The sequence below is a fragment of the Eubalaena glacialis genome, chromosome 4 (genome assembly GCF_028564815.1).
Source record: "Eubalaena glacialis isolate mEubGla1 chromosome 4, mEubGla1.1.hap2.+ XY, whole genome shotgun sequence".
Lineage (NCBI taxonomy): Eukaryota > Metazoa > Chordata > Mammalia > Artiodactyla > Balaenidae > Eubalaena > Eubalaena glacialis.
In genome coordinates this window covers 79,071,091-80,224,523 of record NC_083719.1, presented here as the reverse complement: position 1 = coordinate 80,224,523, position 1,153,433 = coordinate 79,071,091, and the positions used below count along the sequence as shown (strand labels likewise).

The 1,153,433-nt window shown below is 36.3% G+C and overlaps 2 non-coding genes and 1 pseudogene across 2 annotated transcripts; 2 read left to right on the top strand and 1 right to left on the bottom strand.

Moving 5' to 3' along the window:
* Positions 1–263,650: 263,650 nt before the first annotated feature.
* Positions 263,651–263,757, bottom strand: LOC133091665 (U6 spliceosomal RNA). Its single transcript, XR_009700990.1, has one exon. It is a non-coding gene; the product is annotated as a U6 spliceosomal RNA (small nuclear RNA).
* Positions 263,758–794,592: 530,835 nt separating this feature from the next.
* Positions 794,593–794,696, top strand: LOC133091553 (U6 spliceosomal RNA). The gene has a single exon (XR_009700898.1). It is a non-coding gene; the product is annotated as a U6 spliceosomal RNA (small nuclear RNA).
* Positions 794,697–806,766: 12,070 nt separating this feature from the next.
* On the top strand, positions 806,767–807,119 carry LOC133089837 (small ribosomal subunit protein eS26-like; annotated as a pseudogene).
* The last annotated feature ends 346,314 nt before the right edge of the window (positions 807,120–1,153,433 follow it).

Here is a 1,153,433-nt window from a genome sequence, read left to right as displayed (position 1 = left end):
AGATATTATGTTTTTCAGTTCTAGAATTTCCATCTTTTAAATTTATTTACTGTGCTTAAATTTATTTATTGTGCACATATTTTCTTTTATGTACTTGAGCATAGTTATAATAGCTGCTTTGAAAACCTTGTCTGTAATTTCCAATTTATGATCATCAAGGATTGGTCTCTGTTTATTATACTTTTCTCTTGAAAATGGATATTTTCCTGGTTGAGTAATTTTGGATTTTATACTAGATATTGTGAAATGTTATGTTGTGCAAACTCTGTTATATTCCTCCAAAGAGTGTTGATTTTTGTATTTTAGCAGACATTAACTTGGTTGCACTCAAATTGCGAACTCTGACTTTTGGGAAATCTTAGACTGGGTTCTTTTATCTTTAGTGGAGTCTGTCCAATGCATGCATGTTTCAGGGATTAGCCAGAGATTTGTGCAGAGTCTAAACACAGAATTTGAAGCTTTCCTTCTCCGTTTTCTTTTTTTCTAGAATTCCCCTCCTTCCCACTTTCCAGTGTTTGTGGTTGCTCTGAACTCTGTCCTCTGATTCCTCAGGCAAGAAAGATTGTGGTTTTTCTACTGGAGTTTTAGCCACCTTGTTCATCAACTTATTTTTGCCCTCAGGCTAAAAGTTGTAAAAAATGGGAACCTCAACCCTTGCTTTGGTTCACTCTGCAGTGCCTTCAGGTTGTTGCTTTTGGTATTTTGTCGAGAGTTTACAGTTGTTATATGCAGGAGAGTCAGATGCGGTAAAAGCTTACACACCCATGTCATAAGGGGAACCGTGATCAGTTCCTCTTAATATGAACTTGATCTCATATCCTTTGTGCCTACTTTGGTGTCATGCTGTCTTGTTATTTCTGCATGGATGATGTACCCTTATTTCTCTTTGAAATCCTCCAAATATTATTTCAAACTCATTTTTATGTTTTATGAAATAAATTCCACTTCAAATATAATTTATTTTTCTCATTGCTTTTTTTCAGCTTCTCATTTTTAAAAAATTTGTTTTAGAATTTGCAGGCTTATTTTGAGTGCTTTTGTTTTCTCTATTCCCTGTATTATTGAGCTGTTTTATGTGTTTTGTTTGTTTGTTTGTTTTCTTTTTTTTTTTTTTTGGCCATGCTGCAAGGCTTGTGGGATCTTAATTCCCCAACCAGCGATTAAACCCAGGCCACGGTAGTGAAAGCTCTGAGTCCTAACCACTGGACTGCCAGGGAACTCCCTGTTTTATGGTTGACTCCACTTAGTTCTCTGGGCGCCCAGTTGAAAACTAGGATTTATAAACATACTTCAATAATATATGGGAGTATGGAAGACCTAGTAAGCAGTTTAGCTGAGCTTCTAGTAGCAAGATTGTACTTTTCCTTGGGCTCACAGCTACCAATAAGCTACAGCCCCCACCAGCAAGTCTGCCAAATTTTTTCTCCTCTTCCTTTCACATGTGAGAGAACTCACATCAGGCCCTGGTTTCAAGTAGCGACACTACTGTCCCCATCTTGCATGAAATACTTTTAGCTCCTCTTCTTCCACAGGAATCAAATTCCCGGTGGCTGTTGCTCTCTTTTGACCTGGATGGAAACCCCCATCTACTCTTTGGATAGCCTGGATGTTATCTTTTCTATAAATCTGAGTATGTCTTTTTGATCTCTCTTAGTATTTCACCGATTATTGCTATGTGTTTGGAGTAGATGGTGTTTATAAAGCATGACCTCATTGCAAAGTTTGACCCTGAAGTCAAGACAAGTCCTTCTGTCTTGTCTACTATATGCAGCAATGCTTCTATATATTCTTTGCTTCCCCATTTTGTGTTTGTCAGAAAATACATTTAGTTTCCTTTCCATGTTCTGCTTAAGCCAGTAGATGCAATCTTACTTGTGTGAAGCAGGCCTCCTGATTTTTAGAATTAAGGTCAGGAAGACGGAGTTAGTGAGTATTTATATGTGAGGTGAGATATCAAGGGGAGGAAGGGATGACATTTTTGAAAAGGAGACATTATAATTTGGGGGTTAAGATAACAGGATGTGGCCAAGATGGAGTAGGGAGACCCTGTGCTCACCTCTTTCCATGGGCATACCAAAATTATAATTATTTATAGAGTAACAATTGATGAGAATGACCTGAAGATGAGCAGAAAAGATTTTCTACAGCAAAAGGTATACAGAAGGAACCACAATGAGATGGGTAGGAGGGGCAGAGGCACAATACGGTCCAGGTAGGCAACCCACAAATAGGAGGTTGATCACAATTGCAGAGGTCCTCCCCAAGGAGTGAGGAGTCCAAGCCCCACATTGGGCTCCCCAGCGTGGCGGTTCTGCATCAGGAAGATGAGCCCCGAGAATGTCTGGTTTTCAGGGCCGGTGGGGCTTGCATACAGGAGAGCCAGTGGGCTATAGGAAACAGAGACTCTGGTCTTAAAGGGCACATGCAAAATCTCACACATTCCAAGACCCAGGGCAGAAGCAGTAATTTGAAAGGAGCTTGGATGAAACCCACCTGCTGATCTTGGGGAGCCTCCCAAAGAGGCAGGAGGCAACTGGGACTCCTCTGGGACATAGACACTGGTGGAAGTCACTTTGGGGAGCTCATTTTACTATGAGGACACTGGTGCTGGAAAGCACCATTTTGGAGTCCTCCCTCTAGCCCATTAGCACTGGGGGCTTACCTGCTTACCAGCCACTCAGCAGCAGTCCCGAGACCCCCTGCCCCTGCCCCCAGGCCCTGCAGCTAGTTGCCCCAGGACTTGGCCCCACCCACCAGCAAGGGGGCACTAGCCCTGGGATCCTCTGGGCCCCACTGCCAGCTGTGCCAGGACCTGGACCCACCCACCAGAGGGCTGGCAATCTCCACAGAATGCAGGGCTGGCTGCCAGCTGGCTGGGGCTAGAGCTGCATACCAGTGTGCCCACAGTAGTTGGCCCTGCCACAACAGAAGGGCAGGCACAGCTCTCATGGGGGCACCCCTAGAGCATATAGCTCTGGTGATCAGAGGGGAGCATGCTGCTGGGCCCCATAGGATGTCTCCTACCTAAGGTCACTTCTCCAAGAATCAATCTACCTAATACATAAAAATCAAAACAGAGAATTAAGCAAAATGAAGCAACAGAGAAATATGTTCCAAATAAAGGAAAAAGATAAAGCCCCAGAAGAAAGACTAAGTGAAGTAAAGATGAGCAATCTACCCAATGAAAACTTCAAGGTAATGCCCATAAAGCTCATAAAAAAAAAATGCTGAAAAACTTGGGAGAAGAATGAATGAGCACAGTGAGAAGTTTAACAAAGAGTTAGAAAATATAAAGAACCAAACAGAGCTAAAGAAAACACTAACTGAAATAAAGAATACACTAGAAGGTATCAACAATAGATTAGATAATACAGAGGAACAGATCAGGGAACCAGAAGACAGAGTTGTGGAAAGCTAAACCCAAGTAGTGGAAAGCTTTCCAAGTAGTGAACAGCTACCCAAGCTGAATAGAAAAAAAGAGACTTAAAAAAATGAGGAGAGTTTAAGAGACCTCTGAAACAACATCAAGCATACTAACATTTGCATTATATGGTATCCCGGAAGAAGAGAGAGAGAAAGGGGCAGAGTACTTATTTGAAGAGCTAACAGCTGAAAACTTCTCTCACTGGGGAAAGGAAACAGACATCCAGGTCCAGGAAGCACAGAGAGTACTAAACAAGATGAACTCAAAGATCATACTAAGACACATTGCAATTAAAATGGCAAAAATTTAAGATAAAGAGGGAATCTTAAACACAGCAAGGGAAAAGCAACTTCATGGGTAACCACAAACCAAAAATCTGTAATAGATACACACACACAAAAGAGAAAGGAATCCAAACATAACATTAAAGATAGTCATCAAATTACAAGGGAAGAGAGAAAAAGAAGGGAAAAAAAGAACCACAAAAACAATCAGAAAACAATCAGCAAAATGACAATAAGTAAATACCAATCAGTAATTACTTTAAATGTAAATGGACTAAATGCTCCAGTCAAAAGACATAGAGTGGTTGAATGGATAAAAAACAAAGCCCATCTATGTGCTGTATATGAGGCTCACTTCAGATCTGAAGACTTGCACAGACTGAAAGTGAGCGGATGGAAAAAATGCAAATAGAAACTAAAAGAAAGCTGGAATAGCAATACTTATATCAGATAAAATAGACTTTAAAACAAAGACTGCAACAAGAGACAGAGAAGGACATTATACAATGATAAAGGGATCACCAGAACAAGAAGATATAACAATTGTAAATATATGTGCACCCAACATAGGAGCACTTAAAAGCAAGTATTAACAAACATAAAGGGAGAAATTGACAGTAACACAATAATAGTAGGAGACTTACACCCTTTACATCAATGGACAGATCATCCAGAAAGAAAATCATTAAGGAAACCCTGGCTTTGAAACACATTAGACCATACGGATGTCTATATATTTATATGTCTAATGTCTATGTCTATATCTATATCTATAATGGATATTGCTATACATTCCAGCAAGTCCACATCTGGGTATTTTTCTGAAGAAAACACAAACACTAATTCCAAAAAAAATATGTACCCCTATGTTCATCACTGCATTATTTACAATAGCCAAGATATGGAAGCAACCTAAGTGTCCATCAACAGATGAATGGATAAAGAAGATGTGATATATATCTACAATGGACTATTACTCAACCATAAAAAAGAATGAAAATTTGCCATTTGCAACAACATGGATGGACCTAGAGGGTATTAAGCTAAGTGAAATAAGTCAGACAGAGAAAGACAAATACCATATAATTTCATTTATGTATGGAATCTAAAAAGCAAAAACAAAGAAACAAACATAACACAACAGAAGCATACTCATAGATGCAGAGAACTGATGGTTGCCAGAGGGGCGTGGGGTTGGGGGATGAATGAAATAGGTGAAGGAGATTAAGAGGTACAAACTTCCAGTTACAAAATAAATGCATCATGGGTATGAAATGTACAGCAGGAGGAATATCGTCAATAATATTGTAATAACTTTGTATAGTAACAGATGGTAACTAGACTTATCATGGAGATCATTTTGTAATGTACAGAAATGTCGAATCACTATGTTCTGCATCTGGAACTAACATAGTGTTGTAGGTCGATTATACTTCAATTAAAAAGAAAATAACAGACTGTGGAGTCCAAGAATGTGGGCTATAACCTGGCTCCACTGTGTACTAGCTCTGTGATGCTGAAAAGGTACTAAAGTTCAACTTTGGCAATAGAATTCCTATTAGGGAGAAAATTTTAATTTTGGTTCAGCAAAAGATCTTGATAGGCCACTTGGAGTAGATGATGAAACCCTTAATGTATGAGTAAACATATTGCTCCAGGGTTAAATAAAAGGATGGTAAATTTCTCTCTAGGAGAACATAAAATATATGTTTTTTGCTCTTGAAAGGGTATGGATATAGAACATGGTGGTGAGTCCAAGACATAGTGGAGGAGGACTGAGCACTGGAAGCTCTCCAGTGATGGCGTGGCTATAAGATATCTTAAGAACAAGAATGCATAATGTTCACTGTAAAGTTGCTTGTTTACCTGAACTATGATTTTGTCTTGTTTCCACAGCCCCCAAACTTCAGGTGATGACACTAAACTCATCCTTGGCTTATATGAAATTTTTGTGTATTTATAAGTTATAGTGAGGCAGTCCATAGACTGAATAACATCATCAGAACAAGTAGAATGAATCAGAGGTGAGCAGAAAGCATATAATCCTTGGGTATTTGTATCAATCCCAAAAGGGACTTCAGATTTCTATAGGGATTTGAGCCTATTATATTAACTAGGAGATCCCAAGTTAACACGTTGTTATAAAAATGAGGTAGGGGTGGAAGGTAAAGTGATCAAAGCCCTTGACTGAGTGGGAGATAGTAAAAGATCAACTTAAGGCAGCCATGGGATCACAGTGAAGTGCAACTTGAGAGTATCCCCAACGTCTGATTATCCGTAGACTAATTCTGACCACAAGTATTTCCAGAAGATTCTTGGTTTTTGCAGTAGTAGGGTTTTCTAAAGTTGCTACAAACACTGAATTAATATGAATATTGAATTAGGGGAAAACAGGGTTAGATTCCTGTGAGCCTCTGGTCACATTGACCTATGTTGTGATCGATTGATACATAACCTTCTTTTATGTGTATTGCTGTTTAAAGACACCTTATTTAACATATATTGTTGGTTCATTAACATTGAACTCATGGCCACCAGTACTATAACTTGGCCTGAAAAAAGCTTATCTAATATATGCATTTTCTCTTTAAGGCACATTAAGCCTTCCTGTGCTCAGCAACACTAGACAGAACTTTATTATTCTGCTTGGGGATATTTTAAATAGTGAAATGACCAAGAAAAAGCACAAAAATGTGAAAACTATGGCACTAAGTAGACCACAGAAAGGACACTTCTTTATTGTATGAGAGCTGAAACAAGAAGGCAGAGTGTCACCTTGTCCAACCTCAGCTGGGATGTGGCCATTGGATGACTCAAATATTTTGCTGCTCCGCGCGTGTCTGGGAACAACCTCAAGAGCTCAGCGGGTATTGATTTTGGGGTTACAAATAACTTTTAGCAAGTAGTGAATTCGCAGGCACAGAATCCATAAATAATGAGGATTGACTGAATATTCACTTTGATAGGTTTCAACACAAGCTTAGGACTTGGCAGCTACAAATAAAATCTTCAATTCTAATTTTAATATTCCAAGTGGAAAGAAAAACAATAGAACATGACCTTTAATTATATATTCCTATTTCTCTACATGGTCAGAGAAAATATGACTAGGTTATCAACTCTTGTAAAGGTTGTGCTTTTGTGCAAAATGTGCATTTACTCCAGAAAATTGATGGAATAAGTTCCTAAAATTTTAAAGCTCACAAGTTTATAGCCTTATGTGTTCTTTCTAACTGCATAAAAAACTGTAGAAAAATTTGCAGTAATTTGACACATTAAAATCAATTTTACTCTATATTCCCAAAAGTCCCAATTGCTTTTTAAGTTTGAGTACTTAAAACCACTTATGAAACTACAGTAATTACTAACAGAGTACATAAAAATTTGCAATTACTAAAGATTCCCTTTTCACCCTCAACTTCAAAGTCAGTTATCTAACTCAACAATTCAGACTATATTGATGGGATCAAAAATATAACATTCACATAAAAAAGCAATTTAAAGACATTAGTGATAAAAAAAATATAGTATTAGGTATCTTACTTCAGAGAAAGAATCATATTTTTAAAACTTTGGCAACCAGAATCTATCAACTGTTCTGGCATCTCTGTCTCTCCTTCCCTTTTATTATTCTTGGGCAGCCAAGTTTCCTCCAATATAAAAATTATTTACAGCAGTAGGGAACATTTTGATTTCTTAAAAAAATATTTGTAGGAGGTATTCATTAAGGTAAGCTGCAAGGAAGGATGTCATAAGGTCTCTGTTTAGAAGGTGTCAGCATAAGAATAAGTAAGACTGTTGAGCACAAGATAATTGAATAGTGACTGCCTTATAAGGGTTTGAAGTGAAACTCCTAAGTCCTGCGGACTGCTTTTGGAATGTGATAGTAAACTGAAGAAATTTTAATTTGATTAAAGCTTTAAAAAGCTCAGAATTATAGACACCTAATTTATGATAAGAATTTCTCTATCAGGTATGTGGTGGGAGAGAATTTGATGGAATGATAGTGGGTAGATGGCTTGTGTCTTTCCCGTAGAGGGCACTAGCTCACTCTGTAGGTTTTATGCCTTGATTCTTTTGTCTAATGGAACCATAATCCCTTGCTTAGTCTTCCTTTTCTCCAAGGAATGGATGTGTTTAATTTTGTAGTTCCAGGATTAAGAAAGCACCCTGTGACCAGATAACAGATCTGTATTAACTGGAATATTTGGGAGCTTGATTTTACAAATGTGGCCTCACTGGCACCATGCTTGACCTGAATAAACTAAACGTAGTACCTAATACTCTTGTCTGCACATGGTAAGAAATGTAAGCTGTAAATATTTGTTGATATTAATTTAATTGAAGTGGACACAATATATGGATTAAAAAAACATAACCTATTTGTGTTTTATTTATCTATTTACTACATTTTGGATTATTAGATACTAGACAGGATGACCAACGAAGGGCATTAGTTATATAAACAGGTTAGCTACTAATTGATTTAGGACTTTTGGCCTGCTGAGAGACAGGATCACATACTGTAGAATCTTTGGAGGTTCCTTTGAATAATATGACTGTATGATCCCATTTTATAGATGGAGATAGAAATATACATACAGAGAGACTATGTGACATTATGAGAAGTGAGCTTAATCAGAGATAGAAATTGATGTGAAATATACAAATTTTTAACTCCTTTACCTTATTATTTACCTAGCTCCTTTGTTTCTAGCCGAAGAAGGAGCTTTTTGAACATTTTTAAGGATTCTGGTTGGAGCCTGTTAAAACTAACTGGACCAAAAGCCCTAGGGGCTGTTAACAAATAGTAAAATATATGCTTTGACTTGTTTAGAAATTGCTGAGAACATTAATCATGCTCATCATTTGACTAAATTGTCTACCCCCCTGTTTTATTTCAATCTCCATTCAGTTGTCAATAAAGAGAAAGCATTTTGCAGTACAGTTTATTTTCTACTTGCCTGACTTCTCTTAATGCATTCTGCTTTGTCTTTGAAAGATAAGTACAGAAATGTACAATGATTTAAAGGAATAGAGAAACTTCCTGACCAGATTCTGTATTTCCCTATGTGACCTAGAAAGAGGGCAAACCCATTAATGCAGGATTTGATTTCCTAACAGAGCACCAGAGTTATCAAAGAAGTTGATATTGTAAGCAGTTCATTTACTCATAGAGTAGGCATCTCTCCTGCCTTAGGGCCCTCACACACACGGCAAGAATAGTTTAACTTCCTTACTTGTGATCAGATATGATCTACCTTTCCTGATCATGCTCAGCATTGACTCATAGTTTCAATTACCTACAGAGGGATGAAATGAAGATGAAGGAAAGGGAGGTACACAACATACTACATTACTGAGTACTTATGTGACAGATCATATATTAGAATATTTTATGTACATTACCATATTTGATCCTCCTAAAACCTATGGAAGTAAATGCTATTCACATTTTATGATGAAATGTTGAAACTCAAAAAATTTAAATTATTTGCCAAAAATTATATGGTTAATAAGTGGAGATGGTTGCTAAATCTGGGCTCAAAACAAAATGAAGCGTGGCGTAAAGAGGGCCTAGAAAAGAAGCAGAGGGTATAACACCTATAAGGAATCAGACCTACTTGGAGTCCTTTTAAAAAGTTCAGTCACTTCTTTTGCAGAATCAGATGTGTAGCACAGTTATCTATACCCTTGTTCTTTTTACTAAATTCATTCCCTTCTCACAACAGGGAAATTTTTTGTTCATTTAAAGGTCATGTTTTTAAAGCTATTGACCTAGAGTTGTCATCACTTTCTTCCTACTTCAAATCGTCTGAGTAGTAAGATAAATATATTCTTTATCATTTTATGGTTAACCAGATTGACTCTTCAAACAAAGGGAAAGAGCCAACTTATGAAAAATAATACATAATATGTCATGATATACTTGCCTCTATGATGGAAACTCTCTTCCTAAAATATACATGGATTGGAGTATCCTCACTCTGAAATAAAAGTAATCCATATGAGAAGGTGGGAGTCTAAAAACAGGAAAAAAAAGAGTAAAGAACGTTGAATACAATGGGTGAGTAAAAAAGGCATAAGGCAGTTGGGTTCAGGAGAGCGAAAGGGGAGAAGAGAAGTATTGTAGAAAATCCCCCTTTGGACATGCTAGAAGAAAAGAAGCCCAGCACAGAGAGGGATTCTTTAAATGTGGAGCTGTTTGTCCAGCCAAGGCTGGTCTTCCTATTTCATGTTTCTCATGGTCAAGTTTCATGCTATAGGGCTCACACTTCTAGGTTGTATGGTCAGCTGTGCAGTGACCACTCAGGGAACCAGCCACTGAAGATATAGTGTGGCATTTTATGCAAAAATGTAGAGGATCACAGAGCAGGATGGGGCATGAGTAGGCCATGAGGGCCATGCAGGAGGCATGGGGATTCACCTGGGGCTCCAGCCAGCTTGGAGAACTCATCAACAGTACCAGTAAAGGTAGTTGCAGAGTGGTCCAGGCAGTGATTGGTACCTTTGGAAAGAATGAGGCAGTGAAACATTCTGAGAAGCACATAGGCTCGTGTTCATTAAGCAGGGCTGTCAAAGTCTCCTTGAGGGTCATCTCCTTTCTAGCCAGCCAGGAGAAAAAAGAATACAGATGAGAGTATTTGGGAGGTTTTCATGAGATAGTCCTCCAAGGCACACATCACTTCTGCTCACATTCCACTGACTACAATTCATCCACATGGTCACATTTAATTGCAAGGGAGGCTGGGAAATGTAGTCTAGCTGTGTACCTAGAAAGAAGAGGAAAACTGGGTTATGAGGGGCACCTGGCATATCTGCTGTATAAATAAGAAAGTGAGGTCTAGAGAAATTGAATGTCCTGCTAAAAGTCACACAGCTGAGAGTCCAAATTCTCCCTATGAAGATGTACTTCTTACTTTTTGCCTTCAGGGCTATCTGCAAGTTTGTGGATATGAGCATCCATACCAGAATAAGGTATGGAATCCACCAGTTTCAGAATAAGGGCTGACCCTTTTGTTTGGTTTTGAAAGGAAAGCATGGCATTTAGAAGATACATTTAATAGACCTAACCATATCTTATATCTTTTGGCATTCTAAAATAACATATGTAATTCTGGGAGAAGATTTAATTTACATTATAATTGAAGTTAGTGAGAATTGGTTGTTTTAACTAATAAATGAAGAGAACTTCTTGACATTTCAGTGAACCATTAAACTAAAAAGCTCAAATCATGGTCCCTCTGTGAGAATAAATTATAGGTAGATGCTTTACTTTTCCCAACCTTTGAGGAAAAACAAGACATTCTAGTTTAGCGAATGCGGGTTAGACCAACCCAAACTGTGTAGCCACAAACAAATGATATAAGCAAAATATTTCAAATATTATATAAGATAAAGCAAATAGGACTGATCTTGATAGTTCAGAACATTGGCTAGGACTTCCCTGGTGGCGCAGTGGTTAAGAATCCGCTTGCCAATGCAGGTGACACGGGTTCGAGCCCTAGTCCGGGAAGATCCCACATGCCGCGGAGCAACTAAGCCCGTGCGCCACAACTACTGAGCCTGTGCTCTAGGGCCTGCGAGCCACAACGACTGAGCCCACGTTCCACAACTACTGAGGCCACGTGCCACAACTACTGAAGCCCTCATGCCTAGAGCTCGTGCTCCGCAACAAGAGAAGCCACCGTAATGAGAAGCCCGCGCGCCGCAACGAAGAGTATCCCCCGCTCGCTGCAACTAGAGAAAGCCTGCGCACAGCAACAAAGACCCAGTGCAGCCAAAAATAAATTAATTAAATAAATAAAAAATTTTTTAAAAAATAAAAAAAAGAACATTGGCTAAACCTCAAAGTTGAGGCCAATGGATAAAGAGTAGTTTATGATCTAAACAGATGTGATAGATACATCTTTGAAGCATGCACTTAATAGGTGACATATAGATCCGTGACCATCACACAACTCTAATCCATATAAGAGGAGGCTAGAGATTAATCAAGTAAGTTATTTGAAAAAACTTTTTAGGAGTAGAGAATACTTTGGCATATTTCTTTTCACTTATAAGAAAGAAGAGGGAGGGTAGGAGAGAGTAGTTCATTTCTTTTACCTTAAGTCAAGTGAGGGGGACTCAAAAAGAATTATCTAGAACATTAAACCTGTATGAAAAATGAGGAGACTTGTGCTTACGCTTATCTGGAAAACTCTGAAGGCAAGAACCAGGCTGGTAATGTTTCCTCTGCTAATGAGGCAAGGATTGAGGAGCCAGCAGTTGGTCAAATTGTACTCTGTAATTTTGTGGGAGTCAAACATTCAAGAATCTTCTGTGGGCCAAGTGAGCACATGAAAAAGATGGGTAGGCTTGAGTTTTCTCAGGACCCAGCCCAATAGGACTGAATGTGTGGCAAGAGAATCCCGGCAGAAGGTCCTAGATCAGGGGAGTGTACTAGGCCTTGGGATATATCTTAAGAACCTACCAATGTACCCCATGGAGATGGGTGGCATCAGATGACTATCCCCACTCCTTGGAGGATGTCCTTAGGTTCCGGATTCTGTTCTACCGAGCCTTCATTTCTGGCAACTCCCATGCACCTCTCTCTTTCCATCTGTCTCTCTGCCTTTCTTCCTTTGTCCGTGGGGGTAAAAGTAGAGGTCAAAATTTAGGAATTCTTCCAAGTGACTCTGGTGCTATTTAATTGCCACAAAACAGATAATCTTCACATAAGGCTTTCTAATTTGTTTTCATTAGGTTATTAAAATTTTAGTGTGTCTTTGTTTTTCCCCTTTTCTTATTCAACTTTGCTAAGTATTTGCAGTGGGATACAATTATTTTTGGGAAGTCACTACATGGGTCTCTCCTGCTTTTTTTTTAAGTGGGAGAAAAACAAATTGGTGATTTAGGGAGTTCTTTTTGGCTTCTGGTGTGTAATGATCTCTTTATTACCGGGAAGGGGTTTCAAGTCTAGAAATGCATTCTTCATCCTCTGCCTTGTCATGCTTTCCTCTTCACTAGAAGATATCCTTCAGATTGGGGGGTGTCAGTGAGATTTTTTAATATATTTGTGACTTCCTTCTTCTCAGTACTGCTTGAGGGAATAGGAAAAGGAGATGTATCATTCCCAGGGTCCTTTACTTTCTTAAATATAATATGGGATGATCATTAAGACAGACATTTTTAGATTTATAACAGCACCTATAAACAGTTGACCCACATAGAGTTTGATTGAAAACTAAATCCAATAAAAATCCAATCATTTTCTTGGCCTTTTAAGATTAGCAGATGTGAATAGAACCATTTAACTCTGAAATGATTTAACTTGAATTAAAATTGCCACTCTACATAATAACATGTGAAGACTACTCACAGAATTAAAATGTTCTTTTCAGAAAATGCAATTTGTACATTGCACATTAAAAATAAAGAAGATTCTTGTTGAGCTCTGGTGAATACACTAGCTGGAAAACAAAACAAACTAAACACCTTTTCTTCTTTTTGAAATGTTCTCCTTGGTAAGGAAAATTAGATACTTAAATTTTCTCCCTCTTTAGTTCTTTTAATAATATATCATGAAAGAATATGGAAATTGTATTCTCTGTACAACTTGAAAATAAAAGAGTGATTTATACACCTTGTTAGGAAGAATAGTAGGAAGATGTCTGAGAAGAGAGAATCAGTTTTATCAGATTTTTAAACTCTTTATAGTTCTATGGACATATTAAATGGAACTACCGCAGTTTACAGTTTCTGGAGGCACCAATCACATCACAGTCAGCGTGAATGTTGTTCCATGAAGTTGTATGGCATTGTGTGGTGTGCAGTCTAAGCCATGTGGCTGTGTGGAGGTCATGCCCTGGAGTCTCTTTTACATTACCTTAACAGTAATGATAATGATAAAAGGATAATTCTTCTCATGTCCAGTAAATTTTAGCTTATTCTCATTGAAGCATAAACAAGTTAGGTAGGAAATCTCTAAAAGACTGCACCTCAGAGACAGCAGGGAAAGCTGCTGGGAGCGCTGGTTGGCTTATAAAAATAACTGACGGAGGCAAAGGAGATGTGTGGGCCTGGCAGGAGAAGAAGAAATACTGCCTGTGCCAAAGCAATGACAGCTGGCATTCCATGGGCTTTTGCTATGGATGAGAGTACTCAAAATTGGGCTACTTCGATATTTTCAGTTATGGGTGGCAGCTTTAATGGTCAGCTGCTGGTCATTCTTGACCAGATCCTCAACAGATATACATTGTTCACTATTATTTTTAGATCTACTCTCTCCCCAACCCCTCTCCACAATTCTGACATTTCATATTGAAACGCGGACAAGAATAAATTAAGTTACCTATAGTTGGCTAGATTGGTTTTTCCTATTCAGCTTTCAGGCTGGTATGAGGATGAGGGAAGAAAAAACTTTAAACAGACTTGCTTTGATGTTTTTGAAATGACGGCAGTGTAAACTCAAAATGTAAAATATCAACCTTAAATAAACAACTTAAAATTTAATATAATATAGTGTTTTCCATTTGCAAAATGTCCAAGACAAGCGACCTTTGGTTTATGAAAATTTTGTTTGTCTTATTTTTCTTCTGTGGCTCAGACTAAGTCCCTGCTTTATGGTTTAGTTTTTAAGTCTTTGTTACTGGAATCTCTTCAGTAGTGTCAATTTTAATGGTTTCTCTTCCCCCATACAATGTTCCCTCTAAAGCTTCCTGAGGAAGACAAGTTCAGAATGCAGGTGTAGGCTCACCTTTCTTGTGTAGTGGGCTCATATATTATTGCCAGTCTTAGCTGTATTTCTTCATATGAAAGTTCTATTATACAAAACCCTATTTATTTTTCTTGATGATACACGCAAGATGAGCCTTTTGGTTACTGTAGATTTAAACAACACAACATATGTATTTCAGTTGCTTTCCCAGGGAAGATGATGCATTTTTATAGAACAGATCACATTTATTCTTTAGTTGTACTTCTCTGTTACCAGTATGATGTGTTTGTGAGATAGCTGGGTTCATGTGAGTCTAGAATTCCTGGCATTACTCTCAGTATCACTCCTTTTGACAGGTGACCTTAATTCCCTTTGGCTCTACTACTTTCAGAATTTTGGATATCATCTAACTGCCATTCTAGCTCAGTGGTTCCTTCACTTAGAACTTAAGAAGTCTGTAATACTTGTCTATTTGGATTCTTGGATGAACTATTCATCACTGTCTGTCTCATGGTTTTACATTGTTCTGTGTCATTTTTTTCTATTCCTAGTCCCAATCCTAGCCTGTGCCTAGATTTCTCTGTAAGAGTACAAGATTTCACATATTGAGAAATTTATCAGGATTTAATTTTAATGGCAGCCATGTAGCTTCCAGTTAGGATCAAGGAACTAGCCTAATTCTTTCCTGTCTAATCTATGTTCTTGAAAAGAGAAGTAACTGTGCCCTCCTTAACTGGAACTTCCTCACTGCTTGAGATAAATGTTGTAACAGTGCAGACTACCACCCCCCACACCTCCGGCAACACACATACACACACACACACCCCCAACTCCTTTCTGTTAGTTCTCTAGAGAAGGAATAATACAAAATATCCTATAAGAGATGACCAGAAAATCATTAGAAATGATCATTTAGAAAATAAATCAGGCAGGAACAGTGAGGCAACAGTGAGTCAGGAGCCAGGAAAAATGTAGGAGGAGGAACATATTTTGGCCCCAAAGAAAACAAAATAATGTCATTATAGGCAAACAGGAATATTTTTTCTTTGTTTGATGTTTTTCTAAGAGAAGTTCAAAATAACTTACAGACATACATTAATAATTAGTTCTCTGAACAACCCCATTTTTTGAACCCTTAAATTGAGGCAGATGGATAATGATTGACTTATTCAAAGCACTCAGCACGTCAGTGGTTGGATTTTGTTGAGATCCCTCATTCACCGTAGACCACACTGTTTCTAATGATCTATGTATAATTCATCTCAGCTTCATCCAAATTAGGAGCTGACATTTTTTGGTAACACAAATCATAGCTTCTTGTCAGTAAAAGAACCCCAGTGCAGGAAACTCAGACTGCTAGGAGGCTCAGTATGTTGCTAACTTTGTTGTTTTTGTATAGATTTTAGAGAATCTAATAGTTTGCCACCTTTATGTTGGCACATGGATACATACGTTTATTGATGAGGTTGATTTTTCTTCAACCCAGGTATTTTCTGGGCAGGCAGGAAAGATCATTCTGAGGATTTTCTCCTAGGTGGTTCAACATGAATTAACAATAAAATGCATTAAAAATGCTTTTGGTTCGTGGGACTTCCCTGGTGGCACAGCAGTTAAGAATCCACCTGCCAATGTAGGGGACATGGGTTTGAGCCCTAGTCCAGGAAGATCCCACATGCCGTGGAGCAACTAAGCCCGTGCGCCACAACTACTGAGACTGTGCTCTAGAGCCTGCGAGCCACAACTACTGAGCCCACGTGCCTAGGGCCCGTGTTCCGCAACAAAGAGAAGCCACCACAATGAGAAGCCCATGCACCACAAGGAAGAGTAGCCTCCACTCGCCACAACTAGAGAAAGCCCATGTGCAGCAATGAAGACCCAACGCAGCCAAAAAATAAATAAATAAACAAATAAATAAATAAATTTATTTTAAAAAAATTCTTTTGGTTCAATACTTTTCCAGTGATGATCTTAGAATGATAACTATGAGCCTAGAAAGCAGAATCAGGCTGTTTTATTTCAATTTTTTACACGTATTTTTGGAATTTTAAAAATCTTTTCCCTCTGAGAGTTGTGTGACCCCTCTTCTCTTTCAGTCTCTCCCTGTTTTGAGAGTGAATACCTATGATCAAAGGCTCAATTTTACTTCCTTAATATGCAGAAGTCATTGACTCCAACACAATTTGAGATCACGCTGAGATATGCACAGATGAAAGGAGGAGAGCAAGATCCAGAGAGGACCAAGTGATACTGGAAGGTGTATATGAACTTTGATTCCAAACATTAACCAAGGCTTTCCCTTTATCTTTATACAATATAAAAAACAAATTTATCAATTACATCTTGACATGGGTAGAAACTGGCAATGTCTTGAATACTGAAAATTCTAACTAGATATGGTCTAGATGCCACATAACTTTGCTGCATCGTATTTTCTATTAGATATACAGTTTTTCCCCATAGAACAGCTTTTTACTTTATAGACTGAGAAATATCTATGGTTAAATTTTATTTAAATTTAGGAGTCTTTATAGACCCTGCCTAATTAATTATACTTGTTTTAACTTATTACAAAATCATTTTAGTAAAATGGAATTAAAATAGTGTAGGTGTAATCATGTTTAGAGTTTTGTGTAATAAGACATAGACTTCACCTAGTCAGAATACTTAATGAATGGGAGTTTAAAAATGTCTTTCTGAGAAAGAATCAAATCAACAAAGCTGCTATTAGGAAGTTATATTTTAAAAATCAACTTACGATGTTTTTCTTGATCAGTACATGTCCAGTATTTGTCTTCCACATCTTTTATATCTGTCATTTTCTCTAAAATCATTGGTGTTGACAGAGATAACCCTGATGGTCTGGAACATACAAAGTCAAAAGAAAGATTAGATGATATTTACTTATACACTAGTGACTAAGGCAACATTAATATTAGTATAATTTTTAAAGACTTCAAATAAAAATGTTTGAAATGAAAAAAAAAAAAGGGAGCAGCTTAGGTTAAGACTAAGATAATTAGAGAATTCAAGCAGCTATCATCATCCATGACCTAAACAGTAGGAAACACTGGGGTTCAGTGTTTGCCAAAATTATTTTTTAACTCTCTAACTTAATATACATGTAGTTATGACAAATCAATAAAACAGGCTTGTCTATTTCTTGCAGTGTTATACAAGTGGTCCAAAATGGTCCCAGCCTACAGCAAGAAAAAAAAAATCAGTTCATTCAGGGTCATCTGTTACATTACTAAAAGAGTGAGAATTAACATTCAAAATCTATCTTCCTTGTTAGAACGTTTTCCAAGAGCCATTATGAATGCTCCCATTTTAACATCTAAATATATATTAAAGGTCATAAACCACTATTTAAGAGCCAAAATCAAAAGCTATACATTATTTATTATACTGGAATTTTACTATTGCTTGATTAAGAAGGCTGGAGCTTAAATATATTTGTTGGTGGTGCAGAAATTATTGTTGAGCTCATGTTATAATTATAATTACAGCATCTAATTACTCACAAATAAAGGTTAAATGGCTCATATCTTTTCAGTGATGGATGATAAACATAATCCACCTAATCATCCACCATTTCATCCATCTATCCAGTACCGAGAGTTTACTTTGTAGGTACTCTAATATTGATACAAATATTCTAATATCAAGAGGATTATGAATGCTATGATTAACATTAAATGTTCTTTTACCAATTCTATTTTATGCTTACTCTGTGCTAGGCACTGGACTTAGAATTAGGTGTGTAATAAGAAGCAAACAAAAGCAGACAATTAAAAGGCAAAAAACTTCAAATTCACTTTTGAGAATGTAGTAACAGGGCTCTGATGCAAGAGATTAGCTGCCGTGGTCCATGACACGAATAATTAATCCAAATATCTGTATGATTTTTTTCTATTAATTAGATAAAAGGATAAATTATCCTACTTTATGCAGTTGAAGAGAAGTCCTCAGAACAACCTCATGATTTAAGTATTGTGTTTTTGCGGCCTTAATTAAGCCACTTAATTCTGGTAGTTCAGAAGATACATAGGAAATTCTGCATAAATTGGCTGTTTCCATAATTTTATTAAACACTCCATGGGGAAAGAGATGAGGGTGTGTAGTCAGAGAGAACAGTATCAATTACACCTCAAAATGCCTAACAAAGCAGGATTTTAGCCAGATAATAGTTGATGACTCTCTTTTCCAAGATGTTTTACATTTCTGAAATATAACTTAGGTATTAACATTGATTTTAAATTACACAGGACAATATGATACATTAATATCAAAGGGAAAGTACAGGTAATTATTTTTGTAGGTCTTCCTTACACTCATAATTAAAGATTTATGAGTCATAATTAAAGTAAAATATAAAATTGTTTACTGGTAGGTCAAGTTGTCATTGCCTTTTGTATTTTACCACAAAAAGTATATTGATCATTTCATAAAATATTTAAAAGTTGAAAGCTTCAGATAATTTTTATTTGACAGCATGAACAAATATGATTATCAACCATGAAGATATAATGATAGTTTCAAATTAAACAGGCAAATCAAATTAATACATATGTGTTGAAGACCTTTTGTGTATAAAACAATCTGTATACTAGGCACAAGTCAGTCTTGATTTTTCACGTTGACAAAGGGTTTTCAAGTGGCCATGGATCTAAGATCAATAAATTTTTGTTTTGTTATGATGTTTTCTCTTTGCTATTAGTCTATGAGGTGTAGCTACCGTCAAAATGAGAAGATTCACATGTGAATCATATGAAAATAATACATACAAAACCAATATGAAACCATGTATATAATGTAGTGGAAAGAATAACGGATTCATTCACCCTTTGTACCAAATGATTTTTGTGATGGGAATTCTTGCCCTGTCTTAGTTTCTCCATTTGTAAAATAAGGAGTTTATAATATCCAATGTCTCTTTGATAAAAAATGTTATTTTGTAAATATGGCATAAAGCCAGAAATATAACTGTAAGATTATAAGGTCTACTTAAATTTCCTTTATTTGGTCTTAACCCATAAATGATGAATATTAAACTTTTGTTCAAAATTTTCTACATATACTTTTATAGCAATCTAAGCAACATAGATCATCTTATTGGACTTTACTTGGAAATACAAACATTTCTTGAAAGGACTGGATGTGCATATAGTAAATATTCTGTAAGTAAAAATTATACCCGACATTCCATAATTTTGTTTGAATGCTTGGTGGACACTGTATTCAATAAAATCATAACTAAGCAGTAGCAGCATGAAAGTAGAGGGGAGAATTTTGTCATTTATGATTAACCCTGGTGCTACTTGTCTCCACTGTTTTTTCATCCAAAGAATCATCCATGGGATGGGTGTATCTAAGATCTAAACTATCAGGAGTTCTCGAAGATTTTGAGAAGTGCTAATTTTTATTTCCATGAAGGTTTGAAATCTCTTGTCAGGGGAATAAGAAGGGAGGTACTGATAAGAAGGGAGCCAGGTGGGAAAGCAGGTAGTGAAATTCTTGAGTAGAATAGTGTTCAAGGTGCCCTTGTGGGTTATCTCTCTGTCTACTGGTAAATGACACCAAGAACGGCATCTGACTGGAGGTCAGCCAAGTAAGTCTTCAAGATCTATCAGCAGAGTCTGATTTAAAGAGATTTAATTCTTCCAACAAGAGTTTACTTGTTGATTACTCTTGTCCCATGCCATGGTTGTGTCATATTTTTGGCAATAATATTTTATTTCTAATGTGATATCCTATATATGAGAAGAACTTTGTTGAAAACATTTTGTTAAATACATATTAAAAAATACAAATCTGGAAAACTCACCTTCTTTCCTCCCTTTCTCCCTTCCTCCCTTTCTTCCTTCCTTCATTCCTGCTGTCTTGCCTTCCTTCCTTCTACTATCATTTATTGAGACCCTATCATGTCCAAGAAACACTGAGTTCTAAAGCATTCAGAAAGATCTAAAAGATCTAGCAGACACGGTTCATGTCTTGGAAGGGATATGGGTATGCAAATACTTGTAGCATAAAGCAGGACATTTATTTCCACTAAATTAGCATAAAGCACCATGAGAATTCAGAGGTTAGAGCGATCCTTTCTAGTTGTGAGGCAGGAGATAGATGGGTCCCCGGGGCAAATGGTTTGAGTTAATTCCTGTGGACCAATACTCCGAGACAAGAATAACAGGACAATTGAGAGAGGATGCTAGGCCCTGCCCAGAAAGAAGATAAGAGACCACATATTCCTCATTCTCAAAGTCAAGAGACCTCCCTGACTACTCATGAGCAGAAAGCTCCTTGGAGGTCAAAAGGGGAGTGATGCCAAGCGGCTAAATCTACCCATAGGCCTCTTCGGTAAAATCCATCTTGGCTAAGAGATGCACGTGAACACATGGGAAAATCCTGAGATATATCAAATATAGACTTTGAACCAGGCAAATCAAAACGATCAGCCAAAGGAAACCTGGAAGAAATGCCCCATATAAGTGATTCAAACTGCTGCAAGGGCGCGACTCTCTCCCTGAGTCCACCTGTGTGCCTATCCATGCGTATTTTTTCTCCTAATAAATACTTTACTTGTTTCACTACTTTCCGTCTTTGTGGGAATTCTTTTTCTGCAAAGCCGTAGGGCCAGGGCCTTGTCACTGACCACTGGTCTAGTGTCTAGGATTCGGTGCTCTCACCGCTGTGACCCGACCTCAATCACTGGCCGGGAACTGAAACCCTGCTTCAAGGCGCTGCAGGCCGAAGCCACCGGAAATGAGTTGTAGTGAGCAGGAATCAGTCAGTTCTCCAAGGAGTCCTTACTCCTTTTAATGGACTATGGTATTTAGAAAATAAGATCTGATATGGGATGCTGCGGCTTGTTCCTGGTAGCTTTCAGTGGACAGAGATAGGGAATATATGTATGAATATAAATATATATATATACTATATATACATATATATGCTCATTAACACAGTTTCATCTCTATTTTTAAATCTATGTGTGTGTGTATATATATATATTTAAGATCATAGGTCTGTACCAATACCTCCAATTCCAATTCAAACTGTAGGCTTCATTCTAGATTTCTCACTTTCTTATTTTAACTTCTTTCCCTAACACTGAGAAACCTGGCTCCCATTATCATTAATATTATTAGATCAGTTCCCCTGTATGTAACCAATCTCCCTTTGAGGCTCCTGGCCCCTCCCACATACAGAGGCTTTCTTCATTTCACCCACCCCCGACCAGCCACCATATCACACGATGCCCTACTCACCCTGGTCAGGTCACAATGCCCTATCCTACATCATCTAGTCAGCTGACATGTGGGTTGCTCAATAAATATCTGATTGACTACTGTATCTCAATAGCACAATGTTTGGGGTTTTCACAGAGGAGCATATTGTCGCAAGAACAATAACGCTAACAACTTTAGGCTTTATTTCTGTGTTAAAATTACATTGTGTTAGTGTCAAACTCAAGTTAAAATTACATTGTGTTAGTGTCAAACTCAAGTCCAGTTATTTCATTCCAGACAACAGAAATGAAGTATGCAAATATATTTTGGATGATGAGGTTTGAAAAGGCCCAGGATCAATGACGAGGAAGGAAATGGATTTTCTGCTGGCATTTTAAACTGACTCATTTAATAATTTAATTCTCCCTGGCTTGTAAAAGAAAAATAGATGAGATGTTTGCAGATACAGTGTAAAAGAATGCAAAGGAAACAGAGAGGAGAGTAAAGAGATTTTTAAAAATCCTTTGGTTAATTCATGGTATTTCCTAGCCATAACTTCATATATAAGTAGAAAGGGGAAATAAATGAGAAACATTTTCTCCTTAATGAATCTTGCAGAATTTAAATATGGGAAAAAATGCTCTGCTACAAAAAAAGTAGGAAATTAAGTTGTATGAAAAATCTTTATATCACATATATATTTAACTAAATTATGACTTGGAAGGTAAGGCCTAACATAGGTTGCAATCACATACTAGTAACAATTAATCAGCAACTGTAAACCAGAGCAAGATTGATTAGTGTATGTTATTAGTGAAATATCAATGACTTGGTAATGACCAATAGATTCATGCCAATTCATTGTGGGCAAGGGATTCTAGAATTGTAGATCTTTCATTGGTGTGTCCATTTTGCCTTGTTCCTTTCTCTGACAGACTCAGTTTACTTGGAGTATAATTATTAGTAAAATCCTTTTTAATTTTGGAAAGTGTTCCAGCTTGGATGATAAATTATATGGTCATCCTAACTTTAGATAGAATTTGGAGAGAGAAAGCGAGGAATCTCAGCTCCTCCTATTTGTCACTTTGACCTACAGGAAAGAAGGCAATTTTAAGTAAATTCAAAGCCACATAGGGCTAGTTCCTCTCTGGACTACATGTGAATACAAATTGGACCAATCAGCTATATTTTACACCAGCTGTAACTTCTGGGGGGTCTTCAAAGACAACCCCATTTAGAGTGTATTTCAGTGATGCAAGGGAGATTTCACAGACTGCTAAAATGAGGGTGGGAGGTCTGCATTTGAAAGAGGGGTTTCAATCACTATATTATGGACAGCAGGAGAAAAGCTTTTCTACAGCTGTCACCTGAAACTTCAGCCACTAGTTACTTCATAGCATTCTACTATTTCCCCCTAACATAGAGATAAATTCTGAACACCATGTTATTCAAGGTGGTGTCATGGATTAAAAATGTAATTTAGCACTCCTTGTCCACAGTGTTCAATGTTGACAAAATATGCTGTCAATGCTGCCTTTTGTGTAATGAAGGGAAAACAAGCTTTAATAGGATTTCATACTTCAGTTGCGTGATTCAATACTAATACAGTATGCTCAGGTGCAAAATTATTAGTAATATAATACTTTCACATTGAGTATTAAGATAGGAATGGGATTTCTGTCTGTCAAGATTAACTGAAAAGTTCAGGACTTGATTGTGAAATATAAAGTTTTAAAGACCACCTTGTCTGATCAAATCCACCAAGAGAAAATTCTATGTACATGAACAAGGAATATTTGATGCAACACACTTGATCATAAAGACACTGAGAAGTCTTTAATTCATCTTGGATGAAGTGATGAAAAACATACCATGAGGTGGTGTCAAGATATGTAGAATAAAAATGTTCAAAAGATGAGAGAACGAAAAATAAAGCCAGGAAGAAAGAAAATATAGGGGCTGAGAGTCTCCAAATATGAAATAAAAAAGAAGGAAACCAGCAAGAAATCTGAAGGCCACTCCTCCAATAAAATGGTAATATAATATTTACATTTTCTTGCTTACAAAGAAATGACTTTTCAAGAGATAGCCTTGGAAATAGGCTTTAGGCTTAACCCCCCCCCCCGCCGCCATTTCAATCATTCCTTTGGGGTATAGAAAAGCAGACGATGTCACCCAGGGTTACATGATACAAACTTTGCCTACTACCTAAAGCTTGTCAGTTCTTCAAGCAAGCTGGAATTTTGGAGACAAAGAGGATGGCTGGTTTGGGTGTCACTTGACTCTATTTCCTTGGCCCCCAAAAAAGTCATTTTCTAAATACTGAAAATAACTTAAAATGTGCACTCATTTACATCTTGGCACACCAAAAATAAGAGCTAGCAATACCCTCACTTAAATACATCATGTCTTTCTGTCTCATGGATTTGGGCTCTAGCAGTGAATTACTCTCAGAAATTGTACTGTAAGAGTGGGAGTGTCTTTGTTTACATCCCCTGTTCACGGAGTATAGAATCACAGGATTTTGGAGGAGAGGACTGCTAAGATACCCCTATGCCAGAAGGATTTGCCCATATAGTATTCATTCCACTACCTCATGAATTGACAATCTCCTAAGGTTTGAGAAAACATGGAAGCCCTATTAATTTAACTTGTGAGACTGAAGGGTATCAGAATATGCCAACCCCAAATCTGCCTCTTTGGCATATGGATTATTTTGAGCCACAGGCAGATGCACAATACAGTCTGAAAACACAAATTTCCCTTTTATAAAGGAAATTTCCATTTGTAAAGGTATCTTCCTCTCCTGTACCAGGAGGAGGACTCTTATCAACTCTTATCAATAAAGAAGGCACTAACTTAAATCTGTAAAATAAACCTTATTACTATTATTATTATTTTGGCTGCGGTGCATGGCATGTGGGATTTTAGTTCCCCGACCAGGGATCGAATCCATGCCCCTTGCATTGGAAGAGCGGAGTCTTAACCACTGGACTTCCAGGGAAGTCCCCAAACAAACCATATTAAACAATCCTTGCTACCATACTTTCGTTGGTCAGTCACCTTCCCTTAACTTGCCTTCCTTGTCCAGAAGCTCAAACCCTTTTTCCTTTGTTTAGTCTGAGATAGTATATAAGCTCAAGTTCTGACCAGCCCTTTGAGTTACTCATCACTGGGTGCTCCCATGTGTAATTTGTGCATCCAAGTATGGTGCACAAATCAATAAACTTGTTTGTTTTTCTCTATCTTTTGCCAGACTAATTTATAGGACCCCAACTGGAGAACCTTAGATGGGTAGAGGAAAAAGATATTTTTCCTTTCCTACAAGATTACTATTATTTACTTCTCCATACATAACAAAATATCGGCAAAAAGATTATGATTTTTTCTCACACAAAGAACAAGATATTTTGTTTGGCAGCAAAATCAAGCTCTTTGCTATACAGTTACTCTGCCAGCTCTGTGAAGATTATAGGATGTAGTACAGGTAAAAGGTGATGTATAGAAATGATCATATTATTATTTTTTATTAAAGTATAGTTGATTTACAATATTATGTAAATTTCAGGTATACAGCATAGTGGAAATGATATTATTAAATAATTCCATTTCCCCCCAAATACTGATATGCTTAAAAACACCTGTTTTGAATATTTAAAGTACATAATTATAAGCCAAAACTTGTATTTCAAAGAAAGGACAAAAAAACTAAACAATTTCAGCATATTTTTTCTTTGCATAAATCTACAAACCAAAGTAACTTAATATTCACATACAAATATATATTCTAAGTTTATTTACTCTCTTAATGCTTAATAATCAGTGGGGACTATCAAAGACCAAGAAGTGCATGCAGACAAAATAAAACAACAAATTTGAGCACTGATGGCTTCCTTCTTTTTCTCCTCATCCTTTAACCACTATTTCTTAAAATATTACCTGAGAACCCACCTTCATCTGAATTTGTAAAATTTAGAGTCTTGGCGCCCATTAGAACTATGCAATCTTAATGTCTAGGTTGTGGCCATTTATTTTCAAATCTTGCATACAATTCTTATGCCTTAATAATTGTTAATATCCCTTTCAGTATTCTCTTATTTTGCCTCCTTCTGGCAGCAAATCTACCTTAAGCTTGTTTTACTGCTTCCTTCCACCACTTCTTTCAGTTTTCTTTGTTTATTTGCTCACACTTAACACCACCTTTACATTTAAAAAAAAAAATTCTTAATGTGCTGGTATATGGTCACAGACTTCACTTATCACTTATCCCAGGAAGCCAACCTGCAAGTTTCTAATAAAAAGGGAATAAGCAATGGGATATAAAAGGTTCTGTATGGTCATTCCCTGCTTCCAAAAAATAATTCAAAGGAAATGTCCTGTCTTGGACCAGTGGTATTATCCTCACGGATAAAAGGACAACCCAGGGCTTCCCTGGTGGCGCAACGGTTGAGAATCTGCCTGCCAATGCAGGGGACACGGGTTCGAGCCCTGGTCTGGGAAGATCCCACATGCCGCGGAGCAACTAGGCCCGTGAGCCACAACTACTGAGCCTGCGCATCTGGAGCCTGTGCTCCGCAACAAGAGAGGCCGCGATAGTGAGAGGCCCGCGCACCGCGATGAAGAGTGGCCGCCGCTTGCCGCAACTAGAGAAAGCCCTCCCACAGAAACGAAGACCCAACACAGCCATAAATAAATAAGTAAATAAATAAATAAGCTCATTTGTATCATTAAAAAAAAAAAAAAAGAAAGGACAGCCCATTAATCATTAATTGTCATGCTGCTATTAACCGAGGAGTGTGGTTTCCAAAGAACACACTATTCTCCTTCCCTGATCCTTAGCCACATTATTCTTGCAGTACAAGTTGCTTAGGCCTTGTTTCTGGGCATCATTTAAGTAGTCAGAACAGGAAGGGTGGAGTGCAAGATAACAGATGTGGAGTTTTAAGCAACAGGACATAGTATTGTCTTTTCTGTTGAACCTTCTCTCAATAATACTAACTCTTCTGTAAAGAGGGAATTGTGAGGGGTAAAAAGTCTTGGCTGCAAGGTCTGTAGTTCTGAATTCTCCTATCCTGAGGAAAAATTTGACCATTCTTAATCAAGTTTAAAATGTTGACAGTGGAGATTGGAACAGAAGGTTCCAAGAGCAGGAAAAGGGCCCTGACATTTCTAAAAACTGTTGTGCGACGGAGTTGGACCAATGGTTATCGTGGGAGTTGGGGGAGAGCGAAAGATGAATAAGGAAAGGGTGTGAAGTAACAGAAGACAGGGGGAACGTTAATGATGGAATTCAGGAACTTTATGGTTAGAATGAAAGTAAAGATGGCCGTGTTCGTATCAGATATCACACAAACAGAATGAGAAGTTACTGAAGTAGTATTGAAATGCAGACATGATTATATGATTAAGATTGGATTATCATGATTCTCAGAGGAATTTCAAATACAACTAGACAAGACCTCTGTCTCCCCTTTCACAGAAAGATATGGTACATTTTTAAATTTCTTTGTTTCTCTCAGTTTGTTGGGATGTTGATTGATTCAATTTTTTTCCTGAACTTTAATTTATATTTTAAAAATGACAACAAAGATCATCTCTTATCTCATAAATGAGGAACAAAAATGCATAAAATTGGTTTTCACAAGAGTTTTTTAAACTTTGTAGTAGACCTCTCCTTCTAATTTATGTGCATTCAAATATGTCATGAGCCCATAATGTCCCCGAAACATAACTTATAATCACAGGCTCTTATCACATCTTTAGCCTATTCTAGGCACTTGGCATTTTAATTCTATTTACCACATACACTTTCAGCATTAATAAAATTATTAAACTTAATTAATTAGTTGCCCAGATTTGACCTCCCACCCTGCCCCTTTCCATGAGGTAAAGAGGGAGCTCAGACTCCTGGTGCCGCCTCCTGGACCCCTCTATCTATTTAATTTTAGAATAAAATATGAATCGTCAAATAAAATAGAAATTTGGTAATATACAGGCTAACGTATTGTTTGTAATATGTTATTAATAAATTAAATAAAAACTTAAAAGTTAGGTAAATAATAATACCCTTTAGGAAACAGTGCCAAATCTATTGATTTTACTCCATACATGACCTGAAAGGACTGTTCTCTTTGCCTCATTCAATTCATTCAGTTTTAACTGGGGTCTATATTGTGCAAGATACGTGCCAAGTGCTTTAAAAAAGTGCAAGGAGGAATTACAAATGTTTTGGTAAAGCCAATATTAAATCGTTCCCTGACACATAATAGATGGTCAAGAAATATTAGTTGAATGAATGACTGAATTTTCAAGATTTTCTCAATCCAAGCTTACTCTTAGAATTTGGTTTTACCCCCTTTCCCCACCTATTTGCCTTCCAAGATATCCAAGAAAGAACCAAATAGAAACAAAAAACAATGATTAGTCTGACATAATGAGTTATATTTTACCTGTATTGGTCTATGCACTGGAATAATCATAAAAGATACTGATTTTTTTCTAAATATAAAGGAATTTTGTATTCTTTCAAGATCAGTTTTGCTTTAAACTAAACAGACTTACCAACCAACAAAGCTAGACCTACATAAAACAAGTGGCCATGTTATTCAGCATTCTTTTATATTCCTGTCAAACTTGTCCATATTCTTTAAGTTTATGCAACAATGTTGACTCCTTGGAGAGTTCTCTGATCACCCCATCTATAAAAAGTCCCCTACCCTGCCTCCGCTGGTATCCTCCAGCACCTCACTGTAATTTAAGTTTCTTCATAAATATTTATAAAAAACTGACTTTACATGGATATTATAAATGTATTTGTTTGTTGTGCATAGTCTGCATATCTCAATAAAATATCAACTTCAAAAAGGCAAGGAGAGGGGGCACAGTTCTTGAGGTGCTAGCCTGCTGTGTTCCCCTCTTTGCCTGGCAAAGAATAAAGCCACCCTTTCATTCTCCTACAAAAAAAAAAAAAAAGGCAAGGAGACTTTGTCTTTCTCTGTCTCCAGTACCTAAAACAGCTGCTGTTGCATAGTAGGCGCTCAATAAATTGTTAATAGATGAATTTACATTATACAATTTAAAAAATGTTCTCCAAGAATATTATTAAATAGAAGCAGCTTTTTAAAAAAAACAAATTATTTGTTTATTTATTTTGGCTGTGCCTGGTCTTAGTTGTGGCATGTGGGATCTTTTAGTTGTGGCATGTTGACTCTTAGTTGCAGCTTGTATGTGGGATCTAGTTCCCCGACCAGGGATGGAACCCGGGCCCCCTGCATTGGGAGCGTGGAGTCTTACCCACTGGACCACCAGGGAAGTCCCAAAGCAACTTTCAAATACACATTAGGGGGCTTCCCTGGTGGCACAGTGGTGGAGAATCCGGCTGCCAATGCAGGGGACATGGGTTTGAGCCCTGGTCCAGGAAGATCCCACATGCCGCGGAGCAACTAAGCCCGTGCGCCACAACTACTGAGCCCATGTGCCACAATTACTGAGTTCACACGCCTAGAGCCCGTGCTCCGCAACAGGAGAAGCCACCGCAATGAGAGGCCCACGTACCGCAACAAAGAGTAGCCCCCGCTCACGGCAACTAGAGAAAGCCCACGCACAGCAAAGAAGACCCAACACAGCCAAAAATAAATAAATAAAATAAATAAATTTATTTAAAAAAAGAAAAGAATGAACTTGACATGAAATATCTTAGGCCTATGTAAGGAATCTACAAATCCTGATCTAGGGTCATAATCAAAGACCTAAATAAATGTTAAAAAAAAAAATACACATTAGGTTTAGAGATTTAATCAAACATGTATTATGTCCCACAGCAAGAGGTGGGAATTAACTGAGTAAAGTTTCTAGATGTGTTTAATAGACTTTTGTTTTATAAATTTCAATTAGGTATGCATATTAAACTGCTTCAACTCAAGGAGGTACAAACACAACACACTGTAATTTTTTTCCCCAATCATCTTCCATCATGCTCTGTTGAGTTTCTCTCTCATCTTGGGCAGATCTCATAGCTTTCTAGCAACTTTCAATAGTTAAGATGCCCCAGTCTAGTCAGTTTAAACCTATAATCCCCTCTTTTACCTTTCTTCCTACTCAAGTAGGACCCATCTTCCATGTTCCTGCAGGAGGGTTCACATTCTCTTCCCATTGCACACCTCAGAGTAGGGAAGTGAAACCATTTCTTTTACTTCCTCTCCCCTCTCTCTTCCAGTTCTTTTCTTTTCTGTGCTTGGATATGATGGAAGAGATGGCAGAGTTAGCTTATGTGCAAATGGACTTTCCTTCCTTGGTTGTTGCTACTCCTTGGGCTAACACTGATTGGCAATGAAAATGTTGGCTTTCTCTTGAAGTACATGTGTGAGTTCTTCAGGGAAGTCTGTGGTCTTGCTTTGTCTTCCCCTAATACTTGTTAAAGAGTTATTTAAAATCTTCAGTTGGGGCTTCCCTGGTGGCACAGTGGTTAAGAATCCACCTGCCAATGCAGGGGACACGGGTTCGAGCCCTGGTCCAGGAAGATCCCACATGCCGCGGAGCAACAAAGCCTGTGTGCCACAACTACTGAGCCTGTGCTCTAGAGCCTGCGAGTCACAACTACTGAGACCGAGTGCCACAACTACTGAAGCCCGTGCTCCTAAAGCCCTTGCTCTGCAACAAGAGAAGCCACGGCAATGAGAAGCCCACGCACCACAATGAAGAGTAGCCCCTGCTCGCCACAACTAGAGAACAGCCCACGTGCAGCAATAAAGACCCAACGCAGCTAAAAATTTAAAAAAAATAAATAAATATATTAAAAAAATTTTCAGCCACAGGAAAAATATTTGCAAAGTACATGACAAAAGGTTGGTTATCCTTATGTTTAAGCAATTCTTATCAATTAATTTTAAAAAAAGATATGTATCTAAATAAAAACTTTAAAAACAGGTAAAGAACTTGAACAGAAAATTCAAAAACAAGAAATACAAATAGCTTATAAATATTTGGAAACATTTAAACAGATAATAATGCTGAACCTTTTTTGTTAGGCGTATCAGATTGACAGAAGTTTAAAAAACTTGTATGTAAAATGTTTTTGAAATGAGTATTCTCACACTCTGCTTGATGGAGAAAAAATGGTTTGACATTTCTGAGGACAAACTGACAATCGTATTCAAAGGTCCTATCCTATGAATATATACAGCATTTGACTGAGAAATTCTACTCCTGTAAATTTATCCCCTTCTAAAATAGTCAGAAATACATGAAAAGGTTTATGTACATGGATATTAATTATGGTATTTTCAATTGCAAAAATTTGCAAATAACTAAACAGTAGAGGATTTGTCAAATAAATTGTAGAGCATCTATACAATGGGATATTATGAAACTTTAAAAATGATAATTGACGTTTACTGAACACTTGTTATTTGGCAGGCATTTTTTCTGATATATTTTTAATTTTAATTTTTTAAAGTATCTTTATTGGAGTATAATTGCTTTACAATGTTGTGTTAGCTTCTGCTGTATAACAAAGTGAATTAGCTATTCTTATACATATATCCCCATATACCCTCCCTCTTGCACCTCCTTCCCACCCTCCCTATCCCACCCCTCTAGGTGGTCACAAAGCACCGAGCTGATCTCCCTGTGCGATGCAGCTGCTTCCCACTAGCTATTTTACATTTGGTAGTGTATATATGTCAGTGCTACTCTCTCACTTCCTCCCAGCTTACCCTTCCCCCTCCCCATGTCCTCAAATCCATTTTCTACGTCTGCATCTTTATTCCTGTCCTGACCCTAGGTTCATCAGAACCTTTTTTTTTTTTTTTTAGATTCCTTATATATGTGTTAGCATACAGTTTTTGTTTTTCACTTTCTGACTTAATTCACTCTGTATGACAGACTCTAGGTCCATCCACCTCACTACAAATAACTCAGTTTCGATTCTTTTTATGGCTGAGTAATATTCCATTGTATATATGTGCCACATCTTCTTTATCCATTCATCTGTCGATGGACACTTATGTTGCTTCCATGTCCTGGCTATTGTAAATAGTGCTGCAATGAATATTGTGGTACATGTCTCTTTTTGAATTATGGTTTTCTCAGGGTATATGCCCAGTAGTGGGATTGCTGGGTCATATGGTAGTCCTATTTTTAGTTTTTTAAGGGACCTCCATACTGTTCTCCATAGTGGCTGTATCAATTTACATTCCCACCAACAGTGAAAGAGCGTTTCCTTTTCTCCACACCCTCTCCAGCATTTGTTGTTTGTAAATTTTTGATGATGGCCATTCTGACCGGTGTGAGGTGATACCTCATTGTAGTTTCAATTTGTCTTTCTATAATGATTAGTGATGTTGAGTATCCTTTCATGTGTTTGTTGGCAATCTATATATATTCTTTGGAGAAATGTCTACTTAGGTCTTCTGCCCATTTCTGGATTGGGTTGTTTGTTTTTTTGATATTGAGCTGCATGAGCTGCTTGTATATTTTGGAGATTAATCCTTTGTCAGTTGTTTCGTTTGCAAATATTTTCTCCCATTCTGAGGGTTGTCTTTTCATCTTGTTTATGATTTCCTTTGCTGTGCAAAAGCTTTTAAGTTTCATTAGGTCCCATTTCTTTATTTTTGTTTTTATTTCCCTTACTCTAGGAGGTGGGTCTAAAAGGATCTTGCTGTGATTTATGTCATGGAGTGTTCTGCGTATGTTTTCCTCTAAGAGTTTTACAGTGTCTGGCTTTACATTTAAGTCTTTAATCCATTTTGAGTTTATTTTTGTGTATGGTGTTAGGAAATGTTCTAATTTCATTCTTTTACATATAGCTGTCCAGTTTTCCTAGCACCACTTATTGAAGAGGCTGTCTTTTCTCCATTGTATATTCTTGCCTCCTATATCAAAGATAACATGACCATATGTGCGTGGGTTTATCTCTCGGCTTTCTATCATGTTCCATTGATCTATTTTTCTGTTTTAGTGCCAGTAGCATACTGTCTTGATTTCTGTAGCTTTGTAGTATAGTCTGAAGTCAGGGAGCCTAATTCCTCCAGCTCTGTTTTTCTTTCTCAAGATTGCCTTGGCTATTTGGGGTCTTTTGTGTTTCCATACAAATTGTGAAATTTTTTGTTCTAGTTCTGTGAAAAATGCCATTGGTAGTTTAATAGGAATTGCATTGAATCTGTAGATTGCTTTGGGTAGTATAGTCGTTTTCACAATATTGATTCTTCCAATCCGAGAACATGGTATATCTCTCCATCTGTTGGTATCATCTTTAATTTCTTTTATTAGTGTCTTATAGTTTTCTGCAGACAGGTCTTTTATCTCGTTAGGTATGTTTATTCCTAGGTATTTTATTCCTTTTGTTGCAATGGTAAATGGGAGTGTTTCCTTAATTTCTCTTTCAGATTTTTCGTTGTTAGTGTACAGGAATGCAAAAGATTTCTGTGCATAAATTTTGTAACCTGTTACTTTACCAAATTCATTGATTAGCTCTAATAGATTTCTGGTAACATCTTTAGGATTCTCTATGTATATTATCATGTCATCTGCAAGCGGTGACAGTTTTACTTCTTCTTTTCCGATTTGGATTCCTTTTATTTCTTTTTCCTCTCTGATTGCCGTGGCTAAAACTTCCAAAACTATGTTGAATAATAGTGGTGAGAGTGGGCAACCTTATCTTGTTCCTGATCTTAGAGGAAATGGTTTCAGTTTTTCAACATTGAGAACGATGTTGCCTGTGGGTTTGTCATATATGGCCTTTATTATGTTGAGGTAGGTTTCCTCTATGCCTACTTTCTGGAGAGTTTTTATCATAAATGGGTGTTGAATTTTGTCAAAAGATTTTTCTGCATCTATTGAGATTATCATATGGTTTTTCTCCTTCAATTTGTTAATATGGTGTATTACATTGATTGATTTTCATATATTGAAGAATCCTTGCATTCCTGGAATAAACCCCACTTGATCATGGTGTATGATCCTTTTAATGTGCTGTTGGATTCTGTTTGCTAGTATTTTGTTGAGGATTTTTGCATCTATGTTCATCAGTGATATTGGTCTGTAGTTTTCTTTTTTTGTGACATCGTCGTCTGGTTTTGGTATCAGGGTGATTGTGGCCTCGTAGAAAGAGTTTGGGAGTTTTCCTCCCTCTGCTATATTTCGGAAGAGGTTGAGAAGGATAGGTGTTAGCTCTTCTCTAAATGTTTGATAGAATTCTCCTGTGAAGCCATCTGGTCTTGGGCTTTTGTTTGTTGGAAGATTTTTAATCACAGTCTCAATTTCAGTGTTTGCAATTGGTCTGTTTATATTTTCTATTTCTTCCTGGTTCAGTCTTGGAAGGGTGTGCTTTTCTAATAATTTGTCCATTTCTTCCAGGTTGTCCATTTTATTGGCATATAGTTGCTTGTTGTAATCTCTCATGAACTTTGTATTTCTGCAGTGTCATTTGTTACTTCTCCTTTTTCATTTCTAATTCTGTTGATTTGAGTCTTCTCCCTTTTTTTCTTGATGAGTCTGCTAATGGTTTATCAATTTTGTTTATCTTCTCAAAGAACCAGCTTTTAGCTTTATTGGTTTTTGCTATTGTTTCCTTCATTTCTTTTTCATTTATTTCTGATCTGATCTTTATTATTGCTTCTTTCCTTCTGCTTTGGGTTTTTTTTTTGTTCTTCATTCTCTAATTGCTTTAGGTATAAGGTTAGGTTGTTTATTTGAGATTTTTCTTGTTTCTTGAGGTAGGATTGTATTGCTATAAACTTCTCTCTTAGAACTGCTTTTGCTGCATTCCATAGGTTTGGGTCGTTGTGTTTTCATTGTCATTTGTCTCTAGGTATTTTTTGATTTCCTCTTTGACTTCTTCAGCGATCTTTTGTTTATTTAGTAGCATATTGTTTAACTTCCATGCGTTTGTATTTTTTACAGATTTTTTCCTGTAATTGATATCTAGTCTCATAGCGTTGTGGTTGGAAAAGATACTTGATATGATTTCAATTTTCTTAAATTTACCAAGGCTTGATTTGTGACCCAAGATAGGATATATCCTGGAGAATGTTCCATGAGTGCTTGAGAAAAAAGTGTATTCTGTTGTTTTGGGATGGAATGTCTTATAAATATCAATTAAGTCCATCTTGTTTAATGTGTCATTTAAAGCTTCTGTTTCCTTATTTATATTCATTTTGAATGATCTGTCCATTGTGCAAGTGGGGTGTTAAAGTCCCCTGCTATTATTGTGTTACTGTTCATTTCCCCTTTTATGGCTGTTAGCATTTGCCTTATGTATTGAGGTGCTCCTATGTTGGGTGCATAAATATTTACAATTGTTATATCTTCTTCTTGGATTGATCCCTTGATAACTGTGTAGTGTCCTTCTTTGTCTCTTGTAATAGTCTTTATTTTAAAGTCTATTTTGTCTGATATGAGAATTGCTACTCCAGCTTTCTTTTGATTTCCATTTGCATGGAATATCTTTTTCCATCCCCTCACTTTCACTCTGTTGTGTCCCTAGGTCTTAGTGGGTCTCTTGTAGACAGCATATATACACGTCTTGTTTTTGTATCCATTCAGCCAGTCTATGTCTTTTGGTGGGAGCATTTAATCCATTTACGTTTAAGGTAATTATCGATATGTATGTTCCTTTTACCATTTTCTCAATTGTTTTCGGTTTGTTATTGAAGGTCTTTTCCTTCTCTTTTATTTCCTGACTAGAGAAGTTGCTTTAGCATTTGTTGTAATGGTGGTTTTGTGGTGCTGAATTCTCTTAACTTTTGCTTGTCGGTAAAGATTTTAATTTCTCCATTGAATCTGAATGAGATCCTTGCAGGGTAGAGTAATCTTGGTTGTAGGTTTTTCCCTTTCATCACTTTAAATATGTCCTGCCACTCCTTTCTGTCTTGCAGAGTTTCTGCTGAAAGATCAGCTGTTAACCTTATGGGCATTCCCTTGTATGTTATTTTTTGTTTTTCCCTTGCTGCTTTTAATATTTTTTCTTTGTATTTAATTTTTGATAGTTTGATTAATATGCGTCTTGGTGTGTTTCTCCTTGGATTTATCCTGTATGGTACTCTCTGTGCTTCCTGGAGTTGGTTGACTATTTCCTTTGCCATATTAGGGAAGTTTTCAACTATAATCTCTTCAAATATTTTCTCATACCCTTTCTTTTTCTCTTCTTCTTCTGGGATCCCTATAATTAGAATGTTGGTGTGTTTAATGTTGTCCCAGAGGTCTCTGAGACTGTCCCCAATTCTTTTCATTCTTTTTTCTTTATTCTATTCTGCAGTAGTTATTTCCACTATTTTGTCTTCCAGGTCACTTTTCTGTTCTTCTGCCTCAGTTATTCTGCTATTGATTCCTTCTAGAGAATTTTTTTTAAAACATCTTTATTGGAGTATAATTGCTTTACAATGGTGTGTTACTTTCTGCTTTATAACAAAGTGAATCAGCTATATATATACCTATATCCCCATATCTCCTCCCTCTTGCGTCTCCCTCCCACCCTCCCTATCCCACCCCTCTAGGTGGTCACAAAGCACCGAGCTGATCTCCCTGTGTTATGTGGCTGCTTCCCACTAGCTATCTATTTTACATTTGTTAGTGTATATATGTCCATGCCACTTAGAGAATTTTTAATTTCATTTATTGAAATTTTTAATTTCATTTGTTGTTCATCATTGTTTGTTTGCTCTTTAGTTTTTCTAGGTCCTTGTTAAATGTTTCTTGTATTTTCTCAATTCTATTTCCAAGATTTTGGATCATCTTTACTATCATTACTCTGAATTCTTTTTCAGGTAGACTGCCTATTTCCTCTTCATTTGTTTGGTCTGGTAGGTTTTTACCTTGCTCCTTCATCTGCTGCATATTTCTCTGTCTTCTCATTTTTTTTAACTTACTGTGTTTGGGGTCTCCTTTTCACAGGCTGCAGGTTCATAGTTCCCATTGTTTTTGGTGTCTACCTGCAGTTGGTGAGGTTGGTTCAGTGGCTTGTGTAGGCTTCCTGGTGGAGGAGACTGGTGCCTGTGTTCTGGTGGGTGGGGCTGGATCTTGTCATTCTGGTGGGCAGGGCCACATCTGGTGGTGTGTTTTGGGTTGTCTGTGAACTTAGTATGATTTTAGGCAGCCTCTCTGCTAATGGGTGGGGTTGTGTTCCTGTCTTGCTAGTTGTTTGGCATGGGGCGTCCAACACTGGAGCTTGCTGGCTGTTGGGTGGAGCTGGGTCTTAGCATTGAGATGGAGATCTCTGGGAGAGCTCTTGACGATTGATATTACATGGGGCTGGGAGGTCTCTGGTGGTCCAATATCCTGAACTTGGCTCTCCCACCTCAGAGACTCAGGCCTGACACCAAGCCTTAGCACCAAGACTCAGTCAGCCACACGGCTCAAAAGAAAAGGGAGAAAAAAAGAAAGAAAAATAAATAAATAAAAATAAAATTAAAAATTAAAAAATTAAAAATTAAAAAAAATAATAATAATAAAAAAGAAGAGAGCAACCAAACCAATAAAGAAATCCACCAGTGATTCCCAGCACTAAAAAGTAAACTAAGATAAACCTAAAAATCAGAATCAAATCAGTCGCAGACAGCAAAGCCCAAGTCTACAGTTGCTCCCAAAGTCTGCCACCTCAATTTTGGGATGATTCATTGTCTACTCAGGTATTCCACAGATGCAGGTACATCAAGTTGATTGTGGGGATTTAATCCACTGCTCCAGAGGCTGCTGGGAGAGATTTCCCTTTCTCTTCTTTGTTCCCACAGCTCCTGGGGTTCAGCTTTGGATTTGGCCCTGCCTCTGCATGTAGGTCACCCTCAGGCATCTGTTCCCCACCCAGACAGGAGGGGGTTAAAGCAGCGGTTGATTAGGGCACTCTTGCTCACTCAGGCTGGGTGGAGGGAGGGTACAGTAGTCATAATTGGAATGCGGGGCAAGACTGCAGTGGCAGAGGCCGTGACGTTGCAATAGCCTGAGGCGCGCTGTGTGTTCTCCTGGGGAAGTTGTCCTTGGATCACGGGACCCTGGCAGTGGTGGGCTGCACAGGCTCCCGGTGGGAGGTGTGTGTGTGTGTGGATAGTGACCTGTGCTTGCACACAGGCTTCTTGGTGGCTGCAGGAGCAGCATTAGCATTTCATGCCTGTCTCTGTGGTCGAGCTGATAGCTGCGGCTTGCACCCGTCTTTGGAGCTTGTTTAGGCAGTCCTCTGCCTTCTGGGGGCACAAAGGGAAGGAATCCCCTCTCCTCATGCACCTCAAAACAATGGTCTCTTGCCTCTTTGGCGGGACCAGGCTTTTTCCGGACTCCCTCCCGGCTAGCTGAGGCACACTAGCATCCCTCAGGCTGTGTTCACGCAGCCAACCCCAGTCCTCTCCCTAGGATCTGACCTCGGATGTCCGAGCCTCAGCTCCCAGCTCTCACCCACCCCGGTGGGTGAGCAGACAAACCTCTCAGGCTAGTGAGTGCTGGTCGGCACTGATCCTCTGTGCGGGAATCTCTCCGCTTTGCCCTCTGCACCCCTGTTGCTGCACTCTCCTCCGTGGCTCCGAAGCTTCCCCCCACTCACCCCCTGTCTCCGCCAGTGAAGGGGCTTTCTAGTGTGTGGAAACTTTTCCTCCTTCACAGCTCCCTCCCAGAGGTGCAGATCCTGTCCCTATTCTTTTGTCTCTGTTTTTTCTTTTTTCTTCTGCCCTACCCAGGTACGTTGGGATTTTCTTGCCTTTTGGAAGGTCTGAGGTCTTCTGCCAGCATTCAGTAGGTGTTCTATAGGAGTTGTTCCACATGTAGATGTATTTCTGATGTATTTGTGGGGAGGACGATGATCTCCACGTCTTACTCCTCTGCCATCTTGAGGGTCCCCCCCACCCCCATGATTGACTCTTTATTGTGAGAACTGTGATATCATAGACTGGTTGTCTCCTTTCTTCAAGAATTATTGTCAGCTCAGAAGTTTTTCCTCAAACACTAATATGTGGACTCAATGCATTTTCTGTGTATGCTCTTAAACAGGCTTTGTTAATGCAAGAAAATGGGATTTTATAGTTTAATTATTTCCTGCCCTTGTTTATGTAGGATACTCAAGGATATCTTAATTCAAATTCAAAATTCATAGCTTGAGCCCCCTATTTTTGCCTAGGATAGCAACTAGCAGTTCTGAATGTCTGTAAGAGCAATATCTTTTCACCTTTTCATAATGCAGAGCTACTGACACTGCTCATTATACAGTCTCTTCTTGGAGGGAGCAAATAATACATGTATCCTCCATGTTTATATTCAGGGCTACAACTTCAGATTTGTACTCTGGACATTAAATTTACACAGATGATTTCATGGATTTAGGCCATTTTACCATTTTGCTTATATTACAGCAACTAAGGTAGAAGTGTTTACATGTGTAATGTATATCAGAATTCCACACTGATAGCTGTATATGAAATTTAATATTCATTAAGAGATTTCACTGATGCCTTGAGCTGTATCTTCTCTGTGAATTTAGTCATATGCTACCATAGGCTCAAATGAGTAAATTAAACAAAGACAAAACTATTACCTGCCCATTTTGATACTAGCAATTACACATTGGGAGATTCACTATGGTACTGGTGAGCAAGTGTCACCCTGTAACCTACTAGCTGGAATATATACTGGGACGTGAGCTCTCCTTGATAATAGTGATAAAATATGATAGAATATTGAATTCCCTGTGGTACAGTGATGGACACAAAGATGTCCTACATTTAAGCATCCTTTGGATTAGTTTTAGGGTCAATGTGAGAGTTGTAAGAACAAAATACTGCACTACAAGAGAACCTCAGATGTGCTCCTGTATTCTCTGTGCAAACTCAAAAGTGCAAGGCATGTTACCAGATGATTTCCCAAGAGGATATGGTGTTGCTAAAAGAAGGATCTTTTTCCTATAAATTCAGATTGTGGAGGCCACTGGACTAGAGTGGGAATGAAAAGAGGAAGAAGGAAGGTATCTAACAGAGATGTATGGTCTTTCCAGAGGTCCTGGTCCTAAACATCTTCCCTTCTATAAAATCAGTACTTCCTCCCTTTTTCACTGGGCAAAAATTGGCTCTTATTATGCCTATTGGTAAGTAGTTTTAGGTGTAGAGATAAATGATGATAATAAATACACAGCAATCTGTAATATTAATTAAAAATTACAGATTTACCAATAATATATGCCATATAAACTGATTTAACTTAGACTTTCTTATACTTTTGAGACATTTTTTGGAGGAAAGAAAACATTGGGAAAACATAATCTTGTAACGTTTCAACTATTTGTTAAATAGATTTTAATACTAAGATGCAAAAGTCCAAGCTCAAGAGTTCTCTTGAGTATATAGCAATTTAAAAGTATCTATTGTCCCAAGTCATCTTACAAGGGGCAAACTTTCCATTAAGCATACTAAGAATCCTCTTAAAGATTACGGTGGTGACTAATTAATTTCCAAAATAATGACTAATTTAAGAATACACGGTAAAAGCCAGCATTGCTATCAGTAAATGATCTTAGTCAGTACTGTCTCATCACTAATGGCAGTCAGATTGGGCCATTACTCATGCTGGAGTTCTGACCTCCCTGCAGTTTTCAATTGCCCACTTCTCGTATAATCAAGAGGGATTACACAAATTTCTCTAACCAAAGCTGTGCTTGGAAGCAGTAAAGGCACCCTGATTTCTAGGTATGGACTCATTTATTTGAAGAAATTGCAGTTGTAAGTTATTTTGAATTTATTTGGCACTTTTGTAGGTCTTATTGCAGTTTACTGTTTTATTTTCCCTTTTCAAAATAATAGGAATGAAGACAATACAACTCAGGAGAGTTCAAGCCATGGAAGTAAAAGGAAAAATCTATTAAGTTTTGCAAAGACCTCTTGTTCAGGTAAGCAGGCAATCTTCTAGCCTGGGGCGCAAATAATTGATGCCCACAGGGGGCTATGAAACAAGAGAAGGGAAAGTGTATTCAATGAGAATGGACTCAGGGGTCTTGAATTTTCATTCACTGATGTGCGATCCACAGTTCTTTCCTTTAGGGGCTCCTTTGGCATGCTCTCAGAAAGTACTTTGAGACTCCTTTCAGGTGATCTTATAATATCCCCCCATTTCCATGCTGAGTTTACAGCATTCCCACTCAGAAACCTGAGTGAACAATTGCTCGGTTTTATCAGCCCTATGGGTCCCCAGGATGTGAGCAAACAACACTGAGGAAAGATGTTTCACACCTTCCAGTTCCTAAGTCTCTATTTTTACACAAAGCCAACATATTGTGTATACCTTAAGGTTTTTCATGAACAATGCAAGTACCTTGGCATCACCATATCAGAATTTTCCAAAATCCTCGTCTAGGGAAACAGTTATCCCTTATCACAGGAACAAGAGTAAATTTATTTTTGTTGCCGAAAAGAAAAAAAAAATCATTAAACTTAAAGGATTAACAGATATTAAAATAATATTTGTGTAAAGTTAAGCCCACAGACTGGCAAACAGTGAACTCTCTTGAACATTAATAATCTGGAGATAATACCTGTTATACTTCAAAGGATTTAAAGGGAGCCTCTCAGCATGCGAATTAACATGGATGATCAGGAATTCATCTTAGAGTCCCAATTTTTAGCTGAATAATCAGAGACCAATGTTCAGTCACTGTATGTTTTATAGCTATTTGAAAATCTATAATCCAAAAATATCCTTTAAAGGAAAACTTCTACTTAAATTGCTCAGCTTGAATGAGGAACACTTCATATTAAATTTCATAAAATTGGTCATCCAAAACAAAGAACTCTTTGTGTCACATTTGATGAATTACTGGAAGGCATGTGGGTAAAGTTCATCATATAACCATTACCAATCACACACTGCATTATGCTACATTTCAAAGTATCTGCCAAGCAATATTCCAGATAGCAACGCACAGAACTAGCAGAATTAACCTATAAGAAATGGGTAGGAGGAGAATTAGAAGAAAGGTAGGATCTTAGCTTGAGTCATTAGAAAGCAGAGCTAGAGACAAGGGTTTGTTTATTTGGGGAGGTGATCCAGGGAAATAAGAGGGTAGGACAGAGGAGGATGAAACAGGGAAAGAGAGAAAGCCAATTCAAAATGGTGTGTTCTTTAGTTGATAACTGCTGCTTGGCTTTTTCCTCTGGGGATCTTCCAAGGAGCTATATGGACTACATCACAGAATTTCCCCCTTGCTCCTCTGTGCCTCTCTCAGAATATAGCAGATATTATTGACAAGCAAGCTCTCTCCCCTCATCAGAAAAGAGTTATCCTATGGAGTGTTAATTCCTTTGTATACGCATATGATTGCCAGTGGTCCTATATCATAGGTTCTATATCATAGAGCTAGAGAAGATTCCACAAGGATCAGTAAGGCTTTCTGTAAGTCCTTACATGGTGGTTGTGTGGAGGCCCTGCACACAGGGAAGTTACACCCATACGTGGAGTAGATGAAATTTCTGTTAACGGTAAGTCTCTGTCTTCTCCAGGGTGGAAAGGTCCATGGTAATCCACCTGTCAATCAGTAGAGCCTACTGCAGTTTCTATTTATCATATCATCCTGTTTATTTTCTTCAAAACACTTTACGTTCTGAATTTATCTTATTTGTTTGTAAATCCCAATATAAATGCAAACTCCTTGAAGTTACAAATATTGTCTCTCTCATATTGTATTATATATTCAGGAGGTCTGGCATGTAGTAATGTGGACTGGATATATATTTCTCTTTGCATTCTGAACTGATACTTCGTCTTTGGTAATTTACTTCCTTTGGGCACCAGTCAGAAGGGAACTTGCATTTATTGAATTCTTTCCATGCAAGCAATTTATGTACATTATCTATGATGTAGGTGTTGCAATTCTTGTCATTCTATATTTGAGGAAGAGCTGACAGTAAGCTTGCTTAGAGTCACACAGCTGCTCAGGCCTCTGGGTCTAAATTCAGGGTTGTCTGGCTCTGAAATTACTGTAGCTCATGGGATGACTGTTTGGCACCAATTCCTTATTATCCCCTTTTGTGATGACGTGCCAGATTTCTAATAAATGATTCTGATATGGGCCAAAATGATTAGACCATCATTTCCAATAATCATTTATTCCCACTCAGGTAAATGGCACCACTCTCCACTCAGCAGGTCTAGTCAGGTAACAAGGGGTTATCTCTAACTTCTTCCTCTTTCTCACCTCCTCTCTAGTATTTCTTTCAGTGGTACATTTGTTTAAACAAAATGCCAGCTGCACCTACATTTTTGTGATGGATGCATCACATTTAGGTTTCTGTTATTTACACAATTTCTATTCCTGACAGAAAATTCAAATGCCATACCATCTATCTCAGAACTGGGTACCACAATTCTATTGGCCACTTGCCAAGTCCTGTCAGTTTTGCTCCCTAAGTATCTCCCAGTTCTGTTCTCTTCTTTAACCAACAATTCCACAAGTTAGTTTATGTTCTTGTCACTTTCCGCCTAGCTACTAAACCATAGAGGACATTTGCTGTTTCTGTCCATACAAAATCTCTTCCCACTTTCTGCTTATAGTATGCCCACCTTCCTTTCAGTAACAGAGCTTCACTCACTATTTTTCCAGGTGTTTTGGGCTTGCCTTTCACAGTCTTCAGCCCCATTGACCGTGGAGCTGAGCACCCAGGCTTGGTCAACTAGAGTTCTGTCTTCCTGGCTACAGTGTTTGGTGAAAGGAGTACATGATCCATCAGGCCATCAGACACTGCCTGTGGAGTTTTTCTTAATCTCTTTTCATTCATATTTTTCCAAGCTCAAAAGATATGATCCTGCGATTGTCAAGTTCCTCACCACACAGAGGAACCTAACAAGGTGAGCCTAACCCTCAGGTAGATGGCAGAGGAGATGGAGTGAGTCCTGATGACATGTTTTGAGGCTATTTATTCAATGAAGTGTAAATCCAGTTTCATCCATGTCCTTTCCAGTTACAACTATCAGTAAATTAGGTGCTTTTCATTTTTGTTTAACATGGGCTGATTTGAGTTTATTCAACTGCAATTTAAAGCGCCTAGTAATGAACTTATTTTCTTGCCCTACCCTTGGAATGCCCATATACCCTACCCTGGCATAACTTTCTTTATGGTTTTACCCATTAATTCATTCTCCATGTGAGCGTGCATGCATGCATGAGTACATATGTGCTGAGAGAGAGGGGATTTTTCTCTAAAGATGACATGTGTGCCCCAAATCTTCATGTTACATCCCTTTAAATGGACTGACTTCTTCTGGATGTATCTATTTTTTCTTAGATCTCTCTACTCTAGGTAGGTATGGAACTATTTTCTTTTAATTTCTTTATACCCTGCAATAGTAAGAATCTTTTTTGTTTATGCACAACATCCAGTTTTATTTGTAATTCCTTTTCTAAGTGTCATCTGAATCCTGACATGCCAAAGTTTCCAACAAGTGTTTTCTCACATTACGTCTTCTATATTTTGGGGATGCAGTAACTTACTCCAGTATCCTAGGTTGATTATTCTCTTACTTCCATTCATTTTCTATCATTCCAATAGCTCTAAAATTGGATTAAACTTTCTCTTGAAGCGCCAAGGTTTTTTTTTTTTTCTTTCTCCTGAACTTCATTCTTTAGTGCGTGTTGCTTTGCCATCATCTGAAAACATCTCTGCCAACTTCCCCTCCCCATATCTTGCCAATCTTTCCACCCGTAATACACTCTTTCCCTTATACCAGTACCAGTCCTTTACCATCCTTTAAGACAGTCATTTATAATTAACATCTATACAACTTATAGTTCAATTTCTCTGTTCCAATGCGGACTAGAGAAGGCTTTTGTATTTTTGGCTGTATTTATCTCACAAGAATAAAATCTACCAGCATTTTTTAACATTAGAAATATGGAGTAAATAACAGTTTTGTAAAAGAAAAGATGTTTTGAATTTATGTTTGTTTTACATTTAGAAAGACAGTAGTTCATTATCTTGCTCTACAAAAATACTCTGCGTCTTGTACACAGAGAGAAAAGGAGGAGAAATACTTTCTTTTATCTCTGTGAATGTGTTTCCAGTGCTTATAAAATGGCCTAGACTAACACGCAGAATGGAGCCTTTGCTCTATTTGAGGTTTTGTGGGTTCCAGAACTAGAGCTTCTTTATCCAGCAAACAGCATCTATATTTCATTACATGCAATCCTCTATTTAATTAGACAAGCTCTTTAAGCAAATTTCTTCCCAAATCGCATTCTCTCTTTGCATTTTCGCATCATAGATCAGAAAAATCATGTTCTTAGTTCTTCCTGCTGTTCAAAGGGGCGCTAGAAAGTTGTCCCTGGGGACTAGTTGGGATGGACGAAGCATCAACTCCCATCTATCAAAGCCCACACAAGATTCTAAAAATTGTCTTGCAAACTAACTTTTTCATTTGATAATAAAAATAAATTCAACAAACACAAATTGAAGTTATCAAATAATATTTAAATAATATTATATTTAAATAATATTTACTTAGAAGTTTTACATGATATTATTTCTTGGTGGGGCTTGCTATGAAAATGTAACATTCAAGGAGTTCTCCATGTTTGGGGAAGAAAGAATGGTTAGATTCAGGCCAAATCTAATCAGAAGAACTTTCATAAGGGCATTGTATTCCCCTGTTTTTATATTCTTCGAATAGGAAGGTAGCCACTTTCAATGTTATTGGAACATTGTCTCCAGTAATTAGTGTTTATTAAACACTCACTATATGAAGCCTATTTTCCTTCTTGTATTCAGTAGCAGATACTATCAAGAAAACTGCTGATTAAGACTATTGGATCTAAGGTACAGCTGTTGGCAGTGACGCACCAAAGGTTATCCTTATTATTTTAGCCAATAGGTAGTTTTTCTCTCTACAGTAATTTAGTTTCCAAATTTAAATGTCATATGACTAATGGAGGAAAGTAAATAATATTCTTTTTCAGTATAAGTTTTCTCTTTATAATTTCCAGTGCTCATTGGCATGTAGATGTAAAATGAATTTGCTCTGCCCAGATCTTCTTGGTAAATTTAGGCAACCAATCAAGATAATGCAGGCTTTGGCTCTGCTTATGACAGGAAATAGCTGGATCTTTTATCCGTCCATACTATTGGCATTTCATAGGTAATTTCCAACTTAAGTCTCTTTGGTTGCCTGGAGCCAGGTAAAGTATATTGGATAGCTGGAGCAAACATTTTGGCAATAAAGCTTACAATGCAAGGAAAATGAAGGGCCTAACTGGGCCCAAGTGTTCTGAGTTGATGAAACTCTGGTTTGGAGGTGATGAAGAGAGATGGGTTCACCTCAGCTTCATTCTGCCAAGCAAAACCAGGGACTATAGGCTACAACTGCTTAGGAAAGAATTTCTTTCATGGATTTCTACACTGAATTTATTTAGTTGGCTGGATCTTAATATTCAAGTGGGTTGCTTGAAGATGTTTACTTTATAATTGAAAAGAAAGCAATTTCATTTAGTGGATGGAAGAGACAGTTCTTTCTGGAGGCCACAGTTTGTTGGTGTCAGGATTTGAACCTTACAATCACTTCTCCACACAAGGGTGGACTCTAGCAAACACGTGGTTTGTCTTTCAAGACTGTGCTTTCTAGTTCCACTTCAAACATTACTCAGCCTTACCTTTACTGACCTTCTGCTGCCGCTGAATATCTGTCCCTCCACTAAAATGTTGTGGCGATTCGTACCTTTCTTGTGGAATAATCACTGCTGTGTACTTCTCTTATGCTCGCTATTTGACTATGACTATATGAGCATGTAAATGACCTTCAGATTTAAAGTGAAAGCTCATTATAAGTCATGACGTGTTATAGTATTAAAAGTGCTAATTTGGGCGGTGGGGGGGGGGTAATTAAACCTGCATGTACAGATGTAGATGTTTTTCCCTCCAGGACTTATTCCAGTATTAGTGCACTGCCTCCTCCTTGCCCACTTGTTCGAAGGCAGGTTCTTGGTTTCGTAGTTCTTCTGCGTAGCGCGATTTCTATATTCAGATACACAGGTTGTCCCCGCATTGCCTGTGTACCCACTCCTTCAGGTTTTACTCTACTTGGGTTCCTGTTTCTCCTCTGTATCTGAGATGTCTTCCCATTAACCAAGAGACATATATGCATATTAATCCTGCCCTTTGTTTTCTGAGTCTGGCAAAGTTTCTCTCCAACCAGTAATATATTCTTAACTAAATGTGACACTTGCATTCCTAACAAGTTCTCAGGTGATGATGCTGGTTCAGAAACACCCTTTGGGAATCACTGATCTAGAAAAACATTTGACTCTTTTTTTGTTGTTTTTATTTTAAAAACTTCTATTTCAAAAAAAGTGTTTATCTTTAAATAATTTCAAATTTGGTAAAAGTTGTAGTAAATACACAGAGTTCCAGTGTGCCTTTTACTCAGATTCCCAGTTGCTTACATTTCAAATGAACCATCTGAGAACAACTCTCCTGTATCTAACCAACTCCTAGTTGTACCTGCCTAATGCCAGAATCACTAAACTGTTACCAGCATGGCTATTAACCTCTCTGTTTGCTTTTCTTTTTTTAAAACTACTGTTTTTGTTTTCGTTTTAAAATTTGGGAAGTTATTAAAAAATTTTCAATTGCAAAATCTTAAAAACCTCCTTTTGAGGGAGAACTGTCCTACTTTCCCCCAGTGTTGAAGAAGAGGGTCAAAGGTAGAATCCCTGGAAACCAGAATTGGTGAGCTTGAAACCATTGGTAGAGTCACTCCTGCAATGTTAAGTGTGAATTTATATTAGCAAAGTGTGAATTTCTACTAGCAAACTGTTTTATCTTCAGTTTTCTTAACAATTTATTTCAACAACTACATGAAATATATAGGGAACTTGGATCTGTTAATGAAGGATGATATTGAATTTCCTTTACAGAAAATCTTTAGGAAAAATCTCTCCCATGTTGAGGTGGATTTGACTTTGCTATCTTGAATCCAAGAAGTATCTGTAAATATTGTTTAATAGACAGATTAAAAAAATTAGGTAAAAAGCTTTATTAAGCTACAAAATGGTCCACAGTCTTTCTCTCACTTGATAGTGTCAGGAGCTGATTCTAGTGAATATCACAGGCTTTAAGAAGTCCAGTACAGTTACCAGGGGCAATAGTTTTAATTTTTATGAAACAACTTATCTTCCTGGGGCATGATTTATTTTAGGCATGGCCTAATTTCTTTCAAGCCTTAGGCCCAAGTGTCTATGACAATTTGCAAAAGTTGGTGAGAAAACCTGGAATTTTTCACGTCAATGTAGTATTACTGCTTCTGATCTTGCTGACAGAAAAGCGAGAGACCTAATAAAATGAAAGATTGCACCACAAGTCGGCAGAATAGCTAAATTAGACCTCAATCTCTTAACTCACTATCAAGTTAGAAAATCTCTTCCTTGTTACCTTCTTTTTCAGTCTGACTTCCATCCCAAGACATGGGTCTCTTCATCTATCCCAAGCACAAAACTTCATTTACTTCAAAGGCCTTCCTACACAGAGGAAAAAGAACAAGATCCTGGCCTGATTGGTATTCTGCTTCCAGATTTGTAAGAATGTTTGTCGAAGATTGATACTGTGAGCTTGGTTAATGATGAAGAAAACTCAATCCTTGACTTACTATTTAAAATTATATAGCTACGTGATACAAACTTGATGGGTGAAACTACTAGCCATGAGGGTCTACCTAATGGCCTTTAAATTCAAAAAAATTTGCATGCTAATCTCCCCAATACTGACTTGAGACTCTATGATGTGGGATATCCTTCTGATTTAATAACTCCTCTTCTCCCCTAGTACTCTCCTAATCCACCTGAGATGCTGACCAATTTGTGAATATTGTGAGGTGAACACCAATTTTAATGTTGATCCCGGTAAGCTTTCACCCAAAAGATAAAACTTCCACTCCTCCCCACTGTCTCCTCAGGTTATTTCAAATATTTTAAAGTGAAGTAAAAATGACATCTATTTTTTTTTTTTAAGTATTTGTTTATTTATTTATTTATGGCTGTGTTGGGTCTTCGTTTCTGTGCGAGGGCTTTCTCTAGTTGTGGCAAGCGGGGGCCACTCTTCATCGCGGTGCGCGGCCTCTCTTGTTGCGGAGCACAGGCTCCAGACACGCAAGCTCAGTAGTTGTGGCTCACGGGCCCAGCTGCTCCGCGGCACGTGGGATCTTCCCAGACCAGGGCTCGAACCCGTGTCCCCTGCATTGGCAGGCAGATTCTCAACCACTGCGCCACCAGGGAAGCCCATGACATCTATTTTTACTTCCACAAACTTATTTCTATCCCTGCTGCTTTCTATCATTCACAACCGCCCCAAACTGGAGGTTAACTTTGGGTTTTCCTGTATTCACGCTGCTTTCCCCACAGTGTGCTCTAAGCGAACTGCAACAATTCAGCACTCCGTCTTCTTCCCCTCATTAGTGATTCATTTAATAAGTATGAACTGATAAAGAAATGGGCTGGTATACAATTTTGCACAGCTGTTTCTAAGAACAAAGATCAAAGATGCTGACTTGGAAACTGATAAAGAAAAAAAAAAAGGATAATATCCCTGTTCCCAGGACCTCACAGTGGCCACTGTCCTGATGGGTAAGAGGTAAGACACCACTTAAGAAATAGAGCTATAAGGCAAGAAAAATTCCCATTGAAAAGGGACACATTCAACTTCTGTACAGTGAGGAGATCTCTATTTGGAATTAACTGTCTGTTAGCCTCCCTTATTATCTCTTAACATTCCAAATAAATGTGAACCAGTAATAATGCTGTGGTCCATGGGACGACTCACAAAAGCATTGGGCGGTCAGGGCTTGCCCAATAAAACCCAACTTAGTGCTCAGTTGAAGGGAGACTTGTAGAGTAAAACTGGTGTTTTAGGGCTGCCATGCTAATTCTATCTGTTTTTGTACTGATTTGACTGCTGCTGGCCTGCTGTGTTTTTGCTCTAGGCTGTGCAAATAAAGACCTTTAAGAGAAAATCATAAATACTTGATTTAATTAAGACCATTACCAACACCACTTCTCGCCTCATTTCTCCAAGTGCCAAGGTATAGATTACATTTGAACAATGGTGATGCAATAAATGCATAAGGATAAAATGCAATTCCTCCTTTATGGCTTGTAAAAAATAGAGCAACACAACAAGATGCCCTGTAGCAACCACACATTTCCTAGTCAGCAGTTTTCTTTGGAATTGAGGTTTTCAGGGGTAGAGGATGGGGGTATATTCAAACCTTTTTGCTTCAGTCAAAAAAGAAGAGAAAAGAAAAAATATCTCAGCCATCTGATCCTATGCTGAGGTATCCAGTGCTATTATTTCAAAGCCACAAGCCACAGGAACTGTGCTATTTTCTGCACCAGCTGGACAGTTTTGACTCTTGTGCCAAGAAGAACAATGGTAATCCTGTTCATCCACTGACCCTTATATTTAGTTTGAAGAATTCATAATGTTTAGTCAGATGCTGTTTCTAATATTGGTAAACAGTGGATAGAGTGAGTTAATCTTAACCACTTCTAGATTATTTCTCAGGATTAAATATATTTCTTTTTTATGGGTAACTCATCTCAGTTTGCCTGGGGTTTTCCTAGTTTAAAAACTGAAATTTCTGTACACTGAGAACCTGTTCAGTCAAGGGCAAACCAGGTCGGTTGGTAACACTAGTTATGAACGATTTTCAAATTCTACTATTTGATTCTTCCCTTTGGGAGATTTCCTTCTGAGAAATAGTTTAAGTATAGCCAGCATTTATATGCCAAGTACTAAGTCCTTGAAATGAATTTGTTTTTTTAACACCCTCAGATGCCAGTGAAGAGAGTTAACTTACACAGTTGCACTGAATGTGTGCTGTACAACCCTGGGGAGCAACAATCACATAGATGAGGTGGCCCTACTGAAAAAGGTAGACATTATTATTATCCCCATTTTACAGATGAGGAAAAAGAAGCACAGAGAGATCAAATATCTTTCCTATGATCAAACAGCTAGGGAGTGGTAAATAGGGAGTTTACCCTAGAAGTCTTATTTGAGAGCTCCCTATGGGGCTAATATTGTTAATAACATTTGCAATAGTAATCCTTATTCACATTTGAAATGCGTATTTACATATCTGTTGCCTTTCTGTCTTTACTTACTTTACTTTTCAGCTGCCTGAAATTGTTGTACTTATGGTGACTAACCTAGTAAGTCTTCTCCAACTAAATTGCTTAACTATGTCTTTTGTCTTTTTATTTTTTTTCTATTTCTCCACAATGACTGTTGGACAGAGTGATACCCAAGGATATGCATATCCTCCCTGGTTCAGTATGAAAATGTAATAGTGTACAGAACAATACTGTCCAATAGAACTTTTTGTGATGATGGGAATGTCCTATGTCTGCAGAGTAGCCACTAACCCTGTCCAGTTATTGAATATTTGAAAAGTAGCTGGTGTGACTGAAGAACTGAATTTTAAATTTTATTTAATTTTAATTAATTTTACATTAAATTTAAATATTAGCATGTGGCTAGTGACTACCATATTGAACAGCACAAGTGTTAAACTCATTTGTCTATTAAAGACATCTTAATATTTATTACAAAAATTACACTAATTGCTTCATTAGTTAGAAGTATACCTTTCAGCTAGCTCCTGTGTGACTTGATATAAAGGAGAGATAGGAGAGAGACGGTATTGAGAGAGAAACTATAGCAGCGGAAAGATACTCCCACTCTCCTATGCTTCTTTAGTCTAATAATGTTTGTAAGGGTGCAAAGAGGATCACAAAGTAGATGACTTTGGGAATCATAAAACCTGTATTTAGGCATTTTCATGGGGACTGGACACAGTTGGGCTTAGGGTCATCAAGGTGAAGATAAACACAAGGATTGTGGTTTTTAAGAAATGTTACAAAAATTACCTCCAAAATATCAATTCTCCTTAGTTTTTGCCCATCTCCTTCCACCATCTCTGTACATTCATTCACAATTTTACATATTACATGTGTAATTAAATGTAATTTGTTTTTTACTATTTTAATACATTTTTGACAAAAGCTGTAACTGAGATTTGTGCTAAAAGACTCTTGGGAAATTGCTCCAAAACAGAATCTGCTTCATATAGTAAATGATTGTCCTTTGACCTTTGATTCTTTTGAATGATTGGGTAGAAAATAGATATCTAAAAGAGGGATGATTATGAAAACAAGGTAGATGGCTTGTTTCTCCATTTAAGGCCTTTTCCTGGCTTTGCTTGACTATTTTTGTAGCACATCATTAGTCTTGAAATGAACACTCACAGGGAAATCACCTTATGGTGACAACCCATTGGGAGCAGGTGCGTGTCCTTTATTGAGAGCCCATGAGTACTACTGAGGCCTTTGTTGTGGGCCACTGCTCTCCCCAGGGCTCAGGCTCTCTCCAGAGCCCAGCTTCATTTACCTTGCCAGCAAAATCTCTCTTTGCTGGCAGGATAAGTATTTTTAAAGGCCCCTGTTCTGGCTCCCACCTGACTGTCAGTTGGTACTTGAATCACCTGCAGCCATTGATCCTTTCTTCTCTAGTTTCACTTGTGCACTTAATAGTGATGTCATCAAGTAGGAATGCCAGCTAAAATGCAGGATGCCCAGTTAAATTTGAATTTCAGATCGACAATGAAGTTTTTTTTAGTGTAAGTGTGTCCCAAATTTTGCACGGGACATACTAATATATATACATTAGTATAAATATATATTTATATATATGAATATATATATTCATTGTTTATCTGAAATTCACATTTATCCTGTATTTTTATTTGCTAAATCTGGCAATCCTAAATCTGAGCATTATCTCCAAATCTTAACAGGGAAGAAAGAACTGATGCAACTGAAACTTTGTGGGAAGATATCACAAATCATTTGAACAGTGTGGTTCATCTTTCAGAAATACAAAATGTGCTTTTCCTGGAGTAACTAAAGCTTTGATAATAGGAATAATCACTGGATTTGGGTCTTAGCTTTAATCACCACAGAACAGCAATTTAAGCTGCAGAAGACTAATTCAGAGTCTGGAACTCTCTTTTTTTTTCCTCCTATGGAGGTGTGAAGAGCAGAACTAAAATAAAGTAGCTTCAGCTCTGGAAGTTGTTTGTGTTCAAGGATAAGGCATGCTACTGTTAATATTTCAGTAGATTTGTTTTTGCAGCTAGCTGAGGCTACAGAACTTGTGGCATAATACTTTAAAGTATAAAAAGAAGAACAGTCTGATAGTGTTTTACAGTGCACAGTGCAGAACTGAAAAAAGAGAAGAGAATGTGTCATAATTTAATTCTTATTAAATAGAGTCAGTGATATAGACATCAATGTCATTGTTCATTGCAAGACTAATGACACAGGGGACGTGATCAGGAAAGCAACATGACTTTGCAGCCTACCTAGAAAATTCTGATTCTATCAATTTTGCAGCCTACCTAGAAATTCTGACTCTATCAGAGGTAACCCTAAACTTGAGGCAAAGCCACAACACTCAGTCCCAAACATAGCTCTTTTATAGTTGTCTGAGTTTGTTTCTTCTCCCCTTTATTCTTGGATTAGTGGCTTTAAAATGGAAATGCTGGATTCATTTCAGTTATTAGGCTGAGGTAAGCATTGTAATTCTCTCTCTTGAATTCTTAAATGTGTTGATTGTACTCTGGGAATTTTATGGTTCTTTTTAAAATACCGAAAGTGCTTTGCTCCATTTTTCTGATGTAACTGCTTGTACTATTTAATTCCCAACTCTGTTATATTTGAACTTTTGTAGTGGAATCAAGAGACACGAAAGGCATTCTAAATAATAAATTTCCATTTCCTCTTTCAAAATACAAATAAAACTAGTTTGGAAGAAATAGGAGGTAAAGACATTTGCTTTAACGTGGAATTTATTCTGAGTCTGGAAGTCTTGGTTTTTTAAAAGAAATACTCTTGTGATCAAAACAAATGGTGGTGAGTTGGTGACACAATAATAATTGGCAGTCTCTGGCGTCCAAAGCCATTTGCTTGAATTATTTATGTCTCAAAACTGACAGGAATTTCATAAGAGCAAATAAGGCAAGTCCAGCGGGTGTCGTTTACATGAGGCAATCACACATCTGATTGACTGCAGGTCTCATCTGCCAGAGCTGATGCCTTAAAAACCCAGGGGAGGAGTTTATTTCAAGACAGTCCTACACCCATCAGGGTTTGATTAGTCCTCCACTAGCTTGATTCCATTCCTTGGCAAAAGCAGGTTGACAAAGAACAATTCACATAATGCCCTTTATGTGAATTTAAAATAACTCAGTAGAAGGTATTGCTACTGGATTGTCTCCTTAGACTTTGAAATGATCTTTTAGTCCCTTAAAAAATACTCTAAAATTATCGTGAACCCAGTGAATTGTGATTTATTGCTTTATAGTATCTGAGATGTGTCTATTTCATTTTGGCAACCTCCTAGGATGATTTGTCAGGCATGCCTCTGGGACTCAGCTGGTCCTTGATGTCTCCTCCCTCCCCTCATTAACTCAGATTTCTCCCTCTACAGTGCCCTTCTGGCAAGGCGGGTGGAGATGAGGACATGGCTGTATTTACTGGTCTTGGGAGTTGGAATAGTAAGTGAGCAAAATTAAACTGCCTCAAGACAATTTATAGAGTCCTCATTACATACAGATGAGTGGCTCTTCCTGCCCATATTCATATGGACTTTGGAGAAATGTTCATGGAGTTTACGATCCTTAAAATTTAAGTTTATTTTATAAATTTTAAGAAAAAGGTTTTTTTTTTTTATTAATTAATTTATTAATTTATTTATTTTTGGCTGTGTTGGGTCTTCATTTCTGTGGGAGGGCTTTCTCTAGTTGTGGCAAGTGGGGGGCCACTCTTCATCGCGGTGCGCGGGCCTCTCACTGTCGCGGCCTCTCTTGTTGCGGAGCACAGGCTCCAGACGCGCAGGCTCAGTAGTTGTAGCTCACGGGCCCAGTTGCTCCGTGGCATGTGGGATCTTCCCAGACCAGGGCTCGAACCCGTGTCCCCTGCATTGGCAGGCAGATTCTCAACCACTGCGCCACCAGGGAAGCCCAAGAAAAAGGTTTTTAATGCTTGAAGAGGGTAACATATTTATGAAATGTCCACTGGATTTTGTATTTACTTATTTTTGCCTTGGGCATGGTAACAAACTATGGGAATTAAGTGAATGACTTATAGTACTCTTCAAATTTTTAATATTTTATAGAACATTTTTCATATTCTTATGTACAGTTGGTCCTTCGTATCTGCGGGTATCCCATCCATGGATGTGGAGGGCAGTCTGTACTATGCCATTTTATATAAGGGACTTGAGCATCTGCAGATTTTGGTATCTGCAGGGGAGATCCTGAAGCCAATCCCCTGTGGATACTGAGAGATGACTGTACTTTAAATATTTTGTTCATCAAAACTCCACTAGAGTAAATTGCTCAGAGTATCATGGTCATTGTTTACAATTAAATTGCTAAAGATATATTGAAATATATCAATTTATAACATTTGTGACAACATGGATGAAACTTGAGGGCATTATGCCAAGGGAGATAAATAAGAGAGAGAAGGATAAATACTACTTGATACCACTTATATGTGGAGTCTGAAAAGCCAAACTTGGAAACATGAGTAGAGTGGTGGTTGCCAGGGGCTGGGGGTAGGGCAAATGGGAAGATCTTTGTCAAAGGGCATAAATTTTCAATTATAAGATGGATGCTTCTGAAGCTCTAATATATAGCATAGAGGCTATGGTTAATAACACTGTATTATATACTTGAAAGTTATTAAAAGAGTAGAACTTAAATGTTCTCACCACAAAAAAGAAATGGTAATTATGTGATGTGATGGAAATGTTAGCTAGCACTTTGGTCGTAATCGTTTTGCAATATATAAGTGTACCAAATCAGCATGTTATACCCCTTAAATTTATACAATGTTATATGTCAGTTATATCTCAATAAAGCTGGGGAAAGAAAGAAAAAAAGTCCTGGAGATGGATGGTAGTGTCGGTTGCAGAACAAAATGTAGGTACTTAATGCATTACAACTGCACACTTAAAATGGTTAAAATGGTAAATTTTATGTCATGCATATTTTACCACAATAAAAAAGATTATTTTAAAAAGTTATTTCTTTTGGACATCCAGTAGGTAAAATGAATTGATGTTCATCAGTGTAATTTATGATAAAAAGAGAATCTTACCCCCAAAAGTTCTTGAAAAACAAATACTGTCCTATTCACAAGTAAAAGTTATGAGGAAACTCACACAGATTTTACTCTTTGGGGGAGCTTGGGAGAGTGAACAATTGTTACAGATTAACAGCCGTGTTAGCTCATCTAAGGGCCAATCTTAAGAGGAAAGAATGGTCATATGGTTCCTAGAAGAGAAATCATTAGTTTCAAAAATATCCCACTAGAGACAAAAAAGTGCCACTTCTTATCCTAACATATTTCTCTATTCCTTCTAATTACCTTATCCCAAGTCTGTGTTATGTTATTTCTTCTCTCTTATGCTGAACACAATTATAAAATTTCTTATTGTTACAGACCCAAGTGTTAAGGACAATTGCATTAGCAGGAAAACAATTTTATTTTTCTTCCTAAAGGGGGCTTTTTAGCCTTTATTGAGTGGATTATCTTTTCAGTGGTACCTAGCTTTCCTAGATCGTCTAGGATGTCTTGCACTCATTTCTCTAGCTTGGTACAGGAAATTGCTCATCCCACTGCCTCAGACTGCATCCACCTTAAATGTTTGTGGTCTTGATGTCAGAAGGGAAGCCTCTCCAAAAATCATGTTGGTATTTGGTTAGACTTTTCTAAGCTCCTCTGGTCCAGGCACCTGTAAAAATGTTTAAGTCCTGCCAATATCATGAATAAATGAGTTGTATTCATCTCCAACTCCTGTGTTTATAAAGATGTCCTGGGCACCTGGAAAAGCAGTCAAACCTCACTCAACACTTGACATTAAGTTTAACCTCCTTCTAAGAAATAAGCTCTGAAAATCGGCTGAATCATCGATTCTCACACTGCTTTTCATGGGAACCATAGACTAGGAGGTTTCACTGGGTGTGCTTACAGTGAGAAAATATCTATTATTTTTTCACTGCTCAGCCTGAGCTTTTGGAACATAACTCCTTCTTGTAAACATATTAAGATACTTAAATTTTAAGACTTGCCTTCTCTTAGCCATTCTTACCTCCCAAGGTCATCTGAACAGCTCATTTCTCTTTCTTGTTCAGAGAACAGCAAGAGATGACACAGTGATCACATTCAGATCAGAGAAGGCAAGCAGATGACTATTCTAAAAACCTCAGGCAGGTAATTCTGCTCTTTAAAGCTGCAGGAAAGTTTACTCATTAGAATACTTATTAAGGAATACCTTTAATTGCATTGTGCTTAGTCAGTCAGTCAATGAGCATTGTCTCAGCATCCACAGATAACATATTAGCAAAGGAGGACCTGGGAAACTGGACATGGTTTTTGCCATAACAAACATGCAATGGGGGAATCATCATAATAAACACCCAACGGAAATATGTGCATGTGAAAAAAAATAGTTCCGAAGTAGGCTGAATGTTTACTGTTGAAACAGAGAGTTGATGTTAGTAAGGAAGAGCTTCCAAACAGCACTCTTTCTAGAGAGTGAATATTAATTCATTTAAATATGACAGGAAAGAGTTATATCAGAATTTATTCACCTCCGAACTACACCTAGCATGGCACTGACAACTGCACAACTGCTTCACATTTTGTGTATGTGCAGTACACTGGAGAAATTCATAGTTTTTACTATAGAGAAAATACTCATCTTGTCCTCCACAGGGGTTGTGGTATATCCTTCCTCAATTTGTCCTGTTTTCTTTGGCAGGCCTAATAGCATCTTTGCAGCATTTTGTGCAGGAGAGTTGGGGGAAAGGAGAAATACCCCCTCTTTTTTTCCTTTATTACCAGATCGTAGCTCATTCAGGAAATATGGAGAAGTGGTACAGCTGAATTGTGAACAGAGGTACTGCTATACAAATTTTAGCATAAATGTATGTTAACAGCAGAGAGTGAAGGAAGTTTGTTGAACTTTCTAAGTACCTTGTTAGAAGTTCTGTTAAATAAAGATTGTATTCAACTCCTAAACTCCTAAACTCTTTTTTTTTCTTTAGAGGATAAAGTGTAGTTCAATAAATATCACAAGTATATAATTGAAGATTACAGGGAAGAAAGAAATTCAGATGTCTTAAAGGGTAATACATTTCTTTAAGCTACTATGAATTTGTGAACTACAGAGTCACTGCTTTGTACTATATTTTATTGTGAAATGTTACAGAGGATATGACTGATTTAAACTTTAATTGTATATCATTTCAAGCTATTAGATTAAACCACAAGTAATAACAACAACTAGTACTACTACTACTACTACTACCAATTTTTTATTGAGCACTCTGCTAAATTCCTTAGATTTATTTTGGATCTTAAAAAATAGTTATTTCTAAAGTTATCTTCTATGAACAAGTGATGAAAAAAACTAAAAGATAGTGGTGAAAGAGACTGTTCACTTCAGTTGTTCAATAAGATGGTATATTTGGTTCCCAAGATTCAATGTAGTCCTACTTTGGGGTCTGCTGTAGATGGAATGCTGTGTTCCCCCCAAATTAATGTTGAAATCCTAACCCTCAGTGTGATGGTAATTGGAGGTGATTAGGTCATAAGGGCAGAGCCCTAAAAATAGGATCAGTACCCTTATACAAGAGACCCCAGAGAATTCCCTTATCTCTTTAGCTGTGTGAGGTTACAGTGAGAAGATGGCTATCTATGAACCAGGATGCAGGTTGTCACCACAGTGAATCTACCAGCACCTTGATTTTGGACTTGCCAGCATCTAGAAATTGTGAGAAATAAAATTCCATTGTATTATAAGCTACCCAGTCTATGGTATTTTGTTATAGGCACACAAACAGACTAAGGTAGGGTATATTTTTCTAGTTGGATTTCACATGGAGTAGCTATAAGACAAGTTGATATAAATGCTTTTGTATCAAGTAAGCATAAGGAATCTGAAGCTGAGACAAGCAAAAATATTTTTCTGAGTAGTACATTGTTAATTCAAGCAGAATTAGCTTTGTTCATGGAAGTTACATAAATAAAAACAGGTAATAACATTTTCTTAGGAATATAGAAACCCCCAAAATACCCTCTATCTAATTTTCACATAAATTATTTCATATTCTGCCTCAGAGCAACTAAGCCCGTGTGCCACAACTACTGAACCTGTGCTCTAGAGCCCACAAGCCACAACTACTGAGCCTGCATGTCACAACTACTGAAGCCCGTGAACCTAGAGCCCATGCTCCGCAACAAGAGAAGCCACTGCAATGAGAAGCCCAGGTACTGCAACAAAGAATAACCCTCGCTCACTGCAACTAGAGAAAGCCTGCACACAGCAACAAAGACCCAATGCAGCCAAAAATAAATAAATAAATAAATTTATTTAAAAAAATTATTTCATGTTCAATATTCTTAGGAAGAAAAAAATTATTGCCACTATTTATTAAATAGAAAAAATTATGAGGTCTAGATCAATACACTAATAAAACACTTATCCTAAAGCCAATGTACTGACAGCTAATATTTCCACAACAAATTCACTAAAAGGCCAATTCAGTGACAACTGATTTGAATCTAATAATAAGAATAATATGTTTTATTGATAATTACCTTAAATGTAAATGGATTAAATGCTCCCACCAAAAGACATAGACTGGATGAATGGATACAAAAACAAGACCTGTATATATGCTGTCTACAAGAGACCCACTTCAAATCTAGAGACACATAGAGACTGAAAGTGAGGGGATGGAAAAAGGTATTCCATGCAAATGGAAACCAAAAGAAAGTTGGAATAGCAATACTCATATCAGACAAAATAGACTTTAAAATAAAGACTGTTAAAAAGGCAAGGAAGGACAATACATAATGATCAAGGGATCAATCCAAGAAGAAGATATAACATTGTAAATATATATGCACCCAACATAGGAGCACCTCAATATATAAGGCAAATGCTAACAGCCATAAAAGGGGGAAATCGACAGTAACACAATAATAGTGGTGGACTTTAACACCCCACTTACACCAATGGACAGATCATCCAGACAGAAAATCAGTAAGGAAACACAAGTCTTAAATGACCCATTAGACCAGATAGACTTAATTGATATTTATAGGACATTCCATCCAAAACCAGCAGAATATATTTTCTTCTCAAGGGCAGACAGAACATTCTCCAGGATAGATCACATCTTGGGCCAAATATTAAGCCTTGGCAAATTTAAGAAAACTGAAATCATATCAAGCATCATTTCTGACCACAATGCTATCAGATTAGAAATCAATTCCAGGAAAAAAACTGTAAAAAACACAAAACACATGGAGGTTAAACAATATGTTACTAAACAACCAATGGATCACTGAAGAAACCAAAAACAACCAATGGATCACTGAAGAAACCAAAGAGGAAATCAAAAAATACCTAGAGGCAAATGACAATGAAAAAACGACGTTCCAAAACCTATGGGACACAGCAAAAGCAGTTCTAAGAAGGAAGCATACAGCAATATAATCTTACCTCAGGAAACAAGAAAAATCTCAAATAAACAACCTAACCTGACACCTAAAGCAAGTAGAGAAAAGAAGAACAAACAAAACCTAAAGTGAGTAGAAGGAAAGAAATCATAAAGATCAGAGCAGAAATAAATGAAATAGAGATGAAGAAAACAATAGCAAAGATCAATAACACTAAAAGCTGGTTCTTTGAGAAGATAAACAAAATGGATAAACCTTTAGCCAGACTCATCAAAAAAAAAGGAAGAGGACTCAAATCAATAAAATTAGAAATGAGAAAGGAGAAGTTACAACTGATAACAGAAATTCAAAGGATCATAAGAGACTACTACAAGCAACTATATGCCAATAAAGTGGACAACCTAGAAGAAATGGACAAATGTTTAGAAAGATACAACTTTCCAAGACTGAACGAGGAAGAAATAGAAAATATGAACAGACCAATCTCAAGTACTGAAATTGAAACTGTGATTAAAAAACTTCTAACAAACAAAAGTCCAGGACCAGATGGCTTCACAGGCAAATACTATCAAATATCTAGAGAAAAGTTAACACCTGTCCTTCTGAAACTCTTCCAAAAAATTGCGAGGAAGGAACATTCCCAAGCTCATTCTATGAGGCCACCATCACCCTGATACCAAAACTAGACAAAGATACCACAAAAAAAGAAAATTACAGGCCAATATCACTGATGAACATAGATGCAAAAGTCCTCAACAAATACTAGCAAACTGAATCCAACAACACATTAAAAGTATCATATACTGTGATCAAGTGGGATTTATCCTAGGAATGCAAGGATTCTTCAATATATGCAAATCGGGACTTCCCTGGTGGTGCAGTTGTTAAGAATCCGCCTGCCAATGCAGGGGACACGAGTTCGAGCCCTGTTCTGGGAAGATCTCACATGCCGCGGAGCAACTAAACCCGTGTGCCACAACTACTGAGCCTGTGCTCTAGAGCCCGCGAGCCACAACTACTGAAGCCCATGCACCTAGAGCCCGTGCTCCTGAACAAGAGAAGCCACTGCAATGAGAAGCCCGCATGCCGCAATGAAGAGTAGCCCCCACTCGCTGCAACTAGAGAAAGCCTGTGTGCAGCAACGAAGACCCAACACAGCCAAAAATAAATAAATAAATAAATAAATTTATAAAAGGTATATATATATACAAATCAATCGATGTGATAAACTACATTAACAAACTGAGGAATAAAAACCATATGATCATCTCAATAGATGCAGAAAAAGCTTTTGACAAAATTCAACACCCATTTATGATAAAAACTCTCCAGAAAGTGGGCACAGAGGAAACCTACTTCAACATAACAGGGGCCATATACAACAAACCCAGAGCAAACATCATTCTCAATGGTGAAAATCTGAAATCATTTCCTCTAAGATCAGGAACAAGACAAGGATGTCCACTCTCACCACTTTTATTCAACATAGTTTTGGAAGCCCTAGCCACAGCAATCAGAGAAGAAAAAAGAAATAAAAGGAATCCAAATTGGAAAAGAAGAAGTAAAACTGTCACTGTTTGCAGATGACATGATACTATACATAGAAACTTCTAAAGATGCTACCAGAAAACTAGCAGAGCTTATCAATGAATTTGGTAAAGTTGTGGGATACAAAATTAATACACAGAAATCTTTTGCATTCCCATACACTAAGAATAAAAGACCAGAAAGAGAAATTAAGGAAACAATCCCATTTACCATTACATCAAAAAGAATAAAATACCTAGGAATAAATCTACCTAAGGAGACAAAAGACCTGTACTCAGAAAACTACAAGATACTGATGAAAGAAATCATAGATGATACAAACAGATGGAGAGATATACCATGTTCTTGGATTGGGAGAATCAATATTATCAAAATGGCTGTTCTACCCAAAGCAATATACAGATTCATTGCAATACCTATCAAATTACCAATGGCATTTTTCACAGAGTTAGAACAAAAAATTTTTACAATATGTATGGAAACACAAAAGACCATGAATCACAATTTTGAGAAACAAAAATGGAGCTGGAGGAATCAGGCTCCCTGACTTCAGACTATACTACAAAGCTACAGTAATCAAGACAGTATGGTACTGGCACAAAAACAGAAATACAGATCAATGGAATAGGATAGAAAGCCCAGAGATAAACCCACACACCTATGGTCAACTAATCTATGACAAAGGAGGCAAGAAAATACAATGGAGAAAAGACAGTCTCTTCAATAAGTGGTGTTGGGAAAATTGGACAACTACACGTAAAGAATGAAATTAGAACACTCTCTAACACCATACAAAAAATAAACTCAAAGTGGATTAAAGACCTAAATGTAAGGCCGGACACTATAAAACTCTTAGAGGAAAACATAGGCAGAACATTCTGACATAAATCACAGCAAGATCTTTTTTGACCTACCTCCTAGAGTAATGGAAATAAAAACAAAAATTAAAAAATGGGACTTAATTAAACTCAAAAGCTTTTGCACAGCAAAGGAAACCATAAACAAAACAAAAAGACGACCCACAGAATGGGAGAAAATATTTGCAAATGAAGCGTCTAACAAGGGATTAATCTCCAAAATATACAAACAACTCATGCAGCTCAATATCATAAAAACAAACAACCCAATCAAAAAATGGGCAGAAGACCCAAATAGACATTTCTCCAAAGAAGACATACAGATGGCCACAAGCACATAAAAAATGCTCAACATCTTCAATTATTAGAGAAATGCAAATCAAAACTACAGTGAGGTATCACCTCACACCGGTCAGAATGGCCATCATCAAAAATCTACAAACAATAAATGCTAGAGAAGGTGTGGAGAAAAGGGAACCCTCCTACACTGTTAGTGGGAATATAAATTGGTACAGCCACTATGGAGAACAGTATGGAGGTTCTTTAAAAAACTAAAAATAGAACTACCATAGGACCCAGAAATCCCACTCCTGGGCATATACCCAGAGAAAACCATAATTCACAAAGATACATGCACCCGATGTTTACTGCACCACTATTTACAATAGCCTGGACATGGAAGCAACCTAAATGTCCATCAACAGAGGAATGGATAAAGAAGATGTGGTACATATATTCAATGGAATATTACTCAGCCATAAAAAAGAATGAAATAATGCCTTTTGCAGCAACATGAATGGACCTAGAGATTATCATACTGAGTGAAGTAAGTCAGACAGAGAAGGACAAATATTATATGATATCACTTATATGTGGAATCTAAAAAATTGGTACAAATGGACTTATTTACAAGACAGAAATAGAGTTACAGATGTAGAAAACAATCTTATGGTTACCGGAGGGAAGGGTGGGGAGGGATAATAGGAGATTGGGATCGAAATATACACACTACTATATATATTCAATAAAATAGATAACTAATAAGGACCTACTGTATAGCACAGGGAACTCTACGCAACACTCTGTAATGATCTATATGGGAAAAGAATCTAAAAAACAGTGGATATATGTATATGTATAACTGATTCACTTTTCTGTACAGCAGAAAGTAACACAACACTGTAAATCTACCATACTCCATTAAAAAAATATGTTTATATGCACTGAATACATTTTAAAAATGTTCTGTAAAATGTTTGGTAAATTAGTGAATTTGATGAATTTGTCATTTGGCAAAATGATTCTTTAGTAAATTGGCCTGCTTCCATTTCAAACTGACAGATTCATTCATTCAATACTAAAATAATATATTTAATGAACACATAATATGCCAGGGATTGGACATTTAATAGTGAATGAGGCAGTGTTAGACAAATTATACTTTAGTGGAAGAGAGAGTCAAGAACATTATCACAACAGAAAGTGCCACAGTAGTAATGTTACAAGAATACAGAAGAAGGTTACAGGGGAGAAAGAGATTGTTCCATCTGGCTATTGGTCACAGGAGACTTCTAAGAGGAGATGATGCTGTTGCTGAGATTTGGAGGCTGAAATTGATTCACCCAGGGGGGTGAGCAAGTGATCAGAACATAGGTTAAGGGATCAGAATGTGCTAAGGCAGTGAAATCAGTGATGGTTTGTGGTTCACAAAATAAATACCAAATAAAAACAAAGTCAGTACTGACATTTAAAAAGTAAAATAGAATGGAAAAGAAAATATGAGAAGGCACTGAATGTGGTAAGTATTGTGTTATAAAATTCTGTTATGTGTATGTTTATAGGTATACATATTAAGTTATCACATGTATTTCTTACTGTGCCTCATAGATAAGAGATAAGCCACAGAGGAAAGAGAAGATTTGTTCAGAAGAGGTACTCCATGTAGATTGTTAAGTGGGGAGGAAAAATTTGATGTGAGAGACTGCAGGGAGGGAAGCCTGGAGAAATAGAGGTCAGATCATGAAGGACCTAATACACATTCCAAGAAGTTTAAACTTTATCCTGAAGCTAAAAGGAGTCACTAAAAGGATTCATGGCTTAAATTAACCAATTTTCTTTTACTAAAGAAATAATATAGAAGCATAAATGTAAGAAGGAAAAGTTTCATTTCCTGTGCTACTGCTTACCCTTCAACCCAAGCTTCTATTCCTAGAGGCTACAGCTAATATCAGTTTCTGCTTTGGTTTCTTTTGGTAGCTACATGAAAAGGGTACCTGATATGCTCTATTTCTTGATTTTTAACTTTGGACAAGAAAATTTGATTTCTTGTTACAAAAGATAATGAATCTAACATAATTACACTGTTTAATACCTCCTCTTCCCTTCCGCTTCATGAATTGTGTTAGATGTTTTTCATTTTTTTGTAGTTGTATTTATGATTTTAAGTAGTATACTTAAATCTTGGTATTTCAGTTATATAGCATACCTACTGACTCTTTATTATGGAAATGGAAAAATTAATGTAGTAAATTTTTGATAGGCAATTATAGACTGAGCCATGTATTTGTTACCCTTAGAAAATTCCAATTTAAATGATAGAAAAAATATTTCTCTCTGAATCTCTCTCTCTCCCTCTCATATCTATCTACTGTGTACCTATTTATCTGTATATCTTTAAATAGCCTACAGTAGTAGCCTTAGAAATCGAGAAGTGCCATCATGGCGAGGTATTAGAAGACACTGTGGGAAGAGAGACAGCGGATGTCATCATATTGATAAAGCTATCAAAACAGAGAATAACTACTGGGTGTTCTATAAATTGTGACCTAATTCCTTGCTTCCATCTGAGCAGCTCAAAGCCTTCTTTAAATCTGTGACTTTATTATCCACATTCCGTATTGGTTTCCTTGGGATAAGAGATCTATATCTTTATTTTCCTTCTTTTCTTTACCTCTATTTTGAGTACTGAATGCTTTTTTTTTTTTTTAATTTATTTATTTATTTTTATTTTTTTGGCTGCGTTGGGTCTTCATTGCTGCGTGCGGGCTTTCCTTTCTCTAGTTGTGGTGAGTGGGGGCTACTCTTCATTGCAGTGCAAAGGCTTCTCATTGCGGTGGTTTCTCTTCTTACAGAGCACAGGCTCTAGGCGTGTGGGCTTCATGAGTTGTGGCACGCGGGCTCAGTAGTTGTGGCTCGCGGGCTCTAGAGCACAGGTTCGGTAGTTGTGGCGCATGGGCTTAGTTGCTCCACGGCATGTGGGATCTTCCCGGTCCAGGTCTCCGACCCGTGTCCCCTGCATTGGCGGGCGGGTTCTTAACCACTGCGCCATCAGGCAAGCCCTTGAGTACTGAAAGCTTTTGATCTGAAAACTTTAGTAACTGCTTCTAAAGCCATTAAAGAAAGTTGGCAACTACATGTTCTTTTTTTTTAATTTTAATTAATTAATTAATTAATTTATGGCTGTGTTGGGTCTTCATTTCTGTGTGAGGGCTTTCTCTAGTTGTGACAAGCAGGGGCCACTCTTCATCGCGGTGCGCGGGCCTCTCACTATCGCGGCCTCTCTTGTTGCGGAGCACAGGCTCCAGACGCGCAGGCTCAGTAATTGTGGCTCACGGGCCCAGTTGCTCCGTGGCATGTGGGATCTTCCCAGACCAGGGCTCGAACCCGTGTCCCCTGCATTGGCAGGCAGATTCTCAACCACTGCGCCACCAGGGAAGCCCAACTACATGTTCTTGAATTTACAAAGCACTTTCACACATGCTTCTAATTCAATCATGACAGTAAGCCTGAAAAATAGGCAGTCAGATATTTTTATTATTAAAATTTTATTGGTAAGGCCCAAAAATATTATGTTACTTGTCCAGAGAAACCTGGACAGTAATATGGTGACCCAATAATACTAATAATTCTTACTATATATAACTAATAATAACTAATATTATTTGGAAGCTTACTAAATTGCCAGGTACCATTCTATTATCAGAGCTTTTGCAATTGCTCTGTGTTTTGAGAAATTTAACCTCTCCAAGTTTTAAGTTCCTTACCTATACAATGGGGATAATACTACTGATCTATCTCACAGGTTATTCTGAAGGTTAAAGGATATAATGCAGGTAAAGTGCTTAGCACAGTGTTTGTAATATGGATAGCTCTCAATAAAAGTTAACAATTATTATTAGCCATGTTTCACTAGATCCACCACTTCCTATGTGAGCTTGAATATGTCACTAAACTTATGTGGTTTCAAAGCTTCCTTATTAAAAAAATGGAACAACCAAGGCTTGGGGAATTTAAGGATTTAACTATAAACCACACAGTTAAGCAATGATGTATTCAGGACTTGAACTCAGCTCCTAGTATATGGACTTAACTACTAGGTTAGAAGCCAGCTTATCTAAAGCCTTGTCCAGTGAAATTTGTGTTTAGGATTCCTGTGTGGCAGCTAATGACAGTTACTTCAAATGTTATTGGTACTGCTATTTACTAGACTTTATATTTAGCAATTTTGACAACTGTTATAAATCTATACATATCATGCAATTTAGAATGACTAATTTAAATGGAGATTAGAAGGTGAGTTCTATTACAGATACTTGACTTTTCCAATTAATTTGAGTGTTTTATTTAAATAATCAAGCCAGTGATTAACTATTAATTGCTCTCACTACGGGGCATCTTTGAGTTCAGAATTCTGTTTGAATTTTTGGGTAATGATTTTTGGGTAAGGTGATAGAAAAGTGGGAAGTGTTTTTAAACTTAGAAGACAAAATAACATAATCAAGAATAAAGTATATCGTATATATGGGTTCTACATGAGCCACCTCTTTTCTATGGTATCATTAGGAGATAATATCTACATATATGACTCTTTTTTTCAGATATGTCCACCTTATTCCTTTAAACAACACTAACAAAAATCTCTTAATTCAATTACTTTTTAAAAATGGATATGTCTTAAAAATGAGTTAGGAACCACATAACTTCACCAGTTTTTAATCTTTACCATGTTACTTTGCTTTCATAATTTGGACAAGATGCTAATTAAGGTATGAGCTTTGATTCCTTTAATGTGCAAAATGAGAGGGAAGGTGTGATAATGATGTCTGTCCTGCCTACCTCTCAGGGATCTTCTGAAGCACTCTGCAAAGTTATGGTATAATTATTATTATGATCCAGCCTCTTCTGTTTATATGTACATGCATAATTATCATAGCTAACCTTTACACAGTGCTTACAATACGCTAGGCATTGTTCTAAGCATGCTACATATAACTATCACAATAATCTTACAAGGTACATACTACTATTATCCCCCTTTTATAGTTTAGAACACTGAGACCTGGGGCACTGGTAGGTGCCAGGTAGCTGTGTGTCCAGAGCCTGTGCACCTAATCCTAATGTTATTCTGTATTCTAGGAGACTCTTCAAGATTCTTGTGTCCTGTAGATTTCTTTTTGCCCCTAACTATATTAGACATCATTTAATACAATGAGAAGACCACAAGTTTTTGGAGTTCTTGATATTTCTATTGATCTGTGATGGGCCACTTCTCTCTGTTGTACATGTGCCTGCCTCTGTGAATTTTCCTGCCCCTATTTTTGTTGCTTCTAATAATTACTGAGGGCCCTGAGGCTCAGCTAAATAGATGCTATGATCTGTTTCTTAAACACAAAACAGTTTTGACACAAAATGAGAGGGTTTCTTTTCTCACATTAACCAATTTTCCAACTCTTTAGACACCAACTAGATATCTTCAATTCAGCTCAACCTTGACACTAACTACCTGCAGTTAGCACAGACGCACAAGGGCTCAGTTCCAGTGTCCAAAGTAAGACTGCTCTTACTTTGGACACCAGTTGCAAGTCTGGGCCACCCCTACTTCTCACTGATGGGCTGTAAATCCGGGGTTCCCATGATGCCTTTCTCAGGTTCAACAATTTGCTTGAAGGGCTCACAGAACTAAGACAAACACCTTATCTACATTTGCCGGTTTATTATAAAGGATACCACCAAGAGCATCCAAAGGGAAGAGATGCATAGGCAAAGTACGGGGGAAGCTTTCGTGCCTACTCCAGGTATAACACCTTTCCAGCACCACAGTGTGTTTACCACCACAGAAGCTTTCAGAAACCCCATTGTTTAGCATTTTTATGGAGGTTCCATTATATAGGCATGATTGATTAAATCATTGGCTACCTGTGATTAACTCAATCTCTAGTCCCTCTCCCCCTCTGGAGGTTTGGAGGTGTGAGACTGAAAGTTCCAACTGTCTAATCAGATGGTTGGTTCCTCTGGCAACCAGCTTCCATGCTGAAGCTCTCTAGGGGCCCACCCAGAGTCACTTCATTAGCCTCAACTCGGTTATGATTTAAGGGGCTTATTATGAATAGCAAAGGATGCTCTTCTCACCCATCTCACTCAGGGAATTCCAAGGGTTTTAGCAGCTCTGTGTCAGGAACCAGGAACAAAGACCAAATATTATAACAAAAGATACTCCTATCACTACTATCACTCAGGAAATTACAAGGGATTTAGAACCTCTGTGCCAGGAATGGGGGATGAAGACCAAATATATATTTCTTATTATATCACAATATTACAGCAGACCATTAAAGTTAGGTCTAAAATGATTGAAATGATCACGGAAGGAGCCTGAGGAGTCTCCTATGAGTGAAGTACTGTAGTATTCTTATGTGGACTTTATGACATCCAGATCTGCTTTGCTGTTTGACTCTGTTCTGAGTAGCTAGAGTGAGCAGCTATCTATGGTGACCATATTGCCTGAAACAGTTGGTCCCATAGTTAGAAATAATTTCAGTCCATATGTTCCAATTTTGGTTAAAAGCTTTTGTTCCTATACAAATAAGGGACTTCCAGAGAAGAGAAGCTTTACTAAATTCTATTATATCAACATGAAAATCAAGCCACTGGATCACAACTCATAATAGGTTTTTCTGTAGTTACTTACAGTCTTCAGTTTACTAATAAGAAGAACAAATTTCCAAAAAGAATATAAGAATTAGAGAAGAAAAGTCTCATTTGGTTGCATTATCCCGCCTCTTTTCTGACTGTGCCCAGTGTCCCCCAGGGCCAGTTCTATTCTGGTTTTAAATGACTCAGTTGGCAAAGTTTCTTAGCCCCCGCCCCCTCCCCTTTCAGGAGAGTCCACAACCTAGTGACTATCACATCCAAGAATGCTTTCCTGACTTTCAGCACAGACATCACTCTGGAAGGCACTCATGGCTCTGGTAATGCTAACTCAGGACTGCAATATTTCTTTGTCTTCATGAGTCCTCATACATCAGGTTATGTGCTGGATAATTATGTAAAATACCTTGGATGGATCCCAGACTGAAAGTCTTCAAAAGACAAACAGATTAATCATACACTAAAAGAAGGCACAGGACCCACTTGTACTCTCACTAGATACACAAGACATCCCTGAGCAATAGCTTACTCTGAAAGAAATGCCTGAGCAAGAGAAAAACTAGTGAAAAAAATGGCAGGACAGTCCAAAAGTTTCTGTTTTCTCCAGATTCTAGATGGTCTTCCCTTCCCCTCTCCAATCTTCCTTCCCTCGTCTCAGTTAGCCACAGATATTCTTGTAATGAATGTTGACCTACACGCAAATAAACCTGAAGCATATGTTTACTCATGCACACTGTACTTTGGCACTCAGTTTTAAATGTTGTTCTCACAAGTTCTGTGTTCAAGACCTTTGTCTACATTTAAAGTATCTCTGATCCTATAGTTTATTTTTGATGCTTTGCAAACTAGGCTAGGAAAACTGTCCAGAAACTGTCTTAAGTACTCTTGTGGATTTTCATATCCATTAGGAAAGACACTGGCTATGGCTTCTTTTGGGTCTTTATTTAAGATTTTCTTTTTTCATGAACATTCAAGGAGCCATAACTCCTAGAGCCTGTAAAATTTGAATTAATTCAAGCACACAAGCAATGAACAGATTTAAAACCCACATAACACCAAAAAGAAGGAAAAAAACCCAATAAATAGCCCTTCCATCTTGAATAAATACGTTTACTATGTATTGTTCTTAATTATGTTAATTAACTAGCCCCTAACCTTTTTGATCTTTAACTTTTCAGGGCCTGGCTATAATGTTCAAGGGTTTTTAAATCCAGGTATGGTTGTATAGTTCTGGGGGACTCTGTATCATATCTCCTGATTACTTAAGCTTTGGAGTGGAAGGAGTGTATTGAGATCACTCTGATGTGCAGTATCTGTGTTCTTGGTCTATTAGTGGGTTATAAGAAGGCTTAGAGAGGATATAATGTAAATATGGAACACTTTTTACTTTTGTTCTTGATTAAGATCTGGTGGGAGAATCCCTGGCACTATTTTACCTTCTTTTTCAGCAAGCAACAAGAATCTAAAAACACCAGAAAAAGATGTACATGTATCCGTAATTTACCTGCTTGTGAAATGAAAAAAAAGAAGGTATGCAACAAAATGGAACTTTTATTCATTCACTTTTCTGCAACTGATCAGGCCAGGGGCTCTATGAAAGCAGCCTAAAACAGAAGAATCAACTGTCTGATGTCATGTTAGCTCAAGACCTCATTTTTGAAACTAAATAGATAATTGTAAGGAGGCTCAATTAATATGTGAATCAGCACCATCATCAAGGAGAGATGGAAACCTACTCAGCTTCTCATTACATACAAAAGACTTATTGATTAACCTTAGTCATATTAATAACTATTTAATATCAAACATTAAATATTTATTTTCTGTAAGTCACTGTAAGTGCATTCAGTGCATTATCTCATATATTACCTACAAAAATTCCATGAAGAAGGTACTAACTGTCCCAATTTTATTTTTATTTATCTTTAAAAATCAATTTTATTGAGGTATAATTTAAGTGCAATAAATTGCACATATTTGACTAGTTTTGAGAGATACATATTTTGTAAAGCCACAACAATAATCAAGATACAGAACAATTCCATCCCCTGTAAAAGTGCCCTGTGCCCCTTCGCAGTTTATTCTTCCCTCTGCCCCTGGCCCAAGGCAAAACCACTGCTATTTGCTGTCACTATAGATTGGTTTGCATTTACTAGAATTTTATATAAATTTTTGTAAAAATGGAATCATTCTGTATGAGTCTGACTTCTTTCACTCAACAAAATGATTTTGAGATTTATCCATACAGTTGCGTGTATCAGGAGTTAATTAATTCATTAGCTAACTTTTGATGAGTGTGGATATATCATATTTTGTTTATTCATTCACATGTTATGGTCTTTGTTTTTTTTTTTTCCAGTATTTGGCTTTTGTTCAGATTTTACTGGGCCATTTGTCTTTTACAGAGTTGTAAGAGTTCTTTATATGTTCTGGATACAAATCTTTTGTCATATAGATGTATTGCAAATATTTTCTTTCAGTCTCTGCCTTGAATTTTCATTCTTTTAACAGTAGTTTTCAAAGAGCAAAAATTCTTAATTTTGATAAAGTCCAATTTATCAACTTTTTCTTCTATCAATTGTTTTTGTGTCTTATTTAGATCTATTTTCCTACTTCAAGGTTACAAAGATTTTCCTGTATAGTTTTTTCTAGGAGTTTTATAGTTTTTGATTTGACATTTGTGTCTATCATTCATTTCTGGTTAATTTTTGGTATGGTGTGAATTAAGGATTAATGTTTATTTTTTCCCACATAGATGTCCTGTTGTTCCAGCACCATTTTGTTGAAAAGAATTTCCTTTGTTACTGAATTGCCCTGGCACTCTTGTAAAAAAATCAATTGACAGTATGAATCTACTTTTGAGCTCTATTCTGTTCCATTGATTTATGTGTTTATTCTTTTACCAGTATCACTTTTTCCTGATTATTGCAGTTTTATAGAAAGCTTTGAAATCAGGTAGAGTGAGTCCTCCAACTTTATTCTTTCTAAAAAATGACTTCGGCTATTTCAGGTCATTTGCATTATCATGTACATTTTAAAAACAACCTGATGATTTCTACAGAAAACCTGCTGGGATCTTTGATTGGAATGGCATGGAATTGATTGATTTAAGGGAGAATTGATATCTTAACAATATTGAGTCTCTCAATCCATGAATATAATTGTATATGTGTTTAGGTTTTAATTTCTCTTAAAAATGTTTTATAGTTTTCAGTGTAGAGTTATTTTGTGAAGTTTTTGTTGATTTCTTTTTACAATATTTTTGTAAAATTTGTTCCTAGTATTTTATGTTTTGATATTATTTGTAAATAGAAATATCTTTTAATCTTACATTCTAATTGTATGCCGATGATACATAAATTATTATTGATTTATATATATTTAACATCTTTATTGGAGTATAATTGCTTTACAATGGTGTGTTAGTTTCTGTTTTATAACAAAGGGAATCAGCTATACATACACATATATATCCCCATATCTCCTCCCTCTTGCGTCTCCCTCCCACCCTCCTTATCCCATTGACCTTATATCTTGTGACTTTGATAAATTTGCTTAGTAGTTCTAATAGTTGTTTCGTTGATTCCTTTGGATTTTCTAAATGTAAAGCAATAAAAATCAGGAACTTAGCATATGCTGGTCACCTATTTAAAATTTCAATTTTCCTCTGAAATCTCCAAAGCCTTTCAAATAGTTGTCTTTTGTATTTTTTCCAGGGTTTATAGTTATTATCTATACAGGTAGCTCCTAATTACTCTTCTTATTTTATAATGAGACTATGGGAAATTAATAAACTTGCCCAGTGTCACACAGTAGCAAATGGAAGCCATATTTTAATTCCAGGCCTGTCTTACTTTAGAGCTTTCACTGCATATGCATCTATGAAACTACCACAGTGCCAAATAAGTGCCCACTGAATATTAACTGATTACTATTCAAAATGTCTATTTTCTGTTTACTGTTGATTACTTGAATTCTGATATTTCAGTGAGAATGATAAAGTACTATCTGATTGAATGTCATTTGTTTTGGTTTTGTTTCATTTGTTTGTTTTTGTTCAGTTTGTCTTTCACCTGGTATGGACATGGTCAAGAGTTAGTAATTGTATATTTTCCCACTCTTAGACATTCAGTGGTATTTGCTGAAGTAGAGAAAAAACATCCCACTTCACTAAGGGAAAAGAGAAAAATAATTTATCACCTATACTTAAAACTTAAAAAGTGAATTTTTTTCAGGAAGCAATTTTCAAAGACATATTTAACATAAAGATGAAAGATATACTTCAAAAGACACACTTAGACATTTTTACCTTTTCCGGCTGAGGGTATGAAAAGGTATAAGTAACATGCATATTTTTCACTACTGGAATTCTTTTGAGTCTGGGTGGGTATTGGGAGCATGCATGCCTTTTCTTCTTTTTCTAGAAGAATGAATGTATTAAAAATTGTGGCAATCCACTTAGTTTTTAGCTTTAATGAGTTTGATAAGACTTAATTACACTTTTTAGAAGTTTATTTAGTTTATCAGTCTTTTCAAAAAGCTAGCTTTAGATTTTTGATTTTTGCTACTAATTTTGGGATTTTTTTTGTGTCGTGTCTACTTTTCTGTTTTCTTTTTTAATATTGGGTTGGCCAAAACGTTCGTTTGGTTATAAGTAAAAACAGAAGACACATTTTTCATTTTCACAAAGAATGTTATTCAACAACGTATTCACTAACCAAACGAACGTTTTGGCCAATCAATAATTTCTGATTTTATCTTTATTAATCTCTTTTTCTGTCACTTTCTTTGGGTTTGTTTGGTTGCTCCTTTTCTAGCTTTTTGAAATCAAAGCTTAGTTCATTTATTTTCATTCTTTCTTGTTAACTCACATATGTACTAAAGACTATAGATTTTCTTCTGAGTTTTTCTTTGGCCATATCCCACCACTTTTGATATGCAGAGTTCTTATTTATGTTTATTTCTAAATAGATGCTAATTGCCATTTTAATTTACATCTTAGTCTGGGTTTCCTTGAAAGCAGTTCCTGAGACAAAAGCCTGGGTGTGGGTAGTTTATTTGGGAATGTGACCTTAGGCATCAGGTGTGAGGAACAGTAGGAGCGGATAGGGAAGAAAAAATGCCAAGACCAGGATGCATTATCAAAATGGGCAAAGGTGATCAATCTCATGGGGACCTTTGAGGAACCTTTTAAATTATGTCTTAGAATTGTCCACCTGGAGGTAAAATGTGGATACACCATCTACCATCAGCTCCCAATCTTCAATAGCTCAAGAGTAGTCCTATGGGTCTTAAGTCCCTTGTACTTCAAGGTTGAACATACCTAAGTACAGAACAACCCATGCCACAGCATCAGAGAAGTCCCAGGGCAGGGAGAGAAGTGAATAAGATGTGACCCAAGGCCATGGTGCTCTCAGGTGCATATGCTTGAATATACCCAAAGCTTGTGTGGAACTGGTTACCAAAGGGTGGCTGCATTAAGAGGGTGCCCAGAGGATTTGAAAGTACACAAGGCCTCTGATACAATTTCCTTTTTAACTGAAGAGCTGTTTAGGGGTGTAGTTTTTTAATGTCCATAGAGTTATTTTTTGCTCTACTTTTCCTGTTAGTTTCACATTTTGCACATCAGTTTTTTTTAGGGTAGATTCCATACTTTCTGTGGATTGTATCTCTCCCAGAATTCTAACACTCAACATGGAAGAGATGCCCTTTCGAGGAGAAAGTCCTATTTACCAGAAGGACATATAGAAACAAAATTTATTTACCCTAAGGTCTAGTAACTGCTAATATCTAGACTATTTCTCAAAACCCTCCCAGTCTAATCTAATAAACCCATATTTACAGTGCATCATGACCAATACTACAGAGACGTGTACAAAGGGCAATGGGAGGAGAGGGGAATAAAAAATGAAACTAGACTGGGTAGTTCAGGAAGCAGTCAGAGACAATGTGACTTTTGAGTGGGGTCTTGATGGCTGAGTAAGATTTGTCAAGCATAAGGTACAGCATGAGCAAAGGCTCAGAGATGTGAATGAACTCTGCGTTTACAGAGAGTTGATATTGCCTACATCAGTAGGAAAGCAGCTTATCTGGTCTGTTCACTCTGGGCCCCAGAATTTTTACTATAATTTCCAGGTAGGGTCTACCTACCCTAATCATCTATCCAAAACAATAAGTAAAATGACTTTATTATATGTACTTTATAAACACAACAGGATTAATTAAAAATAATTGAAGACACTGTGGAATGAGAACTATATGCAGTTCATAAAATGGTCCAACTATATATAGTACATATATATACATGTGTAATACATATGAAGTTGATATTAACTTTTAGTTTTATTTTTACTAGAGAATTGGCAAAAACTTTGGTCAGGTATGATCAAGAAAATTTTTTTTTCTGCTCTAATTTTTATCCAGTTGATTTTAAACATTTTTTTTTTTTTTTTTTTTTTTGGTCTATTCTGAAGGTTCTAGGTTGGTGTGCTCTGAAATGGTGGTTTCTTTGAATTGGTATCTTTTATAGAAGTTCTAAAGCTTGAGGTTTCATAAATTTGACTCTGTTAAGAACAGTTTTTATCAACTGTATTTCCAGGGAAGTTTTGCAAGCCCCCAACATAATTTATAAAATGTCTGTCTCGGGTTACTTATTACCCAGAAAAAAACTTCCATATTTATTTTATATTTCTGTTGCTCTATATATCTGTCCATTCAATTAGAGTACTCTACTCTTTCTACTCTTACTGTATTGAGTCAGAGGAAAAGAGGCTTTTAACTCTTTCTGTTTTTTGGAAAGTGAGAAAACTTCCACACATAGGCCAAATTGAAAAAAACTACTTCAATTTGGAAACATGGACTTGGTGGTTCTCCCTATGTATCATAAGGACACATACCTTCTGACTGTAGCAGCCTGTGATTTAATTAATTAATTAATTAATTTTTTTTACCATTGTATATCCATAGACACATAGGTGACATCTTGTTATAGAGACACTGTGGTTTTTAGAGAATTGTCATAACTGGAACTGTGGTTTTAAAAGATTCTTCTGGGATGGAATGGAGAGAGTTAGTCAAGTGAGAGGTGATGAGGGCCCACACTAAGATACTCTAAGAGAGGATGGAACAGATTAAAGACATATTCAAAACACAGATTGGCCTGGACCTGGTGAACTGATTAGATTTGGAAAAAGTTAGTGAAAGAGGAAACATGGATGATTCTGGGGAAAATAACTCTGAGATTAACATCATGAAGTTATTTCCTATTATTTGAGAAAACTTAATTCACCTGCAAAGGTTATTTAATCATTCAAGTTAGAAAGTAAATTACTTCAGTTTCACACTTTAAAATGGGAGGAAAAAAATCTCAATGTCAGGTACAAGTTTCAGAAACATGATTCAGCAAATCAAAGGGCTCTGTATGAGCCTTACAGTATTTGTTTATTTTAGGTAGGTTGAAGGAGGCTTATCTAGGAAGAAATAGACTCAGTTAGCTTAAAGATAGAAAAAGTTACAAGGAGACTACATAACTGGCAGGTCAGTAGTACGTACTAAAAGGGAATATGCAGAACAATTGACTCTGCTTAGTGAAAAACAACAACAAAACAAACCAATTCTCCCTCACACTTTCATTTAAATATTTAAAAGTGATTGATGAAAGCTAGGTTCTCCAAAATCAGAAAAAAATTTCTACTTGTCAAAAAAAAAAAAAAGTTGTGAAAAGATCATTTGTTCTTTGGATCTTTCAGTGAATGACCACTGAGCTGTTTTGAATTAATGTATCTTTCACTATTATAGCACAATTTCACATATAGACAACACTAATGTACACTATTGTTTTAATCTCTTTTCCCTCTTTTTACTCTTTCCCTGTCCCCTTTTCTCTTGACAACCAAAGTCTATGGGGACAAATTGGACTAAGTGTATTAATAAATGCTTCATAGACTGAAAAAATGGGGTGAATTTTCCATGAAAGTTCTGCTCATCATCATGAAGATTCTCTTAGAAATTTAATTATTCTGATAGGGTGATAACATTTTCCTGGAAAAAAAAAACTTTATATAGTGTAAAATATTTGTGTGTATTCTTTTTTTTTTTTTTTAAGGGATGTATTTGTTCTGGCTGAACATCAGATGCTAATAGGTCATATTATAGCTAACCATGAGAACAACTCTACATGACTGGCCAACAAACTTCCATAATTCTTATACTTTTGATTCCCAGACAAAAGAAATCATCAAAATTACTTATGTTCTCAATCCTCGGAATTAAATCCATGGACTACCCTTAGAGGCAATACATCTACAGTATTACTTTCTCTTTCTCTAGCAACTGGTTTTTAGAGTTCTTAAGTGCCTATAATTTTGGATTGGCAGAAAATATTTGTACTACAAATTGTAAGAGCCTGTATTAAGGGATAATTGCTTTTAATAGAGAAGGGAAGACATTCAAGTGGTAAAAAACACTTTACACTGTGAGAATTAAAGCAATTATCTGGCTACTACAGGCAAGCTAATCCTTTCTTTTGTCAATATCTGGCTAATTTGAAATGTTTTTTGTCAAAAACCTCCAAATAATTTCTTTACTCTTCCAGTGCATTTTATGTGTGTGAATATGCTATCTTAATGATCCCAGTGTAAGTAGGTAAAAAGAGTCTTCCTTGCATATTAAATCTATCCTCTCAGGAAATACTCAATTTAACATGTAATTTGTTAAAAAATGAATTACCTCAAATAATATTGTGTTAGTCCTACATACAATTTTCTGAGTTAGGGTAAAAGAAATGTTTATTCTGTAAGTAGAACTTAGACTTTCTATCATCAAATCTGCCATCAATACTCTCATCAGACCATTGACCTCTATCCCCACAAGAGAAGCTGGAAAGTAATTTTTAAAAAGTAACAGTGGCTCTTCCTCTTTCTCTTTCCTTTTTCTGTTCTTTTTCTTCTTAAATAATTTGGTCTAAAAGTGCTTTAGGGGCAGAGCAAGGTAGGTGGGTGGTGGGAGGGGAGGAGAAAAGAGAGGGTTAGGTGGAGTGTCATGGTGGCTGGGAGCAAGGTGTGGGAGTCTGAGGAGGGTGAGAACATGTGCACAGTGTGAGGGTCAGAGCCAGAGCTTGTTGAGGAGAACATATATGCATGGTGTCAGGTTGGCACAGTGTTTGAGGCACCACAATAAGGAGGACATTCATACAAGGGGACAGCTCAGAGCAGGTGGCATAACCCAAAAGGGGTGAGGAGGGCTCCTATGTAAGGGAAGAGGAGGCATGGTGATGAGCAACTGGTTAACTACCGGGGATTGACCAAATAAGTATATTAAGGATCATATGAACCAAGTTTCTCACTGTCAGATGAGGGACTTACAAATTCAAAAAGAGAGAAAACTAGGATGAACCTTATGGTGTTAGATTGGAATTTGTGTAAAAAACCAGGTGTTGGTGTAAACACATGGTTTCCAGTATGTAGATAGAGAAATAAACATAAATGTAAATGAAGTACACACACTTGTATGTGTTCCCCAGCTTTGTCCACTAAGAGGGTTTGGGAGGAGCAACTCCCCAATGGACGGTGGCACATATAATGTCCAGGTCTTGATTTCTAAACACGATTTTCCACTGTAAGGAAGGAATGGCTGATTCCAGGGTTTGGATGAGGGGATTACAAGGTGATGCTGAAATATCCCATGCCATAAAGCAAGGAGGTGCTCAAGAATGGTAGGGACATAACAGAAGGATCCAGGATCCAGCTGAAAGGGGCTGCCACTAACTAAATTTGGGATAAACTGAACATCAATATAAATAATGATAGTAATGTGTTGTAAGCCATTGAAAAAAATGGAATGCACGAGTCTATTTTGATATAAAATGAATCCATTAAAAATATGATGAGAAATAGTTTAAAAGAAGCTTCTCATAAAATTAATCGCTAATTACAATGGGAAAAAAAGTTGCAACATCATTCTATGATATTCCTGCCAAAGATGCATAATCTGAATCTAATAGTAAGAACAAAATTTCAAAATAACCCAAGTGAAGGACCTTTTATAAAATAACTGGCCTGTAATCTTCAAAAATGTCAGCATCAGGAAAGCCAAAGTAAGACTGGGGAAATCCAGGGTGAAGGACATTAAAAAGACCCAATAAGTAAACGTCATGTGTAATTCTTCTAATATAAAAGACAATATTGAGACAATTGGCAAAACATGAATAGGGGACTTCCCTGGTGGTGCAGTGGTTAAGAATCCGCCTGCCAATGAAGGGGACACGGGTTCGAGGCCTGATCTGGGAAGATCCCACATGCTGTGGAGCAACTAAGCCCGTGAGCCACAACTACTGAGCCTGCGCTCTAGAGCCCACGAGCCACAACTACTGAGCCCATGAGCCACAACTACTGAAGCCCGCGCGCCTAGAGCCTGTGCTCCGCAACAAGGGAAGCCACCGCAATGAGAAGCCCACGCACCGCAAAGAAGAGTAGCTCCCGCTTGCTGCAACTACAGAAAGCCCGCGCACAGCAATGAAGACCCAAAGCAGCCAAAAATAAATAAATAAAAATAAATTAATTTTAAAAAATACCAAAAAAAAATGAATAGGATATATGAGCATGAGATGACAGTAATATGTCAGTGTTAATTTTCTGGGTTTGATGGTTGTATTGTGATTATCTAGTGGAGGAATGTCCTTGTTTGTAGGAACTACCCACTGAAGTATTTGAGGGTGAATGGGCATCAGATCAACAACTTATTCTTCAGTGGGTCGGGGAAAAAAGATTTTTTGTAATTATTTGCAAGTTTTCTGTAAGTTTGAGAGTATTTCAAGATAAATATCCTAAAACAAACAAAAAAAGTAACCCTAATCACAACATTGTTCAGGGTTCATTATTGGGTATGCCCAATTATTATAGGAGAAAAGACATCAACATTCTGAAGCCCATTTTCTTCTCTTTTCCCCTTGAGCTTTGATTCAGATTTTCAAATGTTATTTCATCATGTAAAACAACATCCTTAGGAGAGCCCCACCCCCCCGCCCTATACCTTACTAGCATTTAATGTTGTCCAAACCAAATTATTACCAACCAGCTAAAATACTTCAGAAAGGCTTGAGAAGTGCATGTGGACATTTTACTTTCAGGTTTTTGCCTATTAAATTACAAAGGAAAGCTTTCTCTCAGGCCCTGCACTTCATGTAATTTTAAGAACTCCTTCCATGACAAGTTGCAACTAATCCTTTAAGGCATTTTTTGTGTCTCAGAATTCTTAAACTGCAGCTAATTACTGCCAGTCATCTATTTGGTGTTAAACCTGAGCAAGAACTTGTTAATGTATATGTACCTTGACCTGTTTGTTTCTCCCTAATATTCTAATTCATAGCAGCGATGAATTTTGATATAAACATTATTGGAAAATCTTCCATGACTGAAAGTTTCAAGGAAGAACATCACAAGCTACAAAGACAAATGTTCTTAAATTAATTAAGTTCCCTAGAAAGATGTTAACTCGAAGTCATGTTGTTTAAGTTTTTCCTCATCATACCTTCAGAACAGATCTATCTAAACATGAAATGGTTCACCTTCTTTAGACAATACTATGGAAAATGCTGCTTCATTACATATAGATAAACTTAGTTTATTTGTATGTGTAAATCATTTTCATAATTTTGGTCAACATGGTATAGAACTGTTATTATGAAAATTAGTAAAAAAATTTCCAAAAATATTTGCAGGAATAAGCATACTTGTATGCTCTAATTTGTGATGATACGCATGTAGAATAAGTCCTTTTGACTTGCAGAATATATTAACAACATACATGTATAAAACATTCTGACTTATCTGAAAATATTTAGATTCTTAGTTTTATATTGTGAAATGTTAAACCACTTCTTATTTATTACATCATATTTGTTGAATACTGATTGTGTACAAGACAGTATATAGTCAGACTGTATGTATTTTTCATGCTTGTTGGGAATATTTTACCCAGTTTATATGCAAAAAATGCATGTACATTTACCTACTCCTGAAAAAACTAATTAAACTATAAATTAGTTCAAGGAAATAGCTAAATCTGTGAAATGTTCATTGTTCTCATAAGCAAAGATCAATGATAATGATTGATTGAAAATTGTACAGTGATTGTTGGGCTTTAACTGTGTCTGCTTTTCTTATTCTATCCTAAGAGCCTGATAAGTTAGGTGCTTTGGAGAGCAGGGTCCCCTTACTTATCCTTCTAAGTTATTTTAGCTCTGAGGAAGATGGGAAAATATTGATCTAGAAGAGGATGGTTGCTTTATTTGAATAAAACAGGAATTTAAATGTGTATTTATTATGTTGTATCTTCTTAACTATTTGTCTTCCATTTTTTGATAAGAAAATTTATGTTTCTTTTTTCTAATTCGTTTTCCACACTCCCATCCATCGTTGGTTTTGAAATAGCGACCATGGTTGCATTAGCACAGGATTCTTGGAGATTTTCATACTGTTGATTAGTAGAGTCTGTTTTACCCAGGGTTCAGAAACGTAGATCAGTGAAAGAAAGACGAGGCTACTGTTGAAGCTACAAGTACAGTTTCTGTGTCTCTGTAGGAGTTTGGTAGTACAAAGCAAATGAAAAATCTGTCCTAATATCAAGGCTGAGTAGTGACAGTTGCCAAAGTTTTCAATATAACCCAAATTGCTGTTAACAATAGCCAAAGGCAAGATCCATAAATTCTTTCATTTATTCAACACTGCCAGCCACTTTGCAGGGGAATGAGGTTATAATGGTGCCCAAATCAGATGTGATTCCTGTCCTTATGGGGCTTGTAGTCTGGTAGTGGAACAAAGAGTGAAATAAGCAAGCAGACGTTATACATTGTGGTAACAATATGAAAAATGACAGAAATAAAGAGGAAAGATAGAGGTGGCTATAACTTAGGAGAAATAATAAGCAGAGAGAAAAACTTTTCAAGAATGGGCTGTGAAGGAATGGTATTGAGTGTAGGGAGTGTTTCCTTGGGCAAATGGATATGTAGGAGCTCCGGACACGTAGGTAAGACCAGATTCACTGTAAGGGAACAGAGGTTACAAACAGAAGAAGGGATGCGTGGTAGTCAAGATAAGCTTTGTTCTCTTTGTATTTTGATGGAGGAGTACAAGAGCTTTGATGAAATGGTTTTTACTCTACCTGAACATCTAAAAATGTACAAATGACTTCTGCTACTTAAAACGCTCCTATAGCTCCCCATGCCACTAGAATATGCTCCAAGGTCCTTACCATGGCTTTCCAGGCTCTGAGTCAGGCCCCTGACTATTTCTTTAATCTCGTTTTGTGTCTCTGTCCTATTTGCTATGCTTTAGAAACATTAAGTACTGTACACTTTCCTATGAGGCCAAGCTTTTTCTTGCTGCAGGCTCTTTGCACTTGGTGAGTCTCCGGTCTGAAATCTCTTCCTCCCTTTCATCAAATGGCTGTCTTCTTATCATCCTTTAGGTTTCAGTTCAGTATCACTTACTCTGGGAGGCCTTTCCTAATCATGTTGTGAAAAGCAGGATCTCCTTTGCCCTTTGCAGCTTTATTTTCTTTCGTAGAGCCTTATTTATTTATTCTATAATATCTTTTATAACTTGTAATTATTTTCGTTATTGTTTCTGTTTAGTATTTGTTTTTGCTTATTAATCTACTCCAGTAGAACATAAGATTGTGAAGTCAGGCTCTTCCTTGTTCACCAGGCAGTGTCTGTCACATAGACTTACACTAATAGATAAGAGACAAATGAATAAAAGGAACCAAATGACTCTCAGGTTGAGGTTGCTGTTCCTGAAACTGAAGCTCTCCAGCACTATCATGGCAGTGAGTTTCTTAACACAAAGCAAATTTCATTTATATAAGGAACTTAGATTATCAAAGTCAAGAGCACCATATACTTTATAGTAGAAAGTATATTTTAAGTCACAGTTTGACAAGTTTCAGAGAGGTCACCAATATTTTCATGTGAGCCAGAGTTCATCTCTATGGCATGCTTGCTAGATTGTGGTTTTAAAAAACTTTCAAAGATCTGTTTATTCACCTGGGAGCTTTCTATTTAGTGGGAAGAAGTGAATTTGATAACATGAAAATACAGCAGCGATTATCAGTAAGCATAAGACTTAATCAGAGGGGCAAAAGTAAGCATGTTACATGCAGCAGCTACTTAGATATCCGAAATACACAGGATGGAAGGGTCATCACAGCCAAATCTCATTTATCCTCAAGATCTCAACATTTCTAAGATAAAATCTAATCAATACAGATTGTTTATGTCATGATAGCTTTTGCTTTTTTTGTGCAGTGCCATTGAAAATGTTTCAGGGTGCATTATTTTTCCTTACAAATACATGGCATCCTTTATTAGATTCTCTAAGGTTAGCTCCCATAAAGGATTCTGCTGTTAACTTTGCCCTCCCTTTGAACTGTATCTGAAATAAAGCTCTTTGAAATATGTTGATATTCCTGGCTGGTTGGATTCTGAAAGAAACATAGAAATGTCTGTATGTGGGAGGGAATGACTTTTTAAAATTTTATGGTCAGTATAAAGAAAGCCAGATATTCAAAAATTATATTTTTGCTTCCAGACTCATACTCTATAGCTCATTACTACAAATAATCATCATTATAATTTAGTCACTCTGTAGGAGAATTCTATTTCATTTTAATATAATCATCATTCCATCTTCTATGTTCTTCTATTCACAATTTTTTAAAGGCCATCCAATTCATGACCAATATAGTTAAATAAGATGTGGCTTTCTTAAAAAAACAATGCCAACATTATGTAAAGTTTGTTTATTTATGTTGATAGGAACTAAATGGTGAGAGATATATAGATGAGTGGGAAAAAAGCTATTGATACACTTAGGTAGCTTTTTAAAGATTAATTGTAATGATTTCTGCTTTAAGTTTTACCCAAATGGGAGCTGTGTCTGGCAGGGTTAAACATTTGTGTTACAGACTTCTTTGAACTCATGCCTTTAATATTTTCCTCAAACATTAAATTATTACACCAAACATGTAATTTTATGAATGAACATATATATATATATATATATATCTACATGGTGATTTTCAAAATTCAGTGGGGTGCAGGTAGTACTTTGTAAAACTGCAGATATCCAAGCCCAAACTCCAGAATCAAACTGAGTAGCTGGAGGGTCAGGCCTGTAAATATAATCACCCCAAGCGATTCTGAGGCCAGTGATTCATGGTCTGCTTTGAGAAATCCTGCTGTAGGTTATGTTTGGAAGCAAAGAAGGGGATCCCAAACCTTGTGATGATACAATAAGAGGTCCCTGGGAGCTGGACTCAGGAAGTGAGAAAAGCTGCTTTCAGAGAATTTTGTGGCCCCAATTGTGAATTTGTTACAGATACTCTCCCTCCCAGAAGTTGTCTCTAGGATAAAAGCAAGACTGAAGCTTCCTGTATACTGTCAAGGCAACAGATATCAATTGGCTTTGGGGAGCAAATTGAACAGCCTAGTTTAGAGGACTCTAAGCTCTAAGAAGATCGTGATATCCTCTCACATATAATATAAAAGAGTTCATTTTTACAAATGTCATAAAAAACCATATGCATGTTGAAATTAAAATAGCTTCTTAAAGATGTTCTGATTGCAAAAATTAGAACTGCCAGTAAATTCACCAAGGCAGAAATGTTTGCTTTCTCTGTCTCTGTCTCTCTCTCTCTGTCTGGTGCCCCAGTTTTGCTGGAGCCCTTAAAGCCTGATGACTCTGCCTACAAATTAATCTAGCCCTGGCCTGATTGGCCATTCATTTTTTCTGATGCTCTACTTATTCAATCAATAAGTATAAAAGTTGTGGTGTATGCATTATCGTCACAGAAGGCAACAGAGCAGGGGAAAGTTGAAGGGTATGCTCTAGGGAAATGGCGATCAACCCCACCGGGGTGAAGTTTGGGATGGGAGCTAGATGAAGCCAGTCTGGAGACTCAAGCTCCCTATTTACCACTTTTATCTGGGAGTAAAGCAATAAAAGTGATGCATAGGAGCCCATATTATCATTATTTTCTTTTTCTTTTCATTTGAGAAATCTTAGTTCAGTTTTTCAATATCAGAAAGCAATCAGGAAGTGAAGACTGAGAATAAAAGGCCCCCCAAAAGAAATGTTTTACAACATTGTTTCAATTGTATCTGACAGCCTCCTGGAAAAAAAAAGAAACTATAACTCAGTTTTCATTTTGCATCCAGTTCACCATTTGTTTTATGCTTAAATTTCAATAGGAACATTTTTTGTTCTTTAAGTACAGAGTTATATATTCTATATTCCTATAGGACTTTTGAGTCTAAGCAAAGTGTTAAACAAGGTGTTGAAACTATAAAAGAATACAGGCTTTTCAATTCTCATTTAAAGCCTACCTAATTGAAGTACAGACTCTTCTACATTCACTCCAACATAAAGGACAGAAATGAACTATTTAGTTTGTCTGGCAATATTGGCTAGGAAGTTAAAGTTTTAAAGAAAGGGAAGTAATAGACTTTTGGCTGAATTTTTACTACTAGGGGATGGTCCAAAAGAGTGTTTCCTCTTTCCTTTTAAGCACAAAGTGCTGGGATTTAATTGCATTATAAACCATTTCCTTAACATATCCATGAAATAACAAGCATCCATACACTTTGTTCTCTTTTTAATGTAACATGTCAAGGAGTCAGCTGAAATTAAACAGAAAAAAAGGTTTTGAGGTGAAGAGAGAACCAGCAAGTTAATATTCCCAGAGAAATAGAAAGAGACAATCATGAATAGGATCGGGGCTTTCTTTTTTTTGTCCCTTTCTCATTGGAACCTGTTACAAAAATGAGGTTGGTTCTTTTGTGGGATCTTAACCAGCTCTAAAAGGATAAATGGAGCAATGGGCACTAATGCCTCACTACCTCAATCTAAATCCAGTATATTAGGGGGAAAATGGAAGAAAATCTTCTAAATGGACAGGAATTTGGAATTGGACTCTGGTGTAAACACTTGGCTTAGAAGGGAGAAATTGAGGCTTGCGTCTCTTTCTCAGTCACCTCCAGAATGATCTAGGACAAATGTACAATGTCCATCTCCCTCCTTCCTGGACCCCAAAAGGAAGTCTCTTTGGAAGATTGTGTTTATTTCTGCTGTTATCGTGGCAGAAACGGGTCTCGTTTTTCCCATATGCCTTTTCCCCAGTCAAGGTGTTAGTAGTTTTGAATAGCAAACTCTTAAAGAATCATGAAGGATGATCCAAGAGCAGTGCCCTTCTCCTTTTAATGCACAAAGCCTCATCTCTGTTCTTTTTTTTTTTTTTTTTTTTTTTTTTTTTTTTGGCTGTGCTGGGTCTTCGTTTCTGTGTGAGGGCTTTCTCTAGTTGCGGCAAGCGGGGGGCCACTCTTCATCGCGGTGCGCGGGCCTCTCACTGTCGCGGCCTCTCTTGTTGCGGAGCACAGGCTCCAGACGCGCAGGCTCAGTAATTGTGGCTCACGGGCCTAGTTGCTCCGCGGCATGTGGGATCCTCCCAGACCAGGGCGCGAACCCCCGTCCCCTGCATTGGCAGGCAGATTCTTAACCACTGCGCCACCAGGGAAGCCCTCATCTCTGTTCTTTATAGATCTTCATTGTTTAGCTGGGGAAGTATAGTGGTAAAAACCTCAAGTTCTTCAGCAAGAAAGTTTAATTGTTAGACATATTTACTGATCATGCTCCCTAGTACGTATGCACCCTACTCCATTAATAGCATCCTGGATAACTGCATCCTGGTCTCTAGGTTTGGCCATTTAGTGCATAACATTGCTCAAACTGCAGTAGTTCCTTCAGGAACAGGCTTGTGACCCAATCACAATGAAAGGATGCAGTGAGGCTTTTCCTGGGACTGCTGGGCAAGAGACATTTGTGTTTTCCTGCTGGTGTTGGTTGAGCCCGGCTGTGAGGCTGGATCTACTGGAGACGTTCTGACATCACAATAGGAGAGGTTGTTTGAGAATGGAGCAAACACAGAGATATGTGGATAAGAATGAAGAGAGGGACACCATATACTGATCACATTGTGTGAGTTACTTGTTAGGTTCCTTGTGGAGTTAGCCTTAGTTCCGCTCCTGGACATTTTAGTTATGGGAACTCATAAACTCCCTTTGTCCTTAAACTAGTTTTGTCTGGAGTTTCTGTCATTTGCCAAAAAATGAAGCCTAACTGATACAGTTGAATTCTAATCTCAGCTCAGTCATTTTCTACTTGGTGAAAGTGGACAAGGAATTTATCTTCTCTCAATGTAGCTTTTATTACCTAAAAGAAAGCTATGCTAGGGACTTCCCTGGTGGTCCAGTGGCTAAGCCTCCGGGCTCCCAATGCAGGGGCCCCGAGTCTGATCCCTGGTCAGGGAACTAGGTCCCACATGCCGCAACAAAGAGTTCTCATGCTGCAACTAAAGATCCCGCACGCAGCTATGAAGATCCCACATGCCACAACTAAGACCTGGTGGAGCCAAATAAATAAATAAATAAAATTTTAAAAAGAAACCTATACTAAACTTATCTACCCGATAGAGTATTTGTGAAGATTAAGTGAGGTTGTACTTGTCAAATGCTTGACTGCAGTAAATGCTCAATAAATACTAGCTATTTTTACTATGCAAAAAAAAAAAAAAAAAAAAAAAAATTGTACCACAACCTCACTATCCAGGACAAAAAATATCTCCAAAAAACTTTAGAATCTGAGTGTTATTCTTTTGTCAAAGTTACACAATTTCTTGTAATACTGAAGTGTCATTCTAGTTCAAATTTCATTCTTTCTCTCTTCCTATATTTGATGAAAAGACTTTAATCCCTTAGGCTCAATAACTGCTATTTCATAACTTTTCAGCTCACCCCAATTTGATGTGATGCTGAACCTAACTGAAGTATGTGGTAATAGAGAAATGCACTAGTAGAGAGGATTTTGAGAAACTATGAGATTTTTCAAAATAATAGTATTAGAAGTTGACAGATAAGGAAATGATGACAATAAAAAGCAAAGTTCATTGATCAGGATACATCTAGGAAAGATAAATTTCAACCTTGGAGCCTCTCAATAGAGGAGCTAAACTAATGAAGGAGAATCAAGTGGTGGAGGTGCTCTCCACTCAGAGTTCTCTCTTCCACCCTCTCATCTTTGGCAATTCTCTCTCAGCTCTGACCTTCATCCAGATGACTCCCAGGTGTACCTCTTTAGGCTTTGCCAATTTCACACTCCAGATTTCCCCCACATCTCTGCCATTTTTTCTCTCTTTTTTTTTTTTTGGTACAGATAGCCCAGTGTCTCAGACTATAATCTTAGCTTGTACATTCACTCAACTACCGATCCTGTAGATTCTAATTCTTATATCCATTGATTTCTTTCAATTTCATCAATGTCCTGGTTAGGTCCTGATTGCTTCTTGCCATAGATTTCTTTTTTAATTAATTATTTTTGGCTGTGTCGGGTCTTCGTTGCTGGGCGTGGGCTTTCTTTAGTTGTGGCAAGAGGGGGCTACTCTTCGTTGTGGTGCACGGGCTTCTCATTGCGGTGGCTTCTCTTGTTGCGGAGCACGGGCTCTAGGTGCGCGGGCTTCAGTAGTTGTGGCTTGTGGGCTCTAGAGCGCAGGCTCAGCAGTTCTGGCGCACAGGCTTAATTGCTCCGCAGCATGTGGGATCTTCCCAGACCAGGGCTTGAACTCGGGTCCCCTGCATTGGTAGGCGGATTCTCAATCACTGAGCCATCAGGGAAGCCCCCATTGCCATAGATTTCTAACAACCTTCCTTATACACTGTCATTATCTGTCTCATTTATTGCCTTCCTTCCTACCTTTCCCCTCTTTTTTAAAAATGTTATTACTTCCAGAGTTATGTTACCTAAAGAACAATTTCCATCACGTTGTCCCCCTTCCGAGTCCACATTACCTTTGGAAGTGCCCCCCAAAGTTTGGATCTCATGGACCAGTGAAACAAAAATATATCAGGGAGCTCAAAACTGTGTTTTCAACTTTTATCTTGCCAAATAAGAATATTAGAGCCTCCTGCCAAACTGCCTTATCTATTCTTACCATCACTTCATAACAGCAATTGCATTTAGTTCCAAATATAAGTGGAAAGACAATCTCAGAATAAAGGAAAGACCTTTGAATTGAATGCATTTTGTTTCATTAAAAAAAAAAAAAAAACAAACCTTACAAATTGTCTTGATTTTTCTCATTTCTCCTCAGTCCAGTGAAAATTTAGACTTAAACCATCACTGGCCCATGAACAGCTTTTGGGAATCACTGATCTACAGAAAAAAGTGAAAGTTCTGAGCATAGCATGTGAGACCCAATCCAACTGGCCTAAAGGAAACTTTAGTTTGTGAGGCAAAATGTAATTATTTATTGTTTCACAAATGCATTTTGAAAATTCCCTCTTCCATGCCTTACCCATTCTCTTTTGTCTGAATTGTAAGCTTCTTGGTTATTCCCCATGCCATCCCCCTCAATTCTGAACCCTTACTGAGAACTAGCTCACCTGCTGTCTTTCTCCCCATTAACGGTAATTCTCCCATTCATAATTAATCTCCCCTTTTGTTCTGAGTTCCATTACAGCTGAACCTTTCATACATTTTATATTCTACTTGCCATGTGTTATAATGTTATTACTTATGCACAGTTTACTCTGTGGGCAGGGACTATTTCTTATATCCGTGAATATGCTACAAAGTAAATATCTGTGGAATTTGGGTAGAATTTAGTAACCTCAATTTTATGGGAAATGTAGTTTTTAGAAGATATAAAAATAATATCATTCATAGTGTTTCATTCAGTATCAATGGTTTAGTTACAGAAAGCATTCCTACGCCAACAGAACAAGATACTATAGGGCTGAAGAAGCCAGACCTCTGATCCCAAAGGGCTAACAGAAAGGAGCAGGAAGAGGGATAGTGATCCTCCCATAGGAAGGGCAAGCTTGGAATCCTGTGGTTATTTATGTCTGATGGTCACTGGATGATGCGAGCTGAGGTTACTGGAGAAGTCCTAACCAGGAGGCAGGTAGCCAGGTTTACCTTAACTGACTTGCAGGCTGACGTTCCTATGTAGTCTCGCTTGCTGATTAGGAGAAATGCCAAGGTAAGTGCAGAAGGTTGACAGGAAGATAAACAAAAGTCAGGCCACAAGGAATGGAATTAAAACAGAACAAAGCATAGAAACCTTTTCTGGCAATTCATTTGATTCCAACACATTTACTCCAAAAGGAAAAGTGCTTTGTCAGTTTAACTGGGAAAGGATTTGCAGGTTGGAGGTGTGTGAATGATATTCCTCCCCTAAACATGATATTCCTTGACTCTTTGCTCTGGTTCACAAACTACAGTGTAGTTAGATAAAGAAATAGGGAGAAAGAAAAAAAAAGTGTGAATCAATTTACCAAAAGGAAATAAATTCAGAGCTAAGACTATTTTGCCTCTGACACAAACAAGTGCTATTTTTTTTTTTCAAATGCCATTGAATCGGAAGTCTGGTAGACTAGTAGAGATGCCTATCTACCTATCTATCTATCTATCTATCAATCTATATCTCCATCTATCTCCATCTATCTGTTTAATGACTTGTACTTTCAGTCAACTTGCCATTCCTCACAGTGAGATTCTACAAGAGCAGGAAGCTGCTATGATATTCATCTGGGCAAAATGTTTCTCATTGTGCAATACTTGGTACCTGCTAATAGAGATTGTGGCTGCCTCTAAGGTCCTAAATTAGTTGTATAGATGCTTAGAGGTATCTCTGCCTGGCCAGCCTAATACTGTATATAGTGGAAAAAATAAATTTGAGAAAATTCATAACATTTATCTTGATTCACCATTGTGAGAGCAGAAGGCTGTGGAACAGTAATATTTATAGGCAATGGTTTCAAATACTGTGGTATGCTTCAATGTGCTGTTGAAAAATATTGACAGTGAACATCATAATGAGTTGAGTAGGATTTGAACCATGTCAGACAATTGAAATTCTAACAGAGGACATGTTTTTATGGAGGTCTAAGAGCTTGGTTTCTAGATATCTTCCTTTCTATTGATTGATTCAATAACTGTATATAATATACATGCTTGCTCCTACTCTGTTTTTCCATGTAAATCATTCAATGATTATGGCTTAAGTAAAAAAGAAATGTAAACTACATTTCTGGGAAATGCTACAACTGATTATTTCTTATCTCTGTTATTTGTAATTTGTGCGTTAATCTCTTCTTTAAGTGTATAAATATACGTGTTCCTAGATTATAACATGTGATTAGATTAATGGATTTCATAATAAGTGAAAGCAGAGCATACCCCTGTGATGGTATGGACTTAACACTACAGGCTGATGAATTTATCTGGAGTCTCGTCAGAGCTGACCTCCCAATGACTCAGATGTTTTCCTTGAATTTTTGCTTTAGTTCTCTGATACAGCTCCCTTCAAAGGTCAGCCATTGTTCATCTAATTAGCTAAACTGATATGAGCAATGAAGAGTATCACTTCTTTAATCTCTGTCCAGGAGGCCTGTAGTACATGTGATATTTCAAATTTTTGTTAAAGGGAAAATTTTGGAATTGAGAAGTACCTATTGGTTAACAACTCCATGAACTTGGAATAATTTTCTTTTGGAAATATACTAAGTTACATGTGGCTATGGACTGTTTGTGTCCGCCTCTCCCTACCGCCACCCAATTTATATGTTGAAACCCTAACTGTATTTGGAGATGAGACCTCCAAGGAAGTAATTAAGATTAACTGAGGTCATAAGGGTGGGGCCCTGAGCTGATAGGACAGGATTAAATAGCATCAGAGTCTTTATAAGAGACACCAGAGAGCTCTCTCTCCGTCTCTTTTTCTGCAGACTTACAAAGAGGTTTATGTGGGCCCACAGTGAGATGGCAGCGGCTTACAGACCAAGAAATAAGGCCTCAAATGAAACCTACCTTGCTGGAACTTTGATCTTGGACTTCCCAGCCTCCAGAATGGTGAGAAATAAATGTCTGTTGTTTAAGGCACTCAGTCTATGGTATTTTGTCATGGCACCCCAAGCAGACTAATACAACTGGAAACTTGTATGAACTGTGAGAAAATGTGAAATTTACTGACAAGAGTGGCTGTAGCACACAATCAGTGTGATAATTAAGATCCCAGGAACTACAGTTCCTCAGAACAACTTTCCTATTACCCTTGTTTTGTTCCCTCACCAGACTTCACTTTCTTCATTTGCAAAATTGGGATAGTAATAGATTCAACTTAATGAGGTTGATACAAAGATCAAGAGTCAACAGAGGCTTGGCAGACCTTAGGTGCTCAGGTAATATTAGCTATTATTATTAGTATCATGACCTCAAAATAGGCAAAACATGAGGTGTCAACTTCACGTAGTGAAAATGAGCAAATGCACTTACGATCTTCCGTAAGCTAAAACCGCAAATGCTGTACTCAAAAGATTTGTTATTCTGATTTAACAGTGCAAACAAAAACTAGTTTTTCCTCTTCTTTTGGAATTGTATTGGTGGTAGCAATATTTCATTTTTATGAAATTCTTTTTTTATAGTGTACTAAAATAATTTTTTAGCATAGGTCGTATAGTGTGTTAGATACTTAATAACATATTCTTTATTCTGAAGAATAATTACCTGTTCTGATAACAGGATATACGCAAACTCACTGAAAATAACTCCTCAAGACTGGAGGGGAAGTCACACAGCAAGTTTGTCAATGCTCAAGCATGTGGAGAAGGCCTCCTTTCCAATCAACGTGGTTGGGATGGTGATGTTACATTAAAGAGTAATGGGATTAGAACTAGGGAGGAAAGATTCCTCCAGTCAGGACAACAGTGTGTCAGCCCTACTGCAAAGATAAACCTGCAAAGCTTCAGAACGTAGTGCATAAAAGTCTGTGTAGTGACCAGTCTAAACTTTTGTTGGAATGGGTCTAACAAAATTTCTGAGGTTCTGTCTACCGGGAAATTCAATGTTTTATTTCACAACTTGGCAAAAATGAACTGGTAGTAGAATTAAAAAGTGCAAAAGCCAGGGGAAGAGAAAGAATAGAAAGCCCATCTTTTCCATTCTCCCAGTCACAAAATTTGTGGTTGATGGTTCATTGAACACTACAAAAAAACAGCTTTTGATATGGGTCAGTGGCAGGATTTGTGGTTTATGCCTGCCTTGGCCTTGTGGAAACGTTTCCACAAAATTTTATTTGAAAATGCCCTTCCTAAGAAACAAATTAACAAAGGAAGGATCAGACATGAGATTGGGAAGTACTGCAGGGAATGGCGTTCTTTAAGAGCAGTTCTGGGCACTGCCTGAAAACTAATGAATTACTTAGTCTCTTCCACTCTGAAGACATGTTCTTTGATTAGTGTCTGGGGCTGTTGTAAAGGGACTCAGTTTGTGGCTGCTTCTCTTTCTCTAAACTTTATAAGAGGCAAGAAACATTGGTCAGTATTCCTCACAAACTGAGTATATCTCCTCCAATTATCACAACTACAATTGACACCAAGCAATTTAGAGGAGAAACTAATTTAACCTTCAAGCATTTCAAGGTGCTTTTTAAACTACTTAATGTAGATCTAGATATCACAATGACTGACAAAGTATTATCAGCATCACCATAGGAACCAGAAGTGTTTTACATAGTCCTAAAAGGATTTAACACATTTTCAAAAGACAAGCCCCATTGATACCACCTGCTGTTAAGAGGTTTCAGTTCTTTGGTGTCTGTTATCTCTAGCAGTCTTTGATCTTCATATTTTAAGATTTGTTTCACTGGTGAGAGGAAGAAAGGTCCTCTTCTATTGTTCAGTAGTTCCACTGTTTATCTCAGCCTTACAAATGCCAGTTGAGGTGAATGCCTATTTCATTTGGTTTCTGGTATGGCTCCAGTTCTTGACCCTTTGAATACTAACAGGCCAGCTAAAACACTGCCTGTGAGCCAGGGACACTTAGACCTGGCACCACAGGGCAGGCTAGAATTGCAAGCCAGAGTCCTATTGTAAACATAAGTGCATTTATTGTAAACATAAATGCTGAATTCTGGGCAGTTGAGTCTTGTACAATATTTGAAATCTTTTCCTTCGACCTTGAGGGTAGAAAGCCAAGGGCCTATATTTCCTGCAGTCTGTGATTTAGGATTCTGAAATGTATATTTGTTTCACCCCTGTACTTTTCACAACCAAATTTGCAGGATCAGCTAAGCTCTCCTGTGAATTCAGAGAATCTTGCTACAAAAGGCAAATATTTTTCTTCGAGTGAGTAAATAAACATAACAAATCCGAGCAAATATCAGTTCATAATTCCTTTGGTGCTAAATTCCATGTGCTCTAAAACTCTTTCTTGTGTTTGGGTAGAGAGGTTAACATCTTTGTTTGGGCTTTTTTTTTTTTTTTAGTGAATTAAGGCAATAAAATTCACTCGACTGAGGTTTGATGAGGCTAACTAATTAGTCTACAGCCATTCCACGGTCTGATTTAGGCTTTCTTGACTCACTAATGCTACTCATCAGCCTCATTTGGTGAATCATGTGGGCAAACATCCCACTGATGTGAGAAGTCATTCTGAGGTCAGAATTATTCAGACTGTTTTGTTCAGTGACACCAGTCTCTCTCTTTTGTTTCCCCCAATCTTTTGTTTTGTTTTGAAAAATTCCAAGCCTGCGGAAATGTTGAAAAAATAGTGCAATGAACACCCATGTACGCTTCATCTAAATTCACAAATTGTTAATATTTTATAACATTGTGTGGTCTCTGTCGATCACCTATCTATGTAAGGATGAATATATATATGTGTTTATATAACACATACATGTACGCATATATGTGTGCATATACATATGTGTGGGTGTGCGTGTGTCTATATGTGTTTTTAATGAAAAATTCATTCTTCTATTTACAAGAGGGGATGAATAAATGAAGAGTTAAGAGGAGAGAATATATTCCCTTACCTGCTTGCTCTCATGATTTCTGCAGAATCACCTTCCATCCATTTCTTACTAGGCACCAACTCTGCAAAAATTACATAAATTCACCAGATAAAGAAGAAATTTTATTAATTTAAATTTATTTTATAATTTTAAATTTATAACATTTGCTTATTATTAATTCAATTTGTGAGATACATGAGCCTATTTTAATGAAGACAATATCTTAATATTGGGGCGTCTAGTTGGTATTTGCAGTCATGCCAGTCTCAACACCCAACTTATAGGTGAATTTTGTTTGACTGTTTCAGTAAGAAAAAAAAAATGCTGACTTAGATAAGTATTTGTGAAAGGTAGCACCTTATTGTGAAATCTCAAGATGCTTTTAATCAATTTCTCTGGAAGCTTTAAAGAGATATAAATGACATTGTTTATTTTGAGTTGCAATGGGATAATAATATTTCAAAAATAGTTTGCATTCCTTATTAATAAAGGTAAGTCAGGTTAGAAGTAATCTAACCTAAAAATGATGGTTAGAGCTAATTATAATATAGTGTTATCAGTATGTTATGGATTTACTTCTTGATGGAAAAGTGACATAAGCAGATATACCTAAGCCTTGTTTGGCATGTAATTTAACTTAGCCCACATTCGTTGTTATAAGAATGTAGTGTTTGCTTGAAGGAACAGGTGTAGGCCTGATTTTGAACAAGACAAGTAAATAAAATAAAATCTCGTTCGGTGTTAGTGCCATATTCAAATGTTTACGAAGAGAATACTGGAAAGTTCCACATAAAAGTACTGTATAAGCAGTACTGAAAGGCATTGTGTTAAAAGGTATGATGACTCACAGGCCTCTATTCCTTCTCTTGGCCCCCTCTTTCTCTGTCCCCTTTTTCCAGAGGTGCTGGTAGCCTGGCTGGTTCTCCCACTCTCCAGGCATGCTCCTGCCTCAGGACCTTCACTTCGGCTGTCCCTCTGGCTCCCTCCCCACTTCCTTCAAGTCTTTACTGAACTGCCACCTTCTCAGACAGATCTACTCAAACCTCTTGAGTCATTTTGCAGCCACTGCTTAATTTTCTTCCATTGCCCTTATAAAATTTTAATATGCTATATAATTTACTTATTTTGACTATTCTTTTTTGCTACCACTACTAGAATGTAAACTTAATGGAGGGCAAGGATTTTTGTCTGTTTCTGTTCATTCCTGAATCCTAAGACAAACTATTTTCAACATATAATATGCACTCCATGAATATTTGTTGAATAAGTAAACATAATATTTTTGAATAAATATATACATATTTTATATATAAAATTTACAATATACATTTTAAAAAGTGAAATTCAGATCAAATATTTGCAACCCCCCGAAGGGCTTTATAGAGCTCTAGGGTTTTACATGACCAGTTTGAAACCAGTTGCTAAAGACTTTGTTCTTCCTGTATTTCTGGCAGTTGAGGATTGTATAGGAAGTCCAGTAGTGAAGAGGAAAAAAATAAACTTTTGGCATTCTTTCAAACTGTTCCTTTGAACAAAAGATATCAGAAAATATACCACTGCCACATACCAATGTTCTCACATACTTGTTTTACTCAGTTCCAAATATAAAAAAAAATTTTTTAAACCACTTTTATATTTCCTTCCAATACAATTTAAAGCTCTATTATTATGAAATTAATAGAAGAGTTCCCTTTCTAAGCTTCATATAAATTAGAACATGAAAGGCCTTTAGTGGTCATCTAATACAAATGCCTCATTTCCAGGTGAAAAAACTGAAGCCTCAAGAAGTTGTATCAAGCCCTAAGTCATGTAGCTGTTTAGTAGAAACTAATCAGGATTGAAACTGGGTCTTCTGTAGCCCAGTTGAGTTCTCTTTTCAGTACATGCATGAAATGACATGCTCTATTTTTATAAAACGTGGAGTCATTTAAAAATAGAACAATAGCTCTCTAGCACAGGTAGGGATGGCTTAGAGATAGGATTTCACTAAAAGGACATGCTCAGGTGTCCTCCTGTGCTGGAAGGCCAGTCTTACATCCTGTTTGTCCAGATGAGAAGTCGCAGAATCAACTTAAACAGTTTTTATTACCACTGCATTTAGGTTCACATAAGAATTTTGAATTCCTTAAAAGAGAATTTTTGTCAAGGAAGAGAGAACACAAAACTTGTAACAAGAATTGAACTTAAAAAGGGAAATACCATGCAATTTTCTTTCTGTTATGCCAAAGAAGCAATGCTGATAAGACAGAATTAACAGCATGTCAGCAGATAAGCTCTTCAACATCCCCTGGTAAAATCTCTGTGCTGTGGAAGAGAGCTTCAAAGCAGGTGAAAATGTGGAGGAGACCTGAATATGATTTTGTTTAAGTATGGTTTTGAAGATTAAATACTTTTTGGTTTCCAGGTTCTCATTAGTTTCACTTTTCAAAATATGTAGGAAAAGAAACAAAAATATATATATTTTTTTTCAGTGGAAAATCACTAGTTGAGAAGAAAATAAAATTTTTAAAAACATTCAGATCCAGATAATTATTATTGTTACAAAACTCATTTTGGATATCCAAATATTTTGAAAAAAAGCTAAGGTAAAAACTTCAAATGAAGTATAAGTTTGTGAAGATCCAGTCCTCTTCATTTGTTATCCTGACACAAGCCTCCTTGGAGTGTGAACAAAAGCCTCAGACTATGAGGATGGTTGGAGGATGCAACTGTTCCCAGATTTGTGGAGTACATCCCTGCTCTCAGTTTTTCTTTCTGTGTCATTAACCAAGATCTTGTTAAACAAAATAAAAATGCATTTTTGCTCATGTACACTTAAGTAATTTTAATGTTTTCATGCTAGTTCATTTTAAATACTATTTTTATTTTATCTGTTTATCTCCCTCCCCCTCCCCCCCAATTTCTTTTCCTGGGAAACTAAAACAATATATGAATAATACACAAGAATATACTCATGATATGAAGAATGTAACAACACAGAGAAATATGGAGAAAACCAAATATTTCCTCCTGGATCATGCTTTCTGTCTAACACTACCCCCTTCTCAAATCTCTCTATACTCACTTTGTTCTCAGAAGCAAATCTCTGTACTAGTTTTTTCGTTTCTTCCAGTGGTTGAACTCTGAAATGGAAGTAAGAATGAAGAAAATATTAAAATAGACTATATTTTATATCCCTGATTTCAAACTACACTACAAACTACTGTAATCAATAAAGTATGGTACAAAAACTGACACATAGGTCAATGGAACAGAATAGAGAGCCCAGTAATGAACTCACACTTATATGAGCAATTACTCTATGACAAAGGAGGGAAGGATATACAATGGAGGAAAGACAGTCTCTTCAATAAATTGTGTTGGAATAACTGGACAGCTACATGCAAAAGAATCAAACTGGACTACTTTCTCACACCATATGCAAAAATAAATTCAGAATGGATTAAAGACTTAAATGTAAAACCTGAAACCATAAAACTTCTAGTAGAAAACATAGGCAGTATGCTGACACTCATCTTAGCAACATTTTTTTGGATATGTTTCCTCTAACAAGGAAAACAAAAACAAAAACAAACAAATGGGACTACCTCAAACTAAAAAGCTTTCGTACAGCAAAGGAAATTATCAACAAAATGAAAAGGCCACCTATCAAATGGGAGACGATATTTGCAAATGGTATATCCAGCAAGAGGTTAATATCCAAAATATACAAAGAACTCATACAACTCAATCTCAAATAAAATAAGCAACTTGATTAAAAAGTGGTCAGAGGACCTGAATAGACATTTTTCTAAAGAAGGCGTTTTTCCAACAGGCACAAGAAAATATGCTCAGCATTGCTAATTATCAGGGAAATGCAAATCAAAACCACAATGAGATATCACCTCACACCTGACAAAATGGCTATTACCAGGAAGACAGAAATAACAAGTGTTGGTGAGGATGTGGAGAAAAGGGAATCCTTGTGCCCTGTTGGTGGTAATGTAAATTTGTACAGTCACTATGGAAATCAGTATGGAGGTTACTCAAAGATTAAAAATAGAAATACCAGGCAATCCAGCAATTCCACTTCTACATATTTATTTGAAGAAAACAAAAGCACTAATCTGAAAAGATATAAGTACCCCAATGTTCACTGAAGCATTACTTACAATAGCCAAGATTTGGAGGCAACCTAAGTGCCCATGGACAGATGAGGGGATAAAGAAGATGTGATATACATATACATATACATGTACATGTACATACACATATATATAAAATGGAATATTACTCAGCTATAAAGAAGAATGAAATCTTGCCATTTGTGACAACATGGATGCACCTAGAGGGTATCATGCTAAGTGAAAGTGCTTTCAGGCAGAGAAAGACAAATACTATATGATTTCACTTATATGTCAAATCTAAAAAATAAGCAAATGAACAAATATAACAAAACAGAAACAGTCAGAGATACAGAGAACAAACAGCTGGTTGTCAGAGGGTAAGGGGGTGGGGGGGATGAGAGAAATAGGTGAGGGATATTAAGAGGTACAAACTTCCAGTTATAAAATAAATGAGTTAAGAGAATGATATGTGCAGTGTGGGGAATATAGTCAATAATAATGTAACATCTTCGTATGGTGACCAATGGTAACTAGACTCATTGTCCTCATTATTTTGAAATGTATAGAAGTATTGAATCACTATGTTGTGCACCAGGAGCTAACATAGTGTTGTAGGTCAATATACTTCAAAAACAGACAAGCAAACTCATGGAAAAGAGATCAGATTTTTGGTTACCAGATGTGGGGCTTGGGGGAAGGGGATTGGATGAAGATTACTAAAAGGTACAAACTACCAGTTATAAGATAAATAAGTACTAGGGATGTAGTGTCCAACATGATAAACATAATGAGCAGTGCTCTATGTTGTACATGAAAGTCGCCAAGAGAGTCAATTGTAAGAGTTCTCATCATGGAAAAAATTTCTTTTTCATTTCATTTCTTTTTAAGTTCTTCTATTTTGTAGCTATATGAGATGATTGATATTCACTAAACTTATTGTGGTAATTATTTCATGATGTATACAAGTCAAATCATTGTGCTGTGTACCTTCAACTTATATAGTGCTGTATGTCAATTTTATCACAATAAAACTGGAAGGAAAAAACCAGACTATTTAAAGCTGACTCTGAAGTGTTTGGGTTAGGAATGGACAAGAATTCTTGCACTCACCAACTTCTATTCAACATTGTACTGTAGTTCTAGTGATAGCAATAGGATAAAAAAGTATGGTTGCAAAATAATAAATAAAATTGTCATTATTAGCAGATGATATATTTCCGTATGTAGAAAATCCTGAGTCTACAGATGGGGTCAAAGTAAAAAAAAACTATTTTATTTCTATCAACGAGGACTATAAAATTTTTAAAATTTAGAAAATTTAAAATGACGTTTATAAATAGCATCGAAAAAGTATCAAATACTTAGGCAGATTCTCAAGAAAGAAAACTACAAAATGTTATTGAGATAATTATAAATGATTTAAATAAATGGAGGGATGTATATGTTCACTGATGGAGAGATTCAACATTTTAAGATGTCAACTTCCCCCAAATTAATCTATAGAAACAATGTATTTCCAATCAAAATCTCGGCATTTTTACTTTGTGGAAATTAAAAAGCTGATTTTAAAATTTATATGGAGATGCAGAGGGCCAAAAGAGCCAAGACAATCTTTAAGAAGAACAAAGTTGAGGGATATCCTCTAGTGAATATCAAGGCTTCATATGAAGATAGAACAATTAAGACACTGGTATTGTCCAAAGAATAAATGAAAAGCTCAATGGAAATAAATAGAAAACCCAGAAACAGACCCATATAAGGATGCTATGTGACATAGGTGGCACTGCAGAGCAGTAGGGAAAGAACAGTCCTTTTAATAAAGGGTGCTGGGTCAATTCAGTCAAGGGGGCTGGGGAGGTTGGGAGAGGACCTGACAATTCCACCTCCTCCTGACCCCTACTCAGCTCACAAAGTAATTCCCAGTGGACTGTGCTATAAATGTGAAAGGCAAAAAACAAGGCATCTGTAAGGTAACATATAGGAGTATCTTTATGAACTTAGGATAATCAAAGATTTCTTAAATTTGATACAAAAATCACTAGCCATAAAGAGAAAGATGGATAAAATACCTTAAGACTAGAAACAGCTATCAAAACATTCTCTTAATAGAGAAAAAGCAAGCCATTGCCTATTTTTAAAAACTCAAGATCTGTAGTGTTTTTTATTCCATAAACACCTATTTTGTTTATATTTTTAGATGAGATCCTCCCTTATGTTTATCTTCAAATGTTAATTATGCTAATTTAAAAAAAGAGCTCCGTTTTCTCTTGGATTTTTATTCTTCTGTTTGCATAGTATCTTCTTTTCACTGTGTTTGTTTTCTTCAAATGTTTGATTATTGCTTGTGAGTTCATTTTGCATTGGTATTTAAACTTCCCGTTTTCCCATTTGTGAATGAAGGTTCTGATTAGAGCAATTTTCCTCCAGTTATTGTGAAGAAAGTTTAGTTTGTGCCACTAGCATGGGGGTGCAAGTGCTGTATCTTTTCAGTTTGTGGGTTCCTCCTACTCTCGGTAAATACTACAAACCTGGAGAATTCCTCTGCCTCTGCAACCCCCTTTTCCAACATTCATTGCTTTAGTCCAGGACTAAATGCTACTTTGAACTCTCTGCTGTCATTCAGCATAAGCAGAAATGGAAGGAGGTGCTGACTTGCCGTGTTGCTACTTGTCTTCCCCAGTTCCCCTTGTGATCACTACCAAGCCCTACCCACTCTGGATCTATTTACTCATAGTTTGGAGCATCACTCAAACTTCATAGAATTCTCCTCCTTTCCATATTTCAGACTAAGGTTTCTCCTCCAGTCGTCATGGCTGGTTTCAGGGGCAGGTGACTCGTGGAGTCCCACAGGGCCCAGCACTCTGAAGGACCCTGCACTTGGCTTAATGTTCTCCTGCTGCCGTCTTGAAGTTCTTAATGTTTTTTGAACCAGGATGCTGGATTTTCATTTTGCACTGGGCCCTTCAAATCATGTTAGCTATGCCTGTGGGTCTGATACCTCTTCAATACAATCTTGATTCCTTAATAGCTTTCAGAATTTCTCAAACATTTTCTTCTGTTATAGTAATTCTTTCCTGTATCCAATACAATTACATTTTTTAGTTTGTAAGCTTTATTGAGGTATAAAATTTACTTGTTTTAAATGTATAGTTTGGTGATTTTTAGTAAGCTCACAAAGTTATGCAACCATCCTCACAATCGAGTTCTAGAACATTTCTGTCACTCCAAAAAGATTTCATGTGACCATTTGAAGTCACTCCCTGTTTCCATCACTAGCACCAGCACTTTTCATATTTTAAATGTACTTTTAAAAATATGATTCTTAGGTATGTTTGTGCATGGGGAGAAGATTCTAAATTCCTTTTAAAGGAAGTTGGAGAAGAAAAGCCTTAAAGAGAAAGACAGTCTTCATAAAAGTAGTGTGGGAAAGAATCTTTCTGAGCAGTCAGGGACCTTCCTCCTCCTTTCCTTCCTAGTAGGTCATTTGTGAGAAGCCATTTTTGTGTGAATTCAAGTCTGATGACAAGAGAATGAATAGGAACTGTTGAGAGTTTGGCACTTCTAATTAAACGAAATCTGTTTCTCTTTGTATTCTTTTAGATTTTCAACAACAAAAAATTACTTGAAAACAGTACAGCCATACTGCTTAAACTTATAAGCTGGTTCATTGCTAAACTCAATAAAACAATAATTAGAGCTATATTTTTCCAAGCAGACTTCTTATAATCATTCGGCTTTTGATTTTAATTTTTATAAAATAATCTTTTCTGATTATAAAACTCCTAAATGGTTATATTTATAGAATTGCACAATGTAGAATGATATATAGAGGAAAATAAAATCTCCAGTTATTCTAATACTGTATCACATTTCTTCCTAATATTTTCTTTTGCATATATGTGTGTATGTAGCAGGTTGTTTTTTTTTTTTTTTTGGTCCAATCCAACATGGGATCATAACTCATATACAATTTTCTGCTTGGTGTATCACATATATGTGATCATTTATACACATTCATAAATATTCTTCAAAAACACAATTTATTTGTGTGAGTAGCAGCTGATTTTGGACAAGGGAAGAGCCTCGGAGCAGGGTTCAAATACTAGACTAAATATGAGACTGATTAAAACCTATACATGACTCAGATCTTTCTAGATTACTCTGTAGCCAGAAGACTCAAGATGATAGAAATTCCCCTGTTGGCCACCTCATTACAGAACCCTAATAATGAAACAGGCTAGAGAAAGGAGAATATTCTTTTAAAGAATTTACTTAGGCAGATTAAAATAACACTAATTCCTTAAAGGTGATTATTTTCACATATTTCCTTTCTTTTTTTTTTTTAAATTGATGATTTTGTTTGTTTGAAATGTCCAGAATGGGCAACTCCACAGAGACAGAAAGTAGATTAGTGATTTTCAGGGGTCGGGGAAGCAGGGAATTGGCAATGACCGCTAATGGGTACAGGATTTCTTTTGGGGGGTGATGAAAATGTTCTAGAATAAAATGATTGCACATTGTGAATATACTGGGTTGGCCCAAAAGTTCATTTGGATCCCAACAAACTTTTGGGCCAACCCAATACTTAAAATTTGTCAAGTTGTATATCTTTAAAAGGTGAATCTTATGGTATGAAAATCATACATATTTGTTAATATATTTACACTACAGTATTTGTATGTTTCTGCTCCCAAGATCTATACCTAGTGCAACTCCTAGCACATAGTAGATGTTCAATAAAGTTAATTGGTGAGAGAATGAGGGACAAATGAGAACAAAGTATTCTATTTGTTCTTAATCACTATTTAGGCCACTGAGTAAACCCACTCATCTCCCCAAATGCAGAAAACACACAAATATCTAATTTATTAGATAAATCCTGTAAAGTCATATAAAATCACTTGGCAAGTTGCCTGGCACATAATAAGCATTCTATAAACACTAGCTATTATTATTAATAAAAATAATCTGCCTCCATAGAGTTGGAAGCCCGAGCACGCAGCTCCTGGCAGCCAGGAGCAAGTTGTAGTTGCAAATGGGTAGCAATGGTGGTGCCAACACCCAGGGATGGGGACGGGCCTCTCCAGTCTGGTTTGTCCAATTGGAAACTTTCTGGAAGTGCCCCTCAGGCCACCCTTCTTTTCATCTGCAGATATGTTATTGAAAATTGCAGCTCAGCCCTGTCAGTCTAAATTACATTAGGAGGATTAGGAGATGCTCTGAAAGGAGAAAACAGGATTTGGCAATTTGATTTCAGGAAAACTTGAAAGGTCAGAGATGGAAGGCCAAGGTGAAAAAAATAGAGCTTTGAGCTTCTGCAGTGAGAACCAACAATCAGAGAAAGAATGACAGTAATGAAAGATTAGGAGTAATGTCTTCAGTAACAATCATCAACCATGATAGAATTTTGTCTATTTGGGGAGGTGAGAGATGCAGTGAATTGTCTAAAAGGAATGCTGTTTGTTAATTTTGCTGTTCTCATATGATTTCTAGTTAAAATAGTATTTTTGGTTCATCAGAACTGTTTTGCTTATTTAGTAAAGCTAAAAAATTATGTTAATTGCCCCTTAACATTTCTCATTATTTTTGTCAAATTTTATACAAAACTGCTTTTAAAAACAGTGCTAAAACTTTCATGCTTTAATTTCTTTCTTGTAAGCAACTGGCAATTATCTAAGAAGTTAATGAAATAAAACACCTCTGTGAGATTTTCTAGAATAGGTTTTTCACACATAGTCAGTTGTTTGTTTCACCACTAGTTATCATGTCATGTTTTGTTGGTTGTTTGCAGATAAAAGTTCGGTTGTCTTTTCTTAAACCAAGTAGTATAGTTATATAAGTAGACATATGAGCCAGAAATATAACCATGTATTCTTGATCATTAAGTGGTTATTCCTAGGGGCTTGGTGTCTGAACCTGGATGAGTACTCAATATTTCTGAGCTGCAATTTCTTATAAAATCTATAAAATAAAAATAATGGTGAGATAGCCTCATCCACTAGAGGACAGACAGCAGAAGCAAGAAGAACTACAAGCCTGCAGCCTGTGGAACAAAAACCACATTCACAGAAAGATAGACAAGATGAAAAGGCAGAGGGCTATGTACCAGATGAAGGAACAAGATAAAACCCCAGAAAAACAACTAAATGAAGTGGAGATAGGCAACCTTCCAGAAAAAGAATTCAGAATAATGATAGTGAAGATGATCCAGGACCTCAGAAAAACAATGGAGGCAAAGATCGAGAAGATGCAAGAAATGTTTAACAAGGACCTAGAAGAATTAAAGAACAAACAAACAGAGATGAACAATACAATAACTGAAATGAAAAATACACTAGAAGGAATCAATAGCAGAATAACTGAGACAGAAGAACGGATAAGTGACCTGGAAGACAGAATGGTGGAATTCACTGCTGCAGAACAGAATAAAGAAAAAAGAATGAAAAGAAATGAAGACAGCCTAAGAGACCTCTGGGACAACATTAAACACAACAACATTCACGTTATAGCGGTCCCAGAAGGAGAAGAGAGAGAGAAAGGACCCGAGAAAATATTTGAAGAGATTATAGTCGAAAACTTCCCTAACATGGGAAAGGAAATAGCCACCCAAGTCCAGGAAGTGCAGTGAGTGCCATACGGGATAAACCCAAGGAGAAACACGCTGAGACACATAGTAATCAAATTGGCAAAAATTAAAGACAAAGAAAAATTATTGAAAGCAGCAAGGAAAAAACGACAAATGACATACAAGGGAACTCCCATAAGATTAACAGCTGATTTCTCAGCAGAAACTCTACAAGCCAGAAGGGAGTGGCATGATATACTTAAAGTGATGAAAGGGAAGAACCTACAACCAAGATTACTCTACCCAGCAAGGATCTCATTCAGATTCGATGGAGAAATCAAAAGCTTTACAGACAAGCAAAAGCTAAGAGAATTCAGCACCACAAAACCAGCTGTACAACAAATGCTAAAGGAACTTCTCTAAGTGGGAAACACAAGAGAAGAAAAGACCTACAAAAACAAACCCAAAACAATTAAGAAAGTGGTCATAGGAACATACATATCGATAATTACCTTAAACATGAATGGATTAAATGCTCCAACCAAAAGACACAGACTTGCCAAATGGATACAAAAACAAGACCCATGTATATGCTGTCTACAAGAGACCCACTTCAGACCTAGGGACACATACAGACTGAAAGTGAGGGGATGGAAAAAGATATTCCGTGCAAGTGGAAATCAAAAGAAAGCTGGAGTAGCAATACTCATATCAGATAAAATAGACTTTAAAATAAAGAATGTTACAAGAGACAAGGAAGGACACTACATAATGATCAAGGGGTCAATCCAAGAAGAAGATATAACAATTATAAATATATATGCACCCAACATAGGAGCACCTCAATACATAAGGCAACTGCTAACAGCTGTAAAAGAGGAAATCGACAGTAACACAATAATAGTGGGGGACTTTAACACATCACTTGCACCAATGGACAGATCATCCAAAATGAAAATAAATAAGGAAACAGAAGCTTTAAATAACACAATAGACCAGATAGATTTAATTGATATTTATAGGACATTCCACACAAAAACAGCAGATTACACTTTCTTCTCAAGTGTGCACGGAACATTCTACAGGATAGATCACATCCTGGGTCACAAATCAAGCCTCAGTAAATTTAAGAAAACTGAAATCATATCAAGCATCTTTTCTGACCGCAACACTATGAGATTAGAAATCAATTACAGGGAAAAATCGTAAAAAACACAAACACATGGAGGCTAAACACTATGTTACTAAATAACCAAGAGACCACTGAAGAAATCAAAGAGGAAATCAAAATATACCTAGAGACAAGTGACAATGAAAACACGACAATCCAAAACCTATGGGATGCAGCAAAAGCAGTCCTAGGAGGGAAGTTTATAGCTATACAAGCCTACATCAAGAAACAAGAAAAATCTCAAATAAATAATCTAACCTTACATCTAAAGGAACTAGAGAAAGAAGAACAAACAAAACCCAAAGTTAGCAGAAGGAAAGAAATCATAAAGATCAGAGCAGAAATAAATGAAATAGAAACAAAGAAAACAATAGCAAAGATCAATAAAACCGAAAGCTGGTTCTTTGAGAAGATAAACAAAATTGATAAACCATTAGCCAGACTCATCAAGAAAAAGAGGGAGAGGATCCAAATCAATAAAATTAGAAGTGAAAAAGGAGAAGTTACAACAGACACCACAGAAATACAAAGCATCCTAAGAGACTACTACAAGCAACTCTATGCCAATAAAATGGACAACCTGGAAGAAATGGACAAATTCTTAGAAAGGTATTCCAAGACTGAACCAGGAAGAAATAGAAAATATGAGCAGACCAATCACAAGTAATGAAATTGAAACTGTGATTAAAAAATCTTACAACAGGGACTTCCCTGGTGGCGCAGTGGTTGAGAATCCACCTGCCAATGCAGGGGACACGGGTTCAAGCCCTGGTCCGGGAAGATCCCACATGCTGCGGAGCAACAAAGCCCGTGCGCCACAACTACAGAGCCTGCGCTCTAGCGCCTGCAAGCCACAACTACTGAGCCTGTGTGCCACAGCTACCGAAGCCCACGTGCCTAGAGCCCGTACTCCGCAATAAGAGAAGCCACCGCAATGAGAAGCCCACGCACCACAACGAAGACCCCACACGGCCAAAAATAAACAAATAAATAAATTTATTAAAAAAAAAAAAAAAAATCTTCCAACAAACAAAAGTCCAGGACCAGATGGCTTCACAGGTGAATTCTATCAAACATTTAGAGAAGAGCTAACACTCATCCTTCTCAAACTCTTCCCAAAAATTGCGGAGGAAGGAACACTCCCGAACTCATTCTATGAGGCCACCATCACCCTGATACCAAAGTCAGACAAAGATACTACAAAAAAAAGAAAAGTACAGACCAATATCACTGATGAATATAGATGCAAAAATCCTCAACAAAATACTAGCAAACAGAATCCAACAACACATTAAAAGGATCATACACCATGATCAAGTGGGATTTATCCCAGGGATGCAAGGATTCTTCAATATATGCAAATCAATCAACGTGATATACCATATTAACAAATTGAAGAATAAAAACCATATGATCATCTCAATAGATGCAGAAGAAGCTTTTGACAAAATTCAGCACCCAAAAAAAAAAAAAAATGATATCCTGTTTATAAGGTTCTTGTGAGGATTAAATGGGAAAATAAGTGTTAAGCATAAGACTTGCTGCATAGTAAATGCTCAACAAATAGTTTTTAATAAAGCATTTTATTTAAGTGTGTGAATGAGAGAGATAGTCCAAAAGGCATTGTTTTCCTGACAGACTATGTTTATATGACTGTGCAGGAAGATTGTAAACATCTGTGCCTTGGTTACCACTTGCCTGATTTATTTAACCATGTGGATTTTGTCAACTATTTTCAACTAATCACGTACAGGTAGTACCATCTACACTGCACAGATGGTTTCTTCAACCCATCAGCAATGCCTGGGTGGGGCATCACCAGGGACCAGGCATGTTAAAAGTTAGAGGCAAGGAAATTTGGGTTTTTACATTTTGAGTCTCCTAGAGTGCTTACAAACTCCTATGTGCCTCAGCTCTGATTATGGAAAAGCTGATCTTTCTAAATACATATCGTTTTTAGAGATTTAGAACCATCAGTGACGCCTGATTCATCAGGAAGTGTTCTGAGTCTGTGACAGCAGCGAAGCAAGTAGGAATGGTAGAGGGAGTTAAAAAAACAATTTAATGCTTATTTCAATGTTCATTTTTATTACTAAAATATTAAATGAATGTAAACATAAGGGAGCAGAATTTTTCATCTTTCCCAATTTCCTCTTTCAATTATCCATTTTTGTAAAATGTCACGTGGGCTTGTCACTGGGAGACAAGGAGGCAACACAACTACATGCTTTGCAGTCTGTGTGTGAATTGAGTAACAATTGTGCAGTGACCAATCACTGACAGGCTTTACAAGAAGTGACATAGTTGGTCATTGATCAGGATACGTATCTGTTATCTATGTAGTGATTTGTGGACTGAAGAGCTAGCAGCGAAGTTTGTACTTCACACAGTTACTCACAGTTAATATACTGTGGTAATGGAAACGTGAACCTGGTTGCCTGGGACCAGTGTTTTTAATTAAACCATAATAACTGAAATGTGCATACTGGAACTGTGCAAAGTAAGGATTGCCTGTATATAGTTACATACAATGAATGAAGGGGATGACTTCCCAATTTGGTCTTGATAGGCTGTGAATGGCAGTACCTCTCCCTATCCCAACCCCCCTGGCGGGGGGCAATCTTGGTCTCATGGAATCTGAAGAATATGGTGCACTTAGTTCTCTGACTATGCCATCCCCCATGAAAGGGGAATCATGCTGGTCATGTGATTCACTGAAATGAGATAGAATCTAGAAACTGTATTTACTTCTGCTCCTCTTATTCTATAGTACAGCTGAGATCACTGAGGATTTCAGTCTAAATTGGGGATTTGATTGTTTCCTCCATTCTCCCCTCGGAACTTTCCCTCCTCCCCCCCGGCCCCACACATCTCATGCACAGTGACAAGAAGAGGCTCAAGTCCTGCAGGGTCAAGTCTCTGAGACAGTTCCAGAGGAATAAATATTTGTCAAGGTCAGATCAATGATATTAAACACAGAGGGGCAAAGAACCAAGAAAGGTGAGGAATTCTTAGCCCAGTCTGTAAATGAAGAGGATTGATGGTAGCAGGAGACAAAGAGAGGATTCACCGGAAAGAGGGTGATATGGTCTTAGGAAATAGGAGTTCGAGAGCTTGGGGAGATTCCTCACAGGGTTGTGATAAATGGTCTCATATTTGCAACACAGTGTCTGTCTGTCACATAATAAGACATTACAAATATTTGTTAAATGAAGCAAAAAGTATTGTTGGGATTCCACCACAAAGACAAGCATTTTTAAATTAAGTTTGGAGAAATAATATTTTATAAAACCTAGATTGAATATGAATATATAGAGCATGCAAATAAAATGGACCAAAGATGAAAGTTAAACCCAAGCATATTCAATGGGAAATTCATTTTTTTCTCTCTCTATTTGATAATTTGTGTTCCTTTCCAATGTCCCCGAGGGAGTCCATTTGCTCTTTTGGAAATGTAAATCATGACATGTAGTTTTTTGCTTAAAATTTTCCAGTGGCTGCCACTGCACCAAAAATAAAATCTGAAGTGCTTCCCATGGCTCACCAGCCCTATGTAATCTGATCCCTAACAAATTCTTTAATCCCATCTCTTATCCTCATCCCTATGCTCTCCCCTATGCTCCAATATTCTTTAGTTACATTGGCCTTTTTTTCTGTTTCACAAATATGGCAAACTCATTGTGGTCTTAGGATCTTTGTTTTTGCTGTGACCTCTGGCAAGCTCAACCTATAGATCTTCACATGGAAAACTCTTAGCACAGTGTCTAACATATGGAGTCGGTAAATATTATTTATGATATTGTTCTTTGGGATTTCTTCTGCCCTTAGAATGTCCAATTAATTCTGTATTTCCTCTTTAACTTTTGCCTGTTTTTGAGGTAAAGGATGCATAATAACAAACCTCTCTATTGGGAAAAAGATGAAAGGTGTGTCTGCCTCAGTCAGGAAAATCTGGTTATGCTGCAGTCACAAATAGTCCCCCAAATCTCAGTGGCTTAAAACAACAAAGGTGTATTTTTGCTTAAGCTACATATCCAGTGTGGATTGGCAAGAAGGTTCTACTAACTGCAGAGATGCTAACATTTTATGATACCACCAACTGAACAAGAAGTTTCAGGGTTTGCATGTCAGAAGAAGAGGAGGATGGAGAGTAGAGCACTGTCAATTAAATTATTTATCCTAGATATGACACAAATCATTGCTCAGATTTTATTGACAGTAAGTCAGGATCTGTTGTCTCCTATCTGCATTCCCATCTTTCTATTAGGCCTTGATGGCAGGGACTACATTTTTTAATTGGGGTTTCCAAAATAATTTGGGAGTACTTTTAACAGTTTAGATTCCTAGGTTCCACCCTCCAAAATTCTAATTTAGTTGGTCTGGGATGGGGAGTGGTCATCAATTTATCTGTAGTATTTCTAGTAACTCAGTTTCCTGTGATTTGGAGACCACACTTTGAGAAACACAACTCTAATGACTAGAACAATGGTTTATTGATTGTAAGTGCTGAATAAATATTTTTTGATTGACTGTACAATTAGGGTTCCCTTATGAATAAAGATTTAAATGACTAAGTCAGTAATCTAAATGAAGAGCATCTGTATATGCTAACCTGCATTAGGAGGAAGATAAAGGTCCTGAGTTTTTATCATTTACCCTAAAATAACTTCTAACTTTGGTGGGGAGGTGGTGCTGGGACTATCTTCCTTTCACTTCATTCAGGTCACTAGGTTGAGCCACACAGGATCCCAGCCATGTCATGTCCCTCATTCAGGAAGAAGGCCCAAATCAAAGGATATTAAAAAAAGAGCGGATGAACACTTTGATTCATTCCATTTGAAATGGACTATGTAGAAAGCAATATAATCTCTTGTAATTAAAAGTTACTTTGTGTGAATCAAGCCCACATTTCTTTGACCATGACAGATAATAGCCTTCTTTTTATGTTGTATTAAAAATCTAATGGCAAATAACTTTAAAACCCTACTAACTGGCAACTAAACTTTTTGTCACTTAGCAGTATTTTCACATTCTGATCACAGAATAACAACACTAGGAGTAAAGATCATAATGGTGTTATAAAGTAAGAACCATAAATGTATGCTTTTTAAGTGAAGTTAATGGTCCATTATGATAGATTACCCATCCCCTTGAAAAGCTCAACCATTTAAAAACCAGATCTACTACATTTTCAATTTTCAGGCTTTTCTCTGAAAGGCAGCTTCAGAGTGAAGTTCTCCATGGATATATATTCACAGCATTATGTTTTGGTTCATAAAATCTGAAGGCTTCTATAGTATTAAAATGTTCATGTAAAGCATGCTGAAAAAAAACACAGCAAAAACTAGTGCTTAAAATATCCATTAGTTGTTTCAAAAATTAATTTGTAGGAGATTCTATTTTCATAACTGCTGTGAGGTCTTTAATAGTATCACTGTTTCCTCCCCCTCTGGGCATGTCAGGCTACTCTTATAGGCTATGTATGAGTATGGGCACTCACACTGGAGTATGGGCTAAAGAGAAGATAACAAGAGAATATATGTTCGATTATTGTCTTGCTAGAAATATTTGTTGTTTCTTTAGTATCTGTATTCTGACCAGTGAATCTAAGTATCTTGGCTGGGAATTGAATAGGTAATTTTGCCTTTGCCTGAATGTGGATCAAGTTTAGCTGATACTTCTCTAATAGATAATGACAAACTAAAAGGGCTGAAAGAAATGCAATTAAATCACATATACTCAAAGACTTGTTTCCTTACTCTATGAACATTTGTGCTTTTCCTGGATCACATCTGAGAAGGCAATGTGCACAGTGGAGTCATGGTCTTTCCTGTAGATTGCTCTGTAATGTTCTTGTTAAAAAAAATGGCTTTACATACTTAGAATATACTGTGAACAATAATAGTCATAACAATAATACTCGTGACTATTATTGTTCATGGTTTATTCTACATACATAAAGATTCATTGTGATGTGCTTGTTGATAGGTCTCACAATATTATCATAAAGCACAGAGTGGGATTAATATTGAGAGTCAGGAGCTTTAAGCGTCTACGTTGCTTGGGACGTTTCGTGTGACACAATTTTTTTTTTTAATTCAGGTGCAGAATTGAGATAATCGTATCCCTCAGCTCACAGCTTATTATAATTATTGGTCCTGGGAAAGCCTCTCTCTTTATTTCTTTCTCCTATTTTATCTTTGTTTTCCATGCCTATTTCCTTATTTCCTCCAAAACTAATGTACTGTTTTTGTTATGTATCTTTGTATGTGTTCTTGTGAAATGTGTATTGTTGTTTTGTGCACTTGCATTTTTAATTTTCATAAATGGAGCTACGTAATAAATCTCAGTCAGTTTTACCTTGTTTCACTCAGTCTCTATGTTGCTGTGTATTTCTACTATTCGAGGCTGCTCGTTGCTGTATCATTTATTAAGCTCTGTGTAGTGTTCACACTCACTTTTTAAAAATACAATTTTGCTTGTCTTCTCTGACGCTCACGATTTATTAATTTGTTCACTTTCTATCTCCATCTTTCTAAAAATCAAATGTATTTTGAAAATGAAGGTCATTACATACCAGGATAAGGTCAAACAGCAGTGTTTAACAACATTTTCCAGTAAAGTTCCAAAATGGCACAGCAATATCACAGCTCTCCGACCAGGGAGAAGACTTCCCTTATTAGATGAAGACATCATATGCATGAAATATCCCATACTGCTCTTTCAGTCTCCCCCATACTTTAATTCTAAATATTAGCCTAACTGTAATTATGAAGCTACCCTTCAGAATGTTCATTTTCATTGAGACATAGAAGCTTCTTGTGCAGATGTGGGATCAGGGATGCTTGAACAAATATATATATTTAAAATAACATAAAGCCAGGGTGACCTGGAATCAGACCTGCTTGTGACTGGCTTTTGCTGTCACTGCACAGGTCATTAAATGACTCTACCTCTTTTCTCTTCGTAGATCTTGGACAATAACTCAGAGTATCTTGAGTTTCTTAAGGAAGAGTGATGATTATTATTAAGGAGAACCATCTCCTAGTCTCTTTTTTAAGACCTTTGGGACCTAATGAGGGATGTGAACCAAACTGATGAGGACCCGCCTGTGAGAGCAGCCAAGTCGCACCTCCATCCTCTGGCCTGTGCCAGGAGGTTGTGTGCCTAATCTGCTCAGAAATCATTCCTTTCTGTCTGTCACTGAAGCCTGAACACACTCCAGGAATTACGTACTAATTAATGTCAGCACATTACAGGTGGAGAAAGAAGGGAAATTGCTTGGACTTATTTCTGAGGAAACCTTCAGCAATTCTCTTTAGTTCCAGTTAATGTGTACCTCACGGCAGCAGTGAACCAAATCATAAAATGGGGCTCCTGTAGATGAGTGCCCTGGAGGTGACCCATGTGAGCCTCTTGACGAATATTTGTTTCCATATTGTGTCTATTTTGTTAGGATGCTGTTTACAACACAGGATGATCTATTTGGTGGCATCAGGTAGGCAAAGAATTTAAACTGTGGCTTTATTAGCAATAAGTTCTAGAGTGCATATGCAAAAATCTAGGAAATAACTTTCAAAATGGCACTTTCCTGATTTTAATTTGTTGCTGCATTACGGTCTTTGATAAATAGCTTTTCCAAGAGTGGAACACATAATAGATCATTGCATGGATCTTAGGAAGACTTCCTCTTTTAATAAAAAGCAGTTTCTAATATGTTTTTATGTCTATAAAATTAGGAACTGGATGCTAAAATCCAAATAATCACTTTGGATAATCATGATAATAGATGTGTACTAATATATCATGTTTGATCTAAAGTTTTGAGAGTAAATCCAATATATGAGGTACCAGTCAGGGGTGAGTCTGCAGTTAGGAATGGGAGAGCCATTCTGCAGAAAAAGCAGTTGGAGCTGCAGTAAACCAAAAAGGGGGGTTCAGTTTTATGTTTATTGTTCTTTAGCCTTTCTTATTATTTTTTCCCCATTAGGGATGCCATTGATGTGCACTTTAGACTTCACCTGAGTAAGAAAGTCTGGGCTTGGACAGTAAGGTCTGCTTTGCTCAGACCTTCAGCTCTTTAGAGAAGACTCTATGCCATCTAATCCCTCCGTCTCCAGCTCAGCACAGCACCTGGCACACAGGATGGGGCAAGATTATTTCATAAATGAGGACTACAGAGTCAGGTAGACATACCTACAAGGTCAGGCCAAGTTTTGAGCATATTAGCAAACTGTTGGAGAACCATTTTGGTGCATGGACTTTGGAGTTAGACAAATCTAGATTCCAGTCCTGACAACTATATCGCCATGAGTAAGTACTCCTTTTAGGTCTCTATTTCCTCATCTGTAAATTAGGGTTAATAATGGATTAGCAGAGAAGAAGGGAGAGGGGTGTAGTGAAGACCTATGTGACCACATCAACCCCAATGATTTTGCTAAAATTAAAAAAAAAAAAATTAAGTCCTAAGAAATTTGGCTCTTAATTAAATACTGCCTTGATTGTTCTCTAACAGATTTTTTCCTAAATCTTAATATGTTAACTAGAATGAAGGGATTCAAGAGCACGCACTTTTCTCTTTGTTTTCCCAAGCATCTAGTACAGATTACATGGAAGCCTTAGTCTGTGTGCTTTCTACAAACCACACTATGTAGGGGGTGGATATGGAAGAACATGCAAGTAAAAAAGTCATGACAAATATGGTTTATTAAGAAAAGTCTGTTTGAAGCTTCCTAGCTCTAACCATGCACTAGTATTCCTGCAAATAATCTGTGTAATTTTCATTATATTTTGGTAAAGTCCTGAAAGATGAGAGAGCTGGAAGGGAAATGAGAGCAAAAAACTTTGGTCCTCGTTCTGGGTGGGTAGCAGGTAGACTAGGACAGGCAGAGAAGTCACCCAGGGGGATTAATTTGTTCCTAACAGTGATAGTATTGGAGGAAGAGGCTTTTTTTTTATCAAGGTGGGAGCACAAGATGCACTTTGAAACATTTCAAAGCTGAAAGAAATAGATGTTTTAAAAATTTAATAGAATGATACCACAAACTTATCAAATGTCTTATATATCATCCTTATACATGAAAGATATGTATTAAACCCATTAGAATGGCTTCCTGTAATGGAGGAGAAAAAATGGGGCCAAAAGGGAATAAATACACAAATGCAAGGGACCTTGTTCAGATCACTGGTGATCAAGAGCTCTGAACTGAATATGATTAACTTGACTCTGCACCTGGAGGTCAAAAGAAACCAATCACCACCACCACCAAAACAATGAAACTAAAATACATGGTGTGAGTGTGCAGAGTTCCAATGTGAGCTCTTTCATTTCATACACTGGGGAATGATGCTTCGGGCTATGGAGTTCCTGGGATTCCCAGGTGCAGGAGTATGTGTGTGTTTGCTTTCCTGTGACTAAATTGTCAGGAAGAGAAATGGAGCCTGAGAAAACTGCTGGCTTTTGATTGATTTGGCTTTCTTGAGTTAGAATATTCACTGACCAATCATAGCTTTTCCTTTCAAATAGGAGCTCTTCTTAACTTTGCCATGTTTTTTCTTTGTGTGTGGTGTGTGTGTGTGTGTGTGGGCACGTGCATAGATCTTTGGAGTTCAAAAATAACAACAGCCACCAATTCAAGACCCACAGACTCTAAGGGTTAAAATGCTGCTCCTGCAAAAAAACAAAAACCAAAAAAAAAACCCACAAAAAAACCCCCAATAACATTATTTACTCTATTAAAATGTGGTTAGACAAACAGTTGTTACATACTTGAAAATCTGCCTTCTTTACCAGGTGAATTGGAATCTCTCCACATTTAATAAAAAGGGAAGAATGTGGGAACTTGGCTGAAATGTAAGACAAAGGGAAATAAAATACTATTTTTCAGAAAGAAATGTATAGGGATTTCTCAATACATTGAGAAAGTGATCAACCAGAAATATGGATCATTGGTTTAAAGATCAGAAGATTTAGGTTTTATAAACTACCTGTCTCAGTTATTCTGTTCCAAAGAGATAGAGCAAATGCTGTATGTGCCTCCAATAAGATAATGAGATTGTGGTCATAAAAATATCTCAAATATTGTACTATATTTTCTATGTTTTCTATACCTGGCCACTTAGCTATCATTTTACCTCATGTCTGATAGGTTTAAGGTGACTCCAAAAATATGCCTAGAGGCATGAATGTGCTGGTGAATGAATATACTCAGCCCCCCTGTACCCCTAAATGACCAAGTTTTTCTCCCTATCTGTTCACTTACCCAGAGATTCAAAAGTTAAAAAAAAGAAACATTATCCCAAATTTTATGCCCAAGGCTGTGATCCATCCTACTTCACGAGCAAAACAAGGCTGGGCCTGATCTGTGCATTTTTGGGCACCAGGCAGCAGCTGCTTGTCATCTACCGTCACTGGAGTGTTTTCTCATTGATTGCATTCCTTTTTTGACTCTTTCCTCATAAAAGAGACAGAGAGAAGGAGAATGGAAGTGAAGGAAGGAGGGTAGAAGGGAGGGGGAGAGAGAGAGAGAGAGAGAGAGAGAGAGAGAGAGAAAGGGGCCATCATTAAGACCACAGCCACCTCATAGCACTTACAGACTGACTGGTAGATATGCAGGGTGGAGAAGGCACACCCATGATCAAAGCTAAAACTCACCTGCCTGCTTCACTTCTGTGTGTGTACAACCACGTGCCAGCTGAGCATTAGACAGTTTTGCCAAATTACCTACTTTTGGCTCAATTCTACTGGCTTAGGTAGCTTGAAGAAGAAAGAGGTCTCCTTCATATGTTGCCCTCAGCGTAGAAAATGAGAAATGACACAGCAGCAATAAAACCTTTACAAATCCAAGGGATTTTTTTCCTGAGTGCATAGAAGTCAGGATATTAAGGCAGAGATTAAATCATATCAACATGGAGGAAGTAAGTACATTCTTAAACTGTAACTTCAACAGTTTGCTCTTATTCAGTGCAAGAATAAAAGGTTAAGTCTAGATGTTGTTTTCATCATTTTTGTTGTTTATATTTACAATATAGGACTAGACACAACTGTTCAATGTATTGAAAAAGTTTCTTAAGTAAAATATGAGCATGAAAGTTTCCATAAACAGTTCCACTTAAAGGAATATTGGGCTGGGAATATAAATTGGTACAGATTAGACTTTCTGAAAGACAACATGAAAATGGCTATCAAAAACCTTAAAAATGTGCTTGCGGGACTTCCCTGGTGGCGCAGTGGTTAGGAATCCGCCTGCCAATGTAGGGGACACGGGTTCGAGCCCTGGTCCGGGAAGATCCCAGATGCCGCGGAGCAACTAAGCCCGTGCGCCACAACTACTGAGCCCACACCTAGAGCCCATGCTCTGCAACAAGAGAAGCCACCAAAATGGGAAGCCCGCACACACAATGAAGAGTAGCCCCACTCGCTGCAACTAGAGAAAGCCTGCGTGCAGCAACGAAGACCCGATGCAGTCAAAAATAAAAATAAATAAATTTATAAAAATAAAAATGCTTGCCACACACGCAAAAGTCTATTTCTAAAAAAATTATTCTAAAAAAATTAAAGTTGGTACAAGGTAGCCTTATTTATAATAGTATATTTTTTGAAAGTCCAAAAATAGGAGAGTAGTTAAGCAGATGATTTTATATCCATACAATGGACTTTCTAGCCTTAAACAATCATGTTATTAAAAAATATTTATTGTGGTGAAAAAATGGTTAAAAATATGAACAACTGAAAGATGTGGCCTACAAACTGTTTGAATAGCATGCCTATTTTGTAAAATAAAAATGTAGAAGCATCTGTAAGTGTAGGAAGGACATTCAGCAAAATATAAAATGTTATTTTTCTTTTCATGCTTTTTTTGTATTTTCCAAATTTTTTCTTTGAGTACTTTCTTATGTGCTAGGATATAATCCCATAAATGCTACTAAAAATACTCATTAATGTTCAAAGGCCTTTCTGTTTCTGAGGCTAATAATTTGGTTAAACTCAGAGGTTGTGTTCCACGTGATATACTCTGGATACTGGGATAGATGCATTCAATGGAAAGACCCTCACAGCTGTCTCAAACTTACATTACTTGGAGGTTGTGAGTGTAACAAGATGAATTAGAATGTACTACAATCTTAAGGGAGAATGGTTCTCCCCAGGTTTACCATCTTGTACATCACCCATAACCAGATGTTCATACTATAACACAAACGGTAACAAACTATGAGCTTATAAAATGAAAGGCACTTTCATATATTGCTGATAATGAGGAGGGGGAGGTCTGACTTTAAATTGCTTTGGCAATCCTAACCCTGTATTTCCTGATTCTGATACAACTGAAACCTCGACTTTCTCATATTACAATGGTTTATATAGTATATTTAAAGATACCACAGAAGTAGATGATAAAGCAGTGTTTTATGGTTGGAGTAGGTAAGCAGCTGGATACCACTTTGTTTGACTTGTACAGAAGACTGGAAGTTCAAACATAAACTCAAATGATTACACCTTTGTTTAGCTATCGAAGACTGTTGCTTTATCACAGTCACGTGAAATCCATTGGAAAATGTAGGGGTAATAACAAACACAGTACCAAACTCCAATATAATAAGTACTGCTCCAGTGTATAATCTCTAGATTGGTATCTCTTTAGATTCTAGGTAAGGGGAATAGCTTCCTATAGTCCACTTTCTGTTTAATCACACAGTGATTGTTTAAGGCACATTCAAAATCAGTATTCAAGGAGCACTCATTCACAAAAGCTCATGTACTCCCATTCTGACTCTGAGGATGAATAATCTCTGCCAAATCCCTACCCAACCTCCCATCACTTTACCAGGCAGCCCTTACTTAAAACCAGAGTCAACAAATGTTGTACATCCTTTGCATGTTGCTTTATATTTGGAAAGAGTAAATAAATTAAATCAAAGAATTTAATGACAAAAGTCACTAAACAATTTTAATTTAAGAGTCTTGGGTTGGACCTCATATTTTCTTAAGTAAAATGAAGGGAAAACGTGTTTTTATAAAACAATTTCTACTCTGTTGGTATTTGAGAGGAATCCTGTCTGCTGCTGATAAAACCTTTTTTACCTTTGTGAACATGGCCAGTCATGACAGAATGCTCTCAATAAAGGGATTAAAAGACTCAAACAAGAACCCCAATGAAGCAGTGGAAAACATTAAGATTTCAGACTTTTTTCATCACATCTCTTATTTCACACAATAAAAAGCATGACTCTGTTCAAGTTAAATGTCCTAGCACTGATTGCTGGATATCAGAGAATGGCTGTTAATTTAAGGTGTTATCAGATTACCAAACACTTGCAATGTTTGCTTGATTGACAATTTTACATCTGGTGTACTGAAATATATTCTGCTTAGCAACTAATGTTAAGCATAAGAAAATGTTCTGACTATGGCATGCTTGTGAAAACAGGTGCAGGGTATCTGAAAAAAATTTTACTCTAAAAAGGAAGACAAAAGTGGTCTTCAAATGAACAACTTGAACCCAAAGTATGTTATTCCATCTAATAATAAAAGCAAGTGAAACTTTCTATTTCTAAAAGTCATGTGTATTCCAACAAAAATAAACTTAGTTTCAGCTACCAGGGCAAACTCAATCAACTAATTGAGTTATAATAATTTTTCTTCAAAGAGTGTTATTTAAGTCTAAGGACACTTTTATAATCATTACAGTAATCTATGTCATATTTTGATTCCTCTGTACTAGGGCCGGGTAAAATAGTTCCTACAGTCTTTTGAAATGTAGGAACTCAAACATAAACTGTAGGAGTTAAGAAAAATTGAAGGCATTTCTACCTTTTTCGATTGTTGCAGAAACTGTATTTTAGACTCTTTAATTTTAGGCTCTTTAATGAACAAAATGAATAATGGCCATATCTTTGAAGTAACTAGAACCAGGAGACTCTGGGGTTTTTCTTGATGATTTCTAAGATGTATTGGAAGCTTGAGTTAGGATAAGTTACAGTGTAATTCCCAGGCTTTAGATGGTACGAAACATGTCAGCAGTGGTTCCTGCAACTAAAAATTCAGTTTATTCTTTTATTTTTAACCCAAATGAAAATTCTGATACCTCACTTCACATCTATTCTTATGTTACTTCTGATTGATTCTCGCAGCAATGGACTTTAATAAAAAATAGGTTTTTTTAAATTAAAACTATTTAAATTAAACCACAATCTAGTGTAGAAATATAAATACCTATTTTTTGGTTGGTTTGAAAATACTGGAAAAATGCCTTTTCACCATTTAAACAGACTTGGAAGTCATCAAATGACCGTATTCCAAGTTAATCACAAGCAAATAAAAATGAACTGCTATTTTAATGTTTTTTCCCCTGGTGTCTTCTACCCAACATTTTTCAGATTCTTTTCTCCCTAAAGTTATTCAGTTTTGACTCAAATACAGTTATCAGCCTGGTACAGAAGCTCCCAAAGAATGATTCATTCATTTAATGGCCTCTGTCTTCTTTCCAGGCAAGGTAAGAGGAACAATTGTTTGGTCTCCTTTCTGTGCTATTCTTTTGCTCAGTGGGAACAAACTGGCCTCCATATCTCTCAGCCCAGCCTGCCTCTTTGCAGCCCTCCTAGTTTAGTGTGAGAGCACAAAGCAGAGTGATGAGCTTGGGGTACACCTTCTCCCACTCAGAGGTGCGCAGCTGGGAAGGAAGGCAGGAAAGTTGTGCCCATAGTCTGCACAAAGTACTCCGCAGCAGGCTGCAGCTGACAAGCCAGCAATTCTTCCTTCAACACCAGGTACATATTTCATAGAAATAAGTGCTAAGAATAGAAGTGATTACACTGATCAAGAGTGGGGAGGGGCATGCTGACAGAGTTACCCTCATATGGCTGGGGCTCAGATGCAGAAAGCTGTCAAGAGATCTGGTTTTAATTGAAATGCAAGCGTTTGCCATGTGGCATTCTACACATAGGGCCGTTTTGCCTTATATGGTCAGTAGCATATGTTGTGGCAAATTAAAACAAAACAAAACAAAATTAGCGAATATGAGTTGCAACAAGAACTTATCAGGAACCCTAGAAAAAAATTATATCCACTGAATGCTATGTAAAAACATGATATTACATGTTTGATTGTTGTACAGATTTAACATGACATTTAAAAAAGTATTCCACAATTCATTGCTGTTTTATTCACTTGTAGAGAAGTAATTCTCTTAGAGATAGGTTTTTCTTGTGATTGATATGTGAACAACTGGTAAAACACTTTGGTGTTTTTGATTACTTATTTGGCATTAGGATTACTTCTTTGAGAAAGTCTGAACAGTAAAACAAAACTGTTACAATATTTTTATTATCATGATACCACAAAGTAAACACTGAGAACTGACTCACCAACCAACTGATGTAGAAAGATCAAAGAAGACCCATATCATAATTTAACCTTAAGTGAAGGTTTGTGTGGAGATAACAATTTGGATATCAGGTCAATCCTAAGATATAACTTATTTAGTCTACTTCTCCCTTTCAAGTTTTAAAATATAAAGCCTTCATTGGCAAATTAGTCCAGATGTGGGTTTAGAATAAAAGCCAAGTTCCACTAGGAAATGGTACTTGTTTTTAATTTCTAAGAGGTCTGTACCTTCTTTTGACAAAACTTGAGGACTCCGCATTTGCAAACTCACTGCTGGCATATGGACTGGCCTGAAATCTGGCCGTTCTGTTTTTGTCTTTTTGTAGCCTCTTAGTAAAAGTGTTTTTAGGAAAGTATATTGCAAGATGAAATGTAAATACATTCTTTGTAGGGTGAAAAGCGCCTGGCTTTATTATTGGTAAAGGAATAGTTACACCCTTGGATATAGTGGATCATGTTTGTGTCCTGACAGTAGGTGGAATTTACAGTTGAAGCAGTGTCCTTTCTTGCCCTGTACTGCTTAAATCTCACCTGGCCTGTGGCCACCCACTTTGCCTAGACATAAAACAGACTACATAAAGAGAAGGTGATAGATATGCCACATAATTATCTTACCTATCTGCATATTGTTGACTAATTTGTTGATTAATTAAAAGCCATGTACAGTGATCATTGTGATCCAAGTCTGGATAAACCTGACATTCAGCTTCTGGGAGGTTGTGAGAACATAGTCTAGATTGTTGTCATACCAGATGTCAGGTGCTTTCCTGAGAGGCTTCATTGTTTGCCCAGGAGAATTCAGGGCACCTTCAGGAAACCCCATCTTACCTGGGCGACACTTATCAGACTGCCAACTGGGGGAGAGGGGGACCTATAGTTATTGCCACAAAGGAATCAATTATAACATCTTAGTGTTCCTTAAGTTTTGCCACTGTGTAACCCAGCTACAGTCACATTTGCTTCCTTTGTCCAAGGAAGAGGTGAAGACCCTAGGTGTCACGAGCTGCCACAGAAGATAGGGCAGAGGGTCACCTGGTTAAAAGGCCAGTAAAATCCAGCTACAACCAAACCGTCTTCCCTCATGGTTAGCATCGAACTGTGGGACAATGCCCTCGCGCCTATCATCCTCTGATACCAGAGAAACCTCAAAACCAGCCACTTCCTTTTGCCCACCTCACTGTTAGGTACCTGGACTTGGTTTCTGGAATCTGGAACTGTTCAATTACTGGACTCTTGTCTTTAAAATTCACTTTTGTTGTCATTGGTTTCCGGGCACCAACTCCCTTCTGACACTTGATCTTAGAATCCTGCCATTGGATCCTTTTCTGGCCACTTTCTCATGAAAGTTTTGTTTCCCACTGTCTGCCACTTAAACTAGCACTAGAAAAACCAGAGTCAGAGCCTCCCCAGGAAACTCCCATGCAGGCCAAGTCCTGGTCCAAACCCTTGGCTAGGTGTTGACCTCAGATTTCAAATCCTATATGGATCACTTTGATCCAGTAAAAGGAATCTGAGTAGGTGAGTTGGGCCTTCAGCAGCAGGCCACACTGGGGTGAGGGTGTGATGGTGTTCCTGAGAGTGTGTGAGTAATGAGTATGCGTATGTGAAAGTGTGCAAAGGCCCGTGTGAGTGTGTGTGCAAGTGGGAAATAGTACGACAGGAAAACCTTTGCTGGTAGCAAAGAAGTCTGAGAGAGAAGTGGTCCACCAGAGGATCTCCTGGCTGAAAGACAAGGGATCCAGGGTCTAGTTTTGCTTCTACTGCCATCTCTCTGGATGACCTAGAGTAAGCCACTTTCTGTCTCTTGGATCATAGTTTTTATACTCAAAAAATGGAAACTACTACAAATTCCCTGTCCTACAAAAAGTATGTACTACAAAATCACCATCATGATTATCTTCCGTCTGACTAACTGTATACTAGAAGCTCCACATAGAGCTGGAAACAGGAGGCTCTGGTTGGGAAACTCAACGGCAGGCTCAAGCCCCACTGTCACACACCTTTGGGGTTTTGTTAAAAATAGCACAGGAATAGAGACTGAAAGATTACTGGCCTCACCCGAGGTGAGAAGAGGACACCTACAGGAGTCATATCAAGAGGAATGTGAGCACCCCAATGCTCCTCTGCAGGTCCCGTGGCTGAGACATCCCTCTCCTAAATTCTTCTGAGACCTAGACATGGAAATAAACTCACCTCCCTCTCCTACTGATTTAAAAAAGGGCTTTGGCTCTTTAATACAAAGAATTGGGTGAGTAGGAGACATGGCATGCCATCTTAATTTGAGAGCAAATGAAACATGCCCCCAAGTGGCCTCCATCAATTACAACAAAGAAAACAAGCTTGACTCACCTCACTTCTCCCATTGACCATATTGACGGCTTTCCCAGACTTCCACGTAGAAGGCAGGCCCGAGAAGCAACAAACATTAGGTGATCCTCTCTTTTCTGGCTGCTAAAAATAAAATGCAGTTTAACAGCAGTGCTATTAAAGACACAAACCAAAACCAGAGACAAATGTAAACATCACCTCTTTGAATAAGAAATCATTAATAAGTTCACAGATCTCCGTTCTAACTCAGACTGGGCAATGGGATGATCAATTTATAAGCAACATAGATGAAAGAGAGAAGTAGATTTGTAAAGCAAATATGTTGGAAAGTCATAACCCACTACCCCTCTCAATTTAAACTTAGACCATTAAAACAAGAACGGGCTTTAGAGATGAACCAGAACAAACAAGATGAAGATCGAGGAGACTGAGGCTCGGAGAGGGAAAGTGACGGCCACAGGATCCAGCAGCTTAGGGCTGAGTGTCACTTCCTGCCTCTCAGATTGATGCCTTTGCCACTATTGTCTGCTGTTTGCTATATCATATTGTTTTAGGAAAGTCAAATATTTTCCCAGGGTTGAGATTTTAAGCAGAAATTACTGTGGTTCTTTCAATGTTCCTTTTTAAAGTTTTCTCCTTGGGTTTGGCCTCTATTTCCTAGCAGGATTTTCTACCTGCCCTCTCCTCCTGACCGCAGACTTGCAAGTTGGCACAAACCCCAAGTTGGCTTTCCTCTTCCCCAGGCTCCCTCTACCTGAACATTTTGCTTTGCTCTCTTAGTGTCCCATTGCCCCCCTTTTCTCTCTTCAGTCACACGGTAGCATCTCTAGTTCCTGAAATCTCCACCATATATATCTCAATTTTCCTGACGTCCAGAATCACTTACATCTGTGGTTCTAAAAGTGTGGGCCTCAGGCCAGCAGCATCACATTACCTGGGAAATTGTGAAAAATGCAAATTCTCAGGTCTCAGACTAGACTTACTCTCTCAGAAACTCCAATGGTGAGGCCCAGCAATCTGTGTTTTAATGAGCCCTCCTAGTAACGGCTGATCCTTGCCCAAGTCTGAGAACCACTAACCTACTGACCTACATTATCTTCTGGTAGCATGAATTTCAGGGAAGAGCTCTGCGTAGGACTGCTTGTATTAAGATCCTGCTTTCTGGCTGGTACTTTGGACAAATTAACATCTCTGTGTCTCACAGTCCTCATCTGTGAAACGGGGATAATAATAGAGTGCTTCAGAGATTTGTTGTGGGGATGAAATGATACAAGATATGTATGTAATGTACTTAGAACAGAGCAAAACCTAAGAAATGCTCAAAAATATTAGGACTTACTTTTTCATAAGATAGTTCTACTCATAACACATGAAATGTGAATCACTTTCCATATTGCACCCTTATGAAACTTGTAAACAAAAATTAATCAATGTGAAACCATGTTACTTAAGTGTGTAAATTATATTCCAAATCAGGTCTTGATATCAATATCTATGAAATTACTATGTTTGCATTTAAAATAGTTATGTGAATTTTTAATTTGTGTATTTCAACACTTAATAAAAATGATGGCATAATACAAACTCATAAGAATCAGTTTAGAGAAAGCTATTTTATTGCCACATAGGAGTAACCCCAGAAAACAGTTTGCAAGTTTGTTCTTGTAGCAGCTGATATCCTTAAAGGAACACACACATGTTTGTTGTTAATAATAAAGCACCCTGGTCTTTTTCAGTCTAGGACAACTGTAAACTTGCCTGTGTAGAATGTCCTTGAGGCATAAAGGCAAACTCATCAGAACAGGAACCCCCAAGCAACTCTTCAAATCTGAATCATGCATTTTTCTTGCGTGTAAATATAAGTTAATATTAATTGATACTACTGAACATGCATTCATAATTGCTGCTATGCTTGCAATATAAAGAAATGAGTTCATAGAATTTCACATCTAAAATGATTTCTATGTATATGTTTCTGAATATATAGTTAAAGTTGTGGGATCCCTTTATGTATAAGGTCTCCTTACTTAATGCTAAAGTGTAGTTTGTTTCTCTTCCATGCAGATTTCAAACGCTTTATAATATCATTTATTATACTTCTAATTAAAAAATCAAAATGCTAGATACATCATTGCTCTCACTCCAATGAGGAGTTCCATTGATTAGCAGAGAGCTTTATATGTGATACCCAAATTTTAAATTAGCTACTGTTTTCCAGCATGACCATTTAGTTGATGGCTATTGCAATTTTAAAACTCGTGTTACTTAGAACATATGTACAGCGTATCATCCTGGTTAAATGGCTCAGACCAATAATAAAAATAAAAAGCCCGCCCACAAGGGACCTTTTTTAAAGCAGGCCAAAAACTGTATGTGCATAGCATTTTTTGGCAAGTCAGTGGTAAAGTCCTCAGCTGTGAATATCTTGGACATAAGGTTATGCAATTGTGGTTAAGGAAATATGGTGGTTGTTAATTTAATTCCTAGCTGACCCAATTTCCATTCATATAAAATATGCTTTAGGGCAGTCATCAGGAGACCACTTTGACTCTGGTTTAAATGGAATTTCCTTGCCTTTTATGACATTTCAAATTTTCACTAAAAGATAGAAGAATTCTATAAAATAAATGGCTTAAACAGGTAAAAAATGTGTAGGTAAAGTTTTACAGTATATCAACAAAGATTTGTATGCAGTAGTTAAGTAAAAGGAATTCTAGGACAAAAAATTAAACATAATGGAATGGAAACCATAGAAAAACAAGTCTAAATATCAGACGTGAATGGGAGCTGCTCCATTTGGAGGACACAGTTCCAAGAGTTCTCTGAGCTCTTTCTCAGTCAGTTTTGGCCCTGAAACCACGCTGTTTAGTGCTAGGGAGGAGATCTGGAAATCAGAAATCCGCATTCTGGTCCCAAGACACTTACTAAGATGCCCGCAATTCTCTTTGGCCCAGCGTTCTTTTATGGGGTTAATTATTGTTAATTTTATTAATAATCACCTTGGAATAAGGAATCTGTACTCGAATTCCCATTGTGAAATCAATCCTTTTAAAAAATAACAGAACCACTGTTAAGACTGAAACACTGAGAGGATAATGGAATCAAAAGAGCTAAAAGAGCTCTGCTGTAAAAGAACAGATTTATAAAAACAAATAGGGCCAGACATCTTGATAGCGTTTTCAATAGAATTAAAAACTTAGTGAGCACAATGAATGTACCTTAACACACATATATTTTTGTAATGCATTTGATACAGTATCTCAATAAATCTTGTTTGCCAACCTAATTAGCATTGGCTTTGCAAAGTGCTCTGTCACATGGACTGAGAACTGGCTGGAGGACAAGTCCTAATGACTCAGGGCAATGTGTTGACTATAGGGTCAGTGTGAGGTCTGGTTTTGTTTAATGTCTTTATTAACGATCTGGAAGAAAGAGTAAATAATTCTTGAATGAAATGATATTTTAATGACAGGCACATGGGCTAACTAGAGAACACAAGAAGTAAGTACCAGTTCCAGGCTTGCTACTGATTTGAAGGAGGCCAGTCACTTGATCTTTCTGAGTATGTTTCCCCATGTGGAAAATGGAGATAATGGTGCTCTTGTGAGAAAGCAAAGATAAGATTTTATGATTTCAAATACAAAGTATGATAATACTCCCTCTGATAGTATTTGGTGCTTATCTACTGCTTACAATACTTGTTAGGAGTCACTTTAACATGGCAGAACACAGGGTAGGGCCAGTGTCAGAGAGGAACAGAGCAACATTGTAAAGGGACAACATGTTTGGAGGACAAATGGCTAAAACTCCCTGAAAAGGAGCTTTGTAAATAGGTGGAGGAAGCTTAGAAAGAATAGAAAGCTGAAGAACAGCAAAAGAATCTTTTGTGGGAATGTAGATGGGAGGGTGCAGAATGGTGCAGAAGAGGGTGAAGCTGTCTTGCTGAGTTTTGGGAAGTGACCTCAGGGAGACTTCCCACGCCATCCACCTTTTCATCCTTCTGGTCTAGGGAGACTGCACATGGAAAACGTGTTTACATTCAAGTACTCCTTAACTGCTGCTCAGTTTCTACATTAAAAAATTGAGCTATTTAAATGCAAAGGTAGAAGTCAGTAAACTATTTCAGATCAAACCCAAAAAGTGATTTTCTTGGTAGGGTCACTTCTCGTCTGACATGGTTGTAGCTTTAGGAACAGTTTTCTCGGTTTACACAGGGCACTTAGCTAGAGGGAGGTGAAATGGGTGGGTGGTGGTGCTCATTTACACTAATGAAGCTAAAAATGATTTACCAGGATTTTTTTTCCCACTGAAATATTATCAAACAGACCAGAATTCTTGTGACAGCTGAAAAGAATTTTTTTTTTTTTTTTAGTTACAAAGAATCTCAGGAACCAAATTAACATTGGAAGATCACTGGTTCTTGCACTGTAAAGCAGGTTTGCTCAAACCAGCCTGATCCTAAATATTTCCCAGGAGGGCCTCTTAAAAATATAGATCTCTGTGTCTCAGCCCAGATCCACCAAAGCAGAATCCCCAAAGAAGCTGAAGTAATTGTTATGATCAGGCAAGTGTGAGAAACTCCAAGGTTGTGTAAAGAGAACTGGATTGTTCTAAAGAGTTAGCTAATCAATCTACAATAGTCTGACATAATTCTATATACTAAAGCACACTTCCAAACTGACCCAGAATATTTATGTTAGGGCTTTTTTATTTTTAGTTTTTTTCCTGCATAGAATTAAAGATTACATACAAAATAGAATAGTCCATTGCTTTTTCAGTTTTCCTTACCAATCAGCAAAGTCTAAGTTATTGCTCTAGAATCCCCTTTTATAATTTTTTCTGAGTTCAGTTTATTTTTCATCAGTTATTTATTTTGAATTCATTTATAATTTATATCCTGCCTGTGTCCAAAGAACAGTTTGAGGATTATATCTCAAATTGTCTTTCATGTGAAGGTTGAGGAAAAAAAGTTTAGAGTCCCTGAGGTGACTGGAGGGGTCTCATCAGCAACATTCTTAAGGCACTGAGACTAAAATTCACGTCTCTCTCCCTTAAAACAGTATTCTTTATGCTAAGCCACACATTTTAATTTATTTGGGAGACAAAGCAATACAAAGGCACCAATGTGATGAAATATTTCTTGTGTGCTCTGATAGAATGGTAAAAATGGTAGAAAGTTAGAGGGAGACTCAACAGGCACTCCCAGCTATCACATTAGGATCCTGTTTACATGGGAATCTTTTTCTGGTGGTATCTGGGCTGGTGAAAGCCAGCCCCATCTGTGACAGTACTCTTGGGGCTCTATCCTCACCATTTCCAGAAATAAAATTTTCAGGATTAATTTGATGTTTAGAAAACATAAGACACAACCTAAATTAGCATATGTGGGAGGGTGGGTTCAGGAGAAGATCCCAGAAAAATATACAGGAAAAAACCCCCAACTCACTGAGGAAGAAAAAAAAAGTTATGCTATGGAATAACATGGAAAAGAACCAAGATTTTTAAGATCCTTAAGATTTTTATGATCCACTATTAAATAGGTTATAAAATGATAAAAATATTCTTTGCAAAAGTAAATCTACCATAAATGATAATTTGTGGCCATATTTTACTTTGACTCAATATTATCATGGTTGTTTTAAAAGATTTTTTGGTGTATTTTGTATCTGAGGGAAGTTTTGTCTATTTAATGTATTTTCTCCAAGGATATCTAACATTTTGCTCTCTTCCTTTCCTTATAGGCTGTGGCTTGTATATCTTGATTAATCTTTTTTTTTTTTTTTTAAATAGAAAAAAAATAAATCCCTCAAAGAGAATTCAGCTTGTGTTGTGTATTGGTACTGGGTCCCAATGACGTTGGCAGAAACATGGTATTGTGACTCAATTGGATTCAGGTTACACGTATTCGGGACCTTTAAGCCGATGTCTTTCGGTAGATTCCTCTCCACCTCCACTTTCCTCCATGAATAATCTCAATTCTGCACTCACACATCTTTATGTTTCAGGGGAGGCTCAGAGAAGAGAAAGAGTCTCTTTCTGACTAGGGCTCACCTCTTTGCCAGGGATGCTACCAGCTCAGCGCCGTCCTTCTGCGTGGAAGGCACTATGAGGGTGGAGTTTATTTTCTCATAAGTTTTTTTTCCCCACTTTTTAAAGAATCTAGCCACCCTTTAACAAAACATTTAAAATAGAAATCATACTGAATTTTCTCGCCTTTCAGTTTTAGCTCTTTTATCTACTAGCAGTGTGAATTGCTGGTAGCTTCTGAGTCCTAACTTCCTCATCTCTAAAATGAGGACATTACCCAGCATTTGCCATACAAGGAGGGGCTGATGATCTCAATACATCCAGGAGAGTGCCAGGCACATGGTCGGTGCTTGATAAATGGTAACTACTTTCATTATGATAGAAATATTCTATTTTTATTGGTTATGATGCTGGGGACATAAGCAGAACTTAGAAGCCAATATAAGGACTCTGGATGTGCCATGAAAAACTGTAGAAGAGTTTTGATCAGAAGTGTCATATAAACTGACTTCCTGCTGCTCTGTGGGGAATGGATGGTAGAGGAGAGAACACTCTTCCAACATCCTCCCTCCTTTGCATTCCTATACAACGTTATTAATACATCTCCTATTGCACTTTTCCTTTCTTACCTTGTTTTCCAATTATTCAATTCAAGTCTTAGTTCCACTATCTGGGAAAAACTCAGTCTCATTCATCTTTATCACTCCCATAGTCTCAGCACAGGGCCTTGAACATAATAAGCCCTCCATGAGTATTTATTAAATGAATGAATCATGGAATGGATAATTCAAACTCTGCTTGAATACTTTCAATGACAAAAAGGGCATAGCTTCATAAAACAACCCATTCTGTTGTTACAAGTTTCTTCTAAGATGTTTAAAAAATGTTTTTAAATGGATATGAAAGGGATGTTTCTTTAATTTTTACTTATTCAACTTTATTCTTTCATTTGCCTGTGGAAGAGCAGAGAAGAAATAAATTTTGTCTTCCAAAAGATGATCCTTTAACTTATTGCTGACAGCAACTGTTTTCACAAATATTTTTATCTTTGTCATTCCCAACTTTTTCAATATCTTTAGACACAATTTTTGGGTTCATTTGCTCTCCTCATCATATTTCTCAGTTTACACTTCAGTTTATCATAACCCCTTTAAAATAGGATGCCCAGAATTGAATACAGTATACCACATGGGGATTTCCCTGGTGGTGCAGTGGTTAAGAATCTGCCTGCCAATGCAGGGGACAATGGGTTCCATCCCTGGTCTGGAAAGATCCCACATGCTGTGGAGCAACTAAGCCCGTGTGCCACAGTTACTAAGCCTGCGCTCTCGAGCCCACGAGCCACAACTATGGAGCCCATGTGTCACAACCACTGAAACCCGCACACCTAGAGCCTGTGCTCTGCAACAAGAGAAGCCACCGCAGTGAGAAGCCTGCCCACCGCAACGAAGAATAGCCCCGCTCGCCACAACTAGAAAAAGCCCACGCACAGCAACAAAGACCCAACACAGCCAAAAATAAATAAATAAATAAATAAATAAATAAAATATATACCACATGGATCTGAAGAGTCAGGGTATACTGAAGCTATTACTAAGTTTGGTGGAGAGTCATACGTGAATGCATGCTAAACATTTTTAATAGCTTCATCAAAATATTGGTTCATATTAAAATGTTTAATCAGATTATTAAGATGACTCAACTGGTTGGAAGTGATGAGTGGGTACTTAAGACTCATTGCCCTGGGCTTGTTTGTGATTCATGGAAGCAATTGGAATTGGTAGGGTAGAGTCAGGAAACATCTCATAGAGCCTTCTGATGGTGTGAGTTGAGTTAAGATTAATCAATGAGTGCTAAATTGGTAATAAGCATTATCTTTCTAAATCACAGATATTCATTTAGCACAGATCTTAAATCTCTTAATCCCCTATTTCCCAATTTAGGCTTTGTGAACCACTAAATATTAGATGGTTTGCACATTTAATGTAGTCCATGTCTTGAGCAGGAAATTCTGGAGAATAAGAAAGCTATTTGGAACAGAAAGTCCTTCTTCATAGCACATCTCATAGGTAGGTGTTAATTACACTTGCCTTCAGAGTTGGTCTGCATTATAGAATCACAAAGTTGGAGGTAATCTTAAAGACCACCTCCCAATCTATTTAGAAATTTCTTTTTTCAAGCTGTAGGAAATGAACCATAAGCATTAGATCTACTTCCATTGATTGGTTCAACACTACCTTAAACGATGAAGAGAAAAGGATGAATAAAATCTGAGTGTTATTTGTCGGAATGAAGCATGATGATTAATAAACTGCATGGCTTCCTTGCTTTGACCCTTATAGCATGCATTACCTTTACCTAGCTTCATCTAACTGTCTTCTTTTTATTTTTTCTTTGACCTGATACCTTCTACTCTTTTAAAATGCACTTTTAGTTTCTATTTCTGTAAGTCATTTTGAATCTTTTTTGGAACAAGGTATGATATAATTCCACTGGTCATGAGCCTCAAAGGTAACAAGCTCTTACCCTTTCCAGGATAGAAAATAATGTTTGTAGCAGTGATCCATTAACCTAGAAATTTCTGGGTGGCCTAGAATCATTCTATTTCTTTTGCCTGTTCTAAGAGGAATAGCTCACACTGCTGATTCAGAAACAAGAATTACTAGAAGTTTGCTCATTTTGTCTCAATTCCATCTTGAGTGATAGTAAATCTGTCATTGTTTATGCTGAATTTTTTTTTTTTTTGATTGGTATGCTTTCATTATAAATTAGTTACATCTCATTATGGTCTCATTGACTAGATTCTTGAATATAATAGTCTCAAAAATGCATCTCCTAAGTCAATGTTTAGCCATATTAAACAAAAACAGGTTCCTGTGTAAAAACAAGTAAATTTTTGACAAAATTTACAAAGTCAAATTTAGCAAAGTCAAAATTCTCAGATATTTCTAATTCATTTGGTCTATTCACAATTAGAAATAGAATCTGTTATTGAGAAAATACATCAATGAAAAATAAAACTTTCTAAACAGAAACACGGTTTTGATCCCCTAGTGCTTAGAAATGAACTGAAGGTATACTTCTTTTTTTTTCAAGAATGTTGAACGAAAATTATTCTCTCAGTGAAAGTGGGGAACAAAAACTGTTGTTTAATAGCTAAACAAATAAAATTAAAAGCTTCTAGGTAGAATGAAGGGACTGTGGCCAACCAAGAATAGAATAAACAAATGAAAGGCAAAAATAATCTATTAAAGGCATCTGAGAACTGCTGAAACAACAATAAGATCTGGAAGAGTTAATAATCCAGAGAAGGGATATTCTGCAGCTGGGTACATGTGTTAATTCTTGGTGTAGGCAAGAAGATGAATACACTGGTTATGTACCAAACAGAAAATTGATGGCAGAAAAACCAGCAGAGCTTCTGGAAGACCTGAAAACAGTGTGATAAAATTGGAGATTAAAGGAGCTTCAAACACAGGGCTGCTTCACTCTCAAATTATTTACCAAATTTTGAAGCTAAATAGGGATAGAGTCTAAAAGCACAAGCCAAAAAATGCTAGAAAATAAAGCAGAATTTGTGTTAGTCTCTACTGCCAAGGAGACAATGATTAGAGTTTAAGACTTTCGGGGGAGAGAACTCAGTAGGTATATTTCGTAGCAGATTTAAAGGGTAGAAGACAAGATTAAGGAACTAAAAGACAGGTTATTAGGAACTAAGAGGACAGGTTATAAGAAAAGTCATAAACTTAAACACACACACACACACACACATACACACACACACAAAACCTAAAGTACATGAAAAATGAGCCTTAGATCCATGTGGACCACAGTGGAAAGTTCTAAAATACATGTATATTTGGAGTACCAAAAGAAGAGAGAAAGAGACAGAGGCAATATTAAAAGAGATAATGACAAATAATTTTTCCAAAATTGAAGAAAAACATCAGCTCAAAGATTCAGAGTTTGTGAACCCCAAACAGGATAAAAAAAATTAACTAGACACACAGTAATAAAACTGCTTAAAGCCAAAGAGAAGAAGAAAAGCAGGCTCAGTAAAAGACATCGGATCTTCAAAGAAGCAACAATAACAACAGAAAGAGGAGGTAATGGAGTGACAACTTTAAAGCATTGAAAGAAAAACCAAACAAACAAAACTTTCAGCCTAGAATTCTATCCCAGGGAAAATATCCTTAAAAATATTTTTTAGGAAACATGACCCGAGAAAATTAGTCATCAGCAGGCATGTCTTAAGAGAAATGTTAACAGTAGTTCTTTATGCAGAAAGAAAATGAACTCAGATGCAAACATGGAAATGGGAGGTATAAAGAACACAGGAGAGGATGAACAGATGGATGAACTGAATATTTTTTGTTCCAAATGTATTTAAAAATTATGTACAATTAGAATGCATGAGAGTAATAATACAAAAGACAGAAAGAGTAACTATAATTAAAATGTTTAAGATAATAGCATTATGAGAAAAGAGGAAGAAAAAAGTTTGTAAACAGCTTTTGTGGAATTGAACTTGATTTTTTTTTCCATGTTAATTACTTAGATAAACTTGAATAAATGAGAGTTTTTCCAGTACAGCATCATAAATATTTGGGTACGCATATTGCAATATCATTGCACAAAATGGTTATCATGATTTATGCTTGGTTATGCTGTCAGACATGTTCCACTAAAATTCTAAAAAGGAAAAAAGTCTGGAAACAATTCCAGAATAAGCTATATATTATGAATGTCATTAATAATGGTGAGAATGCAAAACTAATTGAGTTGAGAAGACATGGTTCTTTCCTTTTATGGTCAACGTGCAAAACTTGGTGGTGCCTCACCAGATAAACATTAAGCCCATTATTACACACATTAAAGATCAGAAATTTCTTCCTGCCCGGACATAAGCACCTGCAAGCGCAAGGCAAAGTCTTTGTGTTATTTATTAGTGGGAGACCCTCTCTTTACAGAACAGCTGCCTGACACAAAGCCCAAAATGTGGCTCCCTTGTGTTTTGAAAAAGATGATGTCTCCAGTGAAAGGACAGGCATACATTAATGGGAGTTTTGGCTGGGAGTTGCTCTGGCTGAATGACAAATCTTCACCGGTGAAAAATGGACCTACATAACCTGCTCTGTATCACAAACTCAGAAGACAGTGTTTGAGATGCATAGGTTGACAACCTGCCTAGTTCTTATTTCAGTTTCAGTGGAAAATATGACACTCAAGGAAGTTCTGTTTTTATTGACCAAGTTGAGATTTTCCATCCTGCTATCCTCTCTTTCCTCCCTTTTTCCTTCCAAGGATAAATTTGTTTCCTTTCTTGGTGATTTATATTGCTACATGGTCTATAGTACTGCTTTACGGACATATTTCTATGTATGTAAAGTTTTATTTTGACTATCTCAAGATGATAAATTGACTCTCATGGCATTAAGAGGATTTAATTTAATGTCCAGAAAGACCTAGTCAAGTTGAGGATGAAGTTCATGGATAGGAGTTTCAAAACCTATCTTTTAATCTAGTGCATTGAGCTCTTTTTTGAAGAAGCATTAAAGAAGTGTAAAGCTTTTTTTTATCATACTAATTTTGTTCATGATTTCTGATGTCTATTTTAAAAATATGGAGAGGGTGACCTCTTTCAAAAGACATAAAATGTAAGCTTATTTTTTTAGAACAGACTTCTAGACTTTTTTCTCAAACTTTTAATAATTGGTAGAATTCATAAATGCCATATATACCAATCTCTAAAGCTTAAATTACATGTATTTTGACTCTAGGGTTGTTAGATAAAATACAGAACACCCAGCTAAATTTGAATTTCAGATAAATAATGAATATTTTTTAGTATAAGTATGTCCCAAATATTATATTTTTATCTGTGAAATCTAGCAACTCTACTCTCTGACACTTTTTTTAAAAGATAGTCACTATGTTGTACACTTGAAACTAATATAATATTGTAAATCAACTATACCTCAATAAAACTTTTTTTAATTTAAGGAAAAAAAAAAAAGATAGTCTGAGTGTCAACGGCTCAAGGACTATTAACTACAACCTAAAAATGAGAAGGTTTTCTGTGTGTGCAATAAGACTTCAGCACCCTACACTAGTAGTTTATGGGGCCATCATAAAGAAAAATAGGCCAGACTGTTTCTAGGCAATTTGGTGCAAGATCCAGTTCTTCAGCATATATGTATGTATATAGCTGCAGAGTTTAGGAAACTGGCTTTCATGTTAGCACATACCTTTTTCTTTCACACTTTAATGATAATGTTATTATTATTAAGAAGACAATCTAGTACACAGATTTTAGAACCAGTGAATCTGGGTTTTCACCCTAACTGGAACATATTGTAACAATATAGCTTTGGAAGAGTTACTTAACCCCTTTATGCTTCAGTTCCCTCCTGTTAAACAGTGATAATAATGGTATCCACTTTGTAAGTTTATTGTGAGGATTTAATATGTTAATGTATACAAGCTCACCAGCGTTGGACACATAGTCAGTGCTATACAAGTGCTGGTGGTTGATACTTTTTTCCTTTCTATGTGCAGTTAACATGTCAAGGTTTTTACAAATATTACATTTAATATTCATGACAATCATCTGAAATTAATGTTCTTAATATATTTAATAATGTTATATAATTTGACTACTTAATAGGGCCAGGATTCAAGCCCAATGCTTTTAATCAATATGTTTTCCTGTAACATGTGGATTCTACACTCCCACACACATACACACATTCTTCCAGGATGAGTGGTTATTTTTGAGATGCACGTACTAGTGGCCTAACTAAATCTATATAACAAAGTCCATTTAATGGGAAACTGTTCAGTGATTCTGCTGCCTTTTTCTTCCTTTCATCAAGGCTAGGTTCATGAAATCCCAGGACTCCACAACCTACCTTTTACTTGCCTCATTGTTTTTCTTTGTTGTATTAATAAAGTAATCACGTTTGCAAATGTGTTACCTTGAAAAGTGCTGAGACTTCTCTTGATTATGAATGATCCTTAATAGTTCTGCACGTTCGCCTGGGGCCTCCTGTGGCTATGTGCCAATTTACTATCCCATCCATGGACACACACTCACGAGCATGAATGCATGAGCATGAGCACACATGCAGATATTAAACTTGTTCAATTTAGTGAGAAGCTGATTACAAATTATCTGATGACATCCTAGATTTCAAGGAAACAGCAAAAGAGAATTGTTCATTCACTTGTTGGATGGTGGAGTGAGGACAAATACAGAGAACACATTTTAGGAAATTCAGTGAACAGAAATATCGAATTGGGGGAGTTACAGATCAGTCAAATGAAAATAAAAGAAGTTATTAAAACTGTGCAACCACACTGAAGCCTGGTTTTAAAGGGGTATTTTGATCAAAGAAACACATTGCAACAATAGGGAGTTTTGAAAATAAAACACTTTAAAAAAAACAAACTTGAGTTTCTCAAAATACTGTGAGGAAGACATGTGATGTTCACAGATATTTCTTGAATAATCATTTCTTATCTCCACTTCCTTAAGCTCTTATAGATGTTTCTATTCTTCTCTCTCCCTGAAATCAACAGGACTCTCTCCTCCTTGCTCTGGATAAAAACTCCCCTCCCAACCTTCTCCTTGGCCCTTTAAGTCTCCTCCTCCTCTCCCCATTTTACAGCCTCTACTCTCCTGTCTCTCCACACCCCTCCCAGAGAGTACGCATCACCATGGACAATCTCCATCATCTCCAGTCCTCAGAGGACAGAAGAAGGTGAGAAACCATGCAGGCAAAAAGAGGATCCTCTTGGAGAAGGGGAGGAAAGCAAGACCAGGAACATTGAAATACTCATTCTTCCTTCTTCTCCCCTCCCCTCTTTTCCTCTCCTCTCCTCTCCTCCCCTCCCCTTCCCTTCTCTTCCCTTCCCTTTCCTTTGCTGTCACTTTTGAAACACTTTGAAGAAACATATATGGCAAAATTATTTCAAGCATTATTGCAGAAATGAAGTAAATACAATTTATATTTACCCATTCTACTAATGACATATTAGCTGAAACTATCAAAGTATAAGGTATTTATGATATTGATTCTTTTTCTTAATCTCTTTGTCTGTCTGCCCTTCCCTCTCATTTCTCTTTCCTTGTCTCTCTCTCTGTCTCTCTGTTACTCTCTCTCTCTCTCTCTCTCTCTCTCTCTCTCTCACACACACACACACACACACACACTGTTCTCTGGTTTACATTTGCAGTCAACCCATGCACCCAATTCATTTTGTACTGTGGATAACAGACAAATGATCTCCCAACCAGTTCTAATTTTTCATTCATAGGCATGTTGTCTGAAGAATAGTGTCAAATTGTTAAGTGTGACTGAGAGATGTGGCAAGAGGGGCAAGTATGTGATTTATAATGGGGTATTTTTTACAGTTTAATATTAGTGATGCCCTGCAATAAAGATGTACAAAATGGTCTCTATACTCTTGTGGTATACAAAAGCTTGATATTAGTAAATTAAGGTCTTAATGTTTGTAATGTGGGAAACAAGGAAAGCAAGTGGAGAAATTTTAATGGACAGAGAGGATTATAAAATACTAATATTAACAATAATAACTACCTTTTATTGAGTACTGATTTTCTACTAGAAACTTTGAAAATCTTTAAGCATACATTATCTAATTGAACTCTTGGATCAATACTGATAGAAGTATTGTTATCCTCATTTACAGAGGGAGGAGCTGAGGTTTACATGGGTTAAGTAACTGCCTATCATCTATCATAGGGCTTGTAAATTGCAAAGATAGGATTCAAATCCATATCTACCTGATCTAATGTTGTGCTTTAAACTTTGTGATAAATGTGTGTATGTGTGTGTGTGTGTAATACACGTATACATATTTACATATATGCAAATATAAACAGTGATTGCCTCTGTAGGCAGTTTGCGATTTCAGATAGAGAGAAGATGTTTAGGAGATGGGGATAGCTTTCATAAGGTTTTATAGTATGGGGCAGATGGTCAGAGTATAATTGGTTACATAACTGTGTGTTTGGAGAATAGAAGATTAAAGAGTAAAAATAAGGCAACTGAACTGTGGATTCTGTCAGGTGTAGTAGTTCATCATTACCTTTGTTATCCTTTCCCTGGTGCCTTCTCTCTCAAGTTTCATCTACTTATTTCCTTCTCATCGATTCATACTTGAGTTGAATTTTCATTGATCTACGTTTTCTTTTTGCCCTTCTTGACATTTGACCTCAATGGTTTTTTTTGTTTTGTTTTAAAGTATTTATTGAATTTGTTACAATATTCCTTCTGTTTTATGTTTCTAGCTTTTTGGCTGTGAGACATGTGGGATCCTAGCTCTCCTACCAGGGATCGAACCCGCACCCCACCCCCCCAGCATTGGAAGGCAAAGTCTTAACCACTGGACTGCCAGGGAAGTCTCTGCCCTCAATATTGAGTGTCCTCACTAACTACTGTGTCTGGCCATCAATGAATTGTGATTAAACAGAAGGATATACACAGGAAAGTAAATGTTGTTTCACAGGTGGTCTCATAGAAGGGTTTGTGCAGAGTATCACAAAATTCCCAGGCAGTAAGGACTGGTGCCTGTGGTTTAATGAGCCTGAGACTCTCATTTTTGAAAGAACAGAATAAGGAACCAGGCTGGTCATGCTTTAACACAAACCTTGTATAACACCATTTGGTACCATGAATAATATCTGACTTTAGTTAGTCTCGGACGCCTCTTATATGAACATCAAATAGCTAAGTGTGTCCCTAAACTTCTGACATGAGGATTGGACTATAATTCTATATTCCACATTCTCTGCAGGCGGTGGGAAGTCCAGGGGCCAAAGCACTGCATGGCGCGTCAGACACATCAATTTAGGTTTTCAGCTCGGCACACTAGTAAATGATGTGGAATTGCTTGGGGCTCTGGTTTCCCACAGATAATAGGAATGCATCAGCATCACAGCACCTCACATTTGCTGAGTACCCAGAAGTCATATATGAGATGCAATGGGTTTTTACAGCATTTAGGCATGGTCACTAGTCTTCCAAATGTACTGTTTAGTGGGGAGACAAGACAGACAGCTAGAGAATTGGAGCACTGAAAATAGATATGCTGGAAGTTCCCATTAGCTGGAATCTTGTGAAGTGTTTGAGGGCAGGGATAATTTATAGTATTGCCACAAAATGCGCCCTATCTTATCTGCAGTAGAGGGCTCTCCTGGAGTCTGGAAAGTATCCTAATGATTACACAGAACGTATCCAAAATAATGCTTTCAATAATGCTGCAAAATATTGTGTTATAAACATAATGGAACATCCAGTATAACAAGTATTGTTTTCTTATTTTCTCATGTCACAGCTAAAGGCATTGACAGAGAAGAATAAAAACTACATATCAATTCTACAATTCTGAGTCTTCCTTTATTCTCTCTCTAGTGTACAGGCCAGCTTAGCAATAACAAAGTGAATTACACAGGGAGAAATGGGAGCTCTAGAACAAGAGCTGTCAAACCTCTGTGTGCATCAGCATCACTTAGAGGGCTTCACATACACAGCTCTCTGAACCTCAGCCCCAGAGTTTCTGATCCTCTAGGCCTAGAGTCAGGGTTCATAATTTGCATTTCTGACAAGTTCCGAGGTGATGCTTATGCGGCTTCTCTGAGGACTACCCTTTGAGAACTACTATCTTAAAATACAGGAAGGAATAAAATGGAAACATGCTTTTCTGCTGGAGTGTTCTGCCTTTTTTTGAAAAACAGTGAGTAAAGAAGAAGGACTAGGGACTTCCTTGGTGGCCCAGTGGTAAAGAATCCACCTTCCAATGCAGGGGATGCAGGTTTGATCCACGGTCAGGGAACTAAGATCCCACATGCTGCGGGGCAACTAAGCCCGCACGCCACAATTACTGAGCCCACACACCTCAACTACAGAGCCTGTGTGCCGCAAACTACAGAGCCCACGTGCTCTGGAGCCAACGCGCCACAATGAAAGATCCCACATGCCGCAATCAGGATTTTAGTACTGCAACTAAGACCCGATGCAGCCAAATAAATAAAAATAAATAAATAAATAAAATATTAAAAAAAAGAAGAAAGACTAAATGTCCAATTTATGAAAAGAATTTATCATTCTTTTAAAGCAATATTAACACTGTAGAGGAGACTTGGAAGCTCTGGTGGTAAGTTCTAAGCCAGAACTATTTCATTTGAAGATATCATCTGCTGCTTGTGTTTACTTATTCTGAAGAAAGTGTTTCATTGTTTTCTTCTTTTCAACTGATTTTTACTATATTGCTATATTTTAAGGAAAATTATAGACATTGTGGTATCCTACCTCCTAAATATTTCAGCATATATCTGTAAAAAATGAGAACGTTTGCCCATATAACCAAAATAGCATTATTATACCTAAGAAAGTTAACAATAATTATTTATTATTATTTAATACTTATTCCATATTCATATTTCTTAAAATTGTCCCTAAAATGTCCTTTTTAGTTGGTTTGTCCATAGCAGGATCTAATCCAGGATAACGGATTGCATTTGGGGGTTGTTTCATTTAAATCTTTTCAGTTTAGAAGAGTTTTTTTGTTTCATGACACTGACTTGACAAAAAGAAAGGGTCATTTGTTCTGTAGAATATTTCATTTTTTTGGATTTGTCTTGCATCCTTGTGGAGAGTCCCAATTAGATCACAGTAAATATTTTGGTAGGGGTACATACTAGCTGTAGTCCATACTGCATTACGTCAGGGGACATATAATACCTGGTTTCCCATCATTTGCATTGCTCTATTATGTTAATGCCTTCCTGACCATCCACTATGTTATTACATTTTCTCCCTGCTGCCAGAAAATAATCTGTGTGCTGTTACTTTGGTATACACAAATGTCTGATCCCTCCATATATTTACCTCACTGTTTTAATATCACTTGATAACTCTTGCCTAAATCAGTAATTTCACTAAAGTTTAGAAAGTGATGATTTATTAGTTCTATCACTACTTCTATGTATATTATCTGGCATTCTTTTTAAAAATTAGAGCTTTTGTTTACAACTGAGGCTATTTAATCACCTTAAGATGTATTTTCTACTGCGAAGCTCAGTCTTTCCCATAATTTACCAATTTTCAAAGTAAGTGAGGAACTGGTTTAATTAAGTGTCTCAAATGTTGACAAGTCAGATAGTCTAGCTTTCTCTGTATAAGTATCGTTAAAGACACGTGATGTTCACAGATTAAATGTGGTTCAGTTGCCTACAATTATTCTGAAAATGTATTCGCATGACAGGAGTAAGCTATCAAGAAGCCATGAGCTGGAGACCAAAAGGACAACTCATTATGACAGGAAACAGGTGACTGAGCTGGCAAGGAATCTCAAGGCTTCAGATTTCCTTATTAGCCGTTTCTGGGTAAAGCATTCAAGGAATAGGCACCTAACTAGTGAAGCACTGACAAGAGAGAAGACACATACCATTTGCTTTGAGAGGTATTCATTCCAACGTGGCTTAATAAAGCCAATCCAGGAAATTGTGGCCACTAATTTTTATTAGTAGAAATAGTTTTTTTAAAAGTCAGGGTAGTAAGAAAACTTTAAGGGGGATGTAATCTTTGTAGTGTGTTTGGTTTGAGCCTATTTTGGGAATGGTGATGGTGGAAGAAATGCTGTTCTTTATTGTATTTATAACCATGCTGAGCTTGCAAAGGGAAAACAGACTAAAGTCATTAGATGAATGCAACAAGGCAGTTAAATGTAAACATAAGGGGAATCATTTACATGGAAGTCTTCAGCATTTTTTCTATCTCCTGGAGTTTATTTTTTTCAAAAAACCAACAACCAAAACACCTAGCACTGAAGAATTAAAAACCATTTCCTGTTACCTTGGGTTGAAGTAAAAGTGAGTGCCAAATTATTTTGGTAAGACTGCTGGTGATAGTTACAGTCATAGGTTTTAACTATGTAGGTTCAAGTAGTGGAACTTCTAGCAGATGTTTTAGAATCATCTCTCTTGGATGCTGTCACCCCTTCCTTTTGTTCAAATCTCAGCTAAAGGGACATGAAATGTCTTTTATTTCTGTGCTCTGTATGGAGAAATTTACCATGATGGATTTGTTGATGTAAAAGACAGTCCTCCCCTTTCCTTCCCCTTTTGCTGGAGAGCCAGGTGTTATTCCCTGGAAAGACACATAGAGCTCTGGACTGGGTGAGCTTTCAACAGCCATTGCCATTAGCTTGGGTCATATCCACCCTTCCTAGGACCCGTGCCTCGGGACTTCTGTTGGGTTGACCTTAAACCCAAGCCACGCTGTCATCTTTCATCTCTGTTAATATTGTCATGTCCATTCTCTAGTTCTGGAATGAGTTACTAGTCTTCCAGAAATGTGTGCAAAAATAACATTCTGAAAATTTTCCAGGTTGAACTTTCTGGATGCACACGTTTGTCCTTGTGTGGAAAGTTGTCAGTGTGTCAGAGTTGACAAAAAATAGTGTCTTGCAGAATAATAGTAAAGATAACATTATTTCTCATTCTAGAAACGTTCAATGAATATTTACTATGTATCATGAAGGAATAGCTCTCTTAAACCATTAAACATGGTATCTACTCTCTACTAATTGTCTTATTCAGAGATCATGACTCTTCAAAGCAATTAAGTCTATAACTAAAGATGGAATTATGTTTTTTCCCTGGTAGGTAGGGTCTTCAATTTAACCTTTATAGCATCCAAACAATAAGATAGCAAAGGATCCAAAATGCTTCTAAGTCTCAGCTTATTGCCAGTTTTATAGGCATTTGGAATGTTTGTTTCATACTTTAACATTTGTTTATTTATAACAAAGAGCTTATTATAGTGCATAATTTCATAATAATTATCTATTGATACATGCAGCTCCTTGCTAAATTCAGTTCCAGATGTATACTTTATCTTTTTTCAACCAAGGTTCAGAGTTGCCTTTGAGATAATTTATCATTGGTTTAAAGACAAGAGAAAAAGAAAATGAGAGACACTGCGTCTTTGTGGATCCTTTGGGTACAATAAACATTGTAATTAAATCAGCAATTACGAGAACACTGAAGTTGGTTTAAGAACAATTTTTCTCCAGTGTATAAAAATATAACAATAAAAATGCCATCCACTGTAAGGCTTCTGAAATCAACTGGTTGTATCTTATAGCCAATGAAGTCTTTCACTAGAGATTTTAATGTGTTAGTTGTGTCGACTTCAAAAGGAAATTTCTGTAGTGTGGAATGAAATATAATTTTAAGAATTTTAATTCTGTTTCGGTTCAGAACTAGAGGCAATTGTACTTAGTATTCTCTGCATTGGCAAAAGTCTTTGAATTTAGATAGCCATGACTCTTAAAAATGAGAACGTTTAATTGAGAGTTGGAGTTGCATAGAGTTTCTTGGGCAAAGGTTGTGATCTTGCTGCTTCATTAACAAAAGGCAAAGTTTTAATATTTTCTAAACCTTGGGTAAAAAACCATATATTGTAAATAAAAACATCATTTTATTATACCATATTGGTACAGAAAATTTGAGATCATTTGCAAGGTCCTAGATATGGGGAGGAATTAGTCATCAAATCTTTCAGACACTTCCAGGGATTGCAGAGGCCTTTATGCGTCTCCTATAAAGGTCTGCTCACCCTCATGCAGAGACAAGAAAATGCAGTGATGTCTGCCACAGAGGCAAACTCGCTGTCCCAGATGCCTTGCTTATGACTCTCCCAAAAGACTCACTCTGTTCCTGACTTTCCCCATTTCCTAGGACCTGGGCCACAACAGGATATTTATTCTCTCCTTCTCCTACCTTTAGTCTGATCCTAGGAGAAGACGCTCAGTGTCCCTTCTGTAGAAACAGATGGTGCTGCGCCCTAGATCTGCGGGAGCACAGCTCAGAGCCTCCAGCTGGAGAAGACTTTATGGCCTCAGGACACGAGCCCAGCTCAAGGTGAAACATGCCTGAGAATCACAGAATTCCAGGCCTGGGAGGTTCTTTTAAGTTTAGGAATTTACCACCTCGCCCTCCCCACATTACTTTCCCGGTGTGTTTGTGCAGTCCATTTGAGTTCACATAGCCCTGTTACATTTTTGAAACCACTGTGAGAAAGTCTCTGAATCTCTCTTTAGTGTGCCCCCATTGCTCCTAATTGGAGAATTAGATGATTCTGAATATGTTTTTTGGCTCTGATATTTGGTGTTCCCATAATGCTGATGCCTTAGTCTCCTTCATGCCAGATTGGGTCAGTAAGACCCCATGGTGTTAATGAAACTGAGCAGGACCCCGTGGGGCTCTTGGGATGGGGCCTTTCCGTGTCCTTTGTTTCTTGTAGGGAACAAACTCCAGCCTCCATGACCTTCCCTGAGTTCCAAAGGGCAGATTCCAACAGTTGTTAATCCGGGAAGGGAAGGGATACAGAGTCAAGGGAGGAATAGCCAAGAAACAATAGTGCAGCCTTGGGGCAGGGTCCTAGTTCTGCCTCAAAGGTTACACAATACAATGTCTTTAAGCCCTTTATAAAATTAAAAGCAGCAAATGGAAGATGTCAGCATTCTTCATACCAGAGAAGACCACCTGAGGCCAGGCTAAAGGAACCAGAGAAACTCATCAAGAAGATTACCTGAGATGAGATTAAAGGCCCTGCCCACACCCTAACCTTATCAGCAACCCCACCCTTGAACCATTGCCATAAAACTCCTCACCAAACTCTCCTGGGTTGGGACACATAGTTTTCGAGGGCAGGAGCCTACTGTGTCCCCCTTTGCCTGGCAAAGCAATAAAGCTATTCTTTTCTACTTCACCTAAAGCTCTGTCTCTGAGATTTGATTTTGGCATCATTGAGAGATAGTCATTTATTCAACAGACATTTATAGAATGCCTAGTAGGTACCAGACACTGTTTTAGGTGCCAGAGAGACAGAAGTAAACAGAAAAAAAACCCCAAAAACCCTGCTCTCAAAGAACTCATGTTGTTCTTGGAGAGGAGAAGACATCTGAAAAGCAAAAAAAAAAAAAAATTTTTAAGTTGGTCTGTTAGATGGTAATAAGTGCTATGGAAAAAAAAATTAAATTTCAGTAGGCAGGTTGCAACTTAAAATCGAGTTGTCAGGAATGCCTTGCTGAGATCGTCACTTTGAATAATGACCTGAAGGAGGTGGATGTGAGCTAAGCTGAGCTCAGCAGACATTTCAGGAAAAAGCATGCCAAGTAGACAGTGCAGCAAGTGCAAAAGCCCCCAAGCCGCGATTTGAAGAATGGCAAGGAGATGGGAAATAGCAATGGGACTGGTGTGGTCTTATACAGGCAACTATAATTATAACCTTGGCTTTCATCCATATTGAGCTTGGATATTTTTGAACAGAGAAGTGATACACTCGAACTTACTGTTTCAAGGAGGATTCTGGCTGCTGTGTCACATGTAGACCAGCAGGGGCCATGGGCAGAAGCTGGGAGTGCAGTTCAGAGGAAGCTACCAGGAGGAGGAGCTTCAAGATGGCGGAAGAGTAAGACGCGGAGATCACCTTCCTCCTCACAGATATATCAGAAATACATCTACATGTGGAACTGCTCCTATAGAACACCTACTGAACGCTGGCAGAAGACCTCAGACCTCCCAAAAGGCAAGAAACTCCCCACGTACCTGGGTAGGGTAAAAGAAAAAAGAAAAAACAGAGACAAAAGATTAGGGACGGGACCCGCACCAGTGGGAGGGAGCTGTGAAGGAGGAAAGGTTTCCACACACTAGGAAGCCCCTTCGCGGGCGGAGACTGCGGGTGGTGGGTGGGGGGGGGGGAACTTCGGAGCCACGGAGAAGAGCGTAGCAACAGGGGTGCGGAGGGCAAAGCGGAGAGATTCCCGCACAGAGGCTCGGCGCCGAGCAGCACTCACCAGCCCGAGAGGCTTGTCTGCTCACCCGCCGGGGCGGGCGGGGGCTGGGAGCTGAGGCTCGGGCTTCGGTTGGATCCCAGGGAGAGGACTGGGGTTGGCGGCGTGAACACAGCCTGAAGGGGTTAGTGCACCACAGCTAGCCGGAAGGGAGTCCGGGAAAAAGTCTGCAGCTGCCGAAGAGGCAAGACACTTTTTCTTGCCTCTTTGTTTAGCGGCACGCAAGGAGAGGGGATTCAGAGCGCTGCCTAAACGAGCTCCAGAGATGGGCGCGAGCCGCGGCTATCAGCGCGGATTCCACAGCAACAGGGGCGCAGAGGGAAAAGCGGAGAGATTCCCGCACAGAGGCTCGGCGCCGAGCAGCACTCACCAGCCCGAGAGGCTTGTCTGCTCACCCGCCGGGGCGGGCGGGGGCTGGGAGCTGAGGCTCGGGCTTCGGTGGGATCCCAGGGAGAGGACTGGGGTTGGCGGCGTGAACACAGCCTGAAGGGGTTAGCGCACCACAGCTAGCCGGGAGGGAGTCCGGGAAAAGGTCTGCAGCTGCTGAAGAGACAAGAGACTTTTTCTTGCCTCTTTGTTTCCTGGTGCGTGAGGAGAGGGGATTAAGAGCACCGCTTAAAGGAGCCCCAGAGATGGGCGCGAGCCGCGGCTATCAGCGCGGACCCCAGGGACAGGCATGAGACGCTAAGGCTGCTGCTGCAGCCACCAAGAAGCCTGTGAGCAAACATAGGTCACTCTCCACACCTCCCCTCCCGGGAGCCTGTGCAGCCTGCCACTGCCAGGGTCCCGTGATCCAGGGACAACTTACCCAGAAGAACGCACGGCGCGCCTCAGGCTGGTGCAACGTCACGCCGGCCTCTGCCGCCGCAGGCTCGCCCTGCATTCCCTACCCGGCCCTTCCCCCGGCCTGAGTGAGCCAGAGCCCCCGAATCAGCTGCTCCTTTAACCCCGTCCCGTCTGAGTGAAGAACAGACGCCCTCAGGCGACCTACACGCAGAGGCGGAACCAAATCCAAAGCTGAACCCCAGGAGCTGTGTGAACAAGGAAGAGAAAGGGAAATCTCCCCCGGCAGCCTCAGGAGCAGCGGATTAAAGCTCCACAATCAACCTGATGTACCTGCATCTGTGGAATACCTGAATAGACAACGAATCATTCCAAACTGAGGAGGTGGACTTTGGGAGCAAAGATATATTATTTTTTCCCCTTTTTCTCTTTTTGTGAGTGTATGTGTATGCTTCTGTGTGTGATTTTGTCTGTATAGCTTTGCTTTCACCTTTTGTCCTAGGGTCCTGTCCGTCCATTTTTTTTTTGTTTTTTTTACTTAAAAATTTTTTTTTCTTAATAATTATTTTTTACTTTTTATTTTAATAACTTTATTTTATTTTACCCTTTTTCTTTCTTTTCTTTCTTTCTTTCTTTCTTTCTTTCTTTCTTTCTTTCTTTCTTTCTTTCTTTCTTTCTTTCTTTCTTTCTTTCTTTCTTTCTTTCTTCCTATTTTTTTCTCCCTTTTATTCTGAGCCATGTGGATGAAAGGCTCTTGGTGCTCCAGCCAACTTCAGGACACTGGTCCACAAGAGACCTCCCAGCTCCACGTAATATCAAATGGCGAAAATCTCCCAGAGATCTCCATCTCAACACCAAGACCCAGCTTCACTCAATGACCAGCAAGCTACAGTGCTGGACACCCTATGCCAAACAACTAGCAAGACAGGAACACAACCCCACCCATTAGCAGAGAGGCTGCCTAAAATCATAATAAGGTCACAGACACCCCAAAACACACCACCAGACATGGACCTGCCCACCAGAAAGAAAAGATCCAGCCTCATCCACCAGAACACAGGCACTAGTCCCCTCCACCAGGAAACCTACACAACCCACTGAACCAACCTTAGCCACTGGGGACAGACACCAAAAACAACGGGAACTATGAACCTGCAGGCTGTGAAAAGGAGACCCCAAACACAGTAAGATAAGCAAAATGAGAAGACAGAAAAACACACAGCAGATGAAGGAGCAAGGTAAAAACCCAGCAGACCAAACAAATGAAGAGGAAATAGGCAGTCTACCTGAAAAAGTATTCAGAGTAATGATAGTAAAGATGATCCAAAATCTTGGAAACAGAATAGAGAAAATGCAAGAAACATTTAACAAGGACCTAGAAGAACTAAAGAGGAAACAAGCAATGATGAACAACACAATAAATGAAATTAAAAATACTCTAGAAGGGATCAATAGCAGAATAACTGAGGCAGAAGAACGGATAAGTGACCTGGAAGATAAAATAGTGGAAATAACTACTGCAGAGCAGAATAAAGAAAAAAGAATGAAAAGAACTGAGGACAGTCTCAGAGACCTCTGAGACAACATTAAACGCACCAACATTCGAATTATAGGGGTCCCAGAAGAAGAAGAGAAAAAGAAAGGGACTGAGAAAATATTTGAAGAGATTATAGTTGAAAACTTCCTTAATATGGGAAAGGAAATAGTTAATCAAGTCCAGGAAGCACAGAGAGTCCCATACAGGATAAATCCAAGGAGAAACACGCCAAGACACATACTAATCAAGCTATCAAAAATTAAATACAAAGAAAACATATTAAAAGCAGCAAGGGAAAAACAACAAATAACACACAAGGGAATCCCCATAAGGTTAATAGCTGATCTTTCAGCAAAAACTCTGCAAGCCAGAAGGGAGTGGCAGGACATATTTAAAGTGATGAAGGAGAAAAACCTAAAACCAAGATTACTCTACCCAGCAAGGATCTCATTCAGATTTGATGGAGAAATTAAAACCTTTACTGACAAGCAAAAACTGAGAGAGTTCAGCACCGCCAAACCAGCTTTACAACAAATGCTAAAGGAACTTCTCTAGGCAGGACACACAAGAGAAGGAAAAGACCTACAATAACAAACTCAAAACAATTAAGAAAATGGGAATAGGAACATACATATCGATAATTACCTTAAATGTAAATGGATTAAATGCTCCCACCAAAAGACACAGACTGGCTGAATGGATACAAAAACAAGACCTGTATATATGCTGTCTACAAGAGACCCACTTCAGACCTAGGGACACATACAGACTGAAAGTGAGGGGATGGAAACAGATATTCCATGAAAATGGAAATCAAAAGAAAGCTGGAGTAGCAATTCTCATATCAGACAGAATAGACTTTAAAATAAAGACTATTACAAGAGACAAAGAAGGACACTACATAATGATCAAGGGATCGATCCAAGAAGAAGATATAACAATTGTAAATATTTATGCACCCAACATAGGAGCACCACAATACATAAGGCAAATACTAACAGCCATAAAAGGGGAAATCGACAGTAACATGATCATAGTAGGGGACTTTAACACCCCACTTTCACCAATGGACAGATCATCCAAAATGAAAATAAATAAGGAAACACAAGCTTTAAATGATACATTAAACAAGATGGACTTAATTGATATTTATAGGACATTCCATCCAAAAACAACAGAATACACATTCTTCTCAAGTGCTCATGGAACATTCTCCAGGATTGATCATATCTTGGGTCACAAATCAAGCCTTGGTAAATTTAAAAAAATTAAAATCATATCAAGTATCTTTTCCGGCCACAATGCCTTGAGACTAGATATCAATTACAGGAAAAAATCTGTAAAAAATACAAACACATGGAGGCTAAACAATACAGTACTTAATAACCAAGTGATCACTGAAGAAATCAAAGAGGAAATCAAAAAATACCTAGAAACAAATGACAATGGAGACACAACGACCCAAAACCTATGGGATGAAGCAAAAGCAGTTCTAAGAGGGAAGTTTATAGCAATACAATACTACCTTAAGAAACAGGAAACATCTCAAATAAACAACCTAACCTTCCACCTAAAGCAATTACAGAATGAAAAAAAAAAAAAACCCCAAAGTTAGCAGAAGGAAAGAAATCATAAAGATCAGATCAGAAATAAATGAAAAAGAAATGAAGGAAACGATAGCAAAGATCAATAAAACTAAAAGCTGGTTCTTTGAGAAGATAAACAAAATTGATAAACCATTAGCCAGACTCATCAAGAAAAAAAGGGAGAAGACTCAAGTCAATAGAATTAGAAATGAAAAAGGAGAAGTTACAACAGACACTGCAGAAATACAAAGAGAGATTACTATAAGCAACTCTATGCCAATAAAATGGACAACCTGGAAGAAATGGACAAATTCTTAGAAATGCACAACCTGCCAAGACTGAACCAGGAAGAAATAGAAAATATGAACAGACCAATCACAAGCACTGAAATTGAAACTGTGATTAAAATCTTCCAACAAACAAAAGCCCAGGACCAGATGGCTTCATAGGCGAATTCTATCAAACATTTAGAGAAGAGATAACACCTATCCTTCTCAAACTCTTCCAAAATATAGCAGAGGGAGGAACACTCCCAAACTCATTCTACGAGGCCACCATCACCCTGATACCAAAACCAGACAAAGATGTCTCAAAGAAAGAAAACTACAGGCCAATATCACTGATGAACATAGATGCAAAGATCCTCAACAAAATACTAGCAAACAGAATCCAACAGCACATTAAAAGGATCATACACCATGATCAAGTGGGGTTTATTCCAGGAATGCAAGGATTCTTCAATATATGCAAATCAATCAATGTGATACACCATATTAACAAATTGAAGGAGAAAAACCATATGATCATCTCAATCAATGCAGAGAAAGCTTTTGACAAAATTCAACACCCATTTATGATAAAAACCCTGCAGAAAGTAGGCATAGAGGGAACTTTCCTCAACATAATAAAGGCCATATATGACAAACCCACAGCCAACATCATCCTCAATGGTGAAAAACTGAAACCATTTCCACTAAGATCAGGAACAAGACAAGGTTGCCCACTCTCACCACTATTATTCAACATAGTTTTGGAAGTTTTAGCCCCAGCAATCAGAGAAGAAAAAGAAATAAAAGGAATCCAAAGTGGAAAAGAAGAAGTAAAGCTGTCACTGTTTGCAGATGACATGATACTATACATAGAGAATCCTAAAGATGCTACTAGAAAACTACTAGAGCTAATCAATGAATTTGGTAAAGTAGCAGGATACAAAATTAATGCACAGAAATCTCTGGCATTTCTATACACTAATGATGAAAAATCTGAAAGTGAAATTAAGAAAACACTCCCATTTACCATTGCAACAAAAAGAATAAAATATCTAGGAATAAACCTACCTAAGGAGACAAAAGACCTGTATGCAGAAAATTATAAGACACTGATGAAAGAAATTAAAGGTGATACAAATAGATGGAGAGACATACCATGTTCTTGGATTGGAAGAATCAACATTGTGAAAATGACTCTACTACCGAGAGCAATCTACAGATTTAATACAATCCCTATCAAACTACCACTGGCATTTTTCACAGAACTAGAACAAAAAATTTCACAATTTGTATGGAAACACAAAAGACCCCGAATAGCCAAAGCAATCTTGAGAACGAAAAATGGAGCTGGAGGAATCAGGCTCCCTGACTTCAGACTATACTACAAAGCTACAGTAATCAAGACAGTATGGTACTGGCACAAAAACAGAAATATAGATCCATGGAACAGGATAGAAAGCCCAGAGATAAGCCCACGCACATATGGTCACCTTATCTTTGATGAAGGAGGCAAGAATATACAGTGGAGAAAAGACAGCGTCTACAATAAGTGGTGCTGGGAAAACTGGACAGGTACATGTAAAAGTATGAAATTAGAACACTCCCTGACACCATACACAAAAATAAGCTCAAAATGGATTAAAGACCTAAGTGTAAGGCCAGACACTATCAAACTCTTAGAGGAAAACATAGGCAGAACACTCTATGACATAAATCACAGCAAGATCCTTTTTGACCCACTTCCTAGAGAAATGGAAATAAAAACAAAAATAAACAAATGGGACCTAATGAAACTTAAAGGTTTTGTACATCAAAGGAAACCATAAACAAGACCAATAGACAACCCTCAGAATGGGAGAAAATATTTGCAAGTGAAGCAACTGACAAAGGATTCATCTCCAACATTTACAAGCAGGTCATGCAGCTCAATATCAAAAAAACAAACAACCCAATCCAAAAAGGGGCAGAAGACCTAAATAGACATTTCTCCAAAGAAGTTATACAGATTACCAACAAACACATGAAAAAATGCTCAACATCATTAATTATTAGAGAAATGCAAATCAAAACTACAATGAGATATCATCTCACACCAGTCAGAATGGCCATCATCAAAAAATCTAGAAACAGTAAATGCTGGAGAGGGTGTGGAGAAAAGGGAACCCTCTTGCACTGTTGGTGGGAATGTAAATTGATTCAGCCACTATGGAGAACAGTATGGAGGTGCCTTAAAAAACTAAAAATAGAACTACCATATGACCCAGCAATCCCACTACTGGGCATATACCCTGAGAAAACCATAATTCAAAAAGAGTCATGTACCAAAATGTTCATTGCGGCTCCATTTACAATAGCCAGGACATGGAAGCAACCTAAGTGTCCATCAAGAGATGAATGGATAAAGAAGATGTGGCACATATATACAATGGCATATTACTCAGCCATAAAACGAAACGAAATTGAGTTATTTGTAGTGAGGTGGATGGACCTAGAGTCTGTCATACAGAGTGAAGTAAGTCAGAAAGAGAAAAACAAATACCGTATGCTAACACATATATATGGAATCTAAGGGAAAAAAGGTCATGAAGAACCTAAGGGCAAGATGGGAATTAAGACACAGACCTACTAGAGAATGGACTTGAGAATATGGGGAGAGGGAAGGGTAAGCTGTGACAAAGTGAGAGAGTGGCATGGACATATATACACTACCAAACGTAAAATAGATAGCTAGTGGGAAGCAGCCACATAGACAGGGAGATCAGCTAGGTGCTTTGTGACCACCTAGAGGGGTGGGATAGGGAGGGTGGGAGGGAGGGAGACGCAAGAGGGAAGAGATATGGGAACATATGTATATGTATAACTGATTCACGTTGTTATAAAGCAGAAACTAACACACCATTGTAAAGCAATTATACTCCAATAAAGATGTTAAAAAAAAAAAAATAGAGGAAGCTACCAGTAATAACACAGGTGGGATGTGCAGGGGGAAGGGGGAGGTTAGAGCAGGCTGGAAACAGCAGAGACGGTGAGAACTGTTCCAGTTCTTAATACATTTTTAAAGTAGAGCAAATACAGTATGCTAAAGGATTAGATGTAGGATGTGAGGGAAAAAGAGGACTCAAAGGTGACTTCAAGGGTTTTGTCCTGAGCAACTGGAAGAACGGAACTATGGCTTACTGAGGCAGAGAAAGACCTGGATCAAAATCCCTGTCTGCCGAGTGTGACTTTGGATACGCATCTTAACAACTCTGTGCCCCACGGCCTTGGTTATGCTTATAATATGGAATAAACTTATCGACTTAGAGGCTGATATAAGAATTAGAGATAATGTATTTAAAGCTTTTGCCTGGTGCCTGACACTGGTGGGTACTCAGTAATAACTGGTACTCTTATCATGATCGTTCCTTAGGAACAAAAGAACAAGTCTGGATTTCCCCGCATGATAGTCCTTCAGATATTTGGAGATAACTCAATGTTTCCTCTGAGTCTTCTCAGAATGAATTCCATTGTCTCTCCTTGTGGGCGTTGGCTGGATTCTCTGACTTTCCTTGGTGCAGGTAGGTTTGAACTACTCTCCTGGTTTATAAAAGGAATGAGAAAGGTTTAGAAAAGGACTTTATACATCTTTCAAGAGTGAGCTAAATGATCAGAAATCCACGTGTGAGCAGTCTGTATTCCCCCTTCTCTCTCTCCCCATAACAATTGTGAATGGAAAAGCTTTACTTTGGATGCAGTTGACGTAAACATGAATCAGGATAATGGGAGTCATTATTTACATGTATTTTCTTTTTGTCGTAAACCTTCATTATATCTCAGGGCTGTAATGCAATTTTAGTGCAACCAAACTTAACACCTCCAAGTTATAAAATCAATTCTATCCAGCCACAATTATTGATATAATTACTTGTAGTTCCGAGCATGCCTCGGTGGCTGTCATTTACAAAAAGACTGGTGGCTGGTCTGGTCCCTCAGTCCTGCAAGCTGGCTACATGGGCAAAAAGTTCTAGAAAGGATGAAAACATCAGATGAACTCTATTTGACTAGGAACCATGCGTCAAAAGCCATACGGTTGGAGCAAAAGCCTGAATACAAAAGGAAATATGGGAGAATGTACAAAATCAGACTATGTCTTTGGTCCTCATTCTTTTTTTTTTTTAAGTTAAAATTTATGGGCCTGGACTAAATAGTTTCTTAAATTCTATCTCACATTAATACTTTATGTTCTGTTTCCTTCCTTCTGGTGCCGTCTCAAAAGACAGTAAAAATAAATGTTAACATTCCACTTGCCATGGTGGAGATTATAGCCTTCTGAAAACTTTTCATGGATAATCAAGCTTCATGGGTTACACTATAGTCAGCACACAGGCAGGGTCCAAATCTTAATCTCTGTTGGCAAAGCAAAGCAAGGAATTTAAACCAACATATGGAGAAGACAACACAGAGATTATTTGATACAAGTTGGATTCTCACAGTCATCTATAACTTCAATGTTCGTTATCCAGAAAAAAAAAATCTTTACTAATTTATCTAAACAATTAAATAAACCTGATGATGCTTCTAAATCACTTAGCACAATGCCTGGAATATAGCACACCTCCAACAGGTGCTTTTTCTAATAGTAATAATGGTAGCATTTTAATTTTTTATGTGTCTTTCCAGTGCAGTGCTACTCTATATTCATTGAGATCAGCCAGTCTATTAGACTCCTCAAAATGTACAACAACACTGACTTAACTTGTTAATAAACTGGAACTTCACACCTGCTCCCAGCAGTCCCCAAGAGGCCCTGTGAAGTAGAAACACAGCTGAAATGGCCCAGGGATTGCTGGCTGATTTTAAAGTCCTCAGCTTTCGTGTTGGTCACACATGTATTCACACTCCCAAATGAAACATGTCTTTGTGCAAGAGCAAAGAAGGTGAGTGAAGCTGGCAGCTTGCTTCATAGATGCTTTTATGCTTTTCACCTCCTCCCCACACTAATTTTTATTTAAATCAAGAAAAGTATACATTTGTGACTCTCCTATATATTAGTAGTGAAATGTGGAGTGTGTAACCAGCAATTTCAAGTGAGTCTAGGGGTGGCTTGGTAGTAAAGGTTTGGCTTGAAGGCTGGGAGCAGCCATGTGCACACATCCAGCCTGTGTATACTCTGGGTACGTGCCCTTGGTGCCTGTTTGCTGGCTCACAGGCTTTCTCTTGGTGCTGCTTTTCTGATGGGGTGAATTAAGATTTATGTCTATCACTAAGAATCTTTCTCTCACTGTTCTGTATTTAAAATTTTTCTCTCAGTAAAAACAGATATGCTTTATAGCCTATACATAAGCCCTTAAAGTTATATTCTAAAAAGACTCTAGAAGAATCTATAGTAATATTCTAAAGTAACTCCAGGAAATTAAAAGAACATAAACTAATCATTCTAACTATTAATTTTTAATTTTATGTTTTCTTATTGTATGTGAATATAGAAATACATATAAAATATATATGTATTAATGCACTTGTGTATATATGTATGTAATCTTTGTTCCCCAGGAAGTGGCTGGGACTCTTTTTCAATTTTCATTTTATTTTCTTGTTGTGATGACCACAGATCTCTGTTTTCCCACCAGAATGTAAAATTCGCAACAAAGGAACTTGTCCATTCATTCTCTGCTATATCTCCAGTGTCTATAAAAATATCTATTAAATACCATACTGAGTATAGAAAAAACTTAAATATTAGACACCCAACAAGCATACAATAGAATAACTGCTTTTAAAGGACAATAGAGACAACTGTACAATGTTCTTAAATTTGAATGTGCATTAGAAAAAGAACTAGGAGTTTATCAAAAACTCATATTCTTAATAGATGCTCAGAGATTTCAGTTCAGTATGGGGTAGAGCCTAGGACATGATCAAGCAACCTTCCCCCATCTCCCACCCACACCTTCACACAAGTGATTCTGAGACAGGCAGTCCCTTGAACCACACTTTGAGAAACACTGCCTCAGAATCTGCTTTTTATTTACACAGCCTGAATAACTAATACTCTAAACTTAGTGGCTTATTTCTGTCCCTGTTCCACTTTGTGCTAACTTTCCTCACCCAAAGTACATTAATGCTTCCTAAATTCCTTTTAGCCTTTGTTCACCTCTTTATCCCCTAGATTAGAACCACAAGGGTTTGGCCACCAATCAAAAAGAGTCTCCCGTCTATTGACAGAAGATTAAGAGGTGTTGGGGCTGACTGACATCAGGAAATGAGACCAGGACACAATGTGATTGCCTAGGTTTGGGAGAGAAAGAGAACAAGTGAATCTGCCTGGAAACAGCAAAGAGAGAGGAAATGAGATTTGAATTAAGAGCAGAAGGGGGCAGGAATTGGTGGAAAAGGACCTGGACCATGTGCTTAAGACAGGCACTCAAGAGGATCTAGTGACAGAAACAACGAAAGGAGAAGCTACCAGCGTAGGTGTTTCCAGTCAATGCCAAAACTGAAGCTGTGCCTTGAGCTTAGGGTGTTGTGTCTGGGATTCAGCCAGAAAGGATCTGGCTTCCCCACGGAACTGGGAATAAGGAAAATAGCTGGGCTAGTTTGAGTATGAAACAGGTTGGAATTAAAAAAACAGGTTTGTGCATTGTAATTTGCCAAGTTGGACCCTATGACTAAGTTTGGTAGTTGTAAGTGAGCTGCCTGTGGGCTCTTTAGGCTCTGAAATCTTTTACTCTCTAGAAGAGAACTGTTTTTATTTTATTTTTATTTATTTATTTTTATTTTAAAATGTCAGGCTGACACAGAAGAAGGTATGGACCAGGAGCATGGAGGTGACATTGCTGGAGGCCAAGATCGTGATTGAAAGGTTGCCTTATAAAAAGAAAAACTTAATCTCCTTTGACATTGGGAGTGAAACTGATAAGTAGCAAGCAGGGAAGTTTTGTAGGTGCGCTTCTGGTGCTTTAGCACATAGCTCTCAAGAAGTGCTAATTGAGAAGCTGAATGGATGACTGGTGACTTCAGGACACCCTTGCCTAGAGCAGTGGGTGGGTATACAAGATCATTTTTCAAAATGCACTTATATTTTCTGCTCATTCCATTCACAACTTAAATATTGCAGATGATTCCACTAACTAGCTGTGTGAAAACTTGCTTAAGAAATTTAATACTTTTAAATTTTGCTTTTCTTTTCTCATTTAAGAGGAAAGCATATTGCCTTTACAATAGGTAGAAAGTAACATCCATTCCAAAATTACAAGGATACATTCTGGCTCTAGAATTCAATGTCCAGATTCTAAAAATAAATGAAAGTCACTTGTTACAAAAACATTTATTGCATAGTATGTAAGACATGATGGCTAAGCTTTCTTGCCCTCAAGGGTTTACAGTCAAGTAAAAACAAGATAAATCCCACATTTTGTCATGGCACTAGTCTAGAAGCAAGAATTAAATTTATTTTGCATAACATTTTAATGAGCAAAAAGAGAAAAGCTATTGGACTAGGCTACTAAATAAGGAACTGGCAAAACACATGGAATGAATGAGCATGTTTCCACTGGACACATGTATGGGAAAGCAAGCATAGGGAGTAACAGGTCAAACAAACAAAAAACAAGGCCCCAAACAAGTGCACATCTGTGCAGCTTGAGCGTTGAAAACAACCATCAGTATCCTAGAGGGAGTTAAATACATTCAGCTCCTTCCTTTATAGTTGGTTTCAAGTAGAATCTCTCTTCATTTATTGAACAAATGATTAGTGTTTTCTGCTTGGCATTGTGTTAGTGGGAGAAGGAAGATAGATTAGACAGGATTCCTGCTTTCAAGGAGTTCAAACATAGAAAGCTGTATTGTGAGGTAAAAAGCTCGAGGGGCTTTACAGAGGTTCAGGTAAGGTGTGTGGGAGCTCATAGGGAAGTCTGGATGGCTTCAGGGAAAAGGTAGGGGATTTGAACTGGACCTGTGGACAGATGCAAGTGGACAATCAGAGTTTGGAGAGCTGGCATGTGTTCTAAATGGAGAGATTCTAGTAGGATTGAAGACAATGGAACAGAAAATAAGTCATATTTGGGACTAACCAAGGAGTAATCTTGTTGGCTTGGACTAAATGGATCTAAGAAAAGGCACAATTCAAAAGAAAAGTTGAGGAAATATTTAAATAAATAAAATGAGTGATGAACAACATTTGATTATTTACTTAGTCTAGTGGCTTGATGAGCAGAAGAGCCAGGGTAAGGAACACATTGAAGAGGATTTTGTAAAATGATTGCCGAGATTTTCTCTGTAGAGTGGCAATTGCAAACTCGACTGTCCAGGAGAGTCTGGTAAGTAATGCCGATGAGTGAGCTAAGCCAGGAGTAGGAAAAGTAGCAACTCAAGGGAGATGATCAGTGACAGCAGACTCATGGTCTGCATGTCAGGATGTGACAGGGACTGGGCTTAAAAGTGGCCAAATGGATGGAACACATTACTTCTGAAGAGGCAGCTGCTACTCAGCTCCAGACACTTGTTGCCTTGTGGAAACTGAGGCCCAGTAGGGCCAAATATTCAAGAGACATTACAAGCTCATATTTTATGTTGGCAGTGAATTCAAATTAAAAACAAAACAAACAAAAAAACAAACAAAAACACCCAAACAAAACAAAAAACAGTGGACCTCAGCATTGTGTGGGTCACACAAAATAGGTCTGCAGCCAGTCAGTTTAAGGCCTCTGATGATTGCTTAGGAGTCCTTAAAGAAGGTGGAATAGGGAAAAGCCTTCCATTTTAAAAGAAATTAAAGCATCACGCTGCTAGGAATAGCAGGAATAGCAGGAAAAGAGCCATGTGGAAAACCCACAGCTCGTTTGATTATTTGTTCAATGTCTGTCTCAGTAGACTGTAAACACCCTGAGAGGGGAGAGCATCCCTGTTTTTCTCCTCAACACCCAGCCCAGTGCCTAACATAACATGGGCATGAAATAAATATTTATTGAGTAGACATTATTCTTAGAAATGTATTCTTAAGGCTAATGAGAAGTGCCAGATTCTGGTTTTTTCTTTTTTTTTTTTAATTTAATTTATTTATTTAGTTAGTTTTGGCTGCGTTAGGTCTTTGCTGCACGGGCTTTCTCTAGTTGCGGTGAGTGGAGGCTACTCTTCATTGCAGTGCGTGGGCTTCTCATTGCAGTGGCTTCTCTTGTGGAGCACGGGCTCTAGGCACACGGGCTTCAGTAGTTGTGGCTCGTGGGCTCTAGAACGCAGGCTCAGTAGTTGTGGCGTATGGGCTTAGTTGCTCCACAGCATGTGGGATCTTCCCGGACCAGGTCTCGAACCCGTGTCCCCTGCATTGGCAGGTGGATTCCTAACCACTGTGCCACCAGGGAAGCCCCTCTGGTTTTTTCTTTACTTGAGATGAGGGAGAAGTATATTGATGTCTGAATAATTAATGACTTGTAATTTTATCATATCAATATGTTATTAATACATATCCTTTTTATTTTCAGCAGAATCTGTTCATATACATTATTACAAAACTCTTAAAAGTTATAGCCTATGTGAAATCCATGAAATAACTGTGATCATGACGTTCCTCTAATCGAAATGCTTCAATGACTTCCCATCCCCTACTAAAGAAAGTCTAAATTCAACATGATCCAAATTTACTTATATGATCTGGCTCTTGGATGTATCTTATGTCTATCTTTTCCTTCTGTTTCCCAGTCTTGGGATAGTGAGTAGGTGAGTGGTTCTTGGTTGCCGAGAACTATTTCAGAGAATAATTTTTAGGGGATATATGTTCATATTTGATAGTGGTCAAATAAAAGACAATGAACACCAGTACATAGGATATATTACCAGTTGTCAAAAGAATCACGTGAAATTGGGCAAAGGCTCATGATGGGGTTTAAGCCCATTGCCCTTGGTACCTAGGTATCACTGGCATTCCAAACTTGAGTTGTACTTAGTTTCCCTTTATAGGTATAGGACCTAATAAATAAGGACACACATTATTTTTAAAAGGTTTTATAATATCCAGAGTTTGTGTGGACAAACACTTTTTTTTTCTGGTTTTCTGGTTAAATATTCTAATATGTTCGTGAATGCCTGTAGGCATTATATAGGCAATATTCACATAATGAGGAGAATGGCTGCAAACTTTACAGGATAAAAGTATCTTTTATTTTCTAAATGTTCTTTATCCATTTTATTCTGTGTCTTAAGGTAGTATTTCTCAAAGTACAGACTAAGGAACAATTATATTAAAATAACCTAGAATGTTTGTTGAAAGCAGGTTTCTGGAACATACCATAGGTGTATATTGAAAGTAAATATCTTGGGGAAGGGCTCAGGATTCTGCATTTTTATAAAGTTTCTCAAGAGATCTTGATGCCTATGAAATTTAAGAACAATTCTTTGAGGGTATGTGGTCAACCAAAAGTGGCACCATTTATTATCAGTGGGTGGTCCCCCTCTCTTTCTCTGTCCTAGTGTGGAGCCAGCTCCACAAAAATGCTACCCCCTGGAAGTTTGGCTGGGGAATATCTGTGCAAACACCTGCATACCAGATGGGCACATCTGTACAGCTTGTACTGTTGATCCAACTTCGGTACATGTCATGCACCACTTGCTTAATTCAGAGTGACTGGAAAGGCTGATGAGGATTTCACACAGAAGTCTTCAGCACATCAGAGTCATTTTCTTTTTTTGGTTCTTTTCTTTTTTTTCTTCTCTATTTACCTTGATTTGTGGTCTTTTTCTTTTTCCTGAACAAGAATTGCAGGGATTGAATACCCCAAAGTAAACAACTCATCTAGCTGAAGGCATTGCTTTGTGAATACAAGTCAATTAATGCAGAAAGCCTCAAGCAGGTGGTATTGCTATTTGCAAGGATAGACTTGTTTTTTAAATAGATCCAGTTTTCTATTAAAACCATCTAACAGTTTAAGGTTTATCAATTACCAAGTGTAAAAGTATGCATAGTTGTACTAAAATAGGAACTGAAGACAAAAGAATTATAATTTTTTTCTTTCTTTCTTTTTTCTCTAATGCAAGTGACCTAAGTATCAAATAGATGGTTAATCTCGACCACCACAATGAGATACCAGGATAAGGTCACACAGTAATCTTTGAGGCAGGCAAGCATGGCGTATATCTAGCTTTCTTTACTTTTTCTTTCTCTCTTTTTTTTTTCCATCTATACTTTTCCCTCTTACATTCTTTTTCCCACTGCTAGATCTAGACAGAAGGATGCTACATTGAAAGATGGAAGGAAATAGTAACAGTTTATTGTTGGAATCACAGAGAGCTAGGAAACACTCTATTAGAAATGGTTTAGAATCATAGATCATGAGAAGGGGAACTGGGTTCATGTTGTTTAGCTCTAAAGAAAACGCTGCCTACTGGTTGAATACAAAGGGAAATAAGTTTCCACAAGATTTTTTTAAAAGGCCATCATAAAACATTGTGACAATTAACAAATGATTACAGCAGCACACAGGAATGGCAGATGGGTTTTGCATGGTGTTTGACCAGGGAAGTCACCAGGGAGTATTTTTCTCTGTCTTAGAAAAGTCTCCTGGAACATGTACAAGCCAAGCTTGAATCTCCATGCTGGGGAAAGAGCTGATGGGAAGAGGGGGAAACAGGAAGGGGATAGAACCCTGGCTTTGTCATCACACTGCATTTCTGCTTTCAGTGCTAGGAGCATGCTTTCATGGCTTTCAACATACAAATGCCATTGGGATCTATAAGTCAATCATAGGCTCTTGTTTTGTTCTTTCTTGTATTATAGAAAGTTCTGGAGTCCTTGGAGGAGATAATGATCTCCGAGGTGGCCAAATCAGAATCCAAAGTTCTGGAATACCTGTCATTCTTGAATAAAAATGAAAAGACCCAACTTGAACTAGTTTGTGGAATTACTGTTTTATGTAATCCAAAGCAGGGAAAGTAGTCATGCATAATACATGAACAAATGGGTGTGGCCATTTTTCCAATAGACTTTTATGTTCAATTTCTTTTTAAATTCATTTATTTATGTATTTAGTTTTGGCTGTGTTGGGTCTTCATTTCTGTGCGAGGGCTTTCTCTAGTTGTGGCAAGCAGGGGCCACTATTCATCGCGATGCGCGGGCCTCTCACTATCGCGGGCTCTCTTGTTGTGGAGCACAGGCTCCAGACGCGCAGGCTCAGTAGTTGTGGCTCACGGGCCTAGTTGCTCCGCGGCATGTGGGATCTTCCCAGACCAGGGCTCGAACCCGTGTTCCCTGCATTAGCAGGCAGATTCTCAACCACTGCGCCACCAGGGAAGCCCCTCCAATAGACTTTTATCTACAGTTGGCAGTCAGATTTGGCCCACAGGCTGTGGATCTGGCCCCTGTCACATGGCAGAGAGAAGCAGTTACTTTGGACCCTCGTCCCCAATCCAATATCAATCAGATAGTTCCACTGTATTTGCAATGGCTCAGTGATTCTATCAATGATCTAGCACAGAAATAGAGAATGAGCTTTATCTCATCTGTCACTTTCAAACAATTGGTAGAGAATGAATATAACTGTGTTCAGAAGGATTCTGAGATTGTGTCTGGGCTAAGCAGAAAAATATGTCATAATCAATTAGCAATGTTTAAAATAGGCACCAAGGGGGATATAGTAGCGCATACATCACATTTTTGTCATTTTTGCTTTAGAATACAGCACCAGCATGGCCTGATCTTGCTTCACACATTGAAAAATTTCCACTCAAAGGCCTAGAAAGATTTTTCTAGCTTGATTATTTTCAAGATCCTAACAAAGATCCAAAGTCGGCTAAGATGTCACCCAATGCAATTGCTCATTTTTTCCAACTCTGGTTTCTTTTTTTAAGTTTAGTACGGAAATGATAAGATCACTTAAAATATTTTATCAAGTGGAATTAATCAGAATTTTGGAGATAATCCATTTACGAAATACTCAAATGAGATACCTATTACTTTTTGTTATACTGAAATAGAATGGCAATGTAGTATTGTATTTTTTAAAAGACTTCTTTTAGCTCTCAATTATTTTGCACATATTTTACCTATGATGTACTCTTACTAACCTTTCTAACTTTTTTTTTGCCTTTCCTGGAGAAGGTCATAGACATTTTGAAAGCTACCAGGAGGAGAGATGATACCAAGTTAGCTGTTGTAGAATCCTGCCTACAGATGAGCAAGCACCACCTGCAGCTGTGCTATAAAACAAATGGTGCTTCCTGAAAACATAATCATTGGGAGGCAGTCGGCAACTGTTAAAATTGAATCACCATTGCTCAGTCCAAAGGGAAGGAAATTTTAACCATTAGTCTCTCTAAGTTGATATTTAAATACCCTCAAAAAGAAGAAAAATATGAAATTTCTCTTCAGAACAACTTATGTGCCATACCCAAAGTTTCACAAGACAAGTTTATTGAAGTTGTCTCAACAGTAGCTGTGTGAGCAGAGGGTACACAAGAAATAAATCCATGGTTCCTTTTAGTTGAAGTTTGTCTTTAACCAGCTCTATTATCAGTTATTTTACTTACCCTTTTCTAAAAGAGCAAATAAGGTTTTAAAAAATATATTAAAAATCTTTTTGAACACTGTCTTATGATTTAGATTGGAATGTTTTTTTCTTACCAGAGAATGAGATGTGACAAAATGGAAAAAAGGATGGCGAGAGAAAAGAAAGAGAAAACAGAGAAAAGAAGGCTGAGACAGCAGTTCTTATCCTAGGCTGGCTTCAGGGAGAATTTATAAATTACCTGAAATTGGATGCAAAATTTTACGTTTGTGTGTATTTATACGTACACATGCACTCAAGTGAAGTACATTTTGGGGATGAGTATTAGCCCTTCAATTGAAAATCACTGTTCTACAGATTGAATCCTTATCCAGACAGGGTAGCCTGAATAAGTTCTGGAATGGCCAAGTCCAGCCCGAGGCCTAGGAAAGAGTAGTGGCCAAGGGAAAGCGGATGTTAACTAAGGAAAATATTATGTACTTCACAAGTTTGCCCAGAGGTGGCCCTGATCCTAAATACATGATGATCAGTCCTGGAACCAAGGAGGAACCATGGTAGTCAAGGCAGGCTTTTTTTTTGGAATCAGTGACATATGACTACTTCCCTCTTTCTCTCTGTCTAGAGAACAGCTGGTGCACCCTGGAGAGGCCCTGACAGTGAATGATAGCTCAAGGACAAGGGACCAGCTGAAAGCCAGCTTGGCTGCAAATTAGAGTATAATGGCAGAGTGGTTTCTGCTGTGAAGCGATTTGCATCAGAGCCCACTGACAATGCATGTTCTGTAGGGTGGGCATTTGCAAGAGAAGGAAATCATAAATGCTGCATTTCTAAATAATTTAGAAGAAGATACATCAAAGGAAGAGGAGCAGAGAAGATAGGGAATTTATAGTAACCGTTTTTAGGTTATATTACATGAACACTCATTTTGCACCCAAAGAAGTATATCTATATCAAATTTACCTCCGTGTACTTGCTAGTTGCCTCCTCCTCCTGTACTCTCACGGTACTTAACTCATAATTCTATTATAGAACTATATAAATGCAGTGCTTAGACATATATTTCATTAAATTGTGTGTTTATAGTGCTTAGGTATGTTTTCCCAAAGGTCAGATTACTGTGGTTATCACATCAACACTCCAGCATTCTAAGAATCTCGTGTGTGTGTGTGTGTGTGTGTGTGTGTGTGTGTATAATAAAATCTTTAATTGTTTTAGGAAATGCACAAATGGCTGAACCTTGTGGAAGAACTCTGATAATGTAAAACATCAGAGAAGAGATCCAATAAAAGCTAAATGAAATTCTGTGATAATGGAGACAAAATGCTGAGGAAAGGAAGCAGCTGGAAAGGGGAACAAGAGAGAAACATGGTAAGATTCATGAAATAGTAGTAATAATCAACATGGAAGAGCATAACATGTTTCTGTGTTATAGCTATCAGAAAGCTGATCCATTAATTGGACATAAGATAAACATCAAATAAACAGTATTATTTTATTAATGTAACTATGAAAATCTGCTAGAATGGCATATAGATACATGGTAATTTATGATGGTTGATAGGCTGAGTTTGTATTTTCCATCTGATGGTGATTTTCATGGGGGCAGAGACTGTATCTTTACTCCTTTTATAATCTCCAGTACTTAGTTCAACACTTATCACACAGAAAGCAATGAATAATTATTGGTTTAAAAAAACAAATGTCTGACATTTGAATCTTTGTAATCAGCCTGATCTTATCCATGCTTCTTACTTTTCCACTTCTTCCTATTCATACCTCCTGCTCTACTCATCACTGCCTCAGGAAGCCATGCTAGAATGCTTTCTCTTCTTTTCTTTGCCTTTCCCAATCTGCTCTATACCCATTTAGGCTTCAGCACAGCTTACGTCCCACCGAGTCCATGAGGTCTCATCTGTCTGCTCTTTGTATATTGATTTCCTTCTCTTTTAAGCTAGAACTCATCATGTTCACTTTTTTAAAATTTATTTTATTGAAGTATAATGGCTTTACAATGTTGTGTTGATTTCTACAGTACAGCAAAGTGATTCATATATATGTTCTTTTTCATATTCTTTTCCATTATGGTTTACCACAGGATATTGAATATAGTTCCCTGTGCTATACAGTAAGGACCTTGTTGTTTATCCATTCTATATATAATAGTTTGCATATGCTAATCCAGGCTCCTAATCCATCCCTCCCCCCCAACCCCTTGGCAACCACAAGTCTGTTCTCTATATCTGTGAGTCTGTTTCTGTTTCATAAATAAGTTCATTTGTGTCATATTTTAGATTCCACATATAAGTGATATCATATGGTATTTGTCTTTCTCCTTCTGACTTACTTTACTTAGTATGATAATCTCTAGGTCCATCCATGTTGCCACAAATGGCATTATGTCATTTTTTTAATGGCTGAGTAATATTCCATTGTGTATATATACTACATCTTCTTTATCCATTCATCTGTCGATGGACATTTAGGTTATTTCCATGTCTTGGCTATTGTAAATAGTTCTGCAGTTAACACTGGGGTGCATGTGTCTTTTCAAATTATAGTTTTCTCTGGGTATATATATGCCCAGGAGTGGGATTGCAGGATCATATGGCACATGTTCAGTTTTCATTAAGTGTTTCACTTGTTCAAGACTTGTTTCCTTGCATAGACTACAAGCTCTTTGTCAGGAGAAACCATATTTCAAAGAAGGTAAATTTCTATATTTCCCATGTTGCTGAGGGCATATTGGATACTTCATAGACAGATACCTGCCTGCAAGGTAGAGAGCATTTCTGGGAAGGAAGAGGAATCTAATGCCACAGCAGAAGTGATGCTTAAAGGATCTGAGAGCTTGCAGGTGGGTGGGGATCCAGGCTTAGAGGTTTTCCTAGAGTGTGGGGTAGTTTCGCCATTTGCAGGGAGCTCACATCTACAGAGATTTGATAAAACAAGAGGCTAGGCCCCTGAATATAGTGTCCTTAGTGGAGAATCACACATTTCGCTAAGCTTTCCATTCATTTCCTATCTCAGCAGCTGTAGTCACAGAATTGACATATTGAAATTAGATGGGTTTCTTTTACATGGTTACAACTTCTAGCTTTTCTTTCTCTCTAGGGCATAAATTAGTAGCAGGTAAGTAAATAGTGGCATAGAAATTTAATCGGTTTTCTGTCATTGGAAAGCTCCTTTTGTACCTTTCTCAACTTCTAGGTGGAGAACATAAAATAGAAATAAAATTGGTCCTATATTTTCATCTGGCATTTACTGATTTGACAGCATTTTCAGTACATGGAATACAAACAATAAAAAAACTGGTCTATATATTGTGCTAACCTTAAGAATTTTTTCCTACGGTTTTTCAAGGGAATTTGGCTATATCAGTTGATAGATAGTGTTCAGTAAAAAGAAAGAAAAAAATGTAGTCTTATCTTTGTCAATTAAAAAGAACTGAAAACATGCTATATAAGTTCTAATCCTTCTGTCCTTGTGAACTCTACTTTGGGAATAAGGCAGACTGTACCCTCCTGAAATTGCAGAATATTTTTGTATAGTTAAGCAATGATGTAGCATTCTTTAACCTTGTTTTCCATAAAAACATCTAATAGCCTATTGGAAGAATAAAGAAAGGCAAGATTCAAGATCTATCCCAATCCGATAGGATTGTTCTACCTGGTGGTGGCTTACTAATAGCTTTATTATTAAACCATGTAAGCAAAAGAAAGCACTACAGCTTAGAGAGAACTCAGACGGATCTGCTTTCAGCATGTAACTAAACCAGTGTGTAGAAACAAGTAATTAAAAGGACACAAAGCCCGTAATCAATTGCGCACCGGTTATCTTTGATTGCTCTTGCAAAGGACAAATTACACACAAGCCTCTTGAAAGCCTGCAGAAAAAGAGGTTCTATTATCTTCTTTTTGAAATCATTTCTCCACAAAGACAAGGCCATCCCTATTCCAGATCTCTTGGTTTAATTAAAGAGACACAAACATCAGATGATGTTGCAGCATATCGAATGTTTCCCTGTCAGTGCAGTGGAGTGAAAGAAGAGCAGGGGGAAGGGGGGTGAAGTGGGAAGTAGGGCCTGGGGGTGGGGGTGGGTTGGAAGAATTTCTTTTCCATAAAGACTGGCCTTTTTCACTCTGACCATCTGTTTTCTCATGGTGAAAAGCCCCATTGCTGGTATCCTGGCATAGCTTTGCACGTCTTTGTGCTTGAGGGACATTCAATCTTGCATCTGATACACGCTGATCTGTGACACTTCCTAACAAATGAGGCTTTGTTCAAACAAAGAGACTCCCTGATAGGAACTGTAAACTTGGAGCTTGATATCCTGCAGGAAAGGCAGGCTATGGCTGAGCTGGCACAGGAAATTCTCTCTGCAATGCAACAGAGCCGAAGGAGGTCACACCCCCGTGCACACATACAGTCTTTCAGATCTTCCCAGACCTCTCATCTCTGTTTTCCCTTCAGATATGGCAGCTCTAGAGCACGCCTGCCTTCGAACCCAGCAAGAATGGGACCCATCTCTATTACAGGCTGAAGCTCACTCTCAATAATAATGACACTTATTTGTATAGTTTCTTCATTTTACAAAGCTCTTTCACAATTGTTAATCCATTTGATACAATAACCTCATAAGGCCCAGTCCAAATGTGATCATATCCAAGAGAACTGTTTTATAAATACCAATGCCAGTTGCTGCTTGTCTCTCTTTCTCCTTCTGTGTCCTCTCTCTCTCTCTTTTCTTTTCTCCCTCGTTTTTCCCCCAACTGATGACCTTGATTTCGAGGTTCCCAACTTCAAAACTACCCGTCTTTTCACCATACTATGTTTCTGTGGTCCCTTACTTCTTAGACTTAAGCTGTGGAATAGAAAATGTATAATGAGCTGCTGAATATGGATTGCAATTCGGAGAAAGTAGCAGAGAAGGCCCAGATTAGGAAAATACTGCTTGCTCTTTCTAGTTATGATTTGGAATCCTGTTAGAATGTAATTAAGCATCCTTAGAAAGAATGCCACTTTTTCTTTTTTCCGTTTAATGTGCTGTGTCCTCTCCTTGGCAAACTCCTACACACTCACTTAAGACCTGGCTGAGGGGGGCTTCTATTGCAGGCAACCCCTCCTTCCTCTAGTCAGTTAATTGGTACTTCCTTTGTGTTCTCACCCCACTTTGCTTCCCACTCAGCACCAGTATGTAGCACACTGCAGTCTGAACTATTTGTTTATGTATCTATCTCCCCTACTAAGCTGTGAACCACAGGGCTGGAATGTGTATTTATTATTCATCCTTGTATATTTCCAGTATTCCATTAAGTGCCTGACCAATAATAGGCTGCCAGTAACCGTATGTTGAATAAATAAATTTTATTGGTTAAACACTGATACAGTTGAAAGGGAAGAAACAGGAAAATACGGCAAAACAGGGAAAATTGACTTCACTGCACACATCTACAAATTTTTCCTTGGCCTGGACCCGTCATTTGGCTTTCTGTGTCTTACCACTTCAACAATATGAAGCGGTGTGTGATTCAGGAATTATTTTAGACCCAGTCTCTCAGTTTTCTGGATCAGTACTTTTTTCCAAAGATGCTTGAATTGCAGAGAACTTGAGTAACCTTTTTAAAATTCTGTCTTTGATTACTTAGTGGACCTATTACCAAATATAAAGATTTTTGGCTCAATAAGGCCCTGGAGTTACAGGAATGAAAACTTGTCCTGTGGAGCACATTAACATGAGAATTTCTTAGGGAGGGCAGTGAGCTGCAGAAAAAAAAGTGGTCACATAGACTTTCAATCTTACTTTTCAACTGGCTCGCTCAATCACAAGTTTTTTAATGTTTCTGAACTTTGATTTCTCTACCTATGAAATAAGAATATTAACACTAGCATGCCTCAATCGGATTTTATGAGGATTAACTAAATGTGATTGTAAAATATGTTGGGAACATAAAGTACTGAATAAAATAATTAATATTCAAAATTTTGAGACTGGATAGGATTTCAAAGGGTAATGGTGTAAGGCAAGGTGTGACTGCACTGCATTTTTAAAGGGAGGGGCTCCAACTCACTTTGTCCCTTTTCTAATCTCTTTCCCTTATGTGCTGGTAAAAATATAACAGAAAATTGATTAATTAAAGTTTGGTAGCACATTGGAATTTATTTGAAAATAATTTTTAAGAGTAATAGTGGTCAGCAGACAAAGGGTAGAGCAACTGTAACTGCCTTGTTATTGCAGCCAGTTTGAACATTACCATGTAAAACACTGGAAAGGACCACAAAGACAGCAGGACAGACCCGTTGGCTTTTAATGTCCAGTTACTCATTCAGTTAAAGGTAACCAGTACTGACTCGATAAGTGATTATCAAAATATGCAGCTTCTGTTTCTGTTGCTAGTTAAAGTGTGGTAGCGAAAGAACCAACTCTGCTGGCAGAGCAGTGAGCCAACCAATGGATCTAAAATTTGAGTTTCAACTTATTGAAATGCCAGAAACAACTTTAAAAGGTGTTTTACACCTTGGGATCACAAAGTTAGTTTATCACCCCAGGGGAGTAGAAATGAGTTTAACGTGAACCTACTCAGTTTGATTCTGTTTAAAGTAATAGCTGACATGAATGTAGTGCTGCTTTTTACTTTGCATCCTGTGATCTGTATTTCTGCCTATGATGCTCCTAAAATCCCTATTAAGGAGATAGGAGAGGTTGTAGTAACTCTAAGTGCAGACACGAGAGTGAGGCACTGTCACATGAGTGACGCACCCTGGGCAACCTTTTGTCTTGCCATCAGTGGAGCTTTATGTTCTGATTAAGCTTGTCAGATTTTCCAAACTTGTCTATCACATGTGAAAACGGACTTTTTTTGTTTAAAGGAATGGAGCTGGGGGAACAATTTTCCCAGCATTTTCAAAAAGCAGTATTGATTTTTCTTTCAAACTATCTTTCAGATTCCTTCCCTCTTTTCCACTCTTACCGTCAACCCTGAAGATTAAATCCTCATTACTGAACTTACTAGAGCAGTAGTTCTCAACCTTGGTGGCACAATAACATCTCTCTGGGAGCTTTAAAGTACTGACATTTGGATTGGAATCTCAGAGATTCTGATGTAATTGGTCTGGGATGTGCCCTGAGCACTGAGATATCAAAAGTGCCTCTGGTGAGTCTAAAGCATGGCCAGGGAGAGGAACCGATGACCACTGTCACGCACTCTGCTCTGTCCCGTCCATCCTGCAAACCGCTCAGATTTAACTTAATAACCATTATAGTAACTAGCTCCACCTTGGTCTTACTAAAAGTACATCTCACCTCCATTTTTCCTCTTCTTATTTTCTATTCTTAGTATAGATATTTCACCTCATATAGTTTGAAACTAAAGATGAAATAGGTGATAGATATATTAAAATTCCAGGGCTAGATAAATATTTCCCCAATAGTGTTTTAATCATTTTACTCACTCAGAAATTCTAAAACATTGGCATTGCTAAATTCGAAAACTCTTTGACCTGGTATTTAATATTCTTCAACATTTTAAAATCTCATTCTACCGCTTCAGTTTGACTTACCACTACTGCTCTTTCTGAATCCCAAACCCACCACACTGAACTATTTGTTCTCCCCACAATATGCCTCGTAACACCCCATCTCTGTGCCTCAGTTCTTACCTTTCCCTCTGCTGAGAAAGCCTTGAGCCAGCTCTAACTCTTTCAATATAAACCATCCTTAATGTGCCAATCGATATGCCACTTTCTTTAATAAGACTTTTCAGTTTTGATAAAAATAGGTGTAAATCCTTTTTTCTACTCCATAACATTTTTTACTTCTACATCTTACGGCTTGGTCTATGATTATTTATATATTTTATTCTACTCCCTTCCTTCCTCCCACTATACTGAATGCTTCTCAATGGCCACAATAAAATATGATTAGAGCTACTTTAGAGTCAGATAGCCTGGGTTCAAATCTTGGTTCTACCTCCCACTAGATATGTAACTTCTAGCAAATTATTTTCCTCTCTGGGCTTTGTTTTCATATCTTTTAAATGGGAGAAATAATACCACCTTCTTATAGGGCTGTGGGGCAAATTAAACGAATTAATACCCATGATGTACTTAGAACAGTGCCCTGCACAAAGCACCAGTAAATGTCAGCTCTTGTCAGTTGCTTGCTTTATCTTGACAGAGACTAGGGCAGTATCTTGTACATTTTAGGCACTTAAAATATTTGTCAAATGTAGTACATTCTTTGAGCTTGAAAAGATCCCAAATGCCCATACTATAAATATTTGATAGGTGATAATCTTCAAGTCATTTTTACAGCTAGTTGAAGGAGCATGTGGGCCAAAGTGACCTGATATTTTGTTTGAAAAAATGGAAAACATAATTTCTGACAGGCTTGGTATCTCGTGTTGAAGTTCTTCAGTCCCATAGTTAGTGCTAGAGGTTCACCTCTGTGAAATGCCAAAACTGTCAATCATAGTGGTTTACTGCATACTCAATTCCACAGACATTTTTAAAAAATAGTTGAAAATCCAGAAGCCATTGAAATTCTTTAGCTTAAAACAGGTATGTGCAAAGAAACTGAATAGGCAAATTATGTATTCTGAGAACAAAACTTCTCTATGTAGATTTCATTTAATAATATACACTTCACAGGTCTTTGGAGATAGGACTAAAAATATGACTGTCAGATTTAACCAATAAATATTTTAACACCAGCACATCTTAAATTCATATGCATTTATATCTCAGATGTCATAAAATTGAATTGCCCTTTAGTTTTTCAGACAGAAAAAAAGAATACATAAAATGATCAAGTCCATGTCATGTGTGACTATACAACCAGTTACTGGGGTTTTCCCCCACCTACATTGACTTTTGAAGTGATTTTTTTTTTGGAAATTAATAATTAATCTTTTTCAGGTGTTCCTTTTGCAGGTGGTGAGGGCAGTCAATGTTAAAGGAAAAAAGATAAGAATAGAGGACAAGTCCTGCCTGTCAGAGGCAAGGTGTTTACGAGGTAATAAGACACCACAGGGATCAGACTGTGTGGTATTTGTACCCTGGATGTTAATGTGGTCTTTGTCTTCAACCATTTCCCAGGAAACCTTGTCAACGAATTAACTCTGGAGGTGATGTTTGTGCAAAGGAAGTAGAATAGTAAAAGTCTGAAGTAACAGTTTATAGCTACAGAGAGAGGGAGAAAGAGAAAGAAAGTGAAGGAGGGAAAGAGAGAGAGGTTATGAGAGTCAAGCAAGGCTTTTCAGAGTAATGCTGAAGATAGTTTATCCTCCAGGAGTCACATATTGAGAATGGCACATGGGATTTTATTTCGTTTAGGGTTTTTTATAACCATCATTTTTCACCTTTGCTGACTATTTGAGTCCTCTTTGTTCAAAGAATTTATTCACGGGATTACACTCAGATTCACAATGGAATATCCAGCATGTATACTCCTGGATGGGAGTATATGTCTTTATCAGATCCTTATATAGGGCTCATTACATGCCAGGCACTATGTTCTAGTTTTACTAAAATATAATTACTAAGTTAATCCTCAGAATAGTTCTATGAGGTAGATAATCTTATTGTGCCCATTATACGGATGAGGTAACTGAGGCCCAGAAAAGTTAAATATCTTGCCCAAGGTCACAGAACAGGGCTAGGAATAGGACACAGGCTGTCTGACGGGCTGTCTGACTCAGGCTCATAAACATTGCGTTATGTCGCTTCGGAAGGAAAGACACAGTTATCTCAATAGCATTCAGAGCAGGTTCCCCCTGCAGTTTAAGCGGTTTTTGCTCTTGTTATGTAACTCTAAGCAGTACTCCCTTTTGAGGATAATAGGAGGTAATGGTGTTAACCTGACAAAGGAAAGGAATTAATCAAAAGATGTGGCAAAGGAACACCAGGAATTTAAATTGACTATAAAGTTAGTGCAAAAGTCTCAAAGTGTTTTGGCCCAGGGCCTGCACTGATCTATGGGAGGAGCTGGCGGCTCAGGGAAAGTCATACAGTGAGTGTGGAGGTGCAGTTTTATGAGAAAGTGGCAAGGTACAACAAATAGGAGAGAGAACACTAAAGGCCAGAAGTGTGTGAATTCAGGAAGGACATTGTGTTACATCAGAGAATGCTTTCGCATATCGTAAATACCATCCCCTTCTCTCTAGCCTTCTCCAAAGTAGGAAAACTATTAATATTATAAGGATATTCTGTAGAAGATAACTGTCTGGAGGCCTAGATTTAAATCCTCAGTCCACAACTAATTGGATTTATGGCTTTGGTCCAGGTATTACATTTTCCTTGATCACAGTTTTCCCATTGGTGAGACAGGGTTAATAATAGTACCTACCTCAGGGTTATTGTGAGAATTACATGAGAGAATCTATATGAAACATTCCCAGCACAGTGAGTACTCAATAGCACTTTAAAAAAAAAAAAAATTTATTTATTTATTTGGCTGTGCTGGGTCTTAGTTGCAGCATGTGGGATCTTTGTTGTGGCATGCGGGATCTTTTAGTTGTGGCACGTGGGATCTAGTTCCCTGACCAAGGAGCAAACCCAGGCCCCCTCCATTGGGAGTGCAGAGTCCCAGCCACTGGACTACCAGGGAAGTCCCCTCAATAGTACTTTTTAACTTTTTCTCTCCTTCATGACATTTGACGTCATGAATACAATTTTATATTTCACAAATATTTATCTTCTACTGGTTAGGTACTGGGATATACAAAGGTAAACAAAATATGGTCCCTGCCTCGAGTTAAAAGATATTCATGATCTACACAGTAAATGCAAATATTTGTTACAGGGTTGTACAAATAAGTGAACTACAAATACTGCAATAATTTCTAATCAATTTCCCAGAGCAAAAAATAAAGTTTTAAAGATACATAATAACTTGATAAAATGCACTAAGTGTTCTCTGCCATGTGTGTCTCTGTGACATTCCTGGCAGCATGGTGGATTTGCCAGGTGGAGGAGAGTTCTGCACCCACAGTCTGTGCACTGGATGTCTCACAGGACAGGCTCAGGCGGCGGAGTTGTCCTTGAGAAGATCTTTCTTCTTAATTATGCCCAAAGGGTATCAAATATCTATTTTAAAGGGGAGACATGATGGAAAGAATGGATTTATAAACACAGTTTTCTTAACTATAGTAACAAGACCATATCTAAGGTTTCTAAGGCCTACATCATAATTCCTGCGTAGCATGTCACAAAAGTTCTTTGTACATTTTTCAAAAAAGTTTCAGTTTCTGTATGCCAATATGCTATATGCTTCATAAGAAGATATGACAAATTAATTTTAAATATTTAATATGAATACCAAATTTATTCTGTTGCTTCATGTTCCACCTTTCAGCCTACCTCTGATTTTAGCCACAGCTGCAGGGCACACTTTTATGTAATCTTAGCTTCAGGCTGACAGCATCCTGCACCAAAGCCTCCGCAAGTGTCTTCCCATTTTCTACTTGAGACCCTCTCCAAGGCCACAGTTCCTGCTCAGCTCCTGCTCAGCACAAAGCCAGTCTGGGAACATCTGGGTGTGAATATCGCAGATGGGTTGATGGATATACTGGGCCTCCCATCCTTCTAATGGAATAATTGTGGGGCACACTCTCTATGCTCTTAGAGATCTGGCTGAATTGTACCAAATACATTTATTTATATACATTTATATATATATTATTTATATATATTTATATATATTATTTTTTTCTCCTTCCCTGTTTTAAACTCCCTGCTCCTCCACTCCTGTTTTTGAGGTCATCTCTAAGTAAATAGTCCGCATCCAATGCATCCAAGCCTTTGTCTTTAGGTCTGCATGGAAAGAGTTCATATTAAGACATAAAATCTCAACACCCAGGTGGCTAATAGTCTTAAATTAGTTAAATAAACTGAATAAAGGAAAATGGGTAGATTAGGAAATCTGGGTATTTCACTCAGTTAGTGGGACTGTGAGTTAGAGATCATCAATGGAATCTCCTTTCAGGCCAATTAACATCATAGAGACGTGCAGGGTAGCGCACATTACAACTTCTAGGAAAAAACTCTTTAAGTGAACTCATCCTTCTGAGAGGTGTTCAGTGGTTACATGTTTCTATAATAGGAGCAGAAATATTATGTTTTAAACACATGAAAAGAAAAATTAAAATATATCTTTCTTCTCAATAAACAGTTTTAAGTTCTAACTGAAGTTGTGCTAAAAAGACTTAGAGACATATGGGCCACTTTCACTTAGTTTGAATCAATGAGACCGACATAATGATCTCATTCTTCTTTGGCTGGTTTACGACAGCTGCTTGTGTTAGAATGTCAATGAAAGCCTGCGACAGCAATATAAAAGCTATCGTACTGATTGTGACATAAGCTTTGAGCTGATTAGAAGAAAAGTACACAGTACAAAGTATCATTTTTATCATTTTATAATCATTATAAAAAGACCACAGTGATTATCACTAGCAAAGCTGTTTACATCATGATGCATGAAACTGACAAGCATATAACCCAAACTGATGCAAATGACAGAAGTTAAGGATAGAGCAAATACACCTGCTCTGAATTAAGAGAATAATAAAATGATAGGGTCCTTTCTGAGAAGTGGTCTATATACTTTTGCATCCCTAAATTTGAAGTTCTTCATGAACATGATTATACTTCAGTTTTAAGTTACCACTGGTGAGCTAAAGAATTTCATTTTACATCCGTTGACTGGCTTTCCCTATTTTAGCTGTAGTGATGTCACTGTTGATATGCATAATGCATTTTAGATTACCTATGACTCTAAGTAAGCCCCATGACAACTTTTAGAAAAACAGTCACCCTAGAAATGATAATCAGTCCTTTTGATATTCTGGGTTTATGGGAACACTATCAGAGCAAAATTAAAGAGAGCCTAGATAATTTGAGGTCATGGGATTTCTCCTAGAATAAAACCAGAAACCGAATTTGGCCAAAAGCTGTTGAAGCCTCTTGAAGTAAATTAGCAGAAGGGCAGATGTTCTCTGAATATTATGGGGAAATCTGGTCAGTGTCATGAGGCTGTCGTTCCTCTTAAAAGTTACTGGAGAACTGTGTTCAATCTCTGTATTTGGTAGCTGTTCAAAATTTATCTGAGTGTTGTTTAAGAAATTAGCATGTTTGAGGTAGTGAAGTTGACAGAAAATTGCTATGTGACAAATGACCTGAGAATTGTTAAATGTTGCAGTTCAGTTAACTTCAGATGTCCCTGCTATAAACAAATGGCATTCTGTGGAGCATGCCTCTTAAATGGGCAGGCCTATTTGTCTCATAGGATATGATAGACATTACTCACTAACATTGTCCATCAATCCTTCTGGGAGCATGGGAGGACTGCATGTCTTTGCACCGTTAAAGTTAGACAAGCATCTAACATCCTCTGACCAAGAAAACAAGAATAAAGTAATTGGTGTCACCTGTGACCTAAATCATAGAAAAGCATGTGCATGATTCTTTTTCTTCTCTTCTTCACCCTGCTAAAATCTGAAGGCTCTTGTGAGACAGCAGCACAGAGGAAGCTAGAGCCTTTATCTATTTCAGTCGCTGAGTGACTACCATAAATCAAGTTCCCCCTTGACCCATATAAGTCATGTGCTGTGCATGGGAAATAGACCTTTGCTGCATTAAGTCACAGAAAGGCTGGTGTTTTTTGTTACTGCATATAAACTAGCCTATTCTGACTAATACACAGCATCTGTTTTAAAAAGGCACTGTTTATGTGAACCAGCTACCTGGGATTGAAGTTAGCTCTGATATATAGAATATATGGGTATAATATTTCATCAATTATAACTCTAACTTTATTAAAATTATCATGTGTTTAACCTCCATGCTTATGGCAAGATAATACCCCAGGAAAGAATAAAATCCAAGTTAGTGGCTTTTTCAGTTCTTTCAGTGAAGAACATAATAGGTGCTCAGAAAATGTTGTTTGAATTGAGTTAGGTTGTATAAGAAAGCAAGAGTGCAAGGAAAGAGGTTTTTTGGCCAAGTACCATCTTATGCCACAGAGAAAAAATGTGGGAGAGAAAGACAAAAATCATGATGAGATAAAGAAAGGCATCATAAGCAGTAGGAGTGATATATCCTCAGCCATAATGTAAGTAGGTTCAGAGCAGAAAAATGGGAATATACTGATTGAGCCAGGCCAAAGCCTGAGGAAAGATAAAGCTAGTTGTACAGGCTTCAAAGGGGTTTTAACTGAAGCTGTCTCTACATGGTATCAAAAATTTTATCTAGTTCCATATTAGTTTTACAGACCTGATTGATTTTTTTTTTTATCAAATTCATTGATTTGTGTTATGTAGACAGAGTGATTTTGTTTTTTTCTCTCAGAGTTGTATGTCATATCTAATCATATGCCTTATCTCACATAGGTTGGTAGTAATTATTTTTATGGTTAAAAAAGCTTTTTTCCCAATATCATCAAATTTTATAAGATCAAGAATAATATAAGGAATTTCAAAACTTTTGTATTTCCCCTTTTTAATGTTTATATTTCCTGAAGGTCTGACATTCTATGAGGGCAGGAATGATATTAGTCTATTCACCAGAGAATCCCCAGGACCTAGCATAATGCCTTGTACACAGTAGATGCTCATTATCTTCTGAATGATTATATGAACATGCATATAAAGCTTCTAAGCTCCTTTCGATATGGTGCTACTTTATCCTTCTGGTTTTATGTCCGTTAGAGTCCCTCACATACCTTGTGCTGTGGCCAAACAGATCTGCCTATAAACTTCATCCCATCTTTGTTCTCTGACTTACTCTCTTTCCTTAATATGTCCCCATGTCTCTGCCTAATATTAATAGATACCTTTTATGGCTAAGCACTTTTCATATATTTTGCCATTCCCTAAAATAAAATAAACAAAACTATGAAGTAGGTACTATTCATAGTAATAATACCATTATACAGATGAGAAAAATAAGACTTAGAAAGGTAAGGTATTCTCTGAGCCCCATGGGTCCCCAGCCGCAGGGCTGCTAACGTTTGCCTCCTTACAGAACCATTGCTCCTAACCACCTTGCTTACCACTGGTCCCTGCTGTCCCTCCCTCAAGCCTCATTCAAACACCACTTCCTCCATAAAGCTCTTTCTATTATGTTGATCTTCACCGATCTCTCCTTTGTTCCAAACACCTGTTACCCTTAAACTCAGCACCATGCTGTTCACCCTTACTCTTTCTGTACATATTTCATGTGTACTAACTTTACGTCTCCAATGAGCCCTTGAAGTCTCGAACAGGAATTGAGCGCTACTTCTTTCGTATATTCCAGTATCTAGCACAGGAGAGATGATCAAGCAAAACTTCCTAGATAACAAGTTGATAAAGAATAAAACAATGTTAAATTTGCCTTATTTACCCCGGAATTCTCATTTAGAAATTTTCCTCAAAGATCAAGTCTGACAAAGAAAGATCTAGCTTTTTCTTTTGACATCCTTTATTAAAATAAAAGTTTAGTTACTTTCTGTCACTCAGAAACTTAAAACCATATCTTCAGCTTTGGAATTGTTAGAAATAGTTTGGATAAAATAGGCTGCCTTTTCAAGATGAGGCAAAAACTCTTATTTCCAGTCATTAAAACTGTTTAGGAACAAAGGAATCAACTGACAACTTGTGACTGGTAGAATCAGAGAAGCCGGAGATTGGGATGTTTATTTTTACACATTGGGAAGGAAGAAGCAAGGATTAGCCCCTGAGTTTGACACCTTGGATGAGCTCAGTGGTTTTGCATCATATCACATGAACATAATGCCTCTCTTCATGCCCCCTTAGAAGTAGGCAGAGGCACAGAAGAAAGCCCCAGGCCAGAGCTCTGAACATAAACTGGATCTAAGGCTTAGTAACTGAATCTGATCATATAAACAACTTAGAACAAGTGAAGAAGTGCCAAACTTGTGAGTTTCCTTGTAAGTTAAAAATAAACTAGAACAATTATGTATTCAGATTATGGAAAGGTAATGAAACTGAAGCTAATTTAAGTAAATGATTCATGATTCCAAAATGCATAAAACTACTAAAAAATTAAGTTTAGCTTGTGCAAAAAGGAAAAACAAAATAAATGAAGCCCTTGGTTAGGTTTGATATTCTTTAAACATATTACAAAATATTCTACCATGTCACCTTAAATAATAGATTCAGATTTAGACCAAGTCAGGGGTAAGCAATAGTTATTACCTGAAGGCTCTTTTGTGATCTATGGAAAACAAAATCACAATTTAAGTTCATTCTCAATGGAAATGTGTCCACTATAACTGCTGATGCTTTAGGCTGAGGCCTTGAATAATTCACAAATTAGGTGACAGTATAATCCTCTTATGTAGATGCGTGTTTTTAATGGGAAACAAATATTTTTTAAATTATGAATTGATTTCAAAATAGAGACTCACTTAAAAATAACAGAGTTTGTGTTGAGAACATAACAGACGGGAATTGTGAGACCAGGCCAGATGCATGCCCACTTTGGACTTGCTAACAACACTCCAAAGATCATGCTGTGGGAAAGTGGCACAGGCTTTCCTACTAGCAATTTATGGTCATTCATTAACTTGCCAAAACTTTTTGGGGATCATTATATTTTTGCCATTATTATCTGCAAAGTAAATACAATACCTGTTATTCCTACCACATTTTTTGATTCACAAGATATCAGGATGGGGATGGTTGCTTGCCCTGAGGGACTTCTCTATTATAAGATCTGTTCTAGTCTTACCCCTCCCACCACCCTTCTGTCCCTTTCTTTGTTCTGTCTCTTTGACAGAATTTATTCACACTTCACATAAATTTGTAGCTCTCAATCACAACCACTCTCAGGCTATGTGGTCTTTATGGCGTCATGTTTAAAATTTAGTAGTCTCCATGACTCTTGCTCATTCTAGTTGTCCTTCTAAATCCAGACCTCCTCAAGTTCTCTTTGTATAAAATTATTGAAGTGGAATGTTTTTGGTGGAGTTCAAGTCCCCTGGTTAGAAGTCCAGATAAACTTATATGTGCAAGAGACTGATTGAAGGAAGGGCCTGTGAAGGATAAAAGGGGAGACGGAGCAGAAGTAGGCAAGGGAGTGCCTCAGACCATGACGCGGGTCTGACACTGGAGAGCAGAGGGAAGGAGGGAGGATTGGGTAGGAACAGCCTCACACTGCAGTGCAGCTGGGAAGAAGTCATACTCAGGTCAGATCAGAAGTGTCCCATTAAAGAAGTTATCCTTGGGGTAGGAATGGTCCAACTCTATCATCCCTACTGTGCTCCACCACTGGCTAGCAAGTGTCCAGGAAGAGCATGGCCTCCGTGTGAGAGCTGTGATAGATCCCATTGGGTTAGCAGCTGAGGTTGTTACTACATACACTCAGAGCAGATCCTCTCTGGAAGGGAGATCTGAGTAACTCACCTTCATGGCTTCCATAATTCACCCTTTGTGCTGCACAGGTCCAATTCTCCATCTGTGTTTGGAGCCCAGCTTCTCCATAGTTCTTTGGACTCCTTTTCTGAAGGATAAATTAGAAGATGGTGGTTAGTGGAATGAAAAACCGCTGTATTGCTTCATTTGGTCTCAGGTCTGCAACAGGTACTCATTGTCTCCCTTCTCCACTGTTCATTCAAAATGCGCCTCATTCACAGCTATCTTCTTGGTAAGTCTTTGTAGTTAACCTGGTGGTGTGGCCAGGTCTTCATTCCTGAGGGGTCTGAGCCCCTGCTAGTCATTCCTTTATGAGGTCAGGTCAGGGTTGCTGAATGTGCACACTCACAACTGGGCAAGGGAGTATCAAGACAGGCCCAAGTAGATCACTTAGGTTCCACAGGTCCCCCCTCAGTCCCCATTATGTCAAAATGGCACTACTTCCTCCTACTGATCAGGGTCAAACGTTTGCTATGTTGTGTGGGTTTCCATGTCTGTGGGTTAGGTACTCTGTGAGTACCTGGGCAGTGATCCTGGCTGAGGATCTGTGGGCAGATAAAGCGAACTCATACCTGAAATCAGTATTTTTCTCTGTGAGGACAAACTGTCAGTCCTTTCAAGATAAAAGAGACCCAAAGTAGTCAGATTGCCTCCAAATGACTTGCTGGTCTCCTGGAGGAATAATGCTGTACTTGAGACTCAGCACTGACGGCCATTTGGATATTCAGAGATAGCCGTAGTTAAGTGGGCCTGGAGAGGTGTGAGTCCACGTTAGGTCCCTGTGTAGCTTCTAACGCTGACACCTTGGCGTCCCTGAATTTTTAAAGAATTTCTCTCTCACCCTCTTGACTGCAGGTGTCTGACCAAGGCCTCCAGTGCTCTAGCCATTGCCTGCTCATTCCTGCCTGAAGTCACTGATGTAATGGATCAATGTGATTTTCTGTACAATGTCTAGACAGCCCATATCTCCTTGAATAATACTATGACAGAAGGCAGGAGAGTTATCATAATAGAGTTATCGGAGCCTGGAAATAAAACTGTACATGAGTATTTCTGTCTATTCCATGTAAATGCAATTGTGTCTGATCTTTTTTCCTAACTGTGGTAGAAAAGAGGCCTTATTAATATCTTCTAGCTATGAAACCGTGAGTGGTCTTCGAGATGTGATCGTGGCTATTACTCAGTTGAGCTTCTGGTAGAATACAACCATTCTCCCTGATCTATCCAGTTTCTGCAGGGGCCAAACTGGTGAATTACACAAAGGTATGATAGAGACTATAGTCCTAAAACATTTAGATCTTTAATGACAGCAATAATCTCCATCATCCCTCCATGATATGGTATTGTTTAGATTTACTTTCTCGGCTGAGGGGTGATGGCTGTTTCAAAGGCTTTCACTTGGCTTCCTCTGCTGTGATAGAGCTTACTCCACAGGCCAAGGATCCAATGTGAGGGATAGTCTGACTTTGAATCCTAACTATACACTCATGGTAAATGACTACTTGATGTGCCTGTGGACTCAGTGGCTGGGAGCACTATAGTGGATAAAATCCACTGTACTAATCTTTTATCAAAGATTCCATTTATTACCTGGATCCCTCTCTAATGAGGGTGTTATAATGATGGTTTGGGTTTTAGGTATTAATGTCAACTCAGAATGTTATATCCAGTAGTCATCAAAATGTTGGATAATACACTTTTTCCAGTAGTCAGTCATCTGAGTAAAAGGCTACAGGTCCCTCTGTGAAAGAACTAAGTGAATTTTTACCGTATAGACTTGTCATAGTGTTGCAAGATCTTTCTTCTTGGGACCCATTTTATTTATTTATCTATCTATTTTTTAAAATTTATTTTATTTGTTTATTTTTGGCTGCGTTGGGTCTTCGTTGCTGTGCGCAGGCTTTCTCTAGTTGCGGCAAGTGGGGGCTACTCTTCGTTGCAGTGCGCGGGCTTCTCATTGTGGTGGCTTCTCTTGTTGTGGAGCAGGGGCTCTAGAGCGCAGGCACACGGGCTTAGTTGCTCCGCGGCATGTGGGATCTTCCCGGACCAGGGATGGAACCCGTGTCCCCCTGCATTGGCAGGCAGATTCTTAACCACTGCGTCACCAGGGAAGTCCCTTGGGGACCCATTTTAGTCAATGGATTCTGTTTCTAAAAACTGACCCAGATTCAGGAAATGGAAAAGGAATTGTGACTTTTTATTGGAGTGACTGCCCTCAGCTCCCTGCTCTTTCATTGTTGTTAGATATTTAGGAGAAATACTGCTGTCAAGCTATTTATCTTCTAGGGTGTGACAATCTATTAACCATTTCTAAAAGTCCTTGTGTGTTAACTCCCCATGGCTGCTTCTCCTCCCTTGTCAGTTACTATAATTGTGGCCCCATGGCTTCTGGCCATTAAGTGCCACCTCCTGGCATCTATTGTTCCCTTGGCTATTAGTGAGCCAGGCTCAATGATCCCCTCCCGCAATGTCAGCCCTGGACAGCAGAGGTGGCCACCACTGAGCTTTGTGAGGCTGGTGCCCCCCTCCCCAGTGCATTCCTGGTAGCCTTGGTGAACGCTGGGTCTTCTGAACCCTCTCCTGGAGCATTATCCTTGGGTTGGATATTCATTCCCACATGTCTACTTCTTAGAGCCTTTTAATTCCATCCTCTACTATCTGTCATGTCAACTCAGGCATTTCGACTTTGCTCAGCATGGGCCACTACTTTCTCCAGGCTTCTAAAAGTCCCCCTAACAGTGAGTTTTCCCTGTTTCCTGGGATTCTTGACAATTTATTAAACCTGTGTTTAATAATGTCCCCAACTCAATAAATTATTGTCCATTCAGCCTTATGTTCAGGATCCCTTGACTAAGCACCCTCACAATCCAGTTCCAGGAGACTCCTCTGGATCCTGCTGACCCGTGCCTGCTAATTCTTGCCGTTTCTTTGGTGTGTGAGGTATTTGCTGCCTTATTTGGCCTGCCCGTCACCAGCTGGATTATGCTGGGATCAAACTGTTATGCTCAGCTTGGTGGCCAGGAGAGGGAGTAAGAACAGCTCCCAAGGGGCATTTGTCATCACCTTGCAGGTGAGCGGCCTCTGTGGCAACACACGCACATGCCATCTCTCATGAGGCAGTGTCACCTCTGTAAGCTCCATAGTTTCAGGAGAATCTGCAGAGCCCAACCCTTAGGGCCATCTACCCAGTTCTTCCCATCCCTTAACTCAGTGCCCTAGATCTTCTCAACCTGAACTTAGCGTAACAGACCTTCCAGGGTTGGTCATTTAAATGATTCTGGAGTTCCATGACCCTAACTCTTAGATCCTGTGGTTACTCCTCAGCTGTGTCTGTCTTTGCACAAGATGGTGGCTTCTTCAAAAGCTACCAAAAATGCCCTCTGGCTCACACACTTAGCATTTAACTCTTTGTTAACTGATTTATCAATAGGTTTCTCATTGTCCTTCAGGGTGTCAATGCAACTCAGTAGTAACTAGCCACTTCTGCTGTCCTTAACTGGCATTTTTTCACGATACATTTTAAACACCTGAATCATTGCACCATCAAAAGTCTTCCCTTCTACTGGGTCATTTTCCCAGGTCGCCACTGGTGAAATTTTTAGCAGTTGGGATCCTTCCTTGTGCCAGAGACTATCTGTACCTCCTTCTAGATAAGTGTTAAGGGATCTAGATCACAGACCTCATTTTATTATGTTTTATTGGATCACTTCTGGTACCAAGTATGTCAGCTTGGGAACCAGATGCCAATGTGGAATTAGATGTGCAAGAATTTTGTTTGGAGAATGGTTCACAGAAGATAAAGGGGAGAAGGATCAGGATTATGCAGGAGTGTGATGCATGTCTGATCCCTGTAAAGGGAGTTACAGAGGAAGGAGGATGGGATGGAAAGAGCCTCACACTGTGATCCAGCTCTGAGAAGGCATTGGGCAGGCTGATAGGTAGCCCCAGAGAAAAGACTGCCCATTAGTGAAGTCCCACTTTGGGCAGGAATGGTGCAGCTCTAGAACAACCCCTGTGCTCTGTTACTGGTCATAAGCAGTCTAGGAGTAGCATGGCCTCAGAGTGAATGCTGCAGTGGATTCTGTGATGCAGCACCAGAGTGCCCTCCTCACAGCAGATTCTCTCTTAAAGGGAGACCTGAACAGCACACTCCAGTGGCTGCCACAGTTATGTTTCAGGTGAGGACACACCATAATTTTATATGAGGGAAATACTAATTACTTGATTTTTTCCCTTACATACTAAAATTGCTCAATTATATCTAATGTTTGATTCACTTTCAAAAGCATAGGAACCTAATGCAAACAATTTCCACTCTTCCTAAGTCTTTTTCTTGATCATAACTATTAGCTCAGAACTCTTTGTTTTGCACTTATAGTTTGAATTATTTATTGCTAAATGCATTACCTTGCTTTTTCCCATATTAAAATTTATCTAACCACTTTCTACCCGCTGTTCTGACTTAAATCATCTTTTCATAGTGTCTCTACCACTAGAATTTGTATAATGGGGACCATATTTATAGCTTCCCATTTATAATGAATATTTGCAAGTTTTGACAAGTATTTTTCCAATTTCATGCCTAAGTTTCTCTATGGATTTACCTGTTGTCTGGCTTTAGACCATTTTGAGACCTCTGAGCAGAATCTTCTGAGAACGTTCCCTTTATACAGCACAGGGGACTCATTCTCTGCGTCAGCCTTGTGTTCCTGTACCGGAGAGATTAACTGAGGACCCATAAGCCTGAAGAGCCTGTGAAGTACATGCCACCTTTTAAGGGTGGAATTTCCTATATAGAGGGTCATGGCTTCAGAAGCAAATTTTGCAGGTGAAAACTGTCTTGCTACCTCAGACTCACCCTGACTGCACCATAGATACATAAAAAGGCAACAGTGCATCGTTACCCATGGGGTAAGCCAGTTGACTCTTGTGAGGCTTTGCTGATATTCTAGATGAACATGGAGAAAGTTGGTCACTTAAGTCCAAGCTGTTATTACAAAGTAAACAACTGCTCTCTAGGTAATCTTTTATGTGAAGCATGACTGCCTCTCTCATGAGGCACCTCGACAATGTACTCCAGGTTGTGTGTGTGCTAGCAATACAACCAATATCTAGAGGTAATCTGTGCATACTCTCTCTTTAATGCTAAGGAATTTGATCAGCTTGATTAGTTTTACCTGGCTGTATAATTTCTATTTATGACTGTCCTGTTCTGTCTCCTGACTGTACTTATGTATTTTTGAAAAGTTTTCATTTCTAATCCTTCTCCACTTACAGAGGAAACTTTTTCTGGTGCCTGCTTTTTTGAGCCTTAGACCATATTAGTTTTTGGTTTTCTAAGTCATTCAATCATTTAGATGCCCACCAATCTCTGTGTCCCCTCCAGGGTAGAATTATCAGTGGAAGCAGCTGCTTAGTCAGACTCTATATTTTCTAGGTACCCCAGCATCTAGATAAGGCTGTGTGTCTGGTTCTTGCAACTGAAATGGAGCAGAAATGATATGTGTCACCCCTTTCTGCTGGCTGGATGCAAAACATGATAAAATCCTTGGAGGTGGCACATTCCCAACATGGATGCAACAAAGGTCTCTGACTTACACATAAAGAAACACTGTTTGCTCATTGGGAATAACTGGACTGAACTTAGGAAAAAAATTAACTTCTATTCCACTAGACCACTGAAATTTCAGGGCTTATTTATCATAATTACTGGCATTACACTAATGAATGCTAGACTTTTCAACAAGGAAAGATCTTAAGCATAATTTTAAGAAATATCACTGCATTTACCTTAGTGACATCTCTGAGTATGAGTAGGCAGAATTTGTAATGTTCTATGGGACAGGTAAAAAAGATGAAACTTTTATATAAAAAAATGAAATAGAGTTGATATCCCTTTGGATAAAAGTATCACTTTTTATGATGCAAACTGATAAGAATATATTATAAACAACCAAACCAAAATAGTGTGACTTTTTTCCAAAAAAGTCAAAATAGTCTTTTTTCAAAAAAAAGAAGGATTTGGATAAGCTGCAAAATCAAGTCAAGGTGTAAATCGAGAAACTTCATTTAATGAGAGATAGACTGGTGGAATGTTACATGAGTTGGAAGATGAGGGAAGGATTTTGAATAAGGCAGAGGAACTGTGTCAAGAAAGGGTATTTAAGAGTTCATGATTTAGCAGAAACAAATCCAGAAGGGGGTAGTGGGTGAACCAGTAAAAACTGGCAATCATAAATGAGTAAATCAGCATTTTCAATATGGAAAGTAAGTACCACAGATATGTCCATTTTTATCTCCTATACATCAGTGGAATCTAGCTAGAAGTAAAGATCCAGAAAGCCCTAGATGAAGTAAACAATACTTTTCTCTTGGCACGTTAAATGTTATAAAACACTTTTACATACTTTATCTCAGGTGTTCCTAACAATGTCCCTGACAATTAGAAATGTTGGATAGTGTTATAAGAATGATGAAGAAGAAGAATTGAGGCTCAGAAAATATGAGCAATCGTCTACACCAAAGGGCTTCCTGCCAACACTGGCAATGATGATATTTGAACTTGAGGTTTGTGACTCTTAAATAAAACTTAAACAAACAAACAAACAAACAAAACTTTTACAGCTGCCTGTTGTAGGGAAAGGTGTGATGGACATGAAGTTCTCATTCAAATGTGAAGAGCCATCTGGGAAAACTCATGGAATGATTCAGGGCAGTCCTATCCTTTGCCATGATAAGGCCAAGATATTTGTGGACTAAATTTTTGTGTTTATGGAACTCAGGAGTAAATTAGCATGAGCTGTGGATAAAGTACTATGCAGGCGTCAAAGAGAAGTGTTGCTAGCTCTTCCTAATTGGATGGGCCACATGTGTCAGACGTCTTTGGAGGAAATGTCTTCGGTAACTGGCTTCCCAGCTTTATGAATAAAAGTAATTTGAAATAATGTCATTTGCGGAATAGTATAATAAGCCTTACTTAAAAAAATAATGCTTTACAGTTTTAAAAACATTTATTTCATTTTTTTCTCATTTATTTTACAAACTCAGTATATGTTTTGAGGTATGAGAAGGTGTTAAGGATATGAATGTGGAAGTCAGTCTCTTTTCCCAAGGAGCTCTGAATCCACTGGGGGATCCAAACAAGTGAATAGATAACATTACTATGAAATGAAATGCTCTGATGTATTTATTGAGGGAAGTGTATGTGTTTACTCAAAAACCATAGTAAAAAGAGTCAGAATTCATGGGAAGTCAACCACAGTTTCATAGGTAAGTCATTACTGAAACATTTAGTTTTGGTGACAGGAAGCTAGACAAAAGCAGTTGGAATTCTTTTTTTTTTTCTCTAATTTTCTAACAGCCTCCTGTTTTGCCTTTACTGTGTTCCTCCTCCTCTCTTCTCCCCACGTAATCCTCTCTCTCTCATTCTCTCTCCCTCTGTTTTTAAGCTAATCTCACACACTTGCATAAGCCTAACCTTACTTCCATGCAGCACAATGGTGGTTTTAATATTACAGTCTGTGGAGTCAGACTGTTTGGGTTCGAATCTGGCCTCACCACTTACTACTTGTGTCACAATTTACTTAGAATCTGTGTTTAATCTCCTTGTCTAAAACATAGTATTCTCTTTATAAGGTGTGTGTGTGTGTGTGTGTGTGTGTGTGATGATTTAATGAGTTTATTACATAAAGTGCTTAGTGCCTGGCACATGGTAAGTGCTGTATGATTGAGTATTAGTTTCCTTGAGGTTGTAACAAATTACTACATGCTTAGTAATGTAAAACAACATCCATTTATCATCTCACAGTTCTGTAGATCAGAGTCTGGATAAGTTTTACTGTGTTCTCTGCTGAGGGTCTAACAAGGCTAAAATAAAGGTGTTGGCCAGCCTAGGCTCTTATCTGAGGCTCTGAAGGAGAATCTGCTTCATGGTTTATTCAGGTGATTGGCAAAATTCAGTTCCTTGTGGTTGTAGGACTGAGGTCTGTTTCCTTGACATGTGGGCCCCTCCATTTCAAAGACAGCCATAGCATGTTGAATCTGTCTTGTGCTTTGATTCTCTCAGACTTCTTCTGCCACATCTTTCTGACTGACTATTTTGCCTTCTTCTGCTTTTAAGGGCTCATGTGATTACACGGCCTACTCAGATAATGCAGGATAATCTCTCTATTTTAAAGTCAGATAATTAGCAATTTTAGTTACATCTGCAAAGCCTCTTTTGTCATGAAATGTAACATATTCACAGACATGACATGGGGTGATGAAGGTTATAGGAACCAAAATTCTGCCTACCACAGACCATTATCTATTATTACTGTTATAATTTAAGTGAGTGAAGGACTAACAGGGGTAGGGAATAGAATGTTCTGGACTATAAAGTTTTCTAGTGAATTGAAAGTTATTTAATTTAAAGAGTTAAACTTTGGGAGTAAAGGAACTACTGCTCTGATGAACTCAAATCTTGAACTCTTACCTGTGTGCACATATATAATACCGATTTCTATATTTTTAAGTGTAACACTCTGTTGCCTCTAAATCTTAACACAGATCTGTCGATACACTTTCAAAAATATTTATAAAATTACAGGTCATCTCTTATGTTTAAAAATGAATAAAATTTGTAAGAAGGAAAAGTCTTTTCCACAAAATTTAACTTGGAGATAGTTTCAGAAATCTGAGAAATTGCACACCTTTCAAATATATGTTTTGAGGATGTGTAGAAAAGGGAACCCTTTTACATTGTTGGTGGGAATGCAAATTGGTACAGCCACTATGGAAAACAGTATGGAGGTTCCTCAGAAAACTAAAGGTAGAACTACCATATGATCCAGCAATTCCACTCCTGAGTACATATCCAAAGAAAAGGAAGAACATTAATTTGAAAAGATACGTGCACCCCAATGTTCATAGCAGCATTATTTACAATTGCCAAAATATGGAAGCAACCCAAGTATCTATCAACAGATGAATGGATAAATAAGTGATCTATATATATCACTTCTTTATTCTTTATCCATTTATATATATATACATATACACACACAATGGAATACTACTCAGCCATTAAAAGATAGTGAAATTTTGCCATTTGCAACAACATGGTTGGATTTGGAGAGTATTATGCTTAATGAAATAAGTCAGACAGAGAAAGATAAATACTCTATGCATCACATATGTGGAATCTAAAAAGTAAAATAAACTAGTGAATATAACAAAAAAGAAATTATATATGTTTTGTTCTGAAATATGACTACAGTTGATTCCTGATAATATAAGAAATGAAACATATTTATTAACTAATTAAACTTTAATATAAACTGTAAAGATTTAAATTATAATTACTTCTAGGTATTTCACAGTCAGAATAAACCTAAACTAGATCTTGCTAGAAATTGAAAACAGAAAACTTCAAAAGATCATGAGGAAGGAAATAAAAATAAAATAAAATATAGTGTTTAACTTATTCTGTATGCCTGCAGTATGAAGCTAGATAACTGTAAATCACATGGGTAAACTATTTCTAAAGACTGTTTTTCTTTTGGTTTGTAGTTAGGCAGCTTGTGGGTGTAGTATTTGAATCTTCTGAGTATGGTTACTCCTCCCTAGCATTTGCTCAGGACTCAGACTCTCACTGTGGGGCTAGTTATTTGTATTTGGGAGTTGTAAGTGTCCAAGTACAGGAGCCACTTCATATTTTGGCATGGATGGTGAATCTGTATATATGTGTATATGCATATATACATCTGCACATGCGCTTACACACACACACATTACTGATTTATTTGACCAATTAACAACAATTGTAAATTTGTTTCTCAAACATACTTTTTAAAAAAAATTTTAGTGTGTAATCTGTATACTAGAGGCAGCACAATATCAGCTTTTTTTTTTTTTTTTTTTTTTTTTTAATTTATTTTTGGCTGTGTTGGGTCTTCGTTGCTGTGCGTGGGCTTTCTCTAGTTGCGGCGAGCGGGGGTTACTCTTTGTTGCAGTGCGCGGGCTTCTCATTGTGGTGGCTTCTCTCGTGGAGCACGGGTTCTAGGCGTGCAGGCTTAAGTAGTTGTGGCACGCGGGCTCAGTAGTTGTGGCTCGTGGGCTCTAGAGCACAGGCTCAGTAGTTGTGGCACACAGGCATAGTTGCTCCGTAGCATGTGGGATCTTCCCGGACCAGGGATTGAACCCGTGTCCCCTGCATTGGCAGGCAGATTCTCAACCACTGCACCACCAGGGAAGCCCCTCAGCTATCTTTAAACAGAGACATGTCACTGGGAAAGAAACGGGCAGAGATGGAAAATGAGTAAGTCTAGACCTTCTAAGTTATACCATAACTTTCAATGCTCTTTCTATTTTGCTCTCATTTTCTGTTCCTATTTTTTTCCCACCCATTTTTATAGCTTACTTGCCAAAGTCTTTTTCTATGCATGTTTATGCATGCCATTACTGCCTTTCCCTCACTTCCCTCACATAAACCAGATTTTGGCTTAGTACTGCCTTTGCTTTATATCTTGGGATAGGGTGATTTAGCTCAAAATTCAATCTTCTTTTTCATAAGGACAAGATGAAATTATTTTTTTTTAATTTTTAATTTAATTTTATTTATTTTTTTATACAGCAGGTTCTTATTAGTTATTCATTTTATACATATTAGTGTATATATGTCAATCCCAATCTCCCAATTCATTGCATCACCACTACCTCCCTGCCACTTTCCCCCTTGGTGGCCATATGTTTGTTCTCTACATCTGTGTCTCTATTTCTGCCCTGCAAACTGGTGCATCTGTACCATTTTTCTAGGTTCCACATATATGCATTAATATATGATATTTGTTTCTCTTTTTCTGACTTACTTCACTCTGTATGACAGTCTCTAGATACATCCACATCTCATCAAATGACCCAATTTCATTCCTTTTTATGGCTGAGTAATATTTCATTATATATATATGTACCACAACTTCTTCATCCATTTATCTGTCGATGGTCATTAAGGTTGCTTCCATGACCTGGCTATTGTAAATAGTCAATGAACATTTGGGTGTATGTGTCGTTTTGAATTATGGTTTTCTCTGGGTATAGGCCCAGTAGTGGGATTGCTGGGTCATACGGTAATTCTATTTTTAGTTTTTTAAGGAACCTTCATACTGTTCTCCATAGTGGCTGTACCCATTTACATTCCTACCAACAGTGCAAGATGCCTCCCTTTTCTCCACACCCTCTCCAGCATTTGTTGTTTGTAGGTTTTCTGATGATACCCATTCTAACTGGTGTGAGGTGATACCACATTGTAGTTTTGATTTGCATTTCGCTAATAATAAGTGATGTTGAGCAGCTTTTCATGTGCTTCTTGGCCATCTGTGTCTCTTCTTTGGAGAAATGTCTATTTACGTCTTCTGCCCATTTTTTGATTGGGTTGTTTGTTTTTTTAATATTGAGCTGCATGAGCTGTTTATATATTTTGGAGATTAATCATTTGTCCATTGATTCATTTGCAAATATTTTCTCCCATTCTGAGGGTTGTCTTTTCGTCTTGTTTGTAGTTTCCTTTGCTTTGCAAAAGGTTTTAAGTTTCATTAGCGCTTATTTGTTTATTTTTGTTTTTATTTCCATTACTCTAGGAGGTGGGTCAAAAAAGATCTTGCTGTGATTTATGTCAAAGAGTGTTCTTCCTATGTTTTCCTCTAAGAGTTTTATAGTGTCCAGTCTTACATTTAGGTCTCTAATCCATTTGAGTTTATTTCTGTGTATCGTGTTAGGGAGTGTTCTAATTTCATTCTTCTACATGTAGCTATCCAGTTTTCCCAGCACCACTTATTGAAGAGACTGTCTTTTCTCCATTGTATATCCTTGCCTCCTTTGTCATAGATTAGTTGACCATCGGTGCGTGGGTTTATCTCTGGGCTTTCTATCCTGTTCCATTGATCTATATTTCTGTTTTTGTGCCATTACCATATTGTCTTGATTACTGTAGCTTTGTAGTATAGTCTTAAGTCAGGGAGTCTGATTCCTCCAGCTCTGTTTCTTTCCCTCAAGAGTGCTTTGGCTATTCGGGGCCTTTTGTGTCTCCATACAAATTTTAAGATTTTTTGTTCTAATTCTGTAAAAAATGCCGTTGGTAATTTGATAGGGATTGCATTGAATCTGTAGATTGCTTTGGTTAGTATAGTCATTTTCACAATATTGATTCTTTCAATCCAAGAACATGGTATATCTCTCCATCTGTTTGTATGATTTTTAATTTCTTTCATCAGTGTCTTATAGTTTTCTGCATACAGGTCCTTTGTCTCCTTAGGTAGGCTTATTCCTAGGTGTTTTATTGTTTTTGTTGCAGTGGTAAATGGGAGTGTTTCCTTAATTTCTCTTTCAGATTTTTCATCATTAGTGTATAGGAATGCAAGAGATTTCTGTGCATTAATTTTGTAACCTTCAACTTTACCAAATTCATTGATTAGCTCTAGTAGTTTTCTGGTGGCATCTTTAGGATTTTCTATGTATAGTATCATGTCATCTGCAAACAGTGACAGTTTTACTTCTTCTTTTCCAAATTGTATTCCTTTTATTTCTTTTTCTTCTCTGATTGCCATGGGTAGGACTTCCAAAAGTCTGTTGAAAAGAGTGGCAAGAGTGGACAACCTTGTCTTGTTCCTGATCTTAGAGGAAATGCTTTCAGTTTTTCACCATTGAGAATGATGTTTGCTGTGGGTTTGTCATATATGGCCTTTATTATGTTGAGGTAGGTTCCCTCTGTGCTCACTTTCTGGAGAGTTTTTACCATAACTGGGTGTTGAATTTTGTCAAAAGCTTTGTCTGCATCTATTGAGATGATCATATGGTTTTTCTTCTTCCATTTGTTATTATGGTGTATCACATTGATTGATTTGCATATATTGAAGAATCCTTGCATCCCTGGGGTAAATCCCCCTTGATCATGGTGTATGGTCCTTTTAATGTGTTGTTACATTCTGTTTGCTAGTATTTTGTTGAGGATTTTTGCATCTACATTCATCAGTGATATTGGTCTGTAATTTTCTTTTTTTGTAGTATCTTTGTCTGGTTTTTGTGTCAGGGTGATGGTGACCTCATAGAATGAGTTTGGGAGTGTTCCTTCCTCCGCAATTTTTTGGTATAATTTGAGAAGGATGGGTGTTAACTCTTCTCTAAATGTTTGATAGAATTCACCTGTGAAGCCATCTGGTCCTGGACTTTTGTTTGTTGGAAGATTTTTAATCACAGTTTCATTGTTTGTGATTGGTCTGTTGATATTTTCTGTTTCTTCCTGGTTCAGTCTTGGAAGGTTATACCTTTCTAAGAATGTGTCCACTTCTTCCAGGTTGTCCATTTTATTAGCATAGAGTTGCTTGTAGTAGTCTCTTAGGATGCTTTGTATTTCTATGGTGTCTGTTGTAACTTCTCCTTTTTCATTTCTAAATTTATTGATTTGGGTCCTCTCCCTCTTTTTCTTGATGAGTCTGGCTAATGGTTTATCAATTTTGTTTATCTTCTCAAAGAACCAGCTTTTAGTTTTATTGATCTTTGCTATTGTTTTCTTTGTTTCTATTTCATTTATTTCTGCTCTGATCTTTATGATTTCTTTCCTTCTGCTAACTTTGGGTTTTGTTTGTTCTTCTTTCTCTAGTTCCTTTAGATGTAAGGTTAGATTATTTATTTGAGATTTTTCTTGTTCCTTGAGGTAGGCTTGTATTGCTATGAACTTCCCTCTTAGAATTGCTTTTGCTGCATCCCATAGGATTTGGATCATTGTGTTTTCGTTGTAATTTTTCTGTAGGTATTTTTTGATTTCTTCAGTGATCGCTTGGTTATTTAGTAACATAATGTTTAGTCTCCATGTGTTTGTGTTTTTTACGTTTTTTTCCCTGTAATTCATTTCTAATCTCATAGCGTTGTGGTCAGAAAAGATGCTTGATATGATTTCAATTTTCTTAAATTTACTGAGGCTTGATTTGTGACCCAAGATGTGATCTATCCTGGAGAATGTTCTGTCTGCACTTGAGAAGAAAATGTAATCTTTTTTTGGATGGAATGTCTTATAAATATCAATTAAATCTATCTGGTCTATTGTGTCATTTAAAGCTTGTGTTTCCTTATTAATTTTCTGTCTGGATGATCTGTCTATTGGTATAAATGAGGTTTTAAAGTCCCCACTATTACTGTGTTACTGTCGATATCCTCTTTTATAGCTGTTAGCAGTTGCCTTATGTATTGAGTTGCTCCTATGTTGGGTGCATATATATTTATAATTGTTATATCTTCTTCTTATATTGATCCCTTGATCATTATGTAGTGTCCTTCCTCGTCTCTTGTAACATTCTTTATTTTAAAGTCTATTTTATCTGATATGAGTATTGCTACTCCTGCTTTCTTTTGATTTCCATTTGCCTGCAATATCTTCTTCCATCCCCTCACTTTCAGTTTGTATGCATCCCTAGGTCTGAAGTGGGTCTCTTGTAGACAGCATATAGATGGGTCTTGTTTTTGTATCCATTCGGCAAGCCTGTGTCTTTTGGTTGGAGCATTTAATCCATTAATGTTTAAGGTAATTATTGATATGTATGTTCCTATTACCATTTTCTTAATTGTTATGGGTTTGTTTTTGTAGGTCCTTTTCTTCTCTTGTATTTCCCACTTAGAGAAGTTCCTTTAGCATTTGTTGTAGAGCTGGTTTGGTGGTGCTGAATTCTCTTAGCTTTTGCTTGTTTGTAAAGCTTTTGATTTCTCTGTCAAATCTGAATGAGATTCTTGCCAGGTAATCTTGGTTGTAGGTTCTTCCCTTTCATCACTTTAAATATATCATGCCACTCCCTTCTGGCTTGTAGTGTTTCTGCTGAAAAATCAGCTGTTAACGTTATGGGTGTTCCCTTGTATGTCATTTGTCGTTTTTCCCTTGCTGCTTTCAATAATTTCTCTTTGTCTTTAATTTTTGTCTGGTTGATTACTATGTGTCTCAGCGTGTTTCTCCTTGGGTTTATCCTGCCTGGGACTCTCTTTGCTTCGTGGACTTGGGTGGCTATTTCCTTTCCCATGTTAGGGAAGTTTTCGACTATAATCTCCTCAAATATGTTCTCGGGTCCTTTCTCTCTCTCTTCTCCTTCTGTGACCCCTATAATGTGAATGTTGTTGCGTTTAATGTTGTCCCAGAGGTCTCTTAGGCTGTCTTCATTTCTTTTCATTCTTTTTTCTTTATTCTCTTCTGCAGCAGTGAATTCCACCATTCTGTCTTCCAGGTCACTTAACCATTCTTCTGCCTCAGTTATTCTGCTATTGATTCCTTCTAGTGTATTTTTCCTTTCAGTTATTTATCTCTGTTTGTTTGTTGTTTAATTCTTCTAGTTGTTTGTTCTTTAATTCTTCTAGGTCTTTGTTAAACATTTCTTGCATCTTCTCGATCTTTGTCTCCATTCTTTTCCTGAGGTCCTGGATCATGTTCACTATCATTATTCTGAATTCTTTTTCTGGAAGGTTGCTTACTTCCACTTCATTTAGTTGTTTTTCTGGGGTTTTATCTTGTTCCTTCATCTGGTACAACGTCCTCTGCATTTTCATTTTGTCTATCTTTCTGTGAATGTGGTTTTTGTTCCACAGGCTGCATGATTGTAGTTCTTCTTGCTTCTGCTGTCTGCCCTAAGGTGGATGAGGCTATCTAAGAGGCTTATGCAAGCTTCCTGATGTTATAGACTGGTGTTGGGTAGAGCTGGGTGTTGCTCTGGTGGGCAGAGCTCAGGAAAACTTTAATCCACTTGTCTGCTGATGGGTGGGGCTGGGTTCCCTCCCTGTTGGTTGTCTGGCCTCAGGTGACCCAGCACTGGAGCTTACCTTCCTCTTTGGTGGGGCTAATGGAGGACTCTCGGAGGGCTCGTGCCAAGGAGTACTTCCCAGTACTTCTGCTGCCAGTATCCTTGTCCCCACGGTGAGCCACAGCCACCCTCTGCCTCTGCAGGAGACCCTCCAACACTAGCAGTTAGGTCTCATTCAGTCTCCTATGGGGTCACTGCTCCTTCCCCTGGTTCCCGATGCACACGCTACTTTGTGTGTGCCCTCCAAGAATGGAGTCTCTGTTTCCCCCAGTCCTGTCAAAGTCCTGCAATCAAATCCCACTAGCCTTCAAAGTTGATTCTCTAGGAATTCTTCCTCCCGTTGTCGGACCCCCAGGTTGGGAAGCCTGAGGTGGGGCTCAGAACTTTCACTCCAGCGGGTGGACTTCTGTGATATAAGTGTTCTCCATTTTGTGCGTCACCCACCCAGCAGTTATGGGAGTTGATTTTATTGTGATTGCACCCCTCCTACCATCTCATTGTGGCTTGTCCTTTGTCTTTGGATGTGGGGTATCTTTTTTGTTGAGTTCCAGTGTCTTCCTGTAGATGATTGTTCAGCAGTTATTTGTGATTCTGGTGCTCTCGCAAGAGGGAGTGAGCACACGTCCTTCTACTCCACCATCTTGAACCAATCCCACAAGATGACATTTAAATCGCCAAGGGTTTATTTATGCAAATATCAAAAGTCACGAATGACCATGAGTCACTATGAAATTTCCTCAACCTCCTTTTAGCTGTAGTTAATTTACAGATTGAAGGGTATTTGCTGGATTATGATCAAATCCTTCAGATGAGAGAATGTTGGGATGATAGCCTTTCACTACATAGTATCCATTTACATGATATCACTGAGACTTTTGGCATAGTTTTCATGCCCAAAATGTTTTTAACATCTGTGTCACTGTTCTTTTTTTAAGACTGAAGATTCAGCATTTATTAATCTCTCAAACCTCAATTGGCCTTTGGAAGCAGCTGAATACTTTCTTTGAGGAGTGAACAAAATGTAATCTCAAAATAAATCACAAGAAGTGTAAGGTAGTGGTTTTTAGTTCTAGGAAATGCAAGAGTTCCTGGTATGCTTAGGGAGTTAAGGTTAATGTGGTGAAATGTTTTATGTGGCTCTGCATTACCTTTCACTTAAACCTGTCATGCAAAAAGCAAAGAAAGTTGAAAATCTCAGCAACAATAGGCAGATTAGATTTAGGAGGGAATGAATTGATGCCTATTTTATGATATATATCAACCTAAAGCAGGTTTCCAGATTCTCTGTTGTTCAGAAATGCATAGCCCTTGATGGTAAACATATTAAAATTGCTTTTGGAAAATGAGGATGACATTCATTTGACACAGAGGGTACTTAATCTCTGCAGGTATATCAGATTGGGGAAAAACAGTTTTTTCATTTGGGTCACATTTATTATCATTTCTGCACTGTTGATAAGATGGTTAAACTGAACGGATCAACTGGGTTGCAAGAACCCAGAAGGCTATGCTCATAGGCATGAAATGAATAGTTACTGACAGGGTTTTCAAGAGAAATGGAATATATTGAGCTGAACCCAAGCAGAATGCTAATTTGGAAACAGCATAGAGAAGGTTTAGTAAGAGGAATTTTATTTTGGGTGAAACATTAATGCAAGATGTACAATTCCACAAAAGATTTTTTGTTTTGTTTTGTTTTTGCTTGAAGCTGTGATGAATGTCAAGTGATGGTATCATACTCTTTTCCCTTATAGATATTCTTTACTCAGTGTATCTTGCATGCACATGTGTTTGGTCTCCATTATTCGATTAAAGGGAAATGTAAACAAATTCTGATTATCTACTTTTATGATCAAATCATATTGTCGTGAAGTCCAGGAATTTGAACAAATTCTTTCTTAAACTTTTAAATTAAAATTGTATATATTTAAAGTATACAACATTATGATTTGATATACATATACATAGTGAAAAGATTACTGCAGACGAGCAATTTAACATATCATCCCCTCACACTTCCATTTTTTGTGTGTGATGAGAGCCCCTGAAATCTACCATTTTAGCAAATGTTTAGTATTCAATGCAGTATTATTAACGACAGTCATCATGCTGTACATTAGGTCTCTAGACTTATTCATCCAACAAAACTGCAACTTTGTACACTTTGACCAGCATCTCTCCATTTACCCCATCTCTCAGCCTCTGGTAAACACTGCTTCTATGTATTTGACTTCTTTAGATTCCACATATGAGTGAGATCTTGAAGTTTTTGTCTTTTCATATCTAGTTTATTTCACTTAGGATAGTGTCCCTTTAGGTTCATCCACGTTGTTACAAATGACAGAATCTTCTTTTTAAAGGCTGAATAATATTCCATTTGACCAAATTCTTTAGTTGGATTCTAATTCTATTATGTCAGCTATTAATGAAGATAAACATCAACTAGAAGCTTAGAATTTTTCTTTCTTTTCTATGGATTTTTATTACAGTGGGATTTTAAAAAATTAATTAAGTTTTTACTTTTGGCTGTGTTGGGTCTTTGTTGCTGTGCGTGGCCTTTCTCTAGTTGTGGCAAGCGGGGGCTACTCTTCATTGCAGTGCAGTGGCTTCTCTTGTTGTGGAGCACAGGCTCTAGGTGCGTGGGCTTCAGTAGTTGTGGCACATGGGCTCAGTAGTTGTGGCTTGTGGGCTCTAGAGAGCAGACTCAGTAGCTGTGGTGCACAGGCTTAGTTGCTCTGCAGCATGTGGGATCTTCCCGGACCAGGGCTCAAACCCATGTCCCCTGCATTGGCAGGCGGATTCTTCACCACTGTGCCACCAGGGAAGTCCAACAGTGGGATTATTTTAATAGCATTTGATGTGAAGAAAACATACTTAATTTTCATTGATATTTCAATATTTAGTTATTGATATCCTATGATAAGGGGAAAAAAATCTTGCAATGAAGCTGCAAAATTAGGAAAAATTCAAAGACAATATTCTAGAAGAATTCTCTGAAAGAGAACCACCTGGAAAACACTGAGAGAATCAAGAATATTTTGTTTTGGCTCTTAATCATGGATCAAAATGAGAGAATTCAAGTCAAAACTTTTAATATTTACATGCATTTCAACATTCAGCTTACTGGTCTTTGGAAAAATATCTATTTCTAAAATTTGATGTACATTAAATATCATGCTTGTCTTAACATGATCAAAAACTAGATCATTCCAAGTATGTTGAAACAGAATTTTATGGCCTTGCAGAAAGGCACATTTGCAATTAGTCTTAAAGTGATGGAGAAACTTGAGGAAACATGTAATACCTCAGAGAAATGGTCAAGAAGTGCTATTTTCAGGCGTATTATCATTATTCTCATAGCATGGTTTAGAACATACGAATAACTATATAATTAAATAAGAAAATCCATCCTTATTGTAAAACATATACTCCCACAATCAATTGTAAATGGCTGCTTTTATGTTCATGATTGCCATGGATGCGGTTTGCCAATGAATGTTTATTTGGAATGATATGAGAAAGAATAAGTAAGATACAATAATGAAGCTGACTTGAAAACGGTTGAAATTTTTAAATAATGCCTTTGATTTTTAAAGAGAAGATTTCTACTAGAATAACAAAGATCCAGATAATAGGAACTCAGGAAGCAAAGTTCTGATAGTTTGCAGCTGCTTACCTCCATGGTGAAGCCACTTTGAAAATGTGCCTTAATGCTTACATTTCTGAGTAAGCTGATGTGGTCATTCCTGGCTGAATGATGCTCTCATTTTTATCTCCATGTTTTTCTTGATTTTTATCAAAGTTGTACACAGACTAAAGATTCAAAAATTTTATAAGTGTTGGTATGAAAAACAGCAGCTCCTTACCATCTTCCCCAGAAGAAACCAATTTTAGTTGAAACAGGTTTTATTTTGACACTTATCTCCCTGTTGCTAAGTAATATACTTGCTATGTCATGATTTTTTGATGTCAGGTATGATCTATTGAATTTCTACTATTGAAAATGTTTTTGTTCACTCTCTGCTCCCTACACCTCTAGTAAATAGGCCCACCCTTCCCATCTTTTGACATTCTCCCATTAAAGTTATATGGTAATTTTGAATAAACCAATATTCATTATTTACATTATTATGACTATGTAAATACTTGTCACAGCTGACTTGTTTAGTAAAACATTAGTTTTCCTTTCTGGCACAAGTTTTAATTTTTTGAAATTTATTTATTTTTTATTGATATATAGTTGATAAACAATATTATATAAGTAACAGGTATACTATATAGTGATTCACAATTTTTAAAAGTTGTACTCAATTTATAGTTATTATAAAATATTGGCTATATTCCCTGTGTTGTATAATATATCCTTGCAGCTTATTTTATACCTAATAGTCTGTGCCTCTTAATCTCTTCCCCCTAAATTGGCCCTTTCCCCTTCCATTTTCCTACTGGTAACCACTAATTTGTTCTCTATATCTGTGAGTGTGCTTCTTTTTTGTTATATTCAACAGTTTTTTGTATTTTTTAGATTCCATATATAAGTGATATCATACAGTATTGGTAGTTCTCTGACTTATTTCACTTAGCATAATGCCCTCCAAGTCCATTTATGTTGTTGCAAATGGCAAAATTTTATTCTTTTTTATGGCTGAGTAGTATTCCACATATATATATTATCCATTCATCTGTTGATGGACACTTAAGTTGCTTCCATATTGTGGCAACTGTAAATAATGCTGCTATGAACATTGGGGTGCATGTTATCTTTTCAAATTAATGTTTTTGTTTTTGTTTTGGATATATACCCAGGAGTGGAATTGCTGGGTCATATGGTAGTTCTATTTTTATTTTTTTGAGAAACCTCCATACTGTTTTCCACAGTGACTGTACCAATTTACATTCCCACCAACCATGTACAAGGGTTCCCTTTTCTCCACATCCTTGCCAACATTTGTTATTTGTGGTCTTTTTGATGGTAGCCATTCTGACAGGTGTGAGATGATATCTCATTGTGGTTTCAATTTGCATTTCCCTGATGATTAGTGATGTTGTGTATCTTTTCATGTGCCTGTTGTCCATCTGTAGGTATACTTTGGAAAAATGCCTATTTAGTTCTTCTGCCCATTTTTCAATCAGGTATTTGTTTATTTGTTTTGATGTTGAGCTGTATGAGCTGTTCTATACGTTGAATATTAACCCCTCATTAGTCATATCATTTGCAAATATTTTCTCTCATTCAGTAGGTTGTCTTTTTGTTTTGTCAATGATTTCCTTTGTTGTGCAAAAGCTTTTAAGTTTAATTATGTCCCATTTGTTTATTTTTGCTTTTATTTCCTTTGTTTTAGGAGACAGATCCAAAAACATATTGCTACAATTTATGTCAAAGAGTATTCTGCCTATGTTTTCCTCTAGGAGTTTTATAGTATCTGGTCTTACATTTAGGTCTTTAATCCATTTTGAGTTTATTTTTGTGCATGGTGTTAGAGAATGTTCTAACTTCATTCTTTTACATGTAGCTGTCCAGTTTTCCCAGCACCACTATTGAAGAGGCTGACTTTTTTCCATTGCATATTCTTGCCTCCTTTGTCATAGATTAATTGGTCATAAGCGTGTGGGTTTGGCACAAACTTTAATTTTTTTATGAAGTGAAAAACTGTCTAGTTTTGCTTGGTTTTCTATGCACATAGCATCTTTTTTTTTTTTTTTTAAGTATTTTATTTATTTACTTATTTGGCTGCACCGGGTTTTAGTTGCAGCATGCGGGATCTTCGTTGCAGCATGCAGGAACTTTAGTTGTGGCATGCAAACTCTTAGTTGCGGCATGTGGAATCTAATTCCCTGACCAGGGATTGAACCCGGGCCCCCTGCACTGGGAGCGCAGAGCCTTAGCCACTGGACCACCAGGGAAAACTCACATAGCATCTTTATTCAACCACAAACTCTTGTGCATCAAGTGTTCTATTAATTTACTATTCCAGAAGAAATATTTCCTTGAGCCCTCTGACCTGCTCCAGTCTGGACTGTGTGCCCTCTGTGTCTGATTACTCAGCTGTCATTATGGCATCTTCTGTCACCACCATCCTGGGGACTCATCTCTTCTTCCCTGTGCTCTTTCCTGTTTCCTGTGAATTTTTTTCTTTGTTTCAACTTTATTTTGGTAGAGCATCTCTACCTAGAAGATCTTTGAGAAAGGATGTATGGAGTAAGACTTTTGAGGCTTTGTCTTGTGTGAAAATGTCTTTACTTTTATTCCTTCTTACTGATAATTTGTCTTGATATAGAATTCTTTACCTATTTTTCATCAGAAATCTGAAGGCACCTCTCTTTTGGCTTTTAATGTTCCCAGTTTCCAAAGTTGCTGCTGACAAATATCTGAAGACGCATTAAATCCTATTCCTTTTTAGGCGATTTCTCTCTTTTTCTCTCTCTGGAACCTTGTTGAATCTTCTTCTTGTCCTTAGTGTTCTGAAGTATCACAGTGATGTGCAGTGAAAAGATCTGTCTGCATCCACTACACTGGGCATGTAATTTGGTCTTTCAACCTGAAAACTTAAGCTCTTTGAGTTTTGGAAAAAATTTTTTAAATTATTTTGCTTATCATTTTCCTCCTGCTTTTTCCAGTTTTCCCTTTCTGGAATACTTTTTAAAAAATTTTTAGACCTTTTGGATTGATCCTCTCATTTTCTTGTTATTTTTGTTTTCTTTATCTAAAATTATGTTTTACTACTCTTCTTATTTTTGTTATGCCATATGAAATCAATGCTTTCTTTGTATTCTTGTTTTTGATAATTGGTGTCTAGACAGGTTTTATGTCTATTAGTTGGTATGTTTTAATCTGAAACAATTTTGTTAAATCTGTTTTTCAGTTTACCAGCTCAAATGCATTATCTCCTTCCAAGTCAAGTGAACTGGAAGTCCTTACCATCTTTGTTCTACTTTTTTTTTTTTTTAAGAAAAATTTTAAACCTTATCTTCTATTGTATTTTAAATATGTAAGTGTTCTTTTGGTGCTCAGAATGTTCCTTTTTATTATAGCATCCTATTCTTTTTCTCCACAGTTACAATATCTTCTCTTGCATCTCAGTGGATATTAATAATACATATATCTTCAAAGCTCTCTTCCCTTTGCACAGTCTGTTTCTTCCAAGTTGCTTTTTGTATTTTTCATACTTTTCATATTGCAGGCATTCCTCAGATATCTAGCAATTCTAGGGGACCAAAAACTTTGATTGGAAGCTCTGATACATGAGTGGGTCTTGTCACCTGTGAACATGACAATAAGATGACGTAGATGAGCTTTTTAGTCATGTGACCTCTAGATACATTCTCTTGAATTGGTTAGATTTGCCAGAGAAAGCGTTTCTAGTCCTATGCCTGGAGGGTGATGGCCTAGCTGCTGGTCGTTAGGAAGCCAACTAGGGAATGAGTGCTGGAGGTCTCAGTCATAGTTTTCAGACTTAATCCTCCCCGTTTTATCATGTTATCTCTTCCATCTGCCCTGTAAGGGGTCCAAAGCCCCCTTGTTTCATCCCTTTAAGAGAACCTGCCTCCCTATTGGGCAAATACTCAAGAGGTGCAGTCATTTGGCTGCCTAAAGCTGGGGAGGGGCTCTAGAGATTTGACTGCTACTTAAAGTTCTCCTTATTTTAGCTCTCTCCTTCTATTCGCACTTATAATGGTATCTGATGCTACCCTACCCTTAGCCTTTTGAGGATTCTGTGTTAGGAATCTGATGAGTTTTCAGCCTTTTGAGTTGCTAGTTTAAGATTCAGTTTTCTGGGGTCTGTTAAATCCTTTGCCAGTTGAACATCTGCTTTCCAGCTTCTAAAATTTTGTTGCTGTTGCTTCTTCTTTCATTCTCCCTGTGTTTGTGGGTTAATATGTCTTGGGTGAGAAATCAATTTACTATTATTTTAGTGAAATTTCAAGGGGGAACAAAATTAGACATATGTGTTCAATCTGTGGCAGACTGTATTTTCCAAAGATGGTCACAATAATATCTCCTGTCCTTTTTTGCTCTTTCAATGTTACTATGACTTTCCTTCTATCAAGAGGTTGGTCCTGTTTTCCCTTCTCTTGAATACTGATTAGATTTTGACTGTGGTAGAAGTGGTGCTTTATGACTTCTGAAGCTAGGTCACAAAAGGCTATAGGGCTTCTGCTGGTTCTCTAGGGACACTTGCCCTTGGAATCTAGCCATCATAATGTGGCTAGAACATAGTGAGCAAGGTGTAGAGTAGTAAAAGCTGTGATGGAAGAGGGAGATAGAGATTTTGTCTTTATTGGACATGAATCACAAAACCTGTTCTTCAATTCTAGCTTTTCCAGGTAACTGTGTGGTTCAGCAATCTCAGTTTCTTCATCAACAAAATGGATGCATTAAATAAGATGGATTTTAAGCTTCTAGTTCTAATGCCCTATAATTTTATGACATTGTAAATAATCCAGGACCATAGTGATGTTTAACTTCAGAGAGTTTTATTCAGATAGACTGCAATAAGAATGATGTCCTAAAGTTGTAGAAGGTAGCAGCTATGATAATCAGTGAGGTTGATATGTGTATCTTTGAACATAAGTCCCATTATTGGACAAGCTTATGATGTATCTGTTATTGCTATTGTACAGGAATTTATCCCTCCATTATAGCATTTTATCTTTGAAGCAATATAATTTGGTTTGCAAAGATTCACTTGACTACAGCCTTTCTCTGGATGCCTTGTGATAGAAAGTAAAGACAATTTCTAGGACGCTGTTTTCTTTGCCTATTAGTTTGGTGGGAAAACAAAGCACAAGCGCACATTGATATTGAACAACAATATATTCAAGAACACTAAATTTACTTAAGATGTCTTAAGTAATACATAATTAATCGTCAAATCACTTGTTTAGATTCTTCTTGCTATTCTGAACATCCTTCTTTCTACCTCATAGACACTTACAGATCCCATGCTTCTTTCTCATATCTTTTTTTTTTTTTTTTTTTTTTTTTCTTTCTCATATCTTTGCTTTAGAACTTCTGAGTTGTTTAGAATTTCTGAGAACTTGAAATTTAAAACAGTTTTTCACATTTTCTAAGAGTCCTTGAAGCCAACTTTTCTTGGCAAGAATTTTTATCCTTATTCTCCCTTTATTGTAAATTATTTGTATCCTTTCCTCATGGAATTCCTTATTTTCTACACAAATTATTCTGCAAAGCCAGAGCTCCTGAGGGACAGGAAGATTTCTTTTACACATGGAAATCCCCTGGATGTCCATATTTGCTTTGGGTAATCTTTAGTGTTTTTGAGAGGAGGATGAACCATGTTGTGCTGGATGTCATCTTCATTCCCAAACTACCCCAGTGCTCTTACAAATTGTCCACTCTAAACATTAACAATTACAAAAAATCCACACTCACATTAGTCTCTTGCAGGAAACACAGCAATGAAATCTTTTCCTCTCCCCCCAGATGAGCTCTGAGACTTGGGGGAAATCATGTAAGCACTCAATTTACTGTTAAATTAGTTTCAAAATTCTACTTTACCCTTCTCTGCAGAATTCTCCTCAGTGGTTCCTGAGAAGTTCATATTTTGCACTGTTGTATTTGGTTAGTAAAACAGGTAAAGGATAGAAAAGACTTTAACAGTCATTTTTGGGATAAAAGCCATTCTGGATGAATTCTTCCTTAATTAAGAAGCTTAAAAGGGGTAAAAACATATATGAACCACAGAGATGCCTTGGTTAAAATAATCTTTTAACCAGTAAAGTTTCATTCTTTATGTGAGGATTTCTCAATTATTCTAGAGCATCAGGACTCAAACTTTATGAGTGTCAGAATTAACTGGAGGGTTTGAAAAAACACAGATTATGGGGCTCCACCCTCAGAGTTTTTGATTCAGTAGGTCTGAGGTGAAGCCTAGGAATTTGCATTTCTGACAACTTCCCAGGTGACACTGATGCTCCTGGTCTAGGAAACCACACTCTAAGAACCACTGCATTAGAAAGCCTGGATACTGAGGGTCCCTACTTAATGAATAAGAAAGACATTTTTTAAGATTCCATATATAAGTGAGATCATATGTTATTTTTCTTTCTCTGACTTATTTCACTTAGCATAATACGCTAAAGTTTCATCCCTGTTGAAAGCTGCTAAGAGAGTAGATCTTAAAAGTTCTCACCACAAGAAAAAAACTGTAAACATGTGTGGTGATGGTTGTTAACTATACTTATTATGGTGATTATTTCATAATATATACATATATTGAATCATTATGTTGTACACCTGAAACTAATATAATGTTATATGTCAACTATGTTTCAATTTTTAAAAAGATATTTTTGGAAGTTTTGTTGCTTGCAATAGCAATAAATGCTTCCTTAGTTTGTGTTTAGTTCTGTTGTGGTTTCTGATCCTTTGAGTAAGCAGCTAATATCTCGGCATCATGTGGCATTTCGTGGCTGAATACATCTCAGTGTTACAAAAAGGAGGCTCCACGACTCAAACAGTAATTTATATTATGGTAACACACCATGATGATGCAGAAATTGACACCAGAAAGCATGTGGATCTTGGGATTATACTGTCAGATGTCAATTCCTTATATCACTGGGTATTGGATTTGCTCTACAGTAGTTGATTATTTTATAAAGCAAACATGTACCAAGTATGAATATTGACCTATGAATCCAGGTGTGTATGAAATATCACACTTTTCTTAATTTCATTTAAACAATCCTGAGTCTGTCTCTGAGTCCTCCATCCCTTGGGGATGGAAGATAATTTAGTCTCAGTCATTTTTAGGTCCTACCAACCTCCAGGCTGTGCTTGGGCTTCTGTGATCTTAACATCTCTATGGACAGTGGTCATCAGTAACCACCTAAATACCCATGGGCTGCTCTGTTGCTTTGGTACCCCATTTGGCTTAATGATTTTGTTAATTACACAAATAGTTATTGAGTATCTATCATGTGCCAGGTGATGATTTTTTTAAATTACATTTTTAGTATATAATATTTGATACACACAAAAGAAAACCATAACATGTGTATTATGAAACATAAAATGAACATCCAAAAATAATTCCCCAATTAAGAACTAGGACTTATCAATACTGTTGTATCTCTCTGTGTGTTCTTCTCTATTCAAACTCCTTATGTCCCCTACCAACCCTAAACTTTTTTGCCATCCCATTGCTTTTTTTTTTTTTTTTTTCGACCCATTGCTTTTTAAAAATAGTTTTATCATGTAATTATGTATCTTATACTAGGATATTTAATTTTACCTATATTCAAGTCTTATAAAAATGGTTTCATACTGTATGTAGTCTTCTGAAACATGACTTTTTTGACTAAATGTGTTTCTAAGATTCACCTGTGTTGCTGTGTGAGGTGTTATTTTTTAGTTTCATAGCTGTATAATTTTCCTTTTGTGTGAATATATCAAAACATATTTGTCTATTCTCCTGTTGAATAGACTTTTAGGTAGGGCTGTTATGAGCAAGGCTATGTTGGGCATCTTGTATGTATCTCCCTGTACCGATGTGCAAAATTTTCTCTAGGATTTTTTTATCTTGAATGAGCAATACATTGATTCTCTAGAGAATAAGGTGACATTGCATCTTTTTTTAAAAACATTTTTTTCAATTAAATGTAAAAGATTTTATGAAGTGTGTTCTATGGAAAACTAAACCCACTAACTGCACTTTCAAAATGTGTTTCATGGTCAAATAATATTGATCAGTACTCTATTCTACGTACCTCCTTTGGAAAGTCACAGTAAAATAGCTCTGAGAAGTCCTGTAATAAAGGAAATGTTTAACTGTATTGAACACAGTGGTTCCCATGGTTTTTGATCACAGAATCCTTTCTGTTCACTACATCCATTATTATCTCATGGTACCAATATTCTATTGAACACATCTTGAGATACACTGATATATTGCATCAATACTATAATACTACATAGGTTTTTTTATTGTGTCTCTTTGATACATAAATGAAGTTTGATACAGTAGCTACATTATGGAATAGGCAGGAAATCTCTATGGAGTACTAGAAAATCCTAGGAGTAATAGAAATTCTTACTTAAAATCAGTAATTCTGTGTTGATATGTAATCTTTGTGATCAATAACCATTCACTGTCTGATTCTAGCCCCATTCCCACGTTTTGTAGCAGGATAGATATAGGTCAAATCCTAGAAACATGGAGGAACCATGAAAACAGTATATGGATAGCTCTTGTCCAATATACCAGCTGGGTTTAAAAATCAATTCTGGCTTCCCTATGACTAAAAGTGGAAATACTCCTTGGGCAGGGATGCCAGCATGTCTGTTAATCCACCACGCCAGAGAGGTCAGGATGCCTCCCAGATCCAATTATTCACTGTCAGGGCTGTCTTCCTGGTTACATCAAGACTTCAGACATTCCAGAAAAATCCACATTTGCTCTACTCTGGCACAGAATGTAGCTATTTTATATTTTACCACCCTTCGCTCAAAATCTTTTTCTTTGTGTCTCATTTCTCTTTGGCCCAGATTTTGAATTCTTCTCTTTTTTAACTGATCAGATTGTTGGCTTATTCCAATGGTATGCCCAGCATTTTATTTCAACAGTTCCTTAGAATTTGTCTCTAGGATTTTCTTTTCAATTCCCTGCAAGCTAGCACTTGAGGAAGTATAACTTCATCTCTGAGTTTCTTGGAACTTCTAAATTACACTCCATCTGAGGCTCAATTCTCAAGGTTCATTTAGATGAGGAATTGGGTTCCAGGGATCAGAATTTGTTTTCTTTTTACCCATATAGACCCTAAAATTTAGAGTATGAAACCCTGCGTTCCTTCCAGTTGGCCAAGCCCTGATGTTTTACCTTATTCTATTTGCCAGATTCTGGACCTGTTCTGATTCTTCTCTTTCTTAGATTTTGTGATTTTCCAGAATGCCCCTTTTCTGACAAGTGTTATCATGCTCTCTGCTTTGTGGCACTTGCTGCAGGACAGCTTTCTGTGTATTTTTTGAATATTATATAGGTTTTTCATAATTATGATTTTATTGGCTTTTAATAATTATAATTGACCAAGCTAGGGCATATAAATTGCTACCATAGTTCCTAGTCTTTGAATGCATTTTCTGAAACATACTCTCTTCAATGAGCTCACCTCTCTGGAAAATCTGTACTCTTTACTTTTGAATCTTTAAGTATAACATGGATGTAGTTCTTTGATCAGGGCTAAGTGTGTCTGAAGTATACCACATGCTCTGCAGAACATGCCACAAATCTCTCTTCTTGAAAGTGTTGGCAGCATCCTACAGGCAAACATTTCTTATAGATATAGCCAATATGGAGGGACCTTCACAGCCACCTTCCAATTCTTTATTTGACTCCAGTAAATTTCCTTTTCCTTTCCCCTTATTCACTATTCAACCCAGTCCTCTATTTTACTCCTTCCTAACACTATAGCTGAAAAACCTTGCTTCTTAGTTCACCATGAAATCTCATGATGAATCCTCAACCTCTTGCTGCCTCCATCTGTGACCTACAAGAGATATATACCCAACCTTTCCACCTATTCTCTGTCTGAAAGGATGAGTAGTTCTCCATTCAACCCCATTTCTTCCATTTGGCCCCTCTTCTCCTGCCTTATTAGAGATTTGTCCTGCTAGTTACTACCTCTTTCTACTGCATTTTCTAGCCATTCAGGTCAAGGCTTAAATGCAACTGCTTCAGAGAGGACTTTCTTTATTGTAAACCCAGAGTAAACCAGCTGGCACTGTCCATAACATCACCCTGTTTTATTGTTTTTCATGGCAATTATCATCATCTAGTATCCCTTATTTTTGTGTTATTTGTTGACTCTCCTGTGACTTCCTTGAAAGCAGTGACCTTGTCTCTCTTGTTTATTCCTGAAGTCTCAAAGCCTAGAATAATGCTTGGAACATAGTAAGAGTTCAGTAAGTATTGTTAAATAAAATAATACGTATATCCTCCAATATCTTCATTTCTACATACTCTTTCCTTCCAGCCTATAAATAGGGGTATTAATTTCCCATCTTAAAAACAACAAAAGCAAACAAGTAAAAGAAGAAAAAATCCTTTTCTTAATTCTGACAGCAATTGCCTAACCCAGGCATTGTCAATGTGTGACTCACCAGCAGACCACCTGTTTTTATAAAGTTTTATTAGGAAGAGCCATGAACATTCATTTATGTAATGCTTAGGACTGCTTTTTGCCCTACAATGGTACAGTTGCATCTTTGCCATAGAGACCATATGCTCACAAGCCTAAAATATTATTATCTGGCTTTTTTAGAAAATGTTTGCCTACCTCAGGACCTAGCACCTATTTTTTATATTCAGCATTCTCCAATATAGTCGTGTACCACAATTTCTTGCATCCTTGTAAATCTCATTTCCTTTTTCTCTTTCTTTAGTCTGATTCTGTCTTCCATACTATACTACATTGCTTTCTCTAAGGTTAAAAGTGGTTCCCTAATTGCAAAATCCAACAGATGATTTTCAGTCTTTATATTGAGGGACTACTGCTCTTGGCTTCCATGACACTTATCCTCTTCTTCTTTCTCCTACCTCCCTGATTATATCTTTTCCTTCTTCTTTAGCCTGCCCCTTTAGGATTTGTATATCCCAGGATTTTGTCCTCAGCTAAAAGTTCTCAATTTGCATACTTTTCCTACATAAATTCATTCAGTCTGATTGGTTTCAATCCCACTGCTAAAGTTCAGGACACATCATTTCTCCACTTGACTTTTGCAGCTGCCTCCTGTCTGGTCTTCCTGCATTCAACCATACCCCGTCAAAGCTACCTCCTACCCAGCTGCCAGATGTCAATTTAAGGCAGTGGTTCCCAGACTTTATTGGGCATCAGACTCACTTGAAGGGCTTAGTATTAAGATACAGATTGCCAAGCCCCACTCTTGTAATTTTCACTAGTAAGTCTCCTGTGGGACCTGAGAATCTGCATTTCTGTGTTCCCAGGTGATGCTGGTGCTGCTGTTCTAGGCTGCACATTGAAAACCACTGGTTTAAAAAATGTTTCTACTGCCCCACCCTTTCCTTAATACCATGCAGTGGTTTCCCATAATCTACAGTATTAGACCTAAGCTTCTTATTACGTCACATAATGCTCTCCAAGGTCTTATATTTTCTACTTCACCAGGATACTCTCATTCTTTGACTTCCACTTGATTCTCCTGAAACCTCAAACTGCATATCTCAACATGTGCCCCACCATTCCAACCCTCTGTGCTCTTGCTCATACCTGTAATTTCCATGCCCTTTTCACCCAGCTTTCTTCTCATTCTCTAAAGAGGTATTTTAAGTGCTATTCACCTTCCCAAGCTTCTGCAATAGTTGGACACATTTCTCTCACTACATAGTTTCTCTGTCCACTCTCCATCCACAATAGTGTTTTATCAACAGTTATTTGTGTTTATTTTGTCACCCCTAAATTTTGAGCCCCTAGCAGAGTGCTTAGAATCTATGGTTCTTTCTCTCAATCCATTTCTCTCTCTCATCACAAAATGTAGGCTTGGTTTAATGTATCAGCCTAGAAATATATTTCCCACTGAGGGTGAAAGCATGGAAATTAGTGTTCCCATACATTACTGATCACGCCGTAAATTGACTCCATCCTTTTAGAAAGTAACTTGGCAGAATCCATGGAGAGCCAAAAAATAAAAATTAAAAAAAAAACAAAAAACCCTTCATGTTCTTGGACTTAGTCATTCCACTTCTGGTAATCTAGTCTAGGAAAATAATTCAAAATATACAATGGAAAACACCAAGTGTTTAACACTAGGGAGTGATTAAGTAAGATGATTCTAATTGATGAAATATTGCATACTTAAATGATGATTTTTGAAGCACATATGGCAAGCATAAGATTATTTTTGTTGTAATGTTAAGTAAAAAATAAAGATATCAAATGTTAATATAAACTATAATTTCAATTATGTAAGAATATTTTTGAAAAAAGGTCTGGAAGGAGATGCACTCCAATTCTAAGTTAGGATAATAAGCTTATGATATGACTTTATTGTGTGGTTTTATTTTAAAATAAACAAATATAAAAACTTATTTTAAATATCTATGCTATTTCATGTTATGCAGTTTTCTTTTTAAAATTAAAAGGATGTGTCAGTTTTAGTTATACAGACGATGCTCAGTTGAGCCTTTAATACATAGAGTTTCTTGTATCTTTTATCTAAGTTACTGCAGGATACAATTTTAGAAACTGAAAAATATTAAGAGCCATAATGTTGAATATTGACAAAATGTAGCCTGAGAGTCACGCAACAGTCAAAGGTAAAATGACTTTTGTGAGAAGAGGAAGCTAAATATAACATGAAGACACCAAGTTACAAACCAAAGCAGGAGTCACCAGGGCATTAGATGGATAAATGCACTCAAACATTATGGGCTAATGTGGAGTTAGTACAGCATGGCGGTTAGAATTCTCACTGTAACACCATAGTCTGGATTTAAATCCAACATTGTCCCTTACTAATTACGTAACTTTGTGCAAGTTTTTAACTTCTTGGAGTCTGTTTTCTCATCTGTAAAATAAGGATACTAACACTTGCTTATGGTAGACACTGCTGATTGCTTACCCACAGCCATCCTATTGTCTCCAGCTTGTCTTCCTCTATGCTGCGCATGCACACATGCTCCCTCTCTCTTTTACATACACACTCATTTTCTATCGGAGTCTGTCTCTCACTCTAGAGACTCCCAGTATCAGATCCTTACTTTCTCAGCTCTCATTTAGCCCGATTAGGGTCATATGACCCAGTTCTGGTGTCTTGAACTGAAGGAAATGCCATAGTATCTTCTGGGAAAGGTTCTTCTCCCCTCCCCCACCCTGCCCCAAATATATTCATGGACAAAAACACTGGTCTTCTTTGCTTGGTGTGGTCATTCTCAGGTGTGCTGTCTGCAATTGCCTTAGTTATCTGACCATGAGGGAGGGAACATTGACCCACAGAGTACAGCAGAACAAAAAGATGGACAGCCTGAACCTTTGATGATATCACCACCCTGGAAAACTTCTTTTATATGAATAATACATATGCTTAATGTTTAAATCAGTTTGGTTGGCTACTCTAGAACTTGCAGTTGAAACCACTACAATATTGTTTTTTTTGAATTTTATTTTATTTATCTTTTTATACAGCACGTTCTTATTAGTTATCCATTTTATACATATTAGTGTATGTATGTCAATCCCAGTCTCCCAGTTCCTCCCACCACCACCACCCCACCGCCACTTTCCACCCTTGGTGTCCATATGTTTGTTCTCTACATCTGTGTCTCTATTTCTACCCTGCAAACCGGTTCATCTGTACCATTTTTCTAGGTTCCACATATATGTGTTAATATACGATATTTGTTTTTCTCTTTCTGACTTCACTCTGTATGACAGTTTCTAGATCCATCCACGTCTCTACAAATGACCCAGTTTCATTCCTTTTTATGGCTGAGTAATATTCCATTGTATATATGTACCACATCTTCTTTATCCATTCATCTGTCGATGGGCATTTAGATTTCTTCCATGACCTGGCTATTGTAAATAGTGCTGCAATGAACATTGGGGTGCATGTGTCTTTTTAAATTATGGTTTTCTCTGGGTATATGCCCAGTAGGAAACCACTACAATATTTTATATTAAATGAAATAAGGTGGGTGACATGCTTAGCAAGGAAGTGAAACATAGTGGTCAAGAGTAGAGGCATTGGCGTCAGACTGAGTTTTTTCTAGTGCTAGTCATGTAACCTTGAACAAGCTGCTTAAACTCTCTGTGCCTGCCTCAATTTCCTCATCTGCAAAATGGAGATAATAATAGCACCTACCTCACAGGGTTTTGTGTTGGGAATAAATGAAATATGTAAAGCACCTATGAAAATATCTGGCACCTATAAAAGTTCCTACATTAGGAATTAAATGTTAATAGTAGTATAACAATGGTTCAGTAAATGATAAATACCACTCTTATAGATTGGTAGTTATGAAGTGACCTTAAAGACCACCTAGACATTTTATAAACAAGCTGTAGTGACCGATCTCAGATTAAATAATCAAGTCACCTAATTTTTAATTATGGCGCTTTCTCCTGTACTATACTGTCATTATCTTTTCAACAATCTTGAAACACTATTTACTACTTTTTAATTATCATAAGTTTTATCACTTTAATATGTGATACAGAAGTAGATCCAATGGATAGATATTAAAATGCTTCTGCATTTAATTTGGGTAATTTAGACTATTTTATTAGACACATTATATTCCTGACATGTTTATGTAATTAGTATTTTTAAAATAAGGGGCTACTGAATTATATTTTTTACTTCATAAAGTGTTTAGAATAAATTTAGTATAAACCTGTCAAGTATATACTTTTTTAGTATAAACTTTTCATGCAAGACATGTAGTAAATTTTGGGTGATTTCACTGAAGCTTTCTCTCCTTAGGTGTTATATGATATACTTACATGATTGCTTACCCACAGCCATCCTATCATCCTCTCCAGCACTATAAATATTTGCAGAATCTAAATTTTTAAAAAGTAACAAAGCATTATCATATTTCATGTGGCAGCTTCTGCTACTCTTTAGAAGTGTGTATAACACTCAAAATGAAATGGAAGGATTGAGCATTAGTTGTTAGTCCCTCTGACTATGAAAGGGAGAATTTATTGTGTGAGTGTATGGTAGGACCAGAGCATCCACAATTTACTTGAGCTCTGTCTGATCTAGCCTACAACTACAGTTTCTAAAAATCAACCATGTCTTATCCTTAGCATCTAAAAGAATGCATGGTAATGTTCCATAAATGATTGGTAAATAAATGCATAAACCAATCACTTATACCTATATTTATTAAGCAAATTCATGTATTGGAAAGACAGAAAAAGTTCTTGATCTCACAATTTAATCTTTACAAGTCATGGTAAGTGCTATGAAGACAATAAAACAAGGAGGTGTGTTAGAGGATTACTGAGTAGTTGGCCACTTTAGATGAGGTAATCAGGGAAAAGTCTCTGATGATATGGCATTTGATCGGAGACCTAAAAGATGAGAGGGGCCAGCCTGTAGTTTTCTGGGGCGGGGGGTGGCTGTAGTAATCTAGGACAACAATATGTTCAAAAGCCTGAAAGCAGAATCTAACTTGCCTTCACCAAACAAACAACAAAACAAATCAAAACCGAAAGAAGGTTGAAATGTTTGAAGTATCATTAATAAAGAGGGAAATAGACAATGAGGTGGGTGAGGTTGGCAAAGGCCAGGTCAGACGGATCCTGGTAGAACGCAGAAAGGACTTTGGATTTTTCTCTAAGAACAATTGGAAAATTTTGGAATCTTATTCATGTAACAAACGAATAATCATATATAAGATGCTGAGTATTTACCATTTAGGCACTGTTCTAGTATTTTACATTGATAAACCTATTTAATGCTTATAGCAACCTTTTGAGAAAACTGGTGCACAGGTATGTTGAATAATTTTCCCAAAGACATATAGCTAATAAGTCAGAGGGCCAGGATTTGAAGCTGGGAAGTCTGGCTTCATAGTTCTTGCTCACTCCCTTAAACTTATAGTGTCCTTTATATGACTGTGTGAATGTAACACAATACGGAAGCTGGAGAACAGAATTTGTTTCTTCTTCTCAAAGGTAAGCACTACCTTATATCCCTTGTGATTTAATTCAGTTTGGGCTAACAATAACTCATCGATGTCATACTCAACACATGGTGCTGGCTAAAGTTCTGGGGTATAGAAATGAAGAAGATAATGGTCTTTCTCTCAAGGAACTCACAGTCTAACAAAAGAAGACCAGTAAATACATAAATATCTGTAATGCGAGCAAGTCTCTCTGGTACTTAATGTGAGTGCTCTCTAATATCCAGTCATCCTCTCTTTAGTAGGCTCATTTGCATTAAGTTGGACCATGTCACTAATTTTGTCCATGGATTTTGAGCACGTCACTTCTGGGCTAAGACATCAAAAGCCCCTGCACAACCCTCCCGTTTCTTCCCCCCTCTTGAGGTGACTGAGGAAGCCTCATGTTGCCAGGGCAGAGACACAGTTTGGAAGCAGCCTGGTGAGAAATGAAATCATTTCATGGAAAACAGCTACCTTGGGAAGTTACCAGGCTCACATCAGTTTTTTTGTAAGGAAGAAAAACTTTGTTGGAATAACTGCTGAGATTTCAGGCCCCACTTGTTACCACAGCAAGGCATAGACTATCCCGTGTTGTCTGCTTTAAAAAAAGTATATGTGATATGTCCTGACACACAAGAGAAAAAAAAAAAAATCTTACTGGTATATTGAAGTTGTTTCCACAGAAGAAGTAACATTTTAATTGTACATAAAAGATGAAAAGGACTTCAGCAGTCAGAACGATAAGGGGATTGAGGTGGACAGGGATCAGGAAATCTATCACAGGAAAATAAACCAATTGAATAATGAAAGTTAAAAATTCTATGAAAGTAAAAAATACATTTGAAAGATAAAATAAAGCCATGTTTCTAAAATGTTTGGTAATTAGTAGTAAAATGATAGGCACGTATAAGGCTAAAGGTAGAGAGACGTGAGTGAAAATATAGATTAGGGCCCACTTATTAAGGGTTTTGATAAACCAAAGGTCCTTGAACTTGATTTTGTACAATCTGAGGGAGCCATTAAAAACTTTTTACAGAGGAGACATTTTCTGACAACCACTAAAGGACAAGTATTGAATAGACTACATTAATTATGATATAGTCCCCACCCTGTGTTGGTTGCAAACTACAATCAGAGATAGTACATCATTTTGAAATGCTTTGTTTAGGTGACCTTAAGTGCAAACTCCGAGAGCAAATACTTTTAGAGATATTGAGGCAAACTCACAGTGGAAGTTACATTTTCTCTGAATCTTAATTGTTCACATAGTAGCTAAGACTTGCTGTAGGTGCTGAGAAGGAAGAAGTATAGGGGAAGGGCTCATGGGAATATGAGTTGGGCTCTGTGACTGCATGCAGCCTGTGCCTAGGAAGACAACTCAGCAGCAAGGTGACTAAGGACTCCAGTAATTGTCCAGGAGAGAAAATAGGGGCTTAACTGGAACAGTAATGGTAGGCATAACTTGGGGAGGGATTGAATGGGTTGAGAGACCTCGGATGTGTCCAGATGTCTGGCTTTGGCTACTAAATTAGTGATGCATATAATTGCAATTAGTGAGATAGGAAGAGTAGCAGGTTTGAAGAATCATAAAGGATCAGCTGGCCTGTTTCAGCCTAGGTCTGTAGGATGCTTGGTGGAGCCACTGAAACTAAGTGAGAAAACAGCCTTGTTTCTGACCATAATGCTTATGTCTCCACTGAATTCTCTCTTGTGACATGAAAGATCCTGAGACAAAAATGAGCTCTTTGGAAAACAGTACTGGTGCTATTGACAATAGAATGGGAAAATTAAAAGTAAGGGATAGAGAGTTACTTGTTTTATAATACTTGCGAATTCTAATAGGAAAAATCTCATTATTATGGAATAAATATTATATTATTTTTCAAGTGTGTATAGGTGTTAATGTTATGAGTAAAATATAAATCATTAAAATAAAACTGTATATTTATTTACTTTTTGTCATCATTGTAATTCTTTAATCACCTGACAATGAAAATGTAACTATTAGCATGATCAAGGTCTTCAGAATTTTTGATATTAAAGTGAAAACCCTATCCATGGGAAGGTTGAGAACCATCTGCTCTGGTAAGAGATACTTATACCACTGGTATACAGACATATATGTCTGGGAGAATCTGAAATTAATAGAAATTCATTGCTTGACTTTGAATGTAAAGCAAAAGGATCAGTCATGGAGATGGTCTTGCTTTGACACAGTCCATAATTTACATACCTAGATAGGCAAAACTGCTACCAGGAATTCTGAGGAAGCTCCTAGAACATCAGGTCTTAGTCACAGATTCTAGTAATTTTTAAAGATTCTAGTGCTGTATATGTGTGTGTGTGTTGGGAGGGGGGTGGTGGTAGGAGGACTAGGAGGGATGTACAAATATTGCAATGGTCTTAGCACATGCCTCTTGCCGAAATCAGGAAGTTTGCCAGCTGTTCACATTATTTTCAGATAAGTTCTTCATCTGAAACCTATAGCTACTGTGCTTCATTTTGCTTGTGAAAGCATCTGTTACAAACCATATTGAGAACGGTTGGTTATTTTTTCCCTACATGAGGACTTTGATCCTTTGTGAGAAATTAGTTTGCTACAAATATAGAACAATTTTGCTGAAAGCATTTTGTTGAACTTAATACCAGAGGTGATAACTTTTATTGTTATTTCACTGAAAAGTCAAGGAGGGTTTAAGTAAATGTTTTCCCAATAAATTGTATGGGGAATCTGTAACTGCTCAGTGGAGAAATCTGAAATAAGCAATTAGCAAAGGCACTGTTAAGAATGACATTTCCCTGGAAGCCGGTTGTTACCATCAGCATGAAGGTTTTCCTACTCCTTGTGCCCCTCACTCCTGACTTGGAAATCAGTTAACACCAAATAGCTGCTGATTTCATTTTGCAAAGCTTTCTTTGTTAACATATCCAGATATTATATAAGGCTTTCCGTTAGCATCGAAATTTAATTAAGTATAGTCAGTTTGCCTTTGCTTTGACTTTGATTATTTGAATTTCAACTGCCTTTAGGGAGAAAAATACGGAAGTATATTACTCACCATTTCACATCTGTTGCAGTTTAAAAGACTTAGTTGCCAAGAATTTTAAGAAGCATCACTTAGTAATGATTCAGGAAATGATCATTCAATGCGTCTTATGCTCAAAGTGGAGGGCACCCTCTGTTGTCCATCTTGGTATGATGTTTCCTTTGTGTTGTCTTAAAACATAGAATCAAGCTGTGAATTTGCAATTTCTTCTTAAATGGACACTGATAACTGATGAGTACACGTAAAAGAATCCTTCAATATTCTACTCAGAGTGTTAAAGTAGAGTGGTTTAAAAAAATAGACCCCAATGTTAATAATTTTTTAAAAATTGGCTTCATTCTCATCTTCCATCAGTTAATTGGAATTTCCAAAGTCACTTGATATCTCTTTCCAAATGAGAAATGTTAACAATTTAATAATATTAATGGAAAATGAGAATATTGCCAATTGTACAGTGTTCATTTGCAAAGGTTTTATTTTTGCAATTGTTATTTAAATTTGAAGTGCAAATGAAGTTTCCAACATTTTTTGTTTGTTTTTTTACAATTTTAAGATGCAATTATTATTAACATTTTCTATCAGGCCATGGAATGGATGACTATGTTTAGGTCTTTGGCTGAAAAAAGACACCTCAAGAAGTTTGCTTCTTTAACTTTTTCCTTACAAAACTCTTATGACATTATTACCTCTCCTAAATATTTCTCACTTCTTCTCTGAAATTTGCAATGGATCTCTCGTTTATTATTATTTATACATGTTTTGATTCTTGATGATTTCTAATGGTTTATACCTCAGACCTCTGCTATTTCGCTTAGCATACAACTCATTAATTTTCATTGTTTCAACTACCACACCATAAGAACAGCCCTGAAATATTTATTTTAGTTTTATAAAACATTCAGTATCATATTTTCAGACAGTTACTATGCTGCTCAACTTGTGTAGCACACAGCATGTCAAAGTCAAACTCATGACTTTTATCCCAAATCTACCTCAGGTTTGATCCTTATGGCAAGAATACAGATGGTATTCTGCATTTTCATTGGAAGGCATATAATATTTGGCTGGCTCATTGCAACATGGTAGGTCATTGTTTCTAGATCTTTTCTGTGGTCAGAGTTAATGAAATCTTTTTAGTGGACAGAGCTAATACATTTTATACATATTATATATATATAATGAATGTATATTATATATTGTGTAAGTGCCTATTAAAGATAAAATATCTCATGAACTCATATTAATACTTCTTATAAAATTTTACAATACAGATTTTTTAACTTAATTTGTTTCCTATTTCATCTGTATTACCGTTCACAGTGAGGACCCTAGTTGTCAAGGGTAGAGGGGATCACAGAATTAGAATATCCCATAATTTTTCTTAAAATCTGTGCATGTTTTTTTCACCTCCCTCCCTCCCTCCCTCCCTCCCTCCCCCCTTTCCTTCCTTTCTATTAAGGTATAATTGATATGCAATATTATGTAAGTTTCAAGTGTAAAACATAGTGATTCATGATTTTCAAAGGTTCTACTCCATTTATAGTTATTGTAAAATATTGTGCTTTATAATATATCCTGTAGTTGACTTATTTTATATATAGTAGTTTGTACCTCTTAATTTTCTACCCCTTTCTTGTCCCACTCCCCTTTCTTTCCTCTTCCCACTGGTAACCACTGGTTTGTTCTCTATATCTGTGACTGTTTCTTTTTTGTTATATTCACTAGTTTGTTTTACTTTTTAGATTCCACATATAAGTGATATCACAGGATATCTGTCTTTCTCTGTCTGACTTATTTCACTAAGCATAATACCCTCCAAGTCCATCCATGTTGTTGCAAATGGCAAAATTTCATTCTTTTTTATGGCTGAGTAGTATTCCATTGTATGTATACATACCACTTCTTCTTTATCCTTTCATCTGTTGATGGACGCTTGGGTTGCTTCTATATCTTGGCAATTGTAAATAATGCTGCTATGAACATTGAGGGTGCATGCATCTTTTTGAATTAGTGTTTTTTTTTCTTCAGCTATATACTTAGGAATGGAATTGCTGGATCATATGGTAGTTTTTTGAGGAAACTCCATACTATTTTCCATAATGGCTGCACCAACTTACATTCCCACAAACAGTGTACAAGTGTTCCATTTTCTCCACATCCTTGCCAACATTAGTTATTTGTGGTCTTTTTGATAAAGCCATTCTACAGGTGTGATGTGATATCTCATTGTGGTTTGATTTGCATATTTCTGATCATTAACAATGTTGATCGTCTTTTCATGTGCCTGTTGGTCACCTGTATGTATTCTTTGGAAAAATTTCTAATCAAGTTTTCTGCTCATTTTTCAATTGGGTTGTTTGTTTTTTTGTTGTTGAGTTGTATGAGCTGTTTATATATTTTTGAATATTAACCCCTTATCACTCATATCATTTGCAAATATTTTCTCCCATTCTGTAGGTTTTTTCATTTTGTCAATTATTTCCTTTGATGTGCAAATCTTTTAGTTTTAATTAGATCCCATTTTTTAATTTTTGTTTTTGTTTCCTTAGCCTTGGGAGACAGATCCAAAAAAAAAAAAGCTGCTATGATTTATGTCAAAGAATGTTCTGCCTATGTTTTCTTCTAGGAGCTTTACAGTTTCCAGTCTTATATTTAGGATGTTAATCCATTTTGAGTTTAATTTTGAACATGGTGTTAGAAAATGTTCTAGTTTCATTCTTTTACATTTAGCTGTCCAGTTTTCTCAGCACCATTTATTAAAGAGACTGTCTTTTCTCCATTGTCTATTCTTGCCTCCTCTGTCGAAGATTAGTTGACCACAACTAATGGATTTATTTCTGGGCTCTCTATTCTGTTCCATTTATCTATATGTCTGTTTTTGTGCCAGTACCACATTGTTTTGATTACTGCAGCTTTGTAGTATAGTCTGAAGTCAGGGCTCATGATATCCCTAGCTCTGTTCTTTCTCAAGATTGTTTTGGCTATTTGGGGTCTTTTGTGTTTCCAAACAAATCTTAAAATTATTTGTTCTAGTTCCTTGAAAAATGCCATTGGTAATTTGATTGGGATTGCACTGAACCTGTGGATTGCCTAGGGTGGTATGGTCATTTTAACAATATTAGTTCTTCCAATCCATGAACATGGTATATCTTTTCATCTGTGTCATTTTCAATTTCTTTCATCAGTGTCTTATAGTTTGCTGCATACAAGTCTTTTACCTTCTTAGGTAGGTTTATTCCTAGGTATTTATTCTTTTTGATGCAATAGTAAATGGGATTGTTTCCTCAATTTCTCTTTCTGATCATTTGTTGTTAGTGTATAGAAATGCAACAGATTTCTGTATATTAATTTTGTATTCTGCAACTTTACTGAATTTATTGATGAGTTCTAAGAGTTTTTTGGTGGTGTCTTTAGGATTTTCTATGTATAGTATCATGTCATCTGCAAACAGGGATAGTTTTACTTCTTCCTTTCCAATTTGGATTCTTTTTATTTCTTTTTCTTCTCTGATTGCCATGGCTAGAGCTTCCAAAACTATGTTGAATAAAAGTGTCAAGAGTGGACATCCTTGTCTTGTCCCTGATCTTACAGGAAAAGCTTTCCGCTTTTCACTGTTGAGTATGATGTTAGCTGTGCTCTAAACATATATGGTCTTTATTATGGTGAGGTATTATTATAGGTTCCCTCTATATCCACCTTCTGGAGAGTTTTTGTCATAAATGAGTGTTGAATTTTATCAATAGCTTTTTCTATATCTATTGAGATGATCATATTGTTTTTATTTTTCAATTTGTTAATGTGGTGTATCACACTATTGATTTACAGATATTAAAAAATCCTAGCATCCCTGGGATAAATCCTACTTGATCATGGTGAATGATCCTCTTATTGTATTGTTGGAGTCAGTTTGCTTGTGTTTGTTGAGGATTTTTGCATCTATGTTCATCAGTGATATTGGCCTGTAAGTTTCTTTTTTTGTGATAGCTTTGTCTGGTTTTGGTATCAGGGTGATGGTTTCATAGAATGAGTTTGGGGGTGTTCCTTCCTCTACGATTTTTTGGAATATTTTGAGAAGGAGAGGTGTTAACTCTTCTCTAAATGTTTGGTAGAATTCGCCTGTGAAGCCATCTGGTCCTGGACTTTTGTTTGTTGGAAGATTTTTAATCACAGTTTCAATTTCAGTACTTGTGATTGGTCTGTTCATATTTTCTATTTCTTCCTGGTTCAGTCTTGGGAGATTGTACCTTTCTAAGAATTTGTCCATTTCTTTTAGGTTGTCCATTTTGTTGGCATATAGTTGCTTGTAGTAGTCTCTTATGATCCTTCGTATTTCTCTGGTGTCCATTGTAACTTCTCCTTTTTTATTTCTAATTTTATTGATTTGAGTCCTCTCCCTTTTTTTCTTGATGAGTCTGGCTAAAGGTTTATCAATTTTGTTTATCTTCTCAAAGAATCAACTTTTAGTTTCATTGATCTTTTCTATTGTTTTCTTCATCTCTATTTCATTTATTTCTGCTCTGATCTTTATGATTACTTTCCTTCTACTAACGTTGGGTTTTGTTTGTTCTTTTTTTCTTGCTTTAGGTGTAAGGTTAGGTTTTATGAGGTTTTTCTTGTTTTCTGAGGTAGGCTTGTATCACTATAAACTTCCATCTTAGAACTGCTTTTGCTGCATCCCACAGATTTAGGATCATTTTGTTTTTGTTTTCCTTAGTCTCTAGAAATTTTTTGATTTCTTCTTTGATTTCTTCAGTGATACATTTGTTGTTTAGTAGCATATTGTTTAGCCTCCACATGTTTATGTTTTTTTACAGTTTTATTTTTCTTGTAGTTGATTCCAAGTCTCATACTTTTGTGGTTGGAAAAGATGCTTGATATGATTTCAATGTTCTTAAATTTACAGAGGCTTTTTTGTGGCCTACCATGTGGTCTATCTTGGAGAATGTTCCATATGCACCAGAAAAATATGTGTATTCTGCTGCTTTTGGATGGAATGTTCTTTATATATATCTACTAATTCAATCTGGTCTAATGTGTAATTTAAGGCCAGTGTTTCCTTATTGATTTTCTGTCTAGATGATCTGTCCATTGATGCAAGTGGGGTGTTCAAGTTCCCCACTACTATTGTGTTAGTGTCAGTTTCTCCCTCCCTGTTTGTTAATATTTATATACAGCAATCACTCTCTTTCTTTCCATATATATATGATTGCTTTAACTTGCTGATCTCTTAAATTCAAATGCATTTTAACAACCCTGAATTTGTACTCTCCTCCCCTCACGATTAGCGTTTTTGACATCATATTGTACATCTTATTGTTTTGTGTATTCCTTAACTGCTTGTTGTGGATATAGATGATTTTACTAATTTTGTCTTTTAACCCTCCTAGTAGTTTTACGTCATTGAGTTACTATCTTTATTGTATATTTATTTTTACCAATGAGATTTTTCCTTTTGTGATTTTCATGTTTCTCATTGTATCTTTTTCGTTTTCACTTAGAGAAGTTCCTTTAACATTTCTTGGAAAGCTGGTTTGGTGGTGCTGAATTCTTTTAGCTTTTGCTTGTCTGTGAAGCTTTTGATCTCTCCATCAAATCTGAATGAGAGCCTTGCTGTGTAGAGTGTTCTTGGTTGTAGGTTCTTCCCTTTCAACACTTTAAATATATCATGCCATTCTCTCCTGGCTTGCAGAGTTTCTGCTGAAAAGTCAGCTGATAACCTTATGAGAGTTCCTTTGTATGTAAGTCATTGCTTTTTCCCTTACTTCTTTTAATATTCTTTCTTTCTTTTTAACTTTTGCCATTTTAATTACAATGTGTTTTGGTGTGTTCCTCTTTGAGTTAATTGAGTTTGGGACTCTCTGTGATTCCTGGACTTGGAGGTCTGTTTCCTTTCCCAGGTTAGGGAAGTTTTCAGCTATTAGGTCTTCAAATATGTTCTCAGCCCCTTTCTCTCTTTTCCTTCTGGAACCCCTATAATGTGAATATTAGTGCACTTGATGTTGTTCCAGAAGTTTCTTAAACTATCCTCATTTCTTTTCCTTTTTTCTGTTCAGTGTTAGTGATTTACACAACTATGTCTTCCAGCTCACTGTTCCCTTCCTCTGTATCATTTAGTCTACTTTTGATTCCTTCTAGTGTATTTTTCATTGCAGTTGTTGTATTCTTCATCTCTGTTTGGTTGTTCCTTATATTTTATAACTTGGTTAAAAACTTCCAACTCCTCGCTCTGTGCATTCATTCTTCTCTCAAGTTCTTTGATCTCTTAGAAATCATTACCCTGAACTCTTTCTTGGGTATATTGCCTATCTCCATTTCACTTAGTTCTTCTGAAGTTTTATCCTGTTCCCTTGTTTGGAACATGTTCTTCTGTCACCTCACTTTGCCTAACTTGCTGTTTTTATTTCTATATATGGTAGGTTAATTACATTTCCCAATCTTGGAGAAGTGGCCATTTGAAGAGACATCCCATGCATCCTGCAGCATGCTCCTCTTTCATCACCAGAGCAATATGCCTTAGGAGTGCCCCCTCCCACCCCACCCATGTAGGCCGACTACTGTGGGCAGTCTGGTAGGCTTGGTTGGTCCTTGGTCCACTTGACTGGTAGGCCCTGCCTTGTATGGAGGCTTCCAGCCACTGGTTGGCAGGACCAGTCATGAGGTGGTTGGTTGTGGAACCCCAGGGACTCCCAGGGCTAGTGCTGGCTCACTGGTATGCAGAGTCAGGGTCCAGGAGACTCTGGGCCTGGTGCCTGCCCATTGGTGGGTGAAGCCAGGTTCTGGGGCTAGTGCTAGTTCACTGGCAGGCAGAGCTGGGTTCTGGAGTCTGGATGCAGGGCCCAGGGCTCCCAGAGCTGGTCTTGGACTTCAGTTGGGTGGAGCTGTTCCTGACACAACTGACTGCAATGTGTGGGGTGTCCAAAGCTTGTACTGACCTGCTAGTGGGTGGGGTCAGGGTCCAGCCAATCCCAAGGCTGGTGCTAGCCTGCTGGTGGGTGGGCTGTGTCTGAAGGCTGTGGGGCTGCAGTTGTCCTGCAGCTGGTGTCTGCCCACTGGTTGGTGGGCTGAGTCTGCAGGCTGTGGATATCCCATAATTTTTAATTTCCTTTATTCTATGTCACATGCATAATTATCTCAGGATAACAATTCTAATGCTATCACCACCAATATTATTTATAAAAGTAATTATGGTTTCTTCATTTGTTCTCCTCATTCTCCTTATTCTTTTGAAAAATAATTGTCCTATATCTACATTGTCAGAGCGTGTAGTATTACACACTGTAATCTCTCATTTTTAACCCTCATTTAGGGTTAGTATTAGTTCCACAAGTAATTATGTATCGAAGTTCACCACCAGTCCTAGGGAAAGAGTACATCTACTTTTTAAGTTTTCCTCCTCTGCTAGTCAGTATGCACATGGAACAATGAACAAAGAAGGGTGCTAGCTTCACTAGTTAGATATGCTTATGCTCCTAGGGTAAGTGCTGGTGACAGATTGTCTGCATCAAATGGGAGAGATCCAAGAAAAACCTTTTCTTAATTTCTACAAATGTGCCTCATTCCCTGGGGAAAAATAGTGAGTCATATGTTGATCATAAAAATATCTGTTCATCTAGAGAACTAATCCTTCAACTATTTATTACTTAATTACTCCTATTTTACCTTTATGAAGCACTAAAACATTTTTAAAAGCCATTTTAAGCATTTGTGAAGAAAACAGATAATCAAGAGTTTAGAGTGTTAACAGTAAGTACATCCTATTAATTTGTTAAATCATTTAGTAACATTAGTCAATTCTTATGTATTATCCAAAGTGGACATGTATATATGTGTTTGTGAAAATTCAGGTTTCTGCAGGTTTCTTTACATAAGAATGTTTTCAATTATTAGAATTAACTTCCATATGTTCATGTATGACTGGAAAGATCATTGGTAATCAGTAGAGTACAATGCACAAAATATTGTCAGAGATGCCATTGTAGAAAGCTCTGCTGTGTTCTTTTAAATGTTTTTTTTTTTTTTAATTTATTTATTTTTATTTATTTTTATGGCTGTGTTGGGTCTTCGTTTCTGTGCGAGGGCTTTCTCTAGTTGTGGCAAGCGGGGGCCACTCTTCATTGCAGTGCGCAGGCCTCTCACTATCGCGGCCTCTCTTGTTGCGGAGCACAGGCTCCAGACGCGCAGGCTCAGTAATTGTGGCTCACGGGCCCAGTTGCTCCGCGGCATGTGGGATCTTCCCAGACCCGGGTTCGAACCCGTGTCCCCTGCATTGGCAGGCAGATTCTCAACCACTGCACCACCAGGGAAGCCCTGAATGTGCTTTTAAAGCATTAGTACGTATAAAAATAAAATGAAAATAAAAGTGAAAATAATCATGTAAATAAAAATTTAGGATAGGAGCTTTGCTATCAAGCAGATTTAAGTTCCAATAATATGAAAAGCAGATGTTTAATAATACTTGTTGAATGAATAAGAGAATAAATCAGTCAGTCATTTAATAAATCCTAGTTCTATTCCATATAGAGTATGTAACATTGGGCATGTTTTTTGAAAAATGAAACGCAGAAAAGTTTTTCTACGACAGGGACTAGTTCACAGAATTGGAGTGAACACAACTGGCATATTGTATGCAAACATCAAAAAAAGTGTCTTGAACATAATAATTGGTCAATAAATGTTTGTCTTTTATCTTTCTTGAAGACATTTGGGCTGTTTTTAGCAATATGCTGTCAAGAATGCTGTCAAGCAATATGTGATTTTAAATAATGGTATTTATTTATGCGTCACCATGGAACTGGGCTTTAAACCAGACAAAGGCATTCACTCTATCCAACACTTAACCTGGAAAATAGCCTGAAGTTTATCAGACCCTAAAGTTGCTTGGATAATTTTAAAACTCTAAGAGGATATCTAGGAAGGCCTTTCTTGAACATCTTGAATGAAACATAACTTGGAACTTTTCAAGGGGACTGTTACCAGAAAATTCACAGGAATAAAGAAAACTCTTTTTCATTAGACAGGTTTTCTCATTTGAAATGAACATATAGCTGAGCCAATTTAATTAATCTGTTTTTCTGGATTTTAACATTTTTACTTTTGGTGTTGAGTGAAATCAGATCAGTGTAGGATATTAGTAATGGCAGGTGAATTTTTGAATAGAAAGAGAAGAACGTGTTCTATTGCTGCTTGTTATTTTCTTTCTCAGCATACTGACTTCCCATCTTTATTTCTCTGCTTTCAACTATGATCACTTTTGGCCAAACATCTCCCCTAGCACATTGTAACATTAAAAAATGTTATTTTTTATGCCAAGTCATATGGCTTTTCTTGTTCTTTAAACTAAAAATTTCTGCAGATATTGTGTCCATTGTTTCTCTTCCTTCTTGAATCTTGGCTTCCAAAGTGTACCTGTATCCCAGTGTTCCTCTTACACCTCCAGAAACCCTTGCTCTATTTTACCCTAACTAGCCAGTGCCTTTAATATAGGCTTGCTTACAAAATTGTGTGCCTACCCATCCTGGTGGATGTGTGATGTGCCACCAAGAGTACCTTTCAGGTATGAAGTAATCATAACGCCTGCTGCTGGGTGTACTGCCAGAAGACAGACTGCAACTGTTGGCACTTCTAAGGAGTTACTTGTAGAAGAAAGTCACCTAGACAAAGATCATGCTTGCTTCCCAGGGCAGCTACTTCCAATGTCTGATTGGCACAGAGGTGTAAGGCCCAGTCTCTGCCCCAACTTTGGGCATCTTTAAAGGGTAATACCATCTTCAGAACACCCTGGAGGATTAGCTGAAGCTTCCATTGAGACTGTATCCTTCCTTGACCTCTCCTTTTTCCCAACCTGTTGATCCCAAGCATACTTCCTAATAAACATCATGCTCGCTAATCTCCATCTCAGAGCCTGCTTCCTTGGGAACCCAACCTGTGACAGTCACCTTTTTTTTTCATGCTGTGCTTTTTTTCTGATGTCACCTCAAGCTTTCTGGACCTCAGCTAACATCAGATGATTCCTAACTCTCTTGCTCTGAGTTCCTCTGTAACCTTCAGATACTGATTTTACACCTAGTATGGTACATCTTCATAAAGGTATCAGCTCAAACTCAGTATGCTGTCAAATATTATCCATATCTCACCTCTTCACCATCCTGCACCACCATCTTCTCATCTTGTTCCACATCTCAGTTAATGGCAATACAAACTACCCATTTAGCTCACCCTGAAACCTTGGAGTCATTGCTTTTTCCTGTCACTCTTGCACCTCTTGCATCAAATACTTCCCAAATCACATAAGTTTTATTTGGGTGGTGAGTCTTATCTTCACTGTCACTCCCTTAGTTACTTTCATTTTTTTCATTCATTCACAAATATTTATTGAGGGTTGACTATGTCTCAAACCCAGTGTGAGACGTTCATTGTCCCTAATCAGGAAAACTGTGCTAATATTCTAGTTGGTTCTGCATTTCTTCTCTTCCCACTCCAACCTATCATTCATCTTAACTGAAATAAAGCTATTATCATGAAATAGCTTTGCTCAAAAACCTTATGTGGTTTCTCCCTTTTCATAAAGTATGACCCATTTTCTTCAGCTTATCATTTTAGCTATTTAAAATGTATCCCTAACATCATTTCTAAAACACTTCTCCTATCTCTCCCTATACTACTCACTTCAGTCATGATGGCCAGCATGTGGTTTCTGAATTCCCAGTCATGCCAAACATATATTTTCAGATCTCCATGTCATGTATATCTTGCACACTCTTAGAACATTGTTTTATGTTTTTTTTTTTTTTAATGCATGGGGTTCTGAACTCATCATTCAAATCTCAGCCAAAAATTTTGCTTCTCTGGGAAGCCCTCTCTGAACATCCAGCCAAAATTTATTCCTCTTTCCATATTCTGCTATTGGTCTCTCTCATTTCATTCTGAGCCTCTCTATGTCAGGAGCCACATTTTCTTCATGATATCATATTAATATCCAACATTTAAAAGCTATGGTTTCTGTAAGCAAATGAGGTTCCCACTTATATCAATGAGTAACAAACCAGACAACATTTTATTTCAGTTTACTGATTTTATTTTATATGTATGCTTTTTTTTAAAAACAAAATAATTAATTTATTTATGGCTGTCTTGGGTCTTCGTTTCTGTGCGAGGACTTTCTCTAGTTGTGGCAAGCGGGGGCCACTCTTCATCGCGGTGCGCGGGCCTCTCACTATCGCGGCCTCTCGTTGCGGAGCACAGGCTCCAGACGCGCAGGCTCAGTAGTTGTGGCTCACGGGCCTAGTTGCTCCGCGGCATGTGGGATCTTCCCAGACCAGGGCTCGAACCGGTGTCTGCTGCATTGGCAGGCAGATTCTCAACCACTGCACCACCAGGGAAGCCCCAGTTTACTGATTTGAATGAGTGTACCTTAAAGTTTAGCATGGTGCCATGGCTCCAAAAAAGTTGAATTTCAAATTTAAAAACATATGAGTAATTTCCCATTCTCTACCTCCAATTTACCCAATAAAATACAGTGGCATAGTCTAGGCATTGAGTAAGGTTCTGCGCACACACACACATACAGGGGGAAAGAATATGTAAATGTGTGTATATATATTAAAGACTTAACTGAAACTTTAAGTTCCATGAAGGCAGAAACATGTTTGTGCATCACATTAAGTAAAACGTTTGCAATGTAATAGAAAATGAGTATTTGTTGATAAAAAAATAATTTAAATTTCATCCCAAGTACTAAATTCTTTTTTCAATCTAACCTTGGAGCAATCCATATATTATCCTAAATCTTTAATTAACATTCTTTTTGGTTATAGTTAGATAAATTCTTGAGTACTTGTTCTTTTGGGAGTAGGGTCACAATTTAAGGCACATGTGATTAATCTCATTCATGTGTAACCTTGCAACCCAAGGGTGTCTTGAGGCTGAAGCAATTCATAAGCATCTGGTACCTCTGGCATTGGTTGCCCCTTTGGTACTGCTCTAATGTAGCAGCTTGCAAGTCATTTGGACTCACCTGTGTCCTCAATTGTCCCAACTATACTCTATTGTTCTGCCTTGATCTAAAGAAATATGGCCCTTAGACTATGAGAGTATTTTAAGGGTACTTTTGTAACTCTATTACATGAAAAAGTTTATTTTCCTCTTCTAAACATTGCATAAAGGTAGAAAAATATTTTGATGTCAAAGTAAACTTTTGTTTTTAAATAGAGCTTTGTGAAAATAAAATTAAGTTCTTCTGACTCGCACATATTCCACTGCCCTGTTCTATTGATGAACATTTTCAAAACTTGCTCCTCTCAATTTTTAAATTCATTACACTACATATTTCGTCTCTCATGCAATGGACTTTAAGAGGGCTTCTTAACTGAGGTCTTAATAAAAAGTAACTGCTTTCTTAATTTTTTCTACATTTCTCATGCCCAGTTTATGCCCTTCACCAAGCTTGTGTGTGTGTATATGTGTGTGTGTGATTATCTGTATAAATTTTACTTGTAACTTACTTATCACCTTATTTTAAGGAAGATTTAAGATTGTTTTAGGAGATTGTATTTTGGGTATATAAATATGTGTAGGTATGCATCAATTTCATATCCACTTCACATTTATTTCAATCCTTGTCATTGGCTAGATGTCCTAAATTGAGATAAAAATATCTGCCAAATATACTAAATCACATATATGTACATGATTTCTCTTCCTTTTATATCAGATAAACTAGTCAATGAGTAAAACCCCTTTTTATTGATTAAGATCAGAAGGTTAGCAGGAACCCTCAAGTGGGGATAAACTGTTCTCTGGCCTTCATGATAGTGTCATAAGAATACCATTAACAAGTCTCCTTCTGTGTGGATAGCTTCCTGACATACTTGTAGAGTCCTTCATGGAAAAGAGCAGCAAAATTAAGATTTATTCTTCCGTCTCCATCTTAGAATTATGTTTTCTTTTAATTAGTTGATGAGGATGGACTTAATTATGGATAACCAGAAGCTGAGAAACAAACAAATTGTGTCACAACTTCCAAAGAGCTAGCACTAACTTAATGCTGATTTGATACATTTTCTTCAAAAATCTATTGTTAAGAGTTTGTAAATATTTAGCTACTCAAGAATCTCAGTTTCCCCTGGTGGTAAGGATTTGATTTCATATTTGAGATTGAACTAATCTCTGCAAGTAAAATTATAACCAAAAGTCTTTGGGGACTGAGGCTCTGAGTTATAATAGTTATTTTTCTTATTTCATAACAGAATCTCAACATCATGGTTGTATTCAATGTCTACAAAGAAAGGATTTAAAGATGACAACTAGTAGAAAAGTGAAGGTGCTAGGGAACTCAGCCTGAAGCCACATTTTCTTAGAAAGACTGCAATTTCTATTTAGATTGTTTGCTTACTTGATGCAGCTTGGGAGGAAGCCCAGCAGAAATCACAGGGGTTATTTTTCTATGTCACTTTCCCGCTGTCAAACCACTCCTTGTCACTAACACTAGTTCTCAATTAATGTGCATTGATTGGTTAATTAAAGCCCAGCCATTATTCAACATTTTGCCTGGAATCAAATGCAAATATATTATGGTGTCCTGTATTTTCCTTATTACATACACTACATTAGTGTGTTAATGCCTGTTAATTTCTAGTTCCCCCCACTTTGACAGTGAACTCTGTGAGTCAGGGGCAATATTTCAATCCATATTGCAGACTCAGAGCTATCCAAGGGCCTTGCACATATAATGATGCCCCTCAATTTTTGGTGAATAAAACAATCATGAGAACATTGTCTTAGAGGTATTTTCAAAGGTCATTACACCAAGAATGTATTTCAAAACTTACTTAACATTTCCTTAAGTAAAAGACAAAAGTATCAACAGCACGTAGCATTTTCAGAACTGGAATTTCTCCTGGCTATAGCCATTTCTTTTAAACTAGGATTTGAAAGAAAGCCTTGAAGCTAGTTAGTCACTGGCTGCTTTCCCTACCATGTTTGGTGTTAAGAAAGGCAACTGGACAAATGAGTTTTCTCTGTTTGATTTTTTTGATGTGTGCATGGAAGTTTGTGATGGAGCAATTTCTGAGTATGGTCTTAGTGACCAACTTTTAGCTCTTAAGTAGGTTAGGTGTATCCAAAAAGCCACTGTTTGATCAAAATGTTGTATTTCATTCTCTGAACTAGTTATGATGTTATCCACATATTTATGTTGACATTTATTTGCAATGGAATAAAGTACAGAAATACCTGGAAAAATACTGTGTGAACAAAAATGTGACCTGGCAAATGAAACATTTCTAAATCTTCAGAATAGAACATTCATTTAACAATCATAATAACAGTAGTTCCTATTTATTAAAATTTCATTATGTAGCAGCTCTTTCATGTGGTTTATGTTACTTAATCCTCCGAAAAGCACAATAAATTTAGTATTAATATCATCACTTTTAAAGATGATAAAACTAGAGCTGAGAGAGGTTAAATAATGTTCCCAAGGTGACACAATTTATGAGTCATGAGTGAGATTTAAACTCAAATTTGATTCTCGAACTTGTATTTTTAATCACTATATTATCCTGCACTTAATTCCAGATGATTAAATGTCAACTATTAAAAAGATGCTGAAATGGAATATGTGTCAATTTTTATACAATAAAACCAAGGGTTAACCAATAAAATTACATTTGTGCTATGTTGTCCTAAAAATTTCCAAGAATTATATGAGATAAATAGATGATAAACAAAACCATCTTTAGTATCAGTTACACAGTTTCTTATGGAAAATTAATTGCACACCTTTTTCTTCCCTACAGCATTTAACCTTTTTTTTTTTTTTTTTTAAATCCATTTGCCAAGCTCCGGTTTGGAGCCTGGAATATTAAACTGTCATCTCGCAACCAAAAAAGGACAAGAGTAAAGTGAAAATGGATCTCACCCCAAATAGCTAAAAGTTTTTTTGGCATTGTTTAATATTTGGAGGGAAATAAGTGAGCTGTAATATAACAGAGCAGAAAGCTCCTCGCTGTCATGGTTTAACTACTGCTTTTAATCTCAGAATTAAACACAACAGAACAAAACACATTTCCTACAGCCCGCAATGAAGTAATATGCAGTCTCACAGTACCATTTTTGGAATCAAGCACACTATCTTCAAATCTACTCATTTTCTTTTCTAAGCCCCTAAGCAGGAGCCCTCACATACACACTTTTTTTTTTACAGAGCAGTCATTTTGATTTTTAAAGAACGTTTCCTTTGCATTGGCGAGGGCTCTACGTGCCTGTTCTGTTGAAATTATTATAGAGTGAAGACGCTTATAAGGTCTCTTCTATTTTGGAGAGTAATGTTTTAAAACAGAATTTGGAATACTGTTTCGAAAGATGGAATTCAGAGAGTTGTAGATGAATACCATCTACATAGAACATGCTTTGCAACCTGCTGTAAAGAGATTTTCTTTCCCACCCCTTTTACAGATGGGTTTTTTTTCTTTTTCTGAATTTAAAGAAATTGCTGCTGAATAGGAAACTCTCCTGTCTTTCATGGTTGTGTTTTCATACTTTTTTTCTCTTCAGTTTGCATTTCAAGAGACATTTGCATAAAAAAAGTCCTGTTCAACTGAAGCTTAACCTGCTCCTACTCCTGATGGCTTGACTGACTTCCAGTCATAATTAGCGATGGGAGAGCTTCAAAGGCTGTAATTCCCCATCCTTTATCTCAGGGCCCTTTCCCTTTTTTTTCATAAATCCCCTCCCCCCAATCTCAGTGGCAGTCCTTCCTTTTACTGACCCCAAGAAAGCTTCCCCTCCCTTTCCCCTCCCTTTGGCCTCTGGTCAATGAACTCCCACTGCAATTATGAGCTTTTCACTTGCAAGTATTAGGGAGCCATCACTGCCAGATGTCCCTCTTTGTAACTGCCTCAAAATGTGCCTTACTGTAAAAACACATGCTCCCCAGAGTGAGGGCAGTTCCATGTTTTTGCTGCACAATGGCACCTGCTAACTCCCAATCATCCTTGAAGAATCAGTTTATCTCTTTTCTGAAAGCCTTCTTGACCCTCCTAATCTGGCAGGTGTCTTTGCCTTGTACTACTATAGTATCCTGTGCTTCCACTGTCATAACACTCATCAGATGGTTGCAATTGCTATTTAATTATCTATAATTTCCATGGAAGTGAGGACATTAATTTTGTCTATATCCTCTACCTCCTAACATAGTTTCACACTTAGTAGGTGCCCATTAAACATTTATGAATGAATGTTACTCAGCTACTCTGTGTGCAACACTGTTAGGCTTTGTTGGGGGAGTCCACTAAAGGCGGAGATGGGGGTGCGCAACCTTTGCAAGTAGTTATTTGCATTTCTGGAGTGCATTAGCCTGGGATACCCATTCTCTCCACAATCAGTGGAGGAGGTGTGCAGGTGGAGAGGTGGGGGTAGGTATCTCTGAAGAATAAACATGAACAAAGGCACAGAGGTGGGAAAATAAGAAAGAACATATGAGAGGGTCCGAGGTAGCTTCCAGGCCAAATCAGTCCTAGACTATTTCCACCTTCCCTGCCAGTCCCAGGCTTATGGGAGCTTCCAAGTTTTATCTCAAATGACACTTACTTTATAATGCTTCTCATGTTCCCTAGAAAACTATATTCGTCAAGTCCCTTTAGAATTTTGTACTTTTTAAATGGAACTGACCTATTTTATTTTATTATTTTTTAAAATTTTATTTATTTATTTATTTTTGGCTGCGTTGGGTCTTCATTGCTGCGCGAGGGCTTTTCTCTAGTTGCAGCGAGCGGGGGCTACTCTTCGTTGCAGTGCATGGGCTTCTCATTGCGGTGGCTTCTCTTGTTGCAGGGCACAGGCCCTAGGCGTATGGGCTTCAGTAGTTGTGGCACGTGGGCTCAGTAGTTGTGGCTCACGGGCTCTAGAGCACAGGCTCAGTAGTTGTGGCGCATGGGCTTAATTGCTCCGTGGCATGTGGGATCTTCCCGGACCAGGGCTTGAACCCGGACCAGGGCTCGAACCCGTGTCCCCTGCATTGGCAGGCGGATTCTTAACCACTGCGCCACCAGGGAAGCCCGGAACTGACCTATTTTAAATCATAGTCATTTGTGTGTGCATCATCATATCTCATCTGCTCAACCACAAACTCTCTGAGGGAAGATGTGTTCTTTACACATCCCTTAATCTTCTGTCCAACATAGAAACTGAGCACATAGTAAGTACACATTATTATTATTATTATTTTACTCTTTAAGGTGAATATCTTTATCAGGGATGCATGGTATACAATAAATGAAGAAATCTCCATTGTTTGAGTTTTGTCTACCTAACATCCTGCTCTTGAGCTACTTGGTTTTATGGACTAACATATCTAGCCACTGGTAATTTTTCTCTGGGGCTTGAAGGCCTGTGTATGAAGTTCAGATATGGCAAGAAGCAAAGTGATATTTCCATTACTTTTACTTATTTATTTATTTTTGGCAGCGTTGGGCCTTTGTTGCTGCACGCGGGCTTTCTCTAGTTGCGGCGAGCGGGGGCTACTCTTCATTGCAGTGCACAGGCTTCTCATTGCGGTGGGTTCTCTTGTTGCGGAGCACAGGTTCTAGGCACACGGACTTCAGTAGTTGTGGCTCACGGGCTCTACAGCATAGGCTCAGCAGTTGTGGCCGCACAGGCTTAGTTGCTCCGCAGCATGTGGGATCTTCCCGGACCAGGGCTTGAACCCATGTCCCCTGCATTGGCAGGTGGATTCTTAACCACTGCACCACCAGGGAAGTCCTCCATTACTTTTAAATCCACAACAAAAGAGTTAAATTTTGACTTTTAAGGTAGAAGGGGAAACTATCACATGAATTAGAAATTAAAAACTTTAACCATAGACATAAATTTGTGTTTCTTCTTGTTTTGCTATTTCTGCCAACTGGAGAAAGCTGAGGTAGTCATGAAGTAGACCATTGAACACATTGTAAACATTGAAAGCACCAGTTCCAATCCCACTCCTGGGCATATATCTAGACAAAACTCTAATTCAAAAAGATACATGCACCCCTATGTTCACAGCAGCACTATTTACAATAGCGAAGACATGGAAACAACCTAAATGTCCATCTACAGAAGAATGGATAAAGGAGATGTGGTACATATATACAATGGAATACTACTCATCTATAAAAAATGAATGAGATAATGCCATTTGCAGCAACATGGATGGAACTAGAGATTATTCTACTAAGTGAAGTATATAATTATCACAAAGAGAAAGACAAATACCATATGATATCATTCATATGTGGAATCTAAAATATGACACAAATGAACTTATCTATGAAAGAGACAGACTCACAGACATAGAGACCAGACTTGTGGTTGCCTAGGTACGGTGGGGAGGGATGGATTAGGAGTTTGGGATTAGCAGATGCAAAATATTATATATAGAATGGATAAACAACAAGGTCTACTGTATAGCACAGGGAACTATATTCAATATTCTATAATATACCATAAGATGAAAAAGAATATATCTGATATCTAATATATATATATAAAATGGAATCACTTTGCTGTACAACAGAAATTAACACAACATTGTGAATCAACTATACTTCAATAAAATAAATTTAAAAAAAAGAAAACACCAGTTCCCTTTGAACTAGTGCATCCAGACTGTGCCTTTGACTCTATGCTGGTCAGTGTCCTACACCGCAGATGAAACAGTCAAGAAGCCAGGAGATTTCTTTTTCTCATAGCTTAGCTGTGTGACCTTGGATAAGTCAGTTTTTTTAAGCAGATCTTACTTCCATAATTTTTTAAACAATGCAGTTCAATTAGATGATTTTTATGATCCCTTCTAACATCACATTCCTAGGATTTTCTGAAATTTTAGTAAAAGCAAGGAGAGAGATGATTGACATACAATCTTTTTTTTCCATATGCACTTGTAGCTGGCCTTACTGCAGAGGGACCTATTATTGCTGAGCTTTCCATAATATAAAAAGCAAGAAAGTTCATAGGCATTATTTGCCTTTAAGCTTCTGCTTTTTCCACTGGATAAGATTTTGCCAAGTTCTGTAGGTTGCATATATTGCCCAGAAATGGCAATAAAGATGAGAGTCAAGAGGCCCTGGTAAGCTCTTCCTTCTTTCAAAAAGCCAATAGATTCAATTGTAATTTTCAGCATATTTTAAAACAACTCCAAGTTAATCCCTTAAGTTATTTAACTAATAGTTATATCCTTTTTAATAGGAGGAGAATCTAAAGGATTTATAATTTGTTTGGATTTATAATACTACCATTTGTCTCTTCATTTCTAAAGGTACTGAATGATATTAATTAATTTTGGAGAGTGGAGTGACACTATAAAATGATTTGCTCTGAAACTTATGACATCCCTTCAGATAACTGAAGACACCAAAGAAGGCTATACAAATAGAAATGAAAATCCACTATGAATCTTCTGCTTAGGGAAAAGCATTTAAGCACTGAGAGGTAGTGAACCAGCAGAGGGGCATATAAAGAAAGAGAGATGGCAGGAGAGACGAGTTAGTGGTTAGTTTTTTCCTCCTAAAATTTTGAAAATCTATAAATTGAACTTTTATTTTACAAAGTAGTTGATCTTACTGAGTTTTTAAAATAAAATATCACATTTTCAATGATTTTAAACCTTAGAGATTTTAGAAAATTTCAAATTTGAATTCTGTTAAATGGAATAGAATTTAAAATATATTTAAATCCATGTGTAATTACTAAAACAGAAAGAATGCTAACATTTTTATAATACCAGAGATTAAATAATTAATTCACACTTAATAATTTAAATTCATATTTACATCAATTTTTATAGAACTCTTTATCTCAACCCATTCACCGCTCCATTTCCATGTTTAAAAAAACGTCCATCCAGTAACTTTTATCTATTGTTAGTTTTCTCTAAATGAGGTTGATTTTATGATACCAATGTAAAGCTATTCAGTTAATCACCAATAAGATTCTAGTAGATAATTTCCCAAAGTTTAGCTTAATTTTTTTTTAAATAAACATTTCGCTCTGTAAATATTTAATGCAAAATTAGTCAAAGTTGTTATATAGTTTGTATAAAATTTTACTTAAATCCAAGAATGGCTTTTCCCTTATATAGCTCTCTATTTTGTGTCAATAAAATAAGATATATAAAAGAAGCAAAAGAACAACTTTGGTATCAGGGTTCAAATTTTGAACTTTGACTTAAAGACCTGATTAATCTTAACTCTTACCTATGCATCCTGAAATGCCCCAAAGTCACATCCTCAGATAGCACATTTCTTCTTGGGAAACCTTGGCATAAAAGAAAATTTATGATATTCCAGCAAGAAGTTACATATGCAAGAAAGCAAGGTAAAATCAAGTGGAACAGTGTACACCAGAACTTGAGATGCATTAAAACTTCCAGACAGTGTCTTTTTGAGTTTTGGGGCAGAAGATTTCAAGACCTGAAAGACACAGGCTTCATTTCTGCCAGGTCAAGAGAGCTGATCACAGCTTGGAAAAGACATTTTCATTTTCAATCACAGAATTGCTTTTCATTCCTGAAAAACAAGGAGAGTGAAACTGGAAGCAAGACAGGCACTTTGCTCGTTTTTCTTTGGGTGTGAATTTGTTCACATAGCTCTAAGTTCAGAACATAATGTTATGTTCTGGAAACGACATGGTGTATTGTTAGAGGATGTAATGTCACATTGAGGAACGTTCATTTCACAAAAGGAATTTCAGTTCCTAAAATGCAACTAAATACGATGTGTGCATACTATAAACACACACACACACACACACACACACACACACAATTTATGGAAATGTCCTGAATTTCAGATCTACTCAAAGAGCTGAAGAGAAAAAATATTATTTTCAAAAGCCATCAAAACTAGAATGCTAAATACCTTTGATTTTTATTTAGAGGCAGAATTTCTCTGATACCTGATTTACTTCTAGAGTAGAAGAGAAGGGTATAGATTATTCCCTGTAAATTTTTCTTCCTACTATGACTATTCAGATTACTCATTGGAAGGAATGTCTCTATATTTGCAACAAAGTGTGGATTTCTGAGCTCAGAGTATGACATAGACTATTTTGTCAAAAGTAAATGAAACATGAGGCAGTCCTATTTTTTTTTAATGTTTGTTGAATTTGTCCATGTTTTATTAATGTCTCCTGACTTAGAGATAACAGTGTCTCAGCAGCATACTTAACATGGTTGCCTGTGGGTTAATCTGCTCTTTTTGTACTTTCGGAGTTGAGGGGTGGAGAAAGTGGAGCTGAGTGCAAGGCAATGGAACGTAACACCTGACATGAAGTCACTGGACTCCTTTGTAGCATCCTGATGCCATTTCATGCCTATAGGTTTGTTCTTTCCAGCTGAGTTGCAAATTATTCCTGGGATGGACACTTTTATGTGTTTCATACTTTTTCATGGCACTCAGAATATCTATGCACATAGCAGGCATTCGAGTATATTCTTAATAATTAAGGGCATCATTTCAGTGTTGAAATATTGTATGTTATATTTCAATCACTATGGAAGGCTGGAAATTCTTTTGGCTGCTTGGCTGGCTCCTACTAAGAAAGTTTCAGGGATTCATGGGCCTGCTGTGTGGTCCTGGCGGAAACAGCTTGAGCCTATGGTCTGAGCCATGAGATGGGCTAAACTTATCTCTGAACCGCCAACTCCAGAACTCAGCCTACATCCCAGGCAATGTCAAGTAACAATTTGGTCTTCTCAACCCCTAAAAAATAAGAAATACAAAAATGAAATGGCATTTTCATTTTGAAACACATTTCCAACAATACCTCATGGTGAAGTATCTTGAAGAAAGAATAAATCTTGTTCCCATTTTGAAAGCAAAGGGGCTGCTGGTTGACTTTGACAATTGGGCACATCTTTAGCTCTAGGCATTTCCTCAACCCATCCTCACTTTAGTCTCTCCCCTTTCTCTGACCTGGGGTTAACAAAGGTTACAAATGCAGTGTGGGGAGTTGGGGCACTCACCTGGGCAACGGGCTGAATGGAGGAGAAAAGAAAAAAATGTAATTTCTACATGGGAATGTGGTGAGGGGCTTGTAAAGATTATGCGTGTGACACTGAGGAAATATTCTCAATTAATCTTAACAATAATACCTTTGAGAAGCACAACAAAAATTTGACAGTCATCTATTTTTTAATGTAAATTCAGTATATTTATTCTGAGTGATTCATAAACTTCACCACTGCACAAAATCCCTTTTGATATTTTCCTTATGTTTGTAGTATCACCAGTTTTTAGATTGTGTCATAAAATAAAGACTTTGCAGTTCCTCAGTTGACTATTTTGGCTGTTGTTCTTTTGGAATATAATCTGAAAAATCCTTCAAAATCTCACTTGGTTGAATAGTACATTTAAAGCTAATTAAAGAAAATAATGAATCGGCTGTTTTTATCCATCAATATGGACACCTCAACTAGTAGATATAACCCATTCATCAACCAACTGAGGTGCCTGTCTTCTGCACGGCTGGCAGTGTTATTCTGCAAGGCTTTTAAATCTCCTTTTTGTTATATATTAGTGGAGAGGAAAATCAAAGGAGGGTCATTTTTAGAAGGCATTGGTGCTACAACTTAGCTGATCTGTTTTGTTGATTTAGGACAAATTCTTACTGCAAATTAATTCACTGCTACCTCTTCCAAAAACTGATACCAGGTTTAATTTAGATGGGATTCCTTTTATATCTTGGGGCTAGCATAGTTTAGATACAAAAAGAGCATCTAAAAGTGTTCAGGCTCTGACAATTAGGGAATTCCCTGGGGATATTTGGGGGAAAGTTCTGAGGGTGATGGTTTGTGGAGTTCCTGGGAGAAATTTTGGCATTGTGGTCTATACCAGTAATTTTTAAAATTTAGTGTGGATCAGAATGACCTGAAGGACTTGTTAAAACACAGATTACCTCAACCCCAGAGTTTCTGATTCAGAAGGTAAGGTGTAAATAATCTGTATTTCTAGAAAGTTCCCAGGCACTGCTACTGGTTTGGGGACTGCACCGTAAGAACTTCTAGTCTAGAATATATCCTAGACCCACTAGAGATCCCCCAAGCCTAATGGCAGACCTGGAAAAGTTAAAGAGTGATGGAGTTAAACAGGATGGAGAGAAACAGAGACACTTTGGGTTGATTGGTCAGGCCACGCACAGAAATGGAAGAAACTACGAAATCTAGAGACCTCTTTCTATGCTACTGGGATTTATCTCTGCTTAGCTCCATGAAAGAAGCAAATTGACATTTATGTGATGGCAAACTGTAAGGCACCCGCTGCCAGCACGAGCAGTTCTGACTACCCACTGTTATTTTTTAAATGTTTCAAACACCCTGGGAGCAAGTGCAAAAAAACCGACTCATGAGCTAAACAATATGAGGAAAAGAATTCCAGATAGTACACTTCGCACAAAGACATTCCTTTCTACTAAAGCAGGTTAGAAGATACAGTGTAATGCAGCAGCAACTATTTTAGAAAGAAAAAATACATAAAGGGCGTTTTTACGAATATTTCCAGACATAAATATCCTTACCACTGTTTACCAGTGCAATTGAAATGTGGGTTACTTCATTTGGGAACATTTCTTACTCATCAAGGAAAGGTAAGAAAAAGCATGTACAACATGTGGGTTTCATAAAATGTACCTTTGTTCAAAACATGTAAACAAGTTGTCTCCACCCCCGCAGACCTTTAGCAACCAAGGATGATAGTCATTGTGCCCAAGGTAAGGTACACATAGGAACATTTTGATTGTATTTTCTGGGTACCAGAAGTCCAAAAAGAGAACTCAGATTTACAGTCAACAGTTTCAACAAGTGACCCTTGGCAGAAAGGGTCTGCTTTTTCAGCTGGCGCTGGTGTTGAAGTTCAGAGGAATAGCTCAACTGTCTCTATTTCAGGCATCTGGCAAATGGAGAACTGTTTCAGCATTCTCCATCCCACTAAATGCTTACAGATGACTTCCATATTCTGGAGTATCTACTGGTTATCTCATTTCTCTCATTTTGAATTATTTTCCCCGTTGTGTTTTGAAAAGCCTCCCTCTCGAGCTTTTATTTTGTTAAGTACACTATTGTTGCTGTTGTCAAGTACACTATTGTTGCTGTTGTCGTTTAGGGAGAAATCAACAGATGTGTTTGGTATTACCCCATGAGATAGGCCACACCTGTGGATAATCTGAAAATAGAAATGGTGATTTTTAAAAAAGGAAACAACAAGTAAAAAGTTAAAAGCCCAGCTGAAGCACAATTGTAAAATATGTTCAGGAAATGATTCATGGACAGAATGTAAACAGTCATCAATAATTTTAGGATCTTTTTTTGAAAGTTCTTATAAAAACAACACAGTACTCAAAGAAATTCTATACACATGTTGTTGCTACATATGCATATATATAATATAAATGTTATTCATATTATTATAAATGAATCCACTCATTCTTATCCTTACTGTTGCTTTGCCAGGTATGGTACTCTGCTCTATGCCTTGTAAAATATCAAAACAGCCAAATATTTGGGTTCTTCCTGAGGGAATTTTTCTTCATTTCCATAAAATACAGACACATATAACTCATAATATATTGATTCCAGCTTCTTCATTTGCTTTTTAGAGCACATGAATGATGTTCTGCATATAGTGAGGGTTTTCTTACTCCAGTTAATCAGATATATGGGGCACCTATACATGAATTTGAATATTAATGTATTTATTTAAAAGCAGGGTTACTAGTGCCATTAAAATTGTGATTTGAATTGATTAGTGTCCAGTGAAAATTTCTTTGATGCACACTGTGAATTGGACAAGGAGAGGTATTCTAATTGCCATCATTTCCTTTAAAAACAGAAAGAACAATGGGCATGTGACTCGCTAATAGTCTTGTTTTCTTAATTTTTTGAGATCTTAAAATGTAGAAAAGATGAAAGAAAAACATTTAAAAATCACCACATACAATATTAAAAACATACCACTAGTTATATTTGTTCCATCATTTTTTAAAGAAACAAAACATTTACAAATTTAGCCAAAGTCTATTATAACAACTCCCTGCCATTCTATTGCTTGCTTGCCCTTCTCAAAGACAACTTTGCCCTTATAAAAGAGGCTAGAGAGACATCTCTGGCCACTTCTACCATGTGAAGATAAAATGAGAAGTTTGGGACCTGAAAGAGGGTTCTCACAGGGTCATGATGGCATCCTGTTCTTGAACTTCCAGCCTCCAGAACTGTGAGAAACAAATCTCTGTTGTTTATAAGCCACCCAGTCTGCGGTATTTTGTCATAGCAGCCTGAACAGTCTAAGACACATAGCTTTTCTTGTCTTTGCAATCTTTAATAAATGGTATAACAGTGATGACCAGAGGAACACCTTTCTCAGCCTTCCTTGTGATTGCCCATTGGATGCAAAGATTAATTTGAGGAGTTGGATTGTTTCTTGGACACAGATCAGAGGACAAAGGATGAAGACCAGCTACATTTAAGGGTGTTGTCAGGGAAACGAAACCATTATGTTCTTTGTTTGCGAAAATTAGGCAAAGATGGATTTTAGCAGCAGTTTGAGAAAACACTTTTGCCATCTTCAGAAGGGGGTTGGGTTAACATATTGACATCACCTCCTGCTCAGAGAAATATCGATTTCTGCCCTTTGTTTCAGAAGATGCCTACGTTGATGGCAATTTCTATCTCTGTAGAAGAGTGAAATCTAAAAGACTAAAGGGAGGCCAATTGTCCTTGCCATGTTTCAGGTAAAGTACAGATTATCTTTCTTTATTGCTGCCAGATATTGTCTACAGCTTATGTCTAGCCTAACAAAAAGAAGCCCCTATGTTTCTGATTACTCTGCGTCTTACTCATTACTGTTATTCCCTGAGTATTTTTAAGGTATTGACACTTTGGCTAAACTAGTTTCAGTTCACCTAGTGGAATCCCTCACACAGAGGCTCTGAGTTATCTGGAGATTTCTGTGATTGTAACTGCTTGGCCAGTGGACTTTCAGCCTCCTGATATCTCATTGGTAAGGATTCCACCTTACTATTAAGGGTTGCATGAGTGATGCAAAAAAATTGAGAGCTTTATAGCAATAGTTTAGGAATAAAAAATAAATACCTCATACGGCCTAATACCTCAAACAATGATACAATTCAACAACAAATTTACTTATACAGTGATCTACCTTGTCATTTTTGGAAAACCAAAACTGAAAAAAAAAGTATGTTTTATTATGTCTTCTATGAATAAAGCATATAGTTAAAAGACTTTTGACTTCTGATTTATGTTAGTTGTAAAGAAAATTACTTTAAATTTTAGCTGTATGTGTTTATATAATCTTGTATTGTGCTCGAAAACCCCAAACAGCAAGAAAATAGCTTGTCAACAGGCTATAGGTGCACAGCCAATTTATATTAGAAAAATTACATTGTGGGTATTTGATGACAATCTAGGTCTATAATTCATTGGTATATTCTAAAGATGTATTTATGTTTATCAATTAGAGACACTTAAACAGAGCCATGTCTCTGAATGCAATTCAAGAAGCTTCAAGAAGAGTAGTGAAGGGGTATCTTTTAAATCTGCTGATGAAGAAACTTACCTGTTCATCTATATGATTCTTTTTCTCTAACTGTGCTGAATCTAGCTTGCTAGGCATGCCTAAAAACATTACATGGAGGTGTGATACTACTGCGAAAATATTTTTATAAGGCTATAAACTTTGCTATCAGACTTTTTTGTATAGTTTGTGATTGAGAATGTCAATATATAGCATTTTGGTTCTGAAGTTTTATTTGTTAAACCTCCCTTTGCTTGGATCATCTTTTACCTGATCTTTATTTTCATCATAGTTGCATGACATGGTAAATCTAATGTTCACAAACACCTGGAAGCTGAACTTGAAAAACTCTTGGAGACACCCTTGTGTTTTTATATTATTTATGTTTATTACTATGGAAAACTGAGTAAGAACCCCAAATTCCAGAACTATAGTTCCTGATGGAATATGCTGCCAGTGTAGACTATTGCCTCCTAGTATTTCAGTAGCTAGGAAGGTCTCATTATGCCATGAGAATCTCCACTGTTCTTCGTGATGCCTGGAATTTCAGTTTGCTTTTAAATGTAACCCCCTTGTATGTAATATTTTACATGATTACTCTTATTCCAAATATAAAACATGGCAGAACCTTTCCTTAGAGGCTTTGATTAGTTATGAGCTCGGGTGATTAGAAGAATTCGGAGATTGAGAGCCAAGAACAAACATTCACATACTTTGCAGTTTTACCTAGTACTAGGTTTGGGCTCATGGATGTGTGGATATTATGTAAAGCTCTTCTATCTTTCTCTGAATTGTTAGAATATATTTACCATATTGCATTCAATTTTGGTAATAGCTATTCTAAGGGATTTCCCTTGTCTCCTATGGAATTTCTCAGAAGCTAACTCAATTTCAACACTATTTTATCTGTCTTTCCCTAATCTTTTAAGCAAACCATTTAGCATAGGAGTGGGGTCGCCTCAACCACAGATACACATTAGAATCAGTGGAGGTTTGAAAAAAAAAAAAACCAACAACAATTCTAGTTTCCCATTTTAGCCCAATTAAATCAGAATTGGTAAGAGGAAGGACGGAAGGACAGTGCATTGTATTACAAAAAAAAATTTAGATGATTCTAAAATTCAGCCAGGCTTGAGAGCTCCTGACTTAGCATTTAAGCTTCCTTACGCTGTTTATACATCTTAATTACTATTCTACCATATATATTCTACCTTATATATGAGTTTATTAAATATTTACAAATCTGACTCTGCCAGTATTGAAAAACAACCTTAAGGACATAGAATAGAGCTTACTTTTTATATTTGCTCTAGTGTCTGGGTCTCAACATATGTTTGAATGAACAAAGGAATTATAATGCATGGCATATTTGCCCATTCACAAGAGGATTTATGTCAGGTAATAATCAATAAATGCTGTTTAAAGGAATGAATGGAAGTAAAACAAGAGTGACTCTTCATTCCTAACAGCCTTTGACAAAGATCTCATGCACAACATTATTAGCAAACACCGGGCAATAGTTCCATTGTTTGCGTATGTACCTAGTTGTCTCTATAATATCTTCATCTTTAGGTTAAAAATTAAGTTTCTTGAAAGAAACAAATGACTGATTGTTTTGTTGAATTAATTGCTTTATAATTTCTCAGAATTCCTAGCATTAAGGACTATTGGATACATATTGACTGAATTGGCTAAGATAAATATTTGGTTTGCCCGTATTTCAGAAAAATTCTCTTTTTTTGGATTTTCATTTCTTTTTACTTGCAGTAATACCCCTCCCCTCCCCCAACCTGAATAATCAACGAGCAAACCCCTCCATTATCGTGACCTGGGTAAAAATCTTTTTGTCTACTATTAAGGTCTGTCAAGACAACTAGAAGTAATACGGATGCAGTTATTTAGCACAATTCTTGCTCAGTATTTCAAACATTACCAATTCTAATTCTCTACTGAATTCCACTATCTACTTCATGTAGGTAGTAAGACTTTGAAAGGAAGTGGGTCTGCTTCTCTCTGTTATCACACGTAACCGAGATTCAAATGACCATGCAGTAAAAAATGAACATTACACCTTGTACTTACAGAGCTTCACTCTTTGAGAAACTCAAAAAGCTTTAAAACGTGATCTTGCTAACCTTCACAATATCCTTTCTAGGAAGTAACATGACATTTTAATGTAAGACAATCCAGGTGCAGTGTAGAAAACGCCAACCTATCTTACTGGACAGAATTTTTTTAAAGATATTTTTGTTTATATATTTCAGACTTTAGGCTTTTCAGTGTTGCATTTGGTGCCTGGTAAGCTTGAAATGATCCAGATGGTATTTCCAACCCAAATGACTTTTTAAAAATTTTAACAGAGACTTGGCTATATATGCATTCTTTTTATTTTCTTCAAATTATTGTATACAGATGGTTTGACTATAGGTGAAATGCCACCAATTTGGGGGATTTTAAATAATTAATTTCAGCTGCTTTTAAAAAGAAGTGGCTTTTCAATGTGTAGAGACCAGTATAAATTGTGATGAGAATGAAAATAATCGTAATGGGTAATTTTTCTGTACCCCAAACAATTTTCTTGGTTTAATCATTTTATTTTTTCTTTACCCTCAGTTTAATTATATTCCAATCCATTGTCAACACTACTACTTGGATGCTCTTTTCAAAATGCTTGAATACTTTAGGGTGGCCTTGCACACCAGACTGCCATAATAGAGATCCTCACCATGACCTGACTTCAGGTAGTTATTCTGCCACTTGCAAACCTACACCCAAATGTGTCATTTACCTCAGATATGATATAGTCACTGTTACCCAAACACATCATCATATCAAATTCTTCCACGCATTCACATAACTGTTTCCTCTCCGTGCAATGTACATCCATTTTTTCTTCATCTAGCTAAGTTCTACTCAGCTTTCAATATTCAGGTCAAGAACCACCTATACTATAATTATTGAGTATACTGTAGTTGTTGGTCCAGTTTTTTGCATTCCAATAGATACTGGCTTCTTGAGGAAAGAAACAATATACTATTTATGTTTAAATCTTAATACCTAACATAGTAACTGACATATAGTAGAAATGCTAAAACATGGGTCTATTGAAAGAATTATTTTCTTCTTACAATGTATATGCTTAAATTTCTAAGAACATAACTAATATTAGCCATCTAATTTTCATATTTGCAAATTAATATTTAAACAAAATAACAGAGAATTTTAGACTCAGTCATTTTCTTCATGATAGTAAAATTTTTATATGGTGAAAGTTGATGTTAACTAAGCAATATAGAGGTGTTGAGCCTTTACCACATTATAGGCTTTTCTCATTGAATGCAACCGATATTCACTAAGATTAAACCACATTTTATACTCCTTACAATTAAGAGTAATACCTTAGGCCTCAATTACTCATTTAATTCTAGGTAGATTTTCTAGTAAAATCTTGGTCCTTTTCACAGGGTGTCGTTCAGCCCACCTACATTTGAAGGGGGGAGGTGTACTCTTCAAATAGGAATCTTCTGTAATATTCTTAAAAGGGTATCATCCTTCCTCTCCAGCTGGTATAATATCAAATCACGTTCATCTGCCCTTAAATGGCAACATGAAACATCTTATGAAACATTTAAGGGTAAGAAATAATTCTTATGGTGTACACTTGAAAGATTTGAAGACGTCTAATCTCAGTCTAGATGCTATCTGAGAATCAAGCCATGCCACTAGGATGCAATGTACAGTTTTGGCCCCCCATATGTTTGTTATTTGAACTTTGGCATGATGCCTCTGTTTGCAAAAATAGGCGTTATAGGAAACAGCTGTGTAGAACCTGCTATTGTCTTCAGCGCCAAAGGGTCTTTTCCGGACATCATGTATTATACAAGGGGATTTCAAATGTGACTGCTCAGGAGAACCTCTTGGAGAGCTTGCTAAAATACAGATTCCTGTGACCCATTTCAGACCTACTAAATCAGAATCTCTGGGAATAGTCCTTGAGATGAGTTCAAAAAATAATTTTTGTTTTGAAATAATTTTAGATTCACATACAAGCTTCAAAAACAGTAAAGAGTTCCCATGTTCTAGTCCTTCAACTTCATCTTACTTAACTTTAACATCTAACACAATGATCCAAACCAGGAAATAGATGATGGTGTGACACAATTAACTGTAGACCTTAATTAGGATGACAGAAGCTTTTACATACATTTTTTGGTATATTAGTTTTATGAAATTTTTTCACATTTATAGATTTGTGTAACTACCAACACAATCAGCACACAGAACTGTTCCATCAACTCCCTGAACTCCCTGGTGTTAGCCCTATACCCACACTCTACTCCCATTCCTAATTTTTAGTGACCACTCATCTGTTCTCTATTTCTATAGTTTTGTCATTACAAGAAAGTTATATAAGTGGAATCATATAGTATGTAATCTTTCGGCATTGGCTTTTTCCTCTCAGTATAATGTCCTTGAGATTCAGTCCCAGTTTCTGTGTCTATCAACTTTGCTCTTTTTATTGCTGACTAGTATTCAGATGTATCACAGTTAATCTATTCATCTGTGAAAGTACATTTGGGTTATTTCCAATTTGGGGCTATTACAAATAAAGCAGCTATAAATATTTGTATGCAGGTATTTGTGTGAACATAAATTTTCATTTCTCTACGGTAAATTCAGTCCACATTCTGGTTTTGTCAAATGACTCTATACTGTCCTTTATAGCATTTTCCGCTCACATTTTCCTTTTTGAACAATAATTTCTTTGTTCAGGAATTCATTGCCTCCTATCCTCAAGCCCTCTCTTGTAGAGCTATCTCTCCTTCTGTTTAAGTCTGAAGTTGTTTCATCAAACATTTGTTGCACTGCTATTATCCAAGAACTTCTTTTCCTCATGGTCTTGCATTGAATGCTTTTTTTGGAATTGTGTCTTTCTTTTTTGATTTATTCTCTTTTTACAGTGTACTTCCTAAGAAAGAATTCTTAAATGTTAAAAGTGTCATTTTAAATATCAGAAAATATCTTCATTCTATACTGCCACTTGACTGATCTTTTGTTTAAATTCTCTCTTGAAAATACTTTTTCCTCCAAATTTTGAATACATTACTCCATTGTCTTTTAACTTCCAACTTTAGTCCATTCTGATTCCTAAATCCTTTGTATGTAACCACAGTGTGTGTATATGCTTTTAAATTCTTCTTCTTATGTTGATGTCATAAAATTTCACAGAACATCTTTTAATTAGGGACTTTCTTAATTCATTGTGCTAACACTTAGCCATTTCAATCTGGAGTCTAATGTCTTCATGTTTTAGGAAATTTTCTTGTATACTTTTATATTATTTTAAGAAAAAAAAAATCATCCCCTACAATTTTGTTTGTTCATTTTCTCTTTCAAGAACTTCCATTGGTTGGATATTGAACCTCTAAAATGGTCCTCTTATTTGCTTATCCTTTCTTTACTTATTTCCATCTGTTTTAATTGTTTAGTTTTCTTGAAAGTGCACTTGATTCCAAGAGAGCAATTTCTAATTTTAAATACACTATAAAATTTTTCAAAAGCTCTTTCTTTTTTTCTTATTTTTAATAACATCTGTTCTTTTTTAATGGACACAATATATTGTCTTATCTCAGGGTATTAGTTGCAAGGTTCTTAAATTTTCTTTTGTTTCCTACATTGTCTTGGTCTCTTCTTGATTTTCTTCTTACTTTTGTGTCTTTTCTTATTCTGTTTTGTATGTGGAGGTTTTGGTCACATCTCTGGTGAGCCAGGCCTCCCTGTTCATAATTAAGTGTGAGGAAACAACAAGCCTTGAGCACCTAGATGATGCTTGTCAAAAGTGGGCATCCCGTAGTCAAAATCCACTTTTCTTCACTGAAGTATCCCCAAATAAACATATCTGTGGTTTTCATTTTTGTTTTAAATCTGGACTGGTTCAGTTTATCCAGTGAGTAACACCACTAGTCTCTTGCATCAGGGTTGTTCCTGGCTGCCAGGGTCCTGGTTCAAGTGGCACAGGGAGGAAAAAGGTGAGAGTCCCACTCTTTGATTACACCTCACTTAATCACTCCTTCCTCTTTTCAAAATCCCATTTCTCCTTCCCACCCTTTGTTAGGACTCTAGACTTTGGAGAGAAGGGTGGTAGTGGTGAGGGTAAGTAGTCCATGAGGGGTGGAGGAAAAAAAAAAAAAGAAGTCCAACCATTTTTTATACAGGTTTTAATGCCTGTTTTCAGCCCTAACCCTTATTCATCCTTAGTATATTTGATACATCTGAATCCTGAGCCCTCTGTGGTTTAAACCAGCTTATTCTCAATGGTATTTCTGAAGCTTTCTTAATTTGCTATCAGTTTCCTGACCTTCTTCTGGCCTCCAAAAATTGTTGAAATTTCTTGTCCAATATGTTTTCCATTGTTTTGTCCACTTTCTTTTTAAAATTTATTTACTGTCATGTTAAAGTTGTTTGAGGGGAGAAGATAAATGTCTGTAGTCAATCTGCCATGTTTAACTTGATATATAGCTATGTCACTGACACTGTGATGCTTTACACTATGGTAATTATATTTAGCTCTTGGTTCCATTTCCAGGATAGTCAAAGGACTATGTTCCATTCATCTCTAATTGTTTGCATAATTCCATGTATTCCTCAAAACAATTAACCAGAAAGTAAGATAAAGTCAGGCTCCTAATTCTTACAGTTTGTTGTCTTTCTCTGTCTTTAGTTCATATTTATATTTTCATTTTCCCCTTTTCTTTTTCTTTATTCTCCTCCCATAATATTATATAATATTTCAGTTAAAATTTTCTCATATCAAATTTGGAAACAGATAAATGGATAAATAATGGAAAATAAAGAAATGAAGACAACTAGATAAATTTTTGGTACTGGTTAAAAGTGGTTTGAATTAAGACAAAGACTAATGTACTTTTAACTTCCATCTTGAGTCAGTCAATAAAAATTTTCTATTCCTCTCCTCCTCTTCCTTCTTTTATTTATTTATTTATTTATGGCTGTGTTGGGTCTTCGTTTCTGTGCGAGGGCCTTCTCTAGTTGCGGCAAGCGGGGGCCACTCTTCATCGCGGTGCGTGGGCCTCTCACTATCGTGGCCTCTCTTGTTGCAGAGCACAGGCTCCAGACGCGCAGGCTCAGTAATTGTGGCTCACAGGCCCAGTTGCTCCGCGGCCATGTGGGATCCTCCCAGACCAGGGCTCGAACTCGTGTCCCCTGTATTGGCAGGCGGTCTCTCAACCACTGCGCCACCAGGGAAGCCCTCCTTCTTTTAACAATTGACATTCTTAATTCATATGAAGCACAACGGGGTTTACTACTGTGGTTAGAATGGAGAAGAGAGGTGAAAAACACATGGGCTTTACTACTCTGCACTTATACTGAGATCTTGAGAAAGTTCCTCCATCCAAAGTAGTCTAATTCTCTTATATGGAAACTAGGAGCTAATTATACATTAATGAGAGTTTAGATATTCATCAGAACTTATAGACTGTTATTACTTATTCTAGTCATAAGTCTGAATGAATAAGTACTGTGTTTGGTCAAAAGTTATTCTCTTATGTTCTAAAGATTTTGTTAATATGTTGTTTTAGTAGTGCCAGTGACTATCTAAAACTCATCCCTTGTTTAAGAACCTCTATAAAATATTCCTTCAAATTGGAAATAAAAATTATTTTATACTACTCGTCTGCTTAAAAACCCTCCAGTGTCTTAGTTTACCTAGAAAAAAATTCTAACCATATACGAAAGCCCCAAGCCTATCTAAAAATACAAAGTCTATATGAAAACTCTTCTATCTCATGTGCCTCTATTTTCTTTGTGTATATATATATATATATATATATGTACTCCATCCATGCTGGCCTTCCCTCACGTCCTCAGATTCTCCAAGTTTGTTTCTGTTCCAGAGCCCTGGCACCAGCTGCTCCCTACATGTGGAACAGAGTTCTCCTTAATTTAATGTGACTCCCTCAGTCTAGTTATTCAGATTGTAGCTTAAATGCCTCCTTCAGAGAGACTGTCCTGGACCACATATGTAAAGTAGCCTCGCTGTCCGCTGTCACTCTTCATTTCACCACCCAATCTGAATTCTTTGCAAAGTAGTTATTATCTGATATTTTTGTGTTTGCTTCTTCTTTCTCCACTTTATTTATATTTTATGGTTAATCTCTCTAGTTGTTAAAAAGCAAGGTTTTTGCCAATCTATTTTACTTTAAAATTCTCTAGTGTTTGCAAAGTACCTGGTATTTATTGGGCACCTAATAAATATAAACAGTAAATTAAAGAAGTACATAAAATTTCAAGTAATTTGTTAGTCAATCTAGGTGTAATTACTGGAGGAAATTGCTAAAAGTAGAACCACTGAAATATTATTAGAATTAACATTTATATCTTTAAGATGATAGGTGAGGGGGATCTAAGATTTTTAAAACATGGAATAAAATAATAAATCTTGTGCTATTTACAATATGCTGAACATACACCATTCTAACAACTTTCAAAGTATTAAGATCCTGGTTTCATGCACAGGTGAAGCATAATAGATTTTAGATGATTATAAATCATTTCACATCTTCACACGTGATTTGGCACTTGCTTCTTAGATTCAAAATCATATAAAAATAATTCAACCATTGCATATTAAAAACTAAGACAGCTTGGAGATAAAGTTGGTTATATCTGTTTCATTGAGTTTAGAAAGATTTCCTAGAGCTATTCTCACAGTCCTGAAACATTACACACGATTTTCACTAGTCATTGTGAAGGACCAGGTAAAGACTTAACTTACTAATGCATCATTGGAAAAAAACAAGAAATTCTATTTTGGAGAAAAAATGCTGTTTTGGTTCAAAGATGATTTGAACAAGGATGATCTGGATGTTATTTAGAAACTGTAGGCACTCACTATTTGGAAAAACATTTCTAGAGAGTAGTAGTAATATTTTTGCAAGTAATCTTAAGGAGTTTGTATAAGAAATTTAAAAGTGTGTATTACATTAGTTATTTAGAATTCTGCTTGGTTATTTAGTAGAGTTAGGTTGTGTTTTATAGAATATTACTATTTAAAAGATAAGATGGATGAGGATAAGGAGTCATTTAGCTTCTGTATCCCATCTCTTCTTCATTCAGTCATTCCAACACACATGCCCACATGAAGATTCTAGCTAAGTAATGAAAATAGAACTTTTAAAAATTGCTTGTTTTAAAACATTTCTACCAAGAAAGTAAGCTAACTGCTGGAACACAAAAGCTAGGCTAGTTATTGAAATTAGCAGCTCCCAAATGTCAGAATCTTAATTGTCAAGACTTACTGCTTGACCACATCACATAGTCCACTGCAGTCTGGCATCTCTTCTCAAAGCGGTGATTCAGAGGCTCAGCCTACCCCTCCATCTTGTGGTTCTTCTTCAACATATCAACTTCAAGTTTGCCTCAGAAGTAGAAAGAGAGTAGAGGGCTGTACGGAAATTTAAGAGACCAGGCAGGGACTTCGCTGGTGGCACAGTGGTTAAGAATCTGCCTGTTGATGTAGGGGACATGGGTTTGATCCCTGGTCCAGGATGATCCCACATGCCATGGAGCAACTAAGCCCACGTGCCACAACTACTGAGCCTGAGCTCTAGAGCTCGTGAGCCACAACTACTGAGCCCACACACCACAACTACTGAAGCCCACGCGCTCTAGGGCCCACCTGCAGCAACTACTGAGCCCGCGTGCTGCAACTACTGAAGCCCGCATGCCTAGAGCCCGTGCTCCACAACAAGAGAAGCCACCGCAATGCAAAGCCCATGCACCCCAACAAAGAGTAACCCCGCTGGCTGCAACTAGAGAAAGCCCATGCACGGCAACGAAGACCCAACACAGCCAAAAATAAATAAAAATTTAAAAAAAGAGAGACCAAGCAAAGAAAAGGTGCACATTCTATCAACCAGAGCTGAGTCACATAGCCCTGCTAACTTGAAGGAGGCAGGGAAATGTAATAGTGCCCAGGAGAGGGAGGCAAAGTTTTGATGAGAAAATAGCAGTATTCTATCCTTACTCTTTAATCAAGTCAAAGTATTAATACCCACACAATGGCAGCCATAGAAGTAGGCTACTCAGATCTCCTTCAAGAGGACCTGATACATGGAGCATAGTTGATTTATAGCCTTAGCTGTTACAGCTTTGAATCAACCACCACAGATAACACTTTTCCCAAGCTGCTATGAATCAATGGCTGAGTTTCGTCAGTACATAAGAACCAGACCATTCATGTTCAATGTGAGATTCTTTAAAGAATAACTTGTGCTTTGAGTCTACCCACTGGCTTAGCCAAGACTTTCTTAGAATGAAACTGCATTCAGAGGCTGGTTCTAAGCAATCCTTTCCTCCTTCTCTCCTTTCACAGTTGTCAAACCTACATAGTGGTCTGAAGTCTCTTCTTACCTACTCCTACTCTCACTTTTATCCTTCACAGAGCCACCACAATAAATCTCTCAAATGTCTAATCCTGTCTTGATGCTTACTTATGAGAAGGCCTGAATTGATGCAAATAGTACTAAGATTGATTCAGGAAATCAGGCAGCAAGGTGAGTTTTGAGAATGGCTCACTCCTTGACTGGCTGACAAAGAGGACTTTGTTCTAAGTGGAATGTGCAGGATGGATAATCTCTGGCACAAAATGGCAGCCTAATTGCTGAAGGTTCCAGCAGTGATACCCTGGAAAAATGTCCTGGTGTAGAGGAATGGCCTTGTTGGTGCTATGATTCTGGTATTTAAAAGATTCATGGAGAACAACTCCTTCAAGGACAGTGGCGTTATCTGGTTACTACTAGGCTGTGTTTGACAACTTGCAAAGAAAAAGCAGGAAACTGAGGGTGGTTAACAGAAAATTAAATATTTTGAGAGCTAACAAAAAACCCCTTTCTCCTCCAGAGGAAGAGCAGACATGGGTGATGTATTAGTTCAGGCTGCCATAACAGAATGCCAAAGACTGGGTGGCTTAAACAATAGAAATGTAATTTTCTCAGAGTTCTGAAGATTAGAAGTCCAAAATCAAGGCATCAGCAGGGCTGGTGTCTGGTAAGGGCTCTCTTCCTGGGTTGCAGATGACCACCTTCTTGCTGTGTCCTCATATGGCCTTTCCTTGATGCATGTAAATGGAGTGAGAGAGCAAGCTCTGGTGTTTCTTCTTCTCATAAGGACACCAGTCCTGTTGGAGTAGTATCTCACCCTTATGACTTCATTCAACATTAATTATCTCCTTAAAGGCCTTATCTTTGCATAGAGTCACATAGGGGGTTAGGGCTTTAACATGTGAAATTTAGGAGGACACAGTTCAGTCCATGATGGTGAAAAGCAGAAAAGCAGACATGGGACTTCTGAGTCACAGCACTCCAGAGATGCTAATTGATCAGTCAATGTAGGTCTGTTATGCCAAGGTCGGGGCCTTGTTTGAGAAAACTTGGTAAGGATTCTGGTCACCAGTTTCAGTGTGTGGCAGTTTTCTTCCCCACACACCCCATCAATTCTCTGACACCAGCTGGATGTCCCTACAGTTCAACTCAATTCTGACACTATCTACCTGGAGACAGCATCAAACTCGCAGGTTAAGGACTCAGTCCCACAAGACTGCCTCCCTACTAACTCCTAGCAAGCCCAGGTTATCCTGTGCTTTTGACCAACCAGCTACAGATTGGAGGTTCCAATGACCCCCCCGCCCAACCTTGGGTTCGATTAATTTGCTAGAGTAGCTCACAGAACTTAGAGAAACACTTTGCTTACTAGGTCAGTCACTGGTTAATTGTAAAAGGATATAACTCAAGAACATCCAGATGAAAGAGATACATAGCACAAGGCATGGGGAAAGGTCGTGGAGTTTTCATGCCTTCTCCACGTGTACCATTCCCCTCAAATCCTCACGTGTTCACTAACCTAGAAGCTCTTTGAGCTCCATCCTTTAGGGGTTTTATGGAGGTTTCATTACATAGGCATGATGGATTAACTCATTGGCCACTGGTGATTGAACTCAGTCTCCAGCCCCTCTCGCTTCCCCAGAGGCCAGGGGGTGGGACTAAAAATTCCAACCCTCTATTCATATGGTTAGTTCTCCTGGCAACCACCCCCCAACTTGAGATGTTTTCCAAAAAGTCACCTCATTATCATTAACAAAAGGCACCCTAATTACTCTCACCATTTAGGAAATTTCAAGGGTTTTAGGAGCCCTGTGCAAGAAATGACATGAAGACCAAATATATATTTCTTGTAAATAAAAATACCACACTTAGGAACCTGGTACATAGGTTGGAGATAATTGGATGGATGCTCCTGATGATCTCGGTTATGTAGACCTCTCTGAACTCCCAGAGCTCCCAGGGGTGGCTTACATCTCCCTGGAGAACTCTGTAGAAAGACATTACAAAGGCCTCTCCCCAGCAATGCAATACGTATCCCCTTAAGGAAATGTCCCATCTCCTCCCCTAGCTGCCAGTCTGATAATAAGGGTTAAATCTCAGTATACCCCAGCTGGGGACAAGCTGGGACTCAAAAAGGAGGATAGAGAGTACACACCAAGAAAGAGGCAAGAATTAGCTTGCATGTTTGATAGAGTCACAGAGCTCTGTAAGACATGTGAAGAATCCCTGGGATTAGGCTTTAAAATTGTTTAAGAGGTCCAGAATAAAGACAGGTTAAGCAAAAATGTATTTGCTTCACAATACTTTCTAAGGATGTGTGACTTAATACCTTGCAAGGAATGGGGCAAACTCTTTGCTGGCTATGCTGTTAGGTGTGTGGAAAAATCAAAGATCTATGCTGGGTAAAGTGGAAATTCCTAAATAGAATTCAGGTATTGGTATATGGCATGAGGTGTATGGTAGAGGAAGGAATAGAGTCTCAGGGAAGTGGACATACTGGAATGGACATATTGTATAAGGCCAGAAAACCCACTAGATGATTAAGTCTCATCTCCAAGGCCATGAGGAATGTACTGGTGAGAGGGGAACCAGCATCACTGAGAAGTTCAGGGGTTGGTCTTTTCTGTAGGCCAGGGCTGTCAGGAGGAGAGGGGCTCACAGACCTGGGCTCTTTAATATCCAGGTGGCTTATGAGGCACCAAAGTAACAGACACCAGGGGGCACTGCTTACAGTCAGGAACCAAGAGGTCCTAATTACTGTAACAACCAGAAAGATCAGAGAGGACAGTCAAAAAGATTTGTAGAGATGGTTAATAGAGGATGGTGTCTATACAAGTAAAATAGATGGGCAGCCAACAAGTGTGCTGCTTATTATCTACAACCAGAAGATGGTAAGAATGGAAGGACAGGAGATTGAGAGCAGTCATTTCAATAAACAGTCATAATTCCTTGTTCAGTTTCTGGGTCTGAGCTGATTTTCACATACAGACTTTACTAACAGAAGAGGTGTTCAGCTTCCTAGGAGGAGAGACCTACAACCCACAGCAAGTATATACTATATTATATATTATCCCCAAAAGGGCCCAGGGTCACTTACTTCAGCGCCTTTACACTGGGGAAAGAGGAATACCTGGACATTTTGAGAACTATTGCACACAGAATTTGAACTGATATTCACACTTAGAGACTCAAAATTTATTATGGTCCCCATGTGAAAGTAGCAAGTAAAAGAGGCCAAGTAATAAAGGGAGTCCTAATTAAAGTCAAGCTTACAATAGCTAATGGGTCCACGGATAGAACCACGTGACTATTATTTTCCTATTCTCAGATATATAGTAGGGATTGGTATTCTTGGCAGTTGGATAATACTCACACTAAATTCTTGACCTGTGGAATAAGAGTTATCATAGTGAAGGTAGCTAAAGCCAAGTAGGAACTCTGAAACTATTCTGTCTTACCCCTGACCAAGACACTAAATTTAAAAAAAGTATCACACCCTGGGGCAATGGTGAAGATTAGTGCTTCAATTATGGACCTAAAGAACATAGGGATGGTGGTGTCTATTATATCACCATTTAATTTTCCAGGATTTGGCATTTTCTTCAGGGGCCTGACAGTCAAATTAAATAGTAAATATTACTTAGTTCATCTTATTGTAGACTATCCCAAGCTCAACCAAGTAGTTTTCATAGAAATGGAATCAACAATATCTAGATTTTGTGTCTGGCTTCTTTCACTTAACACAATGTTTTCAAGGTTCATCTATGTTGTATAATGTATAAGTACTTCATTTCTTTCTATTGTCAAGTAATGTTCCATTGTATAGATATACCACATCTTTTATCCATTGTTTTTGTTTATCTGTTTATCAGAAAATGGACATTTGGGTTGTTTCCACTTTTTAGCTATTATGAATAATACTGTTATGAAAAAATATATGTTCTAATGTGAACATATGTTTTTAGTTCTCTTAGGTATATATCTAGAAGTGGAATTGCTGGGTCATATGATAACTCTACATTTAACCTTATGAGGAATGCCAAACTGTTTCCCAAAGCAGCTGAACCATTTTACATTCCCACAAGCAATATATGGGGGCTCTAATTTCTCCACATCCTTGCCAACACTTGCTATCATCTGTCTATTTTATTATAGCCATCTTCCTGTGTGTGAAATGATATGTCATTGTGGCTTAGGTTTACATTTCTCTAATAACTAAGGATGTTACGGATATTTTCATGTTTTTATTGGCCATTTGTATATCTTTTGAAAATGTCTATTTAAATCATTTGCTCATTTTAAAATTGGATTATTTGTCTTTTATGTCTTTTTATTGTTGAATTGTAAGGGTTTGTTACCAAGCAAGAGCTCATTGCCCAACACCCATAGAAGCTAATACTATGGCACTAGCTTTTGAGAGAAGAAAAGGACTTTATCTTGAGGTTGACCAGCAAGGAGACAGGAGGCAGGGCTCAAATCTTTCTTCCTGATCTGGAGTTCAGTCAAACTTTCATGAGTTAGGGGAGGATGTGTTGGCATGTGGAAGCACTGGCAGGGCAGGTTTCCACTGGAGGGCTTTGGAACTTGGCCATGTATGGTAAGGTGTGGTAAAGTGGGCTTCAGCATCAGATCTTCCTGGACAACAGACCCTTTGCTTTTGAAAGTGTTCTTGTGTTCAGGTTCCAGTCATGTCCTAGTCCTTTGGTTCCATGGAAGGGAGAAACTTTAGTTCTAAGTATTATTTGAGGTCAAAATTTTCTCCTTTACACATGCTTTGGTGGCATGACTTGCAGTTTTGTTCTGTTGTTTCTGAAAAACAACTCAGTATCTCGTTATCAATAGAGTAGGACCAGATTGAGCTGGTCCTGGGGTTATAAGTTCTTTATATATTCTATATCCTGGACACTTATCAGATAAATGACTTGCAAATATTTTCTCACATTCTGTGGGTCATCTTTTCATTTTCTTTTTTTTTATTATAATACAAAAATATTTTCCTTTAATAAAGATTTTCACGTCATGTTTAATGGGAAACAACTAAAATGTTATGTAAAGAGTCCAGGAGGTAAATTTTTACTATTTATCTTTCAGATCATATCATTTTTCTTCAAAATCTGTACATATTCTTGTTATGTTTTCAAAACTAGATCTTGATATACATTTGACTCATCAGTAGATCCTAGAGGAGAAGCTCTATGGGATCCAGATTCAAATTCAGCAGCAGCTTTTTCTAGTTTCCTAGTTATATTTTAAAAATAAGAAACACTTCATGAATTTGCATGTCATCCTTGTGCAGGGCCCATGCTAATCTTCTCTGTATCATTACAATTTTAGTATATGTGCTGCAGAAGTGAGCACAACTTTTCATTTTCTTGATAGTGTCCTTGAAGCACAAAAGTCTTTTTTAATTTGGATGAAGGCCAATTTATTTATTTTTTCTTTGATTGCTTGTGCTTTTGGTGTTTTATCTATCATTGCCTAATCCAAGGTCACAAAAATTTACATCTATGTTTTCTTCTAGTAGTTCTATAGTGTAAGCTTTACAGGTCTCTGATCCATGCTGAATTAATTTTGTGTATGTTGTGAGGGAGGGGCCCACCTTAATTTTTTGGCATGTGGATATTCAGTTACCTGGCACCATTTGTTGAAAAGGACTAAATTTTTTTCTACTGAATCATCTTGGCACCCTTGTCAACTTGCTGTGATGATTACTGAGGAGAAGAGTATACTTAGACTTAATCCTATTTCCCTCCCTGATTATTGTTGGTCATGTTAGCAAGGTTTGTTGCTTACTAAATTTTTTGTTCTCTTAATAAAGGTGCTATAGTGTTTAATCTTAGTTCTATTTTTAAATAGCTTCAAACTTCCCACAAAAACTTTTACCTTAGCTTCTCCAATTCTAGAGTTCTCTATTTTGCATCATTTTGCTTAGCTGAATTTTTTCTCAAGTAGTGCCCCCTCCACCTCTAGGAGGGGCACACAACTTTAGTTCCCTCAGTAGTATTTAGGTTAATGTCTGCTTGTTCCTTTTAATTTGAATGGTAACTTGACCTGGCACATATTATTGCAGGGGTCAGCAAACTTTTTCTGTAAAGAGCCAGATAGTGAATGTTTACAGCTTTGTGGGCTTTATGGTCTCAGTTGCACCTACTCAGTTCTGCTGCTGTAGTGCAAAAGCCACCATAGACAATTTGTAAGCAAGTGGATATGATTGTGTTTCAATAAAATTGTACCTGTCAAAATAGATGGTGGCCAGATTTGGCTTATGGGTTGTGTTAAACTGACCCATCTATTATTGTATCACAGACTCCCTTATAACTTTGTGGACCTGTTTGTTCAGTGAATATTTATTGAGCATCTACTCTATACTAAATCTTCTAAGTGCTCAGGACACGTTGTTGGACAAGGCAAAAAAAGGCCTGTTCCCTAATTAACAAACAACCAAACCTATATGCCAAAAGAAGGAGAGAGAAAGGGAGAGAGAGGAAGGGAAGAATGGAAGAAGGGAAGAAGGAAGAGGTGAGGGAGAAATAATACAGAGAAATCAGACTGTAGTAGGACAGGCAACATTTACTAGAATGTACTCTGTAGAGGTGATAATGAGAGAAACTTTCAACTATGTGACGATCTGGGCAAAATATTCCAGTAATGAGGCAAAGTAAGTTCAAAGTCCCTGTGGTGTGATTTAGAAAAGAGAGAAATGCAGTGTTATTGAACAAATTGATTCAATGGGAGAGTGTTAAGACTTGAGGTGAGAGAGGGACGTGTGAGAATTGTAAAACATTTGGATTTCATTCTAAATGCAACGGGAGGACACTGGAGAGTTTTAAATGGGGCAATTACATTAACTGATTTATTTTTTAAAACGATCACTCTGATTATATTTGGAGAGATTTAGCAGGAAAAAGTATCAGAAGGGAGTATTTTGAAGGTTGTTGCCGTAATTCAGAAAGGAATTCAGTAAGGGCTCAGTAAGGGAGATGGCAAGAGGCTCTGGTGAAAAGTGTATTGATAAAAGATAAATTTGGAAGTAGAGCCAGCAGGACTTACTGATGGACTGGATTAAATTGATAAAGAAGAGAGCAGAATAAATGATGACTTTTTGGTTTTTGGCTTGAGAAATTTGATGGTGCCTCTTATTGAGATCTGGAAGACTGAGGGAATAATACTCTTTCTTAGAGTCAGGGAATATCCCTTACATGCCTATTTGATAGGGAAAAGATATGACTACATAAAGAAGGCAGGGATATATATGTCTGGAATTTGGGATGAAGTCAGGGATGGAGATGAAAATCTGGAGGTCATTGTATAATAAAAGGTCACAGAAAAGAGAAGAGAGCTCAGGAATGAGCTCTGGGCCATCCCAATGTTTATGGCAAAGTAAGGCAAGAAGATGGTAGCTGTGCAGCTAGCGATAGAGGAGGCGGAGTAGAAGGAGGACTGATTAGAAAAGAAAAAGACAACACTTCAGTGAGGCATGAGGAAGATGGAGAGAGTGTAGTGTCACAAAGTTAGAAAAGACAATTCCAAGGAGGATGTAAACAGACTAGTATAAAAAATATGGTAATGGTTTCTTATCAACTCTTTATTATTTTTTTCATAAATTTATTTATTTATTTTTATTTTTGGCTGCATTGGGTCTTCGTTGCTGCACGTGGGCACATGCACATGGGCTTCTCTTACTGTGGAGCACAGGCTCTAGGTGCGCAGCTTCAGTAGTTGTGACTCGTGGGCTCTAGAGCACCGGCTCAGTAGCTGTGGCGCATGGGCTTGCTCTGCGGTATGTGGGATCTTCCAGGACCAGGGCTCGAACCCGTGTCCCCTGCATTGGCAGGCAGATTCTTAACTGCTGCACTACCAGGGAAGCCCTCTTATCAACTCTTTAAATGAGTGAAATTACCTACTGTGTCATGGCTACATATGGTACCTTCTGATTATGTATCTTTCCCCAGTTAGTAGAGGAAAGAGGGCTAGTCTGGCCAGCGAGATTACATGGAACTAGGAGAGGGAACAGAAATTATCTCAGGTGAAATGTGGGATATTAAAACCTGCAGAGCCAGCAGAGCTGAAACTAGTGTCAGAGACTAGAGTCTGAGAAGTCAGAAGGGGGCATCTGGATGGTTATCAAAGAGAAGATGCCAGGATCAGATATCAAAGCTTGGTTATGGAGCCAGGAAGGCAGAAACTATGGATTGGAACAAGCATGAGCAAGTTGAGAATAGATGGGAGGTGTCCGGATCTTCTTCACAGATCGGGATTTTTTTTTTTTTCTTTTTCTTTTTAAAATGTAACAGCCCGGGTATAGCAGTGCTGGGTCAGGAGCTCAGAGGAGATTCCAGTCCCATAAACTACAGGCTCTCTTCTCCAGTTGGAGTGGGCTAAGGCCTCTTGTGTACTGTTGAGTAGAAAGCCCTGGCATGCTCTGGTGAATCCTTGTTGAAAAGTGGTAATTTGGAAAGTAGAAAACAGTTCCCCATAATCAAGCCTGGCTTCATGTGTGTGCAACCTACGCAGCTGCACAGAACCCTGTACTTAGAAGGGCCCCATGCTTGGTATAATACTCTGCTGTCACCGTCTTGAAATTCTTAATATTTTTTTCACCAGCAGCCCCACACTTGTAGTTTGCACTGGGCCTTGCAAATTATGTAGCTGGTCCTGCCCATAATCGCTTTTCTGGCTACATATTTCACATATTTTTCTGACTGTGGGGTCAGTTTGAGTGGGTGCTCTTTCTGCCACAAAGCTGGGTTAATGCACCCCATCTGGTTATAGGTTTGTATCTAAAGGTTAGCAGATAGCAGAATATAAAAGCCAAAGGATATGAACGATGCTTGTCAGAGTAGGTCTTAAACTAGGAGCCATAAGTATAGCTCAGGTTTCTGGATGGCACATGGAGGAAGGAAGCTTCCTTGGTGAACAGTGTAGTGGTGCCTAGAACATATAGGAGACAAGGTACAGGATGAAGGTAGCATGTTGGTGAGAGGTCCACCACAACCCAGATAACAGCAAATCATGGAGGAAAGGCAGATCTCTGCCTAAGTTGATTATGGTAATGTCTTAGGAGCAAGGAGTGACAGCAAGAAGTTTTATTAGCCCTTTAGCTTTCAAATCTGTCCTTGGTCAGGTTGGCAGGCAGCCATAGTATTTGGCAGATATTATATTGAGAAGATGGAGAATGTAGGGCATTCATGTCTCTAATGACCAGAAACTCCTGCTTCCTGAGGTAGGTATCTATGACTGCAACCAAGATCCTGAAGATGCAGACCCAGTGTGGAGGTAGGATGGTTTCCACTCCGATTTTGGAACAATTCATTTCATCTATGATGTCCTGGGTTGGATCAGAGTAGACTAAAATCAGGGTAAAGCAGACACGGATGCCAGTTAATAAAATGTTTTGTTTTGGGGTTAAATATCTAATGAATCCCTTTCCTTTCTAAAGAATCTGTGAGTAACATGGGAAATTGAGCATCTAAGTTGCTCACTTAAGGAAAACTCAGGAGCCACTGGACATCCTTGAGTGTTTGGGGCTTTTAAATTCAGAACTACTAGTCTCTAATCTGGGGATGGCATCCTTCAGGGGCTTCAAGCAGTTCTGATGGCTATGCTAGAGAAGAAATGTAGCTGTGGGTCCCTCAGGTGATGATGATGTCATGGATTATTCCTAGTAAGGAGGCACTAAGGACCAGGGAAAATGTCGAAAACCCGTGATGAACAGGCATCATAGCCCCTGAATCTAGCTTCATAAGGGCAGTTGTATGGGGCACAGGTCCTTCTGAAGGTAGGTGCTGTCAGCAGACGCCTGAGTTTGTCATTGTTTATCATGGGAGGTAGTCTGTGGAGTCACCAGGGGCTTCTTACCCCTAAAGACTAAGGGATATTGTGCTGTGGGATTCAGGACAAGGCCCTGCCAGATTCTGTTGAGCATTAAACCACAAGAATTTTCTTCAGTTTAGGTAGTGGTGATCATGCTGGGCACCCACTCTTGAAGTGCCCGCCCTGCCGCAGAACAGGCACAGCAGCCCTGCCTATCAGTGAGCCTCTCTGTGGCATCAGCGAGAAGAAGGGGCAGACAGCTGGATACAGTGCATGTATCTCCACACTGAGCTTGTAGGCTCTTTCACTCACTGAGCCTCGAGTCCTTTCCTACGCTGGGCCTATCAGAGCCAAGCCACTGAAAATGCCCTCTGCCTACCAACCTCACTCCCTGACAGACAGTTAGCTGCATCCTTCAAGGCTGTCACACACTTTCAGTTCTGGAAATTTTATGAGGTTCCCTTGGAGACTTTTCTTTTTTTGTAAGAGAGGGATCTGTCTACCATTCATCTTCCATGAACAACTGGATCTCTAAATGTCATACTAAAATATCTTTATTTCTAAATAAAACAATTCAGCCCACAGTGGCTAGGCTGTTTTGCTCATAAATTAGTTCTGATTCTTTGAGATTGTATAGAATGCTTTGGGGGGAGGTATATATATTTTGTGAAACAAAGTACTTTCATATTCCAAGTCACTCTCTCTAACAAGAGTTTCAAAAACCTCATTTGAAATTTCATTTCATGGTCAATTCAGCATGTAATGAATAATTCATGCAAGGACTGGAGTGTATAACTTGGGCCATGGGAGACATGGATATATTTTATTCTCCTTAATTGATACCTGTTTGTAGAGATGGGCGAATAATCCTAATTCTCTTCAGGGATAGAGCCACTATATGATCTGCTAAAATCCATGGGTTGTTATAGATACAGTGAGGATTGTGTTCCCTGGGCTCTGTCCACTGGGGGTTCAAAGATGGGCTGCTGCAAGAGCCTCTCCCACTTTTGTCCCTTGATGGAGGATCTGTGCCACAGTTGCTGCTCAGGCTCTCTTCCCAGCCCACCTCCACCTGGAGGAGGGACAGATCGTCTTGAGGAGGAATCGCCTCCTTGTCCAGGCCTTTAATCATGGAGGAGTGGTGTCTCTCTGTGTATTTGGAGAACTGGGCTACAAGTTTATTGAAAAGCCTTCAAGATGTGCAATCCATCATGAAATACTTATAAAAACATTGAGAGACTTTTATTTCTTTTAGAAGTGTATTCATTTCCTTTCATAGCTGTGATCAATTATAAATTATTTGGGGGCTTATAACAACACACCTGTTATTCTGTTACAATTTAGGGGGTCAAAAATTCAAAAGCAATTTCACTGGACAAAGTCAAATTGTCAGCAGGACTGGTTCATTTTAGAGGTTCTATGGGAGAATCCATTTACTTGACTTTTACAGCTTCTAGAGACTGCCTGTATTCCTTGATTTGTGGCCACTTTCCTCTATCTCTGAAACCAGCAACGTAGCTTCTTCAAATCCCTTTTTGTTCCTTGCTTCTGTCATCACATCACTATCTTCTCAAGCTGACAACTCCTATGTCCCTTTTATAAGAACCCTTGTGATTACATTGGGCCCATTCAGGTAATCCAGAATAATATTCCCATCTCAAGATCCTTAATTTGATAACATCTGCAAAGTCCCTTTTGTAGGGACTTTGTAAAGTAACATTCACAGGTTCCAGGGATTAGAATGTGACAGATCTGGTGGAGAGCATTATTTAGTCTATCATAATAAAGCATAAATGTTGAAGCATGAAGTTGGTGGATTTGCCTGTTGTATGGATTTTACAAAAAAATAGAGGAAAAGTCCTTATTTTTAGCAGAAATATTCTGTAAAAACATTTCAGTATAAAACTATCCAGTTCTACCATTGCCAAGCTAACAAACAGTTTACAGTTTAATCACAGACTGTTTTGCAAACATGTGATTTAAAACAGCCAATTACTTTGGATATATTTGGGATTTTGCTCTTCAGTGTTATAGCAATAACTTAATACTCACATAGTTGTCATGTGCCATTTCTTAAGAATTTTATTTTAGCCCAGCACTCATTAGAATTTCCTAACAAATGCTACAAAATGACTCTATCTTGAAATATTGTCAAATTACAATTAAGTCATGTATACATAAAACTAATGTAACCAGGAATAGGAGTTCTGAGTACCTCTCTCTCTCTCTTTCTCTTTCTGTCTCAGTCTCAGTCTCTCTCTCTCTGTCTGCCTCTGTCTCTCTGTCTCTCTCTCTGCTTCTTGGAGCTCTCACTCTGAGGGAGGCCAGCTGACATATTGTAAGGAACCTTATGTAGAGATGTATTTGATGAGAAACTGATGTCTTCAGCCAAGAGTTAGCAAGGATCTGAAGTCTGCCAACAGCCATGTGACTGAGTTGGAAGCAGGTCCTCCCCAGCTGACCTTTTAGAGAACTGTGGACCTGGCAATACCTTGATTGAAGCCTTAGGAGAGACTCTAAAACAGACCCACCCAGCTAAGCTGCTCCCAGATTCCTGACCCACAGAAACTGTGAGATAATAAAGCTTTGTTGTTTTCAATCACTAATTGTGGGGGTAATTTGCTACACACCAATAGATAATAACTAATGTACCAGCCTTGAGCATCTTATACTCTCATTAAAAAAAAAAAATTAGTAAACAACTCAAGGCTGTACAGTTTACCATTGAACAATGCAGGGGTTAAGAGTGCCAAACCTCCACAGAGTCTAAAATCCACATATAACTTGTTGATGAAAATAATCAGTAAGTAATCTATAATAGGAATAGAAAAGAGTTTTATTTGAGCCAAACTGAGGACTACACCCCGGGAGACACAGATTCAAGAAGAACTTGAATTGTATTCTGCTGAACTACAAAATGGGGAGGCTTTTTGCCTTATAAAGGACAAACCCACAAAATTACATAAGGTGTTTGTCAAGAATTAGGATTGTAGCCAGCAAGAAGTAAGTGTGCTTAATAAGTAAGGACTGGTTGGGGTTTGAAATGACGGCATAGTAACAAGGGGAGACCTTGAAACCATAAGGTTGCAGCTGGCAGCTGCTAGCAGATATTGTTTTGAGAACAGTGGGTGGTGTTCCTGAGTCTGACGCAGTTCAGAAAATTCAAGATCTCAGTGATACAGGAATGTGTCTGAAACCACATTCACAATAGTCACCTGCCTCCATTTGTATGCCTGAACCATGGTTACTCCATTTTGATTTTTTAAATGCATCCTTTTCTTTAATGGTTAAAGCAGATATACAATGCATGTTTGACAGTCCACATAACAGGCTGTTCTAGGTAGCATAAATTTTAAGTTAAATCATGTATAAGCCGGAATGACTTCCCCATACCTCAATATGTGAAAATTTCTCTCATCAAACTTATAGTCAGACCTTTATATCCACAGCCCTTCCATATCCATGGTTCCACATCAGCAGATTCAACCAACCACAGATCATCTAGTACTGTAGTATTTACTATTGAAAAAAATCCATGTATAAGTGGACCCATGCAGTTCATGCCTGTGTTGTTCAAGGGTCAACTGTACTTTCAACTAAGTATTGGATTTTGAGTACAGTCACTATACCTGTACACTCAGTATCACTGGGGTATTGGTTCCAGGACCCCCACAGATACCAAAAATCTGTGGATGCTCAAGTTCCTTATATAAGATGATGTAGTACAGTCAGCCCTCATTATCAGGGTTCTGCATCAGCGAATTCAGCCAAACTTGGATGGAGAACCCATGGACACAGAGGGTTGACTGTACAGTATGGAAGTCAGTAAAGGTGGAGTTGGGGGAAAGGGAGAGTTAAGCATAAGGAAAAACTCTGCTTATCCTAAAAGCTTAAGAAGACTGAGTATGCCTATGACATTGATGAGGCAGGTGTCTTGAGAATATATTTGCATGGAAACTTAACAGCCTCCTGGGAATGAACTCTTCCTTGCTCCATCAGGCAAGCTTTATTGTCAGAAAAGGAGTGAAAACAGCTTGATGCTTCTCTTAGATGGACTGCTTGGCCAGAAAATATAGAAGTGTGGAGTAGAACGCCTTTGCTTCCACAAAAGATTTGCCAAGATTTCTGGGAGATGATATACTGACCACTAGGCAGAACTGCCTCATGCTTCCACGGTCTGCCATAGGGAAGAAGGGCCTCTCTGGCCAGTCGGAGCATCTAAAGTACCTTGGACTCTGGCAGCCATCCGTGTGAAATGGCACTGCCTTCCCTGCCGGTGAGGAGGGGCACTGAGGGGGTTTTACATACGTAAGCCACCTGGGCTACCATAGCTGTCAGGACCACAGCAGGAAAGGAGGAACTGGCAGAGGCAACATGAGAGCTTGAGAACTGAGATGTCTGTTTATGAGCACCTAGGAGAAGGAAGGGTGGAAATTCCATCATGAGAGGAAGCCGAAGTGGAGAAATAATATACTGCCATTATGACTTTTTTTTAATCCACAGGTTGGTGTGGCCTATGAAACAGGAATTTTATTCTTCAGGCTTCTTTGGGTAATTAGTAATCTTAGTACAGCATCTGTATGTAGCATGGATTAAGTACTACCCAAAGATTAGCACTAACTTCCTTGTGGTTAGTGGCAGGACCATGTGAGAATACTGTACACTATCAGAGATTATTTATATAGCTCCAAGCCTGGGCACTGGGTTAGAGACGTTGTTGCAGGTAGTAGGAAAGGCTGTTCAGTCTCTGGGAGAAAAGTGATGGTCTTCTCTGAGAGATCAGAGAGGTCTCTACCAGCCTTAGGGGAAGTGCCTTTTGGCTCTGGTTGGAACGTTCCACTCAGGTATTGTAAAAGGGGGTAGGAATGGGAAGAAGAGGGAGAAGGGTGTTATTGGATGCCTGTAGGCCCATAGAAAATAACATCTACTCTCTCAGGCAGAGAATGCTTATAGTTGGGGGTGGGGGATGCTGGTGATGTATAAGTAGGTGCTTAAAACCACGGGAAGTAACATGACCATAAGAATTAAATTTCTTAAGATATATCAGCATGCAGAAAAGTTCTGCTTGTGTGTTGTCAGGATGAAAACTTTCATAAACAGTAATAGACACAGGAGGTGAGACAGGGACTCACTGTAAACAAATGGTTGCCATAGTGAAATATTCAATGGTGGCTTAGATTGCAGGGGGAAAAATGTACGGCAACTTAGCTTCCCATAATTAATACACACTAGCAGCAGAGGAGGCCAGTTTTAGCACTAAGATGGACAAAATCCTGGGGGTGCAGGGTGCAGGGAGCAGAAATCACTGGAACAGCTACCAAATTACCCAGCACTTCAAGGCACTAGCCTAGAAGTAACTTAGAGGGCCATTCAAACTGGCAGCTGATCTTCAAGCCCTTCCCAGTGTTGTGTGTAATAAATATTGGAACTGTGAATGGAACTATTAACCATTTTGTAACTGTTGCATTCATACCATTTTTCCTTGTGACATGTGACAACAGGAAAAGCCAAATCTTAGAAGTCCATTTCTACCTGGAGAGCCATGTTAAGTTTAGCTTTTCTGGCCCTTTTAAAATAAGACTTAGTTAGTGATGTTTTGATTTCTTGGTTCTTAACCTTTTTGTGTAGTAGGATGATGCTACTCAAAGTTTGGACACAAGCTCCCTGCATCTCAATCATGTTAGGAGAATGTTGGAAATATATATATTCATTCTTTTTTTTTTATGATTTTTTAAAAATTTATTTATTTACTTAATTTATTTATGTTTGGCTGCGTTGGGTCTTTGTTGCTGCGTGCGGGCTTTCTTTAGTTGTGGCGAGCGGGGGGCTACTCTTCATTGCAGTGCGCGGGCTTCTCATTGCGGTGGCTTTTCTTGTTGCGGAGCATGGGCCCTAGGCACGCGGGCTTCAGTAGTTGTGGCCCACGGGCTTCGTTGCTCCGCGGCATGTGGGAACTTCCCGGACCAGGGCTTGAACCCTGCATTGGCAGGCAGATTCTTAACCACTGCACCACCAGGGAAGCCCTATATATTTATTCTTGAGACCGATCTCTTTGTATTCCAATTCAGTAAGTTCAGGGTGGGGTTCAGGAATCTAAATTTTAACCGATATATGATATACTTCCCTTCTCAAAGTGATGCTGGGACTATGCTTTGAGAAACGTAATTTAGGGACTTTTTGACTGATGATTTCTGAGGCAAGGTAGTGAGATGAAGACAACCATCAGAAAAGGAAAATTCAGAGCAGAAGATGTCACCAGGAAATAATCTGCCTTTGAAATTGATTTATAGGCAGAAATCTGTTGTTAATGTTCCATAACCCACAGTAAAGACAACGGGATAAGCGGGAATTCACCCCTCCAACTATTTGCACTCTGAAGATCTATAGGTGAAATTTGACCTTGTGAACAAAAAGGATGTAGCTGATTATGTGGCCTGGAAAATCAGCTCAGGACTAGACATTGGTTCACTATGAGTTCCAGGCTCTGTGAAGGCGAGTTTTCCAGAATGCCAAGAAGCTTTGATAAAGGCCAGCATGAATAATGATTATGATGAAAATGATAATGGCTAATGTTCTTAAGCACTTATTTCTCAAGCACAGACCCAAACAGTCTTATGTAATTCTTATAATAATCACATGATATTGGATGAGGAAAATTAGATTTAGTAACTTGACCAAGTTTATTTAACTACTACATGAGCTAATTGGGTTTTTAATCTCAGTCTGTCTGACTTCAAAGTTTGTGGGCTACATCATTAGTTTTTCTGCCTCCCTAAATGGTACTGTGAGGGAATGAAGAAGGCTCTTCTAAAAGGAATTAACTTTCACAGGACAGGTTGACAAAACAGACTGAATCAAGATTGATTACACTACTTCTGTCATCAGAACTTCAGGAAAGTTTTTACACAGATAGCTCTCAGCCATTTACTACGTGGGACTCAGCATCTCTCAGAATCATGCCTAGGAAAAGGCTCAGTTTTTTCTAATAAAAAGATTGTCCATTCCTAGGGATAGAGACTTTTTAAGGATATTACTTGAAGACGTCCCAGTTGAACTTAAACTGAGGGCACTTTAGGACTCCTGTTGCAGAGGTCTATCAAAGGCAGATTTTTATGAGAAGGAAAGCCTCCTGGGAAATAACTATTACAAGAGAAAAGGCAATCTGGCACATATCTGTGCCCAATAATATCATCAGTACTGGAGAGGAAGAGTCATTATTAATATAGAATGGTGTCTGTCACTCAGCTTATCCTTCAGCCCCAAAAGACACAGGTTGAGTGCTAGGAGAAACCAGGTATGATTTGAAAGAAATTTTTCATCAAAGTCTGAAATCACTGGGACTTTGTTACCCACGTAACATAGTGTGACACACAGGCTCACTGGGGCTTCTTCCCTACCTATACAGACAACATATAGCATGGCATTGCTACCACCTTGAAGACATTCAGGACACGGGTGGCCTCCATGGTGTCAGCAGCATTGAGCACCATATCATGTCGGCACAGCAGAGAGGTTTTAGCCCAGCAGGACATCTGCATAGTGCATATTCAGTTATCATTACTAGAATTTATCCCGGACCTGGAAGAAAAGGGCCTTCATGGGATGTTATAAGCCTGAACCTGGGTAGCAGACTTCACATTGAGAGCCATGAATGGAACAAAAGACAAAATAAGGCAATGATTTCATGGTATCTAAAAGAACTCTGTGCTTGAATCCATGCGAGATACTTTCAGAAATAATTAGGAGAGATTTTAAGGGACTCTAGGGATTCCAAATAGTGGATAGAGGCAGCCCTAAGAGGCTGATTATAATTATTGCTGTGCTATTCAGCCTCCCAGATGCCATCTAATACTCCTTGGCTGCTGATATTCGTGTCTTTGTGTTGAACCAAATATACAGTAAATCAGTGCTGACCCATGTCACCATTAGAATACTGTGGAAGTGATGGTGTGTAACTTCTAAGCTAGGTTATGAAAGGTACTGCCTTTGATATCTTGGATTGTTCACTCTGGGAGAAGTCAACCTCATGTTTTAAGAACACTCAAGTAGCCCTGTGGAGAGTGGATGGTGAGGGTAACTGAGGACTCCCATCAAAAGACAGCATTTGCCAACCACGTTTGTAGATTTTTCAGTCTCAGGCAAACCTTCAGATGACTACAGCCCGGCCAAGGTCTGACTGCAACCTCATGAGAGACTGAACTCACACAACCCTCTTCCAAACTCTTAACCCACAGAAACAGAGAGAAATAGTAATGATTACTATAGTTTAAGTCACTAAATTATAGAGTAGTATACCATGCAGAAAAGAGAGCTAATGCAAATATGATCTCCGTTTTTACTCCTAGGCTAGAAAGTCATGAAGGGAGAGTTAGGTAAGACTTGAATTGCTCCATAAGTAAATGTTAGCAATTGATCGGTGCTGAGGCATGGGAAACCTTTATCAAAAAAGGGATGAACATTAACAAAGGCAGAGAGACAGACTCATCTGTGTTCAACGGGACAGATTTGTCCACAGTGTTGAGTATACAGCAGAGAACTGAGGAATTAGGTAGGATAGATTGGCTAGGTCCAGGTTAGGGAGGTCTTTATGGGCAATTTTAGGATGTTACATATAAACCTTAGGGCACTGGAAATATGAGGAAGAAGAGTAATGGAATAAATAATTGGCCTTCCAGAATATTATTCTATGGGTGATTGGAAGTTGAATGAAATAAAGGCAAGAAGACATTGGAATGAATAAATTGTTTGAATAACAATAATTGTACATAGTAAATCTGAATGAACTAATAAACAGAGATATTTAGAGAAACTGGACGTATCTTTTCAAATATGATGTATTTTATAAGAAGACTATACAATATTAAAAATTACTTGCAAATCTTTGATTAGAAGAACTTCATTCATTAGCAAAATGTTTAGTGAGTATTTACTATAGAAGCTAGGCACATATAAATTGATTTTTAATTCAGCATATATTACCACAATAAATTTTTTCCTATACAGTGTTAGTAAAATGGGGGCAATTTTTAAATTAAATAGTTTAAATTATTTGTCTCATGAATTTATAAGTAAAATTTTTAAGAAATAAAGAAAAGTATTCCTCATTTATAATTTCTATCATTCAGTGATTTTGTTGTTTGTTAGTTTCTGCTTTGAAACTCCAAGTAGATATTGTCTATGGAGAAATTTCACTCTTCTCCATAAGAATAGGTGTTATCTTCCTGAAAAAGAATTCAGAGTAATGATTGTAAAGATGACCCAAAATCTTGGTAAAAGAATGGAGGCACAGGTCAAGAAGATAAAAGAAATGTTTAACACGGAGCTAGAAGATTTAAAGAACAAACAAACAGAGATGAACAATATAATAACTGAAATAAAAATACACTAGAAGGAATCAACAGTAGAATAACTGAGGCAGAAGAACGAATAAGTGAGCTGGAAGACAGAGTGGTGGAAATCACTGCCAGAGAACAGAATAAAGAAAAAAGAATGAAAAGAAATGAGGACAGTCTCAGAGACCTCTGGGACAACATTAAATGCACCAACATTCACATTATTGAGGTCCCAGAAGGAGAAGAGAAAGGGAAAGGGTCTGAGAAAACATTTGAAGATATTACAGCCAAAAACTTCCCTAACATGAGAAAGGAAACACTCAAGTCCAGGAAGCGCAGAGAGTCCCATACAGGATGAACCCAAGGAGGAACATGCCAAGACACACATTAACCAAACTGACAAAAATTAAAGGCAAAGAAAAAATATTAAAAGCAATAAGGGAAAAGCAACAAACAATATAAAAGGGAATCCCCATAAGGTTATCAGCTGAGTTTTCAGCAGAAACCCTGCAGGCCAGAAGGGAGTGGCATGATATATTTAAAGTGATGAAAGGGAAGAACCTACAACCAAGGATACTCTACCCAGCAAGGCTCTCATTCATATTTGATGGAGAAATCAGAAGCTTAACAGATAAGCAAAAGCTAAGAGAATTCAGCATCACCAACCCAACTTTACAACAAATGCTGAAGGAACTTCTCTAGGTGGGAAAGAGACCAGAAACTTAAGACAACCTTGTACATATATAGACTGCTATATCAAAACCTCATGGCAACAGCAAACCCCAAAACTACAATAGATACACACACAAAAAAGAAAAAGCAACCCAAAAACAACTCTAAAGATGGTCATCAAACCATAGGAGAAGAGAACAAAAGACGAAGGGAAGAAAAAATACCTACAAAAACAAACCCAAAATAATTTTTTTTTAAATGGCACTAGGAACACACATATCGATAATTACCTTAAATGTAAATGGATGAAATGATCCAACCAAAAAAAAACACAGACTGGCTGAATGGATACAAAAACAAGACCCATATATATGCTGTCTACAAGAGACCCACTTCAGACCTAAGGACACATGCAGGCTGAAAGTGAGGGGATGAAAAGGATATTCCATGCAAATGGAAATAAAAAGAAAGCCGGAGGAGCAATACTCATATCAGAAAAAAGACTGTTACAAGAGACAAGGAAGGACACTACATAATGATCAAGGGATCAATCCAAGAAGATATAACAATTGCAAATATATATGCACCCAACATAGGAGCCCCTCAATATATAAGGCAAATGCTAACAGCCATAAAAGAGGAAATCGACAGTAACACAATAATAGTGGGGGACTTTAACACCCTGCTTACACCGATGGACAGATCATCCAGACAGAAAATTAATAAGGAAACACAAGCCTTAAATGACACATTAGACCAGATAGACTTAATCGATATTTATAGTACATTCCATCAGAAAGCAGCAGAATACACTTTCTTCTCAAGTGCACACAGAACATTCTCCAGGATAGATCACATCTTGGGCCACAAATCAAGCCTCAGTAAATTTAAGAAAACTGAACTCATATCAAGCATCTTTTCCAACCACAAAGATATGAGATTAGAAATCAATTACAGGAAAAAATAACTGTAAAAAACACACATGGAGGATAAACAATATGCTACTAAACAACCAATGGATCACTGAAGAAAGCAAAGAGGAAATAAAAGAATTCCTAGAAACAAATGACAATGAAAACATGATGATGCAAAACCTATGGGACACAGCAAAAGCAGTTCTAAGAGGGAAGTTTATAGCAATCCAATCTTACCTCAGGAAACAAGAAAAATCGCAAATAAACAACCTAGCCTTACACTTAAAGCAACTAGAGAAAGAAGAACAAACAAAACCCAAAGGTAGTAGAAGGAAAGAAATCATAAAGATCAGAGCAGAAAAAAATGAAACAGAGATGAAGAAAACAATAGCAAAGATCAATGAAACTAAAAGCTGGTTCTTTGAGAAGATAAACAAAATTGATAAATCTTTAGCCAGACTCATCAAGAAAAAAAGGGAGAGGACTCAAATCAATAAAATTAGAAATGAAAAAGGAGAAGTTAAAACGGACACCATAGAAATACAAAGCATCATAACAGACGACTACAAGCAACTATATGCCAATAAAATGGACAACCTAGAAAATTCTTAGAAAGGTAAATTCTTAGAAAGGTACAACCTTCCAAGACTAAACCAGGAAGAAACAGAAAATATGAACAGACCAATCACAAGTACTGAAATTGAAACTGTGATTAAAAAACTCCTAACAAACAAAAGTCCAGGGCCAGATGGCTTCACAGGTGAATTCTATCAAACACTTAGAGAAGAGTTAACACCTATCCTTCTGAAACTCTTCCAAAAAATTGCAGAGGAAGGAACACTCCCAAGCTCATTCTATGAGGCCACCATCACCCTGCCACCAAAACCAGAAAAAGATATTGTGAAAGAAGAAAATTACAGGCCAATATCACTGATGAACATAGACACAAAAATCCTCAACAAAATACTAGCAAACCGAATCCAACAACACATTAAAAGGTTCATACACCATGATCAAGTGGGATTTATCCCAGGAATGCAAGAATTCTTCAACATACGTAAATCAATCAATGTGATACAGCACATTAACAAACTGAAGAAAAAAAACCATATGATCATCTTGATAGATGTAGAAAAAGCTTATGACAAAATTCCACACCGATTTATGATAAAAACTCTCCAGAAAGTGGGCATAGAGGGAACATACCTCAACATAATAAACTCTCCAGAAAGTGGGCATAATGGGAACATACCTCAAAATTCAACATCCATTTATGATAAAACTTCTCCAGAAAGTGGGCATAGAGGGAACATAACTCAACATATATGACAAATCCACAGCTAACAACTCAGTGGTAAAAAACTGAAAGCATTTCCTATAAGTTCATAGGAAATGATCATTTCCTATAAGATCAGGAACATGACAAGGATGTCCACTCTCGCCAATTTTATTCAACATAGTTTTGTAAGTCCTAGCCATGGCCGTCAGAGAAGAAAAAGAAATAAAAGGAATCCAAATTGGAAAAGAAGAAGTACAACTGTCACTGCAGATGACATGGTACTATACATAAAAAATCCTAAAGATGCTACCAGAAAACTACTAGAGCTCATCAATGAATTTAGTAAAGTTGCAGGATGCAAAATTAATACAGAGAAATCTCTTGCATTCCTATACACCAAGAACAAAAGATCAGAAAAAGAAATTAAGGAAACAATCCCATTTACAATTGCATCAAAAAGAATAAATTACCTAGGAATAAACCTACCTAAGGAGGCAAAAGACATGTGCTCAGAAAACTTTAAGATATTGATGAAAGAAAGAAAATATGACACAAACAGATGGAGAGATACACAATGTTCTTGGATTAGAAGAATCAATATTGTGAAAATGACTATACTACCCAAAGTAATCTACAGATTCAATACAAATAGCATTTTTCACAGAATTAGAACAAAAATTTTTACAATTTATATGGAAACACAAGAGACCCTGAATAGCCAAAGCAATCTTGAGAAAGAAAAATGGAGCTGGAGGAATCAGACTCCCTGACTTCAGACTATACTACAAAGCTACAGCAATCAAAACAGTATGGTACTGGCACAAAAACAGATATACAGATCAATGGAACAGGATAGAAAGTCCAGAGATAAACCCATGCACCCATGGTCACCTGATCTATGACAAAGGAGGCAAGAATATACAATGGAGAAAAAGTCTCTTCAATAAGCGGTGCTGGGAAAACTGGAAAGCTACATGTAAAAGAATTAAGTTAGAACATTCTCTAACACCATATACAAAAATAAACCCAAAATGTATTACAGACTTAAATGTAAGACCAGATACTATAAAACTCTTAGAGTAAAACATAGGCAGAACACTCTCTGACATAAATCACAGCAAGATCTTTTTTGATCCACCTCCTAAAGTAATGAAAATAAAAACAAAAATAAACAAATGGGACCTAATTAAACTTAAAAGCTTTTGCACAGAAAAGGAAGCCATAAACAAAACAAAAAGGTAACCTACAGAATGGAAGAAAATATTTGCAAACCAAGTGGCTGACAAGAGATTAATCTTCAAAATATACAAACAGCTCATGCAGCTTAATATCAAAAAGAACAAACAAACCAATCAAAAAATGGGTGGAAGATCTAAATAGACATTTCTCCAAAGAAGACATACAGATGGACAAAAAGCACATGAAAAGATGTTCAATATCACTAATTATTAGAGAAATGCAAATCAAAACTACAATAAGGTATCACCTCACACTGGTCAGAATGGCTATCATCAAAAAATCTACAAACAATAAATACTGGAGAGGGTGTGGAGAAAAGGGAACCCTCCTACACTGTTGGTCAGATGTAAATTGGTGCAGCCACTATGGTGAATGGTAGTTTTTTTTCCTTAAAAAACTAAAAATAGAGGTACCATATGATCCAGCAATCCCACACCTAGGCATATATCTGGAGAAAACCATAATTCAAAAAGGCACATGTACCCCTGTGTTGATTGCAGCACTATTTACAATAGCCAGGACATGGAAGCAACTTAAATGTCCATTGACAGAGGAATGGATAAAGCAGATACGGTACATATAAACAATGGAATATTATTCAGCCATTAAAAAGAATGAAATAATGCCATTTGCAGCAACATGGATGGATCTAGAGATTGTCATACTGAGTGAAGTAAGTCAGACAGAGGAAGACAAATATCATATGATATTGCTTATATGTGGAGTCTAAAAAAGTGGTACAAATGAACCTATTTACAAAACAGAAATAGAGTCACAGATGTAGAAAACAAACTTACAGCTACCTAGGGGGAAGGGGGGAAGGACAAATAGGGAGACTGGGATTGATATATAATCACTACTATATACAAAATAGATAGCTAATAAGGACCTACTGCATAGCACAGGGAACTCTACTCAATACTCTGTAATGACCCATATGGGAAAAGAATCTAAAAAAGAGTGGATATATGTATATGTATAACTGATTCACTTTGTTGTACAGCAGAAACTAACACAACATTTTAAATCGTCTATACTCCAATAAAAATTAATTAAAAAAAAAAAAAGACTCAGATATACAGAACAAACTAGTGGTTGCCAGAAGGGAGAGGGTTTGGGGGAGGGGCAAAATAAGTGAAGGTGATTAAGAGGTACCAACTACCATTTATAAAATAAGTCACAGGGATGTAATGTACGCCACAGGGAATACAGTCAATATTTTATAAGAATTTTGTGTGGTGTATAATGTATAAAAATATCAAATCATTATGTTGTACACTAATATAATATTGTAAGTCAACTGTACTTCAATTAAGAATAAAATAAAATATAAAATAAAATTGAAAAAAAATTAAGAGAAAATTAAAAAAAAATAAGAATAGGTACTGAATTAAAGTCTTGGCCAGATTATCCTATTTGCTGAGACTGGAGAAGGAGAGATTAATTATTACTTTTATCTTTGTTCAACTGCATCTGATAGTCTCCCTTGTTATCTCTATCTTCTACTTTACTGTTTATCTCAAGAACTCTCATCTCTGTGGGGGGAAAAAAAATCTCAGTAATTCTGTCTGTAAGTAACAGTTGTCTGATTCTACAGTGCGAATCAAAGTTAATATACAACACACCCCAAACATAAAATAACTGTACCAAATTTTTTTACATGCAAAACATTCATCTCTATAGCCATAAACTTCACAGTTTCACTGAAGTATGAAGTATCAATTTTTGGAAATGTAAGAAATTTCTGGAGAAAAGGATATATTTAAGGACCACTCAGGTCTAATTAGTGTTGTCTTTATTCTAATGTTTATGGCATTTAAAAAAAGCCCTGATAGCTGTGACTCATTAATAGTTGTGAAATCAATTCAGTATATGACAAGCATTTTTTAAAAAATGAAATAGAATAGTATTTAATAGAAAATATCCCAAATGCATTATACATCATAAGGGTAAATACTATTTTAAAAAACTTTTGTTCCAGTTTTATATATGTTTGTGTGTGCATGAGTCACAATGCACAATTACCTCTTATCTTGGATCATAGTTAACATTTTTGAAAGCTACTGATATTTGGGAATACAAATTTCAAAGTTTAAGAAGGTTTCCAAATATAATAATATTTTGCTCAGTAATTTGTTTTTCTTCCAAATTAGAAATAGTATGCAATGGAAAATGGAAATAGAGATGATATAAGTAGATACAAGAGATTGTTTCATACTAGCAGAAGTTGTCCTATGATCTGTAGTTATATACAAAATGAAAATTTATAATTCCAGTGTTAGCTCCAAAGATGATCTAATTACTAACCTTGGGCTAGCTATATCAAAACTTTCTGTACAAGTCCTTCATCTAAAAAATATATTGAAAAAAATAGTAAATATCTTTTCAAAAGACTGTTGCATGATGGGACAAAAAATGACTAAAACATTTTGTGGCTATAACATATTTAGCATTGCTAAGTAGCCTACTTCAGTCAAATTCCTGAGAAAGTTACCCTCATTCCTTAAGTGTGTTTCTCTACCAACAAATTATCCAGCTTTCCAATTCAGTCCAAAGCAAACTATATTTTATATGACATATAGCCAATGAAAGTTATAATCCAGGACAATAGCTATGAAATGAAAGTAATAATGAGGGAGAAAGGAGCAAAAATGCATGTTACAGTAATATCTTTATGATTTTGGTATATAAATTTCCTTCATGACTTGTTATATTTGTATTAATTACTGCATCTATAACTTGGTATATCCGTATATGGCCATGTAGAAATAATATGATTCGGTATCTGCACTCCATTTCATACCCTGACAGCCTCAGATTCCGAGTCAGCAACCCCTAGACAGGATACAAATGGGTGATAATATTGTCAAATTTTCCGGTTATGGTAGCATAGAAAGTTAGAAAGAGCAAACTGGCGTAAATTTAGAACCATATGGGATGTCATGGTGACAAAGAAAAACACCTGGAGTTTGAACAGTGACTTGCTAATCAACTCCATGGTAACTTGGGTTTTTCTTACACATTTACAACCTACATTTCAATTCAAATTAATTCAGTCCAATCCAGCAGATGTTCATTGATTCCCACTTAAATGGAATGCATTGTTACTTTGTTCATATGATTTCTGCTCTCAAGATGTTTATAATCTAGACAAAGAGATAAGCAACCACATAATTTGGAAATCAAGGTGGAATATGCCAAGTGATTTAGAAGAGATTGTCAACAAAGTGCTTTAGAAATGCTTATTTAAACAGAAGAAGGTAGCAGCATGGGTTTCAATGGACAATAATAATGTATATCTTAGAGGAGCTATTGTAGGGGTTAAATAAAATAATCTACAGAGAGCAACTGAGACATAATAAGTCTCAATGAATATTAGCCGTCCTCCAGTATGTAGATGACATTCTGATGGCCAGTCTTACTAAGGAGGTCTCTGACGAAAATACTGTAACCACTCTGAACCATCTAGCCGATAAAAGATATAAGGTGTCCAAGAAAAAGTTTCAAATATCACAAACTAGGGTGACATACACAGGATTCATTCTCACAGAAGGTCAGAGAAGACTACACCAGGAACAGAAAGAAGCTATTTGCAGCCTCACCCATCCTAAATCTAGAAGACAGTTTAGGGGTTTCCTGGGGATGGCCGGGTGTTGCCACATCTGGATCCTTAACTATGGTCTAAATAGCAAGGCCTCTATCTGAAAAGTTAAAAGGATGATCATCCTTTTGAATGGAATTCAGAATGCGAAGGGGCCTTTCAAGAATTGAAAAAGCAATTACTTTAGGCTCCTGCCCTGGCCCTTCCAGATTTAGCTAAACTCTTTGACCTTTACATTCATGAGAGAAGGGGAATCGCCCTTTGGGCATCAGCTCAAAAACTGGGACCCCTTACTTGGGTGGTGGCTTCTTTCTCTAAAAAATTAGGTTAAACCGCTAAGGGATGGCCTCCTTGCCTAGGGGCAGTAGCAGCTACTACAACCCTGCTAAAGGAGGCTGAAAAGTTAACGTTTGGCCAGCCTGTCACTATATGGACCCCACACCACGTTCAGGCTTTAGTAAGTTCTAAGGGAACAGAGGGGCTATCCCCTGGAAGGTCGATTCAAGTTCAGGCTATGCTTTTAGACAACCCAGTGGCCAGCATAGAAACCTGTCACATGCTAAAATCTGCCAGCCTGCTACCCACAGAAACGGGGTCCCCGGAGCATGACTGTATAGAAACCACAGACACAATCTATTCCAGTCACCCCAACCTAGAATGTTAGGAAGTGAGCCTCTCCTAAACACTGAAGAGGAATTGTTCACAAACGGGAGCGATTTTATGAGAGAGAGAAAAAGCCTGGTGGGATACACAGTGACCTCCAAGACTCAAGTCATAGAGGCAAGAAGCCTACCCCCAGGGACTTCTGCCCAAAGGCTGAGCTGATAGCCCTCACCTGGGCCGTAGAGCTCGGGACAGGGAAGATCTTAAATGTTTACACAGATTCCTGCTAGAACTATGCCATCCTACATGTGACCATTATTCTCTTGCTAATATTTGGGCCACGTATCTTAAATTATCTGGTGTCCTTTGTCTCCAAAAGGTAAGACAAATGGTGGCTGCTCAGGAATATGAACAGTTAGGGCTGAGACCTGGTGACAATCAAACACATCTAAAGGAGGCTGGGGAGAAGCTCTGCTCCTCCACCCAGGGTTATGACAACACACAGACTCCGCAGGAAGCAGTTTCAGAAGATGGAGCTGTGCCCCTCAGTGCTCCTCAAGAAAGAGGCGCAGGATGAAAGACAGAGGGGGATTTGTCACTGGCAAAGCGCGTTAACAATTCCCGGGAAATAAAAATAGAATCTGGGTAATAAAATAGAGTCTAACCTTTTATTTTCCTTTGTGCTTCATGGAGATTCACTAGCTCCATAGGATGCCACGTGCAGAGGCCTTGCAGTCAGCGCTTCAGACCAGAGCTCCTAGTGAGAAATGGCTGCTCCCAGCACGTCAGCTGGGCGGCCTAGTGCGCAAGTATTGTGCACAACGCTGCAATTCAAGATGATGGCGGCGGGCTGCGTGCAGAGTTGCTGCACCTGGCACTTCAATCTGGGGCGTGAGTAGCGCAGCTGTACCAGACCAGCGAAACTCTGCCCCTTCCCCTCCCTGCTGAGGAGACCCCTATAAAGCAGCCTGACCTAAGTCCTTTCAGGGAGAGTATGTACTCTAAGAGCATTGGTTGGCACCTCTCCATTCTTTGATCAAAGAATAAAACTTCCCTTTGCTTCCACACGTGGTCTCCTTCTATTAGCTGGAACTACACCAGCACTTGGTGGGGACCGACTTAAGAGGGTGAGTAAAAAAAGTAACTTCCTTGATTCCCCTATAGATTTTGTTGTCACCATCACATTTCCTCTCTCTGTAAATTCAGAAATTTCACCATAAACTTCCCTAGCATGTCAACCCCATATCCCAAAGCCTCTCTGAAGGGTCAGTTGCTTAGCCACACAAAGGTCACACCACTGGTCATCAGAAGACTGCTTTGTCTATGATCTCCAGCCTGAGGGACTCTGAAGATCAGTATTTGATTTTTTAATTGTTGTAACTATAGTTGAAAACGTGCTTTTTTTCTCTGTTAAACACTTTTTTGGGGGGATGGGGGAGCTTACCAGTTATTTACACATTGACATTTTTAACATTCAGCTGCCATTATGCATTTAAGGTGCCGCTATCCAAATGTCACTCTTCCCTTTTGTGGGCTGTGATGAAAGTCATTATGTGCTTCACAGGGAAGAAGTGCTACTAGATTTCAGCTTACCAGGCTGTTAGACCTTTGAAGATGCCCACCTATTTCTTTACCTATGTTCTGTACAGTCTAGCAAAGGTGATCCTCAATCAAGATTTCTGAAGAGCTAAACGAAGTCAATGTATATTTTTTTCCTTACTCCCCTGTTTTTGCATTCCATTAGAATTCTATGCAAGATAATAAATCTGCCTAATAAACCTTCACATGGATCAAAGTTGGGAAAAATCTCCAAGGACTTTCTCTATTATTTATTGTGAGAATATCAAAGGTTGTTGATGTCTTTTAGTCAATGACTTTCTTTGTATATATTCAGATTATTCAATGTCTGTCTTAGACAGATATTCAGATTTTTCTATCTGAAGGCAAAAAGGACATATTCTCACAGAAATAAGCAGATATGTTGAGGTTTATGTGGCTGCATTTTATCTGTATAATTAATTAGACTGGTTTGACGGGAGACAGTTCAGTGTGGTGTAGCGGAGAGCACTGGGGCTCAGGACGGAGGCTGGCTCCAGAACTGCCACTCTTCAGTTGCATGACTTTAGATAACTATCTTAATCTCTTATAACCTCAATGTCATCACCTGGGAAATAAAGAGCTGCATCCTATAAACCCTGAAGCTGCCTGTGAGCTCTATATTCCACAAATCTAACATGCTATGACCTGAAAGGTAAGGTTAATTGGAAAAGTGAGCTTGATAATTCAGGTAAAAATATCTAGCATATACTAAAGAAAAAGACAAGGTGGAGAACTTGATTTACGTATTTATTAAATATATATTGAGCATTTTCTATGTCCATGGCACTGGGCTAGGTGCTGTGTGTGTGTGTGTGTGTGTGTGTGTGTGTGTGTTGAACGTGGTAGGAATCCTAACATATAGGGGCTTAGAGTCTAGTTGAGGGGACTGGGTGTGGGTATGAGTAATCCTGACTGACAAGGGCTTTCCATTTTTAGGAAATTAATTACACAATTGAGCCACAATTCATTTTGACTTTTAAGATAGCACTTGATGTTCAGAGATAAACGGCTCAACCTAAAATTACTTCAGAGTGAAATAATTTTACTGCATATCGAACATCACAATTTGTAGGCAAAAAGCTTGCTAAGGCCATAAGAATATGTGGGTGTACTTATTTAAAAAACATGTGATTAGGCCAGAAAACTCTTCCCCCTGGATCTGCTTACCTGGAGACAGAAAAACCAGTCCTAATCCCTGACTGATAATAATAATAATTTATAAAACAGGTGGTAGAACTGAACAGAGAGATTAGAGGAAGGTGTTAATCAAATTCACAGTGTCATGCTTTTACAAGAAAGCAGCAGAGAAATAGATGGTGTCTGGGACTGCTGGGTTCTGTTAGGTAATATTTTTAGCTTTGATTAATGATGCTACCAGGCAACATTTCCTAATTCCATGTAGCATATTAGAAATCCATATCTTCTTCACACAAGCTCGTCCCATTCAGATGGCAAACTGTTTATACTACCCTCATTCCTGAAGCAACAAACCAGGCAAGTATAGATTTTCTTGGTTCGAGTTGTAATTTTTCTTAAGTGTTCAGCAATAGATAAAAGGAAACATAAATACTACTGTTCTTGATTCATTATAGCAGCACTAAATTAATTTGTTACAGAAACAAGCAGAAGGCACTTCCAAATATGTGTGGATATTTATTGCATAGTTCATACACTAAGAAGGAGGGATGTAGAGGGAGGTATGGGAGCATAGACTTTGTTCTTTTAGGCATGTGTGGAACAGTGAAGGGTTTTTTTTTTTTCTGGAAGAGAGGGACATGATTAGATTTATGTTTTAGAAAAGCAATCTAGGATGAAAAAGAAGAATGGGAAAATTATATCAAAATATGTTAACATCAATAATCCAAGTGAATGACCATCAGAATTTGTTCTAGGACAATGAAAGTGGGAATCAAACAGTCATCAGGGTTTGGTGACTAGTTGACTATGAGGAATGAGAGATAGTGGTGTCGGTGACCAAACCTAGAAAAATTAAAGAGGAATCCATTTTTGAGCCATATGCTTAGAGGAGAAAGGGAAGACATAATTTTATTATTTTCCTATCTTTTTATTTTTCAACATTTCAAACAGTAGAAAAATTACAAGAAAGTACAATAAATACCATAATTACCCTTTGCTTGGTTCACCTATTGTCAATGTTTTGCCTATGTGATCTCTCTCTCTCTCTTTCTCACACACTGACAGATGCTTCGTCCCCCAATAGTTTGGCACGTACCTCCTAATAACCAGTCCATTCCCTTACGTATTCAAAACATGATCATCATTCTCAAATAATATTATGGTATACAATCTATATATTTTTTCCCAATATTCCCAATAATGTCTTTATAGCTTTTGTTATGCTGGAAGGACATCCTTATTGGGATTCTGGAATGGAGCTAGAGCACAAATTCATTGTTATAAATATAGATTTGAGAGTCACTCACTAGCATGGAACTGACATTACTAAGCCAATAGTATAAGTGAGTTCACTCTGGAAAGAGATAGTAGGAAGTGAGATTAATCAAGGATAGAACCATGAGGTAATTTTATTTTAGCTTTTTAAATTTTCAAAATTATTGTGTAAAGTAGTCAGTATTTTCTATACTTTAGTCAAGAAAAATTATTTAAGAGATTTGCTTATGACAAGTTATGAAGTTATTAAAAGATGGAACTAGGACTTGATTTTCTGACTCCTAAGCATGTGGTCCTTCTACTATAACACAATTACTGTCCATGAGTGCATAGTACCTGTTCTGGAAGACATTTCAGTGTGGCTGATTGGATTTTTCAAAGTTGGCTGTAACAATAATTCCCACCACACATGTTCTTCTGCAATATGACTTGCCGTTCCCCCATCAAGGGGTGGAATCTACACTTGCCCAATCAGGTTGTGTCATTGAGACATGAAAGGCATGCTTCCCCTTTTTACTGGTGATGCATAATATAATCAATATGAGCTAATAAATAAATACTTATTTATTTACATCATCACATTATTCCAAGAAAGATTTAGGCAGCTAGAGACATTTTATGGCATTCTGGCTTGCAGTCTTCAAAATGTACCTTTAGATCACTGAGCCTATTTTTCTATACAAGTGTATGGCTTTCTGTCCATAATCTCCTTTTACTGTTCCAGTTGCTCTCTTTCAGAAAATTCTTCTTTTAAGAGTTATTATATCTGTCGTCATGGAGACAAAGTATCTAACACAGTCTCATGAGTTGATTCAAATGCTCATATCATACCATATATATAATAATGTTGGTCGGTCCACTAGACAGAGGTTTAGGCAAGGGGTGATAGAATATATTTTCAAAACAGAAAGTAAGGGATAAAGCCAAAAAAAAAAAAAAAGTTTTTGGCTTGAAGTCTCTGAGAAGTAGTGGGTAGACCTGGGATGGGGGAGTGGGTAGAGAGAGGAGGGTTAAAGTAGTTCCTCTCTGTAACTCATTGATTAGCATAAGGTTTTGCAATTTATTGTTTCCTTGATGTCAAGCATTGTGCACTAAACTAGAATGCATAGTTTCATTCAATCTATAACCTTGAGTATAATCTCCTTTAATTTTCTTTTGTTGATTGTAACTATTGGTGTTCAAAAATCATGGTAAAACCTGAAGAATTTTTTAAAAGTGTCAGTAATGGCATTCTATTAGTTTATCAGCCAGACTAGCTATTTATTTCTATTTTTATTTTTAAGAAAATTATTATCTGTATCTAGTGAGAAATTCAAACTTAGCCAAGGGGAATACATCAAATGAATGCCTGCTTCTTATCTCTAGTGCTCTAATTTCCACTCTAATGACAACCAGTTTTCAAATTCTTGTGTATACACATTCAGAGATATTCTAGTCCTGTCAAGCATGTATGTACATATCAATACCTCCTTTTTTTTGTCCATTTAGTAGCATATGATTCTTACTTCTGTGCACTTTGTTTTTGATCATCAATTGTTTAAATGAAGTTTGGTCCATATCAGTATAAGTATATAATTCATGTAATTGTTATATAATATTCCATTATACACTTGCTTCATGATTCATTTAGCTGCTTCCTACTGATGGATACCTTGGAGTGCATACCAACTGATGAACAATGCTTTAACGTTTAAAGTTGTGAAAATGAAATGTAACTTCAAAAGTCTTTAGGTGAATTACACAAAACACCACCAGGTAGGGATACCAGGTTATAGCAGGTTATAGCAGTCTATCTCTGAGTTTGAGTCTTTGCAGTCTGTGTGGTTATAAGCCTATTTTGTGTTTCTGTGCTTCTCTCTGCATCTTTTCCTGTTTGTCTCTGTTTCTGTCTGTGCATGCATATTTCTCCTCTTTAATGCCTTCTTTGTACGTCACTGTCATGTGGGTATACTTTAGAGTTTAAGTGTGGGATCGTGGAAAGCATGGCCAGTGAAACTAGGACTGAGTTCGGTTTCTGCCACTAACCAGATCTCAAACTTTTTCTCTTTAACCTTTTCTTTTTACATCCAAAGGCATCAGTTTTCCCATTTGTTGAGCAAAATAATCTCTAAAATCTCTCTTTTCTATCATTCTATGCATTCTTTTTTTGTTTATATATCTTTTAATTCAGCCATCATCTAATAAATTTTGAGTATCTACTATTTACCAGGTATGGAGGGAAGCTAATAAGAGTGGGGGGAGATTACAAAGATACATGAAATGCCTTCTAGTTTTCACTCAATCTAGTGGATTACACAGAAATAAATAAGTACATTGTGAAGAGTAGTAGAACTTGTCATCCCAAAATATGCCTCTTTGGCATAAGGATTATTTTGAGCTGATTATTTTGAGAAACAGCAGATACAGAATAAGCTCTGAAAATAGAGTATAAGTTACTCTTTTGTAAGGGAAATTTACATTTATAAAGGAAACCTCCATTTGTAAGGGTGACTCCCTCTGTGTGCCAGGAAGAGAAAGATGACAAAAATCACAAGAGAATCTTATCAATGGAGGAGGCACAGATGTAAATTTGCATAACAAGCCTTGTTTACTCATGCTTTTCCTGGTAACCTCTCATAACTGGCCTCCTCCTAACACAAACACACATCCCTTTTTTTCTTTTGTCTTTAACTGAAGGTGACATTTAAGTTAGTGGCTTAGGCCTCCTCAGGGAGTTATTCATTTTTACCTGGGTATCTCTTATGTACACAGGAGGTATATGTGTTAATAAACTTCTGTTTTTTCTTTTATTTATCTGTCTCTTATTATAGGGGATCTCAGCTAAGAACTAAGAAGAGTAGAGGGAAAATTGTTTTTCCTCCCCTAAAATTGCATCTAATTATACTTATTAAATGAAGTTTTAAGCTCTTGTTTCCTAATTTAAAAATTGGAGCTGTGGACTATTTATATGCTTCTTTTTAAATTTTATTTTTTTCTTATTGTAATTGAACTAATATTTTCTGAGGACCATTTGCCCTCAAGAGAAACAAACAAGTAAACACATTTCTAGTATATTATTTCAAAAGGAAAAGTGCTTAGGAGTTTGCATAGTAGACAGCTTAATATTTTTAATAATACTTTTTGGGTTTTATTCAAATATTGTAATTTATATGCTTGGTAATGTTGGGCAGCAGATGCATGTCTCATCCTGATTAATAAGGGGTAGATGATGCACCAGGCACAGATTGAATCATAGACTGGTCATGAGGGAGAGACTTCGTCTGTCACTGACAAAAGGCAGGGTGAGAAAATGAGATCTGGAGCTCATTTAGGCTCCTAACTGTATAGAAGCACAGGGGCAAGAAGCCAGAATTGTAAAGAGAAAAACACCATCTTTATGGAAACAGTAAAATGTAATGTCTCCTTGGAGTCCTGCTCCATTTCAAAATAAATATGGAGAATCTGTTTAGAGCTGTTTGCAGGCTTCTCTTCCATCAACCCTGTGCTTACTAACCTATATCAGCTTCTTTAAAAAGTACTTTTAAAATGGTAGATATTTAATTGGAAAATTAACATTTGCAGGCAAGAAACAAGTTTACTCTATTTATATAGAGAGAGGTGTTGATAATTAAAATGTGATATGACATTTAACAGCCCATTGACTGAAATGCCATTAATACTTTAATTCACATAGTTTTTAAAAAAATTATAGTTGTTTAATTTTGCTTTTCTTCTGTGAAAAAGAAAAGACCATGAAAATGACCTGTCAAGTTTCAAGGCTGTATTTATTTCTGTAGGCAATATGACTAATCAAAGTAAAGTAGAATTACATCAATCCATGTATCCAGTTGCAAGAGCAAAAGTAAAATTTGCACTTTATAATCTTTAATATTTAAATTATAACATTTAATATTGAGAGCTGAATGTTATATAATCATGTAAACTTTATGAGCCTCAGTTTTCTCATCTGTAAAGTGGAAATAATGAGTAATATAAACATCTGAGAGAATTTTTATGAGAAATAAATAAAATAATGAGTTTTAAATACTTAGTATTGTGCCTTGTACATGGTTAGTGCTTAAGTATGAGGAATCTGAAAAACATAACAAACTCCAGGACAGAGAGATAAAGATGAATATAAATAAATAATAAATAAATAAATAGGTGTAACTTTCAAGATTTGCATAAATTAGAGTTTAAATGCATTACTCTGTTAAGAAGAACTGAAGGAATTTTTTCTGCAGTTTATTTCTGAGGAACTAATAATCTATTGTCTGTTCTAAAAAGAGTACTGTAGGGGGTACTCTGAGCATACTGGAAAATTTCTACACTTTCTTTTTAAAATAAATTACATATATTTGATCAACATAAATGGGAAAAAGGAAAAGATTTTTGTATATATTATGTCACATACATGCCTTTAAATATCAATTTTAAAATGATTCTATAAAAATCAAGCTTTAATTGCATAGATCCATTTTGCCAAGTTGTTCTAGCTCTTTCTCATCCTAGCAAATAGGACAGGCTAGAGGTACTTACTAGAAACTAACAGATTCAGAGAGCAACCTTGTTCAGGAGCTCCCTCAAAGCTTAGCAACAAAACCCTAAACACAAAAAAATCTTCTGGAAGTGGCTCCCATCTTTTTTTAATGTTTATTAATTCGACTCACCTTTGCCTGAATTCAGAACTTTGCCCAGTGGTGTTCCTTCCTTCCGTCTCACTAGTCCCAGCCTTCTCCCCTCCTTGTTTTTCCTACCTTTCTCCCTCCTACAGTGAAAAGAGCAGCGTGGAACTTCCCTCCAGAGACTTTCCACCTCAAATGGCCATATGCATTTAATGTATAATGCATGAGAAGCAGTGTGAGCTGAAGATGACTCAAAAGAGAAGTCTTTGAGGCTGGGCTCAGGAGACATTTTTCAATAATAATTAGAAAATCAAGCAACATCTTATTGTTGTTCTAGTCATTTCATTGCATTGTAATAACAATGGCTCAAATAGTGCCACAGAACAATATATTGCTCTGTTACAACCTTCTCAACACAATTATTGTGCAAATGCACTTATTCATTGGTAATGGGTTCACTGTCCTCAGAATTTCCTACTTAGATTTGACTGGAAATGTCACTTTTCTATGGACACCTCTCTAACTTGAGCTGTTTATCACTAAGGTCGCTGGCAGAGACAGCAAGTTTTAATTTGGATGTAATTTTCAGTATATTATATTAAGGAATTCTTTTGGAAGAGGAAGAACAGGCAAGACTTCCGCATGGTGTTCAAGCTAGTGACATCAACTTTTGCAAGATGTCTTTTCTCTTTTCTTTTGACCCAGGAATAATATTTGAAATTAAGACTTGACTTTTTGCTCTGCCACGAAATACAGAATTATTGCGTGTAGTCAGGGTTTTTTTAAAATAACAAAATCGAAAAAGTAGTAAAATGTAGAAACTGGGTACTTGATATGTGAAACAGATACCAGAGTATACCGCCTCAAAATATGTCTCTTTGGCATATGTATTATTTTGGACTAAAGGCTATTGAAAATCAGCAGGTGCAGGAAAAGCTCTAAAAACAGGTTACACGTTTTCCTTTGGTAAAGGAAATTTCTTATTTTTATTTATTTATTTAAAAAAATTTTTTTGGAGTATAATTGCTTTACAATGTTGTGTTAATTTCTACTGTTCAGCAAAGTGAATCAGCTATATGTATACATATATCCCCCTTTTTTGGATTTCCTTCACATTTAGGTCACCACAGAGCACTGAGTAGAGTTCCCTGTGCTATACAGTAGGTTCTCATTAGTTATCTATTTTATACATAGTATCAATAGTATTTATATGTCAATCCCAATCTCCCAGTTCATCCCACTCCTCCTTCCCCCTTTGTATCCATATGTTTGTTCTAGGAAATTTCTATTTGTTAAGATGTCTCCCTCTCCCCAGCACCAGGAAGAAGAGCTCTATTAATAAAAAGGTAGGACTTAATAAAAAGGCATAACAAACATGATTAAACAACCTTTGTTTACCACACTTTTCCTGGTTACCCTCCCATAACTTGCCTCCTCCTTCAAGAAGCCCCAAACCCCTTTTCCTTTGTTTAGCCTAAGATGGTATATAAGCCCAAGTTCTAACCACTCCTTTGAGTTACTCATCACTGGGTGCTTCCGTGTATACATGGGTGATGCACATTTTAATGAAGTTTGGTTTGTTTTTCTCTTGTTACTCTGTTTTTGTTCAATCTAATTTATAGGGCGCTAGCTAGAAAACTTAAGATGGGTAGAAGAAAAGATTTTTTTCCTCCCCTACATGTGTAAAAAACTCTGAGTTCTAAAGGAAGGGAGAAAGGGAGAGAGAGAGAGAGAGAGGGAGCAGAAGGGAGGGAGGAAGAAAAGAAGAAAGGAAGGGAGGGAGGAAAGAAGAAAGAAAGCTGTTTTCCCAATAAATCAGTGTGCCTGACTTTACTTTTTGAGTCTGCAAGGACAGTTCTGCAATTCTTTGGAAAACCTTGCAGGAGATGCATTATTTATTTGAAGAAATTAGCCCAGGAGTTTGCAAAGGTGAACAGAGGTAAGCTTTATGCATAACGATATAGGAGATAATTCATCTCATTTACATAGGAGCTGCAGTCAGGGCTCTTTGAGAATCATATATGTGAGGATATATGCATAGTTACTTCATAAATTTCCATCCAGGGCAAAGACATTTGATACAATTATGGGAATATTCTGTAAAGGAAAGAAGACAAAAAAAAAATCATGGTTTCTTTAGGATGGAAGGAAATTGAAATGGCACAGAATTACAGAATTATTGAACTTAATCTCATATAGGACTATAGACAGTAGACAGCCTGATCCTCTTCTTTTGCACATGAAAGAATTGAGAACCGAGAATGAGGCTATCAACAACACACTTATCATATGGGCTCCATCATGTAGCTGGTCAACAACTGCTTAAACATCTCCAGTGAAAGAGAGCTCACTTTTCTTGTGGCTGCTACCCCTACAGTTGAATGTTTTAAATTGTTATACAAATTTTCCTTTTGCAAAGTAAAAATTCCTTCCTTCCTTGTGAGAAGCAAATCAAAAAGCAGTACATTATTTTATCTGAAACATAATGGACAACTTTGACATTTAGTTTTTGTACATTTTAGCATTTAATAAGCACAGTCATATTTTGATGTTGCAGCACAAATCAATGGGAAAAATAGATTATTTATTGGTAGTGCTTTATCACATATGTAAAAAAGTAATGGAAGAAAATTCAGAAGAATATTTTTGTGATTTAGGGACAAGGAAGATTTTTAAAACTAAACTTTTTAACTGTAAAGCATAAGCGGAAAACATATTTTTATCAGAATAAAGCATATGTTCAATGAAGAACATCATAGACCAAAGTAATGCACACGTAACAGAATGACAAAAGGGGGAAAATGTTTGCAATATCTACAACTGACAAGGGGTTAATATCCAGAATATAAAAGAAACTTCTGCAAATTAACAAGAGGACAGAAACCCCAATAAAAATGGGTATAAGATTTGCAAATCAATTTACAAAGAAGAAACTCAAGAAATTAACAAACAAAAAGATTCTCAATTCACTTGCAATGCTGAAAATGGAAATCAAAAGAATGATGAGCTATCACTTTGTACCTATACTCCTGGAAATAATTAGAAAGCTAGATAAGTACCAACTATTGACAAGGTTGTAGAGATAGAATAGTCTGTATTTATTGCTGGTGGGAGATAAAACTGATGCAGCCATTCATAAGAGTAATCTGAGTTGACTTACTCAAAATAAATTTTCTCATACCTATGTCTAAACTACTCTTTTCCTCAACATATATCCCAAGGAAAGTCTCACAGAGATCCATTAAGGGACATGTACAAGGATGTTCATTGATGCATTATTTGTGGTGGTGGGAGTTGAACCAACCTCAGTGCTCATCACTGGGAGAAGAGATAATAGAATGCAGTGGGTGTATAGCATAGAATACTATGCAGTGGTTAGAAACAATGAATTACGTTCATGTAGCAAATATATATGAATTTTTAAAACATAGTGCTTAGTGAAATAAATAAGAATCTGAGTAACACACAAAATTATTTACCTAACTGAATTCATATATTTGAATTCATTATTTGAATCAATTCATTCTAAACAAGCACACAAAAATCACATTTTTATAATAAGACATACAAAGAAAAAATACACTGAATGGAACAGAATGGCTTCCTGGAGAAGTGGTGAGTGTGAGGTAGGTAAGGGAATAAAAAGAACTAAATAAATAAAACAAAAGAGGCCTTTTTATGGCCCAATGTTAATAACATGCCATGAACTACGGAGCCTGATTAACCCAATCCTCTGCACCTGAGGGTCAAGGGAAATTGATATCTCATAACAATGACCTTGAAAAAGCCTGAAGGGCCTTTTGAATCATGCAAGATATCATAAGTGCGTTTAGTATCAGTGACATTTTATCATACACTAAATATTTGACATTAGAATACTATATGTGAATATAAGCAACTTATTTTAAATTATTTGAAAATGTTTAAGCTAATCAAATATTATGGTGAACTATGAAGTGTTCTTAAATAGGTAGATTTAGGAAGAAAAACGCTACAAAGCTTGCTAATGAAGTGTTGAACATTTATTCTTATTAACTCACTGCAATTTACACTGTTTTTCACTTCTTATTTGGGAACTCTCTTTGCTCTTCATTATGTTGTAAGTAACAAATGGGCCAAAAGCTACTGTTTTCTGCCTTTTTTGTATTCTTGTCAACATTTTTTAAAGACCATTATGAAATAGAGTCATTTCTAAATAACTTCCTACTCAGGAGCAGAAGTAAAAGCCATGGGTAATTGACAGCATGGATATAGGGTGGGCTTAGTGGGTAAGTGACCTATGGAAGTCAAAAGGACCCATGCTCAGAAGGAACCTGCACTTGTATTCGTTTATGCAGTCACCATCTTAAAATTCCTAATGATTTTTAAAATAAGGGGCCCCTATCGTGCACTGGGCTCTCAAATTATGTAGCAAGTCTTACATAAATAGATGCAGAACTCATTGTACTTGATAATAACTTACTGAACATCTCTCACATACCAGGCACTCTGCTAGGGGGCTAGCAACTCAAAGGTAAATAAGGGACAGCTCCTCATTTTAGGAGCTCATCATAACAAAGGAGCTGCACATATGAACAACTAATTTACAGAGCAGTATATATTCATAATTGTAAAACCCTGCTTCAGACAAACATATTTTTGTTTGTTTGGGAGATGTGGAGATTTGCAAGTGAACAAAGGGGTTGTCCCACACTTATATGCATGGAATCAAATGGATATCAGAACTACTTCATTTAAAACACAATGGAAGTAAATCATTCCTATCAGGAAATGCTCTGCAATTTCATTTGGAAATAACACCTAATATTATTTCAAGCAGAGTCTCTGGAATGTCAAACTACATAGCTTTTGCTTTTTAACTAAATAATGATAGGGAGAGTAAAGAAAAACGGGGTCCAGTTTCACTGGCTTCATAGTGCTTTGTTGATTCACATCCTCATTTAGTTCATTTCATCCTCGATTCCTAATTTCTGATTTTTTTCTTCCATGCTCTCATAAGTTAACTTTTCTTTGCAAAATCTGATTTCTAAAGTTTTGATTGCCAACAGCTTACAGCTTATTTCTTTAGCTCTTCCAGTGAATTTGCAATATTTAAAATCTTTTAGTTCCAGAACTAACACTCACTTGCACTTTGTTAAGCAATCTAAACAAAGAACTAGAATTTGCACAGGGGATGCAGAATGCCACAGCTTTTCTCTAATTCTTCTCCAGTAGCCAAGTTCCACTAGGGTTTGAAAACCTCTCTAAGATGGGGTGTATTTCACCTACAGTCCAGTTAGATCATAACAATCATTTCAACCCACATGTTTCTTCTTGACAGAATAATTTTGCTTTAAAAACAATGAGTCAGTTTCTGCTTTATAACAAAGTGAATCAGTTATATATATACATATGTTCCCATATCTCTTCCCTCTTGCATCTCCCTCCCTCCCACCCTCCCTATCCCACCCCTCTAGGTGGTCACAAAGCATCGAGCTGATCTCCCTGTGCTATGCGGTTGCTTCCCACTAGCTATCTATTTTACGTTTGGTAGTGTATATATGTCCATGCCACTCTCTCACTTTGTCACAGCTTACCCTTCCCCTTCCCCATATCCTCAAGTCCATTCTCTAGTAGGTCTGTGTCTTTATTCCCATCTTGTCACTGGTCACCCAGCTTTTCCACTTCTGAGTGTTTCCTCCAGAAAAATAAAAACACATGTCTTCACAAAAAAAAAAAAACAAAAACAAAAACAATGAGTCAAAGAAAGCTTAGACCTGTTCTTAGGTTCAACCTCATTGAATTTTTTCTGTACAAAACAGTTGACATACTTCCATCTCATTCCTCTAATTTTTGCTATTCTAATTTGTACCACGATGTTAGCTTAGCTAATTTCTTTCTTAAGTTTTTTTTTTTTAAACATTATTGAGGTATAATTTACCAACAATAAACATTTCCAGTGATCTTTGTTGCCAAAGGTTCAATTTCCTTCTGGCATTCTTTCCTTTAACTTCGTTTAGCATTTCTAACAGTGCAGGTCTGGTAAAGATAAATTTTCTTAGTTTTCTTTGTCTGAAAATGTCTTAATTTCACCATTATTCTTGAAGAATATTTTCATTTGATGTAGAATTCTGGGTTGGCAGTTTTGTTCTCCCAGGACATTAAAGATGTTATTCCCAGTCTTCTAGCCTCCACGTTTTCTGATGAGAAACTTTGAGGCCATTCAAGCCTTTGTTCCCTTGTATGTAATGTTGTTTCTTATTCTCTGCTGCTTTCCAAAATTTTCCCTTCATATTTAGTTTCCAACAATTTGACTTTAATGTATCTACGCATGGTTTTGATGTCCTAGGATTTGAACTTCTTGCATTTATAAATTTCTATCTTTACCTAATTTGGAAAATCTTTAGGCTTTTTTTTTTTCTTTGAATTTCGTTTTAATTTACTTATCTCTCCTCCTTCTGGGACTCTAATTACCCTTTTGATATTGCCCCATAGAATCTAAGGTTCTTTTACTTTTTATAATTTTTTTCTATTTATTAGAATGGATTCCTTTTGATCTATTGTTATGTCCGCAGATTCTTTCCTCTGTGATCTTCATTCTGCTACAAAGCTAGTTCAGTAAAATTTTAAAAAGTTTAATCCATTGTATTTTTTCAGTTCTAAAATTTTCATTTGCTTTTTTGTGTTTCCCATTTCTCTGCTATTTCACATCCTTTTTTTCATTATGTGAATATTTTCCTTTATCTCATTGAGCATGATTAGAATAGTTTCTTTAAGTCTTTATGTCATAATTCCAACATCTGGATTACCTCAAGTTTGGGCTCTGTTGATTACCTTTCTTTGAGATTCACGTTTTTCTGGTTCTCTGTCTGTTGAGTAATTTTGGATTGTATTGTGGGCACTGTGGAGACTCTGCAATCTGTTATATTTTCAGAAGAGTGTTGATATTTACCAATCAGCATATACCTGTGAATTAATAGCCAAGACCGAGGAAAGAACTACCAGAAAGGATAAGAGGGAACAATGCCTGATGCTCATGCAGGGCTTAAAATGGTACACTTTTCTTATAATTCAGAATGGGAAACCTCATAATTCATGGGACAATTAATAGCATACGCAAAAGTGTCTTGTCTCAGTAATAGGAAATAATTAACCCTAGGCTGAACACTGCTCTGGTCTCAACTATCAAATCTTAAAAACAGAATGCATAAAGATCAAACTGTTTTCAAGTTACTTAACTGTGCCTGAAGACAAAATTCAAGTATATTTGTGAGACTACAAAATATCTCATTCAATAAGGTAAATTTACAGTGTCTAGTATCCAGTGAAATATTACCAGACATACAAAGAAGCAGAATAATATGACCCATAATAAGGAGAAAAACCAATCATTCAAAACCATCCTAGAACCAACACAGATGTTAGAATGAGATGAGAAATAGTTGACATTGAAATAGTTTTTATAATTGTATTCCATACATTCAACAATTTAAGCAGAGGCATGAGATATATAAAAAAAGACTAAAATCAAAATTCTAGAAATGATTACTGCAATGCCTGATATGAAAAAAACAGGAACAGCAGATTAGACATTGCAGAAGAAAAGATAAGTGAGTTTGAAGACTTGTCAGTAGAAACTATCCAAAATGAAACACAGAAAACAAAGACAAAAACAAAAAAAAAATATCTCTGGAGCTCTCTCTATGCTTCTCTGTCTTCTCAGGTATGCTGTCCTGCAACCTCTAGCCTCTCTGTTCTCCCCAGATTCTCAGATTCACCTCCTCAGTTCAGGGAGTCCTCTAGGCTCTACCTTAGTTATATCTCTCTGTGCCAAGGCCTAGATTGTCTCCCAAAGCAGGAATCTGGGGCAATCATAGTGACTGCCTTATTCATTTCCCATCTCTCAGAGAAGACTGCCTTCCACTGCCTGATATCTAGTGTCTTGAAAACCACTTTTTCATATAATTTGTTCAGTTTTCTGTTTGTTTCAGGTGACAGGGTAAATCCAGTTTCTGTTATCACACCTTGGCCAGAATTGGGAGTAAATTCCATGACATTTTAAATTTCTTTTTGCTGTGGAAATGTCTGTAATTGAGAGTTCAGTGAGTCAAGTTTAGTGTTTCATATGTACCACAATAGTGAAAATAACCCCTTGTTACATGGATACACTTGAATAGAAGAATTTTGGTTAGGTAGAACCTGGTTAGGCAAGAAGAACCAGACCCTTCTCTTTTTAGATGGAAATTGCATGTCACCCTGGAACACTTCTTTGTACTGTAAAGAATCACTTGAGTAGCCCCTTTTAATTTCAGCTATGTAAAGGCAAATAAATTGAAAAACTTCTGTTGATGCAACTTCCTGGTTCAACGGATGTCTTTCCTGAACAACTGTTGGATTGTGCATGTAAACCAAAGAGGTGGAACCTTGGGATTCCCAGGGACATCACTGGGAATCTATACCATCAAAGGCATCCTTGCAGCAATAAGCAAGTTCATGTATGTTAGGTAGGTGAGTCCAGTGTTGAAAAGCAAAATCATGTGGCACTGACAGAAGACATGGCAGCAAAAACTAGGGCTCACCAGTGACTGAATCTTATTCTTTAATTTATTCTCTCCAGAATTTATAAACAGGAGTAGAAATTGGATTAGCATACTCTTAAAGGAGGGATAATTTATTTTCTATTATTTTGGAGAATATCTTAATTTCTTTAAAAAAATGAAAGAATGGTGAGTCCTCTAGTGAAGTGTGTAATACTGTGTATTATATTTTGTGCAGTTTTGTCGATCCATTAAAAAATAAATTTTAACCTAAAAGAAATGGGGTTTTCTTGAGAAAAAAAATGATATATTTTATTGGAATAATTTTCTTCAGGTTATGCTATTTGGACAGCTTCAGGTTTCAAGGACAGAGACACATTTATGGTCTCCAAAGTTACAGGATGTATTTTAAGGATGTATGAGGAAGTAAAGTATAACAAGGGAAGGTCCTCAAAAATCATCTCTAGCAAAAGAGTAGCTCTCATTTCTTGGGTAAGTTGATCCATGTGCTATTGCTCTCCTGACCACTTTCTTGCAATGTCTCTCTTTTAATCACCATTGTTATTATCCAGTAGTGGGCATGCTTAGTGCTCAGGATTTTCTTGCCATTGGCTCACCAGTAGACAGCTACCATTGACACAGCCACCAACTGTGGTCCATTCAGTTGAGATCACAGGTCAGAATATTGACTCCCAAATTACAAAGCATGGTCACTTGAATAAAAAGAAATAATGTGACTGATTTTTTCAGCCTCAGAGTGGGGTCTGACAGGCATTCAATTTTTCTTAAACACAAGGGTACAGAGATTTACATTATTGATTTTAGTAAGAGAAGGGAAAGTAATAAAACTTTGGAGGTTCCTGGCTATTTGGGGTTTAATATTTTGTAAAGCATATTCATCTGTGAGACCATAATTCTATCTGTGTTTGAATCCTTACTCTGTAATTTTTTAGCTGTATGACCTTGGTCAAATTATTTTACTTCTTTACTTATAAAATAAGTTTTTTTGCTATCTGCCTTAGGGAGTTGTGAGGATTAAATGAGTTGATGGTTAGCATTTAATAACTATTAGTTATAATTGTATTATTGTCATTAGGGAAGTTTGGGAAATGTATTTTAAGTTTCTTTACAACCAACTCAGAATTGGAGGTTTTCTACAAGTTTGTAAAGTTTATTAAAAAAAACCCTATGTTTAATATGTATGTATATATTTCACACTTACATTTGGTATTTGTATCTACATTTATACTTATATCTATTTCTTTATCTGTATTTTCCTCTTCTCAGAATTATTTTGAAGGTCTTTAAAAGAAGAAAGAGATTGTGTTTTATTAATATATTACTAGTGCATAACATCGTGCTTAAAATATATTTGGTGCTTATACATAATTGTTGAGTTGAATTGAATTTGATTGAAAAGGAGAAGAAAGAATGTTGAGTCTTTTTTCCCCCCTCCTTAAGATGCAGCTATGCTATGGCACATTGAATAGGAACTTGGAAACAGAAGTTCTTCTGAGCTTTTAGATTACCAGTTCTATGTTCCTGAGCCATCATTTAATCTCTCTGAGCTCCAATTTCCTCATCTTTACAATGAAAAACTAATACTCTACAGAATCATAGTAAGAATTAAAATGAAATTAAATGTGTGTACAGCTACCCACACGTTATTGTTATTTTGTTACAAACTATTGCCCTTTCTTTTGAATTCCAGTTTGCTGGAAGATGTGGGAAAATGTCCCAAGCTTCTAAATATTTCTCAAATTTCCAGGGCGAAGTAACCCCTCAGTCAGAATACTTTCTTACCTTCTGTTGTCTGCCTGACCTGTGGCCTATCACTTTTTAGACTTAACCCTCCAAACATGCAGCTGAGATCAGCCGTCTCTAGATATTACATCTCCCCCTGCCCTCCCCCCCACCCCAATCTGTTTTTATATTTTCCTCTTTGAAAATAGCACAGAAAGACATGACCAATAATGCTGTGGTTATTACTCTATGTAAATCCTACTTTACCTCTTACACAGTTATTTTTTGTCCAGCCTAAGGGAGACAAACCTAATTTCATTTCAATCTGGATACTGCACGCGGATTGAAAGATACATTCTGAGTGACATCTGGTCCCATTACAAAGAGAACAAATAAACTATATCTAGCCAGTTACAAATGCCATGCAAAAGAACAGGATCTTTCTCAGGCAATGCTCTTTTTGTTACTCTCTAATGTAGTTTTTATTGCACATTATTTTTCTCAGTTGTAATTCATTTGAGCCTTTCCTGCTATGAAAAGATCAACTGTCATTGCATACATTTTTTAGTACTGGAGTGTGAGAGGAAAACTCAGGAATGCTAGATTTCTTCATTGAAACTTGGAACAAAGAAAACAAAAATCACGTCTCTGTTTCAGAACACAGTGCTTTTTGTGATTCATTTTTGGAAACCAATTCAGTGAATTGTTGAAATTATCTGATAAATTTTCTGTCCATGATTTAAAAAATATTGTCAATTTGCCTTCTGACTGGTCTGGAAGTTTGCAGGGCAGACACAGGGGTTGGCTGAAAATGGTCACTTAAGCAGTAGACATAATGGGTTTCTAGGGCAGTAGTTTTGACTAAGAAAGAATGCCTATTCTTTCTTGAGTAATTAGAGATTGTTTGCAACTCCTAGACCTAATTATGCATTGACTTTATGGCTACCGCAAGGTCCATCCTGAAGGGTCAATAACTTCCTTAGAAGCTCAGGGGAAGTGATTTTCTGGCCTTTCTTCTGTTTTAGAAAATAACTCAATTTAGGATCACACTAATCAGCAGAGAGAAATGGAATCTTATTCTACACACTGGACAAGTGTGTCAATAAATATTATCCCCTGATTAATCTCTAGAAATTAAGTTAACAACTTATTTGGCATTGTGTAGACATAACAATAAATTGTATATTTCTATATACCAGAACCAATATCAAGCAGAAATTTGCATTATTAAGTTTTTAATTAATGAATTTTTTAAAAAAAGATGGCAAATTCTTGATGGTTTAATATGCTTCATTTTAAGAAATCAGATCTGTTATGAGGTTATATAAAATTTCAGTAGGTTTTTCCCATATTTTAATCAACATGTACCTTTGGATATAGGATTTACTCTGTGAGCTTGAATATTGAAATTGGAGTTTTAGGCTGGAATATGGCCTATGAGGAAATGGTTAGTCCCTTTTATTAATTCTTCTCAAGTGACAACTTAGAGAAAATATTTTAAAAAATTATACACAGATATCCTCAGGATGTTCATATATCACATATTTATAAACATCTCAAAAATATGACTCTTTCCCTTGATAAGGAAGTCATAGAGAAAATGCCCTGTTTTTCATATGGTTTATGGAAAATAATAATAATATATATATTTTGCACCAAACTATTTTGAGAATTTTAATATATTTTAATAACCCAAACAAATTCAGCTTTTCAATGGACTGACATGTCTTGAAGAGATTTAAATGGATCTTTCAGTGAGGAATTTAAGGGCCATTTGGAGGAGGACATTCAACTTTGGTTGCCTCCGGATTCAATGTAAACTGCCTGATCAGCCTAGTGACTTTCTTACTTTTAGATCTCCTTATTTGCTATCACTATTATCAGAAATCTAACTCAGAATGCCCTCCCATCTCATAATGGCAAAGCAAGGCACCATCAGAGGTGTTATTTTGTGAACTGTATTCTGTTCTTTTACAAATGAAATGCTGAACTTTAAAAACTGGCTTGTTAAAAAGCATTTAATAATTTTTAACATTTTTAAAGATAGGCTTAGAAATTCTGGAAGATGGTAAGATTCAGATTTGGAAATGTGGGGATTTGTAGGTCAGTTAATAATGATTTATTATTTCCATGATTTCTGAGATCAGAGCTGGGTATAGGCCAGATTCTATAGTTGAAATTGTGAAGTAAATCAACATCTAGTGCCTAGGGGATTGCTTGGATAATTGCAAAGTAAATAGATCACCTGGTACCCCCATATGCTCAGGGTCCCCAAGCTCAGAGCTAATGCCATTCTTTTTAATGAAGCTTGGGCTTTTAACCAACTAATTGTCTAGCAATCCTTTTGGGATACTGAAGACACAAACATCTTTTTGAAACCTTCTAATCTGAGGGACATATTTTATAAAGAGACCATGGCATTCATATTATATCTGACTCTCTAAGAACATTGGGGAGATGTATATGATACCCTTTGCTAAATATAAAGTAGTATAAGTACGTAAGGATCTATTGTTATAATTTAACAGTGATGTGGTTAATATTTAATTTCAATCAGTTATGAAAGCATGGAAGTCACCTGCCTGGTCTGGAACTTGTAAGCTCTTATCTACCTGGATTTGTCCCAGAGTAGAGTCCTATTCAAGACCAGGCCTGCCAGGCGGGAAGATAGGAGGGAATAGAAGCTGCACTAGCTGAATAATGCAGCAGTGCAACTTCTCCATCTAGCCCTGCTTCTGCATGTGCTGCCATACATGGCCATTCATATGTAGTGTGCTGTATATTTATTTACTGGTTGATTGATTGGTAAGTTAATCTTTTTAAAATAAAATTTAATTTTTTTATATTTTCCAGTTCTCTGCCAGGATTCCCCATTTCTTCATCTTTTCCTACAAATCCTTTAACATGTTTGTAACAGATATTTTAAGTTTCTCGCCTGCTAATTCAAACAGCTGGGCCATTTATGGGGTGGCTTTTATTGACATTTCTTTTCTCTTGATTATGGGTCAGATTTTCCTGCTTCCTTGTGTGTCTAGCATTATTTGACTAAATATTGGATATTATGATTGATATGTTGTAGATATTCTGGATTTCCTTATCTTTCTCTAAAGGTGTTGAGTTTTGTTCTGCTGGGCATTTATATTGTTGACTAATCATCTTGACCTGTGGATGGCTGTGTTAGTGGACTTCTTTTGGTTTTGTCCTTGGTCCTAGGACATAGTCCTTAGTCCTGGCCTTATTCCTAAAGTGTGGCTTTAATGGAAAGCCTGAAGTCTTTACCAAGCCTCTCTAACTTGATAGGACTTTAAAAACAAAACTATGTTCCCTGAGCAGGGGGGCTGATGAGATACTGCTGTTGATTTTTTGGGGGTTCTGAGTCATATTTTATACATAAGCAGCTCAACAGTCAGCCAATAATTTGAAGAAAATTTTAATGCAGATTTTTTTCTCTGTGGCTTTCTCCTTTCCAGAATTTTCCTATCAGCTCAACCTATTTCTCCTTAACCTAATAGGGCTGCTGCTTTCTGTCTGAGCTCTATTCCACTGGACTCCATGGCAAACTGGGATAGGCTCTCGGGGGAACAGTGGCTAAATGTGGTGCTCATCTAATTTTCTTCCCTTTTTCAAGGACTGTATTCCCTCTAGTATATGCTCTCTTTTATCTTTCTTTCAGTACATTCAAACTGCCTTTTTAAAAAAAATATTTTGCTCAGAGTTTATATTAATTATCAGTGGAAGAGTTAGTCTAACACAAGCTATTCTGCCATTACCAGTAGAGAAATGTAAACTCTTAAAAATTAAGATACATTACATATACACATGTACAAAGTGAACAGATCCATGTAAATGCCACTCATACAGTGCTTTTTTTAGGGGGTGGATTTTATTAGTTAACATCTACTGAGTACTTACTCTATGCTAGGCAGAGTGCCTGGAGTTTTACATTTATTGAATGATGTTTAAAAAATTATCAAACATTTACAGAAGGAAGAACAGTATAAAGCATCTCTATGTACCTATCAAACAACTTCAGTAATTAGCTACACATAGCTGATCTTGTTTCTCCTATACCTCTACTCACTTTGGCCTCATAGCAGGATTTTAAAATAAGTTCAAGACTGTATAATTATATTTGCAAATACTTCAGTATGAGTCTCTAAAATATGAGAGATTCTGTTTCAGTTATTTTTAGCATAAGCAAAATATTATCAGACTTAAAAATAACAATAAATTCTTAATGTTATCCAGTGTTCAGTTATCCCCCATTTTCTCAGCTCTTTTAACAGTTTTTCCTCCACATTCCATATTTTAATCCAAAGGTTGTCTTTCCCTTTTATTTTCCTTACAATGTATTTGTTGAAGAAACTTGTCCATTGCCATTTAACACATTGCTCTGTCCTCATATATCTTGTAAACTTGTAGGAAGATCTAGAAGGGGGAGCAGATTAAGGTTGAATTTTTGGCAGACTACTTCATTGGAATTCTTCTGTGCTTTCCTTCACATCATATCAGGAGGCCTATACTATCTAGTTCTCTCTCTCCTTGTGATATGAAGATTGATAAGTAGGGTCAGTTGTTGCCAGCCTGATTCATATACTGTTGAGTGTCTCAACAGCTTTTGACTCAATTGTTCAGCAAACATTAACAATCATTGGCTAGGAGTTACTTAATTTATTTGTGCATAATTTATTCTTCATTCATGTATTGAACACATGTACATTCCAAACACCATGCTAAGCACAAGGGGTACAAAGAAGAACAAAACAATCCATGCATATGAGCAACTTATGGATGTCTGTTGGTCATACCATAGCCATGTCCTCATGTGTAGCTGAATTCTCTCTATGGCCAAAGAATTTGGGAGGATGAGAAATAATCAGTAATATTTTAGGCACTGAGAATGAGGAATTAGGGTTGAGGTTACTATTGAAGATATCATTATTTGGTGTAGATGAACTGGATTCAGTTCCTGGCTAGAGGACTCTAAATCATCCACATGTGTGGGAGTGGAATCACAACCAACAGTTTAGTCTGAATTATTTTGCAAAAAAATGATGCAGTGATTGCATGCAATGAAGCAATGTACAAAATCTATTTGGTACATCATATTACACTTCCCACTACAACAAATCTATTCTCAATTTGGCATGAGTCTGGTTTATAGAGAAGTTTTTTCTTTTAATTGTTTTTACATGGGTTAAATATTTATTGGACATATTTTCTTCATTCTTTATTCCAGAATATCTTCAAAATTTACTGAATGCAATTTATGTATTTTAAATATGAACATTTGTTTAGCTAATATGATAAGTTTACAAAATTATGTTCTTGAAGCTCATCTTAAGTTTCTGAGATTTAATATTTACATTCTCTATATTTGTATATCTCTTACAGGAATTCGCATGCATTTATTTCAGCAAATGTATGGAACCTCTACTACTTACCTGGCATGTCCTAGGCAAATTGATGAATAAGAGAGACAAAGTTCTGTCTCTTCATGGAACTTATATTTCAGTGCCTTAGTCTCAGTTATCATGTTTATTACAAATTGAAAATCAACAGGTGGGTTCTTCTCCCCACTAATGTTCCAGATGTCATTTGACATCATGATATACTAATGATATGTGATTTTTATAATATACTTTATAATATTCAAAGCATTTTGTTATATATAAACATGGCTAATTTTCAGAGAAATATTCCGGGGCCATTATCATCCCTAGTATAAAGATGCATATAGGACACATAACATCTTATTCTTGCTGTCAAATGGGTCTTTAAGTATTATAAAGTGAATCTCATTATCAATATTAATTTATCCTTCTTTTTGTTTTCTTTGGCCTTGCACTCTTGAAAATATACAAAGTAGGATTAGTATTGATTGTATTTTATTCCAATTAACAATGTACTGATTTTGTCCAGAACTGGAAAGGTAACCTCTCTATCATCTATTATAGTAAAAGCTCTTTCTCTCTCCCCATAGTCTGCTAATCCCGAATCTTAGAAGTTATCTTAGACTTTTAAATTTACCTCACTTTCAACGTCCAATCTATCTCTCTTTTTTTTTCATTCCAGACCATAAAACACACGTTAACAGATTTTTTAAAATTTTTTAATTTATTTTTTTATACAGAGGTTCTTAGTTATCTATTTTATACATATTAGTGTATATACGTAATCTCCCAATTCATCCCATCACCCCCTTCCCCCAAAATCTATCTCTTTTTAATTCTCTTTCAACTCATTGGCATATTTGACTACTCTTCCCCACTCCATGTTGTAATGGTTTAATTCTATCTAATTATCACTTACTACGATTATCACAACGACTACTTGGTCTCCCTTGCTTAAGTTCCTCTTCTGTTAGAATGATCTTCAATGTGCAAAATGTGTCAAATTATGTCACTGATTAAGCCATTCAACAAATTCTCAGTGCCTACAGGACGAACTCTAAAGTCTTTTTAGGGACAGTCAAGTTCTTCCATGACTTGTAAATTCATTTTTTATTTCCACCAGGCCAAACTTATTATGCAATCTAGATATACTGCACAGATCATTGTTTCCAAATACATCATGCTGGCTCATGTTTCTTTAACTGTGCAGATTCATTTAAACTTTCCCTCTTTGTCATTTCCTGTTAGGAATTTCCCTAACTGTCTAAGAAGATCTAGCCACTTCTTTCGTTGAACTCCCACTGTGTCAAGTATATACTTCTTATTTTTATTTATTTAAGTGGGATTATTTTTTGGTGTCTGTCTGTATATGTAATTTATCACTATATTACAAGTATCTATTTACAGGTCCACCTCTCTTACTAGAGTGTGGTTTTTTGAGGTTAGATGCCTGGAACATGGTATAAACATAAGTATTTGCTTGATAAAGCAATGAAGAAACAAAAAGGAAAAAATTAAGGAGGTAAAGATATATATCATCACTATTCCCTCCAATTTTGTCACCCCTATTTCTATTCCTTTAGTCCTCGTTCACTCTGTCTTTCTCCCTTAGAATTCAGGGATTGCAGAAGCCAGCAGCCTAGAACAGAACAGGACCCTTGGATTGCCTCTCCTCTTTAGAGTATGGATTTGATCCTTTTAATTCATCTTCTTAACAAAATGGACTTTTGTTAAGGAACAAAAAGTTCCTTAGGAACCCTATAGGAACTATAGGATAGGATAGGAACCCTATCCTGTGAAAGTTTTGGCTATGGTGAGAAAACAATAAAAAGGGTAAGGACTCAGAGAAATATGGAAAGCACTTTAAATTTTTGACTGGGGGTCCCAGACAAAGCCAGGAAATATTCCTTTGATTGTCTGGAACAAACTTCACAAATGCCAAAACCTCTGCAAACCCCTCAACACCTCATCTTCCACTCATAATCAGATGAATTATGAACAAAGGTTACATGTTAATTTTAAAGTTAAGCTATGTATTTCAAATTATTTTATGAAAATTTTAAATTGTTGATGTTTTTAGTTTTTGTATATTTTGACTCCTAGTTCTTCCAAAGTACCAAAACAATTACAGATGTTTTACAGACATTCACTCGTGTTAGCTCTTACTCTCCTGGTATCTTCGAAAATCAGTATGTTTGATGGAACTATTTTTGGGTGAATGAAATTTACATTTATGATAAGTTTGGGCCATAGGCCTGAATACACAATACACAATCAGGTACTATAATCTAATGATAGGGTTATTACATATCCTGATTTTAAGCTTTGTTTGCGAATGATGGAAAGTATTCAACTCTCTCTTAAAGATGGAAATAAAATTATTGGAATGATTATTTAAGACATCAGTTGTTAGTTTTTCAATTGTCATCACCAGGGCTTTGTCTGATTTGAAAATATGGAGGTTGAATTGATGGCTTAGTGCTTTACCTGGTTTTACTCCCTTTATGTTTCTTTCTGCCTGATGACATGTGAGAGAGTAGATGCAAGTGCAGAAAAATTTTCTTTTTCATAGGCTCTAATATTATCCATTTTATTTCAGCCTTTTAAAGTACACTTTTGTGAAATATGTATATGGCTGGGGCTGATCTATTACTCATTTTTGACCCATAAATCCTCTGAACAACACTATGTTTCCTACTCTCTTTGATGAGAAAGTCTCAGGAACAGGTTGGTGAATTCCTCTGTGGACCTTTCAGGTGGGGGGCATGGTCTATAGGCACATAAAGCCTTTGGTCTGACTCTTGAGTCATGAGCCCTAGACTTAATCAAAAGATAAAAAGTCAACCCAATGTGTTCTAATGAGTAATAACTCATTCTTGAAAATTTTCCATTGAATTTTAATATAACTTTCTACAAATATATTAACTGTAAGCATACCATTTAATTTTTGTTATTCTAGTTATTGCAAAAATGTCTTCTCCTAGTGTTATGGGCGTAAATCCCCAACCTCCTTTACAACTCAACTCTCAAAGTTCCAGAAATTGTACTTATTTGCTGTCATCCTTCTTGGACTCTGAAGGTCGGTGCCACAGACAAGCTTCATCTTTCCCAGGATGTGTTTACTATCTGGTTTCCACACTGGTCTCTATCGTTCATTCATAATGAATGCTTGTAATTCTCACTGTTTTTTCACCAGGACCACCATGCTGAATTATGCCATGAATGTATGGCATTCCTGAATACTGTTTCTTCAATGATAAGAGGTAGGGAGATTTATAGATATTCTTTCTCATAATAAAACTAAATTAATATCACTATAGCATTGTAGAGACTTGAAAGGGATAGGACTAGCTCCCCTAGGGCAAAGAAAATACTAGGTAGATAAATCTGCAAGTTATGAAAGCAAATCCAACCAGGTAGGTAGCATATAGTATCCAGAGAATTCAGTGTTAGACAATAGGTGGGTAACGAGGTAAAAAGTGAGAAAAGAAGAAATAACTGAATAGACATCTATTTTTTCAGTTTGTTTGCTTAACGAGAGTCCCCTCTACTGGTAACAGCATCTACCTGATATTCCTTTGTAGAACCATCTTATCCACACTCCCAATCTATGGAGTTGCAGGGGGATGACCTTTATCTTGCCTCCAGGCTTAGGCAAAAGAAGTACTGCACATATTTAGGGATATTGAGTGATTTGGGTATGGGTCTGTGACCTTGGTCAGCCAATGAAAGTACCCTGGATTTCGGTATAAAATTCTTTTGCTTGGTTTGCTAAATTGGTGGATTATAAGCTCTTGGCACCTTGTAGAGAGAGCTTGCCTTAGAATAAAACCAACACAGAAGTAGATAGAGCCAAGGGCCAAAAAGAAAGAAAGGCAATATGTAGATAAAATCCTTTAAGTTTCCTGGCATTAGCTAACCAAATGTCAAATTCATCCCTTCACTTTAGCCAGTAAATTCTCTTTTTAAATGTAAGTCAAATGTAACCAAGAATCCTGTCTTACTCTGTTTTTCAAACAAGTGCACAGGCAGACAAATCTGGGATAGGCAATATCTGGAGACTTGGTCAGGCAGATATGGGAGTAATGGAAGTTTACCAGCAGAGATGATGAGCCCAGGGGCAGGAGGGTCAAGTATGTTACTATAGAGGGAGCAGAACAAGCAAAGCAGATTCCATTCTGGAAAGATAGGGAATATGGTTCTGTGGAACAAAGAATTATCCAATAATCATAACAGAGTCAAACTAGTCCAGGATCAGAGGTTTTTTCCAAGAAATAAGAAAGAATCCTAATTAACAGAAATGGAGCTAGTATTGAAGCGAATGGGACAAGGAAAAAAATACCTGATTTTTGAGCTAGAGATCCTTCTAGAGAGGATTGCATTATTCCCAGAACAAAGCTGGAAATCAAGTACACAGTTGGGAGTAAATTATTTCCTGCTAGGGGGAGAGCAGGAATTTGGGGTAAAGGTAAGCAGTAGAGTTTATAGGAGAGAAGCAGGAGGAAGAAATGGGAGAGTAGGTTACATAAATACACCAACTACATTAAATATAGTAGATTTATGATGGACAGCGCTTCCAGTAGCTCACAAAATTTTTAAATTTCTTTTAATATCAACAAAGAAAGTAAACTTTTAGGTTGAAGAAATTATATTTACATGCAGTATTGATATATTTATACCAATGTACTCACAAAATATAATTTTGCTTTATTTATTTATGTATTTATTTATTTACTTATATAGAAGAAGAGACCCATAAAAGCAAAAGCACCATGGGCCCACAAAAGTCAGAATGCTTCCCTGTCTTGGGTACTATTGCAGACTCTGTTTATTGGCACCAAAGTCCTTCACAGCCACCTTTTCCCTGATTTCCTTTACTTGAAAGGCTGAAACACTAGAGGATTCATTCATACTAGATTCTCTTGCAGTTAGGAGTGGCATGTATCTTTACAGCTGATGAGACATTAAAAAAAGACTCCGTCAAATCTGAATGAGATCCTTGCTGGGTAGAGTAATCTTGGTTGTAGGTTTTTCCCTCTCATCACTTTAAATATGTCCTGCCACTCCCTTCTGGCTTGCAGAGTTTCTGCTGAAAGATCAGCTGTTAACCTTACGGGGATTCCCTTGTATGTTATTGGTTGTTTTTCCCCTGCTGCTTTTAATATTTTTTCTTTGTATTTAATTTTTGATAGTTTGATTAATATGTGTCTTGGCGTGTTTCTCCTTGGATTTATCCTGTATGGGACTGTCTGTGCTTCCTGGACTTGATTAACTATTTCCTTTCCCATATTAGGGAAGTTTTCAACTATAATCTCTTCAAATATTTTCTCAGTCCCTTTCTTTTTCTCTTCTTCTTCTGGGACCCCTATAATTTGAATGTTGGTGTGTTTAATATTGTCCCAGAGGTCTCTGAGACTGTCCTCAATTCTTTTCATTCTTTTTTCTTTATTCTGCTCTGCAGTAGTTATTTCCACTATTTTATCTTCCAGGTCACTTATCCGTTCTTCTGCCTCAGTTATTCTGCTATTGATCCCTTCTAGAGAATTTTTAATTCCACTTATTGTGTTGTTCATGATTGTTTGTTTGCTCTTTAGTTCTTCTAGGTCCTTGTTAAACATTTCTTGTATTTTCTCCATTCTATTTCCAAGATTTTGGATCATATTTACTATCATTATTCTGAATTCTTTTTCAGGTAGACTGCCTATTTCCTCTTCATTTGTTAGGTCTGGTGGGTTTTTACCTTGCTCCTTCATCTGCTATGTTCAAATGAAGCAACTGACAAAGGATTAATCTCCAAAATTTACAAGCAGCTCATGCAGCTCAATATCAAAAGAACAAACAACCGAATCCAAAAATGGGCAGAAGACCTAATTAGACATTTCTCCAAAGAAGATATACAGATTGCCAAGAAACACATGAAAGAATGCTCAACATCATTAATCATTAGAGAAATGCAAATCAAAACTACAATGCGATATCATCTCACACCAGTCAGAATGGCCATCATCAAAAAGTCTACAAACAATAAATGCTGGAGAGGGTGTGGAGAAAAGGGAACCCTCTTTCACTGTTGGTGGGAATGTAAATTGATACAGCCACTACGGAGAACAGTATGGAGGTTCCTTAAAAAAATAAAAATAAAACTACCATATGACCCAGCAATCCCACTACTGGGCACATACCCTGAGAAAACCATAATTCAAAAAGAGACATGTACCAAAATGTTCATTGCAGCTCTATTTACAATAGCCAGGACATGGAAGCAACCTAAGTGTCCATCGACAGATGAATGGATAAAGAAGATGTGGCACATATATACAATGGAATATTACTCAGCCATAAAAAGAAACGAAATTGAGTTATTTGTAGTGAGGTGGATGGACCTAGAGTCTGTCATACAGAGTGAAGTAAGTCAGAAAGAGAAAAACAAATCCCGTATGCTAACACATATATATGGAATCTAAAAACAAAACAAAACAAAACAAAAATGGTCATGAAGAACCTAGGGGCAAGACAGGAATAAAGATGCAGACCTACTAGAGAATGGACTTGAGGACATGGGGAGGGGGAAGGGTAAGCTGGGACAAAGTGAGAGAGTGGTAGTGTATATATGGACATATATACACTACCAAATGTAAAATAGATAGCTAGTGGGAAGCAGTCGCATAGCACAGGGAGATCAGCTCAGTGCTTTGTGACCAGCTAGAAGGGTGGGATAGGGAGGGCGGGAGGGAGGTAGACACAAGAGGGAAGAGATATGAGGATATGTGTATATGTATAACTGATTCACTTTGTTATAAAGCAGAAACTAACACACCATTGTAAAGCAATTATACTCCAATAAAAATGTTAAAAAAAAAAGAAAAGACTCAACAGGCAGTAGGTCTGTAAAAGCATTTTTAAAAAGAAGGTACTTCTGATTCCCTTTGCTTAGAGAAATGGCTGACCCATATTAAGCACTCAATAAATAATAGCTAATAATAACAATAATGATTTTATTATTGAAAGATCACAGAACATAGAACAAAGTGATGACTGCTAACATTAACTTTCTATTTCCCACTTGTCCCTTGGATTCAAAACGTATCGGCTGCCATGGAAACCATAATGGTCAGATAGATTTTCCTTAATGACAGAATGTCCCAGAAACTAGCAGATGGTGCCAACTTCAGCCAATCATATCGCAAGTCCCCCGAAAGACTAGCTGCTGGTCCCTCTTAGAGGGAAAAGTTTCATGGCAAGGACTAAAGCCATAACTAGTCATGGCGTTTTTAGATGATGATGAAACCCTGAGGACTAAATTATGAGTCAGTATATGGATTCTTCAAACTGTTGCCATTCAGAATTTATGTGGATATTTGTAATACCTACCTTCCAATCTCTCTCAACCTTGTATAGAGAGAGGGCTTTTTCAGGGATACTGGTAGAGTGGAGTGAGTTGATAGTGAAATATATCATCTAGCTTTATTCCAATTAATCTAAAATTCCTTGAAATGCTCTTCAGTGGTTGTGCAGTGCCTACATTACTCCATCCCCTCCCAACTTGTTCTTTCACTTTCCAGTTCTCTTTCTTTCCCATCTATACCATACATTTTTCATATTATGCCATTGCTCAGAAGCATTTGTGACTCCCGTTACTTACATAAGGAAACCTCTATATTCTCATCATAAAATTCAAATCTTTCCACAACTAAGTCTCAGTCTAATCTTATCTTTCATTTCACCTCTGTCTACATTTTCCTCTCCAAGCTTTTCTTGAAAGTACCCTGAATACACCATGTTATGCCATGCTGTTTGAAATCTCTTTACCAAGATTTAATTCCATTTATTTCTGACTGATTATTCTGGGCCCAATTCAGGTTCTTTCTCCATTCCTGAAGTCTCTGCCCTCACTGATATTTTTCTACTTTGAACTATTATGGGTTTGTCCCTAATTTTATGGCATATGTTGATAATCTCATTTAAGGATAAATTATATATAAATTTATTAGCATATTATAGGACAGGAAAGAAGAAAAGGAACTGTCCTAAAATTGTATTTGCTTTGAAAATGTATATTTTGAATCTCCTTAGCAAGAATATATGTATCTGAAGAGGTTTTGTATATCTCATTTTTCTTGTATACCCCACAGTGTACAGCACTGCATAGTAAATACTTAGTAGAGAACAAATGAATTCTCAAGGACAGTGTTTTTTAAAGTGGAGTCCAGGAAATCTTGGAGAGGATCTGAGAGTTCAAAATTTTTATAATAATACTAAGATATTATTTGCCTTTTTTTCAAGTTTCTGTGGCGTTTTCTCACTAAATATTTTGGTTTTGAAAATACTTTTTTTTCATAAAATGTGCCATTTATAATAACACAATAATGGGTTTATTATGGTTATTTAAAAATAAATGAATAAATACATACTTTAAATTTCTCAATTTTAATTTAGATTATAGTAAATATTGATAGGTATAATACATATCAACAAAAGCTCTTTGGAGTCACTAATGATTTTTAAGAGTATAAAAAGTTCCTGAGTTCAAAATGTGAAAGACTTGCTGCTGAAGCAGAGTCACTGCTGTGGAAGTTCAATTCAGGAAGGAGAGAAGATAAGACAAGGCAAGGTGAGAGGGATAGTGAAGATACCACTAGCTCCTGTTTATTGTTTAAAAAGTGGAGATGCATTGGACAGAATACTCAGCAGCTCTCCTTTGAATGAGAAGATATTATGGAAGTCAAAATGTCTTACTTGCAGGGAATTAAGTTTAGATATTTACATTAAGTTTAGATATTTACAAAATGATGCCTTCCTCAACAATAACATGACAGCCATTTGTTAAATCCCATGCTGTATATTTTAGCTATTTCTATAGATTAGAAATTTACATGAATCGTTTTCTAAACTCTAAAATTCCTGATTCCCATCTTTAATTTATTCTTACTGACAGTAGTCACACAGTTACAGAGCCTTTGATTGACCAGTTTCTTACACTGTTTTGCCATTTCAAAAGCTGAGATATATAGTATTGTCTGTTTCCAAACATTGATGCTTATAATATCTAACATTTGTTGAATGTATGGTATGAGCCCAGTATCCTTCTAAGTTCTCTACACATATTAACTCATTCAACCCCCTAGAAACCTTGTGATGTAAACACTCTTATTATTCCCATTTTACAGATGAGGAATCCAAAGAATGCATACATTTGATAATTAACTAAGGTTACTCAGCCAATAAATAATGATAGAGCCAGGATTTATGCATAGGAATCTGGCTGTGGAGCAACCTAGTATAGAATGCTATCCTGGATATCTCACAAATATTTAGCCTTTCCCTTTAAAAAAGGAAAATATGGTAAGAGATTCTCTCATTGATGACATTAAATAATTTTGATTAAAAGCCCTTGAAATTTATAACATTGGAAATCATTTAAATTGTAATGATATCACATATTACAGGTCTAGAATTAAGATATCATTGCTTAGAGGCATACCTTTTTGCTCAATCAACCTCAGAATAGGCACTCTCAAATTTTATGGGCTTGTTACAAGCTATCTAAAATAGTGTAAATTCTAAAACCTTGCCTCTATAGTGTCGTAACTATTTCCAACTTCCCAAATTATGTGTTAGGCTGTTAAATGTGAGAAGCTGTGACTCAGTTCTTGCATGAGGATGATATAATTGTGAATAAAATTGGTGTGGAGGGAAGTGAAAAGGCTCAGAAGTGCTGGGGTCAGAGATGATTGCATTACAGATGCGCAAGTCTGGTTCATAAAACTGCTACCAGATTTCAGGGCTCAGAAAGGTTAAATGTGACTATTCACTCTTTTCACAGCTGCTATAAAGTCAAATCCAGGCTCTGGTACTGCCAAGACTTTGTTCTGGGGCAGGTCAGTATTGAAGACTTTTCACCATCCTGGAAATAGACAATGGGTAGAACTCTGCAGCCTAGAGGGTGGGATCAAATGATTATTTGGGTCATCAGCCCCTGCATGCAGTTCATTGATTTGAAAGATTATACACCAGAATCTTCGTTAATCTATCCTATTCATCTTTTCTCAAAGTTCATTCAATGAAGAAACTGCTTTTAATGTGTGAGTTATTATTTAGTGCCTCAGACATCTAGTACTAATGCCATGAGGCCACCACATGTGCTATATCAGCTTCAGCGGTGTTGTTCCCCTTGGCCTTCCCCTTTGAAATCCTGGAGGTCTAAACCTCTTAAGCATGCACAGTCTGTTGCCTCAAGGAGTGTGAGGGGAGCCAGAGAAAGGCTCGTGGCTTTGGGAGGAGGGAACGGGGTGCAATTTGTATCTTGTTCACTTCTTCCCTGTTTCCATATGAAAGTCCTGTTTGGATAAAATCAGAGCTCCTGGTGAGTTGTCAAGAGTTACATATTTCCATTTTCTGTCTCAACCTTTGGGATTAAGGAGAACTTTTAAAAATGGTGTGTAGTGTGTGGGAAAAAATCCCCCAAAATGAGAAAAATTAAAAACAGATGAAAACCAAAAGAGAAAGCAGCCCAAGATGGTTATAGAACTCAGATGGAGATGCACAGAGATAGGAATCACCTCCACTGTAATTCAGGTTTAGCACCGGCACTTGAGCTAGTCAAAGGGTTTCTCAATCTGGGGCAAGGTTTTAGTTTCAAGACTGGGGCTTCCAGGGCAAAAAACAGAAGAAAAACATACAGTCATCATATATAGCTTAAATGCATGTAACAAGTGGCTACCTAGGCTGGCATGTCTAGAAAATTTTCTGATTACAGCTTTGACAAGAATATTCTCTCTCTATTCTACCAATAAGTGCTATGCTTGTCACTCAATTTCTCATGTACTATTTTATATTGTTGACCAATTTAAGAGATCTTTACAGTCTTGATGATACAGAGCCTTTAAAAAACCAACTTAATCTGGAAAAGACCTTAGTTCAATTTTGTAGGAAGTAAATATTTCAAGAATGGGATATTCTTTTAAAAATAAATAAGTGTACAATGGTAGCTATTTTGTAAATTATATTTCTTCAATTTCAGAGATTTAGTAAACATACTTAATCTGGTTCTATTTTGGAAACAAAATTGTTATTTCCAAATAAACTGGAAAAGCTAATTAATCGATAATCTCCTTAGGGTTTTACTCTGTGTTGTGATAGCATCAGTATATAGTCTAGGCATGAGGAAATAGAGCAATTAATACTCATAAATATGAAATGCAAAAATTTATGCTTTATGTTGAGAAGTGTCATTCTTAATTATAAATATGCCAACATTACTGATACTATCATTAACAGGATTTTTAAGTAAGGTGCCAATAGTTCTAGATATGAAACTCGCTTGTACTTCTAGAATAAGTTTATAAGAACACCTTCATTAACTAACTATATTTCTAATTTAAAATTGTCTCCACTTTATATTTGACATATTCTTTGACATTTTTGCAAACAAGCAAGAATTAGAAAAATACCCCATTGTGTTTATTCATTGCTTAAACATTTTATTATCCACTTTCAGATTGAATCAACCATTCTAATTGCATTAACCATCCATTCTACCTTATTTTTCCTAACCTTATCTGTCACTCTGAAATTCTATTTTGTGACACACAAAACTTTTATTATAACTCAACTTTCATATGATGGAGAAAGATTACTCTATTTGCATATATTTAAAACTGAGTCCTTAGACTATTGTCCATGAGATATGGATGCTGTGCTTTTATATCTCCTACTATGTTATCAGTATATAGCAGTAAGAATGACCTTCTCCAAAAGGAATGAAAACTAAGATTTTTTTTAAAGTTAAAATGCATATTTCATTCTCATTGAAAATTTGCTTTTTAAACTGTTGCTCATACTTTCCAATATTTGGCTGAAAATAGAGACAGGCCCTTGGACCTTAGTCCTCTGGAAGGGGAAGGGAGGGAGCAGAGCTGTCAACCTGAACAAGAAGGGTTAGAAAACATCTGCCCTGAAAATGAGCTGAGGCTAGGGGCTCCTCTCTGTTTAGAAACAAAGTTCAGCAGAAGGTCTACTAGAGGTACAACCTTTGGAACAGCAGAACATAAAGCATGCTACTGATATTTTCAAAGGCCTATGGTAGCCTGACATCATGGATGAGGGCATCAGGTATCAAGTCCATGTATGAGATAGTTTCAAACCCTGACTTAGAGTAAGGTTAAGACCCAGTATAAGACAACAAGACCAATTCATGGAATAAATGTTTTCCCCAGTAACTAGTGCCACAGCATAACCTGAGCAATTGTATGAAGTCACCATGATGTGCTTTAGGACTGTCTCAGATGTTCACTCTGCCCCTGACACACTTTCCATTCATTTCTATAATGTTTTTTATTTTTATTTTAGTGTCTCAATTAAAATCTTACTTCTTCAGGTGAGTGCTTCTTGGAAAACCAATTTAAAGTAGATCTCTGTTATTCTCCCTCATAGGATCTTTTTCTTATCTTTCATTGTACGTGATTTGTAATATCATTTTCTATATTTGTCCTATTAGGCCCCATCAGTACAGGCACTATGTCTTCTTATTCACTATAGTATACTCCAAGCCTAGTATGGTGCTTGGCACATAAGCAACTCTCAATAATTTGTTAAATAGATAAAAGTTAAATAAGAAAATGCACTACCTTAATAACTGGCTAGTGAAGTGAGTAAACTGAATAGATACTCAGGGATAGAGTACATTGGAGAAGCTAGAATTGTCAGGAGTCCATTGTTGCCTGGAGAGGACAAAAGAGGTGACTTCAAAATCAAGGCAGAACGACAAGGAGAGCAAGATGGTGGAGAAGAAGGATGTGTGCTTACTCCCTCTTGCGAGAGCACTGGAATCACAATTAACTGCTGAACAATCATTGACAGGAAGAAACTGGAACTCAACAAAAGAAATACCCCACATCCAAAGACAAAGGAAAGCCACAATGAGATGGTAGGAGGGGCACAATCACAATGAAATCAAATCCCATAACTGCTGGGTGGGTGACTCATGAACTGAAGAACACTTGCACCACAGAAGTCCACCAACAGGAGTGGAGGTTCTGAGCCACACGTCAGGTTTCCCAACCTGGGGGTCCGGCAACGAGAGGAGGAATTCATAGAGAATCAGACTTTGAAGGCTAGCGGGATTTGATGGCAGGACTTCGACAGGACTGGGGGAAGCAGAGACTCCACTCCTGAAGGGCACACACAGGGTGGTGTGCACATCAGGACCCAGAGGAAGGAGCAGTGACCCCACAGGAGACAGAACCAGACTTACCTGCTGGTGTTGGAGGGTCTCCTGCGGAGGCGGGTGGTGGCTGTGGCTCACCATGAGGACAGGGACACTGGCAGCAGAGGTTCTGGGAGGTGCTCCTTGGCATGAGCCCTCCCAGGGTCCGCCATTAGCCCCACCAAAGAGCCAGGTAGGCTCCAGTGCTGGGTTGCCTCAGGCCAAACAACCAACACAGAGGGAACCCAGCCCCACCCATCAGCAGACAAGCAGATTAAAGTTTTACTGAGCTCTGCCCACCAGAGCAACACCCAGCTCTACACCCCACCAGTCCCTCCCATCAGAAAGCATGCACAAGCCTCTTAGATAGCCTCATCCACCAGAGGGCAGACAGCAGAAGCAAGAACTACAATCCTGCAGCCTGTGGAATGAAAACCATATTCACAGAAAGACAGACAAAATGTAAAGGCAGAGGACTACGTACTAGATGAAGGAACAAGATAAAACCCAAGAAAAACAACTAAATGAAGTGGAGATAGGCAACCTTCCAGAAAAAGAATTCAGAATAATCATAGTGAAGATGATCCAGGACCTGGGAAAAAGAATGGAGGCAAAAATCGAGAAGATGCAAGAAATGTTTAACAAACACCTAGAAGAATTAAAGAACAAACACCTAGAAGAATTAAAGAACAAACCAATGGAGATGAACAACACAATAACTGAAAGGAAAAATACACTAGAAGGAATCAAAAGCAGAATAACTGAGGCAGAAGAACGGATAAGTGACCTGGAAGACAGAATGGTGGAATTCACTGCCGTGGAACAGAATAAAGAAAAAAGAATGAAAAGAAATGAAGACAGCCTAAGAGACCTCTGGGACAACATTAAACACAACAACATTTGCATTATAGGGGTCCCAGAAGAAGAAGAGAGAGAGAAAGGACCCGAGAAAATAATTGAAGAGATTATAGTCTAAAATTTCCCTTACTTGGGAAAGGAAATAGCCACCCAAGGCCAGGAAGTGCAGAGAGTTCCAGGCAGGATAAACCCAAGGAGAAACACGCCGAGGCACATAGTAATCAAATTGACAAAAATTAAAGACAAAGAAAAATTATTAAAAGCAACAAGGGAAAAATGACAAATAACATACAAGGGAACTCCCATAAGGTTAACAGCTGATTTCTCAGCAGAAACTCTACAAGCTAGAAGGGAGTGGCACGATATATTTAAAGTTATGAAAGGGAAGAACCTACAACCAAGATTACTCTAACCAGCAAGGATCTCATTCAGATTTGAAGGAGAAATCAAAATCTTTACAGACAAGCAAAAGCTAAGAGAATTGAGCACCACCAAACCAGCAACAAATGCTAAAGGAACTTCTCTAAGTGGGAAACACAAGAGAAGAAAAGGAACTACCAAACTAAACCCAAAACAATGAAGAAAATGGTAATAGGAGCATACATATCAATAATTACCTAAAATATGAATGGATCAAATGCTCCAACGAAAAGACACAGGCTCGCTGAATGGATACAAAAACAAGACCCATATACATGCTCTCTATAAGAAACTCACTTCAAATCAAGCGACACATGCAGACTGAAAGTGAGGGGATGGAAAAAGATATTCCATGCAAATGGAAATCAAAAGAAAGCTGCAGTAGCAATACTCATATCAGATCAAATAGACTTTAAAATAAAGAGTGCTACAAGAGACAAGGAAGGACACTACATAATGATCAAGGGATCAATACAAGAAGAAGATATAGCAATTATAAATATATATGCACCCAGCATAGGAGCACCACTATACATAAGGCAAATGCTAACAGCTATAAAAGAGGAAATCAACAGTAACACAATAATAGTAAGGGACATTAACAGCTTACTTACACCAATGGACAGATCATCTAGACAGAAAATAAGGAAACACAAGCTTTAAATGACTGAATAGACCAGATAGATTTAATTGATATTTATAGGACATTCCATCCGAAAACAGCAGATTACACTTTCTTCTCAAGTGCACACAGAACATTCTCCAGGATAGATCACATCTTGGATCACAAATCAAGTCTCAGTAAATTTAAGAAAGTTGAAATCATATCAAGCATCTTTTCTGACCACAACGCTATGAGATTAGAAATGAATTACAGGGGAAAAAACGTAAAAAACACAAACACATGGAGGTCAAACAATACGTTACTAAATAACCAAAAGATCACTGAAGAAATCAAAGAGGAAATAAAAAAATACCTAGAGAGAAATGACAATGAAAACATGACAGTCCAAAACCTATGGGATGAAGCAAAAGCAGTTCTAAGAGGGAAGTTCATAGCAATACAATCATACCTCAAAAACAAGAAAAATCTCAAATAAACAATCTAACCTTACACCTAAAGGAACTAGAGAAAGAAGAAAAAAAACCCAAAGTAAGTAGAAGGAAAGAAGTCATAAAGATCAGAGCAGAAATAAATGAAATACAAACAAAGAAAACAATAGTGAAGATCAATAAAACTAAAACCTGGTTCTTTGAAAAGATAAACAAAATTGATAAACCTCTAGCCAGACTCATCAAGAAAAAGAAGGAGAGGACTCAAGTCAATAAAATCAGAAATGAAAAAGGAGAAGTTACAACAGACACCGCAGAAATACAAAGCATCCTAAGAGACTACTACAAGCAACTCTATGCCAATAAAATGGACAACCGGGAAGAAATGGAAAAATTCTTAGAAAGGTATAACCTTCCAAGACTGAACCAGGAAGAAATAGAAAATATGAACAGACCAATCACAAGTAATGAAATTGAAACTGTGATTAAAATTCTTCCAACAAACAAACGTCCAGGACCAAATGGTTTCACAGGTGAATTCTATCAAACATTTACAGAAGAGCTAACACCTATCCTTCTCAACCTCATCCAAAAAATTGTGGAGGAAGGAACACTCCCAAACTCATTCTACGAGGCCACCATCACCCTGATACCAAAACCAGACAGATATACTACAAAAAAAGAAAATTACAGATTAGATGCAAAAATCCTCAACAAAATACTAGCAAACAGAATCCAACAACACATTAAAAGGATCATACACCATGATCAAGTAGGATTTATCCCAGGGATGAAAGTATTCTTCAATATACACAAATCAATCAATGTGATACACCATATTAACAAACTGAAGAATAAAAACCATACGATCATCTTGATAGATGCAGGAAAAGCTTTTGACAAAATTCAACACCCATTTATGATAACAACTCTCCAGAAAGTGGGCATAGAGAGAACCTACCTCAACATAATAAAGACCATGCATGACAAACCCACAGCCAACATCATTCTCAATGGTGAAAAACTGAAACCATTCCCTCTAAGATCAGGAACAAGAAGATAAGGATGTCCATTCTTGCCACTATTATTCAACATAGTTTTGGAAGTCCTAGCCACGGCACTCAGAGAAGAAAAAGAAATAAAATAATACAAATTGGAAAAGAAGAAGTAAAACTGTCACTGTTTGCAGATGACATGATGCTATACATAGAGAATCCTAAAGATGCCACCAGAAAACTACTAGAGCTAATCAATGAATTTGATAAAGTTGCAGGATACAAAATTAATGCACAGAAATCTCTTGCATCCCTATACGATAATGGTGAAAAATCTGAAAGAGAAATTAAGGACACACTCCCATTTACCATTGCAGCAAAAAGAATAAAATACTTAGGAATAAACCTACCTAAGGAGACAAAAGACCTGTATGCAGAAAACTCTAAGACACTGATGAAAGAAGTTAAAGATGATACAAACAGATGGAGAGATATACCATATTCTTGGATTGGAAGAATCAATATTGTGAAAATGACTATACTACCCAAAGTAATCTACAGACTCAGTGCAATCGCTATCAAACTACTACTGGCATTTTTCACAGAACTAGAACAAAAAATCTTAAAATTTGTATGGAGACAAAAAAGACCCTGAATAGCTAAACAATCTTGAGGGGAAAAAACGGAGCTGGAGGAATAAGACACCCTGACTTCAGACTATACTATAAAGCTACAGTAATCAAGACAATATGGTACTGACACAAAAACAGAAATATAGATTAATGGAACAGGATAGAAAGCCCAGAGATAAACCCCCGCACCTATGGTCAACTAATCCATGACAAAGGAGGCAATGATATACAATGAAGAAAAGACAGTCTCTTCAATAAGTGGTGCTGGGAAAACTGGACAGCTACATGGAAAAGAATGAAATCAGAACACTCCCTAACACCATACACAAAAATAAACTCAAAATGGATTAAAGACCTAAATGTAAGACCAGACACTATAAAACTCCTAGAGGAAAACATAGGAAGAACACTCTTTGACATAAGTCACAGCAAGATCTTTTTTGACCCACCTCCTAGAGTAATGGAAATAAAAACAAAATAAACAAATGGGACCTAATGAAACTTAAAATCTTTTGCATAGCAAAGGAAACTATAAACAAGACAGAAAAGACAACCGTCAGAATGGGAGGAAATATTTGCAAATGAATCAATGGACAAAGGATTAACCTCCAAAATATGTAAACAGCTCATGAAGCTCAATATTAAAATAACAAACAACCCAATCAAAAAATGGGCAGAAGACCTAAATAGACATCTCTCCAAAGAAGGCATACAGATGGCCAAGAAGCACATGAAAAGTTGCTCAACAGCACTAATTATTAGAGAAATGCAAATCAAAACTACCGTGAGGTATCACCTCACACCAGTTAGAATGGGCATCATCAGAAAGTCTACAAACAACAAATGCTGGAGAGGGTGTGGAGAAAAGGGAACCCTCTTGCACTGTTGGTGGGAATGTAAATTGATACAGCCAATATGGAGAACAGCGTGGAGGTCTTAGAAAACTAAAAATAGAATTACCATATGACCCAGCAATTACACTATTTGGCATATACCCAGAGAAACCATAATTCAAAAAGACACATGCACCCCATTGTTCATTGCAGCACTATTTACAATAGCCAGGTCATGGAAGCAACCTAAATGCCCATTGACAGACGAATGGATAAAGAAGATGTGGTATATATATACAATGGAATATTACTCAGCCATAGAAAGGAACAAATTTGGGTCATTTTTAGAGATGTGGATGGACCTAGAGACTTTCATACAGAGTGAAGTAAGTCAGAAGGAGAAAAACAAATATCTTATATTAACGCATATATGTGGAATCTAGAAAAATGGTACAGGTGAACCAGTTTGCAAGGCAGAAATAGAGACACAGATATAAAGAACAAACGTATGGACACCAAGGGGGGAAAGTGGGGGTGAGTGGTGGTGGTGGGATGAATTAGGAGATTGGGATTGACATATATGCACTAATATGTGTAAAATAGATAACTAAAAGCACCTGCTGTATAAAAGATAAATAAATAAAATTAAATAAAAAATCAAGGCAGAATCAGTGATGAACAAGTGGAATTTGAAAGAAAAAACACAATAGCATTTATACTAGTACCCCCATAAATGAAATACTTAGGTACAAATCTAACGAAATACGTACAAGATCTATATGAGGAAAACTACAAAACTGTGATGAATGAATTCAAAGAAGAACAAAATAGAGAGAGAATCTATGTTCATAGATAGACTCAGTACTGTCAAAATGTCAGTTTTTCCCAACTTGATCTATAGATTCAGTACAATTTCAATAAAAATCCCAGCCAGTTATTTTGTGGATATTGACAAACAGATTCTAAATTTTATGTAGAGATGCAGAAGATCCAGAATAGCCAACACAACACTGAAGGAAAAGAACAACGTTGGAGGACTGACAGTACCTGACTTTGAGGCTTACTTACTAAGACAAGCTATAGTAATCAAGACAGTGTGGTACTGGCAAAAGAATAGACAAATAGATCAATGGAACAGACTAGAGAGTACAGCTATAGACCCATATACATATAGTCAACTGATATTTGACAAAGGAGCTAAGGCAGTACCATGGAGCAAAGATAGTCTTTTCATCAAATGGTGCTGGTTCTGGAACAACTGGATATCCACATGCAACAAAAATGACCCTAGACATAGATCTGACAACCTTCAGAAAAATTAACTCAAAATGGATCACAAACCAAAATGTAAAATTCAAAACCATAAAACTTCTAGAATATAACATAGGAGAAAACCTAAATGACTCTGGGCATATTGATGACTTTTTAGATTAAAAAAAACAAAGATATGGTTTATGAAAGCAATAAATGATAAGCTGGACTTTATTAAAATTAAAAAGTTCTGCTCTGCAAAAGACGATGTCAAGAGAATGAGAAGGCAAGCCACAGACTGGGAGAAAATGTTTGTAAAACACATATTTGATATAAAGGACTATTATCCAAAATATACAAAGAACTCTTAAAATTCAACAATAAGAAATATGAAAAAATAATATGGAAAAAAATGGGCCAAAGCCCTTAGTTGACACCTCACTAAAGAAGATATACATGTGACAAAAGGGATATGAAAAGATGTTCCACATCATATGTCATCAGGAAAATGTATATTAAAACAATGAGATGCTACTACACACCTATTAGAATGGTCAAAATCTGGACATTGTCATCACCAAATGCTGGCAAAGAGGTTGAGCAACAGGAGCTCTCTTTCATTGCTGATGGGAATGCAGAATGATACAGCCACTTTGGAAAGCAGTTTGGCTGTTTCTTACAAGACTAAACATACTCTGGTCATACATTCCAGCAATTATGCTCCTTGATGTTTATCCAAAGGAGTTGAAAACTTATGTCCACACAAAACCCTGCACACAGATGTTTATTACAGCTTTATCCATAATTGTCAAAACCTGAAAACAACCAAAATGTCTTTCAGTAGGTGAACGGATAAACAGTGGTACATTCATACTAAAGGAATATTATTCAAACACTAAAAAGAAATGAGCTATCAAACCATGAAAAGACATGGAGGAAACTTAAGTGCATAGTACTAAGTAAAGGAAGCCAATCTGACAAGCCTACATGTTGAATGATTCCAATTATATAAACTCCTGAAAAGGCAAAACTATGGAGACAGCAAAAAAGATCAGTGGTTGCCAGAGGTTGCAGAGGAGAGGGGAAGAATGAATAGGCAGAGCTCAAAGGATTTCTAGGGCTTTGAAAATACTCTGTATGACATCATAATGATGGACAAGCCATTAAACATTTGTCCGGACCCATAGTATGTACAATACTAATAATGAACCATAATATAAACTATTGACTCTGATTATGAGGTATCAATGTATGTTCATCAATTACAACAAATGCACCACATTGATGGGGGATGTTGACAATGGAGGAGGCTATGAATGTGTAGGGACAGGGGGTATATGGGAAATCTCTGTATCTTCCCCTCAATTTTACTGTGAACCTAAAACTTCTTTAAAAACTAAATTCTTTAATTAAAAAAACCAAGCTCGGAGTCTTAGCTGGTCGACAGAGAATTGCCTTTCTTTCCTTTAGAACTTAGGCTCTAAGGCAGGAGCTAAGAGTATCAAAGAGTTGACATACAGATATGCAGCATAGCCCAGGTCAGAGGAGGTTTCCTTGGACTGAAATGCAAATAGAAAACTAGGAGGAAGAGACTGGGGTTCCTTAATTCTACTCAGTACCTTGAAGTACCTTGAGTCTGTGCCAATTTCAGTCTGGATTGGGTTAATGTTTGATGTAGAAAGGAAGGAAGTAATTGGGAGGGAAGATGGTAAAAGCAGCCTCAAATGAACCCACCTTACCCCATTCCAATTTACATAGAGGCCAGGAACCATTAATACCAGGACTTTAACAGTTTGTTACAACTCCTACTTTATTTATCACTTATTTTTTTCTTTTCATTTCTTTATTCTTTTTCTTTTGCCTTTGGAACTTTAAGGAGGTTCTTCAAAAATGTAAAAGGGTTGTGCTTTGCTTCAGACAAAGAAGTCGGGTGAAGAAATTGGAAAATAATAGCCTCTTATTCAAAAGAATGAGGGTTGTGGATAGAGAGAACGCCTGTGGAAGAACAAGATGAATACTCGTGTTAAGCAGGCCACATAGGTAGGCTCTGCATAAGGTAAGAAAGGTGAAGGGAACCTCAGCTATGCCCAGAAAAAGCATCCTGAGATTTAAACTTGTAAGGGATCTATTCACTGCAATACATTATTTCTTTAAAAATATTTCTAGTTGATTAAATGCTGATCGGGAAAGATAAGTGCCAACAGGAATATTCTCTGAAGCTATAGCATTTTCATTTGATTGAAACACTTGATATATTTTCATTCAGTGTAAGTTTGTGTCACTCAGATTTTAGTTTCTAGATAATGAAAAACAATTTCCTGATAGCTATATTAAACTCAGTAATCCTATTTCCTTTGCCTAAATGATTTATTCTCAGCTCATTTTGGGTAGTTTAAAAGAGTCATGTGTTTGATGACACATTTTTAGAGCTTGATTATGGAAGAAAAGTTTCATATTTTTCTCAACACTATTTTGGCTTTTTTAAAAATAAAACTAACCTTCTTTTCAAATCCATGCAGAGCTCCTCCTTTTATTTCAGGCAACATGCAGAAGGCCATCACCTCCCATAGCGTTTTTTCTTTCTTTTTTTTTTTTGGTATCCTTTAATATCCTTTGTAATATACTGGTAATCTAGTGAGTAAATGAGTTTCTCTGAGTTCTGTGAGCTGTTCTAGAAAATTAATTGAACCCAGGGAAGTTGTGGGAACCTCTGATTTACAGCCAGTTGGTCAGAAGTACAGGTAACAACCTGTACAGGCTTGGGACTGGCATCTAAAGTGGAGGGCGGTCTTGTGGGACTGATCCCTTTACCTATGAAATCTGATGCCATCTCCAGGTGTCTGAGAATTGCTTATTGGTGAGGAGAAGGCCACACACACACACACACTGGAATTGGGTCCAGGAACCTAACTTAGTGTTCTTCTTGGGTATTCAGTTATATTAGTTCACCAGGCCTGCCATAACAAAGTACCACAAACTGGGTGGCTTAAATTCTATATTTTTAAAATTAAAAGACTAGACATTCCAGTTGCATGACTTGCCTCAAGTTCCTTAGCTAATTTGGGGCAGACTGAGCTCTTGAAACAAAGGTTTCTGACACCCAGTCCAGTGTTCTTTTGTGTTTAATATATTTTCAGCTCTTCCTTTAGCAGAAGGAAAATAGTTACTCTGCAAAATACTCCCAAGTCATCATGATGTTTCCTGTCATGAAAAGTCTGGGAGGATTAGGGGAGCATGGAAGTGCTGTGAACTTTAGTATGAGGAAAAAATGCCAGAAATGAAATGAAAGGGACAGATAGCAAGAGTCACACTGATGCTTGGCAAAGGAGCACAGTTTTTAGAGAAGGAATCTGTCTATTTTTAGTGCCACAGGTTCATTGAATACTTTCTCATTCAGTACATGAAATTATCTAAGAGAGTGGCCCAAGTGAAAAGAGAATTTGCTGAATAAAATTAAGTTTAATCTACATACATAATTGCCTGATCTATTCATGTATAAACAGCCAGCTATGTCCTTTGACATTATTGTTGGTGATGAGTTGGTAAAATACTTTCAGACCCACTGAGTATTAAAAGTAAAAATACCACAACTAAGTACTAGCACAATCTATATCGTTTTTGGTTCTAATTTTCTTTTATCCAAAGGTATTTTTCCTATAAGTATATTGTATATTTTTTATCTTTGTCATTTAGAAGTTTCCAACAGAGTACTGGCTGATCTTTTCAAATTCTTAGTCCAGCTGTGGTAGAGTATACATTAGAAACTGATAATTCAAAATGACTGCTTGATCAATATAAACAAACCACCTACTCTTGTGCCCCAGATGCCTTTTATATTCTAGTAAGAAAAGGATATAAGTGATATAAACTGTAATCTTAGGTTAGAAATTGCTTTCTAGGAGAGACAAATCCTTTTGGACCCTGAAGTGACAGTTTGTACAAAATTTCATTTGTTGAAAATATAGTCTGTCTAAGGTTGACACTAAATAAGAGAAACAGTGCATCTAACAAGGAAAAGGATGCATTATTCTGGCTACCATCTGATACTTTGTTTAGATCAATTTTAAGAAAGATTTCCTGTGTAAATGACAGCCCTGAAGAGTATTGGATATAAGAAAAGAACACAATGAAGTTTATCTAGTTGAAATGTCTGAGTTGGTAAAGTGATTTAACGGAAGAAATTGTGAGGAAATGTCTAATAAGATCATGGATTTCAATGGCTAACTTACTTATATAGCCTGCCCTCTTTTCCTTCTCTCTGTCCCTCCCTACCTCTCTTCTCTCTTCCTTCCTTCCTTCCTTTCTTTCCTTCTTTCCTTCCTCCTTTCCTTCTTTCTTTCTTTTCTCTTTCTTTCTTTCTTTCTTTCCCTTCCCTCCCTTCCTTTCCCTTCCCTTCTCTCTCTCTCTCTCTCTCTCCCTCCCTCCCTCTCCCTCTCTCTCTCTCTCTCCCTCCCTCCCTCCCTCTCTCTCCCTCCCTCCCTCTCTCTCCCTCCCCCCCCCCCTCTCTCTCTCTCTCTCTCTCTCTCTCTCTTTCTTCTCTCTCTCTCTCTCTGTCTTTCAGTAGCGGTACTAATTTGTATGGTAATTTGTTTTGCCTACATGCCACTATGTGTTTATCACAACCCTTGGAACTTTACAGCACCAAATAGTGTACCTTAATGTATACAAACTGAAAAAAATCAATCAGGAGATTCAGGGGTCCCAAGATGGAATGCAGACTGTGACAGAAGACTAACTGTCATACATGTATGACATAGTCTCACTGAAGGTAAGGGAAAAGGCTCTGATCTAAGTAACTTTGAAAATTTGTGTTTTGACTGGAAACTGTAAGACTAAATACAAAAGGAAATATACACAAACACTGTACTCTAGGTAATAAAGTTTTTTTCTCAAGTGAGTACATGTTAATATAATTCTGAAACCATTACACACATAAGCTGGGATTGAACAAATAAGTAAAAAAAAATGATGTTGGTGGGATTTTCTCACTACTGGAGTGGGAACTTACAGATAAGTAAGGGAGTTAAGGCTAGTATGGACCATGTGGTACTGGATTAATGTTGGAGACATCAGTAGGAATTCATGTTTAGCTTGATATAGCTACAAACTGATAAATAAAAAACTAATTATAGATAAGTATGTACATATAGCTAGCATATATCCATTATTTCTTAGCTCTGTCTGCTGAGAGGGGCTTGAAGCAGTGACACTCCAGTAGTATTGAGCTCACCCAAGCCCAAGACCTTAGTTTCTAATACCATTCTACAAGAAAAGAAACCATGGCTCTTTGGAGAAATGCTTGATTCCAGAGCCACAGCAGGGAATATATGAGATGAACCTGAAGCATCTTATTGTGTGAGAAAGTAAGGAAGTCCTCAAACAAAATGATGGGGGTATGCAAAACGGACATAGGAGGGAACTGATAAAGCTCACAATAGTGAGAGATGAAACAATTTGGGCAAAAATATAAATAACGTTTTACATTGGATTATAACCCAAATTATAAAATCAATATCCATGAGTCCTTACTAATATAAACAAATGATTGAAGGAATAAATAAATGGAAGCAAAGAGGCAAATCTCCTATAATGAAGAACTTCAAATATTCATAGGAGTCTATACTGCCCCCTAAAAGGTGAAGCTTAATTCTCCATCTTTTGAGTGTAGGCTGTGCCTAGTGACTTGCTTCTAAAGAGTAAAGCATGAAAAGGGGAGTATTAACTTTGCAGTGTAGAAATCTGAAAAATACTACCTCAGCCTGGTAATCAAGGTTAATATATCATGTTGATGATATATATCCTTAATGTGAAGTGATGAAAATGGCATTTCACATTTGTGGTCTTCCTTTAAAAAACCCAGAACTGTAGTCAGGAAAAATATCAGACAAACTCAAAACTAAGGAACATTCTGCAAAATATATGACCAGTACACCTCAACACTATCAAAGTCATCAAAAACAAGGAAAACCTGAGAAACTGTCACAGACCAGAGAAGGTTAAAAAGACGAGAAGACTAAAACACGATGTGATATCCTCGATGGAACCTTGGACAGGAAAAAGGGTAGTAGAGGAAAACTAATGAAATTCAAATGAAGCATGGAGCTTAGTTAATAGTAATGTATCAATATTTGTTATTAGTTATATCTAATATACCATATGAGTTTAAGACTAGGGGAAATTGAGGCAGGGTATACACGAACATTGGGTCCTATCTTAACAAATTTATAGAACTATAAAAAATTCCAAAATATAAAAGTTTCTTTAAAAATTAAGTGGGTAGGAGTTTCACTTTTCTGTTTAAAATTATTCCTGAAAATCAGAGAAAATATAAAGCGGCATCAACAAAAAGAGGAAATGAAAATGATAATCCTATTTAGGGACAAAAATATGGAGAGAACTGGGCAGAACAACTTTTACAATATCTTATTTTTAATTTTGCTACACTACTTCTACATCAGATAAGGGTTTGATGCTAGACAAATTAAATGATGCTGTCTATAATTTAACTAGAAAGGCAAATATAGCAGGGGAAAGGAAAATAAATTTAAAGCCAGACTTCCTCTTTCATCCCACATCATATCAAGTCCTCAGAATCTAAGTAACCTGCCTTGGTTCATTGGTGTTGCTGCTTTATTTCAATATATAGACAATATTTTCATTGAAGATATTTCTTTCTCACCCAAAGGATGGAGGAAATTATTAGATTACCAAACTTTATGTGGGGTTACAACTCTTATTTCCATGAAATAAGATAAACTTTCTCAAGGACATGAAAATGTAGAGTCTTTATCTTTTTATAGATATCTAACTTTTCTTAGAGGAGAGAATTGGAACTTCATTGATAGCATAAAATAACTTTTACGAGTTTCAGGTTCCCTGGGAATTTTCCAAGTAATATTGAGTCTTCTGAGAGGGAAGGGAGAATGAAATAATATGCCACTGCCCTAGAAAATCCCCGCTGATTTTGCTTTCCTGAAATAAGAGGGTAACTCTTGTCAGTATTGTGCTATAAAACATCAACTGTTTACTACAAATTCCCTGGCAATGAATTTGTAATATGTCTTTTGGGACTTTTAAGACCTCATGTAAAATTGAATTCAACTTTTAACAAAATGCAAATCTTTGGGGGAGTAGCGGTTCATGACATTTTCTCCTTGGGAATTACGGGAACAGATGTTCTCAAAACCACACATGATGGCTGTGTCAACTTCAAAATGGAGTGGGGAACTGAGGCAGATTTCCAGATAATGCTGATTACAAAACAATTTGAGACTCAATTATCTTGATGTCATGTGGGGCCTGAAAGCTTTTAAATGCTTCTCTTGACAAGTAAAATACTTTTAGAGAATTTTCATAGAGAAATGACAGCGACATAAACAAATACATAGACATAGACATGGTTCAGATATTTTAATCTACTTGAAACAATGTTGAGTTAATTAAAAACTGTGTTAATAAAGCTTCTTATTTAAGCTAGGCAGCTGCATTAAAATTTCATTAGGAGGAGTGAAAAAAATAAGGCAAAAAGGACAAATGGTAGAGAATTCATAGAATTTGAGGTTGGAAAGTTCCATTTAAGCAGGGTCTTACTTCCTGGAATATCCTTGGTGTACATCATTTGTCCCAGTGTCATTATTAACTGTCCGAACCCCCAATCCCTTAATTCTCAAATATTTTCTAGTTTGGATTAAATGCCCATCCATTTAGAGGTCATTGAATCCAGCACCAATTCATATTGTTCTCTTAATGTGATGGTCTGAAGTGCAGCAAAGCAAAGTAAATTTAGAGAACTAATGTTGTGACCATTTATAATAGGATATCATTAAACAAAACCTTAGATTTCTTATCCAGCATTTTAATATACTTTTTACAAAGGTGTAACTCTTGAGATTTATGGGTTTCAATAAAAAGTATCCTTCTTCCCTAACTGGGTAACTCATTGAGAAATAAGGCAAGGAATAAGCAGATGGGAAATCTAAGTTATCACCTATGTTACTGATAAGGGTAAGGTGTAAGATGAAGCTTAGTGTGAAAAGCAAATGAATTTCCTAATACCAAACCCCAAGACTGGACACCTTTAATAGTCATAGAAGTGCTGAACATGATATTTGATGTGCCTGATCCTGAAGGCATTGCAGAGAATTCCTGCTGCCTGTGGGGAAGCCAGTGAGGTGGGGGATGGAGAGAGATGGAGATATATATATATATATATATATATATATATATATATATATATATATAGAGAGAGAGAGAGAGAGAGAGAGAGAGGAAGAAGAGGAGAGGAGGGAAGGGGAAAGGGAGGAGAGGAGAGGAGAGGAGAGAAGAGAAAAGAAGAGAAGAGAGGAGAAGACAGGAATTGCTTTCACAGCCATGGAACCTCTTTTGTTCAGGTTAGTCCTCTGCACTTAGAGGGACTGTCCCAGATAAAAGTTAACAGCAGGAGCATTAGAAGAAAGTGCCAGTCCTCTGCTGGCTACTCAACCCCAGGAGAGAGGAGGAGCTGAGCCAACTCTGCCAACCTCATTCTTTTCAACTGTATCAGTCTCCACCATATCTCAAATGGGTTGAGCAGGTCCGGGCTTGTCATATCAGTGGAGCTTCATGGAAGGAAGCATCAGGACTGGGGGAGAAGAGTTTCTCCATAGAAAACTTCATTTATTAAGGAGAAGAGAGAGAATATAACAAGTTTTAGTGGTTTAAGTCTCATGATATCAGTGTAAAGCAACATTCTAGGTAAAAAGTGAGGTTAGGTTTTCAGAAAAGGTAGATGAATTTCCTAGCATTGTTGTGGAGTTGGGCAGAGAAGCTGTCCTCTGAATTGCAGATTTCATTTTCCTTTCTATCATCTATTAATACCTCAAAACTTCTTCACTCTGAAACTGTAGTCTATTCATGGGCCTACTTCTCCATTTTGATGCAGCTATCACAATGATGCTATCAACAAGTGAAAAGCATAATTTGAGCTGCTTATCTGTGGTTAGAGTCATTTTGTGCATGAGCTGTTTTCTGTATGCAGTTGATGAATAATACTGGACCTGAAGACATTTTATTTTGCAGATTGATTGTTCACATTGCTCGTGATCTCACATCACACTGTTGGAACCAACTGAATTATCTGACACAAATCATCATGTCTGCAGGGTGTTCATTCTCAGTCAAAATTACAGACTTCTTATCAATTTGTGGGGACAGTGAAAACAGGGTGTGCTGATGAGTTTCAAAGCTGAACACACTGTTTCATTTCCAGGGAAGGGAAAGGAAGAAGATGACATATTTCCCCTCAGTGGACTGAAGCCTGGACCATCAGAAGTACATTGTGTTTTACATTTGGATTAAATGAACTTTTTCCCAGCAGCTGCCCATGTGATTACCACAGAGGGGATTTTGATCAGCATGGTGAGAAGGGTGATTGCATTTCCTCCTCATCCACTCAGTCTTCCCTTTGGCTTCTGAGCTATGCAGGGGGCTGAAAAGTAAGAGTTGATAGCTTCTCTGACTCAGCCCTTTTGGGGACTGCTTTGCTTTGGATGGAATTTGGGCTTCAGGAGTGAAATGCCTTTCATTGAGAATTTCAGTACAAGCCATCTTCTCAAGGGCAAGGACACATACAGGGCATTTACCAAAGTAGCTCAATAGAAAGCTAATTCAGTGCTTTGGATTTAAATTAATCATTTTTCATTTGACCTCAAAATTCAAATTTCTTTGCAGTTTTGTTTTTAATGCTTCCTCTCACCCCCAACAAATACGGAGCTTTTAAAATTTTATATTTTTGATGTCACATGGGTCATTTTTCCTCTTAAATTTTTTAGTTTGTTGTTAATTGCTCATTTTGTTTATTTGTTTATTAATTGATTAAGTTGATAAAACAGATGATTAGAATTTTCTGCTGGGGTCCCAGACTGTTTATATGGTTACCTAGCAACTCAGATGCAACACTTTCTGAATTATTAGGAGTAATTTTACTGATGTACTAGATTAAATTATGCAGTTTGTTCTAGCAAACATGAGGGGGGTGGGGGAAAGTCAATAGTAAGAGCAGAGCAACATTTTCTGGTTCTTTTCTCACAACTCCTGAGACCATCTGGTCTCACTGATCACAAGTGTCCTGCTCTATGTGATAGACGTAGCCTGTGTTCCATTCATCTCAAGCATGGTCCATTGAAAACTGCTGTTGCGTAGTAACATGGGCAGATGCTTTGAAAGCACATGGTTTTTCAAAGTGTTCAAAAGGAGCAGCATTGTCCAGCAGGGTGAGAATGGGGCATAGCATGGTCTACCTTATGGTTATTGGTATGAGTATGGCTCAGGTCAGAAACAGTTGAAAGAAGGATCGTTCCCACAAATTGGGTGGTCTTAGCTTAATTTCTTACAGACTACCAACGTAGAGTAAATGATGACAACCACAAGTAAATTATGTCTGAGCTTCCGAAATGTAGTTCCTGAGAGTCCATGGCCCTGGGCTGCTATATGGTGGAGACATTAGGAAATTCCCTGTTAGGAACTTTAGCAATTGAATTACTATAAAATTCAAAATGGGGCTCACCTTATAAAAGTTTTAGAATAAAGCTGGGATCCTGTTCAGGCTAACTTTGATAGAATTATTGCCTTTGCTTGAAATTTTATGGTGAAAAGAGGATGGATCTTAGATTCAGTCAGATACAAGTTTGAATTACACTTTGGGTAATCAGTTTAACCAACTCTAACCTTGGAGAAAGTGATTTAAGCTCACTAAACCTCAATATCATCATATATAAAATTGGGATAAAATTGTTCACCCTCAGGGATTGTGAGCATTAAGTTAGGGAACACTTGACCCAAGACATATCAGGTGTGTATTTTAGCTCTCTTTCCTCAACAAAGATAAGTGGATGAAATTTTACTCCATATTCTGAGTTGATTCTTTAAAAAAAAACATTAAAAAGATCAAATTGCTTCATTTGTTGGGGGATCCTTTGGGGAGTGGAAAGGAGGAATTAGAGCAATGTCAGGAATTACTCAAATGGTGAAATCACGTTGTGTTGGGGATGAGCACTGCAGGCATCAATGAAGTTAGCAGTTTAGTTTAGGTCTTGAAACAGGAGGAATATAGTTCAGCAGGCGGTTTTAGCACAGTGCTTTTTGCTATGAGCACATTTGCACCTCATTGATTTTTGCTATTCAACAAATTGTTTCTTGGTTCGTGAGATGTCGTTTCACAATTTACGAATCCTCCCTCATTTTAAGGAATATTTTGCACTAATTATGGCAGCATATCCTTGAGTATGTGAGATTTTCACAAAGAACTATCTAAAAAGTTGTTAGATCGGTCGTGAGTTAGACCTTATTCAAATTACGGAGGCGAACTGCTTTTTTTTTCCACAGGGTTTTCAATTTTCAGGGCCCAATTCAATTTTTGTCTTTTTCATGAGGCCTTTTCTGACTTCTCCCCTCCTTGGCATCTCCTCCCTACATTCTTATAACATTTAGCGTCAATAGTCACAATTTTACTCTCAATTACGTACTGCCGCGAATAAGTTCCTTTATTTTGCCGATGTGATCATCCTTTCTCCCAACTAGATTTTTAATGTCTTGTTTTTCTGCTAACTGCTTGTCAAAACTCCTAATGTAGCACTGTTACATGAAATGTGATCCGTAAGTGCTTACTGATTGATTGGCTGATGTTTTACTGTTTTAGTATTATTTATCCTGGCACCCCAAAAGAATACATGGAGATACTTCTAGTATTGATCCTTCTCTGGTTCTCTCCTTCCTGGACACAAGGAAGCACACACTACCCAGTCCTCTTGAAGAGCCCTGTGACTAATTCTGGCCTCTAAGCTGTGAGTAGAAGTGACCTGTCACTTTCAGACTGAGGCAGTGAAAGCCACTGCATAACTGTGGAGGCCACACATGGAAATGGTGAAGACACAAGAAGGAGGAGCATGGATCACTCAGTCACTGCCCTGAGGACAGTTGCCCAGGAGAGTTACCTGATGTTCACTGGATATGTTCTGTGAGCAAGAAATAAATTTTGTCATTTATGTCACTGGCATTTTGAGTTTAATTTGTTCTCAAAGCATAATTTAGTCTCTCTTGACTAGTTGTAGTGGAGGTTGTGATCCATCACCTAGACCTCCACTGCTGGAAAGTTCACTCACTTCTCAAGTAACTGGTTGCTGGCTGAATACCTCTCTTGGAATTGCACTAGCTAAAGAGAGTTTCCTGTCCCAAGTCTCATTGTCTCTACAGAGCACCTTATATTCAATGACTGGTAAATGAGGCAGCATGAAGACCCAACCCTGTTGCCTGGACAAGGGACAGCTTTGAAGAAGGAGCATCAAAACTCCCTGTAGCAACTGCATTTAAATTCCACCTCTCCCTCTGCCAACTCTTGTTTCTCTCACTCCCTTACAGATGAGCATGCCCGTCAAATTTTTGCATGTGCGTACCTGCCTCAGGGTCTGTTTCCCAGGGAACTGGAACTAAGATACAAATGCAGTTGTTTCAAATTCCAATAATAACTAAAAAACTTATAGAGTGAAGGTAAAAAGGCAGTTTAGGTCCTGAGAGAATCTTTTATACACCTACCTTAAAAAACATACAGACTAAGATTCAGGAACCTAGTTCCTACTTGTAGTTATTCTGCAAATAACTTGCTGTGACTCAGTTTTTTCATTTGTCAAATAGGGATGGTAACATATGCTCTAATGAGAGCAAAGAGCTGTTGTGTAGATCAAACATGAAAGTGTATAAAATATTATAATGCTTTCTAAATAAGCTATGATCTCTCTGGACTTAATATCACTTCACCTGTAGCCAGACTGCATTTGTAATGTCATTGTTGACTGATTTTTCTGAGACTTCCCAGAAGATTGGATGGGAAGCATTTCAATATTTTTCAATATTCACCTTAGCATCTAACATAATGCCTCACATCAAGTAGGAGCCCAGTGCCTATTTATTGAATATTCCCTTTGGGATCTGCACACCCAGGGACACATATAGGAACTGTTATTTCAGAAAAATTTTTGATTCATGTTTGTGAAGAAAAGTGAATCAGAAGGGACAATAAGAAGACCCAATCTCATCTCCCATTTTAATTTTAATTTGGAGAGGACAGATTAACCTCCCTCGTGGAGATGTATCAACATTGTGTTTTAATGAAACGTGCTTAGCAAGGTAGAAAAAGTGAACTAATTTTAACCCCAAAAGACACAAAGGTAATTTTGGCTTTAGAAGTGAAATTTAAGAAATGAAATAAATTGAGAAATAATAATAATAAACAGAAAGCTTCAGGCTCAGGTAGTTGGTGGAGAAAGTTATGAAAGAAGGACACAACTAGACATTAATATCATTTAGAGCAGCACGATCACTTCACCAATCACAACACACATAGGCATTGATTTCAGAGAGAAGTTTCAGGCTATAGAATCTTTTGAAGTAGTTAATACCCTGCTATTTTGTATGCAAAATAGAATTATACCCCTGTTGATCTTTTGTTTTGGACATAGTCTGCCTACTTCTGCTGGAGGCGGTGGAGAGAGGTCACCATGATCCCAAGTGTGCCATTAATAGCAACTGACAAAGGATTAATCTCCAAAATTTACAAGCAGCTCAGGCAGCTCAATATCAAAAAAACAAACAACCCAATCCAAAAATGGGCAGAAGACCTAAATAGACATTTCTCCAAAGAAGATATACAGATTGCCAACAAACACATGAAAGGATGCTCAACATCACTAATCATTAGAGAAATGCAAATCAAAACTACAATGAGGTGTCACCTCACACCAGTGAGAATGGCCATCATAAAAAATCTACAAACAACAAATGCTGGAGAGGGTGTGGAGAAAAGGGAACCCTCTTGCACTGTTGGTGGGAATGTAAATTGATACAGCCACTATGGAGAACAGTATGGAGGTTCCTTAAAAAACTAAAAATAGAACTACCATATGACCCAGCGATCCCACTACTGGGCATATACCCTGAGAAAACCATAATTCAAAAAGAGCCATGTACCACAATGTTCATTGCAGCTCTATTTACAATAGCCAGGACATGGAAGCAACCAAAGTGTCCATCGACAGATGAATGGATAAAGAAGATGTGGCACATATATACAATGGAATATTACTCAGCCATAAAAAGAAACGAAATTGAGTTATTTGTAGTGAGGTGGATGGACCTAGAGTCTCTCATACAGTGGCAAGTAAATCAGAAAGAGAAAAACAAATACCGTATGTTAACCCATATATATGGAATCTAAAAAAAAAAAAAAATGGTTCTGAAGAACTTAGGGGCAGGACAGGAATAAAGATGCAGACAGACGTAGAGGATGGACTTGAGGACACGGGAAGGGGGAAGGGTAAGCTGGGACGAACTGAGAGAGAGGCATGGACATATATACACTACCAAATGTAAAATAGATAGCTAGTGGGAAGCAGCCATATAGCACAGGGAGCTCAGCTCGGTGCTTTGTGACCACCTAGAGGGGTGGGATAGGGAGGGTGGGAGGGAGACGTAAGAGGGAGGAGATATGGGGATATATGTATATGTATAGCTGATTCACTTTGTTATAAAGCAGAAACTAACACACCATTGTAAAGCAATTATACTCCAATAAAGATGTTAAAAAAGAAAAATAACTAGCAGCATGTTAAGCAGGCAAAAGCAGTGAAAAGAAGATGGCATATCTCCTCCAAAGGAGAGTCGTACATCTCAATTTTTCCATCATTGTATTACAGTGAAGCATATCATGGAACATTTTTAAGAATATTTTCCCCCCAAATCAGAACAGGCTGTGCTGAGGCAAGAGAGGAAAATTGTGTTATTGTCTTTTAGTCGGTTGAAGACTCATTTGTTGGCAACAAAAGAAATAAATGGTTACCATTCTATAACACATTTGAATGAAATTGCTTCATAATGGCTATTACTATTGCAGGGATTATCTCACCAGATTCACTGTGACAAATTTTCACCAGAAATAAGAAATATAATGCCATTACAAGATATTGATGGAGAACTTAAGTCAGGCAGTTAGGATAAAAGGAGGATAATTTTCCTTCTTGAGATACCTTCCAACCAACTCTTCTGAATACTTTGCAGCTACCAAATTACAGTCTAAACTTCTTTGCCATTTATTTTATTTTACTTTACACATGCCATTTAAGTGGCTTGGCATAAGTCATGCAATCAGAAAAGTGACCATTTTATTTACGAGATCTCCTCAAAGTTAATCCTCAATCTAGGCCAAGAATGGCATAGTGGGATGTTTTTTGCACAGCATGGTCTGAAGTATATGCAAAGATTCAGTGAAGTGTATTTGGTTAATAGTTGCTAGGCATAGTTATGGAATGCTGGGGAGTAGAGCAGAGAAAAAATCCAGTGGATGGGGAAATAATTGGAAATTAAAATAGCTAATTTTAACAAATTGTTTTAGTCTGCTTAAGTGGCAATGTTCAGAATTACATTTCAAGGTAAAGATCACTAGTCATAGTGCTTCATTATAAATCTTCCACATAGCCATTATATTTTCTATTTCTCCCTGTTGAATATGGACTACCCGTCATATTACATGAGTCTAGTTTGCAACTTTTTTGTATATTAAAACATATAATATGCTAAAAGGTATTTTGGATTATTTTCAGTTTGGTGGGATCTTGGGACCTGGACAGGTGAGTGAAATTCAGTTGTCAACCAAATTAAGCTCTAGGTTCCTATGTATTCTCAAATAATGACACCTCCATCCTTATACTTGTTCAGGCCAAAAATCTTGATGTCATCTCTGAACTCCCTCTGGCACTCATCCTTCACATTGGACCTGTCAGCAGTGCCTTCAAAATATGTCTGGTACAATTCAGCCACTTCTCACCACCTCTAATACCATCCCCCTCATCCAAACATCTTTATCTTGCTCTTAAGTCATTACTGTATCTACTATGTCGTATTCCTTCTTCCATCTCGTACCCTTTACTCTGTTCTCCACTGAGCAGCGAGAGTGATCCTATGAAAACATAATCCACATCATGTCTTTCCTCCATTCAGAGGTCCCCAGTGACGTCTTATCTCACTTTGTGTAAAAGCAAACGTTTGTTCTCTGACCTATGAAACCTTACCTGATCTAACTGCGTGTCCCTTACTTCCTGTGCTGCAGCTACTCTGGCTTCCTTGCTCTTCCTCAGATATGCTGCTGGGCAGGCCTATCTCAGGCCTTCGCACTTCGTCTTCTTCATTCCTCAAATGCTCTTACCCCAGATATCCACAGGGCTAATCCTTTATTTAATTAGTCGGTACTCAAAAGTCACTCTTTTGGTGAGCTCTACCTTGACCAGCCTAACTAAAATCTTGGTATCCCCCTGAACATACACACATAGACACATGCACTTATTCCCTTCCTCTGCTTTATGTTTTCCTTTCTAGCGCTTATTATTATATAGCATATACCAAATTAAAGAAAAAATAATTATCTTGTTTATTTTCTGTCCCCCACACCAAAATCCAGACTCCTCAAAGCAGTGATTTTTGCCTGTTTTGTTCACAGCTGCATTGCCTATGCTAGAAGAGTACCTGTGGCATGGAAGGTACCTCACAAATATTTGTGGCGTAAACGATCCTATTCTGAGTCCAACCCATGGTTTCATAGTTTCTTGTACCAAGTAAAGCTCCAATTTTACATAATACATTATTTTCAGTCTTAATGCTAGTCATGTACCCATTAACTTTGACAAGCTATTGAATAAGAAAACTTTGCGGGAAAAGAAGTTGCATCTTTCAACAAGCAGAGAAAATGGAGGATGATGACTTCCTTCTAGAGAGTCAACCAAAGCTTTGTGGAAGTGCTAAGCTGTGATTTAACTAACCGGGGAATTCTTGAAGAGTTTAACTTAGATTTGAATCAAACAAAAACATTTTTGCTCTTTATTCTTCTTTTATGGTATTGAATATGGCGTAAACTAATTTAGATTTATTAGCAGAGTAAAAGAAATAAGAAATATTTCTTGAAGAAATAACCTACATTATCACTTCATTTCTGAACATAGTGTTAACTTATGAACCATTCCTCCTTGAAATAACTGAAAACCAAGAAATAAGCAATTTCATAGTTCTATTTTAGGCATTGCTAATTCCAATGTAAAAGACAGTAAAATGAACTAAGTCTATGGCAGTTAGAGAGGGTAGATTTTTTGACAATTATAGCTAGAATTACAGCATCTCATGTTTGGAAAATATCACAAATTTGCCTTTTTGATAACATGCCTTTTTGATACTAAAATCTCTTCTGTGACATGGCTTCTGATGGTCATCCAGCACATCCACACATCCAATAATGGGAAATTTGCTATATTTTGAGGCAGTTTATTTTAGCTTTGGACAATTTTGTTAAAAAAGCTCACTTATATTGACTCAGTTTGTCTCCTTGAAACTTCCTTAGAAGATATTTAATAAGTATCATTGACTGAATGGATGATTAGATTGAGTAGAATTAACTTGTGAAGATGGTGACTGCCACAAGAATCAGGTAGCTTGACAATAAGACTTGATAGATTATGTCACGGAAGTGCTTATAAAGGCCAAAAATCTATAGGAAGTAGATATAAGAACTCAAAAAGCACAATACCTTGGGATTATTTCATGTAAAGACAAATAGTCCTTCCCCTTCTACTTCAAGGTAAATCTGATTACAGTTTAGTTTAACAATTTATATTTATAGTAACATCTGTGTGTTACCAAATAAAGATATCATTTAAAGTATTTTTAAGTAGATAATATAAGTTTTAACACAGTTCATAAATGTCTCCACTCCAAGCACTTAAACTTATAAAATCATGTTGCTTCATACAGCAATTTTTAACTTATCTGAAAAATGTATTTACATTGTAACAGTTATTCTCCAATAGTAGCAAATAAATAAGATGTGATTGCTATTGTGCAGACAATTCAGACTTCTAAAGGCTCTATGCGATTATAAACAAATCAAATTTTTTTATTAATGTCATAATAATACTGCTTTAAATGTTGCAAAAAAGAAAACTATTAGAAACATGTATAGAATTTGAAGTATAAAGATATTCAGCTGAACAAGGGAAAATATTTCTAATTCCTAAGGTCATTATGTGATACTGTTAAGTCCAATGCCTGTGGTTAATTAAATGGAACTGGAATAACTTTTGAAACTCTGCCTGAAATTCAGTGGCACCTTCTGACATGTCATCTATGCTTTCTGACCACTCTTTTTTTTTTTTTTTTGGCTGTGTTGGGTCTTCATTGCTGCGCACGGGCTTTCTCTCGATGCAGAGAGCTGGGGCTACTCTTTGTTGTGGTATGAGGGCTTCTCATTGCAGTGGCTTCTCTTGTTGTGGAGCACAGGCTCTAGGCACGTGGGTTTCAGTCGTTGCAGCACACGGGCTCAGTAGTTGTGGCTCGCAGACTCTAGAGCACAAGCTCAATAGTTGTGGCGCACGGGCTTAGTTGCTCCGCGGCATGTGGGATCTTCCTGGACCAGGGCTCGAACCCGTGTTCCCTGCATTGGCAGGTCGATTCTTAACCACTGCACCACCAGGGAAGTCCCCACTCTGTCTGTGATAAATGTCTATATCTATGTCTATTTTTTATCTCTCTCTCTCTCTCTCTATCTACCTGTCAACACACACACCTTACATATTGCAAGAAGTCCTGAATTGCATTTGCCATTTTGGATTTCCATTTTCCTCTAACATGAGAATATTTCACACCGGATCGCAGGTTAGGAGGTCTGTTTTCTTGTTTCAGATCTGGCATTGTACGATGAACAGCATTCAATTCTTTCACCTGCTTGGGGATTTTTCTGACTAAATGATTGATTACTAAGATCCTAGTTTGTTTCAATAGTTTATAATATTACTATTTTGTGAGTATTTTGAATTGGGAAAATCTATCTGTGAGATGTGAATGTTGACCAAAGGATAATGGAGGTGAAATTTCTGTGACAATATGCCCTGAATGTCTTCCATTTGCTGCTCACCCGCCAACCTTCTCTGCCCTGCTGTTCTCCAGGGGCTGCAGTCTCTGTGGACTGTATCAACAGGCTCCCTTGATGCTGGAGTGAAGACAGGAGAAACAGAGGGGTGAAGAGTGAGATTGGAATATGTATTCTCCCTGCTTCCTCCCTGCAGGTCATTACTGCCGGCTGGCTGTGTGACTGACGCTACAGCCCCTGTCAGTCAGCCCTCTCCAAATTACAGTAACTGCTCTCTCCTCCTGCCCCTGCAGGCCTACCTGGCCCATACGCCCTTTGGTACTGCACTCCTCTTTGTGATTTCCTTACTCTCTGACCATAGCTTTGCAAATATTTCCTTGGTTAGAATCACTACAAACTATTCCAGTCTGTGTGGCATCAACTTCCTGACTGGGAATCCAAGCCTCTGGGCTGCTGCAGCAGGGAAAGGTGAATGTTGTGTTGCACAAGATGGATATTGGAGTTGCTGCCTCTGTCTCAGTCATCAACCAGGAACTTCCTCACCCCGACCAGAAGGCACAGTACATGATACCCTTCACATTGCCATGGGACAGGCGGATGAACAATAGTGACACACAAGACAGAGTACTGAAAGCAGAGTGAGAGAGAGAGAGTCTTTCACAGGATCACAGAGAGAGAAAGGAAAACTAGTATCAGGGAGGAAAAAGAATTTTGTGGTGAGCACACAGAGTAAATCACCTCTGAAAGACTGCTAATCTCTCTGAGTCACAGATGAAGAGGCTGGGGATGTTTCATTAATAGTTGTAAATCCCTCAATATAAAGAAGAAGCAGTCTACACCAGGCCAAGCTGTGCTCTATGTGGCAAGATGCAAAGTCTCTCAGCAAAACTGAGTAGCCCAGGAGGAAGAGAAACTTGGGCTGGAAAGAAGACCACACATGGTGACAGCTGGCTGGGAGTCTTCATGGAAAAAACAAAAAACAAAAACCCCCAAACCTAATACTAAAATCCTACAGCATGCCACTTTGGTTTGTTATATGTATATTTCCTTTAGTTAAATAGATATAAAGATATATAGATGATGATAGATATATACATAGTGAGATAGATACATAAATAGATAGCTAAAGAATTCTGTAGCGTATGTTAAGACATTTCCATGTCCCAAATTAACAATCCCAAATAAAAGAAGTCTGAATTGAGTAAAACCTTCTGACTCTCAAGCAGTTAGGAGCCTATATTTGGAATGGCAATTTAAAATGTCTGAATTCACTGAAAAAAATATTAAGCACTGAGGGTATTCCAAGTGTGTGGATAACCAAACTATTGGCCCTGTCGCTCCTTATGTGTGTAAAGCACGTAGCACAGTAAAGACTTCCAGTTATGCCTGCTGTTCCCTCAGGCTGGCATGCTTTTCCGTCAGACAGCTGGATGTCTCACCTCACTCCTCTTTCCTGTTGTTTCTCAAGAGAGCACATGCTCAGTGAGACCTTGATGATTCCCTATACAATTTCAACTCTCCCAATTTTTATTTTATTTTTTCTTAGAATTTATCACTATTTTAATAATTATCATGCTCCACCTACATTATAGAATATAAACCCTATGAAGGAGGATTTTTTTGTGTGTGTGTGTCTGTTTTGTTTAGAACTTTAACTGTAGGACTTAGAAGAGTGCTTGGCACATAGCAAGAGTATATTAGTTATTTTTCGTAAATGAAAGGAAGGAAGGAGGGAGAGAGGGGGAAGGAAGGAAGGAGAGAGGGGGAAGGAAGGAAGGAAGGAAGGAAGGAAGGAAGGAAGGAAAGGAGGGAGAGAGGGAGGGAAAAGGGGATTCAGGGGAGACACTTGGGAAAGAAGAGTTGCTTTCACATTTGAAGAGAGGCCAGAAAGTGCTTCATGAAAATCTTTCCTTTGACCTGAGTCTTGAAAGATGAGTGACTTGTTTTGAGGTGAAAGTAGAGGGTGTTGAATAAAGAAAATCCACGATCCAAGTGACATTCAGTTACCTTGATTTGAGCGCAGTTCCAAGTTACGGATGTTTAATCGGAAACCTCACTTAAGAGCAATTTCCACATCGCTAGATGTGTTCACAGATTCTGGAGGAAAAGTGCTTGGGGAAGATTTAGAGCAGTAATTCTCAGCTCAGGTGACTTCTATGCCCCACCCCATCCCCCCGCCACCTGGGGAAATTCTGCAACGTCTGGAGACATTTTTCGTTGTCACACTGGTGGAGAACACTACTGGCATCAAGTGGTAGAGGTCAGCGGTGCTGCTGAACATCCTGCTATGCAGACGACAGCCTCGGCAACACAGAGTTATCCAGCTCAAAATGTCAACACTGCCCCAGGTGAGAAGCTCTGGGTTAGAGGGAACTGGTGAGATTTAGACTCCCACTGTAGTCTGTGCCAACAGTAAGAGTCTGAGACTTGTTTTATGGTGGGGATTTAAATGAAATGATTTCCTTGAGGATGAACAGAAGAATTAAGTGCACCCTGGTGATGACTGAAAAAAAATGTGAGGGCCCCTTAAAGTATGTGTATGTGAATGATTGTTACAGAGAACACTGGGCCTAATATTTTTCTGTAGCACCTATTTCTGGACAGATTCTTGAATTTTTAGAAAAAAAATAGCTACCCTGAAATTATAATCCAGTGGATGCTCCTCAAGGTAATGGACAGAAACGTAAGTGTCATTACTATTATAATGAGGACAGTATCTGGTCATCTTAACTTTCTTCCCCCAGACGAAGCTGTCCTAAGTGCTAAGACAGCACAATTCTAACGTTTAAAAGCCATTTTATATTTTAAAATAAACTTAGATAAGAGGGAAAAATACTGTAGGAGTTAAGTTAAAAATTGATTTTCAGCAAAGAAAAATAGTAAGGCTTTCTTTGCTGATTTTTAAAAATATTTTGTCTGTTTTGTTACCCCAGCTAGGAAATTGCACACAGGGTGATGTTACAAAGATAAAAGCCTCTGGAACATAGCATCTTACCATATAGAAGCTGTGTGAATGGGAAAATGTATTTTTAAAACCAGCCATTCCTTTTTGAGCTCTGCCGCTTGCGGAAATATATGGGAAGAAGACTGTCCTTGTTATTTCTGAGTGGTTTAGAGCAGGGGATGTTTTTGGGAACATACACCTCAGTACTGCATAGACTCAATCTCCAGCTTGACAGCTCTCTTAAATGAAATGCAACCTGTGCTGCACTTCATCTCCTGCATCTTATCCCTGGCTCACATCTACTGCGATCTTTATTTATGTAAAGATGCATTCTGGGATTCTGATCCATTTTTCTGACACCAGTTCAGACATGCCTGAGACCTGTCATTACCATCCAGATTTCAGCACCAACTTTTGAGAGGCAAAGAGATTACCGATATGCAGTCTGCCTAAAGTGTTTTGGCTGCATCTAGTACAGTTTAAACTGGACAATCTGCTTTCATATCTGTATTATAAATGGAACAAAGCTGATGCCAAAAAGCCTGAAGACCCAACGACCCAACAACCTAAACGCAGCAAGGCAACTCTTCTCATACACAATCTCTTCCCTTCTCCTGTCCCTTTTACCTTCCCCAAATTCAGACAATTTTGTAAACTAATTCAGACAACTGTTTTCTGCTCTTCCTTTTTTTCAAAAGACAACCCAAAAGGGCATTATTTAATAAAGTATTGTAGAAGACAGATCATCAGTCCATTCAACTGAAGAATTCTAAATATGAGTATGAATTTATCACAAATTCTAGTGAACAATGTACTTGGAAAATGCAGCACCTCATCTTTCAGCTGTCTTCTTTTTTGCATTTTTAAAATTAATAGACTTTAATTTTTAGAGCAGCTTTAGTTTTACACAAAAATTGGGCAAAAGCATAGAGAGTTCCCATATTACTCCCTATCCCCAACACACACACACATCTTGCATTAGTGCAGTACATATGTTACAATTGAAAAGCCAATACTATAGGTTATTAACTAAAGTTCAGAGTTTACCTAGGAATTTACTCTTTGTGTTGTACATTCTATTGGTTTTGACAAATGCATAATCCACCATCTTGTATCCACCATTACGGTTTCACACAGAATAGTTTCAGTGCCCTAAATATCTCATATGTTCTACCTATTCAGCCTTCCTACCACCCCTGCACTCCTAGCAACTACTGATCTTTTTGCTGTCTCTATAGTTTTGCCTTTTCCAGAATGTCATAGAGTTGGAATCATACCATATGTAGCCTTTTCGGAGTGGCTTCTGTCGCTTAGTAATATGCATTCTTGTGGCTTGACAGCACATTTCTTTTTATCACTCAATAATATTCCAACCATTGTGTAGATATAACACAGTTTTTTAAATTGGTATTTTTAAAAATTAAGGAATATAAAACAAATATAAGATTTTTAAAGGAAAACCAAGGTAAAATTTTAATTTTTACAAATGGGAATTTTTTTCCTTAGGTTTCAAAAGAATCATGAGATAGCATTAAATGAAACAATCTGATATGGTAACTTCAAAAGTGTCTGCTCAGATTGGAAGAATCAATATTGTCAAAATGACTATACTAGCCAAGGAAATCTATGGATTCAATGCAATCCCTATCAAATTACCAATGGCATTTTTCACAGAACTAGAACAAAAAATTTTTAAATCTGTATGGAAACACAAAAGACCCTGAATAGCCAAAGCAATCTTGAAAAAGAAAAACGGACCTAGAGGAATCAGGCTCCCTGACTTCAGACTATACTACAAAGCTACAGTCATCACAACAGTATGGTACTGGCACAAAAACAGAAATATAGATCAATGGAACAGAATAGAAAGCTCAGAAATAAACCCACACACCTATGGTCAATTAATCTATGACAAAGGAGGCAAGAATATATTTACAATGGAGAAAAGACGGTCTCTTCAATAAGTGGTGCTGGGAAAACTAGACAGCTACATGTAAAAGAATGAAAATAGAACATTCTCTAACACCCTGCACAAAAATAAACTCAAAATGTATTAAAGACCTAAATGTAAGACCAGGTACTATAAAACTCCTAAAGGAAAACATAGGCAGGACACTCTGACATAAATTGCAGCAATCTCTTTTTGAACATGTCTCCTAGAGTAATGGAAATAAGAACAAAAATAAACAAATTGGACCTAATTAAACTTTAAAGATTTTGCATAGCAAAGGAAACCATAAACAAAATGAAAAGAAAACCTACAGAATGGGAGAAAATATTCACAAATGATGCTACCAACAAGGGATTAATCTACAAAATATACAAACAACTCATACAGCTCAATATCTAAAACAAACCACCAATCAAAAAATGGGCAGAAGATCTAAATAGACATTTCTCCAAAGAAGACATACACATGGCCAAAAGGCACATGAAAAGATGCTCAACGTCATTAATTATTAGAGAAATGCAAATCAAAACTACAATGAGTATCACCTCACACCACTCACAATGGCTATCATCAAAAAGTCTACAAATAATAAATGCTAGAGAGGATGTGGAGAAAAAGAACCCTCCTGCACTGTTGGTGGGAATGTAAATTCGTGCAGCCACTATGGAGAGCAGTAGGGAGGTTTCTTAAAAAAATAAAAATAGAGCTACCATGTGATCTAGCAATCTCACTCCTGGCTATATATACAGAGAAAACCATACTTTGAAAAAATACATGGACCCCAATGTTCACTTCAGCACTATCTACAATAGCCAAAACATGGCAGCAACCTAAATGTCCATTAACAGAGGAATGGATAAGGAGGATGTAGTACATATATACAATGGAATACTACTCAGCCATAAAAAAGAATGAAATAATGCCATTTGCAGCAACATGGATGGACCTAGAGAGTATCATACTAAGTGAAGTAAATCAGACAGAGAAAGACAAATATCATGATATTGCTTATATATAGAATCGAAAAAAGTGATACAAATGAACATTTACAGAACAGAAAGAGACTCACAGACAGAAAACAAACCTAATACCAAAGGAGAAAGGGAGGTGGGGGGAGGGATAAATTAGGAGGTTGGGATTAACATATATACACTACTATATATAAAATAGATAACCTACAAGGACCTACTGTATAGCACAGGGAACTATACTGGATATTTTGTAATAAACTATATGGGAAAAGAATCTGAAAAGGAATATATATATATATACATATATATATATATATATATATATATATATATATACACACACACATATATATAAAACTGAATCACTGTGCTGTACACCTGAAACTAACACAATATTATAAATCAACTATACTTCAATAAAAAAGAAAGTGTCTGCCTGACAGGGTTTAGTGGAGATGAAAATATTGGATAATTTAAAGTTCATCTTCCTTCTTAAAATCGTATTTAAATATAATTACTTGTAAAAACTTTTGTGAAAATCACACAAATAATAAGTCTGTTTTGAATGGGAATCAGTTATGTGAACATAAGTTTTCTAGGGATTCAGAAGGCACTGCCAGTTGGCAAACCTACTGGCTTCTAAGGCATAATCAGGTTCTGCTTGCTTCTCTAATGCTGGGTGTATCTTTCTGTAGTCAAATCTTTCCTCACTCTCTCAAATCCTGGAAACAGAAAGGTAAATTCCTAAAGCACTATAGTAAGCAATTAGGAGTTCAAATCTGTACCAGTTGTTTGAAAGATTAGTCTAATACTTGGTGCTCTGTGAAGGAGTTGGGACTAGGAAGCAGCAGGATGAATAAAGTGTTTGCAGTTGTTTCTGAGTCAGTGGCATGAGATTTACAAGACAGGTGGTTGTTTCTATGTGGACTGCCACTGGATATATGTGAGGGACAACGGAACACCATGTGAGTTGTTACTCAAAAACTGAAAGCAACTATGAATAACAATTGGCTAAGAGTTTTATTAACTCACCACCGCTGTAACTTAGTCCCTGTAATTGTCCCTTTCCTTCTCTTAGTTCTAACTTAGTTCTAAGTTCTCTTAGGTAGTTGTATTTTCTACCTAATTATTACAGAAAACTCTTTAGGAGTTATACTTTTAAAAATTCATGGGGTTGATAGTCAGTGCTGTAGATATACCACCTAATATTTTCTGCACAATTTCCAAAGCTCCATGCTGCCTTTTCCCATTTCTGATAATATGATGAGACAGCCTCTTGTATACACTGATATCTCTCATTAACACATCTGACCTATGTAAAGAAAATGATAATAACTAACAGTCATAAAATAAAAATTGAGTTAAATGCAAAACCTACAACAATCCTGAATGGTAGGACTTAACATTGTAAATATATTAATTCATCCTCATTTGATATGAGCATTTTTAATTGCATTTAGAATTTAACCTATAGGGCGGTGTGTGTGTGTGTTTGGAGGGTAGGACCTTGAGAGTAGAAAATAATGGGTGGGAACTTGTCCTAACAAATGTTTCTCATTCTCTAAAATCTGCAAATAATATATTTGAAATAAAGTAGATTTAGATGCCTAAGTAATTACACACATACACACACAGAGACACACCCTAGATGAGTAGAAGACATAAACTTTAAAAAAGATATAAAATATAAAGGAATTATTTTATACTCTTTTATTAAAGAAGGCCTTTCTAAGTGAGATATAAAACTACAAAACTCAGAAAATTTATTTGCTTAGAGACATTGAATTAAATTTTTCTGAATGATAAAATATACCTTAAATAAATTTAAAAGACAAAAAATAGACTCAAACTTTTTATAACACCTTTAGCAATTCAAGAGTCATGGCCCATAATATATGAACAGGGCCTATAACATGAGAATAGAAAGATAGCCCATTAGAAACAAGATGCAAAACTTGAACACACAATTAATTCACAGAAAAGAAAATATAAAAGGTCGCTCAACATATGATTAAATGTAAAATTTCACTAAGTGAGAAGAAAACCAACCGCACAAAATGAAATTCTTTCCCCTCTATCAGTTTTAGTATAAATTGTAAAGTATATCCAGTTATGAGTATGGAGGAAAAGGAGGTACTGTCACATACTCTTTCTCGCAATGACTGGGGACAATTAAGGAGCATCCACAAAAATATAAAATGTACAAACCCCTTGACACAGAAAACTTTTTTTGTTCTTAGATTTGATCTTAGAGTAACATGCAACTATGCACAAAGATTAGCAGTCTATAAATAACCAGCATTTGTATTAGCAAAATTTGGAACCAAGCATCAACGGGAGAATGTTTGAAAACACTATATAATAGCTATTAAATGAGGTAGTTGTATATATTTTTCTATGAAAATATGTTCAGGATATTTTGTTGAAGAATTTTAAGTTCAAATTTAAGATAAAATATGATAAAATTTTCTAATGTATATATGAGGATGACATTTATTAACATGCATGTATACATATGTACATACACAGGCATACACATATTCTTATAAGCAAGAAATAAAAAGTCTGGAGAGCTAAGAACCAAATGTTAGTAATCATCACCTTGGGGGATGGAACTGGGGTAGGCATGAGATTATACTCTTCTAGATTGTATTCTTTAAAAAAGAAGATGTGTTACACGCAAATTTTATTTTCATTTTGTTTTCCATTGTTTTCACTTTTATTTTTCAAAAAGCTGAAATATACATTTAAAACAAAAATAACTAAAATAAAACAAAAACCAGGAGCATAATTTGGGAAATATCCTAGATTTGAAGGTGGAAGAAAATGCAGGTGCATTAACACAATTTAATCTTAGTATTCAAATTACATTTCTAGATCTCTAAATAGTTTCCTTTAAAACTCATTCAAATATTCATTCTAGGGAAATTGCTGAGCTTATTTATATGGAAGCACCATATGAGTGGACATCGTATTCAAGGGAATGGTCCAAAAGGGGCCCACATGCACGTCTCAGCTGGGTTTCCCTCTCTCTCTCAATATCCTAAAACTTTTCCCTGCTTACCCAGGAAATGAGATTCATAATGATCAAATATAAAATGATGTTAATATTTTGGTCGTTTAAAGAATGCAGGGTGAGCACAGAGAATTGCTGAGAATTTACAGCACTAATCTTGGCCTGAACACTTGGTCTGGTCTCCGTTCTGTCTGATACAAAGAAGGTCTGTGGAAGTGCTCAGTTGGAACGAACAGGAATGTGGTGTGTCTCTGTGATTTCCTGTCCCTCCCCATTTTTTCCACAGAGATAGGTCTTTTGGTGAAAAGACATCTGTGCTTTCTTCTTTCTCTTCAAGACTGAATGTCATGATTTAGAACACACAAATGTAATTTCAACTTTGACTGCCTGCTGCTTTATTTCATGCACCTGCTTTTGGAGGAAGGAGAGCAGGATTTTAAGAGGACATTTTGAGGCCAGAGCTGACATTTGACCTGATACATCCCACAGGAACATGGAAAACAAAAGCACTTATTCATATTGGGTGATTTAAACAGCAAAGGAACACATTTGCAATTATATTTACATATCAACACAGACTTGTTTCTTTCCTTGTTTTTGTTTTCTTTAAGTCATGAAATGAAAAGTTAAAGATTTCCTTTTTTGTATTTATAGCTCCATATCAAATCCTGTATTGGTTTATAAGTCGAACTTTGTTTTTTTTTTTATTTCAGATGTTTTAATGTCTCTATATAATACTTTTTAAGTTTTAGGATTTAAGTATAAACTACCTATGTAAATCTGCATATATAATTTCCACTATGTGTGAACTTAGTTGTTTCTAACTAAAATATCTTCTATTAAAAATGTTCTTTTATTTCTGAGTATTAAGCAATTCCAAAGATGGAATTGTTATAAAGAGCCATCCTGAACGGTTTTGCTAAAAGTGTGACAGCTAATAAATTGAGGATTGATTTAACAAATAATTCTTAGTCCTTAAATTGCTTTCTGTAATAAATGGTTATTCAATCCAAGTTAATTGCCAACTGCTTAACTTCCTTTTAGGGAAATAAATATCAGATTAAAAACCAAAACAAAAAAAGCAGACAAAATAGATGTTTAATGAAAGTAGATTACTTTCTGCTTCTTTTGCTCATCAAAGGGCATGTATTTCTCCATCTTGATTCTTTGAATTGAGGGAGTCCTTCTCTACTACCACAGAACAAAAGCTGCCTAAAATAACTAATTTCTTGAGGATTTTAAGTTATAGAAGCAAAACATGAAAAAAAAGTAGGAAACATCAGATTGTAAATATGAGAGCAATGCTTTGCCTTTATAGTGACACCATGTACTTGCTAGAATTGATGAACAGCAGATGTCCTGAGACTTGTGAAAACATCTGCAACAATCACTTGAAGGTGCGAAAATAATCTGATTAATTTCCTTTCTTGGTTTGTTCTGTGCATTCCCTTATAAATTATTTTTCAACCAAGGAGTCTTTCTTTCCATCATTCCTCTATGGAATTTGGTAAAATAAGAAATTTCACAGTTCCAGAATATTGTTGCAGATGGATAGGTCAGGTGATTTGTATTTTTTCCTTAGTTAACAATGCTGATTGTTACCACCATGGATATGAAACCTGCTTTTTAATCTTAGAATATTCTTTATGCTTGTCTGCTAAATTTGTAAGACTCAGTGACATGAAAACAAAGATGAGTCATTCGTAGATTTTTTTTTTGATAAAATATCTTCCTGGGATGAGGTCCTATTGGGCCATGCAGGTAAAGCCGATGCCTATTTCCAGCAGGTTCTTCCTGTGGCCCTCTGCTGTTGAGCCATCAACTTGAGTTGGCTGAGAGTGAGCACACACCAAGCCTCCCATGAGCGTCCTTTCCACTTTCCCATTTTGTAAAGCTCAGGGCACTTCTGGTTCTCAGAAAAGTTAATAATGTGTTGGGCTGAGCTGTAGATTTGCTGGGAATACGTAAAATAGAGGCATTTACCCTGAAAGGAAGTGACCGTATTACGGTACACATAGCTCTAGGTGAGGGGAGTAAATAAAAAGAACTCTTCAAAGAAATATTGTTTTGTCTCACAATGAAATGGAACAGTAAACTAAGAATCCATGGCACTGCACAGAATTGAGTCCTCTTTTATTCTACTTGTCCTGGCCAGGGGTTCTCCACTGTGTATAGCACAATAAAAAGTGACCTCAGGATGGTAACCTCTGGGACAAAGAACTTCCATTTTCTTTGATTTAAGACCACTCATACCTTTATGTAGTCTATACCATTCATATTCAATCTGAAAAGGGATTTGCCAGCTCTGCACCTAAGCTTCTTTTCTCTTCAAATTCAGTCTCTCCTACTTCTCTCTTCTTGATTTATCCTCTTAACTTTTCAATGACAATAACTAAACTTAGCTGAAAAGGAGGACAATAGTGGTCAACTCTGTGAGGTATAAACAAACAGACAAAAATACCCATCTGCTCAGTGGCTGCTGCTGCCTTTGAGGGTCTTTCTCTGATACCCTTAGGGGTTTAGTTAACCGGAACATACAGGTCTCCACAGCCTTGAAACAGCTGGAGTTGTGTTGTACATCGCTTAAAGGTTTGCCTGAATGACAGCTGGTTTAGCTATAGAAGTGAAAACTGATCACCTAAATCCCTCACAAGAGAATGAAAAAAGAGAAATACTCTCACAGACTATTCAAATCAAAAGAAGCAGCCAAGGGTGTCTACTGAAGAGGGAAGAGAAGAGTTTGCTGTCTTCCCTGCAGAAGTTCATGGTAGACAGTGAACAGAGACAAGTGCAAAACCATATTATTTGTGGACAAAATTCCACCGGTAGCCAAAGAAAAAGACTTCTTTAGAAGAGATGAAGGAGAGGCTGAGGGTTTCTCTGTGGAAAGCTGAAGAGGAGGAGGTGAGCCAGAGGTGTTCAACTGAAAGCTTCTACTAGCTCAAAATGAGATTAAGGCTCTGATTGTCCTGCACCCAAAGTACTGTTTCATCCATTAAACTTTGCCTTGGTGGAATTTGCACCTCCCATGTGCCAAATCAATTAACCTGGAACTGTCACCAAAACATCAGAGCATTGAACAAATATGCTTAAAAGAAGCTAAGGAAAATAATAAATACTTAGGATTTCCTAAGTATTTGTAATAGGCCAGGCATGCAAGTAAGATCTGAACCTTTAACAAAGTCTAATCAAACTGAAATAATAATTACTTATTATATGTCTGTTATTTGCAAGGCACTGAGCTAGGGCTATATTGGAATATGGGAGAATAAGATGCAATTTCTGATTCAAAGAACCCAGTGTCCAGTGAAGAAAATAGACATAAACACATAGAGATAGAAGGGAGCTACTAAAATTTTTGCAGGATGGAGCTTAGAATCAGAAAGCAATAAGGCATAACTCAAGGTCTACAAATCCCACCTAATGGAAGAGCTTTTCCTTCTTCCTCTCCCCACCAAGCCGGGTTTTTGTGATGTTTACACTAGGGCGTCAATGCCTCTCCACTATTTCTTACCACTGAATAGTAGATTTTAGTTCTCCTTTCCTCTCCCCATAAGGTAACTTCTACAAAATTGCTTCTCTGATTGAAAAATATAACACATATTAAAAGACCATTGTATGCTGAAGACTACACTATTTATAATGCCTCAATCAAAAGAAACTGCATGCTTAGTCCTGAAACTGAAGATTATTTCAATTTTTCTGGAGAAATACAATATAGAAAATGAGAAAAGTGCTTGAAAATAATATTAAAGAGTGGATAAGGTTTATATATTCAAGTGTGCTGTTGCAGCTGATTTACCAGTTGTTCATGTTAAAATACACAGTATTGATATGGGAATATTGATAAGCTCATATTTGTTCTATGCACTCATTTACACATATGCACACACACACATGATTTTGCTGTACATATTGCTATAGTAAAAACGATCTTAAAACAGAAATTGCTACAACCTTTCTTCCCTAGTCATTTATTTTTTGGTTGAATTAATCAATTGACTAAATTTTTAAACACTTAAAAAACTGAATTGACAGTTCACAGATGGATATAGAGATAAGAACAAAATTAGATTACTGAAATGTTCTGACATATCCATGAAAAAGAGTGTATAAATATTATGATTTTAAAAATTATACTTGGAACATTTTGGTCATACTGTTGTAAGAGTGAATTCCTTTTAAATTTCTTAAATGTACAAAGTTCCAGGCATACAGTATAATGTTTTTCTACCATATGATTTCCCTAGAAGTACTTCTTAATATGTGTGAATTTCACCTAGAGGAGAAGGGCTGCAATAATGCTATTGATTTTTGCACATGGACTGGATAGAATTGATTTATGAAAAAATAATGTTGAAGCAACATAGCTTAGGTTCAGTATCTTCTATGTTCTTACGGAGCCCAGCTTAACTAGAAAGATATGTTTCTTGTCGTATGTGTGAAATGTCTATTTTGTCTTTAAATATGGCAAGAGAGGTAGAGAAAGAGAGAAAATCCTAGAATTAGAAAGTCTGAGTCCCTTCATCAACTAGCCATCACTGTGTCCCCCAGAAGGGAATTTGGACACAGAGACAAAACCAGTCAAATGAAGTTCACTAGATGGGGCTTTGTGTAACCTGTGAAATGGCAATGATACTACAGGGAATTTTTTTTGACATGTAAGAGACCAGCCTATACTTCGATAATATTAATCCAAGTGACACGTTGAACCCTTTCACCTGGGTTCATTGTCTTATGACACAACCATTCTAGTGATGAGAAGAGGCAGGAATCAAGGCAAGGCAAACCCCAGGAAAACTTGTCAAGTGAGTAAAGGCACAGCAATCCTAGGCCTAAAGATCACAGAGACTGAGCCAGCAAATCCTAGCAGCTTTTCCTTGGACTTTGTTTTCATTCTTTCTACGTTTGTGTTTAGTTACTTTCAGCTTTAGCCTTACATTATCCAGTCAACACACTATCTCCCAAAGTTACCTAAGGTGGCTCCTTTCTTTTCCACTTTATAGTATGGATTTGTAACATTTAGATTCAATTGTCAGAGTCTACATTTCATCTTGAATTCCCCCAACATTCTAGCTCATTTTAAAAAACAATTTGCACACAGTAAAATTCCCTCTCTGTGGTATAGAGTTCTATGGGTGCTGACAAAAGCACTGAGTCATATATTCACCTCCACAGTATCATACCAAACAGTTCTGTCATTTCCCAGTGCTACCCCTTTGTGGTTACCCCCTCCCCTCAGACTTAATCTTGGCACCAGTGATCTTCTTTCTGTCCTACCATTTTGCATTTTTCCAGAATGCCACATATTTGGACTCATACAATATGAAGCCCTTTCAGTCTGGCTTCTTTCGCTTAGAAAAGTGCTTTTTAGATTCTTGCATATTATGAGAATTCATAATTTTTTTCCTTTATATTGCTGAGTAATATTCTACTGCATGGATGTACCACCATTTGTTTATCCATTCTTGTGTTGAAGGGCATTTGCATTGTTTCCAATATTTGGAGCTTATGGATGAAACTGCTATGAACATAAACATACAAGTATTTATAAGTATAATATTACATTTCCCTAGGGTAAATGCCTAGGAATAGGAAAGCTGGGTTATATGGTAAGTGTATGGTATATTTATATTTATATTTATATTTATATGTAACTGCCAAAATATCTTCCAAGTTTGCTATAACATTTTGCATTCCCACCAAGTAGCTCTTCACATTCACACTTGGTGCTGTCATTTTTTTTTTTCATTTTAGTCACTTTAATACATGTGTAATGGTATCTCATTGAAGTTTTAATTTGCATTTCCCTAATGACTACTAATGTTGATTATATCTTCATATGCTTATTCTTCATCTGCATATCTTCTTTGGTGAAATAACTCTTTAAATCGTTTTTTTTTTTTAATTGAGTTTTTTAAATTGTTAAGTTCTTTATATACTTTGCACGAAAGTCTCTTATCAGATATGTGATTTGCATATATTTCCTCACAGAATATGGCTTGTCTTTTATTATCTTAACACTGTTTTTTTACAAAGCAAAATTAATTAATTAATTTTGATTTAATTTATCCAGTTATAATTTTTTTCTTTTATGAATCTTGCTTTCAGAGTCATGTTTGAAAAATACCTGCAAAACTGTAATTCACACAGTTTTTGTTTTTGTCTATTTCTAGAATTTTATAGTTTTAGGATTCTAACACTTATTAAGTTAATTTTTGTGTAAAATGTGACTTATGTGTCAAGGTTCACATTTTTGCATATGGAAATTGAGTTGTTTCAGCACTATTTGTTGAAACACTACTTTGTCTCTTAATTTGTCTTTGCACCTTTGTCAGAATCATTTTACTTTATTAAAATGGATGTATTTCTGGGCTTTGTATTTTGTTTCACTGATCTATCCTTTCATTAATACCACATTTTGAGTCCTGTAGCATTTAGTAAGTCTTGAAAACAAATAGTGTGAGTCCTCTCCAACTTTGTTAATTTGCTTCAGAATCATGTTATCTTAGTTTCTTTGCCTTTCCATACAAATTTTAGAAAAAGCTTGTGAATATCTACAAAAAATATTGATTGATTTTCAAATTTTGGACCAGTCTGCATTTCCTGGGATAAATCCCACTTGGTCAAGATAGATTATCTTTTTTTATATATTGCTATATTCAATTAGTTAATATTTTGTTGAGGATTCTTGTGTCTATGTTCATGAGAGAGATTTTTCAGTCCTTTTCTTATAAAACCCTTGTTTGTTCTTGGTGTTGGAATAATGTTGGCCACATAAAATGAGCTGAGAAGTGTATTCTCTTCTATTTTCTGGAGATGGCTGCATAAACTTGGCATATATTATTTCTACCTTATATATTAAGTAGCATTCACAAATAAAATCCCTTGGGCATGGGGTTCTTTTTTGGAGAGGATTCAATTTCTTTACTAAATAAAGGACTATTCCAGCTACCTATTTCTCCTTGAGTAAGTTTTTGTAGTTTGTGTCTTTTGAGAAATTGGTCTATATAATCTAGGTTTCAGAACTAATGAGCAAAGAATTGTTTATGATATCCCTATATTAGCTTGATAGTGTCTGTGGCGTCAGTAGTGATGGCCCTTTATAATTCCTGATAGTGTAGGTTGCATTTTCTCTGTTTTTTTTTTTGGGTAGTCTGGCCAGAGGTTTACCAATTTTATTTATCTTTTCAAAGAACCAGTTTTTGGTTTCACTGATTTTCACTGATCACTTTTTTGAAATTCATTGATTTCTACTCTTATCTTTATTATTTTCTTTCTTCTGATTACTTTAGGTTTAGTTTACTTTTCTTCTTCTAGTTTCTTAAGGTAGAAATTAAGATTATTACTTTGAGTTCTTTCCTCTTTTTTAATAGGACATTTAATGCTATATATTTTCCTTTATACATTTCCTCCTCTAAGCACTGCTTTTGTTGCACATATCATATTTTGATATGCTGAATTTTTATATTCATTCATTTTTAATTATTTTTAAATTTTCCTTGAGATTTCTTCTTTGACCCATGGATTATTTAAAATTGTGTTATTCAACTTTCAAATATTTGTAGATTTTTCAAAATCTTTGTGTTGTTGATTTCTATATTAATTCTATTATGATCTGAAAACAAACTTCAAATGGTTTCTATTTGAGTTAATCCCCTTAGCAGATGGACTGTGTTTGTTGTGGCGGTGTTTACCCTCAGTATAGCATGGACTTCAATTTCCTATAGTTTCACTCTGTGTTTGGCGTGGGAGCTTGTTTGCCAGAATAGGCACGTTAGGTTGCCTCTTGAACTTTTTCCTCAGAAAAGATCTCTTTGTATGCTTGTGTTCCACTTCTGTCCTCTCCCTGCAATATTCTGCTCTTACTTATAATTTGTAATTCGAAGTGTGTTAGTTTGATAGTGGCAGGCACTGTGGCAGGGCATTCTGTGCTGTTTTGATTAAGTCTCAGTCTTAGGCAGACACTGAATCCTGTGTCTCAGTGATGGTGTCTTCTCAGTTCTTTTCCCTTCCATCTTCTCAGTTCTGAGCCCAGTGCATAATCCTGCTCCTTGCCCAGAAGTAGGTATTCCTCCTACCCCTTTCCATCCTCAAGCTGACCTGAGTTTGCCCCAGTGTCCTAAGGGTGAGAATTTCTTTCCCTTCTCTCAAGACTGCTTCCCCTTCTCCAAGCTGGTTCCACAGTGACACATTCTTAAGCTTCTTTTGGATCTTGTCCGTGAGCATCTGTTGGGGTTCATGGAAGAAGCCTGCAAATGCATGCTATCTCCCTCAGTTTTTTTTTCTCTGCTGGGCTTCACAGTGTCTTACCAGCCCACACTCAGCCTTCACCAATTCTTCTTACCAGCCTCTGGTTGTAGGTTGTGTCTAATCCATGGAAGAAAGTGATCATATCTTCTCTATCCTTGCAGGTACCAATCTCTTGTCAGATTTTGTGCCATTGATTTGCTCTGTGAACTTAGGTCTCTGATGGGTCAAAAATGTCATGAATTTTAAGTTAATCTGGCTCTTTTTCATTGCAAGGATGGGCACAACACTTCTTCCAGCTCACTATATCCTGGAAGTCCCCACTTAGTTTTTCGTTAAATTATCTAAGAGGAGAGTGAGAAAGAGAGACCTCACCCCAAATGTGAAATAGTTTTAAGCTTCTCTTACTGTATAAGATATACCACTCAAGAAAAGAGGCAGTCAGAAGAAACAAGGCAAGGAGGGTGGATTTTGAGAAAAGAAAGTAATATAGCCTTAATGGCCTTGTACTCCCTTTCTTCATCTAACATAAAAGTCCACACCTAGCACCAAGGTTCAAAATTACCCTTGTTCTTGAACTTCCAGATTAGCCTTGCTCTTGGAGATATAGTGAGCAATGGCGAAGTGAGTTACCCTAGAGTCCAAAACTGTGAAACGTGAGGTTGACCATTATTTAATAAATATTCTTCATCTGTTGTTAAAGTTTTAAAGTGTATATACATTTTTCTTCATTACAAGATTACGTTAAATTTATTCTGGCAGGCAACAGATTATAGCATTGATCTAGGAGACCAGAAACACTGGAGTTCTCATTTTGTTCTTGTCACTAACTCCTTATCAAACTCTGGATAAGTTATTTAACTGCTTTGAATCTAAAAATTTTAAACTCTGCAAATGGAAATAATACTGCAATCTGAACTATGTATTGAAGTGGTGAGACTCTCATGAGATAACGTTCTTGAAAGCCATTTGACAGGTATCAAGGTCTATTCAAACAAGTAATACAATTTCACCATTACTCTGTTGTCCTAGATTCTTAAAGTTAAAATGTGGAGGACACTCAAATCCAAAGCCTCATGCGGAATCAGAGCACTCTCTCCTCTGGATATTTTTGGATGAACTTTGAAAATTATGTACTCTTTCCAATTTTCCTCAACTCCTTGCTTGCTACCAACAAGCTGCTATGGTTATTCAACAGTTACTTCAGAAAATTACCATGCAAATGTTTTCTGCTTTGATTGTCCTCCATTTATACACATTTTACTTGATTTTTTGTGTTGGCAAGTCTTCATCATCCACAACTTTTTCTCTATGAATGGGCATTTTTTCAACTCATAGATTTACCCATTTTACTTTCCATTTCAGAGGTAAAATTTTCTCTTCTCAAATTGTTAAGGACCTAAGGTCTTTGGCAACAGCAAATGAAAACTATTTATGCCAGCTGAAGCTCAGGGAAACCTTATGAGCAACCAGGATGAGAAAAGGAGACACAGGTAGACCCCATGGAGTTGGAAGGAAAATTCAGGAACTTAGGCTACTCTTTCTCTTCTTCCCAGTAGTGTTGACTTTCTTCTAAGTCTTGGCTGTCTTTAGGTCTCTCATCTGCTCCTCTCCATTCTTCTGTCAACCAGCTTCCACAGCAAGGCTCTTAGTTTCTATTCCCTCAAAACTTTGGGTTGTACTCAGCTCTGAATTGCAAAGTGCTGACTATGGCCTAAACTCTACATAATTTTAAATTTTGAAGAGAGAATTCCAGCATCTTATTTAAAGGGATGAATTAGTGGGCTGCAGGCTGACAAAATATTCACAGAAACCTGAGTGACCTTGTTTCCTGACTGTAAAAAAGATCCTTGCTTCAACTCGCTTTCATTCATCCGTACCTCATACATTCCATTTCATTCCCTTGATGTACTGGAGATAGCTTAAATCTCAAGTCCTCCTTGAAAAATGATAATTACATTTTCTACTGTGCTGGATTTTATGTAAGGAAACCTTTAGTAAGAGGCATACATCATTTACAAAAAATATATTAGAGAGGTATGAGAACTACAAAAATAGAATGCTGCACTAGTTTTCTCTAGTCTGTTTATTAAATAAAGGAGATGGTACATATACTTGATTTAGTGAATGTGAATTAAAAAGCTTGATATTAATTACTATTTTATTAATCACTCAACTAATTTCTATTTATCATTATTCTTTTGGTGAATCTGCATTATTTTATTTTAAATTAATTATTCATTATTTTTAAAATAAAAGTAAGAAACTAAACCCAAGCAGATATAATTATGATCACCCTAGACTTTATTCTAGAAGTTGAATAACTAATTATACAGAACTAATCTTAATAGTGACTATTTATATTTTTAAACAACTTGCAAATATCCTCAATGTATTTCATTTAATCCTCGTAAGTAATTTGTGAAGTGTATTGTCCTTATAATTTGTCCTATTCAAGGAAAGTAAACAGGTTAGAACAACTGAAAGCCTTGCTCACGTTTCCACATCCAGGGTTCAGACTCACAGATCTTTTACGTGATTTTTACAACACAATTATTTCTCCCTGTAGTCATCAGTTTAGATACATCTGCATGTGTTGTGAGATTTATTGATTCACAAAGATTTCTACATAGCAGTATTTGTGTTTGTTTTCTTATGCAAAATAAATATTTGTTTATTAATGAAAAGATTCATGATATTGTAAAAAATGTTACAATATGTTTGCATTTTTTTTCTTGATTTCCCACTTTAGAAAGCCTCCTGATCATGCAGATTATCACTTAGTCAAAGAATCTTTCTTCTTTGTTTAAAACCATTGGTGGTTCTTATGTATCAAACTCTTTGTTCAGTCAGATTAGACCGGTAGTATTTGTGATAGTATCACCTCAACCAGTCTACATAAGGCTTTAAATATGCTCTGTAATTCCAATCTTACACAATAGTGAGTTGGGAGCTGCAGTGCTTTAAAAGAGGAGACATCATTGAAGGATAATTCTGTCTAGCTATCCTGAATTTTCTATCTCCCAGAAATCATGACCAGCATTAAAGAAACAGTATACATTCTACTCTTTATCAAATGCTAGGAACAGTGGCAAGCCCTAGGCATCACTTTGGGAAGGTTGTAAAGATAATAACAATATAGATGCACAACAAATCAAAGATCCTGCAGTCCCATCCTTAATAACAAGACTATTAGCCTTTTACATCCCGTAAGACAGTGAGAACTGAACCATCTGCAGCCACCAACTTACTGTCTATATTAACATGACTTTATTATTCCAGGAAATTATTACTCAGAAAGACAAAGTTGCAAATATTATTATTTCACATACTTCCTGAAAAATCCATCTATCTGAACAATAGGCTATTCTTAAACAGTTTATTTAACTGGGATCATCAAACTGCTTTTTACTCTTCAAGTTTCCTTTCAAACCCTAACATCTCTGTGTTCACTAATCTTACGCTATTATTTCACAACGTTAAGCCAACTCCTATTAGGCCCTCAGCATTCAGAGGTCTTTAAACTAGCTCCTCCAAACCTACGTATGGCCCTTGTCTTCCAAGATGCTCCTAAGACTCTGTCAGGATAGTGGTCTCTCTTACTGCAGTAAATAATAAACTTGGTTTTGCTCAATGAATAAGGTATTTTTATAGTCTCTTTGGGAAATCATCATCAGACAAAGATAATGGTCCTACAGACAAAAGTCAAAATAGACACTCTACTTAGAGAAGGTGTTTTAATTCTTTTTTTCTCACAGGGCAGGTACTAGTCTCAGCTGTGAAGCATGAACATCTTGTCTTCAGTGATCCTCTTTCAGACCCTGTCTTCTTGTGCCCTGCACCCACTTCTTTCTTCCTGCATCCTGTGGCAGATGCCTCAGTTGGCTCCTCCCAGGTCCCATGCATGCATACAGGCTTAGCTGTATCACCACTGTGCCCAGTGGGAAAGGGGCAGATAAACAGATTAGTTGATAAGCATTAAGAGTAGATAAAGCAACTGTCTGCTTTTCCTAGAGATTGTCCCTGTGAAAATGCCTCTAGTGGTAATGGAATTAAGTGGATATGAAAGATGCATTCTGAGGGCTTTTTTTCCCCCCGTGTATGTTTTCAGTCTTTTTTCCATGTAAAGTTTAGGCTTTGCAGATTGCTAGGGCCTGAAATATGTCTTTTCATAGGCGTATGTTTTGCCTTTAATTTCTTCTCAGAACTCAAGTGAGCAGCTCACTTCAAATCCTCAGAAAAAAATATTTTTTTTTCCTTCTCTCACTAGAAACAGAAAAATGTTCAGACGTACTGTAGCCAGGTTAACTGAATTTTTAAAAAGAAAATGATTGCTGAAACATCTTGCCAGTGGGGCAAAGATTAGTTACACCCAACAGTTTGAGTGCTAATCTGTGATTTTAAAATTTAAATTAGCTCATTTATTACACATATCTACATTACAAATAGCAAATATTAAAATGAACACCAAGTTTGTGTTATATAACTGTCAATAGAGAACCAAATACTGCGCTATTATTCAAAGAATAATACATATTATTCTTATATGTAATAATACTATTCATATTTACTTTTTTTGTCATTACTTACCCTTTCTCACTATTATATCTGAAATGCCGTTTTCATTATGCAACAGTTGTTAGGCACTTCTCATTTCTTTTGTTAAGGTTTATTCTATCTGACGTATGGAAGCTGCATTTATCAACTTCCTTTGAAAGGAAGTATAAGCCCAAGACATATCTGTGGAGCACGAGGTCCTGTGTCAATGAAATTTATGTTTCTTAATTTTATTTTAATGTAAATTACTGCTGCCTCCACAGTACACTCCTGTTCGTTAAGAAATAATTTTGAGAGGCTGCCTACTCTCAGAGAATTCTGTTCCAGCAGTTCTTTTTAGCATTCCAGAGGCATTTACGGTAACAGTGTGGATCATTTTAAGGCAATTCATTTTCAAATACAAGTCAAATGGGAGTCTTTTAGAAAACAACTTTTTGGAGTGAAAACGGTACTTTGGAATACATTTTACTGTTTTACTAGCAAAGGGATTTTTTTATCTGTAAAAGGATGTTTCATAAGTGATAATAAGATTTATAGTTTTTTGATACGAAATTTATAGTCCTTTACCTTGTGATAACAGCCATTGCCCTAGAGACTGTAGCGTTGGAGGTTCAAGTACCCATGAAGACAGAGACACCATTAAGCTTATTATCTTACTCAACTCATTTATTTGATGTTAGGTGAAATGTATTTCAACGTGACAGTGAATCAGGGAGTTATTTTGTTATCTTGATTTTTTCAAACTTGATAACCCTGAAAGAACTGACCAGCAAAAATACGTTCTGCTTATTTTAAATTTTTTAAGAACTCTTCAATCTCACTCTCTTTTTCTGTCACACACACACACACAACACAAATACACACACATACACCAGGATCACTTCTCTCAACAGGGCCCCCTCCATCACCTTCCCTAAGCTATGATGGTGTTTTGTTTACTCGTTTATTTTGTTTTGTGTTATTTTGTTTAATGCCAGCAGTAGCAAGTCATTCCTTTGATCTTGAAATTATTCTGTATGTTGTTTGCCTGACTCTTTTAGCTTCCTCAACAAAAGGAAAGACTGAAAGGTCTTTCTCCTTATTTGCTTACATTTGTGGCATAGATGTCCCTAGAGAATAGAATTTGCCTGATGGCATTTTAAGGAGTTGGATTCCCGTGTGTGTGTGTGTGTGTGTGTGTGTGTGTGTGTCTCTGTGTGTGTGTGTGTGTGTGTGTGTGTGTGTGTACTTTGGACCCTGTCCCCTAACAAGGTTTCTCTCCTTGACTAAACTTTAGTCAGGCTCCTCTGAGTCCTCTTTTTGGCTAGAACTTGTCCTTGGGTCCAAAATTCAATAGAAGTTTATTAACATGTTCATTGTGCATATATATGGGAGTACTCAGTGATAAGTAACTCAAAGGGATGGTTAGAACTTGAGCTTATATGACATCTTAGAAAGAAACAATAATTTTGTAAAAAGTGGCAAGACAAAGGAAAAGGACTGAGCTTTTAGGGTGGCAAATTGTGGGAAGGTAAATATATGAAGGAACTAATAGACGATAAGGGCTAGTGAGTAAGGTTTGTTAGGTGGGCTCCTTTTGTACCATCTCTCAGCTGATAAAGGTCTAGAATTGTCTCCAGTGATTAACTTCTGTCCTTCCTGATGGGGGGGGGTACTTTTACAAATTTATGTTCTGCTTTTAGGTAAATGGGGGAGAAAAGAGAGTTTTTCTCATATCTGCTTCTTTTCAGTTGATTTCAGCTCTAAATAATCAATATGCCAAAGTGGCATACTTTGGTGTGGTATATTCTGCAATCCTTCACACGCATAGCCCAGTTTTAGTAAGAATCTTGCTAAGTCAGTTTAGAGAGAATCCCCCACTCTTGATAGGCAGTCAAATTTCTCATCGCCACTCCTGATACCTGATCACACTGGCCTGCATTTAGGAATAATTCTATTAAGTCTGTTTAGCAAGAATTCCCCTAACCTTGATACCTTCTCTTAGTAATCTTCCATCCACTGACCCCTCTCCTTCTGCTCATTGGCTATAGATCTCCAGCTCTCTTTGCTGTGTTTGGAGTTAAGCTGATCTTTCTCCCCTACTGCATAGTCTTGACACTGATCACAATAGTTCTGAATAAAGGATTTTTTTTCCACTTTAACAAGTGTCAGAGTAACTTCTTCTTTAACATCCTCATCATCAACCATTCAGCCTTGTTCTTGGTCTCGTGACAAGAAGTCAAATGCAACTGGAAATTGCATCTTGTAGAATTTCCAGGGAGTAAATGTCTTCTGACTGCTATTGTGTATCTTCTCTGGAGTTTGCACAATGAGGTAGTTACACCAATATCGTGTGCATATTCAACATATTCAGAGCTATGGATGATATGAATGTGGAGAGGGAGAATGGATCAATGATTTCCCCAATTCCCCACTCCAAAGGTTTAAGCAGGTCTCCTTTCACTCCTTTTTGGAAGGTGCCATAGGTGTGACACATTGGGAGAATGTTTGAATCACAGAATAAGAGCAAAAGAATATCTATTTCAGAGAGAGCAAGAGAGAGTTGACGATAAAGCAAAAATTCACCCAAGGGTGTGGAGACTGAAATTCATGAGTGAAAGATGTAAAAGTGGTCTCAGCGCTCTTCAGAACATAATCCCTTACTGTTTCTTCACTCTTCCCTTTTCTTTCTCCTTCCTTTTTCTTTTCTCCCACTTTTCATTTTTTCTCCTTCAGAGACAGTAAAGCACTATATCATTTACATATGCTACCATTGATAGGTTCCTCACTACTCTGAAAAACATTTTATATGTATTATATCAATAATCTTCAACATAATGTTGAGAAGTTGACATTGTTATAACCCTTTTACAGCTGAAGAATCTCAAGTATGCAGAGATTAAGTGACTTGTTCATGGTCACATAGATAATAAGTGGTAAAGTCAAAATTTAAAGTCTGCCCTGACTAAAACTTGTTCTTTGGTATGTTACCAGTGTTTTTCAAGTGTTAATGTGCATCCTTAAGTTTACCTGGAGATCATGTTAAAATGCAGATCCAGGCTCAGGAGCTCTGGGTGGGGACCTTAGATTCTATATTTGTGGGGAAGGTGATGCTGCATTTCTCTGGACTATGCTTTCAGTAGCAGCTGATGGTCATTAACTTGAACTTGGGAAGTTTTCACTGATAATGTCCTTAATCACAATTTCATCTTATTATTTTAGTATACGTCCAAAATACTACAGATCGGTTTATCCTAAAGTCCTTATTTTTCACTCAATCCAAAGTGTAGAGCTTTCTGGTATCAGTAGAATTGCCCCAAACAAATTCTTCCTCAAAGTTTTTGCTTAGGAATCTCAAATGTAGCACTTTTGTCTTCAGTTCATCTATCAAATTTTTTATTCCACTATTTTTTTTTCTCCCTCTCCTCTGGAACTCCTTTCAATTTATCTAGATCTTTTGAGCACCTACAAGCACAAAATTCAATGCTTTATTCCAGGTGCAGGCCCATCATTCATATGGAAAGTACTATCACATCACATCTCCCTATTCTGTAATACAAGTGATACAATCTCTCTCAGTATTGAGTCCAAAAGAACCCTGCATGATTTTGAGACTGAGCTATATTGAAGATTTCTATCTAATTTGACACTGTAATTTATAGCCTCAAATATCTGTGCTTCTTCAAAAGAACTGATTTACATCTTTGAAGCTGGATGACATATTTTTCCTATACCATGTATGCTGCATCATTTTCTTTGTTACGGATGATAGTGCACAACCTTCTCCATTTTCTAATTTGGGTTGTTTTATGGTGGGAGCCTCTTTCATATTCTTTATAGCTTGTGGACTGCTATCAAGGTAGAAACATGTCCATTATATCTCAAATGGTTCTGGGTTGAAATGATGGAGCTCTAAGGCTAGGGTTTTCAAGGTTATAAGAGTAAGAAAAGGTATCACGGATTTTGTTTTGGAAGGCCCTATGAGGCAAATCCAATAGGGCTTAATAGCTGATTAGTTGGTTAATGCACTTGAATTTCTGTGTATTGTAAAACTTTCAGTTTCAAATGAAAGTTTCTTTTTTTTTTTTACTCCTTCTGCCACTGTGCTTGTGGTACCCTTAGTTATCTAGAAATCTTTCTTTTGAAAAATTCTAATTTGATCTTAGGTGAACTAGGAGGGAAACGACTGATTCATGAGTAGGCCAGGAGAGCTAAGTGGAGAGCCTATTCTAAGCACAAGGTCTCCTTTCAATTACATTTACAAATATTCAAAGAATAGTAGTACCTGTATGTGTGAGGCTTGTGTTTATTCAGTTTATAGTTAAGGTTTGGTGAATTGTCCTTTGCAGGGATAACTCCACTAGAGGGATAGTAAAGTCACTCAATAAAGATAACTGGAAAAGCCTAGAAAAATCTCATTAAGTGTATGTGCATGTGTGTGTGGGGGGGGGGTAAATTTTAAATAGCAATCACACAAAATTATAAAAATGATCATCATCATCATAATAGCTAATAGTTATTGGGTGTCTACTATGTCAGGCACTATGTTAAATGTTTTACATAGCACTATACCATTTAATCCTCACAAATATTTAATTGAGTTAGATATAATTGTAAACTCATTTTATTAATGAGAAGACTGATGCCAAGATAGGTTATATAAATTGTCTAAGGCTAGTTATTTTGTGGCTAAACAAGTCTTACTTTTCTGACTCTAGATACCGTATGTGTAACTCATACACTACAGTACATTTTTTGTGTCCAAATCCCTATGTCATATAAACAATTAGTTAACTCAATGTATCTCTAAGTTAATGCTCAATGAATTTACCCAATGCAAGTTGTAGAGAAGACACAAAAGATGACTATTATGTGACCCTTACAACCCAAAAGAATATAAATTAAAACTTTTACATCTACAATTCAAATATGATGCTATGCTAAATGCTATAAAAGAGAAAGAAATTAATATTAGTGAAGGATGCAGAGGAGAGATTGATTTTAACTAGAGAACTCTTGGGATGATTTTCAAAGAAGAAACAAATGAGATTGAGGGAAAATTTAAAACTCCAGCAGGTGATCATAGAGTTGGTGGGGATGGTGAGGAGGTAACTGGCAAACATTCAAGCAAAGACCGAGTCCAGATAATGGAGGATATGTTTAGGAATTAGCAGGTGGACTGAGATAAGCGAACCACAGGAAACTTAGACGGGAGAAGGGACACTGATATATGGGAAATGAAACTAGAAAGTTAGGTAGAAGACGAATTCTAGGCTGAATTATTCAAATTTCATTCAGTAGGGGATTGGAGCCATCAGAGGTTTTTGAGCTGTCATGTGACAAGATCCGATCTATGTTTTAGATGGACACAAAATTGCTAAATAGAAATAGTGGTTTGGACAGGATCAGGGAGTCCAGTTAAATCATGAGAGGAAATGAGTTAAGGAACAACTATTTTGCCATGACCTGGAAAGATAACATTTATACTCACTGGTTATTCTGAAGTTAAGATATAATGTATATTATAAATTTCAAATATGTCTTATTTATGCTTAGGCAGAATTTGAGTGATTTATTTATTACCTAAAATAATGCCTATTTAGGACATTTGCTATGTATTCTTTTATTTGGGACTTATGATGCTTCATAATAGCAGCTGACATAAAGTTTCTGAATTTCATGTAATAGAATTGTTCTTGATTTATAAGTCATTCCAAACATCTTCACAGAACATTTCCATTCTAACTCCTGGCATTTTGAAAGGACTGTTATGCCAAACAAATTTTAATATAACCAGGATAGTTTAAAAGGAGAAAGATAGACCTGAAGGGAATTTTTAAAAACGAATGGAACAAAACTGTTTCCTTTAAATTCTTCAGGAGGTAATTCTTTTTTGACAAAAATATGGATTAGATAACTTGTTGGGTCATTTAAAAATTTTAGTTTCCATGAGTCTGTGATTCATACATAACAAAAACTGTTTTATCTCCTGACTGATGGTCTTCCTAATCCCTGTTTTTTTCCCCTGCCACCAAAAATAAAATTCCTCCAAGTATAAAAATGTTTCAAGCAGACTTTTTGGCTCTATAAGGCTCCAAGTGATAAATACAACCCTCAACATTGCTGTTTGAGATGGTAAATCACCTAAAGTTGAATTTATAGAATTCTAGAGATACATTTTGTTCAGCCACTCCTCTATTTTATATCCAAGTCCAGAATTCTCTTACACTCTACTAGAAACAAAGTTCAAAGCATTAAACAAAACTTAATGTATTGAAAGGTCCCTTTTAAGCAAATTCTATAGGTTTTCCATGATCATGAAATTATGTTTTATTTCCATAACTACCCAATTATCCTTTAATTATCTGCATAATTTGTTAAGAAAATCCTCAGGACTAGCAATATGCTGTGGACAATATGTTAGAACAGATATTACAAGGGGATTTTCCTGCTGCAAAATGATTAGATAGTGCATAAAGTGTGTATGTATGTACATGAATGAGTGAATACTCACAGGGAGTATAATAATCTCATGCAGTGAACAAACAAACAAAAAAAACAAAGACTATGATTATCTGAGGTCAGCTCAATATCAGCTCAGTGGGCCCCAAATTAGGTTTTGACCCCAAAACACAAAGTAGGAGTAGCTGAATATGAGACTTTAAGGCAACCTGAGAACAAGGGAACAAAAGTTGCCCAAGTTTGGTAACAATGCCTGGCTCCCAGCAGAAGCAAATGCAAATCCTATCAAGAAGAAAACACTCTCAGTTTTTGCCAGCACATTACTCATACTATAGAATTAATCAACTATGAGCTCACAATTCAAAATCAATAGACATACAAGGAACCAAATCACCATGGAAGAGAGTCACTAAAACAATAAACAACATATTTAGATTGCTTAAAAATTCAAAAACTGCAAGTATCAGACACAAACTTTTAAATTCCTATGTTGGAAATATTTACCAAAATAAAAATGGGATAACAAAAACAGTAATCAATAAGAAACTATAGAAATGTCCAGATATTTATATTTAGTAAATTTATCAGTTAGGGTTCTCTGGAAAAACAGAACCAATAGGATCTATCTATCTATCTATCTATCTATCTATCTATCTATCTATCTATCTATCTATGTATCTATCAATCCATACGCACGTCTTATCTATCTATATCTAGATATCTTATCTACCTATCTAGATATATATCTATAAAGTAATATTGATATCTACCATTTTAAATAATTCAACATCTTTTCATGATTAAAAACACTCAGAAAGCTAGGAATCAACTAAACTTCCTTAACTTGATAAAAGCATTTTATTGGTTTTCTGTGACTGCTGTAACATTACCACAATGTTAGTGACTTAAAACAATGAATTTGGATTATCTTATACTTCTAGCAATTCAGAAGTCCAAAATGGGTATTGCTGGGCTAAAATAAAGGCTGGACTCTAGAAGAGAATCCATTTTCTTGCCTTTTTAGTTTCTAGAGTCTGCCTGCAATTCTTGGCTCATAGCCCCCTTCCATCTTTGAAGCCATCAATAGTCAGTTGAGTCCTTCTTCAGGTTGCATCATTCTGACACTAACTCTTTTCCTCCCTCTTTCACTTTAAAGGACTTTTGTGATTACATTGGACTCATTTGGATCACTCAGGATAACTCTTTATTGTTATTAAGATCAGTTGATTAGCGATGCTAATTCCATCTGAAACTCTAATTTCCCTTTGCCGTGTAACAGGTTATTCACAGGGTCCAGGGATTAGGGAGTGGACAGATTTGGGGTACATTATTGTGCTGACCACAAGCATATACAAAATCCCCACAGCAAACATCTCATTAATAGTCTAAGTTCTTTTCCTTTAAGTCTCTCAAGTTAAGAGAGGTGTCCCTTCTCTATGCTCCCTTAGCATTTCTATCGAGCACCTTTCCTACTTTAATGTGTAACTGCTGGTTTGTTTGCCTGTCCTACTAGTCATGATACAGTTTTTAATAATGTATACCAGATCAGTGCCTAGTAAAGAAAAAGTCCTTAATAAGTACAAGTTATAGAAAGCAGCATCTCCAAATGATACATGACTTAAGAAAAGTATCAGGATGTGTCCCTTTCCTTCCTCCCCAGACCTGGTGCCTGTGTGTGCTCCTAAATACTAGAGGAAGGCTTAGTTTCCAGTAGTCACTGTACCATTCAAGCACACAAAACATATTCAGGTAGAAAATCCAGAGAAAACATTCTGCTATGGTGCTTTCTTTCTAATAGCCCCTAATACATGGCCTGAGAACAGATAGCAAGTTTAAAAGTTCTTCCTAGATCAAGATAAGAGAAAAAAAATAGGTTGAGAGATCCATTGCGATTAGTAAAGAAAAACAGTACAGAAGTACAGGCATTTCATTATGTGTGAAATACTGTTTATACATAAGAGTTACTTCAGTAGCTTTCTTACTGAGCAACTGTGTGATTTTTTTTTTAAAGAGAACTGAGTGTTGGAAAAGACATTTTGAATTTAACAAAACTGGTTTGCATATGTAAGCCCAAATTTTGATCACATGAATGGACATTGCAAGGAGATCAATTTGGAGAAATTTTTTAAAACACTAGCTGTTGTTAGAATGAAAGCTCACATTTTACATATTTTTAAGATTACTATTTTGTTATAGTTAATATATTAAATTGTATTCAGTGTATATGTAAGATATGTTGAAAGATCACAAAACAAAATCCCAAACCAACAAAACAGTTGCATCTGCCTCTGTTCCTTCCCCATTCCATATCTCTGTTCTTCTTAATAACATGTTATTTTGATGTTTTCAAATAATAACCACATCAGTCCTTTTTTTTCCCCAATGTTTATGCCTTTTATTTCTTGTTCTTTTCTAACTGTTTTGACCAGTACACACAGTAAAATGCTTAATAGAAACCTGTCTTTTTTTTAGATTTTAAAAAGGCTGCTTCCAACATTTCATTGTTCAGACTAATGCTTGCTAGAGATTTTTCATATTGTTTTATTAGATTAAGAAATTTTATATTTTACCAAGAATGTTTTTCTTAATAAAAAAATGTTGAATTATCAGATAATTTTGTCTATATCTATTTATAGTGATCATGTGATTTGTTCTTTTAATATATTATTGGATGGGTTATATATATAGATTTTATTTTCTAGTTAAACAGCTTTTGCAATTCTTTGATAAACTCGATTTGGGCTTTCTTTATACTATTTTTTCTCTTAAAACCTTCCTTTCTCAATCCCTTACCTCAGGGAAGGTAGAATAAGATAGATCCGGACATTTCATTTGAAAGCTATTTGATGTTATAACATATGGTCTTAATATCAATGTTCCTCTGTTAAAAATGAGAACAAAACTATCAACCTAAAGAGTGTGTTGAAGAGTAAAGCCTCATAAGGCATTTAATTCATATCCAGTCTTCATTTCCCATCCTGAGGATTCCTCAAGGCTCATCCTTAAATGCCTCCTGCAGCAGAAAATTTTTCTTGATCTTTCTAAATGAACCTTAACATTTTACATGTTTCATTTTACTGTACTTACATTTTCACTAATATTATCATTTGTTTATTTCCTTGCTAGAGTACATGCTCTGCTAATTGAAACCAGGGGCTGTCTCATTTTTATACACATTGAATAACTGTTAGTAAGGTGTTATGGACTAAATTATGTCCCCCAAATTTCATACGTTGAAGCATGTAACCCCCCAGTACCCTCTAGGGTACTAAATAAAGCCACTTTCTAAAGTGACTCTATTTGGAGATAGGACTTTTAAAGAGGTAATTAAGTTAAAATGAGGTTGTTAGGGTAGGCTAATCCGATAACTGGTGTCCCTATAAGAAGAGGAGACCAGGACACACAAAGAGACACCAGGAATGTATATGCACAGAAGGACTATGTGAAGAGGCAGCCAGAGGGTGTCCATCTGAAAACTAAAGAGAAAGGCCTCAGAGGAAACCAACTCTGCCAGCACCTTGATCTTGAAATTCTAGCCTCCAGACTGTGAGAAAACAAAAACAAAAACAAACCAATTTCTGTTGCTTAAACCATCCAGTCTGTGGTATTTTGTAATGGCAGTTCTAGAAAACTATTACATAATGTACACAATAATTATTTTTATATTTAATTGTGTCAAATTCTTCTATGATAAAGGAGGCATGAATGTACCAACACTGTCCTCACCCCGTCCTAAGCATATGCAAATATTTACTGACTGCTTAAAATACTGGGGGCGGGTAGTATGGAGAATAGGGAGAGCAAATAAGATTCCTCCCCTTTATAAAGCTAAGGATTATTGATGCTGAGTGTTAGAACCTTTCTTCAAGGAGGTTTTATCTCTTTCAATAATTACTAATTAAGAATTTTTATATTTATTAAACCGATATTTACTAGAGGGAAGATTAATAACCCCCCAAATTGATATCTGAGTCTGACTTCCCAAATAGAGGAAATTAGGAATTAAAAAGTTTGAAAACTTGAAGGCCAAGTTAATGAAGAATCATTTTACATTTGTAGTAAGCATTTTCATCAGAGCAGGAACTACTGAGGACTGTGTGTGTGTGTGTGTGTGTGTGTGTATGTGTTTTGGATGGGATACATCAGTGGACTATAACAGCATTATATGACACTGGATAACTCTTATTTTTGAGGACTTTACAATGTAATTTGAAAAGAAAAACAATAAAAATTAAAACTTTGCCTGTATTAAGTGGTTTGAGTAGAAAACCCCAAATATTTTGTCTCTTCTCAGAACATAGCACAAAACCACGTTGTTCACATACCTAGAAAGAAAGCTCAGGGTTAGAGAGTGATCCAGAAAGACTTCCCTGTATGTACTTTGAGAGTCAGAACTTTGTCATATATTTTCTTTTGCTTAACATAGCATGGTTAATGGTAAATCCTCAACACATCCTTCTCGAGATGAATTATACCAAATTAGGGTGGAGAAATCCAATGCCTACTCTGATAATTTTGCTGTCTTGTCCCTTCCCACAGTGGAAGAGAATTTCCCACAGACCAGATTTGCTAGATTGAAATAAATGGCAACACTATTTTTCAAAGCCATGTCATGAGTGTACACTATAGGAAAAACTTGAGCTGTGAGCCTGACGATCCATCTAGAGTAAATGTATATAAAGCTCAAGTGGCTCTTAGGGCTTTGGCATGTCCTGTTGAGCCCAGAGTTTCTCATGCTCTAATTCAAATTCCCAAATGCACTCAAGTGGGAGAAAGTTCCAAATGATGTTTGGTAGAGAAAGGTAAAAAGGAGGCGATAGAATGTTCTGATTAACTTAAATACTTAGTAAATTGACTTTTAAATTTAAATTGCTTAGATTAAGGTTCTATAAATTATTTTCTGATCCTAGAATGCTGATTCTGTCCTTTACCCACCCCTTTTTGATATTATATGAATGTAAAATGTCCTGTTGTTTGTGTGGCCCCAATAAACATAATACCCTCAACAAGCTGGTCATCACACTGCTTGTAAAACAAAGTTTCCCTTTTCTTTATTGTCTGAATTTCAATGAGACCCAAATCAAGAATGTAAGTCTTGAAATCGATAAATATTTAACTTGAAATTTCCTTAGAGAATAGCAGCTCATTGTAAAAAGAGGAATCATAACTCTTTTACGGATAATACATTTGTTATTTTTTTCTGTATTGCTACCTCAGCTTCCCACTCAGAGTTAACTTCAGTTCCTCATTCTCATTTGTCTCATGAAGATCATAACTTTAATAAAATAAGTAAATGTCTAGAATCAACACTATTAGGACATTGGTTACTGATTTTATTGGAATGAATAGCTATGAAGAATGGAGACATGCTATTATGTTGTTGTGGTCTAAAAAGTTTTGATGTAAGGAAGAAAACTACGTTATACTGAGTGGGTTTAGTTTATTACTACCAAAAAAAAAAAAGGAAAAGAGCTTTCGACTGAATGATTTGAATGAAAAACCTGACTTTTCTCTTGAAGGGTTTTTGTGCCTAGGAGTGTAAGTTGTTAGCATTTTTCCATTTGCCTGCATAATCACCCTCAGGTCAGTCAAGGCTCCCACCAGGTCTATAGCTATACTCAGCAGAGCCTTTTCCTTGCATCGGTCCTCTCTAAGTCCGTCCATGGTCAGGTGTCGAAATTAAACACACACTTTTAATTCATTCATGTGGCTACAAAGCATTACATGTTATGAATGTATAATTAATTAATTCTTACTTTATTAATGGATACATCAATTATTTTTCTAATTCCACCTTGAAATAAATAATAGCCTTGTCCATTTAGCTTTTACATCTTTGTAGAATAGATCTCTAAGTTTGTTTTCTGTGTTAAAGAGTATTGTATGTTTGTGAAACAATTTGAGATTTAGAGAAAAGTTGAAGTACAGAACAAAGAACCTAGAGTAAGTTGCTGAAATGATGTCCCTATATCCCCATATACTTTAGCTGTATTTCCTACAAACAAGGTCATTCTGCGACATAACCAAAATACAGCCATCAGCATCAAGAAGCTAACAATCATTCACACTGCTATCTAATCCTGATTCAGGTTTTGCCAGATGCCACAATAATGTTCTTTATAGCAAAAAGATTCAGTTCAGAATCATGTTCTAAATTTAGATACCATGTTTCTTTGGTCTTCAATTTTGAATAATTCCTAATTCATTTCTTATTATTTGTGAAGACTTCTGCATTGTAAACATTTCTGCATAAGCTCAGAAATATTGGATGTTAACATTCAAAACACTTTTTTCCCCCAACAAAAGATTATAAAATGATGTCTCTTTGTTATTTTATTTGCATTTTATTTACAGCTAATAAGGTTGAGCATGTTTTCTTAAGTTTTTGGTGATTTGCATTTTCTCTTATCTATTTTTCTACCATACTACTATTACTTTCATATTTTGTAGGTACTTAGAAAATAAGTGATATATTTTACAAAAATTATTTTTCTCTAGACTTTGTTTATGATGTTATAATTGCATATATTTCAGTGGTCAAAACTATCAATCTTTCTTCTTGGATTTAGTATCTTGATAAAGGACTCTTTGTCCAAAGTTTTACAAATATTCTGTTACATTTATTTTAACACTTTTATTATTTTTTAAATTTAGATTTCAATCTATCTAGGAATTACTTCTATATGGTATAAAACATAGTGTACAAGTTTTTGTTTATTTTAGATGAATAGCTAATTATGCCAGTATTATTTATTAAAGAAAAGATATGTTTCCTTCTAAATTAAGATGGCATTTCTATCATATGTTATGTTTTCCATATCTAGTACATCTATTTCTGGACTCTAGTTTTATGTCATTGACCTATTTGCCAATACTGTGTTTACATTTTTATTATGGTAACTTTATAATAGGTTTCACTGATCTTGTATGGCAAGTTATCCTTTATGATTCTTTTTTTTTCCTGAAATGATTTTGGTAATTTTACTCATTTAGTTTTCTGTATTAATTTTAAAATATTATTAATAACAGTAATAGAAGCTCTCTATATAATAATCTATATATTATCTTTAAAATGTAAGATTACATTTTAAAGATATTGCCTATGTCTTCATTTTTACTCTTGGCTTTGAATAGCATTTTATCTGATATTAATAGACTCACCTATTTTTTTCTATTACATATTTGCACAGAAATTTATTTTCCACTTTTAACTTCATTTAAATATACTTCTTGTACATATCTAGTAGCTGGATTTTGTTTTATAAGCCAACCTATCATAAGGAAATTGCCATTAGTCATGTTAAACAGTATTGCTGGTTCTAATTAAAACCATCCCAATAATTCCAAATTTTACATCCAGATGGCAGGCAATTTAAATTATCATTATTATAATTATGTAAGATTAGATTTTATTCTCTTCCTGTTAATGTTGAAATTAGAAGTCAAGGTACCCGTAAAAAGTCAATGGGAGTGCCAGAAGGAGGCAGCTGATCTTTCTGTGTGATTTTGTCTACCAGCAGAATATTTGTCTACTTCTTGAGATCTCAGATTAAAACCCTTTCAATCTCCATCTTTCAAGTTTGTAAATATCAAGGTATTTTTTTTATGGTGTTGGCTTTTGAGAATCCCTTCTTTATCTACTGTGGCTCTTCCTTCTCATAGTCTTTTGTACCCCAGTGCCAATTCCTCATTCAAAATAGAGCTAACATTCAGAGCTCATTAAAGAGTAATAAAGATTGAATTATTTCTGCTAAAGGGTACTAAGAAGACTTGATAATGGCATAATGACAAATACTATTGTGAGATTAATGCTCTGATTATTAGGTTTAATTGATGACAGACCTCATTCAGGAAAAGAAAATGTTCATTCCAGACCGCCTAGTTCAGATTAAATACATATTTTAGAACCGAAATAATGTCATCCTTTATGATTGTCTATACAATTACTCCTGGCTTCAGTACCGAATACTCTTACAAAGAAATAGAAGTGCTCATGAACAAAGTAAGGTTTATGAGCTTCCTCAAGAGAAGGATTTTTAAAAATACTGATTACTTGTAGTAATAATTTTTTTAAAAATCTGCATGTAAAATGAAAGTTATTATCTCATTGTTCTTGGATTCACAAGAATTATGCACTTTGGAATAAAGATGGGTGAATATGAAAAATTTCAGATTCCAATTGACATATATCTTGTATTTGGAAAGTATAGGAAAGGATTGGGAAATGTTCCTTGTCCATTTGTTTCCTAAAGCAGCTCTTTCTTTAGTATCCTATGTAATCAGAAAAGTTCTCCCTATTGGAATTCCCTGGTGGCGCAGTGGTTAAGAATCCACCTGCCAGTGCAGGGGACACGGGTTCGATCCCTGGTCCAGGAAGCTCCCACATGCTGCGGAGCAACAAAGCCTGTGCTCTAGAGCCCGCCAGCCACAACTACTGAGCCCACATGCCACAACTACTGAAGCTTGTGTGCCTAGAGCCCGTGCTCCACAACAAGAGAAGCCATCACAATGAGAAGCCCATGCACTGCAACAAAGAGTAGTCCCCGCTCACCACAGGTAGAGAAAGGCCGCTCGCAGCAATGAAGACCCAACACAGCCAAAAATAAATAAATAAATAAATTTATTAAAAAAAAAAAAGAAAAGTTCTCCCTATTAAATTCAAATGTATCATTATACTTTTGCTTTGTATTCTGGAAAAGATCAAGACTCCATAGAGTTTTCCCAACAAGACTGTTAGGACATCTGCCAGATCATCAGCACTTTGGAGGCAGTGGTCCCTGGCAGATAGGTCTAATTTGTACAGATTGTCAGGGCTTAGCTCTGAACTGCATTGATCTGTAGGCTTTCTTCATTTCTAAGATAAGTATTTAAGGCTATGGAATGTCTTTGCACTGCTTTAGCGGCATCCACAAGCTTTGATATTTCATCCACTTAAAAACAGATATTTTAAAATTTTCTGTGTGTTTTTTTTAACTTTTTAACAGTTTTTAAAGTTCATTACTGCAATTCCAATAGTTACGGTTTTTCTACTTTCTATATGTTATTTGGTTTCTAGCTTAATCAGCAAGTACCTCGAAAGAAGTGTCCAGAAACCTGGGCTGAAGTTAATGATATTTTCCTCTCTCCAGGGACTGTCAGGCCTTTAAATCCTGATTGTTCTAGCCCCTGTGATGCCTTTAAACAGCTTTTTCTTTTTCTTTTTTTTAATTGCCTTTCTATTTGCTCTTGATAGAAGGCGTCTTTCTGCTATAAGCTATGCCATTATAAGTCAGAGGTGGAAGGCTTATTGGATACATTCTAAAAACTCCTTCATTATTTAATTTAATACAAATACATAAAAATAAAACACACATGCAGCTTTATTACCATAATTTGACCACCCATTAACCTTCTCCTCTACCCATGCAGGATAGATTTTTGTAGTCACTTGTTACATGAGCCTTCCATGTGCTCCCTTACAAATCCCCTCCCTCCCCTAAGACTAGCCACTATGCTAACTTTTATGGTAACAGTTTCTTTTCTTTATAATTTTATCATTAAATGTGCAGCCCTAAATATCATAATTTAGTTCATCTCCCTCTTGTTTTCATGTTTCTCTTGTAATTTATTTGTTGAAGAAACTGGAGCATTTGTTATGTAGAGTTTCTCCTAGTCTGGACTTTGTTGATTGTGTTCACATGGTGTAGTTTAAAGTGTTCCTCTACATTTTGTGTAAATAGGGTTTAACTTAGAGGCTTATTTTTTGACAAGACTATTATAAAGTCTGGTTGTCTGTTGTAATGTTAGCAAGAGCTGATGATCATCACTCAGATTATTAAGTCATTAGGCGTTGCAAAATGGTGATATCCTAATTTGACCATTTTTTCTTGATTTATTTGGTGGAATGCTTACCTGAGGAGAAATGTCACTTTATCTACTATTTTGTTACCTAGAGATGTATGTAGTTCGTACGGGAAAAACATGATAGATGCTTGATTCTCTGCTTTTATTTTTATTTTATTCTCTGCTATTATTTTATTTTAGTTTTCAAAGAGTTATTTCCTACATTCAAGACAGGTTTTTTTGGTGTCATTATGTACTCATCGATTTAAACATATTAAATGTGTTTTTATGCATTGCAGTTGTTATTTTTACTAATGTTCACATTGTCTCATCTTGGCCATTGGGAACCTCTTCTACTTGACTCCTAAGTCCTTTTAACATCCTCCTAGTTTTTAATAGCTTCCTTGCCATCTGACATGAAAAATTGTTAAAGCCTTATCATGCACAATTTCTGTCTTAATCTTAGAAGCAGCCACAGATGACCACAGAAATACACATGAATCTAGCTGAGACCAGAAGCACTATCCAGATGACCCATTGACTTGGGAGCAGAAATAAATATGTGTTGTTTTAAGCCACTGAGTTTGGGGTGGTTTGTTACACAGCCAATAGCTACTGACATAGAAGACAGACAAAAAGATAGAAAACAAGAACTAAAAAGCAAAGCCACCTGGCAAATACATCTGGAAACATCAAATTTTATCTAATATGAAGTTTAAGAGAAGAGAATAGTGACAATAAAGGGGTGAAGATCATTTAATATCTAACAGGACACATTTGCCTGGGCTAAAACACACGTTTTCAAATGCAAAGGCTAATATCAATATAAGCTTCATCTACTGTAATAATAGAACCACAGATACAAAGAGAAAATTCTGTAAGATTTCAGGGAGAAAAAAGAGGTTAGCTGCCCAGGAATAAGTATGAAAGTGGCATCAGACATCTCATCAGCAGCATCAGCTATTAGAGCAAACTTTTAAATTTGGGGTGTGTGTGTGTGTGTGAACGAAAGGGGGAGAGAGGGAGTGAGAAAGAGAGAGAGAGAGAGAGAAAAGTTGAATGTTAAGAATGTTAAAGTGGTAGGTCTTTAGCTCCTTGCTGAGGCACATAGAGAAAAGTTGCCAGTAACCTCCCAGCTTTAGAGGCTGGGATAACTCTACTTGGCCTATTTGGTTTCTTCTTGGTCTCTTGGGAGCCAAGAAGAACCAGCATATCACAGGAAGCTGGTGATCTTCTCTCAGGAATCAGAGTTCTCTGAAGTCCGAGCTTGCCCCAGAATTTGACATTAATCTGAAACTTACTTTGGGGTTCTTTTGTGTATGTCAGAGAAATCCTCATATCAGTTTTCTCTACCAAGACCCTAACCAAGCCCCTGGCCTCACTGGCACCCAGTTGCCTATATACCCAAGAAGCTCTTTAACTCAGAAAAGTCAGGTATATTGAAGTTAATATTAGAAAAGGAGAGGAATACAATATGGAGTCATGTTCCAAACTGCTTCATAGAAACCTGCTAACAAGGGGAAATTTTTACATAAAGGTTAGGTTTTTGTTTATTTTGTTTTAAAATTTATTTGTTCTTGTTTCTCTGTCTAGAAAGTTGTATTAAGTATAAATAATAGTACCTTACCTCTAGCCACTGCAGATGGTCTGTGAGACTCCCTGTCAGGACTTGGTCATCCTGATATCTCTCTTCATATTAACAGAGGACTCCATAGAACAATACACACAAGTAGCTGGCCTTGATCAGTTATGCCCTGTCCTTTAGGTTAGAACTCAGAAGGTGTGCCGGCCCTACGTTCTTTTCTAGCCCCAAAACAACAAATGTTTTCTGCCCTCCTTGAAACATGATCCTCTCTTGGATTCCAGTTATTTCTGGTTTTACTTCTATTCTTATATCTGCTTCTTCTTATCTCCTTTCCTGGCTCTATTCAAATACTACCTGCTTGTGCTTCTTAGCAATAGGGCCTAGGACTCTGCTCTTCTCCCACTTAGATTCACAGGTAATCTCAACATTTACATGTCAAAAAAATAAATTTTAATTGTTTCCTCAGAAAACTCTTCCTTTTGTGTCATACCCATATCGGCAAAGTATATCACATCCATCCAGTTTATTACTCAGGCCAGAAACTAGCATTATTCCCTTTCCTTCATATCCCAGATATAATCCCATAACAAATCCTTTCATTTCTATATTCCTTTGCTCTCATTTACTGCTATCTATTTAGTTCAGCCCACCATAATATTTTGCTAGGATTACTGCAGCACTATCAAACTGGTCTTCCTTTATTCCATTCTTCATACATCCATAAAAGTTATCTTAACATATATAAGATCACCTCATATCTTCTTTTCTTGTATTTCAATGACTTTCCACGTGTTAATTAATAAAATTTAAATTTATTACCATGGTCTACAAATTCTTACATGATCTGGCCCTTACTATGTCTCCAAACTTTCTACTTCTCCTTGGCTCACTTGGTTACATGTCACCCACACTGATCATCTTCAGGTTCTTTAAATATAGCAAACTTATAACTGCTGCAAGTTCTTTAAACATGTTTCCTCTATCTGCATGGCATTCTTTCTTTTTCTTTGTATGTCTGACTTTTTATTTTCCTTGTAAGAAATCTTTCTCATTTTCCATTCCCATAAGTAATTCAATGCCCTGTTTTTCTCTTCTATGGTAATTATGAGATACTTCTTTGTGCTTTTGTTTTCTTACCTGCAAGAATAGCAGATATAAATATTATTTAATAATATTAACTACTTCAAGGGTTAATGTGAAGATAAATGAATGAAAAAGTGTAAAATGTTTAAAACATGGGTCAGCAAACATTTTCTGTAAAAGGCCAGAGATAATTAATACTTCAGGCTTTGCAAGTCATATAAAAGCTATTGCTCATATTTCTTCTTTTTTTCCTTTCCTTGCTTTTTAAAACAATGCTCCAAAAATTTAAACTCAGTCTTTGCTTACTGGCTATGTGAAAACAGGATGCTGACTGGATTTAGCCATGGGCAGCAGAGTAACAAGCCCTGAAATAGTGTCAGGTAGATAACAAGTGCTCAATGAATGTTAGTTATTGTTATAAATTGTATAGTACAATATTTTATTTGTTGTCTATAAAAACAAATCCCCCATTAAAAGTTAGGCCTCATGAAGCAAAGGGTAGTATCTGTGTTCACCATTTTCTTATTAGAGTGTTTGACATATACAGGTACACAAATATGTTTGTAATATGGCTATCAAATCAGTGAGAACATGACAGATTATTCAGTGAAAACAAGAAACATATGGTATTGGTATTGGGATGATTAATTAGTTCTTTGGGGGTTAAAACAGAAAATACTGATTGAGACCACTCCTTATTGAAACAAAAATCCAGCTCAATCAATGGGTTAAAGTGAAAAATAAAACTATAAAAGTACTGGAAGAAAATTAGATTTAAAAAAAAAAACTCTTGTGGTAAAACTGTCAATATTTGCAGGTGACATGATACTCTATATAGAGAATCCTAAAGTCTTCACACATAAACTACTAAAACTAATAAATGAATTCAGTAAGGTAGCATGATACAAGATTAATATAAGGAATCTGTTGTGTTTCTATACACTAATAATGAAATATCAGAAAGAGAAAGCAAAAAAAAAACTCTCATTTAAAATCATATCAAAAAAAAAAATACCTAGGAATAAAATTAACCAAGGAGGTGAAAGACTTATACACCCAACACTATAAAACATTGATCAAAGAAACTGAAGAGGATGCAAAGAAATGGAAAGATAACCCATGCTCTTGGATTAGAAGAATTAATATTGTTAAAATGGCCATAGTACTCAAAGCGATCTACAGATTTAGTGCAATCCTTATCAAAATAACCATGATATTTTTCACAGAAATAGAACAAATAATTCTAAAATTTATATGGAACTACAAAAGATCTAGAATTACCAAAGCAATCCTGAGAAAAAAAGAACAAAGCTGGAGGTATAACCCTTCCAGATTTGAGACTGTATGACAAAGCTACAGCAATCAAAACAGCATAGTATTAACACAAAAACAGACACATAGATCAATGGAACAGAATAGAAACCCAGAAATAAATCCATACACCTATGGTGAATTAATCTACAACAAAAGAGGCAAAAATATACAATGAAGAAAAGACAGTGTCTTCAACAAGCGCTGTTGGGAAAGCTTGACAGTTACATGTAAAACAATGAAATTAGACCACTTCCTTACACCATATGTAAAAATAAACTCAAAATGGTTTAAAGACCTAAATGTAAGACTTAACACCATAAAACTCCTAGAAGAGAACATAGGCAAAACATTCTTTGACATAAATCATAGCAATATTTTCTTAGTCTCCCAAGGCAAAAGAGATAAAAGCAAAAATAAACAAATGAGACCTAATCAAACTTAAAAGCATTTGCACAGCAAAGGAAACCATTGACAAAATGAAAAAAAAAGTATGGAATGGGAGAAAATATTTGCAAATGATGTTGCCAACAAGGGGTTAATATCCAAAATATACAAACAGCTCATACAACTCACAATTAAAAATAACAAACTACCCAATCAAAAGAAGGGCATAAGACCTAAATAGACATTTTTCTAAAGAAGACATACAGATGGCTAACAGGCACATGAAATGATGCTCAACATCACTAATTATTAGAGAAATGCAAATCAAAACCACATTGAGGTATCACTTCATACCTGTCAGAATGGCTATCATCAAAAAGTCTATAAATAATAAATGCCAGAGAGGGTGTCAAGAAAAGGGAACCCTTGTACACTGTTGATGGGAATGTAAGTTGGTGCAATCACTATGGAAAACAGTATAGAGGTTTCTTAAAAAACTAAAAATAGACTTACCACATGATCCAGCAATTCCACTCCTGGTTATATATCTGGAAAAAACAAAAACACTAATTTAAAAAGATACATGGACCCCAATGTTCATAGTGGCACTATTTACAATAGCCAAGACAAGGAAGCAAACTGCATGTCCATCAACAGATGATTGGCTTAAGAAGATGTGAGATATATATATACATATATATATGAATATTATATATTATATACACACATATAATATATATAATATTATATATACATATATATTATATATGTACATATATATATACAAAATTGGATATTACTCAGCCATGAAAAGGAATAAAATACTGCCATTTGCAGCAACAAGAATGGACCTCAGAATATTATATTTAGTGAAATAAGTCAGGCAGAGAAAAACAAATACTATAGGATATCACATATATGGGATCTAAAAAATTATACACATGAATCTATATACAAACAGAAACAGACTCACAGACATAGAAAACAAACGTATGATTTCCAAAGTGGGGGAAGGACAAATGAGTATGGAATTAACAGATACAAACCACTCTACATAAAATAGACAGCAACTAGGAGTTACTGTATAGCACAGGAAATTATACCCAATAACTTGTAATAACCTATAATAGAATATAATCTGTAAAACCCAAATCACTATGCTGTACACATGAAACTAATACAATATCATAAATCCACTATACTTCATGATTTAAAAAAACCTCTTGTGATAATGAGTGTGTTCAAAGAATATACCATACTCGAAATTCATAAAGGAAAATCTAACAAGACTTCTGCACGATAAAAACAATAGTTAATTCAAGTGCCAAATGACAAACCAGAGAATAAATTGTATTATCAAATGTCTAATATTATGGAGTCAGGTTACATGTTGGTGACTGTATGGAGAAAGAGGTTCTTTCATGAAAACAGTAGGATTTTAAATTGAGCAGCCTCTTCAGTCACCTATTACTAATAGCTGCCAAATTTAAGCATAGTCTTTGAAACAGAAATTCTATATAGGATTATACTCTAGCAATTTATACGTAGAAAAGTTTGGCAAGGTTAAGTGCAAGAATGTTCACTATAATATTGTTTATTAAAGCAAAAAGCAGGTCCTGTCTGTAGGGACCCTCTGTGGGTAAATATACTGTGATAACTCCATACAATATACGGAGGTATGAAATGTAACACAGCCATTACAAAGAATGAAGAGAATCTAGATGCACTGATATAGAATGATAAAGAGTTAAGTTTAAAAAAAGCAGTGGGTAGCATGGTATATACAGACTGTTCTCAATTTTCAAATGTTATACATGATTTTATGAGTTTTGAAATGGTCATTGGCTCTGGGGAAAGAGGACTGAGGGAGCCACTGGGGTAAGAAGGAGACTAACATTAACATTTGCATAGTTTAATCTTTTTTACCATGTTCATGTATTACTTTTTCAAATAAAAATACAAAAACATTTAAAGAAAGCAGTACTTTTCCTAAAGAATATTTATAGATTGGAAGAACAGACTAAGCATTTAAAAAATTCTGGTGTGACTGGTTCTTATAAAAACTTTCTTGATTATTGAATAATTTGGCATTCTCAGCATAATTCTTCCTATTCTGACACTTGCTAATTTGCTATTTTCTGAGGGTTTCTAGCAGATGATTTCTTTCCAGAAGTTTCTGTTTTTCATTCTCTATATTTGTCTTTAAGTAACTCTTTATCTCTGTAATTTGATTCTCATCCATATTCAAAGTATATTATCATTTAAAAGTTTAGTGAGAATACAGGATATGGTAAATGAAACTAATGTAGAAACAACCTGGATTTGAGTTTCTCTTATTTTACCAATTTAGTTACTCAATTATCTCTTCATTGCTCTCAAATTACCTGAAATTTGGCAAATGCTGTGCAGAATCTTAGTTTCATGTAATAAATCCAAATTAGGTTTTTCCTTTTACTCTAGTTAACCTAAAATTGAAAAGGAGCTTTATAAAGTAAAATTTGAGCCAAATAACTTTAATTTGTCTTTCCTCTACAAAATTCATGGTCATGACGGACTTTCTTCCACTGTTATAAACCAAGCTGACTTGACCAAAATCACAACTAACTGCTGAACAACCACTGACAAAAAAAAAATGCTGGAATCTACCAAAAAAGATACTCTACATCCAAAGACAGAGAAGAAGCCACAGTGAGACAGTAGGATGGATGCAATCACAATAAAATCAAATCCCATATATGCCATGTAGGCAACCCACAAACTGGAAAATAATTATACCATAGAAGTTCTCCCACAGGAGTGAAAGTTCTGAGCCCCACATCAGGCTCTCCAGCCTGGGGGGTCTGGCAGTGGGAGGAGGAGCCCCCAGAGGTACCAGTCCCTCTCACCAGAAAGCATGCACAGGCTTCTTAGACACCTTATCCACCTGCGGGCAGACAGCAGAAGAAAAGCTACAACCCTGCAGACTGCAGAATGGAAACCACAATCACACAAAGTTAAACAAAATAATATGGCATAGGAATATGTCCCAGATGAAGAAACGAGATAAAACCCCAATAGAACAACTAAGCAAAGTGGAGATAGGAAATCTACCTGAAAAAGAATTCAGAGTAATGATAGTAAAGATGATCCAAGATCTCGGAAAAAGAATGGAGGCACAGATTGAGAAGATACAAGAACTGTTAAACATAGACCTAGAAGAAATAAAGAACAAACAGAGATGAACAATACAAAAACGGAAATGAAAAATACCCTAAAAGGAATCAATAGCAGAATAACAGGCAGAATAATGGATGATTGAGCTGGAAGACAGAATGGTGAAAATCAGTGCTGTGGAACAGAATAAAGAGAAAAGAATGAAAAGAAATGAGGACAGTCTAAGAGACCTCTGTGACAACATGAAACACACCAACATTTGCATTATAGGGGTTCCAGAGGAGAAGAGAGAGAGAAAGAACCTGAGAAAATACTTGAAGAGATAATAGTTGAAAACTTCCCTAACATGGGAAAGGAAACATTCACCCAAGTCCAGGAAGCACAGAGAGTCCCAGGAAGGATGAACCCAAGGAGGAACACTCTGAGAGACATAGTAATCAAGTTGACAAAAATTAAAAACAAAGAAAATATATATTAAAAGCAACAAGGGACAAGCAATAAATAATGTACAAAGGAATTCCCATAAGATTATCAGCTAATTTCTCAGCAACTACTCTGCAGGCCAGAAGGGAGTGGCATGATATATTTAAAGTGATGAAAGGGAAGAACTTACAACTAAGAATACTCTATCCAGCAAGACTCTAATTCAGATTTGGCAGAGAAATCAAAAGCTTTAGAGACAAGCAAAAGCTAAGAGAATTCAGCACCACCAGACCAGCTGTGCAACAAATGCTAAAGGAATTTCCCTAGGCAGAAAAGAAAAGGCCACTACTAGAAACAAGAAAATTATGAATGGAAAAGCTCAGTAGTAAAGGCAGAAATACAATAAAGGCAGGGAATCATCTGCACACAAATATGATATCAAAACCAGCAATTATGAGAAGAGGAGAGCATAAATGCAGGATATTGGAAATGCATTTGAAATTAAAAGACCAGCAACTTGGGACTTCCCTGGTGGTACAGTGGTTGGGAGTCCGCCTGCCAATGCAGGGGACACGTGTTCGATCCCTGGTCCGGGAGGATCCCACATGCCACAGAGCAACTAAGCCCATGCGCCACAACTGCTGGGCCTGCGCTCTAGAGCCCTCGAGCCACAACTGCTGAGCCCATGTGCCACAACTACTGAGGCCCGGGCACCTAGAGCCTGTGCTCCACAACAAGAGAAGCCACCGCAAGGAGAAGCCCGCGCACTGTAAAGAAGAGTAGCCCCTGCTTGCTGCAACTAGGGAAAACCCATGCGCAGCAACGAAGACCCAGTGCAGCCAAAATAAATGAATAATAAAATAAAATTTTAAAAAAGACCAGTAACTTAAAACAATCTTGTTAATATACAGACTGCTATATCAAAACCTCATGGTGACCGCAAACTGAAAATCTACAATAGATACACAGACAAAAAAGAAAAAGCAACCCAAACACAATGCTAAAGTTAGTCATCAATACACGAGAAGAGAACAAAAGAGGAAGGAAAGAAAAAGAAACCTACCAAAACAAATAGAAAAAAATTAACAAAATGGCAATAAGAACATACATATTGATAATTACCTTAAACGTAAGCAGATTAAATGCTCCAACCAAAAGACATAGACTGGCTGAATGAATACAAAAACAAGACCCATATATATGCTGTCTACAAGAGACCCACTTCAGACCTAGGGACACATACAGACTGAAAGTGAGGGGATGGAAAAAGATATTCCATGCAAGTGGAAATCAAAAGAAAGCTGGAGTAGCAATACTCATATCAGACAAAATAGACTTTAAAATAAAGACCATTACAAGAGACAAAGAAGGACACTACATAATGATCAAGGGATCAATCCAAGAAGATGTAACAATTGTAAATATATATGCACCCAACATAGGGACACCCCAATATATAAGGCAAATACTAACAGCCATGAAAGGAGAAATTGAGAGTAATAATAATAGTGAGGGACTTTAACACCCCACTTTCATCAATGGACAGATCATCCAAACAGAAAATCAATAAAGAAACACAGGCCTTAAATGACACATTAGACCAGACGGACTTAATAGATATTTATAGAACATTCCATCCAAGAGCAGCAGGAAACACATTCTTCTCAAGTGGACATGGAATGTTCTCCAGGATTGATCACATGCTGCACCACAAAGTGAGCCTCGGGAAATTTAAGAAAATTGAAATCATATCAAGCATCTTTTCCGACCACAAAGTTATGAGATTAGAAGTCAACCAGAAAAAAAAAAAAAACTGTAAAAAACAAACATATGGAGGTTAAACAATATGCTACTAAACAACCAAAGGATCACTGAAGAAATCAAAGAGGAAATCAAAAAATACCTAGAGACAAATGAAAACAAAAGCACAATGATCCAAAACCTATGGGATGCAGCAAAAGCAGTTATAAGAGGGAAGTTTATAGCAATACAATCTTACCTCAGGAAACAAGCAAAATTTCAAATAAACAACCTAACCTTACACCTAAAGCAGCTAGAGAAAGAAGAACAAACAAAACTCAAAGTTAGTAGAAGGAAAGAAATCATAAAGATCAGAGCAGAAATAAATTAAATAGAGATGAAGACAACAACAAAAAAAATCAATGAAACTAAAAGCTGGTTATTTGAAAAGGTAAACAAAATTGATAAACTTTTAGCCAGACTCATCAAGAAAAAGATGGAGACGTCGTTAATTAATAAAATTAGAAATGAAAAAGGAGAAGTTACAATGGGCACCACAGAAATACAAAGGATCATAAAATATTACTATGAGGAACTATATGCCAATAAAATGGACAACCTTGAAGAAACGGACAAATTCTTAGAAAGGTACAACCTCCCAAGACTGAATCAGGAAGAAATAGAAAATATGAACTGAACAATCACAAGTACTGAAATTGAAACTGTGATTTAAAAAATCCCCAAAAACAAGAGTCCAGGACCAGATGGCTTCACAGGCAAATTCTATCAAACTTTTAGAGAAGAGTTAACATTTATTCTTCTCAAACTCTTCCAAAAAAATTGCAGAGGAAGTAATACTCCCAAATGCATTCTATGAGGCCACCATCACCCTGATACCAAAACCAGACAAAGATATGACAAAAAAAGAAAATTAGAGGCCAATATCACTGATGAACATAGATGCAAAAATCCTCAACAGAATGCTAACAAACAGAATCCAACAACACATTAAAAGGATCACACACATGATCAAGTGGGATTTATCCCAAGGACACAATGATTTTTCAATATCTGCAAATCAATCACTGTGATACAACACATCAACAAATTAGAGAATAAAAACCATATGATCATCTCATTAGATGCAGAAAAACCTTTTGACAAAATTCAAGATCCATTTATGATGAAAACTCTCAAGAAAGTGGGCATAGAGGGAACATACCTCAACGTAATAAAGGCCATATATGACAGACTTATAGCTAACATCATACTGAATGGTGAAAAGCTGAAAGTATTTCCTTTAAGATCAGGAACAAGACAAGGATGTCCACGCTTGGCACTTTTATTCAGCACAGTTTTGGAAGTCCTAGCCATAGCAATCAGAGAAGAAAAAGAAATAAGGAAATCCAAATTGGAAAAGAATAAGTAAAACTGTCACTGTTTGCAGATGACATGATACTATACATAGAAAATTCTAAAGACGTTACCAGAAAACTACTAAAGCTCATCAATGAATTTGGTAAAGTTGCAGAATACACAGTAATCTGTTGCATTTCTATACACTAACAATGAAAGATCAGAAAGAGAAATTAAAGAAACAACTCCATTTACCATCGCAACAAAAAGAATAAAATACCTAGGAATAAACCTACCTAAGGAGGAAAAAGACCTGTATTCTGAAAACTATAAGATGCCGATGAAAGAAATTGAAGATGACACAAGCAGATTGAAAGATATACCATATTCTTGGATTGGAAGAATCAATGTTGTAAGAAAGACTATACTACCCTAGGAAATCTACAGATTCAATGCAATCTCTATCAAATTACCAATGGCATTTTTCACAGAGCTAGAACAAAAATATCTTAAAATTTTTATGGTGACATAAAAGACCCTGAATAGCCAAAGGAATCTTGAGAAAGAAAAATGGAGCAGGAGGAGTCAGGCTACCTGATTTCAGACTATACTACAAAGCCACAGTCATCAAAACATTATGGTACTAGCACAGAAACAGAAATATAAATCAATGGAACAGGATAGAAAGCCTGGGCTTTCTATCCTAGGCATATATCCCAAGAAAAACATGGTTTGAAAGGATACATGCACCCCAATGTTCATTGCTGCACTGTTTACAATAGCCAAGACGTGGAAGCAACCTAAATGTCTATTGACAGATGAATGGATATAGAAGATGTGGTACATATACACAATGGAATATTACTCAGCCATAAAAAAGAGTGAAATAATGCCATTTGCAGCAACATGAATGGACCTAGAGAGTATCATACTAAGTGAAGTAAGTCAGACAGAGAAAGACAAATATCATGATATAGCTTATATGTAGAATCTAAAAAAGTGATACAAATGAACATTTACAGAACAGAAAGAGACTCACAGACAGAAAACAAACTTAAGATTACCAAAGGAGAAAGGGAGGCGGGGAGAGGGATAAATTAGGAGGTTGGGATTAACATATATACACTACTATATATAAAATAGATAACCTACAAGGACCTACTGTATAGCACAAGGAACTCTCCTCTATATTCTGCAATAACCTAAATGGGAAAAGAATTTGAAATAGAACAGATACATGTATATGTAAAACTGAATCACTCTCCTGTATACCCGAAACTAACACAACATTGTTAATCAACTATACTCCAATATAAAATAAAAGTTAAAAAGAAAAAAAGTAAACCAAAGTGACTTGTTTTCTTTTGCCAATTAGACTTATCAAATCTTCACAAAATCCTTTTTTCTATTCAAGATGATAAATATTTATTGAGTAGATAATTTATGCAAGAAATGATCAAAGATTATGAAGGTAACATAAAAGATGAATAGAGCATATCTCTCCCTAATAATTTTTAATGCTTTTGAGATTAAAAGTTAAAGTAATCAAATAGCAAAAAATTACTGGTGTAGTATTCTGGTAGACATCTCCATGGCATTAATGATTTTACAGATGGAAAAATGAAACTAGAGTGATGTAAATAACTTGACCCAAAGTATTCGGCTATTATGTCGTTAAATTTGGATACAAATTCATTTGACGTGTCTCCAGACAAATCCAAAGTTTCCACAGCCCACATGCTAACCATTTATTCTGTATTTCCAAAACAATGAATAGGCTGTTTTGAGCATTTACTATGCAATGGGCAATATTTTAAGCATTTTGATATATTAATTCATTTAATCCTAGCAATGATCCTATGAGGTTATTACTCTCGTGGCCATTTCACAGATTAAGAAAACAAGGTGCTCAAGGAGAGCCCATTGATTTGGATGTGTCTGGTTAGGGAGTTCTGGAACGACTTTCTCAAGAAATTAGCGTGTGGAAAATTATGGGGTAAGATTTGAGCAGGATTTGGCAGGTATACATGAGAGAGAGAGAGAGAGAGAGCATTAAGGTGTATGGAAGAAAGAGACACAACAGAACTATTCAGGAAGAAACTAAACAAGCTAAGCATGACTGGATACGCAAAGACAGAATTTATGGGATACCAATGGCAATTCTGTAGTTTGGGGCCTAGATGTCAGAGAGTTCTATAGGTAATGAATTTATGTGTTTTGGAAGAAGAGCTCATTTTGCAAATGTATTGGCACACATTCTAGTAAATAGCATGTATCACCATGGCTTTAAATATCACCTATGCTTTCCTTTGCATCTTTATTCCTTCTCTTTTCCCTGAGCACCATTCTGCTTTTACATTGTCTTCTGGATACTTCCATTTGAATCACTGCAGGTAACTGAGCCATGGCATTTCTAAAACACATACAGTTATCTTTTTCCAAAATGTTTTTTCCATCTTGATTAAAGGGGTAATCATTCACCTGGTTACCAAAACTAGAAAATATAGTTTTAAAAAAAATTCCACCCTGATCCTCTCCCTCAATGCCTAATTTATTTACAAAATTCCACTAATTTTACTCACTATATCTTTCTTGAGTCCATCTACTTCTCTCCATATCTTCTGCCATTGCTTTAGGATACACCCTTATCTGCTCTACTGCTTGACCAGAGAACAGCCTTCTTTCTATTCTCCAGCTTATACTCATTCTTCGAATGCCAATTCAAATGTCATTTTTCCTGTGACAATGTCATTAATCTTCCCAGATGGAGTCAGTCACTTCTTTCTCTGTGCTGTTATAATTTATATGTTTTGAGCAAGTGTTTTGTTTATGTATCTATTTGCTCCATTAGACAATGTGCTCCTCAGAAAGAGAAACAATGCATTAGTCATTTTCCCCAAAGTATAGCCATAGTGTTGCTGTAGTGTTTGACACATGGTAAGGACTCAACAATGTTGAATGAATAAATAAAAGATGGAATGAAAGAGAAGCACATTAGTTAGTTGCATGCATAGTTGTAGAGCTCAGGAAAGAGGGCCCACATGTGATCCATCCGCAAATCTTACTGTCTATACCTTAAAAATATATCTAGAATCCAACCATTCCTCAACATCTACACTGCTTAGTCACTAACATTTCTTGACCAGTTCACGGAGTAGCCACCCAATTACTCCTACTGCTTCTCAACCCTTCCCCCTGCAGTCTATTCTTACTGCAGTCACCAAAGTGATCCTAATAAGACTTAAGTCAGATCGTGTCACTTTTCAAAGCAAACCCTCTAATGGCTTCACTTCACACAGGTTAAAAATGATAGTCCTTACAAAGGCCCGCAAGGATTGACTCAATCTGGCACACTGTTACCTCATCTCTGACAGGCCTGGAAGGCTCCTTGGGGGCTTCACTTCCTGTTTGCTCTGCCTGGATTCACAACCCCAGCTATCCACATAGTCTGTTCCTTCTCACCCGCTTTGGGTCCTGACTTACACATCATATTTTCCCCTTTTTTCTCTCATAGACTATATCCTTACCTACATTATATCTATCTGATATATATCTATAATTTAAATATAATTTCATATAATGTTAAACATGTGAATACAATAATCTTAAAATGTAGGGGCTTCCCTGGTGGCGCAGTGGTTGAGAATCTGCCTGCCAATGCAGGGGACATGGGTTCGAGCCCTCGTCTGGGAAGATCCCACATGCCGCGGAGCAGCTAGGCCCGTGAGCCACAACTACTGAGCCTGCGCATCTGGAGCCCGTGCTTCGCAACAAGAGAGGCCGCGACAGTGAGAGGCCCGCGCACCGCGATGAAGAGTGGCCCCCGCTCGCCGCAACTAGAGAAAGCCCTCGCAAAGAAACGAAGACCCAACACAGCCAAAAAAATAATAATAATAATAAATAAATAAATAAAAATTTTTTTTAAATGTAATTTTACTATAATATTAAATGATTATTGATAAAATGTTAAATGGTTATTTATAAAGTTGAGTGGTTATTTATAAGGTCAGATGTTTGTTAATTGTCTATGCCCCCACTAGACTATAAGGTGGAAAGAGACTTTTTATTGTTTTGTTTAGACCTAAGAGATTGCCTGGCAGAGACAGCCTGAGGTTGGAACATGTAAATGTACATCTGTGCTGCAGGTGTGGGTGACAGCAGTGGCAAGGGTATTGGAAATCAGCTTACTTTGAATATATCTGAGTTGCAATCTCACTACTTAGCCATGCAGGAAATGCACCCTTAGGACATAGGAAAAGCAATGTATTTCCTCAAGTCCCAGGGAAGGATGGTTCTATACAGCAGCTACTTTTGACCTGGCCACCCTAAACACCATGCATAAACTTTTGAAATAGCTTTTTATGTGTGCCTGCCTTTATGTGCAGGGACAATGTATATGGTTTTGCAGACTGTTCACTACATTAGGGCACCTAGCAAGTGGGGACTGAAATCCAGTTTGTTCCAGTAGATATTGCAACTAGATAAGGTCAGTAAATAAACATTGGTAAGGAGGATTCGGTCATATCACTTGTTTATGACAGAATATCCAGAATAACAGAATAAAATACTAAAAACTATGAGAGAGTTAAGTATAGTGGCTGCTAATGAAATTAACTTATAAAAGTCAATGGGTTTTTAATATGCCCACAACATTTAATGACAAAATACAATATAAAAATTACAAGCACAATAGCAACAACAAATACCACACCTAAGAACATGCATAACCAAATCTTTAAAAGATACCTGAAGAAAATTTTAAAAGTAACTGAAGAACATAAAAGTAGACTTAAATAAATGGAGCAATATTCTTTGTCCTCATGAGGAAAGACTCGCTGTATAAATTCAATTTAATCATCGGGTCATCTGGGGATAAAGAGAAGTATGACGGAGTAGGAGTGGGTGGTGGTAGAACCAATGCTTCTAATCAACATTTGGCATTATAGCCATGAGAGGGTAGCCATAAAAATACTTTTAAAAGAAGCCTAATAAACTAGAATTTGGAATAGAAAATATTTGTATAAAATCTTTAACAATAGAAATTAAGATACTGACGTAATTGTACAAGAATTAGCACCAAATCAATGGATCAGAATAGATATTAGAAACATAAAATACATAAAAAGTTTTGTATAATATAAGAAGTTAGAAGTGACAATTTAAATCACTGAGGGAGAACTGGATAATTTAATAGCATGGATAACATTTGTCAAATATTTTTAATAAAAACTGGATTTCCAACTTTTTTTTTGAAAATAAATTCCATATGCATTAAAGACTCAAATATGCAAAATTAATCAAGAAACACTATGGATTAATTTTTAAATAATATTTAGGTTGGAAAGGGTCTTTCCAAACAAGACATGTAAACCGGTAATAATAAAATGAAAATTGATAATTTTACTACATAAAAATTATAGTTAATGTATAGGAAAAAAGAAAGCTTGAAAATACAATCTATAAGTGGGAAAATTGTAATATATATGCTTAATGTCCCTAATATGCCAAAAGCTTTATGATATAGCTAAAAGAAGGTAAGCTGTACTGCAGACGGAGCAGGTTTTAGTGATGTCATGAGTTAAGTCTGGGGCTTGCTGGTAAATGGCTAAAGTTGTATGAAGGAAGAACGCCAGGCAAGTTTGCACCAATGTTCTCTATGATTTTATTTTCATATAGTCTAATGGTTTTTAATTTGATTTAAATATTTAATACAGCTGAAATATATATTATGAATTGCATGACATAGCAGTTGGAACTTTGCTTTCTTCTGGATGGATAGCCAATTATGCCATTTAATAAACAGATCAGCTGATTCCCACTAAATTGTCATTTAAATTTCCAGATATACATATACATATATATATATATATATATATGTTTCTGGATTTCATTTTGTCAAAGTTTCCTATTTTACAATATTACCCATATTTATTTAGCATTACTGGAAGATATTGTTCTACCTGCTTTACCTATATTAATTTATTCAGTCTCAAAAGCAACACGGGAAGGTAATATTATTATTTCCATTTTACAAGTGAAGTAACATTTGTGTGAAATGACTTGTACAGGTTTATCCAACCAGTGAGAAATAGAGATTCAGATCTAGGCAGACTTGCTCCAGAGCCTGGATTGAGTCACTGTGCTATCTTGCCCCTCTTAAACAAACAGCAGTGCAGTGATGGTCTTGGTACATACATGAGAGGATCTTTTTTTAAGGGAGACACATATAAGTGGAATTGATGGTCATAGCATATAGGGTCATAAGCTTCACACGTTTTCAGTTTTAAATGTACTGCCATACTGCCCTTCATGGTGGCTGTATCAGTTTAATTTCCCTCTGTGAGGTGGAGGAGGGAGAGAGATAATGAATGAGAATATATGTTTACCATGTGCTTGGTATTGTGCTACATGCTATCTTATTAATCTTCACATGGACACTGAGTGATAGGTATTTTTAAATACGGAAACTGAAGCTATGCAAGGTTCATTAATGTCCTGATATTTGCATAGTTAATAAATGAAAAAAAATGATTTGAATCCAAGACATCTAGCTTGAAATCTATAGTAATTTCATTTTATGTTCCATTTCGAGTTACATATTGAGTGAAACAAAACTGGAGAGGCTAATAATCAAGAATTTAAAAATTATTATTAATTTTACTCAAGTATACCCCAGGATAACAAATGTCAAACCAATTAATTTTGACCCTGGTTATAGGAATTTTTTTGAATGGCTTAGATCAGAGGAGTTGCTATTGACCAAAAGTGATTTTTGTAAAAACAAAACAAAACAGCCATTCAGTGAAAAAGCACATGAACAAAAACATAGTAATTTGTCAGCATTTGAAGCAAAATTGTTGGACATTTTTCAGGTCAAAGGTCACTTCTAAAACAGAAAATATATCACACACCAAATGTCTCACTCACTCCAACTGAGAGCAAAACTCAAGTAAATATTAACATTAATAAGATTATTGCTATTTCAGTAAGGTGATGTGAGGTGATTTGTTTTACATTAAATGTTACAGTTGTTAATTCATAAAATAGTAAAGCATTTAGACATTGATATATAATAAAACTGAGCACTCCAAGAGACCAGACTGTTGGTCACCTGCGGAAACATTTGTGAATTTTTAGTAGTCCTAGGATCACATTTTAAGACCCAGTGATGCAAGAGTAATCATTTTAACTGGGAGCTCCCATAGGCAGGTATAAGAGACTATAGTTCTAGAGCTTGTACTCTAAATCTTACATGACAGACATGTAATATTTTTACTCAATATTTTGGTGGGTTAACTTCAAATCTGTGATCTTTTTGTGAAATGTAGACACTACATGAAAAATCAAAAACATATGGCATTAAATCATATGGATGTGATGATAAATAAAATTTTAGGGAGAAGAAAATCATCAGCATTGGGAAAAGCTTTTCCCCTTCTGTTGATTATTTGGTATCCTAAAGATTGAAACTCCAAAAAGGAAAGTATTGCTGGCCAAAAATTTTGTTCAGATATTTCCATAGCTTATGAAAAACCCAAACAAACTTTTTGGCCAACCCAATAGAAGAGATACCGTTACGGCAGACATAAATTACTCTGAAAAGGGTCTTTTTTCTATTCAAGAAGATTTTTAAGACTCTATGGATTTGGTATATAAATATGTGGAGTATGAAGAGTTTAACTTCTTGGGAGGTCAAAACAATTGATACTGAACCCAATTAGTGTAATTTAGGCCAAGATCTTGTAACTGACTAGAATGTCAACACTCACTGAGTCTTACATTGCATCTCTTACCACATGATTGAAACCAGGCTGGCTTTGGGTACAGTGCACTTCAATATCTGTGATGATGGTCCATGTGGTGATGGTGAAATGATACAGTAATTTCACCCAGAGTGTGTATGTGTTGGGCAGGACAGCTGGGAGATGGAGAATCTGGGCTAAAATAATCTCTTAATACTCAAAGAGATAAAAATTTACCTCTAGATTTAGTAAAGTTTCTAGTTTAGTTCTTGCTGCTTATGGTTTGTTTCCCAGAAAGTCAGAAGATATTAAAAAGTTTCAGACAATTATGCTGTGAAGGAAAGAAATACAGGCAAAGTTTGTATTCTCAAAATGTACTCTTCTTGTTTAATGTGGTGTTTGAGATGCCTAGATACCACAATAATTTCTATTGCACAAGGATATTTCTATTTTCATAGAATGGACATCCAGAGAGACACGTGTTTTCAATTTAGATCTTGGGGTTACTCACGTGGTATTTCTAAAAGGTATGTTGTAAATATTTCAATCAGATAACTTTCCTTAAAAAATGACTTATTCATTTGGCAGTTTTTATAGCTGCCTCTAGACTTGATCAAACCCAGCTAAATAGCCATCCAAAATATAGCTAACAAGAAATTTATATTTTAATAGGAAACAAAATACTCTAACTCAAAAAGAACAAAAATAAAAATAAAATAACTAAGGTTAATGTCATAAGCTATTACTGGATTGCTGCAGGTGCATTTTAACCTTTGCAATGTCCCAATCAAAAGATTACTTTACTGCATAATTCTTCTGTAAACAGACATAAAATGCAAATACTCTTTAAAAGATAGAGCATTGCTCTTATTGAAAATGCATATTTTTTAAGTATGAACAAGATAATTGTGTTAGATCTTTTCACATTTTCTTCTCTTTGATGAAAAATAACACTTGGATTTCTTTTGGAGTTCATTTTTAAATGATAGACATTTGAAGAAGTTTAACAACAGTTGGTTGTCAGTTTTAGCCACCTAGGTTCACTCTTGGCTCAGTGATTTGTTCCATTCTAATAGCCTACAACTGTCTGAAATACAAGTCTGAGCTTTAGTAAAATTATAATTTATGATATGGTATTGATTTCTAGCTCAAACGGTTAAAAATTTTAAAAGTTAACTTTTTAAATATTGATACCAAGTTTTTACTGTTAATGTATGTAATACTTTCCCAGATTAAAGAAGATCCACTTTTCACCCCTGGAAGGCAGTGAAGTACTCTAATATACAATTCATAAAATTAAAAACATATTTACTATTATCTTCTTTCATGTTAAAATTCATTTTCTCCATGTGTGAATTGTCTTTTACATTAATTGACTTTGAGGGCATTTACATATTCAGAAATAACACAAAATATTTGTAGTTTTGCCAATATTCAAAATCATAAAATATAGGACCAAAGGAAAAAAATCTTGATTAGGTATGCATATAGAAGAAGAGTTTGCTCCTGTCCTGCACATTAGTCAGTATACTATATTGATGAGTTTGGAAAGATAAATTTGACTTGTCATTGTGCTTAAAATATAGAAAAGCTTTCAGAATATTTATGAATATGTGTATAGGTTTTGCTGTAATATTCACGAAGAGGAAAAATTAATATAGAGTTTAGAATCTGTTTCAATGACAAGAAACTTTGTTTTTTTTAAAATTAGAAATCAATGTTGCTAAATGGTTAATGACATTAAAGAACAAAATACTTCAAACACTTTGAGTGCATAAGAAGCCTAGTTCAGAAAACATATAATGTGAATTATTTCCATGAGCGTGTGCTAATTAATCTGGCTCACCAGGAAGAGTAAACATTAAAATAACTTTATATGCCAATACGTTTAATGACAATATGCTTATTTAAAGGAGAGTAATAACAATAAAAAAAGTTACAGGCCACTGCGAAGCAGACTTTAGATAGATACAGCTGCAGATTTACTACGTGGGCATTTCCTCTTGACGATACTGTATTGCCAAAATGAAGGTCATTTGATATGTCAGCCTTGGCAAGAGTAGAATGAAACTAGCTGCTGGGTTTTGCTAGAAAAATATAATTACATTTAATTTTAATCAAAAAGGACAGAAATATTTATGTAGCGTTTTCTAAAGTAAAATTTTGACATTATCATTAAGTATAACACATTTTGACTAAAAAGCTAGAAGCAATAAAATAAAGATTGATAAATTTGAATACATTTTAAAAACCATGACTCAAAGTATTGTATAGAAGGTCAAAAGAAAATAGACAAAATGGGAAAAATATGCAACATATATTAGACACAAAGGGATAGTATCCCTAATATAGAAAACACTCTTAGAAATGAATGACAAAGGACTAAAAACCCAATGGAAAAAATGAAAAAAAGACATGTGCAGTTGATTTATAAGAAATACAATAAATGATTCCTAAACATATGAAGATATGGACAAGCTCACCCATAATTAGAGAAAACAAATTACAATAACACTGAGACACTATTTCTCACATATTAGTTTGATGAAAATTTTGAAGTATAACAATACCCTCATTCATTGTTATGGAAATGTAAAGTAGCTCAACTCTTCTGCATGGGGATTTGGCAATACCTAACAAAACTATTTACTCAGTTACCCTGTGAACCAAAAATCCTTCTTCTAGAAATTTACCCTGAAGATACTCTTCAACAATGTGAAAATAAATATGGACAAAATTCTTTATTTTAGTGTTGTTTGTAATTATAAAATATTGGAAACAGCACAAATGCTCACACATATGACAGGTTGAATAAACTGCGGTGCCTCCACAGGATGGAATAATATGCAGCTCTAAAAAGAATAAAGAAGATCCCTATGAACTGATATGAGGTAATTTCCAGGATATATTGCTTATTATAAAAGAAAAAAATGTACAAATGAATCTGTTGTACACTACCTTTCAAGTAAATTAAAGAGGGAGATGTAAGAAATTCATGTGTATCTGTTCATTTGTGTAAAAAGAAATACAAGAAGGATAAATCAAATTCTAACAAGATTTGTTATCTACAGGAGATAGGTAGAAATGGGTGGAAATAATTGGGAAATGCAAATGGGGTTGAAGGGTATGACTTTTCTCTAGGTATAACTTTTTATATAATTCATACTCTCAGAACCAAGCACATTAATGTTTTACATTCCCAAACACTAAATAATTAATGAAAATCATAAAAGATGATGGAGAAACCCCAAATATAATGCAAACAATAACAAATAAACCTCCATAGATATATATTAAAAGGATAACATAACCACTCTGGGATAGGGAAGAAATGAACTAAACTAAGTAACTTTGGGAATAGTATTTTGACTGCATAATGTAAGTATCAAAAGAACTATACTATACTCCACTTAGTAACTTTGTTATTCCAGAGTTAGAGGTTAGTAATTTTGAAACTACTTCAAGTGATTTTTAGGATTGTGCAAATATGTAAATATATTGTGGATGATGAGAGCTAGATTTCTCGCCCACAGGGAAAGGAGTTATAAATAAGGAGACGGCTGTTGGATTAGAATCACTAATTACTGATTTTTTTTTCTTGGGACCTGACTTTATGCTCTGGAACAAATCTCTCCATTTCTGCTTCAATAACCTACTGTCTTGCTAACCTGCCAGGGACCACTGCTCATCTTATCATATGCACCTAACAACTGGAAGTTCTCAATTTAATGGGAACCAGCTCAATAGACATGAAAAGGAATCTTAACATCTCCATATATTGATATCAAGGTCCAATTATTCCCATGATCCAGAGAAAGAAAAAAAATGATCTTTCTTTTCCCAAATCCAAGACAGTCTATATTCTTTGATGCCAGCATTATAATGTCACAGGTTGGTAGATTTGGTGATTTGAGTTAGAATTGAATATATCATTAAAAGTGAGTGAATTATGGTTCAGGCCATTAAAATAGAAACAGAAGTGATTTTCTCATAGCACTGAAATTGATCCATATGAATTCCTAAAGTTCAGTGTACATGGAGGTGAACTCCTGTGCACATACTCAGTTGCATAAAAACGATTTTATAAAACAAGACCTTCATAGACCAATCAATGGATGTATCATATGACTCATACCACATTGGATGTGAAAGGGAAATGATAACTGATACTGATCATTAAGCATTGAGTTGCATGTTATAGTCTACCAGGATCAAAGGAGTGAGTCAAAAGAGTCCTGCCTTCAAGGGGCTTTCAATTATCAGTCTTCCCTGCATGTTGTCCTTCCTTTCTTTCTCTTCTTTTCTTCCTTTTTCTTTTCTGTTTTAAACTTAACCAGTGATGTCAATGTTCTAGATTAAAACACCAGTGTGAGAATCAGATTATGCAGAAATATTTTCATGACATCATGATCAAATTTCACACCCAAGTAGTGTAAAACAAAACTGTGTTGGCTCCACTACATTTTACTTAGTTTCGCAACTTGCATATAAGGGGCTTAATGTCACATTTCTGTGAACTTAAAGCATGCCCTCCTCCCAGAACCAATAGGAAATAAATATGATTTTTTATTACATAATTTTACTCTTGGCAGCCAGAAATAGCTCCACAAAGCAAATGATACTGTTGTTCAAATATACCCAGAAGGAACAGTTTAATATTAATTATGCTAACACCAACATCAGCTTTTGGCAGATGTTCTCAAATATCCAAACTGATGACACTAAATAAACCAATATGGAAAGTCAAATCATTCAGTTACCTTGAGAATACCCTTTTCAGTAAGCCCTTCTTTATGGTGCCTTCTGCAGGCAGAGCCACCCTAAACTGTACCTTTTTTTGCTGCTTAGCAGTGGTTTTTATGATCAAGAAAGTTGATAAAAGCAACCTGGTCTTAACATTTTCCAGGATAAAATAATCTCTTCCATGTGCTAAGCACTGAATCACTGGTTATTTCTGGTGGATGCAGGAAAGAGGGGAAAAGAAGGACTAAATTGAGTGCTAGTTTAAATACTTAGATGCAAAGATTTTTTTGAAGAAAATTTGGACTTACAGACACTTAGCTGCCTTATTTCTGCCTCTGTGCTGTGTGTTATTGTTCATACACAAAGATTTACTCTCTAAATGAAGTCATACTTAAGTCATGTCATGAAAAATTCCTTATCAGAAGTATATCATTACTTTTTATAGACTCCATTTTGGGAAACTTGATCAAGTGTCTTAATTTTCAAAATGTAGAGAGCCAGAGATTAGCCAAGATGGTGGAGTAGAAGGACCCTAAGCTCACCTCTTCTCACAAGCACACCAAAATCACAGTAATCTGTAGAACAACCATTGTTGAAAAAGTCTGAAACCTACCAGAAAAATTTTTCTACAAATAAAGACATAAAGAAGAAACCACAGGGACTTCCCTGGTGGCACAGTGGTTAAAGAATCTCAACTCAAGAAAGAGTTCAGAGTAATGATCATAAAGATGATCAAAGAACTTGGGAGGAGAAATGGATGCACAGCATGAGAAATCAGAAGTTTTTAACAAAGAATTATAAAATATAAAGAACAACCAAACAGAATTGAAGAATACAATAACTGAAAGTAAAAATACACTAGATGGAATCAATAGTAGACTAAATGAGACAGAAGAACGGGTCAGTGAGCTGGAAGACAGAGTAGTGGAAATCACTGCTGCTGAACAGAAAAAAAGTATGAAAAGAAATGGACAGTTTAAGAGACCTCTGGAACAACATCATGGGTGCTAATATTCGCACAATAGGGGTCCCAGAAGGAGAAGAGAGAGAGAAAAAGGGCCTGAGAAAATATTTGAAGAAATAATGGCCAATGTAACTACTGAACATAGCTGCAAAAATCCTTAACAAAATACTAGCAAACTGAATACAACAGTACATTGGAAGGATCATACACTATATTCAACTGGAATTTATCCCAGGGATGTAAGAATTTTTCAATATCCACAAATCAATCAGTGTGATACACCACATTAACAAATTGAAGAATAAAAACCATATGATGATCTCCATAGATGTAGAAAAAGCTTTTGATAAAATTTAGCATCCATTTATGATAAAAAACTCTTCAGAAAGTGGACATAGAGGCCAACATAATAAAAGCCATATATGACAAACCCACAGCTAACATCATACTCAATGGTGAAAAGCTGAAAGCATTTCCTCTAAGATCAGGAACAAGACAAGGATGCCCACTCTTGCCACTTTTATTCAATATAGTTTTGGAAGTCCTAGCCACATCAATCAGAGAAGAAAAATAAATAGAATAAATTGAAATTGGAAAAGAAGTAAAACTGTCAATGTTTGCAGATGACATGATGCTATACATCAAAATCCTAAGCACCCTACCAGAAAAATTCATCAATGAATTCAATAAAGTTGTGGAAACAAAATTAAAATACAGAAATATGTTGCATTTCTATACACTAACAATGAAATATCAGAAAATAGAAATTAAGGTAACAATCCCATTTACCATCACATCATAAAGAATAAAATATCTAGAAATAAACCTACCTAAGGAGGCAAAAGACCTGTATTCTGAAAACTGTAAGATGCTGATGAAAGAACTGGAAGACGACACAAACGGAAAGATATACCTTGTCCATGGATCAAAAGAATCAATATTGTTAAAATAACCACACTACCCAAGGCAATCTACAGATTCAATGCAATTCCCATCAAATTACCAATGGCATTTTTCACAGATTTAAAACAAAATATTTAAATTTGTATGGAAACACAAAAGACCCCTAATAGTCAAAATAATCTTGAGAAAGAACAAAGCTGGAGGAATCACGCTCCTTGATTTCAGACTATACTACAAAGCTAAAGTAATCAAAATAGTATGGTACTGGCACAAAAGCAGACATATAGATCAATGGAACAGGATAGAAAGACCATAAATAAACCCACACACTTATGGTCAATTAATCTACAGCAAAGGAGGCAAGAATATACAATGGAGAAAAGACAGTCTCTTCAATAAGAGAGACTGATGTTGGAAAAATTGGACAGCTACATGTAAAAGAATGAAATTAGAGCATTCCCTAACACCAAATACAAAATTAAACTCAAAATGGATTAAACACCTAAATGTAAGGCTAAATACTATAAAACTCCTAGAGGAAAACATAGGAAGAACACTCTTTAACATAAATCACAGCAATATTTTTTTGGGGATCCGTCTCCTAGAATAATGAAAATAAAGACAAAAATAAACAAATGGGACCTAATTAAACTTAAAAGCTTTTGTACAGCAAAGGAAACAATCAACAAAAAGAGAAGACAATGTATGTACTGGGAGAAAATATTTGAAAATGATGTTATGGACAAGGAATTAATTTCCAAAATATATAACAGCTCATACAGCTTAATATAAAAAACAAACAAACTAACCACCCAATCAAAAAATGGGCAGAAGTCCTAGATAGACATTTCTCCAAAGAATACACACAGATGGCCAATAGGCACATGAAAAGATGCTCAAGATTACTAAATATTAGAGAAATGCAAGTCAAAACAACAATGAGTATCACCTCAGACCAGTCAGAATAGCCATCATTAAAATGTCCATGAATAATAAATGCTGGAGAGGAGAAAAGGGAACCCCCCTATACTGTTGGTGGGAATGTAAATTGGTGCAGCCACTACAGAGAACAGTATGGAGGTTCCTTAAAAAAATTAAAAATAGAGTTACCATATGATCTAGCAATCTCACTCCTGGGCATATATCTGGAGAAAACTCTAATTTGAAAAGATACATGGACCCCTATGTTCATAGCAGCACTATTTACAATAGCCGAGACATGGAAACAACCTAAGTGTCTATCGACAGATGAATGGATAAAGAAGATGTGTTATATATACACAATGGAATATTACTCAGCCATAAAAAAGAGTGAAATAATGCCATTTGCAGCAACATGGATGGACCTTGAGATTATCATATTAAGTGAAGCAAATCAGACAGAGAAAGACAAATATCACATGATACCACTAACATGTGGACTCTAAAAGAATGATGTAAATGAACTTATTTACAAAACAGAAATAGACTCACAGGTGTAGAAAACAAACTTATGGTTAACGAAGTAGGTAGTGGTGTGGAGGGGGGTACAAATTAGGAGTTTTGTATGAACATATACACTCTACTATGTATAAAATAGATAAACAACAATACTGTATAGCACAGGGAACTATATTCAATATCTTATAATAACCTATAATGAAAAAGAATCTGAAAAAGAATGTATATATATTCATATATATATGAATCACTTTGTTGTACACCTGAAACTAATACAACATTGTAAATTAAAAGAAAAAAAGTATAATCTACAGAAAAAAATTAGAGAGTGAAAGTATATGAATTGTCCTTTTGTTCGCAAAATAGAATATCCCTATTTCAAGCTTTCACCATCAACAGTAAGCTTGAACCATTGCACAGTTACTGTTAAAAGACCAACTAAAACAACTGATACCTGGAAAAGAAAGATACAGTTCCCCCTACCTTTTTAACTCTGTCTAAGAAGTTTCTAAAGATAAAACTTGTTAGCTCAACCTCCTGCTTCATGTCTTGGCCATCATGTGTTTCTGTATATTAAGTTAAAATGATATTGAATACCATTCAATCTCCATATTTTTAATTCTCAAGTTTTCACTCATTATTATTATTATTATTATTTGGTCTAGGCTGTGACGTTAGTCTAGATTTTTGATATATTTAACTCCTCTGTTTTTTTTTCCCTGAATTTATAGTGTGTGTGTGTGTGTGTTTGTGTATGTATGTATGTAGTGACATCAAAACATTTATGGGAATTATATGGGGTATACAGTAAAAATATATAAATGAAAAAAATGAAAGTTTGAATGCTTGTTGCTTTATTTTGTAGGGGCTCTAGGGTAGGGTTTAAACAAAAATCCTATTTTTAACAAAATTAAAATAAGAATTACATTTGCTCAGCATGAATTTCTTTAATTGTTTAAATTTCCTTCATTGTTTAATAAAAAATTAAATTTGACTAACATGGAATGTTTAACATGGTTAAAAAACAATCATACTAAATTATCAAATCCTTTCAAATAGAAACTTCTCTTTCTGCCATTTGTGCCATAATCCAATATTGTATCATTCTTCCTGATTCAGAAGATAACTCCATTTCAATCAAATCATTCACCAAAAAATAGTAAAGTGTAAAAAGCATAATACCAGGTGTGACATGATTTTTAGAAAAAAGAAAATATTATAATCACATTTTTAAATTTTACAGTCTAAAAATTCTTCAGCCTATTGGGTTTTTAAGTGATTTACATATTAATTCATAAAAACTAAGATAGAAATTTGACCTTATGTGAAACAAATAATATCTAATACTTTCATAACCCTGAGTGCTTTTTAATAATATGTTTTAATATTTGACTAAATAATTTTAATCAGTAAGTTTCTTTTCTTGAAATTGTAATATTTCATTAATTTTTTAAAGTTTTTTCCCCCCTAAGATCAGCAAATGGGTAAGCTGGCACTGTTTCTAAAGTTTTACAAGACAGTTCATTGAATCTTTTTTGCTGTGCTTTGAAAAACATTTTGGTCAAGATATAAATTAATTCTTAAATCTAAATTGGGTAATCCATTTTTATTTATTTTTTTTAACACATTAGGTACCCTCACAGTGTGTAGTCTATAAATTGCTTTTAAAGATTTTTTTATTATTGTCATTTCAGAGATGAAGGAACTTATATATGATCAAGAGTTGGTTAAGGTCAGAATTTTAGTCAAGTTGTTGCTCTCACTGTATTGGCCTTTAAAATACTACCACGAAGCTTATCAGGAATCTGTATACTACCTGGCAAAAAAATTCATATTTTCTATAAGCATATGGATTTTAGAAAAGTCAGAAAGTAGGCCCTGCTTTTAGCAAGTCTTCCATAACACATTTCTCTTGAAGTCATCCAAGCATGATAGTTAAAACACTACTTTTCTATGCCATTAAGCCCAAGACTGTTACAGTCTGAACAATTATTTGCCATTTTTCAAAACAGTTGACCATTTTTATACCAAAAGATTATAAGGAAATTTAGCCATCATGGACACCTAGATTAACTATTAACATGATAGGTGGAAAATATTGATACCAGAGCAAGAGTCATTACATTAGAAACACTCTAAGAAGAATTCAATGAATAGTAATAATATAAATCAACTTAATGAAAGATACGGAGGTATGTTTTTCATTTCTTTTTTTCCAGCTTTATTGCAATATAATTGCCACATAACATTGTATAAGTTTAAGGTGTACAATGTGATGATTTGATACACATATCTATTGAGAAATGATTCTACAATAGGGCTAGTTAACACCCTCATCACCTCTCATAATAACCTGGGGGGGGGGTGTGTGTGCGCGCGTGGTGAAAATATTTAACATCTACTTTTAGCAACTTTTAAGTATATAATACAGTGTTGTTAACTATAGTCACCATGCTCTACATTAGATCCCCAGGATACATTCATCTTATAACTGGAAGTTTGCACCCTTTGACCCACATCTCCCCTTTTCTCCTAACCCCCAGCTCCTGGCAACCACCACCCTGTTTCTATGAGTTTGGCTTTTTTTAGATTCCACATATAAGTAAGATCCTACAGTATCTGTCATTCTCTGTCTGACTTATTTCCCTTAGCATAATGTGTGTGTATCTCACATTTCTTTGTCCATTCTTCCATTGATAGACACTTAGGTTGTTTCCATATCTTGGCTATTTTGAATAATTAAATAATGCTGCAATGCACATAAGAGTGCAGATATCTCTTTGAGATCCTCATTTTATTTCCTTAGAATATATACCCAGAAGTGGGTTTGCTGGATCATATGGTAGCTCTATTTTCAGGTTTTTGAGGAACCTCCATTCTGTTTTCCATAGTGGCTGCACCAATTTACATTCCCACCAACAGTGCATAAGGGTTCCTTCTTTTCCACATCCTTGACAACATTTGTTATCTCTTGTCTTTTTTAATAATAGCCATTCTAAGAGATATGAGGTGATATCTCATTGTGGTTTTGATTTCCATTTCCTTGATGACTAGTGATGTTGAGCAACTTTTCATGTACCTACTGGTATTTGTATGTCTTCTTTGGAAAAATGTCTGTTCAGGTCCTCTCACCAGTTTTTGTCATATTGTTTATTTTTTGTTTATTTTTGAGTTGTATAAGTTCCTTATCTATTTTGGATATTAACCTCTTATTAGATATGTGGTTTGAAAATATTTTCTGCTATTCCATAGGTTGCCCTTTTTTTTTTTTTTTTCCACATCACGCAGCATGTGGGATCTTAGTTCCCCCACCAGAGATCAAACCTGCACCCCCTGCATTGGAAGCACAGAGTCTTAACCACTGGACTGCCAGGGAAGTCCGTTACCTTTCCATTTTGTTGATCATTTCTTTTGCTGTGCAGAAGCTTTTCAGTTTGATGTAGTCCCACTTACTTATTTTTGCTTTTGTTGCTTGTACTTTTGGTATCACATCCCCAAAATCATGACAATGCCAAGACCAATGTCAAGGAGCTTTTTTCCTATGTTTTCTTCTAGGAGTTTTATGCTTTCAGGCTTATGTTCAAGTCTTTAATCCATTTTGAGTTAATTTTTGTGAGTTGGTAAGATAGGGGTCCAATTTCATTTTTCTGCATGTGATTATCAAGTTTCCCCAACAACACTTATTGAAAGACTATTCTTTTTCCACTGAGTATTCTTGGCTCCTTTGTCAAATATTAGTTGACTGTATACATGAGGGTTTATTTATGGGCTCTTAATTCTTTTCCATGGGTCTATTTTTATGCCACTACTATGTTATTTTGATCACTATAGCTTTGTGATATAGTTTGAAATCAGGAGGTAGGATACCTCCAGCTTTATTATTCATTCTCAGGATTATTTTGGCTATTCATGGTCTTTTGTGTTTCTATATGAATTTTAGGATTTTTTTTCCTATTTCTGTGAAAAATGTCATTGGTATTTTGATAGAGATTGAATTGAATCTATTAATGACTTTGAATACTATGGACATTTAAACAATATTAATTATACTGATCCATCAACATAAGTACCTTTTATTTTCTTTCATCAAAGTCATAATGTTCAGTGTAGAGATATTTTACCTCCTTGGTTAAATTTATCCCTAAGCATTTTATTACTTTTCTTTATAATTATCAAGTATATGGTAAGCATTGTTTTTTAAAGAGGAGTCCCTAGAATAGTAACATTAGCATCACCTGGGATCAGAATGAGACTTTTACTAAGTTAATCAGATGATTTTATGCATATTAAAGTTTGAGAAAAACTGTAGGGGAGAACACTATAAACAAGTTTATTTTCAAGTTAGCAGTGCTAAGGGAAATAATGTACACTTTAGGCTTCAGAGCTTCTCTCTTTATATCACATTCATTTTCCCTTTCTGGTCTCACAAAGAAGTGGTGACTCCAGTTAATTAAATTTTATTTATTTTCTTCTCAAGCCATAGATCAGTGTCGGAAAGAGGACCAATCTTTTTGGAAAAGAAAGTGTTTGCCTCTTCCGATATTTCTGGAGTCATGAGAGCTAGATCATTATTGATTCATACTCCAAACTATGGCATTCCCTAAATTCCAGGCAGAACATACTCACTTTGCCTTTTTGGTAAGGGGGTTGGGACTCTCACAATAATTAATACTTCTGATGTCAAGAACATACATAGAGAACACAGGGTTCCACCTTGTATAACTTATGTCCATAGAGATTCTTCTTCATTGATGACTATTTGGGGAGTCCTTGAGATTATGACTGTGGTACTGACAATTTTCCCTTTTTAAACTATGCATAGAGAGAAACTATGTATGTCTCTCTCTCCCTCTTTTCTTTTTTTCCTTATGTGTGGGCTCCAGAAAAATGAGATAAAATTTTAATCAGTAAATGTGACTACTTATTTTAAGCTTAGGAAAAATTTTATAGGCTCCAAACTCTTGTTTAAAATGAGACTTCTATTACTCTCTATATTTCAAATTTCATGCCATATGGATAATTGAGAGTAGCCTATTTATGAATTGTAAATTTTAATAAGCAGTACTATTCCCATCCATGTCACTATGGTATAATTCTTGGAACTATATTCATTAAATTGAGTACAGTTATAGGAAATGATTTTAAAAATTATTGCCAAATGTAACAAAGCTGTAAAAGGAAAAAAAAAAAGTTGCTTCCTTAGTAATTTTTTCAAAGTATTTGGTTAATATTTCCAGAATAAATACCAATTTTCAAAATTTAGTATCTTGGCCTCTTTAAAATCACATCATATTAAATTTGATGTGATCCATTTGGTCATTTGAGACTTAACCTCCAAAAGCTACAGTTCTACATAATTTCAGAAGTTTTTGGCCAAGTGAAATAGAAAAAGAAAATCTAAAAGAAAACTGAAAGGTTAAAAAAAGCTACATAATTTTAGAGACTAATATTTTTGAGTTAACAAAATCCTACAATTATTTTAAAAGACACGTATTCCCTGAAACAGTATAGATCAAATTATTTAACATAAATTTTAAAGAATGATTTTCAACAGGTTTCTTTTATTGGGTTTATGGAGACTTCAGCACATTTTCTAAATCATAGCTCTCAACTGATGGTTGTAGATTTATTTCAATATTTGTCAGAAATATTCAGGGTCTATGAATCATATAGGTTGCTATGTTTCTGCCTATAATCTTCTGTGCTTTTGGTTCACTAAATAAATGAGGACAAGAACATATAGCAGAATGCAGGTCCTCAGAGTTGGACAAAATGGTGGGAGGAAGTTTCATTTTCACTCTAGACTTACATTAGAGTCATATGCTCTCTACTCCAATAAAGCCTTCAATCATGTGTTTTGGGGTCATTAAATTTTTTAAAAGAACATTAGCTTATTTTTTCCTGAACATAAAAATAATGCAAGTTTATTTTAGTCACTTAGGAAAATTTACAAAAGTATAAAGTAAGAACAAATAAAAATCACCTGCTATTCCACCATCTAGGCGTGATAAATACCAACATTTGGTGTGTATTTTACTAAACTTGTTCTCCCTTTGGAATTATATTACATACATGTTTTGTACCTGGCTGTTGATTGATAAGTAATACAAAATAACTTATCTTTTCTTTGAAATATGCTATTTTTAAAAATTAAACTATATCTAATATAAAAATTAAAATAAAGTATATAAGGTAAAATATGTCAAAGTCTTCAAAATATTTCCACTTTTTAGAGGTAACCAGGGTAACCAGAGTTAATAGCTTGATCCACATTGGTGAATTTTCTTTTATGTATTTAAAGTATGTTGTGAGTGATATATAAAATAGTTGCTTAATATCCCATAGTATAATTGGAGCATAATTTATTAACTTTGAGAATCAAATGTTAATTTATTTCCAAATGTTCCCTATGAAAAGCATGTTGCAATGAATATACAGGCACATATATCTTACAAAATTAAAGGATACTTTAAGCATTTCTGTAGAAGTTCCTAGAAATGGGATTCCTTGTTTAATAGGTAAGGATATTTTATATTTTGATAGATACTTTCATGTTTTCATACATTTTCTCTAAAATGCTCCTGGCCATTTCATTTACACACCCTGTTTGAAAACATTTCACACCCTTGCTAATGCTGGATATCATTTTTGTGTTTGCCAATGTGGTAGAAAACTTGAATTTGATTTTTGTTTTAATTTGTAGGACTATTATTATGATTTATTGGTGAATTTTAACATCTTTCATATGCTTATTAAAAATTGCATTTTTTTCTTCTTTTGGGAATTGCTTTTTCATTTAGCTCAATTTTCTCCCATGTTCTGTGTTTCTTACAGATTTGTAAAAGCTCCGTATCTGTTACTTGTGTTGCAAATATCTTCTCTCAGTATATTTTCCTGTTCTAAGTTTGTTTGTGGCATCTTTAACAGACATGCATTTGATTTTTATGTTGTCGTATGTTTTCGAGCAGCTACTTTTATAAATAATAGTAGTAGCCTATATCTATATAACACTCCCCATGTACCAGGCAATATTCTGAATGCTTCACAAATATTGATATTTTTAGCACACATTACAGCCAAGTGAGTTTCTATTGTTATAATTTTATCATTGCCATTATAAGAAATGAGAAAAGCGAGGCATAGGGGAGTCAATGCCATAATTGAATGCCTAAATATACATGACTAGAAGTAGCAAAACCAGGACATGGACCTAGACTGTTGGCTTCAGAGCCTGTGCCCTTAGTCTCTCAGTTATATCATCTCTCATAGAAGAAGCCTACGTCCCTAGTTATTCTTAGGGTAGTGGGATTTTATAGAATATATCACAAAAGCTATGAGTATACTAAGACTGGCTTTATGTGGAGTTGGACCATTAACTGTAAATGTAAGGATATCCATAGGGGGCCTTCTCCCCAGCAAATTCTCCTAGTGTCCCCATTCCCTCATCTGTTGAATGAAATCTTAAAATCAATGCTTTTCTTCAGACTTTCATGCTTCTTAAAATTACCAAAAAGTTAATTAATTAAGTGTATATTAATAAGGATAATGCTGTAAATACTCATTCATGTTGGAGGAGTGACATCAGCAAGATGGCAGAATAGGAAGCCCCAGCCTTTGTTCCCTCATAGAAATGCTGGTTTAACAACATCATATGGACAAAAATACCTTTATGAGGATTCCAGAATCCACTTAAGAAGCTGCAGTACTGTAGGCGAGTACAAAGCTGGGAACAGCTGCACTGAAATGCATAAGAAAAGCAATTTCACATTAGCTACATAAGCCCCTCTCCTAAGACTACACAGTTCAGTGCTGGAAGAGAACATAGCAGCCCACAACCTCTCCCTCAGGGTGGAAGCAGAGAGTAGAGCATGCCTCCAATATTCTGGCTTTTCAGAGGACTGCCCAAGGGAAATGGTTTCTGTCCAGACTCAGAGTGCTGACAGAACCAGAACAGTTTGGATACCTGTGGACCACTGAGAACAAAGGAAAGTAGCAGGTGACTACTTAAAAAGATGAATGAATAAAGATGAACAGATCATCTTTCAACAGATGAATGGATAATGAAAATGTGGTATATACAATGTATGTATGTATATATGTACATGAACAATGGAATATTATTCAGCCATAAAAGATGGAAATTCTGTCATATTTTACAACATGGATAAACCGTGAGGACATTATACTAAATGAATAAATCAATCACAGGAGGACAAATATGGTATGATTCCACTCACATGAAGTATCTAAAACAGTTAAACTCAAAGAAACATAAAGTAGAATGATGGTTGCCAGAGGTTCAGGAGAGGGGAAAATAAGAGAATTGCTATTAAACGGGTTTAGATTTTTAGTCATGCAAGATGGAAAAATTCTAGAGATCTGCTGTACAAATTGTGCTTATATTTAACAACTTGTGTGTTGTGCTTTTATTTAACCACCTGTGTTGTACACAAACATTTGTTAAGAGGGTAGATCTCATGTTGTATGGTTTTTATCACAATAAAAATATATTAACTTATGTTTATACTTTTGGTGGGTACATTTGAGATAACTTCCTCAGAACAAGAATCCATTTATAGAGTAGATAGGGGGAGCGTGAGGGAATTGACAGCCTTAGGGACATGGGAAGCTGCCCAGCACAGAGTAAAAGGTAAAACCAAGAACATCCAATAGGACGCCCTGGAGATCACAGCTGCTTTTGTCACATTTTGCCTGACAGGAGTTCTCTAATTCCCATAAAATGAGTGAAATTCATGGGCTCATCACTTAAGTGGATCAATGTAGATACCCTGGACAATTCAGGGTTACACATCAATTTATTCCAATCACTTTGCATGTTTTATTGATCAAATTAAATATCCAACCACCAAATTTCTTAATTTTATAACCTGTATACAGGCCAATTGTGTATGCCTATTTCAGCTTTATAGACATTTGAAGTAAGCTATTAATTTGGTTACAAGAATGACATTAGTTAGCAACTTAAATAACTATAATTAACTATAATTTATATACAAATGTTAAGTATATGTATTAACCCCCATTTACTTTTTTTTTTTTCCAATCATCTGTTGATGGGCACTTGCGTTGCTTCTGTGTACTAGCTATTGTAAACAGTGCTGCTATGAATACTGGGATTTATGTATCTTTTCTTTTTGCATTTTATTTTATATTTTTTTTATACAGCAGGTTCTTATTAGTCAGCAATTTTATACACATCAGTGTATACATGTCAATCCCAATCGCTCAATTCATCACACCACCACCCCCACACCCCCGCTGCTTTCCCCCCTTGGTGTCCGTACGTTTGATCTCTACATGTGTGTCTCAATTTATGCCTTGCAAACCGGTTCATCTGTACCGTTTTTCTAGGTTCCATATATATGTGTTAATATACGATATTTGTTTTTCTCTTTCTGACTTACTTCACTCTGTATGACAGTCTCTAGATCCATCCACGTCTCAATAAATGACCCAATTTCTTTGCTTTTTATGTCTGAGTAATATTCCATTGTATATATGTACCACTTCTTCTTTATCAATTCGTCTGTCGATGGGCATTTAGGTTGCTTTCATGACCTGGCTATAGTAAACAGTGCTGCAATGAACATTGGGGTGCATGTGTCTTTTTGAATTATGGTTTTCTACGGGTATATGCCCAGTAGTGGGATTGCTGGGTCATATGGTAATTCTATTTTTAGTTCTTTAAGGAACCTCCATACTATTCCCCATAGTAGCTGTATCAATTTACATTCCCACCAACAGTGCAAGAGGGTTCCCTTTTCTCCACACCCTCTCCAGCATTTGTTGTTTGTAGATTTTCTAATGATGCCCATTCTAACTGGTGTGAGGTGATACCTCATTGTAGTTTTGATTTGCATTTCTCTAATGATTAGTGATGTTGAGCAGCTTTTCATGTGCTTCTTGGCCATCTGTTATGTCTTCTTTGGAGAAATGTTTATTTAGGTCTTCTGCCCATTTTTGGATTGGGTTGTTTGTTTTCTTAATATTGAGCTGCATGAGCTGTTTATATATTTTGGAGATTAATCCTTTGTCCGTTGATTCGTTTGCAAATATTTTCTCCCATTCTGAGGGTTGTCTTTTCGTCTTGTTTATGGTTTCCATTGCTGTGCAAAAGCTTTGAAGTTTCATTAGGTCCCATGTGTTTGTTTTTGTTTTTATTTCCATTACTCTAGGAGGTGGATCAAAAAAGATCTTGCTGTGATTTATGTCAAAGAGTGTTCTTCCTGTGTTTTCCTCTAAGAGTTTTATGGTGCCCGGTCTTACATTTAGGTCCCTAATCCATTTTGAGTTTATTTTTGTGTATGGTGTTATGGAGTGTTCAAATTTCATTCTTTGACATGTAGCTGTCCAGTTTTCCCAGCACCACTTATTGAAGAGACTGTCTTTTCTCCATTGTATATCCTTGCCTCCTTCGTCATAGATTAGTTGACCATAGGTGCGTGGGTTTATCCCTGGGCTTTCTATCTTGTTCCATTGATCTATGTTTCTGTTTTTGTGCCAGTACCATATTGTCTTGATTACTGTAGCTTTGTAGTATAGTCTGAAGTCAGGGAGTCTGATTCCTCCAGCTCCGTTTTTTTCCCTCAAGACTGCTTTGGCTATTTGGGGTCTTTTGTGTCTCCATACAAATTTTAAGATTTTTGGTTCTAGTTCTGAAAAAATGTCATTGGTAATTTGATAGGGATTGCATTGAATCTGTAGACTGCTTTGGGTAGTATAGTCATTTTCACAATATTGATTCTTCCAATCCAAGAACATGGTATATCTCTCCATCTGTTGGTATCATCTTTAATTTCTTTCAACAGTGTCTTAGAGTTTTCTGCATACAGGTCTTTTGTCTCCTTAGGTAGGCTTATTCCTAGGTATTTTACTTTTTTGTTGCAATGGTAAATGGAAGTGTTTCCTTAATTTCTCTTTCAGATTTTTCATCATTAGTGTATAGAAATGCAAGAGATTTCTGTGCATTAATGTTGTATCCTGCAACATTACCAAATTCATTGACTAGCTCTAGTAGTTTTCTGGTGGCATCTTTAGGATTCTCTATGTATAGTATCATGTCATCTGCAAACAGTGACAGTTTTACTTCTTCTTTTCCAATTTGTATTCCTTTCATTTCGTTTTCTTCTCTGATTGCCATGGCTAGGACTTCCAAAACTATGTTGAATAATAGTGGTGAGAGTGGACATCCTTGTCTTGTTCCTGATCTTAAAGGAAATGCTTTCAGTTTTTCACCATTGAGAATGGTGTTTGCTGTGGGTTTGTCGTATTTGGCCTTTATTATGTTGAGGTAGGTTCCCTCTATGTCCACTTTCTGGAGAGTTTTTATCATAAACGGGTGTTGAATTTTGTCAAAAGCTTCTTCTGCATTTTTGAGATGGTCATATGGTTTTTATTCTTCAATTTGTTAATATGGTGTATCACATTGATTGATTTGCATATATTGAAGAATCCTGGCATCACTGGGATAAATCCCACCTGATCATGGTGTATGATCCTTTTAATGTGTTGTTGGATTCTGTTTGCTAGTATTTTGTTGAGGATTTTTGCATCTATATTCATCAGTAATATTGGTCTGTAATTTTCTTTTTTTGTAGTATCTTTGTCTGGTTTTGGTGTCAGGGTGATGGTGGCCTCATAGAATGAGTTTGGGAGTGTTCCTTCCCCCACAATTTTTTGGAAGAGTTTGAGAGGGATGGGTGTTAGCTCTTCTCTAAATGTTTGACAGAATTCACCTGTGAAGCCATCTGGTTCAGGACTTTTGTTTGTTGGAAGATTTTCAATCACAGTTTCAAATTCATTATTTGTGATTGGTCTGTTCATATTTTCTATATCTTCCTGGTTCAGTCTTGGAAGGTTATACCTTTCTAAGAATTTGTCCATTTCTTCCAGGTTGTCCATTTTATTGGTATACAGTTGCTTGTAGTAGTCTCTTAGGATGCTTTGTATTTCTGCAGTGTCTGTTGTAACTTCTCCTTTTTTATTTCTAATTTTATTGATTTGAGTCCTCTCCCTCTTTTTCTTGATGAGTCTGGTTAATGGTTTATGCATTTTGTTTATCTTCTCAAAGAACCAGCTTTAATTTTATTGATCTTTGCTATTGTTTTCTTTGTTTCTATTTCATTTATTTCTGCTCTGATCTTTATGATTTCTTTCCTTCTGCTAACTTTGGGTTTTGTTTGTTCTTCTTTCTGTAGTTCCTTCAGGTGTAAGGTTAGATTGTTTATTTGAGATTTTTCTTGTTTCTTTAGGTAGGCTTGTATAGCTATAAACTTCCCTCTTAGAACTGCTTTTGCTGCATCCCATAGGTTTTGGATCATCGTATTTTCATTGTCATTTGTCTCTAGGTATTTTTTGATTTCCTCTTTGATTTCTTCAGTGATCTCTTGGTTATTTAGTAACGTATTGTTTATCCTTCATGTGTTTGTGTTTTTTACGTTTTGTTCCATTTATTTCTAATCTCATAGCGTTGTGGTCAGAAAAGATGCTTGATATGATTTCAAGTTCCATAAATTTACTGAGGCTTGATTTGTGACCCAAGATGTGATCTATCCTGGAGAATGTGCTGTGCACACTTGCGAAGAACGTGTAGTCTGCTGTTTTTGGAAGGAATGTCTTATAAATATCAATTAAATCTATTTGGTCTATTGTTTCATTTAAAGCTTCTGTTTCCTTATTTATTTTCATTTTGGATGGTCTGTCCATTGGTGCAAGTGATGTGTTAAAGTCCCCCACTATTATTGTGTTACTGTCGATTTCCTGTTTTATAGCTGTTAGCAGTTGCCTTATGTATTGAGGTGCTCCTGTGTTGGGTGTATATATATTTATAATTGTTACATCTTCTTCTTGGATTGATCCCTTGATCATTATGTAGTGTCCTTCCTTGTCTCTTTTAACATTCTTTATTTTAATGTCCATTTTATCTGATATGAGTATTGCTACTCCAGCTTTCTTTTGATTTCCATTTGCATGGAATATCTTTTTCCATCCCCTCACTTTCAGTCTGTATGTGTCCCTAGGTCTGAAGTGGGTCTCTTGTAGACAGCATATATATGGGTCTTGTTTTTGTATCCATTCAGCAAGCCTGTGTCTTTTGGTTGGAGCATTTAATCCATTCACGTTTTAGGTAATTATCGATATGTATGTTCTTATGACCATTTTCTTAATTGTCTTGGGTTTGTTTTTGTAGGTCCTTTCCTTCTCTTGTGTTTCCCACTTAGAGAAGTTCCTTTAGCATTTGTTGTAGAGTTGGTTTTGTGGTGCTGAATTCTCTTAGCTTTTGCTTGTCTGTAAAGATTTTGATTTCTCCATTGAATCTGAATGGGATCCTTGCCGGGTAGAGTAATCTTGGTTGTAGGTTCTTCCCTTTCATCACTTTAAGTATATCATGCCACTCCCTTCTGGCTTGTAGAGTTTCTGCCGAGAAATCAGCTGTTAACCTTATGGGAGTTCCCTTGTATGTTATTTGTCATTTTCCCCTTGCTGCTTTCAATATGTTTTCTTTGTCTTTAATTTTTGCCAATTTGATTACTATGTGTGTTGGCGTGTTTCTCCTTGGGTTTTTCCTGTATGGGACTTGCTGCGCTTCCTGGACTTGGGTGGCTATTTCCTTTCCCATGTTAGGGAAGTTTTCGACTATAATCTCTTCAAATATTTTCTCGGGTCCTTTCTCTCTCTCTTCTCCTTCTGTGACCCCTAAAATGCGAATGTTGTTGTGTTTAATGTTGTTCCAGAGGTCTCTTAGGTTGTCTTCATTTCTTTTCATTCTTTTTTCTTTATTCTGTTTCGCAGCAGTGAATTCCACCATTCTGTCTTCCAGGTCACTTATCCGTTCTTCTGTCTCAGTTATTCTGCTATTGATTCCTTCTAGTGTAGTTTTCATTTCAGTTATTGTATTGTTCATCTCTTTTTGTTTGTTCTTTAATTCTTCTAAGTCTTTGTTAAACATTTTTTGCATCTTCTCGATCTTTGCCTCCATTCTTTTTCCGAGGTCCTGGATCATCTTCACTATCATTATTCTGAATCCTTTTTCTAGAAGGTTTCCTATCTCTGCTTCATTTAGTTGTTTTTCTGGGGTTTTATCTTGTTCCTTCATCTGGTACATAGCCCTCTGCCTTTTCATCTTGTCTATCTTTCTGTGAATGTGGTTTTTGTTCCACAGGCTGCAGGATTTTAGTTCTTCTTGCTTTTGCTGTCTTCCCTGTGGTGGATGAGGCTATCTAAGAGGCTTGTGCAAGTTTCCTGATGGGAGGGACTGGTGGTGGGTAGAGCTGACTGTTGCTCTGGTGGGCAGAGCTCAGTAAAACTTTAATCCATTTGACTGCTGATGGGTGGGGCTGGGTACCCTCCCTGTTGCTTGTTTGGCCTGAGGCAACCCAACACTGGAGCCTACCTGGGCTCTTTGGTGGGGCTAATGGCAGACTCTGGGAGGGCTCACCCCAAGGAGTACTTCCCAGAACTTCTGCTGCCAGTGTCCTTGTCCCCACGGTGAGCCACAGCCACCCCCACCTCTGCAGGAGACCCTCCAACACTAGCAGGTAGGTCTGGTTCAGTCTCCCCTGGGGCCACTGCTCCTTCCACTGGGTCCCAATGAGCACAGTACTTTGTGTGTGCCTTCCAAGAGTGGAGTCTCTGTTTCCCCCAGTCCTGTCCTGCAATGAAAGTCCTGCAGTGAAATCCCACTAGCCTTCAAAGTCTGATTCTCTAGGAATTCCTCCTCCCATTGCCAGACCCCCAGGTTGGGAAGCTGACATGGCGCTCAGATCCTTCACTCCAGTGGGTGGACTTCTGTGGTATAAGTGTTCTCCAGTTTGTGAGTCACCCACCCAGCAGTTATGGGATTTGATTTTACTGTGATTTCGCCCCCCTTACTGTCTCATTGTGGCTTCTCCTTTGCCTTTGGATGTGGGATATCTTTTTTGGTGAGTTCCAGGGTCTTCCTGTCGATGATTGTCCAGGAGCTAGTTGTGATTCTGGTGTTCTCACAAGAGGGAGTGAGAGCACGTTCTTCTACTCTGCCATCTTGGTTCCGACTCCCAAACCTCATTTACTTTTGAAAGTAAATGTGCAAAGTACAATTTTCTCTCTTTCAGACAAAGTATCACTTATTCTACTACAACATTTTGTCTTTTGTTCCAAATATTTTTGTTGACACAGGCTACTGGTATTCTCCTCCAAAAGAATCATTAAGCATTTTTGTCAAATTTTATATACTCCTAGAAATTGTAGTTTACAAAGTTATTGTTTCTTCATAGATTTGTGATATTTTAAAAACTTCCATCCAACATAAAAATTTTAAAAGGAAAAGTAACCACCTACTTAAAACATGTTTGCAGTGTGTGGATGAAGCAGATTAAAACTGTATCAACTCAAAGAGTATTAAAAGACTGTATACTTTATTCTTTTACCTTAACTCTGACTCATTCTATAAAGTCACCAGACAGCTATCAATTTTTAAATGGTGAGAAATCTACTCAGTAAAAGATTGTCTGACAATATCAAATTGTGTAGTTTTTCATCCTTATTACTACAAGAAGAAAAGAACCATGAACATAATACAAATGTAAAGAATATTTAAATTTGATGTACTAAAAATATCACTTGTCAGTTTAAACGTAATTTTGTACTAATTTTACCAATTTAATATACTATTACTTGTTATAGTATATATCATTTTGGTACTTATATTAAAAAAAAAGAAAAATGAGAATAGTAATTTAAAACCAGTCTTCTAAAAAGATGTGTTTTCTTCATCCCTCTAGAGTTTTATAAATTTTTATGTTCTTTACACATAGAAAGTGTATTGTCACAAAATTTTTTTCTCTCTGGGATTGTTTCGATGCAGTTATTTTAATCTGGTAGTATTCTGGAGTTATTTAGGTTTTGCTTTTTTAGTGCTATTTTTAGTGCTATTTAGTGCTATTCTTAAAAACAAGCTTAATTTTTAAAAATTGAAAAGGGTTTAGAGAGAGTAGAGACAGTTGTATCATGCCCATCTTCATCTGCAATTAAAAATCATTTATAAGAACATTTTGCATAATAAGTATACACGAATACAACATACATAAAATTTAAGGCTGGAAGGGACTTTAAGCAGTCATCCAATCTAATATGTGAATACATATTTATAAATATGAAACACATATACGTGCTTTCTGTAGGCTCTGGTCCCCGTATTTCGGCTTTGGAGTGCGCTCACTAGGATTAGAGTTGAGCTGGACCACCCACAAAGGCAAGGCCACCCAAGGGAAAATTCGAGACCTGGGCAAGCAGAGCTGCCAGGCATGCCTTGTGAGAACAGCTGGCCATCCCAGCACCTGCTGCCCAGTTCCAGACAGCTGGGGCTAAGGCCTCACAGGCCCAGCTGCTTTTAGAATGGGCACACACAAAGGCCACTGCTGCTTGGGCATCTGTCAACTCTTGCTATATTTGGTAGAGGAAATTTGGCAGGGAGTTATGTGGTCTACCAACTAAAATTTAGGCTGATTAGTCACAAACCAGAATCATAAAATCATAGGGCTGGAAGGAATCTCCAGTGAGGGAGGTCTCAAACTTTCTTGTGAATTAGAAAAACACTGGGAGCTTCCTGAAAAGGCTGGATTCCAGACGCCATATCTTAGAGTCCAATTCAGTGGATCTGTGAACTATACGCAATTTGTATTTTTTAGTGGATCTGTGAACTATACGCAATTTGTATTTTTTAGTAAGACCCTGAGGTAAATACAGATAATATATTAAACTAATACAGATGAACCAACAGTTTTATTCTAAGAGTTTGATGAAATATCACAGTTTATGACTAATCCATCACTTGGGATCTATGTTAAAAATAAATATCACCAGTCCTTATCTTATTTACTCAAAAGTTAGGGAGTGTGTAAATCTACCTGAAATTGGCAATTCACTATCTGATCAATTGTTAAATAAATGGGATCATCAAAGGTGATTGTTTTTATATTTCTTACTGGCTAAATGGAGGGCATGAGTCTTACCATAAAGTAAAAAAAAAATTTACACATATATAATTCTTATATAATACCTCTATTTTTCCTTTGGCGTGTAAAATAATAGCCTGATGAAATTGCAGGGATGAAGGTGTCAATTTGATGTACAAACCTCTTTAAATTCCTTTTCTCTCAGTTTTAAGTAAATCAAAAGCTTTAAGGATTTGAAATGGAAAGCTACCCTCATAATACAATTTAAAATGTGGCAAATTAGACTGTCCTATTAAGGAACTGGATATTTCTGTGTGGCCCAAAGGGAAACATAGATGTTTTGCACGAGTTTCTCTAGTGAGAAAAGCAAAGCAGGTGTGCTGACCCTGTTGTACTTTCAGAACACAGTCTGCCTGAGCATGAGTATTTCTAGGAATCTGTGTTTGTAATACTCCTCCCTCCTGCCTGAGGATTTTATCTGGGCCTTTAGAGTGTCTGTGAACCACTCCAAATTACACTCATATGAATTTTATTTTTCAGGAGAAGAAGTTCATGACTTTCATTAGAATCTTAAAATGTGAAGCGATAAGACCTACTTCATCTAATAGGATGGTAACTGAGCTTTGTAATCACACAATACCATGCTTTTTCAAGTAGGAATGAAGATAAGCCAAATATAACTTTAGTCTCAGTAAATGTAAGCTAATCCAGAAAAGAGCAGGTGAAAACCTTCAGGCTTTAATAGTGTGTGTGTGTGTGCGCGTGTGTGTGTTTTCCTGTCAGGCAAGTAAAATATTTCAGTCAATTTCAATATACTTTTTAGCTTATTAAATATTTTAAATGCAATGTGATGGCTTTGGTGTATATGCTTTGCAAGTTTTGGAAGTTTGTTCAGCTAGTTAGCAGTTTCCTTCTCATAAATTTCACCACAACGATATCCTATGCATTTGCCTCATCTACTACTTTGAGGTAGTTGGGATTTACCTACTACTTCATCTAATAACATGTGCCCTACCACACATATGCATACATATACAAAACACACACACATGCACGTACACACACACTAATGTGAGCATGCATTTACATTTTGAAGATTCTATTCCCTTTTATCCTCCTTTTTCTTGTGGCTGTGACAGAATTTTTTCTGGTTCTTGTTTTGGGGAAAAGAGCAGAATTGAAGTCCTGGAATCAGTCAGGTCTGAACTGGATTTTAAAATGTCCCTGCCATGTGGAGATGTGAAACGATTGACCTTCATGTTTCTGTAGCCCTTGAGTGATGGATGTGCTGTTTGGGGGTGGAGGGAGGGTGGAAAGAGAGAAAGAGAGAGAGAGGGAGAATTTCTCCAGAACTTATGAAGTCTATGAAGCCCATTGATGAAGTCTATACTTTTGCCAAATATCCCAAAATATACATATGTAGATACATTAGTGATAATTATTTTGAAATTGTTTACATATTTTTTTGTTCCTGAAATCAGAACCTGAATATTTTTATGTTGTTTTCAAGATATTTTCCAGTTTATCAAAAATAATTTAAAATCAAGTTCATTTTCTTTTATTGAATTTACATTTTTGAATCTGTGGCAAATTTGAAGGACAAGGTATTTCCTTTTCTTCAAAGTTCACACTCAAAATTTCCTGGGTGATAGGAGTGTCTTTTATTATTCGTAACAAGTCAACCACAAGATTAAAAGGTCGGAACTTTTAGCCCCACCCCCTGATAGGCCTTTGGGGAGGAGAGAGGGACTGGAGATTGAATTCAATCATGTGGTCATAATTTCATCAATCATGTGTATGTAATGAGAGCCTATATAAAACCCCTGAAACAATGAGGCTCCAGGAGCTTTTGAGTTGGTGAAGACATAGATGTGTTGGGAAAGTGGATGTCTGGAGAGGGCATGGAAGCTGTGCACCTCTCTTCCGGCATATATTGGAAAGAACATAAGACTTTGAGTAAAAAAAAAAATGGAGTTAAAGTTCTGATGATGACTCTTACCTTAGGAAACTCCTTATGTTTCAGTTCCTTCTCTGTACAATTGGAATAATGATACTTGTCATACCTGCTTTAGAATCCTTGAGAACCTTAAGTAAGATAGTGTATTTGAAAATTCTCATAACCTGGGAAACCTTACAGAAATGTATGGTGTTTTCATTATTTTGACCTCCTCTTGATGTTGACAACTATTTCACCCTAAATGTGATAGTAAAGCCATCAATCATTGTGAATTTTTCTACTTTCATTACTTACAAATCCATCAATGAAGAGATTTCAAACTCTTGGTCAAAGCTTCCCACACCTGGGTAAACCTGTCAAACTGTCACCTTTGCAATATCACCTCTGAACTTTTCTGGCCTGTAGTCCAAATAAATCATTTTTTTTGATGCCTGAATGTCCATCAGGAGAGACTTTAGTTTTTATTCTCTCAGTTCATTTGCTAAACTGAATCCCACTTAAATCTTATTTTTATCTCTTTTCTTGGAATTCTGACCTCGTCTCTGAACTGATATAATCTCTTCCTCTGTAGAGTTACGAAAGAGGAATAGATCTTTCACCTTGGAGACTAACCCCTCTCTAGTTTGATTTTCTGTACTATTTTTCAGATGTTCTTTTAATTTTTATTTTAGGTAAAAACTTTATATGGTGGTGTCCATCTCTCATTTACTGAAGAATAATTTATGTTTTAGGCTTATTGATCCTAAGTAATTATATTAATCTCTAATTAAAGAAGATTTCACTTTATCTTCTTACTTGAGGCTTTTACTTTTTATAAAGGATGTAAGAAAACATGCAGACACATCAAATTTTTGTAACTGTCTGTTCAAATGATCTTGCAGCAAAGGAAAAATGTAGACACACGTTTGTGTTAGAATTCAAATCATGATGAAGATATCTGTCATGTCAAAACCCTCTAATATGGAAGGTGTCAAGCCATGTAGAATTTCACAAATGTGAAAAACAAAGTTCAGTATAGTGGAGTCCTACTGCCCAAATATAATTTTTGGTAAAGTATTATATAACCTTAAGAATATAAAATATATAGAAATTTCCTATTATACTTTAGGTTATACTATGAATAGAGGAAACAGAGTCCTTTATGTACTATTTGCTTTTTTTTCCCTAGGAAAGGATAACCTAGAAATTTATTGTCATTTGTACCATTAGGACCCAAGAAGCTGCTGTGTACATTTATTAAACACTTTGGGCAGAGGAGAGAATATGTCCTGAAAACAATGTTTAAAGAGCCAGAAATGTTCTTCAGTAAAGATAAGTAAAGATGATGAGTGAAACAGATGATTTCCTAAAAAGCTAAGAGCTGTCAATAGCATTTTACCCTTTGCCACGTTCTCATGCTAACTTCTTGTTACTTCAGAAACATGTAGCTAGCACAGTAGAATCTGTGCTTATAATATTGTAGAGTCAATGTACATTAAACCCAGAGTATCATTGACCTGTTTGATTCTAAGAACTAAACTTTTTTTCTTTTTGTTGTGATGGAAGACAACTAACTAGGAATCTTGGAATCCTTTTTTCCACTGGAACAGAAAATAAGGTTTTCACTGGTCATAGAAGTCAAAATTGGAGCTGGCCCCTATCTCCCACTTTAGCTGCCTATTCTTCACTGTTACAATTTTTCTCCAATTGTACAAACAACAAAAATAACTAACATATAAAAATTTTACACTGTACTAGACACCATGCTATATGTTTTACATTTAGCCCTAACAATAATTCGTTGAGATTGGTACTATTAATAGGTTCATTTGTAGTAATAGGAACCCTGGAATTATGGAGTTTAAATAAATACATTTCTGAGAATCACACAACTAGGAAATGGTGTAGCTGGAATTCAAACCCAGGTCTTGGATGCCAGGGAAATTAAATTGAGGCAAGAATGACATAATGGGTCAAAGGAAGCCACCAATAACTAAAATAGCATATAAGAAAGAGACTTAGAGGCTGGCTGTTCTGGAAAACAAAACAAAATAAAACAAACAAAAAATAAAACCTTGAATCTTTAATGTGGTTAGGAATTTCATTTTTATAATAGGTCTACTTATTTTCTATAATGGTTGAAAGAGCCAATGAAGAGCAAATAAAGTATATTAGAGAAACATAGAGCCATGTCTTTAGAAATAGCACCACACACAGCAATGTCTGATCATGGAAGGCCATAGAATTTCCTGCATTGAAGTGTATAAAGGAGATAGAAGACAATTCTCTAGGTTTGAAATTTTGGAGATTCACATAGAGATAAGGTCCCTTACTGTTCTGTGATTCTCCCACTGAAAGGCACAGGAAGGGTCAAATAAGACTTGCAAAGGCAGCTGCATGGATTAGAATTTTTGGTCTTCAATATGAAGTTGTAAATATGGTAATATTTGTCAAGAAGATTTAACTAAGGCCAAAAATAATGGCATACGGGGGCAAAAGGAAGGCAACAGTAACTAAAATAGGAGCTTAGAGGCTAACCGCACTGGCCTGAGTATCGGTGAGAACTTGAGAACCCTCCAAAATACAATAAAAAGTGGCCCCACCATAGTGCTGTGTAAGCTGTTCCATGGATGAAAGCCATGCTTCATGAACTTTGTTCCATAAATGGAAAGTGGGCCTTGGACTGGCTCCTCTGCCTCCCATTAGACAGATGGAATATTGGAACTCTTGATCCAAAGTAGAGGTATAGTTAAGAAATATCTTCCTTAAGAAGTGGAAATTAATAAGTTCAGTCAACAATTTTAAAGGAATGCATTCAATTAATGGAACTATTTCTAGGGAAATTTGATGCAAGCTTCTGAGAAATTTAAATGCTAGTCACTTTATTTTAGTTAACTTAGATTGATCTAAGTTTTATCTACAAGAAATCTAAAAGCGAGAGTGTATTATTAGATGATCTCTGAGTCATGTTACATCTCAAAGATTTTATAAAATTCTCACCTGTAATTCATCAGTTGAAAGTTAGCAATTTTCCTAGGTGAGTTTTCTGTTTGTTAAAAAGAGCATTATTATCTCCAAGAATATTAAAATTATTTTGAAATTCTTACATAGTAAATTTGATGCCTATTACTAATTAGCAGATGCCCATTATTAATTGTTCTTGGTGGCTACAGTGAATTCCAAAGGATACAACTGGCAACCATCACAAATAGATAGCATTGGCATATTTAACCAGCAGCTCTGTTGATATTTGTCTTTACAAATTCACTTTAATGGAGGCACCTATTCAGAATATCAGATACTACTGTGTAACCCTGTGGAAAGCAACAACAGAAAGAAAATCATTGCTAACATTAATTGGAATGAGTGTTACTAGTTGCATAAACATGCTGTGATCAATAATTTCAGTCCCAGCTGGAAAATAAATTGAGAGAGTGAATCGAGCTGGTGATTGTCCTAAGGTAGCTTATTGTACTCATGTAAACAAGCATTAACTTATTTTTCCTATTTCTTCTATGTCACTAATTCTCAAATGTGGCTGTACATTGCTATCACCTAGGGACCTTAAAAAAAATCCTTATCTCCAGCTGTGCTTCATACAAATTAAATCTAAATTTCTAGACCTGGAGTCTAGGCATTATTGTTTTTAAAAATTCCATAAATGATTCCACTGTGTAGAATTGTTTGAGAACCACTATTATTCCTAACTGAATTGATTCTATATGTGAAGCTCTTATGAGTTTCCAAATGGACCTAATTTAGAAAAATAAATGTCTATAGAAAGATTAAAAATTGCCTTTTGGTTTTAAGACTATGGAAATCCAAAACATTGGTTTTTAAAATTTTGCATTAGTTATATGCTACAATTTCACATAATTATTCCATTTGCATTAATGTTGTTCTGTTATGTTCAGATATTGTAAAGAATATTTATAGACATAAGCTTCATATACATATTAAAAGTTTCCTATCTTATTTAATTTAGCTTTAAACAAGTTCTACTCTTCATCATAGCTGCTAATTAACTCTGAAATGCACCAAACTTTTTAGATTGTCATTAAAATTCTTACTTTATTAAGCCTGCTTGAATATGTTCATTGTTAATCTGAATCTTTTGGTTTAACTTACTTTTCTTAGCTATGTGTCTTTCATTTTTTTCAACTTTATTGTGGTATAATTGACAAATAAAATTATAAGGTATTTAACATATACATAGTGATGATTTTATAGACATTGTGAAAGGATTCCTTCCATCTAGTTAATTAACATATTCATTGCTTCATACATATATATATATATATATATTCCCAAATTCTCCCTATTTCCCCCATCCACCCTGCCTCTGACAACCACTTTAATACTCTTTATTTCTATAAGATTGACATTTTTTTAATATTCCACATATAAGTGATACCATGCAGTATTTGTATTTCTCTGGCTTATTTCACTTAGCATAATGCTTTCAAGGTCCATCTCTGTTGTCATGTTGTTGCAACTGACAGGATTTTCTTCTCTCTTATGGATGATTTTTATATATATATATATAAATTTATATACAAATAATTATGTATTATATATAGATATATGCTAATATTCTTTATCCATTCATCCATTGACAGAAAATTACGTTGTTTCCATATCTTCACTATTGTGAATGCTGCTGCAATGAATGTAAGTATGAAGATATCTCTTTGAGGTACTGACTTCGTTTACTTTGGATATATACCTGGAAGTGGGATTGCTGAATCATATAATAGTTCTATGTTTAATTTTTTTTGAGGAACCTCCATATTGTTCTCCATAGTGGCTGAACCAATTTACATTCCCACCAACAGTGCATAAGGGTTTTCTTTTCTCCACATCCTTGCCAACATTTGTTATCTCCTGTCTTTTTCATGATAACCGTTCTAATAGATGCGAGGTAATATCTCATTTCGGTTTTGATTTGCATTTTCCTGATGATTAGTGATGTTGAGCATCTTCTCATGTGCCTACTGGCCATTTGTATGTCTTCTTTGGAAAAGTGTTTATTCAGTTCCTCTACCCATTTTTTAATCAGATTGCTTGGTTTGGTTTTTTGTTTGTTTGCTTTTCTATTGAGTTGTATGAGTTTTTATATATTAGGATATTAACCTTTTAACAGGTGTGTGGTTTGCAAATATTTTCTCCCATTCCATACGTTGCGTTTTCATTTTGTTAATGGTTTCATTTGCTGTGCAGAAGCGTTTTAGTTTGATGTAGTCCCGCTTGTTTATTTTTGCTTTTGTTGCCTTTTTTAAATCCTTTTTTCTTTTATCTCCTCTGACTGGATAAATTCCACTGCACTGTCTTTGATTTGACTGATTTTTTCTTCCACTTGATCTACTCTGCTGGTGAACTATTCTATTGAATGTTTCAGTGCAGTTATTGTATTTTTAAGCTCTGTGATTTCTGTTTGGTGTTTTCTTATATCTTCTATCTCTTTGTTAAAATCCTCACTTTATTCATGCATTGTTCTCCTGACCTTAATGATCACCTTTATTACCCTTATTTTGGACTCTGTCAGGTAAATTACTATCTCTATTTCATTAAGGTCTTATTTTGGAATTCTATCTTATTTTTTTGTTTGGGAACATTTTTCTCTGTTTCTTCATTTTCCTTCTTACTCTGTGTTGTTTTCTACTCATGAGATAAAACAGCCACTTCTCCTTCTCTTGATAGGGTGGTCTCATGTAGAAGATGAACCTTATCATTCAGCCTAGCCCAAACTCTTGGTTGTCTCCCAAACTGTTGTGATTGTCCAAGCTTCCTTCTTTGCTTTTGTGGCTCTCAGTAGTTGAGGCTGTGCCGAGATCTGTCAGTGTTCCCAAGGGGAGGATTGCAGTCAGCACCTTGATATAGGCTGATGGAAGCCAGACCCTCAGGCAACAGCTGGGAGAGTAGGTGGTTAGGGCCCTTCCAGGGAGAGACTGGGAGATGGATGGGTTTTGCCTGCCCCTTCTGCACTAAGTCCTGGGGGAATGGACATGGCAAGTCCTTGAAAGTCCAGGGTGTTCCCTCCTAAGTGTATAGTGCTGTGCTGATAGCAACAGTATGTCTCAGCCTTTCCTATTAGTTTCCATGTGGGTGATGTAGGTATTTTCTCATCCTCTCAATGTGTAGGAGTTGCTCTATGAGTTTCTGGATTTCTTTCAGAAGGATTTGCTGTATGTGTAGCTGTAGATTCAATGTGTCTGTTGGAGGAGGTAAGTTCAGGAAGCTCCTATGTTGCCATCTTGGATCAGAACTGGTCTTCAGCTGACGGGCTTTGCTTTCTCCCCAAAAGATTACCATTTCTTCTGTTTCTGCTTTCTCTAAATGCAAGCCCAAACTTTAGTTAAATCAAACAAATTAAAAACTTTAATCTTAACTCTCACGAAGTTGTACCTTTTCTTGACAAGTGTTGCCTGTGACTTTTATATTTCATCACTTCTTTATTTCCCCTTTTTACTGTATCCAAAGAATACTTGTCATCAGTCGTAAGTTTTCAATTCCCTGCGTTTTCATCTTCTATTTCCTTTAGGAGACTCTGCTCTGAGTTCCTGCTCTTTACAACTATACCTTTTTATGATATTCAACATGAAGCTTAAAAAATTTTTCTAATACATTGCTCACGACGGTTTCAACTCTTTCATGTTGACTTTGCATTATATATTCCTTCTGTAAGAGTATTGGATCCTTTTCACTCTACAGTCAGATAACAGCTTCTGACCAAAGCAAATTTATTACCTTTATTTTATAAAACCTCTTCAGGCATACTATATCCATTCAGATTTTAAAATTTTGTTTTATTTCCTTCTCTCCATTATTAATGCATGAAGTTTAGATTCATGTTTATTTTTTAGATATGGTAGGGTTTTTTTTTTTTTTGGCAAGCTTTACTTTTAGTCTTATTTCCAGGGAAGATTTTACTTTTTAATTAATATGTATTTCTCCAGCTTTTCATTTTTTAAAATATTCAGAATTCACAATGTTCTTTGGGTTTATAAATATTTGAAACAGAAAAAGAGACTAATACTCAATCTTCAGAGTAAGATGTAGTTATAATGGAGTATACTCGAAAACCAAAAGATGAAAAAATAGCCCCCAAATATGAAAAGTAACCTCAAGTAGCAAAATGAAAATAATTATAAGCTAGGAGAGAGGTCTCTTAATTCAGAAACTTAATTGGGTAAAAGAAGAAACATCTTAGATTTGTCAAAGGATTTTATTAGATAAACTATTTAGAAAGAATTGTTGGGAGAATAAATTAAATATTTTGAGAATCAAACAAAAGGCAAGAAATAAAATACAAATAGTTGAAAGTTATAAAATTAAATTATTGATCATTTACATGAAGAAGGAGACATTATAAGATGACTTTAGGGAGATGCAAAGATGACAGCAAAAAATAACTAGTATTTTAAAACCACATTGTTCAACTCAGTCATATCTCTTCATCTTCATTCATAATTAACTCATAAGTAATATATTAAAAAAACTCATACCAAACCTCCATTTGCTTTATTAACAATCATTTTATTGGCCATTGTCTGGTCAGTAAAGTCAGAGGGATTTGGCACACTGAATTATACAACTCTCAAGGGCAAGAATCATGTTTCCTATGTCTTATGTATCTTCCATGGAATTTAGCACATCAGAGGCTTTAAAAACACTGTCTCTAACTGCCTCTTGGTGCTTTACTCCTTAGTAGATATTTCATTCCTGTTTCAAGTGACAGGTCTTTCTCTTTCAAGACAGCAGTCTTCCTAAAGTGCTTTAACTTTTTTTTTTTTCCTTAAAAGAAGCTCAGAAAGCACGAAGCAATTTCTGCAGTGCATGTGCACTGAATGTTTCTATTCCAATCTGCCAACTGGGCCGTGCACCCTCAGGAAGTAAGAATGGGGAGGAAAATATTCTCCCTTTCCTATTTCCCTCCATCATGTGCTTCCCTTTTTATGCATATAACAATCACCCAGAGAGGAGGATTATGTAATCATGCAGATGCAAAAGGCCCAAGAGGTGAGATCTTTAATAGTGGACAACCCAAACTTGGGAAAGCCTCAGAATTATCAGTATCTTCAAACATAAAGTGTTCACTTCTGTAATATGCTGCTCTTAACAAAGTGCTTTTAAATAAATTATCTCCCTTGATTCATATGACAGTCTCTTGACGTACAGGGCAGGTTTTATTATGTCCATTTTGTAGATGTGAAACCAGAGCTTAGAGAGGTTAAGAAAACTCCTAAAGTAGTAATTGAGGAGTGTGGCCTCATATTCCATTTTCAGATTCTTGTTCTTGGGTTCTTTTACCGTGTCATGCTGTGAGCAGTCTGTGCACACCACTAGAATAGTAAGTAGGAATTAAGGTGAACCTATTAGACGATATGTCTATTAATCAACAGATATGTCTATGAGCTTGATAGTGGCCATATAAATTTTACTAACAAGAATAACTAAAGGCTTGTAGTTTTCAGAGATTTTGGAACTCTGTGAAGCAAGGATTAGAAATAAAGATTCAAAATATATTCAGAGGAACAGATCTTCCTGTGGTAGTGTTGCATTCCAAATGTGTGAAAAAGGCAGGGAAAAACATGAACTGCAATAAATTGTGGCTAAAGTGAGTTAGCTTATTAACTTCCTTTCTCCGTTTCCTGGAGACTGGCAGCTAGAAGTCCTTAGAAGCTTTCAAAACCTGGGAATGATAGGCATCCTCAAGTTCAAAGACTCCCTTGAACCTTTTGGACCTACAACTGCAGCTAGAAGTCCTGTTGAAACAGGCTTCCCTGGGTAATTTCCAGCACAGTTGGATACATAGCACTGTTAGAACTAGCTTCCTCAAAGTTGGACATCACTGACATTCTGTTCTCAGCTAGATTTGGGAGAATAGAGGCTGCCTGTGAGACTAGCCTGAGGCATGTACACCTGATATTTCTCACCTGAGCCACCTGACCCTGGTCACTACTTCAGCACTAATGGGCCCTCCCTTACTGACACAGGTGTGAGGTACTGCCGGGTGTTTCTCACACATAATTAGAAAACACATCTGTGCAAGAAGCTTGGAGGGGGTTTTTCCTTACAGAAAGAAACTTTTGCTAACTTTCTTAAAAAGCAAGTCTAAAAGGATTGTTTTTACACAAGTCAGTTCCTTAGGGATAGAGTTTATCCTTGATATCAAATCGTATATATTAAAGATCTGTATGTTCACAATAATTGGCTAAGTAGACCATGTGCAGGAAGAGAGAACTCTGCTCAGAAATGAAGGATATCACAGTCTTTTCTTGATTTGGTTTTAGTGAAAAATGAAATTGGCAGAGGCAGCAGTACTCCCACGGGTATCGCTCCCTTTGACTTTAGAGGGAGGTGAATATACTGAGCAGGAATGATCATGTCTGAAAGATGAAACACTTCGAAAAATATTCAACTTTTGGTCCCTGGTTCTTAGAAAAATAGCAAGTAAGGCTGTAAACAGCTCTTAGTTGTACTGTTAAATTTGAAAAATCAATGATTTGTTGACTTACTAGGAAGACTCACCTGCACTCAGTAGAACCCAGCTTTTATGGGCCAGTTGTTCAAAGTACTTCCTTAGAATTCACACACAGATCACTCCTTGCCAGAGGTGGTTAAGACAAGACCAGGATCTTTTTTTTTTGGCCACATAACGCGGCGTGCAGAAACTTAGTTCCCCGACCAGGGATGGAACCCGTGCCCCTGCAGCGGAAGTGCAGAGTCTTAACCACTGGACCGCCAGGGAAGTCTCAAGACCAGGATCGTTAAAGACGTTATATCACAGAAACACTGGCTCTTGTTGAAAACAGGTCCAAGTGTTGGATACGAGAAAGAGCAGTCTTTTACCCAACAAAAACTTTCATCCCAATGGATCTCAGAAGAAGGGCCCTTCAGGAAAAAGATTGCTGAAAAGGGGGCCAAATGCTTCAATATCTGACTCCTCTTTAATTGGATTCAGTACCTAGGTCAAAGTCTTTCCCTTTATGTCCTCATGTAATCCCGAATGATAATCGTCCTGATTTATGCTCACACGGGGTCTTTCTCTTCATTCAATGCTAGAAGTAACCAGATTTTTGAAAAGTATAAGGGGTAGAGTGGCTTGAACATGGATTTAGGAGATTTACAAATTCTTCTAGTGGAAATGGTAGAGGAATATGAGATATCATACAGAAACTATAAGATGCCGGGTCATCTTCCTAAAAAATAGATGACTTTGCCATGGCTTGCTGACATCTCTTTAACGGCAGGGACATGAATTTCCAGTGTCTCTCTCTGACACCTATTTTTTTTTTTTTTTAGTAAATTCTGCATCATTACCATGATAGTTTTTCTGCAGTCAAAATTACTTATTAAAATTTTATTTAAAAATAATGCAAGGTACTTTTTGGAGCTACGAAAATGTGCACTATTATTTTACAGTTCCTATATTAAGATGCTCAGATTTAGTTTGCCAAGTAGTATGAAAGATCACTTGTTCTTGTGTGTTGCATATCCACTCTAACACACGTGGACTCAAGTTTGGAGCCAAAATATTTTTTATCCCTTACTATAAATTCATTTGCAATTCTAGACCTCCAACTTAGATGAAACGACTTACTTCCTGTTTCTCAGAATCTTACAGTTTTGTAAGAAGATCATAGGTAAGATAGACCAAACTAACCTGTACATTTCAATAAAGGTAACAAAGATTTATATTCTGCATTATTATACTAGATTCAAGGGTACTTCTTGAATACCATGATTCTTACAACATTTTTATAAAAATTCATGGAAAGAAAAATCATCCATTTTGATTCTTCAATAGAATGGTGTATTTCTCTCAGGCCATAAAATGAATTAGCTCAATGCATTTCTCGATTTGTTTTTTCATGTCTAACATATGTAAAATCTCACACACACACACACACACACATACACACACATACTTTCCTCTTCTATTCTTATGCTTTTGTTTCTTCTTAGAAATTTTATATCTGACATATGAAATATTTAATTTTTTCTTTAATTATTATCTGTCTCCTTCATTAGAATGCAAGCTCTATGAGGACAAGAATTTTTGTCTATTTTGTTTATTTACCTAGAATGTGTCTGGTCCATTGTAGATGCTCAATAAATGTTTGTTGAATGAATATGTGACAGTTCCTAGAGCCCGAATGCAGTAGTCAATGGCATAAACTCTTTTTCAGTTTTGGTTTTATGTCTCTAGATGGAGTCATCATAGCTCAGGGTAAAAAAAATGGCAGAAAAAGATTGGTTTACTCCATTATGGAGTCAATAAAACATACTGATCAGTGTTTTTCAGGGCAAACATAGATTGGAAGTTAAGCCTTCCTTTAAGGAAAAATAATAAGGCATGTCTACTATGTATCCAGGTTTAAAATGAGGTGTGTCTTACAGATAGAATGATCTTTCTAAATTGAGCCTTTTTCCGAATATAAACTTTATGGTTAAAAGTCACAGGAAAAAATTTCTTTCTAACATGTTTGACATCTGACTTCTTTCCCATTAAGACATACACAAATAATGTTTAGGGACTTCATTTTTAAAATGTATAGTGTTTAAATATATCAAGAAGTATAATGATGCTGCTTCAAAGTATTTAGGGCAGACATATTTAAATATCAAATAATGAAATCTTTGGGTGTGTGCTTATTCAAATTTAACTTACAGTACAAATTTGTGAACCTCCTTGCTTAAATCAAAGGAGGACTCTAAATGAAAAATGATTAAGGCACTGAATTCTGCAGAATTGTCTTCTGCTCCATTATGAAACAAAACAGTGGTAATCGACTCAAAATCATAGCACAGAGAGCAAATAAAGCTAGAATATGTGCTGAAGTCAGTTTTAGAATTAAAATGTTTCTCTGCTGCTGTTTGTTTTAGAGTTAGGTGTTCATAAGTAGAATTTAGAAAGCTAAGAAAATAATAGCATATTTACAATGAATTTGCTTCACATTCCTAAGGTCTTCACATGCATTTGCACTTTAAACGTAATTTGGAGTTCCTCAAATGGGCACACAGTCACTCTTCTGAGAGACCTTTTACCCCATGTAAGGGCAATTTTTCACTTAATGGTGGCAGCAAGTTTGCAACTGCTTTCTTCATAAAGATTCTGTGATTATTGAATTTGAGGAAAAAAAACCCTATAATTAAAAATAAAGGGGGACTTCTCTGGTGGTCCAGTGGTTAAGAATCCACCTTCCAATGCGGGGGATCTGAGTTTGAGCCCTAGTCAGGGAACTAAGATCCCAAATGCTGTGGGGCAACTAAGCTGTGCGCTCTAGAGCCTGCGCCACAGCTACAGAGAAGCCCACGCACCGCAACGAACGAAGCCTGCGCACCACAGTGAAAGATCCCGCACGCGGTAACGAAGATCCCACGTGCCGAAACTAAGACCCGACGCAGCCAAGTAATAATAAAAAAAATAAAATAAAAAAATAAGGTAATAATCCCAGTAGTCATCCAATAATAAATCGAGAGCAATTTGTATGTCCCTCATTGATCTACATACTATAATTATGGGGATTATTGCTCAGTAGTAATTCAGGACAAGGGTGTACACTGGATTTATGAAGGGACTCGGAAAGAAAGTTCCACCCAGAGGTGATAAATCTATACCTGCTTCAATAACCCAAGTATCTCTCCTATTATATGGCAGTAAAAAAACTATGACTAACTGATTTACAGACAGAATTTGGAACCAGGAGCTTCTCTCTATTCTAAAACAAAGTTTTCTTCATGCAAAATCATACCAAAAAGTAAAAGTATGTGTCAAATGTTTTTACATATTAAGATGCTACTCCTTAAAGTGTGATACCATCAAATTTGCAAAGAATGAATCACAAAATGACATATTTACTTTTCTCTTTTCACTCCCAATTTAAACTGTGCTTTACTTTGATACTGTTTAAAGTAATATTCCTGAGCAAAGGAATTTAATATAAAATATGACTGCCTGATTACAATTAATATTACAATGAATATTGTATATGAATATTTTAAAACTTTTTATCCTTGTATGGTGCATTGCAGGACTACTGTTCTGAGAAGTAAACACTTAAGGCTCTAAGAGTAGAGTTTTTTCTGTCTTCATTTTGCATTCTACAAAATGTCATCATTTTTCCTGAGATTCCGCCCTGTTTTCATTTTTCTCTTTTCTTCTAGTTATATTTCTCAGTATTCCAAAGTTCAGAATGGAACAATTTCCTTGACTGCTCTGAGAAGATTTCCATGCTTTATTAATTTTTATATTCCCACAATTCTAAGTTAGAACATTACAGTAATCAATGTATGACAAATACTTTGGGGGAAACATTAACTTCCATAGCTAGCTTTGTAGGTTTTACATAATTATTTATGGCACATAATTATTATTCTCATTACTAGCACAATATTGTACTAAATCTTTTCTGCTTCTAGGATTGTGGATTTTTCAGTCACACTAATTACATGGCTTTGTTTTACCTGCAAGTGGCACATGTCATATGTAGATTTTGTAAGAAAATGGACCCGTTTTCAAATTTATTACCATGCTTCTGTTGGCTTTAAACATTTTCTAATTATATTATCCTCTGATTGAAAGAAAGCAACATTTGTTTTAATCCAAATGAATCATTCTAAATTGATAGCTCAGAAAAGTATATGAGAAACATGGTTGTCCTCATCCACTATTTTTAAGTAAAGGCTCACCCAAAACTTTGATATTGAAGTACTCAGATTGCTTCCTACATAACGTTCATCTTTTCTATATGCCAAGTTGTCTCACACTGCAACAATTATCTATATATAAATTGTTAGCAAAGAATACAAGGATTTAGGGCTTCCCTGGTGGCGCAGTGGTTGAGAATCTGCCTGTCAATGCAGGGGACACGGGTTCGAGCCCTGGTCTGGGAAGATCCCACATGCCGCGGAGCAACTAAGCCCGTTAGCCACAACTACTGAGCCTGCGCGTCTGGAGCCTGTGCTCTGCAACAAGAGAGGCCGCGATAGTGAGAGGCCCGCGCATCGCGATGAAGAGTGGCCCCCACTTGCCGCAACTAGAGAAAGCCCTCGCACAGAAATGGAGACCCAACATAGCCAAAAATAAATAATAAATAAATAATTAATAAATTAAAAAAAAAAGAATACAAGGATTTAGGAAGGCGTTTCCTATCCACCACAAAAACAGGGTTTGTAAGTACTGCCAACTCCCCCTCCCCAAACTCCAGTACCTAGCAAAAAAAAAAAGAAAAAAAAATCATGTGCAAAAACTAAGTTCCCAAAGTATATCTCGATTAGTAAATAAAGAGCTGACAATTTCTGATCTCAATTATTCAATATTTTCCCAGCACATGGTAAAAAATAAAAACAAAAATATTTATAACGCTAAGTCACAAAGGCACAAGGCGTCCTGATAAAATATCAGCGTGAACAAAAGAATGAAAAATAGGTATTTGAGGGTAAGAAATCCATACATCACTAACTTTCTAAATATTTTTCCTTAATTAAAAGTTCTAACATTGTGGGAATAATTTTTTTCCCCCGTCAATTGCTCTTGTAAGTCCATGTTTTCTTTGTCTTGGATAAACTATTTTGAGATTATTGTTTTGCAGCTGCAGAGGAAAGTGATTTCAGCAGTATTTCACTCTGTATGCTGTCCAGGGACTTAGTCAATGGGGAATTCCACATGCTCTCGGATCAAGGATCTGATTTGAGAACCAAAGAGGAGAGATCTGGGAGAGGAAAGGGTTCAGTACTTGCTCATATATTATTTAAAAACCCTTGTTAGTGCTTTAGATGTCAGAATACCAAGAGATGGGGAAAATACCTTCATCTCTAGTACATAATGAATCTGCCCCTTCATAGACTGGCCATGCACAATAAAACACAATCGTGGTTTACCTGCATAAGTCAGCTGACTTCTCCCCAGTCAGCTTTGTGTGCAGGAATGAGATGAGCTCTTGGGAATCAGAGATGCACTCGTAAGTAAGAGAGTCTGCAAATTGTCCCAACTGCAATAAGACTTTATTTCAGTGCATGTTGGGTTCTAATAAAAGTATTCCCACCAGGCCCAATTCTACACTGTTTCCTGCCACAAAACTCCTACATATGTCACAGGAAGCTTCAAGGGAAGAAGCCCCTAGAGAAGAAGGAGTTGATTTAATAACATATCTACTTCTCAGTATCATGAAAACATACACCTGCACTTCCATAGCTGCTGAAATTAGAAATACACCAGAATATCACAGCCCTGTGCCCTGGATTCATAAACAGCAGAGCATGTATTAGTGGATGATTACCACTGCCCTACACTTTTACCATTTTTGTTTTTCATACTCTAGACAAGACCAGCATGAGAGAAGAAAAGCCAGCAAACATTTATGTGGTATGAATAGAAGGAGATAAAGTGATGGACCCTCACCTCCAATTGTCTTTTAAAGTTGTTTGAACTTTTCAATATTAAATTCTTCCTGAAGTACTTTCATAAAATGCTGATCATTTGAACTGACATTGGTAAATTTTTATGATGCCATCACATTAGTCCAAACCCATCCATGGTAGCAACATTCAGTGTTTTGTAGAATAGAGAGATAAATTAGAGTTTAATGAAGCAGTGGATTTGGGGAGCAGGGGTTCTCCTGGAAGAGCAAGAATTTACAGGTGGCTGCTCCTGCCAGGAAGGCTGTCCCTGAGTAGTGGGTTCCTGGGATTTAAAGGAAGAATTAAATAGAAGGGTAGCTGGACCAAACCTCACCATCATTCCATCATTGCCTGGGATGAGTTCTGGCTAGAGGCACTTGTCAGTGGTACTAACAGTCAGTTTACTGATTTGAAGGAGAAAAATGTCCAAAAATATAGCAGCGATATTCGAAATGACTATTTGGAATCCATACTTAGCCTAGCTAATGACATCAGTCATTTCTACATATTTTAATAAAACAATTAAGGTTTTTACTTCAATATCACTCTACTAAAACTATTTTTTAGAAATTGTTAATGGCATGATAATTGACATATTTAATCACTTAGCCTGATGATTGACACCTTTAATCACTTTTTTTCATTCTTTATTATCTTTGACCCATTCTTTTAGATACTCTTTCCCATTCTTTAAATATCCTGATACTTCAGTCCCTTTGTCCTTAAAAAGTGACAGAGAGGGTCTTAACTCAAACGGGTAGCGATCAGGAGGAATCAAGGCTACAAGTTACTGCCCTCATATGTGTTGGAAGGTGGCCGCTTACTGCTAAGAAAGCAATTAATTAGGCAATTGATAAAGAGAACAAAGAAACAGGAGAACTTCCTGCAATATTTCTCGGAACATATATCTGCCCATTATTTGATGGAGCTCAGAAGAGTTTCCTTTCTCTGTGCACAACTTGTGTTAAGAGCATGTGGAGTTCCTCAAGGTTCAACTTCTTAACCTTGAGGGTATGTATTCTTCCTTCTGTGAAGAACCATAGGAAATGCTAGGTAAAATATTTAGAATTCCCTGACATTTATAAACAATGTTCCTGATACTTTCAATTAGGGATTAGTTTTCCCTTTCAAGAGCTTTGATTTTGAATTCAAAATAGAGGGATTTATATGATTCTGGAATACCTCCAAATTCACAAATTCTTCATTGCAGAGTTAAGGGTGTGAAAGGATGTGTAAATATTTGGTAAGTAGCCTGAGTCATGCCAATGGAAATATCCCCCTTCTGGTATTTTGGCCTTGACTTTTGATTCAAATGTAAAAGATTAAAAATAAATGTAACATATAGGAACAACTTAATCATCCCCCTGAGCCCTATATTTTCCATAAATACCCATTATAAAATGAGAATTTCCTGATGTGTCTTGAATGAGGAGAGTATAGTGTGGGCATGATGTGTGAGAGGGGGCCGGGGTGGGGCAGAAAGTGAGGAAGAAGCCATTTCACTACCACTGCTTCCTAACCTAATCTGTTACGGAGCAAGGAGTGTTTCTCAGGTTAAGTGAGAATTCCCTAATTACATCCTATAGCTCAGTGTCCAACAGCTACTAGTATAAGATCCCAAAACTGGAGAGTAGGAGAAGATTCTGCCTTTACTAACTGGTCTTTGCTTTTTTAATCCTGTGTTAATGGTTTTATGGGAACAGTGCTTTACAAGTTACCTGATCTCCTCTTTCGTTGTTATTGATTTATTGTGTGCTTTAAACTTTTTTTGAGGGGTAACACATACACAAAAATTGATGAAATTTTACATGTATATTTACCCATTTCACCACAGCCTAGGTCAAATATAGAAATGAAGCGGACCACAAGAGTTTTTCCCATGCCTGCGCCCATCCCCAGTCAATAACATGTCACTAAAATTAACCTTTATTCTGATTTCTATCACTATTAATTTAACTGTTTTTTTTTCACACACACCCCCACCCCCCTTCCGCTTTCCCCCACTTCGTGGCCATATGTTTCTTCTCTACATCTGTGTCTCAATTTCTGCCCTGCAAACTAGTTCATCTGTACCATTTTTCTAGGTTCCACATATATGCGTTAATATACGATATTTTTCTCTTTCTGACTTACTTCACTCTGTATGACAGTCTCTAGATCCATCCACGTCTCAACAAATGACCCAGTTTTGTTCCTTTTTATGGGTGAGTAATACTCCATTGTATATATGTACCACTTCTTCTTTATCCATCTGTCTGTCGATGGGCATTTAGGTTGCTTCCATGACCTGGCTATTGAAAATAGTGCTGCAATGAACATTGGGGTGCATGTGTCTTTTTGAATTATGGTTTTCTCTGGGTATATGCCAAGTAGTGGGATTGCTGGGTCATATGGTAATTCTATTTTTAGTTTTTTAAGGAACCTCCATACTGTTCTCCATAGTGGCTGTATCAATCTACATTCCCACCAACAGTGCAAGAAGGTTCCCTTTTCTCCACACCCTCTCCAGCATTTGCTGTTTGTAGATTTTTTTAATGATGCCCATTCTAACTGCTGTGAGGTGATACCTCATTGTAGTTTTGATTTGCATTTCTCTAATAATTAGTGATGTTGAGCAGCTTTTCATGTGCTTCTTGGAGATCTGTCTGTCTTCTTTGGAGAAATGTCTATTTAGTTCTTATGCCCATTTTTGGATTGGGTTGTTTGTTTTTTTAATATTGAGCTGCATGAGCTGTTTATATATTTTGGAGATTAATCCTTGGTCCATTGATTCATTTGCAAATATCTTCTCCCATTCTGAGGTTTGTCTTTTTGTCTTGTTTATGGTTTCCTTTGCTGTGCAAAAGCTTTGAAGTTTTATTAGGTCCCACTTGTTTATTTTTGTTTTTATTTCCATTACTCTAGGAGGTGGGTCAAAAAAGATCTTCCTGTGATTTATGTCAAAGAGTGTTCTTCTTATGTTTTCCTCTAAGAGTTTTATAGTGTCCGGTCTTACATTTAGGTCTCTAATCCATTTGAGTTTATTTCTGTGTATGGTGTTAGGGAGTGTTCTGATTTCATTCTTTTACATGTAGCTGTCCAGTTTTCCCAGCACCACTTATTGAAGAGACTGTCTTTTCTCCATTGTATATCCTTGCCTCCTTTGTCATACATTAGTTGACCATCGGTGCGTGGGTTTATCTCTGGGCTTTCTATCTTGTTCCATTGATCTATGTTTCTGTTTTTGTGCCAGTACCATATTCTCTTGATTACTGTAGATTTGTAGTATAGTCTGAAGTCAGGGAGTCTGATTCCTCCAGCTCCGTTTTATTTCCTCAAGACTGATTTGGCTATTCGGGGTCTTTTGTGTCTCCATACAAATTTTAAGATTCTTTGTTCTAGTTCTGTAAAAAATGCCATTGGTAATTCGATAGGGAGTGCATTGAATCTGTAGATTGCTTTGCATAGTATAGTCATTTTCACAATATTGATTCTTCCAATCCAAGAACATGGTATATCTCTCCATCTGTTGGTATCATCTTTAATTTCTTTCATCAGTGTCTTAGAGTTTTCTGCACACAGGTCTTTTGTCTCCCTAGGTAGGTTTATTCTTAGGTATTTTATTCTTTTTGTTGCAATGGTAAATGGGAGTGTTTCCTTAATTTCTCTTTCAGATTTTTCATCATTAGTGTATAGGAATGCAAGAGATTTCTGTGCATTAATTTTGTATCCTGCAAATTTACCAAATTCATTGATTAGCTCTAGTAGTTTTCTGGTGGCATGTTTAGGATTCTCTATGTATAGTATCATGTCATCTGCAAACAGTGACAGTTTCACGTCTTCTTTTCCAATTTGTATTCCTTTTATTTCTTTTTCTTCTCTGATTGCTGTGGCTAGGACTTCCAAAACTATGTTGAATAATAGTGGTGAGAGTGGACATCCTTGTCTTGTTCCTGATCGTAGAGGAAATGCTTTCAGTTTTTCACCATTGAGAATGATGCTTGCTGTGGGTTTGTCATGTATGGACTTTATTATGTTGAGGGAGGTTCCCTCTATGCCCACCTTCTGGAGAGTTTTTATCATAAATGGGTGTTGAATTTTGTCAAAAGCTTTTTCTGCATCTATTGAGATGATCATATGGTTTTTATTCTTCAATTTGTTAATACGGTGTATCACATTGATTGATTTGCATATATTGAAGAATCCTTTCATCCCTGGGATAAATCCCACTTGATCATGGTGTATGATCCTTTTAATGTGTTGTTGGATTCTGTTTGCTAGTATTTTGTTGAGGATTTTTGCATCTATATTCATCAGTGATATTGGTCTGTAATTTTCTTTTTTGTAGTATCTTTGTCTGGTTTTGGTATCAGGGTGATGGTGGCCTCATAGAATGAGTTTGGGAGTTTTCTTACCTTCGCAATTTTTTGGAAGAGTTTGAGAAGGATGGGTGTTAGCTCTTCTCTAAATGTTTGATAGAATTCACCTGTGAAGCCATCTGGTCCTGGACTTTTCTTTGTTGGAAGATTTTTAATCACAGTTTCAATTTCATTACTTGTGATTGGTCTGTTCATATTTTCTATTTCTTCCTGGTTTAGTCTTGGAAGGTTATACCTTTCTAAGAATTTTTCCATTTCTTCCAGGTTGTCCATTTTATTGGCATAGAGTTGCTTGTAGTAGTCTCTTAGGATGCTTTGTATTTCTGTGGTGTCTGTTGTAACTTCTCCTTTTTCATTTCTAATTTTACTGATTTGCGTCCTCTCCCTCTTTTACTTGATGAGTCTGGCTAATGGTTTATCAATTTTGTTTATCTTCTCAAAGAACCAGCTTTTAGTTTTATTGATCTTTGCTATTGTTTTCTTTGTTTCTAGTTCATTTATTTCTGCTCTGATCTTTATGATTTCTTTCCTTCTGCTAACTTTGGGTTTTGTTTGTTCTTCTTTCTGTAGTTCCTTTAGGTGTAAGGTTAGATTGTTTACTTGAGATTTTTCTTGTTTCTTTAGGTAGGCTTGTATAGCTATAAACTTCCCTCTTAGAACTGCTTTTGCTACATCCCATAGGTTTTGGATCGTCGTGTTTTCATTGTCATGTGTCTCTAGGTATTTTTTGATTTCTTCTTTGATTTCTTCAGTGATCTCTTGGTTATTTAGTAACGTATTGTGTAGCCTCCATGTGTTTGTGTTTTTTATGTTTTCTCCCTGTAATTGATTTCTAATCTCATAGCGTTGAGGTCAGAAAAGATGCTTGATATGATTTTAATTTTCTTAAATTTACTGAGGCTTGATTTGTGACCCAAGATGTGATCTATCCTGGAGAATGTTCTGTGTGCACTTGAGAAGAAAGTGTAATCTACTGTTTTTGGATGGAATGCCCTATTAATATCAATTAAATCTATCTGGTCTATTGTGTCATTTAAAGCTTCTGTTTCCTTATTTATTTTCATTTTGGATGATCTGTCCATTGGTGTAAGTGAGGTGTTAAAGTCCCCCACTATTATTGTGTTACTTTCGATTTCCTCTTTTAAAGCTGTTAGCAGTTGCCTTATGTATTAAGGTGCTCCTATGTTGGGTGCATATATATTTATAATTGTTATATCTTCTTCTTGGATTGATCCCTTGATCATTATGTAGTGTCCTTCCTTGTCTCTTGTAACATTCTTTACTTTAAATTGTATTTTATTTGAAATGAGTAATGCTACTCCAGCTTTGTTTTGATTTCATTTGCATGGAATATCTTTTTCCTTCCCCTCACTTTCAGTCTGTATGTGTCCTTAGGTCTGAAGTGGGTCTCTTGTAGACAGCATATATATGGGTCTTGTTTTTGTATCCATTCAGCAAGCCTGTGTCTTTTGGTTAGAGCATTTAATCCATTCACGTTTAAGGTAATTATCGATATGTATGTTCCTATGACCATTTTCTTAATTGTTTTGGGTTTGTTTTTGTAGGTCCTTTTCTTCTCTAGTGTTTCCCACTTAGAGAAGTTCCTTTAGCATTTGTTGTACAGCTGGTTTTGTGGTGCTGAATTCTCTTAGCTTTTGCTTGTCTGTACAGCTTTTGATTTCTCCATCGAATCTGAATGATATCCTTGCCGGGTAGTGTAATCTTGGTTGTAGGTTCTTCCCTTTCATCACTTTAAGTATATCATGCCACTCCCTTCTGGCTTGTAGAGTTTCTGCCGAGAAATCAGCTGTTAATCTTATGGGAGTTCCCTTGTATGTTATTTGTCATTTGTCCCTTGCTGCTTTTGATAATTTTTCTTTGTCTTTAATTTTTGCCAGTTTGATTACTATGTGTCTCGGCATGTTTCTCCTTGGGTTTATCCCGTATGGCACTCACTGCGCTTCCTGGACCTGGGTGGCTATTTCCTTTCCCATGTTAGGGAAGTTTTCGACTCTAATCTCTTCAAATATTTTCTTTGGTCCTTTCTCTCTCTCTTCTCCTTCTGGGACCCCTATAACGTGAATGTTGTTGTGTTTAATGTTGTCCCAGAGGTCTCTTAGGCTGTCTTCATTTCTTTTTATTCTTTTTTCTTTATTCTGTTCTGCAGCAGTGAATTCCACCATTCTGTCTTCCAGGTAACTTATCCGTTCTTCTGCCTCAGTTATTCTGCTATTGATTCCTTCTAGTGTAGTTTTCATTTCAGTTATTGTATTGTTCATCTCTGTTTGTTTTTTCTTTAATTCTTGAAGGTGTTTGTTAAACATTTCTTGCATCTTCTCGATCTTTGCTTACATTCTTTTTCCCAGGTCCTGGATCATCTTCACTATCATTATTCTGAATTATTTTTCTGGAAGGTTGCTTATCTCCACTTCATTTAGTTGTTTTTCTGGGGTTTTATCTTGTTTTTCATCTGGTACATAGCCCTCTGCCTTTTCATCTTGTCCATCTTTCTGTGAATGTGGTTTTTGTTCCACAGGCTGCAGTATTGTAGTTCTTCTTGCTTTTAATTTAACTGTTTTTCAGTTTCATGGAAGTAGAATTTTATAGTATGTATTTATTTATTTTGGGGTTTTTGCCCTGCATTATGTTTGTAAGATTCAGTTATGATGTTGTATGTAGCAGTAGTCTGTTCTTTTTAATCATTGAGCAATATTCTACTATGAACATATCAAAATTCACTTGTCCATTCTGCAGTTGAAGGTCATGTTTGTTGTTTACAGGTTTTTTTATATTATTAATAAAGCTGTCGTGAATATTCTTTTATATGCCTTTTGCTGCACAAATGCCCTCATTTTTCTTTAGTACATATGTAGAGTAAAATTTCTGGATCATAGGATAAGTGATATTAGTATATAGTGCCACGAAGTTTTTCAGAGTGTTTGGACCATTTTATAATCCCATTAGGAATGCATAATAAGAATCTGGTTGCTCTGTAGCTTCACCAAAATTTATATGATTCAACTTTTGTGTTGCATGTGGCAGTAGTTTAAAAAATTTCTGTGTAGTGTTCTAAAATAAATATTTCACAATTCATTTATCTATTCTACTGCTAAAAGACATGTGAGTCCTTAGCCATTATGGTGGGGTATAATGGTATTCCTCTGGGGTTTCAATTTTCATTTTCCTGAGGTTATATGATGTTGACTATCCCTCTCATATTTTTTGCAAACAGGAAGAATGTCCCTGAAACATGTAAGTGTTATGGGTTGAATCAGTCTCCCAAAATTCATATGTTGAAGTCCTAGACCCCCAGTACCCCAGAATGCGACCTTATTTGGAAATAGAATTTTCACAGATGTCACTAGTTAAGTTAGGATGAGGTCATACTAGAGTAGAGTGAGCCCCTGATCCAATATGACTGGTGTCCTTATAAAAAGCAGACATTTGTACATAGAAACATACATAGGGAGAATGTCATGTAAATAGATGCAGGGAGTAAATGGCCATCTACAAGCCAAAGAGAGAGGCCTGGAACACATCCTTCCCTCACAGTCCTCAGAAGGAACCTACCCTGATAACACCTAGCTTTCATACCTCTAGCATCCACAACTCTGAGACAATAAACTTCTGTTGTTCTAAGGCACACAATCTGTAGTATTTTGTTATAGCAGCTCTAGCAAACTAATACAATCAGCAACTGGGTGCTCACCACTCTGCCCATGGTCAATAATCCTACTGATGTGATGTTACCTGTTTCTTCTAGTGGGAATATCACTTATATTGCACCCTGAATGGCAGCATTCCCTCCTTAGAGGAACCTGCCATTACAGAAGGGAGTTGGTATAGGGATAAAGTAAGATGGGGTTGAACCTAAGAGCTTTTCATGCTAAAGTATTAATGGAGCAGGAAACAATGTCAGGGTTCGTGAAAAACTCTTTTGCTTAAATAAGCCTTGAGGTGATGTTCCAGCCTTGTTTTCTGCTTTCCCACTTCTGAAAAAGGAAAATGAATTTTCCATTTGGCCTTTATTGAGAACTGCCTGCACTTCACAATGCACTAAGACCAAGAATCTTTATTTGTGTGCCTCATTAATCTCACTAATTCATTAGAAACATGATTTAAGCAAAACAGAATTTATAATATTGATGTCAAAACAATATTTATGAGGGTTTATGCATAACAAAGATATCATTCACCTAATAGATTTAAACCTGTAATGATAGAAACAATGCTTGGCTGTTTCAGTTCCATACCATATTTGCCTGAATGATCTATCTGCATTATAATTGTCACTCTAATATTATCTGCCTCGGTGAATTAGAGATTGTAATGGAGCAAATGAAATATGGGACTGAAAACTATTTCTCCCAGAGGAATGCAAAATTTACAAGAGAGACGTGCTTAGTAAAACAGCACACAATAGAAAGATAAATACACCTTTATGTACTGCAGATGGGAAGACATGTCTCAATAGCACTTGTTTCTGAGAGACTTTCTGTCCATCTAGGAAATAACAGCTGGAGCAACAGGAACAGAGAAATTAACACCCAAGAGTGAAACTGTGACCATCTGTAGTGGTGAATAAGTTCCCAGGTAGGAGATGAGTGAACATGAAACTGGTGGAAACAGATGACTTTTTTCTTCTGTTTTCTTTTCCCTTTTGAAATATACATGATTATTAGGGGGATTCAAATGAACTTCACAAAGGATTGAGAACTCTGGACTGAAATTAAAAGTGATAATTATCTTCTTTTTATCTGAAGGAAGGGCAGCAGGTTGGTGTAACTGTATTTATGAAGCACTGACAGGGGAATGGTGCTGTATAAAAGGTTAGCTCCCTTTCCTATCAATCCCTTCTGACTTTTCTTTTGAAAATTGCCCTCAGTGCATTATGACATTCCTTGCTGTCCATAATGGGCACAATGAAATGTCACAAGTGGGGAAGGTCTCAAGATGTCCCAGCTTCCAGCCTGCAAACATTTCTATGAGTAGTCCAGTAACGCTGCTTTTCAGAGGAACAATACAGCACAACATTTCCCTTTTCCAGCTGCCTGGTAGTCAGTCAATTCCTTGACCATAGTTTATATTAAAGGGTAGGGAAATGACCTACCTTATTGTTCAGTGCTTTCCATTTAAGTCATCTCCCCTGTGATTGGTTCACTATTCAGAAATATCCAGCCCCACAAATTGCAATATCAATGGAGAGACACAGTTTTGGTTAATAAATCCTTTTGGCCTGAATTTTGTATTTTGCACCTTTGAATCTAGGCAAATAATGAAATAAGCAGCTCATCAGATAAGAATAGGCATTTATCACTTGAATCAACTTTGTATGTTATATTTAACAACCAGAGAGCAGGGACAGAATAGGATCCACCTATGTCTAGGAACGATTCCTCAGGCTCCAGGTTTGAGTTACACTTATAAAGAGATAAACAGTTTTTGCCCCAACTATTAAAATATGAAGTATTATTTAATCCTAAGGTTCCAGGTGCTTTATAGTTCTAGTAATATTAGAATATCTCTTTTAAGTAATAAAATAAATGTTGCCTCAGGGATATCATGTCATCTTTTTCTATACTCTATGTACAATACAGTATATGCAAATCTGAAATGATTTCATACACTGTGTGTAAACAAAACCTGAATTTCAAAACACATACTCTTAAAACTCTCCCTTACATGCCAGCTGTGTCTTTATAGACAAAGTTGTGAGGTAAAAGCTTTAAAATGTTGGGCCAACACAACCTCTGACTTGTCTATTTGTTAGTCTGTTCCTCTATTGGGATATATCATCTTGCCATTCCCTCAAGAAAAAGAGAGCAGGTGCACACATTGGAAACTTGTTCTGTTTAATTGTTTCCTCATAATAGAATTTCAGGACTGCAGAGGGCTTCAGAAGTCATTTGGAGCAGCCCTAAATTAACTGGCTATACATTGTCTACCCAGGAAAGCAATGGACATTTACTAATCACGTGCAGAAAGTCTTCTTGTGCCTGGAGGTGTCTTTATTAATCTAAATCTCAACAACACCTGGGACCAGAGATACAGAGAGATGAGTGAAAGGGTCCTTTCAAAGTAAGAAAACCCGATAAGACAAGGGTATTTGAGATCCATTTATTCTCCACTTGTCTTTCTCCAGCTTTGGTGATATACAATGGGGCTAAAAAAAGCATTATAATAGCTTAAATTTTTTTTTTTTACTCAGTAATTTACTTCAGAGGAGAGATGCTAGAAAGAAGAAAATTTCTGTCTTTAAAATCTTTGCTTTAATACACAAATCATGTGTGATTGTCTAAAACCCTGAGTGTACTTATATTTTCACCTGTCCACATGTGATTCCTAATTCTTCCCACTGTCATTTATGTCATTTTGCTAAGAGAACACAAGCTGATATCTTCAGTAAAATAGACTCACAGTTCCTCCTTATAATTTCTTAGCAATAACATACAAGATAGGAGAAGTAAAACATTCTCATTTACTGAAAATGTTTGACTATATGCTCATATGCCAGAAATATGATTTAACTAGATGGGAAAAAGCAATATAAAGAAAACATCTTGTGATTCAAAGGACTCACAGCACACAAGAATATGACTAGAAACATGATGTGCCCTTTTCAGCACATGCAGAGACTATGAGATCCTGTGCTGCTGAGAGCTTATTGAGAATTGACAGATTTGCCTGGTGGGTTTAATCATATTTGAGGTATATATAAACATTGCGCTTACTTCTTTTGGAGTTAGCTTTTGTAAATCAGAAATGTTATTTGAACATATTGCCTATACTGAGGCTAAAGAGGAAAAGATACAAAGGGACAAATTAGAAAGTGAAAGTGGGAAAATTTGGATCTCCATGGATATTAGAAAAAGGAGAGTAAGGCATCATTTATATTATGTATATAATGAGATAATAAAGGAAACCATTTCAAGAATATATGTTATTTTCCAGGTAGATGACAAATAATGAATTTTCACTACAGAGGCAAACTCAAAGAAAACAGATATTTCCTAATTTCCCAGACAAGTATGTAAAATGTATACACACATATATTTATTTAAAAATATATATATATATATATACATGTGGATATATGTCTCCACAAATACCTACAGTATGAATTCTCCAATTCTGAATATTAGTGGGTAAAATAACTACATTCCTAGGCATAAATATATTCAAGAGCTACATGTCAATGTATTTCTTTTTCGACGTAAGTTACTGAAGAGAGAAAGTTTACTACAAAGAGGAATAAAGGGAATTACATTATGGTTAATGCAAAGATAAGACTGTTTACTGCCCCTTACAAAAGAAGCAGTTTGCATTGACATGATAATAAATGAGATCCTGACATACAGTATCTGCAGAGTATAGAGGAGGGGCAGTTGGTGCAGTATGAAGATTATAACTATGACCTTGGAGTTTATACTAAGGTTTCTGGCCCCAGGTAGGCAATTCTCCACTAGGATGAGGACCTGAAAGATAAGTGAATTATTTGCCTCCTACAGAAATGGGTGAGAATTCTTATTGTCATCTATATAGAACCACCTCTTACCATACAAATCAATCAATCAAGAAATGATACAGTTTTATAAATATGTAACCCCAAAGCAGAAGAGATTAATTTTTTAAGGTATTGAGGGATAATAGGTGAAAAATGAAAACTGAGAACCATTGGAAAGATACAGGTATACAAAGATACACACACAGATATATACAGATAAACATGTATACGTTTTATATATAGGTATCAGAGATTTTACTGAAAATTACACCTCCCCAAACCAGAATATTAAAGAGAAATCATGTAAAACAAGACTGATAATTTGTATGAGGCACTTTTTCATTGTTTTTGATACATAAATGGGGAGAAAAGGCAATGGAAGAGCATTCTTATTCTAAAATAAAAACTTGAAAGTCAATCCTCAAGGCTTAAAAGCCACAGAAAATGGCACCCCGTTTTTCTCTTGTATGGAACATACTATGTTGGTCATGAGATATTTAAAATTGAACGGAGGAAAGGATAAAGGATGTTTAGAAACACTATTTGGCCATTGATGATGATAAGAGTGGCAAGATGGTTCTCATTTGTTGAGGGTTTACTTTGTGTTAAACATGTGCCAGGCACTGTTTATTGGACAAACTCATTTAATTTTCACAACAATCCCTGTTTTAAAGATGAGGAACTATTGCACTAGACAGAGAGGCTATGTGACCCATACAAAGTTAACACAGAAAAATGGAAATCTGAACACAGAATGTCTCATTTTAAGTAACTCTACCATAACAATAGGGCCCAATATGAATTGATCAATTATAAATTGTAAGGTCTGTACACTGGGATTAGGTTGAAGCTGAATCATCTGTACTAAAGAAACAATGGAGATGTTTGAGCCTCACTCTCAAAAGAATACTCATAGAATCTAAGAATCTCAGAACTCTAAGAGGCGTTCTAACATTGGTGAAGAAACTAAACCCTAGAGAAGTTGAGACAAATAATACAGATATTATACAGGCAGGACTAGAATAGAGGTCTGCTTATTACTCCACTTGTTCTTTTCTCCATATCACATTGTCTCAATCACATTGTCTCAAGTGTGAAAATCCAAGAAATACTTGTTTGGCACCCAGTTTTGTGGGCAGCTCTGAGCATTCTTTTTTTTCCAACCTAATAATCAGCTTTATACATAAATTCAGAAGTTTGAAAACAGTAGGATGTTTTCTTCAAGTTTTAATGCTTGAACTGATATATGTATATATAACAGAAATGCAAGCACTACACAAATGAAGAATCCATTTACACTTATTTTTGTGGTTATTACTAGTAATTGCCCCCTTGGATAGGAATGTTTAACATGCAATCCAAACAAATTTACAAAATTGTTTGGGGATAAATATTGTTTTCACTATTTTATAGCAGATGAAGTTGAAGAAAAATATGTTAAATCATGTCCCTAGACTTGTTTCTATCATATCCAATACATTTTGATAAATTTTGGACCCTTAGAGAAATCCCTATTCTACGGTAAAGTCTCAAAGAAAAAGTAGTGTTTATTTTGTTAAACTATCAATTATAATAATTAAAAATGAAAAACAAGAGTCTATAAAGAGTTAATGGATTTAAATCAAATGAGAATGTTGCACAGAGTATTTTCTCAAAATGCATGTACAAGTTTTAAAAATTAATTTTGATTTTGATATTTATTTTAATAACCATTTGCTGCATTCTTGCTTCCACCCTGGTGGGAGTGACATGAAAACCACATGAGATGGCTTGGTCATGTTCAAGATTAGCTGAAATACCTAATTATAATGGAGGTGTGTAAAGGATGTTATATAAACACAAATGAGGGGAAAATTCACTCAGGAAGTTTGAGGAAAATTTGTGAATAAAATTTATAAGGAGAAGGTACCACCTGATTTGGGGCCTTGTGGGATTGATTTAGGGAGCCAAGTGGGATAGATGAAAGTGAGGAATTTAAAGTCACATAGATCAGAACGTCAAAGCCTGCTTATGGGACCATGGTCAAGTTATTCAAAGTTTCAGTGTCCTCACCTGTGATATGCAGATAATAAGACCTACCCGACAAATTTGTGATTACAGTTAATGGATGTAAAGTGCCTGGCACATAGATAGCACTCAAAAATGATCTCAGTATCTTTAATGGAAGCCAAGGCAGAAAGTGTATTCGAGTTCTAAGGAAGAAAGAGTTTGTGTAAAATCATAAAGATATAAAAATGAAAGCCCTAATGTTTTCACCTTTGAAAACCTCATATATCCTATATTGTGATTTCCTTCTAGTACTTTCATTCTTAATTTCACGTTTAGCCAGACCTCATGCTGTGTTATGGACTGGATTGCATCTCCCCCTCCCCCAAATTCCTATGCTGAAGCTCTAATATCCAATGTGATGGTATTTGAAGATGGAGTTCTTGGAAGATAATTAGGGCCAGATGAGGTCATGAGGGTAGGTCCCTAGTCCTATGGGATTAGTACCCTTGTAAGAAGAGACACCAGAGAGCTTGTTCTCTCTCTGTGTACATACAATGAGGTCATATGAGCACCCAGCCAGATGGCAGCCACCTATAGGCCAAGAGAAATGCCCTTGGAAGAAAATCTACATTACAGGCACACTGTGATAAAATAAATTTCTGTTGTTGAAGACATCCATTTTATGGCATCCGAAGCAGACTTGTATAACCTTTAACTCCAGATGTGAATATCCAGCTTCCCATTTGACACCTCCACCTGTAAATAATCCCATAATCTCACAATGGTCTCTCTGCTTTCACTCTTTCTCTTTACAGTTCTCACACAGAAGTCACAATAATGTTGTTTAAATACCTGACTTAAATAATTCCCTTTTGGGAACCCTTTTGAAGATTTCTGACAGCACCAAGAATAAAATGCAAACTCATTACCAAAGTTTTCGAGCTTTTCCCTTATCCAGTCTGTCTTTGTTTCCAAATTAATTTCCTTCCTCTCTTCCCTGACCCACTTTGCTCCAGCTACAGAAACTTTCTCAGAGTCTTGAACATAGTAAACACTATGCTAAGTGGCTTTGAGTATTACTTCCTCTGCCCTGAACACTTGCTTATTAGTTCTTCACATGGCTGCTCCTTCTCCACATCAGGTCTCAGATCAAACTCTTCCTCAGAAAGGCCTTCTCCGACCACAATATCTAATTAAGGCTCTCTCCATTTTTATCCTAATTAATCTGTGCAATTGTATATGTATTTGTTTGCTTGTTATTTCTATCATTTCTACTAAGCAGTGAGCTCCATAAGGAAGAATGCACGTCTCTCCGTTTTACAACTGCTTATTTGTTCTGGGAAGCCCTTGATCAAATTCCTCTTTATGGTCTTGAAGCCACCCCAAAAGATAAGATTACTATTTTTCTCTCTCATGGGAAATTTTTAGAAAAGCATTACTTTTTATTGTTTTTGATAATCAAATTTAAGATCTACATTATTTCACAAAAATAAAATACATATATTTCAACAAATGAAACATTTAATGCTCAGTTGCTAAGTAGATATTATTGAAGTATAGGGAGGGATCGAATTGTCAAATACATTTCAAATGAGGATGTTGTTTCGATCAAGTCTCACCATGACCAAATATTCCTGCACCCGGAAGGTAATAAAGGGGGCTAAAAAAGTTGTGATTTCTTTGAAACAATAACATCAGCATAGTTAAAATATGATACTTTATTATTATGAATAAATAGTAGACAACTCTTTGAATTAGTTGCATATATATGACTAATAATAATTTTATATACATATATTTATTTATAAATATATAAATATTAATATTTTAATATGTCTGTTTTTAAGAGTTCACTTTAGGCCTACTCCATGACAGAAAGATACTCTTAAGTAATAGTTGGTACTGAGCACAGGGTGTGGAACATGGCAGCCACTTTAGCATATATTACTTAAATATATTGGTAAATGAATTAAACTAGGGAGTGGGTGAGAAAGAAAGGTTGTAGACAGAAAGCAAAGGTGTTGAATGACACAGTAATGAATTTAAAATATATGCTTTAAATGACTTAAAGTTATCCAAAAATTTTAAGGAAGAAAAAAACACAATTAGATCCGTGTTTGTTTGTTTTTTTTAACATCTTTACTGGAGTATAATTGCTTTACAATGGTGTGTTAGTTGCTGCTGTATAACAAAGTGAATCAGCTATACATATACATATATCCCCATATCTCTTCCTTTTTTGCGTCTCTCTCCCTCCCACCCTCCCTATCCCACCTCTCTAGGTGGTCACAAAGCACTGAGCTGATCTCCCTGTGCTATGCCACTGCTTCCCACTAGCTATCTATTTTATATTTGGTAGTGTATATATGTCCATGCCACTCTCTCGCTTCGTCCCAGCTTACCCTTCCCCCTCCCTGTGTCCTCAAGTCCATTCTCTACGTCTACGTCTTTATTCCTGTCCTGCCCCTAGGTTCTTCAGAACCTTTTTTTTTTTTTTTAGATTCCATATATATGTGTTAGCATACAGTATTTGTTTTTCTCTTTCTGATTTACTTCACTCTGTATGACAGATTCTAGGTCCATCCACCTCATTACAAATAACTCAATTTCGTTTCTTTTTATGGCTGAGTAATATTCCATTGTATATATGTGCTACATCTTCTTTATCCATTTATCTGTCGATGGACACTGAGGTTGTTTCCATGTCCTGGCTATTGTAAATAGAGCTGCAATGAACATTTTGGTACATGACTCTTTTTGAATTATGGTTTTCTCAGGATATATGCCAAGTAGTGGGATTGCTGGGTTGTATGGTAGTTCCATTTTTAGTTTTTTAAGGAACCTCCGTACCGTTCTCCATAGTGGCTGTATTAATTTACATTCCAACCAACAGTGCAAGAGGGTTGCCTTTTCTCCACACACTCTACAGCATTTATTGTTTGTAGATTTTTTGATGATGGCCATTCTGACTGGTGAGAGATGATATCTCATTGTACTTTTGATTTGCATTTCTCTAATGATTAATGATGTTGAGGATTCTTTCATGTGTTTGTTGGCAATCTGTATATCTTCTTTGCAGAAATGTCTATTTAGGTCTTCTGCCCATTTTTGGATTGGGTTGTTTGTTTTTTTGATATTGAGCTGCATGAGCTGCTTGTAAATTTTGGGGATTAATCCTTTGTCAGTTGCTTCATTTGAAAATATTTTCTCCCATTCTCAGGGCTGTCTTTTTGTCTTGTTTATGGTTTCCTTTGCTGTGAAAAAGCTTTTAAGTTTCATTAGGTCTCATTTGTTTATTTTTGTTATTTCCATTTCTCTAGGAGGTGGGTACAAAAGGATCTTGCTGTGATGTATGTCATAGAGTGTTCTGCCTATGTTTTCCTCCAAGAGTTTTATAGTGTCTGGCCTTACATTTAGGTCTTTAATCCATTTTGAGTTTATTCTTGTGTATGGTGTTAGGGAATGTTCTAATTTCATTCTTTTACATGTAGCTGTCCAGTTTTCCCAGCACCACTTATTGAAGAGGCTGCCTTTCTCCACTGTATACTCTTGCCTCCTTTATCAAAAATAAGGTGACCATATGTGCATGGGTTGATCTCTGGGCTTTCTTTCCTGTTCCATTGATCTATATTTCTGTTTTTGTGCCAGTACCATACCATCTTGATTACTGTAGCTTTGTAGTATAGTCTAAAGTCAGGGAGTCTGATTCCTCTAGCTCCGTTTTTCTTTCTCAAGATTATTTGGCTATTTGGGGTCTTTTGTGTTTCCATACAAATTGTGAAATTCTTTGTTCTATTTCCATGAAAAATGCCAGTGGTAGTTTGATAGGGATTGCATTGAACCTGTAGATTGCTTTGGGTAGTATAGTCATTTTCACAATGTTGATTCCTCCAATCCAAGAACATGGTATATCTCTCCATTTTTTTGTATCATCTCTAATTTCTTTCATCAGTATCTTATAGTTTTCTGCATACAGGTCTTTTGTCTCCTTAGGTAGGTTTATTCCTAGGTATTTTATTCTTCTTGTTGCAGTGATAAATGGGAGTGATTCCTTAATTTCTCTTTCAGATTTTTCATCATTAGTGTATAGGAATGCAAGAGATTTCTGTGCCTTAATTTTGTATCCTGCTATTTTACCAAATTCATTGATTAGCTCTAGGAGTTTTCTGGTGGCATCTTAGGATTCTCTATGTATGTCATGTCAACTGCAATCAGTGACAGTTTTACTTTTTCTTTTCTAATTTGGATTCCTTTTCTTTTTTGTCTCTGATTGCTGTGGCTAATACTTTCAAAACTATGTTGAATAATAGTGGTGACAGTGGGCAACCTTGTCTTGTTCCTGATCTTAGAGGAAATGGTTTCAGTTTTTCACCATTGAGAATTATGTTGTCTGTGGGTTTGTCATATATGGCCTTTATTACGTTGAGGTAAGTTCCCTCTATGCCTACTTTCTGGAGAGTTTTTATCATAAATGGGTATTGAATTTTCTCGAAAGCTTTTTCTGCATCTACTGAGATTATCATATAGTTTTTACCCTTCAATTTGTTAATATGGTGTATCACATTGATTGATTTGCGTATAGTGAAGAATCCTTGCACTCGTGGATAAACCCCACTTTATCATGGTGTATGACCCATTTAATGTGCTATTGGATTCTGTTTGCTAGTATTTTGTTGAGGATTTTTGCATCTATGTTCATCAGTGATATTGGCTTGTAGTTTTCGTTTTTTGTGACATCTTTGTCTGGTTTTGGTATCAGGGTGATTGTGGCCTCGTAGAATGAGTTTGGGAGTGTTCCTCCCTCTGCTATATTTTGGAAGAATTTGAGAAGGATAGGTGTTAGCTCTTCTCTAAATGTTTGATAGAATTCGCCTGTGAAGCCATCTGGTCCTGGGCTTTTGTTTGTTGGAAGATTTTTAATCACAGTTTTAATTTCAGTGCTTGTGATTGGTCTGTTTATATTTTCTATTTCTTCCTGGTTCAGTCTTGGAAGGTTGTGCTTTCCTAGATTTGTCCATTTCTTCCAGGTTGTCCATTTTATTGGCATATAGTTGCTTGTAGTAATCTCTCATGATCCTTTGTATTTCTGCAGTGTCAGTTGTTACTTCTCCCTTTTCATTTCTAATTCTGTTGATTTGAGTCTTCTCCTTTTTTTTCTTGATGAGTGTGGCTAATGGTTTATCAATTTTGTTTATCTCCTCAAAGAACCAGCTCTTAGTTTTATTGATCTTTGCTATCATTTCCTTCATTTCTTTTAACTTTATTTCTGATCTGATCTTTATGATTTCTTTCCTTCTGCTAGCTTTGGGGTTTTTTTGTTCTTCTTTCTCTAATTGCTTTAGGTGCAAGGTTAGGTTGTTTACTCGAGATGTTTCCTGTTTCTTGAGGGTGGATTGTGTTGCTACAAACTTCCTTTTTAGAACTGCTTTTGCTGCATCCCATAGGTTTTGGGTCATCGTGCTTTCATTGTCCTTTGCGTCTAGGTATTTTTTGATTTCCTCTTTGATTTCTGCAGTGATCTCTTGCTTATTTAGTAGTGTATTGTTTAGCCTCCATGTGTTTGTATTTTTTACAGATTTTTTCCCTGTAATTGTTATCTAGTCTCATAGTGTTGTGGCTGGAAAATATACTTGATACAATTTCAATTTTTAAAAAATTTACCAAGGCTTGATTTGTGACCCAAGATATATGATCTATACTGGAGAATGTTACATGAGCACTTGAGAAGGAATTGTATTGTTGTTTTTGGATGGAATGTCCGATAAATGTCAATTAAGTCCATCTTGTTTAATGTGCCATTTAAAGCTTGTGTTTCCTTATTTATTTTCATTTTGGATGATCTGTCCATTGGTGAAAGTGGGGTGTTAAAGTCCCCTACTATGATTGTATTACTGTCGATTTCCCCTTTTATGACTGTTAGCATTTGCCTTATGTATTGAGGTGTTCCTATGTTTTGTGCATAAATATTTACAACTGTTACGTCTTCTTCTTGGATTGATCCCTTGATCATTATGTAGTGTCCTTCTTTGTCTCTTATAATAGTCTTTATTTTAAAGTTTATTTTTTCTGATATGAGAACTGCTACTCCATCTTTCGATTTCCATTTGCATGGAATATCGTTTTCCACCCCCTCACTTTCAGTCTGTATGTGTCCTTAGGTCTGAAGTGGGTCTCTTGTAGACAGCATATATATGGGTTTTGTTTTTGTATCCATTCAGCCAGTCTATGTCTTTTGGTTGGAGCATTTAATCCATTTACATTTAAGGTAGTTATCGCTATGTATGTTCCTATGACCATTTTCTTAATTGTTTTGGGTTTGTTATTGTAGGTCTTTTTCTTCACTTGTGTTTCCTGCCTAGAGAAGTTCCTTTAGCATTTGTTGTAAAGCTGGTTTGGTGGTGCTGAATTCTCTTAGTTTTTGCTTGTCTCTAAAGGTTTTAATTTCTCCATCGAATCTGAATGAGATCCTTGCTGGTTACAGTAATCTTGTTTGTAGGTTTTCCCCTTTCATCACTTTAAATATGTCCTGCCACTCCCTTCTGGCTTTCAGAGTTTCTGCTGAAAGATCAGCTTTTAACCTTATGGGGATTCCCTTGTATGTTATTTGGTTTTTTTTCCTTGCTGCTTTTAGTATTTTTTCCTTGTATTTAATATTTGATAGTTTGATTAATATGTGTCTTGGTGTGTTTCTCCTTGGATTTATCCTGTATGGGACTCTCTGCGCTTCCTGGACTTGATTGATTTTTTCCTTTCCCATATTAGGGAAGTTTTCAACCATAATCTCTTCAAATATTTTCTCAGTCCCTTTCTCTCTTCTTTTTCTGAGACCCCTATAATTCGAATGTTGGTGCATTTAATGTTGTCCCAGAGGTCTCTGAGACTGTCCTCAATTCTTTTCATTCTTTTTTCTTTATTCTGCTCTGAGGTAGTTATTTCCACTATTTTATCTTCCAGGTCACTTATCCGTTCTTCTGCCTCAGTTATTCTGCTATTGATTCCTTCTAGAGAATTTTAAATTTCATTTATTGTGTTGTTCATCATTGTTTGTTTTCCTTTTATTTCTTCTTGGTCCTTCTTAAACGTTTCTTGTATTCGCTCCATTCTATTTCCAAGATTTTGGATCATCTTTACTATCATTACTCTGAATACTTTTTCAGGTAGACTGCCTATTTCCTCTTCATTTGTTTGGTCTGGTGGGTTTTTACCTTGCTCCTTCATCTGCTGCGTATTTCTCTGTCCTCATTTTGCTTAACTTACTGTGTTGGGGTCTCCTTTTCGCAGGCTGCTGGTTCGTAGTTCCCATTGTTTTTGGTGTCTGCCCCCAGTGGGTAAGATTGGTTCAGTGGCTTGTGTAGGCTTCCTTGTGGAGGGGACTGGTGCCTTGCTCTGGTGGATGTGGCTGGATCTTGTGTTTCTGGTGGGCAGGACCATGTTTAGTGGTGTGTTTTGGGGTGTTTATGAACTCTAGTATGATTTTAGGCAGTCTCTCTGCTAATGGGTGCGGTTGTGTTCCTGTCTTGCTAGTTGTTTGTCATGGGGTGTCTAGCACTGGAGCGTGCTGGTCATTGAGTGGTGTTTTTTGGGGTGTTTATGAACTCTAGTATGATTTTAGGCAGTCTCTCTGCTAATGGGTACGGTTGTGTTCCTGTCTTGCTAGTTGTTTGTCATGGGGTGTCTAGCACTGGAGCGTGCTGGTCATTGAGTGGAGCTGGGTCTTACTGTTGAGAAGAAATCTCTGGGAGAGCTCTTGCCAATTGGTCTCTGGTGGTCTAATGTCCTGAACTCGGCTCTCCCACCTCGGAGGATCAGGCCTGACACCCAGCCAGAGCACTAAGACCCTGTCAGCCACAGAGCTCAGAAGAAAAGAGAGAAAGAAAGCAAGAAAGCAAGAAAGCAAGAAAGCAAGGAAGCAAGAAAGCAAGGAAGCAAGAAAGCGAGAAAGAGAGAAAGAAAGAAAGAAAGAAAGAAAGGAAGGAAGAAAGAAAGAAAGAAAGAAAAAAAGAAAGAAAATAAAGTTATTGAAATAAAAAAATTTTTTAAATTTATTGAAATAAAAAAATTTTAAAAAAAAGAGTAGAGACCAACCAAACCAATAAACAAATCCACCAATGACAAGAAGTGCTAAAAACTAAAGTAAGATAAACATAAAAATCAGAAACTAGTCAGGTACATACAGCAAACCCCAAGTCTATATTTGCTCCCAAAGTCCACCGTCTCAATTTTGGGATGATTTGTTGTCTATTCAGGCATTCTAGAGGTGCAGGGTACATCAAGTTGATTGTGCAGATTTAATCTGATGCTCCTGAGGCTGCACAGAGAAATTTCCCTTTCTCTTCTTTGTTCGCACAGCTCCTGGTGTTCAGCTTTGGATTTGGCCCTGCCTCTGCATGTAGGTCATCCTCTGGCATATTTTTTTTGGGACGTCTGAGGTTTTCTGGCAGTGTTCAGTAGGTGTTCTGTAGGAGTTGTTCTACATGTAGATTTAATTTTGATGTATTTGTGGGGAGGAAGGTGATCTCCTCATCTTACTCCTCCGCCATCTTGAAGGTCCTCCAGCTACTTGGTCTTTAAAGGGACATTTAATGGGCTACGATTCTTTAGTATAGCTGCTATAAATTTTTTTCTACAGAGAAAAGTTCTAGCTTTCCTTTTAATAACTGCTTCAAGCTGCTTAATATTCTCTCCAGTGCTCAGCCAAAAACCAGAAAAACAGAGGTTCTATCTCTCCCCACCACAGTAAAAGATAGGCTAAGGAAACCCACAGGCTTAGTCTCTTGACATTTCCAAATAGTTCTTATTGATTAAGAGTGAGCCCAACCTTACTCCCTATCTGGCATTTTGATCATTGCCAAAGCAACAAGTAGCGATATTATGCTCACATGGTAATTAATGATTGGATTTACGTTCTTTGACAAAGTCTAGAGATATGAGCTTCAGATTAAATTTGGTTAGTGTCTAATATTTCCATTGTTTTTGTAATGTGATAAATTTGAGTCAATGGAATACTCTTACTTTAAAAAAAGCTTGATTTATGTGTAGGCATTTTTTCATTGTGTTTATTATTTAATTTAAAAGTGAGGGAATTTAATATTATTTAAATGTGAACAGCTTGGGTTTGATTATTGTGCATTTATCCAGTCTTTTTATATTTATGCTTTTTTCAAATAAAAATGCTCCTGAAGAAATTACTGATGCTCATATATTTTTTAGGTAAAAATTAATCAAGCAAATAAAAATCAAAACGATGACACTATATTTCCTATATAGATAAAATTAGGGCTGGTTTGTGTAAATTAATTGCTTTATTTTGAAGCACAATTTCCAGCCAGCAACCAAACTCTTACATGCTTTTCATGATCTCTATTAATTAATCCTTCCCATTTTTGTAGGGTTTGAAATCCTTTGTAATACTCTAGAGTTCTGAGAAGCTCTGTAACTATTCCAGAGTTAAGACTGAGGAGAAACTGGGATATAAACATCATAGAGTGATTATTGCTCATTTTTAGCTGCAGTAAAAGCTGGTAGGAAAGCAGCAAAAATCATCTTGAAATATTAGAGATGATACTGTTTATAAAAGTAAGGTGACTCCTGAAACTTCAAATTGAACTAAATCATTTTAAACCTTAATGAACCTTTGATTTAAATTTATTAAAATGTGTAAATATTTAGTGGGGGAAAAAAGAAAACTAGCTTTTAAACCTCATCAGTAACAAGGACTTCATGGACTAGTTTCCAGAATTCTGATCTTAATTGAACTGAAATCTGTAATTTACTATCTCATCTATATGCCACAGAAAAATATTTCACTTCTTCAATGCCATGTTGCTAAACTACAGAGTTCTTTGAAGAGTGACTTGTGATCTCAAATGTGAATTCATGAAATCCTCCATCCTAGTTCTGAGACAGCACTAGTATCTGATCTTTACTGAGAAAAGTGTCTGACTCCATTTTGCTCAGCAGTCTCTTAGAGGTCAGTCTGTCTTCTTTCCCCAGATTTCCTGACTCCAAAAATTCAAATGAGACCTGCTAATCAGGCTCTGCTTTTCTCTCAACTGAGACAAATTCAACAAAGGAGGAAGTAAAGTGATTTGAAATGACTTGCTTTTAGTATACTTACATTTGCTCCTAGTGATCTGTGAGTGGGTTCTGAACTAAATCTTTATGTCATTTGTCAGAGTCTATTATAATGATTTGGGGATAGGGTCACTGCCAAGTATCCACTTTTTACATCATTTAGAAAACTGTATCTTAGTGGTCTTTTTTTCCCCTGTTTTTGAATATCTTTTTCCCCATCTTTTATGACATCCTTGAAGATTGACTTAGTTTTAGTAAGATGCCACTCTAAGGTTTTCACACAACCTAGGATATAACTTATCCAGATATAGAAACTTCCTTTGCTGGATCAGTCACCTCCTTCAACCTCATTTCCCCAACTCCATCAATGCTGTCTGCACACAAGACTCATCCACATCTATAGAGAGTAACTCGCTATTACGTTGGCTTTAAAGTGCTATCATTGTGGACCTGATCCTTCAAACAACAATTTGCTATCAGAAATAAGCTACTGATTTGTAGTTACAGAGACTTTAAGAAATGATTGATGAAAATTCACTGAATATATTAAAGGTCATTTTATTACCCTCATTACTCATTTAGACAGCTTGAAGTAAAATCTATAAGTTCTATTTAAAAAAATTTTTCTTTCCTTTCAGGTTTCATGCAACATTTCCCTCTTAGCAGGATTAATCTGGCTACTACCATTTGTGTAGCTTATATATTTCATTTGGTATTTTAATGTCTTAATCTATTGCTATATATAATTAAAATACGATAACATTTAAAAATAAAAGAAAAATAACTTGCTTTATATTACTATTCAAGAATAAATATTAGAATGATAAAATGATAATTTAAATGCTTACACTCTGGAGTCTTATGAGTAACTACAGAGTCATTACAGCCACAAAACAAGAAACAGAATAATCATTTCCTGATACATTCGGATAAATTACCACTTGGCTCTTAATCAATGAGTTTGGAGAAGAATTGCAGACAATTGTGTGACTTAATTCACATGGTTTTATAGTGCTTTTGAGATGACATAAATAAAATAACAGCTTTTGGCCATAAAATACAAAGCGTGAATCAAAGTTTTAAGGGTTTACATCCTGTATTGTGCATGTAACTTATGTGTAGAACTTATGTGAAATGTCGGAAAGAGAGAGAAAACCAGAAATCTTCATTCATGCGTTCTTTTATTCATCTGTTAAATTATTAAAAAATAACAACTTCCTGTTTTAATGTCCTAGCTTTAGAAAGTAGTAATTTATCTTTGTCTTTGAATTAAGGACTCAAGACCATATCTTGCCATTCAAGATTTCTGGGAAGCTTATTAAATGCACACTGTGTCCAGTATAGATAATATTCATAAATAAGATGCAATTATTACTGCAAACATTTTTCATGTGTTTTAAATAAATTTCATAATAATTCTGTAAGTATAAATATTGAATATTCAGGTAATGTTTTAAAATAATATCATATAAAATGATACGATTGTTCTGATTACATTAATTTATGAGAATAAAACAGTTTCATCCTCCATTGTTTACCACTTTTTATTTCTGTTATAAAAAAGAAAAAGTAAGATTCAGAGTAACCCTAGGGTCAGGGATTCTCAATTTCTTCTCTGTGTCACTGTAAAATGTCACTTTCTTTGAAGTAGGCATCTGGAAGCAGAATGACACCCTCTTTTTTTCTTTTCTTTATTTTTTTTCCTTTATTTTCTGTCAGATAGTGCCAGGGAATGTCTCTAAACTCTGTATTTTTGTCTCATTTAAATATTTTCAGAAATATAGTTATTTATCTGGGTATGAAAATTTTCAGCATATTTTCCACAAATTTTCAGTTGTTCATTGTGTTCTTATATCTATAATACTCTATTATAGACATTAATAGAATATATATGTTAAATAAGACTAATTTAAATTACATTTTGCTTTATAAAAGTAAACAAATTAAGAAACCCTGAGTCAGGTTTTTATAAGAGTTTTCATTTTTCAGTGGGGAACTAAGAAAATGGCAAGACAGGTTGTGCCAGTTGGAGGAAAATACAGGGAATTTATGGAAAGAGTACAGAGGAGACACTGATTTTTCTAATCTGAGATTAGAAAGTGCTGGGGTGGAGAAAGGAAGGAGAAAACATCCCTGAGGGGATAGTTCTGGGCCACTTACAGAGTGCTGTGACTAGATTGTACTAAAAAACAGCAGCTGAGCTGTCTGAGGAGAGAAAAAGGACAACGTTTCTGTTGTATAAAATTCCAAGTTTCAGTAAATCTACTAGTACCAAACACAGCAGGAATTCTCCTATTCTTAGAAAAGTATGGATAGCTGAAAGTGAATTTTGAAAATGCAACAGAACATGATATTGCATAGAAAAAGCATAAATGTTAAAGGTACATTAATTTTTTTAAATGATGGGATGAATGATCCTAATTTCCTAATATTTTACCTCCAAATAACTAATGTTTTTAAAATAATGCGGCTTTGAAAATACAAATAATAAATATTAAAAAGGCAAATATTTTCAAGTGCTAATGAGGGCATATTATGTTTAAGGTACCATGCTAGATACTGTACTGGGGAATTCAAAGAAATAATAGACATGGTCCTTGTACTCAGGAGTCTTCAAACTCATGAGAATATTATAGGAAACAATTCTGGGAACTTAAATACTTTTTCTTTGATCTTCTATACTTTATCCTATAGCCAGGAGTCACATATGTAGAGGGCAAGGGGTGTGGATGGGGTACATTATTGAATGGATTTGAGTAAAGTGTGCATGAGCAAAACAAAGCTTTAAGGAGATTAATCTGGAAGCTGGTACAGTGGAGTTAAATTTTTAAAACACCAGATGCATGAAATTGGATCTAGAGGTATCAAATTGTTTCATGATGACACTGTAAGGGTGAGGAGTACACGTTTAAGCTTGTTTACAATTGTTGTTTAGGAACCAAAAAGGCTTTAAGGCAGAGATCATTAGCTTACTTATCTTGGGGGGGTTTAGACATGCAATTCTTCCCTCAGGTGAGTAGTTCTGTTTTCCCGCAAGAGCCTGAGGGAGTGAGGGGATGTGAATGGCCTGTGCTGTGGGATGGATGTGTGAGTTAGGTGTTTCTTAAGCCACAGTCCACAGTGCATGTAGAGAAACAGGCCTAGCTTTGGTGGCCCTGAGCATTTGAATACACAGGAGTGCCTCACCTCATTACCGTGGCCAATGCCACACTCAGCCAGCCTCTGTGGTCCTCATAGGTATCAAGTGACAGCTCAGCCCTACTAGACTGTGTATGTTTCCCAAGGCAGAGCCTAATCTATCTTTTCACTGACTTTCTCCCTCAGAAGCAGTACCTGAGGGCCCATGGTTTATGCAGATCATTTCCAAATTTGCTTCCCTAAAACATTACTGAAAGAGCTATAAGTCATCATATTTCACAACTGCATGACTAATGCAAGCTGAAAATTTGGCTTAGAGAGAGCTAATATGTGTTATCATGTGACCTCCATGTTAACTAAGATAATAGGAAACATAATCCTTCCTTCCTTCTTTGCTGTCTCAAAGAAGGTTAAGAAGGAGGCAGATACTTCAGATCTTCAACAAATTTCAACTTGGCCCCCTCCACCCTCCTGGATGTGCATGCCAAGTTGGACAGAGGTTGTTATGGATGTTCCTTCCAGTACACGTCACTACTCTTCCCAAGTCACACTTTCTCAGGGTTGCGCTTTTACAACCATTGTTTTGGTGCAGCCAATTAGTAGGTCCCAATAATTCTTCCTTTAAGCCCAGAGTTAAGATTTTAAAGATAAATATATTTTTACTCAAGTCTTTTTTTGTGTGCCTGTGTGTATATATACACATATAGATGTACATACACATATGCATGCTATTTTATAGTATTATTTAATAAAACGCACTAAAACATATTATTTAAAAAAATTTTTTAGTGTTATTTCGTTGATTTGGGGGCATTGTTAATGAGTTAAAATTGAGTAACAAGGGTTTGGGTAAATATTTTTATTTTTTAGAAATAATTTCTCATTTAGTTTCAGCTAAAAGTTGTGTTTTCCTTGAAAAACATCTCACAACACAGATCTTCTATATAATTTTATAGTGGATAAGAACATACGCTATGAAATCACACAGACCTTTGCTCAAAAGCCAACATTTCCACTTGACTATGTGGACAAAATATATACTTCCTGAGTCCCAATTTCTTTATCTATAAAATGAGAACAATAATAGTACCATTTTTAGAGTTGCTTGAGTTAATGCGTGTGAAATAATTTGCACAGTGCCTGGCACATAATAAGCGAGAAATTGATCCTATCTGGACTGCACTTAGCGCATAGTCCCTAATATATATTATTAACATAATAATTAGTTGAATAATTAAACTGAGGGAAGAAAAGAAGGAAGGGAAGTGAATGGTTGGAGGGAAGGGAATCTGCTGAATCCTAGCTTCATATAATGTATTACAAAGTATTAGAATGATCTCTTTATATGTCTTCCTCTGTCACAAGACTGTAAGCATCATGCAGGCCTAGAGGCTTGTGTTTTTTCATGTCTATATCATCCACAACTCCCAACACAGTATCTTGCACATAGCAGATTAACAAACACTTTAAAATGAGCTGAATAAAACAAATGATATATGTTTGTTTGTAAGATTATTTAACATCTATCATCATACCAGATTTTAAGCTTCATAAAAGCAGGAAATGGGCTTGTATTATTATTATTATTATTTTGCCACTATCTATCAGCTTGTAGAGTACTTGGTGCCATAAATGATTATATTGGACTTCAGGGAAGAAATGTCCAAAGGTACCTACATTCCTGCGTATTCTGGACCATAAGTAGTACCTCCTAATAATCATGAAAAGGAATAAACTCAGACAGCATTACCATGAATAAGATCATCAATTTTTCAGTAACACTGTAGATGTCAGTCACTTTACCTTGTACTATATAACATTCCTGAAAACTTGTGAACATAATGGCTACTTGAAAATTACAATAATTTTACACTAGGCTATTAGGCATTTAAAATATTCTTGAGAATATTTTGAATATTTCCAATCACAATGCATTACTGGTTATTCTCAACATGTGCCATGATAGTCTTTGTTCTTCGGACTCAGAAGACTTCAGACAGCCTGGTTCTGCCTCCAAGAGGCCAGAGAGCCATCCAAGGTCAGTTCACTGTAAGAATTAGGGCTGATCATGCAGGATGTTGCCTGGCCGCAGAACTCCCAGAGTTGCCTGTGAGGTTACCAAACAAGCACTTTTCACCCACAGTGAGAAATTACAAGATGTGGCCATCCCATGTCAGGAGAGCTTCTTGCTGTTTCTGCTGTCATCTTGATTTTTCCTTTTCGGGTGTGTAACAAAGAAAATGGATCCCATGGGACAACTCTCACACTTGTTACCCTCCATTTCCTCCGTCTAACCGAGTGTAAGTAATGGAACTGCGTTTTAATGGCTCACTATCCCAAACGCCCTCCTAACCCTTTGGCAGAGATGCTTTGTAGCTGACAAATATGACAGGCAAGGCTAACGAACCCTTAGGTCAGCAATATTCTCATATTTAATCCATCATAGACATCAAAAAATAATGAGATTTCTTGAAATGGTGCCAGCAGTGAGCTCATATGGCATTGAGATGATAAATTTACTCAACTACTTACAAAGAAGTAGCCAGTACACTAAAAGACCCAGGTAACTTCACAACACGGAGTGGTGCAGTGTGGAAAACATGGATGTTTTACTACATTTTCTAGATGGTATCTAGACCCAGATTCTAGTCCATTTCCATTTTTAATCTTGCTTCTAAGTCATGTCTTTTATTTCTTAGTGTTTTGCATGAGAAGTTAATTCTGCCCTCCTCCTGGAGATGCTAAGAGAGATATTCAAGCCTGTGTGCACCACGCTATTGTTGCTATTAAACTGTGATAAAATGGGACATTAAAAAAAAGATGGTTTTTATTTTAAGTTCTTTTAAGATTTAAGTTGAACTGGTCTAAACTAGAGGACTTGAAGAGGTTTTGAAATGGCCTCAAGCACCGATCCTTTGACAGAGAAGCCCTGCTCACCCTAGGCCATTGTAGAGAAATGTGTTTCTTTTATCAAAGTTTACAATTTTGATTTGAAAAAACAATTGAATATGAAAATGTATATTTACATACCCTTTACAACTCACAAGGCTCTACAGCTATTGTTTTTCTACTTTGCATCAATATGCAAAGAATGTAAGTTTCCAACATCAAGGAAAAGTCAAAGCCACTTAGTGATTATCTGCTAACAATGAAATGGAAGCAAACTGTTCCCAAATAGTCAAAACCCTGCACTGGGTATAATGATTAGAATATTTTAGTTCTATCATTTTAATTCTACTGTTTACCTTACAAAAGCACCTTTATCAGCATGATATTAGAATGACCCCAGAAAACCGGCCCACCAGAGTATCTGCTACCCTGACTACAACCTTGAAGAGGAAGTTTAGGGGGCTGCCCCAGAGTTGCCACTGCAATTGCCTCTAGACTCACTTGAGGCTAGAGCTGCTGTCTGAAGTTCCATAAGGAGAGATCTCTTACCTGGCTTCTGCTTTACTACCTGAAAAAATGCCAACATCTGAGAGGAGAGAGATACTTCTCATGCCTTATTAGGCAATATGGATAAGTTGATTAAATACTTGCCATTCAAAGTGTGGTCTGCAACCACCAGCATCAGTATCACCTAAGTGCTATTAGAAATACAGGATCTCAAGCCCAATCTCAGGCCTCATGATTCAGAATCTGTACTTTAACAAGATACCCAGGTGATTTATACCCACACTAGAATTTTAGAAACACTGGATTAGATAGTTTGGACTGAAGGGGAGAGGTGTAAAGAATATAAAGCTACTGATGTTTAAGAAAAAGACAGAGGGATAGCAGGTCTAAAATGAAATGGCATATTTCACACAGTTTCCTGGGGTTTCAGTTTATTATTACATCATGGATGATGAAGTATATTTATGGTGGTTCAACTCTAATTATACTAAGAAAGTTTAATTCACAAGAAAATGTTTCCTTTTGGATTTTAAATTTATGTTCAAGAGTGGAAATTATAGAAATATTCACCCTTTAAGTGAGGAAAAATAAAGTTTTCATATTTAAGAAGGAGAATTAATTCTTTAAATCTACTACGTGACCCCACAGACAATTAAGACTCCATTTGAGGGCTTTCTTAGTGCTCCTTAAGAAAAATCAAGCCCAATATCTATTTAATTAACTTCCCAGGGTGATAGGTAGAAAGAAATACTAGGGAAACACCATGTATGTGTGTGTGTGTGTGTTTATATTTGAGATCTGAACACTAAGAGACTGAAGATGAGAAAATAATTTGTGCCTTCATCTCCAGTCAAGAGCTTGACTCAAAGAAATAGCCAGTATTATTCATAGTGAAAAACATTTTGTACACTAAGCCAAATATAGTCCTTTCTTACTTAAGCCTTAACCTAACTCCTTAACTCCTATACAAGCAGGGACTAAAGCCCTGGCCCCTGGCCACATTGTTTCTGGGAGTCTGAGCTGGCCACAGGGTTGGGTCAAAGCTGGCCCACGAGTTTCAGAGTGAGATGCTGAGAATAAAATCCACAAGTTAAAGCCAGAAAAGATATCCAATTAGACCATTCAAATACACATCACAGTGAATGTCTGAGCAGAGAAAGGAGAACAAATAACAGAGTAAGAAGGTAGAAATGAGAGCCATCTGAACAGAGGAAGTGCATTCAAAATTAGGGTGGGGATATAATGTAAGTTGAGTCTCTGAAGTGCTGAGGTGCATTAACAAGACCCTTTTCCTTAGTTGGGGAGGGAGTGGTATATTAAAGAAACTGAGATCATTCAGACAGCCTGGGGGCGGAGTGATGGGATAAATAGGTCCTGGTATACAAAGTGGTAGAATATTGTGGGGTGAAAGAACTGGTGATCTCTTTGTAACCCAAATGGAAGCCAACTCCCAGCAGAGGCACTGGTGCATCTGTCATGGGAAGCCTTATGGAAAGGGTGTCCTGTTAGAAATTCTTACTTAGGTCCCTGTTCATGGATTGTGCCAGTTTTTGGTCCACCATAGGATGTCCTGATGATCCCTTGAGGCAGTCAGTACTTTTCTCAGATGGTCAGCTGCTGGAGAGCTATTATTCAAGGAGAAATGTGGACAAGAACCAGATGGAAAGCAAAGCTGTTACCCATGAAGGTGCCTTGAGTGGACAGTCAACAGTGGATTATATGTCAATTCTGTAGTGAAGAGTTAAATGGATTCACTAATCTTATAAGTAGAAATTATGTAAACTCAACTCTCCTCAAGTTCGTAAATAACATGATCTGATTTATATGTTAGCAGTGGGGTAGGGTAGAAAAGTGGCAGATAGTGGACAAATATTACAATTTTTGAGGACCTTGAAAACTCCAAAACTTGTTTCAAATAGAAAATTAGTTGGTTTGGTTATTCTGGGAGGTGAAAATCATATCTGTGTGAGAAAGATAGTATTAAAGGGGGTTGTGTCCTAGAGCAGTTAGGATTTTGAAAGAGGATACAGAAAGCAGTTCTGCACTGTTTTCATCTTATGGATTAGAGGATGGTTTTATTTTATGGTTTAAAACTCAGCATAGGGTAGGATTCAGCAGGTTTCTCAGTTGAATGTGTGCCACCACCATGGATTCAACACACATGGGGAAATTGGCCACCTAGTCCAATTGGAAGGAGAGCTTCCCCACCTCGTATATTATTCTCTCCATGGACATCAGCAGGTCGTTAGCTTGGGCAGGCAGCAAGTTATACTTTGTTTTCATATTATCAGTGGGAGGTCTAATGGCAGAGCATCAAGGAGAATAGAAAATTTATTACTAGAGTGTTTCTGATGCTTACCAAATTCAGAAGATCTGGAAGGCTCAGGCAATAGAGCCAGCTGTGCATGCAGAACTTCCCTGAAGCCTTCCTGGACCTGGGCCTACACAATTGAGTCATTTCCTCTTTTATGTCCTGAAATTAGGGCCAGATTTCCACAGGGTAACAGGTCATTGATTCTGCCCCAACAAGAATTCACCCATCACACTGCTGGCCATATCCAGGGATGAAGCTGTGAAAGGTGTTGCTTAGTACTTCTTGGAGATAAGGTGTCTTCAATAAGCAGACTGTCTGGCAAGAGGAGGGTATGACCCAGTTACCTGGCTTCCATGTTCAGTATGAGACCAGGAAGTTTCTAGGTACATTTATCTGGAAGTTGCCCTTGTGGGGAGACCAGCAGTAATGGTGTTCTTTGTGATGAACTCAAGTTCAGAGAACCATCTGTAGTTTTAGCTTTGATACATAGACTGTCTATACCTATAAGTGATCAAAGCATAGCATTGAAGAGTCCTGTACTAGAAACCCCTGGCACATCCTCATTAGCTGGAACAGAATTCATATAAATGTGCGTATATCATGGACAGGTAGTGTCTAATAGCAAGAGACCTGAGAATTGAGTCAAGTGGTAGACACATGAACTGGATCTTCAGGGAAAAACTGTGTATGAAATTTTTCTGTTTGTTTTCAGATCCTTTCCTTGACTTTCTCCTGCTCTGCTGTGAATTGTAGGTGACTGATCCTGCAAATTACTTTTCTTAGATTCTTTTCCCATTGGTTTCTGGCTAAGCTTGGTCAATGGGAAGCACTGGTGGGAGATTGGAAGGTGGCAAAAAGGAAGAAGCCAGAGTATTTCTCTCTACTTTTTCTGCTTCCTGCAGTCTTTAACAATAGCTGTGTCTCCTCAATGGTCCCAGCTATTCCCGATAGGCTTTGATGTCTCACTGCATGGCCCTAGCTTTTGAGTTTTAGTAGCATCTTCTCCCTTTGCAGTCTTAGTAATGCGAGCAGCTCCTGCTTTTGTTAATTTCTGTCACTTCTTTTGCTTTTCAGCCCTTTGAACCCTTTTTAACTAATTTCCCTAAATACTCTCTATTTTCTCTATTTAAACCCTTGGCATGGGTTTTCTGATACAACTGACTGTCAGAGACTCTTCCTTGGGCAAGAAGGAGTGCAGAATATGGGATGTGGATTGGGGGTGCATGATCATGGGCTTATTTCAGCAGGCAGCTTGGACTGGAATCAAGAGAGAGTTGAGCCATAGCTTCTAGGGGCAAAGCTGAAAGTAAGCCTCACAATCAGCCTAATTAGAATGTTGATATGCAAGGTATTAGGCAGAAAGAAGGAAAGTAGTGTAATTCAATAACCTACCTAAGTGTGGTCACAATAACAGTTTTAAAAAATCCAATGTTAAGAAAAAAACCTTTAAAATCAATGTAATGTTTATTAAACATTGCCAATTTGACACAATGGTGAGGTTATGTTGCTTAATACACAGCAAAATTCCCCTTTGTTCTTCTCTCTATTCAAAGTCTCATTCATCATGACTATCCTTCTACAAATTGTTTCTCTTTCTTCCTCTCCCTCTCCCTCTCCCTCTCCCCCTCTCTCTCTCCTCCTTCTTGTCCAAACTCTTTGCTCTCCTTTTTTTTTCTTCCATTTTCCTTCTCTTGTGTCTTCCTTATCACTTCCCTTTTTCCAGGAGAAGACTTTTCTTATGTAAATCAATCCAGGAGGATGCATAATGACTTATAATTTATTATATTTTCTTGTATCCCTCTCACACCAGGTAACATAAACCAAAATGAAAACTGGAGATATTAGATCAGAATAGATTGGCCTGAAAGGAAAGTGGAAAGATAAGCCCAGGGATATTACTTTCATCAGGGCTGGAAATGACCTTTTGTATAATGATTTTTGCCTTATCCCTGCAAAGGGAGAACTCTTAATGACCCTAAACTGATTTAGATAGTTGGGATCCAAAACTAGACGTGGAAACCAGCTGTTTAGAATTCAGAGCATGCCCATGCAGAGGGATAACTTAGGTACTGGACAGGTTTCCAATGCCTCTCACAGAAAACATGCTCAGTGAATGTTTCTGAATGAACACGTAACACCTGAAATACAGTATGGTATCTGACAAAGAGTTTTAGAGAAAATAACTACTGGATATAAATATGTTACTATGGTGAAACTCTTTCATAATTCCAACTTGGAATATGAGAAACAGATCTTCCAGGCAATGAAAGTTGAAATCTTTTTCCCTCATTTTCCTATTTCCTGTGTAACAGACAAACTCCCTCAATCTCCAGTGACTCAAGTACTAATTACTGACAATGTCTTCCTGGAATAGAATTACCATAAGGTGCTCTGAAGAATGGGCTATGGCTCCAATGGGATCAGGTGAATAGGTGTTGCCAGGGAGACACTCCCAGCCAAGGAACAAACTTAAATATTCCCTTTTTTCCTTAATATGGCCCCAGAGAGTGGTTTATCAGCTTCAGCTTATTGCTTCTGATCAGATGTTACTTATACTTAGTGTTCTGCAGTTCTGCAGAAAAATCCTTACATTCTTTCCTATCCTATTCTAGCTTTATAACAAACTCATAGCTCTTTGGAGGGTACTAAGTAGTTTATTGGTAGCAAGATGAGAGGAAAGATATCAGAAGTAAAAATTATAACAACAATCTTAGATGATCTCAAATATTTTTTAAAGTATCAGTTAAACATGATGTGGGGCCTACAGATAGTATCACACTTAATGGTGAAAAACTCGATGCTTTCCACCCAAGACAGGAACAATGCAAAGATGTCCTCTCTCATTACTTCTATTCAATATTGTACTGGAAGTCCTAGCTAATGAAATAAGACAAGAAAAGGAAAGGAAGAAATATAACGGTCTTTGTTCAAAGGAGCATGATTAGCTAAGTGGAAAATCCCAAAGAATCAACAAAAAATTCCTGGAACTAAAAATCAAGTATAGCAAGGTCATAGGATACAAGGTTGACATACAAAGGTTAATTATTTTTTTTATATACCAGCAATAAGCATAGCAATGCCACTTACAATGGCAAAAAAAATTAAATTAAATCTAACAAAATATGTACAGGATGTATATGCTAAAAACCACAGAATTCTGGCATGCTATTCCATGTTCATGGATTGAAATGCTCAGTATTATAAAGATATACATTCTTCCCAATTTCATCTATAGATTCAACACAATCATAATTAAAATCCTAGCATGATATTTTGGAGATATTGACAAACTGATTCTACAGTTTACACGTCAAGGTAAAAGACCTAGAATAGCCAATACAATATTGAAGATGAAAAAAATGGAGAATTTATACCACCTGATTTCAAAACCTACTATAAATCTATAGTAATCACGATAGTGTGGTATTGGTGACAGACCACACACATAGATAAGTGGACAGAATAGAAAACCCAAAAATAGAAAACCCACACAAATAAAGTGATTCTTTATAAAGGAGCAAAAGCAATTCAATGGAGAAAGGATGTTCTGTTCAATAAAGGAGGATGGAAAGATTGGTTGCCCAAATTTAAAACAAAAAGAATCTAGACAGAAACCTTACACCTTTCACAAAAATTAACTCAAAATGGATCATAAACTTAAATGTAAACACAAAACTATTAAACTTCTAGAAAACAACAGAGGAAGAATCTAGGTGACCCTGGGCTTGATGTTGAGTTTTTAGATACAACAACAAAAGAATAATCCGTGAAATCAAAATACTGACGTTAGACAATTAAAATTTTTTAAAAATCTGCTTTGTGAAAGACTGTTAAAAGCATTTAAAAACAAGATACACATAGAAAATATTTGGAATAAAATATTTGGAAAAATATATCTGATAAAGGATATATTTTCAAAATATATAAAATATTCTTGGAACTCAACAACAAGAAAACAAACTGCCCAATTAAAAAAAAACAGACAAGGACTTCCCTGGTGGTGCAGTGGTTGAGAATCTGCCTGCCAATGCAGGGGACGCGGGTTCGAGCCCTGGTCTGGGAAGATCCCACATGCCACGGAGCAACTAGGCCCGTGAGCCACAACTACTGAGCCTGCGCGTCTGGAGCCTGTGCTCCGCAACAAGAGAGGCCACGACAGTGAGAGGCCCGCGCGCTGCGATGAAGAGTGGCCCCCGCTCGCCACAACTGGAGAAAGCCCTCACACAGAAACGAAGACCCAGCACAGCCAAAAATTTAAAAAAAAATTAATTAATTAATTTTAAAAAAATTACTAAAAAAAAACCCCAAAAACCAGACAAAATATATAAAGCAACATCTCACCAAAGAAGTTACAGAGGTGACAAGTAAGCATATGAAAGATGCTCAGCACCTTATAGCATTAAGGAATTGCAAATTAAAACAGTGCCATACTACTACATATCTCTTAGAAGATTTAAAACTAAAAAAAAAAAAAAAAAAACCTGATAAAACCAATTGCTGGTGAGAATGAGAAACAATAGGACCCCCGCTGCTGTTCAGAGTATATGCAGTACAGCCATTTTGGAAGAGTTTGACAGGTTCTTACAAAGTTAAACATAGTCTTACCATACCACACAACATTGTACTCCTAGGTATTATCTCAACTAACTTGAAAACTTATGTCCATGCCAAAAACTGCATGCGAGTTTATAGCAGCTTTACTCATAATCGCCAAAGCTTGGAAGCAACTAAGATGGTCTTTAATAGGTAAAAAGATAAACAAACTTTTATACATTCATGCATTAGAATATTATTCAGTGATTAAAAAGAAGTGAGTTATCAAGCTATGAAAAGATATACATGAACCATAAATGCATATTTCTAAGTGAAAGAAGCCATTCTGAAAAGGATACATACTGTATAATTCCAATTATATGACATTCTGGAAAATGCAAAACTATAGAGAGTAAAATGATCAGAGGTTGCAAGGGGTTCAGATATAGGTGGAGAGGGTTCAATAGTTGAAGCACAGGAGATTTTTTAGGGTGCTGAAACTCCTGTATGGTATGCATACAGGATATGTAACTTTATGCATGTGTGAAAACTCATAGAACTTTACAGCACAAGGAGGAAACCTTACTGTTTGAAAATTAAAAAAAAAAAAATTAGGAGGTCAGTGGATTCCAGGATACAATGTAGAATCATGAAATAATCTACCTGTTTTATAAATGTCTGAAAAAAAACTCATTTAAGGGAATTGGGGAAAAGGTGCTGATCTATGTAACTTTGTAAATGAATGGAGTCTGTAAGAACAAAGGCACAAGATATTGCACACATACTGCATGTACACACATGCACAGGACCCTAGTTGATAAAGTTGACTCCCATGCAGGTATAGGTTAACAATTCTAATACTGTTCTACATATACTTAAACAATTAAGTAAATGATGGTAGATGGTGCTAATTAGATTTCTCATTTTTAGAGTAAGAATTTACAGAAAATTAAGGGGAGGAGGCTAGAATAATCCATAGAGTTATGGATTAGAGTTGGAGATATCCATATGAACTCATATTGCTTAATATACATACATAGCGTTACCTACAGAAATATTTATAGATATGTGTATCTACACAGGTTAGTATACATGCATATATTTCCTTGCTCTGCCATCTGAGAGGGCCTACAAGCAATGACACTCCAATAGCAATGAGCACATCTAATGCCATAACTTGACTTTTACTACCATTTCTCATTGAAAGGGACCAGAGCTATTTTGAGAAAAATCTCATTCTAGGACCTGGGTAGGAAATACAGAAGATAAGTTTAGAGCATCTTGTAGTGCCAGAAAGAAGTGCTAGAAAAAAATATCGATAGGCATATGTCAAAGGACACAGGAGTCAACTGAAGTGCTCCCACAGTCAAAGCTGTAACAATTTGAGCAAAATACAGTTGTATTGAACTGTAACCTAAAATATAAAATAATACCCATGGGTCCATATTGATATAAATAAATGATTGAATAAACAAATAAATGGGGAAGATGAGACACATCTCTTAAACAGAAGAATTCCAAATAATTTATTTAGACACTCTGCCTTCAAGGAGGTAGAGCATACCTCTCCACTGCTTAAGTCTGAGCTGTGTATAATGTCTTTATTCCAAAGAGGACAGCATGTAAAGGGGAAAAAAGAGTAGGTTTATAGTGAAGAAACGTGACAAACACTGTCTCAGCCAGGTGATGGAGGTCAACATTATCATGATAAGCCATGTTGATAGCATGTTTCCTTAATATGATGTAATGAAAATGACACCTTACCCTATGGTTTTCCTCTCCAAAACCCATAATCTTATTCTAATCATGGGAAACACATCATGAAAATCCCAATAGAGAGATATTCTACAGAACAACTGACCAGTACTCCTCAAAACTGTCAAGGTCATCAAACACAAGAAAACTGTGTAACTGTCACAGATAAGAGTAGTCTAAAGAAATAGGATAACTAAATGTAATGTGGTTTCCTGGGTAGGGTCCTGGAAAGAAAATGAACATTAGGTAAAAATTAATGAAATTTGAAAAAAGTATGGACTTTAGTTACTAAGAAGGTATCAATATTGGTTCATTAATTGCAATAAGACTGTCATACTAATGTAAAATGTTAAAAATAGGAAAAACTAGGTGTGAGGGCTATGGGCACTCTCTGTACTGTCTTTGCAATTTTTCTATAAGTCTAAATCTGTTCTGAAAAATAAAGTTTATTGAAAAAATCATGTAGAAGAATGGGTAGAATTACAGAATATATGTTATTTAACAGAGAGTTAATAATTATGGAAGTCTCATAGGAATACATAGGTTTAGTATAGTATTCTATTTACTTATATTTATATTTGAAATTGTTCATAACAACACATTTTTAAAAAGTAGATTAACAATAAAAAAAAAACAACTGAAAAAAGTTGTTCCTACCATTTATTAGATGTTAGTTAGAAATAGATCCTACTGGGCTCCCCTGGTGGCGCAGTGGTTGAGAATCTGCCTGCCAATGCAGGGGACACGGGTTCAAGCCCTGGTCTGGGAAGATCCCACATGCCGCGGAGCAACTAGGCCCGTGAGCCACAACTACTGAGCCTGCGCGTCTGGAGCCTGTGCTCTGCAACAAGTGAGGCTGCGATAGTGAGAGGCCCGTGCACCGCGATGAAGAGTGGCCCCCACTTGCCGCAACTAGAGAAAGCCCTCGCGCAGAAACGAAGACCCAACACAGCCATAAATAAAAATAAATAAATAATTAATTAATTAAAAAAAAAAAAGTGACTGAGGTTCGTTTAAAAAAAAAAAAAAAGAAATAGATCCTACTATTTTTCTCACCATATTCATGAGAGCCTCAATCTCTTGGTAATTCTTTAGATCTTAGAATAGGACTTTAATTAGCCTGCCTATATAATTTATTGCCCAGAGTGGGACACACTGTATACTGAAAGGAGATGCTATTAAGTAATTATGCTGGGATAACAGGAGTAATCTAGACAAAACAAGGATACCCTGTCTTTGATTCCCCCTTATTTTAAACTTAACATGGCTTCTATGATTTTCTTCTTCCACCTCTAGAAGTAGGAAAAGACAAAATTTACTTAGATTACAATAGTGAATTTGTGGGTGTTAGACCTCTGAAATAAGATTTTCTACCATTATAAAAAAGCTGGTATGTTCTTAGCTGTCTTCTTTTATTATCAAGAAGGATTTGGAAGTTTAATATGGAAATGGAGGTGAGAGCCTCAGGATGTGTTTGTAAAGAAACAGGACTGGTCAAAACATGCTTCTTCTACTCACAGACTCAAGCATAAATCAATCCAACCAACAAGTAGACAGAGGTAGGTAGTTTACGAATCTGAGTCTGCATCAAGTGGGTGAAAGGAGAATGTGGATGAAAGATATCCCAGTGTGAGGGTGCAATGGCAAATGGGACTTCACAGCTCTTTGGGACAGCAATTCCATAAAAGAGACATCTAAGTTGGCTAGATATGAGCTGTCATTTTAACAGAAGTTTAACACCAGAAATATTTTCACAGGAAACTTCTATTAGTGTAAATGCAACATCTCCGTACATGTCTGTAAAAGTGTCTCTAGGACAGTACTGTGTTTTATAGATCTTTGTTTTTAACCAGCTTTAACAATGTCCCGAACATTGTAAAGCTCATTGAAGTTTATAAATAGTTACATGTAAATTTCAATACCTGGAAAAATTTACTTTGCAAGGCTTTGTCACTAGTTTGTAAAGAAGTATTTCACCAAAATTCAGTCTGTAGGGTCTAGCTGGACTCCCACCATTTGTATACACACTGCATATACAGTGGAACCTTGGCTTTACCTAAACTACAATATTGTATTGTGTTCCGACTAATCCAGTTGTGTTCTTTTATCGATGAAGCTGTCAGAGGACAGTAAAAGCCAAGGGTGAGAAGATAAAGGAACACAGAAAATAAGAATAGAAAATTGAGGACAGAAGAGGAGAAATAGCTTGAAATCTCTGCTGGAAAGTTCTGTTTATATCTTATGACACACATACACTCCATTACTTATAGCTTCATGAGTTCTCATCATATTCCATCTCCCTTCATCCTTCCTCTTCCCCTACTGCTTTACAATCCATAAAATAATCTTGAAAGGACTACAGAAATCAAAAATTAGAATACAAACCTATTCCCAACAAATTCTGCTCTCTTACAGATATATGCATAACTTTCTTCCCTTTTAAATTTCCTTGGGTCTCTACTTCATCCACATTAGAACATAAGCTTTGAGAGAAGAGAGTGATTTATTATTTCACTAACAGAGACATTAATTAAGTATCAGCACACAGACTAACTACATTCAATTACTTTAAGATATTTGTTGAGGAAGACTTCATTTACCAGGGTTTGCAATGACCTCCTATGGGTCAATCTCTGGGAACATTTTCATCATTGTTACTTTCCTTCTCTGAGGCATTCAATATCGTTAAACATTCTTCCCCTCTGTTAACAGGCTGTTTCATAATACTGTTCTTCCTACTTTTTTCTTCATCTTTTTATTTTCAGTCTTTAAAAGAAAAAAAAAAAAAACTGTGTTCTTTCTCCTACTTTTTTATTCTAAATGTAGATGGTTTTGTTCTCTTGGGCAAAATCTACAACGATCTTTAAGAAGATGACTCCCAAGTCTGTACCTCCAGCCGTGGTCTCTGCCCAATGTTTCAGACCTACCCAAGGGTAGTTAGAAATCTTTATATGGATGTAGCACAAACACACCAAACTCAGCAAATCCTCAATGAAGATCTAAAGTACAACATTGGGAGCCACCTTCTTCGTATTTCTCATTTAATTTCCCCTCCTCATGTTCTGTTGATTCTGTCTCGTGCAAGTCTCATAAATCTCTTCCTTTCTACCTCTACTGTTTTGGACAATATCCTCACTATCAAAATAGTTGCAAATGGATCACTCTGCTTTTATCTTCCTAATTATTTTTTCACTTCCTTCCAACTCATTTTCCATATAAATGCCAGGGTACACTTTTTCTGAAATACAAATATGATCACATCTTTCTCTTGCCTTAAAATCTTTAGTGGCTTCCTGTAGTTTTTAGAATTAAGCCAAATATAAAAATAAATTCTAGCCATATTGAATTACAGCCTTCTGTGTGCACTATCCTACATTGTGCCCCTGTGACTTTGCCTTTCTTCTCCTGCCACCTCAAACTCTCAGCCCACCCTTCTTTGGCCAGGTAAGCATTCCTCAGTGACTCAGCTTAAATTAGCCATTTTAGATGTATTTCCTACATCTAAATACATGTATTTCCTACATTTAGGGTAAGAAAAGTGCTCCTCTATCATACTTCCCTAATACTCTATTTAGGTCACTTATTTCACTGTATTAAAAGGATTAATTTTCCTAACTCTCTCATTAGATTGTGAGCAGTTTGAGGGCAGGAACTGTGTCTTACTCATCTGAGAATAACTTGTATCTAATACACAGAAGACACATAATTAATGCTAGCACAATAAATGCATGATCATTATCATCTAATCATAAAAAAATCAGAATTCATTTTTCCTGACCATAGAAATCTGTTCACCGTATGTGAATATCATTTTACGTGAGTAATGTGAACTTCATCTTATTTTCATTGTCATATTTAGGCTTTTGCTAAAACATACTCCCAGCCATAAGAAGTCATTCCTGTACCACTTCAGAGGTAGCAGAAGTTGTTATATGTTTTCAGCCTTGAAAAAAAAAAATTCAATATTTGGATTTGCTTGAAGGAATTAAAGTCTGTGCCTTTGGAAAAAACGAGCATGCCATTCATTACCCATCATCCCAGAGGTCTCCCTTGGGTGCTCTCACTTTTGTCAGCCTGGTCAGGCTGACATCTGTTGCTTTCTCTCTCAAGACTTCTCTGGGAACTGTGTTAAATTAGATTAAAGTATTCTAATTAATTTTCTGTATGTAAATTGCTTTCACTCTGATGAATTAATTTTGAAGTGAAATCAATAAAATTATACTGTCTTGACCTGAGTTTCTTACTAATTACTATGTATCCTAACCATCTTCATTACAGCTTTCTTCAAGAGGGAATGGTAACATGGTGGGAATTATAGGTAAGGTAGTTAGGGAGTCTAAACTCAGGGATTTTTTTTTTTAAATCATTAAGTTAACTACTGTCTCTGAAACTTTCAATATCAGTAAACACTCATCCCCTCTGGTAGCATACTACTCCGTATTAGGGATATAAACTCTGCTAAGGGTTGAATTCTGTCCTCTCAATATTCACCTGTTGAAGTCCTAACTCCTAGTATCTCAGAATGTGACCTTATTTGGAGATAAGGTCTTTATAGAGGTAATAGAGTTAAAAATGATGTCACTAGAATGGGCCCTAAACCAATATAACTGGTGTCCTTATAAAAAAAGGAAAAAATTGGAGACAGAGACACACAGGGAAAATGAATGCCACGTGAAGACAAAAGCAGAGATCAGTGTGATGCCTCTACATACCAAGGAACGTCAAAGATTCTCAGCAAACCAGTAGAAACTAAGAGAGAGGCATAGAACAAATTCTTGCTCACAGCCCCCAGAGAGAACCAACACTAATGTCATCTTAATCTTGTATGTCTAGCCTCCAGAACTGTGAGGCAATAAATTTCTGTTGTTTAAGCAATTCAGTTTGTGGTATTTTGTTATGGCAGCCCTGGAAAACTAATATAGATCCCTATTTAATTATTTTCTCCACAGATCTTTTTGTGGTAAGCCATGACCAGGCCTGCTCATGGAAAGACACCAGGTGGGCATATAAAAGTTCTATGCCACAGTAGGAATTTCCACCAAGTGATCATGCAAGAAAAATGTTATGCTTCAAAACCTATATATTATGCCTAGGTGATGTCATTTTATGAATAACAGAACTATTTATTTATTCAGCATATATTTTAGTGACTGTTATGTGTCAGGCACTGTTAAAGACACTGAGCATTCAGCAATGAACAAAACATACAAATATAAATCCCTGTCCTCAAGGAGCTTACATTCTGGGAGAGAATCAGTCCATAAACAATTAAATAAGTAAAATGTATAGTATATTACATTGAGAAAGCTAAAGCAGAAAAGATAATAGGAAGCATGGTGAGAGGGGTGATTAATTTTAATCAGTGGTGATAGAAGGTCACAATAGAAGTTGCCATTTTAATAAAGATATGATATTAGTGAGGAATGTAGACACCAGCAGGAAGGTATTCCAGGCAGAAACCACGTCAAGGGCAGGGGCTCTGAGGCAGGAGAATGCTTGACATGTTTAAAGAATAGAAAGAACACCAGTGTAGCTGAAACAGAGTGAGCAAGGGAGAGATTCCTAAGAGACCAGGTGTTAGAAGAAACATCAAAACAGACATTAAAACCTCCAAGAATTATAGCAGAGTAGTCTTGGAGAGAGTGACAATGAGTCTTTCAGAATCAAGGGGAAATGAATGAAGGGTTGATAAGTGAGAGCAACAAGGAGGGTTAGTGGGGTGTTGCAGGAAGAAGTAAGATTCAAGCCTGGGATGGGGAGCTTGAGGAAGAGAAAAAGCTGTGATTTGAGAGAACTGCAGGGAAAGTATCATCTTCAAGGTAGACTCAGTTTTCACTTGGAGCCAGAGAGTAAGGGAACAGTCAAAGAAGGATATGAGGAGCTAGGGCATTTTGCTAATGATGGACTTTAAATTTCAGAGAGTACAGTGGAAGGGTTTCAGGAATTGAGGAGGGAATATACAGAAATTATGGAAATTAGTGTCTAGAAGGGAAAGGATGACCTGGCTCAAGGCTCCTATTTGACCTTTACAGGTGAAGCCCAGCATACCAATGCAAGTTATTTCTAGGCAATTCTATGGCCCCTCTAAGAAAGAGGAGGAAGAAAAATCTAGAAATTTTTCAGCTCTGGCAGATTTATCACCTCACTTGAGCTTCTAAACCATCCTGAACATGTCCCTGAGAGAAACAAAAGAGAGATGCTGAGTTTGGGTTTACTCAGGAGTGTCCTTTTCTTATGTATCTTCTTTGTGTTCAGTAAAGTTTGTGAGAAGAAGCCAGTGCGGGCTTTATGTATTTATTTTTATCCTTCCAATTTATTCCCAGTTCTCCTGAACTAAGGCCTAGGATACTTTGGCCATGACTTTGCCTTTAATTTGTAATGTTCACTGCTCTGCTGTGACAAACACACACATACAAGCACCCCAACAATATTCTCTGGCACCTGTCCTTAATACATATTTTTAAGCCATTGTTCAGAGGTGATACAGAAAAGCAAACAGCAGACATGTTAATATCCCAAATTAGGGCATTTTCTCATTAACTGCCCTAATGAAGTCCCAAATGGAACTGTGCACATGGTAAAGAGAGCTGTATTCTTTCTACAAAGAGGGCTGATCAGAGAACATCCAATCAAAACTACTAAAGTCACATTGCATATTTTGTTCTTTTTCTTTTGGGAACACTGGCAGAATTTCAAGGCAATCCAAGAGAAAAATGCACCAATTACTATGTAAATCCTCTTGAGCACATCAGGCTTTGTAGTGTTTTCACATCATTATTATTTGGGGGTAAATTATACAATTTCTGACCATTTTTTAATGACGGCAAGTTACTATACTGTGCCAAAGCATCATTTATCAATTCACAAGCTGCCCAGTTAAACAGTGTGCCTCCAGTTGACATTGTAACTCTAGATTAATGTCAAATCATTGCAATTTGCAGAGTATCTACATATATCCCAAGTTAGACAAGACAAGTTTCCAAAGTCTAGAAAAAAAATCATCTCGTCCACATTAGCCTGAAAAAAACCTTGAGATTGAGATTTTTCTACAATGGGAAATTAAGAGTTAGAGAACCTCCAAACTCCTACCATTACAGAATAACTTAAATTTCTCTTTGGAGCTCTTCCTTCTGATTCCCTGCCCTAGGTGACCTCTCCCCCTAGTCCTGCTCATGTTCTCCCTCAATGAAAGCCAGGCCTTCCTTCTCTTCATCTCAGAAGACTAAGTAATCTGGCTCCAACAGCTGAGTTCCCATAAGCTTCCCTGAATGTCTTTCATGAACAAACAGTCCTGAGATCTCGTATATTAGGAGTGAATTCTGATATCTTTATAGCTCCCAAGTAACAATATTCCCAACTGCCATGCTAAACCAGCCTAGTATCCAGGATACTACATTTACTAATTGCTTAATCGTGGTCAAATTAAATAATTTCTGAGATATTAGTTTTCACATCTGTAATAGGGAGAGAACAACAGCTCATGGAGTTGCTAGAATACTAAAATCAGTTCACATCTACAGAGAATACCATGTAGAGCCTGGCATACTACAGATGCACAAAATGTAATTACTTTCATGAGCAGATTTCCCAGCATCACCTGCTGCTTCATATGACTTTTGCATTGGACTGCCACTACATCCCATTCTTAGATGCCCCTATACTTTTTGTATAAGGATTAGCTAATCTTGTATAGCAGGGGTTCAGGTTGTTGGATACACTTAAATACAACTTGAGAAGGCATATAATTTTCATTTCTAGCGCACATTTTCAAGAGCTATAAGCTAGTTATCACTTATTGCATTTCAAAGGGGCTTAGTTTATCTATACAAGTAAGTCCCCTACATACGAACGATTTCTGTTCTGAGAGCACATTCGTATGTCCAATTTGTTCGTAAGTCCAGTTTGTTCATAAGTCCAACAAAGTTAGCCTAAGTACCCAACTAACACAATCGGCTATATAGTACTGTACTCTAATAGGTTTATAATACTTTTCACACAAATAATACATGAAAAACAAACAAACACAAAAAATAAACACTTTTAATCTCACAGTACAGTATCTTGAAAAGTATAGTAGTACAGTACAACAGCTGGCATACAGCAGCTGGCATCGAGTGAACAGGCAAGAAGAGTTACTGACTGGAGGAGGGAGATGAGGTGGGAGATGGTAGAGCTGAAGGATCGTCAGCAATAGGAGACAGAGGGCAAGCTGCAATTGCACTCACGCCTGACGTTGATGGCACAGGTTCTGGTTCCTTGCTGGATTCAATTCCATCTACCCTCTTGAAAAACTGATCCAGCAATGTCTGGGGAGTAGCTCTTTTTTTCTCGTCATAGATGAAATGATAGCACTGGATTGCATTACAACAGCTGCTGCAACCTTCATGTACCATTCTACATTTGGGTCCTATGCCTCAAAAACTAACAGTGCTTCCTCTAATAAAGAAAATCCCCTTGCCATTTCCTGGGTTGTGAATCTCTTTGGTTCTTCAGTTACTTCTTCTTCCTCTTGTCTCTATTCGTCCTTTCTCCGGGCCTCCAATTCCATCAGGTCTTCATTAGTAAGCTTCTCATGTTGCACAGCAACAGTACTGTACAGTAAAGTACACAAAAGCACAACCACTTGTAGAGGATGCACGCACGTGACAATGTACGCCAGACATGTGAACTAACTTACATGACTGGACATGCAAAAGCATCTTTGAAAGTTCACAACATGAAGGTTTGTATGTAGGGACTTACTGTAATTGATTATACTAGTCAAGGTAGGTTAAATGTTATAAAAGAAACTCCAAAATATCACTAATTTAACAAAATATAATTCACAAAGACGTCTAAGGTGGTGTTCCTGGTTTTGTCGGTGATCTTTGTAGCAGCGACTCAGATACGTAAGATCTTGCGGTTCTGCCCTTCTCTAGATCATCTGAGATGTTTGTGAGGCAGATGGATATAAAGCATAGAGAACCTCACACAGGAAGCTTTTATAGGAAAAAACTGTGTGTTCTACATCATTTCCAATGGCTAAAACTCATTTCCATGGATGAATTTAACTGCAAAGGAGCCTGAAAAATGTAGTCTACCTAGATATCCAAAAGGAACAGAGAAACAGATCTTTTTTCACACAAAATAATATAGAGAACATGAACATAAATATTTAGTTCACATTTGGTGAATAGCCCTTGCCATTATCTTTTTTTCTGGTTAATATTTCTGTTCCTTTTTAAATGACTCATCGATATCCCCCAGATGACTTATGGTCATTCGCAAGTCATTAACTAGGGGAGAAGGAAATGCATAGAGTAGGAAAAGGCCACACGTCTATGCACATCTGCTTTAATTGTCTTGCTTCTGAAACTATAGAGTTCAGTGAAACTACACCATCTCCTCACTCTTCAGTAGAAGTCCTTGCGTCTTATCCCTTGCCAGGGTCAGTTATACCCTTATATTACTTCATTCCATTCTCATCATTTCATGCTAGGAATAGGAACACTAAATTCAAATATCAAGGTAGCAGCAAAAAGTATCATATTAACTTTGATTTAGGTGTTCTTGAAGAATAATACTACTACGATGAGCTTTTAAATTTTTTATACATTTATCTATTTTTGGACTCCTTTTTAATTGACTCTTCTGTGAGAAATCTTTTTTTTTCTATTAATATATAAACCGTCTATTTTCTTGCAGCTTTTCAAATTCTCTCAAGCTTTCTTACACCAGGAAGAAACCTTGGAAGCTTATGTGTCTTTAACACATCTTTTCATTATCAACTGACCATGTAAGAGGCAGGAGGTACTGGATCATGGGCTTTCTACAGACAGCAACAGCAGGAATAATCACCAGAGAGAAACAGCAGTCAAAGGCAGAAATGGTTTAAGAGGGCCAGAGGCAAATAAACACAACATAGACCTCATGATCAATATTCTAAACTAAATCCACAAATCCTTAAATCTGAAAGGTATGCTCTATTTACAGGGGCCAGTTATAGACCCCATATCTTAGTGATCGTTATACCTTGTTTCAAGTTTGCTAGAATTTTCTGAGGTCATTCTGCCAAATCAGGTAGCCTTCAGGATTTAAAAAGAGCCCCACTATAGTCATCCTGAAATGTTGTACCGCTTTGGAATATGGAGTGGTTTTTCCCAACGCTCTGAATAAGGTAGCCAATGTATATGACAATTTGGTCAACACCATGTCAGCAATAAATAGCCACATTCATGTGGGCTTTTATGACCAGTTTACATTGTGCTTAAGCCAGGCTCTGAATCTATTCCAAATCCAACCACATGAGAGAAAATGCATTAACGCAAACATGAAAGAGATCTGTTTTCACTTTGTCCACTTTCATTAAGGTTGGACAGCCCATAATCTTTCCATTTGAGAGCTTATTTGGTAAATTAGTGATGACTGAGGAGTATGTTGGTTGGATATGTGTATAATTTCCCCCCTTTACTCTCGAGAATCTCTGCACTCAGTCTGTTATTTTTTGAGGTAAAATGGGAAGAGTAAATAATAACTCATTTTTCAAGAACTACTATGGACATCTAGGAAGCGGGTGCTGTACGGTGGTTAAGAGTCCAGACTTGGGATTGAGCAAATCTGGGTTCTGAGTCCAGTTCTGTTATTTACGAGTTCTGTGACTTAACCTCTCTGTGAAGTGAAGAGAAATGAGAGCAAGACCTACATCAGGGTATGTGAAAAGGATTAAGTGTGAAAATGCACATAAAGCACTTGGCCCAATGGCTGGCATCTAGCAGGTGTCCACCATCAGTATCATTAACATCACTATGTGCCAGCTCTGAACAAGAGGCTTTATACAACACTCCCTACTGTAATCCACCAGAGGAAGTGAAGTTTTTAACACTGTTTTGTAGGGGAAGAAATTGAGACTCCTAGAATTGAGCTACATAAGCATGGTGCTCATTTCTGTAGAGGAGCCACTTACTCAAGAAAGAATCATGCCATTTCCATGCTGCTGCCCCTATCCTAAGAGCACTGAATGATAATCTCAAGGGTATGAAATATGATTTTCTAAAATAACTAATGACATTATATACAAGTTGAAAGTAACAGAAAAAATGAACTAACACTTTTTTTTTGGCTGCTATATGAAGATGGCTTTCTCTCACTGCCTCAGCACCTACAGCCCAATCTGTCCTGCTAGGGAAACAGAAAGGTACTGATGGGGCTTTTCTACTAGCCTTTGTCCAGTTCATGATATAATTATCACTATTTTTCTAGGGTTTTTTTTTCTCACCATGAGAAGAATCACTTAATCGAATATTAAAAATAAAGAAGAAATTAATTTTTTCAGTGACAAGTTCTCTGACATTTACTACAATAAACAAGAATAGGATTATATACTTGGCTTATCATTTTGAAAAGAAAAACTATTATTAAACATTCAATCGTTAAAAATAGTAATTTAGGTTTATGTTATATTTACAAAGGAGAGGTTATATGTAATTATTCACATATATATGTGTATATATATATTCATAGATTTCTATATTCATAGATATATATTTGATCTCAAATATTTGAAAAAAGGGAAACCAGACCAAAATGAGTTCTCATTTCCCCCTCTTCTACTTTAAGATTTTATTTTACTACAAACCTGGAGAGGTAGAATTCACTACCCAGAGAGTTTGTCATGACCTCACTCTTTCTGGATTAAGCTAAGAATAATGAAAATGTGAGAAAATTCAGTAAAGATACTGATCATCTCTTTAATTCTGAAAACATTTGAGGATTTTCTTTTTCATTTGGGAATTGATGAACCAATAATTCTTGTAGAGCCCAGTGAATTATTTTAAAAAACCTACATACATATTTTTGCTTGTTTTATTGATTTTACCTAGAAAATGCCACCATATCACCCTCTTACCTTGTTCCTAAGTGAGAAAAACTTGGTCACACCTATATAATTAAATTAAAACCAGCATTTCTGAACCCAGGTTTCTTTATTTTAATTTGGACAACAGGTGATTATAACATTTCCCGGTATTTCCTATGTTTCATGTTCACACATGTTTGTCAAGCAAATATAATATAAAAGTCCCTTCCTGGGACTTCCCTGGTAGTAAAGAATCCACCTTCCAATGCAGGGGACGTGGGTTCAATCCCTGGTCGGAGAACTAAGATCCCACATGCTGCGGGGCAACAAAGCCTACATGCCACGACTACAGGGCCCACGCGCCCTGGAGCCCACGTGCCACAACTAGAGAGAGAGAAAACCTGCATGCCACAACTAGAGAGAGAAAACTCGCATGCCACAACTAGAGAGAAGCCCACGCACCACAACAAAGAGCCAGTGTGCTGCAACTAAGACCCAATGCAGCCAAAAAACAAAAACAAAAACAAAACAAAACAAATCTTCCTAATGACTCCTGCTTCCTGTTAGAGGTTTAGCTCAAAACTTATGAATATTTGGAGGATGAGGCAGAATAGCAATCTTATCAGTTTTAATTTTTCACTCTGCAGCTTGCCTCCATATTAAGTCCTCACATCCAGAGATGGTCCATAACTTTGAGATTAGCTAAGCTTATGAGATAATGAGATAATGCATCCGACTTCTTTAACTAACTTTCATGTGCTGACAGAGATTTATAAATGTCAGTCAATGATTATGTTTTTTTCAGGATACTTTTGCAATCAGTCTGCAGAGATTTGAATAGAAACCACTCAGCCTTGAGAAAGGAAAAAAAAAAATCCTTGTTCAGATAAATAAAGATATAGGAAAATACAATAACTAAATAAAACATGGGGGAGCTAAGTCAAAATACAGAAGGTAGATTTCTTAGAAGGAACCATAGAATTACAAAATAAGAAGAATTATAAAGATTTAGTGATTCTACTTTATTATTTTAACACTGAAAAAAATAAACTCCAAAGAGACTTTTACAAGGTCACTGGAATACGTGAGCTGAAGTCAACTCTGAATCCAGTGGTCATTGCACTTCATTGGGAAGCCTTGCTCAGTAGGGTCCCTCACTCAGAGGTGGCTATAAGCACACTATGCTCCAGAAGTCTGGGCGCCTATTTTATATGTTTTTAAACAGAACTTAGTAAAGGACACAGACACACAAGCTCACAAAAGGATTCCTATTAGTGAATAGATGACTAATCACTTGGTCTTTTCCATTTTTAATTTGAGAGGTTTATGATTCATGCAGGTTGATGTGAGAGGCCAACCTCAGCACGAAAAGGTCTGAGAACTAGGGAAAAAGGGAAAAAATATGATGATTAAACCCACAGAATCAAATGTGGCAGAGTTAGTCAGAGCATCTTTGGCTAAGACCCACAGAGCTTGCCACACAGAGATTAGGCAGCGGCTGAGGCTGTCTGTGCCCATCTGCTTCCTTGGTACCCTCTGCTCGGTAGAATGGGAAAGGCAGAGACTGGGAAGCAGCAGAACAGAGGTGGCTCAGGCACTCTACCTGTAATAACTTAAAAAAAAATCCCAAAGCTTCCATGGAGCAAAGATTAACTTTCTGAGGCCACATAGATTATAAAAACAATAATTCCAGCAGGGAGTACAAATTTGTATTTAGTCCATATGTATCCTTTTGGGGGCTTTAGTGTTTCATTGGGACTAGTGGGAAAAAAATCTGTTTATGAACTAAAATGTTCCAGAGTTCTGTGGATATATTCCTGGGACCCTCTGACTAAACATATACTGCATACATTTACATATGATCAACCTGATTCTACAAAATTGTGTAATCAGATTATATATATTTATACACTAAAAAATGCAGTCTGTCTTTATGCATCTTTATGCATCTCCCAGAAATATCTATGGCAATATATTGGCAGAGGAAATCCCTTCACTATATTAGTGTATGATGGGAATTTGTGATTAGTCAAGGAAATAGGAAGAGAAAAATTGATGTGATATGTCCACACTTGGACAATATTTCCTCATTCAAGGCTTTTAATATATTTTACACACAATTCTTCAATAGATTAAAATACAAATATAGATCCAGTAGGATTCTCCTAGTCTTTACCTGATTCCAAGTTCGCTGATGAAAACATCACTTTGGGTACAGTTTCTCATGTCAGAATCCCCTGGCCTCACATATGGAGAATCTAATTCAGTAGGACCAAAACAAGGCTAGGAATGCATGTTTTTTAAAAGTCTTAGAAAGCCAAATAACCTGTCATATATTTAAGAACCTCTATTTCACAGCATCATCACTTTCCCTTAGCACAAATTCCAAACATAAAACTCTCTCAACATTAAGTATAGAACTGTTCTCAAGAACCAAATATCTAAAGTCATGTGACAGGGTAGATAATTTTGAAGGACCAGTGCCAGCCCAAATGTTTGGGTGAAGGAAATTGAGAGTCAGTTCCTCAAGCCAGCATATCAATCGCCTCAAGGGCAGCAGTGATGTTTCATTTGTATCCCCAGCTTCTAGCACAAAGCTGGATCCTGAAAAATTGCTTGATGAATGAAAGTTGCATACTTGTGGGGGACAGTGGACCATAGACATTTTGTAATGTCTATGTAACTGAGAGAAGACCAGAAAGTAAAAAGAACTAGGGGAGGTACGTTAGATCTAGATGTTTATCATCCACTTTCATACTGCATGGGGTTTGAACTAAAACTTAGATGGTCAAGGACATGGAGGTTGGAGAGCTGTCCTATGCTGAACTTAAACATATGAATGAGTAGCTCTAGTGTTTATTACTCATCTTTCTTTACATTGTCAGGGTTCTGTTTCAAGTCTAAGGAATCTTGTTTATATATATGCTTATTGATTCATTTCCCTTGCTATTAGCAAGAGATAAAAGTAGCTATTTCCAAAGGAGTAAAAGATGAGGATGCTGAACGAAAGTGGAACATAGCAAGTGGTAGGACCACTATGCCAGCTGATCATTCTGGTGAGGAGTGGGAAGGTAGAGCTCCGCTGTACCAGTCTTTTTTAAAAAAAAAAAACATGATGATTTATATGTAGAAACCACTGCCCTTTCATGCCTTTTATGTCTAAATCTTTAAGGAGAGGATAAGGGAAGTCCAAGAAGGATACCACCTGAGACAACATGAGCTAAGTCTTTATTAAGCATAACGTGACATTAACTGGCACCTCATTTCCTCTCAAATGCCAGATTACAAAGGTTTTACTGTGTGTGTACTCCATGTCTATAGGGTAATGAGGCGGGGTTTTTACGTGGTTTATGGAAAGCAGTTCTCACTATTTTATAGCTACTTCCCGCCCCTTTCCCTATTCTCAGCAGTAAATTCTCTTTCTTTTAATGTTCTATATCCCTACCTCAATTTCTAATCTCTCTTAGATTAACAATTTTCTAAATGTTCAATAAGTTCAATTTCAAGTTTTTCTCACTGTTTTTCATCTCTTATCGGTCTGGATTCACCACTCATTAGGAGTGAAAAGAGAGAAAAAAATACACTTTTTTTGTTGAGATTTATATACAGCTGTTTATAATTTCTAAGGCATAGACAGGAAAATTAAATCATGAAGAAACTAAGAGGAATATTCTAGGTCACTAAGCAGTTCATCAGTAGAGAAAGCAGAAATAAAGCCAAACTATGTTTAAACCATTTTAAGAAATTAAGCGTTTTTTACCTAATTTTTACCAACAAATTATTCAGTTGAGTAAATACGGGGAGAAATCGTGGGGTTTTCAAACCATCAGGAATAGAATAATCTATAATCAGTAGGTTTAGGAGTAAGAAGATTTGTTTGTGGGAAAAAGTACAAGCATGTTATCAATTAGAACCATAGCATAGATTTCTTCTCTTGGAAAGGGAGATTACTTTTGGATTGTAACATGTAGTTTTATGGAGTTTCTCCCCTTAGATTTGGAGTTTAAATAATTTCAAAAGAAAAGCTTTCTAATTTCCCACAATCCACGGGAGGCTTGTGTTTCTGCACTCTTGCTCATACACTAGAAATTCTGTTGTATTAGTCTCCATCCCTCTCTGGGGAGCAGATGATGCCTCTTCATCCCTTGCAGAGCTGGCCTCCAAATGGTAATGAAACCCACTGAGGAATGCAGGAAAAATCAAGAAAAAGAAAGAGCCAGGTTAAATGATACTCCAACTGCTAAATCTCAATGATGTCAGCTCCTTGAGAAACATGTGCATATGCATTTTCCCCAAAAAAATCCTACTTAAAGTTCCTATTCTCCTACTTTCTGAATTTTTTTTCACATTCCCTCAAACAAAAGCCTACCACCAAGGCTTATGTACACACCTAAATCATCCTGCATTTACCATATGACATTCAGAGAAAGGGTTTTAAAGACACTGAACCTCTGCTTGGACATGAAAAGTAAATGAGTATTGTAAAATTTCTCAGCAAAATCAGTTTACTGGGAGTGATTTGGAAGGTCAGAAGAAATTCTTTTTTTTCTGTTGCAGCTGCTTAAACACTGGCTAGAAATTAAGACTTTGGAACAGCTTTCTTGCTTTATGGCCGTGATGCAACTCAGTGGTTTCAAACTTTTTACCAAGGACAAGCCAATCCTGAAAATAGGTCTGTTTTCCACCAGTTCTTTAGAAAAGAAAATGTTTAGCTTTCCCCAGTCTGTCAATCTTGTGGTAAGGAAATGCCACCGGGGTACCATTTATAAGAATCAGGGCTCAGAAACAGCTGTACAAATCATAAAATGAGTTTTTTCCCCTTTTAATCCAATTGGCATTCAAGTCAATGGGCATTTTCAGAGACAAAATATAAAGCAAACTCACTTTGAAATCCAGCCTGAAGAAGAGACATACACTACATGACAACCTATTTAGAAGTGGATATTCTGATCAATGTTACTGGAAAAAATGAGGGATAATCATTTATGATACTATAAGCAAAGGCTCTCCTAGAGCTCTCTGCTTACATGTACATAGTAAAGCAAATTGATGCAAAAGCCCCGGGTCTCTTGAAAAGGAAGAAATACACCCTTGAGAGATAATATGAAGGATATTATTCTTTCATAAATTAATATTCTCTCCTTGTCAGTGTTAAATGAAAAAAGACTAAAATCCCCACATAGGAAGCTAAATAAAGGCTTCCTAGTGCACAGCAATAACAAGTGAATCACTGAAACCCCTTTCAACCCCAGAGTGACAGAGAATGGTAAATCATTTCCTTCCCCCTCACCTGCCCCTCCCTGCCAAAAAACCGTTTTGCTGTTAGACCTCACCCTATTAAAATATAATTTTATCCTACTTGGTGTCTGCCTCTGTTGCTGTTAAGGGTCTAGGCTTCTTTCTTCACACACCAATGGGAGTGAACGCACTACAGACAGAAGGCAGAACCACAGCTGCCCTGGTAGCAACACAGGATGTGACCCTTGATTTAATTGTGCGGTGCAATGTGTCCCCCAAATGGGTTCTGAAAGCTCTGTTTTAAGAGTATCTGATATGGGTAATGTGTGGCAAGGGCTGATCTCCTTTCCTGGTTCTCTTCCTTCCTCTGTGAAAAAGAATATTGGTCATGGAGGAGATAAACACCCAGGTCTAGGATAGACTTTTCCATTTAAAGTGGTTCAATATGTTCTGAGAATCTCACCTGGTGCCTTACACAGAGAGTTTGCAAAAAAAAAAAAAAAAAAAGAGAAGAATAAAAGAAAAAGAAAAAATACTGAACGCTGCTTCCTTAGTGAACCAGTTTCAGAGAAGCAAACAGCAAAATTCTGTTACAAATAAATTATTATGAAACGATTTCTCCAAAGGTTTCAATTTCTAAAGAGCTCTGCCTGGTTTTGTGAAGCAGGAAATCTGGAGGAAAGGGGTGCTGTGGTAATCACCCAGGACATAACCCAGGGGATTGGAGAATTATCTCAGAATTTGGCTGGTAGTAGACAAGGAGGAAAGGTTCAGATTGCTAAACTCACAGCTTTTGCGAAATTAGGAGCTGGTGAGAAAATCCTCGAGTCATTAGGATGAAAAGAATCAACGAATTCTCTGATAGAAATGCTTCCTAGTGCACAGCAACAAGTAAATAAATGGAAAGGTAAATACATGTATATGAACAGCCTTCCCTGTTCTCCCCTATCCCTTTTCCTCCATATTTACTTTGGACAGTTGAATATCATTCAGCAATCAGCTTTTAATGAGAACCAATTATGAGGGAGACACAGAACAAGATCCTATTCACACAAAGTCAATCAAGGCATGATTTCTAACTACTATAACACACATAAAAATCCTTCAATGTAGTACTGCCCATTTGGCTTTGAATCTATCATCAGTTGGATAATGGTTGATGTGCTCTTTCAAGGCCTAAACTTTTCTGAGTGCTCTCTGTGTGTCAACAACTCTTGTAGGCACTTTAAATTTGTTTCCTAATTGTAATCTTCCCAGGTAGCACTGTTGGTTAAATATCTACCACCATTTCACTGATGATGAACCAGATTCTGAGCAATGAAATAATTTGCCCAAAGTCACTTATGATGGCAGAACTGAGGTTTAGATGCATTTATGACTCAAAGACTACTGCCTATTAACATGTAGGTATTGGTGCTCTTTATTTAGGTAGTTTATGCAATGAAGAATTTGAATCTATGGTTAACAATCTCCTCCCAGACTACTTTGTGCAGAAATGGAAACATAAGGAAAAATGATCATGAAGTGTGCATCTTTCTCATTGATGAAAATGTTCAAAATGGATACACACTCACTTGGAATATGCAAGTGTACTCTCTCACCTTCATCCCATAGGAGATGTGGCTCTGCACATCTGGTTCCCAGAGAGAAAGACTGTGGCTAGCTGGAAACATTACATGGCACTAGGGGAGCCTGCAATGCACTATTGGTATTATGTTTTTTGAGTATGGCAAAGATTAATCTCACAGCTTCCTCATGTGTTAGATAATATTAACAAAGTTCAGCATGAATCAAGAGAATAAATCAAAATTAATTTAGCCTGCTTCTCAGGGGTCCACCAATTTCCTGTAATTATTAAAGAAAAAAGCCCTATTTGTATCACAGGTTTCAACTTTGAATGTTATAAATGTTTCCATTTATTATTCATTTATTATTTTATCCATTCTCCATAAATATTGATTTATATTTTAGAAATAAACACATTGGTTTATTAACTTTCACAAAACTAACAGTAAAATAAATTGTTCACAGATTCTTAACATTATTAACTCAACAGATTCTTTATTTGATTTCCATAACTGGAAAACAGATTAAGTACAAAATAAATGAGTATTTTTAGTTCTTATACTCTATTTCAAAGTACTATAAAATGTTATTACATACTAATCTCCTCTTAGGTTTATGCAAATATTCATTTGATGCCCAGTTACGCATTTATTCTTGGAGAGAGGTTTGATGAATAACCACTAAGTAACTGGGGATAGACACAGCATTTAGGTGGAGTGGCATTGTAAGTCACATAATAGAGCACTGGCCTTTTTTCTTAGCCCTCAAAAATTGTTATAGAGGTATGAGAAGGGCATGGAAGTAGAGGAAACTGTATTTATTCATTTAACACATATTTAATAAACATTTACTATGGAAGAAGTGTATCCCAAGCAGAAAGAAAAGCAACTTGACAAGGTCTATTTTGACCCACTCAAGAGCAAGTAACAAGATCAGTGTGGCTAGAGTGAAATATGCTCGCGTTAAGCGGTAGGAAATGAGATCAGATGGCATAGACTGGTTAAATTATGTAGTGCATTGGGTGTTCAGCAAGGACACTGAATTTCATTATTAGTGAAATGGGAAGCCAGTGGAGGATATCAATTAGAGGCATTGCATGAGCTGAGAATCTGATACTATCTGGACTTGCTTCTTCTCTTTTAATGAATATTATTCATCTATAAGCTGAATCATTACAGGCAATATATATTCTTGGTTCCCTTTACAAGATGATGAATCTAGAGGTTTTGACTAGGTCCATTAACGGAATACTTAAAAAGAAAAATCTGATAACCAGAGAGGGGTATGGGGCAGGTTGGAGGGGGGCCAGGCCAAAAATCAGAAATAGGTAAGTCTTTTGTGTTGCCCAAGAATGGATGGGTAATACAGGGAGGAAAACCAAGTGACAAACTAGAAGTGGGAAGTTAGTACGGTGGCAGGAGTAGAGGGACAGGCAGCAAACCTGGGATCAAAGATGAGTCTAAAACCAACACCACCAGATATTGCCAGTAGCTTCATGAGGTTCAAGTGAAATTCTTTAGATCACAGCCTGCCACTAGAAGGAGTGTGTTCGACATGAGGAGGATCAAAATTTTGTCAAAATTCTGGCAAATAATAAAATAATTCCTCCTTATGATAATATCTTAGAGTTGCATTAATTTTAATTTAATTTTATCTTTTAAAAATTCTGCCATTTCTCAGTTAAGGAAACTAGAGAATTTAAGCCAAAAGACATACAATGCATAAGGGGCAAACCAGTTATTAAATTCAAATATTTTGACTCTCAATCCAGTGACCTTTTTCCTAATTTAAACTTCCAAAAATATTTCACTTACATGATTTCAGACCATTTGAATTGGAGGTTTTACCATAACATTCCATATTTTTTAGGAGTCACTCAGAGAAAACATTAATTCAGACCCTACATATATACATTCCTTGTTCATATATGATGCTAGTTGAAGAGAAAGCATCTGTGAATAGTTGGATTCTTTTGGTAATAAATCTGCCACTTAGCTGAGGACGTTTTGGCTAGGTGTTATTTTTAATATAGACTGAAGTAGCTTAAAGCCAAATCTGTGAAATAATTGGATAACTGGTTATAATTAAAATCAAGATATGACTATAAAATCATAGACTTGTTTCCTTATACTATTTACAGATTGGAAATGAAGTAATTAAAGATAAGTATTAAAATTTCTGTTTAACCTCAGGCCTGGCTTATGTATATTAAAAAAGAAAAGAACAATTATTATATATAAAGAACATGCAATAACAAGTCACTGAAAAGTGTGTTGCTAGAGAAGCCAAAATTTTCTTCCTTATGGCTATATAAAAATTATATAAATCAAGCAGATAGGAGGAGTGGAATGCTTGCCAAGAAATGAGTAACCATATATAATTGACATTGTGGAACAACAAGAGTGGATGAGCAGCAAAAGAAGCCAGGTCATAGTGCCACTGAGTCACAGGCTGTAATGGACAACTAAGAATATGTAAGATTTAACAAAAGTAGCATCTAAATACTTAGAAAGTCTACATCAGTTGTTCTTAACAAGGGGTGACTTTGTACCCCCTCCTCCCCCAGGAGACTTTTGATAACACCTGGAGATGTTTTTTATGTCCTAACTGGGGGTGCTACTGGTATCTTATGGGTAGAGCCAGAGATGCTGCTAAATATTTTACAATGCACAGGAGATCCCACAACAAAGATTCATCCAGTTCAAAATTTTAATAGTGCTGAGGTTGAGAAACACTGATGTAAATGAAAATTTTCCTTGTGAAGCAACTTGGAGGAGAACTGTGCTATGCTAAACCAATTGCAATCAAGAAATCAGTGGTGGATGATGCCATAACCCAGGGCGAAATGATGTTGGAGCGCTGGAGGCAATTTGAGTCACCAATCACTAGGAAAGGGGACGAGAAAAAAGTGACGGATCTCTGCCATGGGATACTATACTGCAGTTAGAAGGAACAGGTTAGACATATGCACAGCACTAGCCAAAAACATAGCACTGATTAAAAAGCAAGGAACAGGGCTTCCCTGGTGGTGCAGTGGTTGAGAATCTGCCTGCCTGCCAGTGCAGGGGACACGGGTTCGAGCCCTGGTCTGGGAAGATCCCACATGCCGCGGAGCAGCTAGGCCCGTGAGCCACAACTCCTGAGCCTGCGCGTCTGGAGCCTGTGCTCCGCAACAAGAGAGGCCGCGACAGTGAGAGGCCCGCGCACCGCGATGAAGAGTGGCCCCCGCTTGCCGCAACTAGAGAAAGCCCTCGCGCAGAAACGAAGACCCAACACAGCCAAAAATAAATAAATAATTCCCATTTTAAAAAAAGTCATGTTCCTTGCTTTTTTAAAATTTTATTTATTTATTTATTTATTTATTTTTGGCTGTGTTGGGTCTTCGTTTCTGTGCGAGGGCTTTCTCTAGTTGTGGCAAGCGGGGACCACTCACTATCGCGGCCTCTCTTGTTGCGGAGCACAGGCTCCAGACGCGCAGGCTCAGGAGTTGTGGCTCACGGGCCTAGCTGCTCCGCGGCATGTGGGATCTTCCCAGACCAGGGCTCGAACCCGTGTCCCCTGCACTGGCAGGCAGGCAGATTCTCAACCACTGCACCACCAGGGAAGCCCATCATGACTCTTTTTGAATTGTGGTTTTCTCAAGGTATATGCCCAGCAGTGGGATTGCTTTGTGACCACCTAGAGGGGTGGGATAGGGAGGGTGGGAGGGAGATGCAAGAAGGAGGAGATATGGGGATGTATGTATACGTATAGCTGATTCACTTTGTTATACAGCAGAAACTAACACAACATTGTAAAGCAATTATACTCCAAAAAAGATGTTAAAAAAAAAAAAAAAGCAAGGAGCAGAGTGAAATATCTATCAAAATACTCTTTAAATATGTAACAAGTACAATAAACAACAAAGTACACCCAAAATAATACATGTTCTGCAAAAACATCAATACACAAAAAAAAATTTGTTAAACTTCTTAACATCATAACCTGTCTAGAGAAGGAAGATAAAGGGTTATGGAAGGAAGAGAAATGATCAACTAAGTCAATTAAGAGAGAGATAAATGAAGACAATGTGCCATCAACTGAGAATTCTGATTCCTACAGTTCTCTTCATCTGATGTTCAAATATAAATAGTGCTAAAAGTATTAACCCTAAGTGTGCATACTCAAAATTAGGACAGATGGTAATCAAATAGAATTTTAATTATTCACATCTAGATTCATGGATATTCTCATTAAGGAGAGATATGAAAGAAACATTTTGGGGGGAATAAATAACTGCTTCTTAGATCAAGTAATTTTAGAATCCATAAGGAAAGGAAATACACTGAATGAGTTCTGCATAAAAGACAGGAAGTGAATCAGAAATTATACAAACCACTATATATTAGTGATCAGTATATGATTAAGTTTCACATTCTGCTGAAAGTGGGGAAGCCAAGAAACATCGAACACATGCTAACTCAATTTTATACAAGGGACCTACATCAAAATGTGGATATTAGAAAAAAATGTAAAGGAGTTGGGGAAAAAAAAAAAGCAAATAATCTACCAGAAACCTGGAGACTGTTTAAAACACCTTATTAGAAGCCCAGGCAAAATGTGTGCCAAGGATCAAGAAATCCAGGTGCTCAAACAAAATCCCTGTATGGCTAACTGGAAAGCAAAAGAGGTCATTGTGGGTGAGCGGAGAGAATGGCATTTTTAATGGTACTATTGGCCAAGGGAGCAAAACAAGAAAATCCACAAAGTAAGGCAAAACAAGAAAGTCCACAAAAGTAAGGCAAATCAGGTTCAAAAAACCTAAGACCAACTAAAAATGACTTCAAGAAACACTGTGCTCGATATTCCAAAAAAAATTAATAAAAGCTTTTCTTAAAAAAATAGAGCAAGATGCCAGGTCAAGAATCACTAGTACTATACAATGATGGTGGTGGAAAAGCTGACCCTTGGAATTAAAAGAATCTGACAAAATAATCAATGGATTCTTTATTTCAATTTTTATTATAAAAAAAAAGTTAGCTGAATGTTTAGTTCCAAATAATCCTCAAAATTAAACGTCTAGGAATTTTAAAAACTTTGTAATTCCATGTATTCTTCACATCATTATTTACTGTCATAATCAGGTGAGTAACATTTTTAAAGTATGGATTTGGGGGCCCCAATATTGGAGACTGTGAAACAGACATCCACAGGTGGAGCCTGTGACTCTGTATTTTTAACAAGTTCCCATGTGATTTTGATGATCAGCTTGTTTAGGGACCACTGTTCTAGATCTAATTAAAAACCAATTTAAATTAAGCAATTACCATGACTAAAGTAACTCGTTATTCAAATCACTTGGCACAATACATCACCCAAATCCATACTCAGCCAGCGGACTGGTACAAGCTAATAGCTATTGCGATGGTTACCCAGAGAAGTACAAAATGTTGATAAAGTGTTCTAAATGTCACCTTCAAATTTGGACATCTGAAAGGTGTGTTGCTAGGGAAGCCAAAATTTTCTTCCCTATGGCTATATAAAAATTATATAAATCAAGCAGATAGGAGGAATGGAATGCTTGTCAAGATGATCTACAAAGTCAAGATGGTTCTACACTTAAATGTGCATAGCAATTTAGTGAAAAGGCAATATGGTATTCTCTAAAGAAAAATTATTGCTATCAATTATTAGGATTATTTGACAGAACTTTACAAGAAAGAAGCAGCTGATATACTTTACTCAGAATATAAATAATAAAAAGTTATGTAGTTATGGTTATTAAAAATGGTTGATCAACATTGAGTAGGAAGATCAAATATTTTAGGACAGTGTCTTGCAGGCAAAAAAAAAAAAAAAAAAAGGCTGTGGTTAGATAGGCTTTTTCCAATGCTGAGGTAATGATACCAAGGAGTAATGATTAATTTTACATGTGAACTTGGCTGGGCCATGGGTTATCCAGATAGTTGGTCAAACAGTATTCTGGATGTTTCTGTGAGAAGACTTTTGAATAAGGTTAACATTTAAATCAGTAGACTTAGTAAAACTGATTGCCCTCCACAATGTGAGCAGGCCTCATCTAATCAGCTGAAGCTCTGAATAGAACAAAACGCTGACTTCCCCATGAGTAACAGAGAAGTCTTCTGTGAGACAGCCTTCTAACTGGAATATCTGCTCTTCCTGGTTATAGCAGCCTTCCAGCCTTCAGACTCAAAATGGGACATTAGTTCTGCAGATTTTGGACTCGCCAGCTTCCATAATCATGAGCCAATTACAATCTCTCTTTAATTTTCTCTCTCTTTCTGTATCCTCCCCCCTCCCACCCACTCTCGGTTCTGTTTCTCTGGAAAATTTTGACTAATACACAAGGTATCACCTACCTGGTAACCTACCAGGACCTATCTGAACATCTCTACAATGACTTGAAATAAGGTCACTTAGGGAAACTTTGAGACTTTCAAGTAGCACTAGATATTTAAAGAAAATGATATGTCTAGTGGAGGAGTACAAACTAAAACTGTTCCATGTGTGAGTTAGCAGAAGAATGGAAACTAAGTATCTGTGTGAACTAGTATAATACATTTAGCAAGTAGAAATCACACAGGCATATACACACACACACACACACACACACACACACACATTATACTTCAGGATAATGGTTTCCTCTTGTGGAATCATTCCTAAAAATATTGTCTGAAAAACACAAGGCCAAAGAGAGCTATGACAATTATTGGGAAGGCAGTTAAGAGAAAAATTAACCAGTAAATATGCTTTTATCCTTGAATGAAATATAATTCATCTAAATAAGAATGTCGAATGTAGTTCTGTATGCCATACCTTAAGAAAGAAATAGCAGTATAGAAACAGATTCAGAAAAGGTACAACAACTAGGAAAAGGTGTGTGGGTTTTTTCAAAAAGATATGAAATTTAAAGAGCTAAAAACTTGAGGGTAAGAGTGGAGGTAGAGTTGGAGGAATTACATTTATAAAATGATAAAAGATGTGAATATGATGAATATTTATTTGTTTTTCCAGTTCTGGAATATTATAATGAGTAGGCATCTCTTGAAGCACAGAAGAGATAATCCCAGAATCAATAAATAGAAGCAGCTGAAGACCTTAAGGAATAGCAAATTTTAATAGTTTGGTCTCAATTTTTTGGCCACCAATGTTCACCAAGTGGAAAAATGCTATTCATGGATTATCAAGTAAGTAAAGGTTATTTACATGATATATAGACCTGGAAAAAATTTCAAGATACTGCCACTTCAAGATCTATGCTTCGAAGCAGGACAATTATTATTATTTCTATTGTAATACTGGGGCAATTGAGACAGAGTGGTTGACTACTTTTTCCAAGAAATTTTCCAAACAATAAAACAGAATTAGAACCCAGGTATTTTGCCTCCTAGAAAGTGTTCTTCCTATTGAATAACATGGACATGTAACACATATGTGCAAAGCAATGAGCTGTATGATGATTTATTCCTTGTAACTGCCACTGCTGTCACATAACCCCTTTTAAAAAATTGCATAAAGTGAACATAATCCTATGGTTCTATCATAAAGCTAACCTGAATTAAAATGGTATTATTCTGCTGTGGTGGTTCTCAAAGTATGTTCCCTGGATCAAAAGCAGAAAAAACATCTGGAAACTCACGAGAAATGCAAACTTTTGGGTCCCGATTCTACTGACTTAGGAACTCTAGAGTTAAGACCAAGCAATTTGTGTTTTATCAACCCCTTCTGGTATGCCTGGTACACACTACACTTTAAGAATTACAGATTTAAAAAACAGCAGTTTTGGAGAAGTAGAAGAAAGAACAATTTCTTCATATGACATTTTTTCCATCCTCAAGTGTTTTATATATCTTCAAAGAATTTAAATTGTTTAAAATGAGGCTGATTGTGTTAGATGTATTATTAAAAAATCATCTTTCAGACTAAAGATGTGAGCTCCTATGTCTGACATTTTATGCATAAATAGAGTTATGTTGTAGAATATGTGCCTAGGATAATGAGTAAATAAAAGACAAGACCTCAGATCAGGCGTTTCTTGCAGATCATTTGTTCTCACCTCACTTTCTTTAAGACACTTGTATTTCCAATGATGCTGGGCCACAGAGGTTTCATTTGGAAATGTTGGTAGAGTGCAAACCACTGTAACTCAGTATAACTCACATATACCTCTCTAAGAATGATAACCACTACCTCCTCCTTTCCTTAATTACTATCTGAAATTATGTAACTTTAGTACTTGGTCCTCAACAGGACAAATATGTTATTCCATCAAATCCTAAGAAAACACATAAATGCTCAAGAATGATCCCATAACTTAAAACGTTTCATTGCAGAGATAACTTCATAGGTAAACATTTTTTCCACTTATCATATGCTACACGCTCAATTCTGTTCAAAAAGAGCATGCTATATGTTTACAGTGACATTGATTTTGAAATTAAAACAATAACTCAACACTGGCATTCAGTCTCATTCTAAGATCACATTTACAATTATTTGTCCAAGTTTCAACTCCAGCTGTGACAACAGGTTACCTGCAATCTGAACAGTACTACCTGTGACTCCAACCCGCCTCACATAGCAGTCTGAGATCTATTTAAAATGCAATTTGTGCTTTAAAATCAGAATAATCAATATTCAGAGTTCTCATACCTCCAGTCCCTTATCTGTAGATCATATTGTCAAAATGAAAATGCACAGCCATGAAACTATAAGCATTGAACTAGAGTGTCACTTTTAGGATGCAAAAGGTAAAAGAATAGAAATGCAGAGAACTGGGTTTTTTTTAACTGGTAATCTTTGATTGGCTCAGAGATGTGTTGGTGAGGAAGGGATTTCATCTACCTGAATACATCTGGGATTCATTCAAATGTCTGGTCTAGGAATTAAAAGAGGAAAGAACACCTTACATTTGCAAACTACATTATTCTCTGGCTCTTATGTTTCATACAGTGACAGTCTTACGTAACTGCTCCAGTTAAGTTTCATTTGAATTTGGTGCAGAAGGAAAATTCACGCAGGTGATGTTAAAGATTCTCAGAGAAAAAGGTTTAATGTAACGACTATTTTATTAATTTTCTAAAGCAGGATGTTTGTCTTGGCTGAAATGGAGAATAACAAGAAAATGCCCCTTTCCTCCCTCTGCTCTAGTCACGGAGCTATGTTTATGGGTCTTCATGAAGAGAAATATTTTTTTCAAGTTACTGAAAAAATTAATCCATAATACTCTGAATTTTATGTGGCATCATCTACTTTTCATTTTGAGCTTCTGATCTTTTATCTTTTTCGGCTCTTTGAATTTAGCTCTGCTGCCCCTGTCCCTGTCATTCTTGCATAAATGAAAACTATGGAATTCAACAAGTGAGGCAATCTTGGAATAACAGATAAATAAAATAAACTCAGAGCAGTTCTTCTCTATCAGGCCACACAAGTCTGCTCACTTCACCCTTATCCAAGTATTTAAATTAAAAATGAAGCAGATTGACAGAGGTTTCATCCAGAAATGTTGATGCAGTGCAAACCATCATCACCTAGATCGGCTCACGTCTTTTCTGGAATGGTGGTACTATTGCTTTCTTTCCTCCATAGCTTAGCTGAAACCATTCAGTGTTAGCATTCTGTCTTCAACAGGAAATATTGATTATACCATCATATCGCCAGAGACACATACCCACATATATAAATCACTCAATACCTTAAAATATTTTTCACTACAGAAAAACATCAAAGAGTGTGCATGTGTTTCCCTTATCTGGTGAGGCACACTCAATTCTGTTCAGCAAGTATTGATCAGCATTCTAGGATTTTGTCAAGAATGGGAATAATCAATCTATCAGCTGGAAATTCCATGGGGAAAAAAAATCCCAACAAAACAGAAGTCTACTGGCTAAAGTAATACATTTGTAGTACATTCACAAAATAGGAATGTGGTGGGAGAAGCACAGAAAAACAAGCAGATGAACTAAAACTGACTTTTCTTGTAAATATGCATATGATACAGTAAGATCAGTATCACTAATCAAGGTTATCCTCCATAAAATGTATGTGATAAAGAGTCCCTGCAAACAACTCTCAAATTGCTAAACAATAGTTGTTTTTAAATAAAATCAACAAATTGACTACATGCATATTACCTGAGGCCATAGATGAAGAATAAATCTCATTTTTTTTAGTGATGCGTTTATACACTCTAGCAACAGCTTTTTTGAAAGTGAATAGGTTTGTATATACACAAAAGTCTTTGAATATATAAATATAAAACATTTTATGATCAATGAAAAGTTTGGCTCAAAATATCTACTCTCTACATTTATTTATCTCTCCTGCTTTTATCTCTATACCCTTCTTTACTAATATATGTGGCTTCCATCTGTACTAGTTATTTTCATAATATTTCTTATTTGTATATATTACTCCTGGTATGATACATGACATGATATGATTTGGTCTGGGTTTTTCTATTTATAGATACTCTTAGCCTCTGCAGCCAATTCTATAGGGAGAATGAACCATTCATCAATGTGAACAGCTTTCAGTGAAGACTTTGAAGGGATTCCAGCTTGGCTGACTACATTTCCACAGATGTGTGCACCCTGTGACTGAGATAACCACATGTTCAATTATCTCACTTGAACTTGCAAGGAAGATAAATATACTTTTAAAAACAGTATAAATGTTAGAACAATAATAACATGTCTTTTAATAAAATATCTACTAAGAGTAACCTTGCCATCTTCCAAATGTAAATATTTAACTTCTATGACCATAAAATTTGTTGTAAAACTACATGATGAGTATCCTTTGATCTAAAGGAGCAGCAAGGTCACATCAAAATCACCTGGAAAGGTAAAAAGAGAAAAATAGAGAGGAGTTTATGTTTTGAAATTATTAAGAAGAATCCAGGAGGCCCTCCTGCCCCAAATAATATCCCTCAAAAACCAGATTTCATGTCTGGAATTTCCAATTCCACTTCTTTGGGGAAAGAGCCTCAAATTTTTGTCTCTTCTCAAGCACACACACACACAGTGCTTTCTTACCTCTCTTCCCACTTAGCAACTCTCTGAAATACCCTTTATCTTCTGTCCCTCATAAACACCTTCTGTTAATCTAGATTCACCTCCTCTAGGGTATGCTTCCTGAGAACACTCCAGGCAGGTAAATGTCCCCTTCCCTCACTTCTGGGCTCCCTTGATCTTTTGCTTATACAATTCTTATCACTCATTACAAAACTGTAATTACCTTAAAGTGTTAGTCTCTTTCACTAAACTGAGTATCTCTAAAGAAAAAAAATTAAGCAACTATTAGCCATTATTCCTTTATTTGAAAATCACCTACCAAAGAAGTGGCAAGCTAGTGACACATAGTCCAAATTCTGCCTGTAAGTATAGTTTGTTTTACACCTGAACAGTGTTTCAAAAGGATTAGAATTTTCACATGAAAACCTACATTTCTGGCTTGTATTAAAAAATCTAAAGATCTCACAACACTAGGTTTTCATTTTCACATGATACCATTAGGCTGTAACTGAATAATGGCTTTCCATTTTAGACATGGCCAATGTCTCCAATTTGCCTCAGTCCTCACTATTCAAAGTTAAGTTGTCTTATATCTTTATTACTTTATAATACTACATACTTGCCCACGGTACTTATTTGTGTTGGAGATTCCTGGTCTATTCAGATTAACCATTAAGATTACTAGAAGAAAAATCAAAGAATGAAACACACTGATATTAGCAGGAGCTAAATTTCATAGCATACATAGCATTGTAGAAGGCCAGGCCTGGTTCAGGCAGAAAAGGAGAAAATCTAGGCAGTAGCAGATATGAGCAGAAATTGGTCGAAAGTTATTAGACCCTCAAAGGAGGTGAGGATCACAGAATACAGAATAGGAAATGCAAAAGATTATTTTCACCTTCTTCACAGCTTTACTTAAGTACTAGCCATAATAATTGTAATTAAATCAGTAAATACATTAAAACATTCAACGCTGTAAAGAGAAAAGATTTGTGGAATAGTGTTATATGTATCTTCCTGATAGTTCCTTTCTAAAAAATATTCCACCTCTTACAGTGTTTGACTTCTCTTCACATCAGTTCCTTCTTTTCTACACCTGATAATTTAAAAATTATTAATTCTAATGATCTCTGCTGGTGAATTTTATTAGGCACTGTTTATACAAAAGTCCCAGGTATGATAATTTTGTGGATGTATATATATGTGTGTGTGTGCACATGAATATGTGTGTTTGTACATTTTGTAGGAAAAACAGAATTAAGAGAGAATAGGGAATGGAGAGTGGTAGAGAGAAAGAGATGGAGAGATAGAGATGAGGAGGTGATTATTGAAAACCTAGGGCTCACATCAGTTATTAAACCTAAAAAATATGTACTTTAAATGTTGACTAAAATGGTCGCTTTCTATTATGGTTACTTTATTCTCAAGTAAATCAGGCAAACGGAACTGATTGCCTTGAAATCTTGAACTGTGAATGCCATGCTTTCATGTTCCTCCATGTAACGCTTTAAAAGAGGGGTGGTAGCCAGGAAAATGTCTCTACAATCATAAGAGTCAACAGTCACCTGTTCTAAGTAAGCAACAAAGATGCCTGTGATTGCAGTAACAGAACACAGAAGGCAGAAGAAACGTAACACCCAAGAGAAAAGCACATCCTTGACTATACTTCCACAAAATGTTTACAAAATTTTAATAGACAATCAGTTGTTTCAGACTTGTTTTTCTTACCACTGTGCTAGGCGTTTTGGAAGATAGGGGGACAGAATCTGTTCTTAACTAGCTTATTTGCAGAGGTAAAATTATTGGTGTTAAGGGTATATGACTAATTAGGTTACAATTGTCACCTAAACTTATACCTACAGCAATTTGAAACAGTGCTGCATAGGAAAGTGTCATACATTTTGCTTCATGCATCAATGATTTTTGTCACTGTATGCCATTTGGAGATATACTTTCTATTAGAACATTAGATGAAATTTCTAAATTCTGACTGAAATTCGTAGAAATGATAACCTAATCACATATCAGGAATTGTATTTCTGGATACCCTCTAGTGTTGGGGCTAATTGTTTAATCAGGGATCCATGTATTCATTAAAACTCCTTATGTGTGAGATATAGAAATAGATATGGATATACAGAAAATTTCTCTTTCTCCAAATATAATACTTCATTCTTAGATGACAACTCTAGTAAATGCATAAATAAATTTTCCTTACAGAGATACCCAAATGAAAGCTATAGAGTTATTATAAAAAGCAATTATATTTGTCCTTGGATAGTAAGCAGAATTATTGCATTTTGTGGTGGATCATCTCTCGGGGTGCAGTCCTTGTTCAACTTCTAGACATAGAGGAGCTTAGGTCCTCAGTCCAAGCTGCCTGTTTAATCTTATTGAGCATTCATGTAACACTTCATTCCTCTGTATTCTTAAGAACTGAATGAATACTAAAGCAAAGCAACAAGGTTATAATGCAAGTGATTTCTATTAACAAACTGCAAGGATGTTTAAATAATCAAATGAATAATGGAGAAATATAATGATTTCATAACAATGTGTTAAACTAATAACTCTAGTTTAAATTGCCCAAAGGATAAACTACTGGAAAGAAAAAAGCAAAATTGACATGAATGAATGTATTTTAGTTTTGCTGAATGCAAGAATTTATTCAGATTGGTCTGGTTTTCATCCTCCATCATCTCTCTCACCTACCCATTCCTAATGATTAACCTCCAATTAATCATAGGAACCTCCAATTCCTATGAATAACCCTAGTTTGAACCAAAACTGAAGTAAGAATGTCTAGCACTACATATGGTAGCCCATTAATGGCTTCATTCATCCAACAACCAGGAACTGGGACAACAAAAATGACAGAAAAATGATCCCTGCACTTAGAGAGCTCACCCTCTGGAGGAAGGAAGAGTAGTAATGACACATAATTATAATTCAGTATGAATCATGTTATATTAGCTGTTCATACAGGGTGATGTCATTGAGAAAGAGTTAAGGACTCATCCTGCTCATGACACAGAAACTGATGAGGACTTACTAAATGATTTTGAAGAGTTCTCCAGCAGAAGAAAGAATTCTAGTTGAGGGATCTTATGCAAAATGCATAGGGAAAGAAGGATACAGTAATCACATTCGTTTTAGAAGGATGAAACTAGAGAGATAGTTTGGAAGATAAATTAAAATATGATCAGATTAAAGGCAGAGAGACAGATAAGAGAGTATTTCAAAAGTCTTGGCAAAGAATGTTGATTGGTAGAATTTAGTCAATGGGTTGGAGATGGAGGAAGAAGAAGATTTGAAATGAAATTTGTTCAGAAGGCAAAAAAAAAAAAAAGTATTTGAATTGAATGTCAGGAATATGGGAGAAGGGGTCAGATTGATCTGAAGCTGTTAAAATTTTAGGCTGGATGGATTATAATGTTCTTATTGCTGAGAGAGAATATAGGAAAATAAGCATGATTTATAGAAAAGAATTTGGTCTTGAATATGCTAGGTTAAGTTGCCTCTAAATATAGAGACTAACAGGTAAAGATATTCCATAGGAAGCTAGAAATATGAGTCTTAAGAGAGATGAGGGCTGAAGACAGAGTGCTGAGAGTCATTAGTGTAATCACTCACATCCAAATGCCAGACTTCATTGTTTACAAGCAGAAAATAACTTTATTCTTTTTTTTCACTGTCTCTTAAAACGATCAGAGTGAGCTATTTCCCCACCCAGTGGATGATATTTTCAACTGATCCCTCTCTAGATCATCCTTTGATAGTAAAAAAAACTTGCATCATTTTTTTTCCGAGAATAGGCTCAGTGCACTACATATCAATGACTAGTCTAAATACTTCTCAAATTCTGGCTTTCATTCAACCTCAGAGTCCCTCCTCTCCCCAGGTTGGGATGGATTTCTTAAATTTACTCATTTTGCACTTCTCTTCCCCCTTTCTGCCCTCACCCAGGATTTAAGGAAGAGAAAGGAGGAGAAGAAGCCGTATGTCTTACTTGCTGATAGTGACATGGCATCTGTGTTTTCAGGGCTTGGATCATGTTCCAAGATGAGTCTCATGGGTACTTGCATGGATTCCTTGAAGATTATCCTTCTAAGAGCATCTGACTATAGCTTCCTTGACTTAGGCAATGCTCTCTTCCTGCTGGCTACTTACTACATCTTCCTCAGATTCTGCAAATGTATACCTCAGTCTTTGATACACTAAAGGCTTTCCCAGTGAGACTGCCTTGCTCTCTGGGCCTTGGGAAATATACAGCTATTCCTTAGCATCTGAGAAATCACAGGTGGTTCCCATTGTAGCCACTTCTTTATGCTCTGACCCTAGGTGGCCAGTTCTAGTCTTTAAATATCTTAGTCATTCAACATATGCTTGTGTTCTTGCAAACTTTAGGAGACAAATTTTAAGCACTGGATGCTTGTGGTAAGGGGAAAGCTGATTCTTCCCCTCCTCCATCAAATAGAGGAAATACAGTAGCATTCAAACAAATGCTCGCTTCAAATAAACTCTATTTCTTTCTCCCTCTTCAATCTCAACATTTTATATCCTCCCGGAAGTTGACAGTGTAACAATTTTTAATCAAAAATTTTACCACAAAATTGCCCATTTTAAACAGGTTGTATAGAACTTCATTTCAGAATATGAGGTACTTGACAACTATTGGTTAGTTCTTGTCCTTTTGAGGTCTCAAATTAAGACAGAAAGAATCTCAAATAAAATACTGTTACTCCATAAAATAAGAACAAATAAAATTGCCCAGTGAGATCCTACAGGGATAGAAAAGAACTTCCAAAGTCAAAACCTTGGAAAGAACCTTAGAAATCTAGGAAATGGGCCAATGAAGAAATTGAGGAAGGGTGATGAGAATGAAAAGGAGAACCAGAGAAGAAAATGTGTATGAGTGCTCAGAGAAGAGTTGATTTAAATAAGGTGGGGTTATTCTACAATGACATATGCTTCAGGATGAACCCTGAAATGATCCATTGGACATAAGAATTTTCAAGGCATTGGTGATATTAGTGAGCACAAATTAGAGTCAAAATTAGATTTCAACAAATTAAGATGTTTGGGGAGGTGGGGAAGAAGAAGGATGATGGTAGTTCGAGAGGGGATCATGGCCAAATAAAATGCATCATTTGCACGCTGGATTAGGCATGGGGAAGTATAGAGTATGTTTGACAGAGTATGTTTGACAGTATAGAGTATGTTTCCATCACCTTTGCATAATCAGATCAGTTATATTTCTTCCTGGTTCCAGAGAGGAGTTTACACCTGGTGCTTCAGATCACATAAGTATGCTTGATCTATGGTTCCTTCCCTAAGTTTTCATTCCAGTAATAACTTTCTTCATATCTGAGACCATGGATATATATGAGGTGAACTTGCTAGTGAAGGGAATCATGGTCCAGTGGAACCTTGTTCCTGACATGATTGTCTAAGTATCCTTTGACCCATTGTTGTCCTCACTATTCCCTGCCACCTGTTAAAATACTCTCCTACTTTATCCTGGGACTCCACCTATTTGGTCAATCTTTGCCCTGACAATTCTATATGGTGTCATATATTTTGATATTGGGCTTTGGCTAATAGGGTAGGCCAATAGCTCTATTCTACCCTGCTTCTATCTAAGTCTCTTTCCTACCCTGTTAAAAGCAGAGGCCAGATCCAAAGACAGTGGGCCATGCCATGCTTAGCAGATGTTCCCAGGCCACATCAAAATGAATATTGAAGATTTCATTTCTAGATATCTGTTACCCTTTAGGAGCTAAGCCAGAAAATGTCTCTGGTTTCCATCTTTTTAGTTGTTTATATTCTAGGGAGTTGGAAAAAAATGTTGTATTTTAAAATTCTCATTTAACCAAGCTCCAATGGGGCTCTTATCTAATTGAAGTAAATTTCCTTATACTTTTCAAACATCATTACCTTTGAGTAAAATCAAAACATTTTGTTATTGTTAACTACTGCACAAGAAGAAAAAAAAAGACACAAATAATAATTCAGCACCACTACTTTGTGCCTTAATTAGTTGTTTTAAAAAGCCTAATTGGTAAGAAAATAGATCTCTGGATGGAATGAAATAACTTTTTTCTCCTTCGGCAATTATTAATAGAAAGGAAATGTATGATAATTCTGTTGTTTACTAAATAGCAGGAACCTAATGAAATTCAGTGTCATTTTATAATTCTGTCATCCATGAGTTCTGGGCAGGGCTATTGCTCCTTGTAAATCTCCTTGAACTTTATGACTTTCCCAGACACACACCATATTAAAAATAAAAACTTTTCTTATTAATTGTAGGCATAAGTAGAAGGAATGGTGGGCTATAAACAATCCTGAGGTTTGGATTTCTAAATATTTTTTAATATACTGTTGTTTTCTTTTGTTTTTCTATCTTCACACACACACCAAGATCCTCGATAAATGGTTTGTTTTCCAATGCATAATTTGAAACATATAGACTCATCTATGTATATTGTATGATATACCCCAAATCTGCTCTTTTAGAAGGTGAATTTATACAGCTATTCTTATTTCCAAATATTGCTGGTCCTCACTTTTGGTATTCTTAGTCTTGCTTATTCATTCCTCTGCACATTGAAATGCTTCAGCTACTTTTCCTTTTTATCATTTATAATTGGCTCTTTCCTTAGGATTGTATAAAAATGGTGATTTATAAAAGTCTATTCTAACATTTATGAATAGTTTGGCTAAATTTTATAGTCGTCCTGTGAAGCTAAATAATATACACCAAGCAAGGTAGAATAAACCAAAGATTTTTCCCAAAAAGCACAGGGTTTTAGTTTTTCTCTGGATTTTCTTTTATTGTTTGTTACTTTACAAAGTTAGCTTTGTAAGTACATCAGAGGAAAAAAAGCACATGAAATTGTTAGAATTTACATTTTAAAAATTCTACCAACATTTCCGGAACACTTACCATGTTCTAAGCATAAATCTAGGCGCTAAGTCATGGCTTCTGATTCAGGAGAGAGACAAGTAAAAATAACTACAGCATAGTGAACATAATATGTGCAGCACACTAGCATTTTGTTCAACATCTATTCCTGTCTTTCTTGCCAACAGGATCCTAATTTTGTTGGCTGGAGCAACTAAATACTCATTTTCTCTTACAACTAGCTGTGGCTATGTGACATAATTATAAAGAGAAAGAGACAGTAAGAAGAAGAAGAAGAAGAAGAAGGAAGAGGGAAAGATTTGTAACTATGTGTGGTGACAGATATTAACTAGAATTATTGTGGTGATCATTTGCAATATATACAAATGTTGAATCATTATGTTGTACACCTGAAACTAATATGATGTTATTTACCAGTTATACCTCAGTTAAAAAAAAAAAAAGAAAGAAAAAGAAGGAAGAGAAGGAAGGGGAGGAGGAAGTAGAAGAAATGAGAAGGGAAGAGAGAGAAAGTTTGTCCATGCAGGGAAACTGAGAATAATCAGACCACAATGTCGGCATTCATGTTTAGATTCTTGCTTAGAATTTTACAATATTATTTATGTTGGGAAATGAAAGTAATTCAAGCAATACAAACATTAACTTTATTGCATAGATTCCATTGTCCCATCAAACATTTGGAAAGCCAGAAAAGTTAGAATAAAATATCTCTGTCCCAAAGGAGCAGGCAACAGCTCTATTACTAGTCAGAAATTATGCCAGCCTACTCCAAATTATTTGGAAAGGGTATGAAAGCATGACAGAGCTATAGCCAAAGCCAGGCAGAAGATGGATGCCAGGAGAATGGAAGAATACCATAACTATATACTATACTATGTCTTACCCTAATTTTATTTTACCAGGCTCTTTTACCCTTAAACATTGGGTTCAAACAACAGCAACAGCAACAAGAGAGGCTCATAAAACCATGGGTGGCCTGAGAAGTCAGAATGAACAGGCCTGTGGAAAAAGTTATTGCTAATTCAATAAGAACTGTGAGTATAAAAGAGAGTGAGTTTTTAAACAAATATTAGAATTTCTTCAACAAAATGATCATCATCTCCTTCAAAGTTGTCATTTTTTGAGGATTCATTCCAACAGCATTTCCATTGTCCAAAATATTTTTGAATTCATCTTTAGAAATATTTTCCAGAACATATTGCACTCTTTTAAATAGCCTCAGGATTGGTACTTACTTGTACCAAAGTGGATTTGATATATGGAGATGGCCAAATGTGTGGCCAAGCCTTGTGATTAGGTTTGGTGATCAAGCTTATGGAATATGTTTGTTTGTTGATTGGTTTATTCAAAGAAGATATGAGTATAAGGAAATACAACTGAAATTTTTGAGTGTCCTGGCTCTGAAGGAAAATCTCATACACAAAGTAACAATTTACTCATACAAAGCAGAACATGCTTGTTAGCAAACCTTAAAAGTACAATATTTTGAATAAGTCAGTGCCTTCCTGAATAATTAATATACTGTGCCACCTGAAAAAGATAAGGTCTTCCATAAAGGTTGGTTATTTCTATTCTACTACACATTTAAAGTTTGATGGCTAAAAATACTCTGTATTCTTCAATTAATTACTTCTAAACTCTTCAAGAGGAAACCAGTTACTTAAGTGCTGAATAAACTGATTTTTGCCTATGCAAAAATTATCTGTGATATTCAGTTAAAGCTGAAAGTTAATTTTATTTCCTTAGTAATTTTTAAAAGACTTCAACTCTTGAGCAAACAAGGTGTCAAAAAGCTACTTGGACTGTGTAGAGTCTGAAACACAGGCAGTTCTACACTTGAACACACTAAATGCTTCATTCTTAATGTATGAATATTAAGAATTCCTTTCTGAGGAGCATTTTTTCAGAGAGAGGCTGAAATTTTTCCTCACCAACAACAACTTCAGTTGATTCCCTGGCAGAATGAGAATCTGCCACTCATCATTCCCCATCCCTTTCCTTCTCCCAAGCCTTGGAGACATGAAAGGAATTAAACGCTTTCTAGGTGTTAACATGAATGGCTGCAATGAATCAAATGCGTACGAAGTGCCACGTTGCAGTTATTAACCTTCAAAACCAAACTGAAAGATAAAAGGTATTAATTATCCCTATTTTTCAAATGGGTAGATAGCCACAAATCATAGAGCTATGAGACAGAACTCACATTGGAATTCAGATCCTCTTGGGTCTGAGTTAGGTGAGGGAAAAGGGAATCTAGAGTTTTACTTTGGCAGTGATAATATGAGCAACTTGTCCTTGATCCCATGCTAAAATAACAATTAGAATAAGAATTAGGCCTCTTCTAAGTCTTAAGTGAAATTGCAAATAAAAATGTAAATAAGGTAAGGATACAACTGGCAGGACGGAGGAGAAAAATGATGACCAAGAAATATCCCGCCACCCCAGCCTTTGTCTACTGATCCCAAAGTCAGTGGAAGATTTTCACCACTCCTTTTCTTAGCCTTCTGTTCTGATAGGATCTTACAGTATATTATGGATATATAGGCACATCTAGCACACAGAGGGCATGGAAACAGAGACCTCCCAGGATTCACAAAACAGAAAATGCCATTCAGCCAAGCTTCATAACATGGACTAGGTACATGTGAGCCCCATGATATTCACTTTTACTACCATTAGCCCTATTCATCTATTCTCAGCCTTTGCACAGATTCCCTCCTTACCTATTTGAAAGTTTTTTTCTCTTTTACATTATGTCTTTTCTGTAACTCTGTTTGAAATTAGCTTCAGTTTAAAAGTAGCTTCTCCTTCTAAATATTAGTTATCTTGTATCTATCCTGCCTCTGAATTCTGTCCTACTTCTTGACTTCAGTACCTTCTAATTTCTCTATTCTTTTCATCTTTTAAAGCCAAATTTTCTAATTCAATAATCTGATTGGCCAGCTACTAGTTCTGTGCCATGCCAAGTCGTAAGTGCTGTCTGGCCTGTGTAATTAGCTTTCTTTGGGTGAGATGTGCCAAGGTGGGTACAGGGTCACTTTGTATCAAATATGGCTCCCATGGGCTGCCTCAGACAGACAGAACTTTTGCTTGTTAGGAGATGCTGCCTCAGTGAATATTTTGATTTTCATGTCTAGTATATTAATATCCTGTCTCCTCTCCCTTGTACTCACATCCTCATCATCACTCTCCAGACTCCCTGGAGTCTCTCCCTTGAGCTCTCCACTGACCTTCTCTCCTTTCTTTCACATAGTCTAGTCAAGCTTCTGGAGTAAATCTCGCAATATTGTAAGGACCTGCCTATGACTGGATCCCCTTGGAATTTTTAACTCTCAGACTTGTCCACACTCAGCCTTTCACAATTTGTCAATTTACAGTTCTGGTTTTCCTACCCAGCACTGGTTCCCACTTCGGTTTCCACTCTGAGCTTCTGCTCTGGTCAGCTGTGACTCCCCGTATTTGCCTGTTTCTTCAGTCTTGGAGGGAGTAGTTTGCCCTGTGTCTTCCCCTCTCTTATGGATCCAAGAAGAGTCACTGATTTTTTCTGTCTGTTCAACTTTTTACTTGTGTTAGGATGGTGACTTTGAAGCTCCTCACATGAGGAACCAGAAACTGGAAGTCTGCTTCACACATTCTTATAAAAAATGTTATTGTTTCATAGATGTGAAGTATGATAAAAATAGATTGTGTTTTTATTCTTTAAATACTTTTTCTACCTTACATCTTATTTTCTTCCTACATATTTAGCCACTTCTATTCAATATCCTTTGCCAGGTCATCTTCTTTTATTTACCTCAAAAGTTTGAAGTGCTGTGAAGTCATTAGGGTTGTTCACAAATATTTTAACTTATTTTTCTTCAGAATACATGATAAGATTCCACTTCCCACCCACTTGTAATTAGGTACAGGTAGGTGATTTGCTTTGGGCCATTGAAATGTAAGTGCAAGCAACATGTGTTGCTTATAGGCAAAACTTTGAGCCTGTACATGCTTTATCACATTCTCTTTCTTTCTGCCATGGTAACCATCAAAGTTTCACATTAGTGGCATCTCTTTTATCAGGGTCCTAGAGTAAAGACAAGGTGGAAATAAATCTCAGCTAACCCATTCTAAGTGTGTAGAATGAGTGAGAAATAAGGGAGCTGTTTGTTACCACACTATAACCAAACCCATCCTGACAGATGCAGAGCCGTGGGGTTAGTCATCATGTCCTTATTTTTGTTATTAACATTTACTCTTTTGGTATTATCATCTAGTCTTGTCCCATGACTTTAAATACTATTTGTATATTTAGCTGTGACTTCTCCCTGAAATCTTATTTGAACATTCACTAGCTGCCTCAACATCGCCACTCAAATCTGCCATGCCTAACAACTTTAATTTCTAATTTCTCATCACCTGTGTTCTCCATCTGCAAATGGGGCACTACTTTTCACCTAGGCTTCCTCGCCAAAAAACTAGGGGTCATTGTTGATGACTCTCTCACACACAAACTTCCACATCCATTTTATCATCAAATTCTGGTGGCTTGAATTCCAAAGTGTAACTGAATTAAACTAGTTCTCACCACTTCAACAGCCACCATCCTAGTCTAAGCCTTCAGTACCTCTTGGTGGGTTAGTAATAGTTTTCAACCCCATCTCCCTGCTTCCTCTCTCTCTACTCTATTCTCTATTAAGCACCCAGAGAGATATTTTAAAATGTGAGGTCATTCCCTTTTTAAAAACCTTCCCATCACAATTAATTTCAGTAATCTTTGACCCTGCCCACATCTTCAACTCAACTTCCTATATTATTTGTCTATCTTACTTTTTTCAAGTCACACTGGCTACTCTTCTTCTTGTTCCTCAAACATCAAATATGCTGTAATCTCAGGGTCTTTGCAATGGTTGTTCCCTCCACCTCTAATGCACATTTTTATACATTAGCAAAGTTCAGTTTTTTATTTCTTTCAGATTTCCTTTCAGAAAAACGTTCCCTGCTTATCCTATTGTAGATATGAAGATGTGCCACCAGATCCCATTTCAAGGAAGAACATGCTGCTCAGCTGTGGGGAGTACAATCAGCAGATAGCCTCTAGCCATCAGCTCCTTCAGGGTCTGCCTCCTTTGCAGAAAATGGCCCACTCGAGCTCATGCCTTTCTTGTGGCAGTCCACATTCACTGGCTGAGTAAGGCAGAAATAAAAAGGCCTGATGATTTTCAGTCTACGAGGATCTTCTACTGGGCAATACTCACTCAAGAGTTCCACCAATGGGTTAGCTGAGGCCTTGTCTGCACTGTGTCACAATTTGACTCCTTTCTCTGCCCATTTCTAGTTCTTTCTCCTCTATTTCACAAGTGTTAATAACTAATAAACATCTTGAATCCCAAACTCTATCTCAGTATTTGCTTAGTATCTCACAGAACCTATTTTAAATCTATCCAAACTATATCTCCTATGACTCTGAATCTTCCTTGTCTGGTATTTCTTTTTTCATAGCACTTAAGGTTATGTTATGTATTTATTTGTTTGTTTATTTATTGCTCTCTGTGGTCAAGGACTCATCCCTGTTGTTCACTGCTGTATTCTAAGCACATGGAATATTGCCTGACACAAAAAGGGTACCCATAATATGGGAGGACTAAAGGAATTAAGGCTTATGTGGGCTGGCCTAGGCACCTGATCTCCAGTTTTAACTTTCTCCTTTAGGAAAATACATTCTGAATTAATATACGCTACTGAAATCCAATCAACTTGTAAGTTAGAGATGTTCAGTGTATACTCATAAAAACTGAACTATTTTGAGAATTCAAAACATTTTTATCTATTAGACACATTATATATTGTGAAAAAAGTGAGAGTTTTTTCCTTTCATTTTGTAAAGGGTAAGTGCATCAGACCTTTGGCCATCGGTTCATCTTTGCATCATTAGTCATGATGGATAGACTACTTCCAAAGGCAATTATATTACGTGTGATGTGGATCTTGATGGAAAAAGATAAATTAACTGTAGGTTTATGCAACAGAACAGATAGAATTACATTTGGAAAAGAACTCCACCTTGAACAGACCAGTCAAATCACCATCAGCTTGGCCTCTTTTATAACACACACTCAGTAGTTAATGCTGTTTTTATGTTTCCTAACTGCCTGCCCTAGGTGGATGTGATAGCACTGAGTCATCAGAGTCTCTTGCCTTTAAGTCACAATGGATTAATTTACATCTCATTTGCATAACACATCATCTTGTATGCATTTAAATGAATACTAAGGCTGGGCAACAATAGCACTCTCATCAATTATTCTTGCACTGATGGTGCAGAGTCTGGGGTGTTCAAGAGATGTTATTAAAATCCTTCTTAACATCAAAACCTGGTACATAAAATAGTCCCATAAGCACCTATTTTTAAAAAACCTTAACACTGTGTACATTTTCTTATTTTTAAGATTGTAATTTATTGGGGGCATACTGTTTCTCATAACTCAGTATTTCTCTTGTCACTCCATTCATTTTCATTTTTTCTTATTCATTTTTTTCTTTTCCATTTTGTCAGCTCCCCTTTCCTTTTTCCATTTGTCTTCTTTTCTGTCACTTGGCTTCCTCTAACAGCTAGTTTCACTTTTCTCTGCAGTCCCTTTCTCTGTCTCTTACTTTATTTGTCCTTCCCAAATATGAATCGTAGAGAGTAAAGAAAAGAGACAGATACCAATGAAAAGGAAGAGATTGGTAGTGGAGTAACCATGAAGGTCTTTATTCCATTAATTCATGGGATATTTCATGGGATATTTGTTTCTTTAATTTTATTTTACTGTGCTCTTCGAAAAAGTAACTACACAGCACATTTTTTTGTGTGTGTTTTTGTGGGAAAAAAAATCTTCAAGAAAGATTACTGTCATTTTTTCTGCTGTGAAAATTGTTTCAAGGGTGGCAGTATGTTACGTGAGAAAGGTCCAAGGAAGGAAGGAGTAGAAGAGAGAAGGACAAGCTTACCCGCACCTGTGCTGTCATATTTACTGTGAACAAAACAAGGAACAATTAAAACTATTGCATCACACCTCATTCCTAATATGAAAATAATCATTGGATTTAGAATCTTATCTTTCCAATTTTATTCTGCTGATAACTATCCGTATATCACTGAATTGTCTCTTCCCTAATATTATTAAAGTTAATGGAATCATAAATGAAAGATATTTATAAACTATCTACTACTATAATCACAATTTACAGATGAGGAAACTGAGACCAATACTTTAAATGTTTGGTACAAAGACCTAGAACATTGCCTCATTCATATCATTTTCATAATATATCATTTTCATAATCAAGCAATAGAATGGTTAAAGCATTGTTAATGAAACATTTCTGCCTAGGTTTGAATCCCAGTCCTGCCATCTACAAGCTGGATGACCCTGCATAGATAAATTCATCTCTCTATGGCTCATTTTCTTTATTTTAAGATTGAACTAGCACTTACCACATATGCTGATTGTGAAGACTGAATGAGACTTACACTTTTAAAGCAATTACTAGATTCCTGGCAAAGTAATTGCTATATAAGTGCTGCTATTACCCCTGAACCTGCTTCTGCTAATGCAACCCCTTTTAAGGCAATCAATCAAGGGAGAAAACTTGGAATTAGCCTACAATTCTCCTTCCATTTTACCACCCACCCCGCAAATACCATGTCCCATCACCCCCAAGACTGCTGTACTTCAGAACCATAAAATTCCTCACTTTGATTCTCAAATGCATCTTCATTGATCTTATTTCTGGTGTTTCATACAATTGAAAATACAATTTTTAAAGGAAAATTTTTACCATGCTTCTGCTTCAAAAAGAATAGTTAATATTACAGATAGCTAATTTATAATATATATCATATGTTATATATAAATATTATAACTGCTTCAAAAAGAATAGTTAATATTATAGATAGCTAAGTTATATTAATATCATATATTATATATAAATAAATATTATAACTGCTTCAAAAAATAGTTAATATTATAGATAGCTAATTTATATTATATATCATATATATTACATATACAATAGATATTATAACTAACTAATATTTATTGAGTAGCTACAATATGCCTCACACTACATAGCTCATAGCTCTCACAGCAAACCTGAAAGTTGAGTATTTTTACCCCCATTCTAGTCATGAAAGGACTGAGGACAAGAAAGTTTAAGTAGTTGCATAAGGCTGTATAACTAGTGAGTATCAGGTAGATTTGGAACTAGTGCAGAAACCAGACCTCATGAGGCACATGACAAACATGCTGCTTCCTCACTGTCAAGATAAAAATCTAAGAGATCTGGCAGGCATAAAATGTCCTTCTGGTCTGGCTCCTCACCTATCTCTTCAGAATCATTTTTGCTGAGAGCATCCAGTTTTCCTATTATACTGATTTAGTTCTGTACTTTCAGCCTTGAATGAGACATTCTTTCTTAAGACTCTGTGCCTTACTTAACAAATGCTACTCTCCTTGTCTGAGACTTTCTTTCTCAGCTTTGTCTGCTCAACTTCAGAAAGACTCCTCTGATGTGGAGAAAAGGTAACCCTAGTACACTGTTGGTGGGGTTGTAAATTGGTGTATGGAGGCTCCTCAAAAACCTAAAAATGGATCTACCGTATAATCCAGCAATTCCACTGATAGATATATATCTGAAGAAAATGAAAACACTAATTTGAAAACATATGTGTACCCAATGTTCATAGCAACACTACCTATAATACAATACCCAAGATATGAAAGAAACCCAAGTGTCCAAACAGAGATGAATGGATAAAGAAGATGTGATTTTTATATATATATGTGTGTGTGTGTGTGTGTGTGTGTGTGTGTGTATATATATATGTATGTATATATGTAATGGAATACTACTCAGCCATAAAAAAAAAATGAGATTCCATATTTACAACAACATGGATGGACCTAGAGAGTATTATGTCTGGTGAAATAAGTCAGACAGAGAAAGACAAATACTCTACATTACCACTTATATGTAGAATCTAAAAATTAAAACAAATGAATGTATATAACAAAATAGATACAGACTCACAGACAGAGAATGGGGAGGGGTGAGATAGGGGTAGGGGATTAAGAGGTATAAACTACTATGTATAAAATAAATAAGCAACAAGGATATATTGTAGAGCACAGGAAATACAGCCATTATTTTATAATAACTTTAAATAAAGTATAATCTATAAAATATTGAATCACTATGTTGTACACCTGAAACTAATATAATATTGTAAATCAACTATACTTTAATTGAACAAATAAACAAACAAACAAATAAATAAAATGGAACAAAAAGGCTCCTCTGACCTCCCCTTGCTCTATATCTGGGTTATGGGCAATACCTCCATGGTCTACATCAATAGACAAGTAGATAAAGATTGATAAATACATGGGTGAACAATAGATGAATATACTAGAATTAATTATTATGTTCAAAACATCTGTATCTTTTTAATTTTTTCTCATTATCCTGTCAAAGTCTGAGATTTATTAACATCTTTTATGCTTATTACAATTTATAAAATCTTCTAGTTTTTTTCTTTGAGTATGATAAAATTCTTAGATTGTTTGTGGCATAAATGTTTACGACCATTATAATTTATTTATTGATTTTGTCTAATATAGCTCTTTAGTCAAATTCTACTTTTCTATTAATTCTTTTTATTTGTTGGTTTCATCTTTTGCAATCCCTTAATTTTTGACCTTTGCATGATAAATTATTAACATTAAAAAATTCAATTTAGGAATTTGCTTTTGGAGGAAATTAGCTCACTATAGGAATTATGAAAACTTCAGAAATGGGATTTCATTTTATTTTGATTTTACTATTTACTATATTTTCTAGTTTTTGTTTCCTCTTTGTTATTTTATTTTTGTGAAATTAATCTTAAAAAAATTCCTTTACCCCAATCCCTATTAATTTAAAAGTACTGCATCATTTCAATTTACTCAAGATTAGATTTTATCATAAGGTTATATGTAAATCAATATTTTCAATTAACATTTAAAAATTAAATAATAACTATGAAATCCCAACTAATCAATTTATGCATCCACTCCATTCAACTTAAGAGGAAATACTTATCATCCCATGAAAACTTTGCCTAATGTTGACTATTACTTTCCTGAATGCTGAAAGTAGAAAATTGAGAAATTTGCTTCCATATATAGGAAAAGTAAATAAGACTTATGCTTCTAGCCAAGATGGAATTAAAAGAAGTAGGTTTAATCTCGCATCTGAAACAATGAAAAAATCAGAAATATATTTTAAACAATGGTTTAAAGACACTGGACCTCTGGAAATGAAAAACAGTGATCTCTAAGAGGGAGTAAAAATGTTTGGCGAGCCCCTCTTGCCACTTATGCCTCAGTTTACTGCCTAGAGATAATTTTCAGACCAAAATGGAGAAACAAGGAAATCAGTCAAGGCCAGACCATCTCCCTAAATTGAAGTGACAGAATTTGGAGTTTGAGGTGGCGAAGATAGTTAGAATTTGCATGGCAGAGTACTGAAAATGAACGAAATGCACGGAGAGAATTTCAGAGATCTATAGACGATGTCAAGTCTATCAGCTGAGTACTGATAAACTCGTTTGTGTGGGAAAATTAACCAGGGCTGGAAAAATAACCACTGAAAGAATTAGATGCAACCCCTAGAACATAAGTATGTAAATCATTTTTTTTTTTTTTTACCATCAGCAAGGGTGAAAATGTCATAATTCATGAAGTGTCATATAGCCTTTGAAGAATGTTTTTGCCTCAGTAATAGGGCAAAATTAGCTCTTGTCAAAATGCTGCTCTTGGTCTGTATAACAAGGTCAAAAAGGACAAAATGTTTCCAAGTTACTTAGCAGGATCTAAGCATAAAGCTTAAGTATATTTTTAGGAATACAAATATACCCAAATCCAACAGAATAAAATTCATAATATCTGGCAACCAATAAAAAATTACCAGCCATGAAAAGAAGCAGGAAAATGCAACTCAACAGAAAGAGAAACATCAACAAATGAAAAGGACCTAGAAACTACACAGATGATAAATTTAGTAGACAAGGATATTAGAACAGTTATTATGAATTAGTCTATATGTTTAAGAAGCTAGAGGAAAGAATGAACACTAAGTAGATATATTAAATGTATAAAAAAGACCCAAATCAAACTTCTGGAAATGAAAATTATAATGTCTGAGTTTAAAAAAAAAAAACACTAGATGAAATTAAGGGCAAATTAGAGATTATAGAAGAAAAGATTTATGAACTTGAAGGTATAGCAATAGAAACTATCAAAAATGAAACACAAAGAAAATAAAGAGTGAAGAAAATTGAATAGAGTATTAGCTGTGGAATAAGTTTATGTGGGCTAATATATATGTATAACTGAAACACCAAAAGAAGAAAGGAGAGGAAATAGCAGAAAATTTTATAAATAGACCCCACATAGAATAAACCTAAAGAAAACAATGAAGATTCATACCACAATTGATTACAGTGAATTCACCAATAAGAAAAATTTTTAGGTGGTCAGAAATAAGATACTTCCCTAACAAAAGAACAACAAAATGATAGAAAATTTGTTGTCAGAAACAATGCAAGCTGAAAGACAGTGTTTCTTTAAAATACTGAAAGAAAAAGTCATCATAGAATTCTTGAGCCAGTAAAACCATGCTTCAAAAATAAAAATAACAATATTTTTCCATTTAAACAAAAGTTGAAAGAATTTATACTCAGCAATCCTGCATTGCAAGAAAGATTAAAGGATGTTTTCAAGACAAAAGAAAAAATGATACCTGATAGAAATTTGGAACTATTAAAAAAATAGATATCCCCAGAACTTATAAACAATGAGTAAATCTAAAAATTTGTTTTCATTGTGTAATACCTCTAAAAGATAATTGTCTTGCTTAGAGCAAAGATAGTAAATATGTATAAAAAGATCTCTACCATAATTAGGTGTCAGTTGTGTGAAACTTGGTAAAGACCGAGAGGAGTAAAATGGAGGTATACTGATATGAAGTTTTTATATCATACATAAAATTTTATAATATTTGAAGCAAGGCTGTGATAGTTAAATATGTACATTGTAAACATTAAGGCAAACATTAAAAATAAAAACAAAGAGATGTAGTTTATAAACTAAATGATGGAGAAAAAAATGGAATCTTAAAATTTAATACTCAGTTAATACAAAAGAAGTCATACAAAGAGAAATACAGATGAGATAGCTCAAGTAGAAAACAAACAACAATATGGTGTATCATATTGTTGGTATCAACAATATGGTGTATTGATATGTAACCATATCAATAATTATGTAAATGTTAATGACCTACCATCCCACTTAAAAAGAAGAGATTGTCAGTGTGTAGTAAAGAATTTGCCTTGCCCAAAGAGAGGTCTTGCCTTTGCTTGTGGCTTCTGGTAGGTAATCTATGTCATACCGGATGGGAATGTTTTTGCTTAGGGTGGGCCTGGCCACTCCTAGCAGTCTTAGTTTGGGGTTGGCCATGCCAGAAATGCCAACAATATGACTTAGAGTGGGGGCTTTTGGTCACCTGGGATCAATCAACCTGGAGATTGAGTTCAATCACATGGGCAATCGATTAATCAGCCATGCCTACATAATGAAGCCACAATAAAATCTCTGGATGCTGGAACTCCAGTAAGCCTCATTGGTTGGTTGCCGTGATGAATACATTGTCATACTAATGGAATTAAGTACCCCCTTGAACTCTATATTGTTTCAAATAATGTTTGAGGTATTATATCTAACTCGATGTCACATATTCAGGGAAAAAAACAAAAACATGTTCAGTGATTATGAGCTGAAGGAAACAGAAGTAGGTACACTAGTAGTCTCAAATCATAGATAGAGATATAGTTTGAAAATCACTTCAATAACTATTATTTTGTATCTGAAAGTTAAAAAAAAATTAGCACTTCTGTAATACCAAGTTCTGAAAATAAGCAGGAAAAATCTTTTAAACTGGTGCTAGATAGACAAAAAAATATTATTATCAATCAAGATCACAGACCATGAAAAAGTATGAAGGTTACATGCTTATAAAAGAGAAACTGGAATTTCAAAAAAGCAGAGAAATAACATTACATTGTGTCCAAGTGAAAAGATAAGAATAAGTGAAGAGATCCCAAATTCATGTTATGTGAACAAATTGGTAGAAGAAAGGTTAAGATACTTACTCCATAAAAGAAAATAAAGGTGATTAGAGAGTGATTTCCAAATATTTGAACAAATGGCATGTGCAAGATAGAATATACTTGTTTGGAATTTCAGAGTCATAGGTCCCCATGAATGGAATTTATAAAAACAGCTGTTTTTCTTGACTCGCAAAGTATTAAGACTTCTCTGCCTTCTCAAGATTCTGTACTGTGAGGGGCAATTAAAGAGTACCTCTGGTGTGGGGTTGGGATAGGTGTGAGCAGTGGCATAGCCAGTATTTAAAAACTCTGAACTGTGAATCAATAAATGTGAAGGATTCTAGCACATGAAACTTGTTTTCAAGTCTCTTAAGGCATCTTCACAGAGCTTAGCAACCAACTGCCTTCCATCTGTTCCACACAGAGAACACAACAATTTGGGCTTGAAGTGAAACTAAAGAGATTTATGTTAGATATGAGAATTTTCTGACAGTGATGTTTATTAGTGTATGGAATGTGTAACCAATGAAACTATAATCTCTTCATTGGAGGTCTGCACACACAGGTCATCCTCTCCTCTTTCTGGGATGGTTTAAATATTCTTGCAAGCATGGGATGGACATAATGACTTATTCCAAACAGAATTCTTTTAAAATGTACCAACACTTCATTTATCTAGATTCATTCAGGAATGAATTGCTGTATAAAGCAAATGTTCCAAGTAAATAGTTTATTTTCAATGCAATGTAAATACTTTCATTATAAATCCTTCCAAAGTTTATTTAATTTACAAACTATTTAAAATATATGATATTGAATTTATTTCAAATTTTATTTTAAACTTCTCTAATTAGACAAGATTACAATTTAGATCTTAACTATTTTAATGTTCTAAATACATTAATCCTCTCAAATAATTTTAAACTTTATTTTTCCATACATTAAATAATCTGATGTTAAAATTTAGTCTCAAAATTTTTTTTTTCCTTCCTTCCTATTGAACTTTCCAGAGTCATGTCTAATGGCTGATGACTTGGCTGCATTTTGAAATTTCTACCTCCATTTAATTTTAATCTGTTATTTGTTGGAAAATCTGAATATTTGGATATTTGAATTACCCCTAAAGTAAAAGTAAATGAGAATTGAATGATGACCTGAGATTATTGTTAAAGAATAAAGTGTAGGATTATTACCTGCTTAAGAAACTTTTCTTGCTTACTTCCTGAGTTTTTTATTAGGCATTTGGATATTCTTACATAACTGCTGTTTGGATGAATGTTGATGTAGTTATCAATTGTTATTTGACAAATTATCCTGAAACTCAGCCACTTAAAACAACTCCCATTTATTATCTTAGAGTTTCTGTGGGTCAGGAATCTGAGAACAGCTTAATTGGGCCTTACGCTTCACAGTCTTTTACAAGGATGTAGTTAAGATCTGGAGCCTCATCTGAAGGCTCTATTGAGGAAGAAACTACTTCCAAGCTTACTCACGTGTTGTTGACAGAGCTCAGTTCCTCCTGGCTGTTGGAAGGAGGACCTCAGTTCCCTATGGGCTATTGTCCAGGGGTCACCCTCAGTTCCTTGCCATGAGGACCTCTCCAATATAGCAGCTGTTTCATCAAAGACGGGAAGAGAGAGAGCATCTACTAACAAACCAGAGGTCAGAGTCTTTTATAACCTAACCACAGAAGTGATAACCATCACGTTTGCCATATTCTGTTCACTAGAAGAAAATCACTAGGTCCAGCCCATACTTGAGGAACAGAGAGTATACAAGGGCATGAACAATAGGAGGAAGTGATCGCTGGGAGCCATGTCAGAAGCTGCATACCATAGTTGCTATACCTAATAGCTCAGTCAGGCAGGTATAAAGATACATTTGTATGACTCTAAAGTGGTATTTTTACATTCTACTAGTGCATTATCAGGTTTATTTATGTGATATAATAAGATATGTGATATCCAATTTATCATAAATAAGTCAAAAAAATTTAAACTGAAAAAAAAATAAACATCTAAACTCTATTATTCAGTGAAAACCGCAATATTTTGAAGTTTGGGGTATTAGAGTGTGTGTGCTTTGGATTACACCACAAGACCAAAGATTCAGTCTTCTGCAAAGCCAAGGATGCCAGTAGGCTTGTCCTGGAGACTGAGTTGCTTAAGAAGGATGAATAGAAGTTTTAAGAATGGAACATCAAGACGGTGAGCTCTGATGGGCATTATCCCAGATTAACAGACAGCAAATTTATTCTTAACTTTGGTTCCCATTTCTTCGCTAAAATATAAACTGCACATGCCACTTAAAGTACTCATCCTCTGAAAGAACAGAAAGTAAAAGTGAATTCATTCCTGGAACTTTGGGTAACATTATGGGATAAGATCCACTTCAGCTCTCAGAGCCATGATCATACTACCAGTGTAGGGTATGATTTAAAGTCTTTGCCTTGATTAGGCTTAAGATTTCTCTAAACCCAGGCCTACACTGACTCAGATTGGAAACGGATTGAAAAAAATAAGCTAAACCAGACCAGTACCCTCAGTGAGACCAGATGCCAACATCTGCAACCACATAGATAACATAAGCTTTTAGAACTCAAGTCCAATTCAGACTCAGAATATTTAAAAGATGTAAGTACAAGTTCAAGTGGAAAGAAACTATTTCATTTTAAAGGTGACAGATGTATTCAGAATAGAAAAACAGACCACAGGGTTTTGATCTTATGTATGAGTCATTTCTCTTACATTTCAGTTTCAATTTTAATTTCAGGGAAAAATATAACTGATTCTCAAAGGAGTTGGGAGGCAATTATGGCATAACTCACAGACAGTATTTTTGTAGTATCCTCAGTAATTAAATGATGTAGCCAGCTAGTGGAAGAAAAGGAAAGGCAAAATGAGGTCTCTTCAGAATAAAACCATATCCCATTTATTTCATATTATCACTGTGACAATGATGCTAATGATCTTGGATAAGTACTGTTGATAGCCTACTTCCCAAAACCAGTGTCTCGGATATGTAATTAAATGTTGTCATAGGCGGTGCACATTTGAGAGTGTAATGCTAAAATATTAAATACTAGCCTACTTACATGTATTTATTCATTCGACATTTTTTGTTTCCAATTATTAGATGGAGGACGTGAAGGAGAGGTTGACACAACTGGTGAAAACAGAAACATATAACAATGCTGAAAGTGATATTCTAGCTCAGGTTTGACATTTCAGTATTTATTACAGGTATACTTCCTTTATTCACAGTGATATCTAGAGACTTTCTGCGACTCCACCCACCTCTGTCTCCTCGCTTTACCTATACTGTCAGCCTTCTTAGAATAGTGACCAACAATCTAACTCACTGCATTCTAGCTTCTGTCTTCATCACCCGAATAGGAAAATTATCACTAAAGTCATGAGACACCTCCCTTTACCTACAACCAGGGGCTGTAGTTCTTTTTCTTTTTTCCCCCTATTTAATCACACTTATTTTCTTGGTAACAACTGGCCCTGCAGATTTCTCTCTACTCAGTTTTGAAAACAAACCTTATTCATTCCGACTGTCCTCTCAGACTCTACAGCCACTCTTTGTTTATTACTAAATTACTTTGTTAGTTGGGCGAACTCCAGAGTGTAGCTTGCACTCTAGGTCTTCCCTTTTCATTTCATATTCTCTCTCTAGAAAATCTCATTCACTGTCAGAGAATAAACCCTCATCTTTATCACTCCAGTTTCTATGTCTTTGGCTCTGTCTTCCTGAGCTCCAGATCAATATATTCATAGCTCACTGAGCAACTCCATCTAGAGGTCCCACAAATATGGCAGATTCAGCACGTCTAAAATTAAACTTCTTTTCTATTCAACTATACTTTTCTTGCAGATTTCCTATTTTGTATGAAATCTTTACCACTCAACCAAATGTCTTAACCATCTCTGGCTCTTTTCCTACTACTGTAACTGTATGCAATCAACAAAGACTGCTTACCTCCCAAATGTCCTCTGTGTCTGTATCCCTGTTTAATCCCCTCTGGTATACCTTCAAACAAATGCTTCTCATTGCCTCTGATAGTATCAAAGTAACTTCCTAATTACCCATCCTTTTTTTCCAATATCTTCCCACTTCATATCTTTGTTTTCCTTTTTGCCAGAAAAAATTTTTTAAATGTACACTTTATCCAGTCACATGCTGCACAAAAACATACCTTATTATCCATAGAATGAGTTCAAGGTCCATAGATTATATTAAGTTCTTCACATTCTGGTCCCAAGTATCTTTTCAGATTCATCTTCTAGCAATTTTCTTCAAGTATATCCTTCTGCATACAGTAAGTCCCCTACATACAAACGAGTTCTGTTCCGAGAGCGCATTCATAAATCCAATTTGTTTGAAAGTCCAACAAAGTTAGCCTAGGTACCCAACTAACAGAATCGGCTATATAGTACTGTACTCTAATAGTTTTACAATACTTTTCAGACAAATAATACATAAAAACCAAGCAAACACAAAAAATGAAAACATTTTTAATATTACAGTACAGTACCTTGAAAAGTATAGTAGTACAGTACAACAGCTGGCATACAGCAGCTGGCATCGAGTGAACAGGCAAGAAGAGTTACTGACTGGAGGAGGGAGAAGAGGTGGGAGATGGTAGAGCTGAAGGATCGTCAGCAATAGGAGACGGAGGGCAAGCTGCAATTTCACTCACGCCTGATGTTGATGGAAAGCATGTTCGCATCTTTGAAAGTTCACAATTTTAAGGTTCGTATGTAGGGGACTTACTGTATTTCTCCTTTATTTCCTAAGTATATCATGCAGTGTGTGCCTTCATGCTTTTACTAATCTTCTTCCTTAAGAGACTTCTTCCGTTCACCTACTCCTGCCAAACTCATACAACCCTCGAGTTCTATACAAAAATGCTCCCTCTTCCCCAGCTTGAAAGTTAATATTAGTCATTACAATTCATTCCAAATGTGTGCACTTGGTACACACTTCTATCAGGTAATATGGATTCCATGATACAATTAATATTTGCTAATGGCTGTTCCCTCTACCAGACCACGACCTGCTAGTGGACAGAGATCATTCCATGTCTGGAACATTACAATTGTGTAATAAGTATTTGTTGAATGAATAAATAAATGAGTGCTTTTATAAATAAAGAAGCACTGAATTTTGTAAGTGATGGCTTCATTTTTCAGTGTTCCCCTTTTCTGTTATTTAAGGCAAAGCTACCCTACGTAATCTTACTGAGATCAATGTTAGTACCTTTTCATAAATTACCCTTTTTTGGTTCTAAATAATCTATATTTTAATCATTTTGTCTCTAAGGCTGAATTTGTAGCCTGTGCTGTATAAATGTGGGCAAAATAAAAAAAAATTTTCTTGGATTTTTTTTTTTTTAACATACATATTAAGCATCAGGACATGTGTGTTACCCCATAACTCAAAAATAGTTGCCTTAAATTTGTAGTGTAACTTCTCTATGGGCTTCCATAGGGGGAAGAACAAATTTGTTACATCAGCACCTTTTCTGAACTATATAGCCAAATATAAGCTTTTTTGGTTATGTTCCTAGATGCTTAGCTATTGTCTTTAATGTGCCTCCAACAAATTTTCTATGAGAATAAAGGGCTAAAATAGTCTCTAAGATTGAGTTATATATATATATATATATATATATATATATATATATATATAAAGGTGGAGGATACCTATTCTTACTTCTGCATGTAAGAAGTGAACTTTCCTCTCCATAGAGGAAGAACTTTAAGAGTTGTTGTTTTCTTCTGCTAGAAATACCTAACTCCATATATCCCAGCAGATTTGCATAATAAGCAAAAATATGTCATAGCTTATTTTGTTGTATTGTGTCTTAACTCCTTAAAGCTTTTAATTGATGATGCAGAGAGAGGCTAAGGACTGGGTTTTTGCAGTAAGTACAAAGCAAACCATGATGAAAAGGCATGCTTACATTGAATAAAAACAGAGTAAGAGTCACTGTAGAATTTTTATATCTCGTCATTCAGGTTCTGTGTCAATGGCTCTTCTACTTCTCAAATGAGTTTCAGCCTTTCACATGAGATAAGCTATCTGGAAAGAAGTGCTTCCACTGTGCTGCATACAGATGCTGAAAATTAAATTCTTTAGATTCTTGAAAGATCAAAGTCCCATCAAACTTCTAAGCCAAGAGATTCTTGTTATTGTTGATGAATCAAAAACTGGGAACTAATTAGCAAGTCATCTTTAATTTAGAAAAAAAATACATTTTCAGAATTTGATGACTATTAAAATATAGCAAGTATATGAGTGCATGTGTGTAGACTAATACATTTTTAGGATTAGAAAGATGCACATTATGTGATGTAATATGATGGGTGTAGGGCTACCTAGCTGTTCATTTATTAGCCAATTCATTTATTCAGCATGTATCATTTGTTAATTCAAAATAGTTATTAAATGCTTGTGATATTAGGGATAGACATGAAGAATTTTCAAGTGAACAAGATCAACTCTCTGCCCTTGTAGACTTTTCAGTCTAATAGAAGATTAAGACAAGTAAATAGAGTGAAAAAATCGAGTATGCAAAGGACTAAGATATGGGAAGAATGGAATGATATAGAAGCACAAAACAGGGCACCTAACCCAGACTTGGATGGATCAAAGACTTCCTGGAAGAGTTGTCTAATTTGAGACCTAGAGGATGGCAAGGAGTTGTATGCCAACAGAATCCCATGAATTTGAAATATTTGAGTTGATAGAAAGCATGGTGAAAAACTGTGAAAAGCTAAGTACAGCTACATCAAAACAGAACAGTAGGAGCTTTATGAGACTGTGATAAGAATTTTTAGTGACTTTTGTGAATTCAGTCCCAGATATTTTCTTTTTGATTACCAGGGAACACAATTGGACCATAGAAGAGGGCAACCTGCTGTCACTATTAGCAACCCTACTGAGTATGGGTCAGAAAATTTTTAAGGACAATTTTGTCCCAGTAACTTTTGGCAGAGTGATAGAATAAGGAGTTTAGGTATGAGCCTGTGATAGAAACTAGAACACAGACACCTGCCTCTGACTAGTTGGTGCAAAATGCAGTTTAAAGTGTGAGTAGGTGTGTCACATAGGTTTTGAATCATCGTGTATTTGTTTTCATTTTTCTTTAAGTATTTTTTGATTTCCTCTTTGATTTCTTCAACGACCATTGGTTGTTTAGTAGCATATTGTTTAGCCTCCATGTGTTTGTGTTTTTTGCAGTTTTTTTAAATTGTAATTGACTTCTAATCTCATAGCATTGTGGTCAGAAAAGATACTTGATATAATTGCAATTTTCTTAAATTTACCAAGGCTTGCTTTGTGACCCATCATGTGATCTATCCTGGAGAATATTACACGTGCACTTGAAAACAATGTGTATTCTGCTGCTTTCGGATGGAACGCTCTATAAATATCAGTTAAGTCCATCTGCTCTAATGTGTCATTTAAAGCCTAGGTTTCACTATTGATTTTCTGTCTGGATGATCTGTCCATTGATGTAAGTGGTGTGTTAAAGTTCCCCATATGACAAATCCACAGCTAACATCATACTCAATGGTGAAAAGCTGAAAGAATTTCCTCTAAGGTCAGGAACAAGACTAGGACATCCACTCTCACTACTTTTATTCAACATAGCTTTGGAAGTCCTAGCCACAGCAATCAGAGAAGAAAAAGAAATAAAAGGAATTCAAACTGGAAAAGAAGAAATAAAACTGTTACTGTTTGCAGTTGACATGATACTATACATAGAAAATCTAAAAGACACTACCAGAAAACTACTAGAACTCATTAATGAATTTGGTAAAGTTGAAGGATACAAAATTAATACACAGAAATCTGTTGCATTTCTATACACTAACAGTGAAAGATCAGAAAGATAGATTAAGAAAACAATCCCATTCGCCATCACATCAGAAAGAATAAGGTACCTAGGAATAAACCTACCTAAGTAGGCAAAAGACCTGTATGCTGAAAACTATAAGACACTGATGAAAATAATCAAAGATGACACAAAGAAATGGAAAGATATACTGCATTCTTGGATTGGAAGAATCAATATTGTCAAAATAAATATACTAGCCAAGGTAATCTGCAGCTTCAATGAAATCCTTTTCAAATTACCAATGGCATTTTTCACAGAACTAGAAGAAGAAGAAATTTTAATTTGTATGGAAACACAGAAGACCCCAAATAGCCAAAGCAATACAGTAAGTCCCCTACACATGAATGAATTCCATTCCAAGGGCACATTCATAAGTCCATAAGTCCAATTTGTTCATAAGTCCAACAAAGTTAGCCTAGGTACCCAACTAACAGAATCGGCTATATATACTGTACCCTAATAGTTTTATAATACTTTTCACACAAATAGTACATGAAAAACAAACACAAAAAAACCCCACTTTTAATCTCACAGTACAGTACCTTGAAAAGTATAGTAGTACAGTACAACAGCTGGCATACAGCAGCTGGCATCGAGTGAACAGGCAAGAAGAGTTACTGACTGGAGGAGGGAGAAGAGGTGGGAGATGGTAGAGCTGAAGGATCGTCAGCAATAGGAGACGGAGGGCAAGCTGCAATTTCACTCACGCCTGATGTTGATGGCATAGGTTTTGGTTCCTTGCTGGATTCAATTCTATCCACCCTCTTAAAAAAACAATCCAGTGATTTCTGGGTAGTAGCTCTTTTTTTCCTCATCATAGATGAAACGGTAGCACTGGATTGCACTCTGAACGGCTGCGGCAACCTTCGTGTACCCTTCTACACTTGGGTCCTGTGCCTCAAAAACTAACAGTGCTTCCTCAAATAAATAAAATCCCCTTGCCATTTCCTGTGTCATGAACCTCTTTGGTTCTTCAGTTACTTCTTTTCCTCTTATTTCTCTTCGCCCTTTCTCTGGGCCTCCAATTCCATCAGGTCTTCATTAGTAACGCAAGTTTGCATCTTTGAAAGTTTGCAACTTGAAGGTTCGTATGTAGGGGACTTACTATATTGAGAAAGAAAAACAGAGCTAGAGGAATCAGGGTCCCTGACTTTAAACTATACTACAAAGCTACAGTCATCAAAACAGTATGGTACTGGCGCAAAAGCAGACATATAGATCAAGGAAACAGGATAGAAAGCCCCGAAATAAACCCACAGACCTATGGTCAATTAATTTATGACAAAGGAGCCAAGACTATACAATGGAGAAAAGACAGTCTCTTTAGTAAGTGGTGGTGGGAAAACTGGACAGCTACATGTAAAAGAATGAAATTAGAACATTTTCTAACACGATACACAAAAATAAACTCAAAATGAATTAAAGACCTAAATGTAAAACTGGATACTGTAAAACTCCTAGAGGAAGGCATAGGCAGAGCATTTTTTGACATAAATCACAGTAATATCTTTTTGGATCCATCTCCTAGAGTAATGAAAACAAAAACAAAAACAAAAATAAACAAATGGGACCTAATTAAACTTAAAAGCTTTTGCACAGCAAAGAAAACCATAAACAAAACAAAAACACAACCTACAGAATGGGTGAAAATATTTGCAAACGATGCAACAGACAAGGGATTAATCTCCAAAATATACAAACAGCTCATACAGCTCAATATCAAAAAAACAAACAACCCAATCAAAAAATGGACAGGAGATCTGAACAGACATTTCTCCAAAGAAGGCCTACAGATGGCCAACACACACATGAAAAGATGCTCAATATTGCTAATTATTAAAGAAATGCAAATCAAAACAACGGGTATCACCTCACACCAGTCAGAATGGCCATCATTAAAAAGTCTACAAATAATAAATACTGGAGGGGCAAGATGGCGGAAGAGTAAGACGCGGAGATCACCTTCCTCCCCACAGATACATGAGAAATACATCTACACGTGGAACTGCTCCTACAGAACACCCACTGAACGCTGGCAGAAGACGTCAGACCTCCCAAAAGGCAAGAAAATCCCCACGTACTTGGGTAGGGCAAAAGAAAAAAGAAATAACAGAGACAAAAGAATAGGGACGGGACCTGCACCAGTGGGAGGGAGCTGTGAAGGAGGAAAGGTTTCCACACACTAGGAAGCCCCTTCGTGGGCAGAGACTGCGGGTAGCAGAGGGGGGAAGCTTCGGAGCCACGGAGGAGAGCGCAGCCACAGTGGTGTGGAGGGCACAGCGGAGATTCCCGCACAGAGGAGCGGTGCCGACCAGCACTCACCAGCCCGAGAGGCTTGTCTGCTCAGCCGCCGGGGCGGGCGGGGCCTGGGAGCTGGGGCTCGGGCTTCGGTGCTAGCCGGGAGGGAGTCCGGGAAAAAGACTGCAGCTGCCAAAGAGGCAAGAGAACTTTTCTTGCCTCTTTGTTTCGCAGCGCGCAAGGAGAGGGGATTCAGAGCGCCGCCTAAACGAGCTCCAGAGACGGGCGCGAGCCGCGGCTATCAGTGCGGATCCCACAGCAACAGGGACGCAGAGGGAAAAACGGAGAGATTCCCGCACAGAGGCTCGGCGCCGAGCAGCACTCACCAGCCCGAGAGGCTTGTCTGCTCACCCGCCGGGGCGGGCGGGGGCTGGGAGCTGAGGCGCGGGCTTTGGTCGGATCCCAGGGAGAGGACTGGGGTTGGCTGCGTGAACACAGCCTGAAGGGGCTAGCACACCACAACTAGCCGGGAGGGTGCACGAGAAAAAGTCTGCAGCTGCCGAAGAGGCAGGAGACTTTTTCTTGCCTCTTTGTTTCGTGGCGTGCAAGGAGAGGGGATTCAGAGCGCCACTTAAACGAACTCCAGAGACGGGCGCGAGCCGCGGCTATCAGCGCGGACCCCAGAGACGGGCATGAGACGCTAAGGCTGCTGCTGCCGCCACCAAACAGCCTGTGGGCGAGCACAGGTCATTCTCCACACCGCCCCTCCCGGGAGCCTGTGCAGCCCGTCACGGCCAGGGTCCCGTGATCCAGGGACAACTTCCCCAGGAGAACGCACGGTGCGCCTCAGGCTGCTGCAACGTCACGCCGGCCTCTGCCGCCACAGGCTCGCCCCGCCTCCTCCGTACCGCTCCCTCCCCCCGGCCTGACTGAGCCAGAGCCCCCGAATCAGCTGCTCCTTTAACCCCGTTCTGTCTGGGCGGGGAACAGACGCCCTCAGGGGACCTACATGCAGAGGCGGGTCCAAATCCAAAGCTGAACCCCGGGAGCTGTACGAACAAAGAAGAGAAAGGGAAATCTCTCCCAGCAGCCTCAGAAGCAGCGGATTAAAGCTCCACAAACAACTTGATGTGCCTGCATCTGTTGAATACCTGAATAGACAACGAATCATCCCAAATTTAGGAGGTGGACTTTGGGAGCAGGATATATTAACTTTTCCCCTTTTCCTTTTTTTGTGAGTGTATATGTGTATGCTTCTGGGTGAGATTTTGTCTGTATAGCTTTGCTCTCACTGTTAGTCCTAGGGTTAGGTCCGTCCGTTTTTTTTTTTTTTTTTTTTTTTTTTTGGCTTAAAAAAATTTTTTTTCCCTAATAAATGTTTTCTTAATAATTTTTTCCTTATTTTCTATTTTTAAAAAAATTTTTAATAAGTTTTTTCATATTTTTTATTTTAAAAAATTAAAAAATTTTTTTTCTTAATAAATTTTTTCTAAATAATTTTTTTCTTATTTTTAGTATAAAAAATTAATAAATCTATTTTTAAAAATTAAAAAAATTTTTTTTTCTTAATAAATTTACTCTTAATAATTTTTTTTCTTATTTTTTATTATAATTGCTTTATTTTATTTTATTTTATCCTCTTTTTTTATTTCTTTCCAGTTTTTCTCCCTTTTTATTCTGAGCCGTGTGGATGAAAGGCTCTTGGTGCTCCAGCCAGGCATCAGGGCTGTGCCTCTGAGGTGGGAGAGCCAACTTCAGGACACTGGTCCACAAGAGACCTCCCAGCTCCACGTAATACCAAACGGTGAAAATCTCTCACAGATCTCCATCTCAACATCAAGACCCAGCTTCACTCAACGACCAGCAAGCTACAGTGCTGGACACCCTATGCCAAACAACTAGCAAGAGAGGAACACAGCCCCATCCATTAACAGAGAGGCTGCCTAAAATCATAATAAGGCCACAGACACCCCAAAACACACCACCAGACGTGGACGAACCCACCAGAAAGACAACATCCAGCCTCATCCACCAGAACACAGGCACTAGTTCCCTCCACCAGGAAACCTACACAACCCACTGAACCAACCTTAGCCACTGGGGACAGATACCAAAAACAACGGGAACTACGAACCTGCAGCCTGTGAAAAGGAGACCCCAAACACAGTAAGATAAGCAAAATGAGAAGACAGAAAAACACACAGCAGATGAAGGAGCAGGGTCAAAACACACCAGACCTAACAAATGAAGAGGAAATAGGTAGTCTACCTGAAAAAGAATTCAGAATAATGATAGTAAGGATGATCCAAAGTCTTGGAAATAGAATAGACAAAATGCAAGAAACATTTAACAAGGACGTAGAAGAACTAAAGAGGAACCAAGAAACGATGACAAGCACAATAAATGAAATTAAAAATACTCTAGATGGGATCAATAGCAGAATAACTGAGGCAGAAGAACGGATAAGTGACCTGGAAGATAAAATGGTGGAAATAACTACTGCAGACCAGAATAAAGAAAAAAGAATGAAAAGAACTGAGGACAGTCTCAGAGACCTCTGGGACAACATTAAACGCACCAACATTCGAATTATAGGGGTCCCAGAAGAAGAAGAGAAAAAGAAAGGGACTGAGAAAATATTTGAAGAGATTATAGTTGAAAACTTCCCTAATATGGGAAAGGAAATAGTTAATCAAGTCCTGGAAGCACAGAGAGTCCCATACAGGATAAATCCAAGGAGAAACACACCAAGACACATATTAATCAAACTATCAAAAATTAAATATAAAGAAAACATATTAAAAGCAGCAAGGGAAAAACAACACATAACACACAAGGGCATCCCCATAAGGTTAACAGCTGATCTTTCAGCAGAAACGCTGCAAGCCAGAAGGGAGTGGCAGGATATACTTAAAGTGATGAAGGAGAAAAACCTACAACCAAGATTACTCTACCCAGCAAGGATCTCATTCAGATTTGATGGAGAAATTAAAACCTTTACAGACAAGCAAAAGCTGAGAGAGTTCAGCACCACCAAACCAGCTTTACAACAAATGCTAAAGGAACTTCTCTAGGCAAGAAACACAAGAGAAGGAAAAGACCTACAATAACAAACCCAAAACATTTAAGAAAATGGGAATAGGAACATACATATCGATAATTACCTTAAATGTAAATGGATTAAATGCTCCCACCAAAAGACACAGACTGGCTGAATGGATACAAAAACAAGACCCATATATATGCTGTCTACAAGAGACCCACTTCAGACCTAGAGACACATACAGACTGAAAGTGAGGGGATGGAAAAAGATATTCCATGCAAATGGAAATCAAAAGAAAGCTGGAGTAGCAATTCTCATATCAGACAAAATAGACTTTAAAATAAAGACAATTACAAGAGACAAAGACGGACACTATATAATGATCAAGGGATCGATCCAAGAGGAAGGTATAACAATTGTAAATATTTATGCACCCAACATAGGAGCACCTCAATACATAAGGCAAATACTAACAGCCATAAAAGGGGAAATCGACAGTAACACAATCATAGTAGGGGACTTTAACACCCCACTTTCACCAATGGACAGATCATCCAAAATGAAAATAAATAAGGAAACACAAGCTTTAAATGATACATTAAACAAGATGGACTTAATTGATATTTATAGGACATTCCACCCAAAAACAACAGAATACACATTTTTCTCAAGTGCTCATGGAACATTCTCCAGGATAGATCATATCTTGGGTCACAAATCAAGCCTTGGTAAATTTAAAAAAATTGAAATCGTATCAAGTATCTTTTCCGACCACAACGCTATGAGACTAGATATCAATTACAGGAAAAGATCTGTAAAAAATACAAACACATGGAGGCTACACAATACACTACTTAATAACGAAGTGATCACTGAAGAAATCAAAGGGGAAATCAAAAAATACCTAGAAACAAATGACAATGGAGACACGACGATCCAAAACCTATGGGATGCAGCAAAAGCAGTTCTAAGAGGGAAGTTTATAGCAATACAAGCCTACATCAAGAAACAGGAAACATCTCGAATAAACAACCTAACCTTGCACCTAAAGCAATTAGAGAAAGAAGAACAAAAAAACCCCAAAGCTAGCAGAAGGAAAGAAATCATAAAGATCAGATCAGAAATAAATGAAAAAGAAATGAAGGAAACAATAGCAAAAATCAATGAAACTAAAAGCTGGTTCTTTGAGAAGATAAACAAAATTGATAAACCATTAGCCAGACTCATCAAGAGAAAAAAGGAGAAGACTCAAATTAATAGAATTAGAAATGAAAAAGGAGAAGTAACCACTGACACTGCAGAAATACAAATGATCATAAGAGATTACTACAAGCAACTCTATGCTAATAAAATGGACAACCTGGAAGAAATGGACAGATTCTTAGAAATGCACAACCTGCCGAGACTGAACCAGGAAGAAATAGAAAATATGAACAGACCAATCACAAGCACTGAAATTGAAACTGTCATTAAAAATCTTCCAACACACAAAAGCCCAGGACCAGATGGCTTCACAGGCGAATTCTATCAAACATTTAGAGAAGAGCTAACACCTATCCTTCTCAAACTCTTCCAAAATATTGCAGAGGGAGGAACACTCCCCAACTCATTCTACGAGGCCACCATCACCCTGATACCAAAACCAGGCAAAGATGTCACAAAGAAAGAAAACTACAGGCCAATATCACTGATGAACATAGATGCAAAAATCCTCAACAAAATACTAGCAAACAGAATCCAACAGCACATTAAAAGGATCATACACCATGATCAAGTGGGGTTTATTCCAGGAATGCAAGGATTCTTCAATATACGCAAATCAATCAACGTGATACATCATATTAACAAATTGAAGGAGAAAAACCATATGATCATCTCAATAGATGCAGAGAAAGCTTTCGACAAAATTCAACACCCATTTATGATAAAAGTCCTGCAGAAAGTAGGCATAGAGGGAACTTTCCTCAACATAATAAAGGCCGTATATGACAAACCCACAGCCAACATTGTCCTCAATGGTGAAAAACTGAAACCATTTCCACTAAGATCAGGAACAAGACAAGGTTGCCCACTCTCACCACTATTATTCAACATAGTTTTGGAAGTGTTAGCCACAGCAATCAGAGACGAAAAAGAAATAAAAGGAATCCAAATCGGAAAAGAAGAAGTAAAGCTGTCACTGTTTGCAGATGACATGATACTATACATAGAGAATCCAAAAGATGCTACCAGAAAACTACTAGAGCTAATCAATGAATTTGGTAAAGTAGCAGGATACAAAATTAATGCACAGAAATCTCTTGCATTCCTGTATACTAATGACGAAAAATCTGAAAGTGAAATTAAGAAAACACTCCCGTTTACCATTGCAACAAAAAGAATAAAATACCTAGGAATAAACCTACCTAAGGAGACAAAAGACCTATATGCAGAAAATTATAGGACACTGATGAAAGAAATTAAAGATAATACAAATAGATGGAGAGATATACCATGTTCTTGGATTGGAAGAATAAACATTGTGAAAATGACTCTGCTACCCAAAGCAATCTACAGATTCAATGCAATCCCTATCAAACTACCACTGGCATTTTTCACAGAACTAGAACAAAAAATTTCACAATTTGTATGGAAACACAAAAGACCCCGAATAGCCAAAGCAATCTTGAGAAGGAAAAATGGAGCTGGAGGAATCAGGCTCCCTGACTTCAGACTATATTACAAAGCTACAGTAATCAAGACAGTTTGGTACTGGCACAAAAACAGAAATATAGATCAATGGAACAGGATAGAAAGCCCAGAGATAAGCCCACGCACATATGGTCACCTTATCTTTGATAAAGGAGGCAAGCATATACAGTGGAGAAAAGACAGCCTCTTCAATAAGTGGTGCTGGGAAAATTGGACAGGTACATGTAAAAGTATGAAATTAGAACACTCCCTAACACCATACACAAAAATAAACTCAAAATGGATTAAAGACCTAAGTGTAAGGCCAGACACTATCAAACTCTTAGAGGAAAACATAGGCAGAACACTGTATGACATAAGTCACAGCAAGATCCTTTTTGACCCAGGTCCTAGAGAAATGGAAATAAAAACACAAATAAACAAATGGGACCTAATGAAACTTAAAAGCTTTTGCACAGCAAAGGAAACCATAAACAAGACCAAAAGACAACCCTCAGAATGGGAGAAAATATTTGCAAATGAAGCAACGGACAAAGGATTAATCTCCAAGATTTACAAGCAGCTCATGCAGCTCAATAACAAAAAAACAAACAACCCAATCCAAAAATGGGCAGAAGACCTAAATAGACATTTCTCCAAAGAAGAGATACAGATTGCCAACAGACACATGAAAGAATGCTCAACATCATTAATCATTAGAGAAATGCAAATCAAAACTACAATGAGGTATCATCTCACACCGGTCAGAATGGCCATCATCAAAAAATCTAGAAACAATAAATGCTGGAGAGGGTGTGGAGAAAAGGGAACACTCTTGCACTGTTGGTGGGAATGTAAATTGATACAGCCACTATGGAGAACAGTATGGAGGTTCCTTAAAAAACTAAAAATAGAATTACCATATGACCCAGCAATCCCACTACTGGGCATATACCCTGAGAAAACCATAATTCAGAAAGAGTCATGTACCAAAATATTCATTGCAGCTCTGTTTACAATAGCCAGGACATGGAAGCAACCTAGGTGTCCATCATCGGATGAATGGATAAAGAAAATGTGGCACATATATACAATGGAATATTACTCAGCCATAAAAAGAAATGAAATGGAGGTGTTTGTAATGAGGTGGATGGAGTTAGAGTCTGTCATACAGAGTGAAGTAAGTCAGAAAGAGAAAAACAAATACAGTATGCTAACACATATATATGGAATCTAAGGGAAAAAAAAAAAAAAAAAAAAAAAGAGGTCATGAAGAACCTAGTGGCAAGATGGGAATAAAGACACAGACCTACTAGAGAATGGACTTGAGGATATGGGGAGGGGGAGGGGTGAGATGTGACAGGGTGAGAGAGTGTCATGGACATATATACACTACCAAATGTAAAATAGATAACTAGTGGGAAGCAGCCGCATAGCACAGGGAGATCAGCTCGGTGCTTTGTGACCACCTAGAGGGGTGGGATAGGGAGGGTGGGAGGGAGGGAGATGCAAGAGGGAAGAGATATGGCAACATATGTATATGTGTAACTGATTCACTTTGTTGTAAAGCAGAAGCTAGCACACCATTGTAAAGCAATTATACTTCAATAAAGATGTTTAAAAAAATAATAATAATAATAAATACTGGAGAGGGGGTAGAGAAAAAGGAACCCTCCTACACTGTTGGTGGGAATGTAAATTGGTATAGCTACTATGGAGACCAGTATGTTCCTTAAAAAACTAAAAATAGAGCTACCATATGATCCTGAAATACCACTCCTGGGCATATATCCATAGAAAACTCTAATTCAAGAAAATTCATGTACCCCAATGTTCACTGCTGCACTATTAACAATACCCAAGACATGGAAGCAACCTAAATGTCCATCGACAAATGAATGGATAAAGAAGATTACACACACACACACACACAATGGAATATTACTCAGCCATAAAAAAGAATGAAATAATGCCATTTGCAGCAACATGGATGGACCTAGAGCTTATCATACTAAGTGAAGTTAGCCAGACACAGAAAGACAAATATCATATGATATCATTTATTTGTGGAATCTAAAAAAAAATGATACAATTGAACTTATATACAAAACAGAAATAGACCCACAGACATAGAAAACAAACTTATGGTTACCAAGGGGAAAATCAGGGGGTAGGGATAAATTAGGAGTTTGGGATTAACATATACACACTACTATATATAAAACAGATGACCAACAAGGACCTACTATATAGTACAGGGAACTATATACTCAGTATTTTGTAATATCCTATAAGGGAAAAGAATAGGAAAAAGAATATATACACATATATATTCTTTTTCAGATTCATAAATATATGTATATATATATGAATCACCTTGCTGTATACATGAAACTAACACAACATTGTAAATCTACTATACTTCAATTAAAAAAAAAAAAAATGGGGACTTCCCTGGTGGCACAGTGGTTAAGAATCTGCCTGTCAATGCAGGGGACATGGACTCGATCCCTGGTCTGCAAAGATCCCACATGCCGCAGAGCAACTAAGCTCGCGAGCTGCAACTACTGAGCCTGCGCGCTGCCACTACTGAAGCCCGCACTTCTAGAGCCCGTGCTCTGCAACAAGAGAAGCCACCGCAGTGAGAAGCCTGCACACCACAACGAAGACTCGCCCCCACTTGCTGCAACTGAAGAAAGCCCGCACGCAGCAACGAAGACCCAACGCAGCCAAAAATTTTAAAAAAATAGAAAATGGTTTGCTGCCCTCTCAGTATCCAATCCCTTTTGCCTCCCACTATTATATATATACCAATATTATTCAAGTGTCATCCATCCCCATCCAGCCTATCGATGAGGAAGCCAACCCTTTTCCTCTAAACAAGAATGAACTCAAGGGGACTAATGATTATATCACCTTTCTACCAGTGATCAGTTCAGGAATGAGCTTGTGATCTAATTTTAGTCAATGTAATGTGAAAAGAAGATATCTGTTCTTCTGAGTAAACTCTCATAATTATTCCTTCTTTTGGTCTGAATGATTTTATGTCTAATTAGCTGCAACCAACATACTATAAGTCTATGGATGATGTTGTCACCCTGTAAGTGAGGGGACATAGTGTACAGCTGCACTGTTCAATACAATGGCCTATGAGGTTACCTAAATTTAAATTACTGAAAATTAAATAAAATTGAAAATTAATTTCCTAAATTACAGCAGTACTTTTTACATGCTCAATAGCCACATGTGGCTAGTGGCTACCATCATATTGTGCTAATATAGAACATTTCTGTTATTGCAGAAAGTTCCATTGGATAGTGTTGGTCTAGAGAATCATAAAGAAACAGCACTGGAAACAGATTAAATCAACCCTGAAGCTTGCCCTACCTCTGGACTTCCAGATGTGCGAACCAATAAATGCCATTGTTGTTTAAGCCAATTTGAGCTCAGCTTTCATAAGCTGTTTAAATATTAAAAATTAAGATATTTTGTGCACCAAATAAGAACTGTGATTCTCTCAGATGACAGCTCCTATCATTTTGTCTGACCTTTTAGTAAGAACTAAAAGTTTTGGTCAATTAATAAAGGAATGATCAAATAAACTGCAAAGCTCCTTCTATTTAATATTGTACATTTTTCTCACAAAAACAGTGTTTGGCTTATTGTTTTACTGTGATTAAATTAACTTATTTGGATCATTTGAAATAAAATACATTTTCAAGTTTAGTGTTAATCAAAAGTCTTACTGAAACAACCAAGAAAGAATTATTTGATTTTACAAGACAAAGGACAGCTTCTCTTCAAAGCTGTGTAGCCTCATATGGTTTAAAATCAGATGTAACTGTCAACCCTCTTGCACACCATCCCTCCCTATTTGTCATATTTAGGTGCTGGATGGGATTCATTAACGGGCAATGTAACAATAGGGGGCAATTATATTTTTATCATGAAGCAATCGCTACTCTCAGAAAAGCTCAGGCACCCATCTGGGGCTTTTGCCCTAGGGGGGCAGTTTTCTTTTGATAATCTCACCTATTGAACAGTCATGTTCCATTGCTCAATTAATTTAGCTCAGTAGATGGTTCAATAAAAATGTTCCCTCTATTCAGGCAATTTGATGTTTCTCTCTGCACTTTCAGACCAAACAAAATAAATTCGTGGGCATGAGTTCCTGCTGCTGCACACAAAAGCCCTGAGCCCCCTGGCTGCCCCGTGTCCTTTCTATGGCTCTGGCTCTAACGCAGATGGAGAGGGAGTGTAGCTGATCTTTCTTCATCCATCCGAGAAACAACCAGGCAGCTTTTTCTACAGTCAGGACATGCAGGTTAAACAAACAACTAAAATGCCAGATTGAGATCTGAGACTCATATCCGACTCCAGCAACTCAAAAATAAACCCTTATATTTGAGACAAAGAGTAACACTATCTGCTTTACATAATATCCAAAATATTCTTGTTTATTCTTCTATTTATTCAAAGATGTCTTTGAATGCCAGCAATGGTAAAAAGCTACTGCTTTGAACGATCACTTTCTAAATTGTCCCTGAAAATTACGTTAAATGTGGTGAATGCTTAAAGTTTTAAAAAATTCAAAATGATACATAAAATAGAAAGTAAAATCCTCCCCTCCAACACATACATACACATCCCTCACTACCACCTTAATCTCACCCTTTCCATTTAGGTAACAATTATCGAATAAAGTTCATTTATTTCTAGAAATGTTTCTGTATGTTCAAACACACATGTGCATGTACATACACACAGCATGTTGTGTGTCCATTTTACATAAAATGGAATCCTACTACATATGTTGTTCTGTGACTAGCTTTATTATATTTTTCAAAATATCTTAAAGATAATTCAATACTAGATACACAATGCTATTTCACTGACGCAAGAAATCTTTATAGTACTCCATACCATAAAATCACATAATTTCTTAACTTTTGTATTAATAATGACATATAGATTGTTTCCACTTTTTCCCAATATTACAAACAATACTGTGAAGAACATCCATGTGCATGTGTACATGCACATATGTGTGACTATTTTCTAGCCTCTGAAAGTCACTGGAGATTCTGTAGTCCAAAGAGATTGCCCATAATACATTTTGATAAAGACAGTTTGCAGTTCAAAACAGAGCTAGATGCTCATTCTCCCACACCCTGACAACTCTTCACATTATCAAATTCTAAGGGTTTTTTTGTTTTTTGGCAAGTCTGATGGTCAAGAAATAAATTTATATTTACTTGATTACTAGTGAGGTTAAGCATGTACTTATATATTTTTTGCAATTTAAAATTATTCTTCTAGGAATTGCCTGTTAATATATTTGCCCATTTTTTCTATTAGGTTGTTTAATTTTTTGATTGATTTATGAGATCTATGATGAATTTATGAGATTTATGATGGATACCAAGTTTTATTTTATCTCTGACAGCTACTTATCCCTGTTTTTCTTCAATATCTCTTTTTCTCCCTCTCTCTCTCTCCTGCATATGCCATCTTTTGTCCTTATAATTATTTAAATTTTTTTGTAGGCATCTATTTCTGACTTTTATAACTTCTGGATTCTTCATTTTGATTAGGTAAACTCTCACTATCCCAAGATACTTAGCTATTAGTCTTCAGGTTCTTTTAGTAAATTCATGGCTTTAAAAAGAAATCTATATCTATATCTTTAACTTAACTTTATATATTTAAATATATATATATGTATATGTCTTTAAACTATCTGGAATTATCTTTGCCTAAATGAGAGACAGAGATCGAAATAAACATAACATATTATGATTTTTTGTCTAAATGGATATTAAGTTTTCCTAGGATTCTTTTCTCCCTATTGATTTTAAATACCATCCATTGATATATCTACATTATACTAAATTCCCATATATACATTAGTGTGTTTCTAGAATCTCTACTTTGATACACAGACTCGTGTATTTCCTCACAAATGTGTTGTCATTGTAATTACCCTAAGCTTTACATTATAATTGTAACTGTCATATTTGAATTTTGGTAGCATAAGTCATCCTTCACTATTTTTCTTTCTTCATAAGTTCTTGACTACTATTAGATATTTCCCCTTCAAGGTGAACTTTGGAAGCAGCTTCACAAGTTCCATAAAATATTTTGTTGACATTTTGTATTTGTTTTTGTAGATTTATAGAATAATTGGGAGGAAACTGATGTCATCAAAACACTGACTCTTCTCATCCAAAACCATGTTTTGACTCTCAATTTATTCCAATTATCTTTTATGCTCTTCAATAAATTTTTATAGGTTTCCACATATTGGTTTAACATGTTTTTTCTTAAAATTTATTCCTGGATATTTATTGCAAAAAGACTCTTGGGGATTCCTCTTTATAAGTTCTGACACCAATGAAATCAACATACATTTTCCCCTTCACATAGGAAGCAGATGGAATTAATATACTGTGATTTATGCTATTAGCAGATTAACAATGTTTTATATTGCTTTAAGCATGTATTCTAGAATGTTAGTGTGTCCTTTGCTAAGATAGACTCTACATTTTAAAAATACTTTCCTCTTTATTTAGAAAGAATGGTTTAATATTTTATGTATCCAGAGTGATTTGCAGACAGTTCCATAGGAGAACAGGAACAAGAATGCTCATTACAGACTTTTCTGTGATGGTGTACATTTAGATATAGTGTAGGTGCTTGTTCCTGAGAGGATGGTTAAGCAACTAACAAGATGGACATGCAGAAATATAGAGGCCTTCTAATCATAGTGGTGAGTGAATAAAGGAAGAAACAGAATAAACAGGAGTGACAACAGCTAGACGGTGGAATAGGAGGTTTCCCACTCATATCCCCGTCCTCATCAAGAATTTGGAAGCTATCCAAGGAGAAAAGTACCCTTGTGAGAGCTTTGGGATCTAGGTAGGAGATTAAGAAACCTGGTGGGGCCCAAAACCAAGGATAGCCATTTTGAGAAGGCAGGCCCATGCCCAGGTAGCAGACTTGCCAATCACGGTTGTGACTATAGACTTGGAAACAGCCCTTGACATTGGTCTTGGCAAGGATTCTTTGAATATGACATCAAAAGCAAAGGCAACAAAAGCAAAAATAAACAAGTGGGACTACATCAAACTAAAAAGCTTCTGTGTAGAAAAGGAAACCATCAACAAAATTATAAGGCAACCTATGGAATGGGAGAAAATATTTGCAAACCATATATCTGATAAGGGGTTAATAACCAAAATATAAGTAACACAACTCAATAGCAAAAACAAAAAACAAAACAAAACACTCAAATAACCCAAATAAAAATGGACAGAAAACCAGAATAGACACTTTTCCAGAGGACATACAAAGACCAATATACATTCCATGTATATGAATAGGTGCTCAACATTATTAATCATCAGAGAAATGCAAATCAGAACAGTGAGGAGATATTACCTCACACCTGTCAGGATGGCTGCTATCAAAAATATGAGATAACAAGTGTGGCAAGGGTGTGGGAAAAGGGAATTCTTGTACACTGTTGGTTAGAATGTAAATTGGTACAGCTATTATGGAAAACAGTATGGAGGTTCCTCAAAAAATTAAAAATAGAACTACCAAATGATCCAGCAATCTTAGTTCTGGGTATATATTCAAAGGAAATGAAATCAGTATACGGAAGAGATATCTGTACTCCCATGTTCACTGCAGCATTATTCAGAATACCCAAGCTATGGAAACAACCTAAGTGTCCATCGTTGGATGAATGGAGAAAGAAAATGTGAGATACATCTATTTATCTATATCTGTATTTATGTATGTATATTTACAATAATACAATGGGGTATAATTCAACCATAAAAAAGAAGGAAATCCTGCAATTTACAAACACGAACGAACCAGGAGGATATTATTCACAGTGAAATAATCCATACAGAGAAAGAAAAATACTGTATTATCTTACTTATATGAGGAATATAAAAAAGTTGAACTCATTGAACCAGAGAGTAGAGTGATAGTTGCTAGGGGCAGTGGGGTAGGGGAAATAGGAAGATGTTGATCAAAGATACAAACTGTCAGTGACAAGATAAGTACATTCTGGGGATGTAACGTACAGCATGATGACTATTAATGATACTGTATTGTATACTTGAAATTTGCAAAGACATTCGATATCAAGTATTCGTACCACACACACACACAAATGGTAGCTATGTGAGGTGATGGATGTGTTAATTAACTTGTGGTAATCATTTCAAAATACATATACATATAAAATCATCACATTGTACACCTTAAAGTCAAGTAAAATCTAAAAAAATAAAAATAAAGCTAAGGGACAAACTGTAAAATAAATCAATAAAATAATAAAATACAATGTTACTTGTGCAAATTTAAGATACTTTTATGCACACAAGCACTAAATATTATACAAAGACAAAAAGAAAGTGTATGTATAAACCCATTAGAATGGTGGTCTTTGGAAAGTAGAGGGGAGGATAATGGGAGTAGGAAATAGTTTGATCAATATGGGAACTTTTCTTAGACAAATGATGACAGTGAGCCAAGAACACAGAAGTCTGTTAATTCAGCACTCTCTTTTTACCAGAAATCAAGGGGGAAAAAGAAAAGGAAAATGACAGCACATTTTATGGGCAGCTTTTTCAAAATAGCCTAGGTATACTCTACATTTTGGAGAATCTCCTCTATATTTTGTTTAGAGCTATATGTAATAATGTGTAATTATAGCCCTCATATAATTATTCTCAAAACCAAGAAAGTTTTTTGTGCTTTTCCTATGTTTTGTGATTGAAGAGCTTAATATTGGTAACTGTAAATTTCCTATATTCATATCTATATGAATATATAGCTATTCATAGCTAAAGTAGAAAAAAGTTATTTTTTGGTTAGTCAATTTCTCCCATGTACAACTGAATCATACTGCTTGTTAAATCAGAGCAATTCTCATGTGCATTACTATATACACAAGATATTCAAGAACTGGAATTTATAGAATCCAATACATCTTAATCCTGGATTTTGACATGTATAACACACAATATTAGTTCTTTATAAAGGATATAAGATTAAGGATAAAAATACTGTGAGATGAAATACATTTATATAATAGAGTCACTGGAAAGAAAGGTTAATATATAATATATTTGGGCACGAATGGTGTATGTTTTTAATGATAAATTGTGGTTATTGTTTGCTGAACAACTTTCTTTTGTTTATCCTTCAAAAGGAAACATTTACATTATTTTAGAAGCTTGAACTCTAGGTGAGAAGTGGACATTAATGTTAGTAAGTTTGGGAAAAAAGAAATGAGGGTTATAAATGAAAAATAGGATATATATGAAAATGTGAAGTGATCGAGAGGGGCAGATGCAGATGGGGATGTTGAGAAATTATCAGATCAGCCTTCAGGAGTGCATTTTCCAGTCCTATATGTGGGTTATAGTCAGGTGGTTTTGTTTCCTAACGTACAAGTGAGACATTTTTGAAGCCAAAGAAAGATTCATACTAATAGTAAAATCAATCTACTTTGTACAGAAAAATTTTAAAACATGTACGCCTTTTGATAAAAATTCAACATGACTTTTAGTTTGAAGTTCAATTACTTCTCAAATGCATGCAGATTCTAGGTTCTTGATGGATAAATCATAGGGTTATAGAACTTTAGAGCTGAGAGAGACTAAGACATTATTTTGTTAGGTTCCTTATTTTTATGAAATGAAGAAAAAAAACAGCTGAAGACAAGTTCTAAGACTGAGTGTGAATATGGCATGATCCTAAAGGCAGAACAATTCTCTCACTTATGCTTGGAGCTAACAAAGACATTGAGATGAAAAGCAGTGAAAGATATGTTTAACTACCAAAGAACTGAAATTTGTGTGCTCCAATTGGGATCACATTTGACATAGGATATCAAAAAAGGAGAAAAAATACCTTAAAGGCGGAAATGGGAAAGAGCAATTGACTAAAGCCATAATGGATGCTTTGGGAGGAATTAATATACTTAACTACCATATAGAGCTTCAATAATTAAAATCTACAATAAAAGAGACATCAGCATTAATTATTAAATGTGAATCTAAGTCAATTTAAATGGTGACAAATAACACCTTAGATTCTTGGGAACTTAATTCAAGAATATCAAACTACATTATCATTTATTTCTCTATTTTACCTGGCAAGTGTGTGGCTAGACTATGATTGCATGTGTGTCTATTTCAAATGCTAAAAAATATATTTTAATTAAGCATCATATTTATAGGTTATTTTCTGAATTTCCCAAGGTGAGCTTTCACGGGGTCCTTTCAGTCCTATGCATATTCTAAGTCTTGATTTATACCTCCAAAAACCACTCTCAGGTGATTGGGATTAAAGTACCTCCTGAACTATGAATATGACACTTGTAACTCTCAGATAAAATATTTTTTAATTAATTAGTATGGAGAGGAGAGTAATGTAGCAAAAAGCAGAGTGCATTTAAAATAAAAATATTTGGGTTGACTTATTACCTATGCTACTTTGCAAAGTTATTAATTTTCAAATATGCATTTTCTTCTGTAACAAAATAAGAATGAGCATACTCATTCAACACAAGAATCAAATTATTAATATATGTGATAGAAATATGTAAGGTGCTTTAAAATTGTAACTATTATTTCCTGTATCTTAAAGGTATTTGAAATAAAACAAAGAAGCACAGATACAAGTAATTAAACACAAGGACAAAAATCAAAAGTTACTTTAGAAAAACCAAGCCTAAGAATTGTTGCTGTGATGAAAGCAGCTCTCAACTTTGTGCTTCCTAGAAGAAAAGGCAAATCAGAACACATAAGGAGGGGTCCAGGATAGGTTATCCAAGAGAAAAATAATTCAGCAATGTCGTTCCCGCAACGATAAACTTACCTTGAGCACAAAACTTTAAAATAACTCTTTCTCAAGAAAATTCTATCTGTTATAAGCTTGTTACTTAACTAAAAACTCCTTGGAATGATCTCAGAAATCCTAAGAAGCTTTAAGTTTACTTGGAGTTATCCAATAAAAGCCTGACTTTATTTCCTATCTCAAAAAGTCACTTCTACTTTTCTGGCCTTAATTCTGGGAATCTTCTTTAAAAAGCATAAATCTAGACCAGTGGATCTAAGGCTGGGATATTCTGCCATCTTAAACATGATCTTAAAATGGGAGAGAATATGTGAATTTAGTCCTACCCCGGAACATCCCAGAAACATGTTCATCATTTACTGTTACACCCTTTAACAGACCGAGAAACAATTAGAACCACCTGAAAGTTTGGATGCACAGCCAATTCATTCATGTAGATGCTTTATGATTTATATGCTGCCTTCCTATAGCTTGCCTAGTGAACAACTGGCTGATATTTAACAAAATAATGTAAACAAAATACTTGGAACATTGCCTAGTACATGACAAGCACTAAATTATACCTATTATTATCTTATTAATAACAGGGTAGCTTACATAGCTTTTAAGAGTGTCTATTACCATACTGTTACAAAAATAAACTAAAAAAATCTAAGAACTTCCCAATGTTTCATAGTAAAAGTTGAATAGTCATGTAAAAAAAAGTAACAGTTTATTTGAAAAAACAAAAATCTTTTAAAACTTTCCAATGTTTTTTTCTCCACATTTCAACAAAATGTCTTACCATGTAGAAAAGCTTAGAGGATTATGAATTTTTAAGAACCAATGTGAGTGAGGCAAACTTATGTTTACAATTTCTGTCTGTGAACGTCAATAGCTGTAATTTTTTAATTACACCAATGTTTACTTCTCTGGAATACAAGGAAAGGCTCTTCTACAGGACTACTTTTATAAACTGTGCTGCTTGTAGGTAGTGGGATAAATTATGGGCTAGAATTCTAAGGAGCAGTCCCCATGTATTTGAATATGAGCTGTTCACGTACAAAGAATTTGGCCCATTTCCCAACACAATTGATGACAGAAATTCACAGAGGCTAATCCTGTCCTATTTTAAAACATATGTATACATTAGTGTTTAATTTTGGCAACCACTCTTCATAGGTATGTTATTTTGATAATAAATCCTTTTTTTCTTAACTCAAATTTTTTGTAGGCACATAATTTTAGATACCACATTGTTAGTTACTAACAAAAAAAAGAGTGATGAAAATACATATAAAATAATTTCATAGTTTTTGAAAGGCCCCTTTCTGTTTGTCCCCACTAGGTTTCCAGTATCACCTCTCATTTCTTTCCCAAACCCAGAGTTCCACTAGTGTACCGTAGTTTTGCCATATTTTCTTATATTTCTCAAACTTTGACACACTGCTCCCTCCTGCCACCCCAGGAGGTTCTACTATCCTTAGAAAGAATGGCACCTCCTCCAAGCAGCCTACCCTGAACTTTCCCTTTTAAGATTCTGTGCTCTGCAAAGGGGAAAGGTGGGGGGGAGGGATAAATTAGGAGTTTGGGATTAACATATACACACGGCTATATATAAAACAGGTAATCAACAAGGACCTACTGCATAGCACAGGGAACTCTACTCCATATCCTGTAATAACCTGTACGGGAAAAGATTCTGAAAAAGAATGGATATATGTATAACTGAATAACTTTGCTGTACACTTGAAACTAACACAATATTGTAAATCAACTATACTCCAATATAAAATAAAAATTAAATTTAAAAAATAATAATTTCATAGTTTTTGTAGACCTTAGTTTATTTTATTTAGTCACAAATCAGTATTAGAGCCTTCTATGAATGAAATATATTACTGATATTATATAACTAAATATACATGTAAAATTACTTCTAATTCTTTCATAGACTGCATGGTAACTGAAAATTTTATGTAAAATCTTTCTGTTAAAAACTTAAAAGCAATTTCAGCAAATCAGTTTTTAATAGAGAAAGAGCATTGCTATCAGTAAGATTTGTCAGGGTTTTATATTTAATTTAAAAATAAAAGGTCTTGAAACTCTAAAAAGAGATCTGGCAGCTTCTGGAAAATGGCCTAATGTTCTCTAAGTGTGAATGCTGAGAGAAAATAACTTGTCTGTTAATGGTTTTGATTGCTCTAACAGGATCTTCTGTAAAAGCTGACAACCCACTTCCTGCAAAGGCCTCAATATTAAAACACACATGAGCAGGATGAAGGGGCAACTCTTTCATTGGGACTTTCTGCAAGATGCCAAAGTAAATAGCTGTAGATAATGCATGCAAACACACTCTAAGACTGCATTTAAGGAGAGCTAAAGGAAATTTAGAGACTGAAGCCACAAGTTAGCAAAGTCTTTTTGAAATATTCTGCCACTCTCTGGAGATTAAGCTTGGAACAGAACACCCTGGTGTTAAGAGTCCAGTACTAAAATGTACAGGTGGAATTTCTTTTTTTTTAGCATGTTTTCTGTTCTTCAATGTGCTCTTGGGAGAAAGTCACAAATAATTCACTTAGCTCCTGACCATCTTTAATGGTATTTCTAAGTTTGCCATATAAACACATCTCCAGGATCACTTAGGATTATCTCCTTAGAGTAAGGATGTAAATTCCATAAACTACCACTTCTCAAGAGAATTAATTTATTAGTTGTGTTTATGGGTCAATTTTTGACATCCATAAAGATACTACAAATGCCCAGGAATGTGATTACAGCTTCATTCTTTGTGACAATACCAAAAGTTTCAAGTCTTATAAGGGCAGGACTATACTAAGCAATTTTCCTTATGATTCTTTATTGCAGAGGTATTGTTTTAAAATGTTGAAAAATCATCTAAAAATTTACCATCATGTGCAATCAACTGGTTTCATTTTTTAGCATTCTTGTCTAGTATTTGTATAACAGTGATGATTAAATGTTGCACTGTACCCATTCAGCTTCTTCCAGAACCTTTTCAAGAAAATATATTCCCCAATTTGACATTTAAGAATGTTTCCTCAGACCATCTTCATTACTTTATATCTATTTCTAATTATTTGTTCCTGAAGGCAGCTGGATAAAGAACTTCTTTTTTCTTTTCTGAAAAAAATGAAATCATTACCACAAGTCACTTGAGCTCTACTCCTCTAAGATTCAAAATAGAAAAGAAAAATACTCCATTGTTTAACAAAAAGGCTGAAGATAATTTGCAAGCTCCTTTGTTCTTTACAGGCAGTGACTTCAGCAACAATTAATATGGAACTGTCAGTGAATCTGATTAACTGTCTTTGATAAATTTAATTTTTAATTGTCTTTTTGTGTGCAGTGACCCATATTTTGGGGATGCTTCCATAGTTCATAGAAACTGACTTAGGTAGTCTAAGAGGAAATATGAAACACATCAGATTCAATACCAAATAAACCCATACCATATTGTCCATTTCATTATTTCTTTTTGGCATTACAATGAATGACAGTCAAAGAAGAAGAAACAACCCAGCTGAATGGGTAAAACCCATAATGTAATCCGATGTGACACACGTAATGCACTGGTAAAGTTTGTCCGGGGATTTCTAAGTACTTGCGATTTCTGAGTACATTGTTTTTTTCATCCTTCCATCGTCAACATGATGAAGCTCAAAAGCAGTTTTCAAGTATCTTCTTTCCATATTTCTTATCCTCCCATAGTCTCCTTCCCCTCCCTATTTAACTGCTACTGAGAAGGCAATGGAGCAAGAGTCTATTTCCTTGTATCTCTCTGGTAAGCAATAACATCTGGACATGATTCAGATCAGAATTAGGTATAAAACTCATACTGGCATGCAGGCTTATGCTATCTTTCCAGTTCTGCTACCCTACAATAATAGAAATACATGAAAAGAGGCCCCCAAGTCTGGACACCATAGCTAAGCATAAGTATAAAAGAAGACCTACAAAATCTGTCAAAAATGGTTTCCTCAGAAATGGTAACTTGAGCTAAGTTCTGAGAAATACTGTGCTTTCCTGTGAAGTGATGAGATACAATTTGACTTCTATGTGGACAGGGATAAAATCAGTATCCTGCTTTCCTCTGTCTAGAACCTAATATTATTGCCTTATTCCTAACTGGTCAATCAATGAACAGTCACCAAGGGGCAGGACTTACAAGAAGATACACAAACCACCTCCCGTCACCTACAGTAGTTTTGCTAGTGACCTATTAACTTATCAAACAGAGAAAAGGCACATTGCCTATATAATCTCTCCTACCAGATACGTGTGTTAGCAAGTTTAGGCAGATGTACAGAAAAGAGAATTATACTAGTAAAAAAGCAATTGAGAAAGCATCTTTTTAATAAGTTTGAAAAGAGATCAGGACAGGATTCTCAAGTGAGCCCAATGAAGTTTAGCATGCACTGTTTGATTTCAGTCTCTGATGGCTAAGCCGTATGTTTATGTAATTAAATACAGTAAAAGGAGGACGGTTTATCCACATTTCATTCTTAGGTTACCAATCATAACTCATCATACTTATTTTCAAAAGAAAATATAGATTATAACCCAATTCAAGCAACAGTCACTGGATGTTTAATATATGTCTGGCATTGAGTGATAAGGCAGTAAAATTGAGTAGGACACACTCTTTGTCTTCAATTTGTCCACAGTATAGAAGAGGAGAGAGGTATGAACTCTGCTAACTCAGCAGTAGAAGGTGGTAGTGCTTCTACTGAGACCTCTGTAGGAGTAGAGAGGCAAGGGCTGGGAATTGATCCTCTGGCTGGGAGTGGAGGGTGGGATCAGCAAAGATTCATTAAGGCTTGAAGGATGACTACAGATTACTAGAAATTAATGGAATAAAGAGAGACCTTAAGCAAAGGTTCAGGGGAAGAAAAGAACATACTGTCTTCTGGGACTGGCTAACTGGAACACATGAGAACAACCTAGTGCACATAAGCAGGTGAGGCAAGAGATGAGGTTGGAAAGGCAAGCTGGGCCCTGACAGTGCTCTAATTGACCTTGTGTCATAGGTTTTAGAAAGATAATGCTGATAGTCATGTGGGAAAGGAGAAACAGAAATAACTAAGACTTTTAAAAGCCTTTCCAACATAATGAGACAATTCTGAAATCAATTAGGGTAAAAGCAGTGGGAGTAGAAAGGAGAGGACAAATGTCAGAGATATTTTGGAGGTACAGGACACTGTGACTGTATGAGACAAGTAAGGCAAAGGAGAGAGACAAGATCAACTTGGGTTTCTATGTTGAATAACTGGGCAGATGATTAAGTCATTAACAGGAAATACAAGAGGAGGAGTAGACTTGGGGTCAAGATGGAGAATGGAAAAGATAATACACCAGTTTCTGATAGGTCAAGCTTGAGAATTCTCTGAGTGATCTAACTGGTGCTGTCCAGAGGTAGCCTGAAACTCAGAATGATGAGGTAGATCTGAGACCTGCTGTTGAGTAAGTGAGAACCAAAGCCATGGTAGTGGCTGAGCTGGGTAGAAGGGGAGATCCTGCTTAGACTCCTATGCCCTGTGCACTAGGCGTTAGAATTTAAACGAGTGTCCTTTTGGATATCAGATACTGCCTTCTTTAGACCATTGCTCCAAAAATCAGTATTTATATACTCCTCAATGTTTAGTATCAAACAAATCCAATTCTACAGTTTTCCCTCCACCATTCACAACTATCAATTCCTTCAGCAACTCTGTTACTTATCTTCTAAATATTTTCTAAGTCTATCCACCTTCCATTACAACTATTCATGTGCAAGGCATATTCATTCCTCACCTGGATTTTTTTAAGAGCTTTTAAAATGTATTATGGATATTTTAAAACGTGGTATGCACAAAAGTAATGGGAGTAGTACAACACTCCCATATACCAACCACTTATATCAAGATTTGCTGTATCTGCTTCATCTAAGCTTTTTCTTTGTTTTTTGCTTTTTTTTTCGTTTTTTGCTGAAGAATTTCAAAAGAAATTGTAGACAGCATGTTACTCTTATCTATCTCAGTGTACATCTCTAAAAAACATAGACATTTTCTTACATAACCATTACACTATCATGCTTATAAATTAATACTTCTTATCTATTATCATTTTATACCCATTCTATAAAGAATTAAATTTCTTCAGTTGTGCCACAATATCTTCTTTTGTAGTAGTTTGTTCAAGTAATCCAAGTGAGGTTTATACATTATATTTAGTTTAGCTTTGTTTTTTCTCTCTAGAGCAACGTTGTCTCCTTCTGTTCCCCATGCATTTGTTTTACCACAGAAACCTACCTAGTATCCTGAAGAACTAAGATAAATGATCCACATTCTAGTTTACTCTGGTTACTTCCTTTTGGGTGTTGTTTAATGTTCCTCTATTCTCTTTATTTCCAGTAAGTGGGGATTAGCTCTAGAGACTTGAATAAATTCAGATAAACTTTTGACAAGACAACTTAACAACTCTGGTTGTGTGCCTTTTATTGTATCAGAGTAAGAAAGAGTGTCTGGTTGCCCTGTTTTTTAATGATGTTAAACTCTGCCTACCAAATGGAAGATAGGAGATAGGCCTCTGCCTATCTCTTCACCTCATTTTTAGTCACATCACAGGGGCTCAGTTGGTGACAACCTGGTTGCTCCATGTAAAGATCCAAATTAACCTTTCACGTAGTATATTAATGAATTGATGATTAATATCTGAACCAGTTGTTTCATTAGGAGTTACAAAATGGTTTTCTAATTTTATAATTTCTTCCACATTTATATTAAATTCCATGAAAAGAAACACTATCTTTCTTCAACTAAGGAAACTAGAGCTAGTTGGCTATGCTACAGTCTGAGTGTACCCCCCTGTCCAAAATCATGTGCTGAAATCTAATCGCCAGTGTGATGATATTTGAATGTGGAGCCTTTGGGAGGTGATTAGCTCATGACAGTAGAACCCTCAGGAATGGAATTAATGCCTTTATAAGAAGAGGCTAAAGAACTACCTCTCTGCTCTCTGCTATGTGAGGCTACAAGAAGAAGATGGCAATTTGCAAATGAGGAAATGGACCCTCACCAGACCTCACTAGATTTGCCAGCACTTTAATATTGAACTTCACAAACTTCTGAACTATGAAAAACAAATGCTTGTTGTTTAAGACATCTAGTCTAGGAAACTTGCACAAGCCTCTTAGATAGCCGCATCCACCGGAGGGCAGACAGCAGAAGCAAGAAGAACTACAATCCTGCAGCCTGTGGAACAAAAACCGCATTCACAGAAAGATAGACAAGATGAAAAGGCAGAGGGCTATGTGCCAGATGAAGGAACAAGATAAAACCCCAGAAAAACAACTAAGTGAAGTGAAGATAGGCAATCTTCCAGAAAAAGAATTCAGAATAATGACAGTGAAGATGATCCAGGACCTGGGAAAAAGAATGGAGGCAAAGATCGAGAAGATGCAAGAAACGTTTAACAAAGACCTAGAAGAATTAAAGAACAAAAAAACAGAGATGAACAATACAGTAACTGAAATGAAAACTATACTAGAAGGAATCAATGGCAGCATAACTGAGGCAGAAGAACAGATAAGTGACCTGGAAGACAGAATGGTGGAATTCACTGCTGCAAAACAGAATAAAGAAAAAAGAATGAAAAGAAATGAAGACAGCCTAAGAGACCTCTGGGACAACATTAAACACAACAACATTTACATTACAGGGAACCCAGAAGGAGAAGAGAGAGAGAAAGGACCAGAGAAAATATTTGAAGAGATTATAGTTGAAAACTTCCCTAACATGGGAAAGGAAATAGCCACCCAAGTCCAGGAAGCGCAGACAGTCCCATACAGGATAAACCCAAGGAGAAACACACCGAGACACATACTAACCAAATTGGCAAAAAATTAAAGACAAAGAAAAATTATTGAAAGCAGCAAGGGAAAAATGACAAATAACATACAAGGGAACTCCCATAAGATTAACAGCTGATTTCTCGGCAGAAACTCTACAAGCCAGAAGGGAGTGGCATGACACACTTAAAGTGATGAAAGGGAAGAATACAACCAAGATTACTCTACACGGTAAGGATCTCATTCAAATTTGATGGAGAAATCAAAAGCTTTACAGAGAAGCAAAAGCTAAGAGAATTCAGCACCACAAAACCAGCTCTACAACAAATGCTAAAGGAACTTCTCTAAGTAGGAAACACACGAGAAGAAAAGGACCTACAAAAACAAACCCAAAACAATTAAGAAAATGGTCATAGGAACATACATATCGATAATTACCTCAAACGTGAATGGATTAAATGCTCCAACCAAAAGACACAGGCTTGCTGAATGGATACAAAAACAAGACCCATATATAGGCTGTCTACAAGAGACCCACTTCAGACCTAGGGACACATACAGACTGAAAGTGAGGGGATGGAAAAAGATATTCCACGCAAATGAAAATCAAAAGAAAGCTGGAGTAGCAATACTCATATCAGATAAAATAGACTTTAAAATAAAGAATGTTACAAGAGAAAAGGAAGGACACTACATAATGATCAAGGGATCAATCAAAGAAGAATATAAAACAATTATAAATATATATGCACCCAACATAGGAGCACCTCAATACAGAAGGCAACTGCTAACAGCTATAAAAGAGGAAATCGACAGTAACACAATAATAGCGGGGGACTTTAACACCTCACTTACACCAATGGACAGACCATCCAAAATGAAAATAAATAAGGAAACAGAAGCTTTAAATGAAACAATAGACCAGGTAGATTTAATTGATATTTATAGGACATTCCATCCAAAAACAGCAGACCACACTTTCTTCTCAAGTGCACACAGAACATTCGCCAGGATAGATCACATCTTGGGTCACAAATCAAGCCTCAGTAAATTTAAGAAAATTTAAATCATATCAAGCATCTTTTCTGACCACAACGCTATGAGATTAGAAATGAATTACAGGGAAAAAAATGTAAAAAACACAAACACATGGAGGCTAAACAATACGTCACTAAATAACCAAGAGGTCACTGAAGCAATCAAAGAGGAAATCAAAAAATACCTAGAGACAAATGACAATGGAAACACGACGATCCAAAACCTATGGGATGAAGCAAAAGCAGTTCTAAGAGGGACGTTTATAGCTATACAAGCCTATCTCAAGAAAGAAGAAACATCTCAAAAAAACAATCTAATGTTACACCTAAAGGAACTAGAGAAAGAAGAACAAACAAAACCCAAAGTTAGCAGAAGGAAAGAAATCATAAAGATCAGAGCAGAAATAAATGAAATAGAAACAAAGAAAACAATAGCAAACTAAAACTAAAGACTGGTTCTTTGAGAAGATAAACAAAATTGATAAACCATTAGCTAGACTCATCAAGAAAAAGAGGGAGAGGAATCAAATCAATAAAATTAGAAATGAAAAAGGAGAAGTTACAACAGACACCACAGAAATACAAAGCATCCTAAGAGACTACTACAAGCAACTCTATGCCAATAAAATGGAAAACCTGGAAGAAATGGACAAAATCTTAGAAAGGTATAACTTTCCAAGACTGAACCAGGAAGAAACAGAAAATATGAAAAGACCAATCACAAGTAATGACATTGAAACTGTGATTAAAAATCTTCCAACAAACAAAAGTCCAGGATGAGACGGCTTCACAGGTGAATTCTATCAAACATTTAGAGAAGAGCTAACACCCATCCTTCTCAAACTCTTCCAAAAAATTGCAGAGGAAGGAACACTCCCAAACTCATTCTATCAGGCCACCATCACCCTGATACCAAAACCAGACAAAGATACTACAATAAAAGAAAATTACAGACCAATATCACTGATGAATACAGATGCAAAAATCCTGAACAAAATACTAGCAAACAGAATCCAACAACACATTAAAAGGATCATACACCATGATCAAGTGGGATTTATCCCAGGGATGCAAGGATTCTTCAATATACGCAAATCAATCAATGTGATACACCATATTAACAAATTGAAGAATAAACACCACATGATCATTGCAATAGATGCAGAAAAAGCTTTTGACAAATTCAACACCCATTTATGATAAAAACTCTCCAGAAAGTGGGCATAGAGGAAACCTACCTCAACATGATAAAGGCAGTATATGACAAACCCACAGCAAACATCATTCTCAATGGTGAAAAACTGAAAGCATTTCCTCTACGACCAGGAACAAGACAAGGATGTCCACTCTCACCACTATTGTTCAACATAGTTTTGGAAGTCCTAGCCACGGCAATCAGAGAAGAAAAAGAAATAAAAGGAATACAAATTGAAAAAGAAGAAGTAAAACTGTCACTGTTTGCAGATGACATGATACTATACATAGAGAATCCTAAAGATGCCACCAGAAAACTACTAGAGCTAATCAATGAATTTGGTAAAGTTGCAGGATACAAAATTAATGCACAGAAATCTCTTGCATTCCTATACACCAATGATGAAAAATCTGAAAGAGAAATTAAGGAAACACTCCCATTTACCACTGCAACAAAAAGAATAAAATACCTAGGAATAAGCCTACCTAAGGAGACAAAAGACCTGTATGCAGAAAACTGTAAGACACTGATGAAAGAAATTAAAGATGATACCAGCAAACGGAGAGATATACCATGTTCTTGCATTGGAAGAATCAATATTGTGAAAATGACTATACTACCCAAAGCAATCTACAGTTTCAATGCAATCCCTATCAAATTACCAATGGCATTTTTTACAGAATTAGAACAAAATATCTTAAAATTTTTATGGAGACACAAAAGACTCCGAATAGCCAGAGCAGTCTTGAGGGAAAAAAACAGAGCTGGGGAATCAGACTCCCTGACTTCAGACTATACTACAAAGCTACAGTAATCAAGGCAATATGGTACTGGCACAAAAACAGAAACATAGATCAATGGAACAAGATAGAAAGCCCAGGGATAAACCCACGCACCTATGGTCAACTAATCTATGACAAAGGAGGCAAGGATATACAATGGAGAAAAGACAGTCTCTTCAATAAGTGGTGCTGGGAAAACTGGACAGTTACATGTAAAAGAATGAAATTAGAACACTCCCTAACACCATACACAAAAATAAACTCAAAATGGATTAGAGAGCTAAATGTAAGACCGGACACTATAAAACTCTTGGAGGAAAACATAGGAAGAACACTCTTTGATATAAATCACAGCAAGATCTTTTTTGATCCACCTCCTAGAGTAATGGAAATAAAACCAAAAATAAACATATGGGACCTAATGAAGCTTCAAAGCTTTTGCACAGCAAAGGAAACCACAAACAAGACGAAAAGACAACCCTCAGAATGGGAGAAAATATTTGCAAATGAATCAACGGACAAAGGATTAATCTCCAAAATATATAAACAGCTCATACAGCTCAATGTTAAAAAAACAAACAACCCAATCCAAAAATGGGCAGAAGACCTAAATAGACATTTCTCCAAAGAAGACATACAGATGGCCAAGAAGCACATGAAAAGCTGTTCAATATCACTAATTATTAGAGAAATGCAAATCAAAAGTACAATGAGGTACCACCTCACACCAGTTAGAATGGGCATCATCAGAAAATCTACAAACAACAAATGCTGGAGAGGGTGTGGAGAAAAGGGAACCCTCTTGCACTGTTGGTGGGAATGTAAATTGATATAGCCACTATGGAGAACAGTATGGAGGTTCCTTAAAAAACTAAAAATAAAATTACTATATGATCCAGCAATCCCACTACTGGGCAAATACCGAGAGAAAACCGTAACTCAAAAAGACACATGCACCCCAATGTTCATTGCAGCACTATTTACAATAGCCAGGTCATGGAAGCAACCTAAATGCCCATCGACAGACGAATGGATAAAGAAGATGTGGTACATATATACAATGGAATATTACTCAGCCATAAAAAGGAATGAAACTTGGTCATTTATTGAGACATGGATGGATCTAGAGACTGTCATACAGAGTGAAGTAAGTCAGAAAGAGAAAAACTAATATCGTATATTAACGCATATATGTGGAACCTAGAAAAATGGTACAGATGAACCGGTTTGCAGGGCAGAAAGTGAGACACAGATGTAGAGAACAAACGTATGGACACCAAGGGGTGAAAACGTCGGGGGGTGGGGGTGGGGGTGGTGATGTGATGAATTGGGCGATTGGGATTGACATGTATACACTGATGTGTATAAAATTGATGACTAATAAGAACCTGCTGTATAAAAAAAAGACATCTAGTCTATGATAATTTGTTATAGCAGCATGAAAAGACTAAGACAGACTACAATAAAATGGAGTTCTTAAAGGAAGAGCAGAATAAATGTCTAATCATTTTCTTTCAATTTTTAATTGACATGAAAAAAATTGGTGCCCTACTTATTTCCCCTCCTGTAAAATGAGTTGTTATTGTTGCTGTTGTTGTTTTTGAGAGAGTGAAGAGGGACTTTCTCTTTTTTTTTTGAATATCAGGAGCAGTGGCTTCCTGTATATTCAATTTGTTACACTCAGTTGCATTCATTATTATTTTTGATGTTCAATTATTCCTACCTTTGGCCAATGGGAAATACTTTCAGTTGGCTCCTATGTTCTTTTGATAATACTTATTAGTTTTTATAGTTTCTTTGCTTTCTGGTATAGCCAGATGTCTCTGGCTGATATTGTGCCTAGAACAGTATTACGCACACAGTAGAATCAAATTAATAATTACTGAATGAATAAATCCAGTTTGGCTATCCTCTTGACATTCATGTTTATTATCATCTACTGCCTTGAGGTTATTTTCTTATGTCTTCGAGAATTTGGGGCAAGTTTCTTTTCTGTCTAACTTCTTGCTTGATTAGTACAATGCTATTATCCATGTTGATGAGGAACCAGTAGTCAAGGTTAATGGTCAGAAGAACATATTAAGTTAGAACTATTAGAAGCTGAGAATGGGTGTAAGAGACCAGTGAAAGGAGATGGTGCTAAATCTGGACTAAGCACAAATGACATCAATGTGAGTTCCAGTTATTTTCATCCCTGTCATTTGCATGGATAAAGTCAATAAATCTCTCCTTGTTATGATGTAAACAAATAAATTCCCTACTTTTTTGTATTGGTTTATGGGAATTAGGCCTATTTTTTTCTTTTGGATATTTCCTTTCTTCTACCTATATTTTTGTCACTCCTATTAAGTATATTTGACATCCTTATGGATATTCCCATACACTTTATGGCTTTATTTTTCTTCTTGTACAACCAAGGTCTCCAAGTTAGTTTACTTCGGCTATTCTCTAGTAACAACTTATGTTCCTCCCCTCCAGACTTTCTCGCCCACCTGATCCAACTCCAATATCTATTTCCTCAGTTACAATACTTCCTTCTCTTCATAAAAAAAAAAAATAGTACTGACTGGCTCATTCACATTCTCACATCAAGCTGGACCATTAACGCTAATAGAGATTAAATTGGAGCATATATTATAGTCCTTTGTGACCCTTTGGATATTCTACACTTTGTGGAGGTGAAGACATTTTGGAATAATTTATGTAAATTATCTTTGTTTTCCTATCATGTAATAAATTAATTAGTAATATTTATAAACAGAAAATAATACATAAATGGTACTTCAAAATTATTTATTTTAGCCCTCTTCATTCAAAAAGACTTTGTACTAGCTGCTAAAATTATTTGTTTCTCTCATCGCTACCAAATTTGAGAAGCCTCTTTCTCACCAGAAGACAACACCACTTCTGTATAATGAGTCTCTGGTTTTTGAGTAAACGTTAGTACAAATGGTTAATTTGTTGACACAGGTTGGGTATATATAGTCTCTGCTAGTGTCATGAAGTATAAACTCCCTCAATTTCCCTTAACTCTTCTAAATTTATCTCCATTCTCATCATTCTTGCTTCCCTTCCTTCAGGTTCAGGGGAAATTTCCATACCATAGCTAATGCTCTGTGCTCTTACTCCTTGCTCTTTGTAGTCTCATTCAGAACTGTAATACACTTATTATATATCAAGCCTTCTTTTATCTTCAGCCTTTCCTTCTGGTTCCTTCCCCTGGGACCACAAAATACAACTAATCTCTACAACTGACAAAGACCAAAACCTTCTTATAACCTGCCATTATTCAAGGTAGTGATCTACAACTCTTTACCTTCAGAACCAAATCTTTAAAAAGAATAGCATATATTTTTCTCATTTACCACTTTCCAGCTTTGACTGAATAGCTAGTCTAATCTTTGTTCATCTTCTGGGTTCTTATTGGATTCCCTATGTTAATTTTCATTACAACATTTGACAAATGCTTTCCCTCCATCACACTCCCAGTCCCTGTCTAGCTGCTGTACTGCTCAGCACAGCATGTCCATCCTCTTGACCTTCTTGCCTTTGGGGATAAAGACCAGGCATGACCATACCCTGTAAAAAATTCATAAAAACTGTGAGCAAATTTAAGATGCCAATGAGAAGTAGACTTTGCCTTCATGGCATACACTGGATGGGCATTTTGCTAATTTAATCTGTCCATTTACATAAAACTGATTAATTATTTGAAGTGACATGACTAGTCCCTTCACAAGAGTAGTCAGCCCTTTGTACTGATGTAATTAGCTCACTTACTTGGTTGTACTTGGTTATTTATACTATTTTAGCTGGCCATTTCTATCACTCAAAGAATAGGTTTGACTGACTTTCTGGCATTGAATTGACCGAACTAAACAATTATACGGAACTATAGGCATTCTTAGCATAGACAACAGTGGAAATGACTAAAGTTTGACCCTCTTAAGCATCTTCTCCCCTTCACTATCACTATCCTGGTCTATATTATCACTGTCTCCTGTCTATATTAATTCAACAATCATATAACTGGTCTTAATGCCTCTATTCTTGTCTAACCCCACCCCAATAATGTATTTAACTTGTGACAACTAGATCTTATTAAACTCAATTCTGAACATGTCTTCTCTATGGTTATACACTTGAAAGGCTTCTTGCTATCTTTATAACAAAGCCACAACTCTTTAAGATGGTCAGCTTACAAGAGTTTTCATAATTAATCTCTGCATTCCTTTCCAGTGTCCTTTTTCACACTGCCTCTCTCATACTTTAGCCACAAAAAAAATCTTCCATTTTATCAAGTGTGTTGCATTTCTTGTTCTCTTTACTTACAACAATCTTGTATGTTTTATCACCTCAAAATTAACTGGGGAATTACTATGCATCTATTAGGATCAATTTAGACATTATCTTCTTTGGAAGCATGTCTGGACCACACTATGTGGAGTGCTAGAAGAGTACAGTACTTTCATGCTGTATTTTAATCTTTTATTTCCCCTTTTCTGTGTTCCTCCCCTCCCTAGTTAAGGTGAAGATTATGTCCATTTTGCCCAAAATGATGCCAACATCTAGCTCAGTGTTGGTACATAGTATATGCCTAATAAATTATTAAAGAATAAAAAATGGTTCCATACGTGATATAGATTTTAGAGCTTACGTTATGCACTTTCATCATTAAGGGAAAAGGAATAAAAAATTAGGGTAGTCATCTCAAGTCCTTTTAAGAACAAGGCATGGTATAAATATGCAATATAATTTTGTACAAAATGTTACTAAGTAATATTAAAAGAACTCATTAATACAAATGAACAAAAGAAAACCAAATCAAAAAAAATTATCTTCTTTTTTATTTCAGCTCATCTCAGGAGAAAATAAGCCGAATTTATTCTTATAAGTCATTACAAATTGCTTTCAAGAAAAAGAAAGGGAAAATTTTTTCAAGGTTGCTTTGAAAGTAGGCAATAGCATTTTGAGGGACTTCCCTGGTTGTGCAGTGAATAAGACTCCACGCTCCCAATGCAGGGGGCCAGGGTTCGATTTCTGGTCAGGGAACTAGATCCCACATGCATGCCACAACTAAGAGTTCACATGCTGCAACTAAGGAGCCCACCTGCCATGACTAAGACCTGGTGTAACCAAATAAATAAATAAATATTTTTTAAAAAGATAGCAGTTTGGTTTTGGAGGGCTTTTTAAAAATTAATTTTAGGAATGTAATAAAAATTAATAATGTTCACTAAATTCAAACATTTGGACATATTTTTTGTGAGTTGTTTTATTAAAATTTATTTGGGATAGAGATATATTGTTTGGTTGACTAAGATAGGGACAGATGAAGAATGTGAGGTAATAAATAGGAAAGCATTTTGAGGAATTGTACAGAAAAGATTTAGACACTATGTTAAATTGTAACACTAAAAATCTAAATTATATAATGAAGTTAAATGAAAATGAATGCAACCATTAACACATTAAAATAAGAAAAGAATATGGTAATGGAATTTAAGACAGCCCAAAACAACCCGGAAAGGCAGGTTAGTGAAAAAAAAGTATTCTTTTCATAATAGTACGTAAATACATGTAATTTAGGTTAAAAAACGAGAATTTAATTATTTCAATAAATTCAATTAGATGCAGCAAATACAGGCAATTTACAGAAATAAGAAATATGGATATAGTCAATGAGTATTCCATGTAATTAACGTAAAAGTGTTAAATCCACAAATTACATACTTATAATTTTAACCTAATCATTTTTAGGTAATTACTTTTTGTGGATAGTATACATTTTTTGCGGATAGGGTGCATTTCATAATTACTACTAATTTCAGTATCTTTTTACATACTTATTATGCACTTCCCCACATTTCAAGGTTGTAATAATTCCTTCTACTCATAGCGCTTTAGAGGACTAAAAGTAATTCATATTAAGAAATTGAGAATCCCCTGCAAGGAATGGCACAAATCATTTACAACCAGGAAGTAATGTAACTGAGAGTCTCATTGGAATAAAAGTCAACATCCATGGGTTCCCGTCTCTGGTGCGTTGTACACTCAATGTGTGATGCTGAGCATGTACCATGTTTAGCTTCAGTTTTCTCATCTGAGAATTAAGGGGACAAATCAGGAGAGCCTATGCTCTTTTGTAATTCTCCCCAGGGTTTATTGGGATAGGGCCCTAAAATATGAATATACCCTACAGTTTTATCTGTGAAAATTGACTTGAAAATGATAGAGCTGTAGAGGGAGTGGTGATGCTTCACTATGTCTTCCAGGATAGTAAAATGTCATCATCACGAACTTCAAAATAAAGGCACATGTAGAAGTTTTAGAACTGAAAGGGATTTAGGGGTTCCATCTTGTCCAGGTGTTTTATTTTATTGTTGAGAGAACTAACACAAAGGTTAACTCTTTTTGCCCAAAGTTGCATAGACATGCAAGTTAGCATCAGCTAACTTGATTCTCTTGACTAAAGCCCAAGGTTTCTTCCTCACCTCATCTGCATTATACCTTCCTGACTAACAGTGAGGACAATGTTGCTGTAAGTGTGTCTAGTTGCATTTGCTGATGAGCTATTGTCTAGAGACATAATCAAATAACTATTATAATTAACTAATCTATAGTATCAGTTTCCAGAAGTGTATTTCAGACCTTAACCTTTATTAGAAAGATATGATCTTTTCATAAGACCTTGGAGGCTAAATTTCAGGCTGTTATAAAAACTAGTTTAAATTTTAAAGTTAATACTAATTTTAGAAAAGCAGAAAGGGAATGGTTAACAATAGATTTTAAAATGCTTGTTATAACAACCTAGATATAGGCACACTTTATTTTCAAATGATACAGAAAAGATAAAATATCTTCTATTTGATTTGTATGCATAAATATCCCCATTTTTGGTTGAATACTTTGGGAGAATCACTTTAAAAGTAAAAAATAATGAACATGACGGGCTAAGAACAACTTTTAAATGCATGAATATCTGTTATCCCTTTACTTTGAATTACTAAATTTTATTTGAAATTATAATAATTATTTCATATGATCCATATGTTTCACAAACATTTTTTCCATATAAACATCTGTTGTTACATTAAGGCTAAAATTTTCTTTATTTTTTTGTACTCATATGCAAATATATAACTTGTATGATGACATACAGAAAATCCCATCCTCCTTCCCTTCCTTCCTTCCCTAAATATGCATTGAACATCTTCCATGTGAGAAGAATTATGCTAGGTAATGAGGATATGAAATGAACAAAAGAGACATGCTTCCTGCCTTTGTGGATTTTACAATAGTTCAGAAATATAGAGGTCACAATAATTAATATATGATTATATTTTGGCAAGGATTTTATAGTTATATAGGATACTATAAAATATAGAGGAACTAATTTAGATTGAATTGAAACAATGGGAAGGACCAGTAATTGCCTTTTTGAAGGAAATGACATTTGAGATTTGAAGAATGAATATGTGTGACGTAAGGCATGAGAAAAACACCCTTACTGGCAGGTTGCACAAAATACAAGAACTAGAACTGGGAAAGAGCAAGCCAGTTTGAATAACTCAATGGATGGTAGAAACTAAGGAATATATTATAGAATGAAGGAATATATCTAAGATGACGCTGAAAAGGCAGATGCTATACTATTTTTACTCTGAAATCTCATTGTACTGTAAAACTAATTCTCAGATTCTGCTAAGTTTCCTGCAGAATCTAATCACTATTATACACTGTCTGTACAACAGTGTCTGTCTCATGGCCTGTCTTTCTATGCTCTCAAGAAATGTTTCATCAGCCATAGTGGTTCAATAAATCTGTTCTTCCTTTATATCTATTTCTTTTTAACGTTTGCCCTACCACAAAGAGTAACTTCATTTTCCTAGCAACTTTGAACAGACTTGCAAATCACTGCCACAATCCAGGTTTTGAGATTAAAGGATTTTGGAAAAAAATTTTTAAAAAGAAAGAAACAAGATAGACTATTGCCCTTGGAAATTAGTGGTGATCTGTAAGGCTTTCTGGTACACTCATTAAACTGGAGCTGGAGATACCTTCATCACTCACTGTTATGAAGGATTCCAAGAACTGATTGATTCAGGTAATTCATGTGTTCTTTCACAGATACTGAATCTTTACTATGTACAAAGAGCTCTCTCTATTTTAAAGATGGGAAACAGGAGCTTGTAGTTGGTCAAAGCTAGTAACTGGGTTTTCTGTCACCATTTCTTAAGTTCTCTGGCAGAAGAGCATGTTGCCTTAAAAGACTGAAAACTTTGTGTACAGGAGGAGTTATCCATGGGATTATTTAACGCTGATATTTCACTGATAGTTGTCATCTCCCAGCTACTCTCCGAGATGGTCCAATATCTTCAATCAATAGTATCAGCAGAATTTTTTTTAACTTATTTGTTTTCTACAACATCGGGCTAAAGAAATCCACAGCTTGACACATTGCTTCCACCAGTTCATTTTACATGAATTACTTGCTCTTCGTATTTCACCATAAGTCCAAGAACCTGATATTCTTTGGAGGTGCTAAATTTTCGGGACACCCTTGAGACCAAGTTATTACTTTGTTGTTAAGGGTTAGGACATTAAACATGAGAATATGTGCATATAGACAGATAAGGTCTAACAGCAAACTAACAGAAGAATAAATAGTCTTTTGACTCCTATTACAATATACTTTTTATTAGAGAACACAACATCCCAAATTGAATAGTCTGCAAGAAAGATAGTGATGATCAAAAAGATACTGTTTATGGACTGACATTCATGTCATTATCACAACCATTCATCACCCTTACACTCCAATTAGCCTCTATCTTCCATCAACTGTCTTGCCAAAAAGAAATAAAGTTCAGAATTATATTACTAAAATTATAGCCAAATAGCAATTTGTGTCTAAAAATAAACAAAATAAAGGTTTGCCAGCTATTTTCCATTTCACTTCTTATTGGAATTTTCCAGCATAAATATGAAAGATAAGCATAACAAATGCATCACTTGTTAGAAAGAGTATTTTCAAATAATGAAATAACTATAGAAAAAATGAATTCACTCATCTAAAAATATAGTATAAATTTAGTAAATTGTGGGAAAAAATGGGGTTCCGATTTGTGAGGGTTCCCATTGAAGCATTGGCAGCTTAACCTAAGAGAAGAGTAATTCTTTTCACTCTTTTCAAATAGAAGAACAGTGGTTGGGGGGAATGATGAATGAACAGGCTGAGCACACAGGATTTTTAGGGCAGTGAAACTATTCTGTATGGTACTACAATGGTGGATATTATTATACATTTGTTAAAATCTCTATGATACACAATACATAGAATGAACCCTAATTAAACTATAGACTTTGGGTGATAAGGATGAGTTAATGTAGGTTCAATGTTTGTAACAAATGTACCACACTTTTGTGGGATTTTGCTAATGGGGGAGGTTGTGCATGGCGAGAAGAGTGTATATGTGAGCTCTCTTCACTTTTCGCTCAATTTACTGTGGACCTAAAACTACTCTAAAAAATAAAATGTATTAATAATAAAACAAAAACTTGATATTAAAATTCCAATATGAAAGTATATCCTCCATTCTTGCCAATATTACTATTACTAAACTTTAAATGTGTGCGTATTTATGGATGTCAAATTATATCTCTTTGTTGGATTGATTTGCATTAAACTGATTACTCATAAGATAAACATTTTTAATGTACTATAGCCATTAATTATTCCTCAGAACTATAGAGTAATTTTTGCTTTTGAGAATAGGGTCTTTTTTATTGCACTTTTGAATAAGGTGTTGCTGCTGTATAGAAATACTACTGATACTTGTATGCTGATCTTATAACCATCAACCTGACTGTGCTCTTTTTATTTTAAGAATTGTCTTTAAATTTAATTGAATACCTGCAAGTAATAAAATTTTTATCTTTTATTTGTATTCCTAATAACGTTAGTCTTTGGGCAGACATAATTTTGAATAGATGGTATGATAGCATGCAATGTACTTTATTACTGACTTCAGAGAGTAAATTTTATGATGAAATATGAAATTTGCAATAGTGCTTTACTAGATCCCTTTCACAGAGTAAAGAAAATTCCATCTATATCTAATTTGCTAGGAGATTTAAAATCACAAATAGAGATCAAATCTCAAAGACTTATTTTATTGCATTGATTGAAATAGTCATAGAATTTTTCTCCCTCAATCATTTAATGTGTTGAGTTTCAGTTTACTGATTTTTTTCAGTTTCTCATGTAATAATATTTCAAATATTCAAAATATACTAAAAAGATATGGTAATATTAGCAAATGGTAACATTTCTGCACCTTTGAATAACATTTTTCATTTTATATAGAAAATATATCCTATAAATACTTCCCTTTTTATCCTTTTTCTGTCCCTCCTTCCCCAGTCCTGAATTTGTTGTGTATTGTCACTAATGTATTTTATAATTTTACTCATATGTATGTGTTTGTAAATAATGTATTCATTACATATAATATGAACTGTGTCCTTTTTTAAAATTTTTTTTATACAGCAGGTTCCTATTAGTTATCCATTTTATACATATTAATGTATACATGTCAATCCCAATCTCCCAATTCATCACACCACCACCACCACCGCCCCACTCCCTGCCACTTTCCCTGCCTTGTGTCCATACGTTTGTTCTCTACATCTGTGTCTCTACTTCCGCCCTGCAAACTGGTTCATCTGTACCATTTTTCTGGTTCCACATATATGCGTTAATATACGATATTTATTTTTCTCTTTCTGACTTACTTCACTCTGTATGACAGTCTCTAGATCCATCTACGTCTCTACAAATGACCCCATTTCGTTCCTTTTTAAGGCTGAGTAATATTGCATTATATAGATATGTACCACATCTTCTTTATCCATTTGTCTGTCGATGGGCATTTAGGTTGCATCCATGACCTGGCTATTGTAAATAGTGCTGCAATGAACATTGGGGTGCATGTGTCTTTTTGAATTATGGTTTTCTCTGGGGAAATGCTCAGTAGTGCGATTGCTGGGTCATATGGTAAATCTATTTTTAGTTTTTTAAGGAACCTCCATACTGTTCTCCATAGTGGCTGTATCGATCTACATTCCCACCAACAGTGCAAGAGGGTTCCCTTTTCTCCACACCCTCTCCAGCATTTGTTGTTTGTAGACTTTCTGATGATGCCCATTCTAACTGGTGTGAGGTGATACCTCATTGCAGTTTTGATTTGCATTTCTCTAATAATTAGTGATGTTGAGCAGCTTTTCATGTGCTTCTTGGCCATCTGTTATGTCTTCTTTGGAGAAATGTCTATTTAGGTCTTCTGCCCATTTTTGGATTGGGTTGTTTGTTTTCTAAATATTGAGCTGCATGAGCTGTTTATATGTTTTGGAGATTAATCCTTTGTCCGCTGATTCGTTTGCAAATATTTTCTCCCATTCTGAGGGTTGTCTTTTGGCCTTGTTTATGGTTTCCATTGCTGTGCAAAAGCTTTGAAGTTTCATTAGGTCCCATTTGTTTATTTTTGTTTTTATTTCCATTACTCTACGAGGTGGATCAAAAAAGATCTTGCTGTGATTTATGTCAAAGAGTGTTCTTCCTGTGTTTTCCTCTAAGAGTTTTATGGTGCCCGGTCTTACATTTAGGTCCCTAATCCATTTTGAGTTTATTTTTGTGTATGGTGTTATGGAGTGTTCTGATTTCATTCTTTTACATGTAGCGTCCAGTTTTCCCAGCACCACTTATTGAAGAGACTGTCTTTTCTCCATTGTATATCCTTGCCTCCTTCGTCATAGATTAGTTGACCATAGGTGCATGGGTTTATCACTGGGCTTTCTATCCTGTTCCATTGATCTATGTTTCTGTTTTTGTGCCAGTACCATATTGTCTTGATTACTGTAGCTTTGTGGTATAGTCTGAAGTCAGGGAGTCTGATTCCTCCAGCTCCGTTTTTTTCCCTCAAGACTGCTTTGGCTATTCGGGGTCTTTTGTGTCTCCATACAACTTTTAAGATTTTTTTGTTCTAGTTCTGTAAAAAATGCCACTGGTAATTTGATAGGGATTGCATTGAATCTGTAGATTGCTCTGGGTAGTCTAGTCATTTTCACAATATTGATTCTTCCAATGCAAGAACATGGTATATCTCTCCATCTGTTGGCATCATCTTTAATTTCTTTCATCAGTGTCTTACAGTTTTCTGCATACAGGTCTTTTGTCTACTTAGGTAGGTTTATTCCTAGGTATTTTACTCTTTTTGTTGCAATGGTAAATGGGAGTGTTTCCTTAATTTCTCTTTCAGATTTTTCATCATTGGTGTATAGGAATGCAAGAGATTTCTGTGCATTAATTTTGTACCCTGCAACTTTACCAAATTCATTGATTAGCTCTAGTAGTTTTCTGGTGGCATCTTTAGGATTCTCTATGTATAGTATCATGTCATCTGCAAACAGTGAAAGTTTTACTTCTTCTTTTCCAATTTGTATTCCTTTTATTTCTTTTTCTTCTCTGATTGCTGAGGCTAGGACTTCCAAAACTATGTTGAATAATAAAGGTGAGAGTGGACATCCTTGTCTTGTTCCTGATCCTAGAGGAAATGCTTTCAGTTTTTCACCATTGAGAATGATGTTAGCTACGGGTTTGTCGTATACGGCCTTTAGTATGTTGAGGCAGGTTCCCTCTATGCCCACTTTCTGGAGAGTTTTTATCATAAATGCGTGTGGAATTTTGTCAAAAGCTTTTTCTGCATCTATTGCGATGATCATATGGTTTTTACTCTTCAATTTGTTAATATGGTGTATCACATTGTTTGATTTAAATATATTGAAAAATCCTTTCATCCCTGGGATAAATCCCACTTGATCATGGTGTACGATCCTTTAATGTGTTGTTGGATTCTGTTTGTTAGTAGTATGTTGAGGATTTTTGCATCTATATTCATCAGTGATATTGGTCTGTAATTTTCTTTTTTGTAGTATCTTTGTCTGGTTTTGGTATCAGGGTGATGGTGGCCTCATACAATGAGTTTGGGAGTGTTCCTTCCTCTGCAATTTTTTGGAAGAGTTTGAGAAGGATGGGTGTTAGCTCTTCTCTAAATGTTTGATAGAATTCACCTGTGAAGCCATCTGGTCCTGGACTTTTCTTTGTTGGAAGATTTTTAATCACAGTTTCAATGTCATTACTTGTGATTGGTCTGTTCATATTTTCTATTTCTTCCTGGTTCAGTCTTGGAAGGTTATACCTTTCTAAGAATTTGTCCATTTCTTCCAGGTTTTCCATTTTATTGGCATAGAGTTGCTTGTAGTAGTCTCTTAGGATGCTTTGTATTTCTGCGGTGTCTGTGGTAAGTTCTCCTTTTTCATTTCTAATTTTATTGATTTGAGTCTGCTCCCTCTTTTTCTTGATGAGTCTGGCTAATGGTTTATTAATTTTGTTTATCTTCTCAAAGAACCAGCTTTTAGTGTTATTGATCTTTGCTATTGTTTTCTTTGTTTCTATTTCATTTATTTCTGCTCTGATATTTATGATTTCTTTCCTTCTGCTAACTTTGGGTTTTGTTTTTCTTCTTTCTCTAGTTCCTTTAGGTGTAAGCTTAGATTGTTTACATGAGATTTTTCTTGTTTCTTGAGGTAGGCTTGTATTGCTATAAACTTCCCTCTTAGAACTGCTTTTGCTGCATCCCATAGGCTTTGGATCGTCGTGTTTTCATTGTAATTTGTCTACAGGTATTTTTTGATTTGCTCTTTGATTTCTTCAATGATCTCTTGGTTATTTAGTAACATATTGTTTAGCCTCCATGTGTTTGTGTTTTTTATGTTTTTTTTCCCTGTACTTGATTTCTAATCTCAAAGCGTTGTGGTCAGAGAAGATGCTTGATATGATTTCAATTTTCTTAAATTTACTGAGGCTTGATTTGTGACCCAAGATGTGATCTATCCTGGAGAATGTTCCGTGTGCACTTTAGAAGAAAGTGTAATCTGCTGTTTTTGGATGGAATGTCCTATAAATATCAATTAAATCTATCTGGTCTATTGTGTCACTTAAAGCTTGTGTTTCCTTATTAATTTTCTGTTTGGATGATCTGTCCATTGGTGTAAGTGAGGTGTTAAAGTCCTACACTATTATTGTGTTACTGTCGATTTCCTCTTTTATAGCTGTTAGCAGTTGCCTTACGTATTGAGGTGCTCCTATGTTGGGTGCATATATAATTGTTACATCGTCTTCTCGGATTGATCTCTTGATCATTATGTAGTGTCCTTCCTTGTCTCTTGTAACATTCTTTATTTTAAAGTCTATTTTATCTGATATGAGTTGCTAATCCAGGTTTCTTTTGATTTCCATTTGCATGGGATATCTTTTTCCACCCCCTCACTTTCAGTCTGTATGTGTCCCTAGGTCTGAAGTGGGTCTCTTGTAGACAGCATATATATGGTCTTGTTTTTGTATTCATTCAGTGAGCCTGTGCCTTTTGGTTGGAGCATTTAATGCATTCACGTTTAATGTAATTATCGATATGTATGTACCTATTACCAGTTTCTTAATTGTTATGGGTTTGGTTTTGTACGTCCTTTTCTTCTCTTGTGTCTCCCACTTAGAGAAGCTCCTTTAGTATTTGTTGTAGAGCTGCTTTGGTGGTGCTGAATTCTCTTATCTTTTGCTTGTCTGTAAAGCTTTTGATTTCTCCGTCAAATCTGAATGAGATCCTTACTGGGTAGAGTAATCTTGGTTGTAGGTTCTTCCCTTTTATCACTTTAAATATATCATGCCACTCCCTTCTGGCTTGTAGAGTTTCTGCTGAGAAATCAGCTGTTAACCTTATGGGAGTTCCCTTGTATGTTATTTATCGTTTTTTCCTTGTTGCTTTCAATAATTTTTCTTTGTCTTTAATTTTTGTCAATTTGATTACCATGTGTCTTGGCCTGTTTCTTCTTTGGTTTATCCTGTATGGGACTCTCTGTGCTTCCTGGACTTGAGTGGCTATTTCCTTTCCCATATTAGGGAAGTTTTTGACTATAATCTCTTCAAATATTTTCTCAGGTCCTTCCTCTCTCTCTTCTCCTTCTGCAATCCCTATAATGCGAATGTTGTTGCATTTAATGTTGTTCCAGAAGTCTCTTAGTCTGCCTTCATTTCTTTTCTTTCTTTTTTCTTTATTCTGTTCCGTGGCAGTGAATTCCACCATTTTGTCTTCCAGGTCACTTGTCCGTTCTTCTGCCTCAGTTATTCTGCTATTGATTCCTTCTAGTGTATTTTTCATTTCAGTTATTTTATTGTTCATCTCTGTTTGTTTTTTCTTTAATTTTTCTAGGTGTTTGTTCTTGAATTCTTCTAGGTCTTGGTTAAACATTACTTGAATCTTCTGAATCTTTGCCTTCATTCTTTTTATGAGGTCCTGGATCATCTTCACTATCATTATTCTGAATTCTTTTTCTGGAAGGTTGCCTATCTCCACTTCATTTAGTTGTTCTTCTGGGGTTTCATCTTGTTCCTTCATCTGGTACATAGCTCTCTGCTTTTTCATCTTGTCTCTTCTTTCTGTGAATGTGGTTTTTGTTCCACAGGCTGCAGGATTGTAGTTCTTCTTGCTTCTGCTTCTGTGTCCTTTTTTGACTTGTCTTTTCTTTCTCAATATTGTATTTTTTGAGATTTACCCTTGCTTATATATTTTCTTCGTTTAGTTTTATTGTTCTTTATTATTCCATTATGTGCTTATGCCACTGTTTATTTCCTTAGAATAGTTGGATTATTTTGTCTTCTCCTATTCCAAACAATACTTCAATAAATATTCTACTATAAGTCGCCTTATTCACATGTATAGGGTTTCCTCCCAAGGATACATTGCTAGATACAGAATTGCTGTGTCATAGACTATGAACATCTTTCATTTTAGTAAGTACTGACTTTATGCTCTCCGAAGTGGCTGTACCAATTTTCACTCCTACTACATTTTATAAGTTCTATTTTATCCTTTTGATGTCAGTGTTTGTTGTTAACAGATTTAAGTTTTCCATTATTTAATGGCTGTGAAATATTGTCTTTTTAATTTGCATTTCTATGGTTCCTGTAGGCCACCTGGAGTAAGCCTTTGTGCTGTAATCCTATGGAAGGACTAACTTTTGGTTTTAAATGATGAGGAATTTTTGCTTTCTCCTCCCTAATTAAAGACAGACTTAAAAAAAACTATATTCCCTTATGAATGGCTTATTTCTAATTTACCTTTATTCTGATGGTATAGCCTTTCGGGGAAACAGCTTTAAGTTGGGTCTCCCAAGAGGCTCATTATCTTGGCTTTCTTTTGTCCATGTATCTCATGAGTTCCTCAAAATGTAACCTCAAAGTCACCCGAGCCCAGCAGATATCCCCAAGTAGGAGCCAGATAGCAGGAATAGTTATCTCTTTGGTTTCCCATTTTTACTCTATTTTGGGTCTCTGGGTATTTCTTAATTTATGGTCATCTCTATTTAATATGGAATTTGAAATATTAAATAAAATTATCCAGCATTTTAGTCTTTTCAATGGGCAAGTTGCCCACATTGCCAAAAATAGACTAAATTATTCTGTGTCCTCTTTGCTGAAGTATAATCTCTGCCAGGAAAGTCTCTATGTCTGCATTGTTCATCATTCCAGGTAGCACCCACACTGTTCCCGGCATACAGTAAGTTATCAATAAACATTTGGTAAAAAAAAATTAATGGATAAAGAAATGCAGCATGGAAAAAACGAAATCTCAAATTATTGGACAAGAATCATTGGGCAGAGATATTTACTTAAAAGTACTTTCCAATAGAACATCAACAAGTTTTATGTCAATAATTCCTATTAGTTCCTGATGAATTAATTTGGTTTGCATGGAAAGCTCCAGAGGGACATGGAATAAGCATACATTATTTAAGTAGAAGATCAAGGTTTCAGTTCTACTTTTGATAGTCTCTATTTCTGTAATTTCTGCTGATCATTTAATATCTCTGAGTCCCAGTTTCCTAATTTCTAAAATTTAAACCTCATTGTGTTATGAGTAGTGCATTAAACAATAAACATTAAAATAACAAGTGAATTTTACCTCCCAAAATGTAAATATAACATCACTGCAGTATTTCAAAAGAATCAGCATCCAATCAGAATTTCATGACTGCATTCACTCCATTTCTATCAACATAAATATCAGGAGAAAATGAGATTCCTAAATGTTGTTTCCCCTTAGAAAATCATGAGTGATTACTATCATTTTCCTTTTGTGGAAACACCATATTATTTTCATTGATTTTTTCATTTAAAGTTATTTTAAAGTAATTTTACAAGTACAGACATGAGAGTTTTCCATTTTGCAGCAAATTAAAATTTCTGTATAAGCCAAATTACCTCAATGGTAAATAACAGGTTCTGAATGTAAGTGATTTATCTTTTTCTCTGAATAAAAGTGATAAGAAAACTATGGGACATACACTGGCTAATGTTTCTGTCAAGGATAAATATAAATTGGTAGAAGACCCTCAACTGAATAGAACAAAAATGTATTTATATCCTACTGCATGTAAAATAACTGCATGGTACCAACAGATTCCCATGAGGAATTTGCTTCCTGCTCAGGGGAGAGACAGAGAGCCTGGGGGTAAACAAATACAAAGTAAAGTAAAATATAATAATGAAGGAATAAAATAAGTGCCAAAGAGAAGTATAATCTTGTGCACGGTTAAAAGGGCTTGAGCTTGAGCTTGAGTATGAGTGCTATCTGAAAAGGCTTTCTAGATTATGAGACGTTTTAGGTTACCCTTAATAAGTTGAAAAACTTTTTGTGGTTTAAGGTTATGATTAGAAGGAGAGATACTTAAAAGGAGAAATGGCATTTTAGGTAGAGGGGAAAGAAGAACAAGGTTAAGAATTCTGATCATATTTTGAAAGGTCATTTAAATGACTTGAAGTATAGGAAACTAGTAATACTGTAGTAAAGATGAGGTAGAAAGTAAGGTTGGGGATAGATCGTGGAGATTTAAGGAAGGGACACCTTCAAGTTTTTTGAACTGGGAAGTAATAAAATATAAGCTGAATTTTAGGAAATTTAATTTGGCTATTATCAGGAGAATAAATTAAATGGACCAGAGTAACCCACACAAGACTTAATAAGGTTCTTTTCTGGGGTACAAACACTGGAAATCAACACAGTAAGCGAGAGAGACATGACAGAGAGAGAAACTATAAAAGTTGGCAAGGGACTGATTTTCAGGGTGAGAGAGGAGAAGGTGTCAAAGATAATTATAAGGTTTCTGGAGAGAAGGATGATAATAGGTAAATGGAAATGAGACTTGTCAAGAAGATAAGTTGCCTTCGGGCAAGAAGCAGTGGGTGCTGTTTTGATTAGAGCTTAGATAAACTAAAATGCCACAAAGTATAGAAATCATGGTTTGGACTTGTGTTACATGTGTCAGAAGTTACCTGAGTCTTCCCTACATTAGTAGCTCCATTTTATTGTTATTATTATTATTATTAAAGTGTGCAGGTAGAACTTAACATTCTTGGAAAATAATTCTGAGGACTTTAATAGCCCTGAGCCATATGATTCCCAACTAAGCCTAAGCCACCAAGAATCCTACTGACTGGACAAGTTCACATCAGAACTTATTGAGTGAAAGCAGGAAGACTGTACACCAGAGTGCATCACAATACAGACAGAAATACCCATTCTACTCAAACCATCTTAATCCTTTGTTTCTTATGTTATCCCACCAAGTTTCAAACAACTTCTAGAATGTTATCACTGTCCGTGGTTGTATTCAGATATAATCACAGAAAATAATTGTTTAACAGATGAAATCTAAAACATTTTAAGCTACTAGTTTATAGACTGCCCATTCACAACCAAACACTGCATTTTAAATGGGGGTGGTGGTGGTTGTGGTGGTACTATTGCCTTTTATATTTAAAAAAGTGTGTTATTACAACTAAATTGTTACAAAACACAATAAAAAATTGTGAAAAACTCAGGTCTACCTAAGGAAGTGTCTTCTTTGTGGAAAAAAATACACACACACACATATGTGTGTATATATGTGTGTGTGTGTGTGTGTATATACATATTTTTTTTTTCTTTCCTCCTAACAAGTCCAAGCTAGGTTGAAATAATCTACCAGGAGGCTGCTCCTATGCAAGACAATGCGAAAAGATCTGGAATCTCACTATAATAACTGCAGGTGGTAAAGAAGCACTCTTCATGGATTGCTGCTTTCTCCTAAAATAATTGAAAACCCAGAAACATACCCTAACAACTTAACTTATTACTTAAAACATATCCAGGGTTGGTTCATATAGGGAAAACCAGGGAATACAGAGAAAGATTCTTCTCCTTAAGCAGCAATGCTCTCAACATTCACCAGGATGGTTGTCGTATTTATAAACATTTTATCTCCTCCAAAGCTGAAGGGTATTTTATCCTGTGGGTTAATTAAAGTGTAAAGTTTCCCTTTCCTTTACCCATTTTTTTCTACTACCATCCGCTCCATATCATTTGCATATTTCAGTTGTCATTTGCTCCCTTTTTGTCTACTCCCTTAGAATTTTGTATTTTTTAAAAGCTCATAATGTATACAATCCACCTTCTTCATGAATGTTCTGTGCCTTCCTTCATATAGCATATCGTGGCACTTCCATCAGTCAAAGGTGATTAAAATTATAGAAGGAATCAATATTTCCAATCACCATGCCTAGAGCTTGGGCAGCTGTCATTCAGGTGATTCGTTAACACCTGTTAAGGTTGTTGGGCAAGTATGTCTTCCACAGCAGAGAGCATGAAATAATTAAATAGCAAGATCCTTTGTGAGAATGTATTTAAATGTGAGAATGTATTTAAAGTTTAACATAGAACATGTCAGGACCACTATGTTCTGTCCAATAGCAGTTCTGGATTTTTATTAAGGAAACATTCAGGAATTTATTATGACCATTGTTTAAGATAATAAAAAATAACTTCTTGTCCACCTTCATCACTATAGCACAATAGTTCAGGACAAAAAGACACTCAGATTAGACACACACACACATATTATTTCAGAAATAGCAAATAAACAACAGTAGATATCCTGTAGAACACACCGGAGGCAGCAACTCTCTCTGGCAATAAAACTGATAAAAACTATACTTAAAATGAACTTTGAATAAATATGTGAGTAAAGCATAGGAGTAAAAACCCTGATACACAAAAGTACACCATTCCATGTAAACTGTCAGTGACCAGGGCCAGCATAGGACAAGAGCAATATACAGAGCACAAAACAATCCAAGCAAAGAAATCCACACAAAAAAGGAGAAAAAACATCTTAGTAACAGCAGGGCTTTTCTGAGAAGCCCTCAGCCTTGACATCAGAACACCACAGTATCATGGTTGTTCTGCAAGGATCTGCTCATGGTAGCTGAATGACAGAATATGAAAAGATCTCATTGTGACATGGGAAAAAAACAAAACAAAACAAAAACCCGTTGTGCTTTGTCATAAATATCTAGACGGAGTGGTCCCTGTCAGTTCAATGCAGTCAAGATTTTTATATTGAGATTAGAAAATACTAGGTAAATTGCATTTAACACAGAATGTTGCTTTAGTAAAGCACAAAACTGTCTGACACTAGGTTTACTTCAAGTGTGGATTATAAGAAAATGCAGGTCCATGATACTCAAAACATTAGTTTTTTAAAAATTATAAATTGGTTTATCTAGGGAGCACTAAAATTATGAAAACTCTACTTATAAAGCTAAAATAACATATATTATATATATATAGGTATCTTAGGGATTAAAAACAAAGGATAGATATAAATTTATTATTTCCTTCAACCAATTATGATTATTTTGTTATTGACTCATTTTAAACTTCATGTCTTAAAATATTTGATTATTTAGTTTTTACTTAGTTCTCTCCACTAGGTATTTTTCATGGTCTCTATAATCATCTGTTCCAGCATGTATTCGCCTTCTATTTGGAATGCTGTTGTTTCTTCTGACCATCTCTTTGTCACTGAGCCTAAATGCCATACTCATTTGCAAGTTTTTCCTAGCTAGCTCATCTATCTGGTCATCTAAGGGATCTCAAGTCTTTTGTTAAACATTGTTGAGAGAAAATAAATAATAAATCTATGGTGATCTTTTTGGGTGTTGATTCACCTTCTACACCCTTCTTCCTGGACTAAATAATTGTCTTTTAAATTAAATTCATGAAAGATAGAGTTCTCTGGTGGTCTAGTGGTTAGGATTCTGGGCTTTCACTGCCGTGGCCCGGGATCAGTCCCTGGTTGGGGAACTGAGATCCCGCAAGCTGTGCGGCAAAAAAATCAAGAAAGATAATCACTTTTTGCCATTCCCATGTTATTACTTATAGACCATTAATTGATCCCGTCATTCTTTCAATAAATGTTATGGAACATGTGCTATATTCTTGACATTTTTCTAAGTACAAATGATACAAAGATAACTGCAGTATAATACTTGTCCTCAAGGAGCTCAAAACCAAATATAAAACACTCAAATTTTGTACAATGTAAATAATGAACCACATTCTTTGTGAAACTGGGAATTATGGAACACGTACACTGTTAAAAAGAAACTACAGGCCCAGAATGGAGTCACTTGTGCTAAGCCCATGTCACTAAACCAAGACTTGATTAATACCAAACTTAACTGTAGTCTCAAACTTCCCCAGGAATGTAATCTCAATTGGTCAGTCTAAATTTTCCTGGTCTGCACAAGTGAGGTAATCTGTCTTATAGGCTTTCTTGTCCCCCAAAGGAAGTTAACCTTGCCTAAAATAATCCTTTGTCCTTTAGGACTTCCTTGTCCCACACCCACTGTGACTTTTAAAATCTTTCTTTTCTGTAGCTCTTTGGAGCTCCTTTCTATTTGCTGGATGGGATGCTGCAATCATCTGAATTATTTAATAAAGATAGATCTTCTAATTTACTCAGTTGAATTTTGTCTTTTAGCAGATTTGGTGGCTGTGATGGGATTCAAAGCAAACTTCTGACAGCATTCAGGGATAACAAGAAACACAGGCATGGTACCCTGTGAACCACTGAGTTCACTGTCTTTCTCACCATTTGCAAAAGGTGTAAATAAAGTCCTTTCCATTCTGAGTTCCACTTTCTTTGCATTGATTTCCTCATCTAATTGGCCAGGCTTCACATGGCTGGTCAGCTTGAGCTGGTAGATGTTTCTGCTGGGAACCCAAGCCCCTAGACTATATTTTGGACCACAATTTTCAAGGTTTTGAGTGGGACTCCCCAGTCTTTAATTCTATCCCAAGATCCATGTGGGAACTGTTAGGGGCAGTGAGCAGTTCCCCATTTAATGTGAAGACCAGTCCGAAGTTATCATTTGTTGAGATCTTCAATCCTTTCCCAGTACAAGGTTCCACAGTAGGGAATTAGTGTTGCATACAGCATCTTTTTTAGACCAGGATGCAGTAACACCTCTTGGTTAATTCTGATATATTAGGGTGCGAATGTTTGTTTTATGTAAATAAAGGCTAATTGCTAATGGGAAACTTGAAGTCGAAGAAGCCAGAAAAATTGGTGGGCATGGATTGAACATTTAAGAACTGTTAGAACACTTGCCACCAAAGTTCCCATGTTAGGTCACAGAATGGTTTACATGGACCTTAGATCACCTGCCAATCTCAAGAAAATTTCCATGCAACGAGGTATACTGTAAAATATAACACAGTTTCCAACCCAGCAAAAAATCCCTCTTAGGTATTAGCTTGGTTCCAAGAGACCCAAATTAGATTTAAAAAAATATGTATAATAAAAAAAAATAATAAAAATGGGATCCTTAAAATCCAGAGAGTAAAGTGTGCCATCTTATAGCATCCCTGCTTATTTTATGTCTAAGAACTTCAGTCCTGAAAGCTATAAATACCTTTAAAACATGGCCAAAATCTTAATAAAGACAGCCTAGAATTTTGTGTCCTGAGAACTTGGCTCAGCAACCATCAGGTTGGAGGCCCCAAAATATGGCTGGACAGATATGTGGGTTGAACTCCAGTCGTAAACTACAGTTGAACTCCTACCAAACTGCTGCCAGCCCTCAGGGGAATTTATAATCTAGAATTACCATGCCATGAGGTAGCTGGATAATTACCAATTATGAGGAACATAACATTATGAGGAATGTTCCAATTAGATAAAAGTGTTTAAGAAGTACGGAAAGTAGGTGTTCCCAAATTAACCAAACAGAATGGATACTAATTTAATTGGTATGCAGAAGCCTCCGAAATAGCTTCATTGAAAGATTCATTGCAAAAGGCAAATGAAAAATTAGACATAAGAGGCACCTGAACACATTAAGACTTATGCAACTCCTAATGCTTCCCTTTATCTTCCTTTACTTGGGTACTCAGTCTAGTAATCCTTTGTCTGAATTGTCTGTCCACTCTGAAGAGACTACAAGACCATAAACAAAATTTTGCCAATTAACAGCCTTATAGACACCCTCATAATAAGACTCTGAGGGAGTTTTCTGGTAAACTGCTAAGTTATTCCCTTAAACAGACAAGGGGAATCTAAAATTAATAAAAAACCTTTCCAAATTTTGATAAATACTGAAGCTACAGATGGGATTCTGGAAAAACTGGCAGAAGCCAGCCAAGGGTGAGAATTTTTTTACCAGAATCAGCCCTTCCAGATTTCTGTCTGTAGTACCTGGTAGAAAGAAAGAAATAGAATATCTTTTACACCCTTTTTGGGGATGTCTTTTGAGTCCAAGGGTGGTTTAATACTGCCAGAAATACTTATTGTTTGTCCCATCTGAAAACTGACAAGGTATTTGACAGGATTTAATAACTGTATAATCAGAAATTTGGCTAAACTGGAAATATTCGGAGCCTGATAGAAACTTTTTTTGGCCTCCTCCCCTAAGCTAAATGTACCCAGAGGGAAAGAGAAAACTTCTAAAGCCCTTGTAAAAGGATTTATGGATGGATCAACCTATGATGTCATTTAAGTTGCAAACCAATGCTTTGAGGAATTAAAAGCAACCGTCCTTATCTTACAAATCTCTGCAAAACCAGAAATGCAGATCAAGACACAGTTCAAGGTCCACCTATATCTTTTTACCAATCCTCAAACCTCCCCTATTTATTTAAAAAGGCTTTTAAAATCCTGGCCTTAGAATACCAAAGTCCTTCTTGGTGGAACTTACATTCTTTGAGATGTAATATTTACCTAGTCTTCTCCAGGAACTCTTATCTACACCATCCCCAATTCCTAAGACTGAAGAGGACTGAAAAAAAGAAGGAAAGGAAAAGGGGCTTTAAAAAAAATTCAAACTGCTTCTCAGCTTCCATAAGATTATTTGTCACGGACAAATACAAATCTTACGTGACTTTCCCACAAATAGTAGAAAAATCTTTAGCAATCTGAACAGGTAAACTTAACTTATGCCAGCTGTTCTTGCATAGCTAGTGAGTTTTGCATTATCATGCTCGACTCATGGCTAGTATTTTAAAATAAAACTATAGTCTCTGCATCTGTCTGTATGTTTATGTGTGTCTATATACATGTGTCATAGATGTGTGGTATTTTCTACCTTCAGATGGTATTCCCAAAATTGATTTCTAAAAAGAGCTCTAGGGACTTCCTTGGTGGTCCAGTGGTAAAGAATCCGCCTTCCAATGCAGGGGATGTGGGTTTGATCCATGGTCGGGGAACTAAGATCCCACATGCCTCAGGGCAACTAAGCTCGCACGCCTCAACGAGAGAGCTCATGTGCCACAAACTACAGAGCCCATGCGCCCTGTGGCCCATGTGCCACAACTAGAGAGAGAAAACCCACGTGCCAGAACTAGAGAGAAGTCTGAGTGGCGCAACAAAGAGCCGGTGCACCACAACTGAGACCCGATGCAGCCAAAAAAATAATAAAGAAAATAAATACAGAAAATAATAAATACATATTAAAAACAAACTGTTCCTCTAAAAGGAGCTCTACTTAATTAGTTTAAAGAAAATAAACATGTTTATAAATTAAACTCTCAGAAACTAACCCACATGTTTTTCAGGTTCACATAATCTAAAATAATGTTTAGTAAATGAAACTAGTCTAAGTTATTGGTTTAATTAAAAGAGGCATGTCTTTACTTACCAGCATTAAATATAATATTTTTACTCTACCTAGGCTCAGGTCAAAGTAGTCCATGTTATCTCTTAAAAAAATCTGTCAGCAAGAAAAATAGCTTGGGATGGTTGCTGACTTTGTCTAATGTCTCTTAAAGTTTTCATGGGTAGTCTAAACATAATTGTTAAGAACAAGTATATTAAATAGATCTTTAAGTAGGATAAAAAGTTTATCGGTGAACTTTTTCAATAGTTTCCCCAAATCTTTTTGGTAACCTGAAACCTTAAAGTTTTACTAAGCTAAATTAAATCATTAAATATCTAGATCATTTCCAAATAAAATACTGAAACATTAATTACTAGATATAGATTTGTCTATTTTTGTCTCTTATTCCAGAGAAATTAAACATATTTTTGTATTTGTTAGTAAAAATATCTTGTACCACATTGAGAAATTTACAATGAAAAAGCATCTTTATAAAAATAAATTAAATGTAGATTTAAATTTATTAATTAAGTGAATGAGTTTCAATATCAAAGTAAGCTGGTATAAAATCAGAATTTGGTTTTCTCTCAATTACAAAGACAAAGAAAGTTTAATTGGATTTTTGGCCTACTCTTAATAAGCGATTGTAAAATATTTTCTTTACATCTTAAAATAATCTGCCTAGAAAACAAAAATCTTGTGTCTTGTCAAAATAATTACCTATGTTCCAGGTTGTCTTTGATTACTTAGGTAAACCTAGTTTTCTTGATACTAAAAGAGCTAAGTTTTTCTCAGAACTGTGTAACCTTCTATATTTGCCTGTGAAGTGTTACTTTGGTTAAATAGATAACTAAGTATAGTTGCACAGTGACCTATGTTTCTATTTGACCAAGTGTTTTAAAACCTTTTTGATATTTTTGACAAACTTCCCAAAAATATAATTCTAACGGAAGACTTTTTGACCTCAAACTAACTTTGGGATTTTCTAGAGGGTCAGTGGAACATCTCAAAAGATTTGTTCTCTCTCCTTATAAAAAAAGAGATGTTAAACTAATTAGGATAATTTAATATGTTAAAGTACGTGGGACCATTGTCAAATAAGAAGTAATACTAAGGCTTCTTAATGTTATAACTGTGTAGGTGTATGTTGTAAGTGTTCCAGAAATTGTGTTAAATTCCTGAAAGTCTAATATGTCCTGGTATAATGTTATCAGTCATACTTCCAGTTATTATCATAAAATTTTGTATGTCAGAGAAATAACCAAATTTCCTTATCAATTCTATTGTAATAAAGTCTCATTAGATCTTTAACAATGGACATTTTTAAGTCTTTTGTCATTTACAGACAGTTATTGTTTTATTCTGATGTTTTGCAAAAATGTTTCTGCAAAAGTACTTCATCTTCAAGGAGATTAAAGACAAGGATTTCAACAAGTACAGATTTATGATAACTTTAAGGTCATAAAACTGAACTGAGTAAGGGTTTCCAGACCTAATGGAAAACTGGATTCAAGCAGAGGAAGAATTAATAACATGGGGCTGAATGAACTGAGGAAGATGATTATAATTCTTATTACTTTTTTGTTAGAAACATTGCTGGTTACTTAATGTTTTCTTTTTCCAGATTTAAGAACACTTTTTCTCTTAAGCTATCTATGAATTATAGCAATTTGTTAAAACATACCTTTATAGATAAGGATAAATCATTTACTTTTTTGCCCAACCTGATCCCTCCAAAATTCAGAAAAGCTTTAATATTCTTTTCATGGCAATACAGATACAGTTAATGATTTGCATAGGCCCCATAATAATCTGTTCTCCTTGTAACAAGACTTGGAAAATTGACGTGATACCTTTTTTACAAGGTTCTAACAAAGCAGTAGTTTTAAAAAGAGCTTATATGGTAAATCACTATTCTTGCTGCAGTTATGAACATAATCAGGCCAAGTTTAATGCATACAAATCAGTTTTACTATGATTATGTTTGGGAAAAATTGGGGTAACTATAGAGAAAAAATTTTTTTGTTGTTTGCACCTTTGTACATATTAGATTCTAGTTGTTTTGTTATATACCTATAACCTGAACTGGATCCTGAATTCTTCTAGTTTCCTCAAATATCTGACTATGACTCTCCAGACGAACATTTCCGATTTTCTTCTCCCCCTCCTGATTTTGAATCATTAAGAACAAATACTGCTCTTGAATCTCCTTGGAAGGGACTATATAGATCTTCCTCCCTACCCAGATGGCAGCCAAACATCAGCGATTTGAACAATGGATAAATATCTCACAGCTGAAGAAGGCTCCATCTGACAACTGGCCCTATACAAATGCTGGACTCCTTCAAATCAGGTTGACTAGGAAGAGAAGTAGCTAACACTAAGGTAGACTGCTTCCTCCCAAGACACCAGATCAAGAATTCATACATTAAACATGAAACCATTTTTTCTTCTGTTTCTTTCCTTTACTCTGGCATTGGCCTGGAATGATAACACCATTATATCTCTCTGGCCATTGCTAATGGGGTTAACCTCTGGAATTTAGAACAACTTTTTATTTCAGGCTAGGAGAAAACCTAACTGACCCCTGGCTTGAATGGGCAAATGTAACAATCTCTACAAATGAATTAATTACCAGTGCCAGCTCAGTGGAAATGGTTTGTGCCCCAACAGTATTTATCTTTGTCTATGGTGGTTATCATTCTCCTTATTAATGCCCAGATAGCTGGTGCATAGCCAGGCAATGTCTTAGGTTATCTAACTGTGCTTCTAATTTTCCTAAAAATGAACAAAGCCACCTCATTGGTTGACTCCCCTAGAATTACATCATTGAGTTAGAAAGGATTTACAAGGAGGCATTCATGACTCAGGATTTGCTCCTTTTGGCAGGGCTATACTTCACTGGTTAGGAGTAAATGTAAGTGAGAATATGAACAGAAACCTCTACTTAACTCTTGAAGATATTGCAGAAACTGTTGCTAAGACAACAGCTGCCTCCCCCAAAAAATCCCTAGATGCTCTGGTCAACACTGTTTTTATAATAGAAAAGTCTTTGATTATCTATTAACTGAGCAGGGAGGTGTCTGAGTTGTAGACAACACCACTTGATGCACCTAGATTAACACTTTTGGGGGAGCTGAAACTCAGTTACATAAGATCACTGTGCAAGCCACTTGGCTTAAAAGGGTGACTCTTTCACTGGGATCTTTCTTTGATTTACTTGATTGTGATTGGTTTGTGTATTGGGGACCATGGCTTTGAAGTACACTCCAAACATTGGAAATTATCCTGTTTATAATAGCTATCATAATCTCCCTGGTGCACTGTATTCTCTCAAGAGCTTTAAATGCATATTTCCATCTGAAAATGATATCCTTAAAACTGGAACATCAAAAAGGGAGCAGAGAATTACTGACTTAAAAATTGTAAACCCAGGGGCCTTCCCTGGTGGCGCAGTGGTTGAGAATCTGCCTGCTAATGCAGGGGACACGGGTTCGAGCCCTGGTCTGGGAAGATCCCACATGCCGCGGAGCAACTAGGCCCGTGAGCCACAACTACTGAGCCTGTGCGTCTGGAGCCTGTGCTCCGCAACAAGAGAGGTCACGATAGTGAGAGGCCCGCGCACTGCGATGAAGAGTGGCCCCCCCCTTGCTGCAACTAGAGAAAGCCCTCGCACAGAAAACGAAGACCCAACACAGCCATAAATAAATAAATAAATAAATAAATAAATAAATAAATAAATAAATAAATAAATAAATTTTAAAATGATACAGTACTTTAAAAAAAAAATTGTAAACCCAAAGTCATAACCTGTGAATATTACAGAGATTAGACAAAAAATGTCATGACCTGAGAATACTACACACAAGATCAACAAAAGCTATGAGAACTACAGAGCTGTAGCTGAGAGTGACACTAATGCCTTAATTTTTTATCACATCTCTCAATTAAGCTGAAAGTCTGATCAAAAGGGGGGAATTGTTAAAAAGAAACAACGGGCCCCAAATGGAGTTACTTGTGCTAAGCCTGCATCACCAAACCAAGACTTATTACCTAACCTAATTGCAGTTTCAACTTTCCCCAGGAATATAATCTCAATAGGTCGGTCTGAAACTTCCTGGTCAGCACCAGTGAGGTAATCTGCCTAATAGACCTTTTTGTCCCCCAAAAGGAACATGACTTTGCCCAAAATAATCTTTTTTGACTTGATTTCAGTTGACCTCTTTATATAGGATTAAACAATTATAAACGATAATGGAAAATAGAGAGTTTCTAACAATTTGGTAAATTTATTGAAGTAAAAAGGAAAAGGCAAAGTCGAATAAAGCATATACATACAGATGTGTGTATGTGTACGTGCATAGCATGTGCAAGTGCATGTGTATGAGTGAATATGTGTGTATGAGTATGAACTAAAAAATAGAGACAGATTTCACACGTGTTTGAGAGATTAAAGAAAATGTTCATAATATGGAAATAATTATAACTATTATTTTCTTTTTGAATAACTAGTTTTGTCTCTGACTATAAAATATATGTTTTAAACAAAATGCCATAGTGAAGTTAAATTATCTTGGGTCTTACAAATAGATTTATTCATTCAAGAAACATTTATTGAGCACTTTTGGCAGCCAGATACTCTAAAGGATAGCATATGTAGTCTTTAAGATATAAAAACTACTGTTTTATTACTGATTCTTTTTGGTCATTGCTGGTAAAGGGGAGTAGAATTTGTCACCCTCAAATATGCCTCTTTGGCATAAGGATTATTTTAAGCTGATTATTTTTAAGAAACAGCAAACACAAGAAAAGCTCTAAAAGCTTAGTAGAAGTTACCTTTTGTAAGAAACATTTACATTTTTAAGAGAAATCTCTATTCATAAGGTTGTCTCCCTCTCTGTACCAGAAAGAGAGGAATGAGCAAATCTCTAGAATTTCTTATCAATGGCAAAGGCAATGAGTTAAATCTACATAACAACCATACCCTCATTTATTGTGCTTTTCCTGATAGCCTCCAAAAACTGGATCCCCCATCCCCCAACATCTTCTTTTGTCTTTAGCTGGACATGGTATTTAAGGTGGTGACTTGGGCCATTTTGGGGAGTTACTTAGTTTTCCCGAGTTTCTCCCATGTATATGGGAGGTATACATTATTATTAAACTTCTGTTTCATAACTGTTTTCTCCTATTAATCTGTCTTTTATTACGGGGGGTGGTCTCAGCCAAGAACCTAGAAGGGTAGAGGGAAAATTATTTTTTCTTCTTCCATACTGGTGCAAACACAATTCCCTCTTCTCTCTATACAATGGTGTGTGTGTGTGCATCTCCACATGAACATTGTATGTAACATATCTCATCTTTCTGATTTTGAGGACCAACAGAGGAACTAATTCCCTGATGAAAATATGCTCTCCTTACCCTCTCTATTCCCTAGTAATCACCACTACCCAAAATATTTGGTTTGGTGGTTTGTCTTTTGTTCTGAGACTAGGATATCTTTGCATTGAAAAATGGCAATGGGGATGAGGATTTTTTTAAATGGAGTACTGAAGGAAGGGAGGGATGAATAGGCACAGCACAGAGGACTTTTAGGGCAGTGTAACTATTCTATACTGTACTGTAATAGTGGATACATGCCGTGATACATTTGTCAGAACTATAGAAGGTACAACACAAAAAGTGAATCCTAATGTAAACTACGGACTTGCAAGATGTTAGTAATACGGGCAACTGAGTAAAAACAAAAAGTAGTGCTGAACTACTTTTCTTGCGCTCCAAAGTTTCAAAGTTCATAGACAGCAGGGTTTCTAAAACACAGTTTCAAATAAAAATCACCTAGGGAGCTTGAAACAATTTCAATGGCTAGGGCAATCATAAAACTGGTAATGTCATAATTCTGGGGGTGGTGCCCAAGTAGGTAGATTTACCTTAACGTTCTCCAATGTTAAGCCAAGGTTAGAAGTACCGATATAAGAAAACCATGTCATAATTAAAGGCATTTAAACCACTGTAGTGGGTAAATATTTTGCTAAAAGTCATACAGGACTTTCTGTCAAATTAAAAGAACATTATGTACTTGTAATTTATATATTAATGGGAAGAAAGTATGAAGGACCATTTTTTCTTCCTTTGCACCTGGGCTCTAGTAATTGAATATAATAAAACTTAAGTTTAAATCCTCCAATTATGTTGGTCTAACAGTACTTTTAAAACCACCTCTGACGAACTGAATGAGACCACTGAAACAGAAAAATAACAACAATGACAACAGTAGAAATTCAGGAAACTGTCCCAGTAAAATTCAGTAAAATGATGTGTGAGCAAGTTAAACTGCTATTTCAAACTGGTCAGGATATGGCCTAGCACATAGTTCTTTGGAATTCAGTAGAGCAGTAAGCTAATTATTTCATGCATATGTAGAGTTCTCCCTTATATCAATTATTTTTTCTTCACTTACTACTGTGTTTTCTTCAAAAAGATTTCTTAAGACACTATATATTCTCTACTCTTAAGTTTTCTGATGTGTCTATAAGTCTACTTTATTAAGTCATACAATGTGGTTTTACCCATATTCCTTGATTATTCTTTAAAATAAAAAATCATAATGTTCTCTTATGTACACTACAATTGAAGCTTTTTACTTTTCATTTCATTCTTCTTTCTCTTTGGTAAAAAAAAGTTTTAATCAGCCATCTCCTACTGAATTTTTCATTTTGTGTAATACTAGAACATTTGTTTAGAATGGAAGAAGAGACATTTTTTTTGGTATGGTAGTTACACTTTATTTTTAACTTATATTTATTCATTTGCTAAGTGGCAGTGGTAACAACATACCTACACCTTCAGCACATTTCATAAAACTGCTAGTCTCTCATTCGTAAACTTCCGGCCGAAAATTTGTAAAGCAAATGGAAAAAAAACCCAAAATATATTACTCTTTTTATCAGGAAAAGAGGACATTCTTTTTGCCAAGAAAATCTGTCTCCTGTTTAATAAATTTTTTAGTAGTAGGGGGAAAATATCAATTGGGACCTAACCAGTAAAAAGGACAATCAATATAGCCCATAGCAATACTATTACAAAGAATCTGTTATTATTATTAATATTACCATAGTTATGATTTAAAATTCAAAGCAGAATAAGGACACACATTTTTAAAGTGATGAATTACTGACAAGTACAGAAAATGTGACGTTGCAGTGAATGCCTAGTTGCGACTAAGAGCTCTGATCTACAATGCTTGCTTTCATAACTGAAGAAATGCTCATCTCCTGTGGGTGGGATCATCCTCGTTCTTTCTGTACATTACAGGTGATTAGGACTAGATGTCCCTCTACACAAGCTGAGGATATTGAATTGTTGAATAAAAATATGTTTAAATAAGATATACTTTGAGAGCCACACTTTTAGGAATGGAAAAAGGAGATGGAGGGTAAGGGTAGAGATGGAATGGGAGGTGGTGGATGTGAGAGAAGTGATGAGGTAAAGAGAAGTAGGGATGGGTCAGAAGAGGAAGGGAGAGAAGGTGAAAATTGGGGTGGAGATAAGGCAAGTGGGGAAGGGGAGACATAGCAGGAAATGCAGAGGTGAGACTATGGGGAGAGGAGACGGTAGAGAGAGAAGAAAAGGGTGAGGTGGAGAGGCAAGAAGATAGGAGGACAAGCTGAGCATTTAATTATGAGACCATATGCTATAAAGCAATATTGGCAGCAAAAATGGCAAGACATGACGTCAAGACATGACGTCAAGACATGACTTTGCAAATACTTTGGCCCAATTCCAATCTTCTGTGTCACTAAGATGTTTCTTAGTTTGTAGTTTATATTAGATGTAGAAAAATTAGGAAAACGTTTTTTGTTTTAAACTCAAGAAGATCCCATATCCACTAGTATGGGTGCTGCTATACATGAGCACAAGTTGAATTTAAATAAATTGTAAATGAATAAAGTATAAATCTGGGAGTGATTGTGTTCATTTGGAGTTTGAATTTAACATCAATACAAAGAAAGGTATTAAGCTAAGCTTCCATGTATGACTCTATATGAATATTTTATGGTCAAGAAATGACAGATTCAACATTTTTTGATTCATCGATGTCACTTATTATGTTATATCGATTATATATATACACATATATGTAATATGTATTAAAGAAAGGTTATGATTTATTCAAATGTCATCTAATCCTGAAGGTATCCTTTTTAGGATTTGGAAGTCTCTGAAGAATACTAAATATATTATTTATAACATTAAATATAAGAGTTTAAAATACTGGTAAAAGAGTCCTCTCTTTGGGTCAATTACATTTCTTCCTACTATTATTCACAAATGCTTAAACACTTTCAACATTCGTCAGAAGCCTGACACACCAAATGGAAATTCAAGTTCCATATGGGGGTATGACTGCAGATGTTGAATTGCTACTGCTTAGAATCACTTTTATACCTTGGGCCACTTATTCTTTATAGTCCACATGCTGAAGCAAATAATGCGTTTGGAGGAATGTGTACTTTATTTCTGTCATAACCTGATGGAAAAGAAGATATGAGCCAGGTGTGGGTGAGGGAGCTTTGCTGACCCGGGAGAGGCCTTCTGTGAACACGAAGTGTTAGTCCTAACAAGGACTCAGGGCTGAGACCCAGGCTCACTAGAGAACTAGAGAGGCTCGCGGACCCAGGGGAGAGCCATGGGAAGGCTGAAGCTGAGAAGTTCCAGATGGTAAATGTAGGCAGTAAGGATATTTCTAAGAAGAAGCAGCTGGCCACATAGAAAGGGTAAAAATCTATAAGCAATAAATCTAGATGTAAAAGTTAACTCTTAGAATAGGGATTAGGTATTTGAGCAGAGAAAGAAAGCCAAAGAGACTGCCTTTGTGAGAGAAGCAAGACATATGTGCACAGTAGACACTGAATCCTTCCTCTGTTACTTACTAGCCAGATCACCCCGGGCAAATTACACATTCTCAGTTTTGTCATCTATTAAATGAGGATGAAACCTAATGGGGTTGTTGGAAAAATTAAATGAGGTAACATTTGTGATGTTGCTTTGTAAACTGTTAAGCTCTTGTACAGATGACATTTATTTTTAGATAGTGCAAATTTCTTCACAGAGATGAAAGAATTTATGTGAAAAAGCTAATTTTATCTGTTAGCATTCTGAGGGAGGAGCAGCTGATTAACTTTTTAAATTAATCTTTTATTTTGAGATAACTGTGGGTTCATATGCAGCTGTAAAAAATAATGCAGAGAAATCTCACATTTTTGACGCTGTTTCTCTCAAAGGTAATGTCTTTCAAAACTATAGTACAAAAGGACAACCAAGATATTGACAAAACGATACATTCAAGATATAGAATACATCCATTGCCATGAGGATCCTTGGTGTTGCTCTTTTATACCATATCCACCTCCTTCCTACAAATACACTTCTACCTCCATTCCTGACCCCTGGCAATCATTAAACTGTCCTCCATTTCTATAATTTGTCATTTAAAGAATATTATATAAACAGAATCATGGGATTGCCTTTTTCCACTCAGCATTTGGTGCAACAGGAATTTTCATTCATTGCTTTTGGGAATACAAAATGTCCCAGACATCTCAGAATATAGTTTAACAGTTTCTTACAAAACTAAGCACACTCTTATTATACAATCTAGCAATCACACTTCTTGGTATTTACCCAAAAGAATTCAAAATGTATGTCTACAAAATGCCTGCATGTGGATGTTTATAGAGACTTTATTCACAATTGCCAAAACTTGGACACAACATATTCTTCAGTAGGGGAATGAATAAATAAGCTGTGGTACACCCAGATAATGGAATATTATTTGGCCCTAAAAAAAAAAAAGCTATCACGCTATGAAAAGACATGAAGAAAACTTCATGTTTCAGGTTGTAGGCTTCTGCAATGCTCTGTTCCAGATATATGGGAGGCTAAAAGGAAACTCAGAGAACTCATCACCTTCTAAATCCACAAGTCCTAAGGTTTACTAGACTTTCTGCTTTTCAGTGTCTTGCTGTTTATTGTTGTGTTATGTCAAGGGATTTTTAGTTGTAAGGTCAGTATCTGGGAGGAGTGGAACTACTGATTCTTGGTCGAAACAGTTGATTTACTTTTAAGTATTTCAACTCCTTTTTTTGAATAGAGCAGTTTATAATCTACACGCAGTTTTCTCAATGCCCAGGTAACATCTGTATTCAGAATTTATGGGAACATTATTTGATTCTTTAATCCACTCACTTGTTTCTGACTGCCATTGTCTTTAATGGTCAGTTTTTGGCTGTTGCTTATGATTCACTCTTAGAGTTATGTTCATTCCCTTTTGACCTTTCAATGTTAAGTAGCTTTTATAATATCTTCTTTACACAGTACTAAAGCTTTCCTAACAGTTGAAATCTGGGATTTTTTCTCAAATTCTTTTATTTTGAACGATAGATTTATAGTACTCATTTGTCATCACCTTGACTATGCTTAATGTTCTCTTATTTGGATTCATCTTAACTTAGTAAATTTGAACGTTAAAGTGGGAATATGAAGATAAAATGTGTTAATGTGCTGCATGTTCTTTATGAAAAATCCTACAAATATATTTACGATTCCTCTGCTTCTAACAAATAGATTTATCTTAAAAGAGACAAGAAAATGTAGCATCCAGTATAGAAATTTCACGAAGATTTTCTTCTAAGTAAATGTGTAGTTGATCCGTGAAGTAGATTTTTGTGCCTGGTCTTAATTTTTGCATAGGGAATTGTTGAACCCAGAATTCACCACTGAAACCAAGATTACACAGAAAGAATACAACTAGATTACTTCAAAAAATTTGTTTCAGATGCATAATGAAGGCCAATATTTCTATGGTATTACAGAACAGAATTAAAATTATGAACACATTATGTTTGGTAATGACTGGTATTTCTTAACAGACCCCACGAAAATATTGTATTTCTTTTTGTCAAGATACTCAAAACTATTCTTTTTAAGCATGCGTCATACAGCAGTTGTGCACAATATCACCTTTTATTTTTGCAGATCCCCAGAAAGATGGTGATCTTTCAATTTCAGCAATAGCTAAACTCTTTTTTTTTTTTTTTGTACCTGAGGGAAAGGGAAAAGATTAACTGTATAAAAGGAATATATCTTCTATCTCCTATCCCGGTGGTTTTTGAAACTTGTCTGCACATTAGAACCAACTGGGAACTATTAAGAAACACTCATGTATGGATGCACTTCTGGAGATTCTGCTGTAACAGTGGAGCCTGGGCAGGAGTATTGGTAATGGCTTTCCAGGAAATTCTAGGAGCACTGATTCATCTCTTGCACCTTGTAGGTGTTACATCTGTAATTATCTTCATTAAATGGAAATGAATCAGATTGAAATACTGAGATTTTAGGAAGTATACATGTGCTTGCTATCAATAAGTATAACTGAATTAGTTGTGTTATTGAAAGAACAAAATTTTATTTTAAATAAGAAAAAATAATTTCAAGTTCAATAAAAAAATCCAATTTTAGCACTTATATGTGCCTACTCATCACTGTAATTTGCAATCAAGATAGCTCTTTATTGTAAAGAAAAAAAACAGGTTGTTTTCCATTCTCATTTACTTTTTTCTTCTTTTTTCTCCCTAGGATGTTGATTTAGAGATTCTTACACTCTTTAGATATTCTCCACATAGCACTGCTGAATGTGATATACTATAGCTTTCTAAGGGTCTATTAAGAATTACAGGAACACATGTGGATTAAATCCATATAGCTGGGCGCAGTACTGAGTGACTCATTTAATCTTGTTGTAAGCAACCATTTTGGAAGTCAAGATAGTTCAGGAACTTGGAATCAGACACACATGATAAATATAAATTCAGATTCTTCCTCATGCAACTACTTAATCAAACAAAGCCATTTGCCTCACTAGGACTTAGTTTCCTAGTTTAGTAAATTGATGTAGTAACCCCTCAGAGACTCTGTTCATACTGACCTCTTAAAGATGGTAAATTCCCTTGACCATGCAAATTGATATATGAATGCTATATAGTGGAACTGTCACTATATCTTTTCTCTCTGAGAAATGGCCCCTATTATGGATATTTACCAGAAGTTTTAAAAAAATATTGCCCAATTTAATCAAATTATTGGTAAAGACAACTAAGCATCTGCCATATCCAAAGCAATGTAGTGTATATAAGCATACCCTCAAGCAATATAGTATTAGTTCCATGCTCTCACTAGTTTATACTATAATTAAAGAGACAAGAACATATAAGCAGCAAATAACTAAAGGTGGAATGCACTGTATGTAATTAATAGGGTGAATTTAATAGAAGACGCATTATTTTTCTATTGCTACTTTGTGTAACAAATTACCACAAACCTAGCGGCTTAAAACAATGCAAATTCATTATCTTAGAGTTCTGGAAGTCAGAAGTCCACAATACATCTCATTGTGCTAAAGTCATGGTGTCAGCAGGGTTGTGTTCCTTTATGGAACTTCCAGAGGAGCATCTGTTCCTTTCCTTTTCCTACTTCTAAGGGCCACGTGATTTTCTTGGCTTATGGTCCCCTTCCTCTATCTACAAAGCCAACAACATCAGGCTGAATCCTCATCATTCTGCCATCACTCTGTCTCTCTCCTCTGCCTCCTTCTGCCACTTATAAGGACCCCTGTGATTACATTGGGCGTACTTGGAAAATGCAGAATCATCTCCCCTCTCAATGTCAGCTGATTAGCAACCTTAATTCCATCAGTAACCTGATTCCCCTTTGCCATATAACCTAACATATTCATAGTTTCCAGGGATTAGGCTATGAGCATCTTTGGTAGTGCAGGGGAGCGTGGAGGAAGGATCTGGGGACATTATTCCATCTACCACAAAAGGTGTGTGAGAAGGAGCATTGGGCTGGAGAAGGTCTATATACAGGAGAGGAAGATGCATCTGAGGAAGTATTTTAGGATCAAATTGTTGAGGTTCTGAAAGACAAATGGAGGATTTTAGAATTTATCTAGAAGATCATTAGAAATGTTTGGCTAAAGAGAGAAATGATCAAAGCAAGCAAAATAAGAAGGTGAAGGAAAAAGCACTGTGCAAGTAAAATAGGAAGAAAAGTAGACCAGATGCAGGACACCAGTCCTGGGCTCTGGCTGTGGTTCAGGTGTCTAATGACTTGGGCCAGTGTGATAGAAGCAAGAATCATTGATAGAGTCTGGCAGATAAGATGTGAAAATATACATGCCTCTGATGTTGCAAACCTGGGAAAGTAGAAAAGTTGTTTGCACCATTTATAGAAGTGAGGGAATTATTTTGTAATGAGGAAAATCATTAGAAGAAAGAATTCTTTACAGAAAACATGAAAGATAAGTAAAAATGTCACAAATCCCATTACAAAATATTCCATGACCAGCTAAGTATTTTTTCAATTAAGACTACAGTATATATTTTTTAGAAAGCAGCTTGATGTTTACAGCAAAATTGAAAGATACAGAAATTTTCTATATACTACCTGTCCCCACACATATATAGCCTCCCCCATTATCAACATCCTTCACCAGAGTGGTACCTTGGTTACAACTGATGAACCTACATTGACATATCATAATTACCCAAAGTCCTTAGTTTACATTATAGTTCACTCTTGGTGTTGTATATTCTGAGTTTGGACAAATGTATGACGTGTACTCATCATTATGTTACCATACAGAGTGTATTCACTGCCCTAAAAGTCCTCTGTGCTCCACCTGTTCATCCCTTCACTCTACTCCCTGCAGTCTCTGGCAACCACTGATCTTTACAATCTCTCCATAGTTTTGCCTTTTCAAGAATGTCAAATGATGGGATCATACAGGAGGTAGACTTTTCAAACTGGCTTTTTTCATTTAGTAATAAGTTCTTTTTAGTGCTGAATGATATTAATTGTCCAGATGAACCACAGTTTATTTATCCATTCATGTACTGAAGAACACCTTGGTTGCTTCCAAGTTTTGGTAATTAAATAAAGCTTTAATTAAATTTAGCAGTTGAATGAAACTGCCGTAAACATCTCTGTGCAGGTTTTAGTGTAGACCAGTTTTCAGCTCTCTGCATAAATACCAAGGAGTACTATTGCTGGACCATATGGTAAGAGTACGTTTAGTTTTGTAAGAAACCTCTAAACTACCTTCCAAAGTGGCTGTACTATTTTTCATTCCCACCAGCAATGTATGAGAGTGCCCACTGCACCACATTCTCATTAGAATTTAGTGTTGTCAATGTCTGGATTTCAGACATTCTAATAGGTGTGTAGTAGTATCTTACTGTTGCTTTAATTTGCATTTCCCTGAAGACATATAATATGGAGCATCCTTTCATAGGCTTAGTTGCATTCTTTGCATCTTCTTTGGTGAGATGTCTGTGAAGGTCTGTGATCCATTTTTAAGCTAGTAGTTTGTTTTCTAATTGTTGAATTTTAAGAGTTCTTTGTATTTTTTACATAACAGTCCTTTATCAGATATGCCTATTGCAAATTTTTTCATATCCAGTCTATGGCTTGTCTTCTCATTATTCCAATTTGCCTTTCACAGAGCAGAAGTGTTTTTTTTAATGAACTATAGCTTATCAATTATTTCTTTCATGGATTGTATCTCTGGTGTTGAATCTAAAAAGTCATTACAATACCCAAGGTCACCTAGGGTTTCTCCTATGTTATCTTGCAGGAGTTTTATAGTTTTGTGTTTTACATTTAGGTCTATGATCCATTTTGAGTTAACTTTTGTGAAGGGTGTAAAGTCTGTGTCTAGATTTACTTATTTGCATGTACCTGTTTAACTGTTCCAACACTTTTGCTGAACAGACTATCTTTGCTCCATTGCACTCCCTTTGCTTCTTTGCTAAAGATCAATTGACTATATGCATGTGGGTCTATTTCTCGGCTCTCTATTCTGTTCCATTGATCTATTTGTCTATTCTTTCACCAATACCACACTATCTTGATTACTGTAGCTTTATATTAAGTGCTGTTATCAGGTAGTGTCAGTCTTCAGAATTCATTCTTTTCCTTCAGTATTGAGTTGACTATTCTGGGTCTTTAGCCTCTCCTTATAAATTTTATGATCAATTTGTCTGTGAATTAACTTGCTGGGATTTTGAATGGGATTGTATTGAAACTGTAGATCAAGTTGAGAAGAACTGACATCGCGACAGTATTGAGCCTTCCTATCCATGAACATGGAATGTCTATTTTTTTAGTTTTTCTCTGATATCTTTCGTCAGATTTTTGTAGTTTTCTTCATATAGATCTTGCACATATTTTTGTTAGGTACATACCTAAGTATTTCATTACTGGAGTGCTAATATTCAATATAAATGGTATTGGGTTTTAAAATGTCAAACTCCACTTGTACATTGCTACCATGTAGGAAAACAAATGACTTTTATAAATTAACCTTGTATCCTGCAATGCAGGATTATATATCTTATAATCACATATTAGTTCCAGGAATTTTTTGGTCATTTTGGGGGGATTTTCTACATATATGATGTCATCTGTGAACAAAGACAGTTTTGTTTCTTCCTTCCCAATCTGTGTACCTTTTATTTCCTTTTCTTGTCTATTGTATTAGCTGTAACTTGCAGTATGATGTTGAAAAGGAGTAGTGATCTTATTGAGAAAACTTTGTATTTTTCACCACAGTGTTAGTTGTAAGTTTCCCTCTATTCTCAGTTTATGGAGAGGTTGTTTTGTTTGTTTGTTTGTTGTTTGTTATTTAAGTCATGAATGGGTGATGTATTTTGTCAAATGCTTTTCCTGCATCTATTGATATGATCATGTGATTTTTTTATCTTTTAGCCTATTGATGTGATAGATTACATTAACTGATTTTTAGATGTTGAACCAGCCTTGTATACCTGGGATAAATCCCACTTGGTTGTTGTATATAATTCTTTCTGTACATTGTTGGATTTAATTTTCTAATATTTTGCCGGGAATTTCTGCATATATGTTCATGAGATATATTGGTCTATAGTTTTCTTGTAATGTCTTTGGTTTTGGTATTAGGGTAATGATGGTATCATTGAATGAGTTATGAAGTACTCGCTCTTCTTGTATCTTCTCAGAGATTGTAGAAAATTGGTATAATTTCTTCCTTAAATGTTATTAGAATATACCAGTGAGCTCACCTGGGCCTGATGCTTTCTCTTTGGAAGATTATTTATTATTGATTCAGTTTCTTTAATAGATACAACCCTATTCAGATTGTCCATTTCTTTTTGTGTCTTTCAAGGAACTGATCAGTTTCATCTAGATTATCATATTTGTGGGCATAGAATTGCTCATAGTATTTATTTATTATTCTTTTAGTGCCCATATAATCTGTACTGATGTTCCCACTTTCATTCTGATATTAAAATGTGTCCTCTTTTTTTTGTCTTAGTTAGCCTGACTAGAGGTTTATTGATTTTACTGATCTTTCCAAAGAATGAGCTTTTGTTTTTGTTGATTTTTCTCTACTAATTTTCAGTTTTCAATTTCACTGATTTCTGCTCTAATTATTATTTTTTTCTTCTGCTTACTTTTGATTTAATTTGCTCTTCTTTTTCTAGTTTCATAAGTTGAAACTTAGACTACTGATTTTAGATTTTTCTTCTTTTCTAAAATATACATTCAATGCCATAAATTTCCCTCTGATCACTGCTTTGGTTACATCACACAAAATTTGATAAATTTTATATTCATTTTTCACTTGGTTTAAAATATTTCAAAATTTCTCTAGAGATTTCTATTTTGACTCATATGTTATTTAGAGATATGCTGTTTATAATCCAAATATTTGGGGATTAAATATTTCTTCATAAATGAAATGGACATTTTGGCATGTGTTCCTATTATGCTTGCATATATTATATCTATTTTGTTAATACCACTATATTTCTAAAGAACTTATAGTCCTCATCTGATACTACCCAATCTTCATGCTTTGTAGTCAGTTTTTCTTATTACCAACAGGTGAAACATACCCATAGGCATACTAGTTGAAGCACATTATTTTGGAGGAGTACTCAGAAGGCCTAAATCATCTTTATTTAGATAAAGTGACGTGTGGAACCAGCGCTAGGGAACATTCTAGGTTGGAGATAACTATAAAATAATACTGATGACATTTCAAACCTTAGAGAAGAAATCTCCTAGGACTTTGTAACTCAAAGTATAGTGTATGGACCATCACCATGAGCAATACCTGGGAGCTAGTTAAAAATGTACAATCTCAGGCCCCTGTCTTGGATATTCTTAGTCATTCTACATTTTAATAAGGTTGCCAAGTAATTCATTTGCACATTAAAGTTTGAGAAGGACTGGTCTAGGGCCAGCAACTAAAACTGAAAATCCCTCTGGACCAAACAAACTCATATCTGAAACTGGTTAAGATCAATACGGCTTTTGGGATTTGTAAGAGAGAAAACTGAGCAACAGTCACCTAGAACAATTCTCCTCCTGGTAAAATACACTGATTGCTCGGTCTGAGTATTAGACACTGTTTTAATGAGACAAGTTAGTAATTATACATCTTTAAGAGAGACAAACAAATATTTTTAAAATCTCACAAAAATACTAAATGTTGGATTATGCTTAGTGAAGTAAATGAGACAGAAAAAGACAAAAACTCTATGTTATCACTTATATGTGAAATCTAAAAAATAAAACAAATGAATACAACAAACAGAAAGAGGCTCACAGATAGAACAAACTAATGATTACAGGGGGAGGGGGAAGGGACAATATAGGGGAAGGGGATTAAAAGATACAAACTATTATTTATAAAATAAGCTACAAGGATATATTGTACTGCACAGTGAATATAGGCCAATATTTTATAATAACTTTAACTGAAGTGTAATCTATAAATATATTGAATCACTATGCTGTAAACCTGGAACTGACATAATATTGTAAATCAGTTACACATTGATTTAAAAAGAAAAGAGTTCAGGAGAAAAAAATTTCATTCATTCATTTAACAAATATTTATTATCCACCTTATGCTAGTCACTGTTCAAGGCATTTGAAATACATCAGAAAATAAAACAAAGAAAAAATACTAAATGTTAATCAAATCAAAGAATTTAACTTTTAACTTTTGGTAATGCTATTATTTCCATACAAGGTGTTTTTAACTATTACAGAATAAACTCCAATCATAGTTTTTATTTGAGTGAATGATCAGATAAACCAGTATATAATAACATAATTATATAAATTTAGGAAATATGCAATTTAGTCATTAAAAATTTAAAGATGTTGGCCTAGTTCATCGTGGGTTCCTCTTTGGTTTCTCTATTAGAGAGATCCTACCAATTGCTTTGTCAGATCTGAGATGTAAGTTCTTTCTTTCATAGAAAATTAAATTCCCATTTAGAAATGTCTTACCGGCAAGACTCACTTTATGAGTCATTTACTAGATATTCCTGAGAATGACCTATTTTTAATATACTATTTCAATATACATTCAGTTGTAGAATGCTTTTACATTTAAAATATGTAATTCCATAGTAATTACCAATTTAATACATATACAAAATTACAAAATAAGTATTTAAAATACTGTTAATTCCCCACTTGCAACCCAAGATACTCAAACATAATTCCACTGGAAATGAAACACACTCTAAGCAGATTTTATTGTGTACTGACATACGAAACAGAAGTAAAACAAAAATTCTCTTCATGATATGATAAACATGTCTTGTTTCAAAAAATCCTGGGCATTCTTTAATTTTGTAAGAGACATTAGAGATACTTTCTTGAATGGAAGATTTTGCTGGAGTTTTATTTTCCCCCACCTAAAAAGACTGAAGTGGAGAAATGCTTTGGATTAATTAGAAAGTGAGGTAACTAAAGTAAACAAGGTGGCATGAGGTTTGTGTGTGCACAATTAAAGATAAAGATGCTGGTGATAGAGAGTATGTAATTATTACAGAGGATAAAGAGGGGATTAGAGTTAGATAAGAATTCTTCCACTACGTTAATGAGTCTTTTCTTCCTACCTCACCGTCATATTCCTTTAGTGTCTTACATCCCTTATACTTAACATGAACTTAAAAATTGACCTATGCAGTTCATCGGTAGTTTTGAGACAGCAGAGCACGGTTTTGTTAACAAACTGTTGGAGCATCTCAAAAGAAATGTGCTATTAAAAATACACTAAGGGGCTTCCCTGGTGGCGGAGTGGTTGAGAATCTGCCTGCCAATGCAGGGGACACGGGTTCGTGCCCTGGTCTGGGAGGATCCCACATGCCACGGAGCAACTGGGCCCGTGAGTCACAATTACTGAGCCTGCGCGTCTGGAGCCTGTGCTCCGCAACAAGAGAGGCCGCGATAGTGAGAGGCCCGCGCACTGCGATGAAGAGTGGCCCTCACTTGCCGCAACTAGAGAAGGTCCTCGCACAGAAACGAAGACCCGACACAGCAATCAATCAATCAATCAATCAATCAATCAATAAATAAATAATACATTAAGAAGAAATATGCCCAGATATGACAAAAGAGTTGGAGGTATCCACATGTTCAACACGCAGAGTCTAACTAAGCCACTAAACATTTCAATGCCACTCTTCAGCATGCAAGAGAAGACTTAGAGTCCTTACACAGGCACATTCTGAGCTGTTTATTTTTTAGGAAGTGCTGACTCCAAGGCTTTCACTTAGAGAATTCTGTTTGACATGATCAGTTCTGGTTGATGTGTCCTTAGATACCATGCCATGATCTAACTGTCCACAATGCTATCTATTCCAGCTGATTGGTCTTTTCCAACCTTTGTCACAAGCCTGGATGCTTGATTATGACCAAGAATAGGTTCAGTGCACTGAATGCTTTTAGATTCCAGCTTCATAGTGCCGCTATTCTCAGCCTCGGGAAAGAAAACATTTGGCCAGTGCAGCTAAAATCTGGAAACCTGTCTCAATGATTCCTTTCTACAGATGTAGCCTGGTTGGGGACAGGCATCATGAAAATATTACTAGTAAGAAATTAAAGAAATCTGTTACTTATGTTACACTTAGAGTTTACAGAGGGCCTTACAAATATGCAATATAAATCAAGGAAGAAAAGCTAATTAAGTATTCTCATAGTTTAAGCTTAGCTTATTCTGTGCCCTTTATTTTCCCTAATTTTTCCTCCAGTTTCTCTTCTTTACTATTTCTCTATTGTTTAATTAAAGAAATGCTTTGCTCAAGTTCTAGTTTGGGACCATTCTTCTTGCTATCACTGTTAGGAAATTTGGCAAACCAGTGTTAACTGTAAGTTATGCAAGTTGCTACCATGTGACCAGTTCAAATGATAGAAGTTAACTAACTAAAACAGTGTATATTATAAAACTTTATAACCAAATTTCATCATGATCTTTTAGAATGAATGCATATACTTAATATCTGTCTCAAAAATATCAGGAAAATGTAAACTTATCAAAAGATTTATTGAGTGTTTATGTACAAAAACCCATGTGACATAGAATAGGGATATGAAAATGAATGCAGTTATAGCACCTCCCCTTCAGGGATGTACATGCTATCAGAGTGATTTCTGATCTGACATCTCTTAGATCCCCAAAATCTTCTTTTAGTTTTCAAAAAGATCTAATGATTATGGAAAATAAAACTTTATAGGAGTCATACATTTACCTGTTTGAAGTCTGCATAGGCTAATTAAAATAGCAAGGTCTTTCACAGTGATACTAAGTGCTTTATACATATAGCACAGTTAATCCTCACAGTCACATTATGTGGGTACCATTTTTTTCCCACCTATCACAGATGAGGAAGAGAGGCATAGAAAGGTTAAATAAATTGTCCATGGTTACATGGCTAATAAGTTGCAGAGCCAGGATAGAAAATCAGTCTTCAGCTTTCATATTCTTCACAGGGGTGCTATATCATCTCGAGTTTTTTGCCCTTGACTCTACTTATGATTATCAGAATCTTCAGTTGACTCTTATCTAAGGGAGAAAATAATGGGAACTAGATTCTTACTCATTGTGAGTAAATTCTCTATACGGACATTTTTATTTATTTCAAATTCAAAGTTCATGAAGTGGGGAGTAAATGATAGAAGAGATTCTTGGTGGTAAAAAAAAAAAAAAAGTTGTGAATACTGATTCATTGTGAAGGTGACTGGCTCACTTATTTTGGAGAGGTTATTATATTATTTGACTATCAATATACATTTTGGAAGTAAAGACAATGTTTGTCAAGGGGAAAAAAGAATAGAGTGTGGTTCTTTTTACCGCAGAAAGAAGTGACAGAATGGAAATGCTATTTCAGAGACCTTTGAAAAATCACCCTGATAATAGTCCCTCTAACCACACAATTCCCAAGAGCTTGTGAAATTCTGTTCTCTGGCACTGGGAGATGGAGGTTGCAGCTTTATTCTAAGGACCAGTCTGACATGAGATAAAAATGCAACTAGTTGATGTGAAAGATTAGATTCTTATCTCCTCATTTTCTCAACCTCTTCCTTAAATTGTTCCCCAAAGGACATTTAATTCAAACTCAGAGACCCAGATAGCTGTCTTATCCTTTCTGAAAACTGACTTTCATAAGTAAAGTCATCAGTCTTGAGTTTAAAACACCAAGCTTCTAGGTCTAAATTATGAGAAGGGCTGACTCCATTTAAGTCTGTAATTTTCTTTGAAATATTTCCTTTGGTAATTTAACATTCAACTTCCTTGACTCTCCTTTCATGCAGAGTCATGCAGGCATAATTTTATTAGCTGTTCCTCATCTCATATCCCATAAAACTACTGCTTACTTCACTTGCCTTCTGTTGTCCCCCTTCAGATTTGAACAATGTTGTTTCTCTATATAGACTCATTTCCACATGGAGTTTCATTACAACCTCCTGGAATGAGAAAATAGCCTTAACTCATGTATGTGCTCAGACTTTTTATAGTTCCAAGCATTATCCAGATGGTATCAGTGATAACAGTTTCATAAACTATAACTTTTAACAATCTCCAGTTTGAAATATGTAAGCAATATCTTCCAATATGCACGAATTACAAAAGATCCTTGCTTAACAAATATTCAGTTATATCTAAAATTGACACACTTCTTTATATATGAAGTAAATGTATTTTCTTTGGATGTATACAAAGAATGTATACAAAAGAGAGGGTTATAAACAAACAAAAATATCACACACACAAAAATTTATGATGCCTATTTATTTAAACAGAAAGATAGGAGGAAGGAGGGAGAGAGGTAGAAGAGGCTGAAGGGAGAGAGGAAGGAAGGAAAGAAAGAAGGAGATTATCTGTGTCAAAAATATTAATTGTAATGACAAGAGCCAACAACTAGATGCATGCCTCATTAATAGAATGTTTCCACCATATGAGAAACATATTATAAAGCTGTTGGAATAAAGTACAGGCTGCAAAGGTAGTTAGAATTTAACTTGTTTATGGATGTTTGATTACGGTATTTAACCAATTATATTCTTACTTCTGGCCTAAGATATCCTGAAGAGAAATATTTATCTTTCCTGCTTCATCTAAACTTACTATAGGTTTACAATAAATATTCATGTCCCCTAAGGGAAGATATGAAACAACACCCCCTCCCCAAACACACCCATCAAAATATAATAATAATTCAAGATATTTGGACAAATTTGGTTCATGTCATGTTGGAACTATAGCTGACTCTATAAACATGGCCATATCTTTATTTCTGATAAATATTTTTTTTTCTTTCATCCTTAAATCTATTCAGGTTGCAAAGCATCTGGGAAAATGGAAGCAATAAGTGACATGACCTAGTTTGAGAGATTCTCACTTTAGGTCCAGTTTCTGTTCCCTATGGTATGAGGCCAGGAACAGCTGCTAAAAGATCTTTATATATGCATATGTTCACACACACCTTACATATTTAACAACATTGGTGTCTAATATACATGTAAACAAATACATACACTTATAATGTTCAAAATGGTGATTAATAGGTTATTATATGCTTGAAATGAAGTATCTTAATACCCTATCAAGACATATTAAATGAAATAGTATGAACTTAACCCACTTATGAGAATAAATGGTTTAATTTTTATTGAAAATGTACCAAAACTTTAAATAGATACTCATACAAATAGACTCTTGTCTATTTTGAACTGAAGGGCATTATTGAACTGAAGGGCACCTTACTTTGGCAAACACTTTCCATGCCAGCTGCAGAATAAACTATACTAATTACTTCTTGACCACTCAGATTTTCCTGCTGCATGTGATTAAAAGATCTCAGAAATTCTAGTCTCAACAGCTTCTCCTACCCTCTCCAATATGGTATTCATTTGGTTGTTTGTCTTGGTAATGATGTTAACCTTTTGAACATCAGCTAAATTCTAAACTGCTAGGGTCCAGGAGTGGTGTTTAGATGGGGAGTTTTATAATATGGAGACACTTGGAAGAGTATTGGGCTATAAAATATAAGACTGAATTCCATCATATCAATATGTGATACTAAGTGGAAAACTCGACTGACGGAAATCAGGACTACAAATTATAAGTCAGGCTTCTATAAATATTAGTCACTTTATTGTGTATATGAGCAAGAAAATAAAACCTAGAGATAAATGTTGCAACAGGGATAGTTTTCTTTCCAACATATTTCCAAGGGAAGCATTAGAGAAAAAAAGAAAAGCATGATAGATATATTTTTTTCCCTACTTATGCTCCATAAACCTTTTAGAGGCTTCCCCGTTTTTCATAGATTTCTTAGCTGAGGATATACAAACTCTATGAACTTCCTTAAATGTAAAAGATGATCTGTAGATGTTGTAACAATGTAAATTTGAAGACATTCAAGTTGAAATGCAAATTTATAACAACACAATTTCAAAAAGAGAAAATTGGAATAGGAGAAAAACAACATCACTAACACTACTTTTAAAATCTATTCTTGGCTTTATATTTCAAATATCAATGGTATATACTATTCTGGTCTGAATCTGGAAAGACCCCATGAATAATGAGCAAAGTTTGAACAATCTGATGAGTCATTAGCTTTATGTTAAACACTGTTCATCTCCTCTCCATTGACGATTTCACACCTCAAAGTCTCAGTTGGATAGATATCTCTGGCCCTTAAAGATTATGAAATAGAGTTCAGAAAGGGCATTTATTAATTTATATTTATGTAGTCATTGGCCCTAAAATTCAGTATTATTTGAATACACAAAAGATTTGGCTTTATGTGATTCCCAGTCATTTTTCACTGTCATGTCTGTATTCTTTAACAATTGTTTTAACTATGTCTAATTTATCATTTTAAAAGAAATACAAGTTATATGCAACTATGTATAGCCCCTAAAAACAGCAATATTTTAGAGGTATTAATTTTAATTAAAAATCAATAAATTGACATTAGAAATTCAGAAGCAGTTCATTATTCCTTTTAATTTTCATTTATATTATCTCTTATTTTGTGTGTTTCAGCTATTTTATTTTCTAGAAAATGTTAAGGAATTGATAATAGATAGGTATATGACTACCTCTACTTTTGTAAGGAGTCTTGTCGTGCTAAGCAACCAGTTTTATAACATTTTATCTCTCATTGATACATGTTATTTGAATTAACTTAGCCACCTGCATTTTAAGACTAGGTAGCCTAGAGAACTGGATAAACTTTAATAAAGCAAAGATTTGCCTTGAAGAAAGTAACAACACTTCACCATATACTTCTGCTCTGCTTCATGGATTATGTAGTTAATAAGTGATGTAAATTAGGAAAATGACAGTAGAATGAATATAGATTCTAGGGAGATACTAATTCTCCATGCACTTAAATCCAAGAGACCAGGTGATCTACTATTGAAGCTAAGAAGATGCTTTTGGGGATCTAGCACCTGAGTTTGATTCTTAATTCTGCAACTTTCTGTTGAAGTTGTTTTACCTCTCTGAGACGCAACTGAAAAATGGAAATAATAACACCCATCTCTTTAAGGATGTGGTAAATATGGAATAAAATAATGTGTATATACAGTTTTCTTAAATTGTTTTTTAACATCTTCATTGGAGTATAATTGCTCTACAATGGTGTGTTAGCTTCTGCTGTATAACAAAGTGAATCATCTATACGTATACATATATTCCCATATGCCCTCTCTCTTGCGTCTCCCTCCCACCCTCCCTATCTCACCTTTCTATGTGGTCACAAAGCACTGAGCTGATCTCCCTGTGCTATGTGGCTGCTTCCCACTAGCTATCTATTTTACATTTGGTAGTGTACATATGTCCATGTTATTCTCTCACTTCGTCCCAGTTTACCCTTCCCCCTCCCCGTGTCTAGAGTCTGTCATGCAGAGCGAAGTAAGTCAGAAAGAGAAAAACAAATACCGTATGCTAACACATATATATGGAATCTAAAAAAATAAAAATAATTTAAAAAATGGTTCTGAGGAACCTAGGGGCAGGACAGGAATAAAGACGTATATACAGTTTTTTAAATAAAACTCTTAGTAGAATGCCTAGCATAAAATAGGTACAATCATTAAGTTATTGCCCTGAAAAAAATATTTTGGTCTTAAGGAAGGTAAGGGTAAAGAGGATGATAAGTAGAGGCAGTATCTGGCTTCTGATCAACATAATTGGCCCTGTCTCTCTTTAAATTTTTTGTAATATGTATGCTTTGGCAGTAGATGCCACTGTCATGTTATTATGAAGGATCTGGACAGCCCATCTGGTATCAACTAGAACAAATGCTTGGACAATTTAGTTATACCTGCACTGATCACAGAGCAGGCTGAGAAGTAACTGCCTTCTCACGCGTGGCAGCGCTTCCCCATCTAAGTTGCTCTTTACATTTTCTTCCTAGTCTGGTTCTCCTACCTTAGTAGCATCTTCTGGTAGATCATCCACTTCTATCTTCTCATTTTTATCACTGAAGTCTGAAGCTGGACATACCCCTGAAAACCAGCAGCTTTATCTCATTGTTTCTTGAAAATCTGAAGAAAACAAAACAAAACTATAGTATCAAGGAGAAAAAAGAACCCTCTCTACACTGATACTTGAGAGGACTTTACTGGAAGAAAGTATTTGTTTGTTCTTCTCAGGAGGCAAGTCTCTTTTATATTTTGAACTACTGGCATTTACTAAGAGTATATTGCATCGGTGGAAAATATTGGCAGCAACCCCTGGTAACCACTGTTCTATTCTGTTTTTACAAGTTGTTTTTTTCAGATTCCACATATAAATGATACCATACAGTATTTGCCTTTCTCTGACTGGCTTATTTTACTTAACATAATGCCTTCTAGTTTCATCTGCGTTGTCCCAAATGGGAAGATTTCCTTCGTTTTGTTTTTGGCTGAATAATATTCCATTATATATATTTATACATATAAAAGAAGAATTTTATATAGATATATAGATATAATCTATATATACATCTCTTTTTATATATATATCTTTATTCATTTATCTGTTGATGCACACTTAGTTTTCATGTGGGTACTGTGAATAATGAACATGGGGATATATATATCTCTCTGAGATACTCATTTTGTTTCCTACAGATATATCCAGAAGTTGGATTGCTACCTCATATGGCAGTTCTACTTTTAGCTTTTTTAAGGAAGCTCCATACTGTTTTCCATTATGGCTGTATCAATATACATTGTACAATGTATAAGGTTCCCTTTTCTTTTCTTTTTTTTTTTTTTAAATTAATTAATTAATTAATTTTTATTTTTGGCTCCGTTGGGTCTTCGTTGCTGCGCGTGGGCTTTCTCTAGTTGGGGCTACTCTTCGTTGCGGTGCGTGGGCTTCTCATTGCGGTGGCCTCTCCTGCTGCAGAGCACGGGCTCTAGGCGCGCGGGCCCCAGCAGTTGTGGCTTGCGGGCTCCAGAGCGCAGGCTCAGCAGTTGTGGCACACGGGCCTAGTTGCTCCGCGGCACGTGGGAATCTTCCCAGACCAGGGATAGAACCCATGTCCCCTGCATTGGCAGGCGGACTCCCAACCACTGCGCCACCAGGGAAGTCCCTAAGGGTTCCCTTTTCTCTACACCGTCACCAACTTCTGTTATCACTTACGTTTTTTATATTAGCCATCCTAACAGGTTATGAGGTGATAATTCATTGTGGTTTTGATTTACATTTACCAATGACTGGTAATGTTGAGCACCTTTTCATGTACCTGTTGGCCATTTGTATAACTTCTTTGGAAAAAAAAAATATATGTATATATAAGGAACTCATATATCTCAAGAGAAAAAACAAATAATTTGATTAAAAATGAGCAAAGGATTTGAATTGACTGGTACTATTTTAATATGAAAGTTGTAGCCCTCTTGATGGCCAGTGCTTAAATATCACCTCTCTCTTGAGAGTTCTTCTAATATCAACCACTTTCATACTCTTTACCGCAGTGCTATCCCACCTCTTGAGTCTTCAGTTATTCTCTTCTTGTTAATGTCCCACACAGCCTACTGCTATTGGGGTCATGTCTTCCTGGATCAAACTTGGCTACATTATATACATCATCTTAATTTAAGGGAAAACGTATGTCCTTTTCCACCAAACACTGGAAATAAGAGTCATCCCCTATGGATCTCTCTCTCTCTTTGTTCTGTTTCCCAGCTAATATTAGCCAGTCTTTAGCTATTTCTTTTCCAGCAAGAGTCAGGTATGATTTTCTATACCTCCAAGCTCTTTGGTTGGTTCCTTGAAGTCCTAGTCACATGGCTTAAGTTGAAAAGGAGCACATTCTGCCCCCAAGAAATGGGAGAGGGAAAGCATAGCACTATAAAATTTTCCTGAAGGAAATCCTTATTCATCAGTCCTCACCCATTAATTTACTAGCCTCCTCTTATATATAGGCTGGAGGTGGTGATGGGTTAAATGTTGCAGAACCAATTTGGGCCACTTTCCAACAAGTTCTGCATAGGTGGTCTAGCACCTCTGCAGAATGTGTGAGCACTTAACACCCATTGTGCTATGCTTTGGAGCCCCAGCTAGACATTGAAAACAGCAGGAATAGTCTCACTTACCACCCTGCTGTGGTTATATAAAGGCAGCTGAACTGGGTAGATGCTTCCTATTAGGGCCAAGACTTTGACTCCCTTAGAAGGAACTGGCAAGTGAACAGCAAGCTGACCAAATCTGAACTAGGTATTTATGCATTGCATTCACTCTTGATAACTTTCTTTAAATCAAACCATAAGCATTTACTATCTACATATATTTGGCAAGCACCAGGAGTTATTCTGAAATTTTACTAAGTAGAAGAGACCATCCTTGTTCTTAAAGAGAGATTATTTTAGAGACCCCTTGCTCTAATTCAGTTCTTCTAAAATTTATGTATGCCATTAAGAAGAGAATAAAAATACAGCCTTTGGTGTTTGAGAATACATTCTGCAGTAGTAAACAGCTATAGTCTTCAATATTGGGTAGGATATGTATATCATGTGGGTACATGAAGACTTCACAAGGAGTATGCAAAAGAAATATTTTAAAGAAATGATTTTCAGATCTTCAGCTGTCTTATGTACACATAACCAAAACTGATCTGCCCAAGAAAGAACATGTAGTTGAATTTTGCTCCCTTTCCTAACTTCCCTTCATAATTTTTATTCTCCAACTTAGCTCTTATTTCTTGCCTCCCATATTTTATCATCTTCCATTATTCTAGGAAGGACTCCAAAACAGCAAAACATAGCAATGATTTTCAAATGCTTGCTTTTTTAAAAAAATTGATTAATTAATTTTTTGGCTGCGTTGGGTCTTCGTTGCTGTGCATAGCCTTTCTCTAGTTGCAGTGAGAGGGGGTTACTCTTTGTTGTGGTGCACGGGCTTCTCATTGCAGTGGCTTCTCTTTGTTGTAGAGCACGGGCTCTAGGCACGTGGGCTTCAGTAGTTGTGGCACATGGGCTCAGCAGCTGTGGCACACAGACTCAGTAGTGTGGCTCATGGGCTTTAGAGCTCAGGCTCAGTAGTTGTGGCGCATGGGCTTAGTTGCTCCGCAGCATGTGGGATCTTCCTGGACCAGGGCTCGAACCTGTGTCCCCTGCATTGGCAGCAGATACTTAACCACTGCGCCACCAGGGAAGTCCCCAGATTCTTGCTTTTGATTTTGAAAAAAATGAATGACTCTGATGAATGGACAACAAATAATAAATATTTTGCTGCTCAGTGGTTTCCAACTATTTGCATTCAACAAAAGTTAAAAGAGCATATAATTGAGTTATCTGATTAGTTATCAGTTTTTGATGATAGGTCACTAAATGATTTAAGTATATGATTAAAAAGAAGTTTAAAGAATTTGAAAATATTCCTGTAACTCCTTTAATTTTCACCTATTTGTATGAACAAGGTCTCTCTGAATTTACACATATAGAAAGATAGACTAGAATTGATGCTGAATACTATCATTCTAATAAGTAATATAATTTATCCTCAGAAAAATGAGCTAATTATAAAAAGTCGATCCAACTCATTAGTATATGTATTTTCATAAAATTTTTCTTTTAATATTTAAGTATTAAAATTAATATTTATATCATATTCATACATCTTTATATACTTATTTTATGTATTTATATTTAAATATGTTATATACCTACATGTACAGGTCCAAAATGTTGTATTTATAAAGTTACTTATTGCAGCATTCCCTATGAAAGCAAAAAAAAAAAAAAAAAAAGTCCATCAGTAGGAAATTAGTTAAATAAACCATGGTACAGCTATACATGGGAGTACTATACAGCTACAAAAAGAAAGTGAAAAAACTGCACATCTAAAGATTGATAGGAGTGATTTTCAGGACATATTGCTGTGTCAGGCTAAATAATACACTCTCACCACAGATATCTATATCCTAATCCTCAGAACCTGTGAGTATTAGCTTATATGTCAAAAGATAATTTGCAAATGTAATTAAAATAAATAATTTGATATGGGGAAATTATTCTAGATTATTCAGGTGGGCCATAAATGTAATCTCAAGTGTCTTTGTAAGAGGGAGCCATAGGGAAATTTGATGACAGGAGAAGGTGATGTGAAGATGAAAGTAGATATTGGAGTGGTTTGGCTACGAGACAAGAAATTCCAGGGCAGTGTCTAGAAGCTGGATGAGGTAAGAAACAGATTCTCCCTGGGAGCCCCAGAAAGAATTAGCCTTGCAAACAGCTTGATTTTAAACCTGTAAACTGATTTTAGACTTCTGTCCTCCAGAACTGAAATGTAATACATTTATGTTTTTCAAGCCACTAAATTTATGGTAATTTGTTACAAGAAGGTGAAACTATACTTTTCTTTCTTAAAAGAAAAAAAAATCAGTATATTTTATATAGTATGATCCCTTTTATAAAAGAACAGATGAGGGCATAAGAACATATATTTATGTTTGCTTGTATATGACTAAAAAACACTGGAATTATACTGAGAAACTAATAAAAGTAGTTACTTATAGGAGACAGGTGTAGAAACAAGACTTCTCAGTGCTTTCCTTATATTTTGATTTTGAAACAAGGGAAGGTACAACATATTCTAAACAAAATAAACAAATAAATACATAAAATTTAAAGAGGAAAAACAGTTGGCAGTTGAAAAATCTGGTTCTTAAAAAAACTAATTCTGTTTTTTCCTCATTAAAATAAATAAACTCATAAGTAAATAAAGAATGAAAGAAATGACAGTTTTATTTTCAAAAGTTAGTATGCATAATGCACTGGAGATTGAATTCTTTCCACCAATTTAGACTTAAAAGAAACATTTTTAATACCAATTTTAAGTTAGATGCATATTTTTGTGGTTTTTTAAAAATTATGAGCACAGGAAAGAAAAAATTTGAAAATCACAATTATTCAGCAAGCACTAACTTCCAATAAAATTTTACACATTTTCTTAGTAATACATGTAAAATTTTTATCCTAATTATAATGAATCAAAAACATTGCATTTAAAATCATTCCACATATATGATGAACTGTCTTGTTGTCTTATAAGGGTGAGATGCTACTGTATTATATCTTCAGAACTGGAAGTCTGGGCTGAACTGAAGCTACTGACAGCCAGGTTCCTTCTTTTCCCTGTCTGCATGTCACATAAATCTATGGGTAGAAATGGCAATGGTGATTTTGTTAGTATTGTTTATTTTTCCTAAGTGCTCTCTGTGCTCAGCTAGGATAATCATTGAGGAGAAATGTCCAGAATTCTGTCAAGGATTTGGTACAGATTTTTCCAACTACGGTTGGAGAAATTTTCCATGAGTTCTCCTCCTTATACCTTATGTCAGACTGAAAGGGTCTCTCTTCTATTGGCTGTGAGGATTAAATAATTTAATGTATGTACAGCACATCTCAACTCCAATCTATTGATATTTCCCTCACAAAATCTCTATTTTTTGCCTGTTGCTCAAACTTTTACTACATTGATGTTCAGCCAAAAGCTTCTGTGACTTCAAATCTGATGACCACTCTATGTTGTCTTATAATAAAACCCTACATTCAGACTTTAAGTTTCAATTTCTGTATTACCTAAATACAGCTATTGCTACAATAATGCCACATAACAAACCACTCATAAACTTAGTGGCATAAAGCATTAATTCACTTGTCTGTTGGGTCTCTGGATGCTTCTGGCTTCTGGCTATCGGTATGAAGATCAACTAGGGCAAGAGTACCTCATATGTCTTATTCTAGACCCCAGTTTAGAGGGGGTGAGGCTTCATTGAAACCACCAGGAAAATACTATCTTGAGCATTTTGTTCATAGGAAAGTTCATAGGAATTTTAGGATTTAGAAACTTATCTTTCAAGAAAATGTGGCCTTCCCACCATATATACAATACTTCTCTTTTGACACTCAAAGCTGAGCGAAACAACTTGTCCTCAACACTGACTGCATTCGTTTTAATAGCAGAAGTCTCCAGGACAACTGTGGATCAATCTAGAGATTTTCAATAATGAAATACATTATTTTAATAGCTCATAAAATATACCTGTTTATGCAGATTACTTAATAATTGCATTTTGGTGTATATATAGGACTAGTTAACAATTTAAATAAGATGAAATTAAATACATTCATTAAAAGAAAATAAGCAGAGAATGGCCATAGAGGAAGATGAGGACATGAGAGTACAGCATCCTTGAAGCAAGAGAAGTGCCCCTGTTGAAGGAGGGTATGACTGACAATGACAACATCTCAGAGAAGTCGAGGAAACTGAGATAGACAGTACCTTTGGTGGCCATGAAAGCCTAATTCTAGATGAATTTATTTGATGAAGAGAAGACAATAAGATGATTTATATGTGGAATGAATAAAGATACTTTCATTTTATTTTCCCTTATTAGATTGGGGATGGCCATTATTTACTTTTTAATATCTATAGGGCTGATACACTGAAAAACTTAATTGGGTAATAAAAATTGTAGCTTAAACCTCTCCCCGCCCCAAATTAACAAATTCTACATCCTTTGTATAAAATGGAAATAAAGTATCTAAAATCTTATTTTTAAAAAATCTCTCTTTGTGTTTGAGATAAGCATATAGTAAATGATTGGGAGATGGTGCATTTTGGTTAAATGCGTAGTCTGCTAAATCAAATTACACTACCAATTTAAAAAAATAGATGTCAATAAAATGCAATTGGGATATTTTGAGACCTAACCTAGAAATTAGATGATCACTTTTTGTTCATGGTCAGGGGGCAGGGATGTGGGAGATGTGCAGCCTTAAGTTCTATTTGCCAATCCAGAAAGCAATCAGAGCATCAGAGTCAGGATGTTCATGAGGAGCTTTGGTTTTCAGAGTGGAGCTCCATGGATATGGTAGGAAGACCGGTCTGGTGCAATGGAAGGAACACTGTACCTAAAATCAGAGCATCTGGGTTGGACTGACTCTGCCACCTGCTATTAATCCTTGCTTAAATTATTTGAACTCTAATTCTCATTTTCCTCCAGAAGGAAAGTAAAACACACTTTGCTGTGGACCCATTCTCTACGAATAGAGTGAGATTTGAAGGCACATAGATTTGCATTTAAGTTTATCCCCATTACTTACTGGTTATATAAACTTGCATAAAGTTCTCTGAATCACAGTTTTACAAACAGTATAATAGGAATAACTACAACTTCTTAACAGGCCTGTTGTGAGACTAAGATATTATAGCACACATAGCACATAATCCCCACTATTACCTTATCTGTAATTAAACTATATCATAACACTGGATTATGGTACAAATTAGTACCTAGATGAAAGGACCTAACACAACATCTAACATGTCATAGACACTCAAAAATGTATTCATTTATTCAATATGTAAGAGAGGTACTGACTCTCCACTAAATTCATATATTATAGGTATTAGAATTTCCAAGATGATAAGGTACAATCTCCTTCCTTCAGTCCACTCATGCAAATTTTATTGTCCCCATTTTTCAGAGTAATACAGTGTCTGCATTTACTATACCAAAAGATATAGCTCATGTTGATTGATGAACACAAACATATTAATGGAGACAATGGGATATATTTGAATTTACAACTATTTCATCAATGTTTTTAGATTTCTCAAATCCACTCACTACATCAATTTTAAAGTAAAATATTTAAAACACAAATATAACCCCATGACACCCCTGCTTAAAACATTTCAACAGTTCCCCTATATCACCTACTAAATGAATTCCATAATGCTTAACATGGTGTAAACACTCTTTATTATTTTATTGCTTTCTATCACTCTTTAATTTTTCTCCCTACATGACCTGCCTCAGACTTTTTGATCTGGTTATTGCTCAGCTCTCGTTTTTCCCTAGATATATGGCTCTTTCTTTCACTCATGGCTTTGGTTAAGCTATACCCTTTATCCAGACTACCCGTTTGCCTCGATCTCCACGTCCTTTTCACTCAGCTAATTCTTACTCATTCTTTAAAACTTAGCCCAGAGGTTCTCTTCTCTGAGATGTTTCAATTACCTACCGTCATACCTTACTCACCCCAACTCTCTATAGAATGTAAGCACCTTAATGTGGCTGTGATTATTTACCTTCATGTCCCCAGTCTAATAGTGCATAGGAAAGGGGCTCAACAGACCAATGACAAATTAATATGTAAATGAAGCAAATGAAGCCCAGAGAGTTTATGCAATCTGCCTAAAGACACATAACTAAATATTTTTGGGGGGAATAAATTCCTCTGCATTACTTTGTCTTTAGAGGCTGTAGAATACAATAGTTATAAAATATAAAACAATATAATATATAAATATAATGGTTAGACATAAATAACATAACCAATAATACTTTTACCCATATAATTGTTTTGATATATGAAGAAAGAGAAAAAGCATTCACCCTTAAAGAGGTAGGGGACTCTTAAAAAGAGCTAAACTACAAAAAAACCTCATCCCATCTGGATAATTTATTGATGGGAAAATCTATTGGAATATAATAAGTACATAATAACCAATGTAGTGTTTTCCTAATAGAAAAGAAAAATATTCATAACATTAGACGAAAGGTAAGTAACTTGACATTTCTTTATATGTTTTTAAAAAACTTTTTAATGTTCTTGTTTGTCACGGAAAAAATGTAGGAAATCCAAGCTGAATAGTGCAGGAAAATAAATTAAATGAAAGCTGGCATATTTAGAAGCCAAATGGAAAGAAAGCAGCTCTTGCCTGTGCAAAGAATGAGATTACCAGGAAATATTAGAGACAAGATTCTCTAAGAGGGGATTAAAGTGAACAGCAAAGCAATTAACAGCTCTGATCATTTTCAAGTAGCCTAAAGAAACCTTACCCAGCTGAAGCATACATTTTATCAGTCATGCTTTACATCTCCAAGCATAAGGACAAATGAGTCAGAGTGGCAAACAAATAGGTTAAATTAAGTAGTGATTCATAATAGTTGACTTTATTTTTCCATTAACTTTGTTTATTTTTATTTAACATCTTTATTGGAGTATAATTGCTTTACAATATTGTGTTAGTTTCTGCTGTATAACAAAGCGAATCAGCTATACATATACATATATCCCCATATCCCCTTCCTCCTGCGTCTCCCTCCCACCCTCCATATCCCACCCCTCTAGGTGGTCACAAAGTACCAAGCTAATCTCCCTGTGCTATGCAGCTGCTTCCCACTAGCTATCTATTTTACATTTGGTAGTGTATATATGTCAGTGCTACTCTCTCACTCCGTCCCAGTTTACCCATCCCCCCGCTCCCACGTCCTCAAGTCCATTCTCTACGTCTGTGTCTTTATTCCTGTCCTGCCCCTAGGTTCTTCAAACTTTTTTTTTTTTTTTTTAAGACTCCATATATATGTGTTAGCATACACTATTTGTTTTTCTCTTTCTGACATACTTCACTCTATATGACAGACTCTAGGTCCATCCACCTCACTACAAATAACTCAATTTCATTTCTTTTTATGGATGAGTAATATTCCACTGTATATATGTGCCACATCTTCTTTATCCATTTATCTATCGATGGTCACTTAGGTTGCTTCCATGTCCTGGCTATTGTAAATAGTGCTGCAATGAATATTGTGGTACATGACTTTTTTTGAATTATGGTGTTCTCAGGGTATATGCCCAGGAGTGGGATTGCTGGATCATATGGTAGTTCTATTTTTAGTTTTTGTTGTTGTTTTTTATTTTGTTTTATTTTTTAAACATCTTTATTGAAGTATAATTGCTTTACAATGGTGTGTTAGTTTCTGCTTTATAACAAAGTGAATCAGTTATACATATACATATGTTCCCATATCTCTTCCCTCTTGCATCTCCCTGCCTCCCACCCTCCCCATCCCACTCCTCTAGGTGGTCACAAAGCACGGAGCTGATCTCCCTGTGCTATGCAGCTGCTTCCCACTAGCTATCTATTGTACATCTGGTAGTGTATATATGTCCATGACACTCTCTCACCCTGTCACATCTCACCCTTCCCCCTCCCCATATCCTCAAGTCCATTCACTAGTAGGTCTGTGTCTTTATTCCCGTCTTGCCACTAGGTTCTTCATGGCCTTTTTTTTTTTTTTTCTGTTAGATTCCATATATATGTGTTAGCATACTGTATTTGTTTTTCTCTTTCTGACTTACTTCACTCTGTATGACAGACTCTAACTCCATCCACCTCATTACAAATACCTCCATTTCATTTCTTTTTATGGCTGAGTAATATTCCATTGTATATATGTGCCACATCTTCTTTATCCATTCATCCGATGATGGACACTTAGGTTGCTTCCAGGTCCTGACTATTGTAAATAGAGCTGCAATGAACATTTTGGTACATGACTCTTTTTGAACTATGGTTTTCTCAGGGTATATGCCCAGTAGTGGGATTGCTGGGTCGTATGGTAGATCTATTTTTAGTTTTTTAAGGAACCTCCATACTGTTCTCCATAGTGGCTGTATCAATTTACATTCCCACCAACAGTGCAAGAGTGTTCCCTTTTCTCCACACCCTCTCCAGCATTTATTGTTTCTAGATTTTTTGATGATGGCCAATCTGACCGGTGTGAGATGATATCTCATTGTAGTTTTGATTTGCATTTCTCTAATGATTAATGATGTTGAGCATTCTTTCATGTGTCTGTTGGCAATCTGTATATCTTCTTTGGAGAAATGTCTATTTAGGTCTTCTGCCCATTTTTGGATTGGGTTGTTTGTTTTTTTGATATTGAGCTGAATGAGCTGCTTGTATATTTTGGAGATTAATCGTTTGTCAATTGCTTCATTTACAAATATTTTCTCCCATTCTGAGGGTTGTCTTTTCGTCTTGTTTATGCTTTCCTTTGCTGTGCAAAAGCTTTGAAGTTTCATTAGGTCCCATTTGTTTATTTTTGTTTTTATTTCCATTTCTCTAGTAGGTGGGTCAAAAAGGATCTTGCTGTGATTTATGTCATAGAGTGTTCTGCCTATGTTTTCCTCTAAGAGCTTTATAGTGTCTGGCCTTACATTTAGGTCTTTAATCCATTTTGAGTTTATTTTTGTGTATGGTGTTAGGGAATGTTCTAATTTCATTCTTCTACATGTAGCTGTCCAGTTTTCTCAGCACCACTTATTGAAGAGGCTGTCTTTTCTCCATTGTATATTCTTGCCTCCTTTATCAAATATAAGGTGACCATAAGTGCATGGGTTTATCTCTGGGCTTTCTATCCTGTTCCATTGATCTGTATTTCTGTTTTTGTGCCAGTACCATACTGTCTTGATTACTGTAGCTTTGTTGTATAGTCTGAAGTCAGGGAGCCTGATTCCTCCAGCTCCATTTTTCTTTCTCAAGATTGCTTTGGCTATTCGGGGTCTTTTGTGTTTCCATACAAATTGCAAAATTTTTTGTTCTAGTTCTGTGAAAAATGCCATTGGTAGTTTAATAGGGATTGCACTGAATCTGTAGATTGTTTTGGGTATTATAGTCATTTTCACAATGTTGATTCTTCCAATCCAAGAACATGGTATATCTCTCCATCTGTTTGTATCATCTTTAAATTCTTTTATCAGTGTCTTATACTTTTCTGCATACAGGTCTTTTGTCTCCCTAGGTAGGTTTATTCCTTGGTATTTTATTCTTTTTGTTGCAATGGCTGGTAAATGGGAGTGCTTCCTTAATTTCACTTTCAGATTTTTCATCATTAGTGTATAGGAATGCAAGAGATTTCTGTGCATTAATTTTGTATCCTGCTACTTTACCAAATTCATTGATTAGCTCTAGTAGTTTTCTGGGAGCATCTTTAGGATTCTCTATGTATGCTATCATGTCATCTGCAATCAGTGACAGTTTTACTTCTTCTTTTCCAATTTGGATTCCTTTTCTTTTTCGTCTCTGATTGCTGTGGCTAAAACTTCCAAAACTATGTTGAAAAATAGTGGTGAGAGTGGGCAACCTTGTCTTGTTCCTGATCTTAGAGGAAATGGTTTCAGTTTTTCACCATTGAGAATGATGTTGGCTGTGGGTTTGTCATATCTGGCCTTTCTTATGTTGGGTAAGTTCCCTCTATGCCTACTTTCTGGAGAGTTTTTTTAATCATAAATGGGTGTTGAATTATGTCAAAAGCTTTTTCTGCATCTATTGAGGTTATCATATGGTTTTTATCCTTCAATTTGTTAATATAGTATATCACATTGATTGATTTGCATATATTAAAGAATCCTTGAATTCCTGGATAAACCCCACTTGATCATGGTGTATGATCCGTTTAATGTGCTGCTGGATTCTGTTTGCTAGTATTTTGTTGAGGATTTTTGCATCTATGATCATCAGTGATATTGGCCTGTAGTTTTCTCTTTTTGTGACATCTTTGTCTGGTTTTGGTATCAGGGTGATGGTGGCCTCGTAGAATGAGTTTGGGAGTGTTCCTCCTTCTGCTATATTTTGGAGGAGTTTGAGAAGGATAGGTGTTAGCTCTTCTCTAAACGTTTGATAGAATTCGCCTGTGAAGCCATTTGGTCCTGGGCTTTTGTTTGTTGGAAGATTTTTAATCACAGTTTCAATTTCAGTGCTTGTGGTTGGTCTGTTTATATTTTCTATTTCTTCCTGGTTCAGTCTCAGAAGCTTGTGGTTTTCTAAGAAGTTGTCCATTTCTTCCAGGTTGTCCATTTTATTGGCATATAGTTGCTTGTAGTAGTCTCTCATGAGCCTTTTTATTTCTTCAATGTCAGTTGTTACTTCTCCTTTTTCTTTTCTACTTCTGTTGATTTGAGTCTTCTCCCTTTTTTTCTTGATGAGTCTGGCTAATGGTTATCAAATTTGTTTATCTTCTCAAAGAACCAGCTTTTAGTTTTACTGACCTTTGCTATCATTTCCTTCATTTCTTTTTCATGTATTTCTGATCTGATGCTTATGATTTCTTTCCTTCTGCTAACTTTGGGGTTTTTTTGTTCTTCTTTCTGTATTTGCCTTAGGTGTAAGGTTAGATTGTTTATTTGAGATTTTTCTTGTTTCTTGAGGTAGGATTGTATTGCCATAAACTTCCCTCTTAGAACTGCTCTTGCTGCATCCATAGGTTTTAGGATGTCGTGTTTTCACTGTGAGTTGTTTCTAGGTATTTTTTGATTTCCTCTTTGATTTCTTCAGTGATCTTTTGCTTACTTGGTAGTGTATTGTTTAGCCTCCATGTGTTTGTATCTTTTAAGTTTTTTTCCTGTAATTGGTATCTAGTCTCATAGCGTTGTGGTGGGAAAAGATACTTGATAAGATTTCAATTATCTTAAAGTTACCAAGGCTTGATTTGTGACCCAAGACATGATCTATCCTGGAGATTGTTCCATGAACACTTGAGAAGAAAGTGTATTCTGTTGTTTTTAGATGGAATGTCCTATAAATATCCACCTTGTTCAATGTGTAATTTAAAACTTGTGTTTCCTTATTTATTTTCATTTTGGATGATCTGTCCATTGGTGAATGCGGGGTGTTAAAGTCCCCTAGTATGATTGTGTTACTGTCGATTTCCCCTTTTATGGCTGTTAGCATTTGCCTTATGTATTGAGGTGCTCCTATGTTGGGTGCATAAATATTTACAACTGTTATATCTTCTTCTTGGATTGATCCCTTGATCATTATGTAGTGTCTTTGTCTCTTGTAGCATTTTTTATTTTAAAGTCTTTTTTTTCTGATATGAGAATTGCTTCTCCAGCTTTCTTTTGATTTCCATTTGCATGGAATATCTTTTTCTATCCCCTCACTTTCAATCTTATGTGTTCCTAGGTCTGAGGTGGGCATATATACGGGTCTTGTTTTTGTATCCATTCAGCAAGTCTGTATCTTTTGGGTGGAGCATTTAATCCATTTACATTTAAGGTAATTATTGATATGTATGTTCCTATTCCCATTTTCTTAATTGTTTTGGGTTTCTTATTGTAGGTCTTTTCCTTCTCTTGTGTTTCCTGCCTAGAGAAGTTCCTTTAGTATTTGTTGTAAAGCCGTTTGGTGGTGCTGAATTCTCTTAGCTTTTGCTTGTCTGTAAAGGTTTTAATTTCTCCGTTGAATCTGAATGAGATCCTTGCTGGGTAGAATAATCCTGGTTGTAGGTTTTTCCCTTTCATCACTTTAAATATGTGATGCCACTCCCTCTGGCTTGCAGAGTTTCTTCTGAAAGATCAGCTGTTAACCTTATGGGGATTCCCTTGTGTGTTACTTGTGGCTTTTCCCTTGCTGCTATTAGTATTTTTTCTTTGTATTTAATTTTTGATAGTTTGGTTAATATGTGTATTGCCATGATTCTCCTTGGATTTATCCTGTATGGGACTCTCTGTGCTTCCTGGACTTGATTGACTATTTCCTTTCCCATGTTAAGGAAGTTTTCAACTATAATCTCTTCAAATATTTTCTCATACCCTTTCTTTTTCTCTTCTTCTTCTGGGACCCCTATGATTCAAATGTTGGTGTGTTTAATGTTGTCCCAGAGGTCTCTGAGACTGTCCTCAATTCTTTTCATTCTTTTTTCTTTATTCTGCTCTGCAGTAGTTATTTCCATTATTTTATCTTCCAGGTCACTTATTCGTGCCTCAGGTATTCTGCTATTGATTCCTGCTAGAGTATTTTTAATTTCATTTATTGTGTTGTTCATCATTGTTTGTTTGCTCTTTAGTTCTTCTAGGTCCTTGTTAAATGTTTCTTGTATTTTTTTGCATTCTATTTCCAAGATTTTGGATCATCTTTACTACCATTACTCTGAATTCTTTTTCAGGTAGACTGCCTATTTCCTGTTCATTTGTTTGGTCTGGTGGGTTTTTACCTTGCTCCTTCATCTGCTGCCTATTTCTCTGTCTTCTCATTTTGCTTAACTTACTGTATTTGAGGTCTCCTTTTCACAGGCTGCAGGTTCATAGTTTTTGGTGTTTGCCCCCAGTGGGTAAGGTTGGTTCAGTGGCTTGTGTAGGCTTCCTGGTGGAGAGGACTGGTTCCTGTGTTCTGGTGCGTGAGGCTGGATCTTGTCTTTCTTGTGGGTAGGGCTGCATCCAGTGGTGTGTTTTGGAGTGTCTGTGAACTTAGTATGATTTTAGGCAGCCTCTCTGCTGATGGGTGGGGTTGTGTTCCTGTCTTGCTAGTTGTTTGGCATGGGGCATCCAGCACTGGAGCTTGCTGGCCATTGGGTGGAGCTGGGTCTTAGCACTAAGACGGAGATCTCTGGGAGAGCTCTCGCTTACTGATAATATGTGGGGCCAGGAGGTCTCTGGTGGACCAATGTCCTGAACTCGGCTCTCCCACCTCAGAGGCTCAGGCCTGACACCAGGTTGGAGCACCAAGACCCTGTCCATGATTCACTTTGTTATAAAGCAGAAACTAACATGCCATTGTAAAGCAATTATACTCCAATAAAGATGTTTAAAACAACAACAACAACAAAAAAGTCTATGAGAATACCCACAAGACTCCCTTTCCCTGGACTGGGATGAGGGGGTGGCAGCTGGGTAGGGGGAGAGCTGAGGAGTGAGGGTAGAGGGTTCACTGTATCAACCACAGTAGTAACAACAGCTTGAGTGTGTCACTATCTGATGATCCTTAAGTGACATCTAAGGAGGTCAATTCTCAGGAAAGTGATATTACTCATCCAGTGCCATCAGCTGATAAAGAAACAGCAGGGATGTTAACACTGATGATGTGGTCCAGAGACATGGTCGTGTGTGTGGGTGACTTCACTAACCATAAATTATCCTTATATTTCACTAGTTACTAGGACTTTTAAATTTTTATATTTTCCTTTTAACTGTAAAATCACAGAGATATCTAATTAAATAAAAAGGGGAAAGTAGAAGGTTATTGTTTACTTCATTACAATTGCTTAAAATCCAAAAGCAGCAAGAAAAGAGGAAAGTTTAAAGGCAGTGGAAAACCCAAAGAATGGGATGGACATCACAGTTAAAATAATGATGATGACTACAGGACATTTCAATTAAGTTCCTGCTTGGGATGTAAAAAGAGACCTGAGTTTAATATGTAAACTAGAGGAATGGGAAATTATTATTCAAACCCTCATTCTACCAGAAGGTCGTTTGTGTTATGCTGTTGTTGTTGTTATTGTTGTTGTTTTTTCTGGAAAAGATGAAACAAAGCTATGGAAGGGGGGACAGGAAAAAGGTAGCATGTGTAAGCTATTGCATACAATTTCACAGACTAGTCACTGTATTTGCAAATAAGTAGGCAATTACTTCTGAAATTTCCAGGAAAGTCATTGGTAATATAAAGAATGCTTGTTTCATATAAAGAGATCTAAGACCAGAAATGCATATTTATAAATTCGAATTTGGGTCAGATGTTATTGTGAATACAACTTGAATATTAAATTTGAAAGTAAACAAGACATACCGCATTAGAGTTGGACAAGCCAAATTTTTCCAAAAGCTAACATGAGCATCCAGTAAGTGTCAGGCCTTAGTTTCCTAAATATTCACCATACACATTCACATTCTAGTGATCTATATGTCGATAAGCCCACATGTCGGTGCTGAATGTATGACTAATGAAAAATGTAGCTCTTTGCATACACACAGTACATTTTTAGGTGATTTTTTTCCTTCAGGGATAGTGAGAGGTCATAACTAAAACACGTTATTCAAGCAATCCTAACAACATATGGACAAATATGAGACGAGCATTAACACTTCCCACTTGAATAACAGAGAAGAAAAGAATTGAGGAGTAGTCATACAGAATTGAGTTTGAAAACCTTTTCCCTGAACTCACAAATACACCTGCTCTTCCACATAGGTGGCCTGAATAAATTGCTGAGGGCAGCAAAGCCCATCAGATGGGGAAACCTTAATTCATAGGTAAGGCTCTTAAAGTGCTATCAGCTCAGTTCTTGGAACTGGAGTGACAATTCACATCATTTTCTTCAAAAAAGTTCATATTTTGCTAATAATTAATATGCCCTCATTTGTTTTGTTCTTCCCATTTTTAAACTATATTTACTATTAGGGAAACTTGACCAGTGTGCCTTATATTCTTTGGCTTAGTTCACTGAATTAATTTGGATAGTCTAGATCATGGCTGCAATAACAGAACAATCCTGAAATCCCAGTGGCTTATTATAACAAATGGTTTCTTCTTTCTGGCTCACAGGACATACCCAGTGTGAACTGCTGGGGCACTCCCTGTTCTACACAGCCACTCAGTGATGCAAGTTGTCAGAAACTCCAGTATCTTGTACCTTCTCCATGGCCTCAGTGGTTTCAATGACAAAGGACAAAAGGAGTTAGGGAGTTAAACATTGGCTCTTAATTGTTTCATCCTGGAAGTGACATTCATTACTTCCACTCACGACCCATTGACCAGAATTAGTTCCAAGGCCATGCCTAACTCCAAGGATGTGGGAAATATGGGGTTGTTATGGATAGTTAATAAGCAGTGACAGTTTCTGTCATAATCACCACATTTACTTGATAGGTAATATTCTAAGATTTTTTTAAAAAAATAAAGCCTTTTTAAATTAGGCTTTCTTCTGGAAAAGAAAAGTATAATTTTAGAATTTAGTGCCATCATATGAATTTATTTTTAAGAGTCTAGTTCTAGAAGAACTACAGAAATATAATAGTTCTGAAGGAAACCACCTTTGAATAGATTTCTCCACCAGAAAAACAAATCCTCCTCTCAGTTTAGTCCTTAGAATGGTTTTATAACAATGAAGTTTAAAATTTTTGCTGATTTGAATAAATGGTAGCTATTACCAAATTGAAACTCACAAATTTCCTGTTACAAAAAAGAGTCTTCCCCATAATTATCCTAGCTTTCAATTGTCTTAAGTTCATTGGCTTTAAGCATATAAACAAAACAAGTGCTATACCTTTCCTATGGAACTATACATATATACATATATATATGTATATCTTCCTTTGAATGGCATCTGTAGGACATGTTATATCCTTTAGAATATAATTGCAGCAGATTTTGTTTTTATTACTCATGTAATCAAAACAAAATTAAATCAAAATATAGGAGAATCAAAGTTATTTACATTTCCTATTTCCTTAGTAATACACAACAGACCTGAGGAACATAACAACATGACTCAGGCTTAGAGTTTGTCATTTGATAGTTGATATTTTCGAAAAAGTATGTTTCATTGCCTTCTGAGCAGTGTCATGTCACCCCAGGAGGAAATCACATTCTGTGGGATGATTTTTTTCAGGTGACAGAAGAGAAGTGATAATGGATTGCTATCTTTAAAAATGTTGTAACACCGGCTACAGTCACGAGAAATTTCCTAACCTATTTTGACAAAGCTGTCCAGCTAGGCCCCTTGATGAATTACAGTGCTTCTATGTATGGTCTTTGCAAACTATTACACTGCAAGTTTTATTCCATCCAAAATAACTTTACCCAAAGGGGAAAAATAACTAGAATAGTCAATTGGTATTATGTGACAATTAGGTAGTAAATTAATGCCTCATGCAGGCTTTTAATTATTCATCTCCCATTCAGCATAATCAGGGTTATTTAGTATTGCTGATGCCTCTCTTTAATGTAATCACTCAAATATCAGGTCCTAGAAAGGATCAAGAATTAACTACTTTCATCAACATTCAGCTCAGGGTTTGTAATAAGAAACCCTAAAAACATAACAAAAGCCCTTTTAGTTAGTAACATAAATAAGAAAAAAACAAGATTTTTTTCTGTTTTTCTGTAAGCTCAGTAATTTTTAAAAAAATATATTCATCTAATGTCAACAGGTGGATGATAGTGTTTATCATTATAATTATTTTATAATTTTTTTATTTAAAAATATAATTAGAAGTATTTTAATTTTCATTGAAACAACCTCAGTGTTCAAAAATAAACTTAAAAAAATACTTGGAATGCACACTCACTAAAAATAATCTTCGCCTTTTAAGTTATTCGTAATACATTGTAATATAAAAAGATGTGTTGTATGACAGTTTCTGTCAATCTATATTTGCATAAGTATGTAATGATATACAAATAAGTGTTTAAAGAGGTACTCTGTGTGTTGATTTAATTAGTTTCATGTTTATCAGTTCTTTGTTTGTATATAATGTATGAGTTTAATGTAGAAATTATTATGACCTTTGTTTTAGGCACTGTGATATTCACTTTATAGAAAATATCTCATCTGCTCTTAGAACTACATTATGACTTAGATGATACAATTATCCAATTTTATGTATAAATGAATTAAATAAGCAGCCCAAGAACACATAGTAAATTTGTGAAGAATCAGAGATTTTAACACAGACAGTCTACATGCTTAGAACCTGCATGCTTAGAATTATACTACTTCCTATGGATTGAAATATACAGTTGTTTCTTAGGTAATTAAATAAAAAAAGGTCAGGGGAAAATTTGACACCTGAAAACTCCTTCACATATAAATTTATTTGTCCAAAAGCATATTTAAGGCTCCATATAAGGTGATAAATATTGGAATCAAGAGGTAAAACTTTAAAATATTGTAGATAAATTTTCAATGTTTATTCCTGAGAAATGGTTATATAAATATCTTATTTTTGCTTCTATTGAATGTATTTATTAACTTGATAGCTATGTTAATAGTTTTGTTTTATTTTTTAATAAACCATTGTAAAGAGGAGCGATATGTAATCTTTTAAGCAGACTGAGGAAGTGGACAAGTATGACACTTTTCTTTCTTCTTTCTTTACCTTATTAGGTTAAAAAGAAAAGAAAATATTATAATTTACATGAATAAAGGCAGTTTTAAAGCCTTCCTGAAATTAGTAATGTTAAGAAAAGAAAAATAGGCTTACCAATTTGTTAAACCTGAGTATTGGCATAGGATGCTTTACCATAAATGACATTATGAACATAGCAAACAGGAAAAAAAGTAAAAGGGACTTAAACATTCAAGCAAAAGTACCTTGCCATGCAACTGTAGTCAGCCTAATGGGCTATGTTTTATAATATCTGGAATACTAATAGGTCAAGAAAAATGAATTTAAATATCAACTTCCTAATAGGAAAATTTTAATCTGAGTTTGAAAACATTTAGCTAGTAAAAAGTTGTTGACTTGCATTTAATTTTGTAAATAATAAGGGTATTGGTAATTTTACTTTACAACATCCTTGTTTAAAAGGCTTTATACCTCACATCAATAAAAAGTTAAATTTTCATAGAAAAAGTATAGTTGATAAGATTGTAACCTCTTGCGTTAACTATGTCCACCTTAAAAAATAGAACTTAGCCAAAAAAAAGGGGAGCAGAGGTAAGAACATACAAGAGAACCCCCTACATATGTGCAGAATGAGGAAGAAATATATTAAAAGTAATAATTATTTAAAAAAATAAAAATATAACACAGGAATTTTATTGGATAGGCAGAACAATATATATTGAAATTATCCTATGACTGACAAAATGAGTGCCCTTAAAGACAGTGCTCACTAAGATCAAATACTGTCCATTGAAGATAAGTAGGTTAATATAGATTTAGACTGGATGTTACTATATTACTAGACTAGATATCCTCAACTTGATAAAGGGCACCTATGAAAAAACCTACAGATAATATCATATTTACTTGTAAATACTGAATTCTTTCTCCCTAATATCAGGAAAAAGACAAGAATGCCCACTCTCACTACTTAGATCCAAAATTTTATGGAAGGTCTTAGATAGTGCAATAAGACTGGAAAGAGAAAAAATAATCATACATATTTAAAACAAGAAAAAAATTATTCTCAGATGACATGATTATAAACATAGAAAATCCTAACAATCATAGAGAAGTAAACTAGTAGAACAAATAACTGTGTTTAGCAAAGTCATAGGATTCGAGGTCAATATCATGTATATTTCCATTTACTAGCATTGAAAACTATGAAATGTAAATATTAAATATCATTATAAAATCCCAACATGAAATTGGAATGAATTTAATAAAATGTTTTAAATCTATACATTGAAAACTACTAATTACTAAGAAGAGAAATTAAAGACCTAAATAGATAAAAAGATATACCATGATCATGAATCTAGAGATTCAGTTTTGTAAAGCCATAGTTCTCTGCACAGCCATCTATAGATTATAGGCAATGAAAATCAAAATCCAGCAAGTTTCTTTAATGCAGTTCCTATCAAATTACTCATGACATTTTTCATCAAACTAGAACAAATAATTTAAAATTTATATGGAACCATAAAAGACCCAGAATTGCCAAAGTAATCCTCAGGAAAAAGAACAAAGCAGGAAGCATAACCCTCCCAGACTTCAGAGAATACTACAAAAGCTACAGCAATCAAAACAGTGCAGTATTGGCACAAAAAATGATATATGGATCAGTGGAACAGAACAGAGAGTCCAGAAATAAACTCACACATCTACGGTCAGGTCAATTAATCTTCAACAAAGGAGGCAAGAATATACAATGAGGAAAAGGCAGTCTATTCAGCAAGTTGGGAAAGTTCGACTGCCACATGTAAATCAATGAAGTTAGAACACACCCTCACATCATACACAAAAATAAACTCAAAATGGCTTAAAGACTTAAATATAAGGTATGACGTCATAAAAGTTCTAGAAGAGAACATAGGCAAAACATCCTCTGACATAAATCATACCAATGTTTTCTTAGGTCAATCTCCCAAAGCGATAGAAATAAAAGCATAAATAAACAAGTGTGACCTAATCAAACTTATAAGCTTTTGTACAGCAAAGGAAACCATCAACGAAATGAAAAGACAACCTGCAGACTGGGAGAAACTATTTGCAAATGATGCAACTTACAAGGGCTTAATTTCCAAAATATACAAACAGCTCATACAACTCAATAACAAAAAAGCAAACAATCCAATCAAAAAATGGACAGAAGACCTAAATAGACATTTCTCCAAAGAAGACATACAGATTGACAAAAGGCACATGAAAAGATCCTCAACATCACTAATTATTAGAGAAATGCAAATCAAAACTGCAATGAGGTACCACCTCACACCAGTCAGAATGGCCATCATTAAAAAGTCTACAAGTAACAAATGCTAGAGAGGGTGTGGAGAAAAGGGAACCCTCCTACACTATTGGTGAGAATGTAAATTGGTGCAGCCACTATGGAGAACACTATGGAGGTTCCTCAAAAAAACTAAAAAACCACTGCAATGAGAAGCCCATGCACCGCAATGAAGACCCAACGCAGCCAAAAAACAAAAAAATAAAAAAAACCCTAAAAATAGAGTTGCCATGTGATCCAGCAATCCCACACCTGGGCATATATCCAGACAAAACTCTAATTCAAAAAGATACATGCACTTCTATGTTCATAGCAGCACTATTTACAATAGCCAAGACATGGAAACAACCTAAATGTCCATCAACAGATGAATGGATAAAGAAGATGTGGTACATGTATACAATGGAATATTACTCAGCCATAAAAAAGAATGAAATAATGCCACTTGCAGCTGCATGGATGGACCTAGAGATTATTATACTAAGCAAAGTAAGTCGGAAAGAGAAAGACAAATACCATATGACATCACTTATATGTGGAACCTAACATATGACACAAATGAACTTATCTATAAAACAGAAACAGACTCACAGACATAAAGAACAGACTTGTGGTTGCCAAGGGGGAGGGGGAGCAGAGGAGGGATGAATTGGGAGTTTGGGACTAGCAGATGCAAACTATTATATATAGAATGGATAAACAACAAAGTCCTATTGTATAGCACAGGGAACTATATCCAATATCCTGTAATAAACCATAATGGAAAAGAATAAAAAAGAAAAAGAAAGAAAATGACCATAATAAAGACAGAGTGATACTGGTGTATAGATTGGCATATATATTTGGATCAAAATAGACAGTCTAGCAGTATAGTCAGTCTGATATGGTAAACTGAATTTCAACAAAGGTGTCAAAGTATTTCAGGGGTGATTGCATAGTTTTTACAATAAATTATATTGTCATACCTGAACATTCATATAGGAAAAACAAAATGAGAACAGATGTCCTCCCTTATACCATACACAAAAATTAACTTGAAATGGATCATTGATTAAATGTAAAAGCTGCTACTATAAAACTTCTAGAAGCAAACAGGAGAAAATTTTTATGACCTTGAAAAAGGCATATAGTTCTTATATAGTATACACACAAAAAAAATAAGAACCACAGATGAGTAAGTTATATTTAGTAAAAATTCATAACTTCTACTCTTGTAAAGACTATTAAAAAATGAAAAGGTAAGCCACAGATTGTAAAAAAAAATACATGTGTGACAAAGGACTTGAATTTAAAATATACAAAGAACTCAATATTAATAAAAAAACTCATATACAATATTTTCAGACTCATGTCTTCAACCATGTCACAGAGGTCACAGGGCTCAAGTGCAACTAAGAGAGAGAAATTTTTACAAAGATTTCATATGTCTTGTTGGTATATATATGTTGATTCTATGCTCAGTTTTATCCTTTTCTTCACCATGATTTTTCACTTAACAAAAGGGCAGAAAAATAGGAACCTAGCACTATCTTATCCAGGAACTTTATCTCTTCTTTGGAGATTTAGTCTAATACCGGAAGTATGTATGGAAGATTCCAAGTTAACTGAATTTTCTGTATGAGAAGAGTTGCTACTTATCAGAGGGATATTAGAAAGGAAAAGCCATAGTACTGTTAATAAAATAACCAGAAAAACAGAAAACACTACTATCCAAAAAAGTTAAAACATGAACTAGGAGATAGTATTAGACTGTAGGAGAACAGAGAAATATGAGCTTTCGTGAGTTTGCTTCTAATGCTGCTTTAATATTAAACCTCTTTGTAAACACTAATACTAGACCTCTGAGTTACTAGGCCTCTTTTCACTTCAGTGTACTTCTTTTTATATCATCTTAAAACAAGCCCTACCTCTGTCATACATGTTAGAATAACTTCCACAGTGTCTCTTCCAAGTAATCATCTAGATTTTGCCTAAAAGACCTCATAGTAGGAAACTCACAGATGTCAAGTCAGCCTGCATCACTGAAAAGCTCATACCCCATATTCTTAGAAAGCTATAGGTTTACTGTTAAATTTAGAAAGTAAAATAGAGAATTATGTCTGGTCCTTATAACCACTGTGAGATTACCTGTCCATATGAACAGACTAAGAGAGAAATCAGTGAAAGGAGCAATGGAACCATATGTAAAATGATTTTTATGAATTCTACTTAGAATTAATAATATTGATTATGGAAGAGGAAGAATGGTATTCTTTATATTAAACCAAATCTCTATCTCACTATCCAGTGCCTAAAACTCTACCTAGCACATGACACTCGGTAAAAATCTCAAAAAAAAAAAAAAAAAAATCAGCAAAATATTTGAACAGACACTTCACAAAGAACCTAAATAAATGACCAATAAGTACATTAAAAGATGCTCAGTATAATTAGATACCAGGGAAAAGCAAATTAAAAACTTTAATGAGACATCAACACACACCTATTGGAATAATTAAAATTTTTGGTAGACAAACAACACTAAGTATTCACCTCAATGTGGAGTAAGTGGAACCCACTTATGTTGTTGGTGGGAATGTAGACTGGTATAGGATTTTGTGAAGTTTGGCAGTAAAGAAATCAGTTGAAGTCTAACCCAGATGTTCCAAATTCATTTGGCATCTATATTCAAAATTAGAGTAACGAGTGGCAACTCCTTGTTGTATTTATTCCACATTGACAAAATGTTGGAAGGATTTATTTATATTACTGAAGTTTTATTCCATTCATTCTGATAGGAAACTATATATTGTAGTATCTATTTGTTGAATATATTTCCTGCCTCCAAAACAAATGATATCAATTGATTTCAAGGCAATGCTGAGTACTATGCATAAAGCTATCGACTAGAAATCAAGCTACCTGATTCCTAATCCTGGCTGTACTACTGTCTTTGTGTCCCTGAAAATGTAATGCAAATAATCAGAGCATCAATTCTTTACACTGTGAAGTCATTCGAATAAAATTCTAAAAACCCAAAAATAATATTTTTCTATTTTCTGTATCAATTTTAGTAGTGGACACACATATCAGCTTATTAAATACTTCTTCAATACTTCACCAAAGATGGAAAGATCTGAATTAAATGAGAGAGAGAACAAGATCAGCTCCATAATATGTATATGTGTATGTGTGTGTGTGTGTGTGTGTGTGTGTGTGTGTGTGTCGGATTGTTGGGAGGATCATAAGAATCTGCTAGTTTCCAATGGCACAGAATTGCCACAAAATCCAATTATTTCCTGGGAGCAGTAGAAACAAGGAAGAAAGGGGAAGAAGGTAATCCCACATGTGTGTATCTTCCCATCTGCTAAACTGACTCACAGTTAAGATGGAACGGGGATCCTTAAAGCTGTAATGAGTAGTCCTTATTAAGCTGTGTTTGAAGGCCACCCACTTCACCATTCTTCTTCATTTGTTACCCAGAGGTTGATTACAGAAAATTTATTTAAAGTTTATTTTTAAACAAAGAGAAATATGTCTATGGTTAGAAAAGATAAAAACGTTCCTCTTATCCAGCTTATAACTTTAATAATTCCCCATAGCACTAGCAGTTTTCAGAGCCAAGAATTCTTACCTCTCCCTACAGTCCATTTAAAAAAATGGCATTTCATAAATAAATAGCAAAAATCCTTAAATAAAACCATCAAATATATCAGTTAATAATGTATCTATAAAAACACAAACACATCTTTTCAAGTCCGTGCTTTGTATTTTATAGATCATAAAGTCAGTTCCTTCTCCTGAGATGAGATGAAAAATTAATGTCATAAAGTACCTAACTATACAAATTTGTATCCTGTGGAGAAAAACAGTACTTCACGATTTTATTTTTATTTTGTTCTAAAATGAAATTCAACCTTTTTTTCTGCTATAGTAGCATGCTACTGTATATGAAGCATTCAACTCATACAACTACACGTACAAAAAAAAAATCAGTTAAAATTAGTGCAATTAAGCACCTCTTTAGGAAAAAAAAAGAAGTCATTCTTTAGGTGACATATTTAACAATGAAAAAATAAGAAAAATTAAGCTTCTTTGACTTCTCTGGTATATGTTTACATTTTCCTTCTATGGGTAATCTGTAGTCTATTTCATATTTTTGCCTCAAAAAGAAAGTTCAGTAAGAATAATTATTCATGTTATATTAAGAATTTTATTTCCAAATAAAAATTCTACTTTTGACTGAAAATTAAGGAAATTTTAAAAAATAATTGGCACTGTGAGAAAGATGAGGATCAAAATTAATATGCAACCACAGGAGATGTCCAACTTTTTCTCCTGCATAAGCTCTCCATTTGCCAAGAATAGATATTCTTTAAGGAGGCAATTTTTCTCTAAAAAGATCAGAATGTATGCTTCATTTAAGCATTTTCTTATAAGCAGTTTGTCATTAATTTATTGCATATCTAGAGTGTGTGGGAGAAACAGATGGAAAATGACTGACAGTAACACATGCCTGCTTAACAGCAATCTGTACTGCTCAGGAGAACCTTGGAATATGTATAAAAGGTGGGAATGGGACAAGAAATCTCCAGGCAAATGGGAGTGGGTCATTTATACAGCTGACTAATCAGTATCCCATCATAAATTACTATAAGTTGATTTCTATCAAAACCACTGCAGCCTTAAATTTCCCATAAAATCCAACCCAGTAGGTAGTTTCCATTCAAATAAAGAACTAAGTGTCTAGATAAGTGGAAAAGTGCCTTGAAGGTTAAAATGTGATCTCCATCTTTTCATATCCTGGGGAAAAAAATCTATATTTTTGGTGGCCGAAACAACAAACTAGAAAAGTGTGACAGTAAATTGGGGCTTACATGACCTTTCATTATGACTGGCATTTTGTGTTCATTTGTCACTCTGACAAACTGAATTCAATTTATAAACACAACGTAAAAAAGTAAATCTCTGGGAATAGGTGCATTTCAAAGAAACTAAGATTTATTTTTCTCCATCAAAAACTTAAATTACCATCCAACTTCTTTGGTGTTATGTAATTGGTCTGTATTCCCCTTCTCCTTCTCTGTCCCTTTATCTCCCTACTTCCGTTATGGCACCTTATGGCTCATTTGTATCTCTTGCCATTTCTTTCCACCGTATTTGTCCATCATATTATCTCTCATGTGGCCTCATGCAAATATAAGAAGGCTTTAAATATCAATGTTTTTAAATTAAGACATATATTTAGTCCACAAATGATAACTTTAAAGTTTAATATAAAAATAGTCCTTCTGTATTGTGCATTTAACTCAGCAATCAGTACTCTTCAAAGTACAACAGTCTATTAAAGAAGAAAATGCTTGAACAAGTTAATCCATACATACATAATTAATTTTCAACAAAAAAGTCACCAAAGCAACTCAGTGGGGAAAGGAATGTCTTTTCAATAAATGGTACTGCAACAATTGGATATGCACATAAATGAAAAAGTGAACTTTAACCCATACCTCACAACATGTGAGGTATGGGTTAAAGAAAATAAATGATCTGTCTTGGATCATAGATTTAAACATAAAAGCTAAATTTATAAAGCTTTCAGAAGAAAATGTTCATTACCTGGGGGTAAACAGAGGTATCTTAGGACACAAAAGGTAAGATTCATAAAAGAAAAAAATTAAATCAAAAGACACTATTAAGAAAATTAATAGGCAAGCTTCAGATTGAAAGTATTAGTAAATATATCTCACAAAAGATTCGTACCCAGAATATATAAAGAACTCTCACAATTCAGTAATAAAAGGACAAACAATTCAATACCAATACGCAAAACTTAAACAGATATCACTGAGATGCCATTATACACACACTAGAGTGCCTTAAAATTAAAAGACTGACAAGATCAAATATTGATGAGAATATGGAACAACTGGAACTGTTATATATTTTTGATGGAAGTGTAAATGGTACAACCACTGTGGTAAAAGTTTTGGCAATTACTTATAATTAACCAATTTAAAGATCTAGAAATTCTTCTCCCAGTTATTTTACTAAGGTAAAGAAAAATATATGTTTACAAAAAGACTTGTATAATAAAATAATTTAAGATACATCCCTGCCTGCAGGGACTATTAATTCTATAAATTTATTCTTCATTAATTCTACGAATATTTCCTAAGCACCTCCTATGATCATATGACTGCAGCATAAAATGAAGAAATATAAATCAGGTTCTAAAGACCATAGGACTTACAATCTAATTAGCAACTAGAAGTTTTCACATATAAAAAATTTTAATGTAATGCAGAATGTGATCCTGTATCAAATAAACGATCCAATAAAAACAAAATGCTGAAGAATAAAAATGATTAACTAGGATATTTCTAATTGTGCAACTGCTCTGTGATTTACTCCCTTACCCCAACTTCCACACAGAAACCTCAAGCAATAATTTTTAAGAGCACCTCATTTTAATCTAAAACCAGAGACTTTTTAAGGTGGGAAGGACCTCAAAGACCATTTATCTATATGTCTTCTTTGAAAAAATGTCTGTTTAGGTCTTCTGCCCATTTTTAAATTGGGTTATTTGATATTGAGTTGTACGAGCTGTTTATATATTTTAGATGTTAACCCCTTGTTGATCATATACCATTTGTAAATTTTTTTTTCCCACTCAGTAGGTTGTCTTGCATTTTGTCAATGGTTTCCTTTGCTGTGCAAAAGCTTTCTCATTTGTTTATTTTTGCTTTTATTTCCTTTACCTGGGGAGATAGATCCAAAATAATACTGCTACAATTTATGTCAAACAGTGTTCTGCCTATGTTTTCTTCTAGGAATTTTATGGGTTCTGGTCTTACATTTAGGTTTTTAATCCATTCTGAGTTTGTTTTCGTATATGGTGTGAAAAAATGTTCTATTTTCATTCTTTTACATGTAGTTGTCCAGTTTTCCCAGCACCACTTATTGAAGACTGTCCTTTCCCCAATGTATACACTTGTCTCTTTTGTCACAGATTAACTGACAGTAAGTGTGTGGGTTTATTTCTGCGTTTTCAGTTCTGTTCCATTGGTCTATGTGTCTGATTTTGTGCCAGTACCACAGTTTTGATTACTGCAGATTTGTATTCTGAATTTGGGGAGCATGATACCTCTTGTTTTGTTCTTTTTTCTCAAGATTGCTTTGGGAATTCAGGGTCTTTTGTGGTTTGACAATAATTTTAGGATTATTTGTTTTAGTTCTGTGAAAAATGTCATGGGTATTATGATAGGGATTGCACTAAATCTGCAGATTGCTTTGGGTGGTATGAACATTTTAACAACATTAATTCTTCCAATCCTTGAACACAGAATATATTTCTATTTCTTTGTATCATTTTTAATTTCCTTCATCAACATTTTATAGTTTTCAAGGTATAGGTCATTCCTCCCCTTGGTTAAGTTTATTCCTAGGTATTTTATTCTTTTTGATGCAATTTTAAGTGGGATTGTTTTGTTTTCTCTTTCTGATAGTTCATTTTTGGTATATAGGAAAGCAGCAGATTTCTGTAAATTATCTGTATCCTGAAAATTGACTGAATTCATTTATTAGTTCTAATAGTTTTTTGGTGGAGACTTTAGGATTTTCTGCATATAGTATCATGCCATATGCAAACAGTTACAGTTTTATTTCTTCCCTTCCAATTTGGATGGCTTTTCTTTTTCTTCTCTGAGTGCTGTGGCCAGGGCTTCCAATACTATATTAAATAGAAGTGGCAAGAGTGGTCATCCTTGTCTTGTTCCTGATTTTAGAGGAAAAGCATTAAGCTTTTCATCACTGAGTATGATGTTAGTTGTGGGTTTGTCATAAATGGCCTTTATTATGTTGAGATATGTTCCATCCATACAAACTTTGATGAGAGTTTCTACCATTGTATTTTGCTCAAAGTGTGTTACTCAGAGAGAATTCAATGTATCTAGAGTTAAGTAATGCAGAGGTTCTCTGCAGAACTGTGAGCAAATCAGTAGTCTAACTATCTCTGACTTGGACTTTTTGATTTACAGGTAGATACACTTGTAGTTTTGAATCTTAGAGGCCTGCTTTACTATTGTTTCAGCTTATAACAACAGATCTAAAAGCTAAAGAAAAGCTCACTTAGGTATCTTCATGTGTAACTGCAGTAGCAAACAAAATAGAAATTCTTTGGGTTTGCCATCATTGGATCTCCAGGATAATGTGCTTTAAATAATCTTGTTTGGATTTAGTTAGGAATTATTCTTTCTAGAATTTAAAATGGTACCAGTTCAAAATCACATTATGAGGATTTACATAAGAATCTCCAAAGATCTTTCTTTCTCATGTAACAATTCTTAGCTGGCCTGGAACCATTTGTTGTCTTGTTTCATTGCACTGGACTGAAGACTGGTTATCAACTGACCTTCAACTGGAAGAATGTCAGTCATGTACATTACTTTCTGTGTTTGATAAATCCAAAGCCAGCCTGGTAGTAGGCCTAATAATCAGGCCACCGGGATAGAGTCAGTTGATGACTCCCACCTTCCTACCCGAAGAAAAATAGTTTTAGCCTGGATTCTTCCTACAAAGTGCTACAGTTAAAATTGTAAACAACTGTATATAAACAACTCAAAAACTATACATGGATAACAATAAATATAAAATGACTAAATATGAGAAATGTATTTTCTTTAGTTAATTTAGGTTTTATTACTATTAAATGACTTTCAGTTTTAAGCTTTATTCCTGGATTGTGCAATAAATCTACTGGAAGAAACCTATGAAATTTGTATATATTAAATGGCAAGATAGCATTTTTGAATATTTCTGTGTTACTGAAATAATTGTGTGAAAAATAAAAATCACGTCACATTTTAGTATTTATGTGAGTTATATATACATGCTATTTAATTTTAAAAATCAATAATGGGATAGAATATGAAGAAAAGTGAATATCAAGCTAAATTTGAGCAATAGGAATTAATTATTCATAATATATTGGGCATAACCATCCCAGATATATATTCTTGCAAATATATTCACATACACAAACACTCACAAACCTAGATATAGACTGTACCTTTCACACAGTGGCACTATTTATTATTCAAGTTTTATGTTGTGACCCTTAGAATTTAGTTCTATATCATCTTTATAATAGCTGCATAGTATTTTCACTATGTGGCTTTATTTATTTAATTACTTTTCTATTGGTGAATATTTATTTCTAATTTTTAGACTTATAACCAACAGAGTGAAATATTTATTACTTACATACACCATTGAGCTTTTGTCCAATTATATATTGAAAATTAATACCTGGAAGTATAATGAGGAAATCAAAATGTGTAACGTCTCACTTTCCAGAAACTAGTGACAAATTAAGCACATTCACACACTTTCCCTGTATCCTTAATAATGCTAGGGATTATAATTTTAGCACTGGTCCCTAGTTATCAACACTGATGGGACTATTTTTCACACTGTAATGATCATCTTAGTTGGTATCAGATAGAAGGTAATTAGACATTTGTACCCCCATTGCTAACCTACCCAGAAATGCTGCTTTTCAGTGTCAAGGCAACACATCCTCACTAAACCATTCAATCTGCATGTTTGCTTGTGTTTGTATATCCATCCTTGGGTGGGGATGGATATACATCCATACATTTTACCAAATTTAGATGTGAATTAGCATAACCATGTTGTGTGTGGTGCACTAATGAAAATGATCATAAATTGTAAATGTGATAACTGTATTAACGTCACATAACCAAAGAGGTGGGAAAGGAATAGGGAAAAAGCAAAAATAAATTTAATCTATGACTAGTAACTGAATTCATATGAAATGCTAGAATGTAGTACCAATCTAAGACTGAGAGTGGGTATCATTCCCACAAGAAAAAAAAAAATCACAGAAAAGGAAAACAATTCTAACACTGTAATAGTGGCGGGAGTAAAGGGATAGAAAATCACTATAAATATTAATTTAAGAAAGCTCTACTTCCTTTGCCCTGGATCCATTCCCAAGGTAGTAAGCCCTTGCTATGGTTCAGTCTTTAATTTTTGGACCTTATATTGACCACTCTGCTAATGGATAAACATTTTCACTATTCTTATCAAAAGGTTAATAAGCATGAGTGCCCACAATGGAATAGTCATTTTCCTCTTAAGATGCTTTTCCCTTCTGCCATCTTGAAGAGCTGAAACAGTGCATAACCCACTCCCAGTCATTTGAAGGCCCTGTCCTTCTCTCTCTTTCTACATTAGAGATTTTCTTTTGTGTGCTGAGATCAAATGGTCTGGGGTCTGTCAAGGTTGGTTACTTCTCTTGAACTTTCAAGACTCAAGACTTTCTAACCTTCAAACACCTCCCCCCCAACACACATATACACTTTGAATATTTTTTACATGCATCTAAGTATAATGGGCATGGAGTTGCTTTTCTTGAGAACTATTTTCCATCCTTGACAAATCTGGAATGAGAGGCCTAAACTAGTTCTAACCTAGATATTTGAACAAGCTCCCTCTTTTCTCCTACTTTTCTTTTTTGGTGATGTGATGCGATCTAAAGCTTACCTGTGAGCTTTCCACATGGAAAAAGATAGAATAAGACATTTGGCTGCATTTGTTTTAAGGTTTTAAGACTTTTACCTGAATTAGGCCTCTCACACTGTGCTCTACATTAAGGTTTGAGACTAAGCCATGGTCCCCTGTACATCTATTTTTCCCTTAACTACTTTGCATAATGAGCTGGCAAGATGTAAATGTTTCTTAGGCTCTTATTCAATAGCATCTTAAAGTCACCTTTTTGTTAAGTAGCATTATTTTATGTTAAGCAAGAATAATGCACAGGAAATATTCAAAGACAAAATCCCTAGTGGAAAATGAGTTTCTGACATTGAGAGAGATCCCTAGGGTTTCTGAAAACCAGCCTAATGTCAGGCCAAGAAGATTCCACCCCAGAGTCCATGGGAATAAGTTATGTTTAGCTAGAAGCAGGCTTTGTTTGGGAATGGAGACATAAGGAAGGTTTAAATAGCAAGATAGCAGAGCTCAAAGCAAACCAAGCTTCAGAGTGTTAATATTCTGACTTTTAGTTTATTGGTGTCAGGCATTGGCAGGTGGTGCTAGATCGGCTGCTCTCCTATTCCTCACCATTAACTTATTTTGAACAACTGAATCCAGGATCAAGAAAGTCCATAAGGGGACCAATCTCTGGGGAATGTCACATCTTGTTCAGAGTTTATTTGTGGGACCCATACAGGTACCCTTGAGTTGGCTCTGATTATTTCACTATGTATATTACTGACCTCTGGAAATGTGTCCCTCCAAGATTTTCTTATGCTTCATTGAGATAGTCCGTACCTTTGACATTCCTGATTCAATACATCATTGGATACATTAATCAGAAGGGGAAGGGGTTAAGGTACTGGGTAATTAATAAGAAATAAAGGCTAAGACCTGTGGACCTTGTCTCTGAAGCAGAAAACCTCTATTCTCCAGAGAGTTACAGTAAAGCTTTGTAATTATGACAAAACCACAATACTCCCCTATATTTAGAAGCTCTACTGTGTTATGTTTTGGCCTTCAGTCTCAGAGTCACTGAGATATAAGAACTATGAAAATGTAAGGCCTCCCCTGTGCTCAGGGGACTTTGCCAGTATTCTGCCAGATGACCATTCTTCTTTTTTATACTAATTCTAATCTTTGACTATGTAGGAGGCCAATGTGGTAAAGTAGGAAATTAAAAAAAAAAAAAAATACCGGGATCAACTCTAAGGAATCTGGAACATACCTTGACTGCCAAAAAATAACTACATGAACTTGGAGCAATTGTGATCTCCATAAGCCACCGTTTGCTCATCTATAAAGAAAGACCATAAGTATTTGTTGTGAAAACGGAATCCAAACACAATAATTTAAGCATTTATAGAATATATGTATGTATATATACATATATTCATGATAAATGAATCACACAGTTCTTGCTAGGAAAGAAATTACAATCAAGTTGTTTTGGTGATATAGTTGTATGTGGCTATAAAATATTTTTATCTTTACTGGTTTGTTTTATGAGGACTGAGAAAATGTGGTCATATCTAGGAAAATAAATGTGTTGACATGTCACAACCCTCTTTATCTTGCAGAAGTACACTGAAGGTCGCCCAACAGCTATATGCAGAGTTTTGTACTTAATATCAATAAATAACTCTTTATATGGAAAAGTATTATCAAATATGAATAATTATGGAAGTGAAATAATCTGCAAGAGAGATACTTAACATTGTAAAAAAAAATGGATTATGTGGACAGAACAATGTCAAAGCTAACTATTTTGGGGTGATACAAAAGGATTAGAGTGGTAAAAGCAGTACCTATAAAAAAAAAAGCCCAAAATATCCATTCAGTTACTCAAAGGAGATATGGAAATATTAGAACAGTAAGGGATTTAGTTCATTCACATAATTAACTATGAGAATAATGGCTCAAGAATTAAGTAAATATAATAATCCAAAAAATTATGACATTACATTGAAAAGCACATTCAAAATGTAAGCTTAACTGCGTGGTTACTTCTGCTTCCTTCTAAAATCTCACAAAAATGACACTAAAATGATTATTTAAAGAGACAAATTAACAAAGAAAAGAGAACAGGATAAGATGTTGATGTGATGACAATAATATTTTTAAACCTAGCAAGCAGAGGGACAAATGACAAATGACGATGAACTGAAGAAAAAAGAAAGCTAAGCTTACGGTGTTCAGGTAAATTGCTATACATCAGCATGGTGGTTAACTCTGTGCAGAGGTGATTGATGAGCAAGGGGCAAGAGGGAATTTTCTAGGGTGATGAATACATTATATATGTTGGGTATGGTTACACAGATATTTCCATTTTAGAAAATTCATTGGACTATACATGTAAAATCTGTGCATTTTCTTAACTATAAGTTTTATATCAGTAAAAAAAGTATATAAAGAAAAGAAAATAAATAAGAAAAGAAAATATAAGAAACTTGTTCCCTTCCCTCTTCTCTAAGAAACTAGTACTGCCAAGAAAGGAAACTGGTGATTACTTTCTGAAAAAACTGACCAACCTAAAAGGAAATAACAGTTTTAAAGATTCTTCTAATGAAACCACTCTTCAACGAAATCCACCAACAAGCCCAGTCCATGTACACAGATCACCCTGTCTACTTTCCTGTTTCTCATTCTTCAATAGGAGTAAATAGCTCACAATGTTCAGACATTAGAAAAATACCTCTAACTAAAAATATAGAGAACAAAAACAAAAGCAAAGCACACAAATGGAAAAACAAAGTTGTGAGGAAATATACAATACAAAGATCACATTTTTTATTAAAAAATTTATGGCTAATAGTGTCAAGAAACTATAACTCTGTGTCTACAAAACAATAACCGTATGCTATAATGTTATGAAAAGCAGCATACAAGGAACAAAAGGTGCTCTTGGAAATTAAAAATACGATAGATATTTAAAATATGCAAGATACATCTGAAGGAGGAAATTTATCAAAGAAATAATTAAAGAAGATTTAAAATGTATAGAAAAGAGTGGAAAATAAATGGCTTGAACTCACCTTTGAAGTATAGAAAGATATAACTAATAAGAATTATGTACATATTATACATCAAAAACACAACTAGTTTTTTCTATATTATATAATTTAATCACACCAACAACCCTATAGAAGAAACACTATAAGAATATGCACGCATAAGTCCCATAGCAAGTAAACAAGAGAAGCAGGAATCTTAGCAGAGCTGAAAAAATCTGCTTGAATATATGTATACAAACTCAGGCTCTCCATTATATGTTATATCATCCCCTACCTAGAGAAAACCTTAAGGTTTTCTAGATGGGGAAGGGAAACTGAGAAGTCTAAGCCCTTATTTTTCATAATGTGTAGGAAAGAACATTTGACCTGATAAACTAGTTCTGTCAATATTACCTTTATTTTGGAACCGCAAGCTGTTGAGACACCATGGGCTCTATAACATAGGAAAACATAAAGTGACCAGAGTGTAGAGATTCCAAAATGCCAGACTAAGGAGAGCATTATCCTGTAGTTACTTCAAAGTCACTTAAAATAAGTTCTACTGTAAACAAAATATTTTAAAATTATCAGATACATTGTAAATATGAATGTTCAAGAACACATATTTTGAAATGGCCAAACTTTTGATAGAAGGTCAGAGTTGTTGAATAGGTGCCCTCTTACACACACAAAGCTAAATTCTTAAATAATCAATCCACATTCACTAGAATGTGTTTAAAAATAAAATCTTAAAAATTGCCAAAAACAAGCATTGAGAAGAACATTAAGTGACTGGAATTCTCTGGGAATATAAAATGGAAAATTGCTTGGAAAATTATTTGGCAATATATAATATGTCTAAACATCGACATAAGCAATAAAATAGCAATTCCAGTAACTGGAAATACTAAACCAAATAAAGATGTATAAATATATGCACCAACAGACATGTATAAAAATGTTCATAGCCACATCATTAATAATAGGGCCAAACTGGAAACAACGCAAAGGTCAATGAAATATAGAAAACAAAAACCAAATAAATAAATCATGGTATATTTATATTAAAAAATGCTATAGTATAATGAAAAATATCAAACGAATGTCATGTACAATATGAATGAATGCCACAGAAATAATGTTGAGTGAAATAAACAAGACACAATAGACAACATTATGACTCAGTTTATATAAGTTAAACAGAGAAAACAAATATAAAGTGATAGATCTAAAAATACTGGTTATATTTTGGGTGATAATGACTGAAATGGATCATAACAAAAATTGCTCTTTTGTCTTCTTAATATTTTTGCACTTTGTAGTACATATGTTGTACACAAATAAACACATTTTTTAAAAGATAATATTCCAGTGATATATAAGAGCCACTCTGTGTGAAGAGGCAAAAGAAGGATAAATAATGGATATATCCCCGTGATCTGATTTTTTAATTCTCTTCTTTCATTGTCAGTGACTGTCAGTGGTAAATTTCAAATAACAGAGACTGTAGATGACCCTATTTCTGGTAATAGTTCTATAGCTCTGAAAGCTTCTCTGAACCCAGTGGGTAAGAGTTCTATACCAGAAGCCAATGAAGAAGGTAAGCCAACATACCCAGATCTTCACACACTGTAAGTGAGCTGAAATCAATCCCAAAATAGGGATTTTCTACACACAGAGAGCTGCAGTTTCCACATTCAATTTGGTAACTTTATATAACACACTTCCATTCAATTAACCTTGTGCTTAATATAGCAAGACATTTGGGGCACAAGCCCTTACATACGCTCCATGTTTTCATAGTCACTCAGTCAGGAGAAGTGGCTATTAGGACAGGATATACTGCAAACGGAATAGTTCTTCAAACTAATGACATGGGTTACTCATGGAAAGACTCATTGACATTCACGGAGGCTGTATGTGACCTAAGCACCCAATGTGTCTGATTTGAAGTACTCCACACTTACTTTCTTGAAAGGCTCATTAAAATATACTTTATTTCATTTATTTAATCAAAACTATTCCCACTCCCCCAAGTAACAACTTCTTTCTAACTTCTAATTCAAACTTCTCCAAAGAAGACTGCAGTTAGTAAGTTCTAAAATCTGGTTTATAGGTTTATACAAATTAAGAAAATCAAGACAACATAATGATATTTCCCTAAGGATAAATATTCTCAATTTAGAAGACTGTAATTTACAACGAAATCATGTATACCTTACTCCTTTGGTGTAAAAGACCCTTTATTTTATGCAATGATTGTTATTTTTTGAGGATACTTTTAGTTTGTTAAATTTATTTGGAAAAAGATGAAGTTGACTAATGGATATTAGTCCCCAATATTTCTTTGATAATTCCACTTCTTAGTTAAAGCTAAAATTTAGGAGCTACTGAACAATAATCCATAAGTACTTCCTTACCTCTTACTCAAGTTGTTCTGAAAAGATATGGAATATCTTATTTAATGGAGACATTTATTGGCTAGTTTATGTATTGAGTTCCTTTCAAAACTCGATAAAGGTGTATCTCATTTTATTGTGCTTCTCTTTATTGTGCTTTGCAGATAATGCATTTTTTTTACAAATTGAAGGTTTGTGGTAACTCTGTTTTGAGCAAGTCTGTTGGCTTCATTTTTTCAACAGCATTTTCTGACTTCTTGTCTCTGTATCACAATTTGATAATTCTCACAATGTTTCAAACTTTTTATTATTATTATATTTATTATGGTGATCTGTTATCAGTGATCTTTGATACTATTCTTGTAGTTATTTTGGGGGGTGCCACAAACCATGCCCATATAAGATGGCAAACTTAATCAATAAATGTTATGTGTGTTCTGACTACCCTACTGACCAGCTGTTCCCCTGTTTCTCTCCCTCTCCTCAGGCCTCCCTATTCCCCAAGACACAACAATATTTAAATTAGGTCAATTAATAACTCTACAATGGCTTTTAAGTGTTCAAATGAAAGGAAGAATCACACATCTCTCACTTTAAATCAAAAGCCAGAATAAAATTAAGCTTAGTGAGGAAGGTATGTCGAAAGGTGAGATAGGTTGAAAGCTAGGCCTCTTACGTCAAACAGTTACCCAAGCTGTGAATGCAAAGGAAATGTTCTTGAAGAAAATTAAAAGTGCTACTCCAGTACAGAACATATGAATGATAAGAAATTGAAACAACCTTATTGCTGATAGGGAGAAAATTTCAGTAGTCTGAATAGAAGATTAAATCAGCCACAGGATTCCCTTAAGCCAAAGCCTAAGTCTAACTCTCTTCAATTCTATGAAGGTTGAGAGAGGAGAGGAAGCTGCAAAAGAAGTTTGAAGCTATCAGAAGTTGATTCATGAGATTTAAGGAAAGAAGCCATCTCCATAGCATCAAATTGCAAGATGAACCCAGCAAGTGCTAATGTAGAAGCTGCGAGCAAGTTATACAGAAGATCTAGCTAAGATCATTAATGAAGGTGGCTACACTAAACAACAAATTTTCAATGTAGACAAAACAGCCTTATTTTGGAAGACGATGCCATCTAGGCCTTTCATAGCTAGAGAGAAGTCAATGTCTGGCTTCAAAACTTCAAAGGACAAATTTTTTTTTTTATTGGAGTATAATTGCTTTACAATGTTTAGTTTCTGCTGTAGAACACAGTGAATCAGCTATATGTATACATATATCCCCTCCCTCTTGAGCCTCCCTCCCACCCCCCCCCCATCCCACCCATCTAGGTCATCACAGAGCATGGAGCTGAGTTCCCTGTGCTATACAGCAGCTTCCCACTAGCTATCTATTTTGCACATTGTAGTGTATATATGTCAATGCTACTCTCTCAATTCATCCCACCCTCCCCTTCCCCCCTGTGTCCACAAGTCCGTTCTCCACATCTGCATCTCTTTTCCTGTCCTGCAAATAGGTTCATCAGTACCATTTTTCTAGATTCCATATATATGTGTTAATATATGATATTTGTTTTTCTCTTTCTGACTTACTTCACTCTGTATGACAGACTCTAGGTTCATCCACATCTCTACAAATGAACCAATTTCGTTCCTTTTTATGGCTGAGTAATATTACATTGTATATACGTACCACATCTTCTTTATCCATTCATCTGTCAATGGGCATTTAGGTTGCTTCCATATCCTGGCTATTGTAAATAGTGCTGCAATGAACACTGGGGTACATGTAGCTTTTTGAATTGTTTTTCTCAGGGTATATGCCCAGTAGTGGAATTGCTGGGTCATAAAAGGACAAATTGACTCTCTTGTTAGGGGCTAATGTAGCTAGTGACTTAAAGTTGAAGCCAATGCTCATTTACCATTCCAAAAATCTTAGGCTAAATCTACTCAGCCTGTGCTCTATAAATGGAACAAAGCCTAGATGACAGCACATCTGTTTATAATACAGTTTAATGAATATTTAAGCCCACTGTTGAGACCCACTGCTCAGAAAAAGAGATTTCTTTCAAAATATTACTGCTCATTGACAATACACCTGGTCACCCAAGAGCTCTGATGGAGATGTACAATGAGATTCATGTTGTTTTCATGCCAACTAACACAACATCCATTCTGCAACCCATGGATCAAGGAGTAATTTCAATTTTCAAGTTTATTCTCTAAGAAACACATTTTGTAAGGCTATAACTGCCATAGACAGTGATTCCATTGATGGATCTGGGCAAAGTTAATTGAAAACCTTCTGGAAAGGATTCATCATTCTAGATGCCATTAAGAACATTCATGATTCATGGGAAGAGGTCAAAATATCAATATTAACAGGAGTTTGGAAGAAGTTGATTCCAACCCTCATGAATGACTGTGAGGAGTTCAAGACTTCAGTGGAGGAAGTAACGGCACATGTGATAGAAATAACAGGAGAACTAGAATTAAAATTGGAGCCTGAAGATGTGGCTGAATTACTGCAAACTTGTGATAAAACTTTAATGAATGAGGAGTTGCTTCTTATGGATGAGCAAAGAAAATTGTTTCTTGAGATGACATCTACTCCTGGTGAAGATGCTGCAAAGACTGTTAAAATGAAAAGAAAGGATTTAGAATATTACACAAACTTAGTTGATAAAACAGTGGCAGGGTTTGAAAGAATTGATTTCAATTTTGAAAGAAGTTCTAATGTGGGTAAAATGCTGTTATACAGCCTTACATGCTATAGAGAAATCATTCATGAAAGAAGATGCAGCAAACTTCATTGTCGTCTTATTTTAAGAAATGGCCACAGCCACCCAACCCTCAACAACCACCACCCTGATCAGTCAGCAGCCGTCAACAAGGTAAGACCTTCCACAGCAAAAAGATTAAAACTTCCTGAAAGCTCAGGAGATGGTTAGCACTTTTTAGCAATAAACTATGTTTTAGTTAAGGTATGCATATTGATTTTTTTTAGGCATAATGCTATTGCATACAACAGACTACTGTATAGTATAAACGTAACTTTTATATGCACCCAAAAATTCCTGTGACTTCCTTTATTGTGATATTCACTTCATTGTGGTGGTCTGGAACCGAACCAGCAAATCTTTGAGATATACCTGTATTAGCTAAGCTCTCTAGAAGAATGTATACTTTTATTGCTATGATCTTTCTTTAAACTGAGAATACTGTGAAATTGGGATTCATTGTAAAAATCCATATTCTATAAAAGACATGGTACTTTGGTTGTTCAATTAAAGATAAACAAATATTCTAAGTAAGTATAAATGAGGTGATTTGTCCAACACCTTTCAAATTTTATGTTACAATGTAAGCAATTACCTGTCTGATGTGGTCAAGGTCTTAAAAATATAAAGAGATTCTCTAAAACGCAATGCAAAGAGCAAGCTATTACAAAGTTAGATTTTCTTAAAACCTTAAATTCATTAACATGGACATTAGCTTAGGTCACATACTGCAGGAAATAGTTTTCTCATTTAGCCCATAAAATAAAGCATACACATCCACACACATTTTACCTGTACAATGTTTCATCAAATGAATCGCACATTCATTAAAAATATCTGGCCACCAACAGTTATCATCTGACAAACATATTTTAGATATACATAGTCTATGTCAGTATTTTTAGAAGTTTATACTATATTCATTCTGGAAAGATTATTATTTTGAAAAGAAATTCATTGCTCTTAAACAATTTTATAATTCACATATCTTTTAGATACACTATTGCTGGGGTATCCACTTCTCAGAAATCATAAAAATGTGTTCCATGTATTAACTAAAATATTATAAAACCTAAAAATAAATACATCTCAAAAGAGTAGGAGTAATACAGCCTCTCCCCTCTCCCAACTGCAAGCCAATGAAACTTAGACTAAAAAATATTGATAATATATGTATAGCTGATTCACTTTGTTATAAAGCAGAAACTAACACACCATTGTAAAGCAATTATACTCTAATAAAGATGTTTAAAAAGACATTGATAATAAAATAAAATAAAACATTTTAAGTATTTCTATTTTAAAAAATTGTGTCTCAAGTAAAAACTTACCTAATTTATTTGATAAATAATTTTCTTTTTCCCCCAAGTTTAGGAAAAGATAATCTAAATTATTCATTTTTTTTTCAGTTATTGGCATTAAACTTCAAATTTATACAAGCAAAACATGTAATTTAAAGAGACAGAAAGTAGACTGGAAAGATTATTACTTAGGATTTAATTTAAATAAAATAAAATAATGAGATACCAGACGTCTTTTTTCTCATATACAATTGGCAATTATTTAAAAAAAGATAGCGACCCAGTCTAGGTCATAGGGCCTGGGAACTTTCATACATTGCTGGTGGGAATGTAAGTGGGTATCATCTTTCTGAAAGGTATTTTGCCAGTATGTTTTAGTTCCTTAAATCCTATGTATTCTCAGAACCAGCACAACTGGTAGCTTTGTTTCTGAGAATTTTTCCTAAAGTTATACAATGGACTTAATTGACAGGATTTTCATCATGGATTGTAAATAGAATAAAGAAAGTCAATCTATAAATATTTCACAATAGGAAGTTGGTTATGTTAGCTATCAAACACATTTAGCTATTAAATAATGGGGTAGAATTCTGGAGACTATACAAAGTATTAATACATCATTAAGAGAAAAAGTGGTAGAAAAGAAACACATACAGTATAATAACACTACATTGTAAAAAAAATTATATATATATATCATTATTCATTTATTTAATAATTATTGTGACAAACAACTATGTGTCTATATGATTTACAGACTGATAAATCAACTGGAAAGGCACTTACTGATGGATTAACAATGGTCAATTTGCAGAGAGATGAATACAGGGGACTTTATTTTCACTTTTAATTTTTACTTATTATAATGTTTTTTTTAAAAAATGCCACTATTTTATAATAAAAAATAAAATTTCATTTCAAAATAAATCAATAAAAGAACTATAGATATTTTACTTATATAGAGGACATGTCTTTCTAAAATATGGCATCTTAAAGGTGCAGATTCATGTATTATTATGCCAAAACAAATTTATTTCTATAGACATAGAAATAAGAATGCTCCCTACAATAGTTTGTTATTTTTAGTTTTAAAAACTGCTCCTTTCTGCATTCAAAATGTTTTATACATGTCCTCATTAATCATCTTATTATTCCTTTCTGGAAAGTAGGTGGTAAAAGCAATTTAAAATCACTCACTGCAGAATAGAATAATTAGAACATGTGTGAACATGGACTACAAATTAGGTTAGGGAAATACAAATAAGTGCTACAAAGAACTGTGACAAAGTATGACTTTTTATGAATTTTACATCTATTAGCAAAATGTTATAAGCAATGAATACAAGAAATTTTATTGCTTTTCCACCAATATAGGTATCTCAGGGGATCCATTAACAGTTTCTTGCAGTGTGTGAAAAGGGAAAGGGGGAACTTCAACCCATTTCTTTTAAAATAATTATGTTTCCAAGGACTACAATATAATGCTGGCTCACTATGAACTAGGAAATTATCCAAACACACAAGTCAGCCTCTCTTGGATTTCAGATTATCCAAGTAAAATGAAAAGCTACAAATTAAAGGTAAGAAAAGGAAGACATGGCACTCTGCAATGCACTGAGAAAGTTTTCTATGTGGTTTGTGATTAAAAGTCATTACTTTCCAAGATGGCTTTTCACAATGAAATAAAATAATATTGAATATCTATATCTTTCATTCTCTCTGTTTTTGTGTCAATCTCTGTCTGTCTCTTCTAACTCTTTCATTTTCTTCTATGCAAAAGGAAAAACAAACATATATTCTGGGTACATTATGAGGCATTTCTTTCTGGGTGAACACTGCTGGCCTAGTGTGCCCAGAAAGAGTGGGTGGTTAACATTTCATTGTAAGATCATCTTGTCAATATCTAGGGGAGTGGTTTTTTAAAAAACTAGCAGTGTTTGGCCCGTTTAGCCCACCCCCAGATTCCACAGACGGCAGAGGGGCAGGTGATTGAGCTGTTACCAATGGACAAAGATTTAATCAGGCATGCCTAATGGAAGCTCCATAAATACCCTAAATAAAAGGGTTCAGAGAGCTTCCAGATTGAGGAACCCATCCACAAGTTGAGAGACTGATGCATCCTAAACTCCACGGAGACAGAAGCTCCTACACTCGGGACCCTCCTGGACCTCACCCTCCACCGCTTTCTCTGGCTGTTCATCCCTTTGTGAATAAACGGCTGTGGGGCTGACAGGGTCTTTGTGCTCCACCCGGGTGTCAGGCCCGTGTCTCTGAGGTGGGAGAGCTGAGTTCAGGACATTGGTCCACCAGAGACCTCCTGGCTCCACATAATATCAAACGGTGAAAGCTCTCCCAAAGATCTCCATCTCAACACTAAGACCCAGCTCCACTCAACGACCAGAAGCTACAGTGCTAGACACCCTATGCCAAACAACTAGCAAGACAGGAACACAACACCACCCATTAGCAGAGAGGCTGCCTAAAATCACAGTAAGTTCAGAGACACCCCAAAACACACCACGGGATGCAGTTCTGCCCACCAGAAAGACAAGATCCAGCCTCATCCACCAGAACACAGGCACTAGTCCCCTCCACCAGGAAGCCAACACAACCCACTGAACCAACCGTAGCCACTGGGGGCAGACACCAAAAACAACAGGAACTATGAACCTGCAGCCTGTGAAAAGGAGACCCCAAACACAGTAAGTTAAGCAAAATGAGAAGACAGAGAAACACGCAGCAGATGAAGGAGAAAGGTAAAACCCACCAGACCAAACAAATGAAGAGGAAATAGGCAGTCTAACTGAAAAAGAATTCAGAGTAATGATAGTAAAGATGATCCAAAATCTTGGAAACAGAATGAAGAAAATACAAGAAACATTTAACAAGGACCTAGAATAACTAAAGAGTAAACAAACAATGATGAACAAAACAATAAATGAAATTTAAAATTCTCTAGAAGGAATCAGTAGCAGAATAACTGAGGCAGAAGAATGGATAAGTGAACTGGAAGATAAAATAGTGGAAATAACTACCACAGAGCAGAATAAAGAAAAAATAATGGAAAGAATTGAGGACAGTCTCAGGGACCTCTGCGATAACATTAAACGCACTAACGTCTGAATTATAGGGGTTCCAGAAGAAGAGAGAAAGAAAGGGACTGAGAAAATATTTGAAGAGGTTATACTTGAAAACTTCTCTAATATGGGAAAGGAAATATTTATTCAACTCCAGGAAGTGCAGAGAGTCCCATATAGGATAAATCCAAGGAGAAACATGCCAAGACACATATTAATCAAACTATCAAAAATTAAATACAAAGAAAAAATATTAAAAGCAGCAAGGGAAAAACAACAAATAATATACAAGGAAATCCCCATAAGGTTAACAGCTGATCTTTCAGCAGAAACTCTGCAAGCCAGAAGGGAGTGGCAGGACATATTTAAAGTGATGAAAGGGAAAAACCTACAACCAATATTACTCTACCCAGCAAGGAACTCATTCAGATTGGATGCAGAAAGTAAAACATTTACAGAGAAGCAAAAGCTAAGAGAATTCAGCAGCTCCAAACCAGCTTTATAACAAATGCTTAAGGAACTTCTCTAGGCAGGAAACACAAGAGAAAGAAAAGATCTAAAATAACAAATCCAACACAATTAAGGAAATGGCAATAGGAACATACAAATCAATAATTACCTTAAGTGTAAATGGCTTAAATGCTCCAACCAAAAGACATAGACTGGCTGAATGGATACAAAAACAAGACCGGTATATATGCTGTTGACAAGAGACCCACTTAAGACCTAGGGAAACATACAGACTGAAAGTGAGAGGATGGAAAAAGATATTCCATGCAAATGGAAATCAAAAGAAAGCTGGAGTAGCAATTCTCATATCAGGCAAAATTGACTTTAAAATAAAGACTATTATAAGAGACAAAGAAGGACACTGCATAATGATCAATAATCATAATGATCAATCCAAGAAGAAGATACAACAATTGTAAATATTTATGCACCCAACATAGGGGCACTTCAATACATAAGGCAAATGCTAACAGCCACAAAAGCGGAAATCGACAGTAACACAATCATAGTAGGGGACTTTAACACCCCACTATCACCAATGGACAGATCAACCATAATGAAAATAAATAAGGAAACACAAGCTTTAAATGATATATTAAACAAGATGGACTTAATTGATATTTAAGGGACATTCCATCTGAAAACAACAGAATACACTTTCTTCTCAAGTGCTCATAGAACATTCTCCAGTATAGATCAGATCTTGGGTCACAAATCAAGCCTTGGTAACTTTAAGATAATTGAAATCATATCAAGTATCCTTTCCGACCACAATGCTATGAGACTAGATACCAATTACAGGAAAAAAACTGTACAAAATACAAACACATGGAGGCTAAACAATACACTACTAAAAAACCAAGAGATCACTGAAGAAATCAAAGAGGAAATTAAAAAATACCTAGAATCAAATGACAATGAAAACATGATGACCCAAAACCTATGGGATGCAGCAAAAGCAGTCCAAAGAGGGAACTTTATAGTAGTACAATCCTACCTCAAGAAACAAGAAACATCTCAAATAAACAACTTAACCTTATACCTAAAGCAATTAGAGAAAGAAGAACAAAACCCCCGCAAAGTTAGCAGAAGGAAAGAAATCATAAAGATCAGGTCAGAAATAAATGAAAAAGAAATGAAGGAAACGATAGCAAAGAGCAATAAAACTAAAAGCTGGCTCTTTGAGAAGATAAACAAAATTGATAAACCATTAGCCAGACTCATCAAGAAAGAAACAGAGAAGACTCAAATCAACAGAAGTAGAAATGAAAAAGGAGAAGTCACAACTGACACTGCAGAAATAACAAGGATAATAAGAAATTACTACAAGCAACTATATGCCAATAACATGGACAACCTCGAAGGCATGGACAAATTCTTAGAAAACCACAAGCTTCTGAGGCTGAACCTGGAAGAAACAGAAAATATTAACAGACCAACCACAAGCACTGAAATTGAAACTGTGATTAAAAATCTTCCAACAAACAAAAGCCCAGGACCAGATGGCTTCACAGGTGAATTCTATCAAACATTTAGAGAAGAGCTAACACCTATCCTTCTCAAACTCCTCCAAAATATAGCAGAGGGAGGAACCCTCCCAAACTCATTCTATGAGGCCACCATCACCCTGATACCAAAACCAGACAAATATGTTACAAAAAAAAAACAAAACAAAACTACAGGCCAATATCACTGATGAACATAGATGCAAAAATCCTCAACAAAATACTAGCAAACAGAATCCAGCAGTACATTAAAAGGATCATACACCATGATCAAGTGGGGTTTATCCCAGGAATGCAAGGATTTTCAGTATATGCAAATCAATCAATGTGATACACCATATTAACAAATTGAAGGATAAAAACCATATGATAATCTCAATAGATGCAGAAAAAACTTTTGACAAAATTCAACACCCATTTATGATAAAAACCCTCTAGAAAGTAGGCATAGAGGGAAATTACCTCAACATAATAAACACCATATATGACAAACCCATAGCCAACATCATTCTCAATGGTGAAAAACTGAAACCATTTCCTTTAAGACCAGGAAAAAGGCAAGGTTGTCCACTCTCACCACTATTATTCAACATAGTTTTGGAAGTTTTAGCCACAGCAATCAGAGACAGAAAAGAAATAAAAGGAATCCAAATCAGAAAAGAAGAAGTAAAGCTGTTACTGTTTGCAGATGACATGATACTATACTTAGAGAATCCTAAAGGTGCTACCAGAAAACTACTAGAGCTAATCAATGAATTTGGTAAAGTAAGCAGGATAGAAAATTAATGCACAGAAATCTCTTGCATTCCTATACACTAATGATGAAAAATCTGAAAGAGAAATCAAGGAATCACTCCCATTTACCACTGCAACAAAAAGAATAAAATACCTAGGAATAAACCTACGTAAGGAGACAAAAGACCTGTATGCAGAAAACTATAAGACACTGATGAAAGAAATTAAAGATGATACAAACAGATGGAGAGATATACCATGTTCTTGGATTGGAAGAGCCAACATTGTGAAAATGACTCTACTACCCAAAGCAATCTACAGATTCAATGCAATCCCTATCAAACTACCAATGGCATTTTTCACAGAACTAGAACAAAAAATTTCACAATTTGTATGGAAACACAAGAGACCCCGAATAGCCAAAGCAACCTTGAGAAAGAAAAACAGAGCTGGAAGAATCAGGCTCCCGGACTTCAGATTATACTACAAAGCTACAGTAATCAAGACAGTATGGTACTGGCACAAAAACAGAAATATACAATGGAACAGGATAGAAAGCCCAGAGATAAACCCATGCACTTATGGTCACCTTATTTTTCATAAAGGGGGCAAGAATATACAATGGAGAAAAGACAGCCTCTTCAATAAGTGGTGCTGGGAAGACTGGACAGCTACATGTAAAAGAATGAAATTAGAACACTCCCTAACACCATACACAAAAATAAACCCAAAATGGATTAAAGACCTAAATGTAAGGCCAGGCACTATCAAACTCTTAGAGAAAAACATAGGCAGAACACTCTATGACATAAATCACAGCAAGATTCTTTTTGATCCACCTCCTAGAAAAATGGAAATAAAAACAAAACTAAATAAATGGGACCTAATGAAACAAAAGCTTTTGCACATGAAAGGATACCATAAACAAGACGAAAAGACAACCCTCAGAATGGGAGAAAATATTTGCAAACGAAGCAACTGACAAAGGATTAATCTCCAAAGTAGACAAGCAGCTCATGCAGCTCAATATCAATAAAGCAAACAACCGAATCCAAAAATGGGCAGAAGACCTAAATAGACATTTCTCCAAAGAAGATATACAGATTACCAACAAACACATGAAAGAATGCTCAACATCACTAATCATTAGAGAAATGCAAATCAAAACTACAATGAGGTATCACCTCACACTGGTCAGAATGGCCATCATCCGAAAATCTACAAACAATAAATGCTGGAGAGGGTAGGGAGAAAAGGGAACCCTCTTGCACTGTTGGTGGGAATGTAAATTGATACAGCCACTATGGAGAACAGTATGGAGGTTCCTTAAAAAACTAAAAATAGAACCAGCATATGACCCAGCAATCCAACTACTGGGCATATACCCTGAGAAAACCATAATTCAAAAAGAATCATGTACCACAATGTTCACTGCAGCTTTATTTACAAGAGCCAGGACATGGAAGCAACCTATGTGTCCATCGACAGATGAATGGATAAACAAGATGTGGCACATATATTCGATGGAATATTACTCAGCCATAAAAAGAAATGAAATTGAGTTATTTGTAGTGAGTTGGATCAATCTAGAGTCTGTCATACAGAGTGAAGTAAGTCAGAAAGAGAAAAACAAATACCGTATGCTAACACATATATATGGAATCAAAAAAAAAAAAAGGTTCTGAAGAACCTAGGGGCAGGAGAGGAATAAAGACGTAGATGTAGAGAATGGACTTGAGGACACGGGGAGGGGGAAAGGGTAAGCTGGGACGAAGTGAGAGAGTGGCATGGACTTATATATACTACCAAATGTAAAATAGATAGCTAGTGGGCAGCTGACGCATAGCACAGGGAGATCAGCTTGGTGCTTTGTGACCACCTAGAGGGGTGGGATAGGGAGGGTGGGAGGGAGACACAAGAGGGAGGAGATATGGGGATATATGTATATGTATAGCTGATTCACTTGGTTATAAAGCAGAAAGTAACACACCATCGTAAATCAATTATACTCCAATAAAGATGTTAAAAAAAAAAAGAACAAGACAATGATGTCTGCTCTTGCCACTTCTATTCAACATTACTGAAGGTTATAGATGGGGCAATTAAAGAAGAAAAATAAATACATAAAAGATCTCCAGATTTATTTCTTTTCCAAAGAAGTAAAACTAATGTCCAGATTAAAAAGGGAGAAATAAAACTAGCTCATTTTTAAATCATATGATCTTATATATAAAATTTCCTAAGGAACTGGGAAAAGAAAAATTGTTAAAATTAATAGTTAATCAAGATTGCAAGATACATGATTAACATAGAATAGCATTTTTTCTATAAAATAGTTAATGAACAATCCAAAAATAAAATTAAGAAAACAAATCAGTTATATTACATCAAGCAGTATAAAATAGTTTGAAATAAACTTAATGAAAGAAGCACAAGAACTGTACACTGAACACCACAAAACACCGCTGAAAGAAGGTTAAGCTCCGTGAGAAGATGTATAAATAGAAATACAACTCATGTTCATAGATTGAAACACTTATTAAGATGGAAACATTCCTTGAATTGATCTACAAAAAAAAATATGATTCTTTTCAAAATCCTAGTTGGCTGTTTGGCAGAAAATTACAAGCTGATCCTAAAATTCATATGGAATTACAATGGAGCCAGAACAGCGAGAACCATGTTCAAAGAGAAAAACAAGGTAAGAAGACTCACACTCTGATTTTAAAACTCACTAAAAAACGACTGTAATCAGGACATTGTGGTCCTGGGATAAAGACAGACATATAGATCAACAGAATAGAAATGAAAGTCCGGAAATATATTCTTACATTTATGGTTAATTCAATTTTGACAAAAGTGCCAAGATTATTCAATGGGAAAAGAAGAATCTTTAAACACATTGTTCTGGGACAACTGGATATTCACACACAAAAAATTAACTTGAGTGCTTATCTTACACCATGTACAAAAAATTAATTTAAAATGTACCAAAGACTCACATATAGGAGCTAAAAATATAAAACTCTTATAAGAAAACATAGGAGGAAATCTTCATGACCTCAGATTTAGCAATGTATTCTTATATTTAACACCAAAAGCACCATCAAAAAAAGAAAAAATATACCAGTTAAACTTGATCTAAATTTTTTAAATTGTGCTTCAAAGGAAACCATCAAGAAAAAGACAACCCAGAAAGGAGAGAAATGTATTATATGTTTTCATCAGATATGATATACCTGAGATATTAGATAATGGACTATAGAATATATAGTCAAGAATATATAGTCTTACATCTCAATGCTTAAAAGACAAACCAATTTAAAAATGTGAAAAAGATTTGAATAGAAATTTCTCCAAAGAGCATATACAGATGACTAACAAACACATGAAAAGATGTTCAACCAAATCATTGATCATTAGGGATATACAAATCAAGTCCCCAGTGAGATATGACTTCACACTCACTATAATGACTAAAATCAAAAAGACCAAAAATAACATGTGTTGGAGAGGATGTGGAGAAATTGGAATCCTTATACATCACTAGTGGAATTGTCAAATAGTGCAGCCACTTTGGAAAAAAGGTCGGCAGTTCTTCAAAATGTTAAAAATAGAGTTATTCTATTACCCTGTAATTCCACTCTGAGGTATACAGTAAACAACTGAAAAACGTAAATGCACAAAAAACTTATATGTTACTATTCATAGCATTATTTATAATAGCCAAAAAGTGAAACAATCCAAATGTTCATCAATGTTGTTTAATAAATAAACAAAATGTGGTATATCCATAAAATGGAATATTATTGGACAATAAAACAGAATGTTGTACTGTTATATGCTACAACGTGGATGAAACTACAAACAGTACGCTAAGTGAAAGAAATGTCACAAAGGGCCACACGTTTTAGGTCTCCAAGCATCCAAAATATCCTCAACATACAAATCCATAGAGACAGAAATCAGATTAGTGGTTTCTACCACTAATTAGTATTAGTGTTAGTGATACTATGTATTAGTCGTACTCTGACGAGGAGGGAAGAAGTGACTGCCTTTAGGTATGGGGTATCTTTTGCGGTGATGAAACTTTTCTAAAATTAGACAGTAGTGATGATTGGACACTCTGAATAGCAAGTACACTGAACTGTATACTTTAAGAGGATGAATTTTTATGGCATATGAATTACATCTCAGTAAAAAAAAATAGAATAAATTTTTCTAGCCCTTTAAACTGATCCTATTTTTTATCTATATTTTATGGTTAAAATAACCATAAAATGGGGGAATATTAGGTAATGGTATCTCTAGGCAGATAACATTGAAAAGACTTTTTTCTTTTAGTTAAGCAAAGATCAGATTATCCCAATTCTAGTCTTCCCATCTATGATACAACATTCAAATTCTAAGGATGTCATTAAAGGCATGACCAATAAGGCTACTCTGTCTCTTTCTAATTTATTTGGTTTATTTTTCCCCCTATGTACTCCAGGAAAATCAGAGTATTCAACTCTCCTCAATTGTAACCACTACATTTCCATTTGAAAGTGTTGATTCACCTTGTTTTCTTAGGAGGAAAGCAGTCTTCCCTCTTATCTGCACTGTGGAAATGGTTGAAATGTCACCTTCTCTCCATAGCTTACTTTATTTCACCAAACGTAAATAATTTTCACAAATTCATGCTACTATAAACACTTAGTATCTCTCATCACACTCATCGGTTGACTTTATTATCATGAGGTACACAGTAAATTTTTAATTAAATAAAAATATTTCTCATGAATACTTACTTAAGAAAAAGCCTAAGCAGTCTTCAATTATTATACCTTAAAATTGAAACAATATTTTAAAAAATAGCGCTGACTTCTCTTTAATCCTTCAACCCCAGCACTGTCTCACATTTCCCAATTGTTTAGGGAAGAAAGGCATGTCATTTTTATAGTCCCGTTAATTCAACAATCATTTTTTTCCCGTCATAGCCAAGGCAGAGTTTGAGCGTAATTGTTCAGGGACTTTATGTCGCTGTTGTACTGGGTCAGTCATCTTTCTAAAAACTGAACTGAACAACCTTCAAATGGCAATGACTTCAATTCCTTTGTGATTTGAATTGGCCATAAAACTAACAATAAATTGTCATGTATATAGTGATTTCCTGTTGGCAAGTTCCATGTAGTTTACAAATATATCTTAGCTTAGATGGAAAAGATCATTATTGCCATTCAAAGACTGAGAAACTGTAACACAGAGCCATTAAAGGTACTGAGCAAGGTCAGAGATTATATGATCACTTTTCACTGGAAAGTAAGAACATCTCAAAGTTTCCAAATTTTGGTCTATCTACCAGGAGACATGATTTCTTGGTAAACATTTATCACTTTGCTTTGATGTACTGAGAATCTCAAGCAAGCGTTTGCAAAATGATGTTTATGTCCTCAAAGTAAAAATCTTGAAATTACTCTTTAGTACACCAATATCATATTTTTGTAGAAGTTACTGCCCAATAATCTTCTGAGAACCCACAAAGCAGTGTAAAGACATAAAGACAATACACTAAAGTTCAAACTCTACTTATAAGAAACCCTTGAAACTATTACTCAGAATCTATTCTAGATCATCATAACCACCTGATAATCTGAATGGAATAATCTACAGTAAAGTAGTAGCAAAATTGTAGGGGAAAATTTTTCTATAAACAACATGTTCTTTCAGTTTTGCCTTCAAAATATATTTAGTACATCTATTTCTCTTCCTTCCCATTGCTACATGTCTGCCTGGACTAATACAATACCTTCCTAACTTGTCTCCTTTCATTTTCACTTTCATTTTCATATATTCCATTCTCCACTCAGAAGACTGAATTTTCTTTGTATAAAAGTGATTATGTCATTCTTATGATTTAAATACTTCAGTGCTTGTCAGTGTAATTGGAACGATATTCATCTCCTTATGGTAGCCTCCGAGGTCTTCATGACCTGTGCCATGTCCAGCTCTCTACCTTCAACTCTTACTACCCCAACCCCCTGGGTCATTCACCTTCAACAGTCTTTCAGTTCTTCAAGTTCAGCAAGCTTACATCCTCCTCTCCATCTTTACTCTGATTGGCTTCTGGCTTTGCAATGCTTACCTCTCAGAGGTTAGCATCATGAGCTCCTTGTCATCTACGTAGCTTTCACTTAAAAATTTCCTCTTGAAAGGTGATTTCCCTCCTTATTATCTTACTCTCTATTGGCCTAATCCCCTGCCATTTCTATTTTACTTCTTTCAAAGCACTTATTACTATGCAGAATTATGTTGACATTTATGTCTCTTGTTTACTGTCTGTCCTTCCTCACTACAGCATAAGGACACTGAGAAGAGTGACTATGTCTGTTTTGCTCAGCACTGTACCCTCCATGTCTAGAACAAGGTCTAACACACTGAATTGAATATAGTATTGAAGGAAAGAATGAATTGATAACTCATAGCCTAAAAATAATGAAGAATAAAGAGTAACCATGAAATTCACATAGAACGATTTAATTAATGCCACAGAATTCCATAATAACGTGCTATAGAAAAGTATCATATGAATTCAAGCCCCAGAGTGTATAAATATTTTACAGCACCAAACAATAACTGATACTCACAATTACTACCATGAGTCATCAAGAAAATTTGAGTAATATTCTGTATATGCCATAGCAGGGAAATGTTTTTATTTAACTTTCCATTAGAAAATAATTAAAACAAAAGATTAGGTATTTGGCATTTGGAAATTAAATGATCACAACTAGTTCTTTATCACTTATTTTCTATCCACCATCTCCTCAAGACGGAAACCTGAGAATCATCCTAAGTCCTTTTATCTTCCTTACCTCCACATCCAATAAATTGGGTACTTTCAATTTTACTTTCCAACTGTTTCTCGAAAATATTTCTTCCTTAATATTCCTACTACCAATGTATGATTTATATTATCATCATCTCTTGCCTGAACTATTACTGAGAGATTGTTACTATAACTCCAGTCTTATAAGTGTAAAATATAAACAGAAGTATCTAACTATAACTTAATTAAGTTCAAAACACTCTGCTTAAAGCATTCCAGTAGATTCCTATTGCTTATAGCATAAATTTCAATGACCTCATTACGACATACAAAAGTTTTCATGACTTGAACCTCCCCAACCCAACCTACTTCTATGTTTTATATCACAGTAATGTCAAAATAGTTATGGCTAGCCACCATATTCTTTTACAGCTTTCTGCCTTTATCATCTATTATCTTTTCCTAGGAGGATATTCTCATATTTTTTATCCAGGTAACTTCTATGCATCTTTCCATCATTACTAAAACCTTGTCTGATTCTCCAGTTTGGGGCAAGAGCTCCTTTTTTCATGCTTTCTCAAATCTTGAACATATATCATTGTATTCATTAGAATCTTTGAGCTGCAACTATCAAAGAATATGGTTCATTCAATAGAGTTCATTATCTCCCATAATAAGATGATTCGCAGGAAGACATTTCAGGTTTAATTGGGGGATTAGTAATGTCAGGTATCTGGGTCATTTTTTTTTTTTTTTTTCCTGCAAATCTCTTATTCTTAACATGGCTGTCAGAGCTCCAAACCTCATATGCTCCTCCAACTATATTCAAACGCAGAAAGGAGGAGGAAATGGCTGGTGATGGATCTGCCATATGTGACACTGACATTTCTGTTGATATGTCCATCTTTCCCAGGACTTTTGAAACTCTTCAAGGATATATTGCTAATGTCTATCATTATGTATATCATAACATCAAACCCAATAAACGTTAATCAAATTGATCTAAAACATTTCCTTATCATTGAATTTAGGCTATCTGTATTAGTTTCCTAGGGCTGTCGTAACAAAGGACTCCAAACTGAATGGGTTAAAACTACAGAAATTTATTCTCTCACAGTACTGGAGGCTAGATATCTGAAATCAAAATGTCAGCATGGCCATAGTCCCTCTAAAACTCTAGGGAAAAACCCTTCCTTGCCTCTTCTAGGTTCTGGTGGTTGCTAGCAATCTTTGGCATGACTTGGCTTGTAGATGCATCACTCTAATCTCTGCCTCCATCTTCATATGGCTTTCTCCCCTGTGTGTTTGTGTCCCTGTGGCCAAACTTCCCTATTCTTATAAGGACACTAGTCATATTGAATTTAAGGCCCACCCAAATTCAGTGTGACTTAATCTTAACTTGATTATATATGCAAAGACCTTATTTCTAAATAAGGTCATAATCACGGATTCCAGGTAGACATGAATGTCTGGGGGCTACTATTTAACCTAATACAACATCCATGGACCTACTTAAGGCACTTGGAGGCTATTTAGCCTATAACTTCTCTGTGCATCCATATAGCTTTAATCTAAAATGAAACAGGAACCCTCAGGTAATATTGAGACATGTTCTTGATTTGATCTGGAGTTTCTATTTAAGCTCAAATAATTTTCCATTTGATCAAAGGCATAATTTGCATATTATATATAATTATCAGAACAAGACTCTATAGAAGCATAAGATTTTAAAGGAGTTTCAGAATTCAGAGGTTATATGGTTAAGTACATTTATTTATTATTAAAGACATTATTTTCAGTTATATTAGCATTAATGAGCACTTATTAGATATCTGACACTCTGATGGATAATCCATAAATGGAAAGGAACAAGATGGGGGGAGAATCAGAGAGAAGAGAGGGCATACGATTTTAACACTGTCTGATAATTGCTAAAAAACATTTGTAGGAATCTACCAAGCATTAAGAGAGCTTAAAGAAGGTATCACAAAAGAGGATTTTGTTTGAGAAAGAGAAGTGGGGAAGGGTATACCAAGCCAAATGAAGAGCAAACATACAATCTCTGTATGCATTGGAGGAAAGAAGGACTGTGTGGGTACAGAACAGAGAGGAGAGTATGAAGAAAGAAGGGAGGATAAGGAATGATGCCTATAAGTGAGCATGGGGCCACATTGAGCCATATCTGTAAAAGGTAACTCCATGGTCATAATCAAAAATTGTTTTCCCTCAAAAACTGAGAATGCCTGATTTTGTTTTTCCCTGAGTATAAAAAATCTGGGATATGGAAGCTTTGAGGAGGTGGCCTCCAAGGTTTAAAGGGAAAAAATAGTTTTGCTAATCACCCACTACTAGAATAATTATGATCTTTTTCAGCTCATTTCTCAAATATAATTTCACATTATTTTGCAAACATTGTTATTTCTTCAAAAACAGCCTGATGACAATCTATTTGTAGTACAAACACTGAACGACAATATAATAAATTAGATAATGTCAAATTCCAAGATATTATATTTGATTCCCAATTCAAACCCAACTCAAAACATTCACCTGTTTATTTTGTTTAATATCAAGTTTATTTAACTAAACCTATCTTCAGTATTTAAATGAAAATAAGTAGATTTGCGGTATCAATGTCGTAACAAATCAAGCGAGCCTTGTGTAATAAATATAAAATGTACACACTTTTGATGAAGCAATTATGAGGGAAAAATATATCCTATTGTTTTAGATTTTTTTTCAAATTCTGCTGTGGTACAACGGAATTTTATAATTGTGTTTTATTTATTACAAAGCAAGTATCCTACCTCTTCAAAATATTAAATAAAGTAAGCTCCATAGGGCACCTACCTTAATGAAAAAAATAAAAATGTACAAGAGCTCTATAAGTCTTCCTGCAATAATACTGAGTAAAACTATCAGGTTTTAACAAAAATGTTCTGTGCAATCAGAACCAAATAATAAAATATGTCTCATATAGCTGCTGGCAAAGAAGGGAAGGAAAAATATGGAGAATCAAATAATTAAATGACTTTTGTTTTGAGCAACAGTATTTTCTCTACCTCATAGAAACAACAACAAAAAATATTATTAGCTCTGGCTAAAAAGCTAGAAGGAGATGAGGCTTAATTATCAAATTTGAATTTCTCCATGAACTAAAGCTAAATTTATAAAAGAAGTAGAGCTAGCCAGTTCAAAGGTGGAAATATAAATTCCCAATTCTGACTTTAAAATTAAACTATTTTCAAGAAGGACTTGTAATGAACAGCCTTCCCATAGGAAGACTCGCTAATCTCTGCTATTCAAAAGACTTGGCCCTTCCTCTACAATACCCTATCTGGTTTTAATTTATATTGAGTCCCTCTCCTTTGTAAGCAATTCAGATGGCTGACTGACTTGGAAGCTTGGGAGGTTCTTTTGGTTTTCTCTTAATTTACTGTAAAAATATGCTTGGAATTATTCTTAAAAAGAGCATTAATATGAAAAATAAACTTGGCATAGAAGAAACTGGCAATGAACAATCAATAAGTTCTTTCCAACACAAAGTAATCATCTTTCTTATAAAATATTGAGTTCTTCTAACACATTAAATTACCTGAATGTCATGGGGATTAGAATTTCTCATTCACCTTGGATGAATCTGATACAACTCTCTCATGGGTTTGTTAACATAGGAGGGGCCCTGAGAACAAAATATACCCCAGTGAATAGCAGTCCTAACCAAGTCTGGGACAGTTGATTGAAATTTTTAAATAATATAGTTAGGAACAAATATACTCCTTTGCACTTGTACACCATGCATTATTAATTCTATTTTTAGAAAATTACTTTGCATAATTGTGTTCTTGTTTCAATTCAAAACCTATATATGGTTTTTAAAAAATTCATAATTGTCCTTTGAGTATGAAGAAAGGGACTATTCTATATGGATCAATTTTTACATAATTTTCAACTTTAATAGTAGGAATATATTTTCTTTTCTGATGAAAAATACAGTAACATATTTTTGCTTCCAAAAATAAATTTTGAACGCGGGAGTAAATAAAAACAAAAGAAAAAGATACATTCAGGCATAGAGGAAAATTTGTTTCTAAAACAAAGGCCATGAATAATAATAATTTTGTGAATTTCCAATTTAGTGTAAAAACCCGAAAATCTTTTTTGTTTCAGTATGTTCTAATAAAAGATAGCATCATAATGTAAAAAAATTAATAAACAGAAACCTCAATTAAGTAGAGTCAGGAGACCAGAAGGGGGAGCTCTCATGCCCTATGATGACAGCAGAGCCCAATAGGAGGAAGAAAGACTTCCTCTTCCTGGCTAGCAAAAGCTTAGCCAATGAGAGGCTGTCACAACTCAGCAAATGAAAAACCACTATATTTCAAACTCCCAGTTCCTTCAGTGGACTCTGTTTACTATAGCCTTCCCAAATTCCTTTCCCCCTGTATAAGAGTACTCCTCTATTTTTACTGGAGACTTGCACGTGGCTTTCTACAATTGTAGACCTCAAATTACAATTTTTTGCTGATCCTGAATAAACTCACTTTTGCTACAGAAATAACTGGCAGTCTATTTGTTTTAGGTCAACATTTTGGCAGCCCATATGGGGATCCAGAGAAGACCCCAGACAACTCCAAGCCTGGTGAGCAAACAGACTTGGTACACACATGGAGCCCCTTGTTGCTCACTGCTTTTCTTGCCAACCCTGGGGTTTGACAGTAGGTCTTTCTACTGAATTCAAGCTCTTACCTTCTTTGTGCCTTGAAACTTTTTAGGTTTTATTAGAGATCTACTTTAAGGTTTCCTCCTTTCTAATTAAGGCCTTTTTCTGTATGCAAGTACTCATTTGGCACTTTGGCCTTATTTTGAAATCAGGCTGTTTCAATTGGAACTGTGCTAGCCTTCAACCCACTGCTCTTTGGAACAAAGGCTGTTACTCCTGGAACTGGCTAGCCTTCGGCCGATTCCTTCAAAAACAGGAGATGTTTCATTGGAATTGTGCCAGTTTGGCCTTCAGCCCAATTCCTTTGGGAATACGGGCTGTTCTACTGGAATTGCACTAAGCAGCTTTTGGTCTGGCTCCTCTGGGACTAGACTGTTCCCTCCGAATTGGCTGGTATTAGACCTACAGGCTGTTTGAGCTATTTGAGCTGCTTGAGCTGTTTAAGCAGTTTGAAAATTATTCTCTTACTCTAGGAAAGAAATTCTGAGAAATGGGATTCCAGTTATCTAAACATTTTGAGGGCACCACCCTACAGGGTTCCCAGCCAATTCTGTGTTTGAAAACCATGGTACTTGGACATATGGTTACCTGGGGGGAGGGATAGTTAGGGAGTTTGGGATTTACATGTGCACACTGCTATATTTAAAATGGATAACAGGGAGGATAGGGCAAGATGGCGGAAGAGTAAGACGCGGAGATCACCTTCCTTCCCACAGATACATTAGAAATACATCTACACGTGGAACTGCTCCTACAGAACACCCACTGAACGCTGGCAGGAGACGTCAAACCTCCCAAAAGGCAAGAAACTCCCCACGTACTTGGGTAGGGCAAAAGAAAAAAGAAATAACAGAGACAAAAGAATAGGGACAGGACCTGCACCAGTGGGAGGGAGCCGTGAAGGAGGAAAGGTTTCCACACACTAGGAAGCCCCTTCGCGGGCGGAGACTGCGGGTGGCAGAGGGGGGAAGCTTCGGAGCCACGGAGGAGAGCGCAGCCACAGGGGTGCGGAAGGCAAAGCAGAGAGACTCCTGCACAGAGGCTCGGCGCCGAGCAGCACTCACCAGCCCTAGAGGCTTGTCTGCTCCCCCGCTGGGGCGGGCGGGGCTGCGAGCTGAGGCTCAGGCTTCGGTTGGATCCCAGAGAGAGGACCGGGGTTGGCTGAGTGAACACAGCCTGAAGGGGTTAGCGCACCACAGCTAGCCGGGAGGGAGTCCGGGAAAAAGTCTGCAGCTGCCGAAGAGGCAAGAGACTTTTTCTTCCCTCTTTGTTTCCTGGTGCGCGAGAAGAGGGGATTCAGAGCGCCGCCTAGACGAGCTCCAGAGACGGGCGCGAGCTGCAGCTATCAGCGCGGACCCCACAGCAACAGGGGCGCAGAGGGAAAAGTGGAGAGATTCCCGCACAGAGGAGCGGTGCCAACCTGCACTCACCAGCCCGAGAGGCTTGTCTGCTCACCCGCCGGGGTGGGCGGGGGCTGGGAGCTGAGGCTCGGGCTTCGGTCGGATCCCAGAGAGAGGACCGGGGTTGGCTGCGTGAACACAGCCTGAAGGGGTTAGCGCACCACAGCTAGCCGGGAGGGAGTCCGGGAAAAAGTCTGCAGCTGCCGAAGAGGCAAGAGACTTTTTCTTGCCTCTTTGTTTCCCGGCGCGCAAGGAGAGGGGATTCAGAGCGCCGCCTAAACGAACTCCAGAGACGGGCGCGAGCCGCGGCTATCAGCGCGGACCCCAGAGACGGGCATGAGACGCTAAGGCTGCTGCTGCCGCCACCAAAAAGCCTGTGTGCGAGCACAGGTCACTCTCCACACTGCCCCTCCCAGGAGCCAGTGCAGCCCGCCACGGCCAGGCTCCCGTGATCCGGGGACAACTTCCCCGGGAGAACACATGGCGCGCCTCAGGCTGCTGCAACTTCACGCCGGCCTCTGCCGCCGCAGGCTCGCCGCGCCTCCTCCTTACCGCTCCCTCCCCCCGGTCTGAGCGAGCCAGAGCCCCCGAAGCAGCTGCTCCTTTAACCCTGTCCTGTGTGAGTGAAGGACAGATGCCCTCAGGCGACCTACACACAGAGGCGGGTCCAAATCCAAAGCTGAACCCCTGGAGCTGTGCAAACAAAGAAGAGAAAGGGAAATCTCTCCCAGCAGCCTCAGAAGCAGCGGATTAAAACTCCACAAACAACTTGATGTGCCTGCATCTGTTGAATACCTGAATAGACAACGAATCATCCCAAATTCAGGAGGTGGACTTTGGGAGCAGGATATATTAATTTTTCCCCTTTTCCTTTTTTTGTGAGTGTATATGTGTATGCTTCTGGGTGAGATTTTGTCTGTATAGCTTTGCTTTATAATAGCTTTATTTTATTTCATTTTATTTTATCCTCTTTCTTTCTTTCTTTCTATTTTTTCTCCCTTTTACTCTGAGCCGTGTGGATGAAAGGCTCTTGGTGCTCCAGCCAGGCATCAGGGCTGTGTCTCTGAGGTGGGAGAGCCAACTTCAGGACACTGGTCCACAAGAGACCTCCCAGCTCCACGTAATACCAAACGGCAAAAATCTTTCAGAGCTCTCCATCTCAACATCAAGACCCAGCTTCACTCAATGACCAGCAAGCTACAGTGCTGGACACCCTATGCCAAACAACTAGCAAGACAGGAACACAGCCCCATCCATTAGCAGAGAGGCTGCCTAAAATCATAATAAGGCCACAGACACCCCAAAACACACCACCAGACGTGGATGTGCCCACCAGAAAGACAAGATCCAGCCTCATCCACCAGAACACAGGCACTAGTTCCCTCCACCAGGAAGCCTACACAACCCACTGAACCAACCTTAGCCACTGGGGACAGATACCAAAAACAACGGGAACTACGAACCTGCAGCCTGTGAAAAGGAGACCCCAAACACAGTAAGATAAGCAAAATGAGAAGACAGAAAAACACACAGCAGATGAAGGAGCAGGGTCAAAACACACCAGACCTAACAAATGAAGAGGAAATAGGTAGTCTACCTGAAAAAGATTTCAGAATAATGATAGTAAGGATGATCCAAAATCTTGGAAATAGAATAGACAAAATGCAAGAAACATTTAACAAGGACGTAGAAGAACTAAAGAGGAACCAAGCAACGATGAAAAACACAATAAAGGAAATTAAAAATACTCTAGATGGGATCAATAGCAGAATAACTGAGGCAGAAGAACGGATAAGTGACCTGGAAGATAAAATGGTGGAAATAACTACTGCAGAGCAGAATAAAGAAAAAAGAATGAAAAGAAATGAGGACAGTCTCAGAGACCTCTGGGACAACATTAGACGCACCAACATTCGAATTATAGGGGTCCCAGAAGAAGAAGAGAAAAAGAAAGGGACTGAGAAAATATTTGAAGAGATTATAGTTGAAAACTTCCCTAATATGGGAAAGGAAATAGTTAATCAAGTCCAGGAAGCGCAGAGAGTCCCATACAGGATAAATCCAAGGAGAAACACGCCAAGACACATATTAATCAAGCTATCAAAAATTAAATACAGAGAAAACATATTAAAAGCAGCAAGGGAAAAACAACAAATAACACACAAGGGAATCCCCATAAGGTTAACAGCTGATCTTTCAGCAGAAACTCTGCAAGCCAGAAGGGAGTGGCAGGATATACTTAAAGTGATGAAGGAGAAAAACCTACAACCAAGATTACTCTACCCAGCAAGGATCTCATTCAGATTTGATGGAGAAATTAAAACCTTTACAGACAAGCAAAAGCTGAGAGAGTTCAGCACCACCAAACCAGCTTTACAACAAATGCTAAAGGAACTTCTCTAGGCAAGAAACACAAGAGAAGGAAAACACCTACAATAACAAACCCAAAACATTTAAGAAAATGGGAATAGGAACATACATATCGATAATTACCTTAAATGTAAATGGATTAAATGCTCCCACCAAAAGACACAGACTGGCTGAATGGATACAAAAACAAGATCCATATATATGCTGTCTACAAGAGACCCACTTCAGACCTAGAGACACATACAGACTGAAAGTGAGGGGATGGAAAAAGATATTCCATGCAAATGGAAATCAAAAGAAAGCTGGAGTAGCAATTCTCATATCAGACAAAATGGACTTTAAAATAAAGACTATTACAAGAGACAAAGAAGGACACTATATAATGATTAAGGGATCGATCCAAGAGGAAGGTATAACAATTGTAAATATTTATGCACCCAACATAGGAGCGCCTCAATACATAAGGCAAATACTAACAGCCATAAAAGGGGAAATCGACAGCAACACAATCATAGTAGGGGATTTTAACACCCCACTTTCACCAATGGACAGTTCATCCAAAATGAAAAAAAATAAGGAAACACAAGCTTTAAATGATACATTAAACAAGATGGACTTAATTGATATTTATAGGACATTCCACCCAAAAACAACAGAATACACATTTTTCTCAAGTGCTCATGGAACATTCTCCAGGATAGATCATATCTTGGGTCACAAATCAAGCCTTGGTAAATTTAAAAAAATTGAAATCGTATCAAGTATCTTTTCTGACTACAACGCTATGAGACTAGATATCAATTACAGGAAAAGATCTGTAAAAAATACAAACACATGGAGGCTACACAATACACTACTTAATAACGAAGTGATCACTGAAGAAATCAAAGGGGAAATCAAAAAATACCTAGAAACAAATGACAATGGAGACACGACGACCCAAAACCTATGGGATGCAGCAATAGCAGTGCTAAGAAGGAAATTTATAGCAATACAAGCCTACCTCAAGAAACAGGAAACATCTCGAGTAAACAACCTAACCTTGCACCTAAAGCAATTAGAGAAAGAAGAACAAAAAAACCCCAAAGCTAGCAGAAGGAAAGAAATCATAAAGATCAGATCAGAAATAAATGAAAAAGAAATGAAGGAAACAATAGCAAAAATCAATGAAACTAAAAGCTGGTTCTTTGAGAAGATAAACAAAATTGATAAACCATTAGCCAGACTCATCAAGAGAAAAAAGGAGAAGACTCAAATTAATAGAATTAGAAATGAAAAAGGAGAAGTAACCACTGACACTGCAGAAATACAAACGATCATGAGAGATTACTACAAGCAACTCTATGCCAATAAAATGGACAACCTGGAAGAAATGGAGATTCTTAGAAATGCACAACCTGCCGAGACTGAACCAGGAAGAAATAGAAAATATGAACAGACCAATCACAAGCACTGAAATTGAAACTGTGATTAAAAATCTTCCAACAAACAAAAGCCCAGGACCAGATAGCTTCACAGGCGAATTCTATCAAACATTTAGAGAACAGCTAACACCTATCCTTCTCAAACTCTTCCAAAATATTGCAGAGGGAGGAAAACTCCCCAACTCATTCTACGAGGCCACCATCACCCTGATACCAAAACCAGACAAAGATGTCACAAAGAAAGAAAACTACAGGCCAATATCACTGATGAACATAGATGCAAAAATCCTCAACAAAATACTAGCAAAAAGAATCCAACAGCACATTAAAAGGATTATACACCATGATCAAGTGGGGTTTATTCCAGGAATGCAAGGATTCTTCAATATACGCAAATCAATCAACGTGATACATCATATTAACAAATTGAAGGAGAAAAACCATATGATCATCTCAATAGATGCAGAGAAAGCTTTTGACAAAATTCAACACCCATTTATGACAAAAGCCCTGCAGAAAGTAGGCAGAGAGGGAACTTTCCTCAACATAATAAAGGCCATATATGACAAACCCACAGCCAACATTGTCCTCAACGGTGAAAAACTGAAACCATTTCCACTAAGATCAGGAACAAGACAAGGTTGCCCACTCTCACCACTATTATTCAACATAGTTTTGGAAGTGTTAGCCATAGCAATCAGAGAAGAAAAAGAAATAAAAGGAATCCAAATCGGAAAAGAAGAAGTAAAGCTGTCACTGTTTGCAGATGACATGATACTATACATAGAGAATCCTAAAGATGCTACCAGAAAACTACTAGAGCTAATCAATGAATTTGGTAAAGTAGCAGGATACAAAATTAATGCACAGAAATCTCTTTACACTAATGATGAAAAATCCGAAAGTGCAATTAAGAAAACACTCCCGTTTACCATTGCAACAAAAAGAATAAAATATCTAGGAATAAACCTACCTAAGGAGACAAAAGACTTGTATGCAGAAAATTATAGGACACTGATGAAAGAAATTAAAGATGATACAAATAGATGGAGAGATATACCATGTTCTTGGATTGGAAGAATCAACATTGTGAAAATGACTCTACTACCCAAAGCAATCTACAGATTCAATGCAATCCCTATCAAACTACCACTGGCATTTTTCACAGAACTAGAACAAAAAATTTCACAATTTGTATGGAAACACAAAAGACCCCGAATAGCCAAAGCAATCTTGAGAACGAAAAATGGAGCTGGAGGAATCAGGCGCCCTGACTTCAGACTATATTACAAAGCTACAGTAATCAAGACAGTGTGGTACTGGCACAAAAACAGAAATATAGATCAATGGAACAGGATAGAAAGCCCAGAGATAAACCCACGCACATATGGTCACCTTATCTTTGATAAAGGAGGCAAGCATATACAGTGGAGAAAAGACAGCCTCTTCAATAAGTGGTGCTGGGAAAATTGGACAGGTACATGTAAAAGTATGAAATTAGAACACTCCCTGACACCATACACAAAAATAAACTCAAAATGGATTAAAGACCTAAGTGTAAGGCCAGACACTATCAAACTCTTAGAGGAAAACATAGGCAGAACACTCTATGACATACATCACAGCAAGATCCTTTTTGACCCAGCTCCTACAGAAATGGAAATAAAAACACAAATAAACAAATGGGACCTAATGAAACTTAAAAGCTTTTGCACAGCAAAGGAAACCATAAACAAGACCAAAAGATAACCCTCAGAATGGGAGAAAATATTTGCAAATGAAGCAACTGACAAAGGATTAATCTCCAAGATTTACAAGCAGCTCATGCAGCTCAATAACAAAAAAACAAACAACCCAATCCAAAAATGGGCAGAAGACCTAAATAGACATTTCTCCAAAGAAGATATACAGATTGCCAACAGACACATGAAAGAATGCTCAACATCATTAATCATTAGAGAAATGCAAATCAAAACTACAATGAGGTATCACCTCACACCAGTCAGAATGGCCATCATCAAAAAATCTAGAAACAATAAATGCTGGAGAGGGTGTGGAGAAAAGGGAACACTCTTGCACTGTTGGTAGGAATGTAAATTGATACAGCCACTATGGAGAACAGTATGGAGGTTCCTTAAAAAACTAAAAATAGAACTACCATATGACCCAGCAATCCCACTACTGGGCATATACCCTGAGAAAACCATAATTCAAAAAGAGTCATGTACCAAAATGTTCATTGCAGCTCTATTTACAATAGCCAGGACATGGAAACAACCTAAGTGTCCATCATCGGATGAATGGATAAAGAAGATGTGGCACATATATACAATGGAATATTACTCAGCCATAAAAAGAAATGAAATGGAGGTATTTGTAATGAGGTGGATGGAGTTAGAGTCTGTCATACAGAGTGAAGTAAGTCAGAAAGAGAAAAACAAATACAGTATGCTAACACATATATATGGAATCTAAGGGAAAAAAAAAAGGTCATGAATAACCTAGTGGCAAGACGGGAATAAAGACACAGACCTACTAGAGAATGGACTTGAGGATATGGGGAGGGGGAGGGGTGAGACGTGACAGGGTGAGAGAGTTTCATGGACATATATACACTACCAAATGTAAAATAGATAGCTAGTGGGAAGCAGCCGCATAGCACAGGGAGATCAGCTCGGTGCTTTGTGACCACCTAGAGGGGTGGGATAGGGAGGGAGATGCAAGAGGGAAGAGATATGTGAACATATGTATATGTATAACTGATTCACTTTGTTATAAAGCAGAAACTAACACACCATTGTAAAGCAATTATACTCCAGTAAAGATGTTTAAAAAAAAAAAAAAAAAAAAAAAGGATAACCAACAAGGGGGAAAAAAAAAGAAAAAGAAAACCATGGTTCTTCCTCATGGACATTTCTAACTTAATGGACTGACCTGACCTGACCAAAGGCAGTTTAAGCCATTCTGAGGAACTTTTGAAATTCCCAAACTTAATTTTCTTAAAAACAAATTGGGCAACCATAGCTCTAAAATTTCCAAAACTGAATGGAACGCTTATCTCAATCAGTATTTCGAGGCATCTAAATGTTATCAGGAGCCTAAAATTGCTTCTCTGAAAAATAAGATGTTAAGATTAACTGAGACAAACAAACAATTAAAGAAAGATAAAATGGCTTTAGAAGCCTCAAGCTCTTTTTCATTGACTTCTTTGTCTCAGGTTCCAGCTCTGGAACCAACTTTCTCCTTTCCTTTTATGCAGCCTATACCTCTTATATACCCTCAGTTTTGCCATACTAATCCTCTCACTGAACTTCCCTTTTTCCTCTGAAAGTCCCCCCACTCCCTTTTCCTCTAAACTTATCAGAAACCATCACTTTAAAATTAAGCCTTCTGAGAATCCAGAGGCTAACGCCTTAATTTCTTATTTTCCCTGGACTAAAACTGAACTCTGATCGATAGTTACAGATTTTCCCAAAGTTAGTAATACCCTCACAGATTTGCTGAGAAATTTAATATAGTCATTCAAACTTACCAACCTTGTTTCTCTGACTCATTTCAGCTAGTTCATATGCTTGTTAGTGAAGGGCAGGCTCAGAATTGGATGAAAACCACTAATTGGGAAAATCCTGAAAGGTCTCTAGAATTACAACCAGGAGGCCAGCCCACTAACTCACTTATTACATGACCAGACTCAGGCAATTGCTAGGTGACTTCATTGAGCAATTCCTAGGGTTTTACCAAAGCCTGCTGATTGGAACAAAATTCAGGCTTGCACACAAAAGTCTTATGAACCTGGTCATGACTATTACAATCAACTTCACACACTGTTTTTTCAAATAATTCTGGTTTTCCTTTAGATGTTGGTTCCATCCAGGCAGCTTTTAACTGTATGTTTATTAATGGGCTAAGCTGAGACCTTTCCCTTCTAGCAAAGAGGACCAGGATAGAATGGGAAACTATGTCCACTCCAGATTTAGTTTATTTGGCAAACCAGCTCTCCTGCATGCTAAATGAGTCACCTAAAAGAAAGACCACTAAAATTCCTAATCTTCAACTCCAGTTAATGAAGGCTTTCAAATAAAACCAAAATCTTCCCAGTTTGCTGTTAGTGCAAAGAGCCAGGACACTGGAAAAGAGATTGTTATAAATTCAAATTCAAATGCTTTAGATGCCTTCAGCTCTCTAACCAGCCTTTCCAAACTCTTCCCAATTCTCAGTGATAGGGCTCAAAGGAGCTACAGGGACTCTTCCCAATCCTCTCTTTTAATCAGCTTGGAGAAATACTTCTCCAGATTGGAGATGAACCTCTTCCAGTTCATCCTAATTGAGAGCAGAGCCACACTCTCAATGCTCAATCCCACTACTATAAAGCAACCACTGTCTTGGAGTACTAAATCAATTCAAATAGTGGGGACTTCCAAATAACCTCAAGAAGTTCCTATCTCCGAACCTATTCTCTTTTGTTTAGTCCCTATGAGAGATACACACCCTTTTCTCCTTAGTTCCTCTTTTCCTAACCATTTATTAAACTAAGACTTTGTAGAGAAGTATCATGCTGGAATTTCTTTCTCCCAAAAAGGGGAAATAATTCTAGAATTTGACAGTAGTCATCAAAGCAGCCAACCAGGTGAATTTGATGACCCTCTGACACCTTTTATTTATGCTGTCACTGATGGTAATAGAGTTGATTCTTGAAACACTGATCATTTGTCTCTATTGAATCAAATCAGCTACCACCCTTCTTATGGGCAAAATCTCCGACTGATACTAGCAAAATTCACAGTGCACCTCCCATTAAGATTCAAACAGACTGTTCAAAATCTCTTGCCAGAATTAATCAATATCCTCTAAGATGCATTTCAAGGCATAAAGCTCATCACAGAAGATTACAAGACTCAAGGCCTCATTATCCTGTAAACAAGTCACTGTAATACTCTTATTTTACCAGTGAGAAAACAAAAGGGCTGAGGGTGGAGGACCTCTGAGCAATAAACAACATTGTTATCCTTTGACATCCTGTTGTTCCTAACCCTCATACGTTACTAACATCCACACACTGAAAGCAAATTCTTTACTATAACTGATGTATGCAGTACATTCTTTAGTATTCCAGTTGATGCAGCCAACCAATACCTTTTTGCCTTCACTTGTGAAGAAAAGTAATTCACTTGCACAGTAATGCCTCAGGGAATTGTTGAGAGTCTTCCTTATTTTTTCACAAATCCTGAAGACAGATCTGGATGATATAAAGTTCCCTAAAGGTTCTACTTTGTTGCAATATGTGGATGATCTGCTTCTTTGCTTGCCTTCTCAAGCCTCCTCATTGTAAGCCAGCATCCACTTGCTAAAGCTTTTAGCTTTAAAGGGACATAAGGTTGCCAAGGAAAATGTGCAGTTTGCCCATGTTGGATACTTAGGGTATGTGATATCAGAACAAGGGCTACACCTAGATCAGATAGACTTCATGGTGCCCTAAATCCCCCAAACCTAAAACTAAGCACTGTTTATTGCAAGGTTTTCTTGGTTTAGTGGGTTATTGCTGAAATTGGATTCCAAATTTCTCTCTTATGGCCAAACATCTGTATGTTTCGCTAAAGAATAACAACCCTGATGTGATTTTAGGGGAAGAACCAGACAACATAGCTTTTAAGGCCTTAAAGGGGAGTCTAATCAACCCACCTGCTATGGGGCATCCCAGTGATCAGATGCCCCTTTTCCTTTTTGTATATGAAAAGAAAGGGAATGCCCTTGGGGTACTCACCCCAAAGCACATCAACCTGTAGATTATTATAGCCAGCAACTGGACCCTTGCCTTAGAGCCATTACTGCCACTGCCCTTTTGGTTAAGATCATCAAGAAAATCACTGTGGGATCCCCTTTAACCATTTTTGTACCTCATGCAGTAGAAGCCATCCTGAATTCTCAGCATGCTTAACATTTCTTAGTCAGCCACCTCACCTCCTATGAAGTCCTTTTGTTAACCACTCCTCATATAACTCTTTTATGTTGTAATAACCTTAACTCTGCTATTCTTCTCCCCTTTATCTCTGATGAAGTTCCTTACAACTGCTTAATGCTGACTGATCACCTCCTGACTCTTCGTGATGATCTACAGGATATTCCTTTGGGTAATGCCAACTTCTCATTGATCATGAATGGTTCTTTTTTTAAAAGGTGACAATGGCAAATATTGTGCTGGGTATGATATTGCAACTCCTTTTGATATTGTTGAGGCAGCATCTTTATCTATGGCTGCTTCAGCCTAACAGGTTGAATTATACACACATACACGGGGCTCGCACTTTAGTCAAAGGCAAAATTGCCAATATTTAAACTGATAGTAGATATGCTTTCAGAGTAGTTGATGATTTTGGAATGTTTTGGAAGCAATGTGGCTTCCTTACATCTAGTGGAAATAAAATTTAAAAATGGCATCTTTGTTCAGGAATTACTGAATGCAATACTTTTACAGGATGCTTTATCTATTATTAAGGTTCTGGGGCATTCTAAATTTGACTCTCCGGAAGCTAGGGGAAATCACCTTGCTGACGTTTCTGCAAGGAATGCTTCCCTTAAAGAACCCAACAACAGCCAAACCTCTGTCATAGTACAAAGGGATACTTCCCCAAATGATAACTTAGAAAAACTGGCAAGAGAAGCCCAACAATTGGTCTCAGAAAAAGAAAAACAGGATTGGAAATTCAACTATTGTTGGCTTGATAAAAAGAGAAAGCTCTGGTTTGGACCAAATAACAACCCAGTCCTACCAGAGACTCTAAAATTCCTACTCATAACCATAGTACCAGCATTAAATCATTGGTCTACTAATAAAATGATAGCATTTATGAATAAATATTGGTGGGAAAACGTTAAAAAGACTGCAAAAAGTGCCTAGATCACTTGTTCCATTTGTCCAAAACACAACCTAGGGAAACATGTTTGTACTGTTTCCAGACATTTTAAACTGACTAATGGACCATCTGAGCTCTGGCTAATTAATTTTATACAACTTCCCCTGTATCATGGATACAAATATGCTTTAGTCATGATTTGTATGTTTTCACACTGGACTAAAGCCTTCTCTTGCAGACAGGCTACTGCTTCTTCTGTGTCTAAAGTCCTTTTGGAAAAAAATCATCTCTACCTGGGGAACTCCTCTTGAACTTCATAATGATTGAGGAACCCATTTTACTGGTCACATACTTTGACAAGTCTGTTTGGCTGTTTTTACTCTCTTACTGTACTTATCATCCTCAATCCTCTGGTTTATTCAAATGCACTAACGGCATTATTAAAGCTCAACTTGCAAAGTTTGTAGAAGTCTTCCAAATAACTTAGCCAAAATCATTGCTGTTGGTCCTTCTAAATCTTAGATCCATCCCTTTGGAACTCACAAACTCTCCCCATTGAGATAGTCACAGGACACCTAATGTACTTGGCTCCTTCCTATTTTGATTCACAACTGATAAGAGGAGAGATACTCCAGTATTTTAAAGGCCTAGTTGATTCTATTAAAAATAACCATGTTTTGGTAAAGAAATCTTTTCACAGTGCATGCCCAGTAGATGAAGACCTTATAACCTGGAGTTTTCTTCTACTGGAAAAGATACTTCCAGGATCTCTCCAACCTCACTGAAAGACTCCTATCAGGTACTGTTAACCTACCCTTGTGCTGCCAAATTCCAGGGAATAGACTCTTGGATTCATGTGACACATCTAAACAAAGCACCAAACCCTGACTGGACCTGCACATCATCTGGTGACCTGAAAGCAAAGATTTCCTGGAACTGAAGCAAACAACATCTGATGAGACAGCTTTTCCAAGATATCTGGATCAGGCCTATTGGAAGTTTGTAACCTTTGATGATTACATAATGTTTCAAATGATCTCCAATGTCTATATAGACTTTAGATAAAAAGTGCCTCAGAGTTCTCCCTCCTTCCCCTCCTTGTTTCTCAAATGTGACCTCAGTAGGTTTCCAATCTACACCTTCCCTCTGATGTGGGACACCACACTCAGGAAAGGTCCTTCCTGATACTGAGGAACAAAAAGCTATTGAAACCAGAAAACCTGACTCTTGATCAGTGATGCTTTCAGAGAAAGATCTTAAAAGGGGGAAATGTTAAAAAAATAATAAAGGAAACTTCAATTAAATAGAAAAGGGAGACCAGAAGGGGAAGCTCTCATGCCCTATGATGGTAACAGAGCCCAACAGGAAGAAGAAAGACTTCCTCTTCTTGCCTGACAAGAGCTTAGCCAATGAAAGACTGTTACACTCAGCCAATGAAAAGCCACTGTGCTTCGAACTCTCAATTTCTTTAATTGATTCTTTGTTTCCTATAGCTCTCCCAGCTTTCTTGTTTCCTCTAAAAATGAGTTCTCCTCTCCTTTTTTGCTGGGAACTTGTGTGTGTCTTACCATGGTTGAAGACCCCAAATTGAAATTCTTTGCTGATCTTGAATAAACCCATTTTTGTTGGAGAAATAACTGGCAGTCTGTTTTATGTTAATAACTTTTATAAGTAAATCAACTATTTTCTGCTGTCATAAACAGAAGAAAAAACAATATTTACTTCTATTCTAGAAATACTATGAAAATAAAAATGTTAAAACTTATTTTTAAATGTCTCTTTGCACTAAAAAATTTACCCTCAAATATTGTACTGTACACAATAATAAATTATAAAATTTTTAAAAATACTAAAATGTTTATAGGTTTGTCAGCCTCTTAACTCTTGTAAATGGTTCATTAGTTAGCTGTATACCACCTTTAGTAATTCTTGGTTCTAGGAATCATCTTTCACACTCTATCTACAGAGTTTGTAAGATCTAGAGCCTACATTTTCTACCTATACCAAAGAACCCTATTACTTTGCACAATGAAGTCAGATGATGTGCACTTTCTAGGTGTCTGTGCTCCTGCCCCATTCTCTTCCCAGTTTTGCTTCTGATAACAGCAAAATACTCCACTTTTTTTAGGTGTAGTTACCAGATGCATCCTGATTCCCTCATTCCTTCTTTCAAACATTGAGCCTTTCTTTAGACACTCTGGAACCAAATTCTAACCCTTCTACTTGTAAACTAGATAATCTTGGCCAAATATATTACCTCTCTGGACCTCATTTTCTTCTTCTATAAAATGAAAATACCAATAATATGTAACTTATGGAACTATTATGAGGTGTAAATGATCTAGCAGATATAAAATACATAGACTAGTGCTTGGCATTAAACAATAACAGCCATTATAATTATTATATATCTTATGCTGTACATGAATGAATACCTATGTGTATTTTCCCCAGCCCTGATTTATAGAAGATTAAACAAAATGGGAGGTAGCCTACAGAAAATATTATATAACCAAATGTTTAAAATATCATTGACCTACAAAAAGCATATTAATAACAGTGAAAATGTGTTATAATTTTCTTCTGAGAATTTTATCATCTTCTGATTGTAAATTCTAACGTCTATATTTAATATAAAATCCATTTCAACTCTCTTGACTCAGTTCTCCGCCAGAATCTTGCCTGTCACAGGAAAACTCTTTCCAAATAGCTTGGATATATATAATCATATACAAACATCCTTATGCTTTAGAAAAGTAAATCTATACATGAAATTGATGGAATAAGTAAATAGTTGGCATGAATGGCTCTGAGTTCTCACAAAAGCATTCCCTCCCACCTTATGCATCAAAGAAGGTTTAGTGATATTTCCTTGTAGCTAAATTTCCAAATGGGGAGTTGGTACCTGTGAGATTAACAAATAAATTCATTACCCTGGCATCTTAGCTGTTCTTTACGCATACCAGACCCACTCTTGCCCCAGAGTCTTTGAATTTTCTCTTTCCTGTGACAGGAATATTCTTCTCAGCTTGTTCCCTTATCCTCTTTCACTCATTAATGAAATCCCACTTTTTCAGTATGGCCTACCTTTATCAATTTATTTAAAATTCTAATATCACCTCTATATTCCCTATCACCCTCACCTGCTTTATTTGTATGGTTAGCACTTATCACTAACCTTCCTTCCTTCCACCTTTCCACCTTTCCTCCTTTCCTTCCTCCCTTCCTTTCCTTCCTTCCTTTCTTTCCTTCCTTCCTTTCCTTCCTTCCTTCCTATCATTTATTTCTATTGATCTTTTCTACCTTTCCCCATTAGAAGGCACAGGTTTTAACCTGTTTTATTTATCACTTTATCTGCAGAGCCTAAAATAATTCCTGGCATAGTAGACACAGGGCTCACTTCCCCTTTACAATTCCTCTTCAAGCACATGGCAGAGACCTGCAATAGCTTCAGGATCTTTGTCATATCACTTGCAGGGAAATGCTAGGTTATAATGTATGAAAGTTTTCTGCAATTATCCCATTACTAATACCCACTAGTATTTTCAAACATCATTGAACTAATTGAAACCCTAAAGGCATAGCAAATGTATATTACAATTTTTTTAGAGACTAAATAATTCCCTGAAGAAGTGAAACTCTGGTTCATATGTTAACAGGGCATAAGCAAAAATCCATCAAAGTTGGGTGATTTATTAATACTTTTCCAGAATTATGTTTGTCCATGAAGGCATGGCTCTAGTAAGTAACCCAGAGATTATTCTCAGCAAACCGTTCAGTGTAAAAATAAAAGCAATCAAGAAGGCCAGATTATAACTCTGAAGTATAAGTATAGTAAACACATTTTTAAGTTAATGAGCAACCAGCCCTTTCTCTGCTGTCATTAACACTGAATTAAAATTTCATATATCTGTAAATTTTTAAAAATTAATAATCAACTCAGTTTAACACAGTCAAATTGGCAGCAGGAAGAGTAGAGAGAGAAAGTGCACGGTAGAAAAGCAGTTACACCAAGAAATAATTTCTTAGCTGAATAGGTCTCCTTTTTCAACTAGTTTTATTAATCTTGTTTAAAATCAGACCTAGTGAAAGGTATTTTGTAGAAAATACAGATCTCATAAAAACAAAATCTGAAAAGCCCAGGCTCTATGAGTGTCCAAGTAAAGAAGATATCTTTACACAATTTTCTTAAAATCTCTCAACCAAGCCCCTTAAAGCAATTAGAAATGCAACTCTAACAGTTAACTCAATTTTGACTTTGAAATTCTTATTGTAAGTAAAGAAGATCACACAGAACTTTGGAAATCGGCCATGTAATTTTGATATTAACTGTTATCAGATTCTCCTAGCAAGTGTTTTTAAGATGTCCTTTCATAAATTTGTGAAATAGAGACCTAATCTGATTACGGGAAGCCCCTCTAAATATGACTGGAATAGGTAAAACACCTTTTGCTGCTGTAAGACAGCAAGGGTATGACAAAGTTGATGTGAAAAAACATGTACTCTGTAATACCATAGCTAGAGAAATTTGTATCAAAAAACATATTAAACTCATAATTTTGGAAAAATTTACAGGATGTCTGGGAATGCAGAAGCATTCCAGTGGCTAACAAACAACAGTCAAAGGTCTGATGGGAAATTTGAAAAGCCAATCAAAAAATGCTCTGATGTCAAATTTTGTTTTCTGGTGACTTTGAACTCAACAATGGCAAAGTGTCTTTTTCCAATTGTCTGTTTATTTTTTTCAAATAACCTAGGAAAAATTATTAGTAGAATTAATTAGATGAATTTCCTTGTTTTCATATACAAGTTTCTCTCTTTAATATGCTAAAAACTGAGTAGCATTTTGATTTTAGTGCATCGGAATTAAAAATATATTTTCAATAGGGATTTCACTCAGTTCTCAAGTAGATCAGACAATGTATATGTCTCAGACTAGTACCACCACAAAGTGGAATACCAGAACTAGGCTTTCTGAAAAAGGACATCTGCAGAGAGCAGACAGCAGACAGCAGTTATAGGATACACAGATGAGGCGTCAAGGCAAGCAGAGACTGAGAACCAGATATAGAAGATAGCTGAACTGTGGTCAAAATAGAGAAGAATTAGTTCAAAATGTCTGCACAGTGTGGGAAACACCAACACATGGGCAGAGGTTCCAAAATACAGAAGAAACATCAGTTACAAAAACTAGGCAAAGCAATAAATTAAGAATATAGAAGGGAAATGGGAAAGGAGACATGGGTTGCCTGTGGGCTGGGAAATAATACTGTAGAAAATGTCTATTCAATTAGCTAATGTCTTCTTTGGGTAAATATAAATCTAGTTCCGGAAGTCCCAGAAATTGTTAGGTGAAGCAGTTAGGTAAATCCTTGAGAACAAGACTGTTTCATAATCTAGTTAATCCCCAGGGCATTCTTAGCATAGTGCCTACTGTATAGGTAGTGCCCAATAAATATTTGTTGAATAAGTGACACAAACCATGGACTTCTCGAGGTCAGAGTCTATCTTTTACAGCACTGCATTATCCACAGCCCCAAGCACTGTGTTTGTCACAGCTCAGTGACTATTTGCTAAAAGAATGACAGTGATGGCAGTCTTCAAATACTGCCATGAAAGATTAATTCTGCAAGGTTTTCAGGGTGTCAATCTATCCCTAGTCTGCTCTGAAATTATTTACAAGCTTTGTAAACCCAACCCACTCTGACAGGGAGTCTTCAATTCTTAGTCTCCCTCTATTAAAAACCTGGTTGTCAAAATACATTTATTTTTCACTGGCTTTTAACACTTAGGCTTATTAGTCATGTTGTTTATTAGATAATAAAATTAAATTTTTAAGTAACTATTTTCCCAGTAAATTTTATTTTCTAATCCTTTATAATTGCCTTATACTTAGAGTTTTTGTTTTCTAAAGTTAAACTGATTGAAATTAAACCCAGAACCATATTTAAACATCTTAGCCCTATGGCCCATTTTAGGCTACAAAGCTGAGGTTATCAGTCATGTGCTCAGTCATTACTTTAACCAGTTACTGAAACACTTCTACCCCTTATCCCAGCATCCATGTAGCAGATATGTATTTTTTGCCACAGATGGCTTAAGGTATGGAGTGTAGATGAAAAGAGTAAAAACTCATTCTCACCAAAGGAAAAAAAATTAAGTGGACATCCTATTAATGCTGGAGCAATAGCCTGATTTAAGCAAATGCAGCACCGCACATAAAAATGTGCTAAAAGCATATTCATTCGCTTTCCACTGAATTCACCAATCTATTGATAGATCTTGGAACAGAGGAGGACTCAAAAGACTGACAAAATGATTAACAAAAGCTTTTTTTTCCCTAAATAAGTAAACAATGCTATACATGTTTGCGGTAAATTGAAAGCATACTCCCATAGTAAGAAACTGATAAAGCTTGGGAAACTTATTTTACAAAACATTGTCTAGTTTATTTGTTTTACATTCTCTACAGTAATGGACTTTGCTAGCTACAGAATCACTAAAGTATCTTGCTTCTTCGAATATTCTAATAATCTCCTAATTACAATATTTAACCCAAATGTATGATTATATTCTGCTAAAAGTCCCTAATTAAGATGCTGAACATCATTCCAATTCCATTATCGTTTAATTCTCTGTATCATTCTGATTTTTCCATGGGACAGGACCTATGAGAAGATCTGACAGTGAGACTAGCAAAGCAAGCTGGCTGCACATAAGGCAGCTTTTCTGTGCTGCGAGCATCTTTTGCCAGCTTGCACACACACAGCCTGGTGAATGTCAGACAATCACTTGTCAGGCAGGCTTTCAGTGTGAAATGAAGCACAGCTGAGCTACTTTGTAATATGAAAACAAATAATTCACTGGCAAATAAACCTAGAAAATCAAATAAGCCAAACCTGGCCATATACTGTAAGTGGTTCAGGTAGAAAAGGCAGCAAAACATGTCATATTGATTTTAATTAGCCGGTAAATGGATTAAAAGGAAACAAAAGAGAACTTCCTTTCAATCTTCATAACAAATAACAATGCTTTATACAGCACTATTTACAATAGCCAGGACATGGAAGCAACCTAATGTCCATCGACAGAGGAATGGATAAAGAAGATGTGGTACATATATACAATGAATATTACTCAGCCATATAAAAGGAATAAAATTGGGTCATTTGTAGAGACGTGGATGGACCTAGAGAGTGTCATAGAGAGTGAAGTAAGTCAGAAAGAGAAAAGCAAATATTGTATAATAATGCATATATGTGGAATCTAGAAAAATAGTATAGACAATCTTATCTGCAAGGCAGAAATAGAGACACAGACATGGAGAACCAAATCCATACATGGTATCCATGTATGGATACCAAGCGGGAAAGGGGTGGGGTGGGAGGCATTGGGAGACTGCGATCGACACACATACATTATTGATACCTTGTATAAAATAGGCAACAGATGAGAACATACTGTACAGCACAGGGAACTCTACCTAATACACTGTGGTAACCTAAATGGGAGGGAAGTCTGAAAGGGAGGGGATATCTGTATGCGTATGGCTGATTCATTTTGTTGTGCAGTGGAGGCTAACACAACATTGTAAGGCAACCATACTCCAATAAAAATTAATAACATATATATATATATATATAAAAACAAATAACAATGTTTTATAAACAAAAGGTTTTGGTAGAATGATTGGTTAAGATTTGCTCCAGTTCTGTGAGGCCTGTTTCTAGGGCACATAATCTAAATTCATTCATATCCATTCTCTCTCTCTCTCTCTCTGTCTCTCTTTGTCTCTCCCTCTCTCTCTCTCCTAATACAGCTACTTTGATGCTAAAGTGTTGGGCACAGGCATAGGGGGCTTGGAAGAGATAGATATAATAGTATAGTGTATCTGGGTGTTGCGCTTCGAATTCTTTCCCCCTCAAAATTCGTATGTTGAAATCCTAATCCTCAGTACCTCAGAATGTGACTGTATTTAGAGATAAGGTTTTTACAGAGGTACTGAATTTAAAATGAGGTCATTAGGGTGGGCCCTAATCCAATATGACTGTTATCCTTATAAAAAGAGGAAATTTTGACACAGATATGTACAGAGAGGGAAGATGATACAATGACAGAAAGAAGATGACCATCTACGAGCCAAAGAGAGAGATTCTTCTCTCATGGCCCTCAGAAGAAACCAATTCTGCCGACACCTTGATCTCAGAATTTTAGCTTCCAAAACTGAGAAAACAAATTTGTGTTTAAGCCATCCAGTTTGTAGTATGTTTTTAGGCATCCTTAGCAAACTAATACACTGGGCTCTACAGGATTAATTATTTATCCACCAATAGCGAGGCTCTGGAGTTTTTCCGAATGAGATCTCAATTTGGGGGTCAAAGTACAATTTTCTAATGCAGAAAGCACTTTATATTCTGGTGCCTATATTAAGCTGTTGAAGACAATTTTGCAAGCAAGGCATGTGATTGGCATTCTGAATATTAATTATACCCCAATTCTGATTTTAATATCCTTTTGGGAAAATATCTGGAAATTTAAACCAATAACTAAAAAGGAACAGATATCCATATTGGTGAAAAAATCCAAACAAATCTTTTGCCTCCAGAGGAATGACCAATCAGGAGTAGTGGCAGATTCTTGACCATTCCTAGGTGGAGATTGTTTCTTTACTCAGTGAAATTGGCTACACTAATAGAATATGATGGGAGCGACACTATGCTAGTTCCAGGCTAATCTTTCACAGGATTGGTGGCTTCTGCTTCCTCCTTCTTGGAAGACAGTCAATATGTAAGAAATCTAACTACCCTGAGACTGCCATGCTGTGAGAAGCCCACTCCACCTACTCAGAATGGAAGAATGGCCACATGGAGAAGCACTGAGTCACCAGACATGTGAGAAAAGCCCTCTTGGCTTTTCCAGCCAGCACAGCTATCAACTAAGGCCAAGGGAGTGACAGACCTCAGTCAACTGCAAGAACAAAGGTTATACAAACATGGTCCCAAGTAAGGAATCCCAACCAGTGCACAGGTGTTTGAGCTATTCCAAGTGAGACCCCTAACATCTTGAGGCAGAGGTGAGCCACTCTCATGTTTCTGACCCTCAGACTTGTGAGCAACATGAAATGATTTGTTGTTTTAACATGCTAAATTTGGGGGTAGTTTGTTATGCAGAAATAGGTAACTGAAGCAGTCTTAAATAAGCTATTGAGACTTTATGGAAAGGTATTTAGGGACATGGATTTTATGTCATGTATCCAAAAGAATATAAAGTTTTGGATCAGAGAGAAAGAAATCCTCTACTAAGTTCAATAAATGCTGACCAATTATGAACTCCAATTAATCACGAATTTTTATTGTACCCAGTTTTGCTCTTGAGTCCTGCAATGTTAAATATAACTTTCAGTAATACAGTGTTCCTCTAGAAGCATTACAGTTCTTCCATCAACTTAGGAACTTCTGTATGGGAAGTTCATTAATGGATCCCTTTGGTCATTAATGGATCCCTTTAGTTCATTAATGGATCCCTTTGGCTACAGGTCACTGCCCTTTAGCCCTAGAGGACAGCTTAGAGATTAGCTAGTTCAACCCTCTTATTTTACACAGTAGAAACGAAGGCTCAGAGAGTTTAAGTAACTTACTCCATGTCATAGGACCAATATTTGACTAGGGCATGATCTCAGATTTCCTGACACATAAGACAGTGAACTCACTCTGCAATATCACTTTTAATGGAATTCCTAAATTATTCGTGATCGTCCTTTTAGTAATTTCCATATTTTAAAAAGTCCAACAAATTCAACATTAGGATCTACCTAATTTACTTTTGTACCACAGTACCTTTTCGATACACATATATATACATATATATATATATGTATTTATATGTTTTTATGTGTGTATATATATATTTCAAAAGCAAGCATACTAATTTTTCTAATAATATGGAAATTAATCTGTGCATCCTATATGAGCATTATGAAGTAGGATACAAATCACAGAGTATTTCTGGAAAGAGTTTGATTTTGTGGAAATTAGTGAACTATTAATATAATGAAACCCAGTTGTATCAGGCATTATCAGATGGGGAAGAAATGCTCTGTCAGTTTAAACCCAATCTGCAGAGGCAGTCAGCCATGTGCAACCAGAGATGACGTGTTCCACTGTGTGATGCTGGCTGGAGCTCTGCAGATATGTACCTTTCTGCGATGTGAGCCAGTGGGGACCTCTGTGTAGGCAGACTGAAATTACTTCCACATACAGTGAACACAAAAGAACAGAAACCTTATTAAACACAGATTAAGTTCATTATTGTATAAATCCCTCCTTGGAAAATGAGCCTAATCCTCTGTCCCAAAATATTAAACATAGCACTGATATTACAGTAAAGATAGAGATAATACCCTCCTCTTCATCTTGGCTCACCTCTGTCATATTGATGAGGAAAACATGTAATAGCTGTGGCTGGTGCTTGTGAAAATGAGGGGCTACCAGCTAGATCCAGAGTCAGATTCCTCTATCTTGTTAGCTACACGATCTTTCCCGCAAAATCTTTCCAGACTGATCTTCACTCAAAAGGCCTTCAGTGCAAGCTAATCTGGGGTTTCATGTTGCAAAGGTCTTGGATGGCAAACATTATGTTTGCATTCTCCAGTAATCATGTTTGACTGAAAACACATTTGTAACTGGCTCTGCACTCAGAGTAGGAACTCCCCAGGGCCAGTGTCAACACCTCAGTAAGGCTGTTCAATTCGAACACGGTTCGAGAGCAGCTTGAATTTATGCACATCTGCCTTTTTCCAATTAAATACACGTTTTTGATGAATGCAGCAGAATCTTTTCTATCTTCAGTTATGTTTTTGGACTTTCATTTGATGCTATGTTTTTCCTATTAGAGAATTTTGTATGAATGTTTTGTATAAAGAACTGTCCAGTAAAATTTAGAACTAACTCAAACGTGGGTCAATTCTCAGAGAAAGTTTAAAATGGAAAAAAGTATAATTTCAATAACAATTATCCACTGTCTCCATCCCTTAGGGAAAAAATCATTTTGACTGATATTTAATATAATTGGAAGAGAAAAAGGGAAATTAAGAACAATCAGAAGGCAGAGACAGACAAAAAAAGCAAAGAAAACAAGACAGAGAATTTATGAATAAAGGCTAGGAAACCAAGATGCTCTTAGAATTTAACTATGCTCATTTTCCCTTTGTCAGCTGCTTCATTACTGCCAAACATTTTTTCCATCTGATTTTTCCCATAAACTATATATAATTGGTAGAACAACACAATAGGAGGGCCTGGACAGATAAGGCCAATTTTTTCCCCCTTATCTAAATTCATACTCAATGTTCTAACAGCTTGGCTCATACAAATTGATCAAAAAAATAATGGTCTCCTAATCTTTTATTTATTTATTTATTTCAGACATGGGGTAGAAGGCAGATTGCTCAAAACTTGTCATGGATATTAAAATCAGCAAATGTCAGAGTGAGAAAAAAAAATCCAAATGATGTCTCTTCATCTATAAACCAATATAGACACTACAGGAAAGTCACTGTATCAGGCTATTGCCATTTTTACAAGAGAATTTTAATTTTATGTTGAATGATGTCTTCTGTTCTTGGTACTTGTTTAAAAGGAAGTTGACTTAGGAAAAAACTGCAGGTATTTCATCAACAGACCTAGCTGTCTTCCAAGTCACAGGGAAAGACTGTAAGGATTTTCTTAGTTTCCATGGACTAATTCCTGCATGTTATTATCATACATTTCCCAGTCTCTGGGCGTCCATGTTTCTAGACAAATGAGACCAATAAAAGTGGGCAATAGCAGGGCCTCAGATATGTATGTCCAGTGACACAGCACACAAAGAGAGTATCTGTAATCATTCAAGCAGGGATCAGTTTTTTCCTATTCACCCAGACAGTTAGCCTGAGGCAGATTGCTCTGCTATTTTTGCATCTATATTTGGCCTTTCCCATCTACCTGCCTTCCTCTTCTCAGCTATTTTCAGTCTATAAAAATCTTATCAGTCTTCAAGGACTATCTTAAATACAACCTTTCTTTCTAATTATGAAAGCCAGAAATCATTTCTCCTTCCTCTGAACTCTTATAATCCTTAAAACAGAAACAAATAAAATAAAATAAAATGTTCAGGAAGAAAATTAAATCTAGAAACCAAAAATGAATAAATTGAAATGTATAAAGACATACTTTTCTCTGGAAAATTTATGCAACACATGACAAAGTAGTACTGTTGGTTTTTTAAATTAAGAGTTTGTAAGAATTACTAAGAAACTTGAGCAACTCAATATAAAACCTTGCAAATATATGACAAAGTAGTTTACAAGAAAAGAAATAGATGTGGTAAATAAACATGAAAATATACTTAATTTCACTTATTTAAAAAAAAGATGTAACTCAAAATGACTCATTGTTTTCACTTGTCATATTACCTAAAATTTAAAAGTTAGTAATACCTACTCTTTCCTACACTATTAAGCAATATGTTAGAGCCCAGATCCTGGAGCTGAACTGCCTGAGTTCATACCCTGTCTCCATTATTTATTAGCCAAATGATCTTGGCTAGTGATTTAGCCAGTCTATTGTGCCTCAGTTCAAAATCTACAGGATGTGGGTAGTGATACAGTATCTAATTCATAGGGTTATAAGTTATGTGAGAACTAAATGAATTAATAAATATTAAATATTTAAATAGTAAGTGCCTGGCACAAAGCACTATGAAAGGTTAGCTGTTGCTATTCTAAAAGTGGGGGACAAAATTGATTTAACATATGTGCAGAAAAATTTAGCAATATTCACCAAAATTTTAAATGCCAATGGAACCAAGCTGAACCCTACAGGGACCCCTCAAGTACAAAACAAAGTAGTTAATGACTAGGACAATAAAGTCACAGACTCGGTGTCCGATGCACATCCCTGTGTTGTTTTACAGATACTATAACTGCCATCAGAGGAAAAAAGCTAACGGCACGATGAACACACTATAGCCATGACATAAGCTGCTCCATCTTGAGCAGTACTGAATCTATGGCTAGCACAATTCCAAGAACTGGCCACAAGGGAATGGGATTAACATTATTGCTCATGATAATCCATATCTTTGTGGGCATCAAAATAACTGTAGCTTGCTCTGCCTGTATATGTAAGCAGGAAACTAAAATTGTCAGCAAAGAGATGCCACAGATCCATGTTGACATCTTCCACTCTGAGAATATGGCACACTATGTCAGCATGAAGAAGATGGACCTTCGCCTGTAATCCCTGAGAAATGGAATGATGTTTGACAGTGGGGAATTGAAAGCAGCTCTTTTGTCCATTTCCTGTTTGCCCATTTCTGTTCCCCTCTAACATCAAAAGAACCTAATTAACATGTTGATTCTTTCCCCATATAAAAATAAGTTAAGAATGAAGAATTAAGTAGTTAAAAAATGACTAGCTCTCTCCCCACAACAGCCCCTTAGCAATCCTGCAGGCAGATCACGCGGGCAAGATAACATGTGAAGAAAGAATCAACAGCCTGCATGCAATGGAGAATGATGCCGAACCTAACCTCCTACCTTGATGATTCAAGAGATTCTCCCCACCCCCTTTTCCCTTTAAAAATTGTCATGGCTGAGTAGAATCTTTGGAGTTGCTCTTGAGACATGAATGCACCTTCTCCCCAGATTGCCAGCTTTTCTGATTACAGCAACTTTCCTTTCTATTGACACTTGCCTCTTTTGAGCGTCGAGCAGCCGAACCTGAGTTTGGTTAACACCAACACCCTTTAATCCAGCAACTAGTAAAAACTTACAATGTAGATTTAATAGAAACACAATGAGATATATGTGTAAGTATACTGATTGTAGCTTTTTTACTGTACAACCTAAATCTACTATTAGAGCAAATAAATGGGAAAAAAAGTGATTCATTAGAGGGGGTTATTTAAATAAGAAGTTTTATATAATAGAATATTAGACAAAATGAAGCCCTCGAAAGTGTGACAGAACTATTTGTGATATATAGAAAGAGTCCTAAGAAGTGTTATTAGGTGAAATAGTCAATGTGTAGAAGAGGATATGTGCATGATCACTTTTGTGTAAATAAAAAGACATGCACACATAGTGGCATGGGCCTATTTTTATCTGGAAGAATAAACAGCAAATTAACCATGATTACTTTTGCAGACAAGGTCAAAAATGTAAGGGAGGTTTATTTTTGTTTTTTCATCATTTTATACCTTTCTTAAATATATGAAATTTCTAATTGGAAATGGTTGATACTTTTATTAACTTTAAAATCACTAGAGAGTATCCAACAGAAAGCATTATAGATTGCATTTCTTTTATTCTTTATGGCTTCCTATACTTAAAAAAATTTTTGTAAAGCAAAAAGAAATCCACCATAAGAACTTAAATCATAAATTTTAAGTGTGTTCTAGGAGAGTACCACATTTATTATTCTCTCTTAGAAACATCATCCAGTCTTTTCAGTTTAAATTTTCATAAGCTAAGTATATGTAATATGATGTTATGTGCAAAAAGCAGATTAGTAAATTAAATATACACTCTGATTACAGCTAAAATGAATATTCATGTTAAGAAATACCAGAGGAATATATGCAAGGTAAAAATTATTACATTGGAGTAGTCTTATTTTCTTTCATAATTTTACAATGAAAATATAAGAAAAATGAAAAAAAGGTGGTTATATGTTCATATAATTTTATTGGTATGTCTGAATTTAAACCAATTCCTCACTTGAAAATCAATCAATGAGACTGAGGCTATTTTGATGATCATAAAAATTAGAATTAGAGATTATCTGATGACAGATGGGGTCTCATATAAACCTCAACATCAATGAAATTTAACCCAAACATTTGTGGGCCCTTTGAATTATCTCCCTAGAATTCTTGTGTTTCATGAAACAGATGTTAAAAATGATTATTCTCTTCTCTTCAAATGGACTTTCAGTCAATTTTGTACTTTTCAGCCTTGTTGGGATATCTGTATGTTCTCTTCTCCTATAAGCCTATATGCTCCTAGAAGAAAGCAGCACAGAATTACTAAAAGCAATGACTTTGGAGCCATATTCATGTTTGAATCCTGGTTCCTCATTTATTAGCAGTGATGTACCCATAAGCAGGTTGCTTAACGTCTCTTAGTTTCTCAGGCTCATGTATAAAAAGGAATAACATTAAATCTTTCTCACAAGATTATTTTTAGAGAATTAAATTAAACAACATGTTGGTAAGGAATGAATAAACAGACAAAAACTAGCCCAAAATAAACTAGCCCAAAAATTTCAAAACTTTTCCCCTTTAAATATATTGATATTATCTCAAACTCTTACTCAAATTATTAAACATATCAGGTATTTAATTCATATTCTCCAAATGATAGAATTAGCGAAATATAGAGGAATTTTATCTCCTCTATATTGAAGAAACAGAATAAAACTATGTGGAATCAAAAGTGGACAATAAACTACTTTTAAAAATACCTATCCCCAAAATCGCTAGGCAATGTGATAAATTGGCTGAAGTTTGGATGAGAAAGAAAAGATATACTTTTTACAAACTTGAAGAGAAATCCAGAATCTATAGCTCAGTGTAACAGCTGTCAATGCATTTGCTATTCATACCTAAGTTTCAACGTTCATGTCATAAAAAGAAAAAAAGGATGAATATTTTTCTTCTTGAAAGCAACTGGCTATAAACTTTGCACTGAGGTTGACATTAGATCTCCCATACTCTGACAAAAATAATGCTGGGTGGGGAATGTAAAGAATCTGTAGGCATGATGAGTGCCTTGGGTGAGGGCCATGGCATTGCCAGCAGTAATTGTGTCAGTTCCTTGGTTCACTGAAGCCAAAGCAAAGGAAGACGTGGGGTGCGAAGCAATGGATACAGTGGAAGCCATCTATGCCCTGCATGCTTTTCTTTTATTGATTGTTTTCTCAAAAAAATTTGAAGCTTTTGGTAGTTTTTATAATAATGAAGGAAGTTAAAGAATGCTAATGAACACATCCAAAAATACGAATTTGACTGTATTCTGATTGAAGTACAGAAACTAGAGCCTTCACTAAACAGATTTCCTCAACTGAAAAAACCATATCTACACAGATATTATTTAAATAAAAATTAATTTCTGCTTTTCAAACCAAAAAAATAAAAAAAAACAGTTGTCAATCAAAATGTGTTTATTCTCAGAAAAATAAAAAATAAATTGAAGTGTCATGAAATCAGAATCTTGAGTTACTACCTTTTGTTTCAAAAAAGAAATTTGGTGAAGTGTATAAAATTGCACACTCAGTAGCAGGACATCAAGTTGCTGTATTAAAGATCACTCTCTTAATCTTTTTATGACTGAACATTTAGGCATGGAAATCTCATTTATCAAGATAGGTATTATCTTGACCGCTCTCTTGGAACTGCACCTACTCTGTTCTCTAGTAGATCATCACATATAAGCTATTTTATCATTAATTACAGAAGTTAAATATTGAAAGATAATTTGAAGATCCTCTGTTCAAGGATTATCAGTTTCAGAAGGAGATAACAGAACCCCAGAAAGTTAATCCTGCACAGATATCAGAGGTTTGGCCAGGACACACACTAGAAGCAGCTCTCTCCCAGTCTATGCCTCATCTCCTCCAACTCTTTATTTTATTTAATGCTTTGAAACAGTCTTTTCAATTCTTTTAAGGTCCAGTGTGCAGTTTGGAAAACAGGTGTGTGTGATTCCAATGGAAGTTACTCTAAAGCTATGAATGCTGAAAATGTCAAAGTCTGCCATTAATTCTTTCCTTCTTGAATCTTGGGAACACAAGGCCACATTTTTTATGAGAGAAGCTCATCAGGAACCAACGTACTGTATAATAATGCCTAAGCCAGCCTTTGCCTCTAGGCCTAGAAGAGTTCCTCAGTAAATTTAGACAGAACCACAGACATGGCTAAATTTCACCTGAGGTCATCAAACACTTGTTTGAGAAAACTGTGAAGGAAGGTTAAAAAAGAGAGAGAGGGATTTTAGTCAATATTGCAGGACTTTTTTTCACAGGATTAAGAGAAAGAACCAAATAGAATCTTTACAATATCTTTTGAGATCCTTGGAAAGAAAATACCAGATGCATCACTATTTTTACTTCCTGAATGTTACAAACTTTCCAAGTTGCTCTATTCACATTTCTATGATGTGGCAATGAGTCAGACATTGGGCTATATAATAAAATTGAAAAGGTCGAAAAGAATAGTCAGAAAAGCACCATCTGGTCAAATTACAATGACTTTGTAATCAAAATACAAATGAATTTCCCAATATAAACATCAAACAGAAAAGAAGAACTAAGAAGAAGAAGACACAGAGCTAAAGAATACCAGCATCCAACTGAAGAAAATTTGGATTTAGACATGGCTGCTTTCTCATGATACTAATTCATCTTTGGGGATTTAAATTTTGGAAAATAAATCAATATTGGACAAAATACAATTTACATTGTTAAACTAGGCCATCAGTATAGAAGACAGCTATCAAAATTTAAATAATGTAAGAAAAGCTTTAAAGTAATAAGAACAAATATTTAAATACACCTTTCTGGGATTATTTGGTCCAACCCCTATACCAATGCTCTTTCTTATATGGTGCCAAAACACATCTTTTTTTAAATCATTAGGTAACCTGATTTTTCTCAAAGAAATGTGTGGCCTCTAAGAATTCATTTTTCATTTTTCCTAGAAATTCTTTCCCTAAATAGAAGATAATGGTATATTAAGAACAACATACTCACAGCTTAAGAATATTTATCTGGCATTCCCAAGATACAAGTAATAGACAGGCACTGTCCAAACTTTTAGGGTTCTAGATGTGGCCCCTGGCTTTCCAGAGATTACTGTCCATCAGAAAGCCTGACATATAAGTAATGAGTTCAATGAAGTGCCATGTTAGAAGTGTGTCTAGGAGACATTTATGTCTATAAAACAGGGAATGGTTAAATATATCTGTCCCTTAACTTCCCTCAATTTGAGTTTCTTCAGCTATAAATGAGATTAGATTACGTGAACACTAGAATCTCTGGCAACTCTAATTCCTACTGATTTTATGGTTAAGTATTGACAGTTTTACATAAAAGCAGTCCAAAGCCAAGACACTTCTTTATGAAACATTAGACATGTCTTAGTGAGGAACAATTTTTTCATTAGGATATTCAGAAGCCAAAAATTTTTCCTTCAAAGGTTGTACTTCCTCCATTTGTGTCTATATGGCTCAATTTATTGAATATTGTGGTTAAATAGACTCTACTCTCTCCATGACACTAGGTGATAAAAAGTCTCATTGATGAAAAGAAATAACAAACAAGAGGAGAAGATATATAAAGCTCATTTTTAGGTCTCCTTCTGGGTGTGCTCTGGGACTGGTAATAGATGGTTAAGGCAGCCACACGTTTTTCCATCCTCAATGGAAGTCTACCTTGGAATAAGTTTTTAAAAGTTGTTCTTAGGGTTTGAACAAGATTAAGGGATATTCAGTCAAGGCTAAAATATTTAGAACATTTCAGAGCCAGACAGAAAAATGGCAAAACTCTAATGATTATAAATAATCAGAGTGATTTGTCAGCATGAGGCAGATAAAATATGTCACAACGAATGCACACTCTGTCACCCCTTATGTCTTCACTTGGGCTCCAGCAGGGAGCAATGAGACCCTTGCCAACATCATGTGTACTTCTTACCCTTTTGCTATCAAGCAGCCAAGGGAAATCACCCGGCTATCAAGGCTATCAAAAGCATCTGACATCTGGCTATTTGGAAGTGTGAGGGAACATCTCAGGCCTAAATTGATTAAACATATCAAGTCTGATCGTCTTGTATCTCCCTGGTAACTATTGCAACTGTGCTACCCTTTCAGTCTCTTGAGTTGAAAGAGCTACCTTCACTTTCTTACCTGGACATTGGATAAATGAAAGTTGGAGGATCCTCCAAATGAGCAAAATAAGTTCTTTCGAGACAAGGTTGAAATATTAAAAAAAACCCAAAAAACAAAAAACATTGAATAGGAAGCACAAGGAAACTAAAACCTCACAACCATAAACATGACATTACAATAATGCACTGATTCTAAATTGCACTCATATAACTTTTAATACACCAAATCCTGACCTTAATTTCTTATTCAAATTTTATCTGGAATGAATACTGGAGAATGTGTGCTACCCTCTCATAATCAACTCTTTGGTATCTAAGGGGTATAATCCTAAAAACATCTTTCACACAATTTAAAACATGTTACAATCCCTGTTGTTCATCCCTGCCCCCAATTTCACATTCTATTCCTTCTCACTCTCTAGATAAGAAACTGACTGCTACATAGAGTACCAGAAATTACTTTTCCTTAATTTGATTCCACCTGTCACAGACCTTGAGCACTCTCCTTTTATCCTTCTCAGTGATATTTTAGGGCATTAGTTCTCTGGAAGCCCTAACTTAGCTCCACCTCAGTCTGTCTTCTGCTTGCCTAAGGAACCTTCACGAAGCAGTTCTGTTTTCTATCTATTGTTCTAGTGTAGTGTATTGTTTCTTAGTGCTGCCATAACAAAGTACAATGGCTCTAAATAAAAGTGTATGGCTTAAAATAACAGAAATTTATTCTCTCACAATTCTGGAGGCTACAAGTCTGAAGTCAAAATGTTAGTAGAGTCACACTCTCTCCCAAGGATCTAGGGGAGGATCCTTTCTTGCCTGTTTCCTAGCTCCTGCGCTTCAGTCTTCGGTGTTCCTTGGCTTACAGTTGTATCACTCCATACTCTGCCTCCATCTTCACATGTCCTTCTTCCCTGTCCCTCTGTGCATCTCTACGTTCAAACTTCCCTCTCCTGATAAAGACATCAGTCACTGCATTAGGGCCTACCCTAATCCATTATGACCACATCTTAACTTGGTTACATGTCCAAAGACCTTATTTCCAAATAAGGTCACATTCTGAGGTTTCAGGTGGACAGGAATTTTGAAAGGACACTATTCAACCTAGTACAGATAGCATCTGGACCTGGCATCATTACCTTGTGACCTTAATTGAAGATTCGGTTTTTTCTCTGCAGACCACCTGCATGGTATCAGCTCTCCAATGGTAGCAGGAAGTTCCCTTCCGATAGATTTCTCTAAAGGATAGTCTCTGTATTGCATCACTTCAGACTTACACTATCTCAGATACGTGAAACATGTACAAGTAATAACATAAATATTTTACACCCATATATATAAAATCATGAATTTATATTATTTTATATTTTTAAGGGTACAAGAACATAAATAACTACAGCTCAGTTTTCAATTATTCCATGAATTGATTTGTGAATGTGACTTGTGATATATAGTTTTTTTTTTCCCCTAAAGAGACAAAGTTCCAAAGACTGAGTTCAACAAAATCTGCTTTTGTTTCAGATGGTTAGACAATGAAGGATTTTTAACATCTGGTGCTATAAGCATAAGTGAAAACTTCTTTAAACTAGAGTGATGAACCTAATGCTCCATGGAAGATAATATTCTTTTTGTAGCTGAGAAAATTACTCATTTCCCCAAAGAAAAAAATATAGTACTTTCATAAACAAGTGAAAGGTCTACAACTCAAAGTGACTTTCTGTAATAAAAGTATGGTTTAGGATAAATTTACCAAATAAATTAACATGTGGGAACTGCTGCCAAGAAAGAAATAGAAATAGAATATAATGCTACTCTAAAGACCTACAGAATAAAAGGAGAATTTTCAATAATTGGGTCAATTTCTATAGTGTTCACAAGGAATTTTAATCATTTTGGCTTCATCCTTCTTCACCCATTAAGATGTTGTTTTGTTTTGATTTTTGTTTGTTTGTTGTCATCCATTTATTTCTCACTTAATTACTGCTAAATCAGAAAGATCCTACTTGCCAACTCTGAGTATATGACAGAAGATGCAGTCCCTACCATCAAAGAGACAGGGCTATTGTGAATGACAAAGGAAATGTACAGTATGGTAGGTACTATGGTAAGGGAAGGTACAAGAAGCATAACATGGGCACCTATTAAAGATCAAGACATCAGGGCAGGGTTCTCAAGTAAAGTGATTAGAACTCTTGGACAGAAGATGAGTAGGAGTTAGCCAAGAAACAATGGTTGCAAAGGCCCCAAAATAGAGGCCTTGCAAGTCAGTTGGTTTTGAGATGAGGAATAAAGAGAAAGATGCAGCTGGTAAAGAAATAAGGGCCATAGCTGACAAGGTCTAACAAAACACATTAAGTTTTTAGTTTATCCTCAGGGCAAATATAAGTACAATTTGGAAGGATTGTTTAGGGGGAAAAAAAGGATAACTGGCTTACATAACTCAGGCAATTTAATAACACAGATTTATTCAGAAAAAATAAGACAGTAGCTTTTCCCTATATTATATACTTTCCATATATATATAAAATATATAGAAGCTTTTTCATATCCCTTATACATCCCTGAATATATATATCATACATATATATACCATACATATATATACCATACATATGTGTATGTAGATATATATATATATATATATATATATATATATATCCCGAAATGAAGCAGCCCCTATAAGAGTCTTAAAGAAATAAAAAAGTAGAACAAAAAATATGTTTTTTTCTTCACCAGCACACCAGAGCCATAAATTATCAATATTATACGGTCCACTCTTGATTATTTTATCACTTATAAAGCAGGGTCCTATGTCATTTAGCATTTGTTTTATGCACAGTATTCTATGAGGTGCTCTAAGGAACATAAAAGGGTGAATAAAAAATATAAAGGTTTTTCTACAAGCCAACTGGAACGTTATGTTTGCCTTTTTTCAAATGTCCTCATCCTACCCACATTCTTTGCAATCAGAGCCAGCTTTTCTGATGTACATAATGCACTAAGATCTGTATTGGATGCCAGGAACAAAATAATAAATAAAACTTATTCTACACCTTCACAGTCTAATGAAGTATAATGTAAATCAGTTTATTTTTACAAATTAAAAAAAAAATCTTTAAGGAAAAAAACAAGACAAGGAAAAGTTTAAAACAGAATGTGAATTGTTTGGAGACAGAACTCTCTGTAGATTTCTGTTTTCCCAGTTATCTCTATTCTTTATGTCACAAATGAGAGATGGCTGCACATTCACATAATTAAGAATTCATTTATTATCTAGATCTATACAGAGTCATTCCCACTGAGATAGAAGAAAACTCAAAGCTAGAGTGTGAGATATGTAAGGTCAACAATGATTCTTGTATTTCCCACAGAGGCCAGCCTAGTGATCAGCATATAGATGGTCTTAATAAATGCCTGTTTATCAAGGTAATGAAATAAATTCTGAAGGACTATTTTACTATCCATGCAATTATACCCATATATATATTTGAAATGAATTGAATATATAAATAAATTGCTAAAAAGTGATGTAGAAAGTAAAACCAATAATTGTTTAGTTTGTATACAAAGACATACCGGTTGATATTTTCTTAAATTGAGTTCTTATTTTGGTGTTGGGATTACTCTAAACAAGTAAATATTGAGTTAGGGAAACTACAACATCAGAATACTTGCATTAAGGGCATAGGTGTATCAGTTTTTTAATTCATCTTTCCAGCATCCTGATGAAGGACTAAATAGCTGAATGAGATAATCCTGGCAGTTGTAGTCAAAGCACATCAGTATCTGAGCCTGAAAAAGAGCCCCCAGACTTTCCACACATTTATTATTAGTCTTGTTAGCATTCTAATAATTTTTCCCTGCCAAACTGGCCTGGATAATCACCCATGATTTTGCTGTCAGCTTCATTTCTACAAACGTCAGTTTCATTAACCATTTGATTTTTTTCTTTGATGAAAAATATTTTAGTTCCCTTGGGCAGGGTATTACATTGACTAGAAGGCTAACAGCATTAAAAAATAATAATTACAAATAAAACACATTAATATTGAGAATATTGTGTCAAAAATGAATCAGAATTGGATTGTTTTCTGCTACTGAGTTGTATGAGTTCCTTATATATTTTGGATATTAACTCCTTATCAGATATGTGGTTTGTAAATATTTTCTCCCATTCCCTAGGTTGCTTTTTTATTTTGTTGACTGTTTCTTTTGCTGTGCAGAAGCTTTTTAGTTGATGTGGTCCCACTTGCACATTTTTGCTTTTGTTGCTTGTGCTTTTGGTGTCATATCCAAAAATACATCTTAGTAATATACTGCTGAGACCAATGTAAAAGATCTTTTCCCCTGTGTTTTCTTCTAGGAGGTTTATGGCTTCAGGTCTTACATTTCAGCCTTTAATACATTTTGAATTAACTTTTGTGCCTCATATAAGGTAATGGGCAAAGGACATGAGTAGACATTTCCCCAAACAAGAATTCAAATGGCCAATAGGTACATGAAAAGGTGCTCAGCATCACTAATCATCAGGAAAATTAAAACCACAATGAAATGTCACCTCCCACCTGTTAGAATGACTATTATTAAAAAGACAAGAGATAACAAATATTATTGAAGATGTGAAGAAAAGAGAACTTTTTTTCACTATTGGTGGGAATGTAAATTTGTACAGCCACTATGGAAAACATTACGGAGGTTCCTCAAAAAATTAAAAATAGGGCTTCCCTGGTGGCACAGTGGTTAAGAATCTGCCTGCCAATGCAGGGGACACGGGTTCGAGCCCTGGTCTGGGAAGATCCCACATGCCGCAGAGCAACTAAGCCCGTGAGCCACAACTACTGAGCCTGCGCGTCTGGAGCCTGTGCTCCGCAACGGGAGAGGCCGCGACAGTGAGACGCCCGCACACCGCGATGAAGAGTGGCCCCCGCTTGCCACAGCTGGAGAAAGCCCTCGCACAGAAACGAAGACCCAACGCAGCCAAAAATAAATAAATAAATAAATAAATTTATTAAAAAAAAAATTAAAAATAGAACTACCATATGATCCAGCAATTATACTTCTAGGTATATATCTGAATGAAATAAAATCACTATCTTGTAGAAATATCTGCACCCCTATGTTTATTGTAGCATCATTAATGATAGCCAAGACATTGAAACAACCTAAGTGTCCACTGATGGATGAATGGATAAAGAAAATGTCTTTGTCACACACAAGGGAACATTATTCAGCTATAAAAAGAAAAGAAAGCTGGCTATTTGTAGCAACATGGATGAACCTTGAGAACATTACGCTGTAGAAATAAGTCAGACAAAGACAGTTGCTACATGGTCTCATATATTAAATCTAAAAAAAAAAAAAACAAACTCATAGAAATAGAGAGTAGATTGGTGATTGCTAGGATTGGGTTGGGGAGGGTGAAGGTGGTCAAAGGGTACAAACTTCCAGTTACAAGATAAATAAGTTTTGGGGACGCAATGTACATCATGGTGACTATAGTTAAGGAGACTGTATTGTATACTTGAAAGTTGCTGAGAGCAGATCTTGAAAGTTCTCATCACATACACACACAAAAATTGTAACTATGTGAAGTGATGGATGTATTAACTAACCTTACTGTGATAATCACTTCATAATACATACATATATCAAATCATCATGTTATACCTTAAACTTACACAATGTCATATGTCAAATATATCTCAACAAGGCTGGGAAAAATGAGTCAGAATAAAAACAATGAAAATTTTAGCATAATCTAGTCAACATAGTTCTTCCTGTGAGCATGGGAAAGTAATGGCTAACTGTTTCTGAGAATAAATGCACAGTTGAGTAATAGGAGAAATACAGTGATATATGCTTAGATTGAGACAGATGTCAGAAGCCTGTCTACCTAAAACTGCCCTTGGCTCAACACTCCTCTTGGAGTCTACTAAATGCTTCCTCAGTGCTACGAATGAATAATTCACTACCTGGACATCCCCTCGCAGTCAACATGAAAGTGGAAAGGTCTTTGAAAGTTCATCGGTTAATGAATAATGACACTACTCACTAATGCACCAGTGAGTAAAACACATGTAAGGCACCAGCAGGTGATGAACTAACTTATCACTGTTCAATAGAAATAAAATGCAAGCCACACATGTAATTTTAGACTTTCTAGTATATATATTAAAAAACAGGTGAAATTAATTTTAAAATAAAATATTTAACTCAACATATTCAAAAGATTATCATTTCAACATGTAATCAATGTAAAATGTATTAATGAGATATTGTAGATTCTTTTTTTTTTAATTTAATATTTATTTATTTATTTGGCTGCATCAGGTCTTAGTTGCAGCACGCGGGATCTTCTTTGCGGCACGCAGGCTTCTCTAGTTGCGGTGCCCGGGCTCTCTAGTTGTGGTGCGTGGGCTCCAGAGCACGTGGGTTCAGTAGTTGTGGTGCGCGGGCTTAGTTGCCCTGTGGCATGTGGGATTTTAGTTCCTCAACCAGGGATCAAACCTGCGTCCCCTGCATTGGAAGGCGGACTCTTAACCACTGGACCACCAGGGAAGTCTCGAGATATTGTACATTCTTTATTCCATACTAAGTTTTGAAATCCTGTGTTTATCTTACACTTGCCACATATCTCAGACTAGCCACATTTTAAGTGCTCAGTAGCCACGTGTCCATTTCAGAAAGTGCAGGTCTAACTTGTATTTACCCTAAGTTATTATTGGCTTGTTGGACTTATGTACATTTTTCTGAAAGTCATTCTTCATTTACACAGGTGTTGTGTTCCTTCTGAAGAAGAAAACTTGAATCAATATCTAAAGGGACCATTTTATTTGCTTTAGAATAAATTTTCCTTTTTGCCAATGCCTACGCTGAGAAAGGGAAAAGGATGAAAAAGTGAAGGCCATGAAATGGTCTCTAAAAGATGTATTCCCAAAGCAATGAATTTTAAAAACTATGAAATCATACAAACAATTTTTTATAAATACAGACAACACAAATTGACTATCGTACTATTTAAAAATATCCACTGAAAATAAATACAGATCATTTGATATAAATTAATAGTAGAGTGTGCTATTAATAAGTATAAAAACATAAGATAAAAATAAAGACATTTAAAGTTCTTTAGTAATCCTGGAAATTTTCTGCAAGTTGTGATTTTTCACTGATGTTGCCAAAAAGTATTGACTATCAGGAGGTATTTCATTATTTTCTGCTATTCAAATAACAGCGTGTTACTTATAGAGGAGTACAACCTTAAACATAATGGATGCCTTGGATATGCTTAGGAAGAAAATATAAATACATTTTTACTGAACCTTAAACCTTTTAGTCCACTTGTCTCAGAAAAAGCTTGTTTTGGGTTTACCTCTAAAAAAATCAAAAGTCTCTAGTCGAACTCACCTATAAGAGAGGTCTACAGTTATACCTGAAAAGAGAGGCTCCAGCTTTTGCCACTTGCAAACTTCACTCATTCAACAGGCAAATTTGTTTAATTTAGGTCTCCAATTTTACTCATGTAAAACAGCACACTGAATGTCATATGAATAGAAATTTATTATTTGTAAAGCATATTTCCAATAAAATTGGGAGAATTGTCAATATCTTTCCCTTAATAAAGAAAAATTTTAGTAAATAAGATGAAAAATTATCCATATTATTTCGAGAAAATTTTTAACATAACTTGTAAAACAACTCTGAAGTTGAAGAAGGTAAATAAAATTATTATTATGAATTAATATGAATTAAATATGATCACTGTTTTATAGGTGAATTTCTTAAAAGTCACTAAAGTTTACAAGAGAGTTATATTTTATATATGTTAATACCTGTGTAATACCCAGGGAAACCTCTTAAAATTAATATGTATAATTTTAACTGATGTTCATTTTTTAGACAATTTTTCCTCTTAAATTAATATTCCATTCCACTAACATTTATTGATATTTAGTTGTGTTAATTAACTAATTAATATTTAGTTGTATCATTGCTTTGATATATGTATATACATTGGTCACATTTATAATTTCATTGGTACCAAGTCCACTGTTCCAATGATTAATTCGTGATACCTAAAAAATGAGATCCCCTTAAGCATATGCTGCTCTAGGTATTGGTTTCTAGGAAGCATTAACATGATAGAACACTCCTGGTCATGGTGCTATTATCAGAGTTAGAAACTGAACTCAATCCTTAATTTTATGAGTAATATAGGACTAAAGTTATTTTTTACTTTACCTCCAATATAGTTAAGTATTTGTTAATACCTTAACATGTCTTCCAAATGAAGTTGCTCTTGACAGATACAGAAGATAACAGAACTCCATGTCCCATCTAAGAAAGCTCAACAACACTGAGACTTTAAAGGTAGGTTCTAGGGAATGTTGTTTTATGAAGGGGAGCACCTGACCTAAAAGGGTAAATTGATGAAGGACTGAATGAAAACAAGATAAAGCATTTTAGGAAATAGAACCTTGAAAGGAGTTTCCTGCTTCCTTCCTTATCAGGTCCCAAGAGGTGGATAGGAATATGTGAATAAAGTATTTTACATTCCTCAGGTACTAGTAGGAGGAAAGTAAGTGTTTGAGTGTCTAAAATACATTTGATAATTACACACTCTAATTATATTCTCATGAACCTCACCTGTATACATACAAAAATAAAATGAAAACTACTCAGAAGTAAATGTTAAATTTAACATAAATTTAATAATTAAATTTATTTTAAATACATTTATTTAAATTAAATTTATTTTAGTGATAATTTTTCCCTCCCTTCCACAAATAACAGTAAAATTTCCTTGCCATAGCAAAAAGTCCTAAATATACTTCCTTTGAACATCACGCTTTATTTCCTTTGGTTTGTATTGGGGGATTTTAACAATATCTGAATACACCAATTTCCCATGGATATATAGGAAATAAATACGGCCTCCCAAAAGCCCACTATTATTTAAGGAAAATATCACAAAATAGACTTAAATTTACTTGCTTGTTTTGGACTACTATTGAAAAATATATGTAAGTAAAAAGTTCCCTTTCTTCTAGGCATAGAGAGCTGGAAGCTGTTTCTCAAAAAAGTCTATACAACTTGCTGCAAGAGCAAAGAAGAATTGATTTTCTCATGTGTATTGCACAACTATACCCAAACTCAATGTAGCCTCGTACTCTGCAAACTGAAGACTCAATAAATGTTTGTTATAAGGACAAATGCAAGGCTAGAGTGTCCTATTTTCTTCCTACTATTCACTCAACAGTCATATTTTTAGCTGCAGCTATGTACTATGAAACACACTAAGGGTTGTGAATGAAGACAGAGTATCTGTCCTCAAGGAGATTATGATCTAACTGCACTTGAGATAAATGTAAACCTAAGTCTGAGTAACCCAGAAATTTCATAAAGATAAATAGGCAAACATTATTTGAGGTAAAACCTCTTCGTCAATCTTCAGTCTTAAACTGATAAAGGCAATTCTCTGTTAGAGTTTCTAAGAATAGCAGTCCTTACATAAACAAAATTTACCTTGGATTAATCTAGTCTTTCAAAATTAAAAAAAAATTCAAGCATAACCAGTATTTAATCTTACATACCTTCACTTTAGTGTATAGGTTTATAATTTACCAGTTTGTACTCATCAAATCTACTAGGGTTATTTATGATTTCAGTGGGACAAAATATTTTTTACAAGTAAGATATCATACTTACTTTTAAAAATAGTTTTGAAACATTACAAATACAAAAAGCAATAGTTTATTTATAAATAGCTCTGCCATAGAAATAAAAATTAAAATTTTGTTGGGCTTAACAACAATAGATAGTTTGTAGATCCATATTAGGACAATGAAATTACCATAGTAACTAAGATTTATACTAATTAATTAAACATTTACTTCATATGTTCTGAAGCTTGAAGAAAGAGTGTGAAAAGATTTATGAAGCAGAATTAACCATTTTCTAATAAAGGATAATGTCCCCAAATGGGATACTTCAATTTAAAACCTTTCAAAAGTTAGTCATGTCAAAAAGGGAAACTTGATCAATAATTATAGAAAATGAGTATGCTCAACAATTGTAGAGACTTGGTGGTGGAAATAGGGTTGTTCACTGTATAAGCCTTTAAAATTTTCTGTATGTTTGAGGATTTCATCATAAAGTGTTGGATAAAAAATAAGCAGGTCCAATTTTTACATTATGTACCATTCCTTATAATCAAAATGATATGTACAGGATATTGTAGTAAGTAATGGGAGAGCTGAGAAAATAAAGAAAACATCAGCCCCTCAAAGAATTTACAATTTAATAGAAGTAATCTGCAGGAGAATGTACCAATACAAGAGAATCAATGCAAGTGCTAAATAGTCAATGCAGGCATTGAGGTTTATCAGTCTTGGAGCAAAATAAATAAATAAAAATTATCTTCAAGAAAAAGTCTCAGAGAAATAAGACTTGAGTTACACTTCTAGGGATAATAAGGGTTAGATAAATTGTTAGGAGGGAGCAATAGTAAGTGAATAAGGTCATAAAAAAAGTTACAAAGTCAGTGAGTAGACAAATCTGGCTAGAATGGAAGACTCATAAGGAAGGAGAGTGCCTGGAAATATCAAAGGTTCTTGAAAACAATTCCTGAGTGACAAGAAAACCATTGAGAAATGATAGAAGAAAATGATTTTGGGGTGGGGCGATTCTTCTGCAGTATATATATAGCTAGGTTTCCCTAGAGATACCACAGAGGTCACTGGACAATGAGGAGAAGGCAGAGCTGAGGCACAGAACATAGTGATAATCAGCACCAGATGAAACAGATCAGCTGGGCAGGTGACATAGGCACCAATCTGTAACTGTCATATTTTGAATTATATGCCTACTATATGCTAGGCATTGTACAAGTTCAATCATTTAATCATCATATAATTAGATCTGTCTAAAGCTTATGTTGTAAGTTTTTATGATCCCTAGTTTGTGCATATGGAGACTGAGGCTCAACAGAGTCTCAATAACTTTCAAAAGTCACCAGGCTAGTAAATAATGGAGCTGAGATAAGAATCTAGAAAATCTCATTCCAAAACCTGTTCCTTTAACAATTATGCAGAATAATAAAAAAATCTCTGAAAATAAAAGTGATGGAAAAGGGGGCATTGTAATTCATCTCAGGAAGATTGTCTTGAGCAGATGGGAAGGATTACTTTGATAAAACACATTGGGTCAAGAATGTGAGGCTCCTTGAAGCACACCCAGGTAAAAACAGTCACTAACTCAACAACCCAATCAAAAAATGGGCAGAAGCCCTAAACAGACATTTCTCCAAAGAAAACATACAGATGGCCAAGAAGTACATGAAAAGATGTTCAACATTGCTAATTATTAGAGAAATGCAAGTCAAAACTACAATGAGATATCACCTCACACCAGTCAAAATGGCTATCATCAAAAAATCCACAAACAATAAATGCTGGAGAGGGTGTGGAGAGAAGAGAACCCTCCTACACTGTTGGTGGGAGTGTAAACTGGTACAGCCACTATGGAGAACAGTATGGAGGTTCCTTAAAAAAACTAAAAATAGAGCTACCATATGATCCTGCAATCCCACTCCTGGGCATATGTCCAGAGAAAAACATGGTCCAAAAGGATACATGCACCCCAATGCTCATTGCAGCACTGTTTACAATAGCCAAGACATGGAAGCAACCTAAACGCCCATTGACAGATGAATGGATAAAGAAGATGTGGTACATATATACAATGGAATATTACTCAGCCATTAAAAGGAATGAAATAATGCCATTTGCAGCAACATGGATGGACCTAGAGATTGTCAAACTGAGTGAAGTAAGTCAGAGAATGAGAAATATCATATGATATCACTTATATGCAGAATCTAAAAAGAAATGATACAAATGAACTTATTTACAAAACAGAAACAGACTCACAGACTTAGAGAACGAACTTATGGTTACCAGGGGGAAGGGTAGAGGGAAGGGATAGTTAGGGAGTGTGGGACTGACATGTACACACTGCTATATTTAAAATGGGTAACCAACAAGGACCTACTGTATGACACAGGGAACTCTGCTCAATATTATGTAACAACCTAAATAGGAAAAGAATTTGAAAAAGAATAAATACATGTATATGTATAACTGAATCACTTTGCTGTACATCTGAAACTATCACAACATTGTTAATCAACTATGCTCCAATATAAAATAAAAAGTTTAAAAAAAAAAAAAGACAGTCACTAACCCACCTTCTAATTAACTTAATTCTCTGAAGGGCAGATCTGAATAAATTGGTAAAGAACAAGAATTTTGTTTTGATGCGTGGAGCATGAATGTTGGAATTGTTCTCAGTGCCCCTTTTTGTCCACACTTTCTCCATCTGAAAAGATGCTGGGCAAATATTCCAATAATATTCATTTGAAGGGGTCCCGACTTATTGGTGTGCCTGTTGTGGTGTCCACATGTCTCTGCTGGGTCTAGTTAAGCATAATTCATTGTGAACCTTTGTATAAAAGTTAGCCATTCTCATTGCAGGTAGGTTCAGAACTGTGAACTACTGCTACCATTTGGAAACCAGAGTCAGGAGCTCAAGCGTTGCTGGGAATCAAGTTTATACTCAAGGAAAATCACATCGATTTTTCTCACTAGTAACAAAGAGTCAAAGCAAAGAAAATGAGGAATCTTTCACAGGGATCTTTCCCTCTTCCTGATCTGTGCTAATGTTGACACACTTCACCAACCTTGACTAATTTTGTCTATCATGTGTTTATCTATCATGTGTATGTGATAACTTCCTTTCCATCCAAATTATAACCACGACCATTTTAATAACCAAGGAATGTTAGGATATATGGAGGCACGCTATTTGGTTTACCACTGCTCTGAAAATGCTCTATGTGCATCAGAAAAGTTTGAGAATTTCTCATTAAAATCTCTCTCTGGAGTTTCTCACTCGTCATCAGCAGGGACTGGAAAAGTTATTGCAGACACAATCTAAAAGCAGAGATGAAGTACTCCTAAGGAATGAGTCTTAGAAATCTCACATGCTAACTTCTTAGGGTCAGTGGTATGCTGATAAATGATACAACAACTGGCTACCTGGGGTATTAAAAACAAACAAACCTGATCTGTAGCTCTTGCCAATTTCAACCTACCATTATGGCCAATTTCTAGCTAGGAACGTGTGATATCACGGAACTCAAGAGTTGGGAAGCAATATGCACAATTGGGTCTCGTGATTGACACTGCTGGGGTCTCAATATGTTCATTCTGGTGAACCAATGACACAGAGATAGGTCAGTGCCCCTGAACCCAGAGGGCAACTCCCTCCCCTGTGGGAAGGGCCAGGTGCCACTGCCTGTTCTTACCATAATCTCTGAGTTACTCAGAAATTTCTGGATTTGTGACTAAGTTTTAATGGTTACCTTTTAAAAACTGGTTATGCTTACCAAAGTATTTGATAAAGTAATAATCCAAGGAAACTTTCTAGGATATATTAATCATATGCTTCCATTTAAAAAAAATAAGCCTATATGAGCCCTTAAATTATACCTAATTTTTAAATATGGGAAATTGGGAACAATTAGTGTAGAATTATTGGCAAAACTATACCATGTGAGTATAAAGTAAGGCAAAGTATGCTAACCAGGTCTTGCTCAGAAGCAAATGGAAATAATTATAGCCATTCAATCCTGAGTCAGGCTTGAAACTGGGGACAACTGAGACTCAGCACTAAATATTCTTACCAGGATTGTCTTATGAACAGGGATAAAGCCTTAAATATAATACTTATGAATCTTAAGAGGCCGTCTGGTGGGATTAATTAATCCAAAGTTTACATCTGACAGTAATTAAAAATCACCAAGCCAATGAGATATAAGTAGGAAATTCAACTGTAATAAAGAGAAAAGAAAGAAGAAGGAAATGAAGGTTATTTGTAGAAAGGAGAAATTTAAGAGGTCTAATTCTTCCAGAAGAATTTAAAATCTCAGAGTTGGAGTGGATTTTTTCATGTACAGACCACAACTAGCTCCAAGAAGTCAAGGAAGCAAGAACTAAAACTGACACAGGTGACTTTTCAGGCTATGGATTGGGCTGAGGCAGTAACTTCTTATACTGTCAATGAGGACACTGTGCATTTGGGAAATTAGTAATACAATGTCTAGAAAGAAAAATAGTATTTCTAATTAGTAAAATGACACTTCTGCTAAGGAGGGGTGGTCACATTGTTGAGTTTTAACATTACATTAAATAATTTTAGTTACTCAACAATCTTGAAAGTTATATACTTTGCTTGTTGTGCTGAGAAGGAAACAGAAGTTCAGAGAAGTAAAGTAAATTTCTCAAAGCAACACAGCCTATTTGCCTTGTGCTAAAGCCTGTGCAACCCAATGAATGTATTATGTAGTAAAACCACAAGGACTTGCTCTGAACAGAGGGAAAAGAAATCTCTGTCATTTATAGAGATTGGAATGAGGGATCATGCTTAAGAATTTGATAAATGAAAGAAATGAATATCAAACCTTCTGCTATTTCTTCATTAATGCTGATAGGTGAGGACCTAAAATAAATAGTCATTTGTTTAGCAGAGAACCTTCATCATTTTGAGACAATATAAAAACATGCCCTGAGCTCAGGGCAGGTGAGGTAAAGGAGACAACTCTGCATAAGGAATGGGATTGTAGAGCTTGGAGGAGAGATTTCTGGAGAGAAAAATAAAAAGAAGTTCAAGAAAAGGGAAATGAAAGTGAGAGCTTAAGAGCAGAAATTACCCATGTCCAGAAATGTCTGATGGCATTTTAGGGCAGTGAGGTTTAATATTCCATTTTATACTGTTGCATGTAATCCTCTACTGTTACTCCCAAACCAACCTTCAGTAATAGTCCACTAAAAATAGCTTTGCGTTAGTGAAGCTTTGGGGAAATGAGGAATCCAAAATGTGTTCAGGCTAGTTTGTTTGTAGAAACACTCAGAATAATCACTTAAAGTGGCAGAGTAAATAACAGGTAGGAAGCAAGATGAGGTGGGTCCCTTGGAAACTCACTGAAATATTAGATGAGACTAATTCAAGGAATCGTCGTAGATTCTGAAGCAAAGAGTGACCTCAGAAAGCTGGAGATGGGACTTCCCTGGTGGCGCAGTGGATAAGACTCCACGCTTCCAATGCAGGGGGCCCGGGTTCCAACCCTGGTCAGGGAACTAGAGCCCACATGCATGCCACAACTAAGGAGCCCGCCTGCCACAACTAAGACCCAGTGCAACCAAATAAATAAATTAAAAAAAAAGAAAGCTGGAGAACACTGAGATATCTGGGCCACAAAAGAAAAAGGCTTGACCAAAGATTATTCTCAAATACTGTTGGAAGTTAGTTTCTGAAGGATGGGATTAATTTTACCTAGTTCTGGGCAGTAGCCCAGTTGCTGAGAAGACTTGATGCTGTTTCTGATAATATCTCCTTCACTAGTCTATGGAACTGAGATCTTGAGAGAACTGCCTTTATGATAAATATCACATCATATACATTTAAATTTTTCTAGTCAGAAAGCCATAGTGTTCCATAAAGGTTTCACAATGTGTCATTTCAGAAATGAGAGTGAAACACAGATGCAAAGCTATATTACTTCTTTTGCCCCAAAAAGCAAATTCTTAAAAATACTGTCTATAAATGTTTCTGAGTATTGCTCATGGAAGCTCTGAGAAAAGTGAATTTTGAAGCCTAGAAACTAAAAACAATTTCCAAAATCTGTGACTTTTAAATAAATAGGAAAAATTATTTAAAAATAGGAGTATTTAGCAATAGAGTGGATGTTCTTTACTCATGGAGTCTGTCTTTTTTGGAACATCCCCAGGGCAAACAAACTTCTGATTGAATTAATGACTGATCCAATAAAATTAACACACTCCTGTAAGTCACGTGAAGCACAGGTCCAAAGAACAGATGGCTGAATATATCTGTAGAACCACATTGACAAACTACAGATAAAGACCTAATGAAAACTATTAAAATAATTCATAAATGAGTCAAACATCTGTTCTTTTACATCTAGAGCAGTAACAGAACAGCAATGGAATCAGTTTTGTCCCCCAAATAATCATTGCATTGTTTAAATCTTGACATTAACCAGATGCTTAAAGGAGGACTCATAATTTAAAAAAAGTTTAGGACTATTCCTTTACAAAAAACTTAATTAAAGGAATAAGAACATAAGGTGACAGCTAATTTTCTCATCTGTATATTTTCAAAATATTCACAATGCTATATTTTATACACATTATCCACAAAGAAATAAGAGTTTTATCTTCTTATCACTTTAAAAAGTTCCATCTTTCACAGAGTCCTCTTTACCACTCTTTATGCAGTTTACTGACAGACATCAAGTATCTATTTATGGACATCAGGTCTGGTACATTTGGTTAAAGATAGAGGATAAGTTGTTTAAAATTTCTAAATTAATTCAAGATTTATTTTCAAAGGAAAGATAAAATTTAGGGTAATTACAAGGTTTTCACAGTCTTTTTTTCTCTTTTCACAAGCTTTTTTAAATCACTATTAATTTACATGAATTTAAAAGTATGCAGGGAGAATGTCTCATTACAAACATTGAGTACATCTGAAATTAAATATGGATTTTTTTTTTAATCCAAATTACCACTTTCTACGATAAATACAAATCTGGGTAGAAAGAAAGAATTTCGGAGTATACTAAGACAATTTATGACATAATTTGTCACTTGGTTATTTACATTAGGAGCATTATTCATGCCTCTGGACATCTATGATCTCTATTCTATCAAATTCTGAGGGTCAGATATTAAGCTGCATTGCTACAGTTTTCAATTAAAACATCTTTAATACAGGTCAGATCAATTAGCAAGATTCTAAGAAATTATCAAAAGCTTTTCAGTTTTACTAATGATTAAAATTTAGTTAACTTTTTCCACACTGCTAATAAATTCAAAATAGCAAAATAATGTACACGTTCTGCCTATTAACCCAATGAAACATAATGCTTATAAATAACAACTGTTTTCCATGGATACTGAATTCTATTTAATATTTTTATGGCTTATCTCCAGTTCACTAGGGCTAATTTTATGATATAATATTTGGAAATTAAACTTTGATAGACATCTAAATAATATAATAATTAATTAATTTAGAATGAGTAGACAACTGTTTCTTTCAAATAGTGTTCATTAATACCATTCTATAGAGAGAATGTAACTTCCTAATACAGCTTAAGAGTACATTCAACAATTCTCAGGGTCACAAAGTTGAAAGAGATATATTGGCAATAAATCAACATCTCTCATTGCATTGGTTTGTCATTTTTTCATGTTTCAAATTTTATAAAAATACTATGAGACTATACAATAATAAATAAATGAAGAGAATACTGAGATTGATTCTTTTAGCTGATTCTGTACAAACATATTTTTCCCTAAAATATGAGACAAAAAAAAATAAATCCAAAATTTTTCTATTTTACTGTTGATATGAACCTGAAAAATAAAAGGGGGAAGACAAACTAAAAAGTTAATCTCTAGGCAAAAATAAGTGTTTAAATAGCAAGAAAATTCAACCGGTCTTATTTTAAATTGCTGTATCTTGTTAATTATTATTCAAGTTACCATAGTTTGTTCTGAATTTTAAAGAAAGAATAAATTATATTTAGAATAACTTTAGAGTTATAATGTACTATTGCAATCCTTTTTAATGCAAATTAGAGATCATTGTATACTGTAACTAATCTTGAAAAGCAATCTTTTAAATAGTAATATATCATTTAAAAATTGGGGGTAAATATGGGTTTCCTTCATAATGAATGAGAAACAAAATTTTAAAATATCTTCTTAGATTTTTCAAAATTGTATTAAAATAATGTTTCAAATTTACAGAAAAAACCTTGAAAATGGCTGTCAGATTTTAAATATTCATTCAGTCACTACCCTGTAAATTATCTGGAGAGCGCTGACTAGACATAAAGACTACGTATTTAAATAATGCTAATTCCTAAAGAGGCTTACAACATTTTTGATGATTTAACCAAATGAAAGAAGGGGAACAAAGCAATTCAGATTTATAAATAGCACTTTCACTTTTCTTTGCTTTCTATTGTTCTGTTTGTCTGATTAAAGCTTTTCATAGCTAACCAACCATATAGATAAGGGAAGTGTGTATGAATAATATCAATGTGTATGACTGTCAGGAATGAAACAAAGCATTGGTAAATAAATTCACTGGGCTGTGATGAGCCTCATATAAGATAATGTACATGAAAGTACTTAGGAAACTGTGAAGCAACATATAAATGTAAGGTGTTATTATCATTATTACATGCTCCAGTCAGAGAAAAATGGCAGCCAGATCTATTGTAAAGAGGCATTCTTAGAAGACAATGAACATAATACCCTATTGCTGATTTCCAGGTGTCTTGTATTGGAAACACTGAGCAAAATGAGCAAGCTGAAAAAATAATTCTGAGAAAACTCACAGACAGTCCAGAATCTCTCTCTCATTAAAAAGAACACTTGTCTTTATCCCACTGTATGTGGGAATTTTTAATGTCTATTTAAAATGTTTTATACAGATTAAAAAGGAGTCCAAGATAGGGTATTAGAAATATGGAATCTGGCCCTAGTTTTACTTCTAGTTTATTACATGATTGCAAGGATACTTAATCTCTCAAATCTTGGTTTTTGCATTATTAAGTGTCTAAAATGCCTATTTCACAAAGCTTGATAAAACATTTGAGCACCTACCACTGATCTTGGCATGCAATATATGTAAATAGTTAAAATAGTCTTTAAGAACTTTTTTCCTTCCTTACTAGCCTGTTATAAACCAATGTTAAGTTAGTATTTATTCACAAATTTACTGGTTTATTATTCCCCACTTGCTCACATATGATATTACCCCCTACAACATCTTTTCTAACTATTTCTGAAAATTTTCCTGGGCATCTTGTTGGCAGCACTAGAAATACATGGATCTGAACTCCAGTGAGCCCTCAATAACCAGGCATATTTTCCACATATCTCTGGGTCAGGGTGCTCTCCTGTACCCCGTGACATTTTTTCCAAACTCCACTTCCCCAGACCATTGACTCAGCCACTTTCCATCTCACTTTCAGCAGATGACATTTGGCCTACTTTGCAGAGTAAATAGAACCCAATAATACTTTCTTTTCTTGTACTGTTCTTTCTTCCTTCTCCTGACTTAGAATGCAGCATTGTCTAATCACTCTACCTGTGCTCTAGAGCATAGTTTCTCAAACTATCTTTAAAAAATAAGATTTTTCTTATTGCCAATCCATCATGGGCTTATATATTTTTAAATATTCAACAAAAAAAGCAATAACTAGAAAAATAAAATAAAACATAGGTATAAAATGCAAGCCAAAATTTGTATTAGGTTCAACTAACATAAATTTATTTTGTCAAATTACTATGAAAGTTCCTAAATGCTTATCCTCAATTTCTTACATCTGCATCAAAAGTCAGTAAAAGACAGTTGAACCAGCACCAGTTTTTAGACCCGAGTTGAGTAACACTTATGAGTGTATGGAATCTCCCATCTTTTCAGGGATGTTGAGATATCATTGATTATCCTCTTTCCTGCATCATTTTCCTCCTCTACTGGCTTCTTCTCATTAGCATTTAAGCATGCTCTTGTTTCTGCCTTAGAACTACCATTGCATACCTCAGCTCTATTTTTCAACAAAACAGTTTTGAAGAGCAATCTGCTGGGTAACCAGCAGGCTGCCCTCTCCTCCATCTTCCTCCGCAGCTCACTGCTGTCCAGCTTCCATCTCAATCACGTCACTAGAACTACTTTTGCCAAGCTCACAAATATCCAGGGATGATTTTACCACCCCCATGGGACACCTGGCAACACTTGAAGACATTTCGGTTGTCACAACTGAGGGATGCTACTGGCATCTAGTGGGTAGAGGCCAGGGATGCTGCTAAACATATTACAATACACAAGACAACAACTCTCAAAACAAAGTATTATCCAGCTCAAAATGTGTGGAGGGACATTTCAATTCTTGTGTATCTCATTTCTTCCAGGATCTGACACTGTCAGATAATCTTGAATTCCAGATTCAAATGCTTGAGTGGAACGTAGAATTCATTGAGTTCAGCTCATACACCTGGGATCTAGATGACAAGCAGCTTGGAGAAAAAAAATATCTGCTCCCCTATTTCCTTTCCATTTTAGGATTTTCTTCTAATTGGTGTTCAGATGGTGGGTAAACAAAAATGATGAAGTTTTACTGTAACGTCCCAAGCCAAATACACATTTCCTCAATTCTTCTATACCAAGCACACTGAAATATTCTAAAATCATGAAGTTGTCCATGCCAAACCTAAGCCTTTTCCTTTGATTCTTTCTCTCCTTCATCCCTAACATCCAATTGCCAAGCCATGCTTATTTTTATTTAAAAAAATTTTTTTAAAGGTTATACTTCATTTATAGTTATTATAAAATACTGGCTATCTTCCCCATGTTATACAATATATCCTTGTAGCTTATTCATTTTATATTTTTATTTATTTATTTATTTAACATCTTTATTGGAGTATAATTGCTTTACAATGGTGTGTTAAGTTTCTGCTTTCTCATATCCATTCTTTTCTCTTATCCATTCTTTTCTCTTTATCCCTATCCCTAACATCAATATCAATAGGAAAGGTGAAGAAGCAGGCCTTAAAAATGGGCAGAAACCACTCAGAATCTGGAGTGAACGCCCAAAGAAGCAGGAGATGGTTTAGAATTCATCCTAGCACTGATGGTGGTGTGGCAGTAATGGCTTCCAGTATCTCAAGGACGTGGTACTGAGTTGTCCAGACTCAATGAGACTCTTGCTGTGACATGAGTTGTCACTGATCATCATTTTGCTATTGTACTATTATTAAAGATGCCTGCATCCTGGTTTCTTTCCCCAGCCTTTTCCCAGAATATTCTCAAGACTCCATTCAGAGCTGTCTTTGTAAAATACAAATCTAACCAAATCATCCCTCTGTGTTAAAACCATTCGATGGCTTCTAATTTCCCTTTGTATAACAATCTCTTTATTATGGTTGTACAGTTTTATGATCCAGCTCCTGACTACTTCTCTGTTCTCATCTTTAACTACTTTTACCCCTCCACCAGCATGTATGTAAAAGTAACATTACACTATACCTTTCCAGTCAGAGTTTTATTTTCTTAAACTCTCCACACTCCCTTTTACTAGTAATTTTTTTTTATATAAGATGTTCTCTTTATCTGGAATACTCTCCCTTTTCCCAGGCAAAATCATACTCAACCTCCAGCCATTTGACAATATAACTTCAACATGCCATCCCTGAACTCCTAAATCTAGATTATTTCCCCTTTTATGTTCTCACAGAACACACTCTACTTCTCTATAATACAATTTAATATGTATATTGTATGTACATATTTATTCATGTTTATTCCTTCCCCCCTTTCCTCTGGAGAGATAAACTCTTTGACAGTAGAAATTCAGTATGTCACATTCCTTGCTTTATCTCCTGTCCCTAGTTTACTGTCTGGTACGTGATAAGCGCTAGATAACTACTTTACATGATACTAATGCCTGAGTGGTATTCTATTCTAACACTGCTACTTATTTGCCGACAGAATTTATCTTCTCTTGTACCTTGCCATGGTCTTCGGGATTACCATGGACTACCCAAGAACAGCACTACTCTTCCCAGGGAATACTTTCCCCATGTTTACCCAGTGCAAAAGTATGATGGCAAGGGGTGACAAGATTACGCTACATTCTTTCCATTCCTCACTGAATAGAGCCACACTTCCTTTCAGAGAAGTGCAGAAAATACATCTCTCCCTGGCACAGTCAGAACAAGTATCTGAGTCCAGGTTGGGACTATATGCTCTTCCTTCCACTTCTAGTCTGTCTCCCACCCCTACCTTTTATTTGCTTCAAACAATATCTTCAGAAAATATTCTCCTCATAGGCCTATCCCATATTCTTCATATAAATTTTTTATGTAAATTAGACACCAGTCCTTAGCTTAGGCTGAACCAGGACCACTGATAGACTATATTAAATTTCATTCTTGCTTATATTTTTTGATTGTTATAAATGGAAAGAATAAGAAATATGCCCTCAATTGAATAAAAATTAAAATGTATGTGAGCAGATACAAGCAAAAACATTTTTATATTGTATGTATACTAAATTTCCATTTCCATTTACCAGAATCACTTTCACTGGTAAATGGACCCTGAGCAAAGAATATGGGTCCTTGACTGAAACACAAAAATGTAACAGAGATATTACATCTTACAAATAGTCTATAAAAATTAATAAAAATAAATGGCAATGCTATCAGTACTAACTAATCAAATGTACTGAATGTTTTCAGTACTAATACACCTAACTAATAAAAAGTATATATATTTTTGATAATCCAAAGCATTACACTCATGACATCCACTCCAGAATGTTTCACAATTCTATATTCTTACGTGAGAAGTAAAAAACCAAGCTGGGAGCCAAAAACTGTATTCATTATTCATGACGTAACATCAGTATTTACTTATTATACTGAGAACTTTGATTTTTCTAACATAAAATAACATTTTATTGACTTCTAGGTTTTCAAGAAGTTAAATAATATTTTTCAACTGCTTATCCCATTCACAACTAGTAGAGGGATACTATTTCCATAAATGATGTAAATTATCTGTATATATCTTTACCCATAGTGGCATATCAAATTATGAGAGACTAGTAAATTATTTGTCAAGGAAAATATAATAACTGTATTGAAGAAAGACTCCTGAATGTTCATACTGTAAGCAAATTTATTCCCATACTGTAGCAATCTCTGGCATCTAGTCTATCTGCTTACATGTGTTACAGGATTGCTATTCATTACCTACTTCTATGCCTCTGTGTCTAAATTTCACATCGTTTTAATTGTCCTGGGATGTATTAAACTATTGTATTCATAGTTTTGGCTCATCTATACAAAATCTGGGAAATTTTGAGTCAGAGACAGATATTCAGTGACTATTTCTCCTTTTCACTCTTTGGTTTCTCTTAAATTCTTTTCAGCTGAGCTTCCCTAATTCCACGCTCTCCCAACAGCAGAAGGGCATGTTTCTGACATGTTTCAGTGAAGAGAGAGACTAGCACACTGATTTATTAAAAATAATTTTTTGTTTATAAACCAAAGCCAGGCCAGCAGTGTTTTTCTTTTCTTTTTTCTTCATTTCTCTCTTTCTCAATCCCCCTACCTCTCCCTCACCTTCTCTCTCACTTTTTAGTGTGTGGGGGGAATTTGTTTTCCAATTACATCACAAATACATGTTTACTAACTATATTCATTCTTTCATACATCTGTAGTCAAATCAAACGCTATTGTTTATTTCTGATATGTTGGCCTTTTGTTTTCCTACTACATAAATGATCACCTATGGCCCTTTGGATTGTACCTCCAAAACTACAGATAGCTGAATGTATTCTCCTAGTTAGCAGATATCTATAAGAAATCTATCAGACAGAACAAACCATATTTTGTAAACTAAATTATCACATTGGAAGTTGCTTTCTTTTTTATTCAAACTTCTTTCTATCTAGTACTTACCAATATGTTCTTATATTTGTTTTGAAGTTTCAACTTCAATTTAACAATGCAAGATACAAATTATGAAAGGTTTATATAGCTGAAGTGTTTTCCCTGTTACATAATTAGCATCTTTATCCCTTAATCCATTCCCACAAATAATTGCTTGCCCTGGTACATATGAATTTAGGAGAATTCAAAGTTACTTTGTATTGTTCCCCTAGTATCTCAATATTTGCATTTTTACTAACATGGATCTTCTTTTCTCTTGTTTTTTATTGAGGATTTGACATGGCTTTCCATTTTTCTGTCATATTGGTAAAATTTGCATGTATTTATCTTAAGCTATCACATCACCTCCTAGGCTCAGGACAAATACCTGAGCACCATCATTGATTCTTCTTTCTCTCTCACTCCCCTCCTTAACCCATCAAAACAAACTGTCTACTCAAACTTCAAGATACACCCCAAGTCTCACACTAACTTCTGCCCCAATCCTATTCACTATCTTATCGTCTGGATTACAACAGTAGTCTCTCTGTTTTCATTCTCTCACGCATCTATTCTAAACCCAGCAGCCAGAAAAATCTTTATAAAACTTCATTCTTAAAACCTTCCTATTGATTCTCACAACACTTAGAATAAAATGGAAACTCTTTACCAGGAGCAGGAGGCCCTACCTAACACGGCTCTTAGCTGCCACTCTGCCCTCATCTCCAACAATATCCCTCTTGCATACTCTGCTTCAAACACACTAGCCCTCTTGCTTTTCCACAAACATGCCAAGCTCCTGCCTGCCTCAGAGCCTTTTCTATACTGTTCCCTCTGTCTGGAACACCCCATCCCCAGTTCCTCATATGGTCGATTTCCTTGCATTATTCAGACCACCCTGACCATACGTAAGTTATACTTACTTACTTACTTCACATCATTCTCCCATCCCCATCCCCTTATCTTGTTTTATTCCCCTTGTAGTCTTTGTTATTTCTGAAAACATACTGCTTGTTTACTTTCCCCTTATTTATTGTCTTTCTTTTAGAATGTAAGCATTTTTAGTGTAAGGATTTTTTCTATTCTTTTCTGTGTCCCTTGCACCCAAAACAGCACCTGATACATGGCAGATAATGAATGTGTGCTAAATAAACTGGCATAAATGCCATCTGAGATAGACGTTATTCTCATTTTTACAGCCTAGTTAGTGGCAGAGCAAGGATTAGAGGGAGCATGGGCCCTTGGACTGTTAAGACAGTTGTTACTTTGGTCCCTTCCAGCCACCTCACAAACATTCTCAAATGTTTTTGTAATTATGAGGAGTTTATTCCCATCAGTGATATTAAAGAGGAAAGGACTTAATCCTAACCCCTATGGCAGCCCATTAGATAACATGATGATAAACACAGTCTTCTTAGTCTCACTATTGTACTGAACATTTTTCATGTTCTTGTCATTGAAGAACAACAGAATGTTTTCTGGCCTTGACTCATTAATCTTCACAAAACCTAGGCAAGGTTAGCAAAATTAATTATCCTTGTTTTACACCCAAAGAACTGAGACCCACCGAGATTACTAGGTATGTTCAAGGCCATATACGGTAAATTTGGGACAAGAACTCACAGAGATCTGTTCCTCTTTTATTCTAGCAGTTCCCACATCTTTATTAGAGAAGCTTTCAGTCTATATATTAGCATCCAATTTAAACTAACAGTGATTTTTTTCATTTCTAAAGAAAGAGTTTAAATCATTATTAAAAACCAAAATGTTAGCTTAGTTCATACTATCTATTATTTTGATTAGTAACTTAAAAGAGGAATGGAGTGGGAGCTGATATTTTCTAAAATCTCTTCCATTTCTATGCTTTCAGACGTACTCTGAGTCATGAAGCTAGTCGAATGCTTTCTTCAATTTTCTTAATATAATTTCAATAAAATAACAAAAATGTTGATGTGAATTGTTATGAAAACTCAGTGATATTAGTGAGGCAGTACAGTATAGAGTTTGTAATCATACAGTCCTAGGTCGATATTCCACTTCTATCAAGTTTTGGTTTCGTATCTATGGGTTAGCATTTTAAACTTCCTAATCTCAGTTTCTTCATCTGGTAAATATGGGCAATGATAGTACCTATCAGATAATTCTTTTGAGTATTAATGGCATAATGTATTTTCAGGACCTGGCACTTAGTAAGCTCTCACTAATAAATCATACTTACCATTATATTTTTACTGTATCACTATTACTATTATTATAAAAAGGAGCTGTGATTATTTGACATAGATGGAATAGAAATTTACATTTTAGATATCTGCAAAAAATATTTTGAAAGGCAAACATGTAGTGTAAATATGTGCAGAGAAAGCGTTCAGCTTCCTGATGGGCAAGGTGTTTTCCATTACTTTATACTGAATGTTGGCATACATTTGCTTTCAATCGTGTGCTTTGTATAAAACTGTATCTCTTAATACAGCCAGGTAGGACATAACTACTAGTAATGATATTCACTACTTACTCCAAGTAACCACAGTTATGTCAAGGTATTAAATCCATTTTTATTTATATTAATTTTTTTCCAATTTTAAATGCATTTTTTTCAGCTATTTTGAACTTCTAAGGGTTTGCACTTTGGGTGTCAAACTTGATCTTAGAGATAGTGTGGCTGCTGGACGGAAACCAACTCAAGTCAGATTTGGGATAAGGATCTGGGGAAATCTCAGACGCCCCAACAGTAGGAGGTTGTGTGAAATTTCACAGGAACTGAAGCGCTGTCAGGCAGCTGCTTTCACATCGCATGGAATCTCATGCCTGCTCCTGTGTGAATGTTTGTGGATTTCATTCACCTTTGTGAATCCAGGTTCCTCAGCAAAGTGTTCGAGTTTTGCTTCCCCATCTCTACACTTTTTAAGTGGCTTTGCATTGCCAGGTCATCTGATCTGGCCTGATCTCACCATGATCTTTCAGTCCTAGTACCTAACACCATGCAATTGATTCATACTTGGAGGTTACTTTCAAATTTCTTGGAGACATAATCTGATTGAACCAGAAATTCTGTTATTCTCCCCTGATGTGATTATCCATGTCCAGGACATGGTATCATCTCTAAAATGAGTGGTATAAGCAGGGAGGAAATGACAGCATCTCCACTCATGGTTTGTAAAATAATGACTGCAAAAATGACTTTGCTTACATATTTCTTATAGGACCATTGTTTACTTCTTTCAAAAATGTCTGGCTTTTCTGATTTTCTGCAGTTGTGAAAAAGATCATGTGGTAGCTTAAGATCAAGATGAAACCCATGCCTCTATGCATCAGTATCCTATAAATATATACTGGCCATTTCTACCAAATTTCACATGCCACATCCTGCGTGGACCATGCAAGAACAGGGATTTTAAAAATGCTGTTAATAACCCAGGTTATTCAGTAGGAACTGGATAAAATATAAATAAATGATTAGTAAGTCAGATAGTTTTTAAAGGAATGGGTCACTATTATTGTTTCATAACTGAAAAAGCCATAGGCTGCTCAAATGATTGATGAAAGTCAACTGCCTCAAAATGAAAATGATCATATGTAGTATACGGCTGTAGTGGGCTGAATTGTGTCCACCCAAAAGATATGTCCAAGTCTCTACCCTGGTACCTGTAAATGTGACTTATTCGGAAACAAGGTTTTTACAGATATCATTAGGGATCTCAAGATAAAATTATGCAAAATTTAGGGTGGGCCCTAAATCCAATGACTAGTGTCCTTATAAGAGAAAGATGAGGGGGATTTGAAACACTGAGACACACAGAGGAGAGGGTCATTATGAGGTTGGAGGCAGAGATTAGAGTTACGTAGCCTCAAGCCAAGGAAAGCCAGGAGCTACCGGAAGCTGGTTAAAAGCAAAGAATTCCCTGCTAGAGCCTTCAGAGGAGCATGGCCATGCTGGCACCCTGATTTCGAACTTCTGGCTTCCAGAAATGTGACAGAATACATTTCTGTTGTTTTAGCCACCAAATGTGTGGTAATTTGTTGTGGCAGCCACAGGAAACTAATATGATGGTCCTTTGATCCAAAATTATAATTATCTCCCATTGTGCTCAGAAAATAATGAGATATATATATACTTAGTTATAATTTATATAGATAAAGTATTATATAACTTTAATTATATATATATATATTATATAAAGCTACACATATATATATAATGTTATATAAAGCTATATACACATATACATACAATGATGGACTTAATAGAAAAAAGTAATAATCAAATGATTCCCCAAATGTGTGGACTATTGATATTATGTACATCAGTATTCCTCAAACCCATCTGTGTAGTTACTCACAGAGCATCTTAAAAATGGGCATTTCGGGGCCTCAGTCCAGAACCATTAAATAAGATTTCTAGGACATGAGTTTAGGAATAGATATTTTTAATCTCCATGGGTAAATACTGAAAACTATGCCTGAAGTACCATGACAAAGTTCTAAAAAGTTGTCTCCCTCTCTCTCTCTCCATATGTATATATATATAAAATATTTCCTAAAGAATGCACATTATTTTCCAGGATCAAAAGATGACCTGTAATGGATGTACCTCATAACATTAAGTTTTCAGAGAGTAGGGTGTATTTAAAGAATTTATTAATTTATATAAAAAATGTAAATGCTTATTTCATGCATTTCTGAAAGAAGAGCAGAGAAGCTTCTCTTATTAAATAACTGACTTGCAGTTGTAAGTCAGATCTACTTTCCAAAGAAAATTAACTTTCGTGTTACATCTGACAGATTAAATATTACCCAGAGTCCCTACTTCTATTCATATTTTAATGAGAAGAATCATCCTCCAAGTAAATTCTCTTATATTCATCCTTTCAAATATCTTTTGCCAAGCAGAACACAGACAATTTTAAAGAATCTGAGTAATTTAAAAGTAAGAGAAAAGAGATACATAAAATTCTAAATCTTGTATAGTGAAAAGTAATTCTTTCAGATCTTAAAAAGAAAAAAAAGAAACAAAAAAACTCCCAAGTGCAAAAATAGAAAAATCATTCATTTTTGTTGAAGATGGTCACTAACTATAAGAATAAAGGGAGAGAAAAAAACCAGAATATAATAAAGAAAATTCACTGACCAATAAGTAAAGTCTGTCGACCTCCTGTCCATAGACAAATAATTGTATATCAGATATAGAGAGTTTGGATATAAACTATGAGATAATTCTATGAAAATTCATGAAGTTTTCAAATTTTAATTCTAGAGCTAAAACGCATACTCTAATGGATGTGCATTAAAGTAGAATTAGCAACATTCCTCAGGAACTTAACATGACCTGAATTATCTTTCTTCTTCCTTATTACACCCATATGCTCATGTGACACCTGAAACCACCATCAAAATAAAGTGGCTCAGATCCTCAGTCTACAAAGTAGACTAGATTGATAATCAGAAGAATTAAACTGTTTTGAGCTGTATACTACTTAAACAAACCTAAATAAAGTTTGCATCATGCCTACTATGTACAAGACATCAGAAAACTTATTATCACTTTTGTTTTTTAATAATTGTATCCTACCGCAATTTATGTTAACTTCCATCATCCTCTCAGTTTTTCATGTCTTCTACTACTTCCCATTTTCACCAGGCTCAGCTTAACTTGTTTAACATTCAGGATCAGATATCCTTATTCTTGAAACTCTAAACATATATTTCAAATTTAATAAAACTTAATCATTGAGGTAAATAAAATTAAACAGGATGAAATCAAGAGCACCTTCTCTGCCTCCTTCATCTTGAGATATGTTTTTGAAAAACTCTGAAGCTGTCAGGTTCTCGTTCAATCTGGTGAGCTACAGATCTCAAGAACTATTAAAGGATACAGAAAACCAGTGAGGAAAGTTGGTGGCACTGATAAATCAAGGTGGAATTAATGACAACTGCTCAAGTCAAAAATATATTTGCTAGGTACCATTAGGACCCAGTGTCAATTCTGTTTGTTAATATCACTATCACAATCTGAGCTTTCTGCTGATAGTATATATACATTTTATGTCTAAGTAATAAGAATTCTATAACTGGATAATTCCAAGCATTATTTTATTGGACGATATTTCAGGAAAAAAAAAGAAAAACAGCATTGATTTTTTTAAAACAAATGCCTCCACCTCACTGACTTTAACTGACGCCAAAGGTTAGATTAACTAGTTATCAATAATTGCAGTAAAAATTACACAGCCTTATAATTTGCATAAAGAATACTGATGAAACGTCTTGAACAAATTTACTTTTTCACCTCTGAAGAACCCATCATCCATCTCCTCTATCAGAGTGATGACCTTAAACAACCAAAACATGACCCAAGGAAGAATAAGTTTTGAAAACACCAGATCTTGTCTCCTTCAGAAATTCACTAGCGAAAACAGACACTGGAAAACGTACTAAAGGTAAATGACAGATCTCATATGCACTAAACAATAGGATAGTCCTTTATTCATCTAATGAAAAAGTGTGTGTCGCATAGTTGGAAAACTTAATTTCATGTAATAATTTCACTATAGGTTTTCAAAGGAACATACAGGAAATGTTGATTTGGGGAAATTCATGTGTAGAAAACAAATTTTGTGAATGGTCTTTGACAACTCTTCACTTTTTATGGAACTAATATGTCAGTCAGAAATAAAAACAGGAAATCTCAAATCCTACCATTTAAATTAGTTAAATATTAATTTAATAAATTAAATATTAATAAAAATTTAATTTAAAATTTTTATTTTTTCTAATTTTTCTCCCAATTCCTGTGTATTTACATTCACTCTTATACATAGTTGTAACATAATTCTTTGTAAGAGTGTTTATAATTGATTACATAGCTTTTAAAATTCAATTAAGTTGTATCATTATTTTACATAGACATTTTTCAATGTTTGGACATTTACTCTTACGATGACTTTTTTGACAAGTTTGACTTTTCAGTTTTCTAAAATGCCTTACCCAATAATTTTATGTCCCAGAGAAAAACAATACTAATTTTAATGTTTTCCTATGAAAATCATGATTAATAGAGAAAATGCTTTATTTGAATATGTGTAACCTAGACACTGCTTCATGATGTACTTTTTAAAAAGTTTTAAATTATCTTCTGTATTAAATTACATGTTTTTCTCCTTCCAACAGCAGAGATTGTCAGCACTCGACTATGGTTAAACAAGCACAGTCTTTTATTTTATGTGAACCAGACTATTTCAAACATTGAAGGCATTTATGCCTAAACAATACATATTTGGCAAAATCACATTAGGATTTAAGTCTTCACATGCAGTATAAAGGTTACAGTATGGATCCTTTATTTCAGCAGGGTTTTTTTTCTCTGCCTGTATTTCTTTCATTTTCTCATTTAATAAACATGTGCTCAGTTTCTAATATGCATCAAGCACTAGGCAAAAGCCATTCTTGTGTGTTTGAGTGGATCATTCATTGTCTTCTTCTTTCTTCTATGTGTGGTTAAATATGAGTTTATTTCTAACTTATTTTAGAATCGCTCAGTCTCTGACTTTTTATGCTTTTCTATCCACCCATTTGTCTTTTTTCCTTCTCCTTTCTTCATCTGCTATTCATTGTTATTTACTCACTCTTTTAATTCAAAGATGTGTTTAGTCTTTGTATTTACTGAATAGTTTTGTAGTTTCCTTTCTGTAGGGATACTCTCCCCTTTTTTATGCATATGTTAATATTTAGTATAAGGAAGAAAACAGATAACAGTAATTTTCATGAAAGTAAAAACAAACCTAAAGTTGATACATGATTGTTGTCCAAATAAATAAGCATAATTTGAAGTGTAAAACACTATTACAAAATTACTTATATAGTTAATTTATGTTGCTTATAATAAACTAAAATTTTAAATTGATAATTACTGTATTGAATATTAATTTATTGACAATTTATGACCTTTTTATCAAGCACTATATTGTTCAAACTCAAGTAAACAGAATTTCTTTATAAGTCTACAATGATCCCTACACCCTGCATACATATAGCGCTGAATTCACGCTAAATCAGAACATCACCACTGAGGCTAGTCTTTGTGAGTTTCAAATCCTCAAGCCCTGAAAAACTCAGGGCACAAAGTTAATGCCATAAACATAGGCTGGGAAAAATGAAAGAAGCCCAGGTCATCTATCCCCTAGAAAAGATAATATTTAACAGGTTAGAGGAAAGCAGGGGAAGTGAGGGAGGGGATGAATGACAGAGATTGGTAGGAAAAAAATTTAAAAAGCTAATTAGATATGACCACATAGCCAGGAGAGAGTACCCCACCTCCACTCAGTCTTGCACCATCAGTTGTCTTTTTAAGAATTTCAGCACAGCTGAAATAGCACCGACATCTCAGATGCCTCTGAGTGTGCACTTTCTGCCGTTAGGGGCAAAGAGCCATTCTGGCTTGTTTATGGGTGCTGTGTGGTGAGGACGTCCCAGTTTGCCGATCAGTGTCTGCTATATCTGCCCTGAGTCTTTTCTCAGCCCCATTTGAATTATGCTGGACTAGCCTTCTCTGTGGCCCAGGACACTCATAATCCTCTTAACTGGAGGGTAGGGCCCTAGATACTAAGGAGTGCAGGAGGGCTATGTGCCCCAGTGGAACAGAGTGAATCAGGTTTCGCCAGAGCTAGTACAGAAGTGTAAGTGATGTAAGAAAGAAAAGAAAAAGTGCTCTTTTCGACTTTTAGGGGACTTTATTCCGATCCTCTGAATTTCTCCTTTATCTTATCTCTTTCTATTTCACACTTCTCCACATGCTTCTCTAGAAGCACACTGGTAGAGTGGTCAAAATCGATGTTACTTTTTCTCCTCCCAATATTTCAAAGTCTCAAAACAATGATAATATGAAAAATACCACAAATTACAATGTTAGGTTCTTCAGGGCTAGATTTCTGACATATACATCAATCAAGTGATGAGGGTTTGAATTCAGCACAATACTAATTTCCAAGAGTGCTAGATATGATGGTACTTTGTACCAATTAACATATTTCAAGAAAGAACTCAAGTACTCACTAAATAATTACTAACTCATATTCACATCCTCCCTGATGAAAAGATGAAGTGATTTCAAGATTAGGCCACTGACTGTTTTATTTTGTTTGGGAAAGGGAAGAAGAGCCTTACTTTCTGAGGTCTAATGCAGAACACCTGTTTACCACAACTGAGTGAAAACTACTGTCTGTAAGAATTTTGTAATTTTTTTTCATGACCTAAAATTTATATCAGTGAATCAAAGAATACACATCTTACATTTAATATTAACATTGTGCAAATCTTGAACAGTTTGAGTCTTTATATAAAGAAATGTGTATATAGGAAGTGGAATATTTTTTATTCCATAATTTTACTCAACAATACAACAACGATGTAATAATAGAGATTAGTACATTTCTCCACCCAAATGCTCAGAGACTGCTCTCTGTCTCTCATCCATTTAAAAAAATTTATCTTACTATGTGCCAAGAACTAGTTGAGGTACTGGGGATACCGTGAACAAGTGAAACAAAATTCCTACTGCTATGGCTCTTCTATATTTTTAAGTAAATAACTGCTCATGAAGGTTTGTATATGACTATATTAAACAAGCAACAAACTTTGAGAATGGTAGTAAAGGGAGATATTTCTGTTTAAATCAATAATATAACAATTATACTTGTGCTTTGATTTAATGACATACATAACCATGATTCTGATGGAATTTAAGAATGCATAGGTGGGTTGGGGAAGGGGGCAGGACGAGATGGGCAGCGCGCTGCGCATAGGGTCTGTGAGGCCGCCAGGGTGGAGCCAATGGAGCCAGATTGGGGTCACTCATTCTGGGGAAGGCAGATGCCATGTCATTGAAGATATCCAAGCAGCTTCACAGACAGGTCCACAAGGGACCAGTGACAACTCCCACCTGAATGACAGATACAACAGCTGCTAACTTCTTAAATCCCTTCCTACTCCCAGATAAGGTGTCAGAAAAGGATGCTCATAATGAGGGATGTGAGCAAGAATACAGAATTGTGAACTGAAATATTTGGGAACAGATATTGGCCTTCCTCATTCTGAGCTGCTGACCACTCTCTCCCTGTCCACTGCTGCTCAACTCCTTTCACCATCTAACTCCTGTTCACCATACAGCTGTGTGGCTGACAGGGTCTTGGTGCTCTGGCCGGGTGTCAGGCCTAAGCCTCTGAGGTGGGAGAGCCGAGTTCAGGACATTCGTCAATCAGAGACCTCCTGGCCCCACGTAATATCAATCTGCAAGAGCTCTCCCAGAGATCTGCGTCTCAATTCTAAGACCCAGCTCCACTCAACGACCAGCAAGCTACAGTGCTGGACACCCCACACTGAACAACTAGCAAGACAGAACATAAACCCACCCATTAGCAGAGAGGCTGCCTAAAATCATACTAAGTTCACAGACACCCCAAAACCCACCACTGGACGTGGTCTTGCCCACCAGAAAGAAAATATCCATCCTCATTCACCAGAACACAAGCACCAGTCCCTTCCACCAGGAAGCCTACACAAGCCACTGAACCAACCTTACCCACTGGGGACAGACATCAAAAACAATGGGAACTATGAACCAGCAGCCTGCGAAAAGGAGAACACAAACAAAGTAAATTAAGCAACATGAGGACAGAGAAATATGCAGCAGATGAAGGAGCAAGGTAAAAACCCACCAGACTAAACAAATGAAGAGGAAATAGGCAGTCTACCTGAAGAATAATTCAGAGTAATGATAGTAAAGATAATACAAAATCTTGGAAATAGAATGGAGAAAACACAAGAAACATTGAACAAGGACCTAGAAGAACTAAAGAGCAAACAAATAATGGTGAACAACACAATAAATGAAATTTAAAATTCTCTAGAAGGAATCAATAGCAGAATAACTGAGGCAGAAGAACGGATAAGTGACCTGGAAGATAAAATAGTGGAAATAACTACCTCAGAGCAGAAGAAAGAAAAAAGAATGAAAAAAATTGAGGACAGTCTCAGAGAGCTCTGGGACAACATTAAATGCACCAACATTCGAATTATAGGGGTCCCAGAAGAAGAAGAGAAAAGGAAAGGGACTGAGAAAATATTTGAAGAGATTATAGTTGAAAACTTCCTTAATTTGGGAAAGGAAATAGTCAATCAAGTCCAGAAACTGCAGAGTCTCCCATACAAGATAAATCCAAGGAGAAACACGCCAAGACACATAATAATGAAGCTATCAAAAATTAAACACAAAGAAAACAATATTAAAAGCAGCAAGGGAAAAGCAACAAATAATACACAAGGAAATCCCCATAAGGTTAACAGCTGATCTTTCAGAAGAAACTCTGCAAGCCAGAAGGGAGTAGCAGGACATATTTAAAGTGATGAAAGGGAAAAACCTACAACCAAGATTACTCTACCCAGCAAGGATCTCATTCAATTTGATGGAGAAATTAAAAACTTTACAGACAAGCAAAAACTAAGAGAATTCAGCACCACCAAACCAGCTTTATAACAAATGCTAAAGGAACTCCTCTAGACAGGAAACACAATAGAAGGAAAAGACCTACAATAACAAATCCAAAACAATTAAGAAAATGGTAATAGGAACATAGATATCGATAGTTACCTTAAATGTAAATGGATTAAATGCTCCAACCAAAAGACATAGACTGGCTGAATGCATACAAAAACAAGACCCCTATAATGCTGTCTACAAGAGACCCACTTCAGACCTAGGGACAAATACAGACTGAAAGTGAAAGGACGGAAAAAGATATTCCATGTCAATGGAAATCAAAAGAAAGCTAGAGTAGCAATTCTCATATCAGATAAAATAGACTTTAAAATAAAGACTATTACAAGAGACAAAGAAAGACACTACATAATGATCAAGGGATCAATCCAAGAAGAAGATATAACAATTGTAAGTATTTATGCAGTCAACATAGGAGCACCTCAATACATAAGGCAAATGCTAACAGCCACAAAAGGGGAAATCAACAGTAACACAATAATAGTAAGGGACTTTAACACCCCACTATCACCAATAGAGAGATCAACCAAAATGAAAATAAATAAGGAAACACAAGTTTTAAATTACACATTGAACAAGGTGGATATTTATAGGACATTCCATCTAAAAACAGCAGAATACACTTTCTTCTCAAGTGCTCATGGAGCATTCTCCAGGATAGATCATATCTTGGGTCACAAATCAAGCCTTGGTAACATAAAGATAATTGAAATCATATCAAGTATCTTTTCCGACCACAACGCTATGAGACTAGATATCAATTACAGGAAAAAAACTGTAAGAAATACAAACACATGGAGGCTAAACAATACACTACCAAATAACCAAGAGATCACTGAAGAAATCAAAGAGGAAATGAAAAAATACCTAGAAACAACTGACAATGAAAACACGACATACCAAAACCTATGGATGCAGCAAGAGCAGTTCTAAGAGGGAAGTTTATAGGAATACAATCCTACCTCAAGAAACAAGAAAAATGTCAAATAAACAATCTAACCTTACACCTAAGGCAAATACAGAAAGAAGAACAAAAAAACCCCAAAGTTAGCAGAAGGAAAGAAATCATAAAGATGAGATCAGAAATACATGAAAAAGAAATGAAGGAAACGATAGCAAAGATCAATAAAAATAAAAGCTTGCTCTTTGAGAAGATAAACAAAATTGATAAACCATTATCCAGACTCATCAAGAAAAAAAGGGAGAAGACTCAAATCAAAAGAAGTAGAAATGAAAAAGGAGAAGTAACAACTGACACTGCAGAAATACAAAGGATCATGAGAGATTACTACAAGCAACTATATGCCCATAAAATGGACAACCTGGAAGAAATGGATAAATCTAGGAAAGCACAACCTTCCAAGACTGAACCAGGAAGAAAGAGAAAATATAAAAACACCAACCACAAGCACTGAGATTGAAACTGTGATTAAAAATCTTCCAACAAACAAAAGCCCAGGACCAGATGGCTTCACAGGCGAATTCTATCAAATATTTAGAGAAGAGCTAACACCTATCCTTCTCAAACTCTTCCAAAATATAGAAGAGGGAGGAACACTCCGAAACTCATTCTACAAGGCCACCATCACCCTGATACCAAAACCAGACAAAGACGTCACAAAAAAAGAAAACTACAGGCCAATATCACTGATGATCATAGATGCAAAAATCCTGAACAAAATACTAGCAAACAGAATCCAGCAGCACATTAAACGGATCATACACCATCATCAAGTGGAGTTTATCCAGGAATGCAAGGATTCTTTAATATACGCAAATCAATAAATGTGATACACCATATTAACAAATTGAAGGATGAAAACCATATAACTTCAATAGATGCAGAAAAAGCTTTCGACAAAATTCAACACCCATTTATGATAAAAACTCTCCAGAAAGTAGGCATAGAGGGAACTTGCCCAACATAATAAAGGCCATATATGACAAACCCACAGCCAACCTCATTCTCAATGGTGAAAAACTGAAACCATTTCCTCTAAGATCAGGAAGAAGACAAGGTTGCCCATTCTCACCACTATTATTCAACATAGTTTTGGAAGTTTTAGCCACAGAAATCAGAGATGAAAAAGAAAAGGAATCCATACTGGAAAAGAAGAAGTAAAACTGTCACTGATTGCAGACGACATGAAAGTATACATAGAGAATCCTAAAGATGCTACCAGAAAACTAGTAGAGCTAATCAATGAATTTGGTAAAGTAGCAGGATACAAAATTAATGAACAGAAATCTCTTGCATTCCTGTACACTAATGATGAAAAATCTGAAAGAGAAATTAAGGAAGCACTCCCATTTACCAACCATTGCAACAAAAAGAATAAAATACCAAGGAATAAACCTACCGAAGGAGACAAAAGACCTGTATGTAGAAAAGTATAAGACACTGATAAAAGAAATTAAAGATGATACAAACATATGGAGAGATATACCATGTTCTTGGATTGGAAGAATCAACATTGTGAAAATGACTATAATACCCAAAGCAATCTACAGATTCAGTGCAATCCCTATCAAACTACCAATGGCATTTTTCACAGAACTAGAACAAAAAATTTCACAATTTGTATGGAAAAACAAAAGACCCCGAATAACCAAAGCAATCTTGAGAAAGAAAAACAGAGCTGGAAGAATCAGACTCCCAGATTTCAGACTATACTACAAAGCTACAGTAATCAAGACAGTATGGGTCTGGCACAAAAACAGAAATATAGATCAATGGTACAGGATAGAAAGCCCAGAGATACACCCACGCACACATGGTCACCTTATCTTTGATAAAGGAGGTAAGAATATACAGTGGAGAAAAGACAGCCTCTTCAATAAGTGGTGCTGGGAAAACTGGACAGCTACATGTAAAAGAATGAAATTAGAGCACTCCCTAACATCATACACAAAAATAAACTCAAAATGGATTAAAGACCTAAATGTAAGGCCAGACACTATAAAACTCTTAGAAGAAAACATAGGCAGAACACTCTATGACATAAATCACAGCAAGATCCTTTTTGACCCACCTCCTAGAGAAATAGAAATAAGAACAAAAATAAACAAATGGGACCTAATGAAACTTCAAAGCTTTTGCACAGCAAAGGTAACCATAAACAAGACGAAAAGACAACCCTCAGAATGGGAGAAAATATTTGCAAACGAAGCTACTGACAAAGGATTAATCTCCAAAATATTCAAGTAGCTCATGCAGCTCAATATCAAAAAAACAAACAACCCAATCCAAAAATGGGCAGAAGACCTAAATAGACATCTCTCCAAAGAAGATATACAGATTGCTAACAAACACATGAAAGGATGTTCAACATCACTAATCATTAGAGAAATGCAAATCAAAACTACAATGAGGTATCACCCCGCACCAGTCAGAATGGCCATCATCCAAAAAACTACAAACAATAAATGCTGGTGAGGGTGTGGAGAAAGGGAACCCTCTTGCACTGTTGGTGGGAATGTAAACTGATACAGCCACTATGGAGAACAGTGTGGAGGTTCCTTAAAAAACTAAAAATAGAATTACCATAGGATCCAGCAATCCCACTACTGGGCATATACCCTGAGAAAACCATAATTCAAAAAGACACATACACCCCAATGTTCACTGCAGCACTATTTACAATAGCCAGGTCATGGAAGCAACCTAAATGCCCATCGACAGATGAATGGATAAAGAAGTTGTGGTACATATATACAATGGAATATTACTCAGCCATAAAAAGGAACGAAATTGAGTCATTTGTTGAGACGTGGATGCACCTAGAGCCTGTCATACAGAGTGAAGTAAGTCAGAAAGAGAAAAACAAATATCGTATATTAACGCATATATGTGGAACCTAGAAAAATGGTACAGATGAATCAGTTTGCAGGGCAGAAGTTGAGACAAAGATGTAGAGAACAAACGTATGGACACCAAGGGGGGGTGGGGATGGGGATGGTGGTGTGCTGAATTGGGCGATTGGGATTGACATGTATACACTGATGTGTATAAAACTGATGACTAATAAGAACCTGCAGTATAAAAAAACAAACAAAAAAAACACAACTAATACTAAACTTTCTTCGGGCTATTTGTATGGAAATATGTTAATATAAATGTTTCAGACATCACATGAAATTTCTAAAAATCTTATATGTTCTGGTATAATGTTATAAGTCATAATTCTAGTTATTACTTTAAAATGTATATCTCATAAATTAAAAAAAATTTAAAAATTTTTTTAAAAAGTCATGTACCTCAATGTTCATTGCAGCACTGTTTACAATAGCCAGGATATGTAAGCAACCTAAGTGTCCCTCGACAGATGAATGGATAAAGATGTGGCACATATGGAATATGTGGAATATGGCATATTACTCAGCCATAAAAAGAAATGAAATTGAATTATTTGTAGTGAGGTGGATGAACCTAGAGTCTGTCATACAGAGTGAAGTAAGTCAGAAAGAGAAAAACAAATACCTTATGCTAACACATATATATGGAATCTAAAAAAACAAAAAAAAAAGGTTCTGAAGAACCTAGGGGTAGGACAGGAATAAAGACGCAGACATAGGGAATGGACTTGAGGACACGGAGAGGGGGAAGGGTAAGCTGAGACGAAGTGAGAGAGTGGCATTGACATATATACACTACCAAATGCAAAATAGATAGCTAGTGGGCAGCAGTCGCATAGCACAGGGAGATCAGCTCTGTGCTTTGTGACCACCTAGACGAGTGGGATAGGGAGGGTGGGAGGGAGACGAAAGAGGGAGGGGATATGGGGATATATTTATAGCTGATTCACTTTGTTATATAACAGCAACTAACACAACAATGTAAAGCAATTATACTCCAATAAAGATGTTAAAAAACAAAAAGAATACATAGCTGGCAGCTTATTCAAAAGGCAGAGATGAACATTTCCTTTGTATAGTAAAGTAATGCCTAATTTTTTCTCTTTTCATTTTGATCATTCATTATTTAAACTTCAAATTTTCCCTGACTCCATGTACCTGCATACTCTTTAATATTCACCATAATTTGCATACGTGCACACACACACACACACTGGGTCACAGACTCCTGACTTTATTTCCCACCAGCTGTACTTGTGTCCTGGACCTGTATCCTTCCTTTGATGTACCCTCCTCCATACAGTCATTAGAGGATTTTGGAAGCATCTACTCATTCTAAATTCTGGTGCTCTAGTTGCTGGCCTATTTAAAGCCACGGGTCACTGAGCTATAGATGGTTTCCATTAGCTAGCATTAGCACTATGAGGGTGGGGAGAGGTAAAACCTCTGGAGCTCCAGCTTTGTGATATTAGGGGCAGAGGATGAGAAAGAATAAGATGACAGGATAGGAAAGAGAAAAGAAATGAATAAGGACAGTTCAGTGAGCCTCAAGGCCTATCTAATCCATTCTAAGAACCAAAATGAATAAATGTAAGTTTATCTTCAGAGCTATTCGTATACATGATTTTGAACACCAAGATAAGTGGTCTAAGCTTAAATCTGCTCCCACACCTGTTTGACAGAATCTAAAATTCCTTCAATGGAGGGATCACAGGTACCAATGCCCATGGGGCCAGGCAGGAAATGTAAATAAGAGCACCAGGCTGGGATTAAGGCAAGAGCAAGTGGTGCTTACTGTGGGAAGTAGAGACTACATGACTCAGTAAAGGATGCAGCTACTTCTCAGGTCTTTCTGGTTGTTCCCTGTCAAATAGTGGGGACCTAGAGTTGCCAAACCTTATTTTTCAAGAGGAGTACTGCAAGTGGACCTAATCCAGTTTGGAAATGCACAACTCCTAGGTTTTTCCAGACAGCAGCGGTGGCCAAAGAAGTCTGGGGTGATGCAGGTTAGCTTCTCATCCACAAACTCACTACCAGGTTATAAGGAAAGCACCTTTTAGACCAAAATCTGCCACACACAGACTTTTTTTTTAGACACACACTGAGTGGCAACCAAGGAAAGAAAAAGTTAATATAACATGTTCTTTCTAGAAGTCTCACTCTGGCCTTTTAGGTGCTCTGATCACAGCATTATTAAAGGTTTCCTCAAGGCAGGAACTGAAAGATTCCTGAGGTACTGTTCTGTGCCCTCTTGCTGGTATGATGCAATCCTAAAAGCTCCTAAACCAATGCATATACAAGGATGGATTAGAGAACAACCTGGGGTGCTCAGGCATGACCCATAATCATCTTTGCAGGATTTAAAAACATACATGAGCAGCTGGTGCATACATCTTGCTGAATACCTTTAGTTTCACTACTGAAAACTAGTTCTAACATTCATTCAAGCTAAGTAAAAAGACCAGAATTTCACCATTAAAAATCCATTTTTGAAAGAAAGCAAAATGAGGCTTAAAACAGCTGTCTCAGGTACTTGGCCCTTTCTACCAATTACTAGATTTGGCTGATCATCTCACCCACCAAGGACTAAAACTAGGCTAACATGCCAGATCTGTAGCACAATACTGATTATTCTGAAGCATTCTCCATTACAGACATTTTACCAAGGAGGAATTCCATTTTTTTTCTAAAATATCTCCATTTTAAAATATTGGCACCTAATTCAAATTATTTTTTAAAATATCATCTACCGAATAAAACATACATTTATTTGGCAAGCTGCTGTTTTGTGGTCCCTGCTTTTATAAGAGTTAAAATATTTTTTTTGTTTTTTTAGAGTTAAATAGTTAGAAAATGGTAATAAGAGACTTAATAAACTAGAATGAATGCGTTTTACTCTGAATATAAATGACTACCAGCCCCTTTCTGTGTGAGGAGATGTATTTAAAGAGTGAGAACGGAATGGAGAGAAAGATATTCTAATATAAAAAATGGAAAGATACATATTTTTAAAAATCCTATTTTCAGTTCCATTTGCTTCTCTCTGAATCTACAAGAATAAGAAGAGGAGAAGCAGAAAATAGTGGGTATAAATTTTGCAACGCTAATTGAAATAGCATGTTGTATTTGTGTTTTAATATACCTTTACCAAGTTGGGTAGTTAAAAATAAATCCAGACATATAGCTTTTCTTTTACTCTGAAATGAGGACTGTTGGCACAACCAGTGGAGTGTAGCCAAAGGGGCCTAAATTAGGAAAGAAGTGGTTAAGACACCTTTTTACTATTTTACACTTTGAGATTCAATTTTCTCTTGGATTGAAAGAAAAGAATCATCTTCCTCTCACTGCCAACTTTTTTTTTTAGAGGAGAAAAATTACCGCTTTTAAGTAGAGATGAATTGGAGTCTTCCTTTGATAGTAGACAGTCTTCCCTTAGGGTCTCATCAGTGCAGCTACGAGATAGTGAAAGGATAACACAATTAGTAAAGTTTGATAAACATGCTTCCTCCTCAGAACTGTTTCATTAGGTGCTTTTATCACTAGAATTATGAGAGCCCTGGAACTACAGCAGAGTTTGGGGAAATGATTCATCAGGTTATGCAGCTCTTACAGGGCTCCAATCCCATAAATTGTCTTTAGTGCCCTATCTTGGCTGAGTTCTAATTACAATAGGTCATGTTAATGTGCTCAAGGTTTCTATGTCCATGCAGATTTGGAATTAAAGTACCTTCTAGAAATATTATTTCTAATCTCATTTGTGTCTATATACTCTTATGATTAATTGCTAATGAGATTTTGTAATACTGGAATAGTTTGTTTTGAACATTTGGGAGGTTTGTTTTTCATAGTACAATAATAAAACATTGCCACTTGCCATTTTATTTCCCTCATTGTAAGTCAATATTTTAAATCCTTTCTGTGCATTTATTCTTTTTCTATGCCCACATCTAATAGTATGCTCTTATTTCCAAGTTACAATGTTGACTGTCTCTGTTTTCTAATAGCATGGCATTCGTAAGACAGAAGTGCCAATACTCCCACTGACTCTAAGTAAAGGTATTTTCCCTGTTTGATTTTTCTTCATAATTGATAACTTCACTAGTCTGTTTCATAGTTAAATTTCAGATGGTCTGGGCTGAGATAATGTAAACACAAGGAAATGTGACTAGCTGACCAAATGATGGCCTTATAAAGTGAAAAATTTGATAGTTCCCAGTATGATGTTATTTCTAAATCCTGGGAAGACACTTCTTCCCCAAACTTGTTCCCTAATTATTAAATTCCTTTCCCCAGAAAACTCACTTCATGAAATTTCAAGTTGACCACCTGTCATCTCTTCCATTTTTCCTGCATTTCATGCTTCAAGATCTTTGAAATTTTTTTCTTTCAATATTTTAGACATTTGTTCAAAAAGCCTTTAAAGTGCAAATATGCTCAGGGAGAAATATCAACCACTGACACCTTAATGAACTTAGTGTCATTAGACGACAGAGTGGAATGAGGAGGAGAGAAATGAAAGATTTTTTGCAGTTCAGAAAGTTGATTTTTATTTAGGATTTCAAGGTTCAGGACAGCCAGAAGTCCATTTATCTTTTATTCATTTGTAACACTGAATAAAATTTCTCTCTCTTATTGAAAGGAAGTTTTCATAAGTAGACAACAGGTGAGACCTTCATAATCAAGAGGGTGAAGACAGACAAGCAAAAGCTGAGAGAGTTCAGCACCACAAAACCAGCTTTACAACAAATGCTAAAGGAACTTCTCTAGGCAAGAAACACAAGAGAAGGAAAACACCTACAATAACAAACCCAAAACATTTAAGAAAATGGGAATAGGAACATACATATCGATAATTACCTTAAATGTAAATGGATTAAATGCTCCCACCAAAAGACACAGACTGGCTGAATGGATACAAAAACAAGACCCATATATATGCTGTCTACAAGAGACCCACTTCAGACCTAGAGACACATACAGACTGAAAGTGAGGGGATGGAAAAAGATATTCCATGCAAATGGAAATCAAAAGAAAGCTGGAGTAGCAATTCTCATATCAGACAAAATAGACTTTAAAATAAAGACAATTACAAGAGACAAAGAAGGACACTATATAATGATCAAGGGATCGATCCAAGAGGAAGGTATAACAATTGTAAATATTTATGCACCCAACATAGGAGCACCTCAATACATAAGGCAAACACTAACAGCCATAAAAGGGGAAATCGACAGTAACACAATCATAGTAGGGGACTTTAACACCCCACTTTCACCAATGGTCAGATCATCCAAAATGAAAAAAAATAAGGAAACACAAGCTTTAAATGATACATTAAACAAGATGGACTTAATTGATATTTATAGGACATTCCACCCAAAAACAACAGAATACACATTTTTCTCAAGTGCTCATGGAACATTCTCCAGGATAGATCATATCTTGGGTCACAAATCAAGCCTTGGTAAATTTTAAAAAATTGAAATCGTATCAAGTATCTTTTCCGACCACAACGCTATGAGACTAGATATCAATTACAGGAAAAGATCTGTAAACAATACAAACACATGGAGGCTACACAATACACTACTTAATAACGAAGTGATCACTGAAGAAATCAAAGGGGAAATCAAAAAATACCTAGAAACAAATGACAATGGAGACACGACGATCCAAAACCTATGGGATGCAGCAAAAGCAGTTCTAAGAGGGAAGTTTATAGCAATACAAGCCTACATCAAGAAACAGGAAACATCTCGAATAAACAACCTAACCTTGCACCTAAAGCAATTAGAGAAAGAAGAACAAAAAAACCCCAAAGCTAGCAGAAGGAAAGAAATCATAAAGATCAGATCAGAAATAAATGAAAAAGAAATGAAGGAAACAATAGCAAAAATCAATGAAACTAAAAGCTGGTTCTTTGAGAAGATAAACAAAATTGATAAACCATTAGCCAGACTCATCAAGAGAAAAAAGGAGAAGACTCAAATTAATAGAATTAGAAATGAAAAAGGAGAAGTAACCACTGACACTGCAGAAATACAAACGATCATAAGAGATTACTACAAGCAACTCTATGCTAATAAAATGGACAACCTGGAAGAAATGGACAGATTCTTAGAAATGCACAACCTGCCGAGACTGAACCAGGAAGAAATAGAAAATATGAACAGACCAATCACAAGCACTGAAATTGAAACTGTGATTAAAAATCTTCCAACACACAAAAGCCCAGGACCAGATGGCTTCACAGGCGAATTCTATCAAACATTTAGAGAAGAGCTAACACCTATCCTTCTCAAACTCTTCCAAAATATTGCAGAGGGAGGAACACTCCCCAACTCATTCTACGAGGCCACCATCACCCTGATACCAAAACCAGGCAAAGATGTCACAAAGAAAGAAAACTACAGGCCAATATCACTGATGAACATAGATGCAAAAATCCTCAACAAAATACTAGCAAACAGAATCCAACAGCACATTAAAAGGATCATACACCATGATCAAGTGGGGTTTATTCCAGGAATGCAAGGATTCTTCAATATACGCAAATCAATCAACGTGATACATCATATTAACAAATTGAAGGAGAAAAACCATATGATCATCTCAATAGATGCAGAGAAAGCTTTCGACAAAATTCAACACCCATTTATGATAAAAGTCCTGCAGAAAGTAGGCATAGAGGAAACTTTCCTCAACATAATAAAGGCCGTATATGACAAACCCACAGCCAACATTGTCCTCAATGGTGAAAAACTGAAACCATTTCCACTAAGATCAGGAACAAGACAAGGTTGCCCACTCTCACCACTATTATTCAACATAGTTTTGGAAGTGTTAGCCACAGCAATCAGAGACGAAAAAGAAATAAAAGGAATCCAAATCGGAAAAGAAGAAGTAAAGCTGTCACTGTTTGCAGATGACATGATACTATACATAGAGAATCCAAAAGATGCTACCAGAAAACTACTAGAGCTAATCAATGAATTTGGTAAAGTAGCAGGATACAAAATTAATGCACAGAAATCTCTTGCATTCCTGTATACTAATGATGAAAAATCTGAAAGTGAAATTAAGAAAACACTCCCGTTTACCATTGCAACAAAAAGAATAAAATACCTAGGAATAAACCTACCTAAGGAGACAAAAGACCTGTATGCAGAAAATTATAGGACACTGATGAAAGAAATTAAAGATGATACAAATAGATGGAGAGATATACCATGTTCTTGGATTGGAAGAATAAACATTGTGAAAATGACTCTGCTACCCAAAGCAATCTACAGATTCAATGCAATCCCTATCAAACTACCACTGGCATTTTTCACAGAACTAGAACAAAAAATTTCACAATTTGTATGGAAACACAAAAGACCCCGAATAGCCAAAGCAATCTTGAGAACGAAAAATGGAGCTGGAGGAATCAGGCTCCCTGACTTCAGACTATATTACAAAGCTACAGTAATCAAGACAGTTTGGTACTGGCACAAAAACAGAAATATAGATCAATGGAACAGGATAGAAAGCCCAGAGATAAGCCCACGCACATATGGTCACCTTATCTTTGATAAAGGAGGCAAGCATATACAGTGGAGAAAAGACAGCCTCTTCAATAAGTGGTGCTGGGAAAATTGGACAGGTACATGTAAAAGTATGAAATTAGAACACTCCCTAACACCATACACAAAAATAAACTCAAAATGGATTAAAGACCTAAGTGTAAGGCCAGACACTATCAAACTCTTAGAGGAAAACATAGGCAGAACACTGTATGACATAAGTCACAGCAAGATCCTTTTTGACCCAGGTCCTAGAGAAATGGAAATAAAAACACAAATAAACAAATGGGACCTAATGAAACTTAAAAGCTTTTGCACAGCAAAGGAAACCATAAACAAGACCAAAAGACAACCCTCAGAATGGGAGAAAATATTTGCAAATGAAGCAACGGACAAAGGATTAATCTCCAAGATTTACAAGCAGCTCATGCAGCTCAATAACAAAAAAACAAACAACCCAATCCAAAAATGGGCAGAAGACCTAAATAGACATTTCTCCAAAGAAGAGATACAGATTGCCAACAGACACATGAAAGAATGCTCAACATCTTTAATCATTAGAGAAATGCAAATCAAAACTACAATGAGGTATCATCTCACACCGGTCAGAATGGCCATCATCAAAAAATCTAGAAACAATAAATGCTGGAGAGGGTGTGGAGAAAAGGGAACACTCTTGCACTGTTGGTGGGAATGTAAATTGATACAGCCACTATGGAGAACAGTATGGAGGTTCCTTAAAAAACTAAAAATAGAACTACCATATGACCCAGCAATCCCACTACTGGGCATATACCCTGAGAAAACCATAATTCAGAAAGAGTCATGTACCAAAATATTCATTGCAGCTCTGTTTACAATAGCCAGGACATGGAAGCAACCTAGGTGTCCATCATCGGATGAATGGATAAAGAAGATGTGGCACATATATACAATGGAATATTACTCAGCCATAAAAAGAAATGAAATGGAGGTGTTTGTAATGAGGTGGATGGAGTTAGAGTCTGTCATACAGAGTGAAGTAAGTCAGAAAGAGAAAAACAAATACAGTATGCTAACACATATATATGGAATCTAAGGGAAAAAAAAAAAAAAAAAAAGAGGTCATGAAGAACCTAGTGGCAAGATGGGAATAAAGACACAGACCTACTAGAGAATGGACTTGAGGATATGGGGAGGGGGAGGGGTGAGATGTGACAGGGTGAGAGAGTGTCATGGACATATATACACTACCAAATGTAAAATAGATAACTAGTGGGAAGCAGCCGCATAGCACAGGGAGATCAGCTCGGTGCTTTGTGACCACCTAGAGGGGTGGGATAGGGAGGGTGGGAGGGAGGGAGATGCAAGAGGGAAGAGATATGGCAACATATGTATATGTGTAACTGATTCACTTTGTTGTAAAGCAGAAGCTAGCACACCATTGTAAAGCAATTATACTTCAATAAAGATGTTTAAAAAAAAAAAAAAAAAAAAAAAAAAAGAGGGTGAAGACCTGCAGGTAAGAAGCCTGGAGTGAGAAAGTTGGGAAAATAAGTTAACAATTCAGAAAATTTTTAAGTGATGGAATAATATAGTATGTGGCATAAAGGTAAGAATTATTAAAATTGTGAATCCAATGGGATTTCTTTTCAGATACTTCAGGTACAAGTGTGGTATAAAATTTTCTAAATTGTCCGTAAAATTCAATAAATTAGCTTGGTTTGAAATATCATTTAACCACTTTTTTTCTTATTTTCTTGGGATTGAGGCTAAAAGAATTTCATTGCATTTCCACTAGAAATGAGTTTGTTCAGTGAGTTCCTTTAAATGCAATTAAAAGCTACCTATGATCTGAGTAATCTATTTTTATCAGAAAAAAAGAAATATGCGTAAGTTACCAGATAATGGGTTTTTAGATCTCCATTAACAGCCATTTGGTAAGATTTCATGTTACTACTTCAGTGGCTATTTTTAGGATGTTGTTTAATGAATCAGACTAAGTGGCAGCTCAATTTCACAATCTAGGTCATGGGATCACAGCTGTGGAGGACAAGCATGAGTATCTGAACCACAGAAAGATCCTTTGCCACAATTTCCATGTTAATTATGTTATATGAAAACAGATTCAATTGGAAAGCTCTGATTCAGATTTTTTGCAATACTTCACAGTTTATCACTTGTTTTCATTGCTAAAATAGCTAAATATTCATCCCTCAGCTAAAAATCTAGAAAGTTTCTTTGCTTTTCCTCTATTCTTTATCTTTCATATCGTAACCATTTCCATGTCAATATAATCCCATCATTATTTTCTTTTCATATTTCATCACTACTATATTCAAGAATATTCTAGATCTTCCCAGTATCAACTAAAAAGAAATATATATATCTCCTTACAAATTATTTATATTCTGCCATCAGTTTCATTGCCCTTTTAGAGCCAAATGGGTCACTTTATCACTCCACAAATCCAGTATTCCAGATATGCTATGAAACTTCCTGCTACCATTGTTGGCTCTTTCAAGCGATTATTCCTGCTTTTCTCTGGGTATGAAAATCCATCTTATCTTGTCTACCTACTGAAGGCATACTTACACCAGACTCAAGATTAAGCATTTCAATTAAATATACTTCATATGCCTACCTGAGCACACTATGCTAAGTGCTAGGTGCTCACATGTTCCCTTCCCTGTGAAGTTATCTCCACATTCCCACATCAGATTTAACAGCTACATTTCTGTGACCAAACTACACATTGTATGCGACTTCCTTTCAGCTTTCATTTCACCTTGACTTGTGTTAGTTACCTGTTTAAATGGTTGCCTCCTTCACTGTATTGTAAGCTCCTACAGAATATGCTTAAGACCTAATATGATGCTTTATGTAAGACAATCTTTTTGTTGAAGTAATAAGGAGATAAATGAGTAAATGTTGATTAGAATGTGGATGAATGGACTCCTTGTTCCAGAATATAGATTAGACACTCAAGTTTACTCCTCCCACCTAAACACTGAATGATTGTAAATGTATTAAATTACAAACAAATTCATTAAAGTTCTGAGAATGAAAGGAGGGAAACTATTGAACTAAAATTAAGGCATATTTCAGGAAGATTAACGAAAAGTATTCACAGGAGAAAAATGCAGCAAAGGAAGGAAATTTTGTTTCATGTTGTATTTTGTTCTGTTCTTTTGTTTTCTATGAAGAAATATTCTGGAGTCAATAAATTAACAACTTAGAATCGGAGGAGGGACACAAAATGACATAATTGATCAAAAACTACAATTGCATAGGCAGCACAAATCAGCATCCCCAATAAGCACAGCAGCTATGTTTGTTCCTGGACTGCAGGCAGGCACATACTAAGGAAACTGAACAACTGATGCAGGGGAAGCTAGAGCATTATAAGACTGGCAGTTATTGCTACATGACCAACTTCTCCAAAAGTGTTTTAAACAATAACTATTTTATCTTCTCATGAATATATGGGTTCGGATATGGGTCAGTATTGTTCTGCTGCTGCACAAGGGACATTAAGTCAGCAGCAGTCAGCTGGTAACTGGGCTGGGCTTGAAGATCCAAGAAGGCTTCACTCACATTGCTGGTGACTAAGCGTTCCTCCACATGGCTGTTCTCTCTCCATATGGCTAGTCTGGGCTTCTTCACAGCATGGTGGTCTTAGGATAGTGGGGTTTCTTATAGGGCCACTGGCTTCCAAGTGGTGAAGATAGAAACTAAAGACTTTTTAAAGCCAAGACTGGGAAGATGCAAAAAGTCATTTCTGCTGTATTCTATTGGTCAAACAGGGAACAGGGATAGCCCAGATACCCGCAGAGGAGAAATAGACTCCATAATTAATACAGTTAAGGAAACGTCACATTGCAAACTAGCATGTGGGATGAGAAGTATTTTTGTGACCAATTTTGGAAACACATATTCTGCCCTCTGTCCACAATTCCTTCCCTCAGATAAAATACACTCAACCCTCTCCCCCAAATTTCAAAATTTCATTCTATTATAGCATCAGGCCCAGGCTTGAGGACCAGGATTTCTTTATCTAAATCAGGTCCAGATGAGAATAATTTCTTCAAACACAGTTCTTTGGGTGCAGCATCTTAACTTCAGAGACATATGAATAAAAACCAAAAAGGGGTCTTCCCCTACTGTCATCCAACCATATAATGGGGAAACAGAGACAATAACTGAAGTAGACCTTCTCATTCCAAAAGGGGGGAACAGGAGACACACAATAGTCACTTATCCATAACAACCTTAAAATTCACTGAGCATATGTCACCAATTCCTATTGCTCTGAGGACAGGAAGTGTCCATTAATTACAATCCACCTCTGCTCCCATGGAGTGATTCTCCTCAGAGCATGATTTCACCCTCTGTTTCATGTTCCATAAAACAGTGCCCATGTCTTCAGTTGAGTGGTTTTCTCTGCTTGCTTCTTGCCTGTAAAATTTGGGGGCTCAGGGGTCATCTCTTTTCATTTCAAACTCTTAACCCTTTCAGTCCAAACTGGTACAGTTTCTATAAAATATGACTTTCCTGTATATCAAATTACAAGGTATTCCGTATCCATTCATCTGCTGATGAGCACTTAGATGCTTCCATATCTTGGCTATTGTAAATAGTGTTGCAATGAATATAGGGGTGCATATATCTTTTCGAATTAGTGTTTTTGTTTTCTTTGGATAAATACCCAGAGGTGGAATTGCTAGATTGTATGGTAGTTCTATTTTTTTTTTAAGAATCTCCATACTTTTTTCCATAGTGGCTATACCAATTTACAGTCTCACCAACAGTGCATGAGGGCTCCCTTTTCTCCACATCCTTGACAACACTTGTTATTTCTTGTCTTTTTGATAACAGCCATTCTGACAGGTGTGAGATGATATCTCATTGTGGTTTTGATTTACATTTCCATAATGATTAGTGATGTTGCACATCTTCTCATGTGCCTGTTGACCATCCGTATGTCTTCTTTGGAAAACTGTCTATTCAGGCCCTCTGCCCATGTTGAAATTGGGTTTTTTGTTTGTTTGTTTGTTTTTGATGTTGAGTTGTATGAGTTCTTTGTATATTTTGGATATTAACCCCTTGTCAGATATACAGTTTACAAATAGCTTCTCCCATTCAGTAGGCAGCCTTTCCATTTTGTTGATAGTTTCCTTTGCTGTGCAAAAGCTTTTTTAGTTTGATGTAGTCTCATTTGTTTACTTTTGCTTTTGTTTTCCTTGACTGAGACATATCCAAAAAGTATTGCTAAGAACAATGTCAAAAAGTGTACTGCCTATTTTCTTCTAGAAGTTTTATGGTTTCAGCTCTTACATTTAAGTCTTGAATCCATTTTGAGTTTATTTTTGTATATAGTGTGAGAAAGTAGTACAGTTTGGTTCTTTTGCATGCAGTTGTCCAGTTTTCCCCCCACACCATTTATTGAAGAGTCTGTCTTCTCCTTGTTGTATATTATCACCTCCTTTGTTGTAGATTAACTGCCCATATAAGTGTGGGTTCGTTTCTGGGCTCTCTATTCACATAGATCTTCATTGACCTATGTGTTTGTTTTTGTGCCAGTGCCATACGGTTTTGATTACTGTAGCTTTGTAGTATAGTTTGAAATCAGGGCGCATGATACGTCCTATTTTGTTTTTTATTCTTAAAATTGTTTTGCCTATTCAGGGTCTTTCTGTTTACATACAAATTTTAGAATTATTTGTTCTATTTCTGTGAAAAATGCCATTAGTATTTTGATAGGGATTGCATTGAATCTATAGATTGCCTTGGATAGTATGATCATTTTAACAATATTAATTCTGCCAATCCATTAACACAGTATAACCTTCTGTTTGTGTCATCTTCAATTTTTTTCATCAGTATCTCAGCTCTCTGAGTCCAGGTCTTTTACCTCCTTAGTTAGATTTATTCCCAGGTATTTTATTCTTTTTATGCAATTGTGAACGGGATTGTTTCTTAATTTCTCTTTTTGATAGTTCATTGTTAGTGTATAGAAACACAACAGATTTTTGTATATTAATTTTTAATCTTGCAAGTTTACCAAATTCATTGATGAGTTCTAGTAGTTTTTTCATGGTGTCTTTAGGGTTTTCTACATACAGAATCATATCACCCACAAACAATGACAGTTCTTCCTTTCCAATTGGATTCCTTTTATTTCTTGTTCGTGTCTTGTTGCTGTGGCTAGGACTTCCAATATTATGTTGAATAAAAGTGGTGATAGTGGGCATTACTCAGTCATAAAAAAGAATGAAATCTTGCCATTTGCAACAACATGGATGCACACAGAGGGTATTATGCTAAGTGAAATAAGTCAGACAAAGAAAGACAAGTACTGTATGATTTCACTTATATGTGGAATCTAAAAAACAAAACAAATGAACAAATATAACCAAAGAGAAACAAAGTCATAGATACAGAGAACAAACAAGTGGTTTCCAGATGGTGGGTGGAGAGGAATAGGTGAGAGAGATTAAGAGGTATAAACTTTCAGTTACAAAATATATGAGCCACAGGTATGAAATGTAAAGTGTGAGGAATGTAGTCAATAATTATGTAATATTTTTGTATGGTGACAGATGACAACTAGACTTATCATGGTGATCATTTTGAAATGTAGAGAAATATTGAATCACTATGCTGTGTATCAGGAATTAAAATAGTGTTGTAGATCAATTATACTTCAAAAACAAATAAACAAATTCATAGAAAAAGAGATCAGATTTGTGGCTACCAGAGCCAGGGGTGGAGGGGAGGGGGAACTTGATGAAGGTAGTCAAAATGTACAAACTTCCAATTATAGTATAAATAAGTACTAGAGATGTAATGTACAACGATAAAGATAATTACAACTGCTGTGTGTTACAAATGAAAGTTGTTAAGAGAGTAAATCCCAAGTGTTCTCATCACAAGGCAAAAAAATTTTTCTTCTATTTCTTTACTGTTGTACCTATATGAAATAATGGGTGTTCACTAAACCTATCATGGTAATCATTTCATGGTGTATGTAAATCAAATCATTATGTTGTACACCTTAAATTTATACAGTGTTTTATGTCAATTATATCTCAATAAAACTGAAAATAACAACAAAGTGAAAAAAATAAAATTAAATAAAAAATTATAATGCACACCAGTAGACAAAGGCCACATCTACAAATATCTTCAAGACATGCTTCCCTCTACTTTGGTTTGTGAATCAGGTGTCATGGGACAAGTCACTTAAGATTCATAGAAGCTCTTCTGTCAAACTGAGAGGTCAAAGCACTACGTTTTCAAATTTTCTGAGATCCTAATAAAGGGTCTTCCACAAATACCCTTGACTTGATATTGACCTTGAGGTCACATTTTACAGGCAAGCACCTGGATTTGATCTTGGTTCTGTATCCAGAGAGCCTTGGGGACTTTGTACCAGTTAGAGAAGCTGAGACTGAGAATCAGTTTTATTATCAACCCTGGCAAGTCCTAAGTTACATGTAGTTCCTCTAAATTCTGCTTGAAAATGAAACAGCTCCTTTTTTTGTTGATTTCTCTCACCTTACTTCAAAATAGGTTCTTAAATGAAGTCAGTTAGCATTTTCAATATGGGACAAACACCCATAGCCAGATCCATGAGTTAATTAGATACATTCCTCTCTTCCAGGATATCATAGGTACAGTGTTATCAAACATTCCACCAACAAATGAAACAGGCTGAATTTTCTCCACCCTCCAAAAACAATTTCCTCACTGCCTTTCTATTCTCCACAACAGGCTCTTCTCCATCTTGCAGGCCTTCACCTGTATTTGGTCATTAAGTCAATAACGCACATGTAAAGTCTTTGTTAGTGCAAAAGACACTGAATTTTATTTCAGTTGATTGTCTGTTTCAGTGTGATTGATTGACAGCCCCAGCTGCTGCACCATGATTGCAGTCCTCTTGCAGGCTACTCATAGCCAATACCTGAGTGTGGCAGGGATGCTATGGCAGATTCATCTTTATGGTAACAAATGCACCCAAAACTTAGAGATTTAAAAATCACAACCACTGTATTTGTTCATAATTCTTTGGGTCAGGATTTTGAGCAGAGCTTTCCCAGGCAGTGCTTCTGCTCCATGCAGTATTGGCTGAGGTCAGTCTCTCAGTTGCATTCCTGCTATCTGGGCTGGGAAATAGATCCAAAAAGTCTTTGTTCACCTGTTTGGCACCATTGTGCTCTTCTATGTGGACTTGTTTTCTTTATGTGGCTAAAGTGGGCTTCTTCATGGTCATCTCAGTGTATGCAGACTTCTTATGTGGCATCTCATTTCCAAGAGAGATCACTACAAGCAGTGAAGGAAGACACTGCAGACCTAAGGCTCAGTCACAGAAGTTATACACAGTCACTTCTGTTGCATTGCATCAGCCAAAACAGCTCATAGTCCCAGCACAGACTGATGCAGAAGGGAAATAAGTTCCACATTTGATGAGAGTGTGTAGCAACCATGAAAATACAACACTAGGCATCTTCTGCCACAGGGAGAGTCACAGATTCACATTTCCAGCTGCTGCACCGTGAACCAGCACTATATACATGCAAAGGCCACACCACCACTATACACATGCTCCCAGCCAATTACTCAGAGAGGCAGAAACACTGAGGCAGGCCCATCCTACAAGATATGGGAATTCTCTGACAGCCTACTTTGGACTGCGAGCTCCTCAAGACCCTGACATAAAGTTGCCCTCCTAAATCAAGTTCCATTCTCCAGTTCCAGAATAATTAATACATTTTCTGGTTCTCAGTAATACACTGGTTAGTTAGAATATGTTACCGATGTTGGAAGGGCGACAATACAAGCTTTTTATTTCTTTGACTATAAAAGAAGTTAACTAGAAAAATGAAAAAGAAGAAATAATTCTAAGAAAAAAACAGAGGGAAGTACCCAACATTATTAGTGTGGTTTCAAGTCCTATCAAATGAAAGTGTTTATTATAAAATTACGGATATAAGGTGATTGGAGGATGATTAGTGGGGCAGATGGAAGGTGCTTGAATTGTCGCCTTTTCCCTCAAAGCTGAAGTTCCTCATGACAGGCTATTGGGACAGGCAGAGTAAGAAAGAAATAACTCATTGTCTTTATGGAAATGCACACATTACTTTTATAAATATTTCTATAGCTGAAAATAATGACCACCAAGGAGAAATGAGGAAAGACCAGCTGGACTTAGCAGAAATCTGGGAATGCTCCTTTCTTCCATCTAAGGTAGGGGCCCCACTTGCCAACAACAATGGTTATCAATCTCACCTTACTGGCTTTTAGTGTAACAGAGAAGAACAAACCCAACTCCATATTGGATCTATTCCTTTAGCTCTAACGTTTGTTCTCTGTTGCCTGTGCTCAGTCGTGCTGGCTCTGCATCCTTGTAAAAGAATGTTGCCTATAGCCTAAAATATACACGATAGCCCATTCTCAAGGCTCTGTCTCCCAGGCTTGACCTTTAAAGGTATAACACTTTTCATTCATATAGATATAAAAAGTTGTGGTACAGAGAATAACATTTGTCTTGTTGGAGGTTTATAGGAACATTGTGACCAGACCTATGTGGATAGCTTTAAGAACAAATGTTCTGGCACCCAGAAGTTTGCAACAATGAGCCACATCCCCTCCCCTTTTAGTATAAAATAAGCTTGAATTCTAACTCAAGTAAGATGGTTGTTTGGGACACTAGTCCACCATCTTCTTGGTCTGCTGGCTTTCCAAATAAAGTTGCTATTCTTTGCCCCAACACCTCATCTCTCAATTTATTTGCCTTCGTACGGTGAGCAGTAGAAGCTTGGACTCGGTAACATTAGTGTTGTCACCTGTTCCTATGAGGGGTAGGGCTAGATGATCTCCCAGGTTCTTTTCAGTTCCACTATTCTTCTATTCAGTTTAAGAACTGAATGTTTAAGAACATTATTACAACTCCATTTGGACTGGACCATTTCCATTTTTAATTCCAAAGCTGTAATTAGATTTCACGTAGATGCCATTCAAGTGCAATCTATTCAATCAATATATATAAAATCAACAGAGCACCTCTAGCAATTACAGTACACTAGCTATATTCTATACAGCCTCAATTCAAATTCCAATCTTATGGACAGAGAGTACTCTTTCTTTTTGCACTTAAATATAAAAGGCAAACAGATAGAGTAGGACAGGGCATGTTTACAATCATAAAAATCATCTTATTGCCCTAATTAGCATACACATAAAAATACACTCACCTCAACAGACAACACCAAATTTATGGGTAGACATGCTATGTGAAAGTTTCAAATATTTCTTCTTTAAGTGGAATGTTTTAATATTGATACATTTTATTGTTTTTCAACTACTCATTTATAATTTTGAATTGAAAATGATTTGGAAAACATCCAAATCTTAATGGAAATAAATACCAGAGTTCTGTCTACAGAGATGATTTAATATACAGAGAGAAACAGGGAAACAAAGGGAAGGGAAGGCAAGGGAAGACTCTGCAATGCTTTAAACTGGCTGCCATTATCTTTATTCCTATGTAATTTTGAACAGCACTAACAGTTGTGCTTTGTTATTCAATAAAATGTTTCTTTGCAATTACTGATGTTCTAATTTTACCTTGAAGGAGTGTGTAAATGAAAGAAACAAGGGCGGCATTGGTGGAAATAACTCAAAAACATATTTTTTTAAGTTAGATACACTTGAAAGAAAAGAAGTGGAAATGTTCAGGAAATCTCTTTCTGCACCTAAAGCTATGTGCAAAAGAACACATCTGAAAAATACAGCTATGATTCCAAGTTGTGGTTTAACATCCAGGATTTCATAGGGTTATTAAGTGTACCACAGTATCTATTAACTACTGACCTTTGCCACAGAAACTTGGCATGAACTGTTCTCTTCAGGAAACAGATACAGCCAGAGAACCTCTGGTTTCTGTTAGATTTATGCAGAATATTGAGCTGATCAAGCTGTGTTTATGGTAGCTGTCCAAATACAGACTGTGGAAAAACATGATAAATTATTCTAAAAAGGGAAAGGTTGAGTGCTTATTAATTAAGTGGTCTGAAAATTAACTTTCAGTTAAACTATTTTTAATGAATTTCCTGGTGATTAAGCAATTATTCACTTAGTTTACCCTATTATTCCAAGAAAACCATAAAAATCCCATAATGATAAAGGAAATAGCAAACATATCATAAAGAAAGACGTCCGCTCTGGATGAGATTTTATATATGGTGACATTTTCCTGCTTTAAATTCTTCAATGGTTAACTTGGCATCTATCCAGTACTGACTATGCCAGGCACTGTTTTATGGGATGTATATATAAAACCATTCTATTCTCACAAGTACCATATGAGGTAGCCAGCATTATTATCCACATTTTCCATATAAGGACACTAAGGCACCGAGAGGTAAATACCTTCTCACTAGTCACACATCCTCTCAGAAGCTTAAAAAGGTGTATTTGGCTTAACTTACAAGACCTGCTCTGATGTGGTCCTTGGTCTCCTTGGGAGCCAGTCTTCCCTTCTTCTCAAATCCTCAATGTCACCTTGCCAACCTGCTTCAGTTCCTTGAACAAGAAATATCCTCTCAAGTTCATCACTATTTCCTCCTCCCAGTCAGCCTTAATTATCCTTGAAAATGCAAAGGGGTCCCTTCATTGACCCTTCTTTGTCTTGACTCCTCTTCCTATGTCCTCCAGTAAGTATCCTATAGTTTTCTCTGTCACTGAACCTATCAACTGAACTATAAGTTACCTATTTATCTCTTCTGAGGTAAAAAATTGTCATCTTCTCTATATCAGACTCCATAATTCCTCAATTGTACAATGCCACTGATAACTAAATTCACCTTAAACCTATCCCCAGCTTTGAGCATAAAAAAATATATAACATGTACAGTTCAGTTGTAATGTGGAAACAAAAGCATGTATTAAACATATCTATCCCCCCAAAGAGGGCACACCATATTATAGTGCAAGTACATAGTGCCTGTTTGATAAGGTTTGTAAAATGACTAAACGAAAATGAAGAAAAATAAATGATTTCTGACTTCATCTTGGAATGGTTATAATAATCTTGAATAATTGTTTGATGTAAAATAATACTAGGTGGATTTGTCCATCTTGTAAAAATGTATATTTATACAGAAGTTTTCAATTAACAGACAAACAATAATATTGTTGTTTCCCCCTTATCACCCTGACATACAGCTGAATGAGATGAATGGTATAAAATTTAGAAAAATGTAGAAAATATTTAGAAAAAAATTTAGAAGAAAAGAACAATGCAATTTTCCTGAGATATAAATAATTTTGCCAAACCCAATGTGTGAAAGAAAGCTTTAATTATCTACCAAGTACCTAGACATCAGAAGAAAGATTAGAGTAAGGAAGGATTAAAAGACTAACTAGATCTCTGGAAGCAAAGTGTATCTTAGTGATTCCTGGGTATAGTTTATTACAAGGCTTATGTGTGACTTCTGGAAATGCTGATGAAAGAAACTGGTTCCTGACTGTACCAGCAAACCTACTTATAAAATCAGACACGTTTAAATGTTTCGATACCTAAGGTCAATGTCTGTCAACTGCCTCAGAGAAGAAATAATTTGTGTGAAATACCTTCATATGCTAGGGAAATGCACTCCCATAAAGGAGGGGCACCAGAGAAAGACAATATTCAAGAATAGTTGCCCATAATGATAAATCCTCACCAAGGTACTACATCATTTAGGTTGGGTTAACTGAGTCATTTTCCTCTAACTCCTGAAAATGAAGAGATATTGGTAGTAACTAGGAAGTTTCATAACTACAATAACACATTTCAGAAACATCTTCAAGATCTTGAACAACATTTCATAAGATAACAGCTATTACCATGTAAACCAAGAGTCTTTCATAACAGAGAAGACAGATTGCAAAAGGAGTTAAATTATCCAACACCCACCTGGTCAACACTTAACTGTTTACAAGTATCATTTTGGCCACTTAATCACTGCTTTAGTTCCAGCATGTCTTTCACTTTTCAATCTCAAATAAAGAAATCTTTCCATTCTCTTTTATTCTTTTCTAAACGATCCCTTAACATGTTCTTTCCGCTGCTTTTAAATTATGACTTTTTACATATTTACTGGGTTTATATGCCTTAAGTATTTGAAGATAATAATCTATACCTGGTCTAAGAATTTGCCACATAAATATGAACATACTTATTTAAATTAACAATAATTCTCTAGAACCCAATGACATGACTACAATTACCTTAGATGGGTGGGACAAAAATCTCTGTCCACTGAATCAAATACATAGTTATCATAGTTTGTTCAAATTATTTAAATGATTGTGTATTTTGAAACATTTGAAGTCAGAGAAAATTGTAATGAGCTGACTTTTTCCCTTGTTTTTCTGGATCTAGGAGATTTTTATTTGAGAGGAATAAAACCAAAATAAATCAAATCAAATATTGGCATTTCTATACAATTATTTCATGTTTATAACAATTTTAAGTTTCAAAAAATACACAGTGGAGGCATAGCACATATTATTAAAGGAATCAAAGTTATAAATGAAAGATCCTATTCAGGTTGTAAAATGTGTAGGGTAGAACCAAATGACAACTAGTAATAATATTAATGGCTTCATATGATCTTCTCTGTATATATTTTATTATACTTCCAAATTCATCAAGCACTGTACCCAGGGAAGCTAATCTACATAGACTACATCAATGGGTTCCTTTCCCTCTGGCTTCCAGTTGGATTGAGCCAATGGGAGACACTGGCAGGAGAAAAGAGGTTAAAGAGGGTATATGGTAGTCTGAATAATGGCCCCTCAAAGATATCCACATATTAATCCCCAGAACCTGTGAATATATTACCTTTTATGGAAAAAGGATATTTGTAGGTATGATTAAGAATTTTGAGATGGGGAGATTTGTCTGTTCTATCCCAGTGGGCCCAATGTAATCACAAGGTTCTTTATAAGAGGGACGTAGGAGGGTTAGAGAGAGAGAGAGAGAGGAGAGAGAAGGCAATGTAAGGACAGAAGCGGAGGTCTGAAAGTCAGAGAGAGATTTGAAGATGCTACCCTGCTGGCTTTACAGCTAGAGGAAGGGGCCAAGAGCCAAGGAATGCCAGTACCCTCCAGAAGCTGAAAAAGGCAAGGGAACCCATTGACCCCTGAAGTCTCCAGAAGGAACACAGCCTTGCTAACACCTTGACTTAGCCCAGTGAGACCCATGTAGGACTTCTGACCTACAAGACTGTAAGATAATAAATTTGTGTTGGTGTAAGCCACTAAGATTGTGGAGATTTGTTACAGCAACAAGAGAACACTAATGCACAGAGCAAGTACAAGCTATTCCTTCTCTCAGCTCCCTCCTTGTAAGTTTGCCATCAGCTGAATGAGTTCCTCTACTGAAGGCCTCAGCTCCTATCAAATGGCACTCTTCATGCAGCATCTAGCTTCTCTGGGGTCCAGTAATTACTCCATCCCTTCCCCTTTAGGCCTCAGGGCCATCCTGCACATCCTTTGTTGGTTTCTTTAAAACTGGCTCAATCCTATGTAAGGAAATAAACTAATTACCCAATGTTTCCTGCTGAGATCCTAAAATCCTGCAATATGCAACTGTGTCTTGAACAGACAATTACCCAGATTTAGTCCTGCCAAGTATTACTCTGTGTACTTTATTTATGTGTCTATTACCGTTTTACTCATGTGGCACCATAATCATCTGTTTAAATTCATTCTTTCAACATACCTGTATTGATTGTCAGCTGTGTGCCAGCCTTTGTGCTATTACTGCGCATACAACATTGAATGAAGGTAGGCAAGGAATTGACCTAATACAGTTTGCAACTTTATGGGGAAATCCACATGCAAATAAATGAATCTAGGTACAGACCTTAAACCCTTCACAAAAATTAATTCAAAATAGATCACAGACCTAAATGTAAAATGCAAAACTATAAAACTCTTAGAAGATAACATAGGAGAAAACTTCAATGACTGTTGGTATGGTAGTGACTTTTACACACAACATCAAAGACACAATTCATAAAACAAATAATTGATAACTTGGTCTTCATTAAAATTAAAAACTATGTCAAAAGAATGAGAAGGAAAGCCATAGAGTGGGAGAAAATATTTGCAAAAGACACATATGATAAAGAACTGTTATCCAAAATACACAAAAAACTCTTAAAACTCAACAAAAATAAAACAAACAACCCAAATAAAAAATGGTCAAAGACCTTAACAGACACCACATCAAAAAACATATACAGATGGCAAATAAGCCTAGAAAAGGCTGCTCTACACATTGTAAGTCAGCCGGGAAATGCAAGTTAAAAAAAATAAGATACCACTACATGTCTATTAGACTGGCCAAAGTCCATGACACTGACAACACCAAATGCTGATGAGAAAATGGAACAACAGGAACACTTATTCACTGCTGAAGAGGATGCAAAATGGTACAGCCACTTTGGAAGACAGTTTGGTGGTTTTTTACAAAGCTAAACATACTCTCACCATATGATCCAGCAGTTGTGCACCTTGTGCTCTTTTGGATTTGAAAACTTGTGTTCACACAGAAACCTGCATACACAGATGTTTATAGCAGCTTTATTCATAATTGCCAAAACTTGGAAGCAACCAAGATGTCCTTCAGTAGGTGAATGGATAAAAAAAAAAAAAACAACTGGTACATTCAGACAATGGAATATTATTCAGCACTAACTAGAAATGAGCTCTCAAACCCCAAAAAGACATGGAGGAAACTTAAGTGCATATTACTAAGTGAAAGAAGACAATCTGAAAAAGCTACATATTGCATGATTCCAATTATGTGACATTCTGGAAAAGGCAAGACTATGGATATGTAAAAAGATCAGTGATTTCCAGGGGGTAGGGAGAGTGGAAGAGGGGTGAGTAGGCAGAGCAGAGGGGATTTTTAGGGCAGTGAAAATAGTCTGTATGATACTATAAGGATGCATACACTTGTCCGGACTCATAGAACCGTAATGTGAACTATGGACTTTGAGTGATTCTTAATGATATCTTAATGTAAGTTCATAAATTGTAACGAATGTTTGACTATAGGTGGTGTTGATAATAGAGGGGTCCATGCATGTGTGGGGACAGGAATTATATAGAAAAATCTCTGTACCTTCTTCTCAATTTTGCTGTGAACTTAAAACTTCTCAAAAAAAAAAAAATAAAGTCTTAAAAAATAGAGTAACCTATTTTTTAAAAAATAAAAAGGGAATACTGTTGAGACCCAGATCAGAGGGTTGTTTTGAGTAATATACATAAAGTATTTAAGTCAGTGCCAGACACATAGTAAGGGCTCAGTGTGTCTTAGGCATAACTATTATTATTTGCCCTGAGTGCATACTCATTTTCAAATCACACAAAGCACAAATAAATGTTCATCCTACAAAGTCTCACAAACTCAGATAAAGGGTGGTCAAACAATGAAAAATATTTGTAAATGTAATGTATTTAAGCAACATAAAATATTTCCAAAAATATATATCCATCAAGACATAAAAATGAAATAATCATTTTTGTTTTAAATAATTTGCTGTTGTCTGAGCTAGCAATCCAGAGGCACTTTAGTAATGGTAAAGAGGTTTCCCTAATCACCATTACAGAATTTGGAACAAGCTGAGTTGCAATGAGGATAGACCGTCTTTATGGTTCTTAAGTGTACACTTTTGAAATGTTGTAAAATCCACTTAATTAGATGAGGGCCTATAGTATAATACAAATGTTATAGCTATATCTCCAAGTACTCTATCTAAATCAAACTATTTATTTCTCTCATATATTTTCGTAAGTTGTTATAATAAAAATAAATCTGTAATCCAGGCCTATGAGTGAAACACATTTTGTGCACATAGGTAAAATAATACAAAACAAAAGAAGAAGGCAGCATTCCTACTTTGAAAGAGGACAGAAAGAACTGAGAGCTTGGACAGTAAATCTCCATTTGGTTGAATTAATTGTTTCATTTATCCAGATGTAAGTCAATAAGCTAGCTTTTCAAGGTGCAGGAAAAAAATTAGGTATAAGATTCCTGTCAAGTGCATTTTCATCCAATTTTTTAATGTTTCCACAAGATACTTTGCAATCTGCTTTCTTGTTTTAATTCTATCGTTTCTCAGAATCCCAGATCAGATTTTACCAAGGTTTTCTTTTGTGCTATTTATAGAAAAGAAGGGTGAAACAACCTTTACAAACATTCAGTGAATAGTCAGCCTAAATTACCATAAGGGTTGGAAAATATGAGATTCTTTGTGTCCATATGAAGAATTGAATGGTCCCAATCAGGGATGATTTCACCAGACTAAAACTCAAAGTGGCTAGAAGGGATAGACCTGGTATTGGCAGCAGGCCAATTCTGTGCACTTTTGGTCCACATATTTCAGACTGAAGTAGAATAGGTCTTTAAGCTGGTCATTGCATGAAGTCAAGAGCAAAGTCCCTAGTTTATTAGGAAAAAACCCAAAAACCCCCAAAAAACTCACTACTTAAAACTCAGAGTTTTCTAAAAGTGTACTACCAGGGACTTGTTTTGAGCAGTTATAGTAAGACACACGGACACAGAAATAATTGCCATGAAGGAGGAAGTTTTTTATTATACTCACAGTCTCCTAGAAATGGGAGACATGGCACATCAGGCATGGAAGCACCTTATAGAGATGAGCAGGCAGACAGACATTGGAACTGAGGGTGGGAGCTTCTATTGCAGTTTCAGATTTCCAGGAAAGGTATGGGCAAAGCAAGGTAAGCAAGCAGAACAAATTATGATTGGATAGTTGGAATAATTTCAGTGGGCTCTAGCTATAGGAGTGGTCTCCAATTGTCCATTACCTGGCCCTGTAGCGGATAGAGTTCCAGACTATATAAGCATGATAAAAGGAGAGATTTTGTGGGGGGGGAGGTGGTATGGACTTTGGCTGGGGATTGTTTGGTTTGCAGACCAAAGGCATGATGGCAGGCAATTTGTTAGCTCTTGGACTTGGTTAACCGTGGTAGGGGTTAACCTACCAATCCTCAAGTTCCTAAATGCCAGAGCACCAAGAATAGAGAAAGTGAGAAACTACAGTTAATTCACAGAGAAAAGGAAGTAAAGAAAGGTCCTTTTTTGCTCCATACTCAAGAAAATATATTTTGCCATAAAGTACAAAAATTGGGATAAGGAATAAAAGCACATCAAAATGCCAATACTTGAAAAAGCATTTTCTTTGTTTCCCTTCTTTCCTGGATTTTGTCCCTCAACTTCCAGTCATGCTGTTGTCCCCAAACTTTAATCTCAGTCTCCTCAGCCTAGTAAGAATCCAATCACAAGTGTAAACATTTTTCCCTAGTGCCCCCAGAAACTAGAAAATGCTTTCAGGGGAAAATCCATAAGTGTGAGGCTCACCTCATGTGCTTGAATTCTTTCAAGGATTACAGCAGCACTGCAAATTCTTTCCTGTTTTCCTTCAGAGCCCAGCAATTGTTTTCTTTTGGTGTTATTTTTTGTCAAGCTTTTATAATTGCTATCATTTACAAGCTTCTTTATTATGCTCTCTGAGCTTCCTTTTTGAAGGATGTTTTTTACTGGATAGGTCACTTTCTTTCAGCACTTTGAAGATATTATTCTAGAGTCTTATGCTTCCATTGTTTCCCTTGAGAAGTCAGCTGTTGGGATAATTATTGTTCCTTTGAAAATAATCTTGTTTTCTTCTCTGGTTTCTCTTAATATCTACTCTTTCTTTTATTTCCTAGTTTTACTGTGAAGTGCCAAGATATGGATTTCTTTTTATTTATATTGCTTCTGATCCTATAAGTCTTCTTAAATTTGTAACTTAGACTCTTTCTTCATTTTTGGAAAATTTTCAGCCATTTTCTTCTCAAATATTGATGCTGTCCTATTCTCTCCTCTTTTTCTAGAACTCTAATTACATAAATATTATATCTCCTCTCCGCAAATCTTACTCTCTTTCTCTTCTCTATTTTCCATTCTTTTGTCTCTCTGTGCTTCATGCTGGTAACTTCCTTCAGTTCTTTCTTCAAGCAATTTTTAATCTACCATTAAACATATCAATTAAATTATTTCTTTTAGCTACTTTTTAAATTTTAGAATATATACTCATTTCATACTATATTTCTTAGTTTGCTAATAAAATTCTCAATTTTGTTTTCTACTCCTTTGATCATATTAAGCTAGTTATTCTAGGGTCTGTTACTGATATTACATTATCTATATCCTCTGTGGGAATCTTCACACTTTGTTTCTCTTGATTTTCTAACATGATGGCTTGTTTCCTCATGAGCCTCATCTCTCAGTGAGTTCACTGGATTCACCGACCCATCCATTGATCATTTTCCTAGTTCCCAAATATATATTTGGAATGGATATACATAGATGCAGGCAAAATTCTCACAAGACAAAACCTTCACCTTCAAAGTAAGAGCCAAGTAAAAGCCCCTGAAACATCTTAGTAAAGATAAAATGCCAAGATAGTAAATCAATAATGCATCCTGGGAGAATGGCAGGGATTAATGCTACTCTCAAAGACTTAAATGATATTGCCATAGTAGCCTCATTTAATTCACTAGTCTGATCAGTGCAAAATTGAATAAATCATGGTGGATAACAATAGCCCACTGCAAACTTAATCAAGTGATAGCCCCAACTGTAACTGCTGCTCTAAATGTAGTATCTATTCTAGAGCAAATTAACACAGTTCTGTTCACATAGTATGTGAATATTGATCTGGTGAGAATTTTCTTTTTGATAATTATTAAGAAGAAAAATCAGAATTGGTTTTCATTCACCTGATGTAGACAACAATTTATACTTCTGGTTTTACCTGAAGGCTATTAATTACCTTGCTCTCTATCAGAATACTGTGTGAAGGAACAAGAACTACTTGGGCATATGAATTAATGTAATCCATTTGGTGGATAATACATTAATCCACTATATTGATGATATTATGTAATTGATCCTGACGAATAAGAAATGGCAAGGGTTCTGAATACCTTAATGAGAGACATACACTCTAAAGAGTGAGAGGTAAGCACTAAAAAGGCCAGGTACATCAGTGAAGTCAAAGGACAAGTTTTGTACCTTGCATTTCACACCACTAAGAAAGAAGCAGAACTCTTAGTAGTAGTAGGATTCTTTGAGATTTGGAGGCAGCATATATTGTACTTAGCAAGACGGCCTTGGACCATTTTTTGGATGAGGCAGGAGGGCCTGGCTTTGATTGGGCCTCAAAAAGGGTCCTGTACCTCAGGACATACGATTCAAAATATTCCATGGTAGTATAAGTACCTGTGGTAGAGAAAGTACCAAGCAAAACCATGCCATATATAGGAAAGAACTATACATCAATTGATAAATGGCTCTTTTAGGCCAATGAGTTCTGATAGAATCTGAGTGACTGACTACAGGATATCAACTGACCATGCAGCCAAAGTGCTCATTATGAAGTAGATATTCTCAAGCTCACTGCTACAGACTGAATGCTTGTGTCCCCTTAAATTTCTTCTTTTTTTTAAATTTCTTTTCTTTTATTTACTTATTTTTGGCTGCATTGGGTCTTCGTTGCTGTGTGTACACTTTCTCTAGTTGCAGCGAGCAGGGGCTACTCTTCATTGTGGTGTGTGGGCTTCTCATTGCGGTGGCTTCTCTTGTGGCGGAGCGCGGGCTCTAGGTGCGCAGGCTTCAGTAGTTGTGGTACGTAGGCTCAGTAGTTGTGGCTCGTGGGCTCTAGAGCACAGGCTCAGTAGCTGTGGCTCGTGGGCTCTAGAGCACAGGCTCAGTAGCTGTGGTGCACGGGCTTAGTTGCTCCGCGGCACATGGGATCTTCCCAGACCAGGGATCAAACCTGTGTCCCCTGTATTGGCAGGCGGATTCTTAACCACTGCGCCACCAGGGAAGTCCCTGTGTCCCCTTAAATTTCATATGTTGAAAACCTAATCCCCAGTGTGATAGTATTTTGAAGTAGGCCTTTGGAAGATGATTAGGTTTTGAGGGTAGAGCCCTCATGAATAGGATTAGTGCCTTTAAGAAAAAGATCCCAGAGAGCTCGCCTGCCCCTTCCACCATGTCAGGACACAGTGAGAAGGTGGTTGTCCATGAATTAGGAAGTGGTCCCTCTCCAGACACCACATCTGGTGGCACCTTGATCTTGGACCTCTAGCCTCTAGAACTGTGAGAAATAAATTTCTGTTGTTTATGAAACACTATAATATTCTGCTATAGCACCCTGAATGGACTAAGATACTTACCAAGTCACAAGATTAGGGAATGGAAGAAGCTGTGCAACAATCTGTCATGTTATGAGCAGTATATTTGGAATTATGATTAAGCAAGTCCAGAGACCACAAGTAAGTAGTGAAAATAGAAGGCCAGTATCCTCCTTATCCCTTACCACTCTTTTACTGATGCCTCTCCATCAACTCACATGAATGGCCCTAAGGGAGTTTCCCTGTGATGAAATGACAGAGGAGGAAAGAGACCAAACTTCAAAGATGGATCAGCTTGGTATGTGGGTGCAAGCCAAAAATAAACTACTATTGGACTACTCCATTCAGGAGAGTCCTGATGGACCACAGTGAGGGAAGACTCTCCTGAAGGGCTAACTTTTAGACAGTGACTCAGGTCATCCATTTTACTTAGAAAAAGAAGTGGCCAAAGGTATACTCAGATTCTTGAGCAGTGGCAAACGCCTTAGATGGTTGATCAGGAGCCTGAAAAGAACAATATCGAAAGACTGTGGAAGAAGCATGCGGATGGAACTATGAGAATAGGTACAAAGCAAGAGCATTTTTCCATGAGAGACTATCCCATGGAGAAGAGTCACTAAAGAAGCAAATTGCAGGATAAGTTCATGTGCCCTCTCCTGCTCCCTTCACTCTTCTTTTCCTGGGAGATTTTCCCCAATAAATCATGTTAACAAGGATCTCCATTTCACACATTCTGCATCTAGGGAACCTGACCTATGGCAATTGGAGATAAAACTATCCTGTCATCAAACAAAGACAAGAAGCTAATCCTCTTAGACTGAAATTTGAGTGATGAAAAAAATTCTCTGAGAATGTGGAACCACAAGCCTTCTATCGTATGGGTTTAAAATTTGAACACATATTACCTTTGTGGTCCAGAAAAATCACATGAAAAAAGAAAAACAAAATAAACTTCAAAAAATGAACTTTATGTGGTCCAGGTTGGCAATACTCCCATGTGCCTCTGTTCTTTCAGATGAAGGGAAAAAAAAAAAAAAAATTCTTCCTGAAGGGATACATGTTCAATCAAGGTCTGCTATCTTTCCTACATTTAAAACCTGGTGAATGTGAGTTCATGATCCACAATAACAAAACACATTTTTAAAAAAAGCTATTATGCATGAGAGTCAACAGAAACAATAAGTAGTATGGATACCCTGTAAGCTGTTATATAAATATATATACATACAAATATAAATATATATATATAATGTGATACATGATATGAAATAATGATATTAAAATATTTAGATAAATTAAAGAGGCATACAAACAGGCAAAGAATATAAGACTACAAATAAGTAAAGAAGATTTAAAAAGACACACACACACACACAATGCAAATAGGACCTCCATCTCTGTCTACATATAAAATCATTAGAATTCAAATCTAAATGGATGTGCACGTCAAGAAACTGATTCTGAAGTTTATATAGAAAAGCAAAGACCCAGAATAGCCAATACAATACTGAAGAAGAGCAAAGTCAGAGAATAGGCACTACCTAACTTTAAAACTTACTACAAAGCTACAGTAATGAAAACAGTGTGATACTGGTGAAGGAATAGACAAATAGAGCAATGTAACAATGTACAGAGACCAAAAAAACACCCACATAAATGTCATCAGCTGATCTTTGACAAAGGAGCAAGGGCAATCCAATGGAGAAAGGACAGTCTTTTAAACAAATAGTGCTGCAACAAGTGAACATCCACATGCAAACAAACAACAAGAAAAATTAATATATACACTGACTTTACAACCTTCAAAAAAATTAAATTAATTCAAAATGGATTGTGACCAAAATATAAAATGCAAAACTAAATAACTTGTAGAAAATAACATGGGAGAAAATTTAGATGACTTTGGGCTTGGCAATAAGTTTTATCCATGAAAGAAAAATTGGTAAGTTAAAATGCATTAAAAAAAAAAAAAAAAAAAAAAAACTGCTCCAGGAAACAAGGATGAGATAAGCCACAAATGGGGAGAAAATATTTGTGAAACACTTATCTGAAACAGAACTTGTATTCAAAATACATAAACAACTCTTCAAACTTAACAATGAAAAAACAAACCACCTAATTTTTAAAAATGGTCAAAAGATAATGCAGACATCTCATTAAAAAGATACACACATGGGCTTCCCTGGTGGCGCAGTGGTTGAGAATCTGCCTGCCAATGCAGGGGACACGGGTTCAAGCCCTGGTCTGGGAAGATCCCACATGCCGCAGAACAGTTGGGCCCGTGAGCCACAATTACTGAGCCTGCGCGTCTGGAGCCTGTGCTCCGCAACAAGAGAGGCCGCAATAGTGAGAGGCCCGCGCACCGCGATGAAGAGTGGCCCCCGCTTGCCACAGCTGGAGAAGGTCCTCGCACAGAAACGAAGACCCAACACAGCCATAAGTAAATAAATTAATTAATTAATTAATTAAAAAAAAAAAAGATACACACATGACAAATAAGCACATGAGAAATACTCAAAATCATCAGATAATTTCAAATTAAAATAACAATGAGATACCAGTGCACACCTATTAGGATGGCTAAAATCAAAAACACAAATGAACCAAGTGCTAATGAAGATACAGAGCAACAGAAACTCTCAACTAAGCCCGTGCGCCACAACTACTGAGCCTGTGCTCCAGAGCCCGCGAGCCACAACTACTGAGCCTGCGTGTCACAACTATTGAAGCCCGCGTGCCTAGAGCCCGTGCTCCACAATAAGAGAAGCCACTGCAGTGAGAAGCCCGCGTGCCACAACGAAGAGTAGCCCCCCACTCGCTGCAACTAGAGAAAGCCCGCACGCAGCAATGAAGGCCCAACGCAGCCAATAAATAAATAAATTTATTTAAAAAAAAAAATAACAAACTTACGTTCACACAAAAATCTGTGCACAAATGTTTGTAGTATACAGCCAAAACTTGGAAGCAACCAACACATTCTTTGATTGGCCAATAGATAAGCAAACTGTGGTACATCTGTATAATGGAACATTAATTATTTAATAATAAAAAGAAATGGGCTACCAATCCATGAAAAGACAAGAAGGAACCTTAAATGTATATTGCTAGGTAAAAGAAGCCAGTCTAAAAAGGTTACACCCTGTTTGATTCCAACTATATGATGTTCTAAAAGCAAAACTTTAGAGACTTCAGAAAGATCAGTGTTTGCCAAGAGTTTGGTGGGGTTAAGTGGGGGAATGGGAGGGAAGAGTGCAGAGGAATAAATAGGCAGAGAAAAGAGGATTTTTAGGGCAGTGAATTTAATCCGTATATACTGTAACAGTTGGCAATGACATCATGCATTTGTCAAAATCCATACAACTGTGCAATACAAAGAGTAAATGCTAATGTGAACTACGGACTGTAGTTAAAAATAATGTATCAATATTGGCTCATCAACTCTAATGTACTACACCCAAGCAAGATCTTAATAATAGGGAAAACTGTGGGAAGAGGGAGAGGAAATATATGGGAACTCTTTTTACTTTCTGCTCAATTTTTCTTTCGTTTTTTAAAATTGTTTTTCTTAATTTTTTGGCTGCTCCACACAGCATGCAAGATCTTAGCTCCCCAACCAGGGATAAAACCTGTGCCCCTTGCAGTGGAAGAATGGAGTCTTAACCACTGGACCACCAGGGAAGTCCCACCGCTCAATTTTTCTTTAAACCTAGAACTTCTCTAAAAATTAGAGTAATTAAAAATTAGTTGATTAATTAAAATTAATCTCAATGGACAATTATAATTAGATATTGCAAAAAAGAAAATTAGTGAATTACAAAAGAGACCTTTAAAATTGCACAGAATACAGCACAAAGACATAAAACTATAAAAACAGTAAAGAGAGGATTTAAGACAAGAAGATATAATAAGAAAATTCACCATGTGCTTCCAATTTAAGTATAAGCAAAGAGTACAGAGATAGTGGATTAGTTGCAATATTTTAAAATATATTAGCTAAGAAATTCCTAGAATTGATTAAACATATAAATCCTAAAATTCAGGTAATACAAAAACTAGAAACAGGATTTTTTTTTAGTCCACAACTAAACACCTAGTAGTAAAATTGTGGAAAGCCAAAATTAAAGGATGGAACTTTAAACAGCCATTCAGAGAGAAAAGAAATGACAATTAGATTGACAGCAGATTCATAATTATCAACAATGCAAACCAAGAGACAATGAAATGTTTTCCAAAAGTGAATAAATGTAACTCAATATTAAAAATTATACATATCAATGTGTATTTACCTAATAGAGAAACTGACCAAGATTTTAATACACAAAAGAATTTCATGTAATACGTATTTTAAAATATCACTGACATAAATAAGAAATATTTTAAGAAAAACTTGTAGCTGGATAGCAAAATATAAAAAAGCTTTATAATGGCTGAAATGATCTCCTTTTTCATAATGAGGCGTAATAAAATTGTGCAATTTAGCCAGGCTGATGTCAATTGGAAGGAAAATTACCTTAATAAAAGAGGCATTATTTAGTGAGCCTAAACAATATTAAGAAAAATAATAATAATACATGTCAAGATTCAGTTTAAAAAACAGTTAAAAGATAACAGAATCTTTATATGAAAATACAAATTCAGACATAATTTTTTAAATAATATAGAAAATGAAATGGATTATTACAATAATCTTAAAGCACAATAAATCTGAGAAGGATTTATGTGGAGAAATTTAATCAAATAAAACCAAATTTGAAAAAGGACTAATGAAACTGATAAAGTTTTGTGTTAAATGTATCTATATCTGAAACAAAAAAAAAATTGGCTCTTTATCTTAATTTTCATTTTTTTCTAATGAAAAACTAAATATATACACATGACCAAAGGGAGCATGAACATAGCACAGGGAGAGGGATGTGAGAAATGAGCAGTGTTTTACGAAAAGGAGAGACCCTAAAATAGGTTATAAGGTATTAAAAACAATAGGAAATTTGAAATGTGAGTAAAAGGGTTTTATTTAGGGCTTTGATACCAGCAGATCCCTTGAGAAAAAGCATCATTATAGGAAAGACATGAAAACAATATAAAAATAAAGAATAAATCCATATTTTTCTATATAAAAAAGAAAATTCAAATGTATTATGTTAGGATTAAAGATTTGTTCACATTTTTTACATGGTTTTATAAGGTAAAATATAGTGAATGAAGGGAAATGCAGAGAAAATGCAGCCTGCTCTGTGATTCAGAAATGTGCGTCCTGGGAGGCAAAAAACACAAATCCAATAACTTCAGGTAACTCAGTAATTCACAGTTTGTGGAAATTTAATTAAAGAAACAATAACTATTGGAAAAGAAAAAGTGACTGAACATTGTTAACACCCTCTGTCTTCAGAAAACACTGTAGCAAAGTTAACAAATGTAAACAAAAAGAAAACAAACCACATTTCAAACAGATGTTTCACAGTCAGACACTCTGGGAATGAAATGAATGGCAAGCCAAAAACTAGAGGCTCTTTACTTTATCAAGTCATTTATACAATGGGAGGAGAGGAAAGTCTGCAACCTAAAAAGAAGGTAAGAATTTCTTAATAAATGCATTATTTTATCAGGTACATTGACTGATTTAATATAAATACCAAAGACTTAAAAATATTTATATGTATTACATGTACATGCAAGCATACGTATCTGGGCTTAACTAGAAAAGAGGATCTGGCAAAAAATCTCAAAATTAAAGAGCTGCTCTGTTTGAGTAAAGGTTATCCATAAGTGATTATGTTATAAATTTGCAATGATATTTGTAAAATAGCTATTGTTTTAAATGTTTTAAAAGAGATGTTATTAGCTCAGGATAAAAATAATAAAATTCATTTAAAAAATATACCTGTATAAAGATGTGAATCTACAATAAGATGTGAATTTACAATAAGATGTGAATTTACAATATTCTTCCGTACCTTCCTCCTTGTAATCAAAAAAGCATATAAATTTATTTTTTCAAAAGTGGAGATGGTGAGTAGGAAAGAGTGTCATGGTGTAGAAAAGTACATAAAGAAGTTTGTCTTATGTTTAAAGAGATGCTAGAACATCATGGGCCAGCTAGGAGGCCTGTCTAAAACAGACATGAGGTATAAAAGGACAGCAGGATACAATTGCTGAGCAGGGAGAATACTTCCTGTGTTAGACATGTAAGCAAGACTCCAGGAACAGCAAAGGAATGGTCTACTTGTGCCTGGTATATAGCAAGAGAGAGGCCACATAGAGCATCAGTCCTGAAAAGGCATGGAGTCTTAAAAAAAAAAAAAAAAAAAAAAAAAAGCCATAAGTTTCTGACAGGAAAAACATGGTGGAAAAAAAAAATGTGACTAGATCAGACATAAAGACTATATATATAGTAACTCATGGGTCATAGGAGTCATTTCCTGTTTAGAAGAGCTTTATTTCTATATCAGTGGTTCTCTTGTCATCAGTAAGAATAGAGTAGAGGCAGTAGATTCCAACACAAGTAAACACTTCCAAAGGAATGACAGAGACTGGATGAGAAAAGAATGAAAGGGAAGAAATTTATAAATTGAGATTGCTTTTTGGTTAACATTGTTTCAGTTTGTTGGCTCATTGGTTAGTGGTTTCATTTGGTGGGGGGGGGGTATTTCAGCGGTATATTGATGTTATTCTGGATATATGAATGATAACACTGGAGAAGTATCTTTTAATAATAAATGATACACAAGCTCCAGTGAACCTAAATCAAATTTGAAAGCAAAATATTGGACTCACGTGTAAAGCAAAGATAAACCAGTACCTGGTATATATTGGCAAACATGCAGTTCACAATATGACAACAAAAGATGGTGGGTTTAATTTTTTTGTGAAATGGAAAATGCATATTTTAAATAGTGAAACAAAAAGACTTACCAAAGATTCACTTAATGTGTATATACACACATGAACAAGCAAACACACACACACACACCACTCCCTCCTCAAATTTAAAATGTGCATCTATTAATTATATGCAAAATTGCATGAATTTGTCTTCATGGAATAAATGTTAATGCTCTTTTAGAACTTTTTTTCCCATAGTTTTAGCTGTGTTTTAACTTACTTTCAGCTTCCCTAACACTGATTCACCATGGATTCTCAACGCAGCTTAAAGTATATCCACTGAGTGTATTTCACATTTCAGACACTTAGTATGCTTTCCATTTTTACAGTAAATGCAAAATATTCATTCAACCAGGTAAGTCAAGATATATAGGGACTAAAATACATTTAAGAAAAGATCAGGGTGCAAATTATTAGAAGAGATAATAATTTTTTCTGTGATTTGGAAAAAAAGTCCTTGATATTCAAAACATGTAAATTCTAAAATTAGAAGTGTATAAAATATTTTCATTTTCTAAAGTCAAAGGCCCAAAATGCAGAAAACAAAATGACTGTATTATACTTTGGCCAGCCTCAACAAAACAGCAGTAATAAATTAAAAATAAAAGCAAAACTAAAATGCTAAACATCCTCAAAGCTTATAGAAGCCATCATGTAACATAAATTGCCATAAACTCTGCTTGATACTCTAAAAATTGTAACTTGATTATTAGGTCAATACTGATTTTCAGCAAATAACCTTTCAAGAAATTGGTCATTTGGAATATTGGCTTTTTGAGGATTTATATTTTTCTCCCCCAGAAATCTGACTTAACAATCAAATTGTTACTTTCTCTCACCATGCTTTAGCCACACTAACACATGTCCGTCCCTTCAACACATGCTCCTTCCATAAAGTAGTCCTTTTGGATATTATTCCATTTGGTTAAACACTCTTTCACTCCTTCTTGTTTGCCTAATGAAATCCTAATTATTGTCAACCATATGTCAGGTCCGGAAAACATTACCTCAACCTCACAGTAGATGATACAACCTTATACCTAAGCTGTAGTTACACATTTATTGGTTTCATATTTGACTGATTTTGATAGACTGAATTATTTTTCAACAAATATTTATTATCATCCCCCTTGATGCAGAGTATATTTGCCTGCTATACTGATGTTGAGATTGGTCATGTGAATCCTTTAACTAATGGAATACGCGCTAGCCTGAGCCAAGACCTTAAGAAGCACTATTGGTTTCTGCTTGCTGTCTTGCTATTGCTCTTTTGCTTTTGCTATGAAAAGAATGTGAACTGGATAGCCAGAGAATGAGAAATGTTTGGAGCCAAACTGCCTCCAATCTGCATCCTGCGGTCAAGTTCAGCACAGTCAAAGCTAACCCAGAGGCTGTGCATGAAAAAAAATAATGATTTGATTTTAAATCGGTCAGTTTAGGGGTGAATTGTTATATAGCATTATTGTGACAATTGCCAACTACTACAATGACTATTTCCGAAACTATACTGAAATAATTCTTCAATAAATGAATAAACACATAAAAAATAGAAATAACGTAAATTGGTTTCCATAGCCTAATGGTTAAATAAAACATGGTTCATTCTTTTGAAGGTAACTGTATATTAACTAAAGATTCTGTTTTCAATTTTAACTTTTAGTACCTGTTCTAACAAAATAATAACATTTTGGGAAAATAATACAGCTCATTATAAAAAGTCAGTCTATATACAGAATTCCAAAGACATTTTTCAAATCATCCAAAATGAATTATTCACACACACACAATTATTAATATTCTGGAGGAGTATGTATATCAATAGATAAATAAATACAAAGATAAAAATAATTTTATAAATAATGGGGTCACATTATATACGTTATTTTAAAATTAAAACATTATAACTGCATTTGAATTGAGCATAAATATTTTGAAGTAAAACTGAAGGAAATGCTAAACACCATAAGAATATTATCTCTTAAAAATAAAATCTTCTCTATTTAGAAGAAATAGTTTAAAAATTAAGAGGAGTAAATCATGTCTTCATATTATATATTTCAAATGTAGACAGTATGTATTTACTTTATGAATTATTAGATAATTGACATTCTCACACTGTTATCAAAAATTTTCCCCATCTCAATTTTTTAATTAGCCTCACAAATGTCGAGGTTTATTGCATTTCCATTCTATTTTGTAACCAGTTTCCCCATAGTTGTTTAGACTTAAGTAAATTTAATGTTCACTACTAGTCCTCTTTCTTAGATGTCATTACTGACTTCTTTATTTAAATTCATCTCTCATCTCAATTTTCTTCAAAAGGGAGTCATGAATGCATTATTACATGAGTCTTTCAGGATTAAGAATGTTTATCAGTTGTTTCTGAACTTGAATGATACATTGGCTTAAAATAATTTTATTCTGTGAGTTATATTTTCATTCAAACATATCCTAATTGTCTTATGTCACTGGGTATTTCTGCTTAAAAATCTAAAGCCAACTGAACATTTTTCCTCTTCACAGGGTTCTAGATTTTTTGCTTGAAGAATCCTTTGTTTTTACTTGAATTATAATAATGTTCATAGAATATATCAGAATTTTTGATGGCTTTTTTCTGAATCAACATTTCTTAGAATTAATTTTGCTTTTTGATATGCAGATTTAGTTGTCTTTTCATTTCAAGGATTTTTTTCATACTATTGCTTTGAGCTCTACAAATTTTTAATGAGATAGGAAACTGCTTATATTAAAACTGTAGATAAAAAATTGAGGTTATAAAACTGATGTGAGAGAAAAGACACTTATTTACACAGGAGAAAAAACAAAAAGCAAAAAGATTGTGTAGAAATACACACTAAAATGATTCAATGTTTATACTGGATTGGCATGGATGATTTGTGTTTACATCTCCCTCCTCCATAACACACGTATTTTGTTTGTTTTGTTTTAGATAATGAGCTTTTGAGGTTTCAAATGAACACGAAAGAGAACAAAAGTTATAGCCAGACTGGCTGGAGGTCAAAATTCAGCTCAAGCTTTTATAAAATTATCTTGGGAAAGTTTCCTAGTTTCTCTGAGATTCAGTTTGCTCATCTGAAAGTTGAGGTTAGAAAGAACTGTTCCATAGTCATATGAATTAAGTGGGATAAAGTAAAGCACTCAGTATCAACAAATAATAAATAACCAATAAAATGCCTCATATATATTGTCTTTTCAATAACTCCATTGCTACCACCTTAGTCCAAGCCACCTTCATCTATTTCTTGTCTACTCATATGACTTCACGAAGTCATTCTCCATACAGCGATAATGGGGAAGAGAAGTTCATGCAGGGATATATACTAGGCTGTGAGTAATTTTTCTAATGTTGCAGAATAGAGTGTGTGCGTGAGGTTGTTTAGCTTTTATGTTTTCACTGTCAACTGAAATCATCAAGGCCAGTTCATCCACAATGAACCATTAAGAGAAGAAAGGCTGATAAACAGTGAAGATGAAAAGGGGTGTGGGAGGGTGTGGAGAGAGGAGGCCGACTGATGCAGATCTATGTATACTCTGGCAGATTTACTTAGCAGGTAATGGTATATAACAAGACACAAAATCACCAGTGCTCCATTTGGAACAATAAAAGTAGAGTGAGCCTGAAGGCTGTACAATCTGTCTAGCAAACATTGTGCATGTCTGGAAAGGAGGTGCTCCACATGGAAGGACACAGTTAAGCCATATTTACAGGAAGCACTCTATCAGTGTGACAGGGTGTAATGAGGAGTCTGACTCCATGTTTTGTTGTTGTTTTTACTTCTGACAGCTTTTAAGCCACTCAAAAGCACTGTGCTAAACAAAAGAAGCCAGATACAAAAGACTTCATATTGTATGATTCCATTTACATGAAATGCCTAGGGAAGACAAAACTATAAAGAAGGAAACCAGAACAGTGCTTGCCTGGAGCTGGGAATGGGAACATAGAGTGACTGCAAAGGGGCACAAGGGAACTTTCTGGATCATGGAAGTGTTCTAGAACTGGATTGTGGTCATGGTTGTAAAACTGCATACATTTACTGAAAAATCATTGAGCAGGACATCTATAGTAAGTGAAATGTATGTTATGGAAATTATACCTCAATAAAAAAAATGAACTAGCAGAAAAAAAGAGATCTACAAAATGCAACCTCCTTTCATATTGCTAGATTCAAAAGACATGAAACTACATTTTAATAGTCTAAAAATATAAACAAAAATAGGAAAATGACACAACTGTATACATTGTTTATTGACTATATGAGTATAATTAATAGAGTTGCTATTACACCCTGATTTTTAGAGTGATTCCCCATATTAAGTGATTACTTATATTAAATGGACACTTTAATAAATACTGTATTTTTCAATATTAAAAAATTTTAACATGACAAATGCATGTGCTTTTTGTTTTTTAACTCATCTAGATTGGGTTGACAATAATGCTACTAAAAATGGGTTGTGCAACCTAAACTGTTTTTATGTTTTACTTTATTAGCACTCATGGTAGCAAAAGCCAGTCTTAGTAGCAAAAGCCAGTCTTAAAAGTTATATTGACTAGAAGGAAAGAAGATATTTTAAAGCCACAGTGAGAAACTCAGAATATTTATTTTTACTTTCTTTCTAAAATAAGAAAGATGTTGCCTCATAACTTTAAAACTTTCATTTTTATAATTTTAAACTGAATTTAAAATAATCTTCATAAATTTATTATTTATTTTCAAACTCTATCTTCAATCTTTCACCAGTAGTCAGTCCAACTATTTACTTTACAATGTAAAAGTTAAATTTAGTGCTCGCTTCGGCAGCACATATACTAAAATTGGAACGATACAGAGATTAGCATGGCCCCTGCGCAAGGCTGACACGCAAATTTGTGAAGCGTTCCACATTTCTGTTATAAAGCAGAAACTAACACACCATTGCAGAGCAATTATACTCCAATAAAGATGTTTTTAAAAAAAAGTTAAATTTAAATTAATTTCAATTATCTATCAATAATAAAAATGGTTACACGAATTACCTACCAAGATTTTTGATTGAAAATAAAATTCAAATGTATAAGGGGTTTTATGATAACTTTATCTCCTATTTCATTTGGCAATGTTAAATTATGGAATATGCAATAATATATGGAGAAATTCTGTTTTAACTTTCTAACTTTTGTTGATAATCCTTACATTTTTACTCATTTTATTTATACACCCATGACAAATTAAACTTAAGATACTATACACTGAAGCACAGTCTTAGTGAGCTCAACTAGTATGCATGTCTGGCTACTTTGACTCATCACATGGGCACAATAACATCCAAACTGGTCTGTACAATCCTGTTCACTAATGCTTGTTAACTTATCACAGGTTTGGATGTTGCATCGTCAATTCCTATAAGTTTCTAAAAGCATATTCACAATTTCTGTACTCATCTCTGTATGAATCATTAAGCCACCATTTGCAGAGCCGCACTAGTTCACAGGCTACCCTTTGAGTTGCAGTGACATAAAGATATAATTATAAAAGTAATCATTAGAAGAAAATCTCTGGAGAAATATAAAATAACCTAGAATTCTCTGACATAAATTGTACCAGTGTTTTCTTAGGTCAGTCTCCCAAGGCAATAGAAATAAAAACAAAAATAAACAAATGGGACCTAATCAAACTTACAAGCTTTTGCACAGCAAAGGAAACCATAAGAAACAAAGAAAAGACAACCTAAGGAATGGGAGAAAATATTTGCAAATGATGCACCCGACAAGTGTTTAATCTCCAAAATACAGAAACAGCTCATACAACTCAACAACAACAAAAATACAAATAACCCAACTGAAAAATGGGCAGAAGACCTTAATAGACATTTCTCCAAAGAAGACATACAGATGGCCAGTAGGCACATGAGAAGATGCTCAACATCACTAATTATTAGAGAAATGCAAATCAAAACTACAATAAGGTACCACCTCACACTGGTCAGAATGGCCATGATTAAAAAGACTACAAATAACAAATGCTGGAGAGGGTGTGGAGAAAAGGGAACCCTACTACACTGTTGGTGGGAATGTAAGTTGGTACAGCCACTATGGAAAACAGTACGGAGGTTCCTCAGAAAATGAAAAATAGAACTACCATATGATCCAGCAATCCCACTCCTGGGCATATACCCAGATAAAACTATAATTAAAAAGATACATGCATCCCTATGTTCATAGCAGCACTATTCACAATAGCCAAGACATGGAAACAACCTAAATGTCCATCTAAAGATGAATGGGTAAAGAAGATGTGATACACATATACAATGGAATACTACTCAGCCATGAAAAAGAACGAAATAATGCCATTTGCAGCAACATGGCTGCAACTAGAGACTATCATACTAAGTGAAGAAAGTCAGGAAGAGAAAGACAAATACCATATGATTTCACTTATATGTAGAATCTAAAATATGACACAAATGAACCTATCTACAAAATAGAAACAGACTCACAGACACAGAGAACAGACTTGTTGCCACGGGGGAGGTGGGGAGGGAGAGGGATGGACTGGGAGTTTGTGGTTATTAGATGCAAACTATTACACTTAGAATAGATAAACGACAAGGTCCTACTGTATCTCACAGGGAACTATATCCAGTCTCCTGGGGTAAACCATAATGGAAAAGAATATAAAAAAAGAATATATATATGTGTATAACTGAGTCATTTTGCTGTACAGCAGAAATTAGCACAACATTGTAAATCAACTATACTTCAATAAAAATAAAATAACGTAGAGACAAAAATATGTTCCTTGGAATGAAAGACTCAAAAAGAAGCAATACACTCAAAGTATTACATAAAATATGTTTCTGGGACTAGAAATACTTATATCAATAAGTGTAAATAGAGAAAAATGCTTCCTTAAAATGAAAAAAATTCTCAGAGTGCATCACACAGTATGTATAAACATAGATGCAAAATGATAAAGATAAAAATATGAACAGTCACATAAGATAATTACAATGTTTAAAAAGGTTGAAGTAGAAAAAGAGACCAAAAAAAAAAAAAGGTAGTTCCTATTGCTAAAGAGTACCATCAGTAGTCAGTTCTAGAATTTAAAAATACCTATGCACCAAATTACATAGCATCAATATTCTTACACTAAAACATCAGGAAATTAAAAAAGAAATAAGAAAAAGAAGTATTTTTTCAGTATGTGACAGATCATATGAACAAAATTAAGAAATATGTAAATGCCCAAACAGTATACTCCGTAAGTTAAATCTGAAAACTAAGAATATAACTACTTTTAAGTTTCCCCAAGATCATTTGTAAAAATAGCTATATAGTAAGCCTCACAAAACTCTCCATAAATTTCAAAATAAAAATAGTACAAACAATATCCTCTGAGCATAATTCAATTAAAGTAGAAATTAATAACACCCAACATAAACAAGCATACAAGAAATGTTTTGAAGTCCCTCTTAATCAGTTATTAAGACAAAGGAAATATATAGACATACAAATATTTTATATACATAATATATATGTCTGTATATATGTATATAAATATACAAACATATACATGAAAGGATAACAGGAAACATCCAAGGATAAAGATTACAATGATTTGCAAATACTATCGGATTTCTTAGATAAACCAAGAAAATCAATATTATTATTACTACACCTAGTACCACTACCACTAATAATAACAATAATAGATACTATTTCAAATAACAATAAGAATATACATTATAAAAAATAAAGAATCTAATAATGTGACATTTATGATTTGCAAATACATAAAAATCAACAGAAAATATGATTAAAAACTGTCTAAAATGACTGCAAAACATAATTCAGATAAAATAATAAAAGACATACCTTACTCTTGGATAGGAACACTCAAAATTAGAAAACTGTCAATGCTTCAGGAGTGAATCAATAAATGTAATTCAATACCCCCTAATATCAGAATCTATTATTTATATATTAATCTTTATATCTGACTTTTTTTTTTTAACTAGAGGGTCAATTCAAAAGTAGTTCTGGAAAAATATACATACTAGAAGAGCCAAGAAAATCTGACAAGGCAATAAGGGTCTAGCTTTACCAGATATTAAATATTATTCAGTCTGAATAAATAAATGTGGTATTGGTTCATGGAAGGACTGAAATTTCAAAGGAATAAAATAGAAATCCAGAGATAGTACTCTATACATCTGGGATTTTAGAATATGATAAAACTGACATTTCAAATTTATAGTATTAAAAATTAATCATTCTGCAAATGGTTTTGGGACCACTGGCTGGCTATCTGGGGGAAAAAAAAAAAGGATTCCTATATCACACTTGATTACAAGTTAAAGTTCAGATTATTAAACCCCAAACCCAAACCCCAAACAGAAGCCATAAAATAAAGATTAGTAGATTTAGTGCATTAAAAAAAAATGTGTGGCTGGAAAAAAAATAAGCAAAGTGAAAAGAAATACATGACACACTTGGAAGAAACATACATAGCTATATCATAAACACTCAGTAAATTATCTCAGTATATAATACTTCCACCAAATCAGTAAGAAAAAGACGAATAGCCCAATAGAAATGTGGGAAAAGCATAGGAAGAGAGTTCACAGAAATGGAAAAGCAATTAGCCTAAAAATATGAAAAGATACTCTAACTCACTTATAAAAAAGGGAAATACAAAATAAAGCCACAATGAGGTAACATTGTTAAAAAGTCAATTAGGTAAGAAAAGAAGCAATTAAAAAAAATTATGTTGTAAAAAGTGTGGGAAAAAAGTACCCTTGCAGTTTTCTGGTAGAAATGCAAATTTGTACAGCAACTGTGGAGAACAATTTGATATCATCTACTAAAGCTTTATTTGCATACGTCTTTGTTCCAGCAATTCAATTTCTAGGAGTATATCAATATATACTCATATATATGCTCTGTTGTATATTTTATTTTTTACTTTTTATAATTAATTTTTATTGGAGTATAGTTGATTTACAATGTTGTGTTAGTTTCTGCTGTACAGCAAAGTGAAACAGTTATACATATACATATATCCACCCCTTTTTAGATTCTACTCCCATATAGATCATTACATCTGTTGTATATTTTAAAGCATGCACTGTAGCCTTGTGTATAATAATAAAATATGGGAAATAATTTTCATCAAAGGGGACTGAGTAAATAATTATGGTACACATATATGATGGAGTATCATGTAGCTGTAAAAAACTATTAAGCAGCTCTATACATGCTGAAATTGATCATCTCCAAGACAACTTGTTTTATTTTACTTTTTTTTTTTTTTCCAACAAGCAGATATATAGTCACTATACTCCAAAACTTGAAATTACAAATTATTTTCAAGCACACTTGGAACATTTTTAAAACTGACCATATTGTGCTATAAGGCAAATTTTAACAAATTTCAAAGTATTAAAATTATAGGACTGAATGAACTGATGAGGATGATTATAATTTTTGTGACTTTCTGTTTGAATTTAAAAAAAGAAAAAATCCCACAAGGACTCAGAGGCAAAGAAAGGAGCTGTTACAGTGGAGGATTACTGGACTGAATGTCAATATTATGACATAGTATGAGTGTGTTTCATGTTTGGTAATTGCAATCATTGTTGCTTTTGTTGTGGTCATCCATGTACAATGCTTGGTGTCAGTCTATTTATCTCTTGTAAAAATAAAATACAGTGTGTGTGTGGAAAAAAAAAAAACTAAGATGCTTAAAAAGGGGTTCTGAGAGTCTGTTTTGCTTGGTCAAAACTTACGGTATGCTGACACACATGAACTTTGAAGAGCCACCTATTTCAACAACCTGTTTGTATTTATTCATTCCAATGATCATAGGCTTTTATTTGAAGTGACAGTAGGGTCATCAAATAATGCGTGATGTTGAAAGATTTTTCTGGTAATATAAAAAAATGAATATCAAAAAATAAAAATAAAAAAATAAAATTATACAAAGTGTGTTTCTTGACTTGTAGTTAAGCTACAAATCAATAACAAAAAAGTAACTAGAAGTTATGAAATACACTACTTCTAAGTAACCCCCCAAAAAACAAATCACAATTGGAGTTAGAAAATAATTTGAACTGAATGATAATAAAAATATTACATACCAAAACTTGGATATGACTAAAGCTGTGCTTACAGGAAAATGTATAGTCTATTTTTTTTTTAAAGGTAACAGTAGTGTTTTGTTTTTTTTTTAAATTGCACACGTCTATAAACCTAATAAATAGGTATTCTCTATTTTTTTTATACAATAGGTTCTTATTAGTCATCAGTTTTACACACATCAGCGTATACATGTCAATCCCAATCTCCCAATTCATCACACCACCACCACCACCCCCCCGCCGCTTTCCCCCCTTGGTGTCCATACGTTTGTTCTCTACATCTGTGTCTCAACTTCTGCCCTGCAAACCAGTTCATCTGTACCATTTTTCTAGGTTCCACATATATGTGTTAATATACGATATTTGTTTTTCTCTTTCTGACTTACTTCACTCTGTATGACAGTCTCTAGATCCATCCACGTCTCAACAATTGACCCAATTTGCAGATCAATTTGTATATTATACAACCTGAGTGTGTGTGTGTGGTGGGGGAAGTGTTATATATGTTTGTAACTAAATGGAATATCTGGAAATCTCTGGAAAATGTCACATGGTTGTTGCTAATCAATAGGACTGAGTGGCTGGAGGACAGGCAACTAACTTTCAGCTTTATAATTTTTTTCTGAGTTTTGAATTTTGTGACATTGCCTCTATTACCTGCTCAAACAAATAAAACTAAACAAAACAAAACAAAAAGAATGAAGTATATTTCTAAGTGCAGGATTGGAACTATCCCCAAGATGTATGAATACGTAACAGAGTACAAAACACTCTCTCTAATGCAAGTGTGCATCTATGTTTAAATTAAACATAGGTGTACATTTACTTGCTTGCATTTGTTTAAAACATTTCTAGAATGATATACTCAAACTGTTGCAAGGATTACCTCTAGGAGAGAGTCTGGTAGACTGAGGCCAGCTGTGGGAAGATGACTTGCTTTTAATTTTTTCATTTTGTTACTGTTTTAATTATTTCTTATGGACATATTACTTTTCAAAAGAAACAAAAATAAATATTCTCTAAAAATCCCTCAATTTTATCTCTTTCTTATATCTTTTTTTTTTTTTTTTCCTAACAAAGCTTTACCTATAATACTCCAATATACAGGTCTTTTCTATCTCATTATCCCCCTTTTTTTTTTTTCATTCTAATATGTGCTTTATTTTTTCGGATGGAGATTTTGGTGCTAAAGTAGAACAATGACTCTGTTGTAACTCTATAGCAAAGGCAAAGTTTACTTTTTTTACTTTTTTCTTTTTTTTTTGGCACAAAATTTTGTATTACTATTGATTGTCTAATTGGCAACATTCATTCTAATGTAGTTGATATTACATAATAAGATATGTGTATTTTCATGTAGATTAAGACAAATTTAATTAAAAATAAAATGTCTCCAGAACAAACTACCAAAAAAGAATATAGTAGGTAGTTAACTTTGTTCAAAAGCACCTTGTGATCATTACAAAAAGAACATCAAAGTAAATCCAAAATAATTTTAAATTTTAACATGTATCACTTGGTGTGCTAAATTCACAATCACAATCAAATTAAGGTAGACAAAAGATCATTGGCCTTAACTATTTTGAAATCGGTGTGTTTATCACTTACTTCTCAAAGTCAAACAAAATAATAAATTATGTTACCAAAATAATTCAAATTTTGATGGGAAATACCATTGTTCCAGATGGAACCATATTTCTCATAAAGTAAGGATAAGCTCTATGCCTGGGTGGTACATGTATATACATACAAGTAAATTAATCAGATTCAAGCAGGCAGGAAAATCATTTCTATGGCTTGTTTTAATATATTTGGCAAATTTACACTCTCTTTATGTTGTGATTTACTGTCATAAATGGGGTTAATATGATTGCATACTTCAGTGTCATCACAGTATAAATTAAAAACCAGCCCTATCAGGTTGCTCGACCATCCAAACACAAGTAAAAGCATCATGGTTGCACTGACCTTCTGACTTCATCTATTTTAATGAAATAATTGTTACTATTTTACAATATTCCAAAATTATTTAGTAATAGTTTTAAATGGCAATTGTTTCATTCCTATATAGTTATATTTCTTTGCCAAGGTACTTTTACCACTTTTAGCTTCTTAAAATGATATTCTAAAGAGCTTCAGTGCTTAGCATATGAAAAAAAAAGTGCCTCTCTCATCTCAAATGAGTTTTTATGCTTATCTTTTTTGAAGAGGAGAAAGGACTATTTACTGGCTGTAATATTCACAAACCAGGCATAACTGCTAGTTGAAATATTTACTTTCTGATCCAGGACCAGTTTGTTAGTGATAAATCTTGCTATGGTTGGCAAAATAAACTTTGTTTTAAAGTTTGATTTATTCAGAACAGTCTTAAAATGCAATGGTTTATCATGCCATTTAAAAATTCCTCCAGGTTAAAAAAAACTGTAAGTTCTAATACTTTTCAGCAGACTAGGAGTTTGGAAATCTACTTCTGCTATTCGTCTAAAAGATAGAACAATATAAAATATGCAACTACAGAAAACAGTAAATAATAAAAGAACAAAGAAATGCATAGAGAAATAAAGTGTTCGCAGCTAGTAGACATTACTGTGGAGGAGCCATAGCCACAAAAGAAAACTCCATGGGATGCTGCACTTCTTACACATCAACTTTCCAAAATGGGAAAACCAATCAAGCCCCTAATCAGGATGAACAATTATTTTACTGTTATTATAGGCAACATAATTTAAAATATATTCAAAGTGATCTGAAAATCACTGCTATGTGTGTTTACAAACATGTGTGCAAACTTTCCATAGTCAAATTGTCTCACAGACTCTTTATACCCTATCGTCTCCTCCTTCCTCATCCCTTTCTGCACTCCCATATTCAGCATAGAGTTGTCCCAAAGTCTCCTTGATGTGAAGGCTCTTCTCAGATACCCTCACAGCTAACTCTCACTTCAATATGTGCTCAAATGTCACCTCATCTGGGAAGCCTTTCCTAATCCACCTATTAGCTGCACTTTCATCTCTCACTCTATTATGCTTTAGTTTTCTTCTTAATATTTGTCATAACCTCCTAGATAGATTAGGTAGGTAGGTAGGTAGGTAGGTAGATAGGTAGGTAGGTAGGTAGGTAGGTAGGTAGGTAGGTAGGTAGGTAGGTAGATAGATAGATAGATAGATAGATAGATAGATAGATAGATAGATTTTTGTCTCCTTACCCCTCCCTCCCAGAATACAGTTCCATGAGACCATGTATGCTTTTTTTCCACTCTGGTATTTTTAGTACCTAAACAGTACCTGACAAATAAAAGACGATCCAAACACTGTTTCAATTTAATGAACAGGATACTGAGTAGAATTTGTCCAACAAATTATTGGAAAATAGTTGAAGACAAGGGATTTAAACAACCCCAAACAACTAAACTTATTTTTTCTTTCCTTTTTTTTAATTGAAGTATATTTGACTTACAGTATTATAATAGTTTCAGGCGTACAACATAGTGATTCAATATTTTATAGATAATGCACCAGTTATTAGAATATTATTGACTATATATTCCCTGTGCTGTACATTATATCCCCGTGACTTACTTATTTTATAGCTGGTAGTTTGTACTTCTTAATCTCCTTCATCTACTTCACCAACCCTCTACCCACCTCCCCTCTGGCAACCACTAGTTTGTTCTCTTTATCTGTGAGTCTGTTTCTGTTTTGTTACATTTGTTTTATTTTTTAGATTCCACATATAAGTGAAAAAATACAGTTTTTGTCTTTCTCTGTTTGAAAGCTAAGTTTCACTTAGCATAAAACCCTCTAGGTCCATCCATGTTGTTGCAAATTGCAAGGTTTCATTCTTTTTTTATGGCTGAGTAATATCCCATCCTGCATATATACCACATCTTCTTTATCCATTTATCTGTCAATGGACACTTAGTTTGCTTCTACATCTACACTATCTTAAATAATGCTGCAGTGAACATTGGGGTGCATATATCTTTTGAAATTAGTGTTTCAGTTTTCTTTGGATAAATATCCAGGAGTGAAATTGCTAGAACATATGGTAGTTCTATTTTTAATTTTTATGAGGAAACTCCATACTCTTTTCCATAATGGCTGCACTAATTTACATTTCCACCAAGAGTGCACACGAGTTCCCTTTGCTCCACATTCTTGCCAACACTTGTTATTTGTTGTCTTTTTGATGGCAGCCATTCAGACAGGTGTGAGGTAATATTTCATTGTGGTTTTGATTTGCATTTCCCTGATTATGAGTGATGTTGAGCATCTTTTCATGTGCCTGCTGGCCACCTGTATGTCTTCTTTGGAAAAATGTCTATTCATAGTCTTTGGCTATTTTTGAATTGAACTGTTTGTATTTTGGATATTAATCCCTTATCAGACATATCATTTGCAAATGTATTCTCTCATTCATTAGGCTGCCTTTTTGTTTTATCAATGGTTTCCCTCACTGTGCAAAACTTTTTTTTAGTTTGATGTAGTCCCATTTGCTTATTTTTGCTTTTGTTTCCCTTGACTAAGGAGACAGGTCCAAAAATACTGCTAATACTGATGTCAAAAAGTGTACTGCCTATGTTTTCTTCTAGTTTTATAATTTCAGGTCTTACATTTAAGTCTTTAATCCATTTGAGTTTATTTTTGTATATGGTGGGAGAAAAGTCTAGTCTTCTACAGGTAGCTGTCTGTTTTTCCCCACCGCTACTTATTGAAGAGACTTTCTTTCATTATATATTCTTGCCTCTTTGTTGTAGATTAATTGACCATATGGGCATGTGTTTTTTTTTCTGGACTCACTATTCTGTTCCATTGATCTATGTGTCTGTTTTTGTGCCAATACCACACTGTTTTGTTTACTTATTTTTTCATTGAGAGTTTAAGGTGTTATCCCAGAAGTGTAACTCATAATGGGAACTGTGACAGGCAGGGAGTGGTAGGTTTATGATTTTTGATTGAGACAATATGCCAATTAAATAAGTAGATCTTTCTCTATTCCTTTTGATGATTGATGACCTAGTTTGACATAAATCATTATAAGAAAACTTTCATAGCATTGATGCAATGATTAAATTAGTTTCTGTATTCTGTATTAGAACAGTATCAACAATAGAGAGTAAAAGCATATAAGACTTTTAGATCCTGGGAACCTGCCAACCATATAAGGAAGGCAATAGAATCCAATGTGATATACTGGTTAAGAGAGGAACCTGGAGTCTCTGCTCCTTTCAAAATTTAGGTCTGCCACATAGTAGTTATAGAATCTTAAGACCAACTTAGTTAACTTCTGTAAACTACTTTCCTCATCTATAACCAGAGTATTTACTTCATAGAGTTATAGCAAGGATTCAATTTTTTTTTAAAAATCAACATAAGGCACTTAACCACTGCTTAGCACACAGCAAGGGCTAAATGTGAGTTATTAAGTTTGTTTCTTAAGGTCAGGGAATGTGTCTTTTTTTTCAGCAAATAATTAATGAATGACATACAGGTCTTACTCATTGAATATTTCACAGGTGCCTGCTTATCACATAGCTTTTCATAGACACTAAACACATAGAAAAATTAAAATGTACAGTTTTTTTTTATTCCTAGACTGAGAGCTCCCAAAGATGAAAGATGGGGGGGGTCTATCTTTTTATTGCTCTATTCTTAGCATCTGACACAATGTCTGGCCCATGGTAGATACTCAATAAATATTGTTGGATCAATGAATGAATGATGAGCCCTTAAACTTAACTACTAATATTTTCACAATTAAATCTTCTGTTAACTACATTCTTCTTTCTTAACTCCCCTTTTCTTTTAGATAAGTTTCAACTCATGTAGAGCTGTGTTTCAGCCAAGAAAAGTATATGTTTCTCCCTCAAGAGAACAGCAGTTTGGCTCCTATGTCCTAAAAGCCACTAAAATAGTTTGGATTATTCTTGCCCTTTAGAATACCCTTCACAATTCCTAAGTTTCTACCTGACAACTATGTCCTTTCCCAACGTCTTAATTCTCCACAAAAATATGACAAAACATAGTTGGCCTTTTTTTGGACGGGGCATTTTTTTATCCCTCTAATTTTGTGTCTCCCATAAGAAGCATCCATTACTACCAGAATATGGCACAAGTCAATATAATTGGGTACGTATCATTATGAGTCATCTAGGAATTGTAACTTCTCATAAAGTGCACTCTCTTATATAGTAACTAGAACAACATGGAGTTTACTATCACTGGCCTTAAGAACAGAGCTTCTATCCTCTTAGACTTTGCATCTCTAGGAAATGATTTAGTCCCTAACATATATCTGGAGTTCGTAAGTGATTGTTGACTGTTGAATCACTACTTCAAAATGCCAGACAAATATAAAATAAGAAGGAAATTTTCTGTAATTTTATTAGAATAAATCTGAAAAGGATATACTTTTGAATGACAATGTTAGAAAGAATAGGAAGAATGAAATGTACATAAAAGAGTATCCTTGATTTCTCAATGAAGTGAGATGAACAATCTTAAAAACTTTTTAATTTCTAGGAAATAGGAGTTATTAATAGTTTTATACTCTAATCTAAATCATAAAAGGAATCGATTTTGAGGTTCAAGACGAAGTTGATAACTCAAGACCAAACTTTGTTGCCTAAAACAATTTTAAAATATTGTAGTTCATTCACCTGTGACAAGAACTGAAAAAAGATGTATTGAAATGTTAATGTTCTTCTATTTCTTTTTGCTCTTTCCTGCCTTCACCCTCTTTCATCTCTCAAGAAAATGTACCTTTATCAGACCATTCTCCCAAAGTTCATATAGGGAGTTAAAGAATGAGTAGAAAGACTCCTCTCTCATGTCTTGCTTCCAAGATGACCAAGAAAAGAAGGAACAATGGTTGTGCCCAAAGGGCCATGGCCATGTGCAGCCGATTCGCTGCACCAACTGTGCCTGATGCATGACCAAGGACAAGGCCATTAAGAAGTTCGTCATTTGGAACATAGTAGAGGCCGCAGCCTTCAGGGACATTTCTGAAGCGAGTGTTTTCAATGCCTATGTGTTTCCCAAGCTGTATGTGAAACTACATTACTTCGTGAGTTACGCCATTCACAACAAGATAGTCAGGAATTGTTCTCAGGAAGCCGGGAAGAACCAAACACCTTCACCCCAATTTAGATCGATGCGTGCTGCCCCACAAACTCCACCAAAGCCCATGTAAGGAGATAAGTCCTTAAAGACTGAAGAAACACTGTTCTCTGAAAAGACAATAAAATGGAAATAATACTTTAAAAAAAAATAAAGAAGGAGTAGAAAGAAACATGACTAAAGAGGCAGGAAAAAAAATCAAGACATAAGAATCTTCATGAGTTAAAGTTCAGGCAATGTTTTTGGAGAGGAACGGTGAAAGATTCTAAAAATAAGAGGCTTATAAGAATCTGTAGGCTGTAAACAAGGAGAGGAAAAAAGGAAGACTTTTGGAAGTATTTTTATGAGATAAACTTGATTAAAATTTAGAGTTATTTGAGAGATACAAGTTAAATTGTTATCACATAGCAATTACCTTTTTTACATACTAGTATTCTTGTTTTGTTTTAATGATGCTAAAACTGGGCCAGGTGGGTCCCTAAGGTGACAATTAGGAAAGTGCTTAATGGATTGGAAACATGAGTTACTAGAGAAAAAGGATTCTAACATTAGTTAATCATCAATTATTACATGTAGTATTCTATTTATAAAGGTTTTTTTTTTTTTGTATTTAATGTTCACAGCCATACTGTGATTATAGGTAAGTAAACCAAGATTCAGAAAGACTAATTAGCCCACACTAACAAGTAATGGATGTAAGATTCACACCCAGATATCTTATTCTGAATTTTATGAGCTACATCCTGCAACCTCTGTATAAGCCACAGAAATTGGTATGCCAATAAAACAAACTAATCACCAATCCCAATAAAATATAAAAAACAAAAATATTTGGATATTTGTTACAGATATTTGGATTGAAAATGCCACCTTTTCAATATAAGACTGAAAATGTTCTGTTGTTGAGAAGTTAACATATCAGTGTTTAGCAAAGTATTTCAGAAAATGCCTGTTTTGAGATAACTCCTTTCACAAATTAAATATCTGTTTGATACCACTCCCACTGTGCTAGCTCATGATGCAATTTACTATATTGTAATGTTACAGAAATAGTTTGTTTTGATTTATCTCCATACACCTGTAACTGATACAGAAAGAAGTTGCTATATTTGAAATTTCAGCTGGCTAGTAGAAAATGAATGGGCAAGCAGCTCTTTTCTTCATCTGCTTGCCTCTTGGCTAGCCTAATTAAATTTGTCTAGTCTGAAAATCTCCAGTAGTAAATGCTTTTGTTACTCTGAAACACTATAAACATTTTCACTGAAATGTTATTCAATTCATCATAATAGTGTCTTTGGGAGGTATCCCCCAAAATATAAATAAATTTTAAAATGTATTCTCAGCTCACAGATCACTGGATACATTATGGGTTCATATGATTTGTTTGTCTCTGCTATTTTCTGACATAATCATATCAATTTATACCATACAGACCATTAGAACACAATAAGAAAAGGTCAAGAGGTGAATTCTGTTTTGTGAACCTTTTATATGTAATAAGTCAATTTTGTTATCAAATGTGCAAATGATTAAGGAAACAAGACTATATGATGAAGAAAATGCAATATAAATGCAAAATGCTGATCTTGTATGCAGCTGATCAGATCTTGAAAAGGTAAACATTTACAGTTGTAAATTAATATTAAAATAACCTAGCATAATATATATAGCTGTTTATCTTGATTTGGGGGCACATAAGGAGAAAACTGGTTAAACCTAGAGGTAGTTAAACTCTGATGCAGTACTGGAAATATTTTTAAATAAAAATAATTTTCCTGTCTGAAATTGTTTCAACATGGTCTAAACCCACAAATATGTGTTCTGCCCCCATTGTGTGGTATATGATATGATATATGATATATGATATGATATGATATACGGGCACAAGAAAAGGCAAAAGGCAAAAGACCCTGCCCGCACAGAACTGCAATCTAATTGGTAGACTGCATAAAATAATTAATAAAACCAAGGTGCAAAAACAAGGCAAATAAGTAAATATACATAAGAACTGAAAGGCAGGGATAATTACTGCTGGGGGAAGAGGGGAGGGTCTGACAGAATTTAAAATGGAAGTTGTGTATGATGAATGTATAAAAGGAGGAAAGATGGAATCTGTGTAAGGTAAAGATCATGTAAAACAGAATCAGGAAAATGCAGGACATAAGATAGTAACATGCCAGATATTGCTTGGAGTAGAGCATTTCTATACAAGAATATATAGAGATAAATTTTAACAAGTAGTTTAGGACCAAGCTGTAAAGATCTTTGAATGCCAGGTTAAGAAGCATTATTTTTTCCTGTAGTCAATGGGAAATTATATGGCCAAAGTGATGTTTTGCAAAGATTAATTTGATACGACTTGGCATTGTATTGGAAAGTATAGGTGGGTAGGAAAGTTAAAAGGACAAAGAATAAGAAAAAAAAATACTATTTAGGAAATAGTGGTAAATACTGTAGTTTGGCTGTCTTAGCACGGATTCCAATTTCCTTTTTATTAGCATTCCTTAATTATAAAGTATGGTGAGCTAAAAAACATATCTTTCAAGACTCCTTTTCACGTAGGAGAAATAATGTGACGATACTGGCCAATGAGACAAGACTTCTCTTAGGCTATCTGGAAAATCCTTTGCCCTCCTGATATAATTGTCACTCTGTTTTCTTTATTATACCTCTTTTACTTTCCCGTTAGGAATGGAGACATGATGCCAGCTATGTTGTGACTTTATGTGAAAAAGTCCAAGAGATAGAAACTTTAGCATGGAGATATTAATACATAGACACATAAAATTAACAAAATCAGCAATCATGTTACCTCTAGACTTCTTGTTATGTGATTTAAAATAATTAACTTCTATTTGGTTACACCACTGTAAAGTTGTAGTTGAACAAGCTGACATAGAAGCTATTAGAAATAATCCAGATGGGTCATGAAGAGCATCCAAAACCAAGTTATAGTGAAGGATAGGAAAATACCAGTGGGTTTTCCCATGGCTGATTAGATTATGGGAAGTTTTAATGAGAGGGAGTCCAAAATACATACAAAACCCCCTTACCTAGATTACCAGAAGAATAAAAATACTTTTAATAGAAACTGCATTTTCCTATCCTAAGGAAAGGCAGTAAAGTACAACTTTTCAGGGTCTTTACAAGCCTATGATTTTATGATGAGACATCTATTAAATTTCTAACTGTAATTATACTGAATATTATGAAAGAAAGTTTAAGAAGCTATATTTCCTGCCCCTGAAGGACTTCAAAAGGACAGTATGAACACTAACACATTCACTGGACATATCATTACTTCCCAGTAATTAATTCTTTCTATTCTAACTCTTTGCATTTCCTCTGCCTCTACCAGAATCCAAGCCACTGTTACTCTCACCTGAGCAGCTTCAAAAGCTGCTAACTGATCTTGCAACACCCACTTGGACTGCCTTCCATGCAATCTGTTCTGCACAAGCAGTCATTATTTTGAAAAGCAAATCTAATTACATTACTCTGTTGCTTAAAACACTTCAAAGGCTTCCCCTTGCCCTCAAGGGACTAACTCTTTAACATGAATCTTAAGACACCTTAAGATAAGTTAAAGTGCACATTAACTCTTAGGTCTTGGAGTTCCTATGTAACATCTCTTTGGCAGCATTTATCCCCCCATAAGAGCAAACACACTACAGAGACAATTGAAATTACTTGTTCTTGTGAATATCCATATACATGAATTCACAGTTAGTCACTAAAGCATAATCTCTGCTCTGCTGGAGTTTGAAAGTTCCTATCAGTCTGGATTCTTATTTGTCTTAGTAAATAATGGATAGCTATTGCAATGATATAACAGAAAAACAAGAGCAAGAAAATAGGTGAACGAGTGTTACATGTAAATACTATAATAAGTAAAAAGTTATTCACTAAAAAAATATTCAGATGCTTATCTTGATATTAAAACTATTTTCAGATTATGGAAAAAGGAAGAACACTCCTCAATTAATTCTACAGAGCTAGCATAATCTTAATGCCAAAACCTGACAACGATGCTCCAAAATGAAAACTATAAACCAATTTCAACCATGAAAATAATTCTAAAAATTCTAAATAAAATATTAGCAAATGAAAACCAGAAGTGAATTTGAAGAGTAATACATCGTGACCAAGTGGAACTTCTCCCAACAATGCAAGCAGGGTTCAATATGAGAAAATTTTCAATACAATTAGAAAATAAGTCAACCTCTTAAAGAAAACATGATTATATCAATAGATGAAAAAATGATAGAACTCAGTACCTATTTATTTAAAAATCTGAGAAAAATTAGAACAGAAGTAAACTCCCTATACACAAAAGACTATTTACCTCAAATCAATAATAAATATCGTAATAAATTGTGAGATACTGGACCCACTGCCATTACAATCAAGAACAAGATAGGAATGCCATTATCAGCTCTATTATTGAATTTTAAGGATCTGACCAATGTAATAGAAGGACGTGAAAATATAAATATTTAACAGAGGAGGCAAAATTACCTTTACATGCAGGTAATATAATTGTATAATAAAACATCCAAGAAACTTTACAAAACTCTGTTAGAACTAACAAGAAACTTTGGTAAGGTGACAGAATGTAAGAAAAAAATATACGAATATCAATAGCTTTAAAAAATTTATATCAGTAATAATCATCATCACTCAGAAATTTAAAAGGAAAAATTCAATGCACAATAGTGACAACACCTTAAAATATCCAGGAATAAATTTACCTCAAAAGGATCAGGATCCATGGAAAAGAAGTTACTGAATGGAATATATGTTGCTGAATAGAAAGACTCAACCTAATAAAAATATAATTTCTTCCCCAATTAAGATATAAATTACAAAAAGTATCCCATTTGGGTTTTATATGGGCCTGGGAAAAAATTAAAGTTAAATGAAAGGATAAATGTATTAAAAAAAAATTCCACCAAAAAAAAAAAAAAAAAAAAAAAGACACCTTGTGGTCTGATCCCCAATTGCTCAGTTCACAGAAAGCGCCCTCTCTGAACTCTAGCTACAGTGACTTTCTCTCTCAGGTCCTTAGAATAGTCTGCCCTCCTTCCTTTGTACCTTTGCTCATGCAGCTCCTTTGTAAAGATCTTCCTACCCACACCCTCCTATCTCACGTGCTTCTCCTTCAGCTCTCAGCTCAAAAATTTCTTCAGCAGACTTTTGTGGGACAAAACGTATCAGTGAGGCTGCCATTGTGAGATTTCTGGGCCAGAAGTTTCTTAAAGAGAGAGTTCTGTAGCCACATAAATTAGAAACCCAATAGATGCTACACCCATCCTTGCAGATTTATAAAATTCACTAGCATAGAAATTATGAGTGCTCTGAATAAACACACCTTTTGTTTGATGCAATTTTGCATTTCTTGAACATTTAAACTACAGATTCCTCCTGGGCCCCACTGCACCTCCTCAGCATCCTCTGGGACTAGTGTTGTATGGATCAGTGTCTATTGGTGGTCCCAACATCAGGCTCTAGAAAGGGAACCGTTCAAAGTTGGCCTCCTCCACCCCAAGTGTGACTCCCCCAGCCATCCTGCTAGATGTCAAGCGATTCTTGTGGTCTTATAATTGTCCTGAGGGCACCGCTGGGACGTGGTGTTGTGGCATATATGAAAGGGCTGAGCAAAGTCCTGAAACATGTCTGGGAGTGCTCCAGCTGCTGAGAGTGCCTTCAGCCTTCAGGGCAAGATGTCTCCTGACTGTAGACTGGACAGCCAACTGGTACCAGCTGGAGATGTGGTGGTGAAAGCTGCATCTCATGGGACGACTGGCTGGCCAGCTCCCATCATTCCTTTACATAGGCTTCTTCAGCAAATCTTGGGTGGCGACTCAACCCTTGGACCTGGCACTCTACCTTCCTTGGCATCTTCTCTCAGCCTCTCTCTGCTTGCATCATCCCCTTTTTCTCTCCACATCAAAAAGCCCCATCTCTTTTTTTGTCTTAATTATTTACTTTATTCTGAATTTGTACATTCTAAAAACAGCTGATTTATTAGGTTTTGTTTGTTTACAGATCAAGAGGTTTCATTAAAAAATCCGTATTTCCAATATTTCTCAAAAAAAAATCAGAAGTTCTGACAACAGAAATTCTATATTCCTACATGGTAGCTGCTCCACTTAAGATGGCATGAAGGCCCAATTTGTCCTAGTCTGCACCACTCCTTAACATCTCTCCATTATTAGCCAAAGTTAAAGGTCCACTTCCATTTATCACTGTGCTTGCTCTGCTGCTTTATTACAGTGAGAAATATTTCTGTGTTGCCATGCCTCTAGGTGGGAGGAAAAATGAAAGAAGCTAACACATCCTTGCTTTTCTTGTAACCAGACTTTTCCTTCCATATTCATGTTACCTGCCTAGTCCATGCTGGCTTTGGTCTGCTCTGCTGGAATCAGTGCTTTGTGAACTACACTTCAGAAAGGACACATTGGTCAGTGCTATAACACTGAGGCCATACGTAATCCCAACATTTTAACATATCCCCACTGAAATAGATCAAAGGGTCTCCACCCAGCATGCCATCTGTTATAGACCGAATTTTGTCCCCTCAAATTTATATGTTGAAGTCTCTTGACCTGTTTACTGACTTGTAAAAGAGAGGTAGTATTCCTGACTTCACAGGAATTAAGTATGATAACAAGAATCTGACAAGTAGTGGGTGTTTTATTAGTACAGAATTTGTTGGATTTATATATATTGAGAAGATATCTCAGAGATACTTAAATAGGTATAGTGTTTCCACTATTTCCTTAAGGAGTGTTGACAAATAGATATTGTAGGAAGGCACTTGTATGAATGGATGATGGTGATGAGAATTAAGTAGAGGGTTTGATTTGGCTACTTCCAAAAGCCTAGCAGTATTATTTCAATTCAGCTTTGGACTAAGAAGACCCAAATGTTTGCTCCAAGTTTCCAGAAATACTTTGCTTTGTTAATGGAAATAAAACTTACGTCTTTCAATTTTTGGCAATTACTCTGTCTCTCTTAATCTAATTTATCTTCAATATTGTATACGGAAGATTCTTCTCAATGGGAAGTTGAACATCTGTATCAAATTGCAATGAAATGAAATTGTGTCCTCGCAGTTGTAGCTGTTGTTTTATCTTACTGAGAGCAGAGCAAAAGTTCCATTCTTTGAAAAGAAAATGTACCTGTGCACAGTTTTATTATAATTTCTTATTTTTAAAAAGCTTAATCCAATTTTTCAAAGCCATGTTCTATATTGCAGCTTTAAAACAGAGAGAAAATCTACACCTGGAATGCATGTTAGCTCACATTTCACTGAACAATGTCCTTCTCACTGGTTGAAGAACAGAAGAAGGGACGTAGATTTGAAAGGTACACAGTGCACATCTGGCTGTTTCATGGTTGAATTAAAATGTGAATAAACCCACCCCATATGGTATCACTCACTAGCATTAGTTTAGGTGGACTTCTATAAAAAGTAAAATGTTAGGAAAGAGTAACTTGGCACTCCCATTGTATCAGTTACAGTACTATCAAAATCAGAAAGAAAATCTGCATCAATTTATATATAATCATATTTGTGCATTTGAATGCACTGCATATCTACAGGGACATATTAATTTGTTAAGAGCTTATCAGGTTCCAGTTTCTTCTTAGTTTTTGCTAAGTCAAACTCAAAATTAAAAACTAAAAGCAATTTAAAAATTCAACAGTGCTTCCATGGCACTTTGAATTAATGGGGTAGTTAGGAGAGGGAATTAATGGTGCCATTTTGCAATTCTTTGTAGGCAATGAACATATCAACTTGAAAGCAAAAAAGAAAATACAGTCTTGATAAAATAACCCTCCAGTCATTATTTGTTCCATCATCACTTTTTAGTTATGGCAGCTATACGTTAAATATAATAGTCATTTCTCTACTGTAGCAAGAGAGAAATTCACAGACGTAGTGTGAGAGAAAGGGAGTCAAGAAGGGACCTAGAACCCCTCAATGCCTGTCCAAGCATCTCCCACAGGCACTCTATGCCCCAGTACACAGGGATATGCTTGGAGAACAAGGCCAGGCAATGCTCCACATGGTTTAATCCAGGTCAGGATTTGGCAGGCAATGGCCTAGCTGGTATCCAAGACTGGGTTCCAGGGGCTTGCCTTTTCTCTGCATATCTTCTTTGCAAATATATTGTGACAATAGGGAGAAGCTCAGGATTTGAGGCATGTGAGTTCCAACACACACACACACACACACACACACACACACACAAATGTAGGATGCATTTTGATAATATCTAGCTGGAACTAGATATTTAAATTATGGGAGTCAGGACTAGGTCCTGTTCCCTGTGTATTCCGGCATTCAAACAGTACCTGCAACATGGTGGGCATGTAAACGTAGTTTCTTATTATTTTGAAATCTATTTTTGTTGTTAAGAAGTGAAGATTGAATTAGAAGTCAAGTCACAAGGGTCTTATGTTGCCACATAAAGCAGAATGAACTTTATACTGTAAAAACAGTGGAGTATAGACAATTCACCGTGTTCTCTGAGCATCCTTTCACGTTCTTGCTAATTCTATCAGACCACAAGCCTTACCCATCTCCAGATACTGAGCTATTTCTGTAGTTAGTCACAAAGGAAAATAAGCAGGTCAAGGCAACTACAGTATATCCCCTGTGTAATTGCTCACATCCCAGAGGAGAAAAGGGGGATGGCTTGTTTGCATCTTGCTGCAATGCGTGTTGCTTTCTCCAAAGCCTCTGGGTTCCTCGGTTTCTCAGCTGAGAGGTAAAGTCACTGAATGGGTAGCATTTATCTAGGCTCATTGTGTCATTCTGGTGGACTTGAAGGTAAGAAGAATTGATGCAGATATGCTGATGCTTATTATATTTGTTGGGCCATAGGGAATAAATTCCTTTGTCTCATTATGAAGTCTTCTACTAGTATCAAAACAATTGTGGTAGCTTAACTTACAAGCTCGCAAGTAGGGGTAAAATGTCACACTCTTCACTGTCCTTGATACTTGATTACGGTACTAAGAGTAGACTGAGCAGAGCACTGTTCCCTAACCTTAGAACTAATGACATTTTGGGCTGGACAGTTCTTTGTTGTGAGGGACTGTACTGCGCATTGTACAACGTTTATCAGCATCGTACTCCACCAACTAGATGCCGTAGCACCCCTCCATTGTGACAACCAAAAGTATCTCCAAACAATGCCAAATGTGGCCCCAAGGAGACACTATTGAGAACCACTGGAGTAGTGAAAAATGAGTTTGAGGGACTAGCCAAGAGATTATTTCAGTACAAAGGAGTGAACCAGGAGAGTGGTAGTAGAGAAAACAAATTCAAGATCTATTTTGAGGTCTGATTAACAAAATGTCATCAAAATAGTGGACAAACATTTCTGTGAAAAGCCCAGGTTATTATCATCCTTTGGGCTATACTGTGACAGAGCAGGATAGTTGACATAGTCCTGGGGCAAGATTATAAATGCATGCAGCTGTCTACTCCAGATGAATGCAAACTGCTTTTGATCTTTTTTCCTGATAGGAATTGGGAATAAATGGATTTTCCATATCTGTAGCCACATTCCAAGTTCCAGAAGCTAAATCAATCAACTTTAGTAGAGATGCCATAGATGCCACAGCAACTGCAACTCAGGTAACCCTTTGGTTAACTTAATGATATTCCAGCATCATCTGTGATACATTTGGTTTTTAAAGGAACTGAGATGGTGAATTAAATGGAAATATGGTGGGTATCACAACCCCCATATTCTTTAAGTCTTTGAATATATCACTAATTAGAGCCAAATCTTTTCTAACTGAAATTCAGTATTGTTTCTGATTTACTATCTTGGTCAGAATCATAGCAGGGTTAGTTTCAGGGGTTTCCACTTTTACTTTCCTACCATAATTCCTTTCCACAATTCATGAAACCAATATGAATGTTATGCTGGCTGCTAACTATAACCATTCCAATTTTGCACTCAGAGATAAAGGAAATGACTGAAGGTTTGGTCCATAAACCCATTAGATCTTTGTGAAATGAGTTTGCACCAAGATTTCATTATTACTGGGCCTCCATATGCCCTCATTTTAAAGGGGGAATGATATTTTTGTTCCACTGAATCAACAACAGATTAGATCTTGTCCCCAACAATCATCAAATAATTTGGGTACTGCCTGTTTTCCAAAGCCAACTTATTCTGGAAAATGGCCATAGATCCCTTTGCAGAAGGACTGGGGTAATTGTAAGACATGCTATGGGATACAGGGTCTTTTCCCAAAGGGACTGGTTGGTTTCCTTTTCATTCTATGGGTTCTGGGTTTGAGAACTAGGTCAAGTCTGGAACCTGGGAAAAGAATTATAATTTTCCATTACAGTGAATGACTTTAACCTTCTCTTCCTTGTTCTTGATTTTTTCTGGTCCTATAAGGCAAGCAGTATCTTGGATTGCTGTTCAACTATCTCAAACTTAGCATCATCATGATCTACAGCCAAATCCATAAATTCCAGTCACTCGAGGCTCTCTGATTTCCATTCTGTCCATGCTCCCTCACACTGTATTTTATCTTGGTTTTGACTATTAAATGCTATCACCATACCTCTGCTATTTGGTATTCCTATCATCCCCATTGATACCAGGAGCCCAAATACATAGTAATCTACTACTAGCTTCTCAACAATGCCTGTGTCCCCTTCACTGATGTATTCATATTGTTTATGGGAAGAAAGTATCATGCAGTATCTGCCAAAGCACATAGTCAGCTGTGTGTTCTCTGGTCTAACACTATTAATCAATTATAATACTCTTATTCTTTCAGACTTTTGACCACTTGATCAATACTTCTCTAAAGCAGTTCCACAGGACTACCTCACTTACTATAAGACATTGTTTCCGTACTTCAAAGAGCAATGCCAGACATAGACTGAGGCAGGCTCTAATTCTCCTTCTTTTGAATCCTGAGTCATGGGAGGGTGCCCCCATCTCAACAGACTTTAATCTATCTATCTATCTATCCATCCATCCATCTATCCACCGATTTATTTATATTCAATCAACTTAAACTGAAAAAAAACAATAACAACAATTTGCCCATTTCTCCCCACCTCCCCAACCCCCTGCCTCTTGCAACCTCCAATCGGTTCACTATGTGAGCTTGGTTTTCTGTTTGATTTTTTAAGATTTCACATATAAGAAAGATCACAAGGTATTTACCTATCTTCGTGTGACTTATTTCACCTATTTATATATCCGAATTATATTCTGCATTACCTGGGGTCCAGCACTGTTAAAATCTATTCTCAAATATGTTACGCTGGTTCTTGTCAGCATGTATTAGCCAGATCTGCAGCTCTTTTAATAAATAATCTCACTCTGTAGCAGGGACAGTACTTCTCTACTCAGGTCACTACTTCTCTGGTGAGTCAATACTTCCTATTTGTCCCTATTTATTGGTTTGGAAGCAATGAAGGAATTCAAGGGCAGATTTAGGGACCAGACAGCACAACATTTTGTGAACCTCAGGTGAAATCTTTGCATGATATTCAGACATTAGGAAGCCATTCTTCTCTATCAAGGGGAAGGGGGTCATTTATGTCGACTCATAGGATTCAGGTGAATCTTGGGATTTAATATTATCAAGTGCATTCAACCCAAATATCCTTACCCCAGGACTCAGGGCTTCACTATTTCCCTATCAGGATTCTGATTTTAGCATAGAAAATTTTCCAGTAATATGAATTCAACCTTCTTTATTACTCTGCTTCTCTCACTATTAGTACCTGGGTCTGATTTTTACTACAATATGTTCTCCGGCTACATGAAATATTAATAAGTGTCTTTTTTAATGCTGCCATGGAGTTCATGATTATTCCTTGAGTTGATAGTTAGGTGAACTGAGACTTTCAATGTATTCTTTCAACATTTCAATGGCAATTAACAGCCAACGATATTTCAAGTCTTATAATTACCAATGTCTCTACATCATTCAAATACTAGAGACATTGCGTCAACTATGGTGTCTTCTACATATATTCAATCTCAGTTCCCTATAAATGAGAGTTTAAGTAGTTTTGATGTGACAGCATGCCAGGAATGATCATCACTCCAGGGACCACCTGGAATAGGGTATCTGTTACCATCTGGCCATCAGCAATTCAATTCCACAACCCTATCCTGAGGGCCTGTATACTAAGACCCCTTCTGGTACCACCTATTATAAATTGGCTTTCCCAAGAAGCAGATTCTGAAACATGAATTTAATGAAAGTAGTTATTTGCAAGGTGATTCTAGGAAGCACTGATAGAAGGGTGGGAAAATGAGATAGAAAAGGGAAGAAAGCAACAAAGGATGCCATATGGAGCAGGTAACTGCAAAAGACACTTGGAGCTCAATTCCAGTGGGAAATACTGAGTAACAATGTATTGATAACATATACCTTGAGGTTATCCCATCTGAGGCCAGTGAGCTGGGATAGTTTTCCATCATTTACCATCAGTCATTGAATGAGGGCTGTTCATGAGAGGATAAGTATTAACTACCTGGCAATACTAGCCTGCCCAGCTCACAGGTGAAGAAAGTTATCAGCATCAGAAAAAGAGTTTAGGTAAAGAGTTGCAGGTGTTTCTGTTTGGAAGCTATCAGGTTGTTATGCATGATAATAGTGTAAACCAAGGAAATATGAGCAGACCATCTTCTGTAACAGCTACCTTTGGTCATTTCAAGTCACAAAACAGCCTTACTTCTGTACTTAAAATGCCCAATACCATGTTATACTCAACTCTTCCAATGTGAATCAAAATTATGGCTACTCCACCTCCCCCTGGGAAGGTGACAACCACTGTCTCTATTCCAACTCCTTTCACTATGTTATTTTGCTGCCTCCAGTTTCTGAGCCCTCCGAAGTTGGAAAATAGAAAAGAAGGGAGTTAGGGGAGCCTGGAAAGTTCTGGCTTGTCTGGAAATGTCACAAGCTGGAAATGTGTCAAGTGCTTTCTGGATTTGGACAATGTATAAAGATTGTTCTTTAATGGACACTCTTGTGGACTCTCCCACAGGGCCCTTGACACATCTTTTCTGACTCATAGCTTTCTCCTCCTGCAGGCACAAGAATCCTTGGCTATAGTTTCTCTGTCCTGAAGCTTGTTTACCTCTCCAGGAGGCCCTATTAGGCAGGATTTATGATCACTCCCACGCTGGTCCTCTGTGGCGTATGTGGACCTCACCCAACCACAGATAACATTCCTGATCCCTCTACCCTAACAAACTCTAAAAATGCAAGTGACCCATGCAGCCATCTCTCCTTTCCCCTACCACTGATGGAATGAACCAGTCCAGTTTTGCTTTTAGATATTTCCATATGGGAGTTGGACGTTAGTCCCCTGCATCCCTCCAATCACAAGACACATACTGTATGTGCAACTCTCAATGGTTTTATTGAAGCCTCTTACTAGGTTTAATGTGGCAGGCAGAAATCTCTGACCCCTTTCTCAGGGTTGGAAGAGGGATTTTTCCAAAATATTCTCTCCACAAACTCTGTCCTAAACTCTTTTCTCTCTATACCTGCAATGTACATAAGGGATTTTTAAGAATTATGTAACAAATCCTTGGCAACCTACTTTTTGCAAAGCTTTCATGGTGGTCTACCTTATAATTCCCTGTGGCTTCTGATATCTACTGTCATCAGGCCTCAAACAAAACTGAGACATAAAGATCCAATGTTAGCATCTTAATATAATTATAAAAAATCAAACAATTCCTAGAAATTCAAAATGTGGTTGCAGAAATAAATATAATACATACTCATTACAGAAAAATTAGGGGAAAAAAGTAAGTACAGAAAAAAAAAAATAGAAAAGGAAAACATGCTCCAAAACTCCAGCAACCACAGACAACCAACAATATATCATTCTGATTTATTTCTATCCAGTTGTTTTTTATTCTGTGCATATGGTTCTTTACATATTATGATAATACTCTATGTACAATTTCCCATCGGGATTTCCTTTTATTTAACTCTGGCATTTTCCATATGATTCTAAACACTTCACAAATGGGATTAATAGGGATAAACTAGCCCACAGAAGAGATGTGCCACAATATATTTCATTCTTCCCATATTGTTAAACATCATGATTGGCTCCAAGTTTTAGTAATTTTAAATGTTAATTCCATAAATACTTTTTCCCCTAACATTTTTCCTAGATTTTAGGGTTAGAATCTATTCACAGAGGCATAATTACTGGCTTAAAAGGAAATCCCCAAGATTTAAAGCCTCCTCACTGGTCTAAAACCAGGGCCCCTCACTGTTGTTTTATTGACAGGGTAGCCACTGAAAAGGCTGAAAGAGGGTCAGAATAGATAGAGGCCAAGGTCCCACTTTAGTGGCCACTGCTGAGACCTTTGAGAGGATAGGTAGGAAAGGAGCCCATGTCACAAGGACCCTCACATCTGACAGGTACTTTCCTGGGATGACTTTGGCTAAAATACTCAGTTTGTAGAATTAAGAACAGAAATACTATTAGAGACTCAGTTATGTAAGACAGTAGTGAAACCTCAAAAGCTTTCAAGTCATGCAGGCCACATGAAGAAGTGACGTAGGCTCAGTGGATCTGCTGCAAACTGTTCCTTCTAAGGTGAAAAATCACTGCTCATTCTCAGATAGTCTTGTCACATTTAGCAAACAAAAATACAGATGCCCAGTTAAGTTAGAATTTCAGATAAAGAAGGGATAAACCTCTGTTTATATAAGTACGCCCCAATTATTGCATGGGACATACCTATGTTAAAACATTATCTGTTGTTTCCCAAAATTCTAATTTAACTGGGCATCCTGTATTTTATCTAACAGCTCTATTCCCCAACTTGTTGCCATCAGGAGGGTGGGTCTAGGATTGCTAGATATTCAAATCTCTCAAGAGCTACCAGAAATCTGGAGGTTCTTGCTAAATCTCCTTATTTCCATATTTTAGCAACTAGTTCAAAATGTTTCAAAAACATCTGGGGGCCAGATGAAACCTCTAATATTAGATTATGATCCAGAATACAGACTAAAACATATCTACCATTGGAAGGAACAGTTCTAATGCATATTAATCATGTCTTCTTTATGGCAGTGATTTTCTGAGAGCAGGTGGAGACAGGGGAAAGGCAGAAAAAGCCATGTGGACACAATACCTCAGAGGAAGTTGGAAAAAAGAGGGAAAGTTTGGAATAATGTTGGAGAAAAGAGACTCTGGATACCATGTATAAACTCTTCCTACTTGACTAGTTTAGGTACAGCCAGCTCTGTGCCTTAGAAAAGTCATTGTATGCCCTTGATATTTAAATATGTTTCACTAATCATAATCAGGTCAACCATTTTAAGGTAATAGCAAGGAAAACACAAATTCTTCCTTTATTTAAACCTCACAAGGAAGAGCTTCCACCGAAAACAATGAAGTTATTCGAGTTAACATTAACTAGAATTAAGCAAATTGTAGCTTCATTTTAAACTTCTATTTGTTAATTAAGCATGTTTCTTCAGTAGTAAAATTGAGACAATTTTAAATGAAAAATCTTCAATTTTTTAAGTAAGAAAGATTTTCTCTGATGGCAGCCAAGTCCCAACTTCCTAATTAAAATAAAATAATGGCTTTCCCCTCAGTTGTGGGAAGGAGACATTTAGAGAATTACCATGAGGTACTTGAGAGGAACACCATTAAAAATGATGAATATAGGTAGCTGAACATTTTGCTGTTGCTAAATTGAATTCAGTGGATAGGTAAAAGAGCTCTTATTTATTTGGTGCCAAGCCTTGATGCATTCATATAAATTGTCTGGCATGTGCAGTGTTATGAGTCAAACAGCTTTGTTTCTGTAAAATAATTCTAGATGCAGAGTTGCCTGGATGTAATTTCCAGAGTTCTATATTCAGCATATAGAATTCAATTCTTACTTTTGCTGGAATAGTAGTAACAGTGTATACCCCTAAGCAAAAAGGAGTGAGGTTGTCACAGGTAAAGCCCATTAACAATTCCTAGGAAATAAAAATAGAATCTGGGTAATAAAAAAGTCTAACCTTTTATTTCCCTTTGCCTTCCTGCTCCGTCTAGTTTCACTTGCTTCCCGGGTGCAATGTAGAGGCCTCGGACCCGGCACTTCAGACCAGAGTTCCTAGTGTGAAACGGCTGTGCCGCGCACCTCAGGTCAGCGGGCACGTGAGGAAGTGCTCCGCACAACATTGTAATTCAAGATGGCGGCAGCAGCGGCGGGCCGAGTGCACAGATGCTGCACCGGGCACTGCAATCTGGAGCGTGAGCAGCGCAGCTGCGCCAAACCCGCGAGAACTGCGCCACAGCCGCGAGAACTGCGCCCCCGCCCTGCTGACGAGAACGCTTTAAATGCAGCCTCAGCTGTGGCCTGTCAGGGAGGGTGGGGGTTGCGTGGACTCGAGAGCACAAGCTCGCACCTCTCCATTCTTTGATCAAACAATAAAGCTTTCCTTGGCTTCTGAACCAAACTAGGTCTCATTCTATTTGCTGGAATGACAACAAGCAGCAGGACCCTTGTTGGGAACTGACTCGGGAGGGTAGGTAACAAGGTTCTTACTTATCCTAACTTGGGATCTGAGCTTTCAGTTCAGAGCTGAACTCCAGATTTCTTCGTGAGTTGTTTTATTAATTAATGACCAAGTATAGATATGTATTAAATCAGGGACAATATTCAAAATCTTTAGCCTTCCATATGGCATAAGTACTGACCAATCAGAATGGATACTAACCCAATCAGAACAGTAGTTTTCTGTTTAAAAAAAAAAAAAATACTCCTGTACAGCATATTAGCACTGTATACAATCCAGAGAAACATGCCTTAGAAGGAAAAAAAAAAAAGGTCCAGACTCTGCCTTCAAGAACTGTATATTATAATTGATGTTTATTTTAGAAGGCAACCTCTCGATTATCATTTAATTTACTGGCTCATAAGGACAAGACCAAGGAAGAGGAAAAGTCAGAAAGTGGAGCACCACAACAATCCAGATTTGTGAGGTTTGCAAAATTTGTGCAATTTTTCTCTTCCTGATAACTATGCCCCTTTCCAATGTAAGTTTGAGGATCCTCCCATGAAGAAGAGGCTATTTCACTCCCCTTTGAATCTGAGCTGCTCTTGTGATCTGCTTTGACCAACAGTGGAAATGTTGTGCCTATTCTAAGTCTTGGCCCCAAGAGGCATACATGATTCCAAGTTCTTTCTTTGAAACTTGCTGCCACCATACAAACAAGTCTGGGCTGGCCGGCTGGCTAATGAGAGCACAGGGTTCAATCACCCCTGTTGCTCTAGTCAAACTACCAGCTGACTACAGATACATGGAGAAGCCCAGCTAAGACCAATCCTGGCCTGATCAGCAGAGGCATCCAGCTGACACAGACTTATGAGAAACAATAAATAGTCATTTTAAGCCACAAATATTTAGGATGGTTTGTTAGGCAGCAATAGATAATGAACTCAGTTGGCCTGGCTAATTTGAGAAAAAAGAAAGCAGAAACTAGGGTTTTTATTAGTAGACAAAAATATAGATATACTAATGTCTCAAGTTTTATAGGAGTGTCAGGAATGCTTCAGAAATACAAGCCAATCCTCATTTCTATGGTGCTGAGCTTGACAAAAGTGTAGCTGTTTGAATACAAAAGAATTGACGGTGATAAAGATTGTTTTATGCCACATTTCAGCAAGAAATGGAGAAATAAAATTGCAATAGATAGTCTCTATATTATTTTTCTCATTGGTGCTACAGATAAAAATAGGTAGAGACCATACTCCCAGAAATCTTTTCACTACAGGTCCCAATGTACCATGTGAAAAGCTTCTGAAATTGAAGTGGACCTAATAAAACAATATTTCTTGAAAGATATTTCTTAAAAAAAAATGTCATTTTAAATGCAAATTTACTAAGGATCACTTGGGAAAGAAGCTGACCTTTCTCTTCATTTCAATGGAAATATTTGGGTCTATATGGTACTTTTGATTTAAATGTCATTGATTTTCAACAATGATAACAATAATGCTGGCACTGAGCATTCCCAGTTGTATATATTGTTTTCTAGATACCAAGACAGTACAGAATTAGAGCTGAAGAGTTGTCATTGAGGATTAAATACTACATAAGGTTAAGGATAATGAGAAGCCCGAACTTCAGAAAAGATCATAGTGACTGTTATTTCAGAAGAATTACAAATGAGATGGACATTACTGATTCATAATGCCCTGAAATCCTGACAAGATGTCCAACTAGCATGGGCTGTTGGCTCACTCCTCTAAAATCAGCCTGTGAGAAACTATGCAAGTAAGATAGAAACATGGATCTGAAGAACTAACATTAAAGAGAATGCAAAGCCCTCAGGAAACCAATACTAAAAAAAGAAACAAAAGACCACCCTGAACTAGTTTGTGTGTGTGTGTGTGTGTGTGTGTGTGTGTGTAAGGTCTTAAAACTGGTGAGAATAGTGGGAAAGCCTGTGGCAAAGTGTCCCTACACTGCTGTGGAAGGAGGGGCTGGGATGGAGTATTTAAATTCTGTTCTCACTTATCCCCCAGAATCCCTTAAGACCATTGTAGCCTGTGTCACTCATAGATATTAAAAGTAACAGTGGAGTCAGTGGAGAAGCATCAGGCAGGCTGTAAGCCCATGGGGTGGAAACTAATGAAAACAGGTGCAGGCTGTCCTGCCTGCCCTCAGGCAGTCACTCCACCACTGTTCTTCCCAGTGGAGAGCCAGCGGATTAAAAGCATGGAGTTTATTTCTTCCTGACAATCCCTGACCAACTGAGTTGCCTGAAGTCCTGGTAGCAAATACTAGTAGTTCTAAGAAGCTCTGTGATATGTGGGGCAATTGGACTTATATAATCAATTACTACTAGGCATTTTCCTTTGAATCCTTCACCTTAGTCTTAGTCCTCATATGTCCAAAATAGAGTTTGTCTTCTTAAAATCTCCTTTTTTTTTTTTAATCAGTGAATGGAACTGTCACCCATATAGCCATCCAAGCCAGAAACTTGAGAATCATCCCAGACTTTTACAATACCATTTGTTATTAAATCATGTCACATTTTCCTGCTAATATCCATTTTCTCCATTCCCACAGCTAGTGCCTTAGATATACAATTTTAATTTATATACTGCCATATATAATTTTGCTACCAGGCTATCATCGTCCCTGACTCCATTATTACCAGAGTGAGCTTCCTAAAACAAAGGTCTGATCACACAGCAGGGTAAAACATTTGTTTTTTTAATTTCAATATTTCTTTTATGATTTATGGGTTTTGTATCTTCTTTAAGGAAATATTCCTACCCTAAATTCATAAAAATATTCTGTTGTTTACTTTACTCTCAGTCAGTAAATTATCCAATTAAAAAAAAGGTTATTGTTTTATTTTGTTTGATTGCATCCAGTAGTTCTAGGCATTTGGTAGTAGATTTGTCTCTCTCTTTTTTTTTTTTCTTGTCTGAACCAGAGAGAGTCCATGTTAACCTTTAAACCACTCTGTGCTATTTTTTTTATTACTTGTACTAAAAAGCATCCTCAATAAAACAAGAGGCAAAAACGCATAGAGTGGCATGTACATATATACACTACCAAATGTAAAACCGATAGCTAGTGGGAAGCAGCCGCATAGCACAGGGAGTTCAGCTCGGTGCTTTGTGACCACCTAGATGGGTGGGATAGGGAGGGTGGGAGGGAGATGCAAGAGGGAAGGGATATGGGGATATATGTATATGTACAACTGATTGACTTTGTTATAAAGCAGAAACTAACACACCATTGTGAAGCAATTATACCCCAATAAAGATGTTAAAAAAATGCATAAAATTTATTTTATTTTTTTAAATATTTTTTTTGAATTTTATTTTATTTTTTTCATACAGCAGGTTCTTATTAGTTATCTATTTTATATATATTACTGTGTATATGTCAATCCCAATCTCCCAATTCATACCACCACCACCACCACCACCAGCACAGCCCCCCCCCCCCCCCGCTTTCCCCCCTTGGTGTCCGTACGTTTGTTCTCTACATCTGTGTCTCTATTTCTGCCTTGCAAACCAGTTCATCTGTACCGTTTTTCTAGATTCCACACATATGCGTTAATATACGATATCTATTTTTCTCTTTCTGACTTACTTCACTCTGTATTACAGTCTCTAGGTCCATCCATGTCCCTACAAATGACCCAATTTCGTTCCTTTTTATGGCTGAGTAATATTCCATTGTATATATGTACCACATCTTCTTTATCCATTTGTCTGTCGATGGACATTTACGTTGCTTCCATGACCTGGCTACTGAATTATGTTTTTCTCTGGGAATATGCCCAGTACTGAGAAGGCTGGGTCATATGGTAATTCTATTTTTAGTTTTTTAATGAACCTCCATATTGTTCTCCATAGTGGCTGTAACAATTTACATTCCCACCAACAGTGCAAGAGGGTTCCCTTTTCTCCACACCCTCTCTAGCATTTGTTGTTTGTAGATTTTCTGATGATGCCCATTCTAACCAGTGTGGGGTGACACTTCATTGTAGTTTTGACATGCATTTCTCTAATTAGTGATGTCAAGCAGCTTTTCATGTGCCTCTTGGCCATCTGTATGTCTTCTTTGGAGAAATGTCTATTTAGATCTTCTGCCCATTTTTTGATTGGGTTGTTTGTTTTTTTAATATTGAGCTACATAACCCATTTATATATTTTGGAGATTAATCCTTTGTCTGTTGATTCATTTGTAAATATTTTCTCCCATTTGGAGGGTTGTCTTTTCATCTTGTTTATAGTTTCCTTTGCTGTGCAAAAGCTTTTAAGTTTCATTAGGTCCCATTTGTTTATTTTTGTTTTTATTTCCATTACTCTAGGAGGTGGGTCAAAAAAGATCTTGCTGTGATTTATGTCAAAGAGTGTTCTTCCTATGTTTTCCTCTAAGAGTTTTATAGTGTCCAGTCTTATATTTACATCTTTAATCCATTTTGAGTTTATTTTTGTGTATGGTGTTAAAGAGTGTTCTAATTTCATTCTTTTACATGTAACTGTCCAGTTTTCCCAGCGCCACTTATTGAAGAGACTGTCTTTTCTCCATTGTGTATCCTTGCCTCCTTTGTCATAGATTAGTTGATTAGTTGACCATAGGTGCTTGGGTTTATCTCTGAGCTCTCTATCCTGTTCCATTGATCTATGTTTCTGTTTTTGTGCCAGTACTATATTGTCTTCATTACTGTAGCTTTCTAGTATAATCTGAAGTCAGGGAGTCTGATTCCTCCAGTTCCGTTTTTTTCTCTCAAGACTGCTTTGGCTATTCAAGGTCTTTTATGTCTCCATACAAATTTTAAGATTTTTTATTCTAGTTCTGTAAAAAATGCCATTGGTAATTTGATAGGGATTTCATTGAATCTGTAGATTGCTTTGGGTATTATAGTCATTTTCACAATGTTGATTCTTCCAATCCAAGAAGATGGTATATCTCTCCATCTGTTTGTGTCATCTTTGATTTCTTTCATCAGTGTCATAGTTTTCTGAGTACAGGTCTTTGACCTCCTTAGGTAGGTTTATTCCTAGGTATTTTACTCTTTTTGTTGCAATGGTGAATGGGGTTGTTTCCTTAATTTCTCTTTCTGATCTTTCGTTCTTAGTGTATAGGAATGCAAGAGATTTCTGTGCATTAATTTTGTATCCTGCAACTTTACCAAATTCATTGATTAGCTTTAGTAGTTTTCTGGTGGCATCTTTAGGATTCTCTATGTATAGTATCATGTCATCTGCAAACAGTGACAGTTTTACTTCTTCTTTTCCAGTTTGTATTCCTTTTATTTCTTTTTCTTCTCTGATTGCTGTGGCTAGGACTTCCAAATCTATGTTGAATAAGAGTGGTGATAGTGGACATCCTTGTCTTGTTCCTGATCTTAGAGGAAATGGTTTCAGTTTTTCACCATTGAGAATGATGTTTGCTGTGGGTTTCTCGTGTATGGCCTTTATTATGTTGAGGTAGGTTCCCTCTATGTCCACTTTCTGGAGAGTTTTTATCATAAACGGGTGTTGAATTTTGTCAAAAGCTTTTTCTGCATCTACTGAGATGATCATACGGTTTTTCTTGTTCAGTTTGTTAATATAGTGTATCACATTGATTGATTTGTATATATTGAAGAATCCTTGACTCCCTGGGATAAATCCCACTTGATCATGGTGTATGATCCTTTTAATGTGTTGTTGGATTCTGTTTGCTAGTATTTTGTTGAGGATTTTTGCATCTATATTCATCTGTGATATTGGTCTGTAATTTTCCTTTTTTGTAGTATCTTTGTCTGGTTTTGGTATCAGGGTGATGGTGGCCTCATAGAATGAGTTTGGGAGTGTTCCTTCCTCTACAATTTTTTGGAAGAGTTTGAGAAGGATGGGTGTTAGCTCTTCTCTAAAGGCTTGATAAAATTTACCTGTGAATCCATCTGGTCCTGGACTTTTGTTTGTTGGAAGATTTTTAATCACAGTTTCAATTTCATTACTTGTGATTAGTCTGTTTATATTTTCTGTTTCTTCCTGGTTCAGTCTTGGAAGTTTATACCTTTCTAAGAATTTGTCCATTTTTTCCAGGTTGTCCATTTTATTGGCATAGAGTTGCTTGTAGTAATCTCTTCTGATGCGTTGTATTTCTGTGGTGTCTGTTGTAACTTCTTTTTCATTTCAATTTTATTGATTTGAGTCCTCTCCCTGTCCTTCTTGATGAGTCTGGCTAGGGGTTTATCAATTTTGTTTATCTTCTCAACGAAACAGCTTTTAGTTTTATTGATCTTTGCTATTGTTTTCTTTGTTTCTATTTCATTTATTTCTGCTCTGATCTTTATGATTTCTTTCCTTCTGCTAACTTTGGGTTTTGTTTGTTCTTCTTTCTCTAGTTCCTTTAGGTGTAAGGTTGGGTTGTTTATTTGAGATTTTTCTTGTTTCTTGAGGTAGGATTGTATTGCTATAAACTTCCCTCTTAGAACTGCTGTTGTTGCATCCCATAGATTTTGGATTGTCATGTTTTCATTGTCATTTGTCTCTAAGTATTTTTTGATTTCCTCTTTGATTTCTTCAGTGATCTCTTGGTTATTTAGTAACATATTGTTTAGCCTCCATGTGTTTGTGTTTTTTACGTTTTTTTCCCTGTAATTGATTTCTAATCTCATAGAATTGTGGTCGGAAAAGATGCTTGATATGATTTTAGTTTTCTTAAATTTACCAAGGCTTGATTTGTGATCCAAGATGTGATCTCTCCTGGAGAATATTCCGTGTGCACTTGAGAAGAAAGTGTAATCTGCTGTTTTTGGATGGAATGTTCTATAAATATTAATTAATTCTATCTGGTCTATTGTGTCATTTAAACCTTGTGTTTCCTTATTAATTTCCTGTCTGGATGAGCTGTCCATTGGTGTAAGTGAGGTGTTAAAGTCCCCCACTATTATTGTGTTACTGTCAATTTCCTCTTTTATAACTGTTAACATTTGCCTTATGTACTGAGGTGCTCCTGTGTTGTGTGCATATATATTTATAATTGTTATATCTTCTTCTTCAATTGATCTTTTGATCATTATGTAGGGTCCTTCCTTGTCCCTTGTAACATTCTTTATTTTAAATTTTATCTGATATGAGTACTGCTACTCCAGCTTTCTTTTGATTTCCATTTGCATGGAATATCTTTTTCCATCCCCTCACTTTCAGTGTGTATGTGTCCCTAGGTGTAAAGTGGGTCTCTTGTAGACAGCATATAGATGGGTCTTGTTTTTGTATCCATTCAGCAAGCCTGTGTCTTTTGGTTGGAGCATTTAATCCATTCACGTTTAAGGTAATTATCGATATGTATGTTCCTATTACCATTTTCTTAATTGTTTTGGGTTTGTTTTTGTAGGTCCTTTCTTCTCTTGTGTTTCTCACTTACAGAAGTTCATTTAGCATTTGTTGTAGAGCTGGTTTGGTGGTGCTGAATTCTCTTTGCTTTTGCTTGTCTGTAAAGCTATGGATTTCTCTTTCAAATCTGAATGAGATCCTTGCCGGGTAGAGTAATCTTGGTTGTAGGTTCTTCCCTTTCATCACTTTAAATATATCACGCCACTCCCTTCTGGCTTGTAGTTTCTGCTGAGAAATCAGCTGTTAACCTTATGGGAGTTCCCCTGTGTTTTATTTGTCATTTTAACCTTGTTGATTTTAATAATTTTTCTTTGTCTTTAATTTTTGTCAGTTTGGCTACTATGTGTCTCGGCATGTTTCTCCTTGGGTTTATCCTGCCTGGGACTCTCTGTGATTCCTGGACTTGGGTGGCTATTTCCTTTCCCATGTTAGGGAAGTTTTGGACTATTATCTTTTCAAATATTTTCTCGGGTCCTTTGTCTCTCTCTTCTCCTTCTTGGACCCCTATAATGCGAATGTTGGTGTGTTTAATGTTGTCCCAGTGGCCTCTTAGGCTGTCTTCATTTCTTTTCATTCTTTTTTCTTTATTCTGCTCTGTGGCAGTGAATTCCACCATTCTGTCTTCCAGGTCACTTATCCGTTCTTCTGCCTCAGTAATTCTGCTATTGATTCCTTCTAGTGTAGTTTTCATTTCAGTTATTGTATTGTTCATCTCCATTTGTTTGTTCTTTAATTCTTCTAGGTCTTTGTTAAACATTTCTTTCATCTTCTCAATCTTTGCCTGCACTCTTTTTCCGAGGTCCTGGATCATCTTCACTATCATTATTCTGAATTCGTTTTCTGGAAGGTTGCCTATCTCCAATTCATTTCATTGTTTTTCTGGGGTTTTATCTTGTTCCTTCATCTGGTACATAGTCCTCTGCCTTTTCATTTGTCTATCTTTCTGTGAATGTGGTTTTCGTTCCACATGCTGTAGGACTGTAGTTCTTCTTGCTTCTGCTGTCTGCCCTCTGGTCGATGGGGCTATCTAAGAGGCTTGTATAAGCTTCCTGATGGGAGGGACTGCTGGGATAAAACCTTAAAATTCCTCCTCTCCATCTTATTTCCAGATTTTATGTTCAATCATAAACCACTCCACACAGGTAAGATATGTAATATTTTTAAAGACATTGAGAAGGGAAAAAAATTGTTTATGCCAGAACTTAAGCATCCATGTTCTAAAGATCAGTTTTCTGTTTAAAATTATGTTCTTTGTAATACTATTTTAAGGTCCCCCTATTAGTTCAGTTTATAGGTTAATGATAAATAATTTTAATGAATGTTTCTGAATTATCCAGTATGATTTAATTATGTTAATTTTTTCCTAGTTTATTGTCCAGATAGCTACCCTCTCCCCATTTCAAAGACCTGCCACATTCCAATAAAAGCACTTAGGAAATGGTTAAGGAAAAAGATTACTCCTCAAGTTCATCAGTTCTTTTCTCCTCATTGTCAGTGGTGACTACTCAGCCACCAAAATAATCCCAAATCCTCTAAATGGGAGGATGCGTTTTCTCCACCGAAGGGGGTGGGATAGAGCAGGATTTCCTTTTGTGTTGCCACCTATCTTTTCAGTTTTCCTAAGACAATTAAGTGTGTTGTCACAAGTGCACTTTTGTATTAAATATATAGGATGGCTACTATAAGTAAGTAGAAAGGGAAATGTAAAGTTCTTATTAATTTTGACTCTTCCCAAAGTCCCAAAGTGAAAGGTTTTAAGGAATTAGTTACAAGTGTCCTTATAGGCATTCCCTGGATTTTAATCTCTCTCCTTTACCCTGAGATCTGAGAATTTTTATCCATGAGTCTTTTTCTGGGAGTTCCTATACTCACATCTCCATCTTGTGTTAAAAAACTCCATCTCAAACCACATGTAGGATCCTGCTCCCTGTATTCATTCTATCCTTACTCCATATGTAAGCCCAAGTCTATGACATTCTGTCTGGAGAAGCAACCTGGGACTCTGAAGGCCATCCAGCGACAGAAGTCTCTTAGAATAGCAGGTAGGGGGCTCAGGCATTACAAGTTCTGTGATCCAGTCTGAAATTGGCTCCTCCAGCTTGGATTTTACTTTTGATGTCTCTAATATGAGATGAAAGCTCATCTAGTTCTGTGGCTATTGAACCTCTTAGATTAAACAAAAGATCTTTCCCTAGTGCAGGCACTAATTTGGGGGCCAGCACTATTGCTATTAAGGCACATCTCCCTTCCTTTGGCATCAATGAGCCTCTGTTGCTCAGTAGCACATTTGGTTTCTTTTCTAGTCCTCCTTGAGTTCAAGCAACATAAAAAAAGGAAATATATTACTTATAATGGCTTCTCTTCTTGGAAGTGTTCAAGATTGATTATTCTAGGAAGAATTCAATTAAATGCTTCTATTGTTCTCAATCTCTATCTTGTGGAATTTGGGGATGGGAAAAAGGAGAAAATTACAGCCATTTCTTCCTAATACGTTTATTTGTGCCCCTCTTTATACATGTCTAGGCTGTTGTGCCTACCTCATCATTTCTGATTTTCCTTTAATCAGTAAGTCCAATATGTCATTGTCTAACTTTGTGTCTGAAATATAACTCCTTAAACATATGATGAGTACATGAATAAATTACTGAATAAAGAAATATAGCTCATGGTGAATGTGTATGGCTGTTGTAGAAAAAGACTTGACTCTTTAATCATGGTACATTTTACCTGCTACACTTTTGTTTTCTGCCGAGAGAAATGGGTTTTTTGCCATTTTGTGAAATACGTAATATCAGGAAGTGACATTTTGAGTATTATCACAAAACAAAATCTTGTCACTAGTGCCCCAAAACAATACCATAGCTATAGAAACTCAAAAGGACTTGTATTAAAACAATAGTTAAAAGACATTTTATGCCAGTGGGTTTATCCAGCGGCTCCTCTAGCACTGTATGTAAGGGCCACAGAATACTGCGGTTGCACTCTGTGGGAGAAGCCAGCCAGCTATTCATCCCTCATCCCTAGCTTTCTTATTGCATTCTCAGTTCCTAAAGGTACAATGACTGAAACCCCCAGAGTTTAGCAATTAAATTTTACATAACAAAAATTCTGATATATCTCTATTTTGCCAAATAAGACTATTTTACTTGCATCAATCTTCACTCCCCCCTAGGGATTTATAAGCACCTATTGTTTTCTAGCATTGTCCCTGCCATTTTAAGGATTCCAAATAGATTATGAGCTAGGCAGCAAGTAGGAGAAATACACAAAAATGATTTGGGGAAACACAGGAAAACATCATTAAGCACTTAAAAAAAAATTATATACTATTTAGTTGAAAGAAACAGAGAGAGAACCAGGCAGGGATAGGAGAACTAGCACCTTCAAACATGGGTAGAAAAAAAGCAGAGAGGAGGCAGGGTAGTCAATGGAAATTCAGTCACTGATGTCCTCATTTCCATCTCCCAAACCACATATTGGTACCTTCAATTCTACTCCTGATAATACATATAAAATATATTGACACAGAGAACATGAAAATATCTTTGAGTTAATAAAGAAATATACATAAAAGGATAAATTAAATCATACTGGAATACTGTTTCTTCAAGATTGAGAGTTTTTGTTTTGTTTTGGCACAGTGAAAAGCAGAACAAACTTCGGGTGAACAAAGACATGCACTTTACTATTATACATCCTGATCATGTGCTGGCTTTAGGTTCAATCTAATATTGTTTGTGCATCTGTCATAATGGTATGTGGGATTTGGTACTCATCACCAAATAAACTGACCAAGGAATCCAGGGAGCTCCATGTGTCACCATCCAATATTGCTGAGGTCAGAGGAATGATGAGAACCAGAAAATTTTAAAGTTTATAGAACAAAAGGGAAAACAGCTGTAAAAGATGAGATCCAAATAGACAAATTTGTCTAAGGAGGAAAACAGATGTTGCTTAAATTTATTTCCTGTTTCTTCCTGTTAATGATGTAACTTTCTGAACTCAGACTTTAAGCCCAGATGGTTCAGGCAAAAGGAGACCTGTGGCCAGAGACCTCATATCAACCAATTTGGGTAAAGATCTATTAATTTTTATGGTTTTATTATAGTCTTTATTTGCATGACTTTCAATTCCTGGATTTCAAAAAATATTTTTAAAGTTTTACTAAAAATATCCCTATCTGGCCAGATTCAAGCAAGAAATTACTTTAAAAGATTATCAAAATGAAATCCAAGCAGTGAGAACGGTCTTTGGCAGCATTCACAGGGAAAGAAATTGTATGATTACAGACACATTACATAATCTAATGTTATAGAGGAACAAAACTAAAGTGAAATACACTTAGACAAAAAAAAGTTTGAAACAAAAAATAATGAAAATCATTCAACTCGAAAAATTTGAAATAAAAAGCCAAATAAACTAAATAGGGATACAGATAAATAAAAGTAGACAAAAATTATAGAAAATTAGCAAAACAAAAATTGAGACCTTTGAATATATTAATAAGTCAGCTGTCTGACAAAACCAAACAAGTGAAAAAAAGAAGAATTAAAGAAGATCAGACAGAGGAATGGATAAATAACTATAGATACATCAGAGATGTAAAATGTAAAATAAAATTATGAATAGCTATTTAGTTATAAATTAGAAAATTTGATTTAATGGATTCATTTCAGCAAAATACAACAATGCAAAATTGGCTCAATAAGAAACAGAATTTTAAATATACCAATAATTTTAAACATATTGAAATATTAATCCAAGACTCTCTCATAAAAACCTAGTTCTTGGGCATTTACTAGTGTGTTCTATTTCCACACTACTACTGACATATCTAGTAGTTAATTTGATCTAATGCAGATGATTTTAACCTGTTTTTGTGGTGAAGTGGATGAGTTACACCTCAGAATAATGTTTTTAAATGCATAAAATAAATGCAAGCAGTCCTTGGTTTGCACAGTAAATACTATACGGTAACACAGAGTCTATGTTAGTTGCCACAAAACTATGCAAAGCAAGGACTGTCTGTATACAAAATTGCAAAGAAAACAATTATAAGTTGAAGTACAATTATTAAATATTAAGTACTAAATAAATAAATAAATGCATATCTTGCTTCTTCGTTAATGCAGTAAATCAGTAAATAAGTTCTAAAAGTGATTCTTATATCTACCATGATTTGAAAAAGGTGACGAACATCAATATTATTTTGAGATATCTGCAACAATTGAAAAGTGATATAAAACTGTACCTAAATACTGTCATTGGAGAAGTAACAGATACTGTTAATATTGTGTTGTTTTGCCTATATTCATAGTTAGAGAAAGTGCTAAAATTCAGTTTCAGGTTAGTGAAAATAAACATGTACATTTTCCCCATCCAAATTTTTGGTTGCCCTGAATTCCATCCATGTAACCCTTGGTTCGTAGACCTCAAGTTAGGAACCTTAAAAGGCAAATCACTTAACCTTTTGCACTATGGTTTCCTTATCTATAAAAAGGGAATAATAGTACTATCTATCATGCTATATTGTTGGAAGAAGCAAATTACTAAATATAAATATAATATAAATCAATTAGAAGAATAGGTGCAAATATATAAATATTTTCTGCTGTTGTTATTGATGTTATGAATCTTTTAATGGACAGTTAAGTTCTAGCTAATAAAAGCTGTTCCAGAATATAGAAAAAGATAAACAATGTTAATCTGATTTAATGAAGGTAGTGATATTATCCAAAATCAGATAAGGACAAAAGCAATCAGAGGTTCATATCACTTCTGAACATAGAAGGACAACACTAAAATAAATATATTCATAAATAATAAATCATGCTTAGTTTATCAACATGAGAAAATTTACCAATGATACCCCATTAACAAACTAAAGATAAAAATTATATAATTACTTCAATGGACACACAAAAGAAGCAACTGTCAAAGTTCAGCACTTATTTGGGACAAAAACTCATATTAAGCTAGGAATGGAAAGGAACTTGCTTAATTCGGAAAAGGCTGTAATTCAGAAAAGCACAGCAAAAATTATATTTAAAGGAAAAAATGTATATAAAAGCCCTTTAAGATCAGGAATTAGAAAGGGTATCTACTATCACCAGTATTGTTTATCAGAGAATGGCCAATATAATAATCATAATAAAGTTAATAAAAGGTATAAGGAGTATTAAGGGAGAGTTCATCTACATAGAAAAGTCAGCAAAATGAATAGAAAGATCATTAATATCAATAAAAAATCTCACCATACTTGCTGAAATCAAGATAAATGTTACAATGGATTAAATTTCTCTATATAAAATAATCAAATATAAAATATAATAAGAAATACAAATAGTAGGGTTTATTAGTAGTAACAAAAACTAAGAATTATAATATTAACAAAAGTTAAAAGTATCTAGCAATCATCTCATCAAAAATACTAAGACTGTTCAAAAGGATATGAAGGAAGAACAGTGGCGAGATTCTGTGGTGTTGGATTGGAGTACTTAATACTATGAAAATAGAATTCTCTCCTAATGAATAAATTTACTCCAAGCATAATTCTAATGGGCTTTTTAAAGGAATTCAGTAGATGTAATCTAAAATTTATGTGAAAAAATAAAACTCCATGAATATTTAAATATACATTCTATAACAAAAATGCATAGCAAAAATGGACCAGATACTAAACAAAGTTTGAAACAAAAGTATAAAAACAACATGGTACAGGTGAAAGAACAGATCAGAAAATCAGTGGAACCAAATGTAAAGCTTTGAACAAACCTATGTGTGTACAGATACTTAATACTGGATAAAGGTAAGACTTTGGCTACATTTGTAACACTTTATCTTGAGCAGAAAGAAAAAAAAGACATGTGGTAAAGATGACAAAATGACAATTTTGTCTGGAAAGATGGTAGCAGCAGTGACAGCAAGTTTTTCAACCTTTCTGAATCCCTACATAAAAACAGACAGAGCAACTAGATAACAAAACCAAAAACCCAATGGAAACCATTTCCAACAAATTAGGTGATAAAATATCTCCACAACCCCCCTCTCTAAATACAAGAGAGTGTGGATAAACCACCAACATCCAAATTATCTCCATGATATTATAATCATGGGCAAGACCAAGTGACAGTTTCTACTGGCATATTTGTGTGATAAAACTATAAAAGGAAAATCACAAAGATGTGATTACTCTCAATGTCAGGATAGTGATTACTAATGGCAGAAGAGAGGGCATCATGACTGGAATAAGGACTCTTAAGGAGTTTCTGAGGTGGCAAGCAAAGTTCTATTTCTTGGCCTGGCTGGTGCTTGACTTACAACTGCAAAAAATAATTATTGCTGCTGTGTATAGACAGTTGGAATATATGTACATGTCATACTACTCTTTGTACTTTTTTATTGCATTTAAATTTCTCCAAAAAATACAATAAAATGTGCTAGTAAATCAAGAAGCTGGCATATATGTTTTCTCAAAGCCCAAAACTATAAGCTAGAAAACCCACATGCCACCTATTTCCCTAAGCTTAGCTCCGAGAATAGGGTCTGAGCTCCATTAATAGTTACACATGAGCACAAATAATAAAATAATATATAGAGAGAGCAGTATATTTAGAAATACTGCTCATTCAAAATTCTAGAACTTCCCAATAAATTTTAAACTAAAGTATTAGGAATGTGTTATCATTCATAGAAAACCGATACATGATAGGTAGATGATACCATACAGAGATTTTGTGATTAACTGCTTTTATAATAAAAGTGACAGATTTTATGATAATCTATCCAAATCGTTCATCCATGACCCAATAATGATAATAAATGTGTCCATTATGTTTTATAGTTTTAAATTTTATTTCACATATATTATTATATTAGATCTTTCCAACATCTCTAAGAATTAATTCAGGTGCATTTAATACTAGTTTTTTCACTCTTGAACCCAAGAGGGTTAATTAACTTGCCCAAGGTTACATAGTAAGTTAGTGGAAGAAATAAAATACAAACTTAAGTGTTATTTTTCTCTGCCTAGTGGTTTTGCTACTCATCTTAAGGCATTGATTTTTCTGGATTTGGAGCTTAGCACAGAATGTTTGGCAATTAAATCCATGGGCTTAACCTCATTAACTTAATATTCTGTGTTAATTAAACTAAGAGACAAGCATGATCAAAATTGAATTCTATGGCCATCATCAAAAAATCTACAAACAATAAATGCTGGAGACGGTGTGGAGAAAAGGGAACCCTCTTGCACTGCTGGTGGGAATGTAAATTGATACAGCCACTATGGAGAACAGTATGAAGGTTCCTTAAAATACTAAAAATAGAACTACCATACTACCCAGCAATACCACTACTGGGCATATACCCTGAGAAAACCATAATTCAAAAAGAGTCATGTCCCACAATGTTCATTACAGCTCTATTGACAATAGTCAGGACATGGAAGCAACCTAAGTGTCTATCGACAGATGAATGGCTAAAGAAGATGTGGTACATATATACAATGGAATATTACTCAGCCATAAAAAGAAATGAAATTGAGTTATTTGTAGTGAGGTGGATGGACCTAGAGTCTGTCATACAGAGTGAAGTAAGTCAGAAAGAGAAAAACAAATACCGTATGCTAACACATATATATGGAATCTAAAAAAAAAAAAAAAAGGTTCTGAAGAACCTAGGGGCAGGACAAGAATAAAGATGCAGATGTAGGGAATGGACTTGAGGACATGGGGAGAGGGAAGGGTAAGCTGGGACGAAGTGAGAGAGTGGCATGGACATATATACACTACCAAATGTAAAATAGATAGCTAGTAGGAAGCAGCTACATAGCACAGGGAGATCAGCTTGGTGCTTTGTGATCACCTAGAGGGGTGGGATAGGGAGGGTGGGAGGGAGACGCAAGAGGGAGGAGATATGGGGATATATGTATATGTATAGCTGATTCACTTTGTTATAAAGCAGAAACTAACACACCATTGTAAAGCAATTATACTCCAATAAAGATGTTAAAAAAAAAATTGAATTCTACCTGCAAAACATAAGGGATCCTCAGAAATCTTTTCTTCTGCTTTCAAACTCATCAAAGATCATTAGGCAACCTAAGTAGATTAAAGTAATAAAAGGAATAGAAAACTTATTTTGTTTGTCATCTACTAACAACCCTTGCAAAGTCTGAAGTAATTTCAGAGAAGCAGATATCCTTAGAAACCTTAGGGTTGCAGATTAGTTGCAGTTCGGATATTAACAAAAACATTGACATAGATAATGAAAATTCTATTTGTCTAGAAATAGAGTGTTTAAGAGTTTCAGATCCCAGTACTTTGCCATGCAACCTCTGGATGCTTAATATTGACATACTGACTCCAAACGTACATAAGGGAGCTTGCTACAACGTTAGTTATAGCTATCCATGTTGAGTTTTTATTCCATCTCAGGAATAAAAATTAATGTCACAAATGAGAAGATTGGCATGAATTATGACACTTCAGTTATTCAAGGCCTCCTAATTTTAACTGCCCTGGTTTAAAAAAAAAACATATCAATCAGCTACACACTATTTCTTTGATGGCTATGAAGCCTATTACTGCATTATTTTTACAAGGATTTACAAAGCAAACATCCCTGGATATCTATTGATCCCTCACAAGGAATTCTGGGGAAAAAAATCAAGTCAACAAATCAATTCAACAAATATTAATTTATCTGTTAATAGTGCCAGACATTGAAATAGGTATTACAAATGCAAAAATAAGTATGAGATGAGGCTGTTTGCCCTCAATTAGCTAACAATCAAGGAAGAAAAAAAACACAGGAAACCAAATAATTATAATGTAAGTCTAATTTTACCTGTGCTGTTTAAAATATAGCCTTTCCTCTACATCTTCATGTGACCCACAGACCTGCAACGACTCAAGCTCTCTGAGAACATAGACGAGGGAGTGATTAATTCTACACTAGGATAGGGAAATCAGAGAAGATTTTTTGGAAATTTAAACTTTCAACTGACTTTTGAATTTCACGTTAGCTCCCACAAATAACTTAAAACCTAAATGGCCTCCTGACAAACTGAAAACATTTGCTGTTTTTAAAAACAAAAAAATTTATTTCAGTTATTTTTGTCCATTAAATCACTTAGGGTTCTTATAAGTAACAGAAATAAAGTCAGAGTAAATTAGGCAAAATAAAATTAATTAATTTGAAAAGATGTGATGATATCAAACCTAAGGAAATCATAAGGACAGATCTTAGAAAACATAAGGAACCAAAAAGGATCTGGGGAGCTACATGGCAGAAACTCACGCACAGTCTCCTCAACACGCTATTGTCAAGGAAAAAACTGAATTCCAACCATGTGTTAAAATGCATGCAAAATAGGCAAATCATAAACGTATCACTTAACAAATAATGACAAAGCAAATACTTATGTAGCAGCAACTTTGATGAAGAAATAGAACATTAACAGTACTCTTAGAAGCCTTGAATATGCCCTTTCTTCATTAGACCCAATCATTTCTCCCTAGAGGTAATCAAAATTCTGATTGCAAAAATGTTTTCTTGCTGCTGATAAACTTATATAAAATTCAAAAACAAGAAAAACTCCATCTATTGTCCATTGTCTATTCTTTCTCACTATAATCAAACTCAAATTTAGCAAGTAATAAGTGAAACCAGGGAAGGAGGGGAAGAGAGATAAAGAGCAGGAAGGAGAGAGAGGAGGAGGAGAGAGAGAGAGGGAGAGAAAGAGGGAAGAATGGAGAGAGGAGAGGAAAGATTGACTTACTCAGGTTGACCTAGCTTGGGGAACATCCCCACCCGTTTTAAACATTTTTATTGGAGTATAGTTGATTTACAATGTTGTGTTAGTTTCAGGTGTACAGCAAAGTGATTCAGTTATACATATATTCATTCTTTTTTAGATTATTTTCTCATATGGGTTATCACAGAATATTGAGTGGAGTTCCCTGTGCTATGCAGTAGGTCCTTGTTGGTTACCTATCTTATATATAGTAGTGTGTGTATGTTCATTCCAAGCTCCTGATTTGACAGTCTCAATAGAGACTAGATCAAATCAGAAGAGAAATAATACCTAAAGTGATACAAGGATGCCAATACCAGCAGAAATGTGAATCGATTCTGGTCAGGCAAAACTGAGAAATGTCTACAATTACCTATGAATTTTCTTTTTTTTTTTTAATTAATTAATTATTTATTTATTTATTTTGGCTGTGTTGGGTCTTCCTTTCTGTGAGAGGGCTTCCTCTAGTTGCGGCAAGTGGGGGCCACTCTTCATCGCGGTGCGCGGACCTCTCACTGTCGCAGCCTCTCTTGTTGCGGAGCACAGGCTCCAGACGCGCAGGCTCAGTAGTTGTGGCTCACGGGCCCAGTTGCTCCGCGGCATGTGGGATCCTCCCAGACCAGGGCTCGAACCCGTGTCCCCTGCATTAGCAGGCAGACTCTCAACCACTGCGCCACCACGGAAGCCCCTATGAATTTTCTATTAGTGCTACTATGGAAGAAATTTCTACATAGTAAAAGATTTCCAAATGTCAGAAAACTGTCCAGTTTGACCATAAATCTTAGTCAAAAATTGATCTTGTTTCAACATTTTTTCTTAGTGCCATCTGACCTTACCTTCTCTACTTTCTCCATATTGTAAATTTCATTTAAGACCTTGATCAGATTCTACCTCTGCTAAGAAGCCAGCTAAAGCCCTTGTAACTATCTTCCTAGAGACCACGAATTATTATATACAAGTCAGTATGATAGTGTCTTTGTGCTAACCCTTAGTATAATTTCTGTTTGATGAGCTCCTACACTGTGCTAAGTACTCACATGCATTACTTTTAATTTTTATAACGATCCCATGAGATAGGTACTGTTATCACCCTCTACCAAAGAGAAAAAATTAGATTTAACTATATTAATAAGAGAATCATTATAAGAATGGCCATTCCTCTTACACAACTCAGAGCACAAAATCGAAATGCACTGGTCACTTGAGTGATTTTAGACATTCTCAATCCAACAGAGCTTGTAAGTACCAATGTTAGAAGAGGAAATTTAGAAACAGAAGAAACAACCAAAAAGTAAATTGAAATTTGTTTTCCATTTTAAGGTACTCTATGGGAAGTAGTCTGTGTTAAACAAGGATTAGTATCATAAACCAGAATTTGCCAAACTTTATGATAGAAAATATGTTGAGTTTTACAGCAGAAATTATGTCCTTGTAAGAATAAGTAATATCAAAATATAGTACCTGTCTTTTGAGAAAATTTAAATTTAATCTCTTATCACCCATTGTAATATTTACATGTGATTGCATAGCTCAATGTAATTATAAAATTAATGAAAAAAAAGAAGATGGATCATGTAGCACATTGTTATTCTAATGGAGTTCAATGAATCACATTTCCCAGTATCCATATCCTTGTGTGGTCCCCTCCCACATGGACTTTGTGACTTTCTTAGGCCAATGGGGAAAGCATGTACAGATTGGGGCTTACCCTCATGATATACTGCTGTCACCAGGTAAGGAAGCCCATTCTCGACTTCTGGAGGATTAAAGACCATATGGAGAGGAAAGCAGCCATTACAAATGTCCCAGCCAAGCTGAGCTCCCTATAGACGCTAGCTAAATGAATCTGCATGAGTGAGATCAAGATAAAGCTACAGAGGACCACTGAACAACCCATGAAAATTTAAGAAATAATATTTTTCATTGCTTTAAGTCAGCAATAGACAACGGATTTGAAAATTTGTACCAGAATTGAATGGCTGCTGTAACACAAACCTAAAAATTGTGGTACTGGCTGTGGGAGTGGGTGAATGCTGAAGGGACTGGGCAGTAGGTGAATGATGAAGCAGTATTGAGGAACCTGCTATTAGAGGCTAGAAAGATGTTTTGTAGCATTGAAGTAATGGCAAAACTGTTTTCTGCAATATTTTGGAAAATGGAGAATATGCAAAATCGTTCAATAATAAACTTATAGATCTGGCTAAGAATTCTAGATAGAATATTTAAGTATCATATGTCCTCTCTTAGGTGTGTATCATAGAGTAAGGGAAGAGAAAGAGGAGCTTTAAAAAAATTGACTTTGCATGGTGAATTTAGAGAATATATAAAATAGCCAAAAGTTTCTTGGTTGGAAAATAAAATTAGTTCACTTATTCAGTCTCTCCAGCCAGCAAAGGATTCTCAGAAAAATATATGCCTTTAAGGTACTTATCAAATCAGTGATTTGGCTGTAAAACCCTTTGTTAAGACCTGAAAAGAGTTAAGGAAGTGCCTAGTAGACCCTCTTATCTAGACAGAAAGGCTTCTAAGAATCTTACAAGCATTGCCTCACAGTAGCCACAGATGGAGTCTAAAGCACATAAAGAGGTCTGCCTTCAAAATAATTGTAGATGTGGCTCCAAGGGCATCAAATGAACTCCAGCCTGACTTATAGAAAGGTCACAAAGTTTATAAGGGAATTTATCAGTTTGGACTAAGATAGAGCCAGTTTAAAAGGAAAAGAAGCTTCTGGCTCCCCAATCTACTAAAGGCAAATAGGCTGAGAAAGCTACTCAGCAACAAAAGCAGGTCATTTCTAATAAGAAAAAAAAAAGAAAGACCTCTCATAGGACAGAACCAGATTTTCAGAGATGAGAGCCAAGAGCAACAGTGAACAATGTTTTAGAGATTGACTCCCAGGGAGAATTGGCCCTAATCTAGGAATATTCCCCCTCCCCAAGTGTAGAGAGTCCTGATAACTAAGCATCTATCTGGCTTTTATAATTGTTATGGTCCAATGATTGCTATGTTCTATTCTTTTTCTTTCTGAATGGCAGTGTCTATTGCTGTTACCTTTCCTGATTCACTGTTCCATGTTAAGTATGCGAAAGGCAAATACCTCGTTTTTTTAGGTCATGAGTATTTAGTTCAAGAGGAGCTCCACCCAAAATGCTTCATCCATATCCAGACCTGATCCTCTTTATGAGATCATGGGCTTCTTAAGTGATGCTATGTCTGGATGAAGCCATGGGTGCTAGGAGGTGACGAGTGTATTTTGTGTATGGGAAAGATATGAATCATTGAGGCCAGAGGTTGGAATGTGGTAGTTTGTTACCAAAATGGAACCCAATGAATCATACCTTTCTGTGATAATACTCCTGTGAGATCCCCTCCCTCATGGGATCTGCTTTTACCAATGGGACATTAGCAAATGTAATGCAAGCAGAGGCTTGATAAGCATTTGCAATTGGGTCTTGAGCTCTTGAAATATGGCTGCCTCCATGTGAGGAAGCCCAGTTTAGCTTTCTGGAGTATGAAAGACCACATATAGAGAGACATCAAGCTATTTTAGATGTCTTAGATGAAGCAAGCCTCCAGCCAAATTCTAGCTGGGTGCACCTGCATGAATGAGCCCAGGTGAAGGCAGCAAAAGAACTACCCAGCCATAGGTTACAGACCAGTATTAATTTTTCTGCAGCCCTTATCATTCCTAACCAATGATGAAAAATAATAAACATTTAATTAGTACTGGCTAATGGACTGACCCTTCCATGTCAATTGTTTTTTCTTCCAGGGATACTTAGCTTTTAATAATTTATACATCCATAAATATAGCATATTTAAAGGTCTTTAAAGAATAGGAGTTTTATTAATTATCTGTAACTCTGTTACCACCAAAATAGACATTTACTTTTGACTATTGATTTCATCTTCCATTTTTAAAAACATGCTGTGATGTAGAAATAAAGGAAATTTGTTAAGAATTTTACCATTTAAATCAAGTCTAACATCACTGAACCATGAATATTCATGTTGAGGTTTAGCTTAGAAGTCTGGATTTTTCCTGAACAATGCTTTGCTTGAGCTGGAACGGCAAGAAAAGGATGAAAGAAGCTCCAGGTTAAAATGCCACAGAATCTTACTATTATTACCAAGTTTCAGTAGTTTTTCTTGAATAAATGCTTCTAAATTTATTATATTCCTTATTCAATTTCCAGAGTCCTAAAATTGTTTTTGACAATTTTGTCCAATTTTATCATTGTTTTTTGTGGAGAGGATTTGCTGAGTTTCTTATTCAGTCATTCTGGAAATCCTTCTTTTCTGTTTCTTCTATTCTGAGTCCTTATTTACTATTTTTTTAATTTTCATTTTTACTAATTTTTAGGTGATCTATCATTATTACTTTATAAATATCTATCTATATTATAATGTATATTATTATTCACTACTGCTCCTTTCCTCTTCATCTTCCTTTACCTTTAGGACACTGTTCTAGTTCATTTGCTTTGTTTTGTTTATATAATTCTTTCCCAACTATTTTCCTCAGATAGTATGCATGAATGATATGTTCTATATCCATAGTCTCAGCAACAAGAAGAAGCATGTTACATATGGGTAGATTATTAACCAGGGAACTTTAACTTCTGTAAATGACCTGGAGTAGAGGTTGAGTCCCATGCAAGTCAGCAAGTGAGCTCACTTATAGAATCTTGAGCAAGAAAAATGTTACATCAAACCTTAAAAGAGACCAGAAAAATATCTGTTTATGACCCAGAGATATCTTAGGAACTCGATTAAATGATGTGTCAAGACAGAATTCCCTTCAATAAATCAAGATCTCAAGTCTACCAGCCTGTGGGAGCAAGCCTAAACTCATGCTACGTGCATTATGAAAAGCCTGGATTAAGAAGTTGACATAAAAATTGGGCTAGAATAGGTAAAAATGCTGAGGCTCAATTAGAATTATATTCAATATTCACTCAAGGGGAAGATGTTATTATCTATCCACAGCACTCAAAGATTCTTAAAGGAAGAAAATATCCAGGAAAGATGAGTTCGTCAATAATTATGAAACATATGAAAAAGCACAATGCCAACAATAAAGCCCTCAGATTTTATAAAATGAAAAACTTGCATCCAAAGCCCTAGAGCAAATCCAACAATCTAAAAGGATATTGAAAATATGTACATTTAATGTTAAAAAGATATACAAAGTCATTAAGCCCATAAAACAATAGAAAATTATGAAACAAGAAGAGCCAGATTTGAAAAGTATCAAAAAAATCCTTGTTATAAAGTATAGTAATTAAAATTAAAATTGCTACATGGATAAACTACAGGTGGGATACTATGGAAAGGATATTAACTGAAAGAGATTTTAGGAAATCATCCAGACATAGACAGATAAAATGAAAGAAATGTGGAAAAGCACCACGAAAAATATACATCACCATCCCAGACTTCTCTCTCAGTTTCCAAACTTGTACATTCAACTGCCTATTCAACATTTACACTTGGGTATCTAATGAACATTCTAAACCCCAAAAGTCTAAAGTTGAACTCCTTATTCTTCTACCAAAGACTGTTCTATTCACCACCTTTCCCATTTCAGTTGATGCCAATTCTATCCTTCCAGTTACTTGGGCTAATTACCTTGATGTAAGCTTGACTTCTAATTATTTTCACATCTTAAATCCAATGTATCATCAACTTATTGACTCTAGTTTCAAAAAATACCCAATATCTAATCACGTCTCACCTTCTCACCATTTTACTAATATCTCCCCGGTCTGAGCCACCATCATCTCTCACCTAAGATAATGGAGTACTGAAAATGTCTCCTGTCTGGTCTTCTGGCAGTACCATTGCTTCATTATGATGAAAAGCATGATTAACTTATCCTGCATACAGAAACTTGAGCCAAACTAATTTAGGTTTAAAAATGCATAAGGGGCAGAGTGGAGAGGGGGTTGTGGAGGACTATGAGCCTGGTTACCCAGGAGTTACAAACTCAGATGCCAGTAGGAGCCAGACTAGCAACCTACTGGGCAGGGTTTAACACACAAGTGGTGAGGCCTGTGGGAAACAAGAAAGTAAAGAAAATCAAATACATTACCCCTGAGCTATATTTCTTCATGGGATATGATTCTTCACTTAGTTCCATTAAAAAATGGTAAGTCGGGCTTCCCTGGTGGCGCAGTGGTTGAGAATCTGCCTGCTAATGCAGGGGACACGGGTTCGAGCCCTGGTCTGGGAGAATCCCACATGCCGCGGAGCAACTGGGCCCCTGAGCCACAATTACTGAGCCTGCGCGTCTGGAGCCTGTGCTCCGCAACAAGAGAGGCCGCGATAGTGAGAGGCCCGCGCACCGCGATGAAGAGTGGCCCCCGCTTGCCACAACCAGAGAAAGCCCTCGCACAGAAACGAAAACCCAACACAGCCATAAATAAATATATAAATAAATTTTTTTTTTTAAAGTTAGATTTGAATCTTTGAAAGCGACACGTTGGAAGAAAATTGGAAGTGTGATTGCTCATGTTGAATATATAAAAAACCAATGATTTTCCCATAGGCCTTTCATAAAAAAAAAAAAAAATGGTAAGTCAACTAACCTAACTATTTTTGTGCTTCTGTTGCAGTTTTATTATTGCCTAAGATAATGTGGGTTTTTTTGTGGGGGGAGGCATTTAGACATAATTTAATACATGGTTCCCCAAAGAGTTAACACTCCTGCTTCTGTGCTTGATGTTCTGATTGAAAGAGTCACTTAGGTATTCCTAGAGTCTGCTCCTTTATTCTAAAGTAAAATCCATAATTGGTCTTGATCAGGCATTTGGGAATCCAAGCCCTCATAGGCTTCAACTGCTATTTTGCTTGTTTGCAACCCAGACCCTTGCAGCAAGAGATTTTTGGAAGTGACACATGGATCTCTCGCCATATGGTGTGCACATGCATTTTCTGCATGCATGGCTAATTCAAGGGCATGAGAAAACATATGCAAACGCTATTGTGCACAGAAATTTAGACATTTCTTTGAAATGACCTTTAAATGTTTAACACCTGTAGTATCCAGGATACGATAACACCTCACAAAACTACAAATCTTCATTGTAAATATAGATGGAATGGTCATCCTGTGGAAAAAGGGAAGAAATCTCATTCTTTCTACACAAGAAGTAATCTCAACTAGTTGAATGTGGAATAGAAGTATTTGCCCATTCCAATGTTTTTTTTTCAAAGGAGACGAGATAGTTAACTAAAATCACCATCAGAAATAAAATGTCCATCACCCTAAAACTTTAACAAAATAAAGTATAAAAAACAACATATAATATTTCAAGATAGAATCTTGCACAACAAAAAAAAATGAATTCTATCAATTCTCAGTTTTTGGCACTAAGAGTATGATAATCTAAAAGTATACATGAAAGTATACATTATGTGAAGAAAATATTGTATGATATCACTTATATGTAGAATCTAAAAAATACAACAAACTAGTGAATATAACAAAAAATAAGCAGATTCACAGATACAGGGAACAAACTAGTGGTTACCAGTGGTGGGGGGGAGGGCAATATAGGAGTCGGGGAGTGGGAGGTATAAACTGTTGGGTGTAACATGGCCTCAAGGATGTACTGTACAACACAGGGAATATAGCCAATATTTTGTAATAACTGTAAATGGAAAGTAACTTTTAAAATTTGTATAAAATTTTTTTTAAACTGTTTAATAAAGTAAAATAAAAGTATATGTTATCTGAATACCGCCTAAGGAAAACATTTTGCTGTGGAAATACAAAAATCTGTGACACTACAGCTACAGTTTTAGTAATTAGAATTTTAATTAAAATTAGCTGAGCCACCTGGAACATATCATTTTAATTTTCTGAGCCTCTGTTTATTCATCTATAAAATCAGCTCAACAAAACCTACCTCACAGGTTGGCGTAAGTATCAAATGAGATAATGTAAATCAGTAGGTTTTGTGAATTGTGAAGTGTTGTCTATCAGCTAGCTTAAAGCGTATCTACATCAACCTGGGACTCGATCTTGATTTTGCCACTTGCTGTAAGACCTTGAATAAATTATTCAGTAATTTTAGTTGTGGTGGTGGCTGGGTGTTTCTATAGCATATTGATCTCCCCCGCAATGTTTTACATTCTGTGCATTAGATGATTGCTTAGAGGCAGCTTGGGAGTATGATGGACAATAGCACCTAGTTGAATTGAACTGACACATTGTTATGGATAATCAGCTGATCCATATGACAATAATAATAACTAAAAATGGGTGATGTTTCCTGAGGACTCATTCTGTACAAAGTATTTACAAGTATACATTATAAGTCGTATGATTCTCACAACATTTTCACTATGAAGTACATAATAATGTTAGCTCTATTTAATATATAAATAAAACTGATGCTCAGGCAGTTTAAATAGCAAGCAGAAGTCACAGAGTAAGTTGAATTAATAGAACTAGGAATGTAAAGATCTTTTCCCATTCACTGTGAGTTCATAATATTTAATTATTAATATATATTGGCAATTGTCATGGCAAAAAATGATCCATTCTATTTTTTATTATGGCCATAATAAATGCCCACTTTGGCAATGAAGTGTGTGTGTGTGTGTGTGTATGTGTGTGTGTAGTACTTAATCTTAGAATCCACTCTTTTGTTAGTGAAACTACTAAAAAAATTTATATAAAATAAAATTTCTCAGTATCAATAATATGACATATGTGTAGTGGACTTCATAATATGGATACAGACCAGAGAAATAGGGAATGGACTCAATACTCATGAGGGAAGAAATATCAATTCAGAAGGCCATAGTGAGGGATGGAAAGAACCTGACATGTGAGCTACTACTCTCCTCTCTAGAGTCCTTGGCAGACATCATGTGTATCATCTTACCTTGAACCCAAACATGACCTTGGAATCATTCTTTACACAGTTCTGTAGACAGCTATTAACAAATGTTTGGTGAAAGCTTATTTGTCATCCATAACCTAGACCAGTGATTCTCAACTATAGGTGTGCATTAGAGTCACTTGGAGAATTTCTAAAAAATACCAATACCCTGGTTCTTCAAGGGATTCTGATTAATTTGGTCTGTACCAATATAATTTGGAATCCAGCATCTATATAATTTTTTAAAGTTTCTAGGTGTTCTAATATGCAATCAAGTTGAGAAGTTCTGGCTAAGATTGTGGGTAAATATGGTTATTAGCATGTTAAAAGAACAAAAAGATACACAAAGAATAAATGGACATGGATCTTTCAGAAAAAAGTACAATTAAAAAAATAATTCACTATGAAATTCAGACTATAAATACCTTAAAATTTGAATATAAAGTTTCTATATTTTTAAAATTACAATAAAAGGGTTGAACTGCAGCTAAAATATTTAATATACTTAATGGAGGATATGAAACGGAAACAAAGACAAGTCTTCCTTTTCACCAAACATTGAGTCATCTTCCTAAAGCACTGACAGAGCATTAAGGAAAGGAGAGAACAAAGGTGGGATGAAGTCTGCACACCAGGGAGACACAGAGAGGCCAACTTCTTTTTCAACACATTTCAGAGTAATCGTTTAACTAGAGACATTCTTTTCATTTCATCTCAGAACCATTTCATATAAGTGGTGATTATTTTTCTAAAAAACCTCTAGCTTTAGGTTCTTTAAAATTCTTTTTTAGTATTCACAGTTATTTTAATAAATGTAAAACACAAAAAAATTTTAAACTAACTTCTTAGTTAACATTTTTTCCTGAATTGAAGAATATTAAAAGCAACAGACAGGAGGTATAGTATATGTTCACCAATTGTGAGACCAGACTAGCAACACTAAACATTCCATTCTTACTCCTAATCTACTGAAAAAAAAAAAAAAAATCATTAGACTTGACATTTGTGCCAGTGAAAATTTATAAGAGTATCTTCAGGACACTCAGTGGTCTTCTGCTGACACTGTAGTCAAGTTGCCAGTTTCCACTGACATTCTCCAGCAATTTGGCAGTTAAAGCCTTTGAGTTACAAATCAGCAGGTTTCATCTCAAACATCTGTGGACATTTAAGTTCACCGGAAAATTGGCAAAATTATCCTAAGGGATAAAAGACATTTGAGAGTGATATCATCATCCATCATCTCTCACAATCATTCCAGCAGAGCAACAGATTTAGAAAATCGGCGTTGGGCTCGCTCTCTTGTCTCCTCATTCTTGCCAAACCCTTCTTTCCTCTTTCACTTTCGAGTCCATACAAGGTGTTTTCATGGTTGAAATTGCTCACACAGGCATTTATCATGGCTGATTGATGGTCAACGTAAAGCATCAAAAATGCCTCCCAGTGACCCCTCATCAGACATGTCACACAGCTGCCCTAAACCAAACTGAGAATGTGACAGTAAGACAAGTTATAATGTGTAAATACGAAGAAAGCAAATGGAGAAGGCATAGAGAGCAAATTATACCAAGTGAAGGTGAATTGTCCAACCATAAATTACCTAATTTTACTTGCTTTGCCTACCTTTACATTGACATTTAATCCAACACTAACTGTGCCAATTTGACCACTAACTGTGCAGGGTTTATTTAATCAGTTATGATCACTACTTAAATAAATGGACACTGGATAAGTAATAGTACAAGACTCAGTCTGTAGACTCTTTTATTTTCCCTCTTGAAACAGTATATTAAAGACCAACTGCTCTCAACGTGTAGTCTGGAGACCCTTGTGAGCTCCAGAGACTTTTCAGGGAGTACACAAGGTCAAAACTATATACATAATGATACTAAGATATTATTTATCTATCTCATTCTTAATAAAGATACAGTAGATTTTTCCAGAGGCTACATGATATATCTAAAATTATCTTAAAAGGCTACTAAAATAGTTCTCCCATTTCCAATTACATATCTGTATGAGGCTGGATTTTCTCCATAGACTTTAACCAAAACAACAAATTGCAACAGATTGAATGAAGAAGCACATCTGATAATCGACCTTTTTCCTATTAAGCTGGACACTACTAAAAAGATATGCAAAATGTAAAGCGACAACACTGTTCTTGACAATATTTTTGGTTTTGAAAACAATTTTCATAAAAGTACTAGTTATATAAACAAATGTTGCATTTATCATTGTTTCATTTAAAAGAACTATTGAAAGAATATTTTTAAATGTCTCCATTTTTCTTTTTAATTCAGTAAATATAAATAGATATAACCTACATAAATAAGAGATTCTTGAGGTCCTAAATAGTTTTTAATGCATCCTAAGACAAAAGATTTGAGATTTGCTGTTTTAGACTATTCTTAAATATCATCAATTAATCTTGTTAACATTCTGCATCATTTATTACTACTCTTTCTTAGAACGATAATTGTGCACCCAGCACCCAGACCTTGGTTTTTAATGCTACCATCCAGTTAAAGGAACCAGGATTTGTTGAAGAAATAGTTACTTCTAGAACATGAGGAGGAGATAAACAAGATGAGCCAAGACCATCCTGCAATGCTGGAAAGTAAAGAAGTGCTAAATCAAACCAAATAGACAGTAAAACAAACATAGAAACAAAACAGTGGGTGTATATAAAAGGGGTATTGGAACCAACTGAAAGAGTTCCCAGTGGCAAAAGCTGGAAAAATTTAAGCAATAAAATAACTTAAGTAGTACTGGATTATAATCCAAGTGTAAAATAAATACCCTATGAGTCCACACTGATGGATAAATACTTGACTAAATGAATAAATGACGGAAAAGGGATAAATATTCTGTGCAGAAGAATTCAAATAATTTAGGTAGATACTCCTCTCTTAACTGCCCACACCTTAAGTGTAAACTTCTTTTCAAAGAATATGAAAAGGGGGAAAAAAAGAGTAACTTTACAATGAAGAAACCTGACAAACACTGCATAAGCAAGGAAACTAAGGAAACAGGAAAGTCTGAGAAAACTGTCACAGCCGAGAGGAACCTAGGGAGACATGATGACTAAATACAACGTGGCATCCTGAATGAGATCCTGAAACAGAAAAAGGACCATAGGAAAGGAATAAAGAAATAGAAAAAAGTATGGCTTTATCTAATAGTAATATATCCTTATTGGTTCATTAGTTATGACAAATGTACCACATTAATGTAAAGGTTAATAATAACAGAAACCAGATACAGGGTATATAGGAACTATTTGCTCGATTTTTCTGTAAATCTAAAATTGTTCTAAAATATAAAGCTTTAAAAAATAAGTTAATGGTGAATATATTACATTTTTGGTTGAGCTCCTAGATGACAAACAGAAGTAATAATTATTCTCTACATAAATTAGACTCTACACAAATGTTTCTCAAACCGTTGTCCTAGGTACACCTGCAGAAGAATCTACCCAAAGAGTCCAATAAACCAGGTTCCCAGAACCACGCCTTGCCTGGTCCTACTGAAACAGGAAGCAGAGCCCAGGAATCATCATTTGAACAAGTCTGAACTCCACTGGCTAATGAAACATGCTATATTAGCCACAAAAAATCTTTTGCACCTTTTATTTACTTCAATAAAAGTAACAAAAATAATCTGACCAAATAATTAGGAAGCAGCAGGTCAAGCAAAACAAGTCTCCTCAAAGAACTTGAATAAATAACTTAACTTTATGTATTTTAATTATTTGTAATCAGATTAATCATGATTATTTTCAATAACATGACTCAGAAGTTGCCAAAATATGTTTCTCTCTGTACTAACCTAATAGATAACTAATACATTTTATAATTTAGAGTGGCAGAAAGTTATTCATTACTCATATGTCAAATTAGATTATCACCCTAAAATTAGTCATGCTTCATCTTATTAAGCATAAGAATACCTAGGGAAACAGAATTAATTTCACCTAATTTTGATTCAATTTGAAATTTACAATGTGAGTAAAGAGCAGCTTCATCAAACTTTTAAGAATCAAGTTAATTTGCCTTCAGCACAGTTGTTCCTTTCTGAAAAAAATTATATTATTAATAAATACATAAAGTTTTAAGAGGAAATTAGGTTTCATTATGATGGAATGATCAAGGGAAAGAGGCCATTACTAAAGTGAGTGAGGTAGATAATTATCAGAGAGCAGGCTCCTTCCCTTCTACATCCATCGCAGTCATTCTTAGAATTTCTAAGAGCATCAGTCCTTCATAGAGTGTTCCCTAAAGAAAGGTGATGTGTTTTTGCAAGACAGACATTATGAGAGGATACTGCAACTGTTTTTCTGGTGTAATTTACTTCATACAAATGGGACATAATAAATTGTGTTTTGGTTTACTACACATCCCTCATTTTTGAGGCTTTTGAAATCATAACAAGAGAAAAAACTACATAAGATATCCATTGTACTTTTCTTGCTTTCTGGAAATATTTGTTTATTTCTCTCGCTATAGGAATAAAAATAAATTCTTAAATACTTGCCAAACTGTGATAAAAGTGTAAAATAATCGTGAGAATATTAAAATGGTTGAAAATCTCACTCATTAGAGTTTCAGTTACAATCCTACAACATTTGAAGTTTTGATATCTGCAACTCTGATAGGCATTAAATACAGGAAAATGTTCAAATGACTATGGCTGCCGTAAATTGTGGTGAGAGATCTTTCACTAAATGACTTTCATCACCACTATTCATAATGAAAAGGGGCAACACAAGTTGTCTGTGTATTTGATAATTAAAGCTTTAGAACTATTTAGATATTTTAAATATTTAGAACTATTTATTATATTACAAGAGCCAAAAACACCAATGATACATTCAAGAGTTATATTAAAAAATACATAGTAAATATCAATCTAATTCTACCAAATAAGATGTGCAAGAAATATAACTTCTTTTGCTATAATTAAATTTGATTTGTATTCTAAGCATCTAAATCATTGAGTGGTGCTAACTTAGTCATTTCAGGGTCTCTTCTCATCTTTTCTCTGAATTAGCTGCTAAATTCTTTAGGAATTATATAGTGACAGGTTATGCAGTATGTAGGTAGAAAGCTGGGCATTTTGCGTCATCATCTATGCATGTAATACCTTGCAATCAGCTAGATATTTGTGTTCCAAGCAGTCTTTTGTCTTTAGTTCATGCACATCACTGTCACAGCCTCTTTGTCTTGAATACAAGGTATTTGCAGTTTCATTGGCTCTCTGTGCCACGGTCTTACTGCTTTCTGCCACTCAGAAAAATATTTCTGCTGCTCCCTGAGCTCTGTAGGGGCACACGGATATTCCAGTGGGCTGCTTCAAGCCCACTTGCCTAGACACCCACACAGATGTTTCTGTACCATGCTGACAGAGAAACTATGGAACCCTTTATTTCTTAGGATCTGCCTGTAAAAAGAGCACAGGATCATTCCACTCTCAAAGTTCACCAAGTCCACTTGGGGATAGGGGATGTTTCCCCTCTCTGGATTTGGCAATTGAGGGTGGAGAATGGAAAAAAGTATATCTGGCCCTTTTTCAGGAATCCACCAGAAACTAAGAGCTCTTTTTCGTCTTTTTCTTCTGGATATTCCTTATATACCTAGTGGGAAAGGGCAAAACCTGGCTCTTATTTATCTTACATCTTTCCAATTTTTTTTCTATTATACTTGATGTTTTAATTCAAGAATTAAAAACTTGACTCACATTCTCTGCTTTCTGCTGTAATAAGACAGTCTTGACACTTTGGATACCTCATTGTCTAGCTGCTGGAATGACAGCAGGTCACAGAACAATTTGAAAAACATCAGAGGAGGGAGAGGAATGCATAAGTTAATATTGCAAATATCATTCTACCAAATGCCTGTGTGTATATCACAGGAAATAAGTCTTCTGTGCTTTTATACTTTTGGATCTTACTAAAAACATAACTGATATTCCTGGAAAGGTTATAAAATTGAGAGGAAATATTATCAGAGTAGAAAATTTTCAAAGATTGCATCTATTTCTGGTACAGATTATTCTTCCATTCTGGTCAGCTTATTCAACACAGATACACTCATGCTGGGTAAAGTTGAATTGACTGGCTTCTCAGCACTAAAAAGATATAAACAGGTATTAAGACATTAGCTTATGTGCAGTCTATTTATCAGCCAGTATTATGAGAGAACAATTTGTAGATGTTCTATGTATAATAAAAAAATTCTTAAACGGGTGAAGAATCAAGTATCAGGAAATACTTATGTGTACATTTCCATTAATAAATACTTTAAATTTAAATATCAGTCTTAGAAAGCAACCTTTCTTTACTAAAAAAGCCAGAGGAGATTGCTTACCTATCTTCAATTTCATTTCCAGTTCTTGACTGACATACACATTCCTTCCAGGAAGAAATACCTGTAAGTAAGTACCTGGTACTTACCAGAAATACCTGGTAATCACCTACCAAAGTAAGTGATTTTAAGGTATTTATGGTCAGGTGCTACAGTTTATATTTTATCCATTCCCACAAAGGGTATCCACTATGAGTGCTCAACCTATGTATAAAGGGACAATCAAAGAATATAGAGAAATGATAAAGAAAAAGAAGAATGAGGATCAGCGTGTTGTTAGAAATTAATTAGCAACTTATAAAAGAAGTTACTAAGAATACTTTTTAGATGGATATGCTATCCTATACTACTCTAGTTCTAAGATGAGAAGTCTTAAGCTTCATCAAATTTACAAGAATTTTCTAGCTCTTAATTCTATTCAGCTTTAAGTTGAGGTCACCTCTCAGTCATATCTGAAAGTGTGAAGATGAGTCAAAATCCTAAAGACAGGTGTGTAGAAATGAAAAACTCACGGCAAATATCCAGATAAGTGCCTCTGATGAAAAGGTATCCAGAGAAATGCCAAAACCAACCAACAGATAAAACTTATATTGCAGAAAATTGTCCTCAAACAAAACTGATTTCCTTCTTGTCAAATTAATATTTTAAAAGTACAAGGCACATAAACAAGTCAAAAAGACAACCCTCAGAATGGGAGAAAATATTTGCAAATGAAACAACAGACAAAGGATTAATCTCCAAAATATACAAACAGCTCATGGAGCTCAATATCAAAAAAACAAACAATGCAATTAAAAAATGTGCAGAAGACCTAAACAGACATTTCACCAAGGAAGACATACAGATGGCCAAGAGGCACATGAAAAGATGCTCAACATCACTAATTATTAGAGAAATGCAAATCAAAACTACAGTGAGGTATCACCTCATGCTGGTCAGAATGGCTATTATCAAAACATTTAGAAACAATAAATGCTGGAAAGGGTGTGGTGAAAAGGGAACCCTCCTGCACTGTTGGTGGGAATCTAAATTGATACAACCACTATGGAAAACAGTATGGAGGTTCCTTAAAAAACTAAAAATAGAACTACCATATGACCCAGCAATCCCACTCCTGGGCATACACCCTGAGAAAAGCATAATTCAAAAAGAGACATGTACCACAACGTCCATTGCAGCACTATTTACAATAGCCAGGACATGGAACCAACCTAAATGTCCATTGACAGATGAATGGATAAAGAAGATGTGGCTCATATATACAATGGAATATTACTCAGCCATAAAAAGAAACGAAATTGAGTTATTTGTAGTGAGGTGGATGGACCTAGAGTCTGTCATACAGAGTGAAGTAAGTCGGAAAGAGAAAAACAAATACCGTATTCTAACACATATATATGGAATCTAAAAAAAAGAAAAAATGGTACTGATGAACCTAATTGCAGGGCAGGAATAAAGATGTAGACATAGAGAATGGACTTGAGGATGTGGGGTGGGAGGGCGAAGCTGGGGCAAAGTGAGAGTAGCATCAACATATATACACTACCGAATGTAAAATAGTTAGTTAGTGGGAAGCAGCAGCATAGCACAGGGAGATCAGTTCGGTGCTTTGTGATGACCTAGACGGGTGGGATAGGGAGGGTGGGAGGGTGGCTCAAGAGGGAGGGGATATGGGGACATATGTATGCATTTGGTTGATTCACTCTGGTGTACAACAGAAACTAACACAGTATTGTGAAGCAATTATACTCCAATAAAGATCTATTTAAAAAATAAAATAAAAAAATAAAAATACAAGGCAATGATTTTTCCATCAAAGTGTTTACCTTCTTACACGTGAGCTTTGCATGCCAGAAATCTATTGTTTTGTAATATCAAAGTGACTATCACTGGCGTGAGTATGTGCTTCTGTGTGTGTGTTTGTATCAAGTACATGTCAAGTTGCTATGGCTCCAGGAGTTCTCCAAACCTCTCTCCTACTCAACTCTGGCCCACCTGGTCATTCAGTGGTTTGTTTATTCGCTTGTTTGTTTTTTGCTTTTATTCAGTGCCAAAATGTTAATCAGCTAAGAAAGGAAACATTATGATTCATATAAATCAGTTTAGACACTACAGGGGAAAAAAAAGTTTAAGTATCCTGAGTCTTATTTTTTTTAAGAAAAATTCAGCCCTCATATTATACATAAAGCAAAAATTAATCACAACCTTTTTTTCTCCTCCCCATCAAAGAGGATGATATATTAGGCTAACTGTGCACACTTGAAACATTTTTACTCAAACTCTATAACACTACATTACCCCTTCTAAGCATGAAATGAATTTTCCCCTCATCATTACTCATGAATTAATGATAATACTATGTGCTATGGGTGTTAACTGAATGTTAGGTAGTCTGTACCTGAGAGATTCAACTTGTTCACTTTTCACATCCAACCCTCTCATCTAATTGGTCCACTGAGAAAACAGTTCTCTTAACCCTTATCTTTTTTCCCACTCCCTGTATAATGCCAAAGGACAAAAATCTATGTGACAGCAGCTCTGTAAAAGTGTATAACTTGGCCCTGAAGAGTATAGCCTTTTATTGGTTGTCTCCCCTTGTGCTGGCCTGACACAAATTGCCTTCTGACAAGAGCAGGATCAATTAGGCTGATAACAGTAAAGTTGTGTGAGAACAATGAGACCTACCTCAGCCATAATGCCAGAGCTTTCATTATACAGATCCTGTGACTTCACAAATGAATAAAGACACATATCCCCTGTTAAAGTCACTTGACGCTAGTAGTTGGCTATGTTAGGGAAAGGGATTGGGGAATGCACCATACAGTCTCTTTGAAAGTGCAAGTGCTGACCCCACGCTGAGCTGAGGACAATGAAAGCAACAGGAGCAAGGACAGAAGAAAGAATAATAAAGACCCAGAAAGATAGGCAGAACACACTTTCGGCACACAAGGAGCTCTGGAACTTGAATGAAAATACCAATCTGATTTTAATTTCACAAAAAAGTGTGTAAAGTTTCAAATGGGCCTATTTATTAAATACAAAATCTTGAACTTGACCAAAGATCCATTAGCTATCATTGGTGAGAAAACGCGAAAGTAAAATTCCAGACTTTATCCATAATTAAGCAAAATGAGAAATCAACTTTTATTTGGAAACCTGCAAATGAGATTTGATCTGTCACTATATCTACATCTTGGTTATTGAGAATGTTTTTATTTGATACTGTTTTTTCATATTATGCAACTTCAGACATGACTGTGTATAGCTCTAAATGACAGGTCTACCTCATACAGAACTTTACGATATGGAGAAAAAAATGTGCAAAGTATTATACAATTTACCGTTTAGAAAACAGATTTGGCTTTTCCACTTAACTTTCTCTGCAGAACTTCTCCTACCATAAATGTCCATTCCCTGGAGTCCTCTGTTTATTTATTTACCAAGGCATTCTGAGTCCCCCTCTTTAGTGTAGGCTGTAGGAACTACTCCTCATGTAAATGTGCAGACTTGTAAATTCAATTGTCATTGTTTTGCCTTCAGGTTATGTGATTAATAAAAAAAATGCTTGCTAATTAGCTTCCATATTTTATTGATTTTATTACTTTGAGAAAAAATTAACATAACTGACTTGAAATGTTTTCTTAAATTCTAGAACTGAAGGTTTTTCTGAAGAAAATAGATTGCAATTGAACAGCTAGTCAACAGTAAAATCCAGAAAAGATATCCAAACATTCCTCATAAGATTTCATGCATAGAATCATTGCTCATTTTAATAAAAATTACAACTTTATTAACTAATCTTAGTGTTAGATCACTAATTTAAAACAGCTGAATAATATTTTAACACATGATAATTATCTTGGTTAATTCAAGAGGCCTGATCTGGGTGTTAGCCAAGAAAGTCACCTCTAGAAGTGTTTTCAAGCTTTCAGTTTTCTGCCTAAGAAGTTTCTGTTAAAAATGGCAACGCTATAAGGACTAACATCCATTTGAATGACCATGTCCTATACTAGTCCCTGAATTCTTACTTCCCCAAAGAGGTATAGCACAATTTCAAGAGAAGAGTACTGTGGACGAAGACTGTCACTTGCCATATCAGTAAACAAAGGATGTTGTGGCCATCATGCCATCAGCCACTACAGCCACCCCAGACTCTATATCCTGAGGGGATTCAGGATGGAGAAAAGCAGGATAGTGGTCCTAGACAGTTAAGGTGCCTATCAAAGGAATGAGTTCAATGAGCCCAGACTCTTGCATCTTTCCATATGTAGAAAAGTGCTAAATTCATTAGCTTGAGATCTCTGGTTTTTCTTTAATCAACAGTAATCTTTCAATGTTCTGACTACCTGTTGTTGTATTGTTATTGTTGTTTTGCAAAAACTCCTATATATCCTGGATCCTCCCTTACCTCTTCAGTAAGTCCCTCAGAGCTATCTGAGAGGTTGCCTCCTGGGCTTAAGTCCTCAGTAAGTTCACCGAATAAAACATAATTCTCAACTTGTAGTTTGTTCTTTTTTTTTTTCAGTCAACAGTACTTTGGTTTAAACTCCTCACAAAATAGGCACTAAGATAGTGCCTATTTGTATATTTTGCGTGTAGTATATTTGGGGGGTGATCTCAGCAAGCACTATGAGGGAGTAGGAAAGTACACAAGGAAGGAGGAAACAATAAACGTGCCTTAATGGGTTTGATCCTGCTCTAGCTGCATCTCAAGGGTCCTCTGAGAGACTGAGGAAATTGTGCCTTAGAATTCTGCATAAAGAAATATTTCCTGGAGTCTATTAGAGGTTATGATGTCTAAATAGAAACTCAAATAGTTGATTGCATTTTCACAGTAGACACTGACTGCTCTCTACTCAAGCCCTACCTTGGTGACTTAGCTAGTCCCCATCTTTCCATCTATTACTCCTGTTCTTCCTGTCTCATTGCCTATTCAAAGTCCCTGAGAGTCCGATTCAACTAGCTGTCATATAGTATAGGACACTGCTATTCATCCTTAGGTCATTCTGAGCAACAATAGCAACATTAACCAGTCAACAGACGATTGGATTTAGGTCTGGTCTACCCTGGGTCCAAGGTGGTGGAGATATGAGATACAGATTATGTCAACCCTTTCATTAGGAATCACAGAGCACCTAGGTATGAAACAGGCATTTTGAGGCTTCCCAGGAGAGGGCTTTTGAATTGGCAAGCACCTGGCTTGCCTATTCTAACCATCGAGGTTGATAACTTTTCTTCCATTTATAACCCATAATACATGATGTATGCACAGTCCCTCATTCTCTGAACATTTTTCATAGCTCCTGCTACAGTGCCTCAAATTCTGTACCCAGAAGCTACTCAATCAATATTGCAGAGTGGACTCATGAACTCTGGAAATTCCAAGAAAAAGACGATAGTGTACACAGCAGGCAAATATTGGCTGTAAGTTCCTATCCAAGTGAATCCAGTGATTCAGCAGGTCAAAACTAGTGCTGCTGGTTTACATGGCCATTCCAGTACAGAATATTATCAATCCAAATTGAAAATCCTACACTTGTCAGCAGCAACCAATCTCTTGCCAGACCATGCACATGTATTTATAAAGTACTAAGGGCAAACAATGAAAATCCTTTAGAGAAAAAAAGACCAAAGAAGAATAAATACTCTAAACCCAAATATAGTTTGAGTTCTTCAACTCACTTCAACACATCACTGTACAAAGAACAAAATATCTAGGACTGTAGGCAGGAGTGACTTAGAACCCAGTTTGGAAAGAAGAAACTGTTACAAGTAAAATCCTCCTGGGTTACCTAGATTCTTAGTGTTTTTCATTTCAAATCTTGTCAGAGAGCTTTGAGAAGAAAATAGAACTTTTAGTAACTCTCACAGGGTTACTTGCACTTTTTTAGTATTCTGTATAGCCAAGGGTGCTCCATTGCACAATGCCTCAAATTATTTTGAAGGTTTTTCTTTCTTTCTTTTTTTAAAATTAAATTTTAAAATATTTTAGTCCTTTTGTAAAACAAACTTGATTAGAGAGTATAAGCCCACAGTTGCAGGATGTGCTTCTTTTGATTAGATGTGATAATTTGTCGCCTTTGTGGCATTTGTTTTGACTAATCAAGTGAGCAAATATTCCCTGATGTATCAGGTACAGGCTGCCAGGCTAGGAGTTATGGAACAGCTAGAGGATGGAGTCCACACCTTCAAGGAACTCACAAGCTAGCGAGGGAATAAGACAAGTATGCAAATAAGATAGAATATAATGTGCCATAGATAGATATGAAATGATACTGATAGGAATAGAGTGGGTGGGTGGATAATTAAAAGATCATGGAAAGATAATATTTAAGATGGTTTCTAAAAACCAGGCAGTATTTTAACAGACAAAGCTGGAGAGAAAGACATTTCAGGGAAAAAGAAAAAGATCAAAAACAAGGCATGATTTCCTAATTGTAATGATTTCTGTTTAGTAGAAGTATGGATAGGTATAGGAAAGTAGACCAGAAAGGAGTGATCATCAAGTACCAGTTGGAGAAGCTGTAGTAAGTTGAAAGGAAGAGTCTAAAAGTTCACAGGAGGGGAGTTAAATAATTAGTTCTATATTGGCTGAGTATATGGGAGATCTTTAAGAAACCATTAAAGGTCTTCAGTTGTACCCTAAACCTCCAAAACTCATTTTCCGAATGACCCTAAGTTATATGAAAGAGAAAATCCTGGGCTCTCAAGAAAAATCTAAGAACCCAGCCCATGGACATTTCCAAGGACATCTTCAGGCAAATCCCATCCCCTACTCTTAGTCTTAAAGATCCCTTTTTCATTGTGAATACTGGGGAGACAGATAAGTGATGGAAGGAAGGAAAGAAGGGAACGAAGGAGGGAGGGAGGGAGGGAAGAACCTACATTACACATAATACTTTCAAAGACATTTCACTTATACTGACATTTTAATCTTACAACAACGTTTTAAGGAAAATAAGAGTGTTACACTGAGAGTCATTTAAAAGGAACTGGGCTAGGTGACATGTCTAAATGGCATAATTATCAAATGATGTGATCAAGTCTACACTATAATTTTTTGCCCATTACTTTTTCCATTACACCAAACGGCACCTCTATGATTCTGTAGATACATCTACTTATATGCCAGTGATTTTCACGTCCCTTATTTAAGCCTGGACATTTTCTTCAATCACCAGGACTATAAATTTAGCTCCCAGCTGAAGGTCTCTCTGTAGATACCCAGTAGACAGCTCAAGCCCACCAAGTCCACCACACAACTCACTGCCTTCCCAATAAATGTGACTTTCTCTTGCCTGTTTTACAATGAATCATGTAAAACAGAACCATAAATATTATTCTCAATTTTTCCCTCTTCTTAATCTACCATATCTAATCAGTCACTGAGACCTCCTTCCTTAATATTTTCCTCATTCTTAATGCCAACACATTGGTTCTGATCTGCATTATCTTTTACTCTTAAGAGGTAACAATCAATTATGATAAGCACATGTGACCCTCAAACCCTTACTATATGTCCTTTGACTAACTAAGCCTTTTTTAAACTCCTTCTTTGTTAGAAAACACAAATGTAGCACATAATTGGTATCCAAATATCAAATCTAACTACTTTGCATCATAGTTTTACATCACATTTGCTACGTTACAAAATATTTTATTGATATTGTTTTTCAACACTTTCTTAAGAAAGTGAAAAAAATGAATAGAAAATTATTTCTTTTCTTATTCAATTTTAGTAAATTAAATTCAATCTCTAGGAAAGAGTGTAGTGTGAAGTCATTTCCTAAATTATTCTGTTCACAAGACATATTTTAGATAAAATGTCTTCACAGGCTGTGTAAAAGCATTTAACTAAAGTGTTATATCTCGAAAGAATGCATATTTATTTTTGAGGTTGCATACTGTTTTGTTGCTGGTACCCATAGAGAATTCTGTCATAATCTGACTCATGATATATGATATTCTTATTTCTCAGAACTACTTGATTGTGTTTTGCACTCTATCATTCATCTACAATGAGCCAGTCAAAATGGAACCACTAAAACATAACCCAGTTTCATCTATAAATAAATATATAAACATATATGTGTGTATATATGTATTATATTTTCTTATAGTTCTTGAAAAGATGAAAACATTTTCAAAGAAAAAGCATGACAAAGGCAGTTAGTTCACAAAACAACTTAGAGCACTGAAATAAGATTTTTTTAATACATGGGAAAAGATTTGATTATGAATTAGGCATAAATACTACCTTGCAGCATAAACGTGCCCTGGTGGGCACATAAACACACACTACACAAACATGCAAATCCTGTTCAGATCTTTAACCCTTGTAACTGTGTACCTTATAATCAGGGGCACATTGTGTACCTTAGCAACCAGGCTAATTCATGTACCACAGACAACCATGGTAGCCACTTTCGGCTGCTCAATGCCCATTTGAACTTAGTTCCTTCATCAAAAGCTTCTTGTTTTACTTTTAAAAAAATTTTTCATCATGTTCTGTTTTGTACTCATTTTTCGCAGAGAATAACCTAAAAAAAATCAAAGGGTATGTTGAGATAAATACCTTATTCATGTCCAACCTAAATGGGTATAAAGAATGGAGAAGGAACAAGGAGAAAGGTCTCTGGAATCCCCCATCCCCCAGTACATGCTCTGCTCCCACACTGTGATCCAGCCACAATGACCTTTAGACAGTTTCTCACGCACCAAGCTCTGGCCATCCCTGGGGTTTTTCTTCCCACTGTTCTCTGTCTCTGGAGGACTCCTGCCTGCCATTGCCTGGGTAGATCCTTCCCTTCCTTCCAGTCTCAGCACAACATCTCTGTCAGGGAGGACTTTTCTACCATCTGGTGTAAAACAGGCCCCCCGTTATTCTCCTTTAATAAATAAATAAAGCGTCCTCTTTAAATAAATAATAAAGCGTCCTCTTTTTTCATTATAAAATTTTCCAGTTATTCAATATAGATTCATTTGTGGGTTTACAAGTATAATGTCATCTTGTGCAATAGACAGCATGGTCTATAAGGGAGGATCCTCTGTGTTTTTACCACTGTTACACAGCACACAGCACAATGCCTGGCCCAGTACATGGCAGATGCATAATAAATATTTAAGGAAGGGAGGAAGAACAGTGATGAAAACTAAAGAAAAGGAAAGCTGGAAAGAAAGCAGATAACTTTTAATGGGAAGGCAAAGATAAGAAAAGAACAAGCAGAAAACAGAAAAGCTAGGGACAAAGAACAAAGTATTATAAGCTGTACAGGAAAAAAAAAGAAAGCATAAAATAAAAACAAAATGATCTCTGATGACAGTCCAGCCAATCCAACATTTTTCCATGAATATCAACTAGAAAAACAGACTGAAACAAGATTATGACTGTCACCAATGAAAAATTGTCATACTGATGTCTCCTTGTAATGCATGCATTGGTTTATGGACCCAAACTCCTTGAGTCAGCACCACAAATCTGGCTAATGTTCTTTATAAGAGCATTTGCCCTTTAGGGTTCTGATTTAGCTGACAGATGTGTAAAATCCCTTGTAGTCAGTTACCTTACTATTGATTACACATCTGTGAGGCTCATAGATGAATATTTTTTCTAGCTAAGGTCAGCATTACTCTAAGCCCTATGCCCTGATACTGAGCTGTCTGTTTTAAAGGGCATGACATAAATTCAAGCTGTGCCTTGGCCACTTCCACCTTTTACCCCTGGTGGTTCTGTAGGTGAATATGGAAGATACTGATCTAAAGTTCTCTGCTGGGAAATGAATGTGTGTTGGCGAATTTTGGGTTAAGGCCAAAGCCTGGTGCCATCTCTTCCTTATACATAAGTAAAGCCAAGGCTTGAAGTTGTCAGAGGACACTCCTAAGTGAATTCAGGTAACAATTATGCAGCAATCAATGAAGCCTACCCTAACAGCCTTATCTAAAATTGCAAACTTACCCTTTCTGCCACATTCCCAATCTCCCTTAACATGGTCTACTTTTATTATTGTCCTTATCACCCCCTAACATATTCCATGACTTATGCCATTTATTTCCTTCTCCTTCCACTAGAATATAAGTGAATGAGGTCAGGGATATCATCTATTTTGTGCACTAATGTATTCCAGGCACCTAGAACAGTGCCTTCCACATAATAGGCACTTGATTATTATTTTGTTAAATGATGAATCAATGAATGAACAAATGAGTGAAGATCAGTATTCTGTTCTGTGGTGAGTGAGGAGGCAGGTAACAAGGATGTAAACATTTGGATTTTTGTCTTTCGTTGGGAAAATAATCATGTACACGAAATTAGACAATAACTCCTATGAGATAACAAACATTAATAAATATAATTACCATATGTTAATAAATGCCACTGAACCATAAGGAGAGCAGCTTCCTGTAGTAGGAATAATGCTGGACTTGGAAAGCTGGGGTTGAATCCTGCCTCAACCACTCACCAACTATAACTTTAACACTTGCTAAATATGACTCAGACAAGTTACTTAAACCCTCTGAGCATCAGATTCTTTATTAACATGAATGAATAATAATTGCTTCCTCATGGGATTCTTGTGAGTGTGAAGTGAGATTACAACTGTGAAAACAACTGGCTAATAATATTTACTCAATACATGTCTACTCAATAAATGGACATTCTCATTTACAAATGAGATAAGTAGAGTGGTTAGTTTGCTTCCCTAAGGTCATCCAGTTTAAATGTCAGATAAGGAATTCCAAGTCTCCTGGTTTCTAGGCCAGTATTATTGAAAACAGAATACAGTACCTTCCCTGTCCTTTGACTTTATTCCTATGAGCAATTCTGTTTCTCACACATAACAAAAATTTATCATTTGTGCTAGAAAAGGAGCATCATTTCTCTGAAACACCCTCATTAGGCTCCAAGATGTCTAAGCTCTGTCTCCCTTTAATCGGTTTACTTGTGAAGGAGCAATTTGCTTTACGACCTCTTTGCAGAGTCTGAAGGGTTTATGACCATGTGGTGTCAACAAGGAGCTCTAAGATGCTTTCAGTTCCATTTACTAGCTTCAGGGTCTTCAAACTGTAGGAACCTATTTGTTCTGAAAAGACTGGAGTTGAACATTAAATTTGAGCAGCCCTCATGCTTCTTCTTCCTCTTACTGTCGAATGGAACAATCACTTCTCAAGGTCCATTCCACAACCAGAGAAGCATCCCCTAGGAAAATATGATCAGTACCAATATGATGTGTTTTGAATAACACATCAACTTAAAACAGCACATCCTCTTGTTCTTTCACAAGGCTTCTAAAAGGCTGGGTGAATCTGTTTTGGTCAGTCTCATAACCTTTTTGTAAATGGAAATAAAGATTTCCAAGGAGCCAAGAAACCGATTACCTCAAACCTAGGAGCCTAGAGTTCTGAATCTATAATCATGGAAAGGGCATGCTATTTCCTTACTTTTAAATGTATTAGTTGAGACTGATGTAAACAAGTGGATGAAAGAGTTAAAGGCTCAGAGGCCTCAAACCTATTCATCATGTAGCCCTGTTAGCACCACGTGAATCTTAAATTATGCAGTTGAGAGGCAGGGGAGGAGATGCACTAAGAAAACTAAGGTAAAATCTCACCCTAACTTGCTCAAGTACAAAAAAGTATGGTTGTTGTGCAGGTATTACTGTGTTTGGTAATTTAAGGGCAGGATATGAAATAGAATCAAGCCTCAGTCTTTCAAATGCTACACTGACTCTTATCTCTGCCATAATCTGTAACTCTGTTTCATTTTCCTCCCTCTGATAAACAGGTTTTTTTTGTTTTGTTTTATTTTGTTCTTTCTTCTTACTTATTGATAGTTATACGATTTTTAAGATCAAATTCCCAATGTTTACTGACCGAATATTTTGGTATCTCAGTTCCCGTAGTCCTAAAAAATGAGAGGAGATTCTCACTGACCTTGCCAATCTTTTCCAACTAAGCCACCTAGGAATGGGAACCCTGGGGGAGGTGGAGTCATATGAGCAGCAGAGCCTGTAGTGGAAGCAGGTTCTGCAGAAATCTGGTACTGAAAATGATAGATTCTCCTCACCAATGAGAATAATACTTGCTAATTCTGGAATTAATATACCTCTCCCCGTCACCACTCCTTATGCATGGTTTCGTTTCCTGCCACTTCAGTTACCTGCAGTCAACTGTGATCCAAAAATATTAATTCATTTTTATAACGAATTAACAATTTATTATAAGACAATTCATAAATTTTAAATTGTCTGCAGTTTTGAGTTGGGTGATGAAATCTTGTGCCATCCCACTCTTTCCCCTTCACCCCCACCAGGATCCACAGCCAGTGACGTGGTCAGCTCCTGACATCCAACCATTGACATTGTCATGGCTCAATGATCCAGGGTCACCTAAAGCAGATGATCCTCCTCTGACTATTGTCAGGGGGTCAATAGTAGCCTAATGCTTCAGTCACAATGCCTACATCATTCACCTCACTTCATCTTGTCACACAGGCATTTTATCATCTCACATCTTCACAACAAGAAGGGTCAGTACAGAGCAAGAAGATATTTCGAGAGAGAGACCATAGTCACAACTTTTATTACAGTATATCATTATAATTTTTCTCTTATTATTAGTTATTGTTTTAATCTCTTATTGTATCTAATTTTTAAATTAAACTTTATCATAAGTATGTATGTATGGGAAAAACATAGTGTATATATAGGGTTAGGTATTATTCATGGCTTCAGGCATCCACTGGGGGTCTTGGAATATATCTGCCACAGCTAAGGAGGGACTATTGTATCTTAATTCAGCTGGAACTACTGTCATTGCTCACCTTTATCACTCACTGAATTGCCTCTTAACTGGTCTCCCTATATCCAGATTCTCCTCTTTTGAACACTTTCCAACCAGGTTGATTTTACTATGTCATTCCTCTGCTCAAAACTCTAAAATGGCTCCCTGTTTGTCTTCAGAGGAAGACGAAATCCAAATTCTTTAATGTGCCTATAAATCCTCATCTGACTCACTGTTACATCCTCATGGCTCTAAATTCTTATGCTCCCTCCAAACCACAGCACCATGGCTTGGACAGGTTAACCACTTAGAGTTCCACAAGCATACCAGGTTCTCTGTTGCCTCCAAGACCACATATTCTGTTCTTCTACCTGGCATACTCGAGCCCTTGCTTATATCTGCCTAGTTATATTTGTTCCTTAAAATTTAATTTAGATGCAAACTTCTCAAAGATGCCTTCCCTAATCTCCTACACCTAGGATGGGCACCCTGGGGGTACTCCTATTCTAGCACACATTACACTCTATTGTCATGGGCTATTTACTCTCCTATTCTGGCCACCTCCACCAGCCTGTCAGCACCTAGAAGACAGACCCCACTTGAAATGTATCATATCCTCATCCCACTGCATAGCCTGGCACATAGTTGGTCCTCAATAAATATTTCTTGACTGAATGAATGAGAAAGTGACCCCCCATCTTCTTTCTGCATCATGATGATAATACAAAGCAATCCAAAGAGGTCAGAAAGCATGGTCTCCATAGTTTTAAGATCTAAAATCTTCAGAAAGTACAACAGCATAACCTATAGGTTTTCCCCCAAAAAAATACTTGAAGTTACTGCAAAATATATTACTTCTCTCCTCTGCTGGTATCAATTCTTAGGCTTGTTCCCTACCACCAGAGTAATTAAAGGGGCTTGGAATTGCCCTGCTGACAGGTATTTATATACACACATTGTCAGAGATACACTTCTGAGTCCTCAAGTCCCCACTATCCCGCTAACAAAAAACAGAAAATTAAAGTTCTCAACTGAAAATGTAACCCTAGCTTTCTAAATAAATGGCCCAGCAATGCATGCCCACACAACTCCTTCAAGGTCACATGCTGAAAAAGTTGACCTTGCTCAGGCTAGGAAAGAAACGTGATACCTCACAGCATTAAAAAAAAAATCAGGTTTTCTTCTTTATGTCTGCTAAATGGAGCTGCTAACAGCTTTTTACTATGTTTAGCTTCTACTTACAATTTGGGGACCATCTGGTAGACCCCATGTAGACCTACAGCTAGGGTCCTCTTATCATCTGCAGGTCCACAAGTTACCCCTCACCCCAAACATGGCTGACACATTGAAACCTATCTGCAGGATTGGTGGGTTTCATTAAAGCTTGGCAAGAAGACAAAAAGCTGTTTAACTTTTTAGCTGCTCAGAAACACAACCTGATTAAGGTGAGAGGAGGTTTAGTAGTTTATGAAACAATGTTCTAACCAGCATTTAAATCTATTAATCTTCTCTCCTGGTTGTGCCCAGGAATCCCAGAAAAGCAACCATTTAGCTCTTGGCTCACATCACCTCATTGCAATCCCTCAGCTAGTTTTTTATGTATAGTCAAAGAGTCCACCAGCAGAAGCAGCTTGTCTGAGTTGAGCATTTGAATGCTATCCATGCTAAAATCCAATTAAGGATTCTATCTAATTTTTAAACTGAAGCTTCCAACTAGTGGATTTATCTTTTTTCTTTTCTAAAAAAGTTTTTAAATTAAATATCTTAAAAATAAACTACACTGTCTTCATCAGGTGACATTTCACTAAATCCTGACAAGAACAATTTTTCCTGAAAGGAGCGTCTCTCTGCCTCAGTGTTTCCTTCTTCATTTCAGGATCAGTTTTCACTTGTATACAATATGTTCTGTAAATGATGATGTGGCAACAAACTGGCTTGCTCATGGCACCTAGTGCTCTTAAAAACAGCAAACCCTGGGTTGTTATATTCTCTAAGAAGAGGGCTTTGTCCTGGATGAGTGATCACATTCCAGTCCTGTCTATTTATTAGCTTTAAGATTCCTAAACTAACACCAGACTTCTGCCATAGTATTGAGCAAAATGTTAACGTATATCAAATCTAAGTGGAAAGCTACTTACAAAAAAAGTGTATGTATTCATTTTGTTTCAGTGCAGAAGCATATGTTTTCTCCATAATTCAAAAAGAGACATGTACCACAATGTTCACTGCCGCACTATTTACAATAGCCAGGACATGGAAGCAACCTAAGTGACCATTGACAGATGAATGGATAAAGAAGATGTGGCACATATATACAATGGAATATTACTCAGCCATAAAAAGAAACAAAATTGAGCTATTTGTAGTGAGGTGGATGGACCTAGAATCTGTCATACAGAGTGAAGTAAGTCAGAAAGAGAAAAACAAGTACTGTATGCTAACACATATATATGGAATCTAAAAAAAAAAAAAAAAAGTGGTTCTGAAGAACCTAGGGGCAGGACAGGAATAAAGACTCAGACGTAGAGAATGGACTTGAGGACACAGGGAGGGGGAAGGGCAAGCTGGGACGAAGTGAGAGAGTGGCATTGACACGTATACACTACCAAATGTAAAATAGATAGCTAGTGGGAAGCAGCCGCATAGCACAGGGAGAACAGCTCAGTGCTCTGTGACCACCTAGAGGGGTGGGATAGGGAGGGTGGGAGGGAGACGCAAGAGGGAGGAGATATGGGATATATGTATATGTATAGCTGATTCACTTTGTTATACAGCAGAAACTAACACAACATTGTAAAGCAATTATACTCCAATAAAGATGTTTAATTAAAAAAAAAAAAAAGTATGTTTTCTTTTCTCAGATCTTCCATCCAAGCAGTAGTTTTAGGATTAAATAGTTTTGTAGTTTGTGTTTGGATAACCTGACCACATTCTCCAGGCATCTTTGTATTGTTCAGATCCATCATTTACAATGATAGCCTTGTCCATAGAATATCACTTACATTAAATTGATAACAATTTCATGAATTTTGGTCTCAGCAAGCATATGCAGCCTCACTACTTACAAGATGCACTCACATTCCAGTTCCGTCCAAAGTCAAGTACTTAGTCAACCACAGTTTAATTTGCCATTGAACCTTTCGGAAAAACCTTCACATTCCCCACCCTCTACAATCTATGCTCTACTTTCATCAATCTATAAGATTTATTCTCTCAAAAATATATCACTAATTTCCAAATGACCATTTTCTAGACCTCTTCATCTAAGCTTTGCTGGAAACTCAGTGAATGCAACCATTATTTTATTTTTGAAACGCTCCACCCTCTAAGCTTCTGAACTCTGAAATAAGTGTGCTTTGTTTTATCTGACTATTCTTTTATCTTCTCAAACTTCTTCCTCCTCTTGACCTGGATTGGGTATTGTTCAAGGTTCCTGTCTTAACTCTGGCCCTTTTTTCTCTTCTCTTCTCTCCTTTTTTTTTTTTTTTTTTTTACTCCACTTTGTCTCTCCTTCAGTGATCACTTTTATGCTGGTGGATATCAGTTTAAGAACTTTCTCAGATTTGTGACTCCCATTCCTATCTGTCTGCTGTTCAGAACCATCTGAGTTGTTCCATGGAAGCATCATATTCAATGTGTTGAAGAATAAACTCATTATTGTGCTCTTTAAGTCTGTTCTCACTCTAGTATTTCCCATATCTCTTTATTATACTATCGTTCTCCCTGTTACTCCAACTTAAAACAAATAGAAGCAATGTTTCTCTCTTCTCCCGCTGTTAGAATTCTTGCTGATTCTTTCATTCAACTTCTCATTCTATGATATTTTTTGTATACCTATCATGTGCATGCACCATGCTCTTCATTACAGATACAGTGGGACCCACAACAGACAGGATCTCTGCTCAACACACAGCATCCGGTTTATTGCTGCTCTACTTACATAAAGCCTTTCATATTTATCTTATTTTTTCAGTTCCAAATGCCACTAAGCTAACTCTGGGAAATAATTATTTCTTACCTCTTATAAAATATACCTATTCAAAGACCAATGGCTATTCCTCTTTCCTACAGAATAAGCTTAAATAACATTAGCATGGCATATCAAACTCTACTACCCTGTGTTCCTTTTCCAAGCTTATATTTTCCTGTCCATGAACACCACGGCCCCACAAAAACATTATGTACAATTCTACCATTTTTCCCATACATGTCTTTGCCAATACTCTTTCTCCAGGTATAACTGCCTTTACCCTACCCATTGAACCTTCCCCCAAGCAAAATTTCCTACAGGCCAACATGAAAAGGGCCCAGTAATACCTACATACACAATAGGTTGCACTACAGAAAAGAACCCTGAGTTTAGGAAAATCTTTTATACTGAACAGTATGTTGCCTTTTTGCTTCAGAGAGAGACAGTATTTCTATCTTCCAAAGTTGTTTGCTATACAAATATCCTTGAAAAGATAATCTTGAAAAATGTAACCAGTGCCTTTGCTGACAATATGTGCAGAAACACAAGAGACATAGAAAATGGTCTCCCAACAGTGCTAGTTCTGAACATCCTTCCAGACCCAGAAAAAAAATGACATATTTCACATAGTTTCATATGATCTCACCATCTTCCTAACATAAGCCAGTTACACTTGCAAGTAATATCTTTCTCGTCTGAATGTTTATGATATTTTCCATACATTGTTCTTTTTAAGCACAACCCTTTTACTGTACAATAATTACTTGTGTTCATATCTTTCTTCCCTACAAGACTGTAGGTTCTTGAGTTCAGGGTCCTCCAAAATACATAGCAGATATATATCATGCTTTTAAAGAAGGAGCAAATTAGAATACCATGTAAAATGGAAAGATTCCTAGAAAGACAAAAATTATTGAAACTGACTCAAGAAGAAATAGAAAAATCTGAATAGATCTATAAATAAAGAGACTGAATTAGTAATTTTAAAACTTCTCACAAAGAAAAGTCCAGGCCAAGATGGCTTCATTGGCAAATTCCACCAAACATTTAAAGGAAAAATTAACATAATTCTTGGCAAACCCTTCCAGAAGATGAAAGAGGAATACTTCTTAACTCAATCTATGAGTCCAATAGTACCCTGATACCAAAAATGAGACAAAGATAACACATGAAAAGAAAACTAAAGGCCAATATCCTTTATAAACAAACATAGATGCAAAAATCTTCAATAAAATACTAGCAAAGCAAATCCAACAACATATAAAAAGTATCATACATTATGACCAAGTGGGATTTATCCAAGAAATGCAAGGTTGTTTTACCATATAAAAATCACACTGTTTAATACATTATATTAATGGGAAAAAGGACACAAATCATATGGTCATTTCAATAGATGCAGAAAAAGCATTTCACAAAATCCAGCATTCTTTTATGAAAAAAACACTCAAGAAACTAAGACTAGAATGGAACTTCCTCAAGCTGATAAAAGGCAACCACAAAAAAAATCTACAGCTAACATCATAATCAATGGTGAAACATTACATGCTTTTGGGGGGATGACAAAGACATCTCCTCTTGACACTTCTATTCAACATTGCACTGGAGAATCTATACAGCAAAATTAGGCAATAAAGAAAAATAAAAAGCATCTGGATTAGAAACAAAGAAGTGAAAATATCTCTATTTGAAGATGACATAATTTGGCATGAAAAAAATTCCAAAGAATGCACCAAATAAGAAGAACTATTGGAACTAAAACATGAATTCAAGCAAGGTTTCAGGATACAAGATCAATATGCAGAAAATCAGTTTGTATTTCTATATACTAGTATAAACAACCAAAACTAAAATGTAATTCCATCTGCAATAGTGCCAAAAAGAATAAAACTTAAGAATAAATTTAACAACATAAGTATAAGATGTTTACACAGAAAACTACAAACCATTGTTGAGAAAATTAAAGATCTAAATAATTGGAAAGACAGCCCACGTTCATGAATTGAAAGAACTACTGTTGTTAAAATGGCAATATTCCCCAAATTAATTTACAGATTCAATAAAATCTCTATCAAAATCCAAGCTAGCTTTTATGCAGAAATTGACGAGCTGATACTAAAATTCATATAGAAATGTAAGAGACCCAGAATAGCCAAAATAATACTAAAATGAACAAACCTGGAGCACACATACTTTCTGATATCAAAACTTTCTACAAAGACACAGTAAACAAGACTGTGATACTAGCATAAAGACAGACATATAGATCAATGGAATAGAGTTGAGAGTTCTGAATGAAATCCTAACATTTATAGTCAATTGATCTTTGACAAACAGGCCAAGGCAATCCAGCGGGGAAAGAATAGTCTTTTCAATAATTAGTGTTGAGATAACTGGATATACACATGCAAAACTATGAATTTAGATCACTATTCACTTTATACAAAAAAATTAACTCAAAGTATAACATAGATTTAAATGTAAGGGCTGAAACTATAAAACTTTTCAGAGAAAACACAGGAGTAGATCACGGGGTTACTCAAAGAGTACATGGATATGACATGAAAAGCACATGTGCTAAAAGAGAAGGTTGAAAAGTTGTATTTCATTAAAATTAAAACTTACATGCATCAAAGGTATTGTCAAGAAAGTGAAGAGACAAATGGGAGAAAATATGTTCAAATCATTCATCTGATAGATACTTTTCCAGAATATATGAAATTCTTACAACTTAATAATAAAAGACAACCCAATTTAAAACTGGGCCAAGTATTTGAATAGACAGTTATCCAAATAAATTATATGGCTAATAAGCACAAAAAAGATGCTCAACAACATTAGTTATTAGGGAACTGTCAATCAAAACATATTGCATCAGACTCTACCTACTGCATCAGTCCAGCTCTCTTGTCCCCTGGTTTCTGCTTGGATTCAGCCAAGTGGTATAGACAAAAGAATCAAGGATGGGGGAAAGATGGAAGTTGGAATATTTATTCCCCTATCTACCTTCTTGTGGTGTTTTGTGTTAAGAGAAAATGCATTCCTCTATATGGCACAGCTCTTACTGGGTGACCCTCTCCAAGGGTTACAGCTACAGAGATAGATCCTGGTAACCATTTCCTCGACTTGCAGCTTCAAGCTACCTTACTCAGGAGCACTTCAACAGTCCTCGATTTTTCTTAACCTTGCTCACACCTGTATAAAATGATCCCTTCATAAACCTCTCTTAAATTACCCCTGTTGAGTGGGCTTTTTGTTTAGGAGAAGCTGGGACTCATGTAACCATTCCCCATGGGAGTTCCCCATGGAAGTTCTCCACCTCACCAAGTATTTGCTGAGTAACAAGACACAAGTTCTCACTGCTCCATAATCCCATGGACTTCTGTCCTTCCCGTATTTAGAAAAATTGTCTTAGGTAGGAAAAATCCTTCTCTCTTTGTTAAGGTTTTTCTCAAAAGCCCTTCTTCCCTTCTCTGTCTCGAGAACACACAACATAATCTCATTGACTTGATTTTGGAAAAAAATTGAGAAAGGAAAACTGTGTAGTTTCCTGCATTATCAAAACCTCCCTGTGAGGTAACAAAGCCCAGAAATTGATCCATGTGTGAAGAGTAGGGGAAAAAAATAACTTTGATTATTGCTAAAAATTGGCCCTGCCACACTATCATCTATGTCTATGTTTCTCAATCAGGTGCAATTTTGTCTCCTAAGGAACATCTGCCAATGTCTAGAGACATTTTGGTTGTTATACAGGAAAGGTACTACTGTTACCTAGTGGACAAAGGCCCAGGATGCTGCTAGACATCTTCCATTGCACAGGACAGCCCCTTCTCAACAAAGAATTAGACAACTCAAAATGTTAATAGTGCTGAGGTTGAGAACCCTGACCTATGTTGTCCTATGTGGTTCTAAGAGGCTGCAGCTGACTGACTACTATGCATTACCTATTGGTGGAATCAAACCCAAATCCCAGGCTGCCATTAAGAACCCTTTAAAGAATGCTTCTAATTCACCTTGCCAGACAGAATATGTCCGACCTGTGCTGCGGCTGAAAAATTGTCTGTTTCCTCTACCCATCCTCCCATATAGTTCTATCTATTTCCTAATTCTCCTGCCTTAGACTGTTCTGTTTTTGTTTGGTGGACTAGTAACCTCTTGCCCCCATCATCGGATGTCTAAACCTCTCTATCTCTCATTCAAAAACTTCTTCCTACACCAAGCTTCCTATTATTCTGCATTTTCCTATCTCTTTCATAGGAACAAAATCTCCCTCCCCAAGATCTTCCAGAATTTTCTGTGATATTTACCGTCTTTTGTTTTATATTATGGTCATTTGGAAAATACCTTTTCTCTAAAACTAGACTGTAAGAGTATAAGTTCCTCTTTATGAATACAATTCATTCTTACATAATAGTGATGATAATAACAAAAATTAATATTCATTGAACACTAATTCTGGGCCAGTATCATGCTAAGCACTTTTCATGGATTATTATATTAAATATTTTATTTATCTCCAAGATTAACGTTCAAATAGTTAACAACTTTTAAAGCATAGCACTGACCAACTAGAACAAATACGAGCCACAAACAATCGGTACCTTGAAACAGAGGTGTCCTAGTGAACATTAGCCCAGCTTATATACCACCTTATTTTTCCTCTATTACCTCACATGCAATTGGAAGTCAATGAAAATTTATAGAATAAATTAATAAATTATTGCAGATATCATTTAACCTTAGCAGAAAATCACATCTGTCCTCTTCACCTCTGTTTTCCCTGCAATTAAACTAGTGCCAAATATACAGAAGGTGTTTGAAAATATTTATAGAATAAACTAAAAAATACTTTTAGGCATGGCATTTCCTATATGTCAGACACAATATTAGATATGTTGATTGTATTATTTCAATCCAGCCCAATGCCACCAAGAAGGCATTGTTACCACATTGCAGTTGAGGAAACTAAGACACACAGAGGTTAAACCATCACAGAGTTAATATATTGTTGGAAAGAGATTCAGACCAGTTATGTGTAACTATTGATATGTAGATGTCTGTTACTCATAAGAAACTCCACCAGGTGGCCAGTGATAGTAAACATTCATCCACAAGTAAAGCAGAGGAGTGGGTGGGGACAGTTGCATTCACATAAAAAGTTATTCAAAAAAAGTGTAAGAAAGTGATCCTAGTCCTTTAACACTGGACTTTTTGTCTTTTTCTTTTCTAAACAGCTTGTGGGTAAAAGGTAATGGTGGTTGTGGTCCCATGCTCTATTTCTAGTGGTAAGAAAAACAGATTCATACATGAACTTAAAGTGGGAGATTTAGTCCACACATAGAACAGAAAACTCACAACTTTCAACCAATGGGTGAAAAAAAAATGTGACCATAAAAATGGCCCACCCCAAAATCTTCTAGAACTTTCTGTGGTGTTTTTGTGCTGATTAAAAATCACTGTGGACAAACACTGGTCAGCTTCCAGTGCCAGTGATTCCCTAGCACACCACAAGTACACACTGGGACCAGGGGCTTGAATGCCTCCACGACATTATTTCCTTTCAACATCTTATTTGAGAATTTAAGAACATAAAACTTGGACTTCCCTGGTGGTGCAGTGGTTAAGAATCCGCCCGCCAATGCTGGGGACATGGGTTCGCGCCCTGGTCCAGGAAGATTCCACATGCCACGGAACAACTAAGCCCGTGTGCCACAACTACTGAGCCTGCGCTCTAGAGCCCGTGAGGGGGAGCCCCGTGCCACAACTACTGAAGACCACGCTCCTAGAGTCTATGCTCCACAACAAGAGAAGCCACCACAATGAGAAGCCCGCGCACTGCAACAAAGAGTAGCCCCCTTTCGACGCAACTAGAGAAAAGCCCGCATGCAGCAACGAAGACCCAATGCAGCCAAAAATAAATAAATTAATTAAAAAAAAAAACATAAAACTTTCCAAAACAAAGTGAGCCCTCACAAAAGCAGAGCAATTGAGTGCACCTGTCGTTAGTTATTCTCATTGACTATTGTGTTTAAGACCAAAATAACCGTCTGGTGTTTTGTTTTTTTTTTTTTTTCACTTGATCTTTTTATGAGTTTTGTATTGTAGAATGGCTGCATATTACATGAAATTTAATCAAGCAGCTAGCTTTGTGTCATTAAATGAAAATCCAAGCATCTGCTTTGTCAGTGACCTTTGACCAACCCCAGCTTACTATAGTCAGGTGTACAGAAAGGTTAAAAAATTTATCTCAGAAGCTAAGAGAGGAAGTTATGGGTTTTCCAGTTACATTCTTTGTTGCTTAGACATCAAACCCTGGTTCCTTTCCCACTGCATATTGGGCAAATCCCCTACCAAATTATTTTTTTAAATGTCTCTTTCCCATAAATCAAAAATCTAGGAGAGCCGGTGGTGCAGCTCCAGTTTGAGTCTGAAAGCCTGAGAACAAGGAGAACAATGGTGGAGAACGATGGTGTAAGTTCCAGTCCAAGTGTCGGAGAAAATTATGTCCCAGCTTGAAAACAGTTAAGTAGGGAAAACAAATTCCCCCTTACCCTGGCTTTTGTTCTATTCAGGCCTCCAGTGGATTGGATGAGGCTCACTCACATTGGGGAGGGCAATCTGTTTCACTCAGTCTACTGATTCAAATGTTAATTTCATCCAGAAACACCCTCACAGACACACCCAGAATAATCTTGAACCAAATTTTGGGCACTCCATGTCAGAATCAAATTGACACATAAAAGTAACCATCAATCTCAAACTCCCTAACTATCCCTTCCCCCCACCCTTCCCCCTGGTAACCATAAGTTTGTTCTCTAAGTCTGTGAGTCTCTTTCTGTTTTGTAAATAAGTTCATTTATATCATTTCTTTTTAGATTCCACATATAAGTGATATATGATATTTCTCTTTCTCTGAGTTACTTAACTCAATATGACAATATCTAGGTCCATCCATGTTGCTGCAAATGGCATTATTTCATTCTTTTTAATGGCTGAGTAATATTCCATTGTATATATGTACGACATCTTCTTTATCCATTCATCTGTCAGTGGATATTTAGGTTGCTGCCACATCTTGGCTATTGTAAACAGTGTTGCAATGAACTTTGGGGTGCATGTATTTTTTTGAATTATGGTTTTCTCCAGATATATGCCCAGGAGTTGGCATATATTCTCCAGATACATTGCAGGATCATATGGTAGCTCTATTTTTAGTTTTTTAAGGAACCTCCATACTGTTCTCCATAGTAGCTCCACCAATTTACATTCCCACCAACAGTGTAGGAGGGTTCCCTTCTCTCCACACCCTCTCCAGCCTTTATTGTTTACAAATTTTTTTTTTTTTTTTTGGTCTTCATTGGGTCTTCATTGCTGCATGTGGGCTTTCTCTGGCTGCAGTGAGCGGGGCCTACTCTTCGTTGCAGTGTGCAGGCTTCTCATTGCACTGGCTTCTCTTGTTGCGGAGCATGGGCTCCAGGTGCGCGGGCTTCAGTAGTTGCAGCACGCAGCCTCAACAGTTGCAGCACACAGGCCCTAGAGCATGCGGGTTTCAGTAGTTGCAGTGAGTGGGCTCTAGGGCATGTGGGCTTCAGTAGCTGTGGCGTGGGCTCAGTAGTTGTGGCTCGTGGGCTCTAGAGCACAGGTGCAGTAGTTGTGGCACACAGGCTCAGTTGCTCCCCAGAATGTGGGATCTTCCCTGACCAGGGATCGAACCCATGTCCCCTGAATTGGCAGGTGGATTCTTAACCACTGCACCATCAGGGAAGTCTCGTTTATGGATTTTTTGATGACAGCTATTTTGATGGTGTGAGGTGATATCTCATTGTAGGTTTGATTTGCATTTCTCTAATAATTAGTGATGTTGAACTTCTTTTCATGTGCCTCTTGGCCATCTGTATGTCTTCTTTGGAGAAATGTCTATTTAGGTCTTCTGCCCATTTTTTGATTAGGAGTTTGGGATTGACCTATTATATTTAAAATGAAAAACAAGGACCTACTGTATAGCACAGGGAACTCTGCTCAATACTATGTAACAACCTAAATGGGAAAAGAATTTGAAAAAGAATAGATACATGTACATGTATAACTAAATCACTTTGCTGTACACCTGAAACTATCACAACATTGTTAATCAACTATACTCCAATATAAAATAAAAAGTTTAAAAAAAGTAACCATCAAAATTTTATAGTTCCCATCTCTGAAACTCAAGAAAATATAAGCTAAAGATCATTGATCTAGTCATAATTTAGTCTCAGAGCAAAAACAAGAGATTGTGTCTTCCTGGAGAAAGTTGCCCATATCTCACTAATCTTCATATCCCCAGCACAGAGTACAGTTCCTGGCACATGTAGGCACCTAGTAAATATTGAATTAATGTCTCTGTGCTATGTAAAGTTCAAGAGAAGATTTGTTTTTATTATTTTGTGTTAACAAGGTAAGATTATCTGTATTACCTTTTCTTGCCTTTGTAGCTCTCCAAAATCCAGCATCTATAGCAAATGGATGAATTTCTGTATGAAATTCTACACAGAAGGAACCCAAGATACCAGGAATCTTTCCAATATTTATTTTCCTTGTAGCACCTATTTAGATATGTTCAGGGCAAAATAAGTTGCACATTGAGCGTGCAACAGATGTCTCCCTAAGCTACACAGGACCTCCTGCATTTCCTGCTTGCCAATTTGTTTGTTAGTTTAATAGAAAGTCAATATTATAGAATCATGTGGTTCTGTTTCCTTACTCTTCTCCCTTGGCAGGAAAACTGCTCTCTCATTATAGGTAAATTCAGAGATACAAAAAGACAACATTTCTACCCAGTTGTTTTCTGAGTTCTTACAAAGAAATTAAAGAAAATACAAATGTATGCAGAATTGCAGCAGGGTACAAGTCCACATCTATTATCTGAAACTGTTTTCCAATCATCTTTAAAGAATAATCATATTCACTGAGTTAAAAAATGAATGCAAAATTGAGCCCTGGGTTTATCTTGGCTCCAGACAACTGAATTTCTTGGCCTGTCAGAGCCAAGTGAGTTATCTGCTCAAAGCCTTCCACCAAAGCTTTCTCAAGCACCAAAGCTAAGGAAGAGACCCCAAGGAATTGAAAAAGATAGAAGCAATGTAAGTGGCCCAAACTGGAAAACTTAAATCTTCCAAATGCAGCCCCCAGGAACTCTAAACTAGCTGTTGATTCTTTTACAGCCCAGCTGGGAAGCCATGTGGTTAGTGTAGCCCATAAAGGGTTATATTATCAAATGCAGGGATCATATTAGCAAAATATATTTACTTGATATAAAAACCATAAAACTTATTGGCAGAAAATAATGCATCCCCTACATGTTTACATATGTACAGGTAACACGCATACTCACAAACATTCAACCCATAATTCTAAAAATTATCATTTGGGGGGTAAGATTTCTTTTAACCACAAAATGGAAGTGATCCTATACCAATGCATGTTAATTCTTCATCTCCAGTTTTCAAAAATAGTCTATTAAAGAAATGTGATTATTTTCCCAGTTTAGTTCTTCTGGTTGAACTCATGTGGCTGTCAGTCTTAAAATATCTGACAATTAAACAAAAGGCAGTCCAAAACAAAGAAAATAATAGGGAATCTTAAAGACTTAAAAAAAAAAAAAAGCCACTATTCTGGCTCAACATTACTAACCTGCTCCAAACACTTTTTTGTAGACTCAGTAAAGTGTTGATCACCAGCCTCTGTCAGTCCCAATGGGAAACTGTAATACTATAATAGTAATGGAGAAGCTATTGTCAGTGGGCTAGAGTGTAGTGTCATTTAATAGTTCAGTTAAAAATTATGAAGAAGAAAACAAAAGTCTTGTATATGACCATCATGAAGAGTAAAATGAACCTAAAGAAAAATGGAATTCAACTTGATATAAAAACATAGACTACTGAGCCTAAAGGAATACCAAGTTGAGAAACCTCAGACTACAGGTGTTTCTTTTTCTTTTGTTCTTTTCTCCTGTCTTCTCATTTAGGTGATTTTTAAAAACCCATTCCCAAGATTTTATGCATCTATATGCAGATGATCCCCAAATTTAAATCTCAAGCCTAATCCCCTTCCCCGAGCTCTAGACTTATCATTCTGCTTTCCCAGCATCTCCACTTTTATATGCAAGAGGAATCTTAAGAGCTAATATAGTCAAAACAGCAGCTTGATTCCTTGACCTTTCCAGTACTGATTCTCCCTAGATTTCCCCATTTCAGTTATGTTACATCCACCAGGATGATTAGGCAAAAACCCAAGAGTCATCTTTGATTCCCCTATTTTACATGAAATACAACAGGAAACCCTAAGAACTCTACCTTCAAACTAGACCTCAAAGCTAGCATCGCACCATATCTACAACTACATCCTAGTCTGCTGCAACAGCATTTTTCTCCTAGATTCCTTCAATATCCTTTTAATTAGAAGCCACTTTTCCAGCCTACCTCTCTATGATTCAGTATTCACATAAAAATCATAGCACTATTTTCCACTAGAAAGTAAGTTCTAGTGGAACACGAACTTGTTCACTAGGAGATAATTATACAACTTGTTCACTAGGAGATAATTATACAACTAGCAAGTAACACTTGCTTAGGAACCCACCTCCATTACTGACCTATAAAAAATAGTCAAGATTCTGAGCTTAATGATGTAGAACACAGGAGTTTAGTCCATTTAAAATTAATGTAATATGGAAAACCACAAAGTACCCTTGTTTCCCTTCTTCACCAGTCCTCAGTGGCTCTGTCTAGTATCATATTTTCCTTTTCAGCATGTGGCCTACTCTTCTGCATGGCTCTCATATGTCATTTTTCCCTGGCCCACTAGCTGCAAATTTTACCTGTGGAAGTCATACTAAGCTCTTTGTGGGGATCTGAATGTGCCCACAGTGCAGCCAATAGGTCTGGAAGAGTATCTGTGCTCACTAACTTGGACCAGATCTAGGACTGGTGCCCTCTGCTTTCCCCTGAACTCTCCCTCTTCCTCCGCGACTGCTCTACTGCGGATTAAACTGTGTAAAAAAGGCATAGTTCAATAATAAATATTTCTGATAAAATGGAATCCTAAGTGAAAGTTTTCAAAAGATTCAATAAAAGCGTTTATCAGTTATCTAAGTCTTCTGAAGCATGGGTCTGTCAGGGTCAGTTTGAAGAACACTGAGTGAAGATGGAGAGTGTTTCTAATCCATGGTTCTCAAATTTTATTATACTTCAGAATCACCTGGAAGCCTCATTAAGACAAAAATTACTGGACCCCACCCCCAGAGTTTTTAATTCAATAGGTATAGGGTTATCCAAAATTTTGCATTTCTAAGTTCCCAGGTGATGCTACTGCTGCTGCTGATTGTCAGAAATCTCACTTTAAGAATTCTTGATCTAGTCTAAATGCCAGAAAGTGGCTGCAAGTGAAATGAACTGTTTTGACTTCACCTGAACTTATTCTTGCCCATCAGAGACTTCCTACAGAGAGTTTAATCTTTGTCATACTTGTAGCCCCTTTGCACCAGAGGAAACTCATGGCTAATATAAGCAACGCTGAACTGTGAAAAGAGAGAAATTAAAAGAGGAATAACCCTATAAAAAGGGCACCGTGTATCCTTGTCCCCAAAGGCAACATGTCAAATTTACAGGGCAACCTACTTTGTCAGTTTTAGCAGTGGCTCACCCATGGATCTTTATTCAACTGATCTGGGGTGGGCCTGGGTTATCAGTAGTTAGTAAATATCCCCGAAGTGTTGAATGCATACTCATGGTTGAGAACCACTATAGTCTGGTATGATCTGATTTCCTGTCTCTTCTAGGTTTCTTCCTTTTTGGTTATTAGTGTATCAAATTAGTTCTACTCATATCACCTAAACTGCGCAGTAAATCTCAATCTAAGGCAGTGGTTCTCAAACAGGGGTGATTTTTTGCCTGCCAACCCTCCCCTCTGAGGATACTTGGCAATAATGTCTTGAGATATTTTTGATAATCACTACTTGCAAGTGCTACTGGCATCTAGCAGGTGCAGGCCAAGGGTGCTTCTAAACACTCTACAATGTGTAAGAGAGTTCACCACAACAAAGTATTACCCAGTCCAAAATATCACATGTGCCAAAGTTGAGGAACCATGGTCGAAGCATGGGATGTGAGGTCACCATGTTTCACCTGGAAGGTTCTGTTTTTAACAATATGTAAAACATTACCAAACTTTTGATTTATGGTGGTGAAAGAGGGAAGAGAACTCGGATTAAGTGAAGTGAAAGTTTGATAACTTAAAGCAAACAAATAAACAATGAAAATATATCACCTTTGTCATGATTCTCCCTAAAGCCAAGACCTGAGCATGAAATATGAATATAATTTTTTAATATTTCACTTGTTTTCAGGTTTGCTGCAATTTTTAGACTTCATTTTGAATTCTATTTGTTGAAACAACTATAGTATTTAATGGGAAGGCATTATTGGTTATAAAACTTTCTCTAGGGAAATTGGAAAAGCTTGACATAGTTGTAAAAGGTCAAAATAGTTTACAATCTATTTGTGGCACACTGTTTGGGATTAAGAATATCATTTCTCAATCATTTGGTTAAGTTGATGTGTAAAGGCCTAATATAAAAAAGCAGAAGCCTCATCTGGGCTTTACTTTATTGATGTTTGTCACTGATTCTTCCATCACTGTTTCTCATCAAGCTGTTCCTGCTAATTACTGCTGCCACAAAATCACATTCTACATTTTCTCTCAAGATTGGATTTTTTTCCCCAGGTGAATGAAGAGTGAAGGGTCTATCCAATCTAATAATACATTTTATTACTTTTCTGCTTGTTTTTTAATTACCATTGACACTGGAAGCATTTTGTTATTCCTATTGTTTTTACATCAATTAAATTAAATGTGGAAATAAAGTCAAGATATATAATTTATTTAACCTAAGGGCTGATTTCAGACAGCGGGCAAACAATTGACATCATTTTCAATAAATTACGCTATAAAGAAAATGCTTTCTGTGCAAAGAAAACAGAATGCAATAAATATGAGAATGCCAATCAGCACATATCCTGAATACACGTGCCCTCTGCTGCCTACTTGGAAAGAAAGAGCCCTGATGTATTGCATAAACAGATATTTCCAAATAGTACACATTTGGGGAACTGAGAGGAGAGATGAAAACAAGAACGAGTACTTGCTTAGTAGCTATTATGCACCCAGAAAAATGAAATATTTTGACATATGAAATCTCATTTGAGAAAAAAATAATATGAACACTGTCAACAAGTCACAAATAGGTAAAGGGAGATCAGTTAGAAACTTCCAACTCTCCCTCAGTGCTGACAGATGATTGACAAGGCAATATATCTGAGCTTTCTAAGATCATTACAGTTTACAAATTCCAAATTCCATCCCATCTTATCTCATAATTACCACATGAGTTAAGCAAGAAAGACATTATTATTACAAGTATAGGGATGAGAAGGCTGAAACCCACTGGTATTAAGCAACAGTCTCAGGACCAACCAGCTAATAAGTGGCAGAACCTGGAGACAGAAAATATCTTCTTTCTACCACTTGGCAAACACTGCTCTGGCCTGAATTAAGATTGCTATATTATGCTATGTGGAAAGAGTTCTAAAGTGATTATAAACATCTAGCTCACAACAACTCTTTGGGGGCTGGAATCAGAGAGGAACTAGTGATCAAACATATTGCTCATTTAAAGAAATGGGCAGGAAAGAATTATATTTATTTATGCTAGAGTTGGCTCGACATGGATTTACCTGACGTATAGGAGCTTCTACCCCACCTCCTATCAAACCTCGTCTATTCCCATTTCCCTATATCATTCCTCTCTTCTCAGGCCCCTGCTGTTTTCCTTTACCCATTCTTCCCATTTGCCCCACTTTTCTTTTCTTGATATTAAGTGGTGAGGATGAGAATATGAATTGATATTATATTTCTATCTGGGGAGGTGGAAATTTACTAGCATATGTTTAGGGTCTTAAAATGATCATCTTCTTAGATGCAGAAATCCACTTCATATAATGTACCCTGAGGAGTGTTTGTAACTGGATATAAAAACTAGACTCCTGTGTCCATTTTCAAAGAAGCCCAAAAGCAGCAGGTGTCAACTACCTAACAAAGGAAGGGGCTGGGCCACTCGAGCAGGGCTGGCAAAAGGGGTGTGAGAGAACTGATTTTGTAACCCTTACATACAAAATAGGTTAGAAAGGCTGAGAGCAGAAAGGGATACTAGCAAAAGAATTTATCTGAAGCAAGTTGTCAGTGGGTTGTGGCCTTTTCCCTCCATGCTGCCAGGGAGGGGTGGGACACTTTCCTTCACCACCTGTCACCTGGAGAAGCCTCAAAGCAACAATATAGAGAGCTTGGGTAGGGGGCAAGGGCAGGGCAGAATGTTACCTAACTTATGACTGAAATCCTATTCTAAGGGGACGGGGTGGGGATGAAGAGGGCAGATGGAGTGTGTGTTGGGACACAGTAGAAACCAACCAGCCCCTTTCTCTTGCTCTTAGCCTAGAGCAAACTGCAAGCAAGTGTATAATTTCTGATTATTACCCTATACTGGACACGTTTATTAACAAGGTGAGTCTCTTATTTGTAATTTTAAATGACTGGGGGGCTTTTTGTTATCTGAGAGTAAGAGAATTATTTATCTATATGGATTGCCCTAGATTTCAACAGATAGTAACTTAAATTTTCTTCATTATCCTCTCCTGCGTTTTCTACATTTTCCACTTAAATGTTTATTTGTTTTATAAATAGAAGAGAGAAAAAATTTAAGAAAATTATCTGTGTGTCAATATCAAACTGGAGAAAAGACTTTAGTTGTGTGTTCCACAAACCTTTTTTCTAGATTAATTTTAATAGTTGGATTGCTTACAAAAATATATAGAAAATACCCTCATCAAATTTGCTAATTATATAATAATGCATAATTCACTACAATCACCAGGCTGTATATTAGATTCTCAGAACTTATTCTTATAACTGAAAGCTTGTACCTTTTTCTTTAACTTTTTACTTTAAAAGAGGATTCTGTTTTTGTTTTTATTTATTTATTTTTTGGGCCATCACACAGCTTGTGGGATCTCAGTTCCCCAACAAGGGATTGAACCCAGGCCACGGTGGTAAAAGCCTGGAACCCTAACCACTAGGCCACCAGGGAACTCCCAGAAAGTTTGTATCTTTTGACCTACATCTCCACTTCTCTTCCTCCCCAAGCCCAGTTGCTAAGGGTAGATCTTAAACATTTTAACCACCCCGCCCAAAAAAAAAAAAGTTAACCATGTTAGGTGATGGATGTGTTATCTTATCTTGTATCTTGGTGGTCATTCCACAAAGCACATATATATATATGTAATCATCAGATTGTGCACCTTAAATACATACAATTATATTTGTCAATTATTCCTCAGTAAAGCTGGGGGAAATTATCTTTATAAATAAATGAATACATAGAGGAATAAATACATACATACATAGAATTTCCAAGCATTAACCCCTCCAAAATATTGCTAATTATATATAAACAGAAGGGATTGCAAAGTAATTACCTCAATCGCATCAACTATATGAGGTTATTGTTACTACCCATATTTCACAGGTGAAAAAGCCACATTTCCATAAGCCACATGTGCTGAGTACTATGGCCATTAAATAGTAGGGTCAAAATTCCAAATCCTTTCCACTGGCCTGGAGATTGATTTAAGGAGGATTCACATATGAGGTGAATAGAACCAGGTGACTGTGAAGATTCTTTCTAAATCTGACATGTTACCAATCTTTTATTACACTAAATTAAAAAAGAAAAAAACAAGCAAACTAATTTCTGTAAAGGAAGAAAGAATATCTGATAAGGAAATGTTTACCTTACTGTATTTACATAGTTTGCCTAATGCTTGCAAACAGTGCTTTAAGTATATTATGCCACTCCCTCTGTCCCCAAAGTGTCTACTGAAAAATAAGCTGATAGTCTTATGAGAGTTTCCTTGTATGCTACTAGCTGTTTTTCTCTTGCTGCCTTTAAAGTTCTCTTTTTACCTTTAACTTTTGCCATTTTAATTATGATGTCTCAGTGTGGATCTCTTTGGGTTCATCTTGTTTGGGACTCTGTACTTCCTGGACCTGGATGTCTGTTTCCTTCCCCATGTTAGGGAAGTTTTCAACTATTATTTCTTCAAATAAGTTTTCTGCCCATTTTTCTCTTACTTCCCTTTCTGGGACCCATATAATGTAACTATTAGTACACTTGATGTTGTCCCAGAAGCCCCTTAAACTATGTTCATTTTTTTAGGTTTCAGGTTGCTGAATTAAAGTGAGAACTTAGGGTCAAGAGTGTTGAGGAAATACAAAATAGGGTAGGGAGAGATAGAAGATCAAATTCGAAAGCATGGAAGTGAAAATTCAAAGAGGGGGTTGGGTGTAGAATGAGGAGCTGGAAAGAAAAAAGGGGAAAGGACAGAATTCTGGTGACAAAAATTCTAGCATTTATACTGTTAAAGTGGAAATTTGTAAATCTAAAGAAATAGATCTTACTGATGCCTTTGCCATTTTCAGTGGCAGTTTCTCCTGTAATTGTAGAATAATTTAGAAAAATTTTAAGTATCTGACTGCACCTGTCAATTATCTGATCTATTGGACCTTGACTGTAACGTAAGCTCACCCTGACTCTTCATTACCACCCACTCCCCACACACACAGTTCTGTCACAGTTCCGTATGACTAAAAAATAAATGTCATAAAATAATCATTCCTATAAGTTGCCTTTCTTTTTCTTTTCATTTTTTGTGATAAGTACTTTATATGAGTTTATTATTTAATTTATAACAATCCCACTAGGTAGTAGTATCATTAGCTCACTGTAACTTGCATTAGATTATACTGTTCTTTCTTTAAAAATGTTATTTATTTATATATTTATTTGTGAAGTATAGTTGATTTGCAATGCTGTGTTAGTTTCAGGTGTACAGCTCTTTTTCTTTTCCTTTTTATGTTCCCACTGAGTGTTTTACTTTTAATTTGAGACTCCATCACCTCACGTTAAAGTGCTTGGCTTATTATATCCATGTTTGGGTTCTCTGTTGTATTAAAAAGGAAGAATCTCCCAGAAATGCAAATGAATCCATTAGATTCACATTTAGTTGTTATTCCATTTCATAAATCCAAAGGGCAGAAGAATACATCTTACATTAGAAATTACTGAGCTCTCTGAATGAAGGCACTGGCAGAAAATCATTTGAAGCTTTATGGATAGAATGAGCTTTCTATAAGAGAAAAAAGACCCCAAATTCTACCCCACTCAGTGATATTCTATATCATTGGGATTTGTACTAGTATCCTATCTATTTTCTTAAGCCTAAACACTGACTCTCTGCACCCCCCCAAAAAAATCTTCAAATCTGACTTTGAAAATGTTTTATACACTCTATCATGTAAAGTGTTTAAGATGGTCTTTTCCCCAACTATATCGTTTGTCCCTTAATAAAAAATTATCCACTGTTAAACAAGCTTCACGCCTGGTGCCCGTTTCCTGGGAAGGTCTCAGTCCAAAGTGGGCAGGGCAGATTTTAATAGCATGGAGGTATTTCTGTCTCATCTTTCCTCATTTCAATATGAAGCACTGACCTGACCTTAACCCACATAGCCAAGTGCTAAAATCAGAGCTATGTTCCACATACAGGAAAAACACATTTATGGAACATGAGAAATATATTTTGAAGGTGGTATCTTCTACTCACAGTTACACAAGTGATATAAATGAGAAAGAAAAATCAACATAAAACAATCATTTATAATAGAAATCCTTTGACATTTCTTCAGCCAAACAAAACAAAGCAAAAACGTTAATATTCTTTGTATCTCTAAGTCTGCAAAGTTTTATTTCCAGATTGATCATTTTAAATTAATTTTCTCCCTTTCCATTTAAAATATTTAAAGAAAAAATTCCACTGGTGGCTAGAAAATTAGATCTTGATAGAAACAGATAATTATGTTACTTCACAGAAACAATTTTTTCTATTAAAGCATAAAATGAATTATTTAGGAGCATTAAAGTACTGGAAGATGTACACAAATTGTTTCTAAGATCACTAAGGATTACGTGGGAATATCAGAAAGAAAGGAAAAGACTAGAAGAATTTAGGAGAGTAATTCTGCCTCTGCTTTCTTCATAGCATTCTTCCATTTAAAAGCACACATGACTAAAATCACTCTTTTGGGTCCTGTACAATCTGTTCCCAACTGCACACTCAACACTTCGGTGATAAATGAGGAGAAAAGCCTGGCTGCTCTCCTCACTGACTCTAAAATATATCATGCATGAAGTACCCTCCACCTTTTGTGCATGTTTTATTATGACCTAGGATGCTCTCTCTTTGTCTTCAAGCACAGTCTACCAAGCTTACAGGATGCAGCTTCAGCCTTTCCTCCTCCACAAGGACTTTTCTGAATCTCTTAGCCCGTAGTGATCGCTCCTTCCTCTGGATATGCTTACTGTTTAAAACTGAGAAATGTAGAAGTTATAAAAATATTACATCACCCATAATCCCACGACTTAGACAGATGAAGTACGATATATAGTAGATGGTAAGAGTGCTAAGGAGGAAAATAATGCAGGCAAGGAGGAGAGGGAATGTGAGGCTATGGACATGGCTGTAGGTTGCATTTTCAGGTGGGAAAGTTCTCACTAGGGAGGGGCTAGGGAATGACCCAAACTCCTCTTCTTCCCAAAGAAGAGTATCCAGATAGAGACAACATGCCAGGCACATTCACAGAATGGCAAAGAAACCAGTGTTACTGGTTTAATAGAGTATTAATAGAGATTAAGAGGTGGGCAGGGAACAAACTGTGTAGGGCCTTATAGGCCATTGTAAGGACTTCAACTTTTACTCTGATTAGGAAACCAGCAGAGGAGTGACAGAACCTGATATGCCCTGACTCACATTTTAACTGGACCAAACTGGCTGCTGAAATGGGTAAAGACAAAGGGAGAGGTACCACTTAGGAAGTTACTGCGGTAATCCAAGTGAGAGATGATGGAGGCTCTCACCAGAGTGGTGGCAGTGGAGGTGCTGAGAAGGAGCTGTATCCTGGATATATTTTGAAGAGCTGATAGTTGATTGAACATGGAATGTAAGAGAAAAAGAGCCATCAAGGCTGATGTTAAAAAAAAAAAAAGAAAGGTTTGGACCCAGGAAAATAGAAGAGTTGAGTTGTCATTGACCTAGACAAGTGGACTATGGGAAGAATACTTTATTGGCAGGGAGGAGACTAGGAGATGGCTTGGGACATATGAGTTCCACGTGACTTTTTTTTTTTTTTTTGGCTGTGTTGGGTCTTCGTTGCTGCGAGTGGGCACTTTCTTGTTGCGGCGAGTGGGCTTCTCATTGAAGTGGCTTCTCTTGTTGCGGAGCACAGGCTCTAGCTAGGGCTCCGTAGTTGTGGCTCACAGGCTCTAGAGCTCAGGCTCTGTAGTTGTAGAGCACGGGATTAGTTGCTCTGCAGCATGTGGGATCTTCCCGGACCAGGGCTCAAACCCGTGTCCCCTGAATTGGCAAGCAGATTCTTAACCACTACGCCACCAGGGAAACCCCAGATGACATTTATACATCTAAAAATCAGTCATTGTTGCAAACTTCATTGATAAATGGAATTGAGCCAGTTCTAAAGAATAAGGAGCACTTGGAAAAAAAACAAAATGAAAGACAACCTTTCACTGAGAAGGGACATAAGACAAAGCTTACTCTCTCTTTCTCTTTCTTAGAGAAGTAAAGAAATATAGATGAATATGTGTAACCTGTGTAGAAAAAGTATGAGTCCAGATATTTTGGGATGAAGAAATTGGGAATAGGTTTGATTCTATAGTAGTTCTCCTGCTACTGCTCATTGATCTTCCTTTTTCTCTTCCCTGCAGATCTAGCTTGCTCCTGGTGTGTTATCTCAAGACCTGTACATGAACCAGTCAGCCATTATTAACCTAGCAGGGTCACGTGGCACAGAGTACAATGACCTATGCCTTAGGAGCCTCTCCGAGATGGGTATGAACCTGGCAGGCATTCTGAAACTTCCCAGAAGGGAGCAGTGAAACTGACAAGCACTCGACCTGAAGCACCACATACTTACCTAAATCCTCATCATCATAGAAATGAGATTTGACGTTGTGTGTCCAGGTTTCCAGGGTCACTTCTCTAGTTGTTGCTATAGAAAAAAACTATGTTAACAGCTTGCCAACATTCAGGTAGAGTGAACTGTTGTTATACATTTTCACTATTATTTCCATAATTTCATCCTTGGATTCCTTTAAAACTCGTGGGAGAGTGCCAGCCTGACAAAAACATTTATGAACATCCAACTCATTAATTTTTTCTATGCTATTAAAAAGGTAGAGCCTCTAATACCAGTTATTTTAATTTCTATCTTCAAATAATTCATTTTATAATATGCCCATAATTATCCTTGCTTTTCCATAAGTTGTGAAATTTGCACTGAAACCCAAAAATATCTGTGAAAAATTTATTTTAAGTTAGTGAAGATTAGCTGAAAACCTAGCTATAGTATCAATCCAGAGGCTCTGAGAAGAAGCATGATCTTTACAGCACCTGGTAAGTCTATCTGTTCTCATGCTCTCCTGTTATATGCTGCATGACAGAGTATCTTAAGATCAGATGTAGGTCCTTGTGATGGGATGTTATGAATGGCTGGCCCAAGGAGACAAAGTAATACAGTGTAGTACAAATGTACCACCTTTAATGTAGTGCATCCAAGCTCCACAGTCGTTCCTCATGGGACTAAATTCCTGCTCAGCCATTTTCTGTGTAACTGGGCAAATTATTGAATCTTGCTGAGTTTCAATCAACATCTTCACCTATTAATTTATCACCTATCAAAAAAGTTTTGTGTAAATGTTACAAACGTCATAGAAGAGTTAGAGGGACTGAAGAGATGAATGATGAATGGTACTTGGCCTGGGGACAAATACCCAGCATGCATTTATAAACATTAACTGTTGCTATTATTATTAAAAGGTACTTCAACCTGAGATAACTGTAGCATGCCTGGTTATTAGTTTTCTAGTTTTCAACCAAACTACACTGTGTTATCAACAGTGGGAAAACAAACTTGATTGACCTGATAAGGTACTAAATAAATAATCATATTGATCTGATTTAATTAGCTGTGATTCAAAAACATATTTCAACTATGAGTTGTTTATAACTAAATAATAAGGGTTTTTTCTGAATGTGACATGAAAGCTAGAGCTCTGCATTTTGATCTGAGGTTTATTTTATTTATTAAGTCTTGGCCTCCAAAAACTCATTCTTACCCTACAAATAAATAAATTAGGAACTTTTATTTGGAAAAATAATATGGCTATGACAGCCAGAAAATAATACTGAACAGGAAAGAACTATTAACCCCGAAAAAAACTATTTAAATAGAGAACTTTGTTGACAACCTGTAGCAAACACCTACAGCCTTGAGCCAGATGGTAATTAATTTGTGAAATTCAATCATACAAATGCGATATGTATTTTCTTCCATTAACAGTCTCGGTGCTTCCTGATTCACCTCCAACCTCTTTAGCCACTCCACCTCAAGTTCTTTAATGGCTTCTCTGTGCTCTTCTACACTCAAATATTGTTGTTTTCTAGAGTTTGGTCCTTGATTGTCTTTTATTTTGTTCTACCCAGTCACCCTGGGAGATGTCATAAATATAATAGTTTTAAATATCAATACCATCCTTATATATGTGATTCATTGATTAAGGCCCACATCATTTCCTACCTGTAATATTGCAACATGCCTCTAACTAGTCATGGCTACCATCCTACTCACTGCCAACAGCGCCTCAAGAATGACCTTACTTATATATAAATCTATTTATTTACTTCATTGCTTATAATGCTGTCACTGCTAGAAACTCTACTGTTTGTGATTTTTAAAAAAAACTTGTTTAAGAATTCTCAAACATACACAAAAGTAAAGAAACAAATGTGACAAACCCTCATGTGCCCATTACAACACTACAATTATCAACATTTTGTCACACTTACTTTATGTACCCTTTATTCAGTTTAAAAAAGTTCTTCTTATTGCTGAAATAAACCAATGTCCAAGTACTCCAATATGCACTTTTTAAAAATAAAAGAACATTCCCTCATATGTTTGTTTTTTTAAATGTGATTTTGCAAAATGTACATACATGTGGTTAATAAAGTTTCTCTAGTTGAAACTATCTGATCACTCTTAAAATTATTTAAGTCCTCCCATCTTTTATAAAAATAAAATCCAACATAAATCATAAATGTTCTCAAAATCTGGTCTGTATCTAAATGTATGTCCTGACTGCCTATTACACCTCCTTATTTATTCTATTTATCCCCAACTACTTACTATGTACCATATTCTCTTTCACCTTTTCACAAAAGCTTTCTTTGCCTAGAATGCCCCTGGCCTTTCCTTCTTACCTACTGCATTCTTCACCATCCATCTGACAAATTCCTACTAACTCTTCAAAGTATGCCTTTATTATAACACATCACACCATAATATTTAGTGAGATGATATCAGTCAAAAGTCCGTAAGAATTAAAACAAATATGAGATACTACTAGACACCTATTTGAATGGCTAAAATCCAAAACACTGAAAACACCAAATGTTGGCAAGGATGTGGAGAAACAGGATGAGGAGCATTCACAGCTGGTGGCAATGTAAAATGTTGTAAAATGTTGCAGTCACTGGAAGACAGTTTATCTGTTTCTTACAAAACTAAACATTCTTTCACCATATAATTGAGCAGTCATGCTCCTTGTTATTTACCCAAGGGAGTTGAAAACTTACATACACATAAAAACCTGTGCATGGATATTTATTTATGCATAATTACCAAAACTTGGAAGCAACCAAGACATCCTTTAGTAGGTGAATGGATAAACTGTGGTACACCCAGGTAAGGAAATGTTATTTAGCAATAAAAATAAACGAGTTATCAAGACATGAAAAGACACAGAGGAACTTTAAATGCATATTACTAAGAGAAAGAAGCCAATCTGAAAAGTCTACATACTGTACGACTCCAACTGTATGACATTCTAGAAAAGGCAAAACTATGGACAGAGTAAAAAGATCAGTGGTTGCCCAGAGTTTGAGGGAGAGAGGAATAAACAGGTGGAGCACAGGGGATTTTTAGGGCAGAAAACTATTCTGTTTGATAATATTGATACAATGGTGGATACAAGTCATTATGCATCTGTGAAAACCCACAGAATGTACAACACCAAGAATGAATTCTCATGTAAACTATGGACTTTGATGATAGTGATATGTCATTGTTGGTTCATGGATTGTAACAAAGGTACCACTCTTGTACAGGATGTTGATGGTGAAGGAGGCTATGTATGTGTGCATGCAGAGTGTACGAGAACTCTATACTTTCCACTCAATTTTACTGTGAACCTAAAACCACTCTAAAAAATAAAGTCTATTTTTTTAAAAAGTCCAAAAAAAGTCCATAACTTGTTACAACACATAAGATATATTTCATAATATTTCATGAATATTTTATAATATTCACATCAAAATACATGGACTCATTAACTGATATCACTAGACAATGAACTTACAGAGATCAGAAACCATATCATTCTACTGTCTTTGATTCTTCAGGGCCTACCACATTCGCTGGTGCATGGTTAATGCTCAGTAGATATTAGGCAAATATATAACCCTTGACGAGACAAACTCTTTAACACAAGCAAATTCCTGTGAAAATAGATATGTAAACAGAAACAAACAGTATTTGTTTACAATTGATTTACCCTGCTTCTAGATTTTAATTATGTTATGCTTACATAATCAAATACATGAAACAAGGGTACAACAGGATAGTAAAACTGCAAGAAGGGAGACTGATGGATTTAATTTCCACATTTACACTTCTTGTTTATTACTTTATTCATCAACTTACCCTTGGAAATATGTCAGCCACCATGTAGACCCAGCTCAAATGCCTTACAGATATTGTTATGTACCTAAAACTTTACCATTTTCTCATAGAAGTGAGAATGGATGCTGTTTTTGAGAAGAAATCAGGTCTTTGTGGATGTAATTGACTTGTCCAAAGTCATTACTGTCAATGGTAGGCTAACATTAAAACAGTTCTCTTCATTCTCCTTTGGTCTTCTATTTGCTAAGCGATGCAGCCTCACATTTACAGCTGGCAAAACTGAAATGCACAGTAATTAAGTGATTTACTCCAGGTCAGAGCAGAAGAACATGAGAGGCATGTAAACTTTAGGGGACTGACATGAGTTCTTCCCTATAGGCATCAACCATTGTGTAAGTCAATAATCAGACACAAAATCACTTCCATATTAACCACAGCATGGTTTCCAAATGGAACAGCAGCAAGCAATTTCTTCATAAGAGACATATCTAATACCAATTAGCAACCTCTGTCAAAATCTTTTAAAAGTTATATTTTTCCACTTTGATTCATCTTCTCCCATGTAAATGAACACCAATAGGAAGAAAAAGTTCAAAACTAATTCACAGAGGACCTTCAAGACGGCAGAAGAGTAAGAAGTGGAGATCACCTTCCTCCCCACATATACATCAGAAATACATCTACATGTGGAACAACTCCTACAGAACACCTACTGAACGCTGGCAGAAGACCTCAGACCTCCCAAAAGGCAAGAAACTCCCCACGTACCTGGGGAGGGCAAAAGAAAAAAGAAAAAACAGACACAAAAGAATAGGGACGGGACCTGCACCAGTGGGAGGGAGCTGTGAAGGAGGAAAGGTTTCCACACACTAGGAAGCCCCTTCGCGGGGGGAGACTGCGGGTGGTGGAGGGGGGAAGCTTCGGAGCCACGGAGGAGAGCGCAGCAACAGGGGTGCGGAGGGCAAAGCGGAGAGATTCCCGCACAGAGGATCAGTGCCGACCTGCACTCACCAGCCCGAGAGGCTCGTCTGCTCACCAGCCAGGGCGGGCGGGGGCTGGGAGCTGAGGCTCAGGCTTCAGAGGTCAGACCCAAGGGAGACGACTGGGGTTGGCTGTGTGAACACAGCCTGAAGGGGGCTAGTGCGCCACAGCTAGCCGGGAGGGAGTCTGGGGAAAAGGCTGGAGCTGCCAAAGAGGCAAGAGACTTTTTCTTGCCTCTTTGTTTCCTCATACGCGAGGAGAGGGGATTAAGAGCGCTGCTTAAAGGAGCTCCAGAGATGGACGTGAGCCGCGGCTATCAGCGCGGACCCCAGAGATGGGCATGAGACGCTAAGGCTGCTGCTGCCACCACCAAGAAGCCTGTGTGCAAGCACAGGTCACTATCCACACCTCCCCTCCCGGGAGCCTGTGCAGCCCGCCACTGCCAGGGTCCCGTGATCCAGGGATAACCTCCCTGGGAGAACACACGGCGCACCTCAGGCTGGTGCAACGTCATGCTGGCCTCTGCCGCCGCAGGCTCGCCCCGCATCCGTACCCCTCCCTCCCCCCAGCATGAGTGAGCCAGAGCCCCCGAATCAGCGGCTCCTTTAACCCCGTCATGTCTGAGTGAAGAACAGATGCCAGAGGGCAACCTACATGCAGAGGTGGGGCCAAATACAAAGCTGAACCCCAGGAGCTGTGCGAACAAAGAAGAGAAAGGGAAATTTCTCCCATCAGCCTCAGGAGCAGAGGATTAACTCTCCACAGTCAACTTGATGTACCCTGCATCAGTGGAATACCTGAATAGACAACGAATCATCCCAAATTGAGGAGGTGGACTTTGGGAGCAACGATATACATATATTTTTTTCCTTTTTCTCTTTTTGTGAGTGTGTATGTGTATGCTTCTGTGTGTGACTATGTCTGTATAGCTTTGCTTTTACCATTTGTCCTAGGGATCTGTCTGTCCTTTTATTATTTTTTTTTTAAGTATAGCTTTTAGTGCTTGTTATCACTGGTGGATTTGTTTTTTGGTTTGGTTGCTCTCTTCTTTCTTTCTTTTTTTTTTATTACTTTTTAAATTTATTTTTAATAATTATTTTTTATTTTAATACCTTTCTTATTTTATTTTATTTTTTCTTTCTTTCTTTCTATTTTTCTCCCTTTTATTCTGAGCCATGTGGCTGACAGGGTCTTGGTGCTCCAGCTGGGTGTCAGGCCTGTGCCTCTGAGGTGGGAGAGCCAAGTTCAGGACATTGGTCCACCAGAGACCTCCCAGCTCCGTGTAATAACAAACAGTGAAAATCTCCCAAAGATCTCCATCTCAACGCAAAGACCCAGCTCCACTCAACGACCAGCAAGCTACAGTGCTGGACACCCTATGCCAAACAACAAGCAAGACAGGAACACAGCCCCACCCATTAGCAGAGAGGCTGCCTAAAATCATAAGGTCACAGACACCCCAAAACACACCACCGGATGTGGACCTGCCCACCAGAAAGACAAGATCCAGCCTCATCCACCAGAACACAGGCACTAGTCCCCTCCACCAGGAAGCCTACACAACCCACTGAACCAACCTTAGCCACTGGGGGCAGACACCAAAAACAATGGGAACTACGAACCTGCAGGCTGCGAAAAGGAGACACCAAACACAGTAAGTTAAGCAAAATGAAAAGACAGAGAAACACACAGCAGATGAAGGAGCAAGGTAAAAACCCACCAGACCAAACAAGTAAAGAGGAAATAGGCAGTCTACCTGAAAAAGAATTCAGAGTAATGATAGTAAAGATGATCCAAAATCTTGGAAATAGAATGGAGAAAACACAAGGAAGGTTTAACAAGGACTTAGAAGAACTAAAGAGCAAACAAACAATGATGAACAACAAAATAAATGAAGTTTAAAATTCTCTAGAGGAATCAATAGCAGAATAACTGAGGCAAAAGAATGGATAAGTGAACTAGAAGATAAAAGAGTGGAAATAACTACCACAGAGCAGAATAAAGAAAAAATAATGAAAAGAATCGAGGACAGTCTCAGAGACCTCTGCGATAACATTAAACGCACCAACATTTGAATTATAGGCGTCCCAGAAGAAGAAGAGAGAAAGAAAGGGACTGAGAAAATATTTGAAGAGATTAGAGTTGAAAACTTCCCTAATATGTAAAGAAAATAGTTAATCAAGTCCAGGAAGCGCAGAGAGTCCCATACAGGATAAAGCCAAGGAGAAACATGCCAAGACACATATTAATCAAACTATCAAAAATTAAATACAAAGAAAAAATATTAAAAGCAGCAAGGGAAAAACAACAAATAACATACAAGGGAATCCCCATAAGGTTAACAGCTGTTCTTTCAGCAGAAACTCTGCAAGCCAGAAGGGAGTGGCAGGACATATTTAATGGGATGAAAGGGAAAAACCTACAACCAAGATTACTCTACCCAGCAAGGATCTCATCCAGATTCGACAGAGAAATTAAAACCTTTACAGATAAGCAAAAGCTAAGAGAATTCAGCACCACCAAACCAGTTTACAACAAAAGCTAAAGGAACTTCTCTAAGCAGGACACACAAGAGAAGGTAAAGATCTACAATAACAAACCCAAAACAATTAAGAAAAGCATAATAGCAACATACATATCGATAATTACCTTAAATGTAAATGGATTAAATGCTCCAACCAAAAGACATAGACTGGCTGAATGGATACAAAAACAAGACCCGTATATATGCTGTCTACAAGAGACGCACTTCATACCTAGGGAAACATACAGACTGAAAGTGAGGGGATGGAAAAAGATATTCCATGCAAATGGAAATCAAAAGAAAGCTGGAGTAGCAATTCTCATAGCAGACAAAATAGACTTTAAAATAAAGACTATTACAAGAGACAAAGAAGGACACTACATAATGATCAAGGGATCGATCCAAGAAGAAAATATAACAATTGCAAATATTTATGCACCCAACATAGGAGCACCTCAATACATAAGACAAATGCTAACAGCCATAAAAGGGAAAATCAACAGTAACACAATCATAGTAGGGGACTTTAACACCCCACTTTCACTGATGGACAGACCATCCAAAATGAAAATAAATAAGGAAACACAAGCTTTAAATGATACATTAAACAAGATGGACTTAATTGATATTTATAGGACATTCCATCCAAAAACAACAGAATACACTTTCTTCTCAAGTACTCATGGAACATTCTCCAGGATAGATCATATCTTGGGTCACAAATGAAGCCTCAGTAAGTTTAAGAAAATTGAAATCGTATCAAGTATCTTTTCCGACCACAACGCTATGAGACTAGACATCAATTACAGGAAAAAATCTGTAAAAAATACAAACACATGGAGGTTAAACAATACACTACTTAATAACCAAGAGATCACTGAAGAAATCAAAGAGGAAATCAAAAAAATACCTGGAGACAAATGACAATGAAAACACGACGATCCAAAACCTATGGGATGCAGCAAAAGCAGTTCTAAGAGGGAAGTTTATAGCAATACAATCCTACCTTAAGAAACAAGAAACATCTCAAATAATCAACCTAACCTTACACCTAAAGCAATTAGAGAATGAAGAACAAAAATCCCCACAGTTAACAAAAGGAAAGAAATCATAAAGATCAGATCAGAAATAAATGAAAAAGAAATGAAGGAAACAATAGCAAGGATCAATAAAACTAACAACTGGTTCATTGAGAAGATAAACAAAATTGATAAACCATTAGCCAGACTCATCAAGAAAAAAAGGGAGAAGGCTCAAAGCAATAGAATTAGAAATGAAAAAGGAAAAGTAACAACTGACACTACAGAAAGACAAAGGATCATGAGAGATTTCTACAAGCACCTATTTGCCAATAAAGTGGACAACCTCGAAAAATGGAGAAATTCTAGGAAAGCACAACCTTCTGAGACTGAGCCAGGAAGAAATAGAAAATATAAACAGACCAATCACAAGCACTGAAACTGGAACTATGATTAAAAATCTTCCAACAAACAAAAGCGCAGGACCAGATGGCTTCACAGGCGAATTCTATCAAACATTTAGAGAAGAGCTAACACCTATCCTTCTCAAACTCCTCCAAAATATAGCAGAGGGAGGAACCCTTCCAAACTCATTCTACGAGGCCACCATCACCCTGATACCAAAACCAGACAAAGATGTCACAAAGAAAGAAAACTACAGGCCAATATCACTGATGAACATAGATGCAAAAATCCTCAACATTACTAGCACACAGAATCCAACAGCACATTATAAGGATCATACAGCATGATCAAGTGGGGTTTATCCCAGGAATGCAAGGATTCTTCACGATATGCAAATCAATAAATGTGATACATCATATTAACAAATTGAAGAATAAAAACCATATGATCATCTCAATAGACACAGAAAAAGCTTTCAACAAATTTCAACAACCATTTATGATAAAAACGCTCCAGAAAGTAGGCATACAGGAACTTACCTCAACATAATAAAGGCCATATATGACAAACCCACAGCCAACATCGTCCTCAATGGTAAAAAACTGAAACCATCTCCACTAAGATCAGGAACAAGACAAGGTTGCCCACTCTCACCACTATTATTCAACATAGTTTGGGAAGTGTTAGCCACAGCAATCAGAGAAGAAAAAGAAATAAAAGGAATCCAAATCGGAAAAGAAGAAGTAAAGCTGTCACTGTTTGCAGATGACATGATACTATACATAGAGAATCCTAAAGATGCTACCAGAAAACTACTAGAGCTAATCAAAGAATTTGGTAAAGTAGCAGGATACAAAATTAATGCACAGAAATCTCTTGCATTCCTATACACTAATGATGAAAAATCTGAAAGCAAAATTACAGAAACACTCCCATTTACCATTGCAACAAAAAGAATAAAATACCTAGGAATAAACCTACCTAAGGAGGTCAAAGACCTGTACTCAGAAAACTATAAGAAACACTGATGAAAGAAATTAAAGATGATACAAACAGATGGAGAGATATACCATGTTCTTGGATTGGAAGAATCAACATTGTGAAAATGACTATACTACCCAAAGCAATCTACAGATTCAATGCAATCCCTACCAAACTACCATTGGCATTTGTCACAGAACTAGAACAAAAAAATTCACAATTTGTATGGAAACACAAAAGACCCCAAATAGCCAAAGCAATCTTGAGAAAGAAAAACGGAGCTGGAGGAATCAGGCTCCCAGACTTCAGACTATACTACAAAGCTACAGTAATCAAGACGGTATGGTACTGGCACAAAAACAGAAATATAGATCAATGGAACAGGATAGGAACTCCAGAGATAAACACACGCACGTATGGTCACCTTATTTTTGATAAAGGAGGCAAGAATACACAATGGAGAAAAGACAGCCTCTTCAATAAGTGGTGCTGGGAAAACTGGACAGCTACATGTAAAAGAATGAAATTAGAACACTCCTTAACACCACACACAAAAATAAACTCAAAATGGATTAAAGACCTAAATGTAAGGCCAGACACTATCAAACTCTTAGAGGAAAACATAGGCAGAACACTCTATGACATAAATCACAGCAAGATCCTTTTTGACCCACCTCCTAGAGAAATGGAAATAAAAACAAAAATAAACAAATGGGACCTAATGAAACTTAAAAGCTTCTGCACAGCAAAGGAAACCATAAACAAGACGAAAAGACAACCCTCAGAATGGGAGAAAATATTTGCAAATGAAGCAACTGACAAAGGATTAATCTCTAAAATATACAAGCAGCTCATGAAGTTCAATATCAAAAACACAAACAACCCAATCCAAAAATGGGCAGAAGACCTAAATAGACATTTCTCCAAAGAAGATATACAGATTGCCAACAAACACATGAAAGAATGCTCAACATCATTAATCATTAGAGAAATGCAAATCAAAAGTACAATGAAATAACACCTCATACCAGTCAGAATGGCCATCATCAAAAAATCTACAAACAATAAATGCTGGAGAGGGTGTGGAGAAAAGGGAACCCTCTTGCACTGTTGGTGGGAATATAAATTGATACCACCACTATGGAGAACAGTATGGAGGTTCCTTAAAATACTAAAAATAGAACTACCATACGACCCAGCAATCCCACTACTGTGCATATACCCAGAGAAAACCATAATTCAAAAAGAGTCATGTACCACAATGTTCATTGCAGTTCTATTTACAATAGCCAGGACATGGAAGCAATCTAAGTGTCCATTGACAGATGAATGGATAAAGAAGATGTGGCACATATATACAATGGAATATTACTCAGTCATAAAAAGAAACGAAATTGAGTTATTTGTAGTGAGGTGGATGGACCTAGAGTCTGTCATACAGAGTCAAGTAAGTCAGAAAGAGAAAAACAAATATCGTATGCTAACACATATATATGGAATCTAAAAAAAAAAAAAAAAATCGTCATGAAGAACCTAGGGGCAGGACGGGAATAAAGACGCAGACCTACTAGAGAATGGACCTGAGGAAATGGGGAGGGGGAAGGGTAAGCTGGGCCAAAGTGAGAGAGTGGCATGTACATATATACACTACCAAATGTAAAACAGATAGCTAGTGGGAAGCAGCCGCATAGCACAGGGAGATCAGCTCAGTGCTTTGTGACCACGCAGAGGGGTGGGATAGGTGGGGTGGGATAGGGAGGCTGGAGGAAGGGAGATGGAAGAGGGAAGAGATATGGGCATATATGTATATGTATAGCTGATTCACTTTGTTATAAAGCAGAAACTAACACACCATTGTAAAGCAATTATACTCCAATACAGATGTTAAAAAAACCAAAAAACTAATTCACATAGCCAACAAGTCCCTGCCCAAGGATAAACAGAATCAAGAAACAACAGGAAATGGAAGATAGACGTTTCCTTCCTCCCAAAATTATGCTCAATATAAACCAATAGGTTGATATCAATTTTAAAAATTTTAAGTCCAGGACTCAAGTATAGCTTGTTTTAAATCCTGAGAGTCGGGAATCCTGGATAATCCTGAATCAGGATATAAAGAGCCAACCTGTGTAATGCAGAAAAGCCATATAGAAATATACAACCATTACCTGCTACCAAGAACAGAGCCCTAACTAACTTTGGAGAACAGTATATTTCCTTGGACCTTGGATAATTCAAGTCTCAGAATTATTTTGTGACAGAATTACAATATTCAAGGTTAATAGTAAACAAGCAGAACTCTCATTCCTACAACTAGTCTTCAGCGTAAGTCCACCCCAACCTCCCTTTCTTCTTTTAGAACTATTGATCCTACTTTCAACTCTTTTCACCATATCTGTGGAATTTCTTTCCATTGTTACAGTCGTATCTTCTGAATGCTTTTTCTACCTTCTATATTTATCTGAAACTCTCTCCTATATGCATTCCTCCTCACAAATTCTTGACCTCTTAAAATTCACTTCAGCTACCCACTCCCAGGATTGCACCAAGGATTATGTCATAATAGATTTCTACTCAACATTTTCTCAAAAACTTCAAACTCTAGACCACTAGTTTTCCTATCCTTCCTCATCCAGCATGGACACTACACTAAGGTAAATCATCTGAGCCATACCACACTGTTTATAGTCTCATTAAATCCATAATCCCCCTTTTCCTTCCATTTTCCTACCTGGTAAAACCCTGCCTCTGGATCAATGCTATAAATAGCCCTCTCTGCTCTCATAATCAAGAGGCTGAACACTTAAGGAGAAAATTATCCAAGACTGCAGATTTGTGTCACTACAAATTCATAGTCTCCAACCTCAGTAATATCAGTTTCCCTCCTCTAATATCTTCAGTCATTATCCCACACTACTTCCATTCTCATTAAGCCCCATAATGAATCCTTGCTCCACACACTGTCTAAAGATGATCTTGCGTCCTATTAACGACATCTGGTAAGATTTCTGTTAAGTTCTTGTTACTACTACCTATTATGTCCATAGTCACAGCCATCTTATCAGCTTTCCTCTAGCCACGAAAAGAAAGATTTTCCTCCTCCTGTTTAAGGTCAACGTTCTACCTATACCTTGAATTACATACCTCTTGCTTTTTCTTTGATTTTTGCCAAATGATCCTTTATCTCTGAATTTTTCTCCTCATTGGCTTTTTCCCTTCAGCCTAAAAACATGCCGAAGCCTCCCCCAATCTACAAGGAGTTTCTCTTGATACTGTGTACCTCTCTCCTTCCTAAGGACCCAAACTTCACAGATGGGTAGACTCTGTGTTCTGACTCTACTTTCTCAGAGATCACTCAACAAAGGAATCCAGATTCTGCCACCATTATTATACTGAAATTGCTCTTGCCAAAGTCGCTAGTGACTTCATATAACCAAATAAACACTTTCTTTTTGGGTCTTGTAGATGCATTTAACACTACTGATCAATCACATCTTCTTTCTTGAAACTCTCTTCAGTGTTTTCTTTGATACTGTTCTCTGGTGTTTCCCTCTCCCTCTCCCTCTCCCTCTCCCTCTCCTTCTCCCTCTCCCCCCCCCCACCTCTTTTCTATAAAACACATGTGTGCTATAAAAAACATTAGACACCCACAAGTTGCTGGCTCCCTTCTTACCTATGGTTCTGTTTCTCTGTCTCTCTGTGAGGCTAAAACATTTGTTAGGAAATCAGATTGTACACAGAATAAAACTTTGTGTATCATTAAATAAAATTCATCTTTCAATATCGGGGCTTAGAATATAGGAAAACATAGGCAATCCTTGTGGGATAGGGCAGCTAGCTGCCTGGTTTAAAACTAATAGCCTAGATTTCTAACAAATATATTCTTTCATCTTAGCCCTAGCTAGTTTCATGGATGAAGCTTAGAACAAGCTGCCAGGATAGGCATCTGCACAAATGACATCAACATCAAGTTTTGTAAAGTCTGAACCTGTTACCCCACTATCTAAGGAGGCCTCAACTGCTGGATATATTTTAACTCCCACATGGGACATGTGCCCACACAGTGCAGCACCCCTCAGAGTGATTCCCTGCTCCTCACCTCTCCCTTCTCTGTTTCTGCTGTGTGTGTTTAAGGAGTACATGGGATAAAAAGTTGCTATAAAACACACTACACACCCACAAGTTGTTGGCTCTGTTTTTACCACATGGTTCTGTTTCTATCTGGCCCTTTAGTCAAATAGCTGGCCCACACCCTTCCTTTTATAAGCTAGCCTAAAACGAAAATTCTGAATGCTGAAAACAAAATGTAATGGCAAGCAGAGGAATTGATGGAAGCAGGTGTCAGGCATCTATTCCCACACAAATTCCCAGTACTCCAGAATCAATTAATTTAACAAGTGACTTTTAAAATGCAAACACTCTCCAGAGTTGTAAAATAGACTGGTTATTTTTCATAGCACTTACAAGTTGGAAATATTTATATATTTATTTAGTCACTTACTTACTTATTTACTTATTTATTTTTTATTAACTTGTTCCTGCCTCTCCTCACTAAAACTCAGGTTTCATGAGTTCAGAAACTTCATTTGTCTTTTTCACAGCTGTACCCACAATACAAATATTCAATACATACTTTTGAATTACTGAATGAATTCTTAACCTTTGTAGAGTATTTTAAGGAATGACTCTTACCCTCTTGTATAAAAGCCTTGGTATTAATAAAAAGGGATGGATGGTAAGAGTTGATTTTAAAAAATAGAGCATGGAAAGAAGGAAGACCTTTGGATTATGCAGTTGCTAATATTGTTCATAGTGGTGGTGATCGTGGTAGGTAGGGGTGCTGGTGGGTTCTCCACTAGACTCTATGAATCTAGTGTGCAGAGTTAGTCATCTAAGAACTTGAGCTAAAATAAAGGTGTGTGGCATGAATAAAGTGGAAAGCTTTTCAAACAGCTTTTTACTGACAAAGAACAGCATATAGTTATTGGTGTGTGCATGCATGCATGTGTGCATGTGTGTGCACAAGTGTGTGTGCACACGTGTGTGCCACATATTTTGTCTACTTTGAAATATTTCCTAATATCTTATTGGTGACTGTGCAACAGAAAACATCTTGGTTCTATCGTACTAGACTGTTAGTAGTTTAAAGAGCAAACAAACATATTAAAAAATAACATAGAATAACAATGAAAGTGAAAACTCTGGACCTGTGCTCACATCTTGGTCCAGGAAACTCAGTACATTTCCAGCCCCTGCACTTGGAAGTCCAAGAAACAACGAGTGGAATTCACTAAGAAGGTCTGGGTCTGAAAGTTTTAAATTGCCTGAAAATAACCTTTATTTGGGAAGAATCTCAATTCAAAAGGGAATAGAGGCTTAGTGTAAAATTTTGCACCTGGAGTTAGTGGTAAAGCCAAACTTTGCAGGGTTTAAATCATGTGGTGATGCTGTAGCCAAGCAAATATGGGTCCAAGAAATTAAATGACAATACTGTGTTGGATCCAGAAAGTGATAACTAATGTAACAGCTGTTTCTTCTTCACGACTGTTAATATGAAGATAGAATGTTTGCACTTTCTCATTTTAAATATTGATTCTTGTTTGCTTATTAGTCAGGCATACCAGAGTCATTTGCTTTTAGATGTACTTTGCACTGTTGTAAATATATCTACTTCAATAAATTATATGACTTTTCATTAACTCTCCCAGGTACCATACAATGAGACTGTTTGAATGGCTTGCCAGCTTCTCCCACTTTTTGCCCATTAAATATATGACGTTACAACAGGAAGCAAACAGCACCAGCCCCCGTAATGTCCTTCTGTTTTGGACATTCAGAATGACTGTACCATGTGTGTAAGTTCTCTTTCCACCCTGGCCAAATCAGAAAAGACATTTCTCAGGGACATTTCCAGTTACGCAAATTAACAGATGCATTGTTTAACCTAAGATGAATAAAATGCTTTAAGATTATTAGTTACAAAATAATTATTTTCCGCTGTAATTTACTGATATTAAAAACACACTTAAGAATAAAAAGAAAAATCTGGAAAATTCTATAGATTTTAGAAAAAAATTTAAAAGTTTAGTTTAATCATCTGTAACCCTACACCATATCACTATAATTTAAGTATTCTGTGGTTGTCACTACCGGTTATTCAGTGCTGCTTCTCCTTCCTCCTTCTGAAAGTAGAATCCATATTCCTGGTCACAGTAAGCAAATGGCTCACCCTTGGTAAAACCTTGGTAAACTGAGTGCCTTGGCCCCAATGATTGGATAAGAACTGTCATGTGATCTAAGGCAGGCCACTTAGAGTTTTCCTTAGGGTTTATCTGGCTGAAACTTTCATGGAAAACATTCTTCTTTGTCAGAGGTTGTAAAGACATATCCCCAGAGATACTAGGCAATCTTTTTCCTCACCACATGGAGAATCCTAAAAAAGCCTTAGCTTAGAGACCAGCAAAGATAAGGGACTGACAGTAAGTGCTAACGTCATCAAGGTCTTTGTTTCTCACCCTTGACCAAGCAGGTATATGGCCATGCAGCTACCCCATTTGCCATCTGATAATTCTTCCTATTTGTTTTAGATGGTTTGAATTGGGCTTCAATCATTTTCCCCAAAAGAAGCTCTAAAATATCTTCTCTTAAATAATATCATCAAGGATGCATTACATCAAAGTTATTTTTCTTCTTAAAAAGAGGTATTCAGGCTGTAAAACATAGTTGAGACAAGGACTTTGGAGAAAGACAGACATGAATTCAAACTACAGTTCTTCCATTTACAAGCTGTGTGACAAGTTACTTAAGTCCCATTAGCCCCTGCTTTCTCCTCCATAAAATGAAGATAATAATAACACTGACCTCAGCATTTCTGTGAGGTTTAAATGATGCATGTGCTTATAGTCCACAAAAGCTAAATTAATGTTTCCTATTCTATAGATGAGGATCCTGGGACTCAGACAGGTTCAGTAACTTACTTAATATGACAAAAAATTAAATGGCAGGGCCAGAATTATGACCCAGCCCTATTTGTCTTCCAAATCCCTATTCTTTCAAGTACACTAGGCTGCCATAGGGACTAAGGAAGAGAGGAGAATAACGGATTTCTAACCAAGATAACATGCTTAATTCACTCCTTTGGAATTAAGCCACATCTCGTACACATTGCTTATGAATTAAGGAACTTATACTGAAAAGAAACTTCCATTTGGGTAAATGCTATAAGTAAGATGAGTATTATTCATAACAAATAAAGTTTGAACCAGAACCTTAATAAAGTCAAGGACAAACAAATACATGCAACTATCCTGGTGTCTCCATGCTTAGCTATTGGTATAAACAAAATGATTTCTTTGCACATCTGGCACTGAAATGTGCACTATGCCTCTTCTCTACTTTCCCATATAAATGTGATAACTTATACATTATTGCATTGAAGCCTTCAAGAGAAGAATCCCCAGCATGACTCTGAATGGAGAAGTGTGGCTGCAGCAGGAGCTCAACCCCAATCTCATCCCCTAATCCTGTATCTTTTTGTGTGTGGATTTAACACATAAGATGTCAAATAGTTTCCAAAATTCACTTATAAAATTAAATTCTATTTGAATTGTTATACTCAACTCCCCTTACTCTCTTAGCCTCTCCTTGTCTTTTTCATTGCCTTCTGCTCTCCTTATCACAAGCCCGTAGATGTTGCCCTACTTCATAGAACTCAGAAACTAGCTGAAGAGCCAGTCTCATCAGTGGCTCAATAAATGCATCAGGAAGACAATGAAACAGAACTATCTGAATCAGAATTGTCAGGTGATAAACAAAACATAGCGTTAATCATGCCTTAACCACAAATTTACAGATTACTAAGTGGTCAAACTGCCACCATATGCCTTAATCGATACCAGAATGTGAAAAGTCGTTATTAGAAGTTATTAATTTATGAAATAGTATAATAAAGATGGTTTTCAATATTTGGATTCTATATGAATCCTAGGATTCCAGTGCATGGGTCTGACTTTTATTATAGAAAAAATGGTTTTAAGGTATATAGTATGGAAATCACTTGACTGGCGTTACAAGGGAGTGTTTTCCAGGTGAGGATCTCTTTTGATAAAATAGCGTCCAGTCCTTCAGTAGAAAAGCTCTGGGCCCAACTCTCTAAATGGGGAAAGGTGGTTGCAAATGTTGCCCAACCCAACACCCTGGAGTGGCCCATTCCTTTTGAGGTTTCACTTTGATTAATATTGCCTTTATCACTGCTGGCTCCCAGCAAGATGATGCTCCACTTTAAAAAAATCTAGCCTTTCATTAGCTCCCATAATCCCAGGAAGACAGGCTTGAATTGTCAAGGTGAATATTATGTAACACTAAGACAAAAAATACGCTGGAAAAGTACAAAAAGCATTCGCAAGAGAATATGAAATGGGACTATTTCCTTGTTTCTCACTATTTAACCAAAGCTTCAAAATTGAAGGCAATAAAAGATGCTTCCATTTTCTGAGAGAAGACTCTAGAAAGCTGCCAGATACTCACTTCCCATCTCTTCAATTGCTATCAGGCAGCAGAACTAGTCCTTCCACCCTCACTTCCATCCAGGGGATTCTTTTAAAAGAAGTGCTATGCCTTTCTCCCTCAGCGTGCTATGGACTTGTTGCTTCTCACACCCATACCCCCACCAGGTAAAAGGAGAGCCTCTAAGAAAAAAAAACACTACAGATTTTGGACTTGCCAATAAGAACAGACTGGTGACTCAATCCCCCTGGTGGACATTTGCTCAACTGCCTTCTCCAGAGTAGGGTAGGAGAAATTTTCACGTTTTCTCCAGAGTCTGGGGTTGTATTTGATGTGAGGGACCAGATTACATCTCTTGCATGAATAATTCTGAATGCTGGAGAATACCTGGGTCATCCCATGATCCAGAGCAGGGAGAAAGGGGAGCGGTAGGACAAGTCTCCTTGTATGGTAAAGATGCACAAGTCTCCTGATGACAAAGTGGAGGCCACAAAAAATAACAAATTTGAGACATGTTGAAGGTATCCCACCCAAGAAGGAAATCTGCTAAGTCAAGGTAGCCAGGAGTGGGAGACTGGGTGGGGACAAAAGAATAGATATATGTGTATGTATCACTGAATCACTGAGCTGTAACACCTGAAACTATCACAACATTGTTAATCAATTATACTTGAATTAAAAAAAAGGAAACAGAACAAAAAACAAAAACAAACAGAAAAAACAGAGCACATCACCCATGTTGGAAGACTGCAGAGGGGTGGTCTGTGCAGGGGCTCTGAAGAATGCACATCTGGGTCCACAGGAGACCCAGAGATTTAACATCAGCCTCATAGAGGACATGGTGTGAAGAGAAAACTATAAGAGCAGCTTAGGGAATGACTGCTGCACTTTTCCACTAATTCCTCCTCCCAATGCTAAAACCCTGAAGAATCCAGAACACATAAAAACAAAGAGTAAAAGAACCGACCACACCCCCTTCCCCATAGAAGTTTCCCAATTCATGGGTCAGGCTTAATGGGGGTAAGGGAAGATGTTTTTAAGTTGGAATTGGAATTGAAGCTTTAATTAAGATTGTAATGGACTTTTATTACTTTGAAAGTGTCCATAATGATCAAAATGAGACTGTCCTTATAGCTGAATGTGGCTGAAAGCTTTGACATCTGCATGAATCCCAAGTTTCCAAGGGAAGGGGATGGGGAATTTAAAAAAAAGAATTTTAAAGTCGAGATACTAAAGAAAAATAAATTCACTCACTGCTTATATCCCATCGAATTCATCTTTATTAGTTAACTGATTATGCATATAAATAGGCAAACTTGCCTGTCCCTCTGGTCTTTCATGGCATTTTGTATGAACAAAAAATACAGCCTATTTAGAATACTCTTAAGTATTCTACAGTATAGCTAGCTTTGAAAACAAACTCATCAGACAAATTAATACCATTGACCTAGACCCAGAAAAACCTTCAATTCAAGCTCCTTGTCTTAATGATAAAAGTTAAAATTTACTAATGAATCACATAAGGATCTTCACTAACTAATCTCAATTTGCTCTCCTTTCTGATCTCCCCTCACTCACCTTGGACGCTGACCCTTTAAGTCTGACGTTAAAAGACCTCTTTATTTCCTTTGCCCTTCACAACACAGTGCTCTTTCTCATCTCCATATCAGTGTGATCACTGTTCTCTCTGCTTCAAAGTCCCTCTCTGTTCTACCTAGCCAATCCCTGGTGACCCAGGACAAATGTCCCCTCCATTGCAAGTCTTAACTAAATCTCCTGGGCAGAATCAACTGTACTCTAGCCTTTCTCCCACTGCACCTTCTTTAGACTGCTAGTAAGTATAGCAGGTATCCCACTGGAATTCTGCTAGTTACTTTAACGAATGTCTCCTCAGCCAGACCATGAAGAGAGAGACTTGTCTCATTCAGCTGTTTATCCCTGACTTACTAAGCACAATTTCTGCACACACAGAAGATACACATTACACACTTATTAAATGCAAGAATGAATAAATGGCCACAGACAAAAAATTACTAGATTCACAAATCCCATGTATTCCTTTAAGCTAAAGATGCCTAGTGCTACCAGACACATTATCAGGACACCAGTGTAAAAAAAAAAACAAAACATACTTGCAACCAGCCTACAGAGCAACATCATCCTGTCTGACTCTTTCATATTACAAACAAGAAAAATGAGGTCCACAGAAGCCTGGGATTAGGCCAAAGCCACTCAATAACTCAGTACTGAAACCCAGTTCTCCTGATCACTAACTGTAAACAAGATTTTAGACTTCTCTACAGCTTCTCTCCGGAATGTAAGTATATGAGAAAAGAAATTTTTGTTGATATTGTTTATGGATGTACCCTCAGTACCTCAACGGTACTGAGGGTACCTCAAAAATATATATATATATATATCTGACATGTAGGCATTTAGTGAATATTTATCTCATACATAAACAAATGAATGCAAAAGTTGTATCTAGCAGACCTCCAAGCTAAGAATCCAATTTTAAACAACCCAAAAAATGAATCACCTTTTCATCCATAAAAACAAAGTCACTGGAGTTTCTAAATGGGAATAAAGCAGAGGTAACCTGGAATTCCAACTGCAAGGTGTTAGAAAGCCTCAGGTGTATTTTAAAATGAACCTCTTCCTTTTCTTTTCAGAGAGTGTTTTCTTTCTTATTTTGGGGGGTGTGTGTGTCGTGTATGTTTGTGTGTGTGTGTGTGTGTGTGTTTAATTTTGCTGTCAAAGAACAAAGAACTTGAGGTCAATTAACCCTAAGAAATTTGTACCTCAAGGAATTAGAAAAAGCAGAGCTTATATTTAAGTGGCAATGCTAGTAACGCATCACTTTGGAGGTGTTTTTCGTAAGTATCACTTGTAAGTATAGGAATGACTGACTGAAAAAGAAAGCACAAGTTTACAAACTTCCAATCTTCAGTACAGAATGAATATTAGTACCTAAATCCAAAATGCCTGTAGGCCTCTGGAGTGGGTTCTTGTGACAGCATCAGTTCTGGAACAACTGTCAGCCTTACAAGGGCCCTCTGCCCTGCCCTTTAGAGAATCAGGAAATTATGAGAAATAGTCATGGGTTAGAAGAATGTGTGGGGTGGCGTCCGTGGAAGGACCCAACGACAGCACCGGTTGCCACAGCACTATGATCTGGCATTTCTAGTGAGGACAAAGCTGAAATGCATCTGCCACACCAGAAAGTGGAGGCGGCAAGAAAATAGGTACAACTCATGAAGGGAAAAATTTGGAATGCAGTAAACCAGACTTTAAAGAGTAAGGAGGGGCTATTTTCCTTTCTTTTTTTAGTTATAATAAACATTTTAACTATCATGTTGGAATATTTGTAATATCTAAGCACATGGCACATTTTATATCAAGACAAAAGTGATATATAATATTCTCCGTATTTCTAATCATAAGGAAGGGCTATTTTTCAATACTGCAAATAAATTACCTTCTTGACATGTGATCTGATATCTACCAACTTTCAAAAGGCAAACCGAGTAGCAGTTAAGCAGCAGACTTTCCCTAGGCATGTGCTTGAACAGTTGCATTGCTATTGTTTTTGTTTGATTTTTGTATTCCCCCAATTCATTTTGCAGGCCATTTTCAGTTTTTCTTCACTTATACATATTCTGTTCAATTTAAACCGGAAAGACAAAAGGGCATTGAGATGGCATCTGAGGACTTCTCACTTAGGAAATTGCATTAAATTCTTAATCTACTTGTGGAACAAAGCCCCAGGACTGTGTTTTCTTGAATGTATTTCAGTAGAGAGAAGTGGCTGCTGTGTAACCTCCCTGCTGAACATCTCACGTCGCATTAGATGCATATTTTCTGTATAGTAATTGTTGGTCTCAGTCTCCAGAGAAACCAAGGACAGAGCTGGCCTGGAGATTTAGTAACCTATTATTATACACACCTCCAGTGTGGGATTTGCGATGTCTCAACTTAAGTAAAATGAAGTCTGTGCTTTCTCATTGTGATTTTGGCATTTATTAATCCCTTTTATGCTGTATTCATGAGTGGCCAGTCTCAATTTCACTTATAACAAACCTTTCCTCATCTTAACCAATCAGATGTTTATAGAAGAGAAAAGAGTTATACCTTACACATTTGTGTAGTATTTTATTGTTTCTATAACACTGAGAACTCTGAGTTCCCCCAAAATAAAGGTTTAATCACAGTGTGAATGGGATCCAGGCAACATGATAACTTGGTGTAATAGGAAGGGAAGAAAAGCAGTGCTACAAGGGGTGTGGAAGTAGAAAGAGGATCAAGGGAAGATATAACTGATAGCAGCAGGGTGGTGGAATTAATTTACTGAGCAAAAGCAACTGCTTGCATTTTTCTCTTTTTCTTTTTTCTTCTGACATTCCTTTTTCCTATAAAACAAGGGAGAAGAGACAACTTCTGGAAAGAAAGATAGTTGGAACATGGACAATGTGGCAGCAGCCTACTGGCTGCTGTTCAGATATCCGCCAGATGAATGAACATTGCAGACTCTTGCCTGACAGGATGTTAGGAGATTGACTTAACAGGATTATAAAGAGCACTCCAAAAGGCACATTTTTGTAATTAGTTCTTTCAACTGAATTTGCTTTATGTTGTTTCTCTGATTTTTGATCAACTGGAAGTGAATATTTCCATAGAGAATTCCTGTTGTTGAGTAAAATAAAGTGTAAAAATCTTCCAGTCAAAGAAGTGTATGACTCTTTGAGACCGACAAACTCATCCTTTCGTTCAAACACTTAGATTGAATGTAATGATTTCTCTCTGAAGCTGGAAGCCAAAGGCAACATCAAAAGTGAAGGGATTTCTATTCAATATAACTAGTTTTTACAGAGCCCATGAGTCAAATTAAAGTGTGGATTCTAAGTCTTGACTCTCCAAGAATTAAGTTTGTATTTATCTTTACTTGTCCTCCCAAAGCCCTTGTGATTTAGGTTATAAAAAGAGCTTGGCATGTAAGAACCCTCAGTATCTAGTCCCCACCTTCCTTTCCAGATTCAGCCCTTGGTAACCTCTGGTCCTCCCAACCTCCTTCCTCATCTCCTTGGATCATTTGTTCCAGTCTGGCAAACTCTCGGTCCTGTCTCATTGATCAGTGTCTTTTGCATATGTGAATTCCTCTGCTTTGAATTGCAGCTACCCTCTGCTCCACTGGGAAATTCCTACTTCTCCTACAGCTTTTCCTATTTGCCTCAGGCAGTTAGTGCCTCTTTCCTTCTTGCATTAACAAAATTTTGTTCTTATCTCAGATTATGCATACATATGCATTTGTATCCCAGCTATTATATCACAAGAGAACCCCAGGCTGGAAAGAAGGTTCACATGGAGAAAGTCCTGCATCTCAGTCATGTCTGTATCTCCATTGCATAGAGACCATTACATAAGAAAATCCCCAGCAATGTCTCAACTGTTGTATGGTACTGGGCAAGTCACTTTAGCTCTCTGAGCCTCAATTTTCCCAATTGTAAATTCAACACAATAAAAATCGCTAAACTGTGAGGTTGTTTCAAGAATAAAATAATATGTATAAATGCACTTCATTTACTCAAAAGTGTCAGGTGAACATGAGAAATGGAAGACTAGGAAACTGTTTTCATGTTGTTACTTCTCAACTATGTTCTGGACATTAACACTTTAGTTGTTTGAAATGCATGCTTGTTTTCTCATTGGCATTCTCCTGTTCAATAAAGTAGGGAATCTAAGTTTAAAAAGCTCTCCTCTCCTCAGCACTCCCCTCCTCCTCCTTGAGATTCATAAGGCTATTTCCATTTTGACATTTATAAATGGCGCTTATAAATATTTCTATTTCCTCCTGATATTTCCAAAATATTAGCCACCCTTATTTTAGAAGCTTTTTGACATTTGTAACAATCTCTCAGAGTCTCAAAAGAATGAACAGCATACAACCCAAAGATTTTAAGTCTTCCCTGTCTTCCAATGCTGGCCTCTTCACCCTTAATTCATGAGCACTTGTGTGTGTGTGTGTGTGTGTGTGTTTACATGAAGAAGATGAGTTTATTTTTAAATACACTGTATTTGAGATCATGGCAGGACAGTAGATGAGGACTTTTGAAGGCACTGATGATCTTCATTGTGGAAAAGAGAGTGGTGCAGAAAAAATAAGCCTTAGACAGCTCAGAACATCCTCTGAAAGTACATTTCTCCTTTCTTGCGTCTTACACAGTCACCAGGCAAGCACCACAAATTCACTCATGTCAACAAGTCATTTGTCAAGGAGCAGAATGCCTACTGGTTATGGAAGGATACATTTAACTCTGGATGCTGGTCCTAAACATGGCATCAGGGTCTTGATATCCTTTAGGTGTTCCAGATAGAAATAAAGGTCATGCCCTAATCAATTTATTTGCCTTCGGAAAGACTGAGTTGCTTTTTGAAGATTTATGCAATATTTCCTCTTCAGTGTAGAGGTCCTAAGGTCTTTATTTTGCTGTTCTTAGGATTGTTCTATTAGTTCTGTGAATTTTGTTCTTATTGGCACAGAGGAAAAGGCCTGTTTGGTACTAGTTACAGTTTTTTGTTTTAAAGAAAAAGCGTGCCATAAAATTTGCTGTTGTTTGTTCCTTTCCTATTAGTTTTGCCTATGTGAACATTGTTCATAGGACTGTAAGAAGGTAATATCTGCCCATCTGGAGGAAAACTCATGAGTATTCTAAAGACACTCTTTTTAACAGCATAAAATAAATTTCTAAAGAGTCTTAGTTCCGTTCTGTGTTCTCCAATTTAGTATGTTTTTACCTTTAAACCAAAGATTACTTCATCTTTAAAACCATATTTTCTGGAATTTGAAAAAGAATAGATACATGTATATGTATAACTGAATCACTTGCTGTACACCTGAAACTAACACAACATCGTTAATCAACTATGCTCCAATATAAAATAAAATTTAAAAAAAATATTTTCTTGTTCAGAAATAAAATACAAAATAAAACATTACCAGTGTGGAGAAATGGGGTTGTACAGCAAGTATAGAAAATACTAAACAGTATCAATGAATTCCCCCAAATGCCCAACAACCATTTCCCCATAGCTAACTTGAAACAAGTCTGTCAACTAAATGAAGATTTATTTACCTTTACCACCTGTACCTAAATGACTTCACTTTGTTTTAAGCCTATAAGATCTTAGGTGTTCCAAAATGCTTCAGTACACAATCATAGACTAATTCTTGGCTAAGAAAATCTACCTGTGGTGGTCAGCTTTATATAAAAGCAATACAATACAATTTACTGGCAATATTAGACATAAAGAATTTCTCAGCTTAAGCAAGCATAAGGATTAAGTGGACCATTACCCCATGATTCTAAGCATTGCTTGTCCTTCTTTAAAACTATTAAATAAAAACAAACAAACAAATGACAACAACAACAAAAGAAACCCTTGCTGTTCTACCTAGCTTTATCTTCTTTATTTTTACATCAGAAAATTGAAAGGCTTTTCAAAATCCCACACTATGGTTGAAAATGGCCCCGATTGCCCCCATAAATGCTCCACTACTCACACTGAGATAGTTCCGTCGTAGCATAACCTCAGAAGAGCTATAATGAGCCGATCTCAAATAAATAAATACCAGTAGGAACAGTGTGAAGGCTGTTAAAAATCAAGAGAAAGCATCTCCGTAAGACACACCCACAGAGCAAAAGTGTTTCCAAGATCAATAAATTTGTGGAGTCTTAATTTTTATAGGTTTTTGTTTTGGAGTTACATTTTGTTTGGAATGGTACTGTGGCTTTTTTAAATCACTTTTGTTTTGTAGATTAGAAAATAAACAATTAGTTTCCAGGAAGGTCTTGTTAAGAGTAACGAATCATTTCATTACATACATTTGTCCTGCATCAATTTGGGCCCTCAGTAGAGTCAATTATCCTGTTAAATTTGTAGGTTGGTTGACAAAAAATTGAAAGAGGGAAGGTCTTGAAGTTGTCACAATCTGAAAAGGGCACACTGGGATATTGCTAGGCATTTTATACGTCATTAAGCTACAGCCTACTTCCAGGAAGTTGCTCTTAGAAGTTAATAAGGAGTTGCCCTGTCACCATATTGCAACAGAAAAGTAAATCCAGCACCACAATCATCTTCCCTTTCTACACAGAGGATCTGGTTTGTACATGCATTTGCTCTGGGAGGACAGAACAGGGTTTGGTGAAGAGTCAAAATGCTTAGTTATACTTTTGTAAGGGAGTAATGATTAATAGCCCACATCATTTTCAAGCTTTCTGCCAAATACTGAGGGAATATCAAATGTGAGTGAAATCTATAGGTTTGTTAGGTTCTTTTCAGTTGCCTGTACAAAATCATGTTCTGCTTTCCTCAAGTGATGGGGTTTAATTATTAAGCGCAACAGAGGAGGTAACAGGTCTTAACGAATAGCCTCAACAATGGTATTATCATCTCTCATGGAGCAGCACTGTGAATGCTATAGAGACTCCAGAGAGCCAGTGAAAACACTGATGTATCTGTCTTCATGGTCCAGCTTCCTCGTAGGTCTGTTTTTAGTGCCTCATGGCTTCTGCTTAGTGTCTTGGCTTCTGACTCTTACTTGTCTACGTGTATCTTTCTATGGGATTCACATTCTCAAAAATCATTTTTTAAAAGTTTTAATTGGTTCAAATAGTACTATTTATTTGTAATTTTGGAAAGGGAAAATTATAAGAAATACCTACATTACATTTTGTGGTCTACGTGGGGCCACCAAACAGTAGACAACGTCATGGTGGAGGCAGGGACCTGAGGAGCTATGAGAAATTTCTTATTTTCTATTTTTTATTATAATTCTTCTCCATTGTCACCAAACTGCTGACTCCCTATTGTTTTACCTTGTTCTTATCCTATATGAAGCTCTGTTGCTATGTCAATTTCTTATTTAAGTGCCCTTAGTCTCAACCTGCTACTTATTTGTTTGGTCAAATTATACTTTAGAAATATCTCTGTGTTGAAAAATTGTTAAGGAGGTTTGTTTTTCCAGCAATTCTGGAGTATTGGTCAGCTGACTATTCCACTTATTAACAAAATTACCATCTCCCTCTCTGTTTCTCTCTCTGTCTCTCTCTGTCTCTGTCTCTGTCTGTCTCTCTCTCTCTCACACACTCACACACACACACACACACACACCTCTAATTTGAACACCTGGTCTCTGGTCTCTTTCCATGCAGTACATATATTCTTTTCTGGTTACAACAAAGAGAAGGGAATGTTTTCATATCTTGAATAGGATCTGAGTTCATAGAGATTTTTCCCCTCAACCGATAGAAACATGAACATAAAATTATACCTCCTGCAGGCCAACATCAAGCATTGCCCTTGATCCATAATCATGGCTGTTTCTGGATAATAGGTTCAAATTCACTATACTTGGGCTATAACATTATTACAGAAAGATGAATACTCCTAGTTTCTCATTTCCCCATTTATTCTTCCTTTTTTCAGGCCCTTATTACCATTATGTCCTTCCATTTTATTAGCTTACTCTTCCATTCCATCATTCATTACGTCCCTGCCATTTCTCACCATTCAGGAAAAAAAATGTCATTTCCCCCTTTATTCTTTTTTTTTTTTTTTAATTTTATTTATTTATTTATTTATTTATGGCTGTGTTGGGTCTTCGTTTCTGTGCGAGGGCTTTCTCTAGTTGCGGCAAGTGGGGACTACTCTTCATCGCGGTGCGCGGGCCTCTCACTATCGCGGCCTCTCTTGTTGCGGAGCACAGGCTCCAGACGCGCAGGCTCAGCAATTGTGGCTCACGGGCCTGGTCGCTCCGCGGCATGCGGGATCTTCCCAGACCAGGGCTCGAACCCGTGTCCCCTGCATTGGCAGGCAGATTCTCAACCACTGCGCCACCAGGGAAGCCCCCCCTTTATTCTTAAAGTAGGGAAAATCTGTCATTTTTCTTTCTTTCAAATCTGAAGTTTCTGGCAGAGGGAATTTCAGGTTACTTATTCAGTTGCTCCAGCAGTTCTTTAAAATTGGCCATTTATGCAGACTAACTGTACAATTATTTCTAAATAACCTCTTAGAAGAGAGAATCTTGCAGTGTGCAAGATACATATGTGATTTGCCATCAACATGTAATTTACCTATCTTAACTTCACCCACTATTTATGCAATTAATGGGAATGGCATTTTCCTCAATTTTATTTTAGTCTAGTAATTTAATGATCAGTATAGGAAAAGTAGAGAATATAAATGAAATAAACATTTTTGAAGAGTACAGACCAGTTTTGTAGAATACTTCACTTTAGAATTGTTGAATACTTCCTCATAAATAGATCCAGTTTTTGCATTTTTGCCAGGAATACTACATAACTGATATATACTCTTCTGAGTGAAGCATATCCAGAGGCACTTGAGGTCAGTTTGTTTGATGTGATATATTTGATTCCCCAAGAGGCAGGCTCTGATAGGGAAGCTAATATGAAGGAATTTTATTAAGAATCGCTCTTGGGGGACTTCCCTGGTGGTCCAGTGGGTAAAACTCTGCACTCCCAATGCAGAGGGCCCAGGTTCCATCCCTGGTCGGGGAACTAGAACCTGCATGCATGCTGCAACTAAGAAGTCTGCATGCCACAACTAAAAAAAAGATCCCACATGCCTCAGTGAAAATCCCACGTGCCGCAACTAAGATCTGGTGCAGCCAAAATAAATAAATTAATTAAAAAAAAAAAAAAAAAAGAATTGCTCTTGGGATCATCCGTAGGGAAAGAAAGGAAATAAAGATGGATTTTAGCACAGAGAGAATTTGGGCTGTGATACAGTCTCAACAAAAGGCTCAGCCGATCCTGAGGGAGGTGTGAAACTGCAGGAGCCCTTCAGAATTGTCCAGCATTAGGCAAGGGAACTAGGCGCCTGACTTGACCAGTCATTAGATGAGGGCCACACTGGGAAGAGGGTGTGCCCATGGGTGAAGTGATCTCTTCAGCCAAGGCAATTCCAAAGAGAACTGATAGTTGGGAGCTGTCTGACTACTCTAGCTATGGGAATGCATCTTTCAGCCCCAAATGGGCGGCACGTCAGTGTCCACTGCATTCCGTTAGTGGTAATGTTAACTTTGATCACTTATTGTCTGTCATATTTCTCTACCGTAAAAGTACCTTATTCCCCTTTGTAATTAGTAAGTAATAATATTGAGGAAAACTTTGACATGATATAAATTTCCTGTTCCCCCCACAAACTTTCACCAGATGATTTTAGTATCTATCAAGGGTTTCTGCCTGATCAACTATGAAAATGTGATTTTTTATTCGATGATTCTTTTCATATTTATTAATTGGCATTCCACTGTAAAGATTATTCATTTTCCTGTTATTTTATTAATTCATTTATTAGTAGTATAAACTCATTAATTTTATTTTTTATATAATATATATAATCCATTAATATCATTATTTATTTTGATGCTTAAATTTGATGGGATCTTTATGAGTCTGACTTTGTGTCCAATTGTGTTCAGCTTTGTGCTCAGTTGCAATAGTGAACTGCTTTTAGAGAAGCTTTACATACCTTCTACTGCAAATAAATTACTTTTACCTCATTATTCCCAGGAGATGATACATGCTAATTTTACAAGAATCTAAACTAGACAAGACATAGCTGGAAGGAACCCATAAAATTATACTTAAGCGTCCCATTTGTCAGCGTATGACTATAATTCAAAATTCTGCTCAGGCTTCCCTGGTGGCGCAGTGGTTGAGAGTCTGCCTGCCAATGCAGGGGACACAGGTTCGAGCCCTGGTCTGGGAAGATCCCACGTGCCGCGGAGCAGCTGGGCCCGTGAGCCACAATTACTGAGCCTGCGCGTCTGGAGCCTGTGCTCCTTAACACGAGAGGCCGCGATAGTGAGAGGCCCGCGCACCGCGATGAAGAGTGGTCCCCGCTTGCCACAACTAGAGAAAGCCCTCGCACAGAAACGAAGACCCAACACAGCCATAAATAAATAAATAAACAAATACTTTAAAAAAAAAGTAAAAGTCTATTAAAAAAAAAAACTCTGCTCAACTGAGCATCATTCGGTTTTGATATCAAATAATTATAACAAAATTAAATATATCTAATTTGCATACATCAATATTTTACACATTTGCATTGTTATACCATGTTAATTGCATTATACATAATTTCTACAGTTACATATTACATGATATTTAATCTAAATTTAATATTTCTTTAATTATTTAAAAAGTCCTTGGTGAAATGTGTTGAAAGTGACACTGGTACAGTTTTCAAGAGCTTTTGAATTTTTTGTTGCAACTCTGCCACCAACATTTATTGTTATTTTTATTGTACCACTTAGGTGTTTTAGATCTTATTTTCCTTATGAGTAAGATGGAAATTTTACAATCAGGGTTAAATGAGATACCCAACATGAAATTGCTTTGCATATTATAAATGCATATAAGCTTCAGAAATTTTGGAATGACTACAGATATCTTATGGAATCATGTTTATGTGGGGAAAATGCTCTGGAACACTGAAATTTCTTTTGATATTAACTGGGGATAAAGGAAGAACATTATGTCAAGAAGTTTCTCATCACAAGACTGGGATACAAGAGGTAAGTAAATCCAAGCATTCTAGGCTTATCTCTATTCCACCTCTTATTTATCTTACCCATGTTGTTGATGTAATTATTTATCAAGCTACTTTGACTAACTTTTATGGTGCCTATCATGTGTTAATCCTGTGCTGAGTGCCATGAATACAAAGATAGATAAAGCTAGGACTCTGAACTCAAGGAACTTATGTAGTGAGGAAGACAGGAAACCACCACAATTTACAACACAGAGTGTGATGAATGCTATCAGTTAGAGTCTGGATCTAACTTTGTGCAACAGAAAACAGCGATAACAGTGGCTTAACAAAATAAGCTTCATTTTCCTCTCACATAACAAGAAATATAGATGAAATCAACCCAGAGTTACTGGAGTAACTCAACAATATCAAGATAGAGGTCTATGGTATTGTTTTCGGTCTATCATGGTTGTTCTTTTATGGTCACAGCTCTAGTGATTGCAACCACATTTCAGGCAGAAAGTAGGGAGAAACGCAAAAGGAAAATAGGGCATGTGCCATCTGAATCTGTGTCCCTTTTAAGCTTCCTTAGAAACCCTACCCAACCGTATTCTTATCTCATTGATGAGATTTGTCACCTCTGTCATGGTCACCTCTACTTCATGGAAGGCAGGGAAATGAAATTTTATCAGAACATGTTGTTGCCACCAACAAAACTAAAATTCTGTTGTAAAGGGGAGAAAATAGATAATTAACACTGGGTGGGCAATTAGAAATTTATTTCACAATACAAACAAAAACTATGCTTACCATCAGAGCATAAAGGAAGGGCATTTAAATCAAACCTGGTAGTATGGTGTAGATGTGGATATTAATTCCTCACCAAAAATACCCTTAAAACTTACTACCTGACCTAGACTTCCTCACACCTGTAAATAGCTCCACCATCCCAACATCCATTCCATTATCAAAGTCAGAAATCTAGGAATTATTGTCCATTTTCCCTGTCTGTCTCCTAACCGCCATTTTATTATTCTATTTTTAAATCTTATCGATGTGTCAGTTTTTCTATTCCATAGCCATCATTTCCATCCTAAAATTCTATATCTCTCATTTGCCTATTAGAGGAGCATCCTAATTTGTCTCCCTACTTCTCCTCTTGCTCCTGTCCAGCCTATCCTCTGCTCACACAGTAGCAATAAGAGTCTCTTCTTAAAATGTAAATTAAACCACATCACTCTATTATATAAAAATCCTCCAAAGGCTTCCCATTGCACTTAGAATAAAATGCATATTCATCCAAATGCAGCAGGGCTGGGCTAGAGGACTACAAATACCAAATCCTGATCCTACTTCTAGCTTCAAAACTGCAGAGAAAATGTCAAAATGGTTCCAATTGCCAAAAAGATCAGTTTTAATATTTAGCAACTGTGAGCCCAAGAATGAATTCTCTATCCTGCTTGAGCTTTCTTATGTATGATAAGAAAACTACTTTGATTAACACTAACAGTTCTAACATCCTATGAAGAGTAAAAGCAGTCTGGGTCTGCTATAACTTGGTTTTTAGTACTTTTAGTTCTGCACCTATCTATTCCTTCACAAAGTACAAATTAATAACAAAAGGATATTTATTTTTTCAGAGTTCCATTTGTAGGATTTTTTTTCATACAGCTTTTCATCAGGGTAGGCAGATGGTAGGTTAGCTCTGGAAACATACTGTAGTATTGTTAGTATAGCTCAATCCTAAGTGTGATACTGGATCTTGTGTTTAGATACTCTTAATTATGCTCATTCTAAGCATATGAGGTGCCAAACAAATCAGTATATTTTATTATGTTCTGAAATGCAAACTGAATCTTCTTGAGAAAGTTTATCAGAAAATAAGTAAAATACACATTGGCTAAATCATCACAGGAATAGAAGTTGGTAAACTGCTCCTCCATGTCTTCTATGAAGAAATTAGGACATATTTCAGAATCACTAATTAACTTTAAAAAATCATGAAAAATTAGCAAGTAAAATAGTGTACCTACTTTATCCATCCAACAAATATTTATTTGGTGTTTGTACACCTTGTACATAAAACAAAAATATTCATATAACTTTGTGCACCATATTTTGAATATACTTTTAAAGGTACATTCCAATCTACATAAAACACCTTGTGCCCCCCCAAAAAATCCATATGTATAAAATCCTTCAGGCTCTAAGAATAGCATGAACTCTGAATCAATAACTCTGATTGGTTCTTTTCTGACTTGTAGTCTTGTCATCTGATAAAGCAGTGCCTTGTCTTCAAAATCCTTGCCATCCCTAAAGTTTCTATTTGCCATCATTGGAGATGTAATCAGTAAAGCTGGCTATTCCTAACAAACATTTATATCAAGTCCTGTCACTGCTCCAAAGAAGCCATTACAGTGAATAATTTTATGAGTAGGTTGGACCCAAAGAAGCTAAAAGACCCATTATGGCCTATTGTGTCAAATAGACTTGCAAAAAAAGAGGCCCCCAATTTGACTTTCAAATATAGAATGAAATCACTCCCCCAGGATTGATAGTGTGCATGTTAAGAGTCTTCCAATACATGAGTATTGGATATGAGTCATATCATAAGATATGAGTCATTTTATTCTAGTTTGTCAATGACTCATCTTATCCAAAAGTGCCTCAGTCAGAGCCAGGAACGTCCCTCATTGACTGATGCAGCCACTGTCCCTCCAGCCTTTAAAAATGCAAAACTTTTTTTTAATGTTCAGTCATTTGTCAAGAATTATTTAATTTGTGGTACCTCAAAGGTGCTCCCTGATAATCTTCCATGGAGTTGGTCTTATTTACTATGCCTGAATTACTCTAATTTTCTAGTACAATAAAAGCAGCCTATTGACCCTAAAGAGCCATGTATTTTCTTGTGAATACCCTCAATGAAACACCTTAGCTAATCAAATTAACAAAATTGATGCTTTAGAAATCTTGAGGAGGTTATATAAAACCATTAATATGATAATGAAGGAAACACAGAAGGTTCTCACTAAGGGCAATTGTAGGGAAATCATCTCTTTCATCCCTCCCCCTTTATATAGAAGCTAGGTGATATGAGAAAGACTGACCCCACTCCAACTCCAAAGGTGAACTCTGATGGATCTAAGCCATTTGGGTCATTTTTGGATTCAAATATGATAATATAACTAAAGCTTAAGCTAATCAGAACATGGGATTCCACTGATATAATTAATGGTTTAGGAGTGAGCACATAACCAAATTACCCTTGCAAAAGTAAGGGTCAGGATATTTATTTCATGGCTAGAAGAAGAAAATTCCTGTCTTCCCCTAGATCTATGCAAAACCTGGTAGTCGTGGATACTACACCTGGCAGCCTTGAGATAAGCCAGCATAAGGACAATTTGAATATGAAGAGGAATGCAATGAAAGACCACAGAGACATAGGACTGCCACCTCAATGATGTGATTTAAGTTATTAATATTTGGGTCAAACTAATCCTAAAGCTCACATTTTCCACAGAATTTTCTAGTTATATAAGTGAATAAATCCCTTATTGCTTGAGACAAGTTTTAGAGCACTAAATTTTTAATAAGCACAAGTCATTGGGATATCTAGACAGAGGCTTAAAAAAAGGAACAAAAAGTAAACAAGATACAGGAAGAATGAATGAGAGCCATAGAAGCTTTACTGATGTCCTAATTTTACCTAGTACCTCTATGAGGTTATACCTAAAACTCTGAAGATTTTTCAAAAATGTAGAGTTATAAAATGGTTAAGTCATAATACTCAATTGTGTGAACAAAAATTAACTTTATAAAGTAATTCAGTTTAATCTCTATTCCGAGCCTCTGTTCTGCCTAATGGCAGAAAACTTAATTCCAAATAAACTTAGTCATTGCAAGCAACTACTGAGTCAATTCAAGGTTTTCCTTCCCATTCCCTCCAGAGGGGCATTAAGATCCTGGAGAGCTTACACAGCATCACAACATTGATAGAAGGCATATGGTTCCTGATCATCATCATTTGTCCATGCTGACAGCTACTTAACAAACACCAACCATCCTATCTGTCTTCACAATGGTCATACCTCCCAGTTGGCACACAGGTCTCAGATCATTGGTCACAGTACTCTGTTCTATATGTTATACTCCTGAGATCCATTTGAATTAGTTCATCCTTTCTCAGCCATCTCTAACCACTTCTGTGTCACAGAGAATTCAAAGATGCTTTCCTCTTCCACCCTAAGGATACTGGAGAATCAAGGGTGGTAGTGCTGCTATACAACTACATCTAAAATACAAATTCTCCCCTATATATCCCTCTAGTGTTGCACCAAGCCAGTGCAGGAAATCTTTCATGGACTCTTCTCTAAAAATGAAAAAAAAATCTCCTCTATTCTCACATGGCCAAGGTTGCCTAGGACATTCTCATAATTAACTTGAAATGGGCAGGGAGTAGAGAGGTTTTTTTTGAGACTTACTCCAACTCCAAACTCTCTTGAATTCCCATAAACTCTCTTTTCTTTACCAGTCCAAAGGTTTTATCTATGGTAGATGAAGTAGACAAAATAATGGCTCCCCAAAGATGTCCACGTCCTAGTCCCTGGAACCTGTGAATATGTTACCTTACATGGCAAAAGGGATTTTACAAATGTGATTAAGTTAAGGACCTTGAGCTAAAGAGATTATCCAGGATTCTGGGTGGGCCAGTCTCATTACAAGGGTCCTTATGAGAGGAAGACAGGGTCAGAGAGAGATTTAAAGTTGCTATTCTGCTGCTGGTTTTGAACATAGAAGACACCATGAGCCAAGGGATAAGGCAGCCTCTAGACACTTGAAATGGCAAGGAAAGATCCTCCCCTGGAGACTCCAAATAAAATGCAGCCCTGCCAACCCATTTTGAACTCTCACACCCAGGATTGTAAGATAGTAAATTTGTTTTGTTCTAAGCCAACAAGTTTGTGGTAATTTGTTACAGCAACAATAGTAGGGCAATGAGTCCTCAAAAATTCTTCCAGACCTTTCTGACTTATGTCCAAGGTTTATGTCTTCTGGTTGTGCTGTGATAGCAGTTCCTTGCAGTAATGAGGCTTTGTATCTGGTAGCCAAATGAGGATAGCTCCCAGTGACTACTGTGATGTGGCAGCAATGGAGAAAAGGAGAGTGCAAATTGGTTAATATCTCACAACAGCATCCCTTCACACTGGGTAACATAGTGAATAAAATCACACAAGATAGGTATCAGTGATAGAGATTGTATAATGTTTGTTATAACCCACAACTGTATTGCCGTATCATTTACTATTTATTTATTGCAAATCCATGCCTCTCACTTCCTGGAAAGACAGGAACTGGGATGCTAGGTATTTCAAGATATTGAGGTGCTTGAGAACCAGTAAAACCATGGAGAGTTATACGGTCTAATTAACAACCAAGGAAACAAGACTAAAATTTTCATGTAGATATTTCATGTGTTTATACTTTGACTTCTATGGATAACAGTATTTGTGACTTCAAACATATATTTAACTACTGGTTGGTTTAATATGGAATCATGGTTTCCAAAAACAACAAGAGATACTGAGTCTCTGTATTCCTAATCAGCATCATTTGATCCTAAAAAGTCAGTGCCTCATCCAAATTAACATTCTATTTTAAGGTGTCAAGTAGATGTATTATCCTAGAAAATTGTTGCTTAAAGCTGTAGTTCAAGACCTTCTGCATCAAATTGTCAAGGTGATTGTTTAAAAAGCATGTTATGGTTACTATTAAAGATCTATTGACTATCCAGAGACCCAGGAACCTGTATTTTAGTAAGTTCTCTAAGTGATTCTTAAATACATCCTAAAGTTTGAAAGCCCATGGCCAAAATCACAGAGAGGTTTTTGTCCCTCGTTCAAAGGATGAGACAGTGTTTTCCTCAGACACTGGAAAGAAGAGAAATTTGAATGACTGTCTTAATCTGATGGAAATTTATGAATCGTAAAAGCGCTATTACTTTTAGAGTAGGTTTAACTGTTTAACATCTAGATTAATGTCTAAAAAATGTGTGCACTGCATTCCTCACTTGATTAAACTACAAAATGCTTTTTCTCTTCCAGAGTTTATAAAAAGGATAAAGCTAAGCTAGGATTTCATGGTTTGCTTTTTATTCTTTTGGATTTTCAAAAATAAAATGTCCACACTTCTCTCAGTCTGTCCCCACTACGCAGCCAGCCTTAGCAGTGGGATTCCTAGCACCACCACTGTGTGGCCCTTCCTTTTCAGTGAATGGTGTTCTCTGGCTCTGGGGAGAGTTCTGGCTTTGCCTGGAGTCAGCCTGGGCACAGGCTGCTTCTGATGCAAGCCCTTCCATCAATACAGTCACCAGTGAAATCATGAAAAGTTTCAAGGTCTCAGTCACTCATAGGACAGGAGGCTAAACTGTTCATTCTTCCATCATCACTAGCAGTGGGTAGAACTCGTAAATGCTTAAAAATGCCAGGCCTAGCAAATTATCCCTTGAGGTGGACATTTCCCAGCTTGCCAGTATTTCATCTGCCTTCTTTCTGGGGAGAGGAACAATTATGATTGCAATTAGTTCGTGTTTTAAAAATACCTCCTTCTACCACCATAAGTACATTTAGGCGTGGCAGGCCACAGAGAATTCTTTCAGATTTGGACTTTCTAATTGATTTATTTTACATTTCTTTTCTCTACTCTTCCATCTCTCATGATACCTTTCATTGATTAACTATAGATTAATTTCTTTACCTTGTGTACAGATGAGGGAAGAAAATCACTCAGCCTTCTGAATTCTTTTGAAATTGATCCTTAACAATGCAGCATTCATTAAATAAGGCAAAGAGCTGTTGTGGTGGTGGTTTAATTTTGTTGTTTCTGCCAATACCTTTTCTAGAAATTATATCTCAAAGCCTTTAAAATTCAAAGGCAAAAGTCAGGCTCAACCTGACATAGCTCAGATTGGTCCTCTGCTCTTAGCTGTCCTCCAAAGACATTTCCTCCCTAGATGTTATTCATATTCATATCTTCACAACTTAGCCTCACAAACACTGATGTGTGAGATGTCTCTAGCTTCCATTCTACAAGCTCCAATCCTATATTTTCTACTTTCTTCTATCGAGCAGCTAAGCCAATGTCACCTCAAACCTAACAAGTCCAAGCCATCACCACTAACCCCTCAATAACCCGAGTAGTCATTGCTTCCATGTAAAAGTCTGGACTTCACCATTCAATAGAAATATGAGAGTCATGAATACAAGCCACATATGTGAGCCAAGTATGTAATTTTAAACATTATAGTAGCCACAATGAAGAAAGTAAAGAGCAACAAGTGAAATTAATTTTCATAATATATATGTAATAATATATAGTTAATAATACATTTTCTTTAACTGCATCCAAAACATTATCATTTTAACATGGCATTAGTATAAAATTATTAATGAGATACTTTACATTGTTTTGTTCATACTACGTCTTCAAAATCTGGTGTGTATTTTATGCTTATGGCATATCTTATTGTGACTAGTGGCTACCATATTAGACAGCACAGTTGTAGACTCATTAAACTGTAATGAAAGGTTATTCTCCCCTCAAGGCTCATTCAAAGCAGCCTCTCTTTCCAGTCTTAGTACCTACTACTTCTCAAGCATTCAGCACTCAAAGTACTCTTCCCTAAACACTTCCTGCTCTTTCCCACTTTTTGTCTTTGTTGGTGCCATTCTCTCTACACAGAATTCCTCTTTTCTGCCTTTCAAAGTCTTAACCCACATTTCATGGTCTCTCTGCTCTCACAGTACTTGCAGAAAATGTATTTCTGTTAAGTAACCACGAATGATTCATATTCTTATAAATATCCCTTTAAGTTTCTATTTTCCTCTGTTTCCCTTATGCTGTCATTTTTCCTTATCCTTATATCTTGGTAACTAGATGTTTCCATAGCATGACAGGCAGGTCTGCACAAGTAGGAGGTCAATCTGGGCCTTGTTTATATTTTAGTGGCTGAAACATAGAAGTAAACTCAGTAGCTGCTGCAAGACAATAATTCAGGGATCAGACGCCCTATTACCGTTAGAGAGCAGCCATCTATAGCACAGGCACCTGCTGACTCCTTGACAGAAGATTTGTTGGTCATTGAGCCATTCAATCATTAATTCAATCGCTTATTCCATCAGCAATTAATTATTGAGCTCTTCTTCTCTTTGATGTTACTGAGAGCTTCATCATGCTGGGTGTTGAATAAACATTCACATTTGCTATGAATATTTAATTGTTTTCTCCCTTTGTTCCCCGCCAATATCCCCCATACCAAACTTCTTAAAATATTCTTTAAGATGTCTCTATCCAAGAAGAAAAAATTTTTTATTTTAAAAGCAATTTTTTTCCAAAGATTAAAAGAGCATGCCTGATTATTTCTTAACCAAGTGAATCATAACTCTTTATTTGAAGAAAAAAGACAGAAAATAGCCATTTTAAAATAAATGAATTTCATATTAAATAATCATATCCTCTTTTATGAATTTAGCCAAACATAGGTATGTAACTTGTTGATATAAACACTGAAGCCTTTTTTTCCCCTAAAGTAGCACAAACATACTCTGTCCATGCCACAGTATAAAACATTGTTCATTTTCCTTATGTTTAAATTCTAGTCAAGTTTTATCTGTGTACATTAATAGAATGCAATACAAAAATAAAACAATGTAAATTATATGGACAATATTTTCTTTGAGAGTTTATAACAGAGTTATATGGCAGAATTCCACGTCTCATTATGTTTTTGTCTTAGGAAAAATGGAACTATGGGGCAAATAACAAAGATGATCACACACCAAAAAAAAAAAAAATCACTACAATGAAATATATCCAAAGCTTGAGATATTATGACTACACAATATGGAAAGTTCTTGTCACAATTTCCAATCTGTGAAAAACTTCTCAAAATATAGAAACATATCTTATTTAAAGTCAAACAGAATATATGATTATAAAAACTTACTCTCTTTGCAATGACACAAGAAGGATCCTGCCCAGAATTGTATAAAAGAAAATAATACATGGAAACAGATTAAATGTCCAACATTGGAGAATGGCTAGACAAATATACAGTGGACACTACACACTCATTAAAAAGAATGTTGAATATCTGTGTGTCCTGACATGAAGAAATAGCTACTACATATTGTTGAGAGGAAAAAGAAGTTAGAACACAACATATTTAACATGACTCCATGCGGGTAAAGTAGATTATATAGTTGGTACAAACTTCTTAGTTAAAAACACAGATTATACAAGCATATAACATTTTTTTATTTCTGAGTTTTCAAAGTCCCATTTTCTCTCAGTAGCAGAAAATTTAAATTTTCCAGTTCATGTTAAACTCAGTTATTTCCAATTTAAAATTTATTTGGGGGGATACATATTCAATTAGTTCAGCATTCTAAAATTCAAACATCCCGCTTCCCCTCTCCCACCCACCACTCCATCTTTACTTTCCCTTCTGCCATGGGTGATCTAAGCTCTTGGAGAGTTTCTTTGTCATCCTGACACTAGAGGGAGGTGTCTGTGCCATAAGGATGGGCATCTGTCCATGCTGGCTTCTACTGATGTGTACAGCACACACCAGTCTTCACTATCCCACACATTCTCCTCCCTCATCACACTCTGCCTTCCAGGCTCCAGGTCCATACAGGTCACTTTGCCCCCTCCTCATTCTTACCATGAGATCTCTCCAGGACTGTGGGATCCTAGCCACTTCCACATCCCTCTTGAGGACACGTGATACACTTGGATTTCCCTCCCATATCAAGGGGGAAGAGTAGAGGGCTCTTGAAGTAGCTTTCAAGCCACTGAGAAGACACCTCATTCAGTCATTGATACTAGTTACTGTGCTGGATGCAAAGATGCTGCATAGACTTGCAGGTTCCACTAGTTTCATAAAAGAAGCTAGATAATTGTTTCTCTGCTATGGGATCTCCTCTCACTCTTGTCACCTGGAGCACCTTCCCCACAATACTCAGCTGTGAGTGGTTAGGTTGCTGGGTCTCTGCTCAGGAAACTAACATCATCTTAATTCTCTGCTTTTTCCTACAGCTGATGCCTTCATCTCCTGTAGGACAGGATATAGTTTTTAGATTATAAGGCTTTTTTCTAAATTTTGTTATATACGAAATATACAAAGAAATGGTGGGCTTATTCTTTGACATTCAACATCCAACTTCTTCACTAAAAAATCTTTTCCTCTCAAAAATTCCATATTTTGTAAATGAAAAAGCATTTTGTCTTACAAAAGTCAATCAGTTTCTATGTTCTCTTTAGATTCTTTTGGGTGATGCCTTCCCTGGGGCAAATTATCTCCCCTGAGGTAATAAAGGCTATTCCTGATGGAGAAGCTGGAAGGAGGAAGACTCCAGACAACACTAGGAAATCTCTATTAATATTTTCAGATTTTGTCTCAATACACACATACACACACACACACACACACAAGCATACACACACACACACACACACACACATGCATACCTTGGTATATATGCATAGGAAAATGCCCATAAAGAATACAAAATGCTATTTGGGGTGTCATTGGATGGCTGAAAATTTAGGTGATTTTTTCTTACCTTATGTTTTTTACTACAATTCAAATTTTTATCATGTGAAAATATTGTTTATTATAATTTTTTATGGATTTATCTTTCATAAGATAAAATTTTCTCTTTCAATTAAGCAGAGAGCTGGGTGTTAAGGTTGAGAAGCTGGCTTTTGAGTGATATTCAGAACTCTTCTAGGAAGCCAGCATCTGAAGATGGGAGATGCCACCAATTGAAGTTTTAATGTAAATATTTTTCAAAAAAAAATCATGATCTTTATCTATCTACTGCCATATACACAAAAGGAGAAAAGGAGCATTTAGCTTACTCTTCTCCTGTGTCCATCCAAGAATGAATATTCAGATTCTGTATGCTGCTGAGATGATTTGAAATCTCACTCAACTTAAACCTTATCTACAAAGATTTTATGGTTTTCCAATTCATATTATTGAAGTCCAGGAAGTCACAGAACCTTGTGGTTATAGGTCAAAAAATGGCAATAGAAAGATGTAGGTGTTAACATTGTACCAAATATAATGCAATTTGACCCTGGAAAACATTCACCAAATCATTATAAAATTCCATAATAAAATAAATGTAAAACACTAAATATGCAGAAGATAGAAGATTCTCAATAAAAATTAGTCACTAGGCTGAGAACTCAAAGACCAACAACTACTTGTTCCCACCAGCTCTCCTCTGAGTATCATTATGCTGCTACCTTCTACCAGAATGTGATGTTTCCTAACAATAGCAAAGGGCCATTTTGTACTCTGTCCTTGCAGGAAACCCCTGAAATAAGTCCCTAACACTACCTGGTCAGACAGACTTGGTCCAGCCCTGAATATAAGCAAATTACTTAGCATTTTTGAAACTTATCTACAAAATAGGAATACTATTACCTACATTCAAGAGTAGCTATACCAGAAATAATCTATAAATAGTACAATACTAACATATAGAAAATGTACCACATGTGACAGTTATTTCTTAGTGATCAATATGAAATGTTGATCTCTTTTAATTCTCTGATCTTAATGTTATTCTTTCTAAATTTTTTAGCTATTATGATTAAGAAAAATAATTTTGTGTCTTCTCAATCATACAGGGGAAATACATTCCCCAATCTAAACATCTACCAACAAGTGGTATGGAATAGAGCAACAACAACAACAAAAAAGTCTAAAAATCAAGGAAATATGAGACACAATTGGTAGGTCAAAACTCACTGATTGCTTTTAAAATATTCATAAAATAAGTTCTTATGTGAAGTGCTTTTAATAGTATTTTCCTTGGCTTTTAAGACAGCATTAAATAAAAGCTGTTCATTATTTCCATCTGAAACAATAATAAATAAAGAAGAAGCTTGTTAACTTTCTACAGCATGATAACATGATCTTAAAGGAGCAACGACTGCATAGGGCTGCTCTTCACCTTTTCAACATGAACATTGTCTTGTAAAATCAACGTAACAATGAAATAATTGTTTTTAAGATCACTAAGTAAACCATTATTTCAACCAATGTTAAGTGTATTTTATGAATACACTTTAGGTAGACTGGCAGCCTCAAAGAGCAGCTTATGACAACCAGCCAATTCAATCCTTTTTTAAGGCAGCTGTATATTTTCTCTAATACAATGTGGCTGTTTCAACCTTTTAATTTATACTGAATCTTGGCTTTAATGAAGGTTTATCCTGGCAGGAAACCAAACTGCATTTTTAAGGTGTGTTTTAATGTATCTATTCTCTATCTTCAATCAGAAATATAGTAGCTGTGGCAAGAAAAATGGTACAAGCTCCATTATTATTTTTTCTCTCTCTTTTTGATACTTGTTCTTACTGGAAAATCTTAGTTAAAATATTCAGCATCAGGAAGTATTATCTAATTTACTTCCAAGGAAGAAAATTAAATAATTCAGACCCTAAGTACTTACATTTTCTATCAAAGATAAGTACTGTCTAAAAAAGGGGTTGGCAATTCTACAATCCTATAAGTGCCAGATACTTTGGCTTGGTGGGCTGTAGGGTTTCAGTCCCAACTACTCAGCTCTGCCATAGGAATATAAAAGTAGCCACAGAGGGGCTTCCCTGGTGGCGCAGTGGTTAAGAATCCGCCTGCCAGTGCAGGGGACACGGGTTCAAGCCCTGGTCCGGGAAGATCCCACCTGTGGCGGAGCAACTACGCCCGTGTGCCACAACCACTGAGCCTGTGCTCTAGAGCCCGGGAGCCACAACTACCGAAGCTCGCACGCCTAGAGCCTGTGCTCTGCAACAAGAGAAGCCACCACAATGAGAAGCCCGCGCAACTGCAATGTAAAGTAGTCCCCCCAGCCCCCCCTCCCTCCAAGGGGCGAAGAAACAAAGACCCAATGCAGCCAAAAATAAATAATAAATTAATAAATTTATTTAAAAAAAAAAAGCAGCCACAGACAATACATAACTAAGTGGGCATGCCTGTGCTCCAATCAAACTTTATTTACAAAAACGGGGGTAACCAGGATTTGGGTTGCAGCTTGCAGACCCTGGATGTAGAAGATGTATCATATTCAAAATATACAAAATGCAATTCACTGTACAGAATACACAGTGTGGAATTCAAGATTTACCCAGCCCCAAATAACTACTAAGCATATTCTATATCCAAGATTCAGTGTTAGGTGTTATGAAGGTACAACACTAACGTAAGACCAAACTCTTAACCTCTGGAAGCCCGTGATTTTCCTGGGAAGCCAAGACTTGAACAGAATAAATTAAGAGTAATATGAGACATTATGTAATGAAGTGCTATATGGATAGGCTTAAATTAAGCTCAGGTCTTTCAGACTCCACTGGGGATACACATTTATTTAATAAATTTCATCTAAATAAAGAGTGAATAACACCATTATCCTTGGAAAAGAAAAGTTGGTACTTTATTAGTTAACCTGATATGCAGAATTACCTTTTATTCTATATATCTACTTTCTTCATATTTTACAATAACAGAAATTTTTTAAAATCTATATTTATTCTATGGACCCAACATAGAACCATACAAAATTGAATTTAAAATTGCATTTTAAACAGTTGGGAAAAGATGGAAAAATTTTTTTAAATATTTTATTAATTTATTTATTTGGCTGCACCGGGTCTTAGTTGCAGCATGCATGCATGTTCTAGTTCCCCAACCAGGGATCGAACCCAGGTCCCCTGCATTGGGAGTGCAGCGTCTTAATCACTGGACCACCAGGGAAGTCCCGAGATGGAAATTTTAACATTTAAACTCAGGAAATTCCTGTCAACTTTTCAGAAATTTGTAATTCATCCTTACAAATTAGCTAGTCTAGAGGCCTAAACGTGACAGAAAACCTTTAGTAAGTATGAAGAATAAAATTTTTTAAAAAAACAAGAAAAAAGAAATCTGAGGATATATTCATTCAGCTTGCCATCAGATTCATTGTTAATTTGCAAGGAAATTTTTAGTTAAATTTTTTGGGTTTTTAAGCCTCTTTGAAAAAAGTGTCCAAAATCATACAGGTTTTTTAACTACTGGTCATTGATAAAAATCACTGAGTTTATGAAGAGTATTTAAAGCTACATCTCAGGAGAAGTATTGGCAAGTATGGCAAGAAGTATTGCTGCCAGGGACTTTTGAACAGGACCTGACAAATTCTTTCTCTGAAGCATAAGGTTGGTATGGCTTATCAAAACAGGAAAAATCCTTAGTAGTCTGTTCTCCATTTTCATCTTCAAAGTACTTACTATACATAACCTGTCCTATCTCCTGCAAAAATGTTTTTTGAATTTACTTTCCTAAAGTAAGTTATAGAGACTTAGAGAATTACAGAGTTAGAGAACTATATCATAGCTTTTAAAAAGGTACTTCTAGGCAGCAGAGCACTGACTAGTTTAAATAATCATCTGAGGATAAACAATGAAAGTGGTCTCAATGTCAAATGGCCTTTTGATGTTTGCCCAGTGCTAACACCTATGCCACCACTCATTTCCCTAGCGGCTCACAGCAGCTCTGAACAGTCTTGCCAAGATACTTGTTTGCTTATTTCTTCTGGATGCCCTTCCCAGGATTTTCTGTTCATCCTCCTAATTTGTTGACCCCCAGAGAGGAGACTCACCTGCCCGTGGTTCCATTATGCAACACAGGCCACAGAAGATTTGCAGATGGCATGATACTATACATAGAAAATCCTAAAGATGCTACCAAAAAACTACTAGAGGTCATCAATGAATTCGCAGGATACAAAATTAATACACAGAAACCTCTTGCATTTGTATACACTAACAACAAAAGCTCAGAAAGAGAAGTTAAGGAAACAATCCCATTTACCACCGTATCAAAAAGAATAAAATACCTAGGTATAAATGTACCTAAGGAGGCAAAAGACCTGTACTCTGAAAACTATAAGATACTGATGAAAGAGATCGAAGATGACACAAACAGATGGAAAGATATACCATGTTTTTGGATTGAAAGAATCAATAATTAATACCCAAGGCAATCTACAGATTCAAAGCAATCCCTATCAAATTACCAATGGCATTTTTCACAGAACTAGAACAAAAAATTTCACAATCTGTATGGAAACACAAAAGACCCCAACAGCCAACGCAATCTTGAGAAAGGAAAACAGAGCTGGAGGAATCAGGCTCCCAGACTTCAGACTATACTGGCTTTTCTGTTTGCACTTAAACAGTTCTGGAAAAGATATGAACCATCAGTCTTTAACAACTGAAAAAGGAGGGCTAAATTCATCAGTTTCTCATCAAGGTGGGCCAAGTATTCCGTGGCTGTTTTACTTTCTCAGATTCTATGAAATATGGTAGCTACCTTGGGCCTGAAGTTTGAGCTCCTGACCCAGAAGTACACAAGAGGAATCACCGTGTGCTGTAGCAATGCAAGCTTTTCAAAGTTATCTTTTTCCAAAATAGAAAAGCTGATTCTCACTGGTGACTGACTGTTTTTCAAAATATTTTGTTTTTCCAAATAATATCGAGACAATCCTGAAAATAGCCCCAATACTTACCAACTACAAGCATACCTCAGAAATATTGCAGGTTAGGTTCCAGACCACTGCAATGAAGTATTACAATAAAAGGAGTCACATGAATCGTTTGGTTTCCCAGAGCATATAAAAGTTATATTACACTCTACTATAGTCTATTAAATGTGCAATAACATTGTCTAAAAAAACCAATGCACATACTTTAATTAAAAAATACTTTATTGCTAAAAACTGTTAACCATCATCTAAGCCTTCAGCAAGTTGTAATCTTTTTGCAATGGTAACATCAAAGATTGCTGATCATAGATCACCATAACAAATATAATAATAATGAAAAAATTTGAAATATTGTGAGAACTACGAAAATATGACACAGAGACACAAAGTGAGCAAATGCTGTTGGAAAAAAATAGCGCCAATAGACTTGCTCAACTCAAGGTTGTCAGAAATCTTCAATTTGTAAAAAAATGCAGTATCTGTGAAGCACAATAAGGTGAAGGGCAACAAAATGAGGTATGCCTGCAGAGTTTTTTTTTATATACCCTTGAAGTTATCAGTATAACTAATTTGAAGGAAATGAAACATCTTGGCTTTATAAATTGTGTTTTTTGGAACCCAAGTGTCCATGAAAAGTAGTTAGTCTTTCATGGAGTATCACAGTAGCATAGTTGGGTTTTTAGTGCTTCTGTGATGGTATAGGCATTGTTCTACATTTTATGTTTCTAAATTTGTATCTTTTCTCTCTTTATGACTCCAAATATGCCATCTTCACTCTTCAAAAGAATTTTTTTATGTACAGTGATAGAGAGAGATGACAAAATTTGAAGAATAGATATTGCTTCTTGAACAAGTTAATAAGATTTTTTGAGAACAAAAATTCACAACTTAAAAATATTTGAAAACAAGTTCTACTAGAAGTCTTGTTTTTCAATGTCTTATTAGAGGAAGTGTTATATAGAGAAAGGAAGGGGGCTGTGGAAGCATAGATAGAATTTTGAAAAGTAGGTTTCTTCGTTGGTAACCATAACTTTTGGCAAGTTAATGAACATTTTTAACCTCAATTTTCTCACTTGTAAATTTGGAATAAAAATAATCTACCTGACAGGGTTGTTTTAGAGATGAGTAATTTTGGCTAGTACTTTGCACATAATAGAGGCTCCATAATTGCTACTAATACTATTAGCAACATCTGAAAAATAAAACGTGTAATAGTTGTACCCTGGCCCCTGTCACTTTAGCTGGGTAAAGATATCTCCAGAGCAACCCCCTCTAGGTTTCTGAGGATAAATCGCAAGTGACTCTTGAAAGCAAAGTGGCCTCCTTCTCCAAAACTCCTCAAAACCATCCTCTAAAATTTACTAGTGAAACTTTTTAGTTAATTGAGCTATAAATTTGTTTTCAGAATCATGAAAGTCCAACCAGAATGACATACAGCTCCTGGTTCCAGCTAGGAGGCAAGCCAAAAGAGTAACATCATAGCCAGCTGTGTATATCTAAATTCCAAAGAAGTGTTAGTTATATACTTTTGTATTTACAATTTCAGTGTCGAGATAAATTATTTGTTTTAACTATTCTGAAGAAAAACTGGTACTGGTCTAGCACGAGGGGCTTTGTTATTAATTTATATAATAAGCTGTCAAATCTCATCATAAAGGTAATTTCTTTTGTTAACACATAAGTTAAATTTTTCTATGCACATTTTGAACCCTCTTTATGTAAATAGCTGTTCTTACCAGATGTATTAATTGGGCTGCAATTTTAGACTTATAACGATTACCGCCACTCTGCAAGACAAGGCTTTCAGCCTCCTTCTCTATTACTTGTCACAGATGCTGATATTTCACTCTTAAAAGGCCATCCTAGAAGGAAGGAGGCCTGAACTGTATATTGACTGAGATCGGTAGAGAGACGCTTACAAGGAGAGTCAACATGGGAAACCTATTGAGAACTCACAACCTAATAAGTGAGCAGTTGCTGCCTCATCTGGAAGGCATTAGCTTAACAAGCTGCTCCTTTAATTTACCTCTCTTTTTTTTTTTTCTTTTCAAAATTGATTATGCCTGACAATGAGAACATAAATAAAAAGTAAAACTCTGTGGGGGGACAACATCACAATCAAAAATGTAAACACACTGAACCTGCAAATGCAAATGTTAGGTACAAACAGTAATGTAAATTAAAGAGTTTTTTGCAAGCTAATAAATACAAAATGCAGAATTTAATCCCACCAGCAAAACTAAAGCAAATGTATATTGCATATTAGACTTTTATGTTGTAAATCATAAGCTAAATATGCAATCAAAATAGATGATCATAATATATGGCACATCTGATTAATGAGTTAAAAGTCCTTAAGTGTCTTTTATTATTTTACTATGTAAACAACAATTAAGATTTATTTAATGCTTACTATCAATAGTGTGCTGGAGCTGGGTCACATAGGCTAGTGAGAGCCAGTTGTGCATATCTCTTTCCAATTGAGCATCTAGTGATGTCATCTTGAGGGTATTTACTCCATAGTGGAAATATTTACATTATAGAAATTGGCAAGCACTATACATCGGAACTTCTTTTTGGAAAGCCAGTTGTTAACCATTTACCAGCACACCACTACCTACTACATACCAGGAGCTATTCTAAGCACTTTAACTCTCAAAACAGTCTGATGAGACAGGTTCTATTAATTATCCTTAATTTACAAAGAGGAAAAAATACACAGAGAGATTAAGAGATTTTTTCCAACTTCAAACAACCTACAGAGTCATGATCTAAATGGATGCTACCTAATTTCACAGTCTGCACTCAATCACTTCTCTATGTTACCTTATTTGTCTATGTCAAGTCCAACTTAATGTTTTCATACTTCCAGGGATTTCGGTATTATCCATGTGCTACTGAAATAGAATGTTCACCCACCAGCATTTTAAATTCATTCATTATAATAAAAATACTGAATATTAAAAATAGCTATTTGCCTTCCTCAGGTGTTATTCTGCTATTAGACAAATTTCCTTAAGCCTTTCCTATTTAATAGAAATTGTAATTGTAAAAAGCAAGGTAGTTCTGGTATGTGTTGACCTCCACTCAGTTCCAAATCAAACAATGAATGAACCATTTACATGCTAATGAACTGCATGTGGAACCAGAAGAACAAAGTAGCATCATTGCCTTGAAGATATCCTCCATTAAAAGACCAACATTGTCAGAGAATGAGTTTCTATTTGCGCATAGAATGAACAATTTGCTTCCCTGCCAAAGGTAGTAGTATCCACTCTTAACTACTGATGGCTTCTAGCCAGTAATTTTAATAGCCATTCTAATTCTGGAGTTTTCCTTTGGACATCTACTTCATCTGTAACTTCTCAAAGGAATCAAGGTCAAGGCTCACAGCACAGGTCATTAAGTTTCATTACTGCATTACAGTATTTTTCCAGAATCTCCATGAAAAGACATCTTCAAGGATGGCTCTCATTAATGTTGGACAGCAAATTCATACTAGAATAGCTGCACAAAGGATGTGAGGGGAATTGGGAAACCAGGATATAGACAGTTTTGGTTTGATAGACTAGTTAAAAAATTATTACAAATGTTGGTCTCATACCTAACTTCTGAACTATAGATTTCTCTATTTAAAAAAAAAAAGAAAATAAAAGATTCCATTCAATAAAAAAAAATCTAATAACATGTTTGATCCTTTGAAGAAGAAGAAGAAAAGGACTTGTTTTTACAAGTTCTTAGAGAAAGGAATAAAATAAAGTAATAAAATAAGTGGCATATATATATATATATATATATATATATATATATATATATATATATATATATGGCATGCGTTTCCTCTTTCCTTGGTCAAAAATAAACAGCAGTTTACATCTCACAGAACCATTTACTCTCACTAAAAGTTAATATATAGTGAAGAGTATGCATATACATCAGTTATCACAAACTAGATAGGAAAAAAATATTTAACCTATGCTAGTTGAATGAATTGCACATTCTGGCCGAACACGTGGACTATGCCACACTGAGACACTTCCAAGTGCATCTGCAGATGTGGACGCTAGCTACCTTCTGGAGTACAAGTGCCTAATAGTGTTCTCCTCACCCTTGATGCTGCTTCTTCTAATATGATCACCCGGACGCATACTCCATGTTGCTCTGGGTAGGCTGCACATAGCAGGTCTTCAATAAACATGTATTAAATTGAATTAAATTTAGTATTAGATTTGGGAAACCATTTGATATACAGTACATTACAAAAAAAAAAACTTTTGATAAACATTGACACTTGCTTTGGTTCTGCCCTATGGAGATATTCAGAACAAGTTTCTTCACTCTTTTACCTACCGCTCCACAGAGTAATTTCCTTTTCATCTGTGTTCATCCACAGTAGAAGGTGAGCTTCCTAAGGGTGAAGAGCATGTGCGTCATTCTAGTCACTGTATGTGCTTCCCTGTGCATTCCACTTAGTGCTTCATTCATTCATTCACTCATTTATCCCTTTATCCATCCATTCAATAAATCCATGAAACCTGAAAATATTGAGGACAGTTTGCACATTCCTTCTAAGTCTTCTCTTCACCCAACTGAATACTCTCATTACCTTTTTTATCATTCTTCTTGTGACATGTGTTCTAGCCAATAAAAAGTAGAGGGACAGTGGGAGGACAAGCCAGAGAATGGGAGTAGGAAGAACTATTCCCTCTCTTGTTCTAAGACCTCGCTTCTATTACTGCAATATACATAGCCATTCAAAATAAGTAGATAAATAATTGAGCCTATTCTGGGAACACAGCCATAGATAAAAAATATACCTAATAATCTGGTAAATTATGGTAAAAAATCACAATGTTACTAAAAAATATGTTAGTGGAAGTATATATACAATGCCATGTGAGACCCTTTACCTAAAGTACTGTTCTACTTTTCTAAACTTTAAAAATTTATCAACATTAAAACTCCAAAGACCACTAACTGTTTTCTGGAGACAATGATACCAGCAAAGGCAGTATATCTAAGCTCCTACTTAGCATTTCAGTATTACATTATGATAATCCTTAAAATGCACAACAGAATAGTGACTTGATAATCAGCCTTGATCTTTTAACTCCTCTGCATACAATGACTTCAGTGAGCCTGGTGCTCTTCCACTGATAGGTCATTGAATTTTAAAAATAATAGTAATATGACTGAGGACAAACATTGCAACTATGCCCTTGAAAGTATTTCTCAGTTCACATTGTGGGGAGGAATCAAGAGAAGGGAGTCCATCACCCACACCTCAGGGAACAATGATCTTCAAAATGCCAACCCTGCACTCTGAGGATTGGAGCCTCCAGCCCCAAACCATGTTCAGTGCTCATCTTTGGATATCAACAGTGACCTTCATTTTTGTTCAGCTTCTCCTCTCGTTATTCAGACAATTAGTATTCACACCATCTATCTTGGATTTGTAGAAATAATCCCTCAAACATTAGGCAGGCTTCCAGCTGAATCTCTAATGTGAATGGTTTGGCTTAGAGTCAATGAAAGGTGATTTTATGTTATACAACCAGCTCATGTCAAGTCATTTCAGTGGCACTTCGCTAAAACATATGAACTTTGAGATTCATTTTTTAAAAGCTCTGTGACTGACATGCCCTCACTTGAGCAAAGTTCCTTTTCAGATCATGAGGTCTTTCCACTAATGCCTGAAGTCGCATCTTTCTTCTTTGGTCTACATTACCTGGGGGACCAATTGCAAGCAAAAAGAAATTCACTTTAGCAAACCTTGTGACTTCTTTGAATCCACAGAGCCTTCCAGAAACCGAGGCTTTGTGCCAGCTCATTATTATCCAAGCCATGCGGATCCTCCATTGAGGAATTAGGAAATAAAGAGTTTTTTTTTATCCCAGGGAAAAGAGGAATGCAGTGAAATACTCCATGGAAAGAAATAACATGAAAGTCAGAACTTTGTGGCATTTTAGGCTAGCCAAAGAGAAAATCTTGTATTCACTGCAGATACATAAAAAGAGAGTCATGGACTTAAACCAGAAATAAGTCTGGAAACTTTTTTTTGCTGCTCTGCTCTCCTGGTGCATTCAGTCACATTATTCACAGCCATTTGCTTTACCTTTTCAGATATGGGGTCATGCTTTCTGCTTAGAACCTATTATCCAAGGCTTAATCTGTTAGAAGTCACTAAAGCGTTTTTCTGTTGCATCATTCAGCACAGGGCTATATTCTATATAGAGCATTTTCAAGTTAGGGAAGCCATTGAGACAGAGAAAATAAAACTTTAAAACCACATATGGTGAGAGCTATGGGGTTGGAGCTGAACCAAGATGGTGGAGTAGAAGGACGTGCTCTCACTCTCTCTTGTGAGAACACCAGAATCACAACTAGCTGCTGGACAATCATTGACAGGAAGACACTGGAACTCACCAAAAAAGATACTCCACATCCAAAGACAAAAGAGAAGCCACAATGAGACAGTAGGAGGGGTGCAATCACAGCAAAATCAAATCCCATAACTGCTGGGTGGGTGACTCACAGATTGGAGAACACTTATACCACAGAAGTCTACCCCCTGGAGTGAAGGTTCTGAGCCCCACGTCAGTCTTCCCAACCTGGTGGTCCGGCAACGGGAGGGGGAATTCCTAGAGAATCAGACTTTGAAGCCTAGTGGGATTTCATTGCAGGACTTCGACAGGACTGAGGGAAACAGAGACTCCACTCTTGGAGGGCACACACGGAATAGTGTGCGCATCGGGACCCGAGGGAAGGAGCAGTGACCCAGGGGGAGAATGAACCAGACCTACCTGCTAGTGTTGGAGGGTCTCCTGCAGAGGCAGCTGGTGACTGTGGCACACCGTGGGGACAAGGACACGGGCAGCAGAAGTTCTGGGAAATACTCCTTGGTGTCAGCCCTCCCAGAGTCCACCATCAGGCCCACCCAACAGCCCGGGTAGGCTCCAGTGTTGGGTCACCTCAGGCCAAACAACCAGCAGGAAGGGAACCCAGCCCCACCCATCAGCAGTCAAGGGGATTAAAGTTTTACTGAGCTCTGCCCACCAGAGCAACAGCCAGCTCTACCCACCACCAGTCCCTCCCACCACGAAACATGCACAAGCCTCTTAGATAGCCTCATCCACCAGAGGGCAGACAGCAGAAGCAAGAAGAACTACAATCTTGCAGCCTGTGGAACAAAAACCACATTCACAGAAAGATAGACAAGATGAAAAGGCAGAGGGCTATGTACCAGATGAAGGAACAAGAAAAAACCCGAGAAAAACAATTAAATTAAGTGGAGATAGGAAACCTTCCAGAAAAAGAATTCAGAAAAATGAGAGTGAAGATGATCCAGGACCTCGGAAAAACAATGGAGGCAAAGATCGAGAAGATGCAAGAAACGTTTAACAAAGACCTAGAAGAATTAAAGAACAAACACAAACAGAGATGAACAATACAATAACTAAAATGAAAACTACACTAGAAGGAACCAATAGCAGAATAACTGAGGCAGAAGAACGGATAAGTGACCTGGAAGACAGAATGGTGGAATTCACTGCTGCGGAACAGAATAAAGAAAAAAGAATGAAAAGATATGAAGACAGCCTAAGAGACCTCTGGGACAACATTAAATGTAACAACATTCGCATTATAGGGGTCCCAGAAGGAGAAGAGAGAGAGAAAGGACCCGAGAAAATATTTGAAGAGATTATAGTTGAAAACTTCCCTAACATGGGAAAGGAAATAGCCACCCAAGTCCAGGAAGCACAGAGAGTCCCATACAGGATAAACCCAAGGAGAAACACGCCAAGACACATAGTAATCAAATTGGCAAAAATTAAACACAAACAAAAATTATTGAAAGCAGCAAGGGAAAAACGACAAATAACATAAAAGGGAACTCCCATAAGGTTAAGACCCGATTTCTCAGCAGAAACTCTACAAGCCAGAAGGGAGTGGCATGATATACTTAAAGTAATGAAAGAGAAGAACCTACAACCAAGATTACTCTACCTGGCAAGGATCTCATTCAGATTGGATGGAGAAATCAAAAGCTTTACAGACAAGCAAAAGCTAAGAGAATTCAGCACCACAAAACCAGCTGTACAACAAATGCTAAAGGAACTTCTCTAAGTGGGAAACACAAGAGAAGAAAAGGACCTACAAAAACAAACCAAAAACAATTTAAAAAATGGTCATAGGAACATACATATTGATAATTACCTTAAACGTGAATGGATTAAATGCTCCAACCAAAAGACACAGGCTTGCTGAATGGATACAAAAACAAGACCCATATATATGCTGTCTACAAGAGACTCACTTCAGACGTAGGGACACATACAGACTGAAAGTGAGGGGATGGAAAAAGATATTCCATGCAAATGGAAATCAAAAGAAAGCTGGAGTAGCAATACTCATATCAGATAAAATAGACTTTAAACTAAAGAATGTGACAAGAGACAAGGAAAGACACTACATAATGATCAAGGGATCAATCCAAGAAGAAGATATAACAATTATAAATACATATGCACCCAACATAGGAGCACCTCAATACATAAGGCAATTGCTAACAGCTGTAAAAGAAGAAATCGACAGTAACACAATAATAGTGGGGGACTTTAACACCTCACTTAGACACCAATGGACAGATCATCCAAAATGAAAATAAATAAGGAAACAGAAGCTTTAAATGACACAATAGACCAGATAGATTTAATTGATATTTATAAGACATTCCATCCAAAAACAGCAGATTACACTTTCTTCTCAAGTGCACACAGAACATTCTCCAGGATAGATCACATCTTGGGTCTCAAATCAAGCCTCAGTAAATTTAAGAAAATTGAAATCATATCAAGCATCTTTTGTGACCACAATGCTATGAGATTAGAAATGAATTACAGGGGAAAAAACATAAAAAACAAAACACATGGAGGCTAAACACTACATTACTAAATAACCAAGAGATGACTGAAGAAATCAAAGAGGAAATTTAAAAAAATACCTAGAGAAAAATGACAATGAAAATACAACAATCCAAAACCTGTGGGATGCAGCAAAAGCAGTTCTAGGAGGGAGGTTCATAGCTATACAAGCCTACCTCAAGAAACAAGAAAAATCTCAAATAAATAATCTAACCTTACACCTAAGGGAACTAGAGAAAGAAGAACAAAGAAAACCCAAAGTTAGCAGAAGGAAAGAAATCATAAAGATCAGAGCAGAAATAAATGAAATAGAAACAAAGAAAACAATAGCAAAGATCAATAAAACTAACAGCTGGTTCTTTGAGAAGATAAACAAAATTGATAAACCATTAGCCAGACTCATCAAGAAAAGAGGGAGAGGACTCAAATCAATAAAATTAGAAATGAAAAAGGAGAAGTTACAACAGACACCGCAGAAATACAAAGCATCCTAAGAGACTACTACAAGCAACTCTATGCCAATAAAATGGACAACCTGGAAGAAATGGACAAATTCTTAGAAAGGTATAACCTTCCAAGACTGAACCAGGAAGAAACAGAAAATAAGAAAAGACCAATCACAAGCAATGAAATTGAAACTTTGATTAAAAATCTTCCAACAAACAAAAGTCCAGGACCAGATGGCTTCACAGGTGAATTCTATCAAACATTTAGAGAAGAGCTAACACCCATCCTTCTCAAACTCTTCCAAAAAATTGAAGAGGAAAGAACACTCCCAAACTCATTCTATGAGGCCACCATCACTCTGATACCAAAACCAGACAAAGATACTACAAAAAAAGAAAATTACAGACCAATATCACTCATGAATATAGATGCAAAAGTCCTCAACAAAATACTAGCAAACAGAATCCAACAACACATTAAAAGGATCAAACACCATGATCAAGTGGGATTTATCCCAGGGATGCAAGGATTCTTCAGTATACTCAAATCACTCAATGTGATTCACCATATTAACAAATGGAAGAAGAAAAACCATATGATCATCTCAATAGATGCAGAAAAAGCTTTTGACAAAATTCAACACCAATTTATGATAAAACTCTCCAGAAAGTGGGCATTGAGGGAACCTACCTCAACATAATAAAGGCCATATATGACAAACCAACAGCAAACATCATTCTCAATGGTGAAAATCTGAAACCATTTCCTCTAACATAGGAACACGACAAGGATGTCCACTCTCACCACTATTATTCAACATAATTTTGGAAGTCCTAACCATGGCAATCAGAGAAGAAAAAGAAATAAAAGGAATACAAATTGGAAAAGAAGAAGTAAAACTGTCACTGTTTGCAGATGACATGATACTATACATAGAGAATCCTAAAGATGCCACCAGAAAACTACTAGAGGTAATCAATGGATCTGGTAAAGTTGCAGGATACAAAATTAATGCACAGAAATCTCTTGCATTTCTATACACTAATGATGAAAAATCGGAAAGAGAAATCAAGGAAATACTCCAATTTACCATTGCAACAAAAAGAATAAAATACCTAGGAATAAACCTACCTAAGGAGACAAAAGACCTGTATGCAGAAAAATATAAGACACTGATGAAAGAAATTAAAGATGATACCAACAGATGGAGAGATATACCATGTTCTTGGATTGGAAGAATCAATATTGTGAAAATGACTATACTATCAAAGCAATTTACAGATTCAATGCAATCCCTATCAAATTACCAATGACATTTTTTACATAAGTTGAACAAAAAAAATCTTAGAATTTGTATGGAGACACAAAAGACCCCGAATAGCCAAAGCGGTCTTGAGGGAAAAAAGCGGAGCTGGAGGAATCAGACTCCCTGACTTCAGAGTATACTACAAAGCTACAGTAATCAAGACAATATGGTACTGGCACAAAAACAGAAATATAGATCAATGGAACAAGATAGAAAGCCCAGAGATAAACCCACGCACCTATGGTCAACCAACCTATGACAAAGGAGGCAAGGATATACAATGGAGAAAAGACAGTCTCTTCAATAAGTGGTGCTGGGAAAACTGGACAGCTACATGTCAAAGAATGGAATTAGAATGCTCCCTAACACCATACACAAAAATAAACTCAAAATGGATTAGAGACCTAAATGAAGACCGGACACTATAAAACTCTTAGAGGAAAACATAGGAAGAACACTCTTTGGCATAAATCACAGCAAGATTTTTTTTGATCCACCTCCTAGAGGAATGGAAATAAAAACAAAAATAAACAAATGGGACCTAATGAAACTTCAAAGCTTTTGCACAGCAAAGGAAACCATAAACAAGACCAAAAGACAACCCTCAGAATGGGAGAAAATATTTGCAAACGAATTAACAAACAAAGAATTAATCTCCAAAGTATATAAACAGCTCATGCAGCTCTATATTAAAAAAACAAACAACCCAATCCAAAAATGGGCAGAAGACCTAAATAGACATTTCTCCAAAGAAGACATACAGATGGCCAAGAAGCACATGAAAAGATGCTCAACATCACTAATTATTAGAGAAATGCAAATCAAAACTACAATGAGGTATCACCTCACACCAGTTAGAATGGGCATCATTAGAAAATCTACAAACAACAAATGCTGGAGAGGGTGTGGAGAAAAGGGAACCCTCTTGCACTGTTGGTGGGAATGTAAATTGTTACAGCCACTATAGAGAACAGTATGGAAGTTCCTTAAAAAACTAAAAATAGAATTATCATATGACCCAGCAATCTGACTACTGGGCATATACCCAGAGAAAACCATAATTCAAAATGACACATGCACCCCAATATTCATTGCAGCACTATTTACAATAGCCAGAACATGGAAGCAACCTAAATGCCCATTGACAGATGAATGGATAAAGAAGATATGGTACATATATACAATGGAATATTACCCAGCCATAAAAAGAACGAAATTGAGTCATTTGTAGCGACGTGGATGGATCTAGAGACTGTCATACAGAGTGAAGTAAGTCAGAAAGAGAAAAACAAATATCGTATATTAACGCATATATGTGGAACCTAGAAAAATGATACGGATGAACTGGTTTGCAGAAATAGAGACACATGTAGAGAACAAACGTATGGACCCCAAGGTGGGAGGTTGGTGGTGGGATGAACTGGGAGATTGGGATTGACATACATACACTAATATGTATAAAATGGATAACTAATAAGAACCTACTGTATAAAAAAATAAATAAAATAAAATTCAAAAAAAAAAAAAAAAACCATTGGTACAAAGCTATTTAATACACAGCAGACTTTACTCAGAAAAAAAAAAAAGGTAAGGACACTGGCTCATGATTTCTCACCAGATTGCCCCCAAAATCCAGCACACTTCCTGAAACATAGAAAAGTGCTCAATTAATATTACTTAGGTGAATGAATGAGTGAATAAATGAGTATGTCTCTGTGTATGGGTTTATGCAGTCTGTATCTATAAATAATATTCCCAAAGACTTAGCATGAAGAAAATTCTTTAAAAATATTACCTGAATGCAAACTAAAATATAAAGTAATAGTCTCCAGCAGCCATGAAATCACAGGTGACTAAAGATCCAAATTTATTCATTCCTAGGGTGATTTTACATCCAAATTTACTTGAAATGGTCCCAGGTTTTTGTCCTGGCATAATTTTTCAGAACACCATCCTTCTCAAAATTATTCCAATTTGACCAACAAATTGTATGGTTACCTTACTTGTCATAAAGGGAATTCTTGGGTTCTAACCGTGGGTCACTGTGAAATGCATGCTGCACCATGAGAGAGAGCTATTCCAGGGTTCCAATTTTAGACATTTGTTTTCTCTCTAGATCTATATGGAAACTGAAGGTATAATGACAATCTCTTAAAATATAAAAATACAAGAATTTTGGAGCATCTTGTTGACCTTAGAGAAGAATTATCAAGTAGGATAAATATCAAATGTGGTGCATTCCGTCTTAAATATTTAAATTCCTACACAAGCCATTACATTATGTGTAGCTTCTCAACTGCAATTTGACAGGCCATGCTTTATCTTTTTATCCCACTGTTATATACAGTTTTTCTCTGCACTTTAGCAGCTGCAGTGTTCCCTACCAGAGCTGGCCCTATTCAATGTTAAGTTGCTCAGGGCAGAGATGTAAATGACCTACTGGGCTGTTAAGTCCAAATAGTAATGAACACTTTGCTAAGAACTTTAATAATGTGTGTCCTTCAGCAAAATCTGGATGCAATTCCAACAGAGTTTTCAATTGTTTAAGTAATAAATAATAAGATAACAAATTTTATTTGATGTATAGTAAATATTTCTCGAAAAAAGAATGAATAAACTAATGAATGTACAGAGTCAATTCCTTTTTATAATAACCCTTCCAAATAGTATTTCAAATCAATAAGATATACCTTCTTTATATCAGTAAAATAACATGAGAAATGTAGAGGAATGAAGTATTATCCACCTCAACTTTTCTACTTTGAAACTTGGGTCTACAACAGAAAAATCAATTTGAGAATATAATTGAAAAACACAGGTGCAGACATATTCTTGCCACCTTTTTCAACTCCTAATGAAAGTCAATGAAACTTCTAATGTAAGTCACCCATTACAAATCCTGTCTTTAGATTTCCTTTAAACTTGTTGCTAACAAAACACGTATCAACAGAACAAATTATTCATAGGTAATTGGGATACATTATTAAAAAGCCTTAAAACACCTGTCTTTTTTATTTTAAGGTATTTACTAAAATAACAGTGTAAATATTCACACTCCTAAAATGAGTACGTGGACCTGGCTACCATCAAAGAGGGACCTTGAAACATACAGGAGCTTGTGAAACTCTAAATGTGTGCACACAAGACTCTTACAGCAACAGAATATGGTGATAGTCTGCATTGGGTCCTTATTCCCCAAATGTGTCTAATTCAAAATTGAATGGTGCTACTGATAAAGGGTGGGGAGCAGGTGTCTCTAGAGCAGCTCAGAGCTTGGTTGGCACAAGCTGGATCGGATCAAGGTGTTCCAAACCTGGAGCAAGACATGCCTGCTTGATGGACATGGGTCCTTGAGGTAAACCCAAATCCAGAGCACAAGAAGCAGCTGGGCCAGAGAGGCAAGCCTGTCAGTGGTCTTCAGGAAGAAACCGAGGAGCAGACAGTAGGCATTCTTTCCCTCATTTATTCATTTATTAACAAGTATCTATTGAATATCCATAATATGTCAGGCACTGTGTCGGTATAATAGTGAGTGAAGCAAACACAATTCCTATCCTCATGGAACTTACAGTCCAGAAGAGGAGACAGGCATTAATTAAACAATCCCACCAATATATGTATAAATATGAAATGAGATAGGAGCTCTGAAGGAAAAGGACATAGTTAAATGAGAATCTATAACAAAAATCCCTGGCCTAGACAACCGGGTAGAAAATGGAGTAAATGAAGCCTGATCAATAAGATCAGGAGGATCATGAGGCGATAACTAAGCACATAGTTGGGGGTGAGGAGGTTTAGCATGAATCACATTCCAGCTAGAGAGAACAGCATGTGCAAAGATCCTGTGGCAGGAGGGAGCACGATGCACTCATAAAACAAACGTGGAATACTGGAAGTGAGGGGAAGCATGGCCAGCCTGAAGAGAGAAGCAGACATCAGGAAATGTGAAGAATGTGGTCTTGCCCCTTCCCCAAAATGGGAAAGGAGTTGACATCCAGGAGCTGCTACAGCAGTTGGGATATGAGAAGATGTTTTCCTGGAAGGCACAAATTTCATTTCCTGTAGACTAGCTGGCAATTTAATCACAACCTAGACAATTATTTCTATGAAGAAATGAGAAACAAATCAGATCCAATTTTGTTACTAGCCTATTTTTGAAATAACATTGCTCACTACAGCCATGCAGTAGAGAGATAGGATAGCTTCTTTACTTCAAAATCAGACTGAATGTGTCCAAATCATGGCTCTGCCACTTCTCTGATGTGTAACCTTGATTAGTTCACCTAATTTGTGCTTCAGTTTTCTTAAATTTCAAATGGAGAAATATTCTTATCTACCTCATAGAATTAATACATTTTCTATATGTAAAACACTTGTAAGAGTGCCGGACCCTTAAACATTAAGCATGCAATAAAAATTAGTCATTGTTGCACCGGGCCCACGCACCCATCCATCCCTGAGTTGCTGTCACAGTGAGCTGCAAATAGCTCACAGCTGTGCCTCTCCAGAAAATTGCCTTCAGGGGACAGGAGCCAACTCACCAAGAAATGTTACATGCTGCAGCCAATTTTGACTGATACAGTATACACAAGCCTGACCCACCCCCAAAGTGTGACAACTCAGTGATGCCAATCATGCCCTAGAGCTCCCTGCAGGATCAGGCTGAGACCACATGTGTACCTGGCTTCTTCCCCTACCCCTTCCTGCTTCCCTCATCTACCTTCCAGGTTTCTTCCAAGAGCATTCTCAATAAATCACCCTCTCAGGCTCTGCTTCTTGGGAACTCAACCCAAAACGGTTCTAATAATTACTGTGTTGATCTACTCACTCTCTGAGATGTCACATTCCTTTTTTATTTTGCCAGACTAAGAGCCCAGCTCAGTTGACTTCCAAAAAATAGGTCTTTGTTATCTAATACCACACTTAGTGCTCAATTAGCGCCTTTTACAGTTTTCTCTTGGTTGTATATTTATTGGTTTACTTTTTTGACAGTAAGCCCCACTGGGCTATAAACTTCACAAGAGCAAATACTGTGTGTTATTCAGCTTTTACCCCACAGGACTCATATAATAAGGACTAAGCAATTCAGCTTGATCCACTTGACTATAAAGTGCGGGGTTGTGCAATACCCAGAATTATGACATCACTGTCAGAAGCAAATCTCCAGTGGAAAGAAACGATCTGAGGGCACTTTCACTTTGGAGAGTAATCCAGGCTAACTCAACTGACACTTATCCTATTCCAAGCTTCTGGCTCATCCATTCACTTGCACACAAAGTTTTCTAATGCTTCCTTTTGGTTGTTTCTGCCTCATTCCTATACTCTTTACAACAGACTTTAAAATCCTTGATGCTGTAGCATGCTGGGAATGAATCAGGTAAGAAACTGACCATTAAGAAGCCTTTTGGTATGAACAAAACGACTTAGCACAAAATCTCTCTTTAGTCAATTGCATCCTTGCAATCCCACTTAAAACACCATTTGACACACTAACACATTTGACACTGCTGCCCAACAGAGGCAAAAATATTCACAGGGTAATTTTGGAACAGACAACTGACACCTCATTATATCACAATGTAGGCCCAACAAATATTAACGGGGAATTTTAAATGAGGAGGTACTTGCAAATGAAGCAGTTGCCTGATGGAGTCTTATATCTGATGAAATGACTGGAGGAGAAGCATAAACACAGAAAATTCAGTCAGTCAGCTCCCAGATGATTGGGAATGGACTGCATATGCATGGTCTTATTTACATACAGCATTCTCCCAGTTGCAAATGCAAGATATGAATCTATAATACTCATCTACTCTATCCACACGTGTGTGCAAATGGAATATCTGATGCAATAAAATAAAAACTCCTGATTCCTTCACTGTCATAATCAACACATTTATATTCATGCTTCTCCTTTTTATTCATCCCAAGTGCTAGTCACCAGGAGGCACTAGGCAGGACTTTCAACATCCTAAGGCTTGTTTTTCTCTGTAAAATAGGGATAAAACCCATTTAGTCACCAAGTCTAAATATCCTGCAGATCACTGATAAATGAAGAGAAAAATATGCCAAATTGAGCATTTTTCTTTTTTAACTTCAATAAAAATGAGCAGCACCCTCAATGCCAAAAAGAACAGACTGGCAAGAATTTAGGTTGAAAGTTGATTTAAGCAAACAATTTAAATTGGCCTGTCTGATCTACAAAATATGAATAAAAAAGACAAACATGGCCATATTTTTCTCACTCCAAGAAATAGACCAAAAAAAAAAAAACTAGGCAAATGCTATGGCTTTATTTTCAACAAACAAGGGAATAGTTGCTCATCCATAGGAAAGACATTCCTTAATTTGCTGTTTAAACATACACATACATTGACAAGAAACTAGAATATATAGCAGTTTGTCTCTGAGAGAGGAGTTCACAGGACAAATTTTAGTAAATAATTTTAAGTGCAATATGAACTATGCTCCATTTTTCTCCCCGCTAAAAATGTCATAATGAAACAATGAAAAACACTCTTTTCTCCTAATTAGGGAACACACGCTGTCTCCGCAGTGATCACAGGTCTCATTAGGGCCCGATGAGGTTTTGCTATCAATCACATTAAGTAGAGACTATATATAGTCCCATGTGTATCATGTGTTTGCATCTTTTAGGAGTTGTTGCAGTTAAAGTCTTTGACTGCAATCTGATTTGTAGAAATTTGTGTTAGCACTAGAAATGTGATTTTTTTTTTCCTGAAGGTGTCAGGGGTGGGAACAGGGGTAAGATGTGTTAGGCAGTGGTGAGCTAAAATAAGGCAGTAAGAGTCTTACTTTTGATAAATGGTACAATACATTTTCTATAGAAAATCCACCATGAAAAACTCAGTGTGATGTTAAAGCATTTACAAATAACTACGGAGGATCTCTAACATGCTTTCTCCACAAATAGTCTACCTGCTCCATAAAGGAGAAAATAAGCAAAGGTTTTAATAACCTATATTGATCACCTATTCTGTGTTTTCCTTGTTGATTTTATATCATACTTACACTAGTAAAGTGAAGTGGAGAATGAAAGGCATTATCTACAACAATCATCAAACTCATTTTGCTGGTAAACTAAGCAAAAGAACCAAATATGTTTAAACAACTTGTTGAAAATTTTAGTCCACTGTCATAAGTAAATACAGTCTAGTGCACGTATTTTAATCTAAGAGATTCTCAGAAGCACATTCTGAACATATTTTAGATACTTTTTAGATTATAAATAGAATTCTAAATGTATTGATCTGACTTTCATGTTAAATGTAAGTTTCTAGGAAGTAGGAGCTTTAACTTTTTTCAACTTTGTGTTTTTGAAAGTACTCACTATAGTTTTCTTTCTTTTTCATTAAGTGAATGAAGGCTGTATGTGGTAAGTGCTGAAAAAATGTTCACTGAAGTAAAAAAATATTTCACCATATGTGGCAGACACATCCTAGTGTGACCTCAATGATTCCCATCTCCTAATGTACACACTGCCCTCCCCTTGGGTGCAAGTGGGTCCTGCAACTTGCTTCTAATCAATAGACTATGCAAAAGTGATAGCATGTTACTCCCATGATTAGGTTAAATTTTATAAGACTCCATTTGAGCAGACTGGAGGGAGAGACTCCTTGCTAGCCTGTTGTGTTTAGCAGCTATTTTGAAATCCACGGAGCAAGAAACTACAGGCAACCTCTAGGACCTGGGTGGACTCCAGCCCATGCCAGCAAAGTACCAGTAACCTTAATATACGGTTACTGCAAACCACCAAACATAACATGACTTTTAGTAATTTAAAAAACAGCTTAGGACTAACAAAATGTCTTGCTGTAAAGTTAAATTATTCTTGACCTTTCTCAAGAAATAAATCATAGAATTTTTAGAGTTTAGGCTCCAGAGGTTGCAAACACATGCTCACAAGATAGGGAATATAAATGAGCAAAGCAGAACAGTTGTAGGAAAACACAGTAGTGCAAGGGCTGCATAAATCGCAACTATTATTAAGCCTCAGTGTTAGAGGAATCTAATAAGGAGCACGAGAACTGTGGCACACTGGAGAGCACACACCGTCATCTAAATGGTTCAGCAGCTTCTTGCCTTCAGATGATCATCGGTCCCAGTATCTTGGTCCCTAGATCTTGTAATGTTTTTTTCAAAAGATACCAAAAACATGAATTATTATTAGGAAGAAAATCATCTGTTCTCTAAACACTGAAAAACTAATTATTATGTTATTAAGGCCTTCCTTGATAATGAGATGCTGGTCAAATAACATATGCCCTCTGTTTTGACCCAAGCCCTTATTTTAGATCTGAAGAAATAAAGATCCAATATGCGTAAGTTATCTGTGAAAGACCCTACAATTAGGAAATAGAAAACTTGGTAATTATAACTCCAGCTCATGCACCTGGAAACTGCAATATGAAATTAGAAATTAAGAATTCACATGCAATCCTTTTTTAGTATAAATTATTAATTTTTGTCAATTGACTGAATGAAACAAGGTACAGAATGTTTTATAGTGGAAATGACATGCCTATGAGGTTTAAGGACTCTTTTTTTTTTTCTTTATTTAGACATTCAAAAGACATAGGCAAAATAAATGCAAAATCCACTCAGTCTAGGCATGACAAATCACTATTTACCACTCATGTGCAACGTTAACATTGTTTTAAATATTCATACACTCCAGAGTGAGGCTGCCAGCTTCTCCTTTGTCTGAAACACACTGCCTTCCATTAACAGAGTGAATGTCAAATCATAGCTGGGCTTCTTGGGATACAGGCAGTGAGAGGATTCACAGTGAAGGTATTCCTCCCCAGGGTTCACAAGAAATAATGGGGCAAAAGAAACCTTGCAGCCTGTCTCAGGGTACAGAGCCACTCAAGCTTTCACTGAGCTCCAGCTTTGATTTATGAGTTGGTGGCATATGGCTCAGATTTCAGAAGGTCTGATCATTTCAGTGATAATTGCCTAGGTGTGAAAGTGTGGATGATCGACAACATTATTGTGTCCTGGATGGTCAATGGGTATAGACATTCATATGATTTATAACTCAGGCAAACTGAGTGGCATATACACTCAGAGTGCCTAATAATGTGGAAGATTAAAAAAGGTAAGAGGTGTATCAGGAGCTGCTTTTCCTTTTCAGGAAGTCAATGGATTTTCAGATGTGTATTATATAACTGTGTTTATTTAGTATAATATTAAAACGTTTGGAAATGCAATTTAGTCATTATTTACATAAATTGAGGGAGTGGTAATATAGTTTAAATAGTGACTAAAGAAAAGCATTGGGTTTGGCTTTGAGGGACATTACAGAATTTTTCACTCATCACACGTACTCTGCTAAAACTCTTATTGCAGGGATGAATCACTCAGTCGCTCTAGAGAGAAAGGGGAGGCATTGGGAAAATAGCCAAACGTATCTTAATTTGATTGGTTGACACCTCCATTCATTTAAAAAAAAAAAGATCAGGGGCTATTAACATGTCCTCTGGAGAAACTCTCCATTTCATTCAAATTTCTGGCTCCTAGCAGAACATTCCCCACACCCCACAGCCCCACAAAAAATAAATAAATAAATAAATAGCACTTTTCTTTTATATTAAAAAAGATTTATAAAAGTAATGTGTACACAAGGTTCAAAACAAAAGTGAAAACTAGTAGAGAAAGCCTTACTTAGAAAGGCAATGAATAACTGTAATACTTTTTCTATCCCCTATTTCTGCTGGCAAAAGAAAAACAGTTTTAACTCTGCTAATTGTTTGTGTTTCGGTTGTAAAGTTGATAATCAACAAATCCTAAAAGAAAACCTTACACCATTATTTCTAGGTGTATTAACACTCACATATAACTTACTGACTTTCTGCAATGATAAATGAGGATAAAACTAACTCCCTAGTAGGACCACTCTGGTTCATAACTGAGTAGGGGCGTTCAATCCTCATTCTATTTCTCTTTGTGGGGTAACAGTTCAAACCTTAGAGGAAAAACGTTCAAATAGTAGCTTAATTTTCTTCACAGAATGTCTTTTATCTCATTGCCAAGGGCTCTGCTACTCTAGGCATCAGTGATTTGGGATTCTACAGAGGTATTTGAATATTGAAACCAAAAAATATGATTGAAGATATGGGCTGGCAAGTCAATTACAACTATTACATTCTCCTTCCTTCTGTCTGTCCTAGTTTGAACACCAAGCAACCCATTGTAGGAAATGTTTTAAGGATTCCGTGATCTATAACTTTAAATGATGCATTTTAGTTGTAAGACTTTCATGATCTCTATATCTTCTTGATTTCTTACTTTCTTATTCGTTTCATCTTCACTCTTTCACTGCCCATGGTTTAGGTTACCCTTTTAGTTATTCTGTCTATTAGGCTAACTTGCCTCTGCCTCATTATTCAGCCATTTGGTTATTATCAACCAAATTATTCTATCTACTATAACCTCACTTCATTTCTATCCACACATTTCAATATGATATAGCAGAAAGCACTGACCACCAGGAACTAATAACCTGATTTCCACTTCTTGATTTGAATGCGTGGCCTGGGACACATCTAGAAAAAGAGGGGGTTGAATTAAATGACCCCTAAGCCCTGAGCATCTGCCCTACTTGATGCATGCAGTGGTTAGTGTCATGGTTCTCAGAGCTGACATTTAGTCCATATGCACCACTGTGGCTGTGCCAGTTATTTAGCCAGCTTCTGTTCTGATTAATCAATGCCCAATAAGAATAATTTATTCACCCAAGAAATATTTATTGAGTTCTTATTCAGAGCAACGTAACTGCTAGGCCTGAATTTTTATTGAATAAAATATATATTCTAAATCAGAGTCCTGGCTCTGCTAGCAACCTAATGTGTGACTTTGGCCTAACCATTTAAAATATCTGGGTTTCAGTTTCCTCATTTGCAAAATGGGAGATACTCAAAGCCCTTTTTTGTTCAGTTGATCTATGAGTCATTTATGATTACACTGATTGGTGGAATTCACTTTTTAAAGTTACAAGTAAAGGAAGTAAGTAATATTTTTATAAAAGCATATAAGTTAGTTTTACATTATAAATAAAAAAGAATAAAGCCAATTTCATGGGGGAAAGTCAGTACAGCCATTTACTCTCTCAATAAATGTCTAATTATTTATATAATCTCATTTTCCAGTTTCTAGCCATATTTATATCCTCAGTTGTGATAGGAATTTTAGTCTTGAGAAGAGATCTTGCTTTGACAGAGCAAAATATAAATCATGATCTAGGAAGTAAATAATTCCCTTGAACTCTGCCAACAACAGTTCTACTCCTTCTTCAAAGCTCTAGTCAGGTTCAAACTCCTCAGCAAACAGGTAAGCATATACTTTGTTCCAGGTCTGTGTGAGCTACCTGCCACACCAAAATGTGTGAGAAATTATCACCACCTTCAAATAGCTTAAAATGCTGTCGTGTGACAACGAGAAAACTCTAACATGACTGTAAGTGGACATGGCCTGGGGAGTCCCTACGTCAGTGGCCTTGCAGGAGCCACCACTGTGGGGTTTCACAGAGAAGGGCTGCCAAAGGAGATGGGATGTAAATGTGCTTGATTTTTTTTAAAAATCATAAGAGAAGATATACACAGACAATAATATATACACATATACATATAATATACGTATATTATTTTGATTAAAAATCAAAAGCTAATATGTACATATAGATCATATATATGTACAAGACATATATATGTGTGTGTTTATAGGTGTATGTATGTAGGGTGAGTGAGACTGAAAAGAAATGAGGACCCATTCTAATCATTAGATTGAAAGAGCTAATATATATAAAGTGCTTAGAACATGCCTAGCATATAGTAAGGGCCATAAATGGATGAGCTATCAGGTTATAGGAACATTCTAATGTTGAGAAAGGCCACTGCACCTGTGAGAGTAACAAATGTTTACTGGGCTTCCTCAGACCCCCAAGCCCTGACTCTCACCCCTCTCTCCTGGCACATTTGCCTAGCAGAACCCCACTGGATAGGCTGGCTCCTCCAGAACATGGGGTGAGCATACAACACAACTAGGCCAATCAAAGTGTCTCGCCTGCTTTGCCATTTCTGTTGATCTTGTGCCTGATCTTGTCTCTGGATTTTTCTCAAATCTGTCACTCCCTCACTTCTGCCCACAGTGCAAAAGTACCAATTTTTTTCATGTAAAAAGAAAAAAAGATCAGCTATGGGAAGAGATGTTATTGCCATACAGGAGATAATATCTTTGAACAAATTAAATAAGCACCAGAGAATAGAGTAACTAGGGATTTGTAGGACTTTAAAATATTTTAACCTTGAAAAATATCTATAATCGTGCTTTTAACATAAAATCTGTGAAATGAATTTTGAAATTTATGAATAATATTATTTTTTCTTGTGAAAATTTTCTTGGAATTGTAATAGTATACAGTTTCTGACTTGTGTCTTTTAAAAGCTAGTTGCAGATGGGATTTCACTCTCATGTGAAAGCCTAGCATTTGCTTAATTTAAATGTATATATTCTTTGCAAACTCTCCTTAACAAATTCTTTTATAGCACATGTCTCTTGAAAAAGTGCAGTATTACTTGTCAGAAGATAAAACCCTCTTGCTCTATCCTTTGTTTTTTTTAATCATCAATATAGGGAATTAGTAATCTTGCTTAAAATTTTTTTCTGAAAGAAAATGATGCTTTTACAATCTTGAATCTGATAATAGCACAAAAAATTAGTCTTTCCTAACTTATAAGAAAAGACAGAAGGAGAAGTATTTATACGGTGTAAAGAACAAAGACCCTTGGGCTTCCCTGGTGGCGCAGTGGTTAAGAATCCGCCTGCCATTGCAGGGGACATGGGTTCAAGCCCTGGTCCGGGAAGATCCCACATGCCACGAGCAACTAAGCCCGTGTGCCACAACTACTGAGCCCGCGTGCCACAACTACTGAAGCCCGCACGCCTAGAGCCCGTGATCTGCAACACGAGAAGCCACCGCAATCAGAAGCCCATGCACCGTGACGAAGAGTAGCCCCCGCTCACCGAAACTAGAGAAAGCCCAAGCACAGCAACGAAGACCCAATGCAGCCAAAAATAAATAAATTAAGTAAATAAATTAAAAAAAAAAAAAAAAAGAATAAAGACCTCAGAAATACTGTCTTTCATGGGACAAATCTCATAACCTTTCAAGAAGCAATTAAGCAATATGAAAATGCTGAATTAAAAAATCCATGGCATATTCCCATGTCATTGCAGGTGAAGGCTGCTGCTTCTTTTCTAATTAAGTATCCTCTATCAATAAGCTTTCAGCCAAAAGTAATAGTCCTTTCTCTAGCTGCAGAGGTTCAGCAATAGGCATTATCTGAGTCAGTAGGGAAGCTGTTCACCAGATTTTAGAGAGAGATGAATATTATAATAAAAACCTGTCAGTCTTGCAGTCACAATTTCAATTCAGCCCTGACCCATAAGAGGGAAATCTACCTGCAGTGTCTTGGTTCCCCTCTGGCTTCTTTCTCAGACTTGGACTGTTTTTGCATACTATTTCCACTACTATTTGCATTAACCAGTTCATTTCTGGGGAAGAAGCAAGCTTAACACTGAAGTCCCTTCATGTTTGGTCTCTGTCTTCAATTGCTTTATGGTACAGCTATACTGGTATTCTGTGTTGTTAACTATGTAGATTTTGTTAAGTGATTTTATTAGCTATTCATTTGATAAGCATAGTATTAGTTTTTGCAGCCATGTAACTAACCCACGCAGGATTTGCAGAGGAGGAAATAAAGACAAAGGAAAACGAATGCATTAAAAGAATGAAAAATAGATGTAGAATTATACCCTTGAATTAGGAGATTGCTGACTAGACCAGAACAAAACTATTGGTAAACTGAAAGGATATGGTAGGACCTTGTTGTAGTTACTGCTATGAAAAGACTCAGAAAGAATATCCAAAGTGATCTGAATAAATCAGCAGTGATCCATGGCAAGCTCACCAACCAAAAAAAAAAAAAAAAAAACCCAGAACAGTCAAGTCCTACTTGTAAGGTGCTTTTCAGCCCTCACCAGCTAAAACACTGGGCCCCAGACCCCAAAGAAAAGCAATGATCCTGATGTTTACAATGGATCATCAGAACACAGGCTGGTGGCTTTGCGTTGAATACCTTTTAGTTTGTGAAAATCTGGGGAGCTGGCCTGAGGCTTTATCACCAAATCTGATAAGGTGCTGCTTTTCTGCATTTCCCTCCCAGCTTTTCTGAATTTGCAAAAGTCATTCACCCTCTGTTTCTCCGACTGCACATCAGGGAAATAGCAGCAGCCACCAACCCAATCATGGGGATATATGAGTTTTTAATGAGACAATATTTATATAGTGCTTTGAGCTTCTAGGGAAATTCTGCTATATAAATACTAACTATTCTCAGGGTAATATTAGCACAGTCTATTGAATAAAATGAGGGCTCTTATTAAAGATAGCTAACAAAGAAAAATGGTCCTTAGCAAAAGAGAAAAAGGCTATCAGGGGATTACCCCTGAAAACATCAACCTGTCCTGTTTCTCCTATTTCTGTCTTAGTATGAATGATGAGTGGGAAGTAGGTAAGAACAGCTGCAATTCAGAGACGACTCACCAGACCCGGAAGCACATTTACATCTAGGAATTTACTTTGGATTTGACCTCTCAACAAAGAAAGGGACTTTGAGGCTTCTTATTTAAAATAAAAGTAAGTTAGTAAATAAATAGATAAACAAGCACAAAAATACAATGGGAGAGGACTTCCCTGGTGGCGCAGTGGTTAAGAATCCGCCTGCCAATTCAGGGGACACGGGGTTCGAGCCCTGGTCTGGGAAGACGCCACATGCCGCAGAGCAACTAAGCCCATGTGCCACAACTACTGAAGCCCGCGCACCTAGAGCCCGTGCTCTGCAACAAGAGAAGCCCCCGCAATGAGAAGCCCGCGCACCGCAACAAAGAGTAGCCCCCGCTCGCCGCAACTAGAGAAAGCCTGTGCGCAGCAACGAAGACCCAACGCAGCCAAAAATAAATAAATAAATTAATTAATTTTTAAAAATACAATGGGAGAAATACCTAAATCACTTTGAATTAAATCATCTTGTCTTTAGGAGTCATGCTCTACGTTAAGGGCAAAGTTGGAGAGTGGGATGAGAAAGGAGATAAAGGGAGACGGGTAGACTCTGAGCTGCAGATATAAAAGTAAGTTAGTGGCCACAGCAGTAACTAATACCCACTTCACACTTCACAGTTAACCAACAGCCCAATTTCATTTATTCCACAAAACAACCTTTGAAGTCAGTTTTATTATATTATCCCCTGTATTAGTTTACTAGGGATGCCATAACAAAGTACCACAGACTAGATGGTTAAAACAACAAAATTATTTCCTCACAATTCTGGAGGCTAGAAGTCAGATATCAACATGTCAACAGGGTTGATTTCTTCTGAGGCCATTTTCCTTGGTTTGCATATGTCTGTCTTCTTCTTCAGTCTCCACGTGGTCTTTCCTTTGTGTGTCCCTATTTCCTAATCTCCTCTTTTTATAAGGACACCCATCATATTGGATTAAGGCCCATCCTAATGCCCTCAACCTGAATTATCTCTTTAAAGGCCCTATTTCCAAATATACAATAGTCCCCCCTTATCCGCGGGTGAAACGTTCCAAGAGCCCCAGTGATGCCTGAAACCATGGATAGTACCGAATGCTACATATGTTGTGTGTTTTCCTATACATATATATCTATGATAAAGTTTAACTTACAAATTAAGCACAGTAAGAGATTAACAACTAATAACAAAATAGAACAATTATAACAACATACTGTAATAAAAGTTATGTGAATGTGGTCTTTATCTCAAAATATCTTATTGTACAAATTTAAATTTAATACCTTTTCCATCTTAACTAAGCACTTTTAAATGTCTGTAACTCTTGCAGTTTAAGGCATGACATCAAAATTAGCATGAATTTCTTCTTCCTTCTTCACAGTTTCACGGATAGAAGATTCATTCTCACCACAGACCTTAGCAACCTCAGCAAAAGATTTTCTTTCTTTCCATAAGTTGAATACTTTCACCTTTTCCCTTTAAGGAAGCACTTCATGGCTTCTCTTTGGCATATCCAAATTGCCACCATCACTACTCTTGTGCATTGGGGCCATTATTAAGTAAAATAAGGGTTTCTTGAACATAAGCACTGTGATACCACAATGGTCATCTGATAACCAAGACGCAGCTAAGTGACTAATAGGCAGGATATGCTGGACAAAGGGATGATTCACATCCCTCAGGGGACTCAGTGAGATTTCATCAGGTTACTCAGGAATTTGCACAATTTTAAACTTATGAATTGTTTATTTCTGGAATTTTCCATGTAATATTTTCAGACCCCAGTTGACCATGGGTAACTGAAACCTTGGAAAGTGAAAGTGTGAATAAGGGAAGACTACTCTAGTCACATTAGATATTTGATAATGTAGCTCATTGATTACAACATCTCTCTAGTTTTTGAAATCAGTCATAGAATAATCTATAAGAACAATTAGGGGAGATGGTAGGTGGTGGGGGACACATTAACTGGAGATGGTAGTGGTAGGTTTTTATTATCCTTCCTCTGTCATACAACACTTAGAATTGAGAATTATTTCTTACAATATTTTTTCCAACACCATGCTCATTTGATAGTTCTGTCATATTTCCATGTGTTAGAAGATTTTACCTCAATAAGAAGAACAGACATTTCCATCTATTTCTTCCACCACCCCCAACACAAGGCTTATGAAGGTATATACTGGAAGAATCCAAACATCTGGATAGAGTTGATTACCCAAATGTCTCAGAAAATAAAGCAGAGAAGTCCAAGAAGACAGTGAAGGCAAGGAGCCCAGGTGGCAGGTTTAACAGCAGTTAATTGGACTTCATTTTCCTAAAATGGATTCTTTACTCATTTTGCAAAGTGATCCCCCACTGCTTTTTTAAAAAATGTGCTCCCTCCGTAAGCTTTTTGCAGGTAGTCTGTATCATTTTTATTCATTTTATCTTAGAAAATCCTGGAGAAAAAGGACATGCCCACCCTCTAGGCCAGAAAGGCAAAGCAGGCATCATCAGACCTGTCTCTACTCTTAACTTGACCCCTTACCAAGTTGCTGAGCCTTACTTTTTCATCTCTAACTTGCAGATAACACCTGTAGGGCCAACTTCATGAGTATGCAATCACACAGGGCCCCACTCTTGGCGGGGGGAGTGCCCCATGCTTGGTTTAATGCACTGCTGTCATGGTCTTGAAATACTTAATCATCTTAAAATTAGGAGCCTTAAATTTTCATTTTGCACTGGATTCCACAAATTATGTAGCCAGTCCTGCATACTTGCTCTACCTACCTCACAAAACCTGAAAAACTGCTTTGTAAACAAAAAAGTATTCTAAATGTACAGGCTAAATCAAAGTTCATTTTCACAGTATGCGATTGGAATAGTGAGGAAGTATCTCCAAATGAGACTGGTTGTGAAGACAAAGTCCAGAGCAGAAATCAGCAGACTTGGCATCTAGCCCTGGTCTCTCACTGTCTAGGTGATTTGGGCAAAGCATTTCATCCCTTCATACCCCAGTTACCTCATCTGAATAGTACTGATTTTTAATTCTCTTCTCTGGTACACATTAGTGCTAACTGGGGAGATTTTTAGAAATACAAGTTCTTGGGTCTTACCCCCAGGAACTCTTGATTTAACTGTTCTGTGTGGAACCCGAGGTAGACCTTTGGTATTGACATTTTTTTCATCTTTTTTCCCCAATGGTATTGACATTTTTTTAAAGTAACTAGATGGGTAAGAATGTGGAGCAGCTAGAAATTGAGTGTAGACTGGTAGGACTAATTTGAAAGTGAATGGTTGTGTATGCTAAACTGAACACACACATATACCATGGTCCAGCAATTCCATTACTGGATACATATCCAACAGAATACTTACATGTGTTCTCCCAAAATATTCGTAAAGTCATATTTATGGCTGTACTGTTTGCAGTAGCCAAAAACTCCAACCAACTCAAATGCCCATCAATCATAGAAAAGGTAAATAAATGGTGGCATATTCGTAGACAGAGCATTAGGTAACATTGAGAATGAATGTATTACTGCTACTTGCAGACTCTCACAAACACAGTGTCGAGCAGGAAAAAAAAAACAGACAGATACTGAAGAGCATAATACACTATTACTCCATGGATGTAAACTTCCAAGATAATTATAAAGTGTTTACAGTACTCAAAGTCAGGACAGGGGTTCCTTCCACAGGGAGGTAATGACTAAGAAAAACATGGGGGGTTTCCCTGGTGGTGCAGTGGTTGAGAATCTGCCTGCCAATGCAGGGGATACGGGTTCGAGCCCTGGTCTGGGAAGATCCCACATGCCGCAGAGCAACTAGGCCCGTGAGCCACAACTACTGAGCCTGCGCGTCTGGAGCCTGTGCTCCGCAACAAGAGAGGCCGCAACAGTGAGAGGCCCGCGCACCGCGATGAAGAGTGGCCCCCGCTCGCCGCAACTAGAGAAAACCCTCGCACAGAAATGAAGACCCAACACAGCCATAAATAAATAAATAAATAAATAAAAATTAAAAAAAGAAAAACATGGGGGCTTCTGATAGTGAGGAATGTTCTATTTCTCAATCTGGTAGTGGTTATATGGGTATATACACCTTGAAAAAAATTAATTGAGCTAAATACTCATGGTGTGTACATTCTATTTCAAAAATAACTTGTTATTTATTATATTTCAATAAAAAGTTAAAATGAAAAATGCTTACATAATTTTAATGTACAGCCAAGGTTGAGAATCACAAGACTAGATACCTATGATGCCCCCTACAACACTGAACATTTTTGTTAGACTTTTCTCAGACCTTCATCCCTGTTAAGGTTGAGTAACACTAATAACGCCCTTCATGTTTCATTGATATCTGTTATTTTCCCTCTACTGTCACAAATTCACCTTCAACATGAAAATGTCCCTCTAGTTGCTTGTACTACAACCTGTTTAATCTGGCGGTCAAAAGGTCAGTGATTCAATCTTGCACAAACTATTTGATCGTGGAACAAATATTTCTTTATATACTAGTGTTTATTCTCTCATTTGTTCATTTTACATTTCATAGATAATCAATAAAGAGAGGGAAGGAGGTCTTGGAAGCAATAACCGGTGCCCCAGGCTTCTGCAAGCACACCGTGATGAAGAGAGCAAAGTGAGTGTGCTCCATCTCTTTCAGTTATCCTGGAGATTGATTGTCTCTTCAGCATCTCATGGAAACAAATAACAGGCAGTCTCTTTACTCTCTGACAGAAAAGAGCATGTTGGAGAAATCTATTCTTAAAATCAGCAAAAATACCTAATAGAATTTGGGACTGATTTATCAACAAAGATCAATGGTGCTTCCTCCATGTTTTGCGGCTTCGAGCACCCAGTCTAAATGTGCAAGTCAGGTAACAGTGCATTGCTGGCATTATACCCCTTCATCCCCTTGTACCTTAGAACATAGAGTCTGAGAGATGTGCATGAATAAGATCATGAACACAAAGCCTCCACTTTTCCAGATGGCAATCAGAACCCCCGAGTACTCAGCTGAACTGACTCTCTTACCATCAAGGAAACCCAATTCTACATCCTTGCTGAGATCATAGACCCAGGGACAATTCGGAAAAAACACACTCATGACCACTGTGAAAGTTTTATGTATTTTCTTGAGAACAAAGGATGCTGATAAAAGTACCTCCACTATGGCACACTGGTAGCAGATGTAAGGTAATTTTCTTGTAGACTCAAAGGAATGGGAGTAAGAAATGAGGCTTGTGGATGATTACATTTTACAATTTACTCTGTTCAGTAGCAGGATAGCAGAGGTGGTATTTATACTTTAAAGAAAAGGGAATTGCCTCGAAGGCAGTTGTGTTTCAAGTCCTATGCCCCTTCAAAGGAGGGACTTCCCTGGTGGTCCAGTGGGTAAGACTCCGCACTCCCAACACAGGGGGCCCAGGTTCAGGGAACTAGATCCTGCATGCATGCTGCAACTAAGGAGTCTGCATGCTGCACCTAAGACCTGGTGCAGCCATAATTAATTAATTAATTAATTAATTAATTAATTAATTAATTAATTAATTAATATTTTTAAAAAGAGGAAAGAAACCCATTTGTATATACTCAAGCTGCGAAGATTGAACTGAAAGCAGTAAGGAGTGTGAAAAAAACCTTTAAAAATAATATATATATATTTTAAATCAACCAGGTTGAAGTCCTAAAACATGATAAGATTTCTTGGAGAAATTACCTAAAAAGTTTATAAACTTTGCATATACTTTTGCTAACCACACTTTCAATCTAACAATTCTTTCAACCAATAAAATGAGGTTCTTATCTCCTAAATTTTTTCATATTTATAATAAAAATGCACATAGGTTAAATATAGATTAAGAAAAATTCTCTTCCTCTTTCTCTCACTCTTTCTCTCCCAAAATTCATATATTCCAAAGTAAATATAAAAAATTTCAATGTTGCTTTTTTAAAATTTGTAATTATAAACTTATAATTACAGTTGACTAAATGTCAACACATGATTAATATGAAACGGAGATCAGTATTGGGGAAAGTTTATTCCATTGATTTAAAAATTTTTTAAAACAGATTTAATAATATCAGTGTATTGCATTGTCCTTCTTCCTGGATTAAATATTCGCTGAATAGCTACTATTTATTAATAGCAGCTGTCCTTGAAATTATAAGAGGTAGAAAGAAGTCTAAGCAAAGCCCTTGCTTTCAGGATACTTATAGTCTCTAATGGGTAAAATAGCAAAGCAATGATATGATACATGCAATGAATGCTCTGATAGTTCAGCCTTAAAGTGACTTAAACCTAGGCAGTTAGGGATAGATTCGTCAACTATACTTTAAAGAGTGGTCAACTCAGATAATTAGAGGGTGTTCCAGAGAGAGTGAAAGCATGAACAAAGCCATAAAACAGTGTTCTGCCAAATATGGCCTATTAACAACCTGCATCATAATCCCCTTAAGAAAATGAAACTGTCCATTAGCCACATCCCTACTTCAAGGTTCAAGTTCAGTAAGCCTGTTCTAAGGCCTAAGGATACACATTTAAGAGCATGTCAAGCAAACTAGCAACAAGAATAGAATGCAAATAATATATTCACATTAAAGACTAATACAGAGAAAAACAGAAGAGGCCTGGGAAAGTAGATTAGAAAAAGAGTGTGGTCTTCTTTGAATAAAGAATGTGGACTTCTTTTTGTAAACAAGGAAACCTACTGAAGTATTTTGAGAAGAGGAGTAACAAGGTCACAGTAGTGTTCATTGATTCAGCAATGATGTAAAGGACAGAGTGGAGGGGACAGAGTGAGAGAGGCAGGGGGAAAAGTGAGGCAGCTACTCTAATTGTCCAGACAACGGGGGTTAAGTTCAGAGGTAGATGAAGGGGAGGGAATAGAGTGAAATAAATGGATATTGAGAAAATGAAAAAGCAGACTGCAATGTTCATAACAGGAAATAGAAAATTCTCAGGCTACTCTGTCACCATGTTCAGAGCAAGACATAGGCCATTCTCTGGCCATGAAATGGCTAAACTTCCCCTTATCTGACTAATCTCCTTTCTCCGAGTGGATTCTTCACCAATGATAATTCTAGAATTGATTAATTCCCCCAATTTTTTAGATAAAATTTATTAAGAATCCCAGTCACTGAATGTTCCTGCTTCTTTTTTTAAAAAAATAGAGGTGGTAGAAATTTAAAGTATACAGTGTGCTAATTTGGTACATTTATATATTGCAATATGATTACTGCCAGGGCATTAGCTAACAGCTCTAACACATTCCACAATTACCATTTCTTTTTTGCGGTGAGAACAATTAAGATCTCGTTTCTAAGTAACTTTAAAGTTTCTAGTGCAGTAGGGTTGGCTATAATCACTACACTGTGCATTAACTCTCCAGAATGTATTCATCTTCTAGTTGTAAATATGTACCCTTAAACTACATCTCCCCAATTCCCCCAAACCCCAGCCCCTGGTAACCACCATTCTATTCTCTATTTCTATGAGTTCAGCTTTTTTAGATTCCACACGTGAGGTCATACAGTATTTGTCTTTCTCTGTCTGACTTATCTCACTTAGCATAATGCCCTCTTCTTGATAGCCTTCAATCAAGAACAGGCCTCTACTTCCCTAATTCCTCCTCCAAATCATCCAAAATAAGTCCATATCCAATAAAGAGTCCTTCCCAATTCCCCTCACTGAAATGTTTCTGAGGTTTTCCTAGGATATTTTCTCCCTTTCTAAAGCAAGCTAAATAGTCCTAACTTTGTTTTGACCACACGCGTCCTCCCACTAATAGTATCACTGAAAGAAAAAGAGTCAGTTGCATGAGCTTATTTGAGACTTGTTGAACTTGAAGAGGCATCATGATATTTAAGAGAAAAACAGGGGCAGTCAACATGTTTATGGGCCTCCAGCAGTGGAGGAGACATAAAGGAAAGGTAGATAAAAAGCACCCTTGCACAAACGTGTCACCTTTAACCTGGTATAATACCTTCTTCCTTGTCTAGCCCTATACAGTATTCAAAGATCCTTATTAAAACATCCTCAGTGGTTTTTGACCAAGAAACTTCCTTGCACAGAATCACTGGAGAGATCAACAAGTCATTATTTAGATTATATTATTCAGCTTTACAAAGGAAGGAAATTCTGCCACTTGTGACATCGATGAATCTGGAGGACATAATGCCCAGTGAAATAAGCCAGACATAGAAAGACAAATACTTCATGATCTCACTTACATGTGACATATAAAAGTTCAAATTCATAGTAACAGAGGGTAGAATGGTGATTACCAGGGTTGAAAGTAGCCAAAAGGTACAAACTCTCAGTTATAAAATGAATCAGTCTGGAGACCTAATGTACAGTATGGTGACTATAGCTAATAATAATGTATTGTATACTTGAAATTTACTGAGAGTAGATCTCAAGTGATCTCACCGTGAAAAAGAAAAATAGTAACTATGTGAGGTGCCAGATACATTAATAAGCTTAATTGTGGTAATCACTTATATATATGTAAATCTCAAAACATTACATTGTACATCCTAAATGTATACAACCTTTATTTGTCAACACACATCAATAAAGCTGGGAGAAAAAGTTCATGAAAGCAATGAGCTATTCTGTCTATTCTACTGTGTTCTCAGCACCAGAACTAGCACATCGTAGAGGCACTAAATACATGTGTTCAATGACTGAAGAAGAGGAACAACAGAATCCAAAGGTGTTAGTCCACAAAATTCTGGGAATTTGGTCTCCTTCTCATCAATGTGTCAATGCTGGGAGCCATGGACACAGTTCCTAGTGACAGGAATAAAAAGTAGGGATGATTTCAAGAATTTTACAACTGAATTCAACAGAAACCCAAAGCAAACCAGGCACACAGGATCCGAGGGAGCATCACCATTCAAAGTACACACCTCAGACAAACAGACCTGGATTCAAATCCCAGTTCTACCACCTAGTATCCCAGAAGAATCACTTAAATTCTCTGAGCTTCCATTTCCTCAACAGTGAGTTGGGAAAAATAATGCCTTAGTCATAGGATTGTAGTGAGGATTAAATAAGCCAGTTCATATAAAGCACTTTACACAGTGTCTACCACATGGTTAGTGATCAATAAACAGCAACACAGTGAAAAACACAGCAACAACAAAACCACAATGAGATACCACCTTACACCTATTAGGATGGCTACTACTGAAAATAACAAGTGTTAGTGAGGTGGTGGAGAAATTGAAAGCTTTGTGCATTGTTAGTGGGAGTGTAAAATGGTGCAGCCACTATGGAAAACAGTATGGAAGTTCCTCAAAATATTAAAAATAGAATAACCACATGATCTAGCAATTCCACTTCTAGGTATATACATAAAAGAATTTAAAGAAGGGTCTCAAAAAGATATATGTACTCCACATTCATAGAAGTTCTGTTCACAATATCTAAAAGGTGGAAGCCACCCAAGTGTCTATCAACAGATGAATGGTTAAAGAAAATGTGGTATATTCATAAAATTGAATATTACTTAGCCTTAAAAAGAAAACAACTTCTGACACATGCTACAACATAGATGAATCTTGAAAACATTATGCTAAGAGGAATAAACCAATCACCAGAAAAAAAAAAAAAAAGACAAATATTGTAGGATTCCACTTAGATGAGGTACCTAGGAGTAGTCAAATTCATAGAGACAGAAAATAGAATGGCAGTTGCCGGGGGCTGGAGGGAGGGGGGAATGGGGAGTTTGTGTTTATTGGGTATAGAGTTTGTTTAGCACGATGAAACGAGTTCTGGAGATTGGTTATTCAACAATGTGATTGTACTTAACACTACTGAACTGTACTCTTAAAAATGGTTAAGATGGTAAATTTTATGTCATGTATACTTTACCACAATTAAGACACACACACACACACACACACACACACACACACACACAGCAAAAACTGCAATAATGCATGACAAGAGAAAATGCATGAGTTGTGTCCACCAGAGGTCACCCTTACTCAGAGCTGGGCCAGCATCCAAAACTGCCCAATAGCAGCAAGTCTCTTCAGAGCAGTGCCTTGCAGCTATAGTTTTGTTTAGGGCACTCAGTGAGGTCAGACTGAATAAAGAGACTGACCAGCTAACAAGGGAGAAACTTAGGTAACTTTAGGAAAAGTTTTTGTCCCCAGAATGATTCCCCACAGAAAAGGAGCACCCAGTTTAGGAGTCCAAAACAGGAAGACCAGGGAGCTGAAGTTTTTATATTAAAGCAGTTAGAAAGATGAGTGAGTGTCATAGAGAAAACATGGTTCAAGAAAAGCCACAGTTCTGCAAGTGGAAGAGTGGGTCAGTAAGAGGCCAGGAGGCAAGTTACATCTGACAGGGAGTAGCAGCTGGGTTCTATACTCTGAAATAGGCCATAGGTCTCTATCCAACTAGTTTTTCAGGCACATTCTGACACACAGAGGAAAAAGATGAACAAGTTTGGTGATTAGGTGGTCCATGCTGGGCTTGGAGAGAACATTTTCGGTATGTTGGTGGAATCTGAAGTTATATTAATTACAAGAGATCAAAGAGCGGGAGTGAAATGAAAAGTGGAAGGGACAGATAGTGATCATAGCTTTAAGAAAGTTGTTTTGAAAGGAAGGAGAGAAATAAGATGTTAGTCTTTGAGGTTGGCAGGGACAAGCATGAAAGATAACAATGTTTTCTTTCCTTCTGTGGTAGAATGGATGAGGCCTCCACTCCCCAAGATATCCACACCCTAAGCTATGAATATGTTACCTTATATGGCAAAAGGAAATTGCCGATGTGATTAAGGTTAAGGAGCTTGAGATGGGGACCCAATCTAACGACACGAATCCTTAAAAGTGGAGAATTCTTCCTGGCTTGGTCAGAGATGCCATCTTGCTGGCTTGGAAGATGGCAAAATGGGGATGAATGGGAGTGCCAGATGACAGGATCTTATAGGCCATTTTTAAGACTTCAGCTTTACTCTAAGTAAGACATGAAGCCATTGGAAATAAGGTTTTGAACAAAGCCATAATATGATCCAAGTTAAATATTAAAAACACCACTCTGTGTGGTATGTTGAAACTAACTGAGAGGAGGTGGGGAGGCAAACATACAAGAATCCAGTTAGAACCGGAGATAATGAGTAACCTTGGAGGAGGTGGTGAGATTCTGGAGCTAACAGGTTTTACTAATTGGTTTCATAATCGTTTATGAAAGAGATAAGGGAGTCAACAATGACTGCAAGATTTGGGGGCTGAACCCCTGGAAAATAGAATTGCTGACGTGGGGAGATCCTCACAAGATGATTTGTGGTCAGCTACCATTTGGGTCTAGGGAACATTCTAAAACAGGTTGCCAAACTCAAGATTACTAGCCACACTCTCCCACTGCCCTCTCTACTGGCTCTGCCTTTGTGGTCTGCTCCAGCCATCTTCCTGCCTCCAGGCTTTCCATTATCTGTGCCCCACAAAATCCAAGGATGCAGTCAAGCCCTCTTGGTATTGCCTTCATTCAACTTAAAGATTGGAAGGGGGAAGAGAAACCACATAGTTTTCTCTACTCCGTGTAAATCCCTCTCGAAGTATTCTCTCCTAATAAATCAAAAATTAATCTCTGGCTGCTGTTGGTGGTAATGAGTCTCTGAAAAACTCAGATCTTGAAGGGTGTATAGGGTGTGTCTAGTTCCTCTGTTAAAAACATAGTGGTACTTTTCCCCATCATCCTCAGCTTTGATGGCTTAACCAAAATTTGGAGGCAACAGGAAAAGTCCCTTTCTGCATTATGCTAAATATATATATCATGTAGCCAATAAAGTAACAATTATAAATTTTAATTTATTAGATTAATTTAAAATTAATGAAAATAATTAATTTAGAAAGTAACATATCAACATAAAAATGGAAAGATAAAAAATAGATCATTTACAAAAGAATACTAATAAATAAATATGCAATAACTGTATGAAAATATCAATTCTCATTAATATAAAAGGAATATAAATTAAAACAAGGAGATAACATCTGCCTATTCAATTAAATATGATTAAAGAATCATCCCGTCACTGTCTTATGCAACATGGGATTGGCACAAATTCTGTTAGTAGGTATGAACTTATATGTTCTTAAAAAGGATTTTTAAAAAATAACTAAGGAATGACAAAATATTCGTAGGGATTTTTATTACAGCATTATATGTAAAAGTGAACATTTGGAAGCAATATGAAAGTCCAATGCTAGAGGACTGGTTAAATCAATTATATAATGCCCAAATAAGGAAATACTATATATTTATTAAAATAATGCATTTATACATATGTGTATGTATGTATATATATATATATGTATATGCATGGAAAGATATTCATAATGTATTGCTAAGTAATAAAAAGCATATTGCAAAATAATCATAATGCGATCACATACTTGGTATACATAAACAGATTACAGAATTAATGTTAATGTAGACACACACACACACACACACACTTCCAATAGCATTAGTAGCTTTTATTGCCATTATTCTCTAAATTTTTCTATAAGTATATATTTTGTTGATAAAAAAATCAGAAATGTTATACAGATGTTTTTAAAAGATTTGTATTGACAAGAAAATGTCTATGGCATAATGCTAAAAAAAAAAGAATACAAAGTTACACATACAGAATGATAGCAAGTTAATAGAAAAAAATTTTTGAGTATAGAAAGGCTGTAAGGAAATACACTGAAATATTCACCATGGTGGTCTCTAGGTAATTTTCTTTCTTTAAAGCTTATAAATGTCTTACATCAAGTATATATTATATTTATCATAAAAAAAGGTATTTTAAGACTTTTTATTTGTATTGTTTTACCTGTCTCCCTAGCTGGACTGGTTTGTAAACTTCGAGCTGGTAAGAGAATTGATTTTTGTTGTTCATTTCCCTTTTTCACATCCTCCACTGCTATAACTGTAAAAAAAGCTTGCAGCTAATCGATTTCCCACTTCATCTTTGCCTTTCTACCAAGCCCACATTCTTATCTTCAACCCAGCCCTTGTTGCTACTTGTTTCTCTGTCTCCTCTATTTCACCCTGAGATAGTTGTTCTGAAATATGATTCATTATTCTGAAATATGAGCATTAATCACAACAGAGAAAACACTATACAGGTAGAAGTAGGAAAATCTGGACTTCTATAATGTAATGTCTAATATTGATATATACAAACAGATTTCTATGTAGAAAGGATATTATCAAACAAAAGAGACAAAGACAAGGTCTCTGACTTCCTGAGTGGAGGGGGTGGGGAACAGGAGCCATGATTATTAAGACCTAGTAGGAGGGAGATATAGCTCTCAGTCACCAAACTAGATTAGGTCCTCAAGGAAATCTGTAAAATTAAGTCTATAAAAGCTGGCCCAGCTGGTTAATTAGCACAGCAGATTATGTTTTATAGTTTGATTTTTATATGCTAAGCTACAACCTAATAAGTCAAGCCAATTACATTACCTAGGACTTGATGACTTCTTCTTTCTCATATGAGCTCACTACCAATCGCTAAACTTGCATTTATATACAGTTAGGACCATTTTCGTTATACGCGTGGTTCCTCAAACTTCTGTGTTAAAAAGCATCAGCAGACAAGGAAATGCTTCCAGAACGGCTAACCCACAGAATGCTATGCTCAGAACTCAACTAGTGCCAGCCAAAGGAAATGATTTATTTATTAAGGTTGTAATTACAGCTATGAAACAGCTGGTTACGGGTTCTTTCTCCTGGCCTGAGCTACTTTCTAACACCTGCTAGTATGAGTAGAGAAAGGCACTGACTTATTCTTTTAAGTATCCTCTGTTAGACAGGAAAAAATGTTATGTTTCAGAGGGCTTAGGGTGTTTAATCAGAATAAACAAGAGATCAAATGTTGGGGGCCAAGATGACCAATACAAGAACCTGAATAGGACCATATACTTAAGATCTTGTGACATATTTTGATTAAGACCAAAGAACCCATGTCATGCATGCCATTCTAGAATAGGCTCTATAGCCCACCAGTTCCAAGTTGATGATGGTGATGATAGTGATGGTGGGATGTTCTCTAATTGCTTTGGCTCCCCAGTTCCATTTGATTACAGAATCTGTTTTAGTGTTTCACTTTATATAATTCATATTCTCTCGCTCTCTCTCTCACACACAAACACACACTGAATATGTTCTTTATTTTTCCATTTTCTTGTACTTTCCTATGTTGTTTCATTAGCTCAAAATGTCTCTTTATTTTACCCTGCCAACTCCTCCTGTCAGAATCTTATTCATCCTTACTTCTAACCCAAACAAGCTTTTTTCATGAACATTTCTCTGCTAGTTTCCAACTGGATGTTAATGTAAGATGAGTCAGTATAGTGTAGTTGTCATGAAAGCTTGTTGGAACCATTCTGCATAAATTCATCTCTCACTTTGGCACTTCTTACTTGCAGGATGTTGGGCAAGTTGCTTAACCTCTTTTGCCAGTTTCCTTATTAATAAAATGAGGACAATATATAGTATCTTCTATAAGAATAAAATTAGAGAGTACTTGTAAATTTTCTAAAATGGTGACTAGTAGGAAGTGCCCAAAAGCTATTTTTATTAGCTTCTGCAGCACAAAACTCTCTCTATCCGAAGCACTATTTGTGGAGAAAATATTTGAAGCCTGAGATTACATAAAGAAAACTTACTCACTTTTCTGATGAGCTCCACCAAATAGAATTAATAAAGAGATCCAACATTCCATTCAAGAGCTGCCGGTCTCCACATAAATATTCATCCTCATGTTCCTGACACAAAGTGAGAATTTGGTACACTCTGGCTGATTTAGAATAGGTACAAGTTTGTTTTTGATTTTGTTTTTTTAAACCGTTTTGTCACTCTGTGTTAATCCTGTTAGGTAATACCTCATTGCCACAAAGCTTTCCCTCATATTTCCAGGGTATAACCTCTAAGAAGATATTTAATATATACACTCCTGACATCATTCACATGGTAGGATGTACAATAATAGGACTTAATTAGATTTAGATAACATTTTAGGACAATGAGCGACAATTACCAGTGTTATACAAATGGAAGAATCTTACTGCTGCTTAAGGAGATATGTGATGAGAATGATTCAAAATGAAATTTAAGGATTGGATCTTGAACTGAATGAATTATTTTGAGGATACTAAGTAAGGACCAGAATTTTGATACTTCCACTCCAGATTGTTTCATGAGAAAAGCATAATTGAGAATTTTGTTCTTTGAAGGCTTGAATTATGACAGTGAATTACCTCATCTTTAAAGATCGGTAAACCCCTTCAAGCTTTAGAACTAGATTCCTCTTTCAAGCCATGAATATAATGAGATGACACAGCAAATTGCCTAAGGAAGAAGATAACACTAAGAAAAGGAAAGTCATACCAATTGAATGTCAATACCATTAGCATTTGTTAGGGACAAAAGGAGGCACTATAGCAACTTTGAAGATGCATTCAGTAAGTAAATTAGTATACATTCTGACCTTCCAAGTGTTCTACTCTGGGGAATAAATGAATTAAAGGAAAAGTATGAAGGGCAGAGATTTGGCAGAGTGTGTTATTATTTATACACTCTGGAAAAGATATTTACTACCAAGTTCTGAAAATATTTGCTCAATTTCTAGATTTCATGCCTGGGCTTTTTTCTGAAAATTGCATGCTTTTTTTTTTTTTTTTTTTTTTTGCTACTGTAACAGTTTGGGAATAAAAGCTCACATGCTATTCTTTTTATTTGGCTGCACCCTGTGGCATGTGGGATCTTAGTTCCCAGACCAGGGATCGAACCCGCGCCTCCTGCAGTGGAAGCGTGGAGTCTTAACCACTGGACTGCCAGGGAAGTCCCTCACATGCTATTTTAGTTGTTAGGGTCAGTACAGAGATACAGGCGAAACTTTCCAATACCTAATAATAATTTTTTCCTTATGATAAAATTGAGCAATTAACCAGTTGAAAACTAGACAGCTTGATTATGTCTTTAAAGTATTAAGATTACCCTTTCTAGTGGGGTCAAATGAACAGAACTGAACTATTTCATCTTCCTGACTCCTTGAAGTGGATGACCATGACCATTCTTCACCTCCAGGACTATCCACCAGGCAGAGTAGCTGGGAAGGCAATACTGGTCTGTGAAAGAGGCTTTGTCCTTTTTTGCATGCACTGCATTATCAGTGAGAACAGAAGGAGATTTGTGCTGGCAGGTGGGGATACAGAGATATACTCTAAAATTACATCATATTTTGTAGCCACTAAATCCAACTAATGGACTCACCTCGAAACTTAAATATTATCCTTGATACTCACTCCCAGTTGATTTCTGTCAATTCTACCCTCTAAGTAGGCCATGACTCCATCCTTCCTTTCCATTCCCTCTGCCACTGCAGCAATCTTAATTTAATTCTGTCTAGGTAAAGGAGATGAAAGCTTTTGGAGGATGGGTGGTTATGTTGGCATTTGTAAATGAGGACACAAACCATCACTCATAGGCATGAATTATGTAACATTCAATGCCTTTGACAGAGGAGAGTCATTAAATTCTAAGAGCCCATTTTTAGAAATTTTAGATTCAGTTACTCTGTTGAACTGTCTTAATAGGTTAACCCACAGAGTCCTGAGGGTTTACAAATTGGGACTCCAGACCACAGGGGTATGGGGGAGAAAGAGGGAAAGAGTCACACTTAATCACATGCAACAATAGTTTTACAGAAGATACAACTTCGAGGTAAGTATTAGGAAAAGCCTTTAAAAAATAGACATCTGAAGAGCAGTATTATTCTGCATTTGAGGGGTCTGTTCTGTAGATGGGAGAACCTGGATTTTCCTCCTACTTTCAGGACTGCAGACCAGCCATGCACATGGGCCTAAGCGGGCACCCCTGACAGACTGCAGCATCCCAAGGGCCTCCCAGCAGCTGGTATCTCCACAGCAGGACATGGCCCAGGTTCAAGAATATCTCACCAAGTCATAGCTGTTCTCAGCCTTTGGTACATCAGAGTCTCCAAAATAAAAATTCAGACGCCTGGTCCCCCCCAGAAGATTCTGAATCACACCTCTGATTGCTGAACACCAATGGGTTCAACCTTGGTGCCAGCTATGACTGATACAGATGAAGTAAATAAGTACAACCTCTAATTGGGTACCTGTTTCGTGTTAAGTACTTTACTCAGTGTTATATATACAGTCTTATTTAATAATTTAATTTAATTTAGTCTAATTTAATCTTCAAAATAATGTGAAATACGTGTTTTAGCGCCATTTTAACCACAAGGAATCTGAAGCTCAAAGAGCAACTTGTGGGATTTCCCTGGTGGCACAGTGGTTAAGAATCTGCCTGCCAATGCAGGGGACATGGGTTCGAGCCCTAGTCAGGGAAGATCCCACATGCCGCGGAGCAGCTAAGCCCGTGTGCCACAACTACTGAGCCTGTGCTCTAGGGCCCACGAGCCACAAATACTAAAGCCCACGTGCCACAACTACTGAAGCCCATGCGCCTAGAGCCTGTGCTCCGCAACAAGAGAAGCCACCGCAATGAGAAGCCCACGCACTGCAACGAAGAGTAGCCCCCACTCGCCACAACTAGAGAAAGCCCGCACGCGGCAACGAAGACCCAACGCAGCTAAAAATTAATTAAGTAATTATTAATTTTTAAAAAAAAGAGCAACTTGTGACAGAGCCAGAATTCAAACCTGGCTCCAGTTTATGCCAAATCCAAACCCTTTACCTACCACTACACAATACGTCCTCTTTGACTCTGTCATAGTTGTAACCTGCATATAGATACTTATTCTGTCAGCTTGAATCACTGTCTGGGGAGTTAGGGAGAGGGTGGATAAGCGCACCTTACTTTCTTTGACTTCTTATTGGAAAACTGATGTTTCCCTTTCTAAGAACTCTTCAAGATATGACCTAGCATTAAGTTAAATGAGTTGATGGCAACATAACAGATCTTTTTATCCACAGATTGATAATAGAAACTTATTTTAGAAAATACCAAGATTTTAAATGGTTTCCACAACCTTCCCAGTGGTTGGTAAGTCAACAGGTTTCTTGGATTAGTCATGTGCCCTGACGCCTGTTTAGGGATTCTGATTTCTCCATCTAAGTCTCTAGACCTGTTTCTAGGCACTCCAAGTCCCAAATCAGAGGTTCATAAGGTTTTCCTACATGTTTCCTCTTTTGTCCTGATGCTAGCAGCTCACTTTTAGTTGACTTGACTGATCACGGCACACCAGTACTACCTTCTGGGTTTTTTTTTTTTGGCCATTTATTCCCCTTAAGGTGAAAAACGAGGTTCATCACTACTGAGATCAAAAAGTAAAATCCCTTCAGCAGAACTCTGTTAAAAATCTTAGAGTTACTTCTTTGGTGGGCCTTTTTTTTAACTACTCAAAAACTCCACATTTTTTTGGTATATGTCACATCAGAATCTATGTACCAATTTTTAAATGAAAATTCTAATAAAAACAGAGAAAAAGCACCATACTGTAACAATCAACATTAAAATTAATCATTATTATATTTTAAAGTAATAAGTAGGGAAGTACCACCAAATTCACAAATCAGCAACTAGTGTCCCAGATAATAACCAGCGGCCTATCTCTTTTCTCTTACCATAGGATTCTGACACAGAAGCAGCTTGACTCTCTAGTGTGCTCATCCCTCAGGTCTGACTATCTCTGCACTCTACCCTTGTGCAGACTTATCACCTGACTACCAACATAGCACAAGTCTAGTTGGAGCCAAAGACTGATGAGCACAAAGTCTGACCAGGTTCGCAGTGCCAGGAATTCACACAGACAGAGAAAGGTATAGTTGAAAATGGAAAACCATTTGTAAAGTTCTGGCCAATTTCTCTCTAAATTATTGCCTGAGAGTAATTTAATAAAGAAGAGGTTTGCATTATAACTTTCATGACAAGGAGGATTGTTGCTTATTTTGTAACCTGAAATAACGATCAAGTGGTTTCTTTAAGGCACCTGTCTATAATATAATAAGAGATAGATAAATAGATAGACAGATAGATAGATGGAAAAACAGAGAGATTCCATGTCTTTCTGTCACAAATAACTGGCATGTCATATCACTAGTCTTCCCTTGGTTAGAAACATAGACTAGGAAAGGAGAAAGTGTGGGAATGCCCCATTAAGCAAGAAAGAAAAGGAAATTCTCTTTTCTGAGTATGAAATGAAAATAAAGTGAGGATTGTGTAATCCTCTTGGTAAATGAGAACCAGCTGGACTACCTAATGCCTTTCCTGATATAACCACGGAGAATGGTCACTCACCAAATTTTAAAGCATTGTAATTATCTGGATTAATTTATCTGAGAACACATTTTGCTGCCTAGTTGGTTATAAAGAATTCAGAGACAGTCATTCCTAATATACCAGCTTTTTGTCATATAAATTGGTGCTTCTATTACATTTGAAATTTTAGTTAATTGACCAAGTGTAAGTGGAAGGAATCAGGATGTTATATAAGAATTAAAACAAAACAAAACATGAATCACAAAGAAATACACTGACAGTGTAACAAGGCCTCTTCCCTAAAAGCCAGTTCCTCATTTAAGAAAATGGTAAGAAAAAATTTTCTTCTTGGTGGAGTGTAAAAGCTTACAGTGAGTTTATTTGACATGGTGAAGAACCACATACTGTAACCTAAACTTAAAAAACAGAAAGCCCACACTTTTTTTTCCTCAATAGTATCTAGCTTTAAGAAAACAAAATTTTGAGCCAGCAATGTTGGTTTTAACACCGTACAGGGTAATGCTTCATAACACTAATATATCACCTACACAGAATGAAGACTTTGCAGGTCAGTTTAACAATTACTGTTCTTTTCTTCAAAATGATGCCAAAGTTCCCACTGGACTTCAGATGTTCAACTTATTTAGTTTCAGGTGCCAGAAACTTCTGTTATGTTTTAAGGTTTCTATTTATATTCCAAGTCTCATTACTTACAATAGTTATGTTCTATGAACTTGCCACAAACTCCGAATTAGTGAACATTGAACCATGGCTGCTCAGAGACATACAGGGTTAGGTTCCTGTGAGCCTCTGGTCACATCATGTTTGCCAACACCTCATCTTTAAACAGAAACACACATAAAACAGGGTTATGATTAATACATAATCCTATGTGTTGCTGTAAAACCAGCCCTCATTTAATATATATTGTTGATTCGTTAACATTGAACTCACTATAACCCATGCCCAAAGGAAGTTTACCTAACACGTGTATTTTCTCCATAAGGCACACCACAGCTTTCTTGTATTTAGGAGTATTAGACAGCACTTCAGCACTATGCACTATTTCAGAGAAATCTCGAAGAAAAAAAAACAAAAATGCTAAGTGTGGCACTACATAGACCACTAAAAGGACACTTGCTTACAGTATGAGGCAGAGCATTGCCTTGTTTAACCTCTGCTGGGAACATGCACACTGGGGACTCAAATTTTTTGCTGCTGTGCATATGTCTGCAAACGACTGCAAAAGTATTGAGAATTGAGTATTGATTTGGAGGTTACAAATAAATTTTAGTGAATAGGTGAATTTTACAAATACAGAATCTGTGAATAATGACTGTATAAAATAAATGTACAGACCATTTCAATGGAAACTAAGAGAAAACAAATTAAAATACAGAATTGAGAGAATGGTACAAATTTTAACTATTTCAGTGGGACCGGCACTTCTGCTACACTCAAAGATCATTAACATGTGTTTTATTTTAAGAATTGATAAAAGATAGAATTGATTCCATTATATCAAATGATAAGAAAGCTATTCTATATAAATGAAATGCTTGATTTATCATCTGCTTGTTTCCGTAAGTGCAATTTTACACTTAAAGAATTCAGAGGCCCATTTATTTCACACCCCATTTGCCTTACTCTACTGTGATAGACATTCAGTCTTTGCCACTGTTTGGTTCTCCTCTATCCCTAGACACATGGAAGGATTACATTTCCCAGAGATACTGAGCCATGGCCACATGAGTTTCTTTAGCTCATGGAATATGAGTAAAGGGATCAACTATCTTTTCCAGGTGAAAGCATTTGATAGTGCTTAACCAAGCCACTGTTCCTTTGGCCACTGTGACCCACAACTTTCCCAACAATGAAGTCTCCATCAGTTTCAGTCACAAAGAGAGGATGATATAAAATATAACTTTCCACTGTACCCTCATTATTGACATGCAATAGACATACAGTGTGAGTAAGAAATAAACCTTTGTTGTTTGAAGCTGTTATTTTGAAGAAATTTGGGAGTTGTTTAAATTGCAGTATAAACTAGTATAAGCTAGTTCATCATAACTGATACAAACACCTAAAATAAGATTCTCTGGAAATAGTGACGATATTCATTGAATAATTTTGAGGAAATTTCAGTTGTGCATGTTTGTCTTTAAAATGGGTCATATGCTCAATTACTAAAATTAACATTTGCAATTTATTAAATACTTATGTCCCAGTCGTTGTTCTAAACACTTTGCATATATTATCTCACTTAATATTAACAATGATGCAATGAACATTTCAATTTTACACATGAGCAAACTAAGAGATCATTTAACTCAGATGTCCCGGTCCATACGCATGGTTAAGTGGTAAGTCTGGGATAAGAACTTGCATCTGTCTGAGGTCAAAGCCTTGCCTTTAAACACCAAGAAGCTTCCTGAGTGTTTTATTTTTTAGCACAATGCATCTCCATAAATAAGGAGACTTGATTCCAAAAATAAATAATTAAGTACAGGTTGTTGCCTGGGTCTAAAGCTTCTAAATCATCTCATAGCTTGGATCCACAGCAAGAGCTCTGACCCTGGGCTTCAGCACAATGTGATGGAGCAAAAATTAACATTTCTATATCTATGCATGTTCTGTTTAGATGAATTTAACTGAATTTTCTCAACTGGTTTTGCAAGATAATTAAGCCCCCAAATCCTAGAGTAACTAACCATTGTATGTAATAAATTAAATTCTCTGCATGTTAAAATAGCATTAGTTATGTAACATCCTTGTGAGAATTAAAAAAATAGTCACTCAAATAACTTTGTATGGTTCAAATGAGGAAACCTAGTTGACAAAGGCTGCTAGCAGTTTCATTTGAACTGGATTTAGCCACCCAATTTTATCTCATCACCCCACAAATATTTCCAGTTTTGCTTCCAGATATGACTTACTGAATACATATACGACGTTCTAAGGTACTGAGTGTGATACATTGATGTTTTATATGTACATAAATATATGTATACTGTATATTTACATATGAATATTAATATATACATAAATATATGTACATTATATATGCATATGTGTGTATGCATGTATCTTTGCATATACACACATACATACATAAATATACATGAAACTTTACCTATATAACAATCTCATTTAATCCTAATATCAACCTTAAATAGATCTGTGTTACACACTTTTTTCACATGAAGAAACAATAACTTAGTACCCTCTCTGACCCCTCTTCAGGTTCTTCTGACTCTCAGCATAGAAACATGCTCAAACTCTCTTACATTTATCCTTATCCTACAACTCTCAGCTTTAAGTTTGGTTAGTCTTCCACATCAGGCTTTTGAAAACAGTAATCCATGTTTATCACCTCCAATTAGGGAGTGGCAAAATCAGGAATCATACCACATGCACACTCACAGATTTATATTTCTACATTTTTTTCAGGGTGCAGGTGTATAGGATGTGGGTCTGTGGGCATGAGACAGAGCTCAGACTAACACAGTAGGGTTTCTGCTACAAGAGTTTGCTATAGAACTCTGTGAAGCCAGTGGTCACAAACTCACTCCTCATTCCCCAGACTGCTGTTACAAAATCATTTTTGCTTCCTTTCGACATCATCTCTCTCTCCTCATTTCTCACATTTCACAAAGGTAAATCCCAGACTCAGCCATCAGACAGATGTGTCAGCTCAGAGCATTTCCCACCACCCATTTTCTTCTTGGAGGAAAGAGGGGAGAGAAAAACAAAAATTGTTTGCTTTTAAATTCAGTTGTTTTTTAATTCAGTCAATGGCTGCTTACCTGAGCAAAGCTGTACTTTTGTTTTAAACAAAGCCATCATTTATATATAGATCTTATCACTACACAGAGTGCATACTAAAATTTCAGTACCCCAAACCCAAGTCAGAACTCTCCGACCCACATAGTGAGAGACTGATGCTCCCAATGTGAACTCAGTAAAATGTCCAAATCATGGAGAAATTTTGGAGAAAGTGTAGTGCACTTGTATATCTAACAGAAGAGACAGTCTTCCCTTAGTCAAAATTTCCTGGTAATCCTACTCAACTACTTTCACAACTAATTTTGTAAGAAACTAAAATTGTCTTTCATATTAATAGGCCTTTCAATCATAGATATTGAAGTTGGTGGGAAAGTTCACTGGAGGGAGGACTTTGGAATTAATAATATATGACTGAGCATCCACTTTGTGCCAGGTGCTTCACTATTCTTATCAATATTTCTAATTCTCACATTCCCATGAGGTAGATATGTGCTCCAGAAGACTCTTGACCATTTAAATTCTCCTTTGTAAAACTAAAGTTCCCTTAATATTCACCACACATTTAAGACCATATTTTCCAGTCTCTTTGGGAAAAGCAGAAATTATATATTATGACTGCTAGCTATTAATCTTAGGTACATCTTTCTCTAAAAAACAATTTTTTTTACTGTTTTAACAAACAGACATTGATGCATTTAATATTCTTGTGAGACATCTCTATTCAAAAATTGTGACAGTTTTTTTTAATACTACTACCAAAAAATAAGAGAGAGAGAAGGACTATAGTTGAAGGTCACAACAGTGGTCAAGAGGCAAAGCTGATTTGAAGCATCTTAAAGGGATTTTACCGAAAAAACCAACCTGAAGAGATAATGGGACTTTAACAGAGAGTCTAAGTGAATTCAAATCACAAGGAACTGGAGGCTAAGTTGAAAGTCATAAATGACCACTCAGAGGATAAAGGATGAGAAATTCCCAGCAATGTAGAATGGGAATCTCATCTCACCAAAGAACCCTCTAAGCAACTATGAGAAGAAGTGTTGTCTTTAATTGTATGTCTTTAATTCCATGGTCAGTGGAAACTCAGTAACAGTATTAAATAGTCAAATGAGACCTTCCCTCTCACCCTAATCCTTTACCCCTTTTCCCAACTCCCAATCGTACTCTGAAGAGTCAGAAGCCACAGAAATAAGTAGAGAAATAGGTGGAAGAGAGAGATAAGGTGACACACTTTAAAACTAAAATTCTCATGATCCAGGAACCCCCTCAGAACCCATCCCAGACAAATTGGTATTGTTGGTCACCTTATAAAGTACCTGAGTCAGTAGAAAAGAAATCAATAATGTTCCTTTCTCTTAAAGTTTCTTTCCTTCAGTTTGGATAAGCTTGGAGAAAAGAGAATCTTTAACTTTGAAAAACATTAGGTGTTGTTATCATCACCATCATAGGAATATACATATGACAATATATATTGACTATATATGTGTGTGTACATATTCTATATGTATATATGACTAAGAGTCTATTCTTCTTTCAAAAAGTAACCAGTAATATCATAGAGCCTATGAAGTATGTTTGTATTGACAGCTTTAAGGAAAAATAAAATTGCTTTATGAGAGCATTCTATGACATATTCTTTCAGAGTACCAATTGTGTAAAGTGTTATTCTTTACATTTCAAATTTAATATTCATTTGTAATTGATATTTATATTTCATGTGAGATAATGAAATAATTTTTCTATATGCATATCCATTTATTGAATAATTTATTCTTTCTCCACTAACTGTAATTTCACTTCTGTCATTTAATGAGTTTTCATGTATATAAAAGTTTAATGAACTGTTATATTCTATGGCACCAATATCATTCTACATAATTACTATAGCTTTATAATTATTAGTGTTACCTTCTAAGCTAAGCTTCCCCCTTGTTCTTCAAAATTGTTTAATTATGCCTGGTTTTTTCACCTCTAAACATTTTAGAATCAACTTGTTTTACACAAAAACACTTGTTGGTACTTTTCCTGAAATTTCAGTGAAAATAACACTAATTGGGGGATAACTGACATCTTTAGGATAAAAACTGGTATATCTCTTTAACATATTTCAGAAAAGTTTTATTAGCTCCTCTATAAAAGCTTCACACAGCTTTAATTAATTTAAATCTAGGTATCTTATAATTTTAGTAACTAACTAAAATAACATATTTTTTGTCTCATGAATATGTTTTCATTTTTAATTTATTTTTAATTATTTATTTATTATTGAAGTATAGTTGATTTACAATATTGTGTTAGTTTTAAGTGTACGGCATAGTGACTCAGTATTTTTGCAGATTATATTCCATTATAGATTATTACAAGATAATGGGTATAATTCCCTGTGCTATACAATATATCCTTGTTGCTTATCTATTTTATATATAATAGTTTGTATCTATTAATCCCATACCCCTAATTTGTCCCTCCCTCCTCCCTCACCCCTTTGGTAACCACAAGTTTGTTTTCTATGTCTGTGAGTCTATTTCACATATACATTCATTTGTAATTTTTTTTTTTAGATTCCACTTATAAGTGATATCATATAGTATTTGTCTTTCTCTGACTTATTCACTAAGGATAATATTCTCTAGGTTCATCCATGTTACTGCAAATGGCAGTATTTCATTATTTTTTATGGCTGAGTAATATCCAATTGTGTACATATTAATATATATATATATATCTCACATCTTCTTAATCCCATCATATATTGATGGGCACATGGGTTGTTCCCATGTCTTGGCTATTGTAAATAGTGCTGCTATGAACATTGAGATGCATGTATCTTTTCCAGTTAGTGTTTTCGTTTATTTCATATATATATACCCAGGAGTAGAATTGCTGAGTAGTATGGTAGTTCTATTTTTGGATTTTTAAGGAAGCTTCATACTGTTTTCCATAGAGGCTGTACTAATTTGCATTCCCAACGACAGTGTACAAGGGTTCCCTTTTCTCCACATCCTCTCCAGCATTTATTTGTAGAAATTTTTTTAAATTTTGTTTTATTGTATTTATTAATGATACAAAGAATGTTTCTGTTCTAATTAAAAATTCCAGATAATGATATTTTAACATGAGAGTAATGTGACTGAATATGCTCTTAGGTTGGAACACAATGATTGTTCATATGTATATACATACATATATATATACATATATATATACTTTTTCAGATTCCTTTCCATTTTACGTTATTATTTGTAGATTTTTTGGTGATAGCCATTCTGACCGGTGTGAGGTGATACCTCATTGTGGTTTAGATTTGCATTTCTCTGATAATTAGTGATGTTGAGCATCTTTTCATGTGCCTATTGGCCATCTTGTATGTCTTCTTTGGGAAAATGTCTATTTAGGTCTTCTGCCCATTTTTTGATTGGGTTGTTTGTTTTTTTGATATTGAGTTGTATGAGCTGTTTATATATTTTAGATATTAACCCCTTGTCGGTCATACTGTTTGCAAATATTTTCTCCCATTCCGTAGGCTGTCTTCTTCTGAAGAAGAAATATCAATATAGAGGTCACCTGCTACCCCTTTCTTACTTGCCATGGATAAAAAATTACAGTCAGGTTTTTATTAAACAAGTAGATCTCATATCTTGGTCCTATCATAACTACAGAGAAGTCCTGAATCAAATTCATTGTGTCCCCTAAGGTCCTCTTTCCTCACTTGTCTCTAAGGCCCTTGGCACTTGTTTAGTGTTGGCATTGCCAAGGCAACAAACTATGCATGAACTCCACCCAGCTACCACCCTCACAGGACACAAAGTTGCTAGTCTCCTGCCTGTACACAGGACTCTGACTTCTCTGTTGCTGTTGAAGTATGCAACCTGGAAAGACAAGGGAATTGACACCCATGGGGCAAACTTTTCACCAATGGGAGGTCGGAACTAGTGGAAAATTTTTCTCTTCTCCTACCCCTGGGCAGACTGCTTTGAGAAACACTCATCCATACATTCACTCAAAATATGGTCCTGCAAAGTCAAGTAATCAGTTTAACTTGGTACCAATAGGTGGTTCCCTGGGTAACACATTCCCTCCTTCACCCTTTTCCCACATCCTGCTTCCCTGGGATTGCACTCCCCAATAAATTAGTATCACGTAAACATTTGCTTCAGGCTCTGCTTTCCAGGGAAGTTAGAGAGACACTTAGGCACTCTACAAATCAGATTCTTATGTTCAACAAGAGAACACCATTGAACTATGTGCTCTTATTTTCCTTTTCCTTCTAAGGTTCAATGATTCTTTCGGAAAAAAGACTTGCAATTCTACCCTTGGTTACGGTATGCCCAGCAGGCATTGAAAAACCACTGAAAGGGAAAACAATGGAAAAGGAAAAGTCACCTTTAGGGCTGGGGGAAATGATTGCATAATGAAGTAGTGCAAATTGGAAAATGTTTGTAACCAATTAATTTCTTCAATTACTTGTAATTCTCAAACATAATCCCTCTAATATCAACTATTTTGATAGACCAACGACAGGATTGTTTTGATTTGTTGAGTACTGGTTATGGCAAAGGAAGTTTTCATTACTAGATTTATTTTTTAAAGAAGCACCTGCATTTTAAGACTACCCTATCAAGCAGCTGCATAGCACAGGGAGATAAGCGTGCTCTGCGACCACCTAGAGGGGTGGGATAAGGAGGGTGGGAGGGAGATGCGAGAGGGAGGAGATATGGGGATATATGTATATGTATAGCTGATTCACTTTGTTATAAAGCAGAAACTAACACCATTGTAAAGCAATTATACTCCAATAAAGATGTTTAAAAAATAAATAAATAAATAAAACCATAAAAAAAAAAAAAAAAACTACCCCATCTATGTCTCCAATCTTCCTTATCTTTTAACATCAAATTGTGGCTCTCTGTCCGCAGTATGTGGGAAAAATCACAACCAGGCATATTACATTGCAAATTTCTCTCTTAAATTAGACATGACTTTAACTGGTTTATCATCTTGACATTGAAGTGAATAGTTTCATTAGTAATTTGATTAGCAATCTCTACATTCTCAGCCAGGATAACCACTTGGGGTTACTCGCCATAACTTATTACCAAATCTTCATCCACATCTACTGGATCACATTTTGGTGGTTGGGACTGGAAAACACACACTGAACAATATCTGTAAGTAGATATTTTTCATAGAGCTCAGGACACGCTACTCCAAAATATGGCACCTTGGCACTTTGACTATTTTAAGCTGAAGGGGTCTGAGAAAATGGCAGGTGCAGGAAGGACTCAATCCTTCCTTGAAGCAGTTCATAAGGGCCGCATGTGAAAGATTCCCTCCCTATACCCAGAGGAAAGAACATTCTTATCTCCAAGGCAGCGGGACACAAAGAAGAATCTGAATGAACAGACCCTGCTAAGTTTCCTCCAGTTTACTACACTTACTTCATACTCTTTGCCCTATCATATTTCTTACAACTGTCTACTGCTCATCAAACCTAGCATAAAAACACTTAATTTTAACCATTTCTTCAGTCTCCATTTACTTATGAAGGCTCCTGTGTCTCAAAAAACTTATGTGAAATAAATCTGTATGCTTAATCTGCCTTTGTCAACTTAATTTTCAAACCCAGCCAGGGACCCTAATAGAAGCAAGTAAAATGTTTTACCTTCCCTACACTCTTATACTTTAAAGTTTGAGGGCCACTGGTTTATTGAAACCTTCCTTCCAGCACACAGGTTTTTATAATCTTAAAACACACTGAAGTTAAATTTTTAGTTATTCTTATCAAAGAACCATCTCCATGAGTTGGTTTTTGAGTACAGTATGAAGAGGTGCTCATTAGGTTGGCAACAAATATAGTGGATCTTCAAAAGGCTTGGAACCTTGCACAAAAGAAACTAAGTACAGGGCATTTTTGGATTCACTTCAGAGGATTTTTTTCCTAAACCAAAAGCAAACCAGAATGTATTTTATTGTGAAATAGATGTACTGTACTGGAAGAATTAGTGTTTTCAGAGAAAACAGGTCTTCTGTTAGTCATATTAATTTATTAACTGTTTCCTTAAGATTTTTCTTTCAAAACAAACTTTTACTGTCCAGTCACATGTTTTCAATATTAAATTTAATTAAATCACAAAGATTTCTAATCATATAAAGAGAGAAACACACACACAAACACACATGCACACACACATAAAATGAGGTAGAAGAAAATTTCAAAGGTCATTTTTTTCCCTGATTAAAATTCATAATAAAATTACAACAGCTATGTTTTTCATCAAGGAAGTATTTAAGCAGCTAATTTTTATATAAATATATTCCATGCTAGTTCAATAAATTAGAAAAAGGCGCATAATCTTGTTAAGATGCAATTCAGAGGGAACTGCGGGTGGATAGCTACTAACATGTGAAAGCAGTGAACGAATGCACTGAATAAATAAACCCTATAAATTACTCACAGCTAAACAACAGAATTTAGATGATTTTGGTGAGACCTTAAAATATTTCTAACATGCCAGGCAAATTTCCTTTTGCATATCTCAATGGCAGTTGAGTTCCACAGCAGCTTGAGAATAAGGGCCAAGATCAGGAACCTGTGACAAGGCCCTGCCCTTATGCCAAAACTTGATATTCCGATAAGCTTGTTAGTGTCTCCTTCAGAAACACCACACAAAGGACTGCAGTTCCTAGGGAGCATCCAAAGACAGATACAGTGGTAGTTGATTTTTTTTCCCTCCTTAATTTTTTCTTACACTGTTTTTTTTCCTCAAAACCAGCTCAAATTTTTATGAGTTATATTTTATTTCCGCCAACCACTTAAAAAAGAAATCCTTAAAACTACAAATTGCCACTCTTTCAGTTTTGGTTTTGCCATCAGCATTAAGGACAAAGGGAGCGTACGTCTCTCATTTCTCATCTGGAAGGCTTGTCTTGAGAATTTGGCCTAACAAAGGTACTTAGATAATTTCATCTTTCACATGTAACATCAAGACCTTATTGAGTTTAGTTAGCCTAAATGAATAAAATTACAATGGAGGAGAGGAACCAGTAATAGGAAACATCTTTAGAAATAGTCTAGGTTTCACCCCTTTTCATGCTCAATTCTTTAGTGATTGCTTGTCACTAGAAAGTAGGAAGAATGTGTCTTATTCTTATGTCAATATTCCAATATCAATTTCCATTTAATAATGCTAAAGAAAAAACTACTCTACAGTAGAGCTATTTTTAAAAAAATAGTTTTATTTTGAATTCTCTGAATGTTTATTTATAAGATGCATGAGAGGAAAAAAAGGATTATAATGGCGGAAAGTTTCTCACTTTTGGAAGATAAACTGACCGTGTTAATTGCTGTCATAGAATATTTTTAGTAAGTAATCTTGATATCATAGGCAAAAGTTCTTAGTCAAACTGTGAGAAATGGAAAGGTAATTACAGATTTTTCAGCAAAGGGTGTTTGGAAATTAGAGCATAGCTGTTTCATAGATGCTGTCCTTAGGTGATCATAGTAGTTTGGAGTTTCTTTCAGATAAACCTGCCAGTAAAGGCAGATTTTGCTTTGTTTTGTCTTTTGTTTCCTTTATCAGCTTGGAAAAAAGATTAACACAATCAATGTGTGTAGTAGCTAAAACGTTATAATAGCACTTGGAATGACTATAAATTCCATAAAATTCTGATGCTTTCTATGGGGTTTATGAAAAGGAAGAGTAGCCTTAAACAGCAATATAAGTAAACAAGATTCTGATTATTCTAAGAATGTTTTGTAGTCGTATATCTTATCAGATGCTTGACTGAGTTTAATACAAAAAGGTAAAAGGAATCCAAATATGTCTAGTATGTCTTATTCTAAATACTGCTAATTTGATTTTCCTGGTTGATCATTTCTTAAAGGAAAAAAATCTAATTTATATGTAAACTGAAGTGAAAAAAATATTTTTATGACAAAGTACAACTGCCTGTATGCTATAGTTGTCCTTTATTCTGACATTCCTCTCTGAAGCTATATTAGAAATGGCCATTTTGGAGAGTTCAACGGCCCTCCTACAATTTGCTATAAAAATAACTCATTTATTTAAAAAAAAAACAAACTGATTCAGCACCTACTATGTGCCAGGACAGTGCCAGGCATTGAGGGTAACAATGTGAATAAGGCAGACACAATCCCTGATTTCAGGGAGCTTACAGTTACTGGGGAAGGTAGGCATCAATTAAATAAACACATTTTTAGGACAATATTTCCAGAATGCATGACCGCAGTCCATGCCTGCCACCAGAGTTAGCACTGAAATCACAACTGAGTGGTCCCTCTGGAGCCACAGAACTATCAAGTACCCTTCAAGGTGGGAAACAAAACATGGAAACCTTCTAACTTTGAGTATGTATGGTGTCTGCTTATTCCCACATGTAGAAGACCACTTCTTGATGAAAGCTGCCATGCAGAACTGAGACTCTTTAGTTATAAAAACTGTTATTCAGCCAAGTCCCGTGAGGAAAGTGTAGACAGAATATTTTCTTCCTCATCTGAGAAATCTGAGGGGGCTTGTTAAAACTATTCCCAAGATACTTAGTACAATTTCTCTTCTGGAGAGTGAGAGCAATAGGTTCAAGTGACAGCAATGAGGCACCTTGGGCCATGGTAAATGTGAGATTGAAGAAAAGTGAGAAAAAAAGCTGCAATTGTCTCTTCCCACTCCAGCTTGCTACCTACAGAAAAGCAGAAGAAAATAGGACAGTTGGGGGGCAATTTTATCTGATGAGTCACATAACAGTAGAATTTAAGGAGTAAAAGATTAACCATATGTAACCAAAAGAACTGGAATCAGAATCTCAGAGATATCTGCACGCCCATGTTCGTGATAGCACTATTCACAATAGCCAAGATATGGAAACAATATAAATGTTCATCAAGAGATGACTTAATAAAGAAAATATGGTGTATACATACAATGGATTGTTATTCAGCCTTAAAAAAGAAGGAAATCCTGCCATCTGTGGCACCATGGATAGACCTGGAGGACATTATGATAAGTTAAATAAGCTAGTCATAGAAGGACAAATACTGCCTGATTCCACTTATATGAGGTATCTAAAATAGTCAAATTCATAGAAACTGAGAGTAGAATGGTGATTGCCAGAGCTGGGGAGGGGAAATGGCGAGTTGCTATATGTATACAGCTATATAACTACATACTATGGGTATACAGTTTTAGCTATGCGACATGAGTAAGTTCTACAGATTTGCTGTGCACTATTGTACCTACAGTTAACAATACTGTATGACACACTGAAAATTTTGTCAGAAGGGTAGATCTTAGGTTAAGCATAATAAGAAAGAAAAAATAAATGGGATGAATGGATAAAAGAACGAATGAATAAAAGAAAACACTTGGGAAAAAAAGAAAAGATTAACCTGAATCACTAGTCTCACCTCACTTCTTCCACTCCCTCTACTAGAAAGTAGGACTGAAACCTAGCAGACAGCTGAGTTTCTTTATCTTTTCTTTGTGAAAGCAAATTTTTATTCCCATTGAAGAACTTCCTCATTCTTTTATAACATTTCATCCTTTTCTCTGGCAGTCAAGCCATACAGCTACAAAAAATGCCTGGGTTTCAGGATCTCACCTGAGCCTTTAACTTGTCCTGGTAGGTCTAGCAAAGATAAGTGAGATTGAGTAGTGTAGGACACACAATCCATATCTCTACAAGGTATTCTAAATTTCTTTTTCCTGGATCTAGGTGGATAACCAGAAAGTTATAAGCCTATGTCTCACAAAGTTAGTTTAGAAATTCTTCAATTATGGTTTAATGTTATGTCCATTTTTAAATCAAATGTTGATATCAGAAATAACCACCCAAATGAAGAACATTTTGTGATTTCTACAAAGTCACTGTTGAAAACATTGTCCACTGCATTTATTGGTGTTTTTAGTATAAGGTCACACACATGGACACACTGAGTAATATACTGTTCCCAAGAGAGGTACTAGTCATGCTGTTCTTGGCTTTCCCTAAAGTCTCAGACAAGGTGCTAGAAGTGACCCAAACACACTGTCTACTATGTAGAACCATCCTTCCCTAGGCCTTGGCAGTTGAAGGATGAGAAAATATAACAGCACAGAGTTTGGCCCATGCTCAGAGACTAATCTCAGCTGATCTGTTCTTCTTGAAGAACAAACGAACTATTCTTTGAGGTGTTCAGAAACATAGATGGCAGAGATCCTTCTTCAAAGTTCATCTAGTATTGCTAAGACAAATGAAAGTGTTTACTAAACAAAATAATTGTACCCATAGAGAGTATCCATTAAGCTACTTAGGACTTAATCCTCCAGAATAAAGAGTGAATGAGTAACAGCAACCCTTCCCTTATAAATAGCCTGGCTTCACATGCTTGCCTGGCTGTGGCCAGGATCCCTGCCAGTGCAGAGCAAGGGTCCTCAAAGGGGTGAGTGAGAATGCTGAAAGGGCAGTTGCACAGGTATTTACCCACAAACTGGTTTATTTTTCTGTTTTTTAAAGAGATTCTCTTAAAGGGGACAAAAAGACGTTTCCTCAATACATGAAGAAGAAGGAAGAAGAGGAGGAGAAGGAGGAAAAAAGTAGCAGCAGCATCAAAGGAAGGAAAAAAGGAATCTGTAGGTAAATTGAAAAGATATTAGAATTTAGAAGCTCTAAATCACCTATAAAACAATGCACAATAGCCTCTCTAGTTACAAAGCTAAATACAATTTTTAAAAAACTTAAATACAAGAAATATAAATACCTGAGTAATACAACAATGGCACTATCAGAAAAGAGAGGTGTCCAAATGACAAGATTCTGGGGAGTTTTTTTACTCTTAAAATACAGATGTTAATATATCTTATTTATTACTCAATTCAGGATCATTTAGACCTTAAGAAAATGAGTAATAGAGTATATTAATTTAGGATTAGATTTGGCTGTGAGTGACATAAAACCCAAAATATCCATGGTCAACAAGACGGAAATTTACTTGCTTTATGAAAATTTAGGAAGTCCAGGGCTAGACTTACAGTTCCAAAATCATAAGGAACTCCAGGATCCTTCTGTCCTGTTGTTTCTATCTTGTGGTTCAAGATGGTTGATCAAGTTCAGTCATATGTCCATATTCCACTTGATGAGAAAAAGAGAAAAGAGAGAAAGAAGGATGCCCTATCCCATTAAAGGACACTTTCTGTAAGTTGAACAGGTTTTTATTTCCCATTGGCCAGACTTTAGTCAAATGGTCCCACCACGTTATAAGGGAGGCTAGCATCCACTTCTGGGTGGCCATGTGCCCAGCTAACACTAAGGGTGGGAAAGCTCTATTTCACAGGGAGAAGGGAAGAACAGATAAGGCACAACTCAGTCTTCACCACAACAGGAATTGCTTGTATCTTTAGAAAGCCTCCTAGGTACATCAAAGCAAAATTTATCTACAAGGGATGTAAGCTTGGAAAAATGAAAATAAAAACATTTCCAAAAGATCACACTGGTAATAACTTAGCTCCTGTGTAAGACATTCTGGGACCACGGTAACTTACGGATAGTTGGGAAGAGAGGGGAAGCTGCAACTCAGCAGAACTCCGCTGCCCAGGGCTCACTGGGGAGCGTGTGTGTGCAATTATCCCAGCAACGGAAGCTGGCCTGACAAGAAGAGCCAAAAGAGTCTGCAGCAGTGTCTAAAGGGTAGGCAAGATCATGCTGGATTCAGGTGAACACTGTTATGAGGAGATCCAATTTAGCAGCTGGAGCACAGTAGGAACTGGTAGAATGTAGTGGTGGAGACATTTTGGAGCCAAAATGGTAGTAGGAATCCGTTTAAGGGACTAAGCTTGACAGACAAAATTCTGTCCCCAGGAAGGTGGGACAATGATTTGATAGGGCACAAGTCAAAAATTTAATCCAGGGGAAGTGGGCACACCACAGAAACTGCTGGTTAAATGCACATAATTCGCCATTAGTACCAAGGAAAAAAGTGTCACTTAGAGTGAATCTGCTATCCTACCATTATCCTTGCTGATTTCTTTCTTCCTCCACTGTTAAATGGACTACTTCTGCAAGATTGTTATTTGAGATGTCTAAATATCACTTTCACCAACTTTATGAAATTTTATGTCTTTTGTAAGATTTGCCATTTTATTGGGCAATCAATTTGCCCTACATTTGTATTTTGACAGATATCAAGAATAGGTGCTGGCTAGTGCTAGATGCTAGCTAGTGTTTTGTGGAGAGAGATGGTTAAGGTTTCAAGTGCTTGGTTTATTAGAGAATATTTTTGTGAAGTGACATCAATGAACATTATGGCTGCAGCAATGTGGATAGAACAGTGTAGAACTTAGATATGAGTACAATAGCCTATTACATAAAGACAAGACAGAGGCTCCTGCCCATAGCTGACTCCCACGAGGTAGAAAGCATATCTGGTTGGTATTGAAGGAGACTCTATCAGTGTCAGAACAAATTACCACAAACCCACCAGCTTAAAACAAAGCCCATTTACTGTCTTACAGTTTCCTTAGGTCAAAAATCTGAGCCCAGTGTGCCTCAACTGCCTTCTCTGTTTAGGGTCTTAGAAGTCTGAAGTCAAGGTGTCAGCCAGCCTGGTATTGTATCTGGAGGCTCTGGGGGAGAATAAGCTTCCAGACTCATTCAAGTTGTTGGCAGAATTCAATCCTGTGCAATTTTTGGACAGAAGGCCATGCTTCCTTGCTGGCTTGTCAGCTAAGAGTTGTTCCAGCTTCTAAAGGTTGCCCCATTCTTCGACTTGTTGCTCCTCCATCTTCAAAGCCAGCAACAGTGTGAAGAATCCTTCTCATGCTTTGAATCTCTTTGCCTTCCTCTTCTGCATTTAATGAGCATGGATTTTCAAGTATTTCAAAGGATATTGAATTCACCTAGAGTCCAGGATAATTTCCCTATTTTAAGGTCAGCTGATTCATAATCTTAGTTGTATCTACAAAACCCCTTTTGCCATGTAACATAATATAACCATAGTAATAAAACTGGGAGTTGAAAATCATAGGGACCAAAATTCTGCTTACTACAGAGATATAGAAAGATGACCCTTATCACATGAAAGTTGATTTACTATCAACCAAATTAGGTTCTAGGACAGAAAACTGGAGGATTTTTGATGCCCATTATAACTTGATAGTCAAGTAATAGAAGAATTAAGAGATACAAATTCATACTTGTTATATATATGCGTATAGCATGAATAATTTGTCATCTGCATTTTTATTTCATTTCATTTTCTCTTTTTCCACCGTTGCTCAGTGTTTTTACATAACCTTTACAATGACTATTTTAGTGATGCATATTACAGATTCTTCAAAATTTACTTGACAATCCACTAAAATTGAATGATTAAATTGTTTCCAATTTTCCACAGATATAATTTAGAAATAAACTAAAATAAACATCTGCCTATTAATACATTTTCCCTTATTTTATTTTTATTCATCAACGTGGGTACTCATAGAGGAACTAATGGATAAAATGTCTGATGTCTTTGTTCTTGACCCCTGCTGTGAATGAGAGCACTAATTTCACTGTAACCTTAACAGGGCTAAATATATTTTATTACTTGTTTGTTCCTGATTTAAGAGGTAAAATCTGTGCATTTTGATTTATATTTCTTTGAATATTAGTGACACTGCACACTTTGCCATTGCTCTATTTACTAGAAGTCTGAAATGCCTGATCAGGCCCTTCACTGCTTACTATTGAGATCTCGACATCTCAGCCTCAGCATCAGCACCACTTCCTCAATGAAGCCCTGCTACTGGTCTTATCATCCAGTCTCTCCCCATGACTCTCTCGGATCCCATTGTTTTATTTCTTTCATTGCACTTACCACTGTATAAAAGTATCTTGGCCATTTAACAAACCATTTTTATTATCTGTGTCTCCCTCTTGGAACTACAATTTTACCTCCATGAGAAGACCATATCTGTCCCATCTTCCAGACAGAAAAGTAGTGTCTAGCATATTATAAATATTCAACAACTACTTTTTATTAACTGAATAAAACTTGAGATCTATGTAACTCTTTTGAAAAAATTTACTCAATCATAATTACCAAAATTATTTTAATGACATTTCTTCATTTATGCCATATACATCTCTCCAGAAGAGTATTTCTAAGCTTTTGTTTTGTTTTTCTGAATTCTTTCTTATAATAACTACTGGAATGGCTCAGTTCTGGGAGACCTCAAAAAAAAGGTGAGATGGTGCTGTTTGAATGTTTGTGTCCTCATGAATGCGATTAGTACTCTTATAAAAGAGATCCCACAAAACTCCCTAGCTTCTTCCCCCATGTGAGAACAGAGCAAAATGGCACCTTCTATGAATCAGGAAGCAGGTCCTCACCAGAAACTGAATCTACCAGGGCCTTGACCTTGGACTTCCCAGCCTCCAGAACTATGAGAATAAACTTCTGTTGTTTCTAAAGCCATCCAATCTGTGGTATTTTGTCATAGTCGCTCAAATGCACAAAGACAGAGATGGGGGAGAATATTTTCAATGAGTCAAATAAAGCATTTATATTCATTTTACTATTTTTAGTGTGTGAATGGCCTATGACAACAAGTGGCTCATTCTTTTGACTGGATGTTCTGGTATTTTTAAAAGAAATTACTTTTGATTACAAATTGTATTTTTATTTGGATAACAGCAATTGTTCAAATAGGACTAGTACACAGCCTAATAAGTATATTCATGCATTAAAGTTCTCCAAGGACTAAAGCTATTTTGTGAAATTTTTATGTGGCTTTACCAGCAAGTCATTTGAAATGTGTATTTTTTTTCTTACAGGTCTCTATTTCATTGGACCTAAAGTATTGCATATTTATTCGTATAAAACAAATGCAGGGGGCTTCCCTGGTGGCGCAGTGGTTGAGAGTCCGCCTGCCAATGCAGGGGACACGGGTTCGAGTCCTGGTCCCGGAAGATCCCACGTGCCGCGGAGCAGCTGGGCCCGTGAGCCACAATTACTGAGCCTGCGTGTCTGGAGCCTGTGCTCCGCTACGAGAGAGGCCGCGATGGTGAGAGGCCCGCGCACTGCGATGAAGAGTGGCCCCCACTTGCCGCAACTGGAGAAAGCCCTCGCACAGAAACGAAGACCCAACACAGCCATAAATAAATAAATAAATAAAATTTAAAAGAGAAAAAAAAAGAGAAGTTCCTCAAAAGGGTGGATTCAGAACTAAATTGTTAAATGCCAAAACCAAAATGTAAAATAAAATTGTGTCTGTACCTCTTGCAAAAATATTATTAAAAAAAAAAAAAAAAACAAATGCAGTGTTTCATGGCTAAGATTCAATCTCAGATTTCCATCCAGTGGAAAAATATTATATGTAATCAATTTACTATGGGTTATTTATTGTGATAAAATTCTTTGGAACCATAGTTATTATGTCTCCAATATACCCTAATATTTTTCAGAGTTATGGAATGAGACCATGTGATGCCCAAAATATACATTTCAATGTCAGTTTAACAAATGACAAATTATAGGATGCCAATGATTTCCCTCTCTCCCCCTCAAATCTTTCTGTGTGTGAGTGTGTGTGCACATGCACGTGCACACACACACACACACACACACACACACACGTGTCCAGATATTCCTGGGCTTTGATAGCATACTTGCTGCTCCCTTAATAGAATCAAATCCGATACCACATGAAGAGGCGCAACTAGGGTTTATAGTTCAAACTGTTGGTCTGCTGAGATTACCTATTCCAACCCCAAAGGATATGCGTTTGATGTTATTCAGAATGTACAGAGTTCCTTGTGTATGATGGCAGAAGTAGTATCTATTCAGGGAAAAATCTTTCCAGGTACTCCAAGCTCAAGACGATTAAAGCAAGTTATAAAACAAAAATATCTAATTGGGTATATATGTTTCCCTTGTTATTCCTAGACCTTTAGTGAGCTCCTATTTAAATGTTCTAGCTACCTTGCTACATTAAGACTCTCCCACGACAGTAAACAATGGGACTCACCAGCATCCATTCTGCTGACTCAGAGGCATGCAGTTCCAAACCAATTTGGGTCAATGGCATGCGTGAAGAGGGTTTCACAGACCTTCTAGAAAAGAGAAGCCACTCTTTCTCTTGCTAGACATTAATAAGGGAACATCTAAACTCAGTGGCCACTGGTAGCCTTCTTGCAATCGTAAGAAGGGGAACCCATGATAATATGAAGTTGATCCTGAAGGTGACAGAGTGGAGGAAGAAGATCAACCTGGATACTTGAAATGACATAATTTCACTTCCTATCACATCATGTCTGAAACCTTCTCAACTTCTGGACTTCCAGTTAAAATGCGGGGAAAAAACACTTATTTTTAACCACTTTGAGTTGCAGTTTTCACTCACTTTCAACCTAAAATATATAAATGATATACCAACCATAGTGGACATAAGGGGCAATAACGGTTTTCTTATAGGTTAAGCAGAGATTCAATGTTGTCGTTGCTCACCCACCTAGCCACAGTGTAAGCAATAATATTCACAGTGACCCTGACATAGAATAAATCCTTAAATAACCAAGACAAATTAATTTTTGCAGAGTGTAATTTTTTGGACTCTATTTTTTTAACCCATAGGTTCAGTAACTTAATTTTTAAAGAAGGTGTAGTTGGTATTGAAAGGAAATAATGCTTGATATTCCAAGCAAATGTTTAGCTCTGGTGGTGTCAGTGGGTTAGAGACCCCCATGGGTAAAAAAGCCACCTTCATTCACCTGGGCCAGGCTATTGAATGATTCAATTGTTACAAGCTAAAATATCAAAGGGTAAGCAATAGAGAAAGAGCTTTAATCGTGTGTGTGTGTGTGTGTGTGTGTGTGTTTTATTTTAATGTCAATCAAGCAAAAAGGACAACATTGCACAGATGGGGAGAGAGGGTGGGAAACAGGAAGCAAAACTATCTCTGATGTTCAAATGTTGTTCTTTCTCTCACTTAGGGAAGCAACAACGTTGAGAAGGAAATATTCAAATAAGTGCAGTGACCCTTTACAAGTAGCTGGAATGAGCGCAAAGAAAAAAGATGCTAAAACTCTATTTTTGGCATCAAGTGCAAAAAAAAGAGAAAAAGTTTAGCTAAAGTTCAAATTCATAACCTAACATAATAACACCCTGAAAAAGAAATAGTGTGATGAATATGCACCCTAAATGAGAAACAATTTTAAATGCCTGAACTGTTTTATAGTTTTATTGTAGGAATGTTGCTTGCACCTGAAATCAAGCTAAAGAACCAGCTTCTAATTGGGAAAACATTTTAAACACAATTCAGTTGTATAGGTATTAGAGGTCTAGGCAAATAACTTTAATATTCTGCATGCTGGGTTATCTAATAGAGTCTTGTTAAATGGGGACTTTATTGAAAAAGGAAAGCCTACAAAATAAAGTTCTAAATAAGAATTCAAAATATTGCTTAAAATGTATCCTTTCAGCTTAGATCAAAAGTACCCCTTTTCCTTATTTTGAAGCAGCTTTATGTATGTATGTCATCCAGGATAGGTGAGAGCAAGCAAGGAGAGTAATACTGGTGTTCACGTCAGCAGAATAGGGTTCATCAAGGCTGAATGAATTCATTATTTATTTAACTCAAATCCCAAATCTCCATGGCCACATCTTCAGCTTCTCCTGGCTCTCAGTGTTTCATGTTTCAACTATATATGTCAAGGAAAACATTGTCTACAACTAGTTTTAGAGACTACAAGAAATAATAAATATTATAGTTCCCTTATTAGGTAATAAGCAGAAAATAAAATTAAAATAATGAAATAACATAGACAAACATGCTGACAAAAATTTGAAGATCACAAAACCTGAAAGGAATACCTGCATAAGTTGTTTAGCTGTTGGCAGAGCCACGGAGAAAGAAGGAAATAAAGTGCTACTGTTCTGAGATGTCATTGGTTTCTCCCTAATCCTCAAGATTTAGTTAAAATAAGCTACCCCATCAGTGAACAGCCAGACACCCCCATATGCAATTTCAAGTGTCTGATCTTATCTTAGTTCATGCAATTATAATCCTTTGTCTACCTACTGTTACAAAGTTTCCTAATCAGTCTAGCTGCCTCCAGTCGCTCTTTTTCCATCTCTATACTATTCAGGTGATCTATCTAAAATGCGTTTCACTCACCTACTTTTAAAACTGCAGTGACTTTCATTGTCAAGCGCTTTAGAATGTAATACCACATTCTCTGTTATCTTCCCTTACCTAACTTCTTCAGCTTCATCTCCTACCACTACTTGGTCACACTTAATATTTCATAAATTCCAAATTAAGTGCAAATCCCCACGTTTGACCATCTTTTATGCCACTTAACAATGCTGGCCATGCCTACCCAACACTTGGCCCTAACTCTTCCTGGAAAACTTTTGGATGCTTCTATAGATGCTTCAAAATTCATTCATGTGTCACAGTTTCTCTGACGCCCACTTTAGCAAATCCTGCAAGATAAGATTTAAGCCTCTCTCAGACAAAAAATGAAACAACTAACATTTATAGCCTTTATAACCTATAGAACATACTATATATGCTAAATTTTAGGTTGCACACAGCATTTACATGTTAAATATGTATAGTCTTATATTTCAATGTAAAAACGTATCACCATTAGGCTGCCACTAGAGTTAATTATATGGTCCATTGATGGTTGAAATAAAGCCCTATTAATTTTTGTGATGTTTATAATGTCTTGAACAATTTATCACAATATAAAGATACTTGAATCAAAACACTTGCATTGTATAAAGTGATAAGACTATCAATTATTGAGATCAGAATAACAGAATATTAAATTCTTGAAAGAATCTTCAAGATCATCTCCTATAATCCTTTCTTTAACTGAGGTCCAGAGAGGTGAAATGAAATGCCCAAGATTATGTAGTCAGTTAAAAGCAAAGTCAACAACAGAATTCTCATTTTCTGAACCTTATTCTGCCTTATTCATCTGGGGTCTGGGATACATCTGATCATATAACCTTCCTCCAAATGCCATCTTGGACCACATTGCCCAGCTCCTTATTCCTACTCCTTTCTTAAATCTTCCTTAGCTTTCTCTCAATGAGGAATGCCCAGCTTAAAACTTTGTGTTAAGTGAATGCAGTAGTATTTATTAAGACTATTTCAGCATATGTAAGACCATACAAAGATTTTCTCAGATACATTCCCTGTGTTTACTTTGATGAAGGATTAACTATCTTCACAGGATTTTGTAAACCTCATAGTCTATCTTAAATCAAGACTCATTTGTTACATGTTACAAACAAGGAACTAGAATCAAATATAAGAGGTTTACAAGTTGAATGTACTGTTTCTATTTCTGCGAGTGTGCATGTGGGGCGTGTGTGTGTGTGTGTGTGTGTGTTCAATTTACTTTTTGAGTAGGAAACGCATTTTACAATTCAACCTTTTAAAAGTATAAAATGCAATCTCTCTTCTAACCTCCAGTCTACTCAGCTCCCATCCTCACATGCAACAATATATTTAGGTTTTAACTAGGGATATTCTCCCAGAGATCATATGCATTTATATGCATGTATGCACGTGCACACACACGCATTATCTTTCCACTAACAGAGTGGTAAGTACTATAATACTGTTTTTTCACTTTGCTATTTTTGCTTAATTGTTTTATTCTTTTTTCTACTGCGCAATATTCCACTACATCAGAATTTATTTAAACCAGTCCACAACTGGTTGACAATTAAGTTGTCTGAAATATTTTGTTATCACAATGAATACATTTGTATAACTTCATCCCACATATAAGTGAGTAAATCTATAAGTTCCCAGAAGTTGAAAAGCTAGGTTAAAGGGCATAAACATTAGCAATTTTGATAAACATGTCAAACCTCCATCTGTGGGAGTTGTACAACCTTGCATTATCACAGCAATAAGTGACAATGCTTGGTTCCTCAAATGCCCTTGACTATGTAGTGTGTCATCAAACTTGTGATTTTGTCTATCTTGTAACTGGACAGATGTTATCTTAGTCTTCTCAATTGCCTTTTTCTTATTAGAAGTGAGGCTGAATTTTTTTTTAAGATTTTAAGGAAACATTTGTATTTCTTTTTGTCTGTGAACTATCAATGCATACCCTTTGCCCATTTTGCTACTGGGTCGTTGATTTTTTTTTTCTTATCTTTATTTCTGTTGGGTTTTTGATATTAGGGGAATTAATCCTTTTTCTGGTGGTATGACTAGAAAATAATTTCTTATTTTTGTTATTTGCATTTTGAATTTGCAGTTTTTGCCATACGAATTTTTTTGTTTGTATATGATAGAATTTATCAAAATTTTCTGTCTTCTGAATTTTATATTTTTAGAGGAGCCTTTTCTGCAGCAAATATAACATACTTATTTACTCCATGGTTTCTTCTGGTATTTTTATGGTGTCATATTTTAATGTAAATATTTGATTTATCTATAATTTATTCTGGTATGAGATATGGAACCAATTTAATAATTTTTTTTCCAGATGGCCACTGACTCATCCCAACACCATTATTTTTCCAGCTGATGTGACTGTTGTTTTGGGGGATATAAGAATAGAAATAAATATTATTTCCAATATTTGTCAATCCATGGGATAATGTTAGTTGCAAAGATTTGTCTTTTCAAGTTACCTCATGCTAGGAAATCATCAACTGAGGTACTATTTATTAGAAATACAGGAAAATAGGAATGCTGTTCATGTGGATGCATCTTACATTAGATCTAAATAACCATGCTCAGGACTACACCCAGCATTGGGAATACTACCGTACTTTATACTTTACAGCTAAAGATACAAGGAAATCAACACAAAATAAACCATAAAATCCCACAACTAACACAGCCTTGTATGAGTACTGTCACATCAATTATGCTATATTCTCAAAGGCATGGTCTAAATATTTACATAAGCTCAAACTTTTAAAAAAGCATAGTTAACCGTCCAAATATTATCTCTGGCTGTTTAGAGCCTGTAACTGCCAGAACTCCCATAATGGTGAATTGTGAAACCAATCTTGAAGAAACAAGACTTCTAGAAAGCATAGAATTTGCATTTTGCTGATATAAAACAAAACAAAAAACGTAAAAAAATAATCAATGTTTGCAAGCAAATAATACTAAAATAGTTGTTGAAGTGTTAATGGAAAAACAATGAAAGGTGCTTCATTATTAGGAGAAGACATTTATAAAAATGCAAATTAATTATTTTGATAGCAAGTGAGAGAATGGTAAGTGCTTCCTGACTTAAGAATCTTTCAATAGGGCATCCAAATACCCAGAAATCATGGATCTGGATAGGCTTTGGTAGACTTCTTACCCCTTTGAGTCATTTTGAGATTTAGGCAACATGATCTGGCAACCAGGTGTTGAAATGTTCAACTAGCAAAGAGTAGCCTACCATCAGAATGGACAAAAATTTGTATTCTTAGAAAAAGAAAGAAGTAAAGTTTTAAAAGTTAAGTAGCTTACTGTTGAAGTAAATGAAGGTTAAGTAAAGAAAATATGTATAGAGTCACATTATTCATGGTCTCCTGCTACACTGCCATTTGGAATCATTAAGTGTTTCTTCTTTCAACTAAAGAGAAAGGATAATAAAGCCAAATTTCTGAAACCAGTCTCCTACTACAGAGGTCACCTTGAAAATTGATTTCTAGTAGAAATACAAATTTATGTAATCCTGAGACGTCAGTTTGTAAATGTGAAGACAGGCAGCCTTCCTCCTCTGATGGCCACTTCATATTCTCAGAATCTCAGTGAAGCTGGAAAGGCGGTTTTTCATGTCGCAGTGTCTCAGATTGAACAAGAAAAATTGGTACCTTTGTGCTGTTGATTCACTGATGGAGCAAAGTGTCAAATGAATCTTGAATCTGTCCAACACATTTTTTAAAAAACTAAGAATGTTCTTAAAAGTACCATCTGAAGCTTCCACTTTAAAGTTTACGGAAGAGAAAACAATATCTGCAGAAGGCGGAGAAAACATTTATTCCCTGGGGAGTAAGTCTGTGACTGACAGCAGAATACTATTTCAAAACAGAAAATGTTTAGCTTTTCTGTAAGCTTCCTTTAAGAGAGTTCACATGTAAATGAGTTTGCATATGCCTGTGTGTATAAGTAATGAAGCATGGCTTTCTCTGGTTTGGTATGCTCGCTTAAAAAAAAAAGAAGAAAACAGAGAGATCAATCAGTCAGCTGTGAGAAATCAGATACTGTTTTCGAAAATAACAATTTACTATCAATATTTTATTTGGTATTTCAACATCTTCATTTGGCAACCCTGAGTAAAATGTCTGGCACGTAATAAACACTCAAGTATTCAAAATTCAAGAAAATAAAACATTACTATCAATATTTTAATTCTGTACATTTTATTTTCTCTCAATTTAAATATGTCCCTCATATGTGTCAAGCTTCTTTTTTTTTTTTAAGCTCTGAATATTATTATTTTTTAAACAACTTTATTAGAGTATAATTGTTTTACAATGCTGTGTTAGTTTCTGCTGTATAACAAAGTAAATCAACTATATGTACACATATATTCCCATATCTCCTCCCTCTCGTTTCTCCCTCCCACCCTCCCTATCCCACCACTCTAGGTGGACACAAAGCACCAAGCAGATCTCCCTGTGCTATGCGGCTGCTTCCCACTAGCAATCTATTTTACATTTCGTAGTGTATATATGTCCATGCCACTCTCTCACTTCATCCCAGCTTACCCTTCCATGTCCCCGTGTCCTAAAGTCCACTCTCTACATCTGTGTCTTTATTCCTGTCCTGCCCCTAGGTTCTTCAGAATGATCTTTTTTTTTTAGATTCCATATATATGTGTTAGCATACGGTATTCGTTTTTCTCTTTGTGACTTACTTCACTCTGCGTAACAGTGTCTAGGTCCATCCACCTCACTACAAATAACTCTCCTTCGTTTCTTTTTATGGCTGAGTAATATTCCATTGTATATATGTGCCACATCTTCTTTATCCATTCATCTGTCGATGGACATTTAGGTTGCTTCCATGCTCTGGCTATTGTAAACAGAGCTGCAATGAACATTGTGGTACATGACTTTTTTTTTCTTTTTTTTTTAAATTTTATTTATTTATTTATTTATTTATTTATTTATTTATTTATTTATTTATTTATTTATTTATTTATGGCTGTGTTGGGTCTTTGTTTCTGTGCGAGGGCTTTTTCTAGTTGCGGCAAGTGGGGGCCACTCTTCATCACGGTGCGCGGGCCTCTCACTATCGCGGCCTCTCTTGTTGCAGAGCACAGGCTCCAGACGCGCAGGCTCAGCAATTGTGGCTCACGGGCCTAGTCGCTCCGCGGCATGTGGGATCTTCCCAGACCAGGGCTTGAACCCGTGTCCCCTGCATTGGCAGGCAGATTCTCAACCACTGCGCCACCAGGGAAGCCCTCATGACTCTTTTTGAATTATGGTTTTCCAGGGTATATGCCCGGTAGTGGGATTGCTAAGTCATATGGTAGTTCTATTTTTAGTTTTTTACAGAACCTCCATACTGTTCTCCATAGTGGCTGTATCAATTTACATTCCTACCAATAGTGCAAGAGTGTTCCCTTTTCTCCACACCCTCTCCAGCATTTATCGTTTGTGGATTTTTGGATGATGGCCATTCTGACCAGTGTGAGGTGATACCTCAATGTAGTTTTGATTTGCATTTCTCTAATAATTACTGATGTTGAGCATCCTTTCATGTGTTTGTTGGCAGTCTGTATATCTTCTTTGGAGAAATGTCTATTTAGGTCTTCTGCCCATTTTTGGATTGGGTTGTTTGTTATTTTGATATTGAGTGCATGAGCTGCTTGTATATTTTGGAGATTAATCTTTTGTCAGTTGCTTCATTTGCAAATATTTTCTCCCATTCTGAGGGATGTCTTTTCGTCTTGTTTGTGGTTTCCTTTGTTGTGCAGAAGTTTTGAAGTTTCATTTGGTCCCATTAGTTTATTTTTGTTTTTATTTCCATTTCTCTAGGAGGTGGGTCAAAAAGGATCTTGCTGTGATTTATGTCATAGAGTGTTTTGCCTATGTTTTCCTCTAAGAGTTTTATAGTGTCTGGCCTTACATTTAGGTCTTTAATCCATTTTGAGTTTATTTTTGTGTATGGTGTTAGGGAGTGTTCTAATTTCACTCTTTTACATGTAGCTGTCCAGTTTTCCCAGTACCACTTATTGAAGAGGCTGTCTCTTCTCCATTGTATATTCTTGCCTACTTTATCAAAGATACAGTGGTCATATGTGCATGGGCTTATCTCTGGGTTTTCTATCTTGTTCCATTGATATTTCTGTTTTTGTGCCTACACCATACTGTCTTGATTACTGTAGCTTTGTAGTATAGTCTGAAGTCAGGGAGTCTGATTCCAGCAGTTCCTTTTTTCTTTCTCAAGATTGCTTTGGTTAATCAGGTCTTTTGTTTTTCCATACAAATGGTGAAATTTTTTGTTCTAGTTCTGTGAAAAATGCCATTGGTAGTTTGGTAGGGATTGCACTGAATCTGTAGATGCTTTGGGTAGTATAGTCATTTTCACAATGTTGATTCTTCCAATCCAAGAACACGGTATATCTCTCCAACTGTTTCTATCACCTTTAATTTCTTTCATCAGTGTCTTAAAGTTTTCTGCATACAGGTCTTTTGTCTCCTTAGGTAGGTTTATTCCTAGGTATTTTATTCTTTTTGTTGCAGTGGTAAATGGGAGTGTTTCCTTAATTACTCTTTCAGATTTTTCATCATTAGTGTATAGGAATGCAAGAGATTTCTGTGCATTAATTTTGTATTCTGTTACTCTACCAAATTCATTGATTAGCTCTAGTAGTTTTCTGTTGGCATCTTTAGGATTCTCTATGTATACTATCATGTCATCTGCAAACAGTGACAGTTTTACTTCTTCTTTTCCGATTTGGATTCCTTTTATTTCTTTTTCTTCTCTGATTTCTGTGGCTAAAACTTCTAAAACTATGTTGAATCATAGTGGTGAGAGTTGGCAACCTTGTCTTGTTCCTGATCTTAGTGGAAATGGTTTCATTTTTTCACCATTGAGAATGATGTTGGCTGTGGGTCTGTCATATACGGCCTTTATTATGTTGAAGTAAGTTCCCCCTATGCCTACTTTCTAGAGGGTTTTTGTCATAAATGGGTGTTGAATTTTGTCAAAAGCTTTTTCTGCATCTATTGAGATGATCATAAGGTTTTTCTCCTTCAATTTGTTAGTATGGTTTATCACATTGATTGATTTGCATATGTTGAAGAATCTTTGCATCCCTGGGATAAACCCCACTTGATCATGGTGTATAATCCTTTTAATGTGCTGTTGGATTCTGTTTGCTAGTATTTTGTTGAGGATTTTTGCATCTATGTTCATCAGTGATATTGGCCTGTAGTTTTCTTTCTTTGTGACATCTTTGTCTGGTTTTGGTATCAGGGTGATGGTGGCCTCGTAGAATGAGTTGGGGAGTGTTCCTCCCTCTGCAATATTTTGGAAGAGTTTGAGAAGGATAGGTGTTAGCTCTTCTCTAAATGTTTGATAGAATTCGCCTGTGAAGCCATCTGGTCCTGGGCTTTTGTGTGTTGGAAGATTTTTAATCACAGTTTCAATTTCAGTGCTTGTGATTGGTCTGTTCATATTTTCTATTTCTTCCTGGTTCAGTCTCGGCAGGTTGTGCATTTCTAAGAATCTGTCCATTTCTTCCAGGTTGTCCATTTTATTGGCATAGAGTTGCTTGTAGTAATCTCTCATAATCATTTTTATTTCTGGTGTCAGTTGTTACTTCTCCTTTTTCATTTCTAATTCTACTGATTTGAGTCTTCTCCCTTTTTTTCTTGATGAGTCTGGCTAATGGTTTATCAATTTTGTTTATCTTCTCAAAGAACCACCTTTTAGTCTATTGATCTTTGCTATCGTTTCCTTCATTTCTTTTTCATTTATTTCTGATCTGATCTATATGATTTCTTTCCTTCTGCTAACTTGGGGTTTTTTTGTTCTTCTTTCTCTAATTGCTTTAGGTGTAAAGTTAGGTTGTTTATTTGAGATGTTTCTTGTTTCTTGAGGTATGATTGTATTGCTATAAACTTCCCTCTTAGAACTGCTTTTGCTGCATCCCATAGGTTTTGGGTCGTCGTGTTTTCATTGTCATTTATTTCTGGGTATTTTTTGATTTCCTCTTTGATTTCTTCAGTGATCTCTTGGTTATTTAGTAGTGTATTGTTTAGCCTCTATGTGTGTGTACTATTTACAGTTTTTTTCCTGTAATTGATGTCTAGTCTCATAGCGTTGTGGTCAGAAAAGATACCTGATATGATTTCAACTTTCTAAATTTACCAAGGTTTGATTTGTGACCCAAGATATGATCTATCCTGGAGAATGTTCCATGAGCACTTGAGAAGAAAGTGTATTCTGTTGTTTTTGGATGGAATGTGCTATAAATATCAATTAAGTCCATCTTGTTTAATGTGTCATTTAAAGCTTGTGTTTCCTTATTTATTTTCATTTTGGATGATCTGTCCATTGGTGAAAGTGGGGTGTTAAAGTCCCTACTATTACTGTGTTACTCTTGATTTCCCCTTTTATTGCTGTTAGCATTTGAGGTGCTCCTATGTTGAGTGCATAAATATTTACAATTGCTGTATCTTCTCTTGTATCGATCCCTTGATCACTACGTAGTGTCCTTCTCTGTCTCTTGTAAGTCTTTATTTTAAAGTCTATTTTGTCTGATATGAGAATTGCTACTCCAGCTTTCTTTTGATTTCCATTTGCATGCAATATCTTTTTCTATCCCCTCACTTTCAGTCTGTATGTGTCCCTAGGTCTGAAGTGGGTCTCTTGTAGACAGCATATATATGGGTTGTGTTTTTGTATCCATTCAGCCAGTCTATGTCTTTCGGTGGGAGCATTTAATCCATTTACATTTAGGTAGTTATCAATATGTATGTTCCTATTACCATTTTCTTAATTGTTTTGGGTTTGTTATTGTAGGTCTTCTCCTTCTCTTGTGTTTCCTGCTTAGAGAAGTTCCTTTAGCATTTGTTGTTGAGCTGGTTTGGTGGTGCTGAATTCTCTTAGCTCTTGCTTGTCTCTAAAGGTTTTAATTTCTCCATCGAATCTGAATGAGATCCTTGCTGGGTAGAGTAATCTTGGTTGTAGGTTTTTCCCTTTCATCACTTTAAATATGTCCTGTCACTCCCTTCTGGCTTGTAGAGTTTCTTCTGAAAGATCAGCTGTTAACCTTATGGGGATTCCTTGTATGTTATTTGTTGCTTTTTCCTTGCTGCTTTTAATATTTTTTCTTTGTATTTAATTTTTGATAGTTTGATTAATATGTGTCTTGGCGTGTTTCTCCTTGGATTTATCCTGTATGGTACTCTCTGTGCTTCCTGGACTTGATCGACTATTTCCTTTCCCATATTAGGGAAGTTTTCAACTCTAATCTCTTCAAATATTTTCTCATACCCTTTCTTTTTCTCTTCTTCTTCTGGGACCCCTATAATTAGAATGTTGGTGTGTTTAATGTTGTCCCAGAGGTCTCTGAGACTGTCCCCAATTCTTTTCATTCTTTTTTCTTTATTCTATTCTGCAGTAGTTATTTCCACTATTTTGTCTTCCAGGTCACTTATCTGTTCTTCTGCCTCAGTTATTCTGCTATTGATTCCTTCTAGAGAATTTTTTTTAAACATCTTTGTTGGAGTATAATTGCTTTACAATGATGTGTTACTTTCTGCTTTATAACAAAGTGAATCAGCTGTACATATACCTATATCCCCATATCTCCTCCCTCTTGCGTCTCCCTCCCACCCTCCCTATCCCACCCCTCTAGGTGGTCACAAAGCACCGAGCTGATCTCCCTGTGTTATGCAGCTGCTTCCCACTAGCTATCTATTTTACATTTGTAGTGTATATATGTCCATGCCACTTAGAGAATTTTTAATTTCATTTATTGTGTTGTTCATCATTGTTTGTTTGCTCTTTATTTTTTCTAGGTCCTTGTTAAATGTTTCTTGTATTTTCTCAATTCTATTTCCAAGATTTTGGATCATCTTTACTATCATTACTCTGAATTCTTTTTCAGGTAGACTGCCTATTTCCTCTTCATTTGTTTGGTCTGGTGGGTTTTTACCTTGCTCCTTCATCTACTGTGTGTTTTTCTGTCTTCTCATTTTGCTTAACTTACTGTGTTTGGGGTCTCCTTTTCGCAGGCTGCAGGTTCATAGTTCCCGTTGTTTTTGGTGTCTGCCCCCAGTGGCTAAGGTTGGTTCAGTGGGTTGTGTAGGCTTCCTGCTGGAGGGGACTGGTGCCTGTGTTCTGGTGAATGAGGCTGGATCTTGTCTTTCTGGTGGTTAGGACCACGTCCAGTGCTGTGTTTTGGGGTGTCTGTGCCCTTATTATGATTTTAGGTACCCTCTCTGCTAATGGGTGGGGTTGTGTTCCTTTATTGCTACTTGTGTGGCATAGCATGTCCAGCACTGTAGCTTGCTGGTCATTGAGTTTATCTGGGTCTTTGCGTTGAGATGCAGATCTCTGGGAGAGCTTTTGCCATTTGATATTATGTGGGGCTGGGAGGTCTCTGGTGGACCAGTGTCCTGAACTCAGCTCTCCCACCTCAGAGGCTCAGGCCTGACACCCGGTCGGAGTACGAAGACCCTGTCAGCCACACAGCTCAGAAAAAAAGTGAGAAAAAAAGAAAAGAAAAGAAAGTTTTTAAAATAAAAATATTATTAAAAAGAAAAAAGAAAAAAAAAAGAAAGAAGGAAGAGAGCAACCAAACCAAAAAACAAATCCACCAATGTTAACAAGTGCTAAAAACTACACTAAGATAAACATATAAATCAGAAACTAGTCAGTCGCATATAGCAAACCCCAAGTCTACAGTTGCTCCCAAAATCCACCGCCTCAATTTTGGGATGATTCGTTGCCTATTCAGATATTCCACAGATGCAGGGTACATCAAGTTGATTGTGGAGATTTAATCCACTGCTCCTGAGGCTGCTGGGAGAAATTTCCCTTTCTCTTCTTTGTTCGCACAGCTCCTGGGGTTCAGCTTTGGATTTGGTTCCGCCTTTGCGTGTAGGTCACCTGGGGGCGTCTGTTCCCCGCCCAGACAGGATGGGGTTAAAGGAGCAGCTGATTAGGGGGCTCTGGATCACTCAGGCCGTGGGGAGAGAGGGGTATGGAATGCAGGGCGAGCCTACAGCGGCAGAGGCCAACATGACGTTGCACCAGCCTGAGGTACACTGTGTGTTCTCCCGGGGAAGTTGTCCCTGGATCACGGGACCCTGGCAGTGGCAGGCTCCCAGGAGGGGAGGTGTGGATACTGACCTGTGCTCGCACACAGGCTTCTTGGTGGCTGCAGCAGCAGCCTTAGCGTTTCATGCCCGTCTCTGACGTCTGCGCTGATAGCCGTGGTTCGCTCCCATCTCTGGAGCTTGTTTAGGCGGTGCTCTGAATCCCCTCTCCTCGCGCACCCCAAAACAATGGTCTCTTGCCTCTTAGGCAGTTCCAGACTTTTCCCCGGACTCCGTCCCAGCTAACTGTGGTGCACTGGCCCCCCAAGGTTGTGTTCACACAGCCAACCTCAGTCCTCCACTGGGATCTGACCTCCAAAGCCTGAGCCTCAGCTCCCAGCCCCCACCCGCCCTGGTGGGTGAGCAGACAAGCCTCTCAGGCTGGTGAGTGCTGGTCAGCACCAATCCTCTGTGCGGGAATCTCTCCGCTTTGCCCTCCGTACCCCTGTTGCTGCGCTCTCCTCCATGGCTCCAAAGCTTCCCCCCTGCCCACCCCCCATTTCCATAAGTGAAGCAGCTTCCTAGTGTGTGGAAACTTTTCCTCCTTCACAGCTCCCTCCCAGAGGTGCAGGTCCCATCCCTATTCTTTTGTCTCTGTTTTTAATTTTTTCTTTTGCCCTCCCCAGGTACGCGGGGAGTTTCTTGCCTTTTGGGAAGTCTGAGGTCTTCTGCCAGCGTTCAGTAGGTGTTCTGTAGGAGTTGTTCCACATGTAGATGTAGTTTTGATGTATTTGTGGGGAGGAAGGTGATCTCCATGTCTTACTCCTCCACCATCTTGAAGGTCCCCCTGTGTCAGGCTTTTTAGAGAAAGTCTTAATGGCTCACATATGACACTATTATGTACTTTCAATCATTGAATAGAGGTAGAGATAAAAATTAAAATCCTGTAGAGACCCCTTTTTTAGAATATCATAAAAGAAATCAAGGTGAAGAAATTCTTAAGCATGTGAAGCCTACAAATAATAGTCATCATATATCAACATGGCTGAAATAAAGATATATGTAAAAAATAAATCAGGAGTACTTTATCCATCTGCCACCTGTTTGCTTTTTGGATGCTGGCAGCTTGGATAGAGAGAAGAGGAAGTCAGGCAGAGGCAAGAAAGGCTGGCAAATAGAGAACTCATCCCCATTGATTTTCAGATGAAGAAACAAACCTAGCACTAAAAGTAAGTTAACAGTATATTGGTCAAATAAATCTTTCTTAAATAAGGCACTACAGTAAAGACAAAGGACAAAGTAGCAACTGTTCAGGAAATGAGACCAGTGAGACCCAGAGCCCTTCCTCCTGATTTCATACCAGCTTGCATGGACAGTACCTTCTCATTACATGTACATGTGAGTAACATACATACAGGCGAGCTGAAAAGCCGTGACCAAGGGATGGCTTGCTAAGTGGAGCAGCAAGATGAACTGTTCACTAAAGGTCTGTAAACACATCTAAAAACAGGGTGATATGAAAGCCCCTCAGGTCCTTTCCATATCACCAGGTAACCCTTCTAGGAAGCAGACAGAATTAACAGTCTGCAACAGTTTTTCTATTGTCCTTAGCTGCACAACCACATGTCCCTTTTGTAGAAGGTAAAACATATAGAGGTAAGAGAAAATGAAACCTCCAAAGAATTCCTTGATCAGAGTCTCATTGTTGGAAGATTCTAACAACTTGCTTTCTATGTTTCTATGAGTTAATAAAAATAAACCAGCCAGCTATGCTCCAACTGAGGCAAGAAAACAGTGATCTCATGTCACATGAAACCAGACTCAATGAGTCACATGATGTCACCATGGCCCCACTAATTCTTCCAGAAGTTCTAAAAAAGTGTTTCTAATATGGTAGCCAGGAAAGCAGTTGGCTTCCTACAGCAGTGGGCTGTAGGAAGCCCCTCTCTCTACCCATAAAAGCAAATGAACCACACAAGGACCTTCCAAGGAGCTGGAGCTCGACAGAGAGTTGAGAGCATCATGGATAATATCAAAGTGGGACTTAACATTGCCTTGGATTGGGAATACATCAAAATTAGACCTATGTGAGAGAAGAAAGGAAATTCTTAATTTTAGAAAGCCCTAAAACAATAGCTCTCCACTGTGGAAGCCACTGGGAAGAAGTTTCAAAGGGCACATGCTGGTGATCCCTCTCCCCCTGCTTGCCTTACTCTTCATGCTCACTTTGAGAACCACTGTACAGAGGCATTATAATGAGAGGGAAAAAAAACATCCAGAAAACACAGAGCCATTTTAAAAATCCTGGAGAAGGAGCAATAGAGCTTTACAACATGGATTTAAATTGTGAGGAATAATGCTTAGTTCATATTCTTTGAGCAGGGATTCAAATTCTATCCCAACATTTAAAAGTATACAATGTTTTCGACTGGTGGGTGGTGCTGGAAAAGAGTTTGACAAGGTAATGACTATTGAGTAACAAATGCAGGCGTGCGTTCACGCCATCTACATCTCCTCTCTCCAGACCACAGGGAGAAAGGTCCCTCCCAGCTCAAGACTCAACCTTCCTTGGCTAATCTAAAGTTCAGTTCTTCCTTTTTGCTCTCCTAATCCTTTTAACATTGCTGCTGGCTTTCTTTATAGGTTAGAATTATTTTTAAAATATCTTTCATGCTTAAAAAACAAACAAACAAAAATCCCTAGTTACTTGTGTTTCCCTGTAGCTACTTAAATGTCTCTCTTCTTCCCTTCACATCTAAGCTTCCTGAAAGAAGCCTACACACCATCTGCTCTTTTTCTCACCTCTCATTTATTGCTCAAACTATAATAATTAGGCTTCCATCCCTAAAACTACCTTTAAGAATACAGCAAATATCTCCCCACTGCTAATATCAACAAATTCTTTCAATCCCTTTATTATTTGACATCTCTGCTGTATTTGGTACTACTTCCCACTTATTTTTCTTAACTTCCTTCTCTAATATTATCCATCCTAAAAGTGGCTCCTACCAGAGACTCCCTACAGGTTATGTTTATAAAATACATATTACAAAATACAACAGTGAGGTTAAAAATACAAGATTTCTATCAGTTTGTTCCTCGACCTGTAATGAACTACTAAGGAATGGACAGATCAACCTGGCATAACACCCAAATGTGCCATTTCATACCTCTTCCTGGAATGCCCTTCTTCACTTGTCAGCTGTTGGTGTTTGAGCAGGTAAATACACAATCTGCCTTACTCTCCTGTCTGAATTGGGAAACGATTTGAGAGACAGATGCAATAGCCAGGCAGGTGAACAAATATATCATTCCTCATAATGCTGCTCTAGACATATGGCTTAGGTCAACAGCAACAGCAGGCTTGCTTCCCCTGAATTAGTTATACCATTGGTACAGGGGGATAATCCCAGCCCACACTCTTAGGAGAAGCACCTGATCTACTGAGCCTCCCTCACAGCAAAGAGAAAATGAAATTGTATTCTTCTTCCTGGTAAGCAGACAACCAAAGGGAAGAGAAAAGGGTGACTCACACAAATTCTGACCCTTCTGTCAAACACACCAATCAGTTATTCATTTCTTCTTGCAGAGATGAAGTGAACAAGGATATGTAGAAAGGAGTGGGTGTGACTATACTAAAGCCTTGGCATACCATGGTGCTTAAGAGCACGTGCTCTAGAACAGCATTGCCTGGATTTGAATCTCAGCTATATTAATTAGCAGCAATATTAGTTTAGGCACATTCCTTAATTTTCCTGTGCTTCAATTTCCTTATATCTGAACTGGGCAATTAACAGCACTAAGTTTATAAGAGTGAAAGAAGGATTAAAGAGTCAGTATTTGTAGAGTACTTAGAACAGTGCCCAGTATATAGTATTATGTGAACATTTTAACCCTGGGAAACCTACAGGCTCCTAAGAAGAAGCATTTATATTACTCGAGTATTTTAAACATGTACCTAGAAGATAATGTGCATCTTTATATAGCTTTTATCCCTTTATATATCAGTCTCTCACAGTAAATTATGAGTATTTTGAAGTCAGGTGCTTGGTTTTCTTCACCTTTGTGTCTACTGCTCCTAGCATACCATGCACTCAGTTGTTTATTGAATTAATGAACATATTAATTTCAAATGGTCTATTATTTTGCAGTGGAATACACAGGTTAAGGAAATCACTTTCTTCAAAAGACTGATAAACTTGATTTATGCCTTCAAAAAGTACCAGTTGTGCCAAATTTATAGACTGTGATTGCTCTTAATGGAAATCAAGTCCTGCTAATACAGCATTTCACAAAAGAATAAAATGTTAACACAAGTCACAGTAAGATGCAAGTGTCAATTAAGGCTGTACCAACAAAGAGATGGCACAAATTAGTGCAATTCAAGGAGAGTTTATTTACAAAAGGACTATTCACTAATAGGATAGAAGAGGAATGCAGGGATACCAGCAGCCAAGCTGTTCCCACCTATAGGTCCAAAGGAATGACCAGAGAGGAGAGAGGTTTCCAGGACCAAGTAAGAGGGTCATATCGAACAACACACTTGGAGAGAAGCAATAACTTACAGTTGCATGATGCAGCAAGCATTAGGCAACCTCCAAGGAAAAGCCAAAGGAATAAATACCCAACCTCACTCTCCACCCTCACTCTGATCTCCTGCCACAGCTCCCCATGGGCCAAACCCAACCAGAAGCCAGAAGGCTAGGAGCACTATTGATGTAGCCACTCAGTTCAACCTTCCAGGGCAGTGAACGAGGTGGAGAAGGGTAGAGGGGGAATCTGGTGGGATTAAAGAAAACATCCAGCATAGCACAATGTACAAAGTTCCCAAGAGAAATCAGAAAAACAACACAATGAATTTTCTCCACATGAATACAGTGCAACAAATATGTAACTCACAATTCATTCAAATTAAAGTCTTATCCATTTGTCAACTATTTCTTGAACTTTGAATGTGTACAAGAAAATACACTGTGTCAGTAATACAAAAATGAACGATGTGGGGTCCCTCCTCCCAAGTAGCTTACCGTCTAACAGAAGACCAACAGGGTCGAATGCATCAAATGTTATAACAAATGGAGTGGATAAAGCATTCCATGTTTAAGTTTTTTAAATCCACTTGAATTTACTATGATTTCTGCCTAAACTAATTTGTGTACTTCCAATTTATAGCACCTTTTTCTGTCCAACTAAAATAATACTTTTGCTTAATTCTGAAAAAAAAAATTGGTCATATTTAAATAATATACAATATTTCATAAATAACAAAACTAATTATCAATGAACAATTGGCAAAACTAGAAGGAAAAGGCCAGAATAATCACTGATCTAACAAAACTTAATTTACTACTAGGAAGACACAAGGAAATATAAAACAATGTTTTATATTTCCATAAACATTTCCATAAACATTACAAATATATAAAATAAAAATAAAATGAATAAAATTTATACACACATTTTAATGATTTTGTTAAGCTAATAAACATAAAACAGCAACAGACCACAAATTAATCATCTAAAAATGTTTAATCTACTCTACTCATATGCATATTTAGTTATATTCAGTAATAAAATATTTACAAGAAAACCAGTATTTTTGGTATAAATAAGACAGAATGTTAAACAAAGCTCTACACAGAAACATAAAGCATATTCTATGAGTACTTTATATATTAAAGCAAGGTAATCAATAATCTGGTCCATTTTTCCAAAATACGATTAATTTAAGGGAGCCACTGTTTGGTTCTCAGAAACAGCCTGTAAATTATATCCAGTCCTGCTAACATCAAGGAGGATGCCTTATGAAAGTATTTCAGTTTCAACTTCACTTTCAGAAAGAGGTAAACAGCAAACAAAATAGAATTCTGGTGACTAAAATGAGGTACAACAGCAAGTTTATCTACAGAGGATCAAGAAAATGAATAGCAAATTCTCCTCAGAAACCATCAATCTCTTTCTTTTGTTAATCCCTCCACACATCTGGGCAGAATACAGGAATGTAAGCAGTAAAATTAAGTGTTTCCCAAACAGTATTTTTTTTTTCCTTTTGGTTGTTGACACCTAAATTTATCTGAACAGAAGAGTATGAACAAAATTCTTAACACTCCTATTGATCTATTGTCTTTCACAAGCCCTTAAGCTAAATGCTTTCAAGATTCCAAGACTAGAATAATAGAGGGCAGATATTCACAGGACCTTGAGTTCCACATTAATTTTACAAACTGCTAATTCAGAGTATGCTCCCCCCCAAATATATCATGTTACTATGGGTTAGTATAATATTATTGTGGTGCTTGACCTTTCTATAAACAACAGTTTTTACCACAGAAATCCACCTCAAGTCTTTGCTGTTTTCTTGAATGAAACTAACCCCTGAGAATCAAATGTATTTAAGAGAAAATATGGGACAAATATATCAATTTTAGAATAACCTATATATTGATTCTGCCAATATCTGAATCACCAAACGCTTATGCATCTGTACATTAAAATTCTTCCTGTGAAACAGTAAATAATAGCCATAGATACAATAATCCTCTAAATGACTTGTCAAGCAACAATGTTTATTGAGCAATTAGGACGGTGAAGTACATAGAGATCCACCAGTATACAACCTTGAATGATGATAAAAAGAGGAAATTTTATTTGATTCAGGAATTAAAGATAATATGTATAAAAGTAAGGAGTCATGGAAAATACTTAAAGATAGAGACTTGTAGTGTGTGTGTGTGTGTGTGTGTGTACACATACATACAGGTATAAGATAATAAAAATATGAACAAAAATTCAATTACTCTTTGAATAATTATTTATTAGAGCCCCCACTTCTAACTACACACTATGATAGGTAGACACCAGCTACTTAACCGTTAATGAACAGACATGGTTTCTGACTTCTTGGAGATTTCAGTCCAGTGGGGGACACTGCCAAGTAAAAAAACAAACTATTGCAATATCAACTAATAGGTGCTACCATGTGGTGTGATTGGGTCCTAAGGCCACGACTGGGAGCAACACTTAAACCGGGTTTGGGATGCTCAAGTAAAACCCCATGGAAAAGTACAGCTGAGCTGATCACTAGAGTTCACATAAAGGAGTCTGATGAAAAGTGATGAAGGACAGTTTTTGAGACTGAGGAAACAAACATGCTAAGGTCCTAAGATAAAAGAATATGGCATAAAAAGGAACGAAATTGGGTCATTTGTAGAGACATGGATGGACCTAGAGACTGTCATGCAGAGTGAAGTTAGTGAGAAAGAGAAAAACAAATATCGTATATTAACACATATATGTGGAATCTAGAAAAATGGTACAGATGAACCTGTTTGCAAGGCAGAAATAGAGACACAGACGTAGAGAACAAATGCATGGACACCAAGGGGGAAGTGGGGGGGTGGGATGAATTGGGAGGTTGGGATTGACATATATACACTAATATGTGTAAAATAGATAACTAATAAGAACCTGCTGTACAGCACAGGGAACTCTACCTAATGCTCTGCGGTGACTTAAATGGGAAGGAAATCCAAAAAAGAGGGGATATATGTATACATATAGCTGATTCACTTCGCTGTACTGCAGAAACAAACACAACATTGTAAAGCAAATATAGCCCAATAAAAATAAATAAATAAATAGCAAAAAAAAAAAAAAAAAAGAATATGGCGTTTCCTTGAAGTTGAAAGTATTTTTGCCTGAAAAGAGCCTAGACTTTGGAGAGTTGGTAGTGGTAAAAATAAAACTGGAAGAATATTCAGGTAATCAGGGCCAGGTCCCTGAGGGCCTTTTATCTGTTAGGCTGAGTATATGTGAGGAAAGAAGAGTGGAGAAATCCTGCAGCAGAGAGAATGGTAAGGTATGTGAGAAAGCCATTCCCTCTAGAACTCCCTTTCTTCTCCTATGTGGTGTGCAGATAGGGGGAATTTGAGTCAATGCTCTCTAGGAGCATGATCAGCTCTGACACAGTGAATCCATGGACTAGCAGGGTCTGGCACTAAAACCAATCTGTAAAGGAAAGAAATAACCTCATAAAGGCAAAAGTCTGATCACTGAAGGAGCTCTTCAGTGTAAAATCTCAGATATGTCAAATAAAATTTTCAAGCTTGGCAATCAACATCCTTCATCCAGGTGAAGTTCTCCTAATCAAATACACCAAGAACAATAATCCAAGGGGAGATCATTTAGCCCTGCATAAATTAAAGTACACTTGAACAAACGCAAGCTGCATGCAAGCACTTCTGCCTTAGCCACTGAGGTAAAGGAATAAGAGTTCAGATGATTGCATTTCTATTGTCTTTTTCAGAGTACTTTCCTATAAGTCACTTTCCAGGGTTAAGCTGAATACTAAAAGTTTCAACAAATGGTCTAGGGAATAATTTTTTTTAGTTGAAAAAAAATCAGGTAATGACATATGAAATTATATTGACAAATTTAATCACTTTGCTGTTACGTGGTTTTGGTGTTTACTGAGCATATGGAGTACCTAGATCAGATGGTTTTTATGGCAAATGCATTCAGATGCCATGTTGCAAATATCAATATGTTTCTGTTATCATGGAAGAGGCTCAAAAACTCCATGTGGATAAATTGTTGGTTTGAGAATCAAGAAACCCTTGGTTCTAGTTATATTTCTTCTAGTTGCCAGATGTGGGACATTGGTCAAGTCACTTGGTCTCTCTGAGGGTTACTTTCTTCACCTACAAAAGAATGGAGGGACTTCCCTGGTGGCACAGTGGCTAAGAATCCGCCTGCCAATGCAGGGGACATGGGTTCGAGCCCTGGTCTGGGAAGATCCCACATGCTGTGGAGCAACTAAGCCCGTGTGCCACAACTACTGAGTCTGTGCTCTAGAGCCCGCAAGCCACAACAACTGAGCCCGCGTGCCACAACTACTGAATCCTGCGCACCTAGAGCCCATGCTCCACAACAAGAGAAGCCACTGCAATGAGAAGCCCACGCACCGCAACAAAGAGTAGCCCCTGCTCGCCGCAACTAGAGAAAGCCCATGTGCAACAATGAAGACCTAACACAGCCAAAAATAAAAGAAAAATTTTTTAATTTAAAAAAAAAGAATGGAAATATGCATAGCACTGGCATCAACTTCCTCACAGCTACATTATGCGGTTCCCCCAGGAGCACGGATGCAAAAGCAGTTTGCAAACCCTAACATACTTTACAAATCCAAGAGATTATTATAGACACTGTACACTTATATCTGAACATATCAAAAATAAAGAAGGTGTTTCCATTTCTGACTAAAGCACAACATAAGAATGGCATGTGCTATCACAGGAAATAGAAAGGAAGAAAGCACCAAAATTGAGTATGGTCCTCATAGTTCTTAGAATAAGACTAGCATCTTTCTTAGCTAATAGCCCTAAGAACACTACCCTACAGAAATCAGTACCCAGAAGCCCTTGAAAATTGAAAAATATATAAAAGAAAGTTTTTACCACATGCACTTGGAAAAATATCAAGTCATTTCAAGCCTCATGAAAGTCAAAATATTTTAACCCAAAGCTATTGGTGGTGGCAGCAGCATAGTTTTTTACCACTGAATAATCCATGAAAATATCATAAAAATAGACAGCTAACAAGATAGCAAAACCAAAAACTCATAAACAAATTTACACGTGGTAACAAAGTATCCCTAACCCCAAAATAGAAGCTAAGAGTGAGAAGCCACTAACAGTCAAAAAATCTACATGGAATCATTGACTATGCAGGAGGAAACAGTGAAACAAAAGAGCCTGAGAATGACCTGAGAACAGGAAGACACCAAAATGTCACCAGATATTTGCTGGAAAGCACAGTGGCTAATGTAAGAACAGCAGGTGACAAGGGGAGTGATTACGTCCAACCCAGTAACAGGTGAACACAAGAGCCAAAGGTCAGTCTAAACTGGCTCAAGCAGTATGAGTACCTCTGAACTCTCACAACTGACCAGCCAAGAGCTCTCCTCCAAAACAGGACCCCACACTAAGGAGAAACAATTGGAAGGAGATTCAGAAATGAACTGGATAAAGACAACAAGGATAAAGGAAAGAGAAAAGTAGGAAAGGGAACGGCCAGGAAATGTCAGAAAGGAAACCATCATATTTTAAAAAATAACATAAAAGCAACAGGAGAGGGAGCTCAGTGAAGTTAAAAAAAAAACTATCCTGAACCATACCTCCTTCTAAAAGTTCATGGAAATCAAATCAATTTTGCATAAATATGAGCAATAGAAAATGATCACAGTCAAATCCCATAAAAAGTTATTAAAAGAAAAAATATTAAATAAGGAGCAAAATAACATCTTAGAGACAACAAAAACATGCCAAAAAGAAATGTCCACAAAACAAATAAAAATCCCAACTAAGCAATTATTTCAAAGCAAGCTAAAAGATAAAAAAGTAGATTTTAAAAAAGGATATGAAAAAAGTGACAAATATTAGAGATAGACGATGATGATTTTATGAATAACAGGAATAAAAGAATCTCTGAAGAGGAGAACTAAAGTAGCAAAACGAAGCTAACACCAAAAATTATAATTCAAGAAAACACTCCTAAAATAAAAGTATAAAAAAATTTAAATTACGTATTGAAAAAAGTATACCATGTACCTGACTGACCCAGAACAATCAACACCAAAGGGTATTCCAGTAAATTGTTGAACTTAGGAAGAAGTCCATAGGTAATCTAGACCAAAAAAAATGACTTACAAGGGAAATAAAATTAAATAATCATCAGACTTTTCAACATTAATGTTTTACGCCCTAAGAAAATGGAATAACGTATTTAAGATAAACAAGGAAAAAGAATATATGCCAAAGATTTCATATCCAGAAAAATGGAATTTCAATTACAAAGGGCACAGAAAAAAAATGCTTCAACGTTCAACGACGCAGGGTATATTGCTTCCATGAACCTTTCTGAGGACTATTACAGAATGAAATTCAATAAACTAAAATGACTAGAGAGGTTCCAAGATAAATTTTCATGGTCACCTATAGAATTAACATTAAATGGGGATTAAGAGGTAGTGATTATACTAAGGATGGCTATATGCTCTGACAATGCAAATATGAACAACTATTTCTAAAAGAAGGGAGGATTACTGGGAGAAAGAATGCAAAAACAAAATTGATGGTAGTTGTACTGGCATTATTATTATTATACTGAGACTGTTTTATGTATAAATATGGATAAAACAAATGAATAATTTAGGGATATTCTAATTCTATCTTCCTTCATGCCCTCAAGAATCAATATTCTCAGTGTGGAAGAAAGAAAATACAGACGCAAAAGAAGAGTTTAAGTAGAAACCCTATGGTCCTGAATTTGAATTGAAAGCATTGAGAGTAACTCTCAATTATTTTATCTTTAGATAGAAAACTAGATACAGCTCTGTTCACTGAAAAGCCCTAAAACAATGACCAATCCAACAGTAATGAGCATTTCTAGTGCCCAAAATATGGCCTTGAACTACAATTTTTCCAGGTCTGGGGCAGGAAATGTGCAAGATAAGCCTGGAACATCTTGTTGAGCCAGACAGCAAGGAAACTATGAAAAACATGTTCAAATAACTCAATAGCCAAAGTGAAGAGGCTCCCACTGTATAAAATTTGAGCTTCAATAAGAATAAGATGGAAACTAATAAAATATATTCAAATTCATAATGACATTTTAAATAAACTAACTGTCTATTTTAGAGGATAATAGGAAACTAATTCATCCTCTTAAAAGTCAATATCTTAAAAATTGATAAAGGGAAAGAAACAAGCATTTCTCCTGCCTTTCCTTTATGAACTACACTGACTGATAACCAACTAGTTGATGAAGCTGTTCAGCTTTTTATTAAGGCATTCCAAATATTAAATTTAAAAGAAATGACAAAATTGGAGTATCAGCATTTTGCAACAACAAATTATTGGATCTAGGTGTTGAGCATCAATAACTACCACAATCAACACTTTAAATCTTCAGAGATTATGATCTTTAGCCAGTCATTTACTGCTAACCAACCTCCTGGCTGAAATAAATGAAATAACTGACCATCGTTAATGCCTCACATGAACACCTGAATTCAATCGCATATCATCCATATATAAATACTTCCAGATTTAAGCTAAGATTGCTAGAGAAAAGAGTCATGTAATATAAATAAGCTGCATACTTTTACTTTTGAAATTTGTATCGTTCCACACCCCAGTAGGCAAAAAGAATCCCAGATGAAATATCCATTTTAGAATTTACTATCAGGAAAAAACTTTAGTCTCTCTTGGATAATTGTTTTATTTCCCACTTTCTGATAGGACAGCCTGAAAGTTTGCCCTCACAGCTAGTTCAGGTGTATTAACATTCCTGCTTTGGTAACAATTTTATTTTCATTTTAAACAAATATAAATATTACGTTTTTCTTAAGTCCTTCTTAGGTGGAGGATTAATAATTTAATGCAGAAGATAAAACACATACACACACATAAAAGAGAGTAAAGCACAAAAAGAAAAGAGAGAAGAAAGACAAGTTTCATTCATCCCAATATACAGTACTCTTAAGGTAGTGGGTCTCAACCAGGAGTGATTTTTCTCCCCAGAAAACATTTGGCAATGTTTGGAGACATTTTTTATTACCACAACTGGGAGGATGCTACTGGCACCTAGCAGAGAGACACCAGGGATGCTGCTAAATATCCTACAATGCAAAAGACAGAGTACCCCTGCAACAAAGAATTATTCATCTGCAAACATCAATAATGCCACTGTTAATAAACCCTGTTCTAAGCTATTTCCACTATATACTTTCAAGCCATTTTATTTTCACAACTGTAGGCACAAATAGAATATCACCAATCAGTATACAAACTAATAGCTAAAGAAATTAAGAAATAAGCTGACTTGTCTCCACTTGAGAAGCTATGCCTATAATTAAAATAATCAAACGTGTGCAAGTGCTACTGTTTGTTCTTTGAATTCAGGACCTATGGCTTGGTTATTTGTTGTTGTTTTGTTTTGTTTTAGGTTTTTTGTTTTTTCTGTCTTTCAGCAGCTTTTAAGAGTCTCAGTTTATATGTGTTGAATGATATTACTAGACTGAATTGAATAGCTCCACTCCAAAACACAATACTTAATTTATTAAAGAGAAAATTTAAAAGATTTAAATCATAGCTAAAATAGCTGATTCCCAGATTTATATGTTTGTATTTCCCTGTTTGATTTAAACAAGGTAGTATGCAAATATCTAACATAGGTACAGGTCTTACGTAAATTTCCTTTACTGCTAACTAATTGGTAGAGGAATGAATACTTTTGGTTTACAACTGAGTCATATTTTCTACTTTATCAAAGTAAACTTAAGTAATCTATGAATATTTTGGATTGTTTATGTTGTTTCTGGTTATTATTTCCTTAAAAAGACTATATTGGACTAGGAACCAAGATGGCGGAGTAGAAAGATGTGCTCTCACTCCCTCTTGTGAGAACAACAGAATCACAACTAACTGCTGGACAATCATTGACAGGAAGACACTGGAACTCACCAAAAAAGATACCCCACATCCAAAGACAAAGGAGAAGCCACAATGAGATGGTAGGAGGGGCAAAATCACAGCAAAATCAAACCCCATCACTGCTGGGTGGGTGACTCACAGACTGGCGAACACTTATACCACAGAAGTCCACCCACTGGAGTGAAGGTTCTGAGCCCCACGTCAGGCTTCCCAACCAAGGGGTCCGGCAACAGAAGAGGAATTCCTAGAGAATCAGACTTTGAAGGCTAGTGGGATTTGATTGCAGGACTTCGACAGGACTGGAGGAAACAGAGACTCCACTCTTGGAGGGCACACACGGAATAGTGTGCGCATCGGGACCCGAGGGAAGGAGCAGTGACCCAGGGGGAGAATGAACCAGACCTACCTACTACTTTTGGAGGATATCCTGCGGACGCAGAGGGTGGCTGTGGCTCACAGTGGGGACAAGGACACTGGCAGCAGAAGTTCTGGGAAGTACTCCTCGGTGTGAGCCCTCCCAGAGTCGGTCATTAGCCCCACCAAAGAGCCCAGGTAGGATCCAGTGTTGGGTTGTCTAAGGCCAAACAACCAACAGGGAGGGAACCCAGCTCCACCCATCAGCAGTCAAGGGGATTAAAGTTTTACTGAGCTCCGCCCACCAGAGCAACAGTTAGCTGTACCCACCACCAGTCCCTCCCATCAGGAAACTTGCACAAGCCTCTTAGATAGCCTCATCCACCAGAGGGCAGACAGCAGAAGCAAAAAGAACTACAATCTTGCAGCCTGTGGAACAAAAACCACATTCACAGAAAGATAGGCAAGATGAATAGGCAGAGGGCTATGTACCAGATGAAGGAACAAGATAAAACCCCAGAAAAACAAATAAATGAAGTGGAGATAGGCAAACATCCAGAAAAAGAATTCAGAATAACGGTAGTGAACATGATCCAGGACCTCGGAAAAACAATGGAGGCAAAGATCGAGAAGATGCAAGAAATGTTTAACAAAGACCTAGAAGAATTAAAGAACAAACAGAGATGAATAATACAATAACTAAAATGAAAACTACAATAAAAGGAATCAATAGCAGAATAACTGAGGCATAAGAATGGATAAGTGACCTGGAAGACAGAATGGTGGAATTCACTGATGCAGAACAGAATAAACAAAAAAGAATGAAAAGAAATGAAGACAGCCTAAGAGACCTCTGGAACAACATTAAACGCAACAACATTCACATTATAGAGGTCCCAGAAGGAGAAGACAGAGAGAAAGGACGTGAGAAAATATTTCAAGAGATTATACTTGAAAACTTCCCTAATATGGGAAAGGAAATAGCCACCCAAGTCCAGGAAGCACAGAGAGTCCCATACAGGATAAACCCAAGGAGAAACACACTGAGACACATAGTAATCAAATTGGCAAAAATTAAAGACAAAGAAAAATTATAGAAAGCAGCAAGGGAAAAATGACAAATACCATACAAGGGAACTCCCATAAGGTTAACAGCTGATTTCTCAGCAGAAACTCTACAAGCCAGAAGGGAGTGGCATGATATACTTAAAGTAATGAAACGGGAGAACCTACAACCAAGATTACTCTACCCAGCAAGGATCTCATTCAGATTCGATGGAGAAATCAAAAGCTGTATAGACAAGCAAAAGCTAAGAGAATTCAGCACCACAAAACTAGCTTTACAACAAATACTAAAGGAACTTCTCTAGGCAGGAAACACAAGAGAAGAAAAGGAACTACAAAAACAAACCCAAAACAATTAAGAAAATGGTCATAGGAACATACATATCGATAATTACCTCAAACGTGAATGGATTAAATGCTCCAACCTAAAGACACAGGCTTGCTGAATGGATACAAAAACAAGACCCATATATATGCTGTCTACAAGAGACCCACTTCAGACCTGGGGACACTTACAGACTGAAAGTGAGGGGATGGAAAAAGATATTCCCTGCAAATAGAAATCAAAAGAAAGCTGGAGTAGCAATACTCATATCAGATAAAATAGACTTTAAAATAAAGAATGTTACAAGAGACAAGGAAGGACACTACATAATGATCAAGGGATCAATCCAAGAAGAAGATATAACAATTATAAATATATATGCACCCAACATAGGAGCACCTCAATACATAAGGCAACTGCTAACAGCTATAAAAGAGGAAATAGACAGTAGCACAATCATAGTGGGGGACTTTAACACCTCACATACACCAATGGACAGATCATCCAAAAGGAAAATAAATAAGGAAACAGAAGCTTTAAATGACACAATGACCAGATAGATTTAATTAATATTTATAGGACACTCCATCCAAAAACAGCAGATTACACTTTCTTCTCAATTGTGCATGGAACATTCTCCAGGATAGATCACATCTTGGGTCACAAATCAAGCATCAGTAAGTTTAAGAAAATTGAAATCATATCAAGCATCTTTTCTGACCACAACGCTATGAGATTAGAAATGAATTACAAGGAAAAAAACGTAAAAAACACTAACATATGGAGGCTAAACAATACATTACTAAATAACCAAGAGATCACTGAAGAAATCTAAGAGAAAAATCAAAAAATACCTAGAGACAAATGACAATGAAAACACGACAATCCAAAACCAATGGGATGCAGCAAAAGCAGTTCTAAGAGGGAAGTTTATAGCTATACAAGCTTACCTCAAGAAACAAGAAAAATCTCAAATAAACAATCTAGCCTTACACCTAAAGGAACTAGAGAAAGAAGAACAAACAAAACACAAAGTTAGCAGAAGGAAAGAAATCATGAAGATCAGAGCAGAAATAAATGAAATAGAAGCAAAGAAAACAATAGCAAAGATCAATAAAACTAAAAGCTGGTTCTTTGAGAAGATAAACAAAATTGATAAGCCATTAGCCAGACTCATCAAGAAAAAGAGGGAGAGGACTCAAGTCAATAAAATTAGAAATGAAAAAGGAGAAGTTACAACAGACACCACAGAAATACAAAGCATCCTAAGAGACTACTACAAGCAACTCTAGGCCAATAAAATGGACAACCTGGAAGAAATCAACAAATTTTTAGAAAGGTAAAACCTTCCAAGACTGAACCAGGAAGAAATAGAAAATATGAACAGACCAATCACAAGTAATGAAATTGAAACTGTGATTAAAAATCTTCCAACAAACAGAAGTCCAGGACCAGATGGCTTCACAGGTGAATTCTATCAAACATTTAGAGAAGAGCTAACACCCTCCCTTCTCAAACTCTTCCAAAAAATTGCAGAGCAAGGAACACTCCCAAACTCATTCTATGAAGCCACCATCACCCTGATACCAAAACCATTCAAAGATACTACAAAAGAAGAAAATTACAGACCAATATCACTGATGAGTATAGATGCAAAAATCCTCAACAAAATACTGGCAAACAGAATCCAACAACACATTAAAAAGATCATACACCATGATCAAGTGGGATTTATCCCAGGGATGCAAGGATTCTTCAATATATACAAATCAATCAATGTGATACACCATATTAACAAGTTGAAGAATAAAGACCATATGATCATCTCAACAGATACAGAAAAAGCTTTTGACAAAATTCAACACCCATTTATGATAAAAAAACTCTCCAGAAAATGGCATAGAGGGAACCTATCTCAACATAATAAAGGCCATATATGACAAACACACAGCAAACATCATTCTCAATGGTGAAAAACTGCAAGCATTTCCTCTAAGATCAGGAACAAAAGGATGTCCACTCTCACCACTATCATTCAACATAGTTTTGGAAGTCCTAGCCACGGCAATCAGAGAAGAAAAAGAAACAAAAGGAATACAAATTGGAAAAGAAGAAGTAAAATTGTCACTGTTTGCAGATGACATGATACTATACATAGAGAATCCTAAAGATACCACCAGAAAACTACTAGAGCTAATCAATGAATTTGGTAAAGTTGCAGGATACAAAATTAATGCACAGAAATCTCTTGCATTCTTATACACTAATGATGAAAAATCTGAAAGAGAAATTAAGGAAACACTCCCATTTACCATTGCAGCAAAAAGAATAAAATACCTAGGAATAAACGTACCTAGGGAGACAAAAGACCTGTATGCAGAAAACTATAAGACACTGATGAAAGAAATTAAAGATGATACCAACAGATAGAACGATATACCATGTTCTTGGATTGGAAGAATCAATATTGTGGAAATGACTATACTACCCAAGCAATCTACAGATTCAATGCAATCCCTATGAAATTACCAATGGCATTTTTTATGGAACTAGAACAAAATATCTTAAAATTTGTATGGAGACACAAAAGACGCCGAATAGCCAAAGCAGTCTTGAGGGAAAAAAACGGAGCTGGAGGAAGCGGACTCCCTGACTTCAGACTGTACTACAAAGCTACAGTAATCAAGACAATATGGTATTGGCACAAAAACAGAAACATAGATCAATGGAACAAGATAGAAAGCCCAGAGATAAACCCACACACCTATGGTCAGCTAATCTATGACAAAGGAGGCAAGGATATACAATGGAGAAAAGACAGTCTCTTCAATAAGTGGTGATGGGAAAACTGGACAGCTACATGTAAAAGAATGAAATTAGAACGCTCCCTGACACCATACACAAAAATAAACTCAAAATGTATTAGAGACCTAAATGTAAGACTGGACCCTATAAAACTCTTAGAGGAAAACATAGGAAGAACACTCTTTGACATAAATCACAGCAAGATCATTTTTGATCCACCTCCTAGAGAAATGGAAATAAAAACAAAAATAAACAAATGGGACCTAATGAAACGTCAAAGCTTTTGCACAGCAAAGGAAACCATAAACAAGATGAAAAGACAACCCTCAGAATGGGAGAAAATATTTGCATATGAATCAATGGACAAAGGATTAAGCTCCAAAATATATAAACAGCTCATGCAGCTCAATATTAAAGAAACAAACAACCCAGTCCAAAAATGGGCCGAAGTCCTAAATAGACATTTCTCCAAAGAAGACATACAGATGGCCAAGAAGCACATGAAAAGCTGCTCAACATCACTAATTATTAGAGAAATGCAAATCAAAACTATAATGAGGTATCACCTCACACCAGTTAGAATGGGCATCATCAGAAAATCTACAAACAACAAATGCTGGAGAGGGTGTGGAGAAAAGGGAACCCTCTTGCACTGCTGCTGGGAATGCAGATTGATACAGCCACTGTGGCGAACAGTATGGAGGTTCCTTAAAAAGCTAAAAATTGAATTACCATATGATCCAGCAATCCCACTACTGGGCATATACCCAGAGAAAACCATAATTCAAAAAGACACATGCACCCCAATGTTCACTGAAGCACTATTTACAATAACCAGGTCATGGAAGCAACCTAAATGCCCATCAACAGACGAATGGATAAAGAAGTTGTGGTGCATATATACAATGGAATATTACTCAGCCATAAAAAGGCACGAACTTGGGTCATTTGTTGAGACGTGGATGGATCTAGAGACTGTCATACAGAGTGAAGTAAGTCTGAAAGAGAAAAACAAGTATCATATATTAACGCATGTATGTGGAACCTAGAAAAATGGTACAGATGAACCGGTTTGCAGGGCAGAAGTTGAGACACAGATGTAGAGAACAAACGTATGGACACCAAGGGGGGAAAGCCACGGGTAGGTGGGGATGGTGGTGTGATGAATTGGGCGATTGGGATTGACATGTATACACTGATGTGTATAAAATTGATGACTAATAAGAACCTGCTGTATAAAAAAATAAATAAAATTAAATTCAAAAATTAAAAAAAAAATAAAATAAAAAGACTATATTGACTCTTCTGACCTCTTTAATTAGCACATTCTTAAAATGACACAAAGTCATGTTTTGAGCACGCCAGTGAGCTCAAGTTTAAGTGGGTAACTAAAGACTATACTTGCTCACAGTTTGTTTGGTCCTCTGGATAAATACACCTTATGAAAAACGTGTTTAATTTCATCTGTTACTGCCAGAAGCCTTGGCCAACTACCCCTTATGTAGCTACAACGGAAATCAGGTCCTGCTGAGAAATCATTCTCAAAGACAGAATACGCTACTTCAAAATACTGGCTTGAAAACAGCACAGAATTTTCAATTAAGTTCTTAGAACAACATTTTATATAAAGGGTTTAGCACTTTTTCTCTGCAAATGTTAAAATAAACTGACTATCATTCTAATCACATGGTGGTAACAAGTCATAAGTTAAATTGAATAACATGGTCTTAATGCTTGTCACAGAACCACCTGACATCTGACTAATTAGGTAGTCTCAAACTTGAGAAGTCCATAGATTGACTGGATAAATAACAAAGGTTTAATTAATGCCACACTCCTCAGACATTAGGTTTAAGAGAGTTGGCAGCTAGAAAATGTCGACATCCTGATGGGCTTCAAATCTGAAAAGGTACTAATTTTTAACATTAACTAAAATTTTCAAAGATCTCTCTCTTTCAATGTAAAGTTAAATTGCACATCTAAATCGTTGAATGTCAATTTTGAGGTCAATCAGACTATGTTCAATGTTCCCAGAAAAATTAGACTGTCTTTCAAAATTGTACATGTAGCTCAGGCGAATTTGCTTCAAATTCTGCATTAAAAGGCATTAAAAAAGAATAAGTTAAGGTTGCTGGACAATTCTACTGTAATGCTTCAGAAAGGTCATATAACACCTGCTAGAAGAATCTCATAAAAGTGCTTTCAGTTTTTCACCACTGAGAATGATGGTTGCTCTGGGTTTGTCATACATGGCCTTTATTATGTTAGGTAGGTTCCCTCTATGGCCACTTTCTGGAGAGTTTTTATCATAAATGGGTGTCGAATTTTGTCAAAAGATTTTTCTGCATCTATTGAGATGATCATATGGTTTTTATTCTTTAATTTTTTAATATGGTGTATCACATTGATTGACTTGTGTATATCGAAGATTCCTTGCATCCCTGGGATAAATCCCACTTGATCATGTGTATGATCCTTTTAATGTGTTTTTGGATTCTGTTTCCTAGTATTCTGTTGAGGATTTTTGCATCTATGTTCATCAGTGAGATTGGTCTGTAATTTTTTTTGTGTGTGTCATATCCTTGCCTGGTTTTGGTATCAGAGTGATGGTGGCCTCATAGAACGAGTTTGGGAGTGTTCCTCTCTCTGTAATTGCCTGGAAGAGTTTGAGAAGGAAAGGTGTTAGCTCTTCTCTAAATGTTTGATAGAATTCGCCTGTGAAGCCATCTGGTCCTGGGCTTTTGTTTGCTGGAAGTTTTTTTTTTTTTTTTTCAGTCTTTGTTGCTACATGCGGGCTTTCTCTAGATGTGGGGGTGACTCTTCGTTGTGGTGCACCATCTTCTCATTGCGGTGGCTTCTCTTGTTGTGGAGCACAAGCTCTAGGCGCCCGGGCTTCAGCAGTTGTGGCACGTGGACTCAGTAGTAGTGGCTCGCGGGCTCTAGAGTGCAGACTCAGTAGTTGTGGCACACGTGCTTAGTTGCTCTGCGGCATGTGGGATCTTCCCGGACCAGGGATAGAACCCGTATCCCCTATATTGGCAGGCAGATTCTTAACCACTGCCCCACCAGAGAAGTCCCGGAAGATTTTTAATTACAGTTTCAATTTCATTACTTGTGATTGGTCTGTTTATATTACTTATTTCTTCCTGGTTCAATCTTGGAAGGTCATACCTTTCTAAGAATTTGTCCATTTCTTCCAGGTTGTCCATTTTATTGGCATATATTTGCTTGTAGTAGTCTCTTATGATCCTTTGTATTTCTGCAGTGTCAGTTGTAATTTCTCCTTTTTCATTTCTAATTTTATTGATTTGAACCTCTCCCTTTTTTTCTCGATGAGTCCGGCTAAAGGTTTATTAATTTTGTTATCTTCTCAAAGACCCAGCTTTTAGTTTTATTGATCTTTGCTATTGTTTTCTTCATTTTATTTCACTTATTTCTGCTCTGATTTTTATGATTTCTTTCCTTATACTAACTTTGGGGTTTTTTTTGTTGTTGTTCTTCTTTCTCTAGTTGCTTTAGATGTAAGGTTAGATTTTTTTATTTGAGATTTTTCTTGTTTCTTGAGGTAGGACTGTATAGCTATAAACTTCCCTCTTAGAACTGCTTTTGCTGCATCCCATAGGTTTTGGCGCATTGTGCTTTTGTTGTCATTTGTTTCTATGTATTTTTTGATTTCCTATTTGATTTTGTCAGTGATCTCTTGGTTATTTAGTAGCGTATTGTTTAGCTTCCATGTGTTTGTGTTTTTCTCAGTTTTTTTTCCTGTAATTGATTTCTAATCTCACAGCATTGTGGTCGGAAAAGATGCTTGATACGATTTCAATTTTCTTGAATTTACCAAGGCTTGATTTGTGACCCAAGATGTGATCTACCCTGGAAAACATTCCATCTGCACTTGAGAAGAAAGTGTATTCTGCCAGTTTTGGGTGGAATGTTCTATAAATATCAATTAAGTCTATCTGGTGCATTGTGTCATTTAAAGCTTGTGTTTCCTTATTTATTTCGTCTGGATGATCTGTCCATTGGTGTAAGTGGGGTGTTAAAGTCCCCCACTATTACTGTATCACTGTCAATTTCCCCTTTTATGGCTGTTAGCATTTGCCTTATGTATTGAGGTGCTCCTATGTTGGGTGCATAAATATTTACAATTGTTATATCTTCTACTTGGATTGATCCCTTGATCATTATGTAGTGTCCTTACTTGTCTCTTGTAACATTCTTTATTTTACAGTCTATTTTATCTGATATGAGTATTGCTACTCCAGCTTTCTTTTGATTTCCATTTGTATGGAATATCTTTTTCCATGCCCTCACTTTCAGTCTGCATGTGTCCCTAGATCTGAAGTGGGTCTCTTGTAGACAGTATATATACAGGTCTTGTTTTTGTATCCACTCAGCTAGTCTGTGTCTTTTGGTTGGAGCATTTAACCCATTTACATTTAAGGTAATTATCGATATGTATGTTCCTATTCCCATTTTCTTAATTGTTTTGGGTTTGTTTTTGTGGGTCTTTTTCTTCTCTTCTGTTTCCCGCCTAGACAAGTTCCTTTAGCATTTGTTGTAAAACTGGTTTGGTGGAGCTGAATCTTCTTAGCTTTTGCTTGTCCATAAAGCTTCTGATTTCTCCATCGAATCTGAATGAGATCCTTGTTGGGTAGAGTAATCTTGGTTGTAGGTTTTTCCCTTTCATCACTTTAAATATATCCTTCCACTCCATTCTGGCCTGCAAAGCAAACACCATTCTAAATGGTGAAAAACTGAAACCATTTCCTCTAAGATCAGGAACAAGACACGGATGTCCACTCTTGCCACTATTATTCAACATAGTTTTGGAAATCCTAGCCCCGGCAATCAGAGAAGAAAAAGAAACAAAAGGAATACAAATTGGAAAAGAAGAAGTAAAACTGTCACTGTCTGCAGATGACATGATCCTATACATAGAAAATCCTAAGGATACCTCCAGAAATCTACTAGAGCTAATCAATGAATTTGGTAAAGTTGCAGGATATGAAATTAATGCACAGAAATCTCGTGCATTCCTATACACTAACAACAAAAGATCAGAAAGAGAAATTAAGGAAACACTCCCATTTACCATTGCAACAAAAACAATAAAATGCCTAGGAATAAACTTACCTAAGGAGGCAAAAGACCTGCATGCAGAAAACTATAAGACACTTATGAAAGAAATTAAAGATGATACAAACAGATGGAGAGATATACCATGTTCTTGGATTGGAAGAATCAATATTGTGAAAATGACTATACTACCCAAAGCAATTTACAGATTCAATGCAATCCCTATCAAATTACCAATGGCATTTTTCACAGAATTAGAACGAAAATTTTACAATTTTTATGGAAATACAGAAGACCCCGAATAGACAAAGCAATGTTGAGATAGAAAACGGAGTTGTAGGAATCAGGCTCCCCAACTTCAGACTATACTACCAGGCTACAGTAATCAAAACAGTATGGCACTGGCACAGAAACAGAAATATAGATCAATGGAACAGGATAGAAAGCCCAGAGATAAACCCACACACCTATGGTCACCTAATCTATAACAAAGGAGGCAAGAATATACAATGGAGAAAAGACAGCCTTTTCAATAAGTGGTGCTGGGAAGACTGGACAGCTACATATAAAAGAATGAAATCAGAACACTTCCTAACATCATACACAAAAATAAACTCAAAATGGATTAGAGACCTAAACGTAAGACCGGACACTATAAAACTCTTAGAGGAAAACATAGGAAGAACACTCTTTGACATAAATCACAGCAAGATCTTTTTTGATCCACCTCCTAGAGTAATGGAAATAAAAACAAAAATAAACAAATGGGACCTAATTAAACTTAAAAGCTTCTGCACAGCAAAGGAAACCATAAACAAGATGAAAAGACAACCCTCAGATTGGGAGAAAATATTTACAAATGAAGCAACTGACAAAGGATTAATCTCCAAAATATATAAATGGCTCATGCACCTCAATATCAAAAAAAACAAACAGCCCAATCGAAAATTGGGCGGAAGACCTAAATAGACATTTCGCCAAAGGAGACATACAGATGGCCAACAAACACATGAAAAGATGCTCAACATCACTAATTATTAGAGAAATGTAAATCAAAATTACAATGAGGTATCACCTCACACCGGTCAGAATGGCCATCATCACAAAATCTACAAGCAATAAATGCTGGAGAGGGTGTGGAGAAAAGGGAACCCTCTTACACTGTTAGTGGAAATGTAAATTGATACAGCCACTATGGAGAACAGTATAGAGGTCCCTTTAAGAAACAAAAACAGAACTACTATACGACCTAGCAATCCCACTACTGGGCATATACCCTGAGAAAACCATAATTCAAAAAGACACATATTGGGGACTTCCCTGGTGGTGCAGTGGTTAAGAATCCACCTGCCAATTTAGGGGACACAGGTTCGAGCCCTAGTCCGGGAAGATCCCACATGCTGCAGAGCAACTAAGCCCATGCACCACAACTACTGAGCCTACACTCTAGAGCCTGCGAGCCACAACTACTGAGCCCACATGCCACAACTACTGAAGCCCGCACGCCTCGAGCCCGTGCTCCACAACAAGAGAAGCCACCGCAATGAGAAGCCCACACACTGCAATGAAGAGTAGCCCCCACTTGCCATAACTATAGAAAGCCCGCATGCAGCAACGAAGACCCAACTCAACCAAAAATAAATAAATAAAAATTTTAAAAAGACACATGTCATTGACATATATACACTACCAAAGGTAAAATGGTTAGCTAGTGGGAAGCTGCTGCATAGCACAGGGAGACCGGCTCTATCCTTTGTGACAACCTAGAGGCGTGGGATAGGGAGCGTGGGAGGGAGGCTCAAAAGGGAGGGGATATGGGGATACATGTATACATATAGCTGATTCACTTTGTTGTACACTGAAACTAACACAACATTATAAAGCAATTATACTCCAATAAAGGTGTAAAAAAAAAAAAAAGAAAGGACTAAGAAAAAAAAAAAAAGACACATGTACCCCAGTGTTCATTGTAGCACTATTTACAATAGCCAGGACATAGAAGCAACCTAAGTGTCCATCAAGAGATGAACAGATAAAGAAGATGTGGTACATATATACAATGGACTATTACTCAGCCATCAAAAGGAATGAAATTGGGTCATTTGTAGAGATGTAGATGGACCTAGAGTCTGTCATACAGAGTGAAGTAAGTCAGAAAGAGAAAAACAAATATTGTATATTAACGCATATATATGGAATCTAGAAAAATGGTACAGATGAACCTATTTGCAGGGCAGGAATAGAGACGCAGATGTAGAGAATGGACATGTGGACATGGGGTGAAGAGGAGGGTGGGATGAATTGGGAAATTGGGATTGACATATATACACTACCAAGTGTAAAATAGATAGCTAGTGGGAACCTGCTATATAGCACAGGGAGATCAGTTTGGTGCTCTGTGATGACCTAGATGGGTGGGATGGGGGGGGGGGGTGGGAGGGAGGTCCAAGAGGGAGGGGATATATGTATACATATAGTTGATTCACTTCATTGTACAGCAGAAACTAACACAACATTGTAAAGCAATTATAGTCCAATTTAAAAAAATGTAATGCATTTACATGTGGTTCCCTTTTAGTCTGGGGTATGTGGGGAGAGGAACAGGTATGTATGCATGTGTGTGTTAAGTCTTGGTAGGATTTTATTCTTACTGAATAAAACAAAATACAGAATACAACATCTAGAATACAACATCCATCCCAATCACCATAGCCTAAAGTGATCTTTATATTTCCTAAACAGTTATACCTTTTAATGGCAATTAATCATTTACCATTTTATAATGGCAGTTAATCATTTACCATTTTATATCAACTACAGATGTCTTTGTTTTTTGTTTTTGTTTGTTTTTTTGGAGGGACTTGTTCTTTATTTCAAAAAGACATCAATTTTCGGTATCAAAACAGTTACACTATTGGCTTTTCTTTCTCCCAATCGTTCCCCAAAGAGACCACACCAAAGGAGAGTACATTTAAAGCCAGTTAAGCTGCCGGATGCATACCTAACAGACCTCAATGAAACCTCACCAAAAAGGGGGGATTGGGTGGGTAGGGAAAGAAACTTCAAAAGATCAGCACACTGCCAGCCCACAGAATGTACAGAGCTCTCACAGCCAGATGGGGTGACCCGTGCACCACAACCCCAAAGAAGCAAAGTCTCAAAATAATATAAAATTTAAAGACAGTTCTGTGCATAAGCTATTCAAAATTTCTCTAGCACTAACTGATACAAAGCACTATGAGATGGCAGTTTTAGAGACAGCAGCTTCAGACCCAGAAAAGGGTGATGAGATGAGTTTCATATGGCCAAATCAGTGGCAAAACATAATTTTCTCCTCTTTCTTTCAAGGAGGCAGAAGAGTAAGTCAGTGATCACCTCAACATAAGGGGCACACGATCCATTCTGTGAGTGGTTGGGAAGAGGGTAGATAAGGGTCTAGAATTTGGTTTTAGACAGAGGTCTCACCATCTTAATTTGTTTGGTCACTTCTGACGAAAAAAAAATAAAAATAAATTTGTCCAAAGATGCCATAAAGCTGAACATCTGAACAGCCCTTTTTTTTTTTTTTCTGGCTTACTCCTCCTGGAATCACCTTTCTGGTTTGGCAGGTATTTTTTACAGAGCAATGAGGTTTCCTATAATGGAGTCTTTCTCTGGGTTGTTCGGCTCTCAGTAAGGCAGGCCCATATCTTTTTCCCTCCTCTATGGAGAAGGCAATTAAGCTGAAAAGTTACCTTACAAAAGTGAGAAAGGGATTAGACTGATGCTTCAGAACTATGGAATTATCTGGAATGTTTTACAAATGGTTGCTATATCCAGATGTCTTTGAATTGTTACTGAAATCTAGTGCAGTATTTTAATTTAATTTAATGTGGAATTTTTTCCTATCACATTGTATGTTCTTTGAAGTTAAGCCGTATAATCTTTAAATTAGTTTCACACTCATAGTATGCATTCAGTACATATATGATGAGTGGTTCAATAAAAGTAGAGAACTGGCTTTCAATCAGATAGTTTTTAAAAAGGTGCCCCTCAAGTATAAAATCTTCCCTTTAAAAAGATGCATCTCAAGTATAAAATCTTCTCATGCTTTTATTCACTTTCAAATAGCTGTTACATAGCTCCCTGATGAACTGGATGCCTGTAGCATCTGTCTAAGTGCTCACTGATAGCTCTCTGTGTATGTCTGATTTATGCCACTTTCTGAATCACCTGACTTTGCACCACCAGATCACTCAGGGTAATTGCCCCATCAAAAATATGATGCTGTCTCACTGGTTGTGTATAAGAATTTCAGTGTTTCGAATGACATTTAGCAATGTGAGATTGTTTTGAGACTTGGATATACTGTTTTTTAAATATATAAAGAGTATTCAATTAATCAGAAATGGTCTTTGTTTGGATTTCCATTATTCATTAATTGGGTATCCTCCTACTCTATGGCAGGTATTGTTCTGATAGATATTAGATATTAGCTAAGATATATCAGCTTGTTTAATCTTGACCATAACCCTATGGGGTAAGCATTATTATACCCATATTATAGATGAGCTAACTGAGGTATAGAGAGGTAGTGTAGTCAAGTTAACGCAGTTAGAAAGGGGTCAAAGCCAGTTGTCTTTTGCTTTATATAAGTCTCACTGAGATGTGGGTATACCTTTCCCTGGGTATAAATTATACATATTGCACTAAGGAGAGGAGACATGTAATGCCTGCAAAATATCCATGAGAAGTGTCTCTTTATCCCAAAAGTATGTATATTTACTGGTTAATATACCTATTTGAAAAAGTCTGCCAACCCATTGAGTTACGAAAGGAAATCACCAAAGCTAAACATTTCTGCTGCAAGAGAGAAGAGGGTTCTGATCACCCCTTCCCTTTCTCACAGTCACCCACTTGTGCCTTAAACACATGGCTCTGGGTAGTAGACAAATCTTCCTAGATCTCCTTCTTAAAATAAAGTGAGCCCTGCAATATTGGGCAATATTGTGCTATACTTAATATATGCCAAGCACTGTTTTAAGTTCTTTGCACACCAGCTACTCAACAGGTGGTGGTTAGTAGTTCACTATGAAGTACAGAAATTGAGAATGAGCATTTAGAAGCTTTTATAGTAAATTATAACCGTAATTTTTTCTGTTCAATCTGTTTTTTAGAATTGAGAGTAGTATTTTGTGTCTTTGTTTATTTCATTTTTCTAGTAATTCATTGTATTTTGTTTTACAAAAATATCAGAAACATTGGAAATTTTTTATAAAAGAGAGCAAGATCTATCACCACAGATAGTATGAAAAACATTCTTTTGTGTATATTGATTCATTTAATTCTTACAACAACTCTATGAAGTGCTATTATTACTAGCCACATTTTTAGATGAAGATACTAAGGCACATAGAGGTTAATAAGCAAAGTTATACAGTTAGTAAGTTGACAGAGCAGAAAGTCAATCCCAAGGATTCTAGTATCAAGACATGCCTTTAAACACCATAATAAACTGCCTCTCCTAAGACCATCTTTGGTGGGTGTCTGAAAAGCAGAGCTAAAAAACTCTGACTTAGGCTCTTAGGTAGAGAGCAAAGGTGTCAGAATGATCTTTTTACTTCCCTGACATCTAGCCACTCCCATTCCATTGCCATTGTAAAGCAGTGTTGAGGCTACCTAGCCCAGAGTAGGGCACGATCCTTGACATCACCTTTGCTCCATCATTGGAGTTCTTGTGAAGCTTCCACTTGCTGGTTTCTTCCCATTGACAAGGCTCTTCGGGACTTGGCAGCCTCCCTCTGGCTGGAGTGTTTAGAGTCTGAGGTCATAAACTCATCACGTCACAAGCTACTCATTACAGATAAAATCTTGTGATGATATGTCACTCGCAATCATGGAACAAACATTTATGTATTAAATGCCCACTCTGTGCAATGACATGCATTTTTTATATGCATAAACCATACCTAATTTTTACTGTCCTACATTTTAAATACATTTGTTTGGATTTTTAAAACTCTTTAACTGACATACTTGGATATTGGTTTAGAATTTGCATCAATTTATTCTCAATCAATAAAAGAAAGAGATTGTTTGAGTCTCTCTGGAATGTACTCGATTTGTCCTTTGCTTTTGCTGTTCCTTCTACTGGTGTTACCATTCTCCTCCTTGCCAGGCAACAAAGTGCAGTGAATAGGGCATAGCATTTGAAGCCAAACTTGGGGATCTGATTCTTCCACCTAACCATCCATCCAACAAATATTGAGCTTCTATTATTGACAAAGGCACTGTTAAAATTGCTGAAGATATAGCAGTAATTGAGATGACAAGCTTCCTGTTCTCATGGAGCTTACATCTAAAGAATCAGACATTAAACAAACACACTAATAAATAAGAAAGTAGTAATAAGTGCTGTGAAGAAATTAAAACAGAGTAGTGAGATCAAGAGTGACTGATAGGGCCTCCCTGGTGGCGCAGTGGTTAAGAATCCGCCTGACAATGCAGGGGGCGGGGGTTCAATCCCTGGTCCGGGAAGATCCCACATGCCTCAGAGCAACTAAGCCTGTGCACCACAACTACTGAGCCTGTGCTCTAGAGCCCACGAGCTACAACTACTGAGCCCGTATGCCACAACTACTGCAGCCTGTGTGCCTAGAGCCTGTGCTCCACAACAAGAGAAGCCACCGCAATGAGAAGCCCACACACAGCAACGAAGAGTAGCCCCCGCACGCCACAACTAGAGAAAGCCCACGGGCAGCAACGAAGACCCAGTGCAGTCATAAATTAATTAATTAATTTAATTTAAAAAATAAATTAAAGAGTGACTGATAGAGAGGGGTGTTTTAAATTGTGTATCAGGGAAGGGCTCTCTGTAGAAGAAACAACGGAACTGAGATCTGAATGCCAAGCAGGAAGTAGACATTTAACAACTAGGGGAAAGAGATTTCCAGGGGACAGAAACTTTTACCATATCATAAAAAGAAAAAAAAAAAGAAGGGTAGATCTTGGCTGCTATAAGTGGAAATTCAAATATTAGCATAGTCCAGGGCTATCTCAATCCAGTGCCTCTGAGATCTTCTCAACTCGACCTTCTATGTGTCAACCTCAATCCTGAGCTGGTGGCAAGAGAGCTGTCAAAAGTCCCAGGCTTCACACAGAATATCAGACAAAGATATTTTATCTTGATGTTGTTCTATTTTAAGAGCAAGAAAATGTTTCCCAGAAACCTTTACCAAGCTTTCCCTGTGTGACACTGACCTGAATATGGTCACCTACCCATTCTCCACTCAATCTCTGATACTGAGGAAATTTTTTTATATTGACTGGCATAGTCATGGGTACCTAGTTCAATGCCTAACAAAGGGTTGGGAACACCATGATTGGCTTTAACTATTCAGAATTATACCTCGAGCAGGAGTCAGTCCCAGAAACCATGTGTCTGCAATGTAACCAGGGAGAAGGGACACCTGAACAAAAAATGAGATGCTGTCAGGGAAAAGCTGAAAGTGAATAGAAGCTAGACAGGCAGTCAACAATGTCCAGTACAAACAGCTCATGCAAAATCCTGGATCAGTTAAAGGAGAGAAAGGAGGTTCTAAGTGGCTAAGGTGTCACTGGGAAGGGAAAGTGACATGAAGTGATATCATAGGGTAGACAAAGGTCAACTCTTATAAGTACTCATAGGTCATGACGAGGAGTTTAGATTTTATTTAAAAGGTGATGGAAAGCTGTCAGAGTGTTTTAAACAGAGGAGTAGCATGATGGGGCTGCAAAGTGAGATAAATTGTGCTTGTGTTGGGAGCAGAGGATGGTGCTGCATCACTAGGTCATTTGGGGGCAAATTTACTTCATCTTTCTAAATTCCATTCACCGTGTTTTAAAGGAAAAGTGGTTCAACTACTTGTTTCAAAGGGCTGTTTTAAGTTGTAAATGAAAAATGTGTAAAAGTCCTTTTGAGTTCTGTGTTAAACAAATGATAACAAATGCACTAGCCCTCCTTCAGAGGCTCACTCAAGGCATCTTCTCAGAGCCTTACCTGTCCAGACCAGCCCCACACTGACTGCTCTTTCCTCTGAACTCTCATGTTTCATGCCCATAAAAATCATTTCAGGCTTAAATTTTATAATTATAACAGTGTAGGGTAGTATATACATGTATAGTACATGACAATTTAAAGTCATTTTAAAATATACACATTCACAGATACCAATTATGTGGCACACGTGTATCTTCAACCAGATTTTAAGTACAAGGCACACATCAAAGTTTCTTACACAGTGTCTGACACAAAATAAGTACTTAATAAACATGAATTTTCTTTCTTTCTTTGGGGTCCAGTCCCATGCTCATACTTGTATTGTTCCCGTTCTCCCTTCCCTAAGAACCTATCCCAGGCCTAACCTAGTGGGGAAAACAAAAAATAGGCACTTAATCAGTAGTTATTGAAAGAACCGTGCACCCATTTAAACAACAGAAATTTTAAAATTCGTAGTGCTGGGCTTCCCTGGTGGCGCAGTGGTTGAGAATCTGCCTGCCAATGCAGGGGACACGGGTTCAAGCCCTGGTCTGGGAAGATCCCACATGCCATGGAGTAACTAGGCCCGTGAGCCACAAATTACTGAGCCTGCGCGTCTGGAGCCTGTGCTCCGCAACAAGAGAGGCCACGATAGTGAGAGGCCCGCGCACCGCGATGAAGAGTGGCCCCCACTTGCCGCAACTAGAGAGGGTCCTCGCACAGAAACAAAGACCCAACACAGCCAAAAAAATAAAATAAATTAATTAAAAAAAAAAAATTCGTAGTGCTAAAAGGAAAAAAAGTTAATGACAAAGAAACTCTAAATAAAAACAAAATTTTCTGTTATATAATCATTAGCTTGGAATGATTAGTAGTTTTTACTTTTAGTAGATTTCAATTTTACTAGATTTTAATTTTACTAGGTAGTTAAATTCTTAACTACTGCTTTGATTCTTTCCTGGAAGTTCCTATAGGAAAAGCTGGAAACAGAGCTAGCACATGATCTATGGTAAGTTTTAAGCATGAGAAAGACAGAATAATCCACAGAAAAGAGCCAAAATTTTAGGTAATTATTAGGAAATGCCAAAGAATCTCAAAAATAAGAGGGAAGAGCAAAAGCTTATGTGCCAAGGAATGAATCAAACACATACACTGCATCTACTGTACATGTTCAAGGAGTTTTAGCATCTGACTTTCTCACACACCCTGGCTGAGACATCAATAACCTAAACATCCCAAATTAAACAGTTCAGACCCCCAATCACTTTAAGCCATGTAAAGCAATAAACCTTCAAGATAAAAGACAAATAAAATGGCAGAGTTCGCTGAAAAGCCATGTGCAGACCATGTTCATGTTTGATTTATTGAACAAAGGGTGAATGCTAAAAGCCCCTTTTGTTACCCTTCTTTGGAAATATTAATACAGAGTTAGTAAGATCATATACTGCACAGTGTTAAGAAATAAACATTATCAATTTTCCTGACACTGCAGAATGCAGCCAAAACTCAATTTAAGACAAGTTTCAGAAGAAAAACAATCATAAAAGGAATAAAACGAGATCAAAATGTAATACAAATATACTTTATTACCTTACAAATGCAGGCATAACTGAAGGCCCATAATTATATAATGTTTAATGCTTAATTTTATTTTCTGTGTTACCTCTATAAGCCATCAGTCATGAAAAATATTAAAGAGCAAACATTTCAATACCACATAATTAAAATAAGTGTTGGTTGCTATATTTTGCTTAATTTGCATTTGTGATTTATACATTTTCCTGAATACATGGTTAAAGCGATATATGCTCAGTAGGAGAAGCAATATCACCCTTACATGCCCCACAAATCATCTACAAAATGATGATTTGCATGCACCACCATTTACTTAGAGCAAATGGTTGTTTTTCTATAAACACATTATTTATGAGGGCATCAGATGCAATCTGCATACTAATGTAGTCTTATATTTCACAGAATTACCCACATGGTATAAGTGGTTTTTCTCTCTCCACAATCACTACTTCTCTCCACCCCCAATTAGTTCCATCTCCACTTAGATCTCCATCATGAAAATATCTGTCTATGTATACCAGAAATAGTTGAGAAACAGCCATGGGGAAATAATTCAAGTCACAAAAACATTCTAAGCCCTGACAATTTTAATATTTATTCAATCAGTTTGTTACCACAAACAAGCAAATAAGCAAACAGATCCATTACCATCCAAACAATTTTTAAAGGCCTCCACAACAGATCTACATAAAGTAAGCTGTTAAAACAGACCTATACAAAGAAGGCTGCCAAACTGATGCAAAGCAAGTTCAAAATAATGATATTAACATACTAAGGAAAAAACTCAAATCTAAAAGCAAGGATCCAGATTATATTATCTCAGAACAGCAAGAGACTCTGTTATTTTTATTTGCCAATATTTATACGAATATTATGTACCAAATAATGTTTTAGTTATATCTTCATCCAAAGGCATACAACTCCCTATAGGCTTAAAGCATATTATCTGCCTTAGACTCATCTTTGAGAAGGATGGATATGTAGTACAGACGTTGGCATTGTCACAACTCAGTGGCTTGGTGCCAGAATCTGTAACAACACTGCCTAGCAACTTCCCCATATCACAAATAACACAACAATGTACTGGAGGTTTGAGGAGAGCAAGACAGAATAAAAATTTACATAAAATAAATGACATTATCAGGGACAAATATTCATCTATTTAATATACTATACTAAAGTGCATTAAAGATTTTCATAAGCCAATAAAAATGTAAATGCAATATAACGAATTCTGATGACTAGAAAGCCTTTTATTGTCTGAGAGTTGTACGTTCTTTTATATACAGTCATCTTTGTGTGTTTTATTCTGTCAAAACCGTGATTCCCGAATATGCTTATATAATAACACACTAAAATATACTCCAGTAAAGTAAATAAATTTTTAGTGATTAATCAGACTTGAGACTCTTAAGCAATTTATTAACTAAGCTGAACTAACTACAAGAATTCATTATTTCTCATGTTTTGTATGTTTCCATGAAAGCTGCTATGAACTCTGTGCTCCCAAAATTTATATGTTGAAGACTTAACCCTCAGTGTGATGGTATTGGGAGATCAGCCTATGGGAGATAATTAGATTTAGACAAAGTCATGAGGGTGGTGTCCTCATGATGGGATTAGTGAACTTACAAAGGGAGACACAAGAGAGCCTGCTGTCTCTCTCTCCCCAAAATGGCAAGACATAATGAGAAGGCAGTCATATACAAGTGAGGAAGAGTACCCTCACCAGAAGCCAACCATGCTGGCACCCTGACCTCAGACTTCTGGCCTCTAGAACTGTTAAAAAAATAATTTCTATTGTTTAAGCTATGCAGTCTGTGGTATTTTTGTTATAGTGGCCCAAGAAGAATAATACAAGACCCCTATGAGAACATAACTTTTGCAGAATATATAGGAGTATCATCAAAATAATTATTGGCTTCCCCTCATGTTCATTTTCAACCATTCTTCTTAACACAGTCATGATTTTTAACACTAATATTGTCATCATTTACACATATCTTTATTTTTATAAGATTTGATATGAGAAACCTTTTTTCCATAATTCTATTCTATCTAGACTACCATTTTAAAAATATTAATCAAATATCAAACAATTTACCTTTAACATCAAAATTTACTTATTTGAGCCAAAAATCTTTGTAAAATTTATAAGGAGAGAAATCATCTTCAAAGTAAATTTTAAAGACCAAAGCAGAAATTTCAATGAGTTTATGCATAAGAATATGGACACTTTCAAAGTACTTTTAAAGAAACCACCAGACCACTTACAATAACTAACCATCCTGGCTTACCTGGAACCATCCAGGTTTTAGCACTTAAAGTCCCCCAACCTGGAAGCCCCTTCAGTCCAGGAACTGAACTAGGGACAGGTGGTCACTCCACCAATACATTACTATGTCATTTTTACTATCGGTCATGAAGTAGCTATGGTTCTGATTTCCTAAGGACCCAGAAAAAAACAGACTTTCATAATTATATATATATATATATATATATATATATATATATATATATATATATATATATGCACCAGATTGTAAGTAACCATTTTTAATATAAGTTTTAGAACATTGCAACTAAAAGAGACCTTAGAAATTACTTTCCCCAATACTTACATTACAAGTAAGCACATTACAGTTTAGAGAGATAAGAGTTTGTGAATCAACCTTAATAGGAACTCTCCTCTTATCTTAAGCAGTTCTCATGGAATTTTTTAAGAGTATTTTTTTATAATGATAAATAATCCCGAAGAAATTCTCGATAGTATCAAGACAATGAGGAAATTAAAAGGTATTGAACTTTCATATAAAAATTCAATGCAATTAATGGTAGCATCTTATCAAGAATTTTCTTATATTTAGATAAATCTTGTAATTCATATGGGGAAAATGCTCAACAATTACTAAGAGAAACATGAAAAAGAAGAAGAGTGAAGGAGGAATTGTTTGTGAGATACACACCACAGAGTAACAATGGTCAATTCTATATGGTACAATTGCTGTACGAACAAATTGTTTACTGGGATATCACTACATAAGCACAGAAAAGAAATGGAATGTTAACATGACAAATATGGAGCATGGGGTGCTGATGTTGTAGGAGGTGGGGTGGAGGGAGAGGAAATTGTCTATTGATAAAAACTGGATGATACAATATGATACAATCCCATCTATGAACAAATATATATATGTCTTACTCATAATAGTAATACATGTAATGGTGTTTATACCAGGGTAGAGGGATTGCATATGACCTTTATTTTCTTCCAGATAGTATTTTTAAAAAAAAACACAGTAGATACTCTGTCCTATTGATTTCTATGCTTCACAAAATTAAGAACTAGTGAATAGATTTTGATTTGTCTTACATTACCTGAGGAAGAATATAAGGAATCCAAGTCCAGATGTGATTTGATTAAAATTTTCCTGCTTGCTCTATTTACAATAGCCAGGACATGGAAGCAACCTATGTGTCCATTGACAGATGAATGGATAAACAAGATGTGGCACATATATACAATGGAATATTATTCAGCCATAAAAAGAAATGAAATTGAGTTATTTGTAGTGAGGTGGATGGACCTACAGTCTGTCATACAGAGTGAAGTCAGAAAGAGAAAAACAAATACCGTATGCTAACACATATATATGGAATCTAAAAAAAAAAAAAAAAATGGTTCTGAAGAACCTAGGGGCAGGACAGGAATAAAGATGCAGATGTAGAGAATGGACTTGAGGACAAGGGGAATGGGAAGGGTAAGCTGGGATGAAGTGAGAGAGTGGCATGGACATATATACACTACCAAATGTAAAATAGATAGCTAGTGGGAAGCAGCCTCAAAGCACAGGGAGATCAGCTCGGTGCTTTGTGACCACCTAGAGGGGTGGGATAGGGAGGGTGGGAGGGAGACACAAGAGGGAGGAGATATGGGGATATATGTATATGTATAGCTGATTCACTTTGTTATAAAGCAGAAACTAACACACCACTGTAAAGCAATTATACTCCAATAAAGATGTTAAAAAAAAAAAATTTTCCTGCTGGACAACTGGTCTATAAACTAGCGTATCTGAAATAAAATTAACGTCAATGGTGTTTATAAACCTAATACTGGACAGAGCAGGATATAGGAAAAAAATAACATTGTTTTCTGACTTTGCAAGTAACATACTGTAAAACACTTGTAAAGTAGCTTTTTAATCAAAAAGAAAATAAGAATTATAATAAATACTTTATACCCTTTAGTTTAAACCCTTTAGTACATATGTGTAAATATATATAAATATGTGTGTGAATATACTAGTGTGTATAAATACATGTATATAAGTGTATGTATGTATACAAAAATATATGCATATACCTGTTTGTAACCTGTGTTTTTTCACTTCACAATGTATGATAAACAACTTTTCAGGTCATTAGTGATTCTTAATCGACACTGTTTGACAAGGCTGCATTGTACTACATGGAATGACTAATAACGTAATTTATTTTACTATAATCCAACTTGGGCATGTGTAATGTAATTTTTCCTATTTTTTTACTATTATGAGTAACACAGCAGTAAATATTCTTATAATAATTATTTGGGTGCATGTCTGTTTTTTTAATGTGACCAAATAATTTGCTACTTTGATTTTATCTAAAAGGTATGAATGTTTTTAGGGCTTTCAAGTGTATTATGGAAAATTAAGTTAGTTGCATACTCAAAAATACTATTAGTTATTACTTTTTAAAAAGATCTCAAGCAATGCATAATTATGTCAAATTATTATAATATGCCCAGTAGTGGGATTGCTGGGTCACATGGTAGTTCTATTTTTAGTTTTTAAGGAACCTCCATACTGTTCTCCATAATGGCTGTATCAATTTATATTCCCACCAACAGTGCAAGAGGGTTCCCTTTCCTCCATACCCTCTCCAGCATTTATTGCTTGTAGATTTTGTGATGATTGCCATTCTGACCAGTGTGAGGTGATACCTCATTGTAGTTTTGATTTGCATTTCTCTAATGATTAGTGATGTTGAGCATATTTTCATGTGTTCGTTGGCCATCTGTATGTCTTCTTTGGCGAAATGTCTATTTAGGTCTTCTGCCCATTTTTGGATTGGGTTGTTTGTTTTTTTTGATGTTGAGCTGCATGAGCTACTTGTAAATTTTGGAGATTAATCCTTTGTCAGTTGCTTCATTTGCAAATATTTTCTCCCATTCTGAGGGTTGTCTTTTCATCTTGTTTATGGTTTCCTTTGCTGTGCAGAAGCTTTTAAGTTTCATTAAGTCCCATTTGTTTATTTTTGTTTTTATTTCCATTTCTCTAGGAGGTGGGTCAAAAAAGATCTTGCTGTGATTTATGTCAGCGTGTTCTGCCTATGTTTTCCTCTAAGAGTTTTATAGTGTACGGTCTTACATTTAAGCCTTTAATCCATTTTGAGTTTATTTTTGTGTATGGTGTTAGGAAGTGTTCTAATTTCATTCTTTTATATGTAGCTGTCCAGTCTTCCCAGCACCACTTATTGAAAAGGCTGTCTTTTCTCCATTGTATATTCTTGCCTCCTTTGTTATAGATTAGCTGACCATAGGTGTGTGGGTTTATCTCTGGGTTTTCTCTCCTGATCCACTGAGCTATATTTCTGTTTCTGTGCCAGTGCCATACTGTTCTGATTACTGTAGCCTCGTAGTATAGTCTGAAGTCTGGGAGCCTGATTCCTCCAGCTCTGTTTTTTTTTTTCCCTCAAGATTGCTTTTACTATTCTGGTAAAAATATTTTTATTAAGAAAATAACATATGTGGTGTATTATTCATATAAGGTCATCTTCAGCTAGCTTTCCAGTATTTGCATAGGAAGATATCTGAAAAGTATTCATTGAATTTTGATGATGAATATTTCTAGGTGGTAGATATTTCAAGTGATTTTTTACTTTCCTATTTATAATTTCCTTATTACTTTTCTAAATTATTTATAAAGAACATGTAGCAGGTTTCTAAACTATTTCATTGAAAATATTACCCACCGCATGGAACCAGAGATTAACATATATTGACAATAATTACAGCAATCATAGTTAATAGTAGGAGTAAGTGCTCTAGTTTATTGAATAACATTTACCTAAAAGCATCAACTCATTTTATTCTTAGTTATAATCAAACTGCCAGTTTCTAAGTACAGAATTCTCCCTGAGTACAAAATTTATCTACATATGAAAAACTGGTCCAACTGTACTCAACAAGACAAAATAAAAACAGCTGAATTAATTGAAACAGCCATTTATTCAGGAAAGGAATGTTTATATAAGTGAAACAAATACCTCTTGGTCCTTTCTCCATTGAATAACCTAGCCAATTTCAACTGGCCACCTAGTCATTTGGCATTTATATTTAGATTACTGTTAAAATATAATGCATTGTGAAATGGTGCTGTATATTGGTGCCATCTGTCAAATAGCACAGTAGTATCAAATGTTTCATTTCCAAACTCTCCTTTACTCTCTCTTCCCTCTGCATAACATATGTATTACTCTAGTGGTTAGATGACACCAACCTAACCAACAGCTTTTCCTTTTTAACTGACGAATCAATTAAAGTTCATTTTTTCCAGTAACTGAACTTTAGCTAAATTAAGCAAAATAGATGTTATTAAACTAAAGCAAAAGAGATGTTATTACAAGCAGTTAGTGGGTAAGGCCAATCAATGATCAATAGGACACTCACTAGGGGACAAGAATGGAGGTTCAGACATGGTTGGCCAGAACCCAGGGAGCTGCAAGAAGCAGGAAAACAGAGGACACTGGCACAGCCTGGCCAAGAATGATGTCAACTGACACTGCTCCTGAGATCAGTAATTTCTGACCATTTCCTCATAACTCTCTCAAGACTTAAAGTCTCTAGAGAGACAGAGTCCTATGGGCCAAGATTCGGTCATATGATTGCCCCTTGGCTACCAGCAGGAGAGGCTACTATCTAGAAAACGTGCCCACCACGAACACCTACAGTGGAAGAGGGGCGATCTCCAAAAGAAAATCAGGGCACAATTAGAAGTGGGAATAACTATTGGGCAACCAACAATGAAATATTCACTGCAACTGATTACATTTAGTGCCTATTATGCCTTCCTCTCTTGCCTCATAGCCTAACTCTTAGATCATCCTTTTTCAAGCTGAAGATCACAACATATTAGTGTACCATTAAATCAAATTTGTGGATCATATCCATCTATTTAAAAGCAAAATTGAGGACTTCCCTGGTGATCCAGTGGTTAAGACTTCGCCTTCCAATGCAGGGGATGCGGGTTTGATCCCTGGTCAGGGAGCTAAGATCCCACGTGCTTGTGGCCAAAAAACCAAAACATGAAACGGAAGCAATATTGTAACAAATTCAATAAAGACTTTAAAAATGGTCCACATCAAAAAAATCTTTAATAAATAAATAAATAAATAAAAGCAAAATTTAATGGAGCAGAAAATATCAGAGCACATTGCATATAGGAAGTTTGTGAAATGTCTGTTTATTACATGTTTATGAGGCATATGTGTGTTTGCATGCACATGTGTGAATGTAGGTCATGATATAAAAATGTTTGAAAAAACTTTGTCCTAGTCCTTACAAGCATTCTGCAGAACCAACAGTTATATGCACACCCTAACCTAGACTACTACAGTCTGAGAAGTCCATTCCCATATAACTGGTATTATGAGGCCTCCATGATGAATCACTGCACAGTAGGCAGCTTATGTTATGAAGTGATTTCATCATTTATAGCATCACATACGGTCATTAAATTTCATTTAATTAGGACAAATAATCCATGCAATCATTTATTTGATCACAAGTATTTATCATCTTGTCTGAAATCTGACTAGTGCTCCAAATGAGAAAACTCCCAATGTGGCAATTTTTCATCGTGAATATTTTTATATCACTGCAATTTTATTAGCTCATGTTGAGTTAGTCAACTCTCACTTCTTTCATGAGATTTTCTCCAATTACTATAATCTTCACTGATTGCTCTCCTTTTAATGAACTCCTTGACACTTAACTTCTAATAGTTCCTCACATAACTGTTACACCTCACCCAAATGAAACACACTTCAAAACTAGGTAGGGAAAAAAGACACCTTAGTAGTCCAAAGAGAAATCACAAATCCCATACACTAAAATCACTGCATTTTTTTCATAAGAAATTTCTCTAGGATCTTGTCTGAAGCTCATTTTTTCTGCTTTATTCATAATCTAATAAACATACTACCTAGCACATAAAAGACAATCAATAAATAGTTGTTGAATAAGTGAGTAGATGAAAGAGAGAAAGGAAGAAAAAAAGAGAGAGAGGAAAGAGAGAGAGAGGAAGAAGAAGGAGGAGGAGGGGGAGGAGGAGGAAGAAAAGAAGGTAGTGGCAGTGGAGAAGGGGGAGGGTGACAAGGAGGAGGAGGGAGGGGAGGAGAAGAAGAAGGAGGAAGAAAGAGGGAGAGAGGGAAGAAAGAGAGAGGAAGTAAGGAAGGAAGGGAGGAAGAGAGAGAGGGAGAGGAAGGGGAGGGGAGGGGAGGGGAGTTTAGGTTTCTAGGTCCAAAGCAAAAGCAAAATGCAAGGGTGGGAGATAACAGTGAGGCAAGTAAGACAATATGGCACCATTGCGAAGCAGACATCAATGACAAGTTCTCCCTCAAACACACACAAATGCATGCATTTAAGAACACAAAGATCACAATAGTTTGGAGTTATTTCAAGTATGAGCAAACAGAAAAAAACATTTCAATAGGACATGAGTGCATTAACCAAAGAGCAAATGCTCATAATGAAGACCTTGACTCTTCAAAAATATTGAAATGTGCTCAGTATATTCTATTTACAGCAAGAAATGGTAATGTTTTAGAATTTTTAATATCCAAGTGGTTAAAAGTTAAATATCTTGTTGCCTTCGTCTAATTGAAAAAACGGTGTCCCAAAACCTTTCCCCAAAAGTTCTTTGTAGCTGAATTTTACTGCCACCATTCCATCAAACACTATTTCGTTTGTGTGTCTTGACTGTAACCAATTTGAGGGCAACAGTCACATCTTACTTATATTTATTACCTGCGGTGATTCAGAAGTTATTAGTTAAAAACAATGTCAGAAGGGTGTGAGCCCCAGAAGTTAGAAATGTGTAAATGGATAAACTTTTCATGAAATGATTGGATAAATTTTAAATATTATCCTTCGTTTGATAAACTAATTTAAATTAAAATATCAATAGCAAATAGAATTTTGTGAACGACAAAGAATTTATGACACTAAGCATTTTACAAGGAAGAAGAACAAGTCTGTTTTACTGAACCAAGGTCTCTGTCGTAAATACGTACCTGTGTAAAGTGTGAAGTCACTCAGGACTAAATCCTGGGACTTTGAGAGATTCAGATGCAAATGATCATGCTGCCTATCAAGGAACCGTCTGGCTTATTAACCATACTTTAATGAAGAACAGAATTCTATTCCACAAATTGTTTACATAACACCTACAGCTGATATTCATGAAGAATTTATAAAGAGTGTTTCACTCATATGACTAATATGCATCCATCTGGATTACAGACCTTACAGAGACCACTCATTGTACGTTCCAAAGTAGATAAAGAGTAAGAAATATGTATGTGAACCCAAGAGGAAATAGAAAGTTTTCTACCAGGTTTGTGTGTATCTCTCTCTCTCACACACACACATCTTTGTCCTTTAAAAAATGTTTTATCAAACTCTGCTTCATCTGAAAGGGACTATTTGGTTTTATATTAAGATTTATTTAGCTGAAATTATAAACATTATATTAAGGAATATTTGTAGGCTATTTTTATTCTTCAAATAGTGAAGATTTTAAGTGTTCCTCAAACTGTATAGAAACAATATTCTAGCCTGATACATACCAAGTTATACAAAACTAGGAAAAGGATTAAAATATAATACTTGATGTTTGCTTTTTTTGTTAACAAATGTGTATGCATATTTCTAAAATGAATATATTTCAATACATGCACTTTAAAACTGTAGCAATCAGGTCAACAAACACTGAGCCTATAAAAATCAAAGAAACTTTTTCCTCATATCACAACCTGTTTAAATTGACTAGCAGTGGTAGTTTCTAGGGCTTTACTGGAAACATGGATTCTGACAGCTCTTTTGTATACTGCCAATCTCTCCTAGAAATTGTGTTGTGGTTGAAATAGTAATTCATAACCTAATGGATTTAAATCAACAGTATAAAAATTGATACTGTTTGTATAAACAGTATCATTTTTTAAATGTATAAACAGACCAGCAGAGTTTTTCAATATATAGGGAGTATATTTTAATTCCTCAAAATAATCTCGGGTACATGTAGATGAAACTGCTAAAATTCTCAAAAATATAAAATGTTTTTATAAAACTATACATGGGGGGAGGGGCAAGATGGCGGAAGAGTAGGACGCGGAGATCACCTTCCTCCCCACAGATACATGAGAAATACATCTACACGTAGAACTGCTCCTACAGAACACCCACTGAACGCTGGCAGAAGACGTCAGACCTCCCAAAAGGCAAGAAAATCCCCACGTACTTGGGTAGGGCAAAAGAAAAAAGAAATAACAGAGACAAAAGAATAGGGACGGGACCTGCACCAGTGGGAGGGAGCTGTGAAGGAGGAAAGGTTTCCACACACTAGGAAGCCCCTTCGTGGGCAGAGACTGCGGGTAGCAGAGGGCGGAAGCTTCAGAGCCACGGAGGAGAGCGCAGCCACATTGGTGCGGAGGGCAAAGCAGAGAGATTCCCGCACAGAGGAGCGGTGCCGACCGGCACTCACCAGCCCGAGAGGCTTGTCTGCTCAGCCGCCGGGGCGGGCGGGGGCTGGGAGCTGAGGCACGGGCTTCGGTCGGATCCCAGGGAGAGGACTGGGGTTGGCTGCGTGAACACAGCCTGAAGGGGCTAGCGCACCACAACTAGCCGGGAGGGTGCCCGAGAAAAAGTCTGCAGCTGCCGAAGAGGCAAGAGACTTTTTCTTGCCTCTTTGTTTCGCGGCGCGCAAGGAGAGGGGATTCAGAGCGCCGCCTAAACGAGCTCCAGAGACGGGCGCGAGCCGCGGCTATCAGCACGGACCCCAGAGACGGGCATGAGACGCTAAGGCTGCTGCTGCGGCCACCAAAAAGCCTGTGGGCGAGCACAGGTCATTCTCCACACCGCCCCTCCCGGGAGCCTGTGCAGCCCGCCACGGCCAGGCTCCCGTAATCCGGGGACAACTTCCCCGGGAGAGCGCACGGCGCACCTCAGGCTGCTGCAACGTCACGCCGGCTTCTGCCGCCGCAGGCTCGCCCCGCCTCCTCCGTACTGCTCCCTCCCCCCGGCCTGACTGAGCCAGAGCCCCCGAATCAGCTGCTCCTTTAACCCCGTTCTGTCTGGGCGGGGAACAGACGCCCTCAGGGGACCTACATGCAGAGGCGGGTCCAAATCCAAAGCTGAACCCCGGGAGCTGTACGAACAAAGAAGAGAAAGGGAAATCTCTCCCAACAGCCTCAGAAGCAGAGGATTAAAGCTCCACAAACAACTTGATGTGCCTGCATCTGTTGAATACCTGAATAGACAACGAATCATCCCAAATTTAGGAGGTGGACTTTGGGAGCAGGATATATTAACTTTACCCCTTTTCCTTTTTTTGTGAGTGTATATGTGTATGCTTCTGGGTGAGATTTTGTCTGTATAGCTTTGCTCTCACCGTTAGTCCTAGGGTTAGGTCCGTCCGTTTTTTTTTTTTTTTTTTTTTTGCTTAAAAATATTTTTTTTCCCTAATACATGTTTTCTTAATAATTTTTTCCTTATTTTCTATCTTTAAAAAATTTTTTTAAAATTTTTTAATAAGTTTTTTCATATTTTTTATTTTAAAAAATTAAAAAAATTTTTTTTCTTAATAAATTTTTTCTTAATAATTTTTTTCTTATTTTTAGTATAAAAAATTAATAAATCTATTTTTAAAAATTAAAAAAAAATTTTTTCTTAATAAATTTATTCTTAATAATTTTTTTCTTATTTTTTATTATAATTTCTTTATTTTATTTTATCCTCTTTCTTTCTTTCTTTCCATTTTTTCTCCCTTTTATTCTGAGCCGTGTGGATGAAAGGCTCTTGGTGCTCCAGCCAGGCATCAGGGCTGTGCCTCTGAGGTGGGAGAGCCAACTTCAGGACACTGGTCCACAAGAGACCTCCCAGCTCCACGTAATACCAAACGGCAAAAATCTCTCAGAGATCTCCATCTCAACATCAAGACCCAGCTTCACTCAACGACCAGCAAGCTACAGTGCTGGACACCCTATGCCAAACAACTAGCAAGACAGGAACACAGCCCCATCCATTAACAGAGAGGCTGCCTAAAATCATAATAAGGCCACAGACACCCCAAAACACACCACCAGACGTGGACGAGCCCACCAGAAAGACAACAACCAGCCTCATCCACCAGAACACAGGCACTAGTTCCCTCCACCAGGAAACCTACACAACCCACTGAACCAACCTTAGCCACTGGGGACAGATACCAAAAACAACGGGAACTACGAACCTGCAGCCTGTGAAAAGGAGACCCAAAACACAGTAAGATAAGCAAAATGAGAAGACAGAAAAACACACAGCAGATGAAGGAGCAGGGTCAAAACACACCAGACCTAACAAATGAAGAGGAAATAGGTAGTCTACCTGAAAAAGAATTCAGAATAATGATAGTAAGGATGATCCAAAATCTTGGAAATAGAATAGACAAAATGCAAGAAACATTTAACAAGGACGTAGAAGAACTAAAGAGGAACCAAGCAACGATGAAAAGCACAATAAATGAAATTAAAAATACTCTAGATGGGATCAATAGCAGAATAACTGAGGCAGAAGAACGGATAAGTGACCTGGAAGATAAAATGGTGGAAATAACTACTGCAGAGCAGAATAAAGAAAAAAGAATGAAAAGAACTGAGGACAGTCTCAGAGACCTCTGGGACAACATTAAACGCACCAACATTCGAATTATAGGGGTCCCAGAAGAAGAAGAGAAAAAGAAAGGGACTGAGAAAATATTGGAAGAGATTATAGTTGAAAACTTCCCTAATATGGGAAAGGAAATAGTTAATCAAGTCCTGGAAGCACAGAGAGTCCCATACAGGATAAATCCAAGGAGAAACACACCAAGACACATATTAATCAAACTATCAAAAATTAAATATAAAGAAAACATATTAAAAGCAGCAGGGGAAAAACAACAAATAACACACAAGGGCATCCCCATAAGGTTAACAGCTGATCTTTCAGCAGAAACTCTGCAAGCCAGAAGGGAGTGGCAGGATATACTTAAAGTGATGAAGGAGAAAAACCTACAACCAAGATTACTCTACCCAGCAAGGATCTCATTCAGATTTGATGGAGAAATTAAAACCTTTACAGACAAGCAAAAGCTGAGAGAGTTCAGCACCACCAAACCAGCTTTACAACAAATGCTAAAGGAACTTCTCTAGGCAAGAAACACAAGAGAAGGAAAACACCTACAATAACAAACCCAAAACATTTAAGAAAATGGGAATAGGAACATACATATCGATAATTACCTTAAATGTAAATGGATTAAATGCTCCCGCCAAAAGACACAGACTGGCTGAATGGATACAAAAACAAGACCCATATATATGCTGTCTACAAGAGACCCACTTCAGACCTAGAGACACATACAGACTGAAAATGAGGGGATGGAAAAAGATATTCCACGCAAATGGAAATCAAAAGAAAGCTGGAGTAGCAATTCTCATATCAGACAAAATAGACTTTAAAATAAAGACTATTACAAGAGACAAAGAAGGACACTATATAATGATCAAGGGATCGATCCAAGAGGAAGGTAGAACAATTGTAAATATTTATGCACCCAACATAGGAGCACCTCAATACATAAGGCAAGTACTAACAGCCATAAAAGGGGAAATCGACAGTAACACAATCATAGTAGGGGACTTTAACACCCCACTTTCACCAATGGACAGATCATCCAAAATGAAAATAAATAGGGAAACACAAGCTTTAAATGATACATTAAACAAGATGGACTTAATTGATATTTATAGGACATTCCACCCAAAAACAACAGAATACACATTTTTCTCAAGTGCTCATGGAACATTCTCCAGGATAGATCATATCTTGGGTCACAAATCAAGCCTTGGTAAATTTAAAAAAATTGAAATCGTATCAAGTATCTTTTCCGACCACAACGCTATGAGACTAGATATCAATTACAGGAAAAGATCTGTAAAAAATACAAACACATGGAGGCTACACAATACACTACTTAATAACGAAGTGATCACTGAAGAAATCAAAGGGGAAATCAAAAAATACCTAGAAAGAAATGACAATGGAGACACGACGATCCAAAACCTATGGGATGCAGCAAAAGCAGTTCTAAGAGGGAAGTTTATAGCAATACAAGCCTACATCAAGAAACAGGAAACATCTCGAATAAACAACCTAACCTTCCACCTAAAGCAATTAGAGAAAGAAGAACAAAAAAACCCCAAAGCTAGCAGAAGGAAAGAAATCATAAAGATCAGATCAGAAATAAATGAAAAAGAAATGAAGGAAACAATAGCAAAAATCAATGAAACTAAAAGCTGGTTCTTTGAGAAGATAAACAAAATTGATAAACCATTAGCCAGACTCATCAAGAGAAAAAGGGAGAAGACTCAAATCAATAGAATTAGAAATGAAAAAGGAGAAGTAACCACTGACACTGCAGAAATACAAACGATCATGAGAGATTACTACAAGCAACTCTATGCCAATAAAATGGACAACCTGGAAGAAATGGACAGATTCTTAGAAATGCACAACCTGCCGAGACTGAACCAGGAAGAAATAGAAAATATGAACAGACCAATCACAAGCACTGAAATTGAAACTGTGATTAAAAATCTTCCAACAAACAAAAGCCCAGGACCAGATGGCTTCACAGGCGAATTCTATCAAACATTTAGAGAAGAGCTAACACCTATGCTTCTCAAACTCTTCCAAAATATTGCAGAGGGAGGAACACTCCCCAACTCATTCTACGAGGCTACCATCACCCTGATACCAAAACCAGACAAAGATGTCACAAAGAAAGAAAACTACAGGCCAATATCACTGATGAACATAGATGCAAAAATCCTCAACAAAATACTAGCAAACAGAATCCAACAGCACATTAAAAGGATTATACACCATGATCAAGTGGGGTTTATTCCAGGAATGCAAGGATTCTTCAATATACGCAAATCAATCAACGTGATACACCATATTAACAAATTGAAAGAGAAAAACCATATGATCATCTCAATAGATGCAGAGAAAGCTTTCGACAAAATTCAACACCCATTTATGATAAAAGCCCTGCAGAAAGTAGGCATAGAGGGAACTTTCCTCAACATAATAAAGGCCGTATATGACAAACCCACAGCCAACATTGTCCTCAATGGTGAAAAACTGAAACCATTTCCACTAAGATCAGGAACAAGACAAGGTTGCCCACTCTCACCACTATTATTCAACATAGTTTTGGAAGTAGCAGCCACAGCAATCAGAGAAGAAAAAGAAATAAAAGGAATCCAAATCGGAAAAGAAGAAGTAAAGCTGTCACTGTTTGCAGGTGACATGATACTATACATAGAGAATCCAAAAGATGCTACCAGAAAACTACTAGAGCTAATCAATGAATTTGGTAAAGTAGCAGGATACAAAATTAATGCACAGAAATCTCTTGCATTCCTGTATACTAATGATGAAAAATCTGAAAGTGAAATTAAGAAAACACTCCCGTTTACCATTGCAACAAAAAGAATAAAATATCTAGGAATAAACCTACCTAAGGAGACAAAAGACCTGTATGCAGAAAATTATAGGACACTGATGAAAGAAATTAAAGATGATACAAATAGATGGAGAGATATACCATGTTCTTGGATTGGAAGAATCAACATTGTGAAAATGACTCTGCTACCCAAAGCAATCTACAGATTCAATGAAATCCCTATCAAACTACCACTGGCATTTTTCACAGAACTAGAACAAAAAATTTCACAATTTGTATGGAAACACAAAAGACCCCGAATAGCCAAAGCAATCTTGAGAACGAAAAATGGAGCTGGAGGAATCAGGCTCCCTGACTTCAGACTATATTACAAAGCTACAGTAATCAAGACAGTTTGGTACTGGCACAAAAACAGAAATATAGATCAATGGAACAGGATAGAAAGCCCAGAGATAAACCCACGCACATATGGTCACCTTATCTTTGATAAAGGAGGCAAGCATATACCGTGGAGAAAAGACAGCCTCTTCAATAAGTGGTGCTGGGAAAATTGGACAGGTACATGTAAAAGTATGAAATTAGAACACTCCCTGACACCATACACAAAAATAAACTCAAAATGGATTAAAGACCTAAGTGTAAGGCCAGACACTATCAAACTCTTAGAGGAAAACATAGGCAGAACACTGTATGACATAAGTCACAGCAAGATCCTTTTTGACCCAGGTCCTAGAGAAATGGAAATAAAAACACAAATCAACAAATGGGACCTAATGAAACTTAAAAGCTTTTGCACAGAAAAGGAAACCATAAACAAGACCAAAAGACAACCCTCAGAATGGGAGAAAATATTTGCAAATGAAGCAACGGACAAAGGATTAATCTCCAAGATTTACAAGCAGCTCATGCAGCTCAATAACAAAAAAACAAACAACCCAATCCAAAAATGGGCAGAAGACCTAAATAGACATTTCTCCAAAGAAGATATACAGATTGCCAACATACACATGAAAGAATGCTCAACATCATTAATCATTAGAGAAATGCAAATCAAAACTACAATGAGGTATCATCTCACACCGGTCAGAATGGCCATCATCAAAAAATCTAGAAACAATAAATGCTGGAGAGGGTGTGGAGAAAAGGGAACACTCTTGCACTGTTGGTGGGAATGTAAATTGATACAGCCACTATGGAGAACAGTATGGAGGTTCCTTAAAAAACTAAAAATAGAACTACCATACGACCCAGCAATCCCACTACTGGGCATATACCCTGAGAAAACCATAATTCAGAAAGAGTCATGTACCAAAATATTCATTGCAGCTCTGTTTACAATAGCCAGGACATGGAAGCAACCTAGGTGTCCATCATCGGATGAATGGATAAAGAAGATGTGGCACATATATACAATGGAATATTACTCAGCCATAAAAAGAAATGAAATGGAGGTGTTTGTAATGAGGTGGATGGAGTTAGAGTCTGTCATACAGAGTGAAGTAAGTCAGAAAGAGAAAAAGAAATACAGTATGCTAACACATATATATGGAATCTAAGGAAAAAAAAAAAAAAAAGGTCATGAAGAACCTAGGGGCAAGATGGGAATAAAGACACAGACCTACTAGAGAATGGACTTGAGGATATGGGGAGGGGGAGGGGTGAGATGTGACAGGGTGAGAGAGTGGCATGGACATATATACACTACCAAATGTAAAATAGATAGCTAGTGGGAAGCAGCCGCATAGCACAGGGAGATCAGCTCGGTGCTTTGTGACCACCTAGAGGGGTGGGATAGGGAGGGTGGGAGGGAGGGAGTTGCAAGAGGGAAGAGATATGGGAACATATGTATATGTATAACTGATTCACTTTGTTATAAAGCAGAAGCTAACACACCATTGTAAAGCAATTATACTTCAATAAAGATGTTTAAAAAAAAAAAAAAACTATACATAATTGCTCCTGATATTATCTCACTTATAGAAGCCATGGACATGTTTTCCACAAAATCCCCTCACTGAGTGACAGCAACAATCTCCAAGGATACAAACAGCCAAAATTATGCCTCTGGAAGGCAGAGGAGAAAGACCAGAATTGGCACATTTGCCAGCAAGGTGACAATCTTTATTAAATCTTTATTCTGCTTCACCTCAACAATAAAATCAAAAGGAAATATTAATTATCATGTGAATCATTATAAACTGAGTACATCGGGGCATTGCTACCCAGCGCTTCTCAGTCTTTGTCACAGCAGGGCACACACAAAAAATGAGGCTATTTGTACAGCACGGGGGGATAACTGTCTCCACAACTCCAACCAGGCTGCCCCAGGGCTGAGGAGACAAGTACTTCAGTCTATAAGTGAAGAATTCTTGAACATAGAGATCAGAAACCTCTGTCCTAACCAACTGAAAGTGGAGATGTGTTCTAGAACAATATCCCAAGTCAGCACACATTAACTTCCACAGGCCAAACAAAATTAATAAATATTTGTTGAATGTCTACTACATGCAAGGCTCTATGTTCAACGATTGAACCAAATTATACCACAATAAAGCTGAAAAAAAAAAAAAAGACTGTACCAGCAGGTAGTTTTCACTACCAGGCTAAATGTGAACATCATCCTGTAGAAGCAAAGAAGAATTTGAGTAAGGGATAACAGTTTAAAAGAAACAAACAAATACAACTCTAGAAAATTTCAAGACAATTTTGGAAGATATTAGAAAAATAGTTCAGTCCGAAATTTGTTTTTATTTTTCATGGGGGAGGGAGTGAGTTGACCTAAACAGTTCATTCAGTGAGGTCAATAACTGTTCACTAAAAGATAAGAGGAGCAGGAAAGTAATGACTGTGGTGCTTCAGGGAATTTAATCCAGCAGCAAAATATCCAGAGTTTGGAAAGGAGATAAAGTGAAGCCAAGGAAACCAGGGTGTGGTGGGTGTGAGAAAGTAAGGGCTTCAAGGACAGGAATGGAAAAGAAATGAGGATGCAAAAGATATAATAAGGGACAGAACAATACAATTTTATGGCTAATTAGATACAGTTATTGACAGACATGGGGGGCAGTAATAAAAATGTAAGATGTATGCAGGTTTCTGATCTAGAGCATAGGAAATGTGTGACATCATTATCAGAGTGAATTTGAAAAGAAATGACAAATTAGATTTTAAACGTTTAAGTGATAAGAGACATTTAAAAGCTCACCAAACATGTTGATCTAAAGCTTGAGAGAGAGGTGATATTTGCAGCTATAAATATGAATGAGTGTTCCAAGGGGGACAAAGCAATGTTTAGTGAGTCAAATTATACAAAGTTCTAGTAACAATATTATTAAAATGGAAAATTATATATAGGTTCAACAACATGCAATATAAAATTGTTTATGTCACAAATCTCTTTCAACTGTCCATCGATTATTTATTCAAACAACATTTTGCAAATATGTAAATACCTAGTGTGGCAGGACTGGGACATACTGTGGAAAACAAGATTAACATGGTTCTTCATCTCACAGAGTTTACAGCATAATGGGAGAGATAGGCATTAGACAAAATCACATGCAAAAAAATATATAGGGCTTCCCTGGTGGCGCAGTGGTTGAGAATCTGCCTGCCAATGCAGGGGACACGGGTTCGAGCCCTGGTCTGGGAAGATCCCACATGCCGCGGAGCAACTAGGCCCGTGAGCCACAACTACTGAGCCTGCGTGTCTGGAGCCTGTGCTCCGCAACAAGAGAGGCCGCGATGGTGAGAGGCCCGCGCACCGTGATGAAGAGTGGTCCCCACTTGCCCCAACTAGAGAAAGCCCTCACACAGAAACGAAGACCCAACACAGCCAAAGATAAATAAATTAATTAATTAATTTAAAAAAAAAAATATATATATATATATAATTGCCAACTGGGAGTAAATACTGTGAATTCGAATTAAAAATGCCATGAGATATTATTATTGTCAAGTCATAAACCTGCTATGTACTAAATTTATGTTCTTAAAATACTCAAGGAGCTATATTTCATATTGAATATTCAATGTTGATCTTAGTTTAAAAGTTAATTTGCATTCAAAATTTTAATCGCAAAACTATTTTATCATGCCAAGAAATTTACAATTCTCATGAACGAGATAACCAAGGCTGGATCACATGTCCCTTTCTAGAGCACTGTAACTATCCTTGTCCTTGGTCTCCCATAATGTTTACAGTCTTCTGCTCACGAGTCTCTCTCCCTTCCCTTTTTGTAAACTCCTTGAGGGCACTGAGTCTTATATGTTATTTTATCTGCAATGACTCATATAATGTCAGGCACATGGAAGGCACTTTAGGCACGATCGTGATTGAACGAATAAATGACTACAAGCAGGAGAAAATTATTAGCAAAACCTCCATATTTTTATTTTCAGCCTCATCATCAATACCAAAAATGACTGAACATATGCCATAGATTGAGCAGTGTGCTAATTACTGGATTGCAGGGAAACACAAAATATAGTGCTTACTCTCAAAGACCTTATAATCTAAAGACACAGACATACAAATCACAGAATATTTCATGGTTCACAAACTGCATTCATAATACAGCATCTCTTTTTATCCTCATAATAATCTTGTGAGACAGGGAAGGTAGATGTTAACTTTCTCATTCTGCTGAGAAAACTAAGACCCACAGAGGTTAAGTGTCTCGCCCAAAGTCACACAGTAAACAGGCATTGTGAGTACTAGAACTCAAGTAAGCTAATGTCTAATTCAGTTTGTGGTAGAGGAGTAGCAGAATATAAGATTTCAGCAATAAGTAAAGTTAGCTTAAATGCCAAGTTAGGTGTTCACACAAACTTAATGTCAGTTTATCCTCAAATCTCACCTTTTATCTAAAATGCCAAAAAATAGTTATGTATAAAACTAAAATTGTATCAGTACTAGTAATGAATACATTTAACCTGAGATTTTAGTTTTTAATTGATTTCATAAAAATAAAAACTAAAGAGTTATATATTCTTAGAGCCAATATAAGTATTTATATATGCATTCTTTTGAAGAATTAACGTATACATTTTTTCTCAAGTCTGTGAATGTAAATAGTGTTTTTTTAACAAGTAGCAGTAATAGCTAACGACTCCAAGTAACGTATTTAACAGTTTTATTTCAAGCCTACACCTGAACCAAACATGAGGGATAAGGGATGAGGTCTTGAAGCTGGTCACGGGCCTTACAGTAGGTACATGTATTGCCTTCAGCCCATATCCTTCTCTGAAAACAGCCCTTCCTCCCCTTCTCTTCCTACGTTGTTGTTTCTAGCCTGCCTTCTTAAACAGGGCTAACTGGACCAGGGGTGAATTACTGATCCAAGAAATTCAATCATACTTTCCCTGCAGAAATAGAACTGAGGGATGCAGAACTGAACCTGGGGAGCATAGTCACCAAGAGAACTAAGGGAAAGTCTGAAGATTTTCTTTGCTAAAAGTCCAAGAGCAGCCTTGATCTCCCATTCCTGAAGCGTGATGGTTCCATCATATACCTTAATACCATCTCAAAATATTCCTTTAAAAAATAAAAACCAATTTCATATACAAAATACATGTCCTCACAAAATATATAAAATCATATTTCATTCTTATAAAGATGAGGCAGAAATGGCATATCCCTTTCAAATTTTATTTATTCATTAGAAAATGGGTGGGGGGATGAATAATAGATTTGACATAGTGGGTAAGATCTTGGAGTTTAATAAAACTAAATTTCCAAAATCATTAAATTCTTAATACAATAATAGGGAAAAATCATATAACTAAAACAGACTTTTTAATCCAATAAATAGGGACATCCTTCATCAATATTAACCTCAAGTTAAAATGGGCACAGGACACAACAGTGCCATGTTTGACTGTTATATTAGATTAAAAGTCCCATAGCGTGCTAATTAAATGGTGTTATAAAGCAGCCATTGCTGCTGAACTAAGAAGTTCATTCTAGATACTAAGAGAGTAATCTGACCCTCTAAAGCTGCTTTTCTAAAACCTTAGACATACCACTTTTGACAGAGGTTACTTGTGTTAAAGAGTCATAAAGGAAGATGAGACAGAAATGAAGACTTATTGAAAGACAGGCAAATCTATTAAAATCATTCATTTGGGGCTGTTCTCATTAAGATAACCATGTGTTTTATTTAATTCAGTGGCCTGTCAACTTTCTATTTCAGGGTGAAAATAAATTGCATTTTTTTATTGAGTAATACAGAGATCTCTGCATTATTAAGTAATATCTATTTTTCTCAGTGATTTTGATAATTGTGTTTAGTTTAAAATTTTAAAACACTATTTTTCATAGCCTGCTAATGTTTTCAGTGCTCAGTAGTTGAGGAATGAAATTCTTTTTTCCCTTATAGATATTTTTCTGCTTGGCTAACACCAATGCTAGCCTTCAGGTTATTTGTCTATGAAGTCTTTCTCAGAGTACACTGACATCACCATTGTTTGGTTAGTTCTGATGGCAGACTTAGGATTGATAACATCTCTTTCTGAAAATAATTCACTGAGAAATAAGTTTAAAAAGTTTATAATATTTGGGCAATTTCATTGCTTAACTTAAATTCAAAGGTCAAGAAACCAAAAAATTCAGTTAACAAAACACCCACATGCTGGATAACTAAGGTACCAGGGTTGCAATACTGGAAATTTTAAATCTCCTTGTAAATCACTTTTCCACAAAATTTAATATTAACCATAAAAAGAATTTAGTGCAATATATTTGTACATACTTTATCCTAAGATCAAATGGGTAAGGGGAAAGTTTAATTTGTTTAAAAATAGATAAAAATGTTTCAGTATCTTCACTTCTCACAAAAGTCGTGTGTGAATGAATGAAAAAGTTCCCTCCTGCAAAATACCTTCCTTAAAATTGAATTATATGCAAGGTGCCCTCTTGTTATCCCATAGTTAACTGGTTTGCATGAAAATGATGCACAAATTAAAGTAAGAGATCTACAATTACTATGATAATTTATAGTCTAGAGTGTTAGCCTCAGTATGAAAATTAAAATTACGTTAAATAAAATCATTTTATATCACATATTTTTAATCGTAATAGTATAAAAACCCCAATTCATCATTTTTACTTCAAACACAAAGTGTTTTTCTTTAAGTCTGAAAATAGTCAATTTGTATTCACATCTGATAAATCATTTTCACACAATCTATATTGTCATTTATTCAACTTAACAAATAACAGTTAAAATACTGGCTGGGTAAAGTAACCATTTTCTGAAAAAAAAGTCCAAATTCAATCTATGGTTGAATTTATATTAATCTCTAATCAGAACTTAGCCTCTCTGTCCCCTTGCAATTTGAATTTCAGAAGTTAAGCAGACTTCAAAAATACAAAACATTGCAATCACTCATATTTATCCTTGAGCAAATGCACCATCTCAGATCTAACTTTTTTAAAAGTCTGTGAGAAGGAACTAAATGTGGTGTTACCTGTCCTGGGACAATTTATTTTTCTCTATTAAAGGTAAGGCTGTGATAGCATTCTGTCAATGCAATCGCAAGACAGCTTATGAGGAATTCACAGTCTGGTGTGTCAGGGAAAGAAAGATATGGAAGACTTAAAAATTTAAACAGACAATCCCATATTTTCTCCCCCCCAGTTCATCTCTGCAGGTAGCAAGGTGTCTACAGTAACATGAAGGTGAAGATCATGTCTCCCCTTCTTCTTTACCCTCAAATTCTTTGAAGTTGTTTTTTTCTGAAGAAATCTGTGCCTTTGTGGAGCAGCCAAACTCTTCTTTGTGGAGCAAAAGGAAGCCTTGAGACAAAGAAAAGTACCTACGGCTTCCCTTTCCCTCTGTCCCTATCCGTGCTCTGAAGGGGCACACAGGTGCCAGCATGTTCAAACATAAGGGAGTCAAAGTTACTGTGAACAGAGATGGAGAAAAATCTAATCTCCTGTCCTGCCCATGCCCTTCCAAAAATCCTAAGCTTATTTCATCTACCAAAACAAAGAGGGGGACTTCCCTGGTGGCGCAGTGGTTAAGAATTTGCCTGCCAATGCAGGGGACACAGGTTCGATCCTTAGTCTGAGAAGATCCCACATGCATGGAGCAACTAAGCCCGTGCACCACAACTACTGAGCCTGCACTCTAGAGCCTGCGAGCCACAACTACTGAGCCCGTGAGCCAAAACTACTGAAGCCCCCACATGAGAAGCCCGCGCACCACAATAAAGAGTAGCCCCCACTCTCCACAACTAGAGAAAGCCCGCGTGCAGCAACGAAGACCCAACACAGCCAAAAATATATAAATTAAATAAATAAATTTATTAAAATAAACAAAATTTTTAAAAAACAAAGAGGAATCAGATACCAAAAGTGTCTTAACACTAAACCCACTGCTTCATTTTTAGGTAAGAAAATTTAAACTCAAAACTGGAAAGTGATGTGTCCAAGATCTCTCAATTCCCAGTCCAATGTTATCTTCACTTGTTTTTGCTACACTGGCCCCATGAAGCATAAATTCTATTTCTGGGGCAGTGAACTGCCCATGCCCAGCTGGCAGCCTGCAACCTGCCATGTTCTTTTCTACTTTGGACCTCTGACCATGCCATTCCTTTTCCTGATCCTGGTTCTCCCTAAGGTTCCTCTCAATTCAGATATTCTTCAGAGACACCTTGCCAGACCACCCTAACTAAAATTATCCACCCCTGTCTCTCCTGGAATACAGTTACCACAGTCTAAAATTATCTTTTTTATTTGTTTTTTTGTTCAATCATTGTCTCTCTTTCCCACTACAAGATAAGTTCCATAAGGCAGAGACCATAATTATTTTCTTTACCACACCGTGTGGTATAGAATCTGCCATGGCAGAAACAAAGACAAATGAGCCAAGCTTCTACCCACCAGGAAAAAATAATCTAATGGGAGAAGCAACTGCTTGCATAAATAAGCCTTTAAAAAGGCAGAATTGAATAAAAATTAGTATAAAAATAATACATATGCCATATGAAGAAAAGGACAAAGAAAATCATTATAAAGCCGGAGATTTCTTGGAGGAGGTGAAATTTTCTTAGCTGGGGTAGCCCTTGGCTTTAACAAAGGTTCCAGAGAAAAACACATTCTAGGAAAGGGAACAACTTGACCAAAACCTTAGAAAAGGCAGGGGTTACATTTGGGAAGTAGCCAGCTGGTACATGAGAAATGAGGAAAACCAAGGGTAGGCACAGAGTAAGATAAGGACATTTCAAATCTCTTAACCATGTCCTTTTCTCCAGTTCATGATACCATTCCCTCAACTTCACTTCCTTACTCACCAGCACAGATATCAAGACATCACTTCAATCCCTCTCTTTCAAAGAATGTCACACTCAGTTTTCTATTTTACCTACCTTTCAAAGCCAAAATTTTGGTCCAACCATATGTCTACTCTTTTTTATACCTGGGCTGCCAAAAATCAGCCCCCAAGCAGATCTGTGCCCCTACCTGAGTACTCAGTGCTTCTTGGTATCCCTTTTTATATCTTTTATGATATTTACCTAGAACATTTCTATGTCCAAGCTAGCCACTGCTTATGCAATCTAGACATCCTTCAGCTTATGTCTGGTTCTGTGTGTCCCTGTAGATACTTTTGCTGCACTCTTAGCGCACATCTTGTACAGCATTCATCACGGTATTGTACTCATTGGATCACCAGGGTCCTCCACTTGACTATTTGCTGTTTCAGGATTAGAACTATATTTGTCATTCATTTACTTTTTATTCCTAGCACAACTTATGTTACATTCTAGATGCTGAATATATGTATTTTATTTAATGAATAAATTAATGAATAACAGTGTAATACATAAGGACTGAATAGAATTGGAGGAGTTGAAATTTCAACTTGAAAGTTTAGATTTTTCAGCATTGGGAACTGATTAAAAACTTTACATGATCAGATCTATGTTTCAAGACCAATTCTGGCAGTGGACCTCTGTCAATGTCTGATTGACAATGTCTGGAGACAAAGAGTAGGGGAGAGAAATTCGTGGCAAGTAAGTCAGTTAGGAGGCCACTACAAGCGTCCAAGTGAGGATGATATGGACTAAATGAAGGCAATATTAGAAGGAAACAGCAAAGCAGGTCATTTGACTGATAAAATGATGGATTCGGTTTAAATATGGGGTATAAGAGACTCAATAGGCTGTTGGGAATATGGTTCTGGATATCAGAAAACATAGAAATTCACAGAATTTTTAGAATTAGAAATCAGCTAGTACCCTTCCCCACCTCTATTTTAGCTTCTGAAACTGGTATAAAGGCAGATATTTCAGACCAACACAGTTGGCTCTAATTTCAATGTCATCAGCTTCAGTAACACTTCCAGGGAAGAGGCTATACAATGAAAGTTTGTGAGGCACCAGGGACTGGGCTTTGGAAAGTGCCTCTCTGTAAGGCAAGTGCAAGACAGAGGATCCAGGAGAGGAAACAGGGGAAATGGAATGGTCTCATTTTGATTTTTGCTTCTCACACAGGAGATCTGGGTACAATTCCTCCATTTGTTTTAATAACCTTTTTTTAGCACCTACTTGGTTCTAGAGACAATTCTGAGCTCAGAGTTCACAAAGGCCAATGAAACAGTTACAAAAGTCATATATTTACCATTAGTCAGGAACTTATATAAGCACCTTATGCATATTAATTCATATAATTTTTACAACCACCCTTTGAGGTTGAGCTATAGAGTGGTTAAGCAACTTTCCCAAGCTTACCCAGCTGGGGAAGTAGTGCACAAAGATTCAAACCCAAGCAATCTGTCTCCAAATCTGTTCTTAACTCCTGAGTTACGTTGCCTATAAGGACATGGTTCCTGTTCTAAGAAAGCTTAGAGTCCAGAATATGGAAATACATGCTTTAAGTACCAATAAATTAGTGAGAAACAAAAACCTGGAGTGCAAGTTGAACTTTGCTGTCACACTGCCAAATAAATGTTGTCGTTTTCAACCTTTACTCTAAAAGAGATAAAGGGTAAGAAATGAGGCAGGAGTTTTCCATAAGAGAAGACCTGACCAAACAGTAGGGTCTTAGATGGAATGTCTCCTTTGGTTTGCTACTAGCTTGAGTTTACAAGTAAGAAACTGCAGGGTCTTCACATTGCTCTGTCATCTCTACTCCACTCACCCTGTCTAAAGGATGCTTCCTGTATATTCTGAGAGAAAGAAACCAAACATGATTTAATGCTCTATGTTTGACAACAGTATTCACTGAAGCAATTTGTTTGATTTAAAGAGATATGATTTCCTCCCACAGAAACTGCATAAGCTTAAAAATAATTTTCTGAGATAGCGTGGTTATTTTAAAACTGACATAGATATCATGCTTAAACAAATCATCTTTGCTTCCAGAAAGGAAAGGAGCAAGTTAAGGGTCATAAATATGAAAAGGACACAATAATATTTTTTTAAATCAGGGGAAAATTCATTGAGACTTGAGTATGAATAGAAAACATCTGTATTTTCAGGACAAGTATAGAAATCAATCGATCCAATTTTAGATTTAAATATTTGAAATAATTACTATGCATATAGCACATGCTAACACAATTCAATCCAGTTATAACATTAGAAATCCAGTGTATATTCATAACACTTAAATTAAATATATAAATATTTTGGATAAGAATCAGATTTATCCAATTAATATCCTGCAAATGCCTACAATTCTAAGCAGCAACCATGGTACAGATGTCATTGCACATAGTATATATCATGAATATAGGCCCTCCATGGTTCTTGTCATTTTTCTGTGCGTTCACTTTGCACTAATTAAAAACACATGCTTTTCTTATTCTTTATATTTAAAATACTTATACTGAGTAAAATTAACCACCTCTTGAATTTCACATAGTATTTTTTACAACTGAATATTTTAAATCCATCAATGAATTACAATAAAGGAAAATTGACACTAAACTTTGAATTAAAGTCTAAAAGAACTTTCCATTAGAAGCAAACAAACATACAAATTTCTGAGGAGGGATAATGGCTTTAAAAAAACAAGAAAACTTAGCTCTAGTAGTCTTGTGTTCAAGGCACACATATGTCATATTCAGGATGAGGCATTATAGGGGCCAAGATATCAGATCTCTACAGTTCCAGGCAGATGGTAAAAGAGAGAGTCAGGCCATGTGAGGACTATGGGAATCCAAAGAGAACAAGCCCTGGCTAAAAAAAGCAGCTCCTACCAACTCGCCATATGACAAAGCAGACTCTGTGCAGCTGGTCTTTAAGAGAAAAATCTTAGCCTCCAATGCTTTTCTGATCATTAAGTTTGATCCTTAAACAACAAATGTTACTTTCAGTGTAATATCTATGTCACTGTAGGTTAATGTGATTCCACAGCAATCAATCTAAAATACTACGTGATACAAAACACTAAAATAATTTCCAAGATTCATCCAAATAAAGAAAATAAACCTATGTGTCACTCTTTTTAAAACTGGCAGCTCAAAAACTGTCCATAAATTCTTAGAGGGAAGGAAACTTCAGTCTTGCCACTGATGTCTCTGTGTCTAAACAATGATACATTTTTAAAAATCTAATTGTTTTACAAAGCATTTCCAGGTAGTAAATGTTAATACCGTAGCCACATTTACAGTGGTAAAATGAAGCTACAGATCTTCATTCCAAGGAAGGGGCAAATAGGAAAATATAAAAATCAATCATTTCACTTCCATGTTATTCTACATACTAAATAAAAATCAAGAGCAAAACATCTATAAACAATGAGTTATTGAAAATGGCACAACATGTGTCTACTAATTTGTACACCAATCTAATGAATTATACCAAACATGTCACACACCACCATGGAAAAGGTCATGCTCTAAAAAAAGGGGGGCAAGCTATTTTAGCCTCTCTAGTGACCTATAAACAAAAAGGGCATTTATGAAAGCAAAATATTTCACTCACTCCCAGACATAGCAACCTCCTACATTTATAATACTTTCCTACTTTTAATACTATACTCTTTAAGAAATATTGTATCTAATGCTCTTAAATATATTATATCCTAGTGTTCCACTCTATTGGACACAAGGCAAACTACCTCTTTCGGTTTCAGGTAAAAAGAGAAAGCAGGGGCGCAGTTCTTGAGGCGCTAGCCTACCGTGTTCCCCCTTTGCCTGGCAAAGAAAGAAAGCCACTCTTTCTTTCTCCTCCATAACACTGTCTCCATATTTCTGTTTGGCATTGGTGCACAGAGAGCCAAGATTTTGGCAACAAATTTGGGGGCTTGTCTGGGATTGACTTGTGGGCAGGCGGCCTCATAGGGCCCTCGGCTTGATGGGACGCTCAGGGATTTCTCTCCACGCCAGCCTCCCCAGGGAGAGCAGAGGGTTGGAGGATTTCTCTGAGGCCAGATCGCCAGGGTTGCCCTGCCATAGGGCCGTGCCCGATCACACCCGACCCGCCGTCTCAGCTGCAGAACTCCAAGGCTGCAGCAGAGATCGGGGGAGAGGTTGCCCTAGCAGCTGCCGAGGCTTTCTTTGCCTTGAGGACACCTTCCTTTTCCCTTCCTGCATTAGCCCAGACATCTACTCTGAGAAGACATTAACTCCTGGAGGATCAGAAAGAGGGCGTTTGGTACGTCGCAACACATCCGCCAGCAATTTGGTAAATGCCCCAGAGTGCACACCGTGGCCTTTTTGACTTTGTCCGTTTGGGGAACTTCGGTTCCAGTTTGGGGAGTTCTCCCTGTGAAGGGAAATTCCATTTGTAAGGCGCCACTTTGGACAAAGGTCACAGGTCTAGTGGGACTGGGACGTCATGTTTGGGGCATTTTTGCCATTTGGCTTTTGATTTCTGGGCATCTCTTTGCCTTTTGTTTTATTTTGAGTGTGGTTTCCCGCTGGCGAAGTTTGGGCTCATTTGGTTACTTTGGTTTGAGCGCACAGACATCTGTTACTAACTGCTCAAGCTAGAATGGGAAGCGCTTCCTCTAAGGTTCCACTCTCACCTGGGAGACCCTTGGGAAAAATTTTGAATGACTGGTCAACCTATAGCTATGATCCAATGACAAAGAAAAATGGCCTAAAAATGGATCTCTTACAATTAGATCTTTATTACCACAGGATGGGAAAATGGACTGAGGTTCCCTTATGTCCAGGACTTTCTCCTATAATTGAAAGCCTGAGGAATCAGAAAAACTCTCCTGTCTCAGGGGGGAAAACAAGCCTCCCCCACTTCTGCAAGTTCCCTTACTCCTTCGGATTGTTCTGATAAGCCTTAGTAGACCCTGAAATGTGGAACAGCGAGGTTCCAGGCTTGGCCAAAGATATCCAGCCGGTGATTATTAAGTAAAAAGGGTTATATAGTGTCTAAATATAAGGTACAAATGTCTTAAACCTAGGGAAGATCCTCAAAAAATGTTTGTAAATACATTACCAAAATAGGAGGCCACTGGTCTGACTAAACTAACCATAGCTGATATTCAGAGCCTGATAGGAATTTTGGAAGAGGCCTTCTCCCCTAAGCTAAATGAGGAAAAGTAAAACTTTCCAACATGTGTGAATGGGTATGTCAGTCCTTCAATATCATTGAGGTAGCCAACCAATTCTTTGAAAAAGAAAACAAAACTGTCCTTGTTTCACAAATGTAGTCTTTACAGGACCAGAGCTCTGGCTCCGAAAATAATCCAAAACCCACCAATCCCTTTTACCACTCCCAATACCTTCCCTATTTATCTTAAGAGGCTTATAAATATTAAACAAAAGGGAAACAAAGTCATCCTAGGAGGAACTTGCCTGTACCATTGAGATGCAAATATCCTATCTGGTCTTCTCAGGGACGCTTATCTCTGCCATCTTTTTAAATGGAAATTTTTAAAAGGGTAAAGTAATTTAGAACTTGACTTGTCAAGGATAAATAGAAATCTTAAGTGTCTTTTCTGTAAACACTAGTAAAAAGGGTTTAGCCATCTAGATAGGTGACCTTGATTTGTTCCATCTGCTAGAAGCCCAATTTGAATCCAACCCCTTGTAACTGATGGCTTTTATGTTGTACCTGACTCAGGGCTGAAATTTTCAAATGGGAACTATGAGGCCTCTGTGTTTGTTTGTGTGTTCATATATATCTATATGTGTGTTGTAGGTGTATGGTATTGCCAAAAATGAATTTATAAAAGAGCTCTACTTAATTGGCTTAAAAAAAAAATTAAGCACTTATATAAATACTCAGAAATAGAAAATAATCTGGCCAGAATGAATTTCAGGTTCATGTCATCTGGAAAATATTCAGTATTAAACTGATATCCGGTATTGAAGGTGGCTTAAGCTTGTTGGTTTGATTAATATAGACATGTTAGAGTCACTGATGTCAAGTATAATACTTCTGTTGTACCTAGGTTTACTAGAGGTCAAATAAGACCTTATTCTATCTATTACAAATTTGTCAACAAGAAAAGTAACTCAATGGGAAAAAACTTTTAAGGAAAGTAAGATATGTGTTTTTAGTAAAAGAAGGTGTGAAGGGCTTCCCTGGTTGTTCAGTGGTTAAGAATCCGCCTGCTAATGCAGGGGACACGGGTTCAAGCCTGGGTCTGGGAAGATCCGACATGCCGCGGAGCAACTACTCCGTGCGCCACAACTACTGAGCCTGCACACCACAACTACTGAAGCCCACATACCTAGAGCCTGTGCTCCGCAACAAGAGAAGCCACCGCAATGAGAAGCCCGCGCACCTCAAAGAAGAGTAGCCCCCACTCCTGCAACTAGAGAAAGCCCCGCGCGTCAAGGAGGACCCAACGCAGTCAAAAATAAATTAAAATTGTTTTTAAAAAGCATTAAAAAAAAAAAGGTGTGAAGAATGAAAAATACTGAAAAGAGTTATACACGATCAGGATTTTCTAAGATTGGATTAAATTTAGTTGGGTAAATGGATTTCATTAGGAATGGGCTAGAACAAGACTGGATTTGGTTTCTCCCTCCAAGGTATTCTTGAAATGCTGCTTTTGACAACAGATTTTGTGAAATTTCTTTGCCTTTAACTGATTTGTATTTGCTTTTGAGATCTCTTGTAACTTTGGTTAAGAAATAAGTATTGTCTCACAGTGACTGATGATCTTATTTGACCAAGTGTTTTAAAACTTTTTGACAAACTTCCCAAATATCAAACCTTAATTAATTTTTTTTTTTGATTTCCAGCTAACTTTGGGATACTTTAGAGGGCCCTTGAGGTATCTTAAAGAGAAATATTTAACTAGGATTATTTGGTATGTTAAGTTAAATGTAATCATTTGTAATTCTGGTTACTGTAACCAAGTTTCTTTATCGATTACACTGTACTCAGATGTTTAACCATGCCTTTTAAGTCTTTTGTCATTTATACATACTTCTGTACTCTGATGTTGTTACAAAAAGCACTTTATCAGCAAGGAGATTCATAGAAAGGCTATGGAAGCAGTTATGACAGTTCCACATCAAGATGATGGCTATGTGAGGATTCCAGCCCGTACTGACTTAAGACAAGGAATTGTCCTGCCCCTGGGACCCCTAGGTCAGGCATCCAGAGATTTTTACTCCTGACAGGCAGGGTCAATGCCTCTACTCAGCCTTGAAGCAGTTACAGAAGACCGTCACCGCTCTGCTTCCCAAAAGAATATGGGAGTAAAATCTCTGAGGGAGGAATGAAATAGGAGGGAAGGGGGGGGGGGCATAAACTTTAAAGGAATGACATAGCCCGAGGACATGATATAGACTGATTAGAACCAAATAGGTCCAAGATGGCAGTCGAGTTGACTTCCACTAGACCTTGAGCCTCAGTATCCACTCACTGTAACACATCGGCAAGCTAAGTGACACACCCACCAGCGCCATGACAGTTCCAAGGCAACCATCAAAGATCAAAAAGTGGGCAGTGGCCCAATTCGAGGTGAAGAAACTTTTAAGGAAAGAAAATGTAAATGAGATAAGAGCCTTTAGAGAAATTCTATTAAGAATGATTATGCTTTAGAAATCTCTATCTAAAATAGTCTCTCCAGATTCTGGTTAACTTGAAAGTCTAGAGTTGCGCTAAATTAAGTGATGGAAGTTTATTGAATAACTAGGTCATTTCCAAATAAAATAAGATACTGAGACATTAATTACTGAACACTGGCTTCCTCTTACAGAGAAACTAAAGATTTTAGAACTATTAATAAATATGTTTGGTGCCATCCTGAGATGTTCTCTATCAGAAAGCAAATTTTTTTTTTTAAATTATCACTGGTATTTATGTTCACCAATCTACAGAATGCTAATGTAAAGGACAGTTCATAATTGCTTACTTCATAGTTTTCACAAGAAATTAAAGTTTTAAGAGATGAGGATTCTAATTTAAACATGTAATTAAAGCTAACAGAAATAATAAGAAAACATTTCAGTAAAAATAGGAAAGTAGGATGTATGTATTCAGTAAAGAAGGTATGAGGAATGGAATTAGATTTCACTGAGGGAAAAGGAAGTAGGTCTGACTTAGGGCTGGCTGTTTTCAAATGGAAAATAAAGTGATGGATTCAGAAAATGATAAAAAGTTTTGTGGAAAGTGAACCCTGAGAAAATCTGTGCATGATCAGGATTGACTAAGGTTAAAATAAATTTAATTGAGTAAATGAATTTTAAAAGTAAGTGGGTGCAAAACTTAAATTTGACTTTTCTCTCTGCTAAGAAGACAAGTTTTCTTAAAATGTTGAACTGCCTTTGATAACAGATTTTAAGCTTCTTTACCTTTTAAGTGATCAATTCTGTATTTGCCTTTGAAATCTTTTATTGTTACTTTGGCTAGGTGAATAACTATTGTTTCACAGTGGCCTATGATCCTGTCTGACTGAGTGTTCTAAGCCTTTTTTGATATTTTTATGACAGAACTTCCCAAATCAAATTTGTGATAAAGTTTCTTCAACCTCTAGCTAACTTTGGGATGCTTCAAAGGGCCCTGAAACATCCCAAAGAGAGATACTAAACTAATTAGGTTCATTTGGTATGTTAAATTACATGGGAAGTATTGTCAAATGAGTAATAAATCTTCTTAGGTTATATTGTATGGTAAATGTTACTAATATAGATATTCTAGAAATTATATGGACTTCATAAAGATCTGATATGTCCTGGTAATAAAATGTTATCAGTCATAATTCTAGTTATTATCCTAAAGTGTTGTATGTCACAACAGTAACCAAGTTACTTTGTCAATTGCATTGTAATCAGATTTTAAATGTGCCTTCTTAAGTCTTTTGTCATTATAGACACTTATGGTTTCACTCTAATGCCTTTGCAAAAAATGCTTCCCCTTCAAGAAGATCTATAGAAAGGATTTTTGGATAAATACAAGTTTCTGAGTTTCAGACCATAATGCTGAAGTGGGTAAGAAATTGAAGAATTCTAATGAAAAACCTGATGGCTTCATAAAGCTGTTAATCAAAAAGGATTAGTTACATAGGACTGAGTGAACTGGTGAATATGGTTATTTTTATGGTTTCTATCTGAAAAAATTACTGGTTTAAATCTGTGTTCTCCAGGTATAAGGAAACCTTCCCCTCAAACTCATTATAACTTATAGAAATTTGGTAAATTATACTTTTGTAAGAAGAATTGAAACATTTATCTTTTCTCTCTGTCTGCTCCCTCCAGAGATCGGAAACTCTTAGGTTCCCCGCAGCTTTATCAGATAAATTAGGAAGGCTACCTCACTAGTGGTTACAGAAATCCCAAGGTATTTTGGAGACCTCGAAAAGGGAGGAATTCACCTACACCTGTTAGGCAAAAATCTGTGATAAGCCCTTGGCGTAACTTTCCTAGCCCTGAGAGGTCCTTTAAAAGTCCAGTCTGACTCATAAAAGTTTCAGCAAGTACAAAGTCTATATGATCAATTAGAGTTATATAAATCATCAAGCCAAGTTTATTGAGACCAGACTTATTTTGCAAACAAATTAGTCTTAATTCGGTTACATTTAGTAGAAAAGAGGCTAATTTTAGAGAGAAAAGGATTAGGTATCAATGAATGTTAAATCCCAGTTTTGTTAATGGAGATCTGTATTTACTAAGACTCACCTCTCACATGGTACATTGCTGTTATGTTATATTAATGTAAAGTTTAATTGAATTATTAAAGGATACTCTAAGTTTGTTTCTGAAAAAAAAAAGAAAAAAAAGAAAAAGAGAAGGCACCATCTTCTAGCACCACAATGGTGCTCCCTCAACCATATTCAAGGAAATTCTCCTCCAACACCTCAAATTCTGTCCTCTTGGAGAATGAAGAAAGGTGATCACTGAAAGTGGAAAAAATGTTTTCATAATTTTTTAGCATATCCAGAATAGGTAGTCTAGTACTTCGATTTGTAGTGTTTCAGTACTTGGCAGCATTTGTCTTGCTCTTGAAATCTACAGCATCAGTATAAAGCTTAGACAGGAAGAATTCATGTTTGTATGCTTATGAAGTGGGTGTAGATGCATAAAAAGTAAGAAGTAAAAGTTCCAGGATAAATCTCTGGGGTAAATCAACATTACAGGCTCAAACGTCAAGAGAAGGTAGTCAAAAGTGAGAGGAACAGGAAAGATCAATTCTATGAAATACAAAGAGTAGAAAGAGGCTTGAGCTAATGAGAATAAATTGGTAAATTCCATTAAGGATTTAGATCAAAAGCTCAAGTTCTGGAGTCAGACAGATCCGGATTTGAAATCCACGTGTTTATTGTTTATGTGGCCTTGGGCAAAGTTTTTAATGTTTCTAAATCTCAGTGGAAAAGAAAAATGTGTGTGCCGGGGGCGTGATTATAACAAGTGTTGGTTAATACATTGCAGTTTCTGGTCTATTGTACATACTCAAGTATCAATCACTATAATTATTGAATAAATTTCCTAATTTATTTCTCTTCTCTTCCTGATGATGTCCAACAATTTTCAAACATACTGAGTCAATGCCTTCTAAACATTCTTACATATAACACTTCCCTGGCTTATGGTGTTAACTTATATCAAAGGGACTATTTGCCATATATATATATATATATATATATATATATATATATATATATATATCACACACATATATATATCTACACATATATGCACCTACATATTATATCTACAATTTATCTCCCGTGAATTTTGGGAGCAGAAAACACAATAACGAAGATAGATGAAATTCCATGTAATTTTGTCATGATTTAGAATAATGACTGCTGTTTAATCTACACACATACAAGAGAGTATATGCAGCCACAGAATTGTAGAGTCAAAGTTCTTTCAAGTTCTCTAAACTATTTTAATTTACATATTTGAAAATATCACTAGTTCATGGCACACTCTGGGTAAGAAACAGGTCCCTTACTCCTTGTCCTGCTTTTTTCCACAGTACCACACTGCCAGATTAACTTACTTTGCCATTACTTTTATTTCTTGATCAAACTGTTGTTTCAGTTCTTCAGTACTAATGTCAACCATCTGAAAAAATAAAATACTATACAATATAATACAATACAATTAAAAAAAAAAGAAAGAGGCTTGGGGAGAAAAGCGTCAAAAGTGTTTTGATTCTATGAAGAAATTGATTAGAGTTAAGACTGGGAGGAAGAAGATCTGATATAAAAAGGTCACTCCTAAGGGAAGTAGGAGACCAGGTAATCTTTGAGAGTTGAGGTGGTGGGGTGCACACCAAGACAGGGATCTATTGTTGATAAATCTGTGGTGGCATTGAACGGTCCATACACGCGGCCCTTAGTCTTTCATTCCACCTGTGCTTCTCTCGCTGGGCTAAGTGATCTCATCTATTTGCAAATTTACATTTCCAACCCATACATTTTTTTTTTTTTTTGGGGGTGTGTTGGGTCTTTGTTGCTGTATGTGGGCTTTCTCTAGTTGTGGCGAGCGGGGGCTACTCTTCATTGTGGTGCACGGGCTTCTCATTGCAGTGGCGTCTCGTTGCGGCGCATGGGCTCTAGGGCACATGGGCTTCAGTAGTTGTGGCTCACAGGCTTAGTTGCTCCGCGGCATGTGGGATCTTCCCAGACCAAGGATCGAACCCACGTCCCCTGCATTGGCAGAAGGACTCTTAACCACTGTGCCACCAGGGAAATCCCATCCAACCCATACATCTTATCTGGAGTGAAAACTCATAAACTAAGCTTCAGATACGCTTCCTTTCCAGTCCAACCCCACCATGGCAGTAACTGGCATCTCCATCCTTCTAAATACTCATGCCAGAAACCCAGAGTGATCTTCAAAGCTGCCCCTCCATTATCCCCCACATCCAATTAGTTACCAATTCCTGTGGATTCTACCTCCAAGGGGCAACTCAAATTCACCCGTTTATCTATCCTACTGCTGTCACTCTTATTTAACTTATCTACCCTGAACTATTTACCCTGGTCCATTTCTTGCCTGGGCTCCCTTCAGTCCTTTCTCCACACCACAATCAGATGATATTTTAAAGTATTGAATTTAAAATCATTCTTCTGCATGGAACCATTTATTAACTTCTCACTGCACTTGGGATAAAATCCAAACCCTTTAACATAGTCTATGGCCCACGCAGAATCTGACCCCTGCCTACCTCTCCAACTAAATTCCCTTTTGCTTTTTTCCTTTTTTTCTAGCAAAACTGGCCTTCTCTCAGTTCCTTTGAAATGACAAGGTGTCTCCTGCCTCAGCACCTTCCCACTTGCTCTTCACCTTGTTTAAGTGCTCCTCTCCCCTCTTCACCTATGAAATTTTAATCTACCACTTGGGCTTCTGCTTAATCCATACTTCTTCAAAAAAGCCTGCTCTGCCTCAACTCTTCAATGTAAATTCCCCCAGAGATAATCTCTCATTATACTCTTTTATTTTCCTTTATGGGACTTACCACAATTCATATCTATGCATTTATTTGGACATTCATGCATATTATAATTAAATTCCACACTAGATTATAAATTCTTTAAGGTCAGGGACTATTCCATTCATGGCCTTATCCCCAGTGCTTGGGAAACTACCTGATACATGCATTAGAGGGGACTCAGTAATTTCTTTTATGGTCTAATGTTGAATTAAGTAAATAAACATTAAAAATAAAACCTTGAGAGAAACTTTTAATTTAAGCTATGCAATAGCATTTGGCATGAGAGTCTACAGGGATGATTGCTTGGTGAAGGGCTTCATGGTGTCACATCTGTAGGGCGTGGGATGAGCTTTTAAATAGTCTCCATGAGTCTCTCTTACCAAGAAAATCAGCATCTCCTCCTGAATTTGAAAAGACTAGTTTTCCCATGTTAAATATTCTGCATTAACCTCACACTGGGAAGTTGCCTTCTAAGAAGATGTCAATTCTCTTATTAACTGTTACAATATCTTATTACTTCTATACCTATAATTAGAGTAGATCTTCAGGAAAAGTCTGACCCAGAAGACTGAATATATGCCAAATGACTTGCAAGATTCTGCTAACATATTTGGGTAGAAACCTGAAGAATATGTTTGAAAATGGACTCTCAGTGTTTTAGACTAAGGCAAATAGAATATAACATCAGATTAAGTTTGAGTTTCTTATATATTTAAACATGTAATGAACATATAATGAAGCAGTTCCACTTGTGGGTATTTTGTCAAAAGAAATGAAAACATATATCCATGAATACTTACAAAAGAATGTTTACAACATTATTCAGAATATCCAAAAGCTGGAAATAATCCAAGTGTCCACTAACTAGTGAATGGCTATATCCATGCAATGGAACACTACTCAACAATAAGAAGCAACAAACAAAAACACAAATTTATGCTGAGTGACCGAAGCCTGACAAAAAATAGTATATACTATATGATTCAATTTAAATAAAATTCTAGAACAGGCAAAACTAAATTCTAGTGATAGAAATCAGATCCGCAGTTGCCTAGGACAGGGAGTTGGAAAGATTAACCCAAAGGGCACAAGGGAAATTTCTTGATTGGAGTGGTGGTTACACACTCATAGACACTCCTCAGAAGTCATTTATCTATAGACTAAAACATGTAAATTTTATTTTTTGTAAACTATAACTCAATAAAGTTGTTCTTAAAAACATTGGATTTGGTTACATTTATTGATATGGATACACTTAGAGATTAATGTGCTAGCTCAAGTAGCTGAGAAATGGCTCTAAATATTTTCTTGGTTGGTTGACTAAAAAAATAAGACTTAATTATGGCCTACAGTCAATGAAGTCAAGACGCCAGATACAGCTAGCATAATGTAGAAGAAGGAATCCAAAAGCACTTAAGCTTTCCTTTAAATGTACTATTATATTTCAAGAAAAAAAATTCTTAAAAAGGATTTACCACATGCAGCCTACAAAACTATCCTCATCCACCAAGAAAGATAAGAAGACCCTTCCTTCACTAAGATGTCAAGAACTGTACCAGTGAAGTGAACATCAGCATCCTTAAATTTCCATAGTGGTGTCCTCTGTATGCTAGGGATGACAGTGGGAGACATGAATGTTGAGAAGGGCTCCCTGATATCAATGGCAATGATGGGATCCCAGAGTAACAGGGGCCACTTGACAACACAGAACCACCAGAGAAAAAGTGGATGCAATTATTGTAATGAACAGCAGTAACAAATAGTAATGAGAATGGCCTAATCTGCAGGAATCTTTGCTATGGCTAATTGACCATAGTGTCCTTGGATATAAAATAGGCATCCAACTATAATATTATATATAATATAATATTTTGATTTGTGTAACATAAAACATTTAAGAGCTGATGGGCAGAAAGCTGAACACAGGAAAGGAAACTGATTTCTCACCTAGTTCCCAGAAGTAAGCAAAACCTAAAGATCCTGGACCAAGGAGAGACGCAGTCCCCTTGAGAACAGACCTTGCAACACAGCCACAAAAAAATATATGGTAAATATTTTTTCACAACTCTCTCCAAAGGAAAAGGTGTGCATGAGAAAATAAGAAATATTCATGCTTTTGAAGGATTAGCTAAAACTAATTCCCAAAGAACCAATATAAAAACAGTCCAACTCTATTATTTTATTTTTTTAATTGAAGTATAGTTGATTTACAATGTTGTGTTAATTACTGCTGTACAGCAAAGTGATTCAGTTATACACATATATACATTTTTTTTTAAATATTCTTTTCCATTATGGTTAACTCTACTTTTTTTTTTTTTTCACGAATTTATTTTTTTATTTATTATTTATTTTTGGCTGCATTGGGTCTTCGTTGCTGCACGCAGCTTTCTCTAGTTGCGGCGAGCGGGGGCTACTCCTCGTTGCAGTGCGCGGGCTTTTCATTGCGGTGGCTTCTCTTGTTGCAGAGCTCAGGTTCTAGCTGTGCGGGCTTCAGTAGTTGTGGCACACGGGCTCAGCAGTTGTGGCTCGCAGGCTCTAGAGCGCAGGCTCAGTAGTTGTAGCGCACGGGCTTAGTTGTTCCGCTGCATGTGGGATCTTCCCGGACCAGGGCTCCAACGCGTGTCCCCTGCATTGGCAGGCGGATTCTTAACCACTGCGCCACCAGGGAAGCCCAACTCTACTTTTTAATGTTTGACTTCTGCAGCTTTTAAGCCTCACCCCTGCCTCCACTCCTTCTTCCCTGAATCTGTGCAAGCTAAAAAATCCCAAGGTGCTCTCTCCTTTGGCACCAGCAGGAAGTTCAAACCACGTGTAGGAACTCTCACTTTGACCCCACCCCCCAGCCACCATGAAAACTCCAAGCCAATCTCCTTTCCTTACTCTTTCAACTCATTTTCAGACCAGCGGGAGGGGCCTGCTATGCTCTCCCCAGAAAGCTCTATTTGCGAGTAATAAACCTTTCCAAACTCTTTTGGGGTGTGTGTGTGTGGTGTGTGTTTGTGTGTGAGACCAGTCTCAATATTTAAACCAAATTTCAAGGGAAGAGAGTAGCGTCTATCTCGCTACTGTGGGATGATCTAACACACCCAAAATGTTACTGTGGTTCATGAAAATAGAGCTTTATGGTGGCTGTGATAAGTAGAGCTTTGCCCTATATATATTTCTCCTCGGATCAACTCAGTTATTTCTCAGTTCCTGAATACATAATTGAAATATAAATCCCGTCAAAATGGAGGGAAAGTTATTGTGGTAGAAAGAGCCAAGTGGAAGCTCTTGGAACTCCCTCTCCAATCAGATTAGAAAACTTAACAATACCCCATACATCTGAGTAAGCTGAATATATTAGTGCCACCATCAAAGACTTGAAAAATGCAAGGTGGTGATTTGTATTACATCCACGTTTAACTTCCCTATTTGGCCTATGCAGGTGGTGGATGGATCTTGTAGAATAAAACTTGGTCAGGTAGTGACTCCAGTTGCAGCTGTAAGATTCTACTGGAGTATCTTGCTGGAACGAAGCAATACAAATCCTGGCACCAGGTACACAGCTATTGATTTGACAAATGCATTTCACTATACCAATTTGAAAGTATGATATGACATACTTCATTCTCACTTGGAATGGGCAAAAGTATACCTGCACTGTCTCATCTCAGGGAAGTCTCAACTTCCTGTTCTCTAATCTAATTTAGTCTGCAGAGTTCTTAATCATCTTGGCATCTCACAGAAAATCGGGTCCATTACATTGATGACATCATACTTATTGGACCAGATAAGCAAAAAGTAGCAAGGATAGATATAAGACACATGCAAGCCACAAGATGGAAAATAAGCCCATGAAAATCCAGACAATGTGAGGGTTCTAGGGGTTCAGTGGTCTGGAGCATGTTTGGAAATTTTTCTAAAGTAAAGAACCAGTTGTTGCACCTTGCACCAATTATTGCCTCAAGAGTCACCAGGATCTGTAGTCTACATTTGATTTTAAAAACACCATGTAACATGTTAGTGTGTGCTGCTCCAATCCATGTTCCAAGTAACACATTCTATTGAGGAACTACTAGATTCCAGAGACTACTAAAATATGTGTGAAGTAGACACACACACAAATACATACACACAGTGTTTTATAACTGAATTTAAAAGTATAAGCTTGAATTTTTAAGTCACTCAATGTACCAATGTTTCTGTGAGTGTCATAGTTTAGCAAATCACTGTAGCATTCCTCTGGAGACTGATTTCATATCCTCACATGATTTATCACTGTAGCATAAAAGGCATTTGGGGGAATCTGCAGAGCCCGCTTGCAGGACCTTTGTCCTGGGGCTAGAATGAGGTTGGTGTTTGCCTTGTGGCATGCAGGTGTCTGTATGACTTCCTCAGTTTGGTCCCAAGGGCACTCTTGTGAAAAACAAAGGTTAAGAAAAGATATGGTAAACACTGGGAAATAAAAGAAAGTTAATTATACTAGGTGAGAGGCCACAGAATTCTATTTTAGCACCTGCAAAAGTATGCCAATATTTATACAATGATCTCCCAGATTTTATGGGAGACGTCAATTTTTAAGATACTCTACCTTTCCTTTATTTTTTTTACTTCCAGCCATCTGTGGGTAATATGTGTAGAGAGAGGGTGATCTGACAAAGTATGAAACACAACAAACTGTAAGACTTTGAGCCTTGTATAACAAAATACAAAAACAAAGATCAAAGCTACAAGGCACACTAGATGATTATTTGGTTTTTTAAAAGAACAGCCCAAAGCAAGGAAAAAAAATTCCCCAACTTCTAAACAACCAGAGTATCAGCAAAACATAAACAAGAGCATGTTTATCTTATACCTACCACAGAATCTCCTTGCGTCCTTTTCCTGTTTAAGCCTTTAGCCAGCTGGACACACAGTAAGCTGGGCAGCCTGCTTTAATTTACTCAGAATGAGAGATTTTTTTTGAAGGTCTGGTGGTACTTTTTAAGAAGTCAAATCCAAGAAAACAAACTCAGATGTGTAAATGTGCAAATCTACAAAAACTAGACATATAATATGATGAAAATGAGTTCCATGAAACACCAGAAAAAATTTCCAAGCAATACAGATTCTATTGCTGATAAATGACTTTCAACCTTTGAAGAGAGAAACTTCACTCTATTTAAAGACACTTTTGTGGTGTTGCTGTGCTTTTTCTCCCATGAACTAAATGTGGACCAGAGATGACATATATATTTTTCTGAGTAGAAAGGTAGGGTCCTCACTTGTACTTAGCCAGGCACGAAGATACCTAATTTTCCAGTTTTTCTGCACTGTCCTAGAAAGGTAAAGAAGGTAATATTTTTATTTTGTATTCTTAGATCAAATTTATGACTCTAGCTTGATAAAGTCTCTTTTCCATTAATTTTATAATAGGAGGTTTCAAATGTTGCGTTGGTATACAGAGAAATAAGCCCAAAGTGAATAACACAGTATCTTTGTCATATTAACCACTGTGCTCAATACTGTTTCATATTGATTAATAGAAAGAAAATTGATACAGAAAACACACACTATGTGACTTAAGGACAGAAAATTAAACTGAAATTAATACATATTGCTTTTAAACTCTATAATCATTGTGGGTTTTTTTGTTGCTGGCCACGAATAAGGGATACTTTGGAAGCCCAACTTAATCTTTAAATAAATCTGAGATTGACGGTTAAATGCACCTTAAAAAGTACCCTTTAGGTTCTTTTTCTTTCCATTTCAACTGCTATAATCTAACATGGGCTTGTATCATCACACAAATCTGTTGATTTCACTAAGTCTGCTTCTCAAATTCGTGGGGCCTGAGCCAAGAGTGTACATGGAAACCCATACACCATTTGTCTAAATATTTAAAGGTCATAAATCTAGCTAACAAACGATTATGTAAAATGTGTACTGTCCTCCTTCTTTGAAAAACACATTTCATAATGATCAGATAAGCAAATCTGAATTTAGAATTTTTGGATTCCTTGAAGTTTTGCATTAGAACTTGACGGCACAGGAGAAGCTTGTTCCTAACCCCTGGTCTCTGACACAGAGCCTCATGGCCTACCCTCCTTTTCCTCCCACTATCAGCTCCAACATGCACAATGAGGTGCCCTGTGTGGACACTTCAGCCAGCATGTCCCAGTTCTGTCTCTTTTGCCCACAGCAAATGCTATCCATTGGCCACCACTTGGGCATAGGTATGCATAGCAAGGCAACAGAGTCCATCCTTGAGAGCAGAGACATTGGTTAAAGGCCTGAAAGTGTGTTTGGGGCCCTCTGAACTAAGAATCCCATGATTCCAGGCACCCAGGAGCAGGGGTTGTGGACTCTAGGTGGACCCAACCCCTTGCCCCATGGAGGGAGCACAGGCGGAGAACAGTTCAAAGGAGTCCCTTGTAAACACAGGGCCCAGGGCAGGGGACTTCTTTGCCTTGAACTATCAATGACATTGGATTCCCGCACACACATTCTACCACCTTTAATCCATTTTACATGTAAATGTTATATCCATAATACATATTACATATTCACTTTCTTCTGAATTCCCTAACATGACAATAAAAGCATCACAATCCAAATATTCGTTTAAACTAGAAACTTCAGGGTCATCTTAAACTCTTCTCTTCCCTCATCACTTTTTTTCCCAATCCTCTTTATCCTTGAGGTGAAATACCTTTAGTATCAAGAAGCTATTTTCCATTCAAATTGCCACTGTACTAGGTAAAGCCTCATTATTTTTTTTGCATTACAGCAATAGCCTCTTGAATGGTTTTCCTATCCATGTCATGTCCTAGCCCAATTCATTCCCTACTCTTTTTAAAGCATAACTGTAGTCAAGTCATTGTTATCTTTAAAAAGCTTTCATGCCTGTTCACTGCCAAAAGAATAAAGCTAACATATGAGTTTAGTTAGCATAGGCAGCTTTTTTCCAGTGTGGCCCCAGCCTCATCAGCAGCCATTTCTCCCTGGGCCCATCTTGCCTTTCTCTTTGGCCACACTGGGCTACTAATCATTCTCAGAATATTGCATGCTTTTTCCATTCTTATTCTTTGCTCATGCTATTTCTTCTTCCTGGGATACCTTTCTTCTTTGAGTCCCGGACAAAATTAATAATTTAATTTTTCCCTCATCTGTGTCCTGATTGACTTTTATGTCTAACTTTCTTGCAGAATTCTCAAATTCACATTGAGCTTAACTGAATGGCGGAAGCAGTGATTGTTCAATTTACATTAATTTGCTCTTAGTTTGGATATCCTCATATGCACACCCTGAGAAAAGGATTTGTGTGCCAATAATTCATTTGAGAAGTGCAGGAATTACTGATAAAGAGTAGGGAAGTGAGATAAGGGAAGGAAAACAGCCAATAAAGTTTATCATAGAACCAAATAATACTGTGGGCAACTAGAGTTTAGGGTGTTAGAGTGAGGGAGCTGAGCTACACTAACTCCCACTGGCAGTGCCTAAGGGCTGCACCCAGAGGTGTTAATTCCCCTGAATTTCTGGCCAGCTTTAGATGTAGAGCAGTTTTCGCCTTGTGGAGAAAAACTCTCAGGCACAGAAACACAGTCACTAGCAGTTGGAAGTTAGTTGGAAAGCACTGTATGAGGCCCTTGTCAAATGCTAAGAAAGCCCAAGTCAAGGATCCTATTGTCTTTGTGGCATGGTGTGCAATAAGCAGGGAATGATGGCTTATGGTCCTTCCTTTACTATCAATCTGTTCCTTAATCTTTAGCTACACTAACACTGCCTGAAGGCCAACACTGCATCAATCACTGAAAAAGTTCTACTTTATTTAATCTTCACAGCACTAAGATGTAGCTACTGTTAGTCATTTTACAAAAGAAACTGATGCTTAGAGAATTTAATTCATAGAATTTAAAAGAGAGAATTTGGGTGATAGAGTTAAGGAGATCCAGAAGAAGCATTTGAATCTGGGTAATTTTCAAAGAAAATTCAAATACTTAACAAAAAGATCTTGGAAAAATCAATCTGGCTTTTCCAGCTTTAGTATATCATCTATTTATATTTAATTTTAGAGCCAAAATGTTGATTGAAATGGACATATTATATCATTTATGTGCCTAATTTTAATAAGAAACTTTACATTTAATCCAAATTTGTGAAATCTAAATAAGAGCTTTAGTTACTTATAAATTACTATGAGAATGATTAGCATTACTTTATTACTTTAAAAATCAATGATAAAAGCATCACAGTGCCAAACTAGTAAGCAAAAATACTAAATTTTATCATAAAATTCTAGAAACATGTTCTAAATGCCTAAATATATGTTATTATTAGGGATACGGGGATATATGTATACGTATAGCTGATTCACTTTGTTATACAGCAGAAACTGACACAACATTGTAAAGCAATTATATTCCAATAAAGATGTTAAATAATAATAATAATAATAAAATTTAAAAATAACAGAATGAAGATTGAAAAAAAATTAATGAATTTTTAACTCTAAAAAATTATAACTGGATTTGTACTTAATATTTTTAAAGAAAATATTAAACATAAATAAATATATGCCTTTGTGGAATTTATGTATGAAAATTGTCCAAAAATTTGAAGTAGGTTTTTTTGTTTGTTTGTTTTACTTTTAATAAAAATCTTGATCACTGTATATTTGAGTGTTACTGTTCATTCCTCCAAATTTTACAATTTGCTCTCAACCTTTCTAGAAGCAGGTGGAATACAAAACATTAAAATAAGAACAATGTCTACAGTGCAAGCACAGCTAGTATTCCTCTATTTTACCCCCATAAACAATCGTTAAACCAGCCCAGCAGATCAATCCTTCTATAAAAATAGAAAGAATTCTTCCCAGTATTTGGATATGGTGTTTTGTCCCATTGAGCAAACCAAGTATTTGGATATGGTGTTTTGTCCCATTAAGCAAAATGTTCTGTAAACGCTATCAAGAGCTGATATGTGTTGGGTCAAATGGGAAATCATCTCGATGATGACAGAACATTAACTATTTTGCTGAAAAGCTCAGAAAATTACTGTCAATTCAGTTTTGATTTAAATAATGTAAAGAAGTGAGTATTGTGGTTCTTGAAGATTCCTGGACAAAAGTTTACATTAAATGATTTTTTAATTTTTTAAAGAATGATTTAAGATGTAATCAGCAATTCTATTAATTCAGCATTTACTCATAGGTATATATGTATACAATTTCTATTGAGTAACTCTTTCCTCACCAACCTCAACGGAGATATTAGCCCTGATTTCTCTCTAAAAAAAAAAAGAAAAGAAAAGAAAGAAAAGAAGAGAAAAAGAAAACCATGACTTGCCTGATTGATCAAAGAACACCAAAAGAGACTGTTGAAGCAAAAGCTCTAGATGTTTAGAAACATCTAGAAAAGGTTAACGTGTATTGTCTTTCAATAGAAGAAAAACATAATTATTCATGTTAATATTCCAAGCCTGGAATTTTTCCATCAGAGTTCTGGAATGTTTAACAATATATCTTGGAAATAATGAATTTTTTAAAAAGAAGGAAAGAAAAAAAGGGGGTGGGGTTTAACCATATATTTGCTACTAAATTGTATTCTAAAGACTTTCCCATTTTATAGCCATATAAGCTCTGGCACATTCTAAAATATACATAAAATTTCTTCTATCTCATTTGTATTCTGCATTTGTAAATTCTGCCTCAAGTAAAATAAGCGATTGGGTGCAACATTTGCAAATTTTTATAAATACTGTTCTAATTACACTATACTCCTGAATCCTTCTGTTTGGATTCAAGGCAGTGATGTCAAACATTACAAGAGTGTTTATTTCTTCGGAGTGGATGGGACACTTATATGACACATCTGTCTATTTTAGAAGACTACCCTATATAACACAAACACACACACAGGATTATATAGGTAATTTCGTTTTTACAATTGATTAACATAAATGATTACTGGTTTCAGTAAATCTAACACTTTACAGAATTTCAGCTTAAATGAAAAATAATATTTTACAATTCCAAATGGCTTCTGAATTCCCAACCACAATAACAAACCGAAAGAAATGTTAGCAAATAATTCAACCTCTTAAGAGAGGACAATTCTTAGATCATGAATTGGTATTAATCAGTTTTAGTTCTAGCCTTTATTTTACTCACTAATTTGTTCATTTATTCAACAAATCTTTAAGTTTCTTCTGTTGGCAGCCCTTGGACTGGGCACTAATAACACAATATACAATAATAAATAAGTACCTCCCCTTAAGCAATCACCAACAGGTGAACTGATTCTCATTTCCTTTAAAGGGGGTACCCTAATTTGAAATACAAAACACAATGTATAGCACAGAGTTTTGTAAATAAATCCTCTTCTAACTTTCATGGGCTTTTTCTATTAGAAATTAAAGTTTATGCCAATTTATAGAACTTTGACTTTCTTCCACTTCAGCAGTCCTCACCCATGTTACACACCCAGAACAGTCCCGCTTCTGGAATCACAAACTTAATTATCTTTTTGTGGGCCAAATATCTCATTATTTAACTCTCTCATTACCTTACTTTCATTACAAGTGTCTTTCCACATCATCAACATCCTCCAGTCCCTTAATCTCCCTTTTCTTTCTTTTTTTTTTTCTACACTCTCATTCAACTTTTTTCATTTCCTTTCCAGAACAGCCTATAGACCATGATCCATCATTTCCCATTACTACATTCCACTCCACCCTAAGCCTGAATAAATTCAAAGATTTGTGTTTCAGTTCCTACAGTCAGGCTCCTAGGTACAACAGGACAAAATACACAACCCTAATGACTTGTTTCACAACAAAGTCAGGGTCTCCAAAGTCATCTGGGTCACCAATCAGGGATGACACATTTTTTAACTGTCCCTGGTCAGACACCTCTCTCATGTCCCTCAGGTTAAAATATTTATGAATGTATTTAAGTCTTGAAATGCAAGGTCCTTACCATTTAAAAGAATTTTTTTTTTAGTCTCTGCAGCAAATGTGTCCTTGCTTGTGCAGTCATCCCTCAGTATTCGAAGGGGATTGGTTCCAGGACCCACCAGGGATATCAAAATCTGCAACTGCTCAAACCCTCTGTGTCCACGGATGCAGAACCTATAGATACAGAGGGTCAACTGTACTTTTTCGTCTTTATCTGTATTTCAACCCATCTTCTTTGCTCAAGAATAAATCTTTACCCTCCTCCTCTCAGACTGTACTTCACTAGTTTCATACTCTCCTCTATCCTCTACTTCTCTTTACCTCATGTACAAGTCTCTCCCATCCTACAAAATGTTTCCTTGACTTCTAGCTGCCTCCGTTCCTCTTTCTTTCTATAGTCAAGATTCTCAGATCATTCTACTAGTAGCTTTCTCTATTTTTTCCATTCTCAACCCATGACCATCAGCTTCCAATCCATTTCCAATGGCATTTCTCACTAATGACCTCCTAGTTCCCAAATTAAATTGCAATGTTTTTGTCTGTACACAGTTTGACACTTCCATCATATCTGACATTAGTAACCACTGCTTGAAACTCTCTTCATCCTTGATTTTCATGAATCCAACTAGTCAATGATTTTTCAGCCTTCCTTTCAGGCCACTCTTCAGCAGTGTTTTTCTAGGTTCCATCTCCTTCACCTACAGCTCAGTAAATGTGTGCTCCCTTGGCTCAGGCCTTTCTACTCTTCTTATGCTAGATATTCCATGTGGTTGATTTCAATCACATGCAGGGTTTCATCCAATACCTAAATGCTGATGACCCCAAAACTATATAGATCTCCCTCTATTCATCTTACTGGCAATAGTAATAATTTCTGGGGAGTAGGATTAGAAGATATTGGAAGATATAAATAGCACTCATTTTCTATAAGGAACATGTATTCCTTTTATTTAAATTTTGTGAGTACTTTTATATTAAAAAGGATATCTTAATGAAAAGCAGAACTTCTATTGTAAAGAACAAAAATATTTCATTGTGGAATCTCACCATAACATTATGAGTATAATGAGATTCTCAAATAAGTAATTAAATTCCCTTAGAGAAGGTCCAGGATGAACCTACCATATATATGTCAAACTCTGTGAAAATGCCATAGGTTCCGAATGCATTTATTAAATTTCTGAAGAGGTTGCTTCTTTTGACCTGTTGCTCACATACACTAATACTCAAACAATAACCCACACTAATCTATTACAATTTTTTTGGTTCATTTAAAATTGTTAGTTAAAGGTCTCCTGAGAGAGTTTTCTTTCCAGCAATTTCCAAAGAACTTATTTTTAAAATCCAAACAGTGGTTTAGAATTCCAAATCAGTAACAATGTGTGTTTAGACTGAAAAATTAAAATACATTTCAAACTAAATATTTCGAAATCAATTTCTTTCATGTTTACTCATCAATTCTTTGGTTCCGGGCTCTATGTTTTCCCTGAAACAGTTGACAGTTTTGCTTTTGGTATTAAATAACATAGGATTAGTCTGCCTAAGGGACCATCTGTTGTTCCATGCCCTGTCATGACAATTCTGAGGCCTTTAGAATTGCATCCTGTGGTTTCTCATTAAGGGTAGAAGAAGGGCATTTTCTATCAGGAGCCTAAGCCTCAGAAATGTTGTCCATTCCAAATGAATCAACATACAGCTGTGACATGTGTCAAGTAAGACAGGATGTTTTTGTTTCATTATATGTAGATAAACTTGAGGTTTTAACAGATGGGAATGTAAGTTTGTTTGTTTGTTTTTCTTTCATTAGGCTGTGCTTTATAATGTGGATACATTAAATGCCTCAAGGGGTTTTCTCTACTTTATGTTACTACTGATATTCCTGATCAAACTATAAGTAAAAACAAACTCTTACTTATTATATGTTAACTAGTTTCAAGCAAATCAGCAATATTTATATCCTTTGAAAGTTACAAGAGAAAAAGGGTGTCTTCTACTTCAACTTCAAAAATCCTTTAACAGTTTCAAAAAGCTCAGGAGAATATAATAAGTACATACAACGAGGGTGTTACAAATAAGCATAAACAAATTCATACTGATTCAGTAAGGGAAGGTTAAGGAAACCTTTCCAGCAGTCAGAAATTTTGTACTTAATTGCAAAATAACTTTGTGACACATATGGCAAAAAGGAATGTGCTGAAAGTTATTCCTGGGTCTGCCCCAGAATTCCTTCTCCTTTCAGAAAAATCATATAAAGTTGGTTTAAATACCAGTGCATATTTCGTTTTTATATTTTTACCTATATGTAATTATTTCATTGTTTCAAAATATAAACCAACTAGTAGTATTATATTTATGACTCTTCAATAACCATGGCGTATAAGACACAACTCATGGGCCATGAGCCATGAGGGTATGGAAAGATAACCATGGTCTAAAAGCCTCACAGTGGGTACAGTCAAGAATCAGGGATCACCTTCTGAGATGCAAAAGAAGATCCAATATGAAATAGATTTATACAATCATCTCCAGAAACAACAAACTTTGATTTTCTGAGAATACGTTTGCAAATGAGACCACCGGGACCCCAGATCTCCAGCAAGAAGTCTGGCCCATCTCCAAGAGTCAGTCACCTTAACAAATATGCCCCTCAACTCCAATATGAGTCAATTCACTAATATAGAAAGAGAATGAAGCAGCTACCAATTTTACCATAACGTGTCTGAGATAATTGTTATCTTGTTAAAATAAAAGAACTGTAGAATCTAGAAAAAAAAAAACAACATGAGCAAAGAAGAAAAGTTTGTGTCTATCATGGTCCGTATAATGCTAGGGATTTTGCTTCTGGAAGAAAAACTGTTCAGCCACTAGATAGCTATATTCGATACCAGAGTAAATCATTTCTTCAAGCTTTCCCATAGGCTGAATGAAAGATTCCCCCAAGCCATCACAAATCCTTTGCTCCTGTTTTTTAGAGCATCCTTCTGGTTACTAATTTCATTTTCCAATTTCCTTTGCATCTAGAAGGTGACGCCCCAGATAGCAGACAAAGTATATCTCCATACAAATTAATAAGCTAGCCCTATAACTTATCAAACATTCTCTGGTGAGTTTGGGTACTATGAATTGACTGATTCAACCAGGCCCATGGAAAAACAAACAATAGCAATATTTTCTGAAATTGAAATCTCACATCATGAAAGGTAGACCAAAAGGCTCTGCCTCCACTCCAGGAGCTGTATGTATATATCCTCTCTTAATGCCATTGTGCACCCAAAAGTCATCAAGACAAAGGTCAGCTCCCAGGGAGCTTAAAGCCTAGCAAAAGAGTTAAATGTGTATAATCATTTGTATTGTAACAGACTGATTAGCATATCACAAATATCCAAGCATCATGAATACACCAATGAGGAGAAGATACATTTTATTGAAAGAATAAGAGAAGCTTAATAGGTGAATCAGCCAATCAGCCAAAAAATAGTTTTCAGGTACTATGGCATTGAGCAGGGATTTGAATTTTGACAAAGTGGAAAAAAGGAATTGCCAAGCTAAAATTAAACAAATACCATGAGTGAAGTGTTGCTCATGTTTAAGTAATTCAGAGATTCTAATTTGACTGATTTTACAATATATAATAGAACAAGAGGCTATACAGGTAAGCTGGATCTGGATCCTAACCCAGACCTGGTTTTCTTTGTACCAAGCTAAGGAGTGTTTATTTTATAAGAACCCGGAAGAGGAATGTTTTTGAGCAGAGATACTCTGAGTATACTGCTGTGTCTTATGTATGCTGAGATCACTCTGGCAGTCAGTAAGAAGGACAGACTTCCTATGGAAGAGACAAGGGGCAGTGGATTCAGTGGGGAAGCTATTGTGATTGTTGAAATGAGAGTTAATAAGGAGCTGAACTAGCAGAGCAGTAATAATATAAAAAAGGCAAGAGACAGCATTATTAAATTTAGTTAACAACTCAATTATTTATTGATGTGTCTTGTGTACCCAAATCTTGATATGAAATTACAACACTGAAGCCTTCAGTTACAAGGAACTAGAAGATAATATCAACCTAAAATAAAGTAATTTGATAATGTATATGTTTATAATCTATTGTGAACCTCAGAAAGAAAAGAAAAACCTGCCATTTGGGGCATGTAACAGGTCAGTAATATTACCTGTTTTATAAAGATGTAACTTTAATCAAGTCGATCTGATTCCCTCTCTCAATTGAGAAAGTTACTGACAGAATCAAAATTCCTAGTCATCTGGAACTGAGGGATAGGAAGAGCTAAATGTGATCAATATAAAGATGGTGTTGCTGGTCACACTATTTCACCACCATCCCAAGTAGCCTTCCTAGGATTGTTGAAGAATCTTTGCCAAAGGAGTGAAATAAGAACATATGAACCAAGTCTTCTTTGGAAGATCCATTCATTCACTTATTTATTCACTTTTTCGGCCAATACTTAGTGAGCACTCACTGTGTGCCAGTAGGATAGTAGGCTTTGGGTAAATAGAGATGATAGAAGACAAAGCTGCTGCCTTCAAGGATCTCATAATCTAGTAAGGGCAGTGGCCAAGAAAGCCTAAAGCAATGCGTGATGTGTTACAACAGAATATAGGGCACATTGAGGCAGTAGACCTAGATATCAAAAAAGAGAGGACGGGATGGGATGGTCAGAAAAATTTGCCCAGAAAAAGAAATATCTAAGTACTAATTAATGAGAAGTGATAAAGAATAGGAAAATATACTTTTATTTAAATATCAGGACTTTATACTTCTTATGCTAATACTTTGACCTAATTTCTCTAAAAGTTGAATACAGGTACAAAACTAAACATATTTTAATTTTTCTTTCAGTGTTATAGTAAGAAATTTGTCTAGTTTTTGTTTCTAGATTTCTAAATTTATTGTTAATTAAAATTTGGTAAAACTAATCACCGTTATAACATCGCATTCCTAAGAGATAAAGATGAAATCATCATCCTTTTCTATAGTGAATTGGTAAGTTTAAAAATTTGCTTAAAACCAGTAAAAGAAATGTCTACCATACAGACAGCCACATACTCCCTTGCCTTCTCCTCTTGGTTCCTAAAATTCTCATGTGTTATTGCTTTCTAGATGGTTATTTTGGAGAAAAGATGTATTTAATTGAGACTGTTGGTATGGAAATTTTCCATAATCAAAATTCTAGTGTTGAAATATTTCTAGAGACCACATAGGCCAACCTCCCTTTTTTTTTTTTGCAGCTGAAGGTAAATTGAGGCTCAGAGCATTCAAATGGCATACAAGTTTATGCATTCAGCTTTTTCAAGAACTAGGAATAATTCCCAGGTCTCCTCAAAATACAATGTTCTTTCCACTCTTGTAATTTGTTGGTGAGTTCACTGTTATTTTATGGTACAACCCAAATGCTTGACCAAAACTTAGCATACCTCAGCTATTGCCTGTTCCTCCTTCTGTATATCTCATCTGGAAAGAAACTACCATCTACCTTGCCAAATAGTTTTAAGTCATTCCTGGATCCTTTATCTCATAAATAAGATGACCAAACAATTGGTCATCATGTCCTGTTGGTTCTACTTCCAAATAAGTTTCAAATCTTTCCCCTCCTCATTATCCTTCCTGCTGTTGATCTAATTTGGGGGATTACCATACCCAATTTTGACTACTATAATAATTTCCTACCTTAAATCTCTCCTCAAATCTAACCCCCCCACTTGCTCTAGAATGACCTTTTAAGACTACAATTCTGATCATCATCTGCCAGTTTAAAGTCTCCAATGGCTGACCAATCCACTAAAGACAAGAGTTTAAGAGTACCAGAATCTACATAATCTGACCCCTGATCATATCTCCCACCATAACCCCACTGGCACGGTGCAAGCAGTTTCCTGAACATGACACGCTGTTTCCTGCCTCTATGCATGCTGTCTTCTCTCCTTAAAATACCCTCCTCCTCCTTATCATGTAGCTAACTTATTCTCACCTTTCAAGATACCCTCAACTGAAACTTCCCCTGGAGAGTCTTTACTGGCAATCCTCCAAAACCTGGAGGTGTTAGGTACCTCACTTTTAAGATCCCAAAGCACTTTGGGCACAAATCAATCATAGCACTTATCCAACTGCAATATAACTGTAAATTTACATGTCTGTCTCTTCCACTAACCTTGAACTTCTTAAAGGTAGGGACACACTTTCATTCCTGCCCACTAGAACCTAGCGCAATAATTAAAACATAATATATACATGATAATTACTTTTGAATAAATGAAGGAATGATTAAAAATGAATAAATAGTGAATAAGTGAATGAATATCTATAATGCTAATAAAATGGAAGCCCATGTATAAAAATATAACTATTATATGGACAGGCACCAGAGAAATGATTTGTTACACAAGCCCAATAAATAAAAGAAACACGTAAGGTTTTGAATCAACATATTACCCACAGTAAAATAGAAATATATTTATGAATGAGAATTTTTTTGTAGGAATATATTTTATAGTAGAACTTCACCTGCATTTTAACTGCTTTGATCTTTAAACTAAGGTCTTTTGAGGGTGTGGAGTCCTCAAAATAAAATTGTTCAGTATTTAAACTCCTGGCCATGAGATCCCACTTCTACCTTTTTAATCAACTAATGAGATACCCACTAGAGCCAGAAATCTCATGAATAGACAATGTGAAAGCCTATCTTCTGTGATTACTGCTGTAGGCTATTATCAGTGAAAGCACTGTAAAACTTGTATGCAGAGGTATGAACTAATTCTAAACAATATTAAGAGTACAAATGCAATGGACAAGAGCATTAATCAAAAAAAAAAAAAAAAAAAGAGAGAGAGAGATGTGTCCCTCACCACCTCAACCTCTGGCTAAATGCCACAGCAAGTCATTCTTTGATCTTTTCTATGACCTTTTCAAGTACTAATTATTTTTTTAATATTCTATGAATATAAATACATGTTTGTCATTACCCTTCCTATGATGCATTATAAGGCATTAGCAAAGCAAAATGAATCTGATTTTGAAGGTTTAATTGCACAGCTTTTGCATACACTTTAATAGGCAATGCAAAACCTTCTCAGCAGGTGTACTATGAGATAAAGTGATTTTTCATGAATAATTCATTATTTTAAAAAAACACTTCTGCTAAGATACAATTTGCAATAATGTTTTTCAGGAGAGATCAGTGAAAATTCAAAGCTGTCATTGCCAATTTGTTTTAGTTCAGATTCAAAAGGTCACCCACTTGACACAATGGAAACTAGAAATGCCCTTTTCTTTTTTCATGTCAACATGTTATTCTCCATATTTTCTATCTAAAATGTTTTTGAAACCTGAAGAGTAAGAAATTTTATGCTACCCAATAAAAATTACTTAGAAAAAATAAAATTTTATAAAAATTCCCAATAAATTAATTCCAGTAGAATTCCCTAAGAAGGTAGAAATAATCTCAGAATGCCCTGCTATATAATATCTGGGAAATTTTATATAAAAATGCCATTTTACTCTACCATGGACCTGGAAGTCAGTGATTCAAACTTTGCCCCTGTATAGACTATCATTAAAAATGTCATGGTTTAGGGGGGTGGGGGAGGGATGGAGTGGTAGTTTGGGGTTAGCAGATGCAAACTCATATATAGAATGGATAAACAACAAGGGCCTACTGAATAGCACAGTGAACTATATTCAATATCCTACGATAAACTATAATGGAAAAGAGTATAAAAAAGAATATATATTTTATATATATATATATATATATATACACACACACAACTGAATCACTTTGCTCATTATTTATAATAGTCAAGATATGGAAGCAACCTAATGTGCATTGATGGATGAATGGATAAAAAACTACATATACATACATATATATGTGTGTGTATACATACACACACACACACACACACACACACACACACACAATGGAATATTATTCTGCCATGAAAAAGAAGGAAACTGTGCCACTGGGGACAACATGGATGGACTTTGAGAACATTATGCCAAAGGAACTAAGTTGAACAGAGAAATGTAAATACTCTATGATCTCACTTACATATGGAATCTAAAACAAACAAAAAAGAGCTCATGGATACAGAGAACAGATTGATGGTTGCCAGAAGAGGTACGGTAAGGGGGTTGGCAAAATGGGTGAAGGGTATTAAAAAGTACAAACTTTCTACTAAAAATAAGTAAGTCATGGGGACGTAATGTATAGCATGGTGACTATGGTTAATAGTACTGTATTTTCATGTATTTGAAAGTTGCTAAGAGAGTAGATCTTAAAAAGTTTTCATCACAAGAAAAAAAATTTGTAACTATGTATGGTGATAGATGTTAACTAGACTTATTGTGGTGATCATGTCACAATACATACAAATATCAAATCATTATGTTGTACTCCTGGAACAAATATAATGTTACATGTCCATTATAGCTAATTTTTTTTTAAAAAGCTAAACATAGTATTATCACATAATCCAGCAATTACACCCCTAAGTATTTATCCAACTGATTTGAAAACACATTCACACAAAAATGTGCACATATTTATATCAGTTTAATTCATAATCACCAAAAACTGTAAGCAACCAAGATGTTTTTCAATAAGTGAAAATAAGTGAATGTATATAAAAAGTCCTGATACATATATACAATGAAATATTATTTAGTGATAAAGAGAGACAAGCTAATAAGCCATGAAAAGTCACAGATGAACCTTAAATGTGTACTGCTGTTTGAAAGAAGCCAGTCCAAAAAGACCACATACATTATGATTCTATTTACATGACAACCTGTAAAAGACAAAACTGCAGAGATGATAATCATATCAGTGGTTTCCAAAGATACAAGTCGGTGAAGAAGGTTAAATAGGTGAAACTATTCTGTATGATATTGTAATGGTGAATACAAGACACTAAAAATTTGTTAAACCCATTTGAACTATTCAACACAAAGAGTGAACCTTGACAAAAGAACCTAACTATATTACAAATGTGTGAAACAACTTACCGAAGGGGGTTGGGGGGAAGGTGCTGACTTAAGTAATTTTGAAAATGAGTGGAGTCTATAAAATTAGGGGCAAAAGAAATTGTATGTAAGCATTTGTGTTCTAGTTGATAAAGTGATATCCCAAGAGGGATGGGATAACAATACTAATACTGCTATGCATGCATACTGGAGTAGAACAATTAAGTAAATGGATGGTGAATGGAAGAAACCAGGTTTCTCATTGTTAGAGTGGTAGGTTACAGATAAGCAAGAGGAGGGGTCTAGAAGAGCCATGTGGTAGTGGATTACAGTCTGAGACATCAGCATGAACTGGTGTTTAGTTTAATACAAATATAAGTGATTATACAAAAAGATCTCTTATAGATATGTGTACACACACAGCTTAGTATACACACATATATGTCTTTGCTCTATCAGCTGAGAGGGCTTAGAAGCAATGATACCCCAGCTGCAACAGCACACCTAGCCCCAGATATTGGTTTCTAATACCATTCTCCAATAAAAAGAACCAGGACTCCTGGGGGTCATGGCTGGTTCTAGCACTGGGGTAAGAACTATACAAGATGAGCCTATAGCTTCTTGTAGTGCCAGAAAGTATGGAAGTGCTCTCATACACATACACACACAGCTATCTCAAAGGGACACAGGAGTCGACCTGAGCTCCCAATGACCAAAGCTGGAACAATCTGAACCATAAAATAAAGTAGTATTGTATTATAACCAAAGCATAAAATAAATATTCATTATTTCATATCTAAGTAAATAATTGAATAAATAAAGAAGTGGGAAAGAATAAACATATCTCTCATGCTGCATTCCAAATCATTTATGCAGATACTCCACCCTCCAAGAGGTGAAGCATAACTCCCCTCTCAAGTGTGGACTGCGCATAGTAACTTCCTACCAAGGAATACAATATGGAAAGAGGAGGAAAGAGTAAATTTACAATGGAGAAACCCACCAAACACTACCTCAGCCAGATAGCAAGGTCCACATCGACAATGGACACATTGTTATTATGTCATGTAGATAATACGTACCCAAGTATGATTTGATGAAAATGGCACTTTACCGCTGTGATCTTGCTCCCAAAAACACATAACCCAAATCAAATCATAAGAAAAAATATTACAAATCCCAACTAATGTTCATTTCACAAAATATTTGGCCAGTACTTCTCAAAACAAGATCATTAAAAGTCATTAAAATCTTAGAAACTGTCACAGCCAAGAGGAACCTAAGACTTATGACTAAACATAATGTAGTATTCTGAATGAGATATGAAACAAGAAAGAAAAGGAAACAAACAGAAAAAAACCCAAAAAGAAATATGAATAAAGTACGCACTTTATTTAATATGTCAATATTCATTCATTAATTATACCAAATGTACCATACTGATGTAAAATATTAATGAGAGAAATTGAGTGGATATGTGGGAACTCTGTAATAACTTCACAAGTTATCTATAAATCTAAAACTGTTCTAAAATAAAAAGCTAATTTAAAAAACAATTAGTTAACTTCAGGGGATAAAAAGGAAACAATTCATTACCTTGAAAATTGGTAAATTAAAAGAAAAAATCATGCATTTAACCTGTCACTCATAAATGAACTATATCCTGAGTAACTGTGGTGGCTTTGCAATGTCAACTTGGCTAGGCTGATTTACATTTCCAGAGTTCCCCTTCTTGCATGTTTCTGATTAAGGTGGTCCACAAGGGACAATTCAAGGCCCATGTAGGATGAAGTCTGTTGTGACCCCAAGCACACCTGGCAGGTGAGGCCAGTCTTCCTCAAGTCAGGTTGTTTGAGAATGTAGCCCAAAGCAAGTGGTAAACCCCATCTTTCACTAAATATCAGCACAAGACCAATATATAGCAAAACTATTACCATGAGGGAAAGTTGAAAATAATTTTGAAGAGAGAGTAAGCAAGACAGAAGTCACAGTCTACTGTAAACTAACCTAGGAAGTGACATTCCATCACTTTTTCCACATACTATTCTTTACAAGAGTCACTGGGTCTAGGCTACACTCAAAAGGAAGGGGTTACAGGAGCACATGAATACCAGGAGACAGGGGAGACATTTTAAAAGTTGCCTAACAGAGTTTGCCCTCTGAGCCCCACTGATTCACTTCCCTCTCACATGCAAAACACATTCATCCCCTCCTAGAGTCCGCAAATTCTCATCCCATCACAGAATCAGCTCAAAGTCCAGAATCTCATCATCTTATTCAGGTCCATGTGTAGACTAGGCTCCTCAGGTACAATAACTATTTTTTTCCTTTCTAATAATTAAAGATGCTTAATTTCCAAATGTAAAACTTGAAATAAAATTAACTTCAAAGTAAATACCTTCTATCTGTCATTAGCAAATCTTGCATCATTCATCATATATATATATATATATATATATATATATGCAAATTGAACCTCAAATGATGCTTCTAGACCCTACAGTTTCCCTATCTCTCCAGATATCAGAACCACTTCTCTTAGAGCGTTAGCAAACTCTCCTCCCTAGACACAAATCAACCCATCAAATGACCACAGAGCAGAGAAAGAGAGAGAGAGATCTCCTCCTTTTGAAAGTCAATTTATAAAATTCCAGAGAAGGCTTCTGACTGGTCCACTCTGAGTTACATGCCTGTTGCTGGGTTGATCCTTGATCAATAGGAAGGGTATTGCCATCGCAAACTCAAGAGAATGCGAGTAGAAGAGGGCCAGGTCCCCTGAAGGGAAGAGGGTGGTTACCAGAGGAGGAAGGAAAGAAATACGGGACAAACAGAAAAAACAGTTTCATTATAATGTTTATTTTAAATCTAAATCAATTACTATGTGAGTTATCTAGCCACACCTAAAAGGTACAAAGAAACAAACATTTAGATTCAGGTCACTTAACCTGAGCCAAGATTTCCTGTTCTTGAATATCAATAATCTTTATAGTCATTCATATTCATTATATATTTAAAATTTCAGTTCATTTGCATTTAATGTTTCCCACCTTGATTAGAAGAAGAATATATGTATTTGTTTTTTATCCAAGCAAAGATTTGCACTATATTAGTCTGTGTACATTGGTGTTGTACATTAATGTTAAAATAGCTTTTAGGTATGACTCAAATGTAAAAGTTCTCCAATATAACTCACCAAGTAAAAACATGGTATGTGCAACACAGCATCTTTTAAAAAGTAATCTCTCTCTTATAAGAAGGTGATACTACTGACATGATGTTGATATGTTATTTGTTTTGAATTATATTTTCAACTTCTTTATTTTAAAATAAAACACATATATGAAAAAAAAACAGAGAATAAATAAATAACTTAATGAGTTATTTTAAGGTGAACTCACTTATAGCTACTATCCAGATCATAAAATAGAATTTTGCAAGACATCCATAAGCCTTTCCATGTAACCCAACACAATAACAAGTCCCCCATTCCCCCAGATATAAGTACTATGCTGATGATTATAACAACCACTGCCTTCTGTTTCATTATAGTTTTATCACCTAAGTACTGTTTAATTAAACAAGGAGACCATTAGATTGAAGTGACTCTAATGCCATGGCCTACCTAAGTAACCAAACCAAAATGTAAGCCTGTAAGTGGCCCAAGTTTACAAAATTGAAACCTAGGGACAACCAGTCACAAACAGCCAGGCTTTAAGCTGTAGCCAATCAATAATCTCCTTACTTTGCTTTCACATTTTCTCTATAAAAGTCTCTCCCCTGAGCTCCTGTTGGTGGAGCTCTACTAACTGCTTCCAGTTTGGTGTTGCCTGATTAGAATGGATTTTTGCTCAGATAAATTCTTAAAATTTTTAATATGCCTCAGTTTGTCTTTGAAAATTATGCATCCCTAGACACCATAGTTTAATCTTGGCCCCTTTTAAAATTTTGCTGTTTCTTTTAAATCTCTGTTAATCTATAGGTTCCTCCTTCATCCCTTTCTTCTCCTTATAATGTACCTATTAAAGAACCTGGGGCATTTGACCTGTTGAATATACCAGCAGGTTCCCTTAGCAGTTAAGTTCTTTTGAGTATGTTACTTCAGCTCTCCCAATGATCCTGTGAGGTCGTTAATAACCCTGAATAAATCCCTTTCTGTTTAAACTAGCTAAAGTGAGTCCAAGTGCCGGCAACTAAGAACCCTGATTACAAAATGAGAATAAGTTTTTTATTACAAAGTTAATTTCACATACCTAATTTTATATATATATATATATATATGTATATATATATATATACATATATATATATATGAAGTGGAAGGTAGGATGAGGATGATAGTTATCTGTGACAAAACACTTACTGAAATTTTTATTACCCTAGGTGAAAAACAAATCTATATCATGAGCAACAGTGTTACAGCTTAGTTTCTTAAAGTCATTTAGACATTAAAGTAGCAAATCTTTCTAAAGCTGTTTATCACTTGTTAGAGATTCCTGTGCAGATCTCTGTCAATGGGACCATAGTAGGTAAAGACATGAGTTGATGTGGATGAAAATCTCCATGCAGAGACACATGTAATGAGAGATCTGTGGCACATTTTAGGTTTGTAATATCTCCAACAAAACCCAAATTAGCTGTATAATTTGAAAATGAAATATAATTTTGCCTATAATAAGCATAAACAATGTATATGATACTCCCAAAAACAGAGGTAATCATTTATCTTTATATTCAAGTTGAATTGTCATATAATTTAAATGAGACCAAAGAGAAAAAACTCAAAACATGGACAACATCCTTAACAAAAATCAAAGTCCGTAGGTATGAAGTGACTTTAGGGGTAATTACTATTAGATTTAATGTAGGAAAGACCATGAAGACACAGAATTATTACCTGAAGGGAGCCAGGAAACAGCAAGTAAGATTATGGACAGACAGAATGTGAACATTCTAATCCAATACCTTTATTGACTACCCCATTCTGTAGATACAAAAGGAAAAACTGAGGAAAAGGCTGGATAGTAATTTGATAAACTTACCAAATGTTTTACATGTTCTCCATTTTACCAGGCAAGGGTCCAGAAGCATAATTACTGTTTTAGCAAAATGTATCCTTGGCATCACCAAGAGTGGTTGAAAGTTCTTCAATCAGTACCTTAAAGAAGGATAAGAAAATAGTGTCAAGATATATAATGTAGAATAGGAATGTGTAGGTCATAATATCATGATGACAGAAACATTAACAGAGATAATGCTAAAAATCTGCACATTACATACATTATAAGGTAATATAAAGAGTGACCTATTCCAAAATATCTAGCTGGGAACAAATCACTCTTTGTATTCCAGGCATTTCTTTATTCAGTTTTACTTAATATCAAAATTCATTTACACTCCAACATATATCTGTAGAACACTGAAAGACAACAGCCTACAGCAGAAATGGCAAGTATGGCAGGCACTGTGCTATGTCTCCCAGCCACATGTTTATATCAGATATTCCTAACTGATCATATCACTCTTTCTCGAGCTGGGCAAAGATTCAGAACCCTTCTCAACTCAGTGCTCCAGACAGCTACTATTAATTGAATAAACAAAGATGATCCTTGAAATGAAATCTATTTTCCCTCCCTGGCCTGCAGTAAACAGACAAGCGGATAACCTCAGATTATTCTGCAAAAGATAAGCCAAAAAGTAGTCAGTGATAAGCAGTAAGAATATGCACCACCGATAATTTTCACACGGAATAATGCTTCATAATGAGAAAAGTTATTAACTTAGATTTGAGAAGTCATTTATTCAAGTGGTATAATAGTCAACTGATTTAAATCCCTTATTTTTCAAATCATATTGTTTAATCTTCTATATTACATGGAGTGTCCCTCTCATAAAAGCCATATTTCATAAAAAGACACTGTGGACATCCTTTAAATGCATCTTTCTGAAGAAAGTACATGTGTTAAATAGACTAACCATGATGCATCAAACTTTGATATATAAACGTATATTTCTTTGAAAATGTAAATTCAATTAAAAAAATTATTGAGCTTCTACTATTGTCAACATAGCAGATGACTGTGTAGTGATTCTGAATCCATGCTCTGGAATCCTAGTACTTGCGGTCAATTGCTGGTCCCACCACTATATGACCTTGGGGCAAGTAACCTCTAATCCGAATTTCTTCATCTATAAAACAGAGTAAAAATATTACTGATTTCATTGTAATCTGTATAGACTAAAGAAATATTATACCACAGCACATACAACAGTATCTACCTCTAGTAAATAGTTAAAATTTTCAGATATCATTATTATTGTTGCTGTTATTATTATTATACGAAGACCAATATGATTCATTTATTGTTCTCACCTCTTGCTTTAAGAGTCTAAGAGCATAAGGTAAGATAGTAGGTGGAGAGTGGGAGATGGGAGGAAGAAATGGAATATATATCACAGAATAATATTGCTATAATATATAACAGAATAATATTGGTACATTGACATAAAATTCTTATATGAATTCAACTTCAATTATTACAACTCAAAAAACAGGTGAAAGAATTAAGAAAGTCTTAATTGAGAAGATAAAATTTAAGAAAGTCCTGGTAAAATACACATGATTTCAATGGAGAAAAGAACCAACATGAGCAGAGCTAGAAAGAAAGGAGAGGACATGTTTAGAGAATAATGAGCCAGAGATTATAGCAGTGAGTAAAGAAGAATGTGAAAATATAATTTAAAAGGCACACTGAACCATATTTTGAAGGGCCAAGAATGCCGCACTGAAAGATTGAATTTGAGTAAAATTAAGTTAGAAAATCAAGATGTAATCCAGACCTATAAATCTGTTTATAATAATAAAGCATAACCGCATCCTTTTATGTGACAATGATAACCCTACCCTCAAAAGTTGGGAGGCCAGTCAAGTGTGCTTTATTATTCATTTACTATGAATTATAGTAAATACTATTTTAAATTAACATTTTAGAATTACAGAGAGTCTTGTAAAATCTAATTTACCTCAGAATTTGCACAGTGATACTCTAATCTGTGTTTTACTCTCTCAAATCATAAGCAATAAATACAGGCCATGTAATACATTTTTGCAAATGATATTTTCAAACGTATTTATAATACCCAAATAATAACCTATATCAATAGCAACATCTTAAAATTCAACAATCTTCAAATATCCATTTATTATAACAAGTAATTAGCTCTAAATTCTACATTCAACTAAAAAAGCACTGGATTTGGTTTTATAAAGACTTAAAAAGGGACATAACATCTTCTCTTCAATAAAGGATATCTACTTAAGGGGAGTTCCCTGGTGGCACAGTCATTAAGAATCCACCTGCCAGTGCAGGAGACACGGATTCGAGCCCTGGTCCAGAAAGATCCCACATGCTGCGGAGCAACTAAGCCCATGTGCCACAACTACTGAGCCCACATGCCACAACTACTGAAGCCCACGTGCCTACAGCCTGTGCTCTACAACAAGAGAAGCCACCACAATGAGAAGCCCACGCACCACAACGAAGAGTAGCCCCCACTCGCTGCAACTGGAGAAAGCCCGCGTGCAGCAACGAAGACCCAACACAGCCAAAAATAAATAAATAAATTCTAAAAAATAAATAAATTAAATAAAATAAAGGCCCTTCTATCACTTAGAATCTAAAAAAGATTTTTTTAAAAAGGCTATCTATTTAAGGAAATTAGATATTCATGTTTTTTAAAAAATAATAATTAAATACCCCGTTAAATGGCAAGAACAAAGATGAAGGTGGAAGGAGCTAACCTTTTTTGAGAGCTACATACTTTACATCTCCTATCTCACTGAATCTACCCAGCAGTCCCACTTTTGCAAGTAGGAGAGGTCACCGAAAGTCCTTGCTCTGACGAACACTTGAGGCTAAGGCTGGACTCTGGAGCTAGAAGTTCAAATGTTAGTGCTGCCTCTTAGAGGCTTTGTGATTTCAGGCAGATGATTAAGCCTCTTTTAAGTCTCAGTTTCTTCATTTGTTAAACTGGAAAAGTAACAGTATTTAATACACATAGATGTTGTGAAGGGGAACTAAGGAAGTAGGTATATGTGAAATGATAATGCCCTATGACAGCATTTACACAAAGTGCTTTCTAAAAAATCCTAGTCCTAGAAGATTGCTATGACCAAAAAAGGATATATAGTCTTTTAGACTGATGTTTGGGGAATCCTATGCATAATTTCTACCTTTCGAAGATTTGTAGTGTTCATAAAGAAGTTCTGCAGTCGAGCAAAGTTCTCGAACTTTAACTCATAAATTCCTCAAATTTATTTTGCCATAAAATACTGTTTTCTTCTTTTCCTTTCTTCTTCTATTTTTCTTTCTATCTTTCTTTCTTCCTTGGTTTGTGTGTTTGTTGGCTTGCTTGCTTTTACATAGCATTTAAACCCCTATATCCAAGGAAAATCGTTCCACAGTACATTCTATAGAAAGCACTCTATAATAAAAAGTTAGCATTCACAAAGACATGAGAGATTCAAACAATCAACAATTAAAAAGTCCAAATGTAGAAGAGGTGAGTGAGAGATGGAATGGTCAGGAATGCCTTACAAAGGAAAAAAATTTGATGCAAAGCTAAAAATTTAGACAAACTGAGAAAAAAGGACAGATCTGTACTTCAAGGAAGCACACCATGGGCAGAGTAAACATATCAACAGTTCAAATGGAGAGTATGTAAGGATAATAATGATGGTTAGATATTCTAGCTAACACATAATATTTTGCAGGCATTATCTCATCTAGCAGGTGAGAAGACTGGTGAAGTAGATTAGAATCAAATTTGGAAAATTTTGAGGACTATCTTATATAATTCTCTTATTGAAAAAAATCCCTAGGTAATTTAAGCTTTCAGTCCTTCAGAAAGCATTTGTTAAAAACTGATTTCGGATTGACAACAGATCAATTACATCTTTCTCTCAGTATTGCAACACTTAGGACATTTGGTTTGCATTGTTCTTCAGCTGTGTCATATTACCCACTGGATGGTGAGTTTGAGCATAAAACGACTTTGTTTCCTTCTGTCTGCAGACAGGTAATAGGATTTCAATAAAGCTTTGGAAAATTTTTTTTAAAAAACTGATTTCAGAAGCAACGTGCTAGATGCTATGTATTAGAAGAGTAGAGAATAAGAGAGACATACTTAAAGTGAACTGGAGAAAGGAGACTGTAGTCAGGGAGACCAGTTAGCAAGGTACCAGGTACAAGATGATGAGGGCATAGAGATGGGTGGAATTAATGATCAAGGTAGAAACAAAGAAAAGTACTAAATAAGAAGTCAGTTCTGGGTGTCAGTGGTTAAGGGAGTGACAATCAAGACAAAAAATGGCTTATTCTTTCAAAGCAAAGTCTTCAACTGCAAGTTTTGATGCATTAGGGTTTGTGAAATCAGTTTAATGGTTCACAACACTTTATTGCATTGGAAGAAAAAGAAGAGAAAATATCAGAGTGTACCATGCATAGGAAGTATTGTTTCATAAAACTTTTATTTCAGAAATATGTATAGATAGATTATGGACTGGGTTATCTGTTGTCAAAAAATGTTTAAGAGCCTATGAAACTAAGGAATGAAATACAGCAATCAAATCACAAAAAAAGAGATGAGCAAAAATCAGCTAGTCTTTTCTGTACCTATTGAACCAGAGAGGCAACAGATTCAGAGACACCAGGCACCATGGTGGGTAGTGGGGGTGAGGGGAGGAAGGAGTGTGTAAAGTACAAGACTGAAAACACGATATTAAATGAAAGTATGCTTAGTGAACACTGTAACCTACAGCCATCTTGTCTTATCAGCTTCCTGAAAGCCAGCAACCAGGCTTATACTACCAAGCAGACTACTGAAGAATCCTCCTCTAGAGAATCTAACTAGCCTTACAGATATCTATTGATATTTTAGAGCCTTCCAATAAAAGAAAGTTACCTAATAATGAAGTCCATCAATCAAAAAACCCCACCCATGTACCCAATATACCCAATAGCTTATTTAGTACCTCATACTTAAGGATATTTAAGAAAACCTAAAGAAGCAGTTAAAACAGGGGAATCCTGAGGAAATGCAAACAACACAAAGTACAGCAGCAAGCTTCAAAGAAGCTTCAATATCCTCAGATAGAGAAAAAATTGTATCAGTGTGATAAGATATGGATGGCTATTTTAAAAAAACAAACAAAAAAAGAAAGCACAAAAACAAGTTCTTATAAATTAAAAATAAGACAGAAAAAAATAGAAAAAAAATAGCATGGTCAAAAAAATAAAATTTAGAAGATTTCTTGGAAATTAGAACAAAAAGAAAGGAGATGAACAAAAGGAGAGAAAAGAAAATGAAAGGACCAATTGATGAAGGCCAATATCCAACAGAAAGGGGGACCATGTGATGATGCTCTGGCCAATGAGACGTAAGTCATTGTTAAGTGGAGCTTCTAGAAAACATAAGAAAGAAGATGTAGCAAGCACATGGCTTCTGCCCTTTTCCTTTCCTTTTCTTCCTGCCTGAATATAGATGAGATCCTAGAAATAAAGCATGTGTCTTGCAACCTAGAGGTGACCTGCATGATACAAAAGCCACAAGAGAAGAACTGGAAAGTCAGAATGGAACTTATGTCTCTAATGGCATAGTGGAGCCTGTATATCAGCACTGAACATTCTATCACTGGACTTATTACCTGAGTAAAATTGAATCCCTATTTTTTAAGGCACAGTGTAGTCAAGTTCTCTATAATTAGCCAAATGCATCCAATTTCATTATCATAGTACACTAATTGACTCAGCAGAGAACAATATGTAAAACATCATAAGAATAAAAATTCTAAATATTAATGTAACCAAAAATTATAATATATTTATAATTATATTATAAATATAATTTATAATATTATAAACTGGGAAAAGAGGGTTGCAATATAGCACAAATCCTTGAAATAGAAAAGCTGAAATAGCATATTCAAGTTTAAATAAATATATGAAATTAATGTATTAAGAGAGAGCAGTATAAGTACATAATTTTAAAATATGGAGGGAAATATTTAAAAATACATAAAAGAGTTGAAAGTGGTTGCCACAGGGAGGGATGTTTTGATAATAAAAAGAAATACAGCAGGAGACTGAATTTTTAGTTGTAATTCTTTTAACACTAGTAGACTTTATTAAGTGCTCTGCATGTATATTTTTCTCTCTCTTTTTTTTTAAATTTATTTATTTATTTTTGGCTGCGTTGGGTCTTCATTGCTGTGGGCGGGCTTTCTCTAGTTGCGGCATGTGGAGGCTACTCTTCGTTGCAGCACGCGGGCTTCTCATTGTGGTGGCTTCTCTTGTTGCGGAGCACGGGCTCTAGGCGCCCAGGCTTCAGTAGTCGCAGCACATGGGCTCAGAAGTTGTGGCTCGCAGGCTCTAGAGCGCAAGCTCAGTAGTTGTGGTGCATGGGCTTAGTTGTTCCACAGCATGTGGGATCTTCCCAGACCAGGGCTCGAACGCATGTCCCCTGCAATGGCAGGCGGATTCTTAACCACTGCACCACCAGGGAAGCCCTGCATGTATTTTTTTAATTTAGAAATTATTTGAAGATAAGGGGCAGATTCCTGGTGTCCTTAACCATGCCCTTATCCTCTAGCCTTCAGCCTTTAAAAATTTGGTAAAGTTGCACTTTCATTTTCTTTCCTTTTTTAATGGATATATAATTGACATACAACATTAGTTATATTAGTTTCAGATGTACAAGATAATTATTCAGTATTTGTATATATTGCAAAATGACCATCACAATAAGTCCAGGTAACATCCATCACAATTCTTTTTTTTAAGATCTCTTAGCAACTTTCAAATATGCAATACAGTATTATCAACTATAGTCACCATGCTATATGTTACACCCATGACTATGTATTTTATAACTGAAAGTTTGTACCTTTTGACCCCCTTCACCTATTTTGCCCAACCTCCCACCTACCACCTCTGGCGACAACTAACCTGTTCTCTGTATCTATGAATTTGGTTTTTTGATTTTGTTTTTTTAAATTCCACATTTAGCACTTTCATTTTCTTAAGTGGCTCATGAGCCCTTCTAGTGACTTCAAATTTAAAGTAAAAAAAAATACAAACTCTTTTAAGTATCACAGAACTCCTTTATGATGGCTGGCATTTGAATACCCATATGCTCCACATACCCACCCATCCAGTGATAGGCATCCAGGTTCATCTATCCCTGTCCAGGTGACAGACCTCCAGGCTGCTTCCAACTCTTGCCTCCATCAATGTTTCTACAGAGAAAATCTCCATGCATGTCCTCTCAATTCTCCTGAGATACGTACTCAGCAGTAGAATGATGGATTTATAGGGTACACTTGTACTTCATCTGAATAAGCCATGCTGCATTGCTCTCCACTACCACCGGGAGTGCAATAGTGTTCTTATGCTTTCATATCTCAGTTACTATTACCCATCTTTCTAATGTTTGCCAGTCTAAGGATTTAAGGTCATTGCTCAATGTTGCTTTAATTTGCATTTCTTATATTACTCATTATTTTGACCACCTTGTTACATGCATCTTAGTTTTATAAGTTTGCTCTTCTTTAAATTTCATGTTTATCTATTTTGATCTTTTTCCTGGGGTGAATTTTTCTAGTTGATTTGCAAGAGTCACTTGTATGTTGCTATTAGATTTTGCAAATATTTTTCCACTTTCAGTTAGTTAATGTTGTCTAAAAAGTTCTTTATTGAACAGAATGTTTAATTGAGGTAATGTTAACCATGCTTGCTCTTTAAGTTTAAGAAGTCCTTCCAAGTTTCTTACACACACCATGGAATAGCGTGCAGCAGTTAGAATCTACATTAGATGTACAAGTAGCAACATGAATAATATCAAAAAAGAAGGCTCAGTTGTAAAAAGAAATAAAACAAGAAGTAGAATATAATACTACTCATTAAATTAAGAATATATGCATACAAAACAGTATGCTTTGGAGGGATGTATTTAAATTAAAATATATGGATTTAAAAGATTAAAATAGTTTCCAAGGAGGGGAAAATGAAAATGAGGTGTGAGAGATAAGAGAAAGAAAGAAAGGAAGGAAGCTCTGTATGAACAAATGAGAAGAATAAGCCATGGACTGAAAAATATAACTAGTTTAATTAACTGCACCTAAATTTTTTAAAAGTTGACAATATAAATGAAATCTGGAAGTCTGATCAAAGCTACCTCAGTACAGAGGACCACTCTAAATTGACCATTCACTCTATGCTTTAATTTATTCCTGATGATAAATCCCACTGAGAAAATTAATCTACTTAACTTCCACTTTTTCTAAATAAAACTGAGCTAGATATTCCCAGTTGATACTCAGAAAGGAAAAAATAGTCATTCAAATGATATTCAATACTTATAAGTTTTCTATTTAAAAGAACAAGTAAAAAAAATTGTTAAAGTCGCAAATAATCAAATTAAAACAACTTTAAAATGTAAACATATTGCCGAAATCTTATTTCTTCCCAGCACATTATTAAATAATCATTAATGACAAACTTTTTGACAACTTTTTAAGATAGATGCAGATAGGTAGATAGGTGCATAGATAGTAGACAGACAGATGAATATAGACACCTAAGGTATATGCATGAATAACTGAATTTTGTGCCAGTATAATTATTAAATTTTGAAAATTTAAAAATTACATTAATGCTTAAATTCACATTCAAAACTTATTTGAAAAAGCTATTTTTATTAAAGGCTTGAAACACTGAAAACTTTCCTTTTCAACTTTAAATATTAAAATTTCATATAAAAGTGAAGCTCTCAGAAAAATTATGCAGTTGAAGTTCTCATCACAGAATAGAATTTGTTTTTCTTCTTCTTTGTATTTCAGAAGTATTCTTCACACATAAAAGTCAAACTTGTAAAGCTGAATTTTATAGGTGACCCATATTCTACAGTCACCCCAGTCCAACTTGTCACAATATGGAATAAAAGTGTTATTCTCATATTTTAGCCCTTTATATTCAACACTTATAAGATGAAAGAAATAGACTGCCAAATACATCTTTCTCTAAAGGAGTGTCAGCTCAAAGAAAATATTTTATAATAGTCATGGTATTACATCATTTTGAGTTTTATTTTAACAGGAACTAGTTACTGGGGCAAGCTGGAATCCCAGAATGGAATTCTGAACCTACTGTAATCCATATCACATCATGTCTCACCTACAATTGCTTCCCATTTAGTCTTTATTCATCAATATTTGCCTTCTGTCTGTACCCAACACACATCCACGGTAACCAGAGTGGACATTGGTGAAACGTAAACTAGATGTATTTCCTCAGCTTATAAATCTTCAATGATTTCCCACTACCCTTAGTTAAGATAAAGCTAAAATCATCCACATGGCCTATAACACTACATGATTTTTCCCTGTCTCTTAAAGTTTCACCCCAATCTGCATTCCTTCCCATTTCCACATTCCATCCATACTGGCCTTCCTTAGTTGCTCAACCATACCATGCTCCTTCTCACTCTAGTGTCTTGTACAAGCTGTTACTCCTGTTTGGAGTCTTCTCCTATCTCCTCCTCCTTCCTCTAACTAACTCCTAGCTACACTTGTGTCTGAGGTCAGGATGCTTTTCCCAAATCCCCAGTCTGTGTAAGTCCCCTATTATAAACTTCCAGATTTCCCTGAAATTCTCTGTCATGGTACTTATCATCCTTGCCATTTCTTTTCCCATATCTACCTGCTCAACAGAATTGTGAATGCAAAAGGGCTAGAACTACATCCATCTTTTTCACTGTTGCTTATCCTAGTACCTTTCATGGAATAGACAGATGCTCAATGAATGTCTGCAGAATCAATTTTTGAAATGCAAAGAATTGGTATTTCAAACATAGCTAAGAATTTACATAAAAATTAAAAGTCAGGAGGAATACTACACTTAGTTTTAATGGGTTTTAGTTTAAAAAATAAGTAAAACAAGAGAATAATAAAAATAAAAGCAGAAATAACCAGAATATAAAAAATAGAGAAAATCAAGAATGTCAAAGTTGTTTCTTTAATAAAATTGATAAGGTCTTAGCAAGACCAGTTAAGTATACTGCCAAAAATGAAAGAATGGCATCATTACAGATACTACAGACATTTAAAAGATAACAAACAGATGTCATGGAAAATTTTATGCCAATGAATTTGAGCACTTAAATGGACACATTTGGAGAATGCGTAAATAAATTTTGGTAAGCTGACACAATATACATATTACATAATACATATCAATATAAAGGACTGTACTATTGACACATACAACATTATATTGAGTGACAGAAGACCGTCACAAAAGAAAATGCACTGTGTATTTCCATCTATATGAAGTCAAAGAACAAGAAAGAATAATAAATGGAGATAAACAAAAGAATTGTGGTTGACATTAGGGTGGTACTGACTGAAAAGGGAAATGAGGAAACTTCTTAGGACAGTCCTTCTCAACTGAGTGCTGTGAGAGAATGAAACGTTACAAAACATAATTTGAGTTACATTTTCTTAATTCTCCTAATAATGATAGACAGCTAGTACCATTCTAGATGAACAGGAGGTAAGTTAATTCATCAGAAATAGTGTGTGCCATCAGCATTAGGGTTTGATTCTCTCTTAGAATTCCAGTTGAGAACTACCTAGGAGTGCCCTGTCCCATACTTTAGGCATTAACACATGTGGCCATTTGAATTAAATTTAAATTATTTAAAATTAAATAGAATTAAAAGTTCAAGAAGAGGAAATCGACAGTAACACAATAATAGTGGGGGACATTAACACCTCACTTACACCAATGGACAGATCATCCAAAATGAAAATAAATAAGGAAACAGAAGCTTTAAATGACACAATAGACCAGATAGATTTAATTGATATTTATAGGACATTCCATCCAAAAAGAGCAGATTACACTTTCTTCTCAAGTGCGCACAGAACATTCTCCAGGATAGATCACATCTTGGGTCACAAATCAAGCCTCAGTAAATTTAAGAAAATGGAAATCATATCAAGCATCTTTTCTGACCACAACACTATGAGATTAGAAATGAATTACAGGGGAAAAAATGTAAAAAACACAAACACATGGAGGCTAAACAATACGTTACTAAATAACCAAGAGATCACTGAAGAAATCAAAGAGGAAATCAAAAAATACCTAGAGACAAATGACAATGAAAACACGATGATCCAAAACCTATGGGATGCAGCAAAAGCAGTTCTAAGAGGGAAGTTTATAGGTATACAAGAAGAAACAAGAAAAATCTCAAATAAACAATCTAATCTTACACCTAAAGGAAACAGAGAAAGAAGGACAAACAAAACCCAAAGTTAGCAGAAGGAAAGAAATCATAAAGATCAGAGCAGAAATAAATGAAACAGAAACAAAGAAAACAATAGCAAAGATCAATAAAACTAAAAGCTGGTTCTTTGAGAAGATAAACAAAATTAATAAACCATTAGCCAGACTCATCAAGAAAAAGAGGGAGAGGACTCAAATCAATAAAATTAGAAATGAAAAAGGAGAAGTTACAACAGACACCACAGAAATACAAAGCATCCTAAGAGACTACTACAAGCAACTCTATGCCAATAAAATGGACAACCTGGAAGAAATGGACAAATTCTTAGAAAGGTATAACCTTCCAAGACTGAACCAGGAAGAAACAGAAAATATGAACAGACCAATCACAAGCACTGAAATTGAAACTGTGCTTAAAAATCTTCTAACACACAAAAGTCCAGGACCAGATGGCTTCACAGGTGAATTCTATCAAACATTTAGAGAAGAGCTAACACCCATCCTTCTCAAACTCTTCCAAAAAATTGCAGAGGAAGGAACACTCCCATACTCATTCTGTGAGGCCACCATCACCCTGACACCAAAACCAGACAAAGATACTACAAAAAAAGAAAATTACAGACCAATATCACTGATGAGTATAGATGCAAAAATCCTCAACAAAATACTGGCAAACAGAATCCAACAACACTTTAAAAGGATCATACACCATGATCAAGTGGGATTTATCCCAGGGATGCAAGGATTCTTCAATATACGCAAATCAATCAATGTGATACACCATATTAACAAACTGAAGAAGAAAAACCATATGATCATCTCAATAGATGCAGAAAAAGCTTTTGACAAAATTCAACATCCATTTATGATAAAAACTCTACAGAAAGTGGGCATAGAGGGAACCTACCTTAACATAATAAAGGCCATATATGACAAACCCACAGCAAACATCATTCTCAATGGTGAAAAACTGAAAGCATTTCCTCTAAAATCAGGAAGAAGACAAGGATGTCCACTCTCACCACTATTATTCAACATAGTTTTGGAAGTCCTAGCCACGGCAATCAGAGAAGAAAAAGAAATAAAAGGAATACAAACTGGAAAAGAAGAAGTAAAACTGTCACTGTTTGCAGATGACAAGATACTATACATAGAGAATCCTAAAGATGCCACCAGAAAAGTACTAGAGCTAATCAACGAATTTGGTAAAGTTGCAGGGTACAAAATTAATGCACAGAAATCTCTTGCATTCCTATACACTAATGATGAAAAATCTGAAAGAGAAATTAAGGAAACACTCCCATTTACCATTGCAACAAAAAGAATAAAATACCTAGGAATAAACCTGCCTAGGGAGACAAAAGACCTGTATGCAGAAAACTATAAGACACTGATGAAAGAAATTAAAGATGATACAAACAGATGGAGAGATATACCATGTTCTTGGATTGGAAGAATCAATATTGTGAAAATGACTATACTACCCAAAGCAGTCTACATATTCAATGCAATCCCTATCAAATTACCAATGGCATTTTTTACAGAACTAGAAAAAAGTATCTTAAAATTAGTATGGAGACACAAAAGACCCCAAATAGCCAAAGCAGTCTTGAGGGAAAAAAACGGAGCTGGAGGAATCAGACTCCCTGACTTCAGACTATACTACAAAGCTACAGTAATCAAGACAATATGGTTCTGGCACAAAAACAGAAACATAGATCAATGGAACAAGATAGAAAGCCCAGAGATAAACCCACGCACCTATGGTCAACTAATCTATGACAAAGGAGGCAAGGATATACAATGGAGAAAAGACAGCCTCTTCAATAAGTGGTACTGGGAGAACTGGACAGCTACATGTAAAAGAATGAAATTAGAACACTCCCTAACACCATACACAAAAATAAACTCAAAATGGATTAGAGACCTAAATGTAAGACCGTACACTATAAAACTCTTAGAGGAAAACATAGGAAGAACACTCTTTGACATAAATCACAGCAAGATCTTTTTTGATCCACCTCTAGAGTAATGGAAATAAAAACAAAAATAAACAAATGGGACCTAATGAAACTTCAAAGCTTTTGCACAGCTAAGGAAACCATAAACAAGATGAAAAGACAACCCTCAGAATGGGAGAAAATATTTGCAAACGAATTAACTGACAAAGGATTAACCTCTAAAATATGTAAACAGCTCATGCAGCTCAATATTAAAGAAACAAACAACCCAATCCAAAAATGCGCAGAAGACCTAAATAGACATTTTTCCAAAGAAGACATACAGATGGCCAAGAAACACAGGAAAAGCTGTTCAACATCACTAATTATTAGAGAAATGCTAATCAAAACTACAATGAGGTATCACCTCACACCAGTTTGCATGGGCATCATCAGAAAATCTACAAACAATAAATGCTGGAGAGGGTGTGGAGAAAAGGGAACCCTCTTGCACTGTTGGTGGGAATGTAAATTGATACAACCACTATGGAGAACAGTATGGAGGTTCCTTAAAAAAATAAAAATAGAATTACCATATGATCCAGCAATCCCACTACTGGGCATATACCCAGAGAAAACCATAATTCAAAAAGACACATGCACCCCAGTGTTCACTGCAGCAATATTTACAATAGCCAGGTCATGGAAGCAACCTAAATGCTCATCGACAGATGCATGGATAAAGAAGTTGTGGTACATATATACAATGGAATATTACTCAGCCATAAAAAGGAACGAAATTTGGTCATTTGTTGAGACATGGATGGATCTAGAGACTGTCATACAGAGTGAAGTAAGTCAGAAAGAGAAAAACAAATATCGTATATTAACACATGTATGTGGAACCTAGAAAAATCGTACAGATGAACTGGTTTGCAGGGCAGAAGTTGAGACACAGATATAGAGAACAAACGTATGGACACCAAGGGGGGGAAAGCCGCGGGGGGGTGGGGGTGGTGGTGTGATGAATTGGGTGATTGGGATTGACATGTATACACTGATGTGTATAAAACTGATGACTAATAAGAACCTGCTGTATAAAAAAATAAATAAAATTAAATTTAAAAAAATTTTTTAAAATAACTAATACTAAAGTTTCTTTAGATTATTTGTTTGGAAATATGTTAATATAAGTGTTTCAGACATTACATGAAATTCCTAAAAATCTTATATGTTCTGGTATAATGTTATAAGTCATAATTCTAGTTATTATTTTAAAATGTATATCTCAGAAATAACTAAATTTCCCTGTCAACTGCATTAGTATGAACTTTCATCAAATCTTAACCGTGGTCATTTTTAAATTTTTTGTCATTTACAGACAGTTCTGGGTGTACTCTGATGCTTTTGCAAAAATGTTCCTATAAAAGGGTTTCATCCTAAGGAATTCACGGAAAAGACTCTGACAAGTACAGGTTTGTGGTAACTGACTATACTGCTGAACTGAATGAATAAGCATTTTCAGAACTCTTGTGGAAAACTGATGAACTCATAAAAGTGCTAACAAAAGATCAAGATGAAAAAAAAATTTAAAAAAAAAAATTAAAAGTTCAGTTACTTAGTCAGACTAACCACATTTCAAATGCTCAAAAATCACATGTGGGTAGTGGCTACTACATTAGCCAACACAGACATAGAACATTACCACCATCATAGAAAATCTACTGGACAGTGTCAGTCTATGGTTGGGTGATGGTTCCTTGGGTTCTTACAATTGTCAAAGCTTATTGAACTGTACACTTAATATCTGGGCATCTAACTATATGTCAATTTTACCTCCACTTAAAATTTTTATACAAGTACAAATAGTTTTAAATTACATGAGAATAAGGTTTTAAGGTATGACGGTAGTATGTGTTATATCTCATGAAACATGGAAAATAAAACTCCATTTTCTTCAGTCATTCTCATATACAACAAATCTAATAAACTATAGCATCTCATATAATTACCAATCTTGTGTAATCACTTTCCATGAAAATGGCAATTTAGAAATGTTTATCTTAGTTTGAGTTCATTAAACTGAGTTGAGTAAAATATAATTAATACCCCCAGGTCTGGTCAGATTTGTACTACATTTATATCATCCAATTTGTCTTTAAAGGATTATAGGACCAGGGTGTATTCCAGCAATACATGGACTAAATGCCTAATATTCAAGATGGAATTTAACACAGCACAGTTAGTGAAAAACATCACTACCACCACATATAATAAAACACCTTCTATTAAGTTAAACATATCACCATTTTTCATAAAACCAGACTTCATATTATAAAGCCACAAGACATTGTTAATTGGACTCTAAGATGAATTTGAAAATTAGTATTTTAAGGAATTAAAATTAAAGAGAATACACAGATTTCAAGTGCCGTTGGTTTAGACCCAAATGTCTTAGAAGCAAAAACAAAGTTATCAATAGTTGTCATCAGTCAGTAAGTATTCAACTTAAAGTAAAATGTAAATTTATTCCAAATATCCAAACAAGAAAATAAAATCAAAAATGGCTCTGACTCCTGGATTATCCTACAGTTAATTTCCTATCAAGACAGCATTTACCATAAATAAAGTCCCAGCCATACAAACTGTAACAGAAGAATTATAATCTAAAGTCTAGCACTTATATAGACATAAGATTTAGTGCATATATAATAAACTAATGGGCCCAAGTCTCAGGAGGTTCCAGAAATGTTAATATTATAAAGACAGGTTCTGATTTACATAGCTCAGACACTCAGAGCTATCTCTCGAGAGCCTTTTACACATATCTCTTCCCAACTCCACTTTTGGTGACATCATATTGGTAACATGAATTAGGCCATGGTGAGACCTGCCCAGATGGCTCTTATTAAAGTGGTGAAATAACGTACGTAATGATGTACTAAAAAGTGATAGGAATATGAAGTAGATCCTACATTAGAAACGTTTCGAGATTTATCTTTGTGTTTGTTGTCCATGGTTGCCGGTCTTGCCCAGTTCACTATCTTATTTAATGGCATCTCCAACTTTCTGGATGCTCAGGCAGAAAAACTTTAGAATCACCCCTCTCTTTATCTCATCTATCAGGAAATTCAATAGATGCTACTTTCAAAATATATCCAAATTTCAAAATATATCCAAAATTCAACGACTTCCCACACTGTCAGTTACTGCCCTGCACCAAGTCCCTGCTCTTCTCTGCTCTGAACTGCTGTCATTCTAGCTCCCTGCTGTCTACTCTCAGAACAGCAGCCCCAGGGAGACATCATTCATGTCACTCCTTTGCTCAAAACCCTGCTCCCCATCTCATTCACAGTAAAAGCCAAAGTCCCTACAGTGGCCTATTGATCTGTTCCTCCTCTGAACACCATTTTAGCAATTTTCTCTCTGACTCTCTCTACTCCAGACACACTGGCCTCCTGGGTATTCCTTGAACATGCCAGGAAAACTCCCACTTCAGTGCTTTTGTATGAACTGTCCTAGTGGTTAGAATGCTCTGCCCCTAATATCTGTAAAGCTACCTCTTTTACTCCATTCAAGCCTCTAATCAAATATCACCTTCTTTTTGTTGTTGTTGTTGTTGCTGTTTTAATTTTTATTGGAGTATAGTTGATTTACAAAAAATATCACCTTCTATAAGCCCCATCCTGATTACACTATTTCAAACATCGATGCCCTCTTTATCCATCACTCCTTCCCCTATCTCAGCATTCCCACTCCTCTTTACCCTACTCTACTTTCTCTTTCTTTCCCAAGCACTTATCAACTTCCAATGTATTAAATAATTTACTTATTTCTTGTACATAAAGGTAAGCAAGGTTTACACTTTATAAAGTAAGGGACTTTGGTCCATATTTTTCACTGATGTATCCCAAGCCTCTGGAATAATGCTTGACACCTCATAGGTGCTCAAAAAATTTTTTATTAATGGACAACTGAATGGCTATCTCAGACTCTAGAGGATGTCAAATGGCTTCATATTTTCTCCCTTGACCTTAAGATATTTGACAACATGATAACTGGCTCTGAAAGCTACACTATGTGTTGTGGATATGAAAAGTTCAAAATTCTTTAATCATATCTGTGATTCTAGTCTGTAAACTAAAAGCTGTCAGAAATCTAATGCCAGAAATGTTATGGGAATTTTCTTGCTCACTGCATCACTTCCAAAAGCAGTTTGAACCATTTCCTGAGACATTAAAGGCTATAAATACACAATCTGCTTCTTAACTGGTAAATAGACTCTACGTTTGTGAAAAGGTTTTAAACAGACCTTAAGAGACACAATTGGCTTAAGGGCTAAAGCTAACCTCTGGTTTTCAGGAGCAAAGAAACAAATGATTTTAGCATCAAGATTTTATGCTTGCCTGCTACATTATTTTATACCTGCACATAAAACTACTTTCCATTTTCTCTACTAGATACTGTCAAGTTATAAATAATAACTCAAAATTTAGGAGTATAAGATTTTCATAACATCAAAAAGCAGTAGAATGAGTGTACTTTGTATTGTTCAGTGATGTAGGTGGGGGTGAGAGAACCTGTATAATCACATTTGAATATTCCAATTGCAAAATTTTATGAAACTGTTTAAAATTATGTGGAAATAGTCTACACATTTTGAAACAAACTTCTAAAATGGCCTCCAGACATAATTTCTCCATAGCCAGGCAGAAATGTAAAGCAACAACTAGCTTACATTTGCTTTAAAAATGTGCTGCAAATCCCACTACTGGGCATATACCCTGAGAAAACCATAATTCAAAGAGTCATGTACCACAATGTTCATTGCCACACTATTTACAATAGCCAGGACATGGAACCAACCTAAGTGTCCATCGACAGATGAGTGGATAAAGAAGATGTGGCACATATATACAATGGAATATTACTCAGCCATAAAAAGAAATGAAACTGAGTTATTTGTAGTGAGGTGGATGGACCTAGAGTTGGTTATACAGAGTGAAGTAAGTCAGAAAGAGAAAAACAAATACTGTATGCTAACACATATATATGGAATCTAAAAAAAAATGGTTCTGATGAACCTCGGGGAAGGACAGGAATAAAGACACAGACGTAGAGAATGGACTTGAGGACACAGGGAGGGGGAAGGGTAAGCTGGGATGAAGTGAGAGAGTGGCATGGACAAATATACACTACCAAATGTAAAATAGATAGCTAGTGGGAAGCAGCCACATAGCACTGGGAGATCTGCTTGGTGCTTTATGTTCACCTAGAGGGGTGGGATAAGGAGGGTGGGAGGGAGACACAAGAGGGAGGGGATATGGGGATATATGTACGCGTATAGCTGATTCACTTTGCTGTGCAGCAGAAGCTAACACAACATTGTAAAGCAATTATCCTCCAATAAAGATGTTAAAGGAAAAAAAAATGTGTTGCAATACTACATATACTTAACATATGCTTAAAAAGCTTAAAATTCATTGCTATCAGCAACAAATATGACTGATAGCTTTAGCTTAAAGGAATAAAAAAGAATTTTTACACTAGCATGAATGCCTGAATGGGAAGAAATAAAAAGAGAACAAATACTAACTTCCTCATACCTCCGGAAGATAAAGGAGTTGTTTACTTGTTTGTTATTCATTTGTTTTTTTCATTAGAAAGAAAAGTGATGACACAAACGACGTTTTCATCTGTCAACTTTTGGCAGAAATATCTAAAGTAAATGGTGCAAAGAAGAGCTTTGGCTCCTGCTGTCATGGCTGAAATAAACATAGCTCTCAGCATCAACAGCAATGTAAGAAATGGAATCACTTGTAGCAACTGAAGCCCACAGGCTTTACCTGGTCCATCCATATGTTAACTCAATCAGCACTGCTTTCCTGGGCAAGCTTAAGCTCCCCAGAGTGCAGGTGACCGGAAGATATGACAGAACTACAGGCTTTAATGTGAATCCTAGATGGTTTGATAGTTCAAGCTGGAAGCAAGCCAGCTAAAGAGGAAGTATCATTAGGCAATATTGCATATAAAGAGCATGGTTAATTAAGTTCTCAAGTATTTATTAAATTTGCTTGTTGCTTTATATCCTAGCCTAAAAAGAAAGCTAGACTTCCCTTGCCTCTAGAATTCCTGTTTCACTGTAAACAAAATAGTTATGACATATGGAAATTTTCCAGCTTTGCTATATCTTTCAATTAAATAACAGATATTTAGTGATCACCTACCATTTGCCAGACACATGGTGGGAATACAACAATAAACAAGGTAAGTGATGCCTGAGATATGTTTTGAGTAGTAATATGTGACCTTCAGCCTAGGATCAGATGGGTCAATGTATACATTCATTATTTTTTAGACAAAAAAGAACATGAGTATATTTAAAGTCAGAGAGTTCTGAAAATGAACAGTCTAAGATTTTGCCATAAAAGATAGAAATGATGAGGAAAAGGCAGACAAAAATATCCATTCCAATTCCACGTTACACTCAGCACTTCAGGATGAAATTTATTTCCACAATGAACTTCAATGTAAATCTCATTTTTTATGTTTTGTACTCTCCAGCCAACATGTCAAACAACCTAACTTAGGAATTCATTGTTCAAATATACTTGTGCATGTGTGTAATTTGTAAATACAAAGATGTTCCCTAAAGTATTTGTAATTTTTAAAATAACAGAAATAACCTAAATGCCTAAAAATAGGACCCTCAGTAAATAATTATATAATGAGATATTAGATAGCTATTAAAAAGAATGTCTAATCCATCCATGTATACAGGCATAGAACAGTGTCTTGAACTTACATTAAGTGAAAAAAAGTAGCAAATGACATCCACAGTAACATTACAGTTATATATTTTTTAAAGTATATGCATTTAAATATAAATAAATAAATCTAGAAAGATACCACCCAAGTTGTTAACAGTGGCAGACAACAGTTTTAAATCTGTACACTTGGTGTATTATTTGAAACATTTAAATAAGCATATATTGCTTTCCTAATAAAAAATAATTTTTCATTGGGCAGTTCTCTCCAATCTTTTACCAACCACCTAATTATTAAGAAATGGCTTGTAATCCTAATGGAACTTAGAAAAACAGCAATCATAGAATAAATCCAAAGAAGGAAGGGAGAAAGAATATCCTTGATAAAGCCTAGACTCACAGGCCTGTGTTGTGCATGTCATACAAACAATCGTATACACACACACACACATCACCTTGGCATTGCCAGTCTGAATGCACAGGTTGGCATAACATCCTAATAAGCCTTTATAAACAAGAAAACTGGCTCCCAACTTAAAAAAACTAATGAGGAAGTGACTTTAGCAGAAAGTAAAGAACTTCAACATATGTAACCTAATGCCTATTTTCTAGTCCACTTGTGACACTGACAGAGTTGTGATGCTAGCACCAAACCTAAGCATTCACTGCTGCCTGAAGTCTAGTCAAGAACTTGACAGCTTTTACCTCTTGCAACTCCCTTGCTAATGATTGTGAGGGCCATTTTGAGTCTTTCAGTTCCATGGAAATTATTTAATGGCCCTTCATAAAGAAACTGGTTAGAATCACCAATTCAAAAACTAAATCTATATATGACCTCACCAGCCAGGAACCAGTCTTTAATTTCCTTTCATTGGGTCAAATAACTAACCCATGATGACAATAGTGCAGAGAAATAAGAGAGAAAGACTGAGTAGTCCAATTCATAGGGTTATAGCTCGTATTCTACCTTAAGCCAATCTGAAGAGTGTATGTATGTGGATCACCTTTTTGGGTGAGAAATGGTTGAGAGTTTTATTTTTGCTTTCAAAATAACTGTAAGGAAAAACAATCAACCTAGTATCTAGTGAGAAGGGAATAGGTCAAACACCAAGATCAGAACTTAATCCGTAATCAGCTAGTCTCCCTTTAATAAGGGAAGCCTGTACTTCTCAATATGGACTCAGCTTTCAATTCTGCATGAAAGACATTATCAAAACGTTTTTCATAGATCCATAACATTCTCATTTATTAGGCATTTATTTAACAAATATTTATTGAGCAACTAGTCTGTGCCAAGAATATTCTAAACAGACAAGGAGCCTTTTTCTCACTTCAGTGGGAGTGTTAAACAAGCAATCTATAAATAAACAGGTGTGAGCTAGATCCCATCACCTCCCTTCACACTGGTGGATTTTTTTCCTCTTGAGTTTGGAGTATTCCATGATGCAGTCTTTGGACCTATTTTCTTCCCTAACCACACTCACTTTCTTGGTTTGTTCATACAGTCTTGTGACTCCAAAATTTATATCTCAGGCTTAGTATGCTTTTTGAATTCCAGATCAATATATCTATCTACTTAACATCCTCACTTGGATATCTAGTAGACATCCCTGACTTGACAAGTACAAAAACAAATGGTTTGCCATCCCTCTCAAATCTGAAACTCCATCCAACTATTCAAAAATCTTGGCATCCTTGACACCTCTCTCTCTTACTCCTGACATGAAATTTGTTAGAAAATCCTGTCTTCTCTACCTTTAAAACAAATATAAAACTAAACCAATTCTCACCACCTCCACTGCTACCTCCTTATTTCATGTTATCCTCTCTCTCTTTGCTTCTAGCATTACTCCGCTCTGTTTTAAGCAAAGAGATCAGTTAAAACCTAAGTCATGTCACACCTTTCCTTTGCTCAAAACCCTCCTCCTCCCCCCCACATTCTATGTAATCCTCAAATATGGCAGCTCTGCCTCTACCTTACATTGTTTGCACTTTACACCCTGTGCCTGGAACACTCTTCCCTCAGATAACAGCATGACTAATCTCATCTCTTTCAAGTATTTGCTCAAATGACAGCTTCTTAATGAGGTCCTGAGTAACCTTTATAAAACTGTCACACATGCCCACCCTTTGCACTCCCTATTCCCTTATCCTACCCTTTTTTATCCTTTTTTCCCATAGCATTTATCACCTTTTAACTTCCTCTTTACAATTATGTTGATTGTCTGCCTTGCATTACTAGAAAGTAAGCTCCATGCTGGCAGGTATTTTTTGCATCTTTTGTTCACCCAAGTACCTAGAACAGTGCCAGAAACATAATAGGCACTCAAAAATTATTTGTTGAGTGAATGCATTTAATAAACTATCCCCTCACTCTCCTATAATATCAATTTCGTTACTGGATTATTCCATCTACAAACTAAAATGGCAAAGAGTTTGAATTTTTATTCTAAATGTGATGGGAAACAAAGTGTTTTAAATATCAGCATGACACGAACTAACCTAAGTTTTACGTAGATTATTCTCACTTCTTTATAGAGATGAGATTGTAAGAAGCCTGGAATAGGAGCAGGAAGATGAAGTTCAGAAACCATTATTAAAGAAGTAGCAGAATTACATGCTACATAAAACCAAAAAATCATTTAGAAAATATACTGACAAAAGATATGGCACAACAAATGTGACTAGTTGCTTTATTGGTAATTATTATTATATCAAATCTTTAACTATCTTTAATAATAATGATAATACTACAACATTAATACTTGTGTTTGGCCATTGCTCATTGTAAATGGAATGTGATCTCAAATGCAATCCTCTGTATACTTCTCAACAGAAAGCAAATGAATTCAGACACATACAACTAAAAATGGGTCATGGGTCAGATGTTACTCTTATAGTTACTGATTACAAAATATTTTCTCATATTCATATTGGTGGTCTGTTACATGCTCATATGCCATTCTCCATCTGAGCAGAAAAAATAATTCCCCACTTAATGAAAAGATCTTCTAAAATTTCCCAGCTTTAAAATGTTGAAAATATGGGAAAAAGGACAAAGCGTATTATATTTTACTTCATAAAAACAATTCATGATTCTACTTTCTCAAAAGGAATGAGTTAGTATTTTTTACAGTTAACTTAGGGCTGCTTTAGAAGTTAGTCCTAATACTAAAAATTAAAATTCTAATATGAGAAGCTATTTAAAAAATAAAATTATCCCACCTTTTCCAAGAGCTTGTCTTAAAAAAAAAAAAAAAAAGCTTTAAATGCCAAAACAAAAGAGTAAGAATCCAGTTAATGCATTTTTTAGTACCTTCCTTGTTTTAACTTTTGTTTGAATTGCAGACTTGAAAAGTTTTTCAAAAATGTATTTTAACATTTTTAATTATTCTAACAAAATTATCAGTATCATTTAAAATTATCAGCATCATTTCTTTCACAATTGCTAATTTTAAAATAATGGTAAGGAATACTATGTACACAGAGAATTTGAATTATTCTTCAATTGTGTCAGTATCAAAAGATTTCCACAGAGTTGGGGGAGGAAGTGGAAGGGTTTCACACACTATCGTATAATTTTTCTTATTCATTTACCTAACTGACCTATAGTCAAAACCAATGGCAAGAAGAAACACAAAGGTGGAAACAGCCCAAGGGACACAGGCAGTCTGAAAATAAAAGCCCTGCATGATCTTTAGATATGCAACTAACTTTCAAGCTGCAAACACAAGGAGAATAATAAAACACTCCCTGTGTAGCTATATTATTCAGCTGCAAACACACATATGTCTAAATCACCTGAGCAAAGCAGGTAGAGCACCAGGAAGAAAAAGTTGATGGGAGTCTGCTGTAAAGAAAGCACTCCACAGAGGAGATTCAATTTGGATAAACAAAATTTAAGGTAAAATCAGAATACTGCTATGAGATTAAGATTAGTTTTTATTTTAAAAAATAGCCATCATATACATCATACATACTAGAAAAACACTGCAAATATACATAAGTCATTTTCTGCCAGATGTGGGTACTAATGGCATTTTTTAATATAGCCAGTTTAAAATGAATAAAAATGTTATCAAGGTATGTTTTCGTATTTTTAAACCATGCAAGTAGAATTTCTTCATATAATGAGTTCCTATTTAAACTTATAGAGGTTAGAAGGGGGTTAATCTAAAATCTTATAAACAATATAGGACTTTGTCCTGTGCTTATTTTGGGGGCTTTGTTTTTGTGTACTTGTTTACAGATTCCTTAGGCAACAGTTTTTCTGGCAAAGCTAAGATAAATTTTCAAGAGAGAAACAATATTAGGAAGCACATTTCCACATCAAGGATTACAACTAAATATGGTCCACCCTAGGAGAAAATGAGGTCCTCACTGTTTCTTGTCTGGACCATTACAAATGACCCCCCTGCCTTTGATCTCTTATCCTTCCAATTCATATTCCATATTATCCTTCTATACCAGTTCACTCATACTAATCAAAATATATTAAAACTATGCCCCCACTGATGCCAAGTTTACTGAACCTCATTGGGAATGACTTTGGAATTTGATTGCCTTGAAAATGTTGGGGAAAAATGAAAATCATTATCATAGCCATGAGATTAGCAGAAAATGAACTCATCGAAAGAAAACAAGAAGCCCTATGGGATTTTAAACAAATGTATACATGAAAGAAAAATATAAATTAAAACAAATCTTTCTCAGTCATTGATTACTATTCATACATATCTCACAAAATACACGATGTGCATCTCAGAAGAAAGAATCAATATCAAGCATTCCCAGAGCTAATCAATCTTTACCAGATGTACCTCCAATTAAAAGGAAACCATTAGAGAAAGGTGGCATTATCCAAAAGCTATGTTAGTATGGGTTTTTTCCTACAGAAATGTTTTATCTTAAAATAGCTAATTAATCCCTAACAATATCATCAAGATAGCTTAATAAAATTGCCACCACATAAATGTGTAATTCTATCCATTTTTCTAATTTATTCCTAAGTATTCTATTTTCTATTTGATTATTTCATTTTACAATATAATATGATGTATATCTGCCAATGTATACCTAAACTTCACCCAGTAATCTACCTTAACATTTATTTTCATTCAGGAAGGAGTACAAAATCACAACTACCATCTTAGCTATGTTTCTTAATGAAATGAAATAATTTAATGTGTATTTTTTCCTCTTTCTAGATCACAAAGTCATTTCAAAGATAATGTTGTGAAAGAGAAAAATAGTCTATGTGGTTCAAAAGAAAATTTTAATTTGTTAATCTTGTTAGAATTAATTCTTTATAGTGCTACTGGAGTGTTTTTATATATTTTTCAACCATCAAGCTAAGTAGAAATTATTCCACCCAAAAAGCAGAGGATTATTTTTAAATGAGCTAGCTCTTTCCAAATAACATCTGATTCCAATCATAAACCCCCCAAAAAACTACAAAGGTAGTGTGATTCATGTCTCTTCTATCTTCTCCATTTACGCTTAAAGCACCCACATTTGGTACTTCTCAGCTGAGATGTATAAGAACCCCTCAACTCTCTTCATGAAATCTCTCTCCTTTCTAATGCACTTTACCACTGAGGCTTAGTTAAAGTTCTAGAATGCCTTGTATTGAACATATCTGCTACAGACTATGTCCCCCCAAATTCATATGTTAAAACCTATTCCCCGGGCTTCCCTGGTGGCGCAGTGGTTGAGAATCTGCCTGCCAATGCAGGGGACACGGGTTCGAGCCCTGGTCTGGGAAGATCCCACATGCCGCGGAGCAGCTGGGCCCGTGAGCCATAATTACTGAGCCTGCGCGTCTGGAGCCTGTGCTCCACAATAAGAGAGGCCACGACAGTGAGAGGCCCACGCATCGCGATGAAGAGTGGCCCCCACTCGCCGCAGCTAGAGAAAGCCCTCGCACAGAAACGAAGACCCAACACAGCCAAAAATAAATAAATAAATTAATTAAAAAAAAACAAAAAAACCTATTCCCCAATGTGATGGTATTTGGAGGTAGGGCCTTTGGGAGGATCCACCTCATGAATGGGATTGGTACCCTTATAACAGAGGCCTGGAGAGCTCCCTTGCCCCTTCTGCCATGTGAGGACACAGCAAAAAGATGGCCATCTATGAACCCAGAAGTGGGGTCTCACCAGACACCAAATCTGCTGCCTTCCTGATCTTGGACTTCCAGCCTTCAGAACTGTGAGAAATAAATTTCTATTGTTTATAACCACCCGCTCTATGGTATTCTATTATAGCAGCCATAATGGACTAAGACAATATCATTTTTATGTTCAAACCAACTTCTATGTTCCTCAGTATCTTCAAAATAAAGTCTAAATTTCATATCAAGGCATACAAATCCCTTGGAAATGTACTCCAACTTAGTTTCCAGTCCTAGTCTCATTAAATCTCTGAACTCCAATCAGGCCAGATATATCATTTTCCCAATACATCTTTGCTTACTTCTATCTCAGCATTTTTGCACATTCATTGTATAAAGTGCCTAGCTGTTTTTATCTGTAACGCCATACACTCTGGCCCATTTAAGACTTTGGAGAACCTATCCAGCTTTCATGGCCAAACTCAAAATGTCCCCTTTCCTTGCCTAAGAAGGATCACCCAATCTGAATTAGTCTTTCCTTCTTCAGTGTCACCAAACCACTTTGTTTATCACATTCTGCTTCTCAAAATCCATATCATATTCAAATTTTGTTTTGTGAAAAAAAGTAATTAAGTGTTTTTCATAAAATAGACTCTCAATAAATGTCTGTGAAGTAATTATGCACGCCGACAATGGTTCATAGACTCTAAAGAAAAAGGTGTCCAACCAAAACTTTGGTAAAAGAAAGCCTGATGATTCTAATAAATATACAACTCTCACTCCTCATTTTTTAACATTCCATAGCAAAAGGCTGGTAGAATGTTACTTATTTGATTCTATTTCAGGTTTAATTTAAAATGGGATTTAATGATGCATAAAAATACATATAAATGCTTCCATACCCACATATTGAACAAACACATAGGTGATAATAAAAATGCAATCTATCTTTTCATTTCCTATCAGTCACTTGCCTTTTAAAAATATTTTCTTAAAAATTTCAAATACACATAAAAGTAGGGAGAGAAGTATAATGAACCCCCATATACTCACCACTCATATACAGTAGTTAACTTTTGCCATGCTTACTTCAGCTTACTTCTTCCCTTTAAAATGTATTCAGGGTGGGTAATATTGCCTGTCCCTGTATGAAACTATAGCAGACCCCTCGAGTTTTCAGCTCATTCTTAAGTAATGGGCAGTTCTACAGCTGCAAACAATCTCAATGAGTCTCAATTCAGAAAATAAAAGGTCAGTTCCAAGGTTTTAATCCATTGTACCTAAGATCTCCCCTTCCCTGGCTCTGTTAGGTTGCAGAGCCAGAAGTACAAAAGGGGATGGTCTTTTTTTTCTCAGTCTGCTTTCCCAGCTAGGCAACCACTTTTGCAGTCCTCCTCTGGTGGGCAATTGGTAGGAGAAACTACCACCACCTTAGGTTGGTTTTGCACTCCCTGAGACTGGTGAACATTAACCTCTTTGTGTCATGTGATGCTTTCATAAGTTTGCCTGAGATGTCTTGCAGAGCCCCTCTCTTCTATGTAACCTGCAACCAGGGAGATGCACCTCTATGTCAGGCAGTCGCTTGCTACTCTTTCCTCAGCTTCTAGGCAGTCACCTCCCATCTCCTTCCTACTGAAATGGGCCCTCTTCCACTCCAGGAGGCCCTTGATAAGACTCCAGACAGCTGCATGCCTGCTCTCCTGAGTTATCCACATCAGATCCATGAGAAGGATTACTGTATATCTTGACTGGACAAACTCTTATAGCAGGGGCTGATCCCAACATAGCAGCACTCTCCAGGCTCAACCCCCAAGGCAGTTAATCATCCCAATCTCACCTTCCAGGTGTCCAGGCAGAGTCAAACCCCAGAACACCAGCTACAGGAGTGACATATTCAGCTCTCCATTTAGCCCTGTGGAGAGATACTCTTCTTAGAAGCAAAGGAGTTAGAATTCCTCCCACCCTCCATGGGTAGGTACTCAGAACAAGACATCAGCTATGTCTAAAAAAAATCTCTTTACTAATTCTTTCTCCTCTGCTCACTCACAGGTGACCTTGAGTGAAGTAGTTCAAGGGCCATGACACATTTCCTTCCAATACTGCATATCACTTCATCTTCCTAATTTCACATCTATTGCATCTTGATACATAATTAAAATTTTCATTTCAATTTCCTTCAGTTTAAATATCTCATCACACACACATACATACACACACACACAAAGAATAACTGTGAATGGAGTCATCTTTAGTTTACATCATCCAAAGAAGATTACAATTCATTGGGTTGAAGGAAAACTATTGGAGAATGTTGAATTTTGGTACAATTTAAATACTGATAGAAAGTTTTTTGAAGAATATATAATTCTATGATGAACTGAAACGGATTCCAATTATATTTAATAATATTAACATTCATATATAATCTATTATGCCTATTTAAGAACATTTAATGAATAACATTTATACTGGCTGAGTTACATCAGCATATTAGGTTTTATAGTGAACATACAGAAGACTAAGTCCCATTCTTGGGTCTATTTAATAAATATTGACTTCTTGTTTAGGCATCTGACAAGATTTATTGACATGGCAATTCCATATTTTCTGAGAAGGATTAAACTTGTATTAGGCCCCCAAACTAGAAGGCAATGTCAATACTGGTCTTGGTTACATGCATTTATCATGAAATTCATTCAAACAGCAGATTGAAGTTTCCATAAAATTTTTAGCCTTGTTTCTTTTTTCACATAAACAAGCGAGACAGAGCCAATCAAAATCTCTTTTCAAACCAGGAGTGAAGAAAGGACCCCCAAGTCTAGGTGCAATGCTGAATCTAATAACAGTGCCCCTGAAAGTAGCCAGACCTCTCAAAGGAGCAAGAAAGGGAAGGCACACCAGCAGTGCAGTCACTGCTGTGCTAAGTGAGAACAGGGGACCATCACTGTCTGGCCCACTGTCACAGTGTTGAGGAGGAAAACACTAAATTGATCTACACACATGAAAATCCTCTCTGGACTCGCATGCAGTTGTCATCTAAGGGATATTAAAGAACAGTATTAGGATATTTTGTTTGTTTGTATTTAATCTCCCACTTCACATAGAGCGAAGGAAAAAAAATCTAAGAAGGCCTTGAAATATCATATCAAACAATAACCAACAACTAGACTGCCAACGGAAAATAAGAGTCTACAGATGAGTGTATGTGAAAAGAACGGAGCTACCTTGGGCTTTTGTTTATTTGCCTATTTGTTTGGGATGATATATACAAAGTTTTTACACGGTGCCCAGCACATATTAAGTAATTAATAAATGACAACTGTTCTTATTATCATTTATATTGTTATGACAAATGTCTACCAAAGGAATATTTGCAAAGCAAATACTCTTGATAAAAGCATTATAAGCAAGAACACTCGGAGAAGAAGTGACTTCCTTATTGAAACATTGTCTTCATAGTGTTCTCCTATTGGAAGAGGAAGATGGGGACAGATAATAAGACTAGAATAATACAATTATGTATATATTATAAGGTAGAATTAAGCTAGAAATAATCTGGCAACTTTTACTATTTAATAATTACAGGCTTTCACCAAAGCCAGATCCCAGATATTAAGTGATATATACATGTAATATGTATATATTAAGTCCAAATATACATATATACACATATAATATATATATTTGATGTTATATGCTCCAAATTTCCATACCATTCAACCCAGAAACTAAAACTAAAAATAATTATTATATATTCAGCAATTCCATCATGGCCTTAATCTCAGAGAAGTAGAGTCTTACAGACATCCTGAAAGCATTGGTTTGATCCTCCTAAGTCACCAAAGCAACAGGTACTTTTATATTATTCTGACAAAACAATGACTTGCCTAGTACAGAGTAACTGCTCAGTAAGTATTTGTTAAATTAAAGAATGAACTTAGGGGAATAACATAATTGCATTTGCCGATGATCAGTAAACATATTCTTTTTTGAAAGGAATAATTTTGTTTGAACATAAAAACTGTAAACTCAGTCAAGAAGAAGTTCCTAATACAGTCTCTTTTTTTTTTTTTTTTAATCAGTCATCAATTTCATACACATCACTGTATATATGTCAATCCTAATCGCCCAATTCAGCACACCACCATCCCCACCCCACCGCAGTTTTCCCCCCTTGGTGTCCATACGTTTGTTCTCTACATCTGTGTCTCAACTTCTGCTCTGCAACCCGGTTCATCTGTACCATTTTTCTAGGTTCCACATACATGTGTTAATATACGATATTTGTTTTTCTCTTTCTGACTTACTTCACTCTGTATGACAGTCTCTAGATCCATCCACGTCTCAACAAATGATTCAATTTCGTTCCTTTCTATGGCTGAGTAATATTCCATTGTATATATGTACCACATCTTCTTTATCCATTCGTCTTGTCGATGGGCATTTAGGTTGCTTCCATGACCTGGCTATTGTAAATAGTGCTGCAATGAACATTGGGGTGTATGTGTCTTTTTGAATTATGGTTTTCTCTGGGTACATGCCCAGTAGTGGGATTGCTGGGTCATATGGTAATTCTATTTTTAGTTTTTTCAGGAACCTCCATACTGTTCTCCATAGTGGCTGTATCAATTTACATTCCCACCAACAGTGCAAGAGGGTTCCCTTTTCTCCACACCCTCTCCAGCATTTGTTGTTTGTAGATTTTCTGATGATGCCCATTCTAACTGGTGTGAGGTGATACCTCATTGTAGTTTTGATTTGCATTTCTCTAACAATTAGTGATGTTGAGCAGCTTTTCATGTGCTTCGTGGCTGTCTGTACGTCTTCTTTGGAGAAATGTCTATTTAGGTCTTCTGCCCATTTTTGGATTGGGGTGTTTGTCTCTTTAATATCGAGCTGAATGAGCTGTTAATATATTTTGGAGATTAATCCTTTGTCCGCTGATTCTTTGCAAATATTTTCTCCCATTCTGAGGGTTGTCTTTTCGTCTTGTTTATGGTTTCCTTTGCTGTGCAAAAGCTTTGAAGTTTCATTAGGTCCCATTTGTTTATTTTTGTTTTTATTTCCATTACTCTAGGAGGTGGATCAAAAAAGATCTTGCTGTGATTTATGGCAAAGAGTGTTCTTGTTATGTTTTCCTCTAAGAGTTTTATAGTGTCCAGTCTTACATTTAGGTCTCTAATCCATTTTGAGTTTATTTTTGTGTATGGTGTTAGGGAGTGTTCTAATTTCATTCTTTTACATGTAGCTGTCCAGTTCTCCCAGTACCACTAATTGAAGAGGCTGTCTTTTCTCCATTGTATATCTTTGCCTCCTTTGTCATAGATTAGTTGACCATAGGTGCATGGGTTTATCTCTGGGCTTTCTATCGTGTTCCATTGATCTATGTTTCTGTTTTTGTGCCAGTACCATATTGTCTTGATTACTGTAGCTTTGTAGTATAGTCTGAAGTCAGGGAGTCTGATTCCTCCAGCTCCGTTTTTTTCCCTCAAGACTGCTTTGGCTATTTGGGGTCTTCTGTGTCTCCATACAAATTTTAAGATTATTTGTTCTAGTTCTGGAAAAAATGCCATTGGTAATTTGATAGGGATTGCATTGAATCTGTAGATTGCTTTGGGTAGTATAGTCATTTTCACAATGTTGATTCTTCCAATCCAAGAACATGGTATATCTCTCCATCTGTTGGTATCATCTTTAATTTCTTTCCTCAGTGTCTTACAGTTTTCTGCATACAGGTCTTTTGTCTCCCTAGGTAGGTTTATTCTTAGGTATTTTATTCTTTTTGTTGCAATGGTAAATGGGAGTGTTTCCATAATTTCTCTTTCAGATTTTTCATCATTAGTGTATAGGAATGCAAGAGATTTCGGTGCATTAATTTTGTATCCTGCTACTTTACCAAATTCATTAATTAGCTCTAGCAGTTTTCTGGTGGCAGTTTTAGGATTCTCTATGTATAGTATCATGTCATCTGCAAACAGTGACAGTTTTACTTCTTCTTTTCCAATTTGTATTCCTTTTATTTCTTTTTCTTCTCTGATTGCCGTGGCCAGGACTTCCAGAACTATGTTGAATAATAGTGGTGAGAGTGGACATCCTTGTCTCGTTCCTGATCTTAGAGGAAATGTTTTCAGTTTTTCACCGTTGAGAATGATGTTTGCTGTGGGTTTGTCATATATGACCTTTATTATGTTGAGGTAGGTTCCCTCTATGCCCACTTTCTGGAGGGTTTTTATCATAAATGGGTGTTGAATTTTGTCAAAGGCTTTTTCTACATCTATTGAGATGATCATATGGTTTTTATTCTTCAGTTTGTTAATATGGTGTATCACATTGATTGATTTGCGTATATTGAAGAATCCTTGCATCCCTGGGATAAATCCCACTTGATCATGGTGTATGATCCTTTTAATGTGTTGTTGGATTCTGTTTGCTAGTATTTTGTTGAGGATTTTTGCATCCATATTCATTAGTGATATTGGTCTGTAATTTTCTTTTTTTGTAGTGTCTTTGTCTGGTTTTGGTATCAGGGTGATGGTGGCCTCATAGAATGAGTTTGGGAGTGTTCCTTCCTCTGCAATTTTTTGGAAGAGTTTGAGAAGGATGGGTGTTAGCTCTTCTCTAAATGTTTGATAGAATTCACCTGTGAAGCCATCTGGTCCTGGACTTTTGTTTGTTGGAAGATTTTTAATCACAGTTTCAATTTCATTACTTGTGATTGGTCTGTTCATATTTTCTGTTTCTTCCTGGTTCAGTCTTGGAAGGTTATACCTTTCTAAGAATTTGCCCATTTCTTCCAGGTTGTCCATTTTATTGGCATAGAGTTGCCTGTAGTAGTCTCTTAGGATGCTTTGTATTTCTGCAGTGTCTGTTGTAACTTCTCCTTTTTCATTTCTGATTTTATTGATTTGAGTCCTCTCCCTCTTTTTCTTGATGAGTCTGGCTAATGGCTTATCAATTTTGTTTATCTTCTCAAAGAACCAGCTTTTAGTTTTATTGATCTTTGCTACTGTTTTCTTTGTTTCTATTTCATTTATTTCCACTCTTATCTTTATGATTTCTTTCCTTCTGCTAACTTTGGGTTTTGTTTGTTCTTCTTTCTCTAGTTTCTTTAGGTGTAAGGTTAGATTGTTTACTTGAGATTTTTCTTGTTTCTTTAGGTAGGCTTGTATAGCTATAAACTTCCCTCTTAGAACTGCTTTTGCTGCATCCCATAGGTTTTGGGTCGTCGTGTTTTCATTGTCATTTGTCTCTAGGTATTTTTTGATTTCCTCTTTGATTTCTTCAGTGATCTCTTGGTTATTTAGTAACGTATTGTTTAGCCTCCATGTGTTTGTGTTTTTTACGTTTTTTTCCCTGTAATTCATTTCTAATCTCATAGCGTTGTGGTCAGAAAAGATGCTTGATATGATTTCCATTTTCTTAAATTTACTGAGGCTTGATTTGTGACCCAAGATGTCATCTATCCTGGAAAATGTTCCGTGCACACTTGAGAAGAACGTGTAATCTGTTGTTTTTGGATGGAATGTCCTATAAATATCAATTAAATCTATCTGGTCTATTGTGTCATTTAAAGCTTCTGTTTCCTTATTTATTTTCATTTTGGATGATCTGTCCATTGGTGTAAGTGAGGTGTTAAAGTCCCCCACTATTATTGTGTTACTGTCGATTTCCTCTTTTAAGCTCTTAGCAGTTGCCTTATGTATTGAGGTGCTCCTATGTTGGGTGCATATATATTTATAATTGTTATATCTTCTTCTTGGATTGATCCCTTGAGCATCATGTAGTGCCCTTCCTTGTCTCTTGTAACATTCTTATTTTGAAGTCTATTTTATCTGATATGAGTATAGCTACTCCAGCTTTCTTTTGATTTCCATTTGCATGGAATATCTTTTTCCATCCCCTCACTTTCAGTCTGTATGTGTCCCTAGGTCTAAAGTGGGTCTCTTGTAGACAGCATATATATGGGTCTTGTTTTTGTATCCATTCAGCAAGCCTGTGTCTTTTGGTTGGAGCATTTAATCCAGTCACATTTAGGTAATTATCGATATGTATGTTCCTATTCCCATTTTCTTAAATGTTTTGGGTTTGTTATTGTAGGTGTTTTCCTTCTCTTGTGTTTCTTGCCTAGAGAAGTTCCTTTAGCATTTGTTGTAGAGCTGGTTTGGTGGTGCTGAATTCTCTTAGCTTTTGCTTGTCTGTAAAGCTTTTGATTTCTCCATCAAATCTAAATGAGATCCTTGACAGGTAGAGTAATCTTGGTTGTAGGTTCTTCCCTTTCATCACTTTAAGTATATCATGCCACTCCCTTCTGGCTTGTAGAGTGTCTGCTGAGAAATCAGCTGTTAACCTTATGGGAGTTCCCTTGTATGTTATTTGTTGTTTTTCCCTTGCTGCTTTCAAGAATTTTTCTTTGTCTTTAATTTTTGCTAATTTGATTACTATGTGTCTCGGCATGTTTCTCCTTGGGTTTATCCTGTATGGGACTCGCTGTGATTCCTGGACTTGGGTGGCTATTTCCTTTCCCATGTTAGGGAAGTTTTCGACTCTAATCTCTTCAAATATTTTCTCTGGTCCTTTCTCTCTCTCTCCTCCTTCTGGGACCCCTATAATGCGAATGTTGTTGCGTTTAATTTTGTCCCAGAGGTCTCTTAGGCTGTCTTCATTTCTTTTCATTCTTTTTTCTTTAGTCTGTTCGGCAGCAGTGAATTCCACCATTCTGTCTTCCAGGTCACTTATCCGTTCTTCTGCCTCAGTTATTCTGCTATTGATTCCTTCTAGTGTAGTTTTCATTTCAGTTATTGTATTGGTCATCTCTGTTTGTTTGTTCTTTAATTCTTCTAGGTCTTTGTTAATCATTTATTGCATCTTCTCAATCTTTGCCTCCATTCTTATTCCGAGGTACTGGATTATCTTCACTATCATTATTCTGAATTCTTTTTCTGGAAGGTTGCCTATCTCCACTTCATTTAGTTGCTTTTCTGGGGTTTTTTCTTGTTCTTTCATCTGGTATATAGCCCTCTGCCTTTTCATCCTGTCTATCTTTCTGTAAATGTGGTTTTTGTTCCACAGGCTGCAGGACTGTAGTTTTTCTTGCTTCTGCTGTCTGTCCTCTGGTGGTTGAGGCTATCTAAGAGGCTTGATGGGAGGCTCTGGTGGTGGGTAGAGCTGACTGTTGCTGTGGCGGTCAGAGCTCCTTAAAACTTTAATCCACTTGACTGTTGATGGGTGGGGCTGGGTTCCCTCCCTGTTGGTTGTTTTGCCTGAGGCAACCCAACCCTGGAGCCTACCTGGGCTCTTTGGTGAGTCTAATGGCAGACTCTGGGAGGGCTCACGCCAAGGAGTACTTCCCCGAACCTCCGCTGCCAGTGTCCTTGTCCCCACGGTGAAACAGAGCCAGCCTCCGCCTCTGCAGGAGACCCTCCAACACTAGCAGGTAGGTCTGGTTCAGTCTCCCCCAGGGTCACTGCTCCTTCCCCTGGGTCCCGATGCACACACTATTCCGTGTGCGCCCTCCAAGAGTGGGGTCTCTGTTTCCCCCAGTCCTGTCGAAGTCCTGCAATCAATTCCCACTAGGCTTCAAAGTCTGATTCTCTAGGAATTCATCCTCCCGTTGCCGGACCCCCAGGTTGGGAAGCCTGACGTGGGGCTCAGAACCTTCACTCCAGTGGGTGGACTTCTGTGGTATAAGTGTTCGCCAGTCTGTGAGTCACCCACCCAGCAGTTATGTTATTTGATTTTACTCTCATTGCGCCCCTCCTACCGTCTCATTGTGGCTTCTCCTTTGTCTTTGGATGTGGGGTATCTTTTTTGGTGAGTTCCAGTGTCTTCCTGTCGATGATTGTCCAGCAGCTAGTTGTGATTCTGGTGTTCTCGCAAGAGGGAATGAGAGCACGTCCTTCTACTCCGCCGTCTTGGTTCAAGTCCTAATACAGTTTCTAAAAGACACTAACCTTGAGGAATCAAGGTACTTAGCCCTGATTTGTCTTGTGACACAAGCAGAAGAATCACAACAGCTTTACAAAACTCTATATGAGAACACCCTGGGCTCATTTCCCTCTCTCACCAAATCAAGTCTTAATTCAGCTGTCACTAAGTTCATTTTTTTTGTATTGTGGAAACTTCTACATAAGTGCTTCCAGAAAAGGTGACATGGTTAAATAATTAATCCTTAAAACTACTTCTCAAACAAGACACCACCCTAAAAAACGTAACTAGTGAAAAAGATTGCTTTCATTCAGTTCACTATCTGTGTGCTACCCAAGGAAAACACAGACAGATTTTAGGTTTGGGAGAAAATGCTACTTGCTTACAAAGGTGTTTTTCAGACAATAAGGTACATGTTAAAATTTAAAGTTTCATTCCTAATTCTGCCTTTTACCCACCTGGAAAATTCATTTGAAATCTAGGGTGCTGTTTTCTACAAATAAAATAAGGGTAACATTTGCCTATGTCAGTGTGACATATCAAAGCTTAGCAATCCTCAGAACATGACAATGTAAGTATATATAATCTAACTGCAAGAATACATTAGCAAGCAATTGAGAGAAATTTAAAACCTAAGCGGAGATTTTAAGTTTAGATAAATGAAGAAAATCAAGCTTACTTTTTTCTTCAAAAATGTTTTGAATGGCTTTAATCAGGTCAAATCCATTTCATATAGGTAATCTATCATTTATATTACAGAGTGATAAATATGGCCTGAAAAATAGAAACTTTGAATTTGAAGAGCATATCACTTTTCTGGAACCAGTGCTGCTATGCCTATTGCAAGAGAAAAACAAATACACAGATCTGAAGGCCACTATAAAACAACACACATCCAAAATTATTATCTCTTACTAAAAGGAGAGTTTAAAACTAAATCATAAGAATAAAATTCCTTATAATTGAATATCATCTGTGAGACTGTATCAGAATCTCCAAAAAAGGAAAAGGGGGGAATATTTAGGAAATATTCTCCAGGTGATGCCGATAACCTTTCCCAACTGAAATAGTCTCATAACCCTGTATAACCACATCACAATATTGATAATAATAATCTCTTCATATTTCATTTGTGTGCCAAGTATTTCCATCTCAGTGTCACGCCATGGTCTTCAAACCTTACTATATGGGTAATAAACTTATTTTCTTCCTTTCTTACCTTTAGTCTCTTCCTTTTCATATAATCTCTATCATAGTTAACATCCTCCTTAAAGACACCTTTCCTCTCAAGACTCTCATGAATTGGCATGGCTTTTCAGTTCTAAAATTTCTCTCAAATATGACTGAGCTTCTTGACTCCATATTTATTAAAACTGCTTCATCATCTCTCAACTAGACTAATTCAAGGGTATCCTAATTGCTGTCCCTGGCCCTACCTGCTTCCACTCTGGCCCACTCTCTCTAGTGCTCCTAGAACTACCTGCATTAGAAAGTATTTATTATGTTACTATGTCTCTCCTCTTAAAAACTTCTTTCAGATCACTATGATCTTTAAGAAGAAGTTTCAAAATTTTTAGCATGTCATACACTGCTGTTCAAAATTTGGCCACACACTACAGCATTAACTTCTACTTCCCCAAACCCTTAGATTTAATAAACCTATTGAATTTCTCACTGGTCCACTTACCAATTCTTTAATGTGTATGAGTCATTATATTATATATGCTACTTTCTCTGTATGGAAGAGTCTTTTCTGGAATATTCCTACACTTTCTTCAAACAGAACTCAATTTTCATTTCCTCTGGAAAATCTTGCCCAGTTCCTCCAGAGCAGGACAGACACCCTTTCCTTTACAGAGTCTCCACTGAATCAGGGAAGTTCTCCATGAAAAAGGAAGTCATAGGATTCTGGAGACAGGAGGTTTAAAACCCAAGAGAGACAAAGGGAATTCCTAGGAAGATGATGAAAGGAATTTTCTGAAAGACAACTATGTAGCAAGCCAGGAGAACAACCAACAATCTAGAAAGCAAGAAGAAAGACATTGCCAGGAGGCAAAGGGAAAAGCATGGTACTGATAAATTTCCAGGTGTTTTGACCTACTGCGGAGAATTTTAGGGTTTTTTGGAGAGTTTACAGGAGAGCTAGTGATAAATATCTAGAAATATTCCCCCCTAAATGAGGTTGCTGTTGCTTCCAGGATAAGTTGAAATCTGTATAAGAAGGGGAATGTAATCAATTTCTATCTGAGCTCTGAACAATTACTAATCATATTAATATAATCCCTCAATATTGAATAAACCAAAATTTGTGATAGAATTACATTGGGGGGAATTTTGTATGAGTTAAATCCTCATCTTCCATAAGGGGATTAGATAATAATTAAGTCTGAAAAATCAAGAAATAGAGGTACAAACATACTCTTTAGATACGTGAAGGTGAAGGCCACAAGAAATTGCAAAAGTGTTGAAATTGCTTTCTGTGCGGATCAACAAGAAGCCTCTGTTCCACAACTACTGTGGCATCATTCACATCATGTTCTGTGTGAATAGTGCCCAAGGCCTGGAAGAGAAAAAAGCAGCGACTGGACTCGCAGTGGTCAAATCCAACTGGAGGTAGTATGACAAAAGTGGGGTGCACAGATTCAGATATTAAAGGTACCATAAAGCAAAATGAGTAAATAAGATTAGAAGAAAAAAAAGATAGAAACAGCTACTTTTAAAATTTTGTTTGTATGAGTAGCCAGAAAGTAGGGTGAAAATAACCCAATAAAAGCTTTCAAACAAAGAACAGAATTTATAAACTAGATTTACCATAAAATCAATCAAAAATGTTTATAATATACAGAGGACAGAGTTAATGTGTCGAAATAAGTTATTCCTAACTAATGTTCACTTTATTTAGTCATTTTATACAATGAGATTAGAACTTTAAAGTCAGAAATCTATTTTGTTTTAACAAAATACTGTATAATTTAAGGTAATTTTTGTAGCATTAAAGTAGAATTTTTAAAAACCTACTACAGTATTATCTCACTCTGAAAGTGAATTTATACACATGAATATTTTAAAATTACATGCATAGATATATATATATAGCTATATTTCATAACTATGAGCAACTCTTTAATAAATAATAAAATACCTAAATTTTAATAAATAATAGTAAATAAATAACAAAATACGCTGGTTTTCTTCAGATGTTTTCATTTTTTCCATATTAAACTCAAGAGAATCAGTGGATAAAGTGTTATAACTACAACGTGGGTTCATCCAAGTTGGTGCAAAAGTCATTAGACACAGTATGAAGCAGAAATAGTGCATTAGAAAATGATGTTAGTCTTTTCAACACATTTTTAGAGCACACTATGTATTAGGGTCTATTCTAGGTACTGGGATACAAGACTGAGCAAAAGAGGCAAAAATATCTGCCTTCTTGAAGCTTATATTCTAGTCAAAAAATAGAAATAACAGTAGTAATAGGGGAAAAATATCTAATTCACTATAGCAACAAAAACTATGAGGTACCTAACAACAGACCAAACAAAAAGTTTGTGAGAACACCATGGAGAAAATTATGAAATACTATTGAAAAATGTAACTCAAATAAATGGAGGAATATACTATGCTCATGGATTGAAACAGTATTATAAAGATGCCAATTGCTCTGTAAATAAATATAAGTTTAATACAATTTCAATAAAAATACAATAATTCTTTGGGAAAAAAATTTTTAATTTATGTGGAAGATTTGAAATAGCCAAAAATAAATCTATTTTTTAAGAACAAGACGGGAGGTCGACCTCCAGAAATCAAAGCTTTATGGTCACAAAGACATAAAGTGCTGCATTGGTCAGGGATAGAATAATAAACCAATGATGTAGAATAAAAAGCCCAGAAATAAACTCATACATAGTTATTATATGCATACTCATACATATTTAAATATGACTGAGGTTGTATACATACAATGGAATACTACTCAGCCATACAAAAGAATGAAATAATGCCATTTGCAGCAACATGGATAGACCTATAGACTATCAAGCTAAGTGAAGTAAGTCAGACAAAGACGAATACCATATGATATCACTTATATGTGGAATCTAAGATATACAAATGAACTTATTTACAAAACAAAAATAGACCCACAAACATAGAAAACAAACTTACGGTTACCAAAGGGGAAAGTGGGGGAGGGATAAATTAGGAGTTTGGGATTAGCAGATACAAACTAATATATATAAAACAGATAAACAACAAGGTCCTTCTGTATAGCACAGGGTACTG